We start from the raw sequence: 1,049,937 nt of genomic DNA, 5'->3' as shown, positions 1-1,049,937 counted from the left end.
CTAGAAAAACACAAACTACTAAAACTAACTCAATATAAAATAGTTATTCTGAATAGACCTATAGTAAGTAGAGAGATTGGATCAGGAATTTTAAAACTATCTACATAAAGAGCCCAGGCCCAGATGGCTTCACTGCTGAATTCTACCAAACATTCAAAAAAGAATTAATACCAATTTTTCATAAATTCTTGAAAAAATTGAATGAGTAGGAACACTTTTGAACACTTTCCAAATCATTTTATGTGGCCACTATTACTCTAATACCCAAACCGGAGAAAGGTATTACAAGAAAATTAAAACTACACAATAACATCCCTTATGAATATGGATGCAAAAATCTTCAATGGCATACTGGCAAACAAAATCCAGCAACATATAAAAAAATTATACTCTATGACTAAGTGGGATTTATTCCAGGAATTTAAAATTGGTTTAACACCTGAAAATTAATCAATGTAATAAGTCATATCAATAGAGCAAAAAACTCACATGGTCATTTCAATAGGCACAGAAAAAGCATTTGACAAAATCCAACACCTTTTAATAATTAAAAAAAGACACTCAGAAAACTAGGAATAGAAGGAAACTTTCTCATTCTGATAAAGACAACTCATAGAATAGGACAAAATACTTGCAAATCACATATCTGATAAGGGACTTCTATCCAGGATATATAAAGAAATACTACCAAAAAACTCCTACAATAAAAAGACAACCAAATTTTAAAATGGGCAAAGGATCTGGATAGCCATTTCTCCAAAAAAGATATACAAATGGTGAATAAGCACATGAAAAGATGCTTGACACCATCAGTCATCAGCATCCACTATGAAGGCAAGAATAAATACTAACAAGAAATGTTGCTGAGGATGTGGAAAACTCAGAACTTTCATATAGTCATGGTGGGAATGTAAAATGGTATAGACACTGTGGAGAAGAATCTGGTAGTTCCTCAAATGATTAAACCTTGAGTTACTATATAGCACAGCAATTTCAATTCTAGGTATGCACCCAAGAGAAGTGAAAACATATGTCCATACAAAAACTTGTACAGAAATGTTAATAGTAGCATCTTTCAGAATAGCCAAAAGGCGGAAACAACCCAAATGTTCATCAGTCAACAAATGGATAAACAACAGTGGTGTCCATACAAGGAATATTATTTAACAAGAAATGAAGTACTGATATGTGCTATAACGTGGATAAACCTCAAAAACGTTATGGTAACTAAAAGAAATCAGTGACAAAAGACCATTGATTATATGACTTCATTTATTTATAAGTCCAGAAGGAAGAAATCTATAGAGACAGAGTATATTAATGGTTGCATAGGGCCAGGGGCACTGGAAGAGATGGGGGAATTGTGGAGTGATAGTTAAAGAGTAAGAGATTTCACTTTAAGGTGGTGAAAATGTTCTAAAGTTGACCATTATGATAATTGTATATGTACTAGAAACCATTGAGATGTACACTGTAAATGAAATTTTCTAGACTGAATTGTATTTCAATAAAGCTATTAGAAAGTTTTTAAATTACTTGTCTAATTTTATGCTTCTTTTCTGAATATATATAGACAGATATATCTCTTTATATTTTCTGACAAATAATATAGCCAACTATCACTTATCTTTGTGTAATATAATATTTACATGAGGAAATGTTTACTTGAAGCAGATTATTTCCTACCACAAACGCCAATTCTGTTAAATTCCTAAATGATATTCAGTTTTCACTGTTAAACTTCTTCCTTTTGACTTGGATACAAGAATCTTAGAGCTAAATGAATGTAATGTTCAAATGTAGTGAATCACTCAGTAAGTCTCTAGTGTTGTGACCAGCCATAGTAAGCAACCAATAAATAACAGCTATCATCATCATCAGGACCAGCATTTTCATCACCTCCACCACCACCCCAAGTTTTTAACATCTAATCTATGCCCTTCTTCTGCTTGGTTTCTGGTATTTTGACCTAAATTTACTTGCAGTTGTTCCATAGTGTGTGTAATATGTATACATATTCATATGCATGTGTGCCTGTGTTTTTATTTATGTATGTGTTTGTGTGTGAATTGAAAACTTTCCAAATTCCTTAAAGAAATAGTTGAATTATAATTAAATAACTTGATTGAGGAATACTACAGAAACCTGTTATTGACTTAAAAAGGGTTTTTCTTTTGGGGAACAAGTGGTGCTTGATTACAAGTAAGTTCTTTAGTGATGATTTGTGAGATTTTGGTGCCCTCATCACCCACGCAGTACACACTGTCCCTATTTGTAGTCTTTCCTTTACTCCTTCCAGCCCTTTCCTCCTGTCTCCCCAAAGTCCATTGTGTCATTCTTACGTCTTCGCATCCTCATAGCTTAGCTCCCATATATGAGTGAGAACATGTGATGTTTGGTTTTCCATTCCTGAGTTACTTCATTTAGAATAATAGTCTCCAGGCTCATCCAGGTTTCTGTGAATGCCATTAATTCATTCCTTTCATGGCTGAGTGGTATTCCATCATATATATATCATATATATACACATCATATATATACATATACATTATATATATGCCCATATACATCATATACATATATGCCCATCATATATATATATATGCACCCATATATATATACATATCATATATATACACATATCACAGTTTCTTTAATGGGCATTTGGGTTGGTTCCATGACTATAAAAATTTTGATAATTTTACAAAGAAGCTCGATTGTGTTCTCACTTTTTTTTAGCTGTCAAGTGTAATCGCTTTCTGCTTCATTTATTTTCAGACAATTGTTAGGTGTCTTTGCTAAGCCTTGCAATGAGTTGCAGCTCCCTGTTTAGAGGAGAAAGGTAAAGAATGTGTATTTTTCCTATTAGATTGTAACAGGTAAGTTAGGAGTGTCTGTTCAAGAATATGGCACATATAAGTTTGCTCATGGTTTACTTAGAACAAAAGATTTTTTAAAAAGCCACTAGTTAAGGAAAGCTTAGAATTTCTCAGGACAAAAGATAAATGTTGATCCTGTTTAATCTGTCTCACTTGATAATATGCCCTCTTTCCCTCCACATCCTTCTGATTCTCCAAAACAGACAAACAAAAAGAAATCTTAGTTGAAAGTTCCCATTAGTTTGGTTAAGCAAGATGTTGCTGTGCTTGACTATTATTGTACACCTAATTCAGACATCTGAATAATTACTTTCTATTCTCATAACCCAATTAATTGTTGACTAGTTTCACATTGAATTAGTATTAAAGCAAAGCTCATTAAAATGCTGACATGTGTTTAGGTTGCTTTTGAACAGTAGAAAAAATTAAAATTATTCATCTAAATATTCAAAAAAGAAGGTAAGATAAAAAGACATATGAATAAATTCAACCAACCATGTGCAAAGATAAATATCTTTTTCCTAAAAGATGTAAACTGACATTTTTAAAAGAAAATGGACACAGTGTTTCATTGTTACAGTAGATGCTGTATGTTACTAAGTAGAAATAGTGTTCCAAAGAGTAATAGTTGAAAAACTATTAGTGGTAGTCATAATTGAAGAGTAATAAAAAAGAAGTGCCTAAAATTTAAGTAGCAATTTTTACTTCTTTAAAATTTTTCATAAATATTTCTAGTTATATCCTCAATTATTTTTTTCAATTATACTTTAAGTTCTGAGATACATGTGTAGAACATGCAGGTTGGTTACATAGGTATACATGGGCAATAGTGGTTTGCTGCACCCATCAACCCGTCATCTACATTAGGTATTTCTCCTAATGCTATCCCTCTCCCAGCTCCTCACCCCACAACAGGCCCCAGTGTGTGATGTTCCCCTCCCTGTGTCCACGTCTTCTCATTGTTCAACTCCTACTTATGAGTTAGAACATGCAGTGTTTGGTTTTCTGTTCTTGTGTCGGTTTGCTGAGAATGATGGTTTCCAGCTTTATCCATGTCCCTGCAAAGGACATAAACTCATCCTTTGTTATGGCTGCATAGTATTCCAGGTGTATATGTGCCACATTTCTTTATCCAGCCTATCTCTCATTGATGGGCATTTGGATTGGTTCCAAGTCTTCATTATTGTGAAAAGTGTTACAATAAACATACGTGTGCATGTGTCTTTATAATAGAATGATTTATAATACTTTGGGTATATGCCCAGTAATGGGATTACTGGGTCAAATGGTATTTCTTGTTCTAGATCCTTGAGGAACTACCATACTGTCTTCCACAATGGCTGAACGAATTTACATTCTCTCCAATAGTTTAAAAGCATTTCTATTTCTGCACATCCTCTCTAGCATCTGTCATTTCCTGACTTTTTAATGATCATCATTCTCACTGGTGTGAGATAGTATATCTCACTGTAGTTTTAATTTGCATTTCTCTAATGACCAGTGATCATAATCTTTATTTCATGGTTTTTTGGCCACATAAATGTCTTCTTTTGAGAAGTGTCTGTTCATATTGTTTGCCCAATTTTTGATGGGGTTGTTTATTTTTTTCTCATAAACTTGTTTAAGTTCTTTGTGGTTTCTGAATATTAGTAATTTGTCAGATGGATAGACTGCAAAAATTTTCTCCCATTCTGTAGGATGCCTGTTCACTCGAATGATGGTTTCTTTTGTTGTTCAGAAGCTCTTCAGTTTAATTAGGACCCATTTGTCAATTTTGGCTTTTGTTGCCATTGATTTTGGTATTTTAGTTATGAAGTCTTTGCCCATGCCTATGTCCTGAACGGTACTGCCTAGGTTTTCTTCTAGGGTTTTTATAGTTTTAGGTCTTATGTTTAAGTGTTTAATCCATCTTGAGTTAATTTTTTGTATAAAGTGTAAGAAAGGAGTCCAGTTTCAGTTTTCTGCATATGGCTAGCCAGTTTTCCCAACACTGTTTATTAAATAGGAAATCATTTCCCCATTGCTTGTTTTTATCGGCTTTGCCAAAGATCAGATCTTTGTAGATGTGTGATGTTATTTTTGAGGCCTCTGTTCTGTTCTGTTCTATTGGTCTATATACCTGTTTTGGTACCAGTACCATGCTGTTTTGGTTACTGTAGCCTTGTAGTATAGTTTGAAGTCAGGTAGCATGAAGGCTCCAGATTTGTTCTTTTTGCTTATGGTTGTCTTGGCCATATGGGCTCTTTTTTGATTCCATATGAAATTTAAAGTAGTTTTTTTCTAATTTTGTGAAGAAAGTCAATGTTATACCCTCAATTCTAAGAAGTGATTAAAAATGGCATTATTATACATTGTTTAGATTCCTTACTGAGATATGGAACTAGAAGTTATGCACTTTTATTCAACCTGAATAGTTACATCCTAAACTCTAGACCATCAAGATATTCTCTTGTTATGATTTGGCTGTGGATTTGCTGCTTTTTCTTGAACAAATCAATTAAATGTTTGTAATTTGGATTTGTCTCTAAAAGACTGAGAATAGAAATGTTGAACATTCTCTCCAGATTGATTTAAACATTAATGGAAACTTCAAAAAATTTTATTATTAATTTTTTATTTATAATTGACACAATGTGCATATTAATATAGTGTGATGTTTCAGTACATGTATATATTGTATAATGATCAAATCAAGATAGTTACCATATTAATCACTTTTAACATTTATATTTTCTTTGTGGTGACAGTGAGAACACCGGAACTTATTCCTCCAATCTAACTATAATTTTGCACCCATTGACCAATCTCTTCCCATCCCCTCCTCCTTCTTATCTTCCCCAGCCTTTGGTAATAAATACTCTTTTCTCTAATTCTATGAGATCAACTTTTTAAAATTCCATATATGAGTGAGATTATGTGGTGTTTGTCTTTCTGTGCCTGGCTTATTTCACTTAATGTAATATCCTCCAGGTTCATCCATGTTGCTCTAAGTGACAGGATTTCATTCTGTTTCATGGCTGAATAGTATTCCATTGTGTTTGTATATACATCACATTTTCTTTATCCATTCATTTGTACATGTGTGTTTAGGTTGATTTCACATCTTGGCTATTGTGAATAATGCTGCAATAAACATTAGGGTGCAGATGTTTCTTCAGCATAGTGATTTCATTTGTTCTGGATATGCAACAAGTAATGAGACTGCTGGATCATATATTAGTTCTATTGCTATTTTTTTTGCAGAGCCTCCATACTGTTTTCCATAATGGCTGTACTAATTTACATTGCCACTAACAGTGTATAAAAGTTCCCCTTTTTCTGGATTCTCATTTTTTTAAATAATAGCCATTTTAACTGGGGTGAGATGATTGATATATCATTGTGGTTTTGCTTTGCATTTCCCCAATGAATAGTGGTGCTGAGCATTTTTTCATATATCTGTTAGCCACTTGTATGTCTTCTTTTGAGAAATGTCTATTCAGGCCTTTTGTCCATTTTTTAATCAGTTTTTTTTTTTTTTTTTTTTTTTCTTCAAGTTGTTTGACTTCCACTGTGATGGTTAATATTAAGTGCCAACTTGATCGGATTGAAGAATGCAAAGTATTGTTTCTGGGTGAAACAATAGTATGCAAAGTACTGTTTCTGTGAGGGTGTTGCCAGAGATTAACATTTGAGTCTGTGGACTACCACTGGGAGGCCCACCTATGTGGGTGGGCACCATCTAACCAGCTGTGTGGCTAGAAAAAGCAGGTGGAAGAAGGTGTAATAAACTGGCTTGCTGAATCTTCCAGTTTTTATCTTTCTCCCATGCTGGATGCTTCCTGCCCTTGGACATCAGATTGCAGATTCTTTGGCCTTTAGACTCTTGGACTTAACATCAGTGGTTCACCAGGGGCTCTCCAGCCTTCAGCCACAGCCTGAAAGCTGCACTGTCGGCATCTCTACTTTTGAGACCTGGGAACTCAGACTGAGCCACTACTGGCTTCCTTGCTCCTCAGCTTGCAGACAGTCTATTGTGGGGCTTCATCTTGTGATCGTGTAAGTCAATTCTCCTTAATAAACTTCCTTTCATATGTGCATATTTCCTATTAGTTCTGTCCCTCTGGAGAACCCTGACTAATACACAGGATATTTACCTGTTGCCAAACGCAAATTTTACAGATACTTTCTCCCATTCTGTAAGTTGTCTCCTCACTATATTGATGGTCTGCTTAGCTGCACAGAGGCTTTTTAGTTTGATGCAATCCTATTTGTCTGTTTTTGTTTTTGTTTCTTATGCTTTTGAGGGCTTATTAAAAACAATCTGCCCAGTCCAGTTTCATAAAGCTTTTTTCCTGTTTTCTTTTAGTAGTTTCATAGCTTCAGGCCTTATATTTAAGTATTTAATAGATTTAGATTTGATTTTTATGTATGGTAAGAGATAGGGGTCTAAATAAATGTTCTCTTAAATATATAAATATATATACACATAAAAATATATAAAATCCATATTTATATATGTAAATATACAAAATACATATTTATATGTTAATATATAAATATATATTTGTGCTATATGCCATATATGTAAATATATAAATACATAAATGTGCTCTAATTCCTAGCACATTTATATATTTATATATATAAATATGGATCTGATATATATATGTGTGTGTATATTTACACATACACACATACTCACCCAATGATTATTCAGCCTTGAAAGTTAAAGAACAGATAAATGTGCAGGATGTTATGCTAAGTGAAATAAACCAGTCACAAAAGGACAAATACTGTACGATTTCACTTGTATAAGAAAGACAGAGAGTGAACTGGTGGTTGTTAGGGGCACCATCCAATCAGCTGTGCAGCTAGAAAAGGAAGGTGGAAGGTGTAATAAGCTGGCTTGCTGAGTCTCCTGGTTTTCATCTTTCTCTCATGCTGGATGCCTCTTGCCCTTGGATCAGACTGCAGTTTCTTCAGCCTTTAGATTCTTGGACCAAAGAATCCCTTGGATTCCCTTTAGCGGGAGTTAGGAATGGAGAGTTGGTATTTATTGGGCACAGAGTTTCAGCTGGTGAAGAGGAAAACTTTCTGGAGTTGGATGGTGGTGATGGATGCACAACAATGTGAATGTATTTAATACCACTGATCTCTACAATTTAAAATGGCTAAAATGGTAAATTCTATGTTATATGCATTTCAGCACAATTTTCAAAAGAACGACAATAACTAACATTTATTGAAAGTTTGAAATGTGACAGATGCCCTTCTAAGTTCTTTCCAAATATAATATCATTAAATTCTCACAGCAAACTTGTGAATAATCATCATTATTCCTCTTTCCCAAGTGAATAAACTGTGCAGATAGAGGTGTTGAGGGACAATTTTCCACAGGACTCTCATGTTTCTATATGTTTTGTGAGCAGAGGTTACCCTTTTCCCCAGACTATCTTCTGAAGGATACATTTATAGCAAACAGACTGGGAAAATAAAGCATAGTGTCTTCTTTCAGGGCAAAGGCAGGTTTGTTTATTGTCCAGTAAAATAAAGATAATGTCTTCCTTCAAGGCAAAGTTCGGGCAGGCTGACTGCCCATTACAAAATATCTGGGATCCCTGTAACAGGGAGTGCTCTCCTGTAAGGCAATCCACTGCACATAATGATATCTCCTGCCTTCTTTGCATCACCCTGTAAGAATTGGGGCTCACGGAACTGGCACAAATGCTGATACTTTGGCTATAGATGTTGCCATGAGTAATAAAGTCCTTTGTCTCTGTGTCAAGAGTCTCATGTCTTCTGCCAATATCCATGAAACTGTGGCAGTTAATTTGTTAGCTTGCAAGTAGGGTGAAATATCAGACTCTTCACAGTTCCAACAACAAGTTCAGCAAGTTTCTCAAGATCATTCAGTCAAAAGTAGTAGAACTAGGAATTGGACTAGCACAGTTCTAATTCCTAGCAAATGCTTCCCCCATCCATCTTGCTATTCTAAAAGAAATGGTGGCCAGAAGACAGAAAATAACACTCAAATATGTTATTTAAAAGTTAATAAAGCATATGTATTCTTTAGTATGTCAGTCAAGTTATATTTGATATACATTGCCTCCACTTTAATTATTGTCAATTTACAGGGAATGAAAATGTATCCAAAATGGTTAGTATAATTAGTATGTCAGAACTGTTCTTCATTCTGTCCTTATCTTTCCAAATCTATAGTTCTCTGCTTTCATAATTCTTTCAAGATATCTTTTAAAAGATTATATCTTGCATGAATTCCCTCCTAGTCACTCAAAGAAAAATAATGTGACATTTCTCTGAATTCTAGAATATTTTGCGTTTCTCTCTAAGGTCAACACTGCAGAGCAATTGAGAACATGGTTTCTGGAGCCAGGCTGCCTTGATTCTAAACTTGGCTTGCCATTTCTTAGCTATGTGACCTTGGGCAATTCACTTAAGCTTATGAGTCTGTTTCCTCACCTGAAAACGGTGATAATAATGTTGATAGTAGGTCATAGGTACAGCCATGATAAAGCAAATGCATCTGTGTGTCACTATACCCTCATAGTTTTAGAAGAAAAATGCACATTTTCTATGGGTACACTTTAGCTTTTTATGGCTTTGCAGCCAGTTTTATGTTAGGTTTGCAGCCCAACATAAAATGTCCTATGTTATGAGAGTAAATGAGTGCATCCATTTAAAGTGCTCTGAATACCACCTGGCATATCATCAAGTTTTCAATAAATGTCTGCTATCACTATCTATCTCTTACACCCTTTTAAATGCTACCTGGCTTCATGGCTACAGTGTATGTGACTTCCAGTGAGTACAGATGTAGTCCCATCTATTCTGCCAAATATCATTGACTGTGACCTTCTTCCTGATTGTTTTAGAAATATGAAAGTAAAATCACAGTTCCTTCTAAATTATCCTTGAGACTGTTTTCGTGTTTCCAAAATCAAGTCCTGATTAAACATCATCCCCTCAATCAGCCTGAACTTCAACACTTCCCCAGTGGTGTCACTTGGAGTTGGAACTCTGTGACACACCAGCAGCACTGCCATCACCTGGGACTTGGTGGAGCCGGAAAGCTGCTACATTCCATGTTGGTAGAATGGGAACAACTCAACCCAGAGATGTCTGCTATCACTCTTATGTAAAAGGGACAACACACTGTCTGTGTGATACTTGGGCAGATAAGAGATCCTCAACAAGATTGCCTGCACATGCTAAGACTTCAGGTTTCAGGGATGTAACAACTCTCTCCCCTGTTTATATACACAAAACTAGAGTAAGATTAGTCTGTTTTCTCTACCATATGGTTCTCAGGAGTTATATTCTCCTCTGATTCTGTTGTTAAGGATGGATCCCTGTAAAGACTCCTTTCTCTGTGGTAAATTATTTTCAGTGATTCATTTTGTCTCTCTCTCTGCAGAATATCAGGCATATCTGTCTAAATGCAAATGGCAGATAGGATTCAAGGTTTTTTTCAAAGTGGCTACCATCCTCTTTGTTAGTCAGTGGGTATAAATGTATACATATGAATGAACACTTTTGGAATGACTGAAGTTGAAAAAAGATTGTCCAAAAAGACTGACCATACCAACTTTTGGAAAGGTGTGAAACAACTAAGACTCTCATACATTGCCAATGAGAATAAAAAATGGTACAGCCATTCTGGAAACAGTTTGTCAATTTCTTAAAAAGTTAAACATACAGCTACCATAAGATATAGCCATTGCACTACCTGGTATTTACTCAAGATAAATGAAAGCATGTATCATTTCCACATGTATGTGTAAATGAAGACTTGTATATGAATATTTATACTTCAATTTGTAATAATCAAAAACTGGAAATAACCCCAAATTTCCCACAACAGGTGAATGGATAAACAAGTTCTGGTATATATTTGGTAGAATATTCCTTTGCAATGAAAAGAAAAAAACTATTGATACAAAACAATGTATATGGACCTCAAAATAATGACACTGAGTGAAAAAAGCCAAGCAAAAAAATAGTACATATAGTATGATTCCATTTATATAAAATCATGAAAATACAACCTAATCCACAGTGACGAAAAGCAGGTCACTCTTTTCCTAGGGATTGGGCAGTGGAGCCCAAGAGGAGCTAGAGGGAGGGATTACTAAAGGCACTAGCAAATTTTGTGGGGTGATGGGTATGTTCATCATCTTGACTGTGATGATGGGGTGTCTACATATGTCAGAACTTAACAAATTTTTCCCTTTCGTTATATGTGGTTTATTGTATGTCAGTCAAACCTCAATAAAGCTGCTTTTACAAAATGAGTACTAAGGGAAAATGTGCCACCTAACCCTTTTCTCCAGAAGTGACCGAGTGCTTTCTCCTCCTACTGAATCAAAATTCCCTGCTGAATATCCAGTAGGAGTGAGCTTGTTGAGGAAAGTAGTGGCTTTACCTGCCTTTGTGTTTCCCAGGAACCTTAGCATAATATCTTGCAGGCATCACAGCCACTACATACAAACATATGAAATGAGTGAAGAATAAATTAACTAAGGAATTGAATAATTATCAATGGTAACAGTTTTTATATTTTGTTATTTGTGTGTAGCTCTACAATTGCTAAGTTCCCTTTCCCTAGGATAAATTATTTCTTTTGATAAGCCAATACTTCTCACTCCAGATTACCAAGCAACAGACCTTGTTTGAAGATCTATGAGTATAAATGATGCAATTCATAATGAAAGAAGCATTATTCATTTCTCTTTAAACAGAGCATTGAGGTAGTCTCTTATGTGTCCTTTCAGCACCATTAAAATTTGGAATTGTAGTTCAGTACCTCCTCAATTCAGCTGATAAAGTGCTGCCAACATTCGGGAATCTGAATGTAAATGGAAAAGGATCTGTAAACAGGAGCAAATCTTTAGACTAGGGGATGGGATCCTGCTGTTTCATTCCAGAATCTGCTACTTACTGACTTTTGAACCTGGATAAATTGCTTCATCACTCTTGGGCTTAGTTTTCCAGTCCTAAAAAAGATGATGAAGCAAAATTACTCATGGGGCTTTCCTATGCCAACTTTCTGTGATTTTGTGATTCCATAAGGGATCTGTTTAGTTAGACTGTACCAGGACTGAAGCATACTCTTTTGGGGAGGAGACAAAATGAGGTAGGCAGTTGAGGGATTAAGTGGAGGAGAAGAGGGTTAAATTTGCAGGGTATTTCTACTCTTAGAAAGTTCTAGTACATGGATGGGGGTATTCAGGCCTCAGTTCTTTATTATTGAGCTGTCCTTGGAGTATACCTCTCTTATCCCATTATACCTCTTCTGGGGAATAGAGAGCTTTAGTTATATGTCCTATCTATTTGCTATGGATGAATTGTACAATGAAAAGAGCATGGCAGCTTTGTTCTGTATGAAGTATGAGCCACTCAATCGGCAACTTTTCCCTGCATGTTTTGTGCTTAGGGACATCAGGCAGAGATTTGGCATAGTCTATGTTCAATCACTGTCAGAGACCAGAATTGCATTTTCTGCCCTGTTTCTACTTGGCAAGAGTCCTTTTTGTGCTGATGCCTAATGGGATGCAGTTTCCAGAAGAGTGATTGATTGCCAGGTGCAGGCATGATTAAGCCAGTGCAACTGTGGGTCACCCCACCCCCATGGAGTAAGAAGCAAAGCACACGTTTTCTACAAGGACACTGTAGCTTTTTTTTTTTTCAAACACCCTGGAGTTAAAAATAAATAATAATAACCTATGCATATACTCAGTAAACTAGACTCCTTCATGGAAGCAGAAAGTGAAGAAAATAAATAAATTACTGTGGGACGTGGGGTCAAAACCTAAATATAAAAAATGGAAGCATAATGGTCATTTCAAACACTGATTTCCTAGTGGTGTCATTCCCACACTGTGCTTATTTAGCCAAATTAATGTGATATATATGTAGCCCAGTTATATCTCAATCTTTTGTTCCAAACTTGAAGTCTTTCTCTGTCTGAAAGGAAAAAACATCCATTTCTGAAAGTCTTGAAAAGTATATGGAGTATTTTCTGAACACTCTTAGAGAAGAGACAAAGGATAATTGAATGCAATGCAGCATAGCATGGCACAACATCTTCTAAGATCTTCTTTACTTATCTGTTCTCCAATGTTCCACTCACTTTCCTCCCAAAGGGTGACAACCCAAAATTCCACCTAGTTGCTGTACCATCTCCAAGTCCAAGATCTCTAGGTGATTTGTGGTCCTTTCTATCCCTTCTTATCAACTTGCAGTTTGATAAGAGTAGAAAAGACAAATTTCTGCCACTCCACCTCTCATCCCACCACACAGGATGGGTCAAGGCACAGCATCCAAAGAAAGGTTCCCCTTCAGGATAAGAAAGTAGGGGAAACAGGATTCGCTGGTCCATGGCAAGGATGGAATACTGAAGGATGGGTCTTACAAAGAGCTTTTGTTCTATCATGGAGACAATTTGTAATAAACTTTGGACTTAATGTCTGGGAGGAATTCTTAGGCTATTTTCTATGGCCCTAGCTCACCCATCTAGGAAGCTGGAGGCTCAAAAGTTTTCACAGTCAAGACTTGTACAGTGCAGGCTTGTTGTTTCTTTTAGCAATGCATTTCCTTCAAAAACATAACGGGCTTCTGATCTGTTTACTGCCAGTCAATTTCATGTGCCAATTACCATACCCAAAGTTATTCTCTAGATGGAGTAAGTACTCAGGCCTCTGTGTTTGTTTTCTTCCTTACCCTATGCTGAGCTCTCTAAACTTAGGTTTGGGTAGGAAGAGAACATTCTTAATTTCATCTATGCTGCAGTATTTCGTTTCTTCATAAGTCCCTATAGACCTTTTCTTGTTCAAAGTCTTTATATTTCTTGCTGTTTGGATTCCAGGAGCAGTTGGCTTTTCAGACCCAAATTTCTAGATTTCTATCACCTTTTGTTTATGCTTTCAGATCAGCCAATCCTTACAGGTACTTATTTCATCTTTATAATACCTTGCTAAATACACTAATAGACACAATACACACACAGATGCACTGGCTTTTTCTTACCTATTCTCCTAGAACTAAATATTTAGAAGGCACTTGTTCTGACTTCCAAGTTACTGAAAGTGACAATATCATTTTTTTTTTTTTTTTGCTATTTTATGCCATGGGTTGTCATCTTTCCAGCCTCTGAATATCTGTTTACTCCTCAGCAGATGCTTGACCACCAAGCAGAACCCACATATTTTTAGTTTTTGTTAAAGCAGAGCCCTACTTCTAATGTCAATTTCTAGCCAGTTGTTGGGGACATAAAATAATCATGCCAACAAAAAGACCATTCCACACCAATACTGAAGAGAGAAAAAGAACACTATTATTGGGAAGCATTAGCATATTTATGCACATGTAAGGTCATAAAAATGTGACTGTAGGCCGGGCGCGGTGGCTCACGCCTGTAATCCCAGCACTTTGGGAGGCCGAGGCGGGTGGATCATGAGGTCAAGAGATCGAGACCATCCTGGTCAACATGGTGAAACCCCGTCTCTACTAATACAAAAAATTAGCTGGGCATGGTGGCGCGTGCCTGTAATCCCAGCTACTCAGGAGGCTGAGGCAGGAGAATTGCCTGAACCCAGGAGGCGGAGGTTGCGGTGAGCCGAGATCGCGCCATTGCACTCCAGCCTGGGTAACGAGCGAAACTCCGCCTCAAAAAAAAAAAAAAAATGTGACTGTAAAGTCTGTACAGAATTTCACACAAATTTATGCAGTAAAGTAGTAGAAAGAGCAATTAAAACTTACCTTATTTTCTTAAGAAACAAAGATGCTAAAGTGTGTGATAATTTCCATTCACCTCCTGAGATGCTTCTGAGCTCATTCCAGAGGTACACTTTTACATAAACAGCTGTCTCATGACCTTAGCGAGATCTCTATATTGTAGAACCTGAAGACTAGGCTTAATATCTAAAAAGATGTATCTTTGCTACAAAGGTTAGAATAAAAACTCAGATTTAATATGGCTCCAAGAAAACGTTTTAAGGGAGAAAGGAGGAAATGGTCTCTTTTCCCTTTATAAGCAGAGAAAATCATTTTTACTTATGTTTAACTACTTACACTAGTTAAAGTCATGATAACAAATAGACCTAACCTAAATATGGCTGTAACACAGTAAAAGTTTGTTTCTTTTTCACGTAATAGTCCAAGATAGGTATTCTTGATCTGCAGGTCAACTCTCCTCCAAGCAGTTGTTCAGGGACCCATGCTGACAATGCATCTGCCATCTTAAGCCTATGAGTGGCAAGATCATCCTGGGAATTGCCATCCCAGTTAACCATAAAAGCATGGAGGAGGCTTTCCTCCTTCTTAAAAGCCTTAGCTTAGAAACAATACTTATCACTTATGCTCACATTCCATCAACTCAGTCCTATGGCCACACTTAACCTACAAAAGAGTCTGGAAAATATGATCTAACTCTGCCCAGGAAAATTAATTGCCAGAGGAAATTAATTTGGTAAACAGCTAGCCAGGTCTACCACAGGAAATTAGACAAAGCAATATGAGAGCAAGATCACAGGACCTGTAGATAAATTAATTAAAAGGCAGTGTTTTTCAGAAGTGTTCACTTTTCCAATTGCTGGTGCAGTCTCTAACCCAACTGATTTGCTCCTAGAATTTCAACCTGGCAACACTTCTGATAGCTCTTCTGCAACAGTATCTTTTGTGATGCGTTCTTCTTGCTCATTTAAAAGTCAGTCTCAGTTAGAATGACCTTGATTCTGAAGAGGTCAGTCAGACCACTAGGTCTCCTCTGAATTCCTCAGACCTTATATTCCCTTAGCCAAGCCTCCCTCCATATCAGTTACTGGCTTCAGCACATGGTCAGACACATTATTTTTTGCCACTTTTTCAGTAGGCTTTCTGGACTTGAAAATACCAGTTGCTTATTTCCAGGCAGTCATTCAATTCTAATGTAAGTGTGTTGAGAGCAGGGACCTTGTTTGTCTTGGCACGCGAAGAAGCTTCTCAGTCATGTCTACTAAAGTAGTTTTGTTTGAAGATGTGAATGGCACCAATCTATTCTGTAAGGGTCCATAGCTTTCCCCTTTCTCACTTGTATTAACCACATCTCCTTATTTTCTGTATTTTGATGCTGTGACATCTGGCATCTTGCTCTCTCTGGAAGGACTACAACTCCCAAGATGAGCCAGTTCCTAGAGATGGTAAATAACTTGCCCAGGAGCATGCTTTCCAAATGGAAACTAACCATTCCAGAGCCACACCCAACCACTTCCTGTATTGCTCTTTCTCACTGCCCTTATCCATCTGTCCTAATCACTCTAGGGCCAATGTATTAGTCAGAGTTCTCCAGAAACATAATCAAGAGGATATGTGAATACAGATGCTGTTTGACTTATTATGGAGTTACACCTCAATTAACACATCATAAGTTGACAGTATCATGTCAAAAATTCATTTAATATACCTAACCTACTGAACATCATAGCTTAGCCTAGCCTACCTTAAATGTGCTCAGAACATTTACATTCACCTACAACTGGGCAAAATAACCTAACAGAAAGTGTTGAATATCTCACATAATTTAATGAATATTGTACTGAAAGTGAAAAACAAAATGGTTGTGTGAGTACCTTAAGTATGGTTTCTACTAAATGCCTATCACTTTTGTGCCATTGTAAAGTTGAAAAATTATAATTAGAACCATTGTAAGTTGGGGATTGTGTTATATACAGAATTTTTTAAAAACAGAATTGGTTCATGTGATTGTGGTGGCTTAATAAATCCAAAATCTGCAGGGTAGGACAGCAGGCAGGTGTATTAGTCCATTTTCACACTGTTATAAAGATACCACCTGAGACTGGGTAATGTACAAACAAAGGAGGTTTAATTGACTTACAGCTCCACATGGCTGGAGAGGCCTGAGGAAACTTACAAACATATTCCTGGAAGACTATCTCCAATTCTGGAATTGGATCCTCATCATTTTTATCATAGGCTGAATGACTTTTGCCCACTTACTCTGTGTTAACTCTCACCTCTGAGCCTCATATTTTCAGGCTGACGAAGTAGTGGTATCTGGTATCCAAATTATGAGAGCAAAACCAACCATTTTGAGCTTTTCCTTCCCCAAGAATTAAACTCTGAGGCCTAAACATAGCCCTATTCAATCTCAAAGGCATCTTGAAGCCTCCAATACCTGAACCTTTCAAATATAATAAACTAATTAGAGCTCTTTGGGGGTACTGTTCAGAGCTTATCCTCATCCCTTTCAAATCCAATGCCTATGTTTTTGTTTATTTGTTTGTTTTTTTGATACGGAGTCTCTCACTGTTGCCTGGGCTAGAGTGCAATGGCACTATCTTGGCTCACTGCAGCCTCTGCCTCCCAGGTTCAAGCGATTCTCCAGCCTCAGCCTCCTGAATAGCTGGAAATACAAGTGCCTGCCACCACACGTGGCTAATTTTTATATATATTTTTTGGTAGAGATGGGGTTTCACCATGTTGGCCAGGCTGGTCTCGAACTCCTGACCTCATCATCCACCCACCTTGGCCTCCAAAAGTACTGGGAATACAGGTGTGAGCCACGGTGCCCAGCCTCAAAGCCTATGTTTGTAATGACCAATGAGTTGGCAAAACAATGTTGGTTGCTGTACGTGAACTTAAATAAGTGGCTCTTACCAAATGTAGCCATCAGCGTTTGTATGTCTTCAGTCCTTTATGAAAATGCAGGATACATGCTGAAGGCTCTGCTAGTTATTTCTCATTTTCCATACCCACTCCCACATTGTTTCTCTGCTCTTCTATGCCATGTCTCATGCCCCAGGAAGCTCTGACTGCATAACCTAAGCTACCTTGTTCCTGGCTCCTGCTTATGTTAAGCCAGTGGAAAGCACTAGCAAAAGAGAGAAGGATTGGGTATGTCTCTCCACATCCCACCTGCTCCACCAAAAGCATTTCTGACAATTGCCGCATGTCTTCAAAACTCTGGTTTGTGGAAGGCAGCCCCTCCACGAGGGTTCCAGTTCTCACTGATTCCAATAAAGGTCATTACTACCCTTATTCCATCGGCTCTGGGGAGGGGTAGCAGCGGCAGCGGTAATGGCTTGCCATTGTTGCTGGTCTCTGGGTTCCTAACCTTTACTTTATTGTTTCCCTAATTTGGCCCACATCTTTGGAAATAGTCTCTTCATTGAATTCTCTTCATTTGAAATTAATGCTCCCTGACTCAAACAGGACCTGTGCAACCTACAGTAGTTGTGACAAGACAAGAGAAAGAGGAAAAAGCGTCTAACATGAGGGAAGTGGCGTAACAGATAAACCTCAGTGATGTGAAAGCAGGTCTGGTGCTCACAGCTACACCATGTGTTCTCTTGTTGGACAAAAACTGTCTAATCAACCGCCAGCATCAGGCAAGGTCACTCTGTGACCTTGACGAAGTGAGACTAAACAGGAACACTTCATAATGCTTGTCTAAACACAGACAAAGACAAGGTCTTTATGCAAACCACAAAATGTCAAACCTCCCCACTCTCCTGGTGACAGTTGTTTGTCTGCCAATTATAGCTTTAGCCTTGCTTTAGTCTTGCCCTCCTTCTAGATAAGATTTGTTGAGATGCCCAATCATAAGATTCTTCTCACTTTCTAACAGCACTCAATCCTGAGCAAATCTACATTTCCTGGGACCCTCTCCAAAATCGCCTAACCAGCACTTATAGGTCACTTCTAATATTCTTACTGAGGCATAGTTCCCCATGGTGGCAGTCTTGCTCACTTCAACAAGGAATAAAACCACTTTGCTAAACTGCACATGTGTTTCCGGTAGTCTTAGACCAGATTCTACAACCACTGGAAATGCCCTGTGCCAGATAGTCTGAGGTCTTTGATTTAAATTCTCCCTTATCTTTGCTCCAACCAAAATTGATGGGCAGAAACATTACAAGAGCCCTCAACTGGGAGAGAGTGGAGGTTCCCGCACCTAGAGGAATACTTTTCCTAGCAAACTTTGTAGTCATCTAGCCCACTTCAGTCCTAGGAAAGCAAGACAATCCAAACCAGGCCATCACTGATGCATATGCATAACAATGCCTGGTGGAAATTTACAGCCACACAAAGGCGACTGGTCTAGTTGTGACATCTACCAACACATCAGCCACCAAGCCTATTCGAAGTCCAAAACATGATCTTAGGTTCTTCCAGTGGCTCACAGGGGCGTGCTTCAGAATACCCAAGTATTTAGAATAGATACCCTTGGATTAGAGATGGCTCAGAGAGGCCTAAAGACCTGCTGCATTTTCTGTCATCTCAAATATCCTGGGATATTATCAGAAAGATATATTTTCAGTGTTGGGCTTCCTGATAGCAATGACATCTTCCCAGTAGTGTTAAATGTTTTCACCAAATTGGCATATTTTCTAGGTACCAATATCCCACTGCTACTCATCTATATCATCCGTAACAACTGTCTGCATCAAAAAGATGTACTTTCACAGACTGCCCAGCTCTCTGATCTTGGTTTCTTGCTTCGAAATTCTTGTTTTGGAAAATGCTGTCTGAGCTTGGGCTTACACACCCATACCAACCATCACGTACCCCTCCTGGGCCAACAACAACCTGGTGTGGTCAACTGAGCCCTAGAATATGCAGATAATAGAACAGGCCAATCAACCCAGATGCTTTCCAAGATCTAGGCTTTGCCTGTAATAACTTACTCTGCTCCCTACACAGACTGTCCTCTTTCAAAAGCATCAATTTGTCCACCAAACTCCTTACACCAAACATCTCACCTCCTCAGTAGCCAGAGTATTTAAGAAGATCTGGAAGGCATACTCTCTCTTGCACCCAAGAATAGGGAATGTGTCAGCAGGGAATCTAGGCTGGGAGATAATATGCAAAAAGCCCCTGCATCTGCTGAAAACTGCAGGACGGTGTCATGAGTCTTTCAAGTTAATACCCATAGTCAACTCTCGTTTTATAGTTTGCAGCTCCAATCACCCTCTATTATTTTCTTCATTTTGTTTTTATGTCTCTCTGCTCCATCTGGCCTACTAAGGTTCTGTACATCTTCCAGGTTCCAGAATCTAAAATAGGTAACCTGAACAGGTTGTCAAAGGTCTTCTGAACTCTTGCTTAAACTATGTTTCGTCTCAGGACTTTCAAGTTCTAGGTGGTGACAGTATATAGGATAGAACATGTACTCTGGAATTTAGTATCTGCACCTCTCAAATGAGTCTGAAGGAGGGTCTGGAAATAGGAGTATCTTCCTCATTTCTGATTCTACGAAAGAGCCATCTTCCCACAAATCCTCCTGAGATAGACACATCAAATCTGATGAGATAGCAATATCCATTTTTGATAAATACCCTGAACTATTTGTTTTATAAGTACCCTGTAAGCAATACATGTTCTGTTTTAAGTCCCCTGTGAATAATATCTGTAAGTATGCTGAACTGTTTTACTTTTTTTTCAAGCTACTCTCCAACCCTAGATTTAGATATTGATTCTGGCTCACAGTTGATGATAAATTTAGACTTCCACCTCTATCATACTGAACTCCACCTTCTGACTGAATGAGAAGCCTCCTTCCATCTTCTCCTTCTCAGGGGCGAAACTTCTTCCATCCAAGAATCCCAGGAGACTCTCTAGCTTGGGTCAGCCCTAGACAGCACTGAGGAAGTTTGATGCATTGACAGCTTCTACACAATAACCTCTGCTCCTCTGTAGTCTCTTTCATATTCTGATCATCCATCCTTCCTTCTATCTACCTATCCAAATGTCCAATCAAAATTTTTGAGAATTTACTATAGGTCGAAGACTATGTTAAACTCTTGGAATAAAACCAGTCCATATCATCATCGTGTCTACAACATAATGGTGGAAAGTAACTTTTAAAAAAGAAAAACTGCATTAAAAGAGGTATATGTCCTAATAAGCAGTAGGAACAGTATGTTGTGGGAGCTTGATGGTACCTAACTGCCATTCTACCTCCTTCATTTTCATGACTCCTCTCTGATCCTCTCCCCTCTTCCTCCTCCAGCACTCTTCAACTCCTGAGCCTGCTCTCTGACCACCACTGAAGTGTCTCCTTCTAGCTTCCCATCTTTTCTGTCTTCTCCTTGCATATGACATGAAGCCCCACAAGAGATGCATTATACTAACATTTGTCACTCATTCCACAGAAGGCATTTAAATGAGATTTCTGTGTGGCTAAGCTCAGTATGGAAAATTTGTGTTGAGACCATGTATTGTCTGTGTGCATATGCTATCTACTGTAGAAGAGCAGATGAAATGAAATGCCTGCTGTAATTGCTGTCTTTGGGGAATAATATGAGACATAGGACAAAGTGACATTATTACTGTATCAGCCCAGCCCCATGAATTTAAATATGTTTATATAAAAATGCTAAAAAGAGATGCATCCTATATTCTTGCACACATGTAAAAGAGACTTTGATTAAAATACTAGAAAGGGTAATAAAAAGAAAATATAACTTGCCATACAAAAGGGCATTTCAGGTGTGTGTGGGAGCCTCTGGCCAAACCAGGCAAGGTCAGAGCCTTGCACCTCGGGGTGCCCTGGTGCTTTGTGGCTGCCTCACCCTCCCTCACAGATATCTTGGCAGGCTGTCCAGAGTGCTGGCCAGTTTCTTTCATTTCATTATTCATTACTTCATTCAACAAATATTTGCAAAGTCCTAGCATGTGCCAGGCTCTCTGCTAGGTTTGAAATACAACTGTGAACCCAAAGGGTCCATGCTGTCATGGAGGTTACGTTTTAGTACTGGAAGTGGCCGAAACTGGAGGGTAATAGAATGTAACTGCAGTAGTTCTAACACTTAACTTAGATGTGCCAGGTAGGAAGTGCTTTACTTATGTTAATACTCATCTACCCTAAGGTTAAGATTTTTATTCTCACCTATTTTATTTTTATTAAATTTGTTATCTTCATTTTACAGAGGAAGAAACTGAAATTCAGTGGAATTAAGCAACTTGTCCCCAGTCAGTGTTGGCCCCTATGATGGTTACTATTGAGTGTCAACTTGATTGGATTGAAGGATGCAACATACTGTTCCTGGTGTGTCTGCAAGGGTGTTGACAAAGGAGTTTTTTTTTTGAGCCAGTGAGCTGAAAGAGGCAACCCCACCCTCAATGTGAGTGAGCACCATCTGATCAGCTGCTAGCACCACTAGAATAAAGCAGGCAGGATAAGATGGAAGAGCAGACTTGCTGAGTCTTCCGGCCTCCATTTTCTCCCGTGCTGGATGCTTCTGCCCTTGAACATCAGATTCCAAGTTCTTCAGATTTTGGATTCTTGGACATACACTAGCGGTTTGCCAGGGGCTCTCAGGCCTTCTGCCCAGGCTGCAGGCTGCACTGTCGGCTTCGCTACTTTTGAGGTTTTGGGACTCGGACTGGCCTCCTTGCTCTTCAGCTTGCAGATGGCCTATTGTGGGACTTCACCCTGTGATTGTGTGAGTCAGCACTCCTTAATAAATTCCCCTTCAATACACATCTATCCTATTAGTCTTGTCCCTCTAGAGAACCCTGACTAAGACAGCACCAAATCATACAGTTAGTAAGCGCCCTCTTTGCTAAAGTCTGTGTGCTTAGTTACTATGCTCTTGAAGTTTCCAAACAGAAAGCTGAAACCAATCACCCAGCAAGGTGACAACATGCTTCTGCCTCCCCTTCTAAGGCTGAGAGTTAAGTGGGTAAGGCCTGGAAGGAGTGATAGGTGGGTTCCTTCTAAGCCCCATATATAAAGGGGGACATCGAGTCTCTGAATCTTCCTCATGTTTTTTTCCTGAGTCACTTGCCCTGCCCTATGTCATGTTCCACTTTCCAATCTGTTTCTTATCTTCCATGCTTTAAATCTCAAATCTCCTTGCCCCTCAGGCCTGGCCTTTCTGCTGTGTCTCTACCTGCAAGCCCCACCATCCTGTCTGGACCACCTTCTGGAACTACTCTCCAGAGCTCTAGATGAATGATTACTTAAGGTAGCACAGCCACAGGAGCGACACCCCACAATTCTCCAGGTTCACCTGGCCCCGAGGCAGGAGCACACAGGCATCCCTATGAGTGTCCATATGTATCACTTATATAGCTAGATATCATATAGGTGCATTTGAGGCTCCTGGGCAAACAATCCTTTGATTTTTTATTCTTCCATTCTTCTGTAATCGCAACCAATAATTCAATTAAAGATAACGTAAAGCTGTATCAGAAAATCCTTTTTCACTTTGTGCTGAGCTTGGCTTATAGAGAAGTAACATAGCAACTGGATTTTTCTTTCTCTGCCTTTGTTAGCAACTGAAATCAGAATGTTCTATTATTTTTTTTCTTCTAGTTTCATTTAGAGATTTAAACACCTTTTGTTCTGGTTCTCTGCAAAATTCCACTATATGTTTGGGGAAAAATCTCTCTCCTGCCTTATAATCTTCTGCTATCAGTAGGAAGCAAAGTCAGAATAACATTTCAGAAGAGAAGTCATCACCTTTTTCACTTGACAGGAACTAAAATGTGGGGTTTTGACAGATGACAAATTCATTGTGTTTACAGGAATTATTTAAGTCTTGAAGGCCAAACTTGAAGGGTAAGAATTTTTCTGTTTACAGGTGTAAAGTTAAAATGAAACTACAAATTGCTTGACAGCTGTATTTTCAATTGTTTTTTAAGACACTAATCTCCTTTCAGCCGAAGAGGTGTTGCTTTATAGACGTGATATTCTTACCACTGTTTAGTCAATGTAGAGTTATTCAACAAGATTTACAGAATATAAGAACTAGAAAGAAACTCTAAAATTCTCTAAAGAACTCATTTTCCTGTTAGAGCAATTGGAGTCCAGAGAGGAGAGCCTCTTGACAGAGGTAACTGAAGAAATACCTTGTGCCTGGGTCTTTGAATGTCACTCAGTCAGGCATCCTAATGTCTGCTACTGCTCTGCTGTTTCTGTGCAATTCCTAGACGTGGCAGTGAGGAGACACCTCCCAATCAGCTGTACCCAGAGCTTTGTGTAAGTGTGTTGGAGGAAGAGGATTGCTCTGTAAAACGACTTGAAATAATTTAATTATTAATGGTAGAGAAGAGATCCAGCTGCTGCTGCTGCTGTTGAAGGCTCATCGTTTTCACATCTTTAGTGACACCTCATTTATCAAACGACATGATAAGAAGACAACTTCACAGAATGAAAAATGCTGACTTTATTTTATAGCGCCGAAAAAATGTCTTTTTCTTTGGGAAAAAAATGCCAAAATGAAATACTTGTTTTCCTAGTGTAAAAGTGCACTTCTCCCTGTAAAACTCTCCTGTTTTTCCATGATACATAAAATATTTACAGGGCTCAACTGCAACCTCACCATTGAGAACATATGTAGGTACACTTAGTAATCTCCATACATGTCTTGAGCACTTTCTGAAATGATTTTCTGTAGAGGAGTATTAGAAAAAAGAAGGGGAGGCAAAGCTTATTTTCCATCTAAAAATTAATTTAAAAGGTGGTTGTAACCATGCTTGCTTTCTAATTAGGAATATAAATTTTTAATAAAATTAATAAATAGCCTCCACAGAGCACAATTTCCCAAAAAAGTAATCCATTTTCTATTACTCCCACAAGACAATCTATTAAAAATGGATTCTGTGGTCGAATGAATTTGAAAAATGCAGATAATATAGTCCCTTGAAAATTTACAACCCATATCAACTTTTTATAGCACTGAGGTGTCCCGCTGTCAAGAAAATGCATTTCTCAAGGTATTTTATAACAGAGCCATTTTGCTTTTTCACAGAACACACTTCTGAAAACAATGCCGCAGACAATACTTTTTAAAAGATCAATATGAAATATCTTTAAAATTATGAATACATTGAAAACAATGGAATGAAAGCAAGAAAACTAATCTTGGGTTTCTGGCATTGACAGGTCTAGATTCCTATGTTATGTCCATTCTTATATTTTTTAAGCATGATACATCATGATACATATGAAGTAGCTATGTTTAGATTCTGGACATCAGACATATTCCTAAATGTATAAAAATGCATTAAGCGAGCCCTAGGATGATTGGCCTTTAGCCTGGGGCACTGCTTGGTAGGTGAAGGGAGGTGGAGCTCAAGCAGAGCAGCTTCAGCCGAGGACCAGAGATCAGAGTCTGTGGGTGCTGAGCCAGCTGAGGCTTGGGGAGCAGGATCTTTGAAAGGAGGAGTGCACAGAGAAGGAGCTTGGAAATCTACATAGAGGCCCTCTTGTCTTTGACCAAATACAATGTCACTTATGCAGAGGAGCGACTCAGTGAGACCTGGCAGAGAAGCACTTCTCCTCAAGAGAAGGTCTGAAGGTCCCACACTGTGTGGGGAGCCATCAAACTCGGACCATTCAGACTCAGAAGACCTTGATGAACACAGTAGGCCCTCTACCAAGAGCCCCAAAAGACTCTAGCCCTAAGCTAAGGGCTCCACCAGCCCTTACCTAACAAAGCTTACAAACACGCTTCAAAGGGATCCAGCTGATCTGCCCCCAAATTACTGCCTGTCATAACAAAATTTCACATTTCTTGCAGGAAGAAAAATACTCAGACTTTCAAGAGTGGAGGATTTCAAATATCCAGGATACAATTTTTAAATTACTGGATATTTATCTTAAGAAAATAAGCCAAAAGATATCACCTTGTAACTATGCTTCTGCTCCTCCAACACTCTTCAACTCCTGAGTCTGCTGTTTGACCACCACTGATGCGTCCTTCTAGTTTCCCATCTTTTCTCTGTTTTCCTTGCATATGACATGAAGCTTCATGAAAGGTGGATGGGCATGGGAGTCAATAGGAACAGACCCTGAGGTGACCTGGAATTAGCAAGTAAGTGCTTAAAATAGCTCTTATACATATTTACAGATTTAAAAGGAAAGGTGGACGTAATGAGTGAACAGGTTCTCAAACTAAAAAATACAGTACCTGAAATAAAAACAAAACCCTGATAAACTTGCAAAAACACGTCATTTCTTTTAATACTTTAAAAACATCTAGTTATTAATTACTTCCTATAATACACTGTTCAGTTTTAGGTTTAGATTCTATACTTAAATTTTACAGATTTTGGAGATTTAAAAGAAACCTCAGCGCAGTAAAAAAAAAATCTCATAATCTGTGACTGAAAAAGACATGGAGATTAAATCTGAATATAAAAATTAGAACTTGGCGGTTAATGGTAAGTTATGAATGATTCATTAGCTGGTTTAACTGTGGAGAATCAAAAAGAATAGTTTCCTTAGTGAGACACAATGAAAGAAAACATTTCAAAATTAAAATATGAAGCAAAAGCAAGTCATGGACAAATATGGTCATCCACATAAAAAGAGTTTTATACGATTTTATCTTCAGTCCAAGCTGATTTCTCACATTTTTCAGGAGACATTTGTCTCTTTTGATTTTATCTTTTTATATTATGCTGCAAGTCAGCATGACAGAGCGCCAACTTTTGCTGAATATCTTCTGTCAGAAATCTTATAAGATCCTTTGGATCTTGGGTAAGGAAAGTTGATCAGCACCGCTTAATGGTGCATTGCAGGGTGTAAAGAAGAGTTATATGCTATAGCCTGTGGATTCTTATTGCAGGAACGAAGTTGTCTCTATTCCTTAACACAGTGAAAAAACAAGTGGAGAGGGCAGAACTATAGTCCATCCAGAAGTGGAATGTAATGTATCTTATCGCTGACATGGGTTGCAATCACCAGCACATGGTAACAATGAAAAGTAAATTGACTTCTGGTTGGTTTAAAAATTCTCTATAAGGGTTACTTCCATTGTCTCCTTTCCTCCCAATATACACCACTACCTCAACATTTTGCTAGTTACTTTTATAGGCCATCCTTTCTTCATTTAATTGGGCATTAAAATCATCAGTTGGAATATGCTCTTACACTCTGTGCTCTAGAGCAGATTTCATTAAGGGACTGAGTTTATCCTAGGAGCTTTAATCGTGTCTTATATTGACCTTTTTTTTAAAAATTGTACTTTAAATTCTGGGGTACACATGTAGATCTTGCAGGATTGTTGCATAGGTGCACACATGCCATGGTGGCTTGCTACCTCCATCCTCCTGTCACCTACATCAGGCATTTCTCCCAAGGTTATCCCTTCCCAACCTCCCCACCCCCTGCTGCCCCTCCCCTAGTCCCCCACCCTCCAACAGACCCCAGTGTGTGATGTTCCCCTCCCTGTGTCCACGTGTTCTCATTGTTCAACACCCGCCTATGAGTGAGAACGTATGGTGTTTGGTTTTCTGTTCATCAGTTTGCTGAGAATGATGGTTTCCAGATTCATCCATATCCCTACAAAGGACATGAATTCATCCTTTTTTATGGCTACATAGTATTCCATGGTGTATATGTGCCACATTTCTTTATCCAGTCTATCATTGATGGGCATTTGGGTTGGTTCCAGGTCTTTGCTATTGTACACAGTGCCACAATGAGCATAAGTGTGCCTGTATCTTTATAACAGAACAACTTATAATCCTTTGGGTATATACCCAGTAATGAGATTGCTGGGTCAAATGGAATTTCTAGTTCTAGATCCTTGAGGAATTGCCACACTGTCTTCCACAATGGTTGAACTAATTTACACTCCCACCAACAGTGTGTTATTTCTCTACATCTTCTGCAGCATCTGTTGTCTATAGATTTTTAAATGATCACCATTCTAACTGGTGTGAGATGGTATCTCACTGTGGTTTTGATTTGCATCTCTCTAATGACCAGTGATGTTGAACATTTTTTCATATGCTTGTTGGCCTCATAAATGTCTTCTTTTGAAAAGTGTCTGTTCATATCCTTTGCCCACTTTTGAATGGGTTTGTTTTTTTCTTGTAAATCTGCTTTAGTTCTTTGTAGATTCTGGATATTAGCCCTTTGTCAGATGGGTAGATTGTAAAAATTTTTTCCCATTGCGTAGATTGCTGGTTCACTTTAATGAAGTTTCTTTTGCTGTGCAGAAACTCTTAAGTTTAATTAGATCCCATTTGTTTATTTTGGCTTTTGTTGCAATTGCTTTTGGTGTTTTAGTCATGAAGTCCTTGCCTATGCTTATGATGGACCTATTTTTAATTGTCCTCAACAGACAAAATGTTCTCATGCATAGAATCTAAGGATGACATAGAAAAATCTGGTAAATTTAATGTTATGTTTATATAGCAACTACATAATTTTTAGATTCAAATTTCATTTAAAACTCTTAGTGCTGTTATATCCTTTTAGATATAGACAGATATTATTATTTTCACTTGACACATGATGAAACTAAGGCCCAGAAAGGGAATTGTTTGAAGTCACAAAGCTTATTAGTGACAGTCAGGGGACTGGACTCCACTCTCATATTGCTCAGTTCTGTTTTCTTTCTAGTGAATTCTGCTGCATCACTTGTATGTCTATTCTAGTTAGTTATCCCTTTTAATAAGAGACTATCAAGAAAGATATTTTGTAAATTTAGATATTTGTCTTTAATATTGCCATTTAACCAAGAGGAAAGCCAAAAACCTTGGGAATGTTAACTAACCTTTTAGGCCAAGGTGCAGCTTGTTGCCTTAGGACAGGAAGTTGCGTTCTATACCAAGATGCAAGGCTTGGCAGTGAAGCCTGGGAGAGTCTCTTGCATGAATGAAGACTCTGGCCCACCGTGAGTAGTCAGCTTTGTGGCAGCAGTGGGAAGGTAGGAAGATGTGACCTGGAGGAAACTTTGTTCTTCCCAGCCCAGGGGAATAGAGGTAGGAGAAAGGTATCGGGGCAGAGAAGTAGTTGGAGGCTGTGAGAAGATCCATTATCATGACTTTTCAGCTCTGGGCTTCAGGCTGCAGAGAAGGAGGTGTTTTAGATAAGCTATGGTGGAGCCTAAGAGCAGAACAAACACAGCTTGATTCCCATTTCATGCTATGAAAAGAATTCTCCTGCTGAGCTGAATTCCCCATACCAACCATATCAGAATAAATTTGTCAACACAATTAGACAGAAAGAGGCCTTAAATTTAGTTTTCCTGAGCGTCTCCAAGTCCTCATTTAGAATACATCAACTTATTTCCATCTAAAAGCTAAGCACTGTGAATTGATCTACAGGCATACACTTGTACTGCCTCCTAGTGGGAGGTCTCAGAAATAACTCACTTGAGATGCGGATGGCTTACCACAGAGCCATATAGCAATGGAAGAGGAAACCCCACAGTAGAGGCTGGGGCTGAACTGCTTGTGTCAGGGTGCCACACAGAGGTCATGGCAGAGACTCAAGGGTCTAAAATGCTGCTGAGAGTATTTCTGTGGAGGCAACCAGGGAGCGCATTGCCGGGCTGTGATCAACCCGAGAGAGGGACCAGATGACAATACACAGCCACAACCAGTGAGAACAGACAATGCCTCGGAGACCAGAAGAACCAGCAGATGATACAAGGAAGCAAAGTAAATCTGATCATTCTTCTGCCTTTCTCAAAATCATGGTGTTGCACAATCCTCTTCCTTCAGAAGGGAGAGTCACTTAAACTAGAACATTACCTGAAGCAACTCTTTAAAACATTGCATTGGAGTAGGATTTTTTAAATTTTTAAATAATCTCAAGCTTACAGCAGAACTACAAATACAGTATAAAAACTGTACTCCCTTAGAACCATTTGTGACTAACTTGCTGAAATGATACATCTTAAGACCAAAATAAATCAGTGTATCATATTTTCAAAAAACAAGAAAATTCTGCTCTATGACTACAATACAAATATTAAAATCAGGGAATCAATACTGATAAATTGCTATCATTTTATCCTCAGCTCCATACCAACTTCGCAAATTGTCACAATAATGTCTTGTATAGTAAAAGGATGCAGTTCAGAAATGCACGATGCATGTCTCTTTATTTCCATCAGGAACACTTTCATGGCCTTGACATTTTTGAAGATCAAAGGCTACTTAGCAAAATATTCCTCAGTTTAGGTTTTCTGATGCTCCTTACAATTCGATCTAGATTATTTACCTCTGGCGGGAATATCCCAGAAGTGATGCTGTGTATTTCTCATCGCATCTGATCCAGTGGTGTGTGATTTTCAGTTTGTTTTATTACTGACAGTATGCACTTTGATTACTCCATTAAAGACTGCCTTATCCATGGTAAGGTTATTATTTTTCCTTTTTTAATTAACAGGTATTTTGTGGAGAGGTGCTTTGAAACTATTTAAATATCCTGCTCTTTCCATACTTTAAGTTTGATTATAAATTGACTCACATTTTCCTGTGTTTAATGGGCTATAATTCTTTCCTGTCCTCGTGTATTTTGATGCTCTGTGTGTTTTTGATATGCCCCCTTCGATCTTCAAGCACTTCCTTAGTTTATTGGCAAATGGGTGCTCCAGGCTCTGATCTACCTTTCTCAATTCCACCTAATGACTTCAGGACTGAATTGTTCAGGAGGGAAGAGAAGGGAAGAGGAAGAGCTGACAAAGTTGATTTCTATCCTCGTTACCTCCCTATCCAATGTATGAGACTTCAAAGGAAACTAAAGTGCTTATCCTCTGCTATTATGAATGGTAGAGTAAGAAAACTTAAAACCTTGCTAAATCTATGTTACCAGGGAGAAGTGTTAGGAGACCTGTGTTCACAGCTCATAGACTTGTCAGTTCCCTGGGATGGTTACTTACATTCAGGTTTTGTTCATCCCTTTATAGTGCTTAGCAACTAATCTGTGAAACAGCAGTAACATGAATCTGTTTTAGGATCTTCAATAATGGAAGAAGTGGTAAAATTTTAACACTATTCTAAAGTGAGTTAAAGGTTGGGCACAAGAAAGAAGGTGCATTGGTAAAATAAGCCCAAATCTCTGGAGTCTGAGCAAATGTCAAAAAAAAATGGAGAACACCAAAACCTGTCCAGGATCCAAAGGAGACCTGATGGCTTAAGAAGCAGAGGACAGTGTCATGCCAGCAGCACCTGATAGCTTCTCCCAGGGTTCACAGTGCTCCTGGAGATTAGGAACCAGGTGACAACGCTAGCAGTTCTACACCCTCCAAGCAACCTCTTTTTCATAGAAAAATACAGTCTACATGTGATAAATTTTTAACAATGTTTTTGCCGGGCGCGGTGGCTCACACCTATAATCCCAGCACTTCGGGAGGCCGAGGCAGGTGGATCACAAGGGCAAGAGATTGAGACCATCCTGGTCAACATGGTGAAACCCCGTCTCTACTAAAAATACAAAAATTAGCCGGGCATGGTGGCGCATGCCTGTAGTCCCAGCTACTCGGAAGGCTGAGGTAGGAGAATTGCTTGAACCCAGGAGGCGGAGGTTGCAGTGAGCCGAGATCACACCACTGCACTCCAGCCTGGGTAACAAGAGCGAAACTCCGTCTCAAAAAAAAAAACAAAAAACAACAACAACAACAAAAAAAACAAATGTTTTCTCTTTGGGAAAATGGCATATTGCATACTCATTTTCTAGGTTTTTATATTTCTGATATGTTGGGTTTTTTTATGAAGTATGTATTTTTGTAATCAGAAAAATTACAGATGTAAAAAATAAAAATAGTTAAATAATGAATAGGGTGCTAAGTGGTTTCTTTAAAATAACGTTTAGTTTTTTCTAAGACATAGTGTTACATTTAGTAAAACGTACACATCTTGAATATCTAACTGTGTGGATTTTTACATATGTGTACATTTAGCCCCCATTTGGATCAAGATAGAGAATATTTATGTCATACAAGACTGTTTTTTTGCACCCCTTCTCAGCCAATCCCCAACCAAGGTAACCACTATTCCGACTTGTATCACACAGGTTAGGTTCAGGAAGCAGGTACCAGCTCCGCTTTGGTCCTTAATGTACAGTGACAATCTACACATGTCCCTCTTCTTCTGTTGTCTCAGGAAATGGACTAAAAGATCTTTATGAACCCTTTCTGTTTTACTAGTCTACGAAAAATATGATAACTGGAGCATTTTCTCCAGGGGTCGTTAGTAATTGAGCAGAAAGAATTATCTCCCAACTTCCACACCTGACGCTGTCTACCGAGCCATAGGGCTTTTGTGAAAATTAGTTCCTGAAGCTGAATCAAATAGTTAACTCAAATGAGAAGGTGATGCTTAATTTTGAAATATTAGGTTAATGCTTCATTTCATTCATTTATTCTACCAAAACTTTCTATTTATGACTTGCTCAAGATTTGTTTGGGAGGAAAAGGGCTTCTCTGGGGAAGCAATGATAATCACAGCAGTGCCTGCTCCTCAGTTTAGTGGAAGAATGTAAACACAGGTCCGGATGCCTGTAATCGAGGAAAGAAATTATCAAGATCACAAGAGAGAGACAGATACAGTTCCAAGAGGGGAGAAAACTTCCTTTCAGCAGGAACATCATCTCAGGCTTCATGGAAAGGAAAGGCAGCGTGACTGAAGAGCTAGACGTTGAATGATAAGCAGTAGCTGGATGCAGAGAAATGGAGTTTATTCAGAAAATGTGCTCTTCTTTCATAAGGGTGACATGCTTCAACTACAGGGCTTGCATAGGGAATTCTTTCTTCCAGCAAGATTAATGGTTTTGTACTGAGGTCCCAACAGATTCTACCTGATTTATACCTGCCAGTCTGAAGGCCATGATTAGGGAAAATTTTTGTGTAACAGATTGACATCAATGAATCTTTCATATGTCATATGAAGAAATTAAGACATATAGAGAAGATTTCACGTTCACAAGGCCGCTGTAGATTAGTGACTCTGCTCACAACCCTTAAGGCTGTTCTTTGTATACCTGAAGGGCTCCAGAGATTTCTGGTTGGGCTGAACAGTAGATGCCTGATCCAATGCCACAGGATTTTCTTTTCTGGAGGAAAATAGTACATTATAAATGTTGTCTTTTGCTTGTATTGCTGGTGTGAGTGCTTCTTTATTGATTTGACATTTGTATTATTGACTCTGAAAACACTGAGTGGCCCGAGACCTCACTTCACTGATTTCTCTGTCGAAAAGCATATCCAGAGATCTACAGATTTGAGCTCTCTTGGGGTGCTCCTCTGCACTGTCACTGTACATGAAAAAATCTTTTCATGAAGGAAGCGAACCGGGACTCTCAAAAGAAAGTCGGGAAAGGGAAAGTCACAGTTATTGATTTTCTTATAGCTATTTATTCATTTTTAATAATATATTTTAAAATTTTTTACCCACAATTTGAATTACATTATTATAACATTTTTATTGAATGTCATATTTTTCCTACCAGAAAAAATTGGGCACGTTGGCTCACTCCTGTAATCCCAGCATTTTGGGAGGCTGAGGCGGGTGGATCACAAGGTTAGGAGTTCGAGATCAGCCTGATCAACATAGTGAAACCCCATCTCTACTAAAAGTAGAAAAACTAACCAGGTGTGGTGGCTTATGCCTATAATCCCAGCTACTCAGGAGGCTGAGGCAGGAGAATCCCTTGAACCCGGGAAGTGGAGGTTGCAGTGAGCCAAGATCACACCACTGCACTCTAGCCTGAGTGACAGAGCAAGACTCCATCTCAAAAAAAAAATTTCTTTTGAATAAACATATATTAAGCTCCATTTATGTGCTAGGAGCTGATATTCTATGAAAATGCAGAAGAAAGAAGATCACAGTTTCTCAGCATCATGTATCATAATTCACAACAGTCTCTACATACAAGTACTTTTCTAGGTGCTGGGGAGGGAGGCGGGGCCTCAGAGGTGATCTCCTACAACTCCATTTGTTGGATGTTGAAATAACAGTTCAGAGATATTATGTAATTTAATCAAGGTCATGTGGCTAATACATTTCACAACGAGGACATGACTTTCTTTCCCAGATTAGTAGGCTTTCCATGACCCAAAAAATGTTCTTTTCATAGGAATAAAAGCAAATCCGGCCAATGTTTTCCTGAATTTGACATATTTTTGTAGGCTATGAACTGTTGGCTAAGGAACTTGAATAATCTCTTCTCAATAAAACAGTATAGATTGCACTGGAACCATCAGATTTTTCTTACAAAAGTGTGTTCAAGAGTCAGTTTGCACAGTTTGGAGTGGGAAAGTCATATAGCCAGGAGAGAGTACATATTGTCGAGGGAAAGACATTTTGCTGTAGGATATAATTTGTGAGAATTTATTTATAACAAATAAAAACTAAAAGGACCAGAACATGATTTGTTCTAAAAGGGACGGTTGCTATCCATAGCATTGCAGTGACTGCCCAAGCTACCTGTGTAACTAGAGTCAGAAATAATTTCAGGCTAGCAAGTATATTATTTTCTTATCCTAGCCTCCATCAGTTGAAATGTGACTGCTACTGTTATTCATGCTCTCTTTACCTCTACTTTCTCCAGTTTGGATCTAATTTGAACAAAAACAGACAGGCCTCCTTTTTCATACACCAGGCTACATAAGCACAGAACCACAGATTACTTTTTTTAAAAACTGTGGGTTCAGTGCCATTTATTCACTAGCTCATTATTAGATTCATTTAGCAAACTCTTATTGAGCATCCACAAAGTGATAAGGTATTAGATTAAGCATTGGGCAACAGAGGGTGAAAAAGACATTGTCCTCAGTTAAAAAGACAAGTAAGCAAGCTATTTCCACCATCCCGTGTAACAAATACCACCACAAGGATAATCTCAGAATGTTAGAGAATTTAAGAGGCGCCTCCAACCTAGACCTAAAAATCAGGGAAACAACTTCTCTGTTATTCTGATTATACAACATGACTACAAGATAGCTGTGATTTTTTTTTTTTTTGGCCTCATTGTCTTAAAAAAAAACAATTTCAGAAAGTTTAAGTGATTTCTTCACTCATTCATTCAACAAACATTCAGCTATGCAACACAGTACCTGTTAAGTGTATCAGGCGCAGTCCTTGACATAGGGGATACAGTAATAAAAAGAAAAGATGAAATCCCTGTGGTCAGAAAATGTACATTTCATTGGGAGAGGAAATATATAAACAAAAACATATGGAACATGTTGGTTGTTAGTAAGTGCTCAAAAGAAAACTAAATCACATTATGACCTACAGAGAAAGAGATTGGTGGGTGAAGGCTGCTGTTTTACAGATACTAGTCAAGGAAAGCTTTTCCAATCAGATGACATTTAAACTGAGGCCTGAGTGAAATGAGGAACTGAGTCATTAGGAATAGCATTCTAGTTAGAGGGAGCAGCAAGTGCTATGACCCTAAGTATGGTTCATGTGCTGGAGAACAGCAAAGTGGTCATTATAGCTAAAGTAAAGAAGGAATTGGGAAGTGAATCATGCCAGGCTATATGATCAGAAGCCACTGGACATTGTAAGCAGAGGAATGGATTTTTTCTTTCATTTCTATCTTGAAAGTCTATTCTGGTTGTTGCGTGTAGATAATAACTAATACGCAAGGGAAGGCAGGGTTTTTGTTCAGAAAGCCATTTAATAGATAGGGTCTATGGAAGATTCAGACCTTGGACCAGGGTAGCAGGGTGAAGGAGCAGGGAAGTGACCTGATTCTGGATATAGTCTGACAATGAAGTCCATAGGATTTGCTAATGGCTTAACTAAGACTTATGGAATAAAGAAAGGGGTCAAAGTAGGTGCTGGAATTACAATGGTGAACAAAACAGACAGGGGCCTGACCTCAGGGATTTTATCTGGTGGAATAGGCAGCCAATAAACAAATAAATGTGATTACAATTTTGTGATGAGTACTGAAAAGGAGACAGCAGAGGCTATTGCTACAAAAATAACAAGGGATGCCTGCTTACAGTAGAGTAGCCAGGTACAGCCTCTCTGAGAAAGGGGTATTTAAGCTGATCCCTGAAGAATGAGAAGGCACCTGCCATGCTAAGATGCAGGGGGTTTGGTGATCAGTTGGAGGCTCCAGCAAACATAATAGCCTGGAGGCCTCAGGGCTGAAAAGAAGTCAGGAATTAAACCAATCTGCCCAGTCTTACCTGTTGTGTTCAACTCTTACCTGCTCTAACACAATGGTTTTCAAGATGTGATCTGTGGACCCCAGAGTTCCCTGAGGCCTTTTAAGGGTGGTCTACAAGGTCAAAACTCTTTTCATGCTAATACTAAGATGTTATATTCACTTTTCCTACACATTCTCTCATGAGTATACAGTGTTTTTCAAAGGGTACAAGGCATATAATACCACAACAGATTTTTTTTTTTTTTGAGACGGAGTTTTGCTTTTGTTGCCCAGCCTGGAGTGTAATGGTGCAATCTCAGCTTACTGCAACCTCCAGCTCCCAGGTTCAAGCGATTCTTCTCTCTCAGCTTCCCAAGTATCTAGGATTATAGGCACATGCCACCATGCTCGATTAATTTTTGTATTTTTAGTAGAGACGGGGTTTCATCATATTGGTCAGGCTGATCTCGAACTGACCTCAGGTGATCCACTGACCCTGGCCTCCCAAAGTGCTGGGATTACAGGTGTGAGCCACAGCACCCGGCCTTTTTTTTTCTCTGAGACAGACAGGGTCTCACTCTGTCACCCAGGTTAGAGTGCAATGGCATAATCACAGCTCACTGCAGCCTTGAACTCCTGGGCTCAAGTGATCTTCATGCCTCAGCCTCCCGAGTAGCTGGGACTACAGGTACATGTCACCATGCCTGGCTAATTTTTTTTTTTTTTTTGGGTAGAGATGGGATCACCCTGTGTTGCCTAGGATGGTCTCGAAATCCTGGCCTTAAGCCATCCTCCTGCCTTGACCTCCCAAAGTGATCACAACAGATTGAATGCAAAGCAAAAATGAAAATCCAGCCACCGTCAGTTAAGCCAGATATGAAAGAGACGTTGACAAATGTAATGTCACTCTTCTCATTAAATCATTTTTATTTTGTGAAAAAATCATTTTTCATAACATGTCATTTGTGTTAACAAGAAAGAGGATTATTAATGTTATTTTTAAACAAACTAATACATATTTTTAATTGCTCAGTAATGAATAAGGCAAATATAAATGAATATAGTCCACAAAAACGGAGGTTCTTTGGGTCGCCCATAATTTCTAAGTGTGCAAACATCTTAAGACCACAAATTTGAGAACTGATACTCTAGTACTAATGTTAAAACTCACTCAAATTTTGTACTTTGTTTTTAGATATAAAATACCCTTTAACACTCAAAACTTTCTATAACATACAGTTGAAAGAATTACTAACATTTATTGTTTGCTACATTCTAGGCATGTCCTAAGTGTTCCACATATTTTAACTAATTTAATCCTCTCAAATAAATCCATAAATTGGGTAATTTTATTATATCCATTTTATAAGGGAGAAGCCAAGGAACAGAGACATGAAAACTTGTCGCAGGTCACACAACTAGTAAGTAATGGAACCGAGATTTGAACCCAAGCAGTTTTGCTCTTTAGAAAACATTTCTATCCATCAGCAGTAATTTAATATGTATGAATAAATAAATGAAGATTTAGTTCTAATGCTATGTAAACCTCCCTTGCAGGGGATTATAGTAGCTCCACCTGTCTGGTGGATCTAGGTCAGGCAGAGTGGTGGCCTGAAATACAGTGCAGTAAGAAGCACCAAGGGCAGGCATGAACGCTGGCTAGGGAGCAGTGAGCACCGAGCCATGGAAACAACTCTGCCATGTCCCACAGGCAAGCATGAATCAGGATAAGAGTCAATGCCACAAAATCCAAAGCTATGTGGGCAATCCTTTGAGTAGAGACAGAGCAAGGGCAGGAGTGGAGCTCAGGCTTCTGCACAACCCAGCTAGACCTCAGTCATCTAAGCACTGCAGCTCTCTGCCTCTCTGATTCTCAAAGGAGGACCATAAGAACCATAGTCCATGGAGTCATAGCTATAGGGGATGCCTTGTAACTGGAAAATATTTCCTCTCTTTTTCCCGCCCCACTTGATGAAGATCACTGAATTAGAAGTTTCCAGACAAACAATAGGAAAAGGGCTCGAATGCTTAAGACTTGTTTTGATTTATTGAAGATTTCATAGGATCCTTCATAGGTATCCTAAGTGGATCACCTGGTTTAATAGTATCAGGTTATGGAAAACACCCACATCAGAATATATTTTTCAATACAAGTTGAGTACCCCTTATCCAAAATGCTTGAGATCAGAAGTGTTTGGATTTCAAATTTTTGGATTAGGGATGCTCAACCTGTAATATACTTAGTGAACTAAATAATCACACATGGTTTGCAGATTTTAGCTTGAAGAATCTTTTAAGTGACACAAAAATTCCTAAATGAAAATTTGTTATAATCGGGCATATAGACCAGAATCAATAGACAATAAGAATCTAATTATATTCTACTGAGCATAAATATCATTTATAATAGACATTTGAAAATGTCATTTAAAGTTTTTCTGCTTAGTGGAATGAGATACAATTTTCACTTTCAGTGTAATGCAATTGTAAGATAAAAGGGAAGTGTTTGCATATGAGAACTCAGCCTCATTTGTCACAAACTATATACCCTCTTTCCCCCTCCCCTTCACTAAGATGATTATAGCCTCACCAGAGTGTGTATTATGATAGATGAGAAGAAAGGAAACTCAGAGAAGCCCATTTGGTTTATATTGGAAAGAGATAATATAAAATAGACATCCTCCTTAAGAGCTATCTTCAAAGCCCCATTTATGTCCCTCCCATACCATTCCCATCCCTACCTACAAAGATAAGCACCATCTTAATAGTCTTACCATGGATTTTTTCCTAAAAATAAATTGTTTAGTTTTGCATGTTTTGAACAGTAGGTAAGTGAAGTCAAATTGTATGTGCTCTTATGCAGTGTGCTTTGTACATTGCATTCTCAGCTTCTGAGATTCATCCACGTAGATGGAGTTTATTCCTTTGCTCTATTGTGCAGAATTCTACTATTGGCCTCATTCACATTTTCTTTGTTCATTCTCCTTTTGACTGACAATTTAGTTTTTTCCAGTTTTTTTCTCTATGCACAATGCTTCTGTGAACTACCTTGTTCACGAGTCTTTGTGCATGTCCCTGTGAGTCACTTGAGAACATAAATCTAGGACCAGAATTGCAGGGTTATGTGGGATGCACGTCTTCAGCTGCACTCAGTCATGTCATTTGCTTAATCAATTACTGAGAGAAATAAGCTAAAATCTCCTACAGTATCGATGGATTTTAAAATTCCTCTTTGCTGATTTCAATAATTTTGGCTTTACAGCTTTAAACTGAGAGATAATTCCCTTCACATTTACTGTAAATTTTCCTTCACATTTACGGTAAATGAATAATATGTTTGACTTTACTTATATTGTCTTATATTGCCTTATTTTTACTTTTTCTGTGAACTTTCTCTCTCTTTTCTTGACTTTTTGTTTTTTGTTTTTTGAAACAGTTTCACTCTTGTCACCCAGGATGGAGTGCAATGGAGTGATCTCGGCTCACTGCAACCTCTGCCTCTTGGGTTCAAGTTATTCTCCTGCCTCAATCTCCCAAGTAGCTGAAATTACAGGCACCCGCCATCACACCAAGCTAATTTTTGTATTTTTAGTAGAGACTGGGTTTCACCATGTTGGTCAGGCTGGTCTCAAACTCCTGACCTCAGGTGATTTGCCCACCTCAGCCTCCCAAAGTGCTGCGATTACAGGTGTGAGCCACTGTTCCTGGCCTTTTTTTTAACTTCTTTTTGATTTATTGAAGTTATGATGGATTATCAAAATGAGATGCAATCGTTTTTCTCCCTGTAGAAGGAATCCCTTTGGCAATAAGACTTTGCATTTCCTTCTATCAAGGGGTGAAAGAAGCTATACAAATCCTAAGTCTATGCCAGGAGTTAGCAAACAAAAGCCCACAGGCCAAATCTGGCCTGCTGCCTATCTTTTAAAATAAAGATTAACTGTAACACAGCCACATTCATTCATTTACACATTGGCAGTGGATGCTTTCCTGCCAAAACAGCAGAGCTGAGACATTGCAATTGCATGGCCTGCAAAGCCTAAAATATTTACTATCTGGACCTTTACAGAAAATGTTTGCCAATCTCTTATTTAGGCCTCAAGAGAACTTGCACTCATTCTATTGAGACTTGTCCTGTTGACACGTGAACAGGAGCAGGCTGGCCTGTTGGAGGATGAGAGGTTACAAGGAAAAGAGATGAGCTGCCCTGTATAAGGCCATCTCTGACTAGCCAAAGGATAGTTCATTCATTCCAGGGATGAAGCGTGAGTCATTACATAAGTGAGTCTATCCAAGAACAGCTAAATCTAGCCCAAATTAATGAAACAGCCTAGTTAATCTACCAGTTGATAAGCAATAATAAATGATTGCTCTTTTAAGACACTAAGTTTTAGAGTAGTTTTTCTCATTTCATTTTTTATTCTAGCAGTGAGAATTTATACCCTCTATTATCTTCTATTTTTAATTCTATTAGTGCTCATTCTAAAAATTCTAGTATGCAAAGTCTAAAGTTCATCATCATCTTTTCCTTTCTCACAAACTATCCGAGAACCTCAGATGACTGACTCTGATCAGCCTCTTTCCAACTTATATATTATTATTGTACAGAATTTTGGTTCTACCTTACATAACTCAACAAATTAGACATTATTACTATTAATTATTGTATTTTACTGTTATGTTGTTGAGATTTACTCATAAATGTATCTGTTTCTTTGCTCATCTTTTCTTATTTCTTCTTGCACATCGATCCTTTCATGTTTTAAGAAGTTTTTTCATGAGAATTGGTTATTGCCACATTCTTTCAGTTTTTTTTTTTCTATAAGTATTTTGTTTTGCCTTCATTATTAGAAGATATGTTTTACCAAGTATATAATTCTGGATTCATAGTTATTTTCTCTCTCAATAATTTCAATATATTACTATACTTTTTTCTGACTTTCATTTTTATTTTTTTCTGGGAAACCAGCTGTCATTTTAACAAATTTTTTTTTTTAGAAAATTTGTCTCTTTTCTTCATACAGTCAACTTATCTTCTCTCTTTTTGTCATTGTGTTCCACTATACTCTATCTAGTAGTGTATTTCTCTTTTTCTTACTTATATTCAGAATTTGTTCAGTTTCCTGAAATGAGAACTGGTTTTTAAAATACATTTGAAATGTTTTGGGGTGTTAACGCCTTACATTTTGACTCGATTCTATTTTCCCTTTTCTCTTCTTTTGTAACTCCAGTTAGAGGTATGTCAGCTTTCTCATTCTCTTTTGCATTACTTACTACCACTGTCATTTACAGTTTATTACTTTTTCTCTCTGAGAAGTGTGTTTAATAAATTTTTCTATCTTCCAGTTTATTGATCCTTTTCTTATGTATATAAAGGCTGCTATAACATACATTGAAGTTTTATGAAAATTGCAATAGAATTTACATACCATAAAATTTACCCTTTAAAAAAGTGTACAATTGAGTGTTTTTAGTGTATTCACAAAGTTGTACATAATCATCAATGTCTAATTCCAGAACATTTTTATCACCCCAAAAGAAAACTCATACTCATTAACAGTCACTTTCTTTTTCCTCTCTCTCCAGACCCTAGCAATCGCTAACCAGGTCTGTCTCTATGGATTTAGCTATTCTGGACATTTCATACAAGTGGGATCATACAATATGTTGCCTTTTGTGTCTGGCTTCTTTCACATATCATGATGTCTTCAAGATTTATCCATGTTGTAGTATCAGTATCTCACTTTTTATTGCTGGATAATATTCTGTTATAGAGCTAGTATCACATTTTATTTATGCATTCATCAGTTGAACGACAGTTGGGGTGTTTCTACTTTGTAGCTATTATGAGCAATGCTGTTATGAACATTCATGTGAAGTTTTTGTGTGGACATATGTTTTCAGTTCTCTTGAGTATATACCTAGGAGTGGGAATGATGGGTCATATGGTAACTGCATGCTTAACTTCTTGGAGGAAGTGTCTGATGTTTTCCATGGTGGCCACACCATTTTACATTTCTACCAGCATTGTATCAGGATTCCAATTTCTCCATGTCCTTACCAACACTGGTTATTTTCTGCTTAAAATAACAATTTATACACATCCTACTGGTCATAAAGTGGTATCATATTGTGGTTTCAATTTGTATTTTCCTAATGACTAATAATATGCACATCTTATTTTGTGTTTATTGACCATTTATATAACTTCTTTGGAGAAATGTCTATGTAAGTCCTTTGCCCATTTTTAACCTGGATTCTTTCGTCTTTTTGTTGTAAGATTTCTTTATATATTCTGGGTACTTAATCTTTATTTTATATACGTATGATTTGCAAATATTTTCTCCCATTATGTAGGTTGTCTTGTGCTCTTTATATCCAGTTTCAAATTTTGATGAAGTCTACATATTATTTTTTTGTTGTTGCTTGTGCTTTTAGTGTCATAGCTAAATCATTGTCAAATGCAAAGTCATATAATTTATTCCTAAATTTTTTTCAAAGACGTATATTTTCTGCTTGTAACATTTAGGTCTCTGATTCATTTTGAATCAGTTTTCTTATGGTGTGAGGTAAGGGTCCAGCTCATTCTTTTGCATGTGGCTGTCTGGTTGACCCAACACCATTTGTTAATGAGGCACAAAACCTTTTTAAATTTAATGACATTTAATTTTTCTATTTTTTTCTTTGGTTACTTGTACTGTAGGTGTCTTACTTAAGAAACCATTACCTAATCCAAGATCACAGAAATGTACACCTATTTATAACATAGATGTTAAATTTAAATATCAATTTTTTATTCCTAAATGTTTATTTGATTTTCTCCTAAATCTGCCTAATTTTACAGTCTCTCATTCCTTAGTCAAATTTTTCTTTTCTATTTATTTTATTATGCATAGCAAACATATTATTCTATTTAGGTCTAATAATTCTAATATTTGAAATCTCTAATATCTGATTCAATTGTCTGTTATTTTTTGCTGGCTTTGGTTTGCCTGATTTCCAGTGAGGGCCTTATGGTTTTGACTGCAAGTTTGAAATTTTATCTATGGGAACCTTAGCTTAAAGATGAATTCCTATATAAAGATTTTTAAATATTCTTTTCCAAAGGCACAAGATTGTAAAAAAAAAATCTAGGTGCACTTTATTTTTATAATTTGGCAGGTGAGGGAAGGTGTTCAGGGTATCTGGTCTGTCGTTTTTCTGAAAATGAGTCCTGTAATTAACTTCTACCTAATATTATAGTTACATATATATATGTATATGTGTGTTTATGTTATTAGACTTTCAGCTGCTCTAAAGAATGTCTGATTTTATTTCTTTCTTTCACAGTACCTAGTATTATTCAATGCCTAAAGAAATGCTTTTCAAAATATTCAATTAACAAATTAGTAAATTAATTTGTGGATAGAAATTTAATGTTAATCGATAGAAATTCTTAGCTGATGAGTTGAGAACCTCTGAAGGCTTCGAGATGTAATAATAATCTATATGTTAGCCAAGCATAGCTATAGACACAGGTACATTTTACATAATTTACCACGTTAATTATAATGTGATTATTTAAAGATAAATTATTGTAAACATACGTTTTGCTAAATTCATAAAAATGTGTGGTCTTTACAATTCTCCCAGCCACCAAATAATAAAACTTCAAGTATTATCATATCTGAATAATATTTTAAAAACAGGTTCTACTCAAAAAGTTGAAAACACTAACATTATCATAGCATGTCCAGATCATTGTTATGGGTGAATTTTCGTAGTCTGCAGAGTTCTTGAAAAAATTTAAATCTAAATCTCCTTCTTGGGAATTTACCTCATAGTTAAATAAGTGACTTGTCTATAATATTCTCTTTAGAAAATAATCCTTTTTAATGGTGTGACATGGGCTAGGGAGTTTGTTTGCCAAAGCAGCTGCTGGACTCAGTGTCATTTTTGAAGGCATAGCTTCTTCCTCAGTCAGTGTCACACATGACTAAGACTTCATTGAAATGGTCAGAGCATAATGTGCCTAAGATTGTTTTTGTCTTGTAATTTCATATGTCTTTCCCCAAAAAGATTTATTCAATTATTTGAAAGAACAATTAGTCAACAGAGTAGGGAAGTATTTAACTTTCAGAACATTCATATAAATAAATCAAATGCAATAAAAGATGTGAAATAACTATAAAGGCAGAAAAGCACTATAAAAACAAATGAAATTATTTTTATTATCAAGATATTGGCCAGGCGCGGTGGCTCAAGCCTGTAATCCCAGCACTTTGGGAGGCCGAGGCGGGTGGATCACGAGGTCAAGAGATCGAGACCATCCTGGTCAACATGGTGAAACCCCGTCTCTACTAATACAAAAAAATAGCTGGGCATGGTGGCGCGTGCCTGTAATCCCAGCTACTCAGGAGGCTGAGGCAGGAGAATTGCCTGAACCCAGGAGGCGGAGGTTGCAGTGAGCCGAGATCGCGCCATTGCACTCCAGCCTGGGTAACGAGCGAAACCCCCTCTCAAAAAAAAAAAAAAAAAGATATTGATATTGAAATTGATAATATTTAATAGCACAGCACAGTAAGCACTTGGCTATGCTTTTCTTTTTGAGGACAATTATAAAAGCTAAGAAAGTAATTATGAATATTTTTATGTAATAATTGCAGTATTTCTAATTAATGTCCCTTTTTCCATACAGAGAAAATGAATTCAGAGAAGTAAGATCTTATTTTGTTTTTAACCCTCAGGATAACAGCAAGTTTATATGCTATTGAAGAGGCAGAGAGGAGTTCACATAGTTCATGAAGAGGCAGCATGTATTCACAACTCAGAACTTATCCTGTGAAGGAAGAAAACAATGCCCCTTAAACTAAAGAATTAAGAGATGACTTATATTTGAAAACCCACCCGCAGCTGCACATTGATGTGTAAGTTGCATTCAGTGCTTTTTGGAAGTGACATGGGAAAAATTCTCATTTTCCTCATTAGCCTCTACAGAAGTTTTGTTGAAAGCTCTCCCCAAGGAATACTTCTGCATTTTGTCTTTGGGCTCATGCTTAGTGGTGGCAAATGGATTAACACAGCAGTCTCTGATAGTATGATAGATGGAGTCGGAAGAGCAATTTTCTAAACACCCTTTCCTTATTTGATGGATGTTTCCATTGCTATCTCTTCCCTCAGGGCTCTTTGTGTGCAAAATCTTTCTTCTGAAAAGAGTTTTCATTGTATGCTATTAGTACTGAGTGGATTTATGGTGTCCTCTCATGCAAACAGCCTTTCTGCCATTCTGTAGGCATTATAGAATCTGCTCTAGCACTTTATGCAAAATAATGTCCTAGTTTTTTGATCAAAAGGTTTCACTGTGTTAACATTTTCAAGTATGAGACAGAATTTAGTTCCAAAAAACAACACTGATTTTCTTCTAAACACAAAAGTGCAGCTGAAACTTACCCATCTAGAGAAGCATTTTTCTTCTTAGATATTTAGTTAAACCCTGTGGTACTCCTCTCATGTCTTCAGCACCTCCATCCATAATCTTACTTGGTTCCATCATAAACCTCAGCTGGGGCCAGAGGATGCATCTTGATTACACCAATCAGCATGTACTTCTCCTCTATGACCCCTCTCATTTGAACCCTGAAGCATGTAGGTCCCTGTGATAGGTGGGAAAAAAGTTGCCAAGACCAATGAAATAAAACACCAAATTTGGGAGGGAAGGGTTTTTGGTAAACAGCAAGGACTTAAGTGTGAGGTATGGAATTTAAAAATTGTTATTATCTATCTGAACCAAATTTTTTCTCTTACTTTTCCCACCTTCTTTGTAAAAGAACAATCTCTAGTAACGGAGTTGAAAAGTAGATTATGTGCTTCAATAGTTTGGAAATAAAAATGGTGAACAGGAGGCAAACTCTCTCTTGAAATTTGGGAATTAGAACAAGCTTCTGGCTGAAATTTTTTGAGAACAATTTCCTCTCTGGCAATAGTTCTTGTACCACCTGGACAAGCAGAGAGCAGTCAGGTGACAGAGTAATGAATATGAATAGGAGAGACCTGAAGACACCTCCCTCCTGAATCTTCCTGGTACCGTACAATCGGTGAGGAAGAGATGCAAAATGTTATTCCCATAAATAGAATGTGAAATTTTTCTGAAGGTGAGAGCCACTACCTGCTAAAAAGTTCTTTAAAAGAAGTGAGAAAACTTACATTGAAAGAGGTGTAATATTTAAATCACCAGCTGAAAAATGTGAAGCTGAAACCTTTTAAACGTCACCCCTGGCACAGAGCCAAGGAAGGAGACCACATTCTTTCCTTGACACAATAGTCACTATGCATAACCCAGGGGAAGAAGGCAGACGTATATTATTATTATTATTAGCAGCAGACACTATATAGATGCTGTCAGGGACCACTGGCTCACCTTCACCCCTCCTGCCTATCCCTGAGATATAAATCTCCCCTATGTTCAAACACCATTCCCTGAAGATGAAGAAGACAGTAGAATCTTGAATTGACAATATTTTAATCTATAATGACTTGGAAAATTACTAGCGTAGTACAATGCAAAGTGAGATCACATTGAGTTATATGAGTAAAGTTTACCTGAGTCCTTTAGATTGTAGTAACTGTGACAGTTAAGATGCTGAAATTTATAGGTTTTTCTTTTTCTTTTTTGTTTTTCTTTTTGGTTTATGAAGAGTACAATAGGATACCAAGATCAAGTAAAATAGTTGGTCTTTTTAGAAAAAATGTGAATATTCAATATGGGGATTAGAGGAATGGGGAAGAGAATTACAAGAAAGTTTCTTAAATTGCTTTCCATTTTTAGAGAAATATTAATAGTAGATTTAGGGGAAAAGAAAACCTTGCATTAAAGCCAAAAGAAGCAGAAGTTGAAACTGTTTATCTTTGAAAGTGTTATATTCTGGAAGATTTTTAAAACCAGAGTTCAGAGAAGCAAATTCCCATAAATTCCAGGACAATTTGAATACAAATTAAGCCTAGATTCCCATGAAAGGAAACAACTATTGGCTTTGGAATGGAGAAGAAAGAAAAATGAACTAGTAATGGACTGCAGATTTTTGAAATGCCCAAGTCTACAATTTGCCTCATTTATACTCTCTCTTTTTTTTTTTTAGTAATTTTATTATTATAATTATATGTTCAGTTCTGAGGTACGTGTGCAGAGTGTGCAGGTATGTTACATAGGTATACACGTGCCATGGTGGTTTGCTGCATCCATCACCCCATAATCTACAATAGGTATTTCTCCTAATGCTATCCCTCCCCTATGTCCCCACTCTCTGCTGTCCCTCCCCTATCCCCCTACCCACAGACAGACCCCAAAGTGTGATGTTCCTCTCCCTGTGTCCATGTGTTCTCATTGCTCAATACCCACTTATGAGTGAGAACATGTGGTATTTGGTTTTCTGTCCTCGTGTCAGTTTGCTGAGAATGATGGTTTCCAGCTCCATCCATATCCCTGCAAAGGATGTGAACTCATCCTTTTTATGGCTGCATTGTATTCCATAGTGTATATGTGTCACATTTTCTTTATCCAATCTATCATTCTTGGGCATTTGGGTTGGTTCCTGGTCTTCACTATTGTGAACAGTGCTGCAATAAACATATGTATGCATGTGTCTTTATAATAGAATGATTTATAATCCTTCGGGTATATGCCCAGTAGTGGAATTGCTGGATCTAATGGTATTTCTAGTTCTAGATCCTTAAGGAATTGCTACACTGTCTTCCACAATGGTTGAACTAATTTATACTCCCACCAACAGTGTAAAAGCATTCCTATTTCTCTACAACCTCTCCAGGTCTGTTGTCTCCTGATTTTTTAATGATCACCATTCTAACTGGCATAAGATGGTATCTCACTGTTATTTTGATTTGTATTTCTCTAATGACTAGTGATGCTGAGCTTTTTTTCATGTTTGTTGGCTGCATAAATGTCTTCTTTTGAGAAGTGTCTGTTCATATCCTTTGCCCACTTTTTGATGGGGTTGTTTCTTTCCTGTCAATCTGTTTTAGTTCTTTGTAGATTCTGGATATTAGCCCTTTGTCAAATAGGTAGCTTGCAAAAATTTTTTCCCATTGTGTTGATTGCTGGTTCACTCTAATGATAGTTTATTTTGCTGTCCAGAAGCTCTTTAGTTTAATTAGATCCCATTTGTCAATATTGGCTTTTGTTGCCATTGCTTTTGGTGTTTTAGCCATGAAGTCCTTTCCCATGCCTATGTCCTGAATGGCATTGCCTAGGTTTTCTTCTAGGGTTTTTATGGTGTTAGGTCTTATGTTTAAATCTTTAATCCATCTGGAGTTAATTTTTGTATAAGGTGTAAGGAAGGGGTCCAGTTTCAGCTTTCTACATATGGCTAGCCAGTTTTCCCAGCACCATTTATTAAATAGGGAATCCTTTTCCCATTGCTTGTTTTTGTCAGGTTTATCAAAGATCAGATGGTTATAGGTGTGTGGCATTATTTCTGAGGCTTCTGTTCTCTTCCATTGGTCTATATACCTGTTTTGGTACCAGTATCATGCTGTTTTGATTACTGTAGCCTAGTAGTATAGTTTGAAGACAGGGAGAGTGATGCCTCCAGCTTTGTTCCTTTTGCTTACAATTGTCTTGGCTATGTGGACTCTGTTTCAGTTCCATATGAAATGTAAGGTGTTTTTTTCCAATTCCTTGAAGAAAGTCATGGTAGCTGGATAGGGATAGCAGTGAATCTATAAATTAGCTTGAGCAGTATTGCCATTTTCATGATACTGATTCTTCCTTACCATGAACATGAAATGTTTCTCTATCTGTTTGTGTCCTCTCTTATTTTGTTGAGCAGGGGTTTGTAGTTCTCCTTGAAGAGGTCCTTCACACCTCTTGTTAGCTGTATTCCTAGGTATTTTATTCTTTTGTAGCAATTGTGAATGAGAGTTCACTCATGTTTGGCTCTCTGATTGTCTGTTATTGTTGTATAGGAATGCTTGTGATTTTTGTACATTGATTTTGTATCCTGAGACTTTGCTGAAGTTGCTTATCAGCTTAAGGAGCTTTTGGGCTGAGATAATGGGGTCTTCTAAATATACAATCATGTCATCTTCATACACTTTATTTTTTTTCTTGCCTGATTGCCCTGGCCAGAACTTCCAATACCATGTTGAATAGGAGTGGTAAGAGAAGCCATCTTTGTCTTGTGCTGGTTTTCAAAGGGAATGCTCTCAGTTTTTGCCCATTCAATATGATATTGGCTGTGGATTTGCCATAAATAGCTCTTATTATTTTGAGATACATTCCATCGATACCTATTTTATTGAGGGTTTTTAGCATAAAGGGCTGTTGAATTTTGTTGAAGGCTTTCTCTGCATCTATTGAGATAATCATGTGTTTTTGTCTTTGGTTCCATTTATGTGATGGATTACGTTTACAGATTTGCGTATGTTGAACCAGCCTTGCTTCCCAGGGATGAAGCTGACTTAATCGTGATGGATAAGCATTTTGATGTGCTGTTGGCTTAGGTTTGCCAGTATTTTATTGAGGATTTTTGCATCAATGTTCATCATGGATATTGGCTGGCTTGTTTGTTTGTTTTTGAGACAGAGTCTCTCCCTGTCACCCAGGCTGGAGTTCAATGGTGCAATCTTGGCTCGCTGCAACCTTCACTTCCCAGGCTCAAGCGATTCTCCTGCCTCAGCTTCCCGAGTAACTGGGATTACAGGCATGTATCACCAAGCCCAGTCAAATGTATGTGTTTTTAGTAGAGACAGGGTCACCGCATTGGCCAGTCTGGTCTTGAACTCCTTACTTCAAGTGATCCGCCTGCCTCGGCCTTCCAAAGTCCTAGGATTACAGGCATGAGCCACCGCTCCTGGCCATTTGTATCTTTTTAAAGTAAAACTCTCACACCACAGTTTGCATGCTTCAGACGACCCATTAACAATGCAAGAAAAATGGCATAAATATGTCCTATGAACCCAGTCAAATGATATTTGCTGGGTGGAAATTACCATTGTAAGATAAAGAATCATCAATGGCAAAGCAAAAAAGTCTGTTTAGATACTTCTCAGGTTCATGTTTTAGTGACTATTATCATTTCACCTTTGGCAACCAGAACATGTTATGCTTAAGCATATTTCCAGTGAACTATAAATGCTGAAATGATAATTATTTGAAAATAATTTCAGCTTTGGTTTTAATAACCAGAGACTCTATTTCTCAACATATTAGACTAGAAGAGCAATCAGATTTTAACAGCTTGTTTTTCTAAAAAATCCTAATTCCAAAATGGAATGCAGCTGGTTGTTTTTTATTATTGTCTTGAATATTCTCCTTTTATTCCTGTATTTCAATATCTTTTGTTTTTTGAAAACTAAAGAATGGACTAAGATAAACTTAACCCAAAAACGTTACCTTAAATGAACTTTAGTTTAAACATTTCCAGCCAGTTAACTCCATCTACTACTAAAAAGTGACATTTACAAAATACTACAAGAAAATTTTAATCCCCATTGCTTCCCTTTCATTAGAAAGCAAGACCCAATTCTGTGTGTACTATTTTATATGGCAAACTCAAACTTGCTTTTTGGGCAAAAGATTAAAAGCCTTTGTCTCAGGCACATGGACATTTTTAGCCATTGTGTGGAAACCATCGCAAAGTACCATAGAAATCCTTCACACCTTAGTACTCTGAATAGCATACTCCACATCCAATTATGCTAGAAATCCAAGACAGCTTGGTGAAAAACAATAATACTAAATTATCTTAATCACCAACTCTTTCAGATATACTTCATGAGTGTGTGAAAAATTAAAATCACAAAGAATTTTTCAAAGAAGAAACATCTTTGTCATTTATGTTTGTTTTCAAAGCCTTAACACATGACGAGGGTGCTAAATCAGTCTTTTATTATTGTAGTCAGTAATAACAAATGGAAAATGAAGTCCAAAGAAAACTCAAAACAGAATGAATCACGGGTAAACGAAAAGGCTTTCAGAGGTAACCTGACATCTTGGCAGACAGAGCAACTTCAGCTTCACTTCCTGCCCCTTCTTTCTTCCATCCTAATCTCTGCTTTAACCTCCTCTTTCTGGAACAAATAAAGCTGCTCTTAACTGGATTTCCTGTCTCTATGATCTTTTCCTTCTAGTCCATTTTCTACCTCATAAGTTTTCCTGAAATATATTTTTATCATTTATTGCTCCATTCGTCACTAGAAGTCCAATGCGCTATCCGTTGCGCCACAGAGCCACCCTATCATTTATTTTGAAAACTATTAATGTATGTTTTTTTTTAATTTGCAGGGTTCTTCATGGAACTTTCTCCTGCTAAACCTCATTTTAAACTGTGGCTCAGAGCTGTGAGTTTAAAGACCTGTAACTGCAGTCAGCTACTCCTCTCACCAAGAACTTGAAATGGCTTTCTGTTTTACATTGTATCTGGTGCTGAATTCTTCCTCTCATTCAAGGCTCTCTGCATGCTCATGCTTACCCCATATCTCCAAGTTTATTCTCTATGATCTCAATTCCTATCTTTGATAGTAACTTTATTTGACATGATCTCAACACCTATTTCTGACATTCCTACTTTCATTAGCTATACTCTGTTCATTAGCATTCCAATTGTATGCAATTCCATCATCTTTCTAAGTTTCAAGTGACAGCAAATAATTTCTAAAAATCTACATGGTTTCCTTCATTTTTTCAGCTTTTATTTTAGAATCAGAGGATACATGTGCAGGTTTGTTACAAAGGCATTGCATGATGCTGAGGTTTGGAGTATGACTGAACACATCACCCAGGCAGGTAGTGGGCGTAGTACCCAGTGGTACATCCTTCTCCTTCCCTTCCTCTGTTGTTTCTTTCTTTATGTCCACGTGTACTCAATGTTTAGCTTCCACTTATAAGTACGAACATGTGGTATTTGATTTCTTTTTCTGTATTAATTCACTTAGGATGCTGGTCTCCAGTTGCATCCATGATGGTGTGAAGAACATCATTTTGCTCTTTTGATGGCTGCATAGTGTTTTATGGTACATTTGTACCACATTTTCTTTATGCAATACACTGCGGATGGACACCGGGGTTGATTCCATGTCTTTGCTATTGTGGTAAGTGCTGTAATAAACATGCAGGTGCACGTGTCCTCTTGGTAGAATGAATCATTTTCCTTTGTTTACCTTATTTTCAATGGAAACAACATACACTTACTATGATAATATTAATATTAGACCTCCTGTACTCTTTTCTTAGAGTCCAGGCAAATAATGTCTCACCGAAATTGAAACTATTACCTAGAAATATGTTGCATCTGTTGCCCTTTCTGTTCCACAACAGAGAATCCATGTATTTGGAAACTCCATGGGAACTAACTGATTAATGTAATAAAGTTCATTTCAAGTCAACAAACATTCAGTATTTACCACATGAAAAAGACTGTGATGGCTAAATCAGAGAATACACAGATGGCTAACATACTGCTTCTATCCTTTAGGAATATAAAATCAAATGGGGAAGAGACACAAACAGAATTATTGTTAATACATATGTTAGAGGGCAAGAGAGATTTGTTTTGGCTGAACTGAGCACTTAAGGATTCTTAGAGAAAGAAGGATTGGAGTTGGCCTTAAAAGACTTACAGGATTCTATAAGGCAAGGAAAATCTGGCAGAGGTCAGTTTCAGTTCATTCCGCAGCATCATGTTACATCATAATTATTAGGTTGTTACAAAAGTAATTGCAGTTTTTGCTATTAAAAGTGATGAAAAAACCCATAATTACTTTTATACCAACCTAATATTAAGTGCTTTTCTTCTCCAAATGAATATTAGCTCCTCCAGGAGTTTCTGCTTTCCCCATCTTTGCATCCCCAGAGTCTACCAAAGTCTATTTATTCAAAAATTTCTGAGTAAATGTTTGTTGAATTAATTAATAGATAGCTATTAGCTCCTAAAAATGGTTAATGCCTCTCAGATCTGTACCTAGTAGTTGCTTAATGAAGTTTCACTAAGGCTATAGCAAAAAGCACATTCAAAAAACTACAAATGCAAAAACTCCTCTCATGCATATATGTTATCTCTGTAAGACTGGATCTTTCCCACATTGTTCTCCATGATGGTTCTGTTGATGAAAAGAGTCAAACTGTAAAATATTTTAAGAGATTTATTCTGAGCCAAATATGAGTGACCACGGCCCATGACACAGCCCTCAGGAGGTCCTGAGAACATGTGCCCAAGGTGGTCGGGGTACAACTTGGTTTTGTATATTTTAGCGAGGCATGAGACATCAATCAAATACATGTAAGAAATACATTAGTTTGGTTCAAAAAGGCGGGAAAACTCAAAGCTGGGACTTCCAAGCTATAGGTAAATTTAAACATTTTCTGGTTGACAATTGGTTGAGTTTATCTGAAGACCTGGGATCAATAGAAAATGTTCAGATTAAGATAAAAATTATAGAGACCAAATTTTATTGTGCAAAGGAAGCTCTCAGCAGACTTCAGAGACGAGAGAGAGAGAGAGAGAGAGAGAGAGATTGAGAAAGCGGGTTGTAAAATGCTTCTTATCAGACCTAAAAGGGTGCCTGGCTCTTAGTCTCTTAGTTGATGATCTTCTAGATCTGGAAAGGAAGGAAGAAAAACGAGGTGAAAGAGGATTCTCTATAGAATATGGATTTTTTCCAGAAGGGACAACTTTGCGTGGCCATTTCTAAACATGATAGAGAAACATGTTTTGGTGTAAAATATTTTGATTTTTCTTCCTTGTTATGCCAGAGTCAGATTGGAAAGTAAGTCACTGTATACAGGGTTAAATAAAACCCATTTGATGAGAATTTACATTTTGTAGGGTATGACTCCCCAGACCCCTTTGATAGGAATTTGGGCAAGATAAAAAAAAATCAGAGCTTAGTCCTCAGTTTTATGAAAAGCACTGTACTTGGCACTAACAGCATAAAACTAATACCAACCAGCACTCTGTAAGAACTGGAAAATCTCTCTTTCAGGCCAGAACCACCCCTGTCTTGAGTGTTCTGTTCAGTGAAGAATCTCATTCCTGCTGATTGAGGGGCTGTGTGAGGAAATGAGAAGTGCTGAATGAGCTGGTGCCCCCTTAGGAATCAGTGAGAGGTTATGGTCATATTTGTGAGGTTAGTGTAGTATTTGTGATTCTCTTACTGCCCTAAATGAAGAAACAACCAAATCTTACATCATGATCACCTGCACCTATAGCCTTCCCCAAGAGGAAATCAGATAAGATGAGAAACAAAATACTGCTTTCTAAATAGATATATAAGACCTCAGTAACTTCCCATTCAGGGTCTTCTTGTAAGCTGAACTGGATGGAGCACATGGTCTGATGTTGAGAAAAGAATGGTTCTAGTTCTCCATCTTTACTCTAAATTCTAGGATCAAGGTTCATTTTCAGAAAGAGATCTATGCCAAGCAAGCCCTGACATAATTTACCATTCAGTTGCACATTTCAGGGGAATGGAAAAGAAGAACAAAACCTGGTTAGGCCTGTTTCAAAGAGGCAAACCCTGTCTACATCTGCAAAAGGAAAAGAAAGAGACCAATAGTTAGAGTTGCTCATCTTTAAGGAATGTTGGTAAATGTACCCCAATGTGTGTTCTAGATTCTGACCAATGCGTCAACTCTTCCTCCTTGAAGGGACTGAATAAGTGCATGGGTGTGGTAACAAGAGACCAACATGTCCATTCCTTTCATAGTACCTATCACGTTCATACACTTGAAAGCATTTTCAATTACACTTGTCTACCAAATGCCCATTGAGCAGTATATTTTTATTCACTCAGCATATATTTATCAAGTGTTTTTATTTACTAGGTGCTCTGGTAGACACTAGAGATGCAATGGTAAATGAGAGAATGAAGATTCCTGCCTTAATAGCTTTTGTAGTTTAGTCAGGAATTAAGAGAAACAAACAAGCCATTTTAACACAATATAAAAGTGCTGTGATAAAGAAAGTACAGGTGGTATAGGAAAAAACAATAGGGGCAACGAGTGTAGAATTGATGGCATTGAAGTTCGCCAGGAAATCTTCATAGTGGAAAGAATAGGCAAGCTGAGACCTGAAGGAGAACTTAGGCGTAAAGCACATCAATTAGTTGTGTTAGTTGGTTTTTGCCTGATCAGCATTCATTCCTCCAACTTCTGGCATCAACACCGTGATTTCCCTTTGGGCAAATACCCCTCCCCAACTTTCCATTCATGATGGCTGGCTAAGGCTGGCATCAACCCCGTACTCTAGGAGTCAGAACACTGTTCGGATCAGTCAACTAGAGTATTTCATTCCTACAGTCCTCATGATTGGTTCAGTTATGTGCATGTTACCTAAGCTAGGCCAGTAAGACTGATTCCAAGGGCATGTGTTAAAACTATTAGACAAGAGGCCCTGTGATGCACTGAAATTACTTACCTAATGGAATGTAAAGCTGGAGCTTTGCGAAGATAGACAGCTCAGCGTATTGGTATCTAGATATAAAGCAGGAAACGGGGTGGGGGCACATGCATAATGCCTCCATCTATCTTCTATTAGGAAAGCAAAATCTTCCTCAGAAGCCCCACTGAACACTCTCCTTAGTCTTGCTTCCCAGAACTGGGTCACAAAGTCAACCTTACTTGCAAGAGATGTTAAGAAAACAGGAATAGGATTTTCAGAGTTGGCATAGACTTGTCATGGTCTATAGCCTGCTGGGCACAGTGCTGAACTCTCAACAACAACAATGATAATAATGATAAATCAATTAAACAAACAAAACCCAAAAAACTCAGATTCTATTAGTACGGAAAAACGGGAAAATGGGTATTGAGAGGAACCAGCTGTGGTAGCCACAGTGCATGATGATATTAATATTTCAGATTCTTACTCTTGTATTAGTTCTCTAGGGCTGCCTTAAGAGAATACCATAGACTAGGTGACTTAACAAGATAAATTTATTTTCTTGCAATTCTGGGACCTACAATTTCAAGATCAAGATGGTGGCAGGCTTGGTTTCGGCTGAGGGCTCTCTACTTGGCTTGCGAGTAGCTGCCTTCTTGCTGTGTGCACACATGGTCTTTCTTCTCTGGGCATGCTCACTGATATCTCTGAGTGTCCAATTTCCTCTCCTTCTAAGGACACCAGTCAGATTGGATTAGGGCCCACTCTCAGGCCTCATTTTAACTTAATCACCTCTTTAAAGGCCTATCTCCAAATACAGTCACATTCTGACATATTAGGGGTTAGGATTTCAACATATACATTTGGTGGGGAGGGGGCGGGACACAATTTAGCCCACAACAATTTATAACATTAATTTGGTTCCAAGAAGTTAATAAAATTTATTATTTTAGCAGTAGGAATACAACTTTTCTTCTGTTATTACATTTTAAAAATTAAGAATTTTCATTTTACAAATCGCTTTAACTTTATTAAAGGAAAATATATTGAGTGTTGTAGTGATTTGCAATCCTTTATACCAGCAAACATAAGTGATTTTCAGGTGTATTTTTCTCATATTAATTTCATCTTTTATTATACCAGACATCTCTCAGCCTCACCTTGGTTCCAACTACAGCTAACGCAGAGGACTCCCTTGGCACTCAGCGTCTTCTGTGCTCCTGCCCCCAGGGCCTCTCCAACACCGTGGAGCAGGACGTCGGTGGGACTTCCCTCTGCAAACAGCTCAGAAGTGCTAGAGAGTTAGCAGTCCTGGACAACTTTTAACCAGTGGGATGTGGAAGACAAGGAGCAGATTCTTGACTGGGTGCAGTGGCTCACACCTGTAATCCCAGCACTTTAGGAGGCTGAGGCGGGTGGATCATGAGGTCAGGAGTTTGAGATCAGCCTGGCCAATATGGTGAAAACCTGTCTCTACTAAAAATACAAAAATTAGCCAGGTGTGGTGGTGCATGCCTGTAGTCCCAGCTACTTGGGATGCTGAGACAGAAGAATCCCTTCAACCCAGAAGGAAGAGGTTGCAGTGCGCTGAGATTGTGCCACTTCACTTCAGCCCGGGCAACAGAGCAAGACTCCATCTCAACAACAACAACAACAACAAAAGAATAGATTCTTTTCTCCAACAATCCTTGGGTGGCCAGTTCTGAGCATTCACTGCACCCTTAAGCACATCCCAGTGGGACTGAACCTCAGTTGATGGGCAACTCAATCCCACACCTTTTTATTGACTTTTTCTCCACCTCTATTTCAATCTGCTCAGTTCCCCACTTCTGTCTACCTGAGTTCATTCCCTCCCTGTCCCAAATAAATTGTTTGCACAAAAGTCCTATTTCAACCTCTGCTTTCAAAAGCTACAGCATCTGCAAGCTGTTATTTGGTTATGCCTTTTTGGTTTTGTTGTTTTCTCAAAAACGTTATTTATCATGAGTGTTTTATATATCAAAGATAGCAACCTTTGGAGAAAATGTCGATAGAGTTATGAAGGGGGTATATCCCTTGGATTCTATGCCATGCCAAGCCATGTTTGAGATCAAAATTCTTGTATTTGCCTTAATGTTTCAGAAATGCAATGTTTAAGAGTATCTGCTTTGCAGTTAATTTTAGGCAAAAGCCTGAGAAGTGCTGGAAGTGTCCATTTTACGTTGTTGTTTCTGTCATAGTTTTTAATTTAGAAATCGTTTTTATATTTCCATAAAATTCTACCTGATATGAGATGATTTCCTCTTTAGGGCTGTTTGTTTTAGCTTTAGAGATAGAGCACCCTTTTGAATTTTCTTGAGAATATAAATAAAATTATTATTATATATTTTTTTGAGATGAAGTCTTGCTCTGTCACCCAAGCTGGAGTGCAATGGAGTGATCTCAGCTCACTGCAACTTCCCCTCCTGGGTTCAAGCAATTCTCCTGCCTCAGCCTCCTGAGTAACTGGGACTACAGGCACATGCCACCATGCCTGGCTAATTTATTTGTATTTTTTGTAGAGATGGGGTTTCACTATGTTGGCCAGGCTGGTCTTGAACTCCTGACCTCGTGATCCACCTGCCTTGGCCTCCCAAAGTGCTGGGATTACAGGCATGAGCCACCGCACCCAGCCTTAAAATTATTTTTTAATATGTCTCTTGCACTCCATCTGTTTTTGGCGGAAAGCAACTCTCATTCTTCTGTGTGGCCCATTTCCTTTGAATTACGGCTTCAGTTTTGTCCAGGTTCTTTGCTTTTATTGATTGTTCCTCAATAAAGAAGGTCTATGCTTTTCCAGAAGTGGCTCCTATTTCAGGAAGGGAGAGGTGCATTCTGTCAAAATCACTGGGGTTTTGCCTAAACCTTTTATATAGGGACCCTCAGGTGAAAATAAGTTCTGAGATTTTTGAAGACATCATCTGGTGGGACTATCAGTCAAGTCTTAAGGTGGAAGTGCTCAGTCATTTCATACCTAATTTAAACCGAGCAGGCCAAAAGGAGTGAGCTAAGAGGAGGAACAGTCATACGTTGGGAGAGAAGGGAAATAGGAAAGTAAGGCTTGGAGAATTTCTCAGCTGACTGGTACCCAGCTATAGAGACACTGAATATGATTCCTGTGGCATAGGAAAGGTACATGGTCTGAGGCCTAAGAACTGGAGGTAGGACTGGATGCAGAGGCAACAATCAGCACTTTAGATGAATTTATTACCCCTCTTGTAAAGTCAAAGGAAGAATAGGCTTATTTTACCCTTTCCAATTATCTTTGTTTAAAACTTGGTCTAGTAAATTTCATTTGAAGATAATTAGCAAACATCTGGTGTTCTACAGCTATTTCCCTCCCCACAATATAGATTCTTCTCACTCGGGTGAGCATCAGTGGCATTCCCTCTCCTTTCTGAGGAGGATTTCAGTAAATAGGAAATCATAGTCAAATTGGGTGCTGTTTTTTACATAGAGTGATGTATTTAGCTCATCTAAAGCTACAGTAGTAAAGTTGTGAGTTCATTTTTCCACTTTAGCTGCCACTGACCATGATAGTCAAGACTATGATTCTGCAAATGTGTTAAATAGTTTTAGGAACACAACAAGAAGGTAATCAGTCTTTTATTCAATTTGTCATTTTATTTTCCTAATCATAACTGTCCTCCTGATTAACACTGAGAAGTTAGTGTTTTGAGCTGAGGCAGGAGAAACTGAATTATAGATCCCAGAGTTATCTGAAAAAGAGCATCTAAAATCAATACAAACATTGATACAAAAAGTCCAACTGAAGAATTGATTTGAAGAATCTAAGCAAAGAGGCAGCTTTGAGGCAAGATGTAAGAAGGAATATAAGTGAGATAATTTAGAATACCTGGTAGAGACTATACCTTGAGAAGTTCCCGGAGGCCCAGAACTGAAGTTTCAGATCCTAGTTGCAGAGTATTCAGGGCCTTATACATGAGAGAATCCAGAAATATTAACAGTACTGTATTAGTTCATTCTCACACTGCTATAAAGAATACTACCAGATACGGGGTAATTGCAAAGGAAAGAAGTTTAATTGATTCCCAGTTTTGCAGGCTTAACAGGAAGCATGACTAGGAGACCAGGAAACTTAAAATCATGGTGAAAGGTGAAAAGGAAGCAGACACCTTCTTCACAAGGTGGCAGGAGGGAGTGAGTGCCAGCAGGGGAAATGCCAGACACTCATAAAACCATCAGATCTCATGAGCCTCATTATGGGGAGAACTGCCCTCGTGATCCAATCACCTCCCTCCATTGACACGTGGGGATTACAGGTCTGTCCGTCCCTCAACACATGGGGATTACAATTTGAGTGAGATTTGAATGGGGACACATTGACAAACCATATCAGGTACCAATTCCATTCAGACATTTTCCTCACTTCATAATTCCTTCATTTCCTCTTTTCAAAAGTTTTCAGCATGAAAACTAATTCAAAGTACAATAAATTGTGTATATATATCTACACTGATATATATATAGATATATATAAAGAAGAGAACAGAACTATTAGATATTATTGTTACCTGAAATGTACTTAATAAATTTAATTGAACAAAGAGTTTGTTTAAATTTGTGGGTAACAAAAACAAAAAGGATAATATAACCATTGTTGTTTGGAAGGGATATGAATTTATCTGTTGTGACATTTCCCTTGTGATTATGTTTAAATTTTTTTTGTGGGAATCTTATGTGAACCATTTAGAAACATAATGAAAAATATCATTCTTTTTAATCTGAAGTATTCTGTCAATTCCTAAAATCTCCCAAACCATCATCTCATTGTAAAACACCTGTTGGTAACAGGACTCCTGAGTGGTTTAGAATGAGATTTTTCCTTTGTTTCTGCAAAGTACCACAGGGCATTATAAGCTTACAGTACCTTTTGATCTAATTTCTTGGCTTGGAAGTGTCCAGAATACAGAGGTAATATAAATTTGAGCCAGAGAAGGTCCAAGTCCCTGGTTACTAATGTTTAGGATAGGATTTTTTCCACCCACAACCAAGCCTGAAACAGACACAGCTTTCTTGTCACGGAGCTGGGGAGAGTATTCCAGTCCACATTTTGACTAAGGAAACAGTAATGTCAGGCAGTGGTTGAAATGTTGGGATCTAGCAGGCAGCAGTTGTCATTCTGGAGTTCTCTACATTCACAGTATTAAGATTTCTCTGCCCTCAACAGCAGAAGTAGGGTATAGAAGCAAGCTCCAGCACTCAGGTGTATTACCTGATTTGAGTCTTGGAGTGAGTACTCAAAAAAAAAAAAAAAAACCCTGAAAACTTTAATTTTGTTATACCTTTCAACTGTTTGTTTCAACTCACCAGCCACTCTACTGACTCACCTGCTTCCTATTATCTTGACTTCTGGTACCTTGAATAATTTCTTGCACGTGGTTTTGCTTCATGCCTCAATCCTGATACTTGTTTCTGCTGCTGTTACTCTGAGTTCTGGATTATTTTCTTGATTGCAATTTACATTTGCCACTTTAGCTAAATACAGCATCCAGTTCAACACAGTCCCAAAGACCCTACACACAGCTATAGGTCCTTAGGTTTATCATTCCTATCTAATTCACTTGCAGAATCAGGGAAGGGACTCAGTCTATGCCTGGCAGGGCGTGTGTCTTAGTCTGCTCTTGCTGCTATAGCAAAATGCCTTAGACTGGGTAACTTGTAAATAATAGAAATTTATTTCTCACAGTTCTGGATGCTGGAAAGTCCAAGATTAAGGCATCAGCAGCTTTGGTGTCTGGTAAGTTCTCCCTCTCCATTTCCAGATGATGCCTTATTGATGCATCCTCCAGAAGGAACAAATACTGTGTGTCCACATATGGCAGAAGGGATGGAAGAGCAAAAGGCATTAGGGTGCTCCCTTTTCTAAGGTCCCATCTTTAATACCTTAGGGCTTAAGTTCTAACATATGAATTTTGAAGGGACACATACATTCAAACCATAACAGTGGGGTTCCAGTCTTAGAGGAAAACGTAAGGAAGGTTTCCAGAAACTTAAGTGAATAAAACCTTAGTTCTGTTTTTTTCTTTTCTAGCCAAAATTAAAACATCTTATTGATAAGTTAAAGAAAATAAACTATAATCTTGTTATGGAGGACTGATTGTGAAGATATGATTATCTCAAAATTGGTTTATATTTTAATATCTATAAAAGTTCTTATAGGAATTTTTATAGAACTTGATAATCTAATTCTATATTTGTCAGAGAATAGCGAATGAACAATAGCTATTATAACAGTAAAGAAGAACATGGTACAGGAAAATGCCCTAACCAATATCAAGATTTATTATAAAGTTTTCATACATAAGAAACATGATATTAATGCAAAGTTAGAAAAACAGACTCTTGGAACAGAATAGAGACCTCCTAAAATAATGAGGACGCTCAAAAATTTGATTTGTGAGAGTCTGAATATTGAAGACCAGTGGCTAAGGGATAAGATACTCTATAATTAGCCTCAAGAAACTCAATTATCAGTATAGAACATAATCAATTCCATATAAAAACCTAAATGAGAAAGACAACTATAAAAATAATTTTCACATAGTTAAATTTTTTTTTAAATAAGGTTTAGAAACAATCATAAAAGCTTGATAAAACTGACTGTATTAAATTTGAATTTTTAGTGAAATGAAAAGACATATTTTCAAAGAGCAAACTACAACTTCGTAGAAGATATTTACCATAGTTAAGATTTTAAAATTTATTCTAAAAATATTCAACATTTAGTTCTTGAAAGAAACCTGGACCTGTGGATGGAATCAATGCTGGAGAGCCATAGAAAAAGGTAAGAAGTCAGAATTGGAGTGTGCAAGGATGCCTCTGGATTGTTCCTGGGAATAGCAGATTCTGCCATAAAAGAAACAGAGAAAAGCAGGGGCACACTAATCATGTCTGGCCTTCTACATACTAGGCTTCTGGAAACTGACAATTCCAAGTTTCATCAAAAGGAAGTTAGACCATATGATTCAGCATTTCCATTTCTGGGTATACATCCAAAAGAAATGAGGACAGGGGGTTGAATACCTCTTTGTACATCCATGTTCATAGCAGCATTCTTCATTCTTCACAATTGCCAAAAGGCAGAAGCAACCCAAGTGTCCATTAATAGAAGAAAGGATAAACAATATGTGGTGTATGCATACAATGGAATATTGTTCAGACTTAAGGAAATTCTGACACATCATACAACATGGATGAACCTTGAAGACGTTATGCTGAGATGCCAATCACAAAAAAAAAATTAACGTATGATTCCACTTATATGAGGTACCTAGAGTAGTCATATTCAGAGACAGAAATCTATACCCATTATACGATACGTTCCTGTTCTTCTCTCCTTCAGCCAGGAGGGATATTGTACAATGGGTGCAGAGCTTCGTTTGGGGAAGATGAAAAACTCTGGAGGTGGATAGTAGTGATGGTTGTATAACAACATAATTGTACTCAGTACCACTGAACTGTACACTTAAAAATGGTTGAAATAGTAAATGTTAAGTGATTTTATCATAATAAAAAAAGAAAGAAATGAGTTTGGGATGAGTGGGTTTGTGGGAGGAGTGAACGGTAGCGATACTAACATATTTCCTGCTTCCTATGAGAAAATATCATTGAGGCCATTATTTAATCTAGTTGTGAGGGGTGGAAGAAGACAAAGTTAGAAAAAAGCAAGCAGGATTTAATTTCTTATAAATGTGGGCTTTCAAGGCCAGAAACAGGTGAATGAGTTCTATCAATAATCTAAAGTTGTATCAATTCAGAGAACCCTGATATTTTTAAATGTCTGCTAACATTCACTATTAGGTGGCATTCTCCAGAGAAACAGAACCAGTAGAATATATACAGATGTAATGTATAAGAAGGCATTTATTGTGGGGATTAGCCCACCGAAAGCCCCTTAATATGCCGTCGGCAAACTGAAGAGCCAGGAAAGCTGCTGTGGTGGTGTTCCGTTGGAGACCAGTGGCTGGGGGGTTGCGGGGGAGGCAGTGTTGATGGTGTAAGTTTCAGAATCTGAAAACTTTCAGAATTTCAGAAAGCCCAAGAACCTGGAGCTCGGGGCAGGAGAAGATAGATACTCCAGCTCCGAAACAGAGAGCAATTTTGCCCTTTCTCAGCCATTTTGTTCTATCCGGGCCCTTAATGGATTGCCTGCCCACACTGGTGAGGCTGATCTTTTTTGCTTAGCCTACTGATTCAAAAGCTAATCTCTCCCAGAAATACCCTCAGAGATATACACAGAAATAATGTTTGCCAGCTATCTGGGTATAACTTAACCCAGTCAAGCTGACACATAAAATTATCCACTACACATGCTTCACACATACACACATTACATGTGCACTGCTCTTTGCATGGTTGTGTACTCCTACAATCAATTTAGCCTTCTGAATTTGCACTCAGTGAGCTCTTGGCTCAGTTACCCTAGTCCTTGGGGACTCCCTACCGAATGCCCTCATATGATGAATGAGCAAGTGGGCCAGTCAATGGTAGAAGCAGCACTAAGAGCACTCAAGAGTGGACAGCACTTACAGAAGTTCATAGGAATTTGGCTTCAAAAGGCTTTTTCAGCTCATGGTCAGTGGCTTACAAATGGGCAGTCATCGACATATGGCTTTAATCTTGGAATTTCACCAGTGTTTGCTCTTTGGCTTGGCTGCAGCCTCAGCCTTTGAAAGGTCAAATAGCAAAATGCCTAAGTGCAATATTATTCCAGCATTCCTGAAATTATGGGCGATCAATGATCATGAAATTGCATGTTACTCTCATATCTAACCAATGTATCAGTATCAGCAATAAAAACAGATCACGTCATTTGGATGTGTTGTTATTGCATAATATTCACTTTCAAATGTGGATAAGGATTTCAGATATAGATAGGATTGAAATCTCCTTGTATGCATTAGTTTTTGAGATTCTGTCACTTGAAGTATGAATATATATTTTTAAATTCAGAGTAAAATGATGCAATAATTAACATTAATTGCAAAAGCTATTAATTTTATACATAAAAGTTAGATTTTTTAAACAGTTAAGTAGATAGAGAAATATTTGGTTTTGGGGATTGCCTCAGTGAAATTGCGCCATCATCATTGACTAAATTATCAAGCCTAGGAGTTGAGGAAGTAAGTTTTCACTTCAGTTATCACTATAAGAAAACATAGAAAGCTTAACATCCTGATTGCAGCTCCACCTTGAACAGTTACCTATGTTGGCAATGTTAGACAAAAAAAACCTTATTTCTCCACTGACCTCAGTTGAAGGTAAATATCTGTTCCCATCCCCAATGTGCAGTTGAACTATTAAATGTGCAGCTAACAGTGCTGAGAAATTCTTGTTCCTTTACTAGGTCAAACTTTCCAATTTTGACTCCTGAAAATTTTAGCAACTAACGTTTTTATAATATGTCAGATTTTTTCTATCCAGGTATTCATTCCATGATGGTTAGAGTGACCAACTATCTTCCTTAAATACATTTCTGTGGAGCCCTCTGCCTTTTTTCTCTAATCTTGACTTGTTGCTCTCTAGCCGTGCTCAAAACTGTTATTCTGGGATCTCTTTTTATCATGATTTTGAAATTGGCCTTTGATTCTCCCATGTATGGCTCCTGTTTCCTGAGGCCAATGTCTTCCTCTTTCACGGTTACATTCCCATTTTGCTAGAACAAATATTCCAGTAACATTGTAGGGAAGGTAATGTTTTTGAGGTCTTACACGTCTGAAGATATCTTTATTTTTCTTCTTACCCTTGATGGTTTAGCTGCATGCAAATTTTAGTTTCCCTCTGAATTTAAAAGGCATTGTTATATTTTCTTTTACTTCCCAGTTTGTTTTTGAGATATTTAATGCTATTCCAATTCCTGAGCTTTTCACGAGCTCAGCCTCCATATATATATATACTTATGTGTATGTATATATGTATACATAGTGCTGGGAACTCAGAAGACTCCAATCTGCAAATGTGCATCCTTCCTTCTGGAAAATTCATGGCCTGGTAGGCTTCACTATAAGGTGATCAGGCAGGAATTTTGTCATTTTGTTTGGAACCCTGAATGTCAGAATTTGCAGTCTTTTCTTTTAGGCCAATCCACTAACCTACAACAATTTTCCAATTTTTTCTCCCTAGAGATATAAGTAGGGTTGCTGTTCATGATGTATTCGATGGTATGGCCATTGTAGTTTTCAAAATATTGACACACATAACAGGAGCCCCAAGGCCCTCATTTCATCACTATCTAGCAATAGCAAGTATAGCTGGGAACCATTAGGTCCACTGGAACCCTGCTGTAGTACTATTACCAGCATCAGTGACTATGATGCACTGATTGCCTGTTCCATATCGTAAGCCACTTCTCCATCTTCTAGAAAGAGGACAGATGTTCACAGACACCGTGCCTACTCTCCCTTCACGCTTTTATTTAAAGTGTACCCTCCTCACACTTGTCTTTCATTATACCTGGTGTCTCTAAGCCTAGAGACTGTATGTTTTATCATCTTTCAAAGGAAAACCTCCAGTATTCTGACAAGGAAGGGTAAGTATACATCGATTTCTATGATTGCCTTTTTTCCAATCCTATTTGTCTGTTTAGTTTCAAACTTTTTAAGTTTTCTTCTTTGCTGTCCTTTTATATTAAGTTGGGTTTCAAGAGATAGTGGAGATAGATGAGTGTGTTCAATGTACTACTGTAACTGTAAATTTTGACCAATAAATTTCACCAACTAGTTCCTAACTCAGCCATCTGTTGGTCTTACATATGGCAAATGCTGCATGGCCAAAATCTAAAAATAATGATCGTGACTCTTTCTGCTTAAAAAATTTACTTTTACACACATATACACATATGCATATATTCATTTTAACTCTATAGAAGAAATAGTTTTCCATGTCAACCTATAGCTATGCCCAGGGTTCTCTTTTGAAAAAATTTAATCATCAGCTTGATTCTAAACAGATTTCAGGGAACTGGACAAAGAAGGACATGTTCTGATTCTTTTATGGCTTGTTTAAGAGCATGAAATGCCTGCTATTCTAAGCAATTTCTTTCTATAATTTCTATTAATTTTTTTATATTTGTACCATTTGTTGCAAGATAACTGCAATTCAAAAAAAAAAAAAGGGATTATCTATGTGGTAGATATTTGTTTAGTTCTTGATGCCCTGTCAATTTTATCTGCTTGATTTTTCCCTTCCTTTTTAGCAAGCACAGTTTTTTCTGACTGATTGAACTAAATATAAATGAGTCCCTTTGACCCAAAAACTAAAATAAAGCTTATTGGGTTGGAGACTTAACTTATCCAGTCTTAGGAGCATGCTAGCTGCCCAGAAAAAAAAAAAAAAAGTCTTTGAATGGACTTTTAAGAATTGCATAAGAATAATTTTGAACTTCATAAACTTTTCTTAGAGACCTGAAATAAATTTTTAAAGTAATGGCCTTTAAAACACACGGCTGTGACAGAGTTTGAAAAAATATATTATTAAGAAAACTCGAGAAGTGGCATATACAAAAAAGTCACATTTTTGGCCAACTAGCATATTAACTCCTCCAACCCCATGATCAGGGGGAATCCCTACCTCATAAATTTTGAAGGGAAGCAGAGCCAGCCTTTGACTATATAAACCAACAAGGCCATATTATAAATTTCCCAGCCTCCTTTACAGCTAGGATATGAACACACAATCTAGGTTGGCCAAGCATATTCACCCATATAAGAATTTGAATCAGGAGCCAGTGATGCAAGAATGTAGGACTTGGGGAGAATTCATTTTATTGGCAGCAGTAGAGGGTGGTTAGGGGGACTGTATCCAAAATCTGGTAAACACAGTGAAGATGGTGTCCAGTGTCATCTGTGGCCATCATGGCAGCATGGCAGTAGCATCCTCATCAGACTAGTTCCTCCTTCCATTCTCTCTCTCTCTCTCTCTCTCTCTCTCTCTCTCTCTATATATATATATATATATATATATATACACACACACACACACACACACATATACTCCTTTTCCACTGAAATCAGACTGATTCTGTTTCTTCTGCTTAAAACCAAAAACACTGATGAATACTAAAACACTGACTAAACTCTAACAATTCTTTTAAATTACAAACAACATTCCCATTGGAAAGATTGGAATTACTCAAAAAGACATGGAGTGAGCTATATTAGAAACTGAACTTGGGGGATTTTTAACAGGTTGGCATATGTTTCCCTTCCTTTTGTTCTTTAGCATAAAACTCTGAATTCTTAATGTTCAAATTCTCTTGTCTCAGAATACATTACAGTCTCCATTTAGAGGGTCTAGTCAGAAACGCTTTAGCATTTTTTGTAATACTGGGGTTTGCTGGACATAAGTGAGGCAATACATCTTTGGCTTCAATGTAGAAAAACCAGGAAGATTCATTTAGGATTTTTTTCAGGATAAGATACCAAACATCCACAAGAAGATTCACAAATCAAAATGAGACCCCCAAAAACAGCAATCTTCAAACTGGCCATCCCTTAAGGTTGCATTCACAGGCTTGCTCTTTCTCCTTTCTGTGTCCTCAGCTGCTTGTCAAGAGATGCAGATTATTATGGTGAATAGAATAAAACACACTGGAAAGGAATATAAAAGATATTAAAATATAGGCCATGACTTCCATAAATCGCTACGAAAGCTTACTCCTTAGAGCTGTGCCCGAGACTGAACCGCCTACTCCCGTGATGCTCAGTCGGCACTCTAAAATTAATAAAATCCCCTAAGACATACAAACTAACTAGTCACTGGTACTCAGGGAGTTGACAACTCAACTTATCGTCTAACTGCTGTGTGTCATGAGAACAAAGTTTAGCATGTTGGCCACGTGCATAGGCTTCAGAACCAGGCACCTCGCTCATTCCTAGTTTGCCTCCTGCTAGCTGTCTGACCCTAAATAAGTCACTGATCTCTCTGAACTACAGTTTTCTCATCTATAAAAATGTCCTTAAAAATAATCAGTTTATAGTATTTGAGGATTAAAAGAAAAAATAGTTATGTCATTGTAAACATGCCTAACACATATTAATAGTAAGTGTATACTACATTACAGCAATTACCATTATGATCAACAGACTCACTGTTGGTCCCTAATCTTCAGCATCTTCTATTGGGTAGGTCTCTGGCTGGCTCTCCTTATGAGTCAGCTGCAGGAATCTGTCATGCCTTATGTTTTGTGCTTTGGCAATGACTTCACTTTACTACTTGGCTCTGTCCTCTACCACTGGTACACATGCTCCCTTCATTCTTAAACACATCCAATCCCACATGGCCAGTTTCCATTTCTATGTCAAATAGAATCGAAGTGTTATGACAGTCTGCATTAATGGAAACAACAAACTCAAACGTGTCATCCCTGTCACTGTGCACCGGTGACAACACTTTACTTGTGTCGCTTCTTACAAATGTCATTCATCCAATTTCAGCAAAGCCAGAGAACCAATAGAAGTCCCACCTGGACAGGGTCAGGCAGTTTATCCCCATCCATGCCCTCTTTGCTTCTGGCCCATTGAACCAATCCACTTACTCAAGCATCACAAAACTTTACGTATCCAAGGTACACTGTAAATAACAGCCGATATGCAAATCAATTGCTCGGGGTGCCCTCTTATGTATTCCCAGCTGCTTTTGTTTTGATATTACCTTCACCCAACCTCAGCCTTGGCATCCGTGACCCTTTGGATTTGTTTTCTCTAATATTTAGTTCTCAGATTTCTTATGTTTATTTTATTTTGGCCCACTCTCCTGGCCCTAAGCATTTCTATTAGGTAAAAATCTTCTGTTTTAGTTTAGGCTTCACAGAAAACACAATCCTTATTTTAAGTCATGGAGTGTGTGGCAGTAAAGAACACCATTCTAGGAATTCACTTATCTAGGTTCAGCCCTATTTTTTTTTTTTTTTTTTCATTTTCTAGCTATGTGGCCTTGGTCAAGTGCCTTAACCCATCAGAATCTCCATATTTCATTGAAAATTGGTGTTTATATTGCTAAAACTATCATGCAAGGATCAAATGAGATACATAAAATGTTTTTAAAGTGCTTTCTAAACTACAAGGGCATTGTTAACGACTCGACACTAAAATAAAAGAGAGCTCATAAAAGGTCAGTGGGTAATAAAAGGAGCTATAATCTCCCTTGTCCAAAATAAAGATCCATTTTTCTTAAGATACATTTCTTAAGACCCTAATGCCAACACCTTAAAGCATATAGAAAAAACAATCTGCAGGCTCAGAAAAATTAAAATATTTGCCACGTTTTTCTTCACATTATTTATTATGAGCTTTTCAGCTTTTACAACTTAAAAAATATTTATTAATGTGAAAATTGTAAATTACTTCTTGGAAAATTAGGCTGGTGAAGATGTAAAATTTTGTATATTTCTGCATATAAAATACATTTTCTTCTTATTAAGAAAACATGTTTTACATTAGTCTTCCTGTTGTCATATCCCTGATGACACAAGGCAGAGTGGTTTCCTTCATATAGCTTGAGTACTGGGCAAGTGCATTTCCCATGAAATGTGAGATTGCTTGCTGTTGATAAAATACCACGTTGGGCACCTCGCACCTGGCAAACTTACACTAGGACTGAATAAAAGAAATGAGCCTCCATTTGCATATGAGGATGTTTGGGATGTGAAGGTCAACTTGTGTTCATTTAGAACTGCTATCTGACAGCTGGATTTCCAAGGAAAGACCTGTGGCACACTTACAGAATGAAACGAAACCCTTCCTTCAGGAACTAAGAGAAAATATTTCAATATTAACATCTGAGGTTCCCTGTAAGACACAATCTTCAAAGCCTAAGGAAATAATTGATTCAACTGAAAATCAAAATGTCTTCTAATTATCCTGTTTGATAGAAAAACATAGAGTAATTAAGGGATTGATCCAGTTACGTGATATACACACACCCACCAGTTACACAGCTAACCTGACATTCGCTGCTCAGTCCCAGAGTCTTTGTTCTTTCCAAAATCCTTTTCCACATCTCTTCAGGCAATTTGATTTATCATAAATTGTGCTGTTGCCAACATTCCTTGAACATTTGCTTTTTTTTTTTCCACTATGAAATGAACTCAGACATAACAGATAAAAGCTTGAGCCAGCTCCACTCTGTGTATGTGTGTGTCGACTGCGAAACGGTTCTGTCACTGCTGGTTGTCATCTCTATGTGCTATGCTTCAATCTGTTTGTCCTCAATCTGGACAATGGAGGAGAGAGTGTGGGATCCTTTGGTCACAGGTCTTAGAGGCTTAACAGGGATGGCCAATCAGCTTTATCTTCCATGCCAACTCCAACAATTGATGGTAGCTGCTGGAAGGTTATGGGAGGGATTTTGAGATTGGGTCCAGACTTGGTAGGAAGAACTGTAGTGACTGATTAGCAGTGCTGACTGTGGGCTGAGGAATAAGGGAAGCTGCCCCTGTGCCATGTATTTACCTTTCCTAGGAGGACTCAGTGTCTTGAGTGTTGCAAACCCATCTGCCTATGGAAGCAGCATAATAATCCCTTGTGGCAGAAGGTCCAAGATATAAGAGGATAGGGTTTAGAATGTGGGGCATTTATATAGCACCTCACCCTTTACAAAGTGTTTTCCCCACATAAGATATTATTTAATTCCTCCCATCCCTACCCATGGGGCGGATGCCAATTTTATCTTCATTTTGCAGCACCGGGATTAAAAGCTAAGGGAAGAAAAATGGCTACCCTAAGGTCCCACATGGGTCATAAATGTCAGACTCACTACCTAAACCAGACTTCCTTCTTCTAAGTCCTGTGCTGGAGGGTGGTGAATCAATCAAGCACTAAGTTTCCCTAGAGTCAAAGGATGAGGCCGAACGTTTGGATTGGATTTGTGTAGCCTCTGAAGCACATCTGGATTTCAACACAGAAGCACAGCACACACACTCAAATCAAGAAAGGGCACGCTCATCCTTTTTAATTCCTTTTCAGGCAGGCTTCTTTGTGAAAGCATTACAATGATTGTCTTTACCCAGACACAGAAGAGGCAAAGAGTTGTTGCTAAATAAAATATAATGCGCTTTATTTAAAATGGCTTATCCTGCTTTATTTTTAAATTGATGTTAATCCGAGTACTCAGTCTGATATCCTTACACAACATTAATGCCTTTGCTACCTATCTTCTGCAGCATAAAAAATGAGGTGGCTGTTTTGGAAAGAATTAACTTCTTTCTTGAGGGCAAAAGGCTAAATTCCTTCCTGAAGATTTTTGCCAATGATTCTAATTAGGACACACAGATATACCTAATGCAAATAAAGTCATGGACCACAGAAATTTAATGATTTGGGGAAAAGTCTGGGTACTATAAACTCCCTTCACAATTTTGTACTAATGTCACCTAAAACTCTTGCTCTTTTGAAGTAAAGAAGATGCTAAGAATTTCCCTGTTTCTAAAGCTTAGGATCATATATAGGAGAATGGTTAAAACTCACATGAGCAATTTATAATGTCCACAGTGATTCTGTCTGTATTAAATCTCAGCATCAGAACCGTCTATGAGATAAATATCATTTATTCTCACTGTTCAGGTGAGTAAATCAATGTACACAGAAGCAAAGGAGTGACTCGTCCTACTAAAAATTGTCAATTTAAAATTCCAATCTGGCATTCTTTATGCCTTACCTTCTGTTGCTTCACTTACAGCAACCCCACCATAGAGGTGAATACTACCTTATATGTGTATAGCACTTCATAGTTTATAAATTCTTTTCATTCAAATATTTTGATTCATGGATTTGCTACTTTAATTCAAATGTTTATTAACCACTTACAATGTGCCTGCCAGGCATTTTAGGTACAAGTGGTATAAGGTCTCTGCTGTATTAGTGTTTATATTATCAGTTCGAGGGAGACAACTGAAGAAAAAGTAAGCAAATAAAACATTAAAATAAATTCAAACGGTGATAACTAGTACCAAGAAAATTAAACAGGGTAATGTGATGGTCTATGACCAGTTGGTGGTAGGAATGAAATGTACCAGTGTGAAGCATTTGGTAGGATGAATGGAAAAAGCTTCTTTGAATAAAAGATGTCACATGAGCTCAGAGCAAGATGGCAAAGAGAAAGAAGAGGGTGTTAGGGGAGAAAGCATTGCAGTCTTGATGTGGGAGAGAGGTTGATATTTGAGCAACAGAAAGAAGGCCTGTGTAACACAAACTGAATGAGGAAAGGGAGAGAAACAGAGAGGTGATTGAAGAGATAAGCACAGGCTATGACAAAAGGGTCTTTTAGGTCATTTGCTAGCATTGCACTCTAATTTTTTTTTTTTTTTTTTTGAGACAGAGTCTTGCTCTGTCGCCCAGGCTGGAGTGCAGTGGCACGATCTCGGCTCACTGCAGCTTCTGCCTCCAGGGTTCAAGTGATTCTCCTGCCTCAGCCTCCCAAGTAGCTGTGACTACAGACACCTGCCGCCATGCCTGGCTAATTTTTTTGTATTTTTAGTAGAGATGGGGTTTCATGGTGTTAGCCAGAATGGTATCAATCTCCTGACCTCGTGATCCACCTGCCTCAGCCTTCCAAAGTGGTGGGATTACAGGCGTGAGCCACCACACCCGGCCACACTCCAATTTTTATGGAATGACTTTGCAGGATTTTTAGAAAATTTAATTCCCACAATAATCTGTGTTATGAATGCTTAACAAATTAGAAAACTTGGAGATTTACCTAAGGACACACAGCTAATAAACAGCAAGCCACCAGTCTAGGATCCTAAACTAGGCTTACTTCCTTATATGCTAAAGGGAAAAATAGAAACAAACTCACAAAGGAGGAATACAGTACAACATTATGTGACCATCCCACGAGTATAATGGATGAATTTCCTAGGGCAGACAGAGGGCTCACTTATTACAGGAAGTCTTACAACTGTTTGGTTCCAGCTGGAAGGAGATACTAAATTTCTGAGGGACTTTGGCTCAAATTTAAGACAAATGTTTCATTAGAGTTACTGTTGAATATTTAGCATTACTGAATTTCTCCTGAAGTCTAATTTATTTGACAGATTGCTTTGGGTACGTAGCCAGTGAATGCCCAAGACTAGGAGATGAAGAACAGTCAGAATCATGAAGCAACAAGTTTTGCATTACTTCTCTTTCCACCTTTGCCACCCACACTGCTGATCAATGGATGGTAAACCATGCATGTGACTAAGATGGAAATAGACCTTCCAGTACATAACGTGAATTCCAGCTCGTTCATTCATCACCCATATCATTTCAGCCCATCTTTCCCTCTACCTCTCTAAGGCAAATTGCATGAGATCATTCATTCATTCATTCAGAGTGTCTACTGTGCTATGGACTGAGTCCTTGTGAGGTGTTGGGTATGTTAATGTCATGCAGTCTGAGACCTTATGGCTTTCACAACCCCGTGGTCCCTCAGACTTACCACCTCTTATGACTTCTTTTGTTCTCATTGTTCCCTTTAACTTAAGCCCACCTGCACAAAAGTTATTGCGGTTGAAGAAAAAAAGTTGCTTTGTACATTACTCTATTCTTCTAAGCATATTACTAGCTGCCACTCAGGTTTTATGACCCTCATAGGCATCAAGGAAAGAATACAGATGTGTTCCCTTAATTGTCTAATTTCTGTGTGCTAAGGAACAGTCTGTACTTATTATCTTCCATTATTTTTAGCTAATATCCCCCACATTGTCATTTTCAAAAATCTTTCCTCTAAAATTGGTTTCCCTTCTTCGTCTTGCCTAACCTGCTTCCCAGCGCCTCTGTCGCTTTTGTCCAGAATAGGGCGAGATCACCTTTGCTACTTAGAATTCATCTCGCTCTTTTCTTTCTTTTTGCAATTAAATATGATTCATTGGTCTCTTGGTCGCTTAACTTTCTCTCCTGAATGAGAAAGTCAAAGTCCTTGATATTTTTCCAACAAAATTTATATTATGGGTATTTGTATTGCATTATGTGATTTTTAAGAGGACTAGCAAGAAGCTCTAAAATGGCTAATAATGAATTATAGCTGAATGGAGAAACCTGTGAACAGTTAGGACTGATGATCACTGTTACCTTTCCCATGCTTGTGTGATTATGTTTTGCTAATACACAGACTCTTAGAAGATTATATTTTAGGGAATCTTAGAAATTATCTGGAAACGTCATCATGCTATGTTAAGGAAACTGAGGCATAGAGCAGAAATAACTTACCTGCTAGAATTACTATGATTTTAAACTGCAGAAAAAAGAGAATCACTGTATATACATAAAAAATTTAATAAGGGGATGCTTGTAAGAATATTACCTGGGCTTATCATTCTTAGCAAACAAAAACAGGAACAGAAAACCAAACACTGCATGTTCTCATTCAGAAGTGGGAGTTGAACAATGAGAACACATGGTCACAGGGAGGGGAACAGCACACACTGGGGCCTCTCGAGGGGTAGGGAACAAAGGGAAGAGAGAGCATTAAGACAAATACGTAATGCATGCAGGGCTTAAAACCTAGATGACGGGTTGATGGGTGCAGCAAACCATCGTGGCACATGTATACCTATGTAACAAACCTGCACGTTCTGCACATGTATCCCAGAAATTAAAGTGAAATTTAAAAAATAAAAGGAAGAAGCATGAATCTTTCCACTCATTATGATGAAAAAAAAAAGAATCTTACCTGGGCTTTTCTTGCCATCGTAAGTTTTATCACTCATTTCCCCCAAATCATCTTTTGTCTAGAGTGATAACTCTCCCCTGCTCTGCCTCCTTTACCTAAACCTTATGAAAATGGGGAGGTTCCACACTATTTGTACTCCACTTCCACACTGGGAATAGCACTGGCCCTGACCCACAGCCCACTTGGCTGGAGGCCTAAAAATCTACTTAGTCCTCACCATCCACAGGAGCCAGGGCATGTCAAGGGAAGTACTCTGCTAGGATCCTGCTTCAAACACGTCCTGTTCCCTAGAATCACAAATAAACATCCCCAACCCCCATTATGAGCACAGCCTATCACCTGCAGGTTAGATGTTTTGGTTAACAAAACAAGTCCCAATTATACACAAGTTTGTCACACTTGATGTTATATTCAAATTCCTGGCCAGAACCTCTCTTCCCTAAGGAGTAGCAGCCCTCAGGCTATATTTATCACTATCCCAGTCCCAACTCATTCTCTTCTCCCATAGCCCCTATTACTGAGGCATAACAAGCTATTAGACCAAGGTTATACAAGGTATGATGATGAACAAAATATGTTTATTTTCTAGGTAAAGACTAGCACTCATCTTTGGCAAAGTTCATCCTTGGTGATACTTTCTGTTCTGTTTACCTCCACCTGTCTGAATGACCCCAGTCAGAAGACACATTAATCACTTGAACCTCAGCATCACTGGCAGTGTGTTTTTCCACAGAGTGACTTACACAGTAAGCTTTAAAGTGCAATGATTCACAGGTTTGATGTGCATTAGAATCACCTGGAAATTCTTCTAAAAATATTGATGATCTGGGCTGGGAGTGATGGCTCACACCTGTAATCCCAGCACTTTGGGAGGCCAAGGGAGGTGGATCACTGGAGCGCAGGAATTCGAGACTAGCTTAGGCAACATTGTGAGACCCCATCTCTACCAAAAACACACAAAAAATATCCAGCCATGGTGGCATGCACCTGTGGTCCCAGCTACTCAGGAGGCTGTGGTGGGAGGATCACCTGAGCCTGGGAGTTTGAGGCTGCAGTGAGCCATGACTACACCACTGCACTCCATCCTGTGTGACAGAGTGAGACCCTGCCTCTCAAAAACAAAATCAAACAAACAAAAAACTGATGATCAAGACTCATGATGACTCATTAAATTTTAATCTCAGAGTATGGAGCTGGGCATTGGCATTGCTTAAAACTTCCCTAGGAGTTTCAGATTTTGAGCCAGGGTTGAGAACCACTGTCTGGTTAAAGGCTGTTTAGAATTTGGGGCACTGTGAAATACTGAGTGGATAACATTTCTTTGGGAAGGGCTCTTTTCCTGGTACTTCAAAAATCATACCATATGAACTATTACATACTTTGCCCATATTCTAAACAAGCTTTCCTGAGAGCCTGTAAGACAACATAAGAGACTTTCTAATTTCTTTCACAGGAGTTTCTGAAAAGGTAATTAAGCTCATAGTCTGGGGAGGAAGCTTAAAGTATTCCACCCCTTAGCTGTGGCCAAGAGCTAAGAAGAACTGAAACAAATAGAAGCAGAAGTAGAAATCTCTAAGAAGGGGTCAGACATCATGTTCAATGAGAAGTGGACCATAATCCGGCTTGGTTCTGAGGTGTGAGGCAAGGACTAGAGGAAGTTTTGCTTATGGGAAGAGGACAGGGATACAAGATGAATGCAATAGGAGTATAGGGCGGAAGAGTCATTCAAGGACCCTGAGAGAGGTCATGATGGGAACTGCGGCTCAGGTGACAAAAGAAGCTCTGACAACTGGCTTAGGTATAGGTTAGATAAATATTTTAGGCCCGAGATTTGGAGAAAATAGGGAAAACCCAGGTACACAGGAGATTAGAATGGAAGAGTACATACGAATTTCAGGGGGCTGGGGAGGTTTCTACATTGCAGTGTTACTGCACTGGCATGCTGAGATGAATTCCCGCTCCACCAATTTATAGGAAGGTCATTGATACACCAAACCATAGGAGAAAGGTTATTGCTATCCTCTAGTTAGTCCCAGAAGAGGGGAGAGAATAGCCAGCTGAGAGGCTGGAGTTTATCAGCAAGTGCTGAGATGGTGTGAGTTTTGATGCCAAAGACTGACAGTGTAGAACTTCAAGGATACCATTGGCCATGAAACATAATGAGTTTGCCACAGCGTACGGGATAGGAGCTGAAGCCTTTTAATTTGAAAATTATGTGGAAAATTGACAACAGAGGCTGGAAAATTTGAGAATACATGGGGACAAATATCTCAGTAACAGATCATTAAAAATGTTTAGGCATTGGCCGGTTGTGGTGGCTCACACCTGTAATCCCAGCACTTTGGGATGCTGAGGCAGGTGAATCACGAGGTCAGGAGTTCGAGACCAGCCTAACCCACAAGGTGAAACCCTGTCTTTACTAAAATTACCAAAAAGAATTAGCCAGGCATGGTGGCAGGTGCCTGTAATCCCAGCTACTCAAGAGACTGAGAAGGAGAATCACTTGAAACAGGGAGGCGGAGGTTGCAGTGAGCCAAGATCATACCACTGCACACCAGCCCTGGCAACAAAGTGATACTTTGTCTCATAAAACAAAACAAAAAACAAAACAAAGTTTAATTATTAAGAATAAATGAAAAGCGTTTTAGCACTTAGGTGGAATAGCCAGAATGTTACTATAACAGAGAGTGAGTCAGTTCCCTGTCACTAGAGGTGTTTTGGTTAAAGCTGAAAGACAGACGATGGGCTCTTCTTTCCAGGACACCACCATTCAGTGACTACAGGGTGTTCTTCGGCCAAACAAGGGAAGAATGCTGACAAGAAAGAAAAAGGAAGACTTAAAAATCAGGAGCTGGGCAGGAGGATGTCCAGGAGGTCAGCTGTATAGCAGGCTAGGGGGCCAACAGCCCCAATGGCAGGGGGAAGAGAAGTCTCCAGGGAAAAGCAGGTGAGTGTGTTGGGGGGAGGGGACACTCAGTATAGAATAGTGTCAGATCTCGTGAGGTGCTTGAAAAAAATTAACACTTAGAGTCAAAAGGGAAATAGTCGTAGTGATTTTTTTTGAACCATACCCAAGATAAAACTGCGTTAGGAAGGTGGAAGTGGCAGGATGCAGAGGGTTTATAAGAAACTAAACCCTCGTTTACATAAGAGAAAGTCAAAAGCAAAGGGTAAAAACAATTCCTTTTGGGAGTATTGAAGCTGTGGAGTAGGGAGCCAACTATTTTTTATAAAAACACATCTCAGCATTATATTATTTTTGTTCTAACTGGGTGTTTGAAAGACAGAGGTAAAAAATAAAATTGAATAATTATAATTAATTTTTTAAAAAAGAAGACGCCATTTGGTAATGGAGATATTGAAGATGAAATTCTATGGTCACCTACACCAGATAATAAGGTTGCCTTTTATCTCCAGTTTAAAAATGCCCATGTTTCTAGGTCCTCTCTCGTTTCCTTAGTGTGCTCCATGCAGCTCAGTGCGTGAGCTGTAGATGTGAGGTGGTCAACGCTGGGCTGGAAGCACAGAAGGTTAGAGTAAGGTGTCTTGCTCCTGATCACCTCAGTTCTCATACTGAAATCCAAATCTAGGTGTCCAGGCAATGTAGACCATGAACCCTAAAATCCTCGTGTTTCTGGAAGGCATTATGAGAAAATGTCCCACAGGTGATTTGGTGATGGCCCACTTCCAGCATTATGAGGTCAGTTTTGATGGCTTATCGATCATTTAAAAGCCTTTGTTTTCAGAGGAGTGCCTTTGTGTGTTTAACATCTGCACTACTGCCACGGAAACTTGAATCCAATAACCTAATAAGCCATACACAGGTCAGTGGTCATCCCATGGCACTGCCAGGGACTTCCATACCTGGACTTAGGATCAGACACACCTGCATTTGAGTCCTAGCCCTGACAATGATCTTCTGTGTGGCCGTGGACATTTTGCTTGATCTCTGTGAGCCTGGTTTCCTCAGCTGCAAAAGGATAGTAACGATCATTCATTTCATTGAGACTTTGGGAAGAACAAAACAAGATAACTCACGAATGTTCGTGCAGTGCTCATAAATGTTAGCAGTAAATACCAGCTTCCTGTGAGTCCAGTCCCTCGTTCCTCTCCATGTCTCGCTCAGTTAGGTGGCCACTGAGCAGGCAGGGCACTCTTCCAGCTTCCTCACACACACTGCTGCTCTTCGATACATGCTAATTATTATGATGACCAGCCAACTGTCTCCTCTCTGGCAGTGAGGCACTGTCAGGAAAAAAGCAGCGAAAGCATCTCTATCGCCCTCTGCATTAACTGTAGTGCTGAGCAGGATAGCACTTCCATAATCCTTCTAGAATCCTGACCCTCCAACAGCGAATAGAAATGATGATTTCTCTGAAGTTGCCAGCCATGAAAATACTTTGTGGCTTGATGAGGCTGAAATGCATGCTTCATGAGAAAGAAAAACCTTTGTTGGCTTTGGGAGTGTTATTGATGTTATGCCCCATGTGCTTTGCAAAAGGAAAGGAGCAAAAGGAGGAATAAGCTGCCTCCAGTGTTGCAGAATACTTGAAATGTGCCCAAAGAAAGAAATTCTCATTATATTCATATACCGCATGCTTCACTTCTCCAGAATGTCATGAATACAAATGGTAACTCCATATGCATACGTCAACCTAAAGGACAATGCTTTGCCTCAAAGATATGGAGATCCTGCATTTTCATCTGGTTCTGTATCTCCTTTCCATTTCTCTTTCTCTGGTTCTTCAGTGCTCTCTCCTGAGCATTATAGGATTTCCCTAATGTCTCTGAACTTTTGTGGACACGCACTCCCAGGGTGGCTTAGAAGTCTTCCCTGTTACAGCAAGGCAGGTCTCCCTGCTTATTTCCTTTCTGTCTGCTAAGGCAGCTGACTTGGGAGGAATTAGGTCACCAAAGTGTCTCCCACCTGCCCTAGCCCTCCCAGAAGTGTATTTTGTTTCTAGTCTTCCATATCCTCAGAACATACCCATGGCAAATATTACTTGCATATGACATGAGTAATATTGAGTCATCTCTTTCTTATGCATGACATGAGTAATCTTGAATCATCTCTTTGAGGGATTTTATGTCATTTTATTTCTGTTATAAATTATGTATCTGCCACTGGATATCTCCAAGCTCTCCAGCTTTCTGGTGCCACCCTCTTCTTTGTTATTAAACTAGAAATGCTCAACCCCTGTTCCATTTGTTCTGAAAGCCCAGGACATCCCACTAACATTCTTGTTTATGTTTCTCTTAGTGTTCCTGGAAGACTTTGTCTCTCCCCATCTCTTCCGATTTGTTTGTTTCTGCTAAACTCTCTCTCTTATCTCTCTCTTGCAATTACTGTTTCTTTTTGTACCACTTTGCCACATCTAGGCACCAGCCTTCTTCCTCTGTTCCCTTACATGATCACAAATCAAGCTGTTAATGTCTATCACATTTTTACTGAAATTTTGAGGTAACCTAAGATATGTGTGGCAAACACAAAATAAGTCAACTCAGAAAAGGTTTGACTGCACCAAAATTATTGTTTACTCCTTCACTCAGATACCTTTTTTCTCTAGACAAGATATTCTGAAATGGTAGTTCATGGACCAAATACAGCCCAAAGACTGAGTAGTTAAATTAGTTTAATTAGTTTCCAACTTTTTTTTTTTATGTTGGTCAGGCTGGTCTCAAACTCCTAACCTTGTGACCCACCCACCTCCGCCTGCCGAAGTGCTGGGATTACAGGCATGAGCCACCACGCTGGCCATATTTATTTATTTTTTTGAGACGGAGTCTCGCTCTGTCGCCAGGCTGGAGTGCAGTGGTGTGATCTCAGCTCACTGCAGCCTCCGCCTCCCGGGTTCAAGCAGTCTCCTGCCTCAGCCTCCCGAGTAGCTGGGATTACAGGCATGTGCCACCACCCCAGCTAATTTTGTATGTTTAGTAGAGTTGGGGTTTCTCCATATTAGTCAGGCTAGGATTACAGGCGCCTGCCACCACACCTGGCTGTTTCCAACATTTTTTAAAATGACATTTTTTTTTTGTTTTTTGGATTTTGACTTTCCTTGAAAGACTGGAAGATCTGACAGTGGCTGGATCTCCACCTATGCATGGCGATGACAGGCTGGGGCAGAGCAGCACTGTTCCTGGCCAGGCCTTGCCTTCTGAGGCACCATCAAGGCTGCCCTCCTCAGCTCCCAACTGCGTTGCGGCATGAGCCCTGCTCGGCTTGTAAGTTTTGCTCTACACCATTTCCTTCTACCTTTTCCCAAGGGTCCAATTTCTTGCTCTAAGCACCAACAAATAATTCTGGCATCCCTATCTTTTATGTAGACAAAACATTTGCCTCTGCTAGGGCTGAGTGTTTATGTCCCCTGAATGTTTGCCCCCAAAAGTCATATGTCGAAATCCTCACCCCAAGATGACACTATTAGGAGGTAGGGGCTTTTGAAAGGTGATTAGGTCATAGGGACAAAGAATTAGTGCTCTTACCAAAGAGACCCCAGAGGGCTAGACTTTTCCGCCTTGTGAGCACACAGCCGGAAGGCACCACCTACGAACCGCAAAACAGGCCTCTATCAGACACTGAATCTGCTAGTACATAGATCTTGAACTTCCCAGACTCCAGAACTGTCAGAAATAAATTTCTGGTGTTCATAAGTGACCCATTTTATGCTATTTTGTTACAGCAGCCCAAACAGACTAAGATGGCCTCTCTGGGGCAATCCTGCTTCATCTAAACTGGCACAGACCAGTCCATCCTTTTATAATCAGAAAGGCCAAGTGAGATCTTCAGAGTGTTTACCTCCATGGAATGTATTCTTCCTGATATGACTTTTGCCCCTCTAATAGAAGGCAGAAGTAATTAACTGTAGACGTTCCGTTTATGAAGTGCTCCCAAATCATGTGGCTAATAAGTGGCAAAGCCTAGATTCGAATCCAGTCCTCCTGAGTCCCAGTCCAGTACCTCCTCACCACCATTAATATACCTGACGCATTCTGTAAACTGGGCGGGCTTTACTCTGGGAAGCAGATTTAGAGAGGAGGTGAGAGGGAGGCACCTGCCAGCTGATGGGTGTTTATCTGCCTGTGAATCTTCTCCCTGTCAGCAAGTAAGGGGTGAAAACTGCTCCTCCTTTCTACATAGTCTTTGGCTTTTTACTGATGACTTTTTAAATCAGGAAGCATTCCAGTTGCCAAGGAATCCCAGACACCACCTAGCCCACAATCTAATTTTAAAAATAAGGAAATTGAGGTCACTCACCCCTCAAAGCTGCCTCAGATGTTCTTTTTAAGCAAAATTGCTCACTTTGCATGTACACAAATTACTGGACAAGGTACAGTAGATGATTTCTCATAAATCTTTAAGTAGGGAATTTTTGCTATGGATTTGAATAATTGTGAAAAACACAGAACATCTTAGGTGACAATAACAATAAGGCGCACTAGAAACAATTTTATTTTTTAGTCAACTATGGAGAAAGTACTTTTGCATCCCTTAAAGTGCTGCTAGGTATTAACTCTTTAATCCCCAAAGTAGAACAGAAATCTTATTCAAAAACACCTCCTCTTCTAAAGTCACTGATGGCCAAAGAGAAAAAAAATACTATCACTGTGAATATTTAGATTTCAAAAATAACTAGGTGGATTAGCCTAACAGCGTTGATGGGTTTAACCCACATAGGTGGTAGAACAAATGACCGAAACAGAGAAACGGAGAAAGCTAGGTAGGATCTGATCTCCACCTAGGGTCTCCAGAGTTAGCAAATAAAGATACAGGACCACAGGCCACCCGGTGTTAAGCTTGCATTTCAGGTAACCAAACAAATATGCCTTGGCCAGGAGCCGTGGCTCACACTTGTAATCTCAGCACCTTGGGAGGCCAAGGTGGGCAGATCACTTGAGATCAGGAGTTTGAGGTCAGCCTGGTCAACATGGTGAAACCCTATCTCTATTAAAAACACAAAAAATTAGCTGGGAATGATGGCAGGTGCCTGTAATCCCAGCTACTTGGGAGGCCAAGGCAGGAGAATTGTTTGAACCCGAGAGGTGAAGGTTGCAGTGAGCAGAGGTCATGCCATTGCACTCCAGCCTTTGTGACAGCATGAGATTCCATCTCGGAAAAAAAAATCTCATAAAATATTTTGGACATAGTTCTGTTACTGAACACAGATTCAGTCGCTGGCCACTGGGAAAATCAAATAACAAACACAAGGGTGGTAAAAAGAAATGACTTTATTCTAGAACTTAGCAATGGGAAAGGGCTAGATTTGTATCTAAGGAGCCACTTTAGCTTTCTGGAAAGCAAGCAGGGTTCAAGAAGAGAAATTTTGGTATGCAGGACATGCAGAAGGGGCACAGAGGCGCAGAGGTCTATGTGACTTGCTTGACGACTTAACTGGGATGATGGGTCATTCAGTAGTCTGGCCAGCTTCATTGTCAGGTTGTAAATTAACCAGTAACTGAAGACAATTTCCCAGTGAAGACGAATTCCAGAGAGTGCCTGGTTTGACTTTAGAACTTGGTTCCCGGAACTTCTTTTTGTTGTTTTTTGTTTTGTTTTGTGTTTTGTTTTTGTTTTTATTTTTTTTGAGATGGAGCCTCTCGCTCTGTCACCAGGCTGGAGTGCAGTGGAGCTCACTGTAACCTCCGCCTCTCGGATTCAAGTGATTCTCCTGCCTCAGCCTCTCGCATAGCTGGGACTACAAGCGTGCACCCACTCCCATCTAATTTTTGTATTTTTAGTAGAGATGGGGTTTCACCATTGTTGGCCAGGATGGTCTCGATCTCTTGACCTCGTGATCTGCCCACCTCGGCCTCCCAAAGTGCTGGGATTACAGGCATGAGCCACCGCACCCAGCCTGGTCCCTGGAACTTCTAAGCAAACATACAGCTAGCAATGCTTTCTTTCTGGACAGTGGAAAGAAAGGTGGGTAAATGTTACATTAGCATTCCTAAGAAGCTAAAGGAACACACAAGGGAAAAGAGAAAAGGTAAAGATATTTTTGGGCTGGGCGTGGTGGCTCACGCCTGTAATACCAGCACTTTGGGAGGCCAAGGTGGGCAGACTGCCTGAGACCAGGAGTTCACAACCAGCCTGGGCAACATGGTGAAACCCAGTCTCTACTAAAAATACAAAAATTAGGCAGGCGTGAAGGTGTGCACCTGTAGTCACAGCTACTCGGGAGGCTGAGGCAGGAGAATCGCTTGAACCTGGGACACAGAGGTTGCAGTGAGCTGAGATCATGCCACTGCACTCCAGCCTGGGTGACTAAGCAAGACTCCATCTCAAAATCATCATAATATTAATAATACTATTTTTTAGGAAAATTAGCTACTTGATTATGGTTCTAACAAGTATCTATTGCTGCCTGCAATTAGAACATCCTATATTTTACCTGGCAATCCTATTCCCTTCCTAGTCCATCACGGAGCAATACCTGAAACAATGAAGTGACTGTGCATGACCAGAAGCAGTTCATGCTACAGGTGACACCTGAGTTGGACAACTGGTCTACATCTTCTTTACTGACATGAGTCCCCGTGAGTCCACTGGTCACATACAGGAGTGTCAGGAGAACGTCAAATTGCTATAAAAGTTTCTAAATGCGTACTCTTGATTTCTGTACTTATCACATTGACAACCAGTGAAAAATACTTTGTGGACTGGCATTAGTCAGTGCAGCATTTTGAGTAGCAGTGGGCAGGAAAGGAGGAAGCGCCATCTGATTCCAGCTCCACCTCTTACCAGGTGAGCAAGCCTGGTTAGGGGCTGCATCTTCCCCAGTGTCTGATTACAATTGCCTGATGTAGGGTTACCCCACATGTAAACTCAAGTGCTCATCTACTTGAGACAATAGTCATGAAAGAATGTCTTCACATCCTCCGAAACACCAAAGAAAGAAATAAAAATTTAAATATTCTATTTTACAGAGAAATGTTAATGTAGTGACTATGACAAAATTTGTAACTTGTTAGCCTGTTCTATCCCTATCATACTGATAAAGAATGGCTGGGCTCCAGGCTAAACCCCACCCTTAAGTCTGGAACTGCGGCCCTAAGTGAAAACAGCTGACCCCATTTTTCCACTCAAATGTTGCCTTTTTGGCCTGCCAGGTCCCTATCCTGTGCTCATAAAAAGACTTCAGCTGGCAGAGCAACACAGGCAGCTGATACAAGCTACTGAGTGTCGGGAATGAAAGCAGCTGAGAGTCTGACACTATGGATAGACACGGCTAACTTCAGACATTGTGACTTCAGGGAAAGATCACCTTCTTCCCACACCATCCCCTTTCCAACTCCCATCTTGCTGACAGCCACCACTCAATAAAATTCTCCACATACGCCAGGCGCGTTGGCTCACGCCCGTAGGCTCACGCCCGTAATCCCAACACTCTGGGAGGCCAAGGCGGGCGGATCATTTGAGGTCAGGAGTTCAAGATCAGCCTGGCCAACATCCGTGTCTATTAAAAGTACAAAAATTGGCCGGGCGCAGTGGCTCACGGCTGTAATCCCAGCACTTTGGGAGGCCCAGGCGGGCGGATCACTTAAGGTCAGGAGATCAAAACCAGCCTGCCCAACATGGCGAAACCCCATCTCTACTAAAAATACAAAAATTAGCTGGGCGCAGTGGTGGGCACCTATAATCCCAGCTACTCAGGAGGCTGAGGCAGGAGAATTGCTTGAACCCAGGAGGCAGTGGTTGCAGTGAGCCAAGATCACACCACTGCTCTCCAGCCTGGGCGACAGAGTGAGACTCCGTCTCAAAAAAAAAAAAAAAAGAGAGAGAGAAGAAAAAATCTTCCACATACACTACCTACAATCCATTCATGTGACTTGATTTTTCCTGGATGCCGGACAAGAACCTGAGTGTCAAGAGGGAAGGAACTTGGATGCCACTGCTGGGCCTGCACAGAACCTGCTCCCATCAGAGAGAAGCAACCTGCTGGTTCCAGCGTTCATTCTCTCCAGTTTCCACACTTCCTTCCTTGCACATTCCCTCTTGCAGGGAGTGGCCAGCAGTGGGTTGAGTGAAAGGAGCACTCCAGTTCCCATTCATGAAGGGAGTCAAGGTCAAGGGAACAATCCCATCTCAATACTATTTAAAAATGTTTTCATACTGAAGGCCATATAAGGATAGGACAAAAGAATGAATAACTTAATATTTGACAACTTAGCAATTTTAAAGATCTTAAACTGGCCCCATTATGTTTCTCGCTTACTTTACATGATTGTTGTAAGATATATGTACATACACATATATGAGAAATGTTAAATGATTCATTAGTGTTCTTTTAGTCACAATGTTAAAGTAGTTAAATTTGACTTTTAAATGAAAAAAGATAAATGCCAATTTTATATAGTAATACATATATATATGTAATTCCTGGAACTGGTGAGATTGCAAGCATCTGTGCATGCTTACGCCCTTGTACACCTGTATGTGCTAAAATACACTGATTAAGAATTCAGCCTCTGGACTTATGAGGCAGTTTCAATTTGGTTCTGTCACGTAATACTATAATTGTATGACCTTGGAAAACTTTCTTAACATTTTAGAGTTTCAGTTTTCTCATCTGCAAAATAGAGATAATGTTAGTACTTCTCATGAAATTAGTGTGAAAGATTAACTGAAATAACTCATGTAAAGCATTTAAAATATTACCTACTTCTGTCAATTTGTCAAACTCATTCCCACCCAGTTTTGTTCCCTGCTGGCAAGGAGTTGTGATCCTTTGGAAGAGAAGAGATGTTCTGGTTTTTGGAATTTTTGTCTTTTTGCACTGTTTTTTCCTCAATTTTGTGGTTTTATCTGTCTTTGGTCTTTGACGTCGGTGACCTTCGGATGCAGTTTTCATGTGGATGACCTTTTTGCTGATGTTGATGCTATTTCTTCTGTTAGTTTTCCTTCTGACACTCAGGGCCCTCTGCTGCAAGTCTGCTGGCGTTTGCTGAAGGTCCACTCCAGACCCTGATTGCCTGGGTATCACCAGAAGAGGCTGCAGAACAGCAAAGATTGCTGCCTGTCCCTTCCTCTGGAAGCTTCATCCCAGAGGGACACCAGTCAAATGCCAGCTGGAGCTCTCCTGTATGAGGTATCTGTCGACCCCTGCTGGGAGGTGTCTCCCAGTCAGGAGGCACAGGGGTCAGGGACCCACTTGAGGAGGCAGTCTGTCTCTTAGCAGAGCTCAAGCACTGTGCTGGGAGATCCGCTGCTCTCTTCAGAGCTAGCAGGCGGGAATGTTTAAGTCTGCTGAAGCTATGCCCACAGCTGCACCTTCCTCCAGGTGCTCTGTCCCAGGGAGATGGAAGTTTTATCTTTAAGCCCCTGACAGGGGCTGCTGTCTTTCTTTCAGAGATATTCTGCCCAGAGAGGAGGAATCTAGAGAGACCATCTGGTTTTGCAGAGCTGTGGTGGACTCCACCTTGTTTGAGATTCCTGGTGGCTTTGTTTACACTGAAGAGAAAACCGCCTACTCAAGCCTCAGTAATGGCAGATGCCCATCCCCCCACCAAGCTCGAATGTCCCAGGTCAACTTCAGACTGCTATGCTGGCAGTGAAAATTTCAAGCCAGTGGATCTTAGCTTGCTGGGCTCCCTGGGGGTGGGATCCTCTGAGCTATACCACTTGGCTCCCTGGCTTTAGCCCTCTTTCCAGGGGAGTGAACGGCTCTGTCTCACTGGTGTTCCGGGTGCCACTGGGGTACGAAAAACAGCTCCTGCAGCTAGCTTGGTGTCTGCCCAAGCACCCACCCAGTTTTGTGCTTGAAACCCAGGGCCCTGGCGTGTAGGCACCTGAGGGAATCTCCTGGTCTGCGGGTTGCGAAGACTGTGGGAAAAGTGTAGTATCTGGGCCATAATGCACTGTTCCTCATGCCACAGTTCCTCATGGTTTTCCTTGGCTAAGGGAGGGAGTTCCCTGACCCCTTGTGCTTCCTGGATGAGGCGACGCCCCACCCTGCTTCAGCTCACCCTCCGTGGGTTGCACTCTCCATCTAACCAGTCTCAGTGAGCCAGGTACCTCAGTTGGAAATGCAGAAATCACCTGCCTTCTGCATTGATCTCGCTGGGAGCTGCAGACCAGAGTTGTTCCTATTTGGCCATCTTGCCAGCCACCTCTAAACTAGTAGGTTTTTTTAAATAACAAGTAATTGTTATGTGGCAAATCCACGTGGATCTGGAGCAACCTCAATTCTTGCTTCCTGGAATAAAGAATTCAACTGAGGGGCATAAGGCAGAAGGAGAGACCAAGACAAGTTTTAGAGCAGGAGTGAACATTTATTAAAAAGCTTTAGAGCAGGAACGAAAGTAAAGCACACTTGGAAGAGGGTCAAGTGGGTGATTTTAGGGATCAGGTGCCGGTTTGACCTGACTTGGGGTCTTGTATGTTGGCATACTTCTGGGGTCTTGCATCTCGTCTCCTCTGATTCTTTCTTTTGGGCAGGCTATCCACATGTGCAGTAGCCTGCCAGTGCTTGGGAGGGGCTGCATGCACAGTGTGTTTACTGGAGTTGTACACATGCTGAGTTGAGGCATTTTTTGCCTTATCAGTCCAGCGTTTCCAGAGGAAGTTCATCCACCACTTTGCCTCTTAGTGTGCATGCTTGAGCCCACCTGGCCAACTCCTGAGATCTTATCTGGAAGCTGTTGACCACCAGTTTCACATAGTTCTATCTTTTGGGAGACTGCCTTTCCCTGGCACTGGCTGCAACCAATTATTATTTTAGAGAGACAGTGTAACAACTGCCTGACCATCACCTGATAGTTGCCTGGCATTTCTGGTAGTGGGTGGAAAGGGGTGTTGGGAGCAGAGGACCCCTGCCCTGCTCTGACTTGCTGACTACTATAACATAGTGAGTTAATAAGTGCTATATATTATGAAGGGCAATATTAAAGCACGTAACTAAAGCATCAAAATGTACATGCCAAAAATTGACAACACAAATAACCATTGCTGTGTTTTTTTACAATAGCTATAGTTAGGAAGATCTCGTAGGGACTAAGGGAGAGATTTCCCCTTGGCCCTCTGAAGTTTCACTGAGAAGTCAACCCTGAAAAGGCAGATTAATACAACAAAAGACATATAAATTCATTTCATTTGTATACATGGAAAACTTCAGAATAATGATCCAACTTCCCAATGAGTTTGAGAAGCTTATATACGATCCTGAGGTTACAGAGAGAATGGGGACTTGGATCCTGGCACAACAGGTTATGGGAGGCGGGTGGAGAAGAATTCTATTGAGGGGCAATAAATAATTATTAGAAAGAATGATCAGATGGAAAATGGGTTAGGTTGTAAATAAATCTCTGGAATTTAAATGATCTTTGGGGACAAGTCATCATTCTTGTAGAAGAGTCTGCTCAGGTGTGGTCACTTCTTGGTCTTCTTTTAGATAAGAGGGAGGAGAAGAAAAAACAATTGTTCTGGATGGGTGTGGATCTTAGGCAGATAAAGGAACCTCACCTCCTATGGGAGAGACAGTGGAGGTGTAGGAGGTCAGAGAATTTGAACCTTTTTCAGTTCAGTGTGTCAAAAGTGCCATATTTTGGGGTATTAATTTCTGAATCTCAATAAACTCAAATGCCCAATATGAGTTTCTTTCGATAAATTGTGCATGCACATATACACTTGGAAGCATAATTTTTTAGAAATTTCTTTTTGGGACATTGTCTCGCTTGCTCTACCACTCAAGCTAGAGTGCAGTGGTGTGATAATGGCTCACTACATCCTCGACCTCCCTGGTTCTATCAACCCTTTCACCTCAGCCTCCCAAGTAGCTGGGAATACATGCCACCAGACCTGGTGAATGCCACCAGACCCGGTTAATTTTCGTATTTATTATTTATTTATATATTTTGTATAGACACTATGTTATCACCAAGGATGATCTCAAACTTCTGGACTCAAGCACCCCACCCACCTCAGCCTCCCAAAGTGCTGGGATTACAGGCATGAGCCACCACACCTGGCCAGCATAATTAAAATTTAAGACAATGTACATAAAAATAAAATCTTCATCTCAACTTTGCTTTTATATATAGAATAATTTTTTTTGTTTTCTATTTTTTTCTACAGTGATCATATAATACTTGAGTAGTAACATTTTTTAAAAGGTGCTGTGGAGTCCTGATGAGATAAATAAGCAACAATGAGGACAGGGCCCCAAGCAGGGGTGAGCAATGTTTCTGAGAGACAGCTAATCACAAACAACCTGCTGGCACAGCATCCTGTTCCCAAATACCTCGTTGCATACATAGCCTCTCCAGCATGACCTTATAAAAGTTCTCTCCGGCCCTTGACTCTTAGCAGACAGATCCTTCTCTGCTGTGCTACCCATTGCACCCTTGCAACATAACTTTGTGCTTTCTCTAATAAATCTGCCTTTCTTTACCTACAACTGTCTTGGCAAATTTCCTTACCACCTGCAATGCCAGCCCCTTATGACAGTGCTAAAATTGTAGCTTCTTTGTATTCTACCCCTGGATTTGTTTTCTAGGGTCATTCTCCCACCTGCCAGTAGCCCACTATTACCATCTCTATGATGATACTCCATTTCCCTAGGTCTCCCTTCCCTCCTGTCAATCAAAATCTGCTACCTGAAAAGGATCTGCTAAAACTTTTTTTTTAGTCCAGGTGTCTAGAGCCTATTAAGCTGAGAAAGCAAATAGAATCTCGGGACCCCAAACTCACTATGCCAAAGAGAAAGTTAAGCTTGGGAGGGCCGGGTGTGGTGGCTCACACCTGTAATCCCGGCACTTTGGGAGGCCGAGGCAGGTGGATCACGAGGTCAAGAGATTGAGACCATCCTGGCCAACATAGTGAAAGCCCATCTCTGCTAAAATATAAAATATTAGCTGGGCATGGTGGCATGCATCTGTAGTCCCAGCTACTTGGGAGGCTGAGGCAGGAGAATTGCTTGAACCCGGGAGGTGGAGGTTGCAGTGAGCCAAGATCACGCCACTGCACTCCAGCCTGGCGCCTGGCAACAGAGCAAGACTCTGTCTCAAAAAAAAAAAAAAGAAAGTTAAGCTTGAGAACTAACTCACACAATATTGCTTTCCTTTTGTTCCCAAACAGGTATCAGCAATTTCCCAACTCTGTGTCATATTCTCATCCATAAGCCAGGCTCTCACAATGATAAAATGATATCTCCCCAGATAGCCTCCCTCACAAATTGCTCACAAGGAAATTCCTTGTGAGCCCCTAAATCTTTCAGCATCTATATCCCCCCTTATAAACTAGCTCTAATATGGAGTTCTGTTGAATTTCACCCTAACAATGTCAGTTATTAGCTTATCTTCACAGATAAAGAACAAAGACAAGATCAGAAATTACCCCTTCACCTACCCTTCAGTTACAAAATTAACTTTTCCCTCTACTCCCTCTTTTCATACATTTTCTCTACCTTATGTACAATATAGATTTACTGAGCATGAGACAATGCATAACTGACTTTTTCCTTTACCTTTTAACAAATAAAATGTAGACTTTCTGAGGCTAATCAGAGCCTCACAGGAATGTAAGCATGTGCCTCAGTCACTTTTTGGTTAACAACGGCACATTTGGAAGGAGCATTTGGGTATTTTTGTCCCAGGGGCAAGTTAAAGAATGATCTTATTAGAGTTTTCTGAAGATGGATAACAGGGAGAAGACAAAATCATAACACAGCAGCAAGAGAGTGAATCAAACTCTACAAAACAGGCAAAGGCTTAATGGAAATAACAAAGTCAGCCAACTGTTAGGAGAAACAGCCTGCAGCAAGGGTCAAATCGAGGAGGTCACGGCTTGTGGATGAAACGTGTGTGACGAGGAGCCTCTTTTCTGTGGCTCCATGCACAAAATGGAAGGCAAGCACAAGGGCTTCTAGCAGCGTATTTTGCTGGATAATAGGTGGGAATGATTGAAACTGTATTGAGATGACATCTTGAAATAAATCAAGGTGCTTTTTCTTTTGCATTTCCTCATATAAAACCTTCCCTTTATTCATCCAGAGGCACCCATTGCTGGGGGGAAGAATGGTATAATTGTAATATAAACACAAAGAGAGTTGGTGCTCAGATTTTGAGTTCCAAGAAAAGTTCTTGATGCCCACTTCAGAGACAAAAAAAATTATAAAAGCTGAAGCTTGAAGCTTTTTATTTTAAAGGGAAAGAGGGTTTTTTGTAAATCAAAAGGCAAAGTCCTAAAGGAACTAAGCACAAAATACATCCACCAGCAAAAGATGGGAAAAAGAATAGAGGTGGCAACAGTTTCCTATAATAAGGAAGACTGGGTTATTGAGGATCTCTCTCCTGCTAAAAGCATATAAAAATGTTATATAAGTTTAAATGTTTAAAATACATAGCCGAATTAGAAAAAAAAGTTTATTTTTCAGCATTCAGAAACAAAGAGAAAACTTAAAATCAGATGAGTGTCAAAGACAAAATGCACCAGACAATTGAAGAAGATTTTATTGAGGCTATTGCAATAGAGAGAATGTTGATTAATGAGAAGCATCTTAAAGGAAAGGAAGGGAACTGGAGGATTTATAGAGGCAGTAAACAAAGGAGTCATTGCCAAGTGACTTTGTTTTGTGTTGCTGTAACAGAATATCTGAGAAAGAATGGTAATTTATAAAGAACAGAAATTTATTCTCTCATAGTTCTGGAGACTGGGAAGTCCAAAAGCAAGGCACTGACACTCGTGTGGCCTTCTTACTGCATCCTCACATAGGGGAAGGCAGAAGAGCAAGAGAGGACAAAAGATGTGTCTCCACATGGCAGGATAGCAAGATAGAGCCCACTCCCACATGCCTTTTTATAGCAGCATTATTCTATTCATGAGGACAGAGCTCTCATTATCTAAACACCTCCTGTGAAGCCCCACCTCCCAACACTGTTGCATTAGAAATGAAGTTTCCAATACATGAACACTGATGGACACATTCAAACCATAGCTCTGAGTCTTATGAGGGTCATGAAGAAGTCTGGAGCCTGGTGTTATGTAAGTCATTAAGGAAAGATGGAAGTGGCCCTTCTCTTGAAATAGGCCAGCACCTGCTAGCCTTTTGATGTTAGCTAGTTAGGGTTAGCCTTTTTCTCAGGTATGACCAAGGGTGAGGAATTTTTTTAACTATCATTGTTTTCTGGGAGCACAGTGCTAAAGTAGAGTTCAATATTGTCACTATTACCTTTCTGAACAACTCAGAAGCTATCATAAACTTTCTGATTGGCTGAGTATAGTTTAAGAAATAGTCTCCGATTATTGGTGTTGTTCCTGTGGGTCGGCTGAAACAGCTGTTGAGAGGTAATGACAAAGGTCAGTTTTTTAGGGTCCTGGCCATAAGGCATTTTAGAACATGCCTCAGATAGAAAGAAGAAATATTAATATAAAAGGTTGTCTTAAATAAAGAGCCAGGAGTTGAACCCTGAGACGAACCTGTTCAATGGATTTCAAGAAGTCAGTGGTAGAAAATCTCTCCATTTTGCAGCACCACTCACTGAGTTTCTTGAAGCTCCTAAGCTAGGATGGCCATGATCTTGGTGATTATGTCCACAGTCATAGTTACCTCTTTTATAAGAGCATTGAAAGCAACCAAAATATTTCACCCCAAAATACACTTCTTTACATATTTTGAGATGGCTGCTCAGAGTGCCTGCAAACAGGAGTACCCTTGCAAAGCTGTCTTTTGTGGAGTTGATTTTCATCTGCAGAGAATGGGCATTGATACAACCAGAAGCCCTCCCTTGTCCGATTTGGGAAAGCTTAACTGACAGTCTGACACCTTTAAAGATTTGAAAGTAAATTTACCATCTATTGTCTCTGGGACTACAACCTATTAGATTTTGTCTACGTAACAAGAGGAACTTTGCTAGCCAGGCCTTCTCTTCTCTCCCTCCTATAACCTGTCCTGTCACGTAACCTGCTTTACCACCATAACCTATTTTTGGCCATGCTCCAAACCCTCATTCTTTCTGTTACGTCAAGATGCTTTATAAGTTTCTGAACCCCATTAGGGGATTGGGGTAATCACTCTGTGGTTCTCCCCCCATGCATGTTAATAAATCTGCATACCTTCTCTTCTACGAATCTGCCTCATGTCAGTTGATTTTCAGTGAACCTTCGGAGTGCAAAGTGGAAGTTTTCCTTGGCCCCTGCAGCATGCATGACCCAACCATTTCACTAGACTTCCTTCATGGCCAAGATAGTGGCTTGTTCAGGGATACGCATGGCCCATACATGGTCTGCGTCAGTAGTGAGGTTTGCATCAAGTCATCGGGCTTCAGCTCACAGGGATTCTTCAGATCCTGGAGAAAAGAGCTGGCTGGCTGCAAGGCAACTTAGAGTCTCAGGAGGAATCTGGGCAGCCAGATTTTAGTCCTTGTCCCTAGTGTCCCTACGGAGTCAAAAGAGAGAAATTGGAAACATTAGTTGGGAGAATGGTGCATAATCAGATATTCATATCAGACATTGAAGGAAACTGGAAGAATTGAAAATTTGGTAAGGATTAACAATTTTAGCAAGGTAATAGGATCCATTCCAATTTTTATGTAGGATAAAAACATTTTTTCCACAGTGTGGGAGGGAGGATAAATTTTTTTCAGATAAAATGACAAGATAGTTCACTTATCCGTCAGTTACTACAATTTCAAAAAAGGTGCAAAATAGCTCAAAGTCAATGAATAGTGCCAGAATTTAACTAGCTGCAAAATTATGCTATAGACATGCTATAGACAAAAACTATTCATTGAAATACAAAATTTCTTTCTACAGCCACATCCCTTTTGCTCAAAAATAATGTGGAGAAAAGGTATTATTCTTTATCACAAAATAAGACTGTTCTAATTTTATTTGGCTTCATTATTTACATAGAGGCAGCAAGAATGGTAATTTACCACATAGGTCTTCTTAAGTTTGCTTTGCTGGAAGTTTTCACAAAGAAATATCAGATTGGAATTTCAATAGCAGCGAAGCCTCTTGATACTAGAAAGTCAAGTCAATACCTCACATCAGATTTCACCTAGGATATCAAATTCCTCTCTTCATGAAGTCCTTAAAGATTTCAAGAGTCTTAGGCCTTGCAGGAAGTGACCTTTCTTACTCACGTTTAAGTCTGGGAACTTCGCGAATCAAGTAATAGGTCAATTTTCCCAAGGGCTTTGTAAGCATTGAGTCCATAGTGTTGACCTTAGTTTCTTAAAGGTATCTGCTTATGTCAGATGACGTGAATATCATTCTCAAATATGATATTCCTGGCAAGATTTTGGTTACAAAACTAATGTCTCCAATCGTATCTGCTAACAATAAAGTTTCCTTTATAGAACTTATGCAAATAACTAAATTGCTGTAAAAAAAAAAAAAGAGCTTTCAAATTCTAGAGAGATCAAGCTGGGAGAAAAGAGAACATTTACAAATGTTTCTTTTCCACTTACAAAAGTATAGTGTACTTAATTTTTATCAATTTTATTTTATGAGAAAAGAGAATTCCTTCTATATCCAGAAAACAGAACATTAAAATATGAACACTATTCCAAGCAAAAATCACAATCATTTTTCATTACTTTATTGATGTATAATTTAATTATTGTTCTGCTTCATCTTGGGTTGGCAGTCTCATGAACCCACTTCTTTCTCAGTTAAAGTTCTAAAAACCATGACTCAGTCTACCAGTGTGTTCTCAAAGTTAATTAAGAAGGATGGGCTCCAAAACACCTGACATAGTCCTTTTACATGAGACTCTGAGACAGTCCCTCTTTATTGAAGACAAACATTCTGGCCTGTAGCTGATTGCAAGTATTTTCAGGAAAGGATCAGAGTAAAACAAAAACTGTCTATAGTTAACAACAGACAAAATGGCTAGAGTTAACTTATTATTGATAAGTTTCAAAAGTGAAACATCTGGTGTATGTTCGTTGCAAGAATAATGTAACTGACAAAGTTGTTTGGTTCCATTTCATACAAAAGAAGATAATAAAATCAAGCCCAAAGATTAGGCAAAATGTCTATAAACCTAATTATTAACCATATTTTCAAAGAAGAGTGAATGTTACATCTAACTCACAAAAATGAATGAATATAATATTTCACAAAGTACTATCTTCAGGTATATAATAATCCTGAGGTATATCATGGATATACCAAGCATATAGTTAGAACATACCAAGAAAATGTCAACAACTTCAAGTCTAGAGTAGGTCCTAAGCATCTATATTGATAAAATTCCACAGGGAAGTTGGTGAATTCACAGTTGAAAACTACTATCCTGGCTAGATTCAAATGAAAGGAGTAAAAGTGCAATCCAGACTTTAAAAAGCAACTGAAGTTATGATTGATAATACTACATTGTGGTAGGTTGACATCAGGGAAAGCAGCAACAGGTCTAACAGATCACGGACTGAGGGCATTGACAAATCTTCAAGAACTTCTCATGCAAAACATAATTTCTAAAATATTCATATGAATAACATTTTTTCATACAACTGTAATCCAAAGATGGCTAAACCTCTCTCCTGATTTAAAAACTTCTTGCAACTCATCAATAATAACAAATCTAATTATTTATAGCACCTTTCCTTTTATAAATAGGAAGAATAAATCCTTTGTGATTTTCCAGGTGCCTTCTAGGAAATCTTAACGATTTAGGTGTTTTAGATGAAAAAGATATTAGTTAGATTTCAATTTTAAGGTCAAAATATTGAAATTATCAGGAAATTTAAACTTGATTAAGATAGGAGCATGGGTTACTGAGAAATGATACTTAGCAACCTATTAAACCAAGTGACAATAAACAATATTGAAAGTAAACACAGGAGATAACATGATTGTAAAAAATCTTAAGTAATTTTTTTTGTTTTTTAAAATAAGGACATAATAAATTCAACATAAATTATAGTGGTTATTGTGGCAAGATACAGAATCTTTGGTATATAGGCAGATTAAAAAGGGATGAAGAATAACCTTTTACAACCTCTTAGTAAGAACAGAACACTACACTAGTGGAAAAGATCTCATGAAACTCACTCATTGTTATGAGACTAGCATGGGGGAACCACTCCCATTATTCAATTACCTTCACCTGGTCCCACCTTTGGCATATGAGGATTATTGTAATTTAAGGTGAAATTTGGGTAGGGACACAGAGCCATATATCATAAACTATGGAATACTATGCAGTCATAAAAAAGCATGAAGTCATGTCCACTACAGGAACATGAATGGAACTGGAGGCTATTATCCTTAGCAAACTAACACAGGAACAGAAAACCAAACACCACATGTTCTCACTTATGAGTGGGAGCTAAATGATGAGAACACATGGACACATAGAGGGGAAAAACACACATCAGGGCCTATCAGATGGTGGAGGGTGAAAAGACAGAGAAGATCAGGAAGACTAACTAACAGGTACTAGTCTTAATACCTGGGTGACAAAATAATCTGTACAACAAATCCCCATAACACAAGTTTACCTATATAACACACTTGCACGTGTACACCTGAACTTAAAATAAAAGTTAAATAATTTTTTAAAAACAAAAGTACTAAGAATATACCCAAAGCCTGAACTTTTAGGTAGGAATTATAAGAGAGTGCTGAAGGACATCTAGCAACTGTGCTGAGAGACCAACACTAATAGTCACATAAAATCATTGCTATAAAGAAAATATACAGAGAATGACCAAATGTTTCCTCTCATCATCTCATCTGCAGCTAGAGTAGTACTATTGTCATTTGAGACTCAGTAATGCGTTGTTGTGGAGTATTGTAAAATTAGCAGCATCCCTTCCCTGGATGCTACCTGTGAGATGCCAATAACAGCAGCCCCTTATTATGACAATAAAACTTGTCTTCAGATATAGCTTGAGAATAGCCAGAGTGGAGAGCTACAGAAGCCACCTGTCTAGTGGGTAGGTGGATGGTATTATCAAAGTGAATGAAGAGAAGAGGAAGAAAGGAGAGACTAGAGCAGAATCCTGGCATTGATAACATCCAGGCAAAATTATTCCCGGTTGAGAACCACTAATTAGAGGAAAGATCCAAGAGAATTAAGGAAGAATCCCAGGGAGTGATGACTAAATACATTTAAAGACTGTGAAAAAGAGAGTGAAAAATAAACATTTTTGACAATTTACTGAGCCTACCACAAACCACAGCCTCGCCTAGAGGAAGGATGATAACAAATTAATAGCCCTTTAAGCCCTAGCTGGGGTAAGGGGTGGTGTTGCCAATGAAAGGCATCCATCTATGCAAATCTGGTAGAGCTGATACTATAAGTATTCTTAATAGTTAAAGAACATTTCAAATTAAAGAAACAGCAGGGCCAGGCGTGGTGGCTGACACCTATAATCCCAACACTTCGGGAGGACAAGGCGGGTAGATCACGAGGTCAAGAGATTGACCATCCTGGTCAACATGGTGAAACCCCGTCTCTACTAAAAAATACAAAAATTAACTGGGCATGGTGGCACGTGCCTGTAGTCCCAGCTACTTGGGAGGCTGAAGCAGGAGAATTGCTTGAACCCGGGAGGCGGAGGTTGCAGTGAGCCGAGATCACGCCATTGCACTCCAGCCTGGGTGACAAGAGCAAAACTCCATCTCAAAAAAAAAAAAAAAAAAGAAAGAGCAAATCAGATTCTTCTGGTAATAACCTTAGAAATAAAGCTAAGGACTAACTATAATAAGGATTTTCTTCTCGGAAATAACCTTTTCAATGACAGATCAATTTGGATTACCTAATTATCATATTTACTGTGAAATTTTCAAATAAGAGAATCTGACTTTACAGATGGTGTGATTTAAACAAAGAAAAGCATCTAACAGACCAAGAGTTATCTCCTGGACTCTTATAGGATACTTCTGTGCTATTATCTGCAAATACTTCTTGTGGAATTTGATTACACTATAAGTCGTATCATCAATTCAACTCAGTTCAACAGGCCTCTACCAGGGCCTGGGTGGGATAAAGAGATGCTCAAAGAAGTCTATTTGCCCTCAGTGAACTTGCTATCTGGTAATAAACAGGAATACTCTGCAATAAATTATGTTAACTTCAGTCCCAATAAAAGATTAATTTATTAAGTTCCAAACAAGAAGTAGAAATGACCTTGGAAAGCTAAGGAAGGAGGCACATAATTTCATCTGAGTGTGATTGAGGAATGGGGATTATTTGGTGTAGATTTGGAAGTAGGCCTTAAAATAGGAACAATTCAACAGTTACGAATGGAGGATGTACACAAAATGATGTTATAGTTGGAAGGAACAAAAATGGCAAAGGCCAAGAGGTCAGAGGTATAGACTGTGAATGTGGAATGAGGAGTTCATCTTTCATGACTGGAGTGTGAAGTATGTGGAAACATGGGAGAGGTTACTTGAAAGCTAGGTTGTTGTCAGCTGTGGAGGGCTCAGAATCAGGGTAAGGTATACATGGTGATGATTTGAAGTTTCTGCCTTATTACTTTGGATATTATGTAATTGCTTCCATCTTCAGACATACTGATTACAAATGAAGAGTAAACTGTTAATAAATTAATGTAAATAAGCTTTTCAAAAGCATAAATGTGTCTGAGATGACTAACTGGTAGTGGCTCCAGAATTTATGTCATAACCAAGTGGCTTTTTAGTCTTAGTCTGGATGCTGAATTTACATGGCAAAGATAGTGTTTTTACTAGAATTATAAGACCATGTGGAGTGGCGTTGAGGAAGACGGTGGAGTTACTGGAGAGGCTAGAATTTTCCGAAAATCTCATTTGGAGAATTTAAAACCTCTGAAAATCTGTTTGGAACTGGGCTTCATTAAGTAAGAAACTAGTAGGTTAAGGATTAAAGAAAAATATATTTGTGCTCTATATCCAAGGATAAAGCAAGACGCAAGACATTAGGTAACAAAATACAAAAATTTATATATGCAGAAAGAAGTAGAAAAGTGCTCCTTGAATGTTATTGACAATCTTCTGGAAAATGCCTATTGAATCATAGGATCAGAAAACTCAAATACTTTATGTTATTAGATACTGCGCGCCTTTTAAATAAGTAAGCATCCTTATGTTATTCAAAAAACAATTTATCTTCCTGCAGCAAGTTTTGTCCTATGGAGTTAGGAATGAAGGTTGCAACTTGTCAAATTGATGTCAAACAGAAACTCACAGTTGTATCACTAAACTTTCCCATTGAGGGTCTCACCTTTGAAAACGCTGTGTCAAAAGAGTTTGACCTATCCCAAAATAGTCTGAGTAATCACTCTTCTGGGAAAACAAAAATGCCTTTGTGAAAGGTGCCATTTAAATATAGCTATGTAAATTTCATTATCATCGTCCTTGCTCTAGCTGCTAACAGTGTATTTCTGAGACACGTCATATATGCAAACTCCAGACAGGAGGTTAAGGTCTACTTGAATTATTGAATAGGAAATAGTATGTCATCCTAAGGTCACAATGTTTAAGTGCCTGGACCAAGCTGCTTGAAGAATTTTATTTTAACTATGAAAACATCCCTCTATTTTTAAAATTTGTAATTCAAATCCTTCTGTGCCTTCTGCTAAACGATGATTGAAATATTATTCCTTATTGAAGGATATTGAGTGTCCCATATCCACCATTCTTGTAATCTAATTGTGTATATGTATCTTTGTAATACTTTGATTATAAGCCGCCTTGTATATGAAAGTATCTACTACAGCATCTACCTTACAGAAGCTAGTAACATTAATTTTACCTTTAAATGAGTGAAAACTGCATTGAAAATCAGTGAAGCAAATTCCAGCCCATCTTTATTAACTACACAGGAAAATCCTCCTTGAGGCTACCTATCTGTACTCAGAAAGTGGGTTTACCTTCATAGTGGAAATAATTCTAGGTCATGATTCTTTCTTCCCTCTTTCCAGCCTACTCTTATTCACCCAGTGTGGTTATTTGGTTAGTAACCTGTGACATAACAAAGCGTAAACCTCCAAGAGAAACATTTTGATGTTATAAAAATCCAATAAATTCTGGAGACTAATGGATATGGGGTGGAATTCTGGCTCTGCTACTTACTTTTTCTCCTGAAGGAAGTTATGTAACTTCTGAGTTTTTGTTTCCTGGTTTATGCAATGGCTATACCAAGGGTGTACCTCACAGTGTTGTTTTGAGATTTGGAGGGAATGAACACATTGATCTGGTCCATGCCCCATGCTCAGGCTGTAGTGATTGCTGCTGTTGTTGTCATTGTTAGGACTTAGCTAGAACTGACCTGTAACATGTCAGCAACGACAGATCTGAACTAGATGTGCTGGTACCCAGGAGCAGCTGAGGGCAACAGAGAAGTAGAGAGCTCTCAGAAGCCACTCTCTACAGGTGAATAGAGTTGTCAGCATGGAGGCAGGAGAAAGGAAGAAAGGAGAGGCTGGTGCCGAATCCCTGAGCTGACAGGAATGGAAATGTAGGCGTAAGAGAGAACATCAACACCAAGAATGGAATTGGGTCAGGCAATGGGCAACTGAGAAACACATTTAAAAGAACATTTTTTCTTAGCAGAATCATAAGCTAGAAAATACGGAAAATCAGGGAAGTGGATAATAATACTAACATTTACATGGGAACCTTTTAAGTTACAAAGCCCATTCACATTCCTGAGTTTATAGTGAGATAGACCCATTATGAAGCCCATTTAATAGCCTTCAGGTTCACTGTTTAGAAACTTGAAAAACCTTAAAACCTCACTGATATAAATTAATAACTTGCATATTTTACAAATCACCTCACTATACTTCTAACTATATATTAGAATAGAGAAGCATATCATCACCTAAACTTCCACCTTGTGGGAAATGTCTCACAATAAATATCTCATGCATGTTCTCTAAAGAGCCTAGAAGTAATAAGCCCCCTCTGCTAAGCAAATTTGCACCGTCAGCCTGGTCACTCATCAATGCCTGAGCAATCATGCACCTGATGCTGGCTGGCTATCTTCTGGACCAGGGCCACCAGACAGTGCCAGAGAGGTTAATACAGTGTGCCAAGATGTACTTCCTGAAGGCCACAAATGCTGACTCTTCACTGGTTGCTATGGGAGAAATAGCGTCTTTTCTGCCAAGCGAGCTTCATCTGGGAAAATTGAGCCCTTGGTCATCCCGGCATTTTAATGGACTCTATGAATCACTGATCAGCCAAGAAAGAATGTGAAAGAGCCCAGGGTCCTAAGCCTGCTGACTGGCTTTTTTAACAAAGACAAATGGAGAATCAGTCATTCTCAATGAAGCAGGCCACAAAAGAGATGCTTTCTACTAACTCCGGCCTCTCCTATTTCTGTCCCTGGAGGACCATGGAGGTAAAAGCTACCATAAACCACAATTCCTTGCAGATAGCAAAAGAGAGTAGAGGAAGCAAGGATGGATTGAATCACTCTATATCCTTCAAAAAGTCTCAGCCTTGGTTCACAGCAAGAAAGCAACGTGAGATGCCTGGAGCCCTTTTTCACAAGCAACGTTGAAATGATTGGGACATGACACAAATTAGAAATAAAGGATCTTAGTTCTGGAAGGGAAATTAAAGGTTATTATTCACCCCAAACCATTTTATAAATGGGAACTTTGAGGCTGAGAAAGGCAAAAAAAATTGTCCAAGGTCAGAGAATGTATACTAAAGGCAGCACTGGAACTAGAACCTGTGACTCCATCTGCTCAGTCCAGTGTTGTTTGAGTATATGTAATACCTCTGTGTGGGAGTGTACTGGACAAAAAGCAGAAAGCATACCCTTTTATGAACAGCATATGATGAGTCACATCACAGAGCTTCTAGATATTGATGCCTTCACAGGTGTGTAAACCAGAATGGGGGCTTGTATAACAGCATGACTTTCAACCAAGCTAATATATTGAGGAGTCCCAAAGATGAAAACTGTGTCATTTTCTTGCTTAACTGAGACCCGGTTGGGAATTTAGAAAAGATAGAAGTCTTATCCAAGGCATACTGAGGGAACACTTGCTGTCAACCAAAATGAAGTAATAGGAACCAGTTTTTCTCCCTCCTGAAGCAAAGAGAGAGAAAGAAAGAGAGCGAGCGCACAATGGTGTTCAAGTAAATTGGAAATAAACATCTGGCAACCAAGGACAGTGATTTCTGAAAAAGAAAAACAAATCAAGTGAGACCTGTGACTGCGCCCAGACTGTAATTTCCAGGCTACGACACAGGTCGGGGAACGTGGGTGAAGCCTCATAAACTCCCTAAGCTGGGGTTCTAGGGAGGCCAGTGTGGCTGGAGTATACAAAGCAGAGGACTAAATTGGAGAGAGCTACAGGGAAAAGGACTTTGAGACTTTCAGAGAGTGTCCTGGGAGTCTTCACCTGAGAGTGCTGAACAGTGAAGTGTGTGAGGAAACTGGTGAATAGATAAGTGATGGTATTAAACCCATACAACAGCATGCTACTCCATATACAAAGAAACAGGTTGGGCCAGGCGCAGTGGCTCACGCCTGTAATCCCAGCACTTTGGGAGGCCAAGATAGGCAGATCACTTGAGCTCAGGAGTTGAAGAACAGCCTGGGCAACATGGTGAAACTCTGTCACTAAAAAAAAAAAAAAAAGAAAGGAAAGAAAAAGAAATTAAAATTAGCCAGGCATGGTGGTATGCACCTATGGTACCAGCTACTTGGGAGGCTGAGGTGGGAGGATCACTTCAGTCCAGGAGATCAAGGCTACCGTGAGCCGTGATCTCACAACTGCAGTCCAGCCTTGGTAACAGAGCTAGACCCTGTCTCAAAAATTAAAACAAAACAAAACAAATTTATTAACATATGGAACATTGATACATCTTAAATAATTATTATGATTAAAAGAAGCCAAATAAGTATTACATATAGTACGATTTCATTCATGTGAAACTCTAGAGAATACAAACTAGTCTATGGCAGAAATACCAGTGATTGTCTAAGGAGGAGTGGTGGGACAGGTAGTGGCATAAGGAAGAAAATAGAAAAGGGCACAAGGAAACTTAGAGGATCGGGTGTATGTTCATTACCTTGATCATAACTGATTATGGAGTTATCTGGCAAAATTTATCACTGGAATCGTACATGTATACTATTCTGTATGGAGCTTCTTTGGTGCAACACGTTTCTTAGATTCACCTGTGTTGTGGGGTGTATCAGTAGTTTATTCCTTTTTATTGCTGAATAGCATGCCATTGTATGAATATACCACAGTTTAAAAATATTTTTTAAATGTTTGTGGGTACATAGTAAATGTATATATTTATGGGATACATGAGATATTTTGATACAGGCATACAATGAATAATAATTACATCAGGATAAATGGGCTCAAGAATTTTTTCTTTGTAGAAAAATTCCAATTATACTATTTTAGTTAGTTTTAAATGTACAATAAATTGTTTACTATAGTTACCCTATTGTACTATCGAATGCTATATCTTATTTATTCTATATGACTATATTTTTGTACCCATTAACCATCCCCACTTCCCCCACCCCACAACCCTTCTCAGCTTCTGGTAGTCATTCTTCTACTCTCTATCTCTATGATTTCAATTGTTTTACATCTTAGCTCCCACAAATAAGTGAGAACATGCAAAGTTTGTCTTACTGTGCCTGGCTTATTTCATTTAACTTAATTTCCTCCAGTTTCAACTACGTTGCAAATGACAAGATCTCATTATTATTATTAATTATTATTATTATTATTATTGAGATGGAGTCTCATTCTGTCACCCAGGCTGGACTACAGTGGCACAATCTCTGCTCACTGCAACCTCTGCCTCTTGGGTTCAAGCAATTCTCCTACCTCAGCCTCCCGAGTAGCTGGGATTACAGGCTTGTGCCACCATGCCTAGCTAACTTTTGTATTTTTGGTAGAGATGGGGTTTCACTATGTTGATCAGGCTGGTCTCGACAGAACTCCTGACCTCAAGTGATCCTCCTGCCTCAGCCTCCTGAATTGCTGGAATTACAAGTGTGAGCCACCATGCCAGGCCAGATCTCATTTTTTATGGATGAATAGAACTCTGTTGTGTACATGTACCACATTTTCTTTATCCATTCATCTGTTGATGGACACCCACATTGCTTCCGAATCTTGGCTATTGTGAATAGTAGTACTACAATAAATACAGAGAGTGTGGATACCTCTTTGATGTAATGATTTTCTTTTTGGGGATATAGACCTAGCAGTAGGATTGCTGGATCATATGGTAGCTCTATTTTTGGTTATTTAAGGAACCTCCAAACTCTTCTCTCTAATGGGTCGTACATTCCCACCAACGGTGTACTAAGCTTCCCTTTTCTCCACATCCTCGCCTGGATTTGTTATTGCCTGTCTTCTGGATAAAAGCCATTTTAGCTGGGGTGGGATGATATCTCATTGTAGTTTTTATTTTCATTTCTCTGATGATCAATGATGTTGAGCTCCTTTTTGTACACCTGTTTGACATTTGTGTGTCTTCTTCTGAGGATTGTCTATTCAGATCACTTGCCCATTTTTTAATCAGAGTATTAGATATTTTTTCCTATAGAATTGCTTGAGCTTCTTACGTATCAATCTTGTCCGATTGGTAGTTTGAAAATATTTTCTCTCATTCTGTGGGTTTTCTCTTCGCTTTGTTGATAGCTTCCTTTGCTGTGCAGAAGCTTTTTAACTTGATATGGTGCCATTTGTTTGTTTTTGCTTCGGTTACCTGCACTTGTGGGGTACTACTCAAGATTGACCACTCCAGTGTCTTCTAGAGTTTCCCAGTGTTTTATCTTAGTAGTTTCATAGATTGAGGTCTTAGACTTAAGTCTTTAATCCAATTTGATTTGATTGTTGTGCATGGCAAGAGATGTGGTCTAGGTTTATTCTTTTGCATGTAAGATATCCAGTTTTCCCAGCACCATTTATTGAAGAAACTATCCTTTTCCTAAAGTATGTTCTTGGCACCTTTGTTAGAAATGAGTTCCCTGTAGATGTATGGATTTACTTCTGTTCCATTGATATGTGTGTCTGTTATTATGCAAGTTCCATGCTGTTTTGGTTACTATAATTCTAAAGTAACTGGAAGTCTGGAATGTGACTCCTCCAGTTATTTTTTTTCCTCAGAAAAGCTTTGGCTCTTCTGGGTCTTTTGTAGTTCTATTTAAATATTAGAATTTTTTTTCTATTTCTGTGAAGAATGTCTTTGGTATTTTGATAGGGCTTGTACTGAATCTGTAGATTGCTTTGAGCAGTATGAACATCTTAACAGTATTAATTCTTCCAATCCATAAATATAAAATATCTTTCCATTTTTGTTGATTTCCTCTTCAATTCCTTGCATCCATGTTTTATAGTTTTCATTACAGAGATCATTCACTTCTTTGGTTAAGTGCATTCCTAGTTATTTTGTTTTGTGTGTAGCTATTGCAAAAGAGATTAATTTCTTGATTTCTATTTCAGATTGTTCACTGATGGCATATAGAAATGGTACTGATTTTTGGTATGTTGATTTTGTATCCAGCAACTTTACTGGATTTGTTGATATGTTCCAGTAGTTTTTCCGTGAAATTTTTAGTTTTTTTCCAAATATAAGATCATATCATCTACAAACTAGGATAATTTGACTCCTTCCTTTCCAATTTGGATGCCTTTCATTTCTTTCTCTTGTCTGCTCTCAAATAGGACTTCCAGTACTATGTTGAATAATAGTAGTAAATGCGGGCATTCTTGTCATGGTTCAGATCTTAGAGGAAAGGCTTTCAGTTTTTCCTCATTCGGTATAATACTAGCTATACATCTGTTGTATATGGCTTTTATTTTGTTGAGGTACGTTCTTTCTATTCTTTCTGGGTATCCTTCTATACCCAGTTTTTTGAGGGTTTTTATCACAAAGGGACATTAAATTGTATCAAATGCTTTTTCTACATCATTGAAATGATCATATGGTTTTTGTCCTTCATTCTGCTGATATGATGTATCACATTGATTGATTTGCATATGTTGCACAATCCTTGCATCCCTTGGATAAATCCCATTTGGTCAGGATGGTCTTTTTGATGTGTTGTTGAATTCAGTTTGCCAGTATTTTGTTGAGGTTTTGCATTAATGCTTATCAGGGATATTGGCCTGTAGTTTGCTTTTATTCATGTGTCTTTTTCTGGTTTTGATATCATAGTAATACTGGCCTTGTAGAATGAGCATTTATTTCATTTACATACAGTGTTGTTATTGGTAAGTAAAGGCTTACTCCTGCCATTTTGCTATTCATTTTCTGGTTGTTTTGTGTGCCTTGCTACACCTTAAAACTCCCTGGGGGAGTTTTTTCCCTTTGCTTCTACCCCCCCAAAATTCTGATTTTGTTGAGTTGAGATGGAGCCTGGTCATTATTGTTTTTAAAATGCTACCCTGATTATTTTAATATTCAGCCAGAATTGAGGACTACTGCAATAGTGGGGAAAATGAGATTATTAGAAAAGCTTTTTCTATCTAATCTCAATAAGGCAATTACAGAAAACTTACTTTTCAGTACTGTGTTAGAGCTGACTTACAATAGCTTATGAAAGCTGATTGCTAAAATTTCAGAAATTGTGTTAACCCATTGGTGTTGTTTTGGTCAATGAAAAGTAGATGTGTGGGATGATTCACACATCGGTGAATAGTACAAATCAGTGTCTCCCTCTCCCAGCTGATTGCAAAGCACTTACCAGTACAACGCTGCTGTAGTCTTCAGTTCATTTTCCTTCACCTTGCTTGTCCTTGAATCAGAAGCTACATGTAACTAGAGGCACTCTCCTTTTAATGAAGTTCAGATGAAAGCTTTTTCCCCTATAGTTCACCATAAAATTGTTCTGCATCCTCTTCTCTTAAATAGAAATGGCTGCCACAGTAGTCTAGGGTGAAGTCGATAAATACCTTCATAAATATGAACTGACAGAGTGGGGAAGGCGCCACTTTCTATGCAAATCTATTTGCTCTTCTTTTTCCTCATTGGTCTGATAATTTATAATTATTGATCTAATTGTCATGGCTCTCCAGACCCACAGCCGTCCTTCCAGTTCTACAGCACATGAGTTATTTTTCATGTATTTTATTGCAAGTGTATAAAATAAAATAAAACCTCCTAGGCAGATGTGATATCAAGGAGTACCAGAGAAGAAAACGGCCTTATAAGTCATCTAGTCCAAGCCCTTCACTTTTAAAATAGTGTAATAGGCCCAGAGAGTTTAGGTGACACCCATGGTTATATCACCAGTTAGAGGCAGGGCAGAATCATATATAACTCAAGTCTCTTCACTTCTAAGCTACTTTACTCTCTTCTATGCCCTTGCATCTCAAAGTGTAGCCTCCCCCACAGTCTCATGGCCATCACCTGAGTGCTTTTTACAAACACAGAATCTCTGTTATTACTCTTATCAAATAAGAGTTTGTGTCTCCGCAAGGTTTTGAGGTTATTTGTATGTGCATTAAAGATTAGGAAGCATAAGTCTATCCAGAAATTCCACTTGTAGGTATATACCCAAAAGAATTAAAGGCAAGATCTCAATGAGATATTTGCACACCTGTGTTCATAGTAGTATAATTCACAATAGCTAAAGATAGAAATAACCCAAGTGTCCATTTGTGGATAAATGGATAAACAAAATATGGTGGATGTGTGTGTGTATATGTGTGTGTGTGTGTATAGATATACACTATTATACATACACTATATATGCACATATATGGGACTATTATTCAGCCAAAAGGAAAGAAAAAATTCTGACACATGATACAACATGGATGAACCTTGAAGACATGAAAAGTGAAATAATCCAGTCACAAAAGACAAATACTGCATTATTTCACTTATATGAAGTACCTAACATCAAATTCATAGAGACAGAAAGTAGAATGGTGGTTCCCAGGTGGAAGGGGGAGCGGGGAGTGGGAAGTTGTGTTTTTCTTTCTTTTTTTTGAGACAAAGTCTTACTCTACCACCCAGGCTGGAGTGCAGTGACACAATCTCAGCTCACTGCAACCTCCGCCTCCCGGGTTCAAGCTATTCTCCTGCATCAGCCTTCTGAGTAACTGGGACTACAGGTGCGCGCCACCATGCCCGGCTAATTTTTGTATGATTAGTAGAGACAGGGTTTCGCCATATTGACCAGACTGGTCATGAACTCCTGACCTTGTGATCCACCCACCTCAGCCTCCCAAAATGCTGGGATTACAGGCTTGAGCCACCACGCCTGGCCAGGAAGTTGTTGTTTAATGGGTGAAGAGGTTCAGCTTTGCATGATAAAAAGAGTTCCAGATATTGGCTGCACAGCAATGTGAATGTACTCAACACTACCATACTGTGTATTTTCAAATGGTCAAAATTATAAATTTTATGTTCTGTACATTTTGCCGCAACTTAAAAACTTTTTTTAAAATCTTCATTGAAAAAATCATACTGATATGATTCCGGTCTTCTGGAAGGTTTAATTCACCAACTGAAGCAGATGTCAACTGGAGAAAAAACCAAGTAGAAAGACTGTGAAAGTGAATTGAATAAAACCAATTTTCAATTGTTTAAAACTTATTTTTACTAGGCTTTCTATTATTGGCTCAGAATCATCACCACAACCTGTAGATAGATATCATTTAATACTTCATGGGTTGTTTTTGTTTATTTTTTTGTTTTTTGTTTGTTTTTGAGATGGAATTTCATTCTTGTTGCCCAGTCTACAGTGCAATGGCACGATCTCAGCTCACCACAACCTCTGCCTCCTGGGTTCAAGTGATTTCCTGCCTCAGCCTCCAAAGTAACTGGGATTAAAGGCATGTGTCACCACACCTGGCTAATTTTGTATTTTTAGTAGAGACGGGGTTTCTCCATGTTGGTCAGGCTGGTCTCTAACTCCTGACCTCAGGTGATCCGCCTGCCTTGGCCTCCCAAAGTGCTGGGATTACCGGCATGAGCCACTGCATCTGGCCAATGCTTCATGTTTTTAATAGGGTAACCAACTTGTCCATTTGCCTGAGACTCCAACTTTTCACACAGAAAGCCTCATGTCCTAGAAAATCCCTCAGTCCCAAGCAAACCAGGACAACTGATCACCCTATTTATTAATCTTAGAATCTTGTAAAGGCTCTGCAGCAGCTCAGTTGAGCCAACACTCAACCACAGACCTGACTGACAAAATAACCAAAGGAAGTCCAATTAAATAAAAATTAAAAAGAGGGGAGCGAACACAAAACCTCTCTGCCAATGTCATTGTACCATAGTAAGGTAATATTATTATAATATCTCTCACTACAGTTTGGACTTGTATTTAAAGGAAATTTAATCTGGCATGTCAAATATTCTTAACTAGCTAGTTTCTCTGCCCCTATTAAAGATGCCATTATGACCATTGAAATTCTGGGAAGTTTGAAGGATTCTTCCCTTCTAATGCAAAGGCAGATTTCTGACTTGTGTGTTGTGTTTAGAATGACTGTGGAGCACAGGGAAGAAGCAACAGGCAATGACTGGCCCCAGGCATGGAGCATCATCAGGGCTGTAATCAGTTTTCACCCAAAGTCTTCTTAACAAAAGACTTTAGGGAGAAAGTCTAGGCTTTAAAAGTCATTGCTGACCCCCACCCTCTGCCACCAAAAATCACTGTAACCTCTGGCAGTGTTCAAAGCATAAGCTGACAATTGGACAATCAAAGATGTTTGGATTACAGTCTGTGATTAACCATATTGAATTTTTTTCTGAATTTACTGGAGACGTGGCAGGAATAATCAGAATGAACAATAAAGCCAAAAGATTGAGCTTCACCTGGGGTCCCCATTATCCACTGGAGCTAAGAAATCTCAGACAATTCATGCATCTGTCCTATATCTGTCTTTTTCAGTCTTGGGTGCTAAAGAGAAGGACTGTTAAAATAAAGGGCTGGGCTGGATGCAGTGGCTCACGCCTATAATCCCAACAGTTTGGGAGGTCAAGGTGGGCGGATCACCTGAGGTCAGGAGTTTGAGACTAGCCTGACCAATCTGGTGAAACCCCATCTCCACTAAAAATACAAAATTAACCAGGTGTGGTGGCACATGCCTGTAATCTCAGCTACTTGGGAGGCTGAGACAGGAGAATCGCTTGAACCCAGAAGACAGAGGTTGTAGTGAGCCAAGATCATGACATTGCACTCTAGCCTGGGCAAAAAGAGTGAAACTCTATCTCAAAAGAAAAGAAAAAAAAGAAAAGAAAAGAGTGCTGAAAGAACAATGGTTGGAGAGGGGAAGGTCCACTCCGAGGAAAAAAAGAATGAGAGTACTGGCCAGAAATCATTAAAAAGGAGAAAATGCCTAAGTTGCCAGGGATATTTTAGAATAAGACAGGAAAGCGCTTCTTTATATTTTATTGCATCTCAGAGAATGATTACTATTACGATACTATCCGTCCTGAGGTAATGTTGCCACTGCCTACATTGCTTTGTTTTTCATTCTCATTACCTATTGAAGTTAATTTAAAAAACCCTAAGTCAGGAGCAGAGGGAGAAAATCTAGTGAGACTTCTGCTCCACAGTCATCTCTAGATTAGGGAAAGAGGAAGGTTGAGAGAGAAATCTCTAGTAGGATCTGTAAAAAGAAGACAATAGAATGCTAGCTTCCTTGAACATCTATAAAGGGAAAGTGTCATTCTTAGACCTGGCTTTGAGTGAAAAAACAAAGAAACAGCCTAGAACCAAAGCGTTCCCATTGCAGGTCCACTGAAAAATTCTCTTGTCCATTCAGAGACAAATCCTTCAGAAATGAGTGGAGCCGAATTAGTTACTGAATAGAACCACTCTCAACCTTTTTATTCTGCAACACAATTGACAAATGATGTCCCCATGCCTAGCAAACTGCCGGGGCTGCCCCCAAGGTTACTCCCCTCTGCCTATTTCATTTCTGAAAATTCATTTTTTTCACCTTTGCCAACAGGTTGGAAGTGAGTGGTACTTACAGGGATATTTGTTTACTTCCCTGAAATGTATTATATGACAACCAAAAAAAAGCTAACTTAGCTACAAACCTCAATTTTTTAACTATCAAGTCAAAAGTGACTTGTTCTCATATATAGACTCATACATTCATGTTCATGACAGCATTATTCTCAATAGCCAAGAAGTGGAAGCAACCCAAATGCCAAACAACTGATGAACAGGTGAACAAAATGCGATATATCCTTGAATACTATTCAGTAATACAAAGAAAAAAAGTACTATGACATGGATAAACCTGAAAAACATTAAGCTAAGTGAAAGAAGGCAAACAAAATTACTTATATTACATCATTTCATTTACATGAAATGTCAAGAAAAGACACATAAATCAAGACAGAAAGTAGATTAGTGGTTGCCTGGGGCTGGGAGTGGGAATAGAATGTAACGTTTCTTTTTAGGGTGCTGGAAATGTTCTAAAATTACATTTTGGGGATGGTTGTACAACTCTCTAAATATACGGAATTTCACTGAAATGTACCCCTAAAAATATGTGAATTTTATGGCGTGTAAATTATATCTCAATAACGTTTTTAAAAGGAAAAAAACTGCTTGAAATTAGAAATAGAGTGTTTGGTGGCATTGCTCATAATTAGTTGTAGAAACTGGCCTTGGATGTCTACCAAATCTTCTATTTCCAAAGCTGTTCTCTGGCATCACCTGGAAGTTCAGGATTTTAAAAATCTCTGTGTCCTGTTTTGCTGTTAGATTGTGACCCATCCCTCTGGCACATTATCACATCTCTAAAAATAGAGTCAACACCGTTACACTTGCAGGATTACTTGAGTCTAACAATCTATCCTAGCAACAGAGGAACCAGGAGGTGCTGTGCACAGGTTACTCTTGAGAACAAAATATAGGAAACAATATGTAAAATGTGTTGTCATAAATTACCTGTTGTGTATCCTTGGTGCATTTTCCCTGCTGGGACAAAAGTGGGGAATGCTAATGCTTTCTGGTCATTAGGAGTTGTTTATAATAAAAGAAAATATTCTGCATGTGTGAAATGGGAACATAAAGGTGACATTTCTTATTGACACTTGATGTTAATAATTTTGTATTGCCATGACTTGAAAATTCACAGTTTTAACAAATGTCTGTTGCTATATATAGATCTGAAAAAAAGTATGATAAACAGATTATAAGTTTATTCTAACTGTTAAGGTGGTACAATGCTATAAAACAAAGTTTAGCATGTTTAAATTTTTCTTAAGTCACATATCTAACTATAATAAAATTGAAAATACAAAAGCTAGATGAAAACTAAAACATCACCTAACCAATCTCTTTAGCACAGAGAATGAAGGACTATTAAATGCAACTTGTTCCAGATCTTCTCACAGAATAGTGAAGACAATTCAGGACTTAGAACCTAAGTCTCCCAACTCATTATTATATGTTATTTCCATTATATCTATAGCTCATAGAGTGTACATGAAAAGGTTACACACTGGATTAATAAGAACAGGAGAGAAGCTTCCCCTGAAGGAAACCTGAGATTTCCAGAGAAACTGATACATATATATATTTCTCTCTCTCTGTCTCTCTCTCTCATTGTCTCTACACACACACACACACACACACACAAACACAAACACACACATACACACACACACAAAATAAAACCTGGGTCTCCACAACCCCTTATCTTAACCCAGATACTTATTTTTATTGAATTCAGGTTTTTAGATAATAACTCTTTGAACAAATTGCCAATTAGAAAATTCTTGACCATCTTTGGATGGGACATCTTGAAGTCCCCACTTCAACTTGTCCCCCCTTTCCAGACCAAACCAGCATACATCTTAAATGTAGTGATCAATGTCTTATTTCTCCCTAAAATGTATAAAATCAAGCTTTAGCCTGACCACCTTGGACACATGTTCTCAGGATCTCCTAGGACTGTGTCATGAGTCATGGCCCTCATGTTTGGCTCAGAATATACTTTTCAAATGTTTTATGGAGTCTTTGTCTATACCCGGTGCAGGGTGCAAGCTCCTGGTGAATCTACCATCCTAGGGTCTGGAAGGTGGCAGCCGCCTTCCCACAGCTCTACTAGATGGTTCCCTGGTGGGGACTCTGTGTAGGGCCTCTAAGCCCAAAGATCCCCTCTGCACTTCCCTAGAGAGATTCCTTGTAAGGAGTCTGCCCTTGCAGCAGTCTTCTGCCTGGCTTTTCCACATATTCTCTGAAATCTAGGTAGAGGTCCCAAGCCTTCTTCACTTTTACATTCTGAGAACCTACAGGTCTAACATCGTGTGGAAGCCTCCAAGGTCTACAGCTTGTGCCCTCTGGGGACATGGCAAGAACTGTATCTGGGCCCCTTTGACCCAAAGCTGAAGTAGCCTAGATGCAGAGAGCAATGTCCCAAGGATGCACAGGGCACCAGGCCCTGGGTCTGACCCACAAGACCATTCTTTCCTCCTAGGCCTCTAGGTCTGTGGTGGAAGAAACTGCCTCAAAGAGCTCTAAAACGCCTCCAAGGCCTTTTCCCCTATTGTGTTGGTTATTAGCACGTGACTCCTTTTTAGTCAGCATAATATCTCTGTCAAGTGGTTGCTTCAGAGCCCCCTTGAATTCCTCTCCAGACTGCTTTTTCTTTCTGTGCCACATGGCCAGGCTGCCCATTTTTCTAAACTTTTATGCTCTGCTTCCCCTTTAAATGTAACTTCCAACTTTAAGTCATTTCTTTGCTACCACATCTGAATGAAGGTTGTTAGAGTGGCCAGAACACATCTCAAATGCACTGCTGCTTAGAAATTTTTTTCACTACATACCCTAAGTCACCACTCTTAAGTTCATACTTCCATAGATCCCTAAGGCATGGACACAGTGAAGCCAAGTTCTCTGCTGAGGTCTAAGAAGGGTGACTTTTGCCCCAGTTCCCAATAAGCTCCTAATTTTCATCTAAGACCCCATCAACCTGGACTTCACTGTACATATTGCTATCAGCGTTTTGCTCACAACTATTTAACTAGTCTCTAAGAAATTTCAAATCTTCCCGTATCTTCTTGTCTTCTTTTGGCCCCTCCAAAATTTTCTTACCTCTGCCTGTTACTCAGTTCCAAAGTTACTTCCACATTTTCAGATATTTTTACAGCAATATCCCACTCCTGGTGCTAATTTTCTGTATTAGGCCATTGCTTACATTGCTTAAAGAAATACCTGAGACTGGGTGATTTATAAAGAAAAGAGGTTTAATTGGTGCATGGTTCTGTAGGCTGTACAGGAAGCATGACACCTCCATCTGCTCAGCTTCTGGGGAGGCTTCAATGAGCTTTTAATCATGGTAGAAGGTGAAGTGGGAGCAGGAACATCACATGGTGAGAGTGGGAGCAAGAGAGAGGGAGAGAGAGGAGGAAGATGCCACACAGCCAGATCTCATGGGAACTCGCTCACTGTTATGAGGACAGCCCAAGTGGGTGGCACTAAACCATTCATTAGAAACCTATCCCCATGATCCAATCACCTCCCACCAGGCCCCACCTCCAACATTTGGGATTACAGCTCAACATGAGATTTAGAGGGGACAATATTCAAACTGTAGCACTCCTTTCTCTACCTTTTGTTCTATTCAGGCTCTCAGCAGATTAAATGATGATCACATACATCATCTAATAGGAAAGGGCAATCTACTTTAATGAGTCCACTGATTCAAATGCTAATCTCATCCAGGAATGCTGTTACAGCCACAGTGAGAAATAATGTTTCATCTGGGCACCCTTTGGTATAGTCAAGTTGACACATAGAATTAACCATCGAAATACCTCAGAAAGCATTAAGGTGAAAGTCAAACTGTTATTCTGAAGACTAAATCCAGCCTACAAAGAGGTTTGCTTGACCAACATAAACTTTTAAAATGTAAATTAGTGTCAACTTTTAAACATTTGGAAATTTTATATACAAACTCAGATTTCCAGCTTTTTAAGAAACTTGGAGTTTTTTTAACACTGGGCCAGTGTTCTTCTATGATAGCAGTCACTGGAGGTGAATGGTAGCTGCCCTGTTTAGAAGGTGCTTTCCCTCTCCTTTATGCAGGCATTTGAGTTTGTAACACTTTCCCTCTTCTTTATGCAGGCATTTGAGTTTGTGACACTGAATAAAGAATCTGAGAATATTGACTCTTAGGTTGCATATACTAAGATGAAACTTCTGGGACAAAAGTGTGGAATATAGAGATTGGCTCAGTTCTAGCCTCTCTGATTGGGTATAATTTATGCAAAGGACAACTGTTGGGAATATATATCCACAATAGACTTATTATGAATACCCTGAGAGTAACTTAGGAATTGGGGTTTTTTTCAAAGAAAGGGTACTGGATATCCTGGGACACGTTTGCTCTCAATATCTGTGCAGCTCAGAGTAGGAGTACAAATAAAGGCCTATGTAAATATTTTGAATTGTAAATATAAACTAACAAACTATTAATCAAAATAAAGTTCTATATTCCATTGAAAGATGCACCTAAATAACATTTAAGGCCAGGGTGTTTGTTCATTTGTTTGTTTTTGAAACAGGGTCTCACTCTGTCGTCACCCAGGTTGGAATGCAGTGGCACAGTCATGGCTTACTGCAGCCTGAAGCTCCCAAGACTCAAGGGATCCTCCAGCTTAGCCTCCCAAGTAGCTGGGACTACAGGTCCATGCCACCGTGCATAACTAATTTTTTGTATCTTTTGTACAGATAAGGGTCTCACTTTGTTCCCCAGGTTGGTCTCAAACTCCTGGACTCAAGCTATCTATTTGCTTAGGACTCCCAAAATGCTGGAATTACAGGTCTGAGCCACTGCACCTGTCCTAAAGCAAGTTTTAAATTTAAAATTCTCAGACATCTTGGAATTCCAGACCAGAACAAGGTAGCATGAATGCTAACCTCAGGATACTTCCCCACAGTTCATCCCCATCTCTTCCTACTCTATCTTCATCCTCCACCAGTCAAGCCTTTTGAGGAATAAGCTGATGAAGAATCCAGTATGGGACCTAGAAGCGAGCTATGTGTCATTTAAGCATAATATTCTTTGGAACATAGGGCAAAGTCTAGAAGCATGTTATGAACACTAGGAGGGCACATTCCCTTTGCTGCAAGGACCAACCATGAAATAACCAGATGGGGATCATTTCCAGTAGGGATCAGTCACAACAGTCTGCAGGCCAAATCTAGCCCACAGCTTGTTCTTATATATCCTTTGAATGGTTTGACATTTTTAAAGAGTTGTAAAAACAAACAAAAAACAAAGCAATGAAGAATAGATGACAGAGATCCCAAGTGATCCACAAAACCCAAAATATCTACTATCTTGCCCTTTACAGAAAAAGTTTCCCTAACCCTATATTAAGACTCATGTGAAGCTTCCCTATCACTTGAGTCTAGGGGCAGTATATCCTAGGATAACCCAGATTCATCTAAAACTATCATGAAGCCAATTCAAAGGCTACTTGTCTTCTCCAAAATCCCTCAGTGACCCTGCAACCTGTCTTTTAATCCAACCTTTTGTGAACTCTTACAAATCGAAGAAGTTCTGGATGGGGTTGGGGGTAGAAGCTATAAAGTAACATAGTGAACGTGTACTTTGAGTCAACCACTGTGCTAGATTTTTAGGTACATTATCCTATTCAATGCTCTTGGACCATCTTCAATCAAGAGTAGAAACCTAAATCATGCAAATAATCCTAGTAAGACTGAAGATAATGAAAATGACTAATACTTCTTGTTTTTGCTGAAATTAGTGCTATCATCAACATCATCGTTTTAGTTTAATTCAATGATGTTGATGAATGAGAGAATCAACCATTTTTTAAAAAGACCCAATTTCAGTTAAGTGCAAAAATGATTATTCCTCTCACAGCAAAGAAATGCAGGCTTTTAGCTGAATCTCAGCAAGTTGGGAGTTCCATAGCCTAGAGACCTTGGTGATTAAATTCCACCTTTGCTTTTCCTCTGTGTCTCTCTAAGGAGAGAGACAGATGGTGTGTCAGGTGAAAGCAGATCATGTGGAGATGAATATCTCTGACACTGGCTCAGAGGCAGTTTTATATGAGGCCAGTGGCCTTGAATGGAATCAAATACCTATATTTAAAGAGAAGGGGGCTGCCACATTGCAAGCTGCAGCATCTTACCTCACAACCTAACTGAGGTACTGTGAGCTGCTGTTTCCTCATAGCACACAAAGCAGTGCTTTCCCAGAGGAAAATAGGCTCTTCTTTCTCACGGAAAGAGAGGTGTAAATTTAAATCCCTGAACTGAGCTAAGAACAAAGGAACCTCAGAGAAAGTCACTTATGACCTTTAAGGTTGATCTGATTTTCTTATTCACAGCAATAAAGATGGCTTTAATTTTTTTTTTTTTTTTTTTTTTTATGAGCAAAGGCAAAAGCCCCATTGTAATTGAATGGGTCAAAAGAGTAGGAGGTTGATTTTTACAGGATTTCTTCAATGAGAAATAGCTTTATCTATTGATAGTGTTGAAAATCTTGCTGCAATCTAGTAGAGAATAGGCTGTAAAATTACAAAATTGGGAAACTACAGAGAACAATATAGTAAAGGCAGACGTACCCACACTCAGGTGGGATAAGGTTTTGTCATAATTGCTTCAGATGTTTTTAAAGTATAAAATAAATTAAATATTATTTTCAAATTGAATTCTCTTTTTTGCCAACCTTTTCCCATAGTTCCATTAAACCTATAAATCTGATAAATTACGTTAATAGATCCATAATGCTGAATTAATGTTTTAGAATAAATGTTATTTGTTCAAATTTTTATATATGTAGTACTATGCTCAATTCTAATTGATCTTGCTAAATGCTAAATGTAGCATTTGTATATCTCTGTTTGTTAGTAATGCTGGACTATAATTGTTGCCTTAAAAAATGAGTTACACAACTTACTTCTGTTTTTCTATTTTCTGAACGTTTACATGTAAAAGGAATTACCTTTTCCATTTAGATTTGAAGGAATTCACCTATAAAACTGCTGGAGATATGTTTTACTATTAATTCAATTTTTTTAAGTTTTCAATCTGTCAATATAAAAAAATCTCCTTTTGTCAGTTTTATCATTTATGTGTTTTATATTTTGTACCTTATCCAAATCTTTAAATTTATTAGCAAAAATTGTTCATCGTATCCTCTATATATATTCTAAATTAAACTGTACTTGTAATATTTTTCTTCTCATATTCCTTTTGGTATTTATTTGAGATTGCTCTCCTTTTCTCAATTAAATTTTTTTACATATGTCTGTTTTATTAATTACTCAATCAGCTTTTTACATTTGATAATTTCTTCTCTTTCATTTTTTATTTCATTAATTTCTGATTTTACCTTTTTTTTTTACATTCTTTCTGTTTGTGCTTTTTATTTAGCTTTTTGACTTGAAACCTTATCCTATTTATTTATCATATTTATAAAACAAATGCATCACACAACTTTTATACTTTTTTGTTTAAAACTATTTTATATTTTATGTTATGATTATCTCTTTACTTACAAGTTGTTAAATGTTGCTTTGCTTTTAAATAAATTTGTTTTTAAGTGTTAATTAATTTCTTATTTATTTACTTGATTTTAACAATTGACTATGTTCTATGTGATAGCAACTCTTGGAGATCTATTGGGATGACCATTGTGCTGTTACAGAATGTCAACTCAAGGGAATGTTTCATTTGTGTATGCTTGAACATAGCTGAGACCCTTTATTGTTTGATGCTAAATTCCATAAAGGTGCTAGGTCAAGCTAATGAAATGCATTATTCATATTATTACAGTCCTGCTATGTTTTTTGCTGCAAGAGTTATCAATTTCTGAAAACATTATATTTAAATCCTCCTCTGCGAGTTTATTGATGTGGAAAATAATATTGATTAATTTCCTGTTGTTAAACATCCCTTTCATTCCTACTAGGTCATGATTATCTTTTTTTATTCATTGTACTCAGTTGGCTAATGATTTGTTTAAGATATTTGTTTCTATCTATGTTCATAAGAGAGATTAGTCTGTAAATTTCTATTCTTCTAATATCATGGCAACAAAACAAGTTTGGAAGCATCCTTTATTTTTCTTTTCTTTGAAATGTATAGTGTAGGATTGTTATCACTTTTTTTTAATCAGAGCCTATAGTTTTCTTTGTGTATTTTCTTCAGATTATGAATGCTGTTTTTACTATCATTTCAACATCTTTAGGATTTATAGCCATGTTCCCATTTTTATTCCTAATGTCAGTAATAAGATTTTTATTTTAAAGCACAAGTTATTTTAAAGTGTATAACCTGATATCCAATAAATTGGAAAATCTTTTCTTATTGATTTAGTTTAATTCTACTGTTGTCTGAGAATATATTCTACATAATTTTAATCCTTTGAAATTTTATTAGACTTGATTTATGGCACAGCATACACTCCCTTTTTGGTAAAAATTTCATGGCATCTGGAAAAAAATGTATTTTCATCAGTTTCTACAAATGTCAGTTTGGTCAAATTAAATGACCATGTTGTTCAAGTCTTTTCTATCCTTAAAGTTTTTTAAAAATTTGCTTGTTCTATTAGTTGCTAAGAAAAATGTGTTAAAAGCATCGACTATAATTGTGTATCTGTCCACAGAGTGTCAAGTTTTCCGTTATATATTTTAAATTCATGTTATTAGGCATATACAAATTTTTACTTTTTTCTTGATCTTTCCCAAGGTAGGGTTTCTGATATAATGTTAAACAGCGGTGGTGACAGCATCATCCTTACATTATTTCTTATCTCAAGGGCGAAGTTTTAAATATTTTGCTATTAAATCTGATGTTTGTTGTAGGCTTTTTATAAAATACTTTTTGTCAAATTAAGAAAGTTCCCTTCTATTCATAGTTTACTATGAGTTTTTTAATCATCAGTGGATGGCAAATTGTATCAAATAATTTCTGTGTCTATCAAGATTATATAATTTTTATACTTTCCTATTAATGTGGCAAAATATATGGGTTTTTTGATATCACACTATTATTGATACCTAGAATAGATTCTACTTTATCATGATGTATGTCTTTTTACATGCTGTTTAATTTAATTGCTAATAATTTCTTTTGATACTTTGTAATCTATATTTTTCTTTTCTGGATCTTTGTCTATAGTAGTATTTTTCCTTTCTGGTAATATTGTTGCAGGTTCTCAAATCAAGGACGTGCTGGCCCATAAATAACAGAGAGGAATTCCCTAGTTTTTAAATTCTTGGAAGAATTTTGTGAGATTGGTTTTCTTTCTTTTTTGAATATTTGGAAAAAATATCCAGTGAAGCTATCTGGGACTGGGAATTAGGTTTTGTTGTTATTGTTATTGTTTTTGTTTTGTCTTGTTTAAGGGTAAAATTTCAATAATAAATTATATTTCTTTTATAGATACAGAAGCATTCAGGTTTATTATTTTTGTGGTCAAATTTAGCAAGTTGTATTTATCAAAGAATTTGTTTATTTTATGTATATTGTTAAATATTTGTATAAAGTTTCTCATAGTATCTTTTTATTATCCTTTTAAACTCTGTAGCATTGATAGCGATGCCCTTCTTGCCATTTCTTTTATTGGTAATTTCCTGTATTCCTCAATTTGTTTTTGATTAGTTTTATTCATGGATTGTTGATGGTACGATTAATCTTTGCAAAGGATAAAAGTTTGGCTTAAATTATCTTCTCTATTATATGTGTGTTTTCTACTTTATTTCTATTCTTATCTTTAATACTTTCTTCTTTTCTCTTTCTTTGGGTTAAATTGTTTTTATTTTGTTTCCAAATCTCTTAAGACAGAAGCTTAGGCTAGGCATGGTGGCACATGTAGTCCTAGCTACTTGGGACACTGAGGCAGGAGAATGTCTTGAGCCCAAGAATCTGAAGTCACAGTGAGCTATGATCATACCACTGCACTCCAGGTTAGATGACAGAGTGAGACCCTAAAAAAAAAAAAAAAAAAAAAAAGCTTAGAATGATTTTGAGACTTTCTTTCAAATATATGCATTTAATCCTGTATACATGTCTCTTAGCACTCTTAGCACTGTTTCAGCCATGTCACATAAGTATCACATACACATGTCTTTATTGTTTTTTAGCTAAATAGTTCTTATTTCCACTTTTTCCCACAAATTACTTAACAGTACGTTATTTAAGAACCAAGCAGGGGATTTCAAATTACCTTTTTGTGATCAAATTGTAGTTTAATTCAATTATGGTCATTTTTTTGAATGACATAAATCATTGAAATTTCTTGAAGTTTATTTTATGAAAGAACACAAATTTTGGTAAATGTGTATTTTAAAAAATGAGTATTCTGTCGTCGTGCACCGTGTTCTACATATGTTAACTGGGTCAGTTTTATGATTATTTTAGAATCTATTCTTATAGTGAGTTTATTTTTGTTTGCTTGTTCTTTGTACATAGAGAGAAATGTGTTAAATCATTATGACTATAAATTTATCTGCTTATTTTAACCTTATTTATTTCTGCCTATATATTTTGAAGCTATAACATTGGGTACATTAACGTTTAAATTGTTATAACATTGATTAATATACCCTCTGTCTTTGTGAAATGTTGCTCATCATTTCTAATAATGTTTTTGCCCTTAAAAATGTACTTTATATTGTATTAGTACCATCACATCAGCTTTTTTTGGTTAGTCATACGTGGTATATCTTTTTTCATTCTTTTCTTGGAAGATAAGTTCTTGTCTTTAAAGTGTTCATTTTGTAAATAGCATATAGCTATAGGGGTTTTTCAATCTGCTCTAAAAATGTCTTAATAGAAGTATGTAGCCTATTTACATTTAATATAATTACTAATGTTTAAGTTTATTTACACAATTACTTTTTGTTCTATTTAACACATTTATATTCCTTTTTTTCTTTCTTGCCTTATTTTTTGACTAATCAAAAAATTTTATTATTCTATTACTTTCCTCCCAATAAGTGGTTAGAGTTTGGCTCTGTGTCCCAATCCAGATCTCATCTTGACGTGTAAGCTCCCACATGTTGAGGGAGGGGCCTGATAGGAGGTGATTGGATTATGGAGGCAGTTTCCCCCATGTTGTTCTTGAGATAGTGAGGGAATTCTCATGAGATCTGATGGTTTAAAATTGACAGTTTCCCCTGCACACACACACACTCTCTCTCCTGCCACCCTGTAAAATATGCCTTGCTTCCCCTTCACCTTTCATCATGATTGTAAGTTTCGTGAGGTTTCTCCAGCCATGTGTAACAGCAAGTCAATTAAATCTCTTTTATTCATAACTTACCCAGTTTTAGGTAGTATCATTACAGTAGTGTGAAAATGGATTAAAACAGTTACATTTTTTCTTATCCTTTTAGTAGTTACACTACAGATCACTGTGTACATCCTTAACTCATTGTAGGTTAATACAATTTATTATTTTTTACTACTTCTCCAGTATCACTAGAATCCTAAAACATGGTAACTTCATTCATTTTTCTCTTGTCTTTTGTATCACATTTTTTATAAGTTTTAACTCTACATATATATTTTTAAATTCCATGCAAAATTTTTTTAAATTATACTTTAAGTTCTGGGATACAAGTGCAGAATGTGCAGGTTTGTTACATAGGTAAACACACGCCATGGTGGTTTGCTGCACCCATCAACCTATCGTCTACTTTAGGTAGTTCTACTAATGCTATCCCTCCCCTAACCCCCCACCTCCCAGCAGGCTCTGGTGTATGATGTTCCCCTCCCTGTGTCCATGTGTTCTCATTGTTCAACTCCCACTTATAAGTGAGAACATGTGGTGTTTGGTTTTCTGTTCCTGTGTTAGTTTGCTGAGAATGATGGTTTCCAGCGCCATCCATGTCCCTGAAAAGGACATGAACTCTTCCTTTTTTTTATGGCTGCATTGTAGTCCATGGTGTATATGTGCCACATTTTCTTTATCCAGTTTATCATTGATGGGCATTTGGGGTGGTTCCAAGTCTTTGCTATTGTGAACAGTGCTGCAATAAACATATGTGTGTATGTGTCTTTATAGTAGAATGACTTACAATCCTTTGGGCATATAACCAGTACTGAGATTGCTGGGTCAACTGATATTTCTGGTTCTAGATCCTTGAGGAATCACCACACTGTCCTCCACAATGGTTAAACTAATTTATACTCTCACCAACAGTGTAAAATTGTTCCTATTTCTCCACATCCTCTCCAGCACCTTTGTTTTCTGACTCTTTAATGATCAGCATTCTAACTGGCATGAGGTGGTATCTCATTGTGGTTTTGATTTGCATTTCTCTAATAACAGTGATGATGCGCCTTTTTCATATGCTTACTGGCCACATAAATGTCTTATTTTGAGAAGTGTACATACCCTTTGCCCACTTTTTGATGTGGTTGTTTGTTTCTTTCCTTGTAAATTTATTTAAGTTTCTTGTAGATTCTGGATATTCACCCTTTGTCAGATGGATAGATCATAAAATTTTCTCTCATTCTGTAGGTCATCTTCTTGCTATGTGTTTACATGGCAGTTCCTTAGTGCTTGCATGTGGACAGCAATTGATGTCTCTCTTTATCTTCTTATAAGGCTACTAATCTCATCAGGAGGGCTCAACCTCATCACCTAATCTCTCTCTAACTACATTTCAAAGGCCAGGTCTCCAAATACCATTATATTGAAGGTTGGAGCTTCAGCATATAAATTTGAGGGAGGCATAAACATTCAGTTGATAACATGCCCAATCCAATGAGATTGCCAGAATCTCTGCTTAGAAATTTCATCTTTGAGTAGCTACGTTGTGCTTGGCCTTTTTCCCTATACACATGAAAGTTAAGAATATCAAATGATAGGCCGGGTGCGGTGGCTCACACCTGTAATCCCAGCACTTTGGGAGGCCGAGGCGGGTGGATCACGAGGTCATGAGATCGAGACCGTCCTGTTCAACATGGTGAAACTCCGCCTCTACTAAAAACACAAAAAATTAGCTGGGCATGGTGGCGCGTGCCTGTAATCCCAGTTACTCAGGTGGCTGAGGCAGGAGAATTGCCTGAACCCAGGAGGCGGAGGTTGCGGTGAGCCGAGATCGTGCCATTGCACTCCAGCCTGGGTAACAAGAGCGAAACTCCGTCTCAAAAAAAAAAAAAAAAAGAATATTAAATGCTTCAGTGGAAATCATGTGTAGATGTTGGGCTTACTTCTCTTAAGGTTTTTTTATTCGTTGTCATGATCCTTCACATCATAGCTGCTTTAGTTGCTGCTTGGTGATTTCAACATCTGTGTTGTCTGTTGTATTCAGCTTTTATAGTTATTTTTAACAGAAATTTAGTCTGATATAAACTACTCCTTTTAATCTAGAAGCAATATACACACTTTGTTTTCTAAATGGCATGAGTGAGAAGGAGTACATAAATGCAAGACAGAAATTCTTTCTAGTAATAAGATTATACAATTAGGAGAACTTCTCTTATGTTCTCTAGGAGTTTATAATGCAGATAGCGTTGATGTCTCTCTCATTCACTCTTCTTTTACTTCCAGTCTACAAATTAATTTTATTAGGAAACAATTTGACAAAAAACTGTACATTTACTCTTTGAATCTATTTTGGTCAACGTCATGTAAATAAGAAAAGGGGGTTCAAAAATAAGTTTGTACTAAAATGGCAAAGAATGTCTTTGGTACATCCACCTTGTGTAGCTATTATGAAATAAGAAATAATTTGAAAGTAAGTCAGCTATGAGTAGCAAGACCATAGCTCTTGGAAGCAAAAGTCTTATTGTACTCAGTACTTTCCTGTTTCCACAACATTCAAGGCTCTGTTCTAAGACAGATGATAGATGATAGATAGATAGATAGATATAGATAGATATAGATAGATAGATATAAAGAATTTAAGGAGAGATATAAAACGGAAGCATAAAAGGAATAATATTTAAATTTCTACTCATTATTTTATCAAGAAAGAAAATTTACAAAATTTTAAAGATAATATCTTTGCCAATTAATAAGCATATTAATTTGATGTCAAATCACTTTCAGTATATTTTCAGACAATTTGAACATAAATATCCAATTCAAATATTCAATCTGTAAGGAAGGGGCCATGATGCTTATTCCTGTTACATGTCACTTTCATGTGTTTACTGTGCTAAATTTCTCACCAGAGTTCAACAAATTACTGTCACCTACAGGGCATTAAGATAATTTCTCATTGAAGATAAGTAGCAAAAGCAAAACTACTTAGCACTTGGCTAGTGCTTTACATAGATTAATCCATACTCAAGTATTATCTTGTTCTCATTTTAACAATTGGGATACAAGGACAAAGAAAGATTAACTCTGTAGAATAGAATGAGCAGCATTTGTTTGAAGAAGAAATGTGCATGGGTAATCATCCCACTTATAGGCTGTAATTCCTAAGCCAAAACTAAACCAAATCATCAAGCCAAAACAACTAACCAAGTAAATGAATTAAATAACTCATGTTTAACAAGGTCATACATTTTTTTTAACTCTTGACAGGAAGAAACTGGAAAAAATGTTATTTAAAGATACAGACTACTTTTGCCTTCTCAGGGATGTAAACTTGAGCTTTCTGGAGATAATCACCTTACTTGTGGGGAGGAATATGTGGAGAATCTACTAGAATGATCAAGTAAGTATCTATTTACTGTTTTGGGGGAAGACTTTTTCTGTGCAATATAATAACCCAAGTCATGGTGCTTTGGGTTGAGAAGTTAAAATTTTCATTTTAAATTAAGAGAGACTTTTTTCAGACTTACATTCTGATTAGGCTAATGCTAGAGTCAAAGATGTTTCCTTTCTTTGAAAACATATTTCACTTACTTATAATGAATAGCAAAAGTTATTAGCTGTTAGTCTTTGCACACGTTTACTTTAACAGACTAATACATGTATACTTTCGACTAACACTAATTTTGCATGCTTATTTAAGCCAATGTTTTTCAAAGTTCCAATAATTTAGGATTTTATCAAGATAACATAGGTACATATTAAGAATACAGGGTAGCTTCAGGGACTCACGCCTGTAATCCCAGCACTATGGAAGGCTGAGGCGGGTGGATCACCTGAGGTCGGGAGTTTGAGACTAGCCTGACCAACATGGAGAAATCCCGTCTTTTCTAAAAATACAAAATTAGCCGGGCATGGTGGCGCATGCTGTAATCCTAGCTACTCAGGAGGCTGAGGCTGGAGAATTGCTTAAACCTGGGAAGCAGAGGTTGCAGTGAGCCGAGATCGCACCATTGCACTCCAGCCTGGCCAACAAGAGTGAAACTCCGTCTCAAGAAAAAAAAAAAAGAATATAGTTTCCTAGGTCATATCCCTGAAATTCTGATTTAGAAGGTCTAGTCTAGGGCTTAGAAGTTTGCATTTTAATATCTCCTTTGTGTTTATTGTATCAATAATGTTTGAGAATCACTGCCAGAGGCTTCTCCAAATGTTGTACATTTATCACTTTACAAATTCACTTAAAAAGTGAGCTTCTTCACTCACTGTAGATGCTCAGAACTAAAACACTAGAGGTTTTTTTTTAAATGTAAATACAAAATCAAAAACTGATAAAATGCAAGGAGAATCAGATTTTTTACCAGTGCAGTAAAGCTACTTGAATTTCTATTGAAATGCTGGTTATTGTGAAGTTTTAGCCCCATTTTTATAGCATTGTATTATCACTTGAGATAAAGACTTAAGTAGCTTCTGTCACTCCCCATGCTCTTATCACTGGCTCAGGCCTCCTGCCACTGTGCCATCTTTGAAAGAGCTCCCAAAGAGGTGAAATTAAGAATTTCTCCACTTTGTGCAAATCCCAAGAACTGATGACGCTTCTTTATCCTTCCCTCTCCTCTGATCCACTGGCCACACTAGATGTACTCACACCACAGGATGATAGTTTTTCTCTTAGACCTAGAATTTCCAGCCAGTCAATAACATTTATTATACATATTTTTTGAGACAGGGTTTGACTCACTCTGTCACCCAAGCTGGAGTGCAGTGGTGTGAACATGTCTTACTGTAAACTTTAAACTCCTAGTCTCAAGCAATCCTCCCACCTCAACCTCCTGAGTAGCTGGGAGTACAGGCACATGCCACCATGCCCGACTAATTTATTTATTTATTTATTTTGTAGAGACAGAGTCTCATTATGTCGGTCTTAAACTCTGGGGCTCAAGCGATCATCCTGCCTTGGCCTCCCAAATTTCTGGGATTATAGGCATGAGCCACTGCACTCAGCCCAGTAACACTTACTAATTACTGATTACCACTCTTACTTTACTGTGATGTTTGACTCACATCTGTTATCACACTAGATTCACATTATCACTCTTGGATTTTGTTCTCAATTCTCAGTACACATTCTGTGTTAGTATCTTTCAGATGGCACCTACCATGACTTAGCCTGACTTCATTATTTATGTACACATCCTTTTTCTTCCTCTTTCCTATGTTTGCTGATTCTTTCTTCCTCCCTCCCTCCCTTCTTTCCTCTGGTCACTCCTCTTTTCTCCTTTGATTTCCTTTCTCTTTTCCTTAGAGGATTCTCTGAGGAGGCATACAAACTTTCTTAACACTGCCCAGAGTTTGTCCATCAGAGCATTAACTCCTGGCACTTGTGCATTTTGAGCATGTGGGCATTGAATGTGGAAAGTGAGAGGCACAGGGAGGAGTGTGAGACAAGTCACTGTCACAATGCACATGCATGAAGCTGGTCAAAGTCCTCACAGTGTGGCTACAGTAATTGGAATTACTGAGAGATTTTGAAGTGCTGCACGAGAGATGTCTGAAACAGATGGCTTTGAAAAGATGAATAAGAGTTGACAGGTAGACAAATCATAGAAAGTTGAGAGACTCCAAGTAGAGAGATTGACATATGGCAAGATATCAAGGCATGAAACGTGTTGTGTACAGGGACCCATAGGCGGTTCTATTCTGGCAGAACACAAAATTTAAGAAGGTAATGACAAGAGAAGAGGCTAAAGAGATGACAAAGAAGCTCCTACAAACTTCTAGATTTCTTTGTAACCCTTTATGGAATTGAAAACTGTTATTTGTTTAATTTTATGTATACTAGAGTTTACCTTATTATTTGTTCAATTTTATGAGGCATTTTATGTCCCGTAAAGGCAAGAACATCCCCATCTTCTCCGCTGTATTTGGCATAATGTAGGCTTTTTAAATAAAGAAGGATATAGATTGTTAAGGGCCTTGCACATTATTCTAGGAATCTCCTTTCACTCTCTAAGGTGCTTGAGGGCACGTGTCACATCCAACCCTTCTTCTCACTGTCTCGTGAAAAGCTTTCCATATAGTAAGTACACAGAGACTGTTTTACTGAAAGAATATCGAGTTATTTAATTATCAAATTACTTGGATTTACTGGAAAGTTACAGAAAGAGTAGGCATGCTAGGAAAGACTGCTTCCTTGTAAAAGAGATGTCAAGGAAGTATGATTTGCATAATCTGAAGGAAGATTGAAGAGCTTTTTGACATCTCTCTATTTTTCAAACTAACTTAACTAATCAAATCATTCATAACACTTAAGCTAATTTATGCTATTAGAACTAGCCTCTCTAGATTCTGGCATGTGAATTTTCCAAGACATCAGCATAAGCACTTGCTATTACTGTGTGTGTGTGTGTATCCATAATACTGAACAGCTATCCAAATGTTAACATGTCAGTATGGTTTTAGAATATAACTGCATTTAGAAACATTAATTGCTCATTGGCATCCACTTTTGGATATAGTGTGCTCGATATAAGTGTGGAGAAGTGAATATGTGTAAGTCTCGACAAATTAATAATTCTTGTGTTAAAGCCACCAGACATTTCCAGCTGTATAGCTACAGTTATGACATCCCTCTCAAACACCCAAAGAAAACATGAGGTCAGAATAAGTGATTCCATTTCGGTTTATTTTTTCTTTTCAAAATCTCACTTAGCAGTCTCGATGAATAGATCTAGCCTAGAAAACACACCAAATGTGAAGATGAAAATCTGTGAGTGACTCCATGGAGGTGCTTGAGATTTGGCCAAGTTTTTATATGGTTAAATCTATCAGTTGTTCTCTGTAGATACCTCTCTTTTCTCAAAAATAGCTTGTAATGTATTGTTTAAATGTGACTCGATAATTTTGTAAAATAAGCAACCTCTGGCAGAAAATATGGAAGAATTCTTACTCACTATATTCAATTGCTAACTAAATATGTACCAGCACAATCTGAGGTCCAATGGTACCTTAAAGATCATGTACATTGTCTGGCTCATCTAGGAACTAATGACCTATGGAACTAAATCTGACCTACAGATGGGTTTTCTTTGGCTTACACTTGATTTTGACCAAAAAAAAAAAAAAAAAAGAATTTGCAGCCATTTAAAACTCAAGATGTTTCTCACGAGTGTCTAGACTTGCAACTTTTCTTCTTCTGTGACAATATCCAGGCTTTATTTCCATGGGCAAACCATAACCTGGAGCTGGCAATCGTTGTTTCTATATATACATATGTATATGTGTATATATATGTATTTTATTGTGTTATAGCTTTGGGGGTACATGTGAAGAATATGCAGGATTGTTGCATAGTTACATACATGGCAATGTGGTTTGCTGCCTTCCTCCCCATCACCTATATCTGACATTTCTCCCCATGTTATCCCTCCCCTAGCTCCCCACCACAGACAACAAACATGAAAAAATGCTCATCATCACTGGTCATTAGAGAAATGCAAATCAAAACTACATTGAGATACCATCTCACACTAGTTAGAATGGAGATCATTAAAAAATCTGGAGACAACAGATGCTGGAGAGGATGTGGAGAAATAGGAACACTTTTACACGATAGTTCCCTTTAGTGAGGAAAGTCCTACCTCTCTGCATGGTATTCTACCCATCTACTGTAAGAATTTAGGTTTCTGGCCTGACCTCTGTAGGCACTCGAATTTCTGGCATCCTGCACTTGAATAATGCTAAGGGATATTTTAGCTCTCATATCTTAAATCCCTGAAGTTGAGTAATATATGCTGTACTTTTATCTGGCTGACATGGATAATTTTTCTTCAGTATGGCATTATCTGACAATATAAATATTATAATTTGTTTAACATGTTACAGTCTTAAACTAATTAGGGATTTACTTCTATCTAATGAAATATGCTTATAGCAGTTTAATGTTATCTTGTTAGTACAGATTGAAAATGCCTAATTCTTTTTTTAAATCTTCTTCTTTAAAGTCAACTCAAATATATGGGTGTTAGACCAGGGAAAGCCTCATTCAACAATATGGGATATATATAGACATATCCAATATGTTTATAATCTCAGATTAATTTTTGTTCTGAGTGTTTATCAAACTATAATACACAACTTGAATTAGGATTAATTTTAGAAAGGCAATGAACATTATTCTGTATAATTGGGACTCCAATGTTCACTGACAGTATAATTTGGCCTACTTTACTGAATATTTATTTAGCAAGTGCTTATCATATCTCAAAACCTTTGTGCAAAGGGCAATTAAGAAATATAAAGGTGAATGAAACGTGGTCTCTGCCCGCCAAATAATTTACATTCTAGTCAGGGATACAAATACATAAATAATTCAAGGCACCAGAGCAGGGGAGTGCAAAATAGATGGCAGGTGGAAGTGAACAGTCTCAACAGCCTCAAGGTTGGAACTCGGGTAAAGGGCTATGTGGGGGAGGACTGGAGGGTTATTTTAATATCCTCACTAGTGATCTGGATGCTATTAAGAGAGTCCATCCAGAATTGTAGACCAAATGGATGCTAAATGCTGCCCAATAAAAAGAAGTAAATTTCAGGACCAGTCCTGTCAGTACGACAATGTTTTCATCAGCTTATATAGCTTCCTAAAAATGCCACTTGAGAGAGTTAAAGGCTGGCCTCAAAAAAATACTAGTGTAGAGAAAGAAAGATTAACTACATCCTGCCTTTCTGATTGGAGTTTTTTGACTTGTTTTTCATGGGGATTGGTGTACATAATCCAGGCTGGTGTGGATTTGATGGTGTTCATAATATTTGCAAAGAAGACAGACAGGTAAGATCCTCTCACATAGGTCTACATAACGCTGAAATACTTGGTCTATTAAGTGACTTCTATAATGAGTTTATTCTACAGGTAAAATCAGACAAATTTACTGTTTGTTATTATAGTGTTTTTTTTTTTTTTTTTTTTAAGTGATAGTAACTATTGGGCTGAAGCTTTCCCTTTTCAAATTCTTTTGCAAATTCTTTTTGGATCATCTGATGACATTAGGAGATCTCACCAAATGACTAATACTCATTCAGTACCTCAAGAGAAGGAGGTAGGAATTAAGAGAGGTATGGAGTATCACTGACAAATGTGGCTGAGTGTATGCTTCAAACTGCTGTGCTGCGTGTGTGCTCAGTAATACCAGCTGGCCAAACACAGAGGAAAAAAGTATTGATAACCTACACTCATTTGGAATTAATAATTTGTTGAACTCATCTTTTCCATCTGCATAAATCCCTCCATTTGCCCTACCTTCCTGACTGTCTTTTATCAACAGTGATTGGAGCAATTTTTTCTCTGTTTTTCTTTCTTCTCCTTCTTTCTATTTTTCATTTTTGTTTCTTTCCTAAGCACAATCAGTAAACTATTCACCCAAGCGTACATTTGTTGGGCATAACTGGAACAAAGCACTAGAATAGACACCATCCAGGACATGGTGGACAAGCACCACACAGTCCCTGCCTACAATACGTCTACAGTGTGGGAGTGGAGGAGAGAGAAGGAGGAGGGGACAGTACTTCGTTAAGAACCTGTAATGCTGTAAGCCTCACAAAAGTCATTAAGTTTGCCTGAATATTTATAAGGGTGATTACAGAGAGATCAAATAAATTAGCTGAGCTTGAAAATGATGCATGTGCCCCCCACACACATACCCTCAATCCAGAAGCATTTGTTTGTGCCTTTTTTATTGCACTGGTTGACTTTTGCCTTCTAATATGGTTAACTGTGTACATCTGTGAGACATATTTCCATAACTCTAGCTCCTGGCCTACGGTCTGGCTCATAATAACCATTCAGTGAATGTTTATTGAATTGGTTGAATTTTCTTAACTAAAACCAAAATGGTAGTGGGGAACTCATACTTACTATTCAAAAGCTCTGACACATTTTCAGGAAACTAAAACAAGAACAGAAAATCAAACACCGCATGTCCTTACTCATAAGTGGGAGTTGAACAATGAGAACACATAGACACAGGGAGGGGAGCATCACACACTGGGGCCCGTTAGAGGGTGGGGAGTTAGGGGAGGGAGAGCATTAGGAGAGAAATACCTAATGTAGATGATGGGTTGATGGGGGCAGCAAACCACCATGGCACATGTATACCTATGTAACAAACCTGCTTGTTCTGCACATGTACCCCCGAACTTAAAGTATAATCATCATAATTTTTTTAAAAAAAGCTCTGATACAACATTTGTTCACCACAGGGTTGAAGCACTTCCTTGGAGGAGACAGAATACCCTTTCCTTAATCACCAAGCATTTCCCAGATCATCAGTTTCCCTCAAGTAAATAAGAAAAGTGCAGGTTACTACAGCTTCACTTACTTACTGGTGAAACTGAATGGTCCAAGTGTATGAGTGTACGTCACTTTAGGAAAACCTAATGTGAAAACAGCTGAACATTAAAAAGGTTTTTAAGAATGGAAATCTCATGAGTTGGATTTCTAGTGTATTACAGGCAGCCCACTAGCTCCACCGGTTGTCTCTGCCATGCTCAGCGTAGGGGTACTATGATAAGGCAGATCAGCGCATCTGTGACTCTGGAGACCCAAGATGAGAAATGGCTACGTTCTTAGCAGCCTCACTGGGGTCCACGCTGGCGTTCTGACTGTCCACTTTCACCTCAGCGCAGGATTTGATACACTCTGTTGACTAAGCACCTTCTCACCACCATAAACTTTAGCAAATTTGCATTTGATATCTGAAATCCTGTGAAAAATGAACCAATGCCTACATTGTGTTTGAGAATCATATTGTACTCAAATCACTCAGAGACTTCTTCCCACTGTTTTTCAGAAAATCTCCAGAGTCCTCTGTGTTCCACTTCTCCTGGACCCCTTGCTCCCAGTCGTACCTCACTCTCCTCAAAAGAGTAGGCAGGGTGCAGAAATGAAGGGGTCGAGATCAGGGTCATCTATCAGGTCCTGTGCTAACCAAGATAGTCTTTTTCTCCCTCAACACCTTTCTCTCTCTCTCTCTCTCTCTCTCTCTCTCTCTCTGTGTGTGTGTGTGTGTGTGTGTGTGTGTGTGTGTGTATTTCCCCTCTTGGTAGGCTCTCTCTCTTCATTTATAAAGCTATCAAGGTAAGACAGGCCTAGGATTCATCCCATGTGAGCTCTCTCCCAGGCCCACTTAGCACAGAGTGCTCCTATTAGACCCGCTGATATGGCCTGCTAAGGGCTGAGAGTGAGGGTGGTCTGCCCCAGGTATAAAAAATAAAGGTGTGAATTATCTGTAAATAATTTAAAAGCAATAACAGAACAACTAAAAATCTGTTATTGACATGCACCAATAATTCTAAACAATGTCTGTGATCAAACACTCCTCCTGTCCTGGGAGGGGCATTACCAGGCATGAGCCACTGTGCCCAGCCTGGTAAACCAATCACAATGTTTTGGAATGAGCAAAAAAGGAAATGTTTCACATAGAAAATTAATTAATTTGTTATTTAAATGAGAAATGAGACAATATGACTCACGCATCTAAACTACTCAGGCATCAAAATAAATAATTGTCATTACACAGAGCAAAAATAGGCATAAATCACTCTATTTCCCAAAAGTCTGTAAAACCAAAAACAACGTCATTGATAATATTTTATTTGGAAAGAAAGAAGAATGAGTTATTGGTAAACTTATCTAATGGCACGTTTTTGATGTTACATTCTGCCGATGGCATAGGATGTGATTGAGCAATCGGCATCCCACAGGCATGCTGCCCTTTACAGAGAGATCAAAGCATTTTTTAATGCAGAGTGTGGATCAGCTTTTGGCAAATGTACTTTGAATAAGAAAAAGTGCCCAACGACTTCTTATTTTGCTTATCCTTAAAAACATACACTACAGGAGAGAGACTTCTCATTTAGGTAGCACCTGTTTTAGCGAGCCAAGAGTGAAACTGGAAATGGCACGTTGGGGTCAGAACCAAAGGTGCACCAGCTATGTGTGCAGTAAGGGAAAGCTTTACCGCAGGGATAACGGGGGCTGCTCTTGAATGCCAGTCCACACACTGTTTATTCTCAGAGGACAGGTCACCAATTGGAAGTCACCAATATACCTTCTGATCTTAATTTAGTGCTGAAAGAAATTGTAAAAGCTGTGACTCTGATTCAATTGTAGAACCTGGGTGTGTGCCTTCTCAGCCTGCTGTTCAAAGAAATAAGCAACAAGTACAAGACTGTCACAATATGTAATTTGGTTAACTGTTGAGGGGAAAGGTGCTTGCATTGCTTGAATACAGAATGAAATGAAAGATTTTTTTCATGGCACTGTTAAAATCAGTGAAGACCATCTCTATGATTCAGTCAATATCTGAATAGTTTAAATCTATCATCTTAGAGGTAAAATATAATATTTAATGTTTAGAAAAATATATCAAAACATATTTAAAAGACTGAATTAATGTAAAGGCAGCTTTCTTGTAAAGAATTTGGATATTTCTCAGAATGTGATAATTTTTTCCTTCCATCAGAAAAATCAATAATCAATTGAGCACTTTTTAAAATGCATACAAATGTCACAGCAAAATATAAATACTTTAAGAATTAAAGCAACTGCAAGTGGATAATTAATTCATTTCCTGCTTTCTCCCAAGTTAAAATATCCAGACTTCCAGCTTTGGACATTAAATTCCAAATTAGTATGTGAGAGAATGTTGAAGTAACCTTCAATGAAATTTCTCCATCTTTCCAGGCTCTTCACTGATCTCAATGTCTATAATTACAGGTGCAGTGGCTCACACCTGTAATCCCAGCACTTTGGGAGGGCAAAGTGGGTGGATCGCTTGAGTCCTAGAGTTCGAGACCAGCTTGTACAACATGGTGAAACCCCATCTCTACTAAAAACACAAAAACTAGGTGGGCATGGTGACAGGCACCTGTAATCCCAGCTACTCAGGAGGCTGAGGCAAGAGAATCGCTTGAATCCGGGAGGTGGAGGTTGCAGTGAGCCAAGATCACACCATTTTCACTCCAGCCTGGGTGACAGAGCGAGACTCCATCTCAAAAAAAAAAAAAAACAATCTGACAAGTCACCAAACACTCCCATTTCTGATGACTTACAATTGCACATTTGATTTTTGGGTTTTGAGTTTTTTTTTTTTTTTTTTTTTTTTGAGACGGAGTCGCTCTGTCACCCAAGTTGGAGTACAGTGGCGCAATCTTGGCTCACTGTAGCCTCAACCTCCCGGGTTTGAGTGATTCTCATACCTCAGCCTTCCAAGTGGCTAGGACTACAGGTGTGCACTATGGTGCCTGGCTAATTTTTGTATTTTTTTAGGTATAGATGGGGTTTCGCATGTTGTCCAGGCTGGCCTTGAACTCTTGAGCTCAGGTGACCCATCCACCTCAGCCTCCCAAAGCTCTGGAATTATAGGCATGAGCCACCATGCCTGCCCACATTAGGATTTTCTACTTTCGTGTTGTAAAAGGTTAAAATAAACCAAGTGGATGTGAAACATGACTGGCAGTTCAAGGTATATTCATTATGGAGTCTGGTCTTCAGGTATCAACACTTTGGTGAAATAAAACTATATTGTCTATTAAACCTACATAAAACAAGAACTATCAACATTTAAATGTTGTATATTGTTTACCTTATCTAAAAGATGTGTATAGAGTGTGATGTATTCACAGACAATCATAAAAAGCTTGCTGCTGCTAAGAAAAAAAGCTATAGTTTCATTTTATTTCAAATCTGAATAAACAAAATTGCTAGAGGTTACATTGAGGTTTGGAATAAAACACTCCTTGTAATAAAACAAGTGACCTTGTCTTCTGCCTACAGATCCCTGGAAATCTCATCAGAGAGGGTGGAGAAGATGGGGGAGAGGTCTCGTAGGATGTCAGGATTTGAGCATCTCAGGTTTCTGGCTACTTTCCTTTCCTTCATGTCCTCACAATTTATTGGGATTATTTAAATTTTTGTATATAAATATCAATATCATTTTGAAAAAATCTGCTATATAGAAGATTGATTTTTGTAGCATTTATGCTAGCTTAATTGAAATATTTTTGCTCTCATCTTTTAATATCTAATGTAATTGTTTATTGCAATTTAAATAATGACAATGTTTATGTTTCCTATTCTCATTTTCTACTGAAACTTAGAATTTCACAATCATGCAGTCATAGTCTCATAATGATAATAATTGTTATGCATCTGTATGTTCCAATGCAGAAAATTTTTATTGCATATGTCTTCATTTCAATAATGCAATGGTAAGCATTTGTTTCCAATACAATTGCAAGCTGTTCTTAATGTAAACATCAGTATTCCATCAGCCTCACAAATCCACAAACAACCACACTTCAGTAAGCATCTGCATTCTTATCTCCATTTCTCCATTTTCACTTTGGTAATTTTGCCTGTATTTTTAGGATTAAATGTATGCCTCTCACGTTGGAGTGAGGTGGGGCATACTAATTTATCACTAAGTAGGCAGTCCATCTCCTAACACTTAGAAAGAAAAGAAGAGAAAAGTTTAAAAAAAAAAAAAAAGATTCCACTGTCTTTTATCACTGACTTCTTATGAGAGTTTTCCAAGTATTCTGGATGAACCCAAGAGAAATCATATCATCTCTATCCATGGTAGCGTGTACTAGCCTGTATGCATTTTAGGTGGTAAAACAAATGCAAGAAGAAGAAAGGTATTTGTTTTTCCTACCAAATGGCCAGTCTATTTCTTGGTCCTACCATTATTTTAGTATCTATAATAAGCATTAAGATGTTAATTTCAAGACTAGGGTAGCCATGGAAGGAATTGGTCAGGATAGGCAGTGCCAGGTAAATTAGAGTAAAAGCCACTTGCTTTCTTCTCCCCCCTCCATTTAAACATTTGAGCCTAATGCTCTTTGCCAGCAAATTGTGTTACTGATACTACCAGTCTCTAACAGTAATTAATAATAAGTATAATTTAATAAGTGCATGTTCTATGCAAATAAGTGTGCTAATTTCATATATTTCTTCATTTAAAACAGTTACGATCCCATGAGATACGTATGACTCCCTCCAGTGTACAGTTTAGGCCATTTAAGCTCATAGAGTTCAGTAACTTGCCTGAGGCAATGTGGCAACTAAATGTGGAACTGCCATTTCAGCACAGGTCTTTGAGACGCCAAAGCCTTTACTAAAGTAGTAAGATAGACCAATTTCCTAAGGCTTTGTATCATTCTGTTCTACCAAAAATTATTGTAAATCCTTCAAGAAGAAAAGCTATGCACTTTCCTTCAACCATCTTTAACAAACAAGTTATTTTATTATGCTCTCTAGGAAATGTATATGTAAGAATATGAACTATTTCCCCCAAAGAACTTGGGATCTAAGCATAAAGATTATACCAATGCAAGAATAATCATAACACAACAAAAAATGGTAAGTATCATGAAAGAAGCACAGATGGGTTTTGTTTGGTAGAGAATTAACTTCCAGCTGAGGATAGCAGAGAATCTTCATGAACACAGGCCAGAGATAGCCTAATATGGAAATGTAAAAATGGAGATACATATTAACAAGCAAACATGGATACCCACACACAGCCACATGTTTTAGGAGGTTCTCACACCTCCATCATTCACAGGGCGGGTGGATGCTATATGCCCTTGAGCAAATTATATTCTCTCTTTGACCCTATCTCCTATAAATTGAAGGGAATCGCTTATAGGATCAATAATCTATATCTCTATGTTCATATTTTGATTAAGTTTGGAGCCAAAGGGGAAAAAAGTCCAAGGGATGGAAGAGAAATTTATCATATACTCCCGAGCAGTGGTTGCAGAGGAAAGTTAAGGTGGGCATTGCAGAGATAAGAGAATGTGGAAGTTCTTCTACGAGCCCAGAGGCCTGGTCCTGGGAAGAACCTTTCTATGGCCACAAGAGGATAATGCTTGGTGTCCATCTTGTCCCCACCCTTTGGAGAACTGCATTCTTGTCTCCTCTTTGACTTACATGGTTGACATAGTAAGACAGGATGCCGGTTGGTCTTCAAATTCGGGTTGCTTCTTTCGGCTGGCCGGTAGACTGCCAGGACTCAGATGACCTTCACAGATCAGATTTCTAAAAGAAATTCTTACAATGCTGCAATTCAGGAAACATAGATTAAATGCAAAGCATAACACTGGTTTGGTATGTAGGTGTCCAGTAAATGTCTACCAAAAACCAGGAAGGACGTGCTTGAAACAAGCCAAGGGTAGTTTTCTAAATGACCTAGCCCTTCTATGTCTGATGATAAGTCAGGGGGCCCTGCTTGGGATTTGAGAATTTCCCTCCCATTAGCTACCCTTTTTATATTTTATTGGCAAAAAGTAACAGCACAATTTTCAAAGAAAACTATGTCATAAAAATAGACATTGAATCAATGGACAATTAAGCATCCATTAATAAAAATATGCCGACTATGTTCTTAGAAAAGTGTAAATGAAGTAGCATTAAGTGAAAATGTCAAATAAAAAATATTATATATACGCTATAATTATTATAATGGTTATATGTGGAAAGATTTAAAATAAGCGAAGAAAAGATGAAAATAGTTGCTTAAATAAAAAGAGTAAAGATATACTTCTTTGAGAATCTTATTTAATAACAATTTTTTATGAAAAATATTATCATATTTCTTCTCATTGTTGTTAAATATCCAAACCATGCAGAGAATGTAAAAATCTTTCTATGATCTCATCTCCTTCCCCTCTCCCAAAGGGCAACCACTTGTAACAAGCTGCTGGAATACTTCCAGACTTCTAATGAATATACAACCATACTCACACATATTTCCTCATAAATGAGACCACATTCTGCATTCTGTTTTATAACCAGATTTTTTAATTTTATATATAGTTTGTTATGATAGTGGAAACAATATAAGCTTATAAATTAAAGAATAAATAATCAATTAGAGACAAGTCTAGAGATTCAAATACAGATGACAAGGTATAGTCTTTTCTTTATTGCCATCAAGATTCCAATCAGGTGAGGCTCAACATTTCCTTAATGCCGCAGCCTAGTAACAAGGTCTCGTCCCCCAACATTGGAAGGGAGGGCAATAGAGTAATTCTGATGGTTTGGGGGAGGGGGATTGTGACTTCAGCCCCATCTGTCATGTTGTGCCTGGCCTGTCAAGACAAAACCCGATGGACTTCTCCACAATAAGGAAAAAAGAAAAAGTTGCCTCTTTTATTATAATAGATGTGGAGCCCAGGGAGTCCATAAGTGAGCCACAGAGACGCGGCTGGCAAAAAGCTGCCTCATATGTGCCAGCAAAGCCCACAGGCTTGGTTTCGATTTTCTGAGTTTACACCCTATTTTCCATGGAGAACAGCAATCTATATCCTCTGGGTCTCCAGTCTATGTGCCTTCTCTCCCAAGGGATACTTCTCAGCTAAAGGAGGTTATTATTCATTATCCTTATGTCATTCTAGCTAATAGGACTGAGATTTTCCTGAGGTCACATGGCAGTGTTACTCCACCTTATAACCAGGCAGGCTGGAAAAAAATGCCTTCTCCTTCTGCTCTGTAACTATTAGAGTAATGAAGTAATGTGAGATTATGCAGCTTAGCCTATGACATTTTCCTGGAGAGCAGAGTCTTAGAAATGGAGGCCTGGAAAGTTAGTTTTAAGGTAGCACAGCTTCATTGAAGCCTCTCAGAGACACTGGGGACCTATGAAGGCTGGCCAGTTCTAAACATTTGCAAATGTCCGATATAAGCATCTAATGCTAGCATTAGATCTTTAAAGGAATTTGTGATGCTCCAAAATGTGACAAACTCTTACATTATTGTTCCTAGACCTAGCAGATGTTGGTGCTCTGGCCAGATTCCCCTTGGATTTTTGTTTCTTTGTTTCTGTTGTTGCTGTTTACTATTTCAGCATACTCTTCCTCCAATTCCAGTGGGCTTTTGGCTTTAAAGGCTCACAGCCATGACCCTCTTCAGAAGAGCTTTGTTTCCCTGTGCAGAAAGCTGAGTATCTGGGATTTATATCCTCTTGGGGTTGCCTTTAGCCAATGACAGACTAGTGAAGAAGTATGAAAGCCCAGCTCCCTTGCCTCAGTGGGGATAGGCTGACATGTATTTCACATTCCAGCACACCATGTGAAATCAAACTGAAACTGGAGCTTTGCAAGAAATTGCTGGGCTTCTTTGCATTCCATGTCCTGTTTCCCTCACCACCTTACTGGATTCTCCTGGGAGCACTTTCTTAATAACTCACACACACACAAATACATCCTTCTTTCAGGATCTTTTTCTGTGAAATCTTTCTTAGGACAACTGCCTACAGAATGCCAGCCGGATGGGGTCAATAGCTTCTTTGCTACTGAACCTCTTAAAAAACAACTGATGATACCCCAGAAATGAGATGAGTTGTCACTCACAAGCTGGAGGCGTGATTAGAGACAAAGAAGGAATACAAAGCAGATGGATGAGCATAAAAGTAAGGCAGAAAAAGAAATGGAAAAAGGAAGAAGAATGGTGAGAAATTATAAGAGAGTCATTCATTTATCCATCCACTTGTTACATGTTATTTTTATTCATGTTATACTGGAAAAAGTTTTAAACAAGAATGAAAGTATCTAGGTTTTTGTTCAGACTCCATAAATTATTAGTTGTTTGGTCTTAGACAAGTCACTCAGATTCTCTGAGCTCCAGTTTTCTTATCTGTAAGTCAGGGATCACAGTACCTAATTCATAAGATTAACAGGAGGATCAAACAAAACAACAGCAGTAAAAGCACCTTAAAGTTGTCATGCCTAATGAAATGCTGTCTTTAATCAGCATTTTGTGTGCCTAACTATTTAAACTGCATTAGTAATTAACTGGCTATAAAAAGCATTTAAGATATGATACTGTCCTAGAAGAGGTTTCAATCTAACTGGGGATACAAAATAAACCCAAAGGAAATAGCTAAATAACGAATAAGTGTGTATCGATATGCAAAAATATGTAGACAGCCAGAGCAGAAAAGATTTCATAAATGGTGAGGTCACAGTTGCCCTGAGATAAAAACTCATGTATTATGGCACGTCATCTCCTTGTTAGATGTGCTGGTTTTTTAGTGTTTTATTTTGTTTTTTTGATGGAGTCTCACTCTGTCACCAGGCTGGAGTGCAATGGCACGATCTCAGCTCACTGCAACCTCCACCTCTTGGATTCAAGTGATTCTTCTGCCTTAGCCTCCCAAGTAGCTGGGACTACAGGCATGCACCACCTCGCCGGGCTAGTGTGTGTGTGTGTGTGTGTGTGTGTGTGTGTGTGTGTGTTTAGTAAAGACAGGGTTTGACCGTGTTAGCCAGGATGGTCTCGATCTCCCGACCTTGTGATCCGCCCGCCTCAGCCTCCCAAAGTGATTATAGGTGTGAGCCACTGCACCAGCCCCTACTTTCTTTTTGAAACACTCCTTACATCATTGGTAATTAGCTATTTAATGCCATCCTATTCCACCAGATTGTAGGGTATAGATCATATCTGAATTATTCTCCTAAGAATCTCCAGCACATAGCATGTAGTTCACGAACATTAAGTATTTCTTAATGAATGAGTAATATGAGGTGAACCTTTTAAGGTAAATAGCATTTGTGAAGCAATTTGAAAACATGTTCATTAAAAATAGGAACAATGTAAAAAGCTATTTAGACTCAAACAGGGTGGATGCTGAGCATACCAGGAGAAACATTTTAAGAGCTAGGATAAGAGTCACATTATAAAAAGGTTTTGACTGCCAATATGATGGTTAGATTTTTGCCCAATTGGGAGTTGCTGAAGATTTTGCAGCAGAACAACATGATGGAATCAGTGCACTTGGAAGAAGGTCTTTCTGGCAACAGTGTGTGGAATGTATTATGGGGATACGTCAGTGGGACGGATACCAGTTAGAGAGTTGATGCGGTAACCACGAGGTGTGAGGCGGTAAGGAGTTAAAGAGCGAGTTTTCTAGAGGATCAAATCACTACCATAGGTCATTTATCCTTGTCCTAGCTTCCCTTTCATAATTAGGGATTAAACTTTTGTGTTTAAAAAAATATGGCCTCAATTTTTCACAACCTTCTAACAAATGAGTTGGCAAAGAATAGATTTATATAAAACTGGAAGGTAAAGTCTAACTACCCATCTGATGGATTTATCTACAGATTTTCTTCTAGGTAACATTTGTCCTATAATTTACCATCTCTGTTACCTTCTAAGGTAGCCTGTTTCACACTGGCATGACTGGCGTTATTAAAATACAGGGCACACTGGCATGACTGACCATTTGTTTTAAGAAACTCCAGAAAAATTATCCTGCCCCTTGGCATGGGACTAGCAGTCAGACAACCTAGATTCTATTTCTAAATCTGTCACTGAGTTTCTATGTGATATTGGGCAAGTTGTTTTTTCTAATTTTACTTTGGTTTTCTCATCTTAAAAATGAAGAAGTGTTATTTTGCCTGAGCATAATTTTTTTTGATGATGAAGTATGACTAGATCTTCAAACCTGAATGATCACTGCCATTGCCTAGTGTACTTGTTAAAACTATGCCAAACCTACTGAAGCAGAATTTTTGGGAACTGGGTTCAGGAATCAGATTATTAACAAGCTCTCAAGTTATCTGATGAAGCCAGCATGGATCTGGTCCAAGTTTATTTCCCAAGTTTATTTGGGAAATAGACTAGATGATCTCTAGGGTCTTCTCCAGATCTTAAAATTCTATTTAAGAAATTTGTTCTGCAAGTCACGCATGGTGGTGTGTGCCTGTAGTCCCAACTACTTAGGAGTCTGAAGCAGGAGGATCACTTGAACTGAAAAATGTGTGTCCATGATCACACCTGTAAATGAGAATGGTCACTGCACTCCAGCCTGGGCAACATACCAAGACTTTGTCTAAAAATTTTTTTTTTCTGTGATTCTTATTTTAGTAATTATACAACTAGTCATATAAATGCAATCTTTTTTATCAGACTATATCACCCTAGATTTAGAAAGGGAGGGATAAAACTAACAGAGTTAAAAAAAAATCCTCTAACTCTACCCTTTCCTGCTATTGCAGTGTCTTCAAATCCCCACCTCCCCAGCATTTTGGGAGTTCACTGGGGATGTACACCAATAAACATTCTCTTTCAGTTGTCGCACCTTTCTGCTTTCCTCTTCTGCTCAGGTTCTGGATCTGCTGTGCACTCACATCAGTGAGTGGACTGGGAGAAGCAGACCCACCTCAACCTGGGTGGGCACCATTTAATCAGCTGCTTCTTCTTCTTGTGAGTAATACATATGTCATCTCTGAAATTCAATATTTTCTCCCAAAAATCTTGGTGTAGCTCTTGTCACTACATCCTGTTGATGCCAGTTATGCTGTGCTGTGCCAGAGGTACCACCATGAGCCACGCCACTCAGCCTTCTGAGACTCCTGATGAGAAGGACCATAGGTATCACTCAATTGTAAGTAGAGCAAATATGTTTCCTCTCACATGCTAATTCAGACCAATTGCTGTTGGGAATTCTGAGGCTGCACGAGGTTGGTGGAAAGTGCCATAATCAATCAATTATGACTGTTATTTATGGGTGCAAGAATGAAGAATGATGGTATGCCAAAGATTTGCCATCTCACCCAAATCCTTTCTTTTCTTTCTGGCTATTTGTTTTGTTTTGTTTTACAAATAAGAATACTACAGCCCAGAGAAAGAAAAGAAAAGAAAAGAAATTACTCAAATTTGCACAAATATTGCAGAGACACCAATTGTATAAGGGTTCTCCAAAGGGAGAGAATTAAGAGGACAAATGTATATATGAAGGGGAGTTTATTCAGGAGGATTGACTCACACAATCACAAGTGAAGTCCCACAACAGGCCATCTGCAAGCTGAGGAGCGAGGAAGCCAGTCTGAGTCCCAAAACCTCAAAAGTAGGAAAGCTGAAAGTGCAGCCTTCAATCTGTGTCCAAAGGCCCGAGAGCCTCTGGAAAAATCACTGGTGTAAATCCAAGAGTCCAAACGCTGAAGAACTTGGAGCCTGAAGTTCAAGGGCAGGAAGCACCCAGCATGGGAAAAAATGAAGGATGGAAGACTCAGTAAGTCTAGTCCTTCCAACTTCTGCCTGCTCTATTCTAGCCAGCTGATTAGATGGTGCCCACCCAGAGTGAGGGTGGGGCTGCCTCTCCCAGGCCACTGACTCAAATGTTAATCTCCTTTGTCAACACCCTCACAGATACACCCAGAAACGATATTTTGCATCCTTCAATACAATCCAATTGACACTCAATATTAACAATCATCAATTATCCCAGGCAGACTTTTGGTTAGAGGCAACTAGCCCATGTACAGAACTTTAGGCATATTGTGTTCTCTCTCTCTCTCTCTCTCTCTCTCTGTCTGTCTGTCTATGTGTGTGTGTGTTTCTTTAAGAATCTAGACAATATTCCCTAATGCAATGCAATGCCCCATGTACACAGTCCATGTAGGCTTCTGAGACATTTAGCTGTCCTTTTGAAGATTTTTTTCATTTAAAAAAAACTCTATAGAATTTATTCAGGCAGCATTATCTCAGGACAACTACTTAGTACATTTTCTAACATTTGCTATTTCCCCTCCATTAAAGGGCCAGCTGTAAAATAACGCTTTCTTTACAGAAAGCTTGTGCCGCTGGACAGATTAGATAACTCAGGGGATTTGCAGCAGGCGGTGGAGATTTTAACCCGCAGGTCACCCTTTCATCTCTCACCCAGATTAGGCCTGACAGTTGTTCAGGATCCTCCTCGGAAGGGAGTGCCCAGCCACTTGCCTCAAGACAGTTGGCATCAAACTACAGAACCTTTTTGAAAGTCTTGAAATATATGTTGTCATTCCTTTTAGTCCAGTTGTCTGTCATTTCACAAATCACAAGAGTACTGGGTGAAGTTTAGTTAACACAGAGCAAAAAGGCTCTGACCACTGACACAGATGTTGATGACTGGCCCCAAAGCTCTATCCAAAAGCCACAGGTAAAAAAGACTTTCAACACATACAATCCAGGGTCTGTGATAGGTGCTAAACAGACATTGCTTCTTGAAGCAGAGTCTCTCTGGCTACTTTTCTGTAGAGTTCTTTATCCTACCTGATCTTCGCTTTCCCAGAGTGAGGTCCAAAGCAGTGGCAGTATATCTTGCAAGTAGAAGCTGGTTAAGTTCAACTCACTCACAAGTAGAAAATTGAATTCACCTCAGAAAATATTCATTTATATTGTGATTGTTGGGATGATTGGTTTTATAACAGGAATGGAGAGTAGAAAAGAATGTATCATAAATGGGATTTTTAATATTATTGACCTATAGCAATAATACCCAACTTTTTCAACTAAAGAACACCTCATATATTCAGAACCATGCCCCACCCCGCAACACACACATACATAGCTGTGGCCATATTTTTTATATTCCTGGAATGACAAAATATTTATACCTCAAGATTTCTGGAACTCTTGTAATAATTTCTTGTCTCTCCAGTTCTCCTTTCCCTCCTCCAGATGAGGAGCCTTTGCCTAGAGTGGTCTATGCATGCATTCTCATAGGTAAGCATATCTATTGACATACCCAGTAGAGTCTCGTAAAGGAGTTTCCATGCTTCGTCTTCATAAAGGTACAACAATAAGAACGTGCTGTACAGTAAAAAATTCAGGACAGTTTTCATCCCAGGTTACTATTTATTCATTTATTCATTTATTTATTTTTGTATGAAACTTACATTTCTTTTTTTAACTTTTAAGTTCAGGAGTACCTGTGCAGGTTTGTTATATAGGTGAACTCGTGTCACAGGGATTTGTTGTACAGATTATTTTGTCACCCAGGTATTAAGCCTAGTACCCATTAGTCATTTTTCCTGATCCTCTCCCTCCTCTTATCCCCCACCCTCAGGTAGGCCCCAGTGTCTGTTGTTCCCCTCTGTGTGTCCATGTATTCTCATCATTTAGTTCCCAGTTCTAAGTGAGAATGTGCAACATTTAATTTTCTGTTCCTGTGTTAGTTTGCTAAGGATAGTGGCTGCCTTTGTATGGCTGCATAGTATTCCATGGTGTGTATGCACCACATTTTCTTTATCCAGTCTACCATTGATGGACATTCAGGTTGATTCCATGTCTTTGCTGTAGTAAATAATGCTGCAATGAACATACACATGCATGTGTCTTTATAATAGCATGACTTACATTCCTTTGGGTATATAACCAGTAATGAGATTGCTGGGTCTGTTTTTAGCTCTCCGAGGAACAAGTTACTATATATTTATATTTGTTTTTATCTCAAATCTTTCAATTTGAGACTAAGCTTAAATGATCTCCATGAAACATATTACTGCTGCTGCTGTTATTATTTCTTCTACTTTCATATATATCATTAATAAATTGTTGGGGATAATTAAAGAGCATTGTTAGACTTTTCTTCATTTATTCTAATTTAATAATAATTCATTATTAAAGGAAGATATTTTAATATTTATTTATTTTTGAGACAGGGCCTCGTTCTATTGCCCAGACTGGAGTGCAGTGGCAATGATCATGGCTTACTGCAGCCTCAACCACCCAGGCTCAATTGATCCTCCCACCTTAGCCTCCTAAGTAGCTGAGACTACAGGTGTGCACTACCATGACTGGCTAATTGTTTTATTTTTTGTAGAGACAGGGTTTTGCCATGTTACCCAGGTTGATGTCAAACTTCTGCACTCAAGTGGTCATCCACCCTTGGCCTGCCAAAGTGCTGGGATTACAGGTGTGAGCCACCACACCCAGCCTGAAGGAAGGTATTTTAAAGAATTGTGGTATAATGAAAAGATTGGATTAATGCTCAGAAGATCTATTCTGATTATTAGGCTATTTGGCCATATGACTTAATTCTCCTAAGCCTCAATTTTGTTATCTATGAATTAAAAAACATTATTCCTGTTCCTGCTTCATAGCATTGTTGTAGCAATCAAATATATTAATATATTTGAAAGAACTTGTAAGCTTTTAAGAAAGTATTTTGTGCTACTTATAATCTATTCTTTTCTAACTATAGGAGTAATGGTAGTTTATTATGGAAAACTGGAAAATGCAATAAAGTAGAAAGTAAATTAATACGACTCATAATCTCACAATTCAGAAATAGCAACTGTTAAAATTTCGACATGTAAACTCCTACACTATTTGTCTTCTACATGCGTGTGTATGTTTTTGAAAAATCGAAGTCACATTATAAAGATGGCTTTTATGACATACATTTGTCACTTAAGTATCTCGAGTGGTATGGACTGAATTGTGTTCCCTCCAAATTCCTGGGTGGAAGTCCTAACTCCCAATATGACTGCATTTGGAGAAAGGGCCTTTAAGGAAGTAATTGCAGTGGCCAGGCACAGTGGCTTACGCCTGTAATCCCAGCACTTTGGAAGGCCAAGGTAGGTGGATCACTTGAGGTTGGGAGTTTGAGACCAGCCTGACCAACATGGAGAAACCCCGTCTCTACTTAAAATACAAAAAAATTGGTTGGGTGTGGTGGAGCATGCCTGTAATCCTAGCTACTTGGGAGGCTGAGCCAGGAGACCGTTTGAACCCGGGAGGCAGGGGAAGTGGTAACTGCAGTTAAATGAGGTCATAAGGGTGAAGCTGTCCTCCAATATGACTGGCGTCCTTATAAGAAAAGGGAGAGACAATAAGAATGTACACTCACAGAGAAAAGACCACGTGAAAACACAGCAAGAAGGAAGCCATTTGCAAGCCAAGGAGTGAGGCCTCAGGAGACAGCAACACTGCTGGTACCTTGATCTTGGACTTCATTCTCCAGAACTGTGATAAATACATTTTTGTTGTTTATGTTGCATGGTCTGTGGTATTTTATTATGGCAGCACCAGGAAAATAATATATCAAGCATTTCCTTGTAAACATTTTTAAATAATTTTATTTTTAATGGCTGAAGATTCATCATTTTGATATAATTATGTAGCTAATCCTCTTTTTTGAAATATTTAGGCCATTCCCAATTTTCACTATTATAAGTAATGTTTTTAATATCCTTGTATGTTGGTAAATCATTTTTTAGATGCAAAATGCTCTCCAAAAGGACTATAGTATAAATCAATGGGAACAAATTATGGGAATTCTTTGTACTACTTCTGCTACTTTTCTGAGTTAAAAATTACTTCAACATAAAAGTGAGAGAGAAGGCCAGGTTGGGTGACTCAGGCCTGTAATCCCAGCACTTTGGGAGGCCAAGGTGGGTGGATCAACTGAGGTCAGGAGTTCGAGAGCAGCCTTACCAACACAGTGAAACCCATGTCTACTAAAAATACAAAAAGTAGCCCGGCATGGTGGCAGGACCTTGTAATCCCAGCTATTTGAGAGGCTGAAGCAGGAGAATCACTTGAACCCAGAAAGTGGAGGTTGCAGCGAGTCAAGACGGCGCCACTGCACTCCAGCCTGGGCAACAAGAGCGAAACTCAGTCTCGGGGGGAAAAAAGGGAGAGGGAAATCTTATAACAAGGCTAGAAGAGCACTAGAATATTTACATGAGTATTATCCTGCAGCCAGCATTGTATAGGCACAGGACCAGACAAGCCTTCTTGGAGATCAATACTCTGATTGCAAACACTGTCAATCTAACAGGGAACCCTAAGAGGAATGCTTTCTTTTGGCAGGAATTTGACAATTTGGTGCACAGCTAAGGATGGGGAGGGAAGGAAATTTAGAAACATCTTTCTAAAAATTCTTGCTCCTGCACAGAGAAGAACAAATGTGAGAATGGAGGTGGGATTCCTACTTTTGCTGGTCTCTCCTTGATCTTATAAGTAATGACCATGGTCACACGGCTCCCTTATGCTTTCCATTTTAGTAAAAGATTTACCCTAGCTCTCATCATCAAGTGGTGCTTCACAGGCTTTCCTATGAGAATTCACTAACAGTCAAATATTTACTGAACACTTATGCAGAGTTTTGTTGGGGGTTATAGAAATTAATGAGGATCGTTCTATGCCTTCTGGGTGGACACACTAGTGAGACAGACTCATAGAAAGGAAAACAATAAGCTACCATAAAAACTGAAGGAAATAAGCCTCACTATGGCTGGGAAGGCACTGAATATGCATTAAAGAGATGGGGGAAGCATTATTAGAGGAGGTTGCATTTAAGGATGAATAGGATATTGCTAAGCAGAGTCAAATGGAAAAGCTGCTAAAAAATACCTGACATCTGAAAAAGAATGACCAGGGGACATGGGTGAGATAGGGTGCGTGAGGCAAGTCGCGGGAGATGAAGCTGGGTATAGGAGTCAGAACTGTGGATTTTGAATTATTAAAAGGCCACCAATTTGCATTTTAAGATTACTGAGGAAATGTTAAGGATAAAAGAGTGGAATGTGTGTCTTTCCTGGTTCAAGCGTGACAGAGAAGGGTTTGCTCTACCCCCACTCCACCCCCATCTCCTAAAATTCAGTACCGGAGGACACTGTTGCACTCTGCAGACCCAGAAAGAGAGTTACGTGTTAGTCACAAACTATAACACAAAGCAGTGATAGGATGTGATGTGATCAGACAAAAGACTCCACACGTTTCTGCTGCGTGCATGACCGGCATGTTTAGTATTTGTCAGTGCATGAAATAATGGTTCACTCTTTGTTTGCATTAAAACATAATGTATGTTCACTTGTGTTAAGGTTTAAGTATGCATCTGCCAATCACTGTGTGACCTTCTGGAAGTGACATACCCTCTGAAAACCTCAGTTTCTTTTTCTGTCAAATGTGGGCAATAAAAGCTACCTCATAAGGATTTTGTGAGCATTAAATGAGATAATGCACGTGAAAGTGTTTGCTAGCTATAAAGCATGATATCAATGTTATTGTTACTAGAATAATGTGTGTGTGTGCACACGCACATGTGTGTGCACAAGTGGTGGGGAGAAAATATTCTGTACTATTTTACCAGAAGGTGGCAGCATTTTGTTTGCTAGGTATATCCTGTCTGTGTTAACTTTAGCAGGTATTTTCCGGAGACTTCTTAAGACAACCAAGGAAATCTCATGGGGAGGTATATGAGTTGAAGACCCTTATTCTTTTTTGTCTATTTTGTTTTAAACTACAGGGAGATTAATATATAGAAAAGTTATGGGGAACAAAGTCTTCTTAGAAGCTCAATTGAGGGGAAATCATTTGCTCTCCTGCCCCACCTCTGCAGCATAAGAGGTGGGGCAGCATCGATGATAGACTGGACAAGGCAAATGTGGCACATATACACCATGGAATACTATGCAGTCATAAAAAACGAGGAATTCGTGTCCTTTGCAGGGACATGGATGAACCTGGAAACCATCATTCTCAGCAAACTGACACAAGAACGCAAAATCAAACACCGCATGTTCTCACTCATAGGTGGGTGTTGAACAATGAGAACACATGGACACAGGGAGAGGAGTATCACACACTGGGGTTTGTCGGGGGGACATAGGGGAGGGACAGCGCGGGGTGGGGAGTCGGGGAGAGATAGCATGGGGAGAAATGCCAGATATAAGTGATGAGGAGGAAGGCAGCAAAACACACTGCCATGTGTGTACCTATGCAACAATCTTGCATGTTCTCCACATGTACCCCAAAACCTAAAATGCAATTTAAACAAAAGAGGTGGGGCAGGAGAGCAAATGATTTTACCATTCCCTTAGCCTCCCATTCGCTGGAGCCTTTGAAAATGCTTTTATTGTTGCCTGGTGTTTGAAGCAGAGACATACATCTTGGATTTGATTAACGTTTTTATTGGATTGTCTTTGCGTCTCCTACATGTTAATCCATATCACCGTATTCAAACACGTGCATTAACTGAACACCTTCTGGCTGCAGAAATTCTGGATAAAATTGCAAACATGCTCATATTTTTCAGGACCTTACAGTAAGTCTTGTTGAGAAGATCAAATATGAAAGAACTTGAAAATGGTTACAAAATAATGTATCAACATGAATAAGCAACAATACCACCAACTGAATTAGGGGTCCTGAAAATGCAAAAAAAAAGAAAAGATCAGAGTGAGAGAAAGGTGATGAGCCTTTCTGGAAGGAATATATTCTACTTGTTATTTCATACCAAAATTTGTGATATTTCATAACCTATCCCACACACACAAACCCAAAATAAACCCAACACACCCTATACCTCACCATTTTTAAATGCCTTATTAATGTATATTTATTAAAATAATGTTTGAGTTTGTTAAAGTATATTATTTCCTGTTACTTCTTATAGCAATATGACAGTCTTCTGGATATATTGCGAAACTAAGGTTTCAGTGATATGGATGAATATGAACGTGGTGATATGGATTAACATGTAGGAGACTACGTCTATCTAAATATCTTTGCAGTGTGTCTAGTAAAACTACTTAGGCTTGTGGCAAGTCATTTTAACCACCTTTTTTTTTTTTTCTTTCTTTTTTTTTTTTGAGACGGAGTCTCACTCTTGTTACCCAGGCTGGAGTGCAATGGCGCGATCTCGGCTCACTGCAACCTCCGCCTCCTGGGTTCAGGCAATTCTCCTGCCTCAGCCTCCCGAGTAGCTGGGATTACAGGCACGCGCCACCATGCCCAGCTAATTTTTTGTATTTTTAGTGGAGACGGGGTTTCACCATGTTGACCGGGATGGTCCCGATCTCTTGACTTCATGATCCACCCGCCTTGGCCTCCGAAAGTGCTGGGATTACAGGCTAACCACCTTTTTTAAAAAAAAAAAAAAAAAAAAGTTACTTTCCAATACTCTACTTGGGTAACCGAAGTGTTCCCTAGACTTGGTTTTGCTTTCCATCCTGACAGCGAGGATAATACAATAATGCTGTGCTGTGAGGAAACCTAAGTCAGTTGTGAAGTAGAGTTTTATCACATGTTGGGACAATAAAATAAGATTTTTTGATTTAAGGAATTATTATTTACATAGTGACAAAAGGATGTGAATTCAAAATCCCAACATAACAGATTTGGCTTCACCAAGAAAAAGACCAGGACTCCACTCGGGATTCAATCTCTATGATCATCACCTCCCTGATAGGAGCTGGGAAAGTATTTAGGTCTACAAAATTTCCCCTGAAGCCCATGCAATTGACAATTACCAATGCCACCATTTTCATTTCCAAATTTGTTTTAAAATTGATCTGAATTTTGCCCAATATTGACCAATATCCACTTAAGTGGCCTGCTATCTCAGAATAAGAAGCAAAGACTTATATAGCTAACCCTTTTGTCTGTGAGGCCAAACAAATAATTAAACCAGATTAAAATAAGGTAGTTCTAGACCTCCTGAGATATTTAGTAATGCACAACATGACTCGTGAAAGTCATTTTTTCCCCTGAATCTCGTTTTACCCATCTATTAAAAGGGTGGGGGGTGGGGAGGGAGCGAAGATGGCGGCACAGATTAGCTCTAAGGACCCTGCCAACTTTGACCTTCTGTGATTCTAAAAGAGGTCAAGTTCTGGTAATTGCCTGGGGTTCACTATCAGGCCCTTGTAAGGAGCATCAAGAGTCTTTTAATGAAATTCATTTTGCTGTATGTATTTATAACCGCACTTGAATTGAGCTGGTTGTGTATTTGGTCAATAATGGGCCCTAATATGAAAACTATCACCAGATCAATCCTTTCCCTTCCTGTTAGGAAGCATCATTTACTACCATTCAGGTAGTGAAAACACCATTTCAGAGCTGCCCAGGGTCTCCAACAAAGGTGGAAAATATGAGCACTGCCTCTGATGATGAATGCCACAAATCTAGGAAAATTATTATCCATGAATCAGCAAAAAGAGCATTTAAGACCTAGCTCTGGACCTAGCTCTGACTCTAACTTGGTTTGAGTCCTCAAAGCCAAACTTCAGTTTATAATATTTAAAACTTAAGAATAACATCTAACAGCACGGCTGCAGTGTTACTCAGCTGACATAATAAATGTGAAGTTTTATAAAGATGTATCAATCCGCATTAATTGAGACTCCACAATATGAAAGTTACGTGGTCTTCAAGGAACTTTCAGGGTTTTATGTGTGTGTGGAGACGAGGCAGATGGCAGATATGCAAACAAGTACCATTTTCAAAGAATAAAACTGGTAAGCCAGTAAGAGGAGTACAGCATGGCATGAGCAGAAACTTCACTCATGCAATTCACTACATTAACCAAAAAAAAAAGTTAAACTGTAAGGTAATCTCAATAGACACCAAAATTAGTGCAGGAAAAAAAATCGATAAAATTTAACAGCTATTCGTAATTGATTAAAAGCCATCAGAAAATTCCCATACTAGAAAAAGGCCATGTACCAAGAACCTAAAATCAACCTCATAATAACATTAGAAACATTCCCAGTTAGATACAAAATGAGTTAGAGGTTCCCCCTACAATCACTGCTCTTATTTAATATTATCCTAGGGATCTTATCCAATAACAAGACAAAATAAAGGAACAAACAAATCTATTGGTTATGGGGAAAAAAAGGTGAGATATTTTTTCAGTTAATATGATCACCTATCTAGAAAATCCACAAGAATACATTTTTAAAAGTATGAAGATTAGGAGTTCAGCAATGTGGCTAGATTTGAGTCCAATAGCTTTTTTACACATTAGCAAAGCCAGTTAGAAAATACAAAATAAAAATCACAATCACAATCACATCAGCAACCAAAACTATAAAATTTCTAGAAATGTAAGAACTACATTACTTATGAAAATGCATAAACCAAGACCTGAATAAATGGAAAGACAAGTAGTATTTCAGGAAGGGAAGACTCATTGTAAATAAGCAGTGCCAGGTGAACAATGAAAAGACCAAGGCAGCTTCAGGCATGCTGACACGCAAAGATTTTCTGGATGTTCTATTAAGTGGGGGAAAAAATGTAACAGAATAATATAAAAATAAATTATTTTTCTAAAAAACAACAAAACCACGTACAGTTGATTTTTGAACACTGCAGGAGTTAGGGGTGCTGTCCCCTGCACAGTTGAGAAGCCATGTATGATGTGTGACTCCCTATAAACATAACAACTAATAGCCTACTGGTAATGGAAGCCTTACTGATCATCTCAACAGTTGATTAACACATATGTTGTGTGTCATATGAATTATATACTTCATTCTCACAATAAAGTAAGCTAGAGAAGAGAAAATGTCATTAACAAAATTATAAGGAAGGGGAAGTAGTTTTATAGTAGTGCACTGTATTTATAGATATGCATATCTGTTTACAGACTGAATCATCTGTCTGAAATAATGGGCAACCATAGCTGCAGACCTCAGTCTTACCAAGCAATTTGACTTTTTCTTCTAAAGTCTTGACTTTTCTCTGCTTCTTGGGAGCGCTACTACCATCACTAGTGGCACTTCACAAATGTCCCTTGGTGTTATTCAAAGTTTACTATATTGCACTACACACGATGGCAAATACCCGAGAACCACCCCAAGAGATCACTTTTTACTGCAAACATGCAATTTGCTGAAGAGAGGAACTGCTCACATGGAGACACATGTCCCTGGGTGTTTTAAGTGGATATTTGCTATACTCCTCACTACATCAGTAACATGAGGGGTCTGCAAACTTATTACAGTAATACAGTATGTACTACAGTTAACTTTACATGGTTATGATTTAATGCCACGTCTTTACTTTTGTTTACATTTCTCTTTATTGCTAATGGTGCCATGCATGGTAAGTAAATGTTTATGTGTGTAAGTTTTGACAAATTTTAACTTTTTATAATAGATTTATACCTATTTCATAGTAGTACATGATAAAACAGACTCATAGCTACATATATTTTATGCATTCATGATATACTTTTTTAAATATTTTCAATATTTCTTTCTTTTTTTTAATTATACTTTAAGTTCTAGGGTACATGTGCAGAATATGCAGGTTTGTTACATACACATGCCATGGTATACATGTGCCATAATGATTTGCTGCATCCATCAACCCGTCATCTACATTAGGTATTTCTCCTAATGCTATCCCTCCCCAACCCCACCCCCCAACAGGCCCCAGTGTGTGATGCTCCCCTCCCTGTGTCCATGTGTTTCAATATTTCTATGCTAAGAGATTCATCTGTGGGTTTTTCAAATTGTCAAAAGTCTCCAAAAAAAAAAAACTGTCCTATATGTTTATTGAAAACCTTCTGTGTACAAGTGGACTATAACAATTCAAACTCATGTTGTCTGAGGCAACTGTATTTCTATGTATGTGTACAGGTGAATGCTTAGCAAAAAGTAATGTGGTTACTTCAAGGAAAGGGGCTGGGATAGGGCACAGGAAGGAAGAATTCAGCCTTTTTTGTAGTCTTAGGATTTCTGCTAGCAATATATATTAGTGCATCCCTTTTGAGAGGTATTAACACCAATGAGGAAAATGAGGGAAGCCTGGGGGAAGAGGACTTTTGAGGAGCAGGCTTTTGCAAGATGAGGAGGAGGTTTTCAACAGGTTGTGATAGTGGCATACATTCCAGAATGGAGGAAAAGCCAGGAGGAAAAAAAATGGCAGCATAAACCTGAAAGAGACAACAGGTTTGCATTGTGCTTTATAATTTACAAAGCACTACAGCATTTCATGTAAGTACTGCTGTAGTGTAAATGGTTTAATTCGTCCATTCTGGATTTGAATCCCAGCTCTGCTAGTAGGTAGCTGTGTGACTTTGGACAAGTAACCCAAACTCTCTGAACTTCGTTTTCTCATCTCTAAAGTTGAGCAAATATTGGAACCTAATTTATAGTAATGTCTTAACTATAAACCAAAAAGCAGAGAGAAACCTGAAGCACGGGTGCCCACTTAGGGCATTCTCACCTGTGCTAACCTACTCTGAAATTTCGGATAATTTTTTTTCACATAAAACACCGTATTTTTCAATTTTCTATCATAAAAGTCATCACTATTTTTATCTAAATAATGTCTTTGCCATGCTGTTTCCCCGAGATGCCGTGTGGTAAAATGGTAAGGAACCAAGAATGTCTTGAAGTCTGCACTAGACAAGCATATACATTGCATCATGCAGGAACATTCCTCTAATGCACAGGGGACTGGTCAAGGAAGATCGTTATACAGAAGCTTTTAACACACAGCCTTTTCTTTTTCTTTCTGGTTTGCCATAGACTGTGCCTTTCCTCTCCTAAGTGAAGGAAATGGGGAAAATAACAGATGAAAATTCGTAAGGCAAGTCAGCTACTAAAGAGAAAATCATGCCCAGAAAAGAAGACAGACTTTCTCTCAGTGTGTCTGCAGGTGAGACTGAAATCAGTCATGGTGTTAATATTTTAACAAGAATGTGGGCATAAATAACATTGTTACAAAATGTAATTCCATAAACCAGAAAGGTTATGCCTGTGAGTTTTTGCATGATTAGGCTTTGGGAGAATGAAGAAGGAAAGGGATAGAAATGTCATCAGAATTTGATTTTTATCATCTCAGAATTACAGGAAACAAATGGGGAGTCAGTAGAGCGTAAGAATTAGTGTTTCAATATCCCAAGGGGTGTTTAATGTTTAGAAAAAACCATATACATTGTATGCAATTAAGGAAGTACCTTGCATGAATTATGCATGTAGAAACTGAATCTTCCAAAATCTAAATGGAAGATCTACTGATCCGTAAGACTATGTGTTAAGTTTTGAGTTAGCATCGGTTTATTTTTGCCATTACTGTTCTCGTACATTCTGCGGTATTCACTCCTCAGTTGAGGCAAAAGTTCTGTGTTATCAACAGCTCCTTTTTATCTAAAAATCTCTTTAAGGACCTGTGTAGCCAATTACAAATAAATTGATTAATTTGCAAAGATATTAATTAAAAATATTAAATGAGAAGCTCAGCAAGTTTTTCTCTGCTTAAAATCTCTCAAGTGTGTATACATATTGACACAAAGCTACTTTGCTAAAAGTTGTATCTCAAGCTTTTATAAAAATATTTATATTATAAATTTGTTTATGCACCATATACACTTAGTCTGTCCTTGCACCCCTGCCCTGAGACATTCTTTCCCACTTCTACTATTCCTGTATTTACAAACCCAGGAGCTTCTTCAAGAGTCTCAGGTGTCTAACTGGGCACAGTGGCCCACCCCTGTGATCCCAGCACTTTGGGAGGCTGCAGGAGGATCACTTGTGCCCAGGAGTTTGAGACCAGCCTGGGCAACATGGTGAAACCTCATCTCTACTCCAAATACAAAAATTAGCCAGCCCTAGCGGTGCACACCTGTAGTCCCAGCTACTCGGGGGCTGAGATAGGAGAATCACTTGAAACTGGGAGGCGGGGGCACCGCAGTGAACTGAGATGGTGCCACAGCCCTCCAGCCTGGGCAACAGAGCAAGACTTTGTCTCAAAAAGAGTCTCAGGTTTCTCGTAGTACTAGATGCCAAGGGAGGCTGGAGAACTCTTTTAGCCTGCGTCTCCTTAGCATCCTTGATTTCTGGCTTTACCTGTCGCAAGGCCCTCTCCATTGCAGGGCCAAAGCATAAAAGCTCCTAGAGCAATGGTTACATTATACATGACACTTAGTGACAAATAGGTCCTGCTGTCATTATCAAAAGCATCTTCGAACATCTCTTGCCAGAGGAGGTATATAACACAGAGTGTTTGCTCTATTGGTCTGTGTTTCAGTGGCTGGCCTGGGAAATTTTTCTGAAGCAATAGAGTCCTTAAAAGAATTGTAAGTTCATAGTTTGACTAGGTCTGGGTATCACCAAGTTGACTTGTGTGATCAATCCTAAATCAAGCCATATTGTGAAGCAGCTGGTCCAGGACCTTTCAGAATCTAGACCTCACATGATCAAGGACCCAATTTGATCTCATTGGAATCAGAAAAGTCCTGCACAAACTCAGCCACACATGATAGCCACAGGTCTAGCTGATCGTTTTAGATGCTTATTCTTGTTTGTGATGGGTATACCTTGAGAGCATATGCGTGTCTTTGTAGAATCGCGTTCCTCCTGGGGACAAAAGCAGACGCACTCACAGCACATGCTCTAACAATAATGAGAAAAAGTATGCACTTAAGGAGAAAAGATTGGAGTTCGAATTTAGGCTCCTTATTCACCTGCATATATCTTGGACAAAACTATTAATCACTGTGAACTTCAGTTGCTTCAACTATAAAATGAAGATAATGCCACCTGCCTACGTTTTAAGTTTATGGAAAAGCTCAAATTTGGTAATAATTGTGAAAATGTTTTGTAATACACAAAAAAATACACATGTATATATTTGGAATGACTCGTGTCTTATTATTAGTAGTAGTATTTTCCATGCTGATAAGCATACTAGAGCATCTTAAATGTCATTTAGTACAGTCCTCCTAAAACATATGTGCATGAGAATCACCTGGTGATTCTGCTAAAATGCAGATTCTGACTTAGTAGATCTGGCAGGGGACTCCAGAGTGTATTTCTAATAAGCTCCCAAGTGGTAAGAATACTGCTAGTGTGGAGACTCCAATCTATGTAGCAAGAACTCAATACAACCTAGGACCCTTAAAAATGGTAACTGTGGCCGGGCGCGGTGGCTCAAGCCTGTAATCCCAGCACTTTGGGAGGCCGAGACGGGTGGATCACGAGGTCAAGAGATCGAGACCGTTCTGGTCAACATGGTGAAACCCCGTCTCTACTAATACAAAAAAAAATTAGCTGGGCATGGTGGCGCGTGCCTGTAATCCCAGCTACTCAGGAGGCTGAGGCAGGAGAATTGCCTGAACCCAGGAGGCGGAGGTTGCGGTGAGCCGAGATCGCGCCATTGCACTCCAGCCTGGGTAATGAGCGAAACTTCGCCTCAAAAAAAAAAAAAAAAAAAAAAAAAAAAAAAAATGGTAACTGTATAAAATGGCTCCATAGATGATTCTGAGAGGAAGAATCTGAACTTCTTAGGTTCAGATTTTATTTTGAACATAAAGGCAGCTTTTACTTTGCATTGATTGCATGTGCAGAGGGCACAGGAGTCTGTTAGATAACCTCAGTTGCAGACTATTGGATTCTGCTACCATAAACAATAAATGCAATCAAGCAATATTGATGAATGTCTTCTATACATTTCTTTCCCTTTAGAGATTTCACCCTGCCTAAATACTCAGCTACCCTTTAGAGAAAATTCAATTTGGCAACTCGTTCTTGGCAGTCCTGAGAAATTATTTCCAGCAGAGAAGAGTTATGACTGGATGGCCTGAGAGGGGGCCTTACCTTACACATGTCCGCCAGACCCAGCAGCTTCTCAGCAGCTGTGCTCACTGTGAAATTCATCTTTGTCACAAATAGCAAATCACATGCTACAGAATATCACAATCTCATTATGGGATGTCATTTCACAGCACAAATACATTATTTTCACCAGATTTACAGACAGTGCAGCCCACATCACAGCATGTGATGGATGGGCTCTATCTGGATGTATTTGGGTGTGTGATTTATACATGGCAGGACCCTGACAGACGGGGACTGCAGCCAGCCCCACAAGGGCTCTGAAGAAGGTTTCTCCTTCACGGTCTCTTAAACACAAAACCCAGTGTTTGGAAAATGTTGTGGCATCTACGTTAAGAGGAAGAAATGGGGACAGCCCCACTCACCTCCCTGTCACACTTCCTTTCCTTCTTCTGGATTTGAATTTAGACAACAAGGAAACTGGTAAACTTCACACTCAACCTCGTGGGATGGGCCCACAGTAAAATATCCGGTATTAAATTCCATTCTACAGAAAAACTGTCATTTAACAGGCATTGTATCTTGCACAAGAAGCAGCACCTTGCTGTAGTATTTTGGAATTTTTTTCTATTTTTGAGATGGAATCTCACTCTGTCATCCAGGCTGGAGTACAATGTCACAGTCTCTGCTCACTGCAACCTCGCCCTCCTGGGTTCAAGCAATTCTTTTGCCTCAGCCTCCCGAGTAGCTAGGATTACAAGTGCATGCCACCATGCCCAGCTAATTTTTTTTTTGGTAGGGGTTGGGGGGATGGAGTTTCATTCTTGTTGCCCAGGCTGGAGTGCAGTGGCATAGTCTCAGCTCACTGCAACCTCCGCCTCCTGAGTTCAAGCAATTCTCCTGCCTCAGCCTCCCAAGTAGCTGGGATTACAGGTGCCCACCACCATTCCTGGCTTTTTTGTGTGTGTATTTTTAGTAGAGAGAGTTTCACCATGTTGGCCAAGCTGGTCTTGAACTCCTGATCTCATGTGATTCGCCTACCTCAGCCTCCCAAAGTGCTAAGATTACAGGCATGAGCCACTGCGTCCAGCCCAACCCAGCTAATTTTTGTATTTTTAGTAGAGACGAGGTTTCCCATGTTGGCTAGGCTGGTCTCGAACTCCTGACCTCAGGTGATCCTCTTGCCTCAGCCTCCCAATGTGTTGGGACTACAGGTAAGAGCCACTGCACCCAGCCTAATTTTGGAATTTCTATGATGAGTAAACAATCTTACCTAGGTAATAAAATATAAAATAATTACATGTCTTTTTACTTATAGCCAGTTTATAGTCTTAAAAAGAGAGAACCAAATATTCCGGAGAAATGGAACAGTATAATATCACAATGAAAAATGTTCACTTAAAGGGGATCTAAAAGACCCTCATATCTTTCATTCAATGCTTTAGGCAGTTCCTTGCATTATGGTTGGCTAATCTCTTCTTGAATACCTGGAGTATTGGGAAGATCATCATCTTCAGAAAAAAATATTTTTACTTCTGAAAGATTTGAACTATAAGAAACTTCTTATACATATTGAGTCTGTGTCTTTAATTCCCTACTGATGCTAGTTCCAAGTCTCAGGGGCTCACAAACTAAGTCTATTTCATCATCTTCCTAGCCTTCCACCTCTCTGAATTCTACTTCCACCAACAATATCTCTAATGCCATATTGGTGAATGAAATTTTGCAGGATGCAGTGGAAAAAAAAGAATTTTATGAAGGAGTAGCATTATGTTCATGTTTAATTTTTAATTTTTTTCGAATTTGTGCTTATCAGAGAGAGAGAAAGAGAATAGCAAACAAGAACAGCAAGCAAGAGGAAAAGCAGTAACATCCTAAACAATGTTGACGATTCTGCCTACCATTTTCCCCAGTGAGTGTACACACCAGCATAAGATGACAATCTATTTCCTCTGTTGGCTCAGTTCCTGGTGTCTCCCACAGTATAGACAGCTTACCGCACTGAACGTGATTTAAGTATTTTAGATGATTTTTTGTATCAAACATGGCACCTAAGCATGAGCCAACTACTTTATTTGGCTGTCCACTAAGAAATAGCAATCATTTCCATCTTTGGAGAAAAACTCACTGTATTAAACCTATTGAAAGGTGGTATAGTGGCCTCCAGCATAGACTCTTTCTAGGAAATAATCAAAGAAAATGTTGGCTCCGTGTGAGTGGTGTATTTTGCCACACTGAATTTAGAATCTACACTTTGTGTCTTTTTCCACATGCATGGAAGTTATTCCAGGGAGTACATTATGGCTAACCTCTCAAGTTCTCTTTTTAAGAGGAAATACACAGGTCTCCCTCACTTCGGACTGATATTTTGTGGTTTTTTAACAATTTGTATGGCTTGGCAGGAAAGCTTGTATGATCAAAGGCTATTTGACCTTAGAATGTGCCACAGGAGGAGTAACATTGGCTTCTCCAGTTTCTTAAGGAGGGCAGCAATTCATTAAATTTTGGGAAGAGAGAAGCAAACCAAAGCCTCATTCCATAGCCAAGGTAAATATAGACCTTTAGGAGAAGGGATCCAGGTGTTTCCTATGAGTTTACCTGTTAGTAACACAGAAATTAAGTGCCCACTTTTATTTCTGTAGCAAATGACAATCTTTACACTATTTTTCACATCCAGGAGTCTTATTAGTGTCTATAGTTGAATATGGTTTTATCAGACTAAGCAAATATTCTAAACTAAGTATGTTAGTTTTCTATTGCTGCTATAACAAATTACCCAAACTTATTGACTTAAAACAACATGAATTTATTATTTCATAGTTCAGGAATGTCAGGAGTCCAAAAGCAGGTATTATAGACTAAAGTCAAGGTGTCAGTTGAGCTGTGTTCCCTCAAAAGGCTTAGGATGTTGCTTTTTCCAGCTTCTAAAGGTTGTCTACATTCCCTGATTTACGACCTCCTTTCAAGAATAGCGTCATGTGCCCCTCGGCCTCTGTCTCCACATCTCCCTCTCTGACTCTCCTGCCTCACTCTTATAAAGACCCTTATGATTACACTGGTCCCACCAGTTCAAGATCTTTAATCTGATCATGCCCACAAAGTCCATTTTGCCATACGAGACAACTTGTTCGCAGGTTTGGGGATTTGAATGTGAGCTTCTTTGGGGTATGGGGGGGGCGCATTATACGGCCACCACACTAAGTTAAAGCAGGTGGAATTCTGCATTTTCTAATATAAGTGTGTATTTCCTAATCTTTACGGCACGGTAGGGAGAGAAAGGTGTATTTGACGCAGAGTCTGATCTCAGCACTTATCGTCCCACTGCCTAGCTGTGTGATTTGGGGCAAGCCATTTTCAGGCCTGGGACTAAAGTGAGATGAGGGACCTAGGGCACACGACTTAAGGTAGCACCCCCACTCAGGTGCCAACCTGTACTCGCACAACCCTGAGAGTGAGTGCCTCCTTAAATTTCAAGCTCTGGGAGCCTTTCATGCCTCATCCTATGCCCTGCATCGCTTTATCTGCTTACGCCTTGGTTTTCTCATCTGTAGAATTAGGGCACAAAGTTAATAATCACTGCTCCTTTTTGTCTTGCTTGTCTTGTTTTATTTTATAAAAAAATAAATAAATGAATTAGTGGACATGAAAGCATTTTAATAGCACAATGTCATGCATAAATTAATAACAACTAAGATTTTGTTTAAAGCATGAGGATCGATAAGTGATACTTTCTATTTTTCACCTAATTAATATAATAATTTATGTGAAACAGAAAAGTATGAATGAATATGTTCATAAAGATAAATTAGGAATGTAGGAATGTATTCATTTAGGAACTATGTTCATTCAGTACAATGGTTTTTCAGTCTTCGCAATATATCGTCATCACCTGGGGAGCTTTACAAAGTGCTGATGCCTGGGTCTTATCCCCAGAGCATTTCATTTAATTGGTGTGAGGTACAGCCTGGGCATTGGAATTTTTAAAATTCCCCAGCTGACTCTAACGTGCAGCCAAGGTTGAGAACCACTGGTTAATGACTACTTTTAGAAGCCTCCGAAATGTGTTTTGAATTGATTTAAATTTCATGGAGGGTATAGCACACACATTTGCTGCCTACAGAATGTATTCCATAGAATCAAAGTGACAGGCAAAATTCAGAAGATTGTATTCTGATTCAAACATAAAACCTTTCTGTTAACAATAGGAGACATCTAAATATCAAAATTCAAGTAAATTCTTATTTTCAACAACAACAAAAAAGTACTGTGGGCAAGTTAAAAAAAAAAAAAGAGAACAACCAAATAAAGTGTCTCCCTATAGATTAAATCCTATCTAATACAGTGGTTTTTGTTTTTTTTATCTTGACCAAGGCAACGGTTCGAGATCTTAACTGACCATTAGAATCATCTGGGGAGCTTTTAAAATTCTAGTATCCTAGCTGGATCTCAGATCGATCAAGTTGAAATCTCTGCAGGTGAGACCCAGCATCAGAAGTTTTTTAAGCCTCCCCAGGTGACTTCCATATGCCAGCATAGTCAGAACCCATAGCCTAATTAACTTAAACTCAGAATCAATCCAACCAACATTTATTGAGAACAGGCCATTGTCAGGGATTGCAAGAAGATGCTCTCTGCCTCAAAAGGCACTGAGTCTAACACTGGAGAACAAACGTGGTGACACACAGTTAATAAAGGTAAGAGCAGGATGCAGTGGGAGTGCAGAGGAAAGCAAGCATGCAACAACTCCTTGGACAAGGCGCAGGAGAGAGGAATAAACCGGACAACTAAAAGGATCCGCAAGAGATTCTGCGAAGCTAAGATGTGAACTGGGTTGCTGTGAGATTGAAACTTGTAGAACACCTAGCATGTGCAAAGCACAGAGGCCTACATGAAACAAATTGACTACGTCACATAGGATTACGGATTTTTTTTTATTTTTTTTTTTTATTTTTTGAGACGGAGTTTCGCTCTTGTTACCCAGGCTGGAGTGCAATGGCGCGATCTCAGCTCACCGCAACCTTCGCCTCTGGGTTCAGGCAATTCTTCCTGCCTCAGCCTCCTGAGTAGCTGGGATTACAGGCACGCGCCACCATGCCCGGCTAATTTTTTGTATTTTTAGTAGAGACGGGATTTCACCATGTTGACCAGGATGGTCTCGATCTCTTGACCTCGTGATCCACCTGCCTTGGCCGCCCAAAGTGCTGGAATTACAGGCGTGAGCCACCGCGCCCGGCAGATTACTGATTTTCTAAGTTAAAATAGGAGTATTGAAACAGTGCCTTATTGCATAAAGAGCATTTTAGCATTCATCAGGTCATTTAAACACAATTCTTGAAATACTACTTAGCAATAAAAAGGACCAAATTATCAATACACACAAACAAGTAAGAAAGATAAATCTCAAGGAAATCATGCTGAGTAGGAAAGGCCAGTCTCAAAACTATATATTGTGTGAAATCATCTATATAACATTCTTGAAATAACAGAATTCCAATGATAGAACAGATCAAAGGTTTCTAGGAGTTAAGGATGAGGGAAGGAGCCGGGTGTGGTGGCTCACGCCTGTAATCCCAGCACTTTGGGAGGCTGAGGCAGATGGATCACCTGAGGTGAGGGGTTCAAGACCAGCCTGGCCAACATGGTGAAACCCTGTCTCTACTAAAAATACAAAAAGTTAGCCAGGCATGGTGGCGGGCACCAATAATCCCAGCTACTCAGGAGGCTGAGGCAGGAGAATCACTTGAACCCAGGAGGCAGAGGTTGCAGTGAGCCAACATCACGCTGTTGCACTCAGCCTGGACAACAAGAGTGAAACTCCGTCTCAAAAAAAAAAAAGAAAAGAAAAAAAAGGATGAGGGAAGGAGGAAAAGAGGAGAGTTGTGAGTATAAAAGGGTAGGAAGAAGGGGATAATTGTAGTGATGGATTACTTCTGTATCTTAATTCCAGTGGCTATATCAATCTACATGTGAAAAAGGGTGTACAGCTGTACACTCACATTGTGCCAATGCCAATTTCCTAGTTTTGATGTTGTGTTATAAATAGGATGGAACCAATGGTGAAAACTGAGGGAGGGACACACTAGACTTCTCTGTACTATGTTTGCAACTTTGTGTAACTCTATAATTATTTCAAAATAAAGTTTTTCTTTAAAAGAGACCTAATAAAATAAAATAAGATGAAATGGATTGTTATCAAAAAAGAGCCTTACAATTCTAATATTACTATATGACTCAAAAGGTAGTTTAGGACCTAGAAAAGAGAAAAAAATTCTGTTTTTCTTTTCTTGTTTTTTCTTTTTAAAAAATTTCTTTATTCTCTCCTTACTTCTTTTTCTCATCTTCTCTGTATCTTTTGTTTTCCTTCCATTCTCTTGCTTTCTCTTTTTTCGCCTCCAATATTAATCTCTTCCTCAAAATTACAGCTTAAATAATACATTTATTATTTATTTATAAATAATAATAAAAGGCCTAAGTGATGAAGAAAAACTAGTGATGTTCCATAAGTCTCTGTTGTTACTAGGCTACAGGCCCATTCTGAAAATTTAGCTTACAATTTACACAGCAGGAGACTCATATGCTGTTTTATTAATATGCTAACTTAAAGCTAAAATAAGAGCCAAATAACATCTCAGTTACAACCATTTTGAGTTGCTTTAGTCTAATGGTGATACACTGGCAACAAAGAACTAAGCTTTGGAATGAGGATGAAAAAATGCAGCTTAGATTTTAGAGATTAGAAAGTTTCTATCTTTACAGACATTGATTACAGATCGATATTTTAAATTATGTTTTGCTTACAATTTGTTCATATAACCATAATAAGATGGTCCTTTATGGTGAGAATTTCTGTATCAGCCTCACTAATGTATCTAATACATTTAGGTACTTCTGTTGAAGCTAAATGCTCTTGAGAAATTAGCTACTTTTAAAAAAATCACAATTTTCTTTTGATTTCCATTTTAATAGCAAAAATAAGTTTGTTCTAGCAGTTCTTGCCAACCCCAATGCGTAATGAGAAGTGGGTTGGTTAGGAGATCCTCCAAGGATAGGCAGCCAGGCTCAGGCTGCCACCTGAACTCAGGGCCTGAGTAAAGATTCCCTGCTCTTCCCATCCAATGACTGGTTCTTGACAATAGACAGATGCTGAAATTCAAAGGCCTCAGCACCTTCTCGATGAGACACCAGTGCTGTAAATAAATCATTTCTTGATCTTTAAATGCCATTTGTACTTCCAAGCAAGAAACCTGTACCTAAAATTATTGAAAGGGATAAATGGAATTTGTTCAAACAACAAAAATAAATGGAGCTTTGTTCTTTTATAAAGAAAATTACATACTTCGGAAAAGCTAAAAATACCTTTAATTGGAGAGAATATGAATATCCCTTAAGGAAAAAGAAGTAGCTAATTGTATTAAGAAATTTAATGAGATTATCACATACCTTAATGGTTCTGGAGACACCGTGGCCTTTCTTTTTTAACTGTTAGAGAAATTTGTACATTTGCTAACTTACACAAAGTGGATAATGCACCATGATGAGTTTTTGAAAAGCTATTCTATTAAGTTCTTCCAACTCAAAGTGACCAAATAAAGTCAAATCACAACAAATCTAGAAAAGTAAGTTGTGAATTTAAAGAGAGGCCTAGCCTTCTTGAAAGTGAAATCTAAAATAGATGTGCTAAGAGCTACTTTCAAAAAATAAAACCCTAGACCAAGTTTCAAATCCTAGGATGTGTGGAGCAGTCCCTCATGCATGCGTATCTTTTTTTATTATTATTATTTTATTTTGAGATGATGGAGTCTCACTCTGTCACTCAGGCTGGAGTGCAATGGCATGATCTCGGCTCACTGCAACTTCCACCTCCTGGGTTCAAGTGATTCTCCTGCCTCAGCCTCAAGTAGTTGGGACTACAGGCATGCGCCACCACACCCGGCTAATTTTTTTGTATTTTCAGTAGAGACATGGTTTCACTGTGTTAGCTAGCATGGTCTTGATCTCCTGACCTCACAATCCACCCACCTCTGCCTCCCAAAGTGCTGGGATTATAGGAGTGACCCACCGTGGCTGGCCTCATGCATGAGTTTCTTGTTGGTGGCAACATAATATTATTTGATATGGAACCAAACTAGAGAGCTTGGAGGACACAGAAGATAAACTCATTGTAGAACTGAAACCTGACAGGGACTTCAGTCTTTCTCCTGTCATCTGCTTCCCAGCTCTCCTTACTCAGTTACCCTCAATTCTCTCTGGTCCTCACCCAGTGCTCTTCTGTGTCTGGACCTTTCCTGCATAATCTTGGCCCTTTATCTATTTTTTTTCACTTTGAGATCTGATCTTTCTGCAGGAAGCATGCACCTGCTGTGTTTCTCAATGCCTTGAGTTTTACAAAGGTAGGCACAGAGCAGGTGTGCTGTGATTAAGTCTTGCTACTTCTGAGATTCAGTATTAGTAAGCCTCCTAGCCTATAAATAGAAACTGCATTTTCCAACATCAACTTCATTGGTAAGAAAAATAGTATGTTGGCTCCCAACCTACCTTACTCTTGAGCCTTATTTTCCTTTTGGTTCAGATCCCAAGTGCACAAGAAGGGTACTATTTATTGGATCCTATCAAATCTCAACGACTATAAATGGAATGGCAGGGAAACAGCCCTCTGGTCAAATTGAGTTTGGTATTGATGACTTGGGACCTTGTAGGAGCATGCTACTTGACACCAGTCTACCAAGAATTATTCAAGTCAGAAGACAATCAGCATTTTATTTTTGCTTTTCTTGAACAAATACTATAGAAATAAATAGACAGCTATTAATAAAGGTTTGTGTTCACTTAATATAATTAAATATTTTTATTGCAATGAAAACAAATTATCCCACCTGAATGGATTTAACTCTGAGAAAAATGTCAGCTTTTCCATCAAGTCAGCCTTGCTGGCACCTGCAAGATATGCTTCCTTCTGCCTCAATTCCTAAAATTCTTCTTTCATATCACTCAAGTTACTTACCACAACAGCATTCTACGGCAGCTGTGAATACATCTTCTCCCCCATTTCCAGTGTTGTTAGCTCCTGCAGCCCAGGAACCTTATCTTATTCACGGCTGTGTGCTTTGCAGTATCTATTATAGAGGCATGCAATTTGTAGATAGCAAGGAAATGCAATTTTAAAATGTTTAAAAGCAAGCAGATCATAAACCAAAGGGCTTAGAGTTGATGGCAAATAATATCAGGTGCTTTTCCTCTGCAAAGACATTTAATTACATATTTAAAAATAAATGGACATCAAGGGCAGCCTTGAAAAGAAGAAGTTCCTAAGAAGCATCCTTGGGAAGTTGAGAAAGGTAGAAAGAGGGAGGAATCGTGACTTTTACCCTATGTTATCTCATGTTTTTCATTATTTCTCCTAACCTTGATAACTTATATTTCTCAGGCTCTCAGAAGCCTTTAGCATAATGCAGGAACCCACTTCCCTACAAAATCCTCTCCTCCCCATCACTATCTACAAAGAGTTGCCTTAGGTGAACCTGTACATTTCTATCAATGTAGTCTCCTGCCTAGAAAGCCTCTTGAGGTACCCGGCTCAGCCATTCTAGCTGCCTTGATCCTTGACTGAGGCTTCTAACCCCTTTCTCCCAGGCTCCCAAAGCTACAATCTCAACCTGCCAGATGGCCTTGGGATAATGGGTCCTCACAGAGACTGAGGAAACTGCACCACATCACTTGACTTCAAAGAAAGGATATGCTTATGTTTATTGTCCTTAGAGAACTTTAAGAAAACAGTTTCTCCACCTTCTGCCTGGCGTCTCATCCTTTCTCCTTATCGTTTCTTGCACTAGATACCCTGCAAAGCTCTTCCACATTCAGAAGAAACCATCATGAAAATCTGTGCTTGGAGATCTCACTTACACCTCACCTGTGTCCCCAGTGCCCTCGAACAAGAACTCTTGCCACGCCAGCTATTCATTGCTTCAGGCCCTGCCTCATCCTACATTGATTGGCTTAAGAAGCAGTGTGCTGACCAGCATGGAGAAACCCTGTCTCTACTAAAAATACAGAATTAACCAGGCGTGGTGGCACATGCCTGTAAACCCAGCTACTTGGGAGGCTGAGGCAGGAAAATCGCTTGAACCCAGGAGGCAGAGGTTGCCATGAGCCGAGATCACGCCATTGCACTCCAGTCTGAGCAACAAGAGTGAGACATCATCTCAAAAAAAAGAAAAAGAAGAAGAAGAAGAGGAGAAGCAGCATGGAGTCTCAGAAGTTCCGGAGAAATCATCCACAATTAACCACACAGTTAGTCCAGCTCCGAGCCTGGGGCTGAGACATTTGCCACTTCCTGTCCCATCGGTGCTCCTATAGGCACGTCACTGCCCAGTTCCACAGCTCAGACTCCACGGCAGTGGAGCAGAACTTAATGAGTGAGCATGAGGGTAGAGACAAGAGCCCTGGGGTGAATGTGAACTCCATGGTCTCTCACTCTAGTTTCAGTTCTGCTCCTATTTCCTCACGGCCTTGGAAAAGTAAGTAACTTGCTCCACTTGTTCCTCGGCTTTTCCCATTTATACATAAGGTGGTTAGATCTGGTAATCCCTTTGACATGCTAAAAATAAATAACAGCTTATATAATAGAAATACTAAATATTAAGTTTGGGGCCCTGGTTACATCTCATTTGATCATTCAGATAGTTCCTATATAATCCCATGTTCGTTCATGCATTCAAAGCTTGGGTCCATTTAAGATTACACAATCCAAGAAATGCTTATATCAGAAGTCGTGTTCTTATGTTTTTTAAGACAAGAAAATAACTACTCATCGCACGCTCACGTGCTGTACAGTAACAAAGCCAGAGGCTGACAATGAACTAAGTGGGACCAATATTTACTATTCCTGGTAGAACAACCAATCTAATGGTGAAAACTCAGTAGCCGAGGAACTGTTTCTGGTTTCAGCTATGCTTTTTGCCTTGGCTGAGGAAATATACCAAAGCACTGGGTTTTATCTGACACTCAGAGAACTCAGAACTGGAGTTGGCCTTGCAAAGTAGCAAAAATCATTCATTGACTTGAGCTGCAGGAGGCCTATCTATTGTGCAGTCCACATGTGAGAAATTGCACCCCTTCTCTCCATGAGAAGCTGGGCTCAAATTCATTGCATTAATTTTATTGATCTACTGTCTGTGCAAGGTAAAAGTCCTATGATTGCATGACTAACCCTGGTAATACTCTATGCTCCTTGACAGGTTTTCTGATAGGTCTAAGAGTTATTTTCCCCCCGAGGCCACACTTAAAGAGCCAACTTGAGCATTCTCATAGGAGCCAGGGATGCAAGTGATCTAAGGAGTTTCCTGTGTTAACTCTCTTTCCCCAGTATAAGGATTCATATATTCTTAAAACCTCTCTATGTGTCATCCGACTTAGAGGAACATATTTAAGTGGCAAGAAACTCATGATTCTTGAGTCCATCTTTTCCATTTTTGGTTAGCTTCAATGGTTAGAAAGTTCCAAAGAATCGTAAGTCCAAATGTCTTCCTACCTAGGTTACCTTAACTTATAAACTCTTAGCCCAGCTCCTCACACATAGTACTTGATAAGCCTTAATTATAACACAGGTATCATACTGAAACAATTCCCTATAGTACATTAAGACCATGGACGTTGAAGGCAGGCATGCCTAAAGAAAAGTGTAACTTTGGGCAAGGTATTCATTAAGCTTTAATTTCCTTATTCATAATGTGTACTAATAACTCCAACCTTACATATATTACCTATTAAATGAGATAATGCAAGTCAAATACTTAGTACAGTTGACTGACAGTAAGCACTCAAAATATTTAGCTATTATTAATATTACCATCAATAATTATTTCTGGCAATGTTCACTTCAATGGAAAAATTATCAGGCACGTACACTGGAAGGAGAAGAATGAAACAACTTGTCGAAATAGATAGCAATAGAAAACCTCTGCCTGATGGCAGAAACTCTTTCTTAGTCCATCTCTCAATCTCTCGTGAATAACACACTACTTGGTGTAGGCTACATAAATATTTATTGAGTTGAACTGAACTAAACTTTCCATTAATGAGGACATACCAAATGTAACATCAAAACATGTTTTCATAGACATTCACATTCTCCTATTAAGCTTTATTTAGAAAATATCTATGGAAAATGAATCAATTAACTGTTAAATCCTCTACATAAATCCATTTTTACTCTTCTGAATTAGTCAGGGTTCTCTAGAGGAACAGGACTAATAGGGTAGATGTATATATAAAAGGAAGTTTATTAAGCAGTATTGACTCCCACAATCACAAAGTGAAGTCCCACAATAGACGGTCTGCAAGCCGAGGAGCAAGGAAGCTAGTCCAAGTCCCAAAACCTCCGAAGTAGGTAAGCCGACAGTGCAGCCTGTAGTCTGTAGCCAAAGGCCTGAGAGCCCCTGGAAAACCACTAGCATAGGTCCAAGAGTCCAAAAGCTGAAGAACTTGGAGTCTGATGTTCAAGGGCAGGAAGCATCCAGCATGGAAGGAAGATGAAGACTGAAAGACTTAGCCAGTCTAGTCCTTCCACGTTCCTCTGCCTGCTTTTATCCTAGCTGTGCTGGCAACTGATTAGATGACCACCCAGACTGAGGGTGGGTCTGCTTCTCCCAGTCCACTGACTCAAATGTTAATCTCCTTGGGCAACATGGTCACACACACACTCCCAGAACAGTACTTCGAATCCTTCAATTCAATCAAGTTGACACTCAGTATTAACTATCATACCTTCCTTTATCTTTTCTACATCATTTGGGTTATTGGATCTCCTTTTGCTATTGCTTATGTAGATGGATATCACAATCTATCATTTCTTTTTTTTCTGAGATGGAGTCTCACTCTGTCACCCAGGCTGGAGTGCAGTGGTGCAATCTCAGCTCACTGCAACCTCCACCTTCTGGGTTCAAGTGATTCTCCTGCCTTAGCCTCCTGAGTAGCTGGGACTACAGGCGTGTGCCACCATGCCCAGTCTACAGTCTATCATTTCTATCAGCCAATAATCATAGACTTGGAAGAGGCCTCGAAGATTAAGTTCATCCTGTATATTTTACACATATCGAAACTAAGACCTAGTGAGAAGAAGCAACATGTCCAAAGTTACCCAGGTTTTTAATAGTAGAATTAGCACCAGAAGGCCTGGCGTGGTGGCTCATGCCTGTAATCTCAGCACAGAAGGCCTGGCGTGGTGGCTCATGCCTGTAATCATGAGGTCAAGAGATCAAGACCATCCTGGCCAACATGGTGAAACCTCGTCTCTTCTAAAAATACAAAAATTAGCTTGGTATGGTGATGTGTGCCTGTAGTCCCAGCTACTTAGGAGGCTGAGGCAGGAGAATCACCTGAACCCAGGAGGCAGAGGTTGCAGGGAGCTGAGATCGTGCCATTGCACTCCAGCCTGGCAACAGAGCGAGATTCTGTCTCAAAAAATAAAAATTAAAAAAAACTAGCACCAGAAAATTATTTCTGACTCCCAAGTTAGAATTCCCTTTGCTCTACCATAGTGTTAGCAAATAACGACAGACTCATCAGTATACATCATCTTTGGCATTCTGAGCTCTGTTCTGTGAGGGTAATTAGATGTATAGCCTCCCTTTATATTTGTTAGAGGCATTTAAAGATATTGGCTATTCTTTCCCCTTCACCTCCCTCTCTCTGGCTATTCCCAGATTTTCAATGGATTACATTTTAAAAACCATATCATTTATATGAATCAAGCTTACTTGGATGTGAGTGACAGAAAGCCAACTCAAACTAATTTATGCAAAGAAAAATTATTGGGAAAGACTGTGACATGTCTAGTAGTAAAGAAAGTGAAATCGTGAAGGACTTTCTAAAGAAAGGAACTGTTTGGGATTCATGAATCTTCTCTTTACTGCCATTACTAATGACTTCTGCTCTCTGTCTCTTTTGTTTTTAGTTTTAAATGTGTGTGTGTGTGTGTGTGTGTGTGTGTGTGTGTGAGAGAGAGAGAGAGAGAGAGAGAGAGAGAGAATAGATCACCCCAGCTAAGGTCCAGCATCCAATTAGCTATGGTGAGAGTTGGAAGGTTACCCACATAGGACAGACAGCTCCACTACAGACCTCCCTTTTCTGAGTATCAGGGGCTGTCCCTAAAGGGAAGCATTGTGAACAGAGAAGCAGCCCCAAAAGGTATGTATTATATTTCACTGTATATCTCCCCAAGTACATCGTGAATTTCCAGAAGGCAAGGATCTTATACGATATTTTCTAAGATTTTCCTTGCCTTCTGTGTAATAAACACCTAATGCACATTTGTGGATTTGAATTGTATTAGATCCACTGTTTCTTTTTATCCAAGCTTACTGAACTAAGCTAAGAAAACTACAGTATACAACTAACAAGAAAGAGGACTTTGCATTGTTTTTGGTTATTTGGAAAACCTCAAACCCAAGCCAATATTGTGTCCTCATTCCAATGAAAAATATCTAACCACGTTTCCCTCCCCAGTTTCACGTAGAGACAGAGTTCCTCTTTCTCAGGCAGCTTCTCTACTGGAAGTGTCTCTTCCTGACCTCCTGGAGCTTCCCCACAGCTAAGTCTTCAGTGGTTCAAATAGAGCCCTGCTGTGCTCAGGTCATTAGGATTCTTGTCTTTCCTCTTCATATGACAGACATCCAGATAACATATTCTCTTCTCTTGAGAAAAAGCTCCAATTAAATATGCTCATTAAAGCCCTGTGATTCTCCTGCTTCCTTCAAATGCACAATGAAAATGAGTCACGTTATACTGACCCGAAACCTGGCCAGGGAGCGCCTGCCCAGGCCAGGTGTGGGCTGACTGCCAGGCCCTTGTGAGATGTACTAGGCAGTTTCACTGTCAAATGCCAGATTCTGCTGCTGCCTTCCAGCTGGTTATTGGAGCTGGCAGGCAACTGCATAAAGAACCGTGAACAAAATATCACAGTTTACCCAGAATCAAAAGGATAATAAATTAAGGTAAAAACAAAGTCAAATCTGCCCCATTCTGCCCCTAATTGGTCTGACTTACCCATTCATGGTTCAAGTATAGGCTATGATGTATTGTGGTAGGAAGGGCATGAGACAGGAAGTCAGAACACCTGAGTCTAACCACGGGCCCGACTACTGGCTAGTTGTATAATCTTTCAGCCTCAGGTACCTCTGTGAAAAGAAAATACCATTAAAATCTTGCAGGTCACAGACTTTATTTTAAGGTATGGTCCCAATAAACTTTACTACCACTGACCATCACTATTAGCTAATATTTATTAGTAAAATATTTATTCTGGATCAGACATTGTTTTGTGCTTAATTACTATGTATTCATTTATTTGATTCTTATAACAACACTTTGAAGGAACCTAGTAATAGTATTTTTTCCCATTTTGCAGATGAAGAAACTGAGATTTAGAGAGTGAAATAACTTGCTTAAGGTTATAACAGCCAATAAATTATAGAGCTTGTTAACCCATGTTTTTTACCGCTGCAGTAGTACTCCAATAACATCTCAGTTGCCAAAACCATATAGGGATGCTAAACTTCCTCCTCGGCCTCCTTCTGCCCCAAACACTTGGTTTCTGGTCTTAAGTACATGGTATTATCTCCTTCACATTGGTTCACTATCTCTGTACTGACCGATCACTCTGGAGGTCTTATTCCATTTAAAAGCCAGCTCATTTCTGCCTTTTAAAACCCACCGTCTACAATCCTCATTTGGCAATCCGTGTGTTGCCTCATTAAGTTATTTCTTTTATTATCATCAGTTATCTCGTGACCATTATGTCCTATCTCTCCAGCCAGATTTGCATATATGAGAGACCAGGACATGGATCACACTTCTTTGAACTACACTTAGTCCCTGGTACAACGTCTTTGTGCCAAACAGTAAATGTTAATTGGGTTTAGTGTAGCTTCTCCCTAAGCTTTAGCATAAACTATACTCCTTATTAGTGTCTATATGGTTTTTATGTGCTCTTTTTGGAAACTATGGGATTAGCATTGTCAGCCAGAAGCCTGGCAGCCCCCTCTGGAAAACATCCAGCTTTCATTGTGCAGGCAGAAGTGGGAAAGGGCACCCTGACCTATTCCTATGCTCCTCTGTTAACCTAGGTGAGTTACTTACACCAGAGCTTCACCATGTCTACACACCACCATGTGTTTGACAGGCTCAGGACAAGCTTTCCTGGTGATGCCAGCCAAGAAAAAACAGCTGGCAAATGTGAAAAGGAAGTTACCAGGCACCTGGCCCACTTAGATCAGCATTCTGTGCCAGCTTTGCATTTTGCTTCCAGGCCTATGGTGAGAGCAGGGAATGACTACACCTTCTCTCCTCTCTAAAAGCTGGTCTGTAGGTGCCAAGTTCATATTGGTCATCTGTTGGGCTGTCTGTCCATAGCATCTGCAGTTCAAACAACTAAGTCCAGAAGTTGCCAAGACCTTGGCACTCCCAGGGTAGAATGGCCATGCCAAGAACTGAGGGGGTGACAAGTGTCCAAATTGTCTCATTACCTCCTCTTGGAAGTTCCAACACCCAAATGCTGAAGGAAATATGAAATTTATTCCAGGTGCATTGTATTTTAGAAACATCATGTATTTTAGCAAATAGAGGAGATGCAAAATGTGAGGAGCTTGGTGATTTTCAGGAGGGATGATGTCCTTTTATTGCTTCCACAGTACTGAGTAATAAACAACCCTCAATGTGCTTTTAATAGCCAGTTGATCCCCAGTTTCATTGACAGCAGAGCAAGATAAACCAACTTTGGCTACAGCAAGAGGAGAAAGTTCTAACCCTTGTTTTTAAATTGTACCCCTGCTGGGTGTGGTTGCTTACGCCTGTAATACCAGCACTTTGGGAGGCCAAGGTGGGTGAATCACTTGAGGTCAGGAGTTCAAGACCAGCCTGCCCAACATGGTGAAACCTGTACAAAAAATTGTTCAGGCGCAGTGGCACGTGCCTGTAATCCCAGCTGCTCAGGAGGCTGAGGCACAAGAATCGCTTGAACCTGGGAGGCAGAGGTGACAGTGAGCCAAGATTGCGCCACTGCACTCCAGCCTAGGCGACAGAGCAAGACTCCATCTCAAGAAGAAGTAAGTAAATAAATAAATAATAAATAAATTGTACTCCTAAGACCGCTTTGAAAGAGGTAGTGAGCAGGAAAGGTCTTTAGCAGGGGAAATGGCAATGACAGGAGAAAATATAAAAACATTTTTATCATTGTTTAAGTCTGTAAAGATAATTGACTTTTTAAAACAAAATTACTAGCAATGTATTGTGGAATTTATAGCATAGGTAGAAGTTAAATGTACAATTACAACACAAAGGCCAAGAGGGGAGAAACACAGGTATGCTCTTGCAAGGTCTGAATACTTGATGTGACATGGGATATCCCGTGAAGAAAAGCTAGAATAAAGTTAAGGTGAATACAACAACCCGAAAGCAGCCATTAAAATAAAACAAAAAGGACTAACAGTTAATTTGCCAAGAAAAACAATAATAAACTAAGTTCTTTTTAAAAATTATGTAATCCAAAAAAGGCAGGAAAAAATGGGGATAGAACAAAGAACAGATGGGACAAATAGAAATAAAATAGCAAAATAGTACATTTAAACCCAATCATACCAATAATCACATTTAATGTAAATAATCTAAATACCCCAATTAAAAGACAGACATGTTCGGATTGTGATAAAAAGCAAGTCTCAACCACACGCTGCTTAAAAGAAATCAGTTTAAATATAAAAACATAAACTGGTTAAAAGTCAAAATGTAGAACAGATATACCATGCTAACATTAAATTTAAAGATAAAAGCTAAAGTATCTTGATTAGTAGCAGTCCAGGAAAATTTTAGAGCAAAGAATAGAGTATTACCGAAGATGAAGAGGATCGTTTCACAGCAATAAATGGGCCAACTCATCAAGTAGAGATAACAATCCGAAATGCTTATGCACTTAAGAGTAGAGATGAAAACCTGATAAACCACAGGAAGAAATAGACAAGGCCTCACTTACAATTTTTTCCCATAATTTCTCATTTTTTATTTTCATAGGTACATAGTAGGTATGTATATTCATGGAGTACATGAGTTGTTCTGATGCATGCATGCAATGCATAATAATCACATCATGGAACATGGGGTATCATTTACCTCGTGCATTTATCCTTTGTCCACACTTATAGTTTAAGATTTCAACAACCCTCTCTCAATAATTACTAGAACAAGTAAACAGAAAATCAGTAAGGATATAGAAGATTTTTAAAAAAAACATTGACTACCTGGACTTAATTTACATTTTTAGGATACTGCACCCAACAAGAGCAGAATATACATTCTTCTCAAGCACAAAAGAAACATTTACCAAAACAGGCCATAGTCTTGGTCATGAAGAAAGTGTCAATAAATTTTAAAGGACTCAAGTCATAGAAAGTGTGTTTTCTGCCTGCATTGCAATTTAATTAGAAATTAATAACAGAAAACTGGAAAATCTCCAGATATTTCAAAATAAATAACACACTTCCAAATAGCCCATGAGTCAAGAAGAAATCAAACTAGAAGTTAGAAAATGATTTGAACTAAGAAAAGGAAAACTCAGCTATCAAAATGGGTGAGATGCAGGTAAAGCAATAATAAGAGGAAAACTTACAGCAGTGAACATGAATAACAGAAAAAAAAAGAAGAGTCTCAAATCAGTGACCTCAGCTTCCACCTTAAGAAACTAGAAAAACAAAAGCAAATAAAACCCAAAGAGAGCAGAATAAAGAAAACAAAGATTAGTACAGAAATCAATAGACTAGAAAACAGAAGCACAATAAAGAAATTCAAGGAAGTCAAGAGTTGGTTCTTTTAAAAGGCTAATGACGGCCGGGCGCGGTGGCTCAAGCCTGTAATCCCAGCACTTTGGGAGGCCGAGGCGGGTGGATCACGAGGTCAAGAGATCGAGACCATCCTGGTCAACATGGTGAAACCCCGTCTCTACTAATACAAAACATTAGCTGGGCATGGTGGCGCGTGCCTGTAATCCCAGCTACTCAGGAAGCTGAGGCAGGAGAATTGCCTGACCCCAGGAGGCGGAGGTTGCGGTGAGCCAAGATCGCGCCATTGCACTCCAGCCTGGGTAACAAAAGCGAAACTCCGTCTCAAAAAAAAAAAAAAAAAAGGTTAATGACTACACCTCTAGCTGGAAGGGGCTATAAGGATCAAAGAGAGCTTCCTGGATTAAGGGTAGACCCTCAATAGCTGCAAGGAACTATACCTTACCTCCCAGAACATGCCTGGATCTCACACTGATGTCTCTCCCCTCCACTTCACAAGCAATCGTTCACTGGCTCTCTTAGTTAAGGGTGTTCTTACCCAGGAGTTAAATGAGCAGTCAGGGTTGGCAATTCTGAGGGAAATGCCAACAAGCATAACTTCAGGCATATTTAAAGCATTCTGATGACTGCATTTTCTGATAGCTTTGTGTTTTTCCACAGTTTGGAGATCTTCTTTGCCATCTAAAAAATTACAGCACTGAGACAAAGCTAGCAGAACCCTGGGGAAGGAAAAATCCTCAGTGTTGCTATGAATATGGAACTTTACTAACCCTCCTTGAATCTCTGACTCTTGCCAGAGGAAACTGCTTTCTCTTAAAACCTGAAGGTGAAATGCCTCACATGGGCCAATGCTACTTACAGGGATAAGTTGGGGTAAGAGGTAAGTAAGAAGCCTGGATTCATTAAGTACAAAAAAAGAGATGCAAACTGAAAAATGAAATGTACACCCAAAAATGTACAAACCAACTAGCAGCAGTTTGGTTTCTGACAAATCCTGAAAATGGCATTGGGGAACGTGACTGTTAGCTCCACCTCTGGACCTGACTGTGTGATGCTCTACAGGTTATTTCTCCTTTCTCACCAAATGTGCGCCTCTGGAAAAAAAAATCAGAAATGGTTTAAATGATCTCTCAGGCGCTCTCTGTTTCTGTTATTCCTATGAGACTCCTACATTCTTCCTATGAAAGTGACAAAGTCAGGCCGGGCGCGGTGGCTCACGCCTATAATCCCAGCACTTTGGGAGGCCGAGGCGGGTGGATCACGAGGTCAAGAGATCGAGACCATCCTGGTCAACATGGTGAAACCCCGTCTCTACTAAAAATACAAAAAATTAGCTGGGCATGGTGGCGCGTGCCTGTAATCCCAGCTACTCAGGAGACTGAGGCAGGAGAATTGCCTGAACCCAGGAGGCGGAGGTTGCGGTGAGCCGAGATCGTGCCATTGCACTCCAGCCTGGGTAACAAGAGCGAAACTCCATCTCAAAATAAAAAAAAAAAAAAAGAAAGTGACAAAGTCAGTGTTAGGGAGTCTTTGACCACAGTTGCTTAATCTCCACGTTGACTCCTGTGAGGAACTGGTTTTAGGACTCTCCTGCCCTCCTTTAATCTAGTTTTTCGATCAAGGTGCTTATTTACAGAAGGGGAATAAGGGAAACTTGCGACAGATTTAAGTAAGAAAAAGGAGCTTACTGAAGGGATTGTGGGCAGCTCATAGAGCCACAAGAAGACTGGAGAAGCAGGAAAGAAAGCGATGTCTGGGGCCAGCCAGGATCACAGCCATCATGTTCTCAATCTGGTGCCTGAAGGACCCTAATTCCCTTCAGGAACACAGGATGCCATGCTGGTACCCTGTCCCCTTCAGCCTTGACAGACACAGGAGACCACAGCTGGCAGTACTGTGTGCTGTAGCAGCTGCTGCCAACACCTGCCTCTGGAATGGGCTCTTGGCTGCCCCTACTTTTTGAGTCACAAGCTTCCAACTCAGTCTTGGCAGCTGGGTCTGATGACCCTAGCTCTTGTCACCCTCATTACAGGCAAAGGAAAAATAGGAAAGTGAATATTTGAGGTTTTCAGCATCTGTAGTGAAGACAAGTTCTATCTCCCACTAAAACTTATGTAGTGAAAAATTCTTCCACAGATGAAAGGGTTCAGTTATGCCACAGCCACAAGAAAGGACAAATGTTTTAAACATCTGACTAACTTCAGTAGGAAAAGAAATGCCTTCATTTGTTGCTCTATATCATAAAGAACTCCAGGTTCTAAAATCTGGACATGGAAAATAGACTGCTGGCCACCTAATCTAGCCCTTTCATTTTACAGATGAGAAAATAAATTTAAAGAGAGATGATAACCAGCTTGTCGGCTGGACCAGAACTTAAGTTTCCTGCCTTTGGGCCCATTGTCTCACTACATCCTGCTGCCTTCTAAGACCTGGTACCTTGTCCCCTTCAGCCTTGACAGACACAGGAGTTCACGACTGGCAGCACTGTGTGCTGTAGCACACAAAGAAGAATCCCTTCTTCGTCAAATGAAGAAAGGTACCAAATGTTCATAAAACATATTTGTTTTTGCAATTTAGCTTGTTCTGATTTATTGTGAAGGTTTTGATATTAAACACATTAGATCTGGTCCCCTCCAGATTCAGACTCAATTAGTATGTATTAACCACCTGCTGTAATGGCAGACATTGCACTGGTGTTCTCCTTAATGCAGCAGGAGGTGCAGAGATCTGTTTGCATCTGACGAACAACTGGTAATGGGGACTAGAGCACTGTGGAGCTTCTCTCACCATCTATTACCTTTGCTTTTCTCTGACCATTGTTTTATACTCCCTTTTTGATAGGTACCTCTGAATCTGGTCCTCCTGGCTGAAAGCAAGACAACTGTGGAACAGTTGCAACAGCTGTGGGAAGATGTGTTAGAGTGTCATTAGATGGCTCAGCTCTTTTAGCCCCAGTACCAAAATCTCAAGGAAGAAGCAATTGGCCCAGAGTGCTTATCCCTGGCCAAGCAACTGTAGCTAGGGGGTCAGAATCACACAATGCTTGGCTGCTTCCAGAATACCTCCCAGAGTAACTACAGGAAGCAGAGGGCAGTTCAAGAAAAGCTTGGAAATGCTCAGAGGAAACATCGATTCCATTACACAGACATGAATTAATTTGATGCTTTAGCCCCATTTACTTATCAAATACTTATTTAATGCTACTGCATTTTAGGCCCTGTTTTAGATAATAGAAATATAGCAGTGAACGAATAAACACATAAGATAGGAAAAAAATAAACGAGGAAGTATGTTTTGTGTCTGAGAATGGTAAGTGCTATGGAAAATTAAAGCAGGGTTAAGAATGAGGGTGGGAGTGGGTATATGTGCACACATGTACCACTCAATGTGGAGTACATAAAGAAGGCCTCACTGAGAAGAGGATGTTTTAGTTGAAATCTAAAAGAAGTGAGACAATTAGTCATGAGGCTATGAGATAGAAACATTTCAAGAAGAAAAACAGGAAGTGCAAAGACCCTGAGGCTGGAAAGTGCTTTGTGTGTTGGAGAAATAGCAAAGAAGTTGAAATGCATCTAATAGAGATTGAAATGAAGTATGTCAGGAGATGATGTCTGAGAGGTGAGAGGAGCCAGGTCATGTAGGTAGTTGGGCTGTAGAAACCACTGTAAGGACTTGCCTTTTACTCCAAGTGAAATAAGAAGCTATTCAAAGATTTTAAGAATACACACATGTGTATTGTGTTAAGAGCAGACTGCAAGTGTATAAGGGTGCAAGTAGGGAGATCAGCTGAAAGACTATTATGACCATTTAACCAAGAGAGGATGGTGGTTTAAAACAGAGTGATAGTGAGAAGGTGGTCAAATTTTAGATTTATTTGAAGGTGGAACTAACTGGATTAGGCCAACTGATTGGATGCGAAAAATAAGAAAAAGAGGAGAATCAGTGATGAGTTTTGACCTGAGCAACTGGAAAGACAGGGGTCACTGATCACTTTCAAAGTTGTTGGGGTTTGTTTGATTTTGTTTTGGTTTGTTTTCAGTGAGGTGCTGGGAACAAAAGTCAAGCACAGTGAGTACAAAAGAGAAGGTGAGGAGAGAAATCAGAAACAGCTAGTCCAGAAAGCTCTTCAGAAAATTTTGCTACAAGAATGAACAGAGAAATGGGATGGTAGGTGGAGGTGAGGCAATGTTTATTCATTTTTAAGATGAACGTGTTGAAGCATCTCTGTATGCTTATGTGAATGATCCAGTAAAGAGGAAAAAACTATTGGTATGGGGGAGGGGAGAGAAATACTAAAGAGATGTCCCTGGGTAGGTGAGACATGGTAGAATGTAGGACAGTAGGCTGACAATTGGCCTTAGATAAGAAGAGGGAAAATTCAGCCTCTGTAACTGGAGAAAGTGGAGCACAAAGGCAGGTGAGGTGCTAGATGTCATAGGAGAAACGTGGGGAAGTGCCTTCTTTTCCCAAGTGCATTTCTCTTACCAAAGTGAAGTAAAAAGTAAGATCATCAACTGAGAGTGAGAATAGAGGAAGAAAATCTTTGAAATTTGAGGAGATAGGAAAGAGTGTGAAACATAAACAAATGGGAGACTGGACAGATGAGGGGGATGTTATTGTATTTCCAAGCAGCACTAAAGGCCCTGTTGAGGTTAGTGATCATGAATGTAAGAAGAGACCAAGGAGTCCTACCTAGAGCAATAAGGCAAGAGGAGGAAATAAAGGGCATTCATGGAAAAGAAGAAGTAAAATTGTAAGGTATATTGCCGAGTCGAAATGAGGAAACTGAGGCCAGTGAGAAAAAATGAGAATCCAATTTATTCAGCTTTTGGGCGAGGTTCTGTGGTCCAGGAAGGGGCCAGAGAAGTCGCAATGGGCTTCTCAGGGTGTGGGGTTTTATAAGGAGTGGAGGTAGTTGATTGGTCATTGGGGAAACAAAGAGCAGACAATTTCATTGGTAAGGAGGTTTGATTGATTGTTAGGGAAACAAAGAGCAGACAGTTTCATTGGTCAGGAGGAGTTAAGATGCCGATGGGGTGAGCTGCCATTGGTAGTCAGGCAGGGCTAAGGGAAACAAAGAGCAGACAGGTTCATTGGTAGGCTGACTGGCTGGGGAGGTCAATGTTAAACTGCCATTGGACAAATCTTTGGCGGGCTTTTTTAAATTTTGAAGGGGTTGAGTGAGGAATGCAGGAGTGGGCGTGTGGAGCCTGCATGGAGAGGCCAGATAGGAGTGGGTGTGGGGAGCCAGCACAGAGAGCCCTGATAGGAGTGTGTGTGGGGAGTCAGCATGAAGAGAGACAAGTGTGTCCATTTGGCTCTCAGCGAGGCAGCCAGCCTTACAAAAATTATATCTTTGCTGATGATATGATTATATACCTAGAAAACCCTGAAAGTTCTGCCAAAAGGCTCCTGGAACTGATAAACAATTTCAGTAAAGGATCAGGATACAAAATCAATGTGAAAAAATCAGTAGCATTTCTATATACCAATAACATTCAAGCTGAGAACCAAATCAAGAACAAAATCTTATATAAACAAAGCCTCTAAGAAATCTGGGATTATGTTAAATGACCATAAAGCAGGAGCGGCCATAAGAAATAGTCCTCTTGGACACTGAACTAGAAAAGGAAGGGGTTTTATTATTATGGCCTGGGAGCAAGGCTTTATGTTTTGACCAAAGGGCCAAGCTCCCCTAACAAAGAGAAGCTCTGCCTTTATATAGCCTTACACTCTAGATATTACATGTGAAAGGATCTTAGGTTTATAGCCTTAGAAATTACAAATGAAAGGGTCTTGGGTTTACAGCTTTAGAAATCACATGTGAAAGGGTCTTGGGTTTACAGTTTTAGGAATTACATGTGAAAGGGTTTCTTGTCTCCGGATGGAGGAGTGGGGTGGGGGTTTGATCTTTTTAAGTAAAAACAGTGTGTTTGGGAGAGATTCCCCCATACCATGCCTGCTATTTACAGGAAGGTGATTTAGGTGGTGCCAGTCGGCCAGCCTTTTCTTCTATTGAAATACAGTGTGGAAATCAAAGGGGAGCTGATTCTAAATGCCTGCATCTCCTTCCTCAACCAAACCTGAGAATAATTGTTATTCCTGAGGAAGAAGAGAATTCTAAAAGCTTGGAGAACGTATTCGGGGGAATAATCAAGGAAAACTTTCCCAGCCTTGCTAGAGACCTAGACATTCAAATACAAGAAGCAGGAAGAACACCTGGGAAATTTCTTGCAAAAAGATCATTGCCTAGGCACATTGTCATCAGGTTATACAAAATTAGACAAAGGAAATAATCTTAAGAGCTGTGAGACAGAAGTTCCAGGTAACCTATAAAGGAAAACCTATTAGATTAACAGCAGATTTCTCAGCAGAAACCCTACAAGCTAGAAGGGATTTGGACCCTATCTTCAGCCTCCTAAAACAAAACAATTATCTGCCAGGAATTTTGTATCCAACGAAACTAAGCATCATATATGAAGGAAAGTTATAGTCATTTTCAGACAAACAAATACTGAGAGAATTCACCACTACCAAAGCCATCACTACAAGAACTGATAAAAGGAGCTCAAAATCTTGAAACAAATCATGGAAACACATCAAAACAGACCTCTTTAAAACATAAATCACACAGGACCTATGAAACAAAAATATAAGTTAAAAAGCAAAATCAAAAGACAAAAAAAAACCATTGTACACAGGCAACAAACAGTACAATGAATGCAATGGTACCTCACATCTCAATACTAACATTGAATGTAAATGGCCTAATTGCTCCACTTAAAAGTTACAGAACTTAGCTTCTAGGACTTCTGAAAAAAAAAAAGTTACAGAACTGCAGAATGGATAGGAACTCACCAACTAGCTATGTGCTTCCTTCAGGCTACTCACCTAACACATAAGGCTCACCTAAACTTAAAGTAAAGGGTTGGAAAAAGGCATTTCATGCACATGGACACCAAAAGTCAGCAGGGGTAGCTATTCTTATATCAGACAAAGCAAACTTTAAACCAACAGCAGTTAAAAGAGACAAACAGGGCTATTATATAATGGTAAAAGGCCTTGTCCAACAGGAAAATATCACAATCCTAAACATATATGCACCTAACACTGGAGCTCCCAAAATTATAAAACAATTACTAATAGACCTAAGAAATGAGATAGACAGCAACACAATAATAGTGGAGGAATTTCAATACTCTACTGACAGCACTAGACAGGTCATCAAGACAGAAAGCCAACAAAGAAACAGTGGATTTAAACTATACCTTGGAACAAATGGACTTAACAGATATATACAGAACATTTCATTCAACAACTGCAGAATACACATTCTATTCAACAGCACATGGAACTTTCTCCAGGATAGACCATATGATAGGCCATAAAACAAGCCTCAATAAATTTAAGAAAATTGAAATTATATCAAGCACTCACTCAGACCACAGTAGAATAAAACTGGAAATCAACTCCAAAGGAAACTTCAAAACCATGCAAACACACGGAAATTAAATAATCTGCTCCTGATTGAGCACTGGGTTAAAAACGAAATCAAGATGGAAAGTAAAAAATTCTTCCAACTGACCAGCAATAATAACACAACCTATCAAAACCTCTGGGATACAGCAAAGGCGGTACTAAGAGGAAAATTCATAGCCCTAAATGCCTACATCAAAAAGACTGAAAGAGCACAAACTGACCTTCTAAAGTCACACTTCAACGAACTAGGGAAACAAGAACAAACCAAACTCAAACCCAGCAGAAGAAACGAAATAACCAAGATCAGAGCAGAACTAAATGAAACTGAAACAAACAAACAAACAAAATACAAAAGATAAATGAAACCAAAAGCTGGTTCTCTGAAAAGATAAAATTGATAGACCATTAGCAAGATTAACCAAGAAAAGAAGAGAGAAAATCCAACTAACCTCATTTAAGAAATGAAACAGGAGATATTGCAACTGACACCACAGAAATACAAAAGATTATTCGAGGCTATTGAGAGCACCTTTACACACATAAATTAGAAAATCTAGAATAAATGGATAAATTCTTGGAAAAATACAACACTCCTAGCTTAAATCAGGAAGAACTAGATACCCTAAATAGACCAATAACAAGCAGTGAGATTGAAATCATAATTTTAAAATTACCAACAAAAAAAAGTCAGGACCAGACAGATTCACAGCACAATTCTACCAGACATTCAAAGAAGAATTGGTATCAATCCTTTTGACACTATTCCACAAGATAGAGAAAGAAGAAACCCTCCCTAATTCATTCTATGAAACCAGCATACTCTTAATACCAAAACCAGGAAAGTACATAACCAAAAAAGAAAACTACAGACCAATATCCTTGATTAACATAGATGCTAAAATTCTTAACAAAATGCTAGCTAACTGAATCCAACAACATATCAAAAATAGAATCCATCATGATCAAGTGGGTTTCATGCCAGGGATGCAGGGATGGTTTAATATATGCAGGGTAATAAATGTGACACACCATATAAACAGAATTAAAAACAAAAATCACACGATCATCTCTATAGATGCAGAAAAAGTATTTGACAAAATCCAACATCCTTTATGGTTAAAACTCTCAGCAAAATCAGCGTACAAGGGACATACCTTAATTTAATAAAGGCCATCTATGACACACCCACGGCCAACATAATACTGAATGGGGAAAAGGTGAATGCATTCCCTCTGAGAACTGGAAGACAAGGATGCCTACTCTCACCACTCCTCTTCAATATAGTACTGGAAGTCCTAGCCAGAGCAATCAAACAAAAGAAAGAAATAAAGGGCATCCAAATCAATAAAGAGGAAGTCAAACTGTCACTGTTTGCTGCCGATATGATCATTTACCTTGAAAACCCTAAATACTTCTACAGAAAGCCCCTAGAATTGGTAAAAGAATTCAGCAAAGATTCCAGATACAAGATTAATGCACACAAATCAGTAGCTTTTCTATACACCAACCAACAGCGACCAAGCAGAGAATCAAATCAGGAACTCAACCCCTTTTACAATAGCTGGAAAAAAGTATTTAGGAATATAGCCAACCAAGGAAGTGAAAGATCTCTACAAAAAGCCTACAAAACACTGCTGAAAGAAATCACAGACAACACAAACAAATGGAAACACATCCCATGCTCATGCATGGGTAGAATCAATATCGTGAAAATGACCATATTGTTGAAAGCAATCCACAAATTTAATGCATTCCCAACATCATTCTTCACAAACTTAGAAAAAACAATTCTAAAATCCATATGGAACCAAAAGGGAGCCCATATAGCCAAAGCAAGATTAAGCAGAAAGAATAAATCTGGAGGCATCACACTACCTGATTTCAAACTGTACTACAAGGCCATAGTCACCAAAACAGCATGGTTCTGGTATACAAATAGGTGCATAGACCAATGGAACAGAATAGAGAATCCAGAAATAAACCCAAATACTAACAGCCAACTGATCTTTAACAAGGCAAACAAAAACATAAAGTGGAGAAAGGACACCCTTTTCAACAAATGGTGCTGGGATAATTGGCTAGCCACATGTAGGAGAATGAAACTGGATCCTCATCTCTCACCTTATACAAAAATTAACTCAAGATGGATTAAGGACTTAAATCTAAGACCTAAAACTATAAAAATTCTAGAAGATAACATTGGAAAAACGTTTCAAGACTTTGGCTTAGGCAAGGATTTCATGACCAAGAACCCAAAAGCAAATGCAATAAAAACAAAGATAAATAGCTGGGACTTAATTAAACTAGAGTTTTTGCATGGCAAAGGGAACAGTCAGCAGAGTAAAGAGAAAACCCACAGAGTGGGAGAAAAATCTTCACAATTGCCAGGCGCGGTGGCTCACGCCTGTAATCCCAGCACTTTGGGAGGCCGAGGCGGGTGGATCACGAGGTCAAGAGATCGAGACCATCCTGGTCAACAAGGTGAAACCCCGTCTCTACTAAAAATACAAAAAATTAGCTGGGCATGGTGGCACGTGCCTGTAATCCCAGCTACTCAGGAGGCTGAGGCAGGAGAATTGCCTGAACCTAGGAGGCGGAGGTTGCAGTGAGCCGAGATCGCGCCATTGCACTCCAGCCTGGGTAACAAGAGCGAAACTCCATCTCAAAAAAAAAAAAAAAATCTTCACAATCTATACATCTGAAAAAGGACTAATATCCATAATCCACAATAAACTCAAATAAATCAGTAAGAAAAAAACAATCCCATCAAAAAGTTTGCTAAGGACATGAACAGACAATTCTCAAAAGAAGATATATAAATAGCCAACAAATATATAAAAAAATGCTCAACATCACTAATGATTAGGGAAATGCAAATTAAAACCACAATGTGATACCACCTTACTCCTGCAAGAATGGCCATATTAAAAAATCAAAAAATAGATGTTGGCACGGATGCACTGATTAGGGAACACTTCTACCCTGCTGGTGGGAATGTAAACTAGTATGCCACTATAGAAAACAGTGGGGAGATTCCTTAAAGAACTAAAGGTAGAACCTACCATTTAATCCAGCAATCTCACTACTAGGTATCTACTCAGAGGAAAAAAGTCATTATACTAAAAAGATACCTGCACATTCATGTTTATAGCAGCACAATTCACAATTGCAAAGTCATGAAACCAACCCAAATGCTCATCAATCAACAAGTGGATAAAGAAACTGTAGTATATTTATATGATGGAATACTACTCAGCCATAAAAAGGAATAAATTAACAGCATTTGCAGAGACCTGGATGAGACTGGAGACTATTATTCTAAGTGAAGTAACTCAGGAATGGAAAACCAAACATCATATGTTCTCACTGATATGTGGGAGCTAAGCTATGAGGACACAAAGGCATAAGAATAATACAATGGACTTTGGGGACTTGGGAAGAATGGGATGGGGTGAGGGATAAAAGACTACAAATATGATGCTGTGTATACTGCTCGGGTGATGGGTGCAACAAAAATTCACAAATCACCACTAAAGAACTTACTCATGTAACCAAATACCACTTGTACCCCAACAACTTATGGAAACATTTTTTTAAATAAATAAATATTCTGGTGCTACTCCCAAAATCTTAAAACACACACACACACACAATCTTATTTACGATAGCCACACACACAAAAATAAAATACCTAGGAATGTATCTAACCAAGGAGATGAAAGATCTCTGTAAGGAAACTATAGAACACTGCTGAAAGAAATCACAGATAACACAAATAAATAGAAAAAAATATTCCATACTCATGAATAAAAAGAATCAATACAATACTTGGTATAGACTAAAATTCAATCAACTTAATCATTAACGGCCATACTGCCCAAAGCAATCTACAGATTCAATGCTATTCCCATTAAGCTACCAACATCGTTTTCCACAGAACTAGAAAAAAACTATCCTAAAATTCATATGAAACTAAAAAAGCACCTGAATAGCCAAGTCAATCCCAAGCGAAAAAAGCCAAGTGGGAGGCATCACACTACCCAGCTTCAAACTATATTATAGGCTACAGTAACCAAAACAGCATGGTATTGGTACCAATACAGACACATAGACCAACGCAACAGGATAGAGAACCAAGAAAGAAAGGCACACACCTACAACTGTCTGACCTTCAACAAGCCTGACAAAAACTAGCAGTGAGGAAAGTATTCCCTATTCAATAAATGGTGGTGGGACAGCTGGCTAGCCATATGAAGAAAAATAAAACTGGACCCCTACCTTTTACCACAAACAAAAATTAACTGAAGACGGATTAATTTAAATGTAAGATCTCAACTCAAACTATAAGAATCCTAGAAGACAGGAGGCTGAGGCAGGAGAGTTGCTTGAACCCAGGAGGCGGAGGTTGTGGTGCGCTAAGATCAAGCCATTGCACTACAGCCTGGGCAACAAGAGCGAAACTCCGTCTCAAAAAAAAAACCAATCCTAGAGGAAAGCCTAGGGAACACCATTCTGGACATCAGCCTTGGGAAAGAATTTGTAACTAAGTCCTTGAAAGCAATGATTGCAAAAACAAAAATGGATAAATGGGACTTAATGAAACTAAAAAGCTTCTGAACAGTAAAAGAAATTATCAACAGAGTAAACAGACAACTTACATAATGGGAGAAAATATTTGCAAACTATGCATCTGACAAGGTCTAATATTCAGAATCCATAAGGAATTTAAACAACTGAACAAACAAACAAACAACCCCATTAAAAACAGGCAAAAGACTAGCCGGTGCAGTGGCTCAGGCCTGTAATCCCAGCACTTTAGGAGGCCTAGGCGGGCAGATCATGAGGTCAGGAGATCGAGACTATCCTGGCTAGCACAGTTAAACCCCATCTCTACTAAAAATACGAAAAATTATCTGGGTGTGGTGGCACATGCCTGTAGTCCCAGCTACTCAGGAGGCTGAGGCAGAAGAATTGCTTGAACCCAGGAGGCAGAGGTTGCAGTGAGCTGAGATCGTGCCACTGCACCCCAGCCTGGGCTAAGCTGAGTAAGGTGGAAGGAGAGAACATAACGGGGTGCAAAAATAGCAGAAAGGTGGAGGCTCAATGATTGTTGCTCTTAATGGGGCTGAAAAATTGTTAGAGAGGAGGTATAAGAAGGAGTGGCCTGCAAATCTGTAAAATTGAATTAGAGAGTGGAATGCTTGAAATTGAGAAGACAAGAGAGATTGCAGTTATTGGTAATGACCAAAATATGATGAGACACAGATTCAGATGTAGGGGAGAGGGGAGTAAAAATACTACAAGAATGGAGACTACAAAACTCAAAGGAGGAATTACCTATGAGATGTTGAAATCAAGAATTGTGATTGGGAATAGTTCTAAGTTGTTGACCTGAGATGTGGTGAGTGGAAGAGCTAGCTTCCAATCCAGGTCTACATGGTTGCAATGCCTTGGCCATCATCAGTATTCTCCTGGCATAGCCATCAGTGCTGACAACTTCTTCTTCTGGCCTTCCTTGTTCCTTCAATTCTCCCCTTTTCTCCTAATTTCCTCACCAAAGAATATTTCCTGCATGCACAACAGACTATCAAGGCTCAGAGAGGGTAAAAAGCTGCCTAAAATTAAACAGCTATGAAATGGACTTATTTGCTACCCAGGAGGGAGGATGAGATGTGTGGCAAACAGTTCAATGACTGAACCAAGAAAAAAGTGCTTCCTGTGAAGGAAATAACAAGGATAAAGGATTCAGACCAAGAAGAGGGAGTTTTCATGGCAGCCCTGAAGCTTCAGAGTCATTTTCAGTTTCTACTCATTTTGCTTCCTAAATGTTACATGATAAGGGATTAGCGAAGGGGAAGCGTTTAAAGATTTAATAACGATGTTGTAAAGGTCATTACAAACTTCTTATGATTGTTTATCTTTATCTTTTAATTCCTATTTTGAGAAACAGGAAGACAAATAAACAGGAAAGTCCCCAACAGGATCTAATTGAATAAAAATAGCACTGACAGGAAACAAACATCTTAAAACTTAAAAGAAGGAGCAGTGGACTGTATGGATTGGTAAAATCCTGCAGTACTGATAACTTGTAATTGATATTGAAAATCATCAGTTACTGTTAAATAGAACAGCGACCAACATTTGGACAACAGTTTAATGCCTACCGGCAACCCCTTTCTGCCATGTCAGACATTTCCCAAAACTGCCACCTGCCAAAATGGGAATCAGACCTGGCAGTGCCTCTGTGCTAGTGGCCAAGTAATACCACCATATATTGGCCTAAGAGGCAACTGCCTAAAAATAATAGCTAGCATTTACTGAGTGTCATTATGTATTAGACACTGGGTTATGGGTTTTACATGCAAGATTTTAAAGGAGCTAGAAAAAATTGCTAAACCTAAAAAGTTTATCCCAAACATTTCTACTTCATCAATTCTAAGCCTCTGTTAGCTTTTTTAGTGCTTTGAATGTAAATTAATTTATCAAACTACCCAGAGTTTGTTAAGTGAACATTTATAGAACACTGTTGTATGTGGGTGTCACAGGGCAAATTTCAGAATTGGGGTTCAGCCCAGGAGGCCATTTGGGTTCTTGGCTTTTGGGCTTTGCACAGGGAGGAATTCAAGCCAACAGAGTGAAGTGAAAGCAAGTTTATTAAGAAAGTACAGGAATGAAGTGATGGCTACTCCACAGGCAGAGCATCGCAGAGGGCTGCTGGTTGGCTATTTGTATGGTTATTTCTGGATTATATGCTAAACAAGGGGTGGATTATTCATGAGTTTTCCAGGAAAGGGCAGGGGATTCTCAGAACCGAGGGTTCCTCCCCTTTTTAGACTATATAGGGTAACTTCTAAAAATTGCCATGGTATCTGTAAACAGCCATGGGGCTGGTGGGAGTGTCTCTTAGCATGCTAATGAATTATAATTAGCATATAACGAGCAGTGAGGACGATCAGAGGTCACTTTCATTGTCATCTTGGGTTTGTTGGGTTTTGCCTTCTTTACCACATCCTGTTTTATTAGCTGGGTCTCTGTGACTGTACCTTTTGAAACCAGTCCTGCCAAACTCCTGTCTCATAGACATTCAGATGATCACTGTGAATAAAGAGATAGACAAGACACAGCCCTTTAGGAGCTAGTAATCTAGTTAAATACTAAAATCAGAATCTGTCAAATCTGTTGTTTCTGGCTATCATGTATTTCTTAGTTAAAAAGGACACTTGATTAGAAATCAGGAGAGTTTTCCTACTCCCTCTGCCACCAACCTAATCAATTGTGAAGACTGCAGGTAAATAATTGCCCTTCTTTGGAACCATTTGCATCTCTTAAAAGAAATCCTTTGGATCACGGTCCCTACATTCTCTTCCAGGGTTGCCAATCTATGAATTTACTGCTATTTTATTTTTATGGATTTAATCTATATAACGCTGTGTGTCAAATACTATTTTAGGCACTTTACAAATATTAACCTACTTACTACTTGTTACAATCCTACTATGTAAGTACTATAATTATCCCTAATATTTATATCAAAACTATTATTATTCCCTTCACAGATGATGAAACTGAGGCACAAAGTCATTTGAAACACCTAAGATTATAGGGACATGGATGAATCTAGAAACAATCATTCTCAGCAAACTGACACAAGAACAGAAAATCAAACACTGCATGTTCTCACTCATAGGCAAGTGCTGAACACATGGACACAGGGAGGGGAGCATCATACACTGGGGTCTGTTGGGGGAATAGGAGAGGGACAGCAGGAGGTAGGGAGGTTGGGGAGGGATAATATGGTGAGAAATGCCAGATATAGGTGATGAGGGTATGGAGGCAGCAAACCACATTGCCATGTATGTACCTATGCAACAATTCTGCATGATCTGCACATGTACCCCAGAACCTAAAGTACAATAAAACATATATATATGATATATTTTACTCTTGAGACTTACTTTGCTGAGTGATATATAAGCAGGCTTCCAAATTTCATAATAGGTAGAGTTAGGTTATTAGTCTGTAGAATCCGTTTTTTACTTGGGTAGGTAGAACAAAAATCTCAGAAAAAGCTGTAGTCATTCACCCAAGATGGTGAAACAATAAGAAGTCTGTGTCACGGTCGCAAACATACACACAGCAGCCACAACACTCACCCTGGACCAACCAGTGGGAATTCTCGGGAACCCTTTTTGTTTTCTGTTCCCCTATTCCTACATTGTCTCCTTCTCCTTCATTAATGAGAGAAGGTATGTAAAGTGCCTAACACAGAAACTGGATCATTTTATTGATTAATTGGTCGATTGATTGTTTGGTTAGTTGAGACAGGGTCTCAGTCTGTCACCCAGTCTGGAGTGCTACTGTCACTCACTGTAGCCTCAAACTCCCAGGCCCAAGTGATTCTCCCACCTCAGCCTCCCGACGAGCTGGACCTACCACCATGCCCAGCTAATTTTTAAAATTTTTATAGGGAAACTCCTGGGCTCAAGCAATCCTCCTACCTCAGCTTCCCAAAGTGCCAGCATTGCAGGTGTGAGCCACGTCACCCAGCCCCAACTAGCTCATCCTACACCCTAAAAAAGTTGCCTTTCCTCCTTCTCTTGATCTTTTTCCCTCCATCCATCTTTCCTTTCTCCCTCACACTCAGCCTTTCAATCTTACTACTTTTATAGTGATGTTTTCTGCCTTTCTAGCCACTTTCTAACCAAACGTAATCACATTTGGTAGAAATTTCTATCCCAAAGTGTCTATGTATTTCTGCAACATGACGCTGAATTCCTTTTGGCTTCCCCTTCCATCTACTTCAGGGTTCATTCGTCTATTCCACCGTTGAACACCCTGCAGCTGGATCCTCCCCCACAGCCCTGCAACCTCGTCCCCTGCACTTCCCTTTGCTGCCCCACCTTCCATGTCCCTGAAATTCCAACTTTCTGTGTTGCTCTGTGCCTTAAAACTTCTCTGAAAGCACCAGGTTCGGCCTGACCTTAGCCGTCCTGGCACTCCACCTATTTGACAACACAAACTGAACTTTGAACAATGCATAATTCATTGATTATATTACCAAATGGTGGTCAAAGGACACCAATTTTAGACTTAGCAGCATATGTAGAACAACAGATTTTTATAACTCACTTGGTATTAATAATAGATTTTTAACTTTTGTTTTTAATTGACAAATAAAAAGCTATATTTATCAGGTACAACATGATGTTTTGAAATATGTATACATTGTGGATTGGTGAAATCAAGCTAATTAACATGTGTATTATTTCACATACTTACCAATTTTTTTGTGGTGAGAACATTTAAAATCTACTCTTTTATCAAAGATCAAGAGTACAATACACTGTTATTAACTATATTCACCATGTCGCACAATAGCTCTCTTGAATTTATTCCTCCTGTCTAACTGAAATGTTGCACGCTTTGACCACATCTTCCCAAAACTGCCCCATCTTCCCCCACCAGCCCCTGGTAACCACAATTCCACTCTCCACTTCTGTGAGTGTAACTTGATTCCACATGTAAGTGAGATTATGCAATATTTTTCTTTCTGTATTTGGCTTATTTCAGTTAACATAATGTCCTTTAGGTTCATCCATGTTGTTGCAAATGACAGGATTCCCTTCTTTTCTTACGGCTGAAAAATATTCCATTGTGTGTATATACCCTCACTCCACACTGCTGCTCATCTGACTGCCTCTCTTGCTAGACTGGACCATGAGCTCCAGAGAGAGAGCTGTGTTCTTTTATCCCTGCATCTGCACTTCTGTTCTGTCAGTGTCTACACATGCAAATGCTTAAGAATGTTGCCCAGGCCGGGCATGGTGTCTCATACCTGTAATCCCAGCACTTTGGGAGGCCGAGGCAGGGGGATCACTTGAGTCCAGGAGTTTAAGACCAGCCTGGGCAAAACAACGAAACTCCGTCTCTACAAAAAATACAAAAATTAGCCCAGAGTCACCGTGGTGCACACCTGTAGTCCCAGCTACTCCAGAGGCTGAAGCAGGAGAATCGTTTAAACCCAGGAGGCAGAGATTGCAGCCAGCAAAGATCGCACCACTGCACTCAATCCTGGGACCCAGAGCAAGACTCCCTCTCAAAAAGAAAAAAAACAGAATGTTGCTTGAACAAAAAAGGAGGAAAGAATGAAAGTATCCCACACTGATTTTCTTCATCCATCCATCCATTGACAGACAGACATTCAGGTTGATTCCATATCTTGGCTATTGTGAATAATGTTGCAATGAACATTAGAAGATAGATATCCCTTCAACATACTAATTTCATTTCCTTTGGATATATACGCAGTAGTGGGACTGCTGGATCATACTGATACCAATAATATTTAAAGTATTGACATTTGCAACTTTTTTTTTCTTTTTTTTTTCACTCTGTCACCCAGGCTGGAGTGCAGTGGCGCAATCTCAGCTCACTGCAACCTCCACCTCCCAGGTTCAAGCAATTCTCCTGCCTCAGCCTCCTGAGTAGCTGGAACTACAGCTGCATGCCACCACTCTCAGCTAATTTTTTGTATTTTTAGTAGAGACAGGGTTTCATGGTATTAGCCAGTATGGTCTCGATCTCCTGAACTCCTGGTCCACCCACCTAGGCCTCCCAAAGTGCTGGGATTACAAGCGTGAGCCACCGTGCCCAACTGACATTCGCGACTTTCAAAAAATTTAAAAAGTAAGGTGATCCTTATATTAGTGTGACTTTCATGCATCATGACGTCATCCTGAGTGGTAGCTACAGAGAAGATGCTGCAAGTTTCTCTCCAGCAATGGGCAACCCCCTATGCCCATGGGAGAACCTCATTCAGGTGAACTGCATCTATCAAACGTGTCATAATGAGGGAAAGGTTTCAAACTACTGGGGAAGGGAAAAGGGCATGGATTTTGAGTCAAAAGACATAAGATTAGATCCAAGCTTTTCATTTACTTTCAGTTTAACTTTGGCCAATTTACTGCTTCCGTTTAGCTCTTGGCTTTCTGTCTATAAAAGGGAGAATTTAGTATATTAATCCCTGAGGTCCCTAATACTTTAAAGTTCTAATATTGCGAGATTCTAAGCTTACTGTCTAAATTGTTCAAATGTCCAATTTTGTTAAATTGCTTATAACAGAAGCAATTTCTAAACTCACTATTAAGTGGCATTAAGTAATGAGTAGCACTGTGCTACGTAAGGTTTGAGGATGCAAAGAAAAATGTAAAGCATGGTTCTTACTCTCACTGAGTCTTTGTCTATTTGTGGAGAGAAAATTTAACAAGGCTAATTAGCATGAAGAAGTAGGAGATAAAATTATTCTAATTCTAGTTACACCTGAAACTCAGAAGAAAATGCAAAATAGAGAACTAGTGTGATCATGATATTGACTCTAAGCTAGGCTTTACAGAATGGGCAGATTTTGATGGTAGACAAAGGAAAAGATCTTTACGTAGGAAGGAAGCAAACAGTGAGTGTCTGAAAGAATGTAGGGGAAGTATGATTGGATAGTAAGAGTAGAACTATATTATCAAAAGTTTAGAGAGAGGTAAGCAGAAAATTTCAGATTTGTTTCCATGAATAATTAGAGGCATTAAAGGATTTTTGAGCCAATAAATAATACGATAAATGCACAAACCAAATGACAAGTTAAGGGAAAAAAAGATCTTAAATATGGCAGGTTTCAAATCCAAGGGCATGTTATAAGTTTTAAAAATAAAATAATTTTAAAATAAAGGAGAAGAAAAAAGAACAAAAACCTCCTGCCTCTCATTTCCTGGTACCACAATCTGGGGACTATTAGCTGGAACAGTGGAGAGTTTTAATTGCCTCTTAATTGACACTGCATGGGGAGGGAACCAATTGCTAAGGTAACCAGGTCCCAAGCCATATGGGGCTTTGCAGAGCCATTCCAACACCTTGAGATACCCTTGGAAATGAACAGGCAGTCCTGTTAAGCTGCTCAGTCTGTGGCCAAGCACCTGCTTCTAACATCCACCCAAAAGGCGGCAGGACAGTGATCTGGGCCAGCTGACATTTCTAGGTGATTTTGAAAGAGAAGTTTGATGCTAAAATTTTGTCAGAAAATGTGAAAAGATAAATTTCTCCCATTGGGCTCCAATCTCTCTGCCAAAACGATTTTAAGTGGAACATCCTAAAAATTTTTCAGCAGGACTTCATAGCCACAGGGTGTTAAAATTGGAATTATCCTTTTGCCAATTGGGGAAATAAACCCAGGGTAAAGAAGGAAAATTTTCAAGGTCAAATTTTAATTAACGACAAACCTGGCATTAGACCCCAGGTTTTTCTAGTCCCTAGACAAGTGGTTTCTCCAATTCATCAAATGGCCTGTCATAATATTGCCTGTTGAATTAAAGTAGGAATTCCAGGCAGTCTTCAAGATCAGTGTGGTGGACAGCAATGCTGAAGGTGGGATGGGAGTGGGGTCTTTAGTTCCTTAAAACTCCCAAGCATGTAGGATACTGTCTATGGAAAAGAGCCTCCAATTCCATCGGTTTACTGATGCAGCTAAAAACTAAGAAAATACCTTAAATCTGGTTATCCTGTAAGCAAAGTCTAGATTAATACTTGACAAATCAACTTCTAGACCTCTGGATATTGTGATAAAATCACCCTCTTTTAAATGCAATTTCAGGCTGGGTGCAGTGGCTCACACCTGTAATCCTAGCACTTTGGAAGGCCAAGGCAGGTGGATCACCTGAGGTCAGGAGTTTGTGACCAACCTGGCCAACATGGTGAAATCCTGTCTCTACTAAAAATACAAAATTACCCAGGCATGGTGGTGCATTCCTTGTAATCTCAGTTACTTGAAACAGAGTCTTGCTCTGTTGCATCTTTATTCTCATTTTTCTCACTTTGTGTTCTCACACGCTAATCGTATTACATTTCTCCCCACTCTCAGATCACTGAGTTGTACTTACACTGTTCCTTTTCCCGTGTCTCTGCTCAAGTTCTCTGATTGGAATGGCTTCTTCCTCCTAGTCCCCTAATTTACATATATATATATATATATATAGTTGTTGTTGTTGTTGCTTTCTGAGACAGAGTCTCGCTCTGTTGCTCAGACTGGAGTGCAGTGGCACAATCTCAGCTCACCACAACCTCCGCCTCCCAGGTTCAACAGATTTTCTTGCCTCAGCCTCCTGAGTAGTTGGGATTGCAGGCACGTGCCACCATGCCCAGCTTTTTGTATTTTCAGTAGAGATGGAGTTTCACCATGTTGGTCAGGCTGGTCTCAAACTTCCAACCTCAGGTAATCTGGCACCTCAACCTCCCGAAGTGCTGAGATTACAGGCGTAAGCCACCATGCCCAGCTGTACTTTCTAAAAAGTAGATTTAGCTGGGCGCGGTGGCTCACGCCTGTAATCCCAGCACTTTGGAAGGCTGAGGCGGGTGGATCACGAGGTCAAGAAATCGAGACCATCCTGGTCAACATGGTGAAACTCCGTCTCTACTAAAAATACAAAAAATTAGCTGGGCATGGTGGTGCGTGCCTGCAATCCCAGCTACTCGGGAGGCTGAGGCAGGAGAATTGCCTGAACCCAGGAGGCGGAGGTTGCGGTGAGCCGAGATCGCGCCATTGCATTCCAGCTTGGGTAACAAGAGCGAAACTCCGTCTCAAAAAAAAAAAAAAAAAAAGTAGATTTAGGGGCCAGGCATAGTGGAGCATGCCTGCAATCCCAGCTACTCAGGAGGCTGAGGCAGGAGAATCGCTTGAACCTGGGAGGCAGAGATTGTGGTGAGCTGAGGTGGTGCCATGGTACTCCAGCCTGGGCAACAAGAGTGAAAAAATTCCGTCTCAAAAAAAAAAAAAAAAAAAAAAAAAAAGTCCTATCCATTGATCAAGGCCTAACTTCATCTTTTCTCTTCCAAATCCTCCCCAGGTCCCTTTGGCAGATATCTGAAGAGGACATCTATAGTTTTTGCCTTGCTAGTATCCTTTCTTTCTTATTATGTTATCAACAAACCCTCTTTTCAAACTGTCATGTTGGGACTGTCAAATATAGTGCACAGTTTTCCCCTTTGTGCATCCCAAATTCACCGTCACCATCACACACTAGTGCAGAATTGGCCATGTGATCCAAACCAAGCAAAAAGCCTCTCTATTAAATTATGGAGTTGATTCACGGACAGAGGGTCATCTTGTGAGTTCTTGAGTCTTGGGGGATTTCAGTAGCAGTATGCATGACCTCAGGCCCCTGAGCTCATAAGGGTTACCTTTCTGGACCTGTCTTTTCAAAATCTTGTTATCCACCCTTCCTTCAATTCTGAGAACTGTTAGGTTTCCCTCAATAAATTATTCATTTTATTGATTAAAGTTTCTGATGTAAGCAGTCAAGAAAACTGAATGGTCACATTCTCTCTAATATTTCCAGGGTTCTTTCTTTGGTCACTCTATCCCATTCCTCACCTTTCTGTCTTAGATTAAAAAAAAAAAAAAATGTTCAGGTGTGTGTCTGCCTCTCCCATTGAACTATAAGCTCCTAACCAAGGTCTGTATCCTCCTCAATTCCACTATAGTCATTTTCATACCATGGGTCCTCAGAAAAATGTTATTGGAATTGAAATTGAGAAAATACGTTTTCTTTTCATTTCACACTAATTAAAATCCTCATATAATAGTTCTAGAAGAGAACATTTCTCAAATGCTTGGAATAATTGAATCTTAGGACTGGAAGAGATCTTTAAGTTCCAGAGCTACAATCTGATCCTTATGTCCTTATGATATAATTCCTGTGATATCATGGGAATACAAATAGTCACCAATGGAATGTCCGTCATGGGCAACAGGATTGTCACCCAACTCTAGAAGAGTTACTCTCTGTCTCATTCCCTTTTCCAGTGTTGAAGGGCAAAACCAGAGGCAGGTTTGGTGTAAGGAAAAAAAAAAAGAAACAGAGAAAGGACAGGGTTAGGAACTCGCAGTTTTTAAAAGAAGCAAGATAGACTAACAGAAAAAACTGGGGGGTTGGGCACAAGCAGCAGTAGTTTACTATTCTGGTAAGGCTTTTGCTCCCATATACGCTTGGAGGTCTTCAAAAGCGCATCTTCGCAGTATGTGAGGGAAAATACAGAGCAGAGCTAATTGCTTCAAAGGGCATACAGAGCCTGGCTCCTTGGAGAGGTCTCTAGTCCTGGCAAAGCCTGTCCTGCTCTGTGTCACGGTGGAAAGTGGGACTAATGTCAGGCTCTGATGGGATTTCTCCATCTTTTGTGTTTGCTTTTTCTTTCAATCTTATTTCACTTCAAGCTTCGATTATCAAGGGTGATGTCTGTTTTATTTTTCTTGGATTTGCTGTTCTCTTGATATATAAAATCCCAGGTATAGTCAATGTATACTTTTCAAACACGCCATTGAAACTGAGGTGCAGGACAGCAAGATGGGTGCTGCGCCGGGCTCAGTGGAGTGGGCTCTACTCCTCAATTAGGAAAAATGAGATAGGATTGAGAGACTTTCCTCCCTTTAACTCCTTGTCACTGCACTTTGGGTATCCAAAATAATGAGTAGAATGTATGACTTTATTACGAAATTAAAATATCATCTGAAATCATTAACAAAAGAAGGACATACATGGGGTTTCTTGGGTGTTTGATCAACACAAGTTAGCCCCCTGAACCAAATCACTGTTGCACAAATGTATTGAAAAAGAAATTATCCATGGGTGTAGCTGAGGATCAGATGCAGGCCAGTGGGGGTGCTGATGACCACACATTAAAGCTGCCTGGTGCACTGCCTTCACCCCAATGGTAATGTTTCAATTTATGCACCCACCAAAAACTTCTGTCCACCCCAACTAACACAATGCATTTTCAAAATTTTCGTTTGATCTTTGCCTTTTTCATAGTTTAAAATTTATATTTTGTTATACTTTCAAATTGCCTGTTCTTCATAAAAGTACTAGGAAAAACCAAGGGGAACTTTATATAAAAAGATAATTTTGACAGCCTGACCAACATAGTGAAACCCTGTCTCTGGTAAAAATACAAAAATTAGCCAGGCATGGTGGTGGATGCCTATAGTCCCAGCTACTGGGGAGGCTGAGGCAAGAGAATTGCTTGAACTTGGGAAGAGAGATTGCAGCGAGCCAAAATCATGCCACTGCACTCCAGCCTGGGTGACAGAGTGAGACTCAGTCTCAAATAACAATAATAATAATAATAATTTTGAGATAGGCAAGACCTTTTTAAGAATGACACAAAATCAGAATCATAAAAAAGTGAGAAATTTAAGTATATAAAAATTGAAATTTCCAGATGTTAAAAATAATACAAACAAAGTAAAAATAAATGACAAGGGAAAAAATTAGCAGAACATATAAAATACAAAAGGCTAATTGTATTGACTCATCAAACTTTTATAATTATAAATTCAATCAATTTATGATTAAATTAATTAAACTATTAATTTTTATGGGTGCATAGTGGGTATATCCATTTATAGTGTACATGAAATATTTTGATACAGGCATACCATGAGTAATAATCACGTCAGCATAAATTGGGTATTCATCACCTCAAGCATTTACCGTTTCTTTGTGTTATAAATATTCCAATTAAATTATTTTAGTTGTTTTTAAATAGACAAAGGTTTTATGATTTTATTATTGTAATTTATAAATTGACATAAATTTAGCTTTTTTTTTTTTTTGAGACAGAGTTTTGCTCTTGTTGCTCAGGCTGGAGTGCAATGGCGTGATCTCGGCTCACCGCAAACTTTGCCTCCTGGGTTCAAGCAATTCTCCTGCCTTAGCCTCCCGAGTAGCTGGGATTACAGGCATGTGCCACCAAGCCCGGCTAATTTTGTATTTTTAGTAGAGTCGGGGTTTATCCATGTTGAGCAGGCTGATCTCAAACGCCCGACCTCAGGTGATCCACCCGCCTCAGCCTCCCAAAGTGCTGGGATTACAGATGTGAGCCAGTGCCTGGCCAAATTTAGCTTTTGTAAATTTATAATTATAAATTATATTAGTTTATGTTAGAAGGTTTTATAAATTAATAAGAAAGACTAAATTTTAAAATGAGGAAAAATGAACTAAAATATTTATAAGTACAAACTCTGTTTCTCCTCCTTTTACACTCTCATTTCACACCATTTTTGGAATCAAAATCAAAATTCTTATGAGGCTTATCATCCGATGCATTATCTGGCTCCCCTCCACCTCTCTAATTTCATTTCTTGCCATTATTCCCCTCATTTTCCTATTCCAAATAAACTGGTCTTCTTCCAATTTCTTGATTTCCTCATGCATTCTCTCCCCTTGAAACACATCCCCCTCCTTAAAAAGTAAAAATAAAATAAAACCCTTATCTTTTACAGACATTCAAATCTTACCTCAAATGACACTTTCACGGAGAAGTCTTTCTTGACTATTGAAGCCCCCTACCCTGTGGTAGATGAAGTTCCCTGTTATTCGGTCTCACCTTTCCCTCCCTTTTCCCTTCATTACACTTTATAGTTTATTATATACATATATGTGTTGATCCATTTATTTCTTCTACACTAGATGGTAAACTCAACAAGAAGCAGATCACTCTATCTCCAGGACTTAGTTAATTGCCTGGCACAAAACACAGTTAAAGAAGTATTATCTAAATTCAAATTTGTTTTAAATTTTCTTATGTCTCGATCAGACTTGAAAGCATTCTTCATTTAACTCCTTTCTGTATTATTACATTGTCTCAAACACTGGGTGCCAAAGTACGGTCCTTGAATCAGCAGCATCAGCACCATCTAGGAACTTGTTAGAAAAGCAGACTCCTGAGCCCCAACCCAAACCTCCTAAATCAGAATCTCTGGGTATAGAGTCCAGTGATGTGTGTTTTAACAAGTTCTCAGCTGATTTTGATGTACGCCAAAGTGTGAGAACCACTGCTGTAGGATATTACTAGCATTAGTGACCTACAAACTCAAATGTTTCATGGCTTAATCACTGTAATTTATTTCTCACTCATGTAACAGTCCAACATGAGTGCTCCACGAGGTTATTTAGGGACCTTGACCAGGGACCTCAGCTGACAGAGGCTATGCCAACTGAGACATGTAGCTTACAGGGTTTTGCCCTGGACTTTGATATCTAGTGGAGGAACAGAGTAGAGAGAATGGGGATAGTATGCCAGCTTATTAAGCACCACAGCCCAGAGATGACAGGTAATAACTCCACTCACATTCCACCAGTCATATGGCCCCATTAAAAAAAATTTTTTTTTTAATTTTAATGGCTATATAGTAGGTATATACATTGTGGGGAAAATGAGACATTTTAATACAGGCATATGATGAGTAATAATTACATCAGGGTAAATGGTGGATCCATCACCTCAAGTATTTATCATTTCTTTGTGCTACAAACATTCCAATCATACCCTTTGAGATGTTTTTAAAATACAAAAATTATTGTTGAGTATAATCACCCTGTTATGCTATCAAATATTACATCTTATTTATTCTATCTAATACATGCTTTTATTTTTAACAATATCCATTTACCTACCCCCTACCCTTCCCAGCCTCTGGTAATCATTATTCTACTCTATATCCCTGTGAGTTCAATTGTTTTAATGTTGAGCTCCCACAGATAAGTGAGAACATGCAAAATTTGTCTTTCTGCACCTGGCTTATTTCATTTAACATAATATTCTCTAGTTCCAACCATGTTGTTGTAAATGACAGGATTTCATTCCTTTTAATGGCTAATACTCCGTTGTGTATATGTACCATATTTTCTTTATCCATTTGTCTGCTGATGGACACTTAGGTTGCTTCCAAATTTTGGTTATTGTCAATAGTGCTGTAATTGAACTATGTTCAATAACAGTGGTGACAGTGAGCATTCTTGTCTTTTTCCATATCATAGAGGAAAGTCTTTCAGTTTTGCTCCATTCAGTGGAATTCTAGCTGTGAGTCTGCTGCATAAGGCTTTTATTGTGATGAGGTATGTTCCTCCTATGCCCAGGTATTTTTTAAGGCTTTTTATCGTAAAAGGATGTTGAATTTTATCAAATACATTTTCAGCAATAAATTGAAATGATCACATGGTTTTTTTCCTTCATTCTGATAAATATAATGTATCACATTGATTCATGTGTGTTGTACAATCCTTGCACCCTTGGGATAAATCCCACTTGGTCATGATGAATGATCGTATTAATGTATAGTCAAATTTGGTTTACTAGCATTTTGTTGAGGATTTTTGCATCAGTGTTTATCAGGGATATTGGCGTGTAGTTGTTTTTTTTTTTTGTTTTTTGAATGATTTTGGAAGTATTTCCTCCTCCTTCAATATTCAGCATAGTTTGAATAAGGTATTCTATAAATGTTTGGGACAATTCAGCAGTGAAACCATCAGGTCCTGGGCTTTTCTTTGCTGGGAGACTTTATTAAAGCTTCAATCTTACTACTTGTTTTTGGTCTATTCAGGTTTTGGATTCATTCATGGTTCAGTCTTGGTAGATTGTATGTGTGTAGAAATGTATCCATCTCTTCTAGGTTTTCCAATTTATTGGCATACAGTTGCTCATGGTATTCTCTAATAATCCTTTGGATTTCTGTGGTAGCAGTTGTAATGTCTCTTCTTTTCATCTCTGATATTATTTACTTGGGTTTTCTCTCTTTTTTTTTTTCTTAGTCTGGCTAAGGGTTTGTCCATTTTATCCTTTTGAAAAATTGACTTTTCATTTTGTTGGTCTTTTTTTTTTTAATTTCAATTGTATTTATATCTACTCTGATCTTCACTATTTCTTATCTTCAACTAATTTTGGGTTTGGTTTGCTTTTGCTTTTTTAATTTCTTAAGATGCATCATTAGGTTGTTATTTGACTTTTTTTTTTTTTTTTTTTTTTGGAAACAGAGTCTTGCTCTGTCACCCAGGCTGGAGTGCGATGGCACAATCTTGACTCACTGCAACCTCCACCTCCTGGGGTCAAGTGATTCTCCTTCCTCAGCCTCCTGAGTTGCTGGCACTACAGGTGTGTGCCACCATGCCCAGCTAATTTTTTTTTTGTATTTTTAGTAGAGATGGGTTTCACCATGTTAGCCAGGATGGTCTCAATCTCCTGACCTTGTGATCCACCCATCTCAGCCTCCCAAAGTGCTGGGATTACAGGTGTGAGCCACCACGCCCGGTCCTATTTGAAATTTTCCTTTTTTGTTATAGGAGCTTATTGCTATAAACTTTCCTCTTATTACTGCTTTTGCTGTACTCCATAGTTTTGGGATGTTCTGAATCCATTTTTCTTTGTTCTAAGAAAATTTTAAAGTTCCTTCTTAATTTCTTCATTGACCCACTGGTTATTCAGAAGCATATTGTTTAATTTCCATGTGTTTGTATAGTTTCAAAACTTTCCCTTTGTATTAGTCTTTAGTTTTATTCCATTGTGGAGAGAGAACATATTTTATATAATTTCAATTTTTGACTATTTTACAACTTGTTTTGTGGCCTAACAGATAATCTATCATTGAGAATGATCCGTGTACTAAGGAGAAGTTTGTGTATTCTGGAGACATTGAATAAAATGTTCCACAGGTATCTATTAGGTTCATTTGGTTTATAGTGCAGATTAAGTCCAATGTTCCTTTGTTGATTTTCTGTCTGGATGATCTGTCTAATGTTGAAAGTGGGATGTTGAAGTCTCTAGCTAGTATTGTATTGGAATCTCCCTCTCATTAGCTCTGATAATATTTAGTTTTCATATTTGGGTGCTCCAGTGTTGGGTGCATGTCTATTTATAATTGTTTTATCTTCTTACATAATTGACCCCTTTATCATTATATAATTACCTTCTTTGTCTCTTTTTATAGCTTCTGTCTTGAAATCTATTTTGTCTGATATTAATATTGTCACCTCTGCTCTTTTTGGGTTTCCATTTGCAGGGAATATCTTTTTCCATCCCTTTATGTTGAGTATGTATGTTTCTTTATAGGTGATGCGTGTTTCTTGTAAGCAACAGATTGTTTGGTTTTGTTTTTTATCCATTTAGCTGCTGTGTTTTGACTGGAGAGTTTAATTTATTTACAATGTCATTATTGATGAGTAAGGACTTAATCGTGCCATTTTGTTATTTGTTTTCTTGTTGTTTTGTGGCCTTCCTTCCTTCACTCTTTCCTTCCTTTTAGTGAAGGCAATATTTTCTGATAATATAGTATATTTTAATATAATATATTTCTTTTCTTTTCTTTTTTGTGTATCTGTTATAGGTTTTTTTATTTGAGGTTGTCATGAGGCTTGCAAATAACATCTTATAACACATTGTTTTAAATGGATTTCAACTTGGCCAGGTGTGGTGGCTGACACCTGTAATCCCAGCACTTTGGGAGGCTGAGGTGGGAGGATCAGTTGAGGCCAGGAGTTCAAGACCAGGCTGGCCAATATGGTGAAGCCTTGTCTATACTAAAAATACAAAAATTAGCTGGGTGTGGTGGCACACACCTGTAATCCCAGCTACTTGGGAGGCTGAAGAAGAAGAATTTCTTGAACTTGGGAAACAAGGCTGCAGTGAGCCGAGATTGCACCACTGCACTCTAACCTGGGCAACAGACTGAGACTTGGTCTCAATAAATAAATAAATTAATAAATAAGCTGATGACAACACTGATTGAAAAAAAAAAACAAGTAAGCAAAGAGAAAACTAATAAAAACTCTACAGTTTAACTTCATCCCCCAACTTTTTAACTTTTTGTGTTTTCTATTTATATCTTACTAAGTGGTTTATATCTTGAAAAGTTGTTGTAGTTATTATTTTGGGTAGGTTTACCTTTTAGTCTTTCTACTCAAGGTACGAGTAGTTTATACACCACAATTAGTGCTATAATATGTAACTGTGTTCGTCTGTATGCTATTACCAGAGAGTTTTGTACTCCAAAGGATTTCTTACTGCTCATTAGTGTCCTTTTCTTTCAGATTAAAGAACTCCCTTTAGCATTTATTGGAGGACAAGTCTGGTGTTAATGAAATCCTTCAGCTTTTGTTTATCTGGGAAAGTCTTTATTTCTCCTTCATGTTTGAAGGGTATTTTCAATTGTTACACTCTTCTAAGATACAAGTTTTTTCCTTCAACACTTCAAATATGTCATGCCACTCTCTCCTGGCCTATTAGGTTTCCATTGAGAAGTCTGCTGCCAGACATACTGGAGCTCCTTTGTATGTCATCTGTTTTTTCTCTCTTACTGCTCTTGAGGGACTGTGTTAACTTCTCTTCCCAAGTCCACAAGGGGCGTGGTTTCAAAGGCAGAAATTACCCAGCGACATGCCCAACTTTCCTTCATTCACCTTCCATCCAGGAACTAGAGTTTTTTGTCTAACTTTCATGCCCACAGGCTGAGGTAGACTGCCCTGGTGAGCTTCCTTTGTTTAGAAAGCCTGCCAAAAGCCTTGGAAGGAGGGGCTCTATTGCGAGCCAGGCAGCCAATCCTATATCAAAATTGAAGATCAATCACTCCAGGAAGTTTGGACAAGCTCCTCTCAATGGACAAGAATTTGAATGGGGTGGCAGTAACTCCAGGGTTAAAATGCCCCCTACTCCTTTACCTATACAGACTCTATCTCTGGATTCCCTCCCATGACAGCATAGGAACTCTCTCTCTCTCTACTTCTCTCTCTCTCTCTCTGCCTAATAAATCACTTTCTGCAAAACTCTTTGGGTCCAATATTTACTTAAACGAGCTCACTGCAACTCCAGGGCCTCTTCCCCCATTCCTGGGGCAGCAGAGGCCAAGAACCTGGAACACCCGGTTACATTCTTAGCATTCCTTCTTTGTCCTTTACCTTTGAGAGTTTGATTATTATTATTATTACTTTTTTTTGAGATGGAGTCTCTCTTTTTCACCCAGACCGGAGTGCAGTGGCATGATCACTGCTCACTGCAATCTCTGCCTCCTGGGCTCCAGCAATTCTGCCTCAGCCTCCAGAGTAGCTGGAACTATAGGCATTTGTCACCACACCCAGATAATTTTTGTATTTTTAGTAGAGACAGGGTTTTACCATGTTGTCGAGGCTGGTCTCAAACTCCTGAGCTCAAGCAATCTGCCCATGTTGCCCTCCCAAAGTGCTGAGATTACAGGCATGAGCCACTGCACCTGGCCCTGAGTTTGATTATTAAATGTCTTGAGATAGTCTTATTTGAGTTAAATCTGCTTGATGGTCTACAACCTTCTTGTAATTGAATATCGATGTATTTCTCTAGGTTTGGAGAGTTCTCTGTCATTATCACTTTGAGTAAACTTTCTACCCTGATCTCTCTCTCCCTACCTTTGGTGTTTCTGCAGGACGATGATGGTTGCTGTGGTCTACTCAGCCATCTTGCTCTGCCTCCTGCCCCACCCCCATGTGACCCTATTTAGATGGAAACAGACTGAGAAATGTAGTCCTTATTGGACAGCCACTTCTCAGCAACAGTTGTATACCATGGAGGAGAATACAAATTTCTGATGCACAGCTGGCCATCTCCGTCACAGTTACATCATGGAAAATGCCACTTTTGAAACTTACCTTTATATAACTAAAATTTTCTAAGGGCACATCAGTAACTCCCTGTCTCAGCAAAAATCTCTAGAAGGCAGGCTCTAAGTCTCTCATTCTGGCTCCCATGGTGTGACTCACATGGGCAAAAAAGAGTCCATGCCATACTCTTTACCCATTTGGTAGAATTTGTTTCATTTTACATTTGTCCTGACAATAGCTTCAGTTTGTAATGTTCCTCATGCCATCAGGCAATCTGAGTTTGTCACAGCCATTCTGTCATTGCATTCTCATAGACATCAGCCTGGCTGACAGAGTGGGGCCCTCCAAGACTCTGCTGATTCCTTTGCCCCTGGGGAGGAAGAAAATGTCCCATGCTGGTTGGGTTGGGGCAGCAAACAGGACACATATCTCCTGCCCCTTCACCCTCCTCATCCATTAATAACACTCCACCATGCAGAAGTGTCTTTGGTGGTTAGGTTTATCATCTTGAATTTTTATTTGTTTATTGTCTCATTTAGTAATTACCTAAGTTCTGACATACATGCCCTAGGCACTAGGTTGAAAGATAATCTCAACGACCTGTCTTTTATACTTTTAATCATTTTTCTCACAGCAAGCTAGTGTACCTGTCTTCCCTCCTTTCTAGGCAGGCTTGTTCCTGCTCAGGTGTTCTGTCAACAGCTGGTGGGAGAGGACAAGGAATGCAGGCAGAGGCCCATTAACCTTTGGTGAGGATTTGACTTTGGCTCTGGCCTGCTTAGTCCTTGTTCACCTGAAAATCTCCTTAATCCCTCCTTGTTTACCCCGAAAGTCTTCTTAATCTTTCATTTAAAGTTACCCGTAGCACATATGTGTACATGCAACTAAAGCCCTGTGCTGGGACAACTGTAGATCCATATGCAAAAGAATAAATTTGGACCCCTTCCTTATGCCATACACAAAAATCAATTCAAAATGGATCAACAATCTAAACATAAGAGGTAAAACCATAATATTCTTAGAAGAAAACTTAAGATAAATCTTCATGACCTTGAATTTGGCAAGCTACAACACCAAAAGCATTAGCAAAAAAGAAGAAAATGAAAATCTTTTTACATCAAAGAACATTTCAAGAAAGTGAACAAACTCTTATAGAAAGGGAGAAAATATTTGCAAATCATGTATCTGTAAGGGTCTAATATCCAAAACATGTAAAAACTCATAATTCAACAACAAAAGATAGAAACCCAACCAAAAAAAAAATGGGCAAAAGACTTGAATTGACATTTCTCAAAAGAAGATGCACAAATAGTCCACATGTCCTTGAAAAGATGTTCAACATCATCAGTCCTAGAAATTTTGAGTCGAAGTCCCCAATGAGATACCACTTCACACTCACAAGGATGGTTATAATTAAAAACATAACAATATTAATAAAAAGAAGTATTGGCGAGGAGGTGAAGAAAGTGGAACCCTGAAACACTGCTGGTGAGAATGTAAAATGATGCAGCTCCTATAGAAAACAGTTTGGAGGTTCCTGAAAAAATTAAACATAGAATTGTCTATGATCCATATATATATATATGATAGGTATATAGCCAAAAGAACTAAAAACATGTGCTGAAACAAATACATGTACATGAATATTCATAACAGCATTATTTACAATAGCCAAAAGGTACAAATGACCCAAATATTCATCAACAGATAAAAGTATAAACAAATTATAGTATATACATACAATGGGTTATTATTCAGCATAAAAAGGAATGGGGCACACTTACACATTCTACAACACGAATGAACCTAAAAACATTAAGCTAAGTGAAAGAAGCAAGACATAATATCTTATTATCCATTTATATAAAATTTTCAGAGTAGGTAAGTCCATGCAGACAGAAAATAGATTAGTGTTTACCAAGAGCTGGGTAGATGAAAGAATGTGGAGTAACTGCCTAATGGGGACAAGGTTTCCTTTTGGGGTAATGAAAATGTTTTGATGGTGGTTGCATAACAATGTGAGAGTATTAAGTATCATTGAACTATTCATTTAAAAATGATTAATTTTATGTTAGGTAAACTTCATCTCAATATTTAAAGAAAATTAACAACTTAAGCCCTCACCCTAAAATCCCAACTACATTTTTAAGAGTCTCTAATTAATCTTTGATTTTTAAAAGAAACAAGTCAAAACAAAAAACCCACATCATTTTAACTGGTGCTGTGATCTTGGCTGCTCCACATACAGATTTTGGCACTAAAGAGACAGTAAGAAATATTTTCAAACCAAAATAAACTACCTTACTAAATTTGGATGTTAAATCACAGGTTTAAAAAAATCTCCTCTCATCTTAGTAAATTCTATATAAAGTATACAAGAATAAACTTGCATCCTCCTACGAGATACTGAGATATATTGAGACCCTATTTTATCATTTTGACATTAATTACTAGAAAACTATGAATAAGAAAAATCTATGACAACAGATGGTTATGACTCTGTCCCCACCCAAATCTCACCTTGAATTGTAATAATCCACACGTGACAAGGGCGGGGCCGGGTGGAGATAATTGGATCATGGGGGCAGTTTCCCTCAATAAGTCTCATGAGATCTGATGGCTTTATAAATGGGAGTTTCCCTGCACAAGCTCTGTTGCCTGCCACCATGTAAGACATGTTTTGCTTCTCCTTTGCCTTCCATCATGACTGTGAGGCCTCCCCTGCCATGTGGAACTGTGAGCCCATTGAACCTCCTTCCTGACTTCCTCTTTCCCTCGGAGTGGGCGGCAGCCTGTGCAGCAACGGCCAAGATCAAGGCTTGAGACCTTCGCGAGAAGAAGCAGGAGGAGCTGCTGAAACAGCTGGAAGACCTGAAGGTGGAGCTGTCCCAGCTGCGCGTCACCAAAGTGACAGGCGGCGCGACCTCCAAGCTCTCTAAGATCCGAGTTGCCGGTGTTCTCACGGTTATTAACCCTACTCAGAAAGAAAACCTCAGGAAATTCTACAAGGGCAAGAAATGCAAGCCCCTGGACCTGTGGCCGAAGAAGAAGCGCGACAGGCGCCGCCTGCTCAACAAACACAAGGAGAACCTGAAGACCAAGGAGCAGCAGCGGAAGGAGCAGCTGCAGCCGCTGCAGATGGACGCGGTCAAGGCCTGAGTGGCGCGCTGTCAATAAAGCACCGCTGGCTTGAGGAAAGAAAAAAAAAAAAAAAAAACACCTCTTTTCTTTATAAATTACGCAGTCTCAGGTATGTCTTTATTAGTAGTGGGAAAACAGACTAATACAGATGGAGTAGGGCCATGTTAGTGTAGCAGAAGTCTATTATAAATACAATAAAAGACCTGAATTAATGGAGGAATTTTAGATGTCCTAGAAGTGTGTTTGAAGTGTATCAAAGTCTAAGACTGTACTTTTAAAAGCAGTTGAGCACCTGAGCAGGGTAAGTGACAAATCAGCCTGTTGCTGTAGATAACAGCTAGTTCTCAGCTACAACTGGGCTGGTGCTTGATCAGACATAATAACGCCCACTGATTTGAGCTCAAAAGGATGAAGCTTGCTGAAGATTGATATTCTACCTCAAATCCTTACGTAACGTCAGTGGGGACACAATTCATTTAACCTCAGAAGGACTGGTAATTTATTATAACATTATTCAAAGCATTTTGCAGGACAGTCTCGCTTCCTCCGTTTATTTTTGATAGTAGACTGACAGAATCTTTTTCTCTATCTTCATTTCTTCCCAGGTTCATTCTCCCTTTTCTTTCTCTTCCCTTTTGTTCTGAACAGACAGTTTTAATGTCAAGAGTTGGAGATGGATATGTACTGGTTGTTACCCACTACTCAAAAATCAGACCTGAATAGGTAGTCAGGACATTTCTTAAGCAATATGGAATGAATTTTTTTTCCCCACTAAGTTTAAGCTAATATTTTCCTATGACTGATAAAGAGGGACACTGATAAAGAAAACCCAAAAGTTACCACCAGAATTCATCTTGAGATCTCGTTTTGATGCCCACTTTCCCAAATGTTAAAGGGGTGAATTTCAGAGTTTGACTCTTTGTAACATCTGTGAGAAATATAAAAGAGGCGTGAAATGAAAACAGAGAAATGTGACAGAGAAAAAAATAAGGTCTTGAACTAGACAAAAACAGATTAATCGCCTTCTAAAAGATTCAGAATGAACACGTTTGACCTCCTACCTTGAGCCAGGCAATGAGATAGTCACCTAATATAGGTGAGACAGTGGATACCAAAAAGAATAAAGACTCATAAGTTGTGGCCACTCCCTTTGCCTTCCAAATTCTAAATTCCAAGATAGAATTTGAGCTGGGACTTGAAATATATGGTTTTGACAGTTAGCAATTGGTCAGCCACACCAAAGCAGTAGTATGCATATTACACCTGATGTAATAGACTCAAAAATGTAACTTCGACTCTTGCTCATTTAGAGGCTGATTACCTAGACAGATTTATAGTTTTTAGTCATCCTTGAATGTGAGCTTTTCTTTCACTGTGACAGATTTTCATCATTTCGGGTTTGTACATATTTTGGAAATTTTGTGTAATCTTAAGTACTTTGCTTATTACAGCTAAAACTGGTTCTCCCAGCCAAAGTAATTTCCTCCCTCCTCTGTGCTTCCACAGAACTCTGTTCACACCTTTATAGAGCATAGATTACACTGTATATTAATTATCTGTTCTATTCTGGCTCCTTCACTGAGTGAGAACTCCTTGCAGAAAGTGATTATATTTTCTTGAGACAGGAAAACATTTTGGTCAGGCATTGAACTCTCCAGTCCTTCTTCCCAAGTTCAAATTTTTATTTCCTATCTTGCTGTATAACCTGAGGCAAGTTATTTGTTAACCTCTCTCTGTTTCAGTTTCTTCCCTTGAATAATAATAAATCTACCTCATGGGGATGTATTGTGAACGTTAGATTAGATATATATGGTACTTTCTACGGCGCTTAGCACATGTGAAGGATCAATAAATGCAGGCTGTGACCCCGTAGCCCACATTCCTACCATATGGTAAGTATTTAATACAACTTCATAAAAATATTAAGTTAACAAATAATTTTACAAGAGCTGCCTAGGTTGGGGAATAGTTTTAGTCTACTTCTCCTGTCAAAATATCCTTTAGATAAAAAGAGAAACCCCTTTCAGACATTCCGTGACGCTGGAGTGAGTCACTCATTTCCCTTTGGCTTGGTGGGGAAATGATGGTAACTGTTTCTTCCTCATCTTGTCCAGAAACTGCTAGACCCAGCTGAGAACTGAAGACAGGGAGTGATAGTCGAGGTGCAGCTGAAAGGGTCCCTGGCCTTGCAGTTCTCTGGGGGCTGTGAGCACATTTTACACGCTGGCGCTTTACTAAACACTTCACATGTATTAACTCATTTAATCCATACAACAAATCCTTGAGGTTAGTGTTACAAGCTTCATTTCACAAGCGAGGAAATTGCAACACAGAGAGTTGAAGTAACCAGCTCCAGATCACACAGCTACTAAACGGCAGAGCTGGGAAGAGAACAAAGGCTGTTAACAGAGTTTGTGCTTAAGATCAGTACCCAAGACTGCTTCCCTGATTACCTTGATGTCACTATTTCCCTGTTGTGTGGAAATCCTGTCACGGCAGGTTTTCTTATCTTCCTCTCCAACCAAACTGTGGGCCTCTTGTTGGTATGGCCCACACACCCCCTGATTCCCCAGCTCCTGTCATTGTGCCTGGCACACAGTGTGTATTTAATACAATTGAGGAAATGGATGAATTATTGCACACATTGAAAGCAGAGCTTTAGGCAGAAGATACTTTGTTGGATTTATGTGAAGAGATGGAAAGCAGAGGAATCAGGTCTGCATCCATTTCCTCTAACTGATCGAGCTCCCAGCACAAGACACCTCACCTCTTCTAAATCCAATGGCTCTGTGATGATGAAACTGGAGTCTTCCTTTCCATAACCCTCATCAAAACATTTCAAACAAATCACCAGATGGGAATCATTTAGCTTGCCTTTCGCCACGTTGGTTTCAGAATTCCATAAGGACGTTCATTTCAGACTCTAAACAGCCCCTTTGCCCATTTGTTCCCCACTGGCAAGGTTTAACTTTCCCAAACGTTACCCTTCATGGTAACTGAGGCCCCATACGTCTGCAGAACTCTCCCAAAAGAAACAGTCCTCCACAGTTGAAGATATATTACGTCTAAGGATTGAGCTTATGAAAGTCTACCAAAAGAACTCTTTCGTGCACAGGTCTTCACAGCACAATTACATCAGGAACTGAGGTGCTTTTTCTGCCTTGAGTGACTTCTCTCCACACGTCTGAGGGCAGAATTGGAGTCTTTACTGAGCTACACTGTTGCCTAAAGATATCATTAAGAATTTAATGGGCTAGGTGTGGTGGTTCACACCTGTAATCCCAGCACTTTGGGAAGCCAAGGCGGGCAGATCATGAGGTCAGGAGTTTGAGACCAGCCTGGCTAACATGGTGAAACCCTGTCTCTACTAAAAATACAAAAATTAGCTGGGCCTGGTAGTGCATGCCTGTAATCCCACCTACTGGGAAGGCTGAGGCAGGAGAATGGCTTGAACCCAGGAGGCAGAGGTTGCAGTGAGCCAAGATAGCACCACTGCACTCCAGCCTGGGTGAGAAAGCAAGACTCCATCTCAAAAAAAAAAAAAAAAAAAGAATTGAATTGAATAAAAGACCAGGCATGGCAGCTCACCCTGTAATCCCAGCATTTTGGGAGGCCAAGGCAGGTGGATCACTTGAGTCCAGGTGTTCGAGACCAGCCTGGGCAACATGGCAAAATTCTGTCTCTTCAAAAAATTAGCTAGGTGTGGTGGTGCATGCCTGTGGCTGAGGTGGGAGAATCACTTAAGCCCAGGAGGCAGAGGTTGCAGTGAGCCGAGATTGCATCACTGCGCTCCACCCTATGTCCAAAAAAGAAAAAAGAAAAAGAAAAGAAAAGAAAAGAAATGAATAAAGATTGATTGCAGGATATTTTCCTGAAGAATAAAGTTCAGTTGGTAGCCGGGAATTGGAGTGCTTACAACAGGTTTTCTGTGGGCTCAAACTACATTTTCTCAATAATCTCTGTCACTTCATCTGAGAAATCATCTGAGCCATCCCTGCTCAGGTTAAGGTTTTATTTCTTTCCAACTTCCTATGGCCACACACCTGTGACACAGAATTCTCTCTAAACAACATACGCCTACACATTTACACATACAGACACACATACAGACATAGACATGCACACTTATACACACACGCACACACACACACACATACACACAGACTGTCATCTGTTTCAAAACTAGATCTAGGGCTCACTCAAGTAACTTTCATACACTTGAACAGAAAGCGAAGAAATTTGCACAGTTTAGTAGTGTGTGCATTCTTTGGGCCACTATATAAACCATTTCTATCATCAGCCTTCATAAAATTGAGTTGTTTTAATGCAACATGAAGAAAGTAAGTCATTGTTACTTAATTTATGAAAAATACCAATTCCTTTTTTTTTTTTAATTGCCCTACTCCTGTATGGCTTACTGACAGTAAAAGATGAAAATGACCTGACCCATTCCTTTCTCCTGGTATCGTCAGCCTTCTTTTGCTCATCAAATATTTATTGACCCTCAATGTGCAGAGCACAGTATACTGTAATACTTCTTACCTATTATTCTGAATAGCCAACTTGGAAATAGAACTAAAAGTGAATCATATTAATAATGAACTAAAACTAATATTCAGGGAGAGGTTGTACGCTAACAGAAAAACTCATGGGACTATCTATATCAGTGGTTTTCTAAAATTTTCTTAACTTCAAAAACTCTTCACATAAAATTTTAATTGGGAGCTCACTATATCAAATGAAGGTCATATTCTAATTGAGGTGGCTGAACTTGAGAAAGAAGTCGAGACTGGCCAGCATATTCAAACCGCTTCGTGGCGTGCAGTCGAGTCTAGTCCTCTTACCCATACCCATAAGAAGTTGTGCTCACCCGCTCAATTGCAGGTTCCCTTATTGTAATAAGCTGTTTTACACTCCCATCAATAGTCTATAGACTTCAAATCTTGGAATCCTGAATCTTTGTTCCTGGCCCCATTTGCCAACAAAATGTCTAATTAGGACAAACGCTGTTCTCAGAATTTACAGCATGTGAGATTGGGTGTGGTGGCTCATGCCTGTAATCCCAGCACTTTGGGAGGCGAAGGCCGGCAAGTCACTTAAGCTCAAGAGTTGGAGACCAGCCTAGGCAACATGGTGAAATCATGTTCTTTGCATCAGTGTGGATGCAGCTGGATGCCATTATCCTAAGAGAAGTAATGCAGGAACCGAAAACCAAATACCTCATATTCTTACCTATAAGTGGGAGCTAAGCACTGAATACTCATGGGCATAAAGAGGGCAGTAACAAACACTGTAGATTATTATAAAAGGGAGGGAGAGGAGGGAGCGAGAGTTGAAAAGCTATTGAGTACTATGCTCATCACCTGAGTGATGAGATCAATCATACCCCAAACCTCAGTATCACACAATATACCCATGTAACAAACCTGCACATGTATCCCCTGAATCTAAAATAAAGGCTTAAATTATAAAATAAAAATAAAGCAATGTGACTGGAGTGGAGTAGAGGTGCAAGAGTGAAGTGCCTACTCAAATAGTATTGAGAAAATGGAAATATTAATATTATATGAAGAAATGTAAAAGTGTTGCGCTACCTTGTACCTTATCTAAACATAGGCTTTAGGTGGATTAAGGACCTAAATCTTAGGTCGTCACAAGAAAATGTACGATACCTTTGTGAAAGAGAGGAAGAAAAGAAAGGAAGATAAGACTGATTATTGACAAGGATATGAGAAGATGGGAACAAGCGGCTGCTGCTGGTTTCGGGTGTAAAACATACAGCCTTTGTGGAAAGAAATGTGGCAAATATTTAACAACATTAAGAATGGTTGTACCTTATGACCCAACAATCCCAACGATGGGTATACCCAGAACATTTCTCCCATGAGTTCACTAAGAAACAAATACCAGCTATGCACAGTGGCACACACCTGTAGTCCCAGCTACTCAGCGGCTGAGGAAGGAGGATCACTTGTGCCCAGGAGTTTGAGTCCAACCTGGACAACATAAAGAGACCCCATATTTAAACAAAAGAACTCAATTGTGGCAGCATTGTTTGTGGTATCAAATATAGAAGTTATCTAGTATCCACCAGAGGGGAATAGATAAGTAAAATGTGGTAAGCTAATAGCCTGGAATACTAAGCCATGGTCAGAGTAAATTAACATATAGCCACACAGATGGACCTAAAAGCACAATATTGAATGAAAATTTCTAGCACAGTACATTGAAGTAAATAAAAATCCATAGATAAAACAGTATTTTCATAATTAAAAACATATCAAATACAGTAGAATAAATGTCTAAGAGGGAGAAAGGTCTGGGGATGACAATTTGGAGTGGAGAAAAAAACATATAATAATAATATATGCAGGAGTTTTGGTATGCATTAATGGTGATAGTATTCTATGAACCAAAGCAATTAAATAAATTTTGCAAACCTGGGGTTAAAAAGTATAACAGAAAAAAAACAGAGAGATGTTGTTGAAGAGATGATGTGATATAGAAAAAATTAACCTGTCCTGCAGGCAGGAGACCTGGGTTTCCATCTTGCCTCTGTCTCTTGCCTGTTGAATAACACGTGCCTGGTACTTTCTTCTCTACATTTCCATTTTCCTCTTTGATATGATAACAATATTAGGCTGAATTTCTAAGATCTATTCCAGCTTTGTGCTTCAAGTATTCTGTTCTTCCTTTACCATCAATAACCTCTATAATGCTATTCATAAGCAGCAATAAAACCATATCAGCCATTTCAGAACATTTTTAATTCACAATGAAAGATAATCTAACTTATAAGAAATGTCTTTTGCTGAAGGTGTGTTTTTACACACCTGGCTGACAGAGTGATGTCTCTTGTTAAAATGTGCATCCTTTATCATCTTAAAGCAACAGTTTCCCTTTTCATGGATCTATGAATAAGGAGAAAAAGCAAAAATAGCTTAAATAATATTCAATATGATCAGAGGTGCTATAGAACCAAAGAGCCTTTCTTGGATAATTAGAGCCTGGTTGATGATAATGATGATGATGACGATGACAATAATGATAAGCAAACTAAAAAATCATAAACCCAGGGGAAATTCAGCTTGTCTCTACACATCTAGCCCATAGAGGCCACCAGACCTTTCTAGGTTTCATTGACTCCAACTTTACTTTAAAACACACCCTTGAGATGAGAGATGGAAGCATTATGAAATGAAGAAAGACCTGTGGACTCCATTTGCAAATTAAAATAACAAAATAGAAAAATACACACTATCATGGAAAATCCATTCTGCGTTGTACTAGAAGAATCCTTTTGCCCTTTTAAGGGCTTATTAAAATGCAACAGTGCTCATTTCAACCAATTACAATTTTGGCTATGAATAGAAAAATATGTGTGAATGGCCAGCCCAGTACAAATGAAAACATTTGCATAACGTCAGCTCTTTCTTTTGTTGCATAATTAATCATTTGGAATTACATATTTGTAAACATAATTTTTCAATGTCAGAAGAAATCATATTTTACTTATTGAACCACTCTAAATCATAATTACAGCTGTCATTTATTGAGCACTCACTGAGTACCAGACATTATACACATGTTAATGGTTATGCTCCTCACAATATAATAAAGTGAGTATTACTATCACTGTTCTTGGATTAGGAAACTCAAGTTCAGAGAGAGTGATTAACGTGTCAAAGATGATAAGCAATTCAAAGCTAAGTATGACTGTTTATTAAAGCTTTTATTCCTTATTACCATAACATTCAGCCTCCTCTAAAGACTTGTCTTCTGAAAATAATGACCCCATATTAACAAGTAAATTTACTGTGTATTCACTAATATGCCACTGTACATGCAACTATACATGCATTGCCTCATATAACTCACCAAACATCCCTATGAGATGTGGATACTCCTATTATACACATTTTAGGTCATGAGAAAACTGAGGCTTAAGGAAATTAGTATCTGGTCCAATATAGCACAGCTAGAAAGTAATGTTACCTGGATTCAAGTTCTTGATAATTATTAGTTCCTTTATTAAATTTTATGTTTGTTAATTTTATATAATAAAATTGGCCTCCCTGATGTACAGTTCTAAGAATTTTAATGCACGTGTAGATTCATGCAACCATCACCGCAATCAGTATACAAATCAGTTCCTCACTTTACCCTTTTGTAATCACACCTTCCTTCCATGCTTACCGCTGGAACTCAGTGATCGGTCTCTGTCACATAGTTGTTTTCTTTGTGAGAATGTGATATAAATGGAATTTTGTAGTTATAACCTTTTCAGACCAGCCTCTTCCACTCAGTATAATGTCTTTGAACTTCATCCTTTGCTGCAGGTAACAATAGTCTCTTCCTTTTCGTTGCTGAGTAGTTTTCCATGATACAGGTGTATCACATTTATTTATCCATTCATCTGTTGAAAGAAATGTGGGTTGTTTTCAGTTTTTGGAGATAGTGAAGAAAGCTGCTATAAACATTTACATATAAGTTTTTGTGTGAAGGTATGTTTTTATTTTTGGGGGGTAAATACCTAGGAGTGAGGTTGTTGGGTCACATGGTAAGCATTTGTTTAACCTTATAATAAACGACAACCTTTTCCAGAATGATTGTTATCTTGACTTTTCCACATCCTTATCAGCACTTGGTGTTGTCAGTTGTTAATTTGTTTTTTCCAGCCTTTTTTTTTTTTTTTCAAGACGGAGTTTTGCTCTTATTGCCCAGGCTGGAGTGCAGTGGGGTGATCTCGGCTCACTGCAAACTCTGCCTCGAGGGTTCAAGTAATTCTCCTGTCTCAGCCTCCTGAGTAGCTGGGATTACAATCATGCACCACCATGCCCAGCTAATTTTGTATTATTATTAGACACGAGGTTTCTCCATATTGGTCAGGCTGGTCTCAAACTGCCAACCTCAGGTGATCTGCCTATCTTGGCCTCCCAAAGTGCTGGGATTACAGGCATCAGCTACCGTGCCTGGCTTAATTTCAGCCTTTCTAGTGAGTGTTTGATAGTATCTCATGGTGATTTAATTTGCATTTTTTTGTATTTGAACTTCTTAATGTAATTATTAAAGAAATGTTAGGCATCCCTTTCTGTGCTTATTTGCCATCTGTATTTCCTCTTAGCAAAGTGTCTATTCAAGATATTTGTCCATTTAAAAAATTTGTTTTCTTATTATTGAATTTTAATAATTTTTTATTTATTCTAAATATGAGTACTTTGTTAGAAATATGATTCACAACTCTTTTCATCATCCAGTTCATAGCTTGTATTTTTATTATCTTAATAATTTATTTTACAAAGCAAACTTTTAAAATTGTTATAAGGTCCAATTTATCAACTTTTCTTTTTAATGGATCAGGCTTTTGATGTCCTGTTTAAGAACTCTTTGACAGGAGGGTCCTGGTCAGAGAGAAAGAGAAAGTGATTGGAAGACACTACAGTACTGGCTTTGGTGATGGAGAAAGGGGCCATGAGCCAAGGAATGCAGGCCTCCCCAGAAGCTGAAAAAGACAGAGAAATAGTTTCTCCCCTAGAATTTCCAGAAGGATTGCAGCCCTGCTGACATCTTGATTTTAGATTAATGAAACCCATTTAAGACTTACCTCCAGAAGTGTATGATAATACATTTGTAATAAATAAATATTTTAAGTTACTTAAAAAAATGAATAAAAAAACCTTTCTATCTAATTTCAGGTCAAAAACATTTTGGTACTATCATTTCTTCAAAAGATTTTATAGGGCCAAACGTGGTGGCTCATGTCTGTAATCCCAACACTTTGGGAGGCCAGGGCAGGCAGACTGCTTGAACCCAGCAATGTAAGACCAATCTGGGCAACATGGTGAAACCCTGTCTCTACAAAAAATAAAAATAAAAATTTAGCCTGGCATGATGACACCCACCTGTAGTCCCAGCTACTCAGGAAGCTGAGGCAGAAAGATCCCGTGAGCCCAGGAGCCCCAGGCTGCAGTGAGCTGTGTTCTTGCCACTGCCCTCCAGCCTAGGCGATCCTGTCTCAAAAATAAAAAGAAAAACAACAATAAAAATAAAAACTACCAAAAAAGGTTGTATAGTTTCACGTTTTACATTTAGCTCTATGATTCATTTTGAACTATTTTTGTATAAACTTTGAAGTTTTGGTCAAAGTTCCTGGTTTTGTATATGGACGACCAATTGTTTCATCATCATTTGTTGACTAGACAAATCCTGCCTTTAATTAATTGCCTTTGAAAGCTTGCCAAAAATCAATTGGCCATATGTCTATGGATGTCTCTGTGCTCTCCATTCTGTTCCATTGGTCTATATGGTATTGGTGATTTCTAACACCAATACTGTCTTGATTACTGTAGCTTTATAATAAGTCTTTAAATCCGATAACCTGTGTATGATTCTTCAAGTAGTTAATATTCTGAACCAACAAACTGTATGGCACAGATAGATCAGCTCAGTGTCCTCTTTTCTTTTTACCACCTGGAGGGTGTTAATAATATGTTTTTTTGATGTACAAAGGGGTGGAAAAGCAATGGGTCTGGCCTACTTTTCAGCTCAAGAGAGGAAAGTACAGCTGTCATTTGCAGCTTTTGCTCTTCCTGAACCACCTGGAAGCCCCTGTTAACCTAACATTCACTGTGCATTCATACATATTTATGCAACATACTTATTGAGTGTGTCTCTGTGCTGGGCACTATTACAGAATTTAGGGAAGTACAGAAGAACAGGGCACACAAGGTTCTCCCTCCTTCAAAGATTATGTCAAACACTAAACAATATCTAAACAAAGAACACAAAACCAGATGGCTATTCTTCAGAGAACCAAAACCAGGTGAGGTAAAAGAGTGACTCACGTATCTTAGATTGCATGGCCAGAGAATTCTTCTCTAAAGAGGTGACATTTACACTGAGATTTGAAAGACAAGAAGAAACCAAATGGATGAACATGGAGAGGAAGAGTATTCTGGGCTGTTAGTTTAAAAAGACTTAGATGAAAACTGTAAGGTTTGTTCTTGCTGAGTTTAAAACGAAGAAACTGAGGCCAGCACAAGAAGATCCAATGTGGAGGGTTTATTCAGGCTCCCGGGTGAGGTTCTGCAGTCCGACAGGAGGGGCCAAAGAAGTCTAACGAACTCCTCTCAGGCACGGGGTTTTATAGGGAGTGAAGGAGCTCAATTGGTTGTGGGAGAGCAGGGTGTGGGGAAAGCAGGATTACTATTGGGTAGGGTTACTAGCCTTTGTTTGCATACAGGACTTGGCTGCTATTGGTTAGAATTACTTGGCTGCTATTGGCTAGAAAGACTCGGCTGCTATTAGCTAGAAAGACTTGGCTGCTATTGGCTAGAAAGACTTGGCTGCTATTGGCTAGAAAGACTCAGCTGCTATTGACTAGAATTACAAGACTTCGTTTGCATACTGGATTCTTTAAGGGAAGGCCAGGCTGTGCAAGAAGGGGAGAAGGGAACATGCCCAAGCATGTCCGAGCTTGCCCGAGCATGTCCAAGCTCGTCCAAGCTTTCGGGAAAAAAAGGGGGGGGTGTGCATCCAAGCTCCTGGCAAGGCAACTGGCCTTACAAAAACAAGTTTAGTATGTTTGAGAAACAGACAACAAAAAATGACTGAGTTAGCTGGAAAGTGGTTAGCATGGAGAAAGGTATGAGGCAAGTTCCCGGAGCTGAGCAGGGGGAGGAGGCAGGAAGGCTTTGCCACTAGGACGAGAAGTTGGGTTTAACTCTAAGTGCTGTGGGAGACCATTAGAAAGTTTAAACCAAGATGGGTCACATGACCAAACACAGAACTGGGCTCCCAGATAAACAAATGAGAATAGGGAGTATGATGAATCTCCCAATCCCCAACCCCATGGAAAAATGTTCTTTGCTCACATTAAGCTTTTCTCTGCACAAAAAAATGATGTGCATGAAATTCTAATGAAGCCCAGTTCAGGACACCATCTCTCATAACTTGTGTATCATCTCTTCCCAGTCTGGACTCCAAGAGACTGAGGAGAGGAAAGGGAAGAGGAGAGAGAGGGAGAGAAGTCATTTTCAGTCTTTTGCTGTGTGCTGGGTGCTGCTGAAGGCCGACTACAGAGGAGGTTGAGCGCTGAATGTGGGACAAAGCAGCCCCTGATAGAGCAGCCCATCATCTCACCGCCTCATGAAAAGCAGAAGCAGAGACCTCCGTTTGCAGAGAAAGTGAGTTGTTTCATCACAGCCACTTCTCCATGGTTTCCAAACTTCATAAACAATGAATTAAAGGAAATTGGGTTAAAATTACAGTATAAAGAAAAGTTTTGCATGGAAGGACTTTCCAGCTCTGAGGAGTTATAAGAACTGGACTGTATCTCTGAGCAGAGGGAAAAGAGTGTATTTATTCTGTTTATTTAAACTCTGCTTTGGATAAATCACTACCTCTGTGGAAATGTAAACACAGCACCTCTTCCCCATTATATAGTCACAGTTTCCAACTCTATGTCATCTCTTCTGTCATCACTGAGTATAGGTAATTTTTATGGAGATATAATCCCTGTGATGCTTGCTTCCTAGCATTCCGTTTTTGCTTAACATTTTACATGTATTTTTCTACATAGCAGCACAGTCCAAATATTTGCTATTTTACAGAGCTACACAGTGATACAGTATAATAAGAATGGCTCATGCTTATATAGTAATTACTATCTATCAGGCACTGTTCTAACCGCTTTACCCATTTTTACTGATTAAATGTTTCCTCACTAAAGCCCTCTGAGGTGGGTGCCATCTCTCTAGTCCGGCTTCCAAGTAAAGCAAAGCCTGAAGCAAAGGATTCCATACACTACTTTATTCAAGGTGCAATTCCAGGGAGGCAAGAGTGAAGGAAAAGCAGTGTGAGGCAGGGAAGGGGGAAAAATCCATATGAGGCTATGTGATTAATCTAGTTACCACCAAGTGTGGTAGATAGATCCATCTATCTAAGACTGTCTTCCCAGGAGACAATTCTCCGAAAGGCTACATCAGCTGCATTTTCGACAGTCCTACAGGGGAAGGGAGAAGGAAGTTTGTCTACCTGTTCCCATCTGCCCCATGAAATATTTTATCCACCCCCCACTACCCTGAGACACACACACAGCACACACACACACACACACACACACACACTCTTCTGGGCTGGTGCATGTCACACCTCCATTATTAACAGGGAAGCCTCAGGCTAGGCGACAAAGGCAGGCATGAGGGCTTGAAGTTAGCTAAGAACTCTGCAGTGTCCCTGCACAACTTCATGAAGTCAATCAGAGCCAACATAAAACCTGGTTGTGGCAGCATTGGCTGGAATATACAAGAGATTCTATTATTGCACCGTTTTAGGGGTGAAACACAAACTGAGTTAAATGCCTGCCTTAAACCACTCAGCTAGTGACTGATGGAGTCACAATTGGAGTCCAGGAAGCCAGGCTCTTCAGAATTTTGTTAAACTATCCTTTTCATTTGGGGAGATGTGAATCGTTTTCCATTTTTCACCAAAATGCTCCAGAGCAGAATGAAAATATTACTGGACAAGAATCTTGTATTCTGACCTGGCTCAGACCCTTGGGAAATCAATTTTTCATGTGTCTCAATTTGTTTATCTGTTTTGGAAAAGTTCAGACTGTGCAATCTTAGAGTTCTTAAATATTGAATTATACTGTGCTAAAAATCTGAGCAAATAATTTTTTAAATGTATTAAACTTTAGGATGTAAATCCAGAAACTAGATCACTCAGTCATGGGATAGGACCCTTTGTGTAAGTCATGGTTTAAATGAGCAGATTGCCTTTGAAAACAATCACACCAATTTAATGCATTTACAATACCTTCCATGAATGAGATTGCCTCTTTTTTTGCAACCTGATCATCACTGGGATTAAATAAACTTAGATATAAAATATTAATTTTTGATGATTTGATAGGAATCTCAGAATGGTCTTTTGTTCTATTTCTTCAGTAACTGAGCAAGTCAAACATCTCTCCAAGTGTTTTTCATATGATTTCCTCTTGTGTAAATTTACTTTTAGCAAGTTACTTCCCCTCTCTAGGGGATCAGCTTTGTCATCCCTGAAATGAAAAGGTAGACTGAAATCTCTACAGCTGTTTCGAGGGTTAAGTGAGACAACCCAGAAGCAGTGCCGACAGCAGTACTATCTCAAGTCAGTAAATAGTTAAGGGCTTTTCCATTTTTAGCATTTCCATGAATTTAAGAACCAGCCAGCATGTCCCCAGACCAGAGACTTTTAAGAAATGCCTGGACTGGGCGTGGTGGTTCACGCCTGTAATCATAGCATTTTGGGAGGCCGAGGCAGGTAGATCACCTGAGGTCAGGAGTTCGAGACCAGCCTGGCCAACATAGTGAAACCCTGTCTCTACTAAAAACTCACACACAAAACTAAGCAGGTGTGGTGGCACATGCCTATGGTCCCAGCTACTCAGGAAGCTGAGACAGGAGAATCACTTGAACGTGGGAGGTGGAGGTTGCAGTGAGCCGAGATTGCACCACTATACTCCAGCCTGAACAACAGAGTGAGACTCTGTCTCAAAAAAAGAGAAAAAGAAATGTCTGGTCAGCCAAGTTCTGTCCTTCTTAGATGGTGCATACTATAGTCATTCCTAAAAGGCAGAGAGATGAACTTAAATGACCTGCATGTTTTTCCCCGATCCAGTCAGTTTGTAATATTATTATATGATGAGAGAAACATTATCAAATGCCTCTCCCAAGGTGGTGCTTATCTTGGTTGACTAACACTTCTAGTTTTGCTGTAAGACTGGGAGCTTCTGAAACATTTGACGCATTTGTTCCAAACTTATGGTGACCTACTTATTGTAAATTTCAATCTTTTAGCAGATAAAATTAAAAATGGCCAAAGCAATGATGTCATCATTGTCAGTCTCTGGAGATTTAAGAGAAATAGGACAGCGCTCTCAAACACTAGGGTGGAGTTAGGGGGCTGGGAAACTGGGAATTTGCAAACAGATTACCATGTTTCCATTCTGGGACAGAGATTTTTAAAAAGCAGGGACTAATCCTTGGAGAGCGCCAGCCTCCTTTTTCTAAGCCTCTTTCTTTATTCCACGGTGTTCCTCTTTATTTTTACTCTCCTGTGAAAATCTGTGTTCAGAACTGGACTAGGAGGTGGGAGAGATAAGTGCAAGCCCAGTTCTGCCACTTTAAAGCTCTGCAAATTTTAATAAGTAACTTCACATCATTGAGTCTGTTTCCTCATCTGTTTCCATGATTACAGCCCCTTCCACTAATTGTTCATAGTCTTCACTAATGTGTCTGTAAGATTTTGAATTAGCAGCAATGCCTTGTTTATATTTGTGCCCTCCACAAAGGCCCACTATGTAATTTGTCATTTTAAAAACGTGCTCTTTCCTCTTTAGTATAATAAGGGTTTTTGTTTGATTGGTTTTTTGAGTCAGAGTCTTGCTCTGTCACCCAGGCTAGAATGCAGTGGCATGATCTGGGCTCACTGCAACCTCTGCTGCCTGGGTTCAAGCAATTCTCCTGCCTCAGCCTCCTGAGTAGTGGGATTACAGGTGCACACCACCGCGCCCAGCTGATTTTTGTATTTTTAAGAGAGACAGGTTTCACCATGTTGGCCAGGCTGGTCTCGAACTCCTGACCTGGTGATCCACCTGCCTCGGCTTCCTAAAGTGCTAGGATTACAGGTGTGAGGCACCACACCTGGCCAGTGTAAGAAGTTTAAATGAATCTCTCCTTGTCCCTGAAGGTAGCCACCACCATTTAATCTTTCTAAGGTTGTTCAGGTGTATTAGTTTTCTAGAGCTGCTGTAACAGATTACCACAAAGTTGGTGGCTTAAAACAACAGAAATGTATTCCTGCACAGTTCTGGAGGCTGTAAGTCCAAAATCAAGGTGTCCAAGGAGCCACGCTGTTCTCTGAAAGTTCTAGGAAGTAATCATTCCTTGCCTCTTTCTAGTTACTGACGGTTTCTGGCCATCTTTGGTGTTCCTCGGTTTATAGCTGCATCACTGCTCTCCCTGCCTCCATCCTAACATAGCACTCCTCCCTCTGTGTGTGTATCTTCCTTCTCTCTCCTTATAAAAGCACCAAATCGCTCTCTACTTATAAGGGCATCAATTATTAAATTGGCTCCCAACCTAACCATCTAATCCAGTATGACCTCATTTAATTAAATTTGCAAAGACTGTATTTCCAAAAAAAAAAAAAAAAGGTCACATTTACAGGTTCCAAGAGGACATGAATTTAGGGGGACACTATTCAACACAATATACCAGGATATCTCTATATCTTTACTCCTCATATCATATAGCCTTGGACCTGTCTCTTGCCTTCATCATGAATAATCCTTTCCTTTGAGTGACTTTCCTTCACTGGAGTTAAAATTATCATCCTCATTGTTCTCCTTGCCAACAGGCTCCTCCTCCTGTAACCCATGTTTCACGGGAGCCTGCTATCAGGCTAATCTCATAAAAAGAGAACAGCTTGGATGTTTTTACTCCCCTACTGAAAAAAATTTTTGATGGCCCCATTACCTGTTAGACTAAGGGCTGCACTTCCTCAGAAAGACATTCACAGACTTTACCATGTGATCCCAACACACCTCTCCTGACTCCCTCCACGCACACCTCACATTGTCCTTAAATCCCTGGTCTGCCCTTTTCCTTCTCCATCATGGTTTTTCCCTCCAACTGAAAAGCCACTGTTTCTAACACAGCATGGATTATTCCCACCTCTCTTAAAAAGCCACCTGCTTTCCAAAGTCTACCAAGACCCTGACCCCACACCTAGCCAAAGTAGTCCCTCCCACTACAAACTCCCATAGTATTTTGTGCTTCACTTGACATTTTTCTTCCTGAAATTGTAATCATGCTGTGTCTCTTTTGATTAAAACATGAGCTCTTAAGAGCAGGGACCCTTTCTCACTCCCCAGTTTCTGGTTCTTAGAAGATGTTTGGTACATATTTCAAAGGGAGAGAGGGACTGAGGGAGAGAGAGAAAGAGGGAGAGAGGGAGGGAAGGAAAGAAAGAAAAAAAGGAAGAAAGGAAGGAAGGAAAGAAGGAAGGAAGAAAAGAAAGAAGGAAGGGAAGGAAGGAAAGAAGAAAAGGAAGGAAGGCTGGATTCTAAAGTAAAGATTTTCAGAAGGTACTTCAAGGATGTGAAATTATTTTGTATTTCATTAATAGTCAAGCTGGTAAAAAAATTAAAATGTTATCTTTACTCCTAATTTTAAATATTGATATTTACAAAAGTGGTTTCATTTTTTATAATAAGAAACTATTATAATTTAGATTTACCAAGTAAAGGTATATTAATAAAGTGTATTTCTTTTTTTTTTTTTAAAGACAGGGTTTCACCATGTTGGTCAGGCTGGTCTTGAATTCCCAACCTCAGGTGATCTGCACACCTTGGCCTCCAAAGTGCTTGGATTACAGATGTGAGCCACCACGCCCGGCCCTAAAGTGTATTTCTATCTTGTAAATAGAAAGATAAGATTTTGGCCAGGCACAGTGGCTCACACCTGTAATCTTAGCACTTTGGAAGGTGGAGACGAGGGGATCGCTTGAGCCCAGGAGTTCGAGACCACCCTGGGTAACATGGTGAAACCCCATCTCTACCAAAAATACAAAAATTAGCTGGGTGTGGTGCCCACAACTGTAGTCCCAGCTACTCAGGAGGGTGAGGTGTGAGGATTAATGGAGCCCAGCAGGTTGAGGCTGTAGCGAGCCATGATTGTGCCCCTGCACTCCAGCCTAGGTGAGAAGAAAAATAAATGAATAAATTCAAAAAGAAGAAGAAAAGAAAGATAAGATTTCTACTATGGTAAGGTATCTACCTATAGAAATCTGGGTAAGCTTTGATTGCATTTCAAAAATTGTGGAAGCCTCTATAGCAGCGAGGTCACATATTGCCCCTGGCAGATAAAGTATTTGCATTTCCTTTTAGACTCTCCTAATCCCAGGAGACATAAGGTGCTTGGGATTTTTTAGCCTATGTGTGAGATTAAAGGAAAGAGATGCTATAAAGCCAAGAAGCTGAGCAGAAAGGTAATAGACTTCAGAGTTACAAAGACTGTGGCAACCCTGCCATTTATTAAGTGTATTAAGTATGTGATTTGGGAGAAATCACCGAACTTCTCAAAACCAGTTTCTTTCTTGAGATTAGCTTTAACTTATAAGGTTGTTGAGAGGATTACATAATATCCCTTAAATGACTAACATATGAGATACATACTAAATGAATCTACCTCAATTACAAGGGTTAGTTCTGGTGAGAGGTGCCATTTCTTTGACTCCCCTTGGTGAATTACAGCAGTAATTCTAACAGATGCTGAGAAAGTGGATGAGTAGGGCCTTAACCTCTAAATTGCCCAGAGGAAAAGCTAGCTAATGAAAAGCCACAGAGTGAATTATCTGCTGAATGCACTCTTTTGCTGAGGTACAAAATTACTTTTGTATAGATATCCAGTTTGCTAATTATCTTTTAAAAATCCAAGGAGAGTTCTTTCTAAAGTCCTGGTAGCGCCCAAGATTGAAGGAAAAGTAACTGATTTTACCCAAGAATCAAGGGAAACACATTTGGAAATAAAATAAGTACCTGAACACATATTGCTTGATATGACCCTGGAATAGATATTATTTTCCTGTCTGTGCTCCTTCCTCTCCAAGGTTTGGCTTAATTTTTTTTTTTTGAGAGATGACTAAGAAATAGAAAAATCCGCTTCCTGAACTAAATTGGATTTTTAAGAGAAAGCCAGTGACAGAAGTTTTCTCTTACCAGTTGGGTTTCAAGTCATCGTTTTCTTCTTTCATGAGACTGTTCTTCTGGGCACTGGTGTGCACTGGTTTTCAGAGTCAAGAGTACTACAGGAGGACATGCCACACTTAGGGGCTCATTCTAAGTTTAACTCATTTGATCTAAAGGATTTTACCCACAGCTGGCAATATCCACGTGCCCACGGATGTACTTTCACTTCTGTGGCCCAGAGTTTCGAGGACAGGCATTCACGGTCATATAGGGCCCATCAGGAACCCCCTCCCCTATATGTATCTTTCTAAAATTAAGTTATACGGGCATTTCTCAGACCTAGGGTCTTTATCTTCATTACTTAGATCTCAAAGAACTTAACTGACTGTCTTTTCACTTCTAAATATTAGCTCTACTTCTTTTTTTTTTTGAGATGGAGTCTTGCTCTGTTGCCAGGCTGGAGTGCAGGGGCACGATCTCGGTTCACTGCATCTCTGCCTCCCTGGTTCAAGCGATTCTCCTGCCTCAGTCTCCCGAGTAGCTGGGATTACAGGCACGGGCCACCACACCCAGCTAATTTTTACATTTTTAGTAGAGACGGGTTTCACCACATTGGCCAAGATGGTCTCGATCTCCTGACCTCGTGATCCACCCGCTTTGGCCTCCCAAAGTGCTGGGATTACTTTGGCCACCCAAGGCACATGAGCCACTGCGCCCTACAATATTAGCTCTACTTCTTACTCCATCCCTTGAACAAGTATCAGGGCAACAATTTTATGAGGTTTACCACCAATCAGAAAAAAGAAGAGACATTATTACTAAAGATAAATTTTATGGAAAAGATGGAAAGTTTCTAGCATCTTACAAAGTAGCTAGAGCCAGTGCCCAGAGCTAATGTTTCCATTGACATTAGGGATGTCTCAAATAAAAGTCTGAAAAGCAGCACTTTCCACAATGTAATCTATTTGATAATACTTGGAATATTCAGTGATGTTGGGAGTAATTGGCTGTAACTCAGAAACGGATATCTTTCAAACTGATTTCTACCGGATTCTGAGAGCAAAGGGGAGGAGTGATTGGTTTCACTTTTTTAATTCTCTCAAAAGTATCAGTTCTTTCAGAGTCCCTCAAGTTTTAAGGCCATACCAAACTTGCTCTGTTTTCTCTTTCACAGCTCTTGATCATATAGATCTATTCGGCTTTCCATCTTTTCCATAAAATTGATCTTTGGTAATAATGTCTCTTTGCATATTTTCAATTACCCAGACCCTAAGAGTTGAAAAACCATACAAGAATCTGTACCATTTCCTATGTCTCCAAGTGAATCTCTCTACTCTTCATCCTATGAATAAGGCAAAGACAGTATTTTCTTAGGAGACTGAGGGAAGAAGCTGAGCTGGTGAAAACAAAATGTCTGTTAAAACTTGACAAAACGAACTAAAAGTAATCTGAAGAACTCTCACGTATTATTAAATTCTGTTTCATTTACATTTCAGTTAAATGTATAGCCATGCAATCAGGAACTTATCATGCCCCTCTCTCAATCTCATTTCTCTCATGTGTAAAGCATAGATATTTAACTGAATGAGATAACCCTCTAGCTCTGGCCCTCTCAGATTCTACAACTTAAAAGCATTCATATATGTTAACAAAGCTAAGAACGATGTAAAAATATGCCAGCTGAACTCACCACCAACAGAGGCCCTCAGCTGTTATTTTTGGTTGTGAGAATAACATTATTTTTTAATATTCTTTTGGATGTTTGCTTTATTCATGGTAGGTTTTAAGTTCTTTTGCAAAGATGATTAATTCATAATATCCAATAAATGCAAAAGCAAGGAACGTATTGAAAGTGCTAATAAGAAGAGGCCTGTGCTAATAATGTAAATAGGGTAGGGGATATTTAAATTTTTAAAGTGGGATAATTCACTAGTCTTCAAGGAAATTTCCGTAGACAAAGAGTTATTCATGAAGCAGGTGCAAGGATCTGTCTACACCTTTGCAATCAGCAATAATCATCAGGAGCAAAAAAAAGTGATTGATAAGTCAGAACACAATTAGCGTGTGTGATTCTAGCATTAGCATCAATATGTTCATTCAAGAGAAGGCTATGAGTTTGGTTAAAATTAAAAGTGAAGGTGTGGAGCTTTGTTGATGAAATCTGTCATAAGCCACGGACAGTTTGTGGTTTAAGACTCTTAGTGAAGAGGGAGTAAGTGCAGGTACAGTAACTACTGAAGTGTACCCCAAGGCTGGGCACAGTGGTTCACGCCTATAATCTCAGCACTCTGGGAGGCAGAGGTGGGTGGATCACCTGAGGTCAGGAGTTCAAGACCAGCCTGGCCAACATGGCAAAACCTCATCTCTACTAAAAATACAAAAATTAGCTGGGCATGGTGGTGCGCGCTTGTAATCCCAACTACTGGGGAGGCTGAGGCAGGAGAATTGCTTGAACCCGGGAGGCGGAGGTTGCAATAAGCTGAGATTATGCCATTGCTCTCCAGCCTGGGCGACAAGAGCAAGACTCCATCTCAAATAAATAAGTAAATAAATAAAAGAAAAGAGGTTTAATTGGCTCATTATTCTACAGGCTGCACAAAAAGCATGGTGCCTGGCATTTGCTCAGCTTCCGATGAGGTCTCAGGAAGCCTCAGGCTCATCACAAGGCCAAAGCAAGAGCAAGAGAGAGAGCGGAGGAGAGGTGCCACACTTTACAACCACCAGACCTCATGAGAACTCTCTCACTATTGTGAGGACAGCACCAAGCCGCGAGGGACCCATCCCCCTGACCTAAACACATCTCACCAGAGCTCACCTCCAACACTAGGGATTGCAATTCAACATAAGAGTTGAGCAGGGACAAATATCCAAACTATATCAGCTACACCTTCTTTTTTAGAAAATGTTTTATTTTTAATTATTATGGGTACATAATCGCTATATACATTTATGGGGTACATATGATAATACAGGTAAAATCAGAGTAACTAGGGTATTCATCACCTCAAGCATTTATCATTTCCCTGTATTAGAAACAGTCCAATTCCACAGTTTGAATTATTTAAAAATATACAGTGAGTTATAATCCCAGCTACTGTGAAGCTGAGGCAGGAAAATTGCTTGAGGCCAGGGGTTCAAAACCAGCCTGGGCAAAATAGACTTTGTCTCTACATAAAATAAAAAAAATTAGGCAGGAGTGGTGACCTGCGCCTGTAGCCCTAGCTAGTCAAGAGGCTTAGGTGAGAGGATTGCTTGAGCCCAGGAGTCTGAGACCAGCCTGGGTGATGTAGCTAGACCCCGTCTCAAATACGTACACACACACACACACACACACACACACACACACACACACACACACAATTGTTGTTAATTTAAAAATAAAGGGTCCTAACTGTAGTCACCCAATTGTGCTACTGAATACTAGGTCTTATTTATTTATTCTTTTTTTTTCTAAATGTATTTTTGAGCTCATTAACCATCCTCACTTTATCTTTCCACCCCGCAACTTTCTGATTTCAGTTATGAACAGAAGGATTTATAACTAACTTCTCAGAACCTACTCTGTTTGCTTGTAGAGAAATAGAGAAACTTCTGTGGTAGATACTCAAAAATAGGAACCATGACTCAGAGCATTGCGTGTCTATAAAATGAGTGCATAAATGCAATTTTTAAAGGAATATACTACTGCTTTACCAAAAAAAAAAAAAAAAGAGAGAGGAAGAGAGAGATTTTCTATCCTAGATTGTAAATGTGTTAAAGTCAAACTTAGGTAATGCACGTGTGTGTGTGTGTGTGTGTATGTGTGTGTGTGTGTTGGCCTAGTATCTCTTCTTTTGAGAAACTACTCCGTACTCCTGTAAATATCTTAAATTACGTGGTTAAAGAAGGTGGAGAAGGCTGGGAGTGGTGGCTCACACTTATAATCCCAGGACTTTGGGAGGGCAAGGTGGGCGGATCACAAGGTCAGGAGTTCGAGACCAGCCTGGCCAACATAGTGAAACCCTGTCTCTACTAAAAATACAAAAATTAGCTGGGTGTGGTGGCAGGCGCCTGTAATCCCAGGTACTCGGGAGGCTAACACAGGAGAATCGCTTGAACCCGGGAGGCAGAGTTTGCAGTGTGCCGAAATGGTGCCATTGCACTCCAGCCTGGGCAACAAGCTAGACTCCGTCTCAAAAAAAAAGAAGGTGGAGAAGGACTGACAAGGGTCACCTCCTTACCTCAACATTTGCATATGACCTGGTCCTGACCAATCAAATGGCTTCACCCCACTGGCCACAGTGGGTTTTCAGGTATGGAAACCTAAGCTGGCCAGTCAGAACTCCTTATGGTGCCTCTTCCAAAGACTCTTACTCTGAGCTCATAACCTCTAAACCCCTTGTAAACTGGAGCTATCTGCAGGCATCTGACCGCTGCATGGAGATAGGCTAAGAATGAAGCCAGAGAGCTGATGGACATTATTTGAATGCCTGAACAGTCATGATCAAAGCCCACTGCATGAACTTTCTAGTTACATAAGCCCATTCATTTCTCCACTTACACTTTGTATTTTTGCTTAAATTTGATTTGAATTATTTCTGAAAATAAAACCTTCAAAATTAAAGGGCTCTAACTATGACACCTGTTTTGATTTTTCACCTTTTCATCATGGTTACTATTCTGCTCTAAAACCTTTAATGCGGCCGGGTGAGGTGGTTCACACCTGTAATCCCAGCATATTGGGAGGCCAAGGCAGGCAGATCGCTTGAGCCCAAAAGGTCAAGATCAGCCTGAGCAACATGGCAAAACCCCATCTCTACAAAAAATAAATAAATAAATAAACTGGGCTAGGCTTAGTGGCTCATGCCTGTAATCTCAGCACTTTGGGAGACCGTGGCAGGCAGATCACTTGAGGCTAGGAGTTCGAGACCACCCTGGCTAATATGGTGAAACCCTGTCTCTACTAAAACTATAAAAATAGCCAAGTGTGGTGGCACATGCCTATAGTCTCAGCTACCAAAGAGGCTGACACATGAGAAGCACTTGAACCCAGGACACTGAGGTGGAGGTTGCAGTGAGCTGAGATAGTGGCACTGCACCCCAGCCTGGGTGACAGAGTGAGACGCTGACTAAAAAAGAAAAAAATTAGCCGAGCATGATGGTGTCCACCACTAGTCCCAGCTGCTCAGGCAGCTAAGGCAGGAGAATCACCTAAGCCCAGGGACGTGGAGGCTGCAGTGAGCTGTGAGTGTGCCACTGCATTCCAGCCTGGGGGACAGAGTGACACTGTTTCTTAAAAGTAAATAAATAAATAAAACCTTTAATTAGCTTATTAATTGCCTACAAAGCCAAATTAAAGCTCCTCCGCCTCACCCTCAGAGCCTTCCACCATGAGGGTTCACTTTTCTTAATCTAAGAACATAAACCTTAGAATGTCCAAACACTTCTTTCTTTCTTTGACATCTGGTTTTAGTCCATTTCTGTGTTAACCTTTTTCAGCTTATAAAATTCCATGTTAGGACAGTTCCCATGGAAATTATTACTGCTTTGAGGGTAGGGACCATGTCTTTCACACCATGTGCCTGTAGCCCTAACCAATTGGGACAGGAGGCTGAGGTGGGAGGATTGCTTGAGCCCAGGAGTTGGAGACCAGCCTGTGCAATACAGCCAGACCCTGTATCCAAAAATATATATACACACAGATACATGATTGTTAATTTATTGTTAATTGTAATGGTATTTAACTTACCATCCACCTCTCTAACCCTTGTAGTAGTTCAATTCTTAGCATGGTTTAGAAACCATAAAACACTCTGCAAATACTTGTTGAATTACATTGCCACTGTGATATTTCTTTGAGACGTAGACTTTAATTTTGAACAGGCTACATTTTTCTTTTTTTTTCTGAGAGGGGAAAACTATCTAAGTAGACAATTTGGGGAGTAAATTTACAGCTTGCAAAAGGTGCTGAATTGGCCAAAGCCTTCTTGGAGGGTAGCATTAAGGTCACCTTTTCCTTTATTTCATTTCCAACACAGTTATAGCTCAGGTAGCAACTCAGAGAGGGTTTCTCAGTAATTGACGGAAGTGGTAATCCCTTTGAGATGTGAAAAAGAAATCAAGTGCTTCACTAATCAGCTATCCAGAAGCTGTCGAATATCTGTTCTTCCTTATTCCTGGCACGCTATGGTTTATGTTATTTGTTGAAAAAAATAAATGATTTTCTCCTTCTCTTGGGGGAAAATCATTTCCTCCACCTCCAGGCCTCATCAATTCCAGCAATATTAGGAAGACATAAAATTGAGATGTAACAATTCCTCATATATTTACAGAATTGTTACAGTTTTTATTCACATTTCATCTTTTCATTTGCCCTCCACAACAACTTTGTAGCTAGGAGGAAAAAATAATGTCCATTTTGCAGAGGAGGAAACTGACACTCAGAGAAGCCAGGGTACCTAAAGATCATAGACACAGGACAAACCCAAGGTGTTAGGCCTCCTAACACAGCCGTATGCCTTTTCCCATGGTACCCTACCCACATGCTCTGGAAAGTGACCAGAAAGCAGGATACACAGTGCAGTGGTCAAGACCATAGACTCGAATTCAAGCGGATGTTGGTGAAAGTCCTGGTTTGCTGCTTACTATGTAGCCTTGGACAGATTACATAATCTATTAAAGTCTCAGTTTCCTACTCTGAAAATGGCAATGATGCTACAACTTCTAAGGAAATTGTGAAGATTGAGAGACACCAAGACTGGGATGTTATGAGTGCTCGGAAAATACCAGCTATTAAAAATGAAGTCGTTGAGGGAATGGGGAACTAGCCAGGTACAAAGGGTGGTTACCACGGGTCTAAAAACTGGGCTTGAGATCTCCTTTTAGATGACTTAAGTCTTGTCTATGTGATATACTATGAAAGACCCACTGTGGGAAATACCTATTCTTTGAAGATACCAAGAAGAGAGAGCTGGAGTCCAGGAGTGGTGGCTCACACCTGTAATCCAAGCACTTTGGGAGGCCAGGGTGGGTGGATCACCTGTGATCAGGAGTTCAAGACCAGCCTGACCAACATATAAAAACCCATCTCTACTAAAATTAGCCGGGTGTGATGGTGTGCACCTGTAATCCCAGTTACTTGGGAGGCAGAGGCAGGAGAATTGCTTAAACCAGGAAGGCAGAGGTTTCAGTGAACTGAGATTGCACCGCGATGCTCCAGCCTAAGCAACAGAGAGAGACTCCATCTCAAAAAAAAAAAAAAAAAAAAAAAAAGGAGGAAGAGAGAACTGCATTCAGCCCTCAGAGTTTATCATTGAAATGAACTGAGTCATTGTCTTTGGATGAATACGTGAGACAACATGTCTGAGTAAATGCTGACTAAGCTCTCCCAAGGAGTGCAAGTGCAGCATTAGAATTCTGGAGTGGAGGGGCTAGATCTCCACCAATCACATGCCACTTGAAATTTCCTATTCTTGAAGACATTTCTTGCTAAAGTACTTGTTGCACTCTTCCCACGTGACGGCATGCTCTCCTTTAACAATCAGGAGACACGTGGAGCTTTTCCTGCTACAGTCTGTGGTAGGATCAAGCCCTGGAAGACACAGAGGCTCAACCTGCTGACCACAGCCCAGGCATTCCACAGCTGGCCTCCCAGGAGCCTTGCCAATCTGTAAGTGACTTTTGACTTTCAACATTCTTCAAAATCTAATCCTAAATGAACAAAGCTTCTTCTTTTCTACTGCCTCAAATTTGCCTTAGATACTTTTCTGACCCCACCCTCCCACCTCCCCACCCCCTGCCTTGATTGTCTCTGAGGATGCTTTTTTTTTGGCAGACAGAGTCTTGCTCTTATAGCCCAGGCTGGAGGGCAATGGTGCGATCTCGGCTCACTGCAACCTCCACATTCCGGGTTCAAGCAATTCTCCCACCTCAGCCTCCCTAGTAACTGGGATTACAAGTGCCTGCCACCACGCCCAGCTAATTTTTTGTGTTTTCAGTAGAGATGGGGTTTCACCATGTTGGCCAAGCTGGTCTCAAACTCCTGACCTCAGGTGATCTGCCTACCTCAGTTTCCCAAAGTGCTGAGATTAGAGGCATGACCCAACCTGCCTGGCCAGACGCCACTTTTTTTTGTTGTTGTTCTTTTTTTTCCTAACCCATCACATCCACAGGATGGACGCCACTTTTCTTAAGGGAAGACTCTGCTCTCTATCCAAAGGGATGTGACCTTGTCCTCAGACTAGAGTGAAATATGATAAACTAAACCTTGTTATAACAGATTGACACCTACCCTGGGAGGGGAAGTTTTCTTACGAAGGCCATTAGCTAGTTGGCATGATTACCATTTATCCACGCTCCTTATCTATCTCTCCACAGCTGCCCTCCTGAGACACACAAAAACATCCTTCTAGACACACTCCTCCTACCCAGGTGTTATTGATGTTCTGTAGAGGGTAAATTCTGCCCTCCAAAATGTGATTCAACAGTCTGAGAATCTGTGGTTTGACTGTCCCACAGGATTATTGTGGGGATTAACATTAAAATGAGATCATATGCAATAAATCTAACGTGTTGTGTAAATGTAAGGTAACATTATGATTCTAAGCCTCTAGATGTTTCCCATCTTTGGAAAATAATAGAAGAATGTCACCACAAGACAAATGTTCAGCTCTTCGCTGAGGAAGTTGAACTCTGATCTCCCTTGAGCGTTCCACACATCTGTTAACATCCATTCCTCGATGATGTCCATTTGTTTAATACTTCTGATCAATAACCTCATTTCTCCCTAGTCTCTCTTTTACTAGCCTCTTTGATAGATTTAATCAAAGTAATGCACTTTATGGGGATTTGAAATCAGGTACTTGAGTACGTCACTTCCTGGTATAGGCCCTCAGCTTCCCTTTTATAAAGCAGAAATTAGGAGGGGGAAAGAGAAAGAAAGGGTACAATTTGCTTCTGCTCCATTCACAGTGGCATGAAGCTGAATAAAGACTGGTCCAGAAAGTGTCTGGAATCCTATAATTCCTATAATTATCTTATTTTTTAAAAAATGTTATATTAACCTCAAAACCAGTCACGTTCTTTCGAATGCCATAAAACCATTAATTTTCAGAACAAATCCATGGCTGGTTAGTTCACCAGTAGAAAACATGAATTCCTAGGTAGGCAAAAAGATGACTGAGTTTAATGCAGGGATGGGAGAGGTTGGTTGTGGAGAAAGTAAGGCACACGTCATGTTTTCTTAAAAGTAATGTGCTAAACCAGCAGCTATTCTTTGAAATGTGAGAGGGGCTTGGGGCATGGAAAGAAGATGCCTGAGAGGGATTGTAATAAAATTACAGGAATTTATAAATTATAAAAAATGTACAAATTATAAAAATTACAGGAATTTATAAATTCTCTGTAATATTTTCTCTGACTGGTGCGGTGGCTCATGCCTGTAATCCCAGCACTTTGGGAGACTGAGGTGGGTGGATCACGAGGTCAGGAGTTCGAGACCAGCCTGGCCAACATGGCGAAACTCTCGTCTCTACTAAAAATACAAAATTAGTTGGGCGTGGTGACACATGACTATAATCCCAGCTACTCTTGAGGCTGAAGCAGGAGAATCACGAGAACCTGGGAGGTGGAGGTTGCAGTGAGCTGAGATTGTGCCACTGCACTCCAGCCTGGAAACGAGGGTGAAACTCTGTCTCAGAAAAAAAAAAAATCTCTATGCACCACTGACCACAGCAATTTAAGTATTGTGCCCCTCCCCCCGCAAAAAAAACCCAAACAACAAAAACAAAAAACAAGAAATACCCTTGACTGATGGTAAAAGCAGTAAGGTTTTAATTTTGTGATATATAAATCCCTGAACATATTATTTGGTGCATCGATACCTATATGTTCATTAAAAGTTAGGACCTAATACATTTCTGCCATTTATTGAAGAAATAGTGGCTTTTTCAAAGACAGTTAAACTGAAAAACAGAGATAAAGCATTCTTATTTCTCAAGGATAACAAAACTTGTTTTGAAGACTCAGCAGTATCTAGATTCTAAAAGAAAATGGCATCAACTTGTATGTGTCATGCCCTCCAGGTTTTCTGTGTGATTTTGGATGAATCTCTCGATCTCTGTTTCATCTGCAAACCTGTTAATAGCTTTGGAATGAGTACGTAAACAAGCATGGAATAATCACTGGTTAAATAAAAGAGGTTTTGATGAATGCTCTGTATTTCCAGCCAAACTGAACCACTCAATGTTTCTATAAAGATCATGCATTTTCCTGACTGCACACTTTTTCTTATGCCATTTCTCTCACTAGGAATGCCATGGTCCTGTCTTGTTCTAATTTTACCTATTCTCCAAGGACAAGGTCAACTGTCTTTTGTGTTTTCAGCTTTTCTGGCTTCTTTACCTGGAAGTACTATTCCTTCTCCCAAACCTGCTTTAAAAACAGCATTTGTTCTCTATCTCTTATAGATTTGTAGAGTAATATTTTTAATATATTTAATTAAATGACTTATGCCCTTCCTTTAGAGGGCAGGGATTGTATGTGATTTATCTTAGAACTTGGCATGTGATAGGCACTTAATAAATATTTACTGGGTAGATGGCGTGACAGTTAGTTTTATGTGTCAACTTGGCGAGGCTCTTAGTACACAGTCATTTAATCAAACACTAATCTAGGTGTTCCTGTGAATGTATTTTATAGAATTGGTTAACATCTACAGTCAGTTGACTTTAAGTAAAGGAAATTACCCTAGATATTGTGGATGAGACTTCTCCAGTTGAAATTCCTTAAAAGCAAAAACTGAAGTTTGTAGAAGAAATTCTGCAACATAAACTCCTGCAACCCTGCCCTATGCTTTTCAACTTGCCTGCCTGACAGATTTTGAACTCATCAATCCTTACAATTGCATAAATCAGTTTTTAAAAATAAATCTTTAGGACTCCAGGAGGACGAAAATGTTTGCTTTGTTCACTGCTGTATCCCCACTGTCAAGAACAGTGCCTGACACATAATAGGGATACAACAAATATTTTTTCAATGAATGAAGACATAAAAAGACAATTTTATGAAAAATTCCATATTAACTAGGTTTTGGACATATACTAGGCTATTTACTAGGTTTTTGGTAAATTTGGCTATTTATCATTTTGCAACCTATAGCTATGGACTGTAACATGTAGAAATTTATTGATAATTGATGCACAGGTTTTCACATTCTTTGGCTCTTGTGCTGACATATCTGGCAAAAAGAAATTCCAGTCCTGCCATTCTGTGTGTTCCCATAGGCAAATCACTTCTGTTCTCTTCACCCTATCTTGTTCAACTGTATTATGAAGATTTTGATGTGATGATAGAATTTGAAACTCCCTTCCACCCTTCTTTAAGATCTGTGATTTTTATGCATGGCTATATCCTTAATTTTATATATAATTTTGTCATCAGACATACTTGAATGCTATTTATTGCCTAAAGGTTGTTATTTCTTTTTATTACTATCACCAATTATTATCTGAAATTCATAAAGTTGCTCTTCTCCAAGATACTTAAAGAAAACTGCAGCCCAGATTCCTAGGACTACATTTCTTCCGTATCTTGGTAGTGAAGAAATACAAAGACTCCTGAATGCTTTTTTTTGCCAAAACCACAATTTCTGTGTCAAGTGCTTTATAAACCTGGCTATAAAGTTCTGTACACATGTTCCTCTCACACCTGGGCTTCAGAACATCATCCTTTGCTTCTAATTTTAGGGCCAGAAAATCATTTATAACTGTTTTGCAGCCTCTTGTAAATACGTCCTGGGGTACTTTCTTTGAGTATCTTTTGTTTCTGCTCACCCTGTGGGGAGAGCGATTTCTGGAGTCTGACGAACCTGCTGGGCCCTGGCTGAGCCCTAAGAACCCAGAGGCCACATAGCCAAGCCCTAGGGCCCAGCTGCTGAGTGAATTTCATCAGCAGGCTTTGCTTCATCCCCCACCAGCAGAGAATAAGAGGCCATTAGCCGAGATGTGTCAAGGAGGGGGTCTTAATGCACTCATAGATTTTCTTCTCTTTTGATTTCAGGCTAATTCTTTTAGAGCAAAGACCCTTACAAAAATAAAATAAAATAAAATAGAACATTCAACTATGGAATTTCAAGCTGTGCAAGGATAGATTGGGGAAAAATAAACAAACACATTGTGTTAAGAATTTGTAGAGAGCGCAAGATTGCCTTATTTGTCTTCTCATGTTAGAGCTGTAGCCTCAGAATGTCACGCCTGGATGACACCTTATTTATTCATTTACACATGAGGAAGAGGAGATTTGGAGAAAAGGAGAAGATTTTTCTCTGATCATGAAACTAATGGCCAAAGCTGAACCAGAACAGAAATCTCCTGATTTTCGGCTTTTGTCTGAATTTATTTATTTACAATGTATATCTGATATATTCCTACCTATCTCCCTCTAAAAAATTTAAGGCAGGCTGGGTGCGGTGGCTCACACCTGTAATCCCAGCACTTTGGGAGGCCAAGGTCAGGAGTTTGAGACCAACCTGGCCAACATGGTGAAACCCCGTCTCTACTAAAAATATAAAAATTAGCCAGGCGTGGTGGCGTGCACCTGTAGTCTCAACTTCTTCAGAAGGCTGAGGCACAAGAATCGCTTGAACTCGGGAGGTGAAGGTTGCAGTGAGCTGAGATCGCACCACTGCACTCCAACCTGGGTGACAGAGAGAGACTCTGTCTCAAAAAAAAAATTAAGGCAAATTTCAATAAAATGCATGTACTCATATCCCCAGGAGAGTTTAAACAGACAAGAATAATCAGAAATTAAATAGAATAAGGGAGCTGTGTTTTCTTTTAGTCTATCTTTCTTCCTTTTTCTCTCATTTTTTTCTATTAGACTACACAGAAACATTGGAGAACGTAAGGGGTGTGAGGGTATTTTTTTCTGCTGCTTAGGAAGTCCTAACAGAGTAAGCAGAATTAGAAGACATGGTCCAGGAAGTATATTTATAGCTGTGTGTGTGATAATACTGTCAGAGCTGAAGGAACATCAGCATTTTCCTCAAATCCTCTCTCTCTCTCTCTCTTTCCAGGTTTTACAACTTGGAATTTAAAATGAGCTTTGGACCATAACACAACACACCAGGTCTCAGATCAGGAGAAACAACTCCTGCTACTCTTATACTGCACTGAGCATGGTTAGAGGAGAAAAAAGAAAAGAAAAAAAAAAGAAAGCTAAGTTTTTTCAATAACTTCTTATGGGGTAGAGTTTATTGAGTTTTTTTTTTTATGACAAAGTCTAAAAAACACAACAGGCATTTTAACAGTTCCTTTGTCAATGGTATAGACTTGCTCTGAAAACTGGCTTCTATCATTGAACAATGAGTATGTAAATTAATATGTTAAAGGAAGAACCTTTCTTTTCACAGAGAACTTTTCCAAATATGAATTTGGCTTGCACGGTATGCATGTGATGTCTGCGGCATGTTTCTGTACCACGGAACTTCTTTGCATCGGGTGGAATGAAATAACCTGCTAGATTTGGACGGTAAGAAAGCCAGAAACAAGGAAACATGTATTTTTAAGCATAGAAAAATAAAAGACACGATCCTTGATCTTCGTTGGGCCTTACATGAAAACAGATATCAAACGCCTTGTGTTTAGTGCAGAACATAGCTCTGTCATGGAGTGTGTCCTTGTGGGAAGCAAGTTTCAGTTTTTCTGTTAACTGAAAATGGATCATAGAGTCAGAGCTTTTCAGGGCTGAAAGGCATTTCAGAGGCCATAGTCTAAGCTCTTTACTAACTTAGGAACCTTCTCTAGCAAACCCTAATGGATGTAACACAGCTCTGAATACCTTCTGTGATGGGGAGTTTACTAATTCATAACGCAGCCTATTCCGGGCAGAGTGGCTCTCATTGTGAGAAAGTGCTTCCACATCCTCAGCCAAAGTTTGTATGTCTGTAGCCACAATCCCTCCTGGTTCCACCCTCTGGAGCCACACAGAAAAAAAAAACCCAAAGTTAATTTCTCCTTAATTAATTGACCATAGCAAAACATGACAAAGGATTATGGTCTACCCTTGGCACATGATCCAGGACGCAGGCTATAAGTAAAGTAGGATATGGATGGGTCGGCGTGGAGAGCCCAGAACACGGCCTTTTGCCAAGCTATCAAGGGATTGGGGATTGGTTGGTTATGAGGGTCCCACCGTTTCCCCAGAACAGCTGATGGGGTTAAGATATTCATAATATGCAAAGAGGATTTCTAGACTTATTTAATATTACCTGAAATTGGAGAATCACTTGAACCCAGGAGTTGGAGGTTGCAGTGAGCCGAGATCACACCATTGCACTCTACTCTGCGTGACAGAGACTGTTTAAAAAAAAAAAATTACCTGCAATTATTACTAGGCCCTTTCTTACCTGATGTGTAGAGTTTAAGTCAAATGGGTTTTCCCAAAAGAGAGAAGAATTGAAAATACAAACTGAATTTTTAAAGTTATTTTGTCATACATTTTATTGCGCAAAGGGCTTGAGCTTAGATTTTAAGGTAGAGAGAAGAGGAATAAAAGGCTTTGTTTACAATGAGGGAACTTGAATCAAAATTTGGTACCAGATTGTGTATGTGAAATGCTGATAAAGTGTACCCAATCTCTAAAATATGAGAGATTATTGGTGTTTTTCTGTATACTCAATGGTAGCTAACAGCAGAGCTGATGGAAAGAACTTGGATTATAAATCAAAAGACGCATATTTGGGGTCTGAGCCTGCCACCTTGTTCATGCATTTACTTTTTTTTTTTTTTTTTTGAGACGGAGTCTCACTCTGTTGCTGAGGCTGGAGTGCAGTGGTGCAGTCTCGGCTCACTGCAACCTCCACCTCCCGGGTTCAAGCGATTCTTCTGCTTCAGGCTCCTGAGTAGCTGGGATTACAGCGTGCATCACCACATCCGGCTAATTTTTTTGTATTTTTAGTAGAGACGGGGTTTCACCATGTTGACCAGGATGGTCTCGATCTCTTGACCTTGTGATCCACCCACCTTGGCCTCCCAAAGTGCTGGGATTATAGGCCTGAGCCACCGTGCCTGGCCGTATTTACTTTTTAAGCCAACATTTATTGAATATCTACTATGTTCTGCATCCTGTGAGAGGTACTGGTGATACATCTGTGGTCAAGACAGACACTGTTGCATACATTTTTGTGAGGGAAACGGATAAGTTATCAGGCAGATACAAGGAAGTGTGAGAATGAGCAGTGACAGATGTCCAAAGGCAAGGCGAGTCTAAAAGGACTTTACCTGACCTAGACCTGGGTGTGTGGGGGTGGAGGAGATCCAGAAAACACTGTTTTCAAGGAAATGACATTTAAATAGAGAGCTGAAAGATGACAATTAGTCACAAACTTCACTATCTCTCTGAGCTTTAGTTATTTCCAAAATGCAAAAAATAATAAAATAATAATAGTCCTCACTAACCTGCTTGAGTGGGAGACTGTGAGGAACTGATAAATGAATTTCGTGATGAGTGCTTTGTTGAACTGTAAAGTGCTCTATTATCATAAGGAATCGTTAATAATTGCTATCAGATATTGTTATTTCCATCCCTAGAGTTCATTTCCTTTTTTTTTCACATGCACAGATTTTGCTCCCCTGAGTATAGGAGGAGCAGAGAATAAAACAAGAGACTGGGTGGAGAGATTTATATTGCTGTAGTTTTCTCCATAGCTAGATCACTCATGCCTTCAAGGTTATTAGGGTACAGGGTTTGGGGAGAGAGAGAGCAGAGAATAAAATGAGAGATTGGGGTGGAGAGATTTATATTGCTTTACTTTTCTCTACAGCTAGATCACTCACGCCCTCAAGGTTATTAGGGTACAGGGTTGGGGGAGAAGCTGGGACTAGGCCCTCTGAACCATGTGAATACATCAGAGTGGGTGGGTTTTGTGTGGGCCTCACTTTATTAGAAAAGAACAGTCTGAATATAGAGGGTTACTTATACTGTTCTGGGGACCTCACTAATATTTCAACGGTCTAATCTCATCAGAAGTAAAACTGCCCGATTTGCCCCAAGCAGGGACATGTGCACCTTTGTTTATGAATACCAAAGAGATTTAGCTCTAGTCCTGATTGGCTACCTATCGCCAGGAAAAATCAGTAGGTAAGTAATTCCAAATGTCAGCGTCAGCAATTTCTGATGTATTTTTGTTGTTGTTGTTGTTGTTTTTGAGACAAAGTCTCACTCTGTCACCCCGGGGGGAGTGCAGTGGCTCGATCTTGGCTCATTGCAACCTCCACCTCCTGGGTTTAAGCCATTCTTCTGCCTCAGCCTCCCAAGTAGCTGGGATTACAGGCATGCGCCACCATGCCTGGCTAATTTTTGTATTTTGGTAGAGACAGGGTTTCACCACGTTGGCCAGGGTGGTCTCAATCTCCTGACCTCAGGTGATCCACCCGCCGCAGCCTCCCAAATTGCTGGGATTACAGGCGTGAGCCAACATGCAAGGCTGGTTTTAGATTTAACTTCCAAGTGCAATGAGTGCATTTTGCCCAAGGGCCACTCTCCTTTCTTTGTAATCATAATTTTGATCAAATTTCATGGCATTCTTCACGTTCCTTCTGGCAGCCTGGAAACACAATAATAAATATTTAGTAAATTTAAAATTAGTATGAAAAATAGAAACAGAATTGTCTCTACTATTTAGTCAAGTCTCCTTTCTCTTTCTGTGCCCTCATTCTCCCATCTGCTAAATAAGGGTAGTAGATGGAATTTATCATCTGAGTCCCTTCTACTGTCAACATTTCACATGTCTGTGATGTTTGCCTCTCTTTTTCCTGCCTGTACCTTCAAATCATAAAAAACCCAGGCCACTTCCATTTGTTAGACTTTTACTGAAAATCCAGCTGCCCAAGAAGGCCAGATCTTGTAGCCTAGGCTGCTATTTAAATCTCCGTCAGACCAGAGAATCTTTGTTTAAAATTATATTTTGTTAATCCATCATGTGGATGTGGAGCTTGCTATTTTTAATGCATGCTCTGCACAGCCCAGTTATTCATGGCTGAGAGTTTGCCACAGAACTTCAGAGCTGTATTTAACAACAAACAGCTCCAGAGAAGCAAGATGAAGACTTCTTTCACATGCTAATAAAATTCCGGAGTTGGGAGTAGAGGGGCAAGTTCTACCTCTAAGTGTGACGGCAGTTTGGAAATGCAGACTGTTACCCTGTTCTGTCTGATGCTGCAAGAGCCAGCAAAGGAAAAGCTGACCTTAGTGCTTATTTAGATGGTAGACCCCACTGACCTTTGTTCATCTGTCAAAATCCTAGAGAGATGCATTTTTATTTCAAGGCTCAGACACTCTTTAACATCTTCTGATAATTGTTTTCTCTCTCTCTTCATCTTCCTCTCTATCTCCCTTCCATTATGTTGTATAACATACACAGACGGAAAAAGGTATAAAAATAGGGGCATTTAATTAAACGCATGCAGAAATATTTACATTTATAACACCTAAGTAAACACTAGGAAACCATAGATAGCTCACATTGAGATATGTAAATTGTAGCAAAAATTACCTAAATTCTGACTTCCTGGACTTTGAGAGATGGTATTAGTTTATTCATTCTTTTATATATTCATTTGAACATATTAATTAAGGTCATAAGATGGGTCAGGAAGTAAATTAAATGCAGTGTTTACACAGGTGAAGACACAGAGTACTTGACCTAGAGAAGCTCGTGGTCTACTAGAGCCCAGAGGTTAAAAAGTTTCCCAATCGATCAATTCAGAAAATTATGTTTTTTAAAATCTTTTTTCTATATGCTTCTAATTCAACAAGAGATATTTACATAGTCTTATCAGCGTTCTATTAGAGCCTAGGAAGGTGCTAGTTTACCATCCAACTACATTATCTGGATATGCAGGCTCACTGAGGGTACATAATTCATAGAATTCTGATCTGTTTGATGGGAAGGAGAACAGGCAATGAAGAACATCAGAGAGACCACTCACTCATTCAAAACACCCAAGGCCCTGCACTAGGGCACAGTAGGAATACCTTCTGGTAACTACCTGTTGTCTCTTTACGAATATAGCTATCACAAGAAAAGGTAAAAATAAGGGAAGAGTAGTGATGCCTTATTCACATGTTTGGAAATTAACAAGGAAAAAGCGTTTTGACTTTGTTGTCTGAAGTATTTCTAACTGTACCACATGGTTTGGAGAACTGGAACCACTCTCTGGTGTGACTGCCTCAGCCAGCTGCCTCACAGTTGATCACTAGTGAAGCACCGACAGATGGGAGTTGATCAATTTGTGCTGGAGTTCCAAACACTTGTTTGGCTTCTACTACTGCCCAGGTAATGTTAATATCCTCTCAGGATGAGAAGTCAGGGCAGCATAGCAGAGCTGCAAAAGCCAGAGCTTTTAAGTCACTTCCTCGTCAGTCCACTCGCATTTATCTAGGCATGGATCCTCTCTCTTTCACACTGAGTGGGTGAGGAAGTGTGTTTCAAAGAGAAGGAAACAAAAAGTAAGAGAAATTAACTGGTTATGCCAAGTTCTTCACTTATGACTTGATTCAATAAACGTAGAGGACTCTCTGTGGGACCATATGCTGCAGGAAATACAAAGATGAATAAGATGTAGTCCTCATCCCCAAGAATATTTCAGTCTAAAACTTGTATTAACAATGATGAAGTGGTCAGCTGTGATAGCTCATGCCTGTGATCCCAACATTTTGAGAGACCTAGATGTGAGGACTGCTTGACTCCAGGAGGTTGAGGTTGCTGTGAGCCATGACTGTGCCACTGCACTCTGGCCTGAGCTACAGAGCAAGACCTGTCTCAAAAACAAACAAACAAACACACACACAAAACCCTAAAACAAAAAACAGTGATGAAGCAAGGTCAAAATTCATCAGCATCATATGAAAGCTGCTGAGAGTAGCTTCTGAGGGATGGTGTTAGTTCATTCATTCTTTTTTTTTTTTTAAAAGACAGGGTTTCACCATGTTGGCCAGGCTGGTCTTGAACTCCTGACCTCAGGTGATCCGCCCGCCTTGGCCTCCCAAAGTGTTGAGATTACAGGTGTGAGCCACCACACCCGGCTCATTCATTCTTTTACATATTTATTTGAACATATTAATTAAGGTCATAAGGTCGTAATTAAGGTCTAAGGAAGGAAAACAAACTTGAGGGGAAGGTCTCGGGAAAGCTTTAAGAAAAAGGCAGACATGGAATTTGGCTTCGGTGTAAAGGTAGTAAAGAAAAGGGGAATTCCAGAGGGATGTCAGTGGTCAGATCTGTGTTTTCTAAAAATCACTCTGGCAACAAGCTGAGACTAGATTAAGGAAAAGTGAAAGAATTAAGTTAATGACAATAATAATAGAATAATAATAATAGACAATAGAAGCTGATAATAGCTAAGTACTTACGTCAGTCCTTGTACTAAGTGCTTGACCTGGTTTATTTCACGTAATCCTTAAAACAATCTGTGAGACAGGAATTATTATTATTCCCATTTTATAGGGGAAGGTCTGGAAAAGCCTGTACTTCCTTCTGTGTCTAACAGAACAATTTGTACTCTTGGCCATGAGAACTCAGGTAAGAAAGTGAAAAAGACCTGATCTAAATCAGGGACTATGGGAAGAGAGATTTCGGAGAACTAGGGCGGAAGATAATCTTTGTTTCTCAGAGCAAATGGGCCAAGTGCTAGTGATACATCCCATAAACACTAAAACCACCTCTGAGACTCTATACTGTTTAAAGGACTATGACTTAGATTGAACCTGCCTTGTCAGGTAAGTCTAACTCCATTGTAGGAGCCATGTCTTTTGGCTATCACTGTCACATTCTGTCACTCCTTCTGGCAAATAGTGGGTACTCAAATTTTATCTGTTCAATGAGAAAATTTTCATGTGGTCATTCAACATTCGTTGGAACCTGGAGCAATTCATTGTTTCCTCTCTCCCACGCCCACACCTTAGTTTCCCTATCTTTATATTGGAGTAGGTTGAACCTCATTAATTCATTATATGTTAAAATAAATAAGATGCTATTCAGGTAATTACCTGGGCAAAGGTCAGGGATATTCTAGGGGTGAGAGTGTCAATACTGGGTTAGGTGTGCACCCTCTTTTTTGATACGCTCAATCTTATCATCTTGGCAATTCAAGAGGAAAAGGGAAGAAAGTAGGTTTCATATTCCTTAAGGCAGTTTCCTTTACTATTTAAAGGTACTGGAGTTCTTGGGATAGAGAGGAAAACGCGCACTGAGACGTCTTCCCCCAGGACACCGCCCTTAAAATCAAACGGAGGAAGACCTTCTTCAATGCGCTTGACAAACCCTGCCGGGAAAGGGGACGGAGGGACGGCCGTGGAGGTGAAGAAAGAATGCATCTACACCTCGTGCGTCTTCCCAAGGACGGGTTGGCAAGTGACACGGGCGCGCAGACCTCTGTCACTTATTTATTTTCCTTTCCAGTGGGTGCGCTGTCCCTTTAAATGGAGACGCTGGTGCTGGCTCCGTAACACGGGAGCCGGCAGCTTGTTGATTTCAGAGCTGGTGAATTTCACATTGTTTCCACTTCACTTTCCTCGCCCGGGGGGTGGCTCCGGTTGGCTCCACGACTGCTGTCGTGGCTGCCAGCGAGGGCCAGGGCAGGGACGCGCAGCATCGGGGCGGGCGTGGGGCCGGAGAAAAGGGTGTCGGGGCCACACACGCACCCTCGCTGCAGTCCAGCCCCTCCCGAAGCTCGCACGCCCAGAGCGCGAGGAGCTGGGGACCGCCCGCCCAGACGCCCGCCCGCCAACCCGCCCACGGGCCGGGGCCGAAGCCTGGGAGCCGGCGAGGGGAGGAGGCCCAGGGGGGCGGGGTGGGGGGCGGGGGTGGGTGCTGCGCTGCCGCGGAGCTGCTACTCGGCGCGTTTTGCATGAAGATGGCGGCTCCCACCGCCTGCAAGGCAGCCTCCCTGGGCTGTAACAACAAGCCTACGTTCCCGGAGCTGGATTTCAGGTCGGGAGCTCGGGTGGAGGAATTGAACAAACTCATCCAAGAATTTACGAAGCACGACCAGCGGGAATACGACGACCAGAGAGCGCTGGAGATTCACACAGCCAAGGATTTCATCTTTTCCATGCTGGGTAAGGAGGAAAAAGGGGGAGGCATGTGTGTGCGATGGGAAGCGGAGTAGAGAACCCATTCCCCCTTCTCGGTTTCCTTCCCGAGCCGGTGCCTGGGGTATGAGCCATCTCTGTTCCGCCTCTGCCTTCTTTCTCCGCCGAAAGCCGAGCCGCCTGCCCTCCCCTCCTTACTATGCTTTACGCCGGGTTTCCCTTTCCCCCCTGCTCGCTTGCTCTTTTGTTAATTTATCCGCCACCGGGGCTTGGCAGGCAGGTGAGGCGTTCGCGGTTGAAACGCTGCACCGTTGGGGGAAGCCCCGGGAAGCGAGTGCGGTCCAGGTGAGCCCCTGAGGTGCCATCAGTTGAGGGATTTGGCTGCCGGAGGCAGGGACCTGCGCCTTCCCGACGCCGGCTCCCCCGAGCTTGGGAGCGGAGACAGCTCAGGGCTCTGGCTTGGCGCCCGAGCGACAAGTTGTCTCTCTCGTCTCGCGGCGCGGCGCTGTCACGCCGAGCCCCCGGTGGCCAAACTTGTTGGGTGTTCCCGAGTAACCCGCTGAAGTAGTCTGGGCGTCCGGAGTTCCTGCAACTTTGATTTGCAAATCGACTTCCCTTCGGAGCGGTCGGAAGCATTTCCGGTGCTTCTCCCGGCTGGTCGCTGAGCTCGGAATTCCTAATTCCCAGCTCCTGTGTGACCAGGCGCGGAGCTCTGGCCGCGGAGGAGCGCCGTGCCTTGCTCTTTGTGTATTTGTCTTAGCGCTGGCCAACAGAGGTGCCCAGAGTTTCCAACCCCGGAGACCTCGGGGGCTGGAAAATATGCCGCCCACTCCCACCTGCAGCCCCTCACCTACGGCTCCTGAAACATGATTGAATGCTGTGTGGAGGAACGTAATGAGCCGGGCCCGGGAGACCGAGCCCACCCTCTCCAGGTGTCCTGCTTTGGGGATTATTGCGACTGAGGTTTAGCGTGCGTTTGCCAGGCGCCTCGGTTGTAGCTTGCGCCTCTGCCAGAGGATCCGTGGCTGTCGGGCGGTGCGTGGCCCGCGGTCAGCATTCCGCAGAACTGGTACTCCAGCGTAGCGCTGCTCTAACGCTTATCTCTGGGTGCGCTCTACACATATATCAGCCAATTTTCCGAGTGTTGAAAAATTTGACTGGGAAAGGTCTTTTGGTCACAGAGAAGACAGGGCTTTTGACTTTCTCTTGCAGTCTACTTGGATTTCGGCCAGCTGTTGTTGCTTGTATCCTGGGATACCTTCTTCCTTCCAGGTTTTCTTCTTCCTTACTGCCCAAGGAGCGGGTAATACAGACTGAACGTGTGTCCGCTGGTAGTTGTTCACGCGTTGGGAAGTTGGATGGAACAAGTTAAAACTCTAGGCTGGTTTTTACCTTTTGCGCCACACTCTCTAAGTGTGTCTTACGTTACGTATGGGGTTGAAAAACTATTGAGAAATTTGATCGTTCAACTATTTCGATGAATTAAATATATATATATATTTAAATTCATAATATGATAGGAGTGAGCTTCCAGAGGGAAGCCTAAAATGCTTACAAAGCCAAAAGCCAACACAGTGATTGTCGGAAAGGTGGAGACATACACAGAAGGCTGAGGGCAGTTATTTAAATTGTTTAATCATAACCGTTCTCTGTGACACATATAATGGAAGTCTGCCATCTTGTTAATACACCCCTAGATCAGTTCTGATGTCTCTTGGTGTAGGTCATTCACTAGAAGAAGGTCACCACCAGTTAGGATAGTCATAGGTCAGGAAATGGGAGAATGTAGGGAGGGGTAAGTTTAAGTGCCTGGCTCATTAGGAATTTCTCTGCTTAGCCCCACAGCTACACACTGAATCAGCAAAGCTTTTATCCAAATATTAAAAAGTATATTATTCTAGGGTGCTTAATTTTTTGCATGTGTTTAATGTCACGGGTGGCATTGTGTTGACAGGTAAACTAGATTTGCTTCTATTCCATTTTACCCAGTTGACCTTGCAGGCAGTCTTTCTTGCCCCCTGGGAATTTAGCATTTCCACCTACAGGAGAGAAAATTCAGGAGAGTGTCATTTAAGCTTTTTGCCCCTCTGGACACTAGAAGGCAGATGGTGAAATGAGCTTGCCTGTGTGTGGTACTGCATTCATTTGCGAGTTCCTTGCTTTCCTTTAATGAGTTGCTGGCTGATCTAGACAAGTGAAGGTTTGGCGACAGCAAGGGTCCCTATGTGGATTTACTTTTTCTAAAGCAGATTTTGGCTTGGCTTAAAAAAACAAAATCATTTTTTTTTGTACACTTTGTTTCACTTGCCACAGCTTTGGTTCTTTAATGAATATGCAAATGAGGTCTCTTAATGACCCCTAGCTTGTTAAGGTGTCACTTCAGTGGCACCAGATCCTCATTTCAGGGAGTTGTGTGTGTGTGTGTGTGTGTGTGTGTGTGGTTTGAGGGGGAGTCCTCTTGGCTTTGTTCTGTATCCGAGCTGCACCTGAGGATTGTTAACAGCTTACAAATATTATTCCCTCACAAGAATGAAGAGGCCAACCACGAATTGGGCGCAAGCCTCTTTAGCGGCACTGAGAATAATACTGCCTTGGGTTTCAGGCAGTTGGCGGGGGTGAAGCATGTTAATCTCTTTACGTGTAAGATTGTTAGCCAAGCCTGAAGCCCCTCCAGCTTCGTAGATCCTTTTCATTTTGTCTAGTTTGGAGGAGTTTTACACTGAAGAGCAAGGAGGTGGTAGACAGTTGTCATAATCAATGACCTGTCAGCACCAAGACACTCTACTGTCTTATCAAAGCGGAGTTCTGCACAGGCTGTGGGGTTGATCTGAACCTGCTGGTGGTCACTGTGGTCTCTGGGATCTGTCCTGCTGCTCCCTGTTTGTACAGAGACTCTGATTTTTTTTGAAGGCAGGTGTTAACTGTAATTGTCTAGATTCACTTCTTATTTCTCTATACCTTGGTCTTTTAGGAGAATGATTGCTCTTATTATCTAGTTAATATTTGAGAGCCCAGACTGTGCAAGAGGCTGGCAGTGCAAAATAAACACCATTTATCAAAATTCAGGGAATTGCCAGAGTTCATTAATGTTTTAATAATATTTGGTATTTGCATAATGTCTCTGCCAGCTCTTTTGTTATCTTCATTCCCTGGTGAGGTTCGATGGAGACTAGTTTGTGTCCCCATTGAACAGATGCAGAACAGGGGGTATGCAGATGCTGGAGAAGGCAGGAAAGAGACAAGCTGTCACCTAACCTACAGACCAAGTAGTCGGTACCATGGTACAATTTTTATGATAGTTAATCATTTACTAATCGTCTTCTCAGGGCCAGGAACTACACATAGACTTTTGAGTAGATATTGCTTTCCCATTACATAGATGAAGATACTGTTATTTAGTGGGGTTAAGAAACTGGATATCTAGGGTCACATAGCTAATAAATGGTAGAGATGTTACTAAAACTCAGATCATCCTTTCTTTAAAACATGTTCCTTTTCTTTTGCTTGAGACTATTAAGAATATATGCATATTAGGAGAAATACCTAATGTGGATGCAGCAAACCATCACCATGGCACGTGTATACCTATGTAACAAACCTGCATGATCTGCACACGTACCCCAGAACTTAAAGCATCATAAATAAAGTGAAAAAAAAAAAATTCAACTCCTTTGAGTAAATATTAAGGAGTATGATTGGTAGATTGTATGGTAATGTTTAGTTTTGGAAGAAACCACTAAAATATCCTAAAAGTGGCTGAATCATTTTGCATTCCCACCAGCGATACAGTTTCTGTTGCTCTAAAAAAAAAAAAAAAAAAAAAAAAAGATGCATAAAATCCAGAAGAGAGGCTTTGTTTTAAAAAATCACTTCTTTCAGGATTTTGTTTCTGATTTTAGCTATCAGTTTTAGCATAATATAAGTAGATTCCTGGAACAGTCTGAGTTCAAGTTTTCTATAATAAGATCTTCTATTTGAATTTTTGATTGAGAAAATCATAGTCATTATAATAAAATGTTAAAATCTATAGTTCCATTCCTAGTTTGCCTCTTGTTGGCTGTGTGGTCTTAGTTTTTTCTCTCTCTTTGAGGTGGGATCTTGCTCTGTTGCCTAGCCTGGAGTGCAATAGTATGATCATGGCTCGCTGCAGCCTCAAATTCCTAGGCTTAAGCAATCTTCCTGCCTCACCCTCCCTATTGGCTAGGACTAGAGATGTGTACCACCATTCCCAGCTAATTTTTAATTTTTAAAAAATTTTTGTATAGATGAGGTCTTGTTATGTTGCCCAGGCTGGGTCTCGAAATCCTGGCCTCAAGTGATCCTCCCACTTTGGCCTCCCAAATTGTTGGGATTACAGGCATGAGCCACCATGCTTGGCCAGTTTTTTCATTTATTAAACATGGATAACAGTAATGCATTGTTTCTCAGAATTGTTATGTCTGAATGTGAAATTACTTTGCTAACTAAAAAGTAATATGTACATGAGTTTATTACTTAAAGAAATGTTTATTTATTTATTTGAGACAGAGTCTTGCTCTGTCACCTGCTGGAGTACAGTGGTGTGATCTCAGCTTACTGCAACCTCCACCTCCCAGGGTCAAGTGTTCCTCCCACCTCCACCTCCCAAGTAGCTAGGACTACAGGCACATAACACCATGCCTGGCTAACTATTTGTATTTTTGGTAGAGACAAGGTTTCGCCATGTTGCCCAGGCTGGTTTCAAATTCTTGAGTTCAAGCAATCCACCCGCTTTGACCTCCCAGAGTGCTGGGATTACAGGCATGAGCCACTGTACCCAGCCTAAAAAAATATATTTTTTTTTCTTAGAAAATCCAGTGAACTTAGATTGGAATTATTTCGGCAGCTTGACATCTGAAAGAACTCTGGAGTATAATTAGGGTAGCCCAGTAGGATATGGGCTCTGGCTGTAGACGGCATGACCAATTCCGACATTCATTGCCATTTGGTCAGCTCATACTACGTGCTGACCATGGTGCTAGCTACTTTGCCTAAATCCATTAGATCATGTAATCTTTTTTCCACAGCTTTGTAAGGATAAGTATCATGCCTATTTTGGAAGTGAAATAGGTGATATTACCCCCTTTTAAAGATGAAATGTTGAGGTTCAAAGAAGTCAAGAACTAATGCTAAGATCATGCAGAGTTTGAGAATGAATCTAGTTATTTCTGACTCAGAAGCTCATGTTCCTTTCACTGTAGTAGCAACCAGTTTCCATTGCTTTTGGGTGAGACAACCAAAAGGCCTCACTTCAGAGTAATACTACACTCAGTAGCCTGCCTGGCCTGTAGGAGCAGAGATAATTTCTTCCTTTCCTTTCCTCTTTCTTTTCCTCTTCCTTTCCGTTCCCCTTCCCCTTCCCCTTCCTTTCGCTCCTCTTTCTTTCAGCTTTCGCTCTTTTGCCCAAATTGGAGTGCAGGGGCGCTATCTCAGCTCACTGCAACCTCTGCCTCTTGTCCTGCCTCAGCCTCCTGAGTAGCTGGGATTACAGGTCCTCACTACCACGACTGGCCAATTTTTGTATTTTTAGTAGAGATGGGGTTTCACCATGTTGGGCAGGCTGGTCTAGAACTCCTGACCTCCGGTTATCCACCCACCTCGGCCTCCCAAAGTGCTGGGATTACAGGTGTGAGCCACTGTGCCTGGCCTGGGATAATTTCTTTTTGTCTTCCTGTCTCTGTCCCTCTTTCTCTCACTCTGTTTTTTTTTTTCCTATGCATTTGACAAATACTTAATGAATGTAATAGTGTTTGCCAATCAACATGCAGAATTCTGAGGATAAAGTGGTGAGCAAAAAGTCTGAGAAATTTATGAGGGCCTTTAGGGACCCTTCCCCCATTTCCTTTGTCCACCAACTCTAGCAGGATATTTTGATGGCTATTTCTTCTCCCAGGCCAATAAATGCCATGTGGCCATTTCAAAGATGTAAATGTGTGGTATGGTGCTCCTGGACCTATCTTTTTTTTTTTTTTTTTTTTTTTTTTTTTTTGAGACAAAGTCTTGCTGTTGCCCAGGCTGGAGTGCAGTGGTGTGATCTTGGCTCACTGCAGCCTCTGCCTCCCAGGTTCAAGCGATTCTCCTGCCTCAGCCTCTGGAGTAGCTGGAACTACAGGCACATGTACCACCATGCCCGGCTAATTTTCTGCTTTCAGTAGAGACGAGGTTTCACCGTGTTAGCCAGGATGGTCTCAATCTCCTGACCTCGTGATCTGCTTGCCTCAGTCTCCCAAAGTGCTGGGATTATAGGCGCGAGCCACTGCGCCTGGCCAACATATTTTTAGGCACTTTCTGCATCTGCAGAGTGGGTCATTTTGAAGCCCTACCTTTCCAGTGTTTGAATGCATTTTCTCTTAATTGACCCAGCAGAATTTTCTCTGGGATTTTATTGTGCATTGGTGTTTTGTGGGCCTCCAAGTGCTTGATAAGCTCCCAAGAGTTGTGTTCACTAATGTGCTCTATCTGTATAGTGGACAAGATAATCTTGGAAGTTTGTTCTCTCTCTGAGAAGAACGTTAGGTATGCCCGGCAGAGAATCCCTCTAAACATTTATTTTTGTGCTGGTTTGGATTGGTTTCCATTACGCCTCCATGGTTCTGGGCAGTGGCTGCCCTTCATCCCTGACAAAAGAGCCCTGTTGACAGTCCTAGGTCTTCCTGTCACTCCTTGTTGTGCCACCTGTTGGCTGATGCATTGCTCACAGTTAGGCTGAGCCCCTTTTTAATTCGCAGAAATATTGGATTCGAACAATTCAGAATCTCTGGTCTCATTCAGATCTATTGAATCAGAATACCTAGAGATCCCCAAACTAGCTGCTCAGCCTTTTAAGATCCTGTCTTATGTTAGGCCTGATGTTTTGCATTCTCTGTCGTTGGCACAGTGAACATGATCCCAGTTGACCTTTGAGAGTAGAACCAAGCCACTGAGCCTAATGTGCAGATAATGTCTGTCTGCTTCTGGAAAGTAATAATGGAGTTCTTCCACCTGGGCAGAGGCAAGGAGGCATAGTGATTGAGACAAGGGTGTTTACTTTGTCACAGGTTTGAATAGGGCTTTACCTTATTGTATCATTTAATCATCACTTTGAAGTTAAAAAAAAACTGTGCTGAACCCTAGAATTAGAAAAATACAGGAATTCATCCAAGTTTATCAGCAAGGAGTGGAATAGGTGGGACTTAACCGGGGTCAGGATGAATACCAAGCCCTGGCTTTTAACAAGAACAATATTCTGCTCTCAAGGGGGCCCAGAGACCCAGATTTTACCTCTGAATCTCCAGTTATTAATATTTGCTGTGTGACTTTGGGCAACTCACTCGGACTTTAAACCTCAGTTTGTAAATGTATGAGTTGGGGTTAATTATAGGCACTTCATGTGTTCAGGTGCATTCAGTTCTGAATCTGAAAGAGTTTATAGAGTATGAGAAAAGGAAATTCTGAGTTCTTGTACCAGCTGTTTTGTACCATCTGCTATGTGTTTTACCCTAAGTCTCCTAACCTATGTTGGGCCTAATTTTGCCCATTTTCCAATGATAGAAAATGCAAACAATAAAGTAAAATCACTCCTAAACTTGAATCACTCTTCATATTTTGATTTCTAAACATCTATGATTATACATGTGCTTATATCCAGACATATGCGTACATTTACATAACGGGGATGGTGTGGGATCCATGCTCTTTTATTAATAGTACATTTTTCAATACACTGTCATCTACTCTATTTTAAAAAAAGGAGCTATAATTTGAAACCTGTAGAATGATGTTTTCCTAGCTTCTTTCATTCATCTCTTTTTATTCCAAAAGAAGATGCATTTCTAGAACTTAGAGCACATTCTATTATTTATGTGTGTGTGTGTGTGTGTGTGTGTGTGTGTGTATATATATATATATATATATATATATATGAATGACAGATCTCTATTGTCCAGCCTGGAGTGCAATGGCGCCATCATGACTCACTGTAGCCTCGACTTCTTGAGCTCAAGCGATCTTCCTCCTCAGCTTCCCAAGTACCTGGGACCACAGGAAAGCACAGCCATGCCTGGTAATTAAAAAAATACATTTTTTTTGGTAGAGATGGGGGTTTCACTATGTTGCCCAGGCTGGTCTTGAACTCTTGGGCTCAAGTGATTCTCCCACCTTGGCCTCCTGAAGTGTTGGGATTACAGGCATGAGCTACCATGCTCCACTTCTATTCTGTGATTTAATAATTGGGAGTAATGAATCCTCACATTGGTGACTTCTGAGGATTTTACCTACCTTTCCATGCCATCTCCTGTCTCTGCACGTTCTACATTGTCAAATGACACACACCCCCGTAGTTCTCACTTTCTTTGCTTAGGCTCTTTTCTCTCTCTCTTTTTTTTTTTTTTTTTTTGAGAGAGAGCGTTGCTCTGTCACCCAGATTGGAGAGCAGTGGCTGATCTGAATCTCGGCTCACTGCCACCTCTGCCTCTTGGGTTCAAGTGATTCTCCTGCTTCAGCCTCTAGAGTAACTGGGATTATAGGCATGCACCATCATGCCCAGCTAATGTTTTGTATTTTTGGTAGAGATGGGGTTTCACCATGTTGGCCAGGCTGGTCTTGAACTCCTGACCTCAAGTGATCTGCCCGCCTTGACCTCCCAAAGTGCTGGGATTATAGGTGTGAGCCACCGTGCCTGGCCGAGGCTCTTTTCTGTATCAGAATTCCCTAACCTGGGTCCATGGAAACAGCATGGAGCCTGTGAACTTGAGTGTGGGAGAAAAAAGGACATTTGTGTTAACGTCAAACTTAAATACAGCATTTTCTTTCGTTGTAAATGTAGGTGGGAAACCATAGTGTTATTAGTGGTACATATGCTTTTGTTGCCAGTAGAAACCCCAGGCATTTTTATTTCACATTGCAGTTGTTGCAGATATCTCAAAAAAATGTTTCCTGCTGTTTTGAAATTATGGTGGATATTAGACTTGCTGCTAGGTTTTATTATTTAAGGCACTAATAATCACATGTGATACTGTATCACAAATTTGCTTTAAAAATACATTTCGTATTTTAATACTGATTTTCTTGGAAATCCTGAGTGATGTTATCATATTCATTTAAATATGCTATTCTCTGTAGGGATCTACAGGCTTCTACAGTCTGTCAAAAGGATCCACGTCACAGAGTCAAGTCTACGTCCCAGCTTCCACAGATGGCCTTCTGACACCTTATCTCTGCTTTATTTTTCTCTCCCAGCTCAAATGCCACTTGACTCATGAAGCCTTCCTATATCTCTTTGAGAAGAACAAAATTTACCTTTCCTGTGTTTCCTCCTAATGCCTGGTCCCTTTTGTGGCCCTTAGCCTGTTCTTTCCCATGCTGTAAAGAATCCTTGGCTTATTTATCTTTGCAGTACCCGAGTGGGAGGGGTGTATGGGGGGGTGGAAGGGGGTGGGTCATGCACATAGTAGGTGCTTACTAAGTGTGATGTGACTTGAGTCAGTCTTTAAAAGAGCTCTTCCCAGTGAAGCTTTTATTTCAGTCTCTGAGAAATTAGCACTTTCTAACCTTGTCTCTTTATGATTTTTTAAAATCCATTGAGTTACGCCATATCATCTTTTCTGGAGTCAAGAAAATCTTGATCTTATCTCCTTATGTGGCAGAAGGATGTAGGGCAAGTTTTTCTACATTTCTTAAGACCCGTCCTCGGCAATGTAAGAAACATCCATAGTGATTGCTGTGGCTTGTTGGCTGGGAACAGCAAACTGCCACTCATGACTCATAGGAATGTTCCCTTTCTTGTGGACCCCAGTGTTTCTTCACAGAGGTGTTAGGGTACTTCTGGACCTCTGGCATGCCCATACTCAGGGCTTTCCATAATGCAGAGTGGGCATGTGTTATCTTTCTCGTTATGTTGTTCAATGTGCTTATCAGTCATCTTCCAAGTATTTGGATGGTTAATCTGGAATGCAAGTTGTAGGAATTGTTTATTATTATAAACTGCTATTTGCCATCCATAATTTACCTTTGGACAATGCTTTACAGATTACAATAAATATTCACATCTGGTATGGTATTATCCTTAGGTCAGGACTTTGAGAAAGGTTGTATAGGAACTATTAACCCCCATTTCTAGATGGGAGTACTGAGACTCTGGGAAGTGATACGACTGAGTTCTAGGTCACAGAATTAGTTGTAGATCAAGACTCCACCCAGCTATTGGGTGTCTTCTGCTGCAGTCAGTATACCACCTGCAAAGAGCTTATAGACTTTTCCCCCCTTAGCATCTTTCTTGGGTTGCTGGTGTTGATTCTATAGTCTCAGACAAGGGAATGATAGTAGGTTTCATTCCCCTTTGGACCTCTCTGCTCTCCACCTGAGCCAAAGGTATACAGGGGGTGAATCTGACTGAGAGTGGAATGAGTAAGTACAAGCCCTATAGGCATTCATTCTCCAGGTCTGATTTTTAGGCCTTGCCCAACTCGTCCTTAGGGCTTGTGACAGTGTTTACAGTGGATCTGGGCAAGTATTTGCCCACTGAGTGATCTCCTTAAGAACTGTTCCTAGTTATGCCCTTCTCTGAGCCCTTGGTTCCAGGAAACAGCTATCTGTTTTTCATCCACTGAAGTGCCTTTTCATGAATTCACTCTGCGCAGGATAAATAAATAACTAGGGACGGTGCTGCTATGAATAAAGCCGGCATGGGGAACTGTTCAATTTGTTTATTTTTTTTTTTTTTTCCTTAACACAAGAAGACTTGTGAGTTAAGTCAGTAGTGGGAGTTGGCATAAGTCCTGTTTAGGTTTTTGTCTCTTCCAACTAGTATTTGAATATCTACAATGTGTGTAGAATGGTGTTAAGCATTCATTCATTCATTCAACATATATTGGCATGCCTACCATGTGCTGGTGTAATTATTGGTGTAATTACTGTATAAGTGCACAGAGTAGTGAATAAGAGAACCAAGACCACTCCCTCCGTAGATCTTCTGTTCTTTGGAGGCTTTAACAAAATCAGGCATGCAAGTAAACAGGGGTGTGCGCTGTAAAAAACAAGAAGCAAAGAATATGATGATGGTGGGCAGCTGGGTAGGATAGAGTGAAGAATGGTGGAGAAGCCTTCCCTGAAGCAGAGATGTTTGAAATGCATAATGAAGAAGAAGCCAAGCCTCTGAAGACTGAGTGGAAGTGTATTCCAGGTAGACAGACAGCAGGTAGAAAGGCCCTGAGGTGAGAGGTAAACTTGAAAGGAGATTTCTTTGGTCTTCATAAGGTGCAATGGTCTATGTTCAGATAAGGCCTATGATGGGGTGGGACTGCCTGCCTTGGCATTTAGTGAGCTTCTTGTGGGTAAAGGTTTTCCAGGTGGGACCACACTTTTGCCAGACTCCTGCTAATAGCATTCAGGCAGCCAGGTGTGGTGGCTTACACCTGTAATCCCAGCACTTTGGGAGGCCAAGGCGGGTGGATCACGAGGTCACGAGATCGAGACCATCTTGGCCAACATGGTGAAACCCCCGTCTCTACTGAAAATACAAAAATTAGCTAGGTGTGGTGGTGTGCTCCCGGAGTCGCAGCTACTTCGGAGGCTGAGGCAGGAGAATCGTTTGAACCCGGGAGGCAGAGGTTGTAGTGAGCCGAGACCAAGTCACTGCACTCCAGCCTGGTGACTCTGTCTCAAAACAGACAAACAAAAACAACACAAATAGCATTCAGGGATGGGGTGGGGTGGGGTAGGAGGAATGTAGAAAAGTTGGATTACAAGGCCTCCAAAGGCCCTCTGTAGCTATGTGATTCTTAAATTTCACCTCTGATAGTCCTAGGCCAGAAACAGTCACTCTTATATTTGATGATTTGTGGTTCAAAGTGCAGCTTTCATGGGATGATGCTGATAAGCCTCTATTTTTATCTAGTCCTCCACAGTTTATGAAATACTTTCATATGTATAATCTGATTTGATTTATTCCTCACAGCAACCCTAGGAAGTATTATTATTGTATCTATTTTAACACAGGAAGGAACCATTATCAAGAGAACTTAAGTAACTCATTCAAGGTCACTTGATGGTTGAGGTGGGATCAACCTCGAATCGTTTGAAACTCACCTCACTCTTCATACTACAATAATTTTCTTTTCCTTTTCTTTTCTTTCCTTTTTTTTTCAGACATGACTTGCTTGCTCTGTTGCCCAAGCTGGAGTGTGGTGGCATGATCTCAGCTCACTGCAGCCTCAACCTACTGGGCTGAAGCAATTTTCACACCTCAGATTCCTGAGTAGTCAGCAGTATAGGCACACACCTCCACGCCTGGCTAATTTTTTTTTTTTTTTTTTTTTTTTTTGAGACGGAGTTTCACTCTCGTTACCCAGGCTGGAGTGCAATGGCACGATCTCGGCTCACCGCAACCTCCGCCTCCTGGGTTCAGGCGATTCTCCTACCTCAGCTTCCTGAGTAGCTGGGATTACAGGCACGCGCCACCATGCCCAGCTAATTTTTTTGTATTAGTAGAGACGGGGTTTCACAATGTTGACCAGGATGGTCTCGATCTCTTGATCTCGTGATCCACCCGCCTCTGGCTAATTTTTAAATTTTTTGCAGAGAGAGGGTCTTGCCATGTTGCCCAAGCTGGCAATAATTTTAAAACGAAAAGAAATCTTTTCTACTCCATCCCACCTTGTCACAAGGAATGGAAAGGGGATGATTTCTGGTCTGGAGAAAGGCACTGAGTGAGGCTCAGGAGGAAGAACTAAGCCGGGAGGCTGCAAGTCGGCCTGTGCCTGATGCGTATTTAACTGTGAGCTCTGTTTTAGGCTGCTTCAAGAGCACCCTTTTAGCAGCCGCAGCTGTTCTTAATAGCAGCTGCTTGTGCGGATTGTGTTGTGATTAATAAAGGAAACTCAACAGTTTGTTCTTTCAACTGTGCCCTTGGTGTGCACAGCCTGCTTTTCATACCGTTTTGATTTGGAACAGCACAATCCTACAGGCATATGGTGCCTGCGGACTCATTACCCTGTGAGAAGAGATGGTCCACCTAGGTGAGAGCTGCTGCGCCCAAGGCCTCCCAGGGACTGGATGGTAAGGAAGATGAGTGTGGTGGGTGGCTCAGTAAATACCGACTCCTCAGTATGAGTGGGATACCAGGGAGGCAGGGTGCGTTGGTAAATGGAGATCACCTCTTGTCCCTTCTGTCTGATGGGGCTGCTACTCTTCAACACCTGCTTGTAGTTCCTCCACTGTAGTGCTTCTGGAACTTCAGTGTGTATCAGTGTCCTGCTTGTGGAAAAACAGATGGCCAGGGCCCACTTCCACAGTTTCCGGTTCTGTAGCTCTGCGATGGAGCCTGAGAATTTGCATTTCTAATGAGCTTCCAGCTGATGCAGCTGCTGCTGGTTGAGGGACCTCACTTTAAGAACCACAGCCAAGGGTCCAGGGCTGAGGGTCTGGGCTGATAGAACTTTAGATGTTTTGAATTTTTATGAGAAATCTCCAGATTTTAAGTATTGAGAATAAATCAAATTTTAAAGAAACACCATGGGGTTTAAAACTGCAGGTCAAAAAGAAGACTGCCTCTCAATTGATCACCTCTGATCTGAATACTTTCAGGAAAGTTACTGTGCAGCCTGCTCTGAAAACTGAGACCCAGAGAAGGATGGTAGTTCATCCGCAGCATGTAGCTAATTTGGGGTAGAATCATGACTAGAACCCAGGTTTCCTGCTGTGTGTGTGTTTGTCCTTGCACACTCTATTCTGAATACATTTTCTCTTTAAATGGGAAAACTATGTAACGTTGAAAATAATAATAACCACACTAAAATATTGCTAACTATGTTCCAGGTGTGGTTCTAAGTACTTTATGCAGATTAGCTAAATCAATCCTAACACCAACACTGAGGAAGGTACTGTATTAGGCTGTTCTTGTATTTCTATAAAGAAATACCTGAGACTGGCAATTTAAAAAAAGGTTTAATTGGCTCACAGTTCTGCAGGGTTTACAGGAAGCAGAGTGCTGGCATCTGCTCAGCTTCTGGTGAAGCCTCAGATAGTTGTCTTTTTTTTAAGATGGAGTTTTGCTCTTGTTGCCCAGGCCAGAGTGCAGTGGCACAATCTCAGCTCACTGCAACCTTTGCCTCCTGGGTTCAAGAGATTCTCCTCCCTCATGGCCTCCTGAGTAGCTGGGATGACAGGTGCCCACCACCATACCTGGCTAATTTTTGTATTTTTTTTTTTTTTTTTTAAATAGAGACGAAGTTTCATCATGTTGGCCAGGCTGGTCTCAAACTCCTGACCTCAGGTGATCTGCCCACCTTGGCCTGCGAAAGTACTGGTATTACAGGCATGAGCCACTGCACCTGGCCTGCCTCGGAGAGTTTTCAATCATGACAGAAGGAAAGTGGCGGCAGGTACTTCACATGGCAGATGTAGGAGCAAGCGAAAGTGCATTCTTTTAAATGACTCCCCATACTTTTAATTGACCAGATCTTGCAAGAGCTCAGCGTGAGAGCTCACTTATCACCAAGGAGATGGCCCAAGCCATTCATGAGGGATCTGCCCCCATGATCTAAACACCTCCCACCAGGCTCTGCCTCTAACGCTGGGGATTACATTTCAACATGAGACATGGGTTGTTGGGGGAGCAAACTCTATCCGTACTATTATCCTTATTTTACTGATGGGAAATCTGAAACACAGGTTAAGTAATTTGCCCAAAGTCACAGAGCTACTAGTAGAGTGAGGATTTAACCCAAGAAGTCTAGCTTCAGGCAGAGAAGGGCAAGTAACTGAACTTTTTTTCAAAACTTAATTTAAAAAAGCAAAATAAAACCTCTTCCCGTGCAAAATACAAATAATCAACAGATTGCTACAATTTTAATGCTGCCAGGAAACTTGAAAATTAGTTAGTTGGCTTGACTTCCTCCCTCTTCCATGTTACAGACTTGGAAACTGACAGGCAAAAAGAAAAGGGGACTTGATCATCCTGAACACTACCTTTACTTTTGGGCAGAATGGAGGTTAAGTAAATGTTGGATAAGTAATGCTTTTTTCTTTTTTTTTTTTGAGACGGAATTTCATTCTTGTTGCCCAGGCTAGAGTGCAATGGCATGATCCCGGCCCATCACAACCTCTGCCTTCCAGGTTCAAGCGAGTCTCCTGGCTTAGCCTCCTGAGTAGCTGGGATTACAGGCATGCGCCACCACACCCAGCTAATTTTGTATTTTTAGTAGAGATGGGGTTTCTTCATGTTGGTCAGGCTAATCTCGAACTCCCGACCTCAGGTGATCCGCCTGCCTTGGCCTCCTAAGGTGCTAGGATTACAGGTGTGAGCCACAGCACCTGGCCGGTTAAGTAATGCTTTCTAAGAAAGATACTTGTATCTGAGACAGTTGGCTCCATAGCATTTGCGCCCAAGGGAAGATTCTGCAGACTTTGAAGATGAAGGGAAGTCACTTGGAGAGGGCTGTGCTTCAAGGTAGGGAAAATTTCCCCTGTTACAAAGCCATCTTGTAGTTTGAAGTTCTCTTAATTGCTGTTAGAGGAAGGATGCTAAATAAATAGCCTCATAGGCATGGTGTATTTTTGGTCTGTTGTGTTTGCTTTGGTCTTTTAATTTGTTCCTCGTCTCTGTCTCTCTGGTTTCTTTCCTCTGAAGTGTGACCTTTTTCTTATGCCTGTGCTGTTTCCACAGCTTAGAATAGCATGATGAATATTTTGATCTCTGAACAATTAATATCTATAATAAGGAAGGCTGGTGGGCTGGACTCTGGACTATAGGACCAGCCTGTGGCTGGGAGGAGTTGCAGCTGCGTGGGCTGAGACACCTCCTTAGGACCTGAAAGAGCCAGCATAACCTTCACTCCCTGTTGCTGGTCTTAGAGCTTAGGAGGATTTAGGGTGTTGTAATTGGATTCAAAGAATTAGAGTAGAGAGGAGTTAAGCTAGTGGGAATCTTCCTGAGATCAGCTCATCATTTTACTGGTAGAGAAAACCCCTGGTGAAGTGACTTGCTCAAGGTCAAACAGTGATGGTAGTGATGATGATGATGAAATTGAGAAACTCTTCCCCACTGTTTGCTAGGCAATGTTCCAAGTACTTATAATTATTAATCCATTTAATCCTCACAACAATCCTATAAGGAGAGTGCTGTTACCCTTCCACACTTTATAAATAAGAAACCTAAAGCTGGGAAATCACTTTGCTCAAGTTAGCGATAGAGGCTGGATTTCAAACGTCGGCAGTCTGGCTTCTCCCCTCTTTGCACCTTCATTGAACTGACTGTGCCGGGCTCTGTGTGGTTGCAGGTGTACAAATGTGGGGTGGTGCCACACACTGAAAGAACACAGGTGAGGGGGTAGTGGGCAGAGGGGAGAAGATAATGGTTTTGCCTTCCTGAAAGCCAGTTGCTAATATGGTTCTGGTTCCTGGTTCAGAGTCTTTTTCACTCTGTCAGGTGGCCTTTCTTGGCGGCTCCCAGGACAAACATTCTTTTGATGCTTGTGATTTTGTTTATTGAAAAGTCCTTGGTATGAAATCTCATCCTATCCACAGCCTCCTCATTTTGAAAGTAAGAAGGTGTGTCCTAGCTAATGGATTGATTTAAAGATGTATAAAGGTCAGTTGGGCCCTCGACACTTAAGTAAATTAGGGCAGCCTTATGAAGATGCAGGCTTTCCCCCACACTCCCCCAGTGGGTTTAATTTCGGATTTAGAACATTTAATTAGGACATAGTTAATGTAGTCTGTCATTGTGGGGATAATGGGGAAGCAAATCTATTTTTCAGGGAAAGGCAGATGCCAAATGTATTTTTAGGGAGCTGACTTTCAGGTCAAAATTTATAAATTGAGTTGGGTTTTATGTGAACTAAGGGATTGGCCTCTTTAGTGTCGTAAATGACTCTTATAGTGACTAATTAATTGTTAATATAAATAACCCGTCCAGCTTCCCTGCTTTCCAAGGGCATATGTTTGTACATTGACTTGTCTTAAAGCATTGAAACACATTCATAGGATGCTACAAAATTAGTTGTTGGGATGAAGTAACTTCTTGAGATCCTGGTGCTCATGATGCAAAGGATTAGAATTGAAATTCTCAGAGAAGCCTCATTCCCAGCCTACTTATTAATGGTTTTCTGGCAATAAAGTCTTAATAGGAATGGAAACATTCATTTCTCCGTGGAATACTGAACCATCTGGACAGTATAGAACCTCATGGCAAACAATTTTAAAATCTCTGGTTCTTGGGGAAGAGGCCTGATGGGAAAAGGTCCACAAAATGTCTTGGTGTTATCCAAGACCAGCCAACCCTGGATCCATCCTCTCTGCCATCTCGAGCCCTTCACCTGAGTATTATTGCTGCCTTCTCCACATGTGGTTCTTTTTCAGTACCGATTCCTTCCTAAAGTAGTCACACATCCATCCTTCGTCAATTTCTTCAACAGAGACCTTGGAGACAACAAGTCTTCTTCTGGGTCGTAGGAATACAATAGGGAACAAATCTTTATGTTACTTATTCAGTCTTAGGAGGAGATGGACAAATTAAAAAAAAAAAAATGCTTTACAGGTTACCATCAATACTCTAAAGGAGAAAACAAGCAACCAAACCAGAACATGGTGCTGTGACTTGGCGTTCTTCTCCAACTTGACCCTGTTGACCATTCTCTTCCCTACATGCTGTCCTCCCTTGGCTTTCATGACCACACGTTCTTTTTGGCTTTCTCCTTTTTCTCCATCTCTGTGTAAAGGATGGATTTGTCCAACCCTTGGTGACTGCTTTTCTCTTTTCTCCCCTCAGCACTTGTGATCTATCTTAAAGTGCCAGTTTCCATCTCCCAAGCCTGTGTTCCAACTTAGACCCCTTGACTGCCTCATTGACAGTTCTACTTGGATGACCCGTAGGTGACATAAAGTTAGTGTTTAAAGTGAATTTGTCTGTGCCGCAAACCCGCTTCTTCTCAGTCAGCTACACTGCCACACATAAGGAGCCCAAGACACGAACTTGGCAGCCATCCTGGGCTTCTCCCTAGCTGGAAACTGAAGAGGAAATGAGGCCTGTTAAGTCTGCTACCTTTTTTGGACTGTGTTTTCTTCTCTCCCTGCCATCACCATAGACCAGGCCACTACCGTCTGTTTCATGGATTGTTGCAATAATCTCAGCGCGATTTTGCTTCCAGTCTTTCATCCTTTCAAGCCCTTCTCCATGCTGAGTTATCCTTTAAGTATGTGTAAACCCATTACGGACATCTCATCATTCTTTTTATTTATTTGTTGATTTATTTTTGAGACGGAGTCTTGCTCTGTCACCCAGGCTGGAGTGCAATGGGTGATAGAGCAAGAACTCCACCTCCTGGGTTCAAGCGATTCTCCTGCCTTAGCCTCCTGGCTAGCCGGGATTACAGGCACCCACCACCACGCTAATTATTGTATTTTTAGTAGAGACGAGGTTTCACCATGTTCGTCAGGCTGGTCTGGAGCTCCTGACCTCAAGTGATCTACCCACTTCAGCCTCCCAAAGTACTGGGAATACAGGCGTGAGCCACTGTGCCTGGTTGTTCAAACTCCTTAGCCCGTTTTCAGGCAACATCTCTAGTTTCCTCTCCTGCAACCACGTCAGTTTTACTGTATATTTCTTGTATGCCTGCTATGAGAATAGGCACCATGTGATGTACTGGCCTTGTATTATATGTTAAGGAAAGACACAAACATTCTGAACATGTTTAGAGGGCCTCAGTGCTCTTTCTCCTGTTGCGTCTTGAGCCTCATACTGAAACCTCAGAAACTCCTACTCTCATTTCAACCACATTGGCCTTTCAGTTCTTTGAAAATACCACATCCCCCTGCCCACAGAGGTCTTGGCTGGAATGCCCCATCCCTCTCATCACACTTAGACACATCTCATTAACTCTTACTGATCCGTGAGATCTCAACTCCGTCAAATCACCACTTCTTGGGGAGGCCTTTCAGGCTAGCGTAGAACAGGTCAAATTTTTCTCTGGCCTTCTAGTTTCACAAGTTTCTTAGTTGTACCAATCAGTTATGAATTTGCAATTATTTGTGCTTAATGTCTGATATTTTACACTGCCATAGAAACTCAGTGACGGCCTTTTGTGTATCTGTTTTTGTCTTTTTTTAATGCATCTGAAAAGCAGATCAACAAATATTTGCTGGTATCGTTGGAGATTTTACCTTCGTTCTTGAACTGGGGTGACAGGGTGATATACCATTCATGATAAGGTACTAAGATGACTATGTGTGCTCTCAGCTTTAAGTATATACCTTGATGTGTTTGGGAACTTACCTTTCCTTCCTAGTCTCCCACCTCTTTGTATCATATAATCATGAAATTATAAGACTGCCATCTTTTGAAATTGGCTAGTCCAGTTATTCCTAACCTTTTCTAAGTAGGAGAATTTCTTTTTTTTCCAGTTAAGAAAGTTATGAGAGAGCGATGCACACCTGTAGTCCTGGCTGTTTGGGCAGCTGAGGCAGGAGGATCACTTAAGTTTAGGAGTTTAAGACCAGCCTGGGCAATATAGTGAGGCCCCCATCTCCAAAAAAAAAAAAAAAAAAAAAAAAAATACATGAGGTTCAAATTGTAGTGGTTGTATTTTTGCTGTCAGTTGTTTTGGGAAAAATAAATAGTTATAAAATGCCACTGTGAATTTAATTATGTAAATTACTTTAAAATTTGTCCTTTTTTTTTTTTTTTGAGATGGAGTCTTGCTCTGTCTCCTGGGTGGAGTGCAGTGGCACTATCTCGGCTCACTGCAACCTCTGCCTCCTGGGTTTAAGTGATTCTCCTGCCTCAGCCTTCTGAGTAGCTGGGATTATAGGTGCACATCACCACACCCGGCTAATTTTTGTATTTTTAGTAGAGAAAGGGTTTCACCGTGTTGGCTAGGATGGTCTTGATCTTTGACCTCGTGATCTGCCCTCAGCCTCCCAAGTGTTGGGATTACAGGCATAAGCCACCGAGCCCGGCCCTTTTTTTTTTTTTGAGATGGAGTCTCACTCTGTTGCCCAGGCTGGAGTGCAGTGGCATGATCTCGGCTCACTGCAACCCCCGCCTCCCAAGTTCACGCAATTCTTCAGCCTCAGCCTCCTGCGTAGCTGGGACCACAGATGCGTGCCATCACACTTGGCTAATGTTTTGTATTTTTATTAGAGACGGGGATTTTACCGTGTTAGCCAGAATGGTCTCAGTCTGCTGACCTCATTATCTACCCGCCTCAGCCTCCCAAAGTGCTGAGATTGCCGGCGTGAGCCACCAGAGAGAGAATAGTTGGTGTGTGTATGGATGTATAGCGCCGATAACTCCATGCTGTGTGGTCTCTCAGTCAGGAACCAGCTATTAGTATTGGTCCTTTATTAAAAAAAATTTTTTTTTATTGAGAAAGGGTCTTGCTCTGTCGCCCAGGTTGGAGTGCAAGATCACAGCTCCTGGGCTCAAGTGCTCCTTCCCTCCCCTCCCCCGCCCAGTAGCTGGGACTACACGCCCTCCTGGCTAATTTTTGTATTTTTAGTAGAGATGGGGTTTCATGATGTTGGCCAGGCTGGTCTCAAACTCCTGGGCTCAAGTGATCTTCCCGCCTCGGCCTCCCAAAGTGCTACGTTTATAGGTGTGAACCACCACGCCCGGCCTTTGGTTTTTTATTTTACTTACATCAGATTTAGAACGTGTTGCCTGTGAGCTCATTTCCTCATTTCTTCCCCATGTATGTGTTTGATCTGATCAGTATGCCAGTTAAAAAATTTTGGAGCAAATATTTAAAAGCTGGGAGATTTTCTTAAAAAACTAGACCAACTAGGCCTGAGTTCCTGTATGGCCATAATCACCCGGACTGAATACCAGCTGCCTCCGCTAGACATGTCATGTTTTCTTCAGTTTGTCACATCCTCACTAATCTCTATCATATGGCAAGTTTCTGGTAAAATGGGACTCAAAACCTAATGACCTGCTGGCCAGGTGTGGTGGCTCACACCTGTAATCCCAGCACTTTGGGAGGCTGAGGCGGGCAGATCATGAGGTTAGGAGATCAAGACCATCCTGGCCAACATGGTGAAACCCCATCTCTACTAAAAATGCAAAAATTAGCTGGGCATTATGGTGTGTACCTGTAGTCCCAGCTACTCGGGAGGCTGAGGCAGGACAATCACTTGAACCAGGGAGTTGGAAGTAGCAGTGAGCCGAGATCACACCACTTCACTCCAGCCTGGGCAACAGAGCGAGACTCCACACACACACACCCACCCACCCACACACACACCCACACCCACACACACCCACACATACCCTAATAGACTACACACACACACACCCTCTAATAGACTACACACACACCCCCTCTAATAGACTACACACACCCCCTCTAATAGACTACACACACACACACACACACACCCCTAATGACCTAACCCTAGGTTAGTGAGAGGCTTGTGAGCAGGAGCCGCGGGGCCAGGAGTCAGGAAACGTGGGTCTTTGTCTTCTGCTGCTGCCTAGTTTGATGACCTTGAACAAGCTATGCAACCGTTCTGTTTGTTGCGTACTTTGTTGCATCAAACTAGTTTCTCTGACTAGTTTAACAACTTTGAATAAGCTGTGCAACCTCTGTCATCCATTACCACATCACGATAAATACCTCATGGGTCCCACGAGGTTGTTTGCTCTACTGAGGGAAGATTGCTTGCTACCACAGAACTTGCTTGTTCTTAATTTCCCCATTTTCTCTTTCCTTCCCTCCCTCCCTCCCTCTCTCTCTCCTTCCCTCCCTCCCTCCTTCCTTCTTTCTTTCCTTTGACGGAGTCTTGCTCTTTCACGCAGGCTGGAGTGCAGTGGCACAATCCCAGCTCATTGCAACCTCCACCTCCTGGGTTCCAGTGATTCTCCTACCTCAGCCTCCCGAGTAGCTGGGATTACAGATGCTGCCACCACGCCCGGCTATTATTATTATTATTTTTGTATTTTGCTAGAGATGGAGTTTCACCATGTTGGTCAGGCTGGTCTCAAACTCCTGACCTCGTGATCTGCCCACTTTGGCCTTCCAAAGTGCTGGGATTACAGGTGTGAGCCACCGCGCCCGGCCCTCTCTGCTCCTTTCATAGAGGAATTTACTTCTTGTTTCACCTTGATGGTTCATTTTAGAAATACAGAAGGGAGCCATTGGTTTTCCCTCGCTTTCTCACCCTGCTGTTTCTCCCACAGGTTGTCTCGAGGCAGCTCTGCTCCTTTCATCCCATGTTCTTTGCTCCTTCCAGGGGGTCCCTCAGCCATAAGCAAGCTCCTGCAGTGACACCCAAGACACTCCAAAGCTGGAACTTCTCTCCGAAAATCAAAGAGTTCTAGCTGGATTATTGCCTGTTGAGATACTCAGTAACTAGCCAATGATGGTAATTATTTTGGTGTTGCTAATATCCATGAACTGCTAACAGGATACTGGGCCAGTAGGGAAGATTTAGTTTCCAGTGGCACTGTTAGGAAAAATTTGTGGTTCTGTGTTAAGTTTTCATTGTTTGAGATGAACAATACCAGCGCTTTTGTCCTTGTGGATCTGGAAGGGAGGATAGGCATCAATGCCACAGAAGAATAAATACATACGAAGGAAAGCTGGGCTGGTGGCATGCACCTGTTGTCCAGCTTCTTTGAGGCTGAGGTAGGTGAATCACCTGTGGCCAAGAGAGTGAAGCTGCAGTTTAGTACGATCACACCTGTGAATAGTCACTGCACGACAGGGGGCAACCTAGAAAGACTCCATCTCTAAAACAAAAAAAGGCAAAGGACGCTGGGTGGTGTGGTGTAGTGGGATGAAAGAATGTGGGCTTTGGAGTCAGGCAGAGTTGCCCGTTACAGCTTGTGTGGGACAGCTTGTGTGACCTTGGGCAGATTAGTTTCCTTGCCAATGAAACAGGGATACAAGAATGTGTTTCATCTTTTAATTTTATAGCCATTTTTTAAAAGTTTTTGTAGAAAATGAATGCCAACTTCATAGGGTGGTTTTAAGGATTAACTTAGTACATGTGTTGTCTGTTAAAGGAGCAGCAGAGTACATAAAACTGCCCTTCCCTTCCATATTTTTGCAGAAAATCCTTTTATTTTCCTCTCTCAAATAGGATTGGTGTGTTGCCGGTGGACAGAGAAGTAGCATAAAGTTGTCTGAATAAAGGTCTAGTGTGATTCTTTGTACAAAGATTTTGACTCAACAGTTTCTTAGGCCAGGCAAGGTGATGTGCATCTGTAGTCCCAGCTACTTGGGAGGCTGAAGTGGGAGGATTGCTTGAGCCTGGGAGGGGGAGGTTGCAGGGAGCCAGGATCGTGTCATTGAACTCCAGCCAGGACAGTACAGTGAGACCTGGTCTCAAAAACAAAAACAAAGCAAAAAAACCCCAAAAACCAAAAAAACAAAATATAACTTGAGTAGGTAGAATGAAGTTCCTAGTGATTTTAAAAAATGTCTTATAAATAAACAAAAGCTAGATTTTCCAGGAAACTAAATGAAATTTCCTTTTTTTTTTTTTTTTTTTTAATAGTTTTCTGGATGTTTTAATAAGTCTGCAGTTGGCCGAGCAGGGTGCTTATTCCATCCACTCTGTAAACCAAGCCCAAGGAGCCTTCAGAAGCAGAACAGAGTCTCTGCCTCTCCACAGTCATTGGCTGCATTGATTGAGGGTCTCTTGCCTGACTGGATGAAAGTGATTGAAATAGATTGAAATAAAGCTGAGGTTTCAAACTGATGCTGATATTAGTAATTTTTACTTAGAACAGAAGAGAGATAATTGAGGGAGACCTGATTTGGAGATGACTGGGGAGTGTGTCTGGGTGTGGGAGAGTATGGAACTCCCACTTGGAAGTCTGCATATGAGATTTAACCTTCCCCTAATCCTCTTGAGGGTTAAGGTGGTGATGTGGGTTGGGCATCTGCTGGTGAAATGAAGGTGAGCGCTGGACCAGAAGTAATGGCATTAGGGAAAGACTTCTGCTCTTTCAGGCTCCTTGAGAAGCAGGAGCCATGGAGTGATTCCCTAGCAGGTCCCCAACCCCAACCCAGGCCACAGGTTTCCTGCTTCTGTGCAGGATGGCTGGTTAGGTGGAGAGAGGTGGTGAAAAAAGAGTTGATGATGAGTTTGATACCCAGAGAACCCTCTTAGGCTGAGAAGAGCTTGGGATGTGCTCCGAGATGTCAAAGAAGAGATTTCTTCATCAGTGTTTGTCTTTCTCATCAATCTTTTCATGTTGTGATTAGGGGAGAAACAGCCTAAAGCGGGAGGTATCCCTTGAGGTAGAGCTGCTTCGTGAAATTGACGCACCCCTGCTTAGAACGCAAGCACCTGTTACTCAGGTGAGAGATGGAGGAATGGGATGGGAAGCAGCAAAAGGGTTCTTAAAGAATGGAGGGGCCAGGCATGGTGGTTCACGCCTGTAATCCCAGCACTTTGGGAGGCCAAGATGGGCGAAGCACCTCAGGTTGGGAGTTTGAGACCAGCCTGACTGACATGGAGAAACCCTCTCTCTACTAAAAATACAAAATTTGCTGGGCATGGTGGTGCATGCTTGTAATCCCAGCACTAGGGAGGCTGAGGCAGAAGAATCGCTTGAACCCAGGAGGTGGAGGTTGCAATGAGCCGAGATTGCACCATTGCACTCCAGCCTGGGCAACAAGAGCACGAAACTAAAAAGGAAGTGGACGGGTGGAGATTCATCTCTAGTTTGAGCAATAAAGTGGAAACTCCAATTGCTTTCTCAGAAAACAGTTACACTATATATTATGGACATGGGCAAATGTTTATAAGACTGGCAGCTTTTTTTTTTTTTGAGAGGGAGTCTCTCCCTCTGTCACCAGGCTGGAGTGCAGTGGTGCAATCTAGGCTTACTGCAACCTCTAACTCTCTGGTTCAAGTGATTTTCCTGCCTCAGCCTCCTGAGTAGCTGGGATTACAGGCATGTGCCACCATGCCTTGCTAATTTTTGTATTTTTAGTAGAGATAGGGTTTCACCATGTTGGCCAGCTGGTCTTGATCTCCTGACGTCGTGATCCACTGGCCGCGGCCTCCCAAAGTGCTGGGATTACAGGTGTGAGCCCCCGCGCCCCTCCAGACTGTCAGCTTTTAAGTGTTCTCAGGTTTGTTTCTCCAGTTACCTGTTGCCTCCTTATTAAAATAAGAGGTTAAGACCTCTCAGGTGATGATAGTCCCTGTGCTTGTCTTCAAGGGAAGCCCAGTACAGGATTGAGCAAAAAGCTGCAGAAACCATGTTCTAATCAAAAATCTGTTAGAGTCCAGGTGTGGTGGCTCATGCCTGTAATCCTAACAGTTTGGGAGGCTGAGGTGGGTGGATCACTTGAGGTTAGGAGTTCGAAACCAGCCTGCCCAACATGGCGAAACCCCATCTCTACTAAAAATACAAAAAAATTATCCAGGTGTGGTGGTGGGCTTCTGTGATCCCAGCTACTCGTGAGGCTGAGGCAGGAGAATGGCTTGAACCCAGGAGGCGGAGGTCATGAGTCCACATCATGCCACTGCACTCCAGCCTGGGTGACAGAGCGAGACTCTGTCTCAAAAACAAAACGAAAACAACAAAAATTCACTGGGGAGAGAAGAGCTTGAATAGGGAACAGAATGGGGAAAGGAGGGTGGCTGTTTATTATTGTTTTTTTTGAGACAGAGTCTTGCTCTGTTGCCTAGGTTGGAGTGCTGTGGCACAATCATAGTTCACTGCAGCCTCCAACTCTGGGGCTCAAACAATCCTCTTGCCTCAGCCTCCGGAGGAGCTTGGACTACAGCCACAGACCGGTATTTCTAGCTCATTTTTTTTTCTTCTGAGACACGTCTTGCTCTCTTGCCCAAGCTGGAGTGCAGTGGTGCAATCTCAGCTCACTGCAACCTCTGCCTGCTGAGTTCAGGCAGTTCTCCTGCCTCAGCCCCCCGAGTAGCTGGGATTACAGGCATGGGCCACCACACCAGCTAATTTTGTATTTTCAGTAGAGACGGTGTTTCACCATGTTGGTCAGGCTGGTCTTGAACTCCCGACCTCGTGATCTTCCCACCTCAGCCTCCCACAGTGCTGGGATTACAGGCATGAGCCACTGCACCCAGCCTATACCCGCTGATTTTTGTTTGTTTGTTTTTTGAGACGGAATCTCACTCTGTCACCATACCCAACTAATTTTTAAATATGAAGTAGAGACAGGGTTTCCCTATGTTGCCCAGACTGTTTCAAACTCCTGACCTCAAGTGATTCTCCCATTGTAGGCTCCCAAAGTGCTGAGATTGTGGACATGAGCCACCTCCCAGCCAAGAGTGGCTCTTTAAAGATGTGGGGGGTGGAAATCACGCACTGGTTTTGAAAGAGAGAAAAGTGTTTGGATATGGAGGAATGCCAGGACTGGACCCTGAGAAATGGCAGTGAGGCCCAGCTGAGGCTAAGTGCTAAGAATTGTTAAGGCTGTTTCCCAGCTGCTTCAGGAAATGCAACGTTTTCCCATACAATCAAGGGGTGTTGGCAGCCTTCTTCTGTCACTTACTGTGTCATCTTCAGTCAGTCACTTCCCCTCTATTGCCTTTACTTTCCCCAAGTATAAAAATGAGGAAATTAGGCTTCCCTTTCTAGTCTGTGATTTTAGGATTCCATAAGTAGAGTCATCTCTTACTGATAACAAAACCTGTGTCATATGCTTTTGAAATGATGGGTTAGATGCAGAGATTTGCAGTGGTGGTCGGTTTGAGAGCAGTGATTTATATTTCAAGGAAATGTTTGGAGAGTAGTTTCTGTTCTCATTCGAAGAAGTAAAGACGTCATGTCACTTGACACATGGGGAAGCCCACATCCCTGCCTGTGGCTCTCGGAAGGGTGACTCATTAAACTCCAGGGGCCCTTTGGCCTGTGTTGGGAGGTTGGTCATTGGCCCCGGCTGCCTTGGTGGTGTGAAAGCTCTGGGCCGCTGGCTGGGCTAAATGTAACTGCGCCTTGGAAGGCACAGAGAAGGCCCTGAGCAGTTTACATTGACTGTGGAAGCCAAATATTGTCGTGCAAATTAAGTAGGACAACCAAAAGGGAAATTTGTCTTAATCTTCTTTAAATACTTACTGCTCATTTGCCAAGGTTCAAGGTAATACAATTTCAAAGATTCAGGGGTGTCTAATACAATTTTCCCCGCTTTGTATATAATTCTATGCCCTTTGTGTAACTCTATTAGAAACATTAGGGTAATTATAGAGCTACGTTCTGCTTTTCAGTTGCTATAATATTAGCCCTGAGTCTGCTCATACCAGCTATATTAATAAGCAGTGATTATGGCTGGGCGCCGTGGCTCACACCTGTAATCCTAGCACTTTGGGAGGCCGAGGTGGGCAGATCACCTGAAGTCAGGAGTTTGAGACCAGCCTGGCCAACATGGTGAAACCCTGTCTCTACAAATTCAAAAACTAGCTGGCTGTGGTGGCAGGTGCCTATAATCCCAGCTACTTGAGAGGCTGAGGCAGGAGAATCTCTTGAACCTGGGAGTCGGAGATTGCACTGAGCCGAGATCGTGCCACTGCACTCCAGCCTGGGCATCAACAGCAAGACTCCATCTCAAAAAAAAAAAAAAATGACTGAAGTTTAGCAGATTCCAAAATTAAGCCTTTTTTTCTGAGGCTTTCTCTGTAGCATTTCTGTGCAGGCAAGGTGATACCTGGGTGCGCTTTGAGTTAGGAATTCAAGGACCTGGTTTCTAAATCCTCATCTGCAAAATGGGAACAAAAATCATCTGAACTCCCAGTCACTGGACGTGGGGACCAGTGAGCCTGTTGGGTGTGAAAGCACCTTGGGAGCTGAAGATGGACCCTACGACACAGGTGGCGCTGGGGGTGGTTACTCAGCGCAGTTCCTAAACTGTGGGCAAAAGGAGCTGCCAGTGCCACCTGAATTTCTGGGTGGTCTTCATGGGTGTGTTTCGTGGAATAGAAGTGTTATATTTAATATCTGGGTTAATAATTGTTTGTACAAGAGAATGTACAAGATTATTTTACTCTATGAAGTAAATGGGTTGGCTTTCCTCCATTCTACAATCCAAGCAGTTAAAGTGCAGGTAGGTTAAATAAGATGCCTGACATCAAATTAACCCTTTAACACAACTTGTTAAAGCTTTGCCTCGCGTTCACCGATTTTAGAGTTTTTCTTTTCTCATTGATCACATTTTTGGGAAGGGCTTTTCCCGTCACCTCCATACCAGTAATAACAGCTGACGTTTATTGAAGCTTGATCTGTGCTGACACATTTTACAGATGAGAAAACTGAGGTAGAAATGTTAAGTAGCTTACCAAAGGTCATGCAGCTAGTGCGGCAGACCCGTTTGAGCTTTTCCTATCTTAATAGCGGTAATAAAAGCATTAACATGTATTGGCTGTTTGCTAGGTGCCAGGCATCATGTTAAACAATGTCATCTAGAACCTCATTTGGTGTCACACTAAGCCTGCAAGGGAAGCCCTTGAAAGTGTTACGCAGTTGGAGGACTCCTGTCATCTCTCTTCTCTTGCAGTGGATTTCCAAATACCTCCCTTTTGCCTTTCTCTTACTGCCTTGGAAACAGCAAATGTCAGTGCCTCTTATGATGTTTTTCTTGCTCTCATTCTATTACATTAATTATTCTAATCCAGATGTTATGAATCGGCTGCCTGCAGCCTGAATTTGGCTTGCAGCCTTGTCTTGTTTTGGCCTTCAGTGTATTACAGATACATGATTGAATTAGATGGCAATGTCTATAAAAATTCAGGTGACCACATACAAATCTGGATTTATGGTTTCTCATGAAAACTTGCATAATACACCTACCTGTTTGAGCTAAAATGACTCACCCAATTAATTTGACTGGAAAACTTCTTTAAGAACTTTGTACAAGTCAAAAGATGATGTGCGTTTTATAATTTAAGTAAGTCTTCCTCTGAGTGGTATTCCTTTTCTTTGAGATAAGCTATTAAGAAATGATGAAAATGACCTCTAAAAATACAACTTTAGACTTGGGTAGGAGATGTTGCCATCATTTTTCCCCCACTCAAGATAAACTGAGTTTTTATTGTAGTATTTAAAATCATCATTCTTTCTTTCTCTCCCCATTTCTCTGCTTGGATGTAGTATTTAGGGACTCCTGAGAAGAATGTACATCTTATATCAATAACTCCCTGCCGTGGAGGATGTGAGGATGATCATTATGACGAAATGCCATACCCTTACAGCATATATCATTTTTGCTGAAATATGCTTGTTTCAAAGCACAATCACTTGGCTTCATGGCTTTCAGAATTTCTGAGTTTGTACCTGTGCAGTCAGCAGTGGCATGGTATGCCAACTGTTAACTTTATAGGTAGGGGTTTTTTTCTGTAATCATTGCTTACAGAACAGATTGTGTCACACATTTTCTATACCTAAAAAGTTATCCTGCAGGAAGTTCAGGTTTACCTTTTGTCATGATACTTCATCAGACATTGAAAGCTAAGTCTGCCCCCTTCTAAAACCCAGGCTTTCTTTAAAGGACAAGAATAAGCTCTATTTATTTGGTGTCTTGAGTTTCCAAGATTTGCTCAAATTATGATTTCTCTAAGTATATAGCATTGAAAACACCAGGAAAAAATCTTCTTAGTCTTTTTATTTATGTTGGGAATTGCCCCTGACATCTGTGATGTGTGCAAATAGATCATCTACACAATGATGAGAATTTTTGTTTGCATATTACTATTAACTAGTATTATATACTAAAACTGATCCTACATACCTATTCTGTGAGGGAAGAGGAACATGCTCCACTGTTTATTTCAAGGAGATATTTTTCCAGAAACACCAGAAAGATGTCAAGAAAAGGTTGCTCTTGGTTCTTGTTTCTATTATTCTGGGAATAAATAAAAGTAAAAAGAATTGTTTTTTTCTGACTAGCTGTAGTTTCAGAAATGGCATTAGACATTTCTTATTTCTGAAATCTGTCCTTCGTGGTGAAGTCATTTCTGATGTCTACCTTGGATTTTTTTTTTTCCTGACTGACTAAGCAACATTTCTATTATTTTATTTTGTTAAACTAAGTGTTGACTCTGGATGTGGGTGTTCAGGACCTTAATTCTTTTCTTTCTTTTTTTTTTTTTTTTTTTTTCCTGAGATGGAGTCTTGCTCTGCCACCCAGGCTGGAGTGCAGTGGCACAATCTCTGCTCACTGCAACCTCTGCCTCCCAGGTTCAAGCGATTCTCCTGCCTCAGCCTCCTGAGTAGGTGGGATTATTGGAGGTCATTGGACTGAGTTTAATCCTAGGAATGACAGGAGTTATCATGTTTTATTGTTATGTTGCACGCTTTGCAAATAATTCACAAAACACTTCTCACATCTTTATACTCTGTATACATGGATTTTTCTTCTTTGTTAGGTATTTTGGCTTGGGCTTGAGAGTCACCCTGGAACAAGCCTCTTGAAATTGTATTTGTACATTTAAAAAAAAAAAAATCTTCCTGTGATAAACTCTAGGGCCAGGAGAGCTAGGACCTGTCCTGGGCAATAGTCTTGTAATTTCCCGACAGGGATGCAGCCTCAAGGAAATGCTGCTGGAACTAGGTACAATGAGACTTTTTAAAAAGAATAACACTATCAAGTAAAAATTAAGTATTAATTGCAAAGTTAGAGCTTCAGCAGCAAACCACTTCCTGTAATAACCAGCCCATTGAATTCTTTTCTCCCAGGAGCTCCTGCTGTCTGGGTCTGTGCATTCCAGCCATTCCAAGCTACTCACTAGTCTGTTCTCACATGCTTCAGTGTCTCAGTTCATTTTTTCTCTTTTATGTGTTTTAAGTACTTGTCTTTGAAGGTCCAGCCCCAAAACCATCTCAATAGAGAACTCCTTAACCCTTTTGTCAGAAGGATTTTTTCTGTCTGCCTGAACTAAGTATATATGTGTGTGGATCTGTTTGTTGAATAAATCATAAATAGATTTTAATTTTTCTGCCTGGTGACCTTTCCACTAGATTGCGTGCTTGCTGAAGGCAGGGACTTGTGTGGGTTCATTTCCATGCCCTTCCCAGTGGCTGGCTCCCTGTCATGCTGATGTGAACCACAAGGGGCATGATTTGAGCTGGTAGAGATGGTAGAGTCCCTTAGACTCTAGATAGCTTGGGCCTGGAGTTCATAGGTCAAAGAGGGTAGCATTCTCTCTCTCTCTCTTTTTTTTTTTTTTCCAAGATGGAGTCTCACTCTGTCACCCAGGCTGGAGTGATCTCGGCTCACTGCAACCCCTGCCGCTCAGGTTCAAGTGATTCTCCTGCCTCTGCCTCCTAAGTAGCTGGGACTACAGGTACCTGCCACCATGCCTGGCTAATTTTTGTACTTTAGTAGAGATGGGGTTTCACCATGTTGGCCAGGATGGTCTCGATCTCCTGACCTCGTGATCCACCTGCCTCGGCCTCCTAAAGTGCTGGGATTACAGGTGTGAGCCACTGCGCCAGGCCAGCACCTTTTTGTTTACATGATTATGCTGAAAGAAGCTACGAATTAACATTTTAGGAAAAGTACTTGTGAAGAGGGGAAGGATTTAGTGAGTAAAGACTCAATAAAATATCTTAGTGACAGGTATTTTAGGTGAAATAGGTCATATAAATGCTTCATGCTCACCTCAGAAGCACAGTAAATGGGAGCTGTATGATCATATGGTAAGAGCTTAAGAACTGTCAGTGATAATCCCTGTCCTCTGGGCATTCATAGTCTAGCAGATAATAGAGCATTTCTCTGAGGACAGAAGACTTTGGTTAAGTCAACCTGACAACCATAAAACATTAGAGGAAATAACTGTATTTTGCCGATAAGATTTTCTATGGGTAGAAATTCTTTTTTTTTTTTTTTTGATTCTTCCAAGATGTGGATGGTTGCTTAGGAGCATGCATGCTTAAATGAATGTTATGTCTTCATTTAATGGAATTTACTAGAGTTTCCAAGATATTTTGCGTCTGACCTTCTTGTAGGTTGTTAATGATTCCCAGCTCTTGCCTGGGCCTCTGCACTTTGGCCTCTAGGTGTGTTTCTTTGGCTTAGTCGTTACTTAATAGACTGAGGAGCAGAATTTTTCAGGGCATTAGATTTTCATGGCTATTTAAGGAGTTTCGATGTGTAAGGCTTGTCCTGAAGAAATAAAGCTGATTGCTAGGATGTTTTTGTATGATGACCTCCGTATTAGTGGTTCTCACTAAGTGAATAGTGACGCCTGGTGCTGGGGTGCAAAGCAGCCGGGAGACTTTTTCCCAGAACGGAGGAGCAGTGTCCATGCCCTTCTAGCCCACAGACAGGCGATTTAAATAAAGCATTGCTGGATTCTCCCTTTGCAAATGCTTATAGTGTTGGGTGTCCTTTTGCCTTGCTCTTCAGTATCGGACCTAGTCAACCAGCACCAGCACCTGGGAGCTTGTCTGAAGTGCAGCGTTTCAGGCCTCACGCAAACCTCAGTGAAGAGAAACTGCGTTTCCACAAGGTCCCAAGGTGATTCAAATACACATTCAAGTTTGAGAAGCAGTGTTCGTTCCAGAACTGCAAAAGTTAAAGCAGGTCTCAGAGCTGTTAGTATTCAAAAAATAGAATGCTTTTTATTTTCACTTAAAAGCAAAGCAATCTGTTAGTAAAGTGAAAATATTTTTGGTTGGGCTAAGCCATTATTTAAAACTTTATTTTGGAACTTCAGACATATAAAAGTAGAGACAAGTGTAATGAAGCCCCATATACCTATCATTGATCTTTAATAGTTATCAACTCAAGGCTGATTTTTGTTTTATCTGTAACCTCCATCCCACCATGGATTACTTTAGATCAAACCTAGACATACAGTCTGTCCCTAAATATATCTTTTTCCTTTTTTGAATATTGTGGTAAAATACACATAGCATAAAATTACGATCTTAACAATTTCTTAAGTGTGCAGTTTAGTAGTGTTAAGTACATTCACATTTTTGTGCAATCAATCTCAAGAGCTCTTTTCATCTTGCAGAATTGAAGCTCTATAAATATTAAGCAACATCTTTTTCCTTTTGAACGTACCACTATCACTTCTCAAGAAAAGTTAACAATAGTTAGGGGTGGTGGTGTGTTCCTGTGGTCCCACAGGCTGAGATAGGAGGATTGCTTGAACCCAGCAGTTCAAGGCTGCAGTGAGCTATGGTCAGGTCACTGCACTTCACCCTGGGCAACAGAACAAGACTTTGTCTCTTAAAAAGTAAAATCCATTGATATCGTCAAATGTCTAGTCAGTATTCACATTTCCCAGATTGGATAAAGAAACCAAAGAATTTAGTTCAGCATCTGATTGACATGAATGGGTAGCCCTGTTTGTATAGTGAAGAATCGAGGGACAGTGGTGAAAGTGGGGATTTTTTTTCCCTTTCCTTAACTTAGAGCTTGACAGGATTTTTAAATGAAGACTTTGTAAAAAAAATTTCCAGTCTTCTAATTTCAGAAAACAGAGTTTTACAGTAGAAGAACATGGACTTTTGGGTGAGAACTAAATCTGAATTAGTCATTGTGTCTTAGAATCAGGCAAGATATTTACTCTTGTATTATTTTAGGTAAAAAGTTACTGTGAAAATTGAATTAAATTGGAATTAACAAACTAGAGTTGCATTTCCAACAAAGATAAAATTAAAAAATGAAAGGCATAGAAAAGCAAGTCGTAGAATGACTGGTACATGATACCATTTATTGCATGTTAAACAATACTGTGAATTGTTTATGAATGCGACGTGGTAAAAGTGTGAAATGTGCTTTAGAGTGACACACTCTAAGGATAGTAATCCTCTGTCTAAATGGCAGGAGAGTGGAATGGAATAAATGTATCTGTAGCTTTTTAAAAATAATTATTATTTAAAAGCCTGAAGGAAATGTAGCAAAGTATCAAGATTTGCTAAAGGTGGCTGATGGATGAATGAGTTCTCATGATATTATTTCTGTTATATGTTTGGAAATACTACGAAAGAAATGCCTCAAGAAAACTGGTCAATGTATGTGAACATATTTTGTAAACTCAAGTACTCAAGAATGTTAGCAAGTGTGATTTTTATTTATACTCCCACCTCATCACAAAACAACTGAGACTGTAAACAAATTATAAAAATAGGCCAGGTGCGACGGCTTACGCCTGTAATCCCAGCACTTTGGGAGGCCGAGGCAGGTGGATCACGAGGTCAGGAGTTCAAGACCAGCCTGGCCAAGATGGTGAAACCTCGTCTCTACTAAAAATACAAAAATTAGCTGGGCATTGTGGCGGGCGCCTGTAATCCCAGCTACTCGGGAACCTGAGGCAGAGAATTGCTTGAACTGGGAGGTGGAGGTTGCAGTGAGCCAAGATCGTGCCACAGCACTTCAGCCTGGGCGACAGGGTGAGACTCCATCTCAAAAAAAAAACAACTATATATATAATTGAACTAGTGGGGTTTAAAGACATGAGGAAAATAATTAAATAGAGCCATTTGTGACGGGTGTGGGATTGTCCAAAATTTGAACAAGCCTTCAGTTCATCCCATTAGACTCAGGTGAAATTCCAAACAGTTAATAATGATGGGGCCATGGTCATTTTTGTTTTTATTGGAATTTATAGTTCTGCTGCTTCCAAGGAAGATTTGAGGTGGCGGAATCCAAGCTTGCTGTGGCCTGTGGTCCTGAAACTGTCTTCTGCTCAGAGAGCCTGCACGTTGCCCTGTCATTTGTGCCTGTCCCACCACCAGGCAGCACTACTTCAGAGCCATCTGAGACAAATGGTGCTTTTAAAGATGACTGAGAAGGAGATTCTTGGGGCTTCTTAGAGGACTGTTGTGTGTTTAATTACCTTTCCCTGTAGGCTGGCCTTCCTCACTTCGGGGTTTTCCTGCTGTGCATGTGGAGGCAACTGATCAGTGTTCTCATTATAATAATCCTTGCCTAGAGGGTGTGATAAAGGTCACAAATCTGATATTTATTCATGAGTAGAGAACTGAAACCAATCACTGTGGATGTTCTTTCTGGCAATAGAGAAGATTTGGGATTTTAAATCAAAGTGCACGTCCTGGGAGTGGAGAGCAGAAATATTGTTAATTAAGCCACATTGACAAAAATGATAGAATATATCTTGCCAAGAGTTTAAATAATGTGCAGTTTATGCAGGTTGTCTATATCAAGATCTCTTAGTTGTGGATGTTTTATTGTCAGTAACTAAATTGGGCTTATAATGTAGTCACATCCGGTATCTGAAGACAGCTTGAAGTCTGTCTTTAGTCTAACCCTTGCTACTATGATTTTATTTCCCTCACAGAACCAGCTTTTTTGTCCTCTTACTCATATTTATTGCTCTTACCTCAACTCTCAAATATCTCTAATCTTCCAGAAACATATATAATTATCTTTTAAGGGTCTGAATCGTGCCAGATGTAGCAGAAGAATTGCTTCCTGGCTCCTGCATGACATTAAATCTTTTTGTATCAGATTTTACCTCTGTAGAATAGGAGTGACCGTCTGTCCTTTTCTATCTGGGTGATTCATGGATTTGTGCACGTATTCAGATACTTACTGGGCTCATCTTATGTGTAGGGTGCTGGGGTGGGTGTCATGAGGAGGGCAGGAGTGGAAAGGGGAGAAATGTACACATGTACGCATGTGCCGGGAGAAAAAGAGGCTCCATTCAGCCTCAGAATTTTTGTTTGACGTTGATCAGGGTGGAACAGCAAGACACGCACCTCTACCTACCCGAGTCTCCAGCACTGTTGATGTTCACTTCAATTTCAGTTGCCATAGAGTTAAAAGGGAGAAGGGATTAGTGTAAAATTAAAGAATGATTTACAATGTTTGAATGGTGGAGAAGTTAGGAATGATAGGTTTAGAATGTAAACAATAGCAAAGAAGGAAATGCAGTAAAATGCAGTTTTACATCGCTGCATGAACACTGGACCCTAACTTTGAAAGGTAAGGGTCTGTCTCATCTGATGTATGCCCAGGCCAAGGACTTTGGACATGGCTTTTCGTGTGTGTGAATCTAAGTGATTTGGACTCATGTTCACCTACGTAGAAACAGACCAAGTTTGAGAGCGTTGTGAGATTTTATCAGATTTGATTGTTGCCTTCAGGCAGCAATACCGCTATTAATATAACGTATTTTTTTTAAAAAATGAATAAAAGACTCCCCTGTTTCTGGCAGTGAGATGTCTCTCAAGGGGACTCAAGGAAGCAAGAATGGAGGTGATTTAAGCCTCAAATCAGGGAACTATTTAATAATTATGTATCTTTGGAGCTAGAAACTGGCATTCAGAGACAAGTGACTCTCCTAGTATTACAAAGGCGTTCCTGGGGCTGGAATTCTGGTCTTTGGTCACTGATCTCACTGAACTGTAACAGAGATATGACTACAATACTGGATCTTGTTTCCAGGTACCTTCTAATGTGCTTCCTTTTCCCCATTCTTTTAGAGTATGGTCAAGGATTTATATTCCTGACAGTAAACACAAAACGTAGTTATAAACTAAGCTAAAAGCCGATTTTTAAATTCCCTGCACTTCAGAAGCTATCAATAGCTATCTTCCACACTACCATTTTTAACCTAAAATATAAATGTTTATGTACATGTCTTACTCTCATGCTATGTTACAAACTAGATTTTTTTCTTATGCTTTTCTTGTCAATACATAATTTTTAAAAAAAGTTTTAAATATGACTCTCATACAAATATAAAATGAGTACACAGCAAAGATGTATTTAACCCATCAATGAGGGAACCAGTAGGAAGCTAAAGCTGGTTCAAAGAGCATTTGAGGAGCTGTGTAGTGAATAGGCCTTGAAGAATACTGGAACAAGATTGCTAGGTTAGATATGAAACTGGTTAGGCTGGGCGCAGTGGCGTATGCCTGTAATCCCAGCACTTTGGGAGGCCAAGGCAGGTGGATTACCTGAGATCAGGGATTTGAGACCAGCCTAGCGACATGGTAAAACCCCATCTCTACTAAAAATGCAAAAATTAGCTGGGCATGGTGGCAGGCACCTGTAGTCCCAACTACTCGGGAGGCTGAGGCAGAATCGCTTGAACCTAGGAGTCGAAGGTTGCAGTGAGCCTAGATCGTGCCATTGCACTCCATCCTGGGTGCTGGGTGACAAAAGTGAAACTCTATCTAAAAAAAAAAGGAAACTGGTTATGTCCTATAAGGCAATAAACCAATAGCCTTTGGGAATCTTATTTCTACCAGGCAGAGAAATCATATACATCTGTAATGGATAAAAATCTCCAAGTTAACATGTAACTTCATAAAGTCTGAACCGTAACCAACGGTAAACAGTCAGTGGAAACACAGATACATCATCTCCTAGAGAATCAGGTAAGCCTTGGGGACACCTATGAGACAGTACACAAGTATGGCATCGAAAGGGCATGCTGCCTTCCTTTTGCCTTATTTCCAAGTGTTGCATAGTGTTTTCTCATATCCTTAGTGTCACTGCATTTAGCCAAGGAGCATATACATTCATTCATTTGGCCATTTTATTTAATAATTACTGGATGCCAGTTTTGTGCCAAGTCTTAGGGTAGGCACTAGACATACATAACTGAATGAGACAGACGACCCTTGCTCTCAAGGAGTTCAGAGGCGATTCCATCCTAAAAAGGAAGTAGCCAGGCAAGAATTCTCTTTATGAAATCAGTTTTATTGTGGGATAAGCAAGAAAAATTATCCTTTGTGGCTCACAGTTTCTTTGGATCCCAGTGTTTATAAGACTAGGATAAAATGCAAATATCACAGAGAATGACAACCAGAACCCAGTACTTTGAGGACAAGCACAGATAAACATGGATGCCACTTCATTTTGTTCATGTGGCATTTATAGTTCCCTAGGGGTAAAATTTCACAGGACCAAGTGTTGGCCATCTGACGTGATGGGCCCTCTCTGGCCAGTGCCACCCTGTTTCTCCAGAGGCCTTCCTTTGTCGGCCTCCACAGGTGCCAAGGAGCTTATTTCTCTTGGTTTGGCCAGTTTGTGACATAAGCTTCTGGAGCTTCTATGACAAAAATGTGCCAGTGAGACCGCTGTTTCCCCAGAAGGGTTTTGGTAACTGGTAGACAGCTCAAACTTCATAGCTGTCAGTACAATTTTTTTTTTTAATATAGCAAAGCTACACATTTAGGGTGTTTTGTGTATTTGTCAATTACATTTAGGTTCTCATTACAAAAAATAAAGGGGAGGGAACATGGCTGACGTTTGTTTTAGAACCGTAAAACATTGAGCTGGAAGGGGCCATAGAGACCGGCTAGCTTCCCCCTGCCCCAGAAACTGAGCTGCAGGGCACCCGGTCACTGTCCTTTGATCTTCTGGTGATTCACTGTTGCATCCAAGACTTTTGTCTAGTTCTGGGGTCCTTCCTCCGTAATGGTGGTTCTCAGCTGGATTCGTGGGTGGGATATAGAGGTTCTCCAGAGGGGATAAAGGATGCTTTTGTTTTAAGCTTACACCTTTGTTTCTGTTTACAAAGACAGATAACTTGCTACCAAAAAAATGCAATTAGTACTGAAGGATATTAAGATGAAAGCAAAATCTTTCTGAAATCATAGCACCTAGAGATAATTACTGTGAACAATTTTGGGAACATCCAGACCATCCGGTACATTTAATTGTTTATGACATTAATCAATGAAAGATATAAATATGTACATCTGTATACAGATACACATATGTGTTCTCTGTGACATAGATATGTGTGTGTGTGCATTCTTTATAATTTTCAGTAAATGGGAAGAGCAAAATGTTCTTGCAATTCATTTTTCTATAGTCTGAAAAATGATTGTCATCTTAACCACTAATGAAAATATTTCCTGTAGGCTGGGTGCGGTGGCTCGCACCTGTAATCCCAGCACTTTGGGAGGTCGAGGCGGGTGGATCATGAGGTCAGGAGATCGAGACCATCCTGACCAACATGGTGAAACCCTGTCTCTACTAAAAATACAAAATTAGCCGGGCGTGGTGGCACACGCCTGTAATCCCAGCTACTTGGGAGGCTGAGGCTGGAGGATCGCTTGAACTCTGGAGGCAGAGTTTGCAGTGAGCTGAGATCATGCCACTGCACTCCAGCCTGGCGACAGTGAGACTCCATCTCAAAAAAAACAATTTCCGATTGGTTTGTATTTTATTCATATTAGTGAATTCCCAGTAACATAACTTAAAGTTTTAATCTAACTCTAAAGGCACGTTAAGTCTTTGGAACAGGTGGATGTGCTAACTGCAGGGATGCCACACCAGCTCCCTTTAACAGAGAGGGCTTGCTGACAGTTGCAGGTAGTACACTCTGCAGACAGCCTCCTGCTAGCTGTCGCTTCATGAGGGTTCATCACTTCCGAGAGCTGCTCACTCTAGGCCAAGCTATTCCTGGGGGACTCACATCTGGAGACATCTGGTGACAGGCAAGTTTGGAGTATAAAGGCTCACTTGACACCAGACACCCCGATGAGGCTTTGGTGGGTTGCTTTCTCTGCTTTATCCTGCCTCCTCTTCCTCCTTCCTTTAAAAGGCTAGTCTTCTAATAAATATCTTGAACCCCATACTTTGTCTCAGCAAATGCTTCTGAAGAATCCAACCCGCAGCAGTGGATTTTACTGTTTGTTTCTAAAGCGGTTTAGTAGCCATTGGTGAGGCAGGGCACCCGGCCGTTTCTCTTGCTGGAGTGGCCCTGGAAGCTGGCAGAATCCTGGGAAGCTGAGGATCTGCCAGTCCTTTTCTCGGAGTGAGCTCATCCTCTCCTTGTCTACTCCTTGTCAGAGGTTTGGCATTTGAGGAATTTGGCCTTGGGCAAGGTGCTGAAGCTGACTGCTTTGTGGTTTTAAGGGAAAGCTTAAAAGGTTTTCTTGCCATGGGTATTCTCTGCAATAAAAATCCATTTTAATTGTTTATGACATTAATCAATGAAAGATTTATCGCTTTGGGAGAAATTTCTCTAGAACAGTTGAAAGCTTCTGCCTAAAAGTTGATTAAGAAAGATTTTTCTTTTATGGCTTCCAACAGATACCTCCTTCTCTGCCCCTCCCTGCTTCCAACCTGCCACTTGACGAATGGTGTCTTCTGTGAAGCCCTCTGTTTATACCACCTCTGCGAGCACTTTTTAATTTCCAGGGGAAATTATGATCTCGCTGTCACCTGATGTGGTGAGAATGTGGAGATGGGAGTATGAAGGACGCAGTTCAGGCCTTGAGTCCAGCGGGAGTTTGTTCTAGTCACTTCATTTGCTCACATGCTTTGTGCCGTTGGTTCATGCCGGGAGTATTGGTGGACCCTGCCTCTCCATCTTCTCAGCCCCTTTGGAGACCTTCACCCTTCACTTCAAGACTGTGTGTGCTGCCCAGCTCTGGTGCTGGTGACATCGGCGTAGAGAGCCACAGGTGCTCCCTGGTCCCTTGGAATCTCTTCTCTTTATTATAAAGTACCACTGGAGGCAGAGAAAGAGATTTCTGATCTTTGCTTCTAGCCCACAAAGCTCAGTTTAATTTGGAACTTTTAACCTTCAGCTTTAACCAGCCCCCTGCTGTGTGGATTTTAGAATCAGTGTGAATTTTAGGGAGAGAAGGAAGGCCTGCAGAAGTTTGACCATTGTTTCTTGAGCACCTCTTTCTGTGTTTTTCTTTTTGAAGAGTGTGGGGGCTCCTTTATAATTATGCTGACAGGGCGATTCTTTTCTTTCTTTCTTCCTTTCTTTTCTTTTCCCCTCCCTCCCTCCCTTTCTTGTCTTGTCTGTCTTTCCTTCCTTCTCTTCCTTCCCTCCCTCCCTTCCTTCCTTCCTTCTTTCCTTTTATCTCTCTCTCTTTTTCTCTCATTTTTCCCCTCCCCTCTCCTTTTTTTTTGAGACATAGTGTCCCTCTATAGCCCAGGCTGGAGTGTAGTGGCACAGTCTTGACTCACTTCAAACCCCACCTCCCAGGTTCAAGCGATTCTCCTGCCTCAGCCTCCTCAGTAGCCCGGATTATAAGCGCCCACCACGCATGGCTAATTTTTGTATTTTTAGTAGAGACCAGGTTTTGCCACATTGGCCAAGCTGATCTCGAACTCTTGACCTCAAGCGATCTGCTCGCCTTGGCCTCCCAAAGTGCTGGGATTATAGGCGTGAGCCACCACACCCTGCTCCTCAGCACAAAGTGCCCATCCCATGGTTAGCATGCTGGTGAGGACTGCAAAGTAGAATTAGGATCTTCACAGTCAGGTCTGCAAGACATAGTTTATAGAAATGCCGACACGTTCAAAGGCCTCACTTGCTTAATGGATGTTTTTTTAAGGCTATAAAAAGAGTTAGTTTTTCATGAAAGGGCAAACTGGACCAGAAGATGCTGCTGAATAAGTCTTTATTCTATTGAAAGTAATAGGCAAAAGCCTAATACGATACAAAGTGTTAAGCTTTTTATTTCTTCTCCGATTTTCTCTCTAAGGGGAGAGAGGTCTATAAAGGCATCCATCTGTGTCCACTTTTTAAATGACTTAGTCCTGCCACAGAATTTGCCTGGGGGAAGAGAACTCATAAGTAGATAATACGCCACGGAGTCAAAAAGCCTTTTGAAGTCATTTTGTCGCTCTCTTCTTTTTTGGGTGTTGAGGTGAGGATAAGAGGCGGCATTGCTTGAAGATATTTTGTAGGGGCAGTTTCTGCCTAGGATGTGGCTTCTCCCACCATCGCCACCTCTCAGTGTTTCTTTTTTTTTTTTCTTTTTCAATAACCGGTTCATATGAAGGGAGGGTAGTGATTTATTTAGGAACCCCAAATCCCTAACCTCTTGTATCTTTGGCCCTTTCAAGCTTTGACAACAGAAATGCCCATCAGAATTTAGACGTGGCAACTTCTGGAGACAGAGGTGTGCAGAACACACGTATCAGTCTGCAGTGCTTGCATGTGAGTTTGCTACATTCTCAGCCCCCAATCTGAGTCATTTGGTGTCAGTAAGCTATTACTTATTCATAAAGACACATAGGCTAGGAGTCTGAACTAGATTCCTTGAGCAAACAGCTGAGAAACTACAGATAAATGTTGTACAGCATATATGTCAAATATATCATGAATATACAACAGACCACGGGAAGACCTCTATATGAGGTCTTGTGGGAGGGTGGTGAGGTAACTGTAGTGTCACTGACTCTGGTGGCCCAAGAGGGCTTTGTGGATGAGTTGATCCATGCGACAGGCAGAGCTCATAGTAGAGAAGTGGGACTGGCATGAACAAAATGTCAGATATTGTTAAAGGATATGCATGACCTGTGTGGTGAAGGGTAACTCGTTTTAAATGATTCTGAACACTCAGAATGATTGTCACATTTTACTGCTTTGAAAGTTTAACTTCATCTTTTTGTCAGATTATAGCCTAGATAGTTATGAGGGATTTTGTTTGTTTGTTTTAAGGAGCTCAGAATTATCTTGAATGATTTGAGAGGCTAATGCAGTTTAAATACAACATAGGAGATGATAACCTCCAGGAGTTTCTTCCATCTTTTGTTAAATAAACTGAGAAAATATGTGCTCAGCCAGGTTTCTGTGGAATCCTGCAGGCGCTGGCTAACACAAACCCTGTTGTAGTAGGTGGTCTTGGGATTGCTTAGAAATCCATTGCTTTTCTTTCATTCCTTTCTTACTGTTTCTCTCCTTCTCTTTCATACATTCTCCCGTAAACATATACTAATTACTCACTGTGGGCAGACGCTGATCTGGAATCTGGAAATAAACTTGAGGACAGAGGGCGGCTCATCATTTCACTCAACAAGCGGACTATTAGACTTCTGGGTACGAAGTAGCAGGTGCCGTGGGAGCACATAGGGGAGCACCTCACCCACTTTGGAGCCCTAAGGAAGTTTTTAGAGAAAGCTGGAGCCTGAAGGACCAGGAGTAGGAGGTAACCAGACCAAAAGGGAGGAAGAAATGGGAAAGAAAGAGCATTGTAGCCAGAGAACATATTATGTTCAAAGGCCGTGAGCCCAAGGAAAACATGGCCCCTGGGTGTGGGGGTAGGGCACAGGAAGCTTAGTATAACTAGGGGAGTGGCAAGAAGTGAGAGGGAGCAGGGGCTAGATCATCAGGAGCCTCCAGCATCATCAGCCTCAGGATGTAGGCACTCTCCTAAGGGCAACGTCTATTGCAGCATCTTAAGTGGGGAAGTGAAATGCACTTTAGGAAGACCAATCACTGTGGCTACGACGTTGAGAATGGATGGAATGGACTAACAAGGAAGACTAGTTAGGAATGTGTGCAGTAGTCCAGGAGAAATATTGCTGCAGTAATCCAGGGATCCCGAACTGAAGTAAGAACAGCAATTATGGTGAAAACTAGACAGATTCAAGAGATAATTAGAAGGCAGAATGAGCAGAGTTGGTGTTTTGATGTGGGTTATAAGGACAAAGGCAGAAATAGATTCAATACAACAGCCATGTTTCTGTCTTGGATGCAAGAACACATGGTGGAGTCCTTCTCAGAAAAGGACTCCACAGAGCAAAAGGGAGCAAGTTGCAGGATGAGCTGGAGAGTTTGGCATTGGGCCTGCTGAGCTGACAGTCCCTGGGGGAACATCCAAGGAGTTTTATTGACTTTCTACCATTGCCATTGGATGTCTTAACACTAGAGGTAGTGAGCATAAAGTGTCAGAACTGTAGGGACTTGTGGTTTGGCAAGGGACCTTTAATCTACACGTGAGGAAAGTGCAGTCCAGAGAGGTGGCCTTGCTTAGGGGCACATAGCTCCATACTGGTTGATCTGGGACAAGTACCTCAGTCTTCAGCCTCTGTCTATGAGTACTTCCACTTCTATCGTTGGATAACTGGCATCTGAAAAACATGTAGAAATGAGTTTATATAGCCGTGTTGTCCCTTGCTTGGGAAGAACTGCTGACAGTAAAAATGTGGGCCATAAATCCAAGTGATCTCATTTGATTCCATCTGCCCTGTCTTAACATGGTTATGGCAACTTTGTTGAGCAAGTGTTTGCTTAACACCGTGGAAAGTCTTAATTTCTCTTTAATAGCCATGTACTGAGGGAAAGTCAATGTTAATATTTAATCATTTGGTTGTCTCTAAAAAAATTAGCGTTCCATTCGTGCATCCATTAAACATATAAATGCATATTTGCTACATTTCCATTTTCATTCCAGATTTCAGTGACACAAAATATTTTCTTTTTAAAGTATTATTGCTGTATAAACATAGCAAATTTAATGAAAAATTAAAACTTAAAAATCCACCTACAGTCTTTTCTAAAACAACAACAAGAAGAAAAAATCAAGCTTCATGTTCTTTTACTCCTTTTCTCTACACATCCATATGGCAATCCTGATTTACATTCTCTTTTCTAACTTTTTTCTTTCACCATTTATATATATATTTTTGAGATGGAGTCTTGCTCTGTTGCCCAAGCTGGAGTGCAGTGGTGCGATCTCGACTCACTGTAACCTCCGCCTCCTGGCTTCAAGCAATTCTCCTGCCTCAGCCTCCTAAGTAGTTGGGATTACAGGCGCCCACCACCATGCCAGGCTAATTTTTGTATATTTTTTTTATTAGGGACATGGTTTCGCCATGTTGGTCAGGCTGGTCTCAAACTCCTGACCTCAGGTAATCCGCCTGCTTCGGCCTCCCAAAGTGCTGGGATTACAGACGTGAGCCACCGTGCCCAGCCTCACCATATATTTTACCATGCTGTTTATTCATCCATTCATTTGTCCGTTCAGTAAACAGTGGAGTATCTTCTAGATGCCAGGTAATCTGAAGACTATTAAGGTTTATAGTAGTGTCAGTCCTCAGGAAGCTGACATTTGTAGAGTAGGGGAATGGCTTAATGCGTAACACATTCAGTAATAAATAATATCTAATAAAAATTGCAATGGAGGCAGTTGCAGTATGATCTTTCCATGTTGTAGATGTAGCATAATAACTGCTTTCCTTTTGTTAAACATTGTATCATTCGGGGGTCTTGGTAGAAAACAGGTGGCACTCCCAAATTAGGATAAATAGAAAAGGGTTTTTTTTTGTTTTGTGTTGTTTTGTTTTAAATAGGGACAGTTTACAAAGGTGTGGTTGGGGTGAAAGGAAACCACCAGGACGGTGCATCTTCAGTGCAGTGACTGTAGAGCACCCCTAGGCCTAACAGCCAGGGGAGGGAGAAATTTCTGAGACTCTGAAGATCATTTGGTAGAATGGATGCATGGAGAGATTAGTTGAGGAAAGCAGCCATCCTAGTTGACCTTGCAGCAGAGTTAGGAAAATAAATGCTCCAAGCTTACATTCCTGTCTTCCTCTAATCTTTATCTGTTTTTCTGCTGAGCTCCCTACTGGCTAGACTCTACTAGAAGCCAGCAAGTAATAGAATCTGAATGCAGTTCATTAAGGTCAGTTTTCCAGGGCAAGGAGCTGGGGGAAAGTGAATATGAAGGGGCAAACAGGATATCCAACACAGACAGTCCATATAAAGTTATTATTATTATTATTATTATTATTATTTTTGAGATGGAGTCTCTCTCTGTCACCCAGGCTGGAGTGCAGTGGCACATCTTGGCTCACTGCAGCCTCCACCTCCTGGGTTCAAGTGATTCTCCTGCCTCAGCCCCCTGAGTAGCTGGGATTACAGGCACGTGCCGCCACGCCCAGCTAATTTTTGTATTTTTAGTAGAGATGGGGTTTCACCATGTTAGCCAGGATTGTCTCGATCTCTTGACCTTGTGATCCACCCACTTCAGCCTCCCAAAGTGCTGGGATTATAGGCATGTGCCACCGTGCCCGGCCTCATATAAATTTATTTTTAAGAGTATTTTGACAGGCAACACTGGATAGGCAACCACACATACAGGATAATAAAGTAAGTGGTGGGGGGATAGGTCTGGAATTGGGAAACTGGGGTTTAGTGAGATCATTTAGATAAATTTTGATGTTTGTGGGTGCGTTTGTTTATTTTTAAACATAAGATAGTGTGCGGTGTTATTAGCGTATTAGCTTAAGTTTTATAATGTATCCTAGTCATTGTTAGTGATAGAGCTTTGTGGATTCTAGCTGTGGTTCTGATTCATTTGTTCATTTGTTCAGCCATTCCTTCAGCAAATGCTTTTTCTTCTTTCTTACTGAGATACAACTTTTGCTTCGTAAATGGCAAAATTTTTGTGTACAGCCCAGTAAGTTTTTACGTAGTATATACTTCTGTAACTACTGCGACCCTGGTCTATGGAGAGAAATTACTAGACCCCTGGATGCTTCTTTGTGCCTTTCCCATTGACTTTCTGTCGTACCCATCTTTGGTCTTTGAGTAGACACTACCACTCATTTCCATTGGGAATCAATGGGAATCAACAGACTTTCTTGTTTTGTTTTGGCTTTTGAGATGGAGTCTTGCTCTGTTGCCCAGGCTGGAGTGCGGAGGCGTGATCTTGGCTCATTGCAACCTCCGCCTCCTGGGTTCAAGCGATTCTTCTGCCTCAGCCTCCCGAGTAGCTGGGATTACAGGTGCCCACCACCATCTTGGCTAATTTTTGTAGTTTTAGTAGAGACAGGTTTCACCATGTTGGCCAGGCTGGTCTCAAACTCCGGACCTTGAGATCCGCCCGCCTCAACCTCTCAAAGTGCTGTGATTACAGGCCTGAGCCGCTGCGCGCAGCCTCAACAGACATTTTTTAAAGTACCTTCAGTGTGCTAGGCAAGCATTGTGCTCAGTGCAAAGTGAAGAGAATAAATGCACTAAGGCCCAGCACTTTGGCAGGCCAAGGCGGGTGGATCACCTGAGGTCAGGAGTTCAGTTCCCACCTGGCGAATGGTGAAACCCCGTCTCTATTAAAAATACAAAAATTAGCCAATCGTGGTGGCGCTCACGTGGAGGCTGAGGCAGGAGGATTGCTTGAACCTGGCAGGCAGAGGTTGCAGTGAGCTGACTTCTCACCACTGCCCTCCAGCCTGGCTGACAGAGTGAAACTCCGACTCAAAAAAGAAAGAAAGAAAGAAAGAAAGAAATGCAGCAAGGAAGTCTTTTGTTTGCAGGAAGAGAAGCTCCCAGACTAGGACAGCAGGTCAGAGAGTGGCAGAGGAGGGATAACAAGAGAGGGGCCCAACGGAGCCTGCTTGGTTTCTCCAGTGGTGAAATGGGCTGAGTGGTGGCAGTGAGAAGAAGGGAAGGTTGCATTGAACTCATTTGTTCCTTAGGCAGAGCCTTGCAGTTTGCGGTAGGAATGGGATGTATGCAGAGAGGAGGAATGGGCATGGAGACCCCCTGCAACTGGTTACTTCTGGTTCTGAGAAGCCTCTTCCCCTTCACCTTAGTGTCATATAAATATTACAAATTACATTATCACTCTCTGTTTACTGTGATGAAGTTGGGAAGTTTCCAGGGATCATGCAGTTGAGTACTGTCATTCTAGAAATGCTCCCTGGAATATATGAAGTGACACACTTGGGTATTATTAACTGTCACTCAACTCTAATGTAATCATACTAATAGTCATTGTGTATACGGCGGCCGTTCTATTATAGCCCTTGTTAAGGTAGGGGGAGGCAGATGGAGCCAGGGGTGGGGAAGGGTTTCATTTTGGAGACAGTGGAGAGGGCAGCACACGAGCAGTCTCCATGCCGATTGGTGAGGAGGACAAGAGTGTGTACGCAGGGGGCGCAGCATTTTGAGTTGCTTGCCTGGGGGGTTGTGTCTTCTAAACTTACGAATTTTATGTTTAGTATTTTGCTGAGTATCACTAAATTTGGAATCTGTTGGGTTTAGCTACTGGGGAGCTAATTAATCACTTACTTTGAGCTTCCAAAGGGAAGAGGGAACAGAGGTCAAAATCTAATGGCACCACTGGTGTGTGTGTGAATGAAACCTTGGCTGTGGACCCTGTTTTTAAAGACATAGGGTGGGGACTTCACTGCTATCAAGTTATTAATTTTTTTTTTTTTTTGAGATGGAGTCTCGTTCTGTCGCCCAGGCTGGAGTGAAGAGGCGCAATCTTGGGTCACTGCAACCTCCGCCTCCCAGGTTCAAGCAGTTCTCCTGCCTCAGTCTCCTGAGTGGCTGGGATTATAGGCACCTGCTGCCATGCCCAGCTAATTTTTTTTTTTTTTTTTTTTTGTATTTTAGTAGAGACAGGGCTTCACTGTGTTGCCCAGGCTTGTCTCTGACTCCTGAGCTCAGGCAATCTGCCCACCTCGGCCTCCCAAAGTGCTAGGATTACAGGCATGAGCCACCTCACCTGGCCCAGTTATTAATTTCCTATTGTTTTGTTCTGTTTTGCTCTCCTGACTGGGAGAGGGGCTTGTCCAAAGATGAACCCAGAGAAAAACTAGAACCCGATTCTGTTTCGTAATTTTAGCCATTCCCTTAGGAATGTTACCCTCATCCATGATTGTTTTCTCTGTATTAAAATATTTCGCCATAAAGTCAGAGCTTTGCAACTTTTGATCCTTAGGCCCTAGGGGCTAGTGTAGAAGGCAAACGGTGAGCTCCCTTTCCTTGTGGTACATTGGGTTGGTTTGTTTCTCTTTACCATTTTTATTGTCAACGACCTCGAATCCTTTTTTGAAACAGGTGGGGTTTTGACTAATAAATGAGTGACCTTTTCTTTATCCAAATCCAAACAGCCAGAAAGCTAGGTAAGGATTATTTCCACACCTCAGTTTTACGAGAGACAAACTTGGATCATGATTATATTTTTTTAAAAGTGAGTGAAATGTTTAGGATATGTCATGAGATTAGTTCAGCTCTACCTCCATCTACTGCACCGGTTGTTTCTCTATTTCAGTACCATGTAATGTCTCTATCTAGTACCCAAGGGCGTTTCTAGTTACTGGAGGGCCTTTTGAACCTGGGAGAGTCCAAGTAATTTCCCCTCACCCTCTGCTGCAAGCAGTGTTGTCCCCATCATGCCACTCTTCTGCGTCACACCTTCCATGGTTCCCACTATAGTTAACTTAAAAAGCATCCCTATTAACCCGTCTTAAGAGCCACCTGGCTTCTCCCCACCTCTACAGCCCATCTTTGGCCTCCACCCTCATCATTGTCTTGTCTCTGAGTTCCTTTGAGGCCCTTTATCCTGACTACTCTTGGCTTCGGACCTTGGAACATGCTCTGCCTGCCTTATTCTTTGGTCTTCTACCCTGACTCTGTCAATGAGGCTAGGTTTTTGTTGTACTCCCATGCCAGCACCTCTAATATCTATTGGTTGTTATAAAATACCAGCCCTTCTTTATAGAGTGTAATCCCCCATGAGGACACACTCAGTGTTATTTTGTGTTCTACTGTGTCCCTGCATCCCTCTCAGTGTCTGGTAAACAGTACATGCTCAAGAGAGATTTCCTGAAAAATTGAAATACATACAGGAGCGACATTTTTTGACATAAGTAATCTATATTTAGTAGGTCCCATCAACTTTTAAATAACCGTCATTTTTCATAAGTTAGTATCCTTCCTTATAAGCTTGGGTACATTCAGTCTGCAAGTATTTGTAACTTTTCATGTCAGGTGATTGTCAACAAAAGATAGGTGGGTGGAAAATGGATTGTATGAGAATAAACAGACTCAGCTCCTGCCTTCATGAATATGCTCATGATCCATGTGAGCTGAAGCTTCACAGGTGGAAACTTTCACGTTCATAATCTCCATTGATGGCCTTATAATAACGTCTGAACTTTGCAGAGCAGACGTCTTGATCCCCATCTTACAACTAAGATACATTTATGATGATACAACAATGTCTGGTTGAGAAGCTGCATTGAACTGTTGCTCTGAGGGTGGTAATGACCAACTACCCTCACCAAAATTAGCCACAGGAAACCATTCCCAGTTGGATTGTAATATATTTTGGCCTTAACAAGACATATGATGAGAAACTATCTGCCTGTTTCAACAACATGGGTTTTGCATTTTTTTTAACTCCTCCAACTTGTTAGTCTTTGCAGTTTTTCTTTTCTTTTTTTTTTTTTTGAGATGGAGTCATCAGGCTGGAGTGCAGTGGCACAATCTCAGCTCACTTCAACCTTTACCTTCCAGGTTGAAGTGATTCTCTTGCCTCAGCCCAGGATTACAGGCTTGTCCCACCACACCCAGCTGGGATTACAGGCTTGCGCCATCATGCCTGGCTAATTTTTGTATTTTTAATAGAGGTGGGGTTTCACCATGTTGGCCAGGGTGGTCTCAAACTCCTGACCTAGAGTGATCGGCTCACCTTGGCCTCCCAAGTGCTGGAATAATAGGCATATGCCACTGTGCCTGGCCAGCCTTTGCATTTTTCAGAACAAGGGTAAGCAAGACAGAAATGCCCAGCAGATCCAACGTGCTCCCTCATCGTGCTCACTAGTCTTGGGCTATAAGTGTTTCTGGCTTATTTAATTCTTTTACGGATGAGAAGCTGAGAGTCAGGATGCCATTTACCAGAGAGACACAGCCAGAAATCCTGACTAGGTTTCCTGACCCGTGTTATGGATTTGTGTTAGAGAAGTCCTCCCTGTGGATTAGGAAAGACAGGGGAGCAGTCCTGAGTGTGTGGTTTTGACGTTATTGTGTGTCTAAGCAGTTGTGGCACAAGAGCATCAGTGTTTGGTTATATCAAGTATTTCATGATGATAATTATTAGCTGTTTTCTTCAGCTAGCCTTTCTGATAAGTCTCAGGACCTTGCTCCACTCTTAAGCTTCATCCATCCAAGTACTATTGATATGAAATTAATTTTTTTTTCTTGGAATTTCTCTGCATGGCTCCAGTATAATTTGAAGGCTGAAGCTCCCTTATTTCCTGCTGTTTGAGTACCTTTCCTAGCTCAGTGCGGCAGGTTACAGACCGCGCGGATGGCTGCCCAAAGAGCAATGATGTTTTTCATTATTGATAATGTCAGTGGCAGGTTTGTTGCTGTGTCCTGTGCAGGCTGGAATAGGCTCATTGATGGCAGACACACTTCCTTCCTGCAGAACTGGACATGGCCCCAAGTGCACGGTGAGATCAAGTGACCTTTTAGGGGGAGGAAAATGGGGGGTTTTCAGAGCAAAGAGGCCAGTAAGAATCTGGGTAATTGGCAGCTTTTACTCTCCTTTGGCAAAGCCAGGAAACCCAGCTGTGACTAGAGGCTCGGCTGAGTCAGACACACACTACACGACTGGATAGTTGTGCTTGGGGTTTGTTCCAGTGATTGGGAGGCAGGATGGTTACAGCATCAGACCTCAGCTGGAGCCAGCTTTCAGGTTTTGGATTGTTTTATTTACTATGTCAGCCTCTTCCACTACTCAAGCCTATCACATGATGCCTCTTCCTCTTATTTCTTTTTCTTTTTTTCTTTTTTTTTTTTTGAGATGGAGTCTTGCTCTGTCACCTCGGCAGGAGTGCAGTGGCTCCACCTCAGCTCACTGGAGCCTCCACCTCCCTGGCTTAAGCAATTCTTCTGCCTCATCCTACTGAGTAACTGGGATTACAGGTGTGAGCCACCACACTCAGCTGATTTTTGTACTTTTAGTAGAGATGGGGTTTTACCATGTTGTCCAGGCTGGTCGCAAACTCCTGATCTCAAGTGATCCTCACTCTTCCACTCATTTCGTCACTAAATCAGGTATATTTCTTTTTTTTTTTGAGACGGAGTTTCGCTCTTGTTACCCAGGTGGAGTGCAATGGCGCAATCTCGGCTCACCGCAACCTCCGCCTCCTAGGTTCAGGCAATTCTCCTGCCTCAGCCTCCTGAGTAGCTGGGATTACAGGCACGCGCCACCATGCCCAGCTAATTTTTTGTATTTTTAGTAGAGACGGGGTTTCACCATGTTGACCAGGATGGTCTCGATCTCTTGACCTTGTGATCCACCCGCCTCGAAATCAGGTATATTTCTTTTAACAACTAGTCTGTGGCTTACCTAATTACTTAATGTATTATTTCCAGTTCCAGTTAGTAGCATAGTCCCCAAATTTACCGTTTCATTGGCTACATCATTTCCCACTGTCCTTTGTATGATAGTTGGCTTAGCCACCAACATCAATCTGTTGGGTTATCTTATTTTTCATGATTGCACGTGGCAGTGAATTGTATGAAAGAGTTGCACTTATAGAATCCTAGGGATATGAGAGATCATCCTTCTGTTGCACAGCACAGACCAACCTTTTCATTTTATGAACCACAAAATGGAGCCTTGATATATTTAAAAATTCTCCTATATATCTTTTCCCCACTTTAAGATGATTCCTTACTTTGCCACTGATGACGGATTATTTAGGAATGGAAAAAAGGGCAAGGGAAACTGCTGTTTCCATTAACTAGCAGGAGTGTCAGCAGCAGCAAAGTTCAAAAAAGAAAAAAAAGTTAATACAAACTTGCTTAAGCAAAACAGTAATTTATTAACTGTCAGTGAAAAGTTCATGGGTAGTGCTGGCTTGATCAAAGGGGTCAAACGATGTCACTAGTCCTTATTTCTTTCCTTTCCTTGGCTCTGTCTCCCACGGCATTTTCAAAGGGATTCTCTCCGCTCCTGCTCCAGCTGCCTCTTCTATTTCAAGTTCAGTGGAGAGATGGATTCTGAAGAGTCAGATGATAAGAGTTCAAATAAACATGCGCCTAGCCCTTCTAACTTTTAGATATGGCTGCCATAGTGAGAATGGGCTTAGAGACGGAGGACCACTGGCACACATGAAGGTCACAGACTCAAGAGTTGTTAGGGCTAAAAGGGCATTTATAGGTCCCTGTATCAGTTACTGATTGCTGTGTAAATCTACCCCAAAACCTAGTGGCTTAAGACAATACCTTATTATATCTGGTGATTCTCTGAGTCAGAAATTCAGACAGGGTACAAAGCAGATGGCCTGCAATTGCTCTATGGTTTCTGGACCTCCGCTGATAGCTGACCAAACATTTCTCCCCTTCCCTCATTCCAGTCTTTCTTCCTCCCCCACTCCCAGCCTTTTTGTGTGATTAGCTTGGCCTTTCTCACAGCATGACAGCTCCAGTCTAAGTCAGCCTCCTTAAGTGGAAGTTCCGGGCTCCCAGAGAGAACATTCCAAGAGATACGAAGTGGAAGCTGCCACTTTCTTAAGGCCTAATGCCAAAAACTAGCAAACCCTCACTTCCGTCTTACTCTGTTGGTCAAGCAGTCACAGAGCCCTTTAGATTCAAGGGCGCAGGACCTACCCCCTACCTCTTGATAGTGATGGGAGAGTGTCAAAGAATATGCATGCAGCCGTCTTTCATCTGCCATGGCCGTCTAGTCATGTAGCCTTTTCTCAGATTAAAAACCTGAGGCCTGAGAGGAGCAGCAATTAGTCTAATTTCTCTAAGCCCTTGTTTTGGAAATAAAATAAAAATAAACAACCGGGACAGAAACCCATACCCTACCCAGCCAGAGTACCTGTAATCACCACTTTATTTATTTATTTTTTTTGAGACAGAGTCTCGCACTGTCACCTGGATTGCAGTGCAATGGCGCAATCTCGGCTCACTTCAACCTCTGCCTGCTGGGTTCATGAGATTCTCCTGCCTCAGCCTCCCAAGTAGCTGTGATTACAGGTGCACATCACTACACCTGGCTAATTTTTTTGTATTTTTAGTAGAGACAGGGTTTCACTATGTTGGCCAGACTGGTCTTGAACTTCTGACCTTGTGATCCACCCGCCTCGGCCTCCTAAAGTGCTGGGATTACATGTACTCACCACGTTTTGCCACTGTCTCCTTTTGCTCCGTGTCACTGAGCCATGGGGTACATAGTGGGGTAACAGCCAGGGTATATTGTTTTTTCTTTGCAAATAAGATGCTGGCAAAATCCTGTTTGTCAGTGTCCAGGGAGCTGCTTTGCATCAGCCTCAGTCTCCTTGGCTCTGCTGGGAGCTAGGATACCTTTCTCAGCCAGAGAGAGAGAGAGAGGGAGAGCCTTTTTTGATTGAGTTGTAGAGGGCATCTTTTCTTGTTGCATTTTTGCTCCCTGGGCAGGGTGTGGAGGTTGGGGTACAAAGGACTGAGGATTACAGTTCCTTGTCGGGCAATCTTTTCTTCCCCTCTACCCAAAACTCCTCCCATTAATTAGTGGGCCACTGATGCATGCCTGTTGGAAAGTCATTTTATAACCTAATATTGCAATATTTTCTGGGTTTATTATCTCCCTCCAACCTGCGGCTTCACACCATCTGGTGTGCATGCATGCACACAAGGAAGAGAGCAGAGAGGAAGGGAAAACAGCTTTCTCCATTCCTTCTCCCTTCTGGGAGGAAGAAAAATTGACGTTCTTTCCTCACATAGGACTTGATGTCTGTTTCTAGGTGTCTGAAGCAGGAGGGGAGAGATGGTCAGAGCACATGATCATGGAGGGTATTTTAGCAATTGGTCAGAAATCCAATTAAGTCTCCTAATGATGGGAACTTTCTTCTCTCCTGAGTTATCTTTTACCAAGTGTGAGGACAATTATTATTATTTTTTAATATTCTTACATTTCGTGTATTGTGCCTCAAAACCAGGCAGTCTTCATGGATATGCAAGACAGTTATGTTAATTTAGAATTTGTTTATGACCTAGGGGACCTGAGAAAGAATAAATTAACAATTCAGAATTAAATGTGGATGTGTCTGTGCATGTCTACATACGCATGCATGCTGAGATGCAATGTATCTTTAACATTACAAATCAGATAAAAAGAAATCTCAAAACCATACATACTGGGCTGGGGAGTAGGTTGAGGTGAAGAAATTAGTTAAATGAAACATTCTTTGATTTCCTTACATCAACTCCCTTATAAATCAGAGAGAGGTCTTCTAACCAGAAGATGCAATCTAATTGATGTTCTTTTGTTTTTTAATCCTAGCAAATTAAAGAGACTTTGCCAGTGATGTTTTTAGTTCCTTCAGGAAGAATGTGATTCCTGCTTAACACCTGTAAAGTGTAATTTTAGTATATAGTTAAAGTTTGCCGTTGTTTTCCTAACCTGAGCATTTGGGGGAAATTCTGAGCCTTGGAGATGAACAATTAGCTTGAAGTAATTATATTTAAGAAGAAAAATCTGTTGGTACACAAGGGTCAGTGGCTCTAGTCTCAGTATCTGATGGGTTGATTTCATCATTACCTTTGGAATCAGAAACTTTTTTTCTTTTTTTAAAGACAGGGTCTTCCTTTGTTGCCCAGGCCAGAGTTGTGGTGCACTGGTGCAATCGTGGCTCACTGCAGCCTCAGCGACCTCCCAGGCCCCAGCAATCCTCCCGCCTCAGCAGTGGCTGGTACTACAGGCATAAGCCATCACACCCAGCTATGTTTTTGTTTTTTTGTAGAGACAGAGTCTTACTATGTTCCCTAGGCTGTTCTCAACCTCCTGGGCTCTAGCGATCCTCCCGCCTTCAGCCTCCCAAACTGCTGAGATTACAGGCAGGGATCAGCAACTTCTTGAAGGTGGCTGAAATGGACAATCATATGTTGAGCACAGAAGGATGGTGAGGGTGGGGTGGGGGTTGGAGAAGATTGGGAGGGGGCCTGGTAGACCGTATCTGCTCTCCAAGCTTCATCACAGCCACAGGCATCGTACAACTTCAATTCTCACTTTATCCTTAACTCTTAGGACTCCCAAATTCAGAATGCAGAGGTGTGGTTATTTTGATCATGTTTCTGAAGTGCCTTTTACTTGTAAGATGAAGCAAAGCAGTACTTGCTCTTTTTGCCCTTCCAGTGGAATGTTTGTGCATGCACTTTGAATAATTTCTCCATACCCCTGCTGCACCATTTCCCCAATATACAATCCTACAAGCCCTTCTACATGCTTCATATGAAAATCAAGCAAAACTAAGCAAGGTGACAGCATCCTGGGAGGAGGAGACTGAGGTCTAATCTTGGGCCATCCTTTACCTTGCAGCTTACCTAACCTCTGAGCCTCTTTCCAGCCTCATTCATGTTGATCAGCTCCCTGGGTTGCTGTAAGAATAAAGCCCAGGGACACATGAGAGTATTCTGGAAGGGTAGAAAGCTCCACGCACAAGAGGTTACGTAATTATGTTCTGAGATCACTCACAGCTGTCAAGTGCAGCACACTGACATCCTCATCCTCCTTCACTGTTGAGAAGCAACTGTTACTTTCATTTCAGCCTCTCCCTTCTCCATATGCCGGATTGAGGAGAAGTGAATGAATTAAAAATCTGTTGGGGGTGGGGAAAACCATCTGAGGTGTCTTCTGTCTGGTTTTTCATCTGTGAGTATTTCAAGTTTTAATATTCCTATTGAAACTGCAAGATGGGTATATAAGCAGTGTAGGAGGAGGAATATGGAACTGGAGTCACTCTGAAAATGAAACAGTAGAAATAACAGTGCTCTGGGTGAGAGGGTAGTCACTGACTATAACTCTTAAAAATGGGGCCAGATGCGGTGGGCCACACCAGTAATTATAGCACTTTGGGAGGCTGAGGCGGGCAGATCATCTGAGGTCAGGAGTTCGAGAGCAGCCTGGCCAACTTGGTGAAACCCCATCTCTACTAAAAATACAAAAATTAGCTGGATGTGGTGGCAGGTGCCCGTAATCCCTGCTACTTGGGAGGCTGAGGCAGGAGAATTGCTTGAACCTGGGAGGCAGAGGTTGCAGTGAGCTGAGATCCTGCCATTGCACTCTAGCCTGGGTGACAAGAGTGAAACTCTGTGTCACAAGAGAAAAAAAACATTGGAGTTGGGGCCAGGCACGGTGGTTCACACTTGTAATCCCAGTTCTTTAGGAGGGCAAGGCAGGAGGATCGCTTGAGGCCAGTAGTTCAAGAGCAGCCTGGACAACAAGCAAGACCCCATTTCTGCAATAACAATAATGATAATAACATTAAAAAGAGAACCGTCCCAGCACCTGTGGAGTTTCCTGGACTAGTTCACACACAAGCTGAGGTGCTTTAGCACAGCTCTCGAGGTTTATTTCTTGTTCTTCCCTCCTTATACCCCATATTTGTCTATATCTGGAAGAGTCAGGCCAGGGCCTTTTGACATGCCTAGAAAGTACTTCCCTCCCTTGCTCACCTGGAGGACACCTACTTTTTAAAGATCTAGCACAAATGTGAACTTTACAAAAAGTCTTCCCTGATACCCACTGCTACAGAGGATTATTCTTCACTTCTGTTACCTCCGTAATTGCCTCTGTCTCGGCGTCTGCTGCTGTGGTAAAGACAGCTGTCATGTTTCCACATTTTCTTGGTGGGGAGTGTCTTAGTCCATTCAGGTTGCTATAATGAAGTGTCATAGACTGGGTGGGTTATAAACCTCAGAAATTAATTTCTCAGAGTTCTAGAGTCTGGAAGGGTTAATTAAGATCAAGGCTCTGGCAGATTTTGTGTCTGGTGAGCCTTCCTTTCCTGGTTCATAGACAGCTGTCGTTTCACTGTGTCCTCACATGATGGAAGAGAAAGGGGGCTGTCTGAAGTCTCAAGTGCAGAAATCCCATTCACGAGGGCTCTGCTTTTATGACCTAGACACTTCCTGGAGGCTCCATCACCTAATGATCATCACCTTGGTGATTAGGGTTTCAATATGAATTTTGGGAGGACACAAACATTCAGACTGTGTAGTGACAGTGAGCTCTTTGAGGACAGGAATCATGTCCTCTTCATCCTTGTCTTCTTAGGGGACTGCAGAAGTTTCGTCACATATTAAATACTCAGTAAATGTTTAATAAGTGTATGAATGAACTAAAAAGAAAAAACCAAACTTACACCATGTGCTATTGTTCCTTTTGATTCAAGAATTAACGTTAGTGCCCCATCATATTTCCCACTTGGAAAACAACTATTAGTCCTGTAGATATAGTCAGAATGTCACCGAGTTGGGCATCAGTGTATGCGTTAGCTTTCTAGGGCTGCTATAACAAATTACCACCAATGGGTGGCCTAAAACAAATGTGTTGTCTCTCAGTTCTGGAGTCTGGAAGTCTGAACTCAGGGAGCTGGCAGGCCGGTGCTGCCTCTGAAGCCTTTAGAGGAGAGTTTTCCTTGCCTCTTCCTAGCTTCTGGTGGCTGCTGGTAGTCCTTGGTGTTCCTTGTCTTGCAGCTGTAATGCTTCAGTTTCTGCCTCTATAACCACTGCTATGGGCTGAAATGTTTGTGTCCCCTCAAAATTCATATATTGAAACCTAATCCCCAGTGCAATCGTATTGAAAGATGGGAACTTCAGGAGGTGATTAGGTCATGAGGGCTCTGCCCTTGTCAGTGGGATTAGTGCCCTTATAAAAGAGGCCTCAAGGAGCTTGTTCTCCCCTCTGCTATGGGAGTATGCAGCAGCAAGGCACCACTTTTTGAATCGGAGAGCAAGCCCTCCCCAGGCACAGAATCTGCCAGTGCCTCGACCTTGGACTTCCCAGCCCTAAGAACTATGAACAATACATTAACATTGTTTGTAAATTACCAGTTTAAGATACTTTGTCATAGCAGCCCAAATGGAACCACAACAGCCATCTCCCGTCTGTGTATGTGTCCACGTCCAAATATCCTTTTTCTCTTAAGTGTATGAGTCATTGGATTCAGGGCTCACCCTAATTCAGCATGACCACATATTAACATGATTACTTCCACAAAGACTCTATTACCAAATAAGGTTACAGCTAAAGGAGCAGGGAGAGTTAGGACTTGAACATATCTGTTTTGCAGGACACGATTCAACTGACAACAGTACATCAATCTTATGGAATCTTGACTCCTTAGCTCCTCAGTCTGTCCTCTAAATGGTCGCCCAGCCTCTGTTTCAGCACCCTGAGGAAGTTACTTCTTCTAGAGGCAAATTTCCATGTTTGGGCAGCAGCTTTCTGAGAATTATCGTTATGATTGAACCCAAATTCATCTCCCTGCTGTCCTATTATTCTACAATTAGAATCAATATGGAATGCAATCTTCTTCAAGTTTCAGAGAGAGAGAGAGAGAGCTTTAAGTTTTTAAGATGCTGCTCCTGGCCTCCTCTCTGAATATTCCCAGTTCCTTCAAATCTTCATCCAGTCTCTAGTTTCCTTACCACACTTCCCCCACACTGACAGAACTTTCAGGGTGTTGGTTGAAACAGGTATGGTAAGAGCAGCACGGATCAAAGCAGATACATTTCCTTCCAGAGAGTCTACTTCTATTCCTGCAGCTTTAGTCACACAGTCTTGGCTGCCAAAGCACACTCTTGAAACATTTGAATTTACCGTTGGTTTCATGTAATGTTGCTAAACCGTGTTCCTCTCATTGAGCATTTTGACCCCAAGACCAGGGCTTGGCTCTTTTATGATTATAGTTTACTCAGCTGTACTTGGCCTGTTGCCCCAGTTCGTGGAAACACTTTTATCATAATGTTGTCATTGCACTTTGTACGATAATGGATTGTTGTGGGGGGAGAGCAGAGACATGGTTTATGGTAGAAATGGGTCTATGTTAAGGGTCACCATGCTGCTGCTTCTTTCCCAGACACCTTATCAGAGCAGGACCCAGACCTAATTTGGGGATGGCTATGGAATAGGCTTTAGGATTTTGTACTGTTACTCTAGACAACTGAGGAGGATGCAGCTCTCTCATACCATTTAGCGGGGTCTCCTCTGACACTTGGGTACTAATTAGATGCATGTAGATGCTGGCAGTCCCAGCCCCTTTCTATTTGAATGAATGCATAGATGGTCAGAACCAGAACCACAGGAGACTTGGAGATGATAACTTGAAGGACTGAGAACATGAGCCCCAGAAGTCAGACAGATTTGTGTACATGGCTCCATCTCTTGTTAGTGACTTTGGAGAAAGTGTTTTGTAAAATTGGGTTAATAATAGTATCAACTTGTAGAGTTGTTACAGTAATTCCCATTTAATTTTAGCTAAGATGCAGTCAGCAAGGGAAGCTGAGACCCGAAGAAGTCCATTGATTTGCCTGAGGTCACTTGCGTGTCCACCTAAACCATGAACGATGTTAAGCCTTGTAGTTTCTAGTTTAATACTCTTTCTTTTTTGTTTGTTTGTTTTTTGTTTTGAGATGGAGTTTCGCTCTTGTTGCCCAGACTGGAGTGCAATGGTGCGATCTCGGCTCACTGCAACCTCTGCCTCCTAAGTTGAAGCGATTCTCCTGTCTCAGCCTCCTGAGTAGCTGGGATTACAGGCACCTGCCACTGCACCCGGCTAAGTTTTGGTATTTTTAGTAGAGACACAGTTTCACCATGTTGGCCAGGCTGGTCTCAAACTCCTGACCTCAGGTGATCTGCCCACCACGGACTCCCAAAGTGTTGGGATTACAGGCGTGTGCCACCACGCCTGGCCAATGCTCTTTCTTTTAAACTAGTCTAGCACTTTAGAAATCATCAGATTAGGCCGGGCGTGGTGGCTCACGCCTGTAATCCCAGCACTTTGGGAGGCCGAGGCAGGTGGATCATGAGGTCAAGAGATCGAGACCATCCTGGTCAACATGGTGAAATCCCATCTCTACTAAAAATACGAAAAATTAGCTGGGCATGGTGGCACATGCCTGTAATCCCAGCTATTCAGGAGGCTGAGGCAGGAGAATTGCCTGAACCCAGGAGGTGGAGGATGCCGTGAGCCGAGATCGCGCCATTGTGCTCCAGCCTGGGTAACGAGCCAACCTCTGTCTCAAAAAAAAGAAATCATCAGATTATATTATTATTTTTATCATTCTGCTTTTGTTTACTGAATAAAGGAAGATAAATACATAGACTTGGTATTTAAAACCTTTCTCACTAAAATATTGATTGAGTTCCTCTGTGGTGTTTATGGGTTTGTTTCAGCTGTGTCTGGAATACCTGTGTCTGGATTGTTGCCCTCTGAGACAGGGACATAAGGAGGGGATGTTGCCCCAGACCTTGCTTTTTCTCAAGACTTGATAATCTCCCACTTCTGCTGGCAGAGCGGGCTCCCAGGGCGGGCTGGCAGCATGTGCAGACTATCTCTGCATATTCAGCAACTGCTTGCATCCTGAAGCCACACTATCTCCATTTAATTTGCAATGTGGACTATATTTTCTCTCAATTTCTGTGAATTGGAGAGGTGCATTGTGCCAGCTTTCTTAAATTGCCACAATCAATATTCTACTGCCTTTATTTTTTATGCATGCTAATGATTTTTCTCCTTTTGAAATATACTGTTTCCCAGATCAGTCTTTGCAACATTAAAGTAAATAAATAAATAAAATCATCCCCCAGTTTTAAAAAGAGCCTTCTGTGTCAGGGTAAATTTCTGCCCAGCAATTTGTGGCATGAATCTGAACCGGAGGTAGAAAATAACTGCTCTGCTGTGTGGAGACCCTGGTTGGCTTTTCTGGATTGGTCAGCACATGGCCAAGAGTGAAGAGGGAGGGAGGCTTTTGGCTCAGAAAACTACTCGGCCATGTGGGGAACAGTTTGGAGGTCTGTGCTGCATTCATTGGCTTTCAGGAATCATCATCCACCCCACCCCTAGCTGAACGGCTTTCTAACAGCGCCTGTGTAATTTTGGGGACACCAAGGTGGTCTCCTGAGAGTGAGTGGTGGCCCTCCACCCTTGTTGATACACTTTGCACATTTTGGGCTTCATTCTGCATCCTTTCTGCTTTAGTTTCATTTATGCATCTTACATTTCAGGCAAAGGAACCCCTCACTGGTGTGATTCCAGCCCCACCCTTCCCCGTCTAAATACTTCCATGTTGTTTCTTCCACCTGGGATGTTTAACTGTGGTCCCAGTTCTTGTCAACGTCTATTTTTTCTGAACACCATCCATTTAAAGGTGATTTCAAATGGTGTCTTCTTCACAAAGCTTCCTCTGATTTCTGTTTTCATTCATTTGTTTATTCATTCTTTTCAAACGGCATTTTATTGAGTACCTGATATGTCCTAGTCTCTGTGCTTGGTGCTGTGGATAAAGTGCTGAAGAAAACACATAGATTGTTGCCTGGAGCCCTTACTTTACTCAGGGGAGAGAGAAAAAATGCGCATGTAGGATGTTAGAGGGTAGGGCAGGGATGGGGGTTATAATTTTAAATAGGGTATTTCAAGAGGGAGGTCTTACTGGGAAGGTGAAATTTGAATTTAGGATCTGACAGCAAAAGTGCTGTCTTCTTCCCCCGCTCCTCATCTGGCACTGCCTCAGATCTATTGTGGGCAGCAGCCATGTGAAGGAGAGAGAGATTGAGAGACAGTGAAAGATAAGAGAGAGTATGCATGTATTGGTATGTGTATACTCTTCAAATGCTATCTAGCATTTTTCCTCATGGGGCTCAATAAATTATTCTGGAATGAATATTTTTGACGGGCTTGTTTTGCTGCTGTTCTCAGTGAAGTGAAACAAGACTTGCTTTGTCTTGTGTGGTACTGCTCAGGGATGGACAGGGATCCCTCTGGTCCCTGGGCTTTGTGGTGACGATGTTGGAGTCGGCCAGCATGACTTTGCTGAGGAAGTTGCTCTGTGAGACCAGCACACACGAAACCCTTCCAAAGCCTTAGTTTTCTCAACCTTAAAATCAGAAAGTTGAATAACTGATTCCTAAGAGCTTTTGTGGCGCCAGGGTTTTTCCATTTTGTATGATAAAATTCTCACCATGCACAGAAATCCTTTGTGGATGATCCCAGCTCACAGATTGTTCCATGGTTTGTGCTGATGGTTTGTACCCTGTAAACAGTCTATTTTGCAATACCTGCATATCTGTAAATAAAGGTCTATTGTCTTTGACACTGTCTTCTGCCTGGGATGATATCGTCTCCAACTAGATTGTGAGCAGTTAAATGACAAGCCTGGGAACATACCTTGTGCCCTTTATAACCTGCAGCAGACTGTGCATTCAGGGCTGGTTGATTCGTAGCTCCATCTGTCTGTCCATTTTTTAAATTGAGTGCCTAGAAAGCATGATAGGCATTCAATATTAAATACTAGAAATACTAAGGGGGAAATGTGAATCCTGATCTGCAGAAGTTTACAACATGTCAAAGGAATAACATTATTTGTAAAATACTTTGTTGTTTGCATAGTGCATTCACCTTTGTTTTGATGTATTGATATTCAGACATCCCTAGGATTCAGACAGGAATTATAGTATGAAGTTATATTTTATGTCCTTTAAAGTACAGGAATATGACTTGGAAAAAATTGAGAGAGTGAGAGCAATGGAAATGATGCTGGTGATGTGGGGTCGGGAGCCCCAACCATGAGGCAGTGCTGAGGGGCAGGAGATGGCTCATGGGAGACTTAAGTCTGTTCTCTTTTCTCTCTCTTTTGGCCTCAGGTCCCATGTGTCTCTTATGACATATGCATTAAAACATGCCAACCCTACCTTTTCAGTGAATTTACAGGTTTCCAAGGCCACTTTTTTTGGACGTTGTTTTGTTTTGGTTTTGTTTTTTGTTTTTTTTTTTTTTAGACAGAGTTTGGCTCTTGTTGTCCCTGCTGGATTGCAATGGCACGATCTTGGCTCACCACAACGTCCACTTGTGCGTTCAAGCGATTCTCCTGCCTCAGCCTCCCTGGTGGCTGGGATTGCAGGCATGGACCGCCATGCCTGGCTAATTTTTGTATTTTTAGTAGAGATGGGGTTTCTCCAGGTTGGTCAGGCTGGTCTCAAACTCCTGACCTCAGGTGATCCGCCCTCCTCAGACTCTCAAAGTGCTGGGATTATAGGCGTGAGCAACCGTGCCTGGCCTAAGGCCACTTTTATCATGTGTGATTTTGCCAGATCCATTGACTTATGAACTGAATTCCTTGTGCAGTGTGTTTTCACCTTTGTCCCATGTCACAGATAAGATGGTCTCAGAAGGAGGATTCTTGAAGAATCTTCCTCCCTGACTGCATGGAAGGCAGAGTCAGGATTGATCATACACCTTCCTGGCCCACAACCAGGAATTTTTTTCTCTTTAGCCTCATTTCCGTAACTCCACAGGGATTATGTACATGTGGACTAGTAATGCCTATGGGAGGAACTGGGTCCAGAAGTTGGGCAAGATGTGGATGCTGAAAGGGATAAAAGAGTGGTTTTGGCCGGGCGCGGTGGCTCACGCCTGTAATCCCAGCACTTTGGGAGGCCGAGGCGGGTGGATCACGAGGTCAAGAGATCGAGACCATCCTGGTCAACATAGTGAAACCCCGTCTCTACTAAAAATACAAAAATTAGCTGGGCATGGTGGAGCGTGCCTGTAATCCCAGCTACTCAGGAGGCTGAGGCAGGAGAGAATTGCCTGAACCCGGGAGGCGGAGGTTGCGGTGAGCCGAGATCGTGCCATTGCACTCCAGCCTGGGTAACAAGAGCGAAACTCTGTCTCAAAAAAAAAAAAAATGGTTTCTCTTTGAGTCTCCAGCAGCTCTAGGCTGCCCTGGTCTCCTTCTGGCCTGAATTGGAGATGCCTGTTTAGAAATCTGTAGCTGTTTCTCCTCTGGCGTCTAATGAATTCTGGTTGACTTTGAATGTTCCCTTGACTCGACTGCAGTTCTTTAAAGCCCATCTTCCACATGGAATTGGCAGGTTCATTTAATTGTTTGGGAGCCAGATAAAAATGCTTTGTTCTTTGTTCTTACATTATGCCATTTCAGAATATCTCTTCTCCCACAAATTGCTGAGACTGTTCAATTTGAGCCTTCAATTGCTTCTCTCTGAGCAGATCTTCCAATTTATTTTGCAAGGCCTGTTGTTTTTGATTAAATAGTTAGAACATCAGCTGGGTTTCTTAATCTATTTATTCATATTTCTGTTTGCCTTTCTTTTTTCTACCTTTAAGTCTCTCTCAATATGAAAAAATACAGTCACAGCAGCTGTAATGAAGTGCAAGTCCTTTTTTATTTTCTTGTTTGCTGACTGTAGTATGTGATCTTTTCTTCCTTTGCTTATGTTTTAGGGTGATAATAATGTCATGATCATTGTTACTATTTTTCTTTTTAAATCATTTCCTATACTTAGATCTCAAATAGACAGAAGATAATTAGTAGATAAGAGAAGAACCAAAAATGCTGTGATTTGGCCAGGCACAGTGGCTCACACCTGTAATCCCAACACTTTTGGAGGCCCAGATGGGCAGATTGTTTGAGTCCAGAAGTTCAAGAACAGCCTGGGCAACGTGGGGAAACCCCACCTCTACAAAAAATACAAAAATTAGCTGGGCTTGGTAGAGTGCATCTGTAGTCCAGCTATTTGAGAGGTGGGAGGATCACTTCAGCCTGGGAGGCAGAGGTTGCAGTGAGCTGAGATCACACCGCTGCACTCCAGCCTGGGTGAAAGAACAAGACTGTCTCAAGAGAAAAAAACCAAAAACACCTTGTGATCAGATTTCAGAAAGCATGCCAAGGGCAATGCCGGGTGCTGAGGGAGAGCCGTGAAAAAGATTAACTGGGTCTCTTCCTCATGGTGCTTATTGCCTACTTCCCCTGTTTCCTTGTTTCTCCCTATAGAATCTGGTAGGGTAGGCACTGTGATTCTCATTTAACCCATGGGAAAACTGAAATTTAGAGTAGTGAAGTGATCTGCCCAAGATTGCATAGTTAGTTGAAAAGAATAGCAGCTGAATTTTAAACCTAATTGTGGAGTCTACAGGTCTAGTGTTAGAGTCTGTGTGCAAGGGACTATATCTTACTGCCTCAAACCAGACCTCTAATAAGACCAGAGCATCCCCTCTGCATGCAATCAGAGTCTCCTTTGATTGATTTTGTTCTGAACATTGGAAACATGACAGCATGTAGGTCTCTGATTCTGCCTTTGTCTTGCTTTATTATTATTATTTTCTTATTTATTGTTTATTTACTGTTTGAGACAGAGACTTGCTCCACTACCTAGGCTGGAGAGCAGTGGCATGATCTTGGCTTACTGCAACCTCTGCCTCCTGGGTTCAAGTGATTCTCCTGCCTCAGCCCTCGAGTAGCTGGAATTACGGGTTTGCACCACCACGCCCAGCTAATTTTTGTAATTTTGTATTTTTAATAGAGATGGAGTTTTGCCATGTTGGCCAGGCTTGTCTCAAACTCCTGACCTCATACTGGTAATTCCAACACTTTGGGAAGCTCAGATGGGCAGATTGCTTGAGCCCAGAAGTTCAAGAACAGCCTGGGCAACATGCTGAAACCCACCTCTACAAAAAATACAAAAACTAGCTGGGCTTGGTGGAGTGCATCTCTAGTCCAGCTATTTGGGAGACTGAGGTAGGAGGATCGCTTGAGCCTGTAATCCCAAAGTGCTGGGATTACAGGCATGAGCCACCATGCTCAGCCTGTCTTGCTTTATAACTTCTTTGAAGCTTCATCTTCTATTCTATAAATGAAGGAGGTAGAAAAGGAGGAGCGGGAAACTGGAGAGAAGGTTAGTCATCAAGAGAATAGGTTCTGGAGTAAATGGACCTAGTACTGAATCCTGGCACTTCTGTGTTTTGACTCTATGATTTTAGAAACTGGAACCTCAGTTTCCTTATTTGTAAAATGGAGATGATACTGCATAGAGGCATACCTCAGAGATATTGTGGGTTCAGTTCCACACCATCACTAGAAAGTGAATATTGCAATAAAATGAATTGCACAAATTTTTTGTTTCCCAGTGCATATAAAAGTTATGTTTACCCTATACTGTTGTCTATTAAGTGTACAATAATACTTTGTCTAAAAACGTACATATCTTAATTTAAAAATGCCTTATTGGCTGGCTGGGTGAGGTGGCTTACTCCTATAATCTCAGCACTTTGTGGGGCCGAGGTGGGCAGATCATGAGGTCAGGAGTTTGAGACCAGCCTGGCCAACATGGTGAAACCCCATCTCTACTAAAAGTACAAAAGTTAGCTGGACATGATGGTGCGCCTGTAATCCCAGCTACTCGGAGGCTGAGGCAGGGGAATTGCCTGAACCCAGGAGGTGGAGGTTGCAGTGAGCTGAGATCGTGCCATTGCACTCCAGCTCTGGGTGACAGAGCAAGACTGTCTTGGGAGGGCAGGGGAATACTTGCTAAAAAATGCTGATAATCATCTCAGCCATCAAATTTACTTCAAAATTACTCATTGGTACATGACTAGCAGAATGGATGTTGTATCAGCAGACCATGAAAACAGCATTAGTCTTATTGTACATCTCCATCAGAGTTCTTGAGTGACCAAGTACATTGTCAATGAGCAGAAATATTTTGAAAGGAATCTTTTTCTCTGAGCAGTGGGTCTCAACTGTGGGCTTAAAATATTCAGTAAGCCATGCTGTAAACAGATGTGTTGTCATCTAGCCTTTGTTTTTCCATTTATAGAGCACAGGCAGAGTAGATTTAGCATAATTCTTAAAGACCTGAGGATTTTTGGAATGGTAAATGGGCATTGGCTTACATTTAAAGTCACCAGCTGCATTAGCTCCTGACAGGAGTCAGCCCACCCTTTGAAACTTTGAAGCCAGGCGTTAACCAGTCTTTCAGACAATGGAAGTTATATTGACATCCTCTCCGAATACAAGACCATTTCATCTCCATTGAAAAGCTGTGGTTTACTATAGCCACTTTCATCAGCTATCTTAGCTGGAGCCTCTGGATAACTTGCTGCAGCTTCCACGTCAGCACTGGTGGCTTCACTTTACACTTTTATGTTATAGAAATGACTTATTTCCTTAAATCTCGTGAGCCAGCTTCTTCTAGCTTCAAACTTTTCTTCTGCAGCTTCATCACCTCTGTCAGCTCTGAGAGGATTGAAGAGAGGGCCTTGCTCTGGATTGGACTTTGGCTTTTGGTATTCTGTCTAGGCCACTAAATTTTTCTCCCTGTTAACAACAATGCTGTTTAACTTTGCTATCATTCATGTGTTTACTGGAGTACCACTTTTAATTTCCTTCAAGAACTTTTCCTTTGCATTTGCAACTTGGCTAACTGTTAGGCACAAGAGGCCTACTTTCAGCTCATCTCAGCTTTTGACATGCCTTCCTCACTAAGCTTAACCATTTCTATCATTCGTCTTAGGGTGAAGGACATGTAACTCTTCCACTCACTTGAACTCTTAGAGATCACTGTAGGATTATTCATTGGCCTAACTTCAAAGTTGTTATGTCTCAAGGAATAGGGAAGCCAACGGGAAGGGAGAGAGCTGGGGTAACAGCTGACTGTGGAGCAGTCAGAACACACTATGGGTGTGATTCATACTGCCCCAAGACAATTACAGTAATAACATCAAAGATCACAGATCACCATAAAGTGTAATAACAGTGGAAACATTTGAAAGATGAAGAGAATTACCATAATGTGACCCAGAGACACATGTGAACCATGCGGTTAGAAAAATGGTGCTCACTTCCTCGACACAGGATTGCCACAGACCTTCAATTTGTAAAATAACACAATTATCTAAGAAGCACAATAAAGCAATGCACCATCAAACAAGGTGCACCTGTACCTGTAAGTCTTTTGAGAATTAAAAAAAAAACTCAGAAATGTATGTGAAATATTTAGTATAGTACAAAATAAATATATTCAGCATTTTTCTGTTGAGTTCATTCATTCATTTATATATTCAGTGTGCATTCACTGAGTGACACTCAGGTGGGAACACCACCGCTATTGTTATAACTGCTTATTTTGGCCCATTATGGGTACTTAGAGGTACAATAAGGCATTATATATAAGACATGGTTAAATCTGCAGTGAGCTGAAACTCCATAGGTGTGTCCAGTGATAAAAGTTACCTTATATTAAATGCTACCTTAGTGTGAAAAACCATTTGTCACAAAAGTGCCTCCTAAAGAAAGGAGTGTTAAATTCTTATGGGGTCATCATGAAATTGAATGACTACTGGCTGATGTAGAGAGATGGAGTGAGGTGTCCTGAAGTGGGAGAAGACCCTAGAGGGGTAATGTGGTTGGTGGGTGTGGTTGGTCTCAAAGGCCAAGTTAAGGAGTCTAGGCTTCTTTCATTCATTTGTCCATTTATAATGCTGGGACTATGTGGAAGATGGATCAAAAAGTCAATATACTAAATATAAACCAGGTCAAAGGCAATGAAAATGGTCTCAGAGGGAGAGAGAACTGAAAACTGGATTTAGGACAGTGATAAGGAGAAAGAAGCATAGCTAACAGAAATTAAAGATGATGGGATATATTTAAAAGCACTTTAAAGAATCTGGATTTCCAAGTGGTCCTGAAAGTAGGAACAGGGAAACCTGGAGTAATTTGTAAATGCAGTGAGAATGCTACAGACAGAGAATGATAGGCGTCTTGGTTAAAGTGACTGGAAGGTTGGGGAGGTCAGTGGTGGGGAGCTCATTCTGAAAATTCTAGGGCAAAATTTGAGAATTTGACAGTCAGCTGGTCTTCACCTGCTTCTGGAAGCCATCCGTGTCTCGATTATGTTAACCATACTAACAAATGGACATTGGTTTCTATTTTGCACTCACTGTTTTACATTTCCTATATTTAATACTTTTGGATTTGAAAAGGTGCAAGAAACAGAATCTAGTTTTTATTTTTATTTTTTTGAGATGGAGTTTTGCTCCTGTTGCCCAGGCTGGAGTGCAGTGGTGTGATCTCGGCTCATTGCAACCTCTGCCTCCTGGTTTCAAGCGATTCTCCTGCCTCAACCTCCTGAGTAGCTGGGATTACAGGCACCTGCCACCACACCCAGCTGTTTTTTTTGTTTGTTTGTTTGTTTGTTTTTTGTATTTTTAGTAGAGACAGGGTTTCACCATGTTTGCCAGACTAGTCTCGAACTCCTGACCTCATGATTCACCTGCCTCGGCTTCCCAAAATGCTGGGATTACAGGCATGAGCCACTGCACCCAGCCTATTTTTTCTTTTCACTATGAAATGGACTGTTTTCCTTGTTTGAGGCAATTGCTTGTTTCTCCCTCTTCTGTTTTTCCCTCCTTTAAAATTTTCTGCTATGAAATGACCTCTAGAACCCGTATATGAAACAGGTTGCAAGGGTGGCTCAGCTGAGGGCTAGAATATATTTAAAAATTCTGGCCGGGCGCGGTGGCTCAAGCCTGTAATCCCAGCACTTTGGGAGGCCGAGGCGAGTGGATCACGAGGTCAAGAGATCGAGACCATCCTAGTCAACATGGTGAAACCCCGTCTCTACTAATACAAAAAATTAGCTGGGCATGGTGGCGTGTGCCTGTAATCCCAGCTACTCAGGAGGCTGAGGCAGGAGAATTGCCTGAACCCAGGAGGCGGAGGTTGCGGTGAGCCGAGATGGCGCCATTGCACTCCAGCCTGGGTAACAAGAACGAAACTCCGTCTCAAAAAAAAAAAGAAAAAAAAAAAATTCTTTACTGACTGCCAGTTCAAGCAAAAAACAAAGCAAGCAAAAACCTGCTGCTTTGAAATAAGGGCTGTTTGTTTCCTGTGGGGTTCTTTCTCCTCACAACCTTTCTTTCCAGTTCATTCACTTTTTAGTAATTACGTCGATGGAAGAGTGACCATACAAATAGATCTGGTCTGCCCTTTGGGAGTGGATGCTGTGCATGCTGAATGGTGTCTCTGAATATGAATCCTGGTTGAAAGGATGAAGGAGGTGTCTCGCTCCCTGTTTGATCTCCCTGAACTGGTCTGAGTTCTGCTTTCTGATCATTTTCCCTGTTGGCAGAACCTGCCCTTGACCCTCAGCCACAGTGAATCAGTGTACACTGGCACGACTCCAGATGCCTGGGGGATAAAACTTTGCCCAAGTTTGCCAGTCATTCCTCGAAGCCGCCCAGTTGTTCTAGTCTTCGTTGATGTTTCCTAGAAAATGTTGGCTCCACATTTGTCATTGGTTACTTAGTTTATTTGACAGTTAGCATGTCTTGCTTTGTGTTGGATACTTTAGAGGATACAGCAATAAGACTTGGCACTCTTGGAGTAGCTCATAGAGGAGGAAGATAAATAATAATAATCTTTTAAGTATAGACCAGACGCTGTGGCTCACAGCTGTAATCCCAGCACTTTGGGAAGCCAAGGCAGGCAGATCACTTGAGGTCTGGAGTTTGAGACCAGCCTGGCGAACATGGCAAAATCCTGTCTCTACAAAAAAAAATACAAAAATTAGCGGGGTATGGCGGTGCATCCCTTTAATCCCAGCTACTCTGGAGGCTGAGCCAGGAGAATCGCTTGAACCTGGGAGGTGGAGGTTTCAGTGAGCCGAGATCGTGCCACTGCGCTCCAGCCTGGGTGACAGAGCAAGACTCTGTCTCAAAAAAAGAAAGAAAAAAGTATATAATTTAGTGGTTTTAGTATATATATAAAATTCACAATGATCGCTTTTTAATTTTAGAATATTTTTATTGCCCCCAAAAGAAACCCCATACCCTGCCGGCCGGGCACGGTGACTCACGCCTATAGTCCTAGCACTTTGGGAGGCTGAGGTGGGTGGATCTCGAGGTCAGGAGATGGAGACCATTCTGGCCAACATGGTGAAACTCGATCTCTACTAAAAATACAAAAATTAGCTGGGCATGGTGGCATGTGCCTGTAGTCCCAGCTACTCAGGAGGCTGAGGCAGGAGAATTTGCTTAAGCCCAAGAGGCGGAGGTTGCAGTGAGCCGAGATCGTGCCACTGCACTCCAGCCTGGGCGACAGAGTAAGACTCTATATCAAAAAACCCAAAAAAACAAAAAAACCCATACCCATTAGCAGTCACTCCCCCCGCCGACACCCACCCCCACCCAACAGCCCTTGGCAGTCAAAAATCTCCCTTCTGAATCTATGGATTTGCCTGTGCTGGACATTTCATAAAAATAGAATTGTGTAATAGGTGACCTTTTGTGTCTGGCTCTTTTGACTCAGCATAATATTTTTAAGGTTATCCACGTAACAGTACTTTATTTCTTTTTATAGCTTAATCATGTTCTGCTGTGTGGATATACCACATTTTGTTTATAGAAGTAATATCTGGAATGTGTTCTATGTTCATTGTTCCATGAGCTTTACCTTTTAAATTCATTTGTCTTCTCAATTACTCTACTTCATAGGTACAATTACTGTTGCCATTTTGCCAGTAAGGAAGAAGGCACAGATAAGTTACACAGTGAATAAGTGGCAGAGCAAGCTTGGTTTAACTGCAGTGTCTGTGCGCTTAACTGTACTATTCGCTCCACACACCGTGAGTCATAGGATAGAAGACATATTTAAAAATGACTATAAACGTGGGAAGAAGTTACAAAGATCTTAAACTACTGTGGGGTTTGGTAGCTTCGAGTTGGGGGTGGCCTGTGGTTTGGGGCGGCTCATACAGTGTGCCGTAGTTTGAGTCATTCAGACTGCCCTTTGGATTATGGTTCACAGTGGATTTAGAGCAGAGCAAGTGATCTAGGCCACAGGGAGACAGGGTGGGGCTCCCAGTCCACTGACAAACTTGGTCAGGGCTGACTCAGCAGCGTGCAGGGCTGAGCCTGAGGCCAAAGGTTTTCAGACATGTATGTGTATCTGGGTGGGGCCTGGCCTGTTCAGGTAGGGACTTGATAGCAAGCACGTCCTTGCTGTGGAATGTGGAGAAGTACCAGCAAGTCTAACCCTGCTGCCCAGCTACCACACATGCGATGAATGATGGAATGAATGAGAGATACGGTGGGTGGGTACTAGATTTGAGAGCCTTGAACCTCAGATTGAGGAGATCCTGCAGTGGTGTGCTTTGAGAGGTGTACAGTCTGTCCACATCTGCTTGAGCTTGCTGTCTAGCTTCTACCAGGTGATACCACCCGGGTTCTTTCCTATGGTGTAGAGTCTATCTCCTGGGAGATGAGAATTCCCAGCTTAGTCTTTTCTTAGTGGAGCCCTAGAAAATTGTCCTATGAGATAATGTTTCTGTCTCTCACAGTTCAGTTATTTACTGCCCTTTGAAGCTTTGAAGCCAGGCATTAATTTCTCTTAAACTATGAAAGTTGTATTGACATCTTCTCTGAATAAACCCACCTGTCACAGGTTTATACACTAGTCTTCAGAATCTACACGCTATACACATGTGTCTCTGCTTTGCCAAGTATACACACAAGGCAGGCAAATGATTAAGTACTAATTTCTAAATCTTCCTAGAACAAATGAGATCCAAGACCTGGTCATGTACAGGTTTTGGATCATTTTTGTTCTAGGAAGATTTAAGAGTCTGCTGCTCTGTGCCAGGAGTTGTTCCAGGCACTTAGGACGTATGAGTGAGCAAAATAGTGAAGGACTTTTGCTGTCTTGGAACTTAACTATTCTACCTGGGCAAACAGAATAATAAGCAACAGACATAAATAAATATGTTATAGTTTTATTTTGTTTTCTATTTAATAAAATAAGTGTTAATGAAAAAAAGTTGATGTAGAGCAAAGTAAAAAGGGATGTAAAGTGGTTGAAATATTAAGTAAGGCCAGGCGTGGTGGCTCATGCCTGTAATCCCAGCACTTTGGGAGGCTGAAGCGGGCAGATCATGAGGTCAGGAGATTGAGACCATCCTGGCCAACATGGTGAAGCCCCATCTCTTCTAAAAATACAAAAATTATCCAGGCATCATGGTGCACACCTGTAGTCCCAGCTACTTGGGAGGCTGAGGCAGGAGAATTACTTGAAACTGGGAGGCGGAGGTTGCAGTGAGCTGAGATTGCACCATTGCACTCCGGCTTGGTGACAGAGTGAGACACTGTCTCAAAAAAAAAAAAAAAAAAAAGAAATATTAAGTATGACGGTGACATTTAAGTGAAAACATGCACTTGAAGATGGTTGAAGAATTAGCTATGAGAGCATCGGGGGAAGAGTCTTATAGTGCAGAATTCTGAAGTTGCAAGTAACAGCAAGGAAGCAGGTGTGAGGATGGGCACAAGCATTTTGGTCTGTCCTCATAGTGGAATGCCAGATATTTCAGAACTGAGCAGAGGGGTGCTGTATGTACACGTGTGCTTTAACATTCTCAATGGGCTGCCTCGTTGAGAATCTCATAATGAAACCGAATTTGTGATATGTTAACACAATTAGAATAGACAGATTAACTCAGGAAATACAAAATTTCCTGTGGTGGGTCCAGAACTTGGGGAATTCCAGAGTTACTCTGTCAAGTTCCCAGGGGCCCTCTGAATGCATTCATTTTCTTTTCTTCTCTTCCGTCCATCAGAACCGCAAGGGGAAGTGAACACTTTCAATAGTGGAAACTTAGCCATGCCGTCATTTTGCTGGATGGGTTTTTCTGCCACTGGCTGTACGTGACCAGATCTTGGGTCTTATTTGTTCTACGAGGATTTAGAAATTAGTATAACATGTAGATTCTAGAGGCCAGTGTATAAAACTGGACAGGTTGGCTTATTTCACAAGGTTTTCTTCAGGTTAGAAATATGACCTTAGCAATATACTGTTAGTCTGCAAAATAGTGGGTCTATTACACAATCCCAACTTAATATGTTGGGAATAGGAAATGGGTCATGTGGTAGTCAGATTTTCTCCCATACGAATGGGTAGCCTCTTGTGGCATGCATATATAATAGTACAGTCTTATAAAAGTGCTGATGTCACTTATTTTATCTGGCTTGATTTGGAGCCTTACCTGGGGGCCGGAGTTTTTTGAAGATGCCACCAGAGTATAAAATGTATGTTATATTTGTTGTACTCCTTTTTTCCCCTCCCCATTAGAGATTTGTGGAATAGCTCTCTGGCAAAATGTCAGTGCAAATGTTTGTAGAAGTGGGTGAATGAATTAAAAAGCAGAGTAGGCATTTAACTGGCAGGCTGAAAGAAAAATGTCAGTTTCCGTGGGTTAAGCAGGATCTTTGCAGCATATTTAGCACTTGACTTCTTCCAGATTTGCCTACATGAAGTAACCTCTCTGTTTTCACACATGAAATATTTAAATAACTTTAAAATATGTGTGTAATGCCGGGTATGTGACCAGATGGAAGAACACTTCTTGGCCGAAAATGTAAACAGGCTGCCACCAATGTTAATGTTACAGCTGTAGACAGAAATGTATTTTGGTTGGTTATATTTTATTTTTGAGCATGTACAGTTCATCAAAGTTGGCCCAAATTTAATTCTGTTTGAATTTTTTTGATGGTCCTTCATATTTACATTGATTTTACCTGCCCTGATTTTCTAGGATATTTTTACCCCATGTAAGATGGATGCAACTGTTTATGTTTTTCAGATCATGTCCAAATAATCATTTCCCCAGGGAAAACTATTACGCAAACAGCTTCAGGAGGTTTTAGCCAGTTAATAAAGTAAGTTTTCAGGTAGGCTGAGGAGTTACTGAGTTTGTGAAGAGTCTGGACGACTGATCCGCTGCTGTGTTGAATTGGAAATTGTTGTTCGTCTTGCAAGCACTTTGATTTTGGAGTATTATGGTGAATGGTGTTTCATTGTTATAACTGTAGAACAAAGGAAGTTAAAGCATATACTGCATGTCACAAGCCATCTCATTTAATCCTAATATTTCATGTGAATTGATCTTATTTTATAATGAGGAAAATTCGCCTTTTGAGAGACACCATTTCCATGATCCCTAACTGTTAGTCAGTGGCACAGCTAAAGTAAGGACCCAGTTCCAACCTACTGAAAAGCCCCATTATCTTTTCACTGTCTCTGGTTGATTTTAGAGAGGGAATGAGGTGATATTTGTCAAGCATATCCCAAGTGATTGGGTCTGACAGATTTAGTGTTTCTTAATCTCTAGATCATTACCTGGAGAAACTGTGCCTTTACATGTTTATGAACTTATTTTCAACATTTAATCAGCAAAGTAATGTTGGGTCTCTGAGACCCAGTCATCCGAATCTTGTTTGACAAATATTCATGTGAGTGTCTGGGGGATTAATGAAGGCCTAGCTTCCTTACAGCTCCCTTGACCTCGAGACCGTGAAGACTCAGGAGTGACTCTTTCCAAGGTATTTCCACAGCCTCTGTTTCCATATGGTGATGAGTCTTCCCCAACTGGGCTCTAATTGCTACCTCTAAATAAAGGAGTCCAGGGAACCTTCAAATGAGACCACTTGGGAGATATCGAATTAATTGGCATTTAATCAAAATGTTTGCAGGGATGAAGGTGCCCATGCATGTAACTGCCGGAGTTTGTGCTTACACCTTGCATCTTGAAACAGGTATAAGAGAAAAGTGAAAATGAGAAGTCCCAAGAAAACCACGGACTCAAAATGTATGCTATGAGGAGCAAGAATGATGAAAGTGGTCCTTGGCTTTGTTTATTCCAGGGAGTGCTTTTCAGTAGTGTGTGTTCCGAATATGGCTTGGTCAAATGATGGCTGTTTCTCTGATTCTAAATGAAACAGCTTGGCTTTCTTGTTCAGGGTATTTTTGGGATGTTTTAGAAAGAGATATTTCTGAGATCCCAAATCTTTTAAGTTCCATAAGAGGTGATGCTATGAGTGGGCTAGGAGTTGGAACTATCTTGCCAGTGACCCCGTGGGGTGGATTTGTTTACATACATGTGAACATATTGAGCCAAGGGTGTGGTTTGTGGCATTGGGGCAGGGGAGAAAGGAGGAACAGGAGAGCGGGTAATTACATATAAAAACAAAATAAAACAAAATTCCAAAGCAACCTACCTCATAGGATTGTTACTAAGATTCATTGAAATAATGTATATGAAGTGCTTCAAGGGTGGCATATAGTAAGTGCCCAATAAATTTTAATGTTATTACTCTTGTTTTTGTTACTGTTATTTTATGTATCTCAGATGTGCATGGGAGAAAGGCTTATATGAGATATGCTATGTAAGTTTTATAACATTTAACTAAAAGATTAGATAATGACTGTGATCAGAGTCTAAACCAGACAGAAGACTGGGCATCCAATCAGAATATTATAGTGATTGGGCTAAAGGCATTTTTATTTTATTTTATAGATGTAGTTTTGAGACAGGGTCTCAGGCAGGAATGCAGTGGCATGATCATGGCTCACTGCATCCTTAACCTCCAGGGGTTCAAGTGATTCTCCTACCTCAGTCTCCCAAGCAGCTGGGACTACAGATGTGTTCCACTAATGCCTGGCTAATTTATTTTTTATTTTTTGTAGAGACAGGGTCTCACTATGTTGCCCAGGCTGGTCTTGTACTCATGGGTTTAAACCCCTACCTCAGTCTCGCAAAGTACTCGGACTACAGGCATGAGCATCCACACCTGGCCCCCGGCCGCTGGCCGCTGGCTCCTGGCCCCTGGCATTATTTTAGAGAATAAAATAATGTGGACTCCTGTATACCACTCTTTCTGAGCCTCTCGTAGAGGGAAATGAAGTAGACCAGAGTGATATTTGACATTTCAGCCTCTGTGTTATCCTTCCCTTAAGGCCCGTCTGAGCACTTTGGTGGGGAAGGCAGAGATTATCAACCTGTCTTGGGGTGTGGAAACATTCAGAGCTGACGCGAGAACTGTGGGCTAAGGAGCAGAGCTGCAGGATTTCCTCACCTTTGTGACCCTTTGGTCTTGTGATAGGAACTTATAATTGGCGCGTAGGAGCATAGATGAGGATGCTCAGCAAGTCAGGGAGTGGAGGGGAAACATTTTCTTCGTGGTAACTGTGATTCATAGCTGCAAAATGTTCTCTACCACGAAGCTTAACCTTGACTCCACGGTGAAATGAGAACCTTTGGGGATGCCAAAGGCAATTGCATGAGTTAGGAATGGTACATTGTTCTTCCCGTGACATGTAACTGATGAAAGTGGCTGGAGTTACTCTTACCCTTGCTCTTAATTATAAAGGGGGAAAATAAACCTTACTTAGTAATTTATGCCCTTTGAAGAACATGTGCTGGTCACCCTATAATCTTCTCTTACTATTCTGTAGGTTTCTTTGTCTTTTAGTGTGGGACTTCCGAGTTTCCCAAGGAAATGGGACAATGAATACATGTTTCTTTTACTTTTGAATCAAATGTACTTTGTAGCCAAATCTATAGTGAGTAGAGGATCACTCTTGTTTAAGAGGCTGTTAATCACCAGTTGTAAAAGTTCCAAGTTGGAACGAAAGGGGCAGAGCTTTAATCATGTTGGCCTTCCTTTGGAGGAAGAAAGAGAAAGAGGCTGTCAGCCGCCTGGCCAAGAGATGGGAGGCTTGGAAACGGACTTTCTCCTGCACATCAATGGAGGGCTCTTTGCTTATTCAGGTTTCTCTTTTTCAGGCAAAATATGGTTGTATGTGAATGGTGTCCTTGTAAAGGGACAGGCTGGAATCAAGCCCTAAGAGTTAATGTGAAGAAGGGGCCATATTGACGGGAAGGGATGTTGTATTTCCTCTCGCTCCGGAGTCTCCAGCCCATCAGAATTTGGGAGCTCTGTTTTACAAGTGTCCCAGGGCTCCACCTAATCTCTCTCAAGAGGTTGTGCTGGCTCCATCTGCCAGAGGAGAGAGATGTCAGGAGACACGTGCTTGTAAACAGAAGTGGATGGGTGGTCTTTGGATTGCACTTTTAGATTTGGCATCTGCTCGTTTACTTACCAGTTGGTGAAAGGAAGGGATGCGGAAACTAAAGAACACAATTGTATATATATTATATATATATTAGCTGGGCATGGTAGTCCCAGCTACTTGGGAGGCTGAGGCAGGAGAATTGCTTGAACCCAGGAGGCGGAGGTTGCAGTGGGCTGAGATTTTTCCACTGCACTCCAGCCTGGGCAACAGAGCAAGACTCCGTCTCAAAAAAAAAGAAAAAAGAAAGTAAAACAAAGATAAACTTGAACGTTAATGGGACATTATTTGTCCAGGCTCCACCGTCACAGGGGTAAGGACAATGTAAGTGAAAGTGCCTGACTGCATTCAATGCCCCCTGGGCTGGCGTAGCTGCAGCGTAGGGGGATTCAGGTGGGATCGGCCTGGGTTTCTAGCCAAGACAGGCAGAACTAGAAAGAAAAAAGTTGAGCAGAAATCAAAATCTGGACAAAAATAGCACATTTCATAATCGGCAGATGAAGTAAGCATGGTAGGAGAGGAGGAGTGGGAGTTCTGGAGCTGGGAGGACAGGTGCTCTGGCCCAAGTCTGGTAGTGTGGGACTCATCTACAAATGGAGAATAAGTTCCAGGAGGCTCCTTGTCTGATTGTGCATGGAGGGTTGCCATGGCTGCTTATGAGTCTGGGCTGGGGACTGTGTAGGTACTTCTCTCCTGCGGTCTTTTTGACAGGTTGGCAAGGAAGAGGATATTTATTTCTGTTTTACAGTTTGGGTAAACAAGCCTCCAGGAAGTGAAATAACCTTCAGGTTACATGGCTAAGTGGTAAAGCCCGGATGTGAATATAGGTTTTCTGTTACAATTTTTGGGGTAGAGAGGGACTCTCTCTTCCCTGACCCAGCTGTCTTGCTATTTATATGTATATACTGTATACAGACTTCACTGTTTCCCAAGTAGAGGTATGTTTATATTTCTGTGAATTTTTCATGTCCAACTTTCATGAACAAATGTCCCTACCTCTATTGCTTCTTAATCTAAAAGGATTCTTGCTGAGCATCACTGTCGTCCCAGGACAGTATGATGTTAGCAGGACTGGCCTCTAAGCTGATCTGATGACAGTCCCCTTGTCTGATCATAGCAAGCAGAGAAGCACAGGTTGTTCAAGCTGGGTTCTTAACACGTGTTCCTCATAAGAAAGCTGATCAGCATTCCACTCTGACCTGTCAAAGACAGGAAGGAGCTTTCTTTCAGCTCTTGTCTTTTGTAGTTCCACTGACGGAACTAACTTAGTGACAGAGGATCCTTTAGCGAGCTACCAATGTGGGTGATTGAGCCTCTTCCTGTCCAGGGTTGAATCATGTTATTCCCTTAATAAATCTGGATGCTACCCCTGATCTAATCGTTAGGCTGTGTGACTTGAGTCAGTAGTTTTAACTTTCTCAGCCTCAGTTGTCCTAACTACAAAATGAGTGTAGGCTAAAAGACCGAAAGACCTTCCACGTATACTAAGCTAGCTGGGCACTAACCTTGCACGTCTGGGAAGGAATGGCCACACGTGCTCTTTTCACCCCAAGGACATGTTACTTCTCTTCTTCTAACCTCTTTTTTTTTTTTTTTTTTTTTTTTTGAGACAGAGTCTTGCTCCGTCGCCAGGCGCCAGGCTGGAGTGCAGTGGCGGGATCTCGGCTCACTGCAACCTCCGCCTCTCGGGTTCAAGCAATTCTCCTGCCTCAGCCTCCTGAGCAGCTGGGACTATAGGCGTGTGCCACCACGCCCGGCTAATTTTTGTTTACTAGTAGAGACAGTGTTTCACCATGTTGGCCAGACTGGTCTCAACTCCTGACCTCAAGTTATCCGCCTGCCTCAGCCTCCCAAAGTGCTGGGATTACAGGCGTGAAGCAACATGCCCTGCCCTCTTCCTCCAGTCTCTTAAGATTTCTGTTAGTCAAAGACACAGTTTGTCAAAAGCTAGTGCCCTTTTGTCAGTTTTCCTGCCATAGTTTCCCCTAGAATGGCCCTAATTGCACTTAACATGCACAGTGGATATAACAACCTCGGGGTAATTGGGCGGTGTCTACTTCTCAAAGAACGAAAAAATCCCTGGATCTAAATGTTCTTTGAATATCATTGATGATTTTTCTTTTGTTACATAGGATGACTTGATGAGATTGATAATACTAATATTATTCTTCAGGCCTTCCTCCTCAGACCTGTCACTGTTATAAAGGATTATTTTTTGAATTTTCTCAGTATTACTTCCATGTGTCCTCTTTTATTATTATTATTAGTTCACTTCATTTTATTAAAGATAGTGTAATTTGCAGTCAGTGCTTGTGGTCGAGTTGATTTAAGAGGAAACGAAGCTCACAGATTTACTATAATTTTGTGTCTATAACATCTACAATATTTATGGCATTAATTTTGTAGTGCAGTGCATTGTGTACCAGAACAGCATGTTATATGCATGAATGCTGGTGCCTTGACTGAAAAATGTGTCCTGTGGTAGCTTTGTCCTCAGGCATGTGACTAAATATGCACACAGATTAAATGACCAAGTGAGTGTTCAGAAACCTCAGGCTCTGACAGGCAGCCGTGGCAGGCCAGTGTTCAGCGTGGTAGACCGTGTGCCTGCTGTACTTCCATTCATCTCTTCAATCCATTCCAACGTCAGCTGTGCCCCTGTTCAGCTGTTTATTTCCCCCACTGGGTCATTACAGAAGGCTCCCGTTTGACCTCTCTGCCTCTGAGTTTACACGCTATTTCATCTTTTATATGCCCCCAAGTGGCGACTCACACTCCTGGTTACTGCCCAGTCATCCTCTTGCTCAAGGATCTACTTGCGCTCCATTGCCTGTATCAAGTGTAGACACTCTGGGCTGCCATCCCTCGCTCTTGACCCACTGCCCATGGAGCTTGTCTGAAACCCTCCCACCCCTCTGCCTGGTTCACTTCTACTAGTGTCTACAGCACATTAGACTCTACCACTTCTTTCAAACTCGTCCTTCCTTCAAAACCTGTTCCTTTGACAAAGAATCCCTAGGCTTCAGGGATTTCTTCTTCCAAACCCTAGCAACTTGTAGCACAGCCTAATATATTATTAGTTACCTATTGCTGTGTAAGAGATTACTCCATACTGTGAAACAACAAATGCATATTATCTCCCATAATTTCTGAGGGTCAGGAATCTGGGAGTGGCTTAGCAGGTAGCTTTGGCTCAGAGTTGCTCTCGAGGTTGTGGTCAAGCTGTCAGCCACAGCTGCAGCCTTTGGAACTATTGACTGGGCTGGAGGATCCACTTCCAAGCTCTCCTGTGAGGCTCTTGGTAAGAAATCTCACTTCTTCTCCACTCCGTCCTCTCCATGGGGCTATCCAATATCTTGTCAGCTGGATTTTCTAGAGTGAGCAATGAAAGACAGACAGACAGACAGAAGACTAAGATTGAAGCTGCAGTACCCTTTTGTAACCCAGTCTTGGATGTAAAAACCATCACTCCTATTTGTCACACTGAATGCTACCTTTGATACAAGGTGGAAGGTGACTACTCAAGGTGCGAATACCAGAAGGTGGGGTTGTTAGGAGCTGTGTGGGAGGCTGGCTGCTGCACCTGCCTTATTGTTATTTTGCATGCATGTGTTCTGTTTGCCAGCTAGCCTGGTAGTGTTTTAAGTTTGCAGCTGGTCCCATTGACTGTTGTGGCTCCCTTACTTTATATAAAGTGCTTTTCATGAAGATACTTAGTTGTCTTCAAAATAATCTGTTGCCCTCCCCTCCTTTTTTAAGAGATAGAGGTAACTGGGACCCAGAAGGGTTGGTTATCTAAGTAGTCAGCTACTATGTGACAGAGCATGTGAATTCACTCCTGGGTCTTTAAATCTAAAACCTATGTTCTTTCCATTATACAAATGGTATGCTGATTTTGCTTTATTTTTTTTTTAATTGTACTTTAAGTTCTGGGGTACATGTGCAGATCTTGCAGGATTGTTGCATAGGTGCACACATGCCATGGTGGTTTGCTGTCTCCCTCCCCCCGTCACCTACATCCGGCATTTCTCCCAGTGTTATGCCTTCCCAACCTCCCTGCCCCCCGATTTTGCTTTCTATAACATATTTTCTACATCCCACCTCTTGTCTTTCAGCTTTGGTGTTAATTAAAAGGAACAACTTGTAAGCTCCCAATGATTGCAGGGAAGTATTTGTATATAACAGTTTTAAGATGGGAAAAGTTTCTGAGGAATTGTCCTAACCAACGAAAACCTCATCTTCCTGGCCTTCATCTGTTTAGCAGTTGCCTATCCAAAGCCTCTGATTTATTTGACTGTTCTACTGATCAAGGGAGCTTAAGAGGTCCGTACAAGTACCATGTTGTAGCAGTTTTTTTCTTATTAAGTCATCTGGGGAGATTCAGCTGGTCACTTCCCACCACAAGAAACTTTCCACCGTAGGGCCTTGCTCATCTGTTTCTAACAAGGGAAGCTCTTGCAAACAGTTTTTGGGTTTCCTAGGCTTGATGGGGTTGGGCTGTAAACTAAATTGGAAACTCTCCCAATAACATGCTCTGGATACTGTGACTTAGCTTCAGAGGGAAGTTATAGGAAAAAGAAAAAAAAAAAGAGAGAAAAAAGTCTTTGCTGTACTCCCAAGCACAAAGTTATGGTGGTTGAATTCAATAAAGGAGCTTTGATTTTCTTTTTCATTTTGAACAAAATGCCCTTCCCTTTGGTTGACTTTGAAAATGTGTAATGTGTATGTTTCTAATTTCAGTTATTCGCCTTTTCTTTTCTACAAAAAGGGGAACACTGCAGGTGGCTTTCTAAAACGTGAACGCCTTGAGTTTTTGTGTTCCCTCTCGTGATCATCTTTTATATCTGCAGGGGACGTTAGACTTATTCTTGTAATAATCTTTAGATTTTTGGCTTATTGGCTAAAGATACATCTTTTTGAAATAATTTTACTCCAGTATGTCTTCCAGCCCCCAATGGTTGGAGGAATTTTGAGTATTGTTTTCTAAGCTCTTTTCTTATCTCTGCATAGAGATGCTTTTTACTTTTTACCTGCAGTGGCCGTGGGGTGGTTTAATGTTACGTGCTTCTCCACAATGTGTTTCCCTAAAACAGAATGTTTTGGATCTCTTTAAAGAGTCTGAACATACTGGGAGGAAATGAGAAAGGGATTTGAAAAAGAATTGAGAATGATCTTTCTCAAATACTTTTATGCTCCTAGGTGTCAGAAGGTTGTTTTCTGTATAGATTGACATATAGATTGACATTTTCTTTTGTGGCTATACTCTGAATCAGATTCCTTCCTCTGGAGCTCTGGGAAAACTCCCATTCCAATGACTGTAGAATTCTGTCTTGCTAGTTTGTTTTTACATGTATCTAGATCCAGACTTAGGTAAATAATACACACACACACACACACACACACACACACACACACGTAGAAATATCTGCAAATACAAAATATTCCCAGAAACTTCCATATTTATGTGCTATTCCTTCTTACTCTCATCTTCAATATAAATGGACATTTGAACATTTAGGGAACAATTAACTGGAAGTCCTCAAGAGGAGTTGCTTGATCAGGTATTTTCGGGCACCTGTTTTAAGTACATTTTACAGGGCCCATCTAATTGTACTTGCCAGGAATACCACAGGTAGCACAGGTTTAGCAGAAAGAAAACATCGTTTGGAACAGGGAGATGAGTGCCCCTGAGAGAAACAGAAGTCTGTTTTGCTCCTAGAAAGAAGGTACACAAGTCTAGAATGGGTACTTGCAAAAGGAATTAAGATGGCCTGTGTGTATTGGCCTCTTCACCTTCCGATATGTATATTTTTGCTTATAATAAGCATGCCAGTAATCATAGTTGTTAATATGTATAGCACTCAGCTATTTTTTCAGCACAGCCGTGCATTTTATCTTCTTTAGCCCTCACAAAATCCTTGCCTCCCAATCCACCCCCTCACCACCATGAAGTCATACGTAATTTTCATTTTGTAAAAGAAAAAGGTGGAAGTTTAGTGGCTAAGTGATGTACATAGCTAAAAGTGGGAAACTGGGGTCTCAACCCCAGGCCTTTTTGACTTCTAATTCAGTACAGTATGTGACTCTGCTCCTAACATAAGTGGGCATTCACTAGTTTGACTTCAAAAAAAGGAAGATAATTCATTGGATACTTCCGTTCCCTCTTTTATCCCTGCTCCCAGATTCCATGAGGGCAGAGTCAAAATCATGTATGTGTTTTTGTGTCTCTAATTTCTACTTCATTCTTGGCATGACAGAAACATTGGAAAGTATGCTGGTTTAAAATATGTCCAAAAATTATTTGATAATTCACTTCAAAAGATGGAGCCCATTTTTCTCTTAATGTGGGTTGGACCTTGTAACTTGCTTCTAATGCATAGGAAAAAGTGGAAGTGATAGCGTGCAACTTTATAGACTGGTTGTTAAAGGCACTGGATCACTTCCTGTGGGGGAAATTAGCTGCTATCGTGAGGACACTTAAGATGTCTTACATAGATAGATTCCATGTGTTAAAGAACCAGTGCCTTCTGCCAGCAGCCAGTGAAGAACTGAGTCCTCTCTGGCCAATGACTTGGAAATAGATTTTCAGCCCCAGTCAAGCCTTCAAATGGCCGCAGCTCCAGCCATGAGTGATGTCACTGCAGCTTCCTGAGAGCGCCTGTGCAGGAGATGTGCAGCCCTGCTGCTCCTGGATTGTCAGCTTAGAGAAACTAAAAGATAAGACATGTTTATTGTTATAAATCCCTAAGTTTGGGGGTGTTCTGTCATGTAATAATAGTAAACTAACGTAGAAATAGGTTCGTGGTAACTCAGACTGCACCAGGTTTCCGATGTTTCTGATGCTGACTTGATATGAACTGTGATTTGTTGGCAGTGGCTACTTCTTAGTTGTTTTGTTTTCTTTCAACTATAAAAAAATGTGTGGCAGTTTTGTGTGTTTCTCAAATAAGACAGTCACCTGGGGGTCATTTAAAAATACAGAATCCAAAGCCCCAGACTCATGACATGGAATGTCCTAGGAGGGCATTTTGGAATCTGTATTTTTTTGCAAAACCTTTTGAGATAATTCAGATGCAGACAGCCCAGACTCATCCAAGGAATGTCATTTGGAAATTGATGAACGAGAGCCCTTTCCCTTGATTCAGGTCTGACAGTCAAGGTTTCCTACAGGATTCCTCCATTTCAGTTCTGTCTCAGGAGCTCATCTTCATGCCTCTGCGGAGGGGGTCTCGTCTTGGAATAATGAATGGTTATAGACCCAGTTCTCCCCTTGAGCTGCGTCCCGTGCTTGGTGGGAAGCCCATGTCTGGCGGGGATGGAAGACTGCCTGTTCAGGCCTTGAATGTGACCAGAAGCTGAGGAGGAGACGCGTTCCAGTGCTAATGCCGAGACCAATGTGTGGTATTACTCTTAACAATAGGCATGTTTATGTGGGAATGTCTCTCCATATTTACAGACTTCAGAAGGCCCCTTTGGGAAAGAAAACCACTGAGAGGAGAGTAAGTAGCTGTGGAGAGCTCGCTCAGGAGGAAACTTGTTGGCCACCTAGGGTGAAAGAAGTCCTAATACTTACTCTGGTCAACAGATGCTGACATAGTTTTGGGTGCAAACAGGGCATGTTTTTTTTTAGTTAATGTCATAATCCTAATTTAAAATGGGTTCTTCAAGCATTATGACTGCACCCTGGGTATGGTCTTTGACGTATGCCGTTTGGATGTCTCTGCCAAGCGTTCTGGTGTTTTGTTGTATCATCTGCATTTTTTTAAAAAGGAAAAAAGTACGAATGGCTGAGGGTACCTGTTTCTCCCCATGAGCCCTGTTCTAATACCTCTTCTGACACGAAGTAACTGTGTGACCTGGGGAAAATTAGTTACCAGCATGAAGATGAAAGTCTTTTCTTTAGAGAAAGGAGAAACGTAGGCAGGATGATTGATCCATCTAAACAATTAAATCTGTTCAGTGTTGTATTAGCTTGCTAAGTCTGCCATAACAAAATACCACAGACGGGGTGGCTTAAACAGCAGAAGTTTGTTTTCTCACAGTTCTGGAGGCTGGAAGTCTATGTTCAAGGTGTCATAGGTGTGGCTTCTCCTGAGGCCCCTGTCCCTGGCTTGCAGATGGCCGCCTGCCTGCTGTGTCCTCACATGGCCTCCTGTGTCTGTGTCCCCTTGTGCATCCAGATAGCTCTTCTTATAAGGCCACCAGTCAGATTGAATTAGGACTCACTCTAACAGCCTCATTTTAATTTAATCACTTCTTTAAAGGCTCTATTTCCAAATACAGTAATATTCTGAGTTACTGAGGGTTAGGGCTTCAACATAAGAATTTGTGAGTCCACATCTTAGCCTGTAACAAGCACCCAGGTTGCATTTGTGTGTTAGAGGTCTGTGTGAAGCAATGGCTTGGTGTGGGTGTCGGGCACCCTTGGGTTTCTGTAGCAGAAGTAAAATAGAGTGAACTCCCTAAAGACATTTAGTCCATTTCCTACTTTTTCAGAAACACACTCTGAGATTACCTCTGTGTTGGGGAGTCACAGAATGCTACCTTCCAGGAATGCCCCCTATTTAGTATTAAAGGAAGCTGAAGTCCAGAGAGGGATAGAGCTCTGTGTATAATTAGATCTCTTGATTTATAGCCCAGTTCCATCCACTTAGAAACAAACCAGAGCATATGACCATACTCTCTGACCTCACTATTGCCTCACTCCAACACCTCAGAGACACCCAGCTTAGGAGTGATAGGACTTTTTTTTTCAACTCCGGAGAGGGAGGATATAATGGTGCTTCATTGGGAATGTGCTAGGAACATTCTGAAAATAGTGGCATCCTGTAATCAAAAGCTTTTTGTCTGAGAGAAGGCTTTTTTTCAATCCTTTCTTCTTGATCTTCCAAAGGAGGTCGGGTTTTTAGCCATGAGTTCTAGGATCAAGGATAGTAAGTCTATAAGTTGGCATAGTTCTGTTATATTTAAACAGAGGTAGAACAGAGATAGTAGTAGAAGTGATTCATCTAATTTTTTTAAATTCCGAAGTTAAGATTAAAAATGATTCTTGATGTCTAAATAGTTTTAGACCAACAGACTATTAAAATGTTTTAAGAAATTAGATCAAATTGTCATCATTTTTTTTCTGGAATGTGTAAGTGACTTGGGAATCAGAAATGTGGCCTAGCATTTTTTTTGGGGATTAAGTGGAATAAAATTTGTAAATGTGGTTCGTTGTATGTTTTAAGACTTTTTTTTTTTTTTTAAGAGACTTTCTAAAGATCCATGGGCAAATAAAATGTTAACAATTGGCTGGGCACGGTGGCTCACACCTGTAATTCCAGCACTTGAGGAGGCCAAGAGAGACGGATCATGAGGTCAAGAGATCGAGACCATCCTGGCCAACATGGTGAAACCTCGTCTCTACTAAAAATACAAAAATTAGCTGGGCGTGGTGGTGTGTGCCTGTAGTCCCAGCTCCTCTGGAGGCTGGGCAGGAGAATCACTTGAACCCGGGAGGCAGAGGTTGCAGTGAGCCGAGATCACACCACCGCACTCCAGCCTAGTGATAGAGCAAGACTCTGTCTAAAAAAAAAAAAATTAATTAATTAAAAATGTGAACAATCCCCTCAAATTTCCATACCTGTGGTAGAAAACAATTGTCTGCACAATCCAAGGAACATTTCAGTCCATCTTGGGAATGAAATTTGCCCAGCATTGCGTTGATGTTCCCAGTTTCTCTTGCTCTCACGGCAAAATAGCTGGCTCTTCCTTGTTGTGTTTGGCTTCCTTGTTGTTCCTTGGCTGAGATGTGAAGGACTTGCGAGGGGCTAAGAAATCTTGGGAAGGTCAGAAAAGCAGTGGCACAAGACACAGAAAGTAGTGATCCCACAGGAGAAACAGCAAGTGCAAAGAGGAGGCATGATGGAAAAGCAGTGGCTTGGGGATGAGAAAATTTGGATTTTTGTTTTTCTTTTTTCTTTTTGATGTAACTTTGGAGAAAACTACTTCCTCAGTCCTCATGTCCTTATTTGCATCATAATTGGATTTTTTTTTTTTTTTTTTTTTGAGATGGAGTTTCACTTTGTCATCCAGGCTAGGGTGCAGTGGTGCAATCTTGGCTCACTGCAACCTCCACCTCCCTGGTTCAAGCAATTCTCCTGCCTCAGCCTCCCGAGTAGCTGGGAATACAGGTGTGCACCACCACGCCCAGCTAATTTTTCTACTTTTGGTAGAAATGGGTTTTCAGCATGTTGACCAGGCTGGTCTTGAACTCCTGACCTTAAGTGATCCACCCACCTTGGCCTCCCAAAGTGCTGGATTATAAGCATGAGCTACCTTATCCAGCCTCATCACTGGATTTGAATCAGAGAATCTGAGGGAACTCAGTGCGCTGAACTCGATTCATTCATTTATACCAATTGGCTGAGTACCTGTCATGTACCATGTGCGTGCAGTGTGTGCAATTCAAAGATGAATGAACTGGGATTATTGACCTCAAGCAGCTTGGTTCAGTAGCAGAGACAGACATATGAGACAACCAATTGTGATGCCATGTTGTGAGTGTCATGGGAATACAGATGGGGATGGCATTACCCTTGATGGAAAGAGAGGGAAGTCTGGAGGGCTCCACAGAGGAAAAGACCTGTCCCCAGAAGGAGGAGAGGGTAAAGTTAGCCTGGGCAGCCAGGCTGGTATGAGAAGAATCATGGAGATTGAAAAAATTCATTGGAACAACCGTGAGCATCAGTATTCCATGCTCTAAAGTATTAACAACTTAGTCATGTCCTTTTGAGACACTACGTGCACCCAGAGCTCTAGCGTTGATCTGAAGGTTGATTATGGAAACCCTTGCCATGTGTCTCCTTGCTCTGTAAGGCTGGAAAAGCATAGAAACTATTTCTGTGCTCTGACTTCGTTGCCCATCTGTCAGAAAATGCCCTTTTCACCGCAGGGTTCTAGTGACTTAATTATTGTTTGGGGAATATTTAGAAGTTTAGATCAAGGATGAATTTCTGTTGTGAAACGAAAGGCACACAAGTGAGATGTTTAAAGATGATGTGGAAGTTTTTTGTCTTGTTTTTGCAGAAAAAGATTTTAATGGCTTGAATGTGCTGCCATGGTTGGGTCAGATGGTCAGAAAATTATGTTGTACACGGGAGAGAGAAAAGGAGATCCTTTTGAGGAGCTGCTCTAAAATTATTTTTTGTTTAGTCTCTTAACTCTTTGGCTTGAATGAGTCATAGACTTTCCTTGCCAAGATAGGGTTAGCGTTTTTTTGGTGTTTTAAAAGCAGGCCAAGGGATTGCCGTGAGGGGAGACAACCAGAGCAACGGGAGGAAGAATTGCTAGAAATTGTGCTACAGTTGTTTAGTCTGAATGTGATTCGAAACAAACAGCAACAAAAACAACCTAACATTATTGATTTTAAAATTTGCTTTCTGCCTACTTTTAAAAAAATATGTCTAAGGAAAAAAGATTTAACTATAGTGTGTCCGTCATAACAAAGGGCAAAGCTAAACTCTCACAGGAAGGTTTATGCAGCAGAAAATGTCATATTTGACATAGGTGGGTAGCTATTGTTCGTGGTATTATTGTTTGAAGGCATACATTTTAGATAAAAGATTCCTGGCAGTCTGTGCAAAAAAGGAAAATATGGTTGCCTAGCAACTTTTATTGATTGATGTAAAAGAGACAGGTCTGTCAGGAGACAGTCTCTTTCATATACTTACTATGCAGATTTTTAAATATTATAAACATTGAATAGTGTAATTTGCCATCATTTAAGTACGTTTTCCAGCTGATGATAAATTTAGTTGGTAGGACAAGTTTTTTGCATTGGCCTTCAGTAAACTCTTACACTTAGTTGAAAGCATTTTTATATGGAGAGGGGACATGAGTAAGGCAATCTAGGTTTGTGATTTTCTATTCCAATGAAAAAATATCAGTAAGTGTGTGGATATTATCTTGTTTAGATCAGTGTTTTAAAACTCGGATGTTCCCACGAACTGCCTGGGGCCCTTGTTAAAATACAGATTCCAATGCCAGCTGCAGATTTACTGAATCAAAGTCTCTAGGCAAGGGGCCTGGGTGTATATTTTCCAAAGGCACCGAGTGATTTCTTATGCTCAAATAAGTTTAAGGAACACTGCCGTAGATGGTTTTCCTTGACATTTTTTTCCTCTCAGCTGGGCTTTGTAGCAGTCATTTTGAGTATAAATTGTGATAGAAGCCTGAGGCAATAGCATTAAAAGTGAGTTGGCAAAGCCCAGCAGAGCCAGTTTAATTAGCTAGTTTGGATAACTGTAATGTCATTTCCCCTTGTCAAGCTGTGGTGCTTCAGGACGCTGCCCTTCCAGTTCCTTCCAGGTGTCTTTTCATCTGTTACTCCACTGATCCTTACAACATCTCTCTGTAGTGGGTAGAACAAGTATAATAACTGTATTTCATTGATTTTTTTTAAGACGCTCCCTTTTCTCACAATTTTACACCCCTAATATCAGTATGTATTTTAGAATTGATTGTCTGAATTTGAACATTCTTCTCTATTCTAGTGATTTGTAAAATAATGCTGCATCTTATATTCAGAGGTGTCGAAGGGTTGATGAACTGCCATGGCTCCCTTTGCAGATGAGTCAGCTGAGATACTAAGAAGGTGATGTGACCATGGAAAGTTGCTATTAGTTGAGAAAACCCAATCTCAGATCCATCTTTCTGTTCTTGTACTAGTTTTCTACTGCTGAGTAAGCAATTATTCCAAAACCGAGTGGCTCAAAACAACATTAAGCATTTATGATCTCACACAGTTTCTTGGAGTCAGGCATCTGGGAGTGGCGTAGTTGAGTAGTTCTGGTTTGTGGTCTCTCATGAGGTTTTAGAACTGCAATCTAAAATTTGACTGGGGCTAAAGTTTCCACCAGACTCACTCACATGACTTGCAAATTGTTGCTGGTGTTGGGAGGCCTCAACTCACCCCCAGGTGGGTCTCTCCACAAGGTTCCTTTGAAGTGCTGCAGCATAGTGACTGGCTTCCACCCAAGCACGTGATCCAGGGAACCAAGGCAAGGAAAACGTTTCAGTGTCTTTATGACCTAGCTTCAGAAGTCTCATACTATCATTTACCTATTTGATTTGCCACACAGACCAACCCCGATTCAGTGTTTGAGGGGACCACACAAGGGTGTGAGTATCAGGAGGTGAGGATCATTGGCTGCGGGCTGTTTCCTTCAGGCCACACAGCCTTTTTGACATGGTTTTGTCCTTATTAGCTTGGCCATCTGATACCCATAGGTCAGTTCTTTTTTTTTTTTTTTTTGAGATGGAGTCTTGCTCTGTCGCCAGGCTGGAATGCAGTGGTGCCATCTAGGCTCACTGCAACCTCCACCTCCCAGATTCAAGCAATTTTCCTGTCTCAGCTTCCCGAGTAGCTGGGACTATAGGTGTGCGCCACCACACCCAGCTAATTTCCGTATTTTTAGTAGAGATGGGGTTTCACCATGTTGACCAGGATTGTCTCGATCTCTTGACCTCGTGATCTGCCTGCCTCGGGCTCCCGAAGTGCTGGGATTACAGGCATGAGCCACCACGCCCGGCCCAGATCAGTTCTTAAATTGAATAAATGGAAACTCCCTGTGATTTATGTTCCTTTCTAGCACTTCTAGAACTTTAACATGCCTAAAAATCCACTGAATCTTCTGTTAAAACACAGATTCTCATTCATTAGGTCTCAAATGCAGGCTGAGAGTCTTCATTCTAGCAAGCAGATGATGCCTTTGCTCTTAGGCCGTGAACACCACTTTGAGTGGCAAAATGAATAGACAGGCAGGGTCCCAAAAGCACTATCTCTAGGGCTACTCTGCAACCAAAACTCCTTTCTTCTTCTCAAGGTTTACTTGCCTCTTGCTTTTCTTTTGCAGAGAAATAACTGGTTTGGGGAGAAGTAACTAGAGAAACAGAGGAGCCTGCCTCATGAAGTTGGTTAACAGAAAGGGATGTATGAAGCAGATAAGAGCCATGCATTATTAGGTAGGCAGATTACTGCAGCTGTGTCTGTTCATAGTGAAGGTCAGGTTTCAGACAGCAACAGCTTGGTTCTCAAAATGGTGAGGTAATTAGCTTCCAGGTGGTGGGGGTACAGAATGGAACCCAAACAGTGCTTAAAATGAAACGTGTCAATGCATTATTCAGAACTCAGAGCTCACATGTCCATCAGTGGATTCTCATCTTTTTTCTACATACACACGTGCACACGTGTGTACACACACACACATGTCTTTGAAGCATTAACATACTAACAGGCAGGAAAACTCTGTCCATAATATATTTTTGGAATAAAATGAAGAACGTAGCCTGGTGTGGTGGCTCACAGCTGTAATCGTTGCTCTCTGGCAGGCTGAGATGGGAAGATGGCTTGAGGCCAGGAGTTTGAGACCAGCCTGAGCAACATAGCAAGACCCCATTTCTACAAAAATAAAAAAAAAATACAAAAAATTGTCTGGGTATCGTGGCATGCACCTATAGTCCTACCTACTTGAGAGGCTGAAGCTGGAGGACCCCTTGAACCCAAGAATTCAAGACCAGCCTGAGCAACATAGCAAGACCCCTGTCTCTACAATAAATAAATAAATTAGCTGGGCATGCTGGTGCCTGCCTGTTGTCCCAACTACAAAGGAGGCTGAGGTGGGAGTATCACTTGAGCCTGGGAGGTTGAGGCTGCAGTGAGCTATGATCGTGCCACTGCACTCCAGCCTGGGAGACAGAGCAAGATCCTGTCTTAACACTTACAGACACACCATACATACATACAGACAGACAGACATAAACATAGAAGAATGTTCCAGAAGAGTGCGCACGTGAGGCATTGATTTGTCAAAGGAACAACAGTCATTATCTGAGGCTGTCCATTAATTATCATCCAGTCCATACATGGCTCGTGGGAATGCAAAATTATACAGACACTTTGGAAAATAATGTGACACTTTACAAGAAAGTCAAACACACACCCACACTTAAAAAATGGAAGAGCGATTGCATTTCTAAGTATTCATCTGAGAGAAATGGAATTTATTTCTACACAAAGGCCTATACACAAATGTTTATAACAGTATTATTCATATTAGCAAAAGCCCAGAAACTGGTGAATGGATAAATAAATTGTCATATCTGTACAAAAAGAAGCAAGCTGTTGATGAATCAACAAAATGGATGAACTTTAAAAGCATCATGCTAAGTGAAAGAGCTGATCATAAAAGGCTACATACTGTGTCATTTATATGTCATTCAAGAAATAGTAAAACTACAGGCATAAATCAGAACAGAGATTGCCTGGGACCTGGGAAGGGGATTAACTGCAAAGGGGTGTGAGAAAACTTTTTGTGGTGATGGAAATATTCTGTCTTAATTGTGGTGGTGGTTATACAAGTTTATACCTTTGTCAAACTTAACCAACTACATCTTTAAAAGGGGGTGAGTTTTATTGTATACAAACTTAATAAGTATGACTTTAAAAAAATACATACCTTAATAAGTATGACTTTCAAAAAATACATCAACCTATCCAAATCTACCATTTTCCAAATGAGAAAACAGGCCCCAGATAAAGAAATGACTTGCTAGCTCTTAAGAGTCAGGGACACAGGCAACTTGGGCCCCACTCCTGCTTCAGAGATGCCCTGCATCTTTGGCCTCTTGTCCTGTCCAGAGAATATTCCAGGTAGGACTCAAGTGCTGATCTTCACTTCTCCATGTGGCACTGTGTGTGGCTTTTTAAAACCGATACTTTACTGTACTGCCCTTTGGGCTGTTGACCTACAGTTTGGCTGGAAGGCTTCTAATTAGAAAAACAAAACAAACTTGCATTCAACCAGAATCCAAAGAACATTGTATTAGTCCATTTTCATGCTGCTGATAAAGACATACCCAAGACTGGATAATTTATAAAGGAAGAAGAGGTTTAATGGACTCATAGTTCCACATGGCTGGGGAGGTCTCACAATCATGGCGGAAGGCAAAAGGTACGTCTTATATGGCGGCAGACAAGAGAGAACGAGAACCAAGTGAAAGGAGTTTCCCTACGTGAAACCATCAGACCTCATGAGACTTTTACTCACTACAGCGAGAACAGTATGGGGGAAACCAAGCCCATGAGTCCATTATCTCCCACTGGGTCCCTCTCACAACACATGGGAACTATGGGAGCTAAAATTCAAGATGAGATTTGGGTGGGGACACAGCCAAACCATGTCAAACATAAAGCTACAGCAATGAACTTCTCTGTACATATTTCAACCTACTTTTATGATGGGGAGGGGGAAGCAAAACCATCAGTTTATTAAGAAGAGTGCCTTGTAGGACACTGACACCAAGTCAGTCTAGAAAGAACAGAATGTTGTAGAGATAAACACCAATATCACCTTGCAGAAAGTAGGTAAGATTTGAAATGAGCCAGACCTGGTTTTAGTTTTTGACTCTACTTTCCGGCTTCTCCGTCTGGGAAATAGTGACCATAATTCCTGCGTCACAGGGCTTCTGTGAGGTTTAAATAAGAAACTGGGAAATAGAGTACCTCTCCAGCTTCAATAGACTTCTCTAGTGTCAGCACTGGGCTGTGTGCTCTACACACATCATCTTAAATCCTAACAATCGTCCCTGTTGTGGAGGTGAGCCAGCCCAGGGAACACAATCTGCCAGTGATTATACCACCTGACCAGACCAGTGGTCATGAGTAGATTTCAGTAAACGATTGTGGATCTGAACCAACTTCTATTTATAAGATAATAGGTTGGGGAGCTTGGAAAGGAGTGAAATTCTGCTTCTTAATTTGAGAGGAAGCCTTCTTTTATAGTTTTTGCTTTTTAAGAAAGAGAGGGACAACAATTGAAGCCAAAATTGGGATGCTGAGTGAGTGCCAAACTTCAGCTGAAAGGAAGCTGTCCTCCCCAATCTCATCTGCACTTAGCCTCCTCTATGTTTGTTTAGAAAAAATGCTCCAACCACCAAGAGACCTAGTGCTATTTAGGGTCCAGCTAATACCAGAGAGGCAGGGAGACTTTCTCTGAGAGCATTTACTGTAATTTTAAACTCATCTGCCTTCTGAGATTAAGAGGCCAGTTTAACACTAACTCACATGGGGTCAACTAGGCTTAGGGTTCACTTTTATTAAAACTTAATTTACTTTTTCCCTTTTATAATCACAATGACATATAAGTAGGTTTTCTATCTTTACTTGAAAATAATTTCTTATTCTATCACACAGCCAGGCTAAATTGACAAAACACCGACTAGTTATAATAGCCTAAGACAACTGGCAAAATACCAACTGGCAGACGTACTGAAGACAGTAGAATTGCTTTGTGTTCTATATGTTAAAAATCCCTCCATCATTTGCTATGTGTGCCTTGACTCAATTTTCCTTTCCTGACTACTGTCAGCCAGCATTAAGTGTCAGTTAAACCTACATTCCTACAAGTCCTGTGTACCATTTTTGTGTTATGGATGTTATACTCAAAGGGCATAATTTGGTCAGAAAGTAAGTATGCAAGATTCTAGTATACAGAGAATATGATAAATGTTAAACCTCTGTATGGGGAGAAAAAAACACATAGTGTTTTAAGTGTGAGAGATTTCTCTACTGCCTAGGGCGGAATTATTATCCTCATGAGTAGTTTAGGAACCTGAGGACCAGAAAAACTGGAGTCAATAGTAGTGGCCGAAGTGGGAGACATAGTTTCCTAGCACCAGCCCAGAGCTGTTTCTGCTAGACCACACGACAGCCCCCTTGTGTAGGTTATTTAATAAATTCATTTTACAACCCATAGAGCACAGTAGGAAACAATGCAATTACTGAACCATTGGAACACAGCTGCCAACATCTTGTTTATTCAGAATTGTCCAAACACTTCCATGTGGGGGTGGGACTGATGTAATTTGCTGGTTCAACAGTTGACATTGATAAATTGGAGTTTCATTTTCTCTGCCTTCTGTTGGAGGTGCTAATGAGCATTGAAAGGCTGGAGAAACACAGAAAGGAGAGAAGGGAGAACCTTGCCTCATCTACATGCTAAGTAATTGAGCCTGGAAGATGTAGACTTGACACCATTAGGTAATAGGTGGACACATTTGAAGTCATTAATAAGGGCCAAATGCAATTAGTGTTGTGAAAATTTTAATTATTTAAATTCCACTTGCAGATTGTGTGGGCTGGAAGCTTCATTTAATAGGAGAGAATGTTTGCTTTTCCTAATATTCTTTTATGTTTTCTGATTTTTTTTTTTTTTTTTTTTTTTTTTTTTTGTAATTTCATGAGCACTGTGCCAAGATTCCTTGGCTTCTGAAAAATGAGGGAATTGGACTAGATGATCTCTGAGGCCTCTTCCATACTCCATTGTTTGACTTGCTGTGGCATGAGAATTTGCCTGAAATGAACTGCATTCCTCTATGCGCACATTTATCCAGGCCTCTGTATCCAAACCATTCATTTTCTCATTCATTCAACAAGCTTACCCTGTGCCAATTACTGTGTTAGGAACCAGAAGGAAAGTAGAATCCAGGCCGCAGTGAGCCATGATAGCACCACTGCACTCCAGCCTGGGCAGCAGAGTGAGACCCTGTCTCAAAAAAATAGAGTAGGTAAGTGGCCTGTTTTCAAGAGCTGGCTTTCTAAATGGGAGACAGGGAAATAGAATATATTGGGGCTATTCTAGGGTAGAGTACATGGCAGAACGTGAGTATGTAGGAGGACCCCTAAGCGAGACAATCAAGGACAGCTACTCAGAGTATGTAGTGTTTTAGGCAAATTTTTTATATAAGGTAAAGATTGGGAGGAAGAAGCATTTGGATAGATGTTGTTCTGTGTACCTTTCAGGACTTTCTGAGTGCCTTTTCTGTATGTGGCATAGAAGAGGTATATGGCAATTTCATTTAAAAAAAAAAGCATTTGCGTGGTATGGGAACATAAAGTGGAAATAAATTGGAGTGATTTTTGGAGAATGAATGGCAAAGGGTTAACACTCAAAGAGGTGACATTATAAAAAGGCTAATAATTTTCAATGTAAATCTTAAATGCATATATCTTATAATTGCCTGCTTAAATACAGGCTGTGGGCTACATAGCTGAACTCAAGCACCTCTTTATAAACGTCATCTATCTAAACCACATTTTTAGAGTTGAAAATACTTTAAAGGTTTCTTTATACTCATCATTTCACACAAGGCAATTGATGCCCAAAACTAACTAACTAACTAACTTCCTTCCTTCCTTCCTTCCGTCCCTCCTTCCCTCTCTCCCTCCTTCCTTCCTTCCTTCCTTCCTTCCTTCCTTCCTTCCTTCCTTCCTTCCTTCCTTCCTTCCTTCCTTCCTTCCTGTTTTCAGAAATCAGACCATGTAATGGGTAAGCCATTGCCCCACCTCTCTGAATCCCTTTCTTCTTTGAAGGGTCAACTCAAGACGTTACCTCTTCTAGAAGCTTTCTCCCATAATCCATCATCTCCCCTTATATTCTACAAAATAAGTCGACTTGGAGAAATGTGTTCTGGGAAGCTGTGAGTAGGTGCAGTTAGGAATTCTCTAGCTGCAAGTCATTATAGAGATTATCAGACATTTACTCAGTGTTTTTAAAGCAAATTGGATTTTTTATGACATTAAAATTAAACCTAAACAATTTTTTTGCAGGTAATTTTGATTTTATTTTAAATGTGTTTGGTTAACGCTGCCTATAAATAAGCTAGTACATAAACAATTTTAAACTTTCCATCATTAAAAAAATTTAAAAATACATGAATGTTTTGCCACATTATTTGAGGTCTTATTACATCTCACAACCTACTTTAGCAAATTATTTTTTCTTTGATCCAACAAATTGAGCTTTTACTATGAGGGCCTTAGACACTGGGGTGTGACATTGTTCTTGTCCTCAGAAAGAGCTTTTGGTCCAAATGGGAAGATGGATAACATGGTTTTAAGGGGTGAAGTCTTAAATTCTTCCTTCAGAATTTACATCCCTCAGTGACCTGACTGCCATCTTACTGTTAGTGTTCTCGTGCTAAAGCTGGATATATTACAAAACCAGACATTGCTGCTTCTACTCACTGAGGTCTCTCGAATACAAATTCCTGAAATGCAGTGATTTTCACTGTCTTTTCCTCAAAGGTTGTTAGGCCATCTGGATGTCCTCAGATAGAAGTATTTCTGCTACGTTTTGGCGTAGGAAACAATTATTGTGCCATAGTTTAAAATTTTTTTTTACTCTTTTAATCTGTCAGTTTTATTCAAAAACAAGTTTGTTTGAATAAAACAGGTTAACATGAGTACTGGAGTTCTAAATTAACCTTTTACATACATGAATATGTGTCTGACAGGCCAAGCTAGCCATAAATATTCTTTCTCCTGTCTATTAAGCTCTCAGCCAGGAGAGTAAACTTACTGTTTTGGAGAAATATGTTTTGTGAAGCTGCTAAGTAGGTGCAGTAAGGAATTCTCTAGCTGCAAGCCATTATAGAGATTATCAGACATTTACTCTTATGTTTTTAAGTCAAATTGGATTCATAATTGTATGACATTAATTAAACCTAAACAATTTCTTTGCAGGTAATTTTGATTTTATTTTAAATGTGTTTGGTTAACGCTACCTATAAATAAACTAGAACACAGGACCTTTGGTGTGAAAATAATTCAGATATTGTGTTTAAAATATAAATTTAGCTTTAAATGAATCTTATACTGGCTTATAAATGTATCAGGTATAGCATATTTTATTATATTTTATCATATCCATTTAGTAGAAACTGCAGAAATTGAATGTCAACTGAATGTTGCCATTAGGGTGACGGTCAGACTGTCCTGTAAGGAGATAGGTTTACACATTTTTGGTTCATCTCCTTACCTCTGTATTAATACTTGACTGATGCCAGGGTATCAGAGTGCTAGTTTAAGACTCAGGAGACCTTGCCCTAGTCTGAGTTCTGACACTGACTAACTGCGTGGCCTCTTAACTACTAGCAGTACCCCTGGCATTCCGTGTTCTCATCATAGAAGGAAGCAGTTAGATTAGATGTTCTAAAGGCCTGTGCAGTTATAAGGTGAATGAATGTGATCAGTGGCATGTTTCTGTTTTGCACACAGCAAAGCAAAAGCCATGAAGGATAAAGTGACCTGACCGTGGCCATGGGGAGAATCTCTGGCTCCTCAGGAACGGGTCAGACTCTCAAAGTTTTGGCCTTCATGCTTCTTCATGGTCCCCCCGTAGCACTTCCCCGTGGTGGACCTTGTTCTTTACAATGCCAGTCATTTGCATTTGCTCACATCTATTAGGATAACTTCTATGTGGGTATTTAAAAGGGATGGGAGGAGTAAAGTTCCTTGGTGAGTTCCCATATTATTAAGTCTCTACCTTCCTGCCTGTTGAGACTGGTATCTGAGATGAACTCCTGTTACCTTTTCTGTTGAATCTTATTTTGGGGAGAAACCAGTAATTGAAGTGAAACAGTGTAAGCAACTCTGCAATGTATCACAGGCTCTTTTCAACTCAATTTAGAAACATCTATTAGGAATGAAAACTTTAAGCAGATGCCCCATTCCAAACCCCCACCCCCAACCCACGTTTTTCTTTTGGACTGTTATGCTTGTTTGTGGCACATTTAATTAACTTCTCTGGGACTTACTATGAATATTATCTCCCTCACATTTAGAAACGCGATAGGTATAAATTTGTTTAGAATCAGATCACGTATTTCCATGTAAAGACTTTTCAAATAATGCATAGGTTCACATGTGCCATTTTAACTCAGCTTGCAACTGAAGTGCAGTACTCATCCTGTTATCTTGGGTGTGGGGAGTAGGAGGCTGTATAGGAGGGGAGGGAAAGGAAAAGGAAGAGAAAAAAATTTATCATGGTGTTGAAATTGACAAGCGTTTCCTGGGTGCTGCCCCTTGCTGCTTCCCTGTCTTAAGGCCTTTCAGGACCCCTGTGGCTCACAATGGTACTTTGTCAATCTCCAAATCACTCAGTCAACTCTGAACCAAACTCCCATTGTGGCAGGGGAGGTGTTCTCTGCTGTGTTAAGAATGTCATTCTCCAATTCCACACATTTAAACCAAAGAGTAAATGTTAATTAGCGCCTTAACTTCCGGGAAGCAATTTCCAGTTTCTTTTTTAGTTGTGACAGTGAACCTAATTGGTTGAATTAGTAAAGAAGAGAGGGAAGGGGCAGAAAATTCTGGACTGAGAACGTGTCTCTAGGTTTGGTGCTCCTTGCTTGTGCCTGGATCTCCCAGCTTCCTTCATTTCTAGATGCCTTAGTGTTTGAAAGCTTCAGTTGCTTTGCCGTCTCCCAGGGCAACAGTGAAGTTGTGAGATGAGGTCGACGAATGAGGCGGGGAGCAGGTGTGGATAGTTCACGCTACTTACCTGGATGAGATGTTTGTGAGTTAACTCCACCTTTGGAGTCAGACACCTTGGTTTGGCTATCAGATCCACTGACTCTGTAACTTCGAGCACTTATTTAACCTCAAGACCTTCATCATAAGAGGGCAATATAAAGATTAGTAACAATTCACAAAAAACCTTTTGGCCCAGAGTCGGTGCTCAGTAAATGAGTGATGTTATGATGAGTCCAGGTGTCAGTGGAGAGTGACATTAACAATATCTGGAAGGCAGCAGCATTATTAAAATAAATGATGTGTTGATTGTTATTTGAGGGGTACATAATATCAGAGACTATTCTATTTGTTTGTTTAAAATAGATTTGCGAGGGCTGGGTGTGGAGGATGGCTTGAGTCTAGGAGTTCGGGACCAGCCAGAGCAACATAGCGAGACTATGTCTCTACAAAAAAATAATAATTAAAAAACGCTGGGTGTGGTGGCACCACCTGTAGTCCTGGTTACTCACAAGGCTGAGGTGAGAGGATTGCCTGAGCCCAAGAGTTTGAGGCTGCAGTGAGCCGTGATCACACCATTGCATTTCAGCCTGGGTGACAGAGCAAGCCCCTGTGTCAGAAAATAAGATTTGTGCGGTTGGAAAAACAGGTGGTGGAAAGCTGCGAGATAGGTAGTCAGAAGTTGTACCTCCAAATGCTTGCTGAACGAGGCCAACAGAGCGTCTCTGAGGAGGCTGGGCCTTTGCAGAGAGAGAGCCTGGGGCGGGATGCTGGAAGAGTGTTTCACACAGCCTGAGCGACCGCTGCACAGGCACTTTCATCAGCTGCCCTTCCTCTGTCTAAGGCGAGAATCAATAACAGAAGAAGAAGGTGACAAATCATTCATTGCCTGGAGACTGGCTGGAAATCCAGTGCCTGTTATTTTCTTTCTAATCCCTATAACGAAATTCCTATACTCGTCCTTTCCCTGCAGCACAGAACCTCATCCCTGGACTTTGAAAGGCCTTTGGAAAGATCTGAAATTATCTTTTTGTATTATCCGAAGTTGTTACCTCAAGGGAGTTAAAGGTCTACTTAGTTCTTTTGTGCTTAAGTTAAATCAGCATTCATAATGCCATTGTTTTCTTTTTTTACAGTCTGTTTCATGATACTCATAAATTTTAGAGAAATCTGTCTAAAGAATCTGCATTTGCGTCTGTGTGTTTCTGGGGGGCGTGTACATTTATACGTCTTAGCTCTGACTTGCTATTACACAGACGCTCTCTTGATACCCCCTCTCCCTCCCCTTTCTCTCCCCACGGAAACACAAACACACTTTTTTTTATAGATTCTCAAAAGTCAGAAAGGACATTAAAAAACCATGTAATCCCCCCAGCTTACTTGGTAGCCAAGGAAACAGAAGCCTAGGGAGAGGAGGTGATCCCCCTGCCCTCTTGTAGGGAGCGCCAGGACTAGGCCTTGGGTGTCCAGCTTCAGGTTCAGAGCTCGGGATGGAAGTTGTCCCGAGGCAGGAGCTGCAGGGCCTCCTCTCCAAGCTGCCTGCGCTTCCACAGGTGCATGTCAGGTGCCTCCCAAGCTGGAATGTCTGGAAACGGATAAAAATAGTTGAACAAGTGAGTACAGTTGCCGAAAAGTAGTCTTTTTGGACAGCTTTGGAATGATTAGAGAAGGGATGTGGGGACCCCTCCAACAGTGGTCTGCATAGAGTTCATCTTTTGTAAGCACTGATTTATTTTTCTGCTGAGGGGCCAGCCTCAGGCAGAATCGGGAAACAGGCAGCTTGATACGATGCAGTGATTTTCTAACCCTTTCCCCATCTCCCTTTTAAAACTGTAGGACTTTTCCTTTAAATAGAAGCATAAGAGGAAGCCCAGTATGTAAAACCGATCAAAGTGGTTGATGCGGGGGTGGGAGGCCCAGGTTCTGCTCACTTGACTCTCAAATTCTTTCCTTGCACTTCATCTGCCGCCTCCACGCTCCACTTATTACAGGGCTCCTCCGGAGGCCCAGCCCTTGCGCTCAGTTTGGAAACCACCACTGCAGTGAAAAGCCAGTGCTTTGGATTCAGGAATCCTGTGTTATAGTCACCATGGGCAAACCCCTTCACCACTGAGCCTGACTTTCTTTTCTTGTAAATTGAAGATTCTCAAACAAAGATTTTTGCAGGTAAATCGTAATATATAATATAACTGGGCCTTAGCAGATACTCTGTAAAATTGATTCCTAACTCTCTTCTTCGTTCCCTTCCTTTTTGCCCCCAGATGTCCTCTCCCTCTTCAGAAGCCCTGAGACCTAGCATTCTTCAGACATGCTCAACTCTCCAGGAAAACTATGAGTCACTTAGATTCCAGTGCCAGGTCAGGGCAGCCTGTCTTCCCCAAGAGCATTTCCATTGGCAGTTCCAGATTCTAGCAAAAAAGCTCAATTCCTGCCTCTCGGATATTCAGTTAGTTGAGAGCTGGCTCAAACAATTGACATTCAAGGGAACTGTATTGAGGGACCTTGTAATCATTCATTTAATCATTTACGAAGACCAGCAATTGGCCTTCCATCTCCAGTTAAGTTGACCACTGCTCTAGGCACTTATATAACAATACAGTATATATATTCCTTAAAATCCTCATATTCTGCACAGTTTCATTCAAAAAACAAGCATGACTTATAGGAAAAGCAGAGTTATGAGCATACCACCGAAAACCTATTTGACTTTGTAACCAGGACATTAACAAAAGCAAATACTAAAAGGTAAAGAAATATCACTCTAAAAAGGACATAACCTTTAAAAATGGTTGAGGATGGCCTGATGAAAAGGACTGTAAGGAAGAGATTAAGTTGTTGAATTTTGGAGCCAAGGATGCAGTGGACTAAGATCACAGGCAATGATACAGAAAGAAAAGCCACATGCTTTCTGAACCAAGAACCACATGTCCGTCTGAGCTGAGACGGACATTTTATTTAGCTGCTAGTTCTTGATTGTACAAAATAGTGTTCTAGGAAAATTGCATGTGAAAGCAATACAACTTTTAATTGTGCTGATATCAATTTCCTGTTTGCCAGTCCTGTACAAGCAGTTCGTGTTACAGTGACATTCTGTAGCAGGTCATACTGTTTCTAGATCTCAATGGCTTAAATCCCAGACATAGCACACAGGGGGATGCAGGTGAATTAGGCTCCATTCCTGTCCTCAGAAAACTCACGGTCTTGTGTGTGAGACATGAGAATGAACTCAAATAGCTGTAGTACAAATGCTGTATGATGGAGAGGAAATAATGTGTAAGATTGTGGGGGGTTAGGAGGCAAAGCTTTTAGGTGGGTAGAATTGGCAGGAATTCACCAGGCAAGGAGAGAGGGCAAACGTTCTGAGTAGAGGCCTAGGGACTAGAAAGCACCCGACATATTTGAGGGACTAGCATATTGTCGGGGGATCCACTTGGGGGTTGGAGCCAATTCAGAACATAAGAGAGCAGTTCAGACAGGAACGAAAACAGAGGTTGGCCTCAGAGTGTGCGAGGCCTTGGCTACAGGGATGGGGGCACTCTAGAAGGATTTTGAGCAGGTGAGTGATGTGATTAGAGCCCATCTTTCTAGAAGCTCCTTCTGGCAGGCCGTGCTGGATGCAGTGGTGGGAGTGGAGTGCAGTTTGGAGGTATTGCAGCCGTCCCTGTGAGAGGTGTGAGGACCCTGGCTGCACTGTCACAGTGACACACAGTGGCATGGGGTGTGCAGGGAGGACACTACACCACAAACATTTTAGGGACAGAATCTGAAGTATTTGTCAGTTGAATGATGGTGCAGGGCTCTGGTGGTACCTGTTTAATGGCGATGAATTGACTGTTTGCAGTAATGATAGCTGTCATCACTGAGTATTGCAAAAGATGATACTAAGCTAAAACTAACTGTAAAAATCAGTGCATCTGTTTCTTTCCCTTCCTTTCTCTCTCCTTTCCCTCCCTCCCTCTCGCCTATCTACCAGGTGCTTTGTGTTAACTTTTCAAAGTGTTTTCTGTCCCTTCCAAAGCTGACAGTACTGTCAAGAGCTTTCACCCATTCAACTCACGTTACTTGACACACCGTTACTTGCATTACAAAGCACTGCATGAGGAGCCCTTGTTAATAAAGGGGTGATCAAACACAGATCCTCCCCTCCACAATCCCATCTATGCTGTTGAATATCGAACCACATGACTACGTTACTTATTAAAAATTAAAATTAAAAAAAAAGGAGAGAGGTGGTAGAATAGGTAGAAAAAATACTGGAATGTTTATTTTTAAAAATTTTTAAATTATAATTATACTTTAAGTTCTGGGGTACACGTGCAGAACGTGCAGGTTTGTTACATAGAATATTTCTTTTTAAAAGTCTCATGCCCAAATAACAGGATAAAGACTAGTGTAATTCATTAACCTACGGAAGTATGAACAGAATGTGATTTTAAAAACACAGTTACATTTTCTCAGTATTGCAAAGTTCCAGAAACTGTACTTGGAGCTTTATGTAACTTTTCAGTCAGGTGTCACAAGAACCTTGTGAGAAAGATGGTATTACCCTCATTTTTTTTTTTAATGAGGAAACTGAATTTTCAGAAAGTCAAGTAACTTATCCAAATGTCACACAGCTAATGAATCATGAAGCTAAGGTCCGCATTCAAGTTTGCCTGTATTCTAAATTAACACTCTTTCTCCACATTATCTCTTCTGGCGTCTTTCTTTTCCATCTTCCTTGTTCACCTTGAAGCTATCAATCTTATCAACAACCGGTGTGACATCCCATCATGACAGTAGAATTGCTGCAAACAGCATGTGGGCATTTGAAATTCACAAGCAAGAAGCACTGTGTTCTGACTCACTTTGAAAGCATACCAGTAAAATCAGGTATTAATTTTAAAAGTTTGTGTTCAACCTCAGGCCTTACTTTTTGGGTTGAAACCAGTCCAACAACTAAAGAAAAATTAAGAAGGCATGACCTCTAGTGGAAAGACAGAAAACTTTGCGTGATTTTGCTGGAGAGTTTCTCCTCAAACCATCTCTTTTTAGACTGAAATTATGGGATTTTTCATCTGAAAGTTACTCTCATCACAAGACTTGGGTCTGTGTACAAAATGTCATTTTTGTCACTATCTTAAAAGTGGAATTTTTGCATCTCACAATCATAGTACACCTAGGTTTGAGTCCTTTACTGACCTTTCTCAAGCAGGCACCATCTTTTAAAAGATTTGTCCTCTAGTCTTTTTGCCACGTCACTCTAAAACCCAAACTGGACTTTTGGAAGGGACACAGTATGAATACAGGTGTCTGTATTTAACTGTCTCTAAATTCAACTCTGGGACGATAGCTTTGGAAATTGTACACCTCTATTCAAACTGTTCAAACTTTGTGATCTTTGGTTTTAAGAACTGAGCTGTAATTGCGCCCATCACTGCAGGTTTATTGCTTGGCTGCCAAGTCAGATCCACACTTGATACTCACTGACCCCCCCATATATGTGCTCCCAAGCAAAGTGTGGTATGTGCGCCAGTTGTCCTTAAGGATTCGGCTGGTGATGCATTCACTTTGTCTATACTTGAGATTGAATAGAGGACAAAAATCAGTCCCTATCTGTTGGGTAGAGGGAGATGAGGACCCTGAAAAAATGGCAGAAATCTAGCACAAACACATCATTTTCTTTCAAAGTAAATGGATACTTGGGCGGTTAGCGATGAATGAATTCCCCAGTTGTGAAGATTGAGACTGGCCACAACCCTCCTGAATCTCAATTACTGTCATGTTTCCAAAAGCCCGCCAAAGTTGTCTTTCCTGATTTGAAGAGTAGCCAGTCAGCCCTTCAAGATCTTAGAGAATTAGCGAGACAGTAAATTCCTCCTTCTATCTTGACAGCTTTGCCTTTGCCGATTTCATGCAGTTAAACTTTTTGCTTTGAAATTGAGAGAGAGGCAGTCTCCATTTTTAAAAGCATTTCACTATTGCTAGTTTAAAACACATGTCTCCTTGGAGATGATGCTTCCGTCCTTCTGGTGTGAGACATGGGAACCTGCATTTTTAACAAGCCTCTTGGTTTGAGACCCACATATGAAGTAGAGAGTTCTGGATTGAGAGTCAAGGCCTTTGGGTTCTATTTCTGGCGCTTGTACCAGATGCAGTGCTGTGTCACCTTTGCTCTCTGGGCCTTAGCCGTCTCTTATGTACCATGGCAGTTGGAATAAATAACCTTTAAGTCAGTTCTGGCTCCAATAACCTCCAATTTATTCATTCTTTGTGTGGGGAACACATATACAACTTAAACTTCAGTCTCCGGAGTCTAAGAGTTAGTGAATTTGTAACTGATTCAAACAACATCCTTTAATACTATGTAATTAAAGAAACTCTTGCTTCTCCCTTAGTAGCCATCTTTTTGATAATAATTTCTGGCTGGAATGTTTGAATGCCACTGATCATCCACTGACTTGCTCCAGTTTTAGACGGTTGGAGGAAAGTAGACGAAAGAAGCCATCTTTGAAAATACAGCTTTCCCACTTCAGCTTTATGGGATTCATCTTTGACTTTGTCGAAGACTTTTCTTTTTCTATTGAGCAGGCATGGATCTAAAAACACTGCAGCTTTGCCCTCTTTTAAATGATCTACGCATGCTTTTAAACTGCAAATTTCAACTTGTGCAGAGGGCTTTGGCTGGTTATTTTAAGTCTGACTTCTTTTGATCTGAACGTTTTCAAGCTCAACAATAAAAGTATGTTTTTACCTAGATACTGAAAGCAATTATCAGGTAGGCAATTCTGTCCCAGAAATAGATTCAGCTCTTTATTAGTCCGTCAGGCTGTCAGTATTTTTTTTTTTCATGTTTGTTTTCCTTGGAAAAACTCATTTGATCCCTTAGCCCTTTCTTAAATTACAGAGATAAGTGTAGCTGTACTAATCTGAACTTCTGGATGTATGGAACATTCCAGCTTTATATGATGGAAAAAAACTAAGGCTTACTAACTCATTGTTTTTCAAAATAGCACATTTTTAGGATATTACTTATTTGTTATTTGAAAACTATATTGAGGAAATTAGTACTTGAAATAACATTTACTTATTTAAGTGAAGGTGAAAACAATAGAAGCAGGAGGTCATTGTTAATAAGCCACGTGGAATATTGAGTAATAGCTATTAAGCACTTGGTTATTGACACTTAAAAACACGTTATTTTTCAGCAAGGAGGTGTGTTTATTTTGCTGGCATAGGTAAGGAAAGAAGGGTATCTTATCGGTAACCCAGGCAGTCTAGCTATTACCATCATGGATTCCTCCCAATAGAGCAGGCTTTACATTTCGAGCCCTTTCTCCTACCTTGCAACAGATTGACAACTTGATGGGAAAAAAAACAAATGATCCCTCCATCTGTCCAGAATAATTGTGGGTGGTCAGATTAGTTTTAGTCTAGATTAGGCCAAAGGACTGCGTGGATACTTTGTGTACTCGACTAGTTACTTAGGGCCAGGAGCCTCAGCTTCCACATCCCTACATTGAGAACTCTAGAGCTCTTCACCAAGTAATTATAGGGAACAAATGGGAAAATGATTGTGGCCATTTTCTGGAAACTGCAAAGCATCATACAATATATGTATTGCTTATTTTGACAATGTACTGATTGAAGACAGGTTAAAATTTTTTCATTTTATTAATCATCTGAGCTCCTAAGGTCTTCAGTATATTTATTCATTTGTACAGAATGAAATTGTCTTGAAGGAAGAGTAGTGTCTTAATCTCATGTCAACGACTATTTCCTGTGACTTCTTTTTCTTTTATTCCTGGAACCTGAGGCTTTATTCATTCATTCATTCATTTAAAAAAAAAAAAAAAATCAGCTGCAGTAAGTGCAACTTCCAGTGAGGTCTTGAATATGCTTTGGGAACTCACTGTCAGCCATGTTGCTTGCCAAGACAAAGCATCTTTCAGTCTTGGCTCAATCTAGATGATCCCTTTAGCTCCTAAATTATCAGGAGGATTTTTGCAGGGGAACCAAACGGAAAACTTGTAAGTCACTGGGTGGAACCTCAAAGTAAATAGGCCTGGGACTGATGCTTTTAATGTAGTCTTATCACATCTTTAGCCCCTTGAGCTTGTTTCCCAAAGATTTTATTCTAGGATTTTAAGACCTCAGAGCCCAGCTAGAAAACTCTTGGTAAATGAGTAGAGTGTGGATGCCATCTCCTGGCAGTTATTGGGAATGGCTTAGTAAGCGGGAGTCTATTTATTTGTAGGTTCTCCACTTACATAATCAAAGGAAAAAATACATGGTTATAATGTTTTTAGAAATCAGGTATTAGACTTTGATCGTAGATCACACTATATTTACAGTAACTTTTCTCCTACTTTTCTGATGACGTCGTAGGCTGAAAATTGGTGCTTTGGAGGATGTCCTAGAGCTAAACTACTCTCAAAGAACAAGAGGAGATGTGTCTTTGTAGCTACAGTATCATTAACAAGCCCCTAGCTCCTCCTTCATCTCTTCTGAGCATGTGATATGATTCCCCTGCTTTCAGATATAGAGGCTCTGGAGTCTCTCATCATGTCTCACAATGACAGTGTTGTCAGCCTAAGTATATCACCTGACATTGTCATCCTCTATAAAGATAGAGTTTATTTCAGTAAACTCTGTCATTAGGCTACACCATCTATTGATTTAGCTTACTCTGCTGAACTTCTCCTGTGTTAGGGTGGGAGATACACAGGTCATCAGAGGGATGCTTGACAGGTAAACACATAATTGATAATCGGTGTAAACACTACACTAAAGAAAGTATGGGCCGGGCGCAGTGGCTCACGCCTGTAATCCCAGTACTTTGGGAGGCCAAGGTGGGCGGATCATTTGAGGTCAGGAGTTGGAGACCAGCCTGACCAACATGGTGAAACCCTGTCTCTACTAAAAATACAAAAATTAGCTGGGTGTGGTGGCACGCACCTGAGTCCCAGCTACTCAGGAGGCTGAGGCAGAGTTGCTTGAACCTGGGAGGTGGAGGTTGCAGTGAGCCAAAATCTTGCCACCTCACTCCAGCCTGGGCAATAGAGCGGGACTCCCATCTCCAAGGGGGAAAAAAAAAAAAAGAAAGTACAGACAAAATGTGATTGAATGAATAGACTAAACATATCATTTAGAATTATTTCTGTACAATTTAAATTTGGCTTGAGGCTTTTATGTATGAGTAAAGTGATTCTATTTGAACAAAGCTCCACTCTGAAGGTTGGTTCCTGGAGTAAGCTCTTTTTTTATACACTCTCCCCAGCTTAATCCCCATTGTTCTCTTTGGAAGTTAAGGAAGAAATGCCTCTATCTGAAGAATATATGGATTTTCACCTCTCCACAGCTTTCCAGAGATCTTAACATGTCTGTTGAGAAGTGGCGAGAATTGAAATAACAACAAAGCACGAAATAATAGGGGAGTTGCTAACTGTAAATGCACAGAAAAGCAAGCTTGCTGATCCGAGAAGGCTAATGAACTCTTTTTGAGAATTGTTCTCAGATCTAGTTTTATACGACGTATGATGGATCTATAACTGATTGTGGGGAAGAACAAGTAGTCCATTGTCATTAGCTTACACTTCCAGGTTCATGGCCAGTTGTACATATGAAATGTTGTAATTTCGTCAAGAATTATTAACAGACATGAGCCTGTCTGTCCCTGCTTTACACCCCCCTCCACCTACTTTGCTATGGGAGTTTACTTGGGAGGTAATACTAAGAAACAGGAGTGAGGGAATAGAGCAATTGAGACAGAGGGAGAAAAGCCAATAAAGGTTCTGTCCATTCATAAGCTATTGAATGGGTTAATCTGAGAAGTTGTGTAGAACCCAATGTAGAATCGCCCACAGAGTCTGGGGAAGCTAGGGCATTTATCTACTGATTCTGCCCCATTGGTTGACAGTCGCCCCCCCTCCCCCCACCCCCACATCAGTTCTCTTGCATTAACTCCCCTGTACTTCCTGGCAGTGACTGGAGAGAGGGGCAGAGTCACTGGCCCTTGAGGAGAGGGTCTGGCAACATCTAGGGGACTGCCTGTCACAGCTTCAAATGAACCCAGGGGTGGGCTGGGGACACAGGGCAGGATGCAGAAAGTCACATGCACGTGTGCGCGTGCGTACACACACACACATGCTAGGAAAAATGTAAATTCAAGTGAAGTCTGTGATAATAAGGAACTGTTACTTTTGTTTAGATATGAGAGTGGTGGTTATACTTAAAAAGTCTTTAGACAAATGTCTTTGTCTAACTGAGAAAGTATTGTGTATGAGTAAAATTATAGATTGTCTGTCTGGGATTTACCTTATTTTGCAGAAAATAATGGGATAAATAAGAATGGCAAACATAATTGTTGGAGTTTGGTGATGGATACATGGGAATTCATTATACCATTTTCTCTACTGTTGTGTATGTTTGAAAATTTCTGAATTAAACAGTAAAACAAGTTAGTAAACTTGTCTAAAGTAAGACAGGGTTTACTTTATCATTGTCTGAAGTTTAGACAATGATAGTTTGTAAGTTCTTTAGAGGAGGCTTCTTTATATAAATTGGGATCATTTTTAAACTAATTTAGCAAATTTGAATGTGTAGTATAGATCCCTGATACAGGGTCTCTTTTAAATGGATAATGACACATTTTTTTAGGGTGCTGGTCACAGGAACATTATCTCTTACTACAGTTTGATGGATACCAGTTTTTGTTTGTTTTTAGAGAAGACACAGAATTCTTTGTTTCTCTCTCCATATCTCAGTGTGCCCGATACGGGTTTTGTACAGAGACAAAATGTGACTGTAATAGATACTGCTGTGTCTGTAAAGGGAAAAGACTTTCTTGCTTCAGAGTTCAGTAAGAGTTTCTAGCTTTGTGGTTAGTATGTTTTTGGCTATCATGTTCCTGGCTACCTCCACCTGTCTGCTCAACCTAGTAGTAGAGACTTAGGGGATATGACCTTCAAATTAAGGCTCTGATGTTGGGTTAAAATCAAATTAGACTGTGCATCTGAATATGTGGTAATATTTTCAGAGTTTGTCCTGGAAGCCTGAAAGAATTTCAAGGATGCTGTTGTGATTAAAACACTTGTGGAATGTTCTTTGAAAGTTGTCCCAGAGCTAAGTATGCAACACCATATGCACATGCACACATGTGCATGCACCTAGCTGTGTGTCACAGCACTAAGTATCTTTTTGTAATGTCATTTATAATCACGTCTTTCCTATGATCCCTTACCCATTTGCTCATATACTTTATTCCCCAGAGATGACTAAAGTCAGTTTTTAGTCTGCTTTAGAAATCTGTTTACTCCAAAATAGAATTTGTTTCATTTTTGGATGGAGAAATAAATTTCTACTTACTGTTTTCTGTACTGTTTATGTGGAAATTTTAAAGGCCCAAGGTATTACATTGCTTATTCTCTCCTAGAAAAGCCCATTTCATGCAGGAAAGCAGCATAGGATCAACTTGAATTTGGATCCCAGGTCAGCGATCACGGCCATAAACAATTTGTTTGACTGCTATTTTTAAAAAAATTTCCTTATCTGTAAAATGGGGACACTATTTCTCAGTTGAAAAGGCTAAGAAGATTGAAGAGATGACACAGGTGAGGCATTCGGCCTATGCCTTAGCGCATGGTAGTGGCATGGATTAGTTTGTGCCCTTCACAGGTTCATTTGTAGGTGGGTATTTTTCAATCAAATGCAGATTGAAAATACACTATTTGCAGAATATGAAACCCACTTAGACAGAGGACCAACTTGTTGTATAAGTGGATTCCACAAGGTCAACTATGGGACTTGAGTATGCCCGCATTTTGGCCTCTGTAGGGGTTCCTGGAACCAAGGGACAATTGTGTATTGTTATCTTGTTTAGCAGGAAGGATACACCATGAACACAGCCCACAATGACAGTAGGTGTCAAAAGTGCTGACCTAGGAGTTCAGGTCAAGACCCTCCACTAGGATGGACAGGTTATTCATTCCGTGGGGTACCCGGGTGAGAGGACTAGAAAGGGCAAGAATCCAGCCTGCCCTCTGCCTGCCACCCTGTGTGTCGTGCCACATGATGGCATCCACTCAGAGGAAGCAGCATTGACTAGCAGCAGTCTTGGTACAGCCAGGGGAAAGAATACTTCATTCGTTTCCCTTCATCTAACATGTTTTGTGTGCCTTGCATGTGCTAGAGGCTTTAAATAGATTATCTTAATTGCATCTTTAAAATAACTCTGTGGAATCTGTGTTATTTGCTCTTCCAGTTTTATGTGTGGTAGGAAAAAGGAAGAACATATGGAGAAAATGAACTAAATATCTACTATGTGCTTAGACATTTCATAGCAATCCTGTAAGGGTGGGCTTTTATATGCATTTATTTACTTTTCATCAATTTGTTTTTAATAGATAAGAAATTGGCAGCTCAGGTTAATTTGTCAACCTCACTTAAATGGTAAATGGCAAGCCAAGGACCCAAGCCCAAGCCTGTCCTGAGTCCAGTTTTCTCACATACATAACAGTATCAAAATGGGGAAATACCAAGAAAGATTCCTTTGGAGAGACATCTTTTAAATCAGTCCTGTTACTATATATATATTCTGGTCAATAGGGCATTGCCATTACCATACATGAATGAATCAGTTTTCTAAAAAAATAAAGTTATATGCAGTTGTCTCAGATTATGCAAACAGACTCTTTGACATATAAAACATATTATCATAATTGTGAGTACTAATAACTCAGAATATATTGAAACACTGGAGTGCCCCATTTTTGTCTTCTGTATTTCCAGGGTCTTACGGTCTATTTGGGAATACTAATGGCTCTATCAAGGCAGATCAGGCCTATTCTTCCTTATGATAAATGTGGATGGTCAGACATGTTCTGCCACTTGTCCAAGGTTACCAAGTACCAGCTGAGTCAGGAGACCCCCACCCAGGCGGCGCTAAAGGCAATGAGAGGCCAGACACCCAGAGAGAATGGCAAAGTGGGTCTATCTGGGACGCCAACAGCCTATTGAGCTGACAGCCTCAGGGGCTGACAGCATCCCAGGCTGAAGGCCCCTAGCAGATTCTGATCTATGTATTTATTCTCTTGACAGGTGATTCTTATTAATAAATGGGTGTTCTGTATTTACTCATAACTCAAAATATATACCAAGTAGGCAGCTGTGAACTGCTTACCACTAATTGCACACTAAAAGGTATTCTCCACAAGGGATCCATGGAAGCAGGGTAAACTTAATGTTTCTCAACACAAGGTCCCACTAAAGATCTGACCAATGAAAATGCAAAGCTGGCACGTTGCCCTGAGACCTCTGCTACTTCCCTCTTAAGCCGTTCTGCACTCATGTCAAATCAGATCGTTTTCAATGGGAGATCAGTACGTATGTGCCGTTCCGATCTTTGCAGCAAATGTTGCAATGCAACAATGCTGGTAATCTGTCACTAAGGCTGTATGACCCCAAATGAGTGATTTCTCCTCTTGGAACCAGTTTTTTATTCAGATAGATGATTTCTGGGCATAGACGAGGAAAGGGCTAAAACCTTTTCCAACTGGGGTCATTAAGAATTCCATATATTAGTGACTTTCTTAGGAAAAGGTTGCCATGGCCACATCTCAGATGTTTCTCAGAATGTCAAGTAAGCTTGACAAAAATACTTCCTCCCTTGAAACATAAACCATAATATTTTTATAGGAAGGTTTTATATTGTTTATTGTCAACTGAGGAGACCTACCCCAGGGGATGCATCAAAATCAAAGAAGGACTTTGTCAACGTCATCCCACCTGCCAGAATAAGGCACCGTTTATTATTGGTATGTGCTGCACAGGTTGGAGCCATTGTTTTTATATGAAACAATGAATATTGCTGAGATATTCAGGCATATATAGATATAGTCAAAGGTATATAAAAAGATAAAATTTGTCTCATTTTGTAATTTTATAAGACACAAAAAATTATACTTCTTTTATAAATCTTTCTCCCTTCAACATGTGTGTGTGTGTGTGTGTGTATTTTAAAGAAATCTATACAAATACTATTTTTGCTTATCTACTTAGTATTTCTTGAACTCTCCATTTGCGTTTTCATAGACTTACTGGAATGGAGTTGTGAAGATGACAAGAAATGATACTTAACTTTTTGTGCTCTAGTATTAACAATCTGGCATTATATGTTTGAATAATGAAGGTTTACAATTTCAATTTATGGAATATGATATAGTTTTATTCACTAGAACATGAAGAACATGAAGTCAGGGACAGAGTTCCATTTTTCACTTGATATTCTAAAGGTAATCAGCAGATAACTAAAAGGATGACATGAAACACATTCCTTAAACTTAGGACCCAAGTATCTATATAAAAGGGTGTTGTTCTTAAGATATTCTTAAGTAGGCTGGGCACGGTGGCTCATGCCTGTAATCCCAGCACGTTGGGAGGCTGAGGCAGGTGGATCACGAGGTCAAGAGATCAAGACCAACCTGGCCAACATGGCGAAACCTTGTCTCTACTAAAGATACAAAAATTAGCTGGGCATGGTGGCATGTGCCTGTAGTTCCAGCTACTTGGCAGGAGAATTGCTTGAACCAGGGACGTGGAGGTTGCAGTGAGTCAAGATCACGCCACTGCACTCCAACCTGGTGACAGAGAGAGACTCTGTCTCCAAAAAAAAAAAGAAAAGATATTCTTTAGTAAAAACTATGAAATATATCAAAACCAAGGAGTGGAGAATTATAGGAAAGGAGGTTGAGTGGCAGTTTTACTTAAGAGCAAGCATATGTCAGTGCTTCCATGAAAAGAGACCCACCCAAGGGAATAAGCTATTCTCTGTCCTTCCTTTTCATTTTTGCTGCTAACAAGCTCAGTAGTATATGTGCATCTTCCTTTTGTTCCCACTCACAGCTTTGGATAATCTAATAGCTAAACAGCCAGAGTCACTAGGTCTTAACCTCCTGTAATTATACAAAAAAAACCTTGGATCAGTTCAGAGATGGCACTTGTTGGAACTGATCCCTACAGCCAAAGTGTGCAGTTGAAAATTTTCCCTCCTCTGTCTTTTTCCCTTCCAGCCCTGTCTGTGTTTTGGTTGCATGGCAACCCATCTGCCATGATAGCTGATGTCAGCTCATTTTCACTTAAACTTAGCCCAGGAAAGTTTTCAAGGAAGACATTTGGGCTTGTGTAATGCTGGAGAAGGCTCCAGTTGTGTTACCATATCATTTGTAAAATTGCAGACTAATGGGCTCAGGGAGGCTAAATGGAAATGTGGATGTCCGAAGGGATTAGCTTCTGGAACAGTGTGGCCTTAGGGACTTTGTTTTTAACTTCTAGGGGCCTAGTAAATGAGTGTCTGCAATATTCTCTCTGCTGCTTAAGGTCTTTCTTCACTTTAAAAGGAATAAGAAATGTTCAAAATTACCCTACCTCCTGAATATTAGAATTTAGCCAAATACTTTATATTGGCTCCTTTGGATAAAGGATCAACATTTTAATGAGATGGAAAAGCATCAGTTGGGAGGAAAGAGAATATGTTTTTTTCATTGGCAGGAATTTTCTAGTATCTACATTGACAAGTGAAAATAGGTTAAAACTTCTTAAATCCAGCAGAGGGCAGAAGGGAGTTTCAGCTATGGCTTACCTAAAACTACAAACAAAACTGTGACAATCCCAGGCAAAATTGAGTGGCACTTTTGTATAGAAATTATCTCTAGGTTGTTAAGGCACAAATCACCCTGACTATACAGGCAAGTCTTAACTCGTGTGCTCAACGCCACTTTTCTTCTGTCCAGGACAAAAGGATATATAGGATTTTGAGTTAGTTATGCCTAAGAGGAGACAGCAGTGTGGTACTCAATAACAGTATCACTTTAATTGATTCAGGTATTATTAACTAACCACAACACAGCATTTCACAGTATTTCTCATGTATATTTATGGCATTCTGAATGCCAGAGTGAAAGAATGTTTGAAATAAGGACTAAACTATTTCCTTATCAAATGTATCTCACTGAAAGTGACTGTTCCAACATGTGAGTCCATAAAATAATGAAAATGATTTTCACTACCTAATCTAGAATCTGAGAAATCAATTTTATCCTTTAAAGCAATAACCAAAACATGGGGTGGTAGTATTTCTTTACATGGAAAGATAAGGTTAGTATTAAAACATGACATTTGAGAAATGGATCTTTGTCTTGGTGTTTATAAGAACTTTCCAGATTAAGTTTGGCTTTAAAAAGCCACTTTTAAAAGGAAAAACGTATTTTCCATGCTGAATTTTTAGTGAAGACTGTTTTCGCTTGGGTAGTATGTGGTACTTTGTGTTTTGCTTGGATCGTATTTAGTGTAGTACGTTGGGTTTCTCAGGAAGCAGCCTCTGAAACGGAGTTAGGATGTAGATGAAGCAGCACCCTACTGCTGTGGAAGAGAGGAGGAAGCAGGTTCAAGTAGGAGAAGCTGTTTCTCTGCAGGCACATCATCGCCACAGCCAGCCCCACTGGGAACTCAGCGTTTGAACGGCCCTTCGGAATATCCTGAGCTGGGACACTGGCACACTGATCAGTTATTGCATGTGCACCTGCAACCCCCATCAGCCACGGGACCTGACCTTGGTTAAGATGGCCTTTTGCAGCTGAGACGATCCTTAAGGGATGGCATTTAATCAGCTGGGATAAGTCCTTTCCTGAAAAGGGACCTGGAAGCCATATCACAGTGCAGATAGTGTGAGAAACAGCCAAGAAGTCAGGTTTGCTGGATGTTCTTTTTGATGAATTGTTGACACTATAATGTTGGCTAACTTATTGTTTTTAAAAGAAAATAACTTGCCATATTTCTGTGTGTAAGGAAATGGTACTAAATAAATTACTTTTTCATGGTTAATGTGATTTAAAAAATAGGATTTTAAAGAGTGAAAAAGAGCATATTTTAATAAATGAGCATTAAATTTGAAAGTATAATTATCTTAGTTCATTCAGGCTGTTATGTCAAAGTACCTAGACCTAGCTTATAAACAACAGGGATTTATTTCTCACAATTCTGGAGGTCAAGAAAGTCAATATCAAGGTGCCTGCAGATTCATTGTCCAGCAAGGGATGGCTTCCTGGTTTACAGATGGTTGTCTTCCAGCTATGTCCTCACATGGCAGAAGGGGTGAGGAAGTTCTCTTGGGTTTCTTTTATAAGGGTATCAATCCCACTCCTGAGGACTCCGCTTTCATGCACGCCTAATCACTTACCAAGGCCCCAACTCCTAATACTGTCACATTGGAAGTTGGGATTTCAACATGTAGTTGAGGACACAAACATTCAGAGTATAACAATAATGGTAACAAAACACATGTACATGGTTTATTTATTTGATTTGGGATTGTCATATGAACAGCAAACCACGAATTGTAATGAATACTGGAATATTATAACAGTTGGTGGTAGATCTTTATGATCTTTGGGGAAACACTGTTAAATAAATCACAGGATGATGCTGGTAGTTTGTCAGATAATCAAGCATAAGCAAGTATATAATAAAGGAGAGAATGTATATATCGTTTGTGGAACAATCATTTAAGTCTAGCCTTTAAGTATTTATGTTAATTACATCTATCATTCTATCTACCTATTAGTTTCATGCATTTGTTCCTTTATCATTTACTCATAGCTTCAATTAAGTGCCTACTGCATGCATGGAGTCTTCTGTTCCTGTTTAATATGTGAGACATAGTTCTCTCAAAGAACTCACAATCTCATCAAAAATCGCATCCATTAATATCACCACGAATTTAATCAGAAACGTATACAACTCGGGAAGATGTCACGACGCTCATGGTGCAGAGTTTTCTAAATTTAATTTTCTCCTAGAAGTTTCAGTTTTATCATTGGCAATAAATATTGTCAGTAGTTTCCTTGAAGCCAGGCTCATTTTGTTCATCTTTGAAGAAAATGTCTGCCAAATACCCAAGACTAAGTTTTCAGTTGTTCTTTAAAGTAAAAATGGCGTTCCGTGAACAAAGAAGCTGGTTCAGCTCACAACTTAGTTACGTGAGTGCTTTTCCTGAAGACAGATTTCCTATTTCAGTATGAGGAAGAGAGGTTTTATGGTTACTTCCATTTCATCACACAGACTATTAGGAAAATACTCTTTCTAATGGCCGAAAGGTTGAGATTTAATAAAATAACTTATTTTCCTTCTCCATCCAGGATTTTCTTAAGTAAAACTGGATTTTTTAAAAAATTGCTAATACATGTCATTGGTAAAGAACCCACTGACTGCTTTGGCATCAACGTCTTGGCTGCTACTAAGACACCGGCAATTTTATCCTCCATTGTTTTTGTACCATTAGTACACACGTCAACACAGTAAAAAAGTCAGACAAGACTGGGCATGGTGGCTCATGCCTGTAATCCCAGCACTTGGGGAAGCCGAGGTGGGAGAATTGCTTGAGGTCAGGAATTTGAGACCAGCCTGGGCAATATAGCAAGACCCTGTCTCTTAAAAAAAAAAAAAAGTCAAACAATGTGTTAGTATTATTATAAAGAGAGTTATAACCTCACTACCCCTTGAAAGTGTCTGCAGCCCACATTGAGAACAGCTGGTACAATGAAAAGTGTAAGTGCGAAGAGCCTGGGAGGAAAACTGCTTTGGCAAGAGGTAAAAAAGGCCTACCCTCATATGATGGCAGGAGATACGGAGAACAGGGAAGGAAGTGAGAAACCCTGGCAGAGGTTCCATGGAGAAGATTTGGCAGTAGAAGGGCAGCGAGGAGTTGAAATTTGCTGAGGTTTTTTGGTTTGGATAACTGAGTGGATGGCAATTGCATTAACAGAGGTGATGACTGGGGGCGGAGGAGCCCTGGTTTATTATTGAAAATGATACTGCTTTTCACTGAGAGAGAAAGATCTATCATACTTCCTTCACTTGGAAAAGGGCAGATTCTAGCACTAGTGAGTAAGTACTGTCGGCCAGGTCTGTGCAGCAGCCTGAGATCTGGTTTTGTACTGTTAAATGAATTTTGGTTCTTGGAACATCAGAGCATTCTGTATTCATGCATAAGACTCTTACGTCTGTGCTTCCCATAATAGTGTTTTTTTTTTTTTTCTTTTTTATTTCTAGGAATGGTGCAGAAGCTGGACCAAAAACTTCCAGTGGCGAATGAGTACCTGTTGCTCTCTGGAGGTGTCCGGGAAGGCGTGGTGGACCTGGACTTAGATGAGCTTAATGTCTACGCCCGGGGGACCGACTATGACATGGACTTTACCCTCTTGGTGCCAGCCCTCAAGCTGCATGACCGTAATCAGCCCGTGACACTCGACATGCGCCACTCAGCCTTGTGCCACTCTTGGCTGAGTCTTCGGCTCTTTGATGAGGGGACAATCAGTAAATGGAAAGACTGCTGCACCATCGTAGATCACATCAATGGTGCCACCAATTACTTCTTCTCACCTACCAAAGTGGCTGACTGGTTCTATGATTCTATCAGCGTTGTCCTATCAGAAATACAGAAGAAACCCCAGCGAGGGATGCCAAAGGTGGAAAAGGTAGAAAAAAATGGGACCATCATCTCCATCATTCTGGGTGTAGGGAGTAGTCGCATGTTGTACGACATTGTCCCTGTGGTATCTTTCAAAGGTTGGCCTGCGGTGGCCCAGAGCTGGCTCATGGAGAACCACTTTTGGGATGGGAAGATTACGGAGGAAGAGGTCATCAGTGGGTTTTACTTGGTGCCTGCTTGCTCCTACAAGGGTAAGAAGGACAATGAATGGCGGCTGTCCTTTGCCAGGAGCGAGGTGCAGTTGAAGAAGTGCATCTCCAGCAGCCTCATGCAGGCCTATCAGGCCTGCAAAGCCATCATCATTAAACTGTTGTCCCGGCCCAAGGCTATCAGCCCCTATCACCTGCGAAGCATGATGCTCTGGGCTTGCGACAGACTTCCAGCCAACTACTTGGCCCAAGAGGACTATGCAGCCCACTTTTTGCTGGGCCTCATTGATGACCTGCAACACTGTCTGGTCAACAAGATGTGCCCCAATTACTTCATCCCTCAGTGCAACATGCTGGAACACCTGTCTGAGGAGACAGTCATGCTCCACGCCCGGAAGCTGTCCTCTGTGCGCTCAGACCCGGCAGAGCACTTGCGCACCGCCATTGAGCATGTCAAGGCAGCCAACCGGCTGACGCTGGAGCTCCAGAGGCGAGGTAGCACCACCAGCATCCCCTCCCCACAGTCCGACGGTGGGGACCCCAACCAGCCTGATGACCGTTTGGCCAAAAAACTGCAGCAGCTAGTGACTGAGAACCCGGGGAAGTCAATCTCTGTCTTTATCAACCCTGACGATGTCACAAGGCCCCATTTCAGAATTGATGACAAATTTTTCTGAGTGTTAGCTGACGTTTTTTTTTTTTCCTGGTTCTTAAACTCTGATAATGTGTCGTGTGGTTTGTGATGCTATCTTTCTGTTTTTTACATATCCAGCCTAGATTGGATTTGTTAAAAACAAATTTTAAGTTTCCTGGTTCTGCAGGATGGTGCAGGCTCTGAAACAGTATATTACTATTTCATATTCTGCCTCTGATTTTGTTGTTTACTTTTTGTAGTTACTGTCATGCTGTTTAGTTTGTTGGACCTTTTTTTTCTCTTTAAGGAGATCTTGAGCCATAGATGAAAATGCCCATGAGTCCTCTTGCTTTTTTCTTTCATACTTGGTGCAAATTTGTTAATGGGTATGGGGAAACAAATCTCTTTCTTACACTTAAAGATTCTGTTGTATTATTTTTATTATTTTTTGTCTTTTTTTTTTTTAAATGAGCTTTCACTACTACTGATATTTGAGAACCATACGAACCTGGGAACTACCTGGCATGTTAGCTGGATTTATTTATTTTGACCAGTGACCAGAGTAGTTTCCCCTTTTTCCACCGAGCAATGTAAACTTTGAAAGTGATAACACTACAAATGGTGTTTTGGAGCAACTTCATTGAATGTAACTGTCCTCAAATCGGAGAACACTGGCTGGTTTGAAGAATGTGTTTGACAGTTTTCCAAACAGAATTAAGGTTTCCAAATGTTAGTTTTAGCATATGTAATTATTTGAAGCCTTATTTAAATTCTATTAAAGAACATACCATTATAATTATTATTTGCACTAATGAACTGTTTGCCATTGTCAGAATTGCAAAATGTGTTTCAATATAAATTAACCACTCTCTAAATTCTATTTTTTTTCATTTTGCCCATTTCTCTCTATCAATGGAATGATTATTTGCATTTGCTTAGTTCTCCTTCAGTTGTGGGGTCCTGTTTTGCCCTCTTTGATATTCCTGGTTCCTGTCATACTGAGAGAAGTTTTGAAAGCTTTATACATGTTGACTCTGTCTAAAGCTGGGGAATATACATACTTGATAAAGTAGGTGTCTTTGTATGTATTCCTTTTGGGGTCATAGAGATACGCTTTTTTGTAAAGTCTCTACTCTTCCTGAAATTTTGAGGAAAACCAGTCGGAAGAACTTATAATCCCCAAATAGAAGATACCACGTCTGTTCAAAAGCAGGTATTGCTATAGAGCAGAAATCAGGAAGTATCTGTGGGTGGCAGCCTTGGTATAGAGGTGTCCTGTCTTCATTAATGAAGTTACTTGCCTGATTTAGGCGCTGCAAGGCATTGGCTCCCTGTTTTGGTATGGACTCATGGCAAACTGGTGTTTAAGAGGTCAGGACACCTGCTGATCTTTCAAAGGACACCCATGATGTCTACTAACTAATGGAAAGGTCAAGCAACGTTTTCATTTTGGTCTTGAATGTCCAAACTCATGGGTTGGATTTTGGCCAGTTGAAATCAGACATCTGCGATCTTGGGTTTTTGCATGGAAATTATTGTAATGCTTATAAATGAAAATGAAATCATTCAACCATCTAAGTCAAACACAAAAATAATAATAAAAAAAGAAACATACTGGCCTTGAAACTGGGAATTATTTTCTTAATAGTATTATACTAACAGCAATTTTCAATACATACAGCTGTGGGCTTTCTAGTGTCTTTCAGACCAATTGTCCTTATAGTGAACATCCAAGATTCAGCCTTCCTCTTTCCTCAGTTTTACTACTAGTATCTATCCTCCACATAATTCTTGTCCCGCTCAGGAAATGATTCCATCCCCAGCACTGGAAATGGATCATAATTGGAAAAGCCAATCTGCACAAACCATTTCCCTGGCCTCAAATATTAACAAGGGAGGCAGGAGGTATCACAGGATGCATGTCCCAGTCCGGGACATGCTCAGCATTCCAAGCTGGAATGCCGGGACAGAGACATGCACTCCCTCTGGATATGGAGGAGAAAGCATTTGGATTCTTTTGCTACCAACAACTATCACGCAGTCATGACTAGAGCTAGCTTTAGGAGGAAGCCGACATTGGATGGCATTATGGAGAGCCGGGAATTAAAACATGACCCACCACATTCTCCATGTCTGAGACCTCTCCTCCACTAGACTTTCTAGTTGAACAAGTCAACACTTAAGTTATTTTAGCCTGTTTGAATTTGGCTCAAGGCATCAAAATATTTAAACTGGTATGCCAAACTACCTCAGTATATTTAAACTATCGTGTGTGTATGTGTTCCCTTTCTTTCTGGGGTTATCCATATATTCTATCTAAGGGCTGGTTTATGCTATTTGATTTGATTCATTAAAAAAAATAGCCTCTGTAACTAATAACTATGCTTCTGCTAAAGTCTGTTAGAAATATGTCATCATTTGACCATTACATTACACTTTGAAGATTAAAATAGTTATAAACCATCAAAGTAGCAAGCATATTCCAACAGTTGTTGATTTAAACTATAAACTACCATAACTGTTCTCTGAACTGGTGTCTCAAATACACTTAGCAATATTTCCAATATTTTAAATGCTGTGTTTTCAGACAAAATTCCATTACAGGCATAAGGAGAAACATAGTTTCAGTGATCCTCTTGGCCTTGTTTTGTTTTGGCCACTTCTAGTCCTAATGAATTCTTGGTTAAACTTCTCTAAAAAGGTCTAGAGAACCCTGGGCTCTAGTAATTTAAAAATCCTTAAAAAAAAAATTCCTGGAATTTCCTGTTGGTACCATAATCCAGACTGGCTCAGATGTTGAGGGTGGGTAGAAATGGGTTGTAATCTGATACCTTCTCTTATCTGAAATTGAAGCAAATCATTGAATTACCAGTCTGTCCTTCTGAAGTTCAGAAGATTGGTTAAAATCACTTCGGTATTTCCAGCACAGAATAAAATGCCTTAAGGCTAGAGTCATAATTTTAACATTACTCATAGCTGACTTTTTGATCAGTGGGGGGATGGTCTATAAGCTATTACTCAACAGGCCTTCAATTCTCCAATGAAGACTGGTTTAACCTATTTTGAAAGGTTATTCTCTGTAGTCTGGGTTTCTCTTCTGGAATGGAAGATCAAAGATGCAAGTAAAGGTTGGTTTTGAAGTGGATAGAGCCGATTAGGACCAAACATTTTAAAAATATTTCTGGAATTACAGAATTATTTCAGAGAAAGTAAGAGGCAGGCATATGTGGCTAATCTTACTTCCGGGTGGTGACATGGGGGAAGTGAAAAGGAGGATAAGAGCCCCTGGTCACTTCTGTACCACAGGCATACACGCACACACGAGTGTGAGCACACACGTTTTCATACCGCCAATTGGAAGTTTCTTTGGGGTGACTTTTATAATGCATTTCCTTGAAGAATTAGGTCCCCTAGTCATGACTAAACGGTGGTAATTCGGAATCAGATCACTGCCTTGCTGAGAGGAGTTTTCTGACTTGGTGACTTGGAGTTCAGTCTTTGCTGGTAATATTGGGAAGGAAAAGGAGGCATATGTTGAGCAGGGGTGCTGGTCTCCTAGGGTCTAGGGGCTTCCCGTGGCTTCAGAGTTCAGCAGTGGTCTTTCGAGAAGGTGCCTCAAGTTCTGTTCCGGTAAGCTCTTTCCAGAACCTCTTTCCCTAAGTCACTGAGGGGCTGTTTGTATGACTGTTTCAGGTAGGAATCTGGGAAAGGCTTACTTCACTCTCCCATAGTGTTGCCTAGAGGGTAACGCTTTCTGTAATTAAATGGAGTACTAGCTACTACTTACATTAAAGGAAGGAAAGGGATCATTCTCTGTTGCTGTTTCTTTATTAATGTCAAGTAAATACAAATACATTTTTTAAATGATTACTTGAGGAAAGCAGTTAATTTTTAAAATGCATCTCTTACGCTGTAATTTCTTCAACAGGTAAAGAATGTATAATCTAAACACTGTTTAGAATAAATATTCACCAATGGAGAATTACTTACGTATCTAAAATTCTACCTTATGTTAATTTACCTGGAAAAATATCTTTTTTTTTTTTTAAGGACTGACGCTGAAATAATTTACAATAATTGTGTTTCTCTATGACCAATTCCAGTGCTGTTCTATTAGCGATGAGTTCAAAAGCAGCATGTTTCATAAACCATTTCTTACATCATGCTGAAATTTTATATTGATTTACTGTGACCCTATTTTTCTGAGTTTGAATTGACAGTTTTTCTCTGCGGTTGGGTCTCAACATTCAGCGAACATCGGAGAGATTGTATGACTGGGTTTGTGTGGTTAAGAATAAGCAAGAAATCTCAGAAAAGTCTAATATTAACCATCATGTAAATCTACTGGTGTTCAAAGATGTATAAAGACATGTAGTCGTAATTTGGTATGGCAGCTAAGATGAGAGTGTTTGCGCTCTGGACCACTTTCCCTCTTTTCAGGATGAATGGACTCTTAATGTGACCTTGGTGAGGGTGCATTGATACATTTTTCACTTGCCATTTTCTGCCTCACCAATTAATCACAGATGATAAAAGGGGCTAACTTTGGATAGAGTTGAAAATTTATTTCTTTGATTTTATATCCTTATTTGTAGAATGTGGATTGGGGTAGCTATTCTCTTCTAGCTTTTAGTAAAATTGCCTCTGTTTCCAAAATCTCAACTTTAGATCTACAAATCTATTTATACACTCAGAGTATTCATTTTGACGGAATATTATTTTTAAAAATCATATTAAGTTGCACCAACACCTACAGTGGGGCACAGGAAACATTTATTGAACAGCTGCCTGTACAGTTTTTGTTAGGTGCTTTATTTTCATGAACCTATATAAGTATCACAACAACTCTAAACACAGTAAGTCTAAACTTCAAGACTCAGGAATTAGGTAACTTGTTCAAAGTTATATCGATAATTAAGTGGTAAGGCAGAGTTAGTGTTTTAACCCATTTGTTTGTCTGTTTCACAAATTAAGAACTTTCTTCTGTCCAGGCGCGGTGGCTCACGTCTGTAATCCCAGCACTTTGGGAGGCCGAGGCGGGTGGATCACTTGAGGTCAGGAGTTCAAAACCAGCCTGTCCAACATGGCAAAACCCTGTCTCTACTAAAAATACAAAATTAGCCAGACATGGTGGTGCATGCCTGTAATCCCAGCTACTTGGGAGGCTGAGGCAGGAGAATCGCTTGAACCCAGGAGCAGAGGTTGTAGTGAGCCAAGATCGTGCCACTGCACTCCAGCCTAGGCAAGAAGAGCAAACTCCATCTCAAAAAAAAAAAAAACTTTCTTATGTGTCATCCTGCCTCTGGTATTAGAATCTATTTTTATTATTTAGGATAAATTTTATTATGTGCCTGCATAGGGAGGCCTGCATTCAGATAACAGGTAAAACCTTGGATTGTGTTCTGATAACAGAGCCCGGAGTATTTCCAGAGCTTTCATTAGCAGAATAGATGGATCATTTAGAGAATGCTAGGAGATGATAAATGACCGTTTATAGGGAATTTTCTATTTAAGACAAGGAAATGAACCAAATATCTCTATCATTTTAATTTCTGAGCTCAGGAGTAGGCGGTAGAACTGTTACTATTAGCAAAATACTACTCTTTTTAAAGATGTAGGGAGAGAGGTATTTATGAATTAGCTAGAAATGAAAGGTAACCAACAATGTTAATGGATCTTTCAGCTGCCCTTGATGTAAAAATGAAATACGTGTAAATAGACTACTTGCATTTTTAAAACAGCATTTCTGTAGTTAAGAGGGGGTTTTTGAATATTTTATGAACATGATACCTTTTAAAAATTCTGAGCATTTGTAGACTTTGGTAGACTAAACCCACTATAAAATCTTACTAACATTTTATAAATCTACAATTTACCATTTACATTAATACTTTTTAAATAGAAATTGGAATCTCAAACTAATTTTCACAGACTATCACCAACCTGAAGACTGTGAGGTGTGGTTTGAATGATGCCCTAGGTGATCGACCCAAGAGGCAAGACAGCATTCCATGGTTATGATAGTTGAAGCTACCTTGAGGTAAACAGAAGCTTCTTTTCTGATTTTTGTTCCTTCCAGCCTCAACACAGCCTATGCTTGGAGGACCAAAGAAAATATCCGTTATCATGAGCCAAACTCTTCCTCATTTATGGCAATTAATATATCTAAAGGAGCTTCCCATCTCACAAGATGTTAAGAATGATTAAAAATAACGTCAGACTCATCTGATCTTTTGTGGTGATGGACAGGTACTTTCTATAATGATTGTTGAAATTTACCAAATGACTGTCCTCTGAAGAGGAACGTGCTGAAGGAAGAATGTTCTGTAGTGGGTAGGAAAGGTCAGTCTGAGGCAACACGTGGACCAATAGTGAGTGTGTAGACAAGGGATGCAGATGGTTCTGACATTAGCTATGATACTTTGGGCAGACTTTCCCTTCTCTGGGTCTTGTTTGCACTCATCATTTGTAAACTGAGGCTGAGATGTGTGGACTGTCCTTAGAGCCGTCATGAAGAGCTGGTAGCTGTAAAAGAACAAACACCAAGACAACCGCTATACACAAAGAAAGATTAAGCAATGATAAACTATGATGGGTAAATGGGATTTGCAGATCCAGGCTGGGGCTGTAGATAAACCAAGATGGACAGAAGTGACAGAGAATGCTCAGATAGGTTGGAATAAAAGAGGACATTGCTTCTGCTTGTCTTGTTCTTTAAACGAGGGTGGTATCATTGTTCTGAGAGCTCTCCGAGGCCAGTCTCATGGTCAGGCACAGATCTCTCTGTGCCCTCTGCACAGCTGTGATTGTTAACATTTTATAAAGCTATGGTTTACAAACGGATTTTACTGGAAAACTGAAATGATTTTTGGCTCTCAGGTCCTTAGCTCAAGCATTGACCTTCCCTAATTCACACATCAGTTTTGTTTAACTTTTTTATATGAGAATCCTAAAAGTAAGCCATTTGGGGTTTGCATGACAAGAAGGTAAGTCTAGGTTGGGTATATAATCAGCTTAAATTTGATCACCACCTACCATGTGTTCTCCACATGGAAGTAACCTTTGGGGACAGTGTCTCCCATCAGAATTCTGTGACTCTGACAAGATCACAGCATGACTCCAGCCCGTGGAATCATTCCTTGCTGTCGTATTGACCTTGCAGTCATCTTGTGTTTTTCTATGCTAATGGTGTGGAGAAGAAACTAACAAAACATAGGAGAGTAGCAAAATAACAGATAGTCTAAGCATGGCTTCCTGAACAGTGGAGGTCCTGGCCTAGAAGGTGTCTGAATTTTGGCATTACCTGCTTGTTTGTTTCACATAGTTCTATACCCAGACCCAATCTTTTTATATTGTTAGTAATGGTTATGGCGAATATTAAGTGGGTAAAGAGACCCCACCCAAGTTCCTACATGAATTTCTGTTTCCAAATTTCTGTTTTTAGATATCCTGCGATCTTTTGATAAACACAAAAACTTCATGCTTCAACCTATCCTTAATTATTTTGAACACTCCTTTTTCACTTTCCTATTACTTATTAGAGAATCACTATCTTCTAAGTATTCCCACTAGATAGCCAGAAATATTTTGACAAGCTTTCTGAGGTTTGTACTATAAAACTGTAGGTATTGGGATTTTAAAATAAATTTAGAGACTGTGCTTTTTCAAGCTACACATACTCCTAATTGTAAAACATCATTATGCAATAACCCTCCCCCCACCCCCATTAAGAATAATTTATCTATATGGAAGGACAAGTGGATGTTGAAGGGCTTTTCTAAGTTTCCTCTGCCTAATTTGATCTCATAGAAGAACCTACCTCACGAGAAAGAATGATTTAAAAAGAAATGTCTCTGTAGCTTATTAATCTAACACGTTGTTCAAATCTTGAATCTCCTATGGTGGGTAGGCACTAGTGGAGTTTTATTCTAGTGAAATGGAGGTGAACACGAAGGGAGAAATCAGCTCTAGAAAATAGGGGTTCTAAATACACACACACACACGTCTTTATATAAAGCATAGCGTGATATTAGTTAAAAAAAAAAAAAAGAAGCTTTGTTCTGCACCTGTGTTTCAGGGTATGATTAGGGCAGCTTCGGTTGGGGCCTATCTACCACTACCGGCCATGTGACTTTATTCCGGTTTCTTTTTCTTTCTGCTTCAGTTTTCCCAAGGGCTATGTGAGTGTGTTAGATTTTGAATGCCCACCTGACCACAATGTGCTGGTGGTTGGGCTCCAAATTCCTCATCTTTCACTCAATGGAGCAGCTCTAGGATTATTTGCCTTTTGAACTAGGATTTCCTCTAGGAAGTTATTTGAAAAAAAAAAAATGTGTCACTGTTTTAAGTATTAAAAAGCATGAGATGAGATTATCTCTAAAGGCCTTTCTAGCTTTCTAAGGGTCAGTAGTTCTAGAAAGCAAATGCTAATGTGTTGGGGAGTGAAGGATGAGTGGAAAACACTTCAATTCTTAATTGTTCACTCAACAAATATTTATTGAGCACTGAGTCTCAACAAACTTTGAAAAACAAACAACAACAACAACAAAAAGTAGAAGAACCACTTTCCAGCTTCCTGGAGTTTTTAGTCTAGTGAAATGGGGATGAATATGGGGGAGAACATCCACCCTAGATGCTCAGATATAGAAACAGTTATATAAAAATTCCGTTATTTAAAAGTCTAAAACAAATATTGAAATCTATTTTCACATGTATCAGCCCACATTGGCACAGTAAATTAAGGTTTCTCAAGCGTCGTACTGTTGACATTTTTGGGCCAGAGAATTTCTTGTTATGGGAGGCTGCCTTGAGTATTATAGGAACCTTTTGCAGCATCTCTTGCCTTGCTCACTACATGCCGGTAGAATCCTGCACCTCCAGTTTTGACAAATGTCTCCAGATATTGCCAAATGTTCTCTGGGGAGCAAAACTGCCTCTAGTTAAGAACCACTGTAGTAAATAATTGTACCTTACCTATTATTTCCTAGGGTATAGACAAATTTTACCTTACCTGTTATTTCCTGGGGATAGAGACAATTATGACTAGCTAAAAGTAACAATTCCTATCAGTTGTTGGTTGTATAACATTTTTAAGAGATGAAGTGCTGATGATGCTTTCTTGAAGTGCTTGCTCAATCAGCTAAACAACCAGCATTTTCCAATGATTCTGGTTACACTCTTCAAGATGTAGCTTTTTTTCTTAAGGAACTGACAGTGTATACAGGAAGATATTGATTGTGTAGGTGGAAGTACAACGAGTAGCAAAAGGAATATACTGAAAGGGTTAAATGAAAAGTGAGGTAATAGTTATCACAGACATTGAGTGTAGGGAGAAGTCTTGGGCTGGGATATTTAGGGAAGGCTTTGAAGGACAGTAGCTTAAAACCATGGAGACAATTGGAAAAGTGTATAGAATGTAAGGAAAAAATAGAGAATAAGACATGGAAAGACCATGCATGGTAAAGAAGGATGAGAAATAGAAGTCATCATATTATTTCATTCATTGAGGTCTGAAAATGCTTCTTTAACTGTACTTTGAATTCAGGAAACATAGCTACAGCGAATTGGAGTAGAGACAGAACTTCACTTCCAATTTTAACTTCCGTCAGCCTGGGAAATATATAAAGCAGCTTGACTGTATATGCGATTCAAATGTTAGTTGTCATTGGAATGACTTCACTACTAAATAAGTTTCATGTATGAACGCTGTTCTGCCTTGTTATTTTTGGTTGAATTCATCAGGAAACATTATCAAGTCTTTAGCAACAACCAATTGCCAAAGCCAGTCAAGGTTTATTAATAGCCATTGAAGGAAGTTCTTTTCATTCCAATACAGTTCAATCTCAGCCAGTGTCCCAAAATGTCACAGACACACACAAAATGTTTGCCATTGCTGTTATTGACCTTCTTGTGGTTGGTCAATTAAGAATGTTCCACTTCTATTTCTCAACAAAAATATTCAGAATGGCCAATAGTTAAGTATACAAGAGCATATGAAGTTGACTGTTGATGTGACAGGTTCAGAACACATAATTAAAATATGGTGCTCAAAGTACTTGTTGATGAATAGTACAATGAATAATAGTAGGATTAAGCAGTTTGTCTTAATAAATTTTGGTAAATTTATCCAACTAAAATTTTGTTCTGCTCCACCCATATTTTTATTATTATTAGTTGTCATATTTTTGCAGATTCCACTTCAGATTGTACAGAATTAGTATTTTTCTCAATTTCTTTGAAAATGTTCTCACCCATAATTGCTCCACATAGACTTCTAGAGGCTAATTCTTTAGTCATATCCAACTCTGCATTGACTCCTCAAAAAAACAAAACTGAGCAATATTAATAATACCTGTGAACTCATCAAGAGCCAAGGAAAAACACTTAAAATTATTTGTCTTGGCCAGGCACGGTGGCTCATGCCTATAATCCCAGCACTTTGGGAGGCCAAGCCAGGTGGATCACGAGGTGAAGAGATCAAGACCATCCTGGTCAACATAGTGAAACCCTGTCTCTACTAAAAGTACAAAAGTTAGCTGGGCATGGTGGCACACACCTGTGGTCCCAGCTACTCGGGAGGCTGAGGCAGGTGAATTGCTTGGACCCAGGAGGCAGATGTTAATGTGCATAGAGTTGTTTGTAGTAATATCTGATGGTAGTTTCTATTTCTGTGGAATCAGTCATGATATCCCCTTTATCGTTTTTTATTGCATCTATTTGATTCTTCTCTCTTTTCTTTTATATTAATCTGGCTGGTGGTCTATTTTGTTGATCTTTTCAAAAAACCAGCTCCTGGATTTATTGATTTTTTTGAAGGGCTTTTGTGTCTCTATCTCCTTTAGTTCTGCTCTGATCTTAGTTATTTCTTGTCTTCTGCTAGCTTTTGAGTTTTTTTGATCTTGCTCCTCTAGCTCTTTCAATTTTGATGATAGGCTGTAGATTTTAGATCTTTCCTTCTTCTCATGTGGGCATTTATTGCTATAAATTTCCCTCTAGAAACTGCTTTAAATGTGTCCCAGAGATTCTGGAATGTTGTGTCTTCATTCTCCTTGGTTTCAAAGAACATCTTTATTTCTGCCTTCATTTCATTGTTTATCCAGTCAACATTCAAGAGCCAGTTGTTCAGTTTCCATGAAGTTGTGTGGTTCTGAGTTAGTTTCTTAATCCTGAGTTCTAATTTGGTTGCACTGTGGTCTGAGAGACTGTTTGTTATGATTTCCATTCTTTTGCACTGGCTAAGGAGTGATTTACTTCCAATTATGTGGTCAATTTTAGAGTAGGTGTGATGTGTTGAGATTATATATTCTGTGGATTTGAGGTGGAGAGTTCTGCGGATGTCTATTAGGTTTGCTTGGTTCAGATCTGAGTTCAAGTCCTGGATATCCTTGTTAATTTTCTGTCTCATTGATCTGTCTAATACTGACAGTGGAGTGTAAAGTCTCCCACTATTATTATGTGGGAGTCTAAGTCTCTTTGTAGGTCATTAAGAACTTGCTTAATGTATCTGGGTGCTCCTGTATTGGATGTATATATATTTAGGATCGTTAGCTCTTCTTGTTGCATTGATCCTTTTACCATTATGTAATGCCCTTCTTTGTCTCTTCTGATCTTTGTTGGTTTAAAGTCTATTTTATCAGAGACTAGGATTGCAACTCCTGCTTTTTTTTTTTTTTTTTTGCTCTCCATTTGCTTGGTAAATCTTCCTCCATCCCTTTATTTTGAGCCTATGTGTGTCCTTGCACATGAGATGGGTTTCCTGGATACAGCACACTAATGGGTTTTGGCTTTTTATCCAATTTGCCAGTCTGGGTCTTTTGATTGGGGCATTTAGCCCATTTACATTTAAGGTTAATATTGTTATGTGTGAAGCTGATCCTGCCATTTTGATGCTAGCTGGTTGTTTTGTCCATTAGTTGACACAGTTTCTTCATTGTGTCGATGCTCTTTACCATTTGGTACAGTTTGGAGTGGCTGGTAGTGGTTGTTCCTTTCTATGTTTAGTGCTTCTTTCAGGAGCTCTTGTAAGGCAGGCCTGGTGGTGACAAAATCTCTGAGCAATTGCTTGTTTGTAAAGGATTTTATTTCTCCATCGCTTGTGAAGCTTAGTTTGGTTAGATATGAAATTCTAGGTTGAAAGTTCTTTTCTTTAAGGATGTTGAATATTGGCCCCCACTCTCTTCTGGCTTGTAGGGTTTCTGCCAAGGGGAAATTCTTAAAGATGGCTTCATGTCCTCTTGAATTGATCCTCATCACTCTTTTAGCACTTCCTTATGCACAACAAGATGTTCTGGGTTCATCTCCTTTGGTATTTTCCTTGCCCTGCCCAAGGTCTGCAACCATTCATTTCTCCAATCATTCATTTATTTTTATTTTATTTTTGGTAGATAATGATATTTAGAAACTAAAAACCAGGTGCTAGGTATGCCAATTGCCATTAGAGTGTTACTTCTCTTAGGCCCTCTTAGCGGAGAGAACTAGGGTGCATGTGCGCATGTACACACACACACACACACACACACACATCAGTATTAACTCTAATCTATCTTTGAAGGGTTCATTTTAGTTTCTTTCATTTTCCTTTTATTTTTTATGGTATATGTTTATTTTCTGAGGAAACTGACTTTGATACATTTATGTACTTGATCAATCTCTCTGTGTGTAATTAACCTCCTATTCCTGCTGCCACCTCTTTGCCACCCAACTCGCAATGTGGATCCGTTCTCATCCTACTTGATCTCTAACATGGACCCTGGGCTGCTGCCCTCCCCCTTGACACTCTCCTTACCTGGTAATGAACCTTCTCTGGGGTAAATGTTCACTCCCCCAAACCCCCAACAAACATGCATCATTCATGTAAATGCCTACTACACTTGGCCTTGTCTGATGCTTTTTCGACTGAATTGTTTGAGGAGAGGGACATTTTTTCTTTCTTATTTTTAGAGATCTCTGAGTTCTTGTTTCATTTCTTCCTAAAAATATAATTTCTAACTTTTCACTTCTGAGATTTTCGATCCCTGATTTGTGCTATTTCTTTAAATGTTCAATCAATTTCTTCAGGTATTATAGTTCGTTTTCATCTGCTTCATGAACACATTTTTCTGTGTTACAGTCAGATATAATAGGGCTTATTTTAATATTTTTTCTCATAATTTGTTTTTAAGGGGTTCAATTGAATTCATTTTTTATTCCCCATGTTTAAATAAGTTGATTTTTTCTGGGCTATTAAAAGGAGTTTCCTATTGGGTGGAAGGAAGGAAGTAGGGTTTCTTTCTCAGCTTGAGAGCTCAATAACTCTCTTCTCTGTTAGCACCATGAAAAACTTAAAATATGGCCTCCCTGTGTAGCCAAGTTGGACTCAGTAACCTTTCCTGCCTCTAGCTTTGTGTGCTGTAGCCTCAACCTGTTTGGACCTTGGTTGGTGCTCTCTGCTTTAGACTTTGTTGTGCTGTGAGTACTTCCTTCCTTGAATCCGCCTCCTCAAAGAATTCCGTCCCCTAACAATAGAACCTTCTCCCTCTTCTTTACCATCATGTGGCTCTGCTTTGCTCAATTTGATTTTTGTTTCCAGTATTTTTTCCCGCAATATGGGACTTTATCCTTCTGGAAGACAATACTTGATGATTATGTAATTTTCAAAGGCCCAGACTTACTGCAGCACTTTTAAATCTATTTGTATTTACAATTCACACTCTGTGAGGGTCTTTGTTTAATGAATATTTTTCAGAACAACCTGTACCCCTTTTCAATCCGAATGGTGTTTTCTCTTCTTGTGGATGAGCATTCATTGATATTTTTTAGTTTCAATAGCTTTTAGGGTACAGTAGTGAACTTCCACAACACAACAGTTATTTCATGCAAGTCCTGCTGCTATTGATGGCTTGATGACAAATGGTTTTTAGGAGAATATTGTTGAAGATGTTGTTCATGTCTTTTTCTCCCTGTACTAATGGATGTGTTTTCTTTTCAGAAAGTTTTGGTAAAATTAAAAACTACATCGTGCTGTGCCGACCCACGGCAAGTGCTCCTGGTTTTTCAATGAAGTGACTTCTTCCTGGGCCAGTTATTTGCAACAGGAGAGTGTGGAAAGGTCAGGAATTCTCTCTGCCTCAGAATGAAGTCCCACATGAAGCAGGGTTTGCGATTGTAAGGGGTTAAGTCCTATTCATGTTGGCTAAGAAGCGCAGAGCTTTTTGCCCATCACAGATGTTCTCCCACCCTTCCACATGGTAGCAAATGTGGCATCTCAGAAGCTTGCTTTCTCTTGCTCCTTCCCTCATTTGTCCTCAATTCTTTGGCTTCTCTGTGGTGTTAAAAGCAGTTCAATGAGGCTCCCAGGTGCTACTTCCTCACCTCCAAACAAAAGATCATTGCTTTTGCCCTTCTTAATGTGCCTGATATTTTGGAGGCAACTGAAGCCAGCCTCTGCTACTTGAGATCTGTAGTGGGTATGATCTCTCCCCATCCACCTTCCCCTGGTCCAATTTTCACCACCCTTGACACCTCTTGTTCAAATATATGGGACTTTGGGGCAGGGGTGTTTCCTAGTGTTGTCTCAGAGAAAGAAGTTTTGTTTTTTCTTACTTCAATTGTTGCTTTCAATTAATCACTAAAAGAAGTAAGCAAAGATCATTTTGCTTCACTATCTTTACTCACATCTTGTTTTTTCATGTAGAAATGTATTGAGATTTTTAAAAAATATAAAAATTACCAAATTTTTTTCATTTGTGATTACTGATTTAAAAACTGTTCTTAGAAATGCCTTTGATTTTATAAATATTCATATATGTTTTTGTTTTATTTTGTACATTTAAAAAATATTTAATTCCTTAATCCTAATGGAGTGTGTTTTTATGTAAGGTTTAACTTAGATATCTAATTTTCTTATTTTTATAAATGGTTGGCCTGTTTTCCCCCAACCATTTGTTAATACCTGTCCTCTCTTCACTGGTATGCAATGCTACAAAGTGTACTGAATTCTAATGTAGACTTTCTGTAGCATCTATAATCATGTCATTCTGTTTCTGCTTCAAATTGATAGTGGTTTAATTATTATGTCTTGAATATATGTTTTATTGTATGAAAGAATAAGTTTCTCTTATCTCTTTTATATTTTTCCAAATTTTATTTTAGCTATTCCAGATATTTTTGAGGTATTTTGTTAAATTGATTAATTGATATTTTTGTACCCTTGAGGTCCCTTTCTGAAACATGAATTCATTTCCAATGTCAATATATCAGTAAATATTCTAGTTTTCTTTGCAATTCCCATTACTGCAATTGTGATTTCCACTCTTAGTCCATTATATATTTTCTCAATAGTTATGACAGCTATAGAAAAAATTTAGTATCGGCTGGGAATGGTGGCTCCTGCCTGTAATCCCAGCACTTTGGCAGGCCAAGGGTTATGAATCTCTTGAGCCCAGGAGTGAGATCAGCCTGGGCATCATAATGAAGTCCCATCTCTACAAAAAATACAAAAATTAGCTGGGCATGGTGGTGTGTGCCTGTAGTCTCAGCTACTGGGGAGGCTGAGGTGGCAGGATCATTTGAGACTCGGAGGTCAAGGGTTGAGGCTGCAGTAATCTGTTACTGTGCCACTGCACTCCAGCCCAGGTGACAGAGCAAGACCCTGTCTCAAATTATAAAAAAAAATTAGTATCAAGGTAAGGCTGGTTTGTGAATTTAACTGAAAAGATGGCCACCAAAAATTAATTTTAAGAATTTAAATATGAAGAATTATCTATGTCTGATTATTTAAATGAATTTCTATTAAAACCAACTAGGACTGATGCCATGTTGTGGGAGGCTTGCATTTGCATTTTTGAAAAGAGTTTTCAATAGTTTTTTTAGGTCATAAGAAAGACAAAACCATCTACCTAATTCAGTTATTTAGTAAACATCGTGTGTCAACACTGCGCAGTGTTGGGTATACTGAAGTAAGACATATTCTTTGCTTCTCAGGAATTTATTTTAACAAATTAAACTGGCAAATATGCTGATGTTAAATAATAACTAAACTGGCAAAATAACCCGAGCTTAATTTCTTTTGACCAATCTTTTTTTTGATATTTTCACTACTTAAACTAATTCTGGTAGTGCTATAGTCTCCAGATGGATTATTAATTAGCTTTCTATTTGAGTCCCCTTCATAACTTCTAAAGCAGTATTTTTCAATCTTATCTCCATCCCAACCCAGCCTTCCCAAGGGATATTATGCAATACTATTAATGCCAGTAATTCATTGGGTTTGTGTTAGAATAGTTTAAAGAAACTGCATGTTGGTTACCCACCGCCCACCTCACACATGGGAATTACCTGTCTAGAGCTTATAGTAACTCAGCAAATCCCTCACATATGTTTACCCTTTTGTTAAGTATAAGATGAAGTCACAAGTAACAATTATGTTTCACTTGCTTATCATACTCTTTGCCCTAACTATCCCATAGTTTTATTTTCCATTTTACAACTGACTGACAAGGCTAAGGTTTAAATAAAATGACATGGATTCCAGCCTCCTCGCTTTAAATGCTAGGTCTTTCTTCTGGACTAAGCAAAGGGCAGTGTCACTTTGAAACTCTTAAGAGCTGTCAAGAAGGTAGCTTTTAATTTACATAGCTTCTACTACAGATAGTGCTGATTTGGTTGCTTGGCGCCTAAATTTCCTTTTCTGTTATCTTATAACTATATAATTATTCCCTTCTTCTATGTCTGACAATGGTTCTTAGCCTTTCTTTATAAAGATGAGCTTGAATGAGCTATGTGACAACCTTCCAACTCAGTATTTGGGGACTGATAAAAATTATAGAAGTTACTTCTTTATGAAGACATCTCATCTTATCTTGCTAATGTTCCACCTTTGCTCAGTTTTGTACCAATTTGTTATTCAGAACCAACTGTAATTTTTTATGTTGAATAAGAGAGAGAAGGTGTAGACTGTGAAATGAGGACAGTAAGGAAAAATTACTGAGATATAATTTTCTCTTCTATTTTACATTTCATAATGAAAGGAGAGCTATAAAATTATTTCATATCTTTGAGAGTATAGTATTTTAAGTGAGTGAGATTATACTCCTAAGAGTAAGCATACAGTTATGGGCAGATCATGAAAATACAGCTCCTTTAGTGTTTTCACACAGTCTTTATTGTGAAATATGCCATTCGGTAAAATACATACAAATGTAAATATGCAGCTTCACTTTTACAAATTTTTGTAAATGTAATTACCCATTTAATCACCACCGAGGTCAGGAAACAGAACCTTTCCAGCACCCTCAGAGCATATCTGTACTTCTTCCCAATTCCAACCTTCTTTTTCCCTAACAAATGTCACTGCCAAGTTTTATGATAGTCTCTTCTTTTTCTTTTCTTTATGGTTTTTCCATAACCCTCTGCATTTTTAGATGATATAGTTTAGTTTGACTGTGTTTTAACATTTTGTATAAATGGAATCATTCTTTCATGTTTGGTTTCTCTCACTGAAATTTATGTTTGTGAGATTCATCTATGGTGTTTCAGGAAGCTGTCGTTTGTTAATTTCCAATGCTGTCTGATATTTAATTACATAAATGCACCACTATTTATTTCACTGTTTGCTGTTGATGGATATTTAACTCGTTCCCAGTATATTTACTTATTAATAATACTATTGTGGACATTTTCATCCACGTCTCCTAGTACTCATACCTTCAAACCTTTTGAAAATAAACCCAAAGTAGATTGTTACTCATGAATGTTTCAAATATTTTCTCCCATTCTGTGACTTACCTTTTGATTCTCTTTTTTATTAAAATAAAATTAAGACCTCTGTTTATGTTTTGAAAAGCAGAGGTCTTAATTTTAATTTAAGGTAAAATATATAAATCTTTTCATACTATTTTTTTTTTTTCTTGAGACAGAGTCTTACTCTGTTGCCCAGGCTGGAGTGCAGTGGCGCAATCTCGGCTCACTGCAACCTCTGCCTCCTGGGTTCAAGCGATTCTCCTGCCTCAGCCTCCCGAGTAGCTGGGACTACAGGTGTGTGCCACCACGCCCATCTAATTTTTATATTTTTAGTAGAGGTGGGGTTTCACCATGTTGGCCAATATGGTCTCAATCTCTTGACCTCATGATCTGCCCGCCTCGGCATCCCAAATTGCTGAGATTACAGGCGTGAACCACCATGCCTGGCCCTTTTCACACTATTTATGTATCCCAGAACTTAAAGTAAAATAAAATGAATTAAAAATAAATAAAGGATATTTATTCCTGACTTGAGAGTTGAAGCCATTCTTCTATATTATTTTTTAAAAGCTGTATAATTTTTTTTTTCACATTTGTTTCTACAGTCCATCTGGGGACATTAGGATTGTTTCCAGCTTTTGGCTGTTTTTGGCAGTTTTTTATGGTTAGGAATAAAGCTGGCCTGTATATTTCATATATTTTTTTTATTAGACATATGACATTGTTCCTTTTAGGTATATATCTAGAAATATCTAGAAATATATTACATATATATATATATCTAGAAACAGAATTTTTGATGCAGAGGATAGTAGTTCATTCCAGTTATCTAAAGTCTTGTATCACTTTGTATTTCTGCCAGCAATGTATGAGATTTCCAGTTGTCTCACATTCTTACCAACACATTGTATTGATAGTTTTTTAAAAAAAATTTGTAGTCACTTTGGTGGGTACATACAAGTGTTTCATTGTAGTTCTAATTTGCGTTTTCTTTTTTTTTTTTTTGTATTTTTTTGTAGAGACAGGGTTTCACCATGTGGGCCAGGATGGTCTCAATCTGTTGTCTTGTGATCTGCCTGCCTTGGCCTCCTAAAGCGTTGTGATTAAAGGCACAAGACACCACACCTAGCCCTAAATTGCATATTCTAATAATCAATGATGTTTAATAGATTGTCTTACACTTATGATATTTGTATACCTCTATTGGTAAATTGCCTGTTCAAGTTATTTGCCCATTTTTGAAATTGTGTTTTTTTTCCTTATTAATATATAGTTACTCTCTGTACATGTTTCACAAATAAGCCTTTTATCTATAAATATATTTTAAACATCTTTCTCTGTCTAAATATTGTCTTTTTACCCTCCTAATGATGTCTTTGATGAACAGAACTTTTAATTATAACAAAGTCCAAAAGTTCTCTTCTTTTATGATTATTGTTACTTGTGTTCCGTTAAAAATTCTTTACCTGACAAATATGTCTTGAAAATATTCTCTCCTTTGTTTCTTCTAGAAGTTTTATTGTTTTACCTATTACTATTTAGATTTATAATTTACCTCAAATTAGATTTTATGTATGATGTAAGGTTGGGGGTTAAAGTTGTTTTTCTTTTTTACATGGCTATCCAGTTGACCCAGTACAATTTATTAAGAGATCATCTTATCCTCTCTGAATTGCAAGGATACTTTTGTTAAAAACTAAATGACCCCCCCAACACACACACACACACACACACACACACACACACACTTTATTCTGTTTTGTGGTTGATTTCTCTCTGCTTATGTCAATGCCACACTTTTAATTACTGTGGCTTTAAAGTTCTGAACTCTAGGGGTGTAAGTCCTTTCTCAAGACAGTCTTGGCTACTGCAGGTTGTGTGTGTGTGTGTGTGCTCATATAAATTTCAGAATCAGCTTTTATCAATATTCACAGATACACAAAGCATACCAGAACTGATTGTAATGGTGTTGAATCTATAGATGAACTTGGGGAGTGAAACATTTAATAATTTGTAGAAAAGACATAATCAGGCAGGGCATGGTGGCTTGCACCTGTAATCCCAGCACTTTGGGACGCCAAGGTGGGTGAATCATGAGGTCAGGAGGGTGAGAGTAGCCTGGCCAACATAGTGAAACCCTGTCTCTACTAAAGATACAAAAAATTAGCCAAGCATGCTGGCAGGCATCTGTAATCCCAGCTACTCAGGAGGCTGAGGCAGAAGAATCACTTGAACCCAGGAGATGGAAGTTGCAGAGAGCCGATATTGTGCTATTGCACTCCAGCCCAGGCAACAGTGTGAGACCCTGTCTTAAAAAAGAAAAAAGAAAGAAGAAAGAGAGAAAGAGAGAGAGAGAAAGAAAGAAAAAGGAAGGAAGGAAGAAAAGAAAGAAAGAAAGGGAAAGAAAGAAAAGAAAAGAAAGAGAGAGAGAAAGAAACAGAAAAGATGCAATCTTCCAATTACAATTGGGAGACTGTATCTTCCAGTCTATGAACATAGTCTAGTTTTTCATTTATAAGATCTTTAATTTCTTTCAGATATATTTGATATACTATTTTATGTGTATATATATATGCATAATATATAATATATATTTTATATATATATATATTTTTTTTTTTTTTTGAGATGGAGTCTTGCTCTGTCACCCAGGCTAGAGTGCATGGTGTGATCTCAGCTCATTGCAACCTCCGCCTCCTGGGTTCAAGTGATTCTTCTGCCTCAGCCTCCTGAGTAGCTGGGATTACAGGCATGTGCCAACATATCTGGCTAATTTTCTAATGTTTTTTTTAAAAATCTAACTATGGCTGGGTGCAGTGGCTCACACCTGTAATCCCAGCACTTTGGGAGGCCAAGGTGGGTGGATCATGAGGTCAGGAGATTGAGACCATCCTGGCCATGGTGAAACCTCATTTCTACTAAAATGCAAAAAAATAGTTGGGCATGGTGGCACGCACCTGTAGTCCTACCTACTCAGGAGGCTGACGCGGGGGAATCACTTGAATCCAGAAGACGGAGGTTGCAGTAAGCCAAGATTGTGCCACTGCACTCCAGCCTGGTGAAAGAGCAAGATTCCATCTCAAAAAAAATATATATCTAATTATATTAGTCCATTAGATTTAATGAAGACATACCATAGACTAGGGGAAAAAAAAGATCTAATTGGACTTATGATTCTACATGGCTGGGGAGGTCTCAGAATCATGGTGGGAGGTGAAAGGCACTTCTTACATAGTGACAGCAAGAGAAAATGAGGAGGAAGTAAAAGTGAAAACCCATGATAAACCCATCAGATCTCATGAGACTTACTATCATGAGAATAGCACGGGGGAAAACTGGCCCCCATTTTTGAATTACCTCCCCCTGGGTCACTCCCACAATATGTGAGAATTCTGGGAGATATAATTCAAGTTGAGATTTGGGTGAGGACACAGCCAAACCATATCATTCTTCTCTTGGCCCCTCCAAATATACTCATTTCAGTATTAACCCAAAAGTCCACAGTCCAAAGTCTCTTTTGAGATAGGCAAGTCCCTTTCAACTGAGATCCTGTAAAATCAAAAGCAAGCTAGTTACTTCCTAGATACAATGATGGTATAGGTATTGGGTAAACACAACCATTCCAAATGGGAAAAATTAGTCAAAATGAAGGGGTTACAGGGCTGATGCAAGTCCAAAATCCAGCAAGGCAGTCAAATGTTAAAGCTCCAAAATGATGTCCTTGACTCCAGGTCTCATATCCAGGTTATGCTGATGCAAAAGGTGAATTTTCATGGTCTTGGGCAGCTCCACTCCTGTGGCTTTGCAGGACACAGCCCCCTTTCTGGCTGCTTTCATGAGCTCAATGTTGAGTGTCTGCAGGTTTTCCAGGTGCATGGTGCAAGCAGTTGGTAGATCTACCATTCTGGGGGTTGGAGGATGAAGGCCATCTTTTCACACCTCCACTATTCAGTGCCCAAGTAGGGACTCTGTGTGGGGGCTCCAATCCCACATTTCCCTTCCACATTGCCCTAGCAGTGGTTCTCCATGAGGGCCTCACTCCTGCAGCAAGCTTTCACCTGGGCATCCAGGCATTTCCATGCATCTTCTGAAATCTAGGCGGAAGTTCCCAAAAGCTCAATTCTTGACTTATTTGCACCCGCAGGCTCAACACCACATGGAAGCTACCAAGGCTTGGGGCTTCCACCCTCTGAAGCCATAGCCTGAGCTCCACATTGTCCCCTTTTAGCCATAGCTGGAGCAGCTAGGACACAGGGCAAGAAGTCCCTAGGTTGCACACAGCACGGGGACCCTGGGACTGGCCCATGAAACCCCTTTTTCCTCCTGGGCCTGCAGGCCTGTGATGGGAGGGGCTGTAATGAAAGTCTCTGACATGGCCTGGAGACATTTTCCCCATGGTCTTGGAGATTAACATTAGGCTCTTTGGTATTTATGCAAATTTCTGAAGCCAGCTTGAATTTCTCCTCAAGAAATGGGTTTTTCTTTTCTACTGCATTATCAGGCTGCACATTTTCTGAGGTTTTATGCCCTGTTTCCCTTTTAAAACTGAATGCTTTTGACAGCACTCAAGTTATTATTTGAATGTTTTGCTGCTTAGAAATTTCTTCTGCCAGATACCCTAAGTCATCTCTCTCAAGTTCAAAGTTTCACAAATCTCTAGGGCAGGAGCAAAATGCTGCTAGTCTCTTCGCTAAAAGATAACAAAAGTCACCTCTTCCCAGGTCCCAACAAGTGCCTCATCTCCATCTGATACCACCTCAGCCTGGACGTTATTATTCATATCACTATCAGCATTTTTGTCAAAGCCATTCAACAAGTATCTAGGAGGTTCCACACTTTCCCACATTTTTGTGTCTTCTTCTGAGCCCTCCAAACTGTTCCAACCTCAGCCCATTACCTACTTCCAAAATTGCTTCCACATTTTTGGGTAAATTTTCAGCAATACCCCACTTCTGGTACCAATTTATTGTATTTAATCTGTTTTCACACTACTGATAGAGACATACCTGAGACTCGGAAGAAAAAGAGGTTTAATTGGACTTACAGTTTCATATGGCTGTGGAGGCCTCAGAATCATGGTGGCAGGTGAAAGGCACTTCTTACATGGCAGCAGCAAGAGAAAATGAGGAGGAAGCAAAAGCAGAAACCCCTGATGAACCATCAGATCTCATGAGACTTATTCACTATCACGAAAATAGCACAGTAAAAAAATGGCTCCTTGATTCAGTTACCTTCCCCTGGGTCCCTCTCACAACATGTGGGAATTTTGGGAGATACAATTCAAGTTGAGATTTGGGTGGGGACACAGCCAAACCATAAGACTAATTGTCCAGTTGTGATTTTTTTACTGTGTTTTTAGTTAAATCTTTTCCTTTGGGTACTTTCAAATATACTGTTTATTATGAAATGATTTTATCTTTTCCAATATTTTCTAGGCTCATTCCATTTTTGTTTCACATTTGTCCTCTTTCTTTGTATATTTCTCTTCTGTGTTTTAAAATTCCTGATTTGAAATCCTTTCTCATGCCTCCAAATTCTTGTTTAATTATTTTGAATTCACACCGGAGTGTTTTGTTACAGTTTCTTTTACTTTGTGGTTGCTGTTTTGGTAGATCCTTTTCATTGGCTAAATATTTGTATTCTTACTTCCTATTTTGTTCCTACAATAGTTTTGTATTAATGTGGCCAAACTCTTTTCATTTTTAAATTTCTTGGATATTCTTTTCCAAGATATGATAATATTTCAATGAAGACGTGCGAAGTCTTCAGGTGTTCAAAATAATATTATCATTATTATTTCTTATTTCAAACATGATCTCTTATGTCAGTTTAGTAAAATGTAGTTTTATTAATAGATGGTATCCTTTGGAGATAAGAGGTGGTTAGTATGAGTTCTGATGTTGTAATATTCTTATTTTAGTAGAACATAACATAATCTTGGATTTTACCTATGATTTCAGAATGTGTTCTTCTTCCACATATGTTTTCTTCGGTGACTGCCACTTGTCCTTATTCAAAATTTAGATATGAAATTTAGGAGTAAACCTTTTCCCAGGTCTGGAATTTTAAGTATTATAAAAATCTATACCATGTATTTCTCTGCAGGCTTTATTGTGAATTTTTGGTGACATATAAATGTTTCTCCTCTCTATTCTATTCCTTGGTTTCTGTTCCTTCTGTAACAGTTATTAAAAGATATATTTTAATCTCCTAGTCCCTATAATAGTTATATAGAAATGCTTTGGCATTGTACAGTAGTTCCTTTTATCAGAGACTTTGAGAGCACTTTATAAGCATTGTCTGGTAGAGAACATTTTCAGAAAGGATAATCAATTAAAATTCTTCTATATAAATTCACTGGGCTTTTCTAGGCTAACAGGAAAAAGAAAAAGAAATAAATGTCTTAGGAAGACTGAAAAACTAGTGTTTTCTCATTTATGCTTCTTGGTCAAGCATTTGGAGAAATTACTTGAAAATGTTGAAGAATAACCAGAAGGGAAATGTCCAGATAGTCAGGAAGTTCAAATGGACGTCAATTTATTTTGATACCTTCTACAGAGTTTTTGAAAGGCCTAGAGATTAACTCCATGAGCAGAGACAGTTTCAACCCCGAGGTTTAACCTACTATTATATCCATTGCTTACAACTGTTCCCGGAGACAAACATTCTGTTCTCTTAGGTCCATGTATTACTGCCCGAATGCTTCTCCAGTGAAGTTTCTGACATCACCAACCGCACAATGTCTGTGTTGACTGTGGTCCTCTTGGGGGCAGCAGAGCAGCAGTTGCTGTCACCTTGGCAGTTACTGAGGAGTCAGAGAAGTCCTGGAATTGAAGGAAGCCTCCAGCCAGAGAAGAAGACCAGAAGATAATAGTGGAAGTGTCAGGATCAAGAAAAGATAAAAATGTTTATGGCTATGCTCTCGAGGCAGATGTAAGCTGGCAGTTAAATAGAGAGAAGGTAATATTTGCTTTCTTAACAAATGTTTCTTCAGTCCTTAATTTGGGACACATCCTTGAGGGATATAATAAGGTCTCTGCCCAATATAGTATTGAGACATATAAACAAGTACCATGAACTCAGTGCAATGAAGATAAGCAAAAGGTATGGTGTGAATTCCAAAACAGTGACTGTGGGAGTGGGGAGGTGACAGATGGCGGACGTGGCAGTGTGGAGGGCTTCATATGTGGATGACATTCATGGCAAGTCTTAGAGAATGAGTTGCCAGAGACAGAACGGGGAGAGGTTAGGGTATATCCTGGATGCCTTGGCAATGGTGAGCTGTTCAGCTGAGCTGTAATGTAATGTCCCCATGAGGAAGTGGGGAAGACAAGGCAGTCAACTTTGCCATCTGTGTGCCTCCCCTCTAAGCAAATACCTCCTTTAATATACTCTGAGGATAAAGTCCATGAGCCCTCTTCATTAATACTCCTGATTTCCATGGCTCTTTGGGGTTCTTCCTTAAGAGGATAAAGAGTAATTTGTTTTGCAGAAGAAAATTGAGAAGTTTTATTATCTGTTTAAAATCAAAAATCCCCAAGGGAGATATGAACTATGAGCCCTCACTCTGCTACAACAGTGCAAGAGAAGGACATGGGATAGGGAAAAGGGACTTTACCAGAAAGATAAAATATGCCAATGTATCATTTAACCTTTACTCATTGTTCCCCTTGGGTCCTCTTCGTGAACTCTAGGCATCTCCAGATTCTCTGGACTTAAATTTTAAAGGCTCCAGGATTTTTAGACATCTTGGCACCTCGAAACTTCCCCTTCACTCAGCATCAATGAATCAAAAAATATCCAGAAAAGCATAAACTTAGAAATCAATTAGGGGAGCGGTGGCACACATCCTATAAAAATTAGTGCAGGTTGTCACATTAGCTTGTCTAATACTTGATGTGATGTGGAGTAGGGGTAGTAACATTGTTTTATTCTCGAGTTAAGACCCAAGACGGCCAGTGCATAAAGGAAGGACCCCAGAATCTCTTCCCAATTCCTTTGAAACATTTTTAGACTCACATTAGTGTCTGACACACAATAGACAGTCAATAATAATTAGATGAACCCATTAATCAATTGGTTGGACTATAGGAAACCAAAGACATTTATGAGGATTATTATCCCTGAATTGGCTGCTCTGGCTCTTGCCTGAACAAATTTGAGACCACTGATACTTGTAAAAGAAAGTCATAGAGATGTGCTGACAAGTGACTGTATTCACTAAAGCAAAGTTTTCCAATTGATGCGCTGCTGTACAGTCTAATGCTTGTACTTTGACAGACTGAACAATTCTGTACGTGGAGTGGCAAGCAGGCTCTGCTGCAGGTAAGGCTCCTAAGCCTGTTGCCTCAGGTCTTAATAGTCTCATCTGAGACTCCTTAGAAGGCAGCATGATTAGAGAAGAATGTGAGGGTATGCTCCATGGTACCCACAAATTTGTAGAGTGAAAACTCACATTCTCTGCTTTGGCAAGCAACTCTGAGGTCCTGTTCAAGGAGGTGCTCCTCCACCTGGATTTCTACCTCAGCTGCCAATCACCAAGTGCAGCTGCCCATTTCGGACAGGAAAATAAAGACATTCATGTTCCAATTGATCAAAAAGCGTGGCAGAATATCCAAGGTGCAGCCAGTTAGGCTTCGTAGGAGGCTGGCTGTGGGCCTCTTGTGGTACAGTTCGCAAATCCATCAGCCCTAATATCTGATACTTTTGTCATTTTTGTCACTGAGGTACCTGTTTATTGGAGTCTGAGTGACCTCCAATATGACTGCCATAACAATGCAAGTACCATTTGCAGAATATTTTCAGATAGTGCAAGTTAAGGCATTATTGCCATTTTGAAATATTTAATATAAAAAAGTGTTTTGCATTCAAACCCACTTACAAATCACAGGAAAATGTACTACTTATTTTGTTAATGAAAGTTAGGAAAAAGTTGTTAGATTCTTTAAGTGTAATTTGAACTACACATAGTCCCCGACTTAGAATGTTCCAACATGATTCTGCAACTTCACGATATGGGTACAGGGGTACTAAGTGCATTTTTGTTATTTTCAACCTATGATGCATTTATCAGGATGTAGCTCCATTATAAGTCGAGGAGCACCTGTATTTTAAATATTTAGATGGTTATTTTAAAAAGTGGCTTCATCACCCACTTTTGGGAATGGTTTCTCATCAATGATGACTATCAAGAATTTGAAGAGTTCATCATTAGAAACTCTTGTCACGAATTGTATGTGAATCACAAAATCTGAATTAAAAATGCTGTGTTCATTGACGAAACTTTAACTTTGTTATCAATTTTTTCTGTAATATTTTTATTTTGTAGAAATGGGATCTCACAATGTTGCCCAGGCTGGTGTCAAACCTCTGGTCTCAAGTGATCCTCCCACCTTTGCCTCCCAAAGTGCTAGGATTACAGGTGTGGCCACCATGCCTTGCCACAAATTTTTGCAAATATTTTGTTTAGAAATTTTATCACATCTAATATTTTCCTAATATTTTATTTTACTTATATATTAAAAAGAAAAGCAAACATTTTTCACCACAGGCTTGATGGAGTATTCAAAATAACCTTCTATTTTCTGTCATGCAAATATTATTGCTTATTGTAAAGTACCATGATGTCTACATTAACCACTGCCCCCCAGCCTAAAAAAAGGACATGTTCTAAGTCTTTGAGACAAGTTAGGACACTTGCCTTGACTTTTTTTTTTTTTGGCCTCCTGTAGGACTGCCTTTGGGTCTTATGATTTAATTCATAAAAAGATCATAAATCTGCTGCATTTTTGGTGTTGTAGATATTGTTTATTAGAATATCCAAATTGCACGTGATAGGAGCCTTTTTGAATGCCTTTCTCTCTTAATGGGCTTAGTATGATCTGATATGAATTTGCTTTATTACCCACTATGAACTAATCAACCTATTGAATTTCCTTTTTGCACTGGCTTCCAGGACAGTAGTTTAATTCTCAATTGTACTAACAGTATTGCTAAGACATATTAGAAATATTGAAGTTTGATATTAAAGTGGAATAAATTATGCAGATGAACAGCCAAGAATTATAATTCCCCATTAATTGCAAAGAACCTGATATTAATTGAAGATGGAAAGCTTTATCGCCAAGATGGATCTACATATATGGTATTTTCCTCTTTTTTTTACTTTTTTCTTTTCTTCCTAGTTTTAACAATAATGTCTTTGCTGATAACCATACATCACTCTCGCCTGTATAACCCTTGATGGGAATATATACCACTCTCCTAAGCCCCATGCATATAAAAGTCAGGCAATTTAAGATCTGTACAAACCAAGGTGCTAAGTATGATACATGAAAGCAACAATGGTTGAAAATATCAGAATTTGACTTAGTATTGTTATTACCATAGACAAAAAGACCAAGCCCTGAAAATTAAGGACATCAAAAATTTTGCCTCCTGCTATATTAAAAAAAATTTTTAATGATTTTTATAAAGATAGGTCAAATTACATATCAAAGACATGCTAAAAGTGTCACACTGTCACATTGTTTCTTCCACACAGTCCCTCACTATAGGACCATAACAATATTTCCTAAGTAACTGTGAGACAGACTGCTTTCTCTAGGTTGCCCTCAGAACCACTAACATCTCACATCTGTTTCCTTCTACATTGCATCAGATATATCTGTCCTTTTCTGTGTGTTGTATTTGTAAAACAGTCTTTTGGATGGGCACAATGGCACACGCCTGTGATCCCAGCAATTTGAGAGGTCAAGGCAGGTGGATCACCTGGGGTCAGGAGTTCAAGACCAGCCTGGCCAACATGGTGAAACTCCGTCTCTACTAAAAATACAAAAAGTTACCCAGGTGTCGTGGTAGGCACCTGTAATCCCAGCTACTTGGGAGGCTGAGGCAGGAGAATCGCTTGAGTCCGGGAGGCAGAGGTTGCAATGAGCCGAGATTGCGCCATTGCACTCCAGCTTGCACAACAAGAGCGAAACTCCATGTAAAAAAATAAAACAAGTCTTTCATTTTTAAAAAGGGTTAGAAATTGGTGATGCTTATATAAATGTAATTCTTAGGATTATGTTTATTTTAGATAAGTGCACCATTGTTTTCTTCTGTTACTTTCCTGCATTTTTTACGTATTTACCTGAGCTCTCCTTCTACATTACATTCTCTTTGAGAACAGTGCTTATATGTTTTTTAAAAAATCTAGCACTCAATGAGTTCCATATATTCTGTTGAAAGTAATAGGAGCCTATTTCCCTCAGTTCTAATATGCCTAGTTAGAAACATGACTTTAAAAGAAGTTCGGGTAAATCAGTAGTCAGAAGTCTGGAAATCAGGAAAGCCCTGAGTTTTCAAGTCTAACTTTGGTCCTAATTTGCTCAGTTATTTATGGTGGATTTTTTTTTCAGCATTGCTTTTCTTGTCTTTTATATTAAGGGATTTGGGATAGATTTTCTTTAAAATTGCCATCATTGTATAGTTCTGTAAAAATAAGTTAGGATAAACCTTCAGCTATCTTTGATTTAGCCCTGATCAAAATGAAAATTGAAGTCTGAGGCTACAAAGTATTTTGTATTGTTTTGTTTTGTTTTTTAAAGCAGGAACTTTGAGAGCCTGATAAGCTGTTGACACAAGTGCTTTTGAGAATAGCAGGTAGAGTAATTACTAGCTTATATTTAAATAGACAAAGGAGAAGATTAGTAAATGTTTTCATATCTTCACTTACCACAAAATGTAAGTAAATCTGTACTTACTTGCATCTAATTATTAAGGAAATGGAGTTTATATCTCAATTAGTTAACTAAAAGGGGAGATACACTTTCCTATAATGTTAACATTTTTATTTTAATCTTAGTTCTAAGAGTTGTTGTCTTATATCCTTGAAATTATATTTATTATAATTACATACATTTGAGAAAAATGTTTTTTATAGAAAACAATCTGAAGTAATTAACTGTTCACGATGGGAGGTTGTACATGCTTAGAAGCTGTGATAATTAACCTGCGATGACCTCACCAGTTTTGCTTTAATTAACTCAACCACCATCAACACTATAGTTTCTCTTAAAAGTGAGAACACATATAAAATGCTCTTCTCAGTAAACAGTCATTTTACAAGTAAAAGAAATGTCTCTGACTAATTAAAACACAAGATCAAATATTAATTTTTTACAGCAGATACTAAGAAATCTAAGTTATCCCAACATATTGTTGAAAATTCAGAACCTAATGCTCTCTCTTTTTGATAAAAAGTCACATAGAATATCTTTAATAAATTTATTGCATTTCCAGGAAAGTAAACCCAATTTCATGTTTTGTTTATGATAATTCAGAACAACTGATAAATACTCATGACATCAACCTCCTGTTTCAACACTCCGCCTCCATGGAAAAAATATTGTTGTGACTTTTGGTGCAAGTGTTAGTCTTCTCATCTCCTCTGCAGATTATTCCAACAGTTAGTTAGTGACTATTCTAACCCACACAACTCAGGAAAAGGGTTAGATATTATTGGAGAGTGTGGCTGTTCAGGTAACAGGAAAAAACACATACCCTCCTGCTGTCATGGGTTGTTAGTTTATCTCCAGCTGTGTAGGGGAAATGAAGTTGAAAACGGTAAGAGAAAGCTTAGGTAAACTGTGGAGGAGTATATGAAATATGTAGTTAGGAATTTTTCTGTGTTGTCCATCGTTACAAATTAAAAATGTATTGCTACAATGTAGTGATTACAATACACTGAATATATCATAGAAAAGATTAAATTAGGCCGGGTGCAGTGGGTCACACCTGTAATCCCAGCACTCTGGGAGGCTGAGGCGGGTGGATTACAAGGTCAAGAGATTGAGATCATCCTGGTCAATATGGTGAAACCCCATCTCTACTAAAAATATAAAAATTAGCTGGGCATGGTGGTGCACACCTGTAGTCCCAGCTACTCGGGAGGCTGAGGCAGGAGAGTTGCTTGAGCCTGGGAGGCAGAGGTTGCAGTGAGCCGAGATCACACCACTGCACTCCAGCGTGGTGACAGAGCGAGACTTCATCTCAATTAAGAAAAAACACTGTTAAATTGATGACAGTCTCCACAGTCTCCATAGCATATGGGCATGTAAAAATACGAGTAGAAATATATTTGGAGTTGAACTTCTAACCAGACTGTCAATTTTCCCACTTTAGCATTATCCCAAGCTCACTATAATCTTTCAATGATTCGATGAAAAATAACTTTCCTTTTGATTGCAAATACCAGTGTTATATGCACAGAACCCAGAATTTACTGATGGAGTGAAAACCTACAGATCGTCTGCTAAGAGCTCCTTTCCTCATCAATTTACTTATCAAGAGAATTATTACATTAGTGACACGTAATCCTAACCATTGAACCTAGTTGTTTGGTTCAGGAATGGAGGCACTTAACTAAGCCAGGTTAGAGTCACTTCTCTCTGAGATTTCTGGTCTTCGAGCTAAGAACTGTGTAGGTATCTCTCAATAGGCTGCAAGGTTAGCATGTAAAACATTATTGGTGTTGGCAGCTATGTTTCCCAAAGTGTAGCGAGAACTGTTATAATAAGAGTAGAATGAAGCCATTCCTAGAGAAAAGCAGAGAAGAGAGGTGGGGGTGGCCCAGGGCAGGGGATCCTGAAGACTCTCAAGTCCCCGATTCCAGCTCTTCCTGAAGCCTGCTATTGCTTTGCTATTCAAATATTTTGTAAGATATTTTCATAAGATTCATTCTTGCTCTAATATTCTATGATTCAATAATTTTTTGATGCATAAAATTATTATACAATGTTTACATATCTACATTGAAATTCTTAACAAAGAGAAAGAAAAAACTGAGAGACAGAGGAGGAAAAGCTAGGCCAGAAGGACAAAAAAACCCTGAAGAGACACAAACTAAGACTGATTTATTTGTTGGCAATTTACAAATTGAATTATTAAAGTCTTTTTAGGAATTATCTTTCCATTTACATCTGGCTTACAAACAAATTTTACTATTTACTTCTTTTTAAATTTTACTTTAAGTTTGGGATACATATGCAGAATGTGGAGGTTTCTTTCATAGGTATGCATGTGCCATGGTGGTTTGCTGCACCTATCAGCCTGTCATCCAGGTTGTAAGCCCCACATGCATTAGGTATTTCTCCTTCTGCTCTCCCTCCCCATGCTCCCCACCCCCTAACAGGCCCTTGTGTGTGATGTTCCCCTCCCTGTTTCCATGTGTTCTCATTATTCAACTCCCACTTATGAGTGAGAACATGCGGTGTGTGGTTTCTTGTTCCTGTGTTAGTTTGCTGAAAATGATGGTCTCCGCCTTCATCCATGTCCCTGAAAAGGACATGAAGTCATTCATTTTTATGGCTGCGTAGTATTCCATGGTGTATATGTGCCACATTTTCTTTATCCAGTCTATCATCGGTGGACATTTGGGTTCGTTCCAAGTCTTTGCTATTGTAAATAGTGCTTCAATAAACATATGTGTACATGTGTCTTTATAGTAGAATGATTTATAATCCTTTGGGTATATACCCAGTAACGGTATTTCTGGGTCAAATGGTATTTCTGGTTCTAGATCCTTGAGGAATCACCACACTGTCTTCTACAGTGGTTGAACTAATTTACACTCCCACCAACAGTGTAAAAGCGTTCCTATTTCTCCACAGTCTTGCCAGTATCTGGCGTCTGTTGTTTCCTGACATTTTAATAATCACCATTCAAACTGGTGTGAGATGGTATATCATTGTGGTTTTGATTTGCATTTCTCTAATGACCAGTGATGATGAGCCTTTTTAAATAAGTTTTTTGGCTGCATAAATGTCTTCTTTTGAGAAGTATCTGCTCATATCCCTGACTCACTTTTTGATTTTTTTTTTCCTGTAAATTTGTTTAAGTTCCTTGTAGATTCTGGATATTAGCCTTTTGTCAGATGAGTAGTTTGCAGAATTTTTCTCCCATTCTGTAGGTTGCCTGTTTATTCTGATGATAGTTTCTTTTCCTGTGCTGAAGCTCTTTAGTTTGATTAGATCCCATTTGTCAATTTTGGCTTTTGTTGCCATTGCTTTATGTATTTTAGTTATGAAGTCTTTGCCCATGCCTATGTCCTGAATGGTATTGCCCAGGTTTTCTTCTAGGGTTTTTATGGTTTTGGGTTTTACATTTAAGTCTTTAATCTATCTTGAGTTAATTTTTGTAAAGGTGTTAGTAAGGGGTCCAGTTTCTGTTTTCTGAATATGGCTAGCCAGTTTTCCCACACCATTTATTAAACAGAGAATCCTTTCCCCATTGCTTGTTTTGTCAGGTTTGTTGAAGATCAGATGGTCATAGATGTGTGGGTCTTTATGGGGTCTCTGTTCTGTTCCCTTGGGGTGTGAGTGTGTGTGTGTGTGTGTGTGTGTGTGTGTGTGTATAGAAAATCTGTTTTGGTACCAGTAGCATACTGTTTTGGTTACTGTAGCCTTGTAGTATAATTTGAAGTCAAGTAGTGTGATGCCTCCAGCATTGTTCTTTTTCTTAGGATTGTCTTGGCTATATGGGCTCTTTTTTAGTTCCATATAAAATTTAAAGTAGCTTTTTTCTAATTCTGTGAAGAAAGTCACTGGTAGCTTGATGGGAATAGCATGGAATCTACAAACTACTTTGGGCAGTATGGCCATTTTCATGATATTGATTCTTCCTATCCATGAGCATGGAATTTTTTTCCGTTTGTTTGTGTCCTCTCTTATTTCCTTGAGCAGTGGTTTGTAGTTATCCTTGAAGAGGTTCTTTATGTCCCTTGTAAGTTGTATTCCTAGGTATTTTATTCTCTTTGTAGCAATTGTGAATGGGAGATCACTCATGATTTAACTCTCTACTTGTCTATTGTTTGTGTATAGGAATGTTTGTGATTTTTGCACATTAATTTTGTATCCTGAGAATTTGCTGAAGTTGCTTATCAGCTTAAGGAGTTTTTGGACTGAGATGATGGGGTTTTCTAAATATACAATCATGTCATCTACAAACAGAGGCAATCTAACTTCCTCTCTTCCTATTTGAATATGATTTATTTCTTTCTCTTTCCTGATTTCCCTGGCCAGAACTTCCATTCTATATTAAATAGGAGTGGTGAGAGAGGGCATCCTTGTCTCATACTGGATTTTAAAGGGAGTGCTTCCAACTTTTGCCCATTCAGCATGATATTGGCTATGGGTTTGTCATAAATAGCTCTTATTATTTTGAGATATATTCCATCAATACCTAGTTTATTAAGAGTTTTTAGCATAAAGGAATATTGAATTTTATTAAAGGCTTTTCCTGCATCTATTGAGATAATCATGTGATTTTTGTCATTGGTTCTGTTTATGTGATAGATTCCATTTATCTATTTGTATATATTGAGTCAGCCTTGCATCCCAAGGATGAAGCCGTCTTGATTGCGGTGGATAAGCATTTTGATGTGCTGCTGGATTCCGTTTGTCAGTACTTTATTGAGGATTTTCACATCAATGTTCATCCGGAGTGTTGGCCTGAGATTTTCTTTTTTTGCTGTGTCTCTGCCAAGTTTTGGTATCACGATGATTCTGGCCTCATAAAATGAGTTAGGGAGGAGTCCCTCTTTTTCTATAGTTCAGAATACTTACAGAAGGAATGGTATCAGGTCCTCTTTGTACCTCTAGTAGAATTCAGCTGTGTATCTGTCTGGTCCTGGGCTTTTTTTGGTTGGTAGGCTATTAATTACTGCCTCAATTTCAGAACTTGTTATTTGTTTCAGGGATTCAACTTCTTCCTGGTTTAGTCTTGCAAGGGTGTATATGTCCAGGAATTTATCAATTTCTTCTAGATCTTCTAGTTTATTTGAATAGACATGTTTATAATGTTCTCTGATGGTAATTTGTATTTCTGTGGAATTAGTGGTGATATCCCCTTTATCATTTTTATTGTGTCTATTTGCTTCTTCCTTTTTTTTGGTGTAGCTAATGGTCCATCTATTTTGTGAATTTTCAAAAAACTAGCTACTGGATTCATTGATTTTTTGGAGGGCTTTTTGTGTCTTTATCTCCTTCGGTTCTGCTCTGATCTTAGTTATTTCTTGTCTTCTGCTGGCTTTTGTGATGTTAGGATGTCAATTTTTTATCTTTCCTGCTTTCTGTTGTGGGCATTTAGTGTTATAAATTTCCCTCTTAACACTGCTTTAGCTGTGTCCCAGAGATTCTGGTACATCGTGTCTTTGTTCTCATTGGTTTCAAAAGAACTTTATTTCTGCCTTAATTTTGTTATTTACCCAGTAGTCATTCAGGACAAGGTTGTTCAAGTCCCATGTAGTTGTGCAGTTTTGAATGAGTTTCTTAGTCCTGAGTTCTAATTTCATTACACTGTGGTATGAGAGACTGTTTGTTATGATTTCTGTTGTTTTGCATTTGTTGAGGAGTGTTTTACTTCCAATTAAGTGGTCAATTTTAGAATACATGCTATGTGGTGCTGAGAATAATGTATATTCTGTTGATTGGGATGGAGAGTTCTGTAGATGTCTATTAGGTTCCCTTGGTCCAGAGCTGAGTTCAAGTCCTAAATATCCTTGTTAAATTTCTGTCTCATTGATCTGTCTAATATTGACACCAGGGTATTAAAGTCTCCCACTATTATTGTGTAGGAGTCTAAGTCTCTTTGTAGGTCTCTAAAAACTTGCTTTATGAATCTGGGTGCTCCTGTATTGGGTGCGTATATATTTAGGATAGTTAGCTCTTCTTGTTGCATTGATCCCTTTACCATTATGTAATGCCCTTCTTTGTCTTTTTTTATCTTTGTTGGTTTAAAGTCTGTTTTATCAGAGACTAGGATTGCAACCCCGGCTTTTTTTGCTCTCCATTTTCTTGGTAAATATTCCTCCATCCCTTTATTCTGAGCCTAAGTGTGTCCTTGCACATGAGATGGATCTCCTGAGTACAGCAAAACAATGGGTCTTAACTCTTTATCCAGTTTGTCAGTCTGTGTCTTTTAATTGGGGCATTTAGCCCATTTACATTTAAGGTTCATATTGTTAAGTGTGAATGTGATCCTGTTATCATGATGCTAGCTGGTTATTTTGCACATTAGTTGATGCAGTTTCTTCATAGTGTCATTTGTCTTTATATTTTGGTGTGTTTTTGCAGTGGCTGGTATCAGTTTTCCCTTTCCATACTTATTGCTTCTTTCAGGAGCTCTTGTAAGGCAGGCTTGATGGTGACAAAATCCCTCAGCATTTGCTTGTCTGTAAAGGATTTTATTTCTTCTTTGCTTATGAAGCTTAGTGTGGCTGGATATGAAATTCTGGGTTGAAAATTCTTTTCTTTAAGAATGTTGAATATTGGTCCCCACTCTCATCTGGATTGTAGGGTTTCTGCAGAGAGATCCCATTAGTCTGATGGGCTTCCCTTTGTAGGTAACCTGACCTTTTTCTCTGGCTGCCCTTAACATTTTTTCTTTCATTCAACCTTGGAGAATCTGATGATTATGTATCTTGGGGTTGCTCTTCTCGAAGAGTATGTTAGTAGCATTCTGTGTATATTTACTGAATTTGAATTTTGGCCTGTCTTGCTAGGTTGGAGAACTTCTCCTTGGATAATATCCTGAAGTGTGTTTTTCAACTTGATTTCATTCACCCTGTTACTTTCAGGTATACCAATCAATCATAGGTTGATCTTTTCACATAGTCCCATATTTCTTGGGGGCTTTGTTTGTTCTTTTTCATTCTTCTTTTTCTAATCTTGTCTTCACACCATATTTCACTAAGTTGATCTTCAATCTTTGACTTCCTTTCTTCTGCTTGATCGATTCAGCAATGGATACTTGTATATGCTTTACAAAGTTCTCATGCTGTGTTTTTCAGCTCCATCAGGTCATTTATATTTCTCTCTAAACTGGTTATTCTAGTTAGCAGTTCCTATAACCTTTTATCAAGGTTCTTAGCTTCCTTGCTTTGGTTATAACATGCTCCGTTAGCTCAGAGGAGTGTGTTATGACCCACCTTCTGAAGCCTACTTCTGTCAATTTATCAATCTTACTCTCCATCCAATTTTGTGCCCTTGCTGGAGAGGAGTTGCAATCATTTGGAGGAGAAGAGGTGTTCTGGTTTTTGAAATTTTCAGTGTTTTTACATTGGTTTTTCCTCATTTTTGTGGATTTATCTACCTTTGATCTTTGAGGCTGATGACCTTTGGATAGGGTTTTTGTCAGGGGATCCTTTATGTTGAAGTTGATGTTGTTGCTTTCTGTTTGTTAGTTTTCCTTCTAACAGTCAGGCCCCTTCTTCTTCAGGTCTGCTGCAGTTTGCTGGCAGTCCTGTCAGTCCAGACCCTGTTCACTGGGTATCACCAGTGGAAGCTGCAGAACAGCAAAGTTTGCTGCTTGCACCTTCCTCTAAAAGCTTTGTCCCAGAGGGGCACTGGCTTGAAGCCAGCTGGAGTTCTCCTGTATGAGGTGTCTGTCGACCCCTGTTGGGAAGTGAGGCACAGGGGTCAGAGACCCACTTGAGGAAGCACTCTGTCCTTTAGCAGAGCTGGTGCGCTGTGCTGGGAGAATTCCTCTTGTCAGGATCTGCTGCTGTCTTCAGAACTGGCAGGCAGGAATGATTAAATCTGCTGATGCTGTGCCCCCAGGTTCTCTGTCCCAGGTAGATGGGGGTTTTGTCTGTAAGCTCCTGACTGGGGCTGTTACCTTTCATTCAGAGATGCCCTACCCAGTGAGGAGGAATCTAGAGAAGCAGTCTGGCCACAGCTGCTTTGCCTCACCCAGCCCAGACCTCCCAGCCCACTTAGTACTGTCAGGGGGAAACTGCCTACTAAAGTCTCAGTAATGGAGATGCCCCTCCCCCCACCAAGCTCTATCCTTCTAGGTTGACTACCGACTAATATGCTGGCAGTGAAAATTTCAAGCCAGTGGTTCTTAGCTTGCTGGCTCCATGGGAGTGGGACCCATTGAGCCAGATCACTTGGTTCCCTGGCTTTAGTCCCCTTTCCAGGGGAGTGAACAGTTCTGTCTTGCTGGGGTTCCAGGTGCCACTGGGGTACAGAAAAATACTCCTGTAGCTAGCTTGGTGTCTGCCCAAACAGTCTCCCAGTTTGTGCTTGAAACCCAGGGCCCTGGTGGTGTAGGCACATGAGAGAATCTCCTGATCTGCAGATTGCAAAAACCACAGGAAAAGCATAGTAACCTGGCCAGGTAGCATGGTCTCTCATGACTTCCCTTTGCTGGGGGAGGTAGGTCCTTGGCTTCTTGTACTTCCTGGGTAAAGCAACACCTCAACCTACTTCTGCTCACCCTCTATGGGTTGGACCCACAGCCTAACTAGTTCCACTGAGATGAACTGGGTACCTCAGTTGGAAATGCAGATATCACCCATCTTCTGTGCTGGTCTTGCTGGGAGCTGCAGATGGGAGCTGTTCCTATTCAGCCACCTTGGCCCCTCCTCACTATTTACTTTTTTACTTTTAGTCTAAGCACAATGTTTTTCAATTAAGAATACATCAGAATCAGATTCAGGGAATAATTCAGTGAAGAGCACTTACAACTTTGGCCTGGAGGATGAAATGTGTTATATTTTAAAAGGCTTAGCTATAATGATACTATAAAATTTATCATATCTTAAAGCAAGTTACAAGGAGAATATTAACAGTAACATGTATCTGGGTAATGTAGAAATTTCCATAACATATTAAGATAGACAAATTCAAACACAGTTGTTTTACGGAAAGATTGTGGCTTGAATCTAGGTACCACTACTCATTATCTGTGTATCCTTGGCAAGTTACCAAGCCTTTCTAAGCTGTAACTTCCTTTTTTTTTTTTTTTGTAAAATGAAGATACTATTTATAACTAATTCAAGGATTATTGTATGTATTAAATGAGATAATGTGTGTAAAGGACTTACCATGGTGCTTTGTATTTAGTAAGTTTTCAGTAACTGCTCCTATTAGTAGGTCCTAGTGAAGTGTGGTATTTATACTGGAGATAACTCTGATAAAGGAGAACACCTTTATCAGAGTGGACTCCAGATTTCTGTTGGCATTCCCATAACTAAGAAATCTTATTAAATCACGGACATGAAACTTTAATGATGAATTGGAAAATTTTAATCCAAACATATTTTACATGATTCCAAGTGGTATTTAAGGCAGGGCACAGTGACTCACACTTCACACCTATAATCCCAGCACTGTGGGAGGCCTAGGTGGGTGGATCACCTGAGGTCAAGAGTTTGAGACCAGTCTGGCAACATGGTGAAACCCCATCTCTACTAAAAATACAAAAAATTAGCTGGTGGTGGCTCACGCTTATGGCCCCAGCTACTTGGGAGGCTGAGGCGGGAAGATCGCTTGAGTCTGGGAAGCAGAGGTTGCAGTGAGCCTGATCAATAGAGCCAGACTTTGTCTCCAACTTTGTCTCCAAAAAAAAAAAAAGAGTGATATTTAGTATTTATAGGGTTGTTTGTGATTTATAATACTTTTATACATAAATAAAAGTGTTGGTATATATGTGGGTATAGGCATCATTTTGAATTTTTTCCATTCACCAAATAACCATATTACTAACTCCATTCTTTTTAAGTTTTTTTATTTTTAATTTTTTGTGGGTACATAGTAGGCATATATATTTATGGGATACATGAGGTATTTTGATACAGGTATGCAATGCATAATAATCACATCATGGATAATGGAGTATCCATCCCCTACAAATTTATCCTTTGTGTTATGAACAGCCCAATTATACTCTTTTAGTTATTTAAAAATGTATAATTAAGTTATTATTGACAATAGTCACCCTGTTGTGCTATCAAATAATAGGTCTTATTCATTCTTTGAACTTCTTTTTGTACCTATTAACCATCCTCCCCTCCCCACACCATACTCCTCCCTCCCAGTTTCTGGTAACCATCCTTCTACTCTCTATGTTCATGAATTCAATTATTTTGATATTTTAGATCCCGGAAATAAGTGAGAACATGTGATGCTTGTCTTTCTGTACCTGGCTTATTTCACTTAACATAATAATCTCCAGTTCCATCCATGTTGTTGCAAATTACAAGATATCATTTTTTTTTTGTGGCAGAATAGTATTCCATTGTGTATATGTACCACATTTTCTTTATTTATTAATCTGTCGATGGATATTTAAGTTGATTCAAAATCTTGGCTCTTGTAAACAGTGCTGCAGCAAACACGGGAGTACAAATATCTCTTCAATATAAGATTTCCTTTCTTTTGGGTGTATACCCAGTAGTGGGATTGCTGGATCATGTAGTAGCTCTATTTTTAGTTTTCGAGGAACCTCCAAACTGTTCTCCATAGTAGCTGCACTCACTTACATTCCCACAAACAGTATAATGTACAAGGTTCTCTTTTCTCCACATCTTCATCAGCATTTGTTATTTCCTCTCTTTTGGATATAACCCATGTTAATTTACTAGGATGAGATGATGTCTCATTATAGTTTTGATTTGGATTTCTCTGATGGCCAATGATATTGAGTACCTTTTCATATGTCTGTTAACTCCATTATTTAGATAAACTGATTTAGAGGTTTGATGTTTACATGGCTAATCACTGTTGGTACTATAATTTAAAATCAGGACTTGGCCCAGTTCTCTATTTAATTAATGTTTATTGAGCATTTATTAGGAACAAAGCATTATGATGGGCACTAAGAGAAATACAGTCTAGTGCACATTTTTTTTCCTTTTGCTCACCTAGCACTTTATCCTAGAACTGTCCCTTTGTAGGAACTTCCCACAGTTGTCCGAGAACTGCTGCTAACCACCTAACTCACACCATAGGGTGACTGAGAGAGCTTCCACATCAGTCTCACGCCAGCTATCATAAGCAGCAAAGGAACCACTTGCTGCAAATATGGGAGATTCAGAAATCTTTTAATAGAATCTGCACCAAGGTTCATGGAATAGAGAGAGAGAATATGAATGTGTGTGTGTGTGTGTGTGAGTAAAGTGGACACTTGATGCCTTCAAAGCCAGTTTGAATCTTTCCCTGAGAATTTGGACTTAGAAAAGAACGTTATCTGTATATATGGACTGAAATATGCAGCATTTGGGAAACTGCGGCAGCCGCTGAGGAGAGGAGAAAGCCTGTCTGAGGTGAGACAGAAAAGCCAAATCAATATTCAAAAGCCCATTAAGATGTGAAGCAGAAAAAAATCTGGAAAGTGACTTTTTCATTGTTCTTGAGCCCAACTCCAGTCTTTCTTAGTGTTCCATGATCCATTCCAATGTTCTCACATTTTTTTGTTATTGTTAAAGTAGTAGGATTATATTTTTAACCTATGCAACAAAGATTTATAATTAATAAAAAAATGAAGATTAAAGACATAAGATTTCTGCTTCTATGAGCAAGAAACAACATTATATTTCCCAAATGACTAATATTAGGCTAATTGCCTAAAGAGTATTGCAGAGCTTGTTAAAATGGAGATTCTAGGGCATCTTCACCCGCAGGTTCTGGTATAGGATGGGTGCAATTTAGCCTAGACATCTGTGTTTTTAATAAGCTTTTCAAGTGAGTCTGATGCACAGCAAGAATTGAAAACCTCCGGCAGAAATACTTCTGTAAATATTTTGAGAACATGGCAATGTGACTTCAAGATGGTGCAGGACATGTCAATTATGATACATCAGCTATATTTCAGTTTGGGTACTGATTAGATGGTAAAATTAAACATTTCCTCTTGTGGGGCTGTTATGCCTTTCATGTGTGAAGAGAGAAAGCAATGTAATCAGACTTGGGGATTAGGGGTTTGGTGAAATAACGGAAAAACTAAAGATCAGAATCGGAGAAAAACTGAAGATCAGAATTGGAGATGGTATGTAGGAAATTGGTAATACATTGTGGGTGATCAGAGGGAATGGGGTCACTTCTCTACTTGACTCAGAAACAATTACAGTGTTAGGCATCCCTGGCCAGAAGCCAGGGGAAAAGTAAAAGCAGAACAAATGCTCTTTTGATGGAAGAAGCCACTGTCATGTCTGTGTCTCTTTTCCTGGCCTGACCACTCTGTGAAGGTAGTTTATAGATGTAGTGGATGATATTTACCTAATCTTTGCCTCCTGACCTCATGGGATATTGCCAGACAGACATCTTGGGAAGAATTATTTCCTATCCCCAAATTGACCCTGCTATAATTTGCATTTACTTCAGCATCTTTCAGAAGTGCAGGCCATCAGCAATGCATGAAGCAGTTCTAACCACAATCAAGTTACAAGGACACTCATGAGAAGCTTTTCCATCTGAGAAACACAAAGAGCTCCATCGATTTTGCTAACACCCCAGAGGTAAGTGTGAGTGCAACACAAATTGTCTTGGCGGTCGAGTGAGGAGAAGGGATGGCATAAACGATTCTTGAGTTGTTTCCTAGCCTTGCCAAAAAGCATTACTGGGAAATGGAAACCGGGTGTGATTAAATTCCCAGCACCTTAGAAAGTCATTGCAGGAGGGAAACTTAGAGAGTATCCAGGGCATAACTCTCTTTACAATCTAGAAACTGAGCTCCAGAGAAAGGAAGTGACGTGTCCCGATTCACACTTCTAGTTGGTGGCAGAGAGTCAAGTTTAGAATTTAGATCTCCCAACACTGAGCTTAGTGTTCAATAAATGTAACCATGAGTAAGACTTCTGACTGTGGTTAGGGCATGTGAATATAGCCAGTCTGAGAGGCAGAATTGTAACAACAATTGTATTAGTCAGCTTAGGCTGCCATAACGGAATACCACAGACTGGGTGATTTAAACAACATACATGTATTTCCCACAGTTCTGGAGTCTGCAAAGTCCAAGAGCAAGGTGCTTGCTGGTGCCTTCTGAGGGCTTTCTTCCCTGTAGATGGTAAAATGTGGCTTTATAAGATATGTGGGAAGGAGCGAGGGGGAGGGAGAGTACATGCATGCACACAAGAACACTCTGGTATCTCTTCTTATAAGGACACTGATATCAGATCAGGAACCCACCTTTATGAACTCATTAACTAAACCTTAATTACCATCTTATAGGCCCTATGTCCAAATACAGTCAAATCAGTGGTTAGGACTTCAACATATGACTTTGGGTGGGGTGCACAATTCAGTCCATAGCAATGACCATCTTCAGTCTAGCCTGCATCCTTCTGTCACCCAGCTTGGAATGCAGTGGCACAGTCTCGGCTCACTGCAACCTCCACCTCCCAGGCACAAGTGATCCTCCCACCTCAGCTCCTGAGCAGCTGGGACCACAGGCACGTACCACCATGCCTGGCTAATATTTTTGTAATTAATGACACCTTTTGTCTCTTTTATTATCTGTGGTGTTTCATTACGAAGACATAAAGGGCCATAGGAAAATCAACTCAGTGCTAGTCAACTAACATTGGTGACTCTCCAGAGTCACCAATGTTAGTTGACTAGATTGAGTAGTTATACAAATTGAGTAGTTGTAAGGATCTACAATCCCTTATCTATAATTCTGGAGTCCAAAATGCTCTGAAATTTGACAGTTTTTCTGTAAATGTATAGCAAACACTTGATGGCAAAACTTGTCCTGTCCTCATATGAAGTTGTTTATATTCTTTACTTAGCCCACTGGTTAAGAATATTCATGAGCCGGGCGTGGTGGCTCACACCTGTAATCCCAGCACTTTGGGATGCCAAGAGGGGCAGATCACCTGAGGTTGGGAGTTTGAGACCAGCCTGACCAACATGAAGAAACCGTCTCTCCTAAAAATATAAAATTAGCTGGGCGTGGTGGTGCATGCCTGTAATCCCAGCTACTCAGGAGGCTGAGGCAGGAAAATCGCTTGAATCCAGGAGGCAGAGTTTGCGATGAGCCAAGATCGCGCCATTGCACTCCAGCCTGGGCAACAAGAGCAAAACTCAGTCTCAAAAACAAAACAAAACAAAAAACCCAACAATATATGTATGTTTTTCTGAAGAAATACTAAAGCTTTCCTTGATGGGTTCCTGCCCCAGATCCTGTTGGGGTGTTTTTAATATATTAAGACAGACACTGAACTGTCTTTCTAAAATACAAATAAGTATAAATTCTGGAAACACATAGGGCCCCAAAAGGTTTTAGACAAGGAAGTTTGAGTTTGTACTAAAGTGAAGATTCTATTTCAAGGACTAAAATTACATGTGATATGGTAGCAGGAAAAAAAGCAAGGCTAAGCAGAAGTGATTGTTCCGTCGAAGTCCCTAGGAAATGAGCTGATGTTGAGGCCATCAGAACAGAGCAGGTGAGAAGGCAACTGAGTCATGTGGAACTGCGGAATTGCCAATCCTGCCTCTGCGTGACTTCAGTGACTGCAAACGGAGTCATGGAATTCTTCCAATAAAATGTTTAAGTCAGAACATTTCCATTTGTATTATATAGAGTTCTGAGGAGGAGAGCCATGGTGATTTGGAAAATAATAATATGCACTTGTTTTTAGGAATTTGGCAATGCTGTCTCATTCAGCGGACTGACCTCCAGGGAGAAGCTGACTTTCTGCTGTTCTCTTCTTATGCATGTTTCCTTGTCAGAAATTAGCCAAATCATTTGACCTGCATGACTCCTCTTTTTTTTCATTTAAGTGGGAATGGTGCAAATAGCTTACTTTACCATACTCTTAATCAAGACATAAATTATCATTTTAAAAAGACTTGTAGTCCCACATAGGCCTTGTTTGCAAGGTTACATGATAGTACAGCCTCTGCTTCTGGTAGGGTGACTTCAGGGCTGGGTGTTAAGAGCTATGGCTCTAGTTTCAACCTCAATATTAATTTCTAGTGTGACCTTGAACATGTCACTTCCCCTCTCTAGACCTATTTCCTCATTTAGAAATCAGGAGGCTTGGAAATTATGATCTTTGAGGTCTGTTTTGTGATTAATATTGAATCTACAAATAACAAGATGATGATGATTATGCTAGGAGCCTCTAGTTTGTTTAGCAATTGATGTTTATAGACAACTTCACATCCATTAAGTCACAAGCAATCTGTTAGTATATGTTAAGCAAGTATAAGACTGGAAGTATTATATGGTACATGCTGAGCAAGAATAATACTGAGATTATTATTCTCTTCAAAAAAGTTCACAGAAAAGGGACACTACCTGACCAAAGTCACAGAGCAAACTATTGTCCAATTAAAAAAGGGACAGACCATGTCTCCTGACTTCCTAACTACCGCTACCCTTGTGTTCTTTCTGCTCTGACTCACTACTTCACTAGTTTCAGAGATGACTTGCTTAATAGCATTCCCCGAGAAAACACACTTGTGACCCTAGTGTGGACCCAAGTGAACAGCATTTTTTTCTTTTTTTTTTTTTTTTACATTTGACAGTATTGTATTTGGACAGAAAATAGCCAGATCATGTTTTAGCTTTTTTTGATCAAGACACTGGTTTTCCTTATTAGCTGAGAAGATATTGGCAGAGGCAATTTTAAAACTGTATAAGAAAGAAAGACAATCAGTTCTATCCCTGGACCCCAGTTTCCCTGTCTGGAAATGAACCTGGCACTCAAGGCCCTGTGCCTTCCGGCTCTGACCTCCAACACCTCTCCTCTCTATACGATACTCTAAGAACCCAGTTCCTCTGTTGCCCATGAGATAGCCTCACACTGCTTTTGCTCCCATAATTCTCTCTTCCCTTATTTATCTTCACTATTCCAATTCTCCTTTTTTTTAGGCTAGCACAAACACCATGAAGCTTTCTTTGAACTCCTCTGTTGGAAGTCAGTGTTTCTTCCTCACCGGCCAGTCTCCTGTTTGACCTGTGAATGATGCTTAACAATTTCCCTTTCATATTATAGTCATTTCTTACCTGTTCTGTGTCATTACCTGACAGATTCTCGATGACAGACACATCTCTGGGTCCTGTCTCTTCTCCAGGAATGTGGGCCTCGTGAAGTATGAAATTATTAAATATCTGAACAAACAAAGAATGGATGAGATTTGAGGTCTTTTCTAACACAAACTCTGTGATTTTAGAGTAACATCATACTCATCCTGAAGCAGGTTTAATAAGAATTCATTTAGAAGTAAGATACTTTTTGCAAAGTTATTATAGAGACTTGTTTAATCAAAAACTAAATGATCTTGACTGAATTCTCCTTCTTTAAAAATAAATCCATTCAAAGGTACATACCTTGTTGTAGAAAAAAATGCTACCTGGGTGTGTGTTTGTTTGTTTGTTTTTGGTGTGGGAAAAGTTAAATTTGAGATACTGTTCTATTTCTTACTAGCTGTGTGACATTGGACAAATCATGTCACTTTTCGGAGTCCATTTTTTTCAACCAGCAGGTAATGACATCTTCACAGGGTTGGGAAGAGTTAATGTGATAATGGATGTGAAAGTGAGTTGCAAACTAAATAAAGGACCCCACAGGTAAAGAGGATTATTATTATCATTACCATTATTATTATTTTAAAAGTCATTTCCATGGGAAGGTAAATGCAGTCTTTACAGCTCCTCTGAGCCTCTAAGTGTATAGACTGTATTTACAAGTTCATAACACACCCAATATGGAGTTGAATAACAGCCAATCGATGCTAATAGCCCTGGATCCTTATTTACAGAGTGCCTTTCTTCTGAGATCAAGAGCTGTTAAAAGCTGAATCCATCAAACTTTAATTTCCATTCTGCAGATTGTCCAACAGATGTTTACTGTATGCCTACTATGTGTCAGGCAGCATTTTAGACAGTGGGTGGGTCATTAATATTGCTAATGATCTGCTTACCTTATGGGAAACTGCAGATCCACAGTATGTGCAGACAAGCTCAGGGGCAGGGATACAGTCCAGAGCTTAAGGTGGGTAGTGGCCTACATTGTGCTAAGAATAATTGTTTCATGAACTGAAGCTGGGTGCCTTTGGTAAGAGTCACATATCTTTATCGACAGAAAACTGGGCCTTTTCCTTATTTGCCCATAATGAGAAATGATGTCAGTGGCTGAAAGACACATTGTGTGACCCAAGTTGCAGGGGTTAGGTTTCTGGGCTGCTTTGGTCATCTCCATTTCAGACACTTTGGAATGGAAAGTTTAAACGTAGCTATTGATTAAGAGAGATTTGAGTCTGTCCCGGAGCTGACTCCTGCAGAGCCCTGCACCTGGCTGCAAACACATTTCACAGAGGTGCAGTTTCACTTTTATCCTCTAGAGAGAACAGACTCTTTTCCAAGTGGAGGACTTTTAAGATGCTGGGATCAAAGCTCCACTTTCATGTGTGATTGACTCAGAGAGCCGAGAGTCAGCAGGGATATGGTGAGCCAGCTCAAGGTGCTACAGGAACGTTAGGCATGTTTCCCATTTCTAGCCATGTAGCCTCTCAGACATTTTCTACCAAAGGGTTTCGAGTAGGCCTCCACAGCTTTGGAACGTCCCTAGCAGTCTTATCCAGAACAGGAAAATCACATAGACAATTTGTATCATCTTCAACGGCAGGATTGTTGACAGTCATTTGACACATTTTCTGAGGTATTATCACCTTTGAGAAAGGCCCAGAGATGACAGGGCCACCTCCCTCCAAAAGCTCACTATAGGGTGATTAAGAATATAAATAATTAGAAGAGACCGCTCATTCAACAATAGTTCTTGATAGAGGTGTTTTTTTTTTTTACCCAAATTACCCTCTTCAAAGAATAAAAAGGATTTGATGAAATCAGAAAGTGTTTTTTGTTTTATTTTTGTAATGTGATATTTGAGATACTTTTGTAGCTAACTATGAAACATTTTGGAAAAAACAAAAACAAACAAAGATGGTTTTGGAATGTATGAATTCCAAAGGTGAACAATGTCTTAGAGGCAGGGAAGTGGAAGCTGATCCTGAGCACCAAGCATGGTCCTATGAGGATAGATTGGAGAGTACAACAGACAGAAACTGGAAAAACAGTTTGTGTGGGTCACCTTGGCAGCCAGCTTAACTCTATGAAGGCACTACTGTGAAACTTTGAGAGTGCTATTTGGAGGCATTTACTGATTGCCCACGTACAACCTAACTCGATAGTCTATAGTTTTTATCTCACAATTCACCCAGTCTCTTATATGTAATAGATGTCTCTGAGCAATTGGAAAGCCAGCCTCTCCTCCAGTGACAACTGCCATTGTAAGTTGTGATGAATAAAGGCTCAGAATGATTTACCACGGTGACTTTTCCAAACACTTGGGATCTGATGTATACGTCATTAATAATTGTCTTGCTTTTGGCAAAATGGCCCTAGAAAAGTAGTAACCATACTGAATCTTTTATTTTATTTTGGTAAGTAATATATTGGCTTGGATGAGAAAAAAAGAAACTCTCCTATCTTTGTTTGGATTATATCTTTTGGATCACAGGCTCACCTTTCTCCCTGGTTTAAATATAAGAAGCCATCCTATTTTTGGAAGTAGTTACTTCTTGTTCTTCACTTGATTGTTATAATATTCTTAATGATTTGGGAATTAGCATATTTACTTAGTTGTCTAAGTAAGTGTTCATCAAAGTAATAAACTCGCTTCTAGGTTTAAGTGTTTCTATTTAAAATTCTTTAAGAAATTCATCAAAAGTGTGTGTGTGTGTATGTATGTGTGTGTGTGTATTCATGACACTACTCTTTTAAAAATACCCAGAGTCCCCAACTGGCAACAATGAGAGAAGTGTAGAATAGTGGATAGGACCTGGCCCTGGAATGCAAGAGGAATGGATTCTACAGGGACTCTGCCATTTACCAGCTTTGTGATGTTGAGCGAGTCACATACCTGTTCTGAGCCTTGATTTTTCTTCAAGACAAATTCTCACCCTTTCCTGCCTCCAACTAATACGGTAATTCTCCTTTATCTGTGAAGGATAAGGTCCAAGACCCCCAGTGGGTGCCTGAAACTGCAGCTAGTCCTCAACCTTATATATGCTATATCTTTTTGATCTGAAAACAGAGATGACAACTAAGTGATTAACGAGCAGGTAGTGTATACAGTGTGGATATGCTGGCCAAAGGGATGATTCATGTTCTGGGCAGAATGGAGTGGGACAGTAGGAGATTTCATCACACTACTCAGTGCTGGGTGCACCTTAAAACTTATGAATTGTTTCTTTCTGGAATTTTCCATGTAATATTTTTGGACCCTGGTTGACTGTGGGTAACTAAAACCTTGGAAACTGAAACCAGGGATAAGGGGGGGAAACTACTGTATTTATTGACTGCAAGGTGTGGCACACTGCTCATACAATTATGGGTGCTTCTCTCAGAAAGCTTAAAGCTTAATAGGGTGGGGGACAAATGTTCTCCAGCAGTTTAAGTCATGCTCAAGGAATGCTCAGGATTCTATGAGAGCCCAGGTGAGAGCATTAAATCAAACTAGAGGATATGAGAAAGCTTCCTAGAGGAGCCTGACATTTGCACTGAAGTTTGAGTGAAGTAGAAAGAGAAGGGGGCATGATATTTTTCCAAGCAGGGAGAGCAGCATGGATGAACACAGAGGCCTGGCACAGCTTGCTGTATCTGGCAGAACAATGGGAGGCTCTCGGTAGGAGGTGGGAGAGAGGATAAGCATGGGAAAGGTGGGATCTGGGGCTGCAGTGGTGAAGCCTCTTTTAGGCTAAGCTGGCAATACCACTGCTGCTAGTAATAACTACCTTTTGTTGACTGAATTGAAAATACAAGTTAAGCCCATTTTTAGATTTCAAAAATTGATAAAATTAGCATTGCAGAGTGCCTAGCTTTTTACCAAATAGTCATTTCTAATATGCATTATACAATTTCTCAAATGTAAACAAGTATTAACCAGATCTGCTGACTTAACTGAGATTAATTAACAGTATCAAGAGCTGAAGGATTATGGAAATGATGATGTCCTTTTGTGATATAAAATTTTACAACTGTTCATTTAAATATTCACCCAAGTGGTTTGATAAACTGATCCAAATATTAGCATATTAATGAGGATACTAAGGGTTTACTAGGTAGTATTTATCCTATTTTAGTTCTCTTGAGCGTAGACCTTCAGTAGATTTTTTATTTCTTGGCACAATTTTATAAGCATTCAAATTAAAACTATTTTTCATGTTTATTGTAGTAGTAACATATGAAAAGTTAAACAGGAAAATAAAATAAAACCTTAAATTCAAAATTGCAATGAGAGAGAAGTGCTGACATTCAGTCCACCAATAATTACTGAATCCAGCAACATGTTAAATTCAACCGTTATTTTAAGCTCTATTTACTTGGTTTATTTAATCTTATGAACTTAGGAATAATCATGTACAACTTGACAATAATACAGTCAGCCCTCCATATCTATGGGTTCTACATCCATAGATTCAACCAACTGGATAAAAAATATTTCAAAAAAATTGCATCTGCATTGAACATGCAGTGAACATTGAACTTTTTTCTCATTGTTATTCCCTAAGCAATACAGTAGGACAACTATTTACATTGTATTAGATGTTACAAGTAATGTAGAGATGATAAAGCAAGTGTACATAGGTTTTATGCAAATACTATACCATTTTATATCAGGGACTTGAGCATCTGTGGATTTTGGTATCCAAAGGCGATCCTCTAGCCAATACCCCATAGACACCAAGATTCAACTGTACAGACAAAGGACATGGCATATAGCATATAGAGTGAGTGGTTAATAAATTGTGCATAGCATTTACCAGACTTTGTGGCAAGCTCTTTCTTGACCTCACCTCCAGGGCAGAGCAGTTGGAAGAGGTGAGCCAACAGGATTTTTGTGAGAGCAGAGGTCTCAGGAGAGGTAGAGCTGGAGGGGCTGTTACCCAGAAGGTTGTTCAAGAACTCACGGAATTAAGGAAGAGAGATAAAGCACGCTGGAAGTTGGATCTGGTATCATGCTGACTAGGGAAGAGAGGTCGTTAACACAAGTCAGATGCAAACCTGGTGGCTAAGTAAAAAGAATCTAAGAGCAAATTGCTGAGTGGGTGGAGTCAATGGATGAAGATCTAAATTTGTATGTGGTCCATATCTTTTTTTTGCAGTCTCAACAGCTTGGAAAGTCAAGGCTGGACCCTTAAAGGAGCTGCACTGGGAAGGGAAGATCTGGGGGGGAACACGTGCAAGATTCAGTCTTTGCAGGCAAGGAGCTAATTCTGATATGACAGGTAAACAGGAAAACAGTCAAAACTTCAGGTATGGTAAACTCTGTGTTCAACTAGAATCCTGGGCGTGTTAAGGCTTCCTCCTCAATCCACATCTAACCAACCTTTTCTCATCTTCTCCCATTGCAGGAACACCCAACTATTTACTTTTCCTCAACTCACCCTACGCTCTCCACGGAGCCTTTTAATGCTGAAACCTCTATCAGAATGGCTTTCCCGACTTCATGGAAAAGGCTTTTCAATGTTCCCTGCTCCTTTCCTGACTGGGAAAGGTATGAACTCTCTCTCTTTTGGATTTCTGTAACAGAAGTTTATATAAACACTAGTGGTGGAAGATGTCCCACCTACCAAGTATATGTCTTTGAGGCATGTGCAAGGTCAAGAATTTAAAGAGTTCGGTTGTATTTTTGACTCTACTGCTCACTCGCTGCATATTTTGGGCAAATAAACCTTGGAGCCTCAGTTCCTTGTCAGTGCTGTTATGGGGATTTAATAATACAGTAGATATAAAATACCAGTCATAATGTTAGCAAAATTTAGGATGTTTGGTTTGTCAAATTCAATGTTTGAAATTCATAATATAAATGAACATGAGTGTAAACTAGTTATGTACCTTATAATGGATTTTAGGAGCTACCTTGAGCTTAAGAAAGAAGTTTGATTTCTTAAATTATCACACTGCCTTTTTGATAAATTCTTTGATGCCACACAAAGACAAGCCATTTTCTTCTCTTGGAAGTTTTACTATTTTATCACCATTATAACAATAAAATGGTGACATTTTAATTGTATTCAATATATGATCCACAAAGTTAAAATTTAAGTCAATTTCATAAGCGTATTTGATTTTCTCAATGTTGATTTCTTGATTCTGATTTTCAGTTTATCATTGTGATGGATGAACATCCTCTTTCCTTTCTTTCTTTCCTTCTTTCTTTCTTTCTTTCCTTCCTTCCTTCCTTCCTTCCTTCCTTCCTTCCTTCCTTTCTTTCTTTCTTCTTTCTTTCTTTCTTTCCTCTCATTCCTTCCAGCTTAGTTGCATTCAGATTCCAATGGTTCTCCATTCAGGGCCTAATTGACACGTGTTGCATGAGCTCTATGCTTTAAAACCATTAAAAAACAACAACAAAAAAATCCAAGTGAAGAAAAGGCACCATTTCTGTTGGCAATTCTCCCACCTCCATCTGTGCTGCCCAAAAGTGTCTGCTTTCCTGTACTTACAAGACATTAGTCTTTTGGCACTATCATCCAGAGCAAATAGTGCTGAATGTAATAATAGCAAGTGATTTGGCATGTGCATCAATGTGAAAATAGAGTTTACAAATGCGCAGTAATGTATCCTGCAAGAATACATCATCTTTTTAAATGTGTTTCTTGAACATACTTGTGTTCAGTGAGAAAAACCACATCCATTATTAGAAAGGTAGAGTGTTTCTTCATATTCGGGGAAAATTCTTGATTGGATGATTGCTATATTTAGCCATGGAAGCTAACATCTCACTTAAGGGGAGAATGCCCTCTGTTCAGGGAGAAAACCAAGAATTAAAGTGTTTAAGTTCCCTGCTTAAAAGGAGAAATAATTGGGAGGAAACCAAAGGAAGTGGGTAAAAGAATCAAACAGTAACATTCAGCTACATTCAGAGCTTGAAACTGGAAAATAAAAATCAGTAGAATATTTATCATTCATGCTTTTCTTTTTCTAAAGCATTCCTTCTTTCCTTGACCAAGTCAGGATACTAGCTCAGCTGATGGAGGTCTATGGGACCAAGCAAAGAGATTATTAATGAGGATTGTGTGTGTGCTGCTGCTGGTGGTGGTGGGATGGTGGGTGTTTCAGGAGATGGAAAATCCAAGACCAGAGGGAGAAAAAATAAGACTAAAAAAGGTTAAAGTCTAAGAAGCCAGAAGTGGAGGCCCATTTTTTTTTTTCTTCCTCCAACCTGGAGATTCAGGGAGAAAAGAGCAGGAATAAAGCAGGTTGATGAGAAACACTGACAGTGTTGATAATACACCCAATGTAGAACAAGCATTGCTATTCAAAATTCATTTTTATTTGCTCCTGGGGCATAATAAAGAGTTAATCAACGGAATTGAAAGGTCCAGGAACATTTTCAAACTTCATTAATTTAGTCACTCATTGACTGCTTCACTAATGACTTCAGAATATAATTACTCTATGCCTACTATATGCTGGGTGCAATGCTATATGATAGGAATACTCCACCTGTCTTAGTCTATTCAGGATTCTATAACAGAATAGCACAAACTTGATGACTTATAAACAACATAAATTTATTTATCATAGTTCTGAAGGTTGGGAAGTCCAAAATTAAGGTTGTTGGTAGATTTGGTGTCTAGCGAGTGCTCACTTCTGTGTCCACAGAAAGCAGTCTTCTGGCTGTAATTTCACATGGCAGAAAAGGCAAGAAGCTCTCTGGGGTTTCTTTTATAATGGCTCTAATTCTATTCATAATTGCTTTGCCCTCATGACCTAATCACTGCTCAGAGTCTCCACATCCAAACAATATTACTTTGGGAATTAAGCTTCAATATATAAATTTTGGGTGAACACAAACATTCAGTCTATAGCACTGCCTTTATAGAGAGACAGATATATAAATAAATGGCAGACATTAATAAAAACACCAAAAATGCTATGAAGATTATGAGAAGGTTTATCATGAAACACTTTAACTGGATTTTGAAGGATAAATGAGAGTTTCCTAAGCTAAAAAAAAAAGTGAGCCCAAAGTTTTTATCCAATCTCATAGCTCTGTGAGATTGCATTTATCACTTCTTCTTTATCACAGCTGAATCATCTGCCAGCTTGGCTTTTTGGCCTGATGTAGACAATAAAAATGAGATAAACAAGTAAAAAGATAATAAGGGAGAGGGGGCAATGAGGCAGGCAGGTGGAGATCATCTTAATGGGGTTTGTATTTCTTCATTCAGTAGTTTAGTGGAATTAGTGAGGCCTAGTAGAATACTATTTCTTCACTTCAACAGATTTTCTGTTTTTTACTTTAATACACTTCATCAACATGTGGAAGTAAAGTATAGTAAAGGTAGTAAAGTGACAATAGAAGATAATGGCTAAAACTATTGACTTTAGATTCTAGAAGTTCTAAGTTCAGATTCAAAAGTCTTCCCCACTCCAGGCTTCAGGTGCCTCCTCTATAAACTATAAAAATGGATAAACTAGCTTATCCATTGCACCCCAGATGCGCTGACCCCTGCAATTTTCCCACATGTGGGAAACTAGATGGCATAATTTGTGGTAGTGGGAGACTGTGATCCCACTTTCCCTTGGTTTAAAAAAAGGAAAATCTCGAGGTTTGTTTCATATAAGAGCAACCACTGTCTAGGAGTTAAGCTTGGAGAAGAATGGAAAGATCTTGAATGTCAGACCACAAATTTTGCATTAAATTTAATTTGTTTTCTATTTAATAAAGCATCTGGGTTCTTAAATTATGAATGAAAATAGTGAAAATTTATGAGCTAGAAGGTTTTCTCTGTTCTTATTCACTGTAGATAATGGTAAGGCAGTTATATGAAAAATCATTCTGGAGTAGATGACTTGCCTGTCTGTGTCTTTGAGATATGACACTTAGGTTCTGAGCCCAGTTCTGGGTCACCATGTGACTCCTCCCTTGCCTTTATTTTCTCCATCTGTAAAAGAATAAATACAAAGAGTACATACAGATGCATTCTAAAGGTATCTCCTATTCTAGAACTTTTGAAAAGGAATGGGGTGCAGTATTAAGAGCAGAAATTATTTATCTCAATGAAATAGACTATTATTCTTAAGGAGCAACACTACTCCCACCTTTAGCCTACTTCCTAAAAGCTTATTCAACAGTGAAAAGAAATTTTGCGATTTTTCCAAACATTTACTTTGGCATACAAATGGAGAGCCTAAAAATTGGTAGGCACTAGGTTGTGGCCTCTGCAATTCCATACTCCTCAGTATTGAATGGATCCAAGCATTGCTGGCCCACAGCAGTCCATGTCTGGATGAACCATCGCTGGTTAATATTTGTAATCATGGCCCTAAGGCATTGGAAAATCAAAGGCTGCCCTCTGAATCACCAGAAAAAGATTGAATTAGAGATAACTTCAGGTTTCTTGTTGGGAGTACATTTTATTGTATTTCAGTGTTTTGAAAATTGGGACTAGAAGCCTACTGTGGAAGGATGTTTGTGTAAACTCGAGTATGTGACTAATCTGCACATTTCCTTCCTTAACCATTCCAGATAACAGAGTTTTCTGGACTTGTTTTTTATGCTGGAGAATAAGATTATTATTCTCAAGGAGAGATAATCACCTCAGGAAAATTTGGACTATTGAAAAAAAAAAGGTAGTAAATACAACACAATTTTTCCTATTAAACATTTAATATATAAACTAAATACAGTGTGGACTTTAAAAAAAAGTATGAAAGTAGCACTTCAAGAGAATTTTGGCTTTGCATCTTTCTCTAGAGCTCTGTACAAGAAAAATACTCTATTCCTGCAATTTCACAAAAATGATGATGTGTTGCGTTTGGAAGTACTTATCAATAAGGGACCTCCCCACCTTTGGGGACTTCTTGCAGGTTGTTGGAAAAAAGCTAAAACGAGCACCTCAAAATGTCCTCGGTGGCTTCGTTTGGAGCACTTTAGAAGCCTTGGAGCCTGCTCATGGAATAGTTTTGAGGTGGAGGCAGGCAGGAAAACACTGAGTTTGAGTAACAAAGAAGCAGGAGAATATTAACCTTTGACAGCTCCATAACTACTCTTACCCCACTCCCAGAACAAAACAAAACACAGACAGGAATGTAACAGGCAATGTGAAGTCGGTGGGGAGAGGAGAGGGAAGCAGACAGCTGGAAAGTTACTGCAGCAAGTAGAAAGAGAAATCCAAATTGTGAACATTAAAAACAACTCGTAAATCTCTCCTCTCTGCCTTCTGAATAACACCATACCTTGCCTAGAGACCCTAGCCTCTTCGAAGACTTCAGTAATCAGTCCTGGAAAATCGCATGGGACTGATGCACACAGTACCAGTCCAATCCATTTTCTGGTTTGCAGAGGAAAATCCGGTCCGGGGTTTATTTTTAGCAGCGCTTCCCTGTGACCGAATGCTACAGCTCCTCAGCTGGGATCACTGAGGACCGAATTGGGGAGCGAGGCGAAGGGGGCGGGGGAGCGGGAGGCGGTGAAAAGGGGAGGGGGGACGCCCTGCGCATGCGTGCCAGCGCCCATGCAAATCTGCTGTACATCCAGAGAGCAAAGTGGGATGATCTGTCACTACACCTGCAGCACCACGCTCGGAGGACAGTTCCTGCCTGCAGCTTCCAGACCCAGGTAAAAAAAAAAAAAAAAAAAAAAAAAAAAAATCTGAGCGGGCACCGTGCATGCATTTCCGTATCAGATGCGCGTCGCAACGTATCCCCTGTAGAGGCAATCTGCTGCTGCTCCTAAGTGTCCTTTGGTGGCTGATTGCAGCTTCAAGGTTTAAGAAATCCCATCTTTCAGGAAGCCTGAGGGGAAGGAAGGAAGTACGGGCGAAATCATCAGATTGACTTCCCAGATTTGGGAATCTGAAGCGGGCCCACATCTTCCGGCCAACTTCCATTGAACTTCCCAGCACTCGAAAGGGACCGAAATGGAGAGCAAAGGTATGTGGTTGTCCCTATCGGGGGACTTCCCGCTGCATGTGCGTGTGGCCAAGGCAATCCTCGGCGAGGGGACTGCAGTGCTTGGGGAGCGAGCATCATACTAGGTCGATAGAGGAGGAGATGCTGTGTCCGTTGCAGCACCGGGGAAGTGTGGCAGGAAGGCGACTTCTTTTTAACTCCCACAGCTTGGAAGACGGTGTTTAATACTCCATCAGTTGCGTAGTGAAGTGTGATGAGTTTTTTTGGGGGGGAGGTGGGGGGAGTCCCCCCAAAATGGAGGAGGAGGAGGTATGTGTTAGTAAAGCAATATCTTTTCTATATAATGGATGGACTCAAATAAATCCATTTCAGTTGCTTTAGAATTGCTGACGGGCACGTTTGTATCTGATATCCAATAATGCATTGCTAAAAAAAAAATGTTTGAATTTCTCCACCCCCACCTCATGAAGATGGTATTTCTGGGTGTGTATGACCACATCCTACTGCATTTTGAATACATATCAGCAGAGAAATTGGGTCTATTTGAAATAGCATGCGTTAGAACTGACCTCTAAGAAGAACAGTGTATCGGAGAACTGCTTGGCTTCCAAGCATAATGCATTTACTAGTTCTGGACATGTATATATTAATGTTCTCCTCATAAGCAAGTCTGCATAATGTATACATACCAACTGAAAAATGAACTGTAAAAATCCACTTCTGAATGGCATATTGAACACACATAAACACAATGACTGTTACAATCACAAGATTAGATATCTTTTGGATTTAACCCCATCTATGCAGGTCTGTTTCTCCTTCTCCTTAAAACGCCCACCAGATTGTGAGAGCCTTTAGTGATATGGTGTCCAGGAGGCATACTGGATGTATTTAATTCTGGCAAAATCAGAAGAAATGATGTCAACTTTTATGAAACTATATTCATTACCCAGAACTCGGGAAGCTATATTTGAAACAAGATTTTATTTTTAAACCAGGAATGTCAGTCACTGTGGTAATGTACTTAGGATCAGGGAGTGGTGGTGAGTTACCTATTTCTGGACTGATTAATGAAACTGGGGTGTTGAATAATAGCAGTTCTGTGTTCAATAAAGTATTTTGAGTATTTAATTAGTAGATTTAAAGTATTTGAATCTAGGTAAGCATTTATAGTGTAAAAAGAGCTGAATCAACATGGATTAAGACTAGCTGGCAATTTTCCGTTCGGGCAAATTATTCTTATGATACATTGATGGGCATCTCCATGTCTCACAATGATGTACACATGTGAGAGAATTCATGCCTATAAATATACATGAGGCATATATTATTAACTCTATTATAGAATCCATTTTAAAATAAAAAGCCAGTCCTTCTTAACACATAAAGATCTGTAATATTCTAGTTGATTAAGTATTTCTGGAACATAAGGTTAACAACAGAAAAAGAGTATCATTTTACTATGAAACAGTTTTTCTTGCTTAGATGACACCTGGTATTTGGTCATTAAATTTTGTTATTTGACAAGGGCTCTTGGTAACAATTTTGCCTCCAATGTATATACCAATTCCTGGCCTATCATAAAAAGAGGCTATATCCCTCAGCAATAATCTTTTATTTTCCTTCATTGCCCATAAAACATGCTACATGTCACTCAGCATTCCAGGTGGTTTAATTATCAGATTGCTAACCGTAGCGTTCTAGTTATTCAGTCTTTTGAGTTAAGGAGAAAGAATCTCAGAAATATATCCGGGAAGAATCAGTTCAGAAGTTCTATGTCAAACAAGATAGCAATGATATAGTGAATCACAGCACTGATCCAAAGGCAATGAAGACTTTTGCCGTAAGCCAACATTGTGAACATTTTGCAGAGGTCCCATAATTGCCTCTGACAGGAAAATATGATGAAAGACTTTATGCATGTTAGTTCCCAGACTTTCTTAATGAAGCTGAGTTAGCCACTTGGCAATCAGATTAAGAATGGCTAATTACTTACACATTGGCCTCACTTTCTAAGTTGATGCAAATGGCACAGTGAACGATGGTAGCTAACTTGAAATTTTTATTCCAGCCAAAAAGAGTGTATTAAGAGAAATGTGTATCCGTGCTTCATTCTAATTGGTGCACCTTTCACATTTTCTGTTGCCATGTACAAACTTCTTTCCCCAACAGATTCAAATCTAATTCTAGGAAGACATTCTCAAATGTATGTATATGTAATACTTTTCTATTAGAAACACTTTAAAGATAGAGTCAGAGTCATATTGCATGATTCAGTTGAGGGTTCAAGAGTTCTCCATCCCATATGCCAATCTAATGACCCGTCTAATCTTGAATCCCATGGCCAACACTTGACAACCTTCACATTACCTCTAGCATTTGTAAACCTTTCTTAGAGCATTTGTTTAGTGTCCAGATAGTTGAACTTCAGCTATTTACAAATAAGATCATTTATTTTTGCTTCCTTATTTACAACTTTGCATCACTCCCTGTCATTCAGGGTAAAGGAGAGAGGAAAATAAATCAATTGACCTAAAGTTTAATTTATGATCTAATTTCAGTGGTTTTTGTGCACCATGTATTTAACATCGTCTCAAAGATTTGGGTTGGTACACAGTCTGAGCGGCTCTGACAGAATTTGTGCCTTGCATATCTTAAGGACTTGAGATTCTTAAATGAGAGAAAGTGTTTAGTATTTAGACCCGTGGTTCACAAAGTGTGCTGCACATTAGAATCACCTGACATACTTTCTAAACATACTCATCCTGGGACGGCACCCCATACCAACGAAATTAGAATATTGGGGTGGAAGAAAAAAGCATAGGTGTTTTCTTTAGAGGTCCCTAGGTACAGCAATGTTTGGAAATCACTGATTTAGACTCTTGATTGTCAAAATGTTGTTTGCAGACAAAGTTTTTAGAACTTCAAAATCTCCATCTTTACTCCAGGTCTATTGAATCAGAATTTGAATTTTGACAAAATACCTAGGTAATTTGCATGCATATTAATATTTGAGAAGCATGATTTAGAGTGAGGAAAGAGGCAGCCTGCCTTCCTGCCTGCCTTCTTTCCTTCCTTCCCTCCCTTCTTCCCTTCTTCCTTCCTCCCTCCCTCCTTTTCCCTTCCCCCTTTCTTCCTCCCCCCCTTCCTCTCCTCCCCTCTTCTCTCATGTCCTTTTGTATTCCTTTCACTCTCCTCTCCTCCCCTCTCCTCTCCTCCCTGCTTCTATCCTCTCCTTTTCTATCCCTTCCCTTCTCTTCCTCTCCCATCTCCTTCTCTTCCCTCCCCTCTCCTTTTCTCCCCACCCCTCCTCTTCCTTCCCTTCTCCCCTCTTTTCCTCTCCTCTCCTCTCTCTCTCTCTCTCTCTCACACACACACACACACACACACACACACACCACTCACCTCTCCGTGACCCCCACCTATATCACGTCTTTCTTTGTCTAGGTAGATTTCTGGCCTCAAGCTGGCATATTATCTGTAGAAACACCTGTAGAGCTTTTCAAATGTAAAGATGCTTAGGCCATACGCCTAATAATTTGGGTTTAGGTAGTTCTGGAGTGGGATCTGGGCATAAGTTTTTTTTGTTTGTTTATTTTGTGTGTGTGTGTGTGTGTGTGTGTGTGTGTGTGTGTGTGTTCTGTTCTTTTTTTTGAGACAGAGTTTTGCTCTTGTTGCCCAGGCTGGAGGGCAGTGGAGCAATCTCGGCTCACTGTGACCTCTGCCTCCCAGGTTCAAGCAATTCTCCTGCCTCAGCCTCCCAAGTAGCTGGGATTACAGGCACCCACCACCAAGCCCAGCTAATTTTTTGTGTTTTTAATAGAGATGAGGTTTCACTATGTTGGCCAGGCTGGTCTCGAACCCCTGACCTCAGGTGATGCACCCATCTCAGCCTCCCAAAGTGCTGGGATTATAGGCGTGAGCCACCGCGCCCTGGCATAAGTATTTTTAAATGGCTCCCAAGTGATGCTAATGGATGGCCAGAGTTAGCCACTGATGTAGGGCATTACTACCGGTGGTCCACAAACCAGCAGCATTTGCCTCACCTGAGAACTTGTTAGAAATGCAGAATCTCAGTCCCTACCCCAGCTCTACCAAATCAAATCTGGATTTCAACAAAATCTAATGGTCGTTTTTATGCTCTTTAAAATTTGAGAAGCACTGATGTAGATCTCAGGGAACCGATTGTAACTAAGAATGGATGACACCACTCCAGGCACCTCGGTAGAGAAGATTTGATATTATCTGACTAATCAATATGGAGGCTCATGGATTGTGATTATGTTCTAGGTCTTTTGGTTGTTTTTGGAAACAACAGAAATGAAATGAAAAAGAAACTGCGTGCCTCATAGTGAGATCAGAAAGCAAATTCGCTTTTAAATACCCTCGCTGTTCATCCTCCAATCACTTACTTTCAACCCCCAATTATCCTTAAATATTTATTCTCTACATTCCTTTTAAGCTCCTGACAAAGTCTGCTGTTAACTCATGGTAATGTGATATTTGACTACTTAAATCAAGGCACTTCTAAACAGAGGGAATCTAGCTTTATCCTCTTCTATTGTCATACATCTCTGTTCAACCCTTTTGAGATTCCTTTGACATGTCCCTTGCCACGTTAAATTAATATTTTATTGGTATAATTTGTATGACCTAAGTACTTGTTTGTCCCCCACATACTGCATTTCTTGCAATCAATATAATTTTTGTGCTTTTTATTTAAACAAATATTTATTGAGCACCTGATATGTACCGAATGTGCCTAGTTCTGAGAATATGAAAGAAAACTAAGATGCAGTCTCTGATCTTGACGATTTCACTCTTCTATCTTCACTAATATATTAACCTTCTTGTGGGCATAATATGAGCCTCTAACATTCCAGCAAACACCTAGGTGTCTACCTCAGGTAGAACATTTTAGTTTGCATAGTAGGGATTCAGATTATATGCATTGGATAGCCTTAATTAGTTTTTTATGTCAATTTCGTGCATCCAGAGATTGTAAATTGGGAGAGTGTGGGAAATTTAGCTACCAAGAGGGTTCCCAGAAACATCAGTGTGATTCCAGAACATGGAAGGGAATAACTTGACCTGCTTTCTCAATAGAGACCTGCACATGTATTCCCAAGACTCAATTCTCTGTTCTAGATTTCTCATGAGCCATCAGAATTCAGTCAGGGGCATGGACCAACACATTTAAGGTATAGAACAGTCATTTCTCTGAAGCCAGAAAGATTTACTCTGCAGGGGAGAAAGGAAATGTCTGTTAGTATATCAGTAATCAGTAATATTAGCAATCATTAGTTTATCAGAACTGGAAAGTGATTTTAAGAAGAGCTACTTTGTGGTTAAACAATAACAATAATAATGAAAGACTGAGCCGGTATATATAGTGAGATAAGTAAAATATAATTCAGTAAAATCATGATATATAGTCACTGGGCATAGGAAATACAGGTTCTTACCCCAGCTCCCATGGTGTAAATTTGGACAAATCTTTTCCTCTCTGGGTCTCAAGATTCTTAAATATCAAAGGGGGTCCAGTTCATTTAATTTAAAATATCGAGTTGCCACATTGTTCCAGGCACATTATTAAATTCGGGGAAAAGAGGTATAAATAGTTTATTGACTTGCTCTCTAAAAGCTTACAGTGTAGGGATATATGAACAGGATCAAGAGATGTTTATTTCTAATATTTTATGTGTCTTCTCCATTCATCTTTCAGAGTTCTAGTAGGTTATCTGGGAGGCTAGACTACAAAGTCTTACAGTGATTAATAAACTCCAAAGAGGCACGTAATCGTCCACAGAAATAATTTCTGCCTTTTGTTTCCCCTTGGGTTTATTTAAACAAAATTATTGTGTGGGAGAACATTTGAATTCAAGCTATGTATCTGCTATAAAAGCTATTCCACCCAACTAGCTACCTGCCTAACCTGTTTCCTGCCTTAGGTTATTATGAGGCTTGTTAGCCTCAGTAATGAGTCTGGGGGAGGCCAACCTACTTGCCATGCCATTCCCTTATCCCTGTTCTTTTATGCTTTTAAGTTTTTGAAGTACAAACCTTATTAGGTATGGTGTTTTGTGGCTACTGAGTGACCAATAATTGTTTATTGCATCTGTTAATATTGAGTTTCCTGATTTGTCACATATTTACAGCCATAAATAACTTTCATAAGACACTTTGTACTTTTTCAAAAGGCTTTTAATACATATGATCTCCCTTAAAACCCTGTCATTGGGCATTTTGACTTTATTTTATAGATAACAAAACAAAGGCTCATAAAGACTAAGTGATTTAGGCAATTCATCTTACCTCTGTTTCTCTGTAAAACAGGAATTATTATACGCACCCCAAGCTCCATACCATAATGTCATGATTATGAAATAAAACTCATGCTAATAAAGTAGTTAGAACTCTTTGGAATTATAATCTGACTTTCCTAATTTTTAAGCTGTGTTTCTCTTTTCACTAGGCTCTGAGATCCTGGATGGTAGAAATTGGTCCTCTGCCATCTTTGTAGTTTTAGCAGCAAGTATACTGCATAGACACTCAATAAATCATCTGCATTAACTTCCACAAAAGTTTTAATTTACCAAAAGAATTTCTTTTGTGCTTATTCTACAGTTTTAATAGTAAATTCCCCAACACCTGAATTTGTCTCTATTTTGCTAGGACTTAGTTTTGAGGCAGTTATATAACATCGTGTGGGTTTGGGGATGTATTACACCTTGGATGGATTTAAAACATAAACTGTGTGAATTCGGGCCACTAACAATGGTTCAGTCAGGGGTGCATCTCAGAACTACTGGACATCCTGTAGTACTTGGAACTCAGATATTTAAGAAGCACTCAGGTGATGAGAATGTACATCCTCAATTATGAATCCATAGATAATTTCCAAGATGGTTACTATGAAACTAACACATACATGTGTTCTTTATCAAGAACACTCTAGGACTCCTACTGCCTGGGCCTTGTCTTTTATTATCACCCTCTTTAGTGTTAAGGGAGTATGTGTAGAAGAGAGACTTCATTTCTGTAGTACAGACTTGGGATTGAAAATAGATATGCAAAATAGATGGCAAGAGTTTGAGGCTAAGATGACATGCTATTTTCCCCAGCATCTTCTTCCTCATCTCCTTATTAGCATGCTTGCATGCAGAGCACGGTAGGATTTTTTTAGGATCTATGTCAATAGTTCTAATTTTAGCTTTCTCATCTCTCCAGTTACTTTTTGAAATAGTCCCTGTCTCCTTGTCTTTGGGAATGTGAGACTCCCACCCAGGGAGGCCGTGGTATTTAACTGCTGCCATGCCGCTGATGGCACCTAGGCAGAAGTCCCAAAGGACACCTGTTGCCCCTTCACAGATCTTTTCTTTTTTCTCTAGCACATACTCTGCCTGGCTTTTTACCTGAAACAAGCCCCACTAATGATTCCAAAAGCACACATAATTAAAAGTGGGGCTTTAAATTACATGAAAGAAGTAAGGGGAAGCTGCCATTCTGTGGTTTCTCTTTTGTTTGTGGATTGGCCATTAGCCTTGAGAAGCAGCCCCAAGGGACTAGACTGCAGAAAAGGAATCCAGAAACTTTCAGAGGCCATTCTGAAGACAACTAAACGCACCAAAGATTCCTTTAACAAGCAGGTAGGAGGAGGCAGCAATGCCAATTTCTCCCTTCCTCATTCATTTCTACAATTATCACCCACGTGAAACAATCAGGTTTTCCTTGAATCCTCAGGTACTGATGCCACGAAAACAGATTGGACAAACCTCAACACAGGCACACTGGGAAATTTCTTTTCAGATAATTAGAAACTGAAAAATCTAGATATGGTTCCTGTTTCAAAATGTGTGTTTTTTTCCTTTTTGCTATTAGTCTCTTTCACATATTATAATAAATTGGGTTTAGATACTCTACAAACAAGACTATTATGTAAGATTTATTATACCATCATTCTAATAGTTTAAATCTGGAAAGTTTAAAATCAGATATTTACACATTGTATCTAAAGATTTTTCTTTCATTTCAAAATATTTTCAACTATTCCAGCACTGTTTAAAATTGAATTTGTTTAACTTCTTTCTTTCTTCTGGGATTTAAAGGAGAAATATTTGCTATGTATCAAGATAAAGGTTTCCATGTAAGTTATTCTTTATTTGCAAGCCTACAAATAATTTTAAATGAGGTGAAATGGGTACTTTTGACTATGGACGTTGATTCACATTAGCATAAAAAGCAAACAGATGATGCAAATACAGCAAAACCCTCAATAACATGAACGTGAGGGAGGCACCAAAGGCAATAGCATGGACCACTCAGTGTCAGCCTTTTAAAATAAGACCGTCGGTTGATTGATTCAACAAACAATATTTCCTTAGAATCTTCTATTTGTCAGTTGTTCTAAGGCTGAGTTTTTCCAACTGGGGTATGCATACTGTGGGATTATGACACTGTATACTCTGGTGATACACTGAGGCATAAAATAAACATGGTGCACGTTCACATGAAATATAACTAAGATTCTAATATATTAATCTAACAGACTACTGAGATTATTCTAATTAATCTATTAAATGCTAGATGATATGGGTTCAGTTCTGGGTCTTCTACTCTATGGATGAATCTTGCAAAAATTTATTCTCTCTGAAGCTCGATGTACTAAATCTCTCTCTCTCTCTCTCTCTTTAAACTCAGTTTGCCCATTATTTTCTTATTACAAAGAAATTGTTATTTTAAGCTTGTTTATATTCTTCCTTGATTCTCTTTAGGCTCAACTTCTATAGAAAATAAAACAGGGTGATCATAATTACCACATCAAATGTTAAGGACTCAGTGTGGGTTTGAGCTAGCTTTTTAATGCTGCGAATTGTGCAACTGAAGTTGTTGGGTTTGTAAGTCTATTGGGCAATTAATTAAATTCTGAGTGAGAAAGCACTAAGACAGAGGAAAAAGTCTACTTGGCTAAAGTTTGTATATAGCACGATTGTGATCACATAGGTCACAGGTATTATGTCTGAATTGATGGATGGCTGCAGTGGCCTTGTGGAAAAGACTATGTCTTGGGAATCCAGAGACCTGGATTTGAATCCTAATTCCCACCCCGTCTTCAGTTTGAGCTGGTCACTTTCTTTCAATGGCCTTGTTCTTCATCTGCAAAACAAGAGTGGATTAGAGGCAAGATTCTTTTCACTTCTGGGATTGAAAGAACCAGCATTTGTGAAGTGTTTATATAGGAGCTACAGTGGATACATGCTGTTTAAAGATTTATGATTGGTGGCCGGCTGCGGCGGCTCAGGCCTGTAATCCCAGCGCTTTGGGAGACCGAGGTGGGAGGATCACGAGGTCAGCAGTTTGGGACCAGGCTGACCAACATGGTGAAACTCCGTCTCTACTAAAAATACAAAAAATAGCCGTGTGTGGTGCTGCGCTCTTGTAATTCCAGCTACTCAGGAGGCTGAGGAAGGAGAATCGCCTGAACCCAGGAGGTGGAAGTTGCAGTGAGCCGAGATTGAGCCACTGCACTTCAGCCTGGGCGACAGAGTGAGACTCCGTCTAAAAAAAAAAAAAAAAAAAAGATTTATGATTGGCTGCTTGTTCTCTCCTATCTCTTTTGGCGAACTTGATGATATTTTTGCTTAGCAGATTGTACATTATGTTTTTATAACGTCTTTTTTTCACCCTCATATATGTCCTCTTTACAATTAAGATGAGTTTATTTATACATCAGTCATATGTGAAATTGATTCGGTGGATATTATTTTCTTCTCTCTGCCAGCCCTAACCAGCACCTTCTTGCTAAAACAGAAAAGAAAAGAAAAAAGAAAGAAAGACTAACAGAATAATGATAAAAAAAATCCAAGTGCTGAGTGTTTTACTGACATTATTGATAGGAAATTTGATTTTCTTTAGTCCTGAATCATTAGTAATATGTTATTCAAAAACAATTGCACTCAGTCCTTCATTGCCTTCAAACAATTTAAAAACCAATAATTATCTCTTCCAAAGTTTAGTTGGCTACTGATCATTTTAGACAGAAGAAGCATTTTTTGCTGCCAGATTAAAGTTATCCAAGGTTAAGGGTTTCATGGTTAATAAACTAAATTTTTTAATTATGCACAGAATAAAAGAAAGGGAAATATTTAACAGCCATTAACATGTTTATGAACATGAGTTGTAATCGGAATGGTTTATGACATAATGGTAATTATAAAAACAGTACATGTGGCTATATGCACTGATTATAATGTAAAATTTCTTTGGTCATTGACAAATAGTAGATTGTAATATGCAAAAGGTGGCAATATTTGGATAATGATGATTGAATTATGAGTGGATTTTATCCTTTTCCAAATATTTTATCAATATTATATTACAGTGTTTTTCCCAAAAAGCAGATTTTTTTTTCCTATGCTTTATTGGAAAAAAACTGTAATAGGTGTTGGGCTCAGTTATAAACTTAAACAAATCCAGATAAACTTAAAAATGCTCTTCATTCTTCATGCTTTATTCATGCCAAACATTGGAAGGACATTTGAAAATACAACTGAGTCTTTTGAAATAATGCTTATGTAGCTTTTACTATGTTTAGGCACTGTGCTTTACATATATTGACTTACTTAAGCCTCATAAAAACCCAGTGAGGCAGGCACTATTGTCATCCCTATTTTAGGGATTAGAAAAGTCAGAGATGTTAAGTAATTTGCCCAGGTCACACAGCTAGTAAGTTGTAGACTGGCTTCAGAGTCTATGAGCTTAACCACTACTTAACACTTAAGGAATACTTTACTATAGTCTTATAAGCTAATCAACCTTCTTTTGTTACTGAAAAACTAGTCCCACGCTATATGCATGGATTTTATTAACCTTCAGAATACCCAATCTCTGCAGGCTTAGTCTTACTCAAGCCCTGGGCCAATGAGATACAGGCTTGAGGAATCACTGGGACTTCCTGCTTATTATCAGGCGAATTGAAGAAAGAATCCAAGGCTCTTCTGTACCTTACACTGGCTTCCACACCTAAGGATTTAATTAAGCATCGGTTTGCAGCTTCTTTTTCTAACCCTCGAAATGAATAACTGTTCTGCTTATCGAGGAAACTCAGTGGTGTGGTAGAAAGATCCTAAGACTTAAAATCAAACACACAACTAACAACTTTTTAGTCTCTGTAACTTGGGTAAGAGCTATTTCTGTGTCCTTGCTTCCTAATTTGTACAATAACTCTCTTTTAAGATTAATGAGACAAATGAGGAAAATATATATTAAGAACCATACCTAAAATTAGTACTCAATAATTACAGCTGCTACTGTTGTTATGCTTGTTGTTAGCATTTGACGCTTTGGCTTACTACTTGCTCTGCTTCTATATGGGGCTGAATTCTTGTCTTAAAATCTTTAAGATTCCTCTTCATCTTGCCTGGTTTTATGTCAATCATTTTTACCTGTTTGGAACCACAGAATGCCATGCAGCTGTGGTATGCAGTTCAAAACAATGTAGTTAAGAAATACTCATTTTAAATTATGCTATAAAAACTGAATGGCAGTGATATCAATTCATTATATTGATTCTTAAAATCATATTTTTTCTCATTGTCTGGCTTAAAATGAAGTTTAATTTCTTCAGAACAAAGAACTTGACTATTTTAACAGGGATATTGATGTCATTGATTGGGTCCAGGGAACATTGCATTGTTCATGTCAGAATAGTGAAGACAACTTTCTGACCAGTTTTCAAACTTAAGTGTGTACCAAAACACAGATCACTGGGCCCCACCCCTAGAGTTTCTGATTCAGTGAGCCTGGGGTGAACCCGAGAGTTTGCTTTTCTACAAGTTCCCAGAAGGTACTGATGCTGCTAGTCTAGATCTTTGAGAGACCCTGGTGTAGACAATTTAGTCTAAGATTCTCTTGCACTTGGGAATTTAATCTAGAAATAGATGTATATTTTGCTGATAATTCAGAAATAACAGAATAAGGGATCAGGGATAGCATTCTCATGAGGGAATTCTGTAGCTTAAATGAGTAAATGAGATCACATATAGACAATTACCCTAGCATTACCCGCAACCACACTGGTTAATTAATACAAAGATTGATGCTTGGATGTATCCATTGATCTGTGCCATGCACATTGCTTGTCACTTGGGCTAGACATGAAAAACCACGCGGTTTTTGACCTCAAGAACACCTCACAAATTAGTTTTTGAAGATATGCATAAACAGAAACCTAGGAAGAACTGACAGCTGGCAATGCATGTGAAAATTTAGATTAAATTTACTTTTACCATCATATTGTCTGTGTGGATTGCTCTGGCTAGGTGTTACAGGCCAGGAACCAATGACTAAAGATATGGTTTAAACTATCCCCTATTACACTAGATATCTAAATATAATCTTCTGCAAATATAGAGAGTAATTCCGAATCTAGGAAGGAGTTGCCATTTGAACTCACTCTTGCAGAAGAGATAAAATGAAAACATTGGAAAATCATTCTAGACTGATGAAATATTATACGCAAAGGTAGAGAGACATTTATATACATGTAGTAACTAGGAAAAGATTAATGGATTGGATAGTTCATTCATCTAGTGTGCATTTATTGTGCTAGACACTGTTTTAGGTGCTGAATATAGTACTGACACTCTTTCCCCATGAACCCTGCAGGTTCGTGAGGCAGGATACAGTAGATAATGGATCATATAAGAAAGGAAGAATGGTTGGAGGCAAATTTTGGAGGCTTGTTACAAATTATGTAATGTAGGTGATGATTTCATTTACATTTCAAAAACATTGACTACTCTAATCATCTTTAAAAAATTAGATTCTTGGGGCTTATAGAATACAATTCTACTTACAAAGCTTTAATTATTCACTAGCTTTTCAAGAACACATCTACTGTGCAAAGCAAGGCACACTTATAAATACACTGTCAGGTCCAGAAGAAATGCTGTGACCCAGTATTTCACTCTGATTTTTGCCAACCTCTGCTGCTAACACACTTCTCTTGCTTAATGGAACAATAAGTTTCATTTCTGTTAAGTTTTGGCTCTCAGCTTTCTAAAATTCTAGCATTGAAACTTATAGACTAGTATTCTAGGAGAAAGGTCCTTTTGAAAAGAACCCTTTGAAGAGTGTCAGGCTTAAAAATTATTTTCTTAAGATATGTAAATTATTAAGTCTCCTAATTATAGCAGAGTGAAAACTACACAAGTACTAATATACATGCATTTTGAATTGTGTTATATGAATTTTCTCCAACTCTTCTATGCTTAAGTATATGAAGACTTACGTCAGAAATATGTTTGTTTCCAAACTCACCCATCACTCTTTCAGTGGAATATTTTTGATATTCTGATGACCTTTATTTAGAGAAGGCAGAGATGCTAAAAGAACAGTTTCTGAATCCAATTTTGGTCTTGAATTTTGTTTGCCTAATTCCTAGCTGAAGATATTGGGCAAGGGCCCTAATCTCCATAATCCTGAATTTCCTTATCTACATAATGGAGGTAATAATAGTAGCTATTTATAGAGTTGTTTTGACTATTAAATGAGATAATATAAGTATTTACCACACTACCTGGCATTTAATAAGCATTCAGTGCAATGTAGATATTATTATTTTAAGTATCTCCAAAATGACTCATTATAGCTTCTGGTACAAAATCATAGCCATGGGGTTTTGCTGAGTCTGATGGATTCAGGTTTGCTTAATTGTTTAAATGAAACACTACACTTCCAATATGTGCCTTCAGTTGTAGTTCAGTGTAGTGCTGTAAAGTATGGCAGCTCCACAAAATGTTTGCTTTTGAATCAAACTCTTAAAACTGTTCCAGTAAGGGCTGGGGGTGGTGACTCTCCTCTAATCCCAGCACTTTGAAAGGCCAAGGTGGGTGGATCACAAGGTCAGGAGATCAAGACCATCTCGATCAACGTGGTGAAACCCTGTCTCTACTAAAAATATAAAAATTAGCTGGGCGTGGCAGCATATGCCTGTAATCCCAGCTACTTGGGAGGCTGAGGCAGGAGAATCTCTTTCCCGGAGGCAGAGGTTGCAGTGAGCCTAGATTGCGCCACTGCTCTCCAGCCTGGTGACAGAGCTAGATAGACTCCGTCTCAAAAACAAACAAACAAACAAAAAACTGTTCCAGGAAGATACATCATACCAAACTGGATCATCATGATCAGTAGTTGAAATCTAGAAAGCACCTCGTATAGGGTAGGTCTCAGCTTAAGTGGTAAAAGATTTATGAACAAGATTTTGAAGATGAAGGTCAGTAGATGATTTTCATCTAATAACCATAAGGTGCAGTTAGACAGATGGCAGCGACAGCCTTGTCTTTTCTCTAAGCAACCTCTTTTAATCTCAACTGACCCCACTGAATCATGTCTTAGTAAAGATGGGAGGATGTTGGGGAACACACTTGCAATCTCCTGTGATACTCAATTCCATCAGAAATGCTTTTAGAGCAAAAGCAGTATAAAAACAATCTCTCATGCATAAAATTTGAGGTGATTTCTTCTTTCTTTCTCTGTTTTTACATGCTATTTTTGTCACAGTTCTAGAAAGTATATTGTGAAATATAGTAGTTTCTTGTCCCCTCTCCCATTTTTATTCCTACAATCACTTTCAACTCTTGTTAATGTTTATTTACCTTCGTATGCTAAACAACATTCTCTTCTTACTACCTCTTAATTTCTCAGCTCTTTTTATTGATGGAAGGAAATAGCTTTCAATTCTCTCCTTTATCACATTCTTACCACAATATGCATCTTTTCCATCTCACCATCTTTCCAAGGCTGTTACATTGTTATTTTTGTTAGATCAGTATTTAGTAGTTGCATGATTATGATTATGTAAATACTTTCATGACTAAGACAAATTAAGCTATGATTACTCCTCCTTTTGTCATAAGATTTTGTTTTTTTCTATGGTTGATAACTGTCTTGTTTTTATGTGCCCAGCTTTCTACATACTTTGTACTATATTTAAATCCAAGTCCCTGCCAGTTGTCTGAATCGCATCTTAAGGCACTCAGATGCACAGATATTGTATCAATTTCATCTTAAAGTAATAGTCCTCAGAACCTGATGACTGAGTGCTGTGTGCACGCTTTTCTCTGTGCATTGCTTTGGTCCGGAGATCTCCTTTTCCATCACCCTAGAAAATTTCTGCAGGTGTTTGCTTGGATCCCTTGCTCTCCTGTATCCTCTGTATTATTCTTTCTTAGTTCACTCTATTATTTTGGTGGAATACATTCTCCAATAGCTTCCTAAAAAAAAAGGATACAGAGTAAAATTTCTGGGTCTTTTCATTCTGGAAAATTTCTGCATTTTTCCTCATATTTGAACAATAATTTGGTTAGGTATAGAATTCTAGGTTTAAAATAATTTTCTTTCAGAATTTAAATTACACCATTACAACATCTTTTTTCTGCCAGTTTTGTTGTTTCGGTTTGATGTCATTCTATCATTCTGATTTCTTATTTTTTGTACGTGCCTGCCTGATATTTTTTCTCTCTGAAAACTTGTAGTGTCTATTCTTTTTTCTCAGTGTTTTGAAAATTGATAGCAAGTTGCCTTCTTACAGTTTTATTTTCACTCATTATGCTGTGTATTTACTGTGGAAACGCTTCTTTTATACTAGAATTTTTTCTTTAATCTCTAGAAAATTGAAAATCATTTAGTTTTTTAGATTATTTTCTTAATGATCTACTCTATGCTTTTTTCTTGTTATTGTTGTTTTGTTCTGCTATTCTGGAAATCTTACTTAAATGTTTTTGTCTTGGATAATTTTTCATTGGTTTCTATTTTTCGTACGTTTATTTCCTATTCTCTACCTCTTTTGTCTTTTCTCTGTCTTCTAGATTATAAGCTCAAGTCTACCTTTTAATCTTTTTCTTAGATTTTGTCTTTAATTTCTGGTATCAGATTTTTAATTTTCAAGAGGCTTATTTGTCAGTTTTCTTTGATTGTTTCATTTTATATTATGCCATCTTATTTCACAGATGTGACAGTTTCTAATACTTTGCTGAGAATATTTATGATTTATGTTTTTAGAGAAGTTTTAATCTCCCTCCATAACCTTTGTTTCCAGTAAGCTTTTCTTTTTTAAAGACAGGGTTTCACCATGTTGGTCAGGCTGGTCTTGAACTCCCGACCTCAGGTGATCCGCCCGCCTTGGCCTCCAAAGTGCTTGGATTACAGGCGTGAGCCACCGAGCACAGCCTTCCAGTAAGCTTTTCTTTTGTTTTTATTTCTTTCATGTTAGAGATTTTCTGCAGATGTTTTTATATTTGGTTGCCAGTTCATATTTAAAAGTGGGTGTAGGGGGCTAAAAAGGTGACTGGAAGCTCTATGTACATGGATGGGGCTTGTTGTCAATGATCTTAGTTGTAGAGTGATGTTGGTAGGTTTTTCATTGTGGAGCTCCTGAGGTCCATATCTTTAGGTCTTTACCTCTTACGTTTATAAGATTCCTCAAACAGACTCTTCCATTCTTCTGCCTGAATAGGAAAGACCTGGTTGTGAGGGTCCTGTGGGTTTTGGCAATATGCATAAATGCTCACTTAATCTCCTAATTTTCAGTGTGGTATTTACTCTTCCCACTATGCAGAGAGTTTCTGTTCTATTCACTACAAAGAATAAATATCTATTCTTCTACTCAGATTGCAGAGGGCAGTTGCCTAGACGCTTGATGTTTGGGAGAGGATTTGAGGTTATAACACTGTCCTAAAATGTAAGTTTCCACCATTTTTACGTAATTTACCTTTTTCTCCTTCTCCTCACTTCTAGACAAACGTGGTACTACCGCTGTCTAAACTTTTGAAGATTTTTGCAATCTGAGTTAGGTTGCCTATTGGCTCTCTCCATTGCTGACTTAGGATTCAACTTTCTCAGATATATCTTCACCAGCTGGTTTTACAGTTCTAAATTTCTGTTGTTGTTGTCTTCTCTCTTGTTCCATCTTTAAAGATTTATGCAAAACATATAAACACACACACATCCATTTCTTGTTATGTTTCTAGGAGGAATTAAAGTAAAAGCTAGTATTCAATGTTTTATCCTTACTTGGAAGTCTCTTTACATTCCAAAAATACTAAATAACCCCGTGGAAAGATACGCTCAACTCAGAAGTGCTTGACGTAGCATTTTGGGGTACCCTGGCCAGCTCCCTTAGTTTATCCAATATACCATATGTTGTCAGACATGAGGGTCATTAAGATATTCTTTCCTTGAGAAAACACCATGCAAATAGCTTTTAAAAAGTTACTGGCTTAAAAAAATTACCAAGATCATCTCCAGACAGGTTTTTAAAGTTACCTTTGACATTCTCATTCATCTATTCTTCTACTTGTCAAGCATACATTGGACACATACCCCAAGTCATGCATATTGCCATGCATTGGCAAAACAGGATAATGAATAAGAGACACTTTCTGACCTCATGAACTTTCCATGCTATCATGGAAGACAGACACCAATGTTCAAGATGCAATATGGTAAATGCCATAATAGAGATATTAACAAGTGCTAGAGGCTATAGTGGGTGGGAGTGATTAAGTCTGTCTTCAAAATTCACAATTGGAAATGTGTCTTAACTCTCACTATTCAAGCAATAATTTTCCAGAACAATCCCCACGCCAATTTGTAACTGGCAAACTTAATAATTTCCCAGCACCATAATAGAGTCTTAACTTGGTCAGAAGAGAATTTGGAAGTCATTTTCAGCTTCCTCATTTTATCTGTAAAAACTGAAGCTCAGAGAAAAACTGGCTTAATCTCGGTGAAGTCAAGACTGAAACAGGTTTCTTGAGTCTCGCAGTAATATACTTTCCACTAAATTATATTGAGCCCCCACCCAAAAGCCCAATTATTTTTTGGTATGACTGAAATTTTAATCAGCGGCTCTAAGTCTCAGAGATCTGCAAATACTGATTTTAAAAACCTCTAAGAAGTTCTTTAAAGCAGTAACTTAAATGAAGGAACTGTACTTTGGATATAGATACTCCAAGCCCTTTCATGTAATGCCATAAAGAGAGAATGGCTTGGAGTTCTCATTGCTTCTTTTGAAAGCAAGGTTACCATTCTTAAACTAGAAGGGCAGCGCTCTTTTTATTTGTACAGGTTAGTATTGATTGATTTTAAAATCAGCCAGCAAATTCAGGGTACAGTTGCCCAGATGAAGCTTCGGTATGTCATTTTGCAATATATTTTTGAGACATTTCTGTGTTTACATTGTCTTGAAAACACACAACAGATGTATAAACATATAATATAAACATTTTGGAGAGGCAGACCATGTTGTCCTCAGTGAACACTTAAGAATGTAATGTATTCTGTTAAATATATGGTTTCATGACTTAACTAATGATTAGCAAATGCTATATTATGGGGAAGCCAAGAACTATAAAAATATATTGTTCAATTGTCAGTTCTTTATCAGTAATATAATATTAGCAATAGTTACATCACTCATTAAGTGCAAAATACAACTTGAAAGTTATATTATAATATCTTCCCAAAGTGTATTAACTTTTTATTTCCACAGATGCTTAGATTGTAATTTTCTCAATACAGTTTTTCTTGATGCTCTTCTGCTAAGAAGTCCTTCTTTCCCTGGTCCTTCAAATCTCTCCTGTAGTGTTGATGTCTTTCTATGCTATACTATAGTTCCTTGGGTCATAGTCTGTTTTCTAGGTTGTGAATTTCATGAAGGCAAGAGCTATGTCTTCTTTGTAATTTCAGTGGCTTGCCACATGTTAAGTATACAATAGAAGGTAAACTGAGTGAATACTATAAAGTTCTCAATATATTAACATAACATCTTTGTTTATTTAATTTTTATAGCACTTTTCATTACATTCAAAGCAAAAAGTAGCTAAAGTCTCAGGGATGATATACATGTAGCACATATGCTTCAAGTTTTTCTTCTTTCACTTTTGAAATATCTCTCATCTCTCACCCCAGGCTGTTAGAGCCTTCTGAATAATGGATCCTATTCTTTATGACTTAACTTCCTGTTGTCCATGGAAGAGAATAATTAATCTTCATCCCTGGAAAATCTGACTAGGAACAAAAACTTTCTCCTCCACCTTGGTGGAAGCAATTCCTGTGCTATTTCTAAAAATGAGAAACAAAACATTCTCTGTTGTTCTCATTCTTGAACAATGAGAAACAGCATGATTCTTCATTACTTTTTATGCATCTGTGTTGTGACCAGTCTTGTGGTTCTCTTTCTTCTTCACAGATTGGATGTGCTGTTCTCTGTCAGCTCCCATGAAGCCAGCTCTGAGCACCACCTTGTATTCTAAGTACAGCCTTGTCTTTAGTTACACCCCTGGCATTAGTGACTGAGATTGTACTTCTCAGGACCTTTTGTGAGTCCCAACAAAGAGGCTTCTGCATCAGTTCAAAGGGTGGCATTTCTGGAGCTACAACTACTCTGTTGTTTAAGATAACCTGGGATTTCTGCTTTCTGAGGTCTGAGATTAGAGGTGTTTCAGTTTCCTCAATTCAAAAGTGGAAACTGAAATAAATGGATAATGAAGGCCTTTCTTGTCCTTGATGTGTGAATCCCTTTTCTAGACATGCATATCAGTGACTGTCTTGTCTTTCCCCTCAACAATTCATCTGTTATTTTTGCATGGGTTATTCATCTGGTTAGTGTTAACATTCTTTTGAAATAATCTTCTATATTAATAAACACTTCCCAAATTAACTGGTGAAGTCCCTTTAGAATCTTGGCTTAATAGGATGCAAATAAGGGTTATAGTGAACAATTCTTTTTCTTTGATTCTATCTTTGTAACAAAAATCACTGTGGATTTACGTAAAGAGAACAAGATGTGTTGTAAAAAATCAGGGTTCAAGTTTAGCTCTGTGACCTTGGACGTTTCATTCTATCTTTCTAGGCCGTAGTGTATTGTAAGTGGAGGTAAATATCTTGCATCTGGGGTTCTTGAGGCAGGGATTCAAGGAGATAAAGTATTTGGGAAGTGCTTTGTAAACGATATTGTACTATATGACAAGCGGGTTGTTATTAATAGAGGCCTGACTATTCCCAATTGTTTCTGCTTGGTCAGTTAGTTCTATATGAATAAATTGGAGAGGACAGGGAGGAAGGAAATGGCACTGGGCTGGGAGTCGGGTGATCTGGAATCCATCCGGGTGCTGTTCAGCAGTCAGTCGGTGACTTGATGTGACCTTGGCAAAGTCGCTTCACCTCATGTGCTTCTGTTACGTCATTGGTAATATGAGGTGGGTGAAAGAAAAGATGATCCAGAGACTTTCTTCCAGTTTATAAAGACATGTGACTTTTAGCCTTTAAATCATGAGAATATTATTTATTTAAGGATATCATTGAGCTTAGATTATTAAATCAGAAGTCTCACCAACTGTGGGTCCAAAAAATATACATATTTTGAATATATAATTTTAAGGGATTATTTTGAAGAAAATGCCAAAAGTTCACCTTTTAACCACTGAAAAGGAAGCAACTGAATCTTCTATTCACTACATTTTTCTATTGCATTTGGGAGGAATGTGTGTATTTAAAGGGAGGCTAAGGATTAACAGATGAAATTCTGTATGAGAAAGCAATTACGTCTATAGTACCTAAAACACATATTGTTGTGACACATTCTCTAATAAATTTAAATTTGTTTGTTTTCCTTCATTTAACCAAAAAATGAATAGTTGTTAAGAATTAGGCACCATGCTAATCACTGTAGAAGCAAAAGTAAGAGAATTCCTATTATAAGACATGGTTGATATAGTGTAGAAAACAGCATGGCCTAAAATGTGACATAATTTTAGGGATACCTCATGTAATTGTACTTTGCAGATGTCACATTTTGGTAATTCTTGCAATGGTTTTTTTTTTTTTTTTAGATCAAATCTCACTCTGTCGCCAGGCTGGAGTGGAGTGATATGATCTCATCTCACTTCAACCTCCACCTCCCAGGTTCAAGTGATTCTCCTGCCTTAGCCTCCCGAGTAGCTGGGACTACAGGCACGTGACACCACACCCAGCTAATTTTTGTACTTTTAGTAGAGACGGGGTTTCAGCACATTGGCAATGGGTCTCAATCTCTTGACCTCGTGATCCGCCCACCATGGCCTCCCAAAGTCCTGGGATTACAGGCATAAGCCACTGCGCCTGGCCTCTTGCAATCTTTTAAGTCATTCTATTATTATAACTTCCATGGTGATCTGTAATATTTGATGTTATTATTATAATTGTTTTGGGAGTGCCACAAGCCATGCCCACATAAGACAACAACTTAATCAATAAATGTTGTATATGTTCTGACTGCTGAAGGAAAAGAAACAAATTTAAAGTTAGCAGATAATATATCACACCAAAATCTGTTTTCGGTGTTGTAGACATAATTGACTTCTCAAACAGAATTTCATCTGTTAATTCTTGTGTGTGTTTTGACCGACTGGCTGTTCCCCAATGTTTCTCCCTGTTCTCAGGCCTATTACCTGAGACACAAAGATACTGAAATTAAGCCAATTAGTCACCCAACAATGGCCTCTTAAATGTTCAAGTGAAAGGAAGAGTCACATGTCTCTCACTTAAAATCAAAAGTTAGTAATAATTAAGCTTAGTGAGGAAGGCATCTTGAGGGCTGAAATACACTGAAAGCTGGGCCACTTGCCCTAAACAGTTAGCCAAGTGGTATATATAAAGGGAAAGTTATTGAAGGAAATTAAAAGTGCTACTCCAGTGAACACAGGAATGATAAGGAAGCAAAATAACCTTATTGCTGATGAGAAAATTGTAGTGATCTGGATAGAAGATCAAATCAGTCACAACATTTCCTTAAGCCAAAGCCTAATACAGAGCAAGGCTCTCTCTTCAATCCTATGAAGGCTGAGAGAGATGAGGAAGCTGCACAATAAAAGTTAGAAAATAGCAGAGAGTAGTTCATGAGGTTTAAGGAAGGAAGCCATCTCTGTAACATAATGTACAAGGAAAAGCTGCAAGTGCTAATGTAGAAGCTGCAGCAAGTTATCCAAAAATATCTAGCTAAGATAATTGACAAAGGCAGCTATATTAAACAACAGATTTTCAATGGAGATTAAATAGTTTTCCCTTGAAGAAAGTACCAACTTCAACTTTCATAGTGAGAAAGAAGTCAATGTCTGGCTTCAAAGCTTCAAAGGACAGGCTCACTTCTCTTTGGTAGGGGCTAATGCACCTGGTGACTTTAAATGGAAGCCAATGCTCATTCATCATTCTGAAAATACTAGGGCCCTTAAGAATTATGTTAAATATACTCTGCCTGTGTTCTATAAATGGAACAACAAATCCTTGATGAAAGCCCATTTATTTATAGCATAGCTTACTGAATATTTTAAGCCGACTGTTGAGACCTACTGCTCAGAAAAAGAAAGATTTCTTTTAAAATATTACTGCACATTTACAATACACCTGGTCATCCAAGAGTTGTCATGGAGAAATACAAGGAGATTAATGCTGTTTTCATGCCTGCTAACACAGCAGCCATTCTTCAGCCACGTATCAAACAGTTATGATTCATGAATGATCAATAGCCATTCTATAGCTATGGATCAAAGAGTATTTTTGACTTTCAAGATGTATTATTTAACAATATATTTCATAAGACCTAGTTGCTGTAGATATAGTGATTCCTCTGATGCATCTGGGCAAAGAAAATTGAACATTTTCTGGAAAGGATTCATAATTTGAAATGACATTAAGAATATTTATGGTTCATAAGAGTAGGCCAATATTTCTACATTAACAGTAGTTTGGAAGAAGTTGATTACAATCCTCATGAATAACTTTGAAGATTTCAAGACTTTGGCTTATGTCTATAATACCAGTGCTTTGGGAGGCAGAGACAAGAGGGTTGTTTCAGTCCAGGAGTTTGAGACCAGCCTGGGCAACACAGTGAGATCCTGTCTCTACAAAATTGTTTTTAAAAATTAGCTGGGCGTGGTCATGCACTCCTATAGAAGGAACTGTCAAACTATTACAAAATCATCAGATCTTCTGAGAACTCTCTCACTCTAACAATAACAGCATGGGGGGAAATCTGCCCCCATAATCCAATCATATTCCTCTAGGTTTCTCCCTTAACATGTGGGGATTATGGGGATTAAAATTACAGATGAGATTTGGATGGGGACAGAGACCCAAACCATTTCACAAGGTTTGAGAGGATTTATTCCAGTTTTGAAAGAAGTTCTACTATGTGTAAAATGCTAACAGTATCACATTCTATTAAAAAAACTTTTGTGAAAGGGAGAGTCAATCAATGTGACAGACCTGAGCGTTGTCTTATTTTAAGGAATTGTCACAGCCATCCTAATCTTCAGCAACTGCCATCATGATCAACCAGCAGCCGTGAACATCAAGGCCAGATTCTTCCCCAGCAAAAAGATTATGAATTGCTGAAGGCTCAGATGATGGTTAGCAATTTTTTAGCAATGATATATTTTCAAATTAGGGTATGTACATTATTTTTTAGACATAATGCTCTTACACACTTAATAGACTGTAATATTCATGTAAATATAACTTTTTTATGCACTGGGAGCCAAATAACTTGTGTCACTTGCTTTATTGCAATATTCACTTTATTGTGGTGGTTTGGAACCCAACCCACTATATCTGTAAGGTATATTTGTATAAGGAAGATAAAACAAAATTCCAGGATTATAGAATAAGAGATTAATTTTTCTGAAAAGATAGAGGGAATATAAAAAATAGGATGTTTAAAATTCTTTATAGATTATAAGTGTTTCTTCTGTTTTATTTAAATATTACACAGACTTTGTCAGATATAGAACAAAATACCATCTTTTGGAAATCAGTTTAAAACTCTTGCAACTCTCAAATCCTGAGCAATGTGGAGAAAATACTAATAATGTATATTGTTATTTAAATAATTATTAATAATTAAGCTATATCAATTTTTTCAAATTTTGAAATTTTTGCCTAAAATGACTTAGTTTTTCTTTCTTTCTTTCTTTTTTTTTTAACAGACTCTTGCTCTGTTGCCCAGGCTAGAGTGCAGTGGCATGATCTTGGCTCACTGCAACCTCCTCCTCCAGGGTTCAAGTTATCCTGCCATCTCAGCCTCCCAAGTAGCTAGGACCACAGGTGCATGCCACCATACTTGGCTAATTTTTGTATTTTTTTTTTTAAGCTTGGGTTTCGCCATGTTGTCCAGGCTGGTCTTAAACTCCTGAACTCAAGCAATCTATCTGCCTCATTCTCCCAAAGTGCTGGGATTACAGGCGTGATCCACTGTGCCTGGTCTTGGACTGGCCTTTTTACATGTAGGCATGAATATTACCCTATTAGTCATTCTCTTTTAAAATAAGAAGGCTATAAGAAAGTTTTCAACTTATATAATGTAGGTATTTAATTCTATGTATATTTTCAAGGTGAATTTCTCTAATACTTACAACACATTGGTTTGTGATCACAAAACTAGGAGAAATCCTAATTCCATTACCTAACTTTAGCATTATTCACAATAGACAAGATATGGAAACACCTAAGGGCCTATAGAAAGAAAACTGGATAAAGAAACTGTGGTATACATACAATAAAGTACTATTCGGCCTTTAATAAAAGAGAGCCTGCCATTTGTGACAACATGGATGAATTGGAGGTCATCCTGTTAAGTGAAATAAGTCAGACACAGAAAGGAAAATATTGCATGATCTCACTTATATGTGAAATATTTTTTAAAAAGTCGAATATATAGAAACATAGAGTGGAATCGTGGTTACCAGGTTACCAAAGTTGTGGTGGGAGAGAGGGTAAAAAAGTTTCAGTTATATAGGATGAAGCAGTCTGAAGATCTAATGTACAGAATGAGGACAATTGTTAATAACATTGTATTATTATTGTATATAAATACTGGAAATTTACTAAGAGTAGATTTTAGGTGCTCTTACAAAAAAAGTGCTATCTGAGATGATGGAAATAGTAATTGGCTTGACTGTAGCAATCATTTTACTCTTTATATAGCAAGACATCGTATTGAATACTTTAAATATATAATTTTAAAAATCATCTAACTTTACAGATAAAGAATATAATATGCCCTTTTTCATAAAATAAAGTTATTTTTACAAAAGACACGTCTTGCTCAATCACAAAATCAGGACTATAATTATGGTCTCTGAGACCAGTTTTCTTGCCACTATACCACAGTCGGAGTAAAAATGGCAACAAGTAGAACTTCATTTGATATGGGAGGTACCTAACATTCTCTTGGTTGCTGTTTTTCTGTCAGCACAATATTTTTACATGAATTATTTTAAAAATAATTAACGTTGTGTTTAAAATTACTACTGCTTGTTGATGAAAAGAGTCAAACTCTGTAAAATATTTGATGAGATTTATTCTGAGCCAAATAGGAGGACCATAACCCATGACATAGCCCCAGGAGATACCAAGAACATGTGCCCAGAGTGGTGGGGCTACAGCTTGGTTTTATACGTTTTAGGGAGACATGTCATCCGTCAATACATGTAAGATGTATATTGGTTCCATCTGGAAAGGCAGGACAACCCAAAGGTGCAAGGCTCCCAGGTCACAGGTGGATTCAAAGATTTTCTGATTGACAATTGGTTGAAACACTTATTATCTAAAGATCTGGAATCAATAGAAAGGAATGTCTGGGTTAAGATAAAGAGTTGTGCACACCAAGGTTTTATCATGCAAATGAAAGCTCCAGGTACCAGGCTTCTGAGTTTTTATCAGACCTAAAAAGGTGGCAGACTCTTCTTAGTTAATTATCTCCTGGATCAGGGAAAAGATCTGGAAAGGGAGGAGGATTCTCTACATAATGTAGATATTCTTACAAGAGACAGCTTTATAGGGCCATTTCAAAGTATGTCAAATAAATATATTTTGGAGCAAAATACTTCAGTTTCTTTCAGGGCCTGCTACCAGTCATGTTGGAATCCTATTGCTACAAAGAGCCTGTTTTGCCAGTCTTAAGATCTCTGAATGTTAATGCTGGTCAGTTGTGCCTGAATTCCAGAGGAGGAATGGATAATGAGGCATGTCCAACCTCCCTCTTTCCATCATGGCCTAAACAAGAGTTTCAGGTTTATTTGGAATGCTTTTAGCCAAGAGGGGTTCCATAAGTTGTTGGGGGCCTTAGAATTTTATTTTTGGTTTTCATATTGTACAATACTAACATTTCAAGGAAGTTTGACTCTTTCGTGGCCTCAAATGCCACATGTTAAGTAGTCAAACATAAAACAAGAAGATATGGTGGTCAGAGTTATTGCTCCCATCTTTGCCTAATTTTCAGTGATAAATCTTTAAAAATGAAATGTATATTTTTATTAAGATGTGACAGGACTTTACTTGGATTTGTTTTATTGCTAAGTAAAATTCTAATTTTACTTTATTTGAACACATTGAATATAGTGAATCTTAAAATTCAATAACTATGGCTACAATTTAATTTTTTTTAAAAGCACAATCTTCTGGTTTCATGAATGTGATATTTGTTTATATTTTATATTATTTGGATATTGTTAAAGCATTGTGTCCATTTCTGGACTGCAGTTTAGAAGAAGCTCATAAAAATAGAGAGAGTGTGTATATAAAATGAGCACTTTAATGACAGGTTAAGAGAATTGACCTTGCTTAACCTGAAAAGGAAATCTCAGGAAATGTGCTAATTGCCACCCTCAGGCAACTGAAGTGATTTTATGGGAAGTACTGTAGTTTTTCTTTCTACTTAGAAAGGAGAGATTTGGGTCTTGTGTTAGAGATGGTGGAGCACATCCGGAATTCAGCAAGGGAGACTGCAGTCTTTATCTGTAAAGATCTCTTAAGAGAAGAATACCTTTAAGATGTACAATGAAATTATTACAATGAAAAGATTGAAATAACTTACTCAAGCATGTGGCATTGTCTCACCGTGCCTTCATCCTAAAGATGATCAACTAGAAGCTCAGAGAGAGAGAGTGCTGGAGAGAGAACTGACATCAAGATCTTGCCTCAAGCCTTACATCAGGGCTTTTGCATGTCTCTGCACTACTTCTGAATACTTACTGAGTGACATAATATTTCATTAGAGTTGACTACACAAAATTAATTGGAATGGGAGGTCAAGCTCAGGATAAATTGAGAAATGCACCTCTTTCCAAGTGTTGCAGGTGATGGCTTATTTTGTTAGAGTGGTGATTTTCTGCCAGTGTGGCTAAAGAGGAATAGATGTGTATTTTGATTGACTTGCAATTAGAAATTATGGAATATTTGTAATGTGTCCTGGATAATTGTGCTTTTCTTTTATAAACTAGAAATAAGTTTGTAGGAGTGGATATATTGTATCCAACCATGACTGAATAGTTTGTACTCAGAATTTTTCACACATAGCAGTGGTGCTAATGTTTCATCAGGTATAGCTTTTTGAGAGCCATGATTACCACTGACTCATTCCTTTTCTATGACTTGAAATTATGTAGGAAAGCGAAGGGTGGAAATGTTTAAAGAGATTTCCTTGTTGCAGAAAACACTAAGGTATAACAAAATGAAATAGTTGTAAATGGCATGGATGCTGTTTTCCCCAAACCCTCATCTGAGAGATGTAAAACTTGAAGCCAGGAAAAAGACATGGCTGGTATTTGGAGACAGGTGAAAGCTAGAAACCAGGAATCAGAAGGAAAAACAAAATTGAAAGCTGCAAATGCGTTATAAGGATTGATAGGGAAATGCCGATGGCAGGTTTTTAGTGACTAAGACAGTTATCATATGTATCTTTAGACAGAAAGAGGAAAGACAGTTCTCTAATGACACATAACTCTCTTTAAAGCATTAACATAAAGAACTTTTCTGAAAGGAACAGAAGGACCAATATTGAAAAAGGAAGTGAACAATGTGACGAGCACTCTGAAAGACTGATGTATTGACAACTAAGGTCTTCTCACTGATACTTTATGGTTTCTATTTGAAAAATGGAGGTGATTGTCACCTTCTGGGAGAAGATATGTTGCTATTTGAATATCATTGGCAAGTATCTAGCTGTTTCACATCTCCAGAGAACCAAAAGTAAATTATAAAGCTGACAAATATTAAAATTCATCATTTTTGCTCAATGCAGGAATTTGTATTAATATTTAACTATTCATTAAATTTTTGTATTTTGTCTTCTTCTTACTGTCAGTAAGTAAGGTTTAATGGAATTAAAGTGTATATTTACTCCCTTTTATGGCTTCTATGCCCTCAGGATAATGTCTGACACTTAACACTCAGTAAATATTTTTATTATTATTGTGTATAAGGCCATTGCTATTCTTATTTTTAGTACTATATGATATTGGTGTTTAGAAGGGACTTAGCTAGGAAAGGGGCCTGTGTAAACTTACACAGCTACATAAACAGAACTTGCTTATGCTGGCTTTGTTTATCTCCCAGTCCAGAACAATACATTTTTGAGTAAACAACTTTGTTAGAGGAGGTCATATATAGTATATAGTTTTGATGAGCATCCACATTATCTGAGATTTGATACTTTAATAACTCTCCTATTAATTGTTTAGTTAATTCATTAAAATATTGATTTGTTTATTCACCAATGTTTCTTGAGACCTATTGTGTGCTTAGCACTGGTTTACATAGAGCAGCGAACAAAACCAACAGAGTTCTCTGAGTTTATGAAGTTTGCCTTCTGTGATGGGAGAGAGACTATCAAATAAATAAAACATTTTATGTCAGATGTTGGAAAGTATCATTAAAAAAAAAAAGACCAGGCAGGGGGACAGGAGATTCTAGGAGACATTAGGGGATTAATTTAGAATTTTAATTAGGTAGGTCATGAAAGACCTCACTGAAGAGGCAACATTTGGACAAGCACTTGAATTAGGCAAAGGAGCAAGCAATGGCCTGTTTGGGAGAGCAGCATTTCAGATGGAGGAAACAGCAAAGGCAAGTCCTCTAAGGAGTCGTGTGCTTGGCATATTTGCAGAGCATCAAGGAAGCTGGTGAAGTCGGTGAAAGTGAGAATGTCGGCGATGAGCTTTGGTGAGGCCACAGTACATCTCCATCTTCATGCCCCGTGTCTTCTGACTAGTGGCTTCTGTCACAGTCAGATCTCAGATATGCAAGGCAACACTCCTGGGACTAGGCAGTCCACCTTCTCCCTATTGTAGGGTACTTTCTGCCACAACAAGCTCCTTTAGGCAAGTAACATCTGAGCCTTCTGCCAGGTTTAAATAATAAGTTCCTCCAGAATACTGAACTGGGGCTGGGAGTTAACCTTCAGTGAATGTCCTTGTATATCAGAAATTTGGGACAGTATCAGTAATTTCCCCTTAGAGAACGTGCACATCTCTTCTGATGCAAGAGCCTCAGATTGCTGATGGGAGAGACAGAAATGCAAAGTAGTTTGCAAGAAGTGAAACTATTTCTATTCTGTTTCCAAAAGCAGTGCAAGTATAATGTATACCTTCAAAGAGTTGTTGTAGATTCAGACCATGTTTCATTTAAGGGAGCTGTGTGTTTTTCTACAAGGTTCCTCAGAGCCCCTCTAGTAACCTTTGGGGAATCATTGCATTGCTAAATCACTACATTAGCCTGCTGCCTTCTGGAAAATGCTGATCCCATTGCTTCTGTCAGCAGGAGAAGTCGGCCCTTGGGTTGGAACCAACCATACTGAGAACTAACTGAGAGGTGGGGGAGGGTTGGGAAGCCCTTCAAAAGAAGTTCGGATCTTCAGTGTAGGGGGCAAACAATCCTAGGAACTGCTGTGCTAAATAGAAAGCACCTGTTTTTATTATTGCTATTCATAAAATAGCTTTTTAAAACTGCATTACAGTTTATAAAGCTTTTCCCTATCCCTTACCTCATTTAGTATCCTCTTCAATACAATGCGGCCTTATTATATAAAATGATACAAACCAGCACATCTGCATTACCTGAAGCTTGTTAGAAATGTCCCGTGCAGACCTACTGAGCTAGCATTCATGTTTAACAAGACCATTAGCCCCTTAAAGCTTGAGAACATTGCTATAAAGGCTACAGAACAATAATTTCTTCTGATTACAGTAAGGAAATAGAGAATCAGCATGATTGGGTGACTGAGCCAAGGTCACCCATTTAGTAAGCAGTGAATCGGGCCTCATACCCAAGCTTTGTGCCTCCTGGTCCAGCAGTCTCTTGGCTGCAGTCACTTCCCACTCCACAATCCCTTCATAACATGCCTGCAATATACTAGCTTTTGAAAGAAAAACAACCCTTTTTCTCTGAACCCAGACTATCACCTGCTCTTATTTTCTCTACCAGCTGTTCTGGGCTCCTCCCTCATCTGCTTGCTGATTCTAGAAGTGCAAACACCCTGAAAAGCTCTGCAGCATTGCCCACATGGTGCCTCAATGAGTGAATCTGATAAGAATTGCTAGCATCGGTCACTTGATCAGGGCTTCTCTGCAAAAGCCTTATGGCCTCACTTAGAGGAAAGGGTACAAATTCAGAACGAGACAACTGAGATAATGCAGCTGGAACATACTGGTGGATATAAATGGATTTTTCCACTATTGCTTACTGTTAGGAAATAACAATGACAAACAACAAAGCTGAGCTTAGCATCACAGAAAAACACACGTGCAGAGAGCTTCACAGCCCACCATTCAACAGAATCTTGCTCTGTCACCCACGTTGGAGTGCAGTAGCGAGATCTCAGCTCAATACAACCTCTGTCTCCTGGTTTCAAGTGATTCTCCTGCCTCAGCCTCCCAAGTAGCTGGGATCACAGGTGTGCACCACCATGCCCGGCTAATTTTTGTATTTTTAGTAGAGATGGGGTTTCACCATGTTGGCCAGGCTGGTCTTGAACTCCTGACCTTAAGTGATCCACCCTCTGCAGCCTCCCAAAGTGCTGGGATTACAGGCATTAGCCATGGCACCCAGCCTTTAAGGATATAAAACTATGCCTATATGTCAATCAGATGACACTCAGAAAGTGAGTACCTTTTTCTCGCCAACTAATTGACCCAACGAGTAGGCAAAACTTAGTCTGCGGGGTAAACAACCTCTCATCTATAGGAATTATACTTTGGGTGAGGGAAAATTCTAATAGAATTTTAAATATTTGATTCATAGTTTCTGAACTAGAATTCCTTAAGTAAGTAAACTAGAATTCCTTAAGTAAAAAAGATTCACTAAACTCAGGTTGAATTCTCACATTTTATTAGTCAGTTTGTTAACTGAAAAAAGTGACATAAGACATTTCCTGTGAACCTACTATGTGCATGAAGGTCATCATAGTAGGTGATAGGAAAGGTTCTGTTATGAGTGCTATATTTCCTAAGAGCCTGCAGTTTAATAGAATTCACATATGTGTACATATCAAATGATAATGGAAAACAAAGGGACATTTCTCCCTTAACCTCAAAGGATGAAGTCGCAATCTAGGAGTTGGCATTTGAATTATTTATAAACAGAAGGTAAATTTGGGACATTCAGAGTCTGCAGAGTAGAGAAAGTCATGGGCGAGGTGGGAGGAACAATGTGAATAAGACACAATGAAAAATGCTAGGTTTGTATCTGGAATAGCAGATAATGTGTTGAATATGACTTGTAATCTATCAACTCAGAGACAAGAGAAATATGCTTTTCTTTTTTTTTCTTGTTATATATTTAAGGTTACATGATGTTTTGATATGCATAGATACAGTGAAATGATTACTACAGTCAAGTCAATTAACACACCTATCATCTCACATATCTTTTTGTTGTTGTTAAGAACACTTAAAATCTCCTCCCCTAGCAAATTTTTAGTATGCGTACAAATATTATTCACAATAGTCCTTATGCTGTACACTAGATCTCCATCTATCCTATACAACTGCAACTTTTTACGCTTTGATTTTCACCTCCCCATTTCTCCCCACTCTCCGACTTTGGTAACCAGCATTCCTCTCTCCGTTTCTATGTATTTTACTGTTTTTTTAGATTCCAGGTATAAGAGAGATGCAGTATATGACTCTCTGTGCCTGCCTTATTTCACTTAGCATAATGTTTTCCAGATTCATCTATGTTGTTGCAAATAGCAGGATCTCCTTTTTTGAAGGCTGCATAGTATTTTAGTGTGTGTGTGTGTGTGTGTGTATTTATTGTGTGTGTGTGTTATTGAGCTGTGAGTTCCTTATCTATTTTGGATATTAACCACTTATCAGATATATGGTTCATATATACACAATAAAACCTAGAAGGTGGTATTTGAAATGAGCACCTTTTCACATACCTGTTTTATATTTTTATATCCTCCTTGGAGAAATGTCTATTCACGTCTCTTGCCTATTTTAATATTGAGTTATTTGATTTTTGTTGTTCAGTTGTGAATTCCTTATATATTTTGGATATTAACCCCTTATCATATTATATATGCTTGTGACCTATATATATGTATATATGTGTACATATATATCACAATTTCTTTTCCATTCATCTGTTGCTGAACATGTAGATTGTTTCCATTATCTTGGCTATTGTGAATAAAGCTGAAGTTCACATGGGAATGTAGGTATTTTGATAAAGTACTGATTTCATTTCCTTTGGGTATACACCCAGAAGAGGGATTGCTAGGACATGTGGTAATTGTATTTTTAATTTTTTTGAGGAACTTCCATATTGTTTGTCATAATAGCTACACCAATTTACATTCTCACTAACAAAGTATAAGTATTTTCCTTTCTCACCACCCTTGCCAATATTTGTTATGTCTTGTCCTTTTGATAACAACCATCCTAACAGGTGTGAGGTAATATCTCATTGTGGTTTTGATTTGCATTTCCATGACTAATAACATTGAGTATCTTTTCACATACCTGTTTTATATTTTTATGTCCTCCTTGGAGAAAGGTCTATTCAGGTCTCTTGACCATTTTAAAACTGAGTTATTTGATTGTTGTTATTGAGTTGTGAGTTCCTTATATATTTTGGATATTAACCCCTTATCAGATACATGGTTCACAAACATTTTCTCCCAATCTTTAGTCTGTTTTTCATTTTGTTTATTGTTTCCTTTGCTGGGCAGAAGATTTTTAGTTTAATGTAGTTCCACTTGTTTATTTATTTATTTTTTTGTTGCTCATGCTTAATGTCACAGCCGGAAAACAACAAAAAAAATCACTGCAAAGAAAATGTTAATAAGCTTTTCTCACATGTATTCTTCTAGAAGTTTTATGGCTCTATGTTTATATCTTTAATTCATATTGAGTTGATCATTTTGTAGTGTAAGATAAGGTTCTGATTTTATTGTTTTGATGTGGATATACAGATTTCCCAACATCATATTTTGAAGACACTCTCCATTCTTCATTGTATCTTCTTCCTTTGTCAGAAATTAGTTAACTATATATGCCTGGGTTTATTTCTGGACTCTCTACTCTATTCCATTGGTCTATGTGTCATTTTTCATGGTAGCACCATATTGTTTTTATCTTGGTAATATAATCTGAAATCAGGAAGTGTGATGCCTCCAACTTTGTTTTTCATTTACAGGACTGCTTTGGCTATTCAGGTACTTTTGTTGTTCCATAAAAATTTTAGAATTAATTTTCCAATTTCCATGAAATTGAAATTATTAGAAGGATTGTGTTGAATCTGTATATTGCTTTGAGTATAATGTTAAAATTATTAATATTTCAATCTATGAACAAGAGGTATATTTTATTTGTATCTTCTTCAATTTATTTCATCTTTTGGTTTTTCAAGTGTACAGATATTTTACCTCATTGGTTGAATTTATTTCTAAGCATTGTATTTTTTTAATGCTATTGTAAATGGATTTATTTTCTTGATTTCTTTTTTGGACAGGTAATATTTAGTGTAAAGATATACAATTGATATTTGTATTCTTTTAATCCTGCAACTTTACTAAATTTGTTTATTAGTTCTAAGAGTTTGTTGTGAAGTCTTTAGGGTTTTCTACATAAAGGATCATGTCACCTGCAAATAGAATAGTTTTTATTTGGCTATCTTTTATATTTTTTCTTGTCTGGTTATTCTTGCTGGTACTTCCAATACTATGTCGAATAGAAGTGGTGAGAGTAGGCATCCTTGCCTTAAGCCAGACCCTAGAGAAAAGCTTCTCATTTTCTCTCATTGGTTTTAATGTAGACTATTCATAGGTGGCCTATAATATGTTGAGTAAATTTCCTTCTACACCTAATTTTTGGTGAGTTTTTATCATGAAAGGATAAAAACTCTGTCAAATGCTTTTCCTGCATTTATTGAAATATATATATGTGTATATAAATATACACATATATATACATATCTATCTATCTATCTATCTATCTATCTATCTATCTATCTATCTATCCATCTATCTATCTATATGTTTGTTTTTCTTAGACAGGGTCTGCTGGCTCTGTCACCCAGGCTGCTGGAGTATAGTGGTGTGATCTTAGCTCACTGCAACTTCCACCCTGCAGGCTCAAGTGAGCCTCCCTACTCAGCCTCCCAAATAGCCAGGACCACAGGTGCCACACCACCACACCTGGCTAATTTTTGTATTTTGGTGGAGACAGGGTTTCACCACGTTGCCCAGGCTGGTCTTGAATGCCTGAGCTCAAGTGATCTGCCCACCTTGGTCTTCCAAAGTGCTGGGAATACAGGCATGAGCCACTGCATCTGGCTTGATCATGTGGTTTTTATTTTTCATATTGTTATCGTGGTGTATCATGTTGATTAATTTGCCTATGTTGAACCAACCTTGCACCCAAGGGATAATCTCACTTAGTCACGATGTATAACTTTTTAGATGAGTTGTAAAATTTGGTTTACTAGTATTTTATTAAAGATTTTTGCATCTATGTTCATGAGAGGTATTGGCCTATAGTTTTCCTTTCCTGTGGTATCTTTTTTCTGGCTTTCATATCAGGATAATACTGGCCTCATAAAATGAGTTTGTATGTATTTTCTCTACTTCTATTTCTGAAATAGATGAATAGGATGGGTATTAATTATTCTCTATATGTTTGGTAGAATTCAGCCATCAATGCATCTGGTCCTGGGCTTTATTTTGTTGGGAGGTTTTGAATTACTACATCAATCTCTTTATGTTAATAAACTTTGTATGTTTATGATTTCTATTTCTTCTTGATTCAATCTTGGTAGGTTATATGTTTCTAAAAATTTATTCATTTCTCTTAGGCTATCAAACTTGTTTACAGATAATTTTTTGTAATAGTCCCTCATGTCCTTTTTATTTCTGAGGCATTTATTGTAATGTTTCCACTTTCATTTTTCATCTTATTTGTATATTTTAAAAATTTCTTAGTGATTGAAGCTAAAAGTTTGTTAATTTTATTTTTTCAAAAACTCAACTCTTAGTTTTGATTTTTAAATAGTTCTACTTCCTATTTGATTTATTTCTGATGTAAGCTTTACTCCTTTTTTCTTCTTTTAACTTTGGATTTAGTTTCTTTTTCTAGTTTTTTGAGGTATAATGTTAGGTTGTTTATTTGAGAACTTTCTTCTTTTTAATGTAGGCATTCACTGCTGCCCACATCCTCCTTAAGAGTGCTTTTACAACATCCATAGTTTTTAGTGTGTTGTATTTCCATTTTTGTTTGTCTCAAGAGATTTTAAAATTTAACCTTTGATTTTTTTCTTTGACTCATTTTTTTCTTTGTTTAGAAGCGTGTACTTTAATTTCCACATATCTGTGAATTTTCTAGATTTTCCCCTTTTATTGATTTCTAGTTTCATACCATTGTGGTTGGAACAGATACTTGATATAATTTCAATATTCTTGCATTTGCACAGCCTTGTTTTGTGGCCTAACATTTAATCTATATTCGACAATGTTCCATGAGCCCTTAAGAAGAATGTCTTCTGTTGCTGATGGATGGAATGTTCTGTAAATGTCTGTTAGGCTCATTTGTACTGAAGAGTAGTTCAAGTCTTATATTTTCTAATTACTTTTTTTTTGTCTAGATAATCTATCCATTGTTGAAAGTGGATATTGACACCCCCTTCTATTATTGTATTGCTGTTTATTTCCCCCTGTGGATCTGTTAACATTTGCTTTATATGGTTTGGTGTTCTTATTTTGGGTATCTATATATTTATAATTCTTGGAGACTTTTGATGCATTGACCCCATCATCATCATTATATAATGACCTTCTTTGTTCCTGATTACAGTGTTTGGCTTTAAGTCTAGCTGTTCTGATATAAATGTAGCTTCCTCTGCTCTCTTTAAGTTGCCATTTGCACAAAATATCTGAAGTCTATGTATTTTCTTAAAGATGAAATGAATCTCGTGTAGGCAGCCTATATTTGGGTCTTGTCTTTTTTAAATACATTTATCTGCTCTATGTCTTTTGATTGACAAATTTAGCCTACTTACATTTAAAGTAATTATTGATAAATAAGAATTTACTATTGACATTTTGTTAATCATTTTTTGAATGTTTTGTAGATCCTTCCTTCTTCTCTTGCTGTCTTACTTTGTAATTTAGTGATTTGTTTTGTAGTGTTGTAGTTTGATTCCTTTCTTATCTTTTGTGTATCTACTATACGTTTTTGCTTTGTAGTTGTCATAAAGTTTATGTGAAACATTTTATAGTTATACCTGCATGTCTCCTTTAAGCTGATACCCACTTTGATCACAGACAAAAGCTTTATGGTTTTACCTTTCCTCACATTTTATGTTGTTGATGTCACAGTTTATTTCTTTTTATGTTGTATATTCATTAACAAGTTAATGTAGCTGTAATTATTTCAAATACTTTTTTCCTTTCAATCTTTATACTGGCATTATAAGCAATTTACACACCACCATTTCAGTATTATGGTACTCTGATTGTGACTATGTATTTACTTTTTCAGTGAGTTTTATGCTTTCATATGTTTTCATGTTACTAATTAGTAGCTTTTTGTTTCATCCCAAATAACTCTCTTTAGCATTTCTTATAAAGCAATTATAATGGTGATGAACTCCCTCCACTTTTGTTTGTGAATGTCTTTTTTCCCCCTTATTTCGGAAAGATAGCATTGCTATGTAATGTATCTTTGGTTAGCAGTTTTATTTCTTTCCACATTTTGAATACATTATCACTCTCACTTGGCTTGCAAAGTTTCTACTAAGAAATCTACAGTGGTCTTATTGGCATTCACTTGTATGTGATTTGCTTTTTATTTTCTTCCTGCTTTTACAATTCTTTCTTAGATCTTGATTTTTTATTGTAATGTATCTTGGTGAAACTCTTCTTTGGGTTGAATTTGGTTGGATTCCTTAGAGCTTCATGTACCTGCACATTCATTTCTTTCTCTAAGTGGGAAGTTTTTAGCCATTAATTATCTAAATAATGCTTTTGTGTCCCTTTCTCTTTCTGTTCTTCTGAAGTTTCTATTAAGCAAAAATAACTCTCTTGATGGTGTCTTATATATCACATAAACTTTTTCAATCCTTTTTTTTTTTTATTTTTTTCTACTCCAACTATATGATATAAAGCAATCTGTCTTCTAGTTTGCTTATTATTTTTTCTGCATGATCTATTCTTCTTCAAGGTCTCTATTACATTTTGTCATTCAGTCATTGTATTATTTAGCTCCAAAATTTCTGTTTGGTTCTTTTTTAATGTTTTCTATCATTTTGTTGAGCTTCTAAACCTGTTCTTGTATTGTTTCCTAATTTTGTTGAACTGCTTTTTTTGTGTGTGCTCTCTTGTTTGCTGAGCTTCTTTTTATTTAAAACATATTTGTACATATTCACGAGGTACCTGTGATATTTTGTTACATACATAGAATGTGTAATGATCAAGTCAGGATATTTATGGTATATGTCACCTAAGTATTTATGATTTCTGTGTGTTGGGGACATTTCAAATTCTTCCTTCCAGCTATTTTGAAATATACAATACATTGTTGTTACCTGTAGTCACCTTACTCTACTATCAAACATTAGAATGTATTCCTTCTATCTAACTATGTGTTTGTATCTATTAACCAACCTAACTTTGTTGGTTAATTCATATACCCTTTCTATCTTTTGGTATCTATCATTGTACTCTCTATATCCTGGACATTGACTTGTTTAGCTCCCACATATGAATGAGAACATATGTCTTTCTGTGCTTGACTTATTTCACTTAACATGACCTGCATCCAATTCCATCCATGTTGCTGCAAATGACATAACTTTATTTTTTAATGGATAGATAGTATTTCATTATGTACATATCCCACATTTTCTTTATCCATGATGAACATTTAGGTTGATTCCATGTCTTTGGTATTGTGAATAGTTTTGCAGTAAATATGGGGGTACATGTATCCCTTTAATATACTGATTTCCTTTTCTTTGAATAAATATCCATTAGTGAAAATGCTGGATTATATAGTAGTAATATTTTTAGTTTTTTCAGAAATCCCTATACTTTTTTTTTCTGAGCTTATTTAAAGTAATTATTTTGAATTTTTTGTCATAAAATTCGTGAATCTCTAATTCTTATGATATCAGGGAGAATTGGGTATATTCAGGGTGGTATGGCCATAGAAAATGTCCAGTTCTTTAAGGTCACTTATTAGAAGTTTATTGTATTTTTTTGGTGTCATGTTTCTCTGATTCTTCATAATTCTTATAGCTTTACAAAGGCGTGTCTGTGCATTTGATGCATACATGCCTTTTCCAAACTTTATGGACTTGTTTTGGTAAGAGAAAAACCTCACCTGTAGAAGAAGTGGGGGGATTAGAGAGGCATGCATGCTGGGGCATGCTATGGCACCAGGTGTAATGATGTGGGGCACCAAGAATAGAAGTATACAGTAGCTCCAGGTCCAGGGGTAGACATGGTGTTTCATTGGCTCAGAAAGCTAGGGGTCCATGACATTGTCAATTAGGTGGTTCTTGGTGGCAAGAGCTGTGGGAGATCTGCTGTGGCTGTGAGGGTCCTCAGCAGTGTCTCTGAGTTCAGTGGCAAGAGGCTGGGGCAGGAAGTGGTAGGGACCAGAGTCAGTGGTGTGCAGGTTCTCAGCTCTGGAGGCTGGCTACAGGCATGTGTGTAACAGCAAAGGTCAGCTGCAAGCTTCTGCATCGTGGCAAAAGCTGGCACCAGAGGCAGGGGCTAGGACTGAATGCCTGTGCACATGTTGTAGCAGAGGTTGGCAGTGTATACTTGCATGATAGCAGGTGTCATCTGCAGGCTGGGACAGGGGTCAGGCTGGATACATGTGTATAGGCAGTAGTGGGCCTGAACTGGAGATGTGCAGACCCAGGCAGTTGCAGGGGCCAGTTCTGGGTACAAGAACAGTGGTGGAGGCAGGAGCTGGGGGGTGGGGCCACCTGCTCACACATGCACAACTACTTACACATGCACAGCTGCAGGGCAGGGTTGGATGCATGCCCTAGTCTGCTGCAGGGGATGGCCTTGGGTGTGGACATGGTGGTGATGGCTGGGTCCCTGGGCTGGAGCTCCTTTAGAGACAGAAGTTGTTCTTCATTTCCTTGAAATTAGGCCAACCCAATTCTGACTTTGACTACCTTTCCTTGGTGGTGAATTATTTGTCAGTCACTATTGGGCCTTATCCTATCTACCAGGCAGAGTCAAAGTTCTGCCTGGATCTTATGAACCTTAACAGATTTGTGGTCACTGGCCACTGTTGTGGAATATGTGCCATGTGAGGGCATGAGAGTCTTCACTGCTACCAACAACTGCCCTTTTCCTGGGGTTCAGCACCCCAGGCAAGTCACATGGCCATCACTCCCCAGAATGCTGCTGACTGTCTCCACCCTGCTTCCTCTCAATACCCCTGTGTATATGTTTTTAGTCCCAGGAAAAATATTTTCCTCATGTAGATATTCTTCAGAGATCTCTTTCCTGCATATACCTCCATCCCCAAGCCTTACACAGTCTCCTTACTGAGTATAGTCTTTTCTAAGATCTGTGATCTCCAAATAACTTTTTTGTTTTTCTTATTGAAAAAATACCTGAGTCAAGGAAATACTACCTTAAGTAACCCACTTCAAATAGCACAGGAAAAAGAGAAGAACAAATATAAGTTAATATCTTCATAAACAACTGCACCACATTCAGAGCAACTGGGGCATGAGGTTGGTGAGATAGAATACTGGGTGCTCAGACTGGATACTTTTTGGGGTTGTGGTGATGGGGAGTGGTGCGGGGCATCTTCCACTGGCTTCAGTGACTCCCCTCACTAAGATCATACAAGCCTACCTTTCAGTCTCAGTTCCAACTTTCTGACCCTTTTTATCATTTGTAAACTTACCTCTATGCCTGTCTTTCCCCCTTCCTTGTTCAGAGCAAGAGTTGGCTCTCCTTTCATTTTAAGCCAGTCAACGTTTCCCCTAGATCCTGTCACCTCCTGTATCTTGTGGGATGCTGCATCAGCACCTACTTCTAAGGCACTGGTATTTTCATCCTCTCTACTGACTTCTCAGCTTATTGACATGCTCACATCTATCCTATATGAATACAAAATCAGCACATGAAAAGCCCTTCTTTTCACCTTCCAACTCTTTCTAGCTCCTTCTTTCTCCATTCTTCACAAAATCCCTGATTGTGCCACAGGGCTCAGGAGTGCCTGAGAAACAGCCTGTTCAGTGTCAGTCATGGAGACAGATGGGCTCTGCCACTTAGAGTGTATCCTCCTGGAGAAATGTACTGTAAGCTTTTCTAAGTCCCATTTTCTTAATTTTATAAGTGATAACAGTGAGGACAACCTTGAAATACTATTGTCAGGATTCAAAAACTAAGTAAATCTTTTTATCACAGTCTTTATATATAATGGATAGGAAAGATTTGGAAGTATTATTTTTCTTAAATATTGCGCCCTTAGCCCGAAGTCCTACTGTCTCCCTCTCCCATCCTTCCATTTTCCTGGGAAGTTTCTGCTAACCTATTTATACTCTCCTTTATGCTGGTACCTGCTATTACCTTCTTTTCTATGTTTCCCCTTGTTTGATGTGTCCCCACTACTCTCTCATGATACCTAAGAAATTGTCTTACGGTTATTTGATTTTTTTTTTCTCCCTCTCAATACTGCTTTGCGAGCTCCTGGAGAACAGGAACTGGGGTGTAAATCTTATATCCCCATGCTTTTGTTGTGTTGTTGTGAGCACTCAAATGCTTGTTGAATTTAATTTTATTTCACAAACTTTTATAGTGCTTACTATGTTCTAAACACTTTAGAAATATTAACTTTGTAATTGTTACAACAAAACTATGATGTGGATACTATTATCTTTATTCTGCAGATGAGGAAACTGAGGTTCAAGGAGGTAAAGTTGCCCAAGGCCACATAACAAGTAAATAGGGGAGTTGACATGAGAACAGCAAGGTCAGTCTCCCTCACCCTTGTTGTGTTTAATACTATCTGCCCTGGGGTAATATTGTTATATATTCCTTGCCTGCTTGAAGCATTGTAATGAAGACTGTGATATGAATGAACTTTGTCGACTGCAAAATATTGAATGAATAAAGGAAAAGTGTTATATAAATATATGTCATGACAACTAAAAAGAGCATTACAAACATAACACTGTATAGAAGTTTGATGATCATCATCAACGTACTCTTTTAAACCCTGATTTTGAATCACTGAAAAGAGAGACTTCTATTCTTATATTCTTTTCAAAGGTAAGCAAAAACTGAAAAATAGTTTAACATATGTCACCTCTGGAGTGTATTCCCACAGTCGGTTTTCTGCAAGGATCAATTCTACTTGAGAACAGCTGTTTAGAGCAGATGAACTTCCTAAAATGGCCCTGGAGAGAAAAAAAAAGCAAACGGGCAGCTGCTTGACCTTTTTCCAAGTGAAAAAAACAAACCCTGATCAGTTGGTCTTGATTGGCATGTTCAGAGTCAAGGAGCTTTAGATCTGTTTTTATAACAAATCACTCGTGATGATTACTCAGTGCTCACTAACGTTCTATCACAGATCTTCTGGTGGGTCTGATGCGTATTTCCATTTTAACCATGAATTAACACAGGCAGCTTGGGCAGCATGTGCCGTCTCAGTGGTGACCTGTGGGGAAAAGCAGTAGAAAGTGTTTCTGCAGATCGCCTGTGTCAGAATTACCTGGAAGGGTTGAACCATGCAGGTTAATGGTATCAAACTTAAAACTACGATTCATAACCTTTGGGAGAGGATTCTAAGATGCTGCATCAAGAGCAAGCACTCCCAAGATGACTGTTAGGAATACAGGGACTGGGTACCATGGAGGGGAGATGCTGGTCTCTTACAGTGTCAGACAGGATGGGAATGATTCTAGAACATAAGTTGACCTTTCCCAAAAGAATTCCAGATTTTCAATAATGAAGAAAAAAAAAAAGAAAAAAAAAAAGAATTCCAGATTTTCCTTTTTCTGCTGATTATGATCAATTAATAGATGTTTATTATTGTGCAGGGAATGGAGATTGAGTTGCAGCTGAACAAAAAGACATTCCTAAATCTGTTTTGGCTCAGTTTACATTAGTGATTTCAATTCTGTTCCCTATGCCTTTAGGAAGAAAAAAAAGAAACGAATTTTCTGGATGACCAGCAGTTGAATTTCTTGAGAGTGATAAAAATAAGCCCCACAGAGTAGCATTTAAAGAGATGATATATTAGGCAGGGCTTTAGTCAACACCTGAATAATGATGGCTGCCCCCTAGAAAAAAAAATTTTTTTAAACTTTGTAACTGCTGCTTACTATAGCAGGGAAACGTTTCTGTTTTAAGCCCTGTTAGAAGGTGCTGGCACAGATGAATGTGTCCTCTTTGACATTTTGAAACAATTTTTTATGTCATTCATCACATCAAAATAACCATGATTTGAGAATGCTATCAGTAGCCAGTCTCTTATAATCACATAACACCCATGCTGCCGCCAGAGCACACCACTAACTGTAAGCCAGGGAGCACTTGTAGAAGGCAGTTAGGGTCCATTTACTTGTCTAAGAACACATATAAATTATGATTATTGTCGAGTAGGTATATTGTACACAATGCTACAAGTCAAGTCTGATGCTAACCACTCAGAGTTAGCACTGACTCCACAGGTTAAGGACACAATCCCCAACAAGATTGCACTGACTTCAGATGCCGTCTGCAAGTTCCACTTCCTCAGGCCACTTTCACCTCTCGCCAACTGACTACAAATTCGGAGGGGGATTTGCCATGACCCTCTCAGCTTAGATAATTCACTAAAACAATTCATAAAATCCAGTAAAGTATTACACTTAGGATTATACTTCTATTATTAGGAATACGATTCAGAAGCAGCCAAATGAAGAGACGCATGGAGTGAGGTCTTTCAGAGTTTCAAATATTGAGCTTCTATGCCCTCTCCCCATCAGAGCATGTCACCCTTCTGACACATTGATGTCCCCCAACAACGAAGCTCACTGGAGGCTCAAGATCCAGAGTTTTCATTAGCGTTTTATTACATAGCCATGACTGATTGAGTCATTGACCACAGGAATGAAGTCAACCTCCAACTTCCTTCTCTGACCCATGGTTCAAAGTTCCAACCCTCTAATCACATGTTTGGTCTTTCTGGCAGGACAACTACCCTCCCTCCTCCCGCCATCCAGAGACATCTCCTTAACTCAAACTCAGGTGTGGTTCATGGGCCCAGCGTGAATCACAGACACTCTGATTATCTTGGAAATTTCAAAGTTTTAGAGCCTCCATCCCAGAAGCCCAGGACAATGACCAGACAAATCCTTTATTGTAAAACACTGTAATTCTCAGCAGATGATATTTCATATTAAATAAGTCTTATCTATTGGGACCTCGTACAAGGTTTAGGAGGAATGAATCTTAGAAATGATTTAGTCTCAATCTCTCACTTGACAGAGGAGGAAACAGGTTCAGAGGTGAAGGTGATTTCCCATGTTAGTTATTAGTAAATAGCAGAGGTGGAGCTGGAGTCAGAGTTAGGTTTAGGTTTTCTTATCTCAATGGAAATTGGCATACAAAGTTTACGTGGGAAACAACGGAGATTGGAGGAAACATGCATGACTGTGTATGCATGAGCTGTGTGTGTTGAGGGGCTCATAGTAGAGAATATTGGGTGTCTGCTGTTTACCCTGCTTGTACCAGGGCTGCCATATGGTTAATAAGGGCTCTTTAGACCACTGCTGTGGGAATTACTGAAACAAAACTTGGGATGTGTGTCACCATTTCTTTCAGTCTCAGGAATCTTGTTATAAAAGAGAAATCAAGAGCCCAGATTCTGACTGTCTGACTCAGTCAACACATAGAGAAAATGATGGGAAAACCATTCTACCTGCTGCTGTCATAACTTCTCCATTTTTATAAAAAGGGTGGGCAGAGAAGAATAGCATCACAATCTATAAATATAATAGCATCACATATACAGTATCACAATCTACAAATATAAACACAATGTCTATAAAACACTGTGTATGTGTGTTTTTTCTTGAGGCACAAATTTTTTAAAATAATAAAAAAAAAATGCAGTCATCCTATGGTGACCCTCAGCGTGTTCCCTTTCCTCCTCTTCTGGATGTAGGGGTTGGCTGACTAGATGATTTTTATGATCGCAGCCAGCTTCTAGAGTAAATACCTTGGTGGTCATCATTGTTCCCTGTATGCCCATCTGTAAAGCAAGAATAAAGATATTTGCTTTAAAAAAGGAGGATTTGGCTGGGTGCAGTGGCTCACACCTGTAATCCAAGCACTTTGGGAGGTGGAGGTGGGAGGATTGCCTGAGGTTAGGAGTTTGAGACCAATCTGGCTAACATGGTGAAACCCCATCTCTAGTAAAAATACAAAAAAATTATTTGGGTGTGGTGGTGTGCGCCTGTAATCTCAGGTACTTGAGAGGCTGAGGCAGGGGAATTGCTTGAACCAGGGAGGTGGAGGTTGCAGTGAGCCAAGATCACACCACTGCACTCCTGCCTGGGCGACAGAGCAAGACTCCATCTCAAATTAAAAAAAAAAAAAAATGGAGGATTTGGGTAATACTTGAGAAAGGAAAAAAAAAATAACTTAAAAAAATGACTTCCAGTTAGCTGACTTTTTCTCTTTCATGCACTTTCTTTACTCATTTCTTTATTCATTTCTAAATCTCTCTGGTCTCAGGGATTTTTAGAGACGGGTAGAAGCAAGACAGAGGCCTCAGTCTAGCCAGTCTCCCTTGAAGCTATCATCTACTCCTTGTCTTCACCTGCCGCCTAGCTTCTTATGACTTGTATTCTTCCAGTCTAGAACTTTCTCCTGGACTTCAGAACCAAAACACCTCAAACTCTACTAACTCCATTTGAGCTCCTCGTCTTCTCCGCAGTCACTCCCTGCTCTGTTTTTCTCACCTTGCCAAATGATACCACAGTCTACATAGGCACTCAGAGTGGACACTTAGCCATCCCTAAGGCGCCTTTTCCTCACCCAATCTGGCTTTATGTCACCCCATTTAGCATCTCTAGTTTACACTGTTATATCCCTTTGGTTCTGCTGTCTCAGTGCACACTCCTTACCTCTTATCTTCTGCAGTGGAGGCCTAACTGGCCTCCCTTATTCTGACCCTCTATCATTTATAAGAAGACATGAATTCTATGCTCTGTGTTATATTGAGCTAGGTGGTTTACAGTCAGAAGCAGTAGTATTGAATAAATAAAATGTTTACAAGTATATTCTTGAGCTGCCTGTGTTATTGAACAACTGAACAACCTGAAGTCTTGTTCAGCTGAGCCCAGCACACGATCTTACTACATGTCTTCATATAAATACATTATTTAGTCTCATTTAGAGTAGTTTCCAAGTATTCCCATTCTGTGGTCCTGGAAGGTCATGAGCCTGGGCTTTATAGGTAGGGACACTTTTGTTTGCTATTATGAGTCTAGCATCTAATGACCTGGCAAACAGTAAGTGCTTAAGTTCTTGTGGACTGAATGAATTCCAGAATATACTTCCTAATGGACTTGGGAGCTAGGAGGGTCCTCAGAGAAAACTTAATAGAATCTATTCATTTATAAATGTAGATGCTACGGTTAAAAGAGAGGAAGAAAGTCACATTGTGAACCAGAGCTTGTCTGGCTGGGCTGTTCTTATGCCTCTCACGTTTTCTGTTGGGTTTCCTGCTGTGCAATCGCTGGTTTTTTCGTCGTGAAGAGTTTTTTTCTGTCTGCACCAGACCTCACCTCACAGTCTGACCTCTTTGGCTTTCACCATGTAATGACCTGAATAACCCCTGAATAACTCCTTTCTTCATAACCTCCCCTGACCACCATCTCCCAACCAAAGGCCACCACATCCGGCTTTCCTGCCTGAGTCCATGGGTTTATAGCTCCTCCAGCTCCTTGAACCGCTTCACCCTGTGCCCTGGGAAGAGTCCCTTGTCCCCTTTGCATCATTTCCTTCTGCAGCAGTCATCTTGTTTTTCACCTGGTTGTGACATTCATCTTCTAATCATTTTTCTAGTCCTTTGTTCAAAATAAGGTTTGGAACCGCGGTGTTCACTTCCGCATTTTTCTGAGGACCCAAGAAAATTCCTCCCTTGATCCTACTGTATCGTTTCTGACGTTTATAAACTGCTTTCTTCACATTGAGGCAATGCAAAACATGGGATAAGCTATTTTTTCTAGTAAAGGAAAAAAGCCCTTAGTATAGAAATCCTTCACCAACATGGGAACCAGAGAAAATGTTTATTTTTGTTATTTCCATCTTTTAAAATGAGATGTTTTATTATCAGGCATGCACCTGGTGGCAGGGAGTGGGAGAGAGGATTTTATGCTTCTCCAGCTCAGGAAGAATTACTCTCTCCTGCCCTGCCACTGAAATACAAAGGCCTCAGCTCCCAAGTCTGAAGCCCCATGGCCTGTTTACCTGGATCCCATGATAATGTGCAGCTGTTTGGAGAAGCCACAAGAAGCAGCCATCATGATTTAGAAGCTTTAGAATAATAAGGTGTTTGGCCTTTGGGTGTGATCCCTGGTTGGTAGTGGTGGCTGGGATCTGGGGCCTCCCTGTATGAGAAGATGAATCTAGATCTCTATGAATGAGTTTTGTTTTTTTTGGTTGGCAGGCTGGGGTAGGGGAGAGTGAGGGGAAAGGGCCCTTCTCTGTCACCCAGGCTGGAGTACAGTAGCACAATCACAGCTCACTTCAGCCTCAAACTCCACGGCTCAAGCCATCCTCCCCCGTCAGCCTCCTACTTAGCTGGGATTACAGACGTGCGCCACCACACCCAGCTAATTTTTGTATTCTTAGTAGAGATGGGCTTTTACCATGTTGTCCAGGCTGGTCTTGAACTCCTGGGCTCAAATGATCCACCCACCTTGGCCTGCCAAAGTGCTGAGATTACAGGCTTGAACCACTGTGCCTGGCTAGATCTCTGTGATCTGAAGATGGAGCAGAGCTGCTTATCTTTTGTGTCTACTCCACATTTTCTGCCATCTTCCGATACTCCACTTTGTACATTCTTGCATCCCAGACTTACCCTGCTACTTCTGTTTCCCATCTAAATCTGACCTTCTATGCCTCTTATATTTGCAGCATACCCTTATTCCACCAAGGAGCTTTTTCTTTAGTTCTTTCTCACTTAAAATATTTACTATTCTCCAAAGCTGGGATCCAGAGCAGAGATTCCCAAAAGTGTGGCTCCAAAATCTCCACCATTAACCTCACCAGGGAACTTGTTAAGAATGAAAATTCTTGGCCTCACCTGCATACCCCCTGAATCAGAAACTCTGGAGTAGGTCTGGCAAGATCTTCGGGGGATTCTGAAGCATAGTAAAGAACAAGAACCAAGACCTGCTCTAGCGTAAATTCCAGGTCTTCCACATTTCCCAGTGAGCACTGTCTAAGGACCCATTGTAACCAACCGTATGAAAGATAACCTGGGCCTGGGCTGGTTCTCAGGAAGGCTCTGGATTCTGTACCATGCCATGCACTGACCCTGTTTTCAGTTATCCCATAAATGTTTATGGAGAACTTCTTACTAAATGCAAGGGAATATGGTGGGCTTCAGGGAAACTGCAGAAATAACTCAGCTATACATTTTGCACATATATAAGCTGTGGGGAAAGGAGGGAGGTTTAAGATAGATAAGTAACTACCAGGCAGAAATTGTCAAATCATCTATGAGCAACTGAGAAAGTTGAGTGGAGGGAGAGAATGTGTCCTGGTTAGGGCATGAGGACATGAATGAGTTTGAGTCGTTTAACACAGTCATTAAATGCATGTGGCAGAGCTGAGAAGGGGATCCTCACTGACTTCAAAAAGGTTCACAGTGGGGGAGAAAGAGGTGACAGTAATGGTGGCTCTCAGCGTGAGGAGCAGACCAGGATAGTGGTTTATAAGCATGAGCTCTGCAACCAGCTGGGCTTCACACTCTGTATCTGCCATTTATTAGCTGTGTGAATTTGAGTAATTTACTTAACCATGTATTTACCTGTGTTCCTTCCTCATCTGTGAGGTGGGAAGAATAAGAGCGCCTACCTCACAAGGGTTTTGTAAAAATTAGCACACAATAATAAGTGTAAAAGAATTTGGCACATTTAGCCTGTCACATAGTAAGGGCCCATAGTAACTAGAGGTTAGTTATTTTGTCATTAAGTATTATGATAGCAACTTGTATAATTGAAAACCCAAAAGTGAATACTATATTGTATAACTGTTCTTATGATGTTTTATTCATGATGGAGTAGCTTTAGAAAGCATTTAGACAGTATGCCCTGCTAGGCTTACTCTCTACCAAAACAATTACTTTGTATTCATACAGAACATAGTACCAGGACTTAATCTGGTAATGACTCCAGTGTTTCTGGGTGAATGGGTTCTCAGTCAGCCTGCCCCAGATTTATGGATTAGGACTGCCAAATTCAGAACTTCTAATGCCAGGCAGTCCACTTAGGATACAACCTCTGTGTGAGATGGAAGACATGCCAGGAGCTGTCTTTTGCAGCAGCACATGTCTCTGGGTGGGGCAGCTTGCACTGAAAAATATTTAAAAAGGGTGAGGTCACATTGCATCCGTTGGTCCCAAAGCATTCTGCTCAGGCACAGAACATGTGGCTATTTTTAGAGTTTCCTATTCTTTGGAGTCTTTTGTATCTTTTTGTTAGAAAAAAAAAAAGATAAATATATTGAAGTAGCTAGTAAAATTACTAGAAAATATTCATATTGAAACAATTGAAAATTCTGTTCAAAGAGAAAAAAATTCTCTCCATGTATACATATAAATTGCTCTGGGCCAGAACTCTGAGAGCATCACAGTATGTCCTGGGATTTGCCTGACACAACCTCAGGAGTTTCCCTCTGGCCTACTCATCTGTATAGGTGAGATCAGGAATAGGGGGGAAGGGTATGGTCATCTCAACCCTGAAGTTCACCAGTTATTATAAATGGGGGGCTCACTTTTGCCTACAGAACTAGGCCCAGTCAACTCTCAGTGTGGGACTTCGGGGAGGTAATAGTTCGGGAGGTGAGGAGGGAGTAAGGTCACTGTTTGGCAGGTCATCATTATCGTATGTGTTGAGGTATAGACTTTTCATGCTACACGAAGTCAAGCAATCTTTGTGGCACATGTTTAGGCTGGGGTCAGGACCACAGTCACTACAGAGTGAGCAAATCCAGACTGCAGATGAGTGACTTATTAGACACTGGAGGAGCACTGTGCCTCTATTTCAAACTTACCAAATTCGTTTTCTAGGGCTGCTGTAACAAAGTACCACAAATGGAGTGGCTTCGATAACAGAAATGTATGTTCTCACCATTCTGGAGGCTGAAAGTCTGAGGCTGAGGTATCAGCAAGGTTGGTTCCTTCTGAGAAATATTAGGGATAGTCTGTTTCATTCCATGCCTCTTCGTAGCGTGAGGGTTTGTTGGCAATCTTTGCCATTCCTTGGCCCCGTTGCTGCCTTCATCTTTCCATAGTGTTCTCCCTGTGTGAATATTTCCATGTAAATATACATTTTTTGAGGATGTCAATCACACTGGATTAAAGCCCACCCTAATGACCTCATTTTAACTTGATTACCTTTGTAAGGGCCCTATCTCAAAATACAGTTACATTTTCAGTTACTATAGATGAGGACTTCAACATATGAATTTTGGGGAGACACAGTACAACCCACAAACTCACATATAATGAATCCATTCTAATTCACTTACGTGCATTATGACATGAAAAGAGCTAGAAAGCACTGTGAACCACAAAACAGGAAGCTTGAGGTCTACCTCTAATTTGCAATGTGACTCAGACACAGATTTTTAAGGCCTCTTTCCATTTCGTAAAGAGAGGAGTTGGTGCTGTTCTCTTAGGTTTCTTTCAACTCTGTGCTTCCAGGACTCTGCACCTCTTTCTCTGAAGTTCTCCCCTTCTGTGTGTGAAGTCTGATGTGGGGTGATACTGTCATACTAACTCGTTTGTCTTGTAGTGATGTAAGCCAGACCAGGAATTGCTCCAGCAAATTCTAAGCACTCATCACAAAAAGGGAGGAAGAACTGATTCATGCTTTTATTTGAACTTAATGCTAAATCGAACTAAGAATACTTATATGGTCTTCTGGTTTGGTGGCTATGTGATGGGTTCCCAATAGAGGCTTCATTCTCCTCTGCATTTTCCATTCGGACAGGCTTTGTCAAAAGCGTATTGCTCTAGCTTCACTTTACCTAGGATATGTCAATCTGAGTGAGTCTGACCATTTGGTGTGGTGTATTGGGTTTAAGACCCTATTAGAGTATAGGCAGCAGTGGATTTTACCAAGTGTTCACAGCCAATGCAAATGGTGAGTGACGCCATGCTGACCTCTGTTGTTTCCACTGATCTGCTTGGCTATTCTTGAGTCTCGTGAAGCACATCAGGGAATTGTTCATCTGCCCGCATTTTAATAACGTATTTTGATTCCTAGTTTGTTCTTTAATGTTTCCTATGTTTAAGAATCCTTTGAGCATTATTCTTCAAGCATTGTAAGGTGACCTTTTGTGTGTCTTGGACAAGGCACTTCAGTTCTCTGAGCAACAGATTCCTCATCTATGAGGCAGGCATTTGCTCCCTTCATAGGTTACAAAAATGGAGCAGATGAAATGGTGGATAATGAACACGGGGTTTTACAGATGAGAACCGTGTGTCTCTGTTTATATCTGTTGTTTTGGGGTGATAATTAATGGCATCCCCTTGTACTCTCAAAAATGTCCGAGCATGCATAATAAACTATATAATCCTCTTATATTATAAACCAATAAATGTAAGAATTCTTGGTTTTATAATTTATATCACTATGTAAATTATCTTAAATTTTGGTTTCTTAAATAGTCTCACTTGAAAAAAAAGCAGGACTTTTTATTTATACCCACACTCATTCACATAATTGATGTCACTGGCCACAGTGCACCCCAGGTGGGCCCTTTGCTGCTGTGTCCTGGGACCATCCAAGTCTAGCCAGCGCTCAGGCTGTTCACAGCCTTCAGCTTCTCACCTAACTAGAGGACTATTTCCAAGGTATAAAAAGTTATCCCATTTATCATCTTATGTGATCTTTACAGAAAGTGTGTAAATATCATAAAGGGCATTTCATGTCCATCTTACAGTGGAAGAAGGGGCTGAAGCCTCTGGACTTGCCCCCAAACACACAGCTGGTAGGTGGTTATGGGTATTTCTGCCTTCTTGTCCAATGCACCTACCAAACATCGGGTTAACGTTTGACTGCTAGAAAACCGGCGATTAGAGAACACGACCAATACGTGGAATTTCCTCTGAAAGCCCCCACAATATTTTGTCTTTAAGAATTGATTTCTTTGTATCCTGTTTACCTAAATGGTAAATGGGATATAATCTCTAAATAGTTTCCTAACTGTTCACCTGTCTCCTGACCTCCACGTGTTTCCCCTGCAATACATATCTTACTGTACTGCTATAGGTCTATTTTTTCTGAAGCACAGAAACAATCACATCACTCTCCTTAAATGTTTTCCTGCTGTCTTCCTCAAAGCTCTGCAGGTTCATCTAAATTCCTTTCCTTGGTATAGAAAAACATTCATAACCTGGTCGTGGTTTTCCTCAATAGTCTCCTCTCTTTCCATGCCTTCCATTTATTTGTCGAAAACCTATTTTCATACTTATGATATTCCAGTTTCCAGGCTAGGATAGACATGAAAGCTGATAAATAAGATAGATCTAGGTGATTCCCTGAGATTGCCATCTACAATCCAGCTGAGCCAAATGTCATGGGTTTGACACTGCTCAGCCAGATAGCTCTTCCATTTTGTCTATCTTCACTGTACCTGGAAAACCTACTCAGCTTTGCAATTCAATTTTCATCCCCTTCATGAAGCCTTTTCTTGAGTCTCGCGGAGATTCAAACTATCCTTCAGGCCCCCATTATACTTTGTACATATGTCCATGATAACACAAATAATGCTTTAACCATTCTTATTGATGTACTAGACTGAAGACTCTTTGAAGGTACGGGACTCCATAAACATTTATTCAGTGCTTTAACTGTTTGTGAGTCAAAGTACTTTGCAATCAACAAACCAAGTTTTGTAACTTTTAAATTCTGGGCCGTGCACAATGTATGGCTCCAAACCAGGTCTCATGATTGCATCTCAGTACGAATTTTACCCTTTGGGGTAGTCAAAGCCCAGGTCCTGTATCTGTGTATCACGCAGACTCTATGTACCAGCAGAAATTCTGCTTCTGCCCTCAGAGTGGCACATTTCTGGCCACAGACCTAGGAGAGTGGGAAGAACTCCTCTATCATCTCTTTGAAGGTGGGCAGTGCAATCTCAGCTTCTGAGCTTATTTGGAGAGCCTATCTCTGACTCTCCTACTATGCAGAAGTCATATTTGTCCCCCATTGAATATTCCCATTAAGAATCCTGACCCAATATTTATATCCATTCCCAGTTCCCTATAGACTAGTAGCTTTGTCTCCTTTTATTGCTGTGGGTTGCCACTCTTGTTTCCACCACGCAGAAATTTTTTCATTCCTAGAGTATGCAGTTTTCAGTTATATATAACTGATTTTGTTGCATCTTTTCATTATTTATTATACCAGCTTTTTTTTTTAAGTTCAGAGGGGAAGGGGGAATTTTTGGTATGTGCTTAATCTGCCATTTTAATCCATTTTATGAAAGTAGTGACATTTATTAAATCAATTCCCCATTCTTGGACACTTAGGGTGTTTTTAGTTTCTTGTCATTACAAATATTACAATGATAAATATCTTTATGGCTAAATATTTGCATGTATCCATTATTATATTCCTAGATTACATTTTCAGAAATAAAACTAATGACAAATTTTACCTTTTCATTATGTGTGTCTGATAACGTTTTTCTTCCAGCTTAAAATCTTTCCTTGGCTTTTCAGTTCCTTCAGGAAAAAGCACTAACAACATAACATTATGTTAAAAATGTCTCACTATCTCACTCTTTCTGACCTCTCGCCTCCTGTTGAGTGAGTCTTCTCTACCACACTTGCCATTCTGCAGGTATGCTGTACTCGCTCACTCCTCTGTGTCTTTCACTGTGCTGGCCCCTCTATCAGGTATACTTTCCCCTCCATCTCTGCATAGTAATCTCCTACTCTTTGTTGTTGCTGTTGTTGTTAAGGAGCCTAGCTTTGTTGCCTAGGCTGGAGTGCAGTGACAGCGATCTCGGCTCATTGCAACCTCTGCCTCCCAAGTTTAAGCGATTCTCCTGCCTCAGCCTCCTGAGTTGCTGGGACTATAGGCATGAGCCACCACACTGACTAATTGTTTGTATTTTTAGTAGATATGGGATTTCACCATGTTAGCCAGGAGGATCTCAATCTCCTGACCTCATGTGATTCACATGCCTCGGCCTCCCAAAGTGCCAGGATTACAGGTGTGAGCAACCACACCTGGCCCCTACTCATCCTTTAAAACTCTGCTCATGTGGGCTTTTTGCTGTGAAGCCCTTTGTGACCTTTCCAGAAGGTTTTCTCCCTTCTATGCTATTCTAGATCCTCTATTAAAGCATTGACTACGGTTGTTTTACATGATTATCTCCACCACTAGGTTGGGAAATTCTCAAAAAATTGTTATCTGAATTCTAGCACTTAGTAGAGTGCATTAGACATAGTAGGTACTCACTCAATTTCTAATCGATGAGTGAATGATATATAACTTTGTGAATTGCATCATGTTGAATCATGATTTTTTTCCTTTTGCTTCCACATAATAAACTTGTTTGTAGTGAAGATTATATTATGTTTTTTAAATGTCTATCTATATCTACCTATATCTATCCATGTGTCCATCTATCCATTCATCTAAGCTATTGTATTCTTTAATCTCTAATCTAATGTAGTATCAATCATATTGTTGGCATACTAAATATTTACTGTTTGATTGACTGTTAAACAAAATTACAGTATTGGTGAGGTTGAAGAGAATTTATAATGAAGTTCTGCTGCAGGTCATTGCACGTTAGGCTGTCAGGATGTATGCACTGAATACTCACTTTGGATGAGGCTCTTTCCCTTCTTTCTTGGTTTTCTCAGACATAAAGTCTCTGAACTTGAAGACCTCCAAGGCAATTTCCAGTTGTAATAGTCAGTCTTCTTAGTCATAATTATAATCCTATGCTGAACGCCTAGACTATGGCACCTGTTCTATAAAAAATAGTGAGCCCCATGTTTCATAGTGGCACTAGTTTATAGTATATTTGTATTTTGTGGAGTGCTAAAATAGAAGTCATAGCACTTGTATTTATGTTTTAACTTACATCTGGAAAAATGATTACATAAAGTCCTGAGAAGAAATCTTGTAAATCCTTCTGGAAATGTTTTGACTACAAATGAGCGCCCATCCATATTTCTAGAGAATTTGAAAGTGATAGCAAAAAATGATAAACTGTTTGCTGGTTTGTAGAGAAAGTTCACAGAGTTAAAACAAATTCTTAAATTAAGAAAAGCTATATAAAACTGAGTAGAAAACAGTATAAAACTCAAGAAAGCATCCTTAATTGATTATAAAAAAGAAAGGTATTTAAAATGAAATGACCTCCTTTTTAATACTTATTTTATTGTTATCAAATTAAGAGCTATTATGTTGGGGTTTGTTCATTTCCAAACATCTTTCTCTCTTCTACTTCACAGGTAACTATATTGGTTTTGTTTTAACTGCACAAGTACTAGGGACTATTTCTTAGTGGTATTAAAATTTGATGTATGTACTTAGTCATAACAAACAAACAAAACTGCCAGAAACTTTCATAATTCAATTTCACTGTTACTGATTGTGTCCTCTTAATGAAAGGTCTTCTTTCATGACTAATTGAATTGAATATCCTGAATTCTGTCTTGAGTGCTGGTCCCACATATAAAACTTCAGATAAGGGACATCCTTTTTTTTTTTTAATGTTAAGTTTTGGGACACATGTGCGGATAATGCAGGTTTGTTACATGTGCCATGTGGTTTGTGTACATGTTCCATGGTGGTTTGCTGTACCTATCAACCTGTAATCTAGGTTTTAAGTCCTGGAGGCTTTAGGTATTTGTCTTAATGCTCTCCCTCCCCTTCCCCCAACCTTCAACAGGCCCCGGTGTGTGATGTTCCCCTCCCTGTGTCCATGTGTTCTCATTGTTCAACTCCCACTTATAAGAACATGCGGTATTTGGTTTTCTGTTCGCATGTTGACTGAGAATAATGGCTTCCAGCTTCAACCAGGTCCCTGCAAAGGATATGAACTCATTCTTTTTTATGGCTGCATAGTATTCCATGGGGTCTATGAAGGCACATTCTTTATTGATTTCAGGTTTACCATTTATGGTAATGGCATAGCAATCTGTTCTCTCACTTTGACTTATCTGTGATTCAATCTTCATTTTCTTACCTTTTCCTGTAATTGTTCCATGAACCATGAAGTTGATTTTTTAAAAATTTGTATTTAGGTGAAATTCTATAAAAAGGAACTGTATCTAATTAATTTTTTTTACTCTCCACCCACTCTCCTGCCCCATCCTATTGCTAATATGTAACATGCATTTAAAAAATATTTTCTAACTACCTGCATTTCAATAAAAAGCTCAAGCTCTCTAATATAGAAATCTTATTTCTCATTACCCTTAGATAAACCATTGTCCTGATTTTGCTGGATTTTCAGGATTAATGCACTAAAAGTCTTACTGAACTCCAGATAGGGTTTCTAAATAATTTATTTTTCTTCTTTTTGCTTTTTTCTATTTTCTAGTTTTTCCCTACCGGGTAGGCATTACTTAGCTGTACAAAAACTAAATGTTAGTAAAACGCTAGAGAGTAGATATCACTTAGAGTTGTACTGGATTTTTATTCCATGCAGAAGGAGTAACAATAAATAATCAAACTATTTGGGGCTGGCCTTTTGTTGACCTTTTTTTTTTTAAAGACGGAGTCTCACTCTGTCACCCAGGCTGGAGTGTAGTGGCGAGATCCCAACTCACTGCAACTTACGCCTCCCGGGTTCAAGCCATTCTCCTCCTCAACCTCCCGCGTAGCTGGGATTACAGGCACATGCCACCACGCCCAGCTATTTTTTCTGTATTTTTAGTAAAGAATGGGTTTTGCCACATTAGCCAGGCTGATCTCAAACTCCTGACCTCAGTTGATCCGCCTGCTTCGGCCTACCAAGGTGCTGGGATTACAGGTGTGAGCCACCGTGCCAGGCCTTTAATGACTTCTAAAAATCTTCTTTGTATAAATGAAGGAAGTAATCCTGGTGGTAGTTTTACTGCTCTGATCTAAGACCTCTAAAACCAGAAGGTCCAGGGTCCTACAATAACTGTGGGGGGTAGTTTCATTCACCTGGCCTGTCTATGGCTCATTTGAATCAGGCAGTGCTCACACTCAGTGCTCCTCAGCTGCTACTACTTGTCTAATCCATACAGTGGTAGCTTTGTTGGATTATTTTTATTTAATTAAATTAATTAATTAACTAATTATTTTGACAGGAGGTCTCACTGTGTCACCCAGGCTGGAGTGCAGTGGCATGATCTCGGCTCACTACAACCTCCGCCTCCCAGGTTCAAGAGATTCTCCTGCCTCAGCCTCCCGAGTAGCTGGGACTACAGGTGTCTGCCACCACGCCCAGCTGATTTTTGCATTTTTTTAGTAGAGACGGGGTTTCACCATTTTGGCTGGGTTGGTCTTGATCTCCTGACCTCCTGATCCACCCACCTCGGCTTCCCAAAGTACTGGGATTACAGGCATGAGCCTCTGCACCTGGCCACTTTGTTGGATTATAATGTTTCTTGATTTTATTATGAAGGTATCTTTTAATATCTCATAATAGATTCATTTGGTTGACACAAAGTGAAATATTAAGGTATGTCACAGCGAGGAGGACATTGGTTACCTTCACAATTCCAACTACTTCCTCTTCCACATATCTTGAGAAAGGTAGGAACATTTTTAGTCTTCACATCCATAGATCCACAATCAGCTGTATCACTTATTAGTGGTAGGATTGAAGAAGGTTATGTGTACTGTGTCCTTCAGAGGCCTCTTATCTAACATGGGGACACTATTACCTGTCTGTCTACCTAATGGGATTATATAATGCATGTAAAAATGCTAGGCTAATTGCAAACACAGAACAAATGGATATTGTCACCATTATTGTAGGATCTCTATGTTTGTGCAAAAGTAAAATCCTTGGAGACAAGCTGGAAGATTTTTTTTCTTTAGCATCTCTTCTGCCAAAAACATTTATCTCGATAGCAGCTGGAAGGAAAGCATTCTGAGAGGGAAAATAATGTTGACTGGGAATTAGAGACTGTCTGATATTTGACAGCTTGAACATGTTTCTTTATGTTTAATGATAATGATAACTTGACTTTTAAGTGGCTTTTCTGACATGAGAACCACTAAATCAGGAAAGCTATAAACTCATGAAAAGCTACCCCAGAGAGACGACAGGGAAGGATAAATAGGATTGGACCAGTGTGTTTGGCCGAGGGTACTTATCTGCCTAAGATTTTATGGACTTCACAGGAGGCCTGTTCTGTGGCATGTGAAAGACCAGAGAACAAGCCACCTACCAGCTTTGGACCTCATTTATTGAGATTCTTCTATGTGCTTCCCTCTGGAATAGGTGCTTTGATAAAAGTATTACATTTGAACTTCAGAAGAATTCTGTGAAGAGAGTACCATTGTACCATTACTCTCTGTAGGAAAATTGATACTCAAATATTCCCTAAACTACAATTATCATCAGGTCTTCTAATTCTAAATCCGGCACTCTTCATTTTATAGACAGCTGCCTAACAACCACATATAACTGTATTAGTAACTGTGCATTTACAAAGCGCTTCCACAGAAATGACCTTACTTGATTGTTACTTTTTCTGCCCCCAACTTTGCCAAGTCATGCTTGTGTGTTGTTTCTGTCTCAGTTCTGGCGGGCTGCCTAAAAAGAACATTGAATGGTCATGAACCAGAATTCTGGCATTGTCTCCTTCACCGATTAGCTTTGCTACTTAGATTCCTGAAAGAGAAGGGAGTTGCCACCACTGTAGCTATTTGGTAGAAGAATCCAGAGGAGAGCTCCGGCTTCTTGAGAACCAGGCCTCCCAAAGATCTTTGGAGATAAAAAGTACTAAACATACAAGTATTTGTGCATTTGCCAAAGTCATTATTTAATTAAAAAGTACAATTATGATCCACTCCTTCTGGTAATCAATGAGACTCTGACTTATAAAATGCAATAAGGGAAAATGTTGGTAGAAAAAGATTTACCATAAAGGTTGGTCCTTATTTATAACTTATAATGAAAATGATACTTAGAGACAAAAGAGAAGAAGCTGTTTAGAGCTTGCATTCGTTGTAAAAACCCCAGCTTTAGGCATTGAATCTGTAAAGAATGGAGACAGAGTTTGGGCTATATTTAAAAGCGCCTGAGTATATCAAGTGCTCCTCTTTGTAGAGGACCCAAGTCAGCCTTCCTAGAAGGTGAAAGCCTATAGAAATCAGCTGGTCATAGAAAATGAATGTATTGGAGACTGACTCTAACCTAGGGAGCTTTCAAGTAAGTCCATGGGAAAGATCATTTTAGAAGTTGAATTAGTGAGATGGCTAAGATGGTTATTGAAGTTACTGGAGGCTATTTATTTGGATTTTGCAATGATTCAGATTTATGAAAATGAATTTGTAGTGAAAATGAATGGCAGAAATAAGCTAATAAAGGAAATGTCTAGCTACCAAAGCAAACCTGTCTTTACAATAAGACAAGGATATTACCTCTGGAGGATGAATAACATATCATCTGAGATATTTTATTAAAGGTTAGCTGTGATCCTCTTTTGAAGGCAGTTGCTATTACTCGAGGGAAAATGACCTTAAAGCTACTTCCTTCTTTCTCTTACCTTTCCTTTCCTTTTCTTTCACCATTCCTTTTAGACATACCCTGGTGAATGAGGACTGTGGAATATGGAGTGAGGAATAAGGAAGCCTACTCAGTCTGAGTCAGATGCAGTAGGAGATCAGTGAAAGAGATTTTTCATTAGGGAGTGGGATGTGTTGATGTGATAAAGCTTCTTGAAGTAGAATTTTATGGCAAGCGTGACACAGTTACTTGCCCATATTTATGCAGCTTTTAAGTAGTAAAGCTATGATTTGAACTGGGTCTGACTGTCTTGAATGCAGAAGCCACAGGTAATTTACCACATCTGGCTCTCACTGCTTTTGGATAGCAGAAGGTTGAATCTTCACATGTCAGTCATTTTATTTGCTGGATTGATTACATTTTGTCTGGAACATGATAATCTCAGACTCTGGTCAGTCTTCAGCTTAGGAAATATTTTCTTGATTATTATTTCTATTCTACTCTTTAAGATTTGTGCTTAGGGATTAAAAATTACTTGTAAAGATAAATCTCCAGTCTTTACTATTTTTATTTTCTTCACTTTCATATCTTTCACCTTTTCTGATTCTTGGGAGAATTTCCTCTTTACATCAATGATTTAATTTTTTTTTTGAGACGGAGTCTCACTCTGTCTCCAGGCTGGAGTGCAATGGCATGATCTTGGCTTACTGCAACCTCCACCACCCAGGTTCAAGTGATTCTCCTGACTCAGCCTCCCAAGTACCTGAGATTACAGGCACAGGCAATCAAGCCAGGCTAATCTTTGTATTTTTAGTAGAGATGAGGTTTCACTATGTTGGCCAGGCTGGTCCCGAACTCCTAACCTTAAGTGATCCTCCTGCCTGGGCCTCCCAAAGTGCTGGTATTACAGGTGTTAGCCACTGCACATGGCTGATTTAATTTTATTATAGTGCCAGTTTTGTTCTTTTCCGATTCCAACGTAGGATTAATTTGGTTATTGTTACCTTGCTTTTCTCAGCCAGGACCCTTAATAATTTTAGACCATATTTACATAAATTATCTTTTTATCTTATCATTTATCCCTAACCTTAACAAGTGTACTATTTCATGTATTTATTTGAGAGCCCAGAACAGACATTTTCAGTTTTTTCATTAATATTAAATTCCATTTTTTTTTTTAAGAACGATGGTTTTTTTCCTGCACGTTCAGAACAACTTTTCCTTATTTCAGTTTTATAGCATGGGTCCACCTGTGTTGTTTTTTGTCCCCCACCCCCACCCCTAAATGTTTACTTTTCCTTGAGCATTAATCCAACCCTGGAGTTTTCCAACAGTGAGGATTCTCTGTTTTCCCTTATTCCTCAGTAATTTCTATGACAGTGTAATTGATTTGTACAAAGCTCTTCACTAATTTTTGGGAGGTCTATTTGTATGGCTCTGCCTAAATAAGGAAGTATCTTCTGCTTCCAATATAGAAGATACTTCTTTGGCTCTGAGGAAGATAATTTTTCACCCCTTGTAAGTTAAAAAATTTCTAGTTTTTGCTTTTCCAGAAACAGAGTATACAATGGTCAGAGTTCCTCCTAGCTTCCTTAGTGCCCACTCACCAACTTTATATTACATCCTACTTGGAATTTCTGTACCACTGGGCATTAAAGTCTTCATCTTTTTATATAAGGGTAATCCACTAATGCTCCTTTAGGGAAAAAGCAAATGCCAGGGGAGAGGAAAAAAGTCATCTTAGATGGCTTAGTTAACCATTTATTTATTGTATTTCCATATTGCAATTTATGTGGGAAGGGGAGATGTAAGATTTCTGGTTTCTGCAGGCTTGAGAGGTATCTACACAGTGAGAGTGACTGGTGGCTTCTGCAACTTTTCTAGCCTGTATATACACATCAGCTGGGGATGAGGCCACATGTTCATCTTACACAGATGAGTATTGATTTCTCCTAGGTACTGAAAAACTGTTGTTAGATATTATTAGTTTAGCTTTTATTGCTACAGTGATGTCAGGTCATATTTTTGGGTTTTGTGTATTTTAATGGGATGTAGAGAGAGAGAAAAAGAAGTGCCATAAGATGTATCAACACTTTATTTGTATGATATCACACTAATGTGTTGCTACAAACTTACCCTCTGTAGTTATAATTTTCTGGGATCTTTTTAGAATAGATATATCCATTTTTAAGCTCATGTTTTCCTATTCGTGGAAACCTAGCATCAGCAGCTGAGACCATCAATTTTGGGGTGACTTTCAAGCCTGATGTGTCCTGTCCCATGATCTACTCAGGGTACACAGGGAAGCAGCTTGGTGTCCTGGCAGGACCACTAAGCCCTGGAAGGCAGGGGCCATGTATGACTTATCTTTGCATCCTGAGTACTTTGCAAAGGGCCTGGCACCTGGGTATCAAATTATGGTTTATTTTAGAACAAATGAAGAGCCTATAAAATTTCCAGAGAAAAACTCAGTCACCTTTTCAGGAACTGTGTCTTCAGCTCCTAATGGGATAGCTATTTTGATACGTAGCAAATGAAGTTTTTAAAAAATCTTAACTGCAATGATAATTTCATACTAATTATTGCACTGGACAAATAAATTATTTTCTTTGAAAACCTAAGCTACACAAAACCATGATTTAGAAGAAAGGCAGAAGTTTTATCTCTTCTCAAGCTAACTCATTATTTCAAAATAAGCCAAGTGCCATGCTTCCTAGGATAAAGCTAATGCACCCTAAAATTTCATTTACTAGTTAGCATGCTCCAAACTCTGCGTTGTTCTGCTCTCCATGATGAGCTTCGTGCAGAGGCTACAGCTTGCTCAGCTTCACAAAGTCATGGCAGAATGTAATAAAACTGCTGGTAGCAGCATTTAGGTACCCAAGGGAACATTCTCACAAGCCAGCAGCTAATCTTGATTTGCAAGAGGCGAGTGGTGAGCTACAGAAGCAATGCAGCACTCTGACATGCCAAGTTCTGGGTACCTGACCACTGACAGTTTCAATATCAGCTTTCAGCCTGCTAAGGCATGGGTCCAGTTTACCACCTATTTTGTTTATATAAAACTATATAGAAAATCTATTTAAATGTGATTTTTTTAAACTGTGGGCTGATTGATTATTTAGCACATTTATCATGGTTTTTCTGTGATTTTTCAAGAAGCACTGATGTGTCCTATTGTATTTTTCCTAGTTAAACTTTGCGGCATCTCTGTCAGTGCACTGTTTTGTATCTGCAATTGCAAAGTACTGATAAAGGCCCTTTCTGTTTTCCAAAGGAGCAATGATAGAGTGAAAAAAAAGAACTCCAAATGGTCTTGTGGGCCTCATTGCAGAAATATAGTTTAGCCTAGAGTAAGAAAGCCTTTAAAACTTCACATTATCTTGTCACATTTATTACTTCTGAAAATTTTATTAGTGTTTTGATCCTTTTGCAGTTTAAAAATGGGAGCTGCATGTTTCAAAACTAAAAGTATTGTTAAGATTTGTCTAGGAAATGTGATTTTATTGATAATTTGGGTTTAAGTGTCATGCATAGCTTGGTAGATACATAATATAACATCCCATTATAATATAGCCAAATATAGGATTTTAAAAATTATCATGATTAAAATACTATCTGTATTTTAATACCACATGAGTCTGAATCTTATAGATTTAACAAATTCAGGTAGTTGGAACTCAGTTGTAAACCAAGAAATAACGCCAAAAGGAATTTGATGCAGATGAAATTGATACCCAGAAGCCTATATAGTCTCAGCTCTTCTTCCTTCTCACCTCCATCCCCTCTCCCTCTACGTTATGGGAGTTTCTTTTAGGAGCTTATTTTTAAGTTCTAATCATTCTGTTTTTGTTTTGTTTTTAAACAGTTCTCTTTTTTTTCTATCCCATAGAAGACTGGAAGCATCTGAATGTAGGCACAGTGGCTGTAGTTAAAAAGAGGCAGAAAAATGGTAAAAATCAGACAGAAAAACTCTAAAAGCGTTGGAGCTATCTAGTGAAGTGACAGGAAGCCCTGAACATTTTATTTGCTCTAATACAGGGCAATGTGGATATTCATCATAACTGCCCTGACGTGTCAAGAGAAGATTAAATTATGCTCAATATGGTATGTCAAATAAAGTGCAGAAATGAACAGTACATTTCAGGAAGCATTCTGTGCAAGAAAGTTATTGTCTTTATGAACATAAAGGAAAAAAAACCACCTCAACTCACTAGAGAACATAGATATCCAGAATAGCAACCATTTTATGATTACATATTAACCTTCCCATTGTCGACATGTACTGGGTTCCTCTGTTATTTATAAGTGCTGTGACCTTGGCCATGGGACTTTATACTAACACCTATCCCTCAGTAATGTTCTGTAGATTCAATAAGATTTATCTTTGTAAAGTTTTTCACATTGTACTTGCCAATTAGTGTATATTTAATAACTGTGGCTATGATTCATTTCAAGCTTCCTGTGAACAACAACAACAACAACAAAAAAAACACATTGGAAGCTGGGTCATGCCAAGAATTATAGACCACACATTACATTTTCATGATCCTACACTGCTAGGTATTTTCTTATTGGGTACTCTGAAAAATATTACATGAACTTAAAGACTGTCAACATTGGAGAGAATATGTCCATAATCTTGAAGTAGCTGGCATTGTTGCTGGATATGTATAAGTCTTTGGTTTGGAAGTGGGAGGCTGTCCTGTGCATTGCAGAATGGTTGGTTAACAGCATCCCTGGCCTCTAACCACCGGATGCCAGCAGCATCCCTCCTCCTACCCTAGTTATGACAATCAGGAATACAGGCATTGCTCAGTGTCCCTGGGGGCCAGATCACCCCGGCTGAGAACCTCTGCACTAGAAAAATGAATGTGTAAATATGGAGCATGGAGTTTTAAACAGTGGTCACGAGTTAATGCTGAGTGTGTTTAACTTCTCATTCCTTCGTGCTATGAGGCTTTGACTACATGTATTTGCTTTACTATAATTCTGTGTGTGTGTGTTTTCACCTTATAATTTAGAGGTTGTTTAGTGACAGTTAAAGGAGACTGAGAAAGGATTTGGATGAAACTGTATGTTTTATCCACTATTTTGAGAATAAGCCTTCTCCAGTGAGCTTCTATCTGTTTTTTTGGATAGCTGTACATTAATCAACATACATTAATTGTGTGCATACCCTTCTAAAACATCCTGTGCCAGGTATTGCAAGGAAAAGAATTTTTTTTCCCGAACCTCTTGGATGAGGGAATTTCTTTCTTTTCTGGTGCGTAACATTTCTTTTCTTGGCCCATGTGTCTGGGGGGCTGGTTATTCTTCCCCTCCAGTCCCAAGCAGCTTCTTTTCCTATGGCTTCACTGACATTTTGCTCTAAAATCCTCATGCTTATCCTCATTCACCTTTCCCCATTCCTCCATCTCTATTGCATCATTATGCAGGTTTGCAAACATCATCATCTTCTTTCTGGCATGACTCAGACTCCTGATAACGTTCCATTTCTGGTTGTCATATTTAGGGAAAATCATCATCTTCTCCTAGCCCATATTAGCATGGGACACTGGTCCATCTATTACTCAGTTCCTCTTTGATTTTAAAATACAGTCGTAATCAAATTTTTTCTAGCTCTTTGTCTTCCTCATATTTTGGGGGACTAATCAGTTATGATTAAATTGGTCAACTAGTAACAGAAATCTAAGTAATATTAGTAAACTAAATAGAATTAATTTTCCCTTGACATAGAAGTCAAGAGGTTGGTATGGTGATGTTATGATTTCATCAGCCTCTCAGTTTTTCTCAGTCCTTCTATTCTGCATTCCTTTTCTGTAGCTTCCATCTTCAAGGTCAATTCATGGTCGAAAGATGTCTGTCTGTCTATTGCAGCTCCAACCGTCACATCTGAGTTTTAGAAATAGAAATGTAGGAAAAAAGAAAGGCCTGTCAATGGAATGGTTTCTCCTTCTCTGAAGTACCTCTTAAAATTTTTTAAATTTTAGCACCTATCTATAAGGGCGGCTAGGATATGTAGCTGGGCACATTGTTGCTATCAACAATGTAGAGATTGTGTTAATAAGGAGGAAGTGAGAATAGATATTGGCCAGGCAGCAGATGTCTCTGCACACAGAAAATTTTTCAGAGGAATTTATGTCATTGATGTTACATATACCATGTAGAAAACAGGACTTTAAGAAGATGTTTCATAATCTATACAGCAAAATTTACTATGTTAATATTGAGTTATTACTCCTAACATTTGTTCCTTGTGCTCAAGTACAGAATTGGAAGGATTCTTTATCATTGACTTAAGGAATGAGGGGGGAAACTGTCCTATTCCTCTGAAAAGTAAAAAATGTGGTCAATCAATCTAGTTGACTAGTTTTTTTTCCCCCTGATGTGTCAGAAGTGGCTGATTAGCTATGAGTTTCTATCCATAGCTAACGTTTATCAGAGGAATATCATGAGGACACTCTTTCTCTTGAAAATATGAAAAGTATAAGCAGTTTTTACATGTAAGGGAAGGAGTGGTGCCCAGGTCTGTTAGACTGTGGTGCAGGGTGATGTGGGGAAAGGAACGGACTGTGTTCAAGAAGCTTCTATTCTCCTTCACCTTGACCATTTCTGACTCCGTCACCTCTGTTTTTCATCTATAAAATGGAACTAATCCTTAACTTGGCTATCATTTGTTTTGTCCCTTCTTAAAGATGCATTGAATGCCCATCTGTGGCAAGATACTAGGGTAGGACAGAGCTATTGTTAGGCTTAAATAAAATATCATGTAGAAAATCATATGTAAATTCAAAATGCTATTGGTTTGCTGATATGGAGATTATTTATTTATTTTTATCATTTAGATCCAGATCAGATTTTAGCCATGCTTGGCAACAAATAAACTCTATTTCTCAAACATTTCTAGTAGCAATCAATTATCTCAAAAAGATTCTGCTGTCCTGTGTGATACTGCAAGTATGTATTACCCATTAATGCTAATTAGGAAGGACCTAGAAAGTGCAGCCAGGTAGCCTACAGTCTATTCCCAGCCCTCCCACTTGCCCCCTAAACTTCCATCAACACTAGGCTCCTTTTTGCGTACTTCCAAGCCTAAAATTCATAAGTAATTTTATTCTTTATTTCTTCATACAACGACAAAATCCTAAAATCCTTCACATGTTTGTCAGGCAAAATTAAATATTTGTGAAGTCTGAGTGCCACCCTCACCTTAAGAAGCCTAAAATGAGTCGAGGTGCTGTGGCTCACGCCTGTAATCCCAGCACTTTGGGAGGCTGAGATGGGTGGATTACCGGAGGTCCTGAGTTCGAGACAAGCCTGGCCAATATGGTCAAACCCCGTCTCTACTAAAAAAACACACATACACAAAAATTAGCCAGGCATGGTGGTGGGCACCTGTAATCCCAGTTACTCAGGAGGCTGAGGCAGTAGAATCACTTGAACTGGGGAGGCGGAGGTCACAGTAAGCTGAGATAGCACCACTGCACTCCAGCCTGGGTGACAGAGCATGATTCCATCTCAAAAAAAAAAAAGAAGAAGAAGAAGAAGAAGACTAAAATGAGGAATATATATTGAAAGAAGAGTTTTATTTATTTTGGTTTAATGAAAATTTGATCTGTTGTATTTTTTAATTAGAAATTATTTGCTTCAAGATTTTCTTACAGGACATACAGGAACTAATTAGAATATTATTAATATTATAGATCTGTACTGCAGTCTCAGAAGGCTACAGAACTCTGTAAGTGAAAAACAATTATTTGGCCTGCATTGTCTAAAAGGAGATGGTATCTAGCTGAGGAAAACTGGTGGCGTTTGAGCGTGGCTTTGACAGATTTTGATGGGCACAGAAAGTGAAGCTGGCCGAGTATTCCAGGAGGAAACCACATGTAGGGACCAGAGAAACTCCTGGGGATGACTGGGGAAAAACAAGAAGATTTTTTGGTTATTCTAAAGAAATGGACTAAACTTCTCAAAAACAAGAGTTGTGACTTATTTCCCATTACCACTCTTAGCCTAGTCATCGGATGACATAAAGAGAGCTTGTGATCATTTATCAAATTGAATTACAACCAGTTTTAAGCCAAACACAAAGACTGTAGAGAAATGGATGTGCCCACCCTCTCTTCTCTAACTGTCATTTTTGAAGATGACATGGGTGTTCCATAAAGAGCATTTCACAATTTCTATTTCTGCACCATTCAAAATATGATGTTACAGAAGGCTAACAATAAGTTCTGTGTCACAACAAAAGTTTATTCCAAGGACAGTAGGGCCACAGATGGCATCTACTCAAATTAACAATGGATGCTTAAATCTTCCTTTCAGTAGTCCTAAAAAGTTATGACTCACTGCCTCAGCATAAATTCCTAGTTTAGTCCCAAATAGTCCATTTTGCAAGCTTCACTGCCCCCTACAGAAAGTTAGCCTGTAGATTTCAGGAGCATGTTGGTAATTCTAGGTTAGAACTGATGTCTTTTGGTGTAAGGATATTCAAATTGGCAGAAGTCCTTTAAAGCAGTGGTTCTCAAATTTGAGTGAACATCACAGTCACCTATAGTATTTACTAAAACACAGATTTCTGGGCCCCACTTTCAGAGCTGATGATTTGATAAATTTGTGATCCTGGCCTGAGAATTTGTATTTCTCACAACTTCAGATAATACCAGTGCTGTTGAGTTGGGCACCACACTTTGAGAACCATTCTTAAGGATATTCTGAAGGCAAGAGGAAGTAAACATCCTCTCTGGCAAAGCTTGGAGAATGAAAAACATGGAGAGGATGTTTAACTTTGCTGCCTCAGGGCCGATCTGGCTTTTTCTGAACCAAACTATGCCCATGCAGTCTTCATCTGGCCATACTGGCCAAAAGAACTACCTTCCTAGGTGAGCTTTGCACTCTCATCCATCTGGGCTGTCATTCCTGCTGCTCTTTCCAGGCTGGCATGCCTTCCTTTCCTGTGTTCACCTATTGAAAAACTCCTCCCTCTTCAAGGCCTAGCTAAATGCCAGAGGCTATCTGTGATTTTCATGAACATGACAAATTGTTCAATGGGCTCCCACAGTTCCTTGCTTATATCTTTATGTCCCACTTGTAACATGTGCCCATGGCATACAATTCATTTTATCCACTTTAATCTCTCTTGGAAGCGTAAGAGCTAGAAGTCCAGAAGGGCAGGGATCGTGTGAGGTTTGATATTCCCTGGCATCTAGCACAGTGTCTGGCATAGAATATGTGCCTGGTAAATAGTTTTTCAATAAATAGATGAGCCTTCCAATCTCTTCTTTTCCCACTTAGCTACATCCTCTGCATGAATCATATGACTGGAAGGAGGGGTTGCATTGATACAGAATGAAGCTGAGTTGAATCTGGAGACTGACAGTTGAATCTTAGCTCTAATTTATTAGTTGCTGGACCTCAGGCAGTACACTGAACCTTTCTGTTCCATCCTCTGTCTAAATCAAAGGGTCCTCACTCTCAGCGATGTTTCAAAGATTAAACAAGGCATTATACATGAGTGCTTTGGCAAACAGTAAATCCTATATAAATATGAACGTGTTAGTTGTTTAATGTTTCTATGTATAACAAAATGTACATCTTCTACGATGACTCAAAGTGATAGTAGTTTCAATATTTTTTTATAATGAACAAGAACAAATGTTTATTTGTCCACCCATATTAAATGTGTTGCATATAAGAAAAGCATCTTATTTTTGTTTTTAATTTGTTTTATTTTTTATGTTTTGTGTTCAAAGGTGAGGGGGGAAAATTAGATTGGTGAATTGAGAAGCAGGTCTCTTATTTGCCGTCTACCAATAAATATCGCTTAACCTCCCTCATCATTTACTGTAACTCGAAACAATCCATAGCTTGACAGGGTGTGAGACCTGGAAGACTCTAGGTGACATCATCTAGGCCCCTAATTTTACGGAGGGGGAAACTGCAGGTCAGAAAGAAGTCCCCTGCACAGGTTCATATGGCTGGTTAGTACCCAATTCTCCTAACCTGAAAATCCCATCCTGAAGCTTAGTGTTCTGTGTGCTTGTTAGTCCTGGGACTAAGTTTCCTATCAACCCATTGACCCAAGTAATTAGAATGTTTTATGTGTTTCAGAAATTCACCTGAATTTACACATTTAGCTTCCTAGTAGATGTCTGTGACTATGAATACAAAGAACATAGATGTGCAGATTTTATCTGGAAACTATTTTTTAGTGTCTAGATAATCAATATCTTCTTAGCAACTTGAGACATTAAGACAGATATACATTTAACTTAAAATCTTACTGTTTAGAATTAAGTGTTGGTCAATGAAACCCATTATTTACTTTTTATATTCATGTTATTCAAGTAAAAATAATCAACATACTTGTCAGATGATAAAACAGAATATGTAAACTCGTGATTGTCTTATTGTACATACATTAATATGTGAAATTATTTTATTTTATATTTTTAAAAAATTATTACTCTTTAAGAGATGATATTTCATTCCTTAGGTCATGAATACTTCAGATTTATACAGAAATTTTTATGGAACATTTTTTGTGTACCAGGAACTGTGCTAATTACTAATAATATGAAGTTGAATGGCATACCGGTCCAGTTTGGAAGAGACTTATAGATTGATTAAAAATGTATTTAAGGACAAATTATGACAGTGAAGTATAATAAACTTAACAATGAGATAAATAATAGGTATAGGGTTGGCACATGTACAAGGGAGTGGGTAGTTGTTTGGGTGGCTCAGGGAAGCTCATACAGATGGGACCTGTCTTTCAGAATGAGTAGGAGTTTATCAAAAGTGGAAACTCGGAAAAGGATGGCAGTTCCGGTAGTGGAAATAGCAGGTGCAAAGGCATGGAGACGCGAAACAGTATGGCATATCCAAGTGGTTGTAAGTCGGTAGATATCTCTGAAATGCAGAATTTGTGTAGGTTTGTAGTAGAAACTGAGGATGAAAAAGGAGGTAGGGGTAAGTTTCTGAAAAGCCTTTGAAGGTCCATTGAAATGTTTAAACTATTCTGCAGGCAAAAAGGAGTTTGGAGTATGTGTAATTTTAGAGACATGTGACATGATCACATGTACACTTAAAGAGGATATTTTGCTGTCTTTGTGCCTTCCCCCATGACTCCCTTTGGTTCTTCTTCCTTGTAGTTTGCAACAAAGTGAAAGACTGTTTCCTACATGAATTCTGCAAGAGAGGGAACAGGTTTGCATGTTGCCAAGTTATCAAAGAAAATACATTTCCTTCAAAACCAACATTTTTCCCCCAAAGCTTCTAGTAAGAAAAATATGAGTGAAATATACCACAGAATAAACTTAAGCTGAATTTTAAAAAGTCTACCATCTTATATGAAAAGAATTCATAAGCTAAAATATTAAAATGAAAGGCCAGGTGTAGGAACATTTTGAGAGGAAGGGATGGGCAGATCACTTGAGGTCAGGAGTTGGAGACCAGCCTGGTTAACATGGCAAAACTCTGTCTCCACAAAAAAAATAAGAAATAGAAAATATTATCCTGGGATGGGATGGTGCACACCTGTAATTGTGTACTCCTACTTAGGAAGCTGAGGTGGGAGGATTGCTGGAACTGGGAGGCAGAGGTCACAGTGAGCCGAGATTGCGCCACTGTACTCCATCCTGGAAGACAGAATGAGACTCTATAAAAAAAGAATTTAAAAAATAAAAAGAAATAGTTAAAATGAGATTTCAGTATAATTTTAATAACAGAATACTCGAGACATTTATTACAACTCAAAGTTACAATAATAATAAACTAGACTGTCAAGTTAACCTATGAATTAACAATTAAAACTATCATTAGTTAAGCAGCAGAACTGTTAAGGAGAAGTAAATGAATAATGAGATTTATTGCACTTTGGAGGGCCTCTCTCTCTCTCCCCAATGGATAGACATTACCATTTAGGTCACTCTACTTATTACAAACGCTTACTATCACAGAGGCTGAGGTTTTGGCTGTGGGGATCGATCCTCTACTGCTGGATGAGGGATAGGTGAAATCACTTCACAGGTCACAGTATTGAATTTTTCACTGTCTGGGACACTATCAGTTAAATCATATGATGGCTACTTATAGGTGTATTGATCTGAGAGCTAAGATAACTGCAATTGGATAGGGTGACTCAAAAGCCTTCAACTTTTGACACCTTGCTTATGTTGATTTTTAACACGATAGTGATCCCTCAAGATTGCAATTTCCCTTCCTTCATACTCAACAACATCTATTCTGCCCTCCAAAGATAAGAATGACTAGAAATCATTCCAAGAATGAGTTCCTCGATTTAAGTGAGAATCCATATTAATCAACTCCAAGTTTGATAAACTCCCTAACTGGTTTCTAGCCCCATACTTCAATTTCAGTTTGTATTTGGTTGTTACTCACAGATAACTTATTCTACTTTCTGCAAGCATTGTTTAAAAAGTGTTTTTCTCTTCTGTTTTTCTATTGTTCCCTTCTAATGCCATTTCTCATTCTTCAAATTTTGTGTAAATTTTGGAGCACGAAGCAAAATAATGAATAAAATAATCTCTATTGAAGCAATGATTATTTGGTTAAGAGATGCTTATCTAGTTGGAGAAGAATAAAAGCCAATAAAAGCCAGAAAATTTGTGGGTTTCTAAAATAATTTGTTTTTGTTAAGAGGAAATACCTACTGATGTGAGAATTTGAAATTCCAAGAGACTAAAAAAAAAAAATCTAAATAATCTTTGCTCCTGTAAGTCCATGGATAGTTGAGAATTGATCATATCCTGGGGGAGACAATCATTTCGTATGTATAGATGTATCTTAGTGCCTTACTTTTCTTTGTGAAATGAACAAAAAACAATGATGAAAATCAACAAAATCAATTATTTTTTCTAGAATACATTTTCTGGGCCACTAGTCGGTTGTTACAGACCATTTCTGTTATATCTTATGCCATTATTTACTTTCTATCTGACTTTTGTGTATATTTTTATCCCACAATAATAAAAATAACATTAATAATAATAGTAAAAATAATGCTAGAATATTGTCATGTCAGAATGTACTGGACTTGATGTCAGAAGATTTGAGTTGGTGTAAAATTGGATAGGCCACCTACTAGAAGTGTGAGTCTGCATACAGTGGCTTTAGCTTACCAAGCCTCATTTTGACCCTTTGCAAAATGGGGTTGTTCTTTCTGCACTGCTCATTTAACAGAGCAGATGTGAGGATCACATTTGTAAATAGATATAAGTTGGGACCTGTCAAATACTAAAGTATTTTTATTCATCAATATTTAAATCTGCTATTCTTGAGCAGCTTTCCTATTTAGTTTGCTTGATTATTTATTCATTTATTTACATCTTATTTCCTAAGGAATGTGTTAATTTGATGGAGTCTCCATCATATATTCGTATGTGTGTATGCATGTGCATATATGTATGTATGTATCTATTTTTCTCTACATATCCATAACAGAAGTGTTAAGCAATGTTCCTCAGGTTGATATGAATTTCAGGTAATTATTCATTTTTTGATCATTAAGTATCAAGGGAAAGTTGAAAAACTGATAAGTCTATTTGTTTTTTTAATACTTTCTGAATACTTGCCATTATAAGGATTCAGCATCCTGATAAGTCACTAGGTTTCTTAAACTAGAAACATAATAAAATTTTAAATTTTACCTTGACAGTCTTCAAAATATTGGATGAATTTAATCCCTCTCTATCTTCTTAGCGAAATAAACTTGTAGGTTAGTGCTGGGAGAATAAATTATGTGCAAAACACCTCCTCTGGTTCATTGATGAATATTTTATGTGAGATAGAATCCAAAACCTCATTAAAGCCCCAATGTGTTATAACTCTGCCTCATTTTTGATCAGTCTTATCGTTCAGCACGAAGGACGAGACTTCCTGATTGTACTTTCATAAGGCAGTAAATGGCAACATTTTATAAGACATATGGATCTTGTCGTCTTCATGTATTTGTGAAGGATTACTGAAAGTGTTTTCAGTTTCTTTCCAGGTAAAAAATTAATCTTATGGAACTGAATTTCCAAAGTCATTGTTAAATACAGACATAACTCATTTAGTCACAAATCATTAAAGATGATACTAGTTTTTTAAAAATTAATTCTGGCAAAATCCTATATAAGCAAACTATCTAGGTCTATGTTTGTTAGTGTGTCATATATTGACACTATCAGAATGCAAGGAGGTATCCTATGACATTTAAAAAACAGCTTTATTGATCTATAATTTACATACCACAAAGCTTACTCATTTAAAGTATACAATTTAGTGGTTTTCAGTATATTCATAGAGATGTACATCCACCATTATCAAATCCCAGAACACTTTCAACACTGCAAAAGAGAACTTGTACCCATCAAGCAATCATTCCCCATTTTCCCCTCTCCCCAGCGCCTGGCTGCCATTAATCTACTTTGTCTCTAAGGATTTGCCTACTATGAACATTTCCTATTATTGGAATCGTACAATATGTGGCCTTTTGAATCTAGCTTCTTTTTTTAAAAATTGTACTTTAAGCTCTGGGGTACATGTACACATCCCGCAGGGTTATTGCACAGGTATATGCCATGGTGGTTTGCAGTCTCTGTCCCCCGTTGCCTACATCAGGCATTTCTCCCAGTGTTGTCCCTCCCCAGCCTCCCCACTCCCTGCTGTCCCTCCCCTAGTTCCCCAACCCCAACCTACCCCAGTGTGTGATGTTACCCTCCCTATGCCCACGTGTTCTCATTGTTCAACATCTGCCTATGAGTGAGAACATGCAGTGTTTGTTTTTTTATTCTTGTGTCAGTTTGCTGAGAATGATGGTTTCCAGTGAATCTAGCTTCTTTAACTGAACATAGTACTTTCAAGGGTCATCCTCGTTGTAGTATGTATCAGTATTTCATTCCTCTGTATGTCTCAATGGTATTCTCTTGTATGGCTATTTCACATTTTGTTTATTCATTCCATGAGTTCTTTAGTTTCATCAAAGTGTCTTGTGGATTCCTCCTTCTACTTCCCAGAAGAGAACACTTCTGGTGGATAAATTAGCCATAAATAATGACTCATATATTTACATTAATTGGGAGAAAGGGGCTCATTAGTAGATACAATATTGTTCTGGAAATGATCAAAATCTAGGTTTCTTTTGTACATTTTACTTCCCTTGCCTCTTTTATTAAACGTTGACTTCCTGCATTCCACACTCTGATGATCGATTGATTAATTTGTGTCTCAAGTGATACACCTTCCCTGCATAAATAAATCTCTTTGAACTCACCACTTTCTACGTCTCATCCTGGGTACATGTGTTATGTCCCAACCACACTGACCTTTTTCAGTATCTTGAATACAAAACTAACCCTTTCTAGTTTTTGGGTCTTCACATATGCTATTCCCTCTAGGGGTGATTTTTACTTAGCTAACCCTTTATCAGGCTTTCATGTCAGTTTAAATGCCCATGTTAAGAGAGGCTCTGACCACCTCCTCCTCCCCAACTCAGTCTAGATTACATGGCCCCTGCTATTCCTTTTCGATAGCACTGTATGCTTTTCCTTTCTGGAACTTAACACAAATTTGTTATTGTGGATTTATTTGTATGCTCTAAAGTGTAACCTTCACTAGAATGTTGGCTCCAAGAAGGCTAGACTTTTTTCTTTAACCTGTTTGTCAACTTCTGTATCCTCAGCATCTAAAACAGTTTCTGGCACAGAATAGGCATTCAATAAATGTTTGTAGAATAAACATTTGACTTTAATTACTACCTGTACTCTGATGACTGCCTACTTGGCATCTCTCTCCTAGAAATATCTGATGCTCCATTCCGGTACGGCTGTCATCTCGACATCTCTATCTGAATGTTCCACACATACACCAAAGTCAGCAATTCTGAAACTGGACTTGTTATCTTTCTTCACCAACTTTGCTTCTACCTGCCCTGTGTAATGGATTAAAAATTATTCTTATTACCTAAGCCAGAAATCTGAGCATCATCTTAAATTCTTTTCTTTCTTCAGGTAGTAATATCAAACTGGTCATAAGCTACTGTTGATTAAATGTCCTAAATATTTCTTTAATATGTTTTTATTTCCACCTTCACTATCTTACTTTAATTACTTCTTTTCTCTCAGTTGTGCTGTTATGATATCCTCCTAACTTGCCTCACCCCACCCCAGTCTTATTTAATTCATACTTCACACCACTGTGAGCTTTCTAAATCTAATAGTTGACAATGTCAACTGCTTTGCTTCAAAGCCTTTAGGGATTATTTCTAACAGGTGAGGTCCCGACTTCATTACTTGGCCTGCAAGCCCCAAGCTTCTTCAGCTTCCACAAGAGCTACCTTTCAGTCATGCCAAACTCCTTTTAGTTCCTAAAATATGCTACTTTGTAAAAACCATGTGTCATTTCCCATAAGGTTTCCTTTACCCATAAAGCCATCTTTCTCCTATTTAACAAACTTTCAGTCGTTCTTTAAGATTCTGCCCAAATGTCACATATTTCTCAAAGATTTGGCTGACTACCCTCAGAAGAGTTATGATTCCTTCCACCATGCTCAATGATACCTGTACTTATCTGAATAATAGCTTGAACCCTGTGAATTTAATCATCATGACAGCGATCTCTCTCTAACACTAGACATGAGACCTTGAAGGGCAAAAACTCTTCTCTGCTGACCTATGCTTCAGATGATGACAGACTTGGGTTTAAATCCTGATTTTTACTTGCAGTCCCACAACTTGGGGTGAGACCTTTAACTCTTTAACTGAGAAGATGTGTGTAAAGTGCCTATTATAGTACCTGACATACAATAAGTATTTACTTAATGGTAATTCTTTTTTTTTTTTTTTTTTTTTTTTAGAGAGAGAGAATAGGAAGGAGGAAAAAGGAAGAGAAAGAGAGAGAGAGAATGGGGAGGAGGGAGAAGGAAAAGAAAGAGGGAGAGAGAATGGGAGTATTGCTTTCTCGCCCAGGCTAGAATGCAATTTAGTAATGGGTATTGAAAACCTCTTTTATACTGATAATTATACTTAATGATGTAGTCAGGAAGGAATAAGGGAAGAAGATAACAAACAAACAGCCAACCAATATTTAATTTAAACCTATGAAATGCTATGCGATTACTGAGGAGTGATTTACTTCCAATTATATAGTCACCTTTGGAATAGGTGTGAGGTGGTAATGTCTGTTTTGTGTATTTGAAGTGGAGAGTTCTATAAATGTTTATTAAGTTTACTTGTTCCGGGTCTGAGTTCAAGTTCTGAATATCCTTGTTAATTTTCTATCTCGTTGATCTATAGAATCGTTAGCTCTTCTTGTTGCATTGACCCTTTTGCCATTATGTAATGTCATTCCTCGCCTCTTTTGATCTTTGTTGCTTTAAAGTCTACTTTATCAGAGGCGAGAATTGCATCTCCTGCTTTTTGTTTATTATTTTATTTTTACTCTCTGTTTGATTAGTAAATCTTCCTCCTTCTCTCTAAGTCTTTGTGTATTGTTGCATGTAAGATGGGCCCAGATGCAGCATACCGATGGGTTTTGGCTTTTTATCCAATTAAAATATATATAAGTTTAATAACGGCGTTTGATGCTAGCTGGCTGTTTTGCCCATTAGTTGATGTAAATTTTTTATTGTGTTAAAGTTCTTTGCTTTTTGATATATTTTTGGAAAGGCTGATATTGGTTGTTCCTTTATATGTATAGTGCTTCTTTCAGAAGCTCTTGTAAAGCAGGCCTGGTGGTGGTGAACTCTCTAAGTACTTGTTTGTTCGCAAAAGATTTAATTTTTCCTTCGCTCATAAAGCTTAGTTTGGCTGGATAGGAAATTCTGGGTTGAAAGTTCTTTTCTTTAAGGATGTTAAATATTGGTCCCCACTCTTTTCTGGCTTGTAGGGTTTCTGCTGAGAGATCTGCTGTAAGTCTGATAGGTTTCCCTTTATGGGTAACCTGACCTTTCTCTCTGGCTGCCCTTAGTAATTTCTCCTTCATTTCAACCCTAAAAAATCTGGCAATTATGTGTCTTGGGGTTGGTCTTCTTGAAGAATATCTTTGTGGTGTTCTCTGTATTACCTGGAGTTGAATATTACCCTGCCTTGCCAGGTTGGGAAAATTTTCCTGAATGATATCCTGAAGAGTATTTTCCAACTTGGATTCATTCTCTTCGTCACATTGAGGTACACCTATCAAACGTAAATTAGGTCTTTTCACATAGTCCCATATTTCCCGGAGACTTTGCTCATTCCTTTTCATCCTTTTTTCTGCATTCTTGTCTTCTCGTTTCATTTCACTGAGCTGGTCCTCGACTTCTGATATCCTTCCTTCTGCTTGATCAATTCGACTGTTTAAACTTGTGCATGCTTCGCGAAGTTCTCGTGTTGTGTTTTTCAGCTCCATCAATTCACTTATATTCTTCTCTAAATTGTCCATTCTCGTTAACATTTCGTCAAACCTTTTTTCAAGGTTCTTAGTTTCTTTGCATTGGGTTAGAACAAGTTCTTTTAATTCACAGAAGTTTCTTATCACCCACGTTTTGAAACCTGCTTCTGTTATTGGAACACACGTGTAATCTATTAAGCCTTGTTCTGTCACTGATGAGGAATTGCAATCCCCTGTAGAGGGAGAGGCATTCTGATTTTGAGTATTCTCTACCTTTTTACGCTGGTTTCTTCCCTTCATTATATATTTGTCCGTCTGTCGTCTTTATAATTACCGACTTTCTAACTGGGTCTCTGACGTCCAACTTGTTGATTCCCTGCGCCGAAATCTGAGCAATCCACTGAGCCGGCCAAAACAGCGGTGTTAAGATTGATGGTGCTTTTCTGCTCGGGAATCTCCGGACTCTGCACCAAGAACTGGCGTGCTAAGGCACCAGCAAAACCGCCACGCCGGCCACAAGAGTCGCCCTGGCGACCCGTGGAGCTCCTCCACTGGGAATCTCCTGGTCCGTGAGCAACTAATATTCGTCTGAAAGTGTGGCGTCCTCTCGTTCTTTACGTTTCACTGGGAGGTAAGTGCCCGAGCTGCTAATCATCAGCCATCTTGGATCTCTCTCCGGTAATTCTTAATCATATCATTTTTGATAATATAAGTAACAATAAGAGTGTCCTAGTTGTAGGACAGCAACTGACATTTGGTAGCATATGTTAAATCAATGACTAAACAAGAATCGATTTTTTTGTTAGTGAATCATGATTAAACCATCATGCAATAAAATAGGAGTGAATATAAATTTATGAGGTGGTCCACAAAACAGGTGCACAAATATCTGACAACAGGGGTTTTAGTCTAGAGTGGTTGGAGAGAGGACTGGGTGACTTGGACTCTGCTTCACCCCAACTGGCTAAAGTCCAGATCTGAAAATCTAGAAGAATTCACACAAGAATCCAGGACTCCGAAGATATGTCCGGACTAAGTTATTTAATGAGGTTATGGTTTGTTCTAAAAATGTATGAACATGGTAACAGTAACAAAGCAGCAAAACACATATTTACATTTTAGCAGTGGACATCACCAGCTAAAAAAATGTTAGGGGAAGCAATATGATCAAATGGAGAATGTATGGGCATAACGAGCCAGAAGACACAAGTTTTAGTGCTGGGTAAGGTGCGTTATCTTTTTTAGACCTTCATATTTTATGTGAAAGGCTAGAAGTTTGGCCTAGAAGATCCTTTGGGTTTTTTTTTTTTTTTTTTTTTTTTAGCTTTATAAGTTCTCAAGTCACTTGGTTTACTCAAGTAGGGTGTCAGTGATTTAAGAACAAGAAAACTTCCAATAAATTAAGAACCCATTTATTTTGTGAGAACTTATCGAGGTGATTTACTACAGTATATTAATTCAACTTTAAAAAACATTTTTAATTGTTTCACCAAAATTCAGATACCAAAAAATTTCCCCTATATGATAGTCTTTTATGTGGTTTGAAAATGTGGTCTAACAACAAAAATATATAAATTACTTATATTTTAGATACCCATATATAACAGTAAACATCAGAAGGATGAATGTATAAAAATCAGTGCCACTAGAAATGGACCCTAATAAAGTTCATCAAGAATCCAAGGAAGCAGAGCTTTGAAGAGTGGGCAGGATAAGGATTTGAAAATTAAAAGGAAAGGATATTCATATCATTTAAAAAAACAAGGAAAATAGTATAATATAACATGGCTGGTTTGGGAGTAGAATGAGAGACAAAGTATAATTTGCGTGAAGGAGAGTTCATGGTGGTAAAATTAAAATTGTAGGTTGGGGCTAGATTGCAGACACATTCACTGTATATATGATTTTTACTTTCAAGATTCTTATTGGACAAAATCCCCTTTGGTGGTAGTTTCCTCATTGATTAAGACAATTGGACTAGATGATCTGTAATAGTTCATCCAATCATAATTTAAAAAAATTTTTAATTCTCCATGCCAGGATCAATAAGTGATGTATATTCTAACTAGCTAGCCAGAGATAGATAGATGGATATATATTCTAAATTTATCTATCTATCTATTTATCTATCCATCCATCCATCCTAAATGATTCCCCACTGTTTTCAGAAGCTTAGAATAGTAAAGAATTTCTCTGACATTTTAACTCTAAGTCTGAATTATTTTTTAAAAAATGATGATTGCCAACTATGTGCAGAAAACTGTTTTGTGCAATATCATTTCCTGAAGAAACACATTGATTGTGAATATATAGCCACGTAATTTGCTACTGGTAAGAAAACGTAATTGATAGCTGATCTTACTGTAAGTCGTAGCATTTAGTAGTAAAAAGAAATAAAAGAAAATAAATAAAGAGTAGCACTCCAGATGGATTGGGCAGGACTCCCCATCAAGCTCCTCATCAGGTACCTGCCGGTGCTGGCATGGTGACAAAGAGCAGTGATGTGCTTCATCATTTTCTTTGGGCTACAAGTAAATGGCCCATCAAAATGGATTTCACGGCAAGTGCTAGGCTGACCTCCGACTAACATTTAATTATAACTTCTCTTTTCCTTTAGAATTGGAACCATGTAAAATCTTTCCTCAGAGAGAGGCAATTCTTACTGGTGGGAGTTGATTTCACCTGGTTGTCTTAGTTTGACAACTCTTGAACATCTTATTTGTTGAATAAGTAACATATGTACATGGCATAAATTTCAAACAAAAGAATAATGTCTTTCCTAACTTCTTCTTTGGCCAGAGGCGAAAGTTCTTCCTGATTATCTTTCCAGAGATAACCATGCACAGGAAAGAACCGTAATTGTTTTTATAATATTAACCTTCATTATATTTTGGCTTTTCTAATCTCAGCTGTGATTATGTTCTGTCTTTCAGGTGGAGTGCTCATTGCTTAGGAGCACCTGGGTTCTGGGGTCAGGGCAGGAATCTTTTGTTGACTGAACAGTGCTCTTAGGAAAGTCTCCTGAGTTCTCAGAGCCTGGTTTCCCTCTCTGTAAAGCAGAAATAGTAATTATTTCCATGGGCACCTCATGTGAGAGATTAATGGAATAATGGATGTGAAAGTGTTTTAAACAGTAAAGACTTATGTAAATATGGTTTGAAAAGGAGGTGTTGATTGTTGAGAAATTAGGAAAAAATTTCAGGCATTTGATATCTTTGATGAAAGAGTTTGATTAGCCCATGGATATATAACCAAAACACAGAGGGAGATAAATCATGTTCTGTGTATGTCTAATTTATAAACTAAAGATAAGCTATTTGCAGACACACATAAATATATTAAACAACTCTTCACATACATCACTTGGAGAAGGAGTCAGCAAATGTTTTCTCTGAAGAATCAGTAAATATTTTAGGCTTTCGAATGCTATGGTCTCACTCTGTCATTGTAGCATGAAGGCTGCTGTAGACGATAAGCAAACAAATGACCATAGCTATGTTTCAATAAAACTTTTTATTTATGAGCATGGAAATTTGAATTTTATGTAATTTTCAGTAATAAAAAACATTTTCTTTTCAACCATATAAAAATGTGAAAGGCTAGACACTGTGGCTCACACCTGTAGTTCCAGCACTTTGAGAGGCTGAGGCAGGTGGATCATTGAGACCATCCTGGGCAACATAGCCTCTGTCTTTACAAAAAAATAAAACAAATTAGCTGAGTGTGGTGACACACACCTGTGGCCCCAGCTATTTGGGAGGCTGAGGCAGGAGGATCTCTTAAGCCCAGGAGATTGAGGCTGCAGTGAGCCATGATCATGACTCTGCACTCCAACCTGGGCAACAGAGTAAGATCCTGTCTCAAACAAGCAAACAAACAACAAGTAAAAAAAAAAAGTTTTTTAACTTTCAGCCCATATGAAAATGGGCTACATTCCAAAATGGGCCCATAAGCCACAGTTTGCTAAACATTAATTTAGAGCAAATTGCATACAGAAAAATGAACTTTTACCAACCATAAATTTTATTAAGCTTTTAACACATTTTATGTAAGATTGGGCTGACTGTGTGGACATGAGCAGGCCAGGTTATCCTCTGAACCTCACTTTTCCTCCTATAAAATAAGAGAGTTATCATTTGATGACCTCTTAGGAGCTTTCCTTTCCTATTTTGTGATTTAATGGCTCTGAATAACCTACCTCTATGGAGTTCATCTTTACTTATATGTGATATATAAAATTCACCTGTGAAAACCATTCTCCTGGCAAGCTTTTGGCTTCTATTTCATTTAATTTTATTATTTTAATTTAAAATAAATTTTATTATCTATATTTAAGGTCTAAAACATGATGTTATGGGATACATGTGAATAGTGACATCATTTCTACAGCACAGCAGATTAACATATCCATCATCGCACATAGTGGCCCATTGTTTTTTGTTTTTTTAATATTAAGAGCAGCTAAAATCTGCCCATTCAGCAAATATAGCACATATTTATTGGCTATAGTCCTCATGTTGTACCATGTCCTACAGATCTGCTACCTCACAACCTATGTCCTACATCCCTCTTTTCCTTCCCCTATTCCCATCCTGTGCCCCTGGCAATCACTGTTTTATTCTCATCTCTGTATATTTCACTTTTTTTTTTTTTTTAAAGATTCTACATATAAGTGAGATCAGGCAATACTTTTCTGTGTTTAGCCTATTTCACTTACTGACCTCCAAGTGTATCCGTATTGTGGCAAATGGCAGGATCTTTTTCTTTTCTAAGGCTGAATAACACTTCATTGTATATACAGTGCCACCTTAGTGTCTATGGGGGATTGGTTCCAGTACCTCGAAAGAATACCAAACCCCTGACATAAATCTACAACACTTGTGATATCTAATACAATGTAAATTTTATATAGATTGTTGTTTTCAGCAGATTGTCTTCCTTTATATTGTGTCTTTTTTTTTTTTTTTTTTTTTTTTTTTTTGAGACAGAGTTTCACTCTTGTTACCCAGGCTGGAGTGCAATGGCGCCATCTCGGCTCACCGCAAACTCCGCCTCCTGGGTTCAGGCAATTCTCCTGCCTCAGCCTCCTGAGTAGCTGGGATTACAGGCACATGCCACCATGCCCAGCTAATTTTTTGTATTTTTAGTAGAGACGGGGTTTCACCATGTTGACCAGGATGGTCTCGATCTGTTGACCTCGTGATCCACCCGCCTCGGCCTCCCAAAGTGCTGGGATTACAGGCGTGAGCCACTGCGCCCGGCCTATTGTGTCTTTTTTATGTTGCATGTTGCTTTTGTTATCAGCCTGATTTTTTGCTCATTATATGATAGTTCTGCTGATGTTTTATTATTGGGCAGACATGTCTTCATTAAGAGTTTTTGGAAAACTCATCAAATTCAATGAATACATTTTCTTCATAACCCATTTGGAATTATTCCTAATAAAATGATAAAATATGTACAAAAAAAATTCCCTATCTAAATTCCCATTTAGATAGGGAATAATAACAAAAAAAAGTCTGCACATATTCAGTACAGATGCAGTATTTTTCTCAAATATTTTCCATCTGTGGTTAGTTGAATCCATAGATGTAGAATCCATGGAGGGCAGACTGTCTATACCACTATTTCTTTTATCCATTTGTTGATGATGGACACTTAGGTTATTTTCATATCTTGGCTGTTGTGAATAATGTTACAATGAATGTGGCATTCAGACGTGTTTGCAAGATGGTGAGTTCATTTGATGGGGGATATGCCCAGAGGAGGAATTGCTGGGTCTCGTGGTAGTTCTATTCTTAATTTCTTTAGAAGTCTCCATGCTGTTTTCGATAAAGGCTACACCAATCCACATTTCCACCAATAGTGTAAAAGGTTCTCTTTTCTTCACACCCTTGCCAATGTTTGCTATCTCTTAACTCTTTGGTAATAGTCATCCTCATAGGTGTGAGGTGATCTCTCATTGTGGTTTTGATTTGCATTTCCCTGATTGTTAATTATGCTGAGCACCTTTTTATATACCTGTTGGTCATTTTTCTGTCTTCTTTGGAGAAATGCCTATTCAAGTCCTCTGCCCATTTTTAAATCAGGTTGTTGGTGTTTCTACTATTGAATTGTATGAGTTCTTTATAAACCTTGGATATTGATCCCTTATCAGATGTATGGTTTGCAAATATTTTTTCCCAATTCATAGGTTCCCATTTTATTTTCTGATTGTTTCCTTTGTAGTGCAAAAGCATTAAATGCAGTGAAAACCAGAAGAGAATTTCTACATCTTTTTGGGTTCAGTTTGCATTGGTTCAGAAGTTTCTATTAAATTAGGTGTTTTGGATGTGCATTAATTCTTCAACGCCTTCTGGGTATCATTTGGGACACTGCCGTGTTATTACCGCACAGCCTGGTGAATCTGAAAACATTTTATGTCAGTGGGATTTTTCCTATCCGATACTCCCACAGACGTGGGCTGTAACTCATACTAAATGAGCGCATCTATAAAATAGAGAACTAATACCTACCTTGTGGGCATGTGGTGAAACTTAATTAGTTAATGCTTCTAAAGAACTTTCAAATCCGTGGATAAAATGTATTATTCAGTTGCTAAGAGCTATCATTGTTTATTATTTCCTCTAGTATTTCCCAGTGAGTGCTTTACTATTAGGGTATAATGGCAGTAATTTTGGAACAAGCTTTGTTTGAGTTTGTTTGCAGAGTGCATGAAGCTACAGGTAACATTTTAATGAAATCTTTCACCCCTCCCCACAGAGTCATTAGGTACACAGATACTGCCTCTTTCTCTTAAAGCTTTATACAATTTAGTAGTATTTAAGTAACATCATTATTGCTATAAAAAGAATCAAAAGAAAAAATATTTTTCCAACTAAGACCAAGTGATTTTGTAACATAACCCTTGTTTATAATTTTATTGATGCTAAGGCTATGTCTAATGGAAGGAAGAACAATAAGTTGTGTTCAATAATGTGCTAATAGTTGTAATTGACCTTGTATGTTAGTCAGCATTATAGTTTAGATAAGAGCCACTTGAAACAGGCCCTAGGTTACTCTTCTATTATTATATATAGACATATACACACACACACACATAAATATATACACACACAAACACACACACACACATGTAACTTTGGCAAGGCTTATGATTTTTAGATGTCATGCCATTTAATGCTCACTTGCAATAATGTGAAAGCCAGCCAGCATGTTATAAAATGAATAGGAAAACACTGGGCTGGAGGCAAGCCACCTCTTTAGAGACTCAGCTTTTGCCCTTCTTAGCAAGTTTCTTCTCTTTCTGCATTTCAGGCTTCTTATTAAATTGGACTATTACACTTGATTTTCAAACTGTGCTTTTTGGCATTTAAGACTTAGAACAGATGCTTCAAAATTTCTACCAACAGTTAAGTACTTTCCAACAAATATTAAAGATTTATATCCCCAAGGACCCCCATTTATGATTTTTTTCTTCTTATATGTATTGTTTCCTTTTACATTTTTACTGAAGATTTTTATTACTTAGGAAAAAACCTCTACTCTATAACTCAAAAGATCGCTCCCAGCTCTGGCGTCCCTATAACCTTTTCATCTCAAAGGAAGTGAAACACCACACACACATGGAGATGCACAAACACACACACAGATATTAGAAAGAATCTTTGAAGATTCCAATTATAGGCTTTGAGACAAGCTTAATTCTTGAGGCTTATGGATTATAGAAGCTCTACTAAATACACAAAATATTCATTAAATAAATTTATTTATTTATTTTAATGCTCCTGTAATGCTTGGCAAATCACCTGCCATAATTTTTCTCAGTGTTTTATCCCCTGCTAAGTATCTGTTGTGGCCAAATTTTCACTTTCAGGGTCTTTGGAATCATTTAGTCACATACAGTGTGTATAGAATGTATGTGGCTCAAGTGGGAATGAGCTATAATATGCATGTGTAAGCCGGGAGTGGTTGCTCACACCTGTAATCCCAGCACTTTAGGAAGCCAAGGCAGATGGATCACTAGGTCAGGAGTTCAAGACCAGCCTGGCCAACATTGTGAAATCCCATCTCTACTAAAAATACAAAATTAGCTGGGTGTGGTGGCACACACCTGTAGTTCCAGCTACTCCACAGTCTGAGGCAGGAGAATCACTTGTACCTCAGAGGTAGAGCTTGCAGTGAGCTGAGATCGAGCCACTGCACTCCAGCCTGGGCGACGGCGAGACTCCATCTCAAGGAAAAAAAAAAATGTCTGCGTATGTGCTTAGTGCCCTGTTGCCCTGTGAGTGACTTAAGGAACAGGGCAGAATGGAACTCAATAATTTGTGCTATATTAGCACTTTCTATTTCACAAAGTAGAGGCTTTTAGAATGCCAGTTCGAATGTCTGTTTCTCTCTCCCCTATAGAAACCTCATAGTCCCAACCCATAGAAATCATTTCAGAAGCAAATGTTAAAAATTGGGCTTGCATCTTTCAATTGCCACACAAAATAAAATGGTAGGCGTGTGTGTGTGTGCGCACGCACGTGTTTTAAGGCAGAAATGCTAATTGTCAGTATAACCATGTTATCCTCTAGTAAACAAAATATTTTTTAAAAGTAAGTGCTCAGAAATGTATGTTGAATTCTGTTTATGTAATAGCAGTTGATCTTGAGTCCATTACCTTGAAAAATGACGCCATCCTTTGTATATTGTGTGACACATGAATTTGCCTATCTGAAAGCCAGACCTCTTGGGGTGTTTTAATCATTGTCTGTCATTTAAAAAGATAAATTCACTGAGAGTTTGACAGGGGCATGTCTACATCTGCTATTATTAGTAGGTCTTAACTTTCAAGTTTTTGATATAATAAAGAGAATCCTTTGCCTGACATTTTCCACCATGCAATATCTGTACATCCAAAGGGTCTTAGAAAGGCAGGAGATGAAATGCAAAGCCTGCCGCTGAGGAGTCCCTGTTCTGCCACTGACTTGTTTGTGTACTTTGGCAAGTGCTAACCCCTAACTGCATCTCAGTTTCTTCAAATGTAAAATGTGGAGGTCGTGAAAGAAGATAGTTAACATCTTTATTAGCTCTGAAAACCCTATTATCAGGCACATGGAAAATTGAAGCAGTTGGCTTTCATCTGTATTTATGTAATGCCCAAAACAATAATTATTATGAGTATTTACCTTATGATGAACACTGTGCTAAGAGCCTTATTTTCATTAAGCCTTTTTTTTTTTTTTTTTTTTGAGATGGAGTTTTGCTTTTGTTGCCCAGGCTGGAGTGCAATGGGGTGATCTCAGCTCACTGCAACTTCTGCTATCCCTGGTTCAAGCGATTCTCCTGCCTCAGCCTCCCGAGTAGCTGGGATTACAGGCACCCGCCACCATGCCCACAATTTTTTCTGTTTTAAGTAGAGACGGCATTTCACCATGTTGGCCAAGCTGGTCTCAAACTCCAGACCTCAGGTGATCCACCCTCATCGGCCTCTCAAAGGGCTGGGATTACAGGTATGGCCACTTTTAAACTTTAACATAACTTCCTAAAAATAAAGCTCTTAGCACAGAGCCTATGGCCCATTTAACAGAGAAGGAAAATGAAGCTGAGAGCAGGGAGGTCTACCTTCTTTCTGAAAGGCACAGTTGGTAAGTGGCAGAGGTGAAATCTGAACCCAGGCAAACTGACTTCAGTGCCTCAATGCAATGTCAATGCCATATTGCCTCCAGATGTTTGGGGTACCATGCTAATAACTGTCAGGGGCCACAGATATGACATAAATTTTGTCTTCCCAGAGCTTATGGTTGTAATTTAAGCTGAAAGTAAATATGAGTGAAAGCACTGAAAGAAATGCCAGGCAGCCTGCACATCAGTGGCCAGAGGAGAGATGCAGACACACGGTTATTATGGGAGTCCCGAGAAGAGGGCAATAGAAACTTGGCATCACTGAAGTGTCATTATAAAACCAGCCAAAAGCATTGTCAGCATTCTGCAAGATTTCCATTGCCTTATCCAAAGAAATAGGAGCAGGACAGAGACGCTATAAAAGGAAGAATAAAGGAAACATCTATTTACATCTGTGTTTTCAGTCATCCCTCACTTGGCTGAGCTGACAGCCTGTGATAATCAGGCTAAGGTGGTTTGTCAGGCAATTCTGTGCAGGCCCATAGGTCTTTGGCTTCCTATCACCTCCCTTCTCCCACCTCCCTAATCAGAAGTAACACTTTCTTCATTGCCTTTGCCCTTCTCCTCTCTCGGCCTTTCTTAATACCCCGTCCACACTGACTGTATCCTAGTTTCCATTTCTGCTTTGAATTTAGTATTACACAAGTATAGTGTTTTGGAATAGTCCCCTCTGATAACAACACCGTTGCTCTCCCGAGTGCCTGAGTCATCAGGGATAAGTTCCCTGAAGTCACCTCTGCTGATCAGTATGGCTAGGTCACCTCATGGCACAGAAAGATTCAGCATGAGGCAGAGTAGCCAATAGTTATGACTCTTCCCCAAAGCCTGCACCAATTCTGACACATACACATGTACCCACACCCATTTTCAGGGGACTAGACACTATCATATCCCTGATTCAAGAAGGAGAAAAGAAGTAAAGCCGTAGCCTGACACCTTGGAAGAGGTTTATGAAACCTTTTGTTAAGAGTTGACTTGTGCAGATTTCAACATGATGAAATGGTGGTAGTTTATACTGGTTGTTGAAATTTGTGCAGAGAACTTCCTGCAGTGATGGAAATGTTTCTGTCTGGGTTGTCTAACATAGTGGCTACATGTGGCATCTGAACCCATGAAATGTGGGACTTGAAGTAAAAATGAGGAAATAAATTTCAACTTTTATTTAATTTCAAACAAATTTAAATTTTAACAGCCATATTTGACTAGTGGCCACCACACAGAACAGGGTAGCTATGGATCAAAGTACCCAAATATTCAGAACTGACAATCTAGGAGGATCTAGTGTACCAATGCTAATACTAGCATGGTGCCTTCCTAGTCATATAAGATACTTTATAAAGTGAGTTTCTATACATGACTGTATTTGAGCAGAAAGGTCTGAGTACCTCAAGGATTTCTATTGTATAAATATTTGTTGGAAGTACATATATGCCATTTATCCTCCAGATCCCTGTCTCAGTCTCAGAATCTTCCTCAGTGCAGTGCTTCAGGTAGCTAGTGTCAATTGGTTGTATTTGTGAAGAGAGAGACACCTGATTTCTAACTTTGAGGTGCTAGAGACAAGATATATAGTGCACTTCGATATAAATATCATTTATTAAGACTTGATGACCAAATGATCTTTAAGATCTGATCATCAGATTGTATGATTCCATCAATTAAAAGAGAATCAGTTCTATATCTTATCCACACTTCTTTATAGGCCCTCTGAAGAGAAACCACCTTTGTAGCACTGAAAGATGCTAAAAGGATGGCCCTCTACTTCCAATACACTCCCTCCCCACACATAAAAAAGAATGGAAAGAAAAAAATGTACAGCAAGGTTTTAAACTATCTATTGGCTGAAGTGATATCAAATAACTGATTGTTTTCTTTGGTTTCTGGATTAATGTATACACTGAGTCAGGCCAAGTCATAAGCATTATAAAAACTTACTAAGGTCAAGGACTGTCGGGTGCTGGTATAGTACAGGGTTTAATGCCAAGTTATTAAGTATGGTAAAGTGACATAGCAAAACCAAGAAAGCTTTACCAGGTTGTACTTAAGTCAAACAGTAATGCTGTGTGATAAATACAATACATGTGATAAATTATATATATATATATATAAACAGTAATGCTGTGTGATAAATACTATATATATATATCAATTCTAGCATCTAAATGTACATGTGTATATGCAGGGATTTGAGTGATTTCACAGTGATTTTTTAAACACAATGAGGTTTAAAAAATCCTTGGTTAGGTTGGCCTAAATCAAGAAGAGTTATGAGTAAAGAGGTACTTGAAAAAAATTAAAACATTCTAAACACTAAAACAAAGGGTAAGTGATTCTAAAATCATGTTATAGCCTACCTTTTTAAACTGTAAGAATGTCTTACAATTATTGTGTGACTATAGTAATAGATCACAATATTTTAAAAATCATTCTCATCTCTATTATAAACTTATACTTAAAATCAGTTATTCTTTTTAAACCCTCACAATTCTTTTCTTCTTAAAAATATAAATTAATTAATTTAAGTAATTAATTTTGAGTAATTTAAGTTTCTATAAAGTCATTTAAATATATGAAGTAATTTATTAATTTGTCAGTGATTTATCGTACGCCTTCTTGGAACAAAGCATACTGCAATATATACTCTTGAGAGATAGTAAGATATGGGGCTTCCTCTCTCAGACTTCAGTTTCTCCTTTTGGAATTAGGTGGGTGTGTATGTGTGTGCATATATGTATATATAGTCATCCCTCAGTATCCATGAGGACACCCTGCAGATACCAAAATCCACGGATGCTCAAATCCTTTATATAAAATGGTGTAGTATTTGCATATAGCCTATTCACATCCTCCTTGTATAATTTAAATCATGGCTAGGTTACTTACAATTTCTAACACAATGTAAATGCTATCTAGATATTTATTATACTGTATTATTTTTTAAATTAGTTTTATTTTTATTGTATTACATTTTAATTTTATTTTTTGGATATTTTTGATCTGCAGTTGGTTGAATGCATGGATGTAGAACCCATGAATATGAGGGCTGACTGGATGTGTGTGTATATACACATGTGTATATGAATATACATGTGTAGGCATCATGTATATACATACAGAAAAAGAAGGAGAGAAAACAGGAAAAAGAAAGAAAAAGGAAGAAAAAATAAAGTATGATACAAATTATATTTTGCTTTGTAGCCTTTGAAGCAGAGATAGTGCTATGGTAATTGAGGAGCTAGATTTATATCTGCACTGAGCCTTTAGGAATGAATTCAGATTTAAATGGATTTTGAGCATGCAGATATGAACTGAGGGGAAAGGGATTTCAGGAGAAGCAACAAGGATATACAGTTATAAAAACGTAGAGGAGATGAAGGCACCTACCTACTTCACCTTGGTTAAACATAAAGCTGCATGAAATGTTGAGATGTGAGAGAGGTTATTGAAAATGATGTCCAGGTGTCCAGTTCGGGTATCATGAGTGTGAAACCCTGAACTTCCAGCTGTTGGCTGAGAGGAGTTGAGGCTCCATATAGGACAGTCACAGATAGTTAATTCTGTGCTGATTATTGTAAATTAAAAGAAGCTGAATAAAGCAGGGGCTTTCGCAAGGTGATATGGAATGACTCCAGGACTACAGCAGCACATCCTAACTTGTCTGACCTGGGCAGCATAATCTTAGAAAAATAGAGTGAATTGGATGAAACTTTTGTTTTGGTCTTGGCTCCACACTCTATTACTTGTGTGATTTGGGGGAATCTTAACTCTTTCTTAGTGATGAATTGTGTTTTCCCAAATTAATGTCTGCCAAGAACCTAAGGATGTGATCTTATTTGGAAATCGGATCTTAAATTAAGATGAGACCATACTATATTAGAGGGGGCCCCAAATCCAATGACTGATATCCTCATAAGAAGAGGAAAGGCCAGCACTATGGCTCACACCTGTAATCCCAGCACTAGGGAGGCCGAGGCAGGCAGATCACTTTAGGTCAGTAGTTCAAAACCAGCCTGGCCAACTTGGCAAAACCTCATCTCTACTAAAAATACAAAAATTAGCTGAGCTTGCTGATGTGCACCTGTAATCTCAGCTACTCGGGAGGCTGAGGCATGAGAATTGGTTGAACTCAGGAGGTGGAGGTTGCAGTGAGCCAAGATCGTGTCACTGCACTCCAGCCTGGGCAACAGAGGAAGACCCTGCCTTAAAAAAAAAAAAAAAAAAAAAAAAAAAAAAGAACGAGAAGAGAGAGCACACAGAGAGAAAAATGCCAAAGTGAGGATGAAAGCAGAGACCGAACTGATTCATCTATAAGTCAAGAACACCAAGTATTGCCTGCAACCACCAGAAGTTAGGAGAGAGGCATGGAATAGATTCCCCTTCGGAGCCTCTAGAAGGAACCACCCCTGCAGCCTGTTGATTTCAGACTTCTGGCTTCTGTGACTATGAGAGAGAAGACATTTCTGTTGTTTTAGGTGCCCAGTTTGTGCTACTTTGTTATGACAACCGTAGGAAACAAATACACCTTCAAACCTTAATTTACTTTCTTGTAAAATAGGGATGATGATTCTGAACTGGAATCAAATTAAGAATATATTTGTCAAATTTAAAGTGCTCTACAAATATCTGCAAATTTAAAACTCCATTTTCTAGTGTTGGGAAATATATCTAACAGTTACTAAGCATTAACTATGTACCAGTCGAAGCATTAAGCACATTATGCCTGCTTTCTTGCAATATTTAGTTGTCATTTTACCTGCTTGGCATTTGAAACTTCATGTCAACAAAATTTTGTTAAGTGTTTACTTACTAGGGTAAAAAGTGAGTGCACTGGTCAAAGTAAAATAATGAATGCATTGTTACTTTCTGGAGGTGTTTTTCTTTTCGTCAAACTCATTCATTTTTCTCTACATATAAGCAAAATTGCTATGGTTTAATAAGTATAATATGTGCATCAAGTTAAAATAAAAATTTCAGTGGGTGTTGAATTCCATGCTCTTGTTTTCAATTACTACTCACCCTCTCTTAGGAAAGTCACACTTCTCATCTGCTCTGGATTAGATGGGGGGAAGGAGCTCCATGTACCACATAGTAAGTGTAATCTGGAATTCCAGGAGAAAATGTATGTGTAAAGCTATTGATTTCAGACTTCTGGCTTCTGTAACTGTGAGAGAGAATACATTTCTTTTTTAAGGTGCCCAGTTTCTGCTACTTTGTTATGACAACACTAGGAAACAAATAACTTATATTTATTATTATTTATAACAAATTATTTATAACAAATAAACAAAAAAACCCAGAACTATTTAGCTCAGTTCATTAAGATGATTTGGTAAATTTGGCTAATTTGTTCGATTTGCTCTCCTGAGAGAACTTTGAGTTCTGTTCTTTTGTAACACAGAATCTGAAATGGAGCAGTTAAGTGATTTACCAAATGAGTAAAAGGAATAGATGTTGCTGCTGGAGTTGGACTCCTGGATTTTAGGATTCCACTCATTGATGAGCTTCCTCCACTAGCATGCGAACACCCCAGGCAGCACCCACAAACTATTCCTGACCATGCTTTATATGGCCAAAGAATTTTTCTAGGCTTATATTCTATCATGTATTGCAAAACCCTTTGCTGTCTCTTTAGCCTTGCAGCTTCCATTCCACTGCCTTATATGCAGAAATACAATGATAAATATAATGGGCTATGCCCCCTGCCTTCAATGTGTCATATCTAATGGTGAATAGAGGAAGCTAAAGCACAGTGTGCGAAGTGGCTTGCCATTTTTCAGAACTCAAGTTTAACTAGACAAGGCCACTTACTTTCAGCAAGAATGCGGATGAAGTATGTGGACTGAAACATCCTGGTGCTAAACTTGCCCGCTGGTGTGGTACAAGGAGTAAGGAAAATTATCCAGGTATGAGTGCAAATGAGGGCTCAATCTGGCGAACAAATGATATTAGCAAGATTTTCAGTTCTAGTTAAACAGTTGCTGTGGGAAGCCAGAGTGTTACACTGGATAAAGTGGCATTATGTTCCAATAGTTGGACTAGAGGTAGTGATGGATGCTAGAGGGGTGGGAGAACATGGTAGTCTCAAATATCTAGACACTGGCATCAGAGCAGTAGGACCTAGTGGCTAGCCTGAAGTTTAGGAATAGGACTCTTCTCTATGAAAGGGGAACTGAAAAGCAAATTTGGGTCAGCAAGTAGATGGAAGATAAGAACAAAGGCAAGAAAAAAGTGGCAGTGGCTCAGGAACTGAAGAAAGAGATAAGGAATAATCTGCTGGCAAGAAGGACTTGATACCTATGAATTCCAGAATATGGAATTGGAGACAGTTTAGTAAATTGTGTCATGAGACAAAATTTGGGGGGGAAGCCAGAATTAGAAATGCCTGCAGACGTAAAACATAGCTTTAGCCTCAGCTGTTGCGGGGAAGAAGAGTGAAGAAGTTTGGAACAGGCTAGGACATAATATAGTTCTTTTGAGAAAAAGAAAAGTGAATTTTTTGATAGCAACAGTATGTCACAAAGGGTTAAGAGCACAGGAAGGCTGAAAGAGTTCTAGTTCAGCCTTCGTTAGTTATCAGGTGCATGACCTTGGGGTGATTTTTTTTTAGCCCTGATTTCTGTATCTATAAAATGAAAGTGTTTCTTATGTTAGTGGTTCCCAAATGATAGGCCATGGGCTGTGTGTTGGCTGTTCTCGCATTGCTATAAAGAAATATCTGAGACTGGTATTTATACCAGTCTCACTGGGAGACTTGGCTCACTGCAACCCCCACCTCCTGAGTTCAACCAATTCTCATGCCTCAGCCTCCCAAGTAGCTGAGATTACAGGTGCATACCACCAAGCCCAGCTAATTTTTGTATTTTTAGTAGAGAGACTGGGTAATTTATAAAGAAAAGAGATTTAATCGGCTCACAGTTTTTAAAGGCTGTACAGGCAGCACGATGCTGGCATCTACTTAGCTGCTGGGGAGGTCCCAGGAAACTTACAATGATGGCAGAAGGCAAAGAGAGAGCAGGCACATCACATGGCCAGAGCAGGAGCAAGAGAGGGAGGGCAGGGAGGTACCCCACACAAGTAACCAGATTTCTGGAGAACCCACTCAGTTTCACAAGGACAGCACCAAGGGGATGGTGTGAAACCATTCATGAGAAATCCACCCATGATCCAATCACTTCCCACCAGGCCCCGCCTCTGATACTGGGGATCACAATTCAACAAGTGATTTGGGCTGGAACACATCCAGACTATCTTAGGCTGGCACTAAGTTGCTAGCTAGTAAGGATCACTTAGGGAGCATGTTAAAAATCCATGTTCTTGTGTTCTACCTTCACAGATAGTGCTTGAAATAGTCAGGGGTAGATCCCAGAAATCTGTGCTTTGAACAGGAACTCCATGTGGTTCAGAGGCAGGAATGTAGATGAGACTACGTAGCCTAGAGACTGTGAAGTCTCTGCAACATTCTGTTTTTGTTATTTTCTCTTCTCATCATTTGCCTTTGTACTTTGTTGTGTTCATGAATTGGGATGATGCTCAAAGATCCAATAAAGAAGTTTATTGGCACACTCTTTCTAGCAGACACTTGATGTTCTGGGAGCCAACCGATGCAGGGAAATTAGTTTTCATTGCTCTCTCAGCCCCAGCAGTACAAACAATCAAAAGTCTAATCTAGAATCTGTTTTCATCTGACTTCTGAGCCCATTTTTGCAGATGCAGAAGTTTGCCTTCTTGACATCACTGGTTTCCTTTTTCTATTCTATGAGGCTTTTCTGAAGTCTAACTAGTAATATCTCCCCAGCATTTCAAACTCTTTAGAGAAAAAGTTTTCATAAATAAATATTGGATGCAGTCATGCTTTTGATTAAGTGATTTCTACAGTCATGCAGGACAAGGGAAAAACTTTCTGGAGTTTATCTTAGATCAAGTAAATCAACTTTCTGTGTTCAGTGGCTTACTTTTGGGGGAAATGATATGCTCTAGGGTCCACGTGTTACCTTGTTCTCCAGAAATAGCATTTTCTACTCATTAAGCAAATTAATTATTTTTCTGTTAGGAGATAAATAATCTGTAGATTTTTCCTGGATTTGAAACCTCATAATCAGTCATGATAGTCTATTTTATCTTATATTCCTATAAAGTTAAAATCGAAAAGATTATTAGAAACTTTGTAGTTTAAAGAAAACATGTTCCAGAGAGAAGAAATGGTTTGCTCAAGATCACACAGTAAATTGGTGGCAAAAACAGTCTCAGCCTCTGGTTCTTAGTTCTACATTCAGTGGCCAATAAAAATAATAAGAATATTCTCCACATTTATATTAGTCAGGGTTCTCCAGAGAAACAGAGCCAATAGGATTCTATATGTGTGTGTGTATATGTATTAATACATATGTTGAAAGTAATGGTAAAAACCACAATTACTTTTGCATCAACATATATATATACACACACATATATATGTTGGTGCAAATATATATTTATATATGTATATACATGAAACTTTGGTCAGAATGAAAAACTGTATATATACTAATATATATATGTATATGTGTGTGCGTATGTGTGTGTATGTATATATATATACATTCCAACCTTTGGTTGGAATGAAAAATTGAATAGCACCTCTGGAAAAACAGTTTGGCAATTTTTATTTATGTTGTGCTCTTGAGTTTTATTCCAGGAACATGAAAATTATGTTCCCACAAGAACCTATATATGATTGTTCATAGCAGCTTTATCTAAAATAGCTCCAAACTAGAAACAGCCTAAATATCCTTAAACAGGTGAATGGTTTAACAAACTGTGTTACATTTATACCATGAAATAGTACTCAATAATAAAAAGCAACAAACTATTGATATCTAACAGCATGGATGAATCTCCAGTGAAAAAAGTCAATCAAGAAAGGTTGTCTATTGTATAATTATGTTCATAATATTTTTTACATGACACAATTTTAGAAGTGGAAAACAGATTAGTGGTTTCCAGAGGTTAGAGATCGGTTGGTAGGGTGGGCAAAGGACCGGAGAGTATCGTTATAAAAGGACAACATGAAAGATACTTGAGACAAAACTAATTTTGATTGTGGTGGCCTTCACATGAACGTCTACATATGATAAAATTGTATATAACTAAACACACACACACACACACACACACACACACAGTACAAGTCAAACTGGGGAGGTCTGTGAATTATATAAATGTTAATATCTTGGTAGTAAGACTGTAATAGTTTTGCATGATGTTATCATTGGGGGAACTATGTAAAGCGTATACAGGTTCTCTCTAGATCGTTTCTTACAGTTGCATGGGAACCTACAATTATCTCATAAAAATTTCAGATAAATGATATCCCTACTAATAAGCAAGTTAGAAAACTGTTAGTATTTTTCTTATGCCTCTAAAGGATATTTTTATGCTTCTATTGTTGGCAAGGACAGAGGAAAATAGACACTTCTATACTGTACTCATGGGAGTAGAAATTGCTGTACTTCAAAAAATGATTTGATATATTGAATTCATTTGGCATAATAATTTCACATCTGTGAAATTGTCCTAGGAAAATAATCAGAAAGATGAATAAAACTTACATATAAGTATTTTTATTATAGCATATAGTATATTGTATTATGATAGAAATAAAAATAAAAATAACCTACCTAATATAGTATTTTACAGGTTTTATTAAAATTATATTTTCCAACAATATTTTTTAATTGGAGAAATGCCCCTGAGATAATGTCAAGTACAAAATATAAGATAAAATGTTATTTATTATATTACAAACAACATATCAAAATAGATCACATGACTCCTATGCGTACTAGCTGTGTGATCTTGGGTGAATTGCTAAACCTCTCTATGGACTTCTTATCTGTACAATAGGGATGTAATAGGAATCACTCATTTTATTTTTTAATTAAATGATTAAAGCGCTTCCAAGCATATCCTAGCACATACATTTTTAAGCTGAATTTAAATAGTAGTTGTATTTTGTTAGTAGTAATACTTCTCATACTTGCATTCTTCTGTATTTTAAAAATCTTTAACAATGAGCATGAGCATGTGATACTTCTTGTTTAAAAATAATTACTATAGGCCAGGCCTAGTGCCTGTAATCCCACCACTATGGGAGGCTGAGGTGAGAGGATTGCTTTAGGCCAGGCATTCGACATCAGCTTGGGCAACATAGCTAGACACCATCTCTACCAAATTTTTTTTAAAAAACTAACTGGACATGGTGAAGCACACCTAGCTACTGGGGAGGCTGAGGTGGGAGGATTGCTTGAGCCCAGGAGTTGGAGGCTGCAGTAAGCTATAATAGCACCATTACACTTCAGCCTGGGTGACGCAGCAAGGCCCGTTCTCAAATAAATAAATAAATAGGCAAGTATATATAATGTTTAATTTATGCCTTCTTACTCTAATCATGACTAATTTCTGTCGATACTTAATTTGTATCCAAAATGCCTATAGTTAATTCATTTCTGAGGGGAAAAGACATGCAAATTTCTACCCAACTGAAATTTTCCTTATAGATTCTCTTGGAGAGTGACAGTCTTTGAATGGAGTATTTAAATTTTGATTTTAACTATGCCCAAATTTAGGGCATATACTTAAGGAATATGATTTGATCCTGAAGAGCAGAAAAAAGTGTTGAAAAATATTTACTGTTAATTTTGATAGTAGATAATTAATTGACTGCCTGAAAAATTAATCACTGATGAGACCATGAAATAAATAACATATGCTACTTATTTCAAAAGATTGGGATGATATATTGGTGATTGGAATTGAGAACCCAAACCACTTGCTGGGTCAGGTTATGAAGCATTTCATCATTTACTTATTCTTGATGAATATTTAGTTTGTCTTAAAAATGACAGTCATCATAGCAGCCATCAGAAAATTTTGTAGACTTTATGCATTGCAGCACTGTCAGAAAAAAGAGCAATCTGGGGAAATAAGAAGCTACAGGATGCGAGTCAAAAGGGACTGTCTAATTCATCCAATATCATCTACTTACCTAATTTTACCCACCAAGCCATCTATCAATTTATTTTTAACCCTTTACTCCTAACCCTGGGATCTTGTAAAAAATTGTGATTCATGATATTAGGTTTTTAAAGTTTAGAAACATAACATCTAACAACTGTTCTGCCCATTATTTGTTTCCATTTTTATTTGATCATGCCATTTTCCTTTTTAGTATGCTTTGTGTTTTTCTTTTCAATATTTTATTATCCAACTAGTCCTTGGGATAATCTAGACAACTGGTAACAAAGTACTTGCAAAAATATAACATTTTTAAAGAAGGTTATTTTCTGAAAATAGAGATTTTTCCTTTATGTATTTACTCAGTCCTTAAGAAAAAACCTAGAATCTGTATTGCTTTCTAAAAATCATTAGTGTTTGACAGTAACGTTTCTTGTTTAACTTTTAAAAAGACAGGGACAGCCTGAACTTACTAGGTTCTCATTTTTAAATTTTTAACATAGAAAAATTATTTTAAAACAGAAAATATTCACGTCGCTTTTTTTTTTTTTTTTTTTTTTTGGACAGAGTCTCTCTCTGTCACCCAGGCTGGAGTGCAGTGACATGATCTTGGTTCACTGCAGCCTCCACCTCCTGGGTTCAAGTACTCCTCCTGCCTCAGCCTTCTGAGTAGCTGGACTACAGGCGCCCGCCACCACATCCAGCTATTTTTTTGTATTTTTAATAGAGACGGAGTTTCACCATGTTGGCCAGGATGGTCTCGATCTCCTGACCTCGTGATCCACCTGCCTTGGCTTCCCAAAATGCTGGGATTACAGGCGTGAGCCACCGCGCCCAGCCTCAAGTGGCTCTTAAACGTGGAAATATGCTCAATCTCAATCTTAATAAGAAAAAAGCAAACTAAAAATTAAACGTTAATATACCATTTTAAATCCTCCAATTTTCAAAGATGAGAAAGTTTTATAACACCCTCTTCTGACTTGACTGCAAGGGGAATAGGCACTGTTAATACAAGTGTGAGAATTGATACGATATTTATCAAGGACAATTTGGCAATCACTGTCAAAATTACAGATATACATGTTTTGATCCAGCGATTCTACTTCCAGGACTTTATCTCAGGTATCCCGGAACATGGGAAAGATGATTGTGTGAAGTAATACATCATAGAATCATCTGTAAAAGCAAAAGATTGACACAACCTAAGTAGCAACTAACTAAATAAATGATAGCATATCTATAAAATGCGATCCTATATATTTGAAATATAACAAAGCTTTTAATGTGCTATGTGGAGTATTTCCCAAGCTATCTTGTGAAGTAGACAGAGCAAAGGTACACGACCATGACAATAGTCTGTAGCCTATTTGCTTCTTATTAATATTTTCGTAAAGTATCTCTGGAAGAATACATTAAAACATGAAAAAATGGTTTCTCTATGGAAGGTTACTGTTAGAAGACAAACAGTTGATAGAGACTTTTAAAATATATGGTTATTAAACTGTGTGATTATGCTACCTAATCAAAAAATAAATTAATTTTATAATCAATGCATACACATAAAACATATAGTAAATGGAAATGTTTAAAAGCAACTTTCTTCTTGCTGGGAAGCTAATTTTTTCTTAATATGGTCCTTTAACAAGAAAGATACTATATAATTATTTTATAATAATAATGAGAAATGATTTTTTAAGTTTAAAGAGAAGAATAAAGTTTGCAGCATTGAAGTCAGTTTATTACTTGTTTGTATTATTCACATGAGAAAAAATATAAATGAACACCTAAATAAGTGAACCACTTTCCCCCTTCTCCCTCCACCTCATCTTCTTCTTGTCTAATTTATCTGTAGTATTGGCTCGTATTGGAAAGATTTTCAAAATATATTCACAAAATATGGGTACATGCATGACAATTGTAAATTAATATTTAGATATTCATCTAAATTATGTTTTTTCCTTGTTCATATAAATAGAAGCAGATCAAACTGCCTTTCTGCACATACCAGCCTTATTTTAATAGGAATTGTATTCATTTTTCATTTAGTTTCATTTGGGATTTTTCAAACTAAGAGATTGTTCCACGTTTGCTACTGGGTTGTATGCCCTATATATATTTCTGTGGAAAGTATTAGCACTTATCACTAATTTTTGCTATTATAACTCTAGAGAAAATGTGGAAAAAGGGAACTTAAACCACTGATCCACATAATGTCATCTCAATCTAGTTCAAGATATAGTGTTTCCACATTTAATTAACCTTCTGCCTAATCCTGTGATAACCTACTCTTAAAATTTATTATAAACTCAAGCATGTTTTTGGAGGCTCCATAAACTAATTCCTTTTTCAACCATGCAGTTTGGGGAACTAGTCAGGATTGCTTCTGAAGCTCCTGGAAGGGGCTGTCAAGGAAGGGCTCAGATCTGATGCACCATGAAAAACTCCAACAGGTAATGATAGCGGAGAGAGAGGTGAAATTGGTGAAGCTATTGGACTGCCCTGGTCTCTGGCTACTTTCTTACAGCCTCGCCTCCTTCTGCTGAATCTGCACTAGAGTGACTCATTTATGTCTTTACACCTAAGGAGGACAGCATTCTACTCTAGGCAAACGTACGAAAGAACCTAATGGAACTCTGGCTTCCTTCATTAATACAGCCTTGCTCTTTCTACAAAACACTAATACATCTGGATAAAAAACAGAATACAAAACAAAGTAAACGCCAGGCACTAGGTACAAAACAAACGAGCAACAACAATTTTCAGAGCATCATATTTAGAGGAATTGTGAAGAAATTCAGTTGACCTTGTGGCACCACATCCAAATCGGTATTAGTAGCACTTTACACTGGTACTCAGCTACCAAGTACCAGAACAGGTAATGTTAGCAAACATTTTAATCTCCTATTCAGAAATCCGATCCAGAGCTGTTAACAAAAAGCATATTTGGCTTGTTTAAGTTGTTTAATTTCTTTTGTCTGATCAGAGAAAGGATACCTCCCTCTGTGCTCTTGTATTCCATGTGGTACTTACTTCACTTTTGACTTGTTACTAGCTGTTTTCTCGTCTTCCCTGTTCACTAGAACATGAACAAACTGAGGATGAAGACTATGTTATTTCTATCTTTACCAGAGCTTCTACCAGCGGACCTGGCTTAGAGCTGTGACATGGTTAAGGTTTATTTGATTGAATTGAGTAATGAGTGACACTTTGATTATTCAAATGTAAACAGAGGGTTAAGGAAGGGAGATATGTCAGGTTTGAAATCGAAATTGGTTGTATTTCTAATATATTAAGTGTTTGCTGCAAATGTCATATTCCAGAAAGATTGTTTGGTGGTTCCTGGATCTGGGAGAGAAGATGCTACTGACCTGCTCTCCTTGGTTAGCCAGGAAGACCACCCTAAGAAAACAACAAAACCTTGATTTGTTTAGCCACACTGTGTGTGCGTGTGTGTGTCTGTAAGTGTGTGTGCATTTGGATCCTCACCTGATGGAGAAAAGTGACACCTCTGTTTATTTGTGCGTATGAAGTGTTCTACAGGTTATGAAGTGCATCTATGCTTTTCCATGATCATATTTGATGTTCAAAACATTACGAAAATACTTTGTCTAGTTTATAATCATGTGAACTAAGCTTCCGAACAGTTAAGTGATTTGCCTAAGTTCTCCTAGTTAGTAAAGGTTGGAACCAAGACTGCGGTAAACCTGAATTATGTGGGGACCTGCCCTGAACTCCACATTGACTCCCACTGATTGGTGGTCCCTGCTCCTTTCTTTTCCTAGTCACTGTTTGCTTGAGAGACTGTTGTATGTCTTGGGTGTCTTAGGGTAGTGTGAGGATTGGAAACATCTGACCCAAGGATTGGACTCCCTAGTTTAGTGGTTTCTGCTCAGGGCATTCTACCAATGACTTACCCACTGTCTCATCGGTTAGGTGATAACTCTAAAGAATGGCTCCGAGGGAGGTGGAAAGGAGCACTCCCCAGTGACTCCGTTCCAGCACGTCTCTTTGTTTCCCTTTGGACTGCTCCACAGCCTTCCTGTCTCTTGGTTACTACATTTTGCTTGATACCCTTGGGCTGAAGGAGGGCATGCTGTGGAAATGATTACATCTACACGCCAGTTGGCACAGAGGAGCCATGCTGTGTGTATTTATTTGTGCCCATGCCATTTGACAACAGTAAAATTTAGTACTTGGCTTCTGTTTATAAAGAAATTGGAAAAGAGGCCTTTTCCTCAGTGGGCTACTCACCAACAACTGTAAAGATCTGAGTTCTCAATCCTGGCTGGCTGCAACTGTCTTCATATACACCTGGCAATATTTGGCTTCTCATCACAGGATAAATATTTGGGACAGAAGATATGTATCCATCTCCCTTATTGACCCCAAAGCACTTGCATCATATCACTTCCATTAGTGGCACTGGAACACAGTACCAAGCATCTTGCCAGTCTTTCCAGATTACTTGAGGTCAGGTCCCTTCTGGTTCTGAGAGCTACAGTTCTTACGGCTGAGGCAGGAGGGTATGTGTGTGCGTGTGCGTGTGTGTGTGTGTTGCTTTTTTCGTTTGTATTTTGCCTAAGATCTTGCCTAAAACCAAATTTAACCCTGCTACTCCCCTAAACAAAATAAAAGACACAATTTTCTCCTCAATAAGAATATCTACTTTGTGACAGGCATTATGCTTCACAAGTTATCTGTATTATCTCTACTCTAAAATAGCCCTGCAAAGTGGAAGCTGTTATTCCCAATATACTATGAGGAAGTGAGGGACTCCATATTTTCTCTAAGATTACAGCGGCAGAACTTGAATTCCAAATGGTTCTTGTCAGGCTTCAGAGCCCATGCTTTTACTGGTATGCATTACTGCATAGCTGAACTAAAAGAAACTTAGTTTTACAAACGGTAACAATTAATTTCACATGGTAACTTTTACCCAACCTGCTACCTAAAGGTAAAAATTTTGGACGGAAAAAAATATTATACAAGAAAAAAAATTCTTTCTTCAAATAATTTCTTTGAGGAAATACATTTCTCTATAAAAGTTTTTGAGGAAAGAAAAATTTTTAGTGAAAATTAGCTAGCTAGATGCAGGCAGGGAAAAGTGCACATATCATTTTGTGGGTGGGTGAATACAAAAGCAATGGTTTTTAATGTATTTTAAATCAACAATGGATTGCTTGAAGAGAATGCAAGGTTTAGGGGAGGAGATGTTTGAAATTTTCGAGTCATATAGGATCATATTCCCTTAGTTTACCTGACTAAAAATATGTAAGTAGTATGTTAGAGTCAGATGATGCTGGGAGTTAATTCTCCAACTTTACAGTTGGAAGCATATGACTTGGGGTTCATACAGGGATATAAATAGACCTAGAACCTGAGCTTCCTGAACTTGAGCCCAGGTCTCTTTTGTGGGCGGCCATGATACACTTTGGTAGGGAAGTAGACATCTCAGCTCTTCAAACTTGCCTCAAAAATGAATCCAGAGCTCACTGCATTGATGTGGGGGCTCAAAGCTGGGTATATGGCAGTTCAGACATTTGAGCTTAAGAATATTTCTGGGGACAATTCCGAAACCAAATAGACCTCATAAATAAAATAAGAGTGATTCTTACAGACTAATGTTCTTAGTGAATGATAAAGCCAGGGAGGACACAGCACATTAGGTTCAGAATGTAAAATCTAAATAATGTGAACTTGATCAGCAGCTTGCCAGGCAAGGAGCCTGGGCAGCAGGTTGGTGGCATGCTGGCTAGCTTAGACAGGGTGGCATTTTTCCTACCGTATAGTTTTTATGCAGAGCACACTCCAAGCAAATGATTCTCAGCAGGGAAGGATGCAGATTTTTTTCTAGTGTATTACAGTCACTGGGGTAGATGAAATATGGGCCCTGAGAGCCTTTTTGGCAAACTCTCCAATTACTGTAAGGAGTGCTTATGAAAGGAAGAAGAATGTGGGCTTTTTAAAAAGTCTATTGAAACCCCGAAATATTTTCCAGGGGTGTGTGTGTGTGTGTGTGTGTGTGGTGTGTTTGTGTGTGTGTGTAATTGATCTTGTTAAACTGAATCATGAATTTTTTTGTGAATTCAAAGCCAGAATGTATTTTCATGTCCCTCTCAATGAGGAGGATGAGAATGAGGTGGACAAAAATGGAGTGTTAGCAGGAAGTGGGTGCCAATGGGAGTGAACCTGTGTTATGGGGGATCTGAATAAAAGATCCCATAGAACAGCCACAACAGTTTAAAAAAAAAAAAAAAGTTCCTGTAAGCTCTTCTTACCCATTGAGCACAAATGACTACAGGATATGCCCGTCTGAAACAATCAATAGGTTTCTCAATAGGTATTTTTTTGTCCTCCCAACCCATCTCAGCTACCTCTCCCCAAGAGTCAAGGAGAAGCTGTCACCTTGTTGGTTTGAGAACTGATTAAACTCCATTGCTAAAATCCATTCTTCTGCTCCAGCTGAAAATTCGCCCAGCAGGAGATGGTTTCCTGATTGAAGATATGACAAAAGAAAGCAAAGGTCTAACAAACATTCCATTTCTTTTTTCAAAATGTTAAGATTTTATGGTCAAATAAGTTTGCAATAGAGCAATTTATCTCAAATTTCCCACATTATAGGAAAATTGAACAAGCAAAATCAAAGAACTTCCCATAGAGAGTGACAGAACTGGGTTTAGTACTTGGATTCTAAAATCTCATACCTGAGCAGGATGGGGAGGCAGCAGTCCTCAAATTATTTCCAGCCCAAAGTTGCCAATAAAACTTCTGAGGTCAATGAAGTCCACGGGTATGATAGCAAATCCTTCAAAGATGTCAGCACGTTCCTTCTTTGAGGCCCAACTCTAACGTCACCTGTTCTGTAACATATCTTTCCGATCCCACCCGTGGCGGGAGGAAGGAGGAATAAACTTCTCTCTCATCTCATCTCATCTGCCTGATAGAGGTTACAGTCAGCCAATTAAAAAACTCGAATAACATGCTAACCACTTAAAATAGGACTATTAAAATATATATGTAAATCAGCAAATGTTTACTAATTAAATTAGCCTTTAATTAACTAATTTAACTAGCAAACATTTACAAATACCTTTTATATACATATTATATATTTTTATGGCCCTATTTTAAGTGGTTAACATGTTATATGGTTTTTTAATTGGCTGTCTGTAACCTCTATCAGACTATAAGCCAGGTCTTTTCCGTGCATTCCCAGTCCCTAGCAAGTGTTTCTCACTTAGTAGGGATGGGCAAATGTTTGCTAATTTAAGGCCGATTCTTGGAACTGTTCTCAGCCAAAGGGCAAATCCTCTTACTTTTTTATTTTATTTTTAGTGTTTGTGAGATAGTCGAGCTTTGATCTATGAAGGCAGAAGCCACATTTGTAATTGAACAGGGTTATTACTTTTTCATCTGTGAATCTGATCTGGAAGACTTAGCATCTAAAAATGAGACTGAAATTAAAATTTTGAAGCCTTCTATTTCTGAGCCAGAGTTTTAAAGAGAATATTTTTGGCTTCAATTCCGAGGAGAAGAATATTCAAATTTATTATTGATATGCTGCCATTCTAATACATTAACTCTTCTCATCTTGTCTATCATACTATAAGTCTCTTTCCTTCTTTCCTTCCTTCCTTTCTTTCACCTAGAAATGCTAATTAATTTTTAAAAATCCGTCTGTTTATCATCATGCCTTACATCAAATGGCACTAATCTGCCAAAACTTGATGGAGTTGACTCTGAGGTCATGGGATGCACATTGAGTTTAGAGGTCTCTACCAGTTTGCAATCCAATTCAACTAGTAGTGTCACTCTCGGATTAACTCAGTAGACTTTAGAATTTATTTATTCATTTTTAGTTCCTCATGATCTCTCTTTAAAAAATATATATATTCTTTTTCACTTTAGAGATTCCATGGTAGAATCAGAAAAGTGGCCAATAACAAAGGACCTTGGCCATCACTTCAATGAGCCCTCTACCCTTCCTATGATAGGGGTTACTTATGTTCGTCTTGAATACTTCCATTCAAAGCAATTTATTATCTTCCAAATTAACACATTTCTTTCTTAGTCAACCTCAATTCTTCTTTGCCATTCTGGGTATACAGATGGAGTCATATTTATATCAATAACCCAAATTTATTTTCCTTTCCTATATATATGTTCTTGAAATACCTAGGATAGCTGGAGTACTCCCAGAGTTTCTGGGTATGTCTGGATTGTGTGTGGAGGGTATTTCCAGAGTGTTCATAAACTACCATGTGGGTTTCAGACCCTGTTCAGCATCTACCCAGTTTTTCCTCTCCCACTTAACGTTTTCCTTGTCAGTTTCTTCTCATCTCAATAATCTCTACTAAAATACTACCCGGTGGTTGCTGGACTAGCACTATCAAAATTACGTGACAGCTCATTTGAAATGTGGAATCTTGGGCCTCACCTCAGACCCACTGAATTGGATCAGCATTTTTTCCAGTATTTTATTTTTTATTAACAAATAATTTTTGCATATTCATGGAGTACATATTTTGATATGTGCAATGTATAGTGATCAGATAAGGGTAATTAGCATGTCCATCATCTCAAACATTTATTTTATTTTAAATTTTTATTATACTTTAAGTTCTGGAGTACATGTGCAGATTGTGCATGTTCTCACTCATAAGTGGGTGTTGAACAATGAGAACACTCGGACACAGAGAAGGGAACATCACATACCGGGGCCTGGGGGGTTGGGGGCTAGGGGAGGAATAGCAGGGGGTGGGGGGATTGGGGAGGGATAGCATTAGGAGAAATACCTAATGTAAATAACGGGTCAATGGTTGCAGCAAACCAGCACCGTGGCATGTGTATACCTATGTAACAAACCTGCATGATCTGGATTAGCATTTTAATAAGATCCTCAGGTCGCTTGTAGTCTCATATAAATTTGAGAGGCATTGTTCTGTCTAAATAATGCCTGTGGCCTTGCCCATTTTTATTATACCAATTCCAGGACTAAAAGCGGTGCTTCTGGTTGATTTCCAAACCAGAATGGCCAAGTAGAAGAAGGTTCTGCACAGAAAGTGGAACAATGACTTCTCCTATTTTATGACCCCGTTTATCACTTTGTAGTGTCCTATGCAGCCATATCCTGAACCCCACTCTATCCATGGAGCTTTTCATAATCCTCCAACCTCCCATCTCCCCCAGTTTCCTTCTGAGGGATCCTGGAAATGCTATCTCTACCATGATGTTTTTTCCAGTGAATTTTTCAGAGTTCTCTTTAGGCTCTTTAGGTTTCCTTGCCTATTCTTCTTCAGTCTGAAATTTTAAAGCTTACCTAGAAATCAGCTGGAGACCCTTGTGGACCCACACACATCACACACATGCAAATAAGTCTGAGTTCCTCCTGGATTTAACTGGACCATCCCATATTCATTTATATTGTACTGACATTATACCTTCTGAAGACTTCTTTATTTTCTAATTTTTGTCTTCTGAAGCCATGGATAAATACACTTTTAATCTCTCTTCCATATAACTGTTCTTTAGGTATTTGAAGGTCATTTTTATGTCCCTGTCTCCTAATCCTTCTCATTTCTAGAGTGCACATTCTCAGGTCTCTCACATTTTTCTCATGTTTGATTTTTCAATTATTTGTCCAGAATGTAGCTTAACTCTCTAAGAGTGGATGATACAAATTGATCACAAAATAAGTTGATGATCATAAGCAGGAGATATCAGAAGTTAGAGAGTGACAACACAGGACATTCTCATATACATGAGGGTGTCCATAATGCTGCAGAAGATTTTCACATGTAACCAAGCTGGAAAAGAACTCTGCTACTTTACTACCTCTCGTACATCAAACAAATGAAATACTCATCTTCTCTTCTCAAAGTATCACTGTCCATGTTATTTTTTTCACCAGTTTATTTATATTCTAAATTTTAGTTTCTCAGAGACCTGAGAACTCTTCAAACAACAAAATTCTGGGAGTCTATGCCTCAAAGGCTCTGTTGTCCAGGGCTACTCAAATTATTGGGTGTTAGCAACAATAGACTTGGGAATCATAATAAATCTGATGTGAGAAATGTGATGGCTGAGGCTTTTATAAGTTGATGAGGTACATATCTAAATAAACATGAAACTGTCTTAGAATCACAGGCGTCACTGATGGTATTCCATTTCTCAGATTGTAAATCGTAATGCTTTAGAAACGTAATTCTTTTACTTGTTTTGATAAAACAAAAAAATAAATTACATAAATCATCAGTGATTTCGAAAGTTCTCTGAGGCTGTGATAATGTGGCATACCTTCTTTTCTTTGCCAGCGATTACAATAAATACAAATCAAGATTTTTTTTTTCCAGCAAAATTCAGTATATTACATTTGAGGTAATATGTGTTATAGTTTAAGAAAAATTTTTTCTAAGCATAAAACTAATAATTATCATAGAATTTTTAATATTATAATTGATTATATTTACAAAAAAATTAAAATCATCCATAATCTTATTACTTGAAGTTAAATGTGATACTTTTATGTACTTTTTTCATTTTTAATCAATGAAATATATAAACATATACATGAGTATGATTATTGACTTTTTGCAGTATTGTATATTTTCATGTTGTTAAATATTCTTTGATTTTAATTCTTGCATAACAAACCAGCACAAGAACATACCATGCTTCGCTTATTTTACCATTATCTTATTGCTGAACATTTCGATTGCTTTTAACATTTTACTGCTTTCACTGGAATGAATATTCTTGTATATATATTTTGACCACTTCTGTGATTATTTCCTTATAAGGGACTCTGTGAGTTGGAATCGGTGACTTAAAAATTATGAACGTGTCATACATATATTTTAAATGTGTAGGTGCTTTAGTTTGTCCATGAATTAAAATGCCACTTGGGTGGAGTAGATAGTGTGTATGGGGGCTGGGGGTGGGCAGGTAAGGGGTGAGGAGATGGAGAATTGGAGTTACATATTCTCAGGGAAAGAAAAAGAAAACAATTTGTTACGAGATGATTCAAGATCTTAGCTATTAAGTAGTTCTAAACATTCTAAAGATGTAATTTTATAATGAGAAATCTTAATTCTATAATTATAGAAAAGGGAGAATTTCTAATCTTTTCATTTCCTAATAGAATAAAAAAGCACACACTCACATTTAAAGTGTGTAATTAGTTGTTTATCTTGGCATAACGCTGAGACTGAATAATCTCTTCAAATTTTTTAAAAAAGCTTTATACAATTTTCTTTGTGTCACAAAAGGAAAGATACATAAAATCAATACTGTAAACTCCGTGAAGGCAAAAGATGGCAGCTGTCCTAGGAAGTCTGTATCTCAGTCCCCCATAGATCTGTTGACACATGAAACGTACACATTAGATATCTGGACCATGTAGAGAATCTTTCCTTGTGACTTCTGGAGTATAAATAGATCTGGTCAAGATAATTTTATTTTCATTAAAATTCTTAGAGAGTGATATAATGGAGAAAAAAAGAAGCCCTGTAAACAAACCAAAAAAGTATGTAAAGACCATTCTGAAATTGAAGTATTTAGAAGGTTGGATGTGATTCTCTATCTAGAGTATGCATTAGATGGGATTTTTTTTCTTAACCAGGAAAGTCCAGGAACTCACAAAAAACGTTTCTCTCTCTCTCACTTTTCAAAGGCAAGTTACCTGAAACTCCGTCCCTCTGTTCTTCTCTTGCCTTAGTACGGCTTAAAGAATACTCAATAACACCTTCAGAAATATTTCCTTTTAAAATTTAGTCCAATAGGACTGAAAAAAAAAATGGCTTATAGTTTTAAAAAATCTAAACTCTACCATCTGTAGCAATACAAAGAAAACATTCTATGCTCTTTTAATGTTTACAAGGTAATAAGCAAATTTAAAGGATAATACATAAAAGCTAGATAAATTAATTCGAATGAAATAGTTTTTTTTTTTCTTTCTTTCTTTCTTAATGGCTCAAGTCCTTTTCCAACTATCACTGAAGTTTTTTAGGAGTTAAAAAAATGCACGGAGGAGCATAGGTTTCTGCCTTCTTGTCCCCAGTTAAAAGCATTCTGAATACTAAAACTCTAATTTTATTCTCTTCATTTTAGTCTATATATAGAAATATAAGGACAAGTGAGCAAAGGATCTTTGTAGCAGATTGTTTCAAAAAGGAGGATTTAAAAGAAAAAAATTTAACTTTAACCATAGAAACTGTTGACCCTTAGGAAAAAAAAATTAAATGTAATTAAAGAAAAAGAAAGGATGAAGGAAATAAAATTTAGAAATAAAATTATCTGTGGTAGGGATATACAGAGTGCCACACTGAACACACCTTCTCAACTCCCATACTCCTGGAACAATTATATGTTCAGGAGAGATGAATAACATTGTCTTCAGTGGGAAGCAATGGGGAAGGACAAGAAATGCTAGGATGTCAGGGGAGACATGCCCCTGTGACTTTGATTCAATAAGTAACCCATCCATCATTCCAAGGTTGATCATTCTTACCACTGATAAATGAATTAATTTACATTCCTTTGTTTAATGGCCTTATTACAATTGTAAATGTATAAGTGATGTTTTAGGATCTTATGCATAATTACTGAGAAAAAAGTTTGCATTTTTGAGCCTGTACACAGGGTTGGAATTTTAGTAATCAAAGATTTCATTTTGGATGTTTCCAGTAATATGAGTATAAGTAGGAATGTGTCTTTGTGGGTTGCTTGGTGTGTCTGGGATCATTCACCTCCTACTTCTCTTAACTGGGAAAATTGATCGTACCTATTTTTTTCTTTGAACATGCCAAAACTCTTAGCAAATATTTGTAAATTTTTCTAAAATATCTAGAAAATTGTGTTGAAGGTCTACAGGTCAAATAGCATTTGTTCCACAGAAAAATCCTTTACTGGATGATGTATTCATTACATGTACTCAAAACCCAGATATAATAATCTGTTCAGATAAAGGTAAATAAACTGAGTCCTATATTGTTTTGCTTTTAGTCTTCAGTGACATAGTTTTATAGCAAACACTTTCTCATCATACTATTCCAGAAATTAAAACAGAGCAAGATATCTGTGATATACCTGAGAGGGAGTTATCTGTTATTTCCTCTATCATAAAAGCCATTAATATAAAAATGATCATAAACAAAATGAGAAAGGGCTTGGGGGCAATCAATAAAGGACAAATTATACAATAAAAGCACTAATCTCTTTTCTGAGAAAATTTTCATCGAATGAATTGTACAAAGAGTCTTCAAGGAATAGTTGACTTCAACAAGCTTTCCACCGGTCAGCAAAACTCTTTTGGCTTTGAAGCAAAACAAAACAAAAAACAGATCAGCAAAAATAAGCAGTAAATAAGAAGTAATGCTACATCTTCCCATCAAGAAAAATGAGCAGGGAAAGGTCACCACCTTGTGTTTTCAGGATTATTTGTTTATCTCTCAGTTTGTGGTTCCAAAGTATTTTATCAGCATTAATTAGCTTTACTCTTAAAAATTTGGAAACATTCAACTCAGAAGGGTTATGCCAATTTAAATCTCAAAGAAATATTTCGAGAAGGAGCATGTTTCTTGGAATCAGGGGTGTAAAGGAAAACTGATTTCTATTCATTTTGTTTCCATTAAAACACCACAAGTTATTGGCTTAAATTTCCCTATTTTTTATGTTTTGAAATTAATACAGGTTCAGCTTAGAAGATTTAATATAAAATAAATAAAAGATAAAATAAATAGCCCTAATCATGTTATTCAATAACTATAACCTGTAGATCTTTTTTATATCATAAGTAGCTTTGTATCCTCCACCCTCACATTTTTTTCTTACTTTCTGGTGAACATTTTCCCATGACATTTCTCATTCTGCGAAGTTTATAGGTTTATCATGATGCATTTAATCAGTCTCCCTTTTAGTAACCATTTATTTATCTATTTTTAATTAAGATGAATATCATCAATTGAATAAGAAGTCAATCATGTGAGCCAAACACAGTTCTGAAATTCAGATGCCTGCTCCAGATCCCAATTTAGCATAATAAAGCAAAACTTGATTTATCTCCCTTCCAAGTGACTCATTTACTTTCAAAAGGCAGACAAAGGAAATGATATACAAACTTGGTCAATTGAGAAATGCAAAAATGTGATCAAAAATGTGAGGAAAATATTTTAAAAATCCAGGTAGTTAGGAGCACCCAAAGTAAAGGGTCATAGAAGCTAAACCAGAGCATACTTCATCCAGTCACTGTAAACATATTACAACTAAAGAGCTTCTGCAAAGCAAAAGAAATTATCATTATGGTGAACAGGCAACCTACAGAATGGGAGAACATTTCTGCAATCTATCCATCTGACAAAGGGCTAATACCCAGAATCCACAAAGAACTTAAAGAAATTTACAAGAAAAAAACAAACAACACCATCAAAAAGTCGGTGAAGGATATGAACAGACATTTCTCAAAAGAAGACATTTATGTGGCCAACAAACATATAAAAAAAGGCTCATCATCACTGGTCATTAGAGAAATGCAAATCAAAACCACCATGAGATACCATCTCATGTCAGAATGGTGATCATTAAAATGTCAGGAAACAACAGAAGCTGGAGAGAATGTGGAGAAATAGGAATGCTTTTATACTGTTGGTGGGAGTGTAAATTAGTTTAATCAGTGTGGAAGACAGTGTGGTGATTCTCCAAGGATCTAGAACAAGAAATACCACTTGACCCAGCAATCCCATTACTGGGTATATACCCAAAGGATTATAAATCATTTTACCATGAAGACACATGCACACGTATATTTATTGCAGCACTATTCACAATAGAAAAGACTTAGAACCAACCCAAATGCCCATCAATGATAGACTGGATAAAGAAAATGTGGCACATACACACCGTGGAATATTATGCAGCCATAAAAAAGGATGAGTTCATGTCCTTTTGCAGGGACATGGATGAAGCTGGAAATCATCATTCTCAGAAAACTAACACAAGAACAGAAAACCAAACACCACATGTTTTCACTCATAAGTGGGAACTGAACAATGAGAACACATGGATGCAGGGAGGGGAACATCACATAGTAGGGCCTGTCGGGGGTGGGGTCTAGGTGAGGGATAGCATTTGGAGAAATACATGATGGAGATTACAGGTTGATGGCTAAGGTAGATTATGGATTAATGGGTGCAGTAAACCACCATGGCATGTATATACCTGTGTAACAAACCTGCACTTTCTGCACATGTATCTCAGAACTTAAAGTATAAAAATTATGGATATATGTGTATAGCCATTAGTCTACTACTGTGGCTGGTTTGTTTTCATGGCTGAGAACTGGCTTTGGTCGCAATTCTACATGACTAAGATAAATGGGTATATAGAGAGTCATGTGGTGGCATGAAATCCAAGTATGATTATAATCCCAGAGCCTCTGCAGGTCTGTTTAACAGGGTTGAACCCACCAGTGATTCTCCCTAGAATGCCTGCCTCATCTCCCTCAACTCACTTGAGTGCAGAGAGATTCACTAGAACACTGAGTCTCCATGAAAGGAAATGGAGAATGAATAATTTCCCAAATTTATTTGAACGCGGGACTAATTTCTCACCTAAAACAGTTATTAACCTTTCACAGATGACTACTGTCCTTTGGAACACAGTTTGAGGAACATAGCTCTGACTAGACAGCATTACCTTTCTCATACTCCTCTAGCACTTACATCTGTTGCTCCTTCAGTGTCCACCCTTTTAATATTATAGCAGGAGTAAAACCTGGAGTGAATATTGCAATTACCTGGGAAGTAGTTAAGAATTCTTCTGTTCTTTGGATCTTCTGAAACCATGCCCCAGGCATTGGTTTGGTTTTGAGTTTCTTGGGCAATTCTATTATGAAGCCGTGAGAACCACTGCCTGATGGTGCACTTTTTCTTTATGTATTTTACAGAATATGTTTAATATAGCTTCAGATATCCTTAAGGCTAATGCAAGGACCTTGTAAAGATAACAGGTTCTCCACAGATATTTGTTGAATGAATGAATACAACCCTAAAACATACTAATGAAGACAGTATCAAAGTAAGATCTGAAATCAAAATTTAAAAGGCAATCCCTGATAACTGCCTCCTTTTCTTACTGCTGTATATGTAGGTTTTAAAAGCTAGAAATAATTCCAATAAGTAGCCATACATGTTTTCCAAGGATACTCTGATCTTCCTAGTGGACTAAAGAGTTTTAAATTCTACAAGCAAAGCAGAAAGCAGAGCTTCTAGGTATGTAGCTTCTACATACAGCATTGCAATGGAGCTTGCCCTCCATCTTTTCTTTCTTTTATAGCTGATTATTAAGTGATTAATATGTAATGAACACTATTCCAGGCATTGAGATTATGCTAGTGGACAAAACAGACAAAAATTCTTGCCCCTACTGAAGTTAAAATCTAATTGGGGAAAATAAAGATCATGATAAGAGCTAATAAGGAAAATAAAACAGAAAAGATTATAGAGAGTATAAATGAGGCTGCAATTTTTAGATAGGGAGGCTAGCTTAGGCCCTGCTGAGGAGGTGTCATTTGAGTAAACAGTGGAATGAATGAAGGAATATTTGAGTGACAGCATTCTCCAGGCAGAGGGCACAGCAAGAGCAGAGGTTCTGAGACATGAGTACACACCTGGTATATTCAAGGAATAGCCAGGGTATTAGGAATAAGAGACAGTCAGTCAAAGAAGAAAGGGGGAAGCCACATTTTGCAGGACCTTGCAGGTTCTAATATGGACATTGGCTTTAATTCTTAAAGAGATGGAAAGTCACTGAGGGTTTTGAATAAAGGAGTGAACTGATCTGACGTTTTAACAGGATCACTCTGGTTTTCATGTTGAATAAACTGAAGAGGGTAACGGATGTAGCAAAGAGACCAGGCAGGAAGCAATTGCAATAATCCAGATGAGATGATGTCGGTTTGGAGCAAGGTGTTAACAATGGGAGATAAACAACAGCCAGATTTTATGTGAATCTTCCCTTTGATCTTTGATCTATGGACCAATGTAACAAGACTGGAGAGAACACAATTTCCTCCCCAGATATACATCATCATAACTCTAATGTTCATATTTTCTTGGAGCTCAGTGTAAACTTCTAACGACTTCCTTTTTACAATCGCAAACGACGTAAAATAAGAGGAAAATCTGATTCAGATGCAATAAGCTCTCAGCTTATTTTGCTTGGATTCTGACTGACCAATTTGTGAAGGACCCTGAAGAGGATATTTCTGTACTCAGCAGCTAGTGGAAATAGATGAATCTGAGCATTCTTCCTAATTCTGAGACTCTGTGATCCTTAGTTAACTCTGGAAATTGAATGTGAAAAGACTGAAAAGTTATATGTAATAGTGGCACCAATTGTCATAATAAACTAGAAGCAAATACTAATGATCACAGACATATTTAAAATATTTTACACCTGTCCTAGCACAGACCAGTCATAACAGATGCCAACTGTAAACAACAGTAACAGCCATTCATCAGGCTGAATATTAGTTGTGCTTATGCTCAGGTAAAAATCAAATTATATTTTAGCTGACACTGTTTGACAAAGATCCATGTCAGTTTGAACCAATTCAACTGAGTAAGTGTAGTGAACACAGATGTTGTGCCTAGGTTTATGCCTGATACTTTGAGAAAAATATTAAAAGGAGTATAAAATACAGTCGTGACCCTCTGAGTGTTTTAATCTGTTTCAGAAGACTACAATTTGCACTCAAAACAAATTAAGAACGTTGTAACATATGAGGCCATAACAACTATTTTACAGGTTCTTGGCCTCCAAGAACCTTGCTGCCAACAGCAGGTTGCCCCCAGCATAGTAACTGTGTCTTTCTTGAGGCTTCAGAATAGTGTAATGAAAGAACAAGCTTACTTGCAAGATATTAAAAATTGTTGACTTCATGATGCTTGTTGGCATCTTAAGAACAGACATGCAATGTCTCAAGCCAGCATTCAACACACTAACTTAGGCAACAGTCATATAAGTCAATATCTCTTCTCCATATTCATGATCCTCCCTCCCACCCTGGTTTGGATGCTTCCCAGCACTATAAGAACCAACAATCATAAGCTAAAGTATATCTGGAGAGTGGGAGAAGCAGTCCTGCATATGCATGCTTTTCAAATGCTTCACCCCCAATTTATGATTGGCTTCAGGAAAATCTGTGTTGTATGGCATCTGATCAAGTATGGTCAAGGTCTGGATGTGCATCATCTATTCAGCATGTAACACAGGTTAGTAGAGGGTATGAGTCCTGTCCAGACTCAACACACCAGGCTTACATAACAAATATGGAGACTTTACAGAACTTTAGTTTATTTGACCTATTGAACCCCTGCCATTAAGAAGAATCTAGAGGCAGAAGAGAACGATCAAAGCTTTATCCAGAAGGAACACAGAATTTCCAAAGTTAGCTAACTACAGATTCTGTCCCTTGAGCTGGATGCCCATTATAGCTCAGCCAAATGCCTTTTTTAGTATCCTCCTCTTTAAGCCTGTCTCACTAAGCTGGTTAAGTGCCAGAATATGTGGAACTGACCATGCACTTCTTCTGCATTAAATCTTTCAAAGCTGGTAAATTTAGAACAACCTAAAGAGCCACGTTATGTCTCTCTCTACTGCTTAGCAAATTGGCATAAGGGTTAGAGACTTAAAACTGGGAGCTAGATTTTCCCAGAGGGCTGAATTATTTAACTGTCAGCAATTTTGAGGTTCACAGTAAAGTAGAAATAATGAAATCATCTGCTTCTAGATGTAAAAGCATCTTCCCAGCAGGCCAGAAGGAGTTTGCAGCTTTTTCTATCTGTTGGGTGTTCTGGGCCTTGCCTAATACAAACTGTTTATCTGACCTGAAATGTGAGAAGAGTCTACCATAGGAGAGTAAATTCCATATAAATTTAAAAAGGAGGGTCTGCATGTTACTAATGGCTCCTTATAAGTGAATTTTGTGTCAAAATTGGTACATATTCCTCTCCTTTTTTTAAATTTTGTGGGTATATTGTAGGGGTAGATATATGGGGTACGTGAGATACAGGCATACAATGAATAATAATCATATCAAGATAAATGGGGTATCCATCACCTCAAACATTTATCACTTCTTTGTGTTACAAACATTCCAATTATACTCGTTTAGTTATTGTAAATGTTTAATAAATTATTATGACTGTCGTCACCCTGCTGGGCTGTCAAAAGCTTGATCTTATTCATTGTATCTAATCATATTTCTGTACCCATTAACTGTCACCACTTCCCACTGCCCACACTACCCTTCCAACCTGTGGTATTTATCATTCTACCTTCTTTTTTTTTTTTTTTTTTTGAGACGGTGTTTCACTCTTGTTACCCAGGCTGGAGTGCAATGGCGTGATCTTGGCTCACCGCAACCTCCGCCTCCCGGGTTCAGGCAATTCTCCTGCCTCAGCCTCCTGAGTAGCTGGGATTATAGGCATAAGCCACCATGCCCAGCTAATTTTTGTATTTTTAGTAGAGACGGGGTTTCACCATGTTGACCAGGATGGTCTCGATCTCTTGACCTCATGATCCACCCGCCTTGGCCTACCAAAGTGCTGGTATTACAGGCGTGAGGCACCGCGCCCGGCCCTCTACCTTCTTTCTCTATGAGGTTCGATTGTTTTCATTTTTAGCTCCACAAATACGTGAGCACATGGGAAGTGTCTTTCTGTGCCTGGCTTATTTCACTTAACATGGCCTCAATGCTGCAGTTCCCTCATCTGTAAAATGGGGACAATAATGGCAACAGCATGTTCCTAACAATGTTGTGATGCCAAAGTCAGCCAGAAGAGGACTGGCTCAAAGTAAGTGCTCAGGGAATGTTAACTATTCTTTTTTTTCTTTTTCTTTTTAGTGTTCTCTGGGTATGTTAACTATTCTTATTTGCTCATGATGAAATGGGGAGAGCTGACAAGAAAATTTCTACGAATGAACTTTTTATGTCCTTTTTTTTTAATTGTCAAAATTCTATTGAAACAGACAAGGAGCTTAAATAAAATTAAGGAATCATGCATTGGAGTAACAAGAGTAATAATCATCATATTTTTAAAACAGTGGATTAGAAATGAAGAAAATCTTTTATTTCAACAAAAGAACTGACATATTTTTGAAAGCGTGCTGTATGTCAGGCATTCGTAATGGCATTGGCATCATATTTAGTCTTCCCTTTGCCCTGGCACTGTTATCAGCATGTAATAAGGAGACTAAAGCTCTAGTTAGCAGAAGCTATAGTGGAAAGCAGGATGAAAACTCAAATCTGACAGCCCTGAAACTCCTCCTCTTCCACTAACTCAAATACCACCACATTCCTTCTTCCTCCTTATGCCAAGCCTCAATTTTCTTTCTGTGGTGTTGAAGCACCTTCTTTGTGCTCCTCTCTTCTTTGCTCAGCAGAACTGCTTTCTTTTTTTTTTCTTTTTTTTATTGCATTTTAGGTTTTGGGGTACATGTGAAGAACATGCAAGATTGTTGCATAGGTACACACATGGCAGTGTGATTTGCTGCTTTCCTCCCCTTCACGTATATTGGGCATTTCTCCCCATGTTATCTCTCCCCAACTCCTCATCCCCTGCTGTCCCTCCCCTATTTCCCCCCGACAGACCCCAGTGTGTGATGCTCCCCTCCCTGCATCCATGTGTTCTCATTGTTCAACACCCACCTATGAGTGAGAACATGCAGTGTTTGATTTTCTGTACTTGTGTCAGTTTGCTGAGAATGATGGTTTCCAGGTTCATCCATGTCCCTACAAAGGACACAAACTCATTGTTTTTGATGGCTGCATAATATTCCATGGTTTATATGTGCCACATTTTCTTTATCCAGTCTATCATCGATGGGCATTTGGGTTGGTTCCAGGTCTTTGTGATTGTAAACTGTGCTGCAATGAGCATTCGTGTGCATGTGTCCTTATAGTAGAACGATTTATAATCCTTTGGATATATACCCAGTAACGGGATTGCTGGGTCAAATGGAATTTCTATTTCTAGGTCCTTGAGGAATCGCCACACAATGGTTGAACTAATATACACTCCCACCAACAGTGTGAAAGTGTTCCTATTTCTCCACATCCTCTCCAGCATCCAGCAGAACTGCTTTCTGATGCTGCTCCTGAACACATGGATTTCCCAGTTAGGGTAGATTTCATGGGAACTGCTGCAGGATGTGGCAGCTTGATGGGGTTTTTGTCCAACTTTAGCCAAATAGCAAGCCTCTTATGTCCAAAGTCAATGGCTAACTAATGACTCACGTTGTAATTATTAGATAAACAACAATGAAAACACTTCAAAAGTTACAGAGAATCAGAGCGTAAATGATAAAATTGTGACTGAATGTGTGTGAGTACCTATGTGTGTGCATTTGTGTTGCGGAGGGCGGGGTTTGTCCTTGAAGCTGTCTCTGCATTCTTATGAGGTTCCAGTAATAAACATTCGTATTTACCTGGCTTACTCAACATGCTGCTGCAATTGCTCTAAGATACTTCATGCTGTTGGGAAGAGGGAGATTTATACCCTTGAGTCATGGGGAAGACTGACGTTTACTGGGGGTGGTGGGGCGGAGTGGGATTCCTTGTTGGAAGCTGTTTGATAGCCCAGACTTGAGAATAGAACAGGTTCAAGTTCAAATCCTTGTGCTGATTTTAAATAACTGTATGACCTTGGGCAGCTTACTTAACGCCTTAAGCCTTGTTTCTTCCTGTGTAACAGGAAAATAACCATATCAATGTTATAGGATTCTCTGCAATGATCAATAAAGTAATGAGAATCAAGTACATGGCACATAAATTAGATTGTGCCTAGTGAACAGTAATTATTATTAATGCACACTAGTTTTTAGTATTATTATTGTTTTTAAAATTTCAACTTTTATTTTAGATCCAGGGGATACGTGTGCGGGTTTGTAACCTGGGCATATTGTGTGATACTTAGGTTTGGTATACAGCTGATCCCATCACCCAAGTACTGAATATAATACTCAATGGTTACTTTTTTAACCCTTGCCCCACCTTTCTCTCTCCTCTTTCTAGTAGTCCTCAGTGTCAATTATGGCCATCTATATGTCCATGAGCACTCAGTGTTTAGCTCCCACTTATGAGTGAGAGCATGAAGTATTTGGTTTTAAGTTTATGCATTAATTTGCTTAAGATAATAATCTCCAGCTGCATCCATGTTGCCGCAAAGGACATGATTTTGTTCTTTTTTTGGCTGAATAGTATTCCATGGAGTATATGTACCACATTTTCTTTATCCAGTCCACCACTGATGGACATCTAAGTCGATTTCATGTCTTTGCTATTGTATTCACAATTCAGTGTTGTGATGAACACATGAGTGCATGTGTCTTTTTAGTCGAATCATTTATTTCTTTTTGTATATATATCCCAGTAATGGGATTGCTGGGTTGAATGATAGTTCTCTTTTAAGTTCTTTGAGAAATCCCCAAACTTCTTTCCATGGTGGCTGCACTAATTTACATTCCCATCAACAGTTTATAAGCATTCCCTTTTCTCCACAGCTTACCAACATCTATTGTGTTTTGACATTCTAATAATAGCCATTCTGACTGGCGTGAGATGGTATCTTATTTTGGTTTTGATAATCATTTCTCTGATAATTAGTGATGTCGAACATTTTTTCATGTTTGCTAGCTGCTTGTATGTCTTTTGAGAAGTGTGTGTTCATGTCTTTCATACATTTTTTAATGAAGTTATTAGTATTTTCACTTGTTCAATTGTTTATCTTTCTTATGGATTCCAGATATTAGACCTTTGGTGGATGCATAGGTTGTGAATATTTTCTCTCATTCTGTAGGTTATAGATACATAGTTGATAGTTTTTTTTGTTGTTGTTTTGTATGTTTCTTTGTTTTTGCTGTGCAGAAGCTCTTACGTTTCATTAGGTTCTACTTGTCAATTATTGTTTTTGTTGCAATTGCTTTTGAGGACTTAGTAATAGATTCTTTTCCAAGGCCAGTGTAGAGAATGGTGTTTCCTAGGTTTTCTTCTAGGATTCTTATAGTGTGAGCTCTTACACTGAAATCTTTAATTCATCTTGAGTTTTTGTATTTAGTGAAAGATAGGGGACCGGTTTTATTGTGGCTAGCCAGCTATCCTAGCACCATGTATTAAAGGGAATCCTTTCCCTATTGCTTGTTTTTGTTGCCTCTGTTGAAGATCAGATGGTTGTATGTGTGCAGCTTTATTTCTGGATTCTTCACTCTGTTCCATTGGTCTATGTCTGCTTTGTACCCATACCATTCTGTCTTGCTATAGCCTTATAGCATAGTTTCAAGTTGGGTAATGTGATTCCTCTGGGTTTGTTCCTTTTGCTTAGGATTGCTTTTGCCAATCAGGCTCTTTGGTGGTTGCATATGAATTTTAGAATAGTTATTTCTAGTTCTGTAAAAAATGACATTGGTGACTTGATAGGAATAGCATTGAATCCGTAGATTACTTTGGGCAATGTGGCCATTTTAACAATATTTGTTCTTCCAATCCATGAGCATGGAATGCTTTTTCATTTGTTTGTGTCATATATGATTTATTTCAGTAGTAGTTTGTAGTTCTCCTTGTAGAAATCATTCATTTCCTTCATTAGATGTATTCTTAGGTATTTCACTTTTTTTGTGGCTATTGTAAATGGAATTGTGTTCCTGACTTGGCTCTCAGCTTGAACATTATTGGTGTACAGAAATGCTACTGATTTTTGTGCATTGATTTTGTATCCTAAAACTTTACTGAAGTAGTCAGTTCCAGGAACCTTTTGGCACAGTCTTTAAGGTTTTCTAGGTATAGAATCATATTGTCAGTGAAGACTTATAATTTGACTTCTTATTTTCCTATTTGGATGCCTTTGATTTCTTTCTCTTGCCTGACTGCTCTGGCTAGGACTTCCAGCTCTATATTGAATAGGAGTGTGAGAGTGGACATCGTGTCTCCTTCCAGTTTTCAAGGGGAATGCTTCCAATTTTTACTTATTCATATGATGTCAGCTATAGGTTTGTCATAGAGGCTCTTATTTTCAGATATGTTCTTTTGATGCCTAGTTTCCTGAGGGTTTTTATTGTGAGGGGATGTTAAATTTTATTGAAAGCTTTTTCTGTGTTTATTGAGATGATCATATGGTTTTTGTTAATTCTATTTATGGGGAGAATCACATTTATTGATTTTCATATGTTGAACCAGCCTTGCCTCCTAGGAAAGAAGCCTACTTGATCATGGTAAATTGACTTTTTGTGTGCTGCTGTATTTGGTTTGCTAGTATTTTGATGAGGATTTTTGCATTTATGTTAATCAGGGACATTGACCTGTATTTTTCTGTTTTATTTTGGGGGGGGGTGCTTTGTTTACTAATTTAATTAGAAATGCCAGATACCCATAAACGGCAATGTTTTCCTGGTTCACACAGTGGTATCATAGATCTTTTCCTTAACAAGTATCTATTACAATTTTGCTGTTTAGAAACAGTTGCATACACACTGTGACAGCAACTTGTGCACTCCTGAGAGTGAACACTTATCAGTGTAATTCATCTACACTTCACAGCTCTAAGAATATGTATAATCATCAACGTAGAATTTGAGGGAAAAGGTGGTAGAAGGATTTGCATAGTTGGCTCCTTCTCATCATTCAGGTTTTGCACAAATACCACCTCCTGGGAAGGAACTTCCCCGACCACGATGTCTCAAATACACATCACCTTACCCATAACTCAGCTAGTTGTAATCCGTCCCCTTTAGTATTATTTGTTTGTTTACTAATTTTTTATTTATTAAATGAGAGACTTAATTTTTGAGCAGTTTTAGGTTCCCAGCAAAATTGAGCAGAAAGTTCCTATATATCCTCTCTCTCTCTCACCACATACACAACCTCCCCACTGTCAATATCTTAAACCAGAATAAGACATTTGTTACAATTGGTGTACCTACATTGACACATCATTATCATCCAAAGTCCACAGTTTACATTAGGGTTCTCTCTAGGTGTTATACATTCTATCAGGTTAAACAAATGTTTAATGACAGGTATCCACCTTTATAGTAACATGCAGCATACAGTCAGCCCTCCATATTCATGGGTTCTACATCTGTGGATTCAACCAACTGTGAAACAAAAATAGTTTTTTAAAAAATGGGCTATACTGAGCATACACAGACTTCTTTTCCTTATTCCCTGAAAAATATTCTATAACAACTATTTACATAGTATTTGCATTGTAGTAGGTATTATAAAGAGTCTAGAGATGATTGAAAGTACATGAGAGAATGTGTACAGGTGATATGCAAATACTACACCATTGTATGTGGATTTTGGTATCCACAGGGGTTCTGGAACCAGTCCCCCATGAATACTGAGGGATGACTATAGTTTCACTGCACTAAAAATCCTCTGTATTTTGCCTATTGATTGCCCCCTCCTCACTAACTGCTAGTAACCAGTGATCTGGTTTTTTTTTTTCTTTTCTAAGCTGACCTATAATAATTGTACATATTTGTGGGAGTACATTGTGGTTTTGTAATACATGTAATGTATATGATCAGAGAAGGGTAATTAAGATATCCATTATCTCAAACATTTATCATTTCCTTGTGTTTGGAACATTCAATATCCTCCTTGTAGCTATTTGAAACTATACATTATCATTAACTATAATCATAATACTGTGATATAGAACACTAGAACTTATTCTTCCAATATAGTTGTAATTTTCTATGTTTTAACAAATAGCTCCCTATTTCCCTGTAACCTCACACTTCCCAGCCTGTGGTATTCTCTGTTCTACTTTTTACTACTATGAGATCAACATTTTTAGCTTCTAGATATGAGTGAGAGCTTTAACTTTCTGCTCCTGGCTTATTTCATTTAATGTAATGCCCTCCAGTTCCATCCATGTTGCTGTGAATGACATATTTTATTCTTTTTTATGGCTGAATGGTATTTCATTGTATATTTATACCATATTTTCTTGATCTAGTCATCTGTTGTTGGACACCTAGCTTGACTCCATATTTTGGCTATTGCGAATAGTACTGCAATAAACATGGGGTGTAGATGTTTCTTTGATATTGCTAATTTGCCTTCCTTTGGATAGATGCTCAGTAGTGAGACTGCTGGATCATACAGTAGTTTTATTTGTAGTTTTTTGAGGAACCTCCATACTGTTTTCCACAGTGGTGGTATGAGTTTACATTTTCACCAACGGTGTATAAGAGTAACCTTTTCTCTGCACCCCTGCCAGCATTTATTTTCTGTCTTTTTGATTACGGCCATCATAACTGGGGTAAGGTAATACTTCATTGTAGTTTTGATTTGCATTTCCTTGTTGATTAGTGATATTGGGCATCTTTTTCATGTATTTTTTTGGCCATTTGCATATCTTCTTTTGAGAAATGTCTGTTCAGTTTATTTGGCCATTTTTAAATTGGATTGTTTGGTTTTTGCTGTTGAGATGTTTGAGTTTCTTGTATATTCTGGACATTAATCTTCTGTTCTATGAATAGTTTGCAAATATTTTCTTTCATTCTATAGGTTGCCTTTTCATTTTGTTGGTTATTTAATACTACCCAAAACAATCTACAGTCCTCAGTGCTAGATAGTCTAGCTCAGAATAGTCCTCAAAAAATATTTATTAGTTTAATAAATGAGTAAATCTTCCCCCCGTTAAAATTACTCTCCTCCTTCTGCTAACATTAGAAACTGGTCATTGGAAATACTTGCACAATGGCAATAATAATACTGGTTGGCATTTTTATTATCTTCCAGATGCCAGGCACTGTGGTATACATTCTAAGTACATTATTTTATTCAATTCTCAGAACTATCTTCTGAGGTAGGTAACATTTAACAGGTAATATAAATAGTCTAGACATTTTTTTTTTTTTGAGACAGAGTCTCACATTGTCACCCAGGCACAGTGGCACAATCTCCACTTACGGCAACCTCCACCTCCCAGGTTCAAACAACTCTTCTACCTCAGCCTCCCAAGAGGCTGGGATTACAGTTGCATGCCACCATGCCTGGCTAATTTTTGTATTTTTCTTAGAGATCAGGTTTCACCATATTGGCCAGGCGGTCTCGAACTCCTGACCTCATGATCCACCTGCCTCGGTCTCCCAAAGTGCCGGGATTACAGGCTTGAGCCACCATGCCCGGCCAACAATTTTTAGGTACAAAAATGACATTCAGAGAAGTTAACTTACTGAAGATCACATATTTGGTAAATGGCAAAGTTAAGGCCTAAATTCAGGCCTGTAGGATTCCAAAGTTGACATTCTTAAACTGTATATTGGAATTTAGAGCAAGAGGAAAGCGTTTAATCCATTCCTCTCTTTGGATTTGAAATATGCTTGCTTAATCTAAGTACCTTGATATTTACTCTGGTCCATTTAATACTTATACATCTACTATTTGCTGTGCCATGTGCTCTAGGGTATCACCTGACTTTTCTTAGAAATGCAGACTTTCAGCTGTACTCCAGGCCTACTGATGCAGAATCTGCATTTAAACAAAATCCCCAGCAGCTTTGTATAGAACAAGTCAGCCTCTAGCTCCTACACAGTATAAAATATTCTCTTCCAATAATTCATAGCAAATGCAGTTTTCCTCTTGCTGTGATTCAGTGGTGGTGTGGGCATTTGGTGTCATGTTAGCTTTTCTAACTGTAGTTGAGTAGATTTCTGTAATACCAGTTAGACTGTAGCACATCTGCCATCATGCAGTAATGTGCATTTCCAGGGAGGGTTGATATTTTACTATAAGTCACAGAAGTGCTACTGTTTTTCCACCAGGGTAGTTGTATGTGGTCAATCTTATCACAACTTGAGGCTGCTATGTTCTTCCAATAGGGAACAAAGTGTTGACTGTTTTCTAACATCTCTGGTCCAAACAAACTCAACCTTCATTACTCACTTCACAGTTTATGAGCATTTGTTTACACAAGGGAAAATGAATTTAGATACTCCAGGTATGCCATCTATCCTAGCCTGACTGCATAAAAATGTCAGATTGCCATCTCCAGTTGAGGCAGCCTCTTTTTCTGCTGTAAGTCGTATTTGAGTCTGAGGATGAATTCAGCACTTTAATCGGTGCATTTGTTTTCTGCTTTGTCATACACCATAACTGGCAAGTCTGGCCAGGGCACTGTTTGCAGATGAAATCTGCCTGTGCCTGGAATGCAGAGTAGCCAGTTTCTCCGATGTTTCTTCTCCTTCTCAGTCAAGACAGTCACTCTTTCCATTTGTTCCCAGTTCTGTGCACACTATAATTATGTATATTTCCTTTCATGCCACTTACATTTGTACATTTCTGCATCCAGGGTGAATGCGATTTATCCCATTTTCTCTTTTTTTCCCCCTTTGTAGCTCAAATGGTTAACTTGTTCTTTCTCATTGATTCCTGCCTGCAAAACAGTCAAATGGAAATACAATATGTTTCACCTGACATCCATTTAAATCACCCGCCATGATGCTAATACATGCTGGTGATTTTTTAGTGTAGTAGTCAATGGAAAATTGTATTAGTGTTGCAATAATATGCTTGTATTTGCTTTTTCTGGAATATGCTGTGGTTTGGTGCATGAACAATTCAGTAAAATTGTGAGGATTTAGTGGGAATGAGCAATAGCTCTTCAGCCAATATGTTCCTTAATGTTCAAATCCTGACAGTCCCGGCATATCCTTTTGCCCTTTCAATAAATTAGGGTAGGAATGAGCTCTTATTGTGCACTCTCACTACTCAAGGCCCTGGACTAATTTTACATATATTTTTGCTTAATCCTTATTAGAGCTTAAAGTTTTAGTATATACATATAATTTATTTTACAGGAAAGGGATTTAACATTCATAGAATTAAGGTGATTTTTCAAGATATCATCATAGTTTGTCAATGACAGAATGAAGATTTGTTTGACTCCAGCATTTACCCACTTTCCACACAACGTCTTCCTCTTTTCAAAATTTTAAATTCCAGAAAGTTTAGCAGCCTCCTTGCAATCTGATGCTGACTTATTGGGTGCAATAGAGTCTATATTTTTATCTTATTCGAAGTATTCACTACCAGACTGCTGTGCGTAAATAATTGTGTGTGTGTATGCTTTTGTGTGTGTGTGTGTGTGTGTGTGTGTGTGTGTAAAATAGATGCTTTCTGTTATTTGTGAGTAATATATTATGGGTACAATTGCATTTTAAGAATCTTTTAGTTTATCCTAAATCCTCATGGCATTTTTAATCTAGTCTTCATTGTGTGTCAGTAAATAATCCTGGTGAGCAAGACTAAAGATAAGTGCCAGCCCTGGCTTTGCCATATATTTGCTTTGTATCCTAGGGAACAACACATCAGGCCTCTAAGTTCTAGCTTATTTATCTGTAAAGTAGAGCAATACACATATCCTATTCACCTCACAGGATTGTTGCATATATTGAATGAGATAATGAATATAAAAGGCTTTGGAAACCACAAGAATACATAGAAATGTATCATTATAAGTCATTGGGTGTTTGCCAGGTCCATAGCATGAGCCTATGTTAGACACTGCACTGAGGTGGGTACTAGGACTTCCTTGCCTTCAAAGAAGTTAAAATGTAGACAAACAAAAAATGTAGTCATCGAACTAGATCTTGACTTTTCAATAAATTTACAATAATTATTCTTACTGTTTTTAATATCATCAGCAGTTAGGGTAGGCATCATGAGAAATGCTATTAATTATCTATTGTATTGTAATTCACATCTTAAGTTTTTTTATTTTTTATTATATTTATTTTATTTTATTTTTGAGTCAGGGTCTGGCTCTGTCACCCAGGTCAAAGTACAGTGGTGCAATCTTGGCTTACTGCAACCTCTGCCTCCTGGGCTCAAGCCATCCTTCCACCTCAGCCTCTCAAGTAGCTGGGACTACAAGCATGCACCACCATACCCAGATAATTTTTGTATTTTTGATAGAGACAGGGTTTCACCATGTTGCCCAGGCTGGTCTTGAACTTGAGCTGGAGCAATCCATTCACCTCAGTCTCCCAAAGTACTGGGATTATGGGCATGAGCCACTGTAACTGGCCTTAAATTTTTTTAAAAAATAAATCTTACTTTACTATGTCTTGCATTCAATGTATCAAATTGTTACAGTGGAAAATGCCTTCTCATCTACCAAGACCAAGTTCAAATCCTATCATTACTACAACAATGATTCTCCAAATGTGGTTCCTGCACTAGCAACATCGGCATCACCTGAGAAATTGTTAGAAATGCAAATTCTTGAGTCTTACCCCAGGCCTACTAAGTCAGATACTCTTGGGTGTAGCCAAGCAATCTGTGTTTTAATAAGCTTTCCTGGAGATTCTGATACATGTTCAAGAGTAAGAACCACTGCTCTACTAAAACCTCAAGGTATAAATCAGATGTTAGGAAATCAAAGGTTCACCGAATTCAGGAAGGACACATGAATGAGAACTGGAAATAAGATTGTCAGGAGTGGGAGGAGGAAATTGTGTTGAATTGGAGAGCTGCCCCTGTTTAATGGGAGTAGCTAGTGATTATGCTAGCCATTGGTTGCCATTTAGGAATGTGAAGCAGGTCCAAATACAATTTTCCAAAAGATGAAAACATGAATGTCTTACAAATATATAGTGAACATGTCAAAGATTGATTTAACTCATAATAAGCATTTACTAAGATGCCAGCTGGTTCAAAGGAGAAAATGAGAGGCTGGCATATTTATATAGTCAACAGAAATAAGAATACTGAAAGAAGATAAAGTAAGTTAAAAAACTGGCTAGTACCCTACAAGGAGACAAAACTGTTATCTATGGAGTTATTTATTCTATTGTACAAAAATAATTTGCAATCACTCAATCTTCTACAAGTTGGTATCTAAGTTTATAGACTTTTAGCTCTAATCAACAGTACACAGTAAATCTAACAATATTTTATCACTAGAGTCTAGGGCCAAGATTGTCTAGGGCCTAGACAACTGTATGAATCTTAGGCAGGTATCTTAGTCCATTTTCTGTTGCTATAACAGAATGCCACAGATTTGAGAATATATAAATAAAAGAAATTTATTTCTTACAGTTCTGGAGACAGGGAAGTCTAAGACTGAGGGGTTGCATCTGTTGAGAACCTCTGCATCATAACAGGGCAGAGAACATCACATGGTGAAAGGACAAGAGCAGGTCAGCTCAGGACTCTTGCTCTTCTTATAAAACCACCAATCCCATCCTGGGGGCCCAACCCTAGTGACATTATCTCATCCTAATTATCTCCCGAAGGCCTCGTCCCCAAAAGTTATCAACATACAAATTTGGGGATTACGTTTCCAACGCATGAAATTTGGGGACATATCCAAAGCATAGCAGCAGATTTTTTATAAAATGTTCTATTATGATTGAAAGAACATGCAGTAATCCCTTTGTCTTATTTCCAAGGTCTGGATATTTTTTTCTTAACAAGCAAGTGTGGCAGAGCTTCTACCTTTTTTTTTTTTTTTTTTTTTTTTTTTTGAGATAGAATCTTGCTCTGTGGCCAGGCACCAGGCTGGAGTGCAGTGGCGGGATCTCGGCTCACCGCAACCTCTGCCTCCCGGGTTCAAGCAATTCTCCTGCCTCAGCCTCCTGAGTAGCTGGGATTACAGGCGCACGCCACCACGCCCAGCTAATTTTTATATTTCTAGTAGAGATGGGGTTTCACCATGTTGGCCAGGATGGTCTGATCTCCTGACCTCGTGATCTGCCCGCCTCGGCCTCCCAAAGTGCTGGGACTACAGGTGAGAGCCACCGCGCCCGGCTGGGACCTTCTACTTCTAAAGGAAAATTGAGATCAGGATTTACATGTGAAATGTTTTCTTTAATAAATATAGGCTAAATAAAGTGTGCTTGAGGACTGGCAACTGTGGACTGCCACCTTGCAAACCAGGTATAAACCATTATTGAATTTGTGGTCTCTAAAAATATCCTAATCATCATTTGATGACACTCATTCTATTCATTTGATCCATTGTGTCCAGTTATGTATTCCCTGTTTCACTATTAAAGCCTGTTATCCAACTTTTGAAAGCAGAGCAAACACAGCAGTCTCCTGTTCAAATGTCCTTACCAGACGTTTCGGATCTCGGTTCCACTGTGTTCTTCAGAAAATTTTGGCAGGTTTGCTCTTTTTGCATAACTTTACCCTAAAAGACAAGCTGATTACCCTCTTAATATTTAAGCAATTCAAGGCAAGACTAAGAATGTAAGTGTCTAGGCAAAGTAAGACCAAAACCATTTAAATCCTTATTACAATATTCTTAGGCAGAGGAATACAATTTGAGGATTTTTATAAAAAGAGAATGTTTTACCTGGTTTTTCCCTTGTTCCAGAGCCTTCTACCAATTGAGCCAGTATCTTTCAAGCCTCAGAGCTTCCCTGGCAGAAGCAACCCAGAACAAAGAAATCAATGCTCAGCTTTGAACTGAAAAATGAACCTTTAAAAGTGCACAGCAGAAAAAATAGTTTTGAAACCCAATGCAGGCTTCTTGTGAGTTTCATTGATTTATTTTTATTTTTATTTCCAAAGTTTGGTGAACTCTCAATTTAGAGTTCATTCATTCATTCATTCATTCACTCATCCTACAATCGTTTGTTGAGTATCTATAAAGTGCCAGACACTGGGTATACAGTAGCAAACAAAATAATGTGTTCTCATGGAGTTTATGTTCCGGTGGGTGGAATGGAACGTAGATCAGCACATAAACAAATATTATGTCAGGTGATAATAAATGCCATGGGAAGAAGAAGCAGAGAGAAGGAGAAGAGTGTCACAGAGGACGTAGGGTTGCTACTCTATGTACGATCATGAGGGAAGGAGGTCACACAGATGCGTGGTAGTCGACCAGACCTGAAGGTACTGAGGAAAAAGATATCTGGAATCTAAGCAAGAGGGACAGCTTGTACAAAGGTCTGAGGCAAAAGGTGGCTAGAGCAGAGTGTTAGAGAGAAGGCAGGAAGGACAGATAATATAGGGCTTCCTGGATTTTATTAAGAATGCAGGGAAAACCAATGAAGGATTTTGCGGAACAGAAGAGTGATGCTATATAACTTGCATTTTAAAGGGATCACATGGCTGCTGTTCTGGATATCAATTCTAGAGAACCAGGAGAGGAAGCAGATAGACCAGTGAGGTCACAATAACACAGGTGAAGGATGATGATGGCTCAGACCATCATTGTAATGGCGGCCAGGTGAGGAATTATCAGCTTCTGTATGTACTTATCGTAGTGAGTCAGAACCATGTGACACCAAAGGAGACAATTTTGTGACTAATGGGCAGGAAATAGCATTAGAGGAGCTATGAGTCGAGCTGAGGTGTACTGAGTCTCCATGAAATGCTCAGCCCCTCTTTCCTTTGCTTGAGACCATGCTTTGGAGATAAAGGGAAGATGGAGACCCTTGGAGAAGTTTGAGGGGATTCTGGAACAGAGGTTTTGTTTTTGTTTTTGTGTTTTGTTTTTTGTTTCTCCTGCTAGGAGAAGTATGGGTCCTGTGGAGCATCCTGCATGATCTTAGGATGGTAGAGGAGCAACAACTGGGTGAGGAGCTTGGGAAGATGAACAAGAGGGTTGCATCTCAAATTCCTATGCATCCCGCATGGTGAACAACTAAAAGTTCCCATAACCCTAAGAAAGAAACAATGATAGGAGGAAAAGAAGCCAGCAGAAAAGAAGAATCTGTGGCTAGGATAAGGAGGACGCACTTTGCAAATGCCAGTTTACCAGGACCTGTGACAAGTCTGGAGATGCTGGCAGCAGTAGACAAATAAGATTGGATTCTAATACCCAGAACCAGGTGGTTCGAAATATGCTCCAGGGGACACCAACAAAGATAGGTGCAAATAACAAAGATATCATCTCCTCTCCAAAATGAGAGGATTTATTCTAACAGAGCTTTGTGAAATGGATGCAGTCTTCATCAACAAGACAACACTGATAAAACAACTTTAGACAGAATGTCGGTTTACTCTATCAGGCCCAAGTTGAACGGGGAGCAATTATAATTCTAGAATTTTGAACTAGATAAGAGTATCCAGGTATCCAGGGCTATCTGTCCTAACGGAGATTTTTTTCCCCTGCCTAATCTATTTTTATTGTCTACATAGCCTGTAGCAAAACAGAGTAACAAGAGTAGTCACTTTTAAGTAATTTTTCTGGCTAAACCACTGATACTAGGTACTGTGGCAAAAAAAAAAAAAAAAAAAAAAAAGATTCTCCATCTGTAATGTGACAGGCTTGTGCAGAAAATAATTACAATTCCTTTAACTCTCAACATGGTGGACTTTCTATTGCCACTTCCAGCTATACCATTTCCTTTTCTTTTTTCTTTTTTTTTTTTATTGCATTTTAGGTTTTGGGGTACATGTGAAAAACATGCAAAGTTGTTGCATAGGTGCATTCATGGCAGTGTGATTTGCTGCCTCCCTCCCCCTCACCCATATCTGGCATTTCTCCCCATGCTATCCCTCCCCAACTCCCCCCCCGCGCTGTCCCCCCCACTCCCCCGCAACAGACCCCCGTGTATAGTGCTCCCCTCCCTGTGTCCATGTGATCTCCTTGTTCAACACCCTCCTATGAGTGAGAACATGTGGTGTTTGGTTTTGTGTTCTTGTGTCAGTTTGCTGAGAATGATGGTTTCCAGGTTCATCCATGTCCCTACAAAGGACGCGAACTCCTCATTTTTAATGGCTGCATAATATTCCATGGTGTATATGTGCCACATTTTTCCTGTCCAGTCTATCATCGATGGGCATTTGGGTTGGTTCCAGGTCTTTGCTATTGTAAACTGTGCTGCAATGAACATTCGTGTACATGTGTCCTTATAGTAGAACGATTTATAATCCTTTGGATATATATACCCAGTAATGGGATTGCTGGGTCAAATGGAATTTCTATTTCTAGGTCCTTGAGGAATCGCCACACTGTTTCCCACAGTGGTTGAACTAATTTACACTCCCACCAACAGTGTAAAAGTGTTCCTATTTCTCCACATCCTCTCCAGCATCTATTTTCTCCAGATTTTTTAATGATCGCCATTCTAACTGGCGTGAGATGGTATCTCAATGTAGTTTTGATTTGCATTTCTCTAATGACCAGTGATGATGAGCATTTTTTCATATGTTTGTTGGCCTCTTGTATGTCTTCTTTTGTAAAGTATCTGTTCATATCCTTCGCCCATTTTTGAATGGGCTTGTTTGTTTTTTTCTTGTAAATCTTTTTTAGCTCATTGTAAATTCTGGATATCAGCCCTTTGTCAGATGGGTAGGCTGCAAAAATTTTTTCCCATTCTGTTGGTTGCCGATTCACTCTATTGATGGTTTCTTTTGCCGTGCAGAAGCTGTGGAGTTTGATTAGGTCCCATTTGTCTATTTTGGCTTTTGTTGCCAATGCTTTTGGTGTTTTGGTCATAAAGTCCTTGCCTACGCCTATGTCCTGAATGGTTTTGCCTAGGTTTCCTTCTAGTGTTTTTATGGTGTTAGGCCTTATGTTTAAGTCTTTAATCCATCTGGAGTCAATTTTAGTGTAAGGTGTCAGGAAGGGGTCGAGTTTCTGCTTTCTGCATATGGTTAGCCAGTTTTCCCAACACCACTTATTGAACAGGGAATCCTTTCCCCATTGCTTGTTTTTATCAGGTTTGTCAAAGATCGGGTGGTTGTAGATATGTTGTGTTGCCTCCGACGCCTCTGTTCTGTTCCATTGGTCTATATCTCTGTTTTGGTACCAGTACCATGCTGTTTTGATTACCGTAGCCTTGTAGTAGAGTTTGAAGTCCGGTAGTGTGATGCCTCCTGCTTTGTTCTTTTTGCTTAGAATTGACTTGGCTATGCGGGCTCTCTTTTGGTTCCATATGAAGTTTAAGGTGTTTTTTTCCAGTTCTGTGAAGAAGGTCATTGGTAGCTTGATGGGGATAGCGTTGAATCTGTAAATTACTTTGGGCAGTATGGCCATTTTCACGATATTAATTCTTCCTAACCACGAACATGGAATGTTTCTCCATCTGTTTGTGTCCTCTCTTATTTCATTGAGCAGTGGTTTGTAGTTCTCCTTGAAGAGGTCCTTTACGTTCCTTGTTAATTGTATTCCTAGGTATTTTATTCTCTTTGTAGCAATTGTGAATGGCAGTTCGTTCTTGATTTGGGTCTCTTTAAGTCTATTATTGGTGTATAGGAATGCTTGTGATTTTTGCACATTGATTTTGTATCCTGAGACTTTGCTGAAGTTGCTTATCAGTTTCAGGAGATTTTGGGCTGAGATGATAGGGTCTTCTAGATATACAATCATGTCGTCTGCAAATAGAGACAATTTGACTTCCTCCTTTCCTAATTGAATACCCTTTATTTCTTTTTCTTGTCTGATTGCTCTGGCTAGAACTTCCAGTACTATATTGAACAGGAGTGGTGAGAGAGGGCATCCTTGTCTAGTGCCCAATTTCAAAGGGAATGCTTCCAGTTTTTGCCCATTCAGTATGATATTGGCTGTTGGTTTGTCATAAATAGCTTTTATTATTTTGAGGTACATTCCATCGATACCTAGTTTATTGAGAGTTTTTAGCATAAAGGGCTGTTGAATTTTGTCGAAGGCCTTCTCTGCATCAATTGAGATAATCATGTGGTTTTTATCTTTGGTTCTGTTTATGTGGTGAATTACATTTGTAGACTTGCGTATATTGAACCAGCCTTGCATCCCTGGGATGAATCCTACTTGATCATGGTGGATAAGCTTTTTGATATGCTGTTGCAATCGGCTTGCCAGTATTTTATTGAAGATTTTTGCATCTATGTTCATCATGGATATTGGCCTGTAATTTTCTTTTCTTGTTGAGTCTCTGCCGGGTTTTGGTATTAGGATGATGTTGGTCTCATAAAATGATTTGGGAAGGATTCCTTCTTTTTGGATTATTTGAAATAGTTTCAGTAGGAATGGTACCAGTTCCTCTTTGTATGTCTGGTAGAATTCGGCTGTGAACCCATCTGGACCTGGGCTTTTTTTGGGTGGTAGGCTCTTAATTGCTGCCTCGACTTCAGACCTTGTTATTGGTCTATTCAGGGTTTCGACTTCTTCCTGGTTTAGACTTGGGAGGAGGCAACTGTCCAGGAATTTATCCATTTCTTCCAGGTTTTCTAGTTTATGTGCATAGAGTTGTTTGTAATAATCTCTGATGATGGTTTGAATTTCTCTGGCATCTGTGGTGATATCCCCTTTATCATTTTTTACTGCATCTATTTGGTTATTCTCTCTTTTCTTTTTTATTAGTCTGGCTAGTGGTCTGTCTATTTTGTTGATCTTTTCAAAAAACCAGCTCCTGGATTTATTGATTTTTTGAAGGGTTTTTCGTGTCTCTATCTCCTTCAATTCTGCTTTGATCTTAGTTATTTCTTGTCTTCTGCTAGGTTTTGAGTTTTTTTGATCTTGCTCCTCTAGCTCTTTCAATTTTGATGATAGAGTGTCAATTTTGGATCTCTCCTTTCTTCTCATGTGGGCACCTATTGCTATATATTTTCCTCTAGAGACTGCTTTAAATGTGTCCCAGAGATTCTGGTATGTGGTGTCTTCTTTCTCGTTGGTTTCGAAGAATATCTTTATTTCTGCCTTCATTTCAGTGTTTATCCAGTCAACATTCAGGAGAAAGTTGTTCAATTTCCATGAGGCTGTGCGGTTCTGGGTTGGCTTCTGAATTCTGAGTTCTAACTTGATTGCACTGTGGTCTGAGAGACTGTTTGTTATGGTTTCCGTTCTTTTGCATTTGCTGAGGAGTGATTTACTTCCAATTATGTGGTCAATTTTAGAGTAGGTTGATGTGGTGCTGAGAAGAATGTATATTCTGTGGATTTGGGGTAGAGAGTTCTGCAAATGTCTATTAGGTTTGCTTGGTCCAGGTCTGAGTTCAAGTCCTGGATATCCTTGTTAATTTTCTGTCTCGTTGATCTGTCTAATATTGACAATGGGGTGTTGAAGTCTCCCACTATTATTGTGTGGGAGTCTAGGTCTCTTTGTAAGTCTTTAAGAACTTGCCTTATGTATCTAGGTGCTCCTGTATTAGGTGCATATATATTTAGGATCGTTAGCTCTTCTTGTTGCATTGATCCTTTTACCATTATGTAATGTCCTTCTTTGTCTCTTTTGATCTTTGTTGCTTTAAAGTCTATTTTATCAGAGATGAGAATTGCAACTCCTGCTTTTTTTTGTTCTCCATTTGCTTGGTAAATCTTCCTCCATCCCTTTATTTTGAGCCTTTGTGTATCCTTGCTTGTGAGGTGGGTTTCCTGGATACAGCACACTGATGGGTTTGGCTTTTTATCCAATTTGCCAATCTGTGTCTTTTGATTGGGGCATTTAGTCCGTTTACATTTAGGGTTAATATTGTTATGTGTGAATTTGATCCTGCCATTTTGATGCTAGCTGGCTGTTTTTCCCATTGGTTGATGCAGATTCTTCATTGTGTTGATGCTCTTTACCATTTCGTGCATTTTTGGAGTGGCTGGTACTGGTTGTATTTTTCTATGTGTAGTGCGTCCTTCAGGAGCTCTTGTAAAGCTGGTCTGGTGGTGATGAAATCTCTGAGTGCTTGCTTGTTCTCAAAGGATTTTATTTTTCCTTCACTTATGAAGCTTAGTTTGGCTGGATATGAAATTCTGGGTTGAAAGTTCTTTTCTTTAAGGATGTTGAATATCAGCCCCCACTCCCTTCTGGCCTGTAGGGTTTCTGCTGAGAGATCTGCTGTAAGTCTGATGGGCTTCCCTTTGTGGGTAACCCGACCTTTCTCTCTGGCTGCCCTTAGTATTTTCTCCTTCATTTCAACCCTGGCGAATCTGACGATTATGTGCCTTGGGGTTGCTCTTCTAGAGGAATATCTTTGTGGTGTTCTCTGTATTTCCTGGACTTGAATATTGGCCTGCCTTGCTAGGTTGGGGAAGTTTTCCTGGATAATATCCTGAAGAGTATTTTCCAGCTTGGATGCATTCTCTTCGTCACATTCAGGTACACCTATCAAACGTAGATTAGGTCTTTTCACATAGTCCCATATTTCTTGTTGACTCTGTTCATTCCTTTTTACCCTGTTTTCTCTAATCTTGCCTTCTCGTTTTATTTCATTGAGTTGATCTTCGACCTCTGATATCCTTTCTTCTGCTTGGTCAATTCGGCTGTTGAAACTTGTGCATGCTTCGCGAAGTTCTCGTGTTGTGTTTTTCAGCTCCATCAATTCGCTCATATTCCTCTCTAAGTTGTCCATTCTCGTTAACATTTCGTCAAGTCTTTTTTCAAGGTTCTTAGTTTCTTTGCATTGGGTTAGAACATGTTCTTTTAGCTCACGGAAGTTTCTTATTATCCACTTTCTGAAAGCTGATTCTGTCATTTCATCACACTCATTCTCCATCCAGTCTTGTTCCCTTGCTGGTGAGGAGTTGTGCTCCCTTGTAGGAGGAGAGGTGTTCTGGTTTTGGGTGTTTTCATGCTTTTTGCACTGGTTTCTTCCCATCTTTGTGGATTTATCCACCTATCGACTTTGTAGTTGCTGTCTTTCTGATTTTGGTAATTTTAAGTCTGCAGTAGCTGAACTCATAAATCCCCTTTTCTTCCCCCTAGGTGGTCTGTCCCAGGGAATTAGGGCGTTATGATTTTCCGCTGTTGCAATGGTTTTCCCTGCCCACAAGGTGGCAGCCTAGTCACACTCAGCCTGCAGAGGCTTCGTTGAGCTGCTGTGGGCAAATTGTCCTGGGAACTGCAGGGTGTTTCCCGGTGGGTGACGCCCCTCCTCCACAGAGCTGGACCGTCCCGTGTTCAGCCCTGTTTCCGGAGGCGTCCTCTTTGCCCAGGAATCTCTTGGGTTGAGTCCCTGCCTCAGCTCCCCTTGCTGGCCCAGAGGGGATCTGGTCTCGCTCACTCTGCACAAGGGGCCGCTGCTCCCTGCCTCGGGTGCAGGCAGAGCAGCTGCGCCAGTCCAACCAGCGGTGCTGGCAACCCGTGGAGCTTCGCCACCTGTGAATCTCCTGGTCTGTGGGCAGTAAAAATCCGCTGCCCTGTGAGCCGCTGCATCAGCCAAAGCAGCAGCGGCTCTGAGATTCGTGGCGCGCCCTTGCCCGGGAGTGTCCTGGCTTGAATCCCTGCTTCAGCTCCCCTTGCTGGCTCAGAGGTGATTCAGTCTCTCTCGCTCTGTACGGGGATCCGCCGCCCCCCACCTCAGGGCGTAGGCCGAGCGGCGCGCCGCTCCGCTCAAACCAGCGGCGCTGGTGACCCGTGCGGCTCCTCCTCCTGTTAATCCCCTGGTCTGTGGTCAGTAAAAATCTGTCTGGAAATGCGGCGTCCACTCACCCTCTGCGCCTTCTTTCGGAGCTGCGATCCCGACTTCCTCCTAATCGGCCATCTTGAAAACCTCCCACCTACCATTTCCTTTTCTATCACTCACCTCAGTGTCTGGCACAATGCCTTGCTTATATTAGGTGCTAAATATCTTATGAGTAAATGATGCATGAGAAAGGTAACTGCGGTCTGAGCCCACCGTAGGACCTTGCTGGAGGTAAAGGACTTGATGGGCCTTGGTCTGAACCCCACTGGAAAGCAGATTATAAATAAGCCATAACCAGCTTTAGAAAATACAATAAGCACATTTCTCAGGTCTTCTCTTTTCCTTCACCCTTGGCTGTTTTAAGGCACTAAAACTGGGAGCTGAGCATGTCCAGAAGTGAAAGATTCTCTCATGGTGACAAATTTAGTCTCTATTTTAAAAAAAATGTACATGAGAGTGGTTTAACCGGTCATCAAAAGGGCTAATTAGAAGCTTAGAATCCCCAGGAGCACTCAAGTAGAAGGCATAGCGAAGACACTTCTTAGAGCAACCCTGCTGCATTGGTCTGATTGTGGAAGGAACTGGGTTTTGCCTGGTCTCCATAGATACCGCCTTCTTCACTGACTTTATCTTAGACTCACACTACGTGTTTCCAATGCCAGATAGCAAAGCATGTGAATAGAAAATGAAGAGAGGTGATCTGATTGGACTAAGGAAGGCAAGGCCTCTTGAGGAGACATAGGTTGGTGTTTTGTTAGAAAGCGATATGCATGGGAGGGAGCTGGAGAGAGGAAACCGTTGTGAGAACGGTGCGAGCAAGGGGGAGCAGAAGAACAGGGTTTACATCAAGAACAGCAAGTTGTCAGGTCATCACTGTGGCTGTGGCTGAAGCTGGTTTTTTTTGTTGTTGTTGTTTTGTTTTTATTGGGACAGAACCTTAAGTCGATGGTGCCACTTTTAAGAGGTTTAAAATCTAAGGCCAAGAAGTCTGTATTTCATGAAGTCCATAATTTAAGAAAACGCGGCAAGGCCCATGTGATTATCTGCTAGATGTGTGGTACAGAGCAGAGTGAAACATGAGTGATTGTGACCCAAACCTCCATCTTTGGCCTTGAAGCAAAAGGAAGCCATTCATTTTAAAGGTGGATGTATAAATAATTTCTGTTGATAATTTTTGTGCAGCACTTGACTTCTATGGGGTTTTTGACTCAGAACAAATACTTATCTACATTACTTCATTTATTTGTTCTGCTGAAAAAATTCCTTTCCTGCTGAAAAGAAAAGCCTTCAAATGTTTGTAAACCTTTCTGATTATCTGCAGTTCTATTGACATGTTCACAAAAAATAGGGATAAATGAATTAGAAATGTAGGAATTTAATTTGCTCCCAACTATATATGTTTTCTGAATGAATTAGCTATCTATAAAGTACAGCAGTGTGCAAGGCAGTTTAGGCTTTAAATTTTTTTTTCATGGTTTCAAACTTTTCTCTTGATCTGTGTTCTGATTATATATATTTCCTTGGTTCTATGCATATACCGGTTCTAGGATGAATCACTAGAGTGTCTAGTTTCTCACTCATTTATTCATGAATTGGATATCTTAAGCTTGAGTTTTAGGTTAAGTACAGTGGTAGGGTGGAACGAGCAAAGGCCTTAGAGAGACAAGAACCAAGGTTGGAATTCTCACTCTGCCACTTTAGAGTCCAGTGGCCTTGGGCAATTAAAAGAAAAATCTTCCAAGATCATTTTTTTCTCATCTGTGTAGTAGTAAAAACAATCCCAACCTCTATCTTGGTAGAGAAGGGAGATAAGAATTTCTCTCATAGGTGCTGACCAATGACTACTCTTCCCTCTTCTCCCTTTGCCATCAAATATATTATTTGCTTGCACAGTCTTTCTCCTAAAAACTGCATTTTCTCTGAAAAGTTCACCTACCGTGTGACCTTAAGAAAGTGATTTCTGCACTCTGAGCATCAGTCACTCTTTATGTAAAGTGAGGGACTGAAGGATATTGCTAGGGGACCTTACTTCTGTTAGTGTCATTCAGTGAGTTTGGGGGATTTCACCTACTTCTTGACTCAGCTCTTCCTTGACTGTCTATTTCCTCCCTCCATCCCATGAATCCTATAGTGTTTCAGTGTGACTTACATAATAGGTGTCCTATATCAGACATACCAGACCTGCTGATAAGATTTATGCTTAGAAATAAGTTGATAGAATTTGCTGAGACCTACTCATGGAGCAATCAGTGTTTTTCCTCTTGTTAAGTAATTTTATTTTCCATTTCAAAATATTATGATTTGCAAGCCTTTAAGAATTTTATATCTTCTGACTATTTAGCACAACCTGCTTATATAAAATGGTGTTATACAATCCAGTAGCAATTGCATTAGTTTTTAATGGTAAATTCCTAATGCCACTATGCTGACTTACATGTTTTAAACACAATAATTGTTGTTATTTGCTTGAAAGTAAGCCAATAAAATATGAAATTCTTGACCAGACTGATACAGGTTTCTAACAACCTCTATCACACACATCCCATTAGTCTCAGCACTTGAGTATTCTGTTATCAGTGTTCAAGAAGTTATCATGAATATATACAACAGCTAATACGGTAAGACGATAATATGTTTTATTCTTTTACTCTCAAGAACAAGCATTATAATTGCTAATTTACCTCTTACACAAAGAAAAATCCCAAGAATTACAGAGTGCTTTAATGTAGTGGAAAGTGAACTCAAGTAAGAAGACCTGGGTATAAATACTGTCTCCCAGTTTCTAGTTGTATAGCCTTGGTGAGTTAATTTGAATTAATTTCTTGAGCTTTAACATCTTCATGTATAAAGTAGGAATAATAGCCCTGTTATGCTAGGATGTTGCATGGATTAAAAGAGTTGATATAAGTAAAATAACACTGTACAGTCTAAAACACAAAAGTTAGGATTATTATAAAAGAACTTCTTTCTTGTTCATAACTCCATTACTATTAGTGTTTTAATTTTATTTATTTTTTTATCCAGATGCTGAATTCTTTAGTATGCCACTGTTTTTAAAAAGTGCTGTAAAATCCAAGGAAATTACAGATGCCCAAAGAAAGTCTATAGAGTGATATAATAACTATATTAGGGAACCAAAAGTGAAGGCAAAAATAAATTTATTATTTGTCTTTTTCACTCATGTACTAAGAAGGTGGAGCTCAAAGTTTTAGAATTAAAAATTCTTTTTCCTCACATTTTTAGATTTGAGAGAGAGTAATACACACACACACACACACACATACACACACACATATATATAGACAGACAGAGAGAGAGAGAGAGAGAGAGAGAGAGAGAGTCTCCCTCTGTCACCCAGCTGGAGTACAGTGGTGCAATCAGAACTCACTGAAACCCTGAAGTCCTGGACTCAAGAGATTCTCCTGCCTCGGCCTTTCAAGTAGCTAGGGCTAACAGGTGTGTGCCACCACCTCTGGCAAATTTTTATAAAATTAAAAATATAATCACGAGGTCTCACTATGTTGTCCAGGCTGATCTCAAGTTCCTGGGCTCAACCTTTTCTCCTGCCTCAGCCTCCCAAGGTGCTGGGAATACAAACATGAGCCACCATGCGCAACCTGTGAGAGTATCTTGAGTTGATTTTCAGCATGAAATTATTTATTTGTTATTATATGTAAACATAAGGCTCAAATTTAGCTGTCCTCATTGTTAAAATATTGCAATATACCCAGATTCTGCACCACCACAACCTCTGTCAGGAGTGCCTGCTCCAACTCTCCACAGCCAACCAATGAAATGGGTCTACTCTTAGAATAAGTGGGGGCCTCTAGAAACTTGCTTGATCACTAAAGGCATTTATTCTGATTGACCACCCTGCAGAACTGATCGGTAACCATTCTGAGTACCTCTCTTACCAAGTTCTATATTGAGGATTCAGTGGCTGCATTACTACCAGAAAGTAATGTCTTTTAATTCACAGAAGTGCTAGATGGAAAGGTTCTGAGCAGCACTTTCCCTTTAAATGCCTTGCTGGCACTGACCTTAGAGATTTAATTCAATTCTTAAATTGGTTTAGACCTGTAGCTTTTATATACATTATTCTGAGCAGACACCTGGGGTCAGTGACTCCAAAAAAGTGTAAGAATTATCATATTAGACTCTTTCCAAAATAACACATTATTAGATTTATAGTGTAGAGACACAGGGGAAATGTGTACAAATGGAAACCATAGTAACAAGAAGTTGTCAGCAGTTTATTAGAAATAATTTTAACAAGACTTGAATGATTCTTTAAAAATATAAAAATGAGTGTGGTCTAGCCTGCAGCAGAACATACACACATTTCCAACATAAACAAACAGATCCATATGGAGTTACCTAGACTTACATCTGTATTTACTAAAGCTTCTCTATGAAAATTAGAGGATGAAATTTAGTCTTTGATACCCATGCTGCAGGAAAATAAAGCCTTACTTACTGGCTTCTTCCTCGATATCCAGTTCAGGCGAAGTTATATTGCAACAGAGGACGTGTCAGAGGCAATCAAGCTCTTTCGGGAGACACTAATGCCAATTTTCCAAGCACTATTTGGTGTGATTTAATAATCTTAAGATCAACAACAATAGCTGATTGTATAACTACATTTACTCTTTTTCAGGTACTAAACTGAGTTCTATATTTACATTCTTTCACTAAATCTTTGTAACAATCAATGAGATGGATATTATTATGCCCCGTATATAGGTGTGGAAATGGAGGTTCAGAGAAATTAACTTGTGTAAATTTCCAGAGTTCATTAGATAGCTCATAAGCAGGAATCCACAGCTTTTATAAGCTCATAAGCAGAAATCCAATTAGGGTAATATACTGTCTGCTTCAGTATTTCAGTTGTTCCAGGACTTCAGTTTTAGGAGATGTGATTTCCCTGCTTGTTACTCATGCTTTGTCTCATCTGTTATATCCCTCCTCCCTTGAAAAATCACAAGTACACAAGAAGCAAAGACTGATACCTTCTAATTCAATTATTTGTATGGTGCCTTTCACATGTACACTTGGTTAATTTTTATGTATAGTAATCATTATAACAATGATTTTTTCTTTTATTGACTATTCCCCACTTTCTAATGTCAAGTTTTTTTTGATAATTTTGTTCAATAAAATATTTTCATATATATTACTGTTACTACCGTATGCTTTCTTCATTAGTTCTTAGAAATATTGCTAGATTTCTAGTAAATATATGCAAATACATTCAACGAAGTACAAGTAATCATGAGGTTTCATCGATGAAGCTAAACTCTTAGACATAATATTACATTGCTGTAAATACAGTTATCCCCTTCCCCACCTCCATTCAAAGCAATTGACTATTGGCTCCAGTCTTCCACCTATAGTTATTTTTCTGGTTGTGGGTGTTGAGGGACTCGGAGTTCATGGAGGGCAAGACAAGGCTGAGCAGGAAATGTCAGGCAACCCCTTTTCAGAGAGTGGGAAGAAAAAGACTGGGTCCTGGAGTCCCCAGAGTTCTACAGGCCCTACCTCCTTGGCTCAAGTTGGTGAGATACATATTAACTTGTTAGGTGTCAAGAAGTTTCAGCCTATCACTGAGGCTAGAATCCCTTATGGACATTTAAGTGGGAGCAGGAAACTTGCCACCAGGTGGTGCCAAACTACAGCGAAGTGTTGGATTTGCTCTGTACTGAGATCCCTGAAACCGCTCCCACCCCTCACTCCTGCTTACAGCTGGAGAGAGCCACGAAAATAACTTATGATATATTATATAGAGATTTATAGTTGAATAGACCTGGGTTATGTCCTGTTGCTTCCAAGGCTTTTGTGGAGTCTAAAATAAGACAGTGGTCAGCGCAAGCAGGCAGGAAGCACAGTGCCAGCATTTACGAGGCACTCCATAGTATTGTTTGGACCCGACCTAGAAAGAATCAACTTGGCCTACAGTTTGTTCCTTAAATACTGAATTAACTTATGCAATTGCCACATTACTTTATTGAAAGCAGAGTAACTTTTTCTCATTTGATGTTGAGTGCAACAGAATAAGCCTTAAATTTGTTCCTTAAATATTGAATTAACCTATGCTATCGCCACATTACTTTACTGAAAGCAGGGTAACTTTTTCTCACTTGATGATGAATGCAACAGAATAAGTTTCCAGAATGAGAATTTTTTATGTATAAATAACTGAACCACATCTTGTCTTTAACCAATTCACTGGCAAGGCATCCAGCTGGGGCCTGGCATACACTATTGAAAAGCAGATGTCACATCGCAGAGATGTCTAGAGATACGGATGGCATTCTTTGTGGAGGAGCAGAATTTTGTTGGCAGCTTTACAATAATTCATCAATAGAGGAAAAGCGACATTGCATAAAAGCCCAAGAGAGGCTCAGGACCTGAGGAAGTGTCTTAGCCAAGCAGAGAAAGGAAGGAATCTTAGAAGCTAATAACAAGAGAGCTTGAAGATCAGACAATACAGGGCAGCCTGGCACAGTCTGGAAAGACAGGAGACAGGTGTATCAGATTTGTCTATAAACTGTGGTGATAAGGCCAGGCATGAAGGGTAAATAAATATAGAAAATGTGGCTGACACTCTAGTATGCAACTAAAAGAGCCAAACCCCCATGTGAAATTGTCTGAAAGAACCTAGGGCAACAGTAGGCAGCACATTCAATGGAGAGAACCTCACACTCTGGACCCATTGCTGTCTGCTTCAGAGATGCCTCTGACTTGAGATAAGGCCTTAGTGTATCTCTGGACTTCTCTAGGCCTCTGTTTTCCACAGGGATCTCTAATATACCTTCTAGATAAAGATTCTTCTAATTATGTCATCATGATTAAAAATAAGACTGCAAATAATATTCTTAATTGGTGCAATTTCACGAGGTTGAAGAAAATTGGCATACAGCAAACGAAAGGGCTATGGCTTTCCCACACTTGCAAGTATGAAGGTGTGCCCTCAGGAAATGCCCAGTGATTTGGAGCGTTGACAAAGGTATCAGAGAAACAGTAATTACTAAGATTGATCTGCCAGTAATTATTCCTCTCTTTTACTCCTTCTGAAACAGTATAGGCAATATCAGAGGAAATAAAGGTGTGGGATGAAGCTAGTTCCACATCATTTAAAGGCCTTCTTATTGAATTTAGAAACATCTGAATCAAACTCCATGATTCCACGGTAGATCAGTTTGATGTTCCTATATATTTCTAAAGAAGATTATGAGCTCAGATTTTTTTTTTAAGTCAGCATAACCCTATTCTTCAGAGCAGCTCAGCAGGCTTTGTAAAGCTAGTCAGGCTGAATCTTTTCCAGGATTTAAATTAACAGAGAAAAAGATAAAACGATGATTTCAGAAGCAGCCTTTTAAGGCCTATGAAACAAGCTAAATTGAAAGTCAGGGTTAGGAGATAGAGCCTTTGTGAAATATGTCTGTAGAGACAGAATTCCAGTTACTAATGCCTCTCCTAGACACCTGTCTAAGTGTGGAATCACCAGGGGAACAGGTCAGATGGTCGAGACTGTGACCTTGCTCTTCAATTACAAGTAGGATAAAGTCAGGCGACCTGAAAGTTACATTTCTCTTTTTTGTTCTAATTCATTTAGAAAGATTCACTTTTGGTATTTTGAAACTCAAAACTGCTTCAGTCTGTTTCGGCTGTTATATGTGACTTAATATCCAAGTCTTGAATTTTTGAAACTGTTCTTGTCAATTCAGAAGGGCTGAAAAGTACCACTAAAGCAAATCAAAGATAGGTTCACGCTCACTGCCGAAATTATTTTTTTAGGACCTGTGACAGTATTTTCTCTATAAAAGGAAGAACATCATATTGTGAAGATGCTTGAAAACTATACACTATTTTATGCAATAATATCATTAAACGATTTGCATAGCTCATCTGATACATCATGTATCTTCAATGTTTTCTACACTATACTAGGCCCCATGGAGAATATAATAGAGCAAGATGCCAGCGATATTCACCGTTGACTTGCAGAGAAAATAAAGGTGTATGTTATTTGAGGCAGTGTATAATTAGATAGTAAACTGCATATCATTTAGCAATGCATAAAATAAAGATTTGGAAACAGGAGAAATCAGTGAGAACTAAGGATCACTTCATGGAGGAGATGAGAAGTGACCTAGCTCTTGAAGAGAGGGGGATGGTCTGGAAAGGCTGAAGAACAGACAAAATCTCATTTAGGCCAGGCTATATGTGACGAGGGGGAAGGGAAGGAAGAACAAAATGCGCAAATTACAGAGTCAGGAATGAAAAACGCAAAGTGTGCCTGTTTGTGTTGAGGCTGGGGATGTGAGGAAGGGAAATAAAAGCGGGGTAAGCCCGGGGAATACCCACTGAGAGCTCAGGTGTGGTAGGGTCAAATGAAGCTGAGAAACGAGGCACAGGCCTTTGAACTACCTCATTCATCTTCACCTCGATCCTGGGTTCATACACAAAACTTGATATCTATGTTCATAATGACAGTAGGATAAGGATTTTTTTTTTTCTTTTTTTTTGGAGCTAGCTGTGGAAACATTTCCTGTTCCATCTTCTAATCACCAACCACCAGGACTGAAATTCTACTTTGTTCCAAAGCTATTCAAGCCAGTTTAGCTCCAGATCCTTAGGACTGCTCTCACATCTCACATGGCATTTGAAGTTTTCATTTCTTGCTGTGCCGGACCAGATCTCACAGTGCTTAGTAACTGGAAGGCTTCATCCTTGTCAGAGGTCAGCCTAACCTCTTCATAACTTGCTAAACTATGTATTAAGCTTGGAAATAGTAATCCAGGAATAACAATAAGTGAACATAATAAAGATACTAACTCTAAGTAAGAGTTCTCCTCCTTTACAGGCTAACAACTCCCATTTATATTTATAGTATGTGCTTTGGAGGAAGACATAAAATAAAAAATAGAATTGTTTTTTTATGTTAACAGTCTACAACAGATTTGCTAGAATCCTAAAAATAACTTTATAGAGATTCTAAATACACAGCCACAATTATTTTTGAAAGCTTAAAACTATTTTTAAAGCTGCCATAATTTAGTAATTCTGAAATAAAATGGCAAGGCTTAATGCAAAGGTGAACCAGGTTAACATCCGTACAGTTACAGATATCTGCTTAATAATCAAGAGTTTGGAAAGACTCTTTAGTGGATCTAGAATAATTTTTTTTCCCACAAATTCTGAACAAGGACAAATGCTGTAGAAATATCGTTAAAGAGAACATTGAGTCTATCAGGACATTTGAGTACCTCGAAGTGCATAAGGAATTCATTGTTTTAAGCATTTTTATATTTATTTTTGATCTTTTAGGTAATTAAACATAATAATATTTTAGAGATAAATGTTCTTAGCACATTGAGGAATTAAGAATTCACTGTGCCATGTAGATTTGGATGCAGGAAAAATTTGAATTGTAATGTATTTAGATAAAAAGTCATCACGCCATTGGGTTGTAAAGGACGGAAAAATTTGAAGTGATCTAGAAGAGTTGTATTTACATTTTTAAAATCTTCAAAGCCAACAGAATGATGGGAGTTGAGCATTTCAATGGAAGGGGAGCGAACGCTTGACCTCAATTACAGAGAGCACGACAAAGAAATTTTAGAATGTCCAATTTTGACATTTTTGCATGTATTATTCATATATATATATATATATATATATATATATGTTAGAGAGATGAGGTCTTATTATGTTGCTTAAGCTACAGTCTCAAACTCCTGGCCTCAAGCCATCCTCCTGCCTCAGCCTCCCAAAGTTCTGGGATTATAGGCATAAGCCACTGTACCCACTGTATTCCTGTCTTTTTTTTTTTTAAAGATGTGTTGAAATATATTTTAACATGCTTTAAGTCTTATAATTCTCTGCCTACTTTATTAATTTAGTAATAAATTGTGTTTATTGGCCCACATCATTGAAAGTCTTCTATATGTTTACAGACAATTATCTATGAAACAATGATTTCATAATTAACCATTCCCTTCTCACTGAATACATTATGTCCAGTTTTTCTCTATTATAAAAATAGAACATTTTAATGGATATTGTATACATATCTAATCATTTCCTCCATCTCAAATTACTGCTCAAATGTATGGACATTTTAAGGCTTTTTATATGTACTTCAAATAAATAAATCTACTTCAAATTAAATCCTCACAACATGACTTAGTATAATTAAAACTCTTTATTGAGGCTGGGCGTAATGGTTCATGCCTGTCATCCCAGCACTTTGGGAGGCTGAGGCAGGAGGATTGCCTGAGGTCAGGAGTTCGAGAACAGCTTGGCCAACATGGAGAAACCTCATCTCTACTAAAAATTGAAAAAAGAGCTGGGTGTGGTGGCATGCGCCTGTAATCCCAGCTACTTGGGAGGCTGAGACAGGAGAAGTGCTTGAACCCATGAGGCAGGGGTTTCAGTGAGCCCAGATCATGCCACTGCATTCCAGCCTGGGCAACAGAGAGAGACTCTGTCTCAAAAAAACAAACAAACAAACAAACAAAAAACATACAAACAAACAAACAAACAAAAAACCTCTATGTTGAGAAGGATTTTTTGAAAAGCCACAAATGTGGGACATAGACCAATTGCCCTCATCACACATAAACTTCATCACACATAAACTATGTGGAACTATACCTTAGGGTCCAAGTATCTAAATATTACGATGTTTCCTTAGCAAGCCCTGCTCCACAGTTCGGTGGTGACTAGATGTTTCCTAAAAAAATTACTGAGTTGGATTTCAGGGAGAGCTTGAAGCAGTTTTAATCTCTAATCTTTTTTTTTTAAATAAGGGATTCAGTAACATTTGCAAAAAAAACAAAAAAACAGAAATCTTGACTCCATGATAAATTCCAGTAGCTTATTCTAATAGCACACATTGGTTGTCATCTTTGTAGCCAGGGAGATAGCACACAGGAACTTGAAATTGATCACGACATAAGATCTTGCATAAAGTGCCTCACAAAAATAAGTAAGTAAATAAGCAAATAAAGAAGTAGGCTACAACATTGTATGTCTCAGATTTCTTGAAAAAAAAAAAGAAAAAAAGAAAGAGCAAGCACTGAACTGAAAGTCAAGAAGACCCTAGTCTTCCTTCCTCCCAGATTGTAAGTCCTCTGAGGTCAGGGAGCATGACCTGTCATCACCGTTTCTCTCTACTGCCTATGAGAATGCCCAGCAAATGGCACTCAGTAAAAGCAGTTTACCTGAATGAATGAGTGAATGGTTAAAAGAAATAATGAATGAAGGAATATTGAGCTTGAGGCTTTTAGAAGAATAACATGTGGGGCCAGGAGTGGTGGCTCATGCCACCAAGCATTTTGGGAGGCTGAGGCAGTCGGATCACCTGAAGTCAGGAGTTCGACACCAGCCTGGCCAACATGGAGAAACCTGTCTCTATTAAAAATACAAAAACTAGCTGGGCATGGTGGCACATGCCTGTAGTCCCAGCCACTTGAGAGGCTGAGGCAGGAAAGTCGCTTGAACACCAGAGGCATTGAACCCCAGAGGCAGTCGTTGCAGTGAGCCAAGATCACGCCACTGCACTGGAGGCTGGACGACAAGAGAGACTCCATCTCAAAAATAATAATGATAATAACATGGTTTACAGCAACATGGAAACAGTGCTTGTGTGTCCTGAGCTTACCTATTCTCCAGGGGATATTTTCATAGAGATACAGGAAGTACCTAACCTAACAAATGCCTCCACTCCTTGCTCAGGAACATATATATGCGATTCCGTTTTCACTCTCTTAAATATATCTTGAGAAATTGAACTTTGAATGGGTATGAGTTGTTAGCACAATTTTATCTTTTCTTTCTTTGTGTGTGTGTGTGTGTGTGTGTGTGTGTGTTTAAGAATTGCTTTTCATAGTGCTGTAATCAAGTCTTGTACCTTGAGAAGAGATAGAGATCTTAATTTTCTTTACTGGAAACAGGCTTATTACCAGGTGCAAGGTAACTAACCTTTTCACAAATAAAAACATGTTTCCTCAAAATGAAGACACGATCATAGATGGAAATAACATTGAAACCCTGTATTTTAAAGATCATTATCTATTTCAGAAAAACGTTAGTGATGAACATCAGGTACTTGAAAGAGAACTAGTGAAAATCATTAAAAGAAAAGGGAAAGAAAAAGAAATTAAAAACTTAAAGGAGTGTTGGAATGAAGATTTGGTGATAGACATTTTACAAACCAAGGCAGCGTGGGAGGTCTTCAATTTGTATTTTTAAATGTGAGCAGATGGGCTGAGCATTCTTATAGAAAGTGGATGTGTGTGTCTATGTGAGGAAAATGTAGTTCATGAAGGCTGTTCCTTTGCAGGTGGGAATAATATGAGCTACTCGCTTTGCAATAATAGGAGAACTAAAATCAAATCCGCAAATTATTTTACATATGGTGACCCAGTTCTTCTTATTTTCTTATTAACTGTCCAGGGAGTTGTTCTTTTCATTTGATAATTTGAGTGAAAAAGGTAATATTATCAAAAGAAATCTGAATGTCAATCAAGTAAAAATTAGACATAGCAGAAGAGTATCTTTTACTTGGCTCTAACAGAACTGGGTGTTTCTGAGGTTAAGTGGGGCAAAAATTAAAGACACACTTCCTACGTACAAATTAATCTCATAGGCAATCCACAATGAAATTAAGGAATAAGAGCAGTTAATAAATAGGTTTTGAATATTTGCATAGGTGTACACGTTGTTGTTATTGTTGTTGTTGCTGTTCTGTCTTAAAAGACAGTAAAGGGTTAAATATGCAGACTCTGGAGCCACAAGACTTGGGTTTAAATACTGGCTTTATTAAATACTTTCTAGCTGTGTGACCTTGGGCAAATCACTGAATCTTTCCGTGCTTCAGTGCCCTTGCCAGTAACAAGAAAGGAGCAATTGACAGGGAAGTTAGGAGCACTAAATTAGTTAATACATAAGTGCTTAGAGCCATGTCGGGCACATTGTGATTGCTACACAAACATAGTGTTTTCATTTATTATTACTTCTTGGTATTAATTTGATATTACACAGGTAACTAGAGTTTGAATTTATCTTTCAGACAAATGTACCAAAAATATTTTTGTTGCCATAGAGAACATGATTATCCTTCATGAAGTGACTGTACAATGTTGCTATTTTTAGATACCCTGACCCCCCCCAACCATAACCCCTTTTACCAGACCTTGCTATATGCCTGCACCTTTCTTTGGAGTCAAATATTTACCCACATTTACTGCTTGTCATGAAAAAAAAAAAAGCATTTTCTTTTGTTTTGTTTGAATTGAAGCATCTTTTTAGGGCTTTATCTAACAACTTCACATTAGTACTTTAAGATTTCTTGGATAAATTCATGTTTATTCAACCTATAGACTACAACTCAGTTCAGGCACCTGCTACTTGCCAATAATATGCATATCATTGTGAGATTAGAAAGGTGAATAAAACAGTTATTATTAGGGAGAGTAAAGTACAGTGGGATTCAGATATTCACATATATAATGACAAATTATTTTATGAACCTCAATCATATCACTTTGATCAAGGGATCTCTATTTAAGATTCCTAAATTTTAGCGAATTCCTCTATGCCATATGGCAGAATTTCCTCTTCCTTTGTTCTCTGTCCCAGCTTTTTTCTCAGCCTGTTCCGGCTTCATCTCTCCAGCATTGCCAAAATGCCCATAGCATTCCAGGTAAAGTTGGCAGGATCATGTTTCCACTTTGTTACATATACCCTTTGTGAGTGTTTCACTGCTGGAATTGAATACATCAGTACAATGGGCCAAATATTTAGAAGATACGCACAATGACTCTCAGAACCATTTGTTCATTTAAAAAAGATTCTATTTCTTGTACTAAGGACAATATGCTCATAGTTCAAAAGCAGAAAAGTATAGAAAAGAATAAAGAAACACAAAATCATTTATTGTCTCACCACCAGAAAGAACATGGTCACCATTAGTATGATTTATTTTTCTGCCCTCCCTGGTCACCTCATAGATTTGTGACTAAACTGTTGTACTTTCCTTGCCTTTCAAACTTAAAATATTAAAATATGACCATTTTTTCATGCCATTAAGTATTTTTAAATAATGTATCTGATGTATTTAATTATCACTGATTTAATCATTCTCTTAGTATAAGGAGAGGCCGTAGCATGCAGATAAGACATTGACCTGATTTCTTCTCAGTACCTTTCTAAGACATTACTCTCTGAGTTACACGGTACTTCCTTTTCTTATCTTCTTTTCCAGTCAAACTTTCTGCTTAAACATTTCAGTGTTATGGAAAATGTGCAAGATTTAGAGTCTGTTATTCTAAAACTAGCTTGAGTGGTATTTGGCAAGTTACTTCATCTGACTTACCTTCAGCTCTTCTTATCTGTATTGGATGATGGGGTAGCATTCTCTGCCTGTGTCACAACACAGTTGCTCTGCAGATGAAATCATATGGTGAATATGAAATAGTTTCACGAATTATAAAGTGATAAATGGTTCTTTCTGTATTTTACTTTTCTAACCCAAAGGTAGCATTCATTATTTTTCTTCTTTTGTAAGCAGAAAAAAAGGCTGCATAAATGTGCTGGAAAAGACATCATTCACTTGCCTGACCTCCCAAAGGATTTGTTAATATTTAACCTCAACTCACTCCTTGCCCTCAGTGCCCTGATTTATCTGATGATTTAAAGCAAAGGTTATTTGGATGGTGAAATTACAATTCTAAAATGTTCATTGCAAATCAAAACTCTACTGATGAAAGAAAACCTTAGTTACTTCTTTCCAAGTACCTTTCTTATGCTTATCATAGAATATAACCTTGTAGCAGTAATAATATCAACAGAATAATTACAACGTAAGAAGTATTCATAAAGTGGCAGCTAGGTACTACAGATATCAGTTTAAAGCTTCTCAACACCCCACAGATTATTTGTTGGCGTGAAAAGTTTATCAATAGACCAGAATCATTTAGAGAAGAGATCCAGAGTAGATCTTTAAAAAAATCAGTCTTAGTTAGAAAGAAATTAGGCTTAAGAGAGAGCAAAACCTAAATGGAAAAAAAAAAAAAAAAAAAAAAGCAACCCTAATGGCTAAGTGGTACCAACAGAAGGAAAAGGAAAAAAAAAAGACTTTGACATGGAAGCCCTAGTGAGAGGCAGAAAGCAGGAGACTTTCTTCCTCCTCCTCCTCTTCCTCCTCCTCCATGTTGTGTGTTAGCCCTTCTTCTACTGCACTGTGGATATTAGCTAAGTGAATGTCCTTTATTCCAAATCTGAGTACATTAGGACAGGGCCAATGCCAGTGCTTTGATCATTATTTTCAATTGATTTTTATAGTTCTATTGAGGTTTAATTGACATATTACAAACTGCACAATTAAAATGTACAATTTCACAAATGTTGAAATGAAACCATTACCATGATAAAATTAATGAATATAACGATTGCATCGCATCCCCAGAGTTTCATTATACGTCTTTGAACTTTTCCTTCCTCTCTTTGCCACCTCTCCATCCCTAGGCAATCATTACCTGCTTTCCATCATAATTGGTTAGCTTGCCTCTTCTAGGCTTACTTTACTCTGCATAATTATTTGAGATTTTAAAGCATGTTGTATATACAAATAATTCACCTCTTTTTATTGCTCAATTGTATTCCATTGTATGGATATACCATAGTTGGTTTATTCATTTATCTGTTCATGGATGTGTACATTATCTATTACTGCATTAAAGATTATCCCCAAACTCAGTGGCTTAAAATAACTATTCATTATCTCACAGTTTCTGTGGGCCAGACATTTGGGAGCGGCTTAGCTGTGTGTTTCTGGTTGAGGGTTTCTCATGAGATTGCTGTTAAGCAGTTGGCCAGTTCCGCATGTGCAGTTACCTGAAAGTTTGACTGGGCTGGAGGAGTCACTTCCAAAGATGCATTTTTATCTACTGTCTCAAGTATTGTACCTAGTATACAGTAGGTATTCAATAAATGTGTGTTGCTAGAGTATGGTAAGCTCTGATTATGGAGGTCCTTAAATTTTAGGCCAAGCAGTTGAATATTTGCCCTCATCCCCCTTAAGCAATGGCGAATCAGTGCAGGAGTTTGAATGGGGAATGCTATGATGACCTATGTTTTATAAGTCTGGTTTCATTGACAGGAGGTGGCCCATTTTTGAGTGGGACAACATGAACTATCCAACTGTACAGTGCTAGTCAGAGGTTCAGAGGTTTATTTTCTTGCTTGATCCTTTAAGCAAAAGTTTATATGGTAAAGGATCGGAAGCATAGCTTCTATGCAGAGCAGACCTAGTAGGTCATGAGGCTCCAACTACACTTTTTAAAAAATTCTTAAATCTTAAAGACATGTTAAGAGTTGAGGCTTCATTATATGGTAGGCTTTGTAGATGTGCGAATAGTTGCTCTATGGTACAGATAGGACATTTCCCCCCTCTGAAGCTTAGTTTTCTGATATCCAAAATAAACAATATTGACTAGCTAACATCTGTACTTTTTTAAAGTTTTACGATACATATTATGAGAAGCAGATTATTAATTGCAGAAAAGTCAGTAAAGTACAATAATCCTGCATGTGATCCCTTCCCAAAGCAGCATCTAGCTTTATAGCTCAAAGATAATGTTTAATCTGGACAGACAAGACACTGTACTTCACTCCCAGGATCCTCTGTTAGGGTATGGCTAGGCAGAGGCCCTTGCTTCAAGGGTACCTTAGGGTAAAAGAGGCTGGGAAAGGAGAAAAGTAGGTTAAACCTGTTGTACTTTTGTTCCTAACTCAAGTGAAAACTAAATAAAATCTGCTGAATATGTAAGACGAAGGACATGGATAAGATGGCAATTAAGTGTTGCGGACACACCAGCAGTGTTGACATTTTGAAACTCAGACCCCTTTTGAAATGTCTTCTTGCTCTGTTTATTTTTTATACCCAAATTTGGTTGGGTTTTATTTTTTCTAAGGAGTACTATAAAAGAAATAGGTATTATATTAGTCAAGGGTATCTGGAGAAGTGAAATCAATAGGAGATTGTTTATTTACTTATTATAAGAAATTGGCTCCTGTAGATTATTGAGGCTGGCAAGTCCAAAATCTGCAGAGCCAGTGTCTCAGTTTAAGTCTGAAGGCTAGTAGGCTGCTGTAGAACCAGGAAGAGTTGATGCTCCCATTCAAAGGCCCTCAAGTAGGAATTTCTGTCTTAATCAGGGGAAGAGTTAATGTTTTGTTCTATTCAGGCCTTCAACTGCTTAGATGAGGCCCACCTACTATTACAGAGGTCAATCTGCTTTATTCAGTCTAGTGATTTAAATGTTAATCTCATCCAAAAGCAACTTTGCAGGAATACCTAGAATACTATTTGACTGTATATCTGGACACTCTTTGGCCAGTCAAGTTGACACATAAAATTGACCATCACAGGTATAAGGTATATTGACTATGCTTTTATTTATTTATTTATTTATTTTTGCTACACAAGGCACCACCACCATCCCCTTTCCAAAATTCTTTTTAAGGCCAGTTCAGAAGTATGTTTTATAAGCACTGAGAACCCCTATCCTGTAGGAAGAGAGCAACTTTCCAAAATAACCTTTCCTAGATCTGAAATATAGAATGAGACCCTTTAGCATAAGGTTTTGCTCATTACTTCTGTCCTTTGCTCTCCCAAGTATAAAAGAAAATATCTTTTCTGAATGCTATTTCTTTGTTCCTAGAACTATGTCATCATCCTTCGTCCCTCACTTTCTCTCTCCCATTCTCTAATGTTTACTAAATATTTACTTTATATAAAGTAATTCTAAAGGTTGGAAAAACTATGAGGATGACCATGAAATGGTTCCTATTTTTCATTATAGGCTTTTAAAATGTTCTATACATTGGCATTGTGATGACAGTGAATCCCCTGCATTTAAAATTGTACATCAAAACAGAATTGTTGGTGTAAATTGTGAATGGGCCACTGTGTGCTTTCACAGCTCTGATTAAAATAGTTTAGTATATAATTTCTAAAAATAGTCTAAGGGGTAAACTTTTAGCATTGTTACTGTATATTTGGCCCCAATGAGTGGTATTTGTCTGTGCATAAAATTGTGTATATTTAAATCCTTGGATTTATATTAAAGGGCTTAAATACTATACATGCCACATTTGCATTCCTTTGAGTTTTGTTTGTTTTGTTCTGTTTTTGTCACTACAAAACTTATGTTGCCCTTATATGACACATTTTTCCTTATTGTGTCCTTTTGATTAATTTTAATGACCATTTGTTCTCTCTGAAATCACCTGCCTGCTCATCAGCACCATTAAAGCACAAAAGGTAAATGGAGCTTGACCCTGTGCATGATCATGTGAATCTTCCCCCTGCTACACGAGTTTTCCAAATGGGCCTAAGGAAGATCAAGTGGGTACTCAAGGAAGAAATCATTAAGTGCTAAATAATCATTTGGAGGAGGCTGTCAGTTTCATGCTCTTGGAGGATGCAAGAAGTGAAAGAGCTCATTTTCTTCAATTAAGTCTCTGTCAAGAAGAAATGAAATACAAAGAGGAAGGAAAACAGAAGTTGTGTTTATTAAAAGCTTCCATCCACGATCTGGATTACTCTGAGAAGGTTCGTGATGAGTCCTAGTTTCCTAAGTAAGCCTCAATATTCTTACGTATTCATTTGTTCACTAAATTGTCCATCATATACTAGGCACTGTGGATAAGTGAGAGATGTATGAGGATTGCTAAGACTCACGTATATATATGTTCAATCTATCTCGATCTCACAATGCCCATGCCTCCTAGAAGTTTTCCCGTAGGTCAGGAGTCCTTGCCCCTCCTGGGAACTTTCTGAGGGCCCTAGTGGATCTCAGAACTATTGCTGTTTGAACACCCAGATTGCTGCTGGGGCTGCTGCTGAGGAAGCTGGTGATGTGGCTTTGAGTGTGGAAGAAGAAGCTGCCGGTGTTGCTGCTTTGTGTTTGAGGATCTTCCAAAGGCTAAATTGCTGCCCTGGGGAATCAATCTTGACACAGGACTGATTCAAAAGCACAGTCTGAGTATGACAGATTCATGTTAATAAGGCCCAAGAACCACGTCAAGATGTTACCTTCTGATAAGACAGATACTGAAAGCTTTTGCTTTCTCGGATGGAAAGTCTGGACCCGGGCAGCGGGTCCCCGTCCGCCCCGCGGCCCCTGCTGCCTGTTGATGCCGCGCTGCTCGCGCGCTCCGCCGCTCTGGCAGCGATCCCGGTACTGCATGAGTCAGTTTCGCGCTGAACCTCGGCATAACGGAGGAAGGTGCTATTTTAGGATAACAGGCATATGATCAGGGATTTTTTTGTTTTGTTTTTGTTTTTTCGGGGGGCAGATTTCACAGACCGCGATGTTCGCAGCAAGAGCGATCCTCCAGAACTCCTCCCTTTCTGCCGGAGCACAGAAAACAATTTCACGAAGTCATTGCTGCCTTTCCAGGAGAAACGGTTTCACATTTGACATTGACAGTCCATTAACTGTGTTAACAGCAGTAATTGCTTCAGAGCAGTTTAATGGAAGATGTTTATGTGTGGTTAATAAGGTACATTCTTTTCTTTTCTTTTTTTCCCCAATGGTAGAAATGAAAGCAGAGAGGAATTGGAAAGGTGTGGAGAAGCTCTGAAGCGTCAGAAAGTTAATGGAATCGTGGAACCCTAAAGGAATAGAACTCCCCGTCTGTTTCCCCTCCCTTTTCCATTACTACGTCATTTACTTTCCTAGCCTTCCTAGGATGGATGCCAAAAAGTGAGCTTCCAGCTTAGAATAGTTATTAAGAAGGGCTATGCTAAGGTTATAATTTTTTTATTTTTCTTACACATATTATTACTGTTACTTACAATGAACTTTTTTTGGGGGGAAATAAGCCAAAATCAACAAAAATATTTTATGAAAAGATAAAACAGTGTGTGTGTGTGTGTGTGTGTGTGTGCACGTGCACACGCGTGCATGTTGAATTCTAGAATTGTGAAGTTTGGGGATCTGCATACTACTAGATTTGCTGTAGGCAATATGGTGTTACGAATATAGCAGATCTTATTTTTATGTCCACATGATGTACACTCTGATGTGTTTTTGCTTTCATAAATCCAGCTAACCAAATTTGGGGAAACTTCCAGATTCATTCCTCAATTAGGCTGAGAGATCAAAGGTGACTATGATGAAACCCCCACCTCCAGGCACATCACAGACCTTTATATTTTATAGTGTTTGCGCCAGCCTGTCTCTTTTTTTTCTCTTTGGCAATATCATTAATGGCATATTTGGACTACCAGATTTGCATGTTTTTTTCCCCAAATATTTATCTACAACTAAAATCTTTTTTCATAAATTTAACATACCAATGCCTAAATGTCTGCTGAAGCTCTCTACTTGGATTTCCATAGGAAACTTAAATTCAACATGCTCAAATTTGAACAATCTATGGCCCTTTTCCCCACTGAAAACAAAAGCAAACAAACACAACTAGCCTGATGCTTGTATTATATGCCTTTTGGTTAATGGCACGTCTGTCCTCCTACCTGCTTTAGCCTGGACCTTGTTAATCATATTCTGTCCTTCTTTCCTTTTTCTTCACCCTGAATATTCACTTATTTATTAAAACCTATGGGCTCTGGTTCTTAGTTGCCTTTGAAGCTTCTGCCTTCTTGCAATCCTCACTGGCATTTTTATGGCACTGGCTCAGTGTAGGGCCTTGTCTTTTCCCTTCCAAAAACTGTCATAGGAGTGCTCCTGTCCTCACATCCTTAGTTCCCCAGTCATTGTTTTATACACATATTTCAAAAACACAAATATGAGCTGTGCTCTCCCTATTACAACCTTCCAGTAATTCCCTGTTATCATTAGGATAAAGTCCAAACTCATTTGCATGGCACATGCGTTTCCCAATAAAGAAGGTGTAAGATCTGGAATCAGACAGATTTGAGCTCAAACCCTCATTCTGCAGCTTACCAATTGTGTGATTATGACTAACTTCTCTGTGTCTCAATTTTCTCTTTTGTAAATGAGAATAATAATGGTGGCCACCTGCAATAAACCTTACTTCAGTTCCCCAATACCTGCTTCTCCTCTAATTCTGGACATTATCTTTCCCTGGCCGTTGAAGTTAGGTGAGTACAAATGACTTGCTTGGTCAAGGAAATGTAAGCAGAACAGGTATGTGTCACTTCTGTGTATAAACATTCAATTACTTGTACAGAATTCTCCAGATTTTCCTTTGCTGAATGTGAAAACAAGGGAATAGGAAGGTTTCCTAGTAATTAAGGAGACAGAATGCTGAGGTTTACACACAGAAGACAATTGTCCTGAGGAATGACTCAAATCCACAGCAGACTATGTGTGGATGAGAAATAAATATTCATTAGATGAAGCAACTTATATTTGAGGGTTGTTTGTTACCTCAGCACAGCTTAGCCTACACTGACATCCTACCACAAAGGCTGTTATGAGAAATTATATAACATACAAAGGCCTATGCTATGGTGCTTGGGCCCAAAGCAAGTGTTCAGAAAATGATTATCTTTCCAGACAATATATTTTTCTACCTTTCATCGCTGTACTTTATCCAAGGCATTTAACCAGTTGCTTTCACATTTCATCATCTAGACATGGCGATTACTCTGCACGGACTGTTTTATCCTATTTTGCTCAGCTGATAACATCTATTCAACCTTGGAGAATGAATGTAAGTGTGCCCTTCTTAAGTTGGTCCTTTATGAAGGACACACGTAAGTTGGTTTTCTAAGGTTGGATAAATGTTATGTCATACCTGAGTCCACCCACACCCTAGAGTGGTCACTTGGGCTCTTTGCCCATGTGTGCAAAGGATCTCTCCTTACTGCTTGAATGGTATATCACAGTGATGATGTTAAGTATCTACCTCTCCTAGTGGATTGTGAATTTCCTAAGACAAGGACTCTGTCTTGCCCATCTCTATAGTCTCAGAATTTATTAAATTTCTGGAATAAGCAGATATTTAATAAAATGTAAAAATTAACAGAAATGCTTTCAAAACTAATGAGGGAGATAACTGATTCTACTATAATATGACATAAAATGTAAATGCTCTCATTTCTCTGAAGCCCCACTGTTCATTTCCTCTCAGACAGATAATGCTTTTGACTTTGTGACCATTGGCTGGTCTAACTTTCTTACTTTGCAGATGAGGAGACAACCCAAGGAGAGGACACAGCAAAATGGTGTCAGATTTTGGAGCAGAGATCAGATATTATCACTCTATAGCCACTAAACACACGGAAGCATAGGAGTCCATAATAGGTACATGTATGAGCTCCCCACTGGCAGGAGAGAGTACGGTCACAAGAGCATTACAGTGGGTTGAATGGTGGCTCTTAAAAGATATACCCATGTCTTAATCCCTGGTAAATGTACATGTCAACTTATTTGGAAAAGGGGTCTTTGCAGATGTAATTCTGCAGATGAAATCATTCCAGATTATCTAGGTGGACCATAAATCCAATGACAAGTGTTTTTGTAAAAAACACACACAGAGGGCGGGGCGTGGTGGCTCACGCCTGTAATTCCAGCATTTTGGGAGGCTAAGGTGGGTGGATCACCTGAGGTCAGGAGTTCAAGACCAACTTGGCCAACATGATGAAACCGCGTCTCTACTAAAAATACGCAAATTAGCCAGGCGTGGTGGCAGGCACCTGTAATCCCAGCTACTCAGGATGCCGAGGCAGGAGAATCACTTGAACCCGGGAGGCGGAGGTTGAAGTGAGCCAAGATCATGCCACTGCACTCCAGCCTGGGCAACAGGAGTAAAACTCTGTCTGAAAAAAAAAAAAAAAAAAAAGGAAGAAGAAGAAACACATGCAGAGACACATGGAGGAGACCATGCAAAAATGGAGGCAGAGATTAGAGTTTTGCACTACAAGCCAAGAAAGGCCTGGAGTCAACAGAAGCTGAAAAGTCAAGGGAGGATTCTCCCCTAGAGGTCTTGGAATGAGCATAGCCCTCTGGACACCTTGATTTTGGACTTTAGCCCTCCAGAAGAGTTGTTTTAAGCCCCCAAGTTTGTAGAGGTTTTTAAAAGCACCCCTAGAAAATGAATGCAAGCACCATTTGGAGGATACATGCTTTTTCCCCAGGCACATTTCTCTCCAGTTAAGCTTCTATAATAATCTCTAAGGAAATTTTTAGCTTTTGTTATTTAAAAAAAGAAAGCCCTTTCCCTTTCCTTCTCTTTTCCCTTTTTTTCTCCAACTTTGGTCAGGAATAACTACAGCCCCAACCCCTTCAAATATTCCCAGTTCTATTAAATAAAATAGATATTTTTCCCACTAAAGTTGAAGGTAGAATATTCCCATTCATATTACATTTATCCTAGAGCATATCCTAAAAGAAACAATGACTACGTTTTGATCTTTGTCTCACCTTTGAGCCTCTGAGGTGCTTCTGGTACCTGGAGTAAAACTTGGATCTTTATCCTCCACACAAAGCCTGATCCTTGTCCTGTTGGCTTCTCAGAGTGGTGGTAAGACGTAGACGAGAGAAAGCATCTGTGGGAGTTTTGTAAAGTGTGAGGTGCTGTGTGGAGACATGTTACTAGCATTACAGCTACTGACTAATATGTATGAACTAATCTGAGTATTCCGTGCCTGGCGCCCTCTAGGCTGCCGGCTCGTGCTGCTTGTACACTATACTTTGCTGCCATCGTGTGGCCTTTCTGGTCGTTGTCAGTGTTATTGGTTTTATATTTAATAGTTTTAGCAATAAATTTTATAATTATAAACTTTCAGGATAAAAAAAGTAATTTTTCTTTTAGAAAAATACTGGTAATACAACTGTGAAATTGTTCAGTGTCTATGTTCTTGTTTGAGGGAAACTAGGAGCGGTTTGGAAATACTTGAAATATTATGACGGACAAACCTAGAAATTAAAAGACGGGGGCGGGTCAAAGAGACAACTGACAGTGTTGTAGACTTGAGAGAAACAAAAGCATGTACCCTATCCAGGGGCATCCATAAAATACAGCTACTGAGATTCTAACACTTCCTGCAAATTTTCCCAGGCTCCCACAGGTAGTCACCCAGTCTTTTTAGCTTCCTTTCTCCAATATCTCTTTCATTTATTCTACCCTCTTCAGCTTTAAGGCCATTGTGTGTTTCTGGCATTTGTTTCTTTCTGTCTGGATCATTTTAATACCTGGTCTTCCGATCTCCATGATCTTTTATTTCTTCTTTTATCTTGCATGTGCTGCTAGATTTATTTTCATGAAGCATTATAGAAAGAGTACAAAATAGTGATTAAGAGTAAAGTCTGAGGCCAGACGCCCTGAGTCTGAATCCGAGATCCCTCAATTTGGTTCTAACTAGTAGAGCAACTTGGTAACGCGTGGCGAGTTACTTAGATGCTTTTATTTCAGTTTGCTTACCTGTGAAATATGATACTACTAATGCCTGCTTCATATACACAGTGATGCCTCTCTTAACGACAGGGATATGTTCTGAGAAATGCATTGTTAGGTAATTTTGTCTTTTTTTTTGAGATGGAATCTTGCTCTGTTGCCAGGCTGGAGTGCAGTGGCACGATCTCGGTTCACTGCAACCTCCAACTCCCTGGTTCAAGAGATTCTCCTGCCTTAGCCTCTCTAGTAGCTGGGATTACAGGCACTCACCACCATGCCCAGCTAGTTTTTGTATTTTTAGTAGAGACGGGGTTTCACCATGTTGGCCAGGATGGTCTTGATCTCCTGACCTCATGATCTGCCCGCCTCGGCCTCCCAATGTGCTGAGATTACAGGCTTGAGTCACTGCGCCCAGCCCCAGTAATTTTGTCTTTGTGTGAACATCGTGGAGCATTCTCACACAAACCTAGATGGTATAGCCTGCTATACAACTAGGCTGTATGTATAGCCTATGGCTCCTAGGCTACAAACCTATACAACGTGTTACTGTACTGAATACTACAGACAATTGTATTTATGTATCAAAACATATGTAAACAAAGAAAAGGTACAGTAAAAATATGGTATTATAATCTTATAGGACCACCATACAATTATGCAGTCCATTGTTGACTGAAACTTTGTTACGTCACATATAACTTTATTTCTGACACAGATAAAATGAGCGAATTCACATCAGTGCCTATAATTTAGTGTTCAACTAATGTTTGCTATTATTAGCACTGTCTGATAGAATGCAAATTATTTTGAATACAAGAATTTCATTTGTCTTAGCATCTTCAAGTTCACCTATTTTAAGTTGTAGTAATTTGATAGCATTTTTAAACATTCAGGTGAAGGATCAGTAAGCTTTAAGCCAGTTTACTTCTTGGAACTCTCATTATATTACCAAAATATGTTTAAGGTCATCCCATGATTTGTCTATGTACCAGTGTACAGAAGATTTTCAAACTTGCTAAATTTACAGTAAACAGCGATTAATATTTATTGAGCATTTACCAAGTGAAAAGCTCTGTTCAAAATGTTTTATGTGGATAACCCGGTTTAATACGCACAATAGCTTTGAGATCAGTAGTACTATCAGCATTCTTATTTTATGTAGAGGAAACGAAAGTGTGGGAAAGTCCTACAGCCAGTAAATGGAGAGTAGATTAGAACCAATGCAATTTGTCTCAAGAGCTTACATTCTTAAGGGAATTCTATGCTATAAATACATTCTCCTCTAATCTTTGGTTTCAATACTGAGATGCTGTTTCTGAATACCAAAACACAGAAACATTAAAAAAATTCCAAATCCAGTGCAATGCAGAATGCCAAGCTCGTCGCTGCATTGAGGCTGCGTCAGGTCTCAACTTGCCGTAGCCTGTTTTGGGAACAGTGCTCCATGTGATAATGAACTGTGATCACTGGTTTCTGTTGTACTTGGATTTCTTTAAGTGTGCAGATGGTGTGGAGACCCCAAAGACAAAGTATTTTAAAGCTTATACAGTAGGAGAGACAGTGATTCAATTCCAAAAGCAATGCGTTAGACATCTCGCGTATCACCTGCTGCCCTAAATGCTGGTTTGTGTTGGGATGTCTTCCTGAGAATACTGTCTCTGAAGCATAAAGAGGACATGAAAAAAAATGTAACCCCTGAGGTAAGTGGAGCACCCTGAACTTCTAGATGTTCCAATAAGACATGGTCTAGTTTTAAGTCTTGGTCTCTGCTAATATATAGAAAGGTTAACGTTGAAAAATGTAAGCACATTAAATTGTAGTAATTCATTGACAATAATAGCACATACCTGTGTCTTGCAATACACTGTTCTTAAGCTTGATTTGAATTAATGAATTTAATCCTCATAACAAGTGTATGATATAAGTATTCCTTTATTTTTTTGAGACGAAGTCTCACTCTGTCACCCAGGTTGGAGTGCAGTGGCACAATCTTGGCTCACTGCAACCTCCACCTCCTCCTGGGTTCAAGTGATTCTTCTGCTTCAGCCTCCTGAGTAGCTGGGATTACAGGCACGTGCCACCATGCCTGGCTAAGTTTTGTATTTTTAGTAGAGATGGGGTTTCAACATGTTGGTCAGGCTGGTCTCAAATTCCCTACCTCCTGATCTGCCCACCTCGGCCTCCCAAAGTGCTGGGATTACAGGTGTGAGCCACCACACCTGGCCTGATACAGGTGTTCTTATCATCCCTATTTTATCAGCTTGGAGAACTGAGTCACAGAGAGGTTAGGATTTCAAATCGGGCAATCTGGATCCCAAGTTCAAGCTTTAACTACTAAGGAATACTACTTATCATTGTGTTTATCTATTGATAATAGCAGAGTTAAATATCATTTTATTAATTAGGTAAGATCTCTCTCTTTGTTTCAGGACACTCACAATACATCCTTGCTGACAAAGCACTACCCAGGTCCACTATTTGGATGTAATTGTGTTCATACTTTTAAACTTGTCAACTGCCAATCAAAATGTCATTCTCAAATACTGTCCTTCCTCTTTAGACTTGATTTTTTTTTCTGCTTTAGGGAGTAAAATTGAAACTACTCTGGTTCTCCTCAGTCCCCAGTATTAAACCACTGGCAGCAGCTGGTAACAAGCTAGGACGAAGATGAGATTATGTGTGCAAGTCTTCATTGTTTGAGCAAGTGGTGAATGTGTGAGTTGTGAGCTTAGGGGCGTGAAGAGACTTGTGAAACATCTACTCCCAGATTAAATCTTGGGATATGAGGGATATTAAAGATCAGATTGTCTCGCCATTCATCAGATGCTTAAAATTTGTGTCTATTTAATTGTTTTCAGTTTATACAACTTCTTAATAATATTTCATTAATCTTGGATAGATCTAACTTTCTTATTTTGAACAGAAATCGCTTTACTTTTAATTTCAACAGTAGATCTCAGTTCGAAAGCTCCAGAAATCACATAAAAAAGTCTAATCTTATTTCATGGCATATAAAGGCCAGTTATATGTCCAGTATGAGTCTTTACTTCTCAAGATCCTTGGACTCTCTGTGATAGGACTTTGAGTGTCGTTATTACCCTGGTCATACTCATGCGTCAAACGATGTGTCAATGAGGATGTAAGCCAAACAATACTGGTTTCATTGTGGGAAATCTGTGTGGATGTTTGATAGAGAATGCTCAGGATGAGCAATGACAGCATGAATAAGAGAGACAATTGTTTGCAAGAGAAGCTTAGTGGATGAAACATAGTAAGTCTCATAGAGGTAGGATTGATATCACCCAGAATTTATCTTCTGTACCCAAATTTGCATACTAGTTGCCATAATGAATAGTATACCTATTTACTGATGACAAATATGTTTTGTTGAAAATAATATAAACTGTCCCATGGTGACCAGACAGCCTATATAATTATTTTAATAATAACTAAGAGCTGTATCTAGTATAATTCTACTTCACTGTGGGTTTTTTCTAATTTTGAACTTTACTGAAGAAAATCCCTTCATGCATTTTTATTATTTACTTCATGTATTTATGAAGTAAAAATACATGCATTCTTTTTCTATTGTCTAATTAAAGTAAAATTTAAATGCAATAAAAAGCAGAAATTTTAAATGTATAATTTATTCAGTTTTGATAAATGTAACTTCTGTAACCAACACATTCATCAAGACATACAACACTCCACTTGGGAAAATTTCCTCACATCCCTTCTAGTCAGTCTCTTCCCCACCCATCCACAACCAATCACCTAGTTTTTGTCATTATAGACGTGTTTGGCCTGATCTTGAATTTCATATAAATGAAAATTTTCAGTGTATACAATTTTGGAATTTCTTCCTAAACAATTTTTGAGATCTGTCGTGTTGTTGTGTATCACTAGTTAATTATTTAAAATTGCTGAGTATAAGATCTATTATGTAAGTATTCCGTGGTGTATTTATTCGTTTTTATTTTGGTAGACATTTGGATTATTTTCAGTTTTTTACTAACTTGCATAAAGCTTCTGGAAATCTTCATGAGAAGTCTTGTTTTTCGTGGTTTTTTTTTTTGTTGTTGTTGTTGTTGTTTTTGCTAGGTTTTAATTTTTCTTGTATAAAACCCAGGAGCAGAAGTACAGGGTCATAGTGTAAGTGCTTGTTTAATTTTATAATGAACCTGAAAACAAATTTGCAATCAATTTGATACTATTTTAAGTGACATTTCTAGAAGTGTTATTTTCTAATCGTTTGTAACATAGTACACTCCCAAGGTATGAGAGTTGCAGTTGGTTCATAGGCTCACCAATAAATAGTATTTTCAGTCTTTAAAAATGGAGTTTCTCTGCATCATTTTAATTTTCATTTCCCTGATGACTAATGATGATAACTTTTCATGTAATTATTGATCATTTGTACGTCCTCTGTTCTGTTCAAATATTTTGCTTATTTTAAAATTTGTGTTGTCTTTTTGTTATTGATTTGCAGAACGTGTGTTTATGTATATATGTGTGTGTGTGTGTGTGTATATATGTATATGTGTATGGCATATATATATATGTTGGTTACTCCCCTCTTCCCCCTTCCCTTATAGATTTTCCTGTTCTGGGTATGTCAACTAAACGGAGTCACATAATATGTGACCTCTTTTCACAGTCTTCTTTCACTTAGCAAATGTTTTCAAGGTTTGTCCATGTAGCATGAGTCAATACTTTATACCTTTTTGTGGCTAAATATTTTATTGTATGTATGTGTTATATTTTGTTTATTCTTTTTAATACTTTGCTAGGGTTTGATTTGCTAGAATTTTATTACTCTTCACACCTATGTGTATGAGAATATTATTTTGCATTTTCTTCAGTAATAGGTTTGTTAGATTTGTGACAGGTTTTATTTCTTCCTCTAATTTAGGAAAGAGTTTGTTTAAAATTAGCATTCTTCTTTCTTTAATGTTTAATATATAGTTCAGCAGTTAAACCAACGAGGCCTCCAGCTTTCTCTATGGGAAGGTTTTAATTTACAAATTAAATTTCTTTACTAGGCAGGATTACATGTATTTTCTTTATTTTTCCTGTCAATTTTTAGTTCATGCTTTTCAAGAAATTTATACTTTTCCCTAATTTAAATATACTAACATAAGGGCATGTATAATATATGCCCATAGAATCTATAATGACATGCCATCTTTTATTCCTAGTATTGGTAATTAGTGTTTTTTTCTTTTTTAATCAACAGTATCTATGTTAGGGTTTAACAATTTTATTACTTTTTTTTTTTTACAAAAACACTTTGGCTTTTAAAATTGCCATATTGTTTGTTTTATATTTTGTTGATATTTGCTCTTTATTACTATTATTATTTTTTTTTATTTGGGTTTAATTTTCTCTACTTTATTATCTTCTTACAGTAATCCTTAGATTATTGCTTTGAATTTTTTCAAATATAAGAATTTCAATCTTATTTATTCCTAATACTTAGTCAAACTGGATCATACAAATATAGAGTGATTTGTTTTCATGAACATACATTTTCAGATATTACCTAATGTCCCCTGTTATTTCTTCTTCTCCTTGGGTGATTTACAAATGTGCTGTTTCGTTTCAAAATATTGAAGATTTTCTTCATCTTATTAAATTTTAATTCAATACCATTGTGGTGAAAGAACATACGTTATAAAATTTCAATATTTTTAAATTTATTGATATTTATTATATGGTATATCATGCATGAATCTTAAAGATTTTTAGCATTTGAAATGAATGTTTGTTCTGCAATTGTTGCAGTAGTATCCTGTACATATCAATTAGGTTAAAATAGTTGAGATAGTGCTCGTGTCTTCTACTTACCTACTGATTTTTAAAAAGTCATCAATGAACTTTAGTTTTTAGAGAGTTTTACGTTCCCAGTAAAACTGAGTGGAAAGTACAGAGAGTTTCTATATACGTCCCTGTCCCCAAACATAGACAACCTCCATCACTATCAACATCTCCCAACACAGTGTACGTTTGTTGGAATCTATTGACACATCATTATTAACCCATATTCATAGTTTACATTATGGTTCTCAGAGAGAGTTGTACATTCTATGCGGTTTGAAAAATGTATAATAAGATATATACACCATCATAGCATCACACAGAATTATTTCACTACCCTAAAAATCCTCTGTGTTCTACACTTATCCCTCCCTATCCCTACTGCTTGATAACCACTCATCTTTTTACCATTCCCATAGTAACATTGAGCCTGTTTTCATATACCTATTGACCATTTATATGTCTTCTCTGGAGAAATGTCTACCCAAGTCCTATGCAAATCCTTAAAATATTTTAAAAATTGGGTTATCTGTTGTTTCGCTATTGAGCTGAAGAGGTTCTTTATTTATTTTGGAATTAACTCCTTATCAGATACATGATTTGCCAATATATTTTTTTCTCATTCTTTAGGTTGGCTTTTGTCTGCTCATTCTTTTCAGGGCAGAAGCTTTTTAGTTTGATGTAGTCCCATTTGTCTATTTTTGCTTTTGTTGTCTGTTTTTTGTTTTGTTTTGTTTTTGTTGTTTTCGGTGTCAAATTCATGAAATCCTTGTGAAAAGCGATATTATGAACATGTTCCCCTATGATTTCTTATAAGAATTCTACAGTTTTAAAGTCTTTAATCCATTTTGAGTTTATTTTTGTTTATGGTATAATATAATGGTTCAATTTAATAATTTTGATGTCAATACTCCATTTTCCCAAAACCATTTGTTAAACAGACTATTGTATCTACATTTTGTAGTCTTGGCACTTATGTCAAAAATCACTTAACCAGTATATATGTGGGTTTGTTTCTGAACTCTTTTTTATTCCATGGATCTATATGTCTGTCTTCATGCCAGTACCACATTGCATTGATTATGTTGCTTTGCAATATGTTGAAGTCAGGAAGTGTGAAGTCTCCAACTTTATTCTTCTCTCTCAAATCATTTTAGCTACTCAGTGTTTTGTTGTTGTTGTTGATTTTTGGTTCCATATGAATTTTAGGATTTTTTTTCCATTCCTACAAAAAACGCCAGTGGGATTTTGATAGCAGTTACATTAAATCTTTAGGTCACTTGGGCGGTCTTGACATAGTATTAAGTTTTCCGATCTGTGAACATGGGATGTATTTCCATTAATTTTTGTCTTCTTTAATTTCTTTCAATGAAGTTTTGTAGTTTTTAGTGTACACTTTTTTACCTCTCCAGATAAGTTTATTCCTAAGTATGTTATTATTTTTGATGCTATTGTAAATGGAATTACTTTCTTAATTTCTTTTTCAGATTATTTGGTATTAATGTATAGAAACACAAATGATTTTTGTTTGCTGATTTTCTATCTTGCAACTTTGCGTAATTTGTTTATTAGTTTTCTTTTTTGTTTGTTTATTCTGATATGCACTCTAAAATTTCCTCTACATACCATCATGTTATTTGAGCACAGAGATAATTTTACTTGATCCTTTCTGATTTTGATGTATTCTATTTATTTTTTCTTGCTTTATTACTCTAGCTAAGACTTCCAGTACTATTTCAGTTAAATAGAAATGGTGAGACTGTGCATTTTTGCCTTCTTACAGAACTTAGAGAAAACATTTTCAATCTTTTACCATTAAATATTATGTTATCTGTTGACTTTTTATATATGGTCCTCATTATGTTGAGGTAATTTCCTTCTATTCCTAGTTTGTTGTTGTTGTTGTTGTTTTTTAACGAAAGAGTGTTGAATTTTGTCAAATACTTTTTCTGCATCTATTGAGATAATGATGCAGTTGTTACCCTTCATTTTGTTATCATGGTATATCATCTTGATTGATTTTTATAAATTAAACTATCATCACATCTCAGGGATTTATATTACCACCTGGTAATAACATATGATTCTTTCAGTGTGCTGTTGAATTTGGTTTGCTAGCATTTGTTGAGAATTTTTACATCTGTATATAATTTTCATTCTTTTGGTGTTTTTGTTTGTCTTTGCCAATAGGGTACTGCTGTCCTCATAAAATGAGTTTTAAAGTGTTTCCTTCTCTTCAATTTTCTAAAAGAGTTTGAGAAGGATTAATATTAATTCTTCTTTAAATGTTTTGTAAATAGAATTCAAAAATAAAGCCATCTAGTCATGGGCTCATCCTTTTTGGGAGACTTTTTTAATGCTGATTCAATCTCCTTATCTGTTATTGCTATTGTTTTTGATGTCTGTGGCATCAGTTGTAATGTCACCTCTTTCATATCTTTTTTTAGACTTAACGGTTTTTTTTCATAGCCTAGCTAAAGGCTTGTTGATTTTCTTTATCTTTTCAAAAAACAATTCTCAATTTTGTTTTTTCTATTGTTTTTCTACTGGTATTTTATTTATTTATACTTTAATCTTGATTATTTCCTTTCTTTTGATAACTTTGGGCTTAGTTTGTTATTCTTTTTCTAGTTATTTCAGGTGTTCCATTAAGGTTTTTATTTGAGGGTTTTTTGTTTGTTTGTTTTTGTTTTTTGTTTTCCTGTTGTAGGCATTTACTGATATAAAATTCCCTCTTAGGACTGCTTTTGATGCATCCCATACATTTTGGTATGCTGTGTTTTCATTTTTATTTGTCTAGCAATATTTTTAAGTTTCCCTTTTGGCTTTCTCTTTGACTCATTGGTTGTTTATCATTCAAGAGTGTGTTATTTAATTTCCACATATTTGTGGATTTTTAAGTTTTCCTTCTGCTTTTAATTTCTAGTTTCAATCCATTGTGATTGGAAAAGATACTTTGTATGATTTTAATCTTCTAGGAGCTCAAACAACCCTATAGGAAATAATCTCCTTAAATTTGTTAAAACTTCTGTTGTGACCCAATATGTGATCTATCCTGGAGAATGTTTTGTGTGCAGTTGAGAAGAATGTTTATCTTCTGCTATTGGATAGAATGTTCCTTCCATGTCTGTTAGGTCCATTTGATAAATAGAATTGCTCAACTCTTATTTCCTTATTGTTCTTTTCTCTGTATGTTTGGTCCATTATTGAAAGTGGAGTATTGCAATCTCCTACTATTATTGTGTTACAGTCCATTTCTCCCTTCAGTTCTATCAGTTTGCTTCCTATATTTGGGCGCCCATATTTGGGTGCATATATATTTATGATTGTTGTCTCTTCCTGGTAAATTGATACTTTAATCATTATATAATGTCCTTCTTTGTCTCTTATGATAGCTTTTTACTTGAAGTCTATTTTGCCTCAAATAAATATGGTTACCATGATTCTCTCTGCTTATCATTTTCATGGAAAATCTTTTCCATCTCTTCGCTTTTGGTCTATGTGTGTCCTTAATCTAAAGCAAGTCTCTTGTTTACATCTTATAGTTGGATCTTTAAAACAAAACCAAAAACAAACATTCAGCCACTCTATGTCTTTTTATTGAAGAGTTTAATCAATCTATATTTGAAATGATTTCTGATAAGGAAGGACTTACTATTGCCATTTTATTAGTTGTTTTCTGTCTATCCTGTAGCCTTTTGGTCTTCGTTTCTTATCTTGTTGTCTTCCCTTGTGTTTTGTTGATTTTTTAAAATAGCAACATGCTTTGAATTCTTTCTCATTTTCTTTGGTGTATCTTTTATAGATACTTTTATTTTTTGTGATTACCATGGTGTTTACATTGGGCATTTTATAGTTGTAACAATCTCTTTTAAGTTGATAATTTCAATTGTACACAAAAACTGCCCTTTACTTCTCCTCCCCATGGCATCAGCGACATCAGTTGTAATATTTCCCCATGTATATACTATGCTATAGATGTCATAAATTACATTTTTTTTTTGAGACAGAGTTTTCCTCTTGTCACCCAGGCTGAAGTGCAATGGCATGACCATGGCTCACTGCAACCTCTGCCTCCTGGGTTCAAGTGATTCTCCCACCTCAGCCTCCTGAGTAGCTGGGATTACAGGTGCCTGCCACCATACCTGCCTAATTTTTTAATATATTTTTAGTAGAGACATGGTTTCCCCATGTTGGTCAGGCTGATCTCAAACTCCTGATCTCAGGTGATCTGCCTCCCTTGGCCTCCCAAAGTGTTAGGATTATAGGTGTGAACCACTGCGCCTGGCCAATTACATCTTTTTATATTGTGTATTAACATGTTTTTATAGTTATTTTTTATACTTTCATCTTTCAACTTCTATGCCAGAATTAAAAGTGATTAATGCACTACTTTGATGGTATCATACTATTCCTTGTTTCTATCTATTTATCTTTGCCAATTAGCTTTAAACTTTTATATGATTTGGGGTTGCTATCTAGCATCCTTTTATTTCAACTTGAAATACTCCCCTTTGTTTTTCTTGGGGAAAATTTTTAGTTTAGTGGTGATGAACTTCCTCTGTGTTTATTTATCCAAAAAAGTCTTTATTTCTCCTTCATATTTGACGGAAAAATTTGTTGACTGTAGTATGCTAGATTGCCAATATTTTTTTCATTCAGCACTTTGAATATATCATCCAGGTCTATGTTAGCCTGCAAGGTTTTTCTCCTGACAAGTTTTCTGATAGTCTCATTGAGCCTTCCTTGTATGTGACAAGTCACTTTCTCTCAATGCTTTCAAAACTTTCTCATTGTCTTTGATTTTTGACAATTTGATTATAATGTGGCTTGTTATAGATATTTTTTGTGTTTTATACTAGTTGAAGTCTTTCGGTATTCTTGAATATGTATATTAATTTCCTTGCACAGATTTGGGAATTTTGGGGCCATTACTACTTCAAGTAATCTCTCCTTCCCTTTCTCTTTCTCCTCATCTTCTGAGACACTCATATTGCATATTCTGAACAGCTTGATCATATGTCATAAGTTCCTTAGTCTTTCTCTACTCTTTTTCATTCTTTTATTTTTTTTCTCCTACTTAATAATTTCAATGACCTGCCTTTGAGTCTACCAATTCTTTGTTCTGCTAGATCAAATATGCAGTTGAACCCCTCCAGAAAATTTTTCAATTTGGTTCTTGTATTCTTTTGTTCCAAACTTTCTGGGTGTTTAAAAATATTTTATTTTTGTTGTTTTTATTTTATTCATGAATTCTTTTTTTCTAAGTTCATTGAGCATCTTTATAGTAGTTATTTTAAAATCTATTTCAGGTAATCTACATATCTTTCTTTCTTTGGGGTCAGTTTCTGAAGATTTATTTTGTTCTTTTTATTGAGCTGTGTTTCTCTGTTTATTATGTGCCTTATAACTTTGTGTTGGGATCTCTTCATTTGAAAGAAAGCCACTTCAATCCGTTTTTATGGACTGGCTTTGTACAGGAAAAGATCTTTACCAATCATCCCACCTAGAGATTCTAGAGAGCTTCTCAAACTTTTCCTATGGATACATCTTCTCTGGATTTGTTCATATAAATTCATTAGAGAGATTTGCCAATTTGTTTCTTCATAATCTCTTGCTCTCTCTGATGTCTGTTTGTGTTCTTTGCCACAAGAACACAAACTAGCTCTCTTTTGTTTTCAGTGGCTCCCAGGCTTCTAGTGAATGTTGGGACACATCAGTGCCCTAAGTCTGAAGACAGAAACAATTTCCTCCAGAAAGCCCCCTGAAAAGCCAGACCACTAGAGACATATTCCACTCTTCTCTCCTTGCATCACCAATCACCACAAGGGAGAGACCACCAGATGGCATAGGCCTTTGTCTGTTGTATGTTATCAGTAGCAGCAGCAAGCTGCCCAGTTCTATTTTGTCCTCTATGCCTTGCAAGTGTATAGAGTATTCCAGGTCCTCCCAACCATACACCAAGACTGGCAAGACAGAATCTAATCCTCTGGGCAATTCCTTGAAAAGTCAGAATGTTGGACACACACTTTAACTCTTTCCCTCTCCAGGGATAAGCCAGGAGTTGAAGCATCCCCCCATCCCCGACTCTGCACTGAGCCAGAGGGGAAGGGATAGAATTTTGGTGAGTGAGTGTTAGTTAATTTAAACCAATGCTTTTGTTTTCAGTAGTCCCCAACCTGACACTTTTTCTTTTCTGTGCTTAAATTCAGAGAGGAGATAAACTAGTTCCTTGGGCAGCCTCCCAAAAGTCTGAGTTTTGGATGTGTTTTAGTCTTCTCATTCCCTCCCTAGAGAGAAGCCAGGAACTGGGAGGCTTTTCCAGATTGCACAACTCTGAGCCAGCGGGAGGGACTATGGAGTGTACGTGACACAATTTTCTTACTGACTTCAATGCAGTTTGCTTCACATTTGCCTGAGGTTTAGAAGCCTTATAACTGGTTTATGGATTTCTAACAAGGGACATTTGTCATTAAACTGCTGTTAAATGGTGTCCTATGAGAGGAAAGAGGTTCTAGGCTTCTTATTTTGCCATCTTGTTCTTTTATTGGCTTTTGAAGCTATGTTGTTTTATTTATTTTTAGTAGTTGTATAGGGATTAAAATATGTATTCTTAATTTATCACTACCTACTTAGAGTTACCATTGTAGTATTTCATATAAAATGTAAGAAATTTATAATAGTATAATTATATTTATACTCTTTTCCATCTTTGTGATATTGCTGTTATATATTTTTCTCCTACATATGTTATAAACTCTACAATATAATTTCTTTTATTTATACTTTGACCAGTAAGCTGCATTTTAATGACATTTGTAAAAGACAAAAAATAGTTTCTTTATATATACTCATATATTCAGCACTTTTAGTATTCTTATTTCCTTCTTGCATATCTGTGCTTCAATCTGGTATCCTACTTCAGTTTGAGGAACTTTTAATAACAATTTATTATAGTGTATTTTTACTGGTGACATATTTTCTCAGTATGCATTTATTTAAAATGTTTATTTTATCCTCATTTTTGAAGTATTTCCACTGACTGTAGAATACTGGCCTGACTTTTTAAAAGCTTTCAGTACTTCACAGCAGTTGTTTCAACATCTTCTGGTGTGTAATTTATTTATTTTTTTTTCCTTGAGACAGAGTCTCACCCTGTCACCCAGGCTGGAGTGCAGTGATGCAGTCTCAGCTCATTGTGACCTCTGCCACCCAAGCTTAAGCCATTTTTGTGCCTCAGCCTCTAGAGTAGCTGGGATTACAGGTGCACACCACCACACCTGCTTAATTTTTCTATTTTTAGTAGAGACGGGTTTCACCATGTTGGCCAGGCTGGTCTAGAACCCTTGAACTCAGGTGATATGCCCACCTCAGCCTCCCAAAGTAGTGGGACTACAGATGTGAGCTACCACACCTGACTGGCCTGTATTTATTTTTCTGATGAGTCCATCATCTTTCATTTTGTTTCCCTTCATGGAATGGTTGGGGTTTTTTTTGGTAGATTTTAATATTTTCTTTTGACCATTATCTTTCAGCAATTTGATTACAATATACTCAGTCAAGGTTTTGTATTTACGTAGTTTAGGGTTTACTAAATTTCTTGGATCTGGAGGGTAATTTTTAGGACAAATTTCCAATTTTGAAATTTTTTTTGCTTCTTTCTCTCTCTCTACCTTGTCTTCTCTCCTACTTTTTCTCCTCCTCCTTCTCTTTTCCTCTTCTTCTGGATTTTCACAAATAGTTGTATTTCCTGAGGTACCAGGGCTCTGCTTGTTCTTCTCAATCATTTTCTTTTCCTTGTCTTCAGATTGGTTAATTTACATTCACATGTTTTCAAATTCATTCACCCTTTATTGTAGTGTCTAATCTGCTGTTCAGCCTATCTAGTGAATTTATTCAAGAAAAGTATTTTTTTTTTTTGGGGTCGGGTGCGGTGGCTCAAGCCTGTAATCCCAGCACTTTGGGAGGCCGAGGCGGGTGGATCACAAGGTGAACAGATCGAGGACATCCTGGTCAACATGGTGAAACCCCGTCTCTACTAATACAAAAAATTAGCTGGGCATGGTGGCGCGTGCCTGTAATCCCAGCTACTCAGGAAGCTGAGGCAGGGAATTGCCTGAACCCAGGAGGCAGAGTTTGCGGTGAGCCGAGATCGCGCCATTGCACTCCAGCCTGGGTAACGAGCGAAAGAAACTCCGTCTCAAAAAAAAAAAGAAAAGTATTTTTTTGTTGTTGTTGTTCTAGAATTCTCTTTTGGTCCTATGTTATAGTTTTCCTTTCTCTCCTGAGATTGCTCAACTCAGCATTGTGAGTATATTATTTCTATATTTTTATCTAAGTTTATGTCTATATCTCTACATATATCTCTATGTAAATAACATATCTACCTATATATGTATAACATAGCTATATCTATTATCTATCCAGTTTTAAGGTCTTTATCTCTTTATTCCAACATCTTTATCACATTGGGATTTGTTTATATCAACTTCTTTTACTTTTGACTATGAGTCACATTTTTCCTACTACTTTGCATGTCTAGTAATATTTGACTATATGCTTGACATTATGGATGGTATGTTGTAGGATGGTATGTATTGTGTATGTTGTTTGTCTTTGAAGAGTGTTTAGCTTTATTCTGGCAAGTGGTTAAACTGCTGGTGGCTTCTTTTGATTTTTTTAGAATGGGTTCATACTGTATTTCAATTTTATCCTCAGTTCCATGGCATGGCCATTACTTTAGGTCGTTTTTCCTCCTAGGCATGGTGATTCCAGCATCTTGACTGAATGCTTGGGTTGCTCAGTGCAGCTTTCTCACTCTGGCTGGGTTAAGACTTTAACATCTACAAGCAGAAGTCAATGTCTCCATTCAGATGAGCCCTGAAGGATTTGTCACTGTTGCAGTTGCTCTCATAAGAGTGTTACAGAATCCTTACCTGAACAAAAGTAGCCCATCTTTTGGCCAAGGACCTAAGGGCAACCTCTGTGAATATTTCTTGCTTCCCTCACTCTGTGAAGCTTGCTTTCCTCAGTACTTTGCCATGCAAATTCTAGCTACCTTACCAGCCCCAAACTCTGATCTGTGCCTTCTTCTCTCAGTAAAATTGCCATTCTCTATTTGGCCTCTGCCTCCCATGCTACCCCTGGAAAGTGACCCCAGGTAGACAGCTGGAGTTAACATGGGGTTCATCTCATGTTTTCCCTTTTTCTAATACAAGACAGTCCTGCACCATTTATTATCCAGTGCTTGAAAATAGTTTAATGGTTCCCCTTGACCCAGTTTTGTAATTGTTTATGGTAGAAGGGTAAACCCAATATAGTTGGACTTTGTCATGACTAGAAGCAGAAGTACTAGAATTCTGTCTGTTTTTATTTAACATGGCATACACAATCTATTCCTAGGGCTCCTGACCTAAGTGACTCTCTAAACCTGATAGTTACATGCATTCTAGGGAAAGGAAGCTAAAATAAATGGAGATAATTTTGCTTTTTGTAAAGAGATAGAAAAAAGATGTTCATGTCTTTAAATATTTGAGTATTTTAATGTATTTTTAAAATTTCGTTTTAAGTCTTTTATTACAAAATCTTCATTAAGTTGTATTTTTTCTTAGATTAACTCTAAGCTCTTTAGTTATGTATCAGAAATCTTCCCCTGTGTACCTCCAATCTACCTTTTTGTGCTTACCTCCTACTTTATCTCACCTGATGCAAGTTGTGTTACACTATTTGTTCTTTTAAAAATGTACCCTACCTATGTAATTTTCTCTTTGTCTGAAACAGCCCTCTCCCTTTCTTTAAGGCTTAGCAAACTTGACATACTACATTCTTTATTACTTATTTCTGCATTACTCATGGTTCTTCAGAAAAACTGAATCAATAGGTGTTATATATTATAATATTGTATCTGTGTAATATATAATGTAATATATGTAATATATATGTTTATATGTAATAATATTTATATAATATATTATGTATACATATGTAGTTATATACACTATATTATGTATACATAATATATGTAATTATATATGTGTATATATACATAATATATGCAAATGCATATATATGTATGCACATATATAGGAAGGAAAGGAATATATTACATATGTATGCACATATATACATGTATGTGCACATATATTCACACACATATACATACACATATATCTGTACATATACACATATGTGTATGGCCTCTCATACACCTCACATCCTCTGGCTCACTCAAGTGGACACGTAAAATTAACCATTCCAATTTCCTTTTTTCTAGATGCGTAATTATATATGCACACACACATACACATATATAAGTGTGTTATGGATATATGTGTGTATATATAATATACATACATATATATATATATATATAAACAGAGGGAGGAGATTTATTGTAAGAGACTGGCTCACATGTTTGTGGAGGCTGGTAAGTTCCAAGGTCTGCAGTCTGCAAGCTAGAGACCTAAGAAAGCTGTTGTGTAGCTTCTGTCCAAGTCTGAAGGCCTGGACAGGGATGCTGATGGTATAAATTCCAGTCAGAAAGCTGGCAGGCTGAAGACCCAAGAAGAGCTGATATTTCAGTTTGAGTCTGAAGGCTGAAAAAGACCAACGTCCAAGCTCATAGCAGCCAGACAGAAGGAGTTCCCTTTGGCTCAGCCTTTTTGTCTATTCAGGTCTTCAATTGATGGATAAGGCCCACCCACACTAGGAAGAGCAATCTGTTTTACTCCATCTACTGATTCAAATGTGAATCTCATCTAGAAACACTCTATAGATATGCCCAGAATAATGTTTGGCCAAATTTCTGGGCATTCTGTGGCTCACTCAAGTAGACACATAAAATTGTCATCCCAATTTTCTTTTTCCTATTTTCCAATGTGATTTTATCCTCCTTTTCATTTGTTCCCATATCTGACACTTTAGACACTTTACCATGAATAAGCATTTTTTCTTTATGAATAATATATGTCTATTTTTCATTTTGAGCCTCTTTTTTACTTAGCACAATTCCAGGAGCTTGGACATTATTGCTTCTTCTTCTTAACTTCCACACATAATCAGTTACTAAGTTATGTTAATTACATATCCAAATTCTTAAAATCTGTTCTTTTATTTTTATCACCACTGCATTTGCCATAGTTCAGGCCCTTACAATTTGTTGTCAGGTCAACTTGGTCATCTCTGTCTCCATAATAGTACCAGTGTAATCCTTCTGAATCACTATTTGATTACAGCATACTAGGAGTTAAAATCTTTCAATAGCTTTGATAAGATTTTTTAAAAATCCAGATTTCTTAGCCTGAGCAACCGTTAGTGTAATTAACTGGCCTTGTATGGTTTAGGAAGCAAAAACTATCACACCCACTTTAATGCCTATTAAGAAATGTAGAAGTGGTTTAGAACAGAGAAGTGATGTAAAAATTTATGAAAGGCTTTTTGATGGAAGCAACTCAAGCAAAGTTTTTTTTATTTTTATCTTTTTTAGGTTATAAGAGACAGGGTCATATTTTAATAAATTACTGCCACAGGAACACAGTGTAGATTAGCTATATAGTTAGCTTTCCTTTCCAATTTTTAGGTTAATATTGCCAGGGATATAACACTACAACTGGGTAAATACATAATTGTCTTTCAATCTGTCTGCTCTGGAACACAATGGTGGCATTATTAGAGAACAGCTATCACATAATTAATAATGATGTTTAGAATCTGGCTAATACATACCTTGATGAATTAGCTGACCCCATCTTAGGCCCAGTAGATGAGCCATTGTAGTGCCACTGAAAATACAGGTGATAGTCACACAGTTGATACAAACAAATCCAACGAAATCCTCTGGAAAAGGGATTTAGCAGTGAAAAGACTTGAAGTCTGCTCCAACTCGAGTAATTACGTTGTTAGTTTTTCTGAGTGGTTCACTTCCCTATGCCTCAGTTTTTTTCCATTTGTACAGTGAAGACATTGAACTGTGTAATATCTGAAATTTCTATCAATTCTAATATTGAATTTGAAATTTAAGAAATGTTTTTGATTCATGTTTTATATTTTGAAACGTGTGTATCAATGCTTTGGGAATTAAGGCCTTAAAGTTGCTTAATGTTATCTATTGTCACCAATCCAACTGGTAACAGCTCTTAAGTCTCTCTGTGAATTAGACACCAAACATCCTTCTTCTCTCCTTAGCATACCCTGACACTTAAAAAACAGGAAATGTGTATTTCTGGATATTACTCAAATTTACTCACATAGAAGTATTTACTCACTTAGAGGAAATACTCTTTTAGAAGTATGCTAAGAAAGGTGTTTCCAAATCCTGTAGTAGTTGTAAAGGATTTTTAAAATCTTGGTTTCAATTTTTGGCTTCACTTCTGATTCTATCATCTACATTCTGGATATACAGAGGCCTCCAGTAAATTTTCTAGCTAATACTTGGGAAGAATTTTTAAGGGAATAGAGTATTACCTCCTAGCGCATATTGAAGAAAATGATAAAATAAGCTCTAGAAAAAATAGTGACAGAAGCTATAGAGAAGAAAATAATAATTTGTATTGCAGTGACTGAAAGGTAACCCTGCCCAGTGCTACAATGGGAAATAATACTAGTTTCACTGGTTAAGTCCTAGCATTATATACCTAGAACAAACATTTTTAAGAACAGGTTGGAGAACACTTCCTGTTGATTTTGGATTCAGCAAGCTGTTTAGAATACAGTATCATTTTTATGTGGCCAATTTTACTGCAACATAAGCTAAAATTTGTATAAATATTGAGATTTGTCCACAACAATATACCATTGTAAAGATAATAACCTCTTATAAAGAACAATAATCATTTATTAGAGACAACTTTCCTGAAATAATTTGGTATCATTGAAGGATGAGAGAGAGATATTAGGGAAGTTTACTGCAGAAACGGAGAATCTGTAAAGAAAACGGTGAATTTGAATGAGTTGAGAACTATGTATAATTTGATTATGGATTACTCTGTTGTGATCAGACTCAAAAAGACTAATTTATAGACTACTCATAAAAAACAAACATTTAATTAATAAGTCAGATGCTGATGGATGCACTTGCACTGGGAGAGAGACATCACCTGCTCTACTATCAATGGAAATTGTCATTCAGTTTTCTATAAAGGATTCCATGTATGGCTTATCAAAACCAAACAGTCATCACAAGGTTTCTTGGGATATGTGAAATTAGTACAGATAGAGTTGGGTAGGTCTAAGGAATATTTGTGGAGGCTCAGCTGGAATCTGGTTTGTCTTGCCCCACTATTGTTTTTTTTGCCCCACTCTGCTGCCCAGTCTGGAATGCAGTAGTGCAATCTCAGCTCACCGCAGCCTCAACCTCCTGGGCTCAAGCAATCCTCCCACCACAGCCTCTGAAGTAGCTAGGACTACAGGTGTGTGCCACTATGCCAGGCTGAGTTTTGTATTTTTAGTAGAGATGGGGTTTTGCTGTGTTGCCCAGGCTGGTCTCAAACTCTTGGGATCAAGGGGTCTGCCCACCTCAGTCTCCCAAAGTGTTGGGAATTACAGGCATAAGCCACCCCACTCAGCCCACATTACTATTTTGTAAATCATACTGGTTATTAGGGTATTGAGTGGCAACTCTTTCATTCACTCATTTGTCAACAAAAGTTTATTGAGTAGAGACTGTGACAAAAATAGTTCTGGTCTCTAGAAATACTTTGGTAAATCAGATAAAGTTCCTGCCCTCATAAAGCTTACATTCTAACAGGAAGGAGATAAGCATTGAATCAGGTAACTACAATTAAACCCTTATTTTCCAGTTGTGGTTTGGGTGTATTCTTTATCTTTCAAAATATTCCTTTTTTTTTTTTAAAAGAAGCAATTTCTCATGACAAACACGTTATAGAAATTGCAGCACATTTTAAATTTCTCCTTAATTTATGAATATATATAAAATTGATTTTTCCATAGATGATCCTAAAAAGCCAGGATCACTGTGGTTTGTGGTTTACACTTAAAGTATTAGTGATGATATGTTTAATTAGTTTAGTTCCAATTGTAAGCCCAGCAGTGCAGTAGTAACTTTGTGTATAATATCTCATAGAGTCTTTACCATACTCTATAATGAGGCATTCTTATCTATATTTAGAGGAAACAACTGAGACTCAGAGTGGTCATGTAGATTGTCTAAGTTCACATAATTAACAAATGACAGAACCAAGATTTGAATCAAAGTTGGCCAGGCTGAAAAGTTATGTTCTTTTCCACTACATCACTCTGTCCCTCATTTAGTAGGTCTTTCCTAAGGCAATAATTACAACTAGCTAATTACATTCCATTTAGAGATTGAGAAGTTATGACTTCTTCTTTAGTTTATTTGGGTGGAATCCATTCCGAGCAAAGAGATCCTTATGCCTTTAAACAGTCTGATTGGAACACTTTTCTTTGCAAAATCTCTGAGATCTAATTTGTCTTAGAGAGCGTGGTCAAGTGGTTCAACTTTCTTTGCCCAAAATTGAATGTCCTCTAAAAGTGAAAACAAGCTCACTATGAGTAGAGACAGGTAACTCCAACTGTGGATGGATTTGAGAAATAGAACTTTTTTTTAATATTGAGTTGAGAATTGCCTCCTTAAAATACCAGCATCTACCACACTGAAGAATTACAATATTTTATCCATAAAAGAACCCAATGGATATTATGTGGACAATTTTGTTTTCTTCTGGAAGCTACTTTTTCTAGCACCTACATTTTCATTCTCTTTACCATGTGTCACTCTCCTCTGGATATGGGCCAGCTGAAACCAGCTATAGCTATGGGATTGAATTCACAGCTTTGCTAGAAGGTAAACATTTCACAGGAGCTATGCATATACTTGTGAAGGGTTTTCTGTGGGAGAGAAAGATCGGTGGTTGTGGAGGAAAGCTTTTTCAGAGGTCGTTCAAACATCGCTATTCATAGTTGAAGACGGTGTTCTATATAATTCTCACTGCCCTTTGTGATCCAATTTATCATGTAAATTCACGTGGTAAATGCCTTGTAGAATTAGTGCCAGGGAAAATAAGTTGGTAATGATAAATTGGTGCAATTGTTTTGATAATTAGAGCTTATACACAAGTAATTGTGGGGGCCAGAGTGCAAGTGTTCGGTTGGTACCTACATGAGGGAGTATTTTAGTATTTGATTCCTCGGGTAGTTGTAGCTGACACAGAAATCCTCTATAATGTTGCACTAGAGAGTGCTGCTTCTCACAGGTGTTCCTGATCATCATGGGGCTCACATCTCTTGGACATGGCTCAGCTGATCTTGTGTGAGTCTTTGTATAGGTTTACCGAGAATTCAAGTTCTCCTTAAGCTATCTCATCTGAATTGGCCTCTATCTCCTCTTCCAGGAACAGGAGAAGTCAAAGTCCAGATAAGGTAGTTGTGGCGATTGCCCTGAAATAGATGTCTAGCTCTTCAACACACTTACTGACTTACAGACTGAATGGAAATACAAAGGTCTGCTATACTCATGACTATACCCTGATTCTGTGCCCAGGCTTATACAACCTGTGTGGGCTAGACCTGGGATGAGAGTCTAAAACGTCTAGCTTCAGAACCAGTTCTCTTAAATCCTACAGTATAGTGCTTTACTAATAATACTTTAAAATAATAAAATAAGTGTGAAATCAAGACCCTACTTCTATTTTAAAAATTCTAAAATTTAAAGTGTTGTAGAGAGAAATCTATGTTTTAATATCTGTTAAATAGCTCTTTGGATAACTTTAATACTGAAACAAAATAAATTTGTAGTAACATTCTCAGAAGGATGAGATAATTTACATGAGTCAACTGTCCAGATATCAAAACTTACTCCTTTTAGAATAAAGTCTCTTCTAAAAATTAAAATATCAGAGAGGGAGACAGAGCAAGATGGCCAAATAGAAGCCCTTCACTGATTGTCCTCCCAGCAAGAATAACAAATTGAACAACTATCCACATAAAAAAAGCACCTTCATGAGAATCAAAAATCAGATGAGCAATTACAGTACCTGGTTTTAACTTCATATTGCTGAAAGAGGCACTGAAGAGGCTGGAAAAGACAGCCTTGAATTGTCAACACTATCCCTCCTTGTCCCTCCAGTGGCAGATGTGTGGCATGGAGAAAAAAATCTGTGTGCTTGAAAGAGGGAGAGCACAGTGATTGTGAGACTGCATTGGAACTCAGTTCTGCCCTGTCACAGCAGACAGCAACACCAGGCAGAACTCAGCCAAAGCCAATGGAGGGAGCAATTAGACCAGCCATAGCAAAGGAGAACTGCTCAGAACCAGTGAACATGGGGGGCATGTGACCTAGTGAGACATCAGCTTGAACAGCCAAGGGAGTGCTTGCACTATCTGTCCCCCAACCCCAGGCAGTGCAGCTTGCAGCTCTGGGAGACACTTCTTCCTTCCACTTTAGGAGAGGATAGGGAAGAGTAAAGAGAATTTTACTTGCAACTTGGATACCAGCTCAGCCACAGTAAGATAGGGCACTGGGCAGAGTCCTGAGGCCATCCCAGACCTTAATTCCAGGATGACATTTCTAGACACACCCTGGGCCAAAATGGAATCCACTCCCTTGAAGAGAAGAATCCAGTCCCGGCAGGAGTCATTATCTGCTGACAAAAGAGCCTTTGGGCCTTAAACAGTCAGCAGTGGAGCTGGGCACTACTCACCGTGGGCCTTGGGTGAGACTCAGAGACATGCTGGCTTCAGGTGAGACCCAGTACATTCCCAGCTGTGATGGTTATGGGGAGAAACTCCTTCTGCTTGAGAAAAGGGGAGGAAAGAGTAACGGGGGCTTTGTTCAACTTAGGTATCAGCTCAGCCACAATGAGGTGGAGTATCAGGTAGACCCTTGGAGTCCCCATTATGGGCCTTGGTTCTTGAGTGGCATTTCTGGACCTAGTCTGGGCCAGAGGAGATCCCATTGTCCTGAAGAGAGAGTCCCCAGCCTGGCAGCATTCACCAATAAGCTGACTGAAGAGCCCTTGGGCCTTGAGTGAACATCAGTGGTAGCTAGGCAGTAGTCACCATGGGCCTGGGGCAGGGGTGGCCACAGGGAGAAACTCTGTGCTTGTAGAAAAGAAAGGGAAGAATGTGAAGGACTTAGTCTTGTGGCTTGGGTGCCAGCTCAGCCACAGTAGAATAGAACACCAGGTAGATTCCTAAGGTTTCTGATTTAAGGCCCTGACTTCTGAATAACATCTCTGGACATGATTGGTACTGGAGCACAGTCACCATTCTGAATGCAAGGACACAAGTCATGGTGGCTTTGTCACCTGATGATTATAGTGCCCTAGGGCTTTGGGTAAGCATAGGTAATAGTCAGGCGGTGGTAACTAAAGGCCTTGGGTGAGATTCAGTGCCATACTAGCTTCAGTAGGCTTCTATTTGGCCATCTTGCCTTTCCTCCCTCTCTGATATTTTATTTTTTAGAAGAGGCTTTATTCTAAAAGGAGTAAGTTTTGATATCTGGACAGTTGACTCATGTAAATTAGCTCATCCTTCTGAGAGGTCTGACCCAGTGCAGCCCCAATAGTAGTGACAACAGGTGTACTTGTGTCACCCCTCTTCTAGCTCTAGTCAGCTCAGCACAGAGAGGTGACTCCATTTGCTTGGGAGAAAGTAAGGGAAGACAACAAGAGTCTTTTCCTGGTAATCCAGACAATTCTTCCAGATCTGATCCAACACCACCAAAGGGGTACTTCTTCGGTGGTGTTGGATCAGATTTTCAGGATCCATATTGTTACTGGGGTTGAGGTGTTCCCTAATACAGATAGGGCTACAGTGACCAAAAACTTAGATTACAACATCCAAGTGCCTTTGAATACCTGGAAAGCATTCCCAAGAAGGACAGTGGAAAAAAAACTCAGACTGTGAAGACTACAATAAATACTCAGCTCTTCAATGACCAGACACTGAAAGACATCCACAAGCATCAAGACTATCTAGGAAAATATGACCTCACCAAATGAACTAAATAAGGGAGCAGCAATTAATCCTAGAAGGACAGAGATATGCGATCTTTCATACAGAGAATTCAAAATAGCTGTTTTAACGAAGCTCAATGAAATTGAAGATAATACAGAGAAGGAATTCAGAATGCCATTAGGAAAATTTAACAAAGAAATTCAAATAATTAAAAAAGAATCATGCAGAAATTCCGGAGTTCAAAAATGCAATGAAGAATACATACCGAAGAATGCATCAGAGTCCCTTACCAGCAGAATCAATCAAGTGGAAGAGATAATTAGTGAGTAGTGAGCTTGATGGCAGGCTATTTGAAAATATACAATCCAGAGAGACAGAAAAAAAAGAATACAAAAGAATGGGCTGGGCATGGTAGCTCACAGCTGTAATCCCAGCACTTTGGGAGGCCAAGGCAGGCAGATCACTTGAGGTCAGGAATTCAAGACCAGCCTGGCCAACATGGTGAAAACTCATCTCTACTAAAAATACAAAAAATAAAAATTAGCCAGGCATTGTGGTGTGCATCTATAAAATAATTAGCCAGGCATGATGATGTGCATAGTGATGTACATCTGTAGTCCCAGCTACTTGGAGGCTGAGGCAGGAGACTTGCTTGAACCTGGGAGGCGGAGGTTGCAGTGAGCCGAGATCACGCCATTGCACTCCAGCCTGGGTGACAGGGTGAGACTCTGTCTCAATAAATAAATAAATAAATGAAAAGAATGAAGCATGCCTACAGGCTCTAGAAAATAATATCCAAAGGGCAAATCTAAGACTTATTGACCTTAAAGAAGAGGTAGAGAAAGAGATGGGGTAGAAAGTTTATTCAAAGGCATAATAACAAAGAACTTCCCACACCTAGAGAAACATATCAATATTCAAGTACAAGAAAGTTATAGAACACCTAGTAGATTTAATTCAAATAAGAGTGCCTTAACACATTAAATATTTGAACTCCTAACAGTCAAAGACAGAAAAAAAAATCCTGAAAGTGATAAAAGAAAAGAAATGAATAACATACAATGGAGCTTCAATATATCTGTCAGCAGACTTCTCAGTGGAAACCTGACAGATCAGGAGAAAGCGGCATGACATATTTAATGTGCCGAAGAAGAAAATCTTGTATCCTAAAATAGTATGTCCCGTGAAATTATCCTTCAAACATGAAGGAGAAATAAAGTTTTCCCCAGACAAATAAAATTAAGGGATTTTATTAACACCAGACATGTCCTCCAAGAAATGCTTAAAGGAGTTCTTCAGTCTGAAAGAAAAGGATGTGAATGAGCAAAAAAGAAATCACTGGAAGGTGCAAAACTCACTGGTAATAGTAAGTTACAGAAAAACACACTATATTATAATACCATAATTGTAGTGTGTAAACTATTTATATCTTAAGTAGAAAGACTAAAGATGAACCAATAAAAAATAACTACAACAACTTTTCAAGATACAGATAGTATAATAAGATAAAAATAGAAAAAGCAAAAAGTTAAAAAGTGGGAGGATGAAATTAAAATACAAACTTTTTATTAGTTTTCTCTTTAGGCAATCAGTGTTAATTTGTCATTAATTTTAAATAATGGGTTATAAGATATTATTTGCAAGTTTTCCAGTAACATCAATCAGAAAACATACAACAAACACAATAAAAATCAAGAACTTAAAACCTTAAAATATATCATCAGGGAAAATCACCTTTGCTAAAAGGAAGACAGGAAAAAAAGAAAGAAGGAATAGAAAACCAGAAACAACCAGAAAACAAATAACAAAATGTCAGGGGTAAGTCCTTACTTATCAATAATAATGTTGAATGTAAATGGACTAAACTCTTCAATCAAAACACATAGAGTAGCTGAATGAATTAAAAAAAAAAAAAAGACCCAATGATGTGTTGCACTTTTCCTATAAAGACACAAATAATCTGAAAATAAAGGGATGGAAAAAGATATTGCATGCAAGTAGAAACCAAAAAGAGCAGCAAGCAGTAGCTACACTTATATCAGACAAAGTGGATTTCAAGACAAAAACTATACAAAGAAACAAAGAAGGTCATTAAATAATGATAAAGAAGTCAATTCAGCAAAATGATATAACAATTATAAATATATATGCACCCCATACTGGAGCACCCAGATATGTAAAGAAAATATTATTAGAGCTAAAGAGGGAGAGACTCCAACAGAATAACAGCTGGAGAACACCCCACTTTCAGCATTGATACATGATCCTGACAGAAAATTAGCAAGAAAACATCTGGCTTAATCTGCACTATAGACCAAATGAGCCTAATGTATATTTACAGAACATTTTATCCAATGACTGCAGAATACATATTCTCCTCAGTATGTTGATCATTATCAAGGATGTACCATATGAATAAGTCTTAAAACATTCAAAAAAATGGGAAGTTATATCAAATATATTCTGTGACAACAACGGAACAAAACTAGAAATCATTAACAAGAGGAGCTTTGAAAACTATACAATCCTAAGGAAATTAGACAGTATGTTCCTTAATGACCAATGGATCAAAGAATAAATGAAAAAGGAAATTGAAAAAATCTTGAAACAAATGATAATGAAAACACAACATACTGAAACTTATGGGATGCAGCTAAAGCAGTACTGAGAGAAAAGTTTATAGCTGTAATCACCTAGGTGAAAAATTAGAAAAACTTCAAATAAACTACCTAATTATGCTTCTTAAAGAATTAGAAAGGTAAAAATAAAACAAACTCAATATTAGTAGAGAAAAAATAATAAAGTTCAGAGTAGAAATAAGTGAATGTGAAAATAAAACAATACAAAAAATCAGTGAAAGAAAATATTGGCTTTTAGAAAAGATAAACAAAATTGATAAAACTTTGGCCAGACTAACTAAGAAAGAATAGAGAGAAGGCCCCAGAAAACAAAATCAGATGTGAAAATGAAGACTTTATAACTGATACTGTAGAAATTCAAAAGATCATCAGAAGCTAGTATGAGCAACTATGTGCCAGTAAATTATAAATTATAGAAGTAATGCATAAGTTCTTAGACACTTAAACTCTCCACAAAGTGAAGGATACAGTCAACAAAGTGAACAGCCAACCCACAGTATGGGGGAAAATATTTGCAAACTATCCATCTGACAAGGAATCAATAACCAGAATATATAACAAGCTCGAACAACTCTACAGGGAAAAAATCTATTAATCTGGCTAAAAAATATATTAAGATATGAATAGACATTTCTCAAAAGAAGATATACAAAGTGCTATATAAAAATATGCTCAACATCATTGATTATCAGAGAAATGCAAATAAAAACTAATGATATGTCATCTCACCCTAGTTAAAATGGGTTTTATCCAAAAGACAGAAAATCACAAACACTGGCCAGCGTGTGGAGAAAAGGGAACCCTTATACACTCTTTGTGGGAATGTAAATTAGTACAACCACTATGGAAAATAGTTTGGAAGTTCTTCAGAAAACTAAAAACAGGGCTACCATATGATCCCACAATCCCATTACTAGGTATATACCCAAAAGAAAAGAAATCAGTTAAGTATGTCAAAGAGATTTCTACACCCTCATGTTATGGTAACACTATTCCCAATAGCCAAGATTTTGAAGCAACTGAAATGTCCACCAACAGACAAATGGATGAGGAGGATGTAGTATATATACACAATGGTGTACTATTCAGCCATAACAAAAGAATGAGATCCTGTCATTTACAACAACATGAATAGGACTGGAGGTCATTATGTTAAGTAAAATAAGCCAGGCACAGAAGGATAAACTTCACATATTCTCACTGATTTGTGAGAGCTAAAAATTAAAACAAGTGAACTCATGGGGATAGACAGTAGAATGATTGGTTTCCAGAGGCAGGGAAGGGTAGTGGCCAGGAGTGAGGATAGTTAATGAGTACAAAAAGGTAGTTGGAAAGAATGAATACGATCTGGTATTTGACACCAGAACAGGACGACTATAGTCAAAATAATTTATTAAATATATAAAAATAACTAAAAGTACAATTGGATTATTTGTAACACAAAGAAAGGATAAATGCCTGAGGTGATGAAAATCCCATTTACCCTGATGTGATTATTATGCATTATATGCCTGTATCAAAATCTTATTACCCCATAAATACACTCAGTATGTACCCACAAAAATTAAAAGTTAAAAAATCAAAATGTCAAAAGCAAATATCTTATTTTTTACATATTTTTTCAAATCTCTTAGAAAATTCTGAACATATTTTATAATTTTTGTTGATGTCTCAGGATCATTATTATTAATTTTGAAAATTGTATTGTCCTGTAAAATATACTCTCAGAGACTTATTAACAACTTGTTAGGCTATCTGATGTTATTTTTCTTCACACATGATGGCACCATGTACTTTGACCTTGGAGGGCATGATATTTGTTAGTTTGTTGTTTGCTTATTTTCTGTCATAAAATAGTTATTTCTCATCACATATTTTTAAGTCTGTCTATTTCAACTTTTGCTTCTTGGTAAGAGGTTAGCAGTTTTTTTCTGCTAAGAGTCAGATAGTAAATATATTAGGCTTTATGGACCATATAGATTTTGTCACAATCACTCGACTCTGAGGTTGTGGCCTGAAACAGCATAGACAACAGAGAAACAAATGGTTATGGCTGTGTTCTAGTGAAACTTTATTTTCCAAAACAGGCAGTTTGCTGGATTTGTTGTGTGGGATATAGTTCTAGTCTGTTGAGCATGGTGAAATAGCCATGTAGAGTCATATGCAAAAAAGTAAACAGAATTTGTAAAAATGTAAACATATATTGCACTAGGACATAATGTAACCCTACAAACAAACCGTGTAAAATTTATTGCTGCAATTTTATGACAGCAATTGTGGGTAGTTAGATGTCTTTCTTTTGTCCCTTCTTTGCAACTTCTTTCAGTTGATGTGGCAGATATTTGGGGTTATTGAATAAATGGGCTCTAGACATTTGGCAGGTATTTGGGTTATTGAATAAATGAGCTCTAGAACACTTGCTTCATATGAATACATGTGTGTGTATGTTTATGTACCTCAGATATAGCTAAATTCATTGTACCAATTAATTAAGACCCAGCTAAGATTGGTTTTAGCTCCATTCTATGAATTTTAGAGAGTCCAATATTGTCCACCCCAACCACCACCAAGTTGTATGCAAATTTTCAGTGTGAGTTTATGTTTTCATGGTCTTCTCTGGCTCTGGATTCTGCTTCTGTAAAATTATTTCATTTTAGAGATTGTCCAGCTATCCTTGTTCTTGGAAAAAGTCTCGGCCATTTCTATACTTCAGACTCCAGCCTCTTACCATGGTTTTCAGTTTTCCTTAGTCCCTTCCAGATGGCTCACAGGAGCTCCAAATTCTTCGCACTTTGTTCTGCAGATTAATTCCATTTTCTCCAGTCTTACTCTCAAATTTCTTTCTGACTCCTCTGTGGATTTTCTTATCTAACAAGATGCTTTGCTGAAGAAAGAGGACCTGTTCTCCTTAATTGAACTGTCTTCTCAAGAAATTTTCCCCATGGATATATGGATAAAAGATTGCGTGGATGGATGGCTAGTGAGATATTATACAATACTGTATATTAGGATAGCTACTTCATATAAAGACTAGTATCCAATATGGAAAACCTATTTTTGGCTTATTATAGTTGATTTTGTGATCCAGATATTACTTAGCATTAATCTTCAAATCCCCTGCCATAGCCAAAACACACCTTATATATTATTTATGATATTACCTGTAGGAAGCATTTTATTCATTTCTTATTTGTTTCATTTTATAAAATATCTTAATAATGATTTTATTATAAAAAGAGTCAGAAATATCACTTCATATTATAGTCAACTAAATTGTAGAAATAAAATATAAGATTATAAACTGTGTAAGGCAAAAGTTAGACTTGAACTCAAAGTATCCACTGAAACTTACAGTAGTAAGGTGGTATTTCTATTTGGAGAAATGTCCCCAAATCTCCAATATTAGAAAAATAATAGTTTTTCTCTCTTTTTTCTTTTGAGATGGAGTCTCTCTCTGTTGCCAGACTGAAGTGCAGTGGAACAATCTTGGCTCACGGCAAGCTTGGCTTCCCGGGTTCAAGTGATTCTCCTGCCTCAGCCTCCCAAGTAGCTGGGATTACAGGCACATGCCACCATGCCCAGCTAATTTTTGTGTTTTCAGAATAGGTAGGGTTTCATGATCTTGGCCAGGCTAGTGTTGAACTCCCGACCTCGTGATCCACCCACTTCGGCCTCCCAAAGTGCTGGGATTACAGGCATGAGCCACTACGCCTGGCCAGAAAATAGTTCTTGTATTATTGTTATTATTATTAAATCGTTCTAAAATATGTAATATAAAATGATTTTATCCACAATTAGTATTATTCAGTCATATAAGAAATTATCAGCCACTCTTAATTGTCCGCAAAGAGCACTGCAAAGAACATCAAATACAAAGATACATTTTTAATAGACTAAAGAGCATGGGAGCTGATGCCTGTAATGGGCGGGCAGATCTTTTGAGGTCAGGAGTTCAGTACCAGTCTGGCCAACATTGTGAAACCCCATCTTTTCTAAAAATACAAAAATTAGTCAGGCGTGGTGGCATGCACCTGTAGTCCCAGCTACTTGGGAGGCTGAGACACGAGAATCTCTTGAACCTGGGAGGCAGAGGTTGCAGTGAGGCAAGATCACACCACTGTGCTCCAGCCTGGGCAAGAGACTCCATCTAAAAATAAAATAAAATAAAAAAAAATAAAGAGCTTACAATCTGCTTTTGCTTCTTCAAGTGATAGAAATATGATTGAAGGATTAGAAAAAATCAGGAGTGTAATGTCTAAGTTAATTTTTTAAAAACTCACATTTCCTGAGCACTCCAGTAACCTAAAACCGGCTTCTTTGAAGGTTTCTCAGTATATTGAGCTGGAATGGAAAGCTAGCAACTTTACTACTTATGCTTTTTTCTTAGAATCATTACAAAATATTTGACCAGAAAAAATACATTCTGAGCAAAATTAGTTTTTTTAAAAAAATCAAACCTGATCCTTTTGTAGTTGGTAAGCATGATGGTTGAGTGTTCACATGCATGTGTGAGATGTGCCACCCTTGAACCATGTCAGGACATCAGTACATTACCCGTCTGATATGAAAAATAAAAACCTGTCATCTTATAAAAATAAATAAAGAGGAACAGAGATGGGACACTGGATGCTTTGGGTTTGCTTTGTCGATATTTATGTTTTCAAGCAGGCTTGCTTCATCCAATTTGTATATTCTTTTGAGGAAAAATACACTAACAGGAATGACAGTATGCAATGCAAATCAGACACAGAGCTGTTCCCTATGGACTTTCTAGCCTACAGAGAGAAGTATGCATGCAGACAACAGAGGAAAATGGGGTACTTCTACTTCAGGCTTTATGGAAGAGTTGACCTTTGGACTGGCCCATGATCAACTTGATTAAACTAGAAGAGGCACAGAGGGCATTTTTGGCTAAGGAAAGAAAATGAACCAAGGTTCAAAAGTTCAAAAGTCTATGTCAAAGTAAAGCAAGTGCAGGCTTACATTTTACTGTCTTTAATTTCTAAATTCAAGAAGCTTTGAAAACCATTATGTGTATGTTGTTTTTCCTTAAGGTATACCCTGACGTGAATTGACAGGAGGCTATTTATAATCTTTATTTATCCCACTTATAAGACTATTTATAGATTTTACCGAAGAAATATCAATGTATTTCATTACAGGTGCAGTCCCAACATACATGGATTTTGCTAATGTGTTATACATTAACTGTATAACTTTTTTAAAAAAACACCACCTTGTTCCCCAAAAACTTGAATTACAAAACACACTTGGCCCCAGCTGTTTCTGGTAAGAGATTGTAGACGTGAAGTAATTATGGGAGAAGTGATATTGTAGAAATGATGTCCAGAAAGCTAGGTGAAGACTGTGCAAGTTCTTGAAAACCAAGGTACAGATTTTGGTAATTTGACTTTAGGCTGTAAGGAACCATTATGTGCTTTTGAAGAAGAAGTGAAGTACTCAACCATACTTTATAAAAATTGGATTGAATCCCTGAGCACACGCTATTTAAAATTTTTTCTCCAAATGATTACAAAAACTGTAAGATGATGTCAGATGAAATGCCTTTGAAAAAGATATTTACATCCATTATTTGTTTTCTTGTGATGGTATGTATGAGAAATGAAGTCAGAGAAAGCACTTTCAGATTGTGTTTACAGCTTGCTAAATGTCATGCCACATAAATATGGTCAGAGTTTGGATGCTCCCAAATGACTGTGCATTGAAAATACAAGAGTTACTTCATAGAAGAAAAAAATAAACAAGCAAAAAAACTATAAGACATAGTAATTTATTTCATATTTGGTCATGTTCCTTGCTAAAAATACCTGAAGGCAAATTCAGATAATTTGTTTATCAGATAACTTGTATATCAGGAACAAAATAGATAATTTGTTTTTGATTAGGTTAATAAAATTGAGAAATTAAAAATGTTATTGTCATTGTATGTACAGTGTATGTGTGTCACTCATAGTGAGTCTTTACACTCTGCCTTGAAAAACAAGCATCAAAAGTTTGGTACAAAATCAATATTCACAAGTCAGTAGCACTGCTAAACACCAACAATTAACAAGTTGAGAATCAAATCAAGAACTCAATCCCTTTTAAAACAGCTACAAAAAATAAATAAAATAAAATAAAATAAAATACATAGGAATATACTTAACCAAGGAGGTGAAAGATCTCTACAAGGAAAACTACAAAACAATGTTGAAAGAAATCATAGATGACACAAACAAATGGAAAGACAACCCATGCTCATAAATGGGAAGAATCGATATAGTGAAAATGACCATACTGCTCAAAGCAATCTACAGATTTAGTGCAATCCCCATCAAAATGTCATCAGCATTCTTCACAAAACTAGAAAAAAAAATTCCTAAAATTCATACAGAACCAAAAAAGAGCCCACACAGCCAAAGCAATACTAAGAAAAAGAACAAATCTGGAGGTATCACCTTACCCAACTTCAAATTACACTACAAGAACTATAATTACTCAAACAGCATGGTGCTGGTATAAAAATAGGCATGTAGACCAATGGAACAGAGTAAGAACCCAGAAATTAAGCCAAATACTTACAGCCAATTGATCTTCAACAAAGTCTACAAAAACATAAATCGGGGAAAGGACACCTATTCAATAAATGTTGCTGGGAAAACTAGCAAGCCACATGTAGAAGAATGAAACTGGATCCTTACCTTTCCCCTTATACAAAAATTAACTAAAAATGTGTCATAGACTTGCATCTATGACCTGAAACCATAAAAATTGTAGAAGATAACATTGGTAAAACTCTTCTAGATAAGACATTGGCTTAGGGAAAGAATTCATGACTAAGACCTCAAAAGCAAATGCAACAAAAACAAAAGTAAATAAATATAATCTAATTAAACTAAAAAGCTTCTGTATAGCAAAAGAAATATTCAGCAAAGTAAACAGACAACCCACAAAGTGGGAGGAGAAAATATTCACAAACTACACACCTGACAAAGGACTAATATCTAGAATCTACAAGGAACTGAACCAAATTAGCAAGAAAGAAACAAATAATCCCATCCAAAAGTGGGCAAAGGACATGAATAGACAATTCTCAAAATAAGATACACAAACAGTCAATAAACATGAAAAAATGCTCAACATCACTAATTTTCAGGGAAATGCAAAGTAAAATCACAATGAGATACCACCTTACTTCTGCAAGAATGACTGTAATTAAAAGTCAAAAAACAATAAATGTTGCAGTGGATGTGGTAAAAAGGGAAGACTTTTATACTTTTATTCTGTTGGTGGGAATGTAAATGGTACAACCTATGGAAAACAGTTTAGAGATTCCTTAAAAAACTAACAGTAGAACCACCATACAATCCAGCAATCCCACTACTGGATATCTACCCAAAGGAAAAGAAGACATTATATGAAAAAGACACATGCACACATGTTTGTAGCAGCACAATTCACAATTGCAAAGATGTGGATCCAACTTAAGTGCCCATCAACTAATGAGTGGATAAAGAGCATGTAGTATATATACATAATGGAAAACTACTCAGCCATAAATAGAAATGAAATAATGTCTTTTGCAGCAACTTGGATGGAGCTGGAGGCCATTATCCTAAATGAAGTGCCTCAGGAATCAATGGGTCAAATACTGTATGTTCTCATTTATATGTGGGAGCTAAGCTATGAGCATGCAAAGTCATAAGTATGATATATCAAACTCTGGGGATTTGAGGGGAACGGTTTGAAGGAGAATGCAGGATAAAAGACCGACCATATACTGGGTACAATGTACATTGCTTGGGTGACAGGTGCATTAAAATCTGGGAAATTACCACTGAAGAACATATGCATGTAACCAAAACCACCTGTCCCCAAAAAACTATTGAAATAAAAATAGAAGTGTATTCACAAAAACATTTGGGAATTAGAAGATTGACTCTAGGAATGTATCCATCTCTGTTTTTCTTTCTTAGACTATCTGTATAGTCAGCTAATTTTGCTTTCTATAAGCTTGTAATAAGTATTTCTGAGACCCCAGGATTAAGAGCACATTTTTAAAAACAATTTTTGAAATACCATTCAAAATTTCAAAAAACAAACAAATGGAAAGACATCCCATGCTCATAAATGGAAAGAATCAATATAGTGAAAATGGCCATACTGTCCAAAGCAATGGCCATACTGTCCAAAGCATACTGTCCATATGAATTGATTCTAAAATTCATATGGAACCAAAAAAGAGCCCACACAGCCAATTAATACTAAGCAAAAAGAACAAATCTGATGGTATCACCTTACCCAACTTCAACTACACGACTATAGTTACCAAAACAACACGGTGCTGATATAAAAATAGATATGCAGACCAATGGAATGGAATACAGAATCCAAAAATAAAGCCAAATTCTTGCAGCAAACTGATCTTCAACAAAGCATACAGAAACATAAATTGGGGAAAGAACACCCTATTCAATAAATGTTGAAATATACCAATACATGGTCTGGAAGCACATGTAGGCATATTTAATAAAACTTGAAATTGGTATATATTTCGAGAAGAGTATTTGGTATCTGCCTCAGCAAAATCACTTAAACTACTTCCTAGAAGTGGAATTCTAATCCTTGAAAGTCTATGCAAAGAAAATCAGAAAGTTCCATCTAATTCATGGCTTATGGTTTTCCAGAAAAATTCTGCATTTGACTTCAGAAGAACTGAGAATAATAATAATATTTATAAATACTATATACCTCTCACTAGAGCCCAGGGATGAAGAACATGTATTAGGTCATAGAAGTATTTTTTGATATTGTAACCTCAAAAATCATATTCTATTTGATGTTCTTAGAAGATTTTTAAAAAATAACTTATAAAGATAAGAAGATGCTGATATTTTTAAAGCAATATTTATTTGATTTAAAAAGTATTCGATAATACTTTTAGAAAAGATGACAATATAGAAATGCAGTAATAAGAATCGCCGTATTGATAATATTTGTTGAGTTTTTTGAGGTCCTATTGGCATTGTACCTTACATTTTACATACATTATCTCAGTTAAGCTTTACCCTGTTATATACCATTTTTCACATTTTATATAAATAGAAACTGATGTCTAGAGAGGTTAAGTGAGTGGCACAAAGTTATATGGCGGGAAGTGGTAGAGCAGAAGTCAGGCCCAGGAAGTTCAACTTCAGAATGCATGCTCTGAGCAGCTATACTTCCTGCTTCCCCTCAATTGCCAACAACCACCAAAATGGTCACTGAGAAATAACTACTGTTTATATTTTTGTGTATATGCTTTCAATATTTTGCCATATATGTATATTTCAATATATAAATGAAATAAGGCAGACTGTTTTTTCACCTTTAATGTTGGCTTTTTGCTCATCGAACTTATTAATAACTAAAAAAAAATGGCAAAGAAGTGATTTTAGTATATGCTAATCCAGAATGTAGATGTGATGCTGAGTGTCTATATAAGATCGTGGATTAAAATCAACAAACAAAAAAGCACTATCTAAATAAGCTGCCATCAGGCTAACACCTCCTCCTAAGCAAAGGCTACTTATATTCCTCAACTCAAGGTGTCAGTGACAGCATGAAGCATGTGGTAGAAAATTAAAAGAGGGAGTTGATTTTCCAAATTTTATCACATTCCTTCCTCTCAAAATGTAACAACCCAAAATGTTGTTAATAGTGTTGTTTTAAATTTCACCATTACGAAAAGTATTTTCATTTGCTTTAAAATAATTATAAATTTTAAATATAGGGACGACCAGTGGGTGCTTCATACCAGGTTCTGACCAGAAAAAAGGAAAAAAAAAATACCCAAACTTCTTTTTTAGAAATGTACTAGTCCTTTTGAAAAAGATCTGTAAATGGGGCGTCCACTAAGTGCTAATCTCTATGTTAAGCATTTCCCTTTCTCTTTTTCTTTTTTCTTTTTGCCACAACAAACCTTAAGGCAGATTATTAGCCTTGGTTTGAAAATGAGGAAAATGAGATTAAAGTTAAGAAATGTGTCCATGAACACACAGGTGGGATTTGAACTCAGCAATGTTTAGCTCTCAAGTGCTTCTTATGATGTCATCTAAGAGTCTGACAGCCAAACTGATCATAATCTCTAAGACATAGAGTGGAAAACTGAAATGAAAACAGGACAGAAAAAAAAGTCCCCATTCAAATGAAGTGTGTAGCTGTAAACCATCTTGCTGTCCTATATTTCTCTTATGGTTTTAAAACATTAAAGTGCAGGGCTGAGCACAGTGGCTCAAACCTGTAATTCCAGCACACTGGGAGGCCAAGGCGGGTGGATCACCTCAGTTCAGGAGTTCCAGACCAGCCTGGGCAACATGATGAAACCTTGTCTCTACTAAAAATACAAAAATTAGCTGGGCATGGTGGCACACACCACCTGTAGTCCCAGCTACATGGGAGGCTGAGGCAGGAGAATTGCTTGAACCCAGGAGGTAAAGGTTGCAGTGAGCTGAGATTGCGCCATTGCACTCCAGCCTGGGTGACAGAGCAAGACTCTGTCTCAAAAACAAACAAAAACATTAAAATGCAATTCAGATACCATAAAATTTACCCGTTTAATGTGTACAGTTCAGTGGTTCTTAGTATATTTACAAGGCTATGCAACCATCACCTCACTAATTCCAGAACACTTTCATCACCCTAGAAAAAAATCCCCATACCCATTAGTATTCTTTTCCCTCCCTCCCTCCCTCCCTCCTTCCTTTGAAACAGACTTTTGCTCTTGTTGCCCAGGCTAGAGTGCAATGGCATGATCTTAACTCACTGCAACCTCTGCCTCCCAGGTTCAAGCGATTCTCCTGCCTCAGCCTCCCGAGTAGCTGGGATTACAGGCATGAACCACCATGCCTGGCTACTTTTTGGTATTTTTAGTAGAGACAGGGTTTCTCCATGTTGGTCAGGCTGGTCTTGAACTCCCGACCTCAGGTGATCCGCCTGCCTCGGCCTCCCAAAGTGCTGGGATTGTAGGCGTGAGCCACCTCGCCCAGCCTAGTATTCATTTCTTATATAATTTTAGAGCTTTCTACTAAAAACCCAATTTTCTTAGATTTTTCCTTCAAAGACAATTCTTAAGTATTTTATAGATGCAGGAAAGAAGTTATTAAAATAATCTCAAATAACAAATGAGTGATATTGCTGTTATTGAATATATCTTCCAGGATGAAAGGATGAAAAGGATTATTACTGGTAGCATTTCCCAAATGTCATAAATGTCAATAAACTTCTCCACCATATCACTACTGCAATTTATTAAGCACCTACTATCTGGCAGGCACCATATTAAGAATATTCTATCTCAATTAATCCTGAGAGCAATTCTAAGGAATTATGAATACTCACTCTATTGCACACACAAAAACCACAGAAACTTGGAGCAGTGACCTCATCCAGTAAGTGTAAGAGTTGAGAAATAATCCTAGGTCTGGTTTGATTTCAAACCTCAAGTTCTAACCACTGAGCCCCACCAAGTGAGAGAAAGTGGATCAAAAGAGAATGTAGATTTCAAAATTAAAAAAAAAAAAAAAAACGGAGAGAAGAGGCTGAACAGAAGTGGGTTAAGGGTACGAACATACAATCCAATAGAAGGAATAAATGTAACGGTTGGTAGCAGAGTAGGATGGCCGTACTTAACAAAAATGTGTTATCTTCAGGTGACGGACACTTTAGATACATTCTATCACTATGCATTAGATTTATATAACAACATTTCTCATGTACCTCATTGATATGTTTGGCTGTGTCCCCACCCAAATCTCATCTTGAATTCTCACATGTTGTGGGAGGGACCCCGTGGGAGGTAGTTGAATCACAGGGGTGGGTCTTTCCTGTGCTGTTCTCGTGATAGTGAATAAGTCTCATAAGATCTGATGATGCTATAAGGGAGAGTTTCCCAGCACCGGCTCTCTTCCACTGTCTGCTGCCATGTGAGACGTGCCTTTCACCTTGTGCCTTGATTGTGACACCTCCCCAGCCATGTGGAACTGTAAGTCCAATTAAACTTCGTTTTGTTCCTACTTTCAGGCATACCTTTATCAGTGGCATGAAAATGAACTAATACAGTAAATTGGTACCAGTAGAGTGGGAAGTTGCTGAAAAGATACCCGAAAATGTGGAATCAACTTTGGAACTGGGTAACAGGCAGAGGTTGGAACTGTTTGGAGGGCTCAGAAGTCAGGAAAATATGGAAAAGTTTGAAACTCCCTAGACACTTGTCAAATGGCTTTGACCAAAATGCTGATAATGATGTGGACAATGAAGTCCAGGCTGAGGTGGTTTCAGATGGAGATGGAGAACTTGTTAGGAACTGGAGCAAAGGTGACTCTTGTTATGTGTTAGCAAAGAGACTCATGGCATTTTGCCCCTGCCCGAGACATTTGTGGAACTTTGAACTTGAGAGAGATGATTAAGGGTATCTGGCAGAAGAAATTTCTAAGCAGCAAAGTGTTCAAGATGTGACTTGGGTGCTATTAAAGGCATTCAGTTTTATTAGTGAAACAGAGAATAAAAGTTGGAAAAATTTGCAATGCTATAGAAAAGAAAATCCCATTTTCTGAGGAGAAATTCAAGCTGGTTGCATAAATTAGCATAAGTAATGAGTAACCGAATGCTATACCCCAAGATAATGGAAAATGTGTCTCCAAGGTATGTTGGAGGTCTTCATGGCAGCCCTTCCCATTACAGGCCTAGAGGACTAGGAGGAAAATGTGGTTTTGTAGGTGGGGCTCAGGGTCCCTATGCTATGTGCAGCCTAGAAACTTGGTGCCCCATGTCCTAGCCACTTCAGCTGTGTCTGAAAGGGGCCAATGTAGAGCTCAGGCCATGGCTTCAGAGGGTGCAAGCCTCAAGACTTCACAGCTTCAATGTGGTGTTGAGCCTGCCAGTGCATGGAAGTCAAGAACTGGGGTTTGGGAACCTCCATCTAAATTTCAGAGGTTATATGGAAACTCATGGATGTCCAGGCAGATGTTTGCTACAGGGGCGAGGCTCTCATAGAGAACCTCTGCTAGGGCAGTGTGGAAGGGAAATGTGGGGTTGGAGCCCCCACACAGAGTCCCTACTGGGGCACGACCTATTGGAGCTGTGAGAAGAGGGCCACCATCCTCCAGATCCTAGAATGGTAGATTCACTGACAGCTTGTACTGTGCAGCTGGAAAAGCCACAGACACTCAACACCAGCCCATGAAAGCAACTGGGAGAGAGGCTGTACCCTGCAAAGCCACAGGTGCCAAGCTGCCCAAGACCATGAGAACTCACCTCCTGCATTAGCATGACCTGGATGTGAGACATGGGAGTCAAAGGAGATCATTCTGGAGTTTTAAGATTTGACTGCCCCACTGGATTTTGGACTTGCATGGGGCCTGCAGCCCTTTTGTTTTGGCCAGTTTCTCCCAATGCCTGTACCACATTGTATCTCAGAAGTAACTACCTTGGTTTATTTTGCAGGCTCATAGGTGGAAGGGACTTGTCTTGTCTCAGATGAGATTTTGGACTGTGGACTTTTGAGTTAATGCTGAAATGACTTATGACTTTGGGGGACTATTGGGAAGGCATGACTGGCTTTGAAAGGTGAGGACATGAGATTTGGGAAGGGCCAGGGGTGAGATGATATGAAAAGTTTGCTGTGTCCTCACCCAAATCTCATCTTGAATTTCCATATGTTGTGGGAGGGATCCAGTAGGAGGTAGTTGAATCATGGAGATGGGTCTGTCCTGTGCTATTCTCATGATAGTGAATAAGTCTCATGAGGTCTGATCATTATATAAGGGGGAGCTTCCCTCCACAGTCTGTCTTCTCTTGTCTGGTGCCATGTGAGACATGCCTTTCACCTTCACTATGATTTTGAGGCCTCCCCACCCACACAGGAACTATTAGTCCATTAAACCTCTTTCATTTTCAAATTGCTCAGTCTCTGGTATGTCCTTATCAGAAGCATGAAAATGGACACCCATAAATATGTACAAATAAAAATGAAAATAACAGTTAAGTCCAAATGGATCATTTACGTAAGCCCAGGATGCTGAAGATGGCTATCTAGAGCTGGCTCCTAGAAGCATTATCTCAGTGATTTTCATATTTACATACTGAATGCTTACAATGGACACCTGCATAAAAGTACAGAAAACAGATATTTCTGATTCTTCCATTTTTCATTATTTGTTAATTAATCTATAACACTAGAAATGGCAACAATGGTGAAATCTGGAAGTATACGACCTTTCAGAGTAATACTATGCACCTTTCCTCCCGAGTCTTTGTCTGTTGGTTTTCCAGGATCATTATCCTAAACTAGTCATCATCTTAGTTTATCTTCTGTTGTTATAACAGAATACCACAGACTGTGTACTTTATAAAGAAAATACATTTAATTTTCACAGTCCTGGAGGCAGGGAAGGCTGCTAGCATCTGGTGAGGGCCTTTTTGCTGTGTCATATCATAGCAGAAGGCAAGTGTTTGCTAGCTCAGGTCTCTCTTCCTCTTATAATAAAAGCCACCAGTCCCATCATGGGGGCCCCATTCTGATGACTTTATCTAATCCTATTACCTCCCAAAGGCCTCACCTCCAAATTTTATCAATACATGTTTGGGGACTGAGTTTCTAACACATGAAATTTTTAGGACACATTCAAATCATAGCATCAATTTAAGGGTTCCAAAGGCTCCCTTTCTCCTGGCTTGCATTTCTTTTGAATTTTTTCAAGACCTCCTTTATTTTTATCATACTTGAAACCATGTGGTAGGTGTGCCATTGATTTTCAGGAAAGACAGAAGGCATGACGCATGCTGCTTTTGTTGTAACTGAAATGTAAGGTTATAATAAATTTGATTAAGGCTTTATCTTCAGTCAAACCATATGGTTAACTTTAAAGAAACAGAATCATGTAACTATTCTGCAACTCTGGGTAAAGTTTTCAATTCAATTCAGGAAATATTTATTAACCATTTCCTATGTTTTGAGTAGCATCTGTATATGGGGGAGGGCAGAAATAGTAACATTTCATGATGGATGACTTTTATGACTTGCCATGAAAGGGCAAAAAAGTGACTGTGTGTGTGTGTGTATACGCTTGAGGTGAGGAAATGTATATAAAACATGTGCCCAACTAATTGTGACACAAGCTATGATGTGATAAGTGTCTCAGGCTTTTCCTGATTCCTCTGGCTAAACTTCTACCATCTCTTTAGACACTATAAAATAATGTACTTCTCCTTTTTTGTAGCTGTTACAATTGTAATCATATGTTAGTTTGTATGACTATTTGGCTGAATTTTCAATAAGTACTTTGCTTTTTGGAAATCAGAGATTATTGTGTGAAAGTTAAGCTCCAAAGAAGGGCATCTAATCCAGTTGGGGAAGGTTTACTGGTGGAGGTGATGATGGATCCAATTTTTGAAGGGTGGGTATGAACTCACCGGAAGAAGAAGGAAAGAAGGATATTATAAGCAAGTGGAAGAGCAGGTGCAAAGACATGTAGACGTGAACATGAAACAGTGCAAATCAAGGACATGGATGGAGTTAAGTTCAGGTACAGAGATAAAAGAAGACAAGCGAATCATCAGGGGTTTTATGTACCGAACTTAAACTGTTGACTTAATCTTCAATACTGTGAAAAGTTTCTGAAGAGCCAAGTTTTGGGGTGATTAGTTTAGCCATGTGGAGGCTGCATTGAAGGCAGTACAAATATTTTTTTAACTATATTGTAGTTAATTAGGCAAGATGTGATCAGGGCCTGAAGGAAGGCAAAAATAAAGTGATAGATGTTAGAAACGTTAAACAAATAGTATCTATAATATTCTCCGTCTGATTGACGATAAGTTGGCAAGAACAGTCTAGGATGGCTCACAGGGCTTTGAATTTGGAAACTGATTAGTTAGATGTAGTTATTCATTAAAATATGGAGCTGAAGAAGTTTAGAGGGAAAGATATGTGTCCAGTTGTAGTTATGTTTTGGTTTCTTTTTTGTTTTTTGAAATACTGTGGATCCTTTAGAGATTTACAGAAAAACTTGGAAATAGATGATCAAAGATATAGAGGTATCTTGTCAGCAGACACAGATCCAGGAGTTATCAATAGTGTAGGAATTTTAATGTGTAAGATGTCTAATAACAGTAAAAAGGGAGAAGAGATTGACCTTGGGAAATAATAACACTTAGAGGATGGCAGAAAGAAAACTTGATGTCAATAGAGAAGTAGAAGGAAAACTGAGTGAAAAATTGTGTCTCTGAAGATAAGAAGGAAGAGTTTCTTGAAATAGAGTGATCAGTAATTTTAACACATATAATTACTGCATCTTTGTATCATTAGAACAACATGTGTCCATTATAGATGAAATAGTCTTGATTATGGTGATTTTATAAAAAGAACTTCGGTGAGGTTGTGTGAGCAAGAGGCAGCACTCAATGGGTTTAAGAAAGAAATGCCGAAGTGAAGGTAGTACAAACAGCCTCTTATTTAAGATGTTTGTATGTCTGTGGAAGGGAAGAAAGAATAGAAAAATAATGCACAAAGGAGATTTCAAAATTCCACATGTGGCTCTTGCCTAATACGTAACAGCGGCAACTTTGGCCATAACCTTTTTCAGCACACGCACAAAGATACATATATCTTATGAATGTATATATACTTGTCAATATATTTGTGTGTGTAACAATCACCTTCAAGAGGCTAAAATACTCATTCTTGGCCAGGTGCGGTGGCTCTCACTTGTAATCCAAGCACTCTGGGAGGCTGAGGTGGGTGGATCCCGAAGTCAAGAGATCGAGACCATCCTTGCCAATATGGTGAAACCCCGTCTCTACTAAAAATACAAAAATTAGCTAGATGTGGTGGCATGCACCTGTATTACCAGCTATTTGGGAGGCTGAGGCAGGAGAATCACTTGGACCCGGGAGGCGGAGGTTGCAGTGAGCTGAGAATACCTCACTGCACTCCCACCTGGGTGACAGACCGTGACTCCATCTCAAAAAAAATAAAAAAATTCATTCTCCAAATTACTGCACGTCCAACAAGCCTTCAATATGGATTCTAATGAACATCTCCAGTTAACCCTTTTTCTCCTCCTTTTCTGATTCTGACCATTGCCCCCCAACCACTTGTATTAGAACAGTTAAAGCTTGCCATCAGGAGAGTTAGCCCAAGTCATAAGCTAAGACTCTTTCCCATGCCCTTTTCTGAAAGTTGACACTAATAGAAACCTCATAATTTACTGTAAAGGCAATACTTATTTTTATTGGTCAGATCTTTAAATGAATGGCTGCCTTCTGTTTCTAAAAAACAGATAATTTAAAGAGAAAATTCAATTTCCAGGGAAAGGAAAAATGTCCTGAAATCATTTCTATGCGTATCATCAGGTAAGTTTGATTCTGACGCTATCAAAATCAGGGGCAGCATCATAGTGTCTTTTAAAGAATATTGCACTAGGAAGGGAGCAGAGGTTCTGAGTCACTTAGTTGCAGCCCTGTTGCTGGGAGCCAGGTGACTTTAGAAGAAGTCACTATCCCTTTTGGTCTTTTTTTTTTGTTGTTGTTCAATTCGTATTGTGCCCCTCTTTTGTGAGTTTTGACTAATGAGTGATTGTTTTTTTTCCTTGAAATTCATAAGTATTTATTATCTTGAACTAATTAACCTCATATTTTGCCAAATAGACAGCTCATGTTTTACTATGATTTAAAATCATTTTCCTTCCATTTGAATCATTCAAACGCATCTTTAAAGTTTTCTTGTAGATAACAAGCTCTGTGTTTATTCAAGACAACTTGTTAGAGTGCTATTAGAAGACAGAGAAAATGTCCAACTGCAGCAGCAAATCCTGGAGGTATCTATATGAAGATGAGAAAAAGTTCTCAAACAAATGACAAAATGTTCAAACTCAATCATAATTAGAGATATGCAAAGTAAAAATTACAATCAAACTGACATAATTGAAAAAGTAGGACAATACATTATATTGGTAAGGTTATGGGAAAATAGGCATTTATATATTGCTGGCAGGAATCTAAATTCATACAAGCCTTCTGGAGTGGAATTCAGTAATACTTAACAAAAATATCTACACACATACTTTTTGACCCAGCATTCCCATTTCTTGGAAGCTACCCTGGAGGCACATAGAGTGTATTTCTCACAGGAGTATTGGTTAGCAGTGTTTTCTGCATCATGGAAATACTGCACATAAGGTTACTTATTGCAGCAGTTTATAATAGCACAATACCGGAAACAATCTAAAAGCCACTACATAGAAGAATGTGTGTGCATTTGTGCAAAAGAAACACAGGCAAGATAAACTAAAGAAATCAGTTATCTATAGGCAGTGCATGGGAAATAAGTAGAAAAAAGAGGGAATAGGAACTGGTGAGAAGGAATGAGGGAATAACAGTTATCAAGCTATAATTTTTTTGTAAAGCTTTGACTCTTGGTACCATAGCAATATTTCATACACCCAAATAAGAAATATATAGTTAAATTTAATTAAATAATTAAAATCAATGTGTGTGGAATATGAGTTTACAGATGAATAACTAAACCACACTGAAGAGGATGGGCAAGTAAAGCAGCAACCTAAGTTACTTTCAAAAGAAAATAATATTTTGATTGGATACTGTAAAGTTCAAGACAAAAATAAGTGTTCATAAATACTGCACTCTTGTAATAAGTGTTTCCCACAGGAGTATCAGTGAGCAATTCTGTAACTACCTTAAGTGTATAGTAGGATTTAATAAGTGAAAATATTGTAAATAATGAAAATCAGGTTTTTCACTGTCAGATAGAAGTTACAAATAAGGAAAAGGGGAAAAATAAAATGAATCCGGTGGTACTGGATTAGGATGTAAGTATTAACTTCATCTATTTTATCTCTCTGTCTATATATCTGTATCTATCTAAAAAGATATACTGATAGAAATGTAGAAATAAATATGATCTAGGTGAATGTGTACATAGATTTCCTAACTCTCTCTGCTGAGAGGGCCTAAGAGCAGTAACACCTCAATAAAAATGAGCACACAGGACCCAGATCTTGGTTGCTATATATTATTCTCCAAAGAGAGAACCCAGACTCATTTGAAAATCAGTTCATTCCAGGGCTGGGGTAGAGAGGGCAAAATAATAAACTTGGAACATCATGTAATGCTAAAACGTTAAGGAACTGCTAAAAAAACAACTGGGGTATGTCCAAAGGACACAATAACAAATCAGAAGGAACTCCCAATGGCTAAATCCAGAACATTTTTGGCCAAAAATAACTAATGATCGTATTGGATTATAATTCTTAGAATAAATATCCATGAGGCCATACTGATATAAATAAATAACTGAATAAGTAAATAAATGCAGGAGAAGGAACAGCTCTTACAAAAGAATTTCTATTACTTTAGACAGAATAAAGGAAATACAAAAGTCACTATTAGGCAAACAGCACAGTAATAATTGTTGCACGCAAGTTCTGCCAATGGATGCTAAAATCAGTGGACAAAAGTTTGAGGAAAAATAGGACATTAGCACAGCATCAAATTTTTTCAACATATTTATCAATTACAAACAGAAAATGTAATTTTACAGTATGGATACCTAGTAGATATAACCTTAACCAGGCAATCAAGGTCAATATCACTAATTAACATCATGTACCACCCCCCTGCCATAATGATACACTAAGAAGGATACAATATCACTTCTATGGCATTCTTGCCAAATGAATAACCTTAGCCTAATCATTATAAAACACTGGACAAACCCAAATTGAAAGACATTCCACAAAATATTTGAACAATATAGGGAGACCAAGGGACCTTCACAGATTGAAGGAGATTCAAGTGACATGGCAATCAAATGCAATGTGGGTCCTACTTGTATCTGGTACAGAAAAAGGACGTGGGGCTGGGGGAGAACTAGTGAAAGCTGAATAAAGTTTGTAGTTTAGTTAATCACAAGGTACTAGTGTAAATGTTCTGGATTTGATATTTGTACACTGGTTACGAAAGTCACTAACATTAGAGAAACTGGGTGAAGGACATGTATGAACTCTGTCTTATTTTATAACATTTGTATGAGGGGAAACTTATTTAAAAATAAAAAGGTTTGGAAAAGTATAGAAAGAGATGAAGATGAAGAAGAGGAAGAGGAGGAGAAGGAGAAAGAAGAGGAATAGGAGTAGGAGGGGAGAGGAAGGAAAAAAATTAAAAAAAAAGGAAGAAGAGAAATTTTAAAGTAACATATTTGATTTTTAAAAACAGTATCAAGATTGTATTTGAAGGTATTGCTAAGATGAGAGCTACAGGCATGGTTTTGTGCCCTTTAGAGTCAATGGGCTATATACATAACGTGGAACAAAAATACCATGTTAGCTATCTTACTGATTTTCATCTATTGGTTTATATGTGGGTTTCTTTGTGAAAATAAATTTAATATCAATTCAATAGACATTTGCCATTGATATACTCATTAAAAGTTTTGAGACTTGACACAATTCTTTATACGTTATTACTGATTCAACATATGCTTCCAAATAGATAAATACACTGATTAATTGCACAGCTGATGCCAAGAGTGAACAGATGCCTATGTTTAGTGTTAACAGACAATATCTTAGAGAAGTCATCATTTAAAAATCTCAGAACTCCCTCACAATTATTAATTTCTACAAACTCTTAGTAATTAATACTTTTTAAAAAGGAAAAAAATTAGGTACTAGGAATTCAAACGCATTCATCCATCATTATATACCAGAATTCCTAATCCTTCTCAAAAAGTGCTAACTTACTCTATTTTGAAACCATACTAGTCAGTCGCTTGCTAGAATTTGTCCAACATGCCTAAGTCAATTAGAAAACAGAAAGAATGGCTAACTCTAAAAATCTCAATTAGAAACAGATGGCATAAAATTTCAGTATTAAAACAATTATTATATCTTGAACTTAAAATTAAAATATTATTGCCAGTAAAATTTTGAGTTTGGCTTATGGAATAATATACAAAAAGGAGAAAAGATGAAAGTTTTGGTTCAAACTAAAATATATCACTTTCTTACCCTTCATGTGCCCCTGGCTATTTGTTTTGCTTGGTCTTGTTTTTGGATGTTATGATACATATAAAAACTAAATCTGATATATTGCTCAAGATACCTCAGAAAGATTGCACTCTATATGCCTAATTGTGGAAGTGGATGACAATCATATGAGGAGTTGCTTTAAAAAGCATGCACACTGAAGTCCTGATAAGTGTAAGATCCTTTTTTTAAAACCAAAAAACTCTAAGTATTAAAATTCCAGGGATCAAATTCCTTTTATACTTACTTACAAAGCAGAAACTTACTTTGATATATATTATTCTTACAAAGTAGAAACTTACTATTGTCAAATGTCCATACTATATAGTAAGAAAATATTTTGCATTAAAATGTAACATGCCCTCTGAAATCATCTGAGAGCTCAATAACAACAAAAAATCTATAAATGTAGCCAGGTGCGGTGGCTCAAGCCTGTAATCCCAGCACTTTGGGAGGCCGAGGCGGGCGGATCACCAGGTCAAGAGATCGAGACCATCCTGGCCAACATGGTGAAACTCCGTCTCTACTAAACATACAAAAATTAGCTGGGTGTGGTGGCGTGCGCCTGTAGTCCCAGCTACTCGGGAGGCTGAGGCAGGAGAATTGCTTGAACCCGGGAGGTGGAGGTTGCAGTGAGCCGAGACTGTGCCACTGCACTCCAGCCTGGCACCTGGCGACAAAGCAAGACTCTGTCTCAAAAAAAAAAAAAAAATCTATAAATGTAATACTTCAGTTTGTTTTTACAGGTACTGTGATGATCCATTTCCTCTCTGGTCATAAGAATCATGGTGACAGCCATTTAAACAAGACAGTACACCATGCGAATATTAATTGTACTGAGCTGGCTTTTCTGCTCTGCATCCTAAAAGTTTACAATCCAGTTGTGGAGTCAGAAGATTCAAACATAAAGACTTCCTATAATGAAATAATAGAGCCATCGTATTAGATCTTAATATTATTGTCTAACACCTAGAACTCAGGGAAGTTGGTAATAGCACCCTATATTGCAAAGATAATTAGAATCTTCAAAGCACTTTCACATGTTTCACCTAACTGAACTTTGTCATAACCTTGCCAGGAGGGAGAGAGGGTTATGATAAATATAAAAACTGATGCTCCGGAGGTCGTATGTGTTTTAAAATCACACATGGACCTGTTCACTCTGCTCAAGTTCCATTGAGGGAACCATGGCATTGTCCTGTTCATTTGCTATTTTTCCAGGAATAACACTTTCCTCAAAGTAAGGAAATAGCTCCAGGCATTGGGTTCCTGAATAGGAGAGCTCTACTGGAAAACTGTGTTCTGCTGCAGCACAAAGGACTATTTTTAGATGTTTTCCTTTTGCTAATTGTCTCTCCCTCTGTGGGGAATTTCTATGGGTAGAATCCCAGATGAGCCAAGTTTCTCACTAATTCTCAAAGAGGCAGGAAAGATGAAGGCCATGGCTCAGGTTGCCCCGGGGCTGAATAACTTCTTCAGTGATGTCAGTGCAGTGGTTTTAGCAAGATCTTCAAGGACCTTGGAGCTTAAAGAGCTTTAGTGATACCACTGAACAACAGGACTAAGAGGTGACTAGAAAGAAGGCCTGGGTATATCTTCTTGAGTCTTGGAACCACCCCAAATGACCCTTTCTGGAGCTTGAGCTTTGAAATGAGCTAAGAGGGTGTGAACCCAGTGGTGGGTGTAAGCTCAAGTGGCCCTCCAGATGTTCTGGTTTTTCTTCCACCGCCTCTGAGAGGAAAAAGGAGGAGACTTCTCCCAAACTTCAAATGTCATTTCCTTTTTTTTTTTTCATTTTACTGTAAGTTCTGCGGTACATGTGCAGATCTTGCAGGATTGTTACGTAGGTATGCACATGCCATGGTGGTTTGCTGCCTCCATCACCCATCACCTACATTAGGTATTTCTCCTAATGTTATACCTCCCCAAACTCCCCACCCCCTGCTATCCCTCCCCTAGCCCCTCACCCCTCAACAGACCCCAGTGTGTGATGTTACCCTCCCTGTGTACATGTGTTCTCATTGTTCAACACCCACTTACGAGTGAAAACGTGGTGTTTGGTTTTCTGTTCTTGTGTCAGTTTGCTGAGAATGATGGTTTCCAGATTCATCCATGTTCCTTTCAAAGGACATGAACTCATTCTTTTTTATGGCAGCATAGTATCCCATGGTGTATATGTGCCACATTTTTTTTTTTTCTTGAGGCCTTCAGCCTAAAGCTAGTTTCTTTATCCAGTCTATCATTGATGGGCATTTGGGTTGTTTCCAAGTCTTTGCTATTGTAAACAGTTTCACAATGAACATATGTGTGCATGTGTCTTTGTAATAGAACGCTTTATAATCCTTTAGGTATATACCCAGTAATGGGATTGCTGGGTGAAATGGTATTTCTATTTCTAGATCCTTGAGGAATCGCCACACTATCTTCCACAATGTCATTATATAGGCTAAACATTTGCAGTTCTTCTGCAAATGTTTAACTTATATAAGAGAAAGAGGAAAAGTGTGATGCAAACCATTTTTACTCCCTTGCAGGGAAGAAAGAGCTAAACAGTTAGTGCTAGGTAGCCTTGAGACAATGGGTGGAACAAAGGTGAAGCCAGTTGTTGGCTCAACCTCAGGGAAAACCTAACAGTTTCTGTGCAATGAATTACCTAGGGAGCTGCTGAGTTCCCTGTCAGCAGGACTATTCAAGCAGAAATTCACTGGTATGAACACTGGTATTCATTGTAAAGTGAAAATGAGTCACAACCCTACAGGTGGGGGCTAAATAATAATTGCAAACACTATTATAGCACTTACTTTATAACAAGTGTTTCCTTAACTCTCAAGGAGTGAATGAGACAGATGCTATCTTTAACTTTCTTTCAAAGACGAGAAAATTGAGGCACAGAGAAGTAATTTGTTCAAGGTCATACAGCTGGTAGGAATTTGAACTTAGGCTGCTTATCTCTAGTGCCTGTGCTCTTAACCACCTGCTGTATTGCTAAGTGCCCCCTAAGGTCCGCTCTTGCCCTGAGGTTCCACCTGGGGTGGCGTCCTGTCACTTCGACAGCATTCTTCCCATGCTTACTTATTGCACTTCCAAAAGGGCATTGTTGGAATTATGAAAAGAAAACAGAGAAAATAAAAGAGTCAACGGGGAAAAATCGAGGTCTTTAGACTAATCGAGATCTTTAGACTCATCTGGGCGGGCTAGCAGAGGCAGAGCCTCTAGAATACTGGCGCCAAAGCGAAGCGCTCTTTTGTCCTCAGATTTCCCGCCTCACCTGCCTCCTCTCCCTTTGCCTTCTGGCCCCGCTTCCTACAGCACCTATGCTACCCTTTTCTAGGAGACTGAAAGGCACGGGGACAAACAAGCGCGCCGCTGCCAATCCTCTATCCCACATCCTCTTCCCCACCCGGATTGACAGGCAGACGCCCAGGGTGGTAAGTGACTTACCCACGGACACAGAGCCCCGACCAGAAAATCAGGTGTTCAGACTCCCACATCAGCGCTCTGTCCACGCCTACGCACACCTGACTTTTCATAGCCCGCACCCGAGAGCTTTCTTTATTCCACGTCCCCGCCTCCCTACCCCACCCCTAGTTCCCTAGAGTAGCTTCTGACGCTCTGCAGCCTCCGGGGTCCAGCCCTCCTTGCGGGTGCTTCCCTTCCGCCGGATTCCCACGCCGGAGTCGCCCTGGGCCGCGCGCAGCCCGCGGGACGGCTGCCTTCCGGGCCGGAGGCCGGGACGGCGGGGACACCGAGGTAGGCGGGCTCCCAGGGCTCAGGGTCCGGCGCCGAGGGCAGGAGCAGGGGAGGTGCCGCGGCCCCCGGTCCAGAAGGCACCTGCAAGGAAGTACCGATCCGCAGTGACGTCCTCCGCGTCTCCTGCAGACCAGCAGCCGCCTCCAGAAGGTCCCAAGGGGCCGCGTTGGAGCCCACCGAGGGGTGGCGGCGCCTCTGGCTCTCGGAGGCGCCACTTCGTGGTCCCGCACTTCCTGGTCCCCACCCTGCCTCCCGCCCCTTCCCGGGGCCCGGGCTCCCGCCCGCTCCACGTGCAAACTCTCCTCCACCTGTGCGCGCGCGATGGACTCGGGACCCGGCTTCCGAAGAGAGGCCGCCTGTTGGTTGGACGACTAGCGGAGGTGGGCGGGGAGTTACCAACCCCACACGCGCCTCTCCATGAAGATTCTTGAGCTTTCTCTGAAGAAAGGAGTGCATATGCTGCAGTGTCTCTGTGGAAGGAGCCTGAGGTCCAGCAACAGCCCAAGTGGTGAGAAAACGTTCTTTCCCCAGCCCTGAAACACGGTAGAATGCCCCCTTTCTTTCTCCCGGGGCCCTCTCCGCCGCCCTCCTCTGCTGAATTCAGCGCCGTCTGTGGTGGAGGGAAGGCGTTTCCCGACTGGGGAGAGGTCAGAGCCCCTCCGCTGGTTCTGTCTGTGGGTATTTTTTTCTTTTAAATCCCTGAAGTCACCCACGCTTGTAGAGCGAGCGCGTTAGCTTTCGCCGGGCGCGCCTGGGCTGAAACCTGCGGGTCCCTCTCCAAGCGGCTCTGGCTGGGACCCGCGTTCGCACCTTCTCGCGGCTCTCTCGTTGCGATTTGCGGGGCGGCGCGCGACTTGGAGTTGTTCGGTGTCTCTGAGAAGTTGCTTGTGCGTTCCACAGGAGAGGGGACTTTTAAACAGATGGCTGGCAAGGCAGGTATCTTTGCTTTTTCTTGCTTTGTCTGAAAAGTAGACATCTGGCGGTGGTTAGGGGTAAGTTTCCCCTGGAGATTTGGCGATTTCTGTCCTCGGTGCTGGGGCAGGAGGGTCCCAATCAGCCTTGGGCTTCAGCCGGGTCCCCTGGGAGGAAAAGAAAGAAAATCAGACCCTTTGAATGAACTGAGATACTGAGAAAGGCCATTAAAATTTTAATTTAAAAAACCCGCACCAAACTAATACCAAATAAGTGTGATTCTTTTCTGCTGAAGTCTTGCAAAATGATGTGCTGTTTCCTCACGTTTCTTCCATTATCTAATTGTTTAAGGTTCTTTAAAAGGTTTGTGTAAGTTATCTTCAAAGTGGGGTGTGGGATGAGAACAACGATACCCTATTACATCCAAGTGTCTTCTGCAAAGAACCATACGTTTTTGGTCCATACATTCCAAATAACTTTACTTTTCAAAAATTTAACAACATTATACAAGATTTCGTGTTTAAAACTCCCTATGTTATTTTGGAGAGTCTGATTCATTTGGTTATGGCACCTATTTTCACTCTGTTCTAGAGCTATGAAAATTATATTTGGAAAGATTAGAATATATGTAGGTTTCATTCATTCTTTTGGATCTTTGACTTTTTGGTTACTCATCAGTCTAAATGATATATAAAACTGCTTAAAAGAGACTAATTAGAATTAAATAGAAAACTACTTAAAAAGAACTATTTTATGAAGTTGCAGAACACACTTTAAAAATGAAATCAGCAACGAGATCTCATTTTGTACTTCCGTGTAGTTCGGAAGGTTATTTATACATTCTTTTTTGCCATTATATTTATAAGTACTAAAAGGCATCATACCACTATATTCTAAACGAAGTGGCTTTATGTTAAAGTTTCATGTTTTGATATACATATTTCAAAAAGCTGATAGAGATATGTGTTATAATTTCATTTTTTCCTGGTCTACAGTAAATATAATGTGAATAGGTTGTAACTTGGATATATGTCTCTCAGAGGTGAAAATTTTAGCAGTGACTCACACCTGTAATCACAGCACTTTGGGAGGCCAAGGTGGGTGGATCATGAGGTCAGGAGTTCAAGACCAGCCTGGCCAACATGGTGAAACCCAGTCTTTACTAAAAATACAAAAATTAGCTGGGCGTGGTGGTGGGCACCTGTAATCCCAGCTACCTGGGAGGCTGAGGCAGGAGAATCGTTTGAACCCTGGAGGTGGAGGTTACAGTGAGCCTAGATTGCACCATTGCACTCCAGCCTGGGTGACAGGGAGAGACTCTGACTCAAAAAAAAAAAAAAAGAAAAAAAAAGAAAAAGAAAAAATTTAAAACTGTGTAGGATATGTAATGACTACAGGGCAGTTTCTCAAGTCAAATTAGGAAAGATATCCAATTTACCTCCAGAGTCAGTTTCCCAAATAGCAATAGATCTAAATAGAAGGGTTAACTTATGTGATTGGACAGCATACATTACTGCAAGTAGGAGACTGTTTTAGTTGTAACATAGTCTCAATAAGTCACTACCCATCTTTGAAACTCATTTTTATCTGAAAACAGTGGAAATGATAGACATAGCCTGTATTTTTTTTTTATATTTGACTATACCCTAGGTTTAACAGTGATTCTATGAAAACTTGTGTTTTATTTATATTTTCAATTTTATTTAGCAAGGTTAATATTTTGTTTATTTTGGGGGAACTATCACTCTAAAGGAATTCTTGTAAAATGGTATTGAATTCCAAGTAATGAAGTTTCCTTCCCACCCTTTCCACAGACAGAGGTAATATATGGCTATGTACCAGGAGACTGTTTCTGGGAACTAAACTACCTTTTAGAAAATTGTGACTCTTTCAAACTTAGGATCTTGTGTAATTAACATGACCTTACTGTTTCCTGATTAATGCATAAATGTAAATTACTATAATAATGGTGGCTGGGTGCCGTGGCTTACGACTATAATCCTAGCACTTTGTGAGGCTGAGGAGGCCGATCACCTGAGGTTGGGAGTTTGAGACCACCCTGACCAACATGAAGAAACCCCATCTCTACTAAACATACAAAATTAGCCAGGGATGGTGGCACATGCCTGTAATTCCAGCTACTTGGGAAGTTGAGGCAGGATAATTGCTCGAACCCAGGAAGCAGAGGTTGCTGCTGTGAGCCGAGATGGTGCCATGGCATTCTGGCTTAGGCCACAAGAGTGAAACTCTGTTTCAAAATAATAATAATGGTACCTACCTAATAGATTATTATAAACATCAAATGAATTAATAGCAGCTGAAGATTTAGTTGAGCTCTCATGATATGCCAGGCACTGTTCTAAGAACTTTAAGCCTACCATATACCATATACTTAGTATATTTTAGGTATTTTTATTATTGTGTTCTATTTTAAAGCGATGTTTTTTCCGTGTGGCTTGTGTCATTAGAATGACATCACAGCAGTTTTTCATATAATATTGTCATGCTGAGTGTGCACATGCAAATTGAGGTAATGATATCAAAGATTTTATTCACGGAGCAAATTTTTAAAAAAGTAAAGCTCGAATGAACCACTTTAATTTTTAAAACTTACTTAAGGAGGCCGGGCGCGGTGGCTCAAGCCTGTAATCCCAGCACTTTGGGAGGCCGAGGCGGGTGGATCACAAGGTCAAGAGATCGAGACCATCCTGGTCAACATGGTGAAACCCCGTCTCTACTAACACAAAAAATTAGCTGGGCATGGTGGCGCGTGCCTGTAATCCCAGCTACTCAGGAGGCTGAGGCAGGAGAATTGCCTGAACCCAGGAGGCGGAGGTTGCGGTGAGCCGAGATCGCGCCATTGCACTCCAGCCTGGGTAACGAGCGAAACTCCGTCTCAAAAAAAAAAAAAAAAACTTACTTAAGGAAAAATTAAGTAATATTTTAAACAATGTCAGTATGGATAACAAAATTTTATGCCAGCTGCTTCTTCTCCATTAGTTTACAGGTGAGAGAGGTAAGGTTCACAGAAGGGAAGTGACATGATTTGTTATAGTAGGTTAAGAGAGTCTCACAACAGATTGCTGAATAGTTGGAATTATAAGCATTTTGATATTTTAAAGTTTGATTAAACAAATGGTGCTAAGAAAATACAAACTAATCATTTATTTTGAGCTTTTTAGTATCATTAAAATAGGTTATTGCTCCTGTCTTTCCTCTACATTATTAGATATGAATGTCTTGTCTAGTTTATCCATCATATTAGTTTCTAAGTTGTTTGTAATGCAGTAGGATGGGCATAAGCTATCAAATGGAAGAAAGTCTTAGACAAGGTTGAGTGGATTGTTTAAGGCTAAATTCTGCATCTCTTATGATCCTTTCTTTTTTTTTTTTCTCAAAATGAAATGTTTTTTAAGTATGTAGAGCCCATCCGTTAAATGAAAGATTCAAGGTTTAAGATGCTAAACAGTCTTGCTTAGTTTAAATAGCACTTGTATTAATCTGTTAAAATATTAAGTTTTTAATTCAAAGGAAAATTAAAGCGAGTTCATCTTTCTCTAGAGATAGAAGCTTTAAAAAGAAACAGTCTCACAGAAGAGTAGTGATTAAAACAATAGCTACTGCCTGTTCCCATTCCTCTCAAAATGTAGTTGGGGGAAAAGTGAAAGCAGTCCATCAGAGAGCGGTGTTAAGATTGCGGGTTTCTCATCACAACAGCAGGAAAGACTATTATAATGTTGTAGAAGAGGAATTCCTGTCCCAACAACCAGGCTCCTGAGAAAGCCGGCTTGGGTCTCAACCTGAAAGAGGAGGACAGCATTTTTTACAGTAGTAGGAGTAGTAGTGTGTGTGTGTACACACAGTTGCTTCCTTGCTTGACTGTGTTATCACCTGGGCTATCCCAGAAAATCACCTTCCTTCTGTGTATGGTTATGACTCTTCTGCGTTACTCACTCAGGGGCTTCTCAGACTGGTAGCCTGAAGGATTTACAGATGCCTAGAGACTGAGCTAAACAATCACATCAAGTAGTCCTGATGTGGAATTGAAATACTCTAAGCAAAAATAGCTCAACAATCCTATGAAAAACACATACCCCAAACTCTGTCTTTCCTAACCCCTGAAAACCTATGATCTTTTTACTATCTCTATAGTTTAGCATTTTCTAGAATGCCTTATAGTTCGAATAATATAGTGGTGTGTAGCCTTTTTATATTGACTTCTTTCACTCAGTAATATGAATTTAAGTTTCCTCCAGGTCTTTCATGGTGTAATAGCTCATTTCTCTTTAGCACTGAATAATATTCCATTTCCTGGATCTACCACAACTTATTTATCCATTCACCTACTAAAGAACATCTTGGCTACTTCAAAACTTGGAAATTATGAAGAATCATGTTGCTATAAACATCCATGTGCATGCTTTTTAGAGAACATAATTTTCAGCCTGTTTAGGTAAATATCATGAAACACAGTTATTGGATTGTATGGTACCAGTGTTCAGTTTCGTAAGACAGTGTCAAACTGTCTTTCAAAGTTACTGTACCATTTTGGTTTCCCGCTAGCAATGAATGCAAGTTGCTGGTGCCCCACATCCTTGTCAGAGTTGTCAGTGTTTTGGATTTTGGATATTCTAATAGGTGTGGAGTGATTTCTCGTTATTGACTCAATTTGCAATTCCCTGATAGCATATGATATTGAATGTCTTTTCATATCCTTGCTTGCCATCTGTGTATTTTCTTTGGTGAGGTGTCTGTTAATGTCTTTTGACCAGTTATTAATCAGGTTGTTAATTTCTCATTGTTGAGTTGTCATTAGCACTTTTCACCCAATATTTTGGATCCTCCTTCTGGGCACATTGTTGGATGGCGTTATCTCATTCACTTGAAGATGGCTGTGGCCATATGACTTGCTCAGGCAAATGAAATGTGAGCAGAAGTGACACATGGGAAGTTTTCATAACCAGAGCACAATTTACCTCAGGTTCTTTGCTGATGACGTTCAAGGCAGTGGTTACTCCCTTAGCCTGTGTACCTGAATATCTGTGATGAACAGAGCCCCACCGTATGACCCAGGATGGACATTTAATGCAAATAAAAAGTTAAAATCTCTTTTTGTGCCTAACTTTAATTTTTAAGTTAGTGTATTGTCTAACTTGTCTTGATTGCTATAATAAGACATTGAAGGTTAGTAAGATTTAATGGAAAGTTACTGAGCTATGTCAAAGGTTCTTTTCAGTTAAAATGCTCTAATTTCTCTATGATATCATGTGTAGTATATAACAAATAGATGTATTGATTTATGTTTTTAGTCTTTTCATAATTAGCTTAGCATCCCAAATTATGAGGTTTCATTATCACCCTTCTAATTAGTGTGTCCTGAGGCTAATTGGTGCATTGCTCCTTAAATGATATCTATCCCTTTTCCAAAGATGTAATTAATGTCCACTGATATTTTTCAAGAACTTTGAGATTATTCTTTTAAAGTTGTAATTTAGTTGCAAGACTCTGAAAAACTCAGTCGTTCCTTTCTACTTATTGTAAAATGTGCAAATTACCCCTTTTGATGCTTCCAATCACATCTAGGAGAGGAAGAGTTATCTCCATTGCCTGAAAAGCAGTGACTATGTGGTAGCTTTCATCACTGCTGCAGTCTTGCCAGGCAATGAAAACTGCAAATAAATGCTCCTTTTCTTCTCCCAACTAATAAACTCAGAGTTGTGTGCATTGGGAAGAATGTCAGGGAAATACTTTATGGTGAAAAGATAGGCTCAATTTTCCCATCTGGGTCATGGGCCAGCAATCCATTTGCCTGGCCCTGTGGTAAGCACAGCAGAAGAGAGAAGGGAAACCAGACTTTTTCCCAAGCCTGGGATACTTGCACCATGCCAATTAACCCTTCCAAATTGCCAACCCTCCCTTCTTTCTTTCCCTCTCCATATGAGAGTAGAAAGTTAGAGAAACATGTCTCTTACTTCAGAGATTGCCATTTTCCAATTTAGCAAAAAAAAAAAAAAAAAAAAAAAAAAAAAAATCTTCAGGATTGATTGTATGCTAGCTTCTGTTTTAGGCAAGAGAGACGTAGCAGGGAGATCTGTACCTATATGCAAAAGGTATAATGCAAGGCAGAACGTTATAGACGTCAAAGTGAAGTAATTGGGACTCTGAGTTTGTTTCAGTTCAACAACCCTTACTTGATTTAATGTTTAATGGTAAGTATCGTCTTAAGGAAGGAATAATTCAGCCTAAGATTCATGATAATCTCCCTGAGCTTGAAAAGCATTTAGGAGTTCACAAAGAAGTGCTGGGATATGGCAGATGAGAACCTTAATGGAAATGAGTAGTATCTCTGTATATTTTACTGGAAAAATGTGTTTGAATAAAAATAAGATAAAGATATAAAAAGAAGCAATTTTTTACAAAAGGCAGTTATCCTACAACTCAAGTCTACTTAGCTTTGCCCATATTAAGATATCCTGCAAAGTTATCTATGTGACTTCTCTTCTCTGCTTTTGCTTCAATGTAAGTTCATTTATTCACAGCCATATATATTAATACATCAGCTTCTTAGAAAGGTGCAAGTTCTATTCTGTAGTACCAGAGTTGTAAAGGGACATCCAGGGAGTACTTATAGATCTATTCTATAAATTTCTATGGAGTATCTTAAAACAGTAAAATTATTTTTCTTTGTCTTATTTAGTGTATGTAATTATCTTTATGCCATGTTATTTTCACTGCACAATATTATGAATGTCATGTTTGAATATTTCTTCTGATACCATTAAATGTAGGGCATTTGCATGTCATAGGGTGCCAATTAGAAAGACACTGTGACTCTTTCTGAGACAATCTCTCTTGCTGAAATGATCTTTCTTGTTTATACATAAGCTTCTAGTACCGACCTACCCCCTCCACTCATTACTGTTTATAGAAACGATAGCATTGCAGTTGGTGTCACTGATTGCCCACGTTGTTGTTTCAATGAAGCCAGCTGGGATGCGATTGCATAGTCTTTAAATAAAACTTAGTGACACAAAATGAATCTCTTTTTTGAGGGGAGAGGGGTTGTTGCTAGCTGGATCATTTTTGTAAGGCACTAATTATTTGCTTAACTTGGAGGAACTTGAGAACCAGTGAATCGCCATGTTGGCTCAGCGTCTGACCTTGGCAGTAATATACTTGTGGGTGGATAGCAGGGTTACAATCATTCTGAAGCCATTCTCAAAATGATGGTGATGATCCTTTTACCCTAACTAATTCCAGCGTTCTGCAAATAAGCTATTGACTAGAGATATTAGATGTGCCTCTGGTTCCAGTTCCTCAAAGGCTGAGGCCAGAAAATTGAGATCAGGAATTCTGGGCGGTAATAGTCCTTTCAGCCTGGTGACAGTCTTCTGTTCACAAGCAGCCTAGGGATTACCTGAAAGTGGTGAAAAGCAGAGTGAAAAGTTGGTGTCGCATTTTCTAAAACTGCCACGGTATGGAATATGAAGAACATCAGTCATTACCTCTGAACTTTGGGCATGCAAATTTTATTGTGAGATAAAGTAAGATAGCATTCCTTTTTAAAGTTATATAAGACAAATTGGGAAACCGAGACTTCCCCAGGTGAAGATTTAGGTCTATGTACATTATTTTATCCTGAAAAATTTATAAATTTTGAGTAAATTTATATTTATTTAAAATGTCTGTGTGCCTGTGTGTGTGTGTATGTATGTATTGGCCAAATGCTTTCAAAATTGCTAATGGCAGTATAAACTACAACTAAATGCTAAGCCCCCCAGCTGACCAAATGGACACCATTGCAACCAAGGTTACTCCAGAAAAGCCTCAAAAACTGAGTTCATGGCCATGACTAGATGGCAGGTCAGATTCGCCTTTTATATCCCCTCTGTTTTGCAGTTTAGACACAACAACTGGCCAATATTAATGTTGAAATGGAAATCATAAGGCTGATAGAACAGACTCTTTGTGGCCATAAAATAGCAAATTATAAATAGAACCTAAGGCCATCCCAAGCAAGGGTTAAGTTATGCACCCCTATACTTAAACTATGTTGGCTGGGCATGGTGACTCATGCCTGTAATCCTAGCACTTTGGGGGGCTGAGGTGGGTGGATTACCTGAGACTGGGAGTTCAAGACCAGCCTGGCCAATATGGTGAAACCCTGTCTCTGCTAAAAATACAAAAAATTAGCCAGGTGAAGTGGTGCGTGCCTGTGATCCCAGCTATTCTGGAGGCTGAGGCAGGAGAATCACTTGAACCTGGGAGGCGGAGGTTGGGGTGAGCCGACATCACACCACTGCACTCCAGCCTGGGCTATGGAGCGAGACTTCATCTCAAAAAAAAAAAAAAAAGAATTAATTATATTCTAACTGCCACAGGTATTGTTTCTTTAGCAGCTAAACAGGCATTGACAATATTGAAGCAATTGCAGCTGCACCAAATCCTAACTAACCCCCAGCCTCTTTTCCACAGGTGATAACTGTAGCTTTGATTGGACAGGAGACTGACATCAGCAACTTTCTCCTGATAAGAGACAATTGACCGTGCACTGGCTGGCTTACACAAGCTGTGCACTTGAGTGCCTTTGTGTCCCTGCTTCACCTTCGACCCAATGGGCCTAATTGTAATACACTTAAGTCTCCATCCCAAAGCGAACATAGGTAGTATGTGAGATGCATATTTGTTCAATATGCGTGCACCAGGACTACCTTCATGAATATTTATAACTCCTCTTATAACCTGTTGGATATGGATATTTAGCCAGTCTGTTTAGCATAAAGCCCCCACCCCAACCCCCCTCCTTCCAGCGCCTGTCTGTGGTCTGCCAGAGTTACACTTCCCAGTCTTCGGAAATGGCCACCTAGCAGCCTGTAGCCCTTGATAAGAAATAAAATCTCTTTTCCAGATTTAGAATTCTGTGATTTTTCAATCAATAGCAGTTACCTTTAGGGAGTTTGACAGCTGTAAAGGAAGACTTGCTTTTTACTTTACATGTATTTATATTATTTAAATTTTTATTAAAAATATGTTTCTTAATGTGGCACATATACACCATGGAATACTATGCAGCCATAAAAAAGGATGAGTTCATGTCCTTTGCAGAGACATGGATGAAGCTGGAAACCGTCATTCTCAGCAAACTGACACAAGAACAGAAAAACAAACACCACATGTTCTCACTCGTAAGTGGGTGTTGAACAATGAGAACACGTGGACACAGGGAGGGGAACATCACACACCAGGGTTTGTTGGGGGTTGGAGGGGCTAGGGGAGGGATAGCAGGGGGTGGGGAGATTGGGGAGGGCTAACATTAGGAGAAATACCTAATGTAGATGACTAGGGGGATGGATGCAGCAAACCACCCTGGCATGTGTATACCTGTGTAGCAAACCTGCATGTTTTGCACATGTACCCCAGAACTTAAAGTATAATGAAAAAATGTGTTTCTTTTATAATTAAAAGCTAGTGAGATATATATATATATATATATATATATTTTATATATATATATATTTTTTTTTTTCAGATTATGCAGTTTTCTCATGAGAGCAAAAAACTTTGAAAATGTAAAATCTCTGTAGAGTAAGAAAATCTCCTATGAATCTATAACCCCAATATAATCCCTTCCATTTTATGTGCGTGAATTTTTTAAACAAAAGTTAACACACAAACATTTATGTTTTGTGTGTTTCCTTTCTATGGACTAAACAATTATTCTAAATATGGAAAGAGGTACATATATTGAAATATTTGCAACATATATTTCTTCCAAAAGGATTTACAAGCAGCTATTGATAATGGTTACTTAGAGAGAAACTTTTGAAGCAGAAAGAGGCTTTCCCATTTTAGCTTTATGCATTTCTGTGCTGTTTCTAATGATGTGTACATATTGACTTTATATATATATAAATCAGGGTGTACCTAGGTGGGAAATAGTGAATTATTTCTGTTTCCTCTTTTTTTTTTTTTTGCACTTGTCTGTATTTTAAAATACTAATGAATATGCCATTTTACAAAAGATTCTCCTAAACATGATTTAAAATTACCTCAGTGAATGACATTACAGGTCTATGCCATAATTATCAGTCTACTTAATGTTTGATATTTAGATCACATCCATTGTTATGAGCCTTTAAATTTTGTTCTGATAAATATCTTGGTGTATAAATTTTTGTGTGCTGTTGGCTAGGGAAAGAATATCAGTAATAAGTTTTCTTTTGTTTTCTTCCTTTGTACTCCCTCCTTCATTCTGAGTTCCAGACAATTGAGAAAATAGAGAAACTTGTCAAACAGTTGGCTATCCACCTTCTTAGAAGACTGTTGGAATACTAGCTTGGAGATGATCAAAATGAAACTTTCTCCCAAAACTAAATCTTCACATGTCTAACTCACCAGATAGAAGGTTTGGGTCTACAGAGAGAACTCATCTGCTGAGAATTCCCCCCTCATCTTTGTTGAATCCCAATAGTAGTGTCAGAGAGATTTGGACTTTACATCTGACTGTAAAGGCAGGTCGAGGTCCTGACCTGTTAGTGCCTACTCAGCAGCTCAGAATGTGTCCAGCCTGTGGCCAGGCCGATCCACGGAAAAAGAAACAACAGGCTATGCTCCACCTGTTCAGTTTTCCTTCTGATCTCACCAAACACACAAAAGGTTTCTCTTCCCTGGAAAAGAGTGAGAAGAATGGATGGAAGGGTGAAGACTCTATTTCCAATAATCTGAGAAAGGCAGAAGTGCCTCTTTTGTGGGCTGAGAAGTAAGTGTGGAAAGTGAGAGAGCAAATATTAACTCTTACAGTGTGTAACTTTCAAAGGCATAGATATTCTTTTATTTTTTGTTTTCACTTTTGTTTTAGGTTTAGGGGTACACGTGCAGGTTTCTTACGTAAGTAAGTTGTGTGTCATGGGGATTTGGTGTACAGGTTATTTCATCACCCAGGTGCTAAGCATAGTACCCAATAGAAAGTTTTCTAATCTTCACCCTCCTCGCACCCTCCACTCTCAAGTAGGCCCTGGTGTCTGTGGTTCTCCTCTTTGTGTCTATATGTCCTCTTTATTTGGCTCCCACTTATAAGTGAGAACATGCAATATATGGTTTTCTGTTCCTGTATTAGTTTGCTTAGGATAATGGCCTCCAGATCTATCCATGTTGCTGCAAAGGATATCTTGTCATTCTTTTTTGAGTGCATAGTATTCCATGGTGTATGTACCACATTTTCTTTATCCAGTCTACCACTGATGGACATTTAGGTTGATTCCATGTCTTTGCAAAGTAAACAGTGCTGCAATGAACGTATATGTGCCTGTGTCTTTATAGTGGAATGATTTATATTCCTTTGGGGTATATACCCAATAATGGGATCACTGGGTCAAACGGTAATTCTGTTTTAAGCTCTGAGGAATCATAAATAGTCTTAAGAGTGTTGGTATGTCCTCAGTGATGTACACTCCTGCCAGCCATTTAATACTGTTCTTAGCTGTTTCTGCCATGTGTACCTTTTCTGTGCTGTGATACACTATGCCATATGTGTGTGTTTTACATCTTTATTATGTATTAGAAAAATATATTCCTTTGCATTTATTTGACAACCAATGTGGGTTAAACCTTGTTTCATATTTTTTTGGATCTTTGTTTTTCTTGTTCTCCTTATCTTAGCAGGAAACGTCTTTTTGTTTTTGAGTTTCAAAAGTATGGAAGACCTTTGTTCTGGAGCTGTGTAGTGACATAGGATTTGAGACTAGACAGTTCACAATTTTTAAAATTAATTTTTATCAGTTTACTTTCTAGATAGGTGCTGCTCTAACCAACTTTTATTTCTTTATCTTTTAGTCGAGGAGGTAGAACTCATGGCTTTCCTTTGCAGCTTTTGTCTACGTTGGAGGATTTGAAACAATGGCGTAATGTGTCCAGTTTTTCAGTCCAATACTTATAAAGAGAGAAACAAGTACCCACACTTTTTCTTGGTCTTAGTTGTCCAGGCTATGCAGTTTTCCCATCCTGTGCTTGAAGGATAATCCTGTTTTTACCATAAGCTGATGCGCCAACTGCAATGTGTAAAATTTGATCGTTTCTTTAAAAAAAAAGTACGTTTGCGTATTTATGCATTTTCTAATTATAAAAGTTGTACAGATTCATTCTAGTAATTTGAAAACAATACAGAGAAACAAAAATAATATAAAAATTATTCGTGGTCTCACCCTAGATAACCACTATTTACATTTGACATAAATTTTCTTATACAAAATCTTACTATATCGTATATTCTATAACCTTTGCTTTTTTTAACCTAACATTATATCAACAGTGTGTTCCATGTTAAAGTGCCTTTAAAAATATTTTTAAATCCCAGCACTTTGGGAGGCCAAGGCAGGAGGATCACCTGACATCAGGAGTTTGACACCAGCCTGGCCAACATGGCGAAACCCTGTCTCTACCAAAAATACAAGTTAGCTGGGTGCAGTGATGGGCGCTTGTAATCCCAGCTACTTAGGAGGCTGAGGCAGGAGAGTCGCTCGAACCTGGAGGCAGAGGTTGCAGTGAGCCAAGAGCGTGCCATTGCCCTCCAGCCTGGGCAACAGACTGAGACTCCATCTCAAAAAAAAAAAAAAAAAAAAATTCATAGCTCTATAGTAGTCACTTACATGTGAGTAGGATAATCGACTCAACACGTTTCTTTGCTTGACATTTAGATTGACATATATAAGGCAATATATATCTCTATGATCTATCTATCTATCTATCTATCTATCTATGATATCTTCTTAAGCGTGGCACGTCTTTTCTCCCCTTAATTTTATGTCTAGTGTTTGGCGTGGTGCCTGCCACTTGTAAGGAGTACAAAAATATTTTAGATTAAATGAATGAATTCTGTTTTTTTTTTTTTTTTGGAAAATTCACTAAAGGTCCAACTTGGGGTATTGGTTCCTCATTTTTTGGCTCTGTAGTTCAGTGTCAGGCTGTCCCTAGTGCCAACCACTGGGGTTGAGCAGCCTTGCAGGAATGGTATAGAAGGAGAGACAGGTAGAGAACAACTAAAGCTTCCTTTGGTCTCAGTCAGCTTCTGTGTTATCCTCTCTTTGCCTGTGAAGACCCCAGGAATTGAGCAGTGTGCTACTCCATCCACTGACCACTAGCTCTTGCTCTTCACTGTGGAGCATCTCGCCTCTGTGGAAAAGCATACAATTATGTTGATTCCCCCTTCTCCTTCTTATTTTGAAGTAAGTATAAAGGACATTTCAAGATTTTCGAGATTTTTGTTGTTAGATGACACAAGAAATATGATACTTAAAAGTTCCTGAAAGTCCTCCCTTCTTCTTATACCCTGAGTTTTTTGGGCTGTATAATTGAAGGTGGAGAGAGGCTACATACAGATAGCAGAAGAGTCTGTAGTGGCGAGAAAGAAGTGGAAAGGAGGGGCAGAACAAAATTCCAAAGAGTGATGTTTAAAAGATAATTGGAATTTCTAATACAATTTTTAAGGACCAGTTATTTTGTAAATCATGACAGTGCAAGTTATGGATTCATATGTTTAAATGCCAAAATGAATCATAATGTCAAGGAGCATTTCAGAGTTTTAGAGATGAGGAAAACTGATGTTTAAGAAGGGATAGGAATAAATGAAACAGTTGTTGAGTGATAACATTGGCAGAGACTGAGCGAGGGAGAATTGGTTTAATGGAAAGTTTATGTTTGTTTTTGTGTTTTACCTGCTAAGTGGAAGCGATGGAAGAATGGAAGAACCTCCTGAGGTCATGTCATTGGTGGCTGGATAAGGCAAAGGCTGAAAATTAGGTACATCGTATTTGAAATTCAAGAGTTAAATTGCTCCTTAATAGGGTATACAGTCGATGGAAGTCTACAAGGCCACCAGTCAGCCCTTGGAGCACACACTTGGAATACCGTGGGAGGCAGAATCTAGAGGTTGAAGAAAGGTGTTGTAGACAAAGCAGGAATGTATATCCTGGCTCTAGCACTCACTGACTGTGTGACTGGGCTAGTTCCCTGGTTTTCCTGTGACTCATACATGAGATGGGGCTTAATGATAATGCTTAGTTTATAGGAATGTTCTGAGGATTAAATGTATTAATATATGTAAGGTGCTTAGGCTGTGAAATCCTGGACATGTAGTAGGTACTTAGTATTTTCTACTCCTCTTTTTCTTGACATTTATCCTTCCTGGTGTCATAAAATACCAAATGCATGCTGTGAGTGGATGGTTTATCCTAACTTATTCCTTCTCCTAATTTATGGCAAACGATGTGCCTCAGTACTAAATCTTTGGATATACTGAAAATTGGATCTGTATGTTGGGCTTTTCCTTATTGTTTAAGACAGTCCTTTATTCTGGTAAAAAGCAGTAGGAGTCTATATCTAGCCTGTTGCATTTGTGAGATTCGTGTTTATTTCCATAAAACTAACAATCACCATAATATCCATAGAATTCAGAAAAGAATTTCAATTTGGTTTTTCATTGATAAAATTAAATGTAAAATGGTATTGTGAAGGAATCTGGCTATAACGTATAACTTGAATGATAGTCTTTTAAGTGGTTTTGGTTTAATGATTTTTTGGAATTCAGCATAGTAACATTACTACTGAATAGTCAGTGGTGATCCATTTTCAACCCTTTCTTATGTTGCTAGATTATTCAGAGGATCAGGACAGGAGACAGGCAAAAGTCATATTAAATTTTAACATTTGAATTAGTATAACAAAGTTTTTGACCTCATTAACCCGTTACTAAAAAGTGAATTCACTTTTATTTCTCAAGTTCTGACAGCCAGGCTCATTCAGTAGATTGCCTGTTATTCATTCTCTTGCTGTGTTTCTGTCACCAAGTAATTTCTAAGAAACACTAAAAAGTATTTATACATTTCAGAAATGTATCCTGGTGTATATTTGACATCTCCACCAACTTTCCTCACTCTGAACCACCGAGATGCAAGAACTTTGCCACTCTCCTATTTCAGTCTTAAGAAAAACCAGACTCTGGGTCTTTGGAATAATTTGCTGAATTCCTACAGAAAGCAGAAGCATATTACAGTAAAGGGAATGGAAATGTTAAGATAGATATTAGCTATCACTGCTTCTACAGCCCTTAGGGCATATCCTTCCCTAGAAGAGTCTCCTGGTCTTCTCTCTTTAATTCCTAGCCTGGATTTGCATAATGGATATTCTTTGTTTCCTCTAGTAATTGGGCACTACTCCCAATTCCAGAGAGAAAATGAAGTTATTCCTGCTCCCCTTCCAAGGTTAGTTGCTTTTCTTACTGCCAGATGACTGAAGGTGGAGCATCTCTTTTAGGAGAAACACTTCTACCACAGGGCATAGTCTGACTACTCCTGATACAGAAAAGTAATCACAGTAGTTATCTGTACATTTCTAAGTGTTTGGGTTATTCCATTAAATATTGGATGAGAAACACTAAGAATCTGGCCCAAGTAGCATTACACCTATCCATTATCTATTTTATAAAGTAGATTGCAAAGAGATTAGTCTGGCATGCTTTTCTTGGGATGATCTGTTCTCAGACTTTCAGGAAAAATAAGACAGTTCTTCTAAGAATAATAAACAAGGATTTTCAAATAGGACAGCCAAATGCAGAGGAAAAATTCTTAAGTCTGCTTAAACTTGGTTCTGCTTAAAATATATCCAATGTAAATTACTAAACAAAATACTTAACACCTCGTTGGAAGCATCTGTTACAATGGTGGTGGTGGTGGGAGGGGGGATTTCCAAGAACAAAGAATAGGAAATGGACTTAGATTTGTATGATTAGAAGGCTCACAAGGTAGTCCTTCTCAAAACAAAGTAATTTCTAGGACAAGGGAAAATTCTCTATTCTAGTAAGCAAAAATTACGAACACTCCCAGAATGATATCTATCTAGTTATAGAAATTTTAAAGGTCAGCCTCACTGGTCCCCCTGCTGCTTGAAGAGTTGAATGTTTTAGGTTTGGGAAAGAATGACATTATGAAATACCGCTTCATTTATATGTTTTCTTCAACAGCATTACTAAGACTCATGTCATGTGCCAAGCTATGAACCTGCATGAATCCTATTTTGAAACAACTCATAGCTTGATACGGGAGCAAAACTGATCCTAATCAAGATATTAATGATATCTAAAGTGTGTCATTCTTAATCAGCATTGTCATTGTTCTAGCAGAGACTACTATGTTTGGAGTAGAAATAAATTCTCCCAAATATTTTTGTTTGTAGGTTATCTTCTCTGGCAATTACAGTTGGCTGCTGTAATTGTTTGCATGTGCTCAGTTCAAGTTCTAGTTTAGTGGATTGGTTGTTGAGTTGTTTTTATCACTCTCAGCTGGAAATATTCTATTTATAGTTACTATTAGGCTACCTAGCCCTAGGTGAGTCATCATTATGATTTTGTTTTCCAAAATGCAATACTTATGGGTTCCCTGAGTTCCACTGGAAGTAGAGTTCATGACATTGGAATTGGGAAGGCACAGAAAGGAATAGGAGAAAAAAAATATGTAGTTTGTTTTAAAGGTTAAGATACAGAAATGTTCAGAGAATACTGTAACAAACACCTATACACCTAAAACTCAGAATGAACAGATTTGCTAACTTTATGTCATTTATTTCAGGGTTTTTTTTTTTAAATGAAGAAGTTAAATATTAGTGATACAATTAAAATTATTAGAACCTTGCCCAGTTCTAGTCTCCAATTCTTTTCTTCTCAGGTCTAGCAACTATAATGATTTTTGTGTGTGTTCCTCCAGTCCATGTGTTTATATTCTTAACACACATTATATGAAATGGTTTTGAGTGTTTTAAAAATTTATATAAATGGTATCCAATGTTACTTACCTCTTTGTAACTTATTTTTCACTCAAATTTTGTGTTTTTGAAATGTATCCCTGTTAAAACAAATTTATCAAATTTTGAAAGAGGTTGCCTGATGTGAAACAGTCTACCATAGAGGCTGAGAGCATGGACTACGGAGCCACGTTGCCTGGGTTTTGCATGGCTCTGAGACGTACCACTTATACGATCTTGAACAACCTTCATGGTGCCTCAATTTCTCCATTTGTAAAATGCCAATAACAATAGCACGTACTTTATGGGGATTATAGTGAGGAGTAAAATGAGTTAATAATACATGTAAAGCTCTTAGAATAGTGCCTGGCACTTACTAAACACAATGTAGGTATTTATTATCTGTATTTCACTCTGGAATGTATATGCAGTCATAGTAGGAGGAGCAGTCTTGCTTGGCTAATATTCTGTGATTTCTTACATTCATGTTAACTAGAAAAAAACCATTCTGTGTTCAGAGTTGGATTAGTCTCAGAAGCAACTGGGCATTGAATGAGGCAGAAAGAGTAGTAACCCTGAGCAGGATGGATTAGGCTGTTGCTCAGTGGACTGGCATCGAGGGAATTTGCAGCATCTACTGAGAAATTGCCTGACTATTCTGTGGGGGGTGTGGGGGAGTTGGATTTATTATATCAGCAATACCACAGGGGCAAACTGAGAATGGTCCGAAATCCTATTCTGGTTTCTCAACCTTCCCCTCCTCTCTCTCAGGAATTGTAAATAGGTACACTCTTGTCATCTCACCTTTTAAATGGAAAGGCCTAGTTCTTGGTTGAGCTGGAACTAGAGTGAGCACTTGAGGCTTAAGCAAATCCCTCTAGGAGTGTAAGAGGAAAAATAAGTGAAAGAGTATGTGGAGCTGGGATTGTCCAGTGACTTCAGATCTGTGTCAGCTCTACTTTCCAAGCCACCTGGGCCTCCTTAGCAGGTTCCTTATGATCAAAAATAGCCAGCTGTCTCAGAAAGGTGTAAGTGCATTTCTAAGGCAGACATTGACACTGAGGCAGGACTTTGTTTTGATTGATCTTCTCATGTCATGAATCCTTTAGGCATGACAAAGTTTTACTAATTCTAATGCACCTTGCTGTTATTGCAACAAAGATTTTAGGAAGCAAAAATAAAACCTGGGTTGTAACTTTCTAACGAAGGTTACAGAGCATAAGTGCAGAGAGCGTAAGTGATTTAAACTGCAGATTAATAATACTCAGGTGCTAGCAGCAATTGGAGGCACTAAATCCACCCTTTTATTTGACAGATGAATAAACTGAGGGCCAGTAAGCTTGAGATGTTTTTTCAAAGCCCCAAGTCTGTGTAAAATAGACCCCAAGTCTGGATCTTTGAATCCAGAACTTTTACCTCTTAGTACACTTGGGATTTGTAGACTTGTAACCTGGGTTGAAATCTAGTTCTTTTGGTCATTCAGTATATGACCTTCAGCAAGCTTCTTAACCTCTTTGAGCCTCAAAATTCTGATCTGTTATAGTGATTATGATCATCCTTGCTTCCATCAAAGCATTGTAAAGTTTAAATGAAATAGTGTATGTCCAAAGCATAAAATATAAAAAGCATGACAGAGATATAGCTTATTTATTACCACTGTTGCTATATTTGGTGCATTCATAACACAAAGGCTATATCAGGGATAAAAATAAAGCTTCATTTTGCATCATGTTGGAGAGGGATTTAAAGACAGAAGCAAATTATACCCACATGAACCTTACGGCTTCTTTAGCATAAGAGGTATATCTTCCAATAGCAATTTTGTCGCACACAAATTTTTCTGACTTATTCTGTTATGATGCTGCTTACAGAAGATGCTATCCTCACCAGTTAAATACAAACTTTTCAGTCTCTGTTGTGGAATGAGATAACATGATAGAGATTAATGCATTTTGTTGATATAAATGTTTTAATGCTTTCACTGGTGACTAGTAACTAGACTGTTACAAAGTGTGTGGTAATGGACTCCAATATCAGACTTACTTCTGTTATTAAGGGCTGGCGTCACTCTAGTTCTCAGTCAATGGTGAGCAAATATATACTCAATCAGGGTTTAATTCCTAGGACCTACATGCATTTTTATGTGTAGTGCAGAGAGAACAGTTGAACTGCTTCTAAGTATGGCAGCCACATTAATGAACATCAGCTGTTAATAAAAAAATAACAGCACAGACAGAAGGAAATAGCAAAAGCTCATGTAAGCACTAGTGATTAGATGTATTTACACTTAATCGGGTTTCTAATAGGTGCTGGACTTTGGACATACAAAATTAAGTCAACACCTGCCTCAAGGAGTTCATAATGTGACCAGGGAGCAAATATATAATCAAAAGTACATCTTCAGAAATAGGTGCTAAAGAAAAGAATAATTGTCCTCAGGAGCAAACTGAGGTGAGAGCAAGTTGTCATTCAAGTTGCATTTTTAAAAATAAATAGGCATCCACTTGGCGTAGAAGGGTGTCGAGAAAGAACATTTTAAGTAAAAGGGAAAATGTGCACCAAGTCATGGGGGCAAGAAATAACATTTGTTTCAGGCTAATGAATTTGCTTGCTTTCTTTCATTCCTTCGTTCATTTCCTGATGGCCTACTCTTTGCCAGGTGCTATTTTAATTACTAGAGGTTCACTGGTGAGCAAAATAATGTCGATTTTGAAAGCTTATTTTCTAGTGCGGAAGTAAAACAATAAATAAATAAACAACTTGCATGCCTATAATATAATGTCAGGGGGTAATAAGCGCTATAAAGAGAATAAACCCATTAAGGGGATAGAGAGTGAAAGGAAGAACTCTTTGGATAGAGCAGTTTTCTCTGAGGGAATTGCTTTTTAGTAAAGACCAAGGAAGGGAGGAAGCAAGCCTGCAAATACCTAGGGAAGGTGTATCCCAGCTGGAAGGAACAGCAGGTAGAAAAGTCCTGAAGCAGGAAAAAACTTGGCATATTTAAAGGGGAGCAAGAAGAGCAGTGTGGCAAGAGCAAAGTGAAGAAGATGGTAAGAAAGGAGATGATTTGGGGTCTTACGCAGTGACGCATATTTTGGCATGAGGATTATGGGAAGTCATGGAAGGGTTTTGGACAACAGTGGCACAAGTCATTTACATTTTAAATGGATCACTCTGGCTGCACTATGAAATCAGACTCTTAACAGGTACACCATTTAGCAGGTTATTCAGCATTTCTGGTGGGAGGTTTGGAATAGGGTGATAATGTGTCGGGTAGTGACACATAGTCTGATTTGGAATATGTTCTGAAGGTAGAACTGTCAAGGTTTGCTATTGATTGACAATGGGTTTTGAGAGAAAGAGAGGCCTCAAAGATGACTCAAATAATCGGGCCTGAGCAACGAGGTGAAGACTGTCACCTTTTATTGATTTGGGAAATAGAGTAAATTTGTGTTGTGGGCGGGAAAATAACATGTTCCGTTTGAATATATTAAATTTCACATGGAATAGAGAAGAGACATTGATAGAAAGATAAAATTCTGGAATTTAGGAGAGGCTAGGACTGAGATATGAGTGTATGATTCACCAGCATATAGATGGTATTTAGGACCACAAAACTGTATTTAGTCATGTAAAGAGTTAGTGTCAATATGGAAGAAAAGAGATATAAAGACTAAGCCTGCAATGTTCTATATTTAGACATCAGGAGCTAAATCCTACCAAAAAAACAGGAGTAGCTTGAGAAGTAGAGGAAATTCAGGAGAGTGTGATAACACAGGGATTAAGTGAAGAAAGTGGCAGAAAGGAATGACCAACTTGATGAGAGGTACCCATAATCTGCAGACTGGGAATGGATCTTTAGATTGGGAAACGTGGAGGTCATTGGTAACCCTGGTGACTGGTAAGCAGTTTCAATGACGAAGTGAGTGAGAAAGTCTGATTTGAAAGAGCTCAGGAAACTGGAAGTGAAAAGGTGGAGACAGTGAGTATGGAAAAATCTTCCTATAAGAGTTTTGCAGTAAAGTTGTGTGGAGAAGTAAGGGAATGTGATATCATGAGAACATTGTTTTATGAAAAATATTATTATCGTATTTATATGCTGATGAGATAGATTGACTAGAAGAAGGAAAGCTGACGTTGCGGGAATAGGAGGGAGGATATTGCAAGTGTAAAAGCATCTTCCCACAGCTAACAAATGCCAGACTTGGACCAGTATATCAGAGTCACATCAGACTCTTGTCAAACAGATTGCCTTGTCCTGCACCAGACCTCCTCCGTATCAGAAAGGTTCTGTATTTATATTTTAGAAAACTCCCACCAAGATTATATGTTAGATCTAGATTTGGGAACATTTGTTTTAAGCAATGTAAAATGTTGCAGTTGGCAAGAATCCATTAGCTTCAGGTAGAAAGTTAGATTTTTCATAAATGTTTAATCTTGCTTTGGCTTTTCTTGTTTTTGGATTTCACCTATTAAGAATGATATTGGTGTTTGTGACTAGAGGCTGCTAATGGTTTTTGGAGTTCATGTGGTTTCTTTGGGGAATATTTACAGAAGAGTCCAGCTCTATTTGTGATTAGAAAACCTTTAATCATGGATTGTAACAAATGGTTTTCTGTTTTTAAGTGAGGATTAGGCTGGGCATGGTAGCTCATGCCTGTAAACCCAGAAATTTCGGAAGCCAAGGTGGGTGGATTGCTTGAGTCCAGGAGTTCAAGACCAGCCTGGCCAACATGGTGAAACTCTGTGTCTAAAATATATATATATAAATTAGCCAAGCATGGTGGCACATGCCTGTGGTCCCAATTACTTAGGAGGCTGAGATGGAAGGATCACTTAAACCTGAGAGGTCAAGACTGCAGTGAACCATAACGATGCCACTGCACTTCAGCCTGGGCAACAGAGCATGACCCTGTCTCAAAAAGATGAGGGAGATTGGATCTGGAATACAAAGGCCTGGATTACAGTTTTGCCTCTGTAATTTAAAAACTATGTGAATTTTGACAAGCTTTGGGTGTTATTTGAAAATGAGTGTGCTAATTCCTTCCTTGAGTTTACAGCATCCTGGAGTTTTTGTAAAGATTAAGTAGGTCTAAAACACTTTATGATTGATAGAGACTTACAGATATATATATATATATATATATATATATATATATATATATATATATGTGTGTTTATATATATTATTGTGAATTGTGGAAAACTGCCTTTATAAAAACAATTATATCCTGCATGATGTAAGTATCTTGGGAAAAAGAACATTCATATTGTACTGCTTGTGATGCAAAGTAAGACTGATTAAAATGTGTATGGACACTTTATATATTGACATACATATATAAGCATACATAGATATAAATGTATATGTTGGTATATAGCTTTGTTCAGTATAGCTTGTTTCTTCAGAGACTAGGATGATTTTTAGATTATGGTTAACGAGATTGTAGAAAATACAGCCAGGTGCAGTGTCTCATGCTTGTAATCCCAGCACTTTGGGAGGCCGAGGTGGGCAGATCACAAGGTCAGGAGTTTGAGACCAGCCTGGCCACATGGTGAAACCCATCTCTACTAAAAAAAATATATACAAAAATTAGCCAGACATGCTGGCATGCACCTGTAGTCCCAGCTACTCAGGAGGCTGAGGCAGGAGAATCGCTTGAACCCGGGAGGCAGAGGTTGCAGTGAGCTGAGATTGCACCACGGCACTCTCAAGCCTGGGCAACAGAGCAAGACTTGGTCTCAAAAAAAAAAAAAAAAAAAGGAAAGAAAAGAAAATGCATTAGCATAGGCCCCCAAATTTTTCCCACAGCATTTTCAAATATGTAGATAAGACTTTGAGTTTCACGAGTGTTTCTCTGTACTATACCTGTGTTTTAATCTGTGTCCCACATATTAAATAAATCAGAAATGAGAGAGGGAATAGAATGAATGATACAGTAGGTTGTACCATTGTATTTCAGGCAAATCACAAACATTTGCTGGTGGGAAGGAGGAGATTATATCTGGTCTTGGTTATCATGATTTCCATGGAATATGATTACACTAGAATACATCCAGGGCATGATGACAAGGATATTAGTAGGATTTGGAATCATGACTCCCATAAGGAACAGATAAAGACTAAAGATATTTAACCCATAGAAGAGAGATTGAAGTAGAATATGATAGTTTGATGACTCTGAGGAAGTAGAAGTAGGTTTGACAGATTTAGTTTGAAAAGCAGCTCTGCCAACAGGAAGTACCATTGTAGAGAACACAATGGATGTTTTGGCTGCTTATCAACTTTGCAGTTACTGTTATTGTACAAGCAGATGCTAGATGACTGTAGGGATATTGCAGAGGGATTTAAACATCTGATATGAAGCAGATATAAATGGCCTATGAAGTGTCTTCTAGCTCCAATATTCTGTGTCAAATCTAAGATGTTATAAGAGGAAGAGCTAGTGAATTTTCTGAGCTCTAATGGAGGTTGGTGGGGAAGCTACAGTGGAAGATAGAGATGCAAGACGTGCTTGGTTATGCTAAATGGTAGAAGGACTTCAGAAAGTATCTAGAAACGTGAAACCAGCCATTTGATTTCTGACATGTTTAGATAAATCTCTAGGTGCATGCTGTTCTGTCATTCTCTTCTGATTCAAGGAGTCAGAACAATGTCCTTGGTATATAGCTAGTTCTCTTCTAAATAACAGAAGAAAGTCATCCTCTGATATGGTTTGGATCTGTGTCTCCATCCAAATTTCATGTAAATGTAATTCCCAGTGCTGGAGGTGGGGCCGGGTGGGAGGTGATTGGATCATGGGGGTGGTTTCTCCTGATTTAATACCATGCCCTGTGCTGTCCTTGTAATAGTGAGTTCTCCTGAGATCTGGTTATTTAAAACCTCCCCCTTTTCTCTCTCTTCCTCCTGCTCTGGCCATGTGAACTACTTGCTCCCCCTTTGCCTTCTGCCAAGATTTTAAGTTTCCTGAGGCCTCCCCAGAAACTGAGCAGATGCCAGCATCGTGCTTCCTGTACAGTCTGCAGAGCTGTGAACCAGTTAAACCACTTTTCTTTATAAATTACCCCGTCTCAGCTATTTCTTTATAGAAGTGCAAGACTTGACTAATACATCCGCTGAGGCCTTCTTTTATCTTCCTTCAAGTGATAAAATTTGCTGTAAAATAATAACAACGTTAGCACGTAGACTTGGTTAAGTGGATAAATTGGATGGAAGACGCAACAATTTAATATATGGGCCACTTAGTTGAGAAGAAGTCCATTTGACATACTTAACAGCTAACTGTGCTCCTAATGCAGAGTTAATGTTTTATACATAGATTCACAGATGGATGTTACGGAGAGGAACTTTCAAGACAATTTAGTCCTTTTACAGATGAGGTTCAGGGAAGAAATCTGCTAAAGTCACATAGTCTCACCACCAAGACTAAGACTCTGGACTCTGCTGTCATTGGCGTGCTGTAACGCTTTCTATTTTCATTAGTCTCCTAAATTTGTAATTCCTGTGATTACGCATTGAGATGATTATTTCTGCTTTCCTAAAAATAAGGGTGGATTGCCTGAGCCCAGGAGTTCAAGGTAAGACTGGCCAACATGGTAAAACCCTGTCTCTAAAAAAAATTATAAAAATTAGCTGGGTATGGTGGCACATGCCTGTGGTCTCAGCTACTCTGGAGGCATCACTTCTTATCTCTGCCATCCAGTGTATAAATTGGAAAAATTTTTTGGAACTGACCCAGAGGAAAACACCATTAAGTATACTTTTCTCATACCTAATGACATGTGAGGAGCAAATGTCAAACACAGGAGCCTGAAACTCTAGAAATTCATGCACCTCTTGAATTATTTTGCAATATCAGTGTGCTCTTTTTTTCTTTAAATCAGTGCATCTAAAAATTAATTAAGCTTTGTCCTAGTAATAGTATCTGTAAAATCACAAGTTTAATATGCTGTTTTTTCTAGTATAAATAATAATTACTTTAATATAACCATATATATTTATTTTTTGTTTTTTGAGATAAAGTCTTGCTCTTTTGTCAGACCAGAGTGCAGTAATGCTTTGCTCACTGAAACCTTCACCTCCCTGGTTCAGGTGGTTCTCCTGCCTCAGCCTCCCAAGTAGCTGGGTCTACAGGCGCGAGTCACCACACCCAGCTAATTTTTGTAGTTTTAGTAGAGACGGGGTTTCACCTTATTGGCCAGGATGGTCTCGACCTTTTGACCTCATGATCTGCCCACCTCAGCCTCCCAAAGTGCTGGGATTATAGGTATAAGCCACTGTGCCTGGCAACCATACTTTTTTTAAAACAGTTTTATCTGGGTGTCAATTAAGATAATTTTGTATACCATACTTTGGGAAATGCTGAGGAAATGAGACTATTTCAACAAACTTTCTGCGATGTGTAATAATAATTTCTTCTTCTCCACCCTTCTCATTTGAATACTAATATCTTGGTAATTTAAGAGAAAAAACATCAATCCCTATCTGTGTGTGTGTGTGTGTGTCTGTGTGTGTGTGTATCATTTTTATAATTTTTTCTTTCTCTATAAGGATTGAAGAAGTAGAGAGGAAAGAATTGGAAACTAATCTGTTAGAAAAATGAGTGAATCAGGTTACATTTATATATTAACTAATGATAAGAATCTTTTGACTAGAAAACGTGATTAAGAAAACGTGCAAACTAAATATTTCCTTCCTGCTCAAATATTGATCAGGTATTTACAAATTTATTTTCAGTAGATATGTAAGGTATAAATAAAGTTTTTTGTCCTGTGATGCCACCTAAACGTCCATACAAACCTAAATAAACACAGCATTCCAAAGGTGTAGGAGATGTAAGTCTGTAGTATGCATACTCTTCTATGATGAATGACACTCCTGTTTTGATTCCAATGGTGATTGGAGAAATTTGTCTTGTAGACCTACCTTTGTGTTTGAGCTTAACTTTAACACATGTTCCTTGAAGGAGAGACATAATACCTTGATTGTATTTGAGCCAGAATTTTTAATTTTAATAAATTCATGATTTTCTAGTACTTTCTAGCCAGTGTGCATAATTACCTGTGCTCCAGCTCTAAGAAGCCTTGTTATTTTACTCTAGTGTGTTGTACAATAATTATAATTTTCTAGGTGTGCCATGACATGAAAAAGGCTAGGAAATACTACAGAAGACAATGAAGAACAATGCTTGCAGTTTATATAGTGTTTCAGAGTTTACATAGCACTTATATACATTAAGTCTCTTGAGATAGATAGCAATTCTGTGAGGCAGACATGGTTATCCCCAGAATTCAGATGAAGATATTGCAGATCTAAGAGGTAAAGTTTCCTGTATTAATTTCCCCAGTTTAAGGTAGTGTTGAGTGAGGGCTTGCAAATATATTCATTACATTTTTCATCCAATGTACCTTCCACACTACAGCTGCCTTCAGAATTGCAAAACTTCATGATATTAGATTATGAAAACTCGAAAACACAAAAGCACACAAAACAGCTGATTTTTGGCACATATGTCTTATAGAAAACTATTTGAAGTAAAACTCCCTTCAAAGATGATTACTGATCTATCTGGTGCATTGCAGTATGACATGGCACAGATGAGGTCCTTGCCTTCAGAGAGATCATAGTCTCATGGAGAGAGGAGGCATTTACATACACAAACACTTTAATACAAAGCAGCTTAGGATATCTGTTACACGGTAAATGTAGACAAAATTCCATGGAGGAATAAGAGAGAAAAAGGTTAAATTGAAATGAAGAAGGGATCAAAGGAAGGATTGTAGAAGAAATGTGTTTATGTTAATAATTCTTTGGCATGAGTAAACCTTTTTTTGCTTTGGAAAACAATTTATTTAAATATCACATACAGAGGCCAAGTTTATGCAAAAATCTACATTTTAGATAAACTCCCATGACTAGAGTAAGTTTCCCTAGTATTTGAGAATTCTTCATTTCCTGAAGCTGTACAAACATCAGATATCAATATTTGTAAGGATCAATAATTTAATTTATAATGAAATTGCTTTCTCAGCTATTAATGTTAACTATATCATCTTCATATAACCTTATAACTCATTTGTGTTAATCCACTTTCCTCTGTTCCTTTTATTTTCACTTCCCTTGTAATGTTAGTCTCATCGTAATGATTTCTGAAGAGTTCATTTATGATTAAACATGTTAACATTTTGTCTGGAATTGAAAATATGTTTTTTCTCATTCATTTTACTGTGTTTTTTTTGGTTATACAGAAGTTGTATGGTGAAATATAATCTTGTTCTGTTTTAAACAAATAAATATCACATACAGAGGAATGCACAAATCATAGATATACAGCATGGTGTAATTTCACAAAGGGAACACAACCATATGACTATGACATAGATTAGAAAACAACATTCCCAGCATTCTAGTAACTCTTCTTGTTCCTCCTTCCAGACACTGCCTTCCCCAAGGGCAGCAATTATCTTGCTCTGATGCTATCGATTAGGTGCCTGTTTTAAAACTTAAATCAATGAAATAATACAGTACATCCTCTTTTGATTCTAGGTGCTTAGTGTTATCTTTGTGAGACTCTATCCATATTGTTCCGTGTAGCTATAGTTACAGTTTGTTCATTGAATCTAGGTGCTTTGTTTAGTGTTATCTTTGTGAGAATCTATCCATATTGTTCCGTGTAGCTATAGTTACAGTTTGTTCATTTTCGGTGCTATAAATATACCACACATTATCCTTTTTACCACTGATGTCCATTTGATTTGTTTTCAGTTTGGGGTTTTTATGAATAGCGTTTTCTATGATCAATCTCTGTCTTTTTGGTAAACTTATATATATATATACACACACACACACATACACTTATATATGTTTATATGTAAGTTTATATACAATATACACATATACATTTGTGTATTATAAACTTACGTATATATGCATTTCTTACTGAAATATTACTAGGAGTAGACTTACTGAGGCATGAAATACACCTGTACTAACATAACTTTTGATGAAGAAAAATAAAGATGGCAAAATACTTCAGTAATAGAGGTACCATTTACAAAATGCTACAGTGAACCACAGAGATAAACAGAGAATCATGAGCAATTTGAGAGCTAAAGTGGGATGTTGTTTTAAAGAGAGACACAAGAAACAAGGTGAGACTTTTTTTTTACAAGTCCTGAGATATTTTATAAAAAACAAAACAAAACTATGTCACTTAGAAAAGAATTCAGCTGCAAGTCACAGACTTCAGTGTCTTAATCAAATGGTGATTGATTTTTCTCAAATACTAAGTCTGAAAGTAGGCATTTTGCTAGATTTCACAAAGAACCTAGTGTTTTTTTTTTTAACTTTTAAGTTCAGGGGTACATGTGTAGATTTGTAAAATAGATAAACACGTGTCATAGGGGTTTCTTATGCAGATTATTTCATCACCCAGGTATTAAGCCTAGTACCCATTCATTATTTTTCCTGATCCTCTCCCTCCTCCCAGCCTCCACCCTCTAGTAGGTCCCAGTGTGAGTCCTTCCCCTCGGTATGTCTAGGAGCTGTCTTTCTGTGGCATCCTTAGCATGTTGCCATTTATACTCTGACTTGCTTTTTTATATTCTCAAGATAGTTGTTGCAGTTCCAGATATCAAGCCTAAATTCAAAGCAGCAAGAAGGGTGACGGGGTGATGCCAGCCATCCTAGTCTCTCTCTCTCTCCTCAGAGGACTAAAAATTTCCCAAACATCCCTGCAAAGGCTCCTTCAAAAGTCTAATTACCAAAAGTAGGTGACTTCTGGCTAGAAGTGAGGCACAGTATTATTAAGTTTGGCTTACACTGATTATGATTCATTACCTGGGACTAAGCACATTGCTGTTCTGAAGAAAACTGAGACTCTCTTGGCAAAGAAGAAAAAGAAAGGGTTTTAGATAGGCAATGAAATAGGTCTTCTACAGCAATGATGGCATTGGAGTGAAGAATAAATTAGGGGAAAGGGTTTTGTGTAATATGCAGTTATGTTCATACAGAGAATTAGAAAAAGATGGAAATTTGTATAGGGAAAATAAGTATTCCATTTGATGATAGGAAACTCACTAAGTCTTTTTATTTTTGGCATTTTTGTTCTTTTTATTTTTTTTATTATTGTGATAATAATGATATTGTGAGATTAAAAATAATTAGATGATATATCTTAAAATTAGTTTGGCCCAGCAAGTCATCAGTTACATAAAGTGACTTTTTACCAGCTTTTCCAGAATAAAGTGAAACCAGAGCTCAGGCAAGCATTGTGAGATGCTGCAATTACAGGCAGTGGTGCAAAGAGATTTCTATGATGCATAAATTAAAACATCCCATCATAAGGCTAACAGATCCAAAATAGACCCAATTTGGTCTTTCATGTGACTTTATTTCTATCTCTAACCTGTAGTTGTTGATTTCTGACAAATTAATTTGTCCCGAAATGAGTTGAGTTAGTGCACAGAAAGATAGCACACTTTGATTCAGATGTTATTTCCAAGCAGAAGTATTTGTTGCCCTATGAATAAAAATATGGTCATGAAATTCTTGAGGTTCTTTTTGTTTTAAGCAAGTCTTAGAAATCAGGTCAGTCTATAAATTCCGTTTCCTGACAATTGATTCCCTGCTAGCAGCAAGACGAGGTTCTCATCCAATTAAGGCTCACAAAACATAACTTTTGTCTTTTATGGTAGTTTGTTGTTTTGTTTGTTGATAAGGTGGTAGAATTAATTTGGCAAGAGTTAACATTTTCTTTATTGAGTGGAACAAAAGAGAAAGAAAAGAATCACAACCGTGTCCTCTCCAATGTGATACTGATAAAGGTGGAGCATAGACTGAGATTTTCGTTTTACGCTGAGTCCGATGAATGTCTTTTCTGTCCAAGAAGTTTTGCTCAGGGAGAGGAAGAAGAGGAAAGAAATGTGACCGTGATTGGAAGACACAATTCAGACCTGGGTTAAGCAACATTTAGGTAACTCTATTTTCATATGTGGTTATTAGTGATGAATATTATATTTCTATATTAGGGAATATTCCCCAGATATTTCATAATTTCATAATTATTGTATCCATTGGTGTGTTTCAAGACTATGTGTTGACCAATAGAAGTTATTTTTATCAAGAGGTAATTAATGAAGAATTTTATTATTCTGAGGGATTTCATAGATTCATAATATAAATAGCTTAGGAAAACAGCAGACGAGCTGGATGACATAGCTTATATTTAGGTAATTGGTGTTATTTGGAGAAGAAAGTGGTATAGACTATGCTTCTGTTACTTTAGAGATCTTGTCATGAAGTACGAGCATGGTTTTCCATTTAGCCCTCTCATGTGTCCAGAGCACAAATTGTTCTGCATGTCTCATAGCCTGGCATTCATTCACTACTCAACAAAATATGTACTGAGAACTTCCCATGTCCCAGTATTCAGTAACTGGAGTTACCGAAAAGAAAAAGTTAAAATTCCCGACCTGATGCTCTTACATTCGCTCACAAGCATATATTTTTCATGATTTAGCTAAACTGCATGCTTTCCAGGCAGATGAGAGTAAAGGGATAAAACTAGAATCAGGCTTCAGTTGATCTCAACCCAAGAGGTTACACAGAAAAGACAATTAGGATTGTACATTCCTTATGTTTACATTTACAATTAAATTATAAATAAATCACTTTTGGCAGCATCTATTTTGCCAACTAAAACACATAATTTTATATATAGTACCCTGCCCCTCAAAGGATCCAGCAGTGACATGAATAGTAGATGTAAACAGTGCAGAGGCCCCGTGTGAATGTCTTCAGAGACGAGCGTGATCAAACAGGTGAGCTTGAGACCTGGGATAATGGCTCACAGAACTGAAGCTAAGCACTAAGCTTGGATGAGCAGTGAGATAGAACAAGTTGATGTTTCCCACCTAGATATGGTCTTAGAGAAACAATGGGCAAAGCCACCTGGGGCTAATAAGTGAACAAAGATCAGTTCAGGAAAAAAAGATCAAGTTGGCATGCTCTTTAGTAAGGTTTTGAAGCAGCACTAGGAACAGCTCCCAAGGGCTGTGATTGTTATTAGTTACTATAGTTCCTATGAGGAAGTAAAATAAATAAATAAATGCATCCAGTTATAGCCAACAAGTAAGAAAAGTGAATGAAGTACGCTAGTTGTTCGGCAGTAGGAGATCTTGAAGAAATGTGGCAAACATGAAATCATAGCACTTTCCACATGGGGAAATTACCCAGCTGCCGCTCAACTCCAGCCAGTTGGTTCTAGGCAGGACTGCAGGCTCAATGTTACTGGATCTTCCAGAAAAAAATAATAATAGTAATAATGATAAACCAAACAAATCCAAAGATGCTGAAGGAAATCCAGGTATTTTAAGTGAAATCTCAGGATTTTAATAATTTTGGCAACTCAAATTAGAACATAAAACACACTTGTAAACACAGTCTTGGCTCTACTTCCTTTTAAGGCAGTTTTGCCTCTGAATAAAACAGACTGTATCCTTGTCCATCTGTGAGGGTTCAGTGTTTATTAATGACACATCTAGCCATCTCGCCCACTGTAGCCTGATGTTCTTAAAATATAAACTATATCATGTTTGTCTACTGCTTATACTCCTCAGTGTCTTCCCATTCCACTCAGAATGAAACAAAAACACTCTAACGTGGCTTTCCCTGAACAGTGCTCCTTGCTGACCTCTGTGACCTTGTCTCATGCTGTTCTTCTCCTTGCTCACTATTTTCGAGCCACAGTATTCTTCTTTTACTTCCTAGGCTATACCAAACTTTTCCGACACTAGAGGCTTTACATTTTTTTGTTCCCTCTTCTGCAGTATTTCCCCTTGCCATCCATGTCCACCGTTTGTTTACATGGCTCATTCTTTCATCTAGGCACCATCTGAAGCAATATGCCCTCCAGGAGGCTCCCACGGATCATTTAATACCAAGTGGTCCTCCCAGTTACTCTCTTTTCCACAGGACCATTCATAGACTGAATGCAATTTTAATAAAAGAGACTTTGTTTTCATGTTAATTATCTGTCTCACTCATTTGAGTATAAACTCTTTGAGGATAAGAAACGTCTATCTTGATCACTAATATGACTCCAGTGCCTAACACACAGGAGGCATTAAATATGAATGGATGCATCACTGCATAAAAGGACTTGAAAGGTTTGTGTCCTGGATATGTTGGTTTGGTGCTGTGTTCTTTGGAGCTAGATCTTCTGAAGCAGTGATCCTCAAACTTAGGTAAAGTACTCACTTCATATAATGAAAAACCATGTTAATGGCCATCCACTGTCAATTTAGGTTATTTTTGCTACATATTATGTATACATATATGTGGTATAAAATTCTCTTCTTTATAGTCCTTACAAAATGATGAAACTAGATAATTTACAAATTAAATTATAAACAAGTCTATACAGAAGCAATTCACTCTAAATTATCAATGATTATTTAATGTTTCTTTAATGTTATAGGTGATGTTTTAATGACATAAAATTACCTCAGTTCAGATGCAGTAATATATTTAATGTTTCTGTGCCTTTATTTCAGTAATACTTATGCAGAGACTCTGTTCACATAAGTATGTGGAATAACATTATATTACAAATTTCTTGGTTTTGTTACTTAAGGATAATTAGACTTAATACTTAACTAAATCTTTGCCTGCTGGAAAATGCTAAATGTAATGGTATCACTCAAAAAATTTTGAAGATAGTTAATAGGACAGCCTTACTGAAAACTACGTTAAAATGTTTTATGAACTAATTGGTGGAATTGGGAACAGAGAAATTTCTCATTGAATGTTTGCTATTTATTCTTACCATGAATGAATTATTCTAATAATGGTATGCTGAGAGCTGGAATTGCTAAAAGACATATGCCTGCAAAGTAAAATGTCTTCTTACTGCTGAAGCATAAATACTTCTGAGTTTTCAAAAGTCTGGTGATTACTCCATTTTCTCAATTTGAGCTACTGCAAACAATTATTTCTTCAATGCACAGTGATTTTATTTTACCTTTACTTGAAGTGAAACATATCATGATGAAAAATAGAAACATTCGTTTCAAAATTTTGTGGCAACAATTCATTTCAATAAAGGCAATAAAGTCATTGTCCAGATGCCTTAGAACATGTCTACTTCTAAATAATAGATAAACACACATACCCACACATGCACGCCTATTTATAGGTATAATACATACAGGTAGATGGATGTTTATGTGTGTACATATAGAATTTAAATTTCACATTTCCATGGATACTTCCTACTCCATTCTTACCTAATTTTAGAAACAAGGGGTTAGAGGATCCAATTGTGTTTCAACTCCCAGAAGTCTAGGCATTGATTATGGAGGGTGAGGCTCTAGACCAGTCTTGAAACATGTAGACTAAAATAAAAATACAAATAAAGAGGGCTGAAACATACAAATACATAAAAATACAAATACAGAGAGCTTCTAGAAAATACATCGTTGTCTTTGAACTGAGCTCTGGTCTGGAAAATAGCCAACATGTTGCACAGTTCTGGGAACACCATTCGCATGACTTTCTGGGATTGTGTTTTAAGAAACGACATTCATATACATACAATGGAAATAGTTCCCTTTGGGCCTACGCAATGTGGGCCTCGTGATTCAGCCTGGGAGAGTGTATAAGGTCCACCCACCTTCATGGCAACTGTCCTCTCTTTTCACCCAGAGAAACCTGCTCTTCTTCCATACTGCCTCTCACAGCCAGTCATTCACTTTGGCAACAATTTAAATGAGAATTCCCTCATACAGAAATATTCACATCCTAAAAGTTAACTCCTGAATATTATGACTATTTTAATAATAGAATAATAAGGTAGAACAACAGACTGTATTTTGCTTTCTGTGGGGATATGTGAGCTGTAGTCAGCATACTTTATCACGGACTGACTGAAGGCTCTGTGTGGAATTTCAGAGTCTATATTTATATCAGATTCTAGAGCAAGATCTAGATCATAAAAATTGATGTTCTTTTTTTTTTTTTAAAGGAGAATAGAAGGATCTCCACTTGATTAAGAGTGTTGAGTTGTTCTTTTGCATAGAGATCAGAATCTTTGCACCTAGGTGGTGATAATAGAGAGGACTCTCTCAGAAGAAAAACTCGCTTTAACAGTATCAACAGTACCTAAAGTGCCCTTCTCTTTGATTCAAGACCAAAATAGAGTTTGCTATTTTATCTACTTAACTGGGTCTCTGTGGATAGTCTTCATTGCTATCAAGGATAAAATCAGTTCCCCAGTCTTTCAAGCTCAAATTCTTAGATTTACCTTTAATATCCTACACTTCAATTTTTTTGATATTGATAAGTCACATATAATTAACATTTTTTCTTTACAATGTATATTATGCTACAAGTGACTTCTCAAGAGTGTAATGTCTCCCTTATATCTACACTATACAGCAATACACCCGTTTGACCTTACAACAATTTTTATTTTCTATTGATATATGGCACGGCCCATGTGATTGTTAGATGGGTTACTTTTCTACCTTTGCCACAAATAAAATACAGTTTTTTTCTTCTCGGCTATTCTTTATATGTTTTTTCTACCTGAAATGCCTTTCTGCTTCCTTTTAATGAATCCAAATAGTAACCTTCCTTCAAGCTACATCTCAACCACACTTCTACTTGGCAATTTATGCTGGAATGATCATTCTGTGCTTTGAAATCTTCTCTCATTTACACAAATAGCTTATAACACATTCTCCTGTACCATAAAGGTTATTTTCTCCTTCTATTATTTTTGTTTATTTATTGAACTGATGTTTACAAAAATATTTGTGAATTATCTCATTTTAGCATCTTAAGGAATAAAACCGTGGCAGGCTTAATTCTGCTCATAAAGCCTTCACATTTCAGTAAGAGAAATGAGAAATTGTTTTACATGTGACTGTTGTATAATATCTTTTCATTTTGTTTGGTTTTGCTTTTAAGAGCAAGCAAGTTACAAATCAAGGGCTGTAGAAGTTTAGAGAATGAAGGATGACAACTAGTGGTAGTGTATGAATCCCCATGAAAGAGGTGGCATTTGAACTGGGCTTTAGGACATAGTAGTCCGTTAAAAATAGTAAATAATAATAATGTATTAAAAGACATGGGTAGATGTTAGGTAGGCAGAGAGAGAGTATTCTTCAAGAAGGAACAACAAGAGCCAAGATATGTAAGTGGCTACACATGGGGATGCTGAGAATGAGCTGTCTGGGAATGCTGGATGGCAGGCTTACTGGCAAGCAGAATTTGTAAAGATGAGTAGTAGGAGATGAAGCTGGAAACCTATATTGAAGGCAGGTTGTAAGTTGTGAAGACTATGAATTCTATTCTAAAGTATTTTCAAGTTATTCTTCAGACAATGGAAAGTTAGCAGCCTGGAACAAGGAAATGAATTGGTATTTTACCATACACATTTTATCTTTCAAACTAAGTTAAATGTTATTCATTTTGTGGAAATCATATGTGAATAATGAAGATTTTATTAAGCTTTTTTATACTATCTAATATCATCCTCTTAATAGCTTTTGAAAGTTTTATTATTACTTTGTTTTATTGCTGAAGGGAGTGCCTCAGAAAGTTTAAGTAATCAGCACAAGATCACACAGCTAAAAGGCAGAGAGGAATTTAACCGTGTCTTAAGATCCTTACTCTGTGCTGTTGTTTTTTTGTTTGGTTTTTGTTTTTTGAAAGAGAATCTCGTTTTATCACCCAGGCTGGAGTGCAGCGATGTAATCTTGGCTCATTATAACCTCTGCTTCACAGTTTCAAGTCATTCTCATGCCTCAGCCTCCCCGAGTAACCGGGATTACAAGCATGCACCATCACGTCCAGCTAATTTTTGAATTTTTATTAGAAACAGGTTTTCTCCATGTTGGTCAGGCTGGTCTCAAACTTGACCTCAGGTGATCCACCTGCCTCGGCCTCCTAAAAGTGCTAGGATTACCAGTGTGAGCCACCGTGCCCGGCTCATGCTGTTTTTCTTTACCTGTTCTCTTCTCGGTTGACTTTTTAGTTTTCCAGTGTAAGGTTAGATTATCATTTAATGAAATAATCTTAAATAATATATGAATATGTTTATATATGTTACTTTTCTCATACACATTTTGCTTAGTTCCTTTCAGACTCTAAAACACTAAGGTTGCAATCTCTTCTATGATTGAAGTTCAAAACTCAAATTAGGAAGCTCATAGTGATCCCAATAATGAGGGGCGGTGTTCTTACCATTCTCAGCAGTGATAAGATTGCTTGTGATAATGACATAGTAGCAAACATTGGACCCAGGAGCCACCATCACTTACAACTCCTAAAAATGATCCTACCTTCTTCATATTGCTTTTTCTTTACTTTTTCATATTTAGACAAATAAAAATATTCTTGAATACCCAGCAGTCTTTAAGATTCAATTTATTATTCTCTGACTATAGGCTCTGTGAAAAATTGAACAACATACGTTATGTAGCGGTAAGAATACTTTTGAACAGCATTTACAGAAAATATGACTCAGCCTGGCTTAAACACCAGGTGATAACTTGATTCATTTTATGGGAAAATCCAGACGTAGACCCAGCTTCAGGGTGGGCTGGTCAAGTGGTACAACTCTTTCGTCAAGAACTTGATTTTTCTTCACTTTCGCTCTGCCATTTACAGTGTTACTGGCTTCATTCTTAGACTGGTTCCTTTTGTGTTCACAGACAGGACACTGCCTGAAGCAAACTTAGACTACTCAGAGGGCTAGTGTGGATACCACTGAACAAAATTCACAAAATCTCCATGGCCAGATAATTATTATTAATTGATTGGTATAGACCTAGTTTATCTTAAACAAACAAGATGCATAGGATTACCTTTATAGATGTGGATTAATTAGGACCTACCCCTAGTTGGAGACCGTGGTAAATTCTATCAAAAGAAATGACTGCTACTCAGTGGAATCTGAAAAGAAAAACTAGGGTCCAGTATACATCAGGATAAATGAATTTTTTTTCTCATATGAGATGAACGCTTTTTTTTTTTTTTTTGAGACGGAGTTTCGCTCGTTACCCAGGCTGGAGTGCAATGGCGCTATCTCGGCTCACCGCAACCTCCGCCTCCTGGGTTCAGTCAATTCTCCTGCCTCAGCCTCCTGAGCAGCTGGGATTACAGGCACGCGCCACCATGCCCAGCTATTTTTTTGTATTAGTAGAGACGGGGTTTCACCATGTTGACCAGGATGGTCTTATCTCTTGACCTCGTGATCCACCCGCCTCGGCCTCCCAAAGTGCTGGGATTACAGGCTTGAGCCACCGCGCCCGGCCGAACGCATTTTTTAAACCATCCGAGCTATTTATGCTTTTTCATTTTCAAAGTGTTTTCTTTAAAAATTTTATATCAACATACCTTTATATGAAATGAATCTTGAAGAACGCTGATAAAAGTCATTCCTCAGCAAGCCCTAGAGATCTTAGAAGTAAAATTTCTCTTATATACAGTGTTCTGAACAAGACATACAACAAATAAAACAAAAATGTCATCTGTCAGCATTATAGTTACTTCATGTTGAGGGGAGGTTACATTCAGCATGCTCTTTTAGAAAAATAAATTACACTTATAGTGCTACGCCTTTCCCTGCCTCCTTGTTGTGTCTGGCCAATTATAATGTAGCCTTGTTTGATCTAATTTTAAATGGATCCTGGAGTAATTAATCTGTGTTAGCTCAGCATGCAGACAAAGAAAACACTTTGATCAATCAATAGTAATGGGTGAATGTCACAAGATAATGCAGTTAAGCTGGCTTGAATTCCATTCTAAGTTTCACAATGAAATGACTTATCATTTTATTTTTAATGTAGAATATATCATGTATGGCATAAGACTGTAAGTGACTTTTGCTGTGTCCCATATTGCTGGTAATTGGGACTTTGGACAGAAACTTTTTACAGAGAGTTGAAAGAAGTCTCAATGTTTACCCCATAGTGAGATACATGCTTTCTGCATTTAGCAATGACTCTACTCAGTGGACAACTTTATTTGTAAAATACCTTTGTTCTTTTATTGTTTATATACATGGCAGCATTATTTGTCTCGGATTCCTCTTGGAAACAGGACTGTCTTGTCTAGTAATAAACATATCCTCTTCCCACTGGCCAGCAGAGCAATTATATGCCATTTCTGCAATGAGTGACTTCCTAGAATTAGACATGGGCTCTCATACTGAAATTCAATATCTTGTATTTAGGAAGAAGTGAAGGAAGTTAATGTTGTTACTTAAAGGTGATTGTGCCAAGTAAAACGTTAGAATCTCATAGTCCTGGCGTTGTGGGAGAAAAATAATTTTGTTGGCAAGGGTGAGAAGAATGGTAAGGCTTCTTTGCAAAGTCTTGTGATTACTTTTTTCCTTTTTATTCTGTCTCTATGATTATCAGTGCTTAGCACTGAGATTATTTCAGTTGTCATTAGATTCTGTGATTCCTTCCTTTGTTTCCACCCCCACAAAAATAATTCTACAAGTGGTACCAGCCAAATAGTCCCAGAGCACTGATGTCCTCTCTGCTATTATCTTTTTATCATTCGCACGGCATTCCCCACCAAATCCTTCTTTCTTCTCTTTCTCAATCCCAATTCTGTCTTTCAAACCCAGGCTGGTTCGTATCTGTGCCACAAACCCTTATATTCCTGATTATATATGCTCTATAATATTTATAGGGTCATCACCACCCATAATCTTATTCTTTAACCTAGCTCATGTCACTCTAATAATTTTATAAATATTCTTTTTTCTTAATATTCTGTTGGATGGGAAATGTAGCTTAAATTGTGCAAACTCCAGAAACTGGGCACAGTGAAGGCAATCAGTTAAAACGGACCAAATGAACCAGGTAGCATTGTCACGAGTGTAAAACAGGATTTTGTTTAACCAGACTAATCTAATCTATTCTACTATTTTTCTCCCCGTCTTACTCACACCCACCATTCAGGAGCAAGGAATCTCTCTTTATTTTAGTTTGCTGAGGAAGATAGGAGGGTTTGTAGACTTTTTTAGTTCATTTATAATTTTGTTTGGTGAAAAGAGATAATAGGTAATGCTTAAGGTCTCCCAGGTTTTTTGGGTTGAACATCTGAAAGAAAGAAGCTGACTAAATCTATGTCACTAAGACTTCATGTAACTTTTATTGGGTGATATATTTCAATGACACCTGACGCAGATGGAGCCTGAGACTGGACAGGAGGGTATCTGCTTGGGGACCCGTCCTACTGCTCTATCTCTTGAGATAGCTGCTGTGCTGCCTTCTGAAAGGATGATGGTGTTTGACTCTAAACATAGACTGCACTGATAGAGTCTCCTGTGGCCTTGAAAGAGACTTGGAAGTGGAATAATTCCTTTTAGACACTGGTGAGGAGAAAGAGGGAGGCCCAGGCATATTGCCTCTTCAAAAGGGAATATATTTCCTGTATCCAGAAAAAGAGGAACTAAAAGAAGGGAAGAATTTGGCTTTAGATAAGAACACACATCTGCATGATATTTCACAGTGTTTTTCAAACAGCGTGCTTCTTTTAGGCTTCCATATTTTGATCAATATATACAAGCAGAAAATTATTTTGCTTTAGTAATGTCTGTTCTGCAGAAAAGTGGACTGAGCAAGTTCTAAGCAGAGAAAACTTGTAGTAGGAATTAAAATATATAACATAACGTCAAGACAACACCAATAGTATGTTTCATGCCTACTGGAATATGAAAAGGTATTTCTTTTGAGTTTATGCAAGTCAACAGTTACACTGAAATAGTAACTTAGTTCTGAAGACCAATTAAATAAATACCATTTAGAGAAGCAGTGAAGGAAGTTAATGTTGTTACTTCAAGGTGATTGTGCCAAGTGAAATGTTAGCATCTCATAGTCCTGGTTTTGTGGGACTATTTAGAACACTAGTTGAAAGAAAAAGGAGGTTTAGGAAATATAGTTATCTTATACAATCATTGGGAATACAGTATCTTATATACTGGTAACAATTTCGTCTATCCTACTGTTGTTTCTACTTGCTCTTCTTTTAATACAGGTAACTAAAAGTTGTCTGTAAACTATACTGCAATAGAATTTTTCTCATTATTTGGAAGACTTTGAGCCAGGAATCTTTGGTTTGGGCCTCCAGATCCCCTCCATTCTCCTGCCTCTGCTTTCTTCCTGGGGAGCTCCTTTACGTGAATTCTTTGGAGGGCTTGAGTATACTACAGCTGCTTGTTGGGTTTGTCCAGTGGGAAGCGCTGGCAGGAGATAGAGTGATAGAGAAGCAAAGTCAGTCTTTATTCCTCTAGTTTCTTCCCTGTGAAGCGACCTCTGGCTGGCTGTGGCAGAATGTCACTGCTCCTTTCTGGGTAGTTTGCACTATACAGCTTTCTCCCCTGGGTTTGGGTAGCCCCTCTCTCTTCTTGCTCCATTAAGCTACTATAGCTCTGCTGCTACTAGTCTTGGGTTCCTTCCTGCTCCCTGTAGTTTCTTTACACCTTGTTCTTCCCTCTGTAGTTACTTGTTTTGTAAATAAATCCTCCTCAGTGTATCCTAACTGAAGAATGCCGCATCCTTTTGGGATCTGGTCTGATATCAACTTCATCCTCTAAAAGCATTTATCAGATACTTGCTTGTATGTTGCCCCAGTCATGTTACTCCTCCATTTAGGAGCCACTCCTTGGCTCTCTATTGCCTTCAGAGTAACGATCATTCAAGCTCATTTGCAATTTGGCTATCATCAGTCTTTCTTTACGCCCACTAGTCTCCTCCACACAACCTCTATTCCAGCAAAACTAGATTGCCAGTCACTTCTCCAGTCCTCAGTGTTTGACTTCAGGGAAGTCAGTTTACTTCTTTGTCCTCTGATCCCAAACTTTGAGCTTCTTCCCTGCACTTTTGCATTATGTGGCATTTGTGGAGGTAATTCCATGAAAGGTCACAGTGGGAATTAATACCAACAAAATAAATAGGGAGCATATTACAGATGGCTGTGAGGCCGTTAGACTTAATGCTATTGGTCAAGCCATTCATCAAATATTTATCATATTAAATATTTGATGAATGGCTCGATCAGTGGCACTGGAGAAAAGCCTGACTCTCACCACCACTCTACGTTACCCCTGATGAATTACTCATCGTTGTACCACAACATATGGAAAGTGCTAGCCTTGGGTTCCTACCTGCTCCTTGTAGGTAGGAACCCAAGGCTAGTGGTACTACATTCCATATGTTGTGGTAATGTGATAAGTTACCACAACAAGTTTTCCAATTTGTTAGAGACCTCTGAGCTCCATTTTATTTTTCAGCTGTAAACAAAAATAACAGTATTTTCCTCATAGGTGAGAAATGGTAGTCACTGTACAGAATCATTTAGGTAAATGGATGCAGAAAAAAGCTTCAAGAATGTAGCTATGATTATTTGTATGTTCTTCCCTTTAAAATATAGAGCTCACATGTGATCTCTGAAGCCAATGTTTAGGCCATGTGTGGAAAGTCTTTCAGGTGCCGTCTCATCTTGACCTGCAGGCTCTCTTGGGGATCAAGTTAGTCTATTTTATGCTGTTTGGTGATGGTTTAGGGAGTTCATAGGCTGTAACATATTTGCTGAATGAGCTAGGCTATTTTTCAGAAAGATTCTGTATGTCTATTATCTATCTATCTACAATCCGCCTATCCATCCTGTCTATCTTTAATGATTTTAGGCTTTAATTGGACATCTGGAACAATGTTTTCTGGCTAAGTCAGAATCGTATTTCAGACACACAGAAGTTGTGTTCAGTCCCTGTGAATTTCCCTCTCACAAGAACAACTTCTGCAAAGATTTGTAATTCTTTCATTTCGTTGTCATTTAAAAATTATGATATGAGAAGATCTGGTCTGAAAAACCTGGGCCTCTCCTGAAATACTGGAATCTATAATCACTTAAAGCACTCTGGCTTTTTCTGTTTGGTTTAGCTTTACAACTTTCCCATCAGTGGGTAGAAACATCTTTGAATTTGTGCTTTCCTTGTATTTTCTATATTTATTTCAGTATTTCTGGAAATACAGTTCTTGGAATAAGCTGGTATTTCCGGTCCTCTAAAGCCCGCAACCATGTGCGTCGTGCCCCCTCATGCCCTTCACTGGCACCTACATTAGTTGTATGTTTTGTATGTAAATCACTTTTCTGTGTCTCAGTCATTCAGTTGATACATTAAGGGGGAAAGGTCTTCTCTGGATGTGGGTGGAAGCTCTGGAAAGGCTCAGGAACAACCTATCCTTGATCCTTACTAATTTAGAGCTAGAGGGGGACATAGGGAGAGACTTCTCAGAAGAGGTGATACTTGAACAGAATTTTGAATAGTTGATAGGAATTATTTCGGTAGAATGGACCACTGATTAGGGTTCCCTGACATGCTCCCAAGAGCATCATTCTTTACAACCCAACTTGTTGAAATGGATCCATTTAATGTTTTGCTCTGTTTTGACTTATAAACCAGTGGTTGAAACCTACTTTAATTCAAATTACATTCAATAGTATTTGAGATACAGACACTCAATTTTAATTTACTTAGGCAAAGAGGGAATTTTTAGTACCAGGATTGGTCACAGAGAAGAGAGCTACATTAATAAGGTAGACATGGGATTTCAAGGACTGGGCGAAAGACTCAGGAGCCCTCACAACATTCTCTCAGTTCTGCTACTTTCTTTGCTGACTTTGTTCTATTTTTCTTTCCTTTTTCTTTCTTTCTTTTTTTTTTTTTTGAAATGAGTTTCCCTCTTGTTGCTTAGGCTGGAGTGCAGTGTACCCTCTTGGCTCACTGAAACCTCCTCCTCCCAGGTTCAAGCAATTCTCCTGCCTCAGCCTCTCAAATCGCTGGAACTACAGGGACACACCACCATGCCTGGCTAATTTTGTATTTTTAGTAGAGACAGGGTTTTACCATGTTGGCCAGGCTGGTCTCGAACTCCTGACCTCAGGTGATCCCACCCACCTTGGCCTCCCAAAATGTTAAGATTACAGACGTGAGCCACCGTGCCTGGCCTCCCTTTTTCTTTATACCTTTTGGGCATGGCTACATTTTACTACAGCTGTGAAGCCATCAAAAAAGGTGGGAGTTTTCGCCAACCATTTCAGTATACAGAAATTCAAGGAAGGACTCTATCATCCTAGATTATGTTCCTATCCAAGCACCAATCACTGTGATCGAGAAAATGAGGTGCTATGATTGGCCAAACCTGGGTTATGTGCTTAAACTTGTGGTCTGGGAAACCAGTGTCCTATGATTAAGAACCTTAGAAGAATTACTTGCCTCTAAAATGTGTTGTTACTGGGAGTAGAGGAAGAAATTCTGAACTGACAAAAACAACAGATGTCTAATACACAAAGGGGAACTAATTTTCTAAGTTTTAATTTCTACATCATTCAACACAACCTGTTTTACTTTATTGCAATTATATTAATTCAAAATATTTATTTAGTACTTTTTAATGTGCCAAGTTATAAAAAGGCAATATGATATCATTCTTATTTTTACATTTAAAAAAATCAGTCTTCAATAATTTGCCTTCTGCATAAGGTTTTCTTCTATGTTCTCTATAAAGACCAAATGTAAAGCTGAGTGGTTTACAATAAATATTTAATTCGCGCTCATATACCATGAGTGCCGCAGGGCATAAGTCTGGGTCAGTGTAGTTCCGCTCTGTGTTTCTTTGCATTGTGGAACTCAACTGAAAAGGCAGCAGCCCCTGCCTGGAGAGGTGATATTCTCATGGTGGAGGGCAAGGACCGAAAAGCTTCAGCCAAACCACACAGTTACGTTAAAGGCTTTTGTTTAATCATGGCAAATGTCTCCTCACCGTTCTTTGGTCACATGGCCATTGCACATCACGTGATGGCCAAGCACAGAATCAGTGAGGTGAGACTATGGTCCTTTCCCACAGAATGTATGACAAGTCATTTGACAGTAAATAGAGATGTATAATCCTGTTTTAGAGAGGAAACATGATTAAGGAGAATAACCCAAAATACTATACGAACAAAGCAATATTTAATTTTCATTAATTCATTTGTTATGTGTTTGGGAAATGAAATATTATACTCATGGCAATGAGTTTTCTTTAGAAATTAGAGTGCAATCAGCTACCTAATGTTTTCATATTTCATTTCCTGGATTCACTAGCCATGTACACAGCCTTTGATGACCACTATGCCTTTAGTTATCCCATAATAATCATCAGCTTGTGATAAGGGATGGCAAGTAATGTCACCTGGTCTAGAAAACTTGTTGGAAGTAGACATGGGAATAAATTAGTGAAAGCACAAAGAAATCAGTGTGTCAACCCTTCCGAAGGTTATGTCAAACCTCTGTGGCTTGAGGGGTGAGGTGTGGCTGTGAATTTTTAAGTTACAATTGGCTCCAAAACATGCCTTGTACCTTTAATTTTCTGTTTCAATCAAACATTTTTCCATAAACTGAACATACCCTAAGAGTCAGAATTACCAAGATGAGTAAACTCATAGGCTCTGCACTGAAAGAAATCACAGTGAGTAGAGTGAAACATATAAATTATACAGGTTTTTTTCAAGTACAGAAACAGCATAAAAGAGAAAATGACTAAATCTTTCTGGAACCTGCCATGAAGGAGACAGGGGGACGTAGGGAGAGAATTTTCAGAAGAGGTGATACTTGAACAGAATTTTGAATAATGGATAGGAATTATTTAGGTAGAAATTACATTTGTATTTCTCAATACCAAGTAATGAGAATAGCAAATACAAACTTGAAATTCGAGAGACACAGGCTTTTTCTTTTCTTTTTTCTTTTTGGTTTATAACACTGCTGGTAGAAATGAAGGGTATGTAGTGGGAAGAGTTGAGGAGATGGGTCTGAGAAGCCAAGCAGGGAGAGCAGGAGAATTAGAGAAAATGAGACATCCCTCTTCCTGGAGTAGAGTGTTGATGACTCTCCCTTCCTCCTCCTCATTCCTCTGTGGAATAGCTGGATGCTTTTCGTGAGTTTTAGGTTTTTAGCCTTTGGGGAGTTTCTAGGGGATTGTGAGGCTTTAAACTTTTACTTTGGAGGCCTGGGAATGTGGGCTTTGGGGGACCTTTGGACTCTGGCAGAAGATGGAAATCAGAGGGAGAAAAAGCCAGGTGACAGTGTGGATCGGCATCCAGGTGCCATGTGAAAGTGAAAGTGTTAGGAAAGGAAATGTTAAGTTTCATTCCAAGTATCTGAACGTGCACAGTGGTGTAGCAGGACCGGAAGACTGGAGAGGCCCGACCCAATACGGACAGTAAGAGGGGGTGGTGTCTACAGATTTAAAAATATTAGTAACATAAAATACAATCTATATGCTTTTTTTTTTATCAGCATGTGCAGGTACTTCTAAACAGTGTCAGTGATAACATATTCTTCCCCTTAAAAACCTTCTGCTGCAGTTGCTTACAGTTGAGTTTTAAGAATAAATATGTAAGCTCGAAATTCTCACATTTTAGAATCATGTATCTTTGAACACACTGTATTCTATCTATATGAAAGCTAATTTAGAGACTTCCCAGTTACACAGTCAGTTCTCAGTGCATGCAAACTCAGCTACACATGTTCGTTTTGTGCATAAATTAGCAATGGCTCAGAATATCCCAGCTCACTTTAAGAGCAACTTATATCTACCAATTCCTGATTTTAAATAGTAGATTTGAAATCAACAGTAATAACACAGAGTTTGTGAAGATGAAGAAGTAATTTGAATTACTTCAATTCAATGACCACTCGAAGAGCTTTTGTGCCTAACATTTAAATCAGTGAAATAAAATATGAACCATGGTATACATTTTTTCCCTTTTCTAAAAAGGATGTAAATATAATTATTTTACTTCTCCTATTATTTTTATTTTACTGCTGGCTTCATTATATATTGAATTCAACAAAATAAAGTTTTCCTTGTTTGCAAATTTCTCTATTATTATGATGACTAAAACAATTTTGTTGCATATAGGAGAGACATGTTAAAAAGTAATTTGTTCTGGTGTCATATGTACTGGTTATACTACTGATTGGCTCCTAAAGCTAAGAAGAGAGGTAGAGACTCGGAGAAAGCTCTGTCCCAGGGCTGAAAACTGCATCTGAATGAATCATTCCCAAGAAGTACATGTCTGCAAGCTGAGGATGACATGTATGGAGCATCCAATCTTTGCCTGGCACCATTCCTAGTACTGGGTAACATCACAATGAATAGGCCTTGAAGAGCCTTACATTCTAGTGGGGGGAGAGTGACAATCGCCGTGTAAAGTAAAATACTTTAAATGAAACAGCTGGTGAAATAAAACTGCACTGGACATAATAATGGATGGAGGAGAGGTCATTTCGATAGGCAGTCAGGCCGAATGTCTGGGGAAGAAGCTGGACATGTGATACTGTGGAGGAAGAACAGTGCAAACAGGAGGGTCACCCGTAGTGCACGCCCAAGGAGGCCAGGCTCCAGTTGTCCAGAAGATGGAGAAAGGACTACAGTGGCTGGCATGAAATGAACATGGAGAATGAAGAGATTAGTTTTCCCTTGTGGCAGAAAAAGCCCAAGGAATAACCGATGTACTCTGATAATGATGAATTTTCATGACAGTTATAAAGCTCCATTACTAGACAGGGTATGGTGGTTCATGCCTGTAATCCCAGAACTTTGAGAGGCTGAGGTGGGAGGATTGCTTGAGGTCAGGAGTTCGAGACCAGCCTGGCCAACATGGTGAAACCCCATCTCTACTAAAAGTACAAAAATTAGCCAGGCATGGTGGTGCTCACCTGTAATCTCAGCTATTCGGGAGGCTGAGGCAGGAGAATTTCTTGAACCTGGGAGGTGGAAGTTACAGTGAGCCGAGATTGCACCATTGCACTCCAGCCTGGGCACACAGAGTGAGGCCTTGTCTCAAAAAAAAAAAAAAAAATCCATTACTAAAACAATATATTTAATAGATCCAGTGTTGGATATTCAAAGCATTGTAATGCATTTATCCTGTTTTCACGTGGCATTTTGAATTAAAATATCTTCAAGTGCTGAATTTTAAAAAGCCTCTTACCCTTTAACTTCTGGAGGCCTTGAATGACAATAAATTTAATATGAGTAAAACTTTTTTTAAGTTAAAGACTTATCTTATTATTGGCCTTTGATTATTTCATTTCCTTCTTACACATTGCCTAGTTTGATTTTTACTTCAAGAGAGGACACTGGAATTAGTTACACTTCCAGTGCATCACAGGTAATTATCTTGGTTCAGTGAAAATGCATTTCTCTTATTTTGTCTTACTCTTTCCCTTCATATCCAGTTCCATTCTGCTTCCCGCCATGATATGCAGGAACTGGTATGTGCCAAATAGACACACACACATCTTTGTAAAACAGATCATTTTTATGTAGGCGTGTGTTCCAAATTTACGTAAGTGTTATTATTTATCTCCTGACTTTTCATTCAACAGTTTTTTTGTTTGTTTTGTTTATTTTGAGATGGAGTCTCGCTTTGTCGCCAGGCTGGGGTGCAGTGGCGCGATCTTGGCTCACTGCAACCTCCAACTCCCAGTTCAAGCAATTCTCTGCCTCAGCCTCCTGAGTAGCTGGGATTACAGGTGCCTGCCACCATGCCCGGCTAATTTTTGTATTTTTAGTAGAGATGGAGTTTCACAGTTTCATTTCTAAATTGCATTCTTTAATAAAAAGAGCCAGGACACCTTAGAGAAGTGCTTGATTCCAGGGCTGGGGAAGGCAAAATACCAGATGAGCCTGGAGCATCTTGTGGTACTAAAAAATAAGGAAGTGCTTAGACAGGAAAGAGGACTTGTTAACAGAACATAGGAGCCTACCTAAAGGCTCTTGATTTCCAAATTTGGAACAATTTAAGCATGAACATAATGGTAGTATTAGATTTTAATCCATGGGATAAAAGAAATATCCATGGATCTATACTGGTATAAATAAATAAGCAAATAAATAAATGAATGAGGGAGAACGGACCAGTCTTTGCAGAAAAACTTTTATTAATAAATGTAGGAGAAAGGGAAATAGAAAAATCACTGTTTGGCAAACATTAATAACGACTACAGGTAAGGCACCCGATGGATGCTAAAATCAGGAGGGAAATTTTTGAGAAGAAATAGATATTTGTATGGGCTCGGAGTCTCTTCCTCAAGATAGGCATTAGTTACAGGTGAGAAGACTAACTTTCCAGAGAAGAAAGGTGTCACCTTAACCAAGTGATCAAAGTTATCATCACTAGTAGTAGACATATTGACATCAGCTCCTTGATATGATGTCTGAGAAGGACACAGAATGATTTTTTGGGTCATCCTTTCAAAAAAAATAAGTAGCTTCAATCTAATCATGTGAAAACAGCAGACAGCCTTAAATTGTGGGACAGTCTACAAAATAACCCATTGATATACTGAGGAAGTGTCAAGATTATGAAAGACAAGGAAAGATTGAGAAACTGTTACATGTGACACGCTGGAGGAGGTTAAAGAGAAATAACACAATGCAATTTGGATCCTGGATAGGATTCTGAAATAGCAAACAGACATAAGTGGGAAATCCGATAAACTGAATAAGGCCTATAGTTTAGTTAATATGGTACCAACGTGAATTTGCTGGTTTGGATAACTGTACTGAGATTGTGTAAGCTGTTAACATTAAGCTAGGTGAAGGATATACAGGAATGCTACTCATTTTTCCATTTTTCAAAAAAGATTGTCATTGAGGCCATCAGACAGGGAACCCACTCTTTAGTCATAGAACTCCCTGTCTCTTGGATACTCATGCAAAAGGGTGCTGTTTGAATTTCCGTGTCAGCACTTTCCCACTTTCGCTAGTGGGTCGTGGAAACTGGTGTCCTTGGTGAACTCTGGTCCAGGGTCCACGCCCTTTCATCTTCTGCTGAGAAGGGGACTTTTGATAAATTCAAATAGCAAATACATTTGACATGTATGTGGCCTGTTGTGCTTGGTGCTGGCCACTGGAGAGTTCCTTGAGAGCCTCTTCTAGATGTCAAAGCAAATCTGTTTTCTGAGACAGCTTTGCAACATGTTAAGTGTAGGACATTGGCCTGGGAGTCAGAGACCTGTCTTTAAGTTTGGGCTCTGCCATTTCCTAGCAGGGAGGCATTGGGCATTCAGTAGTTCTATCTTTAAAACGGACCTTAAGCTTCTGTTTCTAGGAATTCACAATCATGTAGTCCTCTTTTAAATTAAAAGACAGAGACCTTCCTCTCTGAAATGTAGCTGTTTCTTGACACAGCATGTTAGAGGCGGCTAACATGTGAATGTTTCTTTCGTATTTTTGGTAATTGCAATATAACCTTCCACATTTGATCTTTCAGCACAGTGCTCTAGGCGGCCCGCTCACCTGTTCGGCGCACAATCTGGCTAAAGTAGAACTCTGCTGTCATCTTCTGGCCAATTCTGGGTACTGTAGGTCTGAACAAACAGGTTCAGGAATTTATAAAATCGTAGACCTCTAAGGAACTCACCTACTCTTTGTTAACAAGGAAATTGATGCCCAGAGAGGGAGGGTGACCTGCCTCGTGCTACTTACCGATCAGTGGGAGAACTAGGAGCAGAACCGAGGCCATTGCAGTTGAAATTAATTTTCTGACAGATATGGCGATAGGAAAAAACATTCTAGTACTGTGAAATTTGGCTAACTGGAAAAATTCTAAAACCTTTCCAACAGGGCCTTTCTAGATTTGTCTTCTTTTAATTTTACTCTATGCAGATGTTACAAACAATTAGGAAAAAAACATAAAATTTATAAATAAGAAAAGCCATTATTATTTGTACAGTCTTCCAACAAAATGGGTATTTTAACCCTAAAAAGGCAGAACATAGCTAAAAATGTGTGGCAAAATTATGTTACTTTTTCTTCTCATTTCACTGAGGGCTAATGCAACTTCTTTGCTGGTATAAATGTCTGTCTATAAACCACATTTGAGGGAATTACTTAAAATCAGGAGAAGCCAGGGACTCGAGATTTTAATAACTGGGTCTAATTTCAACTCTTCCATATTCTGTGAGTGTGAAGTAATTTAACCTTGATCAGAGCCCTGACCTTCATCCTGTTGTCCCCCATTTCTTCACCTGTGCTAGTGAATGGCTTCCTCACAGGAAATTTGCCAAGATTAAGAAAATTAAGATAAAATTGGTTGTAAATTGCAAGCGCAATAAATATGCTTATTATTTTATCATAATTATGGAGTAAATTGAGATGAGGCAAAGAAATTTATTAATGATATGGAAAGCTCTCAGGAACTCTCTTTTGTGTTCTGCTGAGGAGGCAAAGTTTGCTAAATGCAAATAGCAAATACATTTGAGAGGTATATAGCCTGCTGCGTTCAGTGCCAGCCACTGCGTATGTGTGAATTTATCGCATGTTTAACTTTGTCCCTGAGTGCCTGTGTGTGTGTTTAAGTGCTTTCCTGAGGATCTCAAAGACCACCCACACATTCTGTGATTTGCTGGACATACTCACAGGATTTAATAGATATAGTCATGTGAGCCGCGTAACAGCATTACAGTCAACAAGAGACTGCATGTATGAGGGTAGTCCTGTAACAGTATAATACCTTATTTTTACTGTACTTTTTCTGTGTTTAGATATGTTTAGATACACAAATACTTACCGTTGTTACAACCGCCTGCAGTTTTAAGTGCAGTAGCATGCTGTACAGGTTGGTAGCCTAGAAGCCGTAGGCCACACCACATACCCTAGGTGTGTAGGAGGCCGGACCATCTAGGTTTGTGTATGTATACTCCAGGGTGATCGCATAATGATCACAGTGACGATTGCCTGATGACGCATCTCCCAGTCATTAAGCAATGCTAAGTGTAGTTGCACTATCCACTGAAGTTTACTGCAGGGAAAGGAAACATAATAGGATCAGCAGGGAAAAAGATAGGCAGAGACTAGAGATCCATGCGGAGGCTTCTAGTGTTTTCTATCTCCTCCGAGGGAACTCTGAGGGTGCTCCTTTCTTCAGCAGCAAAAAAATGCAGTAACATGTATACAGGGTTTCTTTCCAGAAAGTTCATTAGAGACTGAGCATGCGAGGAAGTTACCTGTTGGGAGGGTGGGGAGAGGGGAGCAGTCACTCAGGCACGCCTCTGCCTAGCAACTATCAAAATTTAAGAAAAATAGCTATTCCACATAAATCGCATTGTTTGTATAGACCGTCTGTGCACAACAAACCGTCTTTATCAGAAAGAGATGGAGCGAACACTCCAATGACCAAGTTTCCAGATGCCAGCCCAGGGCCAAACTTGCAAGCCAGACACTCTAGAGATAGTAGCCTCAGGCCCATTTCTGCGCAATAGCCCAGGCTGAAATGCCTCATCAAGATAATTTCTACAGATTCTGAGTGTAGGGCAAGTCTTGAGTTTATTTTTATTAATACGATTATAACAATTCATGTATTCACATGTTAATTCTCAACTTCTACCTGATTGTATATTTTTGGGAGGTGTTTCAGAATTTGGGATTTTTGGAAGAAATTTAAATATTTCACTGTTGTCAGGCTGAGTACTTCTTTGAAAAGTTAAGCTTCCAGTGGACTCAAACGTTAGAGAAGTTTTATATTTCCTTCTTAACCAGCTAATTTGCATTTAACTTAAGAAAAAGTTCTGCAATGTAAAAATTCTTCTGGAAGTTTTTAACAAATAATTGGGATTTAATCTGTCCCATTTTGGATGCCAATGAGGAATTTACATTATTATCCACCCACAGATATATCATTATATAATGTTAAATCGAAGTTGTACTGTGTTATATTAATTATACGTGATCTGTAATAAGAAAGCACATAATTAAAAATCACTGGATACTTGGGGGCCTTTTCTCATTAACATCAGATCAAAATGAGGCAGGAACTTTTCCTCCACTTTATGCTTCAGCTTTGCTAATTGAGCTCTAGGGCATTTTTCTTCTTGACAGCCAGACCTCTCAGAGGTGGTCTGCACCTGCTGTCTCTACTGCCACACCTGTTTTTAACACATCCAGACAGGCTTGCACTACCCTTCCCCAGTCCATCGGAAAGAGCTGTAATCCAGATATGTAAAGCAGAGCCCCTTCTCCCTAAGGACTCTTCTGCCATTCAATTCAGCACTCCTACTACTGGGTATCTACTCAGAGGAAAAGAAGTCATGTGAGAAAGACACTTGCACACACATGTTTATAGCAGTACAATTAGCAATCACAAAAATATGGAACCAGCCCAAATGCCCATCAATCAATGAGTGCATAAAGAAAATGTTATACACACACACACACAGACACACATGCACACACACACAGACACAGAGACACGCATACAGAGACACAGACACACACACGCATACACACACATAAACACAGATACACACGCACACAGACACACACATGCACACACGCACACACACAGACGCACACCATGGAATACTACTCAGTCCTAAAAAGAAATGAAATAATGGCTTTCACAGTAACCTGGATGGAGCTGGAGACCATTATTCTTAGTGAAATAACTCAGGAACAGAAAACAAAACATCATATGTTTTCACTTGTAAGTTGGAAGTAAGCTCTTAGGACACAAAGTCATAAGAATGATACAATGGACTTTGGGGACACAGGGGAAGGGTGGGGGGATGAGGGATAAAAGACTACACATTCGGTACAGTGTACACTGCTTGAGTGATGGGTTCACCAAAATCTCACAAAATCACCACTAAAGAACTTATCCATGTAACCAAACACTGTGTGTTCCCCCCAAACCTATTGAAATCAAAAACAAGAACAAAACTCACGCTCGAGCCCCATCCAGAGCAGTGTAATTGGAATCTCTAAAGGTGGACCCAGGTATTGTATGTTTTAAAAACTTCCCACATGCCTCTAATTTGTAGTCAAGAGTAGAAGCACTGATCTAAGGGTAGGATTAGAAAAAAGAGGGTAATATCACAGGGTTGGAGAGCTTCACGAGTCAGATGGGTTTGGGTTGGGAACACTGGCAGGAGTCACGTTATGGACGATGACAAAGCATATTGTTTTGCAGGTAGCTTTGCTCCTAATTTAAAAAACAAAAACAGAAACTAACCTAAAAAAAGAGAACAAAACAGATGAATAGCAGCTACTCTGATTTAAGTGAGTTAAGGGACTGAATCCCCACCCCCAAGCTCTTCATCTTCCATTCTCCTTTCTAGTGATTCCTTATCATGCCTCGAGCCGCTGGAAGCAGAGTTCCACAAGCACCCATCTAGCTGCCAGCCACTGTGTTGGGCTGGGGAGGTGTCGGATGGTTGTTGGGAATCTAAACGCACTATTGTTAAGTGCGGCTCCTGGGATATGTGATGGTAACTTTTGGGAATGGCCAGGTAAACTTGAAGAGTTCATCCCCAAAAGGTAAAAGCATAACCAGTTGATGGAAACAAGGTATGTTTTTTATTATAGAATATTTTGATAATTCCTTAGGACAACTACTTTTTCTCTCCGTCTCGTTCTCCTCCTCCTCCTCCTTCGTCTTCATCTTCTTCTTCTTCTTTATTTGAGACGGAGTTTCACTCTGTCACCCAGGCTGGAGTGCATTGGTACAATCTCAGCTCACTGCGATCTCTGCCTCCCAGGTTCAAGAGATTCTCTTGTCTCAGCCTCCCAAGCAGCTGGGACTACAGGCATGTGCCACCACACCCAGCTAATTTTTTGTATTTTTAGTAGAGATTGGATTTCGCCATGTTGGCGAGGCTGACCTCTAACTTCTGGCCTCAAGTGATCCACCCACCTTGTCCTCCCAAAGTGCTGGGATTATAGGCATGAGCCACCGCACCCAGCTAACAACAAAATCTTCTGTCATCCCAGGGTAACAAGTTTGAACAGCTTGGTCTATTCCTTTCTAATCCCTTTGCTATTATTTTCCCTCCCCTATACCTGAGGGTTCATTATAATTGCAGTTTTCCAGCCTGCTCTTTTCACTTGACACAATAGCATGAGCATGATTTCATATCCCCACAAACCCTTCATACATTATATTTTTAATATCCCTGAAAGCTTTTCATAAGCCATTACAGTTATGTAGCTTCTATAGAGTGCTTCTCTTATATGGCTGGACATTTAAATTGCTTACTTTATAAATGAGTTATATGTATAATTAATACATGTGAAAATTTGTACATAAAGTTCTTTTTAAGAATTTATTAAATGTACTGTAGGCTTTTAAATGGAAAGTTAGGGGCATTGGTACCTAATGTCCTCTCAATGACCTGTCATATTAAAGAACCTTGGTAATGCCTGCTTAACTAGCCAAAACTTCTTAACCTGCCAAGACTCTTCTCTGCGTCTGTTTTCTGTTGTTCATAACAGAATACCTAAAACTGGATAATTTATTAAAAAAATAAATTTATTTCTTACACTTAAGGAGGTTGAGAAGTCCAAAATGGAAGGGCCACATTTCGTGAGGATCTTCGTGCTGGTAGGGACTCTCTACAGAGTCTTGAGGTGGCGAAGGGTAGCACATGACCAGGGGGCTAAGCATCCTGCCGTAATAACTTAGGTCTCTCTTCCTCATATAAAGCCACCAGTTCCCTTCCCATGATAACCCATTAAATGCATGAATGGATTAATCCATTCATGAGACAGGGCCCTGAAGACCCAATCACCATTTAAAGGCCTCACCTCTCAGTATTGCCACACTGGAGATGAAGTTTTAACATGCGTTTTGGAGGGCATACTCAAACCGTGGTAATCTCTGTCCAGAACAATTTATACTCCCACTATTTTATCGACGTTAGGTATTCTTAGTAGTTTCAGTGTTTGTTAATTGTATCATTTTAAAGCACATTTCTTTGTCACTAGCGAGTTTTAAAAACATGTTTTTCAATTTCAAAATGAAACATGCTATATATTTTATTTGATTCATTTTCTTATCCAATAATCATTAAGTAATAATGATTTTTAAAAACATCTTCACACTCTTGTTTACTCACATACTTCTGTTTAGGGCCTGATAATTGAAAAGTGAATTCAACTATAATCTCAGTTATATAGCTTGTAGGAACGAGAACATAAAATTTCTTTAAATTAAGGAAAAACACTACATCAGATGAAGATACTGATTAGTATTTGATAGATACTAGTTTGTAATTTGCCTTAAAAATGTGATACAATTCCAGTCAGTATTAATCATTCACAGGAACTTTTTACTCTTCTTTTATCTCAGAGTATTTAATCGAATTTGGGTATGTTCTATAGTACTGATCACTTTTTATATCACAGTGCCAGTATTTTCAATTGTCGTTATAAACTAGGCAAATGTTTTCCATGAAGATTCTGTTTTTCTTTTTGATGATCTCAAGCCTGGATGTTTTGAGTTGGAGACATGCATGTGCATCATACTTCTGACGTGTCTTTAAGCATGTTCCTCCCAATGTAATTCAAGGTCTATTTGTTACTCAAAAATATAACAAATGTTTACAGTGTTCATTTACAAAAATCCCATGGTTTAAATGATTGTGTTTTCTGGGTAAGCTTCAGCCTGTGACAGAATGTGTCCTGTATGTTATATGTGCTATCACATTGAGTAAACATTACTTGAAACAGATCATGGATTATAGATTTTTAAACTGGCCCCCATACCACTGAGCACAAACTGTGAGCCATACCAAGTGCTTAGTGAATGTATGTACTCTGGTTATAAAGGAAAGGTACAAACACACAGCAGCACCATATGGCAGGAAATACCTAGGAATTAAAAATGCTTGACTTTTTGCTCCAATTCAGTTAAAGTGATTGTGAGAAATTCATTTTAACTCTCTAAGCCCCATGATTCTTGCCCTAACCAACTTAGAGTACTCTTGAAAGTAGCAACTAAATAATATATAGGAAAACATTTCTAACTGTAAAGCACTATCTAAATGCAAAGTGATGCGTTTGAGATGGAGTCTCACTCTGTCATGCAGGTTGGAGTGCAGTAGTACAGTGGCACGATCTTGGCTCACTGCAACCTCTGCCTTCTGGGTTCAAGTGGTTCTCCTGCTTCAGCCTCCCAAGCAGCTGGGGCTACAGGCACCCGCCACCACGCCTGGATCATTTTTGTATTTTTGGTAGAGATGGGGTTTCACCATGTTGGCTAGGCTGGTCTGAAACTCCTGACCTCAGGTGATATGCCTGCCTTGGCCTCCCAAAGTGCTGGGATTACAGGCATGAGACACCGCACCCAGCCAAAAGTGGATATTTTCTAAGGGATAAAAAAAAATGGCACTTTTCAAATGTTCAGAAGCAACAAAAAGAAATTCTTTCAACTGCCCCTGCCTTTTAACATTAGATTCAACAAGCATTTACTGAGCATAGCACTAGTCACTGATAGGACAAAAATTATAGAGACCTGGAAAGTCAAAGCCCTTGAATGCAACGAGCTCAGAATCTAGTAGTAGATGATTTGACATGCACAGGACTAGTGTTCTTATTGCAAACTCAGGGCTCTGGGAGCATTGTAGAGGGGTGACTGTGGAGCTGCAGAGGGGAAATCAGGGAGCTGCTGATTTTCTGTAGAACAAGGAGAGCTTCTGTAGCCTGTGCTTGCTGGGCGCAGAGCACATGCACTCTGCTTGGGGGTATAAGGGCACTTATGTGACATTTGTTTCAGAGTTGATTCTCAGAGACCTAATACATGAGTCTGATATTCCCATCTTTCCTATATTGAGTTTCAAGTGGACATATAGAGAGCCAGGCTTCATGTTTGCATGCCATTTGTTATTGAGCAAAACCACTGAAACTGTTTTAATCCAGAAGCTTAAGTTTCTTTTAGTTGATAATCATATCATCTCCTTAAAACAGCCTTCCCTCTCAGTCCAGCTTTCATGGATTCTGTTTTATTACTGGGGCTGCTACATTGGGCTATTTCATAAGGATTTAAAATACATTCTTGCTACCTTCATTGCTTGCTCACAAACAAAACTATAAAAATGTATATTCTGGGGATCTGTCATGAATTCACTGGGGAATCTACAATTTCCTAGTGAAATTGAGGCTTGTTGTCTCAATCAACTTTGCTGAAAACCTCATGTCCCAGGATGGGAAATAGAAAACACTGTAAACAGACTACAGTGGTTGAAAGGAGAGAGAAGAGGTTCCTTCTCCTGAGAGTGGTTTCACTCAGCAAGGGCCTTTGTGGTTACCAGGCAGAACTTGCCATCTGGGGAAAAGAATCCTGAGAGTGATGCAAGAATGGCAGGAGACAGGGGCCTCGTGGAACCCAGGGAGAGGCAAAGATGGTTAGTGTAACAGGGAATGCAGAGCTTATTATGGTCACAGCTCCACTACCTACACAACTGGTTTTCCTCCCAGCACTCTGCGTTTTTAGAACCAACCATCAATGCTTTGTGCCTTCTTAGGAAGTTGAATGCATTTCATTGTCAGCAATGAAATATATTTTCATTGAAATATATTTGGCAAATGTAAGGTAGATGTGAGCCTACCGCAAGGCTTATGTCTGGTTTAGGTAGATGTGTGCTCCTGTCCCTCTAATGGGTATTTTATTTGAAAGTTAAGCAAAGTTGATAAATTCTTATAGAAACCTGAGGAAAGCTCACTTCTTCAATGGTCCTTTGTGGTCAAGCACGTGCTTAGGGCAGAGCAGTGTACTAGAGTTTTAGCTTTGATGTCAGCAAACATTGATGCTGGTGAACAGGACCTCAAGTATGACCTAAACCAATTCTTACTTTCTCTTGGCCCCTTTTTGCTTATGGGTTATTATGCTTCTGTGTCAAGAGATGAAATCTGTCTCTGCTCTGGAGAAGGCACTGGATGCTGTGGCCATCTAGGTGGCCAGGCAGGCCTGCGTGTTTTTCAGCGGACATTCTGAACTTCGTTGTCATTCTTCTAGCTCAGCTCTGAGGCTGTGGGCAAAGCTCATACAGAAAACTCAGGCAGGTTTCTGAATTTAGAAAGACTCCCTCTTCCTATCCGAACTCAAGCATGAGTAGGAATAAAATTTGTGTGATCCGCTGGGTGTGGTGTCTCACGCCTGTAATCCCAGTACTTTGGGAGGCTGAGGCAGGCGGATCACAAGGTCAAGAGATCGAGACCATCCTGGCCAACACAGTGAAACCCCATCTCTACTAAAAATACAAAAATTAGCTGGGTGTGGTGGTGTGTACCTGTAGTCCCAGTTACTTGGGAGGCTTAGGCAGGAGAATTGCTTGAACCTGGGAGACAGAGGTTGCAGTGAGCCAAGATCACACCACTGCACTCTAGAGTGGTAACAGAGCGAGACTCTGTCTCAAAAAAAAAATTTTGTGTGATCCAAGTGGTTAGTTCAGCTGAGTCTTTTGGAAAAGGAAGAAGTTCAGGCAAGTAAGAAAAGGTTGGAGCATGCTTTACATTTTATTTGCCTATTTTGACTGAGAGCTAATGCTTGTCTTTCTCATTAAGTCCCTGACAGTCATCAGGTAGTTCCCTAACTCCCACCTCCCACAAGGTAGAGTTGGTTACCTTTCCTCTCACCTACCAACTCTTCCTTGTAAGTACTTGCATTGTCACCATACAGTAAATGTACTTATGTCTGTTTATCCTGCATGACTAAAAGACAAGATTGATCTAGATCATCTTTGTAGCTTAAATGCTTAGCACATCTCACAGTAAATGAAAGGTACTCAATGAAGTTTTTTTTGAATGATGTTGAATCTCTCTCTTTCTGTCTCCTTCTCTCTCTTTCTGTCTCCTTCTCTCTCTCTGTCTCTCTCTCTCTCTCTCTCTCTCTCTCACACACACACACACACACACACACACACACACACACTAAACATACATGCAGTAAAGATTATCTTTTCAGATTACTAAGAATTTTTCTTAAAAGGTTGTACAACTATAACAATGCCATATTATAACCAGTCAGATTAAAACACATACATCTTCAAAATTATTTTATTTTTCCTTTTGGAAACCATGCAACCATTCTAAATTTGATTCTATGATTAATTCATTTTAATATTTGAATCAATGTATGCAGTGTGCCCAAAGGCAAGCTCATGCACAATGGTGCCTTTTTTTTTTTTTTTGAAGACAAAAAAGATTAAGAGGTGTTTGGTTCTCATGGGAATGAAGCCATAGACATAGAAGTGATAAAATAAGATCACAGTTTCGTAATGTTGTTACTGCACGGCATTTTCTAAATCCTTTCATTTTAAATGTAGCATTCGTAACAAACAGGAGTGAAACAATTTAAGTTGACCAACTTATCCTAAATGCCAGGCAATTCCTTTGAAACAAAAGAGAATCTGATGTAGGAAATGCCACATTTTGTGGCTGTGTCATTTAGCATTCACAAAAAGAATTGAAGCTCAATTTTTAGATTTGATGAGAAGTTTACTAACTTCTAACTGAGCTGGTAAAATTAAGCAGCCACAGTATTTGATAATTTAATTCTGATTTTTTATGGGATTCCAGGAATTATGCTATAAAAATAGACAAGATGACGTCTCTGCATGTCTTAGCCCGTTTTCACGCTGCTGATAAAGACACACTCAAGACTGGAAGAAAAAGAGGTTTAATTAGACTCACAGTTCCACATAGCTGGGGAGGCCTCAGAACCATGGCGGGAGGTGAAAGGCACTTCTTACATGGTGGTGACAAGAGAAAATGAGGAAGATGCAAAAGGAGAAACTCCTGATAAACCCATCAGATCTTGTGAGACTTATTCACTACCACAAGAACAGTATGGGAGAAACTGCCCCCATGATTCAAATTATCCCCCACTGGGTCCCTCTCACAACTTGCAGGAAGTATGGGGGTATAATTCAAGACGATATTTAGGTGGCACAGCCAAACCATATCATTCCACCCCTGGCCCCTCCAAATCTCATGTCCTCAAATTTCAAAGCCAGTTGTGCCTTCCCAACAGTCTCCCAAAGTCTTAACTCATTTCAGCATTAACCCAAAAGTTCACAGTCCAAAGTCTCATCTGAGACAATGCAAGTCCCTTCTGCCTGTGAGCCTGTAAAATCAAAAGCAATCCAGTTTCTTCCTAGATACGGTGAGGGTACAGGTAATAGATAAATACAGCCATTCCAAATGGGAAAAATTGGCCAAGACAAAGGGGTTACTTGCCCCATGCGAGTCCAAAAACCAGCGAGGCAGTCAAATTTTAAAGCTCCAAAATGTTCTCCTTTGACTCCAGGTCTCACATCCAGATCACACTGATGCAAGAGGTGGTTCTCATGGTCTTGGGCAGCTCCACCCTTGTGGCTTTGCAGGGTACAGCCTCCCTTCTTACTGCTTTCATGGGCTGGCATTGAGTGTCTGCAGCTTTTCCATGAACCCAGTGCAAGCTGTTGGTGGATCTGCCATTGTGGGGTCTGGAATAGGGTGGCCCTCATCTCACAGCTCCATCAGGTGGTTCCCCAGTAGGGACTCTGTGTGGGGACTCCAACCCCGCATTTCCTTCTGCACTGCCCAAACAGAGATTCCACATGAGGGCCCCACCCCTGCAGCAAACTTTTGCCTGGGCATCCAGGTGCTTCCATACATCTTCTGAAATCCAGGTAGAGGTTCCCAAACCTCAATGCTTGACTTCTCTGTACCTGTAGGCTCAACACCACATGAAAGCTGCCAAGACTTGGGGATTCCACTCTCTGAAGCCACAGCCTGAGCTCTGTGTTGGCCTCTTTCAGCCACAGCTGGAGTGACTGGGACGCAGGGCACCAAGTCCCTAGGCTGCACACAGCACAGGGACCCTGGGCCCAGCCCGCACAACCACTTTTTCCTCCTGGGCCTCCAGGACTGTGATGAGAGGGACTGCTGTGAAGATCTATGACATGGCCTGGTGACATTGTCCCTGTGGCCTTGGGGATTAATATTAGGCTCCTTGCTACTAACGCAAATTTCTGCAGTCAGCTTGAATTTATTCTCAAAAAAAGGGGGTTTTCTTTTCTATTCTATCATCAGCTGCAAATTTTCTGAACTTTTATGCTGTTTCCCTTTTAAAATGAAATGCTTTTAGCAGAAGCCAAGTCACTTTTTGAATGCTTTGATGTTTAGAAATTTCTTGTGCCAGACACCCTGAGTCATCTCTCTCAAGTTCAAGGTTCCACAAACCTCTAGGGCAGTGACAAAATGCCACCAGTCTCTTTGCTAAAACATAACAAGAGTCACCTTTGCTCCAGTTCCCAACAAGTTCCTCATCTCCCACTGAGACCATCTCAGCCTGGACCTTACTGTACATATCACTATCAGCATTTTAGTCAAAACCATTCAACAAATCTCTAGGAGGTTCCAAACTTACCCACATTTTCCTGTCTTCTTCTGAGCCTTACAAACTGTTCCAGCCTCTGCCTGTTACCCAGTTCCAAAGTCGATTCCACATTTTTGGGTATCTTTTCAGCAATGCCCCACTGTACTGGCACCAATTTACTGTATTAACCCATTTTCACACTGCTGATAAAGACATACCTGAGACTGGGAAGAAAAAGGTTTAATTGGACTTACAGTTCCACATAGCTGTAGAGGCCTCAGAATCATTGCGGGAGGGGAAAGGCAGTTCTTACATGGCAGCAGCAAGAGAATATGAGGAAGATGCAAAAGCAGAAACACCTGTTAAAACCATCAGATCTCGTGAGACTTATTCCCTACCACAAGAACAGTATGTAGGAAACTGCCCCCATGATTCAAATTATCTCCTACTGGGCCCATCCCACAACATGTGGGAATTATGGGAGTATAATTCAAGACGAGATTTGGGTAGGGACACAGCCAAACCATATCACTGCATGTGTGGATTTTATTTTATAATCTAGAGGAGAGTGCCTAGAGTTTGTATAGGAATCATACATTCTCACAGTACCATCTCTATTCACTGCAGTATGCTTGAACTGAGTCTCCAAGATATTTCCTAAACATCTATATAGCTAAACACTGCAGGGTGTAGTTCTTACCTTGCAGTTCTTATCTGCAAAGAAGTTCATACATAAAATGTTCCAGGTGGTGAGATTTAAGTTATCTCATTTATTATTGTTTTAATTTTTAAATTATTTTTTAAAAATTTTGTGGGTACATATTAGGTGTATATATTTATGGGGTAAATGAGATTTTAAAATAGCTTAAAGAATGTAATTAATCATTTCACCTATTTTTAAAATATTGTCATTAATTTTTTCTACAATAAGCATTTATAATAGGAAAGATTAGTCTTTGGAAAGTATTTTTAATGAGTTATTCAGAGCTATCTAATTGTAATATGACTCCATTTTCTAGCCTCCTTGATAACAGGCTTTAGGCTAAGATATCTCTAAGTCTCAAATGACCTCTGCCTCTTAATTCCAAGTTTGCTCAGTGGCATAACAAATTTGCTTTTCCACTTTCTTTTATACATAATCCTGAAAGTAGAAATGAATTTTTGGTAACTGTATAGGTCTACAACATAACAATACATTTCTAATTTTAGAGCACAATTACGTTCCAAATATTTTCTCTTGTATTCTCCATAAATTGTGAAAATGTGATAGATGTTACCATGCTTTTATCATCTCTCACATTTTGTCATATACCCAGGATTATCTGAAAAGGCTTTAGTCAGACCATGCTTATCATATTTTGTCTCAGTGTATGAGAAGATATTGATATCTAGTGTATCAATCCATCTTTTCAGAGTTTAGGTAGTGTGAATTAGGTTGAGCTGATAACATATTATGGATACAACAGACTGACCAGTTACTGGCTTTAGGTGACCACTCTGCAAAGCCCCGCTTATTAACCACTTTGCTTCTGTCTTGAGCGTCCCATGAATTAAGTGAAGTATGATTTCATCTTTATGGTTATCAATGTGTATGTGTGGAATTGTGTTTGAGGGACCAGTGGAACTGCTGGCATTTAGTATCATGGAGGCATGTGGTTATTTTGAACATATTCTTAATTACAGTCTATTAATATTCTACAGAAAATATTATAATTATGTATGATAGAAACTTAAAGAAATCAAAGTATGCACAAGCATGAGCAAATCATTGGATATTATTCAGGTATTGATAAAATTATAAAAAGTTTATAACAACATATATGTTTGTACATTTAATAGGTAGTTTTAAAAAAATATACATATTTTATTGTGCTTTAGAAAATATATATATTTTATTGCACTTTAGGTTCTGGGGGTACATGTGAAGAACATGCAGGATTGTTGCATAGGTACATACATGGCAATGTGATTTGCTGCCTCCATCCCCATCACCTATATCTGGCATTTCTCCCCATGTTATACTTCCCCAACTCCGTACCCACCACTGTCCCTCCCCTATTCCCCCACAACAGACCTCAGTGTGTGATGCTCCCCTCCCTGTGTCCATGTGTTCTCATTGTTCAACACCCACCTATGAGTGAGAACATGCAGTGTTTGATTTTCTGTTCTTGTGTCAGTTTGCTGAGAATGATCGTTTCCAGGTTCATCCATGTCCCCACAAAGGACATGAACTCATCGCTTTTTATGGCTGCATAGTATTCCATGGTGTATATGTACCACGTTTTCCCTGTCCAGAAGAAAGTTATAAAATGTTGTCATTGCATTTACTGCCATAAACACAATAGACTGTGTAGAAATTAAAGAGATCATATGAACAGAAGGGGCCAGTCCTGACGATCTCTGACTAAATATATGATGTTAAAATTTCTATTCTGCTGTAGGTACACCATATTGATGCAGAGTTTCCTTGCAACCATTTCTCTTCCCAGATTCCAAACCAGATTTGGTCACAAAGGCTTGTGTACTATCAGTTTCTCCTGATCAAGAGTTTTGATCTTCTTGTCATCACCCCATCTGAGTTGAGAACCAGAGTGACAGAGTCATTAGAAACCTGAGTCTCGGAGAGCTTTTGACCCTCTTCTTGTCCCCTCTCAGAAACAGTATTTCTCCTCCAAAGAGTTTCTGTGTCTGCATTTTATCTGGTAGAAATTTTCTGTACGTCTTATTTTTCTTCTTTTCAACTCTATAGGCATTTAATTTTAGGAAGTACTTGCCCACTGTTTTCCAAGCAATAAGCCTTATGGCGTAGCTTTGATGTTACAAGTTCAATAAAAGTAAATTTCTCACCAGTAAGAGAAAATACATTGAGCATTTGGGGAGTTTTTTTTTTTTAAGGTATCCTTCCCATTTGAGATTAATAATTAAAATAATTGTAGAGAAGTGATACTGGAAATATCAAAAGCTGAGATGTTCAAGCCCACATACATCCAGAATAGATGTTCAGCCTTGTACTGTCTCTTTCATTGTTGAGCTCACAATTGATTGTCTGGTTATGTACTAGGTATCTTCTGAATGTTTCCCTACTGTGACATCTTTCTGTCCTCAGATCTGCAATAATTAACAATCAGTATCATTTTATAATTTTAGTGAAATTCTCACTAATGGTTTTGTGCCCTTCATTGTTTTCTAGAAACTTTCTTTGCTGTATGACAAGGGCTGGAACCATGCTGACTGATAAATATGCCTTTGACACTTTGCTGTGTTTCTCTCCTTGCACCATATTTATCAGACTACATCGTTCAAGCCCTTATTAAATTTATGAAGTAAGCCTTTTATTCCTCAATTTTTGTTTTTTTCTCCTTCTGCTATGCAATTATTTTTCCTTATTTTAGAAGTATCTCTCTTTTTGAGTGCATAACATTTTTAGACTGCATTTGTACCAGACACTCCCAAAGTTCATTTTATTCTGCTGATGAAACAGGAAAATCTTGGTGTTTTTGATGAGGACTGTGGAAATAGAACATGCAGGCCTTTCTTTTTAAGAGAAATGTAGGTATGTACATGTTTAACTTTTTGCCAAATTTAGATTAGAAGGGAAACAATAGGCCAAGACTGTTGCATGGAGAGAAAGAAATATCTTTGGCACTACATATGTATTATTTACATAGATACTACGTTTATTAAAAATACTTCAAGTTTATAAAGAATTAAAGTTTAAACCCAAATTAGTTAAATTTGATCTAAACAAATGGATTTTGCTAGCTAACTGGTCAAGGCAAAGATCAATATGGGTGTGAGATTGGGAGACTAATCCCATGGGTTGTCATGCTAAGAGAGCCAAGCCCAAGCCAAGCAAGAGACACCCCCTCACCCCCCAATAAAACAGGCAGAGTGATCACAGACTTTAAATCCTGACCAAAAAAAAAAAAAAAAAAATGCAAATATTATCTGAATGAAAGCAACCAGAATTAATCATTTAATACCTTAAAGAATTAGAGTGTTTTTACTTCCATCTTGGAATTCAGTTCCCTAGGATACAAATAGATCCTCAGAATGTAAAGATATTAGATACAATCGGATACAAGCTTGAAGTTAAATATTACCAAACCCTCCAAAATAATAAAAAAGAAAAGGAGCATTCTTAATGACCCTCCAAGAACCAAGAACTTCATATATTAGAATCAGCTTCAGAATAACAGAGCTATGTATAAAATATTTTAAAAATAAAATGTACAAGTTTAGATGTGGAAGGAACAAACGATCTTCAAATGTCATCAAATTAGTTTCCAAAAAGAATCAAATACAACTTTTAAAAGTGAAAAATGTAATTGAAATTAAAAACTCAGTAGATGGTTTGGAAGCGTATCAGACACAGCTAAAAGAAAGAAGAGATAAAAAGGGAGACATAGATGAAGTGACCACCCAGATCATAGTGATGCAGAGAAGGAAGGTAGAAAATATGAAAGAAAAGTTAAGTGATATGGAGGGCACAATAAATATCTAAGTTAGATCCAACTGGAGTCCCAGAAGGAAAGGATAAAGGCAGTTGAGAAAACAAGTGACTGAAAATTGTCTGGAATTATAGAAAGATATGCCTCATAGATACTCAAAGAAACATGCACATTTGGTAGGTTAATAAAAATATACATATATATACTAAAATATTTGAATATCAAAGAAATTATAGTGAAGTTATAGAACACCAGAGAAAAAGAGATCTTAGGAGCAGCCAGAGAGACAAGAGTGATCGGCTCAAAGGAACATTAATGAGGTAAAGGGAAGACGTCTCAAAAATGGAAACTAAGACTGGACCAATACTGTCAACATTCTGATGCAATCACGGACAGGGATGCTGAGTCCTGAACAGGATGCTGAGTGTTCAGGCTGTGCACTGAACAACACCAGGGGGGTGCAGTTCACGTAGGATTTAGTTTGTGAAGTGTTCCCTAGAGTTGGCCAATGCAGCATAAAGTAGATTTTTGAATCCAACAAAATTATCTTTCAAGAATGACCTGATTATTTTCAGGAAGTAGAAGAGGTAGCAATTTCAGCCTCATATCGTGAGACCAATATAACCCTGTTACTAAAACCTGACAAAAATGCTTAAGAAAATTTGTACAGACTGCAACACCTAACACAAAGCCACAAAAAATCCATAATAAAATATTGACAAATAAAATCCATCAATGTATAAAAAGGATAATAAATTATAGCTAAGTGGAGTTTATCCTTAGAATTTTGATTTATCATTAAAAACTCACCAGCCTATGTAATTCAATATATTAACAGAATAAGGGTTAAAATTCACATGTTCAACTCAACAATACAGAAAAAAAAATTAACAAAATTGAACACATATTTCATCACAAAAAAGTAATCTCCTAGCAACTGAGAAATGTAAGGATCATTCTCAAGTTGATAGAAAATATGTACAAAAAAACTATAGCTTACCTCAAAATGAATGGTTAAATACGATGCTTTTTTTACTGCAGTTGGTTATAAGGCAAGGATATACATTTTCATAACTTCTATCCAACATTGCACTGGCGATCCTTACCAAAGCAAAAAGGCAAGGAAAAGAAAAAAATCTATTAATGCTGAAAATATGAATACTCTATGTCTATTCTAATTTGAGGCCAACATTCTGGCTAAAACTCTCACACATCACCAGGAGACACATATGAGAATGTTTATAGCAGCATTGTAGTGACCATACAAAGTAGAGCACAGATCACGATAAGAGAAACACAGATCATTCTGCGGGTCTTCCAGGGATGGAGAAATCCCTTTTCATTTTGTTAGTGGAGACCAGCCAAAGCTTCATGATTGAGGTGGTACTGGAAGTGGGCATCACACAAAGGTGCTGAGTCGTGTTGAACATATACAGGAAGCTGTAGCCAATGGAAATGCTTTGGAACAAAAAGTTCTGGCAACTGAAATAAGTATAGGATTGACATATAGTTTGGTATTTTTCACTCTGCTTTAAATTAGACCATTAGACACAGAGGCTAAATGATCTCTTCACTATCAGAAATTGACCAGCAATGGTGGCCAGCTTGGTGACTGTGAAGGCTTAATCCATGGGACTGTGTTGTATTTTTATTCAGATTCTAATATTAGGAGCCAACTTTTCTTTCTATACTAAGTGACTGAGTCTTGACTATTATGAAGAGTAAAGCATCTTTTTGTTGAGTTTGGTTTATTTGGATGAGTCATAAAATGAATGCCTGATAACACTGTGGTCATTGTAATTGTACGGTTTATTTCATCAAAAGTTAGGATGTTAATCTACTCAGTGTCCTGTGTTGAGTTTTACCGTTTGGTACCCTATGTCCAGTTCTATCTATGTTGAGTACTACCTGTGGCTTCCCCAATTTGCTACATGATTAAATTGGATATATTGTCAGTCTTCACTTTTTGCTCCCTAACAGGGTCTGCAAGCCTATCGCTGTGTAATGGGTAGTCCTGGTGTAGCATATAGTATGATAACGATGCTTTTGTCTTTCAGTGTCTGAGATAAGGAGTTGGAAGGAGATTGCTGTAAAATGACACTGAGATTAATTATTTTATTGAATTCGGTGTTTCTTCTCTTCTTCTCCAATATGTTTTTATTCATGTGAAGGGTATTTTGGTGCAGTAGAAAAAATGGGATTTTAGATTTAGAAGGTCTTGGTTTTGGTCTTGGCTTTGTCTCCGCTACTCTTGGATTTCATCATCTTGAAAGATGATGTATCATTTGGGGTCAACACAGGAGACAGAAACCTCACAGTAATTTGAAAAGTGAGTTTAATATAAGAATTATTAATTGTAATGTGAATTGACATAACAGGAAATTGGCTAGTAGGAATTAAAAAGAATCCTATAGGATGCAGCAATATTATGTATAGATATCAGCGGCTGTCATAAGGCTGAGATACAGACTCTAACCCCACCTCACGCTGAGATCCAGACTCCCTTGGAGAGGGCATGCCCATGGCTGGTTATGAACTATGGAAAAGTCATAAAGTGTCTCACTTTTGACACTTGCTGGGAACCTGCCTTTTGGGGTACAGAAAAGCAATCCACAGGGAGGTGTTGCCCTCAAGCCTTGCTGCAGAGTTGCTAGAGTCAGTGCTGGGTCAAGCTGTGCCTAGGAGCTTTACCTGACGGCAGGGTGATATGTGAAACCTGGGATGCATGCTATCCACACTGAGAGCTCTATGGCAAGATGATCACTGAGCTGGAACTATATTGGCCACAAGCTTACCAAGGGGCTGCATATTCCAGGCTCGTGAGCACCACTGGATTCCCCTCACAAATCAGCTGCTGACGGCTATCCAATACAAGTAACAAAAAAAATCAATATAGAAGGAAACTGGAAGCAGGGAAAGAAACCACTTCCTCCAGCACCCTCTAGTGGCAAAGCTTAATATTGTGTTTGCTGCAAAGGAGAGAGAATTGAAGGGTTCAAGGCCATTATTGCAGAGTAGGTAACGAAGGATGGATTTGAACTGAGACACAATAAATTGGTAACTTGCATAGATGAGGGGACATATTCCTGTAGATATCTGAACGACTGATTTAGGTTTGAATTTAAAAGCACTTTGTGTACACTGAAACAGAATACAAAAATATACTGTTGCTATAGTTATGATTCTCTGTAATTAAACATGATACTGACATAAATTTACAGTGCCAGAGTTGGATTGGACAGATTGTGCTGCAGCAAGTCTGCTGTTCTTGTTTTTAGGGAGTTTATTTGAAGATTATGTTTAGGAAAAATTGCACCTGGAATTCAAACTTATTTGGGTCTTGTAAGCTAAACTATATGGCATATTGGTGGCCATTGGTCAGTATAAAAATAATATTTATTGAATTCTAATGATATGCCAGAATACATTTACTCATGCTAATATTGCTGTTACTAGCCCTGTTTTTAAAATGAGGGGCTGAGGTAAAGTAATTTTCTAAGACTATACAGAAGGAAATAATCCAGGATTCAGTTCCAGGTTTTTCTGATTCTAAAACCTGTGCTTCTAACTTAGAACCAAGGCATAGTATCACTCAAGCCTAGGATGGTGTCAGAGTGCTGTCACTTGGGCAAAATGGCAGATTTACTTTGGACCTTCAATGTCTATATCCCGCTTACAGTTCTCGTATATTGTTACCCTCCTGCCCAATTTTTAGGAGGATGTTTTTCTTTAATATTTAGTTGTTTCTCAATAACATAAATTTGACATTAGAAGTAAATAACAGATAAGCAGAACTTGATTTAGAGTTGGTTGTCTAGCTCTAACATCAGAAAATGATTTTTTTGCAGAGTGCAGAACAACTGGGGCATGTTTGAAAGAAAACAGTTTTCCATGTCATTGGTAGATTTATGCAACTCGTTTCATTAAGAGGTGTTTTATGATAACAATATGACTAGACTAAAACATGGCTAATAACAGGAACTTAATAGCTGCAATGTGGAAATAACCCAAGTGTCCTCCCACAGTGGCTTGGATGGAATAGAGTACATATATTTGTGTGCTTCTGTAAGTATGTGTATATACACATATATATAAGAAAATGCTTTGAAGAAATGAAAATGAATAAACTATTTATACGAAAGCTTGGATGAGTTTCAGAGACATACTATTGGGCAAAAGAAGTCAGGCAAAAAGGGCTATGAGGTTCAGAAACAGGCAAAACTAACTTATGGTGCTGTAAGTCAGAATGATACTTCCTTTTGAGGGTATTGCCTGGGAACGGACATGTAGGATGCTGCTGCGTCAAATACTTGGTCTGTGGACTAGCTGTGTAAGAGTAGACATTTGTCAGTTTCATAGAGTAGTAAAGACGTATGTGCTTGATCTATGTAATATTTTCAATAAAACATTTAAAAATGGGTAACAGCTTAAGTTTTCAAAAATAGGAAAATGATAAGTAAACTGTGATATGGTAAAATGATTTAATGTTAGGTGGTCATTGCATAATTTTACCTAAAAATCTTACATGATAAGAGAAAAGTACTTAGGTTACAGCATTGAGAGGAAACAGATTACAGTCCAAGTCTGAATGCGCTATGTTATTGCCACTATGTAAACCAAATGTCTAGAAAATTTGTAGAAAGAAATGCATCAAATGTTAGCAGTACTATAGAAATGGGTAATTTTTCTTTTTACTTCACTAAGTTTTTTCAGATTCTTTGCAATAAATGTATAAACACTTTTAATAATCAGCTATAATAGTTATTGAAAAAACATGAGTATTCGGAGAGTGTCTTCATCTTTAAAGACCCCAAAGTTTCCCATTACCTAATGCTCAAGTACTCTAGAAAATGGCTCCAGTCTGACTCTGTAGCCTGGATTCTCCCTGCTTCTACAAATATTCTCTGTGCCTTGACCAAATTGGGCTTTGTTCTTTTTTTTTCCGTTTGTTTGTTAATTCAACAAATAATTGTTAAGCATTGGTTATCTGCCAAGCCCTCTACGTACACAGCAACAAATGAAAGTGACTGTGGTTTTCTTTCCCTTGATTACTACTTCCTTTACTGGGGAACACAATACATAAGCGATTGTCTTAAAGACTGATTAAGTTGAAGATGGGAAAAATTTAGGAAAGTTTATTTACAAGGGAGACCACATCCAGTCTAAAGGGGTGGGATTATTGCCGCTAAAATCATTTTGTTTAAGCAAAGACTAAAATGATGAATAGAAATCTGCCAGTTGTAAAAGGACAGGACACGTGATGGTGGACAGGACGAGAACAATGGATTAGGGATCTCAGGAAGACTGAGGAATTGTTGGAAAGTGGTGGAAGAAAATACTCATAGGACATGAGGGAGGTGAGTCAGAGTTGGATAATTCAGATGAAGATTCCAGAGGTGATAGAAGTCCATGTTTGACCTGGGTGTGGGTTGCGAGGCAGTATGGAGGAAAATGTTATTCAAGGTGAGGATTGCAGTGGTCTGAGAGCTGGTGCTGGATGGGTTACACATGTAGATTCTAACCTCACTGGAAACACAATGGAGAGGAGTAGAAAGAAAGGAACATCTCTGCTGACTGCTGTCAGGCAATGCATCTTTTAAGACCCATAGGAAGCAGAACTCATTCTATGAGACCATCTCTGAATTACCCAATTTGCTACATGCTCTCATTCTTTTAATTCCACAGTATCTAACAGTTCATTGCATAAGTTGGTGCTCAATGAGCATTTGCTTAATTTAATACTTCCGTGAGGCATCGCTATCAGAAATGGATGTGTTGAGCTGAATGAACTGTGTGTTTAACCTGCAACTATTGTTAATGTCCCAACAGTGCAGGCAAATTGATTTGCCTATTCTGAAAGCAGTTTTGTTGAGAGAATAACAGTCTATGTTTTTCACTTGGTATACAGCCATATAGTTTAGAAAGAATTTCCATGCATTTGTGCTAAAAGGGTAAAACGATAGCTTTTTTAAGTAGTCACTTAATGTTTACGTTTCTGTTCAGTATCTGGGTATAGTCTCACTTTTCTGTAGATAAACTTGCAACTTCAAATGACAGGCATGAATTCCAGACAGATGTCTCCAGTGTCTGGAATCAAGACAAATTATATCACTTGGCTGTCACAAAGAATGCCTCTTTTGACGTTATGGAGCAATTTGTTTAATGACACAATTGCTAGGCTGTGGACCAGATGACTGTCTCCTTTGTTGCTTAGAATTCCTGGGGCACTGCAGAGAGCAAAGCAGTTGCAGAATGATTGGTGTGTCTGGGTAACTCTGCAGTCACAGTGCCTGAGTAGCAGAGGAGAGGAACAACTCTGTTCTACTGGTGACAGCTGTTCTGCCGCTTTAGGGAGGGTGGGAGCTTTGTTTTCTGGTGGCCATGCTGCAGATCATTTTGCTTGGCTAATTATTTGAAGCCAGAGGATTCCAAGAGCAAATTGGTAAGAGTTTGGGATGAATTCTTTAAACCTTGCCATGTGCAAAACGCTGCTGCATTTGTTCTGGAAGCCCATATAAAGAGATGAGTGAGAGACCCCCACCTTTCAGAATTTGTCTGTGAAGATATGGATCACTGATGAGCTAAAGTAGGAAAGTGGAATGAAATGACTCCTGGATGTTCTTGGGGTGAAGGACTCAGGAAAAGGCATCTGTTTGAATTTTCTAGAATAAATTGGGAAAGCTTTCTAGATGAGATGCTCTAAGAAGCAGGGCTATAAAAAACTAGTAATAGTGTAATTTGCAAGAACAGTGGCAATTCTATTCCTAAATTGCTTAATTCCTGGATTCAATGAAGAAAGTAGTGTGGTCTCCAATGGAAGTACACAGTGTGCAAGGGAATCAACTAGATGCTAACCCCAGATGCCCGTTCCTAGGATTCAGCCCCAGAAATTCTGATTCAGTTGATCTTGGGTAGGGCCTAAAAACTGCACTTAAAAATAAAATTATAGGTGATTTCAGTGCAAGTGGTTCACAAATAACACTCCTCTGCGAATTGCTGGCGTTAAATATGAAAAGGTAACTTGTTTTTGCAAAACGAATAGTAGTTTCATAGATAGAAGGGATTTTTTCAGGAAAGATTTAATGGAAGAGTAGTAATTAGTGCTCTGCTTTAAAGCATGAGTGAAATTTACTGCTCAAATACTATGTAAATTTTAATTTGAATGCAACCTGCATAATTAATGTTCTTTTTTCTTTCTTTAAATTTCTGCTACAAATCTTTTATTTAAAGAAGGGAAGCTAGGGTTGTCCTTCACCTTACATTTTACCTGAGGACAGATTCATTGTACAGATATTTCTCCTGCTACTCAGAGAATCCCTAGGATAGAGAATTCATAAATTCAGGCTTCGCTTCACTGACTGGAAGGTGTTCAAGCCATTTAAAAATACAATTCTCTTAAACGTGGTCTGAGAGCTAAGCCGAAATGCAGTCTAATTCGCAGAGGAAAGCAATTTCCCTTAAGTCCACAAGGTGGCGCTCGTTCACCATTCCTGGCCTCTTAACGTGTAGCAAGCCCGGCTGCGATGATGTCTAGAAGCAGAGAGAATCTGGGGAGATCCTGTCATCATTATGGCATAGGCTTGTTTGAATTATTCTTAGAACATAGAATGACATATACTCTGCTTTTCCCCCCACTTGTTCCAGTCTTGTCTAATGCTGGAGGTCACATCATCTTGTTCCAGAAACAGGGTCAGGATCAATTGTCTAACTAGAGGAAACACAGTCTCACAAGAGAGGAGGAAAAAAAAAAAAAAAGACAAGGAGAAAAACAAAGAGGTCTGAGTCCTTCTAATAAACCTACTGAAATCCTTCTAATAAACCTGCTGAATGGGAAGTGTTGGAAGGTGTGAAGAGAGAAGGAAATGGTGGCAGGTGATGAATTCAGGTTTGAAAAAAGTGAGCTCAGATCTTTCTTTTCCTTTATTCAAGGTCAGCTCTCAAGGTCAGACCAGAGAGAACTGGAGGGGATATGGGTGATGTCACACACTGTGGCATGCTGGTCTTTTGTTTTGGGGCTTGGTTACAGAACTCAAGGCAGCCAGACTGATGGTCATTTTCATATTTCTTCCTCACAGTCAACTCGTTAAAGTCTATGCAAAGGTCTGTGGTTTGGTGAAGGCTTATTATTTTATAAGACACGATAGGGACTTCTGGAACTCTGAGAACTGTTGGTCCTGAATTGAGAGGAGGTCTGTGAGTCCTGGGATAAGCCCAATGCCTGATGTTGGGCCAGCATTCCACCCTGCAGGGCCGTTGCTTCTCAGCCATTGTGTTTGAGCTCTCTTGTTGCTACGTGCCCCACTTGCTGCTCTCCTGATTTCCATAAGCTGTGGAGCCTTGTGTGTCAATCATGGAGCAGAACTTGACCATGATGGGGAATTTCCATCCTGGCTTATTTTGTGTGAAACAAATAAATGTGAAAAGGGTGAAGCAAAGTCCAAGTGAAAATGCAAATTTTGCTGAGCTAGAAATCATCTTTAAAATTTTTTTTTTGGTTTTCATAACTTATAAGGTATATTGAGTGACATTTTTAACTCACGTCTTAACCAAAATGTTATTTTAAATATTGAGCCAAAACAAAATTATTAGCAGTAATTTCTGAAGCAGAATGCTGATTATATTGCAGTTGCTTTTCGAAATCTTTAGTGGCCTGAAAGATACAGTTTAATACTAAGCTAGGTATTCAGAGCACTCCACCCACCTTTCCAACCCCATTTATTACTACTGTCCTGTAATATTTAAGTTATTTATAGTTTGATAAAATACCTATCTTCTATATTATCATCCACATTTAGCGGTGGCTCACACCTGTAATCTCAGAACTTTGGGAGCCTGAAGCAGGTTGATTACAACATCAGGAGGTCAAGACCATCCTGGCTAACATGGTGTAACCCCATTTCTACTAAAAATACAAAAATTAACTGGATGTGGTGGTGTGCACCTGTAGTCCCAGCTACTCAGGAGGCTGAGGCAGGAGAATCACTTGAACCCAGAAGGAGGACATTGCAGTGAGCTGAGATCGCGCCACTGCACTCTAGCCCAGGGGATAGAGCGAGACTCCATCTCAAAAAAAAAATTATGTAAGAGAAGAAAAGAATATTCCATTCTCACTATCACAGCTCAGTGTTGACTCAAATCCGGATTTAGGAGCTACCGTGACAGAATTGTACAAAGCAGTGAAAACCTCACTTAAGTTATCCCTGAATACTATGATGTTTACACATTTTACAAAGAGGATGGATATGCTTGACAATGTCTCAATTTCTCTGTGGTGTAGCAACTGAAATCCAGTCTTCCCAAATAAAATTCATTCCTTCAGCTTAATCGAAGATCTTGTTAGTAAAGATGGAAGACATGTGACTCCCATTTCTCTATCTGAAAATAATGACAGGTTCTTTAGGTAGGGCTTATCTCAGTAACCTAGTAGCGTTCTTATGGTACCATCTGACATTGAGATTTGGGGTTTGCTGAAGTTTAATTTGGAACTGATTACATTACACCGGTGTGGTATTCACATTTCTTTATCATCTTCTCTCCAAAGGGGAAATAAAAAATGATTTGTGTAATCTTGACCTCTTTCCTTTGTCACAGATAGACAGTACATCTGTAACTTCATTGGACATTTTCAGATTATTTTCCCTCTGGCACCTTAAACTTATAGCATCGAACTAAACTCACCAACATCTTAGTCTGTCTTGAGCCTTAAACTTATAGCATCGAACTAAACTCACCAACATCTTAGTCTGTCTTGAGCCTTAAACTTATAGCATCGAACTAAACTCACCAACATCTTAGTCTGTCTTGAGCCTTAAACTTATAGCATCGAACTAAACTCACCAACATCTTAGTCTGTCTTGAGCCTTAAACTTATAGCATCGAACTAAACTCACCAACATCTTAGTCTGTCTTGAGCCTTAAACTTATAGCATCGAACTAAACTCACCAACATCTTAGTCTGTCTTGAGCCTACTATCTTTTATTTTATAATATTGCTGATTTCAGTTAACTCCCTCATGCATTTATTCAATTAATAATCACTAGATATTTAGACTGTGCCAAGCCCAGTGCTGTACTGGAAGCAGCTTTCAGCCAGGAACCATTGTTTTTCACTATATAATCAGTGTCTAATGCAGTGCAATAAACGCTGGGTACATATCAGCCAAATGAATGCACAGAGATGCAGAGGTGAGCAAGAGACATGTGTTGTTCCCTGCCCACTGATCTTGAATACAAGGATGATGTCATAGACTTCTTTGAATCTTTCACCTCTGGCAGTTTATTTTGCACTATAGCCCTTTCTCTACTTGGTTGTCCTGTAGGCAAAAGAAGTCCTCACTCAACAGTGCTCTAATTTTGATCTATATAGATACTATAAGTCAAAATTAGGCTTCTAAAATGTATGTACCATTGGTGGCATTAAAGTGAGTCAGTAGCAAAAGTTGTTTTATTATTCTCTTTCTAAGGGAAACTTAAGCTGCAATGAGTTGATATAACCTAGAGAGTAAAATTCTGGTGCAAGTATGGACCTCGGAACTACAAACAGGAAAATTCTGTAATGGAAATTGTTCACCTGGAAACCAGGCCAGTCTTTGAGAGGTAATTGGTACCTTCCCATATCTTCCCACAGGATTCTGTCTTTAGAATTGCTGAGGACTCACTTGTTAGACTATTGTGTTTCCAAAAGTGGAATTTCTCTTGGTATCTCTTGCACAAGAAGAAAATAGTACAGACAATCCTAGGGGTGAATCTAAGTGCTGTCAATCCTCATTTGAGGGGTCTTTTCATGCTGGAAATGAACAGTGCTTTCAGTTTATTGCTTCTTTCTTCATCCTCAAATAATTGAGTAAAAAGGTTTTTTTCTGTGGCTCCCTGGCTCTAAGCTGTGACAATATGTCAGAGAAAAATGTGCAACATCACGGGGAGAGGAGTCACAAGGAAGGAAACTGAGGCACAGAAAGAGAAGAGACTGACCCCAGGTCAGAAAGTCAGTGGCCGAACTGGGGCTAGAACCCTGGTTTCCTGACAACCTAATGCCTTTTGTACTGGCTAAATCCTCTCTCGGATTCCCTCTATCAAAGATTCATTTGTTCATACCTTTATTTATCCAACATTCACTCAGAAAAAGATAAGGAAAGCTGCCCTACGTTCTGTGATAAATGCTGTTGCTTTAAAATATACTATCTCATTTCACTTAATCTTCAATATTTACCACTGAGTCAATCGAAGCCCAAGAAAGTGAAATACTTTGCCCAGCTTCACATGGCTAGTTAAGTCCCAATACTGGCATTAGGACTCAAGTCCCAAATATAAGTCTTTTTTTTTTATTATGCCATAAGCAATTGCCAGTGTCCAAAACAGTGTTAGAAATTGGGAAATGTACAGTATTTATTTTTATCAGATTGAAGCACTTCATCCTAGAGCATTTTCTACAATGTAAGAGGTGGTTCCTGCTGTCATTGGGCTTGCACTTAACTTGGAGAGAGATTCTATATCCTTTAAAATGTAAGTAAAACTGCGAGTTAAATGTCATCACCAGATTAGTATATATTATGGGACAGAGAAAAGTTACCAGCCTCACGAGATGCTCAAAGGGACTGATGAGTTAGATGTGTGGCTGACAAGTAGGGCATCAATTGTTTTGCATTCAGTTTGTTGAGTGATTAATATGTCTTAGAAGAGTCAAGAGAGTTAGATTTTCAAATGTGGCAGATGTTTGACAACCTCTTACCATCTGCAAAACAAAATTTTAAGAGATGTTGGCTGATATCATTGTAGCTAGGGAAAAGTAGAGGGTTAGTGAAGGAAAATCTTGACGCTCAACACATCAGAGTTCAAATGTATGATTGTATTGCTCACAGGACGAGTTGGTAGTATCATTAAGTTTGGTGAATGGTATCAGACTTGACACATTGTTGCTCTCCCCAAATCCCATCTGACTAGTTACTAATTACCCCACTGCCACCACTTCCATCTTGTGTCTTTCACCTGAGTTGCTAAAAAATGCTCCCATCCACCCTCCTGAACTAAATGTTCCCTTCACTTGGTAACTTCCCAGACTACAGTCAGAGTGACTTTTTCAAAATGCTTTTTTTTCTTAGTTTTATCTCACTAATTATGTAAAACCATTCAATAGATTTCCTGTTGCTCTTGTAACAAATACAAATTGTTTTTAGTGGTCGACAAAGAAACTTTTTTCCAGTCTGAAAAATAACTTCCCCTTTTCTCTCGCGCTCTTTCACATGGCAGTCTTCCTACATGCTCTTCCCCTTACCCGAAAGAGTATTTCCTTAGGTACCTCCACGCAGCCCTTGGGCCTCAGTTCACCATTTACTTCTTCCATAAAGCTGCTCTGACTTCCCTCTTCTTATTATTGTTTTTTGATTTCGTTTTTTTGTTTGTTTTTGAGATGGAGTCTCGCTCTGTCACCCAGACTGGAGTCACTGCACGATCTCAGCTCACTGCAACCTCTGCCTCCCAGGTTCAAGCGATTCTCCTGCCTCAGCCTCCTGAGTAGCTGGGACTACAGGCACCCGCCACCATGCCCAGTGAATTTTTGCATTTTTAGTAGAGACGGGGTTTCACCATATTGGCCAGGCTGGTCTCAAATTCCTGACGTTGTGATCCGCCTGCCTCGGCTTCCCAAAGTGCTGGGATTACAGATGTGAGCCACCGCACCCAGCCTTCCCTCTCCTTATATTATGTTTTTATAAAACATGTACCTCTCCTGCTCACAGAAGCAATTTCCCATTTAACTAGTATGATTTATTCTCATCTGTCTCTCCCACCACTAGATTGTAAGCTCAGTTGAGGCAAGAACCAGGTCCACTTTTGCTGTTTTTTTTTTTTTGAGACTGAGTCTGGCTCTGTTGCCCAGGCTGGAGTACAGTGGTGGGATCTCGGCTCACTGCCACCTCTGCCTCCCGGGTTCAAATGATTTTCCTGCCTCAGCCTCCCTAGTAGCTGGGACTACAGGCAAGCACCACAACACCCAGCTAATTTTTGTATTTTTAGTAGAGACTGGGTATCACCATGTTGGCCAGGATGGTCTCCATCTCTTGATCTCCTGATCTGCCTGCCTCAATGTTCCGAAGTGCTGAGATTGCAGATGTGAGCTACCACACCCAGCCTTGCTTACCATTTTATCCCCAAGCCAGTGAAATGTTCAGCACATAGAAGGGAATTGCTAAATATTTGTTGAATGAGTGATCCAAGAAAAATAGGACGATTCTCTTTACAGGAAAGGAAGATTAAGGTGTGGTTTTAAAAGGATCTTTATAGGAAGTTGCATTTCATGGAGAAAAGTTTGATGTTCTTTTCAGCTCCCCTGAGGATGGGTAAAAGAGCTCTGCATTGTGTTGGACATAAAGAAATATTGGGATGAATTACCAGTAGATGCTCTAAAATCTATATAAAGAATGCTGATAGTGTCAGAATGTAGGTTCACAAGAGAGAATAAAGGCTAGGTCAGTGAACTTCTGAAGGGGCCATTGTGGTAAACAAAGTTACTATTTTAGTAAAAACTTTAGACAATTTTAAATTCCTGCTTGAGTCTTCGACTTAAATCTGAACCCGATTGCCTTTTATAATATTCCATAAGAATGTGACAAAGGCAGTTAATCCCATGTTGGTGATACAATGTGTTGGATAATTCTCAAAGACCCACTGCAAACTGCAATCCAGTATATGCAACTAGATCCATATAGTAAGTGTTGCAGTTCGGGACAAAGTGGGGGCTTGCCCACACTTCATGACTCCCACGTAGAAATTCTTGTTTTACATTCAGCCCTGTAGAGGGGCTTCTTTCAGGCCAACCTCTTCTGTTTCAGTTCTTCTGAAACTTGGGGGCTTTGTAAAGCCAGAGAGCCTGAGAGACTAAGAGGCTTTGACATGTTGAATCACATCCAAACTGACTTCCTTGGTCACACCAAAAAACGCTACTCCTACTGATCAAGCATGAACACTTTTACTGGAATACTCACAAGTCATCAATCTTTGACATGAATATTTCCTTCCTTAGTGGTGTCTGCCTGATTGTAGCAGCAAACCTGGTCTCTTGTCTGGGTACTCTTCTCTGGCTTTTACCCTTCTGAAGCTGGAGCAGAAAGAGGCTTATTAATTAGTGATTTCACCACACTGGCACCAGGAAATGCAAAGACCAGGAATCCTTAGTTTTGCCTCTGGACTGATAAGTGGAGCCAAATCAATTTTTCTGCATTCCTGAAGATGGCTTCTTCTAGATTGGCTGTAAGTTTCCAGGAAGGCTTAACATCAGACCTTTGTATCAGTTTATACCTTCTCCAATTAATTTAAAAGATGCTAAGTGCAAGCCTCAAGTCGCACTCATGCAAACAATGCATAGTTTTTTTCTTAATGATTTTAACATCTGGATGAGAGGTAAGAGTCATGATCTGTCATTGTAAAGTTAGAGGGATGAAGAAGAATCAAAGTTGGGAATAATATTTAGTTAGAATCAGAGATGATTTTATAGCACATTTGAGATTTTTAAAGGACGATAGGATCTCATCAATGGGTGAAAATTGTTAAAATAGCATCCTTCAGTTTCAGTTGCCTGTGTGATAAGTTGCAAAATACGTCCAAAAGGCAATTGAAAATGAGAGACTCAAGCTCAGCATATTTGTAGATGTTCGAGAAAAAAGTTGGATTCATCACTACAGAAAGGATTTTTTTAGTTGGTTGAGGGGATATGACTGCCAAAGAAGAACAGAATTAAGAGAACTCGTTTATTCAGGGACAAAAGAAGGAAGGAGAGGCAGGAAATGAAGCTGTACAAGGGAGTGGGCAAAGGGTAGGAGGCAGGCCCTGAAGTCCAAGGCAGCTGGAGACTTAAGTAAGAGGGATTCTCCCTCCAATAAAGCTTCCAGATCACAAAAAGGCTGAAGGAATAGATTTGGAACTGGGAACTGGGGGTTACTTGCAAATAATTTGCTCGCTGTCATGCATTCCACTGACTTTCCATGAACAGCATATTTTGTTAGCTCCTATTTGGTGAACTCCCTTAACAAAGACAATAGTATTTCTATTTTCCTAATGATTTGGGGAGGGGTATTGTTAGTACTTTTCTGCAGTCTTTGCAGTTCTGTCACAAGCACTTCCTCTAGTTGCTAGCCTTTTATTTCCTCCATTTTCCCAGTGTTCTTTCTGCTCCCTCTGCTTACTTAACTCTGACCCTTCTACCCAGCTTCTCTTGCTGAAAGACCTTTTAAGGAATTGCGCACTATTCGTTCACAAGATGCAGTTCAGACTATATCACTCTCATCCTTAAACACCTCCATAGCCTCTAATTTTTTGAAAGAAAAGCCTGAGTTTCTTGGCACAGCATAGAGCAAGCACTCGAGAACTGTTTTACATAGATAATTTAATAAATTAATCTTTGCGTCCTTTCACGTCTTCCCAGTTTGAAATGGGTCTCCACCTTTGTGCTCTCTAGCGCCAGAGCACAGGCTCTGTTGACTTTGCATGTAGTCAGCTACCCAAACATGTGGGCTGCATTGTAGCTTTTTCTGGGAATGCCACTTGAAGCATAAGTTTACCTAGAATTTGAACCTACAGGGCAAGAAACCATTGATCAATCAGGCTACTCAGAAACGTGTATAATCTTTAAAGTATCTTGAAAATGCAATTATTTTGGGAAAGTGTCATTGTATGATCTAACCCAGTGGCTGTCCAGCCTGGATACACATTAGAAACACCTGGAGAGCTTTGTAAAATGACCGAAGTCAAGGCCTTGTTCCAGACAAATTAGCTTAGTTCATGATCGTTCCTTTACAACGGAGATTTTCCGAGTGTGAGCCCCACATCGGTAGCATCAGCAGCACCCGGGCAATTGCTAGTCCTACGTTCTCTTGACTCCGCCTGAGACTTTTTGAATTGGAAATCTGTAAGTAAGGTCCAGCAATCCATGTTTTAATAAGCCCTCCAGTTGATTCTGCTGTGTATGACTATTTGAGAACCACTAATTGACAGCACTAAGCTGTGACTGTCAGTACCACTGTATCCCAGGGGGCAAAGGTGGGTACAGAGGAAGGTGGCTGTTCCTCCTTGGTACTACTCTACACCAAATATCTAATTTCTGCCCCAGGAGGCTTCTCATCTTTGTTGATTTAAGTGGGATCACCATCTATAATGGGTAGTGAGCTTCTCGAAGACATGGACTATGACGATACCACCCTGAGGTCATGTTCTTCTGTTTCCTTCGGAGCCCCAACCTCTAGCACGAGGCCTGACATGAAGCGAGTGTTCAGTCAAGACAAGGAGAAAACTCTGCTTGGGTGAATGGAGAGAAGTAGACGCGTTCGTTGTGGTGTGTTGGTTTTCTTAAATGGTGTTGTTTCGAAAAAATATTCTTCAAAATAAATATTCTTTTTAAAAATGCCAGAGAATTGTAAAATCTGGTCAAGCAAATGTTATTTATCATTTGTGCTTCTGAACATGTGATAAGAAGGCTTAGCATGGTAACACATTGAAAATTACTCTGCACGGAGAAACGACAGAAGCAGATTGTATCATCAGAGCCCAAACAGAAGCACAGGAGAAGAAATGCTTGTTTTGATTTAGGCTTGATCTACTTTATCAGAAAAACAAAGCTGTTTCGTCCTTCAGAGTAACTTGCCTTTTAGAAAACATCGAATTTCTGAGAGAGAAAGACCTAAGGAAGTTACTAGGTACAGATGAGAAAAGTAAGGCTCGGGAGAGCAATGCTGTTCTGGGACCAGAAATTGGGTTTTCAGTACGTCATCTGTCATACCACATGTCAAAATGGATCGCCAGCTTCCCAAAACTTGCAAGTACGGGACATTACCAAGCCTGAGGATTATCACAGAGAGCACTCCTGGGAGTAAGAAGCCAGATGGTCAGGTTCTTTCAGAGGCTTTTGCTAAAGTCTCCTGTCTCTTTTAAGTAGTTTTCAATTTCAGAATTAAGATTTTCACTGTATTTCCTTTAGCAGTAATTAAAAATTTATTCTTCATTTAGCATTTGAAGAAATAAAGTTAATTTTTCTTTAAATTAGTGTTTCAGTAAATGAAAGAGATCTGAGATAAACTCAAAATAATCCCCCAACTTCACAGCCTTGAATGTTCTTGTAAAGCTTTCTGATTTGTGGTTTAAAGTAGAAAACAGAGACTTTATGCTTTATAGATCATAGAACATTGAGCAGCTGAACAATCACTTATTTTGTTGAGGAAAATGAGACCAAGGCGGATAGGAGTTGGAAGTCTAAAGTGTCAAAGATGAAATAATTGTGAAAATGGGACCTAAAGCCAATTCTCCTAACTTTTTATTTGGTGCTCTTTAAACCCTTCAATGGCTAAGACATCACTACTGGGAAACATGCTCATAGATCTGAAAAGCAGTTGGATAAAACTACTGCTACGCCAGTTAAATGGATAGAGACGCCATCATGGTTAATTTATCTTTCTTGTTTTTTAAATATCCTGATCATAGGGGTTTTAAACTAACAAACAGCATTCTGGGGGAAATGCTTTGATACTGACTTTGCAACCACAATAGAGTCAAATTGTATTTTGAATAGCAAGAACTGCTCCTTATGGTACTTAAAAATCAACTCTATGACCCAATTTTATTCCTGTGGACTCTTAACTGTAATCAGGTAGAACAAATAAGAACTCAAAAAAGTTGACTCTACAGGAAGACCGATCATAGAACACTTATTTCCTTTCCGCTCTGCCAGATGTATGTACATGCACACACACACACACGTACACCTGCACATGCACACATGTGCACATACGCATGGACACACATATGCACAGTCTCAAGCTTGCTCCTATGGCAATATGTGTAGCATACTGGTAAAAAGTGTGAAGGCAGGATTCAGACTTCCTGGGTTCCAGTTTACTTGTACACTTTCCTGGCTATGAGACTGGGAAGTTATGTAAACTTTCCATGCCTTATTTTTCTTATTCTACAAAGAGCTTGATTTGTTTGTTTTTCAAGGGAACACTGATGTTCTTCACTTCCACTGAACAGAGCTAATCAAACCACAGTCTCATCCGTTCCTCACTTGCACAGCCCCTTCTAAGTCCCGGGAGGGGCTCTCGGAGGGTTTTCACATGTTTGTTTTTGTTTGTTTGTTTTAATTCGCAAAGTTGAGACATTTTTTACCACAGTTGGTTAAGGTTGCTGTCTTTTTCCACTCAGCCATTCCCTTTTTTAGTTTTTCTCTGTTTAAGGGTGGGAGAGTGGTCATTGCCAGTTTTTGCTCTGGCTAAGAAGAAGTTGAGTTGGGGATACATTTAGCTTGGTTTTGGTAGGATTATCATTTGTTTACAGTCACTTACTAGTAAATCATTGCCAGCCCTCTTGATGTTGAATGGCCAGAAATACTGCAATTGCCCACGTGCTGACTCAGTGTGGAGCATGACACAAAAGTGCATGGCAAGAGATTGAATGGTGGTGTGACTATACCCCATGTAGAGAAGAAGTGTATAGGAATTAATCGTGGAAAATTCTTCCACGTTTCACAGCTCATATGTGAAAGAGTTGAGAAATCAAGGAAATTGAGTTTGCTTTTAAATTTACATGAAATTAACAATAATGAGTGGTAAAGCTGAATTTAACATTTCTCAAGTTTTCACTATTAAAAATAAGTTAATCGTGTTGGAGGCAAGATTGTTCATCTATTTTATAGAAAATATTTTAACATTTGTGTTATAGGATGAAAGGAGGCAAGATTTGCCTCCAACATGATTTACAACACATTTACACACAAAAATTATTAAGGAAAGGTATTAAAGCTGTGTCTGAATTTTGTGATGGTGGTGTTTTTAATTTTTTAAATGTGCAATTTGGTCTAAATTCTTTCTCTTATATTTAGCAAATGTTTACTTGGTAACTAATTTTATATTTGTTATTTTGTATTATTTTCTTATAGCAGAGTTTCCAAATTACATAAGCTTCAGGCCACACAAAACTTGTTTGTCCTTCTGCAGTTGACTATTTGTAGGAGGTAAAAAAAGACACTTTGGGTCTATTTTCATCTAAAATGAGGATCAGGACAAGATTACTCCCAAATATCTTTAAGGATCATTCTATAGCTAAAGTTCTGTGATTCTGTCTTCTCAGCACAATGATTAGGGTGCTAGGGCCCCTGGGGTGCTCTCAAAAAGAATGAATCTAAGAAGAATGAATCAATGCCCTTTCTAGGAATTCCCTGAATAGAACATACATTGTGCGTTGGAGCAAAGGGTGGGAGGAGATCGATGACAGCTGGATTCTCAGACTGATCATGTTTCATGATCTGAAGGGTCCCATTTCCTAGAAATTGTGTGGGAAATCAGAGCCTTGCTAAAATGATACAGCACCTTCACTGAGTTCACCAATGCTACAGACCACCCCGACTCATTTCATTTAAGGGAGGTCTAATAGTTCTCTCATGCTGCATAACAAATTGTTACTTAAAGGAACATATGCTCATATCTCAGTTTCAGTGGGTCAGTAACCTGGACACAGCTTAACTAGGTCCTCTACTCAAGTTCTCGAAAAGTGGCAAAGTGTCTGCCATGGGAACTCAGATCCTCTTGCAGGTTCATTCAGGCTGCTGGCAGAATTCAATCCCTTGTGGTTGCAAGACTGAGATCCTTTTTTTCCTTTTTTCCTTTTTTTTTTTTTTTTTTTTTTTTTTTTTTGCTAGATGTCAGCAATACTCTCTCAGTTCCTCCAGGCTGCTCTCCGGACCTTGCCTCATGGCTCTTTCCACAGGCAGTTCACAGCATGGCAATTTCTTCATCAAGGCCATTAGGACTCTCTCTGATCTGCTAAGGAGGGGTCTTATACAACATAATCTCTGGATTTTAAATTTACATGAAATTAGCAATAATGAATGGTAAAGCTGAATTTAACATTTCTTAAGTTTTCACAATTAAAAATAAGTTAATCGTGTTGGAGGCAAGATTGTTCATCTATTTTATAGAAAATATTGTAACATTTGTGTTATAGGATGAAAACATTTACAGACAAAAATTATAAAGGAAAGGTATTACATTGTATAAGACCACTCCTTAGCAGATCCATAGTCCCACTTATGTCCAAGGGGAGTAGGCTATACAGGATACACATACCAGGGGACGAGAATCTTGGAGGCATCTTAGAATTCTGTGTACAACAGAAGGGAAGGGCGATGTTATTTTGAGTACCAACAGTATGCACTTATATTCATTTATTTATTCATTAGAATAATTTTGGGATAGTTGTGATTATCTCATTTTTTGTAAGTAAGAACCTAACATTTGAGAAATCAAGAAATTTGCCCAGAGTTAGAGAAGCTGAGTCTAATTTTGAATCTGTGTCTATTTGACTTGACAGTCTGGTCTTCGCAACATACCACGTGGCCTCAGGAATTGATTGCCTAGCTGCACAGAAGAGCTTTTAATGACCTCTCTCACCACATTATGTAACATGAAATATACAATCACCTTGTGATATGTCCTGACTCTCATAAGGGATAGGGTCTTATAAGGTGTACATTTAATCAGTGCAGTTGGTATGACACAGTTTAAATGTTGGGCCTCTTTCTCAGCAAAGTTTCAAGTTGTCTTTCTTTAAAATTTCAGTGTAATTCAGGAACTGTTTATTGAGTTTCCCATATGAAAAACACTGGATAAAATAAAAACTAATCAGGAAGATGTTCTAAACAATAGTTTATATAAGAATCCTCATGGTAGAGTAGACAGATCACTGAATAAGAATCTGGAGACTTGAGCGTCCTCCACTGACCAGTGACTTCCACTGTCTTGCTCTCAGTTTCTCTTGTCTGTAAAACTTGTAAGGACACCTGTGAGGATCAAATGAAATGATTGAGAGACAATATTATAAGCTATAATTGTTACAACCTAAGTTGTATAGGCTAACACAGGGCTATCCAGGGTGCTGCAAAAGCACGAGGAAAGTGAAGATTATCTTTGGGAAATTCGAGAGATTTATTGGATGACGTTGATCTTTGAAGGATCCTATTGTGGATTCCTAAGGATTGACATTTTCCCCTGGCAGTTTTCTAAGAATATGTTTCATAGTGATATACCAGGAAGATGCGAATATTGAACTTATTATTATTACCACTGCCTGTCATCCTTTGATTAGAATAGACATTCTTAAAATTCCATGGAGGCTGGGCATGGTGGCTCACACCTATAATCCCAACAATTTCAGAGGCTGAGGTGGGAAGATTGCTGGAGCCCAGGAGTCCAAGACCAGCCTGGAAAACATAGGGATACCCCCATCTCCACAAGAAATTTAAAGATTAGCCATGCATGGTGGCACACACCTGTAGTTCTAGCTACCTGGGAGGCAGAGGTGGGAGGATCACTTGAGCCTGGGAGGTGGAGGTTACAGTGAGCCAAGATTGCACCACTGAACTCCAGCCGGAGTGACAGAGGGAGACCATGTCTCAAAAACAATAAACAAAAAAAACAGCGGTCTAGTGGAAACGTAAAAAATTAATGTTAGGAATGATTTCTAGCTGCTCCTGCTGCTATAGACCTTACAATATCCCCTCCACACACCACCTACTTTCATGCTCACTTGTCCATAAGCTTCTCTGCTTAGACTTGCTTTGTCTTCTTAAACACTATTATTTGTTTATCTTTGTCTTCTTAAACACTATTATTTATTATTTTAAAGAAGTGTTATTTCTTCTTTAAAAATAATATACATTGTAGAAATGAGTTTCTGGTTATCACTGTAAAGCCTATTTTACAATTATAAAACCTGAGTTATAGAAAATGAAAAAAAATACACAAAAATACAAAGAAGGAAATTTCAATCTTCCATAACTTCACCAAATAGAGAGAAGCACTGTGGATATTTGCAGTTTGCACATCCATCCTTTATGATTTGTATAAGTGCATATTTCCTTTATACACATCTATGTAACATACTTCCTATAGGTACTCACATAAAAATTCTCATACATATGTACAATATACAAATTTAAATGAAATTGAGATTATATGTATTATATAGTTTTGCATTCTGCATTTTCTCTTATTACTATATTCTATTCCTCTATTTAATTTGTTTTGCTAATATGATTTTTTAAAATGCTCCCTGTTTCTTCATGTAAATAGCATACTTTTTACCACTTCTACTTAAAAAGTATTTGGTTGTTACCTTTTCACAATTTCTCTTACATATTCCAATATTCCTTTGAAAATAGCTGAACATGTCTTACCTCTTACCAATCATGCATACCTCACTGTGCCTAGCCAGTTCTGGTCTTGGCTTTTGAAGGCATGGCAAGAGAAAAGCTCATTTAAAGTTGTGCTTTTAGAATGTCTCTTATTCTTTAAGGCCTGGCTTTACTGTCATTCCTTCCTTCATATGAATCAATACTCCCACAACACTTTGAACAAGATTGTATTTGCTTTATTCTGCCATGTAGTATACTTACGTGTTAGGTTCTGTTACCTCCATTAGACTCTCAGCTACTTAAAGGCAAAATTTAAGGCAGCATTCATTTTTGTATCTTTTTTAGCACTTAGGACAGCTCCTGGAACATAATTGGTGTCAGTAAACTTTGAAAGATGGTTGTTGAAATAAGTCCCTTGAAGAATGGGAATTAAGAGGGAGATGCCACAGGTAAGCAGACCTGATTTATGTGGTGCTGCCCTGGTGGGCGCTGATAGAATGCCTGGATAAAGGGCTAGCAGTGGGAATAGAAAAAGACAGCAAAGAGACGTGGGAATAGCATAGTGCACATGTGTATTGATACGTGTGTGCTGTGGTTAGGGCACACAAAGGAGAGGCTATAGTCAGAGAGGATGCCCAGTGTTTCCTATTTAATGACCTGGTGAAAGTTAATGCTGTTATCTGATAAGCAATGGGAAAAATTAGGCTGATTTGACATATTGAGTTTAGTATTTCAACAACATTTGTAGATCATAGAAAGCTTATATAAGTCTAAGTCTGCATATAAATCTATTTACATTTTATGATAATAATACATCAAAACACACATAAGTGTTTTGTAGACTTTACTAAGTCAAAAAATTTTAAGTGATTTTTATAGAGTTGAAATTGACTAGGACTCAGGACTAATATATTTAGAGATGACAGAGGTGTTAAAATTGAAAAAGGTGGAAGGCCAGTCATGGTGGCTTATGCCTGTAATCCCAGCACTTTGGGCGGCCAAGGCGGGCAGATCACTTGAGGTCAGGAGTTCAAGACCAGCCTGGCCAACATGGTGAAACCACATCTTTACTAAAAACATAAAAATTAGCCGGGTGTAGTGGCACATGCCTGTAGTCCCAGCGACTCAGGAGGGTGAGGCAGGAGAATCGCTTGAATCCAGGACACAGAGGTTGTGGTGAGCCGAGATCATGCCGCTGCACTCTAGCCTGAGCAACAGAGTGAGACTTCATCTCAAATAATAATAATAATAATAAATTAAAATAGGTTGAAAACCAGAACTCATTCAGGTGGAAGACATTGTATTGACTCTGTGAAGAATGGCTGAAGGAGCTAAGGATGTTTTGTCAATAGAGACAAGGAGAAACAGAAAAGAAAATTGCTCTCTGAAAAAATCTGAAAGCCTTTCCTGTGGAAGAGGTGCTAGAATAATTCTGAGTGTACCCAAAGGGTGCAGCTAGAGCCAGGTGAGACATGATATCATTTCATATTAGAAGAACATTTTTTTATAGTCATAGCTGACCAAAAATGAAGGATAGGCCTCAGAAGGTTTTGACAAGTCATCATTGGAGAAACACTTGGTGCTTGAGGAGTTGGGCAGCTTGACCTTCCAACCCCAGGATTCTGTGATTATTCTATCAGAATTGTTTTCTGTTGAGCAGATTTTGTATTTTGAAATGATATTCCACTCTCCCTGTCATTTTTCATTACAGGAAGTAAAATAACCATATAAAAGGAGCCTCTTGGTTTTCTTTAGTTTTCTAGTCACATTGGCAATAGAAATACAAGAATAAAGTGCTATATGCTTTTTAAATTATCCTTCACACTTTTTCTTTTTAATACAGCTTTACCAACAGGGACTCCAGCTATTTTGTTTCTCCCCTTTAGCTAAGATCTAATCAGCTCCTTTCTATTTTGATTTCCAAGACAATCAACCTGATTCAAACTTTAAGTTGAAAGGTTTCACCTACAGCTGCTTACAGGTACCACTGAAGTTTCTCTTTTCAGAACCCGGCTCCTGTGTAAGTAGGGCGAGCTTATCTCTGAGATTCATTGTGGGTGGTAAAGGCCGTTTTTGCCTTTGTTAGAGTGATCCAAGTAATTTCTCCATTCAGATCTCATTTATGTTGGAGTTCTCAAGATAACTCATATCATCTGTTCCTTCATTCCTTTGGCTTACAAGATAACTTCAAAATAATATCTGGTGCTTGGGGGAAGTGGTTGGATTTCATTGTGTCTTGAGGTTCACATGAAACCTTAGGTATCTCTTGAACTATAGAAGTGTTCAGTGGAATTTAAAAACTGTTGATATTGAGCATAGACCCAATTGTTTGAAAAACTCAAAGGTTGGAAAATTCAGATAACAATTATGCTCCCAATACACTGGTTATAGTTCAGAAGCAGGTTGTCGTATTCTGTATCAAAAGGAGTTGTGTTTTTCCTTACCTGTGCTAAGACCCATCCAGCACTATCCTCTTGGTGGTGAAATGCTTTCCCTCATTCCCCCTTTCATCCCAAAGCCAAACTCATTACTTTGTACATAACAGGACCTCAATAAATGAATTGAATGCCTTCTAGTCAGCATGCTTATTACTTTGAGAAATAGCTGTACATTGTGAAGTAACTATTTAGAGAGTGATAATCATAAACTAAATGGCAGGAGTGAGGTTGAAATAATTGCAGGCATTTTGTTTCAAACAAGATCCACTTTTTTTTTTCTTTTTTATTATACTTTAAGTTCTGGGGTACATGTGCAGAACGTGCAGGTTTGTTACATAGATAACGTTAGGAGAAATACCTAATGTAGATGACGGGGTGATGGATGCAGCAACCCACCATGGCATGTGTATACCAATTCTTTATTTTTAATTGAGATAAAACAGATGAACTTTACCATCTTCACCATTTATAAGTGTACAGTTTAGTAGTGTTAAGTACAGTGTTGTGCAATGGAGCTCCAAAACATTTTCATCTTGCAGAACTAAAACTATACCCACTGAACAACAACTTCCCGTTATCCCCTTACCCAGCTCCTAGAAACCACCACTCTACTTCATTCTTCTATGGATCTGATACTTTAAATACCTCATATAAGCAGCATAATACAGTATTTGTCTTTTTGTGGCTGGTTTATTTCATGTGACATAATGTCCTCAAGTTCTTCCATGGTGTAGCATACGACAGAATTCCCTTTCTCTTTTAAGGCTGAATAATGTTCCATTGTATGTGCATACCACATTTTGCTTATTGATTTATCCATCAACGGACATTTGAGTTGCTTCCACTTTTTGGCTATTGTGAATATGCTGCTATGAACATGTGCATGCAAAGAGAAGGCCAAATTCTGAAGGTAATTATAATACCTCCAAAATGAGCTTATCTTAAAATTGCTAAGGCTATATAACTAAAATAGAATAGTGACAACAGACAATAATTTTATTACCATTGAAAATCTACTCTGTGTGGCTTTGAAGAAAGCATCTGGTATATCTATATATAAGTATATTTGTTTGTTTGTTGCAAAAAATATCTTAAGGGCCTTTTACCTCATTTTTTTTTCCTTGATAGTATTTTCTAGCAAAATATACCAGCTGCATTTTTTTCAGAATGGCATTAAGAGATATCTTCTCAAATCTACAAATATTGTTATCTGCCTTAGCTCATTTGCCAAGATAAACAAATACCAATGTGAAGTCCAACCCCCATGAAAAGTAACATACATTATGGTTTAAACAAAAATGCATCAATATCTAACGAGCTTTTCTTTTCTCTTATTTTTCACAGTAGCTGTCATAAAGTACACTTGGCCTTTTGGGTAAAAGTGTAGGCACATCATTCTAGAGAAGGAGTCATGGATGTAGAAAGCAGAGAGATTTTGTAATATTTTAAAGCTATGACTATCAATACTTTATGCAAAGGAGAAAGAGGAGAAGCACATAAAGGAAGACCAGGAGAAAGAAGAGAAAAAGGGGGGAGAGTTAGGAAAAGAAAGAAAGAATTGTATTTTTCTTGGTCTACTTCTTTTTCGAAAATACTGTAGTATGGAGGACAAGCTCCTCCCTCCATTCCGTCAAAATATAGCTTGTTGTTTGAATAATCCTTCACAAGTCAGTCTTTAAGTGGTGTCAGTGTGCTTCACCAGTTTAAAATTATTAAATTGCGAGGGCTGTTACCAACAAGAGTCAGATGTCTTAAGCTTCATGAAGAGATTAAGTTGATGATGTCCTCTTCCCTCATCTCTTCCAGTGAACTTAGATATTTCAGCTCAATATTAATGGGTGAAATATTCTTTTTTTCAGACATAGTGCTAGATGTTTGGGGGTGAGTAGGGTAAACATAGTTTTTGTCCCAAAGAAATATCATGATCCTTTTGAGATCATGAATTTCTCATGATCTAATTGAGAAAGCCAACATATGTCAGTGTATAAATAAAAGTATATAAAAGTGATCCATGGGTCTTTAAGAAGGATGAATAAATAGACTGGAGGAATGAGAGAAGATTTCAAGGAAAAGACGGCAATGGAGTTGGGTCAAACATAGGAGAAATAATTCCAGACAGAAGGATTACCGTATGCAGGCTTACGGAGGTTTCAAAGCATATGAAATACTTAAAGGAACAACCTCAGTTCTTCATCTAAAGTTAAGGTGCTGGAATAATTGATTCATAAAATCCTTCCTTCTTGTTTCTATTAGTCTGTAAAATACACAGGGATGGCTAAAAGTTTTTTTCGTCTCATATTTTACTGTTTCAAAATCTGACGTTTTCATCAGTTTGTGGAAGTATGGGATTGTGAGCAGATTTGGACTTCCTTCTACCGTTTTCTGAAGCACTGCCCAATTATGAGAGAGTCACTGTCAAGTTCTAGATCATTTGTATATCAATAACATTCCTAACAGTGTTGTTTTTTTCTTTTTCATTTTTTAAGGCCCAACTACTCTATTTTATTTTTCAAAGGGAACCTTCTCTGAATTATCTGTTTGACAAGCCAGGAGTGTACAAATCAACATCATTATTAGAGTGGCTGGCTACTTTCAGTCATGGTAATTTATTTCTCTTGGTTTTCTACATGTGAACTTTTCCCCCTTCCCTTCTTCCTCTCCTGATTCTTCCCTCTAACACACCTTTAATTAGACTGACTGTTTCTAAAATGAGGAAGCTACATTCCTTGCCTTCTAGGAAATCACAGTCCAATAAAGAAGATAGACACAACTGAGACACAAATAAATGAAATGCAAGGTAGGAAGCTATCTTCGCTATGGCAAAACCGGAAAGTGCTTTTGACATTCAGACTTGGGTTGAGGGGCGCAGGCAGTGCATCCTGTTAGGAGACCACAAGAAACCTGCAATTGAGAAAGATCATGAAGGGCTTGAATAAGAAAAGCATTTTCTACCTGACCCAACTTGCTACGATATTAACATCCTTTTGGGTTCTAGCAAAGCATAGTTGAGGTTCTAAGACATTCTCAGTGGCAGGTTACCTGAGTGCCTTGAGTCTGCACTCTGATCTAAGCAAACACAAAATCAAGAGGGATATTGTTTCAGATGCCAGCAGGCATGAGAAGAGGCTGTGTCCCCCAGAGCTACTTCTCTGCAGGTGGCTGCAGTAAGTGGCTGTCTCTTTGTTTCTTGGAAGTCACACAGGTGAGTTCTGCTCCCTGCTGCCCAGTCTTAGTAACACTGATGTTCTGTCAGAACGGTACCAGGGAGTGCACTTCAAGAGCCTGTCAGTATCTCCTCTTGAAAAAATGTTCTCTTTACACATCTTATGAGAAACACATACTATTGGGCACTAAATGAAATGATGTGAGAAACCACTATACCATTATTTGTGTTTATTCACCGAATGAAATAAATGTCTATCATACTCATTAGAATTAATGTCAGACTGTCCTATCCAGATGACATAAATTGCAAATTAAAATGCTTATGCTAATTTAAAAATTTATCTGTGTTTTATGTCCATTGAGAACCTAGAGTATGTCTGGCATTACTACATATATCATGAGAAAGTGTTAAACTTACTCTTGTCTACTCTTATAATGCTCTACAAATGTTATTGAAAAGTCCCAGGAAAAATAGCTTTTATTCAGCACATACTATGTGCCATAAAACCATGCCAAGTAATTACTATGATGTATTTTTGTAGACCTCAAAATAATCATATCAGCAAGTATTATTATAAGACGACTACCAAACTAAGACAGTAAATTAGTAATTAACCTACATTTCTACAGTTTTTTTTTTTTTTTGAAAGGGAGTCTTGCTGTTTTGCCCAGGCTGGAGTGCAGTGGCATGATCTTGGCTCACTGCAACCTCTGCCTCCCGGGTTCAAGCAATTCTCCTGCCTCAGCCTCCCAAGTAGCTGGGACTACAGGTGCACACCACCACGCCTCACTAACATTTTTTTTTTTTTTGTATTTTTAGTAGAGATGGGGTTTCACCGTGTTAGCCAGGATGGTCTCAATCTCCAGACCTCGTGATCTGCCCGCCTCAGCCTCCCAAAGTGCTGGGATTACAGGCATAAACAACTGCGCCCAGCCCTTTCTACCGTTATTTACTTAAATAATTAAAATTTAAAATCAGGATTCTGATTACAAGTCAAACACTCTTGAGACATTTGGTTCTTTTAAATCCTGATACTACTTATGTAAGTGTCTCTCTTTCAAACATAGCTAAGGATAGAAGTAAATGTGCTCACAGTCTCTCTAGCTCTTAATATAGTCACTGGAGTGTCACCATCTTTCTTTTGTATTACGCTTTTTATCTCCTACAACTCTCAAGTAATTTAGGAAGTTGACAAAGAATATTATTATACATACTGATTGCCATCATCTAAAATGGGGTCATCTCTGGGGTAAAATATAACATCTGTTTGAATAGCTACACAGATTTCCAAATTTGAAGCCTAATATATTTTCAAAAGTAGCATTAAACATAATGCAGTGTTCCCTTGTAGCTTCCTGCCTCATTTTTCACTTTATACCTCTATTTGTTCATTTTTAGATGAGTAAAGAAAAGGATGTGGTATTTTTCCCTCTGACAGTACTATGGGGCTCATCACTCCCTATCCCTCTGCTGTGCTAAGTGCAGAAACTAGCAGAGGCCATTCCAGAGACCACATTGGAACCACAGACTATCAGCGCTAAACCAGACCACGGAGGGCACCATTTCCCCCACTCCTTTTATAGATTAGGGGACTGGAGCTTACCAAAGGGGAGAAAAGCCCAGGATCTGAGGCCAAGTTAATGGTAATAGCAACACCAAATCGAGGTCTTATATTCCTAGTCCCATGCTGTGTGTGATATATGGCCTTGGGAGAGTTTGTGGATATTTATATGGGTTTTTCTAGTTAGGAAAACAGACAGATAACTTTTCAATAACATTTGTAAAGAGCTATAAACTTGGCCAGAGGAAGTGTAATACCTATGAACTTGGTCTCTTAGAGCTGCGTCTTACGTGCTATTTATATCCATTTAAGAAAGTTGTAGTAAGACACTTCCATTCCCATAGAATTTTACTATATTGAATTTGAGTTTAATATTTAATTTTAATGTAATGAATGAATTTGATTATTACTCTGTTGTGCCACATTTAAACCAATTACATTCATTAAAAACTATAATAGTACGTAACTTTATAGATTAAATTCTATCACGGTCCTCTTAAACTTTCAATAGCTCTCTGTTGCCTTCAGGATGAGGCACAAATTCCATAGCAATGTATTCTATTCGCTAGTGATTTGTTATGATTTCTATCATATGCCTCCACACATCTATTTTCTCAACCCAATAACCTGTTAACACTCTCCAAATACTGTTCATTTATCTATCATTTTGTTTGATTGGTTTAATTTTATTAATCATGAGTCTGATACAGGAGAAATGATAGTAAGACACTTAGGATTGCTGCCCTAGAGGACTTCCAAATCCTGATATAACCCTGATGTTCGATACCTTTGTGCTTGTCCTCTCCTGTCTGTTTAGAACGCCTTTCTTAGACTTGCTCCTGGGATGGAGGGATGGAAGTAAAAGGAAAAGTACATAAATGCTTTGGTAGAAAAAGTTAGCAAGAGACCACTTTTCTTCCTCCCCTTCACTACTTCTTGTTATCTTAGCATTTTATACACACATATATGCAGTATACATATAAAGCAACAAATATGTATATATGTGACAACTCACCTTGTATGCATTTTGTATGTATGTATCATATTGTATGCATGTATCAGTATATTTTATATGCATAAAATTCTAAAATGCTGAGGAAGAAGACTGGTGAAGGGATAAAAAACATAGTCTATTGCAAAGTTTTATTATTGGTAAATAAAGGAATTGATAAGATGTAAAGGGGTGTGTGTGTGTGTGTGTGTGTGTGTCTGTGTCTGAGGTGAATCATTGCCAAGAACAAACACTGTTTGTTTATAGACTCTCCTCTCTTGGCGTGTGATTCAAATTATATATATTCAGGACAAAGGTGAATTCATTTCTTTATGAAAATTTCCCTAGACTATAGTTGTTTTAAAAGGTAACTTGCAGGTTAATGAATACTCTAGCACTGAGTTGCAAGTTTTGTGTTTAATTGAATTTTTGAAGCCAAGATGCACAAAGAGTGAACTAATTAAAGAGATTAGTTATGTGACTATCAGATACCGGAACATCTAGTACATATATTAAAGGCAATGCCTGTCTTGAAATTACCTGGTGGAGAAGATCCTGAGGCAAAATTTGCATCCTGCTTTTCAGCTCCTATGTATTTTTGGTGTGGTGCACCAGATGTTTTGCAAACAGCACTACCTGGTGAAGAAAATTCTCATTAGCATTACAAAACATTCTGTATTTTGATAATACTTCTATGGTTACAAAAAGAATTATGACTCTCTTATCCTATGCAATAAACCAGTGAGAGAAATTCCTACTGTTCTCAAGAATCCTGTTTTATTTGAAAACAGATGTCAGATGAACAGAATCTGGGGAAGTGTCCAGTGAAGAAATGTTTAGCTTATATGCTAATTGGTGACATTTTGGGGAAAGCACTAATAGTTTCTTTTTTTTTTTTTTTAAAGGCTTTATAATTCACTTGATCTTACCTGAAACAAATTGAAAGAGGGCAGGGTGAAAAAAGATCTGAAGAAAAAAATAAATTTCAAATTTAGAAGATCAGAGCTAGAGTGCTAATATGACCTTGGACACTTCCTCAGCAGCCTGAGCTTCTGTTTATGCATCTATAAATTAGGCATATAGTGAATATTGAGAGTAATAAGTAGCTATCTTACTGAGTGGTTGTCAGGCTTGAATGGGAAGCATCTATAAACCGTGTCATTTTGTACATACTGGTTCTTGTTAGAACTTTATAAAAAAGCCTAAAATATAGTCTTTAATAAAGTAATTAAACCTTACACCAGAGAAACCAGTGATTGTAGAATCAGGAGGGCTAGGCTGTATTTCTGCCTAAGCTACCAAGAACTGAGTGACCTAAAGCATGTCACTTTAGTTCATGCTTTCTCAGTCTTCAATTTCATAATGTTTAAAATGAGGGCATAAGCCTGAAATAATTCTTAAAATTCTTTTCATTCCAGTTATTGTATGTGGTGATTCCATATCTAGATCTTTACATCTAAATCTCTGTCATGAAAGTCTACTGTATTCACTTTGGAAATCATGTTAAGAAATAAAAAGTTTAAGCTGTTTGCCTAGGCTCTCTCAATAGGCTAATAGCAGTTATACATTAGAATGAAAAACCCGAGAATTTAGTGACTTAATGCTGTGTTAAGTTGCTCTTCTAGATACATACTTATACTACCCTAAGATTGAATACTTCAAAAAGAAAATCAGAGGTTGGTATTTTATGCATGTTGCCAATTATAATTTCTAAAAAAACTCACATATTTTAATGGCTCTAGGAGAATTGGTTAGCAAAGCTATACATACTTTAATTACACAAATTGCACAACAGGGGGCTCTCTAACAAAGAAGAAAATTAGTGAGGCACACATTGAGGCCTGATTCTGCTTCAGAAGCAGGATTAAATCTGACCCACGATTTTCAAGGAAGTAGAAGTGAGATGCTACGTTATTACAGGGCTCAGTTAGGATTGGAAACTCATGGAGCTGTCAGTATCAAGGCTTTCTTAAAAGATTTTCAGGTATTTGGAAGGGGAAAGCATGGGCATGCTCCCAACCTCTTGTAAGTGAGAGCATTCTTCACATCGGGTTTCCTTACCCTGCCCAGCCCCTTGTTTTGTTTTCATGTAGAACAAAAAAGAAGACCTATCATAGCCATCACGAGCACCAGAACTAGCACCCTTCCTCTCCCACTACACTGGGACCACATAACTGGAAGGTGATTCATCTGAACCCAAACTTGCTGAGTTCAAATCACGGTCATTCCCTTTGATAGGTGTATAACTTTATCTAAGTTATTTTTTTTGTTCTTCTGTTTGCATGTTGACAATAATACCAATTTCATAGGGTTGTTATGATAATAAGTTGATATATATAAAGTGTTTAGACCAATTCCTGGTAAATAATAAGCACTCAAAAAACATTTGGTTTAATTATTATTGCCTTTATCCAGAGTTATAGAGAAGTGCTCTGTGGTACAAGATAACGTGTCAGGTTTAGTTCTCCTGGGGACTAAGGGAATCTAGCCAATGGCCTAGGGAATGAAGGATAACCAATGCTCTTTTCACTTTAGTTAACTACTCTGAAGTTACCTTGGAAGATAAGAGAAAATGCTTCCTGCTTTTTTTTTATATATATATATAAAAATAATATGATGTTGGTGAGCATTATATTTAGTGTCATAGAATTTTAGAGTAGAAAGAGACCTTAGCAATCATCTAGTTAATCTCATTTTAAGAATAAGGAAGTAGAGACCAAGAGAAGAGGAATAATTTGTCCAAGGTTCCATACTGAGTAAGTAACATCAGAATAAAAATTCAGCTCAGGCTAGGAGCAAATCCATTAGAATGTATTTCCTCTGTCGACTCTCCTCACTGTAGAATTATCTCTTTCTTTTATCTGAATTATTACAAAACGATTCATCAACAGTTATCTAAGATTTCTTCTTTGTATAGAAATTGTACACAGGAAAAAAAAAAGCCAAAAAAGTAAAAACCTTTCAGTTCAACTATGATAGGAACAGCTTTATGTTGTTTGGGGCCATCTCCACAGTTAACAGAATTCTTTGTATTTCTTTCTTCACCACCACCAGCACTTACTCAGAGACAGAGGAATTCGGTTTGAACTAAAATTGGGAGAACTTAGCAGCTTCAGGAGCGTTTCATTGAGATGAGTCATTTATTCTTATGACAATCTTTGCTACAGCTACTACAGCCATTTTTTTAAGTAACCAGTTACATTGAAAATATGTGAATACTTTAGACTGTATACTCTTTTTTCTTACTGTTTAGAATCCCTAAAACTGAGTGTCATACCTGATTCCAGAACCCTTCCAAAAGTAGTCTTCATTAAAGGACTGAAATCATAAAGATCACCGGTTATTCTTTTAACAATTTCTCATCTTATGGACGAGTAAATTGATGTACAGAGGTTAAGTGACACAACTTTCTCACCTACCGGTAGAACACATGCTTACTTTCTAATTTTAAAGATAATACTGGGTATGGAGTAATTTAAACATGGTCAAATAGGAAATGGGATGGTTGCCTTTGAAAGCTCCTAACTTCATGCATGTAGTAGCCACTGTCGATTCTCGTCCAATATCTCTCCATTCCCTTCATTGTGTTTTGTAGCATTTCATTGATAAAACATTCTGCAAGAATTTTTTTTCAGTTTGTAGCCAGTTTTATCTAATTGATTTTGAGTTTTCTGAATTGTGGTTCTCCTTTTTCTAACTAAAAAATGAAATCAAAGATACTATATGATGAGCTTAGATTTAAGTATTTCTTTTTACGAATAATTGAGTGTAGTAGTCCATTTTGTGTTGCTATAAACAAATACCTGAGGATGGGCACTTATAAAGAGAGACGTTTATTTGGCTTGTGGTTCTGTTGACTGTATAAGAAGCATGGTACCAGCATCTGTCTCCAAGTGTGGTAGCTGGTGAGAGCTTCAGGAAGCTTTCACTCACAGCAGAAGGCAAAGGGGGAGCAGACATTGTCACATGGCAAGAGAGGGAGCAAGAGAGAGAGGGGGTACATCCCAGACTCTTTTTAACACTTGACTCTCACATGAACTAACAGAGCGAGAACTCACTCATTACCATGGAGAGAGCACTAAGCCATTTATGAGGAATCTGCCCCCATGACCCAAACACCTCCCACCAGGCCCTGCCTCCAACATTGGTGATCATATTTCAACATAAGATTTGGAGTGGAGGAACATCCAAAGTATATCATTGAGTCTCCAGATTTCTCTGTGATTACTTTGAGTAGAATTGGTAGATCTTGAGGCAAACAACCGTGACTATAGGCCAAAGTAAGTATTTCCTTTTCACATTCTCTAATACAAGCTTAACACTTAACCTGCAGAATGCCTGATGTGAGGGAACCATAGCTGACCTCTTAGTAGCACTATATCTCCATCCCTCACCAACCATTTTCCTTTCATTCTGTGCTCACCCTTAAGCTCATCAGCTTTTGGTTATTTTGAGGTCCCTTACTCCAAACTGGGATCTTTCCTACACAGAAATCCAAAGCCTCAATGACCATCTTCCACGGAATCCACTGTAGTTTTGACTAATAACTTAGTAGCTTTTTACTCTGGCGTTTCCAGGGGAGGTTTCCTCACATACAACTTAATAGGTTAATAGGTTTTCTTTTTTTTATTCTCAAGTGCCACAACTCAGAGGAACATTATCATTTAAGTTTTCAACTGTTTGTTAAAAATCCACTTATTTAATCAGCTATGCCAGCATTTACGATACACATTTGATGCCATATAGAAGTGTTTAGGCTTGTGCTTTCTTTCAGGGTTAGTAAAGATGTGCTTTACATGACTATCTCCTCGAATTTTCCATCCTTCTGTCATTTCCCCCACACCCTCAGCAATCAGTTTCATTATTCACTCATAATTCCTTATTTTCTCCTTTTCACGTCCTTTAAAATGAACAAAAGTTTTCCCAAGTATTGCCTTGGATGCAGCCTGTAATGATTTTGATTCACTCTCCACCCCTAGCAATGCTGACCTTAATCATTTTATAGAATACCTGTCTGATTTCTTGGAATCCACTTCCTATGGTATTGCTCCTGATCTTGAGTGGAAAGTCTCTGATGATGGGAATCCACTTCCCCATTTTGTGATGCAGTCTGTTCCATGGGTGGAATAGAAGCATCCAAGTGTGCCTCTCCACACACAGGATATCTAGTTCTTAGTGTGAATCTCCTGCACACACAGGATATTCAAGTTCTTCAGACACTTGAACATAGACCTCACTTTCCTCGGTTTCTCTTACCCCAGCTCTGTTTGTTAACTAGTATTTCAAAATGGGCCATGATCACCAAGGAAGAAATAGCATGGATGCCCCCGACTTAGATTGTGAGTGGCCTTAAATGATAAGTTATCTTAACTTTTTTTTAACACTTCAGGAATATAAATTATCCTCATAAGTTCATTCTGTGGATTCATCATCTTAAAAAAAGTCACCATGAGAACTTTGGATTTGGAGAGAGCTAAACTGGATTTGAATTCTGGACCTGACCCATATTTCAGACAATTAATTAACCTTTCTATGACTTTTAGTTTTCCCATTGGAACACATGAATAACAATGTTGGCCTTGCCAGGGTTATTGTGAGGATTAGATAAAATAGCCTGTGTAGAGCCCTGGACTGTACATGGTGTGTAGAAGGTGTCTAATATATCTTAATGTCTGTATTAGCCTATTCTCGCATTGCTATAAAGAACTGCCTGAGACTGGATAATTTATAGAGAAAAGAGGTTTAATTGGCCCACAGTTCTGCAGACTGTACAGGAAGCATAGCTTGGGAGACCTCAGGAAACTTAAGATCATGGTGGAAGGCGAAGGGGAAAGAGTCACGTCTTCCATGGCTGGAGCAGGAGGAAGAGAATGAGGGGGGATGTACCATACACTTTTAAGCAGTCAGATCTCGAGAGAGCTCACTGTCACAAGGACAGCAAGAGGAAAGTTTGCCCCCATGATGCAATCACCTCCAACCAGGCCCCTCCTCAAACACTGGGATTGCAATTCAACATGAGATTTGGGCAGGGACACACAGTCAAACCATATAAATGTCCCTTCTGTTCCCTACACTGTCCTTCCCGTCCCTCAAACAGGAATTGGAATGCGGAGGTTTTTAACTTGTAGTTGGAATGCAGAGGTTTTTTTTTTTTTTTTTTGACGCTTTTCTGTGGTTCAGAGAAAGAAGAATAAGATTTGCCTGAAATGATGTAGGATTTGGTAAGGAAAATCCAATGACTCCTTGAATTAAATCGTACTGTTAATTCTCCATAGTTGGTATTGAAGGACAGCATCTTGTAGTGAGGACTAACTCACCCCAGAGATACAGCTTGGAGGCTCTCATTAATTAGGTTTGTTATTTCCATGGTGCCACGTAGTATGTAGCTCCTGGCCTACGAATTAACATATTAACTTTTTTGTTATTAATTATGGGCAGCAAAAGAGAGACTGAGCAGGTAAATCAATATGACTTTATTGAAAGCCAGTGTGTAAAAAAAGAAAATTACAACATAAAGAGTAATTTGCATCTAACATCTACATAACATGATATATGATATGGTTCACTCTTCGGAATCCACAACTCCAGACTAATATCTTAAAATAATCCGTATGAGATTGTTTTCCTGTGCAGTTCCTGGCTTGATTCTACTTGGCAGAGGATCTCTTCCTTTGTCTATTAGCACAACCATAAACATGGGCAAATTATTCAGAATTCAGGCACAAAAGAACAAGGCACATCCTCTTTTTTGAGTTTAAATGCACCTTCCAAGGCTCAGGTCTCTTAGCTGTTGCCTGAAACGATGATGTTTCCCTCACTTAGTGCAAAACCTTTCCCTTCCCTAGAGTGGTGTGGGTTTACTTTAGGGTTTTATCAGGGTTGCATCATCAGAAAACAGGAGTTCAGTATCTGCTAGATGTACAAAGAGGATAAATGAAACTCTTTTCACAGATAAAAACCATGTGTTTTCTACCATAGTTACTAACATTTATTTCTTGTTTTAATAGCCACAACTCAACTGATGCTATCAGAGACTAAAGGTGATGCCACTATTAATAAAATCATGCCCAAGGTTTTTCTTAAGGTGACATTTAAGATTATTCTTATTCATCCGGAACATTTATTATTTTTAAGTCAAAGTTAAAAATCAACACATGCTTACAGAGTACATTCTACAGTCAAAACACTATACAAGGTTCTTATAGGAACAAAAAGTTTAAGTCAGATTCTTACCCCAAATTCTATGTCTACTCTCATACCCAGATAATTTTTAGAATTTTTTTTTTTTTTTTGGTAATGAAGTCTACTTATCTTGGCATGAAGTCAACATTCTTTCCCTGCCTTTTGTCCTTACAAAATAATAAACACTTTTGGTTACTTATCTTTTAAAGGCCAGTTATGGCTATTTCCTTGTCATGGCCTTTTATAAAAACGAGAGAAGGAACTGTCAAAATGCAATGAGGATCATGCTGCTTTTCCATTGCCATACCATTAGTAAGCTTGACCAACCAGCAGACAAATTCTAGCCTACTTTTAAATAAATCTCTTCTCTTAAACTGTCTCTGGCTGACTACGATGTGTATACATTATCTGGAATAGGCTGATGACCTCATGAGATCCCTTCCAGTTAACACTCCAAATCTAAATATGAATATCCTGTCCAAAACATTGGAAAAAATATTGTTTCTTCCTACTGCAAATACTGTTTAAAGAAACATTCTTATACATTACCTTATCCCTGCTTTTCTGGGTAGCTGAGCACTGAAATGCATACCTATCTGTATCTATCTATCTATCTGTGGGTTTTGGCTATAGACTTTACAGACACAGCCATCTACATCAATGTCCCCTTGATGTCATGTTGCAGGTTGGATCAGGAGCTAATATTGGTCACAGGGGAATATTATTTTAGGTAAAAATGACTTTTAAGTGAATGACAGATTTTTTTAACATGCTTTCATGGATTTTTTTAACATGCTTTCATGTACTATTCTAGAATTCTTGAGTGTTTTCTTATCTGCAAAGAAGCTCCCCAAATCTTGTTAAATTTTTATTGGGAGCAGTTTTGCTTAGCCTAATAATGCCAATGTAGGGATATTTAAATGAAATATGTATATTTCATCCATATAAACATTCATCCACTCATCTGCTTATATGTTTATTCATTCATTTATTCGTTCATACTTTTCATCATTTCGCAAATCAGCACCATAATTTCAACCTATTGTTTTCATCAATTTAGGTTCTATAATGTAGTTATTTTACAGGCAAATAAACTTCAACTCAGGCAGACTAAGTAGCTTTATGTAAGGACAAATTATCTACTCTAAATGGCATACTCTTTCTACGTAACATTTTACTCTTAGGTCATTTCTGGTCCTAATTTTTTAGAATTCTCTATCAGTCACCTTGTCCAAACTTCCATTTGATCCTCTGACAGTTTTTTCTAATCAGTATATTTCCGTTATCTCCAATAAAATCTTCCTCAACATCAAATACCTGTGAACACAGGATCAGTGAGATCTCTTATTAGCTGTCTGTTACTTCACAGTGTCTGGTACTGTGTGCATGCAGAGGACAAAAATATGAATTTATCATGGTTTTAATAGTATATTTTGAGTGTCAGTCATGTGCTGGGTGCTGTAAGAGACTGCTATTTCAACAAGATCCATTCCCTGAAAATTTGGAATCTAAATTTAGAAATGAGAGCAACTAGGAATGGCCCGTGGAGAAAGAAGCTCAGGGAACATGGGTGCCCGTATGAATGTGAGGATTATTAAACCATTTTAAGATCATTTTAGTCATATTCTGAGACTTAAAGTTGCCTACACATTTTACCTGATATCTGTGGCTTTTCTTCTGTGAACATGAGTGTGTGTGTGTGCGCGCGCGTGCATGTGTGTGTGTGAGAGAGAGAGAGAGAGAAGAGAAATATCAGAACTGAAAATATAGGCCTAAATGTGGGGATGGGGGTTGATCAGAGCAGAAAGCTAGGTACCATGTACCCACTGAGGATATCAGATTTTAGTAGATAGATTGGATTTAGACAGAGAATTTTAGGGAGTGTTGGTAAAACAAAACAATCAAATGTGGAAATGTGGAAGCTAGCCTTGAGTTACCTGAGCTCATTTCCTGATACAAAGAGTGAATACCCCATTCTTCACTTTGGGATGACCCATGCATTTATTTGACTCAAAAATCTGAGTGGATGGATGGATGAATTACTTCATTTATTTGAGTATATGGCTATGTGTGAAAGACCATTTTAAGCACTAGAGATAAGAAAGTAAACGAAATAGACAATGCCCCTATCCTTATGGGTTTTAAATTCAAGTAGGGATCTTCTGGCTAAGTTTCTCTTTGAAAAGGAAAAGGTGCCACTGGGTTAGTCACAGTGGACTTAGAGTAGGGCTAAAATGATGGGCGGTCTATTGTGGCAGGTCTTTCAGCATCCTTAACCCAGCTGTGAAGGAAAATAACCAAGTGCCAACCATCTCCTAGGTGGCATAAGCCAAACCAATGTACATTTTAAAGCAATGAGAATGGAGGAAATTTACATTTATCCCTTTATAAGCTTCTTTAATTTCTGTTTTAACTTAGTTTCCTTACGATTACGATTTTCTTATCGAGCTCAACTTGAATTATCAAGAAGGAGAGTGTTTCGAGACCACCCTCCTAGAACCAGAAAACATAGTACCCTATCTTGGCCAAGAATAGTAAAACCAGGAGTAGCTCCCTCATCTAGACAAAGGTGAAAGCTTCAAGGGGAGAGACTTTGAGATACTTGGTTCCCCTCCCTTCCAACACAAAATGATCTCTTCAAGGTCATTAAAGATGTGAAACCATGTTAGAAGGTAGTGAATGAAAGTACATTTGGCATTCTCATTTTTTCCTGTCTATGTTACGTTAGTTAGAGCAGTAGTCACATTGAGGTTAGAAGGCCTGGATTAAACTCGTAGATCTTCATTCATTGATTATATGACCTTGGGAGATCATATCACTTATTAGAGTCTCAGTTTGTGAAAGTGAATTATTATTTTCCCTTTAACTTCGATTGTAAGCTTGTCGAGGACTCTCAGTGAGATAATACATGGAAAGACAATTTTTAATCAGTAAAGAGTTACATAAGTATATATGATTTGCATATTTTTATTTTATTGACTTTATTGCATGATTGTACTTATTCATGGTGTTATGTTTTTGTTGACATAAGTATAACACAGAAGTAAAAGGGAAGCTCTGGAAACAAATTGTATGGGTGTGAATCTGAACTCTGGCAATTCTTAGCTGTATGACCTTGGTTAAATAGCTTAACCTCTCATCCTGGCTTCTTCATTCATAAAATGGCGATATGACAGAACTACCTCATAGAGTTGTTGTAAGGATTCAATGTGTCAATAATTGTAATGCACTTATAAGTGTGCACGGCACTTATCATTGGCTCACATTAATTATATCTATGTTTCTTATCAAAACTGCTATTCTTCAAAACATTGAAAATTTCCCTATTTGGGCAATGAGGATACCACCCTTCATCTGTGTCATAAAGAGGAATTAAATCTCTTTTCTTTTCTGTTTTGGAAGATGACCAAAACCAGATGGACATATAACATGTAGCATTTCAGTTGTCAAATTGTTGAATAAAGCACCATGAATAAATTTGCCATATAAAGGAATTCACAAATTATTAGAAAGTAGTTTATATTGCTTTTGTCAGCCTATTGTAACTCACAGTATGTCAGAGAAAAGTAACTGGAAATACGGCTACTGTATAGGATAAAATTCATGGAGAAACGGTCTTCTTCCATTTGCTGTGGCAGAGCCCAATGAGCTCATATTCACCCAGCTTTGAATCAGGGGCCTGATCTCAGAACAAGATGATGTATGAGCAGAGCTAGGTTTCTTTGTGTTCTCAAGACAAGGACATTGACAATATTCCACTAATGAAAATTCTGTTTGCCGTTACAGTGTCAAGGTTAATCTTTCATTTCAAGTAAACTTTCAGCCTTCGTTAAATATATTTCAAGAGTGAATGATGATGTATATGAATCATAAGGTATGTTTTCCTGTTTTAAGAAATCTCTATTTTATGGCAGGGACTTAATTTAAATGGAAATTTTAACAACAGCATGGTCATTCTCATACTTTACATTATTATGACATCTTCTTTGAGCCTTGCAAGAACCTAGTTAGTTAGGTACTGCTAGTATTATTATTTATCTATTTTGCAGATGTGGTTTAGAGAGGTTAAATAATGTGTCCAGCAGCATACAACTAGTGGGCGATTAAAACAAGAGCCAAGAAGATCATAATGTCATGAACTGGAAGCTTGTTGAGGGCAGAGAGAATGTGGAGGTATATGGAATTCCATGGTAATTGACAGAGCCCTGGGTGCAATTTGTGCTCCACTCAATGTTTAAAATGAATATGTAAATTAATCCTAACAGGAGATTTGGAATTTGGAAGACTTGGCCTATGAATAAGCAAAAGACCAAAAAGCCTCTGTTTTTCCTTTTTAAATATGGAGATAATTAAGATTGTCCATGTTTTTATTTGTTCGGCTAGAGGCCAAAAGCACAGACTATATATATAACTAAATGTAATTACATAATTATCATTTTGATGTGTATTTGACAACTTTCTTCAACTTAATTAAAACTTTTGGGCTGGGCACAATGACTCATGCCTGTAATCCCAGAACTTTGGGGGGCCAAGCCGGGCAGATCACAAAGTCAGGAGTTTGAGACTAGGCTGGTCAACATGTTGAAACTCCATCTTTACTAAAAATACAAAAATTAGCTGGGTGTAGTGGTGGGCGCCTGTAATGCCAGCTACTTGGAGGCTGAGGCAGGAGAATTGTTTGAACCCTGGAGGCGGAGGTTGCGGTGAGCCGAGATCACGCCATTGCACTGCAGCCTGGGCAACAGGGCGAGACTCTGTCTCAAAACAAACAAACAAACAAAAAAACCAAACTCATTTCACTCCTTCAATTCATAATGGGAAGAAAAAATTCTTAAGTTGTTCAAACAAAGCATAAAAATCAAAGTATTGGTATCCCTGAGATATAACACTAAAATATCTGGTGATTTATTTAACCTAAATCATCAGTAGGTTGGCTTAATGTCATTCCTGATCCCAAAATGCAAAGATATTGGAAATGTACAAGTAACTTTGGAGGAAGACTTATGAGATTTAGTGGCTCAGGTAGGAAATCTATGGATTTCTAGATATAAAATAAATCAAGTATTGCTTCTGAGCTCAATATCTATGTATTTAGGTCCTAGCTAACCTCTTAAATTTCTTTATACTCACCTCTTTTCACTGGGGAAATGGAGTAAATGATGCTGATGATGACTTAAAAAGCCAAAAAGCATTCTGACAATAGCAGCAGGAGTGCAAGGAAAAAAGTAGTCTTTGTTGTCTGATTGAATCCAAAACACTACATTCTTTTAATAGAGATCTAAACACAGAAATAATGTTGCACTCAGAAAGCTGACATTGATTGTTTTTGTTCTGTTCTTTAAATGCCTAACTTGATGTTGTCATGTTAAGACAGAGAGAACTTCAAATAGCAACTGTTACCTGCTTTTTCATCTTTCCTCATAACTTCCTTTTCTGCTGTGCCTCTATATTTGTTACCTTCTCCATCAGCAAAAACACATCCTCTTTCCTGGCCTTTTGTAGGGGGAGTCGGGATGGTGCACAGGAGTGCAATTCTGGAGAAATGTGCCATATTTTACTTCCGTCTTTTAGCATTATTTGTGTTGCAAACATACATTAACCCCCAAAACTTTGACACCTGGAGAAACTGTTAAGAATTCAGATTCCTAGGATCTACCCATACAGACTTCTGCTTTGTGTTTTTGAGAGACCATCAGGAATCTGCACGTTATCAAGCATTTCAGGTGAATCTCATGCATTTTCTTTAAAAAAAAAAAATCCAGTCATCATTTTATTCATTCATTTGGCATTTTCCAGTTTTCAGAATGCTTGCACATGCATATTCAATTCTGCGAGGTAGATGAGAATGATTATCCCCATTTTGAGGATATAAAAGAGACTCCAAATTTAGCAATAATTTCCTCAAGGCCTCATTATACACCCCCTCTTGCCTATTTCTCTGGTTACTCCCCTTAGCTGACCTTTGTCTGTTTGGGTGTTTAATTGCAAGGGCAGGGAGCCCCCAAAGCCCACAGTACTATCTGTGTCTGCCTTGCTCAAGAATGAGAGAAGTCTTCTGGCAGCCAAGAAAGGAAAATAATTTTATTTGTGAAATGTGAAAATTTTCCTAATTGATAGAATTACCAGTTAATCTTAAGTAATGTCCCTCACCCCATCCAGATGTACATACTGGAAATGTATTCAGCCTTACTTTTGGACATAAGGTGTGTGTGCATGTGTCTTTCACGTGTCTTGTTCTATATTGCTAGAATTCCAAGGATAAATCCACTGTCTTCATCCAGCAACACTGAACTGCTGCAGGGTATGTGTGCTCCCCAAATGACAGCTGGGATTCTCCCTTCCCTCAGGATGTCTTGCCTATTTAATCCTCCTCCCAGCTGTTGTACCGTGAGCCCCTATCTGCCAGCCTCTGCTTTGCCCAGCTGGAAGCCTGGAAAGTCCAGGCCCCCGCTGAATTGTAGGGTGTTAGACTCCTGCTTGATCTGAACTTCGTCACAGATCTCAATCATTCTCATCACCCAAGTCAATCTTGTCTAGGTCCACAGGTTTGTGCTCATATCTAGAGAGCTCCTGGGGTCCCTCTGGGTCCCACTTCCATTTTTAGTAACTTCCAGGGCCTGCATTTTCCTTGCCTTCCATTAGGATGTTTCCAACATATATCTGGCTTTGCTTGAAAATCATACATTTAATCCTTCCACACTACCCTAGATGCTTAATGAGGTGTCTGAAGGAGAGAAATTAGGGATATTTGAATAGAGATTGTAAGTAGTAAGCAATAGCCACTCCCAGACTTAGCAAGAATGGAATGCAGCTTCATGCTGCATTTTAACTTGGATAACTCCTCTGCCCAGTGTCTCCAACATCAGATGCCATCACACACGCATGTTTGGAGACCAGATTGCACTTCACAGCTTGTTGTTGACTGTCCTTGTCCACATCACTCTCTCACCCCACCTGGAGTCATCCTCTGTGCAGGTTGCTCATTTGGGCTCTTTTTTTTAGGGACTGAACCTGCTTTGCAGCTTTCCAGACAAAACCAAGAAATCTGGGTTTCAAGAAGGAGGGAAACACTTTTTTCTGTCCCGAAATGAGCCATAGGTGGGGCCCCACCTAAGGTCCAAGAGGTCATTGTTACTTTCTCCAGTGTTCACTTTCTTCCTCACTAAACAGAGAATTCTACGTGCTCAAGCTTATTGGAGAGAGGGTGGACCGCATTTTCTCACCTCCCCCATCCCCCATCCATCACCCCTCCTTGCACACCTGGGGTCCTTCAACCCCCTCTGTGGTTGTGTTTCTCTTGTGGGAGGGACGGGACGGAGAGGACCCGGGCTGCAATTCCCTTGCTCTGCCTCTGAGAATTTCTCATCCAAACCTCAATCACGTAGGATTGCGTAGAGAGGAGAAAAGGGGAGAGACAGAAGACACAGAGAGGAGGGAGAGGGGTGGCAGGAGGGAGGGAGGAAAGAAGAGCGGAGGGCGTGAGGAAAGGGAACCTGGAGCGCGCTGTGCTTCCCAGCACTCCAGGAGCCCGGCCCCCAGCTGGGCCCCACCTGGGAGCTCTTCCGCTCTTCTGTGGGTCGATGGGCGGTGCAGGAGGAACTTTGGCTGCTGCTGGCTCTGCATCCCACCCGCCATCTCGGTGGCTCTCGCCCCAGCCCGGAGTTTCCTGCGGAGCTAGCACTCCAGCTGAGCCAGCCGGTGGGGCGGCGGCGGCGGCGGCGGCGGCTCCGCGCGCCCAGAGCCTCAGCCCATGAATGGGACTCCGCCCTGAGCGCCCCCTCCCGGGCCTGGGGAGGCGGCGGTGCGGCGGCTGGGGGCACCCCGCAAGCCCGCGGCTCTGAGCGGCCATCCGCGCAGCAAGTTGGGCGAGTTGGCAGCCGCACGCACCTGCCTCCTGGCCCCTGCCCCTGAGTCCGCCTCCGGCCCCAAGCGCCTGGGTTCCCCGCCTGCGCCCTTGGCGCCAGACCATGGTGGGCAGCTCCGGCCCGGAGCCGCAGCCGCCGCGAGCCGACGTCGCCTGCAGCCAGCCCCCGCCCCACCCGAGCGGACGCGCGGGTGTTCGCAGCGCGCGGGTCACTTCCTTCCTCGGCCGGGATGGGCGGCGCGGGACTGAGTGATCGGCCTTGCGTCCGGCGAGTAATCCCCATCTGATCTGCTGCCTGCGAGCTGCCGACTGCCGGGGCGCGCGAGCCTGGGGGGGCGCGGGCAGCGCTGCGATGACCTGATCCCGAGCCCGCCAGGGCGCCCCTTCCTTCCTTCCCTTCCCTCGCTCCCTCGGAACCTGTGCGGAGACCGGCTTGGTGCTGCGGCCCCGGGTGGACCATGGCGGGGAGCTCCAGTTAAAGGCGTGTGGGCGCCGAGCTGGAGAGGACACCTTCGGCATCGCTGCCTTTTGAGGGGGCTTATTTAAACTACTGAGTCATTCCAGATTTAGGATTCCCTAAATAATCACCAACTGTGCCCGTCTCGTGCCGGAAAGCCAGCGGAAAGAGAAAGAGCGCCCACTCTTGGGACCCCGCAGATCGCCTCTCGCCGGTTTCTCCCCGAGGGGTGCTTGGCCCTCGAGGATCTCCCTCCCTCCCTCCCTCGAGCCCTCCCCGCTCGCTGGCCTCCCGCTCTCTTCGCAGTGCTGCTGGCCGGGAGTCGCGCTCGCCGCAGCTGGAAACATCTGCCCCCGCCCCGCGCCCTCCCCAGACTCCAAGCAACCGCTCCCACTTCGCGCCGCTCGGAATTCAGAACTCGGGCGGCCGGCCCCTTGAAAGCCGCAGCCGGTGCGATGATTTCTGTAGACCTCATGCTGCCGGGACGGACCTCCTAATCTTCAGAACCGCGGGCCGCAGGGAGTTAAATTGCTGCCTCCTTCTCCTTCTCTCGTGCGGTTGGTGGATTGTTTTCTAAAGGAACGTTTTATTCACTTTTTAGTATGTTCTACCGGGGGCGCGCTACCCGCCTGAGTCCAGACTCTGCTTTGTAAACGGGTTTTATATGGATGTATGTGTAGATATACTTTGGACACCTGGCAACGCTTGCGCCTCTCCAACGGAGGCACGGCTTGTTATTTTGGACCTCGTTCTTCCCCTTCCACTTGGTACCCCGAACGCAGTGTGACTAAACTCCCCACTGCCCCTTGGAGGCCGATCGCCTTGGGGTGCAAGTTTGGGGTGCAAACGTCTACTTCGCCAGAGGGCCTGGGACCGCCCCGCCCCCGCCCCAGAGGTTGGGGAAGTTTACATCTGGATTTTCACACATTTTGTCGCCACTGCCCAGACTTTGACTAACCTTGTGAGCACCGGGTTTTCGGTACTGCAGCCTCCTCAAATTTTAGCACTGCCTCCCCGCGACTGCCCTGTCCCCGGCCGCCGAGGTCCTGCCCTCGTCCCGTCGCAGCGCGATCCCGAGGGCGCAGTAGAGTCTGGGGCCTGGGGCCCTCGCTGAGCAGCTATGGCTGCGGCGATAGCCAGCTCCTTGATCCGGCAGAAGCGGCAGGCGAGGGAGTCCAACAGCGACCGGGTGTCGGCCTCCAAGCGCCGCTCCAGCCCCAGCAAAGACGGGCGCTCCCTGTGCGAGAGGCACGTCCTCGGGGTGTTCAGCAAAGTGCGCTTCTGCAGCGGCCGCAAGAGGCCGGTGAGGCGGAGACCAGGTCAGTAGAAGCCCGGAGAGTGGGCTCCCCAGAGGCAGACACCCTCTCTCCCCTTCCTCAAAGCACCTCGCGACGCCCGTGGAAGGGAACCAGGATTCCTCTTTTACATTCTGACCCCTCTTCTCTCATTTCCAGACTTGTCTGTTTCAACCACTCTGTCAGTTAATAGCTTCTTGTCCCATATTCAGCAAAACACTTTGTACTTTGATCAATCCAGGGTTTGACTAGGAAAAGAATTACATGTATAGATGCACTCATTCCAAAAGAGCCTGTGGAGTCCTTGAGGGCAGTGACCACCGCATTCATTCACTTATTCATTCACCCTCTCTCTCTCCCCCTCCTGCTCTCTCATCCAGTCATCCATGCATCCATTCATCTGTAGAGTACAGTGCTTATGCTGCCCACTGAGGACCTAAAGATTAATACAGCTCTTCCTTTATCCCTCCATAATCTATGATAGACGCCTAGTAGATACCAGGTCAACTTAATTTTATTATTTTTCCAACTCTTCCTCCAGCAACACTTGGTGTTGTATCTTTCAGACGCCCTTGTCAATTTCTCACCTCTTCATTTTTCCCTCATGCCCTTTCACTTCCTTTATACGGTCTTCATTTTCCTATTATTTTCTTCCATCCACTCATGGTTTCCCAGGACTCTGCTCATTAACTTCCCTGTCCTATTACCATACTTAGCACACTCACACTTTTTGGGACATTAAGGGAACAAGACAGTATTCACAGTTGGCCTCAGGGTGTGTAAAGAAAACTTCAGCTTGATTAGAGATTTTCATGGCATGGGCTTTTTGAAGCTAACTGTCTTCTGCAGCCCTGACCTCAGCTGATTGCTTTTTGATACGTCTCTACTTGCAAAGGGAAATTGAATACCCAGTTTCCACATGATGATTCCTAGCTCAACCCAGGCCAGTGTTCCCAGCTTGAGAGAATGAAAGCAGAATTGCGGACAGATCTGTGCTTCCATCAGACTATTGGGCCTCTGGGTTGTGGCTGCTGAGCCATTTGCATTCTGCAGCTACTCTACCCCTATTGTGGTCAACTGAAAGGAAATACTGTCTAGAAAGGGAGCCTGCTCTGTAGTGAGTTGGCTAGTTTGCCTCTTTGCAACTCAGACTATGGTGTGCTTTTAGTTTCCAGCCATGAGATACATGGTTGGGTCCGTTGGATTAAGGAAGACACTTGGTACGTCTGAACAAGTGGGGCTCAGAATCAGCTCAGAAATTTGGGATGAAGCCTTGTGAAGAAGCCACCGTGTTTCATTTTCCATTGGGTTTTCATGACATTGTCCGCCCCACACTAGGGTCATTTTCTTATTTTGTGATGATGATGAAGTAGATTTCAGGAGTATACAAAAATAATTATGATCCTGAGACGGGAGCTACCAGTTTCTATTATTTTATGTTCAATTTGTATAGCATATTCATTTTATAAAGTGAAGATTTATGCAGTAGTTTGAATTAACTCTACAAAGTAATTCATCTAGTGGAAAATATAATAACCTTTTCCGTACGGAGGGATAATTTCGAGGCCTTATTTTCTTAGGGCTTATGTAGTCTACAGAGAGCTTCAAGGTTCTGAACTCAATGTGACTTTTATATCTCAATCTCTGAAGTACGGGCTTGCACTCTAGTTGGGATAATTATATGACGTGTTTGAGTTGATCCTACTCAGCCTCTTCTAAAAAAACAAGTTAATAAGAATGATACGTGGGTATATATGAATGAATAAGATAAACTGATCCTGATCTCTGGAGTTGATTTGGAGATGAGCAATGGATTACTTTTGCATGGCTTAATTTTGCAAAGGAAGGAATGGCTGTCTTTGCTGCTTCCTGTAGTCTTTTCCTTAGAATCTCATTAGATAGCAGAGATTTGAGGCAATTTTGAGTTTATTGTTTTCTTCAGTATTCATTTAATTTGCCTCTCTTTTTCTTCTACATAGTGTTCATCTCATCAGAGAGGATCCTGACTGGTGACTTCCTTTAGCTAAAGTGTCACAATAACAATCTGGCAGAGAGATGGCAGGACCTATTAAGACATTCCCAATGCAAGGACAACCTGTGTATATTTGTATCCCATTTCAGTTTGTTCTGAAGCTTAGCTTAAAAGAATGGGTGTGTGGTGTGTGGAAAAGCTTTTTGGGAAGATGATAGTGTGCTATTATCTTTACTAACAAAAGCCAAATAATTAATCTGTTGATTTGCTGTCAGCAAGCATGATTCACATAGCATGGAATAAGCCTATTTATAGAGAGATAGCACCCTCCACATATCAGTTTCAGAGAGGAATCTTTAGCTGGATTGGGAGGAAGTTGCTGAACACCAAAAAGAAAAACTGTTTGAATCTCTTTTATAATCACTTTGATGTTGTATTCATTTAATATTTGAATTATTCTTGAAACCACTAGCCTTCCTAAGCCATATAATTGTGAACTAACAAAGTAACTCACATATGGTAAAGTGGTGAAGTGGAATAATTTGTTCTGATAAAGAATTTCCACTCTAAATTTCTGTCACTGAGACACATGTTCCATTGACCAGAGACTTTCTAGGGGAGTGAGGCTTAGGAAGTGAATCTAAAGCAAGGGTTTAATGGGAAAGGCCACGGTTATATTTCTGATTTCAGGGCTGACACATTGAGTATCTCTCCTCCTTTTATTAGCTAACCAAGTTCTGATATATATAGTATTGAAGCTTTATAAACACTTTGGGGATCCTGAAATTATCATGATAAAGGGCTCAAATTTCAAATGACACTTGCCATAATGAAAACATGGGAAGTGACTGGGTATGACCTCACATCACACAGTTTCAGGGCCATGGTGCACATTGGATCCTTTTTGTGCAGCAAAATCTCTGTCTTTATAGATGAGAAATCCTGGAGCCATTGCAAGTTTGTAATTTATCTAAGGTTACACAACTAGGTTTTGACAAAATTGAGACTAGAACTAGATTCAGTTGACTTTTTTCCTGCCTTCTTTGCAACACAGCACACACAAGGTAATGTCAAATAGTGTGAACTGGATGTCTTCTGTCAAAGGGCGAAGGTATTTTTTTTTAAACCATTGGTATTATTATTATTATTGTGATCATTATTTTATAATTAGAATGGAGATAGGATAGAGTAGAAGAGGTAATTTGTAGAAGAAGGCATAGGCTAAGGAGGCCTTTGGACTTCAGAAATGACCACCCTATAGCATTATTGAAGACCTATAGGCAGCATAGGGTTAGTGAGCCCCTTGGACACTGTGTGGGCTGTAGCTCTTCGAAAATGAAATGTTGGAGGCCCTGAACTGGAAAGTTGGAGGAGGTCATTGAACCATGAAAAAGCCTTTAGGACATTTCCGTTTGTGCACTTTCTAATGAGGAAAGAGTGTTCTTATAGTCATTATTTGAGTCATTATTTATGAGTGAAAAGGTTGTAGTAGTCAGGCACACCAGAATATTTGTCTACATGTTGATGCTACTTAATTTGCTCTATCCAGACTGTGAGTACATCCATATGAATTACATGGCTTATACATGTTCAACATTTTGCTTTATATTGAATAGACGCTAATACAAATTATTAACTACAAAATGATGTATGTTTTGACTCAGAAGGTATTGCAGACAAAGGGTAACATTCACAATCAAGGAGGGAAAGGTATTTGTAGAATCTCTGAATGTCTGAGTGGCCACAAATCTTGGAGGTCATCAATATTACTCCTTCATTTTTCAAATGAGACCCTCTCTGGAAGGAGCAACATAATTGGTTAAGCCCAAATCTAGATATTTTAAGTGAAGTGCATGCTCTTCTCTATAACTTAGTTTCTTACCTTGAACCAGAACATTAAAAGAATAATCAATCAGGAAAAATCTATCTGTCACCTAATGATCTTCAGAATTTTTTTATAATTTAAAGATTTGATTTCATATACCCATCCCTTTAAAAAGTCATGAAGTAGAATTACACTACATGGTAAAATAAATAAAAGAAGTAATTGTAATTTACCCAGTTTTGTTGATTTTCATTAACCTTTTGGAGTCTCTGTTTCTGCTGTTATAAAAATTGTGGCTATTCAAAGTATTTCAGTATTCTTTTAAGTTGTTTAGGTAAATGGACAGTATTTAACAGTATACTCATTCAACATTTTTATTATAAAACATATCCTTTTGCATAGAGGATGAAAACATCATAGGAAATAGAAACTTCAAGAAGGAAGCTGACAGCAAAGGTGAAATAATGTTTAATCATGTGATTTATGAAATGTAAGTTAGATTTTATAAACTGAAATAATTTTGGCCAATATACGGGTCAAGAATAGATTTATATGACAGGTGATATTTTACATTTATAGCAAATATTTTCTCTTTTAAAAGTATGACTCATATCTGAACTATAAAATCAACCTAATTAAACAATATTTGGCTTGATGTTTGTTAAAAAAACAAACAATAAAAGCTTTAACTTTTCAGAAACCCACCTTAGGGTTTAAACTGATATTTTGTACGTGTTTTTTTAAATTCTGTTTTCTTTATGGTAGTGCATTCTCATCAACAAATTATGTTTCCATTATAAGAACATTTTAAAATAGCAGTTATTGTGATCTCTTGATTTTTTTCATCCCACAGAGATCTCATCAAGCCATAACTTGAGATTAAGTCTTTAAAGTTTTAATGAATTTGTTATTCTTAAATGGAGTTAGAAAACCAATTTATAGGAAACGAGGCAGTCTCTGCATTTGAGGGAGCAATAGGAATATTTTGGAAGATCTTCAGAAATGTAAGCTTTGTCTCATAAAATTGTATTTTAAAAAGTTCTGGGCTTGCTCATATAGAACCACATTACTTTTATTTTTGGTGAGAGAATAAATTTGCTTTGGAAAATTTGTAGATTTGTTTTGGAAAATTTGTTAATGGTGATTAATTTTTTCTTATCTCTTCTTTGAATGCAAATATCATCATGTATATTTGCTTTTGACATATTGAATTATTATAGATTTTATGATGATTTTACGAAACAGACTTGCTAGACATAGGGGACACACTTGATGTACTACATTTTGGATTTTATCTTCTGGCTTACCCATAGAATTACAGAACTTTTTCTGTTTTCTAAAGAAACTTTTTCTATTTTCTAAAAGAAAAGAAATAAAAGTATTTTCTATTTTCTAAAGCCATGCCTCAAGGGCTCTGATTCCAAGACTACCTTCTAAGCTTCTGTGAGTGGAAGAAGTCTTAGATGCAAAATGCCTGTAAATTAATCACATATAATAATAAATTTTAATAATAATAACTTGACTTCAGGATTTATAGAATTTCTTTATAATTTTGCTTCTTTTACTTTTTATAGCAGTCTGCTGAGATAGTCCCATCTTAGAAAAAAGAAAACTAAGCCCCTAGCGGCAACAAGACTTGTTCAGATTCATGGAATCAGAAGATGACTAAGTGTCACGTGGCCCCCAGTCCCACAGTGCAGATAATTTGCCTTTATCTCCCACCACACTGAGGGTTAGAAAGCCCTGTATCTGAAAAACTTAATGTGACTTGAAGCTGGGAAACTATTGCTGGGGGGAATCTGATGAAAAGTTCAAGAAATGTGGAACATGAGTACATGGTTTGTTTCGCTGTGTGTGTGATCTATAGCCCCCGGGGTGGAGGAGAGAGGTGGAAAGCTGATGGAGATCTTCAGGTCAGGACTGAAGAAGCAGTCCCAGGGCTATGTTGTTATGCACTGGGCTTAAGCTCCTGGCTCAGATGTTCCTGACTGAATGCCAGGAGCCTCAGTGATATCAAGCAATGTCACATGAGATACCTAAGAACCCTCTGGGAGACTTGGGCCCAGAGGGCCAGACTCTCTTAACCATAAACATAAACAATTGCTTCAGGTATTTTGGAGAGTAAAGAGGTTAACACCAAGTTAAAGAGAGCCCTGTAAGGTTTAATCTTTTTGTTTGTTTGTTTAACTTAAGTGATAGCATCACAGAATGATTAAGTGTATGGACTTTGGAGTGGGATGTGAATTCAAATTATTGACTTATTATTTGTAAGAACATTAGGCAAGTTTCTTAATCTCTTTGCACCGAAGTTTGCTGATTTGTAAAAAGAAGACATTATCTCTAGCTTTTGGTCAAGAAATGCCTCTTTGAGAAAGAATCACTTAAGCTAGCTCCAAAAGATGAGACAGGCAAACAGGGTTGGAAGAGCATTCAAGGCAGAAAAAAACAGCTTGCATGAAGATTGACGTGAGAGGGAGCTCAGTGCTTTTGAAGCAATTCAAGTATAGCTGGAGCAGTGAGAACAAGGGGAGGGGATACTGATGATGTTGGAAAGCTTGGCAAGAACTGCAGAGCCTTGAGAACCCTAAAATGAATTTTGCATTTTAGTCTAGGGTCCAAAGAAAGATCAGCAGTAGGGGGTGATATCATGCGCCTTGTATTTTTAATTGGGCACTTTGGTTTTGGAGAAGAGAATTAATTGCAATGGAGCCAGAGTAGAAGCAAAGGAACCGGAAGGGGGCTAGGGCATCAGTCTGGACCAGCAGTTCTCAAAGTACAGTACAGAGGCCCTAGAAGCTCCCTGAAAATCAGTGGATCCACAAGGTCAAAATGATTTTCACAAAAATATTTCATAATACCACTAGTTATTTGCCTTTTTCACTCATGCTGTCACGAGTGTCCAGTGGAATTTTCCAGAGACTGTGTGATATATCCACAATCATCTGCAAAAGGTACTAAAAGTTTCCTCCCTTTTCAACCATGTTTCTGTGTGAGGCCAGATTATCCTTATGTGCTTATTCACAATAAGATATCAAAAGAGATTGAATGCAGAAGCAGACTTGAGAACAAGCTGACTTTTATTAAGCCAGATATTACAAAGATTTACAAACAAGTTTATAAACTAGTCTTTTCATTAATTTCTGTGTGTAGGTTTTGGAAAATACAGATATGTTTTATTAAATCATGCTATTTATGTTAACAATGGGACTTATTATTGTTTTAATAAATAAATAATTGAAAAATGTCCTTGTACTTTCTAAATACAGTAAATATTGAGAGATATAAACTACATAAGCACAAAACTCTTTGGGGTACTCAATAATTTCTAGGAGTGCTAAGGATCCTGAAAAAAAAGTTTGAGAACTACTGGTCTAGGCTATAGATAATATTGAAACGAAGCTGGTGGCTGTGAATATGAAAAGAGTGGGTAGAGGTAGACTATGAGTGGAGAGTGGAAGATGCCTGAATGATTCCTGGGTGAACATTTTCATAGTGAATTGCGCATTTGTGGAGATGGAGGAATGCTGGGAAAGGATCAGGGTTGATAGAGGTTAAATAATGTAATTGCCGAATTACAAAACACTATAGAATGTGAAGGTGGGGGCCAGGCACGGTGGCTCATGCCTGTAATCTCAGCACTTTGGGAGGCTGAGGCAGGCGGATCATGAGGTCAGGAGTTCGGTACCAGCCTGGCCAACGTAGTGAAACCTCGTCTCTACTAAAAATCTGAAAGTTAGTTGGACCTGGTGGCAGGTGCCTGTAATCCCAGCTACTCGGGAGGCTGAGGCAGGAGAATCATTTGAACCCGGTAGGCGGAGGTTGCAGTGAGCCGAGATCGCACCATTGCACTCCAGCCTGGGTGACAGGGCAAGACTCCGTGTCAAAGAAAAAAAAACAAAAAAAAACAAAACAAAAACCAAACACACAAATAAAGACAAAGACTGTGAAGGTGGAAGATTGGGTTTTATTTATTGTTTAATAGTTTTATAATACCCATATATAATGCTGTTTACTTTATTCTTGAACTCTCAAGGAAACACTCATTGGCCTTTGAATAGTCAATATTTTATAAATACAAATTTTTTAAAGTTCTATTTTTCTACCTATTGTTAGTTATTTGATTAGTTTGTAGTATTTATAGGCCTCCCAGATTCCCTGCTTCTAACCACACTTTTGTTAATGCCTCATAATTGAAACTTGGACTGACGGTTTTGCATCTGAAGATTCAGCCAACCATGAATGGATATATTCAAGAAGAAAACCACAGTACAAGCATGCTATGCAAATACTGTGCCATTTTATGTAAAGGACTTGAGGATCCTCAGGTTGGGTATCCTGAGAGTGAGGGTCCTGTAACCAACACCCCTCACCCTGAAGATAAGGAGGGATGACTGTCCTCTGTATACAGTCTTTTCTTTGTTACTTTTCAGGAGTCAATAGAGAGGGCCCTAAGGCCTAAGACCAAAGTTGTTTCCCTAGAAGTAAACAATGACATGGGACAAATAGGATCTGTATGTTGAATCACAAAATGTTAGTGCTTAGAGCTTATATAAGCCAGTGGTTCTCATCCCCAGCTACAAACTGAAATCAACTGAGAGTTTTAAAAATGTACTAATGCCAAACACCTAGAATGTCTGATTTACTGTGTTCACTCTGGGACCCAGACATCAGCTATCAGTTTTGTTTGCTTGTTTTTAACCCGCTAGATAATGCTAATATGCAGCCAGGGTTGAGAGTTCCCAACCTATCCCAATTCCTTTATTTCATAACTTGTGGCCCTTACACAAAATCAATTATTTTATAAATTAATGTCTTTAGGAACACATCCATGATGCCTAGAAGTTTTGTATGCTAATATAATTTATGATGATGATCTCTTCTGTCTCAGTCCATTCTGGTTGTTATAACGTACCAGACACAGGTGGCTTAAACAACAGAAATGTATTTTTCACAGTTCGAGAGGCTGGCATTCCCAAGATCAAGGTGCCAGAAGATTCAGTGTCTGTACGGGCTTGATTCCTGGGTCATAGATGGCAGTCTTTGCTGCTTTTTCACATGGCAGAAGGGGCAAGGGAGCTCTCTTGGGTCTCTTTTGTAAGATCACTAGTCCCCTTCATGAGGGCAGAGCCTTTATGACCTAATCACTTCCCTAGGGCTTCCACTTCCTAATATCATCTTGGAGGTTAGGATTTAACATTGAGCAGGGGGAGGGGCACATAAACATTCAGTCCAAGGCACCATTTTTTTTGGTTTACATTTGAAGTTTTCCTGTGTTTAATGATCTCCCAAAACTGAGCTGCATCATCATGTGGAATGCTTGCCTGCCTAGTCTTCTTGATGAGAACTTCAGTTTCTAAGGACAGGACCTGGTCAGCACTAGATTTCTCAGCGCTTAGCATACTGCCTGTGGCACTGCAGTTCTTCAGTTGCTGTTAAATCAATGAGGAAATGACATCCTGACTCATTGAGCAAGTCTCAGAGGAAGAAGGATTCTGAAGTTAGCATCTCCACTTTCCACCTAAGGATGCTGAGGTCCTGCAAGCCTGGGGCTTTTCAGTTTCACAGGATTAGTTAGATTCTGGATTTGAACTCAGGTTTGCCTGTAATTCCAGCACTTTGGGAGGCTGAGGTGGGCAGATCACTTGAGGTCAGGAGTTCGAGACCAGCCTGGCCAACAAGATGAAACCTTGTCTCTACTAAAAATACAAAAGTTAGTCAAGTGTGGTGGTGCATGCCTATAATCCCAGCTCCTTGGGACACTGGGGCAGGAAAATTGCTTGAACCTGGGAGGTGGAGGTTGCAGTGAGCAGAGATCCCACTACTGCACTCCAATCTGGGTGACAGAGGGAGACTCTGTCTCAAAAAAAAAAAAAAAAAAAAGGAAAAAAAAAGAAAGTAAAAAATAATATAATATAAGGACTTCTTTAGCCTGAAAAGCCATTAACTATATCTCCTCTCACCCCAGGAGAAATATTCATGACTAAGATTTCCATGAAACACAAATCTTTTATTTTCCCTGCTTCTTACTTGAGGGACAAAACTATTTTCTTAGTGTGCTGTTTTAGATGTTCCTAACTGCATTCCATAGTTTAATTACTAATAAAGAAATCTGTCTAAAATATCAGTCATTCTCCTGATATCAGTTTAGGCTTATTTTGTCTCTTCAAGGGTTAATTAATCAGTGTGCTGTGTGCAGTGTTTCAGATTTTTTTTTAAAGCGGGTTCAAAGTGAAGAGTGAGATTCATGAGAGAAGAACTATAAACCTGTGTACGTTGTATAAGTCATTATAAAGAGAAAATAAAAGTTCAAGAAGAGTTTTTTTTAATTGCACTGGTGATTTAAATGTTGTATTTTAATTTTGGGAACTCAAAAGATGATCTGGATCACCTTCACAGTGTCCTAGATTCAGATAATGCTTTAAAAATCATTAAGAAACACGGGCAGAATTTAAATAAGTGCCCAAAGTAGGGATCTGTATTCAAATTTCCTGGTTAGAATAGGTGTCAGATTCTGTCTTCAGCCAAATAGCTCTAGCTGTCTACACAATATACCTTCTACATATGATATTACATTTGAGAAAGGACAGTCATCCAAAATCAACCACAGAGGCTGCAACAGAAAAGGTTCAACCATATCTGAGTAATTAATAGAAAATGATGGAAAATATAGAAGATCTCAAATTCTAAGGAAATGCAGTTTCTCACTGGGGAGCAAGTCACGTATGTGTTGCTGTCATGCTTTGTTGCTTCAGAGGATACTGTAGTGGGTTTTTGCAACCTGAGTGTAGCTCGGAGAAGAAGAGATGGCATATGAGGTGATGGTTCAGAAGCTCAGAATTCTAGGAAAGGAAGTCACAGATCCCCTCTGTAGTCTTCTTGTAGGATATTCCTCTGAGAAACTGGAGATTTACTTTCTTTTCAGAAAAGTAGAGAGGATTCCTCATTGCCGCCTTGCCTCACCTGTCTTTCCCTGACAATCCCTGGGCCGTTATCCTCTGCAGCTTTTGCTCAGGAAAGGAGTTGGCAGCATTGTGGCCAGGCCGCCTCCACATTCTGCAGCTCTGGTTTCCCAGGCATTCTATCTACTCCTCCCTCTCCACCTACAGGTCATGAGAAAAACAGGACCAAGAAGGAAACTTGCTTTGAAATTATGCTTTTCCTGGTGTTGCCACAAACCTCCCTTCTTTGAAATGTTCCCGAGTGCATTTTCTGGGTTACCACATGGCTTTTTGAGTTAAAGTTCCATTCATTATGATTCTGCTAATGGAACTGCCATCTTGGTTGGGAGCCTGCCCCTTCAGGGTAAGTTTTGGTCTGGTGAAGATGGAGGTTCCTTGGTTCTGACTCTTGTTATTTTTCACTGAAACTGCTGTCCTGCCTGCTGTCTTTTTCATGCTCAGCAATTACATTGAGTCTGAAGCTGGTTTTCTTTGAGATTACGTGGACACCTGTGAGGGTGGAAGAGCAGCAGGCTTTATGCACCTGGGTTCATTATTTGAATCCAGGTAAATGTTTGAAATTCTGATTAAAAAGTCTGGTTGAACTGGCACTTTGATTAAGACTTTTGTCTCAGGCCATTATATATCTTGCACTTGGGGATGAGTATCTGTGACATTACCCTTGAGATGTCCACCTGGTAGGGTATATATGAAAAGTGTTGGTGGGTTTGAATTGGAAAGCAGAGCTCATTACAATACACCTTCTCACTTCATAGAAGAAAGAAATGAGACTCATAGTGGGTGTTAGGTCCTACAAATATCAAAGACAGAGCAAGGACTGAGGTGTACAATAAGCCTGTGCCTTACTGCTATACCACAGCTCCCTCCTTTTGGGGACCATTGCCCAATGCTGGTAGCAAGAGCTATCCACCTGTTCTGTGTTTTGAGCAATATAAATGTTGGGTAGCTGCATTTAAATAACTATAGTCAAGTTATATTGCTAGATGCCTATTGAATATTTGTGTGTCACGTGCTTGGGAGTGGGATATAGAAATAATGAGAAAGTCCTTGCCTTCTTTTGTGCATGGCAGTATGTAATTAAGATTTGTTAACTCTTACCAGATTTGTGTTACTGTGTTCCAAGTTACAGTTTTGCTGTATTATTTTGGACCCTTTCTCCTTTAATGCCTTTATTTCAAGAAAAATAGTAATTTCTTAATTTAAAAAATTAGCCACAATCTGACTTTTAAAAATACACATGTGGATTCAATGTCTGGCTAAGAGCATACAGTTTATTATTATATCATCAATATGAATAGATCGCACAATCAAGGTTCTCCACCCTTCCCCACATTCTTCTCTAGCTGACCCAAACCTTCTTGATATTCATAGAATATTTACTGCATCTATCCATTTCAGTTATTTTAGTTTATAGATGTTTTTATTTCTCCACGAGGGATGCCATTAACCTCCACATCTATCCTTCACTTACCCAGAGATGACCCCTCATTTATCCACTCTGCTGCAGTCCTGCCCATTATTCAAAGCCCAGCTCAACTCCCATCTCTTCTGCCAGATCTTCTCAGATCCTTCCAGGTAGAATGAATCACTGCCAGCCCCAGGCTTTGTACCCTGCACTATTGTCTGCAGTTCATCTGTCTTGTCTTAAAATTACTATATAAGAACCTGTTAGTCTCTGCCGCTGGAGAGTGAGTTCCTGGAGGGCAGGGACCCTGTCATTTCAATGCTTTCTACATAGTAGGTGATCAGAAATAACTCATCAAAACACAAATTCCATTGATGACTAACGTGCTCATGGCATCAGTACTAGTCAGGCTCTGAGGGAATTTCCGCACAAATATGAAAATGTTGGGAAAGGAAATAAATCAGTATTTTTGGTTAATAGTAATTTCTCTTCATTCGATATTAAGTTCCAAAAATATCCTTACTCCAGTTTAATTTGATATATAGCTGTTAGATGAATACTTAGAAATTTTCTTCTTCTGCAACCCAACTCCTAATGGCCATCCCTTCTGATACTTAGTATTTACTTTGCCTAACACCTTCAAACTTCACCTCTTTCTTACCAGAGTACCCACTGATGCAGGGGACAGTTTCTATGGGAATGCTGAAAGAAGGAGCATCTTTATATTAATTTATGTCTTTGCCCCAGAAACCTAGAGGGAGTGGGTGATGCCACCAATTTGGAAAAGGGCCCATTTCTATTTTGACTGCCTTAGATTTCTTAACATTGGGGTAATGAGGAATAACCTTTGCCATTGATTTCAGATTGAGTTGTGTCTGGTCCTTACATTTACAGTTAAGACCAACAAGTCATTTTAGCGTTAAATACCCTTGAGGGAACATATTCACTCTGGTTTCACTTTCTTTGGTGAAGTGCTAAGTGATGGGGAAATACAATATCGATTGCGTTTAATGAAAAAGGTTTTTTCTGTCAACTCTTGATTACCTCATTGGTTTTTCTTCTTTTTTCTTACTTTTAAAGCTATTGATAGCGGCATTAAATAAGTCTGTATATGCTACAGTTCTCTTGGTTGGTTTGAAACCCAACCTTTTTAAAAAGAAGATATAAATAAAAGAGGCTTTTGATTCTAAGGTAAAGTGATGTCATAGAAATAATACTGGACTGAGAGTCAGAGTCCCTGTGATCTTGGGGAAGTTGTTTTTCTTCTCTTCAGCTTAGTTTCCTTATTTTCAGCATAAAAGGGTCACTATCAATGATTTCCGAAATTCCTTTCAGCTTCATCATTCTTGATGTATATTTATGGTGCTAATACTCATGGAGAACAGGTGTATGTATTCTGAGATATCTGTATGCCAGATATAAGAAAATGGCTTAATGCTGTGTTTGACATGAAGTTCTAGAAGATTTGATATATACAGTAAATGGAATATCACAAATTTAACAAACATTTTTATTAGCTTCTCTGTTGTATATTATTTATTTGTTCTTAGATTCATTCAGTTGGACACAAATTGACTGTATTTCTGAATTTTCCTTATTTTAGTTTTCAGCATTTTGACAAGCCTTTAAGATAGACCATTACATAAGTTTGGACCTCAACCCTCGAGGAATTTAATAAAATAGTGGAACTAGTTTTTGTTTTAATGGATAGGTAACAGTAACATGTAGTCTCAATAGTAACCATCATAACAATAGTAAATGTAGTAACAATAGTAACAATAGTAAATGTTGTCTCAAAGATAATAGGTAACGGACTACTAATGTAGTCTCAAACATAATATAACAATAAAAAAGGACAGACAGGAAGAGAACCATGTGATTTTGAGTGAAAGTTGGAGACTTATTTCTGAACAGGTTAATGTGTAATGTCATATTGCAGGACAATTTTAAGCAATAGAAATGTGGTAACGTATAGGATGCCATAGGAATTGATTGGAGTGGTTGTGGAGAGGCAAGTCTGCCTTAATTATCAAGTTTTTAGATTTCCCAGACCTTGGGATATACCTTTTAGGTATGTTTTCCACCGGGACTTCATCATTTAAGGAAATTAAAAGAAATTTACTAAATATCATCCTTGACATTCTCTTAGAATCATGACATTTAATATTATGGACAGTTTGTGAAATTAATTTATGCTCATAAGTGATACTAGTAGAAGATTTGGTAAGGAAGGATATGATTAAAATATATCCTAAAATGATATCTCAGATTTTCTGTTTTATTTGTTAATTATCCACATTATCTATTTCCATAGGTGTTATTGGTATTTGACCTTTTTCTTTTTTTTTTTTTTGTCATTTCCTTTATCTGTGCAGTATGATTACAATATACACAGAAAAATTCAGTTTCATCTTTTGTACCAGTATTACTTCACCAAAAAATCAGCTTGGCCTACTCCCTGAATTTGAAGTATAATACAAAATCAGTTTTGACCATTCCAAGAGAAGGGCTTTTTCTTTCTGTTTTTGAAGAAAATGTCATAACAATCAGTTAGAGGCCACCTCATAGTGTGTATCAAACATGAGGAAACTTTTACAAAAACAATTTGGAGAGCTCCTATAGGATTATTTCTCCCTACATACATATGAGTTGAGAGTGAATGTAGGATTCTACTGAATCACTGGCTGGTTTACTGTTTGATTAGACCAGGGTGCTAATAAAGTCATTTCTTGAGATTAGTTGTTACATAGAACACGGTAAAGAACAAAGCCTTGCATATGCTTGACACGTAGCTGTCACATAGAATATATTTGTTGGGTGAGTCATCTTACCAGTGACATAGACTTAATAAAACAAGGTAAATGCAAATTATTACTCCTAGTGGAGAGGGAGAGTGAAAGACACTCAGTAGTGCTCTATGAATACTCCTAAGTAGAGCCATCTTTATATACACTAGGAACCCTTGGGAAATTTGAGTTTGTTGGGTGAAATGTTTTGATTCTGCTCTATCCCACATACAGGTAGAATTAAAAAGCAAACCTATACCCCAGTAACATTGTAATCACAGAGTCGTAGTATTATAGAAAACTTTGAAGGTCATTTAACTTCATATTTGAGCCCCACTGACTCCATCACCACTGTACATTCCTTTACATTTTCAATTATTTGACAAACATCTATTGTCTACTTATGATCTATCTAGTACTGAAGTATGAGTCAATGGAGAAGAAAAAAGGTCTTTTTTTTTAATCTTAAAGATGTCGTGGGTTAGAGAAGAGACAGAACACCAAAAATTACATGTGTAGCCCAGCTTTCTACTTGAATCTTATGATCTTCAATGGATGACATGTTGTCAACTCTGATTATTAAATGATTTTTCCACAATATTAATTCAAAATCTGTCTTTTGGAAGCTTCTTAATTCAAGTCTTCTGGGAAACAAAAAAAATAGGAAGAAAGCTCTAATCCCTTCTCTCTATGATAGTTCTTCAGATCAGCACTTGTCAAGCTTGTTAAATGCAGATTCTGATTCAGCAAGTCTGGTGTGGCTTTGGAATTCTCTCCCAGGTGATACCATTGCTGCTGGCCTGGTGACCACACATTGGGTAGCAAGTCTTTAGTAAACATAAATCTTTGATTATGCAATACCTTCTCTCTCCCACTCCTCAATCTGTGTCTTACTGCCTCCAAGCTAAGTCTCACTTAGCTTCTTAGTTCTTCCTTATACAATGTGGCTTTAAGCTCATCTATAGAAGTAATTTGACCTATTGAAAAACTGACAGACTTTAAGTTGAGAGAGACATGGTCAGGTTATTGAACCTTTCTAATCCTCACTTTTCTTGCTTGAAATTCAGGACAGCAAACATACCTATCCTAAATTTGGAAATAATTTATTTGAAATGAAGGATTTACAGCACCTATTATAAAACTGTATTTCATATAGGAGATTTGTTTACCTCCAGTTTTTCAGTATCGTTGTAGAGGGTGTTGCTTGGAATAAAATATAATAATCCAGATTTGGTCTGATAAACCCAGAGTAAAATACCTTCAGTCTAGATTAGAATTTCTGTGAGGCCTTTAAGAGATCACTTTATCCCTCTGCACAGTAATATTTGGTTAATAATCCTTGCAACTGCTGTTTATAATGTGCTTTGAGAAAAGAACTTTATAATTTCACAGTAGGGATTTTATTATTTTTTAATGTTAACCAAACTCTTAGGATTTTCCTAAGAGGTTTTTGCCTGCATTCTAAATTAAGTCTCCAGTTGGGCTAGACCTCATCTGAATTGATTCAGGCACTTTCGCAGGTAGATTTCACAGCATGTAAACTATGTGCTCAAAGGCATCACTGTGTTTAATTTTAAGAGTTCTGAGCATATTGTTGTTCACAATTTCACTGTTACAGTCTGAAAACTATCACAACAAAAGAGATACACATTTTGCTGATCCCAAAACAGATCTCTTTGTCTTCCTTGTGCTCATGCTTTTCTTTTTGCTCAGTTATGGTTTCTTCTTGGATAAGCTCATTTCTGTTGACTTCATCTCTGCTCTATATTTTTGACCCACAGATTAATATCTGAGCTCCTCATCCAAATTTTCAACTGCATGCTAGATACCTCCTGTAGTTGTTCCACTGGTAACTCAAATGCAATTTGCTTTAATTTGAATGTATTATCTTCCTCCAGAACTCAATCCGCTTTGTGTCTTGAGTTTCCCACTTTAGCGAATGGCACTACTAATGATACCTAGTAGACACTTAGCAAATATTGGTAGTTTTCTGACACCAACCATGTTTGCCAAGTTGGGGACCCCACTTATCTGTGACTCATCTCCTCATATCAGTCACCCGCCTCATTGACTATCTCTGGAATGTTTTATTCTATTGTTTATTCATCAGGTACTAACTGAGGACTTCCTGGGAACTATAAAGGTTAGTAAGATGAATTGACACAGTCATGGCCGTTACATAGCTGACAGCTTTTGTTTCATATTACCTTTTCTTCATCCCTCCTGCCATAATTTAGGGGCTTGTTGTTTCAGCCTGAAATGTAAAATCTCCTACCTGGTGTCTCAACCTCCCTTTTCTTGAATCCCTGATTATTCTTTTTAAAAAACATATTTAATGTCACATTACTTTCCTATCAAAACCTTTGCAAAGGTTCCCAGCTCCTTACAAGAGCACCTTCAAATGGCTTTAAAATGACTGTACTTTCATGAGATCTTATCTCATCCAATCTCTTTATCCTCTCTCTTAGCTGTATCCACAGCCCCCACACTCTAAGTATGGCATTTGAGCCAGGCCAGGAAAGATGAGAAGAATTTCAATAGGCAGTAAGTGTGGGCGGTAAACACATTAACAAATAAATGAATAGAGATGGGAAACTGTATGGCTGCATGTCTCAGCAGTTACTGAAACTCAGAAATTCATGACACAAAAGAGCTTTCCCTTATTCCTCCATTTTGATATTTCTCACGTAGTGTGCAAGAATCCAAGCAGCCATTTTGTATGTGTTCTAAGGAAGGAAAACCCATGGACATTTGAACGTTTTTCATAAACTAAGTGAACTAAGTCAGTGATTATGAGTCAGCCTACAGGACAGCTCTTTCTTTATATACCTGGGTTACCATAGTGCCATTCTTGGTTTAGATTAAACATTTTAAAATCGAAAAGAGAAACTTAGAACATGATAGTTAAGGAAGTTCTTTTTGTTGTCTAGATATTATGGATGATGGTCTTAATCTGACGTATAATATATATTCCACCATTTGTTCCTTGGATTGATTTTTGGGCCATCATCTAGTCTAATTGTAGTTTATATTTGATTCTTGTGATTTATCAACTCTTGTAGAAATTACACATTTTGAAAAGTGGATATAATAATAACTCATAAGAATGCCTTTTTATGAACCTTTTGTATCAAATAAAGATTTTAAAATAATTTTAAGTAGAATAAAAATAAAGTTGAGTTGATCTAAATTTTTGTTTGCTTTTTGCTTCTTTTTATTTTGCTATGTTAAACACTAAAGATTAGGAATGTTTAGTTTCCTTTTTAAAACTAGAATAGATAAATGGAAATGCTCATGCTGAAAGGATAGCATTAAAATGAATGTGTGCTGTTCCTAGCCTTCCCCTTGAGGAATTGTTCAACCTAGATTGCCCCAGACCTCAGGGGAAGATTGTGGAATATGTTTTGTTGTTGTTGTTTTTGAGATGGAGTCTCACTCTGTAGCCAGGCTGGAATGCAGTGGTGTGATCTTCTCTGTTCACTGCAACCTCCACCTCCCAGATTCAAGCTATTCTCCTGCCTCAGCCTCCAGAGTAGCTGGAACTATAGGCATGCACCACTGCACATGGCTAATGTTTGTATTTTAGTAGAGACAGGGTTTCACCATGTTGCCCAGGCTGGTCTGGAACTCCTGACGTCAGGTAATCCGCCCGCCTCAGCCTCCCAAAATGCTGGGAGTACAGGCTTGAGCCACCACACCCGGCCATGTGTTGTTAATTTAAGTCTTTTCACATTGGTTAGCCATTAATTATGTTTCATAGTAAGATTATCCTTTTATTTTTTCTTGGTTACCTTTGTTTCTTATTTTTTAGCTTCTTTTTTATGTGGTATGACAGACATCAGTATCAGGAAGTAAGTGACAACATTTTGGCACCACTTTATATTTCATAAGACATAGTGAAAGCTTTTGCTTATTTTATTATTCTTTTCCATATGTTTCATTTTTTAAAAAAATTGAATACCTTTTAAAATGTATTTTTCAAACTTGAATACTTATTTATAGAATTCCACAGTCTGGCATAATATAGCAAGTTGCTTTAAAAAATGTAAAGTGTTTTTAAAATATAATTTATGATGATTTTAACTTAAAAATGACATTAATTTTTAAATTTTTATTTTACCTTCTGTAGTGTATCTTCAACTCTTATTCCATGTATTACTGTAAATACAATACATGAATCAAATAAATTTGATACAGTAGTATTGAATTTATATGATTATAAGTTATATTTCTTTCTTAATCTGAATTCTTTTAGGGCATGATTCGTCTATGATTTCTATTTGTAATATCTACAACATCTGACAAAATATCTAGCACATAGTTATATTTCTGTAGACAAAAAAATAAACAAAAAGCACCTAACATATGTTAACCTCTATAACTTCACACATTTTAAATAAAATGCAATATAAATTATGGTCCAATATAATGACTCATTGTAGCTGAGATTACATTATATTATAATAGTTTGGATTGTCTTTGTCTTTGCTTATTTTTTATAAACACTTAAATTTTATGTATTATTGTTATGTTTTTAGATAGGGTCTTGCTTTGTCACCCAGGCTGGTGTGCAGCAATGTGATTGACCTCCTGGGCTCAAGTGATCCTCCTGCCTCAACTTCCCAAGTAGCAGGGACTACAGGCACATGCCAACATGCCTGGCTATTTTGTTTAATTTTTTTGTACAGATGAGGGCCTCTCTATGTTGCCTGTACTGGTCTTGAACTCTTGGGATCAAGCAGTCCTCCCACCTTGACCTCCCAGAATGTTGGGATTCAGGTGTGAGCCACCCTGCCTGGCCTTATGTATTTTTTTTTAATTTATTTATTATACTTTAAGTTCTGCGTTATATAGAATAACTAAGGGTAGCTATAATCAAACTTCAAAGTCATGACATTTCTGTTTTGTTACTTCTTTATCTTTTGGAGATGGTGTCTCACTGTGTCACCCAAGCTGGAGTGCAGTGGCATGATCACGCCTCACTGCAGCCTCAACCCTCTGGGCTCAGGTGGTCTCACATCAGTCTCCCAAGTAGCTGGGACCACAGGCACACACCACCACAATCAGATACTTTTTGTATACTTTTTTTTTTTTTTTTTTTTTTTTTTTTTTGGAGAAATGGAGTTTTGCCATATTGCCCAGGCTGATCTTCAACTCTTGGGCTCAAGCATCTTCCCACCTTGGCCTCCTAAAGTTCTGGGATTACAGGTGCGAGCCGCCACATCCAAACTGTTTTGTTATTTTTTTATTGAAATTAACTATACTGCTTTATTGAAAGAATGAAATAAGTAATAACAAGAGATCTATTTTTAGATATTTATTAAAAATTATTGAAGCTTATTTGGCTTTTTGAGTTATTTTATTAATAAGCCATTTTATTTCTCCTAACTTAAAAAACAGAAGACAGGTTTGGATGTCTATCCTATAACTAGATGGTTAGATATACTTTTGGTTCATCCAAACCTTAAATTTTGAGCTCCTGATTAGCCCCTAACTGGTCTTAGACTTGTCACATCTATTCTGTGAAATCATAAAAGGGCCATCTATGAGGTGTTATTTGAAATTCTTCCTGTGAGATATAATAGAATATTAACCAGCTCCTCAATGGGTGTTTCCAGATGCAGGCATGCCAGGGACATTGTGATTTAGATAGTAATGGGATCCGATTATGATCCTAGGATTTACCGTGCAGTGAGACAGGAATACCATGGTTTATTTCTCTATACTCTTTCTCAAATACAGTGCACAGCCTGCTAGCAATTGCCCCTTTTTGTGTTCATATTACTGCTATTTATATTGTAAAATTTATAGAGATATTCATATTATAGGTAAGGGAGCAATAGACCGGTGAAATGTCAACTGTATCGAAGGTTTGCTACTTTTAACAATAAAGTATATGAAGGCACTAGCCCTGTACCTGAAACACTGTAAGTGTTCTGTGAATTTTAGTTTCTTTTTTGCCTCCCCAGATTTTGACTCTAATTCCAGAGGTTACCTCTCCCAATTGCCTCTTTATTGGGTAGATCAGAAATAGTTTGATTTCTGCATCTACTCAATTCATCATTTTCAATTTGTGTTCTTTAGACATGTCTCTGTTTCTATTCATGCATTGCCTTGTATGTAGAAGGAAAAATAGAAAAATAAAAATTATATAAATGATTAAATTGCTCTAATGATTTTATCTGAGCCTTTCTTTGACTTTCATATTCATATTTAGTCTTCTGGATTCCAGCTGGGAGACAGAACTTTACAATAAATTTTTTTAAATGAAAAATGTAATTTTTGATGGAATTTGAATGCTATTTTGGATGGTGAGGTTTATAAGCATTGCATTCCTGAGTCATAAATCAGTCAGAAGTTAAGACAGATGAAATTTGTGTGGGGGAAATCAAATAATGAAATGAGACTTAATAATTTCTGCAAATCGTACTTAAGACTGTTCCCAAGATAACTTGCAGCTAGCATATAGTGTGTATAAGTGCATGTGCACGTGTATAATTACACACTGACATAAACATAAATGTATGAGTGAATGAGCTATCAAGAAGAGTATTCAAGACCATGAGAAACTAGCATAGCAGTATGTTTTGATGTCAGCCTGGAACTGTGGAATTAGCTCTGGAGAGAGAAAGAGAAGACTGTGATCATGTCATTAGAGACAATGTCACTAATTATGTGCACGTCATTTTTTCCTCATTTATTCACCCCATATTGAAAACTTACCAAAGTCTAGTAATTGGGCTACGTAACAGTTGTTAACCTTTCTGAGCCCCAGTTACCTTCATGTTAAAATAGTTTAATGAGAATACTGATGACTGCTTTAATTCTTAGGCAGATGCCTTTGTCCAGGATGCTGCTCAGGGATTCCTCCAGGCATGTCCACATCCATGGCGGCAGGGAGTCCATGGGAATAAGGGGACATGTTTACTCAGAACCTGTGCTTCCTCGTTCTGTACCACACTCTGGAATCCCAGAAGTTCCTACCCAAACATCACTGAGTCTGCTTTCAGGAGCTCTATGGTCCTCCTCCTTGGCTGAACTTCCAAGGGTAAATTGCATTGCAGAGAGTATACTCCCCTGGCCTGAAGGATCACCAAGGCTGTTAGATGAAGGTTGGTTGTTGCTTGGACATATAAACTATTGTGTCTGTGTAAATCCCTATGGGTCCCTGGCAGTGTTAGTTGGCTGGAGCCCAGAGTGGTAGAGAAGAGGTCTGAACTATGAGCTGGGGAGTGAGTTCTCTCAGTCTTGCTTTGTTTGGTGAAAGTTCAGATCTGGGGAGCCCAAGAGACCTGTTTGAATTAGGAAAACATAATTTTCAAGTGGCAAAACGAAATACCCTTTATTTGACAGTGAGTTACCTTGATTTATAAATTTAAAGGTTTATCTGGGTTCAAAGACATCTGAGACAAACTTGTTTTATTTGAGACTGCCTTTTCCCCCTTGGGTTTACTGCCACACCAGCACATGAACAGTATAAAGGCTACACAAGAACAAGGATACAAGTTACTGCAGCATATGCAGCTTCCCCATTGACTCCTTAATATCTCACAGAGGCATGCTGAGCTCAGTAGTCAATGCAGCTCACAAGGAGAGAAGTACGTGCATTAGCTCAGAGAAGTGCAAACTCTGGCTTTCGTCTTCCATACCATGCTGAGGAGTATGTGTTAGTTTGGGGGAAATAGGCCAGTGAAGGATCTACTTTGCTGTCTTCTAAGAAAATTCTGTCTGTGCCATGATTACATACTTCCACTTTTGATTTTTACTGCCCTCTCACCCGTTTCCCTTTCTGCCCACTTGCAATTAATGACTAAGTCAAGGCAATTCTACATCTTCACGAACACTCCTTAATCCAGGTCATTGGCATCTCTTGTGTGGCCTAGTGTCGTTACTTTCTCACTTGTCTCCCTGCTCATCTTCCTATCTGTTCTCTCATTAACAGTCTCTACTGAGCTTTTAAAGTACGGATTAGATATTATTCTCATCTCAGAACTTCTCAGTGACTTGCCATTACTCCTTATAAAAGTCAAAAGTTTAAAATCTAGGCATTTCTTTTACAGGGTAATATACATTCAAATTTAATAATTATATATTTTGGAGTAATACAATTTATTTAAGGAAATGATGAATATATCTTATATAATTGTGAATTATAACTGTTACACAATTTTAATGCATTTAGAACCAATCTCTTTTGATTACTTGCTCTAAGTTACAGCCAAAGAAGGAAAAGACATGGTATTGTTTGGGTAAACCAGCTGTTTTGTGTGAGTGACTTTGTTTTTTTATAACAATGTATTTTTTTTATTGCTTTAAGTAATAGAGAAGACATACTAATAATTGGTAAGCAAAGAAAGGCCATTATGCTTGGACAAAGGTAGATAAAATCAAAGGCTAGATTTGTGTAATGCTGTTTAGGTTTTATTGCAATATATTCAAGGTTCTACACCATTGGCAAAGTGGGTATAGGGTGATCAGCCTGAGTGTAGATGGACTATAGTGTAGCATTTGGTTGATGGATAAGCTCAGTGAAAGGTGTTATGCTAGCCTGGGTGCGGTGGCTCATGCCTGTAATACCAGCACTTTGGGAGGCTGAGGTGGGTGGATCATGAGTTCAGGAGAGCGAGACCATCCTGGCTAACACGGTGAAACCCCATCTTTACTAAACACACACACACACACACACACACACACACACAGCCGGGTGTGGTGTCATGCGCCTGTAGTTTCAGCTACTCGGGATGCTGAGGCAGAAGAATCGGTTGAACCCGGGAGCTGGAGGTTGCAGTGAGCTGAGATTGTGCCACTGCACTCCAGCCTGGGTGACAGAGCGAGACTCCGTTCCTACCCCCACTCCAAAAAAATTAGAAAACACTTTCCATGTGTCCTGTGTGTCTTTGACATTTTCCATTCAGAATTTCTCAAATGACCCTTGCTTTCACGCTGCTTCTTCCTCTGTGGTCTAGAATATCCTGAATGATCTGAACTCTTGGGCCAGTGTCTAGATTCTCGTTCTCTAAACTCCAGCCACACTTTCAATTGTTTAAATTCACCAAAAATCCTTTCTGACCTTGAACCTTTTCTTTTATGGAAAGGTCCTTTTATGGAATGTCATTATTTTTTACTCTTTTTTTTTTCCTGACACGTATTCACTCCATCTAGCTAATTCCTTCTCTTTCTTTACACTCATCTTCAGTGTTATATCCTGAGGGAAGCCATTTTTGACTCCCTAGCTGTTAGGTAAGGTTAATCCTCCATAGCAACCAGGACTCCTTCAAACACTTCTCATATTTGTAATTATAATAACTGATTGTGGAATTATTTGTTTAGTTTCTTTCTTTCTGACAAGAGGGTCAATTTCATGAGAACACTAGCCATACTGCCTTTTTCACAGTTGTGTTCCTTGGCGTGGTATCGAGGCCAGGGTATTGGTGGAAGGAAAGATCAAGGTTAGAATGGAGGGAATGAAGGCAAGCAGGCAGTAAGTTTAGGATATAATTTTTGCTTGCAACTTATTTGATATATATTTTTCAGAATGTACGTGGTCTTTGATTACCTTTACCTTGTTGTTATCAGTATTAACAAGGTCATCAGGATCAATGTTGCTTTGTTATTATACAAATGGTCAGGTGCTGTTTGGAGAAGTGTTTCTGTCAAGATGCTCAACCATCTAGGGCTGTGCTGTACAATATGGTAGCCACTAGCAACATGTGGCTTTTGAGCATTTGAAAGTGGCTGGTTCAAACTGAGATATAATGTGATTGTAAAACATACAGTGTATTTTGAAGACATAGCATAAAGAAAATGAATGTAAGATATCACAATAATTTCTATATTGACTACTAATTTGGGATGCATTATGTTAAATAGAATATGTCATTAAAATACTTTCACCTACATATTGCGCTTACTTAAATATGAGTACTAGAAAAGTTTTAAAATACTTATGTGGGGTTTGCATTATATTGCTATTGGATAGCACTGGCCTAGGCATAAAACTCAGCATTCTTTCCAGACCCCAAGGGAGAGAAAAGCCATTCTGGTGAAATGAGATAATTTGTATTTTCAACAATGTACTATGAAATATAAGAAGTTGTACTCTCCTTTTTATTGGACAATTGGGGGTAGATTTTCCTGAGTTAGTCTTACTATCTTGCTATCAGAAATTAGAATTTCTGTACCTGAACACTGTTGTTGAAATAACATAATTGTTACCACTTGATAGTGTTTTATGGTATAGGGTACTTATTTATAGTTAGATTATCTTTTCTCTCCCATGAATTTCTACTCTGTTAGCCATCATCTATACTTTCTTTGCTAGATTCTAGAATGTGGTTTGTTATGTTTTCATTTAGGCAAATGAAAGTCGATAAGGTTTCAAGCTTTGAAATAAGCCTGAAATTTCCCCAATGTGATAGGAAGTGTTGAAATCAACCATAAATTATCTCACAACCAATATTAAGCCTAGAACTCTGAATTTTAAGAAGATACCAGTCCATTAAGCAAACAGATGAAATACACTTTGCCTAAAGGTTTATCTGCAGTGCAGTCAATTGTAATTCTTAGTAATGAGACAGGAAAGGGAAGCTTGGACACCTGGAACTGAAACTGTACATCACCCACTTAATTATTAGTGGATGTTAATTTTTATTGCCTGAAGTCGTATCTGATTTAGTGTTCCTAGAGATTTCTGGCATAGCCTTTAATTTAAATCTTGTTATTAATTTCTGGTTCTTTCTTTCCCCAAGCAGTGAGCCATAAAAAGTGTGTTATATACCACTGTGGTGTTTGAATGTGTTCAAATCTGGGTACTTTATGGTATCCAGTAACTAAAACATAATAAAATCATAAGTCATAGTCTTATCATGACCATCTTTATTGTTTTAAAGCCATAGAACAAAGAGCTAAAAAAGAACTTGATGATCCAGCTCCTTTAGAAAGTTGAATAATGAAGAGAATGGCAAAGATGGGACTGGGACTTAAGCCTCTTGAATCCTAGAGCAGTATTCTTTCTACTGATTTCTCCTGAGAGTATATTGGTTCCAATGTGTGGTGACTTATTATTGTTAAATTGAAAATAAGGCAGCATCCTTAGGTATGTTAAACTTAATAAAAATCCACAATTATCTATTTGTGTGCGAATGCATGTGTTTGCCTGTGTGCGTGCACATATATGTGAAGTTTTGATGACATTCTAGGAAAAGGACACTTTGTAAATAATGCTTTGTTAAAGAGTCCCCAAAGGACTGAGAGCTCTCTTAATGTTCCTCATGTCTTTATGTTTTTTTCCTTTTATTGTTGAAGATAACAAAGTAGAAAAGTACATTTAAAAAAATAGACTTGTTTTTAGAGCAGTTTCAGGTTCACTGCAAAATTGAGTGGAAGGTGTAGGTATTTCCTACGTATCCCTTGCCCCATATAAAATGACATTTTGCTAGGTTAGCCCCAGAATATATGATTTCATTTGTATTTATTAATGTTTTTATTAAATAGTCATATACACATGTATTTATTACATAGTTATTTGGGAAACGTAGGTATGACTTATGGAAACTGAATAAGTGCTTTTGCAGTTCACAATAGCAAGGACATACAATTGCCCTAAATACCCATCAATGGTGGATTGGATAAAGCAAATGTGGTACGTATACACTGTGGAATACTATGCAGCCATAAATAATGAAATCATGTCTTTTGCAAGAACATTGATGGAGCTGGAGGCCATTATCCTTAGCAAACTAATGCAGGAACAGAAAACCAAATACCACATGTTCTCACTTATAAGTGGGAGCTAAATGATGAGAAATCATGGACACAAAGAAAGGAACAACAGACGGTAGGACCTACTGGAGGGTGGGAGGAGGGAGAGGAGCATAAAAAATAACTATTGGGTACTAGGCTTAGTACCTGGGTGATAAAATAATTCGTACAACAGCCCCCCATGGCACAAGTTTACCTATATAAAAATCCTGCGTATGTACCTCTGAAAAGAAAAGGTGTTTTTAATTCTTGGAGTTTTGATAAAAAAGATTAAAATAAGAAACAACAAAGAAATGTGATTTTAAAAAATCAGAATGTAAACTTATACCAAAGAATATTCTTAAAGAGCTGTTTGCTAAAATGAAGAAAATGAATCCCTGCTCCGTTACTTTTGGAAATCTTAAATTTAAGTTTACTAAAATTATGTTTGTGAATAATCTAGGGTTTACCTATTTAAATTTCCAGTAACAAAAGTAGTTATGTTTATATATTTGCATTTTTGGAAAAGCCATTTTAATAGAAGAGACCAGGCACAGTGGCTCACACCTGTAATCCCAGCACTTTGGGAGTCTGAGGCAGGCAAATGGCTTGAGCCCAGGAGTTCAAAACTGGCCTGGGCAACATGGCAAAAATCCTGTCTCAAATACAAAAATTAGCTAGGCATGGTAGCGTGTGCCTGTAGTTCCAACTACTCAGGAGGCTAAGGTAGGAGAATTGTCTGAGCTCAGGAGTTTGAGGCTGCAGTGAACTGTGATCTCACCACTGTACTCCAGCCTGGGTGATAGAGTGAGACCCTGTCCAAAAAAAAGAGAATTGGAAGAAAGGGGTTTCATCTAATTTTAATCAGTGTGTTATATCAGATAAGTCATTTATTCCTGCACTGGGCTTTATTTCTTCTCTTGTAAGGAGCGAGAATAAGAACAGCTTTCCCAACTAGTGGTTTGCAATCCTCTAGGGAAAACATCTGTTTAAATGTATTTTTCTCCTCAAAACAATATAATAAACTATTTAAAAATTATTTTTTATTTAAGATTTAAAATTTGGGAACATAAACTAATGAGCTCCCTATTGTATCCCAAGCTCCTTGCTTAGTGTCCGGCCCTGGGAGACGCTCAGTGACTGAATACCTGACACTTAGAAGGGATCAGGCAGATGTGTTCGTGACTCAGTCATTCAGAGTGTTTTTATGTCCTGTTTACACAGTTCTAACTACAGTGATAATTTTGACTTTATACAGTTTTAATGTTACCCCCATAATGTACCACTTGTTAGAGGCATAATAAACATGTATGCTAAAATAAAACTTTCACCATTATAATCTGAGCTGTAACAAAAGGACTCTGCCTCCTGTTTAAAATAGGTGAATCTGCTGGAGAAAATATAACAATAAAATTTAAAATACATAGTTGAGGTCAAAATCCAAAAGGGGAAATCTCTACGTGCCAGAAAAGAAGAGGGAATTCATATTTATCGAAATGAGCAGGTTAAATTGATTAAAATTGATTTAATCAATTCCTGCTCATTTCGATAAATATGTGATTACTAGAAGTGCATAGGCATCAAAAGGTGAGCATGGGCTTAACCTTTATGTGGGCACAGGATACTGGGCATCAGACCTGTGTTAGGTAGGCAGGGATCTATATAGAAACATCTCAGAAAGTTCCTTCTGAGAGATGGTGATCTAGAAAAATTTTTTACCTGCCAAGGAAAACTAAAAGGAACTTGATGTGTTCACCTGAGGCAATGGGTGGAAAGTGTTGTCTGTGAGGAATTAGAAACCCAAACTGGGACCACTTCCTGGGTGAAGTTCAATATCAAACTTTCCTTGTTAAGTTGGAATTCCAGTCTGAGAAGTTAACATAAGAACTTCTCTCTAGCTGGGGAAATCTGCAAAGTACTACAACAGGCCAATACAAAATCTTTCAATGGGACAGTCCAGGGAAGCACAAAACAACTTTCTCTGAAGAAAATCTCAATCTGATAATTGAAATCATATAAGGATATAAACTATCAAAAAGAAGAGTAAAAAGCATAATACATTGAATGATTCATACCCCCGAGTTCTAGATATTAAGATGAATCTGAAATAAATTTTAAAAAATAATATTTTAAATGTTCATTAATTAAATGAAGCAGAAACCACAAGACAGGAAAAGGGCAGTATAGAAAAAAAGGTAGATTTTAAAGAAAATAATTATATAGCAATTACAAAAGTAAGAAAGGAAATCTATGCATATGTTCAAAAATAGGCTTTAAATAATAGAAGAGAAAATGACTGAATTGGAAATGAAAGCAGACAAATCACTCAGAATACTTCTGAGAGATTAATAGATGGAAGACATTGAATGAGATTTTAAGACACAGGAAGTACATAGAGAGAAGCTCCAACGTGCATTTCAAAGGAGTTCTGAAAAAGAGAAAAGATACAATGCCGGATCATCTGTAATCAAAGCAATTAAGACAGAGAATTTGCAGAACAGAAAAATTCATATGGGCTTTTTCCATCATGTGGATTCTTAAAACAATCCACACCTGGGAATATTATAGTAAAATCACATTATGATGAAGATACAATATCTTAAAAGAAATCAAAACGACAGATTAACTACAAATGAAAGATAGATTGATTGCAGACTTGTCATCAGCAATAATAGCTGCTAGAAGATGATGAGATTATTTTTCAGAATGCTGAGGGAAAATAAGCACCACTTTGATGTTATGTATCCAGTCAGTTACTATCAAACAGAGAGAGAAAGGAAGAAAAAAATATAACGGCAAACACTGAGACATGTTTACACTTTAATAGATTGGTTCCTTATTGGTTCACAAAGAGGGAGTTGAGTCTGGGGGGAAGGAGGGGTTACAATGGTGAGTGAAAAAGATGATAAACTTGTTCGTAAATCTATCAAAATAAATGAAAAAAATCTTATGATGAGCACTTCATGGGTTTAAAAAGAAACTAGAACTAAAATACTAAGCAGTGATAGAAATGGGTGGATTTGACATTTTGGCCATTTACATTATTTGGTAAAAGCTTAATAATTAACGATTAAACTTGGATTTTGTTAAACTACAAATTTACGTTAGATATGTAAGGATAACTACTAAAATAATAGAAACAGAACTGTAATTTCCAATTCAAGATAAAGGGAAAAATTGGAGGGAGTGTAAGTTGATCTAACTGAAGGAACCTAAGGATAAAATAAAGAAGCAAAGAAATGCATAATAAATAAAAACCACAAACTAAGATGACATAAATAAAAATAGCTAAATCAGAAAATTTAAAGCAAAATGACTATAGTCATCTATTATGGAAATTTCAAATCAGGTGAAAATTCAAAATCCAATGTATATGGTGTTAATACAATGTTGAACCAGATAATCAAATTGCTGGATAATATACATGGCATATCTTTATGTTAAAATGTACACACAGAAAACTGCAGTAGGCACTTTTTGTGAATATTTACAGAGGGAGTACAGGCACAGCTATATGAATAGGAAGGCTACCTCCCAAATTCAGAAATATGGTTGAATCTCGTTAGCAAAGTGATGGAATGGAATTAAAGAGATGACTGTAATGGTTTAATTCTGTGAAATGATTTAAAGCAATGATGGAAAATGCTAGTATTTGTTAAATATGGATGATGAATACATGGATATTTGAGAGGCAGTGAGAATGATAATGTGTTCTGTGGGTTCTAGATCCAGACTGCCTGGGCTCAAATCTTCATAGCCCTTCTACATATGACATGTGGGTGAGCCATTGGTCAGTCACTTCACTTGTGCCTTAGTATTAGTATCTACAAAATGAGAGAGAAAAAATAATGCTAACTTCATACAGCTAATGCAAAGATGGAATGAGTAAGTACTAGGCATATAAATCATTTGAGTCCCTAATTTATGATAAGCACTATTGAAAGTTGTTATTATTTTTCTGTTTTCTGCATGTTTGAAATATTTCATGCTGAAAAGATAACTCGAATTAATAAAACTGTTAATGGATAGGTAAAATTATAATACATCTTCAAATCATAAGAGAATCTTCACCAAAACAAATTAAAATCACTGATAAAAATTCCTACGTGGTACATGTAGATTTTTTAGAGCCTCAATATCAGAGTTAAAGAAGAAAATCTTATGAACATTGTATCTAATTTGGTTTTCCATTTATGACTACAGAGGTGATCCGTGGACAGAATAGATTATGTATGGATACATACTGGGGAAGAGCTTCAATTTTTAAATTTCATTTGGTCACTAGAAAGAAAACACAGAGATTCTAAAATTAAACCAGTTTTTATAAAGCAAAGTGCGGGATTTTGAAGCAAGCATCAAATAAAAAAATGTATTTGTATTTTTGATTCTGTTATACATAGACAAAATTCAACATACACTTTAATGTTTAACAGACACTTGCCCTTTAAAAATTATTTGTTGACAAATCATGCCTTTTCTTAATATAATAACGTCACATGTGAATGGGAAACCATTCTTAATTTTTAAAATAGGTTATGGGTGTCAAAAGTCAAGCTGGCCTTCTTTGTAAGGTTAGAGAGAATCTTTAGCTATGGATAGATCAATGCTTGCTGTATTGAATCTGAAGTATACTTCTTGGAGTTGGTTATGAGAGAAGTAGGCTTTGGTAATGTGTATCTACAATCAAATCAGCCACTCTTCAAAGTATTGTCCTGGCACTTCGTCTGAAAGCACTGGTTCATTTCTTTATTGATGAGATCTTAGCATCTATATCACAGTGGTAGTTTCTTGTACCTGTGTTTCACTTGTCCCTAAGAACCTCCCAAAATGGAATTTCAGTTATAGCACACAACCCCTGTTTATATATTTACAGTGCATCTGTTATCCACATTTGATAAATATTTTCAGTACTCTTTTGTGCGATGTAATATCAAGTAATAAATTGTATCAATATAGTTTGTATAGATTATAATTTAATTGAAATTTTAAGAATCTTCATTGATTTACAGTGGTAAGAGATATCTATTAAAAGTATTTTCTCCATTTTTAATTCTAATTTATTAAAAATAATCTGTAAGGATCTATCTTGACCTGAGACTCCCTTAGGTTTCTAGGACCTAGACTTGGAGCCACTGAACTCTTCCAATTCAGTAGTTTTATAGATGAAATCTGAAGCCCAGAGAAAATAAACTAGGTCACTGAAAAAAAAAAAATTTGCTTTCTATGTGTTAAATAGGCATTATGCTAAGAACTAGGTATTTTGTAATAAAAAGTTTCATGGCCTCACCCTCAAGGAGGCTAGAGTGGAAAATAGATATTAAACAACAGAGAGAAATAGATATCTAATTCCAAATTGAAGTACATGAAATGAAGGGAGGAAAAAGAAAAACCTGTGTGCTGCCAGATTATAACTGTACAAATGTGGAGGCAAATTTAGATTGGAGGCCTAGACAAGACCTCTATGAAATTGCATTTATGCAGTGACGTGAATTTATTTCAGGAAGAAATCAATCCAAACAGAGGGAAATGTTTGTGCAAAAATCCCTAGGTCTGAATAGAAAGAGGGTGCATGTGCCTAGAGCTTAGTGAGCCAGGGAGAGAGTAAAATGAGATGATGATGAAACTGTAGGCAGGAGCCAGATGGTGCAAAGCTCTCCCGGCCATGCTAAGGGTCTGATGTTTTATTGTAAGTGAAATGGGAAGCTGTTAAAGAGTTTAAGCAGATGAGTGGCATGATCCAATTTATATCGTAAAATATTAGCTTGACTGTAGTGTGCTTTGGAAGGGAAAGAGAGTAAGAGTGTTAGTTGAGGAGGCTATAGAGGAATCTAGCCCAGAGCACTTGATGGTCTGAACAAAGGTGGAGGCAGTGGGGATGGAGAGGAGCAAACAATTGGAATTAGGCCCTAAATGTCTGGCTCCTTCTGAACTGCATATCCCCCTGCACCACCCTGCCTGAACTTACCAGGGTCAAGGCTGGCGGATGTGCTCTTGGAGCTCTCAACTACTCTTTTGCCAGAAATATTATTATCCCTAGAGCTCACTCTCGTTGACTCTGCAACGACAAAGCTTTTGTGTGTGTGTGTGTGTGTGTGTGTGTGTGTGTGTGTATGGTATGAAAATATGAAAGACAAAAATCACATTTAACAACAATAATATTATCCCTGCAGGTAATTTACATTCAGGGTGCATGAGGGAATTCCTCAGGCTTGCCAACCTGGATAAACAGACCTCCTCTGATATCCAAGGCAGTTTCAGGACAAGTCCAACATTTGTGCAGCTCCCCTGATGTCAGGGAACTGTCATGCCTGTGCTCGCCCAAATAATGTGTCCTGTTCATTTATTTCTGGTGCCAAAAGATGTGTCTGTGAAAAAAGAGACTAAGAAGATTTTTCTGTGCCAAATGAGGATGCTTTTATTACAGAAGACTTTCTGTGTGCATAGAAGTGTCTACATCCCCGCCACTTTTTTTGTAACAGGAGGCCAAAAGCTATGTTCTCAACTCCAGTTTAGTGTTTGCTTTTTATTCCTGGTCCCTGGCTTTATAGATTTCCACAGGTTTTGTAGGCTGATCCCAGTTAAAGCGGTATTAGCATGTTAGAGTTCTTCAAAAGACAGTTGATGATTAGCAATGAGAAGGTGTAAAGCAAAAAGCTTCCACCTTGGCACTGGCATGGGTTAACTCTGTAATTTAGCACTAGTGATTTAGCCTCTGTAAGCCTCAGTTAGTTCCCCTGTATATATTGGCCCAATGATAGCACCTGCTTTAAATTATTTCAATGGAAATTCAGAGATAATCCACATAAAGTGTCTGGCATTTGTTAAGTGCTTGCCATTTCCTATCTGTGTATGAAACTCAGGAGAATTTGCCCATTGCTTCTGCTAACTAACTATAGGTTTTCCTATCTATGTTAATTCTGTCTGAAAGTTCAATCTTCCATATAAGCACGGTTTCCTAGTCATATAGCACACTATAATGTGTATTCCTAATTTCTTAGAACAGCCTTTAGAAGTAGATCTCAGTCATCTAAACAATTTCATGAGAAGCAAAGTATGCCTATGCATGAAGAAATGAAATAGCTTTCTGGATACCATGCAGCTAGTTTGGGATAAGATCAGGAAACCTCTGGGAGGCAAAGAACTGAAAAATCCTGTGCTGCCATGAGAATTTCCCCTCTCCCTGTGTTTCATTTCTTCATCTGTAACATGAGCCTTGAATTAGATTGTCCTGAATGGCTTTTCTGGCTCTGAAATCTTAAGATTTTAGAATTATCTTCATGTCTGAAGTGTCTTGTGATCTAAGGTCTCCAGCAGTCATTTTTAAGCTGCCTGGAAAGCCATGTTCATTCCAGGTCTACTTCTCTGGATGGTCGTTTGAGAAAGACCGAGGAGTTTTGACCCAGTGAGGTTGACCAGTATCAAACTCCCCTCCATGAACGGAGATTCTTAAAGGGCAAGAAGGTATTAGGCTTCATGAGACTGCCTGCATTAAGCTTTCTTCACCCACACCTTCATTAATATTCTACATTTAAATAGGGCTCCCTTAGGAAAGTGATGATTGACTGCGATTCGGATTTGGGATTTGGATTTACAACTGAAATGAGACTTTCATCCTTAAGGTGGCTGGAACATTAGCACACCAAGCACAGTCAGTCCTCTGGCTGACAGCTTTTTGCATCTCCATTGCCAGTGCCTATCTAGGGCCCTTATTTTTTATTCATTTATTTTTTTAATTTTTTTTTTAAGACTGGGTTTCACCATGTTGGTAAGGCTGGTCTTGAACTCCCGACCTCAGGTGATCCGCCCGCCTTGGCCTCCAAAGTGCTTGGATTACAGGCGTGAGCCACCACGCCCGGTCTAGGGCCATTATTATGTGGAATAGCTCCCTACTGGCTCCCATGACCACAGTATCACCTATTTTAACTCCGCCTTCACTATTGTTCTTCAGTTTGACTTTCTAAAATACTACCTCATAATTTTAGCCCCTGACTTAAAATCCTTCTAAGATTTCCCATTGCTTAATGCATCGGCCTCTGAAGTATGTGGGGCCTGACAGCCTTTGGCATATGAAAAAAATACTATTACAACTTTTTTTTTTTTTTTTTTTTAAATACAAGTTCTCATCTGTCTCCCAGGCTGGAGTACAATGATGCAGTCGTAGTTCGCTGCAGCCTTGTACTTCCGGGCTCAAGCAGTCCTCCCACCTCAGCCTCCTGAGCAGCTAGGAGTGCAGGTATGCAGCACCATGTCTGTCAATTAAAAATTTTGCTTGTGCTTATCATTGATCTCATTTAAAAATTCCTATTTTGATTTATATTATACACATAATTTACAGAGTGGTGCATACACGTGACACGAATTATAAAGATACTTATTTGGAGGCTACAGATTTAAAATAATTTACTGATAGAGATGTACAATTAGAAAAGTTTGGAGATGATTGATTTAAAAATAAAGTAAAACTTGTTAATAGCTTTGCTTAAGGACCCTCAAGTGTCCTGGACCCTGTTTCTTTTCTGCTGTCACCTCTAGCCTCTGCATACACCGCTGTATTTCCTTCACCCTGGCCACACCCATCTACATACCTGGTCCCTACACATGCTAAGCACATGCATCCCTCTGCACCCTTGCTTCTGCTGGTGATGTTCAAAGCAAAGTCCTCCTACCTATTCTGGGGCTAACTATAAAATGATGCTTCATCTTCAAAGCCTTTTGTAACTGTTTCTTGTCCCAGAACCTGCCATTCCAGGTAAAATTAGCATCCCATTCTGTGATTTCATGGCATTTTGTTTGTTCATTTATGACAGCACTTTTCATGTTCACTGCTATAATGATTAGTTGTGTATGTGTCTCCCTGATGAGGCCGTGGGTGCCTTCAAGGCAGGAATTGCATCTTACTCATCTTTGTACCCAGCACCTAGTGCATGTCGGAAGTCAATAAATGGTGCAGGAGTTATTTTAAATTTTCATGAGCATATTACAAAGAAGACTCTAGGAGAAAGGGGGCTAATGCTATGAGGAATAAAATTAGCTCAGTACAAAAACCTTGTCCCTGTTGGCGTTTCACATCTTAGCTCAGGTTTCCTGCCCTCTGTCTCCTGTCTTCTGTAGCTCAGACTGCTTTGGTGAAGAGGAAACTCCAAAAATGCAGGGGTTTTTTCTTTGGATTTAGCTTTGAGACAGTATGAAGGTTAAGGATTGCCTGTCTCAAGGTCACTCGATTTCCGTTGAAGTGTGAGGCAACTCAGGGCTTTGGAGACTTTTTTTTTTTTTTTTTTTTTGGAGACTGTTTATGGGGGAGGCTGCTGTGCTTGTCAGACTGTGATCAGCGGTCAGGACAAAATCGAAAGAAACGCACTAGAGGCCAGAGGCATTATATTAAACAGCTATAAACAGCTCTTTATACAAATGAGAATCTCCTTTGAAAGTCACAGGTGACAAAGGAAAATGCCAAGTATAACTTATTACTTTCATTCCTTCAGCATACAAACACTCCTTATCTACCCTGTGCCTGGCACTGTGTTAGGTGCTGGTATAGAGTTGATGAATAAGCTCTTTGCCCTGAAAAGTTCATAGTTCAGCACCAGAGACAGAGGTGTAAGCAAGCAGCTCTAAAAGAGCACACAGCTCTCTTAACCCGTGCACAATGGAGCTCTGAAGAGGGAGTGATTAATTTTGCCTCAGGGTGTCAGGAAAGACCCTGTGGAAGAAAGCTGTGCTTAGAAGGCTCTGGAGGACTCCTGGGCAGAGGAGGAAGGCAGGGGTTGTGCATTTCAGGCAGAGGGAACTACAGAAGCAAGAGAAAGCAGGTAGAGAAAGGGCTGGCAGACTCTCCTTAAAGGGTCTGTTAGTAAAGATTTCAGGCTTTGCGGGGTTTAGGGTATCTGTTCCAACTACTCACCTTTGTTTTAGCGTGAAAGCAGCCAGAGGCAATGCATTAGTGAATGGACATGGCCATGCTCTAATAAAACTTTATTAACAACATTGGCAGCCATAGGGCTATAGTTGGTGGACTCTTGGCATAGAGGAAGGCTCTTCAGAGAGCTCTCATCTGCTGGTTCTTAATCTTGTCAAGTATTAGGATTACTTTACACTTGCTGCTCCCTGCTCCTGGAATGCATTTCTGTTAGATAGCCTTAACGATTTCCTTCCTCTCTTCCTTTAGGTCTGTCCACCATAACACATCCATCCCTTGCATGCTCTATCTTTTTTTATTGCCTTCATTTTTATCAGAGCACTTATATTAACCTTCTATTACATATTGTTTATATGTTTATTTTCCGTCTCCCTACTAGAATGCACACTTTATGTTTTATCCTCTATCATAGTCAGTGTTGAGCCGGAGCTGATGGTGCTCACCTCTTTTCAGCTTCACATCTATGTTCAGTGATGTCAGGTAGTAGTTTTACAGTCATACATGAAGTAGTTGCGCCGTGGAAGTCATCTCATAGAAGTCTGGTTCTGGGTTTTCTTATCTGCTCTGTCTTTTTGGCAGGGGAGGGAGGTGGGGGAAAGCTGGTTTACTAGCAGCACACAACTGATTTTCCCTTGTGCTCAGAAGAATATCTGTCGCAAAGGCTGCTGCTTAATAAATATTCATTTTTTAAAAATAAAATGTGCCAATAGTATCTGTTGATCAAGTAAATAGATATGCGTTTAGTAACAGAAACGCCTTGGGATGTTAGCATTTTGTGGAGACAGTCATGGCCCTCAGGTAGGTAACTGCTGATGGTGTCTATCATCTTCATCTGACCAATGGGGAGATTGAAGATGAGGGATAGGACAGGACTCATTTTACTCCACAGAGCAGATTTCCGCCAGGCTTACAGTGACACATCTTCAGCCTTATCTTTTCATTTCTGGAAGGTGTTCCTCTAGGTCTGTTCGCTGCAGTCTGTTGAGTGAATGAGGGGCTTCAGGCCTCTTCTCTTTTACTAAATAGCATATATTTTTAATGAATACCCATAACTCAATATAGTTGCTATTTTTCAATGTATTGAGAAGTCCAGATAAGTTCCATTCTTTTTCAAATGCTTACTGTAGCTTATTTCTGATTTGTCTGGGACTTTGATTTATGGTATGTAAATATGCCCTAGTCAATACCCTTTAGTTATGATTGGTCAGAAATGTATTTGCTTATGAACATTGTTTAGCCCTAATAGTCTAATTTTGAAGTCTGCATCAGTGTAATGCTCCAGAACCACTTGTCAAGAATTACATTTAACAGCTTCTTCAATCTCAGTTCCTTTAAGTGGACAACATTAAATGTTAATACCAAAGGCCCATTTGTAAACCCAAAGAGACTGATTAAAAGAACACATCAAACTACTCCACAATCCATGTTTACCATTTATAAAGAACAGTGCATTTTCCGGATGCCTGGTAAACAGTCTTTTTAATTCCCTGTCTTAAGCACCAACTAAGGAAACAGAAAAGTGAAATTGTATTTAGTGGACCATCTGGCTTATCCCAAAGCTTTTCAGGACATCAGGGTTAGAAAGGACCTTTCATTCTCACTCATAGTCTCAGTCTTTGGAGACATCCGTGTCCTTTACAGCTGCTCAGATCTGTAGTTTTTCTGCTTCTTCCTGGTTAGGTCTGTGATGGAAAACTCACTCTTTCCTTAGGCAGCCTGTTCTCTCTTTGAATACAATCAACAGAAAGATCTTTTAAATCTTCATTCCTGTAACTTTCACCCATTGGCCCTAGGTCAAAAATTGGCTGTTTACTTCTTGGGATTTTCAAGAATGTGGAGACAGCTCTCCAAATCCTCCGTATTCTAGGCTGCACAGCCACTGTAAATTCAGCCATTCTTCATGTGACAGTCTACATTCCCTCTTTATTTGGCCCCCTTTCCTCTGCACATGTTCCAGTTTTGCCAGTATTCTTTTAAAAGTGACCGAACAGTGCTAGAGAGTGGCTGTCACAATAGACTCTTAAGCTAGACCTGCCTCTTCGTTTTTAGCTCTGTAACCTTGGGTAAAAGCGATGCAGCTTTCTTGAATCTCAACAAAAATTGAAAAATGAGAAGAGTACCTCATACAGTCAGTTGTTTTGCATAATAAATAAAACCATAGCAAAATTATCGAAAGAGTGCCTGCCATGAAGGAAATGCGTTCAAATATGGTCATTGTTATTAAAAGTATTATTAATTCTCTAGATATGCCCTCCATTACATAACTTTCATCACTGTTATAATAGTTTTCATTTTAGATTGGAGTTTATATGTAGACACTTTCTTTAAAGTTTGGATATATGTGATTATGCTGGCCCTAGACGATTTTAGTTATCAAAGGTTTTATATTTTTGTATATATATATAAATATGTAAATATAAATATATATTTTATATAAATATAAAACCTTTGATTTTATACAAATATAAAACCTTTGATACTAAAATATGTATGTTGTATATATATTTCTTGCACAGTTTTCTGTAACTGCCTCTCTTTATCAACCCATACTCTAATAACTGATGTACAACTAGATACTCTCCCCTCCTTCTTTTCTCCTCTCTTCTCCCTTCTTGCTCCCTAAACCCTCAGCTTTAATATGGTAAGAATTATGTCTTGGCCGCTCTTTGGAAAGGAAAGGATGATGTCCATTCAATATACAGGAACTGAGTTCTTCTCTGAACTCATCAGTGTGTTAGCTATGTGACCTTGGAAAAGACACTGTGTCTCTCAGCCAGAGTTTTTTTTTTGTTTTTTACCTTTGAAGTTAATGAAGGAAAGTGTCTATCCTTTCCACGTCTAAATTCATCCTATTTCCCGTAATTGAATATTCATCCTGAGATGTGTTGTCAGGGCCCCTTGGCCCTGTCTCTGTTCTGGGTTTCCATTGCGTACCTAGGAAATGCTCCATAGCACTAGATGGACTGTCAAGCCAGCAGGAACGTCTAGATAGCTCCCGCATGTGTCAGTTCTTCTGAGTGGCTCTGAATTCAAACCTTCTGCTGAAACTGCCATGTCATCCTGAAGGGAAGTGGTATTGAACTCGTGGACCTATATCCTTTACCTTCTTTATCATTCAGCCTCTTTGAGGAAAAAATTTCTTACTTGCTTTTTTGGCTGTACTTAGTATTTTTAATAAACCTATTATTTTAGAATGTTTTTAAATTTGTGGAGCTGTGAAGATAGTACGGAGTTCCCATATACCCTATATCCAATTTCCCATAGTAACAGCTTACATTCGTGTGAGACATTTGTCACAATTAAGAATCTATCATTACAGTATGTTTAACTAAAATCCATACTTTATTCAACTTTCCTTCATTTTTATATAATGTTCTTTTTCAGCTCTAGGATCTCATTCAGAATGCCCCATTACATATAGTTGTCATGTCTTTTTAGACTCCTTTTATTTATGACTTTTTCCTAGACACTCACTTTCTTCAGTGACATTGATAGGGTTTTCTTAAAAAAATTAATTTTTAACTTTTATGGGTACATGGTAGGTGTATATATTTGTAGAGTTCATGAGATATTTTGATACAGACATATGATGCATAGTAATCACATCATGGCAAATAGATTATCTCTCACGTCAAGCATTTATCCCTTGTGTTATGAACAATCCATTTTGAGGAGTAATGGTCAAGTATTTTGTAGAATAGTCTTTAATTGGCATTTGTCTATTTTTTTTTCATGATTAGACTGAGGTTGTGGGTTTTTTGGAGGAAGATCACAGAGGTAAAGTGCTATGCTCATCACATCTCAAGAGTACATAATATCAGCATGTTTTATAATTGATGATATTAACCTTGATCACTTGACTGAGATGGTGCTTTGTTTGTTAGGTTTCTCTACCATAATATTACTCACTCCTTCCCTTTCCATATTGTATTTTTTGGAAGGAAGTTCAAAGCACATTGTGCACAGCCAATGGAAACTTATTTCTTATTCATTTCAGTGTCCAAGGTAGCTATTTCAATGGCTGTCATCTTTTCTTTACCTGTTATTCAGGGACCCAACATTCTTCCATTCTGTTGCTTCTGTGGCCCCTAGGGCTATGTTATCTTAATCTGGCCGGTGTTAAGGAAAAGAGAATGTGGAGGAGAATGTTTGCTTTTAAAAACCTTGGCCTGAAAATGGCACACATCACTTCCACTTACATTCCATATGACACTCATTCATCTGCCAAACCTAACTGCAAGGGAGGCTAGGACATATGGTCTAGCTGGGTGCCCAGAAAAAAGAGGAAATGGATTTCAGTGAAATGCTAGCAGTATTTGCCACACCACTTTAGAGCACAAAAGGGAACAAACCAACCCTTCCTCCCCACCATCTAATAATATAGCCATCATTTCATTAAAAAAAGAAAAATAATAATGGAAGAGCGTAATCTTAAAATCCAGGAGTCACATAAACTGAGAAAAAAAAGAGCTTCATGGAAAACTTATTCCATTGACCCTATTTGTCTGAGTGTCACTGTTGTGCTATGAACATTTGTTGAGAACAGGCACATACTTGCGTGTCTGCATTTGAGAACCCTTTTTCTCTATTCTGTCTTTATCAGACTCTGCATCATTCCCAGAGTTGCCATGTTTTGTGTGGAATGTCCAGTGTAGGATTGTCATAGGCAAGGAAACCAGAGGAAGGACATTCCACACAATGAAGTGCCTTATCCCAACCTTCAGACAGAACTGGTCCCTTGCTCCTTGGTGCCGTCACACCACTGTGCTTCACTTCCTCATTTATCAGCTCTCCCACACTAGTATTATACATAAATATGTTTCATGAATCAGACTGGGTACTCCCTGAGGACGGCAAAGATTTTATTCATATCTTGGGTTCCCGAGCATAGTCTAACAAATAAATGTGTGTTAGTTGATGTACCCAGGATGCTGGATGTGCTGAAAAGTGGTCTCATTTTGTACCTCCTTTCTTTAAAATAGAGCAAAACATGTTCTGGTTTTCCCCATTATAAAGGAGATCCTCACTTATGATAGCCAAGCCTTCATGGAGGAGGTGATGTTGAGCTGAACCTGGAAAGGTTAGTAGGACTTGATAGATGGCAGTAGACATATAAAATGCCAGTCAGGCTACACAGCTTTCTGTAACACATCTACGTTCAAGGTATTTTTTTCAATAGACAGTCAAGTCTCCTTGAAACTTCTATAATTCAGGATGTTCATTTTCACATATCACAACATAATTAAAACACAGACTCTTGAACCTGTTCTGGTACTACTCTCAGAGGTGCGTGCTCAGAGTCTGATGCTCATTATCCTGAGCAGGAGTTACCAACCCAAATCCCCAGGGCTCTAACAGAGGGATGGCTCCACCAAGGCAAAAGAAGTGTTTAATTACAGGTACAGAAAGAGGAGCACGAAGAAAACAAACAATCATTTACAGGCACTAATGACTAAGCTGCCATGCCTCTCATTACCAATAAAACCATGACTTCTTAAAGTGACTTTATCAAGCTTATTAGAAGTAAAATATGAATTGTAAGACAGTTACCCTCTTCCTCTCTTCTATCATTTTCTATCCTATACTTTTAGCCCACTGTTTACTTTAGTGGCTTTACAAGCTCAGTTAATATTTTACTAAAGCAGAAGCTAGAGACATATTCTTTTCTCAGAATTCTTCTTTTACCTCCCTTATACTGTGTCCTTGATTTTCATAGTTGAAACATTAGACTCTAATTAGGATGTATATTTTGTGGGTTTTCTAATTCATACTCTTTCATCATTCATGTGAAATTTGCAATAATCATAGTTAGGGTAGGACTGTTTTTTATCTTACTATATAGATTTAAAAAACTTGAAATTCAGATGTTAGATGAGTTGCTCAGGGCCACACAGCATTTGTGGTTCAAATCTGTGGGTGATTCTACCACATCAGAAGCTACCTGTCAGCCAAGTAGCCAAAGGCGGAGGCATACAGAGAGTTGTTTACAGCGACGTTAGTTAGTCATGGGTTTCCCCGACTTTTGTGGGATTGGATGAGCCTATGGAAGGTGTGCATTGAAGACAAATCCATTCTTCTATTTCTGCCACCACTCAAGGCAGAGGATTCGAATATGCCCAAAGTGAATAGAGACTCATATGAGGGAACAATCATTCAGTTTAACTTTCAGATTTTTATTGATGAGGACATTGAGACCCACAAATTTAAAAAAATTGAATTTATTGGCCGGGCGTGAAGGTTCACACCTGTAATCCTAGCACTTTGGGAGGCCAAGGCAGGCAGATCACGAGGTCAGGAGTTCGAGACCAGCCTGACCAACATGGTGAAATCCCATCTCTACTAAAAATACAAAAATTAGTTAGTTGTGGTGGCGTGCACCTGTAATCCCAGCTACTCAGGAGACTGAAACAGGAGACTCACTTGAACCCAGGAGGTGGAGGTTACAGTGAGCCGAGATTGTGCCACTGCACTCCAGCCTGGGCAAGAGAGTGAGACTCTGTCATAAAAAAAATGAATTTATTTAACTCATAAAGTCAGTACAAACCTATTAGTTAGAATGCCTAATTTCCAGTTCAGTTCTTTTTTCATTAGCCTGCTCCCTCATTCCTGATTTTCTTGACATCTCTTTTGCTTCCTAGGACTGCTAAAAAGATGTGTTATCAGAGGCATTTCCCCATATTCCCAAATAATGTGAATGTGATCAAGTCACATGTGCAAAAGTCCCAACTGTAGACACTTGTTATACTGTGTAGGCCAGTTCCCAAAGAAATAATCACAGTAAATGCTTAATTAGAATTCTCCTTTAGACATAAACATCGATACATGTATTCAGTGTAACACACAGTGCCTACCATATTGTTTGGCCGAAAAAAGACAGTCTTGGTAAACATTAGTTGAATAAATGGTTGAAAGATGAAGTTGACTAGCTTAAATTCAGCAGTTGTCCTTCTGAGGATACCATGTTGCTACTTCAGCAATCATACAATTTCCATCTTTGCCTCAATTTTTATCACCAGAAGCAGCATTTTTCTTTTTCTCCTCATTTTAATGAAATAATTAGGGCTATAAGTGCACTGGAATAATTCATTTTTGCTCAACAATAGAGACAAAAACGGTGATGCGGTGGAAACTAGATTGTTGCTGGCAGCCAGCGCTGCAATGAGAACGCTTTATATACTATGTTAGCTGATGCACAAAAATTCAAATGTGTTATACAAAGGTTAGTTTGAAGGTATTTGTGTTTAGAGAGTTTTTAAAAGTTGAGCAATCCTGGCTGAAATACTTAAAGAAATATGTATGACTTGACCTTTTTTTTTTTTTTTTTTTTTTTTGTACTAGAGAGATGACCTTTGGAATACTGAGGCTCCTCTCTGGTGAAGTATTTAGTGAAGGTGAAATTTGTATTTTCACGTATTTCCCAGTGACATCTCATGGCCACGGGAGTTTTGCTATTGCCTGTGGTTCTCATCCAAGCTATTCTCTCTGGTTGAACTTGCTTACAAATTCAAAACCCAGGAGCTTCTGATGGACAGCTGACATCCTGCAGAAATAGAAATCTTATGGAGCTGACTATGACTGCTAGAAACTTTAGTAATTACAGAGGCATTTTGGCCTAAACAATAATTCTGGAATGGGACTTGTAGTCAGACAAGTCCTGGAAATCTTGTAGTCAGACACCAGATGCACAAGGGAGCAAAATAATTCAGTTTTTAGCATTTCTCTGTATTTTCCTAATCATAATTAGCTTTTATTTATTTGCATTTAGTTTACTGCTAAAAGTGTTATGGCTCTACCTCTAGATGGAAAAAAAGCATAGATATGTTACTGAAATACTCAACTCCCAAACACGTAATTCAATATTGAAGCTATTGGCATTTATGTATTTACTTACAGGATTTTTTAACAATTTGTAAGTGTGCATTTTTATAAGCCACATAAAAATTTGAATAATTATTTTGTTTTGCAGAACCCCAGCTGAAAGGGATTGTGACAAGGTTATTTAGCCAGCAGGGATATTTCCTGCAGATGCACCCAGATGGTACCATTGATGGGACCAAGGACGAAAACAGCGACTACAGTAAGAAACATTCGCTTCTTACAATCTGATTACAAATCAAATGTATGGCCCAGTGTATCTTATACTTAAAGCATTGCTAAGCTGCCTTACCAAACTATGCCTTTCAAAGTATGTAACTATGAATAAGCTAGTGTCTGTTCCTTTATCCTACTTGCAATGATTTCCTACAGCAAAGACGCAGTTTATGAGAGAGGTTATGCACTTAAGAAAATATAAGAGGCTTAAAGGTATTCTATTTGGTCAGTGGGCAAGAATATACTCCCATCACAGTGTTTTTAGGCAAGATGATGATAAACACTTATAGGAACAATGCAAGCATATCTTCCAACACAAGATGGTATTTAAATCCCAGAACCAAGTGATGAACAAGTTATAGTTCAATAATGAACAAGTTATATATTTCTCAGAACACAATTTCTGACAGACAAAAATTACCTGTTAAGGTAAACACTGAGTATATGCACATACATATATGTATAAATAACATATATATGTTATTTTATATTAGTTAAAGGCAAAATTGCTGATTTTAAAAGAAAGTATATTTGAATATTGTGAATATATAGAGTATATATAATAAATATATATAATAGGGCCGGGCACAGTGGCTCACGCCTGTAATCCCAGCACTTTGGGAGGCCGAGGCGGGCGGATTACTAGGTCAAGAGATCGAGACCATCCTGGTCAACAAGGTGAAACCCCATCTCTACTAAAAATACAAAAAATTAGCTGGGCACGGTGGCGCGTGCCTGTAGTCCCAGCTACTCAGGAGGCTGAGGCAGGAGAATTGCCTGAACCCAGGAGGCGGAGGTTGCGGTGAGCCAAGATCGCGCCATTGCACTCCAGCCTGGGTAACAAGAGCAAAACTCCGTCTCAAAAATAAATAAATAAAATAAATAAATAGATATATATATATATAATATAAGAAGATAGCGAACACTGATAGACCTGAAATGGAATTAAACAATTTTGGGGGGAAAATAAAAATTCTGAACATTCAAAGATTAATAACAATATCTCTGGAAATAGTTTTTAAATAATCTAACTGTAGAGTTGACAAGTTCAAAAACTAAATGCAATCATCAAGGTATGACAAAATGAATTTGCAGTCTAGAAAAATTTCAAATACAAGCTCCAGAAGCAAGAATGATAGCTCTCGTATCTTTCAAATTTTGCATAATGATATACGGATAACTGAAGGTAAATTTATGTCATTCTAAAATTATGTACAATGCCATATTGTTTTTCTAACATTTATCTGTCTTCGCTGCTAGATCTTTAGCATTGAGCACACAATAAATGCTAACTGATATCTGTCCAAACAAGTTGTGATTCTGATGGATGTGATTTTGTGATTAGGCTAATAATCTACCAAACTGCATAAAGTAATTTAGGAAGCCAGATATTTTATAGTGAAATGTCTTTTAAATTGATATGAAATATTTGAAGAAAACTTCAAAATCCTTAATGAATGAAAATGCTCTTGTCCTCCCTTTCTAAGTTATTATCTGTTCAGTTAATATTACACATATAAAATATGATTTACAATAAAGAAAAGACCTTATTATAAAGAATTTCATTTCAGTTTTCTTGCTCTCAGTTTTTTTTTGCCAAGTTGTTGATTGGCTGATTTTGGTTTGAATTGTCATTTTGTGTTTCTGCTAAAGCATTTTTAAAATGATTAAAGCTTTCAATTAAGTAGAGAAGAATCAGGATACTTTCTCTCTGTATATTCTGACTTACTGCATCTGTACATGAATGTAGATTTAGTGAGGCTACAAATATAGATGAAATAGTCAGGGAACCACTTAGTTGTGTCACTTATCTGCATTAAGTCCAAGATATTACCAATTCTCAGGGGTTTTTTTTTCTATAAACTGAGATGGCTGGAGATGATGATGATATATCAGCATCCCTGTCAGCACCATCTATCTAACTTTTAAAGAAATTGAAAAATTATAAATTGATGAAGATAGAATCAATCCCCAAGAAACCAATTAGCCATATTTATTCTACAAAATGCTACCTTAACCCAGCCAACTATTTTGCAAATGCATGACATTTATCATGGGGCAGAGAGACAGAAGGGTGGAAGTGCAAGTGTGGGGTCAAACTAGGACAAATCCTTCCTTCACTCTTTCTAGGAAAATAATTGACAATGCTTGCTCTGCTGATGCTGGGTCAACTGCTCGTGTAAGTCTACACCTAGGTATATATTTGTACCTTCCTCCATACACATATATCTTAGCATAATGTCATTATGCATACCACACACGAACACACACATACACACACACACCAGAGAGCATGCATTGTGTCAAATATGTACTTTAAATAATTCTCTGAACTCATAAATTTAAACTAATCTTTTATTAAGATAAACTACTGCACATACTCTTTAATAAATTTTTTAAAAATTATTTAGGTGTACAAAATATAAAAATTAACACAAGTTTATCTGAATACTTAGCACTAGCTTTAAAATTAATTAAAAATATCAATATATTTGAACCTCCTTGTTGTGATATCCCTGATGAAATATTGCTTTCCTTCATTATCAGATATAATAACTCCCTGGAATTCTGTATATCTCATATACATGCAATTTAAGAAAAAAATTTAATTCATAATATTGTTTTGCATATTTTAAAATATTTTATGCTAGAATATTATCATCAATATATTTTATGTACTTTAATTCCCAATATTATGATTGTGAGGTTTGTATTTGGTAATATATTTGCTTTATTTCTTTCAATTTTTGTAAAATATTCCTCTATATGAACGTACACAGGCATATTTATTCACTTTCCTTTTGGTGTATAATTATTGTTTCTATTTTAAGGCCATTACAAACAGTGCTGCTAGCATCTATCTTATAAATGTTGAAGATGCCTTCCTTTACAGTCCTTTAAAAATTACACTTCTCACTTTGGAACTCTCTATTTGCATATACCGCTTTCTGAAAGACGTATTGTTGCTGTTTATTTATTTTTGATCTTCTTTCCCGGAAGAATGTATGTTCCATGAGTGAAAAGATTTTGATTGATGCCTCATGCATCATTAGAACCTAGAATGAATGGTCTTCAATACATTGTTAGCACTCAATACAAAGTGAGTGAATGAATGACTAGATGAATGAATGTCTCTATCAATATGTACAAAAGTTTGTATAGGTCATTGGCTAAAATACTGTTAACCACATATTTTTTAACTTAAAAAATCATTTAAGACTTCAGAAAAATTACGAAGTGATAAAAGTGAGTTCCACTTTTCACCCAGCTTCCCCTAATGGTACCATTTTATATAACAACATAATGATCAACATCAGAAAATTAACACTAGTCAGTACTATTTACAGAGAGCTACAGCTTTTATTAAAATTTGACCAATTTTTCAACTAATGTGCTTTCTTCTGACCCTCTCCCCACATATTTTAATGAAGAATATCAAATAAAAACAAATAATTTTACACTTACTTTGTCAGAGTGGGGATTAGAAGCAAAAATATCAGAGAAGGATTTAAATTCTACTCATGCCTTTTATAGAAAAATTATAAGCCTCTAAGTTGTTAAAATGTCTTTTTTTTTTCTCTACTTTGTGTGTGTAGGAGTAGAAGCAGTTGATTGTTTGAAAAAAGAATCTTGTTACTATGAACATCTGTCAGAAATGTGTTGTTTGGTTCACTAGATATCATTAGGTCTAACCAACCTTACCATAGTATCTTGCATGGAATTGATAAAGACACCTGTTCTTTTGTTCATGAAGAAAAGACTAATTATATGTGATTGAGTACAAAACACAAATGGATTTGTCGGCAGTAACAGATAGTAATCTCTGCAAATGTAATGATAAAAAATGCAAAACTGTGTTGGAACACTAGAACAAAAAAAGACAATGGCAGTTTGGAGGATATTAATAGGAATATTTTACATAAAATTAAAAAGCTAATTATTTTGTTTCCTAAGTTACCATAGAACAAGAGGTCAAAAAATGCTAGGGAGGAAACAATCACGATCATAACCAAATATATTGTTCTCTTTACCTCTGTACAATACAATATTAGGAGCCATTTGACTATGGAACAGGCTACCTGACAAGTTAGTACAATGGTGAGACTGGAGATATTCAAGCAGATGCCATTCTGGCACTTGAGGCAAAGAGAGGGGTTTATAAGAAAACCCCCTTGGTGTGGGAGGAGGAAGCAGAGTGGTGGTGGTGGGGTTATGGTTTCAGAACTCAGTGACTATTAAGGCCTCCTTTAGTCCTGATATTCTTTTAAAAATTATTTTGAATAGATAAGTGCATGGTACAAAATTGCAAAGGCACAAAAGGGTGTATAGTTGAGAAATAGCAAAACAGTCTCTGAGAGCCAGAAGGTGGCTTGGCACTCCCAAGAAGACTTGGTCTCCTTCTGTTGAATATAGACAACTTCACAGCATTTGAAATTAGACAAAGCCACTGAGACATGATGGGTCAAGATAAAAGCAAACTTTGTAATCATGTCTGACCACAGACAAAAACAAAAATGTTTCCTAAACTACAAAATGACCAAATATGTCTCTGTCCTAGATTATGTGAGTGGCTGCTGCTTCTTTACCAAACACAGCTTTAACCTTGCTCTGTCCTTCTTGTCTTCTAGAAAAGAATTACTAAGATAGTAGCCATAGAATTACACCCACATCCTTAGAGCATCCAATCTAGGGCAGATCCACATTTCTTTGAGCCCTCCTTAAAACCACTTGACACACACCCAAATCCTATAAATCTTTTCTTACATTGTCTTGCTAAGACACCCCAGTTCTGCTCTGGTGTGTATTTTTCCTCCTTGCTGAGAGTTGTTAAAACAAACTTTGTTCAACCATGAGTGTGTTTCTGATATTCATTAGAATTCATTGACACAGTCCGAAGCAATTTTCTTTCACACCCCTCCATTGCCACCTGGGAACATTCTTGGTATTTTCCTGATACAGTCTGTGCACTTATCAACATGTACAATATCTATCCATCCATCCTTCTGTCTATATCTATCTACTATATTGATCTATCTATTCACCTTCTTTTAACTTAAAATGTGTATCTGCAAGATTTTTCCATATTAATACATATTTAAATAGATAATTTAAATACCTGATTTCCTATAGGTATTTTGCTAATACAAACAATGCTATAAAGGATATCCTCCTATATAAGTCATTTTTCATATATATAAATATACTTATAGGATTGTTACTTAGAAGCAGAATTGCTGGGCCAATGGTATGTGCCTTCTTCATTTTGAAAGATATTACCTAATGGTTCTCCCTTGTGCAAATTTACTCTAAGACTGTCTGTTTCCTTATCATCTAGTCAACAAAATATATTATCAAACTTTAGGTTCTAGCTGGTTGCAGTGGCTGACACCTGTAATCCCAACGCTTTGGGAGGCAGAGGTGGGCAGATCACCTGACAGTTGGGAGTTCTAGACCAGCCATGGCCAACATTGTGAAACCCCGTCTCTACTAAAAATACAAAAATTAGCTGGCTATGTTGGCACATGCCCATAATCCCAGCTACTCAGGAAGCTGAGGCATGAGAATTGCTTGAACCAGGAAGGTGGAGGTTGCAATGAGCAGAGATTGTGCCACTGTACTCTAGCCTGAGTGATACAGCGATACTCTGTCTAAAACAAAACAAAACAAAACTTGGTTCTTTGTTACCTTAAAATATAAATTTTAATTTCCTTTTTTTTAAATTATGAGTTAGGTTGAACACTTATTTAAGGGTGATCAGTATTTCCTTTCCTATGAACTGTCTGCCTATATCTGATTCTATGAAATGTCCTTTTTTATTTTTAAAAAATCTGTATGTAAAAAATCAGTTCTTTGTTGTGATTTACCTTTTTTTATTTTGCTAATTCTGTTGCCTTTGTTTTTTCTTTTTTTGCCATGCTTTATTCTTTTTTGTTTTATTTAAATATGCTTTCCTGCCCTCAGCATTTCTTTCCAAATTAAAAAGGCTGTATTTACCCAAAATTATTAAAAAACAGTCTCCTATGTTTTGTTTTAGTAATGTATTCTGTCTTTTTTTTATATTTGATATTTAGTTAATCTGGAATTTACTTCTTAAGATTCTCTCAGTCTAGACTTCTAATACTTTATGTTCTTATCAATTATGAATACAAATATAGTTTCTTTAGATTTTATGAATGTGTTAAATTCACTATGAGTTTAGTATGAACAAACATTTCAAAACGGTCTGTGTCTGATTTTTAGAAAACCAGTTGGAAATGTAAAAGTTTAGTCATTCAGTTATGTTTTCTATACAATACGAAACGTATGATGTTTTAATACCACCAGTCACAAGTATATAGACACAGCCAAAGTCAGCTTTTATTGCTAAACTATGAACACAAGTATGATCCAAATGGTTAGTTGGGGAAGTTATGAATGAAATCTTGTATTTCTTATTATAACAGCATGCAGATATACAGAATATTATACAAATGTTCTAAATTTGCTAGAAATGTGTTTTCATTGACCGTGTATTAATTTTAAAGATAGTGCCTCCAAATAATATTTGTGGAAAATTTGACCAAACAGTAATTATTTTCTTGAATGTCTTACCTCCTTACATAAACTCATAAGGAGATAACTCCCCCAGACTTAGCCTCGATTCCTCACTTTCTTCTTGACTTTATATATATTTTTGATCGTAAGACTTCTGTTCCCATGTATCTTTCTGGTCAGTAAAGCAAAACATGAATCATTTGAAATTATATTCTTTTCTATTTGCTCTATGACTTTTTATGGGCATATTTCTAGGTAGAATACATAGTAGTTAAGAATCTTATTGGAGCTACTTAACCAAGTGTATTCCTAGAAAGAGCTGAGGACTGAGGTTGTCTTTGATCTGTTTTTGGCTCTATGTGATGACTGGTGCTTTGGCTTTGAGCAAGTAATATAAACTTTCTTTGATTTATACAAATTTGGATAGCACAAAATTACCGGAGCCAAGAATCGCTAAGCTTTTGATAATCTTTTCTTTACTTCTGATATAGAAGTAAGAGTATACTCAGAAAAACTGACAGCTTCCATTTCCCTAAATACCCTTTGTTCTGAAACGTATGTTACCAGCAGGAAGGAAATTAGCAATTTGCAAATCCCTGTGTGATATTCTCAGGGTGTGTTTAAAGATCTAGAGTTGCACACATAAATGGTAGAACCAGAATTTGAGTCCAGGTGATCTGACTTGAGATTTTTTGCCTTTGGATTAGTTATTTAACCCCTCTCAGTCTTAAATTTCTCAGTTGTTAAGTCACAATAATAGTATTTAGATCACAGGACTGTCATGTAGATTAAAGGGGTTGATTTCTTAAAAGTGCTTTAAGCAGTACCTAGAACACAGTAATTCTTAATAAATGTCATCTTCTGTCATTATTTTAATCACTAGGGATGAAAGACCCCTTGTTTGCAAGGAGCTCATCCGCAGTGACCATTTTAACAGACATAGAACCTTAGCAGTGGCAGCTATTGTTATATGGAAAAATTTGAAGGTGTTTACACTGGTGGGTATTGAAGTGCAAGTCAGTAATCACATAAAATGTCTAGTTCCTAGACCAGCAGCATCTATGTATCTGAGAACTTGTTAGAAATACACATTTTCCAGCATCACTCCAGACATGCTGAATCAGAAACTGTGAGGCTAGGGCCCAGAAATCTGTGTTTTGACAAGCCATCCAGATTATTTGGATGCACTGCAGCAAGTACAACTGGCATCTTTCCTCTGCCCCCAGGATTGGAAGTGCTCACATTTGCTAATGAAGGGAATCTCTGTTCTGGGACTGCGAAGCCTATTTCTATGGGGATCTGACTCCTAATTTAATAGGGAAAGTAGAGGTCTGCAGGCGCTGATATTCAAACTTGCTATTATCTTAAACGTGTGAAATCTGTTACATTTTGATTTATTACCTGAAGAGAGCCAAGGCTCAAATCTGGACAGATACATGATCAAATATAAGTTTGGAGAATTAAAAAAAAGAAAAAAATATATATAGTAATATAGATCAGCCTGTATCACAGATTTGGATATCTTGGAGCTTTTACATGTATAAATTTCTTTCACTTGCAATGTCTTTGCCACTTTTATCCACCTGGCAAGCCACTCTCACCCTTCAGAACCCTCCTCAACTCTTGCCTCTTTTGTCCATGTGAGGTCTTCTTCAGCCATCTTGTCTCAACTGCTGCCCCTATACAAAACCCCACACTCACTCACTTTACTGTATTTGAGGCTTATGCATATGTTTACAGCTGCACAAGTAGCATTATACTGCAATTCCTTATCTGCTTTTGTGTTTTCACTATTAGAGTATGACTTCCTTATTTGCCCTTCTGCCTAGCTGAACAATGGAGATTTTCCAAAATCCCAAGAGCTGCAAATGTGTTACGTTTAGCTGGTACGCTTGGGGAGCGGGGAATGATTATATTTAAGAAATAGATCCATCTACTTTTCTCCCACATTTTCTTCCTACCTGCCTAGGCCCTGAAGATTTTTATGTTTGAGATACCTGTGGCTTTCACTCAATGTTTGTTAAATCAAGATAACAGAACACAACTTTAAAGGAACAGCATAAATCCCTTAAATATCACCAATTGTAAGACAAAGTGGCTTGGGCTGTGAGTCAGACAGCCTGGTTTCCAGTCCAGGTGCTTTCTCTAAATAGCTGAGTGAACTTATTTAAGTCCCACAAACTTTCTGTTCCTTGGTTTACTGCCCTCTCCCCTTCTCCCCTCCCCACCACCATTTCTCCTCTGAGGAATGAATCCTTTATTTTCTACTCTGTAAAATGAGATGTTGAGAAAAGATAATAACGAATATCTCTGATAGATATGAAATTTTGCAAGCCTACAAGATGACAATGATTTTAGTTTTCACCTTTGAAAAATGGAAAACTTTTTATTTTAAACACATTACAAAGGAGGGCAAAATTATAAGAGCAAATAGTATAGTAGTTTTTCCACTGAATTGGAAAATAGTAGTGCATTCACCTCTACTTCTAATGTGTATGTATACAGATTTCAAGCATGTCTCAATACCCCTATTGCCACTCTCTAGTCCAAGCTACTCTCCTCTTTCTGTGGACTTTTGTAATAGCTCTCTAACTGGTCTCTTTACTTAAGGCTTTCCCCCTTCAGCCTATTTTCCACACAGACCAGAGTGACCCAGTTAAAAAATAAAATGAAATAAACTCACTTCTTTGCTCAATCCCTTTCATCAAGTATTATTCGGAGTAAAAGTCAATGACATTTTTTCTACGACCAATAACATTTTGCATAATCTCACCCATTGCTTCCTTACCTCGTCCCTCCTGTTATCTCTCCTCTTTCTTTCCACTGGCCTTCTTGCTCTTCCTCAAACACACAAACCATGTGCCTTCCTGAAGGCATTGGGACCAGCTATCCCCCTCTTTCTGGAATGTTCATCCAAATATCTAAACAGCTCAATCTCTGATAGTCTTTATACCTCACTAAAAAAGAAACCTTCCAGCCTGGCCAATATGGTGAAACCCCATCTCTACTAAAAATACAAAAATTAGCTGGGCGTGGTGAAGATCGTGCCACTGCACTCCAGCCTGGGTGACAGAGTGAGATGCTGTCTCAAAAGAAAAGGAAGCCTTTTCTCAAAAATATCTTTTTCTGAATAATCTATATACATTTCAGTCCCTATCCTCAATATTTCAGTCTCCTTTGGCTACTTGAATTTTGTTTTCTTCTTTAGAATGCTTACCACTATCTGATGTACCTGTTTTATTATGTCTTCTAACTACTAAAATATTACTTATATATACCACACAGTTTTTTCATTCTATCCTATACTTGCTTTTGTTATTTCTTCCACTAATTATGCCATCCACTAAAAGCCTTTTGTCTTTGAAACCTATTTCTGATTTAACTGTACATTCTACTGTTTTCTCTGAACAAACTGCATATCTCTTATAATTTAATACTGTTTCATCTGTATGTATTTATTGGGTATATGACTGGCTGACTTCTTTTTGGTTATGAACTACTTAAGGACATTGATTTTACCTGCTTTATCTCAGTGTTGGCCTGAGTTCGTTGATAGTAGCAATAGTATAATCATGATACCATTGACATGGAAAGACTTAATTAGAATGTAATCTTCATGGGGGCAATGAGCTTTGTCTGCATTTTGCACTGTTATGTCTCCAGCACCTACAAGAATACCTGGCACATATTAGGTATTCAATATTTGTTGAATAAATGAGTGAAAGTCAATTCACAGAACAATGCCATCAAAAATGAATATGACTTCATGTGACAATGCCCAGCTTGAAAAATTAATGCTAGTTGGATCATGCTTGCATTTTGTTTTGAGAATGACATATAATTTAAGAGAATTCAAGGGTTGAATAAGTAAGTCATTGTCCATTATGTAAATAGGAAGAAAATTGAGTATGCTTAGTCTGGAAAAGTGAATTCTACAGCAATAGTAATAAAAGAAGATGTTTTCACAGTGTTAAATATATTCTCAAAATGTTGCATGAATATATATATTCATGGTGATAATTATAGAGACATCATTTTCTGAAAATATGTAAATGGTATATTTGCCCATAAGAGAGAGAGTCATTGCCTTTATTATTCATCTATGGGCAGCAGTGTGAATTTAAATGTATGTTTCAGGAAAAAGAAAATATACACTCAGGTGTTTCAAGAATAAGAAACTAAAAACAGAGGGTTTCTTGAAGTAGTGTAAACTTGTATTAAAGTTTTGATGAGTGAGGATTAGAGATTATTTTCAAATTTCTAAAATCATTACCTTACTTTGAGGCTCTAAAATGAGAGTTGATTTGCCCCACGTAGAGTAAGTAGAATTCAATTCTACTATACCATATCCTGTGCTCTGTCTTCAACATAAGTTATTGATTGCAAGGTTGTATAGATTTGTCTGTATTCTTAGTGAATTACAGTGGAGTTTCTTATATGTCCCTGGTTTGATTAAGCACTATTTTTAGCCACTGACTAAATAAGGTATAAATTATAAATGAATGCTCATATAGGTTAGCATTTTTCAGGGCATACTACCATGAAGCATAAAGAAGAACTACATATTTGGAATGGAGGATTTGGAAAATAAAATGGTCATGTATGTAACAAGCATTATTTCTTAATCTTTGACTTGGGGACATCAGATAATAATAACTAATGTTGACTGAACACTTTCTAAATGGTTAGTACAGGTCTGAAAATTTTTGAAATTGTACTCAGTTCTTATAATAACCCTAAAAAAGGTACTATAATCATTTCTATTTTGAAGATGAGTAAACTGAGGCACAGGAAGGTTAAATCATTAGTTCATGGCTACACAGATATTAAATAATAAACCCAGGATTTGAATTCAGCAAGTTTAGTTCCAATGTTAGTACTTTCATCTAGTTGACACTGTATCTTGAATTTATATTTCTTGGTTAATATTTCTCAGTGGATGATAAACAATCTCTTAAATCATACCTCTGCATTCTTCAGACAACACTTTTAAGAGACATTAAGAAGGGAATCATAGTTTAGTTCTAAAATATTATGGTGGTTTACTTTAGACAGGCCGAACAGTGAACTTGCAAGGATTTTTCTTCAATGTTTGATGTATTTAAAATGTAAATTAAAACATTTTTTAGAGATAGTAAACCATTATACATTAATTTTAAAGATCTTAACCTGGTTGTATATTTCATATATCTGGTAGGATGTGTGTGTTTGTATGTGGATATATATTTTCATGTATTATTCAACAGCCTAGATAGAGTGGTACTGAACAGACATCCAGCCAAGATCTAGTGAGGTTGCACTTAGTACATCTATTTCCCTTGATATTGAGTCCGAATGTAGAACACATACCTACGTCAAACTATGTGCCGCACTATTAAGCCCACTCCATAGTATTATAATTGAATTTTTAAAAATATCCTAAAGAGAATTCCTTGCTCCTTGATACTTAGATATAAGCAGAAAATGTTACTGTTACTCTTTCTATAGTATATACCAGGGATCATTTCCCATACTTGAGGAAGCAGAACAGTGTTATGAATAGCCCATAGGATTTTATGGACAGACAATCATGGATATTAATAAGGGTCTTTCCACTTACAGGTGAATAAACTTGGGCAGTTAGTTTAACACTTTAAAACCAGAGTTTCTCATCTGGAAAATGGGAATAATATGTAGGAGATTTAAGTTAATGATATCAAAATGTACCATTATGGTAGGAGGTGCCTTGGAAAGTCTCAGCAGGAGATACCAATGCTAACTGAAGAGTGATCAAGAGCAATTTCAGGAAAAATGAAGGACTTGAGTAGAGCTTTGACAAATTGGGTAGGAAGCCATTTTTGAACCACATCTGTAGTTTTAGCACTCCTTTAGGCCCTAGACCAACCTTCTTTTCTTTGGGAGAATTGATCGAAGTCTAACTTAGATACGATTAACCTCCAGTGCCCTTGAAGTTTCCCTCTGAAGGAGTTGGAATGTACAGTTACATATAGTCTCTTCACAGTCTTTGACACTACTGATGATCTGAGCAGAAAAGTCCTACTGAGATGCAAAGGAAGACAGCAGCCTCTCCTCATAGATCCAAGTTCTCTAGAACAATGGCTCTGAAATCTTTGTTTTTGAATCAGTATGTCTGGAGTGGGGCCCACACTTTGAGAACCAAGCACACAGCACTTCTCAAACTTTAAATGCATTGTAACTATGTTAAAATGCAAATTTTGATTCATTAATTCTTGGATACAGCCTGAGTTTCTGCCTTTCCAACAAGCTCCGGATGATGAAGATGCTGTTCATACTTTGAGCAGCAAGGTCTGGTTCATTGACTGGTAACATTTGGGAAGAATCAGTATCGCCTGTGAGCTTGCTAGAACTATGCCAGGCTATTGAATATTAAATTGTTTTTCAACAATGAAACATATTGGAATAATAATCTGAGGAGTTAAAAAGTACTTGTCTTCAATTCCAGGGATTTTTATTTAATTATTAGGAGTGTGGTCTGGACATCAGAATTTTTAAACCTTTCAGAAGGTTGTAATATGCAGCAAAGTCTGGGAACCATTAAGCTAAATTATCTCTGGAGAGTTGTTTATTTTTTCTTCAATTTTTAAAGTTTGCATTCCAAATTTACATTATTATAACTTTGAGCCAAAGTTATACAATAAGATATTGATTTTAAAGTAAAGTGCAAATCATTGTTGTTCTTTTATGGAATATTTCATGCTACTTTATTATAAAAGGAGGCCCTCAAGTAGGAGATGACCAACCAATGGCTCAAGTGCCCCTTCCTGTGTCCACAGCAGACATCATTAAATTTTCACAATCATTGTGGCCTGGCTTCAAATGTCTCCTTAAGACATTGTTTCAAGCAGCTACAACCAAATGATTGGGTTTTCATGTATGCCTGCCATATGCATGCTTTATTTTCATTAATGCCAACACATTGAAGACCAACTGCATTCTAGTTACTGGGTTAAATGAATCTGATATAATTCCTGCCTTCTAGCTGTTCCCAGAGCGTAAGAAGTTTTACATTTTAATGTAAAATAAAACAATGCACAGTGTCACAGGTACTACCAAGTGATTAGAAGAATTGCCAGATTTCAGAGATCTAACAGATCCTCAAAAGCTGTGGTGATCAACAAAGATTGATTTAAAATCAATTCTTGAAAAAGAGGAACAAAATAAATAATTAAGATGAGGACAGTTGCATTTCAGGTAAGGAGGCACAAAATCAGGAAGTGGAGAAAGCTCCTGCCATGTTGGGGAAAAATTTAACCCACCAGTTTGCATGAAGCATAGAAATTATTTGGAAGTATCATGGGACCATATTTTAGAGTGCCTTAACTGACACTTAGGGGAGTTTCAGCTTTATATTGTAGAAAATGGGGAACAAATGAAAGTTATTGAACAATGAGTGAAATGCGGTACTTTAGAAAAATTTTCTAACTGGAGATTATAGTAGACATGAGTGGAATGAGAGATTTTGAAGCAGAGAATAGTGAGAAAAAGTCTCATTTTATTTTTCAAGTCCTTTTTTATCCCTTCATTTCTAAAAACCAATCTTTCCACATTATGTTTATTTCTAGAGATCACTCAATATTTTTGGAATGAGGCAGTCATATTTTCTTATTTAGGGATTAATGATAACAAAGTGCAAAGCGTTGCTTGAGCATATCTAAATCAACTCAAATAAGTTTGCTTGTATTGCGTGTGTGTAATTTTATCTAGGAAAAACTAAAGATTTTGTACCTTCTGAGTAGGATGGTTCTACTTGGCTAAAAAATTCCTGGTAAGGTTTTCACATTTTCTTATTATAGTCTATTTTTCCCACTTTCTTCACAACTACTTGAATTGTGATCATTAGAATTTTATTTTATATCTTAAGAGCAACAATATTTTATAGTTTTATAGCCACCAGAACCTAGGTTCACATCTTAGCTTTTTCACTAGCTGACTTTATAACCTTGGGAAAACAACATCTTTGAGCCTCAGTTCCCTAGTCTGTAAAGACAGATGCATAGTACACATGTGGTTACTTTTATCTATTTTAGACTTTAACTACCATGATGGCAGGTACCACTTCTGTCTTTCTACCACTCTATTACAAGTGCCTGGCACAATGTCTGGAATACATGTGATGAATTAATGCATATACCTATAGGCCATAGTATTGATTTTGGCAACATAGTGTTTGATGAAAGATTTATAGAAGATGCAAATCTAAAAGCTTCAAAACATGCAAAGATTTCTTGGAGGATGTGTTTGCCCATGGATCTTATGGACCGTCACCTGTGGTGTTCACTGAATTCTTCAGATGGGCTCTGAGACAAGTCTGTCTAAAATAAATGGCAGCAGAGAATGAGTAATGACAGGCATTTGCTTTCATTATCCATAGTGATATGCCTCATTTTTCATCATAATGGAAAAAGAATCACATTGAATTGACTTGTTAATTACGCAAATTTTTGAAGATCTTTGAAGTGTCATAGGAAAGGTTATATAATATCATCAGGATTAAAAGCCAATGGCAGGACTTCTACCAGAGCTAAGGCAAACATTTCTACTACCTTTTATCAAAGAAAGAGATCATTTAACCACTTTGAGATCATAATGCTGCTCATTTTTATCATGCTGAAAACTCACAGCGTATGCTGTCAGCCAATGCTTAGAAGAAAAATTTTAGTCTCTGAAGTCCCAAACCACTAGTCAACTCTGTAAGTCAATAAATTCAGTGGGAAAATAACTTAGTCAGTTGGACTATTTGGTCAGTTGTTTATAAAACAGGGCATCATACTTAAAACAGTGAATCAATATACCTCAAAGTATGTTGATGTTTACATTTTTAACAATGTTTTATTTTAACTACATAGTTGTTTTTGCTTACAAGATATTCCATGTAAGATAAAATACATGCTCTTTTTCTCCCATAACTTTTTAGAAAGTTTACATTGAAATATGGAATAATGATCACCCAGCCATATTCCTCCTAATATGAAAACTCCAGATTTGGAGATATAAAAACAGCAATGACAGCAAAACCACTAACAACACTGATAGTCATGCTTTGTATCTTTTATGGTTTAAAAAGTGGTTTGTTTTTATTACCCCATTGATCTTCATAACTATCCAGTGAAGCATTCAGAGCCAAGAAATGCTCAAAGTGGTTAAATCATTTATGTCTAGTGTTCCATTATTGGAACACTAAGCATGTGGGAGTTATTTATATCCTCCTGCTCAAGGTTATCGCCAAAGTCTGATTGCAAAAATTCAAACAACTGCAACCTCATTAAACTACTTGGAGTCACTAAGACCACAAAGCTGTTAAATTTTAGAACTAGGTCTCATGAACTAAAGCTACGACTTCTACGTACCTTACATTTAGTCCTCATCCGAGTCTTGTTTCCTTGACTTAAAAGCTGAAAGAATAGGGCAAGTTATATTTGTCCTTCAATTTCTGTAAGAAGTGCTGTTTTAGAGGATTAACAACAATTATTTCAGCTTTATTTTGGAATGCAATGTGGATGCAAAACAAAAACATATTTCATACTTGAAGAATTCATAGTTTTCAGGGAAACTCAGACAAACATACAAATATGAATAATCACTGTGATAAGTGCTGTGTATGGAATGCTGTGGAATTAGGGTAAGGGAATGAAAAATTAATTTGCCTGGGTGAACATTCCATTGTACACCCAGGTATATATAATGGTATATATAATTTATATAACCATTTTTGTATTGGAAGATTTAAGAGCTCAGACCATGTCCTACTTAGCTGGATATTCAATAATAGCATTTTCCTACTGAGAATGGAGAGAGTGAATAATTGACTTAAGTAAATTATAAATCACATAAATATTAATTTCATAACTAAGGAAGAACCAGTTGAGTGGCCTGCAAATATCGTAAATATTATAATTACAGATATTATTGTGAGAGACTATAGGATTTATTATAGGAGAAAATAACCTGGTAGTAACTTAATTTAAGATTTTGTAGGATATGGTCTTATTCACACTCTAATAAAATATCTTGGTTGAGAATATTTTGAGATGTGGGAAATGATACTGAATTTTCAAGAAAATCTAACATTGAAAATGCACCGATTATAAACCCAAATATCCCATTCTCTCTCAGTATGTTCCACTTGGGTTTTTAATGGGTCATAGAATGAGTCTTTTTTATTGGCCATTTGACAAAATAGACCTATAATTTATTTTATTTTGTTTTATTTTTTTTGAGATGGAGTCTCACCCAGGCTGGAGTGCAATGATGCGATCTCTACGCACTGCAACCTCTGCATCCTGGGTTCAAGTGATTCTCCTGCCTCAGCCTCCCATGTAGCCAGACTACAGGCACACATCACCACACCCAGCTAATTTTTGTATTTTTAGTAGAGACAGGGTTTCGACATGTTGGTCAGGCTGGTCTTGAACTCCTGGCCTCCTGATTTGCCCACTTAGGCCTCCCAAAGTCCTGGGATTACAGGCATGAGCCACCGCACCCGTCCTAGACCTAGAATTTCTAAATACAACTTTACTTTTTTATACCTTTCTTTATTACAAGCAATAACGAGTCTGTCCTCGGAAGTTACTTGGAAAGATACTGGATTTACATGTTCCAAATATAGTTTGTAATGAGCTTTTTTCCTCCCTTCTCTCCTTCCTTCCTCCCTCTCTCCCTCTCTTCCTCTTCTTCTCCTTCTTTGCAACTTCATTGGTTGTCACATTGTTTTCTTATGTGTTTTGGATTGATTGTTACCTTGTTCTTACTAGAATAATATGGTATGGATAATATACAGGTAGAAATTAAGCTGAGTAGAATATAGCACTTTTACAAAGTACATGTTTTGGTCCAATATCATTGGACAGGATGTTTATTTTTTATTTTGTTGAGACAGTTTTGCTCAGTTACCCAGGCGGGAGTGGAGTGGTGAAATTATGACTTACTGCAGCCTCGGCTCACCAGGTTTTGGCTATCCTCTGACCTAAGCCTCCTAAGTAGCTGGGACCACAGGCACACACACCACACTTGACTAATTTTTTATTTTTATTTTTGCAGAGATGACATATTATCTCTTTAGTTTTTCTTTTATCATTTGCTACTTTCTCTCATCTTCTCCTTCCACTTAAATTTCAACCTGAGGATGACTTAGGTTTTGTAGGTCCTAAAGCTTATCTTATGTTGGATACTCCCTTGAAAAAAATAAATAGAATGAAACATAAATTACATGCAAAATTGAGTATTTAAGGTGAGAAAATAAATCACAAAAGTTTAAATTTTGAAAATCTGGGAACTATCAAAGGTGATTAAAAAAAAAACTCAGGAAAACAATACAATAAAGTATTTTAATTACTTGCCTGATAGCATAAGTATATAAATTTCCTTTCCATTATTATGTATATATAATTTTTGAATGTCCTTTCAAATGACAACAACTTTATAATATATTTCTTATAGAGATAAATATAAAGATAATTCAGTCTTTCCTGTAGCATTATTAATCAAAGTGATCCTTTAATATTTGATATAACTTGGGAATGTTTATTTTAGGTTCACAGCTCATAATTTTCTGATGATTCAGGATGTTGAGTATCTTTTCATATACCTGTTGGCCTTTTGTATGTTGTTCTAGAGAAATGTCTATTCAAGCCCTATGTTCATTTTTTAATTGGTTTATTTGTTTTGTTTTGTTTTTCTGATTGAGTCATAGGAGCTTCTTATCACTCTGAATGTTGAACCCCTACCAGATGTACAATTTGCAGATATTTTCTCCCATTCCATAGGTTGCTTTTTCACTCTGTTAATTGTTTGCTTTGCTTTGCAGAAGCTTTTTAGTTTGATGTGATACTACTAGTCTATTTTTTCTTTCCTTTGCCTGTGCTTTTCGTGTCATATCTGAGAGATCAATCATTGCCAAGGCCAATGTCGACTTTTTCCCCTGTGTTTTTTTTTTTTTTTTTCTGGGGATTTTACAGTTTTAGGTCTCACATTTAATTATTTAATCCATTTTGAGTGAATTTTGTGTATGGTATAAGATAAGGGCCCAATTTCATTCGTTCATATGTGAATACCCAGTTTTCTCAACACCATTTGTTGAAGAGACTATACTTTGCCTTCATTACCTTTTTCCCATACCTTTTTTCCTTGAGGTTTTATGATTGAGCTTGGTTTATGGGAGACAAAAGTACCAGCTCCATTATTTCATTTTTCAAAATGTAAGAGTCAACTTTACAAAAATATTTAGAACAAGATACCCCCTTTTGGAAAGGACAAGTTTAAGAAGATCTCTGAATGTCAGATTAAATACTTGGACTCTATATGGCATATAATTGTAGTATTTAGTCAGCACGTTTTTACTGGGATTGTTAATATACACGAATATATACCACCCTGCATATTCTCTCTCTGTCTCTCTTCCTTTCCTCACATTATACAAGTGTAGTTTTGATGTGTGTTTTGTTTTGGAGAGCTTACAATCTTGTTGTGATTGGGAGAGGAAACAGATTTTTTAGAGGAATAAAACTATATATGGTGATAAATATAGTCTGGATCCAGGAATAGGGCAGCTAAGAAGTGAAAGAAAGCACTTGGCATTTGGTGTGTCATTTCAAGCATGTCAGGGATTTCAGTGTGAAGATACAGGGAGAGTGACATTCCAAGGAGAGGGAAAAGATGGAGTTTAGAAGGCAGGAGGAGGAAGATCAAATTACTAGAAGCACTCATTATTGGAGTGAAAGTGCCATGTATCAGAAATGTATGTTGTAGATGTAACCTGAAATATCAGACTGAGATGCTTTAAGGTTTTTATTTCATTTTTACCTTAAAAAGAATTTTCATTCTAACAAGAAAACCTAAATTCCTGGAAATAATGTATTTTCTCATAACCCATATAGTAACATTTATTTAATAGAGCTATGTACATGGAACTGGGCTAGCTAGACATTACAGCAACTACCCTCAAGAGTCTTGCATTGTAGGGATGGAGACAGAGATATAAACAAAGAACTCTAAAACCATGTTCTAAATACCATTACAGAAATATGCACAAGAAATAAGCCATCTGGAAAAGGGAAGTATTATTTCTGAAGGATTTTGGGCAAGACTCATGGGGGAGTTCATTCAACAAGGTAGGCCTTAAATGATGAAAAGAGTTGGCCAAATTTAGAAGTGGGAAGATAGGCTTTCCAAAAAGAGATAGAGGACAAAAGAGGACAAACTCCAGCCTAGTTAAAGATCGAGGGGGAACTTAGGAAATGGCAAAAAGCTCTGTGAAGCCGGTTACAGCAGATGGAAGGGGTGACAGGTGATAAGCTGGAAATGTGGGTTGGAGCCAGGTTGTAAAGGACACTGGAGACAGGGAGGAATCACTGCAGGTTGTAAGCAGGAAAATGGCATAAGAGGATGCAAGGAACTTAAAAGAGTGGGTGAAGTCAAGTAGCCCAGTTACTACTAGTTAGGGCTGTGGCATTGAGAAGCAGGGAAAGGAGTAGCGAAGGGCTCCTGTGAGCTGGAGCCAGAGTATGCTACTCTAAAGATAATTAATAGATAAGGGTAAGTCATTTGCCACCTTTTGGGATTTTAGGAGGCAGATGAAGACCTTTCCAGAGAAACCGTGTTTAGCTTTTACCCATAAAGTCTCCTTTCAAATCATTTACTGATTTTTTAAAATGGGCTTGGTAAGTCTCCTAAAGGAAATCAGCTAAAAGCCATTATCGTCTTGTGGTTCGTATAAAACTTTCAAACAGGTTTCTTGTTTTTGTCCCTGCCTAGCATTAGCAGTTTTCTCTCATTCTTCATGTAGGAAAAACTTTATAGTTGCTTTTCCTTCTGTGGTCAGCTACATAAACCAGTGTTCTTAGCTTTTATCTGGGAAGTCTTTTCTCTTCCTCACAATAATTGTCACTGAACTTAGTATTTTCCAGTATCTGCTTTTATTTAAAATGTAGAAGTACCTTGCATCTAGTTCATATCTTGCATATTGATTCTGCTTTCATTAGCATCTCTATCAGTTAGGATTAGGGTTGGCTCTGCATTGCACAGACTAAAATAACAAGGACTTATTTTCTCACATAAAAGCCAGACCTGGGTAATTGAATATTGGATTTGTGCCACTGCTCCACAAAGCTCTTAGGGACCCAGCTCCTTCCAGCTCACCTGTCAACACCCACTGGGGAGTAGTCCTTGTTTTTATGGCTTGAGATGATGCAGCTACCATATTCCCATTCAAACAGCAATAGCAAAGGTCGAAAAGAGGGCAAAGGACACCTCTAAGTTGTCTTTAAGGAAGGATTCCTCAGGCTTGTAATGATGTGGTGACTTACCTCTCATTGGACAGTAGTGAGTCCATAGGAACTACATCTGGTTGCAGGCTATGTGAGATGTAGCTGAATAATCTATTTATTTGCAAGAAAGCAAGAAGGTATATTAGAGGAAATTCAAAGAACAAAAAGATGAAATATGATGTTTTAGACAGGTAACCACATTAGAGCCTGAAAAACCTTTGTTTAGATGCATTTTCCCCTGGGTTAATGCTAAATCTTTTTGTACTTCTAAAAATTAAGGTAACCTTTCTGCCCTAAATTCTTCATATTGTTTATGGTTGAGGATCAAATACAATTAATAAATATATTGGCACTTTGAAAATTAATGTGGCACAAATGTAAAGTATTATATTTTATTTTATTTTATTATTTTTTAAAGACGGGGTTTCACCACGTTGGTCAGGCTGGTCTTGAACTCCCGACCTCAGGTGATCCACCCGCCTTGGCCTCCAAAGTGCTTGGATTACAGGCGTGAGCCACCATGCCTGGCCAAGTATTATATTTTAAAGCACTAAAGCAAGCTGCTGAATATAAACTAAAAAATATTACTGAGGTAATATGTTGGTTTTTACAACAGCCTTATGGTAACTTTATCTGACAAGCAGAAGAATTAGGTATTCATGAAAAATAGCTCATAGAGAGGGCACATCTCTGTTTATGAATCACTTTCAGAAACATGACAATGCATTTGGTTCTATCAACTTTGTGCAGTAAGGATTATCATGGGCATTTTACAGATAGGAAAACTAAGGCAGAGAGGTTAAGTGAATAGCTCAAAGCTATGAAACTGAGTGGAGGGTTTAGAAACTATGTGTCTGCAAATCTCATACTCATAATCTGTGTCGCTGCTCTAGCTTTTATATGTCACACATCTTGTTGCCTATTTGGTAAAGTCTAGATCTCTAAGATTAGAGTGACAGACTCTGTTATTTATCCTTATTTTATTTACATGGCTCTTTCTCATTCCCCTCCAATATAAATCAAATCCTCCAGTCTGCCAGTCCCTTTCTGCTTACACACATTACTCTGCAAAACCACCTAACTTCCTGCCTCACTAAAATGTTTTCTGTTCTTGGCTTTCTTAACTTCTACCTCCTCTTTAAGTGTCAACTCAGGTTCCATTTTCTGTGTAAGGCATTCCATGAATACTTCAGGCCACACAGATCTTCCATTTTCCTGAACTTCTGTAACATAGAGACTATATATAGAATGCATATTTTACATTTAATTATAGAAGTAAATTATACACTGTATCATATTATTCCATATGTCTTAGCTTTTTCTCCCCAACTAGACCTTGTCTAGTTCTTGTATTTCTTAAGTTATTTCAGTAACACAAGGACACTGGTAAGAATATAGCAATAACTAAAACTAGTTCACATCTAAATTGAGCCAACAATTAATCTATAAGAAACTACTTATAGTTTCTTATCTAGTCTAATTTTCATGACAAATGTGGAAATGAGTTCAAAGAAGCAAAAAGACTGATCCAATGTCAACAGCTAAGAATGGAATCCTGCTCTACTAAACTTGTGGCTAAGGCTTCATCCTCTACAACTCTCAATTCAACATTTGACTGAAAGACAAATACTGTGAGTGTGTGTCTCTGCATGTACATGTGTTTAGCTTACTGTTGTAGGTTGAGAGAAGCCCAGAAAAATAGAGGCATCCCTAAATAATGGTATCCCTTGGGTTAATTTATGTATATCCTTTATTAAAAACTAAGAAGACAAGACCTGATAGAAATTTTATCAATAGAAAAGGTGGATACGATCTTCTAATTAAGTTAGGATACTAAAGTGAACTGCAGAGATATTTTCTTATGCATATGGTCATGAGATACTTAATTCATATCCATGTTGCCATCTACAGAGCCTAACTATATGATCGCTTTTCTTCCATATGCAATGTGAATTGTTTCAGGGTAGGGGCAATGTTTTCTGCTTATGCTCATTTTGTAATCTCAGAAGTAACTGAAATAGTGCCAAGGATACAAATATATTCATAGAAATATATTGTTGGAAGAAAAATAGAAGGTTCTCTTAGGTATCATTTTTTTCTGATCTATGAATTCCTTCTCCAAGTGGACATATAGTCTGTTGAGTCTTTTGAATAATGAGTAATTCAAGTATGTAAAGACTGCAAGCATGTTTCCATTTCATCTTAGGATATTGAATTACTTCCATCAAATAAACTCTTAATGGTTTTGAATATATATATATATTATATAATATAGATATATATATATATTTCCACCTGGATATAAAATATATCCATTATAGCTTAAGCTATCTATCAGTCATCTACCCATCTGTTTATCTCCCTTTATTTGCATGTAAAAAAATGAGATATCAAGAGAAAAGTTTTGTTCGAATGTTATCACCAATAGGTCAGTAATTTTTGTGTTCTTCTTCTGTGTTCAATACAATATGCAGAACCCACAAGGAAAAGACTAAAAACAAGAAGCTTTGGCCTGTTTTAAAGATAATATTTTATTATTTCTTATGACTACAGATATGTTTTCTACTTTTGAGAATTTTTTGCTTCATATTATTTGTTTGTTAGGAAAAAAATATCTTATATTACACTGTTCGAGTATGTGTTCCTTTTAAGGATCAGGGATCCTGGAATCTCAGATCCAGTTGGGCCTTTAGAGACCTTCTAATCCAACCTGTTTACTACAGAGTTTATGTAACTTACCCGAAGTTACATAGGTAATTAATGCTGGTGTAGGGTCAAGAAGTCAATTCTCCTCATTTTTAGACCTCTGTTTATTTCTTTTTCTCTCCATTTTTCTACCAATTTCAATTAATAGGTTTTAATTCTCCAAAGAATTATTATAAGAAAAACAATTATTTATTCAAAAAGTCACTGATCTTTTCCTCCCTTCTTTTTTTCCCCTCTAGCTCTCTTCAATCTAATTCCTGTGGGCCTGCGTGTGGTGGCCATCCAAGGAGTGAAGGCCAGCCTCTATGTGGCCATGAATGGTGAAGGCTATCTCTACAGTTCAGTAAGTACACTGTAGTGTGTGTGTGTGTGTATTTGTGTATATGCGTGTGAACTACCACTGAGAGGTAATAGAGTAACCATCATGTTGGCCAAGAAAATTGGAAGTTGAAGTCGTTTAATATTTTGTGATCTTGTTTTTCAGGATTATTTTGAGGATTTTATAATTTATAGTGTTAAAGACCATGTCTTGTTGAATTAGTATATTGCAGTTACTCTTGATGCACTATCAATTCTTTGCCTCTCGCTTCCATTTCGCAGAACATTCTCTTTTTTGATTTTTACCTTTTTGCTTAGTTCAAAGAATAAGACATTTTTCTTTTCTCTTATTACCTCTCCTTCAAGCATAGAGGACGGCTTAGGAAGGAAAATTCTTCAATTTGTCTGGAAATAGTCTCTGTCCTACTATGGAGAAAAAAAGCTTTCATAATAGATTGTGGCTTTGTTTGTATTTAGTAAGTCTAAGTTTTATCCAATAGGTCAGATTCTCAGAATAACTTTAATTCAAAGGCAATATGAATTTATGGAATGAGCTCTGGATTATGAGCAAGGATATTTGGTTTTATTTGCATTTCATTTACTCTCTTGATATCTCTTTGGGCAAATCATCTTCCTTCTTTGGCTTAATTTTAGACCTTTCAATTGAGCATGTTGGACACCATGTTGTGTCACGTCTTCTTTCAAATCCCTAACTGGCAAAATTAGGTAGCATCAGTAGCTACATTATCAACGCTGACATATTTTAAAGTAACTAACACAATTCTGATGTTTGTCTCACTCTCAAGATAATAATTTATGCACTGAAAATGTGGCTGAACTGAATGGTGTGTCTGCGTGTGTGTGTATTTCTGCTTTCTTGTAAGAGAGTTGGCTATTTGTAGTTCCTGAAAAAAATTCCTTGAAAATCATGATTACAGATTTCCACTCTTACTTTCTATGATCTCGGTAAATAGCACAAGGTTATTTTGGAGTTCCCATATGTCTGCTGGATTCTAAATTAGTTATTGACTAGTTTTCATTAGGCTCTTCGAATATTCAATTAAACAAATCTCTGGCATGTTGGAGCTCAGAAACTGATACCATCAAATATGGTGTTTTTACATGCTGTACAGAAGCAGCAGCCTCAGAGTCTCTGAACTCCCTCTGCCTCCTGTGTCTCAATCCTGTCTCTCTCAAAGCACAGGATGAAGTTGTTCTCTGGAGTTCCCTTATCTGCCTGAGTTCGAACCTGCCAAAAAAGAAAACAGTTACCTCTGGTCTGTTCCCTGAGTTTTCATTAACTGAACTCATGTCACAGGAGGAAAGACTGAAGTCCATCAGTACACTTAGACAGCCTTTTGTCACAACCACGGTCCACTCTGCACACCCAAAACACTTGGTCCAAGGTCATTACGTGTTCTTTAAGTTCATTGAATTCACCCCAAAATCATTTGCTGCCTCCTAAAATCATCCACACCTCTTCATCTCCCTTTCCTCTAAAAAGAAGGGTATGTACCCATGTATACCACATTTTGCAAGGTTGGGTAATCACCCTGTGATTCTCCCCAGTGCACGTTAATAAATTTGTGTTTCTTTTCTCCTATTAATCAGCCTTTTGTCCGTCAATTTTCACTTAATCTACAGAGGACGAAGATAAATTTTTCCATTGGCTCCAACAGGCACATTATACTTGCCTATTAGTAATACATGTGTCATTTGTATTAGGATTATTGAAGTTAATATTTTACTCCTGAAAATATACAAATCAAAATATACACTTATATGCTATATGTATACCTATACATTTTTTCAGCAGTGTCTGCTCAAAATGATACTTAAATACATTTTCAGTCAAAATAATGGGCTCTCTTAGAATGTCATAGCTCTAACAATTCTTAATGTCTAGTTATTGTGAGTCCATTTTAAATGTAAGAATTAAAGTGGGAAAAAAAGGCAAGAGGATTTTTTTAAATATTTCTAGTTTGTCTTACTTTAAAGATTTAATCAATCATTAAGCAGCTAAAGGTAGACTATATTATGTATATTTAAAAGGTCTTAATTCAAGTTGTAATTCCACAGAAGCTATAAAGTTCAGTTCATTAGACTAGAGTTGATTTCCAGAGGTCCAGAAAGAAGAAAACCACAAAGTTTGGCCACAGTATTGCAAGCAGGAGACAATTGTATAAGAGAAGGAGGGAGTTTGGGGGGATTGCTGTTTTGTGGTTTCATCCTCTGAAGCTTTTCAGAGATGCATTCCTTCTGTCCTTCTTGCTTAGATATGAAGTTAAGAGGGGGTGGGATCTTGAGCCACAAGAGGGGGTTATAAGGTACTCTTTTGTAATGGAGCAGATCCCTTTGTAAAACCTATTGGGGTATCTAGATTTTCAGTTCTTCTCTCCACTTAAGTAAAACTTGCCTCACACCTAGGATCACAATACTTTCTCTTGGTGAGTCAAAAATCAGCTGTTAACTTTGGCTTTCCTGAGATGTTCCTGGTATGCATTATGACTAGAATTTCTTTGAAAAGCAACTTTCTATGTCGTGGGCAACACTATAGTTGGGCAACCAATAAGAGTCATAACTGCAGTTTATGGAGAGAGAGGAGAGGGCGGAAGCAAACTAAGAGGACCTAGATAAGCTAACTAGATCCAAAAGATTCACAAGCAGTATCATTTATCTAGTGTCATTTACCTGGCTTCTATTCATTTTTAAGGTAGAAATCAATTCCCTTGTTACTTTTGATTTCTTTTTCTTCACCAGGAAGCAGGAGGAGGGAATGGTAAAGATGGAGTGATTGTTAGGCAGCATAGAGCTATAGTTTTAAGAGCTGCTCTGAAATTTTGTGTTTTCTTAGGTGAGTTTAATCCATATATATTTGGTGAGATTTCTGATGTATCTTGATATGTTTTTACCATAGTAGTTGCATTTTTTAAAATGTACTTTTGTTTCCCTTTTCTTCTTTAAAAAAAAATTCTGTTGCATTATTTATATATTTTTTTCTACTTTATTAAATCCTTCTGCAACTTTGTAAACTTAGGCCATATTTTTATTCCTTTAGTGGTTAGACTTAATTTTTAATTATACATAAATAGCGACATACTTTGCTAAATATTTTTAGTGTTTCTGTCTTCTTTTCCAACAGCTAATGGACGTTAGGATGTTTTCTTGCTAGTAAATACTGCAACCTTTCTGGCCGCCAATTTGATTATTTACACTTTAAAATAAAGTCATATGCACAATTATTTTATCGCTAATCATTAAATTAACAAATATTTTGAATAATATCTATGCATAGAATTTTTGTCTGTGTGTGTATATATCAAATTTAGTCTCTGAGTTCACTTTTCTTCTAAACTAAACCTTTAATTCTTTTGCCTGTGAGGGTGTGTGGATGGTGAACTCACTTTTGATACCCATGAAAATGTATTCCTTTTACTTTCATTCTTGAATTGCAGTTCAGGTAGTTATAAAATTCTGAGTAGACCAATATATTTCTCAGCATTTGGAGTATAATATTACATTGGTTTCTGGTATCTATTGTTGACTATGAGAAGTTTGTTATCAGTTTAAAATTTTTTCCCTTGTAGGTCATCTATATGGAAACTTTTTTCTTTATATTTCATGTTCTACAAACTCACTATAGTGTCTAGTTGTGAATCTATTGTGTTAGGAATTTAGAAAGTGCTTTTAATTCAAAGAATCATATTTCTCTCCAGTCATCTGGTGGTTTGTGAAACAGAATAATATCTCTTCAATTCAGGAAAATTTAACTCTTACCCGATATATATTTTATTTCTCTATCATGTTTTCTAGTCTCTTATGCTGACAGTACTTACATAACTTAGAAACATTCAAATTCATCTAGTCTAGAATTTATGCCATCTATTTTGTGATTTCAATCACTGTGACTATCATTTTTGGATATCTAATAGTTTCTTTTTAATATCTACCTGTTGTTAATTTATTTCTCCCTGTCTTTAGTATCTGGCTTCCCCCTACCCCTTTTACAGAAAGTCATGAATTCATTTATTTCTCTTAACATACTTGGTCAGCCTTTTGCATAAATTTCATTTCTTTTGTAACAAATTCAAGTTTTAATCATTAATTTTGTCAGCTGACATTTTTAGAATTAGATTTAGATTAGATTTTAGGATTTAGAGTTCTTGAGGTGTTTAGCATTTTGGACTACAGGCACTTTTCTCTCTCTCTTTCCCACTCCCCTCTCTGCTTCTTCCTCTGAGATATGACTTTCTAGTGATGTTTTGGTTGCCTCTATCCAGCCTCTACCAGCCTTAGTTTAGAATAAGTTTTTAAAAGAGTTATTTCAATTCTCCTGATTCTTCTCTTGGGGTGGGCTGTCCACACGCATGGTGGCTTACTAGCACTTAGGAGGGGGCGCATGCAGTGTGTTTACCGAAATAGTGCACATGCTCACTGGAGGCATTCCTCTACCAGTCTTATTCCTAGAGGAAAGTCTGCCATTTTGCCTCTTAATGCTCATGCTCCAGCCCACTCACCCAACTCCTGAGACCTTACTGGGAAGCTGCTGAACACCAGTTTCAGGTTTTTCTATCTACTGCCTTTCCCTGGCACTGGCTGGGACCAGTTATTATTTTAGAGAGACAGTTAACAACTGCCTGACCATCACTTGATGGTCACCTAACATTCCTGGTGTGTATATGGGCGGGGGCAGGGGGCGTGGAGGGAGCCCTCACCTGCTCTGCCATGTCTGACTAGCCTACCTACTGTAACACTACTGCATCTTGCTTAAAGATAGTAGTAACATTTTTAATTTCAGCCTTCTTAGAATTAGAGCAGGAAAACTCCATTCCAGATCCTGATGCTAGCAGGTAGTCCAACTTTGGTCTCTCATTTTGCATGGATGCCTTTCATTTCCCTAGACCAACTGGGGTAGAACTCTGGGCCGTATCGCCTCTTCAGGACTTGAAGACTTGCAGTCCTGTAGCTGAAACCTGCACAGTGCTTTGTGTTTCTATTCCACAGGGATGCCTAGCTTGCTTCAGTACTTGCTTTGATAGATTTAGGCCTCAATATTTTTACATTTTGTTCATCATTGTTACTTGGGCAGAATAGGTGCATCATAATTTGAACTCACAGTGCCTTTCTTCCCTCATTTTTTTTTAATTTTGATAAGAAATGTAACATAAAATTTACCATCTGAATTTTAAGTCTACATTGTAGTAGTGTTAGCCATATGCACATTATTGTGCAACAAATCTCTAGAACTTTTACATTCTGTAAAACTAAAATTCTGTATATCCATTGAACAACAGCTCTCTTTCCTTTCTTCCCCCAGCCCCTAGCAGCCACCATTTTTGACTTCAGTTACAAAGAGTTTGACTACTTTAGATATCTCATATAGGTGGAATAATGCAGTATTTGTGCTTTTTGTAGCTGGCTTATTCACTTAGCATAATGTTTTCAACATTCATCTATATTGTAGAATATGACAGGATTTCCTTCTTTTTAATGTTCAGAGATGTTCCATTGTATGTTATTTGCATTCTACATTCTGTTTATTCATCTATTGATGGACATTTAGGTTGCTTTGGCTTCTTGGTTGTGAGATTGCTGCTGCAACCAACATGAGTGTACTGATGTCTTTTCAAGATAGGATTGTATGGTAATTTGGTTTTTATTTTTATTTTTTTTAGAGAACTCCATACTCTTTTCCACATCAGCAGTGTCCTTTTACATTCCCACCAACAGTGCACAGAAGTTCCAGTTTCTTCACATCCTTGCTACCACTTGATGCTTTCTGTTTCTTTTGATACTGGCCATCCTAACAGGTGTGAGATGATATCTCATTTTGTTTTTGATTTGCATTTCTCTAATAACTGGTAGTAATGGGCATCTTTTAATTACCTGCTAGTCATTTATACATCCTTTTTGGAGACACGTCTGTTCAATTCCTTTTCCTACTTTTTAATTGAGTTGTTCTGTGTTGTTGTTGTTATTGAGTTGTAGGAGTTCTTTATAGATTATGGCTATTAAGCTCTTACCAGATACATGATTTGCAATTATTTTCTCCCTTTCTCTAGGCTGCCTTCTCATTATTAGTTGTTTCTGTTGATACCCAGAATTTTTAAAGTTAGATGTAGTCCCATTTGTCTCTTTCTGCTTTTGCTGCCTATTCTTTTGGTGTCATATCCAAGATATAGTTGCCAAATCCAATGTCATGAAGCTTTTTTTGTATGTTTTATTCTAGGAGTTCTAGAGTTTCAGGTCTTATGTATAGATTTGTAATCCATTTTGAATTAATTTTACATGTGATAGAAGGTAAGGGTCCAATTTCATTCTTTTGCATGTGGATATACATTTTTTTCCAACACATTGAGAGACTAACCTTTCTCCATTGTGTAATCTTGTTGAAGATGATTTGACCACATAGTAGAGAGTTTATTTCTGGGGTCTCTATTGTGTTCCATTGGTGTTTATGTCTCTTTGTACCAGTATCATACAGTTTGATTACCATAGTTTTTTACTATGTTTTAAAGTCACAAAGTGTGAGACATACAGCTTTATTTGTTAATTTATTCTTAAGATTGTTTTGGCTATTTGGGGTTCCTTGACATTTTATATAAATTTTAGAATGGAGTTTTCTATTACTACAAAAAATGACATTGAGATTTTGATAGGAATGGTATTGAATATGTGGATTGTTTTCAGTAGTATGGACATTTGAAGAATATTAGGTTTTTGATTTATAAACATGGGATTTCTTTTGATAATGTTCAGTAGTTTTCAGTATACAAGTTTTTCAACCCCTTGATTAAACTTAAACTCACAGTGCCTTTTAGAAAGGAAGACCAAAATAATTTTAATGGCATTAAATAACACTTTTTTAAAAATAGAGTAAATAAAAGGTTCTATAAGGCATCTCTTTCTCAAACAAAAGAAGCCTAAGTATGTTGGAAACTTATGTTTCTGAAACACCTTTTTCAATAGTTCAGGAAATACCATTCTGTGTTACAATCTGTTGAAACAGATTTTTCTGCAAATTTTGCCTTATACACAGACAGTGCCTTTAAAAAATGCTGTTTAACCAGTTTTGATTTAAAATGTAATATCCTTTGATTTTTGTTTTGTTTTGTTTTTGAGTTTTAAGTTTTTGAAAAACTCATAAGAACACCTAAATTTTCTCAAATGATCACAGTGCTTAAAGGCACTTCAGTTGGAGTGGGGAAGGAGAAGTATATTTTCATTTTATACAAAAAAGACAAAACCCAAGTAAGTCCTCTACCATCCTCTGTAAATTTACTCACATCTTTTTATATTTGAGTAGTTTGAACTGAACCTTGTATAAATAAAACAAATGTAGATAAACATCATTTGGTATGACATTATAAAGCTAGATTTTCAAATTGTGGTTAGAAGATTAGTGATATAATATTTTAGGTAACTATTGATAGAATGATATGTGTAATGATATAGGTAAAGAATAAAAATAACGTTTACTTAAGTGGTATCACTGATATTGTTATATCTGCCTTTTTCTCTTCTGTACCTCTGTAATTCATAATTTTCCTTAAAGCCCAGCTCATATCTTACCTGATATGTCACCTGTCTCCATAGTCCATTCTCAATGAGAATTAGATGCAACTTCTGCTGTAATATAAGAGCACTTGACTTTTATTTTGCTGGTGGGCAGGAATTACATCATATTCATCTTTGCTATCTGGGCCATGTGGGCCACATATTTTCCCCAACCACAGCATTAAACACATTCCCTGGTAAAGGAAGATTCTCAATAGAGACGTGTTGAATTTTAAAGAATTGCCTTTTTCAAGTATAGATGGAACAAATTTCATGCAATTGTTGCACAATTAACTATGATTACATTGATCAAAGTTTAATTGGTAGTCTTACAAACCACTGCACAAATGCCGGTTTGTGCTGAAAGCAATCTCAGTAAACCTAAAATTTATACAATACGTATTGATTGAAACTCTACCACATATCAGGCACCAGACTGCATACTGAGCATATAAAGGTGGATGAAACAGATACAATTCTTATCCTGTTTTAGTTTGCTCTATGATTAGTTAGCAGTTGTAAGGAGTTTAGGCCAACTACAAAGTTAGAGGGCATAGTCCTCAGGACCACCCTCACTTCTGGCAGCAACTGTAAGCGTGGGGGCTCACAGAATCATCTCTGGATTGATAACTTTCCAGAAGGACTGACAGAACTCTCTAAAACCCATGGTTATACTCATGGTTACAGTTTATTATTGGGAGAGGGTACAGATTAAAATCAGCCATGGGAAGAAATACCCAAGGTAGGATTCAGTAGGAGTACCAAATAGTGAGCTGCTACTGTCCTCTTCCTATAGAGGCAGGACATGTCACACTTCAGGTACCAACATGTGATAATACCCATGGAGTTTCACCAACCAGGAAGCTCATCTGAGCTTCTGTGTCAAGAGATTTCATTGGTGTCTGTTATGTAGACAGGATTCATTAATTGCCCATGTGCTTGATCCCAGCCTCTGAGTCTACAGATATTGTGTGACCCAAAGCCCTTACCCTAAGTCTTAGTGTTATTCTCTATTTAGCCACAGGCTCCCAGGCAAACACAAATAACCTTCCAGAAACCAAGGGCAATGGCTGTACCTCTTTTTGGGCAAGTTTTTTCTGTGTCCAATGTCCAAGTGAAGTGAATGCCATACTGCATAAATATGCACCTGTGAATCTGCCTCCAGTCCCACCCCCTCACTATTCTGCCTACTATTTATTTCCTTACCCCAGCTTAGAAGAAGAAAATGATGAAAGAAAATAAATGTATGGGTATAATACCTGGCATATCAGCACTTGGGAAATAAAAACATAACTTACTGCTTTGTATAACTTGGGAGCCTTGACATTTGCATCTAGGAAAAAGGCACTAAAAAATAATGCAGTTTGAACCTGGACAACAAGGTGAGGCTCTTGTCTCTACAAAAAAATTTAAAAATTAGCTGGATATGGTAGCATGCACTTGTGTTCCCAGCTACATGGGAGGCAGAGGTGGGAGGATTACTTCAGCTCAGGACATTGAGGCTGCAGTAATCCATGTTTGTGTCACTGAACTCCAGCCTGGGCAACACAGAAAGACCCTAGCTCAAAAAAAAAATCCAATTTGTATAATTTCGAACATGTCTAGAAATTATAACTAGACAAACATTGGACCTTTGTAAATGAATAATTTGATGTGCTTAGCACACTTACCACTGGCATTTCAGTGGTTAATATTGGTTAAAATGTTTTTAAAAGGTTTTATTTTTTCTATCTACAGCCACGATTTACATACTTTTTATAAACTTAGACTATTTATTACCCAAAGCTGAATTAGGTAGATGAGAATTTTTTAAACTGAAGGATAGACTGAAGTCAAATTATATAAACACAATTTTTTATTTGAACAGGACCTTAAACTGTACCAATTATATTTGAAGCTAAATCAGTAATAAAGATGCTTATTTTGATCTATATTCTAATAATAATTAATATTATAAGTTCTTATCAGAGTAGCTGTAACAATGAAAGCCATAGTGACAATATTAATGGCTGTGCTAGTGCAAATAATACACTGTATTTTTAGTTTTTGTTGTTTCTAAAAGGCTTTTAGATTTGTATTTAATTTTCACAGCAACTCTGTGAGGAGGGATAGAAATGAACTATTCGATATTGGTGAAGAGCTGAGGCTTAGCGAGGTCCTTGACTTAAATAAGCCCATTCTGGTGAGTAATGGAACTAGAGCTGAAATCTAGGTCTTAACTTCAAAAACATGAGCTTTTCATAATACCATACTGTTCTTGGCCTTATGTGTAATGAAGGCTTTCCACTGGAATGTTTCTCATATTTTCCCCTGTGCTTTCATATAAGCTATCTCATTTGAGCCTTGCAAGAACTCTGATATCACTGAGTGACAAAAGGTATGCCTGGGAAACAGAGAAGTTAAGTGACTAAAATGAGGTCATTCAGCTTAGTGAGGCAGGTTAAGGAAAAGCAACTTCTAGTTCAATATTCATTTCTTTAATCAATATTGCTTCTCTTATTTGCGGTTGCAATTAAGGATGTGCCATTCTGCAGTGTTTCAACATAATATAAAAAGCATAATTCTTCGAAAACCAGGGCAGCCTATCACCTTGTTTGTGATGGCTTTATTACAGTGATGACACCAACAACAAAAATAAGAGACTTCTTGATTGACGCATGTCCTTTGCACCATTTAGAATTCCTCTCTTAAATGTGTTGCCTCAGTGCGAGCAGACAGTGTCAAGATTGTGAGATGACGATACTGATTTTATATTACAAAGCTGAGTCAGGAGTTACTGAGAAACTTGAGTTGAGGGTGGTGATCTCTGAGGTTGAAAAATGAAAGGGCCACTATCGATAACTATAAAGAGAAGACTATCTTATGTTCACAAGGTAGATGATAGGAGAAAGTGATTGTTAATATCCTCCTCTAATTTCTTTTACTTCCCCACCATCACAGATATCTGAATGTCTCTGATCATTTAGGACCCAGTAAAAATTTTTCCAATTTCTTCAGCCCCAAATAACTTCCACATTTTGGACTTTGATGGGACATTTATCTGTGTATTTCCTTTCTTCCCTTTGTTAGAAATTGTTCTTAGTGCTTTTTATATCCTATCAGATGCAAACTCCTTGAGGTTAGGGATAATATGATATAGCTTAGTATCTCTCATAGCACTGAAAACTGTAATTCCAGTGTTCAGACATCTGCTGAAGTCTTGTTGAATCAGTTGATAGAGTTATCATACAGTTTGATTTTGACAGTAATTCATTGGCCGTCTGGTCTTAATGGGCTTTATGATAATTTTCCTGAGTATGACCCTACACACTTTCCAGTTCAGTGACTAGTTCACTTATGAGTAGTCGGTTCCTGTTCTGCTGAAACATGTCAAGTTTACTAGAGGACTGTTACTGTTCATGCTTCTCCTATATTGAGGCTGATATGGTGCTGTAGTTTTAATAAGAGCTGATACTGCCATGTTTTTCTTTCCATACTAAATACTGTTTATAAAAGGTGAGGGAGAGGTAAAGCTTAGCCATGATATCTTCCTGGGAAGTCATCTGGTTTTTACAGTTAATCTCTCTGTGAAAGACTTCTGTTCCATTCTAAAAAGATATGCAGACTTTTTAAAACAAGCATCTCTGAAATAGAGGTACAAAGCAGTTACCCATTCTGGAATTTGAGTTTCTTTACCAACTTACTTTCTCATGGAAAGTTCTGAAATCTAAGGCATATTCACAGATCTTTCTTGGGACAGCAAGTGCGTGGTATCTCTGAAAAGTGAAAGATGAGAGAGAGCAAGCGGGGAGGGAGGGAGAGAGAAAACAAGAACCTTAACTATTAATGCCAAATGAATAATAGAATTTGAAGTTAATGATGCCTAAATAGAGAAGAGTCAAAGACCTAATCATAGAGCCTTATTCAACAAATAGATTGTTAAATATTCAGTTTAGATGATTTACTTAATTTTTTCTTCTCACATACTTGTGATTTCCTAGAACTTTGTAACATTCCTTTTTTTTTTTTTTTTTAAATTTTGGGCATTGCACCTAGAAAAGAATTATGTATTTTCACTATTTCTTTTTTTACCCCATATATATTTATTAAATGAACTGGACTTTTTTTTCAGGTGAAAAAAAAAAAAGAAAATACAGAATTCTGTCAACCCAAGAATCTGGCAATTATTGCTTGCAAACATGTGACATGGATTATTTCTTGTTGGGATTAGGTTATCTTTTTTCAGAATCAACAGATTATTAGTTATATTTTCAGCAAGGATTAACAGTAAGCATCCATTTTTAACTTATAATGTATTCATAATAAATAGTGTTGGTTTTATTTTAAGAGTTTCTAACTTATGGAAAATGTTAATACTTTAGCTCCAGGGCTAGCCTTAATTGGAAAATTAGCATATATGTTTCTAGTAATATTTTTCAATAGAAAATAAAAGCAAGACTCAGCTTTTGAGAGCAGCACTAATGAGGACCTTTGGTTAAGTTATTTGGATACGGTGCCAAATTTTATCTTTTTCTTTTCCATCTTGCCATTAGCCACATTAGGCCAACAAGTAGTGATAGTTCCAAAAATTTCTAGATTGTATTTCTTTAGTCATCAGTGAATCAGGGAATACTAAATAGTAATTTAAAATGTAAGCTTTAAAAATAAAACTGTGTTTGAATCATATCCCTATAACTTACTTCCTTTGTAAAAAAATTGGAAGGAACTTCCTAGATTGTTTTCTTATGTGTAAAATGGGGATAATAATGACAATATGAGCTTTATAGAATTATGTAAGGATTAAATGGAAAAATGCATGTAAATCCCTCCTGCAGTGTATATTATATAGTCAACACTCAGTGTTAGCCATAAGCAGTAACTGTAGTAGCAGTAGATATATTTTTAAAAACTGCTCGTTGCACCCTCAAGCAGCTCCTTAGCATTAATCCATAAAGTTTTTGTGGGATTAATCTCACTGCTAGTTTTAGTGCTGGTTTGTGCTTTGCCTAATCTAATATCTTTAGTCACTTTAGTCAATTGGTCCACTCAATTACTGGAAGAGTATTTCTAATCTAATTAGGGCAAATTAGCTTCAGGCTTAAGACTTTATCTGTTGAAGGAGAGTTGCCTTTTATTATTATTATTATTCTAACTTTTGTGGGTACATGGTAGGTAGGTATATATATTTATGGGGTACATGAGATATTTTATTTATTTGTTTATTTTTTTTTGAGATGGAGTATCACTCTGTCACCCAGGCTGGAGTCGAGTGGCATGATCTCAGCTCACTGCAACCTCTGCCTCCCCGGGTTCAAGCAATTCTCCAACCTCAGCCTCCCAAGTAGCTGGGACTACAGGTGCACGATGCCACACATAGCTAATTTTTTGTACTTTAGTAGAGACAGTGTTTCACTGTGTTGCTCAGGCTGGTCTCAAACTCCTGAGCTCAGGCAATCCGCCTGCCTCCACTTCCCAAAGTGCTAGGATTACAGGCGTGAGCCACCACGCCCAACCACATGAGATATTTTAACCCAGGCATATAATGATGAATCGCACCAGAGCAATTGGAGTATCCATTACATCAAACACTTATCCTTTCTTTGTGTTACAAACAATTCAATTATACTCTTTTAGTTAATTTAAAATGTAAATTAGCTTATTGTTCACTGTACTGTGCTATCGAATATTTGATCTTAAAGATTCTATCTAACTACATTTCGTACCCATCAACCATCCCTACTCCCCACGTTCCCCTTTCCTGGCCTCTGGTAAGCATCATTCTACTTTCTATCTCCATGTGTGCAATTGTTTTGATTTTTAACTTCCACAAATGAGAACATATGCAGCTTGTCTTTCTGTGCCTGCTTTGTTTCACTTAACATAATGTCTTCCAGTTCTATCAATGTTGTTGCAAATGACAGGATCTCATTCTTTTTTATGGCTGAATAATATTCCATTGGGTAGATATATAATAATTTCTTTATCTATTCAACTATTGATGGATAGGTTGTTTCCAAATCATGACTATTGTGAATAGTGATGTGGTAAACACAGGAGTGCAAATATCTTTTTGATATATTTATTTCCTTTCTTTTGGATATACCTAGCAGTGGGATTGCTGGATCATATGGCAATCTATTTTTAGGTTTTTGAAGAACCTCCATACTGTTTCCCATAGCTGCACTAATTCACAGTCCTGAAGTTTTCTCTTTCTTCACATCCTCGCCAGCCTTTGAGGTTGACTGCCATTTAGATAAAAGCCATTTTGACTAGGGTGAAGTGATACTTCATCATAGCTTTGATTTGCATTTCTCTGATGATCAGTGATGATGAGCACCTTTTTATATACCTGTCTGCCATTTGTAAGTCTTCTTTTGAGAAATGCCTATTCACGTCTTTTTCCAGATTTCAGTAGTTTCATAGTTTGAGGTGTTAGATTGAAGTCTTTCATCTATTTTAATTTGATTTTTGTACATGACATGAGATACAGGCTTAGTTTTATTCTTCTGCATATGGATATCCAGTTTTCCAAGTGCCATTTATCAAAGAGACTCCTTTCCCCAATGTATGTTCTTGGAAGCTCTGTCAAAAATGAGTTCATTATAGAGGTATGAATTTATTTCTGGGCTCTGTATTCTGTTTACACATTGGTCAGTGTATCTGTTTTTATGCCACTACCATGTTGTTTTGGTTCCTATGGCTCTATAGTATAAATTGAAGTCAGGTACTGAGATTCTCTCAGTTTTTAAAATTTTTGCTAAGGATAGCTTTGGCTATTCTGGTGTGTGTGTGTGTGTGTGTGTGTGGTTTCATATAAATTTTAAGATTTTTTTTTCTATTTCTGTAAAGAATGTAATTAGTATTATGATAAAGATTGCATTGAATCTCTAGATTGCTTTGGGTAGTATGGGCATTTTAACAACATTGATTCTTCCAATCCATGAGGGAATCTTTTCACATTTTTTTGTGTCCTCTTTATTGAATCAATATTTTAAAATTTTTATTATAGAACCCTTTCACTTCTTTGGTTAAGGCAGTTACTAGGTATTACATTTTATTTGTTTTAAAATCCATTATAAATGGATTTTTAAAATTTCTTTTTCAGATTGTTCACTGTTGACGTATAGAATGCCACTGATTTATTTTATGTTGATTTGGTATCATGAAACTTCACTGAATTTGTTTATCAGTTCCAACAGTTTTTTTTTTTTAATTATTCTTCAGGCTTTTCCAAATACACAATCATATCATCTGCAAACAAAGATAATTTTACTTTTTCTATTCTAATTTGGATGCTCTTTATTTTTTTCTTTTTTCTGGTTGGTCTAGCTGGGACTTCTGGGATTATGTTGAATAACAGCAGTGAAAGTGGGCATCCTTGTCTTGTTCCCTAATCTTAGAGTACAGACATTTTGCTTTTCCCTGTTCAGTATGATAACCAGCTGTGGGCTTTTATTTTGCTAAGGTATGATCCTTCTATATCCATCATTTTTATGGTTTTTATCATGGAAGGATGCTGAATGTTATCAAATGATTTTTCAGCCTAAGTTGCAATGACTGTATGATTTTTCTTCTTCATTTTGCTGATAGGATTTATCACATTGGTTGATTTATGAATGTTGAACCATTCTTGCATACCTGGGATAAATTCCACTTGCTTGTGATGAATGATTTTTTAATGTGTTGTGGAATTTGGTTTGCTAGTATTTTGTTGTGTATTTTTGCATCAGTATTCAACAGTAGCCTATAGTTTTGTTTTTTTTTTAATGTCTTTATCTGATTTTGGTGTCAGGGTAGTACTGGCCTCATAGAATGGATTGGTATTCATTCTTCATTAAGTGTTTAATAAAATTATTCAGCAGCAAATCCACTAAATCCTGGACTTTTCTTTTTTGGGAGACTTTTTGTTACAGCTTCGATCTCATTACTGGTCTGTTCAGGTTTTGGACTTCTTCGGGGTTCAGTCATGGTATGTTGTACGTGCCTGAGAATTTGTCTTTGTCTTCTAGGTTTTCCAGTGTAATTGGTGTGTAGTCGCTTATAGTAGCTACTAGTGATCCTTTGAATTTCTGCGGTATCAGTTGTAATGTTTCCTTTTTCATCTCTGATTTTATTTATTTGGGTCTTCCTTCTTTTATTCTTCATTAGTCTGGCTAAAGGCGTGTTGATTTTGCTTATCTTTTCAAAAAACCATCGTTTTATTTCATTGGTTTTTGTTTTGAAATCTATTCAAGCACTCTGTCTTTTGATTGGAGAGTCATTTCATTAAAATTCTGTGTTATTATTGTTATGGAAGGAATTTTGTTCCGGCCATTTTGTTATTTGTTTAATGGTTGTTTTGTTGTCTTCTCTTCCTATTTTCTTTCCTTCCTATCTTTCTTTTAGTGGAGATGATTTTCTCTGGTAGTATGTTTTAATTTCTTGCTATTTATTTTTTGTGTATCTTTTGTATTATTTTTGTGTTGTGGTTACCATGAGACTTGCAAATAATATAATCCATCATTTCAAACTGATGGCAACACAGATTGCATAAACTAAGAAGCAAACAGAAAACTAATAAAAATTGCACTCTAGATTCATCCCCTTGCCTTTAAACTTTTTCTGTTCTTATTATACTATCTGTGTCTTGAAAAGTGGTTGTAGTTACTTTATTTATTTATTAATTGTTTATTTAGAGACAGAGTCTCACTCTGTCACCCATGCTAGAGTGCAGTGGTGCCATCTCTGCTCACTACAACCTCTGCCTCCCAGGTTCAAGGGAATCTTGTGCCTCAGTCTCAGAGTAGCTGAGATTATAGGTGCCTGCCACCACACCCAGCTAATTTTTTTTATTTTTAGTAGAGGTGGGGTTTCACCATGTTGGCTAGGCTAGTCTCCAACTCCTGACCTCAAGTGATCCACCCGCCTCGGCCTCCCAAAGTGCTGGGATTATAGGCGTGAGCCACCTCGCCCAGCCCAGTAGTTATTATTATTATTATTATTATTATTATTATTATTATTATTTTGTTTTGACTCAATTTATTTTAAAAATGAAAGATTTTTTTTTATTATACTTTAAGTTCTGGGATACATGTGCAGAACATGCAGGTTTGTTACATAGTATACACATGCCATGGTGGTTTGCTGTACCCATCAACCTGTCATCTACATTAGGTTTATCTCTTAATGTTATCCCTCCCCTAGCTCCCCAACTCCTGACAGACCCCATTATGTGATGTTCCCCTCCCTGTGTCCATGTGTTCTCATTGTTCAACTCCCACTTGTGAGTGGGAACATGCTGTGTTTGGTTTTCTGTTCCTGTGTTAGTTTGCTGAGAATGATGGTTTCCAGATTCATCCATGTCCCAAAGGACATGAACTCATCCTTTTTCATGGCTGCATATTATTCCATAGTGTATATTTGTTTTTGATAGGTTCATGTTTTAGTCTTCCTTTCTAGCATATAAGTAGTTTATAAACCACAATTACAGTATTATAATGTTCTGTATTTTTCTGTGTATTTACTATTACCAGTGAGTATCGTGCCTTCAGATGGTTTCTTATCACTGATTAACATTGTTTTCTTTCAGATTGAATAACTCCCTGTAGCATTTCTTGTAGGACAGGTCTTGTGTTGTCCCTCACTTTTTGTTTGTCTGAGAATGTCTTTTTTTTTTTTCCTGTATGTAGGATATTTCCCTGAATATTCTATTCTAGGATACAAGTTTTGTTTTGTTTTCCCTTCAGGGATTTAAATATGTCATGTCATTCCCTCCTGGCCTGTAAGGTTTCCACTGAGAAGTCTGCTGCCAGACGTATTGGAGCTCCATTGTATGTATGTTTGTTTATTTTTCTTTTGTTGCCGTTACGATCCTTTCTTTATCTTGACCTTTAAAATTTTAATTATTAAATGTCTTGAGAAAGTCTTTCTTGGGTTAAATCTGCTTGGTGCTTTATAACCTTCTTATGCTTGAATATTGGCATCTTTGTCTAGGTTTGTGAAGTTCTCTGTCATTATCGTTTTGAACAAACTTTCTAGTCTGATCTCTCTCTCTCTACTTCCTCTTTAATGCCAACAACTCTTAGATTTATACTTTTTGGGTTATTTTCTAGATCTTGTAGGGGTGCTTGGTTTTTTAAATTCTTTTTTCTATTGTCTCCTCTGACCGTGTATTTTCAAATAGCCTGTCTTCAGGCTCTCCAGGTCTTTATTCTGCTTGATTAATTCTACTGTTAAGAGATTTTCATGCATTCTTCAGTATGTCAATTACATTTTTCAGCTCTAGAACTTATGCTTGATTCTTTTAAATTATTTCAGTCTCTTCATTTATCTGATAGGATTCTCAATTATTTTTCTGTGTCGTCTTGAATTTTGTTGAGCTTCCTCAAAACAACTATTTTGAATTCTCTGTCTCTCTGGGATCGGTTCCTGGGGGTCTTATTTAGTTCATTTGTTGAGGCCAGGTTTTCCTGGATGGTCTTGATGCTTGTGGATGTTCATCAGTGTTGAGCATTGACAAGTTAAGTATTTGTTGTAGTCTTTGCAGTCTGAGCTTGTTTTACCTGTCCTTCTTGGGAAGACTTTGCAAGCATTCAAAAGGACTTAGGTGTTAATAGTCTAAGTTTTTGGATATTGCAGCCATACCTGCATTAAGAGGCACCCCAAGCCTAGTAATATTGTGCATCTTGTAGACTCGTAGAGGTTACTGTCTTGGTGTTTTGGGGTAAGAGTGGGAGAATTTCACTCAATGCCCAAGGGCTCTTCAGTCAGTTTGTGGTGAATGTTGCCAGGGCTGGGTCTCTGTCATTAGGACAGTGGGCTCATTTCTGGTCCAAGGCCTGGAGCTGGGGACCCTGGGAACCTACTTGATGCTCTACTCCACTGTGGTCAAGGTGATGCCTAAGCTGCAAGAGAAGTCCCCCTTACTCTTTCCTCTCCTTTCCTCAAGCAGAAGGAGTCTCTTCCTATAGCCACCACATGTAGGAATGTGCTGGGACACCCTTGAAGCCAGCATAGCTCTAAGTCTCACCTGAGGCCCGTGACCTCCACTGCTAATTATTCAGAGTCCAAGGGCTCTTTAGTCAGCCAGTGATGGATCCTGCCAGAACTGGATCCTTCCCTTCAAGGCATTGGATTCCTTTCTGGCCCGAGTGTGCCTACAAATTTCATCCGGGAACTAGCACCTGGAATGTAGGCCTCATGACTGTCTGGTCTATTCTGTAATGGTTGAGCTGGTATCCCAGTTATAAGGGAGTTTTCTTCATTCTCCCCTCTTCTTTCCTTAAGCAGAAGGAAGAAGTCTCTCCCATAGCCGCTAGCTACATTGCCTGCGGTTGGGGAAAGGATGATGCAAGCATCCCCTTGGCCACCTGGGCTGGTATCTCACTAGGTCACATGCACCATAAGTTAACTGGCTCAGAGCCCAGCACCAGGAATTGTCCAGGAATTGCAGGTTTTGTTATCTAGGCTGCCTTTCAAGTTTATTTAGGATCTTAGTGGCAAAGCCTTGCCAGAATTCAAGTTCTGACCATTGGGATAGACAATTTGCCTCAGGCTAGGGCTGGTCTAGGTACCCCCTATCTGGGCACCAGCGAGTTCTTCACGTTGCTATTTTCCACTGTAACAGGGAAGTACTGAGTTCTAATGCGGAGTCCTACAACCACTGTGCTCTCCTTCCCCCAAATACACAGATTCTCTTTCCAAGACATGCAGCCACTAATGGGGATGGGAAAGTGGTGGTATAGGTGATTCATGACTTTCTTTCCTACCCTTCTCAGTGCCTCTTTTAGTGATACAGAGTTAAAACTAGATGCTGTGATAATTCATCTGATTTTTGGTTAGTATGAAGTTTTTTTGTGTGTGTGTAGGTAGTTGTTCAATTTTGTATTTTAGCAGGGAGGACAACTGCTGGAGTGTTCTATTTGCCATTTTGCTCCACCTCAATAATCTATTATTATTTTTTGAACTGGTTTTGGAACGGAAAAGATAAAAGGACTACAGCCATCTTAATACCACAGGGGGAGATCCTTTCTGAGAATGATTCCAACATTCAGAGGACAGGAGGTCTGGTTCAAAACATGGGGAGCAAGAAGTTCTCATTCTCATCCTTTGAAGTTGTATGTGGAGACACACTTGAAGCCAGCCTTACCTCCAAAACTCTCAGTTACCTGAGCCGATAATTGTCCTTTTTACGTAAGTCAGTTTGGGTTACATTTTTATGATCTGCTGAACTGATAAAGCAGTGAACCAGTTTTTGAGAGAGTAGTAAGATGTTCTGAAAAAGCTGAAGCTCCATTTAGTCCATGTCCTTCTTGTTCCTGCCGGAGGATCACACAATGGCCTTCTGGAGAGTTATGGCCTTGCTGTAGCTTTCTGGTCTACCATGATTTCCAAGAGAGCTCCTGTTTTTATTAGTTCTACCTTCTCTTGCCAGTTCGATATCCTGGGCTGCAAAATGTAAAAAAATCAGTAGTTTTCATATTTGAATGTTTATTGGGTTTTTAACAAGGAGATCCTAAAAATGTATTGGTCACTTATTTTTTTTTCCCCTAGGATGAGCTGGTTTTCCAACTTCTGGGGACTTTCCTTCTTTGAACTATTTCCCTATGCAACTCACTTGGAGGGAAGTATATGACATAAAATAAAGCTATAGTCCAGGACTTTCATAGACCTCAGGGAGAGGAAAAGAGAAGGAATTTATATATCCTAAATACAGGAGGGGGGTCTGTGGATTTTTCAGTAGAAATTTGAGTGGAATAGAGGTGTAGGAAAGGAGAGAAGCAGAAACAAGGCATTCTTATGAACAAGTCTGTAGAGAAGTTGGCTCTTTGAACAAATAGCATTAAAAAAAAAAAGACATAAAACAACAACAACAAAACAATTTTTTTGACACGGAGTCTTGCTCTGTTGCCAGGCTGGAGTGCAGTGGCACAGTCTCGACTCACTGCAACCTCCGCCTCCTGGGTTCAAGCGATTCTTCCGCCTCAGCCTCCTGAGTAGCTGGGACTACAGGCACGCGCCACCACGCCCGGCTAATTTTTGTATTTTTAGTACAGACGGGGTTTCACCATATTGGCCAGGATGGTCTCAATCTCTTGACCTTGTGATCCTCCCGCCTCGGCCTCCCAAAGTGCTGGGATTACAGGTGTGAGCCACTGTACCCGGCCAACAAAACAAATTTTTAAAACCTGTGATAGGGGTCAAATAAGAATAATGCTAGACAGAGATAGAGGACAGAGTGCAGCATGCTCCCCAAGCCCACAGTCTGCTGTATTTATTGTGTACCTACTGGTTATTTCTGCACCGAACAAAAAATTTAGTAGTTATGTTAGGGGAATGTATAGAATTTAAGTGACATACCTTTCAGCTAGCTACAACTGAAAAGAAAGAACTTTATTTTGAGGCCACTGTGAACACCATTCTCCCATGGGGTAACTATGTCCTGATTCATCCAGAAGAGTTCTAGTTTATGCCTGGTATCTTGGTGTAATTATTGATTGCACCTATTTAACTTTCTAAAGAATCCTGGATTCAGACTTTGGCAATAATTATTCAGTCACTTTGCACATACCTTCCACATAGGTCTACATATAACTCAGTAGGTAATTGGAGGTGTCAATATATACACAAAACCTCACTAAGAAGAAAGTTTCCTCTTCTGAGTTTATTTCCTAAGATCGATTCTTAATAACAAATTTTTTGTTTGCTTTCCTGTATCAATGAGGAATTGAGTCTAGCTGTGAGGAAAGCGATGCTCATAACAATGACTTAAAGGGATCAGGGTTTACGTTTCCTCATACGCTCAGAAGTCTGATGATAGACATTTACTGGTATTGGTTCATTGATTGACTCAACAGGCCCATTATGTCCAAGATCTTTATATTTGCTTGGCCTTTTTCTCCTGGGGTGGATGGCTCTTAAACCCCCAGATAACATGTGAGCTTTCTAGGCAGTAGAAAGGGACACAAAAGAATAGATAGTACCTTTATCAGGAAAGCTAACACCTTGCCAGAAGTTCCGGTAGATGTTCACTTATGAATCCTTGGATAGAACTGTATGGCATAGTGAACCCTAAGTTAAAAGAAAAGGCAGGATAATGCCTCTTTTAGTTTTTTTGTCTTTATTTTTTGCTTTTTAAAATGCTTATCTTTCATTTTAAGCAACATACTTTGCCATGTGTATCAAACCAGAGTTGTCTTAGTTTGTTTGGGCTGCTTTGACAAATTATCACAGACTGGTTGGCTTAAATAATGAACATTTATTTTTCACAGTTTTGGAGGCTGGTAAGCCCAAGATTAGGGGGGCCTCATGGCCAGTTTCTTGTAAGGGCTCTCTTCCTGTTTGCAGTTGGCCATCTTCTTGCTGTGCACTCACATGGTGGCGGGCAGAGAAAGAGGAGACACACTCTTCCCTGTCTCTTCTTACAAGAACACTGATCCTATTTATGAAGGCTTTACTCTTATGACCTGATTACTTCTCTAAGTCCCCACCTCCAGATAGCATCATATTGGAAATTAGCTTTCAATATATGAATTTGGGGATAATAAAGACTTACAGTCCATAGCATCTGACAGCAGCCACACCTCTCTAGACCAAAAACTTAACTGTATATAGTGTAAGACTCTAGGACAAGAAAGAGAGAGAGAAAAATGGAGTAGACTGAGGCATAAATATGCATACATAGTCTCTTCATTAGGTTGCATATTATGTTTCAAATCACTGTAACTATTAGTTGACAAGTTTATGAACTTCTACTGGAAAACTAAATATTGAACTATAGAGACTACAGGAAAGAAAGATTACCTAATTTTATTCAGGTCTAAATAAATTAGAACTATTCTGGGATTTAGAAACAGAAGCTTACTACTTGATGAGTGCAGATTGCTGGATATTACCTCTAAAATTTCTATAGTGAGGGCAAGGATGAATAAGCATTACTACTTCAACCTTTATTCTTCAATTTCAATAGATGGGAAAAGGTTCTCTCTGCAGGGAAATGTTAAAGGTTGTGTGGGAACTGAAAGCCACCATGGAGAAGGACATAGCAATGACTGTGCAGTCATGTTTGCCTGTGGTTTCAATATAGCTGTTCCTGAAAATCCAGGGATCAGGAGGTTGTCTATGATCCCATTTACTCTATCACTTACTACCTATTTATTTAAAATTATTAATGTGTGACAAATCGTCTTAGGCATTGGAAGTAAAATGAAAAACATTCCATCTCCCATATTGGGAGAGCACAATAACATGTAAACAATAAATATATACATTTACTATTTAGGATTAGTGCTATGAAACAATGAAATATATTTCTGTAATAGAGAATAATAGAGGAAACTAATTTAGACAGGATTTCTCTGGAAATTTCTTTAATGAGATGCTACTTAAGCTAAAACATAAAGGATGAAAAGGAGAGAAAATTATGCATCAAAGCAGGGGAAAAGTGCCAGTTCTAGAATTCATTCATTTTAATTTGTTCACCTGTTCAATTTTGAATATTTCTACTTATCATGTAGCAAGTTATATAATAGATACTTTAATCAAAGTAGAAGACCAAGGCAAACACTATACTTTCATACTATAATAAAATATTTAAATTGCTAAGTGCTATAAGAGAGAGAAGCAGAGTTATAGAAACATTATATATTTTACATCTTGGCATAAAATTTTAATTTTTCAGTAGCTTCCATGAATTTCCTTGATTTGTATTTGTATTATCTTTGCATTTCGACTCATTGTATGTATAATCCAAGAATAAGATGTTTAATTTCTAAAAGTTTACGTACTACTTATTGAAATGCTTTCTTCATTATTTATGTGCTTATGGGATTTCCACAAACTTTCTTAGTTATTTCAATGAAAAGATCTTTTTGCCATTGTCTGAAGACCTTAACTAATCTGATTGGTAGCATGCTGCAAAAATAAATTTTAAAGGCTAATTTTTCACATGACGTGTTAAAAAATAACCCAAAATGAATCAGAGACCTAAATGGAAAAGTAACCAAAAATGGGTCAGAGACCTAAAACCATAAAACCATGGAAGAAAGCATAGGAGTAAATCTTCATGGCCTTGGAGTAAGCAGTGATTTCATGGATATAACATCTAAAGCACAACAAACAGAAGAAAAAAACAGATAAGTTGGATTTCATCGTAATTTAAAAATTTTGTACTTCAAAGGACACAATCAAGAAGTGAAAAATCAATCCACAGAATGGGAGAAAATTTTGAAAACCATATATCTGATAAGAAACTTGTATCTAGAATATATAAAAAACTCTTACAACTCAATAATAAAAAGTCAAATAACCTAATAAAAAGTATGCAACAGATCTGAAAACAGATGGATGGATGGATATATGGATGGATTGATAGATAGATAGATAGTCAATAGCAAAGTGAAATGATACCCAACACCATTAGCCATCAAGGAAATGCAAATTAAAATCATAAGGAGATACCACCTCCCACCTGCTGCAAAGGCTATATTAAAAAAGACAGATAATAACACGTGTAGGCGAGAAATTGGAACTCTTATAAGCTGCTAGTGAGAATGTAAAATGGTGCAGGCATTTTGTAAGACCGTCTGGCAGTTTCTCAAAAGATTAAACATAGACTTATATGACCCAGCGGTTCCACTGCTAGGTGTGTACCCCAAAAAATTTACAACATATGTCGACACAAAAAACTCTTGTACATGCATACCCATAGTAGCATTATTCATAACAGCCTAAAAGTAGAAACAATTCAGATGTCCATCAACTGATGAATGGGTAAAGTTTGGTATAATCATACAATGGAATATTATTTGGCAATAAAAAGCAGTAAAGTACTGATACATGCTACAGTAAAGATGAAGCACGGAAACACTATGTGATGTGAAAGAAGCCAGATGCAAAAGATATATTTTATCATTTTATTGGTATAAAATATCCAGAAAAAGCAACTCTTGAGACGAAGTAGTTGTGTAGTGCTGAATGGGGAGAAGTTCAGGGCTAAAGGGTGTGAGGTTGCTTTGTGAGGTGAAAATATTCTAAAATTAATTGGGGTGACAGTTTTACAACTCTGTGAATGTATTAAATACCATTGAATTGTACACTTCGAAAGAATGAACTGTATGGTATGGGAACTATGTCTTAGTAGTTCTGTTATTTGGAAAGATAATTTGTCCAAAAAAAGCTAAAATGTCAATTTAATTATGTTTTAATTGAGATTAAAAAGGAAATAAAATCATTGTTCTTTATGTATTCAATACACATTAATTGAATTACATTTTTATTTGTTTAAAGTAACACAGAGGTGTGAATTTCTTCACAATTGGAGAGGTGAGACAACATTTTAACACTCTGATGTTGGACCAAAAAATTGGAAAAAGTAGTGGAAACAGAGTGGAATCCATGTTTTAATTGTGAAGCTGTGTCTTACAACTGTAAACACAATGATTTTGACCACAAAATACTACGATGCAAGAATAGTTTTCCTGATAAGATCAGTATTTCCTAGGACTGGTTTTAACTTTACTTACTGAACTTGGGCTTCCAAATTATTATTGTCAGCATTTAAAAAATTTATACATATCTTTTAGTGAGATGGTACATTTGGATAGATATTAAATCGCAAAGTATATTTTTGCTTTCTCTCCTTAGTCAATGTAAAAAATGTATTGTGAGACATAATATTTTGTACTTTAAAATGACACCTTTGAGTTATTTAATGAAAAACAGATACAGAAATATATGTGTTAATTTAGCAATACACATTTTGGTGCCTTGCATCAGAGAGAACATTACTTCCTGATAAGTATTTGGAAATTTCAATTTATTCTGCAGTTTTAAATATAAATATTTTAAACAGGCTTTAACTGAAGTTTGAAGCCCACAGGAATCATTATAAATAGATATATAAAGATATGGCTTTCTATAATTAAATATTTATCCTGAGTTCATGCATTTTATGATAAATCACTTAATGATTATCTCTAAGATAGCAAAATAGCACACGGTTGAGGGGCAACATGTGTTTTCCACTCTTAGTTTAGTTTGTTTCACCTTGCTCATCGTTAGACATAATAAGCACATCTAAAGTCCTTATAGATGTCTATTTTGTGAAGTGTGATTCTTGATCCAAGTTGTATCTCTTGGCATTGTGACAATTACTTTACCAACACTTTTTTGTGTTTATTACACCATTCTTATGTCTGTTACTCAAGGTCAGTGGCTGGGTTAATCAATATTACTTTCACTCATTAAATCAGATGAGATTTCATGCTCAATATTTTATTTTAAATATTCTGTATCTAGTTCACCTTGTGTAGTTTACTTCAGGCCGTCTTTAAAAAAAAGAAGAAAAAAAAATAAACGAAGAAGTACTCTAAAATAAATAATGAGAAGTACAGAGTTTTAAGGAAGATGAAAGATTTTCAACGTAATTTAGCCTAGAATAACATTTTCTGATGGGTTCCCTCTAGATCTATTTAGTCTCTGCTTGAACACCTTGAGGTCTGCGGGGAGATGCAACCCCCAAAAATGTCTTGTGCTGTGTTCCAAGTTTGGTATAGTGTAAAGAACAGTGTTTGGAAGTAGACATACTTGGGTCGTAACTTGACTTCTGCTTCTGGTTGTTTGGGTGATTACTTAATGCTTCTGAGTCCTTCCTTATCATTTATTTTTGTTTTTATTATTTTTTTAGAGGTGGGGGGCTTTCTCTGTTGCAGCCTCGAACTCCCAGGCTCAAGCAACCTTCCTGCCTCAGCCTCCTGAGTAATTGGGACTATGGCCCTGTGACCCCATGCCTGATATCATTGTTGAATTGGATATATTCTATCTAGCTTGTAAGTTTGATGGAAGAGTTTAGAATGATAAAATAGTATGTTCAGATCAATAATTAACACCTAATAAATATAGTTCTTTCTTCTTACCCTCTATAAATGTCAAAACACTTGGCAGGATGAAAAATATCTCAGTGTAGTATGTATGCTTTGCATGCAAAAAAATTCTTATTTACCTATTTTGATTAAGTGAAAATGAAGTGATTCTTTTCCTTTTGTTCATCCTTCCTGTTAGCTTCTGTATTACCTCTGTTCTCTGTTCTCTTTTTTCTCCCAAATCCCCAGTTTTGCCAGCTCGGGATGAGTGACTGTGTTGTTGCCCCCACTATTTTGTATTTCACCCTCTTCAAGGTGACTAGACACTTACTGTATCTAAAACCTTCAGCGAATTCTAGGACCTTATATATGAAATCCAAAATTCTTTGGTTGGCCTTCTAAGTTGTTTAACAGTTTGACCCCAGTATAACTCTCTGGCTTCATCTCCATTTTCATTATTTTTATGACATGTTTTCCTTTCTTTCAGTCATTTCATATATCTCAACCTTGCATGCACTCAGAGCTAATGTCTTTTCCTGTCATTGTTATTTATCAATGTCCTGTTTCTTCCTTGAGAACCAGTATACCTCCACCATGAAATCCTCCTTGTGTTTCCTGTTGAAACTGAAGTAGCCTTTCCTTATCTTCCATAGATTTTTCTTGTACCTCTCTCCCATCTTAGGTTGAATTTGTACTTTTGTCTCCAGAACTGAATTATCAGCATCTTGAAGGCAAAGCCTGTGTCTGATTTATCCTCCATTTCCCATCTACCAGTTTCCCTGCAAACTCTCTCACCCCAGCACCCACCTGACAATAAACAATACCTCCACAGAGATGACAGAGTTGTCTCTTGCCACAGTTTCTTCAAATATATGGAAAAGCCTTGTGTCCTCACTGTAATCACTTGGGAAACCATAGCAGACTGGATATTTGGGAATTTAATCTTAATGAGACTGACACAAGCTATGGTTTCTGCTTTGGTTTTCCCTGGATGGTCTAAATCAAAAGAAGCAGCGTTTCTTTCCATTAGTGGCTGTATTGTGCTTTTCGTTTTATTCCCTTCCTTTGCACTCTACATATTATTTGTTATAGTCTATTTGTCATGTTTATGGTTACATCTTTGCTTAAAAATGATGTGATAGCCAGAAACGGAGTTGTTCTACATGATAAATTGAGGGTGATTCTTTAATTTACAGAAAGCAAGTAATATTTCTACAAATGAGATACAATATTTACATTGTATTTTATATTTTACATTGTATATTTACAAAACACGTTTGTACTTACTGTTTTATTGGAAAGGTAAGTGGGTGCAGACCTTGAACTAATTTTTCAATGCCTACTCTAAGACAATTTCTGTTGCATAATTCTAGAATATTTAACATTCACATAATTTAATTTTTAAAAACAACTTATCTTTAATCTTTCCCTGACCCAATGCTCCATCAGGTAAAATTGATTGCAGTAGGTTTAATGGTTCAAAGGATCTTATTTGGTTTGGACTTTTCTTTGATATTTTAAATTTTAAATATTGTTTGATATTTTGTTTGTTTTGCCATTAGATCTGCCGGTGTCACTTGCCCTCCAACTCAGTTTAACATCCTGTAAGTTTTCAGTGCTCTAGTAATATCTAAGGTTAAATGTGATTGGGACAGTTGCAAATTGGGTTCTGGTAATTTCAGCAACTACTTGTTTGTTCTTTTAATGTCTGGTTTTTCATGTGGATATTGTTGGAGAGTGGTTTTCATTCTTAAAAGTTTCTAATGGTCTCTGCTAATTTATCATCTCAACAGTGATTTTTTCATTATTATTATAATTTAAAATATAAATATGGAGCATGGAGCAGTAGATTATTATAGCAAAAATTCACTTCTTGAGATTCCTAAAGTGTGTTTCTTGGTCCTTATTCTCAAATCTATATTTACGAACAGACTATATTTTTGGTGTCTTATTCTTCACAAAATGAAGTCCCTACTATCTAAGATATATTGTGTGAAAATTTAAAATGGAGTTGTACAGCCTAAGTCTCAGATGAAAAATGCAGAGGAAAGTAATTGGCCACCTTCCAAACTCTTCTGAGAGACTGATCCAGTAGTCCAAAATGGAAAATGAAGTTTCAGAAAAAGCGTTCCCCAAAGAAGCATGATTCATCTTGCGTGGCAGTAAATATAACTCTTTAAACACTGTTATTTATTTGACCACTTACTGGGGTCCAAGCTTGCTTATCTCTGCAAATCAGCTTCTTGGTAAACTCTTAAAGACCAGTCTCAGTGCTTCCCCTAACAATAAACTGTTGTTGTTGTTTGGTTTGTTTTTAAAAAAATTCTGCCTGTAGAATTGAGATATCTTCCAAATATGACTGTTCTCTCTCTGCTATCTAGCGTTGTGCCCACTCTAGCTTCATTTTTTTTAAACTTTCCTTTGATAAAAACGATCATAGAGGTTGGCTAGACTAAATCAGTGGCTTTTTTTTCTAATATTCATCACAATTAGAATTCATTCGTTGCTGCTATCTCCAATATTAGGGCTTTATTACCTAAAGCGTACACTGGAGGTGATGATAAGGATCGTTTCTATTGATTGTGCCTAGTTTTACAATCTGGCATCATAGAAAATATATGTTAATTACTTAACACATGCTTGGCACATGGTTAATGTTCTAAAACTGTTGGTTGTTGTAACGATTAAATGAATTTTTCTGTCTCTATCTCCATTTTATTTCTTATCTAATCGTTATCCATATCCATGTCTATCTATATATTTGTCTTTCATCAGATAAAATGATGCCTAAGACACAGTAAAGGCTGTAAAACTGTTTGCAAAAATTATTGTTATTTTTCATATAACACATTTTCAACTATTTGTTGATCACATTTAAATACTATATGATGTATGATTATAGTTTCCATGAGAATATTGAACAAATCTAATTATTTCACAGGTACTTTTCTCTTTTTAAGTACATAAATATTTTTAAATAAATAAATGAACAAGTAAACAATATTATTAAATTTTGGAAGTGGAAGGAAACATAAATTATTGGATCCAAGCCCTTTTTATCACATTAGAAAATTGAAATGGATAGCCTGGACTTTTAAAATCCTTTCGTTATCCAGAGATCACTCTTATTTATATTACCTCTTCTAAAATGTGGTGTTATGTAATCTGAGCGAGCGATATTTTATTAGTTTCTGCCCTGGGTAAGCCCTTGATGACAAACCATTGTCGACTTTCTGGGGCCACCAGAAGACCATTCATGGTCAGTATATATCAGTCAGCAATACAGGGTTGAGAACTAGAATTCATTCATTTGCCCCTTAGAAATATATGTTACGAAACTCTCATTAAGTTACCGAGGCTGATTTTGAACTCCTGGCCTCAAAAGATCCTCCTGCTTTAGCCTCCCCAAACTCTGAGATTACAAGTTTAAGCCACTATGCCCAGCTTCTTTGACCAAGTTTTTGATAGTCATTGTGATGCCACCCAGAAAAATGATGCTGCTTCTTGTTTTCTTAGAGTATTCCATCATTGGAAAATCATAACCTCCAACTCACCTAAATTGGGGGTTAAGGCATGTTTTTATATATACCTGGTTGCAGTAGAGGGAATTAGTGGCTTAGAGCTTCCATAATGGATGGATTTGTGTAAGAATTTCCAACTTATTTTTCCCCTAGCATATAATTGAAATCATATAAACAATATGTATTCAGAAAAGGTATCTGTGTTATTGTGTACATTTTTAAAATTTATGTTTAAGAAATTTTCATATTTGTAATGACAAACGTGAAAGCTTTTTCCAAAAAAAACAAAAAATCCAGAGAGATGTATCGAACAGTGTCTTACCGCTTTATTAGAAATATAGTAAGTTTCTCAAGGGAAATAGGGTCACTAGTATCAGTGTCAGACACAAAGACTAAGCCTTTTAACTCTAGATCTAGGAGTCTTTTCACACAGTGTTTCATAAGATTTTCATATCTATACTTACTTGTTTCTAAGCCTCCTTTTCCTCCCATATTTGAAAAATAAATGTTCTCTCATGTGCAGGAGTTTAGAATTTCTATTTAAGACTTTTATTTCTTGGTTTATGTTTCACTGGAGATCAGAATATTGGCTGGGGTGTGTGTCTGGAAGAGTGACGTTGGTGATTTGAGGACGTGAGAGCTGGGGACTCGGGCAAACTGACGTGTAGAATCTGGCTGCGAGGCAGAGAAGGAGTGGGAGGTATATAGAGAAAGGCCAGCTCAACATGTATTTCTGGGAAGAAGAGTAAAACACAAACAAAGATATTATATCTCTGTTTAAAAATTTGTGTCTTTTTTTTACATCTAGCTTTTTGAGTTTGTATGAAAGTTAAGCCTGTTAAAATTCCATTTATTTTGACACCCTGTAGTGGCATCAGTCTTCCTAAGGACTAAGAGGTGATGTACAAGAGTGACAATGAGAAACAGTGTTATACTTCATCTGAAAAGTGGTCTAAGAGTTGTATTTACAGCAGTCAAACATCCTTGAGATATCTGCCCATGCATTTGTAACAATTTAGTTTTCTTTCTTCTGTTTCTATCTTTCTTTTCTCCTTCCTTCCCTCCTTCCTCTCTTTTCTTTTTCTGTTTATCTCTTGTTTTTCTTCCATTCCCAAGGCCCTCCTTTTCTTTTTTGATTTTGGTAGTGTTTCTTTAATAGACATTTGTTAAGCGTGAACTGCTGTGTACAAAGTGAGTTAGATGCTTTAGGTGCCTGTACTATAAACAATCATATAAAACTTCTGCTCTCAAAGGAGCTTACAGTACAGCAAGAAAGGTAAACAGCACAAAAATTAAGACATTCAAAGTGGGATCTACTGAAGTTATGAGTATGGGATAAGCATTATGAAACAGAGAGGATATTTTAAAATTTGCTTAAAAGTGTAGTTCGTGTCAGTAAGTCTTACTGATTTGGGTTCAGGAATACTGGCCGTTGTGACCCGTTCTAAACTGTATAACAGATTCACCTATAATAACATGCAAAGTATGGTATATGTGATAATTATATGATAGCTTTTAATGTTAATATTAAATATTAATGCAAACAAGTGGAGTTGAGTGAGAATTGAGAAACCGACTATTGTAAATTCTTTAAAAGAATTTCCTGATCTCTCCTTTCTATGCAGGAGAGCATATTGGTAATAAGATAAAAAGTAGATACTCTGTTTAAACAGATCTGTAAGGAACTATATGCTTGGCAGCACTACTTAATCAAATATACCGTGGACCATCCCAAATTTTTAGTTATGTATAGAGCAGGAGAATGGTAATTTCATGGAATGAAGAGGTCATCGGCAGGAGACAGCAAAAGCAGTGTTCAAAGCCCAACAGAGGAAGTAGATGTCTTGGGAATAACCTCTAGCATGCATGAATGTGTTTAAAAAAAGTTGTAGAGGGTTAAGAGAATTTTATGCAAGATCCACTGGATACATGTGTTTTGGGTTCTATAGCATATTGCTTTGGGGGTCATTTAGTAGGAATAAGAACTCTCTCCAATTTAGCAACCCCTCATTAAATGATGGAATGACAATAATTGTTAGTTAACATTTTTGAGTGCTTACTACATATTTGAACTTTATGACTGTAATCATCCAGTCTTCACAGCAAGTTCCTGAATCATGTCCTAGCATTCTCTTTCTTGGGCAGGTGAGGAAATAAAGGTGAAATGGCTTACTGGACTTACTGGACATAACCCAGATGGGAACTGAAGCTATCAGCTATATTAAATACTGTTTCTCTAATAGTAAGAAAATGTCAGTTAATATTGATTTACATGATGCTTGGCAGTTTCAAAGGGCTTTGATATCTGCAATATTTTGTGATTAACGCAGCACTGCTGCGAGATATGTTAGGTCAGACAATGTATCTATCTTATTTTAAGAGATGAAAAAATTAAAACTCAGGGAAACTATCATGCCAAAGAACACATGAACATTAAGTGAGAAAACTAATAGTCACCTTCAGGTCTCTTTACTCTAAAATCTAAGCATAATCCACCACAGTCTGATACCTGTTCATAATTTAAACACACAGACCTCTAATTTTAGGCAAATTTCCAATCATGCTCTTGAAATTCTAATAGTCTCTGGTGCATGGGAATGTAAATTTCAGTCTCTTAGCAATTATCTTATGTACGATACAGTCTTCACTGGAGTTGCCAGATAAATGAGATGTCATTGCACTTAACAGCAAGGATCACTGCTGCTGGCTTTTGATTGGCTCCATCTGTTGCTAGGAGGAGTTGCTATCTCTCAGCAGCTGCCAACCAAGCAGGCATTTCTGAGTGGAGCTGAGTTTAGGTTGACAGTAGGTAGAAAAGGAACGTGTCTTAACCTGGCAAGGACATCCTTCAAGTCGATGATTTCGTCTACTAGTGTGACAAAATGTCTGATTTTGATGCATTTCCTTGCTTTTTGTGGAGCCCATTTCTGTCTTTTTTTTTCATACTTAAATTTGTTTAATGGCTGACAGACCGTATTTATGCACCTTACAGAAGAATAAGTAAATTGCAATTAACATATGAAATGCAGAATTTGGCTCCAGCTCTATTAAAAAAGTGATACATTGTTTGATTAAAAAAATAAGGACTGTTTTTTCTAAATAAGGATTCTGGGCACACATCATTTTCCTAGCAATTACAAAAGAGATTTAAAAATGTTCCCTTTAGGATTTTGATAAAAGAATGAGAATTGTCTGATTTGGGTGGCTTCCCATGTTTAAAATCCTGTTTATCTGCAATGTGACTGAAATAGATGCTGGGGAAGGAAAAGCATTATGTTCATGCTTTCCCTTCTTGCCTTTACTTATCATAGTCTGTCTGCCTGGAATGTTCTTCACCTTGTTTAACTAACTCCTCTTCACTCCTTAAGATCAGGCTTAAATGCAAGACTTGTGACAAAACTTTCCACGTGTACCTCTCCCATTAACACTTCCTTCCTTCCTTCTTAGTGTCCTCAGAGTTCTTCCTTTGTATGTCTAGGTTGATACTTACAGCAGCTAACTCTTTATGCTCACTATTTTCTACATGGCCACTTCCATTTTGAGCCCATTGAATGTCTAAAGTGCAAGGACCACGTTTTAGGCACTTTGGAATTTCTAGCACCTAGTCCTGTGCCTAGCCTCAGGAAACACCCCTCCTTAAATCCCCAACATCAACCTCAAGACATTTAATGAATTAGTACGTGCATATTATGGTATGTTAATCTCCTTAATCTCTGAACAGCTCAATTCAGGTTTAAGTTTCTCAAAAGTGAGACTTAAAAGAGGGAGGAATCCCACCTCAACAACAACATTTTAATTATATGTCTGACTTCTTAAATATATTGACTGCCTCCAATCATATACAAACTCAGATGTATTTGAGCATTTTCTAATGACAGTCTAAAAAATGGAGCACAGTCTATTTAACCTGGAAGGAACTTCACAAAGTCAGTTGCCTACAAGCTCTATGACGGATGTGAAAGGAAGGCTCCCAGAGGAGACCTGACCTGCCTAAGGCCACCCAGAGGGCTGGTGGCTCGACTTCAACACCTAGCAGGCGTTCTATTAGGTTTTTTTCTCCCTCTCACTCGATTGTTCTGCAGAGCAAGTGTTGTGCTCACTTCTGTATTCTCCATAGCACCGTCTTAGTTGTACATGTTGGATTCTCAGTAAATACTGAAATGAAATAGGGCTTCTCTTATTCTCTTCATCGTATTATTTTCATTGCAAAAGGTATAAAAGAGAAAAGATAGCTCTGATTTGGAGAATAAATGAAAGAAGCGGTGGTTCCTCAGCCTCTAGCCATACCAAGGATTAGAAGGTAAAAGTTTGCCTCTTCCTCCTTGTTTCTTTCCCTGCTCCCTTCCTTACCTGACTTCTACCCCCATACTCTGTTTTCTTCTTCTCAAGGTGGAGAATCTACCCAATTTCTACAGTGTATTGAAGAGTATAATAATTCCAAATACTAAGCAGCAGTACCCTCTTTTCCTACATGCTCCTCCCTTCATCTGGAGCACCCTCCCTCCACTCTGCCTGGCCAATTTGTGCTCATCTTCAGGTCAGAGCTTCAATTTCACTGGCTACCAAACTATATATGCCTCTGTTGCCACAGTACTCTTTTCTCCCATAGAGCTTATCATAAGTTTTGTGTGTTCTTACTCACTTAATTAATGCCTGTCTCTCCGAGTCGACTTTAACTTTCACAAGGTCAAAGACCATTTGTGGTGTTTCTGTACCATTGGATACCTATCACCTAGCATGTGGTACCTGGCACATAATAAGTGCTCAATACATTTTTACTTACTAGATGAATTGAGTAACTAAACAATAATTAGTAGTTCTTGGCTATTTCTGCCAAGTGACTATTTAGTGGGAACCTGTTTCTTTTAAGACTCTACTTGCAAGATAAAGAGAACATTCAGGTTTCTCCCTGCTGCTTGTCTTGGAAGGATTTCTCCATGCCTAATGATTAATTTATCTTTACCTAGTCCTAATCTATCCCCTTCCTGATATTGCAAACTCCTTTCTATTGCCTGTTTTTTTTGTTTTTTTTTTCACAATAACATTTTAGGTCCATGTTCCTTTGGACTTTCAATACTTCACTGTATTTACCTTATGGAAAGTGACCTCTCTATTCTACTTTGTCCCATGCATTTGCTATGCTTGCACATTAACTGATTTCTGGACAACCTTTAGGGAATTTTGTTTTTCTTTGAGACAGAATCTCACTCTGTCACCCAGGCTGGAGTGCAGTGGTGAGATCTCAGCTCCCTTCCGGGTTCAAGCAGTTGACATGTCTTAGACTCCCAATTAATTGGAATAACAAGTATGTGCCACCACACCTAGCTAATTTTTGTATTATTTAGCAGAGATGGGGTTTCACCATGTTGGCCAGGGTGGTCTCAAGCTCTTAGTTGCAAGTGTTCAGCCCCCCTTGGCTTCCCAAAGTTCTGGGATTACAGATGTGAGCCACTGCGCCAGGGCAGCCTTAAGAGATTCTTTTTTATTTTATTTTATTTATTTATTTTTTTGAGACAGAGTTTTGCTCTTGTTACCCAGGCTGGAGTGCAATGGCATGATCTTGGCTCACTGCAACCTCCACCTCTTGGGTTCAGGCAATTCTCCTGCCTCAGCCTCCTGAGTAGCTGGGATTACAGGCACGCACCACCATGCCCAGCTAATTTTTTGTATTAGTAGAGACAGGGTTTCACCACGTTGACCAGGATGGTCTCGATCTCTTGACCTCGTGATCCACCCACCTCGGCTTCCCAGAGTGCTGGGATTACAGGCTTGAGCCACTGTGCCCGGCAGCCTTAAGGGATTCTTAATGGTTTTGTGCCATAGATCACCTTGGCATTCTTGTGAAGTCTATGGATTCCATTTTCAGAATAATACTTTTTAATTTATAAAATAGGAAATATATAAGATTACAAAAAATGGATTATAATGAAATACAGTTATTTACAACTCTTGACTTACTTCTCATGACTGCCCCTAAGAAAGACCTGACTTGACCAAAATTGGCACCTACCACACTGCCCCCAGGCTCTGGCCCCAGGCAGTTGGAAGGTAATAGATTGGTTTTCCAGGATTATAATGTTGGTCTGCCTCTATTTAAGCTAAAAATTAAGGAAAACTATTAGATCCCTTCTGGACAGCCCCATTCTTAAGTTGTATATAGCCTTTAATAATCAGCCTCAATGACAGATATGTCCAGCAAATATCCAGATTGGTTTTAAAGTCAGTTGCACCCTCATTTACTGATACTTAAAGTAGATTGTTATAATTTAATAAGTACCACTGGTGACTAGCTCTGGGAGAAGGGCTGCCAAGTGACAGAGCAGCTAAGACTTTCCAACCTTGGACACCTGGCAAGTGCTATTTAGCAATGATACCATTGTCTTTCTGAGCATGCCCTAGGGGTGGCAGAAGGGTTGCCTGTGCTCCCCTAGGTTTTGCCGGAGTTTCTGTTGGCTTTTGTGGGAGATGAACACGATCCATAGAGAAAATAGAACCCAGTGGGACAGGTGCAGCAATGAACACAAGGAAAAAAAAATAAAATGCATAAATACGTGAGGCAGCTTTGTAATTTCAATACTGAAATGAAGTCCTTCTAGTGAAAAAATATCCAACAGAATCATTGTATCTGTGGAAAGACTATCTTAGGCTGGGATCTGGAAGACTTGAGTTCAAGTACTTGCTCAGCATTTTGTGCCTTACTCATTGCACAGAGAGCACATCGACAACTTCATGTGACATTCCAGTGGTTCTCCTCATAGTCTGGAGTCACTCCTCTTCCCTTCAAACAGTAAACTCATCAGGGAATATTTAATTAACAAGAATTTCTGGAGCATTTTTAGTGTATTGGCACCATTAAGACATTCTTTTGGAAACCACACCATATCCTGCATAATGCCTAGAACAAAATTAAGCATAAAATATGTATTTGAGAAGTTTCTGTAGACTTATTACATGTTTCCATATAAGTAATTATAGTGTACTATGTCATAGAAGTCTTTCAGCCTGTTATTCAAAAGAGACCTACAATTTCTCATTTTAAAAATAAATATACATTAGGAGAGGAAATAGTCTGAGGAATATTTCAGACATAAGAAAGAATAAGTCATGTCCTCAAACACTATAGAAGTACACATTTACATACAACCAATTTGTATGGTAATCACAGGCCAATCTCATCCAGAATTTCTCAGCAACACAAATCAAGTTTGAATTTACAGAGTGTAGTCAAAAGTGATATAATTTCAGCTACAAATTTCTCCAAATTGGTGGGAGCAGGAAAGCTATTTCTACTTCTTGGCCTTCCCTCAATCTGAGACATTCTTCTCCAATTTCTTCTGCCTATCAAAATCATGCAAAACCCAAGTAAAACTACATCTTTTGTGAAGCATTATTTTGACTCCTCACTGATACAGTTTGAATATTTGTCCTGTCCAAAATCACACGTTGAAATTGGAGTGTTGGAGGTGGGGCCTGGTGGGAGGTGTTTGGGTCATGAGAGCACATCCTTTATGAATGGCTTGGTGTCATTCTTGAGGAATTGAATGAGTTCTCACTCTTAGTTCCCATGAGATCTGTCTGTTAAAAAGAATCTGGCGTGTTCTCTTGCTCCCTCTCTCACCAGGTGATATGCAGACTCCACGTCCCACGTCCCCTTCCACCATGACCCAAAATTTCCTGAGGCCTCACCAGAAGCAGAGGCTGGTGCCATGTTTCTTGTAGAACCATCAGTAAAATAAACCTCTTTTTTTTTTTTCGTTTGAGACAGAGACTTGCTTGTCACCCAGGCTGGATGGAGTGCAATGTCATGGTTTCAGCTCACTGCAGCCTCCACCTCCTGGGTTCAAGTGATTCTCCTGCCTCAGCCTCCCGAGCAGCTGGGATTACAGGCATGCACCACACCTGGCTAATTTTTATATTTTTAGTAGAAATGGATTTTCACCATGTTGGCCAGGCTGGTCTTGAACTCCTCACCTCAAGTGATCTATCTACCTCGGCCTCCCAAAGTGCTGGGATATTACAGGCATGAGTCACTGTGCCTGGTCAAAATAAACCTCTTTTTAAAATTAATTACCCAGCCTCAGATATTCCTTTATAGCAACACGAAATGGACTAAGACACTCACCAAATAGAAATATTTCTTCCTTCTTTTGTGTTTCTACCCTACTGCTCTTTTACATTGTCTTTAATCATCTTCATTTTTGACTTACCTGTCTATCTGTAGTTAATTATAAACTCTATGAGATCAAGGGACAGATAACATTTTTCTCTTCTTCTTGCTAAATAATCCAGTGCTTTGCAGATAGCAGAGTTCAGCAAATGATGATTGTCTGATTAAATGAATGAGCAAATGAATACATGAGTTAATGAAGCTGAGAGAACCTTAGTTTTTTATTCAGTGTAGATATTTGGGATGACTACTGATTGCTGTGTGCCATGCACTGTGTTCAGTCTTGGGTATACAGTGGTGAACTTGCGCTTGCCACAACAGCATGAATGGTCTAATATTTTAATAACAGTTACAAATGCTTTCTCGGTGTTAAAGAATATATATTCAGAAATGCAGACATTTTACCATTTTTGAGAATGTATGGAAAAATCTGTGGCTCTTAAAAACTGAACACACATTGGAGTACAGAAGTGAGCTTTCAAGAAATATAGTGAGCATAAAGAAAGCTGTGGGTTTAGCTATCAGCGCCTAAAAAGTATTAAACATGTTAACCATGTCAAAACAGCACTGCTAACTTTGGGGATGTTAGAGATTCTATTTCAGTCTCAAAACAGTATTACTTTTTGATCTTATCCAAACCATTTCTTGCTTCAAATCCTCAGTTTTATAATCAAGTGCTCATTCCCCTGACAAATAGTATTCTGTGGATTAATTATTATAAAGCACTTTGCAAATGAAAGGCCTCTATAAATTCTAAGTGGTATTGTTATGTTGTGGGTGATGTGCCAGTGAAATATTGACAAAAGCCCTTATTTACTAAAGCCTGCATTGATGTATTAAACTCCTGCTGTAGAGCAGTGCCTTTGGGAGTCTTATATATTCTTTTCTTTCGATATGTGAATTGGCAATTAAAAATAATTATATTGCAGTACTCTGTCGTGCCAGTCAAGAAATGTGCATTGAACAATATAGGATGTGGTCTTTGAGTTCCAATTACCAAACAGTATACTTTTCTCTTCCTTTTTCAACAAAGTATTGCATCTGAACCAGTCTAGCAATCCTGGAGACTTTTTAAATTTTTAAAATTTTTGCTTTATAGCATATTTGCAGAAGAGTGAATGAATCAGTCTTGTTTGTGGGCTAGGACTCAAATTGTGAGAAATTCTAGCCAAATAGGATTCTCCCTCTGTATTAACTTTTTGAAACAGGCATACCTATATATTGACCCTAGTACCTTTATTGTTCTTGACAACATGTGCTGGTAAAAGGGATAGTAAGGGGTGAGCAATAACCATGTTGTGCCAAAAAGAAGTCTAGATAATAAAACTTGAACAGAGCAATTTGAAAGAAGTTAGGTTCTCATTTGGGAGCATTTTGCTGACTGCCTGGATTTTATTCCATTTGTGAACTTGCATGTAAGCCTCTCTTCTCTGAGTTTGGACTAAAATGTGTTCGGGAATAATGTTATCAGTGCAAATGATAGAAGAGAGGCTGCACAACCTAAGTACTCCACGTTTTCTTCTGAAATCTAAAGTTTGGCCCTTAAAAGTATTTCATTTCTAAATTTGACGTTATCAAGTTTGCAGGGCATTTCTTAAGGGATTGTAAAAGTTTCATAGAGACTTACAGATTACTGATGTGCAGTAAACTTGTGAAGAGCAATATCTGATTTCTTCTGAAACTCTAATAATGTTCTTTGCAAAGAACTAAAGAATATGTAAAGATGATAAATATTAGTATGTTTTCAGATTTGTATTTTCTTATTTAATCAGGACAACTTTTAGAGATTTGGTTTAAAAATAAAACGAGACTGGGCATGATGTCTCACACATGTAATCCCACCACTTTTAGAGGCCAAGGCAGGAGTATCACTTGAGCTCAGGAATTCGAGACCAGCCTGGGCAACATGGCAAAACCAGGACAAAAAGTATGAAAATAAGCTGAGCATGATGGTGTGTGCCTGTGGTCCCAGTTACTGGGAAGGCTGAGGTGGGAGGACCACTTGAGCCTGGGAGGTCAAGGCTGCAGTGAGCCGTGATAGTGCCACTGCACTCCAGTCTGGGTGACAGAGTGAGACCGTGTCTCAAAAATAAATAAATAAGATAAAATACGTTGTAGGCAAGGCGTGGTGGCTCAGACCTGTAATCCCAGCACTTTGGGAGGCCAACTCAGGAGGATTGCTTGAGGTTAGGAATTTAAGACCAGTCTGGGCAACATGGAGAAACCCTGTCTCCGCAAAAAAAAAAAAAAAAAAAAAGGAAAGAAAAAAAATTTAGCTGCTGTGGTGGTTTGCACCTGTGGTTCCAGCTACTTGGGAGACTGAGGTAGGAGGATTGCTTGAGCCTGGAAGACGGAAGTTTCAATGAGCTGTGATCCTGCCACTGCACTCCACCCTGGACAACAGAACAACACTCTGTCTCAAAAAAAAAAAAAAATTAAATAAATTAATTAATTAAATTAAATATTTGTATTGCAGTTTTAAAATCAGAGTTGTATTGGAATTGCTATCAAAAATTCAAATGTTTGTGATAAAAGTAGTCCATACCAACTTGATTTTGACAAATATTTCAGGGAAGAGGTTATTTGATTTTATATGAGATTCACTATTCTTTAAAGAGAAAATCTAGATTTACATTTAAGATAGTCTATCAGAACAATCATTCTAGGTTGATATATTTTGATATTGCTTCCTGTTGAAACATTTTATTAGTGTTCCTGCTGTGATTATATTTAGCTCTTATTCACTGGATAGAAAATTAGAAGAGAAATATAGACATTAATTTAGTATCTCCACACTTGGATATTCTGTCTTTGAATTCTTCTTAAATATAAAACATTATTTTGAGGTCTTATATATGTTGTAGAATTATCCGGGAAAGATGGCATCTGAAGTCCATACTGCTATGGGCAGTGACTCTAGCTGGGATAGGCATGAGGTGATTCCTGGTATATAATTAGTGCCAGTGGCATGATGGCCTAGTAGTGTAAATATTTTCAAAATTAACATGTTGTTTTGTAGCGGATAGATAAGTGAACTGGGAGTGAGGAAATCCAATTAGTACTTCCAGTCCTGCCACTGACCCACACCAACAAGTACGGTGCATTGCCAGAAGGCTTTAGGCAGTTCTCTTAGACAGGTCTCTTTCTGTAAGCCAGAGAGGGTAGGAGGTGGGAGGTAACTGAATGCTATGACTGAATGCTAGTAAGAGAATGAGGCAAGATTCATACTTACTCTGAGTCTTAAAACCTCATTTTTTTTGTCACTAGAAACGATATGTTTACATCTGCATAGAACCTCTGTCCTTGATTGGTAGGATAATTGCGAGAGTCCACTGGTATTTTTCTAAGATACGGTCTGAAGGCCAAAATTCTGAGAGTTTGTGTCTCAAGAAACCAAACGTGTTGATGACTTCCTAGTTTTATTTGCTCAAGTGAGCTCTCTTAATGGTAAACAATATATTTTTATAGAGAGATATTATATTTTTCTGAAAGTAGTTACCTAGTCTAATTAAAGTTTATTTACCCCTATCAATTTAGAAGATTACTGTTGCTTACCTTTTATTTTGTGTTATAGTTGCAAAATTTTTCTCTATCACCCAAAATATGTTAGAAGATCTGGAAGAAAGGAAAGAAAGCAAAGACAGCATTTTAAACATTAAAAACACAAACTACGATGTCTTTCTATACAATCTCATGTACTTTACTTGTAAGTGCAGCAATTATTCTGCTTTTATACGATCCAATAGCTGTGCTTCAGCTATTCACATGATTCTTTGCCTAAGGAGACAGGAAGCTACACTTAAAAGGGAGTAAAAGCATAGAGTGATAGTAGTGACAAGAAACAGTACTGTGACCAGAATATTTGTTCATATGTTGAAATCCTAACTCCTAAGGTGGTAGTTTTAGGAAATGGGGCCTTTGGGAGGAGATTAAGTCATAAGGGCTCTCACGAATGGCATAAGTGTTCTTATAAAAGAGACTCTGGGGAGCTAGTTAGCCCCTTCCTCCAAGTAAGGAGTCAGTGAAATGGTGTGTTAGTCTGTTTCACACTGCTGATAAAGACATACCTGAGACTGGGAAGAAAAAAAAGGTTTAATAGACTCAGTTCCACGTGGCTGGGCAGGACTCATGATCATAATGGAAGGCAAAGAGGAACAGGTCCCATTTTACAGGGATGGCAGCAGGCAAAGAGAGAATGAGAGAGAAGCAAAAGCAGAAACCCTGTATAAAATCATCAGATCTCATGAGATGTATTCAGTACTATTGGAACAGTATGGGGAAAACCACCCCCATGATTCAGTTATCTCCTACCAGTTCCTACAACTTGTGTGAATTATGGGAGTCAAATTCAAGATGAGATTTGGGTAGGGACACGGGCAGCAGACATCATCTATTAACCAGAAGAACAAGCACTTACCAGACACTAAGTCTGCCATCACCTGGATATTCAACTTCCCAGCCTCTGGATCTGTAAGAAATAAATTTATAGTGTTTATAAGTCATCTGGTACAGCCACCCAAACAGATGAAGATAAGCAAGAACTAGGAGAAACAACCCTGAATCAAAAGAAAAGGCAGGTGAATGTTGAATATATATAAGAAAAAGTTCCACACAAAAAGAAGGAAAGTTTGAAAGGTACAGAAGCTCTAAATCTTTAATTAATTATAAATGGCAGTCAGTACTCCATTCCCGAGAAGTCCAGTATACTGAGGCTTTATTCACCTGCATTCTTCTCTTAAAAATCTCACAAAATTTGGCCCTTCTTTTTGATACAAAGGATCTCAAACTGATAGCAAATCCAAACACTAGAATAATCCTTAAATCAAATTAGCTTTGAGGACATGGGGATGTGGTGATGGAAAGATATGTTAAGCTTTATTTTAGAAAACCATTGAAAATGAGGTTCCAATTTAGCAATGGAAAGATGATTGGAAATCCCCAGACACTTACACTTCATTTTCTCTTCTGTTAAAAAATTGTAACAGGTAATTTTTCATATGATTTTCTTTTATTTCCAAGAGAAAGTATTTTTCTTTCTCTAGATTCTACCTTTTTTTTTTCCAGAAAACATCACTAAGCCACAGAATTAGATTAACCAGAGAAAACTTTGATTGACTTAAATGAAATTCTCTCTCTCTCCTGCTTTAATCTCTCTTTCTCAACTGTCTATGAAAGAAATTTAAATGAAATTCTGAAAGATCATATGATCAAAATTACCTCTAGAGAAGTCAGTCCTTGGTTCATGCCTGTAATCCCAGCACTTTGGGAGGCTGAATTGGGAGCATTGTTTGAGGCCAGGAGTTCAAGATCAGCCTGAGCAACATAGCAATACCCCCCAACCTTAAAAAAAAAAAAAAAAGAATTAGCTGGACATAGTAGTACATGCCTGTAGTCCCAGCTACTCAGTAGGCTGAGGTGGAAGGATTGCTTGAGCTCAGGAGGTCGAGGCTGTAGCGAGCTATGATCCCAACACTGCACTCCAGCCTGGGTGACTGAGCAAGACTCTCTCTCAAAAAAATTAAAAAAGAAGTCAGTGGTTCAACTGGTATGTTTGTGTTGAGGCATGTTGTTTTAGATATGTATGTTTTAGGTAGATAGGGAGCCAGTCAGAGAGAGAGAGAGAGAGAGAGAGAGAGAGAGACTAACTTCACAAAGCAGAAAATTGTATAGACATTTAAAATATTTTCTGCCATATTTATTTCAGTATCTTAGACTCAAAGCAATTGTATACATATTTGAATAAATGAATGAATTTTTCCTTTAATATCCTCTCATTATTTTATTATTTTATAAGTTAGAAAATGTAGAAAGAGGATATACTCAGATGTTTCCATTTTCTTTTATTAAGGTGAGATACTAGCACAGATTAAAAGCATTTCAAAGCAATCAAGGTCACTGTCCTAAAGTAAATTATCACGAATTATCTTTATAAAACTTAGAAAAGGGAGGCCGAGGCGGGTGGATCACGAGGTCAAGAGATCGAGACCATCCTGGTCAACATGGTGAAACCCCGTCTCTACTAATACAAAAAATTAGCTGGGCATGGTGGCGCGTGCCTGTAATCCCAGCTACTCAGGAGGCTGAGGCAGGAGAATTGCCTGAACCCAGGAGGCGGAGGTTGCGGTGAGCCGAGATCGCGCCATTGCACTCCAGCCTGGGTAACGAGCGAAACTCCGTCTCACAAAAAAAAAAAAAAAAATCTTAGAAAACAAGGTTGCTGACTCATTGCAACATACTGTTTTATGTTTGTGACTATATAATATTCTACAAACACTAAAAAAAAATTATTTAGTGTTCCTGACATGATGACCAATAAAATGCTACAAACACAAAGCATTTGAAAAGAAAGCACATGATTTGGCAATAGCTAGTTGGTCCATATGTGAACAAAGTAACTTGCCCTTAGAAAGTTGCTTGTATCATGCTGAACGAACTTCTGATTCTGAGCAATAGTAGTGAGTAGTTTTAAATTTACTATGAGTGTAATCAAAATTTGGTGTGAATTTTAGACATTTTCATATTTTGGTTGAGTGTCAGCACATATTTTGAGCTTTGATTGGGAAATTATTATTATTATTATTATTTTCAGATGGAGTCTCGCTCTGTTGCCAGGCTGGAGTGCAGTGGCCTGATCTCGGCTCACTGCAACTTCTGACTCCTGAGTTCAAGAGATTCTCCTGCCTCAGCCTCCTAGGTAGCTGGGACTTCAGGCATGCACCACCACGCTTAGCTAATTTTTGTATTTTTAGTAGAAACAGGGTTTCACCATGTTGGCCAGGATGGTCTCAATCTCTTGACCTCGTGATCCTCCTGCCTCGGACTCCCAAAGTGCTGGGATTACAGGCATGAGCCACTGCACATTGTAAAATTATTATTATTTACCTTCCTATTTCTACTTAAATGGCATTTCGAATTGGGTTAGATGCATGGTCCAATACTAATTTGATACACATATTGTCAACTATAGCACACTTTGTTTTTATGAGGACTTTGGGAAAATAGTTCTTTTTTCCTTTTAATTAAGATTCATAATCTTTTGCTCCATGATTTTAGTGTCAGAGGTTACGTAACTTTAATATTTCCCTTAAAACATGGAAAGAATGTGTATCTATGCCTAATTTTTTTCCATATATTTATTTCCACTACTTATTTCCATAGATTTCTCACATTTATTCTATTAATGTATACCCTTTGCTCTGTATTAGTAACCCAGTACTTCCCAGACTATTTATTTGAGGAATATTTTGGGGTGATATTCTGGTGATTTTTTTTTTTTTTTTGAGACAGAGGCTAGCTTCTCTTTTCCTGGCTGGAATACAGTGGCAAAATCTTGACTCACTGCAACCTTGACCTCCCAGGCCCAAGCAATTCTCCCACCTCAGCTTCCTGAGTAGCCGGAACCACAGGTGTGCATCACCACACCCAGCTAATTTTGTTTATTTTTTATGAAGACGAGATCTCACTGTGCTGCCCAGGTTGGTCTCAAACTTGGGCTCAAGTGATCCTTCTGCCTTGGCCTCCCAAAGTGTGGGGATTACAAGTATGAGCCGCCTTGCCTGGCCTGTAGTGATAATTTTTTAAAAAGTAACATCTGTAAGATTCTTAAACTGTTATATCCACAGAATAATTAATAAATTAAAAGTGTTTTACAAAAATATATACACATATATCAGATATTCTTATTATCCAGGAAGCTGTCCTACTCAATGGTAGGAAATCACCAGATGATAATAAGAAAAGCAATTTATTCATGCACGAATACATGTACAGTCCATGAGCTGGAGACATGACAATTTAATGTTTAATAGACAAGGGATAGTGACATTGTATATGTAGATAGATAAATAACTACACACATACATGCATACAGGTGAGAAATACATACATGTATAGATGTTTTTAGATGTATATGTATATATACATGTATGTTATATACATTTTTTATATGTTTACTTTTTTTTGACATAAATAACTTTATAGCTTACCAGACCAGAATTGATTCTGACTCCTATGTTGTTATTAACAAGGATACAACCTTCATGTAACTTGATGGGGCGTATGTTTTAACTTTAATACAATGTAATTTAAGAACCTGTCTTTTCTATGTAGCAAGTGGAATTTCGCAGCTAGTTACATGAAAAAATGAATATGATGATGTGCTGGGAACTTGAGAGGTCAAGTCCTGGCCCTGCTACTCACTAGCAGCACAGCTTTGGCAAATGAATACTCTGTGAGTGTCAGGTAGTATGCTAAGTGTTTGACATGCTTTATCTTACTTAATCATTAGCCCGTGTAGATGCTGCAAATACTGATATAACATATTAGCTGCATATTAACATAGAAGCTGAATTTCTGAGAGGAAATTCATCTGGAGTTGCATTGCTAATAAATGGCACACCAGAGGGTTGGGCTTAGCTGGCTTCAGTAGGCTTGCCATTAACCACTGCAACTAGGAATTGTACCCTATAGACAGATATAGCTCCTACAACTTCCCCTTCCTTCACTACTTTATGAAAAGCTCCTATGCCTTTATCTGAAGCCATGATTTAAGTGTTACTTTAACTTAGACATATGATCAGTAGGCCGTATAGAGCAGCCAAATCTTTTTTCAATTATTGTTATTTTTAATTAAAAATCGTAATTGTACACATTTATGGGGTACAGAGTGTTGTTTTGATATGTATGTACAAAGTGGAATGATTAAGTCAAGCTAATTAACATAGTTATTATCTCACTTATAATTTTCTGTGGTAAGAAATTTGAAATTTGCTATCTTAGTAATTTTGCATTACACAATATATTATTATTGATTATAATCACCCTGCTATGCAATAGATATCAGAACTTATTCCTGTCGTCCAACTAAAACTAAAACTTTGTACCCTTTGACCAACAACTTCTTTGCCTTTACTCCATCCCCAGCCAAGAGGAGTTATTAGTTGAGCGTAACTCCAAGCTCCCATGCAGAGCAATCATCTTGCAAATGTCACCTGATCTCTTGGAGCTTCCGTTTTCTCATCCATAAGGGAAAGATGATAAAACCTTTTCTGAAGGGTTACCAGGAGGTTGAATGAGGCACTGTGAGCTGTGTTATAAAATAAAATTATTTTAACTGGGCCTGATATCTCCTTATAATCCCTATTTTATAAATTCTACTTATTCCCCTGGTAAGGAGAGAACCGGCATTTATTGGACATCTAATCGTACCAAGAGCTTTATTTACACTAATTAATATTAACTACAAACTTAGAAATTTGATGGTGTTACTCCAATTTTGTAGTGAATAAACAAAAGTTAAAAGTGGTTAACTCTCCCACATAATGAATATAAGAGGAGATACAGCCAATAATCCTACTCTGGACTGTTTGTTCTTCTCTTCTACAGGCTGGAGCCACGTCTGTGCTGTACCCAGCAAGCTTCCAGTCTGTTCCTCACACCTGTTGCCTTAGAATGGTCATTATATTTTCCTGTTTGAATCCTTATTTTTTTTTCATATCTTCCAGTGGCTGTTCCTTCTTGTTTTATTCTTTCTTTCATTTTGGCACAAAAGCTGAGATGCTATTGTGTTGCACCAAATCACCAGTCACGTTATCTATTTGGTTTTTATTGTAGCACTTGTCACTGTCTGAAATTATTGATGTGTTTAGCTAGTTACTAATGGAGTCTTTCAATAGAATGTAAGTTCCATGAGTCCAGGGATCTTGTCTATCTTGTCTGGTCCTGCATCCCAGCACTTAGAATAGAACCTGGCATTGTAAATACATAATTAATAACTCTTGAATAAATGAATGAAGGATGCTCAGCTATTTCCCCAAATCTATTTTCTATCATTTGAGGCTGACCAAATCATTTTAAATATAACCTTCAGTTTGCTGCATGATTATCAGTGTTTTCCTTGAATGTCACCTAATTTCCTGGAAAGGTTTCTTGGTGGTAATAGACTTGAGTATCAGTGAGAGCCATAGCAGGATGTCAAAGCACTCGGACATGGGGTCTCTTTTGGTATCATGAGGTCTCTTTTGGTTTTATGATAAAAGTTACACATGAGAGCTTAGGAAATGTTGAAGACATTTAAAATGCAAATAGAGTGTTTATATCTCAAGTGCACAGTGTGCAGCCAATCTTTAAAGTGCCATTCCAAATAAAAAAATGGATTTATAACAAGGGTCCGTGTGCCTTGGCAACCAGCACAAGCTAGTTTTGGGATAGAGTAAAATTTTGTCTACTTTGATATTGAAAAGCCATTACATAAGAATTAATTTGAGCTCTGTTGCTTGAGTCCATTTATCATTGCCCAGATCCTCATTATGAACACTTTATAGTTGATGATTCAAGAAAATAGGATGGCTGTGGATGAACTTCCAGGCTTTCAATTGAAAATGTGGAATCATCAATTAAAGGTATCATTTGGATTTTAAATATAAATTACATCTGGATATCAGCTATGACAAAAAAGCATACTATAATTTAGTTAAAATTAAAAAAATTAAGCACAGGCAAAAAATCTAATTTTGTAGGAAGATTCATGAATCCTTTGGGAAATAGATACAATGTTTTGTCTTTCGCTTAAATGATACCTAGATGGTTTATGTAATTGTGCTTCAGCTTTGACAGTGTTTCTTGATGTCTGTGTTAAGTGTATTCTGCATTAACTGCTATAAATTGCTCTGTTTCCTGCTGTGAATTTTTTTTTTTCTGTTAGGTAATTGTATTTTGTGAATGTCGCATCTTTGTCACACAGAGTAGCATTGCAGTTCACAAACTAATTTTTTCCCTGCCCAGAGATCGCGTGAAAACTTGTCACTTCTACTAAAAGTTATGCCTATAATGAACATCCCAAATCCTGAAGCAATTTTGGAAGATTTTTTTTATTCTGAAGCCTTTCCTTCAACTTATTTCTAGGAGTGATTAATGCCTTATTAAAGAGTAACTGACAATAACTACATTTTCTTGATAACTGAGTTTATCAAGGAAAGTTACTACACCAGGAAACCCTTTTTTGGCTTAGGCTGGGTTAAGGAAGTATCTTGTGTCTGTGCTTCTGCTCTAAGGTGCTTATATTTGTTGTAGCATTTGCCACTTTTTTAAAAAATAAGAAAATGTATCCCTTTCCACTAGTAGACAGCATCTCAAAAGCAGATGATCCAGATGTCATGTCAACCTTTGTAATTCAAATTATGGCATAGTTCTTGGTACACAATAAGTATTAAATAAAAAGTTGTCGAACTTGAAATCTAGGTGATACTCTTTTCATTTACATTCTCAGAGACATTTAAGGTTTTGCAATTATCTGCCCCTCCACTGAAGGACCCCAGTCTACTTTGGGGTTAGTGGTCTTACTGTTTTGGCTAGCTTTTTAAATGTAATCTATTCTCACCTGCATTAGCTTTCGGAGCTTTTCTCATGGTTGCAGATTCTAGTCTCCTTTGATGCAACAGACCAGATAGCTAAATGCACTGAAACAATAAGCTAAATTTCACAGATTGTTAACCTCTGAGCAACTGCTGAATAAAGCTATATGCTTAGTGTTGTGTTAAGTGTCATGATGATACAAAGAAAATACAAGACACAGTTCCTCCCTGATTCATTTGGAGAGACAATATTCAAAAAGAGAATACAACTGGAGAATGAGATAATATAATCAGCAGTGACTTGTGAAGTGCAGATGACGGTAAAGGAAGTGACACTAATGGAATTGGTAAATAAATTATAGTTCATAAATTATTATGATAGGCTATATGATTAGTTCTAAACCTTGAAAGTTAAGCAAAAACAAACAGGGTGATTGACAAGATTTATTTGGAGAAAAAAGTTTAGTATAGTCAAATGCTGTATTTCTCTCATTTTAGGCCTGGTAGTCTTTAATTTATTCTGAGTCATTCAGAGAATTCCATTTATGTTTTATCATTATTTCAGCTTTTTTTTTTTTTAAGTTTGTAAGTTGTCTTATCATCTTAGAATTGGATAGGATGTAAACTCTGAAGAAAACATTTTGAATGGAAGACGTATTTTTACAGCAACACTTCTGTACATTGTAATTATGCATGCCATGGCTCAGCAATAGACATATAATGTCTTAAAGTTTCCCATAAGTAGTCAAAACCCTCCTCTGCTATCATGGAACTGTTGTGTTATTTGATCACTTGTTGATAAAAATGAAGATAATTAAACAAAAATCAATCTCAAGTGTATACTCAGAACAACAATAAACCATTATCTTAAAAGTTTTATAAATATTAATCAGCATAATTGATCAAAGAATTTCTTTCTTCATTCAGTATGAATCAGTTTATTCCATTCTCTCTTTTGTGCCTTTTTTGGAAACCATTTAACAATTCCATGTTGAAAACCTCTGTATCTTCCAATTGTGAGCGTATGTAAAACAACCAAAACTGGTCATGATCTCAGAAATCAATTAATTCAGTCAGATTGCAGATCATTCTGAGCAACTGAAAAAAAGGGCAGCAGATTTCTGCCTGCTTTAAATTCTCCACAACTCAGTAACACCACTGTACTCAGCACTAGTAACACTGAATGGAAATAGTGAATCGGAACTCTTCCAAACAGAGTCTACCATTATGCATATTTGAGTTAGAGGGTTTTTTTGATTTGGTAAGGACCTTTGGGAGGCTTAATAACTCCATCAGAAAAGTAACCTCTCTCTGATGGGTGCCAAAAGCACATGTAATGGAAAATTTAACCAAAAATCTGATGATACACAATTCAGAGCCCTAGGACTGATCATTTTACTCCTTAGCTTTTTAAAGTTCATATTGTAGCAAAAGCATATCTGTTACTTCAATATTCAGTTATCACCTCCTTATTGAAATTTTCACTTGCTTCAGAGGAATGAATGGCTGCCCTTTTCTAAGCCTGCCATTCTTTGCTTATATAAGTTTGATATATTTTTGTTTAATTGAATGCGTATCCATCGCTCCTAAACTGCAGTCTCCTTAGGGACAGGCACCAGGTTGTGCTAATTTTTGTATCTCCAGCACATAGTAAACACTCAAACATTTGCTGTCATAGTTAACGAACATGCTATTAGTTGACTCGATTATCTTTGGTTATTTCCACCAAAACAAGATAACCTTGGAATAGTCTAGAATACTCTCACAGTAGAATGGTATTTCTTTTACTTCATGCAAGAAGTTTTAATTACTAAAGGCAGCCATAAAAATAATTTTAGTTTGACCTAAAAGGTGGTTCACGGCATAAACACCAAAAATGAAAGTATAATTAGTTTTTTGGACATTTCAATTTTATTATAGAGGATAGGAAGTGCACGAGAGCTTCAAAAGTTAAAAGAATGTCAGGTTATAGTGAGAAAACGAGCGACAGTAACTGAACTATGACAGATTCTTAGAAAAATGCTTATTTACATAGGCCAGTTTTGAAAAAACAATGATATTTAATTTACTTATGTTGCATTCCCTGTAATAAGCTGATATTCTTCATAAGTCATTGATCTAGAAAATCAGTTCTTGGCGTGAAGGTATTTTCTTGAGATTGTAGTGAAAAGGGCATGAGGTTTAGACTCAGGAGCCTTGAATTTTAGTATTGGCTTGGCCCATTAGAAATAATATGGTTATGGCCAAGTTCCTTTATTTCTTTGAGGCTTATATATTTCATCTGTAAAATGGAGATAATAATTCTGCTCTGAGAGGTATTAATTGCTTATCAACTACTAAGGGTAATGGGAATTAAATTGGCAGGAGATCATTTATATTACATTTCATGTCATAGGGCATCAGTGTACTCAAGGCTTGAACATCTGAATGTGTCCGGTCATAGTAAATCCCAAATAGTACTTAGTATACAATAGCTCATTATATGTCTCTGTAATGTGTCTTCGAATAAAGGCTATGTCTCCACTTGTACCTTGGTGGAACCTAACTAGAGTAGCTCCTGGGCAGTCCATTCAGCTTGTTGAATGTAAATCCCAGTAACGTACATAACTTCAGAGTCACCGGCAATCTGATATAAGCCCAGTGTTTGCTGCATAACACCAGGGCCAATGAGTTAAAAGTCCAGCTTCCCCAATAGTTTTCTAGGTGACTCCAGGAACTCATTTCAAGACTTCCAGCCTGATCATTCTATGACTTTATGAAAGCCAATCTGTCTAGATTTCATTGTTTTCTGAGTTATTGGGAACTTGAGATTCGGAGTTTTGTTCTCTTTATTTTCTAACTCTATTGATTTGCCTTGAGAATCATGACAAACATTACTCTCTCCCTGTGGAATGGTAGATAAAAGGCAGCTCTGTGGTGTGACCTGCTTCTCAAAAATCAAATCGATCAATACATTTTGTTTTTCCTTTTTTTAAAAAAATCTCCTTTCCCCTCTGTCACCATCTCCTGCATTTAGCTAGAGTCTCATATCATTGGGAAGCCAAATTGCAAAGGTAATACTATGTTCTTTACATTTTTGTTGGAAACCTCTGCTGTAAAGATTATTTGAAGACAGAGTAAGATATAGCAGCAATTTGGGCATATTTTAGCAGCTATCTCAAAGAGTTTTATTTACCAGATTTCCATTTAAGAATATTAATTGAGCCAGGCGCGGTGGCTCACATCTGTAATCCCAGCACTTTCGGAGGCCGAGGTGGGCAGATCACGAGGTCAAGAGATCAGGACCATCCCTGCCAACATGGTGAATCCCATATCTACTAATACAAAAATTAGCTGAGCGTGGTGGTGCACGTCTGTAGTCCCAGCTACTCGGGAGGCTGAGGCAGGAGAATCGCTTGAACCGGGGAGGCAGAAGTTGCAGTGAGCCGAGATTGCACCACTGCACTCCAGCCTGACAATACAGTGAGACTCCGACTCAAAAAAAAAAAAAAAAGTTAATTGAACATCCACAACGGACAGGGTGCCTGTGCCCTGTGATCATCAGCATGTCACCAAAGGCAAAATGCACATGATCCTCCTCATCAAGAACTTTGCAGTGTGAAAAGGATGTTGAGGTTTGGAGTAATGATTTTCTAGGTTCCAACTAGTAGAAAATAGGGACAAGAGTGTAAACGGGGATCAAAGTACAATTTTATTATTAGTGGTAAGTGTCTAACAGTTGGACAAGCTGCGATGCAGAATTCAGTGTTGCTCTAAGACAGATGTGTAGGATTATTTCTGAGTCTCTGAATTACACCTCAGAGCCTACCTGTGGAGAAAGCTGTGTCTGTAAGTAATCCCAAATGCTCTTATGCATTCAGCTTTCTGGAGTTTGTTGGTAGAGCAGGAAAGGAGAATTTCAGGCTTTTATGTGTGCACTAAGATGAGAGAACCTGGGCTCTGTTTTAGAAGTGCTGACCACAGGGGAATAGGAAAGGAAGGAAAATTATTTGTGGCTATGCATGTGGTGATATAAAATAGCGCTTCTCCCACCAACCACTCTCTCACCACCTTTGAATCTAAATGGCCATCATATTTTACATGGCCCAGTGAACATCAAGTTTTGACCAATGAGATTACTTACATCTCATATGGAATAAAGATGTAGGGGGAGAGACTGAAAATCGGTTTCTCTGTTGTGGCAAAGGAAGGGGTGAAAATTTATCTTTCTTTCTTTTTTTTTTTTTTTTTTTTTTTAAGACTGAGTCTCACTCTGTCACCCAGGCTGGAGTGCATTGGTGCTATCTCGGCTCACTGCAACCTCCGTTTCCTGGGTTCAAGCGATTCTCCTGCTTCAGCTTCCTGAGTAGCTAGGATTATTACAGGCACGCACCACCATGCCCGGCTAATTTTTGTGTTTTTCTAGTAGAGACGGGGTTTCACCATCTTGGTCAGGCTGATCTCGAACTCTTGACTTCGTGATCTGCCTGCCTGAGCCTCCCAAAGTTCTGGGATTACAGGTGTGAGCCACTGTGCCGGCTGAAAATTCTCTCCCAACCAGGAGTGATAACATGTGTTCACAAATAACTATTATAACTGCAATCTCCTAAAAATTGAAATCCTATAGCTATTTAATTATATATGTGTGGAAATTTTTAATCCTTTTGTGAATAGAGCTGAATATAAATGATCAAATAAATGCTTATGCTCAACCTCATCCTTTAACGAAGAGTTTAGTTGCCTTTGATGTCAAAAAATTAATAAAGATAATATTTGTTTTGTTTGGAAAGAAAACAAGGTGAATCACAGCGTTCTACTCAGAGTGAATCACAACTGAAAAAGAACTTTTCATACTTTTATTACTATTATAAATAACATAAATAATAATAGTTCTTATATACTGTGGTTCCATATATGCTAGCGCCACACTAGCTGTTGTATTAGATAACATTCAAAAATACGTTTATGCCATTCATGTCATGAAAATTGTTTCATACTTGTTGCACCTTTACATTATTTTTCAAGGCCAGTCCAAGACCACCTCTTCTAGGAAGTCTCTCTCAGTTTTCCCTCACATACATCATTTCTCAATTCTAGGAAACCCTGTAATACTGCCTGCAAAACATACTCATCCCTTTTTCAACAGTCCAAGGCATCCATTTTATCTGTTTATATCTCTCATGTCCCACTTACCTCATGGGCAGAAATTAAGCTCTACGTGTCTTTTTGCTCTCCCTGAGCAATCACATCTAGTGCCTTATGTATAGTATATACTCTTTATGCAATTTCTGTAGACCTGAAACTAGTCAAAAGAATGAACTCATTTTATTTTATTTATTTGAGATGGGGTCTTGCTAGGTTACCCAGGCTACATTGCAGTGACGTGAGCTCAGCTCACTGCAATTTCTGCCTCCCAGGTTTTAAGTGATTCTCCTGCCTCAGCCTCCCAAGTAGCTGGGATTATGGGTGCCTGCCACTGCACCCGGCTATTTTTTTTTTTTCTGCATTTTTAGTAGAGATGAGGTTTCACCATCTTGGCCAGGCTGGTCTTGAACTCCTGACCTCATGATCCACCCGCCTCAGCCTTCCAAAGTGCTGAGATTACCAGTCATGAGCCACTGCTCCCGGTCAAGAATGAACTTCTTAATGTGGGAAATCATATTGTTATATATGTTTTATATATATATATATATATATATATATATTATATATAATATATAATACATATATTTATATATAATGGGTGAGGCATGTATTTGTTATGTTTTAGGTAAGCCCTGGATGCATTGTACTCAGAGGACTACCCCTAATCCCTTCACCTCAGTCCTTTGGGATATCTGAAAACTATTTGCCCATTTGTTGCTAAGTGCCCAGGCTGAGGTCACACTGCAACCTTCAGCCGCATGGAGACACCTGTGAAGTCATTACACAGATTATGTGTCTAATATAGGGCCTCTCAGAGGTGTATGTCAATCTCAACTTAATGCCAGGCCACAATATCTTCACACATGAATAGTGTCCCCCAAATTCATGTCTACTTGGAATCTCAGAATGTGACCTGATTTGGAAATAGCACTCTACACATATAATTAATTAAGGACCTTGAGATGATGTCATACTTGATTCAGAGTGGGCCCCAAATCCAATGACTAGTGTCCTTATAAGATAAGGAGAGTTGCAGAGATACGTAGGGAGAAGGCCGTGTGAAGACAGACGCAGAGGGTGAAGTGATGAGGCTACAAACCAAAAAACACCAAAGATTTGCATTAAGCCTCCAAAACTAGGAAAAGGCAAAGTAGGATTCTTCCCTAGAGAATTCAGAGGGAAGATGGCCTTGCTGACATTTTGGTTTCAGAATTCCGGCCTTCAGAACTGTGAGATAATAAATTTTTGTTGTGTAAGCCACCCAGTTTGCAGTAATTGTAGTGACAGCCCCAGGAAACTAATATACCCTACACACTGAATGCGAGAGACTGCACAAGGTGTTACAGAAAACGCACCACAAACTTCTAGGGCCTCATCATTCAGTGTGGTGAGTAAGTGGAAACCAGCACTTATCTTGTCAAATCCTTTTTGTAATACAACAGAATTTTAAACAATAAACAAGCCTTTAAAAAATGCCTCAAGTTTACATTTTTAAGACAGGCTTTCTGTGGAAATATATCTAAGGTATCACATCAAAGTATCAAACATTTAAACTAAAAATTAGAATATTTTAGCATATATTATTATCCTTTATCCTGTTTCTGGTTTTATTTTGCACCTATCAACAGTCTGTTGTCAGATCCTAGCACTCCGGCTAGGATTTGATTAACTGATTAACTTTGGCAAGTTACTCTTTCTGCCTCAGTATCCTCATTTGTCAAATGAGGATGATAGTTCCTAGATACCGATTTGTTGTGAGAAAAAAATAAAACCATAATTGTATGGCATTTGGAGCAGTATTTGGCACATAGGAAGTACCTAAATCTTGTCAGATAGTATAAAAGTTTCTACTCAGTGACTTGAGATTTGCTTTGGAGAGGCATTAGTAGCACAACTATTGATTTTATAATAGCAAAAGGCTTATGTGACAAGAAACGAAATTGTGAAAAATATTTTGTAATCACAGATAATTTTAATATATGGAGAGAAAGTAAAATACTGAGTTATTTTCTAATTTGGTAGCTAGTAAGTAAAGAGACCAAATACCATGTTTCATATTTTAAACTGTGAATTCTTGTTACATTTCTTATTTAATGCTAAGCTATGACAAGGAAATAAATGTGTTATCTGCTCCATTAACTAAAATTTGTTTGGAAAAAAACCTCATTACATTTGCAAAGTAGGATTCAAAAAACAAGCTGCCAAAACAGCTGTGCAGTTCTAAAAATAATAATAATGAATCTATGTATAACCCCATCACACTCTCTTTGAAAAAAACACACATTTTGGCTTCTTTGATCTTTGAAATTGTCTTTTATTTTCATCCACTTGACATGTTATAAAAAATATTTTTTGATTGCATGTTAAGATAGCATTTTTCAAAAGAGTATCTCTTATGTAAATGTAAATTTTCAAAATGTTTCATCAGCCCTACAGCAAGGGTAGATTGTTTACGTAATTTAATATGCATTAGCTGCCCACCAACACATATTCTTTTAGAGCTGGAAATCAAATTCAAATCTGGAAGGGACCCTGGAGACTCTAAAGTCCATTTACTTAATTTAATCGACATGGAAACCCAAGCCCAGAAAATGCAATTTATTCACCCCATGCCACACAGCAAGGTAGTTAGTGACAGACCTGTTGTGCTGCCCTCCTTCGTTTTTTAACTTTTTGTTTTATTGTGATAACAGCTGAGTCCTCACAAATTGATCTAGGGGAAATCTCATTCAGGATTGCTGGTGTAGATTATGACTCTGTGGCTCACTCCCTATGTCACGTGCCTAGTACATAGGACTGTAGGCTCTGAAGCCCAACTGTAATTGTTGACCGTATCACTTGCTGGCTGTGAACTTTAATACCTTGATGCCTCTGTTTCTTCATCTATAAAATGGGGAATATAATAGTGACTACTTCATAGGGTTGTTATGAGAATTAAATGAAATAGATATATAAAATGCTTAGAAAAATGGCATGTATTCATTCAATTCAAGCAAGCTATTGATTGTCTTAAATGGTCTCTCTTAGACTCAATGTCTTTAGCTATGAAATGAGAGACATATTTATCTCACAGAGAGTCTGTCTAGGTTAAATAGGAGTTATCTATGGGACTGTACATGATGCATATATATGTGAACTGATACATTAACCAAGCATGACTTATAAGATAAAATCAACATACAAATTGATTGTTTACCTTCACTGTCCTTTAAAAACTTATACAAAAGGAAAATTTTCCCATGTCCATGGATGAAACTCATCATTTTTCTTCAAGTTGTAAAACACTTACTCACTTAATAAGTAAATTTCCCAGACTAACATAACATAAACACTTCCTTCGTTATTTAAATGTTATTCATTCCATGCTCTCATGCACAATCAGGCCCCAACTGTGACATTCTTGCAAGAAGGCCACCAAAAATTTTAGTCACCTCCACTGTCTGCACCAACTGCTATGATTGATATCATCAGGACTAGTTAGAATATGGAGAGGGAGGAGCAGGAAGGGAACCAGAGAATTGTTACTTGATTGGTACTTCAATAAAAATGTATTTGGGGGTAGCTCTTACCTACTGTAGTTTTTATGGGTTTTTTAGAGACTTGCCTCTCTAGGCTCTCCAACTGAAACTGTCAGGTCAGTGATGATTTCTTACCTTCAAATCACGTTTCCATCAGCTCTCGGTTTTCCACTTTTTTATTAATGTAGGCTCTCTCTATTAAAGACTCATTTCCTCTTACCCTGTTCTCTTGGATTGGAGTTTTAAAAGTCTCTATGCTGGTTCTTTTTTACCATGTGGCCCACATCTGTTCCTGGAAGTATTATACACTCAGTCTCCTCTGTCTTGACCAGCTTTGGGAATGCCAGTCAGTCAAAATATAGGATGAGGTCTTCGCCCTTGCTTTCTATGTTCGTAGGTAGGACTATATTTTGACGTTGGTATACTGTGCTTCTCAGTACAGTGGGAAGAAGATAAAAAACTCTCCATGGTCCTATTGAAGCCCTTTCTCTAGGTTTGGGATGAAGGAGTTATCAGGCCCTACTCTTAAACTTTCTGTGTCTTCCTTGTAGAATTTAGAGCCGTATAACCAATTTCTGTGTTACTTATTTTCAGATTTTTTTATTTTATGGAATAAAATTTTGGAATTCATATTTATTATTCCCTGATGTTTTAGTCAAAGTTTGTCATTTAAAAAATCCTGTTACACGCATAGTGTCTATCCATCAATATATGTTAACATGGTGACGATTTTCAGTCTTTAATATAGATAAGCCAACTGATTGGTAACAGTACCAGACCTTTAAAGGGGAAATGTATGTGTACGGGATAGGAGTTGCGGGGACTGTGACAGCCAGGTCCTCATGCAGACGCCAGGTGGTGGACTTCACTGCTCTGAATACATGCAAGGAGGAAAGAATGTTCACTGTAAAGACCCATGCAAACAGTAGTGAGCACTGCAACACGGTCGTAGCTTTTGCAAGCAATACTCATAGTTACCCAGATAGTAAGAGATTTGCCTCTTTTAGACCAAAAGCTTCAAGTGAAAACCCTATAGAGATTGATCAAACAGCTGCCGACACTGCAGACCAAGCATCATTCTTTGTTTTCTCTTGAAAACCATCTTTACTGTCTCTTGGTTTTGCAATCACAGTAGTTATGCATATGGACAGAAACAGGTACAGAATGCTTTCTCATTCAGCCAAATACAAGTAATAAGTGGTTTATGACTGACCCTCAAATTTGGCTCTCCTTACCAACCTGTGGCTTCTCCCTCCTGGCCCTTGCATATCTCTAATATCCAAATAAACTTGAGGCAATATTTTCACTTAGAAACAGTCTATTCTTTGATAGGAACAGCAGTGAATCATTTTATCAATGAATGGAGAGTATACAGGCCAGGAGAAAAATGTTCCTCTTCTGCCTTAACGTTCACTGAAAATTATTGACAAGAGGCAGATTAAGAGGAAAAAGGCTTATAAATTTATTTGATCATAGTTTTACATGACATGGAGCCTTTCAGAATGAAGACCCAAAGAAGCAGGGGAGTAATTTGTCCCTTTTTATTGTTAGGTTTAGCAAAGTATGGACAGTATCCTGTGGAAATACGACTGGACAAAATGAGTATGATTTAATGCTAATAGACTGAGTAGGGAAACTCACAAGTCCTGTCTGTCCAGATTTTTCTTGGCCTTTCTGAGTACATATTCCTTTGTTCTGAGTGTGGTGAGGACCCTGGCTGGAAAGGGAATCTTATGACCTGCAGTTAAACAAGGTAGGTCAGATAATTTTTTCATAGCCAGTTTTTATACAGAAAGGTGGTAGGGGGCAAGTTAGAGTAATATTTTAAGGTTTTTGGCTGGCTTCAGGGAAAAGGGATTCTGGTTTCTATCATCCACCTTGGGAAAGAAGGGCCTAGTTTCTATGGCTAACCTCAGGAAGAAGTGGGACTGAGGCAGGAGGGCAGGAAAAGGACAGAAAAAGGTGGGTTTCTGAGGCCTTCAGTTGGGGGTATGGTTTTCTAAGTCACAACAAGAACATTAAAATAAGAATCGTTTTCTCATAAGGCACCTTGGTTTGCTGTAAGTTTGTGAGAAAACATAAATATTGAAATAAACCAGAACCAAAAAATTAGTGAATCTGTACTCTAAAACTGTCAGAACACATTCAGAACATTGTGATTGGCTCTGGATGACAACTTAAACAAACTTGTCCATTTTACTCAGCACTAAATTTCTGGAATTCGTCTAGGTTGTGTAGGCCTGGGCTGTATTCATTTTCCCCATTCATTTCCTCTTGAAGTTGTGCTCTTGTGAGGGAAAAGAAACTTTAGTGCCTACACATGCTCTATATTTTCTTCATTGACTGTACAACTGGTGAATCAGCTCTCCTGTCAACGGGGATTTGTCTCCACGTTTGCTTTTTGAATAGTGCATGTATGAGCCTCTTTAACTCCAAGTCTTGTTGATTGTTAATGAATTGCTACTGTTAACATTGATAATCTAGAAAACTAAGGGACGTTATTTCATCTCTTGTCAGTAGGTGCTGGTTTTATGTGGAGCATGATCGTACATACAAGATGCTCCTGGTAATATAATTTATGTTAGTTTCAGATTCCAGGGAAGAGGATTCTAATCCATCCCAGTGAGGTGATAGTGAGGTAACATCCTTAGCTGGGAGGTTGGGATGTGGAGTTATCTGAACAATGTGGTCAAGCTAATCATATGATTTATAACTGGTTATAATTTCCTGGAGAGCAAAAAATAAAGTCCAAATTCCTTGGCTTGACAGTCATATTTCTTCATACTTAATCCCAAAGTACATTTTTAGTTGTTTATCTTATTTATACTTTACGTAACTAAAAGGGATATCTTACTGTTCCTTGAGCAAACTCTCTCCATTATTTTTCTATTGTATTTTCCTGTATTGTTTCCACCAATCTTTTTCGTTCCCACTTGGAAAACATCACCTTCACAAAACCTTTTTTAGTTCTCACAGGTAGATATAATTCAAAGGAGAAAATTACAACAGATTTTAGTTTAAAGATCCTAATTTTTTTTTTTTTTTTTTACCATTCTGGAATCAAGCAATTTCTCGTTCCATAAAATAGAATGACAATATCAATGAGCTGAGCAGAGGAGTTTGGTTTTACAAACAGAAAAGGGTAGAGGAAAACAGAAATAGAGAACAAATAGAAAATTGCTTATTTCAAAGTTGCTTTCCTTGCAAAGGTTAATGCAGGAGGAACTTTATCATAATGATAGCTAAAACTGGCCTGTTTAGGGATGTGACTTCTCTCCTGATTGCTTAAAAGGTCAGATAAACAACTTAATTTTGGCTTGATGGTGCAAGGTTTCAGCCTGAGTGACTCCATGTTGGTTTGATCTGTTGGGCCTGGTGCAAGAGCTCAGTCTAAACCAATGGTTTCTCTCTCTCTCTCTCCTTTCTGCTCTCTCCTCCTCTTTCTCTTTCTTCCCAGGTTCTTAAACCCTGACTACCCTGGATTATACCAAATCCTTTTTTTGGTTAGCCATCAGTGTAACCACATTCCTATCTTTATTATTATGTATCTTATCTCAAGTGGGGTAACAGGTATATAGTTCTTGTGAGGCATATAAACAGTAGGCAAACATGGAATTTTTGAAGAGCTTTCTCTGTTACTTATTTTTGGTATGGCTTACTCTACACATTTTATATACACAAATACTTGTCACTGAATTTCTCACTGTAGTATTTTGGCAAGTGTGCATACTAAATATGTTATTTTACAAAGGCTCTTGTATTGGGGGAATTTTTACTCTGCTCTACCTTGATAGGTAATAATGTAATTGGAAGATTTCTTCTAGAATTTCAGTATATCTCTGGATATAGGAAATAATCTCTATTAACACTGCTTCCTCTTATTTTTTCTTTAGCAATACCTTTAAAAATAGAGTATAGAGTGTTTATAGGATGTCACAAAAGGTAATTAGGTTGTGTTAACCTTGAGGCATCTATTTTAGGTTTTATGTTTGTAACAATCATCTTCAGCCTATATAATTATCTGGCTGATGGTGTTCAATCATTATGATGCTGATGACAGGCATTTTTCGTTGTTTTCAGTTCTTCCTTTTTTTACTCACTCTCTTGACATCCTGAAGACCGAAATCCTTGAATCAATCCACTGAGCAGGAAGGACAGGGGCAGCAAGCAGACAAACCAGTCTCTCAGCTTGCTGTCCCAAGGTTGCAAACACAAATTGAATCCTTCCATCTATTATTTTTGCAAGCATTTTTTAAAGAAAAAGTTTTTAGGAGTGGAAGTAAATTTTCCAAAGTCATGACACGCTCAGTGTCAAATATTCATTCATTCATTTAACATTTACTGAGGGTATACCATGCACAAAGCCCTAGGGAAGAATATTTACCACCTTGAGAATGGCTCGCAGTCCAGCCACAGACGTGGATATGCAAACAACCAATAATGCCAAGAGATGCTGCATGACTCCTTGAGCTTAAATCTGAGTGCATCATGAGCTATTGGTGAGAGGCATAACTCTAAATATGGCCAGCATGCAGGACTCTCATAGAGGCTCCACTTTTGTCTGTGCTGATAACCCAGCTTCAGCCCCAATGAACCTTGGTCTTTTTTTCTTTATTTTTTTAACAAATTTGTATTTTGTTAAGCTTTCTTCTTCCTCCATCTGAGTATACTGTATATATTTACCCTTTTCCACTATAATGGAAGCTAAGACAGTAGGAATGGCAGTGTCTCCCAACCTCTTTCATATGTATGCATTCAGAGTGCTTAGTGCAGATGTTTGAAGGATTTCGCCATTAACACATGTATGTAACAGCATAAGTGGTTCAGTAGCTTTTGTTGGAAGAAGAGATAGATTTTCATATGAAAGGAGTAAATCCTCTCATAGAGAACTCTCTGCTCAAAACACTTTGCCCAAAAGTGATAAAACTAACTTGCTCTTAATTATGTGGGAAGTGTGGTTCTATACACTTCCCCTATTCTCTTCCTTCCTTGAAACCAATCTTGCAAAACTGATCCTCAAAATTTATTAACACTTTCTTCTCATCTGTCAAGGTTTGAAAAAGAGATGGAGGTTGAGGTAGATGATATTTTTTCTTCTGAAACTGGAAGGATTTGTCTGTAAAACAGGTTGTGTAAGTGATGAATGGCCAAGTTTAGCAAATCACATGTCAAGGAGCATCAGACTGGGAAAGGATCTTTCTTTCTCATCCATGAATAGTTTTATAATGGCTATGATCAGTTGGGCTATTTTGGGGCTCTCCTGGTGATGAAGAGCTCCCTCTCTTTCAATGTGCACATTCTCTGACACACAGGGAAAAATCAAGCAAGTCGGAGCTTTGTGACAAGTAAGCCTCGGTTATCCAGCCTCATCCCTATGCAGTTTCTTTGTTTTGCTCAAATAGGGAAGTATCATTTAAAAGAAAACGAAGCATGTCATATACTCATAGAGCCCCCTTCTTCATTGTTGAGTACTTACATTCATGTAGTGGAGTGTTTTGTCACTTGCTGGTAATTAGGTTCAGGGTTCTGTGCCCTGTAATCATGCAGCTGTATTTCAATGGTTACATTTTATTTTATTTTAAAAAAGTTTTTTTTTTTTTTTTTTTTTGAGACAGAGTTTTGCTCTTATTACCCAGGCTGGAGTGCAATGGCGCGATCTCAGCTCACCGCAACCTCCGCCTCCTGGGTTCAGGCAATTCTCCTGCCTCAGCCTCCTGAGTAGCTGGGATTACAGGCATGCGACACCATGCCCAGCTAATTTTTTGTATTTTTAGTAGAGACGGGGTTTCACCATGTTGACCAGGTTGGTCTCGACCTCTTGACCTTGTGATCTACCCACCTCAGCCTCCCAAAGTGCTGGAATTACAGGCGTGAGCCACCGCGCCCGGCCCTAAAAAAGTTTTTAAATAATTTTTTTACCTTCATGAAATAGATTACATTTTGATATAGCAATTTCACAGAATCAGATAATATGAACACATAAGCTCCCCCCTCCCCTTTCTTTGTCTACAAAAGAACAAAATTAGGCTTGAAATAAAATGAGCCTTACTTGAAGCATCACTGCCACAAAAAAGCAGTAACAGTTGTTGAAAATTCCTAGAATAAACTGAGTCTGTATGAAATGCTTTTTTTTTTTTTAATGTTGGATTTGTCTCTGAGTGATTATTTCATTTTCAGATGCCTCCAAGGAACTTGGGCCATTAATTTTTTAATGCAGCTCTTTGAATTTTGCAAATCAAAACCACACTGAGATACCATCTCACGCCAGTTAGAATGGCGATCATTAAAAAATCTGGAGACAACAGATGCTGGAGAGGATGTGGAGAAATAGGAACACTTTTACACTGTTGGTGGGAGTGTAAATTAGTTCAACTGTTGTGGAAGACAGTGTGGCGATTCCTCAAGGACCTAGAAATAAAAATTCCATTTGACCTAGCAATCCTATTACTGGGTATATACCCAAAGGATTATAAATCGTTCTATTATAAAGACCCATGTACACGTATGTTCACTGCGGCAGTGTTTACAATAGCAAAGACCTGCAACCAACCCAAATGCCCATCAGTGATAGACTGGATAAAGAAAGTGTGGCACATATACACCATGCAATACTATGCAGCCATAAAAAACGATGAGCTCTTGCCCTTTGTAGGGACATGGATGAATCTGGAAACCATCATTCTCAGCAAACTGACACAAGAACAGAAAACCAAACACCACATGTTCTCATTCATAGGCAGGTGTTGAACAATGAGAACACATGGGCACAGGGAAGGGAGCATCACACACTGGGGTCTGTTGAGGGGGAATAGGGGAGGGACAGCAGAGGGTAGGAGGTTGGGGAGGGATAACATGGGGAGAAATGCCAGATATAGGTGACGGGGGATGGAGGCAGCAAACCACATTGCCATGTATGTACCTATGCAACTATCCTGCATGTTTTGCACATGTACCCCAGAACCTAAAGTGCAATAAAATATATATATTTTAAAAAATCTGTGGCAATGTCTAATTGATTGATCTTGGTCCGGTTTTTTAAAGAACCATCCTTACTGCAGGGAATGAGGCCGCCTGCCAATATACTATCTGAGAAACTCAGAAGGGCAAGAAAAACCTACATATCAATTCAATTTAAATTGAATTTGAGGTGTTTTTGGTGGAATTCTAACATCCTACCTACACCCATTATGTCTCCCTGTTATTCTTCCCATTTGATTAGTGAGTTCTTTTATTTTTCTTCCCTCCCTCTGTCCCCTCCCTCCCTCCCTTCCTTTATTCTTTCCTTCCTTCCTTCTCACTTTCCTTCCCTCCGTCTATTGTCTTTTCTTTTTTCTTCTTTTTAAAAATTTCAGCATAGCATTGTTTTTTCCTATAATCTGGAGGAATATACAGGTTACATAAGTGTAGAAACATTTGTCAATTTAGTTTACCTTTGCTGAAATTGTGAAGGATACATAAAGTATAAGATATAATAATTTTCTTATTTTTTTGTGACTTGGCTCATCCAGAATTAGTTTGTCAGCTCCTACAATGCACTTAACATCTTTATTTCTCTCACGGTACCTTTCATGAGACGTGTTCATAGTAACTTAGATTGAATTTTTTTTCTTTCTTTGCCAAATGATAGAAGGGGAGAAAGGAGGGATTTTATGAAATGTTGATATACTGGGATAGCATGAGTGGAGAATTTCAAGAAAGTCCAGTTCTTTGCTCATGAATTGATTGAACAGTTGCCAACTAAGGTGCAGGAAATTAAGTGCCATATTACATGTAGCCTGAGGCTCCTTGGAGAGAAGAAAGATGATTTTGCTTTTCATTGAGCTGTGGGAAATTGTTCTAAGACCATCAGGAAAAGCTTTATTTCTGTGAAAAAGAACTCTGGTCATCAGAGCAAAAGGGCCTTGAATTTTATATTGTGAAAGATTTGTGCTGAAAACCACTGGATGTTGACTCCATTGACCTTGAAACACAGGAGGATATGGAATACAAAATTGAAATTGTGACCTACGAAAGTTATTCTTTTTCAGTAATACTACAGTATTACAAATATTCCATGTTCACTAATGAAACACCAAGCCACTAACCTGAATGGATGTCAATGTCGTTTCTCTTTATAACATAGGACTCACTAACAATATTCAGACTTTCAGCCATTTATTAAACTCACAGAAATTTGTCTTAATAAAATCATTTCAAAGAAGAAAAAAAAAGAACTATATGTCTGAAGATATTCTTTGCAGTATTAGCTGTAATAGTAAAAGATGGAAACAATTTAAATACCAAATGGTATAGAAATTATTAAATGAATTGACATACCAAGAGGTAAAGAAATATTCTGTGGCCATTAAGAGTTATTGAATAGACTCTGCAACTGCAGAAAATTGGCCCCCAATCTAGTATTATATAGAGGAACTAAATAATGAGTCATAATAAATATAGCATTTGTTAGACTCTTTTAATGTGCGAAACACTTTGAAGCACTTTACATTTATTAAGCCTAACAGTAATATTATTAGGTAGGTAGTATTATTATCCCTACTTTACACGTGAAGGAACTGAGCAAGATTGCAGGGCTGATAACCCCTGGGTTTGGGATTCAAATGCGGAGAATCTGTCTCCAGAGGTCACATTTAACCAATACTGTGTATAAGATCGACAAATGGCTGTGTCTATATTGATTACATCTGGTAACACTGAGTGTAGGTAAAAAGCCAGGAGAATATAAAGAAATAACGTTAGTTACAACTGCTGAAATTTAGAAGAGAGGCATTTTAAAAAAATTTTCTTTAATGCTCTAGTGTGTGATTTTTACTATTTAAAAATGTTTTAGTAGGGCCGGGTGTGGTAGCTCATGCCTGTAATCCCAGCTCTTTGGGAGGCCGAGGCAGGCAGATCGCTTGAGGTCAGGAATTAGAGACCAGCCTGGCCAACCTGGTGAAACCCCGTCTCTACTAAAAATACAAAAATTAGCTAGGCGTGGTAGCATGTGCCTGTAATCCCAGCTATTAGGGAGACTGAGGCAGGAGAATTGCTTGAACCCACGAGGTGGAGGCTGCTGTGCACTGAGATCATGCCACTACCCTCCAGCCTGTGTGACAGAGTGAGACTCCTTCTCAAAAATAAATAAATTAATAAAATAATAAAAATAAAAATGTTTTTGTAATGTTTACCATTTGCATACAAAGTTCAAACCTTATTAAAGTAGGCAATTGTATTATATTGTTCTTCCATTGCTCTAAAGAAATACTTGAGACTGGGTAATTTACGAAGAAAATAGTTTTGATTGGCTCACAGTTCTGCAGGCTTGACAAGAAGCATGGTGCTTGCATCGCCTTGGTTTCTAGGGAGGCCTCAGGAAGCTTAAAATCATGACAGAAGGCAAAGGAGGAGCAGGCATGTCATATAGCAAAATCAGGAGCAACACAGGGGAGAAGCCACACACTTTTACACAACCAGAGCTCTTGTGAACTCAGAGAGTTCACTTATCATCAAGGGGGTAACCCAAGCCACTTATGAGGCATCTGCCCCATGATTCAAACATCTCCCACCAGGCCCCACCTCCAACATTGGAGATCACATTTCAAAATGAGATTTGGGCAGGGACAAATATCCAAACTGGATCAGCCATCACATAGTATGAAGGAAAAGAGCTATCTATCTCACATAGCCTCTTATTCCATTTGAAAACCCACATCTAGAGGTCTGGTGTTAAGTCTAGTTTTAGATGAAGGCCACCACAGCACCCCAGATGGTGAAAGAGTAGATGCTTGAAGAATGAGCTCTTTGTGGAAAATTGGAAGCAGCAAAATTTGCTAGTATGCAGGGGAGAGAAGTACAGTCTGTGTAATCAGTTTATAATCCTCTAGCCTATGATGCAAAAGTGACAAGGAAAATAGCTACATCAGGCATAGGAAATATTTAAGTTAAACATCAGGAAGAACTTCTGAGATTTCATAGTATTGTACTAGATTATATATTCTTATTTTAAAATAAAAGCTTTATCTTTACAACTCAGGTACTCATCCCTTGGGGGAACAAGAAGACTCAAATAGAAACAGAAAGGATTCTTACAAATGAAAATGGGAGGTGAATCACCTCATAGAATAGAGAGTATGTGATTTGGAAGGAGAACTATGATTTATGTTAAACTTATTAAAGATGCATTGTGAGAAATCTGTGATTTTGGGTGCAAAATTATCTATAATGGGTTTCTATTATTTTGAATAGCACAGAAATTATATTTTATAATTAAAAATGTTCTATAAAGTTTCTAACATTGAGAGTCCATGAATAGGTTTAGGTAAATTATACTGCAAATTTATGTATGTGCATATGAATATTTTCAGGAGGGGACATCCATGGTTTTAATCAAATGTTTATAAGTGTCCACAAATGCAAATTTACTACCATAACATCCCCACTGATATGTTACAGGAAAAGAGAGGACTGGATGGTAATTTAAGTAGATAGATGACAGATAGATAGATGATAGATATAGAGACAGATATATAAATGTAGTCTCTTACATAGACTTGGAGAATCTTCTCAGCCCCTTCTAATGTTGTTAATATTCTCATTAAAAAGAGAAGCTATAATCTTCTTATTAAACTCTCATTGGAAATGAAAATAACTAACATGTATTGAAATACCTCTAATCTATGGCCACTGAAAAGTGTAATGCATGGGAATTTTAGATGGGGGCTGCAGCTATATTTTGCACATCGTGTTTGGCATAAAGATGGATCATGGCATTGTGATGATACATGGGGGTTCTTCTTGTAGATGCCATGCTGCCAGCCAGTCAAGCATAGTTATCTAAGATGCGTTAATCAACTGTGTAACCTGTGATTCCCTCTCAGACAAAATCACCTTTCCAAGGACTAAGACTCAATTAAACCTACATTGCTTATGTTGGTGACATCTGTTCTTTGCATTGTCAGGAAATCTGTTGTCATTATTTAGAAAGCAATCTTTCAGGTTTCATGTAATCGAAGCCTACAGGTGCCAAAACATTAAATTAGCATAAAACATCTGATTCCTCAAGGCATTGGTCCCTTGAAGCAAATAACCAACGAGAAGAGATTTATTTCCCTTTTATAATTCAGGTTTTTATTGCTTTTAACTTCAATAAGAGTTTTATTGAGATATAAATTACTTCATAGGTTTTTTTCCTGAGTTTCTTTTCCTTTTATTAGCTTTTTAACAGTGTATTTGTGCATGTGTGAAGTGGTTGTCTGTATGTCTGTGTGTGTGTGTATGTTTAAAGGTAGAGCAAATTGACTTTTGATAAGAATGTGGTTAATAAAGCCATTTGGATTAGTAATACAGGGTGGAGTAAAATTGATGGAACAGCAGGGAAAAAATGGAATGTATTCAAAGTTTCTAATTAACCTATTCATTTTATTAGCTATGATTTTCTCACTAAATGCCTCTTTTGATTCTGGCAGTTGCTATTGCTATGACATATTTTAATTTATAACATAAAGCCAAGTGGAATATATGTTTTCATAGGCAAAATATAGCAGGATATAAATTAGACAGAGTCTAATATTTGATACTGGTTGGAGAAAGCCTTTCCCTGACATTCCTGTGACTGAAACTCTCAGTTAACATGTTGCCTGTTATTTGGGAAGGCAGTAAACCTACTTAAATACCCCCACTTAGTTGTTCATTTTCACCTTCATTCAGTTTTTCATTTGTTCAGTAAACATTGAATGTCCTCTATGTATAAGGCCCTATCTGTGCTTAACATTATGCAAGTCATAAAATTAGTAAGAAATGATTTCTGCATTGAAGAAGTAATAACTTCTGCATTTAAGAAGGGTCTTAGACATAACCAAAGTACAAGGTAGATCAAGGATCATAATATAACAGGCTGGTCAACAGAATGCTGTGGAAACAGAGGGAGCAACTAATTTAAACTGAGCAATCATGGAAGATTGTATGAAAATACAGTATTTTGTTATGCTTTTGAAGGACTGGTACAATTTTGTTCAGAGAGAGAAGAAAAGGTTCTAAGTACTTCCAACTTAAGGAAAACATTAATTTATTAAGTGCTTTTCATGTGCAAAACAGTCTGCTAAGTGAATTCTTTCCTATGAGCCAATTCTTTAGTCCCACAATACATAGAAGGAAACAGAAGCTTGTAGAGATTCAGTTTATTTTCAGGCCAAAAGAAAGGACAAGTAGTAGAGTCACTGCCATATTTGCCAAGCTGAAAGACATTGATTTTTTTTTTCATTATTGTGTCAGAGAAAGGTTGGCAAACCTTTGCTTAAAGAGCCAGATAGTAAATATTGTACGTTTTTTACACTATACATTCTCTGTCATAGTTACTCACCTCTGCCATGATGTACACCAAACTCTCTGGTGTGTAGCTTAAAAGCAGCTGTATACCATAAGTAAATGAATGAGCATGGCTGTGTTTTTTTAAAAAAACTATTTATGGATATTGAAAATTAAATTTTACACAGTTTTCATGTTTCATGAAATATTCTTCTTTTGAATTTTTGAACTATTTAAAAATGTGAAAACTATTCTTTGCTCATGGCTCTAGAGAATCAGGAGGTGGGCTGGATTTGTCCTGTGGGACATACTTTGTTGACCCTTGATGCTTTTTCAATACTTATCATGAAAAATAATGAAGGAAGAAAGAGCCACCTACCCTTTGTATGAGGCCATCGCATCACACACCTCCTGAGTCCCCATTTGATTCTTAGTCTATCTGAATAGTACTGCCTGCAATTGTGGACTCTGCAGTTTGAGTGACCAGTAAACTCCAACACTGAAGAACGTACATTGGCTATTACTACATCTTACACAGATGCATCTGCTGAAAAATAATAGGTTAAAAAATCATCTGAGCTAAGACTTGACTCTGTTATTGAACAAAGAAATGTTTCCAGGCCAGCTCTTAAAATGAGCAAAGTTATGTCATACTTAAGTAACCTTGTTTGTCAATCTTTAAAGAGCAAGAGCTTTTTATGTTTTCTCTTTTATCTTCAATGGTTCCCTTTTTGATTAAAAAATATGAAAAAAGCCCTGAAGTTTGACTTATTCATAAAGTGAAAATGATGCAAGCCTGATTATATCCTTAGAAAACATTGATGATATCCTGTTTACTTGAATATACCTAGTGAGTTCTAACACACCTGAATAGCTTGATGTAGACCAGAACACTTAGAGAGACAGAGACAAAGCAGTTGGCATCAGACAGGGATTCCAGATACATTTTAAGGTTCGCTAAATATTTCTTGTAGGTTTCTATGGCTAGACTTCTGGAATTCCCCTCCTGCTGGTTGAGAAGTAGAGTCTTGATAACCAGTAGTATATTAGAGATTCTCATGGAGGTCGGTCTGACTGCAAAGGCTCTAAGAGTTGAATTGTTATAAGATTCTACTCAATAAAGTGTGACTTTGCCAACATATCTATCCTCTCTGTACATCAGTTTCCTCTTCTGGAAAGTGGGGATAATAATACCTACTTCCTTAGGTTGATTAAAGGACTAAATAAGAAAATAAATCATTTTCATTATTTTAATTACCTTCTTTTTGAGTTTTGGTTTACCTTTTTTGTCCATGACAGAATTAAAAATAGAATTCACATTTTTTACATTCCTGATACATCTATTATGAATACAAGCTTTTTTTGCTCAGACTTTCCACATTTAATGTCAAAAAAATCATCTCTACCAATACTGTCAAAAAACACAATATACCCAGGCAACTGTATTATTTAGATTTTAGGAAAAAAACCTTCCTTTTTGAAAGTCATTTTATTGATGGGGTGAATTAACACAAAATATTAGGTCAATTTAGTTATGTGCTTGGAGAATATTTATTCATTCTGGAGATTTCTAGATGTGCTGTATAGTTATGGTGATTTATGAAAACAAATTGGAATACTCTGCCAAATTTTTAACAAGAATCTAAGTCATAATGAGATATTAGTTTACTTGATGGGAGGATTGATTGAATTGATTTTTCCTAAGGGAAAACAGTGTTTCAGGCTTTAAAGATGAATATGACATAACATTTACTCCTCTTCAGGCTCAGTAAAGAAAGTTTGCTTTAATTTTCAGAACTTTGCTCTGAACCTCAGTTTTAGTCTGCATACTGATGCTAACTGCTTAAGATGATTTTGAGTCGAAGAGTAAGTATAGGATGTTTTGTTGGACTGTATTTATGAACCTTAGAGGGCGTGTTTAGACTAATGTGTCTTTCCATGTGATCCTAAAATCTGTAGGGTATTAAGTAATGCCTTACAAGAGTTTTAATATACAGTATTAGAAGTTTATTTCCTCTGATTTAATTTCAAAGTTCAATTTCATTTATTTCAATTCAGAGAATTCCACCATAGCCAGCATATATCTCATTATTATGTTCAAATCAATGTTTCTCAACTTGGCTGCACCTGAGAACTGCATGGAGCATTAAAAAAGAGACTTCATCCCTAGACTCATATGCATATTTACTTGGTTTGGAGTATGGCCCAGGAAGAGGGTCCCCCCGGCTTTTTTGTATTTTTAAAAACAACACCAGATGATTTTAACAAGTAGTTTTGGTTGAAAACCAGTCGTATAAATTAGCACTTCTCAAATCGTAATGCGTCTATAAACCACCTGGGAATTTTGTTAAAATATAGAGTCTGATTTATCTGTAGTTCTGGGATGGAACATTAATGGGATTAATGCTGCTGAGTCAAAGACAACATTTGCAGTAATGAAAGTCTAAACTAAGGCCCAATTTAGTTAGAAAACATTTTATCAATCAGTGCCTTCATGCTAAATAATTATTTTTGAAATAATTGATGTTTACTTAATTACTCAATATGATGTTATACTCAACATTTAAAAATGGACCATTTTTACTGCCATGTTGCTTAATTCAATCCTACATTTACTGAGGACCTATTATGTTCTCACTATTTTGCTAGGCTTGCAGGGAATGTACAGAGTAGGAAAATAGAAACCCTATGCTTAAATAGCTCAAAGAGAACTAGGCTAATGACCATAATTCAAAGCAAAAAGGTTATAAGTAAAATTTTTGATTTTATACTTAATTTTGAGGTATTATGCTTTTGTGTTAGAGACTTACATTTTGGAAATTCTTGAAATTCAACATCTGTTTTTTTTTTCTGTCTTTGTCTGCAGGATATGTGTGTGTGTGCGTGTATGGGGGAGTACTTCTTAGGGGTTTTTATCTGCTTTTTTGATTGGTTTATCCAAAGTACCTGTAGGAGCACTTGATTAATCAGGAAAAAAAATTACAGTCATGTGTCACTTAATGATTGGGCTGTGTCTGAGAAATGCATCCTTAGGCAATTGTGTCACTGTACAAACATCATGGAGTATACTTAGATAAACCTAGATGTTATAGCCTCCTACGCACTTAGGCTAAATGGTTTTGACTATGGTTCCTAGGCTACAAAGCTGTACAGTACTGTACTGAATACTGTAGGCAGTTGTAACATAGTGGCATTTGTGTATCTAAACATAGAAACTGTAAAAATATAGTATTCTAATCTTATGGGATCATCTTCTTATACGTAGGACACTGTTGACCAAAACATGGTTATGTGACACATGACTGTATATACCATAGTTACATAATATTTAACTGTCTGCAGTCAGATCTAAAAATCATTTTGAAAACTACTCATATTAGAATACATTTTAGAGCTTACCATGCCATGGAGACAACATTTTTTATCTTCAAAAAAGAGCTTTTGAATCTCTTTCAAGAAATTTAACAAAGTGATCCACAGCTCAGTTGCCAAAGGAATTAAAAGCAAAGTTTATGCCTCCCCACGGCCAGCTTACTTGTACAAAACAAATGTCAAAAGCTACACGTGGGAAACTTGGAATGGTCTAATTTATGTGTATGGAGTCAGCACAAAATTCATAGCAGTCTGTCACCAAGGTTTGTTAGCTAATTGCTGAGTTTTAAATAAGTGTGAATTTTAACAGCACTGTTTAAGAGCCTGCTGTCTCCCTTCCTCTTGGCACATCTAGGGGTTCGAGCTATTATCTGAACACATTTTCTAATATTTCAAGTATTAATGGGGCACCTCTGTTGTCTTTGGCAGTCACTCTTCCTCCCTAATAAAATCAGCTAGACACATTCTCAGGAAAACAGGCCATAAGGCAGTATTTTCATGGGCCACTGCTGCTACTTTATTCTTCACACACTTCTTTCCCCGTAAAGCACAAACAATTCAGATTGTCCCACAGGCTGCTGGGGATATCACATATTGAGTTTTCCTAGTCTGACTTTACATAAAATTACTTTAGGAAGGGATAATTCATTTTACTAACTAAAAAACTAACCTATTTGTAACCAATGTTTGCAGTATAAGCTTATAATGTAAGCAAAAAAGAATTTCTTTTCTCTGTGTGTCCTCCTTATACTTTATTACAGTGTGGCATAATTTTCATCTGTTCCTGGACATAACCTCTGGCAAAGCCATGACATCTCTTCTGGTCTACAGACACTTTAGATCACAAACACAGTGCCAATTCAGTAATTAGAATAGAGTCCAAGATGTTAATCCAAACTTTAAAACTTGTGTTGTCAACAGTTAAATCCTCCCCAGATGAGGTTTGCTTTAGTGTGGAAGCCTCTGGTTGGGAATGGAAGCATAGTGTTAGCTCCTCTTTCTTAGAGTCTCTTACTATCTAGATGCTGCATTAGCTCTACCGGGACCGGGGTGATGTGTAGAGCAGAGGAGGTGTAAAAATAGTACAGTTCTTGTTTATCTGGGTGGCTTCATAAACCCTCAGCCATGGCTGATGTTTGAAGTTGAGATTTTCAGGTAGACCAGGCCAATATAAAAGCCATCTTTTTTTCCTTTCATGAGTGTTTTCATGGAATCTTTAAAGGTTCCTTGCTGGATTCTCTCACCCGCAGTTCCCTTAACTGACAATTCTATTGCAGATAATTCCTCTGTGGCTCCTTCCCCAGCCCCTGCATACCTGTGGTGTACAGTCAGTCCTTTTGTGGTGAGATCCCTTTATCCCTATATCCCAGTTTAGCTTATCCAAAGTGACTCCCCACCCCCATCAGTCTTGGCCTACATCTAATCCAGATAAAACCGTCTACATCCTTGGTTCTCACAGCTTCTGTGGGTTGTACCCTGTCTGAATACACCTGTACTCTCCTATCTGTTTCTGCTATCAAAGCAGTTAGTCAGGCTTTCTCTCTGTGTGTTTATTTCTCTGGCATGGGTTAGATCCTAGTAAAGTTTAACTTTTGTTTTGTTTTTGAGACAGAGTTTTGCTCTTGTTGCCTGGGCTGGAATGCAGTGGCTCAATCTTGGCTCACTGCAACCTCAGCCTCTCGGGTTCAAGCGATTCTCCTGCCTCAGCCTCCCGAGTAGCTGGGACTACAGGCACGCACCACCATGCCCAGCTAATTTTTTGTATTTAGTAGAGACGGGGTTTCACCAGGTTGGTCAGGCTGGTCTCAAACTTCTGACCTCAGGTGATCCACCCACCTCGGCCTCCCAAAGTGCTGGGATTACAGGCATGAGCCACCACGCCAGGCTATAAGGTTTAACTTTTTAAGAAATGAGTCAGGCCCCTGCCCTCTGTGTCTTTCCACTGCAGAGCGATAACACCTCTCAGCCCTTCCTCCATAGAAGCAGGAAAGAGGACTTAGGGCACAGCAACAACTTTCTCTGGAGAAATCTGATAACAGGTTTTCTCCAGAATTCGATTTCTGACCCTTGGACCTCTATTTATACCTTATGCTAGCTGAAAGGTCCAAGAATAATGGAGTATGTTCTCCTACATCACATGTGTCAATTCTGCCTATGGAGATTTGTGTAATACTCGGGTTGCATTCTGATAGCCACTGGGTTGGTTCTGCAGTCAAATCTGAGTCAGGAAGAATCCCAGTCCGAGGATCTGTTACATATTTTAACAAGATGAGGATGAACAGAATTCAATTTAGTGTGATTTCTTCGCCACTGAATAAATACTATTAGTTAGGCACAGGAAAATTTGGTGGGAGATCAAAGATGTATAAAATATAGCATTTGTCTTCATTGGCAAACGACCTAATTGAGAAAGCCAATTGGGTCATTTGCCAATGAAGACAAATGCTATATTTTATACATCTTTGTATATAGCTAAATATAGATGAATATGCCTGTGATATATACCCTGTAAATAGCTAAATATAGATGAATGTGCCTGTGATATACACTTGTATACACTACCCTGATATGGTATCTTGTAGTTTGGCAAGCGAGAAGGTTTAGTACTTGGTCAAGGGAGAACTAGTTTACTAGGCATAGGGACATTCTGACATGATGATTTTGGTTTGGTGATTGGTGATGTTGATTATTATCATAGAGATGCTTCAGGTGGTGGAAGATTCGCTGGGGAAAGAAAAAATATCTAACAGCAAATTATAAATTTAGGCTAAGTCCACATATTTTACTAAGTAATTTCTGTCAGCAAAGGCATCCACAGTGAAGACATTCAAGCGTTAGAGACATATATGAGAATGGCACATATAATCCCACCTGTGAGATCAGCTAACTATTAAGAATTCTGGCATTAGTCCTAGGTGTGAATCATTGATCGTGAAACCCCATACCGCGTTTATTTTCATTGCTGCATCCTATGCTTCAGCAAACTTTTCCTTCAACCATTACCTAGAGTTAAACTCTTTCCACTGTTTTGTGGTAAGAACGTATTTATTGCATTTTTTTATCTTATACAAAAGAAGGAATATTTGATTGTTTCTTCTTTGAGGAAATATTTTTAAATCTCCCCTCAATCTACAGATTTCTTTAGCAAAGAAAGTATAAACCCAGCCCTATCTCTACTTATGGACATTTCCTAAAACATTTTTTCCTCTCATGGGAAAATTTTTGCCATGAATATTTGTGGTGAGATGTCAGAGACTCAGTGCATTTTACCCAATGCACTCAGAATCTCCTTGTTCCAATCTAATGGTTCTGGAGTTTTTAAATAACATAACTGTGATCAGCTCACTCAATTTGCTTTTTTCTCTATTTTGTGGATATATTGTCAGCTGCATTAAATATATAGAAAATTGCTTTACAACCACTGAACCATAGCCTTCACATCTATTATTATCATAGTTCTTGTTCATCACCCCCAAAATAATTTTTATAATTCCAGTACAACTGTTATCTTGTTATGCAGCATTTTCATTATGAAGATTTCCCTTATTCAGTTTCTTAGCAAAACCTTCTCTGATACTAGACCGATATTTTCCACTTATGATTCTGTTTTGCAGTCGTATTAATCAAGCTCAATTCATGACCTTGAAAAAGGATGAAATAGAGGAATTGCCCTTGGGTATAATGAATTGACACAGGAAAAGCTACTTATGATGGATCTTAAATACAACCAAGTAATTTGCTTAGATTCTCAAGAGGACGATTTTATATTCTCTATTAGGATGTGTTCAACTGAATAACTGCAGTTACATAAGTAATACTGATGGTAGTGCAGATAAGGGGGACAAATATACGTGCAAATGCAAACACATACATCACACATCCATTTAATAAAATCTGATTCATTAGTGACACATATTTCTTCAGTTGCTAAGCATTGATGACAGCATATAATATTCAAAGGTTTATACAAACAAGATTTTTCACAAGTTGTTCATTGCTTTCTTTCTCTTTATATCGAACATGAATTTCTTTCATATATCATTACTCGAGGAACTTCTCATCGTCAATCTGCCTATTTTTGTTAATCTGCTTTTGAGTCACCCAAAAGTTTTTATACTTTCTTTAGTAGTATAAAAATAAAATGCTTCAAAAACCTTTAAGTCTTCATATGCATTAGAACAGAGCAAAAAATTAAGGTAGCCAATATTAACCTCCTCCAATTTTTTAAAAAATGAATCAACTCCATACTGCTCACACTTTAAATACATTTTTATTGTAAACAAACTATACTGATTAAATTAATTATGTTGACAGCTATTGTTTGTTTGTTTATTTATTTATGAGACAGGGTCTCACTCTGTTACCCAGCTGGTGCAGTGGTGCAATCTAGGCTCACTGTAATCTCCGCCTCCTGGTTTCAAGTTATTCTCTTGCCTCAGCCTCCCCAGGAGCTGGGACTACACCCATGTGCCACCATGCCTGACTAATTTTTGTATTTTTAGTAGAGACGGGGTTTTGCCATATTGGCCAGGGTGATTTCAAACCTCTGGCCTCAAGTGACCCACCTGCCTCAGCCTCCCAAAGTGCTGGGATTACACGCGCGAGTCACTGCACCCAGCCCTTTTTTTTAAAAATCATATTTATTATCATGTCTTATATTTTTCCTCATGCAAAATTTTCCTAGTTCCCCTCTCCCCCACAAACAAACAAACAAAAACAAAAAGAACCTCTTTCCACACAGTTACTTTGCAAAGTTTCTGTTTGTTTTTCTCTTATTATTATTATTATCATTATTATTATTATTATTTTACTTTACCTTACCAATATGGAAGTTTCACTGGTCCCGAATTACACAGGATAAGGATTGGAATTTAGAGGTTTGATTCTCAAACATTCACTGCATGTCAGGCACTCTCAGAAGTCAAGCCAAAGTTCAAAATTAGAATATTTAATATTGTTTAGGATTTGCTCACCCTAATCTTGTATAAAGTGTAAATTTGTACTTCTTGTTATGAAATGTGGAGAAAGCCAATGTTTCCTGCAACCATGGAAAGACTCTTCTAAGGGACACTTCTGGCAAAGTAGTATTTTCATGCTTAAGAGCAAAAAACAAACAAAAAACCCCCTCCCTAGTCAAATAACTAGAACATTTGGTTAACCCAACCAATCAGCAAAATCAGCACCAATTTTTTTTTTTCATGAACTAGATGAACTACATTTAGCCACCACTGCACCATAGTTGATACAGAAGATATGGAGAAACCTATTATTTAAGAAGTCAAAATCCCAAGATAATGATGGATAAGGGTTTCAGAGAAATTACTCAAAAGTCAGGGATGCACATGATTGCAAGCAATATGTGTGCAACTGATATAGGGATTAGAGCTTTATCTGTCCTCTCTGATGTTGATATAGAGATTATTTTGATGATTGACAGGCTATATTTTTATTGCTATTGAATAGGAACTTGGGTCTAAATAACACAGTGGCAAAAATAGTACATAAATTGAAAATTCTGTTTCTATAACCAAATGCTAATGCTGAGATTCTGACAGGGCTTTTGGTACTAATAAAATTAACCCCAAAAGATATGAGACGGTACTTATTTAATCTGATAAAATGTGCAAAAATTAGAAAAGGCATGTAGCAATAATGGTACTGGTTTAATATTTTGAAGAATAACCGAATCACATTACGTTATTTGCGCAGATTGCTCTTACAGTTTTACAAAAACCAAGCACTAGTAGGATCTTACATTTAATCTGTGACAGCATAATTACAATTTATGAGCTTATGAAAAACAGCTACTGAAGTGTGAGATTTTCTGAGACACGTAATTCTAGAAATCCAGACTTGGAAACTAGAACTGGTGAAAACTAATATTAACTTCCATGTAGTCACTAACCAGATCTAAACTAATTAAATGAAAGTCCAAAAGTGCAAGAAAACTCAGTTCAAATTGCCTGAGTTTAGGAATGCTCATTATTCATGTGTTCTGCCATCTATCTATCTGTGTATCTAATCTACAAATAATATCAAATAAAACCATACTTGAAATTATTCTCCAATAAGAGTTTTAAAATCTACTTTACTATTTTTATGCTTTTACATAAGGAATCAATTTCATTTTGGCCTAATTAAAATGGTTCAGAGATAGAGCATTTTTAAGGGAGCAAGATAAACTTGATGTTAAAAAGTTTTTGATATTAAATGCTTTAAATATATGGCATATGCCTCACCAAATAACATGCAAATTAGTATAGAGCATATTATTTTTAAAGCAAGTAAACATGCATATCTTACCTAAAATATATAAATATATAAAATGTGCACAATTTATACTTATAAGTAAATATAAAATATGTAAATATCTATCCAGTAACAAGTATATTTGGTTACAGGTTTATATGTGTGTGTGGTATGAATAATGCAGAAGTAGATTTGAATAGAGGGTGCAAATCACTAAGACAATAAATCATCGCAAACGTATCAGAAGATTAAAAGGAACAATGTATACTTGGTTAGATTATTGAAAGTTTCGATTATTTAACGATTGTAAAATTATGCAAATGTGTAAGTCAGAAGCTGGAAATCAAAGTAAATGACTAATTTGCATGGGAAGTAAGACTCTGTCTCATTGTAGCTAGTTGTAAGAATTATGACAGAAGATGAAGACAGGACAAGGGCCAACTAGCTGAGTTCACTATTCCTTGGCATGAAGCTGAATATTTATGACAACGAATTCATCATCTCGAATAGCATAACAAGTTAAACCATAACAGAAGTGACTTGCAGTTTCCCTCCCCACCAGAAACGATGTCACAAAACACTATAAATTTCATTAGTGGGATGTTTTAACTCTTTGTTGTGGAATACCAACCAGAGTCCTGCCAGGTGGGTACATTCATTAAATGCCATATAACTTCAGGAAAGATATTAATGGCCACTGGAGGTGTTCCATAGACTTAATAATATCCACACCTCTAGGGAAATGTACATACATGGCTATGTTTAGTAAATGTAACATATTTCTTTCATGTTAAAAACTACTTAGGAGTCAGACATGAGAAATATATATGTAAAGTTTGGCAAATCCCATTATTAAATATTGTTTTAATAAAGTTAGATTTACATTGATCACTAATCAGATTGTAAATGAAAAAGAAAGAATAGTAGAGGATCAAGTTGTGCTTACATGTGATATGTAAAACATATATCTAATTTTTTATTATACCAAGCATGAATTGGAATTGATTGGAAAACTTTATGCTATGGTATTTTAACGTGATCCCTACTGTGCATTGATAATTGAAACTTTCTAGGTATCTTAACACTTTCTTCCCCTATAACTCAGATTACTCAGGATGCACTTAATAATGTAAAACTCTGAAGTGTTTTCTTTCCCCAGACAGATTCTAATCTTAATATGTATACCCCTTTCCCGGCTTCATTCATTGGCTTTTGTTAGAACGATTGTAACGAGAAAAGTTCACAGTGTTTATAATATTAATAATTTAAACCTTTCTCTAACATTAATAATAAATTACCTCTTATTGAGGTCTTATAATGTGCTCAGCTATTTGATACAAGCTCTGTGAGCAGTATTTCTATTAATCTTTCCTCTAGCCTTTTATGAGAGATTTGTGTTGTTAATTTACATTTTACAGATAAGAAAACCAATGCATCAGCAATTAAAGTACTTTTCTCAAGGTCTCACAGCTGTTAAACAGTAGAATCACAATTCATACCCTCATCAGTGTGCTTCCGAAGTTCAGTCTCTTCTTACAAGTTCACATCCGTACCTCTCATCTGTCTTAGCTTACGGCATGATATGCATCTAACAGAGTGAACTTTTTTTTTTTTTTTTTTTTTTTGAGACGGAGTTTCGCTCTTGTTACCCAGGCTGGAGTGCAATGGCGCGAACTCGGCTCACCGCAACCTCCGCCTCCTGGGTTCAGGCAATTCTCTTGCCTCAGCCTCCTGAGTAGCTGGGATTACAGGCACGTGCCACCGTGCCCAGCTAATTTTTTGTATTTTTAGTAGAGACGGGGTTTCACCATGTTGACCAGGATGGTCTCGATCTCTTGACATTGTGATCCACCCGCCTCGGCCTCCCAAAGTGCTGGGATCAGAGTGAACATTTTGAAACTTAGCAAAAACTATATAGTGTTACCTAATGTTCCAAATAATTTGAAGGCTTTTTATATGTGTTCACTGTAAACTAAATCGTAAGAAAGGATCTACCTGCTACATAAACACAATTTTAACTTGTTATATCTTTTTTTGATTGAATGGTCAAACTTTTTGTAGTGCAAAGTGACAGAGAATTTTAACTCATTATTTTTATATAAGCAGTTAATATCTTCCCATTGGATCTTCTAATGTTTATATATTAGCTTGAGAATCTTAGCTTTTGCCTGGTTGTAGAATCAAATATTTTTAGTTTAAAGGTAAATTACAGATTATTGTTAGTCAGTATCACATTCAATGCAGTTATCCTTTGTACAGTTTTCCAATACAGCCTCTGTGATTATCTTCAATGACAAATTTATCAAATATCCTATACTGTGTGTCAATATGCAGAGAATGGCTGTAACACAATAGGAAATTGAATACAAACTATTTTATTTATAAAAATGCATCACAATATTGAGATGGCTATCAACATGAATAGATACAGAAAATACAGTATATATGCACAATGAAGTACTCTTCAGCCTTAAGAAAGAGGGAAATCCTGTCATAGATGAACCTGGATAATGTTATGTTAAGTGAAATAAGCCAGGCATAGAAAGACAAATACCACATGATCTCACCAAATGTGGAGTCTAAATATTTTAACTCATAGAAGCAGAGAGTAGAATGGTAGTTACCTGGGACTTGGGGAGAGGAAGGGTTGGTGAGATATTGGGCAAAGGATACAAAATTTCAGTTTCATAGAAGGAATAAGTTCAAGAGAACTGTTGTACAAGGTGATAACTATAGTGTATTCTTGAAAATCGCTAAAAGTGGATTTAAGTGTTTTCATCACAAAAAAATGGTGTGTGAGATACATATGTTAATGAGTTCCATTTAGCCATTCAACAATGTATATGTATTTTAAAACATCATGCTGTACATGATATATATATATCATATATGTATATTTTTTATATATATATATAAATTTTTATTTGTCAAATTAAAGTTAGTTAATTTTTTAAATACTATGGTGGTTTTACAAATAGCTGTTTTAAACCAGTTATAAATGAATGACAAATCTTACATTAACAATAATACATGTTTCATTTCTGAGGTGAATAATGTTCATCTGAGTCATTCTGTGGGGAAAATTTCCTGCATCGTTTTATGCTGAGAGTCTCAGGAAAACATCAGACTTTCTCTGGGTTAATATGAAAGAGCAAGACTCAAAACATAATTTAAATAACACCATTTCCCCTTCCAAACCACAACCTTTAGCCACATCCAGACTTTTTTTCCAATCTTTTAAAATAATTCTGTAATTCTGGACACATTTTACAGAAAAGCAAGAGAACATCCTAACTTTTACTTAGTTTTCATTTTTTACTGTTAACTAAAGCTAAATTAACTCCTTTTCTCTTTCTGCTTTTTTCATTATTTCTTACTTTTGTTCTTCCCTCTCTCCCTGTTGCCATGTTTTTTATTAAGTACTTCTGTAATACACATTACTCTTGCCAGGAGTCATGATTTCTCAATATCATCTTATTTCCACCTTCCCTTTACCTCTTCTTTAATAGGATTAGTTCCATGTCTAGGAGCAAAAGTCCAACATCAATAAAATGGTCTCTCTGCTCTCAGAAATATTGTCTTCTGGAGATTGAAAGGAGGTGACTGAGCACTTTTGTAAAGTATGCAATTCAGAGGGCAATTTCAGATACTAGGAGCTTGGGAAATCAGACCATCTCTCTTTATCCAGAGTCAGAATGTATTTTTCCTTCAGTGAAAAGTAGGACGATCTGATGATTTTTGATATGTTTTATATGCCATTGGAGAGAAATAACCTCTGGATCCATTGATCAATCCATAAATACATTTTCAAGGATATGCATTTCAACAGTTTTATTAGACAACTAATGTCATTTAGTTTCTTATTGTCCCTTTCCTTGGCATTAAGACCAAATTAGTTCCCCCAGGGCATAATGAGAGCAATGTTTAGAAAGGCAATAATGTGAAAAGCACACTCGATATAAATGCTTTTTATTATAATTCATCTTTCTAGTGGCTGTTTTAATATTACTGAGATATACATCTCATGTGAACTAAGTAATATTCTTCCGAATATTTTTTCTGACTATCCAGTAAGTATTTTTCTTTTCTACGATAGCTGACATTAATCAAAATTAAGGTGATCATTGTATTACTTGATGACAAGTGATTATTTGTGAAAGAGTTGGTAGTAGAAAGCACTTTGACAAGGACATTGATTCTAGTTAGAAGCAACCAACATAGGTACATACATTTTTATTTCCTCAGCCACCCTAGAGTTAGTAGAGAAGCCATATCCTCTTCTTTTTCCCTCCCTCCCTCCCTCCCTCTCTTCCTTCCTTCCTTTTCTTTCTCTCTTTCCTGTCTCTCTTTCTCTCTTCCTTCCTTCCTTCTTTTTCTTTCTTTCTTTCTCTTTCTTTTCTTTTTCTTTCCTTTCTCTCTTTCTCTCTCCCTTCCTTCCTTTCTTCTTCCTTCCTTCCTTCCTTTCTTTCTCTCTCTCTCGCTCGCTCGCTCGCTCTTTCTTTCTTTCTTTTTTTCTCAGAGTCTCACTTGTTGCCCAGGCTGGAGTGCAGTGGCGTCATCTCAGCTCACTGCAACTGCCACCTCCCAGGTTCAAGCAGTTCTCCAGCCTCAGCCTCCCAAGTAGCTGGGATTACAGGTGTGTGTCACCATGCCTGGCTAATTATTATTATTATTATTATTATTATTATTTTTGTATTTTTAGTAGAGACCGGTTTTGCAATGTTGACCAGGCTGGTCTCGAACTCCTGGCCTCGTGATCTGCCCTCCTCGGCCTCCCAAAGTGCTGTGATTACAGTCGTTAGACCCACTGTGCTGGCCTTTTTGTTTTGTTTTTGTTTTTGTTTTTGTTTTGAGACAGAGTTTCGCTCTGTTATTCAAGCTATAGTGCAGGGGCATGATCTGGGCTCACTGCAACCTCCACCTCCTGGATTCAAAGAATCCTCTATCCTCAGCCTCCCCAGTAGCTAGGATTAAAGGTCCACCACCACCACTCCAGGCTAATTTTTGTATTTTTTAATAGAGACAGGGTTTCCTCAAGTTGGCCAGGCTAGTCTGGAACTCCTGAGCTCAAGTGGTCTGCCTACCTGGGCCTCCCAAAGTGCTGGGATTACAGGCGTGAGCCACCATGCCCTGCTGATATTCTTTCTTAAGAGCCTGAATGTTTTCTCATCCAAGAGCATACAAAATTTAGTCAGACAGGTCTTGACTTTACATAACTCTCAATCTATATTAAAAAGACTTACACACACACAATTAAACATACAATTACTCTATCATCTTGTTTGCTGGTGTATCACTAGTTCTTATATAAATACCTAGCATAAACTAAATCCTAAATAATGATATGTGCTTTTGTGAGGAATGATTTGTAGACAAAGTGCTCAAATCTAATGTGTAAAGCTCCTGTGTAACCACTATCCAGATGCATGGAACCCTCTACCACTCCCAGAAGTTCTCCTAATGCCCCTTCACAGACAAAGCTCCCCGTCAAGAATTAATTACCATTTTGTCTTCTACACATATATATTTTTTTCTGTTTTTGAACTTTATATAAATAGGATCATACTATATGGGCCAACTTGTATCTGACTTTTTGTTCTCATGCAACTAAAAATATCTGATTTTCTTCATGCTGTTTTGTACATCTTAGTTCATTCATTATTACTGCAATGTAATATTCCTTTGTATTGTATATACTACAATTTCTTTATCCATTCTCCTGATGATAGACATTTGGGTTATTTTCAGTTTGGAGCTATTATGAATAAAGTTGCTAAACAAATCCTATTCATTTTCTTTTGGTGGACATGTACAGTCATTTGTCTTGGGACTTTGTATAAGGATAGAATTGCATAGTCATAGGCTAGCCATGTTTAGCTTTAGTAGATAGTGTCAAACATTTCTTGAAAGTTGGGCAGTCAACTGATATGCCTGTTATAGCCAAATTTAGGAATATAAAATAGCACAATAGGCTTACAGACAACACACAGCATGACTAAAGCAAAAAAGCACAACTCACTCTATACCAGAATCAAAGTGGGTTCTCATCAATGACAACATTTTCATGGTGCACTCACTGCTCTAGGAAGGAAAAGGTAAGTAGCTGTTCTAGGAGAAACATGTTACATGAGTTTGAAGGCCCTGAAATGTTTGATCAGTAGACAAAAAGCAAGTTGTGCTGAGACAGAAGAGGTTCCTTAGAGTGACAAATAGGCAAATTTGTATCCCAGTAGCTCCATTATTGACTCACAATCATCTTAAGATTTTTAACTTTTCTTATCCAAAACCCACAATCATAGGCAATGGCCTGTTTTATCTCAGAATAAATATAATAGCATGTCTCACTTTTGCTCTTTCTTGAGCAATTAAGTATGATCCCCCTGATTTCAGCATTTAGAACTCTGTTCTCTTTCTGAAAGGCAGGTGTTCTTTGGCTTGCATGAATTTAATCTTCTATGTTTGATTTTAAATAAGTGAACATACGAGTTGGATCCTTCCTTTGTAGTCTACCAGAAATTTTTTAAAAACCTTCAAAATATACTTATTTGCCCCATAATTTATTGAATTATTTACAGCGCAAAGAAAGCTTCCATTTTTTATTATGTTTTGATTCTCCAGAAAAAGAAGGCTATAGGTATCATCCTTTATTTTTTGTTTGGTACATTCTTGAAAAGCAATGTTCTAAGTATATCGTAATTGTCATTTGAATTATTGTTAGCAGGAATTAGGTAAATAGGGAGAGTATGATCAGAATTTTGTGGCTAAAATAGACTTGAAATATTTAAATTTTATTTTTCAAATATTTGAATATTTATCAAAAAGCACAGGCTTTTATTGTGGGATAACTTTTCTCAAGTTGTAAATATTAAGTGGTTTGTTAAATGTAGAATATTATCTGGTGACCAAATATAAACAGTTGCCTGTTTTCTTGTGCTGGGCACAAGAACTCATGCCAAACTCATGCCAAACTCATCAAAATAATGGCTCTGATTTTTCCTGAGTGTCAACTTAACTAGCTAATGTTTAATGCTATCCCCTAATCAAAAGCATTGTCTCTTAAACTGTTCTTCTTTGGCTAAATGTGGCATTTCCAGGACCAGAGAACCAAATTCAAAAGTTATCAGAACAAACAGAAATAGAAAGGCAAATTTAGGCATACCCTAAAATGTTTAGGTTAGATGTCAGATTTAATATAAATGTTATTTGAATTCTCCGTGTTTTAGATTATCCATTTGAGTGCACACTTCGAGTACTAAGCAGAATAGAGTTGACTGTATAAGTGAATCGATAATAATGATGTTTTAAAAACGTCTTTTATAAAATCAGAGCAATGGCTTCCACATCTAAAGTATTTTTGTCTTCTAGTTAGACACCAGCCTTTCTCAATAGTTGGTTTTTGTTGTACTATAGTACTGGTGACAATGCCATTCAATGTTTTTTTTTTTGATGCAAACTATTTGAAAGGAGCCCCAAATTGCCTTGGACAGTGTCATATAAAAATTGACAGAAAGTGAGTTATAATGATTGCCTCATTGTTCAGACAACATTGAGAAGGTCACCTCACATGCTTCTCCCTTTTTTGTAGTCTGACAGTAGGCAAAGTGCCACCAGAGGAAACGAAGGGTTTGCTCTTTTCATTCTGAAGTTACTATGTGAACAGTCTCAACTCATCAAAAGGACCAGGGCAAATAACGCCTTTACAAGCCCACGGAAAACAATCAATGTTCCTTAGCGATGAAAACTGGAGTTTTGACAAAGTCATTCTTAAGACCCTGATTCTATGTGTTGAAAAAAGAAACTCCTCTCTTCCTAAGGCCTCTATATTGCATATCGAAAGGTAGCATTCAAGACCCTACCAACTGTTCATTAAGTGGTAGAAAAATCCTTTTACTGTATTACTATACTTTAAATATTCTGTGGAGGCTGAGTCAGGAATTATGTCACAAGTTTGATTCAGAGCAATTGTTGGACCAAACTTAATCTTTTACACACATGTTTATTGAGTAGTTGCTGCATGCAGTGTTGTATGTAAGTATAATCAGCAAGTTTTTAAAACAAAATTCTAGATTCATACCTGAGTTCTCTTTAATAGTATATTATTAATTCAGATGTCATTTAATGAACATCTGCTTTGTGAAAGACATTCTGCTAGGGACCGTGGATGGGAGTTGAATTACATACCTTTCTTCAAAGAACTTGTGATTATCATTATAAAAGTACAGTGTGCTGTGCTACATTTACAAAGCCCTTACAATAAAAAGTTGCTACCATATTCATTATGTAATTATTGCAACAGTTTCACGTTAGTCATGGTTGACTCGTTTATCATGAGTGGCTCTTTTGCATTTGCTAATCTAGTCTCATATTGAGCCCCAAAATAGTTATTACAACGGAAGTATTCAAAACTCTTCACTAATCCAATCACTAATCACTGATTGTAATGGTAGACAAAAAGTGGCAATAGTAAAATACGGCTCATCAAGTAGGTAGGATTTGGTGCTAGATCAAATAAATTGTGTTAAGCTAAAATAAAGTGCTTTCTAAAGAATTAACTCTTAAGGTTTTATAAATTTATATATTAATTTTGAGACAAGGTGTCTGTTGCCCAGAGTGGAATTCAGTAGCGTAATCACTGCTCACTGCTGCCTGGATCTCCCGGGCAGAAGTCATCCTCCCGCCTAAGTCCTCCGAGTAGCTGGGACCACAGGAATGCACCACCACACCTGGCTAATTTTTTTGTTTTTATTTTTTGTACAGATGGGGTCTCACTATGGTTCATAGGCCATTCCCAAGGTTTTATAAGTATTATTAGTCCAGAAGACTGTTAGAAATAATTAAAGGGAAACATTGGGATCATCCAAGAATCTTAACTGTCTGAAATACCCAGGATAGCTTAAAGCCACATTCCAGAGAATGTGATAAGTATATTCAGTGTTAGTAATTGTGCAACATGAATAGTGATACTTCCTAAATTGAAGATGTCAGGATAGGTGAAAGCAGTTGCATGGAGAACATGAAAAGTGCCATATTGGGCCACATCTATACCTCTGAAAATAGCTTCAAAGAACATATTTTCAAGGTTGTTCTCCATGGTAATGTTTCAGTTCAATGTACACTTCAAATATGTCCAAGTTCCTTAATGGCTGTTTTATTAATTTGCCATTTGTGATTTTTTATCTCAGCCCCTTTGAACATCTATATTATAACTAATGGATGGATGAAATTTGTCCTTGAGGAAGTAGATGTTAATAGTTTGGTTCTATTGATACCAGATAGTATTATGGAACAAGATAAAAATTGCTGAACCACTTATTCCCCCTTTAGAACTCTCATGGCTGATCATGGAGAATAAAGTAAGAGTCTTGAAGGGTCAGATAGCTCAATTTCTTAAGCAGTATATGGGCCCCAATTTAAAAAGTCCTAATTTTTTAGACATTACAGTATGTGTTAATACACCATCTGTTTTAACCATATGTCAGGAACGCTACTTTCAGAAGCTAAATACTTTTCAATTTCAATATCCTTTATTATTGGTAAAGTCTTATTTAGAGCAAAATTCTACCTCACTTTTTGGCCTTGACCTCTCCTCAAAGCCTCACATAAGCCGTTCACTGTCCTTTCTATAAATCTTTCCCAGCCTTAACATGTTCAATTTTGCATACATTCCTTTATTATATGTGGTAGAATCAATAACTATATAATGAAATGATTTATTGAATTTTTGAGCTTGAACTATCGCCTTCTGCCAGTGATCTCTAGGTGTGGATTCAGAAAGCTGTCAGCAAAATATTTGGCATCATATAGACCCACATAGCTGAAATTCTCTCCTTATGCTCTTTTGACAGAATGAAAGTTGGCTAACCTTTAAATAATATTGTATTCATGCTTGTGAGGTGAGCAGAGTCCATTGAGCCATATCTGATTGCACGCATAGGTAGCTGCAAAATACAGTGACTTTTAAGCTAGTAGAAACTGAATGAATGTTTTTTTTCGCCAAGTAGAAAAGCAAAATTACTCACCCATTTGATATTTTACAATGAAGAAACAACTCTTCAGTGCTGAAGTCTCCGGGGATGGCAGATGAGTACATCTGCTTGTTGACTATTTGGGACTAGATTATTTGGGACTAGACTGTTGACTATTTGGGACTCTGCCTGCAGAGTTGGGTTTATGCTAAGCAAATGTTTCCCATCAGCGAGTCTTAGCACCCTTGCACATCACCTGTCTCCTTTCCTCAACATTCTGTTTTGTTTCCTGAGAGCTGCTTTAGGCTTTCTTTATTTCTTTATTTTTATTTATTTATTTTTTTTGTCTTGAAACAGAGTTTCAATCTTGTTGCCCAGGCTGGAGTGCAGTGGTGTCATCTTGGCTCACTGCAACCTCTGCCTCCCGGGTTCAAGTGATTCTCCTACCTCAGCCTCCCTAGTAGCTGGGATTACAGGCGTGCCTGGCTAATTTTTTGTGTTTACAGTAGAAATGGGGTTTCACCATGTTGGCCAGGCTGATCTTGAACTCCTGACCTCAGGTGATCCACCCATCTCAACCTCCCAAAATTCTGAGATTACAGGCATGAGCCACTGCACCCAACTGCTTTAGGCTTTCTTATCTATTTTTTTTTTTTTTTTTTTGAGATGGAGTTTTGTTTTTGTTGCCCAGGCTGGAGTGCAGTGGTGCAATCTCGGTTCACTGCAACTTCCGCCTCCCGAGTTCAATTGATTCTTTCGCCTCAGCCTCCCAAGTAGCTGGGACTACAGGCATGCGCTACCACGCCCAGCTAATTCTGTATTTTTAGTAGAGATGAAGTTTCTCCATGTTGGTCAGGCTGATCTCGAACTCCCCACCTCAGGTAATCTGCCCACCTTGGCCTCCCAAAGTGTTGAGATTACAGGCATGAGCCACCATACCCCGCCTAGTGCCACTTTTTTATTTTTGTCAATTAAAACCAGGTCATACATGAAAAAGCCTGCATACTATCTGAAAAAATAAGTTCTTAAAATCTTCAGTCAAGGAAAATGTATATCTATCCACAACATATTAAGACATTCAGAATTCCATGGGCTGCACCACAAAATTCTGTATAGTGTTTGCCCCATTTATAGTTATATTTACTCCACTTATGTTAAATATTAATTTATTTCCCTTTTACTGTTCCAAGCAGTTATTGATGTCACTTATCACAATGATTCTTTTGCTTTTCTAAAAAACAAACAAACAACCACACACACACACACAAAAAAAACAGAGTCTCGCTCTGTCACCAGGCTGGAGTGCAATTGGTATGATCTCGGCTCACTGCAACCTCCAACTTTCAGGTTCAAGTGATTCTCCTGCCTCAGCCTCCCAAGTAGCTGGGATTACAGACACATGCCACCATGCCCAGTTAAATTTTGTATTTTTAGTAGAGATGGGGTTTCACCAGGTTGGCCAGGATGGTCTCAATCTCCTAACCTCATGATTGCCTGCCTTAGCCTCCCAAAGTGCTGGGATTACAGGTGTGAGCCGCCATACCTGGCCTTACTTTCCTTTTTTTATAAACTCATACTAAATATGTAATTAAATATGTAATTATAATTCTAAAAACAAAAATTTTTAAATTTACATTTTTAGCTTATGAGCACTTGCCTTGAATTGGAACATGCTTTTGGAGGAACCATTTTAAAACTAAAGCTATTATTTCTGGCAAATGTTTTGAAACTACATTTAAGTTCTGATATTATTAAAAACAGAATTTTGTAATGTGATGAGATATCAAGGAACTAGGAATTCCACTTTAATTTTAATGTTTTTTAAAGTTTTTAAATTAAAAAAAAATTTTTTAGGTTTAATGTGAACTTAAAACTTTAATAGCCTCACTAATCACTTTTTTATTTTTATGTTTATTCAGTCTTTTATCATTAGGGTCCAAAAAAGCAAGGACTCTGTTATCTGTCACTTAAAATTGTAGACCGTCTAGTAAAAGTAGAATTTCCTCGGTTTTTAAAGCCCTCTCTGAATCTCCCTGGGCATCATCACCATCTCCTTCTAACCTCTTGCCACACTTATTGTTTGTGACTGCTATTCTAATGTAGACCAAATTGTATTAAATTCTTTTATATTCTTCTCTCCCTGAATAATGACTACCATGCAGATTATTTAAAGGCAAGGATCATGTCTTTTTCTGTTTCCAGTACCTTCCATGCTACGTGGCATGTAATTGATGCCCATTAAATATTTGTTGACTAAAAAGTAAATTGTGCTTATGCAAATGCATGATTACTTCCTGATGAAATATTCTGAGGCTCACATGTAGGAGGAAGTGTTATGATTATGCCAATAGTGAAATCGATGCCCAGTAAATGTTTGCTGAGTAAACAGTAAGTCATTGGCTGGGGATGGGGGCTCACACCTATAATCCCAGCATTTTGGGAGGCCAAGGCGGGAGGATAACTTAAGGCCAGGAGTTCAAGACCAGCCTGGGTAAAACAGTGAGACCCCATTTCTTCAAAATAAAATAAAATAGCCAGGCATAGTGTCATGTGCCCATGGTCCTCGCTACCTGGGAGCCTGAAGTGAAAGGATTGCTTGAGCCCAGGAGTTCAAGGCTGCAGTGAGATTTGATCACACCACTGTACTCCAGGCTGGATGACAAAACGAGATTCTGTTTCTCAAAGAAAGCCTCAAACAAACAAAAAAGACACAGTCAGTTGGGCTTATACAAATGCTCAAATGTGTTTCTGAGGCTCACACTTAGAAGAAAGCAGTATCATAGTTGCAATGAGGCTTGGAATTTGAATATTCAAAATGGGCAGTTATTGCAAGTTTGGGCAATAGAATCCCCAATCTGTATAGAGAAAATAATCATTTGGTCCAGTGAAAACTCAGACTTGAAGTTCTCTGGGTCAGTAGGGAAAAGCTGTATTAATAGCTTTATCGGTTATGCTTATCTGTCAATATGAATTTTAAATTAACAAAAGATGACTCATGTGGGCTAGTATTCTGGATTTCACAATCAGCATTTGTTGATCATACTGTACATATCTTCTTTCACGTTTTTATCATAATTTTTGCAATTAGTTTTAAACAATTTATTTCCTTTTGAAGAGATGATACATTCACTTAACTCACAATCATAAGATACAAGATAAATTGAGCAATCATACATGATTTCATCAGTCCCATGTTTCCAAAAGTTTGTCTCAATATTTTGCTATTATAAATAATATCATTACACATCAGTATTCTGCACAATTTATAGTATATCTGCAGAGTACATTCCTAAAAATAGAATAGAAAGAAGAATATTTCTAAGTTTGCTAGATAATGCCAAATCAATCTCCCTAGATACAGTATTTATCCTCAATAAAACAATATATGACATGACAGTGCCAATTTTTCTGCACTTTCACTAACACAGTAAGTTATGTAATTTTAAAAATATGATGGATAAAAATACATTCATTGTAGTTTTAATTTTTACTTCATTTATGATATGTGGTTTTTAGCATATTGTAACAGAATAGCTAATAGCTGATTTTATTTTAATTTTGTTTTACTTGTCATCTGTCTTTGCCCTTGTTTTTATTTGGATCTTGATCTTTCACTTATCTTTCTGAAGGAACTCTTTTATATTATGAAAGTTAGCCCTTGCAAATGCTTTCCACTTTTTACCTTTTGATTAATTTATGTCATTTTAAGTAACAAAAAAAGTTTGCATTTTCGTAAGTACCATGTGTTTAACAGACTCAACAACATGATGATGTTAACATTTTATTAATCATTTCTTATACAGTTTCTGAGATCTTGATATCATCTACTGAGGAGTACCGTCCTATTCCATTGTCAGTTAAAGTCATTAAAAATTCCTGAACTAAATGTATTGTTTAAAATTTTATGCTTAGGTCATTTTTACAGTACAGGGGATTTATCTTGAGGTGTTTGTTTGTTTGTTTGTTTGTTTGTTTTTCCATAAAGCTGCGCAAATGTTTTACCACAATATTTTCCACTTAGTGTTAAATGCTACCTTAAATATACATATACGCTTTACTTATTTGGACTTATGTACTACCAGGCTGTTCCAATTTTATGACTGTATATTCAAGTGCCAATACTACACTGATTTAATTATTGTGGCTTTACTTTATTTTTTGATAACAGTAAATCTACCTCTTCTTTTAATCCCCACATTCCACACCAGATTACTCTTCTTTTTCTTGATCATCCTAGTTATTCTTTCTGATTTTGTTTTCTATATTAATGTTAGCATCAGGTTTTTCAATTCTCTCAAATTTTCTGTTGGTATTTTATGTATAGATTTACTTAAGGTTAACATCTTTATGAAATGGAATCTGCCTGTTTAAATACTTAGTATTGTTTTGATACCCTCAGAAGTATTTTGATATTCTCTTAATCTAGATCCTGAAAATGTACTATCAGTATTATTCCTGAATATCTTGTATTTTTCCCCCATGATCTTCTGTAATAGAGATTATTTGTATACATAAAGGAAAATGATTTCTGTATTTTAATTTTATACTGAGCTAACATACTACATTTTCTTATTCTTTCTAATAGTTTCTAAGTAAAATATACTTTTCTTTCCAGGTAAACAATAATATTAGCAAAATTAAATTGCATCTGTAAACAATAACACTAATTTTATCTTCTTAATTTTTTTCTAATGTTATTTTCTTTTACTAAATTATGTGGCCAAGTATCTAGAAGGGTCCGACAGCATTGTAGTAGGGGTAGATTTCAACTTTTTTGGAGATGATTGGATTTTGACAAATTTCTTTCTCTGGTAATTCATATATTAGATATTTTGTTTTTGTTAATTTTACTTTAATATATAATATGAATTTTATTCAGGTTTCATATTAATTTGTACAGTTTATTAAAACAGCCTTTCATTTTCTAAATTTTCCCTGACTGATCACTGCTTCCTTATTATTTCTTATATTAGGTGTTTGTGCTTCTTCCTTTCCTTTTTGACTGAGCTACTTCAGTGGTTCTCAATTCGAACAATTTTGATTCCCCCAAGAGGAAAATTGGCAATGTTCATAAACAGTTTTGGTTGTTAGAGCTAGCAGTGGGAGGGCTACTGGCATCTTCTAGGGATGCTGCTCAACATCCCGTAATGAACAGGACTGCACCCACAACAAAAATTACCTTCCTTAAGTACCAACATTGAAGCATCCTGGCAGCTAAAATTTATTTATATTATTATATTTTTTGAAAGAACCTGCTTTTGTATTTATTTACTAGTCCTACCCTTTTGTTTCTAATTCATCAATTTATTTTAATCATTACAATATTCTTCCTTCTACTTTCCTTAGGTTTCATGATATTTTAACTAATTTCTGAATATGAATGATTAATGTGTTTATTTCCTTTTCTTTTGTTGTTCCTTTAATAAATATTTAATACAGTGATTTGTTTTGCTGAGCACAGCCTCAGCTATATCTCATAAATACTGATGCAACGTATTTTTATTATTTGTCTATAAAAGTCCAGTAATTTTGGTCTTGGTCTCTTTTTTGATGGAAGATATACTTAAGAACATTTGGTTTAGTTATTTGGTGTAACCTGAAAGCATTTTTCTTTAATATGTGAATTTAGCCAGTAAAAATTTCATTCCTTAATTAAATTTTTTCCTGCAGTCATGACCCAGGCAGTGTTTCAGGTGCTGGAGACACAGCAATGGACAAAACAAGCAGACATCCTTTCCCTCGTGGAACTATCAATAGGGCAGACATATTTAATTTTAATTCTAGCATAGTTTCATGTTATGCTTTTCCATCTTTAAGGCTTTTTGTATTTTGTTTTTGCTTTATTTGGAGAGAGAGAGAGAGAGAGAGAGAGAGAGTGTGTGTGTGTGTGTGTGTGTGTGTGTGTGAGAGAGAGAGGCTTCTCATCATTAGAAAGTTGGTATTCTTGATCTAGAATAACTTTTATAACCTAAATCCTCTGTTTCTTTAAACTTTATTGGATTCTCCACTAAAACCAATGATGGAGTTAGTATATTTGTTTTTCTTTATACTGTGCTTTCCTCTTATCCACTTGATTTTGGTTAATTACATAATCTTTCTAGTGTTTTCCTTTGAGATATTAAATATGTTTATATTCACATTACTTATTTTGAAGTATTGAAAATATCCTTTAAGTCCTGGTATTATAACTGAGAAAATTACCATACTTATCACTCTCTCACCCAGGCATGTATCATTTACATTCTCTTCTGTCACCTTAATCGTTGCATATGTTTAAATCATTGTTCAACAAATGTATAGATTCAAATTTCAGTACTAATCTTTTTACATAGTCTTTCCAAAAATATATTTTTGTTCAGTGATATTCTTCTTCAAGAAGAACTCATGAGAATAGTATTCCCTGAATTCTTACATGTTAAAAATTGGGCTTTGTTTGTATTTGTACTTGAACACTGCTGGCTACTAAAGACTTGGATTATTTCTTTTTCTTTCCTTGAGTATTTTGTGGGCATTGATTCACCACATTATAGAATTAAATGTTGCTGTGCAGATACCTAAGGTCAGTTTTACTTTTTTCCCTCCTTGTAATTGGCTTGTTCTTATTTCCTGAAAGCTCAAAAGAGTCCTTTCCTTAGCCTTAACCCCCGTACTGTAAAAATGACCTAAGCATAAAAAAAAAAAAAAAAAAGATTTGCTTTGTTGTGATGAAGAGCATGATAATATCATAAAATACAAAATTACAAATAATATACAAAGTACAGATAAAAGTCTCTGAGAAATTGGAGGGGGAGGATGTCTTCTGACAAAATATCAGACCAAGTTTTTTATAGGATTTAAGCTGAACCTTAAATGATTAGAGCATGAGGACTGGAAAGGAACAGAATACAGCTGGGTGATAATGGGACATTGGGTGATACCATCACTGTGCGTTAGGCCATCTGTTTTACCAGATTCTGAGCAGTTTGGAGTCAACAACTACTTCTGATGTGTCTTTTTATTTCTTGCAACTAGCACGATCTTTTGCATATAACAGCTAAGTTTATTTTTATTGTTGCATGTTATCGTTCTTACTGTAGCAGGTAAACATTTATATTGGTTTTCAGAGCGAAAAAATTTTATCAGAAAACCATCTTAAATTCAGTGAAAAGTTGATATTCCCAAAAATATGTAACATAAATATATGACAGGGGAAATTAGATAAGTCATTGTATTCTTATTATAGCATTGATTTATCTTTTTTGAATGACAATTATTTTCACTACTGGGCTAGTAAAATCCAGAAAGCTCTCCAATATATGGTAATTAGATATGGGATCCATCACTCAATGTGTGCTGTTGAATAACAAACATATGGAAAAATCAAGCATGAATGCACCTGTTTTGTCCTATTTCCTCTGAGGCTTCAGCATACTAATGGATTACCGTAAGGGTCTGGTTTTAACTTGCACATCTATGAAAAATGTATAAGACAAGTTTCCTGATTGAGTTTTGCTCTTCCAAGAAGGCCATATCTTGGGCTTTCATTCAAAGACTATTATTTCTGAAATCTTCACCCCCGTACCTATAGTGTCTAATATAACTTTTTCTGACCTTTCAGTTTACCCTCTTTCACTAAGACCTCAGTTATTTACTGGGGCTTTCCAACCTTAAACTTAGTTGTAACTTGAGTTACACCATTAGCAGGATTAGTAGTCTATTGCAATAGTCCCCAACCTTTGTGGCACCAGGAACCAGTTTCATGGAAGACAATTTTTCCACAGACTGGTGGGAGGTTGAGAATGGTTTCCAGATAAAACAGTTCCATCTCAGATTATCAGGCAGTAGTTAGATTCTCACAAAGAGCACTCAACCTAGATCCCTCACATGTGCAGTTCACAATAGGGTTCATGTTCCTGTGAGAATCTAATGCCACTGTTGATCTGACAGGAGGTAGAGCTCAGGCGGTAGTGCTCAGTCACCTGCTGCTCAGCTTCTGCTGTGTGATCCATTCCTAACAGGCCACAGACCAGTACCAGTCTGTGGGGGAGTTGGGCTATTGCTAGAATAAGCTTCAAATAATTAATGCTTGTGTCCCAATTTGGTAGTAAAAGAGCAATTTCCCATCTCATTGTGTTCACCAAAATTCAGTGTAAGAGATCAGGGATTTATTCTTACTTCTTTAATGAAAAAACAAATCTGTTGAAATTAGTAGTTCTAGAAACATCAATACAAACAAAATGGACCAGTTTCCATGGATTTTTGTATTGTTAATTTTGAATAACGTTAAAATGCATGGATGCTATCATTTGTATGCAAGCCAAATAAAGAATAGAAAGGAACTAGCTTTTTATGTATTCCACAGATATTTGTTGGGCTCAGTTGAAATTTTGGGCTATGTACACTTCTAGATGCTGTACATAGGTATGTCTTTTCATAAGTATGAAGACTAGGAAAAGCTGTACACTAAGCAAACTCATTTTGTGGGATTGGAATGTTGATCTGTCTTACACTAAAACCTCTGCTTTTATTAGGATGCTGGTCTACTTTCCAAGATGAGTACTGTTTGTGGAAAATGTACTTCCCATCAGATTTAGGAGAATTAGATTAGTATAGACCTGACTCAGCATGAGCTTCAGCCATCCCAGATTCACCACTGATAGGCCTAGCACTGTCCAAAGATTGCCATTGATAATGTGCTCCAGGAGGATTACATGTGGAATGACCAAAGGAATTCATTGAGTTAGAGTAAACTTTAAACCTATAAGGAACCTTTGAAGCAGCCATAAGATGATGGAAAGAGCAATATATATGTAACGCAAAAACCTGAGATTACCAGCTCTGCTCTTTTCCAGAGATAACTCACTTAATTCTGTGAGCTTCCATTTACAATTCTGTCTAGTGGCACATCAAATAAAATAACTGAAGTCTTTCTGCTTAATAAAACTTTAAAAATTACAGTTCAGTCATTTTATAGTACCGGTAACAAAGCTGAAACTTGAAATAAGAAAATGACCTAGTGAACCCCTATCAGTATGCATCTGCCCATTGCCTCCTGCTGCTGGCACACTCCAACCACGACCTCCCCCTGCCAGCACGTACCTGCCTCATCCTCCCCCTGCCAGTGCATACCTGCCCATAGTCTCTCCCTGCCAGTGCACACCGACCCTCAGCCTTCCTCTGCTGGTGTGTACTCACCTGCAGCCTCCCCCATTGGTGCACATGTGTGTGGAAACCCCCACCACCCCACTGGAGCAATTTTGCCAGCAGGCCCTGCCAGAGTGCTGTTGAAAGTGAACTGTGAACAACCTCAGCCCCTCCAGCACAGCAGGTGCCTAACCTCAAGGGGCCAGAGAGCAAAACTACAGGACTAATCCCAGTCTGCCAGGATTAGAGCATGCAGCCCAACAGTGCTGAGATAAGCATAAAAGCATTCAGAATTGAAGCCAATCCATGAAACCCAATTTATGCCAAAGTCAAAACCTCAAGAGTATCAAAGAACAGAAAAGCAAAAAGCCCTACCCAAAAGACAGTAGCTCCAAATATCAAAGGAGCATCAGTCTGCACAGATAAAAACTATTGCAAGAACTCTAATGATTCTTAAAGCCAGAGTGTCTTCTTAGATCCAGATGACTGCACTGGCTCCCCAGCAATGTTTCTTAACCAAACTGAAATTGCTGAAATGACAGATACAGAATTCAGGAGCTGAATGACAAGGAACCACATATAGTTAACAGGAAAAGGTTAAATCCAATCCCAAGAACACAGTGAAACAGTCCAAGAGTTGAAAGAGTACACAGCCATTTTAAGGAGAAACAAACTGAATGTCTGGAAGTGAAAATTTCACTCCAGGAATTTTAGAATGCAATTAATAACTGAATAGATTAGACTGAGGAAAAAAATCTCAGAACTCGAAGACTGTTTTTTTGAATCAATGCAGGCAGGAAAAAATTAAAAAGAATTTGAAAAATGAATAAAAGCTCTGAGAAATATGTGATTATGTAAAGAGACCAAACTTGTAACTCATTGTCATTCTTGAAAGAGATGGAAGGAGAGCAAGCAACTTGGAAAACATATTTAAGAATATTGTTCATGAAAATTTCCCCAACCTTGCTAGAGAGATCAACATGCAAATGCAGGAAATTGAGAGAACCGCTGCAAAATACCATACAAGATGACCATCCCCAAGACACACAGTTATCAGATTCTCTGAAATAATTATAACGATCTTAAAGACAGCTAGAAATAAGAAGCAGGTCATGCACAAAGGAAACTCCATCAGGCTATAGTGGACCTTTCAGCAGAAACCTTATGAGCCAGAAGAAATTAGGGGCCTATATTCAGCATCTTTAAAGAAAAGAAATTTCAACCAATAATTTCATATTCAAGAGTACTAAGCTTCATCTGTGGAGGAGAAATAAAATCCTTTCCAGACAAGCAAATGCTAAGGGAATTTGTTACTACCAGACTTGCCTTATAAGGGATCCTTAAGAGAGTGCTAAACATAGACACAGGAGATCATTACCTGCCACCACAAAAACACACATACGTACATAGCCCACTGACACTATAAAGCAACTATACAATTAAGTCTACATAATAAACAACTAACAACATGGTGACAGGATCAAATCGTCACCTATCAAAATTAACCTTGAATATAAATGTACTAAATGCCGCTACTTAAAAGACACAGTGTCATGTTGTATAAAGAAGCAAGACACAACTGTAGATTCATCTCACATGCAATGACACCCATATGCTCAAAATAAAGGGATAGAGAAAGATCAAGCAAAGGGAGAGCAAGAAAGAGCAAGTGTGGCTATTATTATTTCAGATAAAACAGACTTTAAGCCAACAATCATCAAAAGGGAAAAATAAGGGAATTTCGTAATGATAAAGGGTTTAATTCAGCATGAAAGCTTAACTATACTAAATATGTATGCATCCAAAACTGGAGCACTAAGATTCATAAAAGTTCTTACAGACCTAGGAAAAGACTTAGATAACCAGACAATAATAGTGGGAGACTTCAAAAGCCTAGTGACAGTATTAATTAGACAGATCATTAAGTCAGAAAGCTAACAAAGATGTACCAAATGTAAACTCAACACTTACCAAATGGATTTGACAGACGTCCAAAGAATACTATATCCAACAACAAAACAACAATGGAATATACATTATTCTTATCTGCACATGGCACATACACTAAGACTGACCACACTCTTGGCCATAAAGCAATTCCCTATAAATGCAAACAAACCAACCAACCAACAAACAAAAACCTGACATCATACAACCTACACTCTCAGAACACAGCAAAATAAGAATAAAAATCAATAAGACGAAAATCTCTCAAAACCATGCAATTACATGGAAATTAAACAACCTTCTCCTCGATGACTTGTGTGTGAAGAACGCAATTAAGGCAGACATCAAAAATGTCTTTGAAACTGATGAAAATGAAGATACAACAAACAGAATCTCTGGGACACAGCTAAAGAAGTGCTAAGAGGAAAGTTTATAACGTGAAATGCCTACATCAAGCAGTTAAAAAGATCTGAAATTAACAACCTAACATTACAACTAGAGGAACTAGAAACACAAGAGCAAACCAACCCCAAAGCTGTCAGAATAAAAGAAATATCCAAAATCAGAGATGAACTAAATGAAATTAAGACATGAAAATCCATACAAAAGATGAACAAACCCAAAACTTGTTTCTTTGAATGAATAAATAAGATTGATAGACCACTAGGTAGATTAATAAAAAATGAAAGAAGATCCAAATAAACACAATCAGAAATGACAAAGGTGACATTACTACTGACCCCATAGAAGTATAAAAATCCCCTAGAGACTTTACAAACACGTCTCTGCACACCAACTAAAAAACCTAGAAAAGGCCGGACGCGGTGGCTCACGCTTGTAATCCCAGCATTTTGGGAGACCAAGGTGGGTGGATCATGAGGTTAAGAGATTGAGACCATCCTGGCCAACATGATGAAACCCTGTCTCTACTAAAAACACAAAAATTAGCTGGGTGTGGTGGTGTGAGCCTGTAGTACCAGCTACTCGGGAGGCTGAGGCAAGAAAATTGCTTGAACCTGGGAGGCAGAGGAGCCAAGATTGCACCACTGCCCTCCAGCCTGGCTATAGAGTGAGACTCTGTCTCAAAAACAAACAAACACACACCTAGGAGAAGTCGATAAATTCCTGAAAACATACAACCTCCCAAGATTGAATCAGGAAGAAAATGAAATCCTAAACAGGCCAATAACAAGTTCTGAAATTGAATCAGTAATAAAAAACATACAAACTAGAAAAGAGCCTGACCAGATGGACTCACAGCCAAATTTTACCAGATGTATGAAGAAGATCTGGTACCAGTTTTACTGACATTATAGCACAAAATAAAGGAGGAGGGACTTCCGCCTAACTTATTCTATGAGGCCAGCATCCTTCTAAAACCAAAACCTGTCAGAGACACAGGGAAAAAGAAAACTTCAGGCCAATATTCTTGATGAACATAGATAAAAAATCTTAAAAAAAAAAAATACCAGCAAACCAAAATCCAGCAGCACATCAAAAAGCTAATCCACCATGATAAAGCAGGCTTTATTCCTGGGATGTCAGGTTGGTTCATCATATACAAATCAATAAATGTGATTCATCACATAAACAGAACTGAAGACAAAAATCACGTGATCATCTCAATAGACACAGAAAAGGCTTTTAATAAAATTCAACATCACATCCCTTCATTTAAAAACACAAAGACTCAACCAACTCACCATCGAAGGAACATACCTCAAAATAATAGTAATCATCTTGACAAACCAATAGCCAACATCATACTGGATGGGCAAAAGCTGAAGCATGCTGCCTGAGAACTGGAAGAAGGCAAATATGCACACTCTCACCACTCCTATTCAACACTGTACTGGAAGTACTACCCAGAACAATCAGGCTCGGGAAAAAAATGAAAGGTATCCAAATAGGAAGAGAGGAAGTCAAATTATCTCTCTGTAGATGATATGATTCTATATCTAGAAAACCTCATAGTCTCCACCAAAGGTTTCTAGAACTGACAACTTCAGTAAAGTTTCAAGATGCAAAATAAATGTACAAAAATTAGTAGCTCAACCATAACTGGCGGCCAAATCAAGGATTTGATCCCATTTACAATAGCCGCAAAAGGAATCAAGTGCCTAGGAAGACAGCTAACCAGGGAGGGGAAGATACTCTATGAGAATTGAAGAAACTGCTGAAATAAATCAGAGATGACACAAACAAGAAGAACATTCTACGCTTATGGATAGGAAGAATCAGTACTGTTAAAATGGTCATACTACCCAAAACAGTTTACAAATTCAATACCATTCTTATCAATCAATGTCATTTTTCACAGAATTAGAAAAAAAAATTCTCAAATTCATATGGATCTAAAATAGAGCTGGAATAGCCAAAGCAATCCTAAGCAAGAAGAACAAAGCCAGAGGCATTACACTACCAAACTTCAAACTATATTACAAGGTGACAGTAACAGATACAATAGTAGGCTACAGTAAAAAACCAGCATGATAGTGGTACAAAAATAGACAGCTAGACCAATGTTAGATAACCCAGAAATAAAGTCATACACCTACAACCATGCAATCTTTGACAAAGTTGCCAATTAACAATCAATGGGAAAAGGACTTCCTATTCAGTAAATCGTGCTGGGATCACTCACTAGCCATATACTGAAGACTGAAACTAGACCACTTCCTTTTACCACATACAAAAATCAACTCAAGATTAAAGACTTAAATTTAAGACCTCAAATTGTAACTGTCCTAGAAAAAAAATCTAGGAAATACCACTCTGGACATGACCTTGACAAAGATTTCATCACAAAGACTATAAAAGTAATTGCAAGAAAAACAGAACTGGTAAGTGGAATCTAATTAAACTAAAGATCTTCTGCATAGCAAAAGAAGCTATCATCAGCATAAACAGACAACTTACAGAATGGGAGAAAATTGCAAACTATGCATCCAACAAAGGTCTAATGTCCAGAATCTATAAGAAACTTAACAAATCAATAAGCAAAATCAAACAACCCCATTAAAAAATAGGTAAAAGACACAAAGGGACACTTTTTCAAAGAAGACATTCACATGGCCAAGAAGCATATGAAAAATGTTCAACATCACTAATGTTAGAGAAATGCAAATTAAAGCCACAATGAGATACCATTTCACACCACTCAGAATTACTGTTATCGAAAAGTCAAAAAATAACAGATGCTGGTGAGGTTGTGGAGAAAAGGGAATGCTTATGCACTCCTGGTGGCAGTGTAAAGTAGTTCACCCATGGTGGAAAGCAACTTGGAGATTTCGCAAAGAACTTAAACCGGAGCTACCATTCAACCCAGCAACCCCTTTACTGAATGTACACCCAAAGGAATATAAATTATTCTACCAAAAAGACACACACAGTCATATGTGTATTGTAGCATTATTCACAATAGCAAAGACATGGAATCAACCTAAATGCCCATCAACAGTGGACTAGATAAAGAAAACATGGCACATGTACATCAAGAATACTATGCAGCTGTGAAAAATAACAAAATCACGTCCTTTGCAGCAACATGGATGAAGCTGCAGGCCATTATGCTAAGCAGGTTAATAGAGGAACAGAAAATTAAATACCACATGTTCTCATTTATAAGTGAGAGCTAAACATTGAGTACATGTGGATACAAAGAATGGAACAGTGGGGCCTATTTGAAGGTGGAGGGTAGGAGGAGGGTGAGAGTCAAAAAACTATCAAATACTATGCCACTACCTGGGTAACAAAATCATGTGTACACCAAACCCCAACGATGTGCAATTTACTCAGGTAACAAACCTGCGCAGGAAACCCCTGGACCTAAAAGAAAGTGAAAAATAAAATAAAAGAAATACACATGCATGGGAGCTTACCATTGATTAATCTACTTTTGTTAGCGTTGCCTATAGAATTATACAAATTATGAGAACTCTTTCCTGATATTGTGCATATACATCAGTGAATCTGATCTTTTAATATTAAGAGTTTTTTGTACCATATTAGAAAAAATAACTTCTGTGTACCTAATTAAGCATTTATGACTTGGCTCCTAGAGAGCAAGAAACATGATAATTATTCCTTCTTTATTTACTATTTTAAAAAGAAAGGAAAGAAAACGACCTGGTGATACAGATTGATAGGAAACAACAAGGAAGACTTTTTAATAGGCGAACTCATTTCCCACTGAAATGTCTTTCACTGCAGTGGGAAAGAGCAACCACACATAGCCTGGGTTTTAATGATGTGACATTGTCAATGGGAAGTTAAAAGAAAAAAAAGCATGTTTGATTTATTGTTGAATTCTGGAAGGATTATGGAGCACTTGTCAGAATTTATTTCAAATGAATATTTGTTGAGAATTGGTTATCACTAAGTCGTTGAGCAAGGAAATGAATCTTGAAGTCCATCAGAGGAATTATCCTTCCATCTCCTAAGTAGTAGGCAGCACTGACTTTGGTCTCTGTTTTATACTGGTTAATAATTCGCATTGCATGAGCTGACTAATCTAGTCAATGGTTGGTGCAAAAGCATTGTGTTTGTTTTGTTTTTTTTTTTTTTCTATTGAAAGTAATGACTAAAACCGCAATTACTTTTTTTTGGAGACAAAGTCTCGCTCTGTCACCCAGGCTGGCGTACAGTGGTGCCATCACGGCTCACTGAAACCTCTGCTTCCTGGGTTCAAGTGATTCTCCTGCCTCAGCCTCCCAAGTAGCTGGGATTACACTTGCCCACCACCACCCGTGGCTAATTTTTGTAATTTTAGTAGAGATGAAGTTTTACCATGTTGGCCAGGCTGGTCTCAAACTCCTGACCTCAAGCAATCCACCCATCTCGGCCTCCCAAAGTGCTGGGATTACAGGCATGAGCCACCATGCCGCATTTACTTTTGCACCAACTTAATAGTTTTATATCCACCTGCTCTCATTTTAATAGTCCTAATTTAAATACATGAAAATACAAATGTGAAGTGTTTGGAGTTCTACAGAACACCTCTATCTAACTGAACCTTTTTTCTCATTGTTATTGATGCTCTGTGATTCCTGGTTTTTAAATTTTAGCTTAGTAAAAACAATGGGGGCCTGCCATCTGTCTAAATAAGCATTTTCAGAATTTCCGTGTGTTTCAGGGTTTGTTCAGCATAACTGAAACCTGCATCAATAATATATCAACAACATTTAAAATACAAGAAAGAATTCAGAATATTGTCAGATAATTGCCAAGGCCAGAGAGGACGGTATAGGTTTTCCCTTCACAGATAAAATTAATCAAGGACATTTTTACAGGTGAACTTTTAAGTTTTTCACATTTAATCAAATTTAGCAATGTCTAGAGACTATAAATCTAAACTAATTCAAGTGCTTAAAGATTAGAAAGGTAAATGATTTTCTTAAATAGGTCATCATTTGCTTAAGGTGTTTAATTTTATTAACATTTTCATTTCTTGTTTTGAAAATTCCAAGACTATATCTACATCTATATTTTTCCAACTTGATTTCCACAACCTGAGAGGTCATAATTGCTGATACACTGTATAAATATGATTTGTCTTTCTTACTTTTCAAGGCTTCCTCCTAGTCTATTAAAATTATTCATTAAGACTCTTACCCTATGACAGTAAAAAAGAGATTAAAAAAAGAATGATTACTTCCACCTGAAACTCTAGGTTAGTCTGACATAAGATTTCATCAAAATTAAGTGTAGATGTTCAAGAATATTAAATAACAACCTTTTGTTTTTTTCTATTCTGTGAGTTATTTTCAGGTGAGTTGACATTAATGTTTCTGAAAATTTCCTACTCTTAGCTGTGTATCCAAAGCATTTTTTTCTCTAATTACTGTCAGATTATAATATTGTCATCACCATTACTCAAGACAAGTTACATATTTATCAGGCATTGAACTAAGTATTTGAAGGCAATCCCTGCACTCCAGAAATGTGCAGTCTAAGTACACTATTGTGATTTGAAAACACATAAGTCGAGAGTATACGTATATGCAAAAACAGTTATGTAGAGGAATGCTTCATTAGAATATGACATAGTAACACCATATATGTATCTGTGTAAATAAGTGCCTGTGGATTTGCTGAAGTCTCAAATCACATAATTTAGATACCAAAACAATTTTGAATGATGAGAGTGGATTTTGAAAGCAGGGAAGTTATTGCTTTCCAACTTAACTGTGAATAATAAGTCTATTGGCAATATTGTTAAAATGTATATTCTGATTCAGTAGGTGTGGGATGGAGTTTGGGATTCTTTAGATCAGTTCACTTCCTAGGAATGTTGATGCCATTGCACTGTGACCACAGCTTAAGTAGCAAGATGTTAGATAGTAAGCTCTGTCATGCTCATGGCGCTTTAAAGTTTACAACATTCTTTTACAAGTCATGTGTCATCCATTTTACAACAATTATGTAAAGCATGCAAAGTAAGATGTATTTTACAGATGAGAAAGCTAAAGCAAACATGACAATTTCAAGCTTTTCAGGTATATGAACTTCTAATTAGTAAATATAGTGCAAGACCTTTGCTTTTCAGATTCCATGAATAGATGTCTTCATTTACATAATGTTCCAAAACTGTATGGGAATAGCATATACTTCAGTTAGTTTATTTTCCATGACCGTTCAGATAACTTACAATAGCCATTTATAAATTGTTCATATAAATATATATTTACCTCATTTTAAACTATTTAACATGGATCTTAGTCTCCAGGAGCTGTAATTAATTTTCAGACTGTGCATTATATCACTTAGTAGTGATATTTGGCCTCTAAACTGGTAGCGGTACTCTAAAAAACAATTTTAGAGTTTCCAAAAAATAAAAATCTGCAATTATCAAGACACACTGGATTAGCCAATAATTCGTTAAGAGGTGGTAAAAAACACTAGGGCCAGAGTATTGCATGTACATTTTAGCTCTTCCACTTTCCCTTTGAATGAGAGAAGTCAGTTAAAAAAACAAATGTGAAGGATTCCCACCCACCATTGGAAGAAGATGATCATTTTTCTTTGCTTTTTTCAAATGCTTGTTTTATGCCATTATATAAGTAAACATGATATCAATATGGCTTGCTACAATGGAAAGACATTCTTGGGTCCACATCTTAATTCTTTCATCTATTCCTTCTCTGTGCATACCTCTCCAAGGGTTCAGATTTTTTAAAAATGTTATTCACTTAGATCCACAAAATTTATTGTGCATCAGCCATGTGCCAGAAGATAGACTACTTAGGCTTGGTATAGGATGTCCTTATTCTCAATGAGCTCCAATTGCGAGGTGGGGAATCTCACAGTACAATAAGCTCTACTATAGCCTGCAATTATTAGATCAACTATAAACTGAAGATTATGCTACATATGTAACCCAGAAAATTATTGTGAGGATTGAATAGTTAATTTTAAAAAAACATAATTGAACTCTGTGACTGGAAATTTATCGGCACTCATAGTTTCTAGTTTCGCTCCATGTTTTTCCTCTCAGGCACAGTATTTAAAAGTTGTACGGAGTAATTACTTAAATCCTGTAACTAAAGCAAGAATGTAAATCCGTGGAGCAGAAGATATTCTTTTATATTCATCTTAATAGTTATATACCCTAAGGAAACATGACATGTGGATTCCTTGAGAATGTGATGTTCAATTCTTAGCATTGTTTCTTTCCTAAAATACTGATGATGATTCTGTATTTATCTTTAATACTGTAAGAATGCATCATTTCTCATTCTGAGGGAAAAAACACCTGAGGGCATGGTGATTGAGATAAATTTTCCATTATTTTTAATATCTTGTCTGTGTTTGCTGTCCAAAGGTGATGAGCCTTGGCAAGTTGACTTGGAAAATGCTAAATAGATGAAACACTGTTGTGGCAAGAGCAAAGTTAGTTACATTTAGCCTATTTAAATCTTTGTATATCACGAATGTCTGTAATGCAATTGTCATGACTAAATGTGATATGCTTGCTCAACAGAATAAGATGTCAGGACTCAGGGATGGTGGATTTTTCCACTGTGATGGGAATGCATGCCTCATGTCATCTTTAATCACTTATTTTTTAATTGACAAATAATAATTGTATCTATGGGGTATAATGTAATGTCTTAATACGTTTATGTTTGTGGAATAATTAATTTATCTGTTCATTATCTCACATACTTACGTTTTTGTGGTGAGAACATTTAAAATCCACTCTTCTAACAATTTTGAATTAAACATTGTTAACAGTTGCCACCATGGTGGGCAGTAGATCACTAAAGCTCATTCCTCCTGTCTAATCAAAATTTTGGTGACTTTGACCAACATCTCCTCTTTTCTCATCCCCCCTATTACTTATCTTTATTTCTTATAAACAAACTAGGTCCTCTTGTAGAAAATACGGAAGAGTACAAAAAAGAAACTAAACATTTGTTTGTTTTGAAAAATATTCCCCTTGCTTCAACTGTTTGCAATTCTCTTTCAATGCTTCTCAATTCTATTTTTTGCTGAAGTTGCTTCTGTTTTGAGCACAAATAGAAAATAATGACTATGTATCATAAAGTTCAATAAGAAGAAATTGACTTGCATTTGTCAATGATGGTTAGTTAGGAATGAGTTTCCACTCCTAGACTATGTTTTGACTTTCAGTCAATTCTTCCTTTCAATTTTATATGCTTACTAGTTACCTCCTGCTCACTTACTGTGGTGTGATAGGTTTTATTTTTTTATTTTTATTATTATTATTTTTTAAATTTTACTTTAAGCTGTGAACACTAAATGGAATTTAAGCTTTACCAGGTAGAAGTGAGTGAGTTAAACGTAGCTTTCCATATTCCATTAGTCAGATAAAGGGACATCTGAGGAAGCAATCAAGGTACATTTTGGATATTGACTGCTTAATAGTCTACTTCTGAAGACAGAATATTGAACTGGCATCCTCATAAAAACAGAGGAAAGGCTATCTCATAAACCAAGGAGAGAGGCACAGGATATGGAGTTAAGGCTAAAATGTCTGCGTATAAGTACAGGTGCTGTGCTTCCTGGGTTTTACTTTTCTTTCTGAGATTGCTGCTAAAATAGTGATTTTGCCGATAGCAGTATGAGGAAACAGAGTAGTAAGACTTTATAAGATATGATCATTCCTTTATTGTGTATATATATATGTGTTTTAGTCAGTTTGAGCTGCTGTAACAAAATATCATAAATTTGTTGGCTTGTAAACAACAGAAATTTATTTGTCACAGTCAGTTCTGGAAGCTGGGAGCCCAAGATTAAGGTGCCAGCAGATTCAGTGTCTGATGGGGGCCCACTTCCTGGTTCTTGAACCGCCCTTTTGTGCTCTCCTCACATGGAAGGAGGGCAAACAAGCTCCTTTGAGTCACCCTTTTTTATCATTATATTCATTGTCTTTTTTTAATTGACACACAATGTTGAATATATTTACCAAATACAACATGATGTTTTGAAGTATATATATTGTAGAGTGACTAAATCTAGCTAAGTAACATATATGATTGCCTCACATAGCTATCATTTTTGTGGTGATAACAGTTAACATCCAGTCTGTTGGCATTTTTCTAGTATACAATATGTTGTAATTAACTATATTCACCATGTTGCACATTAGATCTTTCCAACCTCTTTTCTAAGGACACTAATCCCACTCAGGAGTGTTCTGCCCTCATGACCTAATCACCTTGCAAAGATCCCACCTCCTGTTACCATCACCTTAAGGGTTAGGATTTAAGCATAAGAATTTGAGAGAAACACAAACATTAGGACCATAGCAGTATGTGTGCATGTATGTATTTGGGTTTGTGTGTGCACTATACATCCATGTGTGCTTATTTATTAATGACTGCAGTAATGGCATTTTATGTTGTCTTTGCAACACACGCAATTCTGCCTTATTTTAAGGGTCTCAGCATGTTCATGTTTCAAATGGAGATTGCTACATACTAAATTTAGCGATACTGTGTTTTAGAGATGTATGTAGTTTGCTTTTTTACTCAGCATTCAGGCATAGAACATCAACACTATATGACATATTACAATAATCACACATGAAACAAAGATAGTCAAAAATGCTTTAAGCCATGGGATAAAAGTATACCAGGACTTCAAAAGAGAAATGCTTCACCTAGTCTGGGGTACAGGGTACGGGACACATGAAGAGAGGCTATTGAGGAATGGGTCTCATATACCAAATTAGAAAAGGGTTGTTTTTGCAGGTGAGAAGCTAGTGGAGACTTCAGAACTGAGAGATATTTCATATAGCATAAAATTCATGTTTTTAAAGTGGGCAATTCAGTGTGTTTTAACATATTCAGAAGGTTGTGCATTCATCACCAGTATCTAATTTCAGAAGGTTTTCATCATCCCCAAAATAAATCCCATACCCACTACCAGTCACCTTCTATTCCATCCTTCCCCCAGCCCCTGGCAGCCACTAATTTACTATCTGCCTGTATGGATTTGTCTATTCTGCACATTTCATATAAACAGAATCACACAATATGTAGCTTTTATGGCTGGCTTCTTTTACTTGCCATGTTTTCAAGGTTCATCTATATTATAACGTGTCAATATTTCCTCCTTTTTATGATAAATATTCCATTGTATAAAGAGATCACATTTTATTCATTAATTAGTTGATGGACATTCAGTTGTATTACTTTTTCACTATTATGAATAATGCTGCTATGAATATGAACATTTGTTTATACATTTTTGTTTAGATATACATGTTTTTAATTACCTTCTGTATATACCTGGCAGTAGAAGTTCTGGTAATATGGATAACTTGTTTAACTTCAGGAATTACCAAACTGTTTTCCAATGTGGCTGCACATTTATATATTTCCACCAACAATATATGATGATTTCAGTGTTTTTACATCCTCACTGGAGGCTTATAAAGAGTTTTAAGATTATAATTATGCATTAAGAATGTATATGTGGTAGCAAGAGTAGGATTGATTAGCATGAGGGTGAGATTGGAGATGGAAAAACCAAAGATGAGATGATTATACAAGTCAGGCAAGGGATGGTGGGGCAGCGAATGATGATGGGATGGAGGAGAAAGAAGGAAATTATTCGGCATAGAGTGCTGGTGGTGAGGAGGAGGATGGGCATATTGAGGTTTTGGGTCATTAAAAGAAGAAATAATAATTTTAAAGTTTAAGTAAAATTCAGCTTGGGATACAGACTTGCTGGCAGAATATCCAGAGGGAGATGCCAAGTGGCTAATGATGCTTTTTTAATGTGAAATTTCAGCCTTGAAGTTGTGGCAAGTCTTCATTTTCTCTGACTTGTATTTGTGTAAATGTGGCTTGTAGTAAGGATGGGCAAGGCAGGTACTGGTAAGAAATGCTAAGTCCTGGGTCCTCTCTCACATGTATTACATCAGAATTCTGGTATGGTATCAGGAATTTCTATTTTAACAAGTAGTTCAGCTGATTCATTTACATACTGGGGTTTTAAAACTACTGCTGTAACCTACTAGGATAAGAAGAGGTCACTGCAAGAACCTCATTGGCGATGGCAACTTGAACCACTCTGGGGATTATGAACACTGAGAACCAACATTTGTGTTCCACTTTGATTGACATTATGCCAGACACTTCACACTTTTTCTTTCTTTTCATTCTAATAAATTTTCTGAGGTAGGACTACTATAATCCCCATTATAAAAATAAGAAAATTTTTAAAAAAATAAGAAAATTGAGGCTTGGAGGATTTTTCTTTTAAGAACAAGTAAATAGAAGACATAAAAAGAATTTTAAGAATAATTTGAGGAAGAAAAACCCAAATAAAAGAAAAAGTAGCTACGAACTTATATTTACTTGTTAACCATTTCTTTTGCTAATCCCAAAATAGATTTTTCTAGGAAAAAAGGGAAGAAGTAAGAGATGGCAGAATTGAGATTTGGACACTAAAATAAAATGTCTTTTTGCTTTATCAAGCCATGTTGGCATAATTTTTATTTACTATATAAAACAAGGATTAGCTAGAAAAATGGAAAAAGAAATATTATCTTCTTCCAGTTATATAGGGAATCCTTCATGTTTTCAAAAGATTGTGTAGAAAGCATTTAAAATAAATGGAGTTGTACATCATTATCATCATCATCATCAGTAGCACTATCATCATCATACAGAAACAGTTCTCCAGCACCGTTTGGCTGTGAGCTGTGAGTGTTTTGCACCTTGCAAATAAAGAAATGCTATATCAGTTTGTCTAGTAGTAATAATGGATTTTGTAATTGGATTTCAGAAAACACTGCAACAGCACTCCAGGTATCTTACAAAATCCCTACCCTGAGGCAATCTCTCAGTGGTAGTATTAGATTTGGGCAGTAGCCAAGGTGACCTTGATTTTGTTGCTAACAAAGCCGCTGAGGGTTTGCTGAATTATCACAACTCGCTCTATATACTTTGTCTTTCTTCATTTTATGGGCTATGGGGAAGTGCCTTCTTGGTGTAATTTATTACATTAGACAGGAGAGTTTGGGGAAAAAAGTATTTTTTGTTAATTTACTCATAGTGAATGATATAATAATATGATATTGTTCAGTAGTAAATATTGTAAAAAATATACTATGTTACAATTTATATTTTTTCAATTAGATTATTCATTTTTATCTCCCCAAGGGCACTGATTTTCCTAGTACAATTTTATATTTCTCAATACGTTTGCACATACCTGTAATAAATAGTTAAGGCAAACATATAATTTGTTATCCAAACCTGGATAATATTAAAGAAAAATGAGATACTATTAATAATTTTGCCAGAACCATAGGCACAAACTGGAATTATACCAGGCAAACTGTATGTATGGTCACCATCATTAATGAATTCAAAAAAGGCATGAAATTATTTCTCATATTATCTGAGGAGCCACAGAGTAAGATCTCATGATCTGGATTATAGCTGATAATAGAAACCATTGCCCTTTATTCATTATTTTATCTTTATCTTTTTTTTTCTTTCAAGATCAACTCAGTGGCAAACATAAAAAGAAATTGAAGAATAATGTGAGGAAGAAAAACTCAAATTAGTCGGTAGCTATGCATTGATATTTACTTGTTAACCATTTCTTTTTGCCATTCCCAAAATAGATTTTTCTAAAATGGCATTCTGCTTCAGTTAGAGGACTTTGTGTTGTTTTTAAGTGTAGTCACTGTAAGTTTCCTAGGTAACCTGTAATATTCAGTGTTCAGGCGCCTCTGGTAAGTAAAATGTTTTGAAGGTACATAGCTAAAGGAAAAGACTTTTAATTTAGGCACTTGCAAGATCCCTTTAATGTGATTTTATTTGCTCTGGAAATATTAATAATTTTAAATTCACTTTACTAAGTTACATCTAATCTTGGGTAAAGCAGAGAATATATGCAACTGACGAGGAAGGAAATAAAACGTGGGGGAGATTCTCAGCTACATCATAATGGAGGTACTGAGTCTTAATTCAACATTCGTTTCTCAGAATTCTAATGAACAGTTGTTTTTGCAGAATAAGTAATGAAAGTGTGCTGAGTTTCAGCCTGTATTTACAAAGAGCCAGGATGAGCACTCACTTTGGTGGAAATCATGGCCATATTGTTTGATGGAATAGATGTGCCATTCTCCAGCCTGGTGTATTTGGGTGACTTGATAGGTATCAGCCAATATATTCTTAAGATTAATTTGGAATTTTTCCCTTTTCCACGCAAAAAAAGTATCATGCATTGATACACCCTGTTTCCCCCTCTTGGTATCTTTGAGTGTAGAGGAGAGACATATTTTTACAATTCAATTGGTATCTGCCAACTCAGCTTTCCAAAGATTACCACACTAGAGCAAGGTAAAATCTGATGTGCAAGAACAAATACTAATTATTATTCTTTCTCTTTGAGTTTCCTGATGCTAACATTTTAACATTGAAAAAGTAAATCTGGAATCCAATAATCATATTTTGGCAATTTACAGAATTTTTCAGAATAGAAGCAAAGGTGTCTGAAATGGAAACTGATTCTCCTCTGGACATTCTAAGGACATGTTCCAGCCAAAGAACCTTATTTGAGTCTCTTCAATAGAGTCGACTATTATGAATGTTGTATTACAGGGTTCTTTGTTGAACCTAAGAGAATAAGAAGTCTGGCTTTCTTCCCTCTCTCTTCGCCTACTCAGCATTAAGTACTCATTCCCACATTCATGGCCTTATCAGTGTGACCCCACCAAGTTTTACAGTCTCATCTCCCACTTCTCCCACTCCCATTTACTGTATTCTCTCTAGATTTATGGATAGTATCTGAATACACATCACACTTGCCATGTTTTCTGTTTCTGTGGTTTCCTCTTCTTACCATACCTTTTCTGGTAAAAATATAATTTGAATTTTAAGGCAAGTCTCTATCAAATGTTTCTCTACCTCTTTTGCTAAACTATTTTTTCTTGTTTTTCTTTATGTTTTTCTCCTTCAAATCCTCACACCATGTAGCCTTGATGGTGTTTATATCATAATTGTTTTATACTTGTTATATTCTACCTTTACGCTTCCAGTCATAACTAGAGACAGGATTGTGTCTTAAATGTCTTTGTGACATTTTCTTCCGTATTTTATAGTTCAGTAAATGTTTGTTGACCTGAATTACATTTTACTTTTAGATTTCCAAGACTTGAACTATATTTCTTTCTTTATATTATCCATGTACATTGTTCTCTTGATTTGCCCAGCTTTAAGCCTTCCCAAGTCACTTCATCCAAAATGCAGGCATTTAAAGGAGTATTTATGATGTTCGAAAGGTCCAGGCAGTTAGTTATTCATGATGGCTGTTTCCTCCTCCCTCCAGCACCACTGGTGTGTATTAACGTGCCTTAGTATAAAGATACTAACCACATCCCAGTGCTGTCATGGTGCTTACAGACATAATCATATCTCTCATTTAAGTAAGGCCTTATTATATTCTAATTAGTACTACATAGGCATAGCATTTTAACATAGTTACCATTTTTCCATTGGCTGATCTGTCAGAATAGTGGCTTGCATATAAAGAGCCAAAGGGAATGTGCCGAATTTGTGGCTTTAAGGTGAGAAGGCTCTGGAACATGAAGAAAACCTGCCTTCAGGTGTTTTACAGCTCCATGTGGTTTTATTTTGATGTCTACATTTCTATTTTTTCTTTTTTTTTTAAATTGCATTTTAGGTTTTGAGGTACATGTGAAGAACATGCAAGATTGTGGCATAGGTGCATATGTGGCAGTGTGATTTGCTGCCTTCCTCCCCTTCACCTATATCTGGCATTTCTACCCTTGCTATCTCTCCCCAACTTCCCAAACCCCGCTGTCCCTCCCCTGTTTCCCCTCAACAGACCCCAGTGTGTAGTGCTTCCCTCCCTGTGTCCATGTGTTCCCATTGTTCAACACCCGCCTATGAGTGAGAACATGCGGTGTTTGATTTTGTGTTCTTGTGTCAGTTTGCTGAGAATGATGGTTTCCAGGTTCATCCATGTCCCTACAAAGGACATGAACTCATCGTTTTTGATGGCTGCATAATATTCCATGGTTTATATGTGCCACATTTTCCCTGTCCAGTCATCATTGATGGGCATTTGGGTTGGTTCCAGGTCTTTGCTATTGTAAACTGCGCTGCAATGAACATTCATGTGCATGTGTCTTTATAGTAGAACGATTTATAATCCTTTGGATATATACCCAGTAATGGGATTGCTGGGTCAAATGGAATTTCTATTTCTAGGTCCTTGAGGAATCGCCACACTGTCTTCCACAATGGTTGAACTAATTTACACTCCCACCAACAGTGTAAAAGTGTTCCTATTTCTCCACATCCTCTCCAGCATCTGTTGTCTCCAGATTTTTTAATGATCACCATTCTAACTGGCATGAGATGGTATCACAGTGTAGTTTTGATTTGCATTTTTCTAATGACCAGTGATGATGAGCATTTTTTCATATGTTTGTTGGCCTCATGTATGTCTTCTTTTGTAAAGTATCTGTTCATATCCTTCGCCCACTTTTGAATGGGCTTGTTTTTTTCTCGTAAATCTGTTTTAGTTCTTTGTAAATTCTGGATATCAGCCCTTTGTCAGATGGGTAAGCTGCAAAAATTTTTTCCCATTCTGTTGGTTGCCGATTCACTCTAATGACTGTTTCTTTTGCTGTGCAGAAGCTGTGGCATTTGATTAGGTCCCATTTGTCTATTTTGGCTTTTGTTGCCAATGCTTTTGGTGTTTTGGTCATGAAGTCCTTGCCTACACCTATGTCCTGAATGGTTTTGCCTAGATTTTCTTCTATGGTTTTTATGGTGTTAGGTCTTATGTTTAAGTCTTTAATCCATCTGGAGTTAATTTTAGTGTAAGGTGTCAGGAAGGGGTCCAGTTTCTGCTTTCTGCATATGGCTAGCCAGTTTTCCCAACACCACTTATTAAACAGGGAATCCTTTCCCTACATTTCTTTTTTCTCTCTAGTAAAGAGCATTTATCCACAGTAATAGAGTCAAATTCTTGTGCCCACTTCTTCCCCTGGATTAGACTTCTTTGCTTTGGCTTGAATTTAGTTACTGGCTGGTACCAAGTGAAAAGAGTGGAAATTAAAACTGAATCTGAGAAGAACATGGAAAAAGTACTTCTTTAGTTTAAAAATACAACAACAGCAGATACTCATGTAGCACTTAAAATGTTGGGCAGTTACATGTGCACTACATGTATTAACTCATTTTATCCTCAAAACAAGATTATGAAGGAGATACTTTCATTATCCCTGTTTTAGGGATGAGGAAACTAAGGCCTTGAGTGGATAATGGACTTGCAGAGTATCAGAAAGCTAGTTATTGGCAGGGTGGGGATGTGAAGCTGGGTTTATCTGGCTGATAATGTTCTTAACCATTGTGTTCCTGCATACTGTATGTATAGAAAGTGCCACTCAGTAAACATGCTTTCCTTGCTGCACAGATTATAAATAAACACATTAGAAACATCATGTTTTCTGCTTCAATTAATTCATCTTCTCACATCCTTAATTACTTATCAGTGCAAAGAAAAAAATATTGTGAACTAAGTGATAGGGTTGGAAACCAGTTAAAGTCCATGTTTGCTCCACACTCTCTGTAGATTAAACTGATACTGCATTTCTCTGGGCCTCAGTTTTCTCACCTCAAAATAATGGTTTTAAATTTTCTTTTCAGCTCCACCATTTGTGAATTAAACTTGATTTCTAAGATAAAGCAAGAAAGGGATAAAAGAACTATCTAGAGATTGTTTTCTCCCCTGTTATTGCCTACCACATGTCAACAATTTTCTTTTTATGAAATTTTTATAGAAGTTTCTGATTATGTAGCATTTTAAAGGTATTATTTATTATACATTATAAAAAATTTTATTTAAAAGGAAATCAAGTTTTTTTAATACATATAAATCAAATGTAATGCATTTGATGGAACAATGTATAAGTTCATTTACTTTCCTTGCAAGAGGGATCTTGTTTTGATTTCAGACTAAGAGCTGGAAAAACAATTTCTATCTTGTTAAAAACAACGGATGGTAAAACAAGATCTGGGTGGCAGGGAAGAAACTCCATTACCAGGGTCGTTAGATAACAAATTGCTGGATGTGACAATGTCCAATTTATAAAATACTGGTTAACAATAATTTAAGAATAGTTCTTTGTGCCTGGAGAAAAAATAAAAGAAATAGTCACTTGGCGAAATGTAAATGGGAGGAGATAAATTACAAACTTTATGTAGGAAAAAAATGTTTCTTTTTCTGTCACCGAATACAATACATTACACTGTCTTTGTAAGAGTGGTCTGGAAATTGGTTTCAGAGAGGAAAGTAAATTTTCCTAAATTTACTGTGTTATCAAGCTTCTTGTGAACTCTATTCCTAGGGTCTAGCAAGGTGCCTTGTACCTAATAGAAACTCACATGCTTGTACAGTGAATTAATCATGACTATATTCAACATTTTAATATAGAAAAGATAGTGGGATGCATAGAGAGGAGGGCAGCAACGTGAAGAAGGAGGAATCTTAGAATTAAGTCTGGCGAGGAAAGATTGATTAAAATCTGGACATTAGATGAGACTTTTAGGGAAACTAGAAAGTTTGTTTTATGTCGTTGAAGAATTGTATCAAATAAATGGCTTTGTTTTATATGTCTACCACCAGTAAAAGATTGACAGAATTCCCTCTATTGGGGTAAAAGGTTTTGGAGGAAATAAGAGAGAGCAGTCTACTCTGTACAAAGATGACTCTGAACTATTTGGAGAGGCAGTGAGAACTTCATGACAGGAGACCTGCTAGGAGATAATAATACAGAGTTGACAGGAGTGTTGTGGAAAAGCTGTCAGCCTTAAATAGTCTTGAATTTATAGCTTTTTCACTTTTAAGACCCATATAACGATGAGCCAGGCACTTAAATTTGGGCCCAATGCTACAGATAATGTGTGGTGAGTAAAATCTTAACCGAAGAAGCACCATTGCTCCAATGAACAATTGCCATGTGAGGTCCATCTATTATAATGCTAAGCTTTAGCAGCTGGCAGGAGTGGTGTGAGGATAAGAAAAGTCTTCTTCGAATTGCTGGATGATGAGTACTAAGTCTTTCTCTTCTCTCCCTTCATCATTGGCTCAGAAAAACAGACTCTGAGACAGAGAGTGGTGTGGAAACTAGTGGGCGGGTGGGGGTTATTCGAGAATGAAAGTCATACCAACGCCTTCAAGGGAAAGCCAGGAAAGGGAAGACAAGAAAGCAGGATTCAGCAGAGGGATTTGTGAGTTAGGATGAAGTTTTGATGGGAAGACACAGCCATTCAATCCTGTAGAGAGTTCTGAAGAGCCGATGACAATGTAAGCTTCCTCTGATTTAGGGTGAATAGGATGAGCCTCTATACCTCCACACTGATTAGTCATTGTAAGGCAGCTGTCTTAAGCAGATTTGGGGGGAGCTGAAAGCATGAAGAATTTCTTCCAGCAGTGCTCCCAGGAGCTGTGGAATAATTCACTCCTGAGGAGGGATCTGGGTTACATGTGAGAGCACCTAAAGCAATTGTTTTAATATAACTACATTTAATTTGACAAATATCATTATTTACAGAATGAAAGTTCCTAAAATCGTTCTTCTGTAGACATTCTTATGTGATCAAAGATGTCTGTGCTATTTAGCTTCATCCTAATGTTGATATGTAAGACAGCTGTTGGCCTTGGACTAACAATGCTTATGAATTGACATTTTTAACAAGTTTTAACATGTCAGTTACCTGCTTGCTTCCTCTATGTTGTTTTCTGCTCTTGGGTGAGTTGCTAATCATAACAACAGAAACTATGTGGAACACAGGAAAATGTGACTGATCTGGAAGCCAGTTTGTACCTAGAGCTCCTTTTTTCCTGCTGAAACAGACATATAGACCTATTTGGAGTGTCTAATGATGCTGACTCTTGTGTCACTTATCACTTCTCATTCCACATCTTCTGTTAGCAAAAATATTTTACAGCACCATTACCTCCTCCAGGAGAACATTTGCAAATAAAAAAAAGTAAAACACATCAAGATCCATGGAAGAAATGAATCTTGAATTCTGAATTCTCTCACTTATTCAATATGAAATACTGAGAAAAGGTCTTGCCTTTTCCGGCTCTGAGTTTCCTAAGCAGTAAAATGAGTATAACATTGGTTTCACATGGTTATTGTGAAGAATAAGCAAAAATGAATTAGTAAACGTAAAGCGTGACACACAATCATGTAGGTGCTTGGTAAATGTTACAGTTCCCGTCTCCATCGAAGGGAAAGCATTCTCTAGATTGAGAAATGACCTAATTCAGTTTGGCAATCTGGTAATGAGCATTATAATACTTGTAAATTACGCAGACACACAGGGAGAAAAGTAGCAGTTAGAGAAAAAAACCACTCCCTTTTCTTGACTTGGGTTTTTCGTGCCTGATACTCCAGGAAGTTTCCCAACCCTGGACTCCGAGCTCACTCAGAGTCAACTGGCCACAGCTTCACACGCAGTGAAACTGGAAGCTGCATTGAAATAAATGGGCCATGAAGATCCAATCTATTGAGAGTCACCACAGCTACATTAAATAAGGAACGGTTTGGCTGAATCACAGGCCTCTGAGTAGTGTGAGCTGTGTTTGGTCTAACTGTGGAGCCACAGAGAGAGACAGCTCTTATGGTTCTTGTCATGTTTGATAAAGCAACTCTTTGGAAGAAAAACTCCTATACTGATAGAAACTGTAACTTCCTTAAATGAGGCGGTTAAAATAAGGTAAAATGAGAGCTAGACTGGACCTAAGACTTAGTCCTGCCCCTTCTAAGCTGGGTGATGTCAGATAAGTCACTTGACTTATTTGAAAACTGTATTGTCATCACTATTGTGGAAAAGTAATACTTACTCTGAAAATGGCTGTGCAAATGAAATGAGATGCATATTTAAAAACAAGAAAATAAACTGTTATGAGCATTTATCAATTTAAAGAGCTTAATTCATGTCTGGAAGTAGTAATATTGGATTTAGAGTTTCAAAGTAGTGGATGAATTTTAAGTACCCTCCTAAAAGGGTAATTCCTATTATGACCTATCCAGAGCTCCCCACTGGCTACAAAAGCAACTTCAAAAAAAAAAAGAATAGGAGACACTTTGAGATAACCAGGACTTAAAAACAGGCGGATGATGCTCTCCCTCACCTTCAGCTGCTCTGGGGCTTGCTTGCTGGGACAGTTGTGCTTACAAGGGAGAAGGAAGAATTGACAGCAAACAGCATTTTCTTGCCCAGAAGCATAAGCACGTTCTGTGTGGAACCTTCTTGTGCAGAACTTTAGACATTGATAAAGATTGGCACATCATAACCTGACAGGTTTTGCTGCAGGAAGAATATGGGACAAAGACCGTTGGTACCATTGCACTTCTGGGTCTGCCACAAGACAGGTAGCTCTGACAAGGGCAGCTGGCACTCCAGACAGGGTGTTTGATTTTTGTGTGTTTCTCTTTATTGTATTAGACATCATTGATGCTAGCCAGATTGTCCCCACCAAACCTCAAGGACTAGCTTTTGAAATTATCAATAGAAATTACCAACAGAAATTCCCAGGTTATCTTTTTGTTTCTTTTTTTTAAAACCCCCCATTTTTGTGACTTTTAATGCTGAGAAGAAAATCTGAAAGGAGAACTTCTCAGTCTCCAGTCTGCCACAAAATGAGGCACATTATTTATGACTGTTAAATGACAAATCCTGAAACTGCTTTGAGTCCAGACAGGATAAAAGGTTGATATTAAATGTGACCTTTGAGTTTAACGGTATCTAGCAGAAACCTTCATTTTGGCTGTGCAAATTGTACTATAAATTCTTAGCCCCGTTTACTGCATTTTCACACAGTGGGGCATAGGGGACAGGCAGACAGCAGCCTATATATAGATTTCTTGTCACCTGCCAGCTTCTAAATAACAAGTTGTTTAAACTTAACCATTCTTTTCCCCACACCGTTTTACGTAACACATATAAATACAATTTTTTTTCCTGAAACTAACAGCCTGAACTAAATTGGATTTGACGTTTTATGGCAAATCTCTTCCCAACACTGTCCTCAGTTTTCACATCTGTAAAATGACAGTGTTAGTATTCATCATCAATATATTTGTTTCTAGCTTTAAATCTTCACTATATAACCTTCCTGTTTTTATCATCTATGAAAGAATAACTGTTAATCATGACAACAGCTCAGCAGTTTGCAGCCAAGTAAGTGATACAAAGAGCAATCAACTTCTCAGAGATTTCAGTATTTAAAGGTAGGCCCTGCTGTGCAAGTCTGTATCAATGACAGTGTTGCAGCACAGAGAGGATGCATTTGAAAAAGAAGTTAGGCAAAACAGAAGTTAAACTGCAAATACATGTTGTTCAAGTTGCACGATGGGCTATTTGGGGGAACGCTGTAGGCTGTTTAACATTCCTGTGTTTAATGTGGGAGAGATTTCACTTTGTAGCAAGAGTCTAAACTTTTGTGTTTTCTCATTTCTTCTAAAATATACAATTATGTAGGATTTATTATGTTATTTGAAAGGGAAAGCTATTTAGTGTTATGTGTTTTTTAAAGCATTTAAAAATGACCATGCACACATGTATACCTATATAACAAACCTACACGTTCTGCACATGTACCCTAGAACTTAAAGTACAATTAAAAAATAAATAACAAAAAATAAATAAAAATCACCATGCAGCAGATCTTATGCTTTCTTTAAAATTTATTGTTAAAATAACAGTATTTTACAATATTTTTATATTTCCAAAAAAATAACAGCCAGGCGCAGCGGCTCACGCCTGTAATCCCAGCACTTTGGGAGGCTGAGGTGGGTGGGTCATCTGAGGTCAGGAGTTCGTGACCAGCCTGGCTAACATGGTGAAACCCATCTCTAGGACCTAAGACTTAGTCCTGCTCCTTCTAAGCTGGGTGATCAGTGGAAAAATAATATTTACTCTGAAAATGGCTGTGCAAATGAAATGAGATGCGTATTTGTCAATGAGAAAATAAAATGATATGAGCGTTTATCAATTTAAAGAGTTTAATTCATGTCTGGAATAGTCTTACTGGATTTAGAGTTTCAAAGTAGTAGATGGTGTTCCCTCTTAAAAGGGCAATTCCTATTCTGATTTATCCAGAGCTCCCCACTGACTACAGAAGCAGCTTCAAAAAAAAAAAAAAAAAAAGAATAGGAGACACTTTCAGATAACCAGGATATCTAAAATACAAAAATTACTAAAAATACAAAAAACTAGCCAGGCATGGTGACAGGCACCTGTAATCGCAGCTACTCGGGAGGCTGAGGCAGGAGAATAGCTTGAACCCGGGAGGTGGAGGTTGCAGTGAGCCTAGATTGCACCACTGCACTCCAGCCTGGGCAACAAGAGTGAAACTCTGTCTCCAGAAATACATATATAGTGGTGTCACACACTAAACTGCCATTGATTTTTCATGTCCAGAATTGATCTTTTCCTCTAATATGCTCAATCCAGTGTGTTCTCCTTTGTCATTAATGGCATCTCTGTCCTTTCAGTTGCTTAAAAACAAACCACAAGTCTCAAAAGCATTCGATTCCTCTCTTTTTTTATAACTCACATATAATATTTGAACATGATCATGGCTCTATTTTTTCAAATATATGCGTAATCTGACCCTTTCTTACCTTGTCCACAATTTCCCCTCAAATCCAAGCTTTCAGTCTTTCTCCTCTGGAGCACTGTTATATTCTTCTGAATGGTCAGAATCCACCATTGCACCCTCGGAGCCTAATCCAAACAACAGGAAGAGTATCCTTTCAAGATATGAGCCATTTTGTCATACCTCTGCTTTAAACCTTGCAGTCTCTCCTGTTTTCACTAAAAGGCAAATCTTTACAGTGGCTTATAGGATCTAACCCCTTGATACATCTCTAACTTCTCTCCTGTTGTTCTCTTTGCCTCCAGCCACCCTGGCCTCATCACTGGTCTTTGGTCTCATCTACCTTGATGAATTTATGAACCTCTTAAGATTGCCACATTCTTTCTACACTCACAACACCTTGGGACCCCATTTATATTCTAATAGAACTTATTTCCTCCAATATAATATGTATTACATTATTGTCTCCCTCTTCTACTCTCTGTTAGAATATATGCTTTGTGATGGTAAAGACTTTTATCTCTATTCGTTGACATATTCGATATGTAGAAATTTAATTCTATGATAAATACCGAGGTCAAGCAGAAGTACTACAATTGTCATTTATGTTCAAGTTCATAAACTCCTAGGTGACGATGTCACTTTCTTTCATTTCTTTTCTGTGCACTGTATGATGGCTTTCCTAGAAATTTACTAATATAGTCCTACCCTTCTTAGAACTCCAGCCAAAGCCCCATATATTACCAGGTCTTTCCACCTTTGTGGGGACATGAACTACTCCTTTGTGTGAGCTCCAAGAAGTGCCTGGCTTTTTTCGTTTTTAGTGTTTTTTTTTCTTTTTCTTTTTTTTTCTCCCATAGCTGTGGGTAGTTTCTTGTCACATCTGTGCAGGTCACTATTCATGTAAATAATTTTCTTCATTTTCTGTGATACACTGACCCCCAAATTCTAGCCATCTTGGCTCTCTTGGCTCCCTGAACTCCAGTTTCTGTTTCCTCAGCTCAGTGAATCTCCTTGGCTATTTGCGTTCTTTTTTTCTGTGCTGCTGTCTAGACATTTCCTTCTGGGACAATGCTCATGTGTTTGTTTTTTTCTCTCAAAGATCATGGTTGTACAGTGCATGTTTTCCAATGTATGAAAATCACTGTTTCATATGTGGTATAATTTTGGACTGTTTAAAGTGAGAAATTAAATCTAGTCATTGTTAACTGCAGCATGGCAAAAACAAGCCCAGTGGAAAACTATGAAAGCTATTTTTTTTTCTTTAAGGAACATGTAAGTGAGTCAAGTGATGAATGGCGTACAACATGTGACTAATGTTCATGTGTAGAACCTGCAGGTTATCAATAGGAAAGCAACACATTTTAAGTCAAGAAGGTTTGGTTTCTGGCTGCACCAATTACAGTTGTTTGACCTTAGGCAGATCACGCAGCCCTAATTTCATCATCTCTTTGTATGAGAAATGGAAGTCCTTCTGCTTTATTACAGATTACTTCAAAGATTAAATTCGGTCATAGATATAAAACATTGTATCTAAAATTCTGTACTGTTATGAAGGGATACTCTTATTTGCATCATCTTTATTTGTGAAGCTAAAAAATTTCAGAATGACGAAACATTTATCCTTAATTCTTCCTGGGCATGTTTACCCTGATAACTTACGTAGACAAGAATACATTCTCTTTTGATATAACCTGTGTCAGGTAAGATTAATCTTCACTTTATACAAAATAAAAGTGGTTTAAGCAAGATAGAAGCTTATTTCTATTACACAAAAGAGATATGAAGGTCTGCAATCTATAACTAGCACAGGATTCCCAGAGGACACTCAGAACCCAGGTTTCTAGTTTTGTTTTTTTTCATCCTCATTGATAGTTTTCATCACCTCTTGATTCAAGATGGCTGCTGGAATTCTAGCTATTACATCCACATTCCATGATGATGATGATGATAATAGTGGTAGCAACAGCTGGAAGAAGTCGGGGAGAAGAAAATGTTTTCCTCCAAGCCAAATCAGCTCATTTAAATCAGCTTTTCTGAAAGTCCCATAATATACATTCATTTATATCGTATTAGCCTTAATTTAGTCAGATGACTACATATAGCTACAAAGAAGAATGGTAAATGTCTAATTTTTTAAGTAATGTAGCTAAGTATAAAAATATGTGTTTTGTTATCAAACCCATTAGAAAAGAAGAATGAATAATGAAAGACTATTTTCAGTTTCTGCCACTTTTTTTTTTCTTATCAACAAGGAATTCTCTGAACTAGTTCAGCTAAAGGTACTATAAAGAACACTGATACTACACTTTATGCAATTAGATACCTGCCACATGGCAACTGAGAAGCATTTGGCTCTAACTGAAATTTGTCTATTTTGAAAAAGTAAATTGACTACAAAGAAGTTGCTCCCAGTAAAGGTAGTTCAAAGAATGCTCTGAATGCATTCCTCAGAGAGGGATCCCAAGAGTGTTTATGGTTTGTTTTAAATTTGAGATGATTCTACGTTTATTTGTATTCTGGAAATGACCGTTGATATTAACAGTGTATTTTTGTGAAGTATGTATTCACAAGAAAATTCAATATAATGAGATTGAAATATTTTTCTCTTATAATTTGGTATATACATAACATCAAAATTAACACGTGTTTTTTAATCAATGTAGCAAAGGACATAGTTCATCTGATGACAAATTGTGGACAGAGAGAAGCACTTAACATAAACCTATGCTTGAGATTCAGGCTTAAAGACAATAGAGGTTCTCGTTCAGAGACTCAACAGCTATATTTCTAGCTATTTCTATTAACCTGACTACTCAGATTGTCACACTTATTCCCAGCAGTGTGTTGAGCTATTGTGACTGAAATTTGTGAAATACACTCTATGGAATATCATAACAGACATTCTCCTTTTTTCTAGTTTCTGTAAATCACATCGAAGTGCTTTTATAAATCAAATTTCTTTTTTCATTGAAAAGCAATAACTTCAAACATTTTATTTTCATCCATGAAGATTTTTTAATAAGAATACTTGAAAGTACATCTTTAAGATTTTCTTGACTTTCTCCGCCTCTATCAAGTAGCTAATGAGCTGTAAAGGGATGCCTAAATGCACTAAGAAACTTGCTATTTAAAGGAACTCTGGGATCCTAAAATGAATCCCTTTGTGAAGCAAAAAAATGTTTCTGCAGTGGGAAATAATTACCCTGTAATTATTCTGGCCCTAAGTAGGATTTTCCTCTGCTTAGCGCTGTGAGTGTGGTTTACACTCGATGTCCTGCAGGCACCTCCACGTCAGCCTGTCTGAAATGGTGGCAGGGAGCCCAGGTAGGAGCTGGGCTGTAAGTCTTGACACCAGTTTCTCTCAACTCTAATTCATCAGCCACTCTGATGCCAAGGAAATATTTCCTGAAAAACAAATCTACTCATTTCACTGCCCTGCTGAAAACCTCTGCTGGATCCCTGTTGTAGATCTTCATCCTCTGCTGGGTCAATGCCAAGCCCTTTAGCAAAGTATTGATAGCCCTTCACATTTTGGCCCTGACCGCTTTTCCAGCAACACTTCCTGGTATTCCCCCTACATGCCATATGCTCTAGCCACACTTCACTTCTCCCCTCTCTCCAAATACACTGAACATTTCATACTTCTCTGCATTTGCCTTTGGCTATGCCTGGCTTGCTCTATGTCCCACATCTTTTGTACCTGAAGAATCCCTCCATCTGCAAGCCTTAGCTCAAATATCACTGCTCCAGCTTCCCAAGTAAAGTCAGTCATCTGCCTCTTTATTGCCATGGCAATCTGCTCATATCTGAGAGAACTCATTACATTTTATTGTAATTATCTTTATATGTCTCCACAACTAGCCTTTAAGTTTAGGAGGCATGGCATAATAATCTTTTTATGTTGAAGGCTGATAAAATTTGGATGTTTACTAAATCCCAGAAACTATATGCTCTACAAATAATACATCATTAAGGACTCTCAATAAAATTAGGAAGTATTATTTTCATTTCACTGATGAATGGATGGATATTCAAAGATGCTCGGGAGCTTTCTCAGGACTAGACTGTCAATAAAGTCTACAGCTTTGAATTGAACCCATGTCTGATGCCAAATCTAGTGTTTTCTTTTCCCCCTAATATCTTTCCTCCTCAGGACTTAGCACCATGACTGAGGTCTATTTAAATACATGAAAAAATGTGTGAAATTGAGTTCTGCCTAACTCTAAAGTTTATGTTCACATCCAGAGAATAAGATTTCCCACTACTGAAGTCAGTGTGAAAGAAGCTTCAGGGGCAGCTTCCAAGGAGCCCTCCAGGAGGGTTGAGAGCCAGAGTTGTGCTTTAGAGTTGGATACAGCCAGCCTTTTAATAAAATGTTAAACTGTTACTTCGTTTTGCTCACTGTTGGTTTCAATGGCAGCAAAGTGACTTCTGGAGAAATAAAACTTACAGGTAGGGTCCCCATCATTCACCCTACCTTGTTGAAAATATATATTTTTTTCTTTTTTGAAAAAGTGCCCAAAAATAGGAGTGGGTTCTTTTTCAAAATGTGTGATATGGTTTGGAAATACTCATTTACTAATGTAGATTGAGTGCTGTTAAACTGGACTAAAAACCAAAAACAAAGAAGTGCATTTGTATGTCTTATGCAATTGAGCAGTCTCACCCTGGTGAATATAAATATGAACATACTATGCTTTATTTTGTTCTTCCTGTCATTACTGTTAACTGTACTTTGTCAAATTCCGTTTTCCTGCTTAACAGCGTACTAAGTAGATTCTACTATTCTCCAACCACTTGGCCCAATTTAGCATAAAACTTTAATCTCATATCTGATTTCAGGCTATTGATCTTCCCTTTCCAGAGACTAGAGCTATGATTCTTAGTTGGGTGGAGTGAAAGAGAAGAGGGTTCTCTAAGGTTCCTTTTTCTGTTGCTACTTCTGGGCCTAGAGCCTTCAGTTTTTCAGGGAAAGGGAAAAGGATGGAAAGGCAGAGATCTCCTTATAGGCACATGAAGATAGTGGAGTGATGTCTATGGCACTGCTCTGGATTGGCCTGGTTCTGTCTACTGCTAAAGCTTCAGGTGATGTATTGTCTCCATATTAGCAATATGCATGGTTTTCTTGGAGTCATCTTCAACTTCCTGGGACCCTCTGTTGGTGAGGAGCCTCTTAGGAAGCTGTGTCTCTGATTACTCCATCAGTGGTGCATAATAGTAACACCTCCTCTGTGTAGAGCACCCCATTCTTTGAACTGGACCTTCAATAGGCAGAGCCATGAGGAATCTAGAGGTCTTTTTCTATGTCCTCCCAGGGATGTAGAAACTAGAATGGGGTAGCCGCCATCCTCATCTTCTTCCGTGCTCACCGTACCACTTCAAGGCCTCCTCCATGATCCCATGGTCAATTATAGCAGGCAGCCTGATTTCCAAATCTCTTCATCATGAGAAGTAGGCACCATTTTCTATGTTCTCAAAGGCCTAAAACTTCAGGTGGCACAAGTCACATTTTTACAAGAACTTCTTAATCACTCCCCACTCTAGCTACTCTAACAGAACTACTATTTATCCAGCATCTAGTCCAAGGATAAGATGCTAGTCTCTTCCTGCTGGGCACTTAAGTTTTATGCATGATATTCTTGAAACTTTCTTCATTTAGCTTCAGGGAGGAGAGATATTCTCCCTTCCCATAACTAGACCACAAGAAGGGAAGGGAATTGATTGTTCTCAGAAACACTGCATCTCTCAAAAGACCTAGGTCTCAGAAAACCCTCTCTCATTTCTCATCCTTTTCTTATATTAACTTGTGGGTAAGATATGATATGGTAGTTGGTGGTAATTCTTTAATCTCTTAGTAAGTACTATATGAGTATATGGCTGTAATTCTTGGAAGCTTATTTAGAATGTGGGGTGCTTAAGGTTGAATATTTTAATCTTGGATTTAGCTACAATTCTGGGACCACACAAAAAAATCTACTTAAAGACTATTTATTACACTTAGAGATTTTCTAAATTGGATTAATCATTTTTTAATGGCTGTCATAATTTATCCTCCCAGAAGATAATAAAGGATACTTCTGCCACTGCACATGCTTAGGCAACATTTATATTAGGAGGACTGAGCAGTTCAAGCTCAGGAGAGAAGGAAGTCAATAGTGACCAAGTCTAATGAAGAGAAATGCAGAAATAATGAAGCAAAGTTGTGCGTACTTCTTCCAATGAATGATGGGCAGTCCCAGTGCAAATTATTATTATTTTTTTTAATTTGAGATGAAGTCTCACTCTGTCGCCCACGCTGGAGTGCAATGGTGTAATCTTACCTCACTGCAACATCTGCCTCCTGGGTTCAGGAGATTCTCCTGCCTCGGCCTCCCAAGTAGCTGGGACTACTATAGGCACATGCTATTATGCCCAGCTAATTTTTGTATTTTTGGTAGAGATCGGGTCTCACCATGTTGGCCAGACTGGTCTCAAAATCCTGACCTCAAGTGATTTGCCCATGTTGGTCTCCCAAAGTTCTGGGATTACAGGCATGAACCACTGTGCCTGGCTCCCATTGCAAATCTGAAGGTGAAATCCTGTTATTATGGGACCTGGATAAAAGGCAACAATGTGACTTCACAAGTTATTAAAATGCAGCATATTTATCTGCCTGGATTGTGGCACTTCACAATTCTTGCTCCAGGAAAGTGTGACTAAAATATATAGTGGCACTCTCTAATACAGTAGACACTCAACACATATGGCTATTTAAAATTTAGCTCCTCAGTCATAATAACCACATTTTGACTGCTCAGAAGTCACATGTGGTATGTGTCTACTGTATTAGTACAGAAGTATACCATTTCCATTATTAGAGAAAGTTCTGCACAGCTTTGCATATTGAGACTCTTGTTTGCTCTGTGATAAAGACAGTGTAATTTTCTTTCATCTTTGTACTCAGATATGCCTTCTGTGGGGCTAAAATACATGGACTAGATGGATTCCTTTTTAAGGTTTTTTTTCCAATTCAGCTTTTGGGTGACCTTCATCTAATACCTAGACAAACTGAAAAGTGGAATTTCCCATCTGTCATTGGTTGGATCAAATCATACAATCATAATTAATAAATTTGACAGATTTGCTTTTTTTTAACTGATGAATTGTTTAAATCAGTTGACTAAAATGATTACTTCTTTTTGACCATATGACCCGCTGGCCTTTATTTATAAAATATGCAGTTATTCAGGGAGGCCCCTGACATGTCTAAAATTGAAATCATAGTAAAGAAAGCAATCCACCTGCCTTAGACTCCCAAAGTGCTAGAATTACAGGCATGCGTCACCATGGGCATCACTGGGCATGGTGACGCATGCCTGTAATTCTAGCACTTTGGGAGTCTAAGGCAGGAGGACTGCTTGAGGTCAGGAGTTTGAGACCAGCTTCGGCAACATAGTAAAAATCCTGTTTCTACAAAAAAAAAAAAATTTTAAATTTAGCTGGGCGTGATGGCACACATATATAGTCTCAACTACTTGGAAGGCTGAGATGAGAGGATTAATTGAGCCCAGGAAGTCGAAGCTGCAGTGAGCCATGATTGTGCCATTGTACTCCAGCCTGAGTGTCAGAGTGAGACCCTGTTTTTAAAAATAAAAATAAGAATGTAAGCTGACTCATTTATTAGAAACACCTAACCTACTTCAAATGCAACATGTATCCAAGTGCTTAGACGTATAGACGTGATATTTACAGAAGAGTTTAGCATAGCCTTCCAAATCCTGCTTGTGTTTATACTTTTCAATAATGGCATGTGCAAATGAATGAAAATAAAGTTTTACCACCCTAGTCAATTTCACATAATTCTAATTACTTTTAACTAGAGAAGATCTTGTTTAGAAGTATCATTAAGCTAGATCAAGGTAAAAAACAGATTATAAGACAATGTATATGAAAGCTACAACTTATAAGGAAAGAAAATACCAAATTAGTTCTATCTGTCCTCTAGCCTACAGAAGAACATTATTTTTACCTAGTGTGCATGTACACACACACACACATATTTAATGCTTTTAAGTATACCATTAAAAAAAAAAAAGTCTAAACAACACTTTGACTGCTCTCTTCCCCCTAATATTATATATAGACTGACATTTTTGAAAACAAAAATAGCTGAGCCAATGAAATACTTTAGCATTGCATTTTTATCATCAAGCACTATTTAGAAGGCTATATTTCCCACTTTCCTTCATTGATGGAGCAAGCACTAGAAATATAGAAAATAAAGGGAAAATAATCACAAATTTTAACCTTATTTTTTTCAGTCTTTATCAGCTTCACATAGAGAGTGGATCACCATGTTATCGTACTTTTTAAGTTGCAAAGCCTTGTCATATACATTATAATTTGTATTCCTCTAAGCAAGTAAAGTAGTAATTACTGGTATCTTCAACTTTCTGGTGATAGGGCCCACGGTTCAGAGAGCCCACTGCTCCAAATTCACATAGGGAGAATAATAGAGTTCCCATCACTACGTTCCAACAATACGGCCTTTCTGCTACTCTTCAGATATGAGACAAAATTAAATATTTTCTTGATTTTTTCCTTTCAATTAAAGAAACTGTTGTCAAAAACAAAAACAAAACCTTCCAGATTAGCATTTGCTTCAGTGTTGTATGAAAACAGAAAGTGCTTATTTCAATTAAAAAAAACAGTGTTTTTGCCTATGTTAATTAGAACAGGCACATAATAAATCTGTCTGACATCAAACACAAATGGAGACAAAATTCTTGGGCAGTTATCTGCGGCTTTGCATATTTGGATATTTGCTATTATGTAGACAAAGCACTCATGACCTTCCAAAGCCTGACATCAAAACGCTATTTAGATCTTTCCTCTAATGCTTTCATTAGAGCTACCGGGCCAAGCTCTGTTCTTGGGAACTGTGCCACTTCCTCAATCTGTCTGTTTCTTCAGCTGTTTTTTTCAGCTTGCATTCCCTCTGCATTGGAACTTTCTGTTGGATGTCTTACCTTTTTTCAAGATTCCATCTCAAATGCCACCTCCACTTGAGACATTTATGCATAGAAATAATCTTTGGTGTATTTACTTTTGTCATCTAAATGAGATAAATGCAAAAATTTGGATGTATAAATTATTCAAAGTCAATTAGGTAATTCACATTGAAGGAACATCCCTATGTAAGAGATTATTAGGAATAAAGCCTTTAAAAGAATGTATTGTTAATAACTATTGGTAGATTTGTTCTTGGTAAATAGAAGAACATTGTTCCCCAGAGGTTTATGTGTATATTCCATATCTGAAAATCAATGTGCACAAACATGGGCTGTTATTAGCAAAGTCATTAATTACAGTCCTGCTTGCTCTTCTGTTGTGAGGAATATTCATTCGTTTGCTTTCTCTGACTGACAGGCAGTAATGACTTCAATAAGCTAATGAGACATCTAGTTAAATAAATATGATTTTTACATTAATAAAAGTGTAAACATGATTTTAATGAGTTCCTATGCTAATAGAGTCTCCGTAGTTATGGGCTGATGTTGGTGGTATACCTAGAGCGATGAATATAAGATTGGGTTCCTGTTCAAGCTCTGCAGGTTACTAGATAGGTGGCCTGATTGGAGCTATATCAACTCTCTAAACCGTAGTCTCTGTGCTTACTGGATGGAGAGGTGGTGAGGATAATGTCAAATCACATGCATTGACATTGCATTTTGTAAAATGGCAAGTGTTAATTAAATGTATACAAATGAATTTTAAAGACATGTAGAATAGGTGTCCACTCACATCTGCTTAATAAAGCTTTGCCCATGCCTGCCCCTTTCTGAATACTTTCATTTCAGTTGTTGTGTTCCACTTCCATTCACCCATGCATATAATGAAATCTGTTGTCCATCCATTATGTGTCAAAATTTGACTTTAGAAAACAGGACAATGCTGAAGACATCAATCAAGAAAGCAATGGAAATTACACATTCAGAACATAAAGTACAGCTTAGCACCTTGACTCCTGTGTATACATCATCTCATTCCCTAAGGATCCAGTGTTAACCAGCTAACTTAGTAAGCAGATATATACCAGTGGCCCCTATAAATGACTTTTCACAATTAGCAGAGGGATTATCTGGAGACATCTGAAGCTGTACCCCCTTTATGAAAACTTTGTGTGCTTTTATTAGCTTTTTCACCTGGCTATCAAAACAGGATATTTTTACCATCCCTTAAAATACTGACGTAGCCTACTCACTCATTTTTTTTTTTCCAACACAAAAGCCTGTTTCTTCTGGTTCTAATGGGAGCCTATTACAAATCTTCTGACAAATAATATAAAATACAGAACCACTTTGTGACATCCATAAACTTAAGGCGCATAGGCCTTGCTAGAGACAACTAAATCTATGGTGCTGTAAAGGGTCAAAATAGAATCTTGTTGCCCCCATTCCCTCTCCCATTTTAATGACCATGAGAGAGGGCAAGTATGTCTTGTCCAGGATCATATGGCAAGGTACTACTGAGAGAGTTTGGTCTACCTCCCCAAGCATCCACTGACACTGCAGTCTGTGCTGTGAGGCTTTGATAATCGCTGGCATGTGAAGACACTTCAGTAATTAACGTACACATAGAAGGGAAACAAGGTGGGAGTATATTTGGCTTCCTATGTCAAAGTTTCTTAATGAATGTATTACATGTTATATCTTGGATCTAGTGTTTTTCTGGTTTAATCTGGAGAGAAGGAAAAACAGTACATAGCGAGTGTTTTTATTCCTGTTTGATTGGCATTCTCATTTTCATTATGATTTTAATATCTTCATGTTCCCAAACATGAGTAATTTCTATTTTTGTTGTTTTGTTTTGAGACAGAGTCTCGCTTTGTCGCCCAGGCTGGGGTGCGGTGGCACGATCTCAGCTCACTGCCACCTTCACCTACCGGGTTCAAGCAATTCTCCTGCCTTAGCCTCCCAAGTAGCTGGGACTACAGGCGCACACCACCCTGCCCAGCTAATTTGTGTGTGTGTGTGTGTGTGTGTGTGTGTGTGTATTTTAGTAGATATGCGGTTACCCAGGCTGGTCACAAACTCCTGAGCTCAGGCAATCCACCCATATCGACCTCCCAAAGTGCTGGGATTACAGGCATGAGCCACTACACCAGGACTTTCTGTTGCTTTTTTGATTGACCTCTTTAGCACTGTTCTGTTTCCATGAGTCAGGGAGAAATGCCTTTCATCTCTAAGAAATTGACTTGATAATCCCTGAGCAAGTACATGTATATGATTGGCCTTTGATATATGAATCATTCTGGCCATGAACCTAGAAAATACCCCATATTCCATCTGAATGGTGATGGTTTTATTCTTGAACTTTCCTGGCCTAAGAGTAGTGTATGATACAATCACTTTCATCTTCACTGTTTTCAGAGTGGGAGGAGGAGGGGGCAGTTAGATCTCATAAACAGACTATCTTTTTATTTTTTGCCTTTTCAGATTGGCAAGGAATATTGTTTATTGCATCTTTTAATACCCACTTACAAGATTTAGCTCTTCTCAGATGGCCAAATAATTTTGCTTTATTCCTAAACTTCATGCACCGGCTCTCAAAGCAAACAAGCGTTAGGTGAGCTTTCTGTATTTATTGGCCTGCTTGTGGAAGAAGGCCACATATACATTTGGCCTCCATTTGTTAGCTGTCTTCATTAAGCTACTTGGTATTTGCAGACAGTGCTGTTTCTTTGTCCTACTCACCTCCTTCCCTCTCAAGAAAGTGAGCACTCTCAGATACAGAGGACATCGGATCTGACTGGTATGACGTACGTCTTACATGAAATGTCATCCTTGAGTGAAATGTTAGGGAGGTTGAGTAGATAAAGATTGAGCAGGAGCACTGCTCAGTACACTTACTACTCAGTTTTCCTTTTCAGTCTTGTTAGTATTCTGTTTTAGGCTCATAGGCTCTTAGACATAGAACAGATCTTAGAGATTACTCGTCCCTTTTCTCCCCTTGGCCCATTTTACAAATAAGTGAGGCCAAGAGAGATGAAGTAACATGTCAGCATGTGCAACTTTAGTTAATATTGTTACTGACTTCAGCTCCTTCTCATTTGTTTACACATCTTCCACATGTCTTCCTTGAAACTGTGCTGGGAAGAGCTAAACGAGCTTACTACTAAAGATTATTCGGATAATCTTTTTTTATTCTGATTAACCTAAACAACACATGTGTAAAATTTTCCAGAATGAAAAGGTTATATAAGTTTGAGATGGTCTGTTAATGAACTATTGCCCAGTAATGAAGAAACTACCTTAAAAGCCAGTAAGAGATGTGTCTCTGGAAGTGTCCAAAGAGAAGCTGAGTAAACAACATGAAATTTCCCTTTGATGGTGGACACTAGCATGTTGACCTTATTTACCTTTTCATAATAATAAATTGGACTTCTCAAAACATTCCTTAGTTGTTTACATATTTCTAACCAGTTGGGTCATGATATTGGTAATTGTAAGTTTCAGGAATTTGGAGAACATCAGATTTGTAAGCATTTTTATATTCCCCAAATCCTAATTTTCACTGAATCTTTCTAATATCCTCAGCATTCTATTTTGGACTCATAGGCTCTTATACCTAGAGAACAGATATAGAAATTATCTTGGCCACATCTTTCTCTCACTCCTTTTTCATGGATGATGTAAATGAGGTCATGAAAGGTAAAGTAATGTTTTAGCATTTACAAATTTATTGTTCATTATTACTGATTTTAGGGTTTTTTTTTTTTGTTTCATTTGCTCAGTGGTTTTTGTTCCTCACTCTAATGTGCAGATACTTGTTTACTCAGATTAAAGATTAGATAATAGATATTAACTAAAGTAATGAAAAAATATTGTCAGTTTTAAAGGCCATTAATTCCCTAATACCATCAGTGAACATTTGCTTCTAATTTCCAAGTGCCTGAAAACATTTTGGTCATAAAAAAGTCGAACATTCTCTCCTAATCCTCTTTATGTGATTCATTTGCTTATCATATATATTTTTTAAACCGGAATATGAAATACTCAGCTCTCTGCCTTTAGAATGGATGGATCGTTCTGGATTCTCTGGGGTCTTTTATTCAAAATTTGTACAGAACTATAAAGTTAAGAGATTTGTTGACAGCAAATTTGTTGATATTGTGACAGAGAAGGTGAAAAAAAAAAGTTAGCTTTGTAGGTTGGCACTCAGGACCCTCAGAGGACGTTGTAAAGGCCATCACTATTATTCCTTCTTTTAACACCTTTATTCTGTTACCTCATTGGTGAGTTCAGGCACTGTAGGGGCCCCTTGAACAGCATGGAAATGTGAAAGCAACACATTCCCTTTCACTGTTTCAAATGCAGGGACTTATAAGGTCCTTATGATCTTTATGGTACTTACTCCAGATCATTTGATAAAAGCTAGACAGGAAAGGAAATATAACAATTTTCAAATGTCATTACCTTCAAAATTAAATTTCATATAATGCAGACTTTGTTTAATCCCCCATATAAAAACCTCACACTGAATATTAAACATCTTTAAAAATTAGTACAGAAGGACACATGGTAAATATTTAAAACTGATTGCCTGATCATAAATTAGTTCAACCATTGTGGAAGACAGTGCAGTGATTCCTTAAGGATCTAGAAATAGAAATACCATTTCACCCAGCAATCCCATGACAGGGTATATAACCAAAGGATTATAAATCATTCTATTATAAAAACACATGCACATGTATGTTTATTGTGGCACTGTTCACAATAGCAAAGACTTGGAACCAACACAAATGCCCATCAATGATAGAGCGGATAAAGAAAATGTGGTACATATACACCATGGAATACTATGCAGCCATAAAAAAGGATGACTTCATGTCCTTTGCAGGGATGTGGATGAAACTGGAAACCATCATTCTCAGCAAACTAACACAATAACAGAAAACCAAGCACTGTATATTCTCACTCATAAGTGGGTGTTGAACAATGAGAATACACAGACACAGGGAGGGGAACATCACACACCAGGGGCTAGGGGGTTGGGAGCTAGGGGAAGAATAGCAGGAGGTTGGGGTTTGGGGAGGGATAGCATTAAGAGAAATACCTAATGTAGATGACAGGGCGATGAATGCAACAAACCACTACCATGGCACGTGTATACCTATGTAACAAACCTGCACAATCTACACATGTACCCCAGAACTTAATGTATAATAAAAAGAAAAAGAAGTTCATAGTAACTGTCTATAGAGTTTCATATAGGCACTGAGAAGAATACAGAATTTAAAACAAAAATTACTAAAAATACATTTTTCTTTATACTAGGATTTACTAGAAAGACTTACAGAAAACTACATATGTACTGTCAAAGCAGAGATTGTGGTTGGCCAAATCTAAGCAATCAACAGGAATGGTAATCCATTATTATTTTTAGATAATCAATTCTAAGGGAAATTTTTGAGAGGGCTGTTACCTTTCCTTAGATTTCTGGTAATTGCACATCTTACCTAACAAAACAGAAAGCTCAAGCATCTCATAACTGATTTCGTTCTTCAAGGGTCTAGTAAGTAGATACTGGTTTTCTGTCCACTGTCATATTAAGTTATTTTCTCTAACTACTGCTTAGTTGATTTCTTGCTAAAAATACTACTTGCCGTTGCAAATATGGTCTCTGGAAAATGAATCTATAATTTTACCCTGTATCTTCATTCGTATGTTCAAGACTGTCAAATTGTCACACACAAAAACTAAATAGATTTAAACGGTGGGAAAGAATAGTATAAAATGCTGTCAAGTCTACCTTGATGGTTCACATTTAGAGTTATTTCTGAAGGAAAATTAGACATGTATGCCCTAGAATATTTTAGTTATTAATTTTATCTACATTTTACATTATTAATAGCCAAACATGTGGCTAAACAGCTTTATGGTATAGATGAAAATTTTTTGTCTCTCAAGCATTTAAAAAGCTCTACTGTCCCATCAAATATTCTTATATAATAAGCTCTAAGTATTGGCTAAAGGAAAAGTAGCATTTCACCTCTCTAAGTAATATTTGGAATGGCCTTTTGTGTCTTTTAAAACTGATGGACTCTTTTTTCATTCATACGTTGAGGAAAATTAGACTGCTTCCGTTATTTTGGTTATTGGGAATCGTGCTGCAGTAAACATGGGAGTGCAGATATCTTTGAAATCATGGACGAAACTGGAGGTCATTGCATTAAGTCAAATCAGCTAGACACAGAAAAACAAATACCACATGATCTCACTCTTGTAGAATGTATAAAACCTAACCTCATAGAACTAGAATATAGAATAGTTCCCAAAGGCTGGGTGGTCGGGGGAAGGAGGGAATGGAGAGATGTTGCCCAAAGGATATGTAATATAGTTTGAATGGAGGAATAAGTTCAAGAGATCTATTGTATGGCAGGGTGACTGTAGTTAATGAAGATATGTTGTACTCTTGAAAAATGCAAAGTGAATGATAAGTGGTCTTACCACGAAAATGATAACTAGGTGAGACAATACATTTGTTACTTAGGTATATTTAATCATTTCACACTGTGTGTGTCTGTGTGTGTGTGTGTGTGTGTGTGTGTGTGTTTATATAGTGTGAAATGTGTATGTGTATATATAGTTATACATTGCTTACAATGGTGATACATTCTGGGAAATTTGTCATCATTGCAAGTTCACTGTTGTGTGAGTACTGGAGAGTCTACTTACAGAAACCTAGATAGTATGGCTTACTCTACAGCTACACTACGTGGTACAGTCTATTGCTGCTACGCTACAAACCTGTACATTTGTTGAATAATGTAAGCAATTGTAACATGATGGTAAGTGTTTGTGTATCTAAACATATAAAACATACAGTAAAAACTAGTGTTGCAATCTTATTGGACCACCACTTGCACATGTGGTCTGTTCTTGATCTAAACGTTTTGAGGTGCATGACTGTACTTCAAAACATCATATTGTACGTGATAAATACAGATAATTGTATCTGTCATTATAAATATTTGTAACAAAAATTTATGGACTCTGACTTTTCTGTTTGACCATTTAAATGATAACGACTTTAGTTGAAATAAAACCCTTATGAAAAATAAAAATTTTGTTTTGTTCCCACTGCAAAATGAGGGTTCAAGATGCCTTTCTTGAAAGAGGTAAGCAATTGGTGGGCCCTACCGCCTATGTATGGGACTGCCAACCTGTGTCCTAGTTCTGACTCCAAGACAAACACAATGGGAGACAGAATACTTGGTAGGGATGCTTTTCTCCATTAAACTGTAAACCACGTGGGAACAAAGTCAGTCAGGATCCTTCTTTTACTGCAGCCATTTGCACGATATCTGATCCAAAGCAGCTATCTTGTAAATCCTTGCTATGTGAATTAATTAGACCTTAAAATTTAATATTGGTTGCACTGTATTTTAAATTTTTATTGGTGAGAAATCTGATAAATGTTATAAAATGATCAAGTTTCTTACTAAAAAACATGCATTTAAAAAGTCTCACATAGTTAGGTAGAGTGAATAGAGACTCCACAACGTTTCAAATATAGTGTTGGTTTTTAGACTGTTAATAAAGATACATTTCTATGAGTATCCTCTCAGGAAAAATGGATGCACTCTGAATGCATCAATATGATAGTTATGGATAGAAAGAAAAATTCTACCAGGTATACACTATTTTATTTTTAGGTTGTTTAACATCTAAATGTATGAAAATAAACCCATGTGGAAATACCCTGATGTTTAGCGCTGTGAATGAAAATTTCATCCCGAGTACTATGAATGCATAGCTCTATGGTATTAGCAGTGTCGATTAGACTCTAAGCCACACTTCCATTTTGTAAGTGGAGAAATGAGAATCTCTGGAATTTTCTAGCTCTCACTCAGTGATTTTAGTTTCCACCTGGTCCCTCCAGGCATGCATTATCCTTGCACTGGATGAGAAAATATTAATCTCTGGGTCAGTATGCCAAAGAGGCTCAGCACACTTTGAAGTACAAGCTTTAACAATTTGGGCAGACCACAAGATAAGCATAATGAGCTAAATCTCTTTTCATACATTTTACAAATATCTCACCTATTTGAATGGATTTCTGCTTTATATAAATAGCTTCTTGAAGTAATAGAAAGCTATACATTTTATTTAAAAAGTGCCTACATTTAAAAACTCTCAGATTTATTTTTGAACAGTTATGTTAGGATCAGAAATACAGGGCTGTATGAGTTGGAGAAGTGATGCTGTTTTAGCTAGAAAAAAATGCTGCTCTTATTTTTCTACATATTACACATACCTGCTGGCCCAGTATGTACCATCTGGTAGAAAGAGAGGTTCAGATAGCCATTTATTCACAGTCAAACTCGTACATGAAGATGAGCCGACTAATTGCTTTGTAGGACAGGCCAGAAGTATTCCTGAGAGTCACACTGATGGTACATATATAAATTATAATGCATTTAGAATAAAAATGTCTTTAAAAAAAAAAGAGGACGGTGGCCACTTTCTAGTATTTAAAAGTGTTTCAGTAAGGATTGGGGAATCATTCCAAGATAGGTAGATTCATGTTATTGACCAGTTGTGTTGAAAATGGAAGATGTCATAGGGTGAGACTATAGAATGTATTCTGGAAATGATACTCAGTTTTAACCAAGGAAACTCTTATCATTAATCTTCAAGAGAAGAGGTATGTTTGCTAAGAAAACGTCAAATAAGATCATTACAATGTTAGGGCTGCTGATAAAGGATGCAGATCATGAGAACCTACTTAAAAGGAAAAGCAACTTGTTTCACTGCTGGGGAGTGGGTCCTTTATTACCTTTAGAAGAAAATGAGCACTCTTCTGAGTATTCCATGGAGTCCAGTGTCGGAGTTTGAGGCAGCAGTGGAGTGATTGTGGCAGTATCATATCCAAAGCGTAAGAGTTAAAGTTATTGTCTGTCACCTAAGATCAGGTTATATCTAAAGTTGACATCCATTTATTGGAGACATATTTTAACAGGGACATTGGCAATCCAGAACATATCTAGAGCAAGGCAAGCGAGATCAGGAAGTAAGTCAAGCCATATCTTGGGAATAGTTAAAATATTTAGAATATTTAAGAATACACATGGCATTTATGAAACTTTTTTTGATCTCTGAAAGAAGTGAGGCTTGAGAACCCAGACCATCAATACCCAACTTCTGGTCTACCTGGATCAAATCCTGTCCTGCTCTATGTTCTTCCTAACTCCCAAAAAGACGATTACAACAACAAAATTTCACTCAGTATAGGTGCTAAATGTATTCTTGACACTGCTACTTAAATGATTATATATTGTCATTAATTCCATTTTTATTGACAGTTCATGATACAAAATACTTCCTATTTAAAATGACAAATATCTCAATGCTCTATTTACACAATGATATACTATGTATACGCTGATGTATTATGTGAATAAAAAACCTCTAGATATTTAAATACCCGTTGAACCTGCGCTTAATACAACAATATAAAATTGAAGACACTTCTTTCAGGGAAAGAATGCATAACAAAAGTGTGGAGAGGAGAAAAAAGTTATTACTAGTTATATTCAAAATCTCTTTGAAGTGAGAAGAACTGTCCTGTTTCCTGCCCCCTACATGTGTGAGTTTATATATAATTTATATATAATTATACAATTATATATTATATATAATTATGCATATATGATTTGAACAAAATGAAATATGAATTTTCTTCTGTGAAAAGTGTTTGTGTAAACGTGTGTATATATATTTTGAATAAAATAAAATACTTATAAGTTTTTGTAAGCATAAATGACAATGAGAGAAAGATAAATTCTCTTTCTACCAAAAAGTTCCTAATCAATAGCTAAGTAGTTCCATTTTGCTCAACTTGTAAGAAAGAAGTTGAAATTACTTGTATGAAACTAGTAATAATTTTATTCTTTCTCCTTTAAGTGAAAGTTAGGAGAGCAAGCTTCCAGCTCTAATTACTACAGATCTTCATTTAGCATGTTAAAGTTTTTGGATCCAATGACACTGAAGAATGATATCTCTAGAGTTTATCCTGAAGGTTTATGCCAGAACACCAAATCTTACCACCGTTGTTTCTCAGTGTGTTTAAAGGCACACAGTGTTATCCTATGTCTATGTGACAAACACATAAAATGAACCTAAAATTTATTTAATGTAATTGTCTTATTTTCTGGGGAACCTTTCCCCTACTCTTTGTATCTCTCTGTTTCCCCGCTATTTGTTTAGGGCTTTGTAAATTAGGTTTTTAAAGATGGTTTTTAGAGCAGTTTTAGGCTCACAGAAAAATTGAGAAAAAGTTACAGAGTTATCCCATACACTCCCTGAAACACACATGCACAGCCTCCCCGTTATCAGCATCGTCCACATTAGTGGCACATTAGTTACGATTTATGACCTGCATTGACATATAATTATCACCCAAGGTCAGTGGTATACATTAGGGTTCATTCTTGGTGTTTTACATTCCACGAGTGTGGACAAACGTATAATGACGTGAATCGGCAATTATAGTTTCACACAGAGTAATTTCACTGCCCTAAACATCTTCTTTTTCATGCATTCATCCTAACTTCCCCCTGACCCCTGGCCACCAACTGATCTTTCTAATGTTCTCACAGTTTTGTAGAACTTCATTATTTTACTTACGGAAATACTTTATTATGTCAGGGTAGTCACCAATACTAAAAGTACTGATGACAAAAATGTACCTTCAAGAAAAATTACAGAGGTGTCATTTCAATATCTTGTCTAATTATACAAGATCTATTATTGCTTTCTTTTAGGCTCACGCTTATTATAGCCTGAAGAAATTGACAGAAATAATGAATGTTCTTTTGGAGAAGTCATCATTTTTCAGATAAGGAGCATAAATAGTAATCCTTTGCACATATATGATACTTTATAATTTGAAAGAACATTTCACTAGTATTATAGCATCATTTGTATTCTGATTCTTTTCATGAGGGAGATATTGACCTATTGAGATTCATAAAGAATATCTCAAAAAGAGTATTGGGCTTAGAGATTGTCAGATTTTAGTTATCAATATATAGTTGGTTTATGTAAAAAGAATATTGTGGCTCTTTTAAAGAATCCATTAAATTTTCTTTTAAAATGTGGATGCTTTAAAAATATTTTTAATGTGTGGCCGGGCGTGGTGGCTCATGCCTATAATCCCAGCACTTTGGGAGGCCGAGACGGGTGGATCACAAGGTCAAGAGATCGAGACCATCCTGGTCAACATGGTGAAACCCCGTCTCTACTAAAAATACAAAAAATTAGCTGGGCATGGTGGCACATGCCTGGAATCCCAGCTACTCAGGAGGCTGAGGCAGGAGAATTGCCTGAACCCAGGAGGTGGAGGTTGCGGTGAGCCGAGATCGCGCCATTGCACTCCAGCCTGGGTAACAAGAGCAAAACTCCATCTCAAAAAAAAAAAAAAAATATATATATATATATATATTTTAATGAATTAATCACTTGCCCTTTAAAATAGTTTTTGAAACACAAGGGATTTTTGAAACATAAAACTTTATACCAGTTGCAACTTGTAAAAGGTGTTTTTGTTTGTATGCTTGTTATGGAAAGATGTATTGTTGTATAATAACTATAAAGTCTTGACCATTGTATTTTATCCTAGAGAAATTCTATTAAAGTGCAAAGTCTATGCAACATAATTTCAAAATAATTTTTTTATGTTTCTTATGACTTCTTTTTTAAAAATGATTTCCTTAGGTCTTGTAAACTATGTACCATACCTTAAGTGTTTCCATGCTTTTTTCAGTCTGTACTGATCCATTAAAAAATGGAAAACTCCTCCTTCACCTCCGTTGTTTCACAGTCTTCCCCCGACTCTCCCCACTTGCTCCTGAGTGTCAAACACAAAAGTCCTTAAGATATCCTGCTCGAAGGAAAGAGGAATGGGAGAGACTGGGTAGCCAAACCGGGATCCTCTTTGGTGGGTATATTAGTTTGCTAGGGCTGCCATAACAGAGTACCACAGACAGAATGACTTAAACAGCAGAAATGAATTTTCTCACAGTTATGGAGATCTTAGAAGTTCAAGATCAAAGTGGCAGGGTTGGTTTCCGCTCAGACCTTTCTCTGTGGCTTCTAGATAACTACACTCTTGCTGCATCTTCACATGGCTCTTCTCTGTGTACACCATGCCTGGTGTTTCTGTGTTGTGTCCAAATTTCCTCTTCTGATAAAGACACTAGTCAGCTTGGAAGGAGCCCACTCTTAAAGCTCATTTCACTTAATCTAAAGGTCCTGTTTCCAAGTACAGCCACATTCTGATGTACTGGGAGGATAGGGCTTCAACATAAAAATTTGGGGGGTGAAACTCCATCTCAAAAAAAAAAAATTGGGTGGGTAGAAAACACAATTTAGTTTATAACAGAGGGCAAAGGAGGACAGAGGTGGGTAAACTTTACATTTTTTAATCTAACTGATAAATGCATTCAGTCACCAGCTAATTTCTGTTTGAAGAGGTCAAATTTCCCTGTCATTTTGGAACTCAAAAGCATGCTTATGTCACAGGAGAGGGTATGACTCCATTAGAGATTATCTAATTAATATTATCTTTCTTCAGTGGATTCTTCCAAGTATGGGAAATAAAGGAAGAAAGGAGAACAAAAGAAATCAAAGTAAGTCAAAAAAGCCCCTTTTAGACGGCTTAGACAGGACTGGAGATACCATGAAACTGAGGCTCAGAAAACCTACGAGCTTCTGGTTGACATGAAAATAGTCACATAGTTCTTTGACGTTGATGTGCCAGAGTCCCAGGAAGTGTCCCCTTAGTTTGTGTTAGTGCACTCATGTGCAGGGAGGGGAACGTAGGTAACATAACTCCAACTAATTCTTAGACAGAAGAATGAAGATGCAGTGTTGCCTGAACTTCAACTTTTCATAAGAAAGTCCATGCAAAATGTTGTGAACTTGAAAAACTTCTTGTGATTAGATCAGGCATATTTGTGGATCATATCTAGGTGGTTACCCATGTTCTTCTCAAAGCACATTGCACCACATGGCTTTATTTGTCTTCTGACAAACTTGTGAAACAAGTATGATGATTCAAGTTTTAAATATGATAAGTCCAACGCTCATAGAAATGAAGGAACTTTCTGCTTTTCATTCAACTAATAAATGGCACAGCCAATATGGAAACTCAGTGTCTGGCATCAAAGCTCTGAGTTTTCATTTGTCTTATTGTATTTCTCAGAAAATGTGATGTCATCCAGGTCTCATATGACACAGTTGTTTCTAAAAACTTTTTCTTGAAGCTTTATTTCTCAACTGTCCACTGCAGTTTTTGAGAGAAAAATGAACCAGATATAAAAAGCGTGGGATCCTGTTAACTTTCCCTTTCTTGGCCCCACTAACTATAGCGTTCTGGAACCAAGTCACCACCGCGCCACCTAGTGGCGGCATTCTCTAATTGGAGGTTAAGTACAACGTCAGGAAAGCAGCCTGAAAATTGAAACACAAAAACGTGCATAGTTTGAATCTGTAATCCGACGTTAACCTGTAAAGAGGACAGAATAACATTCTCTGAAATGTGCTGGGTTTTATGGAGCAAAGAGTATGGAGGTCCTGTGCTTAGAATTCTTGCCATTGGGTCATCTTTTAGTTCAGGCTGTCTCACTAGTACCTCTTTGAATTCTAGATTTCATTCCTAGAATCACATGATTATGAAATTATTAGAATATTATAAATTGATTTTTGGATTAATCTAATAACACATTAGATGAATAAATACATGAGGCCACTACTCTTCTTAGGAAACTTTCCCGGCTCTCTGTTTCACTGGAACGTCTCCACTGTCTAAACCTCACTTGTCTTTCCGTTATCTTTCCTAATGCATAGATCTGCTACTATTTATTTCCGTGATATCATAACCACAGCTGACCCATCCATGTTGAGGGCAATTTACTATTCTTCCTTCTCTTTCCCTTCTCTTCCTTTTTCTTTCCTTTCTTCACCTTCCTTCGCTTTCTTTTCTAAGCTTTCTCTTCTTTTTTCTTCCATCTGTTCTATTTCTTTCTTTCCTTTTCTTTCTCTTCCTTCCTTTCCCTCTCTTCATTTTACTCCAAGTTCCTACACATTCTTCAAGGGTCAACAGAGCCTCTCCCAGGAAGTTCCCCTTGGTCCTGATTCTTACTCAATAAGGAAGCATTATCACTCAATCATATACTTCACAGTATGGCAAACTCTTCGACTACAAAAACTGTTTATTAATCTCTTTATTATTAACCAATTAGAACATGGACAGAATTTAAGTGTTAGCTAAAAGACTACATTAATTACATAATTATTTCAGTGTCTACCGTGTAATTAAATACCAAATGTCCTATTTCATCAACTTCATGTTAACCTTCTCTTTTTCTTTCTACCTTGACTGGCTCATTTATAACTGATTTACAGTAAAGATATATATGGAAGTTGGGAATACAGGCAAAAATATGCTTATGGTTTCACTGACCTGTTTATGAGAAATTATAAGATATACTATATAAATTTTTGCTTTTGCTCGAAAAAAAGACTGTATGTGTCAGAAACTAAAACTCGTCGTCTCTAGCATAATATCTCCTTCACATATTGTTCTGCTCTCCCACACAGTAGTTTTAAATACAGCTTTTCAAAATTGAATGCTAGAAATTTGCATGCTGATTCTATTAGAGAAAATGGTCAGATTCTGTTCATGTTGAATACAAGCTAAATTGATGAGATGCTGTGACCCCTTTGCTATTTGGCTTCAAGTTAAGAGAACAGAATTAGCACCGAGGTTGGCTTCCTTTTATAAAATGATGAAATTCAAATTAGAAAACTTCCAAACTTCCTTTCAGCTTCATCTGTACTAATACAGACTTCCACTAAGGAGAAAAGAATTAAAAATGCCAAGCTGCAAAATATGTGAAAAGAGCAGACTGTGTTTGAGTGTGTTGGTACATTTCAGGGGGAACCAAAATCAAATAGTAACTGCTTTATCAACAATTGAACCTCAAGCTTCAAAACTGAAGTTTAGGCAGGTAAAAGAATTTAAGGCCAAGAGGAGACATGACGCATACTAAACAGTAGATTTTTCAATTGTTCTTGAAACCGACCCAATTCTTTATTTTATTTTTTGCAGAAGGGCATGAAAATCAAAACAGGAAATGAATCAAAATTATTTTCCTTTCAAATAAAGTAGCAGGCCACACACACACACACACACACACACACACACACACGTTAAGAGAAAATGAACTAATGGTTTTTGTAGTTAATTATCTGAAAAAAAATTGTTTATTCTTTTGACATTTCCAAAAAATAACTTTAATAGAATGGGTCTATGAAAAAGGAAGTAGGGCGGGGCACCGTGGCTCATGCCTGTAATCCCAGCAGTTTATTGGTTCGAGGAGGGCAGATCACAAAGTCAGGAGTTCGAGACCAGCCTGGCCAATATATTGAAACCCCGTCTCTACTAAAAATACAAAAATTAGCTGGGCATGGTGGCACGTGCCTATAGTCCCAGCTACTCAGGAGGCTGAGGCAGAAGAATTGCTGGAACCTGGGAGGTGGAGGTTGCAATGAGTCAAGATCACACCACTGCACTCCAGCCTGAGTGACAGAGCAAGATACTCTGTCTCAAAAAAAATAAAAGGAAGTAGATAGCCTTCTTTCTAGTAAACGTAGTGTATGCAGAACCACATATATGAGACTAAATCATATACGTGTCACTAAGTATTCATCAAACAACATTTTGTCTAAGGCTTTAAGCAAGATGCTGGCACCATGTTGTTATGAACTTAGCAGGAACCCTGACCTTCTAGAATGTAGCAAAACAATGGATTTACTATTAAATGATTCACGTGTAATTCTCAAAGTATTATCATCAGAAAGAAGCATTAGCATTTTTCTTATATTCTTCAAGTCCCAGAATACCATTTGTTTGCTTTGCTTCATACATGTTAATGACATTTATCAAGTTAAAATATATTTGAATTTCTTTTTATTTTTATTTATTTTTAGTGCATTTTAGTTTTGGGGTACATGTGAAGAACATGCAAGATTGTTGCATAGGTGCATACGTGGCAGTGTGATTTGCTGCCTTCCTCCCCTTCACCTATATCTGGCATTTCTCCCCATGCTATTTCTCCCCGACTCCCCACCCCCCGCTGTGCCTACCCTGTTTCCCCCCAACAGACCCCAGTGTGTGATGCTCCCCTCCCTGTGTCCATGTGTTCTCATTTTTCAACACCCACCTATGAGTGAGAACATGCGGTGTTTGATTTTGTGTTCTTGTGTCAGTTTGCTGAGAATGATGGTTTCCGGGTTCATCCATGTCCCTACAAAGGACACGAACTCATCGTTTTTGATGGCTGCATAATATTCCATGGTGTATATGTGCCACATTTTTCCTGTCCAGTCTATCATCGATGGGCATTTGGGTTGGTTTCAGGTCTTTGCTATTGTAAACTGGGCTGCAATGAACATTCCTGTGCATGTGTCCTTATAGTAGAACGATTTATAATCCTTTGGATGTATACCTAGTAATGGGATTGCTGGGTCAAATAGCATTTCTATTTCTAGGTCCTTGAGGAATCGCCACACTGTCTTCCACAATGGTTAAACTAATTTACACTCCCACCAACAGTGTAAAAGTGTTCCTATTTCTCCACATCCTCTCCAGCATCTGTTGTCTCCAGATTTTTTAATGATCGCCATTCTAACTGGCATGAGATGGTATCTCAATGTAGTTTTGATTTGCATTTCTCTAACGACCAGTGATGATGAGCATTTTTTCATATGTTTGTTGGCCTCATGTATGTCTTCTTTTGTAAAGTATCTGTTCATATCCTTCGCCCACTTTTGAATGGACTTGTTTGTTTTTTTCTTGTAAATCTGTTTTAGTTCTTTGTAAATTCTGGATATCAGCCCTTTGTCAGATGGGTAGGCTGCAAAAATTTTTTCCCATTCTGTTGGTTGCCGATTCACTCTAATGACTGTTTCTTTTGCCGTGCAGAAGCTGTGGAGTTTGATTAGGTCCCATTTGTCTATTTTGGCTTTTGTTGCCAATGCTTTTGGTGTTTTGGTCATGAAGTCCTTGCCTACACCTATGTCCTGAATGGTTTTGCCTAGATTTTCTTCTATGGTTTTTATGGTGTTAGGTCTTATGTTTAAGTCTTTAATCTATCTGGAGTTAATTTTAGTGTAAGGTGTCAGGAAGGGGTCCAGTTTCTGCTTTCTGCATATGGCTAGCCAGTTTTCCCAACACCATTTATTAAACAGGGAATCCTTTCCCCATTGCTTGTTTTTGTCAGGTTTGTCAAAGATCGGATGGTTGTAGATATGTTGTGTTGCCTCTGAGGCCTCTGTTCTGTTCCATTGGTCTATATCTCTGTTTTGGTACCAGTACCATGCTGTTTTGATTACTGTAGCCTTGTAGTATAGTTTGATGTCCAGTAGTGTGATGCCTCCCGCTTTGTTCTTTTTGCTTAGAATTGACTTGGCTATGCGGGCTCTCTTTTGGTTCCATATGAAGTTTAAGGTGCTTTTTTCCAGTTCTGTGAAGAAGGTCTTTGGTAGCTTGATGGGGATAGCGTTGAATCTGTAAATTACTTTGGGCAGTATGGCCATTTTTACGATATTGATTCTTCCTAACCATGAACTTCTACACAATTGGTTCTCAACTCAAAAAAAAAAAAAAAATAGTATCTCTTACACTCAACAGAAAATCACTATTTTTTGTAAACTAACATAGAATGTGAAGAGGAGATTGAATCATACCTGTGTTTATTCTGTCATATTGTAGGCTTCTTGAGATTGTACGCTTCAGTTTATATTTTTTAAATGTTTTTTTCTCCATCTTTCACCAAGGAGTGAATATTTTCTGAAAAATTAAATGATTATTTTTCAGACTACTGATCCATTGATTATTAGCTGTAACTTTTAACTTTCAATTAAAAAAAATACTTCACGAAAGAAAAAAGAAAGTGTAAAGAGTTGGGTTAAGTTCTGAATTTTGTTAGCTATGATGATTCATAGAAAGTCTAGTGCTGGAAGCTATCTGTAATAGGTTTCATAAGCCATTACAAAGGCCATTTCATCAAACTACTCCAGACATGGGACGGGCTAGATGCTTCCATTCATTGACTCATTTACAAACAGCTGTGGAGGAGCTACTAGGTGCTAGATGCCAGCTACTGTGCAAGTATCTCATTTCAGTGAGAAGTAAGACAGAGGCTGGGATCTCAAATAAGTTCTATATAGTAAGGTCATAATTGCAAATACACATGATACATAATAAAAAGTGATTATTAAGACAGCCACAGTTAAATAGCTATGATGGGAGTCAGAAGAGAAAGAGAGAATTTTCAGATGACAGGATCAGAGGGGATGTTGTGAAGGGAGTTGAATTTGAACTAGACCTTTAAGAACAGGCAATTATCTGGATTTGCAGATATAGGCAGGAGGACTTGCCACATGTGAAAGCACAGCAGTAGTAACCACAAATGAAATAACTATAAATTGTAACGAAATCTGTGAGAAGTGATAAAATTAACCTAATACAATGGATGAGCATATATGAGGTGATTTAGCAATCTGATGGTAAACATAGAGAATGAAAATTATCCACATATATCTGAATCCTTCTTTTTATGGACTTGTAGTCAAACATTGTAAATAGGAAAACAGGTAGATAAAACACATGTTTGGAGAACCATTTCATTGTTCTACCATTTTTGTAGGGTCTGCAAAGATGCTTTGAGGGAGAGACTTGCCATCTTTCAGTTTGTTAGAGAAAATTACTCTAGGATCAAATTGTAAGTTCTGAATCACAAATGAATTGAACTCAAAATATGCATTAGGTAGGAGTATGGCTAGTGAGTTTCAGAGTTGGATTGGCCTCCCCTGACGTTTCACCCATTGTTCTCTTTGCCCCCAAATGTCAATTCTGCTTTGAAAAATACAATGTTTTCTCCATTCACCATCTCAAGACCATCAGTGCAGCTTACTCTGTTTTTATCCTGTTCATATAAAAAAGAATCACTCCTTTTTGCTCTTTGCCGTCTCTTAATATTGTTTATGCCTGCTTTATGGAATCAAGAGCAAAGTACTTCCTACCTGCAACCAAAATGTCGAAAAGCTGAGAATTCACTCTAATAGGTAAGCAAAGTGAAAACAACTATTATATTAACTGAAGCATATTGGTCATTCATTTGATTAATGGAAAATATGCCAAATTAAAAGTAAAAGCCTATTTTATTTTATGTTTTGAGACAGGATCTCACTCTGTTGCCCACGCTGGCATACAATGTCAAAATCTTGGCTTACTGTAACCTCTACCTCCCAGGCTCAAGCTATTCTCCCACCTCAGTCTCCTGAAGAGCTGGGACTACAGGCACCTATCACCATACCTGGGTAATTTTTGTATGTTTTTCTAGAGACATGGTTTTGCCATGTTGCCTAGGCTGGTCTCAAACTCCTAGGATCAAGTGATCTGCCCACCTCGGCCTCCCAAAGTATTGGCATTACAGGTGTGAGCCACCATGCTTGGCCTATAAAAGCTTATTTTAGCTAGTCATTCTTAATCTACAAAAGCACATAAATCATAAGGAAGGCACTCACTGTGGCAAACAGGGGGCAGATCCCCAGACTGGAGACCAGGTTCTAATCCTTATTCTCCTGTTATCTAGCTCCATGGTCTTGACGGGGTTAATTCCTCCGCCTGCTCAGCCTTGCTTTTTTTATCTGTAAAATGAAGAGTCAGACTATTTATTTGCAATTCTAGATTTCAAAGATTCTATGATCATGATGAAGGCAGAGCTTATGAACTTGATTTTCAGTACCTTTTATGAAATTAAACAATTGAATCTGTGATCTCTTTGTCCAAATGGTAGTATATCCAAAAATATGATACAGGTAAATGATATTCCCAGGACTTTAGAAATAAAGCATAAAGTTAACCAGATCTGTCTTTGGTGGTGAAGGTATTTACTTTGAATTCCGATTCTGAGGACATATCACGGCAAGAAGCATTGCGGCAAAGATATTAAAAAACACACACGGGCCGGGTGCGGTGGCTGACGCCTGTAATCCCAGCACTTTGGGAGACCGAGGCGGGTGGATCACGAGGTCAAGAGATCGAGACCATCCTGGTCAACATGGTGAAACCCCGTCTCTACTAAAAATACAAAAAATTAGCTGGGCACGGTGGCGCGTGCCTGTAGTCCCAGCTACTCAGGAGGCTGAGGCAGGAGAATTGCCTGAACCCAGGAGGCGGAGGTTGCGGTGAGCCGAGATCGCGCCATTGCACTCCAGCCTGGGTAACAAGAGCGAAACTCCGTCTCAAAAAAAAAAAACAAAAAAAACACACACACAGCTCTGGTTTTTCAGTGCCATCAGAACTGCTTGTCTAGCAGATTATTCTTGAGGCTGTTGAAATGAAAGTGGCGGGAGTGACAGTACATGCAGGCTTGATTGAGCCTGAGCAGGAAACACCTGCGAGATGTGCCTTTCTAGCTCTGCTAGGGATATGATGTCAGGTCTCAGTCTACTTACTGCTGGATGTCTTCATGTTGTTGGCGCTTCTTTGCTTTGCTCTTTAAAAAAAAATCTTACCTGCTCTCCAGGTTCATAAAAAGGACTTGGGGTGTCTGCTATATTCACATCAACATCTCAGCAATCCTGCACCACAGGTGCTCTGCAGGTCTGGTGCATCCCAGTCCACGTTTCTCCTTCATTGACCATTATGGTCGCTCCTCACCGAGAAATGTTTCAGTCACTGAGCATTGTAATCACCTGCAGGAAAATCTATGTTTAGATGAAAGTATAATTTAAACCCAACAAGCAGGCAAGTAACACAAACAAATTCTGGGGTTCTTTCCTCTCCATGGCTGTGGGCATAATTTTATGTCATGCCTTACAGGGACATAAGATCCCCAATAAAAGCCCTTTGCTGCATATTCACAGGTGAAATGTCATCATCTTCTGGAGAGCCTATATCCTTTATTCCAGCTTTGATTAGAAATTTAGGTAGTGTTGGAGGAGAAATTTCAGGGCCCCCTGGATGTTGGGATTGATTCAAATTATGAAAATACTGAAAAATGAAGCAAGTAGAGCTCAAAGAATGATGTTTGTTTGCTTTAATATATATCCCTCATACTGAGGTCCAAGGTAATTCTGGTGGTTTAACCAGGACATATAAGATGGGGTAAGTAAACGTATTTATTCTCATCCCCTCCTTGACTCAAGGAGTCCATTTTGAGATCGCCTGTTTAATGGGTTCTTCACTGATTTTCTTCCTTCAGTATTTTTTCAGAAGAAGGGACCATTCTTTTATATAGGATTAGTGAACTTATAGTATATCCTTATAGTCATCCTTGTTGTCTGAGCCTGGGTAGGTAAATTTGTACTTCAGAATTTATGTTTTATAAGATTTGAAGTAAAACTGTATTAGTAATTGTACTCTATATTGGAAGCCTGTAGTCTATATTTAGCTAGCACATTAATTTTACTGGAACCAGAGATTTTCCCCCTTAATTCATTACTTGAAATAATACACATAGAAAAAGTCTCTTTCCTTCTTTCCTTCCTTCCTTCCTTCCTTCCTTCTCTCTCTCTCTATCTCTCTTTCTGAGATGGAGTCTCACTCTGTCACCAGGCTGTAGTGCAGTGATGCAGTCTCGGCTCACTGCAACCTCCACCTCCCGGATTTGAGTGATTCTTCTGCCTTAGCCTCCTGAATAGCTGAGATTACAGGCAGGTGCCACCATGCCCAGCTAATTTTTGTATTTTTAGTAGCGACGGGGTTTCACCATGTTGGCCAGGATGGTCTCGATCTCCTGACCTAGTGATTCACCTGCCTCAGCCTCCCAAAATGCTGGGATTACAGGCGTGAGCCACCGCGCCCGGCCCCAAAAGTCTGTATCTTATATCTCTGCTCCCCAGCCATCCAAATCCCTTGCCAGGAGCCATCACTATTACCAGCTTCTTGTGTAAGCTTCAAGACATTTTCCAATCATACATAATACACACAAATACCTATTTGTTTATATGTGGCAGTATCCAGCCTATCGTTAATTAATTCCAGTAATATTTTCCCTCAAATATGATTCCTTTCAGTTCTTAGATTTGTATTGGGTTTTAAAAATTATTTATATTTTTTCTACCAATATTTATAGTTTATTATGTTCTTCTTTTTCATTGAGATATCTTTTCCCTAGAACACATTTATAGTAGCTGTTTTAAAGTTCTCATCTGCTGGCTGAGAATGGTGGCTCACATCCGTAATCTCAGCACTTTGGGAGGCTGAGGCAGGTGGATCACTTGAGCCCAGGAGTTCGAAACCAGTGTGGGAAACATGGCAAAACCCCGTCTCTACTGAAAATACAAAAATTGGCAGGGTAGGGTGGTACACGCCTGTAGTCCCAGCTACTCAGGAGATTGATGCAAGAGAATTGCTTGAGCTGGGGCAGTGGAGGTTACAGGGAGCAGTGATCCTGCTACTGCCTCTAATCTGGGCAACTGGAGTAAAACGATGTCTCAAAAAAAAGTCACTTCTCTTAATTTTAACATCTATGCCACCTTGTGGTCTTTTCTACTGTCTGCTTAATTGATTATGAGTTACACTGTCCTGCTTACATCCACGGTTTGTGATTTTTTTTATGATATGTTAGACATTTATATGATACAGTGTAGCATGTATTACATTATCTGCTAATATGGGTATGTGTTTTGTTCTGCCATTTGGATTACTAACAAATCCTCTTGATCTTGTCATGCTCTGTGTGTGTGTGTATGTGTGTGTGTGTGTGTGTGTGTGTGTAGATCTTGTCTTGACTGTTTTGATTCTGTCTTTAGTCTAGGGGAGGAGGACAGGCTCACTTAGGGTGTGGTCATTAACCTGAGCCTGTGGCCTCTCGGAGGTATTCACTGAATGCCCCCTTTGCTTAGTGAAGTCTCTGCTTTCTGACTTCCCTGGAAGTTTATCATCTCCTAGCCCTGCACGGCCACAGCCATCTCCATTCAGCTCTCAATCCTGGAGCAGCGATTCTATGCTGGGCCTTAAAGAGTCTCATCCTCAGCATGTGCTTGTCTCTCCATAAACCCAGGATCCTCAGGAGATCTGCCTACAGTCTCCTGCCCCTTTTTCCATCCAGTCTCTTTCTTTCACTGGCACCTTGCTCCACAAATTCAAGTCACTTTAGCAGTCTGGATCTCCAGTTTCTGCCTCCTCTGCTTCACAAAACCACAGTGCTGTCCTTCAGTTTTGCCTTCCCACTTCAGGGTTGGAAAGTGCCCCTTGAAGAAAGCCAGAACACCAACACAGAGCCAAGCGAATACATGGTGTTTACCTCATGTATCTGCCTTCTCTCAAAGATCAAACACCCACAGTTCCAGCTGACAAGTACCTGGAAACTGTTGCCTCCTGTACCTTACCTGGTTTTATAATTGCTTACATTGGGAAATTAAGTTTGATTATCAGTTAGTTTGACTTCATGGGAGTTGACACAAAAGTTTTAAAAATCAGGAAATTTTGGCCAGGCGCGGTGGCTCATGCCTGTAATCCCAGCACTCTGGGAGGCCGAGATGGGTGGATCACCTGAGGTCTGGAGTTCAAGACCAGCCTGGCTAACATGGCAAAACCCCCTCTCTACTAAAAATACAAAAATTAGCCAGGTATGGTGGTGCACACCTGTAACCCCAGCTACTTGGGAGGCTGAGGCAGGAGAATTGCTCCAACCCAGGAGGCAGAGGTTCTAGTGAGCCAAGATTGTGCCACTGCACACCAGCCTGGGCAACAGAGTGAGACTGTCAAAAAAAAAATAGGAAATTTCATGTAAAAAAACATGTTTTTTAGCCTTAGTTGATAATTTCTGGTACCTTTTAGTGTATGAAATGTGACTTTCCAAAAAGTAGAAGAATGTTTAACTTTAAATATGGGCATTCGACCACACCCCCACTTTCATCCTTATCTTAGGAAAGGAAGGCAGAGGCTGAGGCACTAGAAGCACGTATCTTGTCATGATTTTCAACTTCAGTCATAGTGAGACACATGGTTGCATGTTGTGCACGTGCTCACTTGGTAAGAACCAAAGTGTTTTCAATGGAGAATTGTGCTGCTCCTCCAATGTCCACTCTAGATATGTCATCTCTAGAACACTCATGAAAATTATTTTGATGATAACAGTGAATTATAATATAATATATCCCCTCATCCACCTGCCTTCTCCCGCCTCACTTCTATACTTACAGTCTTCTGGCTAGAGGTTGAGGCTGAGTCCAATGGTATTGTGGTATAATGCCTCATTAGGAGGTGATAAGAACCTGAAATTACCACATCACTTATCTCCAATTCACGGCACCAAATTCCACTACCAGAGAAAGAAAAGTGATCTGATATCTCTGTGTTCTTTATATATGGGATGATGGCCAAATTGAGCCTTAAGCAAGATAGTCTTGATTAACCTGTCACAGGTAAGAGATCCTCATGACACATTATGCGAAGTCCACAAGCACAGTGACTTTTCTCTGCCTGCTGCTCAGGCTACTGCATTCTCATTTGTGGTATCAGTTATCACCTGAAATTGTAACCAGGAGTAAGGAAAGTGAGTAATAAGTCAGGTACCATATGCCTGACACACCTTCACTATCTAGTCTAATAATCACAACCTGGCCGGATGCAATGGCTCATGCCTGGAATCCCACCACTTTGGGAGGCCAAGACAGGCAAATCCCTTGAGATCAGGGGTTCGAGACCAGCCTGGCCAATGTAGTGAAACCCTGTCTCTATTAAAAATACAAAAATTAGCTGGGTGTGGTAGCATACACCTGTAATCCAAGCTACTCGGGAGGCTGAGGCACAAGAATCAATTGAACCCGGGAGGCGGAGGTTGCAGTGAGCAGAGATTATGCTGCTGCACTCCAGCCTGGGTAACAGAACAAAACTGTTTCAAAAAAAAAAAAAATCAACCTTATAGTGACGATATAATTAACCTTAACTTGCAGATATGAAACTGAGTTTCAGAGAATTTAAGTAATTTGCTCAAGGTCAGAAATCAAGCATTTGAATATTTTTGTCTATCTACTTCCAACTCCACATTTCCAGCACATCACAGGTCGCATTATTTTATGATGGTATAAATTTACCTTGTTTCCTTGTCAGATGTTGCAAAGAATGTGTTAACAAAGAACTTTTATTTTTAGAGGAATCAGCTCGGTAGTTTTCCAGTAAAAATTATTTCAAAAGTGTATAAACAAAGGTTTCCATATCTGCAGAGTTTTTTTTTTTTTTTAAGTTATAAAATTAGACTTGTTCTAGTCAAAGTAATCCTACTTTTTTTTAATTTAATTCGTTTGAGATAATGTAATTTGGCATTTTCTTTGCCTCTTATCAGGATGGAAAACAATAGTTCTCTTGCTTGATTTAGTATCCTATGTCTGACAACACAGTTAACAAAGTAGCAGCTAATGTAGCAAGGATTTTCAAGTTCTCTGCATCCAAAGGCCATTAATGAAATTAGCAAACCAGAAGCTTCACAGCCAAATATCCAGTGATGATAACCAAAGAGACTCTGTCTCTGGAGTTGCTGGATGAAAATCGTGTTGAAGGAATTCCCAGTTGTTTTTTCTTTCTTTCTTTCTTATACAAATCTGCATCAACAAGGTTGCACAGCGAAAAGAGAAGGTGGTTATATACATTAAAAAGAGTTTAGATTTGGAGTTTGAATTGGAAAGGAAAGAACCAAAATCAGAGGCCCTTTTTTATCTGGCGTATGCATGAAAATCAATAATTTCTACATACCATATAGAGAATCATTAGTCATAATTACTAATACTATAGCAAAGTCTATTTCTCTGAATAATTTTTCTTTGTTTGCTTTTTAAATAATAATGTATTACCACCATTCCTTTCGTAGAAAAGCTCTTTTTTTGAAGTAACAACCTTTCATATGGGCTCTTTAATTTTAATAAATTAATATGAATAATATAGCTATAAAATAAGACAAAAGTGACATTTGAGATTGTGTAACTTGGCATTTCTCTTTTACATTTAGAGAAACTGAGAGCATAAGAAAGAGGTCTTTCCAATTTGATTACAACCTAGAGATACACAGGAATAAAAATTCAGATTTTATGATATCTTTTCAACAAATTACTTTGTTGTAGTAAATTTTTTGTTAATACCCAGAACCGTTAAGAATATGAGGGGAGGGCTGGGCGCAGTGGCTCACGCCTGTAATCCCAGCACTTTGGGAGGCCGAGGTGGGTGGATCACGAGGTCAAGATCGAGACCATCCTGGTCAACATGGTGAAACCCCGTCTCTACTAAAAATACAAAAAAATTAGCTGGGCATGGTGGCGCATGCCTGTAGTCCCAACTACTCGGGAGGCTGAGGCAGGAGAATTGCTTGAACACAGGAAGCGGAGGTTGCGGTGAGCCGAGATTGCGCCATTGCACTCCAGCCTGGGTAACAAGAGCAAAACTCTGTCTCAAAAAAAAAAAAAAAAAAAAAAGAATGTGAGGGGAATGTCGTAATCGTGGTGGCTACCTTCAAGAAGCTTAAACAAATTCGTATGTATTATAATGCCAGAGAGGGTCAAGTTATGAAGAAAAACAAAAGCAAGATCAAGGGTTAGAAAGTGACTGGAAGTGCTAAATTACGTAAGGTAGTCAAGGGAGCTTTCTCTGAGGTAGTTACATTTAAGCAGTAACCTGAATGAAATAAGAGATCAAACCATGTTAATATGTTACTAAAGAGATGTTCAAGAACAAGGAATATTGATTGTGAAGGATTTGAAGCGGGACATGCTTATTGTGTTTCAGCAACAGCAGGGAGACCAGTGGCTGAGTACAATGAGTGTTCATTCATTGACTGCACATTCACCCATGGGTTATCTCAGCCAGAGCGGTAAGGAGGAAATAGAGATCTTCAAAGAGCAGGGTGAAGATGAATAATGGTTATGATATCATGCAATTACATTAACCCTACAGTGCTACCTACACAAATGCTGTATTTCTACTTGAGTTGGAAAGCATGCATTTGACAAGTGAAGCTCATGGAAGCAAAAGTGATTATGAATCAACCACATAACATTCTTTACCTCTGAAGAAATTTATTCAGAGAAGATGTCATACTAAAATGTAGAAACCTTTAAAGTTACAATTATCAAAGTTGTCTGTGAAAAGAAATAATCTCAAATAATTATATAGGCCTTTATAGTTATCAAAGAGCTTTCATATCTGTTAAATAATTTGATCGTTACAAGCCGCTGAGTCTGTATAGTAAATGTAACTTCAGTGTACAGAGGAGGAAGTTGAGGTTCAGAGAGGTTGACTGACTTGCTAAAGGGCAGGTAAAGAGTTGTCAGTGAATGATAAATCAGAAATTTAGATAATCCGAATGATTTTCCAGAAAATATTTACTGTTTATTTCACCATGTGTCCTGGACAATTCTTTTTTTCTATCCTGTTCATTTGATATCTTGGCATAATTATTCTGTAGAACCTTGCAAGTGATTACTTTTAACTTGGGCAGTTTCACAAACACTATTAGTAAATCAAACATGTAAGCCTGGGCGTTGTGTAATATAATGGTCTGGAATAGAAAATAAGGAGAATGTGTTAGTTGGAGACAGAATGGAAAATTTTTTTTTTGCTTAAGTTTTGTGATCTACGATGTTATATTTTCATCTTCAACAAAATTTGCTTGCAACCTATAAGTGAATGATTATTTGGTATTAAAATTGCCATACATAATCTGTTAGCTAATTATGTAGGAAAAACTTGATTTTGAAAGAAGGACAAAGATTTGGGGGAAGTAATATTTGTCATTTTACTTCATCTTCAACTCATTTTTAATGTGAGAATTATTGCTCCCAGGTTAATGTGATAGAAAAAAGGATTTTTGAGAAAATTAAATAGCATGTTCAAGTTCGTACAGGTGAAGGGACTGAGTCAGTAGTGTCAATCAGTTCTATCTCATCACGTAATCTTTACTATTTCCCTGACTTAAAATATTGCTATATTTATTAAAACAAAAATAAACTGAGTGCTGAATTGCTGGGCTTTATAAACAACATCGAAGAGGATTATGTCCCTGTGAGCCAGAGCTCACACTGTCTACTATAGGAGCAAGAAAAACCATAGTGATTCAAGGTAGAGCACATTAAATGCTAAAAGAAGTATCAAATACTATGAGAAGCTAAAGGAAGAAAAGTTTGCTATAACCCAAAGTGGCTTGAAAGAGCATCCGTTATGGTCCTGTCTGACAGAAATAGAGAGAACAGTTTGAGCAAAGCACAGCTTGAGGGTTAGAAAGTGCGGGCATTGCAAGAAATTAGTGTGTGATGAAAACAATGTTGACAGTGGGAGTCAAACCTGAAAAGGTGCAGCATTTTAGCCATAGATTCACTCAAATCTCTAAATTTCTGTCTATTTATCCTTCATGATGTTTATATAGTAAGGGGAATTCCATTCAGATTGTGGGCGCGGGGAAAGGGCCAAACTGACAAAGTTAGAGGCTGGCTATAAAGGAAAGGATTTTTCTTGGGCAGTGGCGGACCCTAAGAAGCTGGAAACCATAGAATATGAATCGTCTAAGTGCAGAGAGAAGAATCAGGAAGAAATTCAGTGTGGGAGAGGAATTAAGGTAGAGTGTGAAACTATGAAGGTGGGGTGAGGGAGAATTCTAGGGAGAGTAGGTTGGAATCCCATGGGATAGGGAGAGACTAGAAGGGGTCCTCTGTGATCATCTTGGGCTTAAGTAGGCCTAGTTCCAGCATTCATTCACCATCTGGCTTAAAATGGGTCAGAGTTTTTAACCTTTGAGGGCAAGGCTAGGGTGGATAGGTGTTTGGAATATGAAAAAGAATTGGTCAGATATTGGCTTATACAATGATAGAACAGAAACTCAGTTCTGCAAATGCTGCTAAAAGAGTGAGCACTCAAAAATAATTTCAGAACACTATCAAAATATTCATATTCCACTGAAGTCAAAGTCAGCATAAGTTGAAGAATGGACAGATCTTAAAGTAATAATTATGAAAAATAGGCCTATCATTTCACATATCTACACACATGATGTGACCATGTGGCTGTTTCTATTTCAACAAATTTCTGTAAGCTTTGCTATGATACCTATATTGAACTGAGAGCTCAAGATTATAGAAAGAAGCAAAACTCATGAGTTGCAACATGACTACTGGTTAGCCTTACAAAAGAAAACACAATCCTTCTTATACTAATGATTTACTCCTCTTTCTGTTGTGTGCACTGGATCAAGGTGGTCTAAGATTTTATCACCTTTGACTTCAAGCCTGACTGTTTCCGTTATACCTTAGATTTGTTGTCAATCTGAACACACATTTTATAACCACAGAATTCCTTCTGAATATTTGTGATTGTCTGAGTCTTTGCCGAAAGCTTTATTTTTAAAATGTCTGTATATTTGTAATCTGCCTTAGCTACTCTTATGGCACAAGGTCCTGGATGTTGGAGCAGATATAAACATGTGTGACAAAAGCAGAATTTAGTGCCTTGTTAAAAGGGTCATTGTATTTTTCCTGCTATATGAAAACTCAATAATGATGAGTCGGAGATTTTTAAAATTCTATACATTTATGACATGCGTCCATATGCATGATCTTCCTTAAAATAACTCAATTTACAGTTGAAAATGTGAAATTCAGAGAGTTGTAACCACTTACCTAAAGTCCCACAGCTAATATATGTGGAGCCAGAAGGAAAACCCTGATTGGTTTTCTTACTCCATGCATAGGGCTCTGATTCCTTATTACAAAAAAAGAAAGATAATAGCAAATATGATACAAATTCTTTCATGCCCAACTGCATATTGAAATTGAAACTGCTCCTATATTGTAAAGTTTCTACCTAGCATGACTATGGAAGCTGGCTCAGTGCCATGAAGGTTTCCCTTCCAGTTTACAGGGGAGTCTGCCTGTGTCCACACAAGTGCCTGCAGCAAACTCCTGCCATGTTTCCACCCGGAAATGTCTTGCCCTTGTCAGGTATTAATAGCTGCCTCATTTTCAAAGTCTGACTCTGCGTAGCCCTACTGGAATTATATTGAATGGAAAACTCCACTTGGCTTTTCATTGCTGATTAGGACCTGGATGCTGTATAAGAAATACCCCATTTGTCAATTTAGTAGTTCAAAGCCCAGTTCCTGCCTAATGCTGTTCCTGGCTCAGGACCCCAGGAATCTAGCTCTTGTGCAATATTTCTGACTTTACTGTTCCAGGAGGGAATTTTAAACAAGTATGAAACAGAAACCCGAGAGTCATTATTTATTAAATGAAAGTGTTATTTTTTTGATGTATAAATGACATTGTAGTAATTATATATCACTGATATGGTTTCTTTCTTTGTTTTTTATTATATTTTAAGTTCTGGGGTACATGTGCAGAACATGCAGGTTTCTTACATAAGTATACATGTGCCATGGTGGTTTGCTGCATCCATCACCCCGTCATCTACATTAGGTATTTCTCCTAATGTTATCCCTCTCCTAGCCCCCCAGCCCCCTGCTATCCCTCACCTAGCCCCCCACCCCCTAACAGGCCCTGGTGTATTATGTTCCCCTCCCTGTGTCCATGTGTTCTCATTGTTCAACACCCACTTATGAGTGAGAACATGTGGTATTTGGGTTTCTGTTCTTGTGTCGGTTTGCTGAGAATGATGGTTTCCAGCTTCATCCATGTCCCTGCAAAGGACATGAACTCATCCATTTTAATGGCTGCATAGTATTCCATGGTATATATGTGACACATTTTCTTTATCCAGGCTATCATTGATGGGCATGGTTTCTATCATAATGGCTAAGGCTTGCTCAAATCAAGCTTGGCATCAAAAGCAGGATTGCCTATGCAGTAGGAAAGCAATGTGTGGCATTGGAAGAAGTGCTGAACCACCAGCGAGGAGCTCATTGTTCTAGCATAGGGTCTGGATAGGCCTCTAACTTTCTATGGCAATGGAGACAATTATTTCACTATCATGAACTTTAGTTACCCTGTTAAATAAAAGTGCCAAATTGTACTATCACTAAGCAGCTTTCTATCTGTCTTCAAATTTACATGTTTCTGTGATGTACATTCATAAGGAAGAATATTTTATCACCATTTACATATGTGATGATATATACTTACGCAAAACAGGAATTATTTTTTCCCTAACTCCTTTATAAAGTCTGAAATCTTATACATAGAATATATTGCTTGAACTTTGCAGAATTTCTTAGGGTTAATACTATGTTTGTTAATATTGGACTAGATCTAGAAAAAAAAAAGCTTTGGAATTATTTTAATTAGTTTGTTTTTTAAAAAGAAAATAAATTAAAATCCGTACCTAAATTTAAGCATTTTAAAAATACTTTAACTTAGTCTAGAAGAAAACCAGAACTTAACATTATCATCTAAATTGGATCTGAATTACTTTTATGCATATACTTGGCAATGATTAAACTCTGTCCTGACAATATTGAGACAAGGCCTTAGAAGAGCTGGTTTTCCTTCACATGGGTTATCATGTAGCCCTGTGCTGCCAGGCAAGGAATGTACAATACTTTCATTATTTCGCTCACTTTCTTTAGTCATCTCGTTTATCTGATTTTTTTTTTTTTTTTTTTGAGTTATCATTTGAATGCCATGTAATTTACTTTTTTTTTTTTTTTCTTTTCACTGAGTTTTGCTCTTGTTACACAGGCTGGAGTGCAGCCACGCAATTTTGGTTCACTGCAACCTTTACCTCTCAGGTTCAAGCAATTCTCCTCCCTCAGCCTCCTGAGTAGCTGAGACTACAGGCGTGTGCCACCATTCCCAGCTAATTTTTTGTATTTTAGTAGAGACGGGATTTCACCATGTTGGCCAGTATGGTGTCGCTCTCCTGACCTCACGATCCGCCTGCCTCTGCCTCCCAAAGTGCTGGGATTACAGGCGTGAGCCACAACGCCCAGCTGAGTAATTTACATTTTTAAAGTGTATTCGTGCTTTAGTGGTTTTTGGCATATTGGGAAAGTTGTGCAGACATCACCAGTATCTAATCCCAGAACATTTCATCTCTCCAACAAAGCAGTCACTCCACCCTTACCCATCACACCTCCTTCCCCAGTCCTTGATAACCGCTACTCACGTACTATCTCTGGATTTGCTTATTCTGGATATTTCATATAAATAGAATCATACAACATGTGGCCTTCTGTGTCTGGCTCCTTGTACTTAACATAATGTGTTCGAGGTTCATCCATGTTGCCACATAAATCAGCATTTCATTCTTTCTTTATAATTGAATATTATAATCACATTCTCTAGAAATATCACACTGTATTTATCCATTCATCACTTGATAGATGTTTGGGTTGTTTTCACATTATGAAAAATGTTACTGTGAACATTTGTGCACAAGTTTTGTGTGCATACATGTTTTCATTAATCTTAGAACTGTACCTAAAAGTGGAACTTTCTGATTGTGTGGCAACTGTATGTTTAACCGTTTGAGGAACTGCCAACCTATTTTCCACAGCTTCTGCATCATTGTACATTTCCACAAGCAATGTATGTGAGCTGTAGTTTTTTCACATCCTCACAAACACTTTATAATGTCCATTTAAAAAATATAGCCATTGTAGTGAATACAAACTAATAGGTCATGGTCACTTGTTTCTTTGATTCTTAAGCTAGTAGTTCATTTACTTAAAACTGAGAGTACTCTAAGAAATCATATTTCGGGATTGATGTAAACATAATTTTCATTTATTGCTACTATTGTTATTTTACTGTCTACAACCACATTTCTACTCCAGTTTTCTTTGGGGAGCGTTGTTTTGGACTGTTTTTTTTGAGATAGATCTTACTCTGTTGCCCAGGCTGGAGTGTGGGGCAGGATCTCTGCTCACTACAAAATCCACCTCCCCGGATCAAGCCATCATCCCACCTCAGCCTTCTGAGTAGCTAAGAATACGGGTGCATGCCACCACACCCAGCTAATTTTTTCATTTTGAGTAGAGACAGGTTTTCACCATGTTGGCCAGGCTGGTCTCGAACTCCTCACCTCAAATGATCTGCCTACCTCAACCTCCCAAAGTGCTGGCATTACAGATATAAGCTACCGCCCCCCAGCCTACTCCAGTTTTCTTAGTCTCATTTTCTTTTGTCTATAATGTTAAAACTATTCGAAATCAAGCTGGGTGGAGTGGTACACACCTGTAGTTCCAGCTACTTGGGAGGTTGATATGGGAGGATCCTCTTTGCCCAGGAGTTTGAGGTCAGCCTAGGCAACATAGCAAGATCCCATCTCTCTCTTTCTTTTTTGTTTTTTTTTATTTTTATTTTTATTTTTGGTAGAGTCAGAGTTTCACCATATTGGCGAGGTTGGTCTCAAACTCATGACCTCCTGATCCAATCACCTCGGCCTCCCAAAGTGCTGGGATTACAGGCATGAGCCACCGTGCCCAGCCAAGACCCCATCTCTGAAAAAAAAAAAAAAATTGAGAGAGAGAAAGAGAGAGAGAGCACTCTCTACAAATAACATCAGAAGATTAACATGGGAGTATCACCTGCAAGGACATGATTTCAACCAACTCTATTCCTATATTCATTAATAACTTAATTCCAGGTTTGCTTGCATTAAATCATGAGGGCCTCAGATCGAAAATTTTCCAATACATGGAGAAGAAGATGGTGACTATGGTGAATATGTGTCTGACATATAGGACTCCTATTTATTTGTACCTGAAGAAGATGCTATATGATTTGTTTTTCTTCTGCTTGTCTCAGAAGGGGAGAAATGTCTTCCTTCCACAAAATACATTTTGTTCATTTGACATGTTAGGATATGATTTTATTGTATTGATTTTTAAATATCATTACAAGTCACTAAACAAGACTCAGGCAGAAAAGCTGAGCCTAAGAGGCAGTGATTATGAAGCAATAAATGTGAGCTCTGGCATTGACTCAGTAATTTTTTAAATGTATATTTGAATTAATCATATAATCCTTTGGTTTTCTCACTTAACAAATATTGGAGTTGAAGTACAGGATCTTCTGGTTTCTTCTGAGACTAAAATTTTCATTCTATGTTTCACTGAGGTCAATAGTAATAGTAATTAGTAATACTATTAGTAATTTTCTTCAGTGTAATAGTAATTTTTTTTCTATTACTCATTCCTGGGCTTTTTACCTTAGATTTTTGATTACTAAGGAAAAAAATGTTTTAAGAAAATTAAAGAAGTTACTGACATTAGAAAAGTGGTGGTTTTACTGAACAAGCTGTGGCTGTGTAATACATTTTTGTATATACAGAATAGTCTCTTCAGAAGCACCTTGTGTGCCTATATTTTCTGTGGTTATATTTGATTTTGATTTCGACAATAAATTTCTGTTTCTTACTAACAGGTTATGGGCGAGTAAATGAGGAATGGCCAATCACTTTAGTTTACAAAGCATATTGCTAGGATCAAAGCACAGACTTGGTCACGGTCTAAACGCTTTTAACTTAGCTTCAAGCCTGAGCAAATTGTGTTCTCTGGGGTAAAGGTTGGCTAGAAAGGAAATCATGTTTTTTGATTTTGTACGATGAATCTTCACAACCAAAGGCTAATAGAAATTATATGTAATTGCCTTTCGTTTGTTCTTAACAGAGGTCATGAATTTCAAACTTACTGGATTTAAGCATTCACTGATTCACCTTTAAATCATTTCTCTTTTTTGTGTCCTTTTTTTTTTTAACAGGATGTTTTCACTCCAGAATGCAAATTTAAGGAATCTGTGTTTGAAAACTACTATGTGATCTATTCTTCCACACTATACCGCCAGCAAGAATCAGGCCGAGCATGGTTTCTGGGACTCAATAAAGAAGGTCAAATTATGAAGGGAAACAGAGTGAAGAAAACCAAGCCCTCATCACATTTTGTACCGAAACCTATTGAAGGTATGAAACCAACTTACTGTCTTTGCTGAAGTCTTATCTGCGTGTTGATATCAATTCTGCTCCTTGCCCTTTTGCTCCAGAGGGTTTGCCTGGAATGCAAAGGATCAGAAGAAAGATTCAAAACAAATATTCAGAAAACACAATAGTATCTCTTCCCTTTTCTTTTTTTTTTTTTCTTTTTTCTTTTCTTTGAGATGGAGCCTTGCTCTGTCACCCAGGCTGGAATGCAGTGGTGCGATCTCAGCTCTCTGCAACTTCCACCTCCCAGGTTCAAGCGATTCTCCTGCCTCAGCCTCCTGAGTAGCTGGAAATCTCTTCCTATTAAAAAAAAGAATAAAAATAGGAAAATTCTATTACAGATACTTGGCACTTAAAAAAATGCCTGAGTTTAGAAGGCGGAAAGATTTGGAAAGTAGAAAAGGAGTGGTAGTTACTATCTAGTATGTAATTTCCTCCTTTTTTAAACCTAATAATTTAATTTCTCAAGATATATCCTTGAAAAACCAGTAATACTTTTATATTTATGGTATTACATTGTATCCTTCTCAGGTTATCCTATAACCTTTCTCTCATCATCATTTAACACTCTGTTCCTTTATTTCAAATTGACCATTAGACTAAACTATATATATATATGTATATATATATTTTTCCCCCCCGAGGAAACCAATTTTTGGCAACTAGGCTGTTTTCTCAGAAGTTCCTTAACTAGGATGACAGTATATCATTTGGGCAACCACATTTCTTGAATTCAGCCAAGCTTTCTACAAGCTAAGTAAGTTTATTTCTCCTCTGAAAGTCACATTATAATCACTTTAAACATTGGCTCAGCATCCTTGTCTGAGGAAATGAGAAAACTGAGGCAGTGCATTGCAACTCTGTGACTTAGTCAAGCTTGCTGTCCCCTGAATATCTCACATGGCATGATCAGTTAACCAGTGTACACAGTGCCTGCTGTGTAGTACATAGCACTGTGACTGCAAACATTTAAGTCAATACTGTGTTCCTATGTTCCAAGCACTGGATAAAATGTGATATTCAAAGCCCCTAGCCCCTCTCAGGTCTCTCTTCACATGCTGTGCCTTCAGCACATGAAATGAACTTTCTTTCCTGCAGTATATTTTCACTTTTATTGGCCTCATGTTGTTCATCATCCCTGCTCCTTCAGATTTCATCCACTTATCTCATCTGCCTGGAAAAAATGCCTATTAGGCTTTGTGAAAAAATAATTCAAGAGTCAATACTTCTATGATGCCTTTCCTGACTTTCGTCAAATAGAGTTAAACATTCTATCACCTTGTCATTATATACATTTCTCTCCCGTAGAAATTATGGCATTAAATTTGCCCATTGCCTCTCTGTTTGCTCTTACTCATGGTTAGCTCACTTTTTTTTTTCTTCTTTTTTTTTTTTTTTTAAGATGGAGTTTTTATCTTGTTGCTGAGGTTATAGTGCAATGGCGTAATCTTGGCTCACTGCAGCTTCCGCCTCCCAGTTTCAAACGATTCTCCTGCCTCACTCTAGTGAGTAGCTGAGATTACAGGCATGTGCCACCATGCCCGGCTAATTTTGTATTTTTAGTAGAGATTGGGTTTCTACATGTTGGTCAGGCTGGTCTCGAACTCTCAATCTCAGGTGATCTGTCCACCTCAGCCTCCCAAAGTGCTGAGATTACAGGCATGAGCCACCATGCCCAGCCACCGTGCATGGCTCACTCTGAATAAACAGAACATGTTTTATTTTTCTTCATCTCTCCCTGTGTTTTCTATAATTGGCATATCATAGACAGATATTTGATAATCAGTTGTCCAATAAGTGAACATGTGAATGAATTAATGAATAGAAAAGTATGAAGGAAGAATATATATGCCAGAGAACTTTATGATATTTTTAGAGGTTTACTCAGAGCAATAGTAAAATGTAAAATGTGTTGCATTACATACTGCAGGATTTATACTTAGACTTAAAGACAAAAAGCTATTATTCCACAAAATGTAAGGGATCATTGAGAAGCTAATATTTAAACTCACCTTCAGGGCTAGGCCAGGTTCCTGCAATTTGATGTGAGAGGTGGGGATTAGGCAGACAAAAACATTCCAGGTGCAGTGTGAATGAAGGAAGGAAAGGTTAAGCAAAGGGTACCTGAGAAGTAAATAATATTTTCACAGGGAAATATATGGATTCTCAAAAATGAAATGTTTGATGAATTATGCTCTTAGTTATTGCATCATTGTAATTTGTGCATTTACATTGATTTTCTTCTTGTTATAAAAGTAGTACAAGGTCATTAACAATTTTTGGAAAATTTAGGAAAGTATAAAGAAAATAAATCCATGTGTTTTGTTTATCCCCTTTATGGATAACGCCCTTTATATTGAATTCCGCCCTCCTGACCCCACTTAAAAATACACCTGTAACCTATCCTCCTAATTTTAGCTGCTATCTCTATTTTGGTTAGCCAAGTTTCCTCTTGGGTCTGGATGATCGTGTCCATGTACAGCTGTACATTCCTATCTGTATGGGTTAGAATTAAGGTTGTCTTCAAACAACACAAACCCATGTCAACAACAGCTTAATCATATAAAGTTTTATTCTCTCACAAAACAAATCTAGAGACCAGTTATCCAAGCTGCTACTGTGCTTTTCCAATTGGTAGGGGCCTTGGCGCATCCAGCATTTAATACCTTTCTCCCCAGTGTGTTGCTGTGGGTCATTTACAGCTGTGCACTGCACCATGAACACAACCACACACACTAGCCCTGGATCTGCCCTTCTGCCCATGATCCAACCAGTATCTTATTCCAGCCAAAGGGCAGAGGAGAGACGAAGAATACAGAAGGAAGACCCAGGGCCAGTTTTCTTTTCAAGTTGTCCCTGGTAACTGCTATATGATACTTATCCCACTGGCCACAGCCTAGTCAGGTGGTCATACTTAGGTGTAGAGAAGCTAAGAATGTCATCTTTTTTTTTTTTTTTTTTTTTTTTTTGATAGCCATATACCAAATAAATGTTCTGTGACTAGGGGGTAATGTGTGAATGGGTATTGAGACTAAAAACTCTGCTTCAGACTTACAGCCTCCTAACATTAGAATATCTCTGATTTCCTGATTTTCCAATTGACATCTTTTGGTAGATTATCTTGGTTTTACTTTATGTTATTGAGTAATCCTTTAGAATTATTTTCTTTTTGTTCTGGGGAAAAAAATCCATTCTAAATCAGACTCACTAATACCTCAATTCACTTTCAAGGATTTTTGTCTCTCTAGGTGTGAAGTATATAGAATATGATGATAACCACTTCCAAAAATGAAAACGAAAACTTAATTGGTTTTAGATCGAATACCTTCTCATTCCCTATAAATGTCTTTACCTTTTGCCTTAGAGAACTAACTTTATTGAACAATCTTAGGTAACACTTTTATAAATGCTTACTCTGTGCAGGTGCTGTTCTAAGCATATCTCAATTTCTGTCTCGTACTTTTCATTCCATTTGTATGAAGTAGGTTCCAGTATTATCCCCATTTACAAACCTGAAAAATGAAACACAGAGATATTGAGTAATTTGTCCTAAATCATGCAGCTAGCAATTGGCAAAGCCAGAATTGAAACCAAAGCATTTTGACTTGAACCAGTTCTTAAACCCCATTTAAAACTGGTGAGATAGGCTATGGTCTGCGATCGAAAACGATGTAGATGTAACTTTAACATAGTGGACCCTAGTAAATGATCTTGAATAAATGTCGCCTAATTGCTTTTCTTTTTAAAAATCTGCAAGATATCCCTAACCCTTAGAAATAAAAGTTCCTGCAGATTAATGGAGATCATCACGCTCTTATAACTTAACATGAAACACATGGAATTGGATGGTTCTTTTCTGCCTCCTATGTACTTTTATGTCATTATAATACAGAAAATGTGAACAATTACCTGAAGATTCTGCATGTAGTTATACAGTACATCGTTAAATGATTTTGACAGGTCACCATTATTACCAAAGATATGTACATTTGAGGTTGTATTAGGCATTATTCTACTGGGCATTGAAACCTTTTTCCTCACTGCTGGGATACCTAAATTATTTTTGCTGTCACCATTACTGCTATTAATTGTCTTACTACTTCTGTATGCAGTTTATTAATTTACAATTTGCTAGTCAGGTTGCGTATGTTATCTCAAGCTTCACAATTGTTCTATATTTTTATCCTCATTTTACAGTTGAAGAAACTTATATTTACAGCAACTGAGTAACCAGTCCAAGACCACAGGGCTAGATAAATACAGAACTGGGACTGCAGTCCAGGAAAACCCTAATGTCAATGCCTATGCATGTAACCCCTGCACTGCATTGCCCTTCAATCTGAAGTAAGCCTGTGAATATGCAAATACTCAGAAAATTCAGCGAAAGCAAAGCAGAAATGTTATACTATGAAGCAATTTGAATAGTAAATGAGTTTTAAACCATGAAAAATTGAGACAGGTATAGATGATATGATGAGAAATACTTATATTGGTAAGCAATCAGATAAAACAGTTAATGGAATGGCATACTCAAGCTAGGCAAGAAAGAATTAAAAATGCATCACTTCTTTTCTGGTGAATTCTAACAGGTTTTATTTCCAACTCAGTAAAAAAATTGGACCAGATGATTCCTAAAGTTCTTTGGCAATGACATTGTATGTCAGTCTTTATAAGCCTGTTACTGTAAAACCACATTCCTTCATAGAACCTGGCATAGAATTTACATATAAAAATGGTCTAAACATATTTTATTTAATTATTGAATAAATAAATTACAGCTTTATGAGCTATTTCCATTATTTGTGATTTTTTTCAGATGAGGGGATAGAATGAAAGGCATCCTAGCCATAACTCTTATCTTTAAATAGATTTTAGGCCAGACACGGTGGCTCACATTGTAATCCCAGCAATTTGGGAAGTCGAGATGGGTGAATCACTTGAGGCCAGGAGTTCAAGACCTGCCTGCCCAACATGGCAAAACTCTGTCACTACTAAAAAATACAAAAGTTAGCCAGGTCTGGTGGTACACACCTGTAATCCCGGCTACTTGGGAGGCTGAGACACGAGAATCACTTGAACCTGGGAGGCAGAGTTTGCCAGGAACTGAGATAACACCACTGCACTCCAGCCTGGGCAACAGAGAAAGACTCTATCTCAAAAATAAATGAATAAATAAATAAATAAAGTTTTTTTATAATATTCTTCCATAGGGCAAGTATGAAGCATATAACTAGATGATACTTTTAGGAAACGATTAGAAAATGATAGCTCCATAAGAGATTAGCTATCTTGCTGCTAATGGGTTAACCAAAAAAAGTTGTTGACTCTTTTATTTATAATGTTTAAAGGAATTTTTGTAACCCTGTAAGCCCAATGCTCATACTGTTAACATCCCAACAGAGTCCAGCACTGCATGATAAATGAGCCCTTCCTTTGTGAAGGGAATTGACCTATTATGGAGGAAAAGTCAAAGCAGGTTTTTGTTTTGTTTTGTTTTTTGTTTTTGCTTTGTGTGTGTTTTTTGTTTTGTTTTGTTTTATTTTGTTTTTTATTGCTTATTTGTTTTACAAATATGTCTGCCTTTATCCCAGTCCTACTGGTGATTTCTTTTGAACGTCAGGATTCCCAAAATTAAGCTCTGCCAGTTTGAGAATGGTTAAGTCCTACGCTGAAAACATGATGATAATTATCCACCAGCTTGTTGTTTCTTTCACTCTTTCACTTCTTATCCTGTGTTTAGAAACAGGAATGTTAATGATGGCTTTCAGGGGCACCTATTATAGATGAGGTGCCCCTGACACTTATAGACAGACTTGATATTTATGCACATTACTATGTGCATTGCATATCAACCTCTACTTAATGGGTCCCCTCCCCTGGAATGTTAGACAACAGCACAGGCTTCCTGATTCTCAATCCTGCCCTTTCAGAGTATTGTTCACAGCACAGATAAGTAACTCCCCCAGATTTAAAGTGTCTTAGTGGTGACCTCCCCCTTTAGCATTAGATACAACAGCCAAATACCTTTGACAAAGAACAAAATACAATCTCTTCTCCTCCTTCCTCCTTCAGGAAGCACATTACTCTTCTCCTGTAGTTGGCTGAGTATTCAGGATCTGGTTCTTTCCTTCTGAAAAAAAAAAAAAAAAATCTGTGTACTTTGCAAAGATTTAAGCTTCAAGAGCTGAGTCCTGGAGAAATAAATATATTTGCAAAGATCACTAAGTATCAGTTGAGAGCCATCCATACAGAAGCATTAAACTTGGAATAAAGGAATATTGATTATTTCTACCAATTTATTTTTTAGTGGGGAGACAGCACTAACACACACGCACACACACACATGCACGCACACACATGCACGCGCACACACACGCACGTGCACACACACACACACACCTGGGTGTATACATGTTATCCATTTTCTTTTTTAGAACTGTTGCTTTAAGCTCATAGAATCTGATTTAAGACTCAGCAGAATGTAAACTGCTATTTCCCAAACATCAGTATTGAACCATCTGAAGTGTTCTTTGAAGCTAAAAGATTCTCAGACTATATCTCCAAAGTGATCTGATGTTTTAAACCTGGGTATGACGTAGGACACTACAGTTTTAAAAACCTGTCCAGTGATTTCTGAGGGCATTGAGTTTGAGATGCAGTGTTCTGAATTTGGTGTTTCTAAGCTCCTTTTAGTCAAATCTGGCCATGGATCATTTAAATTTATTCATATTATTGTGATGAATGTATTGAACTAAATCTAATATAATATAAATTGTCTCTGACATCATGAAATTAAGTATATTAAATGTTACATTTTTACATTCTCTACTATTAAGACAGGTATGTTTTAGTGGAGAATTAAATTACTATATGAAGTTAGTAGAGGTAATGCCAATTATTTTATTAAATTGACCTCTTAAAGCAACCTAATAGAAATCAAGTTACCAAGAATTCAGAAATGTCTAATTATTTGGATTAAAGTTTTGGCAATTATTTGCTAAGTAGTTTTTTTTTTTTTTTTAATGAAAGCAAGTGTATTAGAGAAGTCAAGAAACAGAAGAATGGCTACTCCATAGGCAGAGCAGCCTTGCTAAGTAATTTTGAGAAAATAATTTACATTCTTCAACCTCAGTCATCTCTGAACATAAAGTCTGTTATAAATCCCACCAGCTTCAAAGGAATAATATGAAAATTAGACATTGTAAAAAAGTTGGATTTCTCAAGAGAATTTGGTCAAATCAAACATGAAGTGCCTTTTTCATTTTCCCTTCGAAAATGGACACTGTCCTATTGTGTTTTGTATTGGAAAAATGCTGTGAGATGTGGCATTGCATGAGAAATTAAAGGCAATGAAAATTGAATCTGGAAGAATAATAATTCCTTCAAAATTATATAATAAGACACCAGAGAGCAGAGCAAATCAGGAGGCTTGATGTTATAAAACTCCAACTGGTAGGACACTAATGCCAAATTTGATATTTTTATTTCAGTACTCTGGAAATAGAAATGAATGGCTTGGTTCTCTTTTGGACCCAACCATACTAAAAGACAAAAGCAGAAAGATGGAGCAAAAAAGAATCTCTATGCAAGTAATTGTTTTAATTACAGAAAGGATAATAGCTGAAACTCTTTCTTTTGCACTTTGGATCTCTGCCAGCCTGTGATACTTTCCTCCTGCAAACCATTGTAACTTATTCAAAGCATCTTTTTGCTGGTTTCTGAATTGAGTCTTTAATACAACCCTCCTACCTCTTCCCCACACATTCTCTCTCTCTCTCTCTCTCTCTCTCTCTCTCTCTCTCTCTCTCTCTCTCTCATGCAAACACTGCTTTTGCTTTCTTTCTACATGAACATATAGATCTTTTTGTTCACAATGTCTCTTAACTCGTTATAGTAAATGTGTACAGCACAATAGAGGCATTTCTATGGCAATACATTTCTTCCAAGCCAGCACTTAAAATTCTCCAGTAGTTCCAAAAGGATTCCATGTAACATTAATGAAGGTGTGAAATTGCTTTATTTAAATTTCCCACACCCTTCTATGATCTGCTATTAAGACAATTAAATATCTTTAATGGTGCATTAACTAACACAGTAATCTAACCTTTTCGCTTCTTGAAAATTACAGAGGAGCAAAGAAAATTCAATTAAATTTGTAGTAATAAAATAATTAATCATATTTCACTTGTCTTTGATGGTAACTGGTACTGGATGGGGGTTCTTTATAAAGTTTATATTTTGAGGGTTTTTTTAGGTGTAGTGAAAGTAGAGAGAGTTTATTTTCATTAGGTTTGAATTATTCGTAATATGCTCATGTTTGATTCAGATCTTAAAACCATCGCTTTTAAGAGAAAAGTTTTTCAAATGGAAGAGTTCCTCTCAAATGGGCCAAATGTTAGGCTTCCTAGGGAAGAAAACAAAAGTCATTTGCATTATAACAGGGTTTAGCAAGAAGTCAAGTATGGCTCACATGCTTTCTTTTGGTGGTTTGAACAAAACAAATATTTATTTGAGTTTTATTCAAAACAGAAGTTAAATAGTTTTTATTTGGAAAACACAATTTGTCAGGAACAACTACAGTGTCCCCACACACAGGTTGTTCAACTCTCCACTACAGAGTGACGTTGACGCTTAAAGATTAATACCTGGTTCTCCTCATTACTAGTAGCACTCTCGAGTTTCAGATAATCTGTCAAGAATCCAGCAACAATACAAAGTGATAATTAGTAGTAGCTATGCTACCTTATGTTCCATTTGCGTGGCATATTGTCACTTCAGCATGCTTTCTGAACCAGAGCATCATTTGATAGCCACTAAATCCTTGGGAGTATGCAGGTTAAGATTTACTATCGCTATTTTAAACACTAGGAAGATGTCATTTCTAGAGGTTAACTCACTCAAGTGTATATAGCTAGAAAGAGGTAAATCTAGAACTGTTACCTTGTAACTTCAGACATCATACTTTTCCTGCTACAAATGTGATGTGGGGGTGTGTGTGTCTATGTGTATGTGTGTGTAAATTGACTGTCATTCCTTATTCAATTTACTTAATCAGTTGTGTATGTGTGTGTGTGTGTGTGTATGTGTATTTGTGTGTAACTTCTTATGAATTAGAATCTGCAGAAGGAAGACATAAATGCAAATATGTATTCTTAGAAAACCCAGGTACTTCTCATGGGAGAATTAAGGACATCAGCTCTACAAATTGAGTGTGCATCAGAATCACCCAGAGAGCCTACTAAAGCATTGATTGCTGGGCCCCATTTCCTGAATATTTAATTCTGTAGGTTTGAGTTGGCCAAATAATTTGCAATTTCTTAATGATGCTGCTGTTGGTGGTGGCGGTTAGGGGTCATGCTTTGAGAACTAAGTTTGGGGAGCCATTGGATGCAATGATCCTCAGAATCTCTTTCCTTTCTAGACTCTATAATTTATCATATATATTTATACAAGGAAAGGTAAGGGTGGTCATCAACTTTCTTGGTTTATTTTCTTTTTCATTGAGTTTTAAAAAATTTCTGTGAAGATGAGGCTTATTATTTGATGATTCAGATATCACTAAACGAGCTTGATAAATGTTGTTTATTGCGTGGTATTCCTTGCTCCGTTTGTTTCATCTATTTTACCTTTATATTGGTCAATTTCAGGGAACTTAGCACAAGTTTAGGACTGTAGAGACTAAAGTAAAGATTCACTGACTTTAAAGGTGAAAGAAAAACCAGCTTTACTCCAACCAAAGACTTCTTCAGTAAGTCAATATAGCATAGTAGATAGGAATATTCATTTGGAAAGTAACTATGAAACACCTACTAAACGTCTTTCACTGTACTAATGGGGATGCAGTCGTACTCAAGGAAAGACAATTTTGACTTGATAGCATTTATGTCTAAAAATGGGTAAAGAACATAAGCAATTAAAATAAGCATGCATTTTAAAACATCACTAGAGATTAGTTCCATGAAAAAAAATAGAACTATTTTAAAAAGTATAATGAAGGTAAATTTCTTAGGGAAGATGAAGTAAATGACATTTAAACAGCAATCTAAATGAAATTTAGTAGTAAACCATGCAAAGATGTGGTACAAGGTTTTCTGCAGGTAAAACTGACAGATTTTAAAGGCTTTTATAGAATCCAAGCATACCTAATAATGAGCAATAAAGCCAATCTGACTGAAATGGATTGATTAAAGGAATAGAAGGTAGGAGATGGACTTAGAGGGAAGACCATATAAATTCAGGCCTTGTAACCACCTTCAGGATTTTAGATTTTATGTTTAGTATGATGGCGATTCATTATAGATATTGAGCAGAATTTCAGAGAAATCATCCAGGATCTTAGGCAAGATAATAGTAAATTGGACTCTAGGGTTTTATAACTAGAGGTAGACAGAATGACTTTGAATTTATTTTGAAGTTAGACCTGATAGGGCATGCTAATGGATTGGATGTAGGTTGTTAGATAAAGAGAGAAATCAGGGATGACTTTTGGGTGTTAGGCATGACCAACTGGGCGAATAATGGATCTGTGTGCTGAAATGTACACACACACACACACACACACACACACTTAAATATGACATTTTAAAATCACATGTAATTCTCTAGTACTGGCTATTACAACTCAAACACTACTAACAACATTTTGGGACTTTGGATTATATAATTCTGTGCATTGGAGGATACTTGGCAACATCTATAGCCTCTATGTTCAAGATGCCAACAGCAAATCTTCCTCTATAGTGGTGACAGACAAACATGTCTCAGGCATTACCAAAGATTCACTGAAGGCAGATTCACCACTGCTTGACAACCACTGACTTTAGGTTATATGACTACTTTTCGAATGGGGAGACAATCTTGTTTGGAAAAATTCTTCTACTCTGTAGAACTGTCTCATATTATAGAATATTAGTAATACCACCCTGACTCCCATCACCATAGTTGTGACAAGAAATGGGGATAATACATCCCTGGTTTGTTCACACTTTTAAGAAAATAAATGCAGTTGCTGACGTACTCTTGGGGAATATTAACTAACATTTTTTGGAAAAGGAGGCTCCTGCAAAGGAGAATAAAATAGAATAGCCAGTGATTTAGCAGAAAGAGTAGGCTATTTTGATTGATGTTCAAGAAACCAAGTGAAAACATCTTATCAAAAAGGAAGAAATAATTAACTGTATCCCACACTGCTGGAGTGTCTAGTAAGCTGCTAAATGAGAATTGATCATTGCTTTTGTAACTCGTGGTCAGCAGTGACTTGACATGAGTGATTTCGGTGAAAAAGTGGGAAAGAAATCTGACTGGAATGAAATAAATTATAACAGGAGGCAAAGAAAAGAAGAAGGTAATATTAAAGTACACTTTTGATAACTTCTGTTTTAAAAGCGAAGTAGAGAAATAAGGAGGGAGCTGGTGAGAAGCATGACAGTTACATGGTAGGGTTCTTTGTTTTTAAAGCTATTTCATATATTTATGTTCTGACGGGAACAATCTTAGATAAGCAGAATTGGCATTGCAGGAGAGAGAGACACTGAAGAACACTGAGTAAGAGGGCTGTGATCGAGTGCACTGTGGTCCTCTAGGTTTAGGTAAGAACTGGACCGTGCAAGCAGGAGCCAGAACATGTTGGGGCAGATATGCATAGGTCAGTAATTTTTGCCTTGAACACATTTCTCATCTGATTCTGTTTTCTAAGTGAAATATAAAGTCAGATAGTGTATTGTATTGGAAAATAAAGAAAGATGGAAGAATTAGAGGGAGAGAAAGAAAGAGAAAGAGAAAGAAAGGAGGGAAGGAAGGAAGGAAGGCAGGAGAGAAGCAGGGAAAGAAGAAGGAAGGGAGGGAGGAAGGGAGAAGAAAGAAAGAAAGCGTATTGCCTGAGTCTGGGGAGGGGCTGAGGTGTTATTGGAAGCTTGAGGTGGAAGGAGACGGTATGAAGTAAGTCGCTTGAGAAGAATGAGAGAGGGAATTGACCAGAAAGATGTGGTAGAATTCCAGAAAGTGCTCTATACCACCATGAGGTTTGGGGTCAAGGTTTTGACTTGAGACCAGTCAACACAGTTTTGTTTTTCAACATATTTAGACATACTTAACTGTTAGGCTATCAGCTTAGAGTGGGGGCACCAGGGTTAACGTCACGTGGACTTTAAAGCTGACTGCCCTGTATTGCTATATTACTTTGGACAAGCTACCCTCTTTGTTCTTCAGTTTCCTAAACTGCAAAATAGGCCACTAAAAGTATCTATTTTTTTAGGTCATTTGTAAAACTGTTTATGTATATATATACAGGGAAGGCATATAGTAAGTGCTCAGTTAATGTTAGTTATTATTATGAGGATGACTACTGCTTAATAGGAGAGTACCCTTGGGATGGTACTTGGCACCTGGTTTATTATAGCTGTGTGCTTTATAAATAACAACAGTGCCCAAGACTTCATTTTTTCATACTTTTAAGAAAGCCATTGTTTCACTGTAATTTTTTTCAGAAAGAATTTATAACTTAAATAAAAGAAGTTATTATTGAATGTTAAAAGTTGTAAATAGGGAAATCTGAGCCACCACGATGGCAGGGAAAGCCTGCATATTCTGATAACTGCATTTGCAACACAGGCATCAGTGAAAAGAATATAATAGAAAAATATTAAATAGAAAGCCTGCCCTGGAAAAATCCATACCTAATCCTACAAAAAGAAAATGGATTTTTAAACAATACTTCAAAGCTCAATAATATATATTTTATATTTTTCTTTTCTAAAAGCATAATCGTTCACTTTAAAATGAAGCAAGAATTTTAAAAAATAGAACAAATACCATATATCAACACAAAGTCAGTATGTTAAGGTCTTGTTCTGACTAAGTGTACCATTTTGTGTTACCAGAACTGCAAGGCTTCCTATGGATACATAGTCAGTGCATGCTCAGACAGCTGTTAAAATCACAACTTTCACTATGCCAGGTCACCCGGTAACTAGTGTCTACCTCACAAGCGCATTCTGCTGACATTCAAGGGTTAAACTGGCAATTCTTAGTAAACACTGTGCTTTAAAGTAGTACATGCTGTGAGCTGTGTTATTAGAAACCCTTGCTTGTCCTTGTGTCTAAAAATAAGGAGGAACACTCTTGCACCAAATCTCTACCTTATTTTCACTCAGAAAGCTGGATTGAATCCCTCTGTTTCAATCTACAATAGCTCTAGAAAAGTTAAAAGCATGAATAGAAAGAAACATTAAGAAGGAGGAAAATTGAAATGTAAATTAGAATAGAGGAAAAATAAGAAGAAAATAACTGAAATAAGAGTATGCTTTGATTTGAAGAAAGAGTACTGAAGAACCAAACAGAAATGCTTTCTCTTCAAAATATTATCTCATTTTACCATTTGTCCAAAACATGATGATATGCAGGTTAGAGGAGCAATGCTATTTTATTTCAGAAATATCTTGGGGTGGGGGAAGCAAATCTATATTTTTCTTACTTTATGTACTTGACAAACGAATAGAAAGAGGGCAAGCAGCTTGATCAAGGACAACCCAGAAAAGCCAGATGAAAGGGAAATAACATTGTTTATCATGCAGGCCTTGCATCTTTAGGACACTGAGCATCCTTGAAATTTGGGTACTGAAACTATGTTGGAAAAATAGTATCAAGCGCAATCAGAAAAAAACAAAGTTTAAAATCATGTTTTTATTAAATACTATCTATAACATCATACTTGCTGAAAATAAAATCTGTATCACAAGTGTAGCCCCAAGGTCCTGAGTGAGACATGGTTTAACTAGTAACATCCCACATTGCCTAAATTAGAGGGTTTGTTTCAAACAGTCACTTCATATACCTTATACTCAGGACAATTCAGGACAAGTTGTTTGTTTGCTTTTTTTTGTGGTAAAATATGGTACTACAAAATTTACCATTTTAATCATTTTTAGGTATACATTTCATTGCTATTAAGTACATTCACATTGTTGTGCAAACATCACCATCATCCATCTCCACAACTTTTTCATCTTCCCCGACGGAAGCTCTGTACCCATTAAACATGAAATTCCCATTCTTCCCACAGCCCCTGGGAAATACAGTTCTAATTTTCTGCCTCTGCAAACTTGACTACTCTAAGTACCTCACATAAGTGGAGTCATGCAATATTTGGCCCCTTGTAACTGGCTTATTTCACTTAGCACAATTTCTACAAGGTTCATTCGTGTTGAACCGTGTAAGAATTTTGTTTTCAAGGCAGAATACTATTTCATTATATGTATATACCACCTTATATTTACCCATTCATTGGTCAGTGGACATTTTGGTGCTTCCATCTTTGGGCTATGGTATTAATCCCTCTGTGGGCATGGATGTACAGATAGATGCTATAGTCCCTGCTTTCATTTCTTTTGAGTGTACACCTACAGGCAGAATTGCTGGATCATATGGTACATCCATATTTATTTTTTTGAGGAATCACCATTTCATTTTCCACAGTGGCTGCACCATTTTACGTTTGAAATAGCAATGCAAAAGGGTTTCAGTTCCTCCACATACTCAACAACACTTGTTACTTTCTTTTTTATTTTGGGGTATTTTTTTTTAAATAACCATGCATTTTCTTTTATTACCATTCCTGAATGACTTTAGGAATATTTAGTGAAGGTAAGGTCAACTTAAATCTTGATTAACATACAGACATAAGAATTCAAACACTGATATGTCAGTCATTTTACGGTGTTTATTGGATAAACTATGGTATTTCTGATTTTATTCACAACACTTAACTAGGACCTTGAAACCCTACATATTCATCCTGGCCCTGCCACCACTCACTATCTGACTTTATGGAAGTGGCTTAATTTCTTTTATATTTAAAAAATTAGGGTGATAATTTCTCACCTTCTGTATTCACCTGTTACTGTAATTGCCGAATTAATCAATTTAAAATTGCTTTGAATACTCTGAAATGATAGATTTATTCAAGGAATTATCACTGAGGCTGCTGTATACATCATGGTGACTTTTGTTTACATTTTGCACATATAATGCACTTGAGAGAATACTTATGCCTTGTTTTTTCCCCTCAAATTTGTTGTGTTATTTATAATGTACACTCAGAATAGCAGTCATTAAGTGTTAAGGCAACTATGAATGGTAGTAAGGCATTTATATTACTGAAGGGAGGTACTTTATTTTTCTTTGCTTTCTAATTGGATTATGGTCTTGTAATTCAGAAATTTGATTAAGACTTATACCCCTTGATCTGTCAGCTTCTTAAATTAGATCTGTTACTGAATCCTAGGTCCTGTCAATAATAATGAAAATTAAAGTTCAAGAAATTAAATTTAATCTGTTGGTTTGACCAAGGTTTTGCTATCTATATTTCTATTTGCATGCAATTTCTAGAATAACTTTAATTTTCTCTGAATATCCTTTTATTTTGGTTAGCAGAAGTATAGAAATTCGAATACCTATTTAATTTATTGAGGAGGAGAGCAGTTTTTATCAGTGAACTGGAAAACCTATCTGTTACTTGTCATTTTCTAACTGGGTCACGAAGTAGTTTTTCAAAACCCTGAATTTTATTACTCCATTTAATGGAAAGATTGGGAAATTAGAAATTGAGTCGTATGAGAAAAAGAGCAAATTTTACATCTTGCTGTGGCACTGGCGAATTTTGGTCTTTTTGAAACACTGTATATTTTCAGATGTCAATTTGCAATACCTCTCAATATCAAGATGGCCAGCAGGGTAAAATTGCTGTAAAAGTTATCTGCAGCAGTACTATTACTAGTAACATTGTGTGCTGACACAAATGAAGTATTTTATGTGCAAGTGAGAAATAGAAGAAAATAAAAGTCCAAATGAATGTTTTGGGTAAAATCTGTAGCATAACAAAACTAAAAAGGAAATTGTGACTCTAAGAAACTCGGCTTAAAAAAATGATAAAAATATATACTTTAATGAAAATTAGAAAATTTATACCTCATGTGTTTCCAGATGAAGCTTAGGAATTTGCAGGTCAAAATATATTTTTTTTTAAAAAGGAGTTTTTTGTAAATTCACTGAGATTCTGATTTAGCAATCTGTGGTGACGCCTGCAAATGTATGATTTTTCAAAGCCTAACAGAGTTGGGAAGAACTATTTTATGGCAGCATATGATTAGCTTTCCAACTGAATCACTTCATTACTTCTTGAGTTCCCCTGTTCATATGTAAATGGTTATATTTTGCACAAATAAAAAACTATGCTTCAATTTTGGAGTTTTAATACTTTTTTCAATAACAGAAAGAGAGGTAAGAGCCATTAGACTTAGGGAACTTCAAGATTCCAGCAAGATTTTCCATAAGGATATTCTGTTTGTTGGAAAAAAAAAAAAAAAAGCAAGACAAACTTGAATGCCTTACTTGTGTCATTTGAACATTATGTGATCTACTCTCTGATCTGGTTTCCTCTGTATACTCTGTTACTTCAGCCAAAAGCATTTAGTCCTTTGGGGATGTTGGAAGAGCCATTCAGTGTGGTAATTGAAATATTTTTAAATCTCATTAAAATATATGTGGCTAATTTGCATAAGGGCCTTAACATACATATTTTATACATATATTTTGTACTACTCAAAGTGTGGTCTGGATTTTATCAGCATCAATATCACCTGAGATCTTATTATTTAAAATGCAGAATCTCCAGCTCACTAGAGTCCTTCTGATTCATAATTTTCATTATAACAATATTAGGTGATTCAAACGTACAGTAACATTTAAGAAGTTCTATAATTGAGTATGTTGGAAGAAATCTGTCTCCTCATCAGTGAACCTGTCTTAGGAGACTCTCACTTGTATTCTAAATTCTCTTTTAGTCTAGTTTTAGAAAATTATTTGTATATTCTCTGAAAATCTGTTATTCAAAATGCTCACAAAGAAATCAGCTTCTTAATTTTCATAAACATTTTTGGTACTTGCCACATGTAAGGCATTTAATCTTCATAAACACGCTATTTTTCATTTATGAAAATGTATCCAAATTAACAAGGTTAGTAGGCGGCTGAATCAAGGTGTGGATCCAGGTACCATGGTTCCCAAATTGGTAACCACTCAAAGTTCAAGTGAGGAAGCTATCTGATGTTGGAAGTAACATTCAAATTATTAAATCTTTCTTTCTTTGTAATGATGATTCAATAGGTGGAGATACCTAACTGTGTGTTCCTATGCCAAGGATAAAAGTTAACTCCTGATATTTACGTGAGACATATCATATATTCTAGTTTAGTCACGTTTATCTATTTATTTCACAACAGTATAATGAAGCTGAATTAATGTGTTCAATATGCTGATAGATTGTGTTTTGTAAGAATAACTATAATTTGAAAAAAACATTGTTCTTTCTTTCTAAACAATTATCTAGGAATAGCCGTGATGGCTCACAGGTGACTGAACTTTACAGCCAGACAAAACAATAGAGCAGAAAAGGAAATGTACAGATGTGAACTGAAGTCTCACAGCTGCATAATCACATGCCCTGTTGATAAATGTTTCTTACTTTAGGCGAAGGAAATCTAGGAAATTGGGGAAATTGCTTCATCTTTTTTCCTTTCCTTTGTCCTCCCTTATTTTTACAGAGGATGCCCTGGAAATTGGCAATAAAATAGTTCAGTTTGACACAACATCATATTTCCTATGGTAGGGTAAAGAGTAGGAACATGTAAAAATGAATATTTTTTCCCTACCCAAATTAGATTTCAGATTAAGGAGCAAAAAGCAAAATACTTCCCATGTCTCCTCTGACCCTGGATGAAAATCCTGTTTTCTAGGTTAGTGAGCTATAAAGATTCAAGCCTTATCTATAAGAGAACAGAAGCAACTCACATGTCTATAGTTCAAGAAAAGTTTAAAAGGTTGTGGCTGAAAGAATTGGAAACGATTATGTGTATCCACTAAATATATTATCAAGTTAAAATTCTTTTTTATAACAGGGAGAAGAGCTGGTGATGAGAGTGAAGAATACTGTAAAAGCAAATTTGCAAAGCTTATTGAATCAAATTTATGTCCACTATCATAAGTAATTTTTCTGATTTTGCCTTTCAGTGTGTATGTACAGAGAACCATCACTACATGAAATTGGAGAAAAACAAGGGCGTTCAAGGAAAAGTTCTGGAACACCAACCATGAATGGAGGCAAAGTCGTGAATCAAGATTCAACATAGCTGCGAACTCTTCCCTTCTTCCCTCTCTCATCCCTTCCCCTTCTCTTCCCTCCCATTTACCCATTTCCTTCCGGTAAATCCGCCCAAAGGAGAGGAAAATAAAATGACAACGCAAGACCTAGTGGCTAAGATTCTGCACTCAAAATCTTTCTTTGTGTAGGACAAGAAAATTGAACCAAAGCTTGCTTGTTGCAATGTGGTAGAAAATACACATGCACAAAGATGATTAGCACACTTAAAAACAAAAGAGAAAATAAATCAGGACTCCACAAACATTAAATTAAACTGTATTGTTATGAGTAGCGAGCTAACTGTAATGAAGACATTAATAAAGATGAAATAAAGTTATTACTTTAAAGGAAAGGGTTTTGGAGAATTGAACTCAGAAACTGACGTATACTAAACAGCTTAAACTCACGATAATGCTGCGATGTGTGGTTTTCTTGATTTTGTGTTTTATTTGGGCATCTGGAATTGACACAGCATTCTATTCTGTTTGCAGGATTTTTTTTTTAACCATGAAATCGAACATTTTCAAATTATAAACTATTCAACAGACAGGATTGTGTGACCAGTTTAAAGTAGTGAAAAAGAACTCAGTGTAAGAGAAGGCAAATAGATAGCTAAGAATACTAAAGTATTTAAAAATATATAGCCAGGAACCATTTATCACAAGAAGAGTGTAAGAAATTATTTTTGAGGATGTAATTTAAGATCGTTTTATATAAAAGGAAAGTCTTTTATTGAATCTAATAGCCTTAACAAATTTAATTATTTCATAAAAATCATTTCAAATTATCCTAGAGTATAACATTTTTATCAAAGATATTATTTCAGGAGTTCTTTTTTTTTTTTTTTTTAATAGTAGTAGCAGTAGTAGTAGTTTAGGAAAAAAGTTACTGTTCTAATGCTGAAGTGACTTTTGGGAATTCTTTGCCAGTGCCATGTTCAGGTGGGGAGGTATAAGTTACTTGCTCTTAGCATGTGGTCTGATTTTTTGCTTTGTGGACACCTTTGAGAGTATAAGCTCATGTTTTAGGAAGCTTTTACCCTGTCTTGCAGCAGGAAAGAAAGAAGAGGGGTTTTACATAAGGAAATATGTCCTAGGAAATTAGTCAATGCAAATTGCATTTGCCTTTATACCTTACCAGAGTCTTACATCGTTTTTCAAACTCTGCCATGAAATTGGGAGACATGACTGTGAAATTCCTAACTTACTGTCTTATGAAGCCAGTAGCTAATTTGTTGCTCTATATATGCTCATTTACAAGTCCAGTTAGTTAGCAATTCGTTTGTTTCCTAGAACACAGAAGGGTACCAGTAATACACTAAATGTTCAAGGGTGTATAGAAATAATACGGAATTCAACAGCTATGGCTCCAACAGACAGGATTCTGTGAGCAGTTTAAAGTAGCGAAAAAGAACTCAGGGTAAGAGAAGGCAACCACAGTTAAGAATACTAAAGTATTTTTAAAAATCAGGGAAGAAATAAATGTTATATAACTTGCATTGGAATAAATAGATCTATTTAGTCCTACAAATCAAGAGCAGTGTAGAGACATCAAAATTTAAAGGGAAAAAACACACAAAACAGAATGTGAAAAAATTATGCAGATTTGTGGATATTATCAATGAGAAGACATAGCATGTAACTTCTCCTATATCTCTACTGTCCAGCATGTATTGTTCCAAATACGACTCCCTAAAATATATACACTTTGCAGAAGCTCTAGGCCCTCACCTCAAACCTTGCCATTGGTTGCTGTATTTCAAGGTCAGCATAGTTTCCCTCACTTTACACAGTCATTATTCTTCAATAATGGATCATATTCTTTACCAAGTATCCTATTTTTATTATCTAGAGGTGAACCGAAAATGAAATAAAGGAATTTGCTTAAGCAGTTGGGAAGAACAAATGTTATGCATCTAGGCAAAGATTTTGAAGACATATTTGCAAGAGATATTTGTTTAACCAAAATATTTGGAAAGTAACAAAGAAAGACATTTAAATTTTCTAAAAATGAACTTGCTCTCATAGGAAAAGAATACCCTTGGGGACAAAATGTAACTCTAGCTGTATTTCCTCTTGTCACTCTTGATTCAACTTGATTATAAATATACCTGTCACTACCAGAACCAAAAAAAAAAAAAAAAAAAAAAAATCCCAAACATAAAGCTTATTTTATTTGAAAAAAATAAAAAAGAAACTTCAACACAATGGGACACTGGCTCCTTTAGCATGAAATGACTTGAGATTTTGTGGTGATACACATACACACTCACCAGAAAAACAATTGATGGTTTCATAAATAACACAATGGATGAAATTTATAAAAAATCAATTACAATGATGATTTATGACAAAACATATTTAAGTTGGTTATTAAAAAATAGAGATGAATCACTAACAAAATTCCTCTATATTTAGTGGCTGGTCATTTACCATCTAGACTCATATTTGTCACTTTCCTGATAGAAGTTAAGAAAGAATTCTAAGCACCCAATTTGCATATTGTTTTTCTCTGTATTATGTTAAGCAAATGTTCACTGCAGTAAAATGTTTTGGAAATTAGCTTTGTCTTATTTCCAATTTAGTTCAGAGAATGAATTGGAAATCTCATTTCTTTTACACATAAACCTGACAAAAATTGTAGCTTAGAGCAAAGGGTTAATGTTTGCTTAACTGCTCCTTGCTTTTTAAGTACATAAAAACTTTAATAGAATAAGCCAGTATTCACTGAGTTTTTTAAAATATTACCATATATAAACATATAATATCCAACTTCATCCAAAAATATGACTGAGTTTATGTACTTTGTTTTTCAGGCTTATTTCAAGTAGAATAATTCTTTAATTTTCATTGTTCGGATTTCTGGGTCTTCAATTCATTCATAACTTACTCCTTTTTAAGTAAAATAAGCTTTTTTTTAAATTGCACTGGGATTTTTCCCAGGAAAAAATACGGCTTTTAACAATGCTTTGCAATTGGCTATGCAGATATAAATTAAGATGTGTTTATTCTGAGTTCTTACCGGAATAAGTTTCAAAATCAATGAGCTTAAGAATGAAAACAAAACTTTTGAGAGTCTCACAAAATAGCCCTATGGTCAATATACCTTACTTGATTTTTAAGCTCGATGAGTGAAGTATAGAAACAAATGGTGCTGAAATTCCATTTGCTAATTCAGAGACTTTTGTGCTTCTGCAAATTGGAGGGCAGCAAGCCACCCTATTCTCATAGTAATAGCTTTGGCTTTGAAATTTACATACAAATTTAATAGCACATTTTTAGCCATTATGGATTGGCTCAATAGATGATAGAATGTAATGCAATGTGATGCTTTATGGGCCTCATTGTAATTCGGAAAACTTGTTTAAAAGAACTCTTCTGTTTAATAAAATAGGAACAATCTAATATCTAGATTGGTGGTCCTGCATTGCCACAAGTGAGAGATGAGAGTATTAAGACAAGACTAAGAACAAGAAAAGACTTCAAGGTTGCATATTGAAAAGTTTGGAAGTCCTAATTTGGGACCACTGATTTCTTGGTGAAGAAGTAAGTATGACTACATTGCCAGTGATTTTTTTTTTTAACATAGACCCAGAAACAGCAAATCTATTTCACCCTCATAGCTTAGTCTACCAGGCCTTGCTCTTGAGAAGATTTTCCATGATGTTGCTTAATTTCATCTGCACAAGATGAGACACAAACATAAAAATTCCCTGCTCATTTTAGTATCATAAAAGGCTGAGGTTATTTCTCTGTCATAAAATTGTAAATAGCATTTTTTAAGTCAAAATTACATTTAAAACAGTGGATTGTTCTACAAATATATATGTGTATATATACATATGCTTCTGAAATAAGGATATATTATATAGAGTTTTTATTTGATTTGTGGTCTGTAGTCATAGTTAAAAATAAAGAGATTTGAATGCAAAACTTTATACATTAATGTATATTTCTAATGATAGTACAAATTGCCACTTTATAATAAAAAAAGAAACAGGTGGGAATAATAATCAAAGCACATGTTCCTTCAGTACTTTGGTGATTTTTAATCTCCCTTGAGATGCACAGGAAATTATTTTTTTAGTTAGAAAAAGTTATCTTAAACATCTATACTTCCCAATATGGATTTCATAATAAGTCATATCAGACTGAGAATTTGTGGTTATAGAATAGGAACAGGATGCTAGATGCTGATTTTTATTTTTCAGGATTTTTCCTGGAGCCCCAGTTAAAAATACAGTATATAAGTCTAAGTTAAGGGAAAATTAATAATGTTCAGAAATGATATATTGAGCTTTAGTAACAGATGGAAGCAAAAATAAGAATATTTAACATCATGATAATCACCCTAAAATAATGTCATAAACATTGCATCGTTAAATGTTCTACTAGTTGGAAAGAATGAGCTGATGTTTCTTTGTTTTTGCTCCAAGCACAATTTAAAGACAGTGACATTCATTTTACTCAAAATTGTTCAAAAAGTCCAAAACATACTCCCATGGCTAGAATTGATAATAGCTCCAATACAAGGTTAAATGTTATGATCTTGAAAAATTATTGACACTGAAATGTTTAATAAACATGTTGTATGACAAACTAAGCAACTTAATGTTTCATTTTTGCATTAAAGCACAGATTATTCAAATCATTGTTTTCTGAGCTCAGATTTGTAAAATGTTTACATATCACTACCTTCCTGGAGTAAAAAACAATTAAAATCCTGAGATGCTCATGCATGTAGATGAAATACGGGCACATTTTTAAAAATATTAAATTTCTTTGAGAAGTCTACCTATTTTTAGTGTGTTTATCCTACATTGCTGAAAAAGTGCTGGGTCTTCTTAAGAAAAAGGTCAAAAATTGATTTATGGATGGAAGAGAAGTCCAATTGTATTAAGAGTCAAAGAAAAGTAAATATTTCTTTGTAATTATGTAGGTACTGTGACAATCTGACATCTTGCTTTCAAGGATTAAGAACTAAAGTACGTTCGTGTATTATTTTATTCATAACAGACCAACTAGAGGCGCAGTTGAGTTTAGGCATCATAAACTAAATTGCAATCTCAAAAAAAAACAAGAAAGGTAGACACATAAATAAATAATGTAATACCTAAAAGTATGTGCTATGATAGATGCAAAAAAGATTTCATATACCACTGAGGATGTGACAAAGGCATCATCAGAGATTAGAGGCAAGACAGCGATTGAAAAAGAATAGATATTTGCTGAGTGATAAGAGATGACAAAGGCCTCTCAAGGAGTAAAAAATCACTTGAATCAAAGATATGGATACGTGCAAATCAGGGCTTCCTTGGGAAGAATGTTCAGAAAAGGAGTGGAACAAAAACTGAGTTGAGATCAATAAGTTGCTGAGTTGAGTTACTCAAAGGTTTTTCAACACAACCTTTGTATTTGTTTGAACATCTGTACCTGCTAGGACGTTTCTGGTTGCTCAGACAGAATCCCCAAACCAAACTGGCACTTCATCTAGAATATCTAGGTACACAGCATCAGCATCGAGGCTTAATTCGTCTGTCGTTCTCTCAGCTCTGTCTACCTCCATGTCTAACTTCCCTCTTGAAGGCAGAAATTCCTTTAGAGTTTCAGAACCTGCATGCTTAAATCATTTATTCTCTATTATAATCCCCTAGACAACATCTTACATTTCATTGACCCGACTTAGATCATGTGTCCATGCTTTAATGACTAACCATGGCCAGAAAATTGAGATATGTTAACTAGTTTAAGTCAACCAAGACCTGGAGACTGGATTGTCCCCAAAGATACAAGTCTGCACGGTTGAGTGATAAATAAATATTTGAATGAAATTCAGAGCCCTTTTATCAAGAGGAAATGGAAATGAAGAGCAAAAATTAGGAAATCTCTATTACCAATAAATAGATATATTTTCTATCACAGATCATTGGATATTCTAAAAACCAGCAGAGAAATGCAAATATTGATTGATTAAATCTACTGCCAAAAACCATAAGAACAAACAAAAGCATTGAAAATTCAATTTCCTATGCATTAAGTGACTGCTATGAAGAAGGCACTGTGCAGGTCACTGATGAAGAGATAAACAACTGCAAATTTTTTTTTAAAGTGGTACATTTGACGATAACAATATATCTGACATGTTCAGTGCTTTTAGATGACTCTCACTGAGGGGATTAGAAAATGGAGCTTGCTTATTCTAGATCAGAGGTTCATACCATATCTACTTTTATTCATACCCATGAAAGCACTGCTGATTTTGAAATGTTACATTTCAAAATCACCTGCAAAAATCCTGCATGTCTTTCTTGAATCTCCTCTACAGGACGTAGCACATTTTTTGAACACTTTGGATGACACTAAGGGTATTAACAATCCAAACCACCCTATGCCATTTGTGAGAAGTATTGGTTTTATATTTATATTGGCATCAAAACCTTGGGTTATCATCTTCCAAAAAAGTCTTGATTTTCCACTGACTTTCAGGTTTGTTTTTGCGAGAGGATCAAATACATTTTATTTAAAAGTAATGTGCACCTTTTGAGCACATACTTTCACAACTGTTTTTCTTACGAGTATAAAATAGTATTACTGTTGTCATTATTTTTCTAATTCTTTTTGACAAGCTTATCTGAAAGACAACGTACCTTAATTCCTGTGCTATGTCTCCTGTACTTACTTGTGTTTTAACCCTGTCTACCCATTGCAATTTGCTAGCTTGAAAAATACGTCCCTGACCTAGAGAGGCATACAAAGACATACACAGGAAGAACACTGCAGGAGGAGGTATTTAATATATGAATTGCATGCCAGTCCTGCCGTGGCTTGTCTCTAACATCACTTTCCTTGCCTGTTTTATCTTTTTGTTTCGTATATGCATTTTCAGATTGTACCACTGCTTCATTGACTAACTTAATGCTGAACTTGTTTATGTATTTTTACCTAGTGTTTTGAGTCATTATTTTCCGTGCTGACAGCTTCACCTCATAAACATACCCTCATAATAGATCTGATTGGTACTTTACCTTTACAACCAAGAAAATAGTGGCAAAATTAAATTAGAAAGTTGTGGGTTTGTTTGCTCTTTTTTCTGTATTGATAAGCCTGAATACAGACATTGCATATGTTATTTGGACCATTCAAAGACATCAGGACTAAAGTCTCTGCAATTCAATGTACTTTTTCTTCAAAGGACCATTTATTCACAGTCCAAAATGGCTGCTCTGGTTGTAGGTGTCATGTTCACATTTAGGACACAGGAAAAAGGAAAACAGGGATGTAGAAAGATGTGGTACCCGCGCCATGGAAGCATCATTTCCAGAAACCCCCAGCACATATCTCCCTGGCCAGAACTGGAGTTTCATAGATAAGGAAGAAAAGGGAATTGAAATTGAGTAAGGAATTAGACATGCCTATCACAAACTGGGTAAGGAAGAAAAAGGAATTGAAATTGAGTAAGGAATTAGACATGCCCATCACAAACTGTGAACTACCCTGAGGTTTGTCCTGGGCACATCCACAGCCTCTTCCATTGTCTAGTACATCCTCCTGCTGAAGGTTCTGACTTCACAGATAATAACACCAACAGGCTATTAGGTCTACCTTAAGAATGTTGTTGTTCTCCAGGATACTTGTTTCTCTGGCAAGCTGAACCACTGGCATTTCTGATCTCTTGTATGACAAGAAAGTAACCAACCTACATGCTGTCTGGGTGTTCTCTTTAAGAAATCCATGAGAGGCACACTGGATGTACCAGGAGATGAGTTCTTTCTTTCAACGCTATGGATTAGAATAGCAATATTCTCTAAATCATGTACCAAGAAATCTTGGTCACGTCACCCTAAAATGATATAGCATAGATTCTACTGGTTCACCATATGTAGTTCACTCAGAGAATGATCATCACAAAACCCCAACTTGGGGGTCTCACTGAATTACGAACTTGCCTACATTATTAGCAGATGACCTATGCTGGGACAGCTCAGCCCAAATGTGAACTAGTCATGGAATTATGGACAGGAGTGATATGAATCCGCTTTACTACTCACTCTCCATCTGAAATGCTAGAGCTATTTCTGACCTGTCTCCAAACAAGTGACTGTGAACTGTTAGAATATAGCCAGCATAATTGTCCATGGACTTGCAGATGACCATCCACTTCTCTGATATAGAGTATATAGTTATCTAGAACTTGGTTCTAAAAGCAGGAATTGAACAAATTAGCTCTTCCTACTTCCTCACTGTTTCTCCCATCCAAAACCCAACACATCATTGCCTCTACAGTTAAGGCCTAAGTACTGGTCAAGTATATGTATCTTTCTTCCAGATGGAGGAGTCTAAGAAGTATATCATCAAGAATGCATAAAATGATTTCATCTTCGTGATTTTGTTTCTTTAAGGAAACAAAAGTAATTGATTATTTCAGCATCTATGTAGTTATGATATATTGTTACTATTTAGATTTTATTACTATTCTCGCTTAGGAAATACTCATTGGTTTGTAACCTCAACTGCATGTTAGCATTACCTGACAACTTCTAAAAAATATACTGCGGCTTAAGCCCCACCCTTAGAAATCCTGATGAAATCAGTTTGGAGTGAATACAGACGATTCTTTCCTGCCGGAACCCCTAATAAACCATAGTTAACATTTATTAAGTGCCCAGTCAAGGCTGGTTGAAGTTGACTTTCCAGAGAAATTTTAAGTTGTAAATGTGCATGAGAGTTATGAGTAGAATACTCTCTTTATGACAAGGTTTAGACAATTTGAATAGCAGATGATATTAGATGTTAAGCTTCTGCAAGTCCCTGTCATATTTCAGCATCATGCCTAATCTACTAGAAGTGGTGTAGTGGTATACTTAAAGATTTCTTGATATGGAGCTTGGCCTTATATTAAGCTGATGCTTGAATATTCAGAGTTGATTCAAGGACAACATCTTTTTGTCTGAATCCAGAGAAATATTTGTTTAAGCAGTCCCATAATGTGAGTGCTTACTTTATGAACAAAATATTTGGATCTGAATTATCTTTAAGTATCTTAATAAATGTGGCTGCTGTCTTGAAATATCCGCCCCCCAAATTATGAAGAGCATGCATTTAAAATCTGGACCTTTACCAAAAAAAAAAAACAGTTATGTTTTTCCGTGTTTTGCTTCTGCTGTAATGGTTCACAATACTACTTTATTTAGCAGTGTGAACATGTTAAGACAGAGTTCTCTGTTACTTGGAAAGGAGTTCACTTTCCCTTGACGATACAGTCCTGGCTGTGAATGTCTCTTAGCCTATGAGTAATCATAGCTATTCTCTTGGATCAGAGCACTCATTCTCAGGACAAAATTAAGTTACAATAGCTTTTTCACACTTTTACTCATAGCACACTGTCTCCTGCAACCAAAACTGTCACACTTGTGTTTTTTATTTCTCTGCCCAGCACTACACTCTAGAAATCAAGAGGTAACATATGACTCTTCCTCCATTACATGTACACTGACTGAACCCATCATAAGGAAGAAAACAGAAATCTGTGTCTCCTCCAGAAAGCTAGAGAGCTAATAATTCAATTGTTTTTGTTTCTGTATTTTACCGTTTAAGTCCATGTATCCTATATTTCTCTAGCCCTTGCCCTTATTTTTTCCAGCAGACACACAACTTGTCTCATAAAATTCTTTGACTTGCTCCAAAAATAAAGGAGGGAAAGTCAGAAATTTACTCTAGGTTGCTCTGAGTTTCATTGCTTAGAACCTGCTGAATGCAAGGAGTATACATCAAAAGAATATACCTGGTTACAAGGCCACTTTCTCTGCCTTCGTCAGAACGCAAGCAACCCTCCTCAGGGAAAACCTAGAAAAACTTTCTTCACACTTCCTTTTTTTTCCCCAAAAAGCATGCTGGAAATTGGGTCAGATCTAGTATTGTGGTCAATTTTACATGTCAACCTAACTACGCCGCAGGGTTCCCATATATAAACATTCTTTCTGTGTGTGTCTGTGAGGATGTTTCCAGATGAGATTAGCATTCGAATTAGTAGAGTCAGTAGATTGTCCTCTTCGGTGTGGGTGTCCACTGTCCACTGTTGAAAGCTTGAAGAGAACATAAAAGCGGAGGAAGGAGAAATTTACCCCTTTTGGCTTCCTGCCTGTCTCCTTGAGCTGGGACACAGGTCTTCTCTTCTCCTGACTGGGATTTGCACCATCAAAAGCTCTCTGGCCTTTGAACTTGGATTGGAATTACAACGTCGGTTTCCTGGATCTCTAGATGGCAGATGGCAGATCATGAGACTTTTCAGTCTCCACAATTGTATGAGCCAATTTCTCATAATAAATCGCCCCTCTCCTCGGTATGTGTGTGTATCCTATTAGTTCTATTTCTTTGAAGAATCCTGACTGATATACCCAGTACGATTCCTATGGGGTTGATGCCACTTTAGCCATTATTGACTATCTTCCTATATGATGGTGAGCTTTTTCAATGGCTTTCCTAGTAACACACTCCTCTGGCACAGGGTCAGGACCCTCATGACATTTAACTCTGAATTCAGTCCTGAGAGAACGCAATCTAGCTGTTCCCACTCTCTTATTCTTTATCTCAGCAATACCCTAGAGGGCTGGGACAGGGTATTTTGTAAAGAAGCAGGAAGCAGTTATCTAAGAAGTTAGAAAAACTGTCCTCTAAATCTGGTAGCTGTAGGATCTTGAACAATTTATTTCTCCTCTAAGTCTCTGTTGTTTCCTCATTGTAAGACAGAGACAGTTTTCGAAGCAGGGATTAATTTGATGGTCTAATATTCCTTATTCACCCTAAAAGTCTGTCTTTTAATAGATGGGTTTTGACTATTGCATTTGATGTAATTATTGATATGTTTGGATTTAGGTTTACTGTTTTATTATTTGTTTTCTGTTTGTTATTTCTGGTTTTCATTTCTCTGTTTCCTGACTTCTTCTTGGATATTTCAAAAAGGATTATAATATACGTGTTTAACTTTTTACAGTCTACTTAGAATTAATATTGTACCACTTTTGGTTGACTGTAGAAAGCTTACCACCATATAGATCACTTTAACTTCTCATTTATATATACTCATTTATATAAGTTACATATATTCTCATTTATATAACTTCTCATGATTACATACATACTTTGAGATCTCATTAGACAATGTTATAATTTCTGCTTTCAACTCCCCAAACAATTTAGAAAAAAAAATCTATTATATTTACTCAAACATTTGGCATTTTTTGGTTCCCTTTCTTTCCCTTTCTTTCTTTCCTTCTTTCTTTTCTTTCTTTCTTCTTTCTTTTCTCTTTCTTCTTTTTCTTTTTCTTTCTCTTTTTCTTTCAGAGACAGCGTCTGGCTCTGCTCTGTTGCAGTGCAGTGGCACAATCTCAACTCACTGCAACCTCTGCCCACCAGGTCCAAACAATGAAAGGACAATCCAGATGGATGACAATGGTGGTCAGCCTCACTCTCCTGGAACCAAAGAGGACAGGAGTCCCCTTTTATCCATGGTTTTGCTCTTGGCAGTTTCAGTTACCTGTGGCCATTAAAGCCTGAAAATAGGTGTATACATGACAACAAGATATTTTGAGAAAGAGACTACATTCTCATAGCTTTTATTATCGTATATTGTTACAATTATCCTGCTTTATTATTAGTTACTGTTTTTAATCTCTTACTGTACCTAATTTTTAAATTAAACTTTATTATGGGTTTGTATAAGAAAAAAAAACATATTGGGTTTGGTACTATTGGTAATTTTAGGCATGCATTGGTGATCTTAGAACATATTCCCCACAGATAAGGGGGGACCACTCTAATAGAAACTTGCCCCACCTAGAATTTTGGCTCCACCGGGTTGCATAGAAACTAGGCCATAGGAAAGCAGAAAAAAAGAAAGAAAAATAAACAGGAAATTTCCACACTCTTTCTGAATATTTTAAGTTCCCTTTCTTGCTTCTTGAGCCTGAACTAGAGAGAGCTTCTTAGGAGAAGCCAGAGTTAGGCCAACTCCTTTGTGCTTACTGCTGTGTTGGTTGTGGGTATTAGAGGAAAAAAATGATAAATTCATCAGTATTTGAATTCTGGGCTACATAGAAGTTTGCCTTCTGTTTATCAGAGTCCTGGAAGAGCTTTCTGTTGCATCTCTCTAGGTTTTATTCAGTGCAGAAGACTGAGTGACCAGTGTTTACTCCATCTTATCCAGACAGGACCCCTGATATTCTTTAAAACTCCAAAAATTTAATGACATTTATTTATATTTCAGTTATTTTATCTAGTCAGTTTTCTGAATGAAAATCTCCTCTTTTCTCCCCCAGACTTCACTTAACAAATGAAAATATAAAACCCAGGAGAAATGGACCTAAAATGTCAACTATTCAAATCCCCTGCCAATCCTGTGTGATTTGGGGAAAAGTGAAATATCCCCATCCAATCCAATTGACACCTGGATATATAAAATGGGATATTGTATGACTTTCAAATTATAGTTTTTGAGATAATATTTTAAAAAGCAAAGATGTGAAAAACTAATTTAGCCTTTCTGTTTAATCCATTGATCCATATTTAGAAATTTGGCCAAAATATATCCCTCACCATAGAGCCATCCTACAGCTTTCGTTACAGCTTAGTGCTTCAGAAGAAATATAAAAGCTGGCTACCCATAGAAAATGCCTACAGTAAAAATGCCTGACCCTTTCCTCCCCCAGCAACATCTACAGCATGACAGAGTAAATGGGGCACTAAGGGGAAAGGAAGTCCACTGTGACTGCTAATCATGGTACATTTCCTCTGTAAATAAAAATGCGCTTTATACATGATTATGTCAGAGACACATTGACTAGGAAGTCTGCAAAATGTATTAACAGAAGACTTAAAGAGATTGGGAAACATATTACTTTTCTAACATCTACATAATAATCCTCAGGTATAAAATGCCAATAACATCTATAAACTGTCTTATTTTGACAGATCCTCCAAATAATATATTTTATTGAAATTAAGGGTCGGTTTTCCAAGTTTTGGTTATGTGAGACAATGAAATGTAGCTAAAGGTTTTCTGGACTATATGTAGTCAACTTTTTAAGAATAGATACAGATAGTATAGGGAATAAAGCTGATTCATTTCCTCTCGGAATCATGTTACATTTGTGCCTAGATGTAATGTGATTCTTCAACTTCTCACACTATTTTATTTCTTGGGCACCAATCCCTTCTATTAGACTGTAAGCACTCAAAGGCCTCAAATGAAGTTTGTTCAGCTAGATTGACACAAAACTGAATTTAATAAATGTTTATCAAATTGTTTTAAATATGAAAAAGATCAATCAGAAAATTACAATAAAAAGTAATGGGTTTTTAAGCTGGCCATATCAAAGAAAAATATCCTGGTAAACATATTTTAAAGAGCACTCATGAAAAATTCATTTTCTGCAAAACCATTCTTGCAAATTAACTATACAGTATGGGTCCTTCACTGTACTACTGCTTGATTTTTTTTCTTCCTTTATTCAAAGTTACTTTACTGGTAGAAAAATGTAAGCTAGTATTCTAAGTGGTGTGTGGATGTGTGGGAGTCTTCTCTGAGCACATATCTTGTTAATATACAGCGGAATATGTGCATATATCTTAACACCCACATAATCTTCTAAACTGCTCTGCTGAAGTCTATACAGCTTAAAATCATGTTAAGTGGCTTTCTGCCTGGGACTCCAGTTGAAATCATCTCAAGGCTAAATGTCTCCTTCTGTTGGGTTCAGATTTAATAGGAAGAACATTTTAGTTATCAAAATCTTCACTCTAGATGAATCTTCACCATTCTATCGTTTCCCAGGAAACAAATAATATAGAACAGTGTTGCCCAACAAATGCATATTGGGAGCCATATATGTGATTTAAAATTTTCTCATAAGCATACTAAAAAGGTAAAAAGAAATAGGCAAAATTAATCATTCTAATGCAGCATATTTAAGCTAATATATCCAAAAATTATAATTTCAACATATAACCAATATACAATTGTTAATAAGATATTTTTCAGTCTTTTTTATACTATGGTTTCACAATCTGGTGTTTATTTTTTATTTACAGCATTTCTCAATTCAAACTAGCCACATTATAAGAGTTCAATAGCCACATGTAGCTTATTAGAAGCACAGATTTAGAAAAAAACACAGAATGAAAAGGCAGGAAGACAGCACTGAAGTACTCATCTAGCTGCTTGTAAAATATTTGGATATTCCCTTAATATCCATAAGGACTTTTCTGTAATCCAAAATGCTCTCCAAGTCTCAGAACCCTACTTGGTTTGGCACCATTCCTGCTTGTCTGAGCTTCCTGCAAATGCCACTCTCTTTGCTCTAGCCTATGGTACACCTTTCCATCATTGGCTCTCTACTTGGATATTTCTACTCAGGTCTGTGGCATTCATTGTTTTCCTCTATACAGAATACAATTAATTTTTGCCATCATCCTCAATTTAAAAATTATCTCACTTCCCTGGTTTTTTGACTAACCAACTCCTTTCAGGTTTCAAATTAAATTTATCTTTCTCAAGGAAGACGTCCCTGAGTCTCCAAGAGTTTTCCGAGAGCAGGGGCTGTCCATCATATGAACTGCTGTCTTTACCACACTTACATGATGTTCTTCTTCTAATAAAGAAACATACATATCAGGTGATAGAGTCATAAACTAAGTACATAGAAGGTGCTCAATTAATTAAATAATATGGCTTGAATGAATTGAATGGCTGAGTAAATGAATGAAAGAAAGATCAGAAAGAAGAAATGAGTTGCTGAAAGTCTCTCGGCCAATAAAGGACAGGTCCTGGACAGTACTCCAATTGCACTCACACAATTCAAACCCAGTTAAAAAGAAACATAGCCATTACAGGGTGAAGAGCAGAATTTCAAATTATCATACATACATTCAAGAACTTTGGGTCATGGCAAGGTTACTATTTCTAAAGACAACCTAAAATACACACTGCTGATGGTTGTGTGTGCTGGTATAGCTGTTCTTAAAAACAATAGGATTGTCAGTACCTAGAGCATACTTATGATCTGGTCAGGCCACATGTGGATATACGTCTCACATTCTAATAAAAATGCCTAAAGAAAAAGGCTTGAAGATGTTCATTGCAATGTTGCTTATGTTGGCAAAGAATTGTAGACAGTGTAGGTATCCTTCACTAGGGCAGATGGAGGGGTGGATGGGTAAAATATGGTGGATACACTCAAGTGAATACTACACCACAGTTAGAAACAACAGACTTAATGTGTAGATGGCAACAATAGAAGATCTCAAAAACACAGCACTAGTAAAAATAATAAGGAAGAAAACAAGCTATTTATGTAAGGCATCATTCATATAATTTAATAATACACATATTCATTCAAAGGAAATAAACACATTTTAAATATGTATATATAAATATAAGGATGCAAAATAAACATCAAAATAACAAAATGATTATATATAAAGGAAGGTTATAATGGTAGTGGGGAATTAGGAAAAAATAAAATAAACAAATGTCATATACAGATAATGTATCATTAACTGAGAAGTATAATTAACTCTTAGAGATTGAAATCCAAACCAAGAAGCAAAATTCAAAAGGAAAATAATTAAAATATTATATATGTTTAAAATATTTACCTTGTCTAACTCATTTATACTCTTTTTAGTTGTACTTCTTTTAAAATATGTCTATTTTTTATCCTTTCATTCTTCATCACCTTTTCTCCCCTCCTTCTCCTCTCCTCCCTTCCCTTCACTTGCTCTCTCTATCCTTCACTTCCTCATTCTCCTCCAACACTGTCTCTCTTTGCTTTCTCTTTTCATCTTGAACTCATTTACAGTGGTCATTTTAGACCTAAACAGCTGTTTTACAAGTTCAAGAGGGCTCTATATTATATTGCTAATCATCCAGTTTATGAAACAGCTTGTTAAGTGGACACATCAGCCATGTTGCCTACATAAATAATTTGACCAAATTATCTCCTAACAAAAACGGTGCTTATGCCTCCCTTAGCTATTCATCCTTCTTAACTTGGCGCTCAGTACTGTATTATCAATGTATTTTTTTCAAGTGTTTACTTAATGTTACTTTGTTAGATGCTCTGGACAAAATCATTTTTTGAATATACTTAGATAGTCCCCCTTCTAGGTGATGCACATATAAAGATTGATATAGCAACACAATTCCAAAATTGTGGAAAATCCTATCTTAAGGAAGAGGCATATAAGAAGGAATTTCATCATAAACTAAGATTTATAGGGTTGGTTAGAGAATACTCTACAATAGTTATTTTTATATTAGTATTTTTGACCATATATATATATATATATATATAATACTAATACAAAAACTAATAAAATCCTATATTAACAAAAATACTAATAAAAATTTATGGGGCAAAGGATCATTTGTACGGCCCTTGCTATGTAGTACCATATTGTGTTTCCAAAGGGTCGTATCTATGTAAAATGCCATCTGAAATAAATGCATTAAAAATTTCCTTCTAAATTTTTTTTTTTTAATCAAAAGTGCTTGGTAGTTTTAAACTTCAGTAAAGTTAAAAATAATTATTGTCTCTTTTTAAAGAATGAAGAGTGTGGAATAGATGGTCTCACAGATAACTAATGGTTTAAAGGAGTTAAGCAACACATCCCAACTATGGGGGATACATAGGGTGTTTGCAGGTAGCTGGGTGCTATTCTAAGAAAAAACACATCTTGGTTTCTCAGGGGCTGACATTCTGCTTAACTGGGTCAGCATCCTGTGTTCGAGAGCCGGGTACGACCACATTCTGGAACCTAGGTGCCTGTTTACAAGGCTTGAAGCTGCTTTTGTTATGAGCTTGGCTTAGCAGGGGTGAACAAGGAGGTGGTCTATGGGCTTGCCTTGCTATGACCCTAACAATAAGGACGTAATACATCGAATATATAAAGAACTCAGTACTAAAAGACTAATAACCCAATTAAAAACCGGTCAGATATTTGAGTAGACATTTTTCCAAAGAAAATAAGACAAAAATGGCTGACAAGCACATGAAAAGATGCTCAACATTACTACCCATTAGGGAAAAACCATGATGAGAAACTATTTCACACTTACTAGGATAGTTACGATAAAGAAGACAAACAATAACAAGTGTTGGTGAGGATGTGGAAAAATCGGAACCCTTCTACATTGCTGGTGGGATTGTAAAGTAGGACAGTCACCTTCGGGTCTGGGGAGAGGGACAAATGAATAATGACTACTAACAGGTACAGGTTTCCTTTCAGGATGATGAAAATGTCTGAACTTAGATATTGGTGATTACACAACTTTTGGAATAATAGACGTAAGTGAATTGTGCACTTTTAAAAGGTAAATATTACAGCTCAATAAAAAAAGAAATCGTTAAGAGTAGATAGATGTTAAGGTATTTGACAAACGTCCCAAATACTTGAAATAAGAGCTAAAATCAGTCTATACAATCTAAGAAGTAATGAAAATATCTAAATAAAATTTTCATGCAAACAATGAATCTAACATGGGAAGTCACACTGCGGAAGCAGAGTTGATAAACAATCTTATAATTTAGGATCCCTGTCAAATGCTTCCTTTGAAAAGGAAATAAACCCACAATTCATCTGCTTGGCAGGCAGTCTCAATTAACTTAAATTGGCATAGGAATGGACTCTCTTGATCTCATATTACATGTTTATTATTTTATAATGGATCTTTGGCAAACAAATAGTGAACTTAATTTTAACTAAAGCCAAATAAGAAGTCAATGTTTAGTCTAATTTTCAAATTTACTCAAATTGGAAAGATTCAGCTAAATAACACAAATCAGATGAGAGCTTGACAAGTTAAATTTTTAAGGCTCTCTACAAAGATATATTTACAGTAACTGTTGGTGTGTTTTGCAGAAATTTAATATTTGTAATGTAGTAAATTAGCTGTGGCATAATGGTCTCGTAGCAATTGTGCTGGATTTTTCAATATGCTCATGGGGTTATATAGGGCTAACAGTACTCAGAAACACAAACCAGACTCTGACATTATAAGAAGCTTGAAATGTTTTTTACAGCAGTCCCTGTGACTTACCTATACCTTTATAACTATTCAACTTCCAACTAGCATCTGAGTTTTCTTTCTAAAATACAAATAAGATCATTTCAGAGTAAGTATGGAACAGATCAATTCCAACAATTATCAACTGTATTGTTTTTCAGTTCCTATATGGTATGTTGCTGCACTAGGAGACCTGGGATCCTAGCGAACAGACCTCTCCTCTCTCTGATGGGTTTCTCTCCTCACCCTGTATTCATCCAGGCTTGAGGCTCACTCACCTGCCTGCAAAGCCCAGAGGGAACTGTGTCAGTCTGCTCAACGCTGCGCTGTGGGCAGAAGACTTAACTTTAGGCTTACTATAGCTCTCTTCTATTCCTCTAGTGAAAGCAGAAATGGTATTTTATCTCATCGAGTTGGTAAATTCTAACATTGTGGTTTGAATGTATTGGGAAGAAAAATGATTCGTCCTCTTGGTCAGATAAAGGAACCACTCAGGGTGTGTGATACAGGACAACTTAATAGAGTCCCACAGTCTGGAGTAAAGCCTTCGTCAATCAGAAAGTGCGCATGTAGTGTTCTTTGTTTCCTTGTGCATTTCTTTCCTTCAGGGACTGTGAGAGGAAAAAGAGTCCAATGGATGAGAGCCGCATTCCTAGCACTTCTTCCCAAATAGTATTTAAATACTTGTGATCATTATAATTTCCTTTTCTAATTTTACTCTGCCTTTGTCTCTTGCCCTTTATAAATACTGTGTTGGAATATTCTTCCTCTTTTTGTCCAACTGGAAAATCCCTTCTTTAAGCATTAAATTAGATGTAACTTTCTCTAGGAAGTCTTTCAGGAAAAATTAATGGTTCCTCAGCTACCTGATACAAACCTACATTTTAGCTTTTATTAATTTATATTTGAACTCTTTGCTTACACGGCTCTCTGTCCCACTTAACTGTAGGTCCTTCAAAGAAAGGAGCCATATTATATACAACCCTGTATTCTCATAACCTATCTTAGAGCTCTTCACAGAATTCTTATCAAATGGTCAGATTCTAAATAATTCTCAACATTACAGTGAAAATCTAAAGAAAGAACAAATGAGTCGATTGAATGCTTAAGTGAAATTTATCATGCCCAATTTAGGAATGGCATTGCAATCAGTGAGACAGAGAAATGCAAGAGAGAGACTTCATAGACTCCAAACTCTGGTCTGCTTGTAAAGATCCTGTTTAATTTTAAAGATTGTTTCTCATTACTCCTTTATATAAAATCCATATGAAAATATCTTCTTTTTCTATACATGCCCTAAAGTTTGCATCTGTAGTTTTGCTCACACTTTCCTTTAAAATGTTTTTCTCAAATCTGATGCACATATAGGGAATCTCCAAAGCCCTCTCTCCACTACTTTCTAGATCCCCTCAACTCCATAACCAGCAAATGAATATCATTTACATCACAGACAAATAACATATTGTTTGTAACTTCCGGAAAAAGTTCTCATTTATAAATCAATAGTATTAAGTTAAAATATCTTCAATGACTTTTCAGTCTCTAGTCTCTTAGGTCTTAAATATTTTCTTTCAACTGTAAAAAATACTGTACTTTTTAAAAAATTTTTGATTCTGAAATTGGAGCCTTAGTTTTCTGTCTCCATATTATCTGAAAGAGTCATTGTGGTTGTTTAAACTTTACTTTCAAGTGGCAAATAATAATTGTGTATATTAACAAATAAGTGGATAATGAAAATATGGTATATATATATACACACACCATATACATATACACACTATATATATATATATATAAAATACCATATATATATATATAGCCATAGTCTGACTGTGTCCCCTCAAATTCATGTATTCAAACAAGTGCCAGTCTATTGGTCTTAAAAGGTGGAGCTTTTGGGAAGTGATTAAGTCATAAGGATTCTGCTCTCATGAGTGAGATTAATTCAGTTACATTATAAAAGAGACATAAAGAGCTACCACCCTATCTGCCCTTCCCCCCTGCTGTCATGTGAGGATGCCCCCATGAGAAGACAACATTGATGGAATAGCCCTCAGCAAACACTGAGCTTACTGGAGCCTTGATATTGAACTTCCTGGCTTCCAAAATTGGGATAAACAAATTTCTAATTATTGTAAATTACCCAGTCTAATAAATAAATTTCAAATATTTATAGATTACCCAGTCCAACAGTATTTTATTATAGAGGGAAGAACAGACTCAGAAATGTAAACAAGGGAATACTATTCAGCCTTTAAAAAACAGAAATCTTGTCATGTGCAACAACATGCATGAACCTGGAGAACATTATGTTAAGTGGAATAAACCAGGCACAGAAAGACAAACACCTCATATCATTTATATGTGGAATCTAAAAAAGTGGAACGCATAGAAATAAAGAGTGAAATGATTGCTACCAGAGGCTGAAGGAAGGGAGCCGTTGGGAAAAGGGAGGAAGTTGATCAAAGGAGAGCAATAATCATTGTTTTTTTTTCCTTTGGGTGGATTTGCCTTACAAATGTAAATTGTTATTTTTAACACTCTGTTATAAATAAGTACCTTGAAAAGATGTGCAGCAGTAATTAATAAGAATATAGAGGCAAAACTAAAATAAATAGGCAAAATCAGATTTATTTTATGAATGGCTATGCTAATAATGTTTGCAGCAAAAAGAAAATAGAAAGTGGACTTTTTAAAACGTTCCCTTTGTTTTCATGGGCACAATTGGTTAATGACTTCTTGCTTTAGTATTTTTAAAAAATCTTTATGTTTCACTGAAGGAGAGAAATGGGAAATTTTGCTCAGCACATGAGTCCTGGAATGATAGAAGGAGTCACAAAGCAATTATTTTAGATTGTTTTTTAAATGTTCCCTCCGTTTTTATTGGCATGATTGGTTAATGACTTCTGGCTTTAGTATTTAAAAAAAATCTTCATTTCTCACTGAAGGATAGAAATTGGAAATTTGCTCAGCATATGAGTCCTGGAATGATAGAAGGAGTCACAAGTCAATTATTTTGGTCCTATCTTTGTTACTGAGTCGGTCTGTGATATTGAGAACATGTTTCCAATATCCTGATTAGTTCATTTGTACAATGGATAACATTTGCTATTCTTACAGTCCCTGAATATTAGATTTAGTTATGTTATGCAAAGAGGATTAAAACATCAAGATGGAAAATATTCTTTTTAAAAAGTCCTATTAATTTAGAAGAGTATTCAGCTCCTAAATAAATTTACTTTTTGTTTTTTGAGCAGCGTTTTGTTATTTGAGCAGCGTTAGCAACATGTGAACAGATTCCTGTCACTGCCATTTCCATGCTCTTCAGTCTGCGTTTTCACACTTCTTTTTGAAAATTATGTTTACCAGCTCTGGCCTTTGCCATCTCCTGAATGCATCTGAAGAAATTCATGGTTTTTACTTTTATTGTATCTTTGATAGTCTTTTAGTCTGTGGTAACAGATGTCTGCTGCTTTAGGAAATTCACTAAAAAATATAAAGATTAGGAGAGACCTTTTCTTAACTCTACTGATTTCTCATTTAGCTGGGGGAGTTAGAGTGGGAACCGAATACCTGTTTGCTGAAATGAATCATATTTACGTTGATGCATTTAAATACTGGAAGCTTTTAATTAATATGAAGGCAGATTCCTCTCCAAGTGCTCAGTTAGCTGATGAGGCAAACAAGCTCATCTGATATTCATAAAAGCTTGAGAACCACCACTTGTGAATCACCCAAGTCAGATGAAGTAAAAGATCCCCTCAGATTTATTGGTGTCTGTGAATAGAAGACGGAGCAAGTAGGACAGGGTCAGGAAAACCATTTATCTTTAAAATTGAAAAAAGTGAAAATAAAGAGAAAGGAATCCTGGGGACTCCTAAAACAGAAACCAATTATCAGAGAGTTATTAGTGATTCACTTTTTGGGTGCATTAAATAAATATTTCTCAAAATGTGGCACGAGCAGCATGAGCTCCGCCAAATCTATTGAATCAGATGTTGGGACTAGGGCCCAGAAATCTTGTTTTAACAAGCCCATCAGGTGACTCTGATGCATGTTAACATTTGGGAAACACTGTCCTAAATCATAGAGGTAACTAGTGACAGGATTCGAAGTTGAATCTAGACATGCAAAGTCAGCAAATTTAAATAGACAGGGCAAAAAAATATTCTATGTAATGTATCATTTGAGCTTGTGCTCTTTAAGTGGTACCTATCCATAAGGCATTCCTGGAGACAAGCATTTTAAACATACCATACAGAAAGAGTAAGATGCTAGTATCTGTGATCAGTGTGCTATTGGGAAAGTGACTTTAATTTTTATCAGATTAAATTATTGGCTGCATTCTCTGTGCCCAGAGGTTGGCCTCACTGTAAACAAAGTATTTTTCTGCCCACTTGAAGGTTGCTTTAACTACATGACTTGTTCTTCTGCCTCTGCCATTGTTTTGAGAAGAACATAAGCAGTAAGCTGGCTGATTAAACAAGATGCATGGAACAGAGCTGCTGAGCTAACCTACTTACAGTAATAAGCAGGGCCATGCTACTTGTCACAGTATGAACTTGGTCTGCAAAACTTCAGCCATTCTAGAGATATGAATGTTACGTGCCACTGGGATTGCATGTTTATTGTAGAGAAAACAGCCAATGAGTCCAGTTAGAGAAATTAGACGGACAGCCAAAATGATGATTTTTTATTTATTTTTTCAAAATGATGATTTTTAATACTGCTCAGTACTAACTCTTGTTGACTATGAATTTTTTTTTTAAGAGTCTCCCTCTGCCACCCAGGCTGGAGTGCAGTGGCCCAATCTCGGCTTACTGAAGCCTCCGCCTCCCCGGTTCAAGTGATTCTCCTGTCTCAGTCTCCCGAGTAGCTGGGACTCCTCACATACCACCACGCCCAGCTAATTTTTCTAGATACACAGATACTTCACTTAATCCTCTGACAAGATTATTTCAGTGAAAAGACTTGTTACTGTTTTGGAATAACATTCATAGAATGTGAATAAAGTTTACATGTAAACTTATTAATATTTATTTGGTTTTTAAGAATGGCTCATTGCTAGCTACGCACGCGACTAGAGGCATACACCTGTAATACAGCAACAGCTACGGGCAAGGCAGAGTAGGTCAATGGTGACCACTTCTCTCCTTGATACTACTGTCTCAGATCCCGGAAATGTTTGCCTTAACTTTGATGCCACGTCAGCGTTTTCTTCTTTTTGATTTACCATCAGCAGATTTCTTCTCACCAGTAATATCTCTATTTTGCCATTAGTTTTAATCCTTGCATGAAAATTGTAATTTTTTTAAATATTTTCCGAATTTCTCAGCTGATATTTCCTAGGGCACAGGATTTTAAAAACATGTAAGTTTCCTTAGGAACACTGATAAAAAATTTCTGCATGGAAATATTACCCTGATATAATTTAAGAACTGTTTTCTTTGCAAAGAAGAGATGACACAAGACGTTTTCTCTTAATTATGTCCTTCTTGATGACTTACCAGAAACAACTGTTACTTTGTAATAAAACTAACACAGAGACTGGTTGAGAAAAAAAGATAAAGAAACTGATTCCTTGATGATCTTTAAAAATGTGTCAACTGTATCAATCCACCCTGAAGCTTACTCTACTTCTTGATTTCCAGATACCTGAACTTATCTGTTAGCACTTGCTGCATAGCAAACTTCCCCCAAACTCAATGGTTTAAAATTGAAATCATTTATTCAGTTTAAAGTTCTATTGGAGCCAGTCTTGCCAGGCTCAGTTTGGTGGTTCTGGTTTCAGTCAGCAGTTACCTGTTGTCAGTAGTGAGTCGGGTGTTGCTGATATTCACTAAACTCTCTCTCATTCTTGAAACCTTGTGTAGAACAAATGCAATGATTTGGCTCTCGTCCACATAGTCTGTTGCCCTCCCAGGGTCTTGTCCAAACTTGTTCACATGGCAGAGGCAAAATTCCCAAAATGCAAGCAGAAGTTTTCAATACCCCTTGAGGCCTGTGCTTCAAACTGGCACAATTTCATTTATGCTACATGATGTTGGCCAAAGCAAGTTTGACTCAAGGGGTAAGGAAACGTATGTCACTTTACTTACGGGGGGAACTACAAAGTCAAATTGCAAGGGGCATAGATAGAGACTATGAAACAATAGTGTCTGTTTTTGCAACCTAGGTACACCACAGTGAAATAATAAATTCCCTTACAGTTGAGGCAAGTTTGAACCAGGAGTTGTATTATTTGCTGCACAAAAAATTCTAACTGATCTGGTTACTATCAGTTTTGGTGCATAACTTTCTTTAATCGTATTAAAACAATATTAAAATTGAGATTAAAATAGAGATCTTGCCCCAAATCAAGTCAAATATGAATTTCCCAAAAAAGTTTAGAATCAGTAAATTGATAATTCAAAAGCTAGATACTGATACTTTTCTACTTTGTTTCCATATTCCTTATTTTGAGTTCACTAAAAGTTTCCATTGAAAACGAAACATTATTTTAAGGCATTATTTTTACACTTGAACAGGTTTTAGGATAAACAGTTTACCATAAAGACACATTTTACAAATGGTCTAGAAGAAAAACTAGAATAGCTCGTTATCGTTGTGAAATTATAGTTGTTTGCTATAAGACCTATCAGACTTTCAGAACGTAATAAATCAGAAATAATTCCCAGTCTTCTTCAAAAAATAAAATACATTACTATCAGAAAATAATGATCTTCTAATGTAATCCTATAAAATCAAAAGACCACCAATTAAAAGGTAAATCACTTACGTAAGACATTGAAAAGTAAAACAAAATGGCATTCTGCTATTTCAAAGATCTGCAACACAGGCAGTATTTCTGAGAGTTTGCTAATATTATATTACCATTAATTGGTTGGTCATTTTTCTAACCACCTATTTTCAGACAATATGGAGCAATATAATGCTTTATAATCTCTGCTGTAATACGAAAATAATAAAGATAACCTGCTTTGCAATCCCGTCAGAAGATTAAGTGAAGTATCTGTGAAAATACTTTGTAAAGGGTGGCAATTTTACATTCTTTTTCAAAGTTCATTCCATTCAGTCACAGAGAGCAAAAATAATAAATCTGTGTTCCCAAATCTTCTTCCTTCACTTACAATGCTCTCTTCCCACTTCTATTTCTCTGTCAAAAATTGACCTATTCTGACACTTCTCCTGTGTTAGATAATAGGGTCATTGAGGCTGGAGAATCTCTCTGTAGTTTCACTGGGACATAAAGGACATGCTTAAATTCCCATCACTTGAAAGATCACCTAACTCATACCTATTGTCTTTGAACTAAGAACACAGCTTTATTATTTTTCTAGGCTAAAATGAAAAGCAACTCCTTAAGAATCCTCCATTCTTAAGATTTAAAAACTGCACCAGTAAGACCTCAGAGAACTTAGATTCCGGGTCTATAATGAACTCTATAATTATTTATAAAGAATGGGGGATAAAAGGGTAAAAAATGATGAGACCCTTGGGAGATTTTCTAAAATTTTATAATTTTTCCATCCACTCAGGATTAACACTCATTATAAAAATGACTGTTAAAGTTCTACTATGCACTAGTCATAAAGATGTATACAAAGACAAATGTAGCCTAGTCCACACCACTAGGGAGCTTTCAGTTAGGTGGGGATGGGAGTGAGGCAAAATATATTTACATAATTAACTACAACCACATTTTTGAAATAACTTCACTACAAGGAAGAATTAAATATATGGTGTAATTGGGTATAGAAATCATGAGGTGTTATTAATGAGAAAGCTCTGTGGATTCCTGGATTTACAAATAGAATAGAGCTAATTTGATTCCCCAGTGTCTAAGCATCAGACCACTGGGGTTTGAGGTGGTCCTAGGATTCCTTACCTAACTAAGGTCACTCCACATTTGAGTTTTCTAAGGCAGCACTAAACTTAGTACAGTTCTATTATTTATTGTGCAATAAATGTTGTAATAATAATGATGATATAAGATTTATAAATATGATGATGATTAATAACTATTAATTTCTGAGAAAGTTACAGGCATTGTGCTGAGCATTTTCTGCCTCTTGTTTCTCACAATAGCCCTTGGAGATAGTTATTAATATTATCATTTCAAATTTACAGAAGATAAAATGAGGTCTAGGGAGGCTAAATCACTTACCAAAAATTACACAAGAGCAAAAGGTGTGTTAGGAATGTATCTGAGGCAGTCAGCTTCTAGAATTCCCATCTTACCCAAAGCCAGTCTTTTCTATTATTATACCCCAGCATATGGCTCTCACATTCATTATGGAAACCCTCTTCCACATTCCCATTTTCTCCACACCTCCCCCTTTATTCTGTTAAGGGAGCTTATAGTACTGATAATAGCATGCACACTGAAGATGAATACCCTTGCACCTAAGTTATCCACTATGTCATGCAGCCTAGTCATTTTCTTTTTTAAAAATTTGAGTGGTGGAAATAAATTATTTTTATTTCACATATTGTTGCGAGGCTTAGTGAGATAATATATAAAATTGACTTGTAACCAAAAAGACTGTATTCGCTCTGTTTCCTGAATATGGTACTTGGCCTTCTCCAGTTTTAGGTCCTTTCTTACCTTTTTTGGCCTAAATTATCTTTCCAATTAAATAATTTCTCAAAGTATTCTTAATGCAGAAAACATTTTAAACTATGCAATTCCTAACCATCCTTCAAATTCCAACTTACGTTTCACTGCCTCAGTGACCCCATGATTTTTTGCCTTGACACTGAAGAATAAACCTCCATCCTGAATCCAGTGAAAACTATTACAGATGCCCCCGACTTAGGTTGGGATTACAGCCTGATAAGTTCATCATAACTTGAAAACATCACAAGTCAAAAATGCATTTATTACATCTAACCCACCAAATATCATAGTTTAGCCTAGCCTCCCTTAAACATGCTCAGAACACTTGCATTAGCCTACAGTTGGGCAAAATCATCTGGCAACAGAGTACACCGTAGGGTATTGGTTGTTTACCTTGTGGTCATGTGGTTAACTGGGAGCTGCAACTTGCTGCCACTGCCCAGCATCCTGGGCAAGCATATCAGATGCTTTCCACTAAATGCTATTGCTTTTGTACTAGCATAAAGTCAAATAATTGTAAATCAAAGCATCCTAAGTCTGGGACCGACTGTATTAGCACTTATACGTGGTTTGCCTTGTATGAAATGTGTGGGTTTCTCAACAGTGTCCCCCTTGCTCTCTCCATCAGAGCCTAGAATGGCAATTGGCTTAGAATAGATGCTCCATAAAGGCTTATTGAAGCTAGTTTTATAGTCTTAAAAGTGGAAGATTGTTATTCAAAGCAGATAGATACAGGTCAGATGTTCTTATCCCCTGCAGAGACTCACTGACAGAATCAGTTGTTAGAAGACAGCTTTTATTCTGCTGTCTTTCTTACTTTGTGGACTTTAATAGTACTGAGGAATATTGTCTACATTATATTACGATCCATCTTTATAGTTTGTATAGAGAGAAGAAGGCAAATCAACAATAAGGTTATTTTTACAGAATAGGGCGAAAGTTACTCCTGGCTTACTAACTCAATGATTATTCTGAGTTCTTAACAGTCATCTTACTTCTTCACATTTTGTTGACTATTGTCTTTATAATATCATTTGCATTAGCAATATTTGTTAAACAATGCTATACATGTTTACCTTGAAATCTGTGTGTGTGTGTGTGTGTGTTTGTGTATTTGTACATGCCTGTGGGGTAATGTGATATGAATGTTTATAAGACCTGTAATATTTGGCCAGGCACGGTGGCTCATGCCTGTAATCTCAGCACTTTGGGAGGCTGAGGCAGGCAGATTGTGAGATCAAGAGATCAAAACCATCCCGGCCAACATGGTGAAACCCTGTGTCTACTTAAAAAAAAACAAAAATTAGCTGGGCACGGTGGCACATGCCTGTAGTCCCAGCTACTTGAGAGGCTGGGGCAAGAGAATCACTTGAACCCAGGAAGCAGAGGTTGCAGTGAGCCAAGATTGCCCAATTTCACTCCAGCCTGGGCGACAGAGTGAAATTCTGTCTCAAAAAAAAAAAAAAAAAGATATAATGTTTAATAAGAGTTAAAGTCTACTTAATATTGTGAAGGTTACGTGGCTGGGAATCACATAATAACCTGCTTAAAAATCTGTAGAGAAAACCATCTGATACTTAAGAGATAGCCTCAATTAAGCAGTCTTTGAGACAGATTGACAGATAAGGTCTTCCACACTGACCTTTATCTGTATTTTCAGCCCCATTTCTCAGTGTTTCCTCACATTAACTTCATATTCCTAGTCAGTCTTACTGCCAGTTTTTCTGCCTCCCAGCACTTGAACATAAATTCTAGAATGACTGCACCTGTCAAAAATAAACGTCTTCTGGCCAAGTCCAATTGCTACCTTTTAAACCACTCAATAGCAATTACTATATATTGTTTCACTCCTCTCCTCATAGTACTTTAAATCTCCCATGTTATAGCTCTCATAATAATAATTGTAATGCTCTAAGCACTGTCAATCAATTTTCTCATTTAATGCTTGCATTGACCCTAAAAGGAAGGTACTAGTATTTTGTTTATTTGCAATGAGGACACTAAGGAACTTTCCCAGTAACACCAACTTGTAATTGGTATGTTTGACAAACCTGCACCTGTAGAGACCACATTGTTAACACTATGTTGTACTAATATCCTTATAGTGAGTGTTATTGTTGTAATTGGTATATTTGATCCTTGCTACTAGGCTTTGTGTTGTTCTGAAGCAGACTTGTATTTTATTTATTCTTCTTGATATTTAAGTAACTTGTGTTCTTAATTTATAGATAATATGTGCTCTCTAAACGGAACTGTGACTATTCACATGTCCTCTTGCCTCTAAAAGCCTGCAGGGGGAAATAGGGACAAGCTAAAGAAAATGTTCATGAATTAAACCATTAGCTCATAGACAGAACATGAACTCTCCTACAATTGTTAAAGGGAAACCTAGTTATTGCTATTCATTTTTATAATACATTTATATTAGCATAATTAAAAATTGAATTTTCCAAAATGATTAAAAAGATCAGAAAACAAAAAGAGATTCACAGTATACTAGCTAACCCTTCTTGAAACAAAATGTTACTCAAATGGGTAGCAATATTAAAAATATTCAAATATCTATACTTACTATATTCTACAAATACTCAAATAATATACTAATATTTTATACATTTTAATTTCAAAATGATGAAAAATAAACACTTTAAATTGGCAAAAGATGGTTATAACAATAATAGAAGAATATCACTATTGTCTAAGATATTGATTTTTTTAATCATTTATTTTTTAAATCATATATTTAAAAAATCAACATCTTAGACAATAGTGATATTTTTCTATTATTATTATAGTGTATACGTTGGCATAAACAACTTGAAGAGTTTTATCAAAGGACAGAAGTAAAAGAAATATTAAACGAGAAAAAGAAAACAAGAATTGATGCTAACAGAAACCAATCAATGTCCTAAGCTACAAAGCATCAACTGAATATCTGGGTGTACTGTGCAAAAATAGGAACACGGAAAGCTAGCCTGATTTTTATTACAAAAGAAGTATCTTACCATTGCTTCAAGGAAGATTAAAAATGTACTAGAACTAAATACTAACGTACATTTTTTTCATTTGGTATGTTATATAATAGATTTTTTTGAGAGTAAAAATGCTCAACTACAAATTTACAACAAATGCAAAATCTAATTTATACTAAAATTTTTGATAATGAAGAATATGTTCAAAATATCTCAGTGGGAGTAATTCTACAAGAAATATGAGCTGATGAGAAGAAACTCATGGGTTCTAAATATATAACTATATAGGGTTTTATCACATAATTTGAATCAAGTTAAAAACTTTGAAGGTATAGAAAGGAAAAGATCTCTTAGTAAATTTTCTCTAAATATCTTAGCTCATTTCAACTTTCACTAGAAGTTTCCCAATTTATGCTCAAATCTTTTATATCATCATTTTATACTCTTACCACATAAAAATATTCACAATTTTCTAATACACTTATTATTTCATGGTCTTATGTCCTTTCACATGCTTTGTTTAATGGAAGAAATACCCATTCCCCACTATTGTCATCCTCTGTAAAGCTGATCTAAGGCTCTTTGAAAACACCTCTGATCCACAGGTAAAAACCAGTTTGCTTCTCCTCTCCTATTTGGTTATATATCTTAATGATAATCATTTTGGTAATTACATTAATGTCAGTTTCCCTAAAATGGTGTGTAAACTCAGGGACATGCAATACATTTTGTTCACTTTCAAAGGTTGTTTTATATATAGAATGTATGCATAAATGCACATAGAATAAATGAATCCATTTCAACTTATTAATATTTAAACAAATTACATTATTAAAGAAGACTGGACATAATGTTAATCTGTGAAAGCAAATTTTAGAAATAGAACTTCATAACAAAGTGAGTTATGTCAATATAATTGTTTTTACAAGCACTGCAGATAATTGCATAAAAATTTATAGAGAAATTTTTAAATTTTTCATTACTTATTCTTTAATTAGATTTAGAATATAACTATTACAGCTAATAAACTGCTAAGAGGCCATGTGAGATGTCAACATATTGCTAGATTCCAGGTGAACATAAAATCTTGTATATATGTATACCTTGTGACTACTTCTACGTGTACTTCAGATAACTTCAAACGTATATATGACAAGCTACAAATAAAATGGCCATTTCAATCTCTGAAATATATATACACTAATATAAATAAATAGTTCTTACAGAAAAAGAAGGCAGAAATCAGTGTCTATAATACAGAAGTCAGTACAGGCATAATTTTTAAATTTACACTTTTTATACAATTCTAGAATGTCATGATGGAAGGGAAGTTTGGCTCTCTTTTCCAAATATTTATAGTCAAAATGGATAATGTGAGGCCTGGACTGGCAAAGGCTGAATGTCACTCCATTTTCAGGTTCAGCTTTAAGGAAATCAGTGCTTCGTGCAGTATATCAATCTTGCCACTACTGGCCTTCCCAAACTCTTCTCACCATATAAATTATTTAGTACTTTATTTATTTGTGTAACTTCTTTCATTTATTCCCCCAAAACATTTTTGAGTGAAAAAAAAAACCCAAAACATCTAAGTTATATAATTTAAAGGTATTTTAATTTATGAATGTGCTCGAATTACCAGATGCTTATGCCTATAATTAAAGGTAATAAATAGCTCCACTAGTCTTAATCTTATAGTGAAAATGCCCATGAAACAGTCACTATTCTTTTGTCTCATCCACATGTGATCTGAATGCACTTGCCAGACTAAACTTTCCTCTTCTCCCCACACCTTCCCTGACTTCCATATCCTATCAAATGTCAAAGGAAATTGTGAAAGCAAGTGTTTCGTCTGTTACCTTGAAGCCAAGCTGTTAACAGCTCTGTGTTCCTTTTCCCTCAGCTGCGTACTATGCTGAGGCAGTCTGAGAAACAGAAGTAATAAATAAACAGAGAAGAGGGTTATGTACGATCATTAGAATTTTCACATATGTTTCAGTCCTACGGTGACAATGCTCTGAAAAGCAAGACAGTTCCAAAAGTAGCAGCAGGCTATAGCACCTTCCTTTGCTTCCAAAAAATGTACTGACTAAAATTCTCCAGGATTTTGTTTGATATTTGTAGAAGGCTTTTCAGTCAATAACGAATGTCTGTAACTGAAGATCAAATCTGGAGCTAGAGGATCCACACTACATGTTTTACTACAAATAGAAATCCCTGTTGCTGAAATGAATAAGCTGTGTTTATTTATACCTTGGCCATGAACATTTTGAAAGCTGTATATTCAGCAGTGACATATGGTACATTGAAGGCCTAAAAATCTATTTGTTTTTAATGGAGATGTTCCTCGGCGTTTTCTCACTGTTCATGTTACTAGAGGCTGCTGTGATAAGACTATTTTATAGAACCTCAAATAAAATTCTGATAAAATACTACATTCTTTAGGAGTTCCTTTAATAACATAATCAGCCTACTGCTTCTAGAAATGTGATTCAAATACAAACATACATGGTTAATATATACCACTCTCTTGATGTTAAATAAATTTAAATTCCAGAATTATTTGCTAGTCTTTGAAACTTCCACTCACTGCCTTAGTTCTTCTCCATAAATACACCATAGAAACAGTAATTCTGAAATAACTATTTCATAGAGGTTTCAGATTATCAGAGGGTCAAATCTGGACTGCTAATATTGCTATTAATCTTCCTCTCTCAGTAACAGCATTCCTTCTGGCAATCTCTTAATCTTACAGATGTTTGTGGCTCAGTCACCAAACGGGAGTTCCAAATTTAAAGATATTTAAAAAAAAAAAAAAAAGATGCATTGGGAAAATGTACTGTAATTTAGAGTGAAGGAGTGTAAGCCATTTTCTATAAAGTCATTTCAAATGGAAATCATTGTTAAAGTGTGAAGTCTTTTTTTCAGCTCAAAGAAATACTTTTATTTTCATGGACAAAGTATCACAACATATTTTCCTTTTTTGTCTATTTAGTAAGCTTTATTACAATTATGAAAAGCAGCAACAAGTCATCCTGAAATTACAGGAAACATACTTTATTAGTTGAGGATACTACTCTGTCTCAAAGTCTTTGGTAATCTCTTCCCTCCATATTTTTTTTTTATTTAGCTGTTTATTTTATTTTAAAGGGATTTTCATAGCACTGTAGCATATTAGACTGGAAAGGAACATTGGGCACATCAAGCTGCACATGAGGAAAGTTAAACATAGAGACTTGGAGTGATTTAGGCAAGGGCAGACAGAGAAATAATAGCAGAGATTAACTTTCTTCTGGGTGTCTTATCATTAAACAATCTAACATGTATGTCTCTATTGTTTATGAGGTCATTAAATGATATAACATTTACCTCTCTCACTAGACTATGTAATATATATGACTCTGCACAAAATAACTTTTAGGTTTTAAACAACACTAAAACTTATATTTTGACAAACAAAAGTACTTAAACATCTTCAAGCCATTTTGTTTTCTAGATGTTATGCCCTATATTATAAACTGAATCCTATATGTTTAATACTTTATAAAATTTTGGCAGTCTATGCTCAATGTCGTTCTTGAATTTCAAAAACTATTCTTTTTGGATTTTAATATCAAGAACAAATAAAACTATGTTTCTCTTTCTCTCTCATTTTCTAGGGAAAAAGCCAGAAATATTTAGTAATAGAATACTGTGTTAGGAATGATGATATCTATGTTTCAATCCTAGTTAAACCAATTTCTAGCAATCTCCAAAATGGTACATGGCACAATATAAAAACAATAACTTGGAAGAAATTATTTAAATGATCACTACTCATTATTCAAATTCTAGATCAGTAAATACGCAAAAACTTCATGGTCCTTTGTTGACATGAAATATTTTTAAAATGAGAATAATGGTAACACTTTCACCAAATTTTAAAGAGTAAAGGAATTAGTTAATTGGAAAATATCTGGAAATTATAAATATGTCCATATTTCTATTTCAAAGCCTATATTCTGAAATGTGAGTTAAGAATTTCACATAATTTCTGGAGAAATAGGAATGCTTTTACACTGTTGGTGGGATTATAAATTAGTTCAACCATTGTGGAAGACAGTGTGGGGATTTCTCAAGGACCTAGAACTAGAAATACCATTTGACCCAGCAATCCTATTACCAGGTATATACTCAAAGGATTATAAATCATTCTATTATAAAGACACATGTACACGTATGTTTACTGCAGCACTATTCACAATAGCAAAGACTTGGAACCAACCCAAATGCCCATCAATGATAGACTGGGTAAAGAAAATGTGGCACATATACACCATGGAATACTATCTAGCCATAAAAAAGGATGAGTCTATGTCCTTTGCAGGGACATGGATGATGCTGGAAACCATCATTCTCAGCAAAGTAACACAAGAACAGAAAACCAAACCCCACATATTCTCACTCATAAGTGATAGTTAAACAACAAGAACACAAGGACACAGGGAGGGGAACATCACACACTGGGGCCTGTTAGGGGTGGGGGGATAGGGGAGGGATAGCATTAGAAGAAATACCTAATGTAGACGATGGGGTGATGGATGCAGCAAACCACCATGGCATGTGTATAACTATGTAAACTGCACGTTCTGCACATGTACCTCAGAACTTAAAGTATATTTAAAAAAAAAGAATTTCACATAATCTCTAGAGTTTCTATATCATTTTATTTTTAAGAAAATTTATTTTAATACCTGTATCTCAGGCACTATACTAATGAGTTAGGATAAAAATTAAATATAACATAGTTTCTACTCTTAAAAAAGTATAATCTACAACTCTAAATGAGAAGTGAAGTGTTAAGTGAATGATGATGCTAGCAAAATGCTACAAAAGGAAGATTTTATGATCAAAGTCTAGTGAGTAAACAATGAGACTGCGATGTGGGCTACATGAAGAAAGTTTTGTAGACAGAAAACTCCAGAAATATTAATAATACTAAGATGTATTCTATACTTTCTACATGCTAGATACTATGCTAAGCATTTGGTAGGTATTTTCTGATAAAAATAATGCTTCCAGTTTCACAAAAGAAGAAACAAAAAAATAACTGTGTAATTTAGCTCACACAGAGACACGATAGAACTTATCCGAGATCACACAACTGGTATACGGCAGAGGTGGGACTGAGATGAGCATTGCCTTATTTGAATCCTGCATAAACAAATATGTTTAGTGAAAAAATACCACTGTGGCATGTTGCCAGAAGGTGTTCATAGAATCCAATCTTAAGAAACTTGAAATCTGTTCTGTAGTCAAAGCAACAGAATGTAATCTAGCATATCATTTATTTGTTATATCATCAACTTTAGGTTCAAATTTTGGAAATCTGGGATTGTTGCATAAAGCATTTTCTGTTTCAGCTCAGATTTAAAAGCAAGAAATAATGTTAAAAGTAATGAAACTATGCAGAAAATGTACACTCGATGAAATATTTTTTCATACTAATTAGGGATTCATTTTGTAATATTGTTTTCCTACAATTTTTAACAAAATAATGTGACATTGCTCCAATATTTAATTTTTGCAAATTCTAATCAAAGTAATTAACTTGAATAATTTTTAAATTCAAGTATTATAAAGGATTCATAATAAAGCTACAGTCCACTGTCTGACCATGTATTTCTACCAGTTCTGCTTTCAGGCAACCAATGAGCCTAAATAATACACAGTCTCATTCTACTACTTATTGACTTGACACTTTAGGCCTTGTCTCTCTGTATTGTGCCAAGAGGTAAGAATTTAGCTTGTGAATGCTACCACTCTATTTATTTAAATCCAGTAATTACGTCACTATTCTAATTTCTTTTCACTTCAATACTCAGACAGGCATTCCTAAACCCTATGTTTTTCATGTCATAATCCATAGACTCCCTATTTGCCTCTTCATTCATAGGCTACTGAATGGCTCTTCATTCAGTAAGCAACCCAAGTTCCACTTCTAATGCCTGTTTTTTTCTTTCTCTTTCTTTCTTTCTTTTTCTTTCTTTCTTTTTCTTTCCTTTCTTTCTTTGTGTTTCTTTCTTTCTTTTTTGAGATGGAGTCTCGCTCTGTCATCAGGCTGGAGTGCAGTGGTATGATCTTGGCTCACTTCAACCTCCGCCTCTTGGGTTCAAGCGATTCTCCTGCCTCAGCCTCCCGAGTAGCTGGGATTACAGGCATGCACCGCAATGCCCAGCTAATTTTTGTATTTTCAGTAGAGACAGGGTTTCACCATGTTGGCCAGGTTGGTCTCAATTTCCTGACCTTGTGATCCGTCTGCGCCGGCCTCACAAAATGTTAGGATTACAGGTGTTAGCCACCGCGCCCAGTGTCTTTCTTTTAGGCATTACTTTGACATTTTTAACGTGACTAATATTTACATTCTCAAGAGTTTGAGACCAGCCCAGCCAATATGGTGAAATTTTGTATTTTTAGTCTCTACTAAAAATACAAAAATTAATTGGGTGTGATGGTGTGTGCCTGTAGTCCCAGCTCCTCAGAAGGCTGAGGCAGGAGAATTGCTTAAACCCAGGAAGCAAAGGTTGCAGTGAGCTGAGATTGCACCACAGCACTACAGCTTGGTTGACAGAGCGAGACTCTATCTCCAAAATAAATAAATAAATAGATTAATATTTACATTCCATTTTTGAAACCATTGCTATATTCATTATTTGACTACAGATCAACTAAAAACATTCATAAACATATCATATCATTTACATTTTATGGTAATATAAATGTTGTTCACTAAAAAGTCAAGAAGTCTGCTAAAATTATCTATAGTTTCTTTGCATCCAAATCCATAAATCTGCTTCTCACTAGTACATGTTTTAACCATCAAATTTCATAAGACTCTTCTGATTCATACCTCCCCAGTTCCCTAGAACTCATTCCCAAGTTTTCTCAAGCCAGCTCAAATTTGTTCTAAGTGGGTATCAGAAAGGGAGAAGGAAAATAGCTTGCTGTTCTAAGACTTTCTATTAAACCACATAATTTTATTACCACTTGTTACCACAATTATCTGATTCCTTTGTCCTCTCTGAATCCAGAGCCTCATTAATGTTCAATGAATCAGACTGATTCTCTCTCAGCCTTCAGTTCTCTTTGGGGATTGTTGGTCTTTCAGAATTCTCTGCTACTCATCCATTAACATTCTTCCATTTTCATTTTGTGTAATAAAATATGTATTAAAATGTTGTATTTACCTTTTGAAAATTTTTCTATTATTTGAAGGAAAGAGGAATAATATGTGCACTTGGTTCAGCATAATGAATTAAAACTGGTGTTAATATTTTGATTAATTGATGAGACCCTCCTAATTCTAGCTCTTTTCATCTAATCGTCCCTGTCTTTTACTTATTCCATAGTTGAAATTTCTCACAATAATTAATACAGAATGTCAGGATTAATGCAAACATAGGTACTGTAAATAAATAAATAAAATGGTTGCAGTTTTCTGATGCTTCCCACTGAGAAATAGTACTCTCATTTCCTCCCATTCGTCTTTTCTCCACCATCAGAGGAAGAGTTACTTGGGTCATAAAGACTTATTTTTATTTTCCTTAAAATATACTCTTTTTAACATACACTGAGGAAAAGACAGTGTCTTCAATATATGGTGATAGGAAAACTGGATAGTCATATGCAAAAGAATGAAACTAGACCCCTATCTCTCACCATATACAAAAATCATATCAAAATGGATTAAGGACTTAAATCTAAGACCTCACACTATGAAACTACTACAAGAAAAGTTTGGAGAAAATTTCCAGGATATTGGGCTGGGCAAACATTTCTTGAGCAATACC

General features: G+C 38.2%; 2 protein-coding genes, 1 long non-coding RNA gene, 1 other non-coding gene and 1 pseudogene across 8 annotated transcripts; 4 read left to right on the top strand and 1 right to left on the bottom strand.

Moving 5' to 3' along the window:
* The first annotated feature begins 212,469 nt into the window (after window positions 1-212,469).
* Window positions 212,470-212,925, top strand: LOC105714850 (large ribosomal subunit protein uL29-like; annotated as a pseudogene).
* A 39,552-nt stretch (window positions 212,926-252,477) lies between these two features.
* On the top strand, window positions 252,478-375,080 carry MB21D2 (Mab-21 domain containing 2). 2 transcript variants are annotated; one of them, XM_012448941.2, is made up of 2 exons: window positions 252,478-252,736; window positions 372,240-375,080. In XM_012448941.2, the coding sequence occupies exons 1-2, from the start codon at window positions 252,526-252,528 to the stop codon at window positions 373,502-373,504; spliced, it is 1,476 nt and encodes a 491-aa protein (XP_012304364.1). In that variant the 5' UTR covers window positions 252,478-252,525; the 3' UTR covers window positions 373,505-375,080. The 2 variants fall into 2 exon arrangements, with proteins under 2 accessions (XP_012304364.1, XP_012304365.1); XM_012448942.2 differs by lacking the exon at window positions 252,478-252,736 and adding an exon at window positions 371,663-371,777.
* Window positions 375,081-429,478: 54,398 nt separating this feature from the next.
* FGF12 (fibroblast growth factor 12) lies at window positions 429,479-1,017,109 on the top strand. Of its 4 annotated transcripts, XM_012448940.2 has the most exons (6): window positions 429,479-429,583; window positions 429,755-429,897; window positions 802,186-802,296; window positions 826,072-826,175; window positions 994,050-994,248; window positions 1,012,330-1,017,109. In XM_012448940.2, the coding sequence occupies exons 2-6, from the start codon at window positions 429,885-429,887 to the stop codon at window positions 1,012,446-1,012,448; spliced, it is 546 nt and encodes a 181-aa protein (XP_012304363.1). In that variant the 5' UTR covers window positions 429,479-429,583; window positions 429,755-429,884; the 3' UTR covers window positions 1,012,449-1,017,109. The 4 variants fall into 4 exon arrangements, with proteins under 4 accessions (XP_012304363.1, XP_064222993.1, XP_012304362.1 ...); XM_064366923.1 differs by lacking the exon at window positions 429,755-429,897 and having other exon boundaries at window positions 429,499-429,583; XM_012448939.2 differs by lacking the exons at window positions 429,479-429,583; window positions 429,755-429,897 and adding an exon at window positions 644,517-644,643.
* Window positions 541,458-583,115, bottom strand: LOC135270799 (uncharacterized). The gene is made up of 3 exons (XR_010338945.1): window positions 582,897-583,115; window positions 560,539-560,605; window positions 541,458-541,481 (listed from the first exon to the last, which is right to left on the bottom strand). It is a non-coding gene; the product is annotated as an uncharacterized LOC135270799 (long non-coding RNA).
* On the top strand, window positions 623,766-623,869 carry LOC135270862 (small nucleolar RNA U13). The gene has a single exon (XR_010339022.1). It is a non-coding gene; the product is annotated as a small nucleolar RNA U13 (small nucleolar RNA).
* Window positions 1,017,110-1,049,937: the final 32,828 nt, after the last annotated feature.

The sequence above is a fragment of the Aotus nancymaae genome, unplaced genomic scaffold, assembly GCF_030222135.1.
Source record: "Aotus nancymaae isolate 86718 unplaced genomic scaffold, 86718_ANA_hifiasm-v0.15.2.pri h1tg000067l, whole genome shotgun sequence".
NCBI classification, from domain to species: domain Eukaryota; kingdom Metazoa; phylum Chordata; class Mammalia; order Primates; family Aotidae; genus Aotus; species Aotus nancymaae.
Note: the sequence above shows the minus strand (reverse complement) of the source record. Positions and strands in the feature narration are given on the sequence as shown.

Excerpts from the sequence above, each read along its gene's own strand:
- MB21D2 (XM_012448941.2), top strand. The coding sequence starts at position 252,526 with ATGAAGATGGCGGCTCCCACCGCCTGCAAGGCAGCCTCCCTGGGCTGT. Across the intron at positions 252,737-372,239 it reads TTTCATCTTTTCCATGCTGG|GAATGGTGCAGAAGCTGGAC; the intron begins GTAAGGAGGAAA and ends TTTTATTTCTAG.
- FGF12 (XM_012448938.3), top strand. The coding sequence starts at position 757,443 with ATGGCTGCGGCGATAGCCAGCTCCTTGATCCGGCAGAAGCGGCAGGCG. Across the intron at positions 826,176-994,049 it reads AAGGCTATCTCTACAGTTCA|GATGTTTTCACTCCAGAATG; the intron begins GTAAGTACACTG and ends TTTTTTTAACAG. Across the intron at positions 994,249-1,012,329 it reads TGTACCGAAACCTATTGAAG|TGTGTATGTACAGAGAACCA; the intron begins GTATGAAACCAA and ends TTTGCCTTTCAG.